We start from the raw sequence: 1,128,082 nt of genomic DNA on the forward strand, positions 1-1,128,082 counted from the left end.
CCTTTCTGACAACTGCCAAGCTGAGGGCTGACCTAGTCGGCTTTCTAACACACCCAAACCAGGCTGTTAGCTTGACCCTGCCACTGGCTTTGTTAATCCTTGTCTTGTAGAGAGATGGCCTGCGTGTAGTAAAAGGAGTCGGGACTTTGCTTGGCTGGTTGGAAGTGTTTTCCATCTGCATAAATTGCCATGGAATACCCAGTTACAGATCTTGCTCTTGCAGCCAGCTGCCCTCTTTTTCTAGTGGCTTCCGTGTGAGCCACCTAGGTGTGTGTGCTGAGTCGCTTCAGTCGTGTCTGACTCTTTGCGATCCTAAGGACTGTACCCCTCCAGGCTCCTCTGGCCATGGGAGTCTTCAGGCAAAAATATTGGAGTGGGTTGCTGTGCCCTCCTTCCCGGGGTCTTCATGACCCAGGGATTGAACCCACATCCCATCTCCCACATTGGCAGGCGGATTCTTTACCACTAGCACCACCTGGGAAGTCCAAGTGAAGTCGTTCAGTCATGTCTGACTCTTTCCAACTCCGTGGACTGTAGCCCATCAGGCTCCTCCATCCATGGGATTTTCCAGGCAAGAGTCCTGGAGTGGGTTGCCATTTCCTTCTCCAGGGGACCTTCCCAACCCAGGGATAGAACTCAGGTCTCCCGCATTGCAGGCAGATGCTTTACCATCTGAGCCCCCAGGGAAGCCCAACTCTGTCACTTGCTTTTGAGAAAGCAGGCCAGCTGTTATTAAGGGTGGCCGCAAACAAGGAGGCAGCCTCGTTTTTTGTGAAAGAGTTATGGTCAAAATTCTATATTTAATTATCATTGAAATAATGAAAACAAACCAGATTGTCAAACGATTATCATTGAGTTAGTGAAAACAAATGAAAGGCTATTTTGATAAGTGTCAAACTTGTTTTGGTCTCGAGAAAGTAGTGACAAGACACTTCATACTTTCCTTTGGTCTTGAGAAGGTAGTGACAAGACATGGAAAGGAAAGAGGAAATCTAACGGATGCATCGCTCTTCATGTTTAAACATGAGATTACACAACTGTGGAAATTTAGTTCTCAGCTTCCCTGCTTAATTTCCACTTCGAAGGTCCATAGGGATAGTTTAGAGATAAAAATCTGGTCCCTGGAATGCTCCCAGCCCTCCCACTTTGCCTGAATAACATCTACCGCCGCTTTCCTTCTCAGTTTGGATGACACTCCTATTGCAAAGTGTTTTCTAACCTCTCAAGACAAACAGAGAAGTCCCCCACTCTGTGCTCAGTACTCAGCACAGTGCACAACCCGTATAGGTCCGCAAGAAATGTTTGCTGAGTGAAGAAATGAACGCTAGAGGATGTAGGCCAAAAATGTGCAAATTTAGAGCTCACGTTCTGTGTCTGCCACTTAGCAAAGAAATGAACTTTTCTGAGAGTTGCATGCTCATTAGTAATATATATATGTGTGTGTGTGTATGTATGACACATACACACACACACACACACATATATATATATAATAGTATCTACCTCCTAGAGCTTTCTGAGAATAAGTAACCTTATGTGGTAAAAGTATTTTGTAAAATAAAATGGCTTATAAAATTTGAAGCTATCACTTCCTTTTTCCTTTTACCTACTTACTTGCTATGAGGGTTCAAACATAATGCAACATTTTGGAATGTGAGCCAAAATTATCTAGGTAGCAGGTTGGAGAGAGCCTGTTGACCGTATTCTTCACCAAGTGCAATTCCACAGTACATTGCATATAATCCATGGCTAATATGTAGAGAATCTCTTTTGGGCAATCCAAGCAATACAGTCCAGGTGTCCCTAGAAATCAGTCATGGAAGAGGAGGCAATGGATACAGGAGATGGTTTCATGCCTCTCACTACCTGTGACTGTCCACAGTGAGGAACTGAGTTTTGAGACCAGAGGTCAGTGAGTAAGCTCTGGAATACTCTTTGATGTCCAGTGGTATAATAGCTTTGCCAAATGATTAAGTTGAATATGAAGCTAAACTTATTATCTTGCTTTCCCAGGGAGCAGTTTATAGCAAAGTCTGGAACATTCGATCAGAAGGGCAAAAGAAATGTATACAGAAACTTTGCTCATAATTCAGTATAGCATCTAGCATAAACTAAGAAAAGGGACTAATTATAAAGGAAAAGGGTAGAAAACATTAGCTAAGCAGGAAAAACTGGATTTGCACATTATACCAAGGTATAGGTATTTTTGATAAGTTGACCATATTTTGATTAACAATATTTATGAAGTAGTACCAAGCTGTAGAACAGAACTTAGTATGAGGATAGCTAAAGAAAGAAAACCAAACCCAGATACAGAATTTAAGTCTTCTGAATTTTCTGAGTGAAACTGACAAGCTGTTTAACCTCTCATGCCCCAGCATCCTTATATAAGAGATAAGTGGTCAACATGACCAAGCTCAGTAGTTTCAACCATTGAATCATTTTTTAAGTCTTTCTTTTTTAAAATTTATTACTTATTTCTGACTGTGCTGGGTCTTCATTGCTACACACAGGCTTTCCCTAGTTGCGGCAAGTGGAGGCTACTCTCTAGTTGCAGTTCAAGGATTCTCTTTGCTGTGGCTTCCCTCGTTGCGGAGCACAGTCTCTAGGTGAATGGGCTCAGTAGCTGTGGCATGTGGGTTTAGTTGTTCTGTGGCATGAGGCATCTTCCCGGACCCAGGGGTCAAATCATGTCCCCTGCACTGGTGGGCAGATTCTTAACCACTAGACCACCAGGGAAGTCCCTGACCATTCAATCTGAAGAATAAGGGACTAAACTCTTCCAAGTGTAGTTGATGTAATTGTCTTTGTGATTATCTGTTACAAGGAATAGACACAAAACTAACTTATATACGGGGGCTTCCCTAGTGGCTCAGAAGGTAAAGTGTCTGCCTGCAATGTAGGAGACCCGGGTTCGATCCCTGGGTCGGGAAGATCCCCTGGAGAAAGAAATGGCAACCTACTCCAGTACTCTTGCCTGGAAAATTTCCATGGACAGAGGAGCCTGGTAGACTACAGTTCATGGGGTGCAGAGTCGGAGATGACTGAGCAACTTCACTTTCTTTTCACTTTTCTTTAACTTATATACAAGCTTATATACAAGAAGTTTTACAGGCAGCTGAGAGATGGGAAAGAAGATTAGGGCTACACAAGTATATCTAGAACTGGGAAGTCCAGGGGTGGGGCAACTCATTTCTCTTAGGCAGCACTGAAATCTGCCTTTTGGCCTCTCTCTGTTTCCTCCCTATCTTGATTGGCCTACCTTGGTTCCATATGGTCCAACATAACATCTTAGGCCATCTGCCATCATTACTTTCTAACATGTAGGAGTGTTGGCTCGGGTGTCTTTCCTTTGATCCAATCAGGTATGGCTATTAAATTCAGGGCTACATGATAAAAGAAGGCAGTAGGTCTCAGTGTAGAGGCTCAGTTTCTAAAAGGGAGATGGAGGCAGAGACGCAAATCATTTAAGTGGCTAAAGAGATCAGTCCTGGGTGTTCATTGGAAGGATTGATGTTGAAGCTGAAACTCCAATACTTTGGCCACCTCATGCGAAGAGTTGACTCATTGGAAAAGATCCTGATGCTGGGAGGGATTGGGGGCAGGAGGAGAAGGGGACGACAGAGGATGAGATGGCTGGTTGGCATCACCGACTTGATGGGCATGAGTTTGAGCAAACTCCGGGAGTTGGTGATGGACAGGGAGGCCTGGTGTGCTGCGATTCATGGGGTCGCAAAGAGTCAGACACGACTAAGCGAATAAACTGAACTGAACTGAACTGAGCTACCCTTCAGGAGCAGTTTGGGGCTTGTGAATGGTGCTAAGGGTGTGGAAGGAGGCATGCAATAACGAGGAATATGTGGGAAATGATTTTCTTTATTTAGGAAGCAGGCCAGTAAAGCCTAAAACCAGGGTAGACCAAAGCGTGATACATCTCCTCCTTTTTGTGTGTGTTTCCCCTCAATAGGAAATAGTGATTTCAGCCTTCTGTGAGTCACAAAAGGAAAGAAAATTCTTCAAGGGGGCCACTAATTGTGGTTTAGGAAAAAAAAAAAAAGCCTTATTTAAAAAAACTGTGCCTAATTTTCCCCTTACCAGCCAGTACACTCAGCATATTAGCATCAGTAACCAAAATAATAGATTCCTAGATTTTAAATGTCTTTCGGCTGTCCTGCTTGCCCCCTGTCAGTTAGACTGTGTGCTTCACAGCAGAAGCACAAATAGGCCCCATACCATGATCCACTCACCTTCTCTTCCACATCTGCCTCCATCTTTCACCAGAAAGAGCCTTAGCCACGTGGAGCGGACTCCCACTTCAATTCATACTTCTCCACAAGAGTGAGTCTTCGGCTACCCTGGGGTCAAGAGGAAAAGAACAACCATGCAATTCACTCTTGGGAGAACAGATTGGGGAAGAGGACTGATCCAGCTCTGAGAAGAACCACCTTCAGCATCTCAGGTTCCCAGAACCTGAAGTGAGGAGAGGTCTAGTGTGGGGATCACACCCTATTGGAGAGGTTGACTATACGGTGTTCAGCCAAGGTCAAAGACCTTGATTGCCGTGGTCCAAGAGCAATGTTGGCTGGCCAAGAATATTAGGAATCACCTAGGCATTCGGAGAAGGCAATGGCACCCCACTCCAGTACTCTTGCCTGGAAAATCCCATGGATGGAGGAGCCTGGTACGCTCAGTCCATTGGTTGCTAAGAGTCGGACACGACTGAACGACTTCATTTCATAGGCATACTTTGACCTTTGTGGAGACTTTGACGTTGAATCTACAATTATGACGCTAAACTTAAGGCAGGGAAGGAAGAAGGCACTTGCATGGGTCATTAGCCATAGCGGGCAGGGGTGTCTGGATTTCTGCTCATATGCTGTCAAAGAAGGGAAGGATCATCCAATAAGGCCATCACAACTTCAAGAGAGTATTTTAGGGGAAGTGCAGCTGTTCGTCCATAAAACCCCAAGGACATGATGTTTCTTGAACACCAGAAATTTAACATATTTGAAATCAAATTCGGTGTCCTTTTTCCTAAATATTTTCCTCTCCCTTCTTCCTGTCCTATTCCTGCTAGCAGCGCCATTGTTCTCCCAATAACTTTGACTCTCTCTCTTTGGTTTCTCTCTATCCTGAGCTCTTTAACATTACATGCTGTCACCAAGTCCCCTTGACCTTCTTCTCTATTAGATCAAATGTCTATTTTCTTTCCTATCCCTGCTGCAGAGATACAGTTCTGGACCTTATTATTTCCTGTCTAGACCATTACAATAAACTCCAGTCAACTTTCCGCTAGAATCCAATCTAAACAATAACAATACTTCTGTCCTAATATTCTTAAAGTACAAATCTGTTCACATCAGTTCTCTTCTTAAAAAGCTTCAATGTCTCTCCACTGGCCAAGAGCTTTTTCAAACCCCTTAACTTACATTCAAGTCCTCCAAACACACCTTGGCTCCAGTTAAGCTCTTGACAGCATTTGTTATTGCTGTCGCTGTTGTTCAGGTAATTACAGAAAATCAACATAAAAAAATATGAAAAATGATATGAATTTGAATCCCAATTTCACCATTTAAATGTATTTTGGTCTGTCTACATATGTCCTTATTTATAATAGTGAAAATATTTTTTCTTTTTCATTTAATAGAATACTGGTAGCATTTTTCTATATTTGAAAATAATTATTAATTTCTAAAATGATATTTGGTGCACTGGCTCAAAAATAGAAATTCTAACTATGTAGTTAATTGGTCTTTATTGTAAAAAGTATGCAAAACATAGATAAGCATTAATAAGTAAACAAGTAAACTTATTCCATACTTCATAGACCTAACAATGGTCGACATTTAATATATATAAGTGTAAGTGTAGTCGCTCAGTCATGTCCGACTCTTTGTGACCCTGTGGACTGTAGCCCACCAGGCTCCTCTATCCATGGGATTCTCCAGGCAAGAACACTGGAGGGGGTTGCCATTTCCACTGCTTATATTATTTAATTACTGTGTCATGACACTTATCTAAGGTTATCTTTTTTGCTACAGTGATTTGGAAGGTTTATATCATGTTTTCTTCCTGGCAATGATGAAAATATTAATTTGTCTTTTAAAAATGTATTATAATCTAGTACTTCCTAGTTATTAGCATCAGGAATGAAAAGAGTCTGTTTTCCTAGTACATAAGACATTTATTTTACTTTATCATTCTTTTATTTCCTCATCAGTTTCACAGGTTTTGCTTCTATAATCTGAATTTTAAGATCAAATTATTATTTCTCTTACCTTTTTATGAATCTTTTATTTTAAAGGCAATTTTAGATATCCAAAATGTTTGTCACCCAAGAAATAAGTATTGATACTCAAAGAGTTTACTTGCTCAAACCCAAATCTTAGTTTTAACTATAATTTTCTTATTCATGAGTTTAGTATTTTAACTGTCAATTGTCTTTCCTAGGATGTATGTTCAAGTAATTTCTCTTTTTGGGGGGGTATAGTGATGACATAATTTCCAAGCCCCTGAAAATCTAAGATATATTACCTTTGGTGACAGTCTTTAAAAATCCAAAACCCTTTTGTTCATTCTTGATTCTTACTATCTTCAATATTTTGGAGAAGATGTATGATGCCAGACCCATGTTAGTTCTTTTTAACCCAAATTGTTTAAAATTACTTCTATGCTTTTAAGTTTATTTTTTTCTCTTTGATTTTTTAAAGTCATCAAAGTATATCTAAATGTTGATATATTTCCATTAAATTTATCTGATAATTGGTGAGTCCTCTCAAAGACTTGGATCTTTCTTCATTTCAGAACAATTTCTTTTGCTTCTTTATGTCATCTTTCTGTTTTTCCATTACTGGTTTGCAATCTACTCTGTGTACAGATTTTCCTGTATCTGTGTCCAATTTTTCTCTTTTTACCCCTCAAGAATTCTAATTTTTATACCATAGATTCTTGGAGATATTTTCAATGTTCCAAAAACATTGTTTTTCAGTTTTCAAAATACTCAATCAACTTTTCATCACCTCCTTGTAATTAAGCATTTTAAAAAAATTCCCATGAAATTTTTTATGACTTTAGAATATATCCTTTCACAGTGACTTGCTCAATTTTCAAAACTGTGACTTCTTGAATCACATGAAGAATGAGAATGCTTCTAAATTTTTCTTTTTCCCTCCCAAGAAAAAGTGGTCTTATCCTTTTTAATTTGTTGTTCTTTAGTTGCTGTCATGTCGACTCTTTGCAACCCTGTGTTTGATGATATTCTGTATTTACATGTCAATGGCCCAGTGGCAGGCTTTAGTTGGTAAAAAAATCTGCCTGAAATGCAGGAGACACAGGAGTGTGGATCCCTGGATGGGCAAATTCCCTGGAGGAGGAAATGGCAACCCACTCCTGTATTCTTGCCTGGGAAATCCCATGGACAGAGGAGCCTGGTTCCTTGGACAGAGAGCTACATTCCAAAGGGTCGCAAAGAGTCATATGTGACTGAACCCAGCACATAGCTCAGCACAGTTGGAGAAAAAAATTCAGCCACACTTGGCCTCTACTAGAACAAGAATAGTCAAAGGTACTTCCCCCATTTCTCTAGGGCAAAAACTTTTGATCTTCCAATGTGTTTCTTATGACTTCTTACCCCAGGCCTGCCGTTCCTCTCAACTAGAGTCCCATCAGTGCAGTCTACCAGAGTTTTCTCTAATCTTTACTTTCCCAGGCAGAGAGCACTTGCCCTCTATAGTAGAAGTTTTAGGTCTCTCTTCTATACTTTATGTAATATACTCTTTTTGAAATTTATTTCTTAACACTTTTAAAAGATGACTCTTACTAATTCTTATTTTCCCATATTTTTCCATTGGTATTTGATGATGGGGGGTGTTGCTTCTGCTAATATAACCATCTTTCCAAAATCTATTTTCATTGTATTTTCCATCAATTCTATGTCCTATGATTTCTGGAAAATATGCTTTTTCTTATGCTGTTTAATTCTCCTGGAGCGGCTTTCCTAGAATCTCTTCTTGATCTAAGTCTTCCTACTGAAATAATCAAGACACAAGGAATTCTCAACAAGGTGTATAAGAAAAGTGTTAACAACAGAGGTATGTGGTCTTACATGCACTCTTGTCCATTTATTAATATACACTAGCATCTACCATGAACGAAAACCATGTATGATTATATCTCATTTCCCCAATTAGAGCGTTCAGTCTTTGAAAGCAGGTACAATGCTTTGTTCGGGTTTGTTTCCTGTAAAAGGCACAAACAGAAACTTTCCCGCAGGAGAGACTCCAAAAAGAACTATGCTAAATTTAGTTTAAGTTTGACTATTATTTATCATACACTCTGTATCAATATATGTGTTAGTTCTATTCCCCATAAGAAGCATCAGAGGTAAGTATTATAATTCTTTTTTACAGAAAAGGTATCTGAGACACAGACATGATTAATAACTTTAAGGTCATGCAGTTGGTGTCTGAAATTAGATTCACACCCAAGTATGACTCCAATGTCCATGTGATATTCTGCCACACCATTCTGATTCAATTAAATTTTAATTAAGTTTAGATGACCTCACCAGCCATAAAACTTGTAGAAGGAGTATAATTGGGTTAGATATGAAATACCATTCCTCCTTCACTGAGTCTACTTTATATTTTCTCTGTTTGATAAAAAATGGGAAATAGACCCCAAGGTTTCTGCTGAATTTCTGACTGTAGTACTTCTGAGGCCCTTTTGTAGACTTCTCTTTCCTTTCCCCAAATAATATGGCAATCCTGTTTGGGACCTATATGAAATAACTAGCCATAACATACCTTGGAAATATGAAGTGAAATTTAACCAAGAATAAAGGCTTCACCTATAGCTCAGACGGTAAAGAATCTGCCTGCAATACAGAAGACTAGGATTCGATCCCTGGGTCAGGAATATCCCCTGGAGAAAGGAATGGCTATTCACTCCAGTATTCTTGCCTGGAGAATCCCATGGACAGAGGAGTCTGGCAGGCTACAGTCCATGGTCACAAAGAGTCAGACATGACTGAGCAGCTTTCACTCACATAGTCTTTTCTTATGTTATAACTATAATGACATCCTAGAATACTAAACCTACACATATTATGATCCTACTAGCCTGGGCTAGATCTATCCTTTGTGGGAGCAGCAGAAAAATAATGTGCACAACTAACCAGAATAGTAGTAGTTGAAAATGGTAAGGGTAGAATAAAAAGTCCTTTAAAGCATAACTGGCAGCCCATAGGCCAAACCCAGCCTGCTGTTGTATTTTGTTTGGATTAAATAATGTTTTCAAACTATTTGACTTTGTGGCCAATATTGAAAACTTTGAAATTTCACATAAAATCCAGATATCTGGGGGTTTTTTTGTTTGTTTGTTTTTAAGAATATGAAGATCTGCTCACTGAAAACTGAAATTTCACATAAAATCCAGATATCTGGGGTTTGTTTGTTTGTTTGTTTTTAAGAATATGAAGATCTGCTCACACCAGAATTATATTCCTGCCTGAAACCTACTCAGATTGAGTAGCAGCAGGCACGGCTTGTGTCTCCAACTGTCGTCCCCTGAGTCTGAAGCACACAACACTGTGGAATGGGTATAAAATATAGAAAGTCAGGGCTGGAAAGGACCTTAACAAAATGAAGCCAGTCTCTTTATTTTAAATAAGGAGAAAGGACCAGGAAGGTGATATCCCCTAGGTCACATAGCTGGTTGGCAACAGAGCTACCACAAACTAGGCTTTCCTCACTTGAGTCATCAGTCTCCTTATTGATGTACTTCATAATGAATAGGACCTCTCCTGAAATTACATTTCTTGATATTTAAAGAATGAGGTGTATTTTTAAAATATCTCTCTGTTACTCCTATCTCCCCTGGACCCCTTCTCTCTTCTCTATTTGTGTTAGCACATTGCCCTACTGCATGACAAGTAAATGCTTTGAGATAGAGATGCCAAAAGATTTGAGAAAGAAAGCTGAGCATCGAAGAATTTACACTTTCAGATGTGGTGCTGGAAAAGACTCAAGAGAGTCCCTTGGACAGCAAGGAGACCAAACCAGTCAATTCTAAAGGAAATCAACCCTGAATATTCATTGGAAGGACTGATGCTAAAGCTCCAATACTTTGGCCACCCAATGCAAAGAGCCGATTCATTGGAAAAGGCCCTGATGCTGGGAAAGACTGAAGGCAGGAAGAGAAGGGGGTAACAGAGGATGATACAGTTGGATGGAATCACCAACTCAAAGGACATGAGTTTGAGCAAATTCTAGGAAATAGTAAGGGACAGGAAAGACTGGCATGCTGCAGTCCGTGGGGTTGCTGAGTCAGACATGACTCAGTGTCTGAACAAAAAAAACCCATAAATATCAACATAGTTCTTTTTTTTTCATTTATTTATATTAGTTGGAGGCTAATTACTTTGCAATATTGTAGTGGTTTTTGCCTTACATTGATATACTATACAAGGTCCAGCTTGTGTAAATAAAAGTCTTAATTCTTTATTAACCTTATTATAAAAATACACCATTTTGCTCATTTATCCAACATATATTTATCAAGCATCTACTATATTTAAGAAACTACATTGAACACTCACTGGAGAGAAAAAGAACAAACAATACAAATGAGATCTCTGTCTTCATAGTCATAAATTAGCAGTACCCATCGGTAACAGAATCTTAAACAGTGAATAATCTAAATATGTGTTTCTCCAGATCAAAAATCAGAATTCTTTATAGTTCATAGAGTACATTTACTATAACATATATAATCTATGATGGGGGTTTGTGTTTTAAACATTATTATTGGTGGCAAATTGAAATCAGAGGCTCAAACAAAGGCAGTAAATTAATGAGTCAAATGTTAAAACAAGATTTTTGGAACTAGATAAAAACATTAGCTTTTAATAATCCACATTTCCAGCCAATAATTTGGTTTTTTATTGAAGCTGAATTTTAAGGAGTGCCTATGATGCAAGAATATTTATATTGGAAGAAAAGTTCCTGACCACCCATCAAGTTACAGAATAATTGTCTTCTAAATATACATGTTGAATCAGAGATTTCGCTGTAGTTGGTGGCAGATGTAGAAGGAACAAATTTTTTATTTTTCTTATTTCTCAGGGAATAATCTTCTTGCCACAAGATTCAGTCCAACAAGCATTACTGAGCACTAATTATGAATCAGGCTTTATGCTTACCACTGGGAGGATAGAAAGATGACTTTAAGATATTTACTATATTACTATATTTCCTATATTAAGTATTGGTTAAAGACAGAGATTAAGGGAGATATGAAATAGTTAATGCTTAGTCGTATGTTGTTTTGTTTAAAAAAAAAAGAAAATGAATGTAATAGGCATCCAAAAATAGCAAGAAATAGCAAGAAAACAATAGAGACTCCAAGGCACATTTCAAGGGACAATGAGTCTTGAGGAGTAGGTAACTCTAGAGGCAAGAAAAAGGGGAAACCTCAGGGCAATGCAAGATTGAAACCTCACTGGAGGTGGATAATTTGGATTCTTGTTATTGTTGGAAATTAAACCCCAACCAAACACCTACAGGGGAAGGCAGGATGACTAAAATAAAATAGTAAATTTGTTTTTAAAGGGGGACAAGAGGATAGCAAAGAGAAGCTAAAGAAATACAAGGGGAAGAAGGAAATTGATGGACTTATATTCAGCTCGGTTTAATTCAGTCACTCAGTTGTGTCCAACTCTTTGCGACCCCATGGACTTCAGCACACCAGGTCTCCCGGTCCATCACCAACTCCTGGAGTTTACTCAAATTCATGTCCATTGAGTCGGTGATGCCATCCAGCCATCTCATCCTGTCGTCTCTCTATTATCATCCTCTGTCATCTCCTTCTCCTCCTGCCTTCAGTCTTTCCCAGCATCAGGGTCTTTTCAAACGAGTCAGTTCTTTTCATCAGAAGGCCAAAGTATTGGCGTTTCAGCTTCAGCATCAGTCCTTCAATATTCAGGACTGATTTTTTTAGGATGGACTGGTTGGATCTCCCTGCAGTCCAAGGGACTCTCAAGAGTCTTCTCCAACACCACAGTTCAAAAGCATCGATTCGTCAGCTTTCAGCTTTCTTTATAGTCCAACTCTCACATCCATACAAGACTGCTGGAAAAACCATAGCTTTGACTAGACAGACCTTTGTGGGCAAAGTAATGTCTCTGCTTTTTAATATGATGTCTAGGTTGGTCATAACTTTTCTTTCAAGAAGCAAGCATCTTTTAATTTCATGGGTGCAGTCACCATCTGCAGTGATTTTGAAACCCCAAAAAATAAAGTCTGTCACTGTTTCTGTTGCTTCCCCATCTATTTGCTATGAAGTGATGGGACCAGATGCCATGATCTTAGTTTTCTGAATGTTGAGCTTTAAGCCAATTTTTTCACTCTCCTCTTTCACTTTCATCAAGAGGCTTTTTAGTTCCTCTTCACTTTCTGCCATAAGGGTGGTGTCATCTGCATATCTGAGGTTATTGATATTTCTCCCAGCAATCTTGATTCCAGCTTGTGCTTCAGCCAGCCCAGTGTTTCTCATGATGTACTCTGCATATAAGTTAAATAAGCAGGGTGACAATATACAGCCTTGACATACTCCTTTCCTGATTTGGAACCAGTCTGTTGTTCCATGTCCAGTCCTAACTGTTGCTTCCTGACCTGCATACAGATTTCTCAGGAGACAGGTCAGGTGGTCTGGTATTCCCATCTCTTTAAGGATTTTCCACAGTTTGTTGTGACCCACACAGTCATAGGCTTTGGCATAGTCAGTAAAGCAGAAATCAATGTTTTTCTGGAACTCTCTTCCTTTTCAACAGAAAATTAGATTAAAGATTTACTGAGCATTGCCCAGCCAATCAGAACAAGACCCACTTTGCCCCTCAGTCAGTCTCTCCCATCAAGAAGCTTCCATAAGCCTCTTATCCTTCTCCATCAGAGGGCAGACAGACTGAAAACCACAATCACAGGAGACTAACCACTCTGATCACATGGACCACAGCCTTGTCTAACTCAATGAAACTATGAGCCATGCTGTGTAGGGCCACCCAAGATGGATGGGTCATAGTGGAGAGTTCTGACAAAATGTGGTCCACTGGAGAAGGGTGGACCACTTCAAGTGGTTCTTGCCTTGAGAACCCCATGAACAGTATGAAAAGGCAAAAAAAAAAAAAAAAAAAAATGGACTTATTTAGCTAGACTCTATTTAAGAATGGTTAGATGTAGGTACTGAAGTGATGTCATCAGTAAACCGTCTCAGCTCTGCTTTCCTTTAATGTCATTTCCTAGCTCCAGCAAGCATTCAGAATCTCTTACTTCCTGTCCCCGCCCATACATGTATTAGCTGATCTTTACATTTAGGCATTTGCCTGTATTGAGCCACTACTTAATTGAATAATAATATATACAACTTTAGTAGATAACTGCCTTTCCTTTAGTCATTTGAAAACAAGAATCTTGAGGAAAGGGCTAAATATCATGTCTTTTGTATTATCTGTAGCAACTTGCATACTACCTTTGACAAAACAGATAATCAATACATACTTGGTACATTAAAATTACATCACATTAATCTTAAATGAGGTGGTTGTATTCTGAGTAGGGATTTAAAATTATAATTTATGATATAGATATTGGATCAAAGAGAGGAGATAGTGTTAGATTGCATAAAGGGCATGAAGGTACAGTAATTCATTTCTAGTATTCTCAAGGTCTACAGGCTAAAAACTAGGAATAATGTTAATGTTAAAATAACAAAGGTACAATGTTTGATGGGAGAAGCAATTTGTCAGAGAAGATAAATTTCACCTCAGTTACCTTGAGTTTTAACAGCTGACAAAATATTCAGGTTGTTACTTCATATTAACAAATGCCTAAGGGAAATAGAAAGCAGATGAGGGTTTAGGTCTGAAGATATAGATTTGGAATTCACATCATTAGAATAGAATTGATGATAATAATAATAATTAGAGTGGATAACATTCCATAAAAATGAATAACATAAAGTTCTGCTTTCAGCAACAGGTTTAGCTACAAATTCCAGGAAAAATTTCTACTATAAGCCCTAAGAAATTCTGGATAAAGTAAAGCAAACAGACTTTAAAATGTAATTGAGCAACAAAAAAGTAAAAGAAGTTCGCAGGTTAAAAAATAAGCCTTAAAGAGACTGAAACTGAGTGCGAGCTAATGTTAAAATCACAAATTGCCACGGGCATCTCTCGACAGCAGAAATTTAGATACTCGGGTTCTAATGGCCAAGACCAGGAAAGGTGAGAAAGACTCTGTCTGGGTCACAGTAATAAGTCAAAGCTGAGTCTCCTGCAGAAAGTTACGTGAAGAGTCCCTCAATAAAAAGCTAAGCCAGAAAAAATTCGTCCACTGGGAAGACAGCAATAGGGAATCAAGCTTTCGTTAGGTTTCAGTACAAAGGGAAAATGAGTCTCCACTGGAAATTCATAATGACAAGCCTGTCCTCACAAGGGCTAGTGACTTGAACCATTACTACCTCTGCATTCTAGTAAACTGCAAGGAAAATTAAGGACTTTTAGGTTATTGTGTTCTAGACAGGAACATAAGTCCTGTCGAGAGAAACAACTGCCTTAACTCAGATTCCTCAGAAACTTCATCAATTAATATCAGCTAAAAAAAAGAACATAAAGTTATCAAAAACACAAGTAAACAATGCACTAATAGCAAGCATCAGAGAAAAACAGCCCAAGGTCTTCAAATGTGGGAATCATCAGACACAAATTATGTTAAAATAAACTTTATAAAAATTTGGCATGGGGTGGTGGGGTTGGGGAAGAAGAATTAAAAATAAGAGTATAGAACATGGTACTTTAAAGAAATAACCAGGAACATTTGAAAAAGAACTCAAAAGAACTTTCACACATTATTAATATAAATTTAGGGTTTCAAAACTCAGTAGATTGGTTAAGCAACAGACTAGACAAAATTAAAGAGAGAATTGGAGAACTCATAAGACATATCTGAAAAGTAAAAAAAATTAAAAATACAGCACCTTTGAAAGTTTAAAATTTATTCTATTCTTGGAAAATAGAATTAGAACATACATACATCTATTTGGAGTTAACAGAGGAAAAAGTAAAGAAATGAAGGATAATTGGTACTCAAAGAATTGATGTCTTTGAATTTTTGGACTCCCTGGAAGAAATGTATCTTCAATTTAGAAAGAATTGCAACATCAATAAGAGTATTTTTATTTTAGTACATGATAGTGAAATTTAAAAATTCTGTTATCAAAGAGAAAATCTAAAATATAGCCAGAAGAAGGGAAAAATGCATACAAATTGGTAACAGACTGTCATCAGATTCTCGACAGCAATATAGGAAATATCAGTAGAATAATATCTCTGAAAGGTTATTTATAATATAATTATATCCCTGCCTAAAGAACAAGAGTGAAAAAGGATTTTTATAAGAAACCCTTTCTTCTTAAAAAGAAGAGAAAGACAAAAAGTCTAGTACAAATGCAACTTCACTAAAAGAAGATCTTAAGAATGAACTTTAGGAGAAAAGAAACTCATTTCGTGAGGCAGACCTGATAGCTGAGAAGAACTGGTAAGCAAATAAATTGGTATATATGCAAGTAAATATAAATGAACATCTGTGTATGAAATGATAGTAATTTGAAAAAACAGAATTAAAATAATTCAAAATGACATTTCAGGATATGAGACCAATATTGAGAAAAGTACAAAACTTCATTGAAAAACAGTAAAGAATACCTAAACAAATGGAAAGATGTATCATGTTCATGTATAAAAAGATGCAATACCACAGAAATGTCAAGTGTCCCACAAAATAATTATAAATGCAACAAAATTTTAATTAAAGTGCTAAGAAATATTTTCTTGGAACTTGGAAAATTGATTCTGCAATTTATACAAAAGAGCAAAATGCCAAAAATAACCACGAAGCTCCTAAGAAAGACAAAGTATGTATGAGACAAGTAGGGGAAGGAATTTGTAATCACAAAGTTTTTATGGAACTGTAGTATTAGATTTGAATCATATGAAACTGATATATTTAAAGGTCAAAAGCTAATATTGATAATTTCTCATAGTTTAGTATAATAACCAAAAGATGTAGAGGACTTCCCTGATGATCTAGCGGTTAAGAATATGCCTTACAATACAAGGGACACAGGCTCAAACCCTGGTTGGGGAACTAAAATCCTACATGCTATGGAGCAACTAAATCCATGCACAATTACTGTGCCTGTGCACAACTAGCGGGTCCATGTGCTGCAATGGAAGAGTCCACGTGATGAAAGGAGATCTCATATGCTGCAACTAAGACGTGACACAGCCAAATAAACAAAAATTTCTTAAGAAAGAAAAGACAATGTCTTTTAAAAAGGATATGGCATAGGATTGGTATGCTGCTGCTAAGTCGCTTCAGTCGTGTCTGACTCTGTGCGACCCCATAGACGGCAGCCCACCAGGCTCTCCCGTCCCTGTGATTCTCCAGGCAAGAACACTGGAGTGGGTTGCCATTTCCTTCTCCAATGCATGAAAGTGAAAAGTGAAAGTAAGATCGCTCAGTGGTGTCCGACTCTTAGCGACCCCCTGGACTGCAGCCTACCAAGCTCCTCTGATCATAGGATTTTCCAGGCAAGAGTACCGGAGTGGGGTGCCATTGCCTGCTCCTAGGATTGGTTTAGAGAATGACAAATAGACAAGGAATATTTGGAACAGAGAACATTGGGACAGACGCAGGCATACACAAAAACTTGTCTGAACTGGCATTATAGACCAGTGGGAGAAAAAAGAATAAAATACTGTAATAATTATCTGTCAGGAAAGTAAGGGCCTCCCAGATGGCACTAGTGGTAAAGAACACACCTGCCGATGCAGGAGACATAAGAGACGTGAGTTCGAACCCTAGGTTGGGAAGATCCCCTGGAGGAGGGCATGACAACCCACTCCAGGATTCTTGCCTGGAGAATCCCATGGACAGAGGAGCTTGGGGGACTACAGTCCATAGGATTACAGAGTCGGATATGATGAAGTGACTTACCACTCAGGCAGGAAAGTCAAATTAGGTTTCTTACCTAATGTGCAGACAAAATTAGCTCCAGATGGATAAAATACATATTCAGGAAAAGCAAATATTAAAACTGCTGGAATAAAATACAGAATGTCTTTACAAATAAGCTTTCTTCATCTTCTATAGTAATAGAATTTTCAAATGGGCACACAGTTGCCTGAAATAAAGACATTTTCTACCTTTCTTTGCAGGCAGGGTCATCTTGTGATGAAAGTTTTGGCCAATGAGATGTAAGTAGAAATGTCCATAAAACAGTTTCTGAGAACTCCCCTTTTTCTCTTCCTTTTTACCTTTCTATCTGGGATATAAGCTCTGTAAAGTATCATGAGGGTGGAGCAGAAAACTAGAAGGAGTCTAGATCTCTCAGGACTTCACGGAACAGAGCTTCTTTACTTACTGCAGATTGCCTACCTCGGCATGCTTACAGGAGAGAGAAAAATAGGATCTGTCTTGTTTAAGTCATTGCTATTTTAGGTCTCTGCTCCTCACAGGCAAACCTAATGCTAACTAGTGCCATCTACGATGACACATCTCTCTTTATTTCAGAAAGTTTACAAGAGAAAAACAGAATACATAGGAATAATACTAAAGGAACATCCACTTTTAATAGAACAAATAGGAAGGGAGAAGAAAAGAAGCTATACATGCGAGAAGGGTCACATGCTATGAAATACAAGTGAGGACTGAAAACAAATTATATCCCCGGACTTGTCTAGATGAGAAGGAGGTCACTGGTGACTTTAGAGGACTGTTTCCAAAGAATTACTAAGAAGTCAGTGAAGCAACACAACACTCAAGGGATTATTGCCACTTGCAGGTTACTTGGAGGCCTTCCAGCTCCACACAAAATCGGCATATAAACATGTTCGGTGTTTCTGGGCTATGGGTGTAACTAGGTTTACCTGAATAGCCCTTACTCTGGGTAATTTCCTGGTCTCTTTTCTGTAATCGTGACACACCCAATAGGAACATGCCTGATCCACTCTATTTGGTCACAATTCAGTTGACAATTCAGTTGGGATCCAACCTCTCTCTCTTCTTCACTAAATGAGGGGATTCCTTTTTTTTTCTTTAATTGTTTGGAAGGTAGCCATTTGATGCCATGGAGTGAACTACATAGATTACAGCCAATATGTATTACAGAAGAGCAAAGAAGTGTCCACCTGTAATAGAAGACGATGAACCTTCTAAAGATGCGATGAAAGGTGGGCCTTATATAACTTACCATCTATATGGAATCCCTGAGCACTAGAAAAAGAGAAGTGGATGCAGGTCAGAACCTAGAACTTAGCAAAATATGAGTAGGCGTTCCTCAGTTATACCCAAGGGTGATGCTTATGTGCACATCCCGAGAACACATCGGCCAAAAGAAATTTTTCCATAAAAATAGTGGTAAAGATTACATTTAGGGGAATTCAGTCACTACAACACATAGCCTATACTTGTACATCCTAAAAGGGTAATAGGGAGTAAGCAGTGGAATTGACCAATAAAAGAAATTACTGTTGTGTTTGATGAAGGAAAGTGCAGCCGTTACAAAAGCAGAGGAAGTTTGTCTCCATAGGGTGATGACTGTTGGATGTGGGGAATTAGATTTCCTTAGTACCATCGGGGGGCGGAAATTCCTAACTTTTCTTTTAGGATTTTCTTCATTGTAAAGAAAGTTATTTATGCCAATATTTACAGTGCATTCCTCCCAGGAGAATTGGTAGAACACCTAAACCCCAAACAATTAAGGTAGCAAGGGTAACCAATAGAGTACAGATAAATAGAAATGCAAAAAGCAATGAAGTCTTGGTGGCTGAGGCAGGAACACCTGATGAATAACCATCCTGCAGTGTTAAGTAGGGATGGCACCTCCTACGGGAGTGACCTACGAGGACACCTAGGTCTGTGGTCTAGGCACATGTTAATAAATTGCCTACATTGCTTCACACATGTTTTCTAAAATATATGAATCAAGACTTTTGCCTGTATTACATGGACTAAGTTAACAATACAATGGACTCCACCCCAACCCATATCCATGCTCATGGCATCCAGGCTAAAGTTCTTATATTTTGGGGAAGAAGAGGAAAAATGAGGGAACAGCAAAGCCAGGAGAGGAAACAAAAGTCAAACTTCATTTTCTGAAGCAGGAGAGGGAATGGGTGGGTTCTGAACTTGCCAGCATTCTCTCAGTCCAGTCTCCCTGGTTTGGGCCGGTTAAAATGGCTAACATTTATCAAGAGGTACTTGGAATCTCTGCCACTACTCTAGAAGACCTAGGCAACTGCAAGACCCAGAATTTCTCCCCCTGTTGTTTAAGCCACGTGGTAAAAGTGTCAGCTTGGGCTTCAAGGGCATCAGGGGTCTAGCCAGCCTTGGCTCCTCAGGTAGACTCATGAATTCCTAAAGTGCAGGCTCAACACAGCACAGCTACCTAATTTCACAGTAACATATGTTGCATTTTCCTGATCAAGTTTTCCGTTTTTCTCTATATGTTGTGAATTTACTCTATACCTCTTACTACAGCACATCTTCCACTTATTGCACAAATCTAGGCGGTTGGCCAAGATGATGAAGTCGCAGCAAACCCTTGTCCATGTGGAATCTGGGAAAGGTTTGTGAATACCTTTGCAAAATGCCCCAATACAACATGTTATTCTACTAAGGAATTTTATTACAAATTTTCCTGGACTATATTTCAGGGTTCAAGGCTGACCAGAAGGCTCCCTTATTTTTAAAATACCCTTTCCTATGTTTTTTCTTGTTTCATCTAGACGTCCTTCTAGATGGGGTTAAATGGCAAAACTTCAAGGTTTTATGGTTCAGTATAATTGAAGATTATATCTGGTACATTAGATATTACAATGTTAAGATTTTTTCATTTACCAGCCAGAGTATAAACACAGTATGGGAAATCATATTTTATACCATTTGTATAGATAATCACTGAAGGTAGGTTTTGGTGTTTTGATGACTAGTGCTTTATTTCTGACAACAGGTGCTCATACATTCATTGGATATTTACTGTTTGTTATTTATTAGTGAAGTTATTCTGCTCACCTAAGAGAGGAAGAAATACAAGACATATCTCCTATCCTCAGTTCTCTCAATTTTTATGAATTGGATTGAATTCTCCCTTCTAAAAGTGATCAACATATTTTAGTGTTTTTTTGTCTTGTTTTTTACTAAATTGTCCTGTTTAGTCAAAACTAATGAACACTCTGTAAATATGCATTGACTTACTAAATGGGAGACATTCATCTTCTTTTTTCTCTAAACCTTGCCTAGGTCAATTCAATTCCTTTTAAACTCCAAAAAGTCCCCTCTGAGAGCTCTATCCTTTCTCTGAATTTGTTTTTAATTATTGTGCATATACAGTCACTTCTTGAGATGCCTCTCATTTTTAGGCAAGTTAAAAATAATAGCCACTGAGTGAATTTCTGATGCCTTTCTGTCTGGAAGAGGAAATGGCACCCCACTCCAGTATTCCTGCCTGGAGAATCCCATGGACAGGAGCCTGTGTGCCTACTGTCCATAGGGTCACAACTTAGCATGCACGCACCTTAGTACATTTCCCAGTACTTCTTGCGGTCCTTCTGGTAACACACCCTACTCCCGTGACCACAGAATAGGCATGTAACACCAGCTGGTCCAGTTCGAGTACTTCCCTCAGGATAGGTTCAAACTCTATCCGAGCCATCTCATAGTTTGGGAGTGAGGAGCCTCCCCAGCCAGGCTACCAAGCATAAGAAGAAGCTGCTCTGAAAGAAAAAGCTAGGACCCCCAAAAAGAGAGGAGACGAAAGACCTAGGTTTCTAAGTCGCTGGATTTCGCTGTCCCTGGAGCAAGTTTCACACCAAGCATGTCCAGGGTTTAGTTATATCAGCCAACATATTCACTTTTTTTTGTAGATTAACATCAGCTTGTCACTTCTAGTTTTGATGAATCTATGACAGATTCCTTGAGGTAGTGACGTCTTTGTATAGTTTTACTGCTTTTTCACATCTCATTGAGCCCAGCACAGGGTACACCTCATGAGGAATAGAAATTCCATCAATAGTTGTCAAAGTAATGGTTGTTTACATTTCCATTCAAATTCTGGAATATAAGATACTACAAATGCTAGTTAAATTACTATGTATAGGGAATGATGAGCAAGAGTCTCAAAAGATACTAAAACTTTGGTTAGGTCACCTGTTTTCAGGAACAAAATGCACACATTTTAAAAGAGTAGTCAAAGTGTTAGTCACTCAGTTGTGTCTGATTCATTGTAACCCCATGGACTATACCCGGCCAGTCTCCTCCATCCGTGGGATTCTCCAGGCAAGAATACTGGAGTGGGTTGCCATTCGCTTCTGTAGGGGGTCTTCCTGACCCAGGGATCAAACCCCCATCTCTTGCATTGCAGGCAGATTCTTTTCTGTTTGAACCACTAGGGAAGCCCATATTTAACCATGTTGCAAATAATATTCCTTGTCATTAATAGGACGCCGCCTTCGTATACCATTTTTATCCTTTATATCATCTCTTAGTGGAAAGTGCTTAATATAAATGTTTTCAGATGTTGGTTTTTTCATCACACACTAGCGAACAATCATGTAAATAATTATACACACATACATACATATCAATATATACATAACCACATATATATGCATATATATACACACACATACATACATACATATGTACTGTGTGTGTTATATGTATTGCTTAAACCAACTTCTTGGAAGGTTTATTTTTTGCACTTAGAAAACCTGGGGTGTAAACATAACAAAGTAACAGTTTGCTCCACAGTCCCTTTAATAGGCCCCTTTCCATGAATTCTGAGTGCAACTTGTTCATGAATATGGAAAGTATCTGAAGATTTTCTTTTAACTTGTCTTGATTTCCTTGAAGACTCTGGCACACAGCATGAGATTAAAATAACCTGGCGTTGCTGGCGATTTTGCCCACAAATACCAAGGAATAAATATTAGAATGATGGATTCTCTTTCCCTTGTCAACCATGAATGTATTCCAGCCAGGGGCAAGGTCTAGAGAGTAAGTTAAAAATAAACAAGTAGAACCAGAGAGTAACTTTATTCTTTTATTCAAAGTTTATTAAAATAAAGAACAAATTTAAAAGCACACATACCACTCAGCACCAATATAATAACACTCTTTCTACTGATAATCTCCAAAGCATTTCTGTTTCTGCAGTTGAGAAGCAGAGATAACACACACACACGTTCTCACCACATTTACCCAGTACTCATAGCATCATGCCCCGAATATTCTCCTTGCCAGGGAGGCGAGGATGGGCAGAGGCAAACGAGTGTGACTACATCCAACCACTAACTGAGTGAAGGACTCTTTCGTTAGCAGTTATCATTTGCACACTAGTAACTTCTGCACATTCTAATCTCCCCGTCCGGGTGCCCGATTATCTGGGCGAGAGATGGAGTCTGGTGACGATGTGATGCAAATTTAAACAAAACTGGCCAACATTCCCTACCCAATATCTTTTAATTGCTTTGGTTATAAAGTACTGGATTCTTATGTCATGACATCTTCTAATCTTCACACCCATAAAAACCGCACCAACCAGTGACACAGACTGGAGAAGCCTTGAGAGGATTTTCTTTCCTTCCCACTCTGTTCTGTGGGCTTCTTTCATTTATGTGTTTACCTATTGGCTTTTTTTTTTTTTTTTTTGGTGGGGGGGATGGGAGTTTTGAGCCAAAATAGTGACTTCATTAACCATCTCCTGGGTCATCAAAGTCTCTGCAGCAAATTAAAAAAAAATAAACTTCATGGAGCTCCAGTGATGCTGTCCAAGATGGTAGAGAGCCCCAACTTGCATGGGCAGTATTGTTCAGAGATCACTACGTATTTGCCATCGACTGGTTGACTCACCTTGGAACAGCGCTGGATCTTAAGTCTGAGACCTTGCTTCTGGAGCTATCCAGAAGGGAAGGCATTAGGAAGTGGCCCTATATTTTGCTAAAGCCACTCTAATGGCACTCATCAGCCCTCCTCCAAAGGTGAGAAGTTTCTTTTCAGGTCTTCCCAGATCAGTAGACTAAGCCCCCAGGGCCTAGTTCTTCCCAGTCTGCAACTTCCTGAATCGCCCAAGTCCTGTCCCTCTTCTTTCATACAGGACACTACCAAGAGAGGGTGGATCACCAAGCAGAGGTTGGTACTTACACCCCATCTGGACTTACATAGGAAGACTGGGCTTAGCTTGTATGTTTAAGGTAAAGGAGGAAGAAGAGAGGAGGTTGAAATCTAACTAAAAATATTTTAGCTCTGATTTTTGGCAATATCATTTTTTTAAAGAAAAACTCCTGTTTTTCTTTAAAAATTATTTTTTTAATTTTAATATTAAATTAAAACCTCACTGAGAAATTAAAAATCTCACTGTTAATCTCCAGTGCTCAGAGAATAGCACTGAGTATGTTCTGAAAAGCTTTAAATGCTGGCAAAGGTTTTATTAATCCTTCAGTGGGACAGAAGTGAGTGTCTATTTTTTCCCCTTTGCAATGGCCATCTGATTGTAATTAAGTTTATCTTCCAACTGTAAGTCAGAAATTAGGTAGAATAAATGTCCATGTTTATCCTCTTATCATCCACAGGATAGGAAGTCTTGCATGTACATCAATGTGTTCTGCTTGCTGGGGACAAAGCCCATAGCGCATGCTGAGGGCAACTGATATCCTATATCCGGCTGGGAATTTCCCCAAAGGCACAGACATTGTCTTTAATCTGCGTCTCTGGTATTTTATGCAGCAAGGCAGCATCCATGTATGATCTCCCCATATTTCATAAGTTTTATTCAAGAGCCCAAAATGTGAAACACACTCAGACAAAATGAAAGAGAGCAAGCCTTTCTGCTCTTCTTGATCACAGAATTGGCATTTCCTGGTTAATGGTAGAAAAGTCAAAGTGTTAGTCACTCAGTTGTGTTCGACTCTCTGCGACCCCAGGGACTGCAGCCCACCAGGCTCCTCTGTCCATGGGATTCTCCAGGCATGAATACTGGAGTGGGTTGCCATTCCCTTCTCCAGGGGATCTTCCTGACCCAGGGATAGAATCCAGGTCTCCTGCTTTGTGGGCAGATTCTTTATCATCTGAGCCACCACTTAACTAAATCAATAGACCATTTCAAAGTTGATATTACCGAAAATTAGGGGTACATTCTACAAACAAGGTGAAGACAGAAGACCAGAGATCAAAAATATGAATATGAAAAGTCATATGAGTTAAATGAGCATAACTTTAGCTACACATAGCAAGTACAGCACTAAGCTGCTTCTAGGGAGGTCAGATACATTTTAATATCTGTATGAAAGTGAAAGTGTCAGTCACTCAGCCGTGGCCGACTCTGTGCAACCCCGTGAACTGAGGCCCACCAGGCTCCTCTGTCCATGGGGTTCTCCAGGCAAGAACACTGGAGTAGGCTGCCATTTCCTTCTCCAGGGGATCTTCCCCACCCAGGGATTGAACCTGGGTCTACCTGCATTGGAGGCAGACCATCTGAGACACCAGGGAAGCCCAAGCTGTATGAAACACTGATCCTATTGTGCAAGCATTTCACTTATGCCCATTCAAGAAAGTCATTATTGATTTCACTATTATTTTCTCTAAGCAATATAATAAAGTAAGTTTTGAATAGTTCCAAGACAGAACTCTTTCAAACAGTAAATGTTTGAGTAAATCCAGATACTATAAATAACACCCCAAATTGCTTGGAAAGTATTTCTATAATAGACAAGCTAATTCAGTTTAAAAGGCTAAACTGATAGCTCCATGTAAACATAGCCTATGGGGTTGGGTGGGAGGAAAATGTTTAGGTTCTAAAAAATGACATCATATATATATATATATAAGTTTATATATGCATATATAAACTTATACCTTATACCATATATATATAAATTTATAAATTTTGCCTTGTGAGAACAGGAACAAATATTCTTCAAAGGAACATACTTTATAAAAGATAAGATAGGTGGGGGTGTTGATTTCAGGATATTGACAATCTAAGAATTTCTCTCAGCATACCAGCTAAACACTGATTCTCCTCTATCTCAAATAATGAGTTCTTATTAAGTTCCTTAAAGATACACCACAGGAAATCACAAAAGTTCATGCTGAGATAAATAAGTTAGATAGTTATAGGCTTCTCCTAACTCTGATAACACCAAGCCATTTTACATATTGTAGGATTCCTGAGCTTTGTCAATTCACTTTCTCCATTGGCCCTCAACAGCCTTTCTTCCGGTAACTCTCCTGTGTTCCACTGAACATGTCTTTGTCCCTGATATTCAGCCTTTACCTTTGTATGTTTACTTCCTACTGCTTCCTGTCTCCACTGGCCTATCCTCAGGGAGAAGAACTGCATGCACACAACCTTCTCTTTCTTTAAAAATGTATCACAGCAGGGTAGTTTTCTCATCCCCCTTCCCCCAGACAACTGGCACTGCCTGCCTTAGCCACGTCTCATCCCCCCACCAGCTTCGCCAACATCCTGTTCCCTTATTGTACGTGTAGAACAAAGGGGAGGTTTAAAGACAACAGCGTGAGTGTGCTGCCACCAACTTTTCTTTTTCTTCCCCAGGACACCACATAAATCTGGATACCATTTTGAAGATAAAAATCAAGGGGCTATACTGATAAGCCTCGAGTTACAGGGTTTAACAACTGAGGACTCAGAAATAATCTCTTCTCAATGTGATTTTCCAGAAATTCATTAATGTCACATTTTCAAAATTTGTTTGTCGGTACATTTTGTAGAATTTAGAACAGTGAGAAGCTTAAATGTTGCAGTTAAAAATAATAAGTTAAAATGGCACTTTAATATCTAGACAATAAACGATGCAGTGATGTGACTATTATGTTGCTCCATTTTTAAAAAAAATGGTTTTTGGTTCTTGCACACTCAGTTCCCATTTTTTTCTGATTTCAGGCAGTTAGTTCAGAAAGATATTTTCAATTTTAGATATCTTTTCTATTAGTTTTATGATTCAATTATTAATGGAATGGCCAAAAGAACCTTTGATTGTACATATAAATATAACCATATACTATGATCTGATAACATCCTCAAATTTACAATAAAAATTTAATATACAAAATTGGTTGATCTTTTTTGGAAGTTAGGATATTAGTTATTACTTATATTACTTATAAGTAAAACTATAATATCTTCATTTTAAACAGAAATATGGTATATATATTAAAATAGCATTATAAAAATGTACTACAGAAGTCTTAGATGACTATACCTCATCTAAGAGGAACAAAGGAAAACCCAAGTCCAAATTAAATATGAATGGGAATTCCACCCTACCACACTCCATGATTCTGAGGATTGCCTTAGAAGCAAAGCCTCCAAAATCGCTGATGGGAACTGTCTCACAGTTTCTCGTCCTCTGTTTGGCTCTCTATTGCTGAGCTCATCATTCAGAAAACACCCAGACCAAGAAGCAGTGGGACCACAGCGCAACTGTAGGGATGGAGAGGGGGACCCCGGCCCCACTGGGCCCCTTGGTGTTACCTTGCATCAGCATCACGAGGTATAATCACCTACTGAACATGTAAGCACCACAAACATGTTTCAAAAAGTAGTACAAATATTAAAATGCGTTTTTTCCCTCTCAACCCCCCTTTCTCTTCAATCCAAGAATATATGACAAATACATTGATTTCATATGTATATTCTCTATGCTATCTTAGTGGAGCTTCTTCTTCTAGCTTTGCATATGTTTCCATGTTTCCGTGACTGACAAATTAGTACCACTCTCTACAATTTCAAGGTGAAGCTCTATGAAGCCTCCTAATCTTTCTGCCTCCTTTTCCTAGCTTGACGATTTGATTTGCTTCTAGCATTTTCTCCATCTGCCTAGAAAGTAACCATCAGATATCAGATGACCATTCTAACACTCCAGTAGGTATCATTCTTGATATCTGCAAATATACCTGTGAGTTCTAGGATATTTAGACTGGCATAGAGCACTACATGGCTAGAAACTAGAAGGTCAGAAACTTCTCTAACATGTTAAACAATAAGGACCTAACCACATGGCCTGGGCTTGAAGACTCATTCTAAGTAAAGATTTGGCAAATATCCAGTTGGGCTTTATCCACGCTGAATAAGGCCCAAGTAGTACCCTTTACATCAACAAGGATGGTGGCTCCCCTAACATAGCAGTCATTCCGGTAAGTCTTTTCTTCAGGTCCCAGGGCAGGCATCAGCTGTATCACTTCTTTTCTCGGGGCAGAAATGAACACATGCTGAAACAAGTTTTCTTCTTTTCCATCTTGGGATCTTTCCATTCAGGGCTTTTCACCAGGAAGAGAAGAGATGGGGCTACTATTTAGCCAAAAGCCATTTAAGTGGTGAAAGTAATGTCGAGATGTTAGAGGTTTATGTTCTTCTGACACGTAAATTCCCGTCTTTCAGTGAGAAAATGGGACTCAGTTGAAATAGTGGATTGAATTCTTAGTTTCCTTGTCTTTACATAAATTAAAAAAAAAAAAAAAAAAAAAAAGCTCTGTTACAATCATACTTTTAACCAGCTAATCTAGCCTTCATCTCTGGCTGAAATTCTTCTCCAGCCAACGCCGGACTTCTTGCAGGTTGTAAAAGAAGGGGCCCTTTCCTCCCAGATAAGCAATTTTCTGTCTCTGAACAATGCACACGCGTTCAAAGGCTACCCCGTAGGCGACGTTGGCATTATTGTCCATGCGGTCAGCCACAACTCGGCACTGGGGCGGCAAGGAGAAGCGCTCCAGGAGCTGCTGGGCTGCTGCGCATCGGTCTTCCTGGTTCCGGTGCTTCTTTATCTCGAAAAACAAAGAAGAATCCCCAGGCACCGCCCAACCATCTGAAGGATGAGCCTCATCAATGTAGACCAACAGGAAGTCAGCCACGGACGAGAACTCTTCCACCAGTTTGCTGAAGGCTGGCAGCTGGTTAGTGAAAGGAGGTCAGGTGGCCGAGCCGAAGTTGACCACCAGTGGGCGCTCAGGGCTGGCGAAGTCCAGAAGGTGGCACTCAGTCCCATCCACTGTTTTCGCCTGGGCACCACTTCCACCGGCGTCACCTCCTTCCGGACTGGAGACACGCACCACGCTGGAATTGGGGGCATCTTCACCCAATTTCACCTGGCGATGGAAAACGAAAGAGAGAGGCAATACCACGTGAAACACGCGCTCACTTCACTCTGTACAGAAACAGTTGGCTCTAATAAAATGAGCTCTTTCCTTCGGAGGATATGGTAAACACATATTGACTTGAGTAAAGACCCATCATGGCAGGTAAGGTGATGAATGGCCCTAAAGAGAATAAAAGTCTTTTTCATTCTATCTCACCACTAAAGGTAATTTTTTCATCACTGAAGGTACTGCAGCTGTCTTCATAATTAAGTTGAGGCTGGTGTTCTTTACTGTCCTTATTCTGTCAGTGCTTAGCTCACAATATATAACAAATGATTAATGGACTTCATTTTAAAAGTGAAAAGTGAATGGTCTGCTTTAAAATAAATGATCAGAGTTGTGGGACATGGCACCTCTTTCTGAATTCCCACTTCTGAATTCTAAAGTACTCAGGAAAGTCCTTTATTGATAGTCTTGCCTAAAAGTCATTTAATCTGAACCAATGGACAAGGATACTGGTGGGCTTATTCTTATCCAGAATGCGAAAACCTGGGGTCTGCCATTTATAAGAGGAGTTACTCCCACTTAATCTCTTAAGTGCCGCAGCTGTCCCATCTGTAAAATGGTCATTTATGATGCCCATCTTCCTCATATGTTTATGGAAAGATGACATAGGGAAAAGAGCTCTGTACACTGTATATCATTGTGGGAGTGTAAGTTGCGATTGTAGATGCCATGCAAACATGTGAAACTGAATACCTTTTTTCTGAGTAATTCTATGTTACAATTATTCTTAGAAGTGATTCGAGCTTTCCTTGGTATGACATCCTTTCCGGAGGTTTCTATGGCTACTGCATACTTTGGGGTTCTTTTGACTAGAACCTCGCCATATCCATTACAGAAACAAATGAATGAAAACATACACTTTTATCTCTTGTAGAATTTGACTTTTAATTTCTCATATTTCATGTGTGTTTTAGTCTGTTTCACTTTTTCATCTCAGAAATCACAAGCCATTTACTTTCCTACCATACATTTTATTAACAAATTCCTCTGAATTATGGAATACTCGGACAGAAGAGGTGTAGAGCAAAATTGTTCTAGGTGCTCCCTTTGTATGTGGTTTAAATCATTGAACACAGACTGAAAGAAAGTTTGCTGGCCTTTGAATCTGTAAATTGATAATAAAAAGCAGACAACATAAAAGAGCCAATTACTTCAGTTTGAATTAACAGAATTGGATCTTCCCCTAGAATGGTTTAATCAAAGCTAATAACATTGGGGACAACTTACAAGAGTATAATTGATATTTATACACTATCCTTAATATTACAAAACACTTCCAACTGGATTCACTTTTCCCCCTCATATAAATACCACTGCATATAACATTGCTGTTAATTGAAGTCACTTACAAGCGAATTGTTAAAAACTCAACAATCTAAACCGATATAAAATAGTCAAGGGGTTTCATGGAGAAGCTTCTACCTGATGTTAATGCATAACTTGTTTTAACTGCAGAAGAAGAAGTCAAGAAATCCTTTATCTCCCTTGTGGAAAATCCTAGCAGGGTAGGTTTAAAACAAGGACTATAAGCTTTCTAAAATAAATCTTAAAATAATAATCTTCTTTCTTAGAAAAGGAAGGTGGTGCTGTGATTGAAATAAATACATTTGCTTTCAGTCACTGTCAAGAAAAAAGTTTTCTTTATATTAATTTTTCTTAATTTGTAAGTGAAACTAGGTGAAGAAACCTAGTAAACCACTTGTAGCTGGACTCTTTTATACGAGCTACATTTCTCTCTTGAGATTTTAAAATGTACTTAAAATGTAAAGATATGCATCCTAAAGGTATTATAAACTTTTTATTTTAATCTATGGGATATTTTTGTACTTCTTTGTAGATTTAGATAAAAGATAGCATCACCTTCTCATTAGATCTTCCCCATTTAAAAAAGCAATAATGATTCTAGGATGGCTGCTTTCAACAATATTGTTGTGCTGTGTTTCTCAACATACTGTGATACAAAGATCTGAACGCATTCAGTCCAGTCTGAATCCACTAGCTATTGTAGCAACTTCTCATTAAGTGAGGAGAAGAATCAGGAGAAGAATCATCTCTGGACTGCAGACTTGTAGCTTCCTGGTAGGTGGAAAACATCCACTTACATTTTGCAGTCATTTCTAAGAACGGAACAATTGTGTTGGCCTTGTGACATGGGCCTCTGATGCACCTGACTCTCACCCAAGCTGCACTGTTGATCCTTGCATTATGCCTGATTCTTCAACTGAGTAATCTAATCTGACCTCAGTCACAGGGACTCTCTTGTTACCTGTAATTAATTTTCTTGGAAAGTTAAATAAAGCACCTTCTACTTCTTTAGTGACAATGTATAGGTCAGCCACATAATTTTTCTCAAAATACAAACATGTTAGTTCAGCTTAGAAAACTTGGAACAAGTACAACACCTCTACTTTAAAATCAAAAGTTAGGATAAGCTACCAGATATATCATGTTCTTTAGTAGGTGTGTTTGGTGGGGGAGGGGGCAGAGGTTGGCATTTTGTTAAACTGGAGAATGATGGATATGTATGCTTGGAATTTTTTGTTGAATAAAGTTTTGAATGAATGGTACGTGTTATCATCTTAGTTAGAGGTCAGTGAAGCATTTTACACTTAATAATAACCCTCACCTACATTGAACATCAGACCTCACTAAGGCAGATGATTTCGAAGGGTGAACCCCCCGGAACCCCACCGTGGAGCACTCTCGCAGGCCACACCCAATGCTGTTGGTCTGTTCTTGGTCATCTCTGCTGGTCATGCATAAAATGACAGTAGCCAGTCCTCTTCATTTTGTAAAGCAGCCACAGGACTTGACTGCAGATTAGAATGTCATAAAAAGAATTATACTTTTGTTCATGAGGGTGATTGGGTAAGAGAAAATGCATAGGTATGCACAATGCTATTACTACAACTAGGAGGGGAAAACACACACCCATGATTTGAAGGGCCAGACATGAGTAGACCAGTAGTCTGCTTTTATAAATGTCATATTCTAATCACAAAATTTGTCTAGTTTTGCTAAAAACTGCTGATATGGGATAATTTAGCAACAATAAAGGAAAAAACTTTTTAAAAAATGGAAGTCTGCTTTAAACTGAAAAAAAAAGTCTTTTAGATGGATAGTATTGTTCATTTCTCACCTTCCTATTTGGTCATCAAGAAAATTAAGTTTGTACTATGACCAACGTTTCAAAGGGTGAATTTCTGAGTTTACTCTGCTTCACACCTTGCTAAGGTGGAATGGGAGAATCACTACTGTCTTCCGTGATGGAAGATTCTTTCCCCAGGAGCAAAACATTCCTTGACAAAAAGCCAAAATGATGAAGAAAATAAAGTTGGTCCATAATAACATTTAGGCTGCAGGAAAGAAGCTCGACAAAAACAAGTTATCCCCTGGTACTCCCAAACTCTGTTTTAATTTCCCACAGTGGCACAGAAAGTCTCCTGGCCACAAGTTACCTATCATCTTAATTTCTCCTTCTTAGAGGGTTTGTGTTTGGTTTTTGTCCTTAATGAGACATATTTGCCAAAGAGGCATTCAAAAGGCATTTTTTACTCTTGCGGAAGAGTAATTAGGTCGGTACCTCTTTCCCTGCCAGCATTAGCCGCTCTAAAGAGAACCCTGCCCAGTATTTAATGCCCAAACACAAGAAGCATCATTTCCACTAATTGGTCTTGAAGTTCCGATGTTCCCAAAGGGTCCCTTTATTTTGCAAGGATCAGAAAGGACATACGTAAAATGTAATATCGTCATCACTGACTTTTATGTCTCTCATCTGCACTATTACATTTGTCCTTTCTTATGTTTTTTTATAATCAACATCAACACAACACCAACAAGGGAGGGAAATAAAGGCTTTGTATTTTTACAGCAGAAGACATCTCTGGGCCAAGCTCAAATGTTGTCATAGCCATATTTATAAATATGAACAAGAGTGTAAATATATGGTGTATATTTGATTCCCTTGATGATCGGATCCCTTTTGCTGACAGTTTTCAGTGCATGAGGACAAGGATAATGCTGCTTTAGCATGTGGACTGTGAAATGCAGGGCAAGGGGAAGAAAAAAGAAAGAACCATTCATCAAGTAGAAGCTGGAAATAGAGCATATACTACTAACCTTGTTTTTCTTCCTTTTCCACAGCCTGAGAAAGGCCTCTGGACAAAATATCACCTAATCTCATGATAGAAAGTAAAGCAAATGATAAAAATGGGGGTAGGTATGTGGCAGGATTCTTTTTACATCTCCTTCTTGCTCTCCAAAGCCCTGGAATGCCTCTATTAACTATCAGGAAATTTCAAACTCTTTTGACATAATGACCAGGCTACGTCAATATCCTTACAAATGTGGCCAAACAATTATTAAGCAGCATTTTAACCATTTATATTCAAATTGGCCAAACGAATCAGTGGATCAGCTACCTACTCTTTCCTCTGAGTTCAAGTCCCTGTTTGGGCATACTCTTTTTGATTTGTAACTTGAAAACATAGCTCAAAGCTCTATCATTTCCCAGTGTTTTATCCAAGTGATGAACAAACTCTGGCGGTAGCCTGCCTTGTGTTCTTTGGGGAATGTCTGGTTCTTAGAAGAGCCGTTTTCCATTATAGAAACGAGTGTCAAAAGGCTGAGGGGAGTAAAGAGGAGGAGGAGAATGTTAAAGAGACCTTCCAAAACCAAAATTATATGTTCAAATGAATATGTTTTCTGTGCCACAGCAGTATTGACCATGTAGGAGCTAAAGTGCGTGTCAGCATCTATACTGTGTGTTTACTTTTACACTTCATTTAGGTAGGAGCCAGCCTCCCAGACAGAGCCGTCTGCTTACTGGTTGTGTTTTTGTGTCTTTGAGCACCAGCACAAGGATGCAGTGTTAGATGCAGTGACACTGACTAGGGAAAGCTTAAATAACAAACATCTATTATGCACCTCAATCTCTCAACAAAACCCATTAGATTTTCTTTTTTCATCAAAATCATGCTTGGGACTCCCTCTAATCAAACCCAACTTATCTTTACAGGCTTCCCTAGAAAGTTCATTTTAAATCCCATGCAACATTTTAAGGAAGAAGGGTTTTCTGTTTTATTTTGTCCCAATTTTTTTTTTTTTCATTTCTTTGTTGCCTCCTGCAGAAGCCAAACACAAGGCTAACATTTTTACCGCACTTTCTCTAAATAGCTTCTCAAGTATCTGCCATTCAACAACCAGGAGAGTTAGAAATGCCCTGCCTCATTGTTTGGTATGTGCACACTCTACATCCCGGAACACTCTGCTTCTGGGGGTGGCAGCCTCAAGTCAGGATTGTGAAACAGGGTGACACCAAACAGAGACTCCCCCAGTGAGTCTCTGGACATGGCTACACCCAATGACAATGGCCCAGATGACAACAGCATTCGGGGAAGTGATTCAACCCGTTTTAGAGATTCTGGGTGACCCTGAAATGCCACCACCGCCCTTGCTACACTTGGAGATGGAAGAAGACCTAAATTGAGTGCAAGCTGTGTTTACCACGTTTCCAGTCATCACACACCCAGTCCAGTCTTATCTCAGGATATATGAGTTCTTGGGTTGCTTCTTCTCATGGCAGCTATTACATAAGTCATGAAAACAAACAGCATTACATCAGTCATGAACTTGGTCACTAGTCAAATCAGTGGACAGAAAGAGTACAGAAGAACACAAACCATGTGCAAAGAAGAAAACAGATCACTCAAGCTTCTCAGTCTCTTAAAGGAGGAACAACAAAATATTGCAACACAATGAAACACTATACGTTGGTGAAAAAACAAATAAGTGATCAAGTTTATTAAAGAGGCATGTGTTTCCTTTCCTCTTATTTCAATAAGCTGCTGGATAGGAGAAACAGCCTCACTTAACATGGGTGGGTGACATTACAACCTCCATATTTTATGTGAGGGTATCTATGGATATAGGTAAAATTCTCCAAAGCAGTGGTTTCTCTTGTATGGCAAAAGTCAATGACTTTCAAAACAGGAAGAGTTTAATAGAGATCTAATAACTGACACTGCCAGGTTATCTCCTAACACCTAGGAAAAACAGATACAAGTGAAAGAACTTCCTAATTCATAATACACCTGACACATTTGTGTAAGCCCCACTCTCCTCTAAATTCTCTACCCACCAAAATGAACATAAACATTCAGTATATACATGTGTGCAAAAGAAGTGATCATCTCAGTAGCTCCTTCCCATATCACCCATTCAGCCCATGTACATAATATAAAATGAGGTTTTGGTGTTAGAACTTTGAGTATCATTTAATATTATTATAAAGAAAATTTCACTTACTAACAAGCGCTCTTAACTATTTTTCTATCTTTAAGACAACAAATACAAACCCTCTGCAGGTTACTACCAATAACAAAGACAAGTGTCAGAGTCAAACTTTCCTAATTCACCATGAATATTTTCTTCTTAAACATTTGTTTAATTTTCAGTGGAAGGATCCTACTCCAGATTCCTTGTTACTAGAAATGACTTCCTTTCCTATGCTGGTGCAGATATTTTTTAATTTTTTTTTAACATTGGAGTATAGTTAATTAACAATGTTTTGCTAGATTCAGGTATCAGCAAAGTGATTCAGTTATACATATAGATATACCTATTATTTTTCCAATTATTCTCCCACTTAGGTTATTACAGAGTATTGAGCAGAGTTCCCTGTTCTATATTATAGGCCTTATTGATTATCTGTTTTATAGACAGCAGTATGTACATGTCAATCCTAAACTCTCAATCTATCTTTCCCCCCAACCATTCCCCCCTGGTTACCATAGGTTCATTCACTAGATTTATTTTTCTAGTGTTTATTTATAGAGGACTCGTTCTCTTCTTCCTCTTATTCTAGTTTTCCAGCTCTGTTTCTGAGGTTCTGCCTGCCTATAATACATCACCTCACTAGTTCCCATCTTCCACTTAAAGCCCCTTCCCCAGCATCTCAGGCAAGGTCCCTCTATACTGTTGGGGAAATCAAGGATGTCTGCTTTGATAGTAGCTTTTATGGGATGAGTCAATTCTCCCTAAGCTCAGGGACCTTCAGGAATCACACAGGTGTAGGCAGAGGGAACAAACTCACAAAGGACCCAGTGCCCTTTCCTCTTTGCCCTTAAGATCTGATCCAAGGATGCTCCACCACCTTGAAGCAGCATTCTTCACTTGGAAACAAACACCTGTCTGGTTTTGAGAGGGCAGCCCCTGGGACATGGCTTCGGCAGGTAAGTGAAGCCACTGCTCTAGGGTTCTAGGCACCAGTTATAACAGCTTTGAGACTGTTGTGAACCTTAGACTTATCTGCTCGGTCTAAAGGCAACCTGCTTAAGTTTTGAGAAACAAAGCAAATGTGGTTTCTCGAACAAAGTCTGGATGGTTGACAGCTTGTTCTCAGATCTTTCCTTTTCAAACAGATACCGAGTTAACTCCAGACTCAGTGCCGGATAACTGCTTCAAAAGGCTGAAATCCAGATCAAGGCAGGAGATGAGGGGCATACAGACTTGCTCCCATTAACTCTTACTTCTACCAGGAATGAAGCTGCAACCAGCTGAATCACACCTGCTCTGTTATTCCCTTAAGTCTTGTCAGCTCTCTGAGAGTTCTGCGTGGTGTTGTCTTTCTTTCTCCCTGCTTTTTAGTGCCCACCCATTGAACAGTCTTTCCTAAAGTCTCACACAGCCTCTCATCAAGCAAAACATCAAGACTGCCAGTTCATGATGAGAGCAGAATAAAGGCAGGGATCTGCCTTCCCTGGACACCTTTCTGACGTTTCCCAACCCTATTCTACAGGCACAAATACCCTCTGCTCCCAAGTCACAGCAAGCCACTCCTGACTCCTTCTGAAGTCACACAGTCACTGGGACTCAGTAATATCTGCCATCCCCAGATTTCAGGTGTGCGATCGTGCGACAGGTGAGGAGAGTAAACACCCAAGCATCACCCTAGGGCCTCCAGAGCGCTCACCCCCCAGCTCCTGCGGGCATCGGGTCCCCTCCAGCATCTCTGCCTCCCGCCCCCGCCGGCCCTGCAGAGGAGCCCCTGGAGCGCTGCTCACCTGTTTGTAGGCGTCGAGGAGGAAGCTTTTCCAGATGCAGCGCATTCCTTCTGAGGTCAGCATGCGCCTCCACTGCCCGCGAGCGGACTTGGAGCGGCTCAGCAGCAGCACCACGTGCTTGAGGAGAATGACCGAGTCATAGAGCGCCAGGAAGAGGCAGTTGGAGAAAAAAACTGGCAGAATCTGCAGTGTGATCAGCAAGTCTACGCTGAGGATGCCCATCTTCTCTGCCTCCCGGGTCAGTTCCCTTGTGCGCTCTGGTTCCCCTTCACCCTCTTATTTAAAAGGGGGGGGGGGTGGTGATGGAGAGGGGTGGGGGGAGGTCGGGGGTGGGGGTGGGGGGTAGGGGGAGAGAAGGAGGAAAACTAAATTAAAAAAGAAGCCCAAGTTGTCTCCTTTTTCAAAGAAGCAGAAATGGCAAGACCAAGTTCCAGTCTCTCCAGCCCAGCAGTTGGAGTGTGCCCATCAATTCATTCAATTCGGAGCTGCTGCTTTTTTTTTTTTTTTCAGGATTTAAGATGTTAAAAAAAAAAAAACAAAAACAAAAACAAAAAAACTGGCGTACCGGTCCCTAATCCAGTTACCCTCTCAGAGTCGGTTAAAGACAGGCAGTTCTACTTTCATTTCTAAGCACCTATGAGACTGTGGCAGAGACTGGAAAATTTTCTGTAGCTTTTCATTGTCTCTGTGTTCAGAAACGTAGCCCGTTTCTTTCTAGAATTGCCAGAGTTTTGAAAATGTGCTTTCAGGGTAGTTTTTTCCCTTCTTTACTCCGTTTACACACACTTTCTGTTCTTCTCCAGCCTGTCTCACTCTCTCCCTTCCCCAGGAGCGTCTGACTCCTCTTTGCCTGACTCCCTCTGGCTCCTTCCTGCTCTGTCTGTGGTGCAAAGTGCCTCTCTCTGCAGCCCAGTGAGTCTCCCTGAAGCCTTTTATACATTCCCTGGCTAATTGCTGCAATAGAGAAATGAAAGCCTAATCTTGGTAAAGATCTTGACGTCATTGAGAAAGAGGGCTTTACTTTGGCCAGGACTGCAGTGAATAGAAAAGCAAAACTCGACAAGTTTTTTTTTTTTTTTTTTTTTTAAGAAGAGGGGGGGTGGCAGAGGGACAGTGGAATTTTGCTTTGTGATTTAAAGAGAGAGGAAAAAATTAATACCTTTGAGGGTTTTCAGGAAATGCTCCCAAACTTTGGGAAAAGTTATTTAATATAGCATGTGGGTTGATGGGGAAACTCTCCTCTGATTATTATTATTGTTCTCATTTATTTATAAGGGGTTTGGGAAAGAAAGGTTCCTGGAAGGCAGGTAGAAAAGAGGAAGAGTGATCATACATGATCTCTGTTCTCTTTCTTGGAAGATGTGAATGCTTACCTTCCACCTTTATGTCTACATCCTACAACTATCTCCCGTCACATTTGTGACCTAGGTTCTTTAAATATTTTTGAGTCATGATCTTATTTAAGAAAATCCAAACTGTGAGGTGGAAAACTTTTAAACTCTTTGAATACCATCACAGCACTTCTTTAAAGCTTCTTGTAGAGAATTAGTGCAAATTTTCTTTTCCGTTTTACTGAAGTTTCCAATGCAAAAAAAGAAAGAAAGAAACAAGAAAATCTTCCACCCATGAAAGTAGCTAGGTGACCAGACTTCCTTCCCATTCCATTTTGCCTAGATGCAGATTAAATAAAACTTTTATCTAATGGCATTAAGATGCCATCAGAGTAAGAAATACATTCTTTCTAAGAGAGCTCTTTAAATTCTGCAATTGCCCTGTTTCTGTTAGCATAACCCCTAAGAGACATAATACTTCGGGGACTCTTCCTTTTTGCTTGAAAAAATTTTAATTGAATTTGTAGGTTGTTAAGAGCGGACTTTGAATTGTCTCGAGTCACACTGACCATGCTCAGTGCTTGCTTTGCCCATCGCCTTCTGAACAGACAGGTACTTAGTCAGACAATGCTTTGGCAGAATGCCATGACCTCCATCTCATTCTAATTTTCTTTCCTCACTCACCTAACAGATCACCTCTAGGAATTATATTTTCTTGGAAAAAGGGGTGGCAAGTATAGACCTTGGGGTGGGGATATAGAATGGTAGTTGAAAATTAATTTTCTGACTTCTCCATGTTCAAGGAGCTCTCCTTACGCATGAGTTAAGCAGTGGGTGCAAATACGTGGTCCATGTCTGTGTTCTGTCCCTGTGAGTAAAATCTGCAAGATCACGGAACTCATTCAAAAGCCTAGGGCTGGGGTCATTATTTAGTGGATCCATGGGCCAAATTCAGCATGCATACACACTTTATCTGGTTGGCATAGTGCTTTCTGGCTTTAAAAAGTAATTGAATGAGAATGCCTCTAGGTTCTGAGAGACCAGAGTTTTCTGTCTGTTTTGTTCATTGCTATCTCCTGGCAGGTAGAACCATGCCTGGCAAACAGTTAAGTTCAAGGAAGGTGTCTTGAATGGACAGATGGGCTGGGCATACATCGCTCCACACTAGGGGGCACTATTCACATACAATATGTTGTGACCCTGACTGGGGTGCTCCAAAATTTTGTACAACCTGGTGGACTTGGGGGTGGTCCTCCCCATTGGGACAACCCTCACCACTCCCTGTTGTCCTAAAAACCTGATTCCTTCATTTTTATCATCACTTTAGCCCATGGCAAGTATTGGATTTGCGTCACATGGACTGAATTTTTAGAGAAGAGGTCAAAGCTTAGAAAAATGAAGAGAAGTCACATAGAAAAATATTTTTCCTATGACGAGCACACAGTGTTAGCAAAGGATATTATTTGTATACATAATATACGTTCACTCCATTCTCTCAGTTTTCTCAACGCACTATGGAAGAAAAGAAGGGACAAGGAAAGGGAAGTGACAACAAGGTATTTTAACTGGTGTAGATGGGAAAACGATGGTGCCCGAAGTGCCAGCGAACAATGACAGAAGAAGCTGTGGACTCAGGAATGGACACTGCCACTCAGTGCCCAAGCCTGAAAATTTCACCCCTTCTCAGACATTCCTTTTGCCCTGTGTGAATTAAACCAGTGCTACTTTAAGGTAGAGATATCTTGGCAGCTACGAACCAGTTCTCCCTCACTTGTCATTTGCTTTCAGTGCGAGTTGTACGTTTGGAAATGGCAAGGCAAGGAAAAGGTTTGGTAGAAAATCAGAAAAAAAATGCCTTCTTTTAAAATGCAAAGCTCAGGGCACGTGCAGACTACAAATGGTGAAAATCTTTTTTTTTTTTCTTTTTTACATTCTTTATTTATGGTCTTTCCTATAAAATCAGAAGTGTTTGAGCGTTTTTTTTTTTTCCTAAAAAAATTAGAAGAACAAATTGGCAGATAGCCAATCTGATCATGACATTTCTCAGATTTCTTCTATCACTTTCTCTAAATGAATGAATATATAAATCACAAAACCAAGCTCTGTTCTTTTTAGACAGTCTGTCTAATTTAGAAATTGTATTTCTCCAAAGCTATTTCTCTTTTTATTATGATGCATTATGGCTTATTCTAATTATTAATATTTAGCACTTTGATCTTCAAGTAATTTTATATCCTTTAAGTGACAAAAACAACCCATAAGGTGCCAGAGGATGATTTGGCCCAACATATAAAAGAGAGAAAGTAGATTGTCAAGGTTGTAGAGCCCGAGCTGGTATTGGGATATTTCCCCCAACTCTAAACCGCAATTATTTTCCTATGTGACTACTTTATTGATCCTGGTCATTACTCTGAAAATGAAAACCCTTGCCCAAAGTGGTTGCACTAGGTAATTTTACCTTCTGAATTACAAAGGATATCTGGGATTCCATATCTGTTTAATATTGCCCAACTCAAGCTCTTGGTTCCATTCGAAAAGCTTGGATGGCTTCTTGATCACATAAGTGTTCTTAGCCTTAGTGGTTCAGTGGTAAAGAATCCACCTGCCAAGTCAGGAGATGTGGGTTTGATCTTGGGTGAAGAAAATCCCCTGGAGAAGGAAATGGCACCCCACTCCAGTATTCTTGCCTGGAAAATTCCATGGACAGAGGAGCCTTGTGGGCTACAGGCCATGGGGTCACAGAGAGCCACACGACTGAATGGCTGAGCATGCAATACAAGCCAATGTGTGGCATGTTGGTTGAATTTCCCCACACAATACTGTACACAGATTTAAATCCTAAATAGAGGTAGCTAGGGAAATGTGATTTAGGCTTTTTAATGAGAACCACTATAAAATTGTTGAATTTTTTTTTTCTCTTTTCATAGCTTAAGAGCATTCATTGCCTCCTTCTGGTTGGAAAAGTAAGCATCCGAGTGATAAGGCTTCCTTTGGTCTACTTTTGACTCTTAAATTGAGATTAAGAGGATGAAGTTGGATAACCTAAAAGCAGACCTGGAGATTTCAAGGATGGAAATTACAAAGAGTTACTACTCTTTGTTATCTGAAGACATCCAAGGGCATTCAAGAAGTCTATGGAATTCATGCTGCAGATTTTCAAGCAGTCTTAGTTTCATAAAATTGTATTCCTTCTAATTCAAGTGATTTGCTAAAATGATTTTAAATGGAGATTAAATTTTACTTTCACAAAAAAAACTTGTCTAATCAATATATGATAAATCCAATAATGTCTGGTCAGGACAGGTTGCACTGATTCTGGTCTGGGAATATGATTGCCATATATACAGACACCTGCCAAGAGTGCATTTCAGAGAAGGAAATCACAAACATTGTCATTATTTAGTTCCTAAGTCATGTATGACTCTTTGAGACTCCATGGATTGCAGCCAGCCAGGCTCCTCTGTCCAGAAGATCTAGATTTCCCAGGCAAGAATACTGGAGTACGGTGCCCTTTCCTCCTCCAGGGGATCTTCCTGACCCAGGGGTCGAACCTGTGTCTCCTGCATTGGCAGGTGGATTTTTTTTTTAACCGCTAAGCCACCAGGGAAGCCCAGCCGCCACAACCTTCCACCCCTGGTGACTCCTGGTTGTGCTGAGAGGGAGTTATAATGAAGGGTTTACACCACAATGACTGAATCACTCAGAATTCCCTGTGGGCCCATCCATTCTACTAACAGTCGTGTTCCCTGCCTTGTGATGAAAGGAGAGGCTCAGTGGATAAAATAGACACCCCCAGAGTCAGTTCTGACACACCTTGAGCCAAGCAACTTCGGGCTGGGGCCAAGAAGGGGCGGACACTGTGGGAGGGATGAGCAGTCTATCCCAGCAGCCCAGCTGTGCTGTAGGCCCCTTGGCAAACTCTGGCAGAGGGCACTGTCTGAGGTGTTAAGACGTTCTCCCCTCAGGAACAGCTGCTGCTCTTTTGTTTTTCTTCCAGGCCACCTACCGGCAAAACCAAGAAAGAAAAGAAAAGGGAAAACACAGGAGGAGGGGAAAGCAGAAATGGAGAAAAGGAAGATGATGCTGGTGGAGAAGAGAAAAAGGAATGTAGAAAGGAGAAGACTCAATGAATTGCCCATGGAGGCTGCCACAGGAGAGCCCATTAATGCCCATTGAGGCGATGCTTTCTGTGAGGACAGCTGTCCAGAGAATGGATGGATGTCAGCGACTCAATTCACAGAGGCCACCGAACAGCTGAGAGGAGACGACGGCTTTCATTGGCTGTTGACCTGGTCTAGACCTAAACTGACGGCCGGTCCCCACCCCAGGGCCTCAGACCTCTTTAGGTGCTCTGAGAATCTTTGAGTGTGAGTTTTGAAACTCGTTTATTAACCTCTGGAGACACCAGGGTTGGATGGAGGGTTAGTGGAATAGATGAGAAGAAGAACACTCTGTGAAGTGACATGCAGCGAATTCCTTCAGGACAAAAAGCCCTCAGAAGGAACAAATTGAACTCATCTCTTTTCCCAAAATTTGATTCAGTGTCTTCAAATCCTTGACCCAATGCAATAGACCAACAGAAACAAAGAAACACAGAATCAGTCATCATTTTTGGAACTTCTCTTCTCCTTTGTTTCATTCTACAGCTCATAGGAAACAACCAGACGATAATTAGGTTTTAAAATAAGTCATTCTCTATAAATGGTTTTACAGTAGATTTTTTTTAATCACTTATACATCACCTCACTCATATGCTGAGTACATGAACACAGAGCTTGGAAAAAATATTAAGACACACGCTGGTTCATGCCGTTCCAGAAGTAATACTGTAGCTTGTTCCCACTGAGAGCAAAGATGCCACACCTCCTCTCTCAAGATTCAGTAGGTACAAATGCACAGAGAAAATAAGATAGATATTCTATTTCAAGCTCAGTGAAAGTGGTGAAGCTAATAGAATTAACTGTAGCATGAAAAATCCATGTTTGATATGGGGATAAAATACCTGCAATGAGATTGATTGTACAATAAGATACATCCCCAAGGGAGGTTATGAAAATATTATCAGTGGACCTCTTCTCAAGGTAGAGAGGGAGGCCAATGAGATAATCTCTCAAAACCCTTTTAAGCCTCTGATGCTATGAAGATAATAGTTAAGAATAAGTTAATATATAACACATACATAAAATAATCCAGCTGGGCTAATGACAATACCATAATCATAAATTATCTCTTTGTCCATTTCAATTCTGAAGACTTAATTTTTGTATGATTAAGTAAATAGTTATGCCTTTCTAAGAGTCAGTAGATGGGACTGAACTAGCATGTCTTCTAAGGAGAAAATACAAGGCATTAAATTCAAATCAATTTTTAAAATTCAGCCTCATTTATTAAATTGACACTGGTATCTTTTATCAAGACACAATCACTTAGGTAAATGATTATTTTAAAATTGTTGGTGTTCAGTCACTAAGCATGTAAGTCACACGTCTAACTCTTTGTGGCCCCACGGACTGCAGCAGGCAGTCTCTCTACTATCTCCCAGAGTTTGCTCAAATTCATGTCTGATTCAGTGATGCTAGCCTAACCATCTCATCCTCTGCTGCCCCCTTCTCCTTTCGCCTTCAATCTTTGCCAGCATGAGGGGCTTTTCAATGAGTTGGCTCTTCACATCAGGTGGCCAAACTATTGGAGTTTCAGCATCAGTCCTTCCGGTGAATATTCAGGGTTGATTTCCTTTAGGATTGACTGGTTTGACCTCTTTGCTGTCCCAGGGATTCTTAAGATTCTTCTCCAGCACCACAGTTCTAAAGCATCAATTCTTTGGTGCTCAACCTTCTTTATGGTCCAACTCTCATATCTGTACGTGACTGCTGGAAAAGCCACAGCTTTGACTAGATGGACCTTTGTCAGCAAACTGATGTCTCTGCTTTTCAATATGCTGTCTATGTTTGTCATAGCTTTACTTCCAAGGAACAAATGGCTTTTAATTTCATGGCTGCAGTCACCATCCAGAGTGATTTTGGAGCCCAGGAAAATAAAATCGGTCACTGTTTCCACTTTTCCCCTATCTATTTGCTATGAATTGATGGGGCCAGATGCCATGATCTTCATTTTTTGAAGGTGAGTTTTAAACCAGCTTTTCACTCTCCTCTTTCACCGTCATCAAGAAACTCTTTAGTTCCTCTCTGCTCTCCACCATTAGAATGGTATTATCTGCATATCTGAGGTTGTTCGTATTTCTCCCAGCAGTCTTGATTCCAGCTAGTAATTCATCTAGTCCAGCATTCTGCGTGATGTACTCTGCATAGAAATTAAATAAGTAGGGTGACAATATACAGTCTTGCCATACTCCTTTCCCAATTTGGAACCAGTCCATTGTTCCATGTCCAGTTCTGATTGTTGCTTACTGACCTGCATACAGGTTTCTCAGGAGACAGGTAAGGTAGTTTAGTATTCCCATCTCTTTAAGAATTTTTCAGTTTGTTGTGATCCACACAGTCAAAGGCTTTGGCATTGTCACTGAGCAGAAGTAGATGTTTTTCTGGAATTCCCTTGCTTTCTTCATGATCCAACAACAACAACTGTTGGCAATTTGATCTCTGATTCCTCTGCCTTTTCTAAACCCAGCTTGTACAAAAAATTTTAAAAAATAGATAGCTACAAATTCTTGAATTGTTTTGTTTTCCCAGGGAAATTTTCTATCATGTTTTAAGGATTCAAAATCTGCCTTTCCAAAATAGAATCAATACTCTTTATGATTTTTTTTGTATCAGTAATGATCTAAATGATACACAAATCTAAGACCTCAAATTCTGCAATGAGAAGTTCGTGTACCGCAACTAGAGAGTAGCCTCCACTCACCGATACTAGGGAAAAGCCCTCGCAGCAATGAAGACTCAGCATAGCCAATAAATAAATAAAAATAAATATCAAGACTTCTAATTCTTCAGAGCAAATATCTCTAGTGCTTCTTGCTAAATGTTAAATAATAACAGCTTACTCAGAAAATTGGCATTCACCTCTTATCAAGAGATATCTTGTTCTAACCAGCACCAGACTCCATCCATTTCTGGGGCCACATAGGCCCATATGACCAAAAGCAAACCTCTGACTTTTGATTTCTCTACCTGTAAAATGGAGCAAAAGCTGTCTTCCCACATTTCTCTCATGTTGGTGGCTAACATATCCATGCTTTTGAAAAGATTTAGTCTTTTTTAAAAAAAATACTCAAAATGAAAAGCAATTTTGGCTGATAAGTTTATTCAGACCTGCTCTAGTCAGTAAGTTCCTTCTAATAAAGACTTCTTTGAAAAAAAAAGAGAAAAAAAAGTTCTTGGCAGGCCAGATCTGATTTTAGTATTAATTACCAACCTGCTCTACCTGACTTTAAGGATACAGTGTGTACTTAGTGGAAAACAGGAAAGATTAGCTGTCACTGGGGATGTTGGAGATGGGAGCAAACTTTGCCTAAAGAATAACAACAATCGACCTGAACCTTTGTGCAGATTCAAAACTGAACTGAATCTGCTTGAGAGACCTCTAGAGAAGTATGAAACTCAACTCTAAATTATTCACCATGACACACTTCTGCATCTTTCATGATTCTAGGGAGAAGACAAAGAAAAACTACCCAAATACTCCTCATCCTAGAAAGCAACTGACCTCCCAAGTTTCCTAGACCACAACCGGGTAGATAAATGTTCAATAACAAAGGAGGAAAACCACTGACATTTTAGTGGATAATATGCTTATCAAACTGAAGCCTTAACAAAATTCAGTGTCTATCAAAATGTGTGGTACTTTGTTTTATTCATGCTACATGAAAACATGTCCCTACTCTGCAGAACTATAATTGCAAAGTGTTAGTTGCTCAGCTGTGTCCAACTCTTTGTGAGCCCATGAACTTTAGCCCACCTGCTCCTTTGTCCATGGAATTCACCAGGCAAGGGTACTGGAGTGGGTAGCCATTCCCTTCTCCAGGGGATCTTCCTGACCCAGGGAATGAAACTGGGTCTCCTGCATTGCAGGAAGACTCTTTACTACCTGAGTCACCAGGGAATCCCAAGAGTCTCCAAAGAGCTAGCAAGGCTATTTGTTTCCTCGTGTGACAGAATGGCTTTTCCAGACAGAATCAGAAGGCTTCGTAGGTTGGGAGGAGTCAAGAGGCAAGGATTTAGAAGAATAAATGAATTGATAATAAATATTGGAGGGGAGAAGGACACAATTGATAACACTCAATTCCTTGATCACAACAGATGCTAAATATTGGGGAAAATAGAGAAATATAAAGAATGCAGATGTTCAAGGAAAGGGTGTGAAATTGGAAGTCAGTGAGCAAAACACTTTGCTTTTCTATATGCAGCTCCCAGTGAAAGGATATGGGAAACGTGAGAAAAGGGATAGGAAAAAACCAAAGACATTTGCTTACATGGTAAAGTTAGCTCAAGTTCACTCAAAGGATTAGCCACGACAAGACATGTATTCAGATAGCCTTCCTCTGACTACAAATGTTTACTGAAACCTACAAAGAGCTCGTCATTGTACTGGCATTGAAAAGGATCCCTTGGGTCTCAATCAAATTCAGAGTCCAACAGGGGGAGACAGACTTGTAAACCAAAGAAGGCAACTCAGCATCCTGGGCGCTGTAACAGAGAACCACAGCGTACAGTATGGCATAAAGGATGAACTGCTGCTGCTGTTCAGTCGCTAATTCCTGTCTGACTTTCGCAACCCCATGGACTGTAGCCCACCAGTCTACCTGAGTCTCCTGCACCGGCAGGCAGATTCTATACTGGTGGCCACCAGGGAAACCCTAAAGGAAGAATTAGTCAGTGCTATGTGGGGTAGGGACATTCCAGGTGTCTCAGTGGTAAAGAATCTGCAGGAGACATGGGTTCAGTACCTGGTTGGGAAGTCCCCTGGAGAAGGAAATGGCTACCCAGTACAGTACTCTTGCCTGGAGAATCCCATGGACAGAGGAGCCTGGCAGACTACAGTCCATGGGGTAACAAAGAGTCAGACAGAACTGAGCAAATGAGCACACATAGACATGTGGGATAAGTCAGGAAAGAGGTAATGAAGAAAATACACAGGCCCCACTAAATATAGTTCTGCAAAACTGAATTTAGAAACACAGTGCTTGTTAATGGAGCAAGCTTTAAACAATGTTTTCATATACATCTGTGTTTATAACATTTTATCATTAACCTCTATTAAAGGAACTCACATAGAATTTTTTTACCCTGGAACATAAGCTATATGCGTGTGTGTATGTGTTAGTCACTCTGTTGGGTCTACCTCTTCGAGACCCCACAGACCATGGCCCACCAGGCTCCTCTGTCCATGGAATTCTCTAGGCAAGAATACTGGAGTGGACTGCCATTCCCTTCTTCAGAGGGTCTTCCTGACCCTGGGATTGAACCAGGGTCTCCTGCATTGTAGCCAGAGTCTGTACCGTCTGAGCCACCAGGGAAAGTTATTTAGAAATAAATAAGCTTCTTCTGATAAACAGTAGAGTTGTTATAGCTACACAAAATGAAGAAGTTTGCCCAAAACTCTTTGGACAGATCCCATCAGTAACAACAAGGAACGAGGACCTGGGTATACACTATCTGTTTTCCAACTGACAGGAAGTTACTATGTACAAGTTCAGCCTTAACACCTTAGTGTTATGACTTTGCCATGGAGGCTGGGAAGCCCTTGGCAGAGCCATTCACATCTAGTTAAAGAATATATCAATGACAGGGATAGCAGAGACAAGATCAATTCCAGTTCTCCATGGCCATTTTACATGATCTCAAGGCAGTCGTCTTATTTTTAGGTTCTCTAGGTACCTCACTGGGTTTCCCAGGTGGCGCTAGTGGTAAAGAGCCTGTCTGCCCACGCAGGAGCCACGGGTTCAATCCCTGTTTCGGCAAGATCCCCTGGAGGAGGGCACCGCAACCCACTCCAGTGTTCTTGCCTGGAGAATCCCAGGCTCCTCTGAGCCTGGTGGGCTACAGTCCATGGGGTCGCAAACATGACTGAAGCCGCTTAACACACACCCAGGTACTACACCAAAGAAGCTGCTAAAGCATATTGAGATTTCAAATTAGTGACTATCAAAACAATATGGGCCTTTAAACTGCTACAGGTGGGAAAAAATGGGTCCAGTAACTCAGAATGACTTTAATCCAAATTTTCATTCCTTCTGTTCTCTTCAGTCTATACCTTAGCATATCCCTCTTGCTTCTTTATTTGTGATTTTTATTACCTTTGACCTCTCATGACAAATCATCCTGACAGTGTAGAAAAAGCAGAGTTAGAAACATTAAAGATGTTTACTTGTTGGGAAAATTTATGAGCTAGTCAAAGAAAAATGCAGAAATCAAGATTTTATGGAAATAGGAAATATTGTGGAATGCAGGGAACTTCCCAGGTGGTGCTAGCGGTAAAGAACCCACCTGCCTATTCAGGACACTTAAGAGATGAAGGTTTGATCCCTAAGTTAGGAAGATCCCCTGGAGGAGGGCATAGCAACCCACTTCAGTATTCTTGCCTAGAGAATCCCATGGACAGAGGAGCCTGGTGGGCTACAGTCCATGGGGTCAAACAGAGTTGGACACGACTGAAGCGATTTAGCATGCATGCACACACATGAAATGCAGAACCTGTTGCATTGGTGCACAATGAACATTCTTACTTCCATATTTAAAATATAAACTCCTGCTGGGTAATAGTTAAATCCTGGGATTTGAAAACACTGTTTATTAAGGGAAAATTCAACCATATGCACAACTCAAGCGATGAGAATAAGGAACCCTCATGTACCCATCTGCCAGTTTCCACAATATGAACTCATGACCAATCTTGTTTCATCTCCACTCACTTTCTGGCTTCTCATTTAATTTTGAAGGAAATCAAAATTTTTGGTTCTCCAAAAACATCTACAATGTTTCTTTGCCTACAGAAAGTATCATATAAATTAGCTAGCTAATTGATTTATTGTTTCATATCTACCTTCTAATCACTCTGACACATCTGTCAAGCCACTAAGAAAGAAATGGAAAATAGACATTCCTTCCCAGTATCTCTGGGCTTGAATCCCATCTTCATCTGAGTATCCTTGTGCTACAGTGATGGCTGTGGTATAAAAAAAGTGTACATAGATAATTAAAGCTATAACATTTTTCATTAATTCTTGAATCACAATTATTTCCTTTTTCCACTCATTGTTTATTGTATGTAGTACACATGCTGACTCAGAGTAAGGTTGCTTTTTAAATTAAGAGGTGGTCTCAAGTTACTCATTTGCATCCACCCCAAAATGCAATGCATTAAAAAGGTATGCCATGAAGTTGCCAACTAGGTCATAAGAATATGGCAATTCTGATAGAACAAAAGCTTATGATAAGAATTCAGGGAGGTGATCAATGGCAAGCTAATATATTTCTTGATGTGAAATTTCTAATGGCGAAGCTACCCTAACAAAAGAAAATCAGAAATTTAATATAAATACAAACATCATACGAACTTTGTGAAATTTAACCTTGTGAAATCCATAGTAATAGATCTGTATGCCTAATTCTACAAAGTCATTCTCCTTCCTCGAGTCACCAAACATTCCCAGAAGATAATAAACTCTCCCACTAGAGATATGGCATCTTCTCAACTACTTACCATTCCAGAACAATCTCCAGCCCCAAAAGTGATGAATGGATATTTTGGAGGGTTTTGTGGAAAATATAATACCTTTCTATTTCATACCATATAATACCATACCACTGATCACTAAGAAGAGGGTGGCGGGGAGAAGGGAGAAGTATTGCATCTATTTGACTCTCTGCATTTTCTCCTACAAGAAGTACAAAATTTAATCTGATGCTGTGCCAGAATAGTGTACTTGCATATGCATGTACATTAAATTTTGTAGGTGTGCTTTGCTATATTGGAAAACATATTCAAATAATAAATCTCAATAAATGAAAATGACTTTCCTTTTCTACAGTACATAAAAATGCCAGGGCAATCTGCTTTCCATGTTCAGACACCAAAGAGCTAAGCATTGAGTGATATCCAACTTGATGAGACACATAAAAATGAAATAAAAATGAGTAAGAAGATAAACATTTAAAGAGATAAAAACTGTCAAACAGAAATGATTACAAAGTTTGTAACAATCTGCATTTTTCATTGTTTTCTATTTACCTAGTTTCTCCACTATGAATTTCTTTTGCTGATTTCCCTGCTTTTAATAATGTATGTTCCCATAATCACTGACACTAAAGTAAAGGATGTGAAAGAAGACTTAGTTTATATTTTTCAGGAGAAATATAAGAAACTTGAAAATGCAAAATTTTCCCTATATACTTGAATGTTTCATCTAGCTACTTTCATTTAATAGCTCTGGAAAATTGAGCTCCTTTTTCACAGGAGTAGTTTACCTTGTACAATATGAAACCACCATATTCAACCTTTTATGACCTGCAAAAACAGCAATTTCATATTGTTTAACCTAATAGTATTTCAGATAGAAAAAGTCTACAGATTACCATGTCTTGAGCTACACATGGTATTCCTTGGTAAAATGCACAGAAAAAAAAAGAAAGTATTATTTCCATTGGTGTACCCTTGTCATTGTTGAAATCTTATTTTTTAAATCATAACATATTAATAGCAAAAATAAATTAATATTATTTTTAGTCTAGTCAATCAATGACTCTGTCACTGGCCTAATGTAGCCCCTGAAAGGAATTAGGTCCTACCAATTAGTGTGTGTAGTAGGCATAGTAGTTTCTTCTTCAAAATCATGACACCTAAAATGTAAGTGAGAACACAGAATGTCACAATTTATAAGACCTAGTAAAACTTTTGACTGGGCTTCCCAGGTGGCTCAGTGGTTAAGAATCTGCCTGCCAATATAGGAGGCATGGGTTTGATCCCTGGGTTGGGAATATCCCCTGAAGTAGGAAATGGCAACTCACTCCAGTATTCTTGCCTGGGAAATCCCATGGGCAGAGAAGCCTGACAGGCTGCAGTCCATGGGGTCACAAAGGAGGTGGACAGGACTTGGTGACTAACCAACAAAACCTTTGACTAGAAAAGGTTTTGTACACAGTATGCTGCTTTCTTATTAACACATTAGTTGTGCTTATTCTATAGTAATGGCGGGGAGGGAGGAAAGGATAGTCTAAAGTTTTTGAAGTACAAAGGCCAACCTGAATGAAGACTGATATTAAACAATTCAAGTTTTGTAAGGATGGTACTCAATTTAGCAGGAAAGGATATGTATTACAACTTAAAAGTTTGAGATTTTACTTACGTTCATAAAAAGTTGGAGAGGTGACTCAAATATTTTTAGAGTATCAGATAATTTCTTCTCTGGTCATATGGTCATCTCTACTACTCCTAAGGCTTTTATTATTAATGGAAACATTTATAAGACTTGATTTCTGAGTTGCTGTCTCAGTTTTGGGGGGTAGCTTAGTCTGTCCTGATTGTAGACAATGTTTGATAAATTCGACAAAGCTGATCAAATATATCCTTTGGATACCAAGTCAAGACTTTACTTCATTAAATGTGTCAAGACAGAACAAAGTAATAGCAAAGAAATGTGGGGGTTTCCCAGGTAACTCAGGGTTAAAGAATATGCCTTCCAATACAGGACACATGAGAGATTCAGGTTCGATCCCTTAGTCAGGAAGATCCCCTGAAGGAAGAAATGGCAACCCTCTCCAGTATCCTTGCCTGGAAAATCCTATGCACAGAGAAGCCTGGTGGGCTACAGTCCACCAAGTCACAAAGAGCTGGACACGACTGAGTGACCAAGCATGCACGTGTAAAGAAACGTGGATTATATAACAGGCCACCAACTAGGTGCCCAATTATCATCTCACTTAATCCTTCTTTTATGATAATATCAACACAGACAGCACCAACAAGTAATGACAGCTGAGACTTATTGAGACTTCTTAGTACTAGTCACTCCTCTAATTGTGGTAAATCATTTAATCTTCAGAACAATCTTATTGGCCTACATACCAGTATTAAGCTCACTTTGTAAGAAAACCAAGGCTGAGAGAGGGGAAAGCAAATTGCCAAAGGCCATACTCTTTGAATTACAAAACCGGAATGCTGAAGTGTTCTTGAAGCTCTCTTGTCAGTTTCTCCCTCCATTTGTGTAGGAGGCTGGAAAAAACAACAAAGCAAAACAACCAAAACCTCACCCCCAAAAATACTAAGTCTAAATCCCAATCCCTAGAATCCATACATGTTACCATATTTGGAAAAAAGGTCTTTGCAGATGTGACTATATTGTGGATTATCCGCGTGGGCTCTAAATGCCATGTCATGCATCTTCATAAAAGGGAAGCAGAGGGAGATTTCACACACACACACACACACACACACACACACGGAAAGGTATGACAAGACAGCAAAATGCAACTTGAAGATGACAGCCTTGAAGACTAGAATGATGTGGTCACAAACCAAGGGATGTCGCCTGGAAGAGAAAATGAAAGGATTCTTCCCTAAAGCCTCAGGAGAAGGCATGACCCTATCCACAGCTTAATTTTGACCCAGTCATTCTGAGTTCAGATTCCTGGCCTCCAGAATGGTAAGGGGAAAATTTCTATTGGCTAAAGCCAACTGATTTGTGATTATCCAATATAGCAGCTATAGGAAACTAATACAGGCTGCAATTAAAATAGCTGAACTGTTGAACGTAAGTTAAATGTTCCTATTTTTAGAAACTCTAGATTTAAAATTTTTTCCTTCAGTAACACACAACATTTGACTATCTCACTCTTGGAAATATTCCCTTCTAATTTATAAATTATCCACTTCTTCTTGCTCTGCCTGCTACAGGAATAGGTGTTAGTTTATTCTTGTCCTTTATGGTAGTCCTCCATACTCATTAAATGACTTCATATCACTTTTAAATTTTATAGAATGAATACTTCTCATTTATTTAGTCTCTTTATTACAGGACCAATTTCTAGTGTTATGATTATCTTTCTAGTTTTCCTCTGAAATCTCACTATAGTTGCAAAACTCAGAAATGGTTCCATATTTGAAATAATCTAGATTTTGTTCAATATCTAAGCAGAATGGAGAGATCTATGGAATGGGTTGAGTGTAGCTGTGTGATTCAAATTTAATAATGAATCTTTATTTTTTAAATAATGTATCTTTAAATTAAAATACTTTTATTAATTTACTCAAAATTTCTGTAACATTAACAGTGATTATATATTCTATAGCCATTTCTATCAATTCCACAAAATTGCTTCTAGTTATCCAAATAGGCTATCAAAAATTGTTAGATAATAGCATCTGTGATTTCTAAACTGAGAAATTTAATCCATCAGGTAGGATAACAAATTGAAACAGCAAATATTTACTTAGTGGTGGTAGACAAGATTGTTGCATAATAGCAATACAGGGGACATAGTGACTTCTAGTCAATTTATGAAAATTATAAAAATTACAGATACACTTATTTGTCCTAAGCTCAGAAAGGTTTTACACCAACCTGACTGATTACTCTGAAACCACAACTAGATTACTCCCTAATAGGATGGCCAACAGAGATGAAGCTATCCACCCACCTACCAGATGCTTGGTTTCACTGTCTCATCTGATCTCCCAGTCAAAAATGTCTCGCATACTGCCAAATGTTCCCTGGGCAACAGAATCAATCCCAGTTGAAAAATACAGATTTAGAACAACCATAAATGATAACTAATATAACCACTTCCTAAAATGGGGTAACTTAAGAAACAGAGTGGGACTGCTGCCTCTTCTACACCCATGTTGCTTTAAAGAAAATCATAATAATTATAAGACAAGCCAAGGACTCCCTTTGACACAAGTGATAGACTTCTTTAAAAGAAAAATGGAGAGTTTATTTTTAACCAGATAATTTTGTGGCTGATCGCTAGCCGCCTCCCCCCCCCCCCCCAAATAGCTTGCTCCTGTGCCATCTCTCATCAGCACTTCTTAGTTTAGTTTTCTGAGAATGAGGATTTTAAAGCCCCTCCTTGACCGATATGGATTACCCTGACATTCAGGGCAGGTGTGAACCCAGAGCAGTTCTATTCATATATGTATCTAGAGCACATGGAGGCAAGGTTCTTGCATTAGATATTAACAGTTTCATTAAGTTAAGTGGCCAACAGGCATATTCTTTTAATGCTCTAGGTGATTTACAAGTGGAGCTAAGGAGAAAAGGATTTAGTAAAAGGCCAGATGAGATGCTCTCTCCCTGTTTCACCCCCAAATGGGAGCTCTGTTCTTTCTACAGCAGAAAAAAACAAAACTAATTGATGTGAGTCAAAAGATGCCCAATAGCAATAAGAGAGCATGATCTTTAGGAGAAATAGAAATTTATGAGGCAGAATTTTCATCCTTTTACTTTCAAAATAATAGAATAAATATGTAAGCCCCAAAAACTTAAATCCTTCAATAACAGATCTTTGTAAATGTTTGTAGAAATGACACCATCTGAGCAGCTAGAACTCAAATAAGCTTCTACTTGCACTGTGATTGCTCTTCAACACATGTAATTAAAAAAATAATAATAATACCAGAAGTTACATGATACTCTCTAGACATCTATCCTATTTGCATTAGGGTCAAAAAAATTCAACTCTGCTTTCAGGACTGAATAATCCTCACAACCCCTAAAGATAGTCCATTGCAACCTTCCTCCTGTTACCAAGTGAGGGCAAAGCTGGAGAGCTGGCTTTCATTTCTAATACCCTCAGCCAGCAATACCTTTCTGCCCATCCTACAAAGATAATGCATGTACAAACAAATACGGGCATGTGGTTATTGTTATTATTTTTAATCAGGCATCACTTGTGAGAGTGTACAGGCAAAGCTGTTGTAACCTTCTTGTTCCCAGCATCACAACCACTCCCTTCAAAGGCAAAGGGTACAAGCCCTGCCCCAACTCTTGTACCAGCAAGTCAAGGGCTTCTGCGGAGGATCTCTTTCACAGTCGTACAGAAATGAGTACAAGGAACTCTGTGGACTGAAAGTAATATGCAGCCAGCTCTTGTTGCCAGAAATATGCAGTCTTGCTCCTCCTTCCAATTAAGCGTTTTGCTCTTTTGATTGAGGGAGTTTCACTGGGTGAAGAAACCTACCCTTGAATTGTCATCTCTTAAGAGGAAGCTGACAGGGCTAATAGTTTGAGCACGGGGTGATTGATGAGACCATCCCAGCCTGAAAGGCTGGCAATCTTTGTCACTGTCAGGATCAGGTAAGCAGTTTCACCTGCCAAAATTTCGGTCTTCCTCCCCATCCTCCTATCCTGCCCCCAAAGAGAAACGAGCGCTACGGTTACTGGAAATAGAAGTCTCATGTGATTTGAGTGATTTGAAGTTTATTGACTTTGCAGATCCAAGGACTTTGGCTCACTAATGGGGACAATTATCTACCAATTTTTCTTAGTCAATAACGTGGCATAAGGGAAAATACAAGTTTTATGAGGTTCAAAGTTTCTGTAATTTGGGAAGGCCCTCTCTAAGGAAAAAAATGCATAGTTACAAATAAAAACTTGCGTACAAATGTTAGGAGCTATTTGGAATGTTGAAAAGACATCAAAACAAATTACAAAAATTTTTAAGAGGCTGAGAAATACCACAAGAATTGGAAAATGCAGTATTCATTAATTAACTACCTGATACATTTCTTACATTTTGTGACTGCATTTTTTTTATCATATCTTCATAATATAACAATACTGTCATACAATTTTCTGTAGAGAATAAATTGTCTTTTCTGTAAATTTGCAAAGAGGAAAAAAATTTCTTACTATTGATCAGATTTTTTTAGCTTTATAAGTCATTAAAGTCATTATAAGTCATTAAAGTAAAAGGAGCGACAAATTTTCTATTATATGAGAGTTGTAAGGCTAGGACTTCCAGTGATGAGTTTAAGATTTATATATTTCTAATCCTATTTTTCCTTTGAAACCACTTCTCCTAGTCCTCTGGTCCTGTACCTTGATGGCATAGCATCAACTGATTGGTCACAGAGGAAAGCATTCCGACGTGCAAGCCCACATCAGATCAGCCAGAAATAATTTAGTAACGCACAAGTGACTGCAAATAATATAAACACATACCATTAAAGGGCTTCCCTGGTGGCCCAGCATTAAAGAATCTGCCTGTTAATGTAGGAGATGCAAGTTTGACCCCTGGGTCAGAAGATCCCCTGGAGAAGGAAATAACAATCCACTCCAGTATTCTTGTCTGGAAAATTCCACGGATCATGGACCGTGGAGTCTGGCAGGCTGCAGTCCATGGGTCTCAAAGAGTTGGACACAACTAAGCAGCCAAACAACACGTTCCATTAAACTGAACTAAATGCATTACTACTAAAAGCATCTGCTACTATCCAAACCACCAAATACAAATAGTATAAAAGAATAAAAGTTGGGATGTACAGAGACAGTTGTTTTAACCAGATGTGGTTAAAATACCTCCCTTGTGTAAATTTTGCAAAACTATACGACTATATAAACACATTGCAAGTAAGGGGCCTGAGGTTTAGCTTCATTAACATACCATAAATCTGCCTTGGGGAGAACTGTAAAGGCATCCTCCACACATTCTCATCTCTATTTTGTTTTTCCCTACATACTTCACAACCACTTATACCACAAAATGACTGGCAAGAAAGTCAGTTATATAGCTTACATCAAGTAAATTTGTAATGTTATAATGACTATATTAATTATAAAAGGAAGACACCAGGAGGATTCAACCACACGTTCATCAAACACACAGGATCTCAAGAACAGGGAAAAGTAGAGATACAGACACAAAGTAGTTGAAGAAATAAGTACACAAAGGCGAGTTTATTCTGCACACATTGATTCAACTGCAGGTCTTACGTCCCTGTCACTCCAAGTACTCTATGTTAAGAGATAAAAATATGATGGCAATTTGGACCTTGCCCTCTGAGGAGTTTTCATCTTAAAGACATGTGCATAATCAAATTCACATGTATGAAAGACATTCCTATTTTAAAATGCATGAAATCATGAAAACAACTATAAGGAAAGATAGGTAAATCTCTCTTTCGGAGGTGAATAATTAAAGCAAATGATGGAAGAATTCACAAAGGAAAATAAATAGATTTAAATATACCTTTGTTTATAAACTACTATGAACCAAATTAAGACAAATAATTGATTGAGAAAAAAGCCCAATAAATTTATTGTAAATAGAGTCTAAATATAACTTCCCTATAAGAGTTATTCAAATTAACTGAGAAGATTTCTATTAATCCAGTAGGAAAACAGGCAAGAGACATGAACAGACAATGTAAGAAAAATGTGACCAAAACAAATGCATAAACATATATTTAAAAGAAATATAAATTAAATCACTTCATGATATTATTTTTCACCTATAAAATTACAAATATTTTTTTAAGACAGAAATTAATCCTGGTGAGGGTATGTTAAGAAAGCAACTCTAACATGTTGCAAAGAAGTTCTCAATTGAATCAAATATTGTGGTCGATTGAATAACAAACCCAAAGATATCTAGGTCAAAAATGAATAATTATTTCTACTTTTAAAAGTATCTTAAGAAAACTCAAAGAAAGACAAATGCCATATGATGTCACCCTTATGTGAAATCTAAAATCTGACCAAACAGACTTATCGAGGAAACAGAAGCAGATGCACGTAGAGAACAGACGTGGTTGCCAAGAGTGGGTGAGGCTGGAGGAGCAATAGATTGAGAGTGTGCACTTAGCAGGTGCAGACCACTATATATATGTACATAATACACACCTTTTCCCTCATCAAGCAGACAGGAGGAGAAGCAGATCATTTTGAAATAATTGGGAACTGAGCTGAGTGAGAGTTGCGTTGCCACTTTAAACAAAGGTGTGAGCTCTTCTGTGTTCCTAATGAACCTCTCCATCTTGCAGAATTTGGCTTCTAAGTATTGAGACACAGGAATAGTGTTTATTGAGTATTTCAGTCCCAGTCTCCCTGCTATATAACCCCAGAGATGGTCCCGTGGAGGAATATGGCAGAGAAAAGACAGTTCTGCATTAAGACTCATCCAAATTCCAAGTATCTATGTCATCCATCTACGGAAAGCTTCTGATTTCTCTTTCCCGCAGCAGGGTCCGCCCGTCTGTATTGAAACCTCAGCCCATGATCAGACGATAAAAGCCACCAGAGAGAAAGGTGCTTGCCAAATTTTCCCATCTAGAAGGTCTCTTCAGTCTCTGGAAACTGATTCCTCTAGAGCCCTACACACAATTATCTGATGGCTTTTATACATAATTGATACATATATAATATATATATATAATTTTAATTTATTCAGGTTTTTCTAGTTGTTGCAGAAGAAGCAATGTTCTGTCACCACCTTATGTATCTCAAAGAAAAGTAGAAATTCTTATAGCTATAAAATATTTTAGTTCATTTAAATCTTTCCATCCAGAATATTCCATATATAGATGATGTTATAAATAAATTATATAAATATTTAAGGAAGAAATAATACCAATCTTGAATAAATTATTCAAGAAAATAATTTAAAAAAACACTTTGCAACTCATTTTTTGAGGTACCATAACCTTGATATCAAATCTTTTAAGAAAAGAAATAATTGTAATTACAACATATATATATATTTATATAAGTTATTTGAAAAAAACACCAAAATAATATATCACAACCAATTGGGTTTATTTCAGCAAAGTGAGGTTTATCATTTCAAAACTTATCAATATAACTTCCTACATTAATTGAAAAAAGAATAAAATCATATGGATACCTCATACATGATAGGAGAAAATAAATGCAGAGAAAATTTTTAATAAAATTCAACAACAATTCATAATAAAAGCTCATTGTAAACAAGGAATAGAAGAAAACTTCTTTAATCTGATAAAAAGTTATTTGAAAAAATTACAACAAATCCCCTATATAATAGTGACATGTTGAAAGCTTTCTGTCTCTTATCAGTAACAAAACAAGGATTCCCACTGTCACCAATTTAATAAAGATATATGAGAACTAGCAAAGGAGAAAACAACTCATAGGACTGTCTACACAAAATATCAAAAAGAGTCTACAGACTGGGTACAAAGTCAATATATAAAAATTAGTGGTATTTTTCTAAACATCAATAAATAGAAAATGAAATTTTAAATGATATCATCTACAACAGCATCCAAATACACTACATTTCTAGGAATCAATCTAAGGAAATATGCAAAGCATTTTCACATAGAAAAAACAGAAAATATTATGGAAAAAAAGTAAGCAGTATCCAAATGAGGAGGCAGCAAATATTTCTGTAAAGGATCCTATAATAAATATCTTAACCTTTACAGGTTAGATAGTCTCTGTCACAGTTTGCCAACTCTGCCCTGTAATGCCAATTTAGAAATAGATAATATATGAATAGGCAGGTGTGGCTGTGCGCCAGTAAAACTTTATTCATAAAAACAGGCAGAGGACTGTATTTAGGCCATGGGGTGTAGTTCATCGCTTCCTGATTTAAATAATCGGAGGAATAAAGTAAGTTAATATATAATGAAGATATAATAAAGATATCTGTTCTCCTTAAATCGATCTTTCCATTTAAATCTCTCCACAGTCAAAATTCAGGAAGTGGGGTTTCGTTGTTGCTGCTGTTGTTATTTTGTTGTAAGTTTTTGCGCAGACATTGGCAAACTAATTCTAAAATAAAGTAGAAATGTAAATGGCGAAAGTTTGTGGAGAAAATCTTGAGGAACAGAATTAAAGTACTTTAACAAATGCCGAGATGTATTCTAAAATCCAGTAATTAAGAGAGCTTCGGAAAAAAAAAAGAGAGAGAGAGAGCTTGGTATTGCCAACAGAGTAGATGCCTAGACTAACAGAACATAAAGACAGTCCATCAACACACGTGCACTTACATAAATATACATAAAGCTTGTTCATGACAAAGGTAGCAATACAAAGCAGTGGAGAAATAATGGTCATTTCCCAATCAATTATTCTGGGTCTAGATATTGTGAAAGGAAATATGCTTCATTTTATATAGAAAAATCAGTAAGTATATTGTAGATCCAAAGGTGAAAGATAAAACAATAAAGCCTCCAGAAGAAACTATGGAAGAAAGTCTTCTATACTTTGAGGTAAGCAAAAATTTCTTAAGTAGAACACATGAGGCACTACTGTGAAAGGGAAAGACATTTGAATTTAGAACTTCTATTTATTAAAGGAGCCTTTAAGAGAGAAAAAGGTAAATAACTGGTTGGGAAAAGATATTTATAGGGACTTGGTACACAAAAGAAGACATCCGAATGAAAAGAAGCTTAACATTCTGACACTTGAGGAAAATGTAAATCCAAACCCCAAGAAGATGTCAACATGTACCAGTTGGAGTGGGGAAAATAAGACCGGGAAAAGTAAGTGTTGATGAGAATGTGAGACACCGAGAATTCCCAGAGACTTCTGGTGGGTTCTAAAAGTTGATTATAAGTATGTCCTATTAACCAATTCCATCTTAAGGCCTTTTTCAAAGAAAATACATGTACACATACACAAAAATGTTCAAAGAAGCCCTATTCATGCTTATCTCATTCTGGAAAGAGTTCAAATGCTGATCAACACTAGAGTGAACAAATAATTGTGGCATATTCATTCAATGAACCACGGCACAATAATGAAAATGAATAAACCAACATCCCACATACAATGTGAATATATCTCACAAATGTAACATGGAACAAAATAACTTGCCAGACACAAAAGACTACATATTTCACTTAAATAAATGTTTAAAAAACATGCAAAACAAACTATATAATACTCTAAGTCAGAATAGAAACGTTTGGAGAGGGGGAAAAGATATTCATAGAGAAAGCATTTGAGGGCCATCTAGTTGTTTGCAATAACCTGCCTCTTAATGTGAGTGACAGTTACACAGATAGTTCCTTCTGTGATTATTCTCCTAGCTATGTACTAAACTTTTACTTGTTCGGGTAAGTGAATAATGTGTTTCTCTAATGCACAGAACAATGACTAGGTGAATAAGCACCAATATAACCATGCTCATTTCTGGATGCTGAAGTGATAGATTATTTAATTTTTATTTGGACCATTGCACTGTTAATTTCCTCTTTTTAAAAATAATGAAATCCTACATTCATCTATGCTAGGGAAAAAATCAACATGATTTTTAAAATTAAAAAGCGATGACTTCAAGTTGATCAGGAATGAACGTCAAAAGGATGTAAAAGCCATGCATCAGTATGGATAATAACCAACAGAAAGGGACAGATTTGTGCATAAAGAAAATCCTGCATATAGCTTTGCTTTGAGGAAGTTGAAGTAGCAAAACAGACAAGTCAATCACAGGTGAAAATTCAATCAAGGCTGAAGGTATAGATTTAGGTCTTATCACCAAAGACATGAGAGTTCACTCTGAGAACGGAAAAATTTAAGGGAAAGTGATAGGGAAATATGGATTGTAAATCTACATGCCAATTTTTATCATACATCAAAAGGTTTTGATCCTGAGTAGACTGACTATTTAGAGAGAAGTCTTTACTTTTGGATATCTCCATTTTAATGTTTTTATTAACTACTGGGGTGTTTCTACATTACCTAGCACATTGCCTAATACATGGTAGCTTTAAATAGTATTTGCTTAATCAAGTGACTGCTTATCAAATCTGATGATACACAACGAGAAAGAAAAGCACATAGATGCCAGGATGAGGACTGAAAAGATCTCAACAAGCTAGAACAAAGTAATCAAGTTCCAGGTTAACAATAGAGGTAACTGTCAAGTCCTAAACATAGTTTGTTGTTGTTGTTGTTGTTTTTAATTAACCTCACAAGTATAGGATGAGAAAATCTTATTGCATATACTTTGTATGAAAAAGACTTACAGGTGTGAAATGATGAGGAGTCCAATTTAAATAAATGAGGTGTACAGGGCTTCAAAAACCTAGGTCAATTTTAGGCTACGTCAATAAATGTTGTGTCCCAAACAAGTTAATAGTCCCATCAGACAGTTCACTGGCCAGAACAAATTGGAATGTTGTACTCAGTTCTGGCTGCATGTCTAGGGGAAGGTAGCCAAAATGGTGATGTGCTGGAAACATGATTTAAGGATGGTTGATTTTTGGACAAGAAGAAACCTAAAGAGAGACAACCGTCTTGGAGTACTTAAAAAGCTGTCATGTATAAGAAGGATTTGATTTTCGATTGAAATTTTATAGATCAAATAAAGAATAAGTGCTGAATACTTCAGCTTCATGTAAAGAAATAGTTTATAAAATAGACATGTCCAAAATTATTTATGAGAACACTCTGTCACTGAAACTTTTATTTTTTTATTATCATGTTGAAACCCTTCATAAAATGGTACATTAAATAAATCTCAAGAATTTAAACAATGATAATATAAAATCTCATGTATTTAGCACTAAAGGGTAAGGGGGAAAAATGACATTAGTTTAAAAGTCCTAGTGGAATAGAAATATCTTGAATTCATAGATATCATATCTTTGTTTTTCTTATGGTTTTATCACTTATGTAGGTTTTTCTTAAATAACATATTTTTAGTATTTAACTTTATAAGAATTAATCATGCTGTGTATGGTACTCTTTTTTTTTTTTTTTTTTTTTTTGCCTTCACATGTTTTTTTTTTCCCTAACATGAAGTTTTGCTGTTTATCCACAATGATGATGATGCTTTTGCATATACACAGGGATGGATCATGTGTTTTCACTACTGAATAGCACTCTGTTTGTATGGATACATTGTTTAGTCGCTAAGTCATGTCCCACTCTTTTGGGACCAGTGGACTGAAGCCCTCCAGGCTCCTCTGTCCATGGAATTTCCCAGGCAAGAATACTGGAGTGGGTTGCCATTTCCTTCTCCAGGGCATCTTCCCGACCCAGGGATTGAACCCACATCTAAGGAATCTCCAGGCAGATTTTTCACCACTGAGCCACCAGGAAAGCCCTCGGGATACATCAGAATGTATTAACCCATTGACGTACATTTTTTTAATGCACAGCCCTACTAATAACATGCTTAACTCATCATGTTCCTCTGTAGGCATCAGAAAGTGCAAGAGAGTTAGTCCTTGCTGAGTCCATCCTTGAACACTGGTAGACAGAAGCATGCGGATAAATGCTTCTCCCTGTCCTACCCTGGGAGGACATTTCTGAGATGGATTTCACAAGCTCCTCGGAACTCTCGTGATCAGATCAGTAACATAGACTTATATCTTGGGCTTTCATTCCTTTCTTAGTTATCCCCACGTGTCACAACTGCCATATAGAATCAGGTTCTCAACTTACCTTGTTGTCCTTGTTCAGTCGTTGAGTCACATCTGTCTCTTTGCCGCCCCATGGACTGCAGCATGCCAGGCTTCCCTTTCTTTCACTGTCTCCCGGAGTTTACCTAACCGCACAAAAACCCTTGTTTTAGGCTCTGATTCTGAAGAAGCCCAGACTAAGACAGTATTTTCAAATTATATTATCTGCTTGTCACTGATGTACAGGGATACAACTTTTAAAATATTAATAGCAATTTTATCATTTGAATTTTAAATGATTAGTGCTATATATACATTATTCATTTTAATTCTCACAGACTATAATATAGTTATTATATCTAACAATAAACTTTAGTATATGGCTTTTATACCCAGCAATGATGCTAAATTCATGTTAACTGTAATAAAATTTATATAGAACCTTCAGAATTTTCTGTGCAAACAATTTTTGACTTTATCTTGATATGAAAGGGAATGCTTTCAAATATTCACAGTTAAAATGATGCTTCCTATAGGATTTTGTAGCTCCTTGCATTAGAATAAGGAAAGTATCTTTTATTGCCAGTTTGTTAAGAGTTCTTATATAAAACGGATATTAAGTTTCACCAAATGCTGTTTTAAACCTATTGAGTGATGTGACATTCGACTTTCTCTACTCTGTTAATGTGATCATTTATTTAACTGATATTAGACTATCATTAAGGTAAATCTATTTTAGTCATGATTATATCTTTTATACATCACTTGATTTCATTTGCTATTATTTTATGCCTGTGTTTAATAGTGAGATTGCCCTAGTACTTTTTAATACTTTTGCCTGGTATTCAGTATCAAGGTAATATTAGTCTCTTTAGATTAGCTGGAGAATTATCTTTTTGTCTTCAAGAGTTTATAAAGTTTAGAATTATCTTTTCATTAAAAATTTAGTGTAACTTATCCATAACATCATCTGATCATGATTTTTCCTTTGTGAGAAAAATTTTAAACGCTAATGAAACTTTTAAAATGATTATATAATTAGTTGTACACTGAATTCCTGGGGTCAGCTTCAGAAGTTGCATTTTTCTATAGTTTATTTACTTCACCTAGGATTTCAAATATTTTGCCATAGGTTATTTATAATAGCTCTTAATTTGCATAACATCTGTCCCTTTTTCATTTCTAATATTATTTGTAATTTCCACCCATTTTTTCTTAATTAATGTTGTCAGAATTTCATCTAATTCATTAGTATTTTTCAAAAAATGAACTTCTGGTTTTGTTGATTTTTACCATCTTTCCTCATTTTCGGGCTTCCCAGGTGGTGCTAATGGTAAAGATCCCACCTGCCAATGCAGAAGACTAAGAAACACGGGATCAATCCCTGGGTCAGGAAAATCCCCTGGAGAAGGGCATGGCAACCCACTCCAGTATTACTTGCCTGGAGAATCTCATGGACAGAGGAACCTGGTGGGCTATGATCCATAGGGTCACAGAGTTGGACACAACATAGAATGTATGTGATCAGATGACATGGCATTTATGCTGTCAATCCTTTGGAATTCATTGTGACTAATTGTATGTTACAGCACAGTTCTCAGATGTTTCACATGTGCTTAAAACGAATACTTTTCATCCAGCTGATGGGTACAGTGCTCCATATAGGTAAATTAGAACAGGCTTTCTGATTTTCCGGTTTAAATTTCCTACACAAGTAGATATAAAAGTATCTGAGTTGACTTGTGCTATCAAAGACTAAAAGAAATATCACCAGCATTGATGGTGTTTTGTAGTATATTTCCTGCAATTTTATTAATCTTTGATTTAAATTTTTGAGGTAATGATGTATATATACAACTTTAAATTGTGAAAGTGAAAGTCGCTCAGTCGTGTCCGACTCTTTGTGACCCCATGGACTATACAGTCAGTGGAATTCTCTAGGCCAAGATACTGGAGTAGGTAGCCTTTCCCTTCTCCAGGGGATATTCCCAACCCAGGGGTTGAACCCAGGCCTCCCACATTGCAGGCAGTTTTTTTACCAGCTGAGCCACAGGCTTGAGAATGTTTTAATTTTTATAAACTTAGCCTTTCATAATTTTCAGTGCTTATCAAAATCACAAGTAATTTTTTTTCCTTTGTCTTTACTTTGCATGTTATTGATACCAATATAGCAACTTGTGGGGGGTTATATTTGACTTGAAATCCAAGGAGGGTGCATGGCAAGCCCAAGTCCACATAGATAATTCACAGAAGTAGAACCAAGACCTATACTTCCTGACTCCCAGTCCAGGACTCTTTCTATGTGTCCTAGTAGAATGACCATGATGTGGTACAAAGTGCAGGAGAAAGTCAAAATGGAATGAATGATATGTGCCACAGAGTAATGGGGAATAACAGGCACAGCTATAAAGGATCACTGGGGGACAAATAAAGTCAGGAACAAAGCTTGAATTTTTTGTAAAGGTTGTCATGACAAAACAGGATTTAAGGAAGCCTATAATTTTAGTGATATACAGGAGACTGAGAGAGAGAAAGAAAGAAATTAAACTGTTTAAGAATAGTCTAAGACTCTTTGAGAGTGCCTTTGTCCTCCACAAATTCCAAATAATGTAGTAAGAACATGAACCAAGATCATGGGAATAAAGAGGAAGTAAAGACAGATTCAAGAGACATTGTATAAAAGAATTAACACACCAAAGTGACTTAATGAATTTTGGAAATAAAAGGAATTGTACGGTCAAAGATGCTACTCATTTATATCTGTAGTGCCCTGACAACTTTATTATTCCTTTGCTTAGAAACCACAGCATTGAGAAACAGTAGTTGCCCTAGAAAAGGAGAGAAAATAATGAGTTTTCTCCCCATGCTGTAAATCTGGTATTTCCATACACAGCTGGAAATATAGGACTTAAAACAGATCCAGATATGAAGACATTTTTTGGTGATGCTGATGATGAAGGGAAATACTTATTAATTCATAGAAATAATAGCTGAATCTTTGGATTAGCTTCTGTGCTTACTCAAGGCTATCTGTTTCTTAAATACCAAGTATCACTTATTGCCAAAATTTTTAAATTAAAAATTGCTGTAATTTATTACTGCCATCTTTTAAAAATTGATATCAAGGATAATGACATCATGAATAAACTTCTGGACAACACAGAAAGCCTTCTTGGACAACTACTGTATTCCAGGTCACTTTTGAACTCAACTGTATTAAAAAGCAAAGTTTACTGCTGCAGACCTTTACAATTTCTTGTAGGCTTCCCCTTAGAAGTATTGACAAAGCTCAAGCCAATTTAATTCACAACCATTAAGATCAAAGCATTCAGTGGTACATCTGCTTGCGTAATTATCAGTAATGCCAGAAAACAGCTTTGTGAATTTGGTCACAGTGAACTCTGAGGGAATAAGCAGCTGGAAAGCCTATGAGAGCTTTGTCCCCAAAGTTAAAAAAAAAAAGAAAAGGAGAAACTGTACTCAATCCAGTGAATTTTTTCAGCGAGTTTGGTTTTGTCTTTTGTTTCTCCAACTGGATATAATAAAAATGTCTGAGATGTTGCCACAAAATATGATCTTCGTGGAGGGGTCAACACTAGTGTTTTAGGCAAGTTTAGGAGGCCTGAGTTCAACTCCGGAAGTGTGCAAGTTCCAAAAGATTCTAACAAACTCACTGGAAAAGCCAGAATTTATCCATAGATTATTTATGTTGAGTTCCTCCACTGGTAGAACAAAGAAGCCCTGAAGGAATCAGGTGGTTGTCTGAGCATCAGCTACAATACTTAGAAGCTCTGAAATCTCAAATTCAAATCCCCATAAGGCCCACTTAGTCTTCATGCTCCAAGGTTGATTCATGGAGTATAATGCTGCCTGCAATAGGAGGCTTTAGCCATAAGACTTTTATATCAATAAAATACACACAGGACAAGGGGGGCAACAGAGGATGAGATGGCTGGATGGCTGGATGACATCACCGAATCAATGGACATGAATTTGAGCAAACTCCAGGAGATGGTGAAGGACAGGAAAGCCGGGTATGCCACAGTCCATGGGGTTGCAAAGAGTTGGACACAACTTAGCAACTGAACAACAACAACACAGAGAACTTTGGTTTTGCAGATCCCATGCTATTTTTTATATCAGGAGAGGTTGGCCTTAGTGTTTGCAGCCAAAATTTCTGGGACTCAGCTGAAATTTTGGAGTCATTGAGAACTTGGCTACAAATATGTAATTTCAGATTAATAATAAAAGACATTTTTAAATATGAAATCTCAAAACATATTATATATCTAGAGTAAATAAAGTGCTCTGAAAAGTGTCACCCTACATTAGAACTAGAAGAGTCTATGTTGGCCAAGTTTTTACCTTCAAACTCCATGTAGTAGAACCATAAAGCAGTTCTAAAAATTTCCAAGTTTCAGTCAATATAAGGTTCTCTAAAGCTTCTTGGAAAAAAAAGATTTTCTTTTGTTCATTTCACCAAGAAACCTGCTACCTGTCTGTCTTAAGGCACAATCTCCTGCCTCTCTCTCCGTGTTTATTCGAGAATAAATGGGGCATGAATGAGACCCACGGAAGGTCTTTAAAGTCAATCGTCTGTCTGTCTGTCTGACTCTCCTTCTCACTCTCTCAGCCTCTGTCTCTGCACTTTCATGTGTAGCTGTTCCTGCTCCTTAGATCAGCCTTTCCCACATTCTCTTTTAGATAAATCCTAAGGATCCTTTAGCCCTCAGTTGAGCTCTGGAAATTCTAATTGTCTTTCTCTCACTCTAATTTCTCCTCTGCTTTGACCAGATTTGAACCTTCTTCATTTTCATAGTAACATTTGCTTCTTTCTATCTTAATACTTATCTATATGCCTCTTCAAATCTAGACTGCATTGATTGTACCTTATTTGTACTCCCAGCACCTAATCTAAGTTTAATAAGTGTTTGTTAATAAGTGCATAATGGAGCTCTGATAAACTAATTTTTCACTCTTTGTCAGAGATAAAAAGCAAATGTACATCTCTTCTTTTGAAGTTGCTAACTAATTACTTTCATTCATGAATCCATTGAAGATATTTATTGTAAAACTTTTATGTCTGGCACTTTAGGCACTGAAGACAGATTGATGAACAAGCCCCAAATTGTTCCACTTCTCTGGAGCTTATATTCTAGTGGGAGAGACATAAAATAAAGCAAACCAAAGCAAAAAAAAACAAAAAAAGTTAATCTACAATACGATGTCAGTTAGTGTCATGTGTTATGAAGAAAAGTCATTCAGAGCCAAGGATAGAAAGTCAACGTGGAAACTTCCCTGGTAGTCCAGTGGCCAAGAGTCCACCCGGCGATGCAGGGAACGCAGGTTACATCCCTGGTCAGGGAACTAAGGTCCCACATGCTGTGGAGCAATGCCACAGCCCCAGTGCTCCAGAGCCCACACCCTACAAATAGAGAGTCCACATGTCCCAACTACTGAGCAGAGAGACTCAGAGAGTGTGTGCACAAGGAAAGATCCCGCATGACAGGATCAAGATCCCCACACTGCAACATGGTGAAAAGACAACCTTCAGAATGGGAGAGAATAACAGCAAAGGAAGCAACTGACAAAGTGCTAATCACCAAAATACACAAGCAGCTCATGAAGCTCAATACCAGAAAAACAAACAACCCCATCAAAAAGTGGACAGAAGACCTAAACAGACATTTCTCCAAAGAAGACATACTGATGGCTATTAATCACATGAAAAGATGCTCAACAGCACTCAGTAATAGAGAAATGCAAATAAAAATTACAATGGGGCCTCACCTCACACCACTCAGAAACAGTTCAGTTCAGTTCAGTCGCTCAGTCGTGTCCGACTCTTTGCCACCCCATGAGCCACAGCACGCCAGGCCTCCCTGTCTATTACCAACTCGCAGAGTTTACTCAAACTCATGTCCATTGAGTTGGTGATGCCATCCAATCACCTCATCCTCTGTCGTCCCCTTCTCCTCCTGCCTCAATCTTTCCCAGCGTCAGGGTCTTTTCAAGTGAGTCAGTTCTTCACATCAGGTGGCCAAAGTATTGGAGTTTCAGCGTTGGTCTTTCCAATGAATATTCAGGACTGATTTCCTTTAGGATGGACTGGTTGGATCTCCTTGCAGTCCAAGGGACTCTCAAGACTCATCTCCAACACCACAGTTCAAAAGCATCAATTCTTCGGCACTCAGCTTTCGTTATAGTCCAACTCTTACATCCATACATGACTACTGGAAACGCCATAGCTTTGACTAGACAGACCTTTGCTGGTAAAGTAATGTCTCTACTTTTTAATATGCTATCTAGGTTGGTCATAACTTCTCTTTCAAGGAGCAAACGTCTTTTACTTTCATGGCTGCAGCCACTATCTGCAGTGATTTTGGAGCCCCAAAAAATAAAGTCTCTCATTGTTTCCATTGTTTCCCCATCTATTTGCCGTGAAGTGATGGTACTGGATGCCATGATCTTAGTTTTCTGAATGATGAGTTTTAAGCCAACTTTTTCACTCTCCTCTTTCACTTTCATCAACTGGTTCTTTAGTTCCTCTTCGCTTTCTGCCATAAGGGTGGTGTCATCTGCATATCTGAGGGTATTGATATTTCTCCCAGAAATCTTGATTCCAGCTTGTACTTCATGCAGCCCAGCATTTCTCATGATGTACTCTGCATATAAGTTAAATAAGCAGGGTGACAATATACAGCCTTGACATACTCCTTTTCCTATTTGGAACCAGTCTGTTGTTCCATGTCCAGTTCTAACTAGGACTTCTTGATCTGCATACAGATTTCTCAGGAGGCAGGTAGCCATCATTAAAAAATCTACAAACAATAAATGCTGGAGAGGGTGTGGAGAAAAGGGAATCTTCTTGCACTGTTGGTGGGAAAGTAAACTGGTACAGCCACTATGGAGAACAGTATGGAGATTCCTTTAAAAACTAGGAATACAACTACCACATGACCCAACAACCCCACTACTGGGCATATACCCTGAGGAAATCGTAATTGAAAAAGGCACATGTACCCCAGTGTTCATTGCAGCACTATTTACAATAGCTAGGACCTGGAAGCAAATGTCCATCAATGGATGAATGGATAAAGATGTGTTCTTTATCCATAACAAAGTAATATTTCATAAACAATGGAACATTGTACAAAGTAATATTGTTTCTAGAATATTACTTAGCCATAAAAGGAACACATTTGAATTAGTTCTAATGAGGTGGATGAACCTAGAACCTATTATACAGAGTAAGTCAGAAAGACAAAAACAAATGTCATATATTAACACATGTATATGAAATCTAGAAAGATGGCAGCAATGAATATCTGTAGGGCTGCAATGGAGATGCAGACATGGAGAACAGACTTGTGGACACAGTAGGGGAAGGAGAGTGAGGTACTGATTAAGAGAGTAACACTGAAACATGTATATTATATAATCAACATAGATAGCCAGTGGGAATTTGCTGCATGATGCAGGGAGCTCAAACCCAGTGTTCTGTGCCAACCTAGAGGTGCGGAATGTGGTGGGAGGTGGGAGGGAGTTTCAAGAGGGAGGGGGACATATGTGTACCTATGGCTGATTCGTGCTGATACATGCAGAAACTAACACAATACTGTAAAGCAATTATTCTCCAATTAAAAATAAACATATTCATTTAAAAAAGACCACAAAACAAAATTTTCTTTTTTTTTTTTTTTTAATAGAAAGTGAATATGTGTGGGCAGCTGGTGGGGAGCAGGAGCAGGGCTTAAGGAAACCTTTTCGGATGTGAGTAAGATGAGTGAGTGAATGAGAGCGCACCTTGAAGGCAGAGCGCTTCAGTTCAGGAAATAGGAAGTGCCAAGATTCTGACATGTAAGCGCGTTTGACATAAGAGGAGAACAGCAAGGAGGCGGTGTGGCTAGGGCAGAGAGAAGGCAGAGTGTAAGAAATGGATCCAAAGATGAGCAGAATTCTGACCATGCAGAGGCTTGTAGGCTCTTAAGGACTTTGCAGGGATGCATATAATACAACTGTGAAGGGGGCCCCCCAAGGGCATTGACAAGAGTTTTAGAGGGAGCACTCTGACTACAACTGGGAGGTAAAAAACAGAATGTAGGAGGACACAGACAACTGTTAGGGAGTTCTTAGAGTGATCTGGCAAAAGATGATGGTGGCTTTAAGCTTAGATGGTAATAGTGGAGGTGGTGGGAAGTAGTCAGATTTCAGATTAGTTTTGAAGGCGGAGCCAATAGGATTTGGTGATTACTATTGAAAATGAAAAAAAGTGAACGTGAAGTCGCTCAGTCATGTCCAACTGTTTGCAACCCCATGGACTGTAGCCTACCAGGCTCCTCCCTCCATGGGATTCTCCAGGCAAGAATACTGGAGTGGGTTGCCATTTCCTTCTCCAGGGGATCTTCCCAACCCAGGTACTGAACCTGGGTCTCCCACATTATAGGCAGACAGTTTACAGTCTGAGCCACCAGGGAAGGTATGTTTTGTGTTTATTACAAAGTAAATAAGGATCAGACTAATCTCATGACTAGTCACAACACTAACAACACACACATATGCCTATGCATAAACATGCGCACACCAAACAGGTAAAGCTAATAACACAAAATATTGGGCAGATCCAAAAGTTTGTAACATGTTGCGGAAAAAAAGCTGAATGAAGTTTTTGGCCAATCCAATACATAAAACCTTTGAAAAAAGCTGAATGAAATTTTTGGTCAATCCAAAACATAAAACCAGTGATTTGGCCTGATCTGAGGCTGCAGATACTGTTTTTACATTCAATGGGTGCTTTATGATTCACCTCACAACTGCTGAATAATTGCTCCAAGTGAGCTTACAATGTGTCAGCATTCACTTCATTGCTCCGCGTTGCTCTGAGTCTGAATGTTAGGGAGCCATGAAGAATTACTTCCACCTGCTCCGTCATCACAAAACTCTGGGTCACTGTCCACCACAGAGGCTGGGCTGCTCCAAACTCCACTTCAGAGGCATGATAAAATGAGGAGAGGGTTGGAGTTTGAATTCTGACTCTACCACTTCATTGGTTGAGTAACTTTTAATTATTTAATCTCTCTGAACCTCAGGTTACTCATTTGCGACATGTAGTCAACCAATTTGAAGAGATGCAATAGAAATTCTTCCTGATCCTGCTTCCTGTGCTTCTGGGACCCCATTCAAAGTCTTATCTGGAAAAGTATGGCCTCGTGGTAAAACCATCAGCAGGGATATCCAAGGCATAGTCAACATCCACAGGCATGTCCGAGGTCAGAATCTGGCTGGCTCCAAAAGCCTTTGTGTGTATGTGTGTGCTCAGCCGCTCATGTCCAGCTCTTTGCAACCACATGGACTGTGGCCCACCAGGCTCCTGTGTCCAAGGAATTATCTAGGCTAGAATACTGCAGTGAGTTACCATTTCCTCCTCCAGGGGATCATGCCAAACTCTCTTGTGCCTCCTGCATTGGCAAGCAGGTTCTTCACCACGGCTCCACCTGGGAAGCCTCCGAAAGACCTTTAGTTCGAAACAATTGCAGTCTAGAGCAGCATCACTAGGACTTCTGGCTGTCCCTGTAACAGCATCCAAAGAGCATCCAGTCTCAAGTTTCCATTAAAATCCTTGGCACTCTTGAGGGTAATAATGCTGTCAGCATAGCAATCCATTAGTCAAGATGATAATCATGCCTCAGAAATGAGGCATCGAGCTGAGATTTTTTTTTTTCAAGATTTGGCAATTCAGTCTTTCTGCTGCCTTTTTGGTCGCTGAAGATCTACGGCCACTCTAGTTTCATTAATTTTAGAGTAATGTTTTAGGATAAAGGCTAAAACTGCTCCAGTGGGAGAGAGGGAAAGAAAGAGCCGACAAGAACTAAGGGTTGAGAGTTGAGCCATGTGTCAATCAATACAAACAATGGAAGTCATCAGCAGACAGGGAGGGCAAATCACTTTCATATATAGAAATTACGCCATGATAAAAGAGACCGATCGACGCTTACACAGCTGTGGTTATTAGGGCAACATAATAGCGTTTGTTCAAAGCAAATAATGGAGAAGCAGCAGGCTCAATATGACAGGCTTTCAGACCTTCCCAATAATGGAGAAGGGACAAGTACCAAATAGGGTTAAAAGCAAAATCACAAAGGAAAAAAGAATATAGATTGAGCCCTGGGTTGATGTGATTTAAAGTGGGAATGATGTGAGGAAGGTCTTAACAAGGCTACTTTCCTGGTATGTGGGATTTATTTTAAATATCTAACAGGTTAACAGATAACTTTCAGACAATTTTGCAATCTGTGTGTGATTAGAGGGGTGTTTACAAAGTTGTCTTCTTTTTAACTGAAGTTTGGAATTTTTACTGTACAATGATTGATGTCAGAAGGGAGCTGGAACATGCAAAGAACTGGCATTTTGTCCTCCAGAATGCAATATCCCACAGAAAAAAAACTTCTATCCCTGTAGTGAGTGAGAATGCGTAGCTTAGATACAATGCATAATTGGAAATGGTGGTAAAGAATGAACTAAAATAAGTGTATATCTCTTCTGTGGTCATCATTTTTTAATACAGTGCTTCAATTAAAACTAGGTTCTCTCTTCTCAAGAAATAACATGTTTTCTTCCCTTTCCTGGAGGAATAGCATTGGGTTTTGATAAATATGCCCTTTGATGTCATAAGATAGATGATCACTACCTTTTTTTACTTCATGTCTCAACCTTAAATGTGGCTCTGGAACACTACTTGTTAAAGGTGCTGAGGAGAGCAACAACCTTACCTACCATATAAAGTTGAATATTATATAGGGATTCTTATTCATGTTACAAATTTATAGCCAAAAGCTGACTCTATAGTTACTGTCAAAAAGTTATCGGCATTATCATCCAACCAACTCGAATTCAAAGGAATATTGTAAATCATTGACCATAATCTCCTGATTATCTCTTCTGCAAACTATATCTCAGGTCCTTTTTTTTTTTCCATTTATTTTTATTAGTTGGAGGCTAATTACTTTACATCATTGCAGTGGTTTTTGTCATACATTGAAATGAATTAGCCATGGATTTACATGTATTCCCCATCCCGGTCCCCCTCTCCCACCTCCCTCTCCACCCGATCCCTCTGGGTCTTCCCAGTGCACCAGGCCCGAGCACTTGTCTCATGCATCCAACCTGGGCTGGTGATCTGTTTCACCCTAGATAATATACATCTCAGGTCCTTAAATTACTTAAAAATTTCTTCTTTCTTCTCAACCTGACAGTCCACTGGTCATAGAGGAGTTAAATGTGAGTTTGTAAAACTTAAAAGCTTCACGGTTTCATTTGTTTCTTTTTGTTCAACAGAAAGAGGCCATGAAAAAGTTTGACTGACATTTACGATAATTACATTTGCAGATTAAAATAATTTAGGGTTTCGAAAGGTTTAAAATTTATACACCATATTGGGCCTCACATGATTATGGCTTCCTTCATATCATTTTAGTCAGTATTGAAATCCAGTTGATGTGAATGTAATAGTCATTTTAATGGATATTGTTAATTCCTTGTTGTCAGCATAATAGATAAAGGGGATTTTAATTAAATTCATTGTGTGAGCACTTATTGGGGGTAAAAAGGTTCACAGAATTATTATTTTATTTTCTGGCATGACATGTAAAGAATACTGTAAAAGGCAGGGTAAATGGCAATATTAGAGTGCGGCTGGCATTAGAAGTCAGGCTAGTTTCTTCTCCTCTGTAGTTGACAGGGCAGGCTTCACATAACACTGAAAAGTGGTGCCTTGAGACCACAGAGTCCATAAAGGACCAGAACAAGGTAACAGCATTGCTTGCTTTCTCCTGCAAACCTGGTGGAACTCTTCCAGGTGAGAACTTGAGTTTCTCCCAAAGCCTCAATAGAGAATCCAATCCTAGGTCCCAGAGCTGCCAGCTAGAAATATGGTAAGAAATGGCAAGAGCTTTCGTCTCCATAGTCCTGTGTCCTCTGACAGCTCAGAAAATTCTAAGAACTCCTTCTCCTTGGGGAGTCTTAGGACACCCCTGGTTATAGTCCCTGGGTGACCATTGGCCTGGTCACAAAGGAACTATGACATCATGGAGGGTAGCAGTCAGGGAATAAAAAGTCCACCAAGAACCACTGAGATGGTGAGTTTATTTTGGAAGAAGAGGAAAGCCTGAATTATTTATTCTGTAGAATTTTTACAATATACTATTGATTGACCGTCTCTCTTTGGGTCACTAAGACTAGAAACTCTGCCCCTTAGCCTGCAACTCACAAAACTTTGTCATAAATTCCTCAGTGTTATTAGACTACACTCAAACAGCGCAAGTGTTAAGTGTAAAAAGGTAGTGGGAGCTTCCACTGGGGGAAAAAAAATAGTTATATGCAGCTCCAATCATTTCCAAACAATGAATAAACCCACCTCACTGCTATCTAATCATTGAAACTTTGAGCCAGGATGCTAAAATTAAGTTAAGGAATAAGTATATTTATACATTCACACACACACATAATATGAATATGTTAATAGTTTTCTCAGGGCAGAGGAATTATGTGTGATTTTCATCTCCTTTCATATGACAATATTACAATGGTAATGAATACGCATTACTTTAAAAATCTGCACAAATGCCTTGAAAAACTGAAAAAATAGATAAGTAACATATAAAAAGGTATTTCTCTTTCTTTCTCCCCAACCAAACCTAGTTCCTCACATGTACAATGTTTATCCTTCCAATCTCTCCAAGATTTAGAAGTAGTTGGTGTAGAGAAAGGAATGTGTAAAATCTAACTACATCACATTTTTAAACTTTCCCAAATCAATTGGAAGGATATTTGTAATATGCATTCTTTGGGGGAAAAGGGGGGCATCTACTTATAATGTGAACTCCTTGATAACATTGTTTGCTGTATGATTAAAATTCTCAAGGGCACTTCTTGCCTCAACCTCCTTGTCACACATCCCTCAGTATTTACCATGTGGCTTCTACCTCCCATGCACTGATTCCTTAAAACTCATCTCCCAAGTCACCAATGATTTCCTAATAGCCCAATTAAAACATCTTTTCTCATTCTTCTGCTTTGACCCTCCTGCTATGTTTGACAGTTTTGACCTGCTCCTTCTTCTTTAGAAATCAAGGCAAGCTGGTTTTATTACTCTTGTCCTTCTCTAATGCCAAGGTCTATTCTTATCTCCTCTAATTTCAATGACTGTTCTTTCTTTATCTTCATCACCCGTTTTCACTCTTATCCTGGCTCTGTTTTTTCCCTCCTACTTGCCACGTGAAAGCCATGTCGTCTGTTTTCATCCTTCAGGACGTTTTGTTTTGGAAAATATTAATTAAAACCTGCTACGTATTTGGCATTGTGCTAGGCACTCGGTCTGGACTGAAAACAGAATGATATACATAGGAAAAAAGAGCAGATTTGCTTGAAGAAGGTTTGTAATAACCTCATCTGGGAAGAGGTACGTCTCATAGGTCAAAATAAAGATGTTAAACTTCTTAGGCTTCATTCCAGGGACAAAGAGAAACAGGAGTTTTAAGCTAGGAAGTAATACATATTTGCATCTTAGAAAAATTGCTTAAAGCAGTGAAAGAAAATACTCAACTAGAGATGAGGAGACTTATTGGGACATGCTTATTGTTGGCCAGATCAGGACTCATCAAGCATGAACTAACGCAGTGTCACTGAGGATGAAGAAGAGTGAAGAAAGTAGAGAACGGTCAAGATTAGAGAGAGAAAATCTACAGGATTTGATGCTGATTCCACACGGGAGGGAAAGAGAGCAAGAAAGAATGGATGGTGATTTGGGTTTCTGAATGGATGATGCTTATGCTATATCTTACAGACAGGAAATATAGGAAAAGGTTTGGGGGGAGACAGTGGATTGGATTTTAGAAACATCAGGATTGACCTATCTTAGGGAAATCCAGGGAGTGTTGGCTAGATGGCATCTGGAGCTAATGCTCTGAACTGAAATACAGATTTAACACTTGTAAGTATGAAAGAGATAGTCCAGTCCTATAACAGGTAAACAGAATGAGACCCTCAGGGAGAAAGAATAGAATAAAGAGGAAATAATACTGTCAGAGTCCAAAAGTATCAGCACTCAAGAGGAAGAAGAAAAAATAGCAAAGAAAGAAGAAATGATAGATAATTCTATACACAAGCCTAACTGGCCTGATATTCTGCATTCCTTCTTGCTACTACTGAAGTATCCCACTAGAATTTTCTTCCCTCCCAATCAAGCTTGCAAATAACACCAAAATCTGTACCCCTGACTCAACATCCCATTCAAACTCCTTAACAAGACTCATCAAATCTGATTCAAATCTATTTTACCCAGACATTTCTACCATAGTTCTCTTACATAGCTCTGAGTTTTAGTCTATCAAGAGAACTTCTTTTCTTCAAACTTGGCATTTGATGTTCTGTCTCTCTGCTTACATTTACACTGCTCCATCTTCCTGGAATTCTCCCATTCCCCAAACCAAGCATCTCCACCAGCCACTGTTCATCATCCTCAGTCATGACTTATGAGAAGCTAAGCAGAACCCAGAGAGGAGTCATGACTATCAAAGGGAAAAGGCAAAAAAAAAGAACTAGTATTTATTTGGGATCTACCAATATGTTAGAACTATACTAGACAGGGAATATGTGAGTGAGTGTGAATAAATATCATTTAATCTTCCCAGAAATCTTAGAAAGCCCCTTTTTGTACATGAAGGCATGGAGGCTCATTCATTACTTAATGAATGTTTATCAAATGGCTATTATTGCCAGGCACTATACTAAATACTAGATAAAAATTAGGGAACCAAACAGAGCTTGTCATAGCTACTACAAAGTGCTAACAAGAGCAGCAGAGACAAATGTTAAAACATAATTACATAAATAAATGTCCAATGGCAAGTTAGAATAAGGATCATAAAGTGAAAGGATGGGAAACTAATTCAGGGAAGGGAGTTTCTTTTCTAAAGCAGGATCATCTAAGCTGAGACCTGGAAGATGAGTAGCCAGGTGAAAGGAGAGAAAATAATGTGTCAAAGGGAAGAGCCTGCTAGAAGTGTAAGGAACTTGTGAAAGGCCAGTGAGGCCAGAGAGATGTGAGTGAACTGGAAAGAAGTGCCCTGTGAGACTGAAAAAGTAGGCAAGAACAAGATTTTACTTGTCCTTGCAGGTCATGTTTAAGAGTTTAGATTTTACTTACCAAGAAATTAGAAGAGATTGAAGGATTTTAAGCAGCAGAGTTATACAAGATCAACATTTAAAACAAATTAGAAAAAGTAAATAAGTGGTAGAGCAAGAAATTAAACTTTGGGTCTGATGCCTACCACTTGCAGAAAGTTTGTGATCTCAGTCTAAGCCTAGTACCATAATCTGAAAGGTATGGTCACCTCTGGCTTGGTTTCAGTGGTTTCAGCTCAGATACTGATACTGATGACTTTTTTGGGGGGGCCATGCGGCATGGCATGCGGAATCCTAGTTCCCTGACCAGGAATCGAACCTGCAACCCCTGTGTTGGAAACAAGGAGTCTTAACCACTAAACCACCAGGGAAGTCCTCTAATGTCTTTTTTTTTTTTTTCTTTAATTCAAAGACTTAGCTGACAATCTCCTGAATAACATAAACTTTCTCTTTGTGATGTGGAACTATAGGGCTGTCTTTCAAGTGATGTGTGCCTTTTATATCAGCTTATAGCAAAGGAAAACTTGTCCGCCAGTATCATCCCCTAGAATGACAATTATGGTTAAACAAGGTGTTTGGGATGGTGCTGTTGCTATTAAAACCAGGCCCATCAATATCAATACTTTCTAGAAAGATATCTAACTAACCCAAGGCAGTATCTGGTGGTAGAACCGGATTGGCTAGGTTCCAAATCTGGCTTCACCATATTAGTTGTATAACCCTGGGCTGGGGACTTTGAGCCTATTTTCTCATCTATAAAATAAGGATGGTGATAATAATAATAACAGCAGTTAACCTATGGAGGTGTGAGGATTAAATGAACTAATATATATAAAGCACTTGCAATAGTACCTAGCACAAAGTACTAGGTAAGTTATGTCTATTATTAATAATTATGAAAGCATTTGCAGTTTAGGGTGTTTTCTAAGAAAAAAAAATGCATATATCCATTTGTAACCATTTTTAAAAAATATATTTATTTATTTGGCTGCATCAAGTCTTAGTTGCAACACACAGGGTCTTTGTTGTGTTATGCGGATCTTTCATTACGTGGACTCTCTAGCTGTGGCATGGATTAGTTGCTCTGTAGCATGTGGGATCTTAGTTCCCCGACCAGGGGTCAAACCATGTCCCCTGCATTGCAAGACAGATTCTTAACCCCTGGACCACCGGGGAGGGCATTTACAATGATTTTTTTATAAATAGACTGACCTTTTAAAATGAAGAATACAAAGGAAAGAGACATGTTGCTTCATATCCCTATTGAAATATGTGAAGTTTGTGCTTGCCGGATGCCTCATGAATACTTCTGTGCCTCTGTCCCTACACATGAAGTAAGAAAGCTCAGACAAGTGGACTCTGTCCCATCTGGAGTCTGGTGGAAAGTATCCCCTCAAAGCACCACCTCTGAAAACACAATGATTGGCAGGATCTAAAATCCATTCAACAACCTTTTAAGACTGTTTCTGGTGCTTATCAAATCAACAGCCATTAATAAGGTACAGAAACAAAGTCTAGGTCAGACTGAATACTTCACTAAGGCGACCACTCCTCAAAATTCTTGACTAGTTTCGAGACAAGTTACCTCAATAATACTACAATTGGCCTCCACACCTGATCCCTGCAGTAGATAATGCTGAGTGGATTGGGGGAGGGCTTCCTTGATCCTATTACTATGTTGAAGAAGCATATGAGTCTAAAATCATTGGTTATTTAAATAGAATGAGTCCGCTGGTTTATCGCTGTCATGTTTTGCCAAATGTTGAGATGTAGCTCGGTGTCCAAACTGACGTCCTGAGGGTAATCCTGATTGGTGGGGAGAGGGGAAGGCAAAGAAGGGCAAAAACATGAAGAGCTAAAGCTCAAACAGAGTTTTCACATGTCATAGTTTAAACTGATTTAAGGAGCATCAATCCCAGTCTTACAGTTCATCCCACTCCCTCTTCCCCTTTTTGGTAGCCATCATTTTGTTCTCTCCATCTGTGACTCTATTTCTGCTTTGCAAACACTCATCTGTACTGTTGTCTAGTTGCCATATATAAGCAATATTGAATGATTTTTTTCCTTCCTGATGAATTGGAAGATTGGGGTTGACATATATACACTACCATGTATAAAACAGATAACTAGTAACAATAGCTAACTATTTAGCACAGTAAACCCCACTCAGTGATCTGCGGTGACCTAAATGGGAAGGAAATCTTAAAAAAGAGTGGATATATGTATACACATACTGCTTCATTTTGTTGTGCAACAGAAACTAATACAACCTGGTAAAGCAACCATACTCCAATAATTAAAAAAAATAAAGAGCATCAAGAAGAAAAGATTCTAGGGAAGAAAGAGGAGGTAATTTCCTTCTCAACCTGACCCCATTGTCTACATGAGGATGAAACTAAAATTGTCTTTGATTCTTCTACCCAGATAATCATCTTTAACCTTTCTGGCAAGTCTGCTTATTATATTCTTCATAGATATATTTATATAAACAAATTAAATTGGAATGTACTTTGCACACTCTTTTGTAAACTAACCTTTCAGTTAATAAATATTTACCTAAATTATTACTCTTCTAAATTATAATGTTTAATGACTGCACAGAATTTCCTCTGATGGCTGAATTCTGAATTATTCAATCGATAATCCATTGTTGGCCATTTCAAATGTTTGAAATTACAGTAATGTTGCAATAATCATCCTTGACATAATCTCAAGACTATATTAATAGATTGTTTCTTTAGACCAAGTACATGGGAGGAGAATTATTAGCTTGAAGGATATAAAAATTTTTAATACACGTATGATAAATATTGCTAACTTATACCCATTAAGGTTATACCAATTTGCCTTTCCACCAGCAGGATACAATAAGTACATGTTAATTTAAAAGCAAAAAATATAAGCCCTTAAGTCAAAGCTACATAACAATTTATACTTCTAGCATGAAAAAGGACTATAAAGTTATACCAGTTAAAGTTATAGCAATAACCTTATAAAGTTATAAAGGAACTATAAAGTTATAACAATTAAAGTTATAGCAATAACCTTATAAAGTTATAAAGGAACTATAAAGCTATAACAATTAAAAGAGGCAAGCATAGCTTTTCCTAAATTAGTGAGTATATAAAATAGATATATTTATCACAAATTCATTCTAGTAGTACTGTTAGTCACTTAGTTGAGTCTGACTCTTTGTGACCCCATGGACTGCAGCCCGCCAGGTTCCTCTGTCCATTGAATTCTCCAGGGAAGAATACTGGAGTGGGCTGCCACTTCCTTCTCCCCAAATTCATTCTAATGCTCTTCTAAACCTGTTTTTTTTTTAAAAACTCTCATCCAACTCTTTAAAAGGTACTTCCCAGGTGGCGCTAATGATAGGGAACCTGTCGATGTAGGAGACCTAAGAGGTGAGGGTTCAATCCCCAGGTTGGAAAGATCGCCTGGAGGAGGGCATGCCAACCCACTCCAGTATTCTTGCCTGGAGAATCCCATGGACTGAAGAGCCTTATGGGCTACGGTTCATAACGTCACAAAGAGTCGGACGTAACTGAGGCAACTTAGCATGCACCTCTTTAAAAACATGATAGAGAATTTCAGACAGGCTTTGGAGTGAGAGAGAGAGCCTCAAGTCCCAGTTCCCCATTTGAAAACCCTAGGTGAACTACTTGAACACTGTGAGGTTAGATTCAGTCATATATAAAATGAACATAAGCACCCCTCTCAGGATTGTTGAAAGACTGCATGAGATGCTGAATGGAAGTTGCCTAGGATCATGCTTGATTATGTCTTTGCTCCTAGAGAGACTTCCATCTACTTTAAGCGTGTTTTCTTCATAGTATTTTTAATATAATGGGAATATGTAAGTTGCTAAAATGAATCTAAAAATTGCTTTTGTTAATTATTTTCAGCAGGAAAAATCAAGAGATAGGCCATAAATCCTGACATAAATATTTAAGGGAAAGCTTTGTTTGTTCAATGTTTTAAAAGTTAAAATTACCAATCAAACTGCGAAAAGCAGGATCTGCTTTTTATATAACAACTGTGTTGACTAAACCCATCTTCCTTCTCCGTGGTTATGAAGTCTTTTTCCTCAAGGGGTCCACCCACTATACAGCCATTTTTAACTTCTTTGTCCTCATTGTTTTCTTATGTTTTCAGATTATTTCTTATTATTAATCTTTCCCATAAACTCCATGCATCCTGATTTCTTCTTTTTTCTCCATTTTGTGATTTAAATTCTATCAGGCAGTAGGGATACGGGGGCCAAAAAGCCTATAATGTAAGACACTGAAGGATAAAGTGGTAGAGACTTCTCTAATACACTAATGAATAGCTAACATAATGGACTCAAACATATGAGCAAAAGAAAGTCATGAGAACTGAAAATATGTGGGCATTGAAAGATGTCATAAACAGGGAGATTAGCCCGATGAGTCACAGAACAATGCTGTCTGAATATTAGAATATGGATTGAGAGGGAAATAGATGAATTCTCACCTTTTGCTTCAGGACCTTAATTTTTTTCATTGTGATTAATTAAGCTTTAACATTTTTTAAATCTTAAGTGTGTGTATATGTTGACTCATGCCATCTTGTCAGCATTTACTGTTCCCTGCAGTTACTCTTGGGAATCAACATCCCATTCAAGAAAGCTCCAAATTGATCAGATGTTTAAATTGGCCTCTGAAATGGCACAAGGATGAGTGAATTTCAAGGGAGTATACTGCTGCATTCTTTGTCCTTGGGCTTTATACAAAATTGTCTTTTTAAAAAAAAAAGAAATTATGATGTATTCCTATGTACTAAATGTTTGTGCCTCCTGTAAACCAATTTGTATGCTGAAGTCTAACCCACAATGTGATGTTTTTGGCACTGGAGACTTTGGGAGATAATTAGGTTTAGATAAGGTGTTGCAGGGGGTACCACAATGGGATTGATGCCCTTATGACTACACGAAGAGCACAGAGCAAGAAGGCAGCCATCTCTGAGCCAGGAAGTAGGCTCTCACCAGACCCGAAATCTATTGGCATCTTAATCTTGGACTTCTCAACCTCTAGAACCATGAAAGTTGTCAGTATTGATGAAGTTTGCCACAATATATCAATAGAGAAAAGGAAAAAAAATAATAGGATAAGGGATCTACCGAATGTGCTTATTAGGAAAAAGGACAGGTATTTCCCCAATGAAGGCTATTACAGTTCGTCATATAAATCAGATCATACATTTGCCAAATTTCTGAAAAGTTTTGAAGGCAAAGGGGGCTGTCACACAAAGCCCTGGACCCTCTACTGTGTCCCATGTTACCAACACATCTTGAATAGAAAACACAAATCTCATATCTGTGCATGAGAGATATCATGGAAGGCCTAAGAGCTGTTACTCTCTTGTTTGCTAAGAGAATCTTGATTTTGTTCTTGTCCAGAAGAAGAAATGTATTTAGAGAACGTAAGAACTTCCTTACACCATTATTGTGCTAAATCAATCATGGTAATTCCATTTCTTTTTGCCACTGATTATGTAGGAGTGGACATCTGAGCTAGTTCTAGCCAATGTAACATAAGAATTCAGCTTTGAAGGGGGCTTCTGAAAAATATTTCAGACCTGATTTTTAAAAAAGAGAGAGGGATGCCAAAAGAGATACTCTCATCCCGCATTTAAATGCTACTGAGTGAGGTTATGACACCTTGGGCTTCAAAAGTTAATGTATGGATAGAGGAGGAAAGCCCTAAGGACAAAAGCCATCACCCTGAGGATAGAAGGGTGGAAAGGTAAAACACCTTAGTGAAAACATGCTTATAACACTGGATGACCCCTGAAATTCACCACTGACTTCTTGTTCAGTGACACACACACGTTTTGCAATTTAAGCTACTTTTAATTAAATATTCTATAACTGGAAGTTATCATAAATGTTGTAACTACTTAGATATAAGACATAACTTCCAGGGAGGCTCATAAACCCCATACCTACCTCGCCTCTAGTCTACTCTTTTTCTGCAGTACTGTATTTTGCCATCTGGAGCTACCTTCCTCTCTTTCTCCCCTGAACTACTGGCCCAATATTTCCTCCTCTGTGATGATGTCCTACAGTCCCCTGCAATAATGAAATTACTGCATTATCTGTGTTTCTTTACCATTTAGCTACTATCATCATTATTGATATTATCATATAATTATAAACATTATATCATGTAATTACAAACATTATACTCTGTGCCAGATGCACTAAATCCCTTATGTTTTACATGTATTACATCCTGCAGTAGATTACATTATTTGTTCCTAAATAATTTGTTTCTTACTTGTGCCATGTTCCTTGAAGGTAGAGTATTTGCTCTTTTGGGGCTTGGACATGTGCCTTGATTTGACCAATGAAATCTGGGTAAACCAGATGTACCTTATGTCTGGGCAGAAGCTTTGTGCACCTGCATACAATCTGATTCTGTATCTTTTATTCTTGTCTTCACCATAGGAACAGGATGTTCAAACGTGAACCTCTTAACATGACTCCCAGAATGAGAAGACATGTGGAACCCAACAGAGACCAACCAAATCCACCAACAGCACAAATAATCTGTGGTGTTCATGTAACAAGAAAAAGAAGCACAAGTTGGTTTTAATCTAAAACCCATAACAGTATTCCTATTTAACAGTAGAAGAAAGCAACTCCAGTCATAAGACTTGATTCTTCCCTCTAATATAAGGCAATGTCTCCTCCATCAGACAACTTTTTAAGGCTAAGTTTATCTTTCTTTCCCCAATACCTAGCATGTTGTCTACTTAATTAATTATACTTTTATAAAAAGGAAGCTATGATTCTAATACATCTATATCTCATGAATCTTACATTTTGCATACTTGATACCAATGGTTTGCTACTCACTATTTATTCCCCATTGTCCTTTTATTTTAAATACAAATGAATCCCTTGCATTTAAAAATTAACTAATCTGTACAGTAGTCCTATATCTTAATTTCATTAGCGCACATGCCATGAAAAAAAGAAATCTCAAAACTTACCTAGAAAAAAACCACTTATTTATAATAAAATATATATTTAGAAAATTGTTAGTCCACTTGTTAAACAGGTTTGTGGGAAGAGATATTGAACAAAGGAAGACACTGTGTGCATTGTTTTAAAAAATTAACAGTAGCTTCAATTCAGTAAAATTTAGTTTGTAAAGATGCCAGACAATTTGGAAGAAGAATTCACAAAACTTAATGTCTAATTGGATATAAGTAGAGAAATAAGAATTAAGGAGATGAACATATACAGGATGTATTAGGGTGCTCCTGAGAAACAGAACCAATAGGATGGGTGGATGGATGGATGGATAGATAGATAGATTAAATTATAAGGAATTACCTCACACAATTATGAAGGCAAGAAGTACCCCATCATGCAGTTGGCAAGCTAGAGACCCAGAAGAGCCAATGTGTGATTCTAGTCTGCATCCAAAGGCCAGAGAGCGCCAATGGTGTAAGTTCCAGTTCAAATGTTGGCAGACTTTGAGACCCCAAAAGAGCTGATGCTTCGGTTTGGAAAAGACCCATTCCAGCTCAAGCAGGCAGTCAGGAGGAGTTTCCTCTTATTCAGCCTTTTTGTTCTATTTAAATCTTCAGTTGGTTGGAGTAGGTTCACCCAATTAGGACAGCAGTCTACTTTACTCAGTCTACTGATTCAAATGTTAATCTTATCCAGATAAAACTTCACAGACACACCAGGTAAGGTTTGGCCAAATTTTTGGACACCTCGTGGCCAAGTCGACACATAAAAGTACCCATCACACAGGATTCCTTCGTTTAACAAATATGTATCCAATGTGTTAAGCATCTGTTCTATGCTTGGAATAAATCTGTCAACATCTGTGTAGTACCTAAAATTTCATCTTTCAACAAAGAAATTTCAATCTTAGAAAGTATACTGTCCAACTGAGTCATTTATACAAGTTAGAGAAATAAGGCCCAAAGATATCATGTGGCTTCCTTAAAGTAACATAAATTTACTGGTAAAGTTAGAGGTAAGACTAGATCCAAGGTCAAAGGTAATTTTTTTTTCATTATGCTGTACAATTCTACTTCTCTTTCTCCGTATTAGATTGTGAATCCCAATCTCAGAAGAAAAAAAAATTAATAGAAACCAACGAAATATGGTAAGGCAATTATCCATCAACTAAAATTAAATAATTTTTTAAATAGATAGAAATACATACACAAGCCTTGCGGGGTATTAATCTTGTTATGGGAGAGCAAACCAGTCAATCCTAAAGGAAATCAACCCTGAATATTCAAGGGAAAGACTGATGCTGAAGCTCCAATACTTTGGCCACCTGATGCTAAAAGCCAACTCATTGGAAAAGACCCTGATGGGAAAGATTGAAGTCAGAGGAGAAGGGGACGACAGAGGATAAGATGGTTGGATGACATCACCGACTCAATAGACATGAGTTTGAGCAAGCTCTGGGAGATGGTGAAGGAGAGGGAAGCCTAGCGTGCTGCAGTTCATGGGGTTGCAAAGACTCAGACAGGACTATGTGACTGAAAAACAGATAGATACATACACACAAGCATTTATGAATACAGAGAGAGATAAAAGCTTTATGATAGCTTCCAAGCAATACTAAAACACATTTTAGATATAAAAAACAAAACTCTCACAGATAAAACTGCATCCTTTCTAGTTTTTCATCCATTAGAGAGAAATATAATAAAATACTCAATTTCTAGTCAAGAATGAAGCATTTAAGAAGTTTAATTTTTCCTGCTAACATCCAAGTAACTCAATGATGTTCATCTAAAAATGAGGGCAAAAGGTATTAAATTCATCAGCATATAAATGACTTTTCTAAAATGTAAAGATGGATCATAGTAAAAGACATCTGTGGTTTCAAATGTTATTACTTTCCAAGGAAAAATAAATACAGTCAGGTTTTTCACACTATCAATTTACAAACTATTTCACCGAACTGCTCTTGATATTATCATTTTCTGTTCTATAATATCCCTGAAAAGAAACTAACCATAAAATAATGTTTATAACTCAATATTCTTCAGAATCTTAACACATTTCTTCTCTCATTGTTTCCCTAAGCAATCCTGTTAGCAAAAAAGTTATTGGTAATTCACCCACACCAACTGAACATGAGTGCCACCAGCTCAGAGTGAATTTCAAAAGGGCTGTCATCCTGTTTCCATCCTACAGGAAACATAATACAATCATGAAGAGAGATTACACAAGAAACAAATGTCACCAAATGCTTACATACTCTAGTTGCTTTAATTTTAGTGACTATATTGTTCTGGACTGTCATTTTATGATCTCTTATGAATTGCTAATGAAAGTATATGACAAATCAAAAATCTCTCATGAATTGACCAAAGTTCAGTTAAGTATTCATTCATGCATTCATTCATGAACTCATCACATATATTAGGTTAACAAGGATTAGATGCTAAGCCTGATACTATTAGGTATTTTGGAAGCCACATTCATAAAACATATTAGAGGACTTCCTATGGTCCAGTGGTTAAGAATCTGCCTGTCAATACCGAGCACATGGGTTCAGTCTCTGGTCTGGGAAGATTCCACATGCTTCAGGGTAACTAAGCCTGTGTCCCAGAACTGCTGAGCCTTCATGCTACAACTACTGTGACCCTAGAGCCTGAACTCTACAACGAGAGAAGCCCATGCGCCACAGCTGGAAAGTAGCCCCCGCCCTCTGCAACTAGAAAAAGGCTCTGTGTGGCAACACTCAACCCAGTCAAAAACAATTAATTAAAATGAAAAATAAAATCAAACTTTTAAAAAGATTACATAAGTGCAGAAATAACAATTATATGAACTAGATATGGCTCTTATTTTTAACGAAGGCACAGTATATGGGAGACTTAACCAAATACTAGAGTCAGAGTAAATTAAGATAATCTATAGAAGTGAGATGAGAGGGCTATCACCTGCCTGACAAAGATTCAAATGTCTACTCAAAAGAGATAATGTCTTTATTCGGCAGTGAAGAGGGATAAGTTTACTGTTGAGACTGTGAAAAGCATTAAAGTGCCTAGAGGTATAAAATTAAAATGTATTGGTTTTTGTTGAACACTGAATACTCATGCTCAAATAGTAGTGTGTGTGTATTAAAGATGGGACTAGTTGGGACTAATCTATATGATGTGTTGATATATTTAAAGCTATTCCTTCACCGGTGGGGTTACACACTATAAATTTTTATACTGCAGTGTGACAAGATCAATAATGCGTTCTTTAAAGCAGTAGAAGGAGGAATTAAAGGGAGACCTGAACCAAATAATAGGTGAGTATTATAACAACTCAAGAAAGAAATGATGAGCATAAGAAGTAAACAATGGAGATGAAAAAGTTCAGAGGTTCAGAGGTACAGTTGATCCTAAGTACCCCTAAGGTCTGCTTTTAAAAATACGCCTATTTACTAAAAATTTTTTGTCACCCCCGCATCAATATTAATGTTCCTTTTGTGGTCATTCATAGACATGCAGAGATGTGAAAATTTGAGCTGCCCAATGTACATATTCTCAATTCAGTGGAATTCAGTTCACTCAATCATGTCTGACTCTTTGTGACCCCATGGACTGCAGCACGCCAGGCCTCCCTGTCCATCACCAACTCCCGGAGCTTGCTCAAACTCATGTCCATTAAATCGGTGATGCCATCCAACCATCTTATCCCCTGTCATCCCTTTCTTTCCTCCTGTCTTAATCTTTCCAAAGCATCAGGGTCTTTTCAAATGAGTCCCAGTTCTTCACATCAGGTAGCCAAAGTACTGGAGCTTCAACTTCAGCATCAATTCTTCAAATGAATATTCAGGACTGATATTCTTTAGGACAGACTGGTTGGATCTCCTTGCAGCCCAAGGGACTCTCAAGAGTCTTCTCCAACACCACAGTTCAAAAGCATCAATTCTTCAGCACTCAGCTTTCTTTATAGTCCAACTCTCACATACATACATGACCACTGGAAAAACCATAGCCTTGACCAGATGGACCTTTGTTGGCAAAGTAATGTCTTTGCTTTTTAATATGCTGTCTAGGTTGGTCATAGCTTTTCTTCCAAGGAGCAAGTGTCTTTTAATTTCATGGCTGTAGTCACCATCTGCAGTGATTTTGGAGCCCAAGAAAATAAAGTCTGTCACTGTTTCCATTATTTCCCCATCTATTTGCCATGAAGTGATTTAACTAGATGTCATGATCATAGTTTTCTGAATGTTGAGTTTTAAGACAACTTTTTCCCTCTCCTCTTTCACTTTAGAAGGCTCTTTAGTTCTTCTTTGCTTTCTGCCATAAGAGTGGTGTCATCTGCATATCTGAGGTTTTTGATATTTCTCCCGGCAATCTTGATTCCAGCTTGTGATTCATCCTGTCCAGCATGTCTCATGATGTACTCTCCATATAAGTTAAATAAGCAGAATGACAATATACAGCCTTGACATACTCCTTTCCCGATTTGGAACCAGTCTGTTGTTCCATGTCCAGTTCTAACTGTTGCTTCCTGACCTGCATACAGATTTCTCAGGAGGCAGGTCAGGTGGTCTGGTATTCCCATCATTTTAAGAATTTTCCAGAGTTTGTTGTGATCCACACAGTCAAAGGCTTTGGCGTAGTCAATAAAGCAGAAATAGATGTTTTTCTGGAACTCTCTTGATTTTTCAGTGATCCAACAGATGTTGGCAATTTGATCTCTGGTTCCTCTGCCTTTTCTAAATCCAGCTTGAACATCTGGAAGTTCACGGTTCACATGCTGGTGAAGCCTGGCTTGGAGAATTTTGAGCATTACTTTGCTAGCGTGTGAGATGAGTGCAATTGTGCGGCAGTTTGAACATTCTTTGGCATTGCTTTCTTTGGGATTGGAATGAAAACTGACCTTTTCCAGTCCTGTGGCCACTGCTGAGTTTTCCAAATTTGCTGACATATTGAGTGCAGCACTTTCACAGCATCATGTTTCAGGATTTGAAATAGCTCAACTGGAATTCCATCACCTCTGCTAGCTTTGTTTGTAGTTATGCTTCCTAAGGCCCACTTGACTTCACATTTCAGGATGTCTGGCTCTAGGTGAGTGATCACACAATCACAATTATCTGGGTCATGATCTTTTTTGGATAGTTCTTCTGTGTATTCTTGCCACCTCTTCATAATCTCTTCTGCTTTTGTTAGATCCATACAATTTCTGTCTTTTGCTGAGCCCATCTTTGCAAGAAATGCTCCCTTGGTATCTCTAATTTTCTTGAAGAGATCTCTAGTCTTTCCCATTCTATTATTTTCCTCTATTTCTTTGCATTGATTGCTGAGGAAGGCTTTTTTATCCCTCCTTACTATTCTTTGGAACTCTGCATTTAAATGAATATATCTTTCCTTTTCTCCTTTGCCTTTAGCTTCTCTTCTTTTCTCAGCTATTTGTAAGGCCTCCTCAGACAACCATTTTGCCTTTTTGCATTTCTTGTTCTTGGGGATGGTCCTGATCACTGCCTCCTGTACAATGTCACAAACCTCTGTCCATAATTCTTCAGGCACTAGTACATATTCCCAGCTGAGGTCAAAAACAGTAATGATCTGCTTTCCTGTTTCAGTTTTGTGTGTGTGTGTGTGTTTTTACTGAAAACAAGTTTTTTTTTTCTTTTATAGTCTATTTATTGCCAAGATTTTCAGATCTTTGTCTTTTGTGTGTGTGTGTGTGTGTGTGTGTGTGTGTGTGATTTCAGTTTAAATGCCCCCCAAGCACAGTGCTATTGTGTTCCTAAGTGCAAGAAAGTTGCGATGTGCCTTATTGAGAAAATATGTATGTTGGATAACTTCAGTCAGGCCTGAATTATAGTGTTATTTGTTGAGTGTTACTTCAATGTCAATGAATCAACATCTTAATTAAGGTGTCTTTAAACAACAATATGTGAAACAAAGTTATGCATTAATCAATTAACAAAAATATTATAACCAGAGAGGCTCACAGATATCTAATCATGTACTTCTCCTATGAGAAAACCATAGGATTTCTGATTTTGATGAATTACCATAGAATTTGATGAATCAGTATTTGTTGATTCATCATCAAAAAGTGACTTTATAGAATTTAACTACCATGAAGAGTGAAAATAAACTTTATTTTAGAATTTATAGGATTCAGTGCCTGGATGGATGTGGGGAAGACAGAAGTCAAGAATAAACCTTACTTTTCTTGCCTGAGTAGTATCTGAGATAGTGTTTCTATCACTTGAAATAGAGAGACCAGAGAGTGTACAAATTTTAAGAATTGGCATTGACCTAAATTTTGAATAGGTTGGACTCAAATAGGTTGAATAGGTTCAACCTAAGGGAAACATAGATTTTAAAAGCTTTTGAGCATAAAGATATGGAACTGGAGAATGAGGTCAGATTTGGTGATATAGAAAGGCAATGGGAAGATAAGTCAAAAAAATAAATGGGATCACAGAAGAAATGATACATACTAAGAAGAGAAGCAGGTATAAAGAAGACCAATTCCCTTGTAAGAGTAAGCAGAAAAAAGTTAGAAAGGGAACCTATAAATAAATAATAATTTGGGAGGAGAGCCAAGAGAAATGGATAAATGGAAGGCATGGAAAGAGTTTCACAAAAAGGAGTATGCTACAAGGATTAACCTTTGAGAAGAGTCAAAGAAACTCAGAAGAGACTACTGTATCTTTGGTAACATTAGTGAGAGGAACTCCAGGAAAATGGTGGGTTGAAGTCAGAAGCCTCTTGATGATAGTGAAGGAGGAGAGTGAAAAAGTTGGCTTAAAGCTCAACATTCAGAAAACTAAGATCATGGCATCTGGTCCCACCACTTCATGGGAAATAGATGGAGAAACAGTGGAAAGTGTCAGACTTTATTATTTTTTTTTTTTTTGCTCCAAAATCACTGCAGATGGTGATTGCAGCCACGAAATTAAAAGATGCTTACTCCTTGGAAGGAAAGTTATGACCAACCTAGACAGCATATTTAAAAGCAGAGACATTACTTTGCCAACAAAGGTCCATCTAGTCAAGGCTATGGTTTTTCCAGTGGTCATGTATGGATGTGAGAGTTAGACTATAAAGAAAGCTGAGTGCTGAAAAATTGATGCTTTTGAACTGTGGTGTTGGAGAAGACTCTTGAGAGTCCCTTGGACTTCAAGGAGATCTAACCAGTCCATCCTAAAGGAGATCAGTCCTGGGTGTTCATTGGAAGGACTGATGAAGCTGAAACTCCAATACTATGGCCACCTCATGTGAAGAGTTGACTCATTGGAAAAGACCCTAATGCTGGGAAGGATTGGGGCCAGGCAGAGAAGGAGATGACAGAGGATGAGATGGCTGAATGGCATCACTGACTCGATGGACATGGGTTTGGGTAGACTCCAGGAGTTGGTGATGGACAGGGAGGCCTGGCGTGCTGTGATTCATGGGGTTGTAAAGAGTCGGACACAACTGAGCAACTGAACTGAAGTCAGACTACAGTGGGAGGAGAAGGCAATAAAGTGGATGGCCCATCAGCAAGGAAGAAGAGACAATTTGTATTTTCAAAGCATTTGGCAGTAAAGGAAATAAAGCCTAGGTAACTTTCTGTAACTAAACAAGAGAATAGTTCCTGAGGTTCGCTGTGGATTATCTGGAAGTTTTATGTAAAATAAATTCCTTTACCAATGATATCTAGAGGACTGTATTTAAGCTACTATTTCAATTCTACTTTTTTTAATTGCTACAATTTACCCAGAGCCAAAACTGCTGTCTATCTTTCATTCATTCCAAGAAAAATTTATGTTTCCAGCATTATCCTAGACCCTTTGGGTGAGCAGTGAACGAAACAGACAAAAGTTTCTGTCACCATGGAGATTGTATTCTAGCACACAGTGTGTGCCAGAAAGAGAAATGACATTATCCAAATCTAATGTAAGCTGAAGGATGATGCACGGAAGTCAGAAATTTAACAGAAAACGAAATACAGAAGAAAAGGTCTCCAAGAATCATGATAGAGATGGGAACGAAGTTTCCCCAAAATCACAATAAACAATGACAGGAAGGATCTTACTATAATAACAAATGAAAATAACAATTGGAGAACACTTCTGACAGTTTTGTGGTGAATGAAATGTCTGGGAACCTTGGAACTCTACTTGCTCATTTGAAAACTATAAAGTATAATTTTTCAACTGGCACACAAGTCTTTTGAAGTAACAACAAAGTATTATATTCCTTTGGCAAAACCTCAATAACCCCAGGATAGAGATGAATCCATCTAACTAAATACCTCAAGGGCATCCTTCTGTGCCCCTCAAGGAGATCTAAATAAGAAGACTCATGATGGTTCCTGTTTCAAAATCAGATAGTGAAAATGTGGAAGGCCGCTTTTTCATATCTACCCTGAGACTGAATTCTGTGAATATGGAAACGTGCCTTCTACCTTTAAACTGCTTGACCCTTGAGTGATAGCTGAGGATTGACACAAGACTGACAGAACTGTTAATGGATTTTGCAACACGATTGTGTATTTAAAATTATATTACAGACAGTATAATGCTGTTTGGCAGTTATAGCAATACATAATGATGGCTAATTGATTTGTAGAACTTATATGTGCTTGTTATCAACCAACACAAATAATTTAATATGCAAGTAATTCTTTTGTTCGGAAGCATGTAATTTTAATCCTAGGAGTCCTCAAAGATCAAGTGCTACAAACACTCTTTACTTACTCTTACAAATTACTCTCTAATTCATAATCTACCCATTTTGAATTTGTTATAGATCAGAGAAAAGCTTAAAAAAAGGAGAAATGGTATATTAACCAAATCTCTAGTACATATGGTACTGCATAGGTTCATGTTTGACTGCTGCTGCTGCTGCTAAGTCACTTCAGTCATGTCCGACTAGAAAATATAAATTTTATTGAGTACCTATTCCCTTCTCCAGAGGAACTTCCCAGCCCAGGGATCGAACTCTGGCCTCCTGCAACACAGCCAGATTCTTGACCATTTGAGCTACAAGGAAATCCTTATTTTTATCAATTCTTAATTTGTTATGCATTCTTCTCATTCATTCACTCTTTAGGAATTTAACAAATTCCTAGATGACCTCTGAAATACTTTAGTTACTTATTCTCTAGTATGTACTTGGAATACTGAAAACTAAATTTTTCATAGATCTCAAACTTAATACTAATATGACTGTCTCTCAATTAATCTGAATTAGTAAGATTTAATGTCATTTCTATTCAGCCACCAGTTAGCAGGACCCAATTTTTCTACATATCCTGGTTATATATCTAGATAAATAATTAACTTTTACTAGTCAATATCAGAAATTTTACCCATTTGAGGTTTCAAAATGTTTTGATTTTCCTTCTCCATAAAAACAGACCATCCAAATTACTTACATCAGTAAAATAGTTGTCAAAATATTTCAAAAGAATTAAGCTAGATTTTTAACTGTTCTCAGACAACTGTTAATTTATTCATACCAGGACACTGGAATCTTGATGCTAATAGTTGTCTTTTGAAGTATTTTCCAGGAAAACAAAAGTGGAACCCAGACCAAAAATCCACTATTTTATTTATGAATACATCATGTGAAATAAGAATTTAGATGTTAGGTAAAAAATAAAGGGACTTTAAAAAAAATCTAAGTATCAATTTAACCAAAAGCAGAGACACCTAGATATTTGTGAGAGAGCCAAGTGAGAAGTTATTTGGAAGATGTTATGAGTTGATACTACTTACACATCTACCAGAATAGCTAAAATGAACAGACAGAAAAATAAAATTGGCAAGACTAGTGATAACGCAGAGCAAACACAACTCATATGCACTACTAGTGGTGTGTAAACTGATACAACAACTTTGAAAAACCGCTTGAGAATATGTATCTAGTTGAATATATGTATACACAATGGCTTAGCAATTCTACTCCAAAGGATGACTCAAATGCATTCATGTTCACCAAAATGCACCATGCACTACAATCATTATAATATTCATAGAAGCATACTTCATAATCACTCTAAATAGGATACTCCTCAAATACCCATCAATAATGGAATGGATGTATAAATTATAGAATATTGACACAATGAAACAGTTTTAGAATGCAGGATGGTTTTAGATGTCAGGGTAGTGGTTGCTTACGGCAAGTGGACAGCATATAAAAAGATAATGGGAGATTTCTGGTATTTCTATTTCTTGACTTGAGTGTTGGTTATAAAAATGAGTTTTGTTTGTGAAAATCCACCAAGCTATATAATCATGATTTGCACACATTTTAAAAAATAGAATATTTTTAGGGCACTCTTCGGTTCATTAAAAAAAATAAGGGGAATGAACGGTGATATTCCACACACTTAATTAATTCCACATGCCTATAGCTTACCCCATTATCAACACCCTCCTTCAGAGTAGTACATTCATTACAATTGATCAACCTATACATCATTTCATCCAAAGTCCTTATTTTACACTAGGGTTTACACTCTATGAATTTTGACTAATGTATAATGTCAAGTATTATGTAATGTACATCACCATTATGATTCTACAAAATACTGCTGCTGCCTTAAAAATTCTCTATCCTCTGCCTATTCATCTCTCCTTCCTCTCAGCTCTTGATAACCAAGATCTTTTTACTGTCTCCATAATTTTGCCTTTTCTAGAATGTCATATAGTTAAAATCATATAGGATGTAGCCTTTTCAGATTGACGTCTTTCATTTAGTAATATGCATTTAAGGTTTCTTCATGTTTTTTCATGGCTTGGTAGCTTATTTCTTTTTACCACTGAGTAACATTTCATTGTCTGGACGTTACACAGTTTCTTTATCCATTCCTACTGAAGAACATCTCAGTTGCTTCTAAATGTTGGCAATTATTAACAAGACTGCTACACATATCTCTGGGTGAATATAGATGGATGGTAGAACCTGGTAGGCTATAGTCCATGGGGTCGCAAAGAGTCAGACACAACTAAGTGATTTCACTTTCACTTTCAGGTTTCAACAGACATTCCCAGTAGCTCAGTGGGTAAAGAATCTGCTTGTGATGCAGGAGACATAGGAGATGCCAGTTCAATTCCTGGGTCGGGAAGATGCCCTAGAGAAGAAAATGGCAACCTGCTCCAGCATTCTTGCCTGGACAATTCCATGGGTGTTAGTCTGGCAGGCTACAGTCCATGGGGTCACAAAGAGTTGGACATGACTGAGCAACTAACGCACCACTATTGCCCAGAAGTAGAATTGGTTGGCTGGTGACAGGGATGATAATAAGGTTTCAATGCCTCTGAGTAAATACTAAGGAGCATGATTACTGGGTCATATGGTAAAAGCATCTTTAGTTTTGTAAGAAACAAACTGTCTTCCAAAGTGACGGCACCATTTCACATACCCACCAGCAATGAATCAGAGCTCCTGTCCAGCTTTTGATGATGTCTGATTTCTATATTTTGTCCATTGACTGTGTGGATCACAACAAACTGTGTAAAATTCTTAAAGAGATGGGAAAACCAGCCCACCTGACCTGAGAAATCTGTATGCAGGTCAAGAAACAACAGTTAGAACTGGACATGGAACAACAAACTGGTTCCAAGTAGGAAAAGGAGTACGTTAAGGCTGTATATTGCCACCCTGCTTATCTAACTTATATGCAGAGTACATCATGAGAAACACTGGACAGGATGAAGCACAAGCTGGAATCAAGATTGCAGGGAGAAATATCAATAAACTCGGATAGGCAGATGACACCACACTTTTGGCAGAAGTCGAAGAAGAACCAAAGAGCCTCTTGATAAAAGTGAAAGAGGAGAGTGAAAAAGTTGGTTTAAAACTCAACATTCAGAAAACTAAGATCATGGCATCCAGTCCCACCACTTCATGGCAAATAGATGAGGAAACAGTGGAAACAGACAAACTTTATTTTTGGACTCCAAAATCACTGCAGATGGTGATTGCAGCCATGAAATTAAAAGATGCTTGCTCCTTGAAAGAAAAGTTATGACCAACTTAGACAGCATGTTAAGAAGCAGAGACTACTTTGCCAACAAAGGTCCATCTAGTCAAAGCTATGGCTTTTCCAGTAGTCATGTATGGATGTGAGAGTTGGACTATAAAGAAAGCTGAGTGCAGAAAAATCGATGCTTTTGAACTGTGGTGTTGGAGAAGACTCTTGAGAGTCCCTTGGACTGCAAGGAGATCCAACCAGTCCATCCTAAAGGAAATCAGTCCTGAATATTCATTGGAAGGACTGATGCTGAAGCTGAAACTCCAATACTTTGGCCGCCTGATGCGAAGAATCGACTCATTTGAAAAGACCCTGATGCTGGGAAACATTGAAGGCAGGAGGTGAAGGGGATGACAGAGGATGAGATGGTTGGATGGTATCACCAACGCAATGGACATGAGTTTGGGTGAACTCTGGGAATTGGTGAGGTACAGGAAGGTCTGGCGTGCTGCAGTCTATGGGGTCACAAAGAGTTAGACACGACTGAGCGACTGAACTGAACTGACTGAATAGGTGTATAGTGATATTTCATTTTTGTTCTAATTTGCACGTCCCTCTTGACATGTGATATGGAGCAGATCTTAAAGGCTATTTGCTATCTGTTTATCTTCTTTAGCAAGATACTTGTTCAGGCACCCATTTTTTTAATCAAGGTGCTCACTTTCTACTGTTGAGTTTTAAAGATTCTTTGTAAATTCTGCCCGACAGTCCTCTATCAGGTATGTCTTTTGCAAAGGTTTTCTCCCAGCCTGTAGCTTGTCTTCACAAGCTCTGCAATCTTTACACTTTCCACTGCTTATATTATATCATTTATTTTGCATTTAACAGTTTGCCCTTGTTATTGTGACATATATACATGATATAAAATATAAGATTTTAACCATTTTTAGGTGTATACTTCAGCTAGCGGCATTAAGTCCATTCACATTATTACGCAACCTTTACCACGATCTATCACTAGAAATTTTTCATCATCACAAACTGAGCCTAGAGTTTAACTAGGCCTATTAAACAATAACTCCTTATTCAATACCCCTTCCTCCAGCCCCTGGTGACCACTATTCTACTCTCTGTCCTATGAATTTGACTGCTTTAGATGTCTTAGATAGGTGAGTCATCCCACATTTTGCCCTTTTGTAGCTGACATTTCACCTAGCACAACATAAGGTTCATCCATGTTGTAGCAAGTGTCAGAACTTCAATCCTTTCTAAGGCTGAATGATATTTCATTATATGTCACCATTTTTAAACGTAACCTAAATGCTCATTAGATCCTTGGCCAGTTAGCTGATAACATGTATAATCACGTGAGCCAAACTGGCCTGAATCAGTACATGATGGGCATGATCACCTTCATAATATTAATTAAGAAAACTTAGAGTGTTCTTTGTCCTTTGTGCTTTCAAGAGAGCTCCCTCTCACACGTCCGATGTTGCTTCAAATTCTACACAGGCTATTTCTAAACTCAAATACTCCTTAACAAGAGTAACTTATTAAGACAAAATCATCTTAAAATTGTTGAAATTCTCTGCTGTATTTGTGACAGGAGAGACTTTGAGAGGAAGGGGGAGGAAACATTTATTTTGCTTCCAGTACATTGTGACACTGTCATTTAATGCTCATTTCTACTCCATGAAGTAGGACTGATAATCTTCCTCTTGAATATAAGGATATAGAGTTCAGCAACTGGGATCCAACGGACAACTTGTATATGGGAAACTGGATTTCATTTTCAGGTCTCAAATGTTTTTACTACACCATGCTGCCTACCAGGAAGAGATGTAATTCATGAAAGAAGAAAGAGACTACCAAAGAACAATGATAGCAACTGTATGATTTTGTCCAAAGCCAGCCTAGGTTGTCCGTTCAACTGATCTATTTCACCAGAAGCTGTTCTTAATCATGAAATGATTGATGTGAAATACATCAACACTAATTTCAATATTTGGTCCATAAATTAACTTTCTCAATAAAAAACTAAAGACTTGCCAGGAAAAATAATTATGCTTAATTGATTCAGTTAAGGACGTCTTTTGCCTTGAACCATTATGTTCACAATGGGCTGTGTAAATTGCTGGATTTTTTTTCCCCTCTGTGAATAGAGAAAGATATGCCCAGCTTAAATTTTGTAAGTCATTTCAGAGTTTGAAATCCTTGTTCTCAGGAATTTCTTCCTGAGACATTAAACAAAATTATTCTTGTTGGTCTTTACACATATTTCTCAGATTTTATGGAGACCAGCTGGCCATTATCCTTCAAACACTAAAAGAGCCTCAGTGAGCTTTCTTTCCCTAGGTAATTTTAGTGTCTTTCATCCTATTTCCTCAAATAATCAGCATTTTTTTAGATGTTAATGAGAAATGTCAAGACTTGAGAAAGCAACAATTCATCTGAGGCTACTTAGGATCAGCTATGATCCATAATTGCCAAGTGCATCTGCTAATATACAGCATAAATAAGAAAGTGGTTTCTTAGCTTAGCGCACATTAAACTGAAATAAAATGAACTGGTTTTTATTAAAACATGGGAAGACAGTGCTGTATTAAAGAGATTTTAAAACATATCTTATTATAGTGCTGTAATTTTACAGATTGAATTAGCTAGAGATACAGCAAAAGACAGGAAGAAGTAGAAGTCAACACAGATACAGAAACAGATGGAGTACATGAAAATGGCTATATTTAGACTATTTTCAGAGAAAATAGGAAGCACAGCTGTTAAAGTTGTTATAAATAACGATCATCAGAAATATTCACATGCCACTTAGTTTATTACATTTTGGAAGCTACTTCAATTTTTAAACAATTTTATTGATATATAATTTGAGGGCTTCCCAGGTGACACAGTGATAAAGAATCCACTGGCCAATGCAGGAAATGTGAGGGTTCAATCCCAAGGTCAGGAAAGATCCCCTGGAGAAGGAAATGGCAACCCACTCCAGCATTCTTGCCTGTGTCTCAAATACTCACCAACTGATAAATGGAAAAACCAAATGTGGTATAGCCAGACAATGAAATATTATTCTATAATAAAAAAATTAATTCCTGCTACATGCTATATCCTACTGCTACATGGTATAATATCAAGGAGCCCCCAAAATAGTATATTGAGTCAAAGAATCAGTCACAAAAGATCACATATGGTATGTTTCTGTTTATATGAAATGTTCAAAATAAGCAGTGTATGATGGAGAGCACATACACACACCCTGACACATAATTTATATACCACAAAACTCATTCATTCTAAGTATACAACTCAATGTATCTTAGTATACTTACAGAGTTGCACAATGATCATCATGTTCTTATTGTTGAACATTTTCATCACACCATAAAGAAAGTTCATGCCTCTTAGTAGTCTCTCCCATCAACCCCATCACCTCTTCCCCATAGAAAAGTAGAAAGTGAAGTCGCTCAGTCATGTCCAACTCTGTGACCCCATGGACAGTAGCCTACCAGGCTCCTCCATCCATGGGATTCTCCAGGCAAGAATACTATAGTGGGTTGCCATTTCCTTCTCCAGGGAATCTTCCCAACCCAGGAATCGAGCCCAGGTCTCCTGCATTGCAGGTAAACACTTTACCCTCTGAGCCACCAAGGAAGCCAATAGGCCACTACTAATCTACTTTCTGTCTCTGTAGATTAGCTTATTCTGAGCATTTCAAATAAACAGAAACATACCCTATGTGATCTTTAGTGACTGATTCTTTCACTTAGCATACTGTTTCTGACATTTATCAATGTTACAGCATGTGGCAGTAGATTATAGCATGTAGCAATAATTAATTCCTCTTTATTATAGAATAATATTCTATTGTATGGTTTTACCATATTTTGTTTATCCATTTACCAATTGGTGGGTATTTGGAATGTTTCCACTTTTTTGGCTACTAATAAATAATGCTGCTATGGACAACTTTATACACATTTCTGTGTGAACATATGTTTTCATTTCTCTTGGGCAGGTATCTAGGAGTGGCATTGCTGAGTCATGTGGTAACTCTATGCTTAACTTTTTGAGAAACTGCTAAATAGTTTTCCACAGTAGTGATAAATTGTATAATCCCACCAGCAATGTACGAGAGTTCAAATTTCTCACAACTTCACTAACAGTTGCTATTTTTTCTCTTTTTCATTATGGCTATTCAGTGAACATAAAGTGGCATCTTACTGTGGTTCTGATTTGCATTTTCCTAAAAACTAATAATTTTGAATATCTTTTCACGTGCGTATTCAACATCCATATAACTTTGGAGCACTGACTATTCAAATCCTTTGTCCATTTTTTAATTGAGCTGCTTGTCTCAAGTTGGAAGCATTCTTTGTATATTCTAGATTTAAGAATCAGTTATATGACTTGCAAATGTTTCTCTCACTCTGCTGGTTGTCTTTTCACTTTCTTCATGGTGTTCTTTGAAACACAGAAGTCTTTAATTGCCATGAAGCACAACTTATTAATCTTCTCTTTTAGTAATTATGCTTTTGATGTAATTTCTAAGAAATCATTGCCTCACCCAAGATCACAGAGAGTTAATACTGCTTACTTCTGAGAACTTTTTAGTTTTAACTTTTATATTAAGTCTATAATCTACCTTGAGTTCACTTTTGTGTATAATATTAGGTAGAAATCTAAATCCATTCTTATGCACATGAATATTTAGTTATCCCAATACCTTTTGTTGAAAAAACTATTCTTTCCTCTATTGAATTGACTTAGCCCTTTAGTCAGAAATCAATTGACCAAAAACCTAGGGTTTATTTCTAAATTCTTAATTCTATCCCATTGATCTACATGTTTATTCTTGAGCCAGAATGACATATTGTCTTCATTGCTAAAGTTTTATAGTAGTTTTATTTAAAATGGGGATGTGTGTCTTTCAACTTTGTTCTTCTTTTTCAAAATTGTTTTGGCTAGTCTGATCCTCTGTCATTTTTCTGTGAATTTTAGGATCAGGTTGTAAATTTCTCCAAAATAACTAGTTGAAATTTTGATAAGAATATACACTGAATCTACAAGAGGTTAACTCTTTAATGCCTGTCATTAGGTACAGACTGTCATGATTCAGTTCAGTTCAGTTCATTTCAGTCACTCAGTTGTGTCCGACTCTTTGCAACCCCATGAACCGCCTTATGCCAGGCCTCCCTGTCCATCACCAACTTCCGGAGTTTACCCAAACCCATGTCCACTGAGTCGGTGATGCCATCCAACCATCTCATCCTCTGTTGTCCCCTTTTCCTCTTGCCCTCAATCTTTCCCAGCATCAGAGTCTTTTCAAATGAGTCAGTTCTTCACATCAGGTGGCCAAAGTATTGGAGATTCAGCTTCAGCATCAGTCCTTCCAATGAACACCCAGGGCTGATCTCCTTTAGGATGGACTGGTTGGATCTCCTTGCAGTCCAAGGGACTCTCAAGAGTCTTCTCCAACAGCACAGTTCAAAAGCAGCAATTCTTCAGCCCTCAGCTTTCTTTATAGTCCAACTCTCACATCCATACATGACTACTGGAAAAACCACAGCTTTGACTAGATGGACCTTTGTTGACAAAGTAATGTCTCTGCTTTTTAATATGCTATCTAGGTTGGTCATAACTTTCCTTCCCAGGAGTAAGCGTCTTTTAATTTCATGGCTGCAATCACCATCTGCAGTGATTTTGGAGCTCCAAAAAATAAAGTCAGCCATTGTTTCCCCATCTATTTCCCATGAAGTGATCGGACCGGATGCCATGATCCTAGTTTTCTGAATGTTGAGCTTCAAGCTCATGATTAATTATGCCAGAAATGGCTACCCAAATATTTCAAAGTTAAAAATATGGTTGCACTTTATAATCAGTTAGTTTTCAGCAATAGCAAACACATGCTAGGTAATAAGCAATCAGTTGTGAAACATAGGAGGAATACAAAGAAATGACCTGGGATTTTTAAAAATGTGTGTATCTTTGGAACCAAGACGCAAAGACTACAAAAATACTAAAGATATAAAAATATCTATTTGCTCCAAAATATGAAAACTAAAAAATTTAAATTCACAGGTGTTCAATTTAATGCCTACAAATGTAATTTTATACATTTGTCATGTAACCAGTCAATTGCAACTTAATTCTTGAAATGGTTATATATCAATATAATAGCATTTAACTTATAAGAATATACAAGTTAATACCTGACAAACCAAAAATCACATAACCAATTTTTAAAATGTTATAATGTAGGTTTCCCTTATTTGATAAAAAAAAAAAAAAGATTGATAGTATTTGCAATAACTCTAACTCTAATACCTCAAAAATTGCTTAAGGTAAGATATGAAAAAATCAGAAAACCTATTGTCATTAAAGATCTTTAAGAAGCCCTGGAATCAACTCTAAAGGAATCACATAAATTCTCAACTCTGCAGAATGAGTCTTTTATGCTTTTCTTTGAAATTTAAACAAATCTTACAGTATCTTTGTTGTGGTCTGTTGCTCTACAATACAGAATTCAAGCAATATTAGATCATACAATAACCTAAGAAAAACCACTTCTCCTTTTGACCTAATTTCCAAAAGCATTTTCCCTAGGCTTTGAAGATGAATAAATTTGCTTGTTAAAGCACTGGATCAGGCCATCCATCCTTAATAATGGATTCTATTAATTATATTAATTTTCATCTGGCCCCTGTTAATTTTTAAATTCTACTTGGAAAAAAAAATACTTTATCATGTGAGCCTTCTAATTTCTCTCTTATTTACTAAATGACTGTATATTGGTTGCTCAGGGGAGCCCTAGTTACACTTAGCCTTTGATCATCCCTTGTAATAGGAACAGAAACTTTAAAGATACTCCCACAGCTAAACATCCCACAGTGTCATGAATCAAGAAACTTGAAAGTAACTTCTCTTGTTAACTCCCTTGTTTATTTCATAAATGTTGAAATACTGGGGTAAACATTTTCTTCAATAAAGACAGTGCTACAAAACAGCCATTATGATCCATTGTATTTCTCAAGTACCACTACATTTGTTATGTAAGCAAGATTTAGAGAAGGTAAAACTTTTGCCCAGCAACAGCGAAAGGAAAAATGTTATTCATAATCTTCAGTTCTATTAAGACAGAAAATATTGGCAAAGAGATTGTGATTGTTTCCTTTTCAAATTGGTTGGCATTGCCTAGTTCCAGATGCACTAGAAATTTGAAGCCACTGGGGAGAATGAGTGATTTCATGTTCTACGTCTAACAAAAGGGTCAGTCATCCTCTCTTTAGTAGTTGAACTACACCTTAAGCTAACGTGCTAACTGAATAATAAAAATCTAAAGATAAGAGCACGTTTGCAAATGGAGCATATTTCTATTGCCATTTTGTGATGCATATGATTGGTTTTAGAATTGTTCAATTTACCAGTATCAGATTGTGCCTAAAGAAACTGGCAAATTGTTTAACCTCTTGGTAGTTGAATAATTATAATTTTTAAAAATTGAGTTCCATACATAAGTAGGCAGTCAATACTATCTACTGCTGTAAATATCTGAATCTTACATAAACTTACTAGATTATTCATAATTATAATGAAAAATGAAACTATCTGAAGATTTTTTGACTATCATGAATAATTTCGTATAATAGAATAAATTAACATTTGTAAAAGTGCATCTTCCTTTTGGTATATAGTATAACTAGCCATGTTCTACAATTAAAATTAAATATTTAGCCAGAGGACTACCACTTCATTAAAATCTAGGGAAAAACTATCATTCGTTTTAATAAACAGTGATGCTTTCTGTTGGATTCTTTCAACCTGTTGCTTTTCCATCACTGTTGCCTTTCTATGTGAGTCTTTTACAACTCTATGAGGAGAGGGTTTATGGATGAGAACACCAAAACTTTGGAGACGTTACATAAGTCGATTGAGGTCACACTGCAAATAATGACAGAACCTTGATCCAACTGAAAAATTACATGGATCTTTTTTCATTATACCATTATTCTATGCATCTCTCTCAGCCAGTAGCAATTATTGCTACTATCATTACCACTCTGATTTCACCTGCTCTTCCCTTGGACTAAATATCTATCTAAGCCCACATATCAAAGTAGTGTGCATATTCTATGGCAAGTTAAGGTAGATTAGGGGGTTCTAGTATTAAGAAATTAACTCTAAGATGATTTCAAATCTGGGTAAAAAAAAGCTATGAATGAGGAAGGCTGTTCTTTACAAAACAAGCCTCTGAGAACAATGGAGTAAAAAGACAGATGGAAAGGCAGAGTGTGACTCAGATGTTCTTAAATGCACCAGTTCTGCACTACCTCACGCTAGCAGTACTAGAGGTATATCTGTGTTTCATAGTTCTTCGAAACAATGCATCTACACCAAATCATTCATGGGTAGTGCAGATATTACTGAAGATTTTGTCGGGAATATGGAGAAAGAGATTTAAATTGCATATTCTTCCAAAATGTCTAAAGGTACCCATTAGAGACTTCTTTTCCAAATCCAGGATTTTTCTTCCTCCTCTTTCACCACACACTGACCAACCTTGTTGACTCTTTTCCTTCTCCAGTTTTCTCAGGATCTTCAAATGCTTTTCCCCTTTAGAATGCTGAAAATTTCAACTCTGCCTCAGAAACTACCCCCAAATTGTACCCCAAACCCCATGACACTCTGAAAAATAAAGATCTAATTTATATCGCCCATTCTCCATAACAGGCAATGAGAAAGTATAGTATTAAAAAAAAAAGTTTGACTGTCCAGATTCACCATCCATGAAAATTATGTGGACTAATGCCATTCCCTATGTACACTATATCTTCCTCCATGTTAATTCTGTATTCTCCTTGGTCTGACTGTCACCCTTATTTACTGCAAATCCTGAACCTGTTTTATGTTGACCAAAAATTGGAATGCACTATGGTTCTGAAGATTTTATCAGCAGCAATCAACATAGCCCCATTTATTTAGCATTTTCTAATCATAAGCATTTCCACCTTTGACAATGTGGTGAGTAATTTACAAATAATTGCATTTAAACCTCTCAACAAGACTATGGAATCAATATTTCTTCTCATATCTACTCCTTACCTTTCCCAGTGTCATGAAATGAGCCTTTCTTCTTGGTGTTCATGTGTTGGTGGGAAAGAGAGAATGTGCTCCCCAAGCAGCCCAGACCAGTTACTGAACAGACCAGTTACTGAACAGCAGAGGGTAGATAGGTAACAGTTGTTCAGTACCGACCTTGATTTCACACCTAAACGATTTAATGAGACAAAGAAAGTATGCCAAATCTAACTCACTGAAGTTATGCAGTGAGTAATAAACTCTCAAAAGCTGTTGTCTGTGTAATCTTCCCTAATCTTCATAGCAACGCTGAGAAGAAAATATTGTTATGACCCAATTTTCACAGACCAGGAAAGGAGACTCAAAGATGTTGAGAAATCTATATGAAAACTTGCTAGCAAATGCCAGATATGACAACTGTTTTTATCTCCTCTCTCCAGATTTTAAGTACTTTGAACAATACTATGAATATATAGTTATACACACACACACACACACACACACACACACACACACACTAGTATGTGTGTGTAAACATCTGTCTTACAAGGAAATGGCAACTGGCTTATAAGGCTGAATTATTTAACATGGAAATTCACAACAGATCACCAGTGGTCCTTCTAAAAAAACTAAAAATTCAAGTTCACTGAATTGATTCAGAAATTTATAAACTTAAAATTTAAAATCTTTAATTTCATCATTTAAAGCTCATACTTTTTTCATCTGTATAGAGCTTCCCAGGTCTCACCAGTGGTAAAGAATCCACCTGCCACTTCAGGAGATGCAAGAGACATGGATTTGATCCCTGGGTTGGAAAGACCCCCTGGAGTAGGAAATAGCACCCCACTCCAGTATCCTTGCCTGGGAAATTCCACGGGCAGAGAAGTCTGGAGGGCTACAGTCCATGGGGTCGCAAAGAGTTGGACATGACTGAGCACACATACACACAACCTAAAGGTAGTCATTATGGAATTTTGCATCGCTTTCAGAAATTGTTTTGAAAAGCAATTTTACTTTGATTTATATATGGGTAGATATTGGGAGCAGGGGTCCCATAGTCTTCAGATTTGAAGACCTCTAAAATTCTAAACTCAAAACTGACAATGTAGAATACACTGTCAAACTATATGATAGCGAAAGGAGAAAAATAGGGCAGTGGCTAGGAGGGAAAAATACAAGGACCATGAATGGGTTGGAAAACGGAAATCAGCACAACACAAGACATTTGTTTCCAAGTGAATACAAACTGCAAAGCACAAATTATGTTTCAAATATGAAAGAACTTCTGAGAAACAAGATGGTGACGATCATAACAATAGCTCAACATTTACTGAACACGTGCAATATGCCAAAACTTCATATGCATCATCTTGCTGGATCCTCACACCAACTCAAAGAGATATTATTATTATCATTTGCATTTGGGAGATAAGAAACTAAGACGGGAGAAGTTATGAAAGAACCCAAAGTCACCCAGCTTGTGAGTGGGTTTAGCCATGGTTTCTAAAGCGTGACCACCATTGGCATTCTCTCAGGCATGAGGGGAAGGGAGAGTGGGTGGACGGATCAAACAAGGAGCTGCCGGTCCATACACACTTACAAAACAGGGAAATTAGGACCATGTCCAACTAAAATGCTGAAAAAATAAGAGCGCTTTACGGCAGCTCATACATTGAAAATGGAGGAAGTTCTGTAGCAATAGAAGGTCCATAAAAAGAACAAAATGGACCCTGCAAAGCAGATTAAACGCATAGTTCAGCAGATCTATTTAAGCTGTGCAGCCGTCATGTGAGGGAGTTGGGAAGAGGGTGGATAGGAGAGGAGGAGATCGGAAGGGAGGAGAGGAAAGGAGAGGATAAATCGTGGCTGAAAAGACACAAAAGACTCATCCTAAGAGGAACACAAGGAACTCTCACTGAGCACTGAAAAGAGAATGAGAATAAGTTTAGACGTCACAAGAATCTAAAGCGTTTGGGTAAGTACTAGGATTAATTGCTTGGAGTAAGGTTTTGACAATGATTCCTTCGCTAATCTTCTCTGAGAAAGAACAAAGAAACATTAAGTAATTTGATCACAATCACAAGAGGGGTTTATATAAACTTTTCCTGTTTTTCAGGGTCTCACCTTAATGCTTGCTATTCATATCACCATTTTTGATGCTGGAGTATTGAAGTCAAGAACTGAGCAATCATGAATAAATAGTAAACATGCTGGGGTGAATTTGTTTTCCCTTACTCAGGGTTTTCTGTGGGATGTATATGGTAGGAGTTCCAGCATACATAGCCAATTGTGTTCATTTCATCAGCTGATTATAGACTTCCTTCCCTGAAATGCTCAACTTTATTTCCCAATTCTGAGGTACAATGAAAGATTCATGAGGACAATGAGAGTACAGAAATGTGAAATGCAAAGTGAAATTGTTTAAATTTGTTGCTCAATCATAATGTGTTTTCTCTAATATCAGTGTGGCAAGCTGCATACATGATCAAAAACATATCTTTGCAAACTGTGGCACCTTATACTTTACTTATCACCTCTGCAGATATGCAGAGTAATACCTCGCCTAGGCAGAATACTGATGAGAAGTAGAAGATAGTTGTATCTCTGAATAGCTAATACACATTCACTTGCAAAGCTAATATCTAAAACTTCAATAATTTATTCAATAAAAAGCTTATTGGACTCTCACTCAGAACCATTTTATTTAATGTGCAGTTCTAAGAAATTTGATATAGCATGTGTGAGTCACTCAGTCATGTCTGACTCTTTGTGACCCCATGGACTGTAGCCCACCAGGCTCCTCTGTCCCTGGGGTTCTCCAGGCAAGAATCCTGGAGTGGGTTGCCATTTCCTTCTCCAGGGGATCGTCCCAACCCAGGGATCAAACCTGGGCCTCCTGCACTGCAGGCCAACTCTTTACCATCTGAGCCACCAGGGAAGCCCATGGATTAATCTAAATCCAAGTCACAGTCTCTCCCATATGTTATCCTCGCGCGTGTGTTCAACTGTGTCCAGCTCTTTGTGACTCTATGCCAGGCTCCTCTGTCCATGGGATTCTCCAGGCAAGAATAACGGATTGGGTTGCTATGATCGCCTCTAAAGGCTCTTCCCGACTCAGGGATCAAACCCACCGCTCTTACATCTCCCTGAATCGGTAGATGGGTTCTTTAGCACTAGCAGTACCTGGAAAGCCTCCCCATATGTTATAACCTATGCATTACTTGGTAAGGAATTTCCTTTCTCAGAGCCTCCATTCCCCACCTGTAAAATGGATATAAAATATTTACATTTCACAGGATATGTCTGAGGATATAATCAGTACATTCTCATAAAGTATAAACACAAAGGAAGTGCCTTAGAGTTTAAATACAGACATTTTTTCATAAGACCTGATACCGCATAGTGAAAAAAATTATCTTATCTGAGGCTCAATCAGAGAAAGAGCAATCCCTTCCAATGCCTAGGAGAAACAGTTCTGGAGTTCCTGAGACTGCACTTTGATCTCCACAGAAGAGATTTCCTAAGGGATTTTCAAGGATGATTTTAATTAATATAAATGTCTTTTGTTGTCAGCCTTAATATCTCCCTCAGAATTAAAAATGCATAGCAACCTGAACCTAACAAGCACCGAGGTAAACAGCCTTTATAACCTCTTTGCACCCCTTTACAGTAGTGTACATGGACATGAATTTGAGCAAACTCTGGGAGACAGTGAAGGACAGAGAAGCCTGGTGTGCTGCAGTCCATGAGACTGCAAAGAGACTAGCCACCAAACAACCACATAATGAAGTACAAACATCAGTGCTCTTAATGACTGACTAAGTCATCAAGAAAGTGTTCAGCGTCTGTTCCCTAACGCTCTGACAAAAAAGGCAGAGAAAACAGATGTTTAAAAAGATCACTGTTATGTATAGATCAGACTTGTGGACTCTGGGAGAAGGCGAGGGTGGGATGTTTCAAGAGAACAGCATTGAAACATGTATATTATCTAGGGTGAAACAGATCACCAGCCCAGGTTGGATGCATGAGACAAGTGCTCGGGCCTGGTGCACTGGGAAGACCCAGAGGGATCGGGTGGAGAGGGAGGTGGAAGGGGGGACCGGGATGGGGAATACATGTAAATCCATGGCTAATTCATTTCAATGTATGACAAAAACTACTGTAATGATGTAAAGTAATTAGCCTCCAACTAATAAAAATAAATGAAAAAAAAAAAAAAGATCACTGTTTTAAAAAACTAGAATTTTCGAACAATATTTTTAGGAAACGTATAGGTACAAAAGGGCTTCCCAGGTTGTGCAGCGGTAAAGAACCTGCCTACCAACGCAGGAAATGCAAGAAAAGTAGGGTCAGTTCCTGGGTTGGGAAGATTCCCTGGAGAAGGAAATGGCAACCCTCTCCAATATTCTTGCTTGGAAAATTTCACAGACAGAGGAGCCTGGCAGGCTACAGTCCATGGAGTTGCAGAGCCAGACTCAACTGAGCATACACACACAGGTTCTAAATACTCAGCCAGGTAAGAAAAGTCATTCCAAAAAAAAAGTCATTCATGCAAAATAAGTCTAATTACAAACACTTCTTCCTATTCAAGTAGAAAGATGGTTTAATACTCATTCTTTAGTACTTGGACTCAATACTACCAACATAAGAATTTTTGAGGAAAATAGTGAGTTAAAAACCTAGACTTTTGCCCTTTCAGGACTTTTGTTTACTGTACTGTTGTTCATCTTTTCTAGTTGATTTGTAGGAGCTCCTTACATATTAAGAAATTAGCCTTGCTTCTGAATTATAAGTAAATTTCACAGTTCACTCTTTATTTTATAGTTTTGTTTTGGTTTTGCTATACAGAGGTCACAAATTTTAGTATAATCAAATGTGACATACTTTTCTTTTATGATCCCTGAATTGCTGTTACATGAAGAAACCCTTTGTTCCTAATCCTAGATAACTAAAATATTCTCCCAAGTTTTCTCCTATCCCTTCTATGGGTTGTAACTCATTAATTCACTTATAGCATGTGTGTGTGCCTTATGCAAGGTAAACAAATTTCCAATCAAACATCTTTTTTGAAAATAAAATTCATAGCCTCTTTATTCATGTAGACAAAAGCATGACTTTTTATACTACGCTGCCTAGGTAAAAATAAATGTTATAGATTTTTCACATGATTCTAATTATCAAACTATTCATATCTGTTACAAGTAAATATTTTGGTGGTGTGATGAGAAGAAAAAGGGAACAAACACTGACAATATTCCTAAACAGTGTCACACACTGTCCTGGGGACATGATATATACCATTCCATTTAATCCTCACAAGGCTGAGACTGAAAGAAGACAATAATTTATCCTGAAAGTCACATAGCTGATAAAGTGGAACAATGATTCAAAACCAGTTTATTCTGACTTCAGAGCACATCATGTATTATTTCTGCACAGAGACTCACAAGTCTCATCTACATCTAAGGGATGCATGTATTTTTTCCCAAATGTGAGGTAGCCTATTTAATGCTTTGCTAACAGTTATTATTGTATATAAATATAGAAGCTGAGGAAAAATGGTAATAAAAGTGGGCCATACCTTGGGTAAAATGAGGGCTAGAAAAATGTGTTATCTTCTTTATCATAATGCTGCTTTTTTAATTTCTTGATTGAAAGTTAGTAAATGGGTAACATCAGTTCAGTTCAGTCTCTCAGTCGGGTCTGTCTCTTTGCAACCCCGTGGACTGCAGCATGCCAGGCCTCCCTGTCCATCACCAACTCCTGGAGTTTACCCAAACACATGTCCATCGAGTTGGTGATGCCATCCAGCCATCTCATCCTCTGCCGTCCCCTTCTCCTCCTGCCTTCAATCTTTCCCAGTATCAGGGTCTTTTCCAATGAGTCAGCGCTTCGCATCAGGTGGCCAAAGTATTGGAGTTTCAGCTTCAACATCAGTCCTTCCAATGAATATTCAGAACTGATTTCCTTTAGGATGGACTGGTTGAATCTCCTTGCAGTTCAAGGGATTTTCAAGAGTTTTCTCCAACACCACAGTTCAAAAGCATCAATTCTTCAGCACTCAGCTTTCTTTAGAGTCCAACTCTCACATCCATACATGACTATAGGAAAAACCATAGCTTTGACTGGATGGATCTTTGTTGGCAAAGTAATGTCTCTGCCTTTTAATATGCTGTCTAGGTTGGTCATAACTTTTCTTTCAAGGGGTAAGCATCTTTTTATTTCATGACTTCAGTCACCATCTGCAGTGATTTTGAAGCCCCAAAAAATAAAGTCTCTCATTGTTTCCCCGTGGATTTGCCATGAAGTGATGGGACCAGATGCCATGATCTTAGTTTTCTGAATGTTGAGCTTCAAGCCAACTTTTTCACTCTCCTCTTTCACTTTCATCAAGAGGCTCTTTAGTTCTTCTTCGCTTTCTACCATAAGGGTGGTGTCATCTGCATATCTGAGGTTATTGATATTTTTCCCAGCAATCTTGATTCTAGCTTGTGCTTCATCCAGCCCATCGTTTCTCATGATGTGCTCTGCATATAAGTTAAATAAGCAGGATGACAATATACAGCCTTGACGTACTCCTTTCCTGATTTGGAAAAAATCTATTGTTTCATGTCCAGTTCTAACTGTTGCTTCCTGATCTGCATACAGATTTCTCAAGAGGCAGATCAGGGGGTCTGGTATTCCCATCTCTTTCAGAATTTCCCACAGTTTGTCTTGATCCACAGAGTCAAAGGCTTTGGCATAGTCAATAAAGCAGAAATAGATGTTTTTCTGGAACTCTCTTGTTTTTTCGATGATCCAACAGATGTTGGCTATTTGATCTCTGATTCCTCTGCCTTTTCTAAATCCAATTTGAACATCTGGAAGTTCACGGTTCACTTACTGTTGAAGGCTGGCTTGGAGGATTTTGAGCATTACTTTACTAGCGTGTGAGATGAGGGCAATTGTGCGGTTGTCTGAGCATTCTTTGGCATTCATGTATAGCCCAATATAAATATTTACATTAATGTTATGCACAAGAGTTTTCCTGTTATTGCTATATCAATACAAAAAGCTTATAGCACTTTATTTCATAGAAAAACATACATTATCACAGGTGAGTTTTGACAGTCACCACTGAAAAGGAAAGCAGGGCATGAATTATTTTCCCTGCATTACAAGATGGCTGAAGTTGCCTATATTGCAAGGGAGACAATGAATGAAATCAATTTTTCCCACCATGCTCTACCAGAAAGAAAAGAAAATAGGGGGGAGAGAGGGAAAGAGAAAGGAGACAATTTAATCTTTAAATGAAATGAAAATCTAATAAAAGAGAATTTTTTTAATGTTTTATTATATTAACATCTACTCTTAGTTCTACCCTGTTATAAAAAGATACATTATCATCTCTGATCCAAGAGTTATTTGAGAAGTTAATAGGAAAAGTATCTGTCCTTAAGGTCTGAAAAAAATAACAGGTGGGCCAGAAATTCTGCTCAATTCCATTCTAAGCCCATAATTAATATTCATAAAGAATTTATGAGTACTTTAATATCTTCTTTGAAAAAGTTCAATTCCTCAGTCATTTAGTCTACTATTCTGAGAGGTTCTAAGAAAATTTAATGATTAATGAGATGTCTATAAGAACCAGTATTTCCTGAGGCTGTCTCTGAGAGTATAGGATTAAGGGACTTCTTTTGGCAGATCTCTATCTCCAAATTATGCAAAATGATGGGCTGGATGAAGCACAAGCTGGAATCAAGGTTTCTGAGAGAAATATCAATAACCTCAGATATGCAGATGACACCACCCTTATGGCAGAAAGTGAAAAGGAACTAAAGAGACTCTTGATGAGGGTGAAAGAGGAGAGTGAATAAGTTGCCTTAAAGCTCAACATTCCCAAAACATCATGGCATCCAGTCCCATCACTTTATGGCAAATACATGGGGAAAAAATGGAAATAGTGAGAGACTTTATTTTGGGGGAGTCCAAAATCACTGCAGGAAGTGACTGCAGCCATGAAATTAGGAGACACTTGCTCCTTGGAAGAAAAGCTATGACCAACCTAGATAGCATATTAAAAAGCAGAGACATTACTTTGCCAACAAAGGTCCATCTAGTCAAAGCTATGGCTTTTCCTGTAGTCATGTATGAATGTGAGAGTTGGACTATAAAGAAAGCTGAGCACCAAAGAATTGATGCTTTTGAACTGTGGTGTTGGAGAAAACTCTTGAGAGTCTTTAGGACTGCAAGGAGATCCAACCAGTCCAACCTAAAGGAAACCAGTTCTGAATATTCATTGGAAGGACTAACGCTGAACCTGAAGCTCCAATACTTTGGCCACATGATTCGAAGAACTGACTCATTGGAAAAGACCCTGATGCTGGGAATGATTGAAGGCAGGAGGAGAAGGGGACAACAGAGGATGAGATGGTTGGATTGCATCACCGACTCAATGGACATGAGTTTGAGCAAGCTCTGGGAGTTGGTGATGGACAGGGAAGCCTGGTGTGCTGCAGTCCATGGGGTTGCAAAGAGTCAGACATGACTGAGTGACTGAACTGAACTGATCTCCAAATTTGTAAGTAATTAGCATGAATTGGTTTTATATAGATAGATAGACCAATAAATAAGTAGAAAGAAATGTATGGGAAAAGATATAGTATGGCCTGATTTTTACTAGAATACTCCTCCCATGTGAAATTCCTTTGGAAATGCCCTGCTGAAAGAGAGAAACTCACAGCGACTGACTGGTTACTATGTTCAACTATTTGCTTAGACAATTATAACCATTAATCTTATTTACATCTTGTTACAATTTTGCAAAGAAAATATTATTATTCTCATTTTACAGATTTACAGACTGATGTTTAGTGAGGTTATATGACTTGCCTTTGGTCACAGAAGGTTGCAGACTCCAAACAGAGTGTTCTTTTTTTTTTTTTTTTTCATTTATTTTTATTAGTTGGAGGCTAACTACTTCACAACATTTCAGTGGGTTTTGTCATACATTGACATGAATCAGCCATGGAATTACATGTATTCCCCACCCCGATTCCCCCTCCCTCTTCACCCGATTCCTCTGGGTCTTCCCAGTGCACCAGGCCCGAGCACTTGTCTCATGCATCCAGCCTGGGCTGGTGATCAAACAGAGTGTTCTTTTCACATCATCACGACATCATTCTTTTAATCCTACAGACAGTAGGTTTGCCCCTTGCTGAGCCTGATTTATGACTAAAAGAGATAATCATGTGACATCCCTAATAGCTCCATATTTCTTTTCATTTGTAGCTCCAAAATACCAAAATGTCAACTCCTACTGAATTATCTCTAGTTCCAATAAACTATTGCACTAAATCCATTATATGCAATCAGTTGGTTTGCTTATTAACCAAATTTCCCCATTGGATAAAATGGAAAAAATGCTAACCACTTGTTTTAAATTGATGTAGTTCAAATAACTGACCTGAGTGTTCCATAATTATTATTGACTACATACCTACGTCTACCCTGAAATTTTAATTTGTACATTTCAGATTAGAATCAAAACTTGGAGTAAACAGAAATGATTCTGTGTGAACCTAGAGAATTTCACTTAATGAAAGACAACTTCTAGAATTATAAATTAGTAAAGGGACAAAGGGGGGGGGTTGTAATTTTAAGCTTACTTATTTTTTAATTGAAGGATAATTGCTTTATTGAATAGTGTAGGTTTCTTAAAGTCAATATTTAGCCAGAAAAAGTTCAGATTGAATTAATATTGATCATCAAGATGTTAAAGATTCCAATATCTGGAGAAAGACTAATGATTAAAAAAGGTAAGTAAATGATTATATCTTTATTAGAAATAAGATAACTTCTAGTCATCAGGAAAATGTTTTTTCTTGGGAAGTGTAAGTGACCAGAATTAGGGACAAGAGCAAATTCGGGGTGTCAATGAGGTTTTGTTTCTTAATCTCAGTACTGTTTACATGATAAAGTTCAGTTTGTGTATTTTCTATTTGTATTTTACAATTCAATAAATGTTTCTAAGAAATGAAGATTATGTCTCTAGGTGAGAATTAAAACATCTTGAATGGTTTTTGAATGATAGTTTTTGTCTCTCTGCACTACAGAGTTAAAAAAAAAAAAGAGTCAAGAAAAGAATTTAGTTATAGAGTATACCTATTCTTTTGCAAAAAAAGAAAACATTTCTTTAAAACATTTCACCAAGGGAAAAATCCAAACGAAAAATTCCTCTTAGTTCTTCTATTCTATATATATTTGACCTGAGACAAGAAGTAATATAAGGTTCTCATCCAAAACAGGCCTCCAATTAACTCCACTTTCTTCTACACACATATGCACACATACACAAACACACAGACTCCAAACCGTGTAAACCGTCCCTAAACATAAGCCTCTGTCCTAATCACTGTTGAGTAGGGCTCACACACTCACACTTCTAAGGTTAATTTTCATTAGTCTCATAGCCAAAACCAAGTTGTAAGGTTAAGCTGATCCATGAAATCCTTACTTTTAAAGTTGACTATTTTAACCTCCAAGTCTATTTAAAGCCTATGAGAAAATAATAAAAAATAGCAAACTTAACTTCAACACAGGCTGGTAGTTCTCAAACACTAGAATACACTCAGATCATGTGGAACCTGTTGAAAACATCAACTTTCAAACTTTATGTCAGAGATGCTGATTCAGTAGATCAGTAGGGGCAGCCCCAGAGATTGATGCATTCCACAAGCATGCCTGGTCATTCTGAAGCAGATAATCAAACACCACACCTTGAGAAACACTGCCATTATCAGAACCACAAATATGAACAAGTCCTAGCCAAACCACATGGAATTCAGAGAGAGATCACAATCCAAGCAGTATGCATGGACCCGAATAACCAGATGGTTTTCATCCTGGAAATCTAACGATAGGTGATTTAATTCCACGTGAGAGTAAAGCAAGGAAAAAAGGCATAACAAGACAGGTGATTGCACCATGTTCTCTTAATGAGTCAATTTTTACAAGATGTACCCTGGCTGAAGTTTTATATACTTGTAAACGTTTTTCCAATACTTTCACAAATCCTTGTCCGATGAGACAGCATGGCTTAAGTGAGGAGAAGGGTACAATTCAGTACACTTTATGACACCCTGACCCATGTTTGGCTAAGACCTAACAACGACTAACCAGCTGGCAAACCCTCCTTTTGGAGACAGGCCCCATCCATGGAAGTCATGATTCAACCTGTCACAATAAGTATACAAGCCTTGTATCTGGACCGTCATGGATGTCAGTCAAAGGGTGGCTTACTAATTTTTCTGAAACTCAAAGTCTCATGATGCCAGAAAAAGCAGCAACCTTGTTTACTCTTTTTCTTAGGCAATCTTTCCCTGTGTTATCATTTTGATCATTAACGTGCCTGGGTTGACAGGAGCCAAAGAAAATTCAAATGCAACCCAGAAACAACAGAAATGTGTCATCCTAGAACAGACATGTGGTCTTGTCCAACCTAGGCACCTGCTTCTCATGATGAGTAATGCCAGATGTTTCAGGGAAAGACACAAGCCTTTATTACACATCTGCCTTATGCAATTGTGCAACACTACATCACAAGGGAGTCTTCTTTTTCTGACCCTGGAGTAGCCGTCAATTACAACCTAATATTTCAAGACATCAGCCCTTGAACTCTTCCCTGTCTCCTTTATTGCATTCTCTTCTAAAAAATAAAAAGAAAGCAGAAAGAATATTTGTTCAATATGTTCAATACCAACTTTAGCCCAAAACAATCATACTTGTTGACAACCTTCTCTGGCTTCCATTAAGGAGATGGCTGGACATTTGGTATAAGAGCAATATGTGTTGATTATAGTAGGTAAATGAGAACTAGTTCATATTTACAAACAGCTTAGAAATGAAAATCACTTTCCTGGTAATGCTACAAATCAGTATTAGGAAAGTCTTCCAGAATATGTATAGTTAACATACATAATTAACATAATTCAGGTAAAACTACAAAAAAAAAAACCCAATAGCAATTGCACTAATTATAAATGCTAACAAACTTTCCTGAATTATATACTCCTGACAAAATTGACCCAGAAACATTCCTTGGGTTGGAAAGATCCCTTGGAGCAGGAAATGGCAACCACTCCAGCATTCTTGCCTGGAAAATTTCATGGAGGAGCCTGGTGAGCTGCAGTCCATGGATAGCAAAGAGTCAGACACAATTGAGCAGGCACACACACATGTATAACCATAGTATGCTTATTCACTTTTTTACAGACATCTAGGGACAGAGGAGCCTGGTGGGCTGCCGTCTATGGGGTCGCACAGAGTCGGACACGACTGAAGCGACTTAGCAGCAGCATAGAGCATCTTCTCTGTGCTAATCACTGTGTTAAATGCTAGGAAAACAGTTACCTTTATATAGTTCTGTAAAATGGACAATTGTTAGGAAAAATAAATAATATGATGAACTGAGATATATGTTCTAAAGGAAAAGAGCATGGTAATAAGATAGAAAAACTGGATGAATCTAAAGTTCTCAGGTGAATTTTCCCTAAGATGTAGCATTTAAACTGAGGCAAAAGAAAGAAAACTAATTATCAATCCAAAAGCAGGAGAGGAGTGTTCTGGGTAGAGGAAATAATGTGAGTAAGTCTTATGGGTAGAAGCTTGGTGTGTTTTAGGAGCTGAAAAGAGGTTAGTATACCTGGGAGTAGATAAGAATTAGATCTTTAGTTACTTTACAGGTTATTGCAAGGAGTTTGGGTTTTGGGAAGACATCAAGGACTTAAAATAAAGAAATGGGTATGAATGTATATCAATTTTTAAAAGTTCAGGGGACTTCCCTGGTGGTCTAGTGGTTAAGACTTTGCCTTCCAATGCAGAGAGGGCAGGTTCAATCCCTCAGGAAGCTAAGATCCTGCAGAACTCATAGCCAAAAAACCAAAACATAAGCAATATTGTAGAAAATTGTACAATATTGTAGAAGCAATATTGTAGCAAATCCTATAAAGACTTTTAAAGTGGTCCACATCAAAAATTAATTTTAAAAAGAAAATGTCAAAAAACTTTTAAAAAAATTAAAATAGAAATTCATATGGTGAAGTCTATAAGAATAATGATTCTCTAACTTGAAACACAAGGATTTGGGAATTTTGCTCAAATGCAGATTCTGATTCTCTAAGGCAAGGCATGAAATTCTGCATTTATAATAAACTCCTGGGTGACAGTCTAATCTGAAAGATGGTGGTCCTCAGACAACACTCTGAAGAGCTGGTATGAGAAAACTTCTGCAGTAGCTCAGACTCTTGCCTCTTGCAAAACGGTGGCTTGAGCTAGGACTGAAGAATTGTTAAAAGAGGAAATTTGACCAATCTGAGAAATATTTGGGTGTTAGAACTAACAGAATCTTTATAGCATGACTCTGAACATTACAGTATAGGGTGTATTAGGAAGACCTCTGAAACCAAAAGTTCTAAAGTTTAAGAGTATCCTGGAGTTCTTCTCTCAACACTGGGTATGGATACAGATAACAGCTGAAGCTAGAAGGCAGAGGTCGAAACGTTCAAATGACTAGGATAGAACTTAGCTTGGGGTGGAAGGGGGTTGAAGGTAGTGTGAGGGACAGAGACATTGCCTGGGGCTCGATTTGCCTGATGGCCAGAGAGCTGTCAGCAGTAAGTCCGTAAGAGCAGACCACAGGCACAGGAAAGGACCTTGAACCACAAAGTCAGAGCTTCAGGTCTTAGTTCTGCACATTTTGTCTGTGTCCCTAGAGTAAAAGTAACAACTTACTAGTCTCCTCTACCTGTTTCTCATCTAATAAAATATGATGTCGTTTCAGTGGTTAAGACTCTTAACTTCCAATGCAGGGGGATGTAGGTTTGACTCCTGGTCGGGGAAGTAAGGTCCCACATGCCGCAGGGTGTGGCCAAAAATTTTAAAATAATCACAAATGAAAGTAAAATGTAATATGATTTAATACGATCGTGCCTATGAAAACTTTTAGTTTTGGGCCTACCGTAAGAAGGTGTGAATAAATAGCAATCCAATTACACTTAAGGCATCTTAACAGGGGACCAATTTTTGTTTCTCTTGAAGCTGTAAAAATCATCTATGTAACTATAAAAGGGAGTGATTTCACATCCTGGAGTGTGTCCCCATCCAACCCATCTTATTTCTGCTTCTGGTAAAGATGCTTCCTCTTTCATTTATTTATGTTTATTTGGAGGATAATTGTTTTACAATATTGGGTTGGTTTCTGCCATATATCAACATGATTCAGCCATATAAAGATGCTTTCTGACAATAAATTTAGAAAGAGTTTTCTTACTTAGAAACAATAGATGAGTATCACCTTCAAATTCAACAATGGTCCATGTAGCAAATGCTATTAATTCAAAGGTAACTTACAATTACATATAATGATAGATTAATACAGAATTTATGGAGCTTATCTAGTCCCTTCCCCACACCTGAGAGAACACGTCAAAGGTGGCAGAGTCCTATCTTATCAAAACTCTTAGAAGAATTGGGCAAAACCTAGGTAGGCTACTTCAAGGTTTCATTAAAATGGCCATCAGGATATTTTTCTTGATGATTTGGTATCAGTCTTCTGCTGTTTGTTACATTACTTGTACTGAGAAAGAACCTTGCTGGCTTTATCTTCCCTGGTTCAGTTTAAAGTCATTCCTCTTTTCTGTTCTCTCAGAGGGAATGGAAACAGATCTCTAATTCTATAACTCAGGTTTGGTGTGAAGTTAGGCTGACTTCTATTAAGCCTCTTTTGTAATTAACAGCAAATATTTGCATACAAACAAAAGTTCCAGAAGCTCCCAAAGCTGTTTGATTCCCAAGTGGGCAAAACACAAGCCCTGTGAACATACTCTGCATCGTTCATTCATAGTGGTTATAGTTTTCCCAGTGATACAAAGTCAAACTCAGCCTTTTAAACTTATAAACTCAAAACAGTGACCTTCTTTATAATCTTAAAAGTTATGGGTTTACAGCTTTCTCAAGATAGGGAAGAAGTTATAGAGCATATTTCCTATAGCCCTGGGAGTTTTGCCTGAACCCTGTACCTGAGATGAACAACCAGGATCTTCTTCCAAAATACACTGCATCTACTAAAGTCAAAGTAATAGATGTAGTCTCTCTGAGTCGGTCTCTCTCCACTCCTTCTCTCTCTCCTACCCAACAAATAATCCTCAAATTCCAAAAGAGGGTTTCTAAAATTTCTCTAAGCAATCCACTCTGATATAAAAGAGGCAATCATTTTGGTCATCGTTATTGTGCACGCTCTCTTGGGCAATATGTAGGACCATGTCCAAAATGTCACCTGTAACCCTAGCCTTTTACGACAACTGCTCACAAAACACTTCTGAGTAAGTCAAGTCCTCAACTCCCAGTGGCTCAGTGGTAAAAAATCCACCAACCAACGCAGGAGATGCAGGTTCGATTCCCTGGGGCAGGAAATGGCAACCCACTCCAGTATTCTTGCCTGAAAAGTCCCATGGACTGTAGCCTACCAGGCTCCTCTGTCCATGGGATCACAAGAGTCAGACACGACTGAGCAACTAAACAAGTCTTCAGCTGCCCAGAATCCCTCAAACTCAGAGGAAACGTGCAGGCACTTTTCACCCCTGCAGAGATGACCACTGTCCTTTTCAGCTCACAGTCAGGCCACACAATCAGGGAACTGAATGTTCCAGCCACACAAATTAGTAGAATCCTACAAAATCGTCCTTTTCTCCACCTGATCTCATGATAAATAATGCCAAGTATTTGGGTTTCAAAGGTGAAAAATCTTTCAAAAGGTGTAAGAGTTAGGCATTTATCTTTCAGCTACACCTCTGCAAAGGGCCTGATTAGACTCCCCCTGCTTCCAATGAAGCCCACTTAAATCCACCCTACACACTGACCCCAGAGAGAGGTGCCTAAGGTGCAAATTTGATCAAAATATTTGGGCAATTGGTGAGCTTGAACTTAACACATCAAACCCATTGGTATTCTTGTCTGACTCCCTCACTCACCTGTAAAACCTTGAAAGCAGGGAACAAATCATCATATTTATCTCATTAATCCTACAAGCTAACACTAGGTATGATGTTTTAATAGACACTCCCTAAATGCTTGCCGGATGAGTAGCCAGTAGTTTTTCAGAATCACAGGTTCCCAAAAATGGAGATCCAGAAAGGAAGTGGAGAAAATATACGAAATGACAAAGAAGCCAGACTACAGACCTTCTGTTCAAATCTTCTTATTCTCCGTCACAGTGAGAGCAATAGCTGAAATAAATACTTGATATCACAAACTCTTGCTGCATCCAGAATTTCTGAGATCACCATCACGCCCCGAGCAACACACAGGAAAATCATATTTCACATCAACGTATTATTAAAGCAAAACTGGGCTCTATGATTTAAGTAGAGGCATGCAATGATGTTTTCTGAACACAGGTTCGCTAAGATAGACGTAAGCGCAGCAATGATATCTCAATACCCAATGATGCCTCCTTTTGCCCACCACCTCCCCCCCACACACAAAGTTTTTAACACTGAACATCTTACTCAGATACAGAGGGTAAGTCTTACTCACCTTTAACTGCTATTCCTTCCCGGCTCCCCCCAACTGTACCATAATCATAGTCATTACTGCCATAATGATAGTAATAATGCTCTGTGCGCCTACAGCACTTCTCAGATGATCTCAAGGCATGACTGCATCACGACTGTAAAAATTAAGAATGTTCTCTTCTTCTGGAGTCAGTGTTTATAACAAGGGCGGGAGCTCACAGACTTACCTGACACCCACAAGTCAAAATTATGAGGAGGAGGCTTGCACAGATTTGTCTCTTTTATTTAGCTAGGAAAGGGTGATTTTCTAACACTGGTCCAGACATGTCTCCAGAGGGACCCATCGAAGAAGAAAGACCTATTTCTTACCCAACGCTCACTGACCCTATGGAACACATTTTATGCTGACAAGGGGGGCGGGAAGATCTTAACACTTCCGTCGTTTAAATCCACAAAGTGTTTTTGAAGTCAGCACAACAAATTGACCCTCTGACCTGTCTAGTCTTCATCTTGTAGCTTCAAGCCACACTTTCTGTACAGCTCAAACTTCTCCTCATCATCTTCACTTCAGGCAATGCTTTCACAGCTCCCCCAGTATTTCCCTGCAAGGACTATACGGCCAGTATTACGATTATGTTCCCATAATTCCAGGGAATCGCTTAGGAGACTCGAGAAAACAGAAGGGACTTGATTCACCCTTCATGGTTGAGGGGAGGCAATACACAGACACATCTGTGAGAAGGGTCCCAAGTCATGAGGCTGAAGTATTTCTGCCCTACTCTAGGTTAGAAATCTCCTTTAGCTGCTCTTCTAGAATATATTCAATACTTACCACAGGCCTGTGAAGCCCCAGAATAGGGCGAAGCCCTAGAAGCAATAATATGTAGAGATGTATTCTCTGACTTTATTTTAATTGGAGGCTAATTACTTTGCACTGTTGTGGTGCTTTTTGCCATACATTGGCATGAATCAGCCATGGGGGTACATGTGTCCCCATCCTGAACCCCCTCCCACCTCCCTCCCCATCCATCTCTCAGGGTCATCCCAGTGCACCGGCCCTGAGTGCCCTGTCTCATGTATGAACCTCGAGTGGCAATCTATTGCACATAGATCTCATTCTCTTTGTAAGCTAGAGATCGTGAGAGGAGATAACTGATCTCCTTGCTTCCAAGTGTGACTGCCCCAAGAAGGTCAGTCTTTGCATGGCAGCAGAAAGATAAATACACTACCATGTGCAAAATAGCTAGCTAATAGGAACCTGCTATATAGTGCAGGGAGCTCAGCTCAGTGCTCTGTGATGACCTAGAGGGCTGGGACGGGATGGGGGTACGAGAGGGGAGTCCATGTGGAAGGGGATATATGTGTATGTATAGCTGACTCATTTTGTCGTACAGCAGAAGCTAACACAACATTGTAAAGCAATTATATTCCAGTAAATAAATGCAAATCAAATCATATTGCCCACTTGCTAAGAATTATTTGCTATCTTCTCACTGCACTTAGAATAGCATCTAAATTCTAACCGTGATCTACATGGGCGTCCCTCATTCTTGCTTCTAGTCTTCTCTCATCCCTATGATCCTTCCACTTAAGGCAAATCACCTTCCTTTCTGTTTCCCTAAGAACCCAGGCTTGATCCTATCTCAAGGCTTCTGTATATGCTGCTCACCTTCTTCCCAGACCCTCCCCCATACCAGCCTCACCTCATTCAGCTCTTTCCTCCCGTGTCAACTCCTTGACCACTTCCTTTAGATTTGATCTTAGCCTAAAGGCCAAGAATTGACCATGTCCTTTAAAATGACCCCCCCTGGAGTTTGGGGGAGAATGGACGCATGTATATGTATAACTGAATCCCTCTGCTATCCATCTGAAGCTACACAACACTGTTCATTGGCTATATAATCCAATATAAAATTAAAAGTCAAAAAAATAAATAAAATGACCTCCTCAATCTGTGCTGGTCCATCTCTCTATTTTTCTTCACCATATTTATCTTTATCTGACATGTGGTTATCTGGTTAATTGATCACTGTTGAGCTTCTCCACCAGAATGTAATCTTCATACAGGCAGAGGTTTTGTCGTACAAGCACCTAGAATAATACTTGGCAAATAGCATCCGGTAAGCAAACATTTGCTAATAGATAAATAAATAGTAAAGAGATTTTCATATCCACACTTCACCTAATAATATCATGAAAAAGTGAAAGCGTGATTCACTCAGCTGTGTCCAGCTCTTTGCAACCCCGTGAACTATAGTCCTCCAGGCTCCTTTGTCCTTGGAATTCTCCAGGCAAGAATACTGCAGTGGTAGCCAGTCCTTTCTCCAGGGGATCTTCCTGATCCAGGGATAATATCATAGGGCAACCTATTTGCTCTCAGTACCCTTTAAGGTTTTGAAGACAGAAAAATGGAGAGGAGTGAGTTTTCACCCTGTTCAGCCTAGACACACTGATGTTGACAACAAGTGGCCCGAGCCATTCTCTCCCACCTAGAACCTTAGGTCTTTCTCTCCTTTGCACATGCGCATTATAATCATTATTTTATGGCTGAAGATTGGCTGTCTAGTCACTAGGAAGCATCCTATCTCCCTGTCATCAGCTTAAACTTGATGAATTCTCATATCCCAAGAAAGTTCCCCCACAGGAGTGATAACAGGAACTGAATTGTTATCACAGAGCCTCATGTCTTTCTTGTTAACCTCCAGGGGCCAAATTTTTGTGTCCTGCTTCCTAACAGGGGATTTCAAGCTATTAAAACAAGTTCATGCAACCAAACAGCTACTTGGTTGAATTCACTGGTAGTTCGGATGATATCTACAAACATACACAATTCTTCTCTGTGCAAGATGTTTATGCGCAAAACATAAGGGTCCCAAAACTCAAGTCGACAGGAATGAACTCACAAACTGTGAGATAGGACAAATCGGTGCTTTCGAAACTCTGATAGGTTCAAATGAATCTTGGCACATAAAGTAAACATCTCATTCATAATTGTCTCTAATTTTGGATGAAGCTGGCTCCCCCAAAGGGTCGCTTCCTTCCTCTGACCCCAGTGCCTAATAAGGATATTGGTTCTCATTACCAGCAGGCACTACTGTGCACATTCTGGCATGTGAGAAGAAGGGTGGCTAGCACAGTCTTTCTACCTCTTTTTCTGTGCTAACAATCATTTAACAGTTGGCTGGGTCTCATCAGTTGACTATAATACTAATTCAGAAAATGTGGTTTCCAATGACACAGAACAAGCCTTGTTCTCTCAGCAGTGTTTCAAGGCATCATCTGTTTTTCTAAAAGCTGAGGTAAAACGCTGCATGTCTCACCAAAACGTTTAGTAAAAGTTGTGATGCTGGTTTTCGTTTGAAACTGTATTGGGCTGAGCTAAAGGGAATATCAAAAACTGCTTTTCTATTTTTAAAACAAAAATGACTACGGAGCTATGTCGCCACACTACCATCTGTTCACCTAGCCATCTGTTCCTCAAATGTGCACTGAAATTCAAGTTCTGTGTTAGAACTGGAACTATAAGTATTAATAAGAGAGGACCCATGCCCTGAATCAATTATCTACCTTAAATCAGAGTTTCTGTCTTAAGAAAGAAATTCTAGGTTCAAACATGCATAGTCTACATAACTTTGCATGCTTGTGTGCTATGTCGCTTCAGTCGTGTCTGACTCTGTTCAACCCTATGGACTGCATCTTGCAGACTCCTCTGTCCAAGGGATTCTCCAAGCAAGAATACTGGAGTGGGCTGCCATGCCCTCCTCCAGGAGATCTTACTGACCCAGGGATTGAACCCACGGCTCTTACATCTAACCTGCGTTGACAGGCAGGTTCTTTACCACTAGTGCCACCTGGGAAACCCCTATATAACTTTACCCCTATTGTGTGCTGTGCTGAGTTACTCACTCATGTCCGACTCTTTGTGACCCCATGGACCATAGCCCGCCTGGCTCCTCTGTCCATAGAGATTCTCCAGGCAAGAATTCTGGAGTGGGTTGCCATGCCCTCCTCCAGGAGATCTCTCCTGCCCAGGGATCAAACCCAGGTCTCGTGCATTTCAGGCAGATTCTTTACCATCTGAGCCACCAGGGAAGCCCCTATTAATTTATCTTTTATAACTCTGTACCAAACATTTAGTTAAATCCACACTATTATATCTGTGATGTCAGAGTTCTCCTGTTTCCTTAATTGATTATTCACAGCCATTAATTTACAAAGTACTATCACATAGAGTATTTTATTTAACCTTCACAGCTACCTAGGAGGTAGCTGTCACACAGCCCTCATTTTGGAGAAGCAGCAGCAGCAGATCCTCTGGAGAAGGAAAGGTCACACATGGTCTTCAGGGCAGAAATGGATGTTTCTGGCTCCACATCATTGCTCTAGGGCTTCCAGCTGTCTAACCTAACATATCCTTCTACTCTTCTTTGGTTGCATACTCAGTTGACAAATATTTAGTGAGCATCAGCTATGTACAATATATCTTGCTAGGCAGGAGTAGTTAATCGTTGCCAACCTGGTCAATTTCTTCAGTTCTGAAAGTGATCAAGAAAAGTTGTTCATCCCTGCACTCCCTGAATCTAGAATTAGTCTCCTCTTCAACTTCTATCCAGATATTAAAAAACACCACAAGGAATCTGACCACTCATGTATATGCCCATCTCAACCCCCACAGTGAAAGTCAAAGCTTTTCCCCGTTACTCATACCAGTTTTTAAATTCTCTCCTTATTTTACATAGTAGTTTTAAGCCACAGCCATTTTCCCCATCGCCCAAACCTAGAGAGGAAAGTGGATTAGAGAAGAAAGGGTTACACAATGATGCATTTCTTTGGTGGGATTTGAGAAGGACCAGTGGATGAGAAGCTAGATGCTCGGGGGCCCATGGCGCATACAGGTGGGAGGCCATGAATAGGAGGCCATCTACACGACTCCACCAAAGACCAGGTTACAGAGTCTTCAATATCCCAGGGGGATAGCTGTGCAATTTCTACCACTTTTTAACCAGAGTTACCTTCATCTCCCATGTTTAGTTTGTTGAGTTACTTTAAACCTAGTTCAGAAAGATGACCTTTAAGATAGAAAATATGCAAAATTAAAAGCAGATGCTTCAAAGTACTGGGGTCAAGTCTGGGTCTGGAAATGGAAACAGGGACAGCAGGTTTTTATATTCTCTTGAGCAAATCCCAGGACATTCTTTAAAATGAAGCAGTCAAAAAATATAAATATTTCCATTAGTCAAAGGATACCAAACCAATGTTTGTCAAATCAAGTGACTATGAGAACTCCTCTAAGTGGAAATATTTATAAGAAGAGTGAGGCAATCACTGTTACCAAGAATTTTTGTCAGCCTCTCACAAAAATTTCTCTCTCGTTTTCAAGACAGATATCTTACGGCATGGAAAGGTAAAGAAAACAAGACAAAAACTAAAGGTAACGGGAGCTGAGAGGAGGGAGGAAAGATGAAAAGAAATGAGGAGAGAAGGGGATGGTATAAAAAACAAATTTTGAAATCACATGGGCATCAGTTTAAATTTTGACTTTTGCCTTGTTGCTGCTATTACTTTGTAGGATAAATGTGAAGATTAAATAAGATATTGAATAAAAAAAGCAGTATGGTGTTGGATAAAGTGGACTCTCAATAAAGAATGATAGTAATTATTACTGGAAAAGACCCTGATGATGGGAAAGATTGACAGCAAAATGAGAAGGGGGCAACAGAGGATGAAATGGTTAGACAGCATCAACTCAATGCACATGAGTTTGAGCAAATTCCTGGAGATAGTGAGGGAAAGAGGGGCCTGGTGTGCCACAGTCGATGGGATCGCAAAGAGTCAGACATGACTTAGCAACTGAACAACAACAACAATGATTATTGTCATTTATTTTAGAGCAAAAGATTGAAGAAAGAAAAGGAGAGATTGTCTCACAATAAAATTCTCAAAACCACTATTTGAAAATATATATACACCTAGATATTTGGAATCTTTCAAAGTGACTACTAACTGGACTACTCTAATAATTCTCTACTGTATGGGAGAAGCAGGGAACTACTCAAAATAAAAACTAAAAGAAAAAATTTAAGTGCAAGAGTAATTCTCAATCCTGGATGTATATAAGAATCACTAATGGAGCTTTAAATCAAATCCCTAGGCCTCGCCTCTAAAGATTTGTTTTCAGTAGGTTTTGGGTAGGGTTCAGACATCTGACTTTTTTTTTTTTAAGTTCAAAAGGTATTCAAATGCCCAGACAAAGTTGAGAATTGCTGCTATAAACACTAAATAAATTTTGGCATTCTGGCACTATAAGGCTCCAGCTCACCACTACCCTAAGTAAACGTAAAACACCAATAGGGAAATGGAAATAAATACACATTCAACATAGCAACTTTCTTTATGAGGTTACAAACTGCAGTTACAAGGTCTTTTATTTTCTGCATCCATTTACTCAAACCTCCTGTGTGTTTGTGCCCTCTGAAAAGCTAAAATGTGCTCTGTAAGAAAGACTATGGAAACACGATAAACCTCGAGAATGTTCTGCGTGTTTTAACCAATCCTTTCTGTGTCTATATGATGGTATTTACGATTTAATGACTTCTACTTCAATTGCGTGGTGAAGCACTCCCCTGAGAATGGGTGGAGACTGTAGGCAGCATATCATGTTCTCGGAAGTCACGGAGCGTAAAATTCATGACGTAGCGCTTTGCGTCAATTTGCTTGGAGACCTCCGCCTGCACAAGCACTGATTGGTTTCTGGGAGATGAATTGCTTCACTTTGGAGTAGGTCCCCGGAAAAGTAAAACAATCAAACAAGAGTTTCTTTTTGAATCAAGGTTAAATGGCTTTATGATCCCAAGTTTCAACAGAAGAAACTTCACTGTTCACCGATGCTTTTGAAGCTCACTTCTCATTGAAGTGTACAAGTTTGATTGTTTAAGACACCATCTCTTCCACCATTGCAAAAGGGAAATAATTTAAAACACAAAATTTTGTTCTTACATCACAGTTAACCATTTTATAAAGCTTTGTCAACAAAACCCAAAGGAGAGTATAGCACATTTGTTTTTAAACACAAAAAAATTGTTCCAAATCAATTTTTACATGAAATGCCAGAAACTTGGGAAAACATACTCAATGGGCCAAGAAAACAAAAAGTGGATGGTGATGAGAGTCTTCCTTCTCTTTCATCGGGTTTCACTTAGCTTAGGTCAGTCAAGCAATTGCAGATAAACAAACAAAGGAACTTACATTAAAACACAGGACATTCCTGACAGAACTTCTCAGCACAGAGGGGGCCTCTCAGCAGCCCCTGCCTCCTGGAGCCACCAGCTGCTCCTCAGCGCTTGGGGAGCAAGCTGTGAAGCACTTATAATTAAAGTGAAGAAATTCCATTCGGATGTAATCATAAAGGGAAATGACAGAGACACAAAAGGGATGAAGAAATTAAATTTTAAAAATTAGGTCCACTAAACCCTTGAAGGCCCTAATTGACCCCAGATTATAAGAAAAACAGATTGGCCTTAAAAAAAAAATACCATTTTGGCAGCAAAGCCACATTAATTGAGATGAATTCTGAGAAATGAAGGCCATGTTGGTAAGAATGAATAGCCATTTTAAGAGCTTACCAATATAGATAAGTTGTTGAAAAAATAAGGGTGACAGCTCATCAATCCCATAATGATTTACCCTCTTACAAACACTGGGGGCTTTTGTAGAGGTTTCCAACATTTTGAGGTACTCTGAACATTTTGTTTCTTTTAAACATTTAGATATGATGGAAGTTTCCATTTGATCATTTCTTTCTGTTCCATGGCTCACCAGCCCACCAGCTTGCTGGAAGGCTTATTCTCTCTGGCTCACTCCGCCCTCACCTTCCCTCTCTCTTCTCTCTCTGTCTCTCCTTTGAATAAAGAAAAATGGTCCGATGTCTTTTTCACTATGTTCTCAAGATATCTAAATAGAATCACGCCTCCTGAAAGAGATTAATCTTTCATTAAAGTAGTCCTTCACAGACTTTTGAACCTGAAAGGAAATTACAGAAACACGCCAGCCCCCATGGGCATTGTGATTCAGGCAAGGGTGCCATCCAAAATATTTTCATGGGCTGTGAGCTGAATTTGAGTTGAATTGCTGCAGTGTGGATATATGGCAAAAGAGTAGCCTGAAGTGGAAAAGGAGAGAAAAAATGATGTACCAATGATTCTTGCACCATTTGCTTGCAGATTTACCAAGGTATTGCCCTACTATAGGCAGCAGACATCAGGAATGCTTCAATCAATTTTTATATTCCCAGACCTACTGCCCCTAAATTAACTTGAATCACTAGGGGGTAACTTTATATCATAAACAGCTAGCTCTATGGTTTTGAATACATAGGACCCTAAGTCAATACAGTTAATGTATATGTTTTCAACAGATTCCATCAACTAAGATTTGTTATATCATGGTTATAAGGCTATTTCAGAACCAACATGAAATAATACAAATCACATGAATTGAAGAGCTTGAGAGACCCCATTTTAGACCTCATTTCACCACAGACCATGTGACTTTGAAAATAACAATAACTAACATCCACTTTTCAAATTCACTCATTTGAAAAGACTCTGATGCTGGGAAAGATTAAAGGTAGGAGGAGAAGGGGATGACAGAGGATGAGATGGCTGGATGGCATCACCGACTCAATGGACATGAGTTTGAGTAAGCTCTGGGAGTTAGTAATGGACAGGGAAGCCTGGCGTGCTGCAAGTCCATGGGGGTCACAAAAAGTCAGACATGACTGAGCAACAGAACTGAACTGAACATTCACTGAGAATTTAGTATTTGCCAGACACTGTTCTAAGCACCTGATATATATTAGATGATACTTTTTACATAATATTGTTGTTTAGTCACTAAGTCATGTCCAACTCTTTGGTGACCTCATAGATTGCAGCCATCCTTGCTCTCCTGTCCATGGGATTTCCCAGGCAAGAATACTAGAGTGGGTTGCCATTTCCTTCTCCAGGGGATATTCCCAACCCAGGGATCAAACCATGTTTCCTGCATTGGTGGGTGGATGTTTTACCACTAAGCTACCAGGGAAGCCCATTCTATATAATACATCCACGAATTAGAAATTATTATTATTAATTTTGAATAGAAATATAGAGTGGTCTAATGGCTTATTAGTGATGAAGTCAGTATTTGAACTCATGGTGTTAGATCTTCAGCCATGCTCTTAACCTCTATAAGGTAACATTCTTCAACAGTAGACAATTTTTCTCTCTGAGTCTCAGTTTTCTAACCTGTGAGAATAAAACACTTGTGATATAAATTAAATAACACATAAAATGGCCTTAACTTTTATTTTTTAACTTTTAAAGAGTGGTATCTTCAGGGGTTTCCCTTATACCTCAGTTGGTAAAGAATTCACTTGCAATGCAGGAGACCCTGGTTAGATCCCTGGGTTGGGAAAATCCCCTGGAGAAGGAAAAGGCTACCCACTCCAGTATTCTGGCCTGGAGAATTCCATGGACTCTATAGTCCATGGGGTTGCAAACAGTCAGACACAACTGAGTGACTCTCACTTCACTTCACCCTTCAGTTCAGTCACTCAATCGTCCAACTCTTTGCAACCCCATGAACCACAGCACGCCAGGTCCCCCTGTCCATCACCAACTCCCAGAGTCCACCCAAACCCATGTCCATCGAGTCAGTGATGCCATCCAACCATCTCATCCTCTGCCGTCCCCTTCTCCTCCTGCCCTCAATCTTTCCCAGCATCAGGGACTTGTCAAATGAGTCAGCTCTTCACATCAGGTGGCCAAAGTATTGGAGTTTCAGCTTCAGCATCAGTCCTTCCAGTGAACACCCAGGAAACTTCTAATTCTAGTCAGGATGCAGCAATATAGACCAGATTTATCTTTCTGCCACAAACAATAAAAAAAATCGTTGAGGGGTGGGGGGAATGTGAAACAGTGACATTCAAACATCTGACAACTGACACCACAGGCCTGAGGTTTCTGAGAGCAATGAAACAAATAAAGTGAGCCCTGTAACTGCCCCCATGTACTTCCCTAAGAGTTTCTAGGCTTTGGAACAACAAAAATTAAAAAAAAAAAAAAAAGGGACCCAAATAGGACCAAAGGTCTTTCTGAATTAAGGAGACAGAGTTTATAATTCAAGGAGGTGAAAGCAGACAGAATTAGTGAGTCAGAGTACAGACAGGGAGTTGCACAGAAAAAGATTTCCAGAGATCTGAAAGAGGAGAGTCCTTCACATTCTGACTGAGTTTGATGGGCATGTACATGAGAGGAAGCTACCCAAAGCCAGGGAAAGGAGATGGGATACACTGTCTAAAACTCATACAGGGCTGACAATAGTTCTAATCCAACCACACTGAGTAGAAAGGCTCCCTAATACATGAGGAATTAGGTGGGGTTCTCAGTATGGCCTTTTCTTAGAAGTGGGGCTAAATTAGTATTAAAGGCTGACTTTGGGCCTGCCCCAGTGAACCTAAAAAGCAAGACTCAAAAGAATTATACTGATTCCAAGTAACTTAACTGCCGCTCAGAAAAAAGTCAAAGACTATTTAAAAGATAAAACAAAACTCAGCCCCCACCCACATAAAACTCACAACGTTAGCAACCTGTAGAAAATTACCAGGCATGCACAAAGAGTAACAAACAAGATAAACCCAAACAGATCCAAACCAAGACATATCATAATTAAAATGACAAAAGTTAAAGAGAGAAATCCAAAGGTAGCAAGAGAAAAATAGTGTCATATGCAATAGAACCCTCACAAGGCTATCAGTTGATTTCTCTGCAGAAACAGTGTAGGCCAGAAAAGAATGTCATGGTATATTTAAAAAGATGAAAGGGAATAACCTACAACCAAGGATACTCTATCCAGCAAGTTTATCATTTAGAATTAAAGGGGAGATAAAGACTTTCTCAGACATACAAAAACTAAAACAGTTCATTAAGACTAAGGCAATCCTAAAAAAGTCAGAGTCTTCTTCAAGTGGAAAATAGAAGGCTAAGAAGTCTCACCCTGCTTATTTAACTTATATGCAGAGTACATCATGAGAAACGCTGGGCTGGAAGAAGCACAAGCTGGAATCAAGATTGCCAGGAGAAATATCAATGAGCTCAGATATGCAGATGACACCACCCTTATGGCAGAAAGTGAATAGGAACTAAAAAACCTCTTGATGAAAGTGAAAGAGGAGAGTGAAAAAGTTGGCTTAAAACTCAACATTCAGAAAACTAAGATCATGGCATCTTGTCCCATCGCTTCATGGGAAATAGATGGGGAAACGGTGGAAACAGTGTCAGACTTTATTTCTGGGGGCTCCAAAATCACTGCAGATTGTGATTGCAGCCATGAAATTAAAAGACGCTTACTCCTTGGAAGGAAAGTTATGACTAACCTAGGTATCATATTAAAAAGCAGAGACATTACTTTGGCAACAAGGGTCCGTCTAGTCAAGGCTATGGTTTTTCCAGTGGTCATGTATGGATGTGAGACTTGGACTGTGAAGACAGCTGAGCGCTAAAGAATTGATGCTTTTGAACTGTGGTGTTGGAGAAGACTCTTGAGAGTCCCTTGGACTGCAAGGAGATCCAACCAGTCCATCCTGAAGGAGATCAGTCCTGCGTGTTCTTTGGAAGGACTGATGGTGAAGCTGAAACTCCAGTATTTTGGCCACCTCAGGCAAAGAGTTGACTCATTGGAAAAGACCCTGATGCTGGGAGGATTGGGCGCAGGAGGAGAAGGGGACGACAGAAGATGAGATGATTGGATGGCATCACTGACTCGATGGACATGAGTTTGAGTAAACTCCGGGAGTTTGTGATGGACAGGGAGGCCTGGCATGCTGCGGTTCATGGGGTCGCAAAGAGTTGGACACGACTGAGCGGCTGAACTGAACTGAACTGAAGAAGTATCTAAAGGAAAGGATAAATGCCACTAGGAAAGGGAAATATACAGTAAAGGCTAAGGACTGAAAAATAACCTAGGACAAAGAATGAAAGATAAGAAACTTGTAAAATGAAGTCTAACTACAATAATCAGTAGGATAAGCAACAGTTAGAACCTGACATGGAGCAATGGACTGGTTCCAAATCGGGAAAGGAGTCCGTCGAGGCTGTATATTGTCACCTGCTTATTTAACTTACATGCAGAGTACATCACGAGAAATGCCGGGCTGGATGAAGCACAAGCCAGAGTCAAAATTGCCAGGAGTAATATCAATAATGTCAGATATGCAGATGACAACAACCTTATGGCAGAAGGTGAAGAGGAACTAAAGAGCATCTTGATGAAGGTGAATGAAGAGACTGAAACAGCTGGTATAAAACTCAACCTTCAAAAAGCTAAGATCATGGCATCTGGTCCCATCACTTCATGGCAAATAGTTGGGGAAACAATGGAAACACTGACAGACTTTATTTCCTTGGATTCCAAAATCACTGCAGATGGTGACTGCAGCCATGAAATTAAAAGACACTTGCTCCTTGGAAGAAAAGCTATGACCAACCTATACAACATATTGAAAAGCAGAGACATAACTTTGTCAACAAACGTCCATCTAGTTAAAGCTATGGTTTCTCCAGTAGTCATGTATGAATGTGAGAACTGGACTATAAAGAAGGCTGAGAACCAAAGAATTGGTGCTTTTGAACTGTGGTGTTGGAGAAGACTCTTGAGCATCCCTTGGACTGCAAGGAGATCAAATCAGTCAGTTCTAAAGGAAATCAATCCTGAATATTCATTGGAGGGACTGATACTGAAGCTGAAGCCCCAATACTTTGGTCACCTGATGTGAAAAGCCGCCTCATTAGAAAAGACCCTGTTGCTGGGAAAGATTGAAGGCAGGAGAAGGGGCCGACAAAGGATGAGATGGTTGGATGGCATCACCAACGTGATGGACATGAGTTTGAGCAAGCTCTGGGAGTTGATGATGGACAGGGAAGCCTGGCGTGCTGCAGTCCATGGGGTCACAAAGAATCAGACATGACCGAGGGACCGAAAAGCAAAACATGAAGATGTAAAATATAATATCAAAAATACAAAGAACGGGGTAATACAATAAAAATGTACCCCTTTTAGAATGTGTTTTAAATTAAATGACTGCCTGTTTAAAACAAATAGATATAGTTTTTAGGTCAACATATATGAACCCTACAGTAAGCACAAGTTGAAAACCTACAATTCACGAGGGAACATAAGCATATCCCTGAAGAAAATCATTCAACCACAGGGGAAGAGGTTAAAAGAAGAGAAGAATAGGAAAGAACTACGAAACAAAGCAAAATTGGGAAAAAAGGCAATAAAATGGCAATAAGTGCATACTTTCAATAATGATTTTAAATTCCAGTAGACTAAATGCCCCAAAAGACATAGGGTTGCTGATTCATAAATAAACACTAACATAGACTAAAAGCAAGGGGTTGGAAAAAGATATTTCATGCAAATGGAAATGACAAGAAAGTGGGGGTAGCAATGCTCATATCATACAAAATTGATTTTAAAATGAAGTCTATAACAAAAGAAAAAGAAGTACATTATATAATGATAAAAGGATAAATATAAGAAGATATTACACTCATTAATATATATGCACCCAATACAGAAACACCTAAATATATAAAGCAAATATTAACAGACATAAAAGAAAAAACTGACAATAATCGGAGGGGATTCTAACACTACATTCTAACACTTGCGTCAATAGACAGATCATCCAGACAGAAAATCAACAAGGCAACAGTCGTACTAAATGACACAGAACATCAGTTGAACTGAATATCTTCAGAAAATTACACCCCAAAATAACATTATTTTCAAGTGCAGATGGAATATTCTCTGGGACAGATCACATACTAGGTCAGAAAACAAACTCAACAAATTTAAGGGGATAGAGAATCAAGCATTTTCTCTCCACCACAACAATATGAAACTACAAATCAATTACAGGAAAAAGTGGTAAAAGAACAAATATATGGAGCCTAAACACCATGCTAGTAAAAAAAACCAGTGGGTCAGGAAGACAAGATGGTGGAGGATTAGGTGGACATGGAGTACATATCTCTCCCTGGATGCATTAAGAATACATCTTCAGATGCAGAAGATCTCACAGAGCACCCACTGAGTACCGGCAGAAGTCCTTGACAACCAGAGAGGAACATATTGCTGCTGTTGTTTTTCAGTCGCTAAGTCATGTCTGACTCATTGCCACCCCACAGACTGTAGCATACCAGGCTCCTCTGCTCTCCACTATCTCCCAGAGTTTGCTCAAATTCATGTTCACTGAGTCAGTGACACTATCCAACCATCTCATCCTCTGTCCTCTCCTTCTCCTTTTGCCTTCAACCTTTCCAAGCATCAGGGTCTTCTCCAATGAATCAGTTATTCACATCAGGTGGCCAAAGTACTGGAGCTTCAGCTTCAGCATCAGTACTTCCAATGGGTATTCAGGGTTGATTTCCTTTAGGATGGACTAGTTTCATCTCGTTCCAAATCAAGGGATTCTTGAGAGTCTTCTCCAACACCACAATTCAAAAGCATCAATTCATTGGCACTCACCCTTCTTTATGGTCCAACTCTCATATGCATACATGACTACTAGAAAATTCATAGTCTTGACTGTACAGATCATTGTCAGCAAAGTGATGTCTCCATTTTTTAATATATTGTCTAGATTTCACATTGCTTTCCTTCCAAGGAGCAAGCATCTTTTAATTTCATGGCTGCAGTCACCATTCTGAGTGACAGTGGAATGCAAGAAAATAAAGTTTGTCACTGTTTCCATTGTTTCCCCTTCTATTTGCCATGAAGTGATGGGACCTGATCTTAGCTTTTTTGAATGTTGAGTTTTAAGTCAGCTTTTTCACTCTTCCCTTTCACTGTCATCAACAAACTCTTTAGTTCCTCTTCCCTTTCTGTCATTGGAGTGCTATTTATCAGTATATCTGAGGCTGTTTATATTTCTCTCAGCAATCTTGATTCCAGCTCGTGATTCATCCAGCCTGGCTTTTCACATGATGTACTCTGCATGGAAGTTAAATAAGCAGGGTGACAATATACAGCCTTGTCATACTCCTTTCCCAATTTGGAACCAGTCAGTTGTTCTATGTCCTGTTCAAAATGTTGCTTCTTAACTCTCATACAGGTTTCTCAGGAGATAGGTAAGGTGTCTGGTATTCCCATCTCTTTAAGAATATCCCACAGTTTGCTATGATCACACAGTCAAAGCCTTTAGCACAGTCAATGAAGCAGAAGTAGATGTTTTTTATGGAATTCCCTTGCTTTATCTATGTTCCAACAAATGATGGCAGTTTGATCTCTGGTTCCTCTTTCTCTTCTAAACCCAGTTTGTACATCTGGAAGTTCTTGGTTCATGTATTGCTGGAGCCTAGCTCGAAGGATTTTGAGCATAATCTTACTAGCATGTAACTGAATACAATTGTATGGTAGGAGTCCTAGTCCAAACTGAAAGGGAGAAAGTAAAACTGTTGCTATTTGCAGATGACATGACACAATATATAGAAAACCCTAAAGTCTTTACAAAAAAAAAAACTATTAGAACTAATAAATAAATTCAGTAAATTTACAGGATATGATCACTATACAGAAATCTGTTGCTTTTCTATATAATGATAATGTACTATCAGAGAGATAAATTAAGGAAACAATCCCATTTATAATCACATAAAAAATACATAGGAATAAGCTTAAGTAATGAGGTAAGATACTTATGCTCTGAAAACCATAAAATACTGATGATAGAAACAGAATATGATACAAAGAAATGAATAGATTTTCTGTGTTCTTGGATTGAAGAATTAATATTTTTAAAATGTCCATATTTCCAAAGGCAATCTACAGATTTAATGCAATCCCTATCAAAATACACACCACATTTTTCACAGAACTAGAACAAATAATTCTAAAACTTGTATGGAACCACAAAAGACTCATAATTGCCAAAGCAATCTTCAGAAAAAGGTACAAAGCTAGAGGTATCACTCTCCCTGACTTCTGACTATAGTACAAAGTTAGAGTAATCAAAACATAATGGTATTGGCACAAAAACAGACACATAGATCAACAAAGCAGAGTAAATCATTCAGAAATAAATCTATGCATTTATGGTCAGTTAACCTCTGACAAAGGAGGAGTGCATGCATGTGTATGCTAAGTCGCTTCAGTTGTGTCTGACTCTTTGCGACCCCGTGGACTGTAACCCACCAGGCTCCCCTGTCCATGGGCTTCTCCAGGCAAGAAGACTGGAGTGGGTTGCCATGCCCTTCTCCAGGGGATCTTCCTGGACCCGGGGACTCAGGGATCGAACCTGTGTCTCCTGTAGCCCCTGCATTGCAGGCAGATTCTTTACCAGTGAGCCACAGGGGAAGCCCAACAAAGAGGCGAGAATACAGAGAGGAGAAAAGTCAGTTTCTTCAATACGTGGTGCTGGAACCAGTGGAGAGCTTCATGTAAAAGAATGAGATAAAAATATTCTCTAACATTACATAAAAAAAATCAAAATGGATTAAAGAACTAAAGGTAAGACCTGAACCCATGAAACAGCAGAACACAGACGAGAAGAGAACACAGGCAGAACACTCCTTGCCATAAACAGTAGCAATGTATTTTTGGATCTGTCTCCTCAGGAAAAGAAATAAAAGCAGAAGTAAACAAATGGTACCTAGCTAAAGTTAAAAACTTTTGAAGAGCAAAGAAAACCATAAATAAAATGAAAAGACAACCTACTCAATAGGAGAAAACATTTCCAAATGATACGACTGATAAGGGATTAAAATCCAATATCAGTCAGTTCAGTCACTCAGTCTTTGTGACCCCATGAACCACAGCACACCAGGCCTCCCCGTCCATCACTAACTCCCAGAGTTTACTCAAACTCATGTCCATTGAGTCGGTGATGCCATCCAACCATCTCATCCTCTGTCATTGCCTTCTCCTCCTGCCTTCAATCTTTACCAGCATCAGGGTCTTTTCTTTTTTTTTTTCCCCATTTATTTTTATTAGTTGGAGACTAATTACTTTACATCATTGCAGTGGTTTTTGTCATACATTGAAATGAATTAGCCATGGATTTACATGTATTCCCCATCCCGGTCCCCCCTCCCACCTCCCTTTCCACCCGATCCCTCTGAGTCTTCCCAGTGCACCAGGCCCGAGCACTTGTCTCATGCACCCAACCTGGGCTGGTGATCTGTTTCACCCTAGATAATATACATGTTTCGATGCTGTTCTCTTGAAACATCCCACCCTCGCCTTCTCCCAGAGTCCACAAGTCTGTTCTATACATCTGAGTCTCTTTTTCTGTTTTGCATATAGGGTTAAATCAGTCAGTTCTTCATATCAAGTGGCCAAAGTTTTGGAGCTTCAGCTTCAGTATCATTCCTTCCAATGAGTATTCAGGACTGATTTCCTTTAAAATGGACTGGTTGGATCTCATTGCAGTCCAAGGGACTCTCAAGAATCTTCTCCAACACCACAGTTCAGAAGCATCAATTCTTCAGCGCTCAGCTTTCTTTATAATCCAACTTTCACATCCATACATGACTACTGGAAAAACCATAACTTTGACTAGACAGACCTTTCTTGGCAAAGTAATGTCTCTGCTTTTTAATATGCTGTCTAGGTTGGTTGTAGCTTTTCTTCCAAGGAGTAAGCGCATCTTTTAATTTTGTGGCTGCAGTCACCATCTGCAATGATTTTGGAGCCTCCCCAAAAATAAAGTCTCTCACTGTTTCCATTGTTTCCCCATGTATTTGCCATGAAGTGATGGGACTGGATGCCATGATCTTAGTTTTCTGAATGTTGAGTTTTACGCCAACTTTTCACTCTCCTCTTTCACTTTTATCAAGAGACTCTTTGTTCTTCTTCACTTTCTACCATAAGGGTGATATCATCTGCATATATGAGGTTATTGGTATTTCTCCCACAATCTTGATTCCAGCTTGTGCTTCATCCAGTTCAGCATTTTGCCTGATGTACTCTGCATATAAGTTAAATAAGCAGGGTGACAATATACAATTTGGATATATATATATATATATATAAATCCAATACATATATATATGAACAACTCATACAACACAATAAACAAAAAACAAAGAACTCATTTAAAAATTGGCAGAAGACCTGAATAGACATCTTTCCAAAGAAATACACAGATAGCTAACAGGCATATGAAAGAATGCTCATCAGACAAGAGGGGGGCAATATGTACTTAATTATGGCTGATTTGCATTGTTGTATAGCAGAAACCAACATAACATTGTAAAGCAATTTTCCTTCAATTAAAAAATAATTTTGAAAGTAATAATAAACTTTATAAAAGAAAAAAATGTTGCTAATCAAAGAAATGCAAATCAAAACCACAAATATCACCTCAGATCTATCAAAATGGGTCTTATCACAAGGTCTACAAATAATAGCTGTTGACAAAGATGTGCAGAAACAGAAACCCTAGTGCAGTTTGGTGTCACTGTAACATGGTGCAGCCACTCTGGAAAACATCACGGAGGTTCCTCAAAAAATAGAAATACCAATCCACTGGGTATGCAGCCAATCCATTGCTGGGTTTATAGCCACAGTAAAGGAAAACAGTAATTTGAAAAGAAACATGCATCCCAATGTTCATAACAGTATTATTTTCAATAGCCAAGATATGGAAGCAACCTAAGTGCCCATAAACATATGAATGGATAAAGATTTGGCATATATGTATATGTATGTATATATGTAAGATGGACTATTACTCAGTCATAAAAAAAGAACTAATTTTTACCATTTGCAACAATGTGGATGGATCTAGAGAGTACTATGCTTACTGAAATGTCAGACAGAAATAGACAAATACTTGTTATCATTTATATGTAGAATCTAAAAAATAAAACCAATGCATATAGCAAAACAGAAACAGACTGATCATAGAGAACTAAATAGCTAGTGGTTACCATGGCAGGAGGGAGGAAAAGGGGAGGGGCAAGATAGAGGTATGAGATGAAGGGACATAAATTTCTATGTATAAGATAAATAGCAACAAGTATACGCTATACAGCTCAGGGATTATAGCCATTATTTGTTCATAACTTTAAATAGAGTGCAATCTGGTAGAAATCTTGAATCACTAATTTGAATCACTAAATTTTACACCTGAAACTAATATAATAATGTAAATTAACTGTAGTTCATTTTAAAAATTGCCAAGCAGGCAAATAAAGGGGAAAATATGACCCCTTTTTTAGGACAAAATTCATCAATAGAGGTACATATAGAAGTGAATTGATGACAAAATTAATAGACAAGGATATCAAGACAGTTACTATAAGGATGCTCAATATGTTCAAGAAGAAAGAAGGGAAAGACATGAGTATGATGAAAATAGAAATGGAATATGCAAAAAAAAAAAAAAATCAAACAATCTCTCTCTCACAGAAAGATGCACTGGATGGGATTAACAGCAGATTGAATGATGGTAGAGAAGAAAAAAAGATTGGTGAACTTGATGATATAGCAATTGAAAAATATCCAAAATAAAACACAGAGAAAAAGGCTAAAATATGAACAAACTTAAATTAGTTGAGACATTATCAAGTGATAAACCATGCAAGAAAGGAAAGGGGAAATATTTGAAAAAATAATGGCAAAGTTTTTCAAATTTACTGTTAATCCACAGATCACTAAAACTCAACACAACCCAAGCAAAATAATCATGAAGAAAATATGTCCAGTTCACATTATATTAACATGACTAGAAACTAATAATAAAGAGAAAAATTTTTTAAAAATTCAGTGAAAAAGACATTACATATAGAAGATTAAAAGTAATAATGACAGTAGATTTCCTTTGAGAAGCCATACTAGAGAAGACAATGAAGTCACGTGTTTAAAGTGTTGAAACAAAACATTTTTAATTAAGAATTCTACACCCAGCAAAAATATGTATCCAAAGGAAGGTTAATTAAAGACTTTTTTAGACAGACAAAATATTTAAGAATTTATCACTAGAATTTCTTCAAGCAGAAAGAAAATGATACCTGATAGAAATTTGAATCTGCACAAAAATATGAAGAGCACCAGAAACAGTACCATGGAAATAAACATAAAAGCTACCTTTTTTTTTTTTTGCATCTCAAGAATATCTTTGAAAGAAAATCTACTGTTCAAAATAAAATTATTACTAACATGTGTGTGTAAAACAAAATCAATGATAAGGGGTGTGTCTATGTGTGGGCTCAGTCGTGCCTGACTCTTTGCAACTCCATAGACTATAGCCCAGCAGGCTCCTCTATCCATGGAATTTTCCAGACAAGAACGCTGGAGTGGGTTGCCATTTCCCCTCCAGGGGATCTTCTCTACCCAGGGGTTGAACTCATGTCTCTGCGTCTCCTGCATTGCAGGTCGATTCCTCACCACTGATGCCACCTGGGAAGCCCCAGTAATAAGGTCCTAGGGTGGCTTTCCTGGTGGCTCAGATGGTGAAGAACCTGCAGGCAAAGCGGGAGACCCAGCTTACATCTCTGGGTCAGGAAGCTTCCCTGAAGAAGGGAAGAGCTACTCACTCCATTATTCTCACCTGAAGAAGTCCATGGACAGAGGAGCCTGGTGAGTTACAAAGGGTGGCAAAGAATCAGACTGAGCAACTAACACGTTCACTTTCATGGGCTTTATAACATGGAGAAGTAAAATGTATGACAATAACATAAAGTATAGGGAGATGGAAGTACACTGGAATAAATTTCTTATATATATAGTTATGTGATATTAGTTGAAAAAAGACTTTGATAAGTTACAGATATGTATTATAAATCCTAGGAAAAACCACTTCTAAAAATTATAGCTAATAAGCCAGTTATGGAAATAAAATGGGATCATAAAACTTAATTAATCCAAAGGAAAGGAGGGGGAAAGGAGCAAAGAATACACAGAGAAGATAGAAACCATTTTCTGTAATTTCCTAGAAAAACAAATAGAAGGATGCTAGATATGCATCCAGTCATATCAATAATTATGTTAATTGTAAGTGATCATAGAGGAAAAGAAGAACATTTAATTTGCCACAAGGGTCCATATAGTCAAAGCCATGGTTTTTCCAGTAGTTATATATGAATGTGAGTTTGACCAAAAAGAAGGCTGAGCATTATAGAACTGATACTTTCAAACTGTGGTGTTGTAGAAGACTCTTGAGAGTCCCTTGGACTGCAAGGAGATCCAACCAGTCCATCCTAAAGGAACTCAATCCTGAATATTCATTGGAAGAACTGATGCTGAAGCTGAAGCTCCAGTATTTTGGCCAGTTGACGGGAAGAGCCAACTTATTGGAAAAGACCCTGATGCTGGGAAAGATTGAAGGCAGTAGGAGAAGGGGGCGACAGAGGATGAAATGGTTGGATGGCATCACCGACTCGATGGACATGAGTCTGAGCAAACTCAGAGAGACACTGAAGGACAGGGAAGATGCATGCTTCAGTCCATGGGGTTGCAAAGATCGGACATGACTGAGCCACTGAACAACAGTCGCTCAGTGTTTTAATAAGAAAGGATACCATAAATGACAGCTGTAAAATAAAAATGCATTGAAGTACGGTGCTAACACTGATTTCTCTAGGAATCAAGTTAACCATGACGCATTGTATTTGTGGACCTTCTCCCCTGATGTAAGAACATACAAATAGTGTTAGGATAGAGATAAAGGTAAAGAGAATATACACTCAACAGTGGTTAAGTCCAGGGAGCAATGTGGGGAAGGTGAAGCAGAGGGAAGGAAATAGGGAGCTTGTAGAATGCAGATTTCCAAGTTTTACCATGAGTGATGCATTTAATAGATCTGGGATTGTGCCTAGACGTCTGCATCTTTAGCAGGCACCTTCGAGTAATTAGATTGTGAGCAATCCCTGAATCACACGTTGATGGACACTGATAGAGGAGTTCAGAGAACGGAACCACAGTGTATACAGTCAGGCCACCTGGTTTGAATCTCAACTCCACCAAGAACTAGCTTGACACAAGTCACTTAATTTTGGTTTAACGGCATGTAAATAGGAGTATTTGAAGAACTAACTTTATTTAAAGCACTCACCATAGTGCCTAGCACAAAGCCACAAAAATGAGTATGGTTTAATGCTAAACAATGTTGTCATATATGAATATTTCTGAATAACTTGGATTTTTACAAGGATGGTATTCATGTAGCACTCAGTTCATGACAAGCCATATTGAAGCTTTAATCAAAATTGAAGACCAGTTACTGTTGATACTGTCTTTAAAATTTTGGTATTGTTTTCATCAGAGATTCTTTCATTAATCTTAATTTTTCTCAAATATTATATTAAAATATTATTTATAGTGGTTTTCTTGTATCTAAATATAGTGTCTAGTCCTTATTCCAGCCCACATAATTCATGTAAAGGAAAGCATTAGGGAAGATGCTTATTCCTAGGATTACATAATCCATTGATCAAATATTGAGGAGATACAGGTATGAGCTGACCCCTTAAAAGAGTGGAAGGTATTAGTATCTTGAAAGTGAGGGTCTTCTTCATTATTCAAGGCATTTCCTGTACTTCTTTCAAATACCCAGCTCTCTTATAAGTACTTCTGGAAAGAATTTAGTTTACCAAAAATTATTTGTACAAGATACTGAATCAGTCAGTATCTTGATCTTGGACTTCTGAGCCTCCAGAACTGTGAGAAATAAACTTCTGTTGTTGAAAAGCCTAAAAAAGAAGGGAAAAGAACAGTAATATGGTACCATTCAGTGTTCAGTTCATGTCAGAGATTGTTCTAAGCACTCCATATATGTCAAATGATTTCATTCTCTCAACAGTCCTAAGAGATGGGCACCTTTTTGTCCCTATTTTTTTTTTACAGATGAACAAAGAGAAGTCCTTAAAGGTTACATGAATTTTCCTAACATCACACAACTGTAAAGTGGCAGGGTCAGGATGTAAAACTAGCCCTTTTATTCTGGGACCTCACTGTTAACCACTATACTACATGTCTTTTCACCACCCTCTCCCAAATGTAGGAAGCAGAGATGCAGAAACTACAGGATGTCAGTTCAGTTCAGTTCACTTACTCAGTCCTGTCCAACTCTTTGCAACCCCATGGACTGATGCACACCGGGCTTCCCTGTCCATCACCAACTACAGGAGCATACTCAAACTCATGTCCATTACATCAGTGATGCCATCCAACCATCTCATCCTCTGTTGGCCCCTTCTCCTCCTGCCTTCAATTTTTCCCATCAGGGTCTTTTCAAATGAGTTGGTTCTTCACATCAGGTGGCCAAAGCATTAGAGCTTCAGCTTTATCATCAGTCCTTCCAATGAATATTCAGGACTGATTTCCTTTAGGATTGACTGATTGGATCTCCTTGTAGTCCAAGAGATTCTCAAGAGTCTTCTCCAAAACCACAGTACAAAAGCATTAATTTTTTGGCTCTCAGCGTTCTTTATAGTCCAACTCTCACATCCATACATGACTACTGGAAAAACCACAGCCTTGACTAGATGGACATTTGTAGGCAAAGTAATGTTTCTTCTGCTTTTTAATATGCTGTCTAGGTTGGTCATAGCTTTTCTTCCAAGTAGCAAGTGTCTTTTAATTTCATGGCTGCAATCACCATCTGCAGTGATTTTGGAGTCCCAAAAAATAAAGTCTGACACTGTTTCCACTGTTTCCCCATCTATTTACCATGAAGTGATGGGACCAGATGCTATGATCTTAGTTTCTGAATGTTGAGTTTTAAGCCACCTTTTTCACTCTCCTCTTTCACTTTCATCAAGAGGCTTTTTAGATCTTCACTTTCTGCCATAAGGGTGGTGTCATCTGCATATCTGAGGTTATTGTTATTTATCCCAGCAATCTTGATTCCAGCCTGTGCTTCCTCCAGCCCAGCATTTCTCATGATGTACTCTGCATATAAGTTAAATAAGCAGGGTGACAATATACAGCCTTGACATACTCCTTTCCCAATTTGGAACCAGTCTGTTGTTCCATGTCCAGTTCTAACTGTTGCCTCCTGACCTGCATACAGATTTCTCAGGAGGCAGATCAGGTGGTCTGGTATTCCCACTTCTTGGAGAATTTTCCAGAGTTTGTTGTGATCCACACAAAGGCTTTGGCATAGTCAAAAAAGCAGAAGTAGGTATTTTTCTGGAACTCTCTTGCTTTTTTGATGTTCCAATGGATGTTGGCAATTTGATCTCTGGTTCCTGTCAGTGGTCAGCAAACACACATGGGACCCTTCAACTCCTGCTTTTTACGTTCCCAGAGTTAAATTGCTGCCTCTATACTAACTAGTATCATTGGCAGGTAACCACATAAACAGCTAGTTCCAGTGCCTAAATATTCAGGAATACAAAAGAACACTTTCAGTGATTTAGAGTTAAATTGGCTGCCCTTTGGCAGAAAGATACTTGCAATACACACACACACACACACACACACACACACACACACACGCCATCCTTGGAGTGCACATGGGAATTCATTCCACTTGTCAAGGGAGATTTGTGTAGAGAGCAAGAACACTTGGATCATGAGAGTGCATGCCCCCCCTTTTCTCATTATGATATCTTTGCCGTCATGAAGGCTTCTGATGGCATGTCAGTTTGGAAAGGGTTGTCTTTGTTGAAAGCTTGATGAGTACATCTTATTTTTAATGCTAACTCATTCCTGCTTGTAGATGATCCTCTTTGAGTGATGTTTACATAAGATACAGAGAAATGACAGGATAAAAATAGTTACTATGAAATTCTCCACAGGCTATAAACAGTTTTAACTTTTGGCAAAAGGACTTTATTATTTACATACTCGGAAAAATATAGGTCACACTCTCCTCAGATTATTAATGTTCCTCTGCAAATAACTGACATGCAGAGTGTGTAAATACACCAACTAAAACCCTTCCTGTGTCTTAATTAAATTCTCACAATCTTGCTCAGAGTCTTGTATATTTGGTTTATCTTAGGATCATCATTAATATATATCAATATTATTGCAGTCAAAGGATCTTTTCTTGCCTTCTTTTTAAAAAACAAATACAGTCAGAAGTTACTTATTTCCAATAATAGATAATGTCCAACTCCAAAATCTTCAGATTTCAATCCCCCACTGTCCAAATGTCCATAAACTTCAAATAACATCAACTAAAGGCCATAACCCTAGTAGAGAGAACGAGGTGGCAGATTCTGTAACTGAAGTAAGAAGCACACTGGTTTACATTAAAACAGTTATTTCTCTGTCAAATCCTCACAGCAAGAACAGAATCTCAGTTCAACGTTTTCAGGCCAAATGAAGCATCATGTTTATAAATAAAGCCTTCAGTCCTTTTCCTCTCTAAGCAGTAAATTCTTTGCAACCCCTGGCATTTGCAGTATGAACATTTGTCTGATTTAGTTGCAGGACAAAGGCACTCTGTTATGGAAAAAGAAGTATTTCTGCACTCACCCATAACCCCAAACATTCCTAAAACCTTGGTGTCCTACGGTGTCTGTGGTGGATGGAATAATGACTCCCAACATATGTCCAGGTCCTCATCTCTGGAACCTGTAAATATGATATCTTATGTGGCAAAAGGGAGTTTTCAGAAGTGACTAAGTTTAAGGATCTTCAGGTGGTGAAACTAACCTAGAGTATCTTTAGGTAGGCTAAATCTGATTACATGGCTATTAAAAATAGGAGAAACTTTCTCAACTGGATTTAGAGTCAGAAAGAGATATGTGAGTAAGGAGGAATGGCCAGAGAGATGCAATATTGCTAACTTTGAAGATGGAAGAAGGGGCCACAGGTCAAGAAACATGGACACTTTCTACAAGCTGGAAAAGCCAAGAAAGATTGTCCCATAGAACCACCAGAAAGGGGCTGTGTGCGCCAACACCTTGATATTAGCCCAGTGACACCTGCGTCACATTTCCAACCCAGAACATAGCACTATGTGTGATATAATATAAGTTCAAGGTAGACTATTGTAGCTAAAGATATATACTTAAACCTTAGAGCAATTTTGGAGAAATTTAAGAAGCATAAGAGGTACTAGATGTGTGTTTTAAGTCACTAAGGTTTTAGTAATTTGTTATAGCAGCAGTAGGAAGCTAACACAAAATATTTTTAACTTAATCGGCAGTTTAATCAACTTCATAAGGAAAATGATTCCACTTTTACAGCAGGTATTTTCAGCATTTATTCCTAGCAAAGGAAATGTGCAATGGTTAACGTTGTGTGTCCAACTGACGAGACACAGGGTGCCCAGATTAAGCAATATTTCTGAGCGTGTCTGTAAACGTGGCTTCAGATGAAATCAACATTTGAACTAGTAGACTCAGTAAAGCGGATCGTCCTCCCAACGTGGGTCAGCATCAGTCAACCCACTGAGGCCTGAACAGAACAAAAGGTGGAGGAAGGAGGAATTTGCCCCTTTTGCTTCCTGCCCACCTGCTTGAGTTGCAACATGTCATTGCTTCTCTGGTCTTCAGACCATGATTTATATCATTAGCTTCCCCAATTCTTAGGGCTTTCAACTCAGAATAAATTGTATATGGGCTTCCCTGTGTCTCCAGCTTACAGACAACACATTGTGAGACTTCCGAGCTTCCATAATCTTGTGAGCCAAGCCAATTGCTCATAATAAATACACATATTATCTGTATACACAGAGAGAGATACATACATATATCTTACTACCTCTGTTTCTCTGGAGAACCCTAGTATATGAACTTTCTTCTCTTTACACAGAAACCATGTGCACTATTAGAACATAAAGAGTTAATTGATCTTCCATTTTCTAAGAAATAAACTAAAAGAATGTTCTTAGGTACTGAAACCAAAATCACTGAACTGCAGACGTCAAATTTCAACGATTTTTCATGTGTCTAAGATGCAAGGTCCCCAGAAATTCCTAAGAGTTAGCAACTTCTGAATTTTCTGAAATCTTGGGCTCACCATCAGGTTATAAGGATGGGAGGTGTGGTAGGAGAGGAGAGATAAGTGGTCCAGGCCTGGCTTCCAGGTGATTTCCTTAGAGCACTGGAGTTTTACACACACACCTAGCAGGTCAGTTTATCATTTGTTCATTCCTTAAACAAATATTTATGGTGCATCTGAATGGTCCACGCTCTGTACTAAGTGCTAGGGGATACAGTGGTGTTTAAATGCTTTAATAATAGTTATCAGCCCAAAATAAAAACCACTGTCTTACAAGATTTATAACATGTAGAAAAAAAATGTATAAAAACTATTTCACAGACTATCAGAGAGGAAATGAAAATATATTTTTTTTAAATTTTATTTATTTATTTTAATTGGAGGCTAATTACTTTACAATATTGTGGTGGTTTTTGCCATACATTGATATGAATCCACCAGGAGTGTACATGTGTCCCCCATCCTGAACCCCCTCCCACCTCCCTCCCCACCCCACCCCCTGGGTTGTCCCAGAGTAGCAGCTTTGAGTGCCCTGCTTCATGCATAGAACTTCCTCTGGTCATCTGTTTCACATACGATAATATACATGTTTCAGTGCTATTCTCTCATATCGTCCCGCCCTCGCCTTCTCCCACAGAGTCCAAAAGTCTGTTCTTTACACCTGTGTCTCTTTTGCTGTCTTGCATGTAGGGTCATCATTACCATCTTTCTAAATTCCATATATATGCCTTAATGTACTGTATCCGTGTTTCTCTTTCTGACTTACTTCACTCTGTACAAGAGGCTCCAGTTTCATCTACCTCATTAGAACTGACTCAAATACATTTTTTATAGCTGAGTAATATTCCATTGTGTATAGGTACCACAGCTTCCTCATGAAAATATATTCTTGAAAGTACCTTACACTATGTATGATATAATGTAAGATAATTTCAATGTAGACTATTATGGTTAAAGATATATACTTAAATTGCCTTAGGGCAATTTTGAAGAAACTAAAGAGTGTAACTAGTAAGCCCACAGTGAAGATAAAGAAGGAAAAAAAGAGGGAAAGGGGAACTAAAAATAGATGAGGCAAGTAGAAGAGAACCACCAATAGTAGATTCAATCCAAGCATAACAGTAATTAAATTAAATACAAATGCCCTAAAGAAAAGGCAATGATTGTTAGGTTGAATTTTTTTAAGGCAAGACATAACTATATTTAATCTATAAAAAACCACTTTACCTATACAAACATAGATAAACAGTAAAAGGTTGAGAAGAGATATGTTATACAGACACTAGTCAAAAGAAATCTAGAGTGTGGCTTTAACATCTGAAAGACTTCAGCACAAAGAACATTCAGACATACGTAGGGACATTTCATACTGAGATAAAAAACATGGGAGCAAAGCTTCAAAATACCTAAAACAAAATTAAGAAAACTAAAAGGAAAAGTCAAATTCACACTTTTTGTTGGATATTTCTGAGCTCTTCTCTCAGTAATTACTAGAACAAGTAAATAAAAATAAGTAAGGATACGGAAGACTTGAATAACACCATCAACCAACTTTATCAAATTGATATTTATAGGATCCTCCATTCAGCAATAAAGAATATAATTTATTATCTGTCATATGGAATATTCACCATGATAGGCTATATAATATAGGCCTTAAAATATATCTCAAGAAATATAAAAGAATTTAAATCATACAAAATACAATTTCATGATGAAATTAGACTATTTCAGTAATAGAAAGATATTCAGAAAGTACCCAAATATTTAGAAATGATATAAAATTTGTTTCTCATAAATCCCTCAAATTTATCCATTGCCTCCACAAACCTAAATCTTTTGAGGAGCTTATACCTCAGAGGATAATATAATTTTCCTATTCTCTAATACATTAAAATTTTCTGCTCTTTACTTTTCTTTTTATAAGCCTCCAACACTGTTTACCAAATACAAACATAAACCATTGTGATTCAATCTCTGAAAAGTTTCCCCCCATTTTAAAATCCACTACATTTCCAGTTCAAGTCCTTCTTACCTCCGCTGTGGCTATTTTATCAGCTTTCCAAACAATTTCTTTTTTCATTCACTCCTTCAATATAGTCTTACAATAAGTAGTATCTTCCTAAAACAGTTTCGAATGAACTGTGCACAATTATCTATTAATCCTTTTAGATATGTTATCAAAAAAAGTATTTCTGTGACCAAAAATATTAGGGAGTCAGCATATTACATCTATCTCTTTACAATATATACTGGCATGTTGAGTTATTTGAATTACTGCATGAAATAGCTACTTAACTTTGCTTAACCTAGCATGCCCCAAATTTGTTTGAAAATTGAATTGTTGGGCTTTTTCATATAATACCTGTCAATACTCTAAGAATAATTGTTTAAAGAATTTTCTTTAGCAAATACTTTCATAAATTGCAATGTGACTTCACTTTTCCCCTCCTTTCAAAATTTGATGGTTCAAAATTGCTTATGAAATGTCACTTAAGCTCCTAGGGCTAGGTGCAGAGGTCTTTCATGCTCAGGCTTACTTTGAATTTTATCTTCTTTATCCTTAGTCCACCAATCCACTCATGATTCAGCTACTCTGGACTAGTGTCTACGAACAAAAACTGCCTTGCACTTTCCCTCTACTTATCTTGCTCTTTCCTCTGTGTTCACCATTTAATTTTGCCTGTCTTTCTATAGCTATCATATATAGCTGAAATGCAGCATTATCTGTAATGAGGTGCTAATTGCTCAGTGCCTCCATCCGACTCTGCGACCCCATGGAATGTAGCCTGCCTGGTTCCTCTATTCATGGAAATTGCCAGGCAGGAATACTGGAATGGATTGCCATTTTCTACTCCAGGGGATCTTCCCAACCCAAATATTGAACCTGCTTCTTTTGGGTCACCTGCGTTGGCGAGTGAATTCTTTACCACTATGTCACATGGGAAGCCATAACTAGCTGAAATACAGCATCATCTGTGATGAGGTACAATTCATTTATTCAGAAAACTTTAATTAAACATCTACCAATTACTCTATGGGCTTCCCAGGTAGTGCTAGAAAAATGGACAGAGGAGCCTGGGGGGCTATGGGCCATAGGGTCGCAAAGAGTCAGACACGACTGAAGCGGCCTAGCAGGCATGCATGCAGCTGCTAGATAGGGGCTTATTGGAAGAAGGCTCCAGTGGTAAATAATCCCTATTTCCATGATAATCTAACAGCAGGTTTTGACTATGTTACATTTTTGCTTGTATTTTGTATGTGTTAAAGCACTTATCAGAAGCTGTAAACTTTAGGTACCCTCCTGCCTAAAGTTTACATTTGATATTCCCTCTCCCAGACCATTCCTCTCCAGGATATTTGTATGAACACTTTATGTCCTTAAGATCTAGACTCACATGACAACTTCTTAATGAGGCCCCTTCTGACCATCCTCTAGAATTATATTGAATAGCTCCCTTCTCCCTTTTTTTTTTAAATCTTATTTCTCTCCATAATATTTAACATATATTATCATGCAAATTTTACATATTTGTGTGTTGCAAACTCCATAATCACAGGACTTTCACCTGTCTCGTTCATTGCTATGGGCTTAGTGCCTGAAACAAGCCCTACCCCTTAGTAGGTGTGATGGCTAATTTCCAGGGCCAAATTAGCTAAGCCATAGTAATCACATATTTGGTCAAACACCAGTCTAAATGCCACTGTGAAGGTATTTTTTAAGATGAGATTAACATTTAATCAATAGACTTTGAGTAAAGCAGATGACCCTCAATGATGTGAGTGGGCTTCATTCAATAAATTGCAGGCCCTAAGAGGAAAAAGCTGAGATCCTCCAAGGAAGAGGGAATTCTGCCTTCAGACTACATTTGAGCTTGAGCATCATCTCTTCTCTGGATTTCCATCTTGCTGGCTTGCCCTGCCAGTTTCAAACTTTCCAGGCCCCAAGTCTCATGAATCAATCATTTAAAATAAAAATCCACCTAGATAGATATTTCTCTATATAGATGGATAAAGATATTTATATCTCTATCTCTATAGCTATATCTATATCTATCACTAGCTAGCTATGTGTAGAGAGAAAGATAGATATACATCCTTCTGTTTTGCCAAACAATGCTGACTAAATACGGTAAATACTTGTTGAATGACTAAATGATTTATTATTAGTTATTTACAGATTCCATTCCCTTACTATAAGTTCCCAGAAGGGGCTATAACTTACTTATCAATTTTTTCAGTGTGTAATACCATTATTCATTCATTTATTGGGCATATATTTGTTGATTCTCTACTTTGTTGGGCCCATGCTGCTTACACGCCTGTACTTCCCTACATCTCTGGCTTTACTTCCCCCTCCCCCAATTAACTTATTTAATTCCACCTATCCTTCAAAATCCAGTTCAAATATAACATCTTCTATGAATAAGAAGCTATTCATCTATTCAGCAAACATGAATTAAACGTCTACTATGTACCGAGTACTGGGTTATGTTTGTTGAACAAACATATGAGCTTCTAAAAAGAAAGAGTCACATAAAGAGAAAGCCAGCATAATTAAAAGAACCATGCTCGTTAAAGTTGAACTTGTTACAGAAGCTATACATTAATAGCATCACAAACACCAAAAAACACATAGATCAATTGACTGGAATGACATTAGTCATCTTTGAAATGCAGTCACCAGCCAGCCAAAGAGCCACAGGTCTAGAGATTTTAGTATAGAAAAGTAGCACATTCACATGAAATCCAAAGGTCAGTAAATGCAGGCAGTGAAAAGTGGACAAGTTCAAATATGAGTCCAGCGGGTTGGGGGTAATAAAGAAGGAAAATGGCGAAGGGTTTTCAAAGGAACATCACTTTCGCACCTCATCCATATTTTCATCATCCATCAAAGGTGATTAGTCCAGGTAAGTGTCAGCGCTACATGCTAAAGCTTTATGTACGAGGTGAAAAGTAGTCTTCCTGGCTCCTTCCCTGCACTGAAATGAGTTATGAGCATAACTGAGATTGACAGATTGAAAAGGTCACTTGTCCAGTCGGCTCCCCACACCTCATCTTGCTTCCATGTCATAATAAGCTTCACTTGCAGACCATCTGAGAGCATATCCTTAAACCTAGGAGGCTCCAGATGCTGAAAGGTCACTTTGGACCTGAGCGACCCTCCGTTTGCTGTGGGTGCTCCTGGCCTCCCCTCACTTGCCTATTTCTGTTCTGAAAGCCACAGGCAGGTAAGTTTCCATCTCTTGTTCAGCCTGTAAGCCTGAGTCTGCATCATAAATTATAGTTTTCCATTTTACAGTCAGAAAAATCTCCTCTTCAATGATAATAAAATCAGTGGACCAGACGCTGCCCTTCGTTACTAATGTACAAATCCTGCTAAAGTCAGCAGAACTTAAGGGCATGCAACTTTGAGCAGAATGTATTCCAACTTTTTCTTTCCTTGCTGGATTTTTATTACCTGACATCTTTCTGATTCCTCTGGATTGCACAATAAGGGAAGGGTGGCCCAGTTTGGGTAAAATAAAAAATGACCCAAACCACTGACCTAAATCCTGCCTTTGAAATTTAAAATTACATTTACTAGGAAGGAAAATAGTTTTTTGAGTGTGGGTGGTTTTCTTTTTCAAAACCCATTTTCAAATGTTGACCTCCTGAATGTTATCATACCAGTTTGGATTGGAAAACAGAAGGGTAGGTAAACACTTTTTTTTTTTTTAAGCTTGGTTTGGGGGAGGTCATCCTTTCTGAATTCATTATCTGAAAAGAAGCAGGAAATACCGAGAACTTTTCTTTTTTCAAAAGATTTCCTGGTCACACTGCCAGATTTGACTTGAAAAGTGAATTGTCCAATTTTGTGAAATATTGAAACTTTTCGTCTTCTTTTCCTTCAGAGATAAACTGAGATGGTGAAGAAACAAAGGTAAGAAAGCTTTGCTTGGGGCAGGGAGTGGGGCATGGAGGTGAGGAAGGTTCACAGTTTGCGCAAATAAATCACAGCGTACGTGGCTATATGGAACGACTCAAGGACCACCCCACTAAAATCTCACAGCTCTCCCTTGTACCTGAGATGCCCACTGAAGTCAGTCTTTTCAGATAAGATGCCACTTCCAAAAGCACTCTGTAAAATTACTTGCGCTGTAGGATTCTAAAACATCATAACCACACATCCACTTATTTATCGGCTCCCTGTCCGAGATTGCAGCCCTGACCAAATGCAACAGGACAGAGGCAAATTTTGATGAAAGAGAAGAAAGATAGATTTGATAATGGAAGAAGGAAAGATTCAGAGGACGCACTCTGTACATTATAAGACTTACCCCACTATGTTGTTGTTCTCGGAACACATAACTCACCCCTGACCTAAATTGCCATCCTTGAAACTGGGATCTTTTCCTAACTTAACTTTTGTTTCATTGGCCCCAGACACAGGACTTGATAACATGGAAGCAGCTTAACATGGTGCTTTGATTTCAGTCTTGCGCTTGCATTCAAATTCTGCCAATTATAAGCTGCATGACTTTGGGTAAGATATTGCACCTCATTGAGCCTAGTCTATAAATTGGGTATAAAAATTCCTTCCTTTAAATATCCTTCTGAGGATTAAGTGAGCTACTTTTCAGTGCTTTTTGTAGTGCTAGGAGCAGAGTTTGCATTTAATAAAACTGTTATTATCCATTCAAAAATTGCTAAATGAATAAACAAAGCAACAAAATAGAATTAACAACGGAGCAGCAGTTTTATACAGTGATACTATCAGTCATATCCAGATACCTAAGTGGGGGCATGACGAGTATGTCAAGAAGACATGAAGCAGTTCGACTCAATCTTTTCTTCTCAGAACATTTTCAAAAACTCGTCACATTTAATGGGACACCTGAATAGAACAAAAGTCTTCATACAACACTAAAGCAGCACTGATTTAGAATAACACTGTTTCACAATGTCAACACCACGCACTGGTTATCCCTCAGCCCCATATAGCTGTTTAAGTAAAATTATCCATGTGCTCTCTGAAATTGATATAAAGCAACATCACCACATCCTCCAGTAATTTCTTTCATGCTGACATGATGCTTTTTGGGCCTCTGACCTCACTCCAGTCATGTTATACCTCACACTACATCATACAGAAGTGGTCATTATTGAGAGCTTTCTATGTACTCAGCCTGTTTCTAAGAACTTGGCACAGCATGTGTTGCCTACATGAAAATTACCATTATCATCTTCATTTTATAGATAAGGAAACCAAAACATATGGAAGCAAATAACAATGGAGTTCACAGAGGTAGCAAAATTGCAGTGGGTGTTTGAACCCAGATGGGTAGACTCTAGAGTTCTTCATCGTTATGTTCTATGCCCCACAGGATACACTAGTTTCACCTGCCTATTACAGGCACCATCATGGCAGTTCTTGTCTATTACTTTGTAGCTAAATGTTTTCACACTGGAGGAGACATAGCCGTATACCTGGGGCGGCCCTGTGCCCACAGTATGAGATCTGTGAGCAGAGGCACAGTGTTCTACGGGCAAATTCTATTTAAGTCACAAATACACCAAGGGCCAACATGCCAAGCTGAGGAAGTGGGATAAAAATCAACCACATTCCCAAACATATAATTCCCAAAGGAAATGTGGTCTGTCACAAGATCTCAGCTATAATCCCATTTATCCTGGCATTGCTGTTGAGGGCTTCTTCAACCCACTTTCCAAATTTTCTGCCAGTGGGACAGACATACAGGTAGCAACTGGACAATTGTGAGGCATGGTCAGAACTCCTTAAATCTTCCTTCCTACCTAAGCCTCTAGCAATTCCTCTCTCATCAAAGGAAATACACAATCTTCTTTTCAGGTTGTGTTCTGGGCCCAGGCCTGTGCACCTGTGTACTAGTAGGTCTTTTCAATGCTGTCATACACGAAGTTGCTGACTTTGGGAATTTTGCTCACACATATTTTTATATTTGTGCATGAGCTGGTTAATCAGCTCCCTGTTTTTATTTGTTGCTCTTGGATCGATTGCATCTAGATGTTAAGATTTAGCAGTAGCATCCATTTTCCATTTTCTGGACAACAGCAGGATTCAGTAACTCCTGTCTCACTGAAATTTTTTAAACCATTGCAATTGTACACTGTATTGCATCCAAATAAAATGTTAGTTCTGTCCTAGAATAGGCAGATTGGATTACATATTTATTAAAATTTGGAAAACAGGCCAAGACCTTTGGGGAACTCAACTTTGTTACTCCTAGGATATTTAGCATTGCAAACTGCCTCTCCTCAGCTGAAACAGTCATGACCAGTAATGGAGAACTGGTAAACCCCTTTGACGGCCTCAGTTGACAAGCTCTTAAACGATCATTAGAATATTTTTCATGTCACATATCATCTTTCATCTCTAGTGCTGCCCCTGCTGATTCATTCATCCTCTCTTTTGTCTCTCAACTCTGAAGAGTCTGTGATCCTTAAAAACGAGAAAGCGCCTCACTTGGCAAATGGAAAAATATGGGCTTCTCATTGGTTCTTCTCAACTCATAAAATCAGTATTCCAGAAAATCACACAGCACAAGTAGGAAGCGTGTCATGTCACGGGTGTCAATTCAAAAATCATCCTCAGCCTCAGATCCCATTGTTATTTAGTCGCTGAGTCCTGTCTGACTTTTTGCAACCCCTTGGACTGTAACTTGCCAGGCTCCTCTCCATGGGATTTCATTAATGTATCTTAATACCTGGGAAAGTATTTCTAGTAAGATAAATACTATAGAACTCTACATCTGTCATTGGGCTTCAGATGTCCTCATACTCACCCAAGGAGTGGTGACTGGTTCTGAGGGATTTCTACAGAGCGCTGCTTCTTTTGCAGCTACATACCCTCAACAGGAGGCAGCTAGATAATTGGCACCAGGAAATAAAGGCAGGAAAAGATAACATTAACCTAAGTTATGCTCATCTCTAAACTAGACCATTGTAATGCTCCTCTCTGCCACCTTTCTTGCCCACTCTGATTCTTTCTCTTCATACAGACCAGGGTTATTTTTACAAATACCATGACAGATCATATTCCTGTCCTACTTAAAACTTATAATGGATCCCCATTATGTGAAAGAGAAAATGAAAATTCTTTAGCATGGCTTACAAGACACTTTAAGCAGACCCTGCCAACCTCTGCAATCTCATCTTCAGGCATTCCTCTTCTTCCTCTCTCACATGTTCCAATAACACAGTCATCCTTCCAGATCCATATCCATCTGCACATTCAACCAACCTCAATGGAAAATACAAGAGTAGTCAAAAAAAAAAAAGGAAAGTTCCAAAAACCAAATTTGAATTTATCCTACACTGGCAACTATTTGCATACCATTTACATTGTAATAGGGACCATGTGTTATGTAGAGATGATCTAAAGAATGCAAGAGGATGTGTGTAGATTACATACAAACACTTGAGCATCCATGGATTTTAGTATTCAAAGAGGGGTTCCTGGAAACGATCCTCCATGGGTACCGAGCCACAACTGTATTCACCACCTTTAACTCCCTGAGCCATGCCAAGGTGCGTGCGTGCTCAGCTGTGTCTGACTGTTTGCCACCCCATGGACTGCAGTCCGCCAGGCTCCTCTGTCCATGGGATTTTCCAGGCAAGAATACTGGAGTGGGTTGCCATTTCCTCCTCCAGGGGATCTCCCCAAACCAGGGGTCAAAGTGCTGGGTCCTGTGTCTCCTGCCTTGCCAGGCAGCTTCTTTACCACTGAGCCACCTGAGAAGCCCATTTCCCAAATCAGATGATAAGCTCTTCCCACTTGCTGGAGCACATTCTTCCCCTTCCTTCCCCGCCTCCCTCTAGACAACTGCCTTCTTTCTGACTCTTCCTATGAATGGTATCTTCTTTTTCAGGTTTGAACTTTAATGTCTCCCATGAACCCAGGTCTTTACTTACTAACCTACACAGATCTCACCCACTTTTCGCTATCACAACACCCTGTTTATCTTTTCACCCATTTAACAAATTTATTTTGGGTACAAGTATGTGCCAAGAAGTCTTCTAAGAGCTGTGGATACAGCAGTGAACCAAACAGACAAAAAAAATGTGTGCCTCCTGAAGCTGTCATCTTAGTCGGAGAAGCAGATCATGTTGTTTTTCTTGTTGCTGGTGTTCAGTCGCTGAGTCATGTCTGACTCTGTGACCCCATGGACTGCAGCACGCCAGGCTTCCCTGTCCTTCATTCTCCCAGAGCTTGCTCAAACCCACATCCATTGAGTTGATGATGCCATCCAGCCATCTCCTTCTTCCCCCTTCTCCTACTGCCCTCAAAATTCATAAAATATCCTCCTGAATTTCAAGATATCTACAGTTTTAAGGGTGCCAGACCAAGATGGACATATTTGCATTGACATAAAGAAGCAAAACAGATAATGTGCTACATAAGAGTGTGTACATCCTCTTTAAAATAAATATTATCATACATAAAACATGTGATCCTAGACTATGAGTTTCTTAAGGGCGGTGTCTAGAAGAACGCCTGAACACAGGTAGAAGTTCAATATAAATTTGTTGAATGACTAAGTATGAATAAATTCAGTTCAGTTCAGCCCCTCAGTTGTGACTGCCTCTTTGTCACCCCATGGACTGTAACACACCCGGCCTCCCTGTCCATCACCAACTCCCAAAGTTTGCTCAAACTCATGTCCATCCAGTCAGTGATGCCATCCATTTCATTTTCTGTCATCCCCTTCTCCTCCTGCCTTCAATCTTTCCCAGAATCAGGATCTTTTCCAGTGAGTCAGTTCTTCACATCAGGTGGCCAATGTATTGGAGCTTCAGCTTCAGCATCAGTCCTTCCAATGAATATTCAGAGTTGATATCCTTTAGGATTGATTGGTTTGATCTCCTTGCAGTTCAAGGGATTCTCAAGAGTCTTCTCCAACACCACAGTTCAAAATCATCATTTCTTTGATGCTCAGCTGTCTTTATGGTACAACTCTCACATCCATACATGACTACTAGAAAATCCATAGTTTTGACTGTATAGATCTTTGCCAGCAAAGTGATGTCTCTATTTCTTAATATGCTGTCTAGGTTTGTCATAGCTTTCCCTCCAAGGAGCAAACATCTTTTAATATCATGGCTGCAGGCACTGTTCCGAGTGATGTTGGAGCCCAAGAAAATAAAACCTGTCACTATTTCCACTTTTTCCCCATTGATGGGATCAGATACCATGATCTTAGTTGTTTTAATGTTGAGTTTTAAACCAATTTTTTCACTCCCCTCTTTCACTCCCAAGAGGTTCTTTAGTTCCTCTTTGCTTTCTTCCATTAGAGTCGTATCATCTGCATATCAGAGGTTGTTGATATTTCTCCCAGTAATCTTGATTCCAGCTTGTGAGTCATCCAGCCCTGCATTTCACATGAGGTACTCTGCATAGAAATTAAATCAGCAGGGTGATAACATACACCTTGATGTGCTCCTTTCCCAATATTGAACAAGTCCATTGTTCCATGTCCAGTTCTAACTGTTTCTTCTTGACCTGCATACAGGTTTCTCAGGACATGGGTAAGGTGTCTTGGTATTCCCATCTCTTTAAGAATCTTCCACAGGCTCTTGAGATCCCCACAGTTAAAAGCTTTCAAGCAGTCAATGAAGCAGAAACAGATGTTTTTCTGGAATTCCTTTGCTTTTTCTATAATGCAACAGATGTTGGTAATTTGATCTCTGTTTCCTCTGCCTTTTCTAAAAATCCAGCTTTAACATCTAGAAGTTCTCAGTTCACATACTGCTAAAGCTAGCCAGAAAGATTTGGGGCATTACCTTGCTAGCATGTGAAATGAATGCAATTGTGCAGCAGTTTGAACAGTCTTTGGCATAGCCCTTCTTTGGGATTGGAATGAAAACTCTCCTTTTCCAGTCCTGTGGCCACTGCTGAGTTTTCCAAATTTGCTGACATATTAAGTGCAGCACTTTAACAGTATCATCTTTTAAGATTTGAAATAGCTCAGCTGGAATTTCATCACCTCCACTAGCTTTGTTAATAATAACGATTCCTAAGGCCCACTTGACTTCACACTCTATGATGTGTGGCTCTAGGTCAGTGACCACACCAACGTGGTTATCTGGGTCATGAAGACCTTTCTCATATAGTTCTGTGTATTCTTGCCACCTCTTCTTAATATCTTCTGCTTCTCTTACATACTTGCCATTTCTGTCCTTTATTGTAACCATCTTTGAATGAAATATCTCTATTTTCATGAAGAGATCTCTAGTCTTTCCCATTTAATTGTTTTCCTCTTTTTTTCTTTTTTTGTATTGTTCTCTTAAGAAGGCTTTCTAATATTTCCTTGCTATTCTCTGGAACTGCATTTAGTTGAGTATATCTTTCCCCTTCTCCTTTGCCTTTCACTTCTCCTCTTTTCCCAGCTATTTTTAAGACCTCCTCAGACAACCACTTTGCCTTCTTTTCATTTGTTTTTCTATGGGATGGTTTTGGTCACCACCTCCTGTACAATGTTTTTTTTTGTTTTTTTGTTTTTTTGTTTTTTTTCCTTTTTTCTTCCATTTATTTTTATTAGTTGGAGGCTAATTACTTTACATCATTACAGTAGTTTTTTGTTATGAACCTCCATCCATAGCTTTTCAGGCACTCTGTCCCCCAGATCATAAGAAAATGAATAGGTAAACATTTAGATACCTAATATTCTTTTCAATAGAAAGACAAGAGAGTTTTACTGAGAAGTGGGCTTCCCAGGTGGCACTGGTGGTAGAGAACACGCATGCCAATGCAGGAGATGCGAGAGACACAGTTTCGATCCCTGGGTTGGGAAGATCCCCAGAAGGAGGACATGGCAACCCACTCCAGTATTCTTGCCTTGAGAATCCCTTGCACAGAGGAGCTTGGTAGGTTACAGTCCATAGGGTGGCAAAGATTCGGACAAGACTGAAGCAACTTGGTAGGCACACACGAGAAAAGATGACCAGGAGCGGACAGGTAAACCTTACAACCCTCCAAGGAAACAGTGTTCCAGGCAGACAGAATCAGGCGCAAGGGCCCTGAGGCAGGACCATGCCTGAGATGTTTGAGGAAGGCAAGGAACTGAGCTGGGGGACACTTTAAGAGGTGAGGCTGGAGAAGTAACCAGGACGTCAGGTAGAATAGAGCCTTGGGCATCACGGTATGTCCTTTGGCTTTTACTTTGAAATGGAAAGACCTTGGAAGCCTTTGAATGGAGCATAAGGATCACTCCAGTTGCTCCTTGGGGGAATAATCTGAAGGAGAGAGTTATGGAACGAATGTTTCTATTCCCCTCTACCATCCCAAATTCATGTATTGAAGTTCTAATCTTCAGTGGGTCCATCCTTGGAGAAAGGGCCTTTGAGAAGGTCATAAAGTTAATGAGGTCATAGGGGTGAGTCCCTAGTCTGATAAGGTTGGTGCCCTTATAAGAAGAGGAACAGACCCCAGAGCTCTTTCTCTTGGCACACAGGCACCAAAGAAATGCCACGTGAGCACACACCAAAGAGGAGGCCAGTACCTGCCCATGCTGGCCCCCTGGTCTCTGACTTCCGGCCTCCAAAACTGTGAGCAAAGAGTTCCTATTGCTTAAGCCACCCAGACTATGGTATTTTATTATTGCAACTGAAGTTGCAATATATCTTTATTATTTATTTTTTATCAAAGATGGGCTGCAAGAATGGAACAGCTTCTGTCCTTCAAAGCTCCTAAGAGAATTTGCAATTTTTAGTATCTGCCAGTATGTGTTTGTTTCAGATCTTTTCCAATCAGTTGTGAGCTTGGGCTCTTTATTTCTCTCCATCATACTCTACTTCCACTTCTTAGAACTGCACCGGGAAGGCTGTAGATTTATAATAAATATTTGCTAAATGAGTAATCTGATGAATTTAGGACTTCCCCTAAGAAGGGTCCATACATTTAAGACATTTGCTTTTCCATTCAAAAGAAATTTCATTTTTGCTTGTTTCTTTAGGGCCTTCTATGAACTGACATTATGACACTTTATATTAATCAACTTTCCCCTTTTGCATTCTTTCATTTCACCACCATTTATTGAGTACTTGTTTTAAACTGGGCACTGTGCCAGGAGTGGGATGGACAGATGAGCCTTCATCATTTACTTCCAGCTGTTAGCAGATTTTTATGTTTGTATTATTTAATATCATAGTGCTTAATGAGAATTAAATATGCAAAAAAAGATCATATTTGTACCAAAGCTGAGTAGCTTTCATTTCTGAAACATTTTATTGGACTACTTAGAGGTCATCTATCAGAACTCAGATGGCACTTAGTCAAAATTCAGTTCAGTCATTCAGTCTTGTCTTGTACACAATAGGCTACAGTTTTAACATTTGCATCACTTTAATAGACTCTTGTATTAATTTCCTAGGTTGCCATAGCAAAGTACCACAAGGTAGGTGGCTTAAATAGCAAAATTTACTGCCCCACAGTTCTGCAGCTAGATGTCTAAGATCAAGGTGTCAGCAAAGTCAGTTCCCTGTGAAGTCTGAGAAAGAGAATCTGTTTTACTCCTCTCCTCTAGCTTCTGTGGTTTGCTGGCAACCTTTGTCTCTCCTTGGCTTGCAAAAGCATCACCCCATTGCTGCCTTCATCTTCATGTGGCATTCTACCTGTGTGTCTGTGTCCTAATTTCCCCTTTTTAAAAGGATACCAGTCCTGTTGGAATAGGGGCCTGTCCTACTTCTGTATGGCCTTGCTTTAACTAATCACATCAACAGCAACAGTATTTCCAGTAAGGTAACATTCTGAGATACTGGAGTATTTAGTTTTTCCAACATGTGAATTTTAGAGGGGACAAAATTCAGCTCACAACAACTCTTAAAAAGGGATAAACCAAAAGCTCTTCTCAAAGACTCCTCCACCTTTCAGCCTTCAGTACTTATTTGTCTTTGATAATGTTGGTGTTAGAAAGTACAATTCTGAACCCCACCACTTTTGTAAGAAAAGCACTATGGTGTAGCCAAGAAAGCATTTTAGCAGGAGTCATAAAGCCCAGTCCTAGTCTCACATAGCTCATAACCTTTGATTCAGTTGACCTTCTTCAGGGTATCAATCAGTTTGCTCAGAAATGAAACACAGAGTTAACTTTCATGATCATTAATGTCTCCAACTGTCCCAAGACTGTTACTATTCTCGGTAGGTAGAATTTTAAAATAACCTCCCAAAACCTGCACCTCCTGCTGTCAGCTCTGTGAGGGTTAACTTGTGTAGCAAAAGGAATTTTGTCCATAAGACTACCTGCAAGTTGACTTTATCATAGGGTGGTTGTGGTTTAGTCGCTAAGTCATGTCTGACTCTTGCGATCCCATGGACAGTAGCCTGTCAGGCTCCTCCAGGCAAAAATACTGGAATGGGTTGCCATTTCCTTCTCCAGGGGATCTTCCCAACCCAGGAATCAAACCCAGGTCTCCTGCATTGCAGGCAGATGATTTACCAACTGAGCTATGAGGGAAGCCCTTATCATAGGGAGCTTATCCCTATGGTGGGCCTAAACAATCACATGAGCCCTCTAAAAGCAGAGTTTTCCCCAACTCGCAGGTGAAGAGAACATCGGAGAAGCTCAGCGTGTGCGGGGGATTCTTGCAAGGGAGTTTCTCCATTGCAAAGCTGGGTGGCCACAGGGGCAAGGACCTGAAAGCAGCCTCTAAGAGCTGAGAGAGGAATCTAGCCAACAACCAGCAAGAGAGCGGGGCCTCCGCCCCACGAGTGCCAGTCTCTGAGTGATTCCAACAACCTGAATACCCTTGGAAGCAGAGTTTTTCTCTAGATAACCCCAACTTTTGAGACCCTAGCAGAGAACCCAACCAAGATACCCACCAGGACCCTGACCTTCAGAACTGTGAGATACACAGGGTGCCATTCTAAGCTACTGAATTTGCAGTCATATGCTGTACTGAAACAGAAAGCTAAGACATTATTACCTCATGGTGAGGAAAGGGATAGAACAAGCAGCAGGCAAAAACTGGGCAGGACAGGATACACTCAGAAGAGGCAAGGGAAAAAGACTGGAGGAGGTAAGGTATATGAAGTTATCCTGAGGTGTTTCTACTTGGTCAGAGCTAAGACATGCTTCTGTCTCTCTGACTGTGCCCATGTTTGCATAGAGTGATGACAATGGGTCTGACTTGAAACATGCAATCCTTTGTTTGGTAAAACTCAAATCACACTCTGTTATCTAGGGAAAGATGTAATAGAAAATATGGACAGACACAGTGTGCTTTTTTACACACATTAGGAAGAGGAGAGGGGGAAAGGGAGATTAAAAGAGAAGGAAAATGCAAGAAAGGGAGAAAAAGGACAGAAGGTGGGAGGGGAAGGAGAGCTAAGAAGGGAAGGAAACTGCAAAGAAAATAGCTTTTTTAGATGAATATAAAATTCTGTACTGAAAATTAGACTAACATGTGTCAGGGACAAGAATGGGGATATCAAACTCCTCTTGAAGTTCTCCAGAAGCAACAGAGAAATTGTCATTTCCATCCTGCTATTTCAAACTTTTTTGAGCTTCACTGGTTCCCTGGCTGCTTAAACAGCCTTCAGTGCCATCAAAGGAAGCAAAAGCTCCACAACCATGACGTTTAAAAAAAAAAAAAAAAGTGTCTTTACCTCATGTAGGTATTTCTGAGTCCAACAATTATGAAAACACAAACTCACATCTGTTTGAAAGAGATGGGTAGGTCAAGAGCAATGTTAGACACTTCCAATAAAATTCAGTCATTGAAAATAAGTTTTATTAGGAAAACATCAGTTCTGGATTTTCCCTCGGCAAGGCAGAGAAATAAGTCTGACATGCTCAAACCCCAACAAGATTTTTTTCCTCTGTCCTTAATGGTTCTGTGGCCCCTTCAGAGTAATGGGGGACATTTTACGCCCCCCTCCCCGTTCAACGCCCAGCAACGCTGACCAACATCAGTGCATTGGAACAAAAACACAAAGACCAACCTGGTATAGAATTTACAGTAAAAAACAGCGAAAGAGCCAAAGTGGGCGGGCAATTAAACAAGCACAAACAGAAATGAGCAAGCCGTACACAGACTTTCATTGCTAAGCTTCATGTAAGAATTCTTTTCTTTTTTATTGAGCTATTAAACATTAAAAAAGGGTTGAGTACACAGGACAAAGTTCAGCTATACAAACTTCCATCCAAACAACAAATAAGAAAAAGGTGAATATTCATCTAGCAGCTTCTGTTCTGCCTGCGAAGGAAATACCAACACTATTTGCTTTGTCAAGGGTTGCCAATATTATTTGCAAAGCATTCTCAACAAGTTGGTTAAATAAGATCTCTTTTCCAGCAAGAGTTGAAAGGGCTCTAATGGAAGTGTGCTTTCAGTAGCTCCTCTGACTGTTCTCAGGAAATTCTGCATGATTATTGCCATTATTTCCTACATAGATGACTATTATATAATTATCTATTCCCTGTCTTGTGGCCTTGGGAAGACTACTGATGTGACGGTTGATGACCAGCCAAACCCCAAGACTGCCAAGTGACCCAAAGAGTTGTTTATGCCAATCTCAGGGAGGAAAAGTACCACATAATTACAAAATAGCATATTTAGACCAGGGGCTAGCAGACTTTTTCTGTAAAGGGCCATAGAGTAAATATTTAAAGATTTCAGGGCCATGTGGTCTTTGTCACAACTACTCAGATGTGATTGTGGTGTAGTCATAGATGATATGTAAATGAAGGGGTAGGGCTACGTTCCAATAAATCCTTGTTTGTGGACAAAAATTTGAATTTCTTAGCTTTCTTGTGTCATAAAATGTTACTCTTATTTAGATCTCTTTCTTAAAAAATGTACAAAATGATTTCCAGCTCACATTCATACCAAAAAACAGGTGGTGGGATGAGATTCAGAAGGGTCATAGTTGTAGTTTTATGTGTTTCCAAAGTATATCACTTGATTATAGACTGAATACATAATAAAAACAATAAAAACGGTTAAAAGTTATATATAATGGCTCCCAGATGCACATTACTGAATTTTGTGAAATAGTAATAGAAATTCACCTTTTCTAATATACTAAAATTCTGTCTAATTGGTGCTTTAGAATGTACAGTCCATAAAGAAAATATACTGCAGAAAGTTTGAAAGTCCCAAGTAATATGACTACCTGTCCATAGCAATTTTTTGACAGAAATGCTATGCAATGTCATAAAACCCTGAGATTTGTTTTCCAGCAGACTGAAATTACCTCAGAATTATTTGGTGTTATTGATTCAGCTGAGAAATTATCTCAAAATTAATGGATGATTTATCTCCTGCAGTGACACAATTACAAATGAGCAGTCGTCAATATCAGCTGAGCTCTTAGTCCTCTGATATCAGGGAGAGAATTAAACGGATAAATCCAAAGAATCATGGTTGACTTCAATTGCACGCCCTGGGGACTGGTGCAGCAGGAGTTGTAACGTAGCTGTTCCCATCATCCACACGGAGTCATTCATAGTTTAAGGTAACACTAGCTATTATTGGTCTGACACTATCTGTGTGTGTGTTAAGTTGTTCAGTATGTGTGATTTCAAATTCTTCATAACAACACAAAATAATGTGGTTGTTAAAAAGCTGTCTAAACTAGTTCAACCCTATCCATTAATTAATCAACAAAAATTTGTCAACTCTCCGACTTACCAAAGCTTCACAAAATTCCATTTGTGCCTGCTGTTCCCTAACACACCAGTGCAAGTTCTCTTTCACTGGTTCAGCGGATCAGGCAATTACTTCTCCCAAATTTTTATTTCTCCCTTACAACACAATTGAATTTAAATTTGGGGGATTTAGCTAGACTCCAGTACCAAGAGAATATGATTCAAGTGTTTAGAATCTTTAAAAGATGATACATTTTCAAGCTCTTTCATTCTCTACAGGAAAATGCATCTTCATCTTGGTTATAAAGGACAAATGCCATCATCTTTTATCTTTATCTCTGATTTATTCTCCTCTTCAATTCTTATTCATTCTCATTCACTGCCTTCCTCTGTCTTTCCTTTCCTTCCTTTATAGTCCCCAACTTTTCTTTTTTCCTTTCATATTTTTCCATCTTTCTTTCTCCCTTCCTACAGACACTGATTAACTATCAGGTCCTATGCTCAGCACCAGAAATACAAAGATGAACAAGTCTCAGATGTATGATATAGATGGTGGCATAGATGTACAAAGAATAAGATGCACTCTGGAGCTTAAAGTCTACTTCTTTCTTGAATCTAGAGAACCACACATCATCAAGAAGCCCATTCTGTATCCCCAGTTTATTTGGAGGCTTAAAATTCTCCCTCTTTGTTAGCATCCTCTAACTTCAAATATAATTATGCCTCCCAGAATGAAAAATATAATTATGCCTTCACATTCATATTTTAATAGACTATTTCAAACATATATAAAAACAAAGAAAAACAAGAAGTCATCCACCACCTTAACAAATGTGGTAGGTATTTCATCTTACTCAACCCAGGTTTTTCAAAAATTTTAAAAGCTAAATAAAACATCCCAGTTTAAAGCTTTCTTTCTGACTCTTCTTGAACCCATCCCTACTTAACATCTTTGCCAACCTTTCCCCCCATCAAGTAACCACCATCCTGAATCCTTCTCATTCAATTTTTTTTAATACTTTTGCTATTTATATATGGGTTTTATTATGCAGTTTTACTACATGTATACATAGTTCTTAAAACAGCATCCTTTTGATCATTTTGCTTTAAAGTACATTATGATATCACAAGGTACCATTCCAAAATTTATTCTTTAAATATATTTTATATATCATATACCTAAGATGTATTCATTCTGATGCATACAGTTTCAATTCATTCATTTTACTTGATGAGTACTATCTACCATATAAATAAGAAAAAAATTATCTTCCCCTTGCTGATGGCCATTTATATTACTTCCAATTGTTCAGTACCAAATCTAATGTCAGAATGGACATTTTAGTTCATATCTCTCTGTGACACGGGAAAAGTTTCTCTAAGGTACTTAAATTAACCAAATGTGAAATATCTGCACCCCAAGCTATGGGGTCACATGCATTTTTATCTTCCTAGATACTGTGGATCGTACCAGTGGCCTCTCCTCAACAGTTGTTTCAGAGTGTTCTTCCACTGTTAACATATAAGGCTTCCTCCACAGCCTTGCAGTAATTGGTACTGTCAGATTTTTATACTTTATACTGTCTAATGGGTTTAAATGTATCTTACCATCACTTCCCAATCTGGTTTTCATCCTCATTTAGCTATAAAACTGTTCGTTCCATGGATATCTAATAACCACAGTGTTGCCAAATCTCAGAGACTTTGCTTGTACTCATCATTCTGTGTGACCTCAATTGTATTTGGCATACCGGTACCCACCCAATCCAAATGTTCTTCCCCCTTTGCTTACAGTTAACAGTACTCTGGGGACGAAGAGGCAGAAAACAAGACGTTCCCCAGAAGTTCAGCTGCAAGCCTGGTAGATACTCAGGGAAGGTACTTTTTAAAGAAATATATTTCATAAGAGGACTTCAACCTTGGGAAATTAAAAATATACAGGTAGCTTTCATAATATGAAATACATAAAATCAAAACAAAGCAAGTACTTATAAGTTTGGGGGGTATGCAAGAAACAGCATCAGAACACATTTATAATAGGAACTACATTTAATGCAACATGATAATCATTTCTTAATTACGTTCAATGTAGCTTATGTGTATGATGCATTTGATAATGGTAAGCTTATCACTTATTAAAAGTAACAAACATTTAAAGTTTTATAATATTTGAATCTACCATAATGTCAAAAAGGGGGTTATGAGTCTCACAAAAGTTCTTTATGATGTGTCTCCCATTTCCTTTCCCATCAGCTATAGTTCATGCTCTATGCAAGTTACAACACAGATTGTAAAATAGGACCATTTATGAAGCTTTAAAATAGGCTACATGCATAGCTATATATGGAAAATTATCTAAAATATAGCTTATTGGAGCTTATGCATATCTGAAGCTGCCAGCCCCACCGTTGACATCACTGAGGACGTTAAACAAATATTCTTAAAAAATTCATTCAAAAGATATTTTCTGAACACTAACTTATTGATTCTTCTAGGTGAGGGGATTGAACAATGAGTAAGTAGCTTTCCTCACACAACTAAGATTCCAGAAACAGTCTCTATGAAAGTTATGCCAGGCTCTAATCAGCATCTCTAGTCTTCAGAAGTTTTCTGGAGGATGAGGAATAAAATGTTTTTGTTTTGGAGAAACCTTAGGGTAGCTGACAATGTTGGAAAAAATAAAATTCTTAACTGTGAAAAGGCTGATATTGCAAAAGCTTACAAACATTGTGAAAAAAAAAATGGCATTCAGATTTCTCAGAAGAGTCTAAGTCTAAAAATACAGAGTAATGAAACCAAATGAATTTCTTGAATGATACTTAAGTAAAAAAATTTCTAAATCATACAAGTCCTAAAAAAAAGACTATTCTCTGCACATACATGAAGTTGGCAGTTACTAAAACCTCTAACCAAGAATCCTCAAAAACTGAATATTTTATGTGAAATAGCCCCTTCAATTGCAAAACGTAAAAACTTTAGTTCTTTGGGGACTCTTATTAAACCTTGTACTGTGAATGCTTTCAAAGTGTTTCTAATAGTGTTTCTTTATGAAAAAAGTAGTGCTCTATACTAAAGAACACTATGGTGTTTCTCTGTGTTAGTCCTGTGATTAATCTTGAAACAGGTAACTCTGCAGAGAATACCACAATTCAAATTTGGCAAAAAAGCAGTCATTCCCTTTTATTTTCTTTGCTTGCCTTGTGATGGTTGATTCTACCAGTGGGAGAGTCTAGTCAACTATTAGTTTATTCTGAATATATAGCTAAATAATCTATGGAATAAAAATGCTTTTTTCCAAGCCTTGGAAACTACCAAAAAGGTGAATTATCTTCATGGTTCTGTCAAAGTTTTCTAAATAAAGAAGCAGAATGAGGGAAGAGGATAATTGTCATGGATGTTTTTACCATTCTAGAAATATTGGGTTGGCAACCTAGATTGCCAGCAAAAATAAATAAATAAAATTGGAGAGAAATAAAAATCATTGGTTTAGTTGCCCTATACCATTTGCCCCCCAAAATAATTATCCAAATGCCACCACGTTATCATAGAGAACTCACCTCCCTTTCAAGATAATTGATTATGGGAATAATAGTATATGGAACACCAGCTTTTTGTCCTTTGCTTTATGAAGATACATATTTGGGTTAAAAGAAAAAATGCTTGTGCTCCATGTTGAGGTTCTTTGATTCTCAAAAGGAAATATTCTTGGCTAAATTTATGAGCTGTAAAACCAAGTCGCCTATTTTTTGGAACACCAAAGAAGAGATCAATTGTGTAAACCTTGAAAAAATTTTAACTGTCAGTGGATGCTGACTGTTTGGCATATATACTTTAAGCATTGCATAGACTAAATCTAAAATTTCAAGAGAAATTTTCCAACCTCATTTCTCATTATAATACATCTTAAATATTTATAGCCAAAACCCAGATATGGATACATCATATTAATGCTCAAAAAATCTAATCACTGTCTCAACTCGATGAAAATTTCAAGAACAATATCTTAAAAGTGACTTTAAGGAGGAAAAACAGTGTCATCTACTCCTGCTGTAAGAAAAATGTGAATGGTATTTTCTTGATGTCATGGCAAAAATCCCTTTTGGAAATTCACAAGAAATTTTTTTGTCAAATTGGACTTTATACAACTAACTCTGAATATTTCAAAAATTACACTTAATTCAATTTCCAAAGTTAATTTTTATATAATCATGAGTGCAGTAAAATATCATCCTAGAGGAAGTAAACAAGCTTTGCTTGTCACTATTCGATGTTCATCAAAATACACATGACACGCATTTTCTTCACTTTTGGCAAGCAAAAAAATGACTGTACAATTGATTTGCTATTTAAGCACACTCTATATCCTTCATTTTTCATATAACCTACAGTAGAAAAGTTTAAAGAAAGCAACCATACTCAATTCTCACATAATCAAAATTTTTAATTACTATTTGTATGATTAAAAGTAGTTTTTTCTTCTAAAACTACCACTGAAATGTTGTTTTAACCTACCATTTTTTAATTGGAGACATTTTATGCATTAAAGTTACTGTCTTTCTGATCGATACCACTTTTGTGGGTCCCTTATCTTATTACACTTCCACACTAGAAGACTTTCCCAAGACTCAGCTCTTGGTCATGATTTCTTTTCCTTCTTTCTTCTTTCCGTCTTCCTTCCCTCTCCCTCTTCTTTTCTCCCTTCTTCCCTCTTCCCTGCCTCCCTTTTTTCCTTTCTTCCTTCATTCCTTTTCTTTCTTTTGTGACACTCCTTTTAAAAACTTACCATTTCTCACATGTTGAACTATCATCTCTATACGAAGGACTTCCAAATCTGTGATCTTAATGTTTAACCAGTTCTCCATGATTACATATTTAGTTATTTTAAATCATTCACCTAATATGTATAGGGCACTTACTGTATACAGGTCTCACCACAAGCCCCAGAAATACAACAGAACATAAGGCAATCAGTGTGAATACCTTCGGAACCAGCTAGTAATGTGTGACCTCCTTAGATGTCTTCTCAACACATTGCATTTGACTTTCATTAGTTATTACGTTGGTGCCAATGTAACTGTGATTTCAGACTGTGAATTTGAAATCGTTATAACTAGGCTCAAACATATCTTTATTAATCACAATAGGAACCATTACAATTAACACATTTTTGCCAATGAGAAATAAGTTTGATTATTCCTGGAGCAAACTAGAGCCCATTATACAGAGCGAAGTAAGCCAGAAAGATAAAGACCATTACAGTATACTAACACATATATATGGACTTTAGAAAGATGGTAACGATAACCCTATATGCAAAACAGAAAAAGAGACTCAGATGTATAGAACAGACTTGTGGACTCTGGGAGAAGGCGAGGGTGGGATGTTTCAAGAGAACAGCATTGAAACATGTATATTATCTAGGGTGAAACAGATAACCAGCCCAGGTTGGGTACATGAGACAAGTGCTCAGGGCTGGTGCACTGGGAAGACCCAGAGGGATCAGGTGGAGAGGGAGATGGGAGGGGGGACCGGGATGGGGAATACATGTAAATACATGGCTAATTCATTTCAATGTATAACAAAAACTACTGTAATGATGTAAAGTAATTAGCCTCCAACTAATAAAAATCAATGGAAAAAAAAATAAAATAAAAAAAATAAATAAAAGCACACAAAAATAGAAGCAAAAAAAAAAAAAAAATCTGTGCTTCAGGAACTGACAAACACTGAGAGAGGATTTTCTGCCTCCTGGTGGTTGCAGAAGCATTTTCCCTGGAAAAAGTTGAGATGCTTGAAGAAGTGGTAGTTGCTTGGTGAGAGGTCAGTGAATATGGTGGGTGAGGCAAAACTTTGTAGCCCAATTCTTTCAACTTTTGAGCATTGGTTGTGCAATGTGCAGTCAGGAGCTGTCCTGGAGAACTGGGCCCTTTCTGTTGACCAGTGCTGGCTGCAGGCAATGCAGTTTTCAGTGCCTCTCATCGGTTTGCTGAGCATACTTCTCAGGTGTAATGGTTTTGATTCAGAAAGCTGTAGTGGATCAGACCCACAGCAGACCACCAAGCAGTGAGCATGACCTTTTTCCGAGGCAAGTTTGACTCTGGGGCGTGCTTTGGAGCTACTACTTGGTCCAACCAACTCAGCTAGTTGTCACCGGTTGTCATATACAACCCACTTTTCCTCACAGGTCACAGGTGATCAAGTAATGATTCATTGTTGCATAGAATAAGAGAAGCCAATACTTCAAAACAATAGGTTTTTTTTTTTTCCAGTCAGTTTAAGGGGCACCCTGTTATTGAACCTTTTCACGTTTCCAGTTTGGTTCAAATGCCAGATAACTGTAAAATGGTTGGCTTTGAGTTCTCTGGCAACTTTTTGTGTAGTTGTAAGAGGATCCGATTTGATGGATGTTCTCAACTGGTCACTGTCAGCTTCCAACAGCCAGCACTGCGCTCCTCAACTTCAAGGCTCTCATCTCCTCTGCAAAACTTCTTGAATCACCATTGCACTGCACGTTCATTAGCAGTTCCTGAGCCAAATGCATTAAAGGGATGTATGACATAACCACTTTTATTTAAGAATATATTCCAGTACCAAATGGCAAATTTCAACAATGCAAAACTGCAGTTAATTTTGCACCAACCTAAATAGAACATCATTTTCTATTCTACCAATGCTCTTTCTTAATTTTTTTTATTAGTACTACAGTCACTGTCTCATTCAGAGGTATAATTGAATATTGGAAGGAAAAACAGAGGCCTTTTTTCAGTTTCCACTTTATAAATATTCATTTTTATTTCATATCTTCTCTTTTCTATCACTTGTTAATTTACCTCCCAGAATTGAGGGTCTTCACCTTTCAATCTATTCTGTAACATGGTTAGTACTTTATTTTTAGAATTTCATCCACATGATGTTACATTCTTGTTCAAAACCATCATTGTTTCTCCACTATCTATGGAATGAAATCTAAACCATTAAAAGCAAACATTCAAGACAATCCGCAAAGTGCAAGATACTTTCCAACTTTATCTCCCATGACTCCCAACATACTTACAGCTATAGCCAGACCACTCTCCTCACTCTTTACAAAACATACTTTAGCATTTTCACCTCCAAATTCAGCACTTGTTGGAGTGCTTCCTCCAATCCTCAATTCTTTTTCTTTAGCTGACCAGGTTTCCCGCAGTTTAAGTTAGACCTGTAGTACCACCTCCTCCTGTTTTTTCTCAACTTTTCCAACCAATATTCATCTCTCCCAAAAAGCATGGACTATTTTATCTTGGCAGTCATAATGTTTTAATGATTTAGTTTTTTTTAAAAAATGAATATATTTTGTCTCTGAAATAAAATTCAATGTCTTTAAATTTGGGGCCTTTATCTTTTTTTTTACTTTTTATTTTACAACTCTTAACATTGTGATTCTACTTGTCTAAAGGTTAGCATTATAGACTGACTTGGCCTTTTGCAGATTTAGATGTACCACAGTCTATTCATATCCTCTTAACACTGTGTACAAATGTCATGTAAGACGTTAGCTTTTTATGAGCAGAGTTGCCTCCCCTTACAGCAGTGTTTTCATGGGATCTCCTACATGCCAGTATTCCTTCTGTTTCTATTAGGTCTCAAATCTAACAATAACTCAGTGCCCCATCCATATCATCCATAATGATCCAATCAGTAGGGCTTTCATGTCAGTTGTAGAGAATTAGACATTATTTCCCATCTTTTACCTGACTACAGAGCACACAGCATGAATTGGATTTTGATTTCATGTTCTCTTTGTGAACTAATGTTAGGCATTTGATTCTATTAGCTGGCAATCCTAAAGGAAATCAGCCCTGAATATTCATTGGAAACACTGATGCTGAAGCTGAAACTCCAATACTTTGGCCACCTGATACGAAGAGCTCGACTCATTGGAAAAGACCCTGATGCTGGGAAAGATTGAGGGCAGGAGGAGAAGGGGACGACAGAGGATGAGATGGTTGGATGGCATCACCGACTCAATGTACATGAGTTTGAACAAACTCTGGGAGAAGGACCGGGAAGCCTGGTGTGCTGCAGCCCATGGAGTTGCAAAGAGTCAGACACAACTTAGTGACTGAATAACAACAACAGCTGGATTTGTATGTGGAAAATCTCATGAAAGATTGACTGTCCAGAAAAGTTTATAAATACCACTTGCTCTCTGCCTAAAGGAACAATGCTGAGAGTCACAGATAGGAGTAACAGGAGCAAATATCAGATGCATTTACTGTGACTAACAGCACCAACACGGCCCCATTCTTGCTCTATGACTGTTGCTTTTCAACAGTGCTCTGTACTTTCTCCAAAGATTCAGCATCTTTGGAGGCAGGGTGTTCCTCAAGCAAGAACACACTGAGTGTGCGGTACATCGATAGCAGAGGGTTGATGGACATTATTCAAGAATTCTGATATGTCAGGAACTGTACCCCTGTGGCTTATAATGGCAATCAAGTGCAGCCATTAGATTGATTTACTGATGATGCCACACTCCTCTTTAGTCTGGCTGACAGTGCCAGAAAACACAGAGGTCTTCACCTAGTACCTGCCAAGTAATATGTTTACAATTCCTATCATTCTGCTAGGCTGCTTGTGCCTGAAAGTCACAGACGATTCTGTGGTCAGAGTAAATCTCTGAAAGAAAATAGGTGTCTTGGCCATTAATGCTTCTGAATGGACTCCAAAGGACTTATGAAAAGATCGTGGTATTAAGATCAGCATGATCTAAGAGAAGAGCAATCTAGGCTGGTCCAGAATGAAAACAATTCCCTAGAATATGGGTTTTCAACAGGTTTACATTAAGGAAGAAATGAAGCTTTATTAGAACTCTGCCTTCTTAATAGCTTTATTGAGGTATAATTTACACAGCATAAGTTTACCCATTGTGAGTGGTTTTTAGAAAATTCAGTGGTTTTTAGAAAATCTAGAATAGCATACCTATCATCATGATAAAGTTTTAGAACATTTAGAACATTTCCATCACCCCTAAAAGTGACCTTGTACCCTCATTTGCAGGTCATCCTTGTTCCCAGCCTTGCCCCCAGCAACCACTTATCTCCATAAATTCATCTCTTCTCAGAGTCTTGTACACATGAAATTATATTTTGCTTAGTCTTATGAATTGAGATTGTCTCACTGAGCAAAATTCTTTAGAGCTTAAATTATGCTGTGATATATACAGTAGTGTACTGCTTTTTGTTTTTGAGGAGTATTCCAATTGTATGTTTTTCATTTACTAACTGATGATCATTTGAATTATTTCCAGTTTTGGTTTATGATGAATAATGCTACTATAACTATTCATATACATGTCTTGTCTTTCTGTGGATATGTTTTCATCAAAAATCACAATAATCTCTCTCCCTTTAAAATTAGTTTTTTCCCCATAATTCTAAACTTTATTGGAATGACCAAAACACACAAAAAATAATACTGGCAAGATTTTAAACACATGAAAAGTCAGACCTGATTCTTTTTACTCTGCTGAATTCTTTACCTGACTCTTCCTCATTCTGTGTCAAGGAAGGTGTACACAGAGAAATGATACAAGGTCAACTCAAAATACTAGAAAAGGTAGCCTTTATCAAGGGTTCTGTACTTTTTTCTGCCAAGTGTACAATAGTCTAAATAACACAGTAAAAACTTCTCTGGCATCAACTCATTCAATGCCATAGACTTCTTGAGGCAAACAGAACAACAAATCTATTAAGGCAAACAGAACAACAAATCTATTAAACTGATTCCCAGTTTAAATAATGTTTACTCTAAGAAGTACTCAGCTATAAACCAGTTATCTCAAAACAAAAATTTCCAACTTATCAGTATGCAGAGCATTTTCCTGGTAGGTAGACTATTTCTCTTACAGATTGAATGCTGTGTTCCTCCAAAATTCATATGCTGAAGTTCTAACTCCCTAATGCGTTTTTATCAGGATATAAAACTTTGGGGAGGTATTTGGGCTTAGATGGGGTCATGGGGGTGGGGTCCTCATAATCAGATTAGTGCCCTTATAAGAAAAGACAGGAGAGATTTCTCTTGTTCTCTCTGCCATATGAAGATATAGAAAGGAAGACGTCATCTGCAAGCTAGGAAGAAGGCCTTCACCAGAACCCTACCTGTTAGCATTCTGATCTCAAACTTACAGCCTCCAGAACCACAGGAAATAAATAATACCATTGCTTAAGCTATCCAGTCTATGATATTTAATTATAATAACCTGTGCTGACTGCCTTTCAGTGGCCTTCACCCAACTCTTAACAGAATTTCTTTTTTCAAAACAAGACAAAATAATATAAGAAAAACTGTAAAAATTAAGATGAATATTATTTTCTCTGTTTCTAGTGTAACTTCTTATCTTAAAATTTTAAGAGGTCAAAGAAGATCCAACAAGGCATTTCACTTTTTTCTGGTAGCTCGTGGGTAATTTTTCAGAGGTCCCTCTTTCATAATAAATATGTTATTACAGGGTCTTCCACATTAAAGAATGATTTTAACTTACCTTAGTGCCCACATTTCTAATGAGGACACACATCCCTGAAATTATAATGCGACTCAGTAGGGAAATGTGACTTTCTTCACAAAGTGTGTACGGAATGATCTTTGAGAAGCATAACCCTTGGTAAATTGACGTGCACCCGAAATGAGCATCGTCCCGCTAGCGTGTGTAGATTTAACTGAGGTCTCTGATAAATGTCCCATGGTTAACTGCCAGAAGATGCATGAGGAAAGAATATGCCATCACCATATGCCTCTTAGGACATTCTGCCTCATAAGCCCAAACTATGCCAAGCATTATCACAGTAGCAACTTTATGTGTGATAAAATAGAGAAGTCAGTCAAAATCTCTATACAGGGGCTGCCTGGTGGCTCAGTGGTGAAGAATCCGCCTGCCAATGCGGGGGACATGGGTCCAACCCCTGATAGGGGAGGAGTCCACGTGCTGTGGACTAACTAAGCCTGTGTACCACAATATTGAATCTGTGCTCCAGAGCCCAGAAGCCACAATTATCAAGCCCATGTGCTGCAGGTAATGAAGCCTATGCAACCTAGAGCCCATGTTTGGCAACAAGAAAAGCCCCTGCAGTAAAAAGCCTGTGCACCACAGCTGGGCTAGCCCACTCTTTTCCAACTAGAGAAAAGCCCGTGCAACAACGAAGACACAGCACAGACAAAACTAAATAAAAAACAAAGTTTAAAAAAACTCCGTACAACCGAAAGAGTACTTAGAATATTATCAGCAGGATATATCTCTAGGAAAACCAATAAACAGCTTGAGGCTGTGGGAATACCTCTTGTAAAGGCATACGACCAGACAGAAAGGATACTGGAAAACTTCAGCCATAACTAGCATGTTTACCTTACACAAACTAATCATTACAATTACAAAATATTACTGTCTGTATCCAGAGAATATTTACTTGAGAAAATAAGAGTTTTAAAAAGAACTCAATCTTGCTTCCTTTGCTATCTTCTTGGATGTCAGAAAAAAAAAATAAATGGCATTCTCTTTAAACTCTGTTGGTATAGGAGCATCAGGGGTTTGGGCTATAATGAATGTGAAGTGGCCATAGGATATCAACTTCAAGGAGCCTGTTGCTGGAAATACCAGAGTGGAGCTCAGAAGGAAACTCTGGCCGATTTGCAATTGTAGTTCATCAACATAATTAATGTCAACTGAAGCCATGGCAATGCATACACCAGTGGAAAGATAATTTTCTGGCTGAGTGGACAGCCAGGAGAAAACCTTCCTAAGTGTTCAGATATTTTAAAAAAACAAACAAACATGCAGAACAAGAGGAGTCTGCAAAGGCTGCTGTCTCAGAAGCCAATGGAAATGCGTATACAGAGGACGTTGATGCGGAGGGGAGCAGCAGCAATGCCGAGTGCTGCAGAAAAGTCGTGGGTGAGACATCCTGCAAAGCATCCATTTGATGTAGCGTGTAAGAGGTTGTTAGTAATCTTAACCAGACCACAGTAGACTGAGAAGTGGAGACAACAAAGAGATACAACCAGTGTGGATTATTCTTTCAAGATATTTGGAAAGAGAGATGTTGGTAGTGGGAGGAAGAGAGGATATGAAGTTTAAGACATCTACTTAGTGATTTATTTAGGTAACTGCATAGACTAAAGGGGTTCCCAGGTGGCTCAGGGGTAAAGAATACATCTGCCAATGCAGGAGACACAAGAAACATGGGCTTGATCTCTGGGTTGGGAAGACCCCCAGGGGAAGGAAATGGCAATCCGCTGTAATATTCTTGCCTGGAAGACCCCACGGGCACAGGAGCCTGGGGGGCTACAGTCCATGGAGTCACAGAGTCTGACATGACTTAGTGACTGAGCACAAGGACTTAGACTAGAAGATATTTGCATACTAGTAAGAAAGAGAGGGAAGGCTGCAAGACACATAAAGGAGAGGCAATCTTATAAATTTTACATACCCAGCCAGTAACAAGTTTAAACATGAGTAATCCAGTTCTTTTGAACTGTGGTGTTGGAGAAGACCCTTGAGAGTCCCTTGGACTGCAAGGAGATCCAACCAGTCCATCCTAAGGAAAATCAGTCCTGGGTGTTCATTGGTAGGACTGATGTTGAAGCTGAAACTCTAATACTTTGGCCACGTGATGCAAAGAGCTGACACATTTGAAAAGACCCTGACGCTGGGAAAGATTGAAGGCAGGAGGAGAAGGGGGCAACAGAAGATGAGATGGCTGGATGGCATCACTGACTCAATAGACTTGAGTTTGGGTAAACTCTGGGAGTTTGTGATGAACAGGGAGGCCTGGCGTGCTGCAGTCCGTGGGGTCGCAAAGAGTTGGACACAACTGAGCGACTGAACTGAACTGAATCCAGTTCAGCACCTCTCCTTTTAGATGCAAGGATCCTAGAGTGCAGAGAGATGAATTTATTTAACTAGTTATGCTACTAATTAGTGGCAGAGACAAGCCTCCATCCCAGGTCTTACCATATCACATTCCAGGGCATTCCCCACTGTACCACTTCATAGCCTGTAAGCCTAAGGATCTGTCATCGTGTGTTGAGATGATGGATTCAGCAATGTCCATAAGATCTGAGGAATACACTTAAGAAAGTCAAAATTCCTGATTCTTGTTACAACCAGGAGATCTAACAGCTTCCCAATAGTAAGACAGGTTTCTCTTCATTTTCAAGATCCTCTTACCCCAAACCTTTGTAATTGTTTCTTCTTGCTCCTCAGTTTTGCCAACGTTAGGCCCATGACTCTACCTTGCCATCCATGTTTGTCATAACTCTAGGTAAAATTACATCATAAGTACAAATTATATCACATAAATTATAACATTGTGTCATACTCAGAGAAAATTTAGGATGCCTCGTTAAACTTGAATTTCCAATGAACAACACATTTTTATTTAGTATAGGAAATATAGTGTTCAATTATTGGAATAATATACAAACAGCTCACACAACTCAACAACAAAAAACCACACAATGTCTTTTTAGAAGACCTGAATATACATTCCTCCAAAGAAGACACACAGATGACCAACCAGCACATAAAGTGGTGCTCAACATTGCTAATTTATTTTATGGCCATCCCCCACAGCATGTAGGATCTTAACTTGTTGACCAGGGATCGAATCCATACCTCCCAGCAGTGGAAGTGCAGAGTCTTAACCACTGGACCACCAGGGAGTTCCCAACATTGCTAATTATTATAGAAATGAAAATCAAAACTACAGTGAGGCATCACCTCAGACCGGTCAGACTGGCCATCATTAAAAAAAAAAAGTCTACAAATAACAAATGCTGGAAGATTGCGGAGAAAAAGGATCCCTTCTGCACAACTGATAGGAATGTAAATTGGTGCAACTACTATGGAAAACAGCATGGAAGTTCCTCAAAAAACTAAAAATAGAGAGCCATATGATTCAGTAATCTCACTCTTAGGCAAATATTCAGACAAAACTCTAATTTGAAAAGATATAAGCACCCCTATGTCCAATACTTTGGCCACCTGATGCAAAGAACTGACTCATTTGAAAGGACCCTGATGCTGGGAAAGATTGAAGGCAGGAAGAGAAGGGGAGGACAGAGGATGAGATGGTTGATGGCATCACTGACTTGATGGACATGAGTTTGAGTATATTCCAGAAGTTGGTGATGGACAGGGAGGCCTGGCATGCTGCAGTCCTTGGAGTCACAAAGAACTGGACGCGACTGAGTGACTGAACTGACTGACTGATGTTCATAGCAGCACTATTTACAATAGCCTATATATATAAATATATATATGACAATACCAAATGATATCACTCATATGTGGAATCTCAAATATGACATGAACATACCTACAGAACAGAAACAGACTCACAGATACAGAGAACAGGTTTGTGGTTGCCAAGGGGGAAGGGGAGAGGGAGAGGGACGGACTAGGAGTCTGGGGTTAGCAGATGCAAACGGTTACCTATGCAATGGGTGAACAAGGTCCTACTGTATAGCACGGGGAACTTCATTCAATATCCTGTGATGAGTCACAATAGGATAGAATAACAAACACACACACACACATGTATAACGGAATCACTTTGCTCTACAGCAAGAATTAACACGTTGTAAATTAGTATGTGTCAGTGAAATTTTAAAATAATAATAATAATTGGGACAAATTCACTTATGCTAAAAAGTTATTCATGTTTACCTGATATTCACGTTTGCACGGGCATCCTGCTTGTGGTTTGCTTTTTGTTATCGCTGCTGTTTTTGCTAAATCTGGCAGTGTATCCAGGCGCCATGTGGCTGGGTGGACTTCCCCCTTCCCGTCTTTGCTACTCTTCACTGTGCAGTAGTTCATAAGGCTGTTCCTCGGTCACAGCGGCCTGAGGCTCAGACTGAGATACTCAGAAGCTCTGCTGGTACGAAAGTGAGCGTGCTAGTTGTTCAGTCGTGTCTGACTCTTTGAGACACCAGGGACTGTAGCCCCCCAGACTGCTCCGTCCATGGAGTTTTCTAGGCAAGAATACTGGAGTGGATTGTCATGCCCTCCTCCAGGAGGATCTTCCGACCCACGGATCGAACCCAGGTCAACAGCATTGTAGGCAGATCCTTTACTGTTTGAGCTACTCAGGTATGGTGGTGGTTTAGTGGCTAAGTCATGGCCGATTCTTGCGACCCCATGGACTGTAGCCCGTCAGGCTCCTCTGTCCATGGGTTTCTCCAGGCAAGAATACTGGAGTGGGTTGCCATTTCCTTCTCCAGGGAATCCTCCCAACCCAGGAATCCAACCCAGGTCTCCTGCATTGTAGGCAGATTCTTTACCGACTTGAGCTATGAGGAAAGTCCACTCAGGTATGCTGCTGAGTCGCTTCAGTCGTTTCCGACTCTGTGCAACCCCATAGACGGCAGCCCACTAGGCTCCACTGTCCCTGGGATTCTCCAGACAAGAACACTGGAGTGGGTTGCCATTTCCTTCTCCAATGCATGAAAGTGAAAAGTGAAAGTGAAGTCGCTCAGTTGTGCCCGCTCATAGCGACCCAATGGACTGCAGCCTACCAGGCTCCTCCGTCCATGGGATTTTCCAGGCAAGAGTACTGGAGTGGGTTGCCATTGCCTTCTCCAATCTGATAAACCCTAAATCACATATTTGTCTTAACAATGCAGTAGAATTTTTTCAGCATTTGCTTCTTATATGTGGTTTCAATAGATATCAACACTTCTTACTGTTCTATGAGCAAACACTAATTAACGGCAGATAAAATCTATAGAAATGGCAGAGAAGAGAGGAAACTGCCTTGTACTTTAATTTCTCCTCAAATAATCTCCACAAAGCAGATAAGGGGAGCTGATCACATTTAATCCCTGCTGATTGGCTGATACACACGGGGCAGTTTAGGCAAAAAAATCTAGGTGGTGTCCTTCTCATCTGGTCTCAGCAGCTCCTGGCATTCACAGTTGCTGACCCAACATGATGGCTTAAATAATAAATACAATGAAATAAGGGCTCAGTTAATTTATACAAGCCTGCCCCGAACTGTTAATCCAAATATATACTAAGTGCAAATGGGAAAGAGTAGGAGATGTGCATGGTGTTTAGCCTTTAAAAAAAAAGAAAAAAAAAGAAAAAAAAGCTCATTTTTGCCCCCAGGCATTTTCCCCTTCATTTAAAAGTTAAATTGTGTATTTCAAAGACAAATCGAAGCCATGTGTCTCACTTCTTTCCTCTAACAGCAAACTGCTATGAAAGAGCTCACTGTCATATCAAGGATTTCCAGAATGTCATTTTTATTCCAAATAAGAAAACTATATTTTTTTCTAAACACATAACAACATCCAGCCTCAAAGGCACATACATATGGTTTTCAACTCACATATCTTGGAAGCAATAATAATCTATTTTCAGCTGATCAATTTATATTCTTTCTGAAGTTACTTGTCATCAGATCAGTGCTGTCAGCAGTTTAACATTTATTAAGAGCTTATTGCATGCCAGGCACGTGCTAGGCTATGTACTTCACAAATATTAGTTCTAACCTCAGTCACCTGGTGGGGACATATTATTAACCTGTTTAATAGATAATGGTATTAAAGTCTCAAGAGGTTATGTAACATGGGAAGCAAATGGGAGGCTAACACAAGGTCTGCCAACACAGAAGCCCATGGTCTTCCCATCTTCCCAGATGGTAGTACATTACCTACTAAGCTAAACCATCCCTATTTTCTATAAGCTGATAGTCTTAACAAAAGACTTAGACAAGAGCATATTAACACAGCACTGACTAACCCATATTTAACTCAGTGGGGAACAATACACTAAGATGACACATTCATGGATTTCAAAAATCAGTCTTTTACAAGAAATTAGACAGTAAAATTCACAAAAACAAAACACCCAGATTTTCTTTGTTAAGATGACATATATAAAATTCATCTCCAGTGCTTCAGCTTATTGGAGGGGTGGTAGTTGTGTATGGATTATATTTTTTGGTATTATGAGGATATACAAAAAAGCCTTATGTTCAAAGTGTATGCATTACAGAGAGCCGATGAGGAGGAGGGAATACAAACACAGGTTCTGGATTCAGACACTGAATCGAGCTCCAAACCAAGTGATGCTACTTACTTGCTGATTGTTCAATGATGAGCCCTTTGCTTACTCAGTACTTCAGTGTCCACATTTACAAAATGGACATAATAATACCTATATTATAGGACTGTTATAAAAATTAAATGGGGTTATATTTAGAAAATAATTGGCCTGGTAACTGGGTCATAATAAGCATCTTATAAATGGTGGTTGTGGTTGTGCTTACATGATCAAGTAGAAAGCTTTGGCAGTCATACTGAAGTCACAGAGGCCAACGAGGTGACATTTTCAAATAATTATAGCCCATGAATAGGAAAAGGAGAAACTAGCTAAGTGCTTGGCAGCAGTGGGAAGAGTCGGGGGAAGAGGTGACTGTCGGATTTGGCAAGTGTAAAGACAAAAAGAGCATGACCACAAATTTGCTACATATAACAAACACATACTACTAATATTTTGACCATAAGTGAACTTCTGTCTGAATGCTTCATACAGAAAAAAAATAGAACATTAAAGAGAAAAATTTTATTGGATTATGAGAAATAAAAAATTAGGAGATCCAGAAAATTCGTATGGCTTAGCCATTAAAATACACACTAGCTCATGTGCTTTTTGCATAGAAGTACTCATTATTACTCATGGGAATCATATATTGGAACTTTACAGAATGGAAAAGATAAGGGCTTGTCTTTATGTTTGTTTAGTAATAATGGAGCCTTCAAGGAAAAAAACCTGAATATATCCAGTTTAAATTACATTTGCATTTTCTTAGAGTAAGAACTAGCAAACTACTGTCCAAATACGGCCCACTGTCTGTTTTTGCAAATAACGCTTTATTGGAACACAGCCTCATTCATATTTTATATACTCCTTATGGCTGCTTTCGTGACACAAGGCCCGAGTTGAGGTGCTGTGTTAATAAAAGACTATATGACTCCTCACAAGTCTTAAAATATTTACTCTATGGCCCTTTATAGCAAAACTAGGCCAACCCCTTTCTTAGAGCTCTGAGGTAAGTATTTGTCTTAGGCAGCTCAGGCTGCCATAGTAAAATACCACAGTCCAGTGGCTTAAACAAAACACATTCATCTTCTCAAGCTCTGGAGGCTGGAAGTGGGGGAGCCAGCACGGTGGGTCTCTCATGTGTCTCCTTGCTAGCTTACAGAAGGCTGCCATCTTGTTGCATGCTCATGTGACTGGTGGGGGTGTGGGTAGGAAGGGAGAGACAGAGCTCTCTGACGACTCTTAACGACACCAACCCCATCCTATCAGGGTTCCACCTTATTACTTTATTGAACTGTAATTCCCTCCCTATAGTCCCTGCCTCCAAATACAGCCACACTGTGGATTACAGCTTCAACACGTGAATTTTGAGAAGACGTGATTCAGTCTAAAGCATATATCAAACCTACAAAATGTGACCGAGTCTAAAATATCCATGGTCTTTCATTCCCCATGTACCTTTCTTGAGGCCTTTCTAAACACATCTGAGAAATAGGTTGAAAACAAAGTCTAGTGCAAACCTTCCCCACTGACTCTGAATAAAGAGACGAGCCAGAAATCTTACCCCAAATATTAACCTTAGCGAAGTACTTGAGCTTGGAGAAAAATAGAGATGAAATGACTTCTAGAGGGCAGAACAAATTCCTCCCATGGGTAACTGAAAGACTCCTAGTAATACGTTCCCCAGATGGCAGTTTCCATCATGCTGATGCCCTTTTATCTTACTGAAGAAAACAGCAGAGAAAGTACTTGAGGATAATCTGTGACCAAGAGGGGTGGAAAGATTGAAACAGGCATTGATGGGTCAAAGTCAAGTTGAGGGCCTCATCATTCTTGCACTATTTGCAAAGAGGATATAACTCTATTTCTCCAATAACCACAGAGTATTTCAAGAGACACTACCTCATTCATCTTCCAAGTGCCCTTTGAAGTAAGTGTCCCATATTTTATTTTTATTTTATAAATGAAAAAAACTAAGGCAGAGAGCATTTCTAGGCCTCTCCCCAGAGTGAATCAATCACTAAAAGAACCACAGATAGAACAATTTTTAAGTCCTTTGTTCTTTATGCAGTCAATCATGAATTAGTGTATTAAGGACTTCTCCAAAAATAGAAAAGTGTCCTGTGCTCATTGGGTAGGTATTTCTCACCCCATGACCATGGTGTGTATTTCCTGCCAGGCTAACATGGTGGATGACTCTCCCAGTCTGGCGCTTTCAAGGATTCCCTTCTCAATTATAAGCAGAGAAACAAGAACAACAATAGGAAAGAAATGTTAAACCAAAACATCAATAGATTGTGGCCAAATCACCAAAAGTAATACTAGATTGAGCTCCTGGCACCATACTGCCTCATAATAGAAATAGATTCTAGCACCATCTAGTGGGAGACAAAAGTAACTCATGGATTATTAAAATGGTTGGTTCTCATCCTGGAGCTTCCCTGATAGCTCTGTTGGTAAAGAATCCACCTGCAATGCAGGACACCCTGGTTCAATTCCTGGGTCGGGAAGATCCATTGGAGAAGGCATAAGCTACCCACTCCAGTATTCTTGGGCTTCCCTCGTGGCTCAACTGGTAAAGAATCCATCTGCAATGCAGGAGACCTGGGTTCGATCCCTGGGTTGAGAAGATCCCCTGGAGAAGGGAAAGACGACCCACTCCAGCATTCTGGCCTGGAGAATCCCATGGACTATACAGTCGGACATGAACATCGACTATATAATCCCATGGACTGTACAGTTGGACATGACCACAGACTATATAATCCCATGGACTGTACAGTCAGACATGACCACGGACTATATAATCCCATGGACTGTACAGTCAGACATGGCCACGGACTATATAATCCCATGGACTGTACAGTCGGACATGGCCACGGACTATATAATCCCATGGACTGTACAGTCGGACATGGCCACAGACTATATAATCCCATGGACTGTACAGTCGGACATGGCCACAGACTATATAATCCCATGGACTGTACAGTCAGACATGACCACGGACTATATAATCCCATAGACTGCACAGTCGGACATGGCCACAGACTATATAATCCCATGGACTGTACAGTCGGACATGGCCACAGACTATATAATCCCATGGACTGTACAGTCGGACATGGCCACGGACTATATAATCCCATGGACTGTACAGTCGGACATGGCCACGGACTATATAATCCCATGGACTGTACAGTCAGACATGACCACGGACTATATAATCCCATAGACTGTACAGTCGGACATGGCCATGGACTATATAATCCCATGGACTGTACAGTCGGACATGGCCATGGACTATATAATCCCATGGACTGTACAGTCAGACGCGGCCACGGACTATATAATCCCATGGACTGTACAGTCAGACATGACCATGGACTATATAATCCCATGAACTGTAGAGTCAAACTCAACTGAGCCACTTTCACTTTGACTTGTCATCCTGAGGCTTTCTTTCATCAAGAGGTTTGTATTATTTCCAGATTAAAGCTTCTTTGGGTTTACGCCCCAAATAAGCAAGTATATCTGTCACTGAAGTCGTTGTAGAAGTACACCATTGTTTGGGTTTAGGCATCAATTATAGTTTCTTTTCTAATGACACAGGGTAAAAAGGGCCAGAGCTTGAAGTAGGAGACGTGAATTTAAATCATTTCCACCACCAACTCTTTGGTTTTACACAGATTACTTAATCTCTTCAAGTGCCTATTTCTTCATCAGTATACTGAAGTTAACGCCCATCTAAAGGGTCGTTGTGATGGATTAAAGGAGGCCTCTAGTTTATTTATATTTCTTTATCCAGTTATTCCACAAATGATGTTTCTCTTTCCCCTAAAAGATTCTCATGATATTCCATATAGCACTATATTAGTTTACATAGCACTATATAGGTTTATATATAACTATAGCAAAAACCACAGACTGGGTTAAAAAGTAGAAATTTATTTTCTTACAGCTCAGGAGGCTGGGAAGTTTGAGATTAAGGTATTCACAAGTTTGCTTTCTTCTGAGATATGAGACAAAGATGTGGTCCAGGCCTATCTTGTTGGCACGGAGACAGCCATCTTCTCCCTGTGTCTTGATATTATCTGTCCGAATCTCCTCTTCTTTTAAGGACACCATTTATATTGGATTAGGGACTACCCCAATGACCTCATTTTACTGGTTACATTCTGAGGCACTAGAGGCTAGCACTTCAACACAAGAATATGTGTGTGTGTGTGTGTGTGTCTTGGGAGGCTAAATACAGAAGGGCCACGATTAAGCCCAAAGCAAGAACAATAAGCAGCCAGCCATACATTAAGTAAGCAGTAGACTCAGGATAAACTGGGCATACAGTTGCAGATTTTATCTTCTTGGGCTGAATCACAGTGGACAGTGACTGCCACTATGAATTTAAAAGACGCTTGCTCATGGAAGAAAAGCTATGACAAACCTAGACAGCATATTCAAAAGCAGAGGCATCATTTTGCCAGCAAAGGTTCATATAGTCAAAGCTATGGTTTTTCCAGTGGTCATGTACGAATGTGCGAGTTGGACCATAAAGAAAGCTGAGCGCTGAAGAATTGATGCTTTTGAACTGTGGTGTTGGAGAAGACTCTTGAAAGTCCCTTGGACAGCAAGGAGATCAAACCAGTTAATCCTAAAGGAAATCAACCCTGAATATTCATTGGAAGGACTGATGCTGAAGCTCCAATACTTTGGCCACCTGATGTGAAGAGCCAACTCATTGGAAAAGACCTTGATGCTGGGAAAGATTGAAGGCGGGAGGAGAAGGGGATGACAGAGGGTGAGATGGTTGGATGGCATCACCAACTCAAGGGACATGAGTTTGAGCAAGCTCTAGAGATAGTGAAGGACAGGGAAGCCTGGTGGGCGGTAGTTCACGGGTTCGCAGAGGCGGACATGACTTAGTGACTGAACATCAGCAGCAGCAGGATAAACCCCAGCCATCAGAAAGTAGGACACAGCCATGCTGCATCCAGGGGGAGGTAAGCAGGAAAATGCAGTTTTACAGATCAAATGAAAGGCCTCTTTCACTTCTATTTCAGGAGAACTGTGAGATGCTTTTCCTCCAAGATCATGGGTTTCTGAGATAAAAAGTACTCTACTAGTAGAACAAAGCTTCGTTAATTACAGCAGTCCCTTCAGATAACCCTGGCAAAAACATAAATAAATAAAAGGTGGAATCAAGACATTGTTTCAAATAAAAAATTTTGTCCCATCCCTTAAATGGATTGAATCAATGATTCCGGAGTTATGATGTTCCCTAGCATAGTAAAATCAACTCTGGGAAACTCCATTTCAGTATTAAGCTGACTCAGGAAGGGCTTTTTGTACTTCCTAGCTAATCTGTAGTAAAATTGAAAATTTTCAGCTGCCTAAAAAACTGCACTCTCCAGTTTTCATTCTAAAAAAAAAATGTGTCTGCCAACATTTTCAAAATGTATTCTGTAAGGTGCACATATGTTAATATAAGTGTATCAAAGATTGTCCACCTCGCTGCTCTCCTATTAAGCAGATTTCCCTTTACAATCTCCCACACAGTCAGCTTCTGCACTTGAGGTTTGGAAAGAACAGAATTGCAATGCTTCCCCTGCCTGCCATACTGACACCGCTCTCTCCTTCCAATCTCTTCACCACAGCTATTCCCATGCTTGGTATCCAGTCTTTCTCTGCTTCGGATATAATATAAAGTCATAATGATAAAACACAAACAGGAACTTCAGAATCCCAAGCAATGGCACTCTCTAGGTATCATTATCATTATTCCCTCCATTTATGTTTTAAGGGACTCTTTGAGCTGACTTCCTAAAAAGGAGAAAACTCAGTGCAAAAAAACAGCAATATCAAGCAGTGCTAGCTTTTGAGCACCCAAATGAAGGCAGGCCTTCCTTTGAAAGATCAGCTATGAATCTTTCTGGTAGAATGGCATATCAAAGTCCATGTCAAAGGTGGCTTGTTATAGATTTACCCCAGGGTCTCATCATCAATTTTAAATGCACTTGCTGAGTGGCCATGCATATCCATATACAGCGTTTCATTATAGGTACTCAGTAGGTACCCTGATTACCTCCAGTTTCAACCTGGCATTCAATCCTCAGCAAGCACCTAACCCATTTCTTTGGTTCTTTTATCCTCTTTATTCCACTTGAAGCTGCCCCTTTCCTTTCCCTGAAGCTGACAGCTTCCCACTATACAAACATTACTGCCTTTACACCCAAACATTACTGCTTTTACACTCAGCACCTAGATCCTGGTTTCTAATACCTTTCACCAATTTCAGAAGCTGGGACACATTCTAGGTCTGAGACAGGGAGTATATAAGATAAGTATATACAGGGACTATATATTTCTGGAGCCTCCTGAAATGCCAGAAAGTAAGGAAATACTCAAAGGAAAAAAACTCTTTTTTATTTTTAAAATGGATGAAGCCTGTCAAGAAACAAAGAAACCAACCTGAAAGATCTCTGGGGATCAAATGTGGGACAGTTTGAGCAACAAAATAAAAACCCTAGGATTGGATTATAAGACAAAGTATAAAATAAATGTGGGGCTTCCATGGTGGTTTAGCGGTAAAGAATCTGCCTGCCAATGCAGAAGATGCAGGTTCTATCCCTGGGTCAGGAAGACCCCTTGGAGTAAGAAAGAGCAATCCCTCCCAATTTCCATGGACAGAGGAGCCTGGCAGGCTCTAATCTATACAGTTGCAAAGAGTCAGACAGAACTTAGTGACTAAACAACAACATGAAATAAACACATATGGGTCTATATTGATATAAATCAATGATTAAATATATATAGGAGAGAGACAAATTTGTCATACAGAAAATAACAAATAATGTATATAGGTACCCACCCCCTTGCTATGGACTAAATATCTGTGTCTCCCCAAAACTCACATGTTGAAATCTTAGCCCCCAAAGTGCTGGTAATAGGACATGGGGCTTTGGAGAGGATTAATTGGAGCCTTCATGAGTGTGATAGTGCCCTTATAAAAGAGATTCCAGGGAGCTCTCCCTTCTCGCTACCATTTGAGGATACAACAGGAAAATAGCTGTATATGAACCAGGAATCAAGCTCTCCCTAGACCCTAATCTGCCAGCACCTTGATCTTGGACTTTCCAGCATCTAGAACCATGAGAAATAAATCCCTGCTGTTTATAAGCCACGCGCCCTATGGTACTCTGTGACAGCAGCCTGAACAGACTAAGACATCCTTCCCAAAAGTAGAGATGAATCTTCCCACAGCCCACTCTGTGGGAATTCCTTCCAAGGAATGAGTATGGAAAGGCAAACTTAGAGTGGAGAAACCCGGCAAAGACTACTTTAAGCAAGTGATCAGGGTCAGTATTCCCGGTGATAAGTCATGTTGATACCAAGTACTCCCTCACATGTGCCATGAGAAAGGTGTATCACCTCTGATATTGTCTCCCAAACACACAATCCCAATCTAATCATAAGAGAAATATCAGACAAACCTAAACTGAAGAACATTTTATAAAATACCTGGACAATTCTCTCCAAAACTGCCAAGGTCACAAAAAACAAGAATGAGACAGTTACAGGGCAGAGAAGACTAAAAGGATGTGACAACTAAATGCAGAGTTGGTATCCTGGATTGGATGCTGGTACAGAGAAAGGACATCAGTAGACAAAATCTGAATAAAGTCTGAAGTTTATTTAAGAGTAAAATTTGTGTTAGTCTCTTAGTTTTGGTTCTTAGTCCAATGGCTGTGTAAAATGCTGACTTTAGGGGAAACGGAGTAAAAGACATACAGGATTTCTCTGTATTATCTCTGCAACTTTTCTATAAATCTAAAATCACTTTAAACTAAAAAAAAAAAATCTTTATAAGTTAAAACACAAAAATAATTTCTGTTTTTCAACATTTTGCTCATTTGTGACTTTAGTTTACCACTACAGAAACTTCCTTTAGGAAAGTGTAGTTTAAGGGAGACAACTTAAGAAAATATCTAAAATGAAGGTAGCAATAATTTTTGGAGACAGAAGCATGCTTGCCTCTGTATACACGCTTGCACCCACACATGCGAAGTAGCTTCAGTTGTGTTGGACTCTTTGTGACCCTACGGACTCTAGACCACCAGATTCCTCTGCCCCTGGGGTTCTCCAGGTCAGATTACTGAAGTGGGTTGCCATGCCCTCCTCCAGGAATCTTCCCAACCCAGGTATTGAACCCACATCTCTCACATCTTCTGCATTGTCAGGAGGGTGTTTTACCACTAGCACTACCCGGGAAGGCCTCACCTCTGTATATTGAGACATAATTTACAAGCTGTAAAACAATAGTTTTAAAGTTCGTTTTTAGCATACTTACAAAGTTGTGCAACTATCACTACCATCCAATTACAGAACATACTTTTAAGGTCACAAAAATTTACACTTGTTTTTTTCTTTCCATGACTTTTGTAATTCAGGCTCTTACATTTAGGTTTTTGATCCATTTCCAGTGCATTTTTGTATATGGCGTGAGGCAGGGGTCCTCTAAAATATGATTTTTCACTTGTTTATGTTGACTAAAAATATAGTTACAACCTGAAAGTAGGGAGTAATTTTATTTGGAGGGAACGTTTAGGACTCCAAGCCCCAGAGACAGCATCTCAGTAGCTCTGAGAAAACTGCTCCAAGGAGGCAGGAAGGGGAGTCAGTCTCTGTATAAGTTTACAACAAAGGGAGCCAGCAGTCTGAACATCGAAGATCAGATATCAAGTTAAGGAAATTAGCATTCTAAGTATGGGAAGATGCAAGCGTCTGGGCTCACTGACTTCATTATTTTCATATGCACCAAGCTATCTGAAGCCAAATCCTATTTCCTTCTTCGCTTTCAGGAGTGGCAGATGGCTGCTTCTTGCAATGCCCCAGCCCCTCAGCAATCACTGTGTGGGGGGTGGGGGGTGGCAGTCTCTGGTGAGTCACAGTTTTGGGGGCCCTCATTCTCATTTGGAGGCCAGAAATCGATGGTGGTTGTGACATTCGTAGCTTATTGACATGGTAGGAGATATTTCACATTTCACGTTTATGTGGCATCAAAAACATTCTTCTTAGAACTAAAATGCCAAGGTTGAAATGTCAGGTCCAGCAGTTACTAGTGTTAAGGTATTTTCCGTTCTTAGGGGTCCCTCTTCTCACCAGCATTGTGAGGGAACTGATGAACTTATTTCAATTTTAATTGGGATTTTATAACCACCAAAATTGCTGTTACTTACAGAGTACGTATGGGTTCATTATGCTACTCTCTGACTTTAATATATTGAAAAAAATTTTAAGGAAGGAAACTGATACTCAGAATTGCCAATATTTCAGGTTACCAAGTAAAAATGTATTTTAAAAAGACTACCATCTCTTACGGACTTCCCTGGTGGCTAAGAGCTAAGAAATCCACCTGCAATGCAGGAGACATGGGAGATGTGAGTTTGATCCTTGGGTCAGGAAGATCCCAGAGAGGAGGGCATGGCAACCCACTCCCATATTCTTGCCTGGAGAATCCCATGGACAAAGGAGCCTGGCAGATAGCAGTCCGGGGGGGTCGCAAAAAGTCAGATACGACTGAAGCGACTCAGCACACACGCATGCAACATCTATTATAATTTCATAAAAGAATGGTTTATACCAGATAGTAACGAAAATACCATCTTTATATAAAGTAAGTTTTTTTTAATTGAGGGAAAAATACCTTCCTAAAAACTCACTGCCCTGTCCTTATATTTTTAACTTGGCCATGGACCAGTACTGATCCCTACCTTTATGTTTGGGAAGCACTGAATCAGATTATACTTCTGTGGAATTAGAACCACATAGGCTCAAGCGTATGATTCAGTTGACTTTTGATAAACACAAAGAACAATAATAAGTGGGAGGAACCAGATGTTCTCAGGTAGAATCCCATTGATGTCAGACTCTCAATAAACCAAAGAGTTTTGACCTGAAGAGCACTAAGCTTCAGCTTTATTCACAATATAGTAAAATTTTCATGAAGCACTCATGACTACAGATTAAATGAAAATAACTGTGAGGTAGGGGAGAGTGAAAATGTAACTGTCATATCCTTTTTTTTCAGTTTTTATTGGTTTTATTGTGGAAATTATGCATAAACTCAGATGCATTGTAGTAAGTTTTAATTCCATATTGTTAATTGAACATTAATAAGAATTCCAGCAATATACCAAAGTAAAATCCAGCAGTAGAGATCATTCATTTGTAAGATTCAATGTGCCAGAACTCCTCATGTTATAGAAACTGCCATAATGTAATAGTGCTGATTTATGAATGTTTTGAGGAAACAGAATTATAGTTTCCAAAACAAAAAATTTAAAAAGAACCTGTATTTTTCTCTTCTTGTCTGTGGCCTCCTAATGATCTCAAGATCAATAATAAGTTACAGTTTCCACTGGCTCAATAAAGTTTAGACTCTTTTTTTTCCAAACAAGATGATGGTAAGTTTCACAAATTCTGCAAAAGTAAAGTTGAACATCAGAGACAGATCACTCGAACTCAAGAATGAAATGGACATTAAATCAGTACAACTTTGAACTCGTCATACCTTTCTTTACCAGCCTGGAGCCTGGTGGGCTGTAGTTCATGGAGTCGCAAAGAGCTGGACACAACCGAGCAACTGAGCACACACATATCTCCTAAATAATTCTCCAGACTTTCACTTTATCCCTTCCATCACATCTTTTTGGATTATCAAGTCTTATAATCTTTAATCAGGAATCCTGAATTTACAAAATACTTATTCATGAATGGTGATTCCTTAGTGTAAGCTTGCAAAATCAGTCAGCTGTGATGCATACATTTTATAGCTGAGAATTCTGAGTTGTTGAAAATTTCAATGAGGTGCTTTCCCCAACTTTCTCTCTTTTCCTATCCCTGTATACCTGTATACCTGTATCCCTGTATACCACTTCCAGCCAGCTCTCTTATACTAGAGCTTAGGTCAGTTTTAATTAATTATTCAAGAAATATTTATTGGGTACCTACCAAGTACTAGGCATTGTTTGTGTTCTTTGGCTTCAGCAGTGAATAACAACAATCAAATACGGGAGAGGCACCCGCACAGATGGAGCTTACAGTCAAGGGACAAAACAGACAATAAACAAAAGAAGAAGATAAATGTACGTACATCCTTGGGCTTCCCAGGCGGCTCAGTGGTAAAGAATTCACCAGGCAGTGCAGGATACATAGGAGACGCAAGTTTGATTCCTGGGTCAGGAAGATGCTCTGGAGGAAGAAATGGAAACCCAGTCCAGTATTCTTGCCTGGGAAATTCCAAGGACAGAGAAGCCTGGCAGGCTGCAGTCCATGGGGTCACAAAGAGTCAGACATGACTGAGCAACTGATCGCGAGGGCTCACAGTGTACATTCTGTGACGTGTGTGAGTCGTGTGATGTGCTATGTGGGGATTAAGAAGAAAGTAGCTGAAAGAGAGGCACACCTCTCAAAGGGGAGGTCAAAGGAGGCCTCTCAAAAAGCATTGAGCCAATAGTTGATTGACTCTTTGGGATCTCATGGACTCTAGCCTACTAGGCTCCTTCGTCCATAGAATTTCCCAGGCAAGAGTACTGGAGTGGGTTGGCATCTCCTTCTCCAGGGGATTTTCCCAACCCAGGGATTGAACCCAGGTCTCCAGGATTGCAGTCAGACACTTCACCCTCAGAGCCACCAGGGAAGCCCTTAATAGTTTATTGTCAAAAAGAGAGCCATTTAAAGATCTGGGGAAGGTGAGGAACCAGTAAGTACAAAGGCCTTGAGGCTGGAAGGAGTTCAGCAAGTTCGAAGAAGAGAGGAAGGCCCACATGTCTGATAAAGTGGAAGAAGCTGAGGTCTGTGGATGCTTAGAGCCAGGTCAGGCAGAACCTCATCCAACACCATAAGTAGTTGGAAATGGGAAGATATGGGAGGGTTTTAAGTTCAGAGAAGAGAATCAATCCACCTTCAGGGGAACACAATCAGTAACTCATATAACTTATCACTAATTTAGCCTTCTGGATAGCCCTACTGTGACCTCATGTTCTATATGTGGTTCATTGGCTTTTCTCTTATAACCTATTACAGGTTCCCATCTTGTACTTTTACAGAAAATTTGTCTCTAATGTAACCTGATCTTCCAAAAAGATGAAGAGGGGATAATTTGAAAGTTCAGAGAATCTTCCAGAAAATATATAATGGACACTAAATGCTATGCTGTAAAGAAATTTAGGATAGGGCCCAAGTTGTACCAGTTTAATGCCCAATCCATTCTTGAATGCAGAATGATATATAGAGCAGAAAATGTTCAACTTTACTTTTAAGGAATTTATGAATCTTACCATCATCTTGCTTGGAAAAAAGATCTAAAATATATTGGGCTAGTACAGACTCTAATTTGCTATTAAAAATTATTAGGAGGCCAAAGAAAAGAAAGATATGGCTCTCAGATACTCCAGGAAATACTTTAAATATGGGATTCCTTCATTAATTTTTCTAGCCCATTGAAAGCTGGAGTCATACTGACTAAATCCCCATCATTCAGCTGGTGCCCTATAACTGTGGCCAAGATCCTACCTTGCTGGACCACTTTGACTCTGATTGGCAACTGAATTGCCAAGTGCTATAAATAGAATGTTCCCTTGCTTGGTTGGATATCTTCTGCATTTGTTTAGAATAACTCTGAAATAGCAATTCCCCACCCACCCACTCATCCCCATGAAAGGTTGGGGCTTCAGATGGTGGTTTAGTTGCTAAGTCGTGTCTGACTCTTGCAACCCCATGGACTGTAGCCTGCCAGGTTCCTCTGTCCATGGGATTTTCCAGGCCAAGAATACTGGAGTGGGTTGCCATTTCCTTCTGCAGGGGATCTTCCTGACCCAGGAATAGAACCCGGGCCTCCTGCATTGTAGGCAGATTCTTTACCGACTAGGGGACTTCATTTTTCTGGTGTCTCATCTTCCTTGTCTGGCTGTCTCTTGAGCTCAAAATGTCCTTTTGAATATAACCCACACCTACAGACACAAGCAGAAACCCAGATGGGATTGCCAATCCAAACTCAAGAATCCCTTAAATAAGGTCAATTACTGACACTTTCCCAAAGCTTATAACATTCTGCCCTAGAAATTTAGCATCATCTAAGTGAATGGTTGGATGGTTATTGTAACTGTCCAGTATTCTGATGCAGAAGTAATGGCAATACTGTAATTATTCCATTTTACTAAATTCCAAAATTTGAACATGCAAAAATAGGATTTTATTCAATATATGTAATATTCAAATAAAAAGTTATTCCTAAATGTTGAGTATCAAGAAAAATATTAAAGCAATAATTCATTAGCAGTGACTTGACTTCCCTAGTGGCTCAGATGGTAAAGCGTCTGCCTACAATGCAGGAGACCCAGGTTCAATCCCTGGGTTGGGAAGATCTCCTGGAGAAGGAAATGGCAACCCACTCCAGTATTCTTACCTGGAAAATCCCATAGACGGAGGAGCCTAGTAGGCTACAGTCCATGGGGTCACAAAGAGTCGGACACGACTGAGCGACTTCACTATCTATCGAAGATGAGGTTTTTGAGGTCAGGGTTGAAGTATTTTGTCCGTAAATAATATGCACATGGGTCCACAGAGCACACCTCCCTGACCATGCCAGAGTCACTCTGGATGGAATATTAAAAGGGTGGGGGAAGGGGGCAGGTATCTAACCAAGGCTCTAGAGTGAGTTAGTCAGCTTCATCTCATCACCATTGTGTCTTTTCAGTAAAAAAGGAACAATTTACTCATCTTCTGAAAGATGATAAGTTGGGAAACTTCTCCAGAATTCAAATTTTTGTTAGAAAATTTGTCCTTCCAGGGCAGGAATGGAGATACAGAAGGAGAGGGTGGAATGAATTGAGAGAGCAGCATTAACATATATAGATGACCTTGCATACAATAGATAGCTAGTGGGAAGTTGCTTTATAACAAAGGGGACCAGCCCAGCACTCTATGATGACCTACAGGGGTGAGAGGAAGACTCAGAGGAAGACTCAAGAGAGTCGGGATATATGTATATTGCTGATTCACAATGTTGTACAGTAGAAACCAACACATAATTGTAAAGCTATTATCCTCCAATTAAAAGTAAAATAAAATTTGTCTTTCAGTTATCCTCCCCAACCACTCTGCCTTCCCCCTTCCGAGTTTTGCCACAGCAACAACAAACAGTGTCAACAAGTGTACACTACCACAGAGAGAACAGTCAGAACTCATCCAGGCAAACTGGATGAGTGTTTGTCAAAGTGTGACCACTTCACAATCAGATTGTGAAATGGTTCCCAAGTGCCATTTGAGACCAACTGAGTCAATCAGAATCCTGAGGATGGGTTCAGGTTGGCTGTATTTTGGGGGAGATGGGCTTCAGGAAGCTAATCTTGCTGACTCTTCTTGTTGTTTGGTCATTTAGTCATGTCCAAATTTTTGCAAGCCCATGAGCTACAGCTCACCAGGTTTCCCTGTCTTTCACCATCTCCCGGAGTTTACTCAAACTCATGTCCATTGAGTCAGTGGTGCTATCCAACCATCTCATCCTCTGTTGCCCCCTTCTCCTTCTGCCCACAATCTTCCCCAGCATCAGGGTCTTTTCCAATGAACTGGCTCTTCATATCAGGTGGCCTAAGTATTGGAGCTTCAGCTTCAGCATCAGTCCTTCCAATGACTATCTGGGGTTAATTTCCTTTAAGATTCACTAGTTGGATCTTGTTGCAGTCCAAAGGGACTCTCAAGAGTCTTCTCCAATGCCAAAGTTCAAAAGCATCATTTCTTCAGCACTCAGCCTTCTTTATGGTCCAACTCTCACATCCATACATGATTCCTGGAAAGACCATGGCTTTGACTATATGGATCTTTGTCGGGAAAATGATGTCTCTGCTTTTGAATACACTGTTCAACTTAGAGCAAGGATCCTTACAGTCAAAGTCGCTTGAGGTGGCGCAGTCTGGCAGAGGCCATTACGGGGTATGAGAAAAGAAGTAAGGGGAAGAGAGATACTCTACTAGAAATAAGATGCGTGGCCTTTACGGCCACAGACTGGATAACCAAGGAGGGGTCGTTAGTGACACCAGCGCAAAAAGCCACACAGAAAGAATTCTTCAAGAAGAGCAGCAAACACAAAAAAGATTCTCTGCTCAGAGTGAGGTAAAAGCCAGGTAGAATGACCTTGAAGAGTAGCCATACTGACTATCACCGAGGATCTCCTCTTTGATTTGAAAGCAGAGAATACAGCAAAGCAGCACGTGCTTCTACAACGATATTACCTATCAGACAAGGTGAGAGTGTATGAGGAATTTAATTCTTCAGTGTGTGTTAATAATTTACCTACTCATTAGGTTTATGAGAGAGGATTAATCCCTAATTGGAGCAGAGCAACTGCAAGGCAAATTATCAAAATAACTGATGGTAATGTCTTTCTTGACTTTAAAAGGTAAAGTTTGGCAGCTCCAGATCCTTACATGTCTAGGATGAGAAAAGAATAGAGAAGTTTTATTCTTGAAGAACTGGAAAGTATCACTGCTTTGAAATATTCAAGGATAGGTTAGATGCTTTGAGTACTGAAGTGGGGTTTAATACAGATGCTGGGAAGAAAGAGTATTTTTAAAATACATATGTTTATCCGGCAGAGGATACTGATAATGAGGGAGACTGTGCCTGTGTGGGGTCAAGGGCATATGAGACATTTCTGCACCTTCCTATCAATTTTGCTATGAACCTGAAACTACTTTGAAAAAAGGAAAATAATTTAGAGAGTAGCACTGACATATATACACTACCATATGAAAAATACAGAGCTAGTGGGAAGCTGCTGTATCACATAGGGAGCTTAGCTCCGTGCTCTGTGACGACCTGGAGGGCTGGGACGTGGGTGATGGGAAGAAGAAAGGCTCAAAAGGGAGGGGATATATATACACATATATATGTGGGGTATATATGTGGGATATATATGGGATATATATATAAATACACATATGTGATATATATAAAAATATATGGGATATATATATACACACTTATAGCTGATTTACATTGCTGTACAGCAGAAACTAATGACAACATTGTAAAGCAATCATCATCCAGTTAAAAAAATAATCATAGGATAAACCATAATGGAAAAATACATCAAGGAGATCCAATCAGTCCATCCTAAAGGAAATCAGTCCTGAGTGTTCATTGGAAGGACTGACGTTGAAGCTGAAATTCCAACACTTTGACCACCTGATGTGAAGAACTGACTCATTTGAAAAGACCCTGATGCTGGGAAAGATTGAAGGCAGGAGGAGAAGGGGATGACAGAGGATGAGATGGTTGGATAGCATCACCAACTTGATGGACATGAGTTTGAGTAAACTCCAGGAGTTGGTGATGGACAGGGAGGCCTGGCGTGCTGCAGTCCATAGGGTTGCAAAGAGTCAGACACGATTGAGCGACTGAACTGATTTGATATTAGGTTATCTGATATTAGGTTATCTGATATTAGGTTATCTGATTTGATATTAGTTGCCCAAAACTTTATGGGCAACTCTGAATGAACTTTTTGGCCAACCCAATAGACATGTTTCTGTGTATTGACAGAACAAGTCCTATACCCAGCATCTGAGACCACCAAATTGCTGGTCACTACTGATGCCACATTTGGTAAGAAGACCACAGTAGTGTATGGGTGTAGCAGAACCTTTCTGTAACTTAACTTTTAAAGACTATATTTGACACAGCTTCAGTCTCTCAAAGTCTTCCAGATTTAATAAATAAATAAAGGTTCCTTTCAAAAACCCACCTTTGAAATTTTAAGCTGGGATACTGGGGAAGAACAAAGTTTGCCAAGTACAAAAATAAATGATAATGAAGACGATTGCATTTAAGATTTTATCTTCCCTTTGCATGCCATCCCAAATAGTACCAAGTACTTTTAAAGCATTCTGAACAATGGCCCAGCCCTTTTTTAGATTCTGGTCTCTCGTTGCTGATTTATGCCCTACCATATTACCGATTAAAAAGAAAAAATCAAAATAACTCTTTGAAAAATGCCTGGCTCCATTGATTTTTGTGGAGAGGCTCTTGCTTGGCTGAATTTAATTTAAATGTAGTCCTTTGTTATTGCTTCAAGAGGACGACAGTCATTTCTAACAAGCACAAATTATTCAGAGCATGACCCTCAATGCGGTATTTCAAATAGCAAAAGAAAACAAGCCATCCTCTCACCCACTTCGCCTTGCAGGAAGAGAAGCTGTGTGAAAGGAACTGCAAAAGGACAACCTGACCCAGAGGGATTCGCCTCACCGGGGCCCTCCTCCCGGCTGTAGTGGGTCTCTGGATGGGCCAGTTGCACAAATACAAGAAGATCAGGCCCGGCATCCTGGAAGGGGAGGGGCTTGGTATCACCCTCCTTGGATTGCTGTTTGCCAAGTTCTAGTTAACCCAGTTACAGTAAAGCCATTGTGGACTCTTTAGTGGAGCAAGCCTCACATCTACATGGCATTCACGATCGTTGATGGCCATGGCCACAGCCAGTAACTGCAATTTAGTGGCTTACACATTATCATGAAAGGGGGCGGGCAAAGGCTCAAGAGCAGTGGGTTTTTACAGCAATAGGAAACAGGACACATTTTGTGCGGCCGCCAACTCCTTTGCATTTCTGAGGATGAAATGCCCCCTAGATCAAAGTGACAAAGTGGTTAGGATATTCACGGGACAGAAGACAAAAGGAGTTCATCCACTGCCAAAAAACAGCCTTCTGTTAAGTGTTTAGAAGTTTAATAACAGTACTTACATGAGAAGCAGAATGCAGGAGGGTAACTTGAAAGTGTGCGGTTTAATAGAAACTGGTTGTTCTTCATGACACAGGCGATCCAGGGGGCTCACCCTCATTCACTCACTCACCTGGCACACGTATACTGAGCATCTGCTATAGCGGGCTGGTGCCAGGTGGTATAGAGGGCATAGACATGCGTATAACCACAGCATCTCCCTTTAAGGAGCTTGCAGACCTATGCAATAATTAAGTAATAATATAATACATATTTATATACATAACACAAGTATGCACAAATCATCAGATACTGTATAGTTATCAGGTCACTTCTACAGTACTTGCAAAAGAAAAGGAACAAAAGCTGAATTTGTAATCTTAGCCCAACCCCCTCCTCAAGAATCGTGGTTAAAGGGGAAAGGAGAGAGAGACAATTGCTTTGAAAGATCTGTTAGTATTTGGAGTATTTTCCCACTCCACATGCCCCCACCTTTCCATTGGAACATGGTACTCCCTCTTTAGTTCAAGTCAAATGAAAACATTTCAAGAGAACCACTTAGACAGCATGGCCTGTATCCCTTTAGAGTTGGGGACATACAGGGTCTGATGCAAGACCTGTACTCATAGAGACCTCTAGGCACAAACTACAGTTGCCTACAGTGTGATCTGAGGTCCATATTGAGTGCAAACTGTGCTTCCACTGATGGCAGAGATAAGGATGCAGACAAGTTTCCCAAGTACTACATACGGTCTGCAGCACGTGGAAAAGAGAAGCTCTAGAGTTGTTTAAAGTCCTTTACAAAAGAGGGCTACATAGCGAGACAATGGGTTTAAAGGAATGCAGGTGGACTCAGGGAGTGGAAAATAAAGATGCCTCCTGTCTGCAACTGATGGAGATCAGCACACTTCATTTAAGGCTTATAGTCCATTAAGGTAGAAAGTCTAAATCGCATTAAGATACTTCAAGATAAAGTTTATGGGGGAAATTTTTCTAAAGCAGCTGTTTTGTTATATCCTACAAACGTGTCACTGAATAAAGGCTGGATCTAAGAAGGTTATATCTGTGACCCGAGTAGTCAAATAAAATGTGAAATTTTAAGTTATAATTCAGATATTTAGCTTCTGAGACTTCAAAGTTTTGGAAACATATAGAGTTTGGGAGAGTATAATTTTTATCAACATGTCAAACTTATGAAGACACGGCATGAATAAAAATACAGATTCAGACTTGATCCGAATGTATTTGGTCCCTGAGCATAAAAATCCCTTAGCGTGATGCCTCTTAAGAATGAATCATCAGACAGAGAAAGACAAATATAATATGACATTGCTTGCGTAGAGAATCTTAAAAAAAAAAAAATGATGCAAATGAATTTGCCTATAAAGCAGAAACAGACTCACAGACTTAGAGAAGGAAACTTTAGTTACCTAGGGGAAGGATGGAAGGGGAGGCAGACTGAGAGTTGGCGGTTGACGCGTGCACACTGCTGTGTGTAAAGTGGATAACCAACAAGGGCCTACCCCATACACAGGGGGCTCTGTTCACTACTCAGCAATAACCTGAATGCGGACAGAATTTGAGAAAGAACAAGGAAGTGTTAGTCTCTCGGTCATGCCCAACTCTTTGCGACCCCCGGCCTGCAGCCCACCAGACTTCTCTGTCCATGAGATTTTCCAAGCAAGGATACTGGAGTGGGTTGCCATTTCCTTCTCCATGAGAAAGAATAGATGCATGCATACGTATAACTGAATCACTTTGCTGTATGCCCGAAACTAACACAATATTGTTTATCAACTAGATTCCAATATAACTTTTTTTTAAAAGAAGGAATCATATAGGGAGTGATAGAAAGCTTGCCTCCTCTTTCCTGAAGGAACTGAGATGAAGCAGAAGTAGGAGAAATAAAGCCAGCTTCGCTAGTCTTAGCCCTACTCCTTAGAATGGGCAAGGTAGGACATTCAGGGCCCAAAGAACAAATCCTGCCTCCTTGCCCCAGCCTCTTTACCCATTTGAAATTCCCTGTCCCCACTGCCTTGGTTCTCAACCCCCTTGACTGCTTAGCCAAACAAGCCACAGCCCTAACAATCCTCTCAAGACTAGGCCACAGTTTGCTACAGTTTATATGCAGCTCAGGAAAAATCCAGAGTTTGTGAGGTCTGTACCTCTCTAGTCTGGGGCCAAGAGAAGTTAAGTGGCCCACACACCACAACATACAGGTTGGAGGCAGCCACAGAAGGAGGATCCTGATCTGCTTCTCTAACAGTGCGCTTTCTACACAACCTTCAGTGGAAGGAGTGTGGGGTCCCGTGTAGGTACAGACATACAAAATGGGCAAACAGTGCCCAACCCCATCCCACAGAGTCATTCCCGGCCACAGCTTTAAGCAATTTTATGTGCAGCAGCCAAAAAAAGTACTTGGGAAACTTCAAAGAAATTTATAGGACCACTTAATATGCTGTGAAATTGGACCATGTGTCATGAATCAAAAAACCGATTAAATAAACTGGGAATGTCATGAAAGTTCCATTAGTGTTCATGTTATCTTTGCCTAGAAAAATCACTAGATTAAGTCAATTCTGAACAAAATGGCTCTAATCTCTAGTCACCTCAATTCTTAGTATATAAACATATAAATCTTATGTGGTTGTTGCCCAACCTTAGACAGATATTTCAGGCAAAGGGCCACAGGGTTGTCTGCAGAGACTGCATCAGACTTAATTTTGTTCTCTGCAAGGTTCCTGTTCCTATGATGGCACATGGTTCCACAATCTCTAGGAACCATTCCTTGATAAGAGTCAAGGTCAACCTCGGCCAAATCCTCACCCTGCAGCGTTCCCACCTCACACCAGTGCGGCTGCCCTTCACGATCCTTGCTCTAAACACAGAAGACTTGAATGGAAAGAACCAACTGCTAAGAGAATTCTTACACTTGGGGATGTATTTTTTTTATTTCATCAAGGAGATAAAAGCAAGTAGCTCAAACACAACACCCTTGTCTCCCCCTGCCAACTCTTCTTTCAATGGCAAAAAGACAATTTCTTCCATAACATGAATAGTAAAAACATAGGTCTTAATGAGATGGATGCAATATTGGAAAAAAAAATTATGAATAGGTAATTACACTTTTAGGAGATTTACAGATTTCAACCAGTTAAGCTGCAGGGTATGATTATCTCATTAGTCCTGTGCACTCAAAGTAAATATAGAATAGGTTGGGTGTGACCAGTGAAAACCATGTTTTGCCAAAAACTTGTAAAGAACAAGCTGTGGCTTCAGAAGGGTATGTACCAAGGGTTACCTAAGTGGATTTCATGCTTATGAAACGCACACAGCACCTGGCAAAACCAGCTCTCCACGTTCAGAGCCATTCAGGTACCTGCCATGTTGCCAGGCTCCCAAACAAACCACATTGTCTCATCCTCATTCCTGCGCCTCCGCATCGCAAAGTACTTCAAGTTCTTTATGTACCAGGATGCAACTCTTGACCTACCACTCCCTCGGGCCTTCTCTGTGGCTTATTCCTTCAGCTGTCCCTAGAAATGGATTTATTCTCAGCCACTCTTATTCCTGGGGGGCCCAGGAGTGGTGTGAGCCTCAGTGGCCCCTAAAAGTTTAAACCTACTATTTTGGCTTCATTTAGATCCTACTCTGAAAGAGGTCTCCCTACCCTGCTGGTGGGAATGTAAATTGGCGCAGCCACTATGGAGGACAGTATGAAGGTTCCTTGAAAAACTAAAGTCAGCATGTGGTCCAGACTCCCACTCCTGAGCACACACTGGGAGAAAATCATGGCCCAAAAGGATACCTGCAGCCCCATGTTCATTGCAGCACTGTTTACAACAGCAGGGACATGGAAGCAACCTAAATGTCCACTGATAGAAGAATGAATAGATAAGACATGATACATATACACAATGGAATATTACTCAGCCATATAAAGGGAAAAAATTGGGTCGCTTGCAGAGACATCGATGGATCTCGAGATTGTCATACTAAGTGAAGTAAGTCAGAGAAGGAGAAATATCATATGACATCCCTTATAGGTGGAATCTAAAAAGAAATGGTACAAATGAACTTATTTACAAAACAGAAATGGACTCACAGACTTAGAGAATGAATTTATGGTTGCCAGTGGGGAAGGATAGGGGGACAGAATAGCCAGCAAGTTTGGAACTGACACATCCACACACCAATATTTAAAATGGACCACCAACAAGGTCCTGCTCTATAGCAGAGAGAACTCTGCTCAATGTTATGTAAAAGCCTGGATGGGAGAGGAATTTGGGGGAGAAGAGAAACATGTAAATGTATGGCTGAGTCCCTCTGCTGTCCACCTGAAACTATCACAACATTATTAATTGAATATATGCCAATATAAAACGTTGAAAGGTAAAACATAAAAACAAAAAAAGTACATAGAAGAGTTCTCAAGAGAGAGAGCTAGAAAAGGCAAAGGAGTGCTATTGGTGGGAAATACTCATGAAGCAAAAAGACTGAAAAAACAAGTCGCAAGAACTCCTTTATCAATAATGACTAACACTGAATAATCCCCACAAGTGCCAGGCACTCTTCTAGGAGCTTTGCCTGTATCAAGTCATCCAATTTTCTCAACAATGTCATGTTAAATGCTTCTAGAATCCTCATTTGCAGAGGAAGCAACACAAATATGGAGTCAATTGTTCGAGATGAGAATGTTGGAGCCAGGCAGCTCTGCTCAATAGTCAAAGTAAAACTGATCCTACACTCAAACGGTTCCCTCAGTGTTGCTTATGCACCAGACACTGCGCTATACGTGTTACACATGTTATCTCATGAGATCCCTACAAGACCCCATGAAGTAGGTGCTATCATGATGCTCATTTATACATTGTCCTTATTTTACATCTGAAGTTTAGAAATGTCAAACAAGGGAGTTAGGATTCAAATTAAGGTTAGAGTGAAGGACGTTTCGGGGGTTTTCCTTCTCACTATTGCCTCTACAAGTTATACCAGCTAGTCCCTAGAGAGGGCTAGAGAAGGGTGCTTCAGGAGACAGAGCACCCTGTTATCAGAGACAGTCAAGCAGAGGCGAAGGATTTACTCAAGAGAGGTGGTCTTTCAAAGTCGTTTCCATCTTTCCACAGCTTAGGGGCTGACGCTTATAATGCATTCCACGTCTTGTCTTCTTTCCTACCAGACTTCTAATGGCTCACCCTGCAGCTGCAGACTGCCTTCTCTTTCTCATTTGTGTTTTCTTACAATATTCGGGTGCCACCTTCAATAATTCTCACTGCTGCTGCAGCAGCTGAGAACCTCAGGATTATGGAAGACCTTGAAAAACAAACCTGAATTGTCTTCTTACAAAACAGACATTTCCTTGCTATGTATTTTGTGCGGAGAGCCAGGATCACGTTGTTCAGACTTGTAATGGACTGGGTGCTCCTAAGACAACAGCGGAACCGCACCCATGCGTTAGCCCGAGGATGTTTGCTTGCTCTTCAGATTTGGATCTCCAGGATGATGTTAGGTCCCTGGATACCTGGAACTTTGTGATCAGTCACAGATTAAAGAAGAAAGTGCTCCACAGCGATAGAAAGTCACTAGGTTCGGAATCCATTATTGTAATAGAGTCAGTTTCCCCAAAAGAAAGGACATCATAACATGCATCATGATAGTCCTTACTTAATATCCATTAAGTACTTCCTGTGTGCCCCTCTACTGGGCACTTTACATTTATCATCTCACTTAATCCTCACATGAAAAAGAAAACTGAAATATGCACTGAGATCCATCACAGGTGGGGGTTCTTTTTTAGACGCTCAGTCGTGTCCGACTCTTTGCAACCCCATGGACTATAGCTTACCAGGCTCCACTGTCCATAGGATTTTCCAGGCCAGAAAACTGGAGTGCATTGCCATTTCCTTAACCAAGGGATCTTCCCCCACCAGGGATCAAACCTGTGTCTCCTGCAATGCAGGCGGATTCTTTACCACTGGGCTACCAGGGTAACCCACCACAGGTTGCAGGTAAGCAGACTGAAACTTTGGAATATTAAATAACTGCCCCATGGCCACACAGCTGTGGGAAATGGAAATAGTATTTTTAAACAACCACTACCCTTGGAGAAGCCTATCCACCATCCAACACGGCTTCCTACCATCCCAATAAAATTAACTCAGCATCATGAAGTTGTACCAACACAAGAGCATTATGGATGCTGCTTACTAGAACTTTTATGAGATCCTTCAGAGTGGGAATTTAGTTCTCACTTGAGCTCAATTCCTGCCATAATGATTGCTAGCCCAAGACGGCCTTGACACAACTAGAAACTTACTGGGTAGGCACTTACTGTACTTTCAAATGCCATCAAATCCATATACTGTGGGTCTAAATCCACAGAATATGGCTTAAATCCCATCTTTCATAGGAGCTTCCTCTCTCCTTATATGCTTATTTATCAATACTTAGGTCTAATCATGGGCTTCGTCTCTCCTTATATGCTTATTTATCAATACTTAGGTCTAATCGTGGGCTTCTTGTAGTAGTCAAGAACTTGCCTGCCAAAGCAGGAGACGTAGAGAGACATGGGTTGATCCCTGGTTTGGGAAGATCCCCTGGAGGAGGGCATGACAACCCACTCTAGTATTCTTGCCTGGAGAGTCCCATGGACAGAGGAGCCTGGCGGGCCACAGTCCACGGGGTCTCAAAGAGCCGGACACGACTGAGCGACTTAGCACGCACGCATGGTTAATCATCCTCAATTATAGTTTAAAGAACTAGAGGCAAGATCTTATTTCTACCACAGGGATCTCATATTAGAAGATACTGATTTTTATTTTTGTTATTGTTTGTGGGGAGAGGGTTCAATTTTGCTTTATGCCATGGAGCCTATCTCTTTAGAGTATTTATCTTCAGCAACATTATAGCAACATAATTTTTCAAATTTTGGCCATTTGCTTTTTACAAAATCGTTTTAGGATATACCTTGTGGCACTGATACCTGAAAACCATGGAAGTAAATTTTTAAATACTATGCACAACAGGACAAGAACCAACTAGATGGGAGTTTTAAACTGAACACATAAAATATGAAGACTATGGAGACAGAGCCAGCCAACTGAAGATACAAGGAATCTAGACCCTAGATTGGCTTAAAATGATGATATTATGGAATTTTTATACTAAAACTTCCTTAGAAATGAGCTATGCCATTACTCCCAGTACCAGGTGAGTAAAAATGAGGCCTACTGTGTTGGGGAAACTGGTTTGGGGATCACATAAGTAGTCAGGGGTGAAAAAAAAAAATCCACCTGCCAATGCAGAAACTTGGGTTCGATTCTTGGAGGAGGAAATGGTAACCCACTCTAGTATTCTTGCCTGGAGAACCCCATGGACAGAGGAGCCTGGCGGGCTACGGTCCATGGGGTCACAAGAGTTGGACATGACCAAGCACAGCCAGACATGGAGGTAGGCAGGACAAGAAGCAGTTAACTTTTGTAACTCTTGCTTGTCACTCACAACCTGCATTTTTTGGTTTCCTCTAAGTTTTATCCCTGCCCTTTTCTCCTGCCTTCACGAAATGATATCTTTCATTAAAGAGCATTCTGGCCCACATTCTCTCTGGCAAGAGACCCCCATTCTAGCTCCAGCCCTGCCACTAACGCACCATGGGGCACACCGTTTGCCCGGCGCTGGCCCCTGGCTGCGGCTGTGCTCAGGCGCCTCTCTCTCTTGTTCATCCCAAAACAAGAGCCATGACCACACCGCTGATGGCCGAACCCTAGAGTACAGGCAGCATCGACGGGGACAACCGCCTTGCTGTGAATTTTACGGTTTGCGAAGCTCTCATCTCCCAGCCAGTTCCTTTTTTAAGCACCTGGAAGCTACCACAAGTGATGTAACATGTTCTCTTGATAAAAAGCCAGAGACAAGACTAAATATTGGTCTTTCTCATGGACATTCAGCCAGAAGTCAAACATTACCTTCCCCCTTTACTATGGTGAAGTAAAATATTTGTGCCTGATGGTTCCAGTGTATTTCATCATCCTAGGTCTGGTTTTTTTTTTTCCCTTGGGCCTAGGAGCTCCTCTGTCAGAACAGATCAATGCTGTCCATCAACTGATGTCCTGGTTCTCAGTAGCCAACCCCCAAGACCACCCCCTAGAAGAGTCTCCTGCCATCCCCACACCTCACATTTTGTCCCCTCAGGACAAAATGGGGGAGCCAAGGAGACTGCTTCACAAGCGACAGTGAGGAAGAGAAGGGTTTTGCACTTTTTGCAGACATCAGAAGTTTTCTCACACTGTCGCAGGCACAGTCCTAACTTCCACTGGAGATGACACAGGGAGGGTGCCAGCTGGCAGCAGACCTGCTGGCTGGCTCTCTGAAACAGGTTCAACTAGTTAAATGGAAGTGCATTGCCAAGCCAAGACTATCCTGACCCTGCATTGGAAAAAGGTCAAAACCCTGCCACTGGAGGGAGGTGGCAGGGAGCATCTGGATGCAAAGAGTCCGATGCATCTTCTGTCCAGTAGCTGTACTTTATCGGACCATGTACATTGTGTCCATGAAAAATTCACACGTTAAAGTGCCAACCTGCAGCATCTCAGAAAGTGATCTTATTCAGAAATAGGGGTGTGACGGACATCACTAGTTCAGATGAGGTCATCCTGGAATAGGGTGGGCTCCTCTCCAATATGACTGGTGTCCTTATCAGAAGATGCAGGTAAACAGGGAGGAGACCATATGAACATGTAGATGGAGATCAGGGTGATGCTTCTACAAGACAAGGAATGCCAAAGATTATCAGGAACCACCAGAAGCTAGGAGAGAGCATAGAAGAGATTTCTCCCTCTTGGCCCTTTGAAGGAATCAACCGTGTGGACACCTTGATCTTGAATTTCTAGACTCCAGATAATAAATTTCTGTTGTTTAGGTCACTCAGTCTGTAGTACTTTGTTATGGTAACCCTAGAAAAACTAGCATAGACCGTATTTCCCAGGTTTTCAGAAACTTAATACATTGCTACAGCAATCTGGACATTCCAGTAATTTCATTGCTGAAATAGAAAGTTTATAGAATTCATCATGATATTAATTGTCCTTATTGATAATTAAACTTATCCTTATTGTGATACATTGTCTATTTCCACCCAACAATACCATTGCTTGAATGTCTCAAAATAAACTAAACCAACAAAGCAAACCACAGGCTTATGACTAAAAACTTAGAACTCTCTGCACAATTCTTTCCAAAGCAGAGTGCCATTTCCAAAGTGTAGTTAAGACCAGCTAAGAACTTCCCATAACTCAACTGGTACACTTCCCATAACTCAACTAGTACACTGTATTCTTTCCTGCCCCACAATAAATGCTGCTGTGTCTGTGTACCAGTCAACATGAAAGGTATTAGAGACACAACCAAGGTCAAAACAGGTGTTCATCGTCTTCCAGTGGCCTGTGTTCAGTGAGGAAGACAGAGATCAAGCAAGCAATTACTCAGACATAGACAACTATGAACTGTGACAAGTGCAGTGAAGACATTTCACCACACTTTGTAGGCAGCTACTTTCCCTAAGAACCAGCGGGCAGGCAGAGAGAGGCAGAGATAGGCATGCCCTGTATTCCATGGGAAACCTATAATACCATCAGTTTTCTCCCATGAAAACAAAACACTGAATATTACATTCCAAGCCACCTGCCAAAAATAATCATCTTAATAAAACAGGGGCCCAAAAAGAAGAAGACAGGAACTGAAAGTGGTAGAGAAGCAAAGCAAGAAATAGGACATGGAGAGAGTTCAATAAATTCGAAACTCGATACTAAATGCTGCCATCGCGTCCCTCGCCCTCCAGGATTTAAGAATGAGAGAGTAAGGATGTATGTCCAGCGCTGTGAGCGTGGCAGCGGTGAGTGGCACATGATCAGGCATGAGATTTTGTGCAGATGAAAGGATCTGCCTCAAAATAAAAGCCTACCTTTGTCTGCAGCACTCTTTCTAAACTGGAACCTCAGTGTTCAGCAGGCTCCTTGCTCTGCGCAGTTGTGAGCCCTTGAACTCGCTGCCAAACGGTGTAGCCGGTCACCAAAAAAAGCTGCCGAACGCTGCTGAAGACAGGGAAGAAAATCCATTGAATTAGTCCTGAACATTGCAAAAGCGGCTGCCTCTCTCAATTACTTTGTCAAGTCCCATTTTAATTGTAGCTCTGATCACATGTAAGCTTTTCCCACGGCGGGGATGGAGCCAGGATCCTCAAAGTGCCAGCATGTCCCCCGCCACCAGGCCGATATGGACAGGTCTGAAGCTGCTGGGTAGCTTGCCTCTGATGGAATTCAACAAAATAAACTGCTTCCTTGGCATTTATGTTACTCTTAGTGTGGATTGCATTTACACCTTTTGCCTCTTGGTGATGACCAACTTGGACGATCTATTTTGAGATCTCCCGAACAATCTAAAGCAGAACTGATCTGAAAATACCTTTAAAACAATAAATCCATCCCTGTATGAAAACATACACACTTCTGTTTTCCAAAATAAGCATCCAGGGATATGTGATAGACAGGGGCTGTGTTAACAAGCAAATAATACCAAAATAATACCAGTGGGGCAAGAACCTCCATCATGAAACAGAAATAAGCTCCTGCACCAGCACCAAATTCCACTGTGACCCTTGATTCAGCCTTATCTGAGTTTGCGTCATTGCAAAGTGTGGTTGTGATAAGTGGAGATGTCGATCCATCCTTAAGTAACTACTGGCATCACTACGCTGCCCAGGTAAATAATGTGAAAGCAAAACTGCTTTGAATTCTATTATATTAGATGGTGGGAAGGCTTAAGTATGTTCAGCACATTTAGTGTCATGTTTGAAAATGAGTGGGGGGAAATGACTGCAAAAGAGAGAAAAGAGAAGAGAAATAGATTGCCTGCAAGCGACAGAATGGAATGTTTTAAGAATGGGAATTGATGGCTGGTCAGAGCAATGGTTCTTGAAATGTGGACCAGGACTAGAAGCATCAGTAACACCTGGGAACTATTTAGAAACACAAACTCACAGAGAGAGTGGGGGGTGGGGGGGGTGGGTGTGGATGTGTGCTTTGGAGGCAGGCAGAGGAAGTGGGCATGTCAACAATCCATAGTCTAATAAGCCAGGGATTCTGACGCATACTCACATTTGAGAACCACTGAGTTAGGGCATGGAGACCAAAGCACATTTAAGAGAAAAACAAGACCGAGCAAACCATCTTCCCCTAAGCAGATGATCGGGGCAGAACTTTAATGCCTCCAGGAAAAGAACTCTAACCCTGGAGCCTGTAAATTATTAGGGAGTCTAACAATCTAAGCCATGGTGATAAAGAGATGAAAAGGTCACTGAAGTAGACAGTTAAACAGTTCTTCAACCGAATGGGTGACAGACCTGATCCCTGTCCTCGTGGCACTTGTAGAATTTCTGCAAGTTCACTACAAACGGTGTTTTCATCCCCAAATTCCCTAGTGACTGAAATCGGCCTTAAGCCCAGGCAGCTGAAGTTTCTGTGGTCTGGCAAGTGTTTGGTATGACTCCCTTCACCTGAATCTGAGCATTTTCTTGCTGAATCGTTCACTGAGTGAGAAGAATTTGAAAAGGAATTAATAAAACACATTCTCTGAGGTTGGAAAAATACAATCTCCTCTGATAGCCATATAGCTAGGCCAGTACAAGCAAATGACATACAGATAAGAAACACAGAAGACTTCTACAATGTGTAGGCTTCCCAATTATTCTAAACACTTGGGGGAATCCCTAGTGGAGGTCACTGGTCAAAATAAAAGTTGAAGGGATTGAAAATCTGGGAAAGAATGAAAATGTTCTAATAAAAGGGTAGCGTTGATATGGTTTGTTGAACCTAAGCTGAATGCTAGTGTGACTTCCCCACCCTCCTCCCCTCCCCCAAACTTACAAGCAACTCTTTGCTCTGGGATATTAATGAGAAAGAATTTTATGTGAATGGAAATTTCTTTTTCTTTCAAACTTCTTCATTTAGCATACACCAAAGACACTTGTGTACTTAGAAGTGACATCCGTTTGCTAGTTCAGTTCCCCCAGGCTAGGAAAGTAAATGGATGGTTTTGGCAAATAGTCTTAACTAGCACTCAAAGTTGAATGCTTGAGAAACAATTTTCTTTATTCAATGTTCCCCTATAATGGAAGGTGGTGTAAGATTAATTTTGAAAAGATTGGAAATATCCTAATGAAATTTCTTTTTCTTTTCCCAGATATTATTGTGAACTTCCCATCTCTACCACAAATAATCATTTCAAAAGATGCTCTAAAATGTTCCCTCAGAGGTGTTAGCTTCAGAGCCATCTAATCCATTTAACTCCAGTTTACAGGAATAATTTCACTGAAAAAAATAGCATTTGCTTAGCTAGTTCCACCTCTTTGAGTCCAGGTCCTGATTTTTCTCCTAAATGTATCTCCTTTTTTCACACAACAAGGCTAGCAGCTTATAGTCACGTCTCTGCCAAAACTTCTGAGAGCACTAGAAAGAAAAGTATAAGAATAGTCATTTAATATTTTCCCCCTGTAGATATAGCGCTTCTTTTGTGCTTACTGGTCTCATCCCAGCAAGATTGATGGGATGGTTTTTCTTCCCCATGGCAACCCACTATTTTTTTAACTGGAATGTAATTGCTTTACAGTGTGGTGTTAGCTTCTGCTGTACAATGACGCGAACCAGCTAAGTGTGTAGGTATATTCCCTGCCTCTTGAGCCTCCCTCTCACGCCCCCACTCCCAGCACGCCCCTCTAGGCACCACAGGGCACTGAGCTGGGCGCCCTGGGCGCTACAGCATCTTCCCATCAGCTGCTTTACACACGGCGGTGTGTTCACATCAACGCTACTCTGCCAACTCGTCCCACCTTCCCCTTGCTCCACTGGGCCACGTGTTTGTTCACCACATCTGTGTTTCTATTCCTGCCCTGCAAATAGGTTCACCTGGACCATTTTTCTAGATTCCATATTTATACACCAATAGACAATATTTGTTTTCCTCTTTCTGAGTTACTTCACTTTGTATGACAGACTCTAGGTCCATTCACATCACTACAAATGACCCAATTTCATTCCTTTTTATAGCTGAGTAGTATTCCATCATACACACACACACACACCACATCTTGTCTGGGCTTCCCAGGTGGCACTAGTGGTAAAGAACTCACCTGCCACTGCAGCAGATATAAGAGATGAGGGTTTGATCCCTGGGTGGGGCAGATCCCATGGAGGAGGGCATGGCAACCCACTCCAGTATCCTTGCCTGGAGAATCCCATGGACGGAGGAGCCTGAGAGACTAGAGCTTATAGGGTCGCAACAAGTCAGACACGAATGAAGCGACTTAGCCCACATGCACGCAATCATCTTTATTCATTCAACTGTTGACGGACGTTTAGGTTGCTTCCATGACTTGGCGATTGTAAATAGTGCTACAATGAACACTGGGGTGCGTGTGTCTTTTTAAATTATGGTTTTCTCTGGGTATATGCCCAGTAGTAGGATTCTGAGGCACCTGAATTTTTAACTTTCCCTACTGTCTTTTATTCACTATCAAGAATATGCTAGGACACCCCAGGTGGCTCAGTGGGTAAAGAATCCACCTACAATACAGGAGACACGGGTTCGATCCCTGGGTCAGGAAGATCCCCTGGAGAAAGGCATGGCGACCCACTCTGGTATTCTTGCCTGGAAAATCCAATGGACAGAGGAGCCTGGTGGGCTCCAGTCCATGGGGGTCTCAAGGAGTCAGACATGGCTGAAGAGACTGAGCGTGCATGTACCCACGCAAGCATACACCAAAAAGCTCATCTCATTTTAAGACAATCCACCTTTAGTCTAGGCTGCTAAACCTACGCTATGGATCATCAACCAAAGTTCTACTTTAGGTTGTTCACCAGTGGTCTTCAAAGCTGGAATGGAAATTAGAGTTTGGATATTAAAGACCTCATGACAGCTACTGACGAGAAGAACTCCTCTAAAATGCATCAGTCCAGACAGTTGCTCATAGGAATTCATGTTTGGTCTGGCTAAATATCCTTTGGAACTTAAAAATCAGACCAGTTATTGAATTCATACATAGCCAGCTTTCCTACGATGTTTATCTTAGACTCCCTGGGCAGGTAGCTTTGCATGAGATTGAAGAAGTCAAAAATCTCAAAGAAAGGAGGACTCAGGTATCCAATGAATCAAGACTATGACTGTCTGACTGTCTGTCTGTCTCTCACTCTCTCTCTCACACACACACACAGCATCTAGGAACTCAAATTCCAATGGTGGGGTCTTTTTCAACCACAGAGACACAGTGCTTTTTTGTTCCCTCTTCCTTTCCACAGTCAACTAAAGGGGTTTGACAGTAATTGAAGCCACATGCATTGTTGTGCTTCAGATTGTGTCAATTCTATAAACTTGCTTTCATTTTTTCACTACCCTCTAAATTTGCATTTTTACCATGCACATGGTATATGTCAAATCTCATTACAATAGAAACCTCTGACAGACGGACATCCCAAAGCTCTCAATTGTGTGTACTATTCTTTTTTTCAGACAATGCACAATGCAACAGTTTCCCTATGACAAAATTATATGGACAGTCATTGGGAATTAGTCTGAAAGAAATTAATAACCAGAAAGAGATAAATAATTTGAGAAGAAGCCAAGTATTGCAATTGACATAGCACTGATTTTCTTAATATTATTCCATGACTCTAAGTACTATTTACTGATTCACTTTGAGATACAACATACGGGAATGCTTTCATGTACACCTCACTTTGTCTTCCATACCATCTCTTGGTTCCATTACTAGTTTATATAAATGATTCTATCTCCCTCATGTAAAATGAGATTGTTGGCCTACGTTGTTACTAAATTCCTATGTCCCCAAATCTCTGATTCTCTTCTGAGAAGCCCATAGAGTCACATTCTTCAGAATATTTCATGAACTTTCCCTACCAGATTCAAACTACTCCATTTAGTTCAGGTGTGACCTAAATCAAATCCTTTATGACTATACAGTGGAAGTGACAAATTAGATTCAGGGATTAGATCTGATAGACAGAGTGCCTGAAGAACTATGGACAGAGGTTCCTGACATTGTACAGGAGGCAGTGATCAAGACCATCCCCAAGAAAAAGAAATGCAAAAAGGCAAAATGGTTGCCTGAGGAGGCCTTACAAAGAGCTGAGAAAAGAAGAGAAGTGAAAGGCAAAGGAGAAAAGGAAAGATATACCATTTGAATGCAGAGTTCTAAAGAATAGAAAGGTGAGATAAGAAAGCCTTCCTCAGTGATCAGTGCAAAGAAATAGAGGAAAACAATAGAATGGGAAAGACTAGCGATCTCTTCAAGAAAATCAGAGATACCAAGGGAAAATTTCTTGCAAAGATGGGCACAATAAAGGACAGAAATGGTATGGACCTAACAAAAGCAGAAGATATTACAAAGAGGTGGCAAGAATACACAGAACTATACAAAAAAGATCTTCATGACCCAGATAACCACAATGGAGTGATCACTCACCTACAGTCAGACTTCCTGGAATGAAAAGTCAAGTGTGCCTTAGGAAGCATCACTATGAACAAAGCTCATGGAGGTGATAGAATTCTAGTTGAGCTATTTCAAATCCAAAAAGATAATGCTGTGAAAGTGCTGCACTCAATATGTCAGCAAATTTGGAAAACTCAGCAGTGGCCACAGGGCTGGAAAAGGTCCTTCCAATCCCCAAGAAAGGCAATGCCAAACAATGCTCAAACAACCACACAATTGCACACATCTCACACACTAGTAAAGTAATGCTCAAAATTCTCCAAGCCAGGCTTCAACACTATGTGAATGCTGAACTTCCAGATGTTCAAGCTGGATTTAGACAAGGCAGAGGAACCAGAGATCAAATTGCCAACATCCACTAGATCATAGGGAAAGCAAAAGAGTTCCAGAAAAACATCTACTTCTGCTTTATTGACTACACCAAAGCCTTTGACTGTGTAGATCACAGCAAACTGTGGAAAATTCTTCAGGAAATGGAAATACCAGACCACCTTACCTGCCTCCCAAAAACTCTATACGCAGGTCAAGAAGCAACAGTTAGAACCAGACATGGAACAACAGACTGGTTCCAAATTGGGAAAGGAGTACATCAAGGCTGTATATTGTCATCCTGCTGATTTAACTTACATGCAGAGTACATCATGAGAGATGCTGGGCTTGATGAAGCATAAGTTGCAATGAAGTTTGCCAGGAGAAATATTAATAAACTTAGGCACACAGACAACACTACCTGCAGAAAGTGAAGAGGAACTGAAGGGCCTCTTGATGAAAGTGGAAGAAGAGAGTGAAAAAGCGGGCTTAAAACCAACATTCAGAAAACTAAGATCATGGCATCCAGTCCCATTACTTCGTGGCAAATAGATGGTGGAACAATGGAAACAGTGACAGACTTTATTTTCTTGGGCTCCAAAATCACTGCAGATGTTGACAAAATTAAAAGACACTTACTCCTTGGAAGGAAAGCTGTGACCAACCTAGACAGCATATTAAAAAGCAGAGACATTACTTTACCAAAAAAGGTTCATCTAGTCAAAGCTATGGTTTTTCCAGTAGTCATGTATGGATGTGAGAGTTGGACCATAAAGAAAGCTGAGTGCCGTAGATTGACGCTTTTGAACTGTGGTGTTGGAGAAGACTCTTGAGAGTCCCTTGGACTGCAAGGAGATCCAAGCAGTCCATCCTAAAGGAAATCAATCTGAATATTCACTGGAAGGACTGAAGCTCAAGCTGAAATTCCAACACTTTGGCCATCTGATGTGAAGAGCCAACTCATTGGAAAAGACCGAGATGCTGGGAAAGATTGAAGGTGGGAGGAGAAGGGGGCGACAGAGGATGAGATGGTTTGATGGCAGCACAGACTTGATGGACATGAGTTTGAACAAACTCCAGGGGTTGGTGCTGTAGAGGGAAGCCTGGTGTGCTGCAGTCTACGGGGTCGCAAAGAGTTGGACACGACTGAGCAACTGAACTGAGCTGAATTTATTCATTTAGTCATTAAATGAATATATATTGAACTTCTACCTGTGTTCAGGCATTCTGCTAGACACTGCCCTTAAGAAACTCATAGTCTAGAATCATATATTTTCCATTTGATGATATTTATTTTTAAAGAGGATGTACACACTCTTATGTAGCACATTATCCATTTTGCTTATGTATGTCAGTGCAAATATGCATATGCCCAACTTGGTCTAGCACCCTTAAAACTATAGACATCTTGAAGTTCAGGAGAATACTTTATGAATTTTGGCCCCACTTAAAGAAGTTAAGATAGAATCTATATATTTAATATAAAAACAAACATTAACAGATAGTTTATTCAAACAAATTAAGGGAATACTATAGTTACTTTTCTTAAAATCTCCAGGTAAGATAGAAATCAATAATTCAAATCCCTGATTGTGAATACAATTGGAATGAAATTCAAATGAGATTTGAGGAATATATTTGCCAACATGTTATTTCTCACGAATTCTTAACCAATTATTACTTATATTTGTGCAGAAATCCAGTACAAGATTAGATCAATTAGGCAAATAGTCAGATTTCAGTCTGATAACATTTTAAATGAGATTCTAATAGGTCTTAAAAGTCCATTAGTAAGCTTTAGAATTCTAATCCAGTGTTGTGAAACCGTATAAGTGAGCTTAGAAGTTAACTCATCAGGATTCCTAAGTATGCCAGAACCATTCTCTCCTTGTTTCTCTCTATCCGTATCATATCTGTATAATTGTATATGACACATTGATTTGTTGGCGCTGTTTAGTTGCTAAGTCTGACTCTTTTGCAACCCATGGACTGTAGCCCACCAGGCCCCTCAGTCCATGAAATTCCCCAGGCAAGAATACTGGAGTAGGTTGCCATTCCCTTCTCTGGGGGGATCTTCGTGACTCAGGGATCAAACCCATGTCTCCTGCACTGGCAGGTGTGTTCTTCACCAGTAAACGGATGCATCATTACGTAACCATGTCCATTCATTGGGTGCCTAGCCCACTGTGACAAGTGTTTCACATATTTAGTCCCCAAAACATCCCTGTAAAGTAAGTATTATCTCCTTTCCCAGATGAGGGGAGTAGTAGAAAAAGATATGCACAAGGCTGCACAATTTGCAGGAAATTAACCTGACAGTGATTATTATAGCTAGCCTTCACTGAGGACTTACGATGCACATTCACTGTTCTGAGAATCACACATACGTTTCTGTTGCTGTAAACTTTTTATTTTGTATTGAGGTATAGCCAACTAGCAATGTGATAGTTTCAGGTGATCAGTGAGGGGACTCAGCCATACATATATATGTGTCCATTCTCCCCCAAACTGCCCCTGCCATCTAGGCTGCTGCATAACATTCAGCAGAGGTGCATTTGCTGAATGGTGTGTCCTTGTTGGTGATCCAGTAAGAATCACACGTATCTTATCTGATTTAAACTCTCAAGATCAGAGAACTGTCTCAAGTTTGGAGAAATCTCAGGGAACCATGGTTGACAGGAAAAATAAGACTTACTGTGCCAACTTGGTCTGCTTCAAGGACATTCCTTTGCACACAGAGCTACCTCTAAAAGCCAGCTCATGATCTGAACACATTCCATTCTTCTAATCTAGGACCTGTGTGCTTAGTCGCTCATCGTTTCTGACTCTTTGCGGCCCTATGGACTGCAGCTCACCAGGCTCCTCTGCCCATGGGGATTCTCCAGGCAAACATAGTGGAGTGGGTTGCCAAACCCTCCTGCAGGGGATCTTCCCAACCCAGGACTGAACCCAGGTCTCCCACATTGCAGGTGGATTCTTTACTGCCATAGCCACCAGGGAAGCCCAATAACACTTTTTAAAACTGCTTTTCATAACCACTCTCATGGATATGAAGTGATATCTCATTGCAGTTCTGATTTGCATTTCCTTAATAATTAATGCTGTTAAACATCTCCCTGTGTGCCTGTTGGCCATCTGTAGGTTGTCTTTGAAAAAATGTCTATTCAGCATCTCTGCTATTTGTTAATTGACTTGTTTTGTTGTTGTTGAATTATATAAGTTCTTTATATACTATTTTAAAGAGTATTACATGAAATAAGTCAAATAAACTAAAACAAAAACTATGATTTTATAAGTGTTTTTAATATGTGAAATATTAAATTAAAAGCAAACAAGCAAACCAAACAAAACCCGAAACAGATAGTGGCTACCAGAAGGGGAGAGAGTAGGGGAAGGCAAAATGGGTAATGGGACCAACAGTATGGTGATGGATGGAAACTAAACTTTTGGTGGTGGTGAGCATGCTAAGGTACATACCGAAATCAAAACAAAATATTTTACAGACAAAACTTACATCAAGTTGTAAACCAATTTAAAAAGTATTTACATAAGGAGCAGGGGCAGATCCAGGTTTGCTAGTCCTAAAGGTTATACAATTTGGGGGTCCTTATTTTGTAAAAGAACACACAAAATTGTTCAGACAAAATTGGTCATGAAAACACACAGTGGTTATAACTAGCTGTTGTTAGATTATCTTAGGTTTTCAAATTTTACAAACACACGTGATCACATTGCAAGAGGTCTTGCCAGAGACTTGGAAGGGGCTGTGTGCGTGTGTGTTGGGGAGGTGGTTAAACTTTGCACTTCATGGCAGAGGCAGAGGATTCACTGCCTCTCACCATGAACAAGTGTGAAGTGAGTACATTCAGCAGCATGTTGAAATAGCAGTCATCAATGAAGTTGCAAGTGGAGGATATCCTTCAAATTAACTCAACTGTTGAACACAAGAAACTTTATAACCTCTGGATCTTGGGAACTGAGATACATGTTGCAACTGATCATTCACCTGGAGACTGGGGCATGAGTACCGAGGTTCAAAAGTGAGGCTAAAGGTACCTGACTGGCAGAGTGACAGAGTGGCGTATTGTTACACTTCTTAAACCCCTTCTGGGAAGCGGCAACCACCTCTCCGCCTGAATGTGTCAAAACACATCAGAGCGTTAGACAAACAGCTCAGACGTTTACCACATTTCCACTCTTGTATGTTAACCCCAGGGATAGGGAGGGGCAGGGCTTGGTGAGGCAGTGAGCATCCTGTTACACATAATCCGCCCATCAGTCCAGAATTCATTTCTTGCATAGCTATCACACCCTGGGCCCTTTTGTGTCTCAACAATAGACACACTCATTTTTCCCTCCACCTTGTAAAATCCACTTTGAAGAAATGTAAGGCAGTCAGTGAGCATTAAAAAAAAAAATTCCTCAGTAGGACCACCCACTAATAATGTTACCCTAGAAGAGATAAAGAAAAATAAAGTTTAGATACAGGAATCAAAGAGATCAGATGAACCAGATGTCAATGGCTTTCATAGAGAATGACCTAATGAAATGCACTGGCATGGTTTTCCTTTCAAAAGCAATCTTGAAATGAAAAGAAAAATATCTTAGGCAGGCTGAAACATACATTTTTAGATGATGGACCCAGACTGACTTCCTTATTTGCACCCTTAGAGTTTTTGGAAGGCCAGAGAGATTGAACTCTTCCCTGCTGTTTGTTTGATTTGGTCTGAGTTGAAGCCAAGAGATGTGGCGATGGGAGTTTTGGAAAAACAATTAAAATGAAATGTATGCGGTGGGTTTTTCTGGGATCCTAATTAACTGGCCCATTTCTAGGTAACATTAGGGAAGTTGTGGGCAGTGATTATTATCTCTTTAAAGTCCTAATTAAAATGTCAAACTGTAAGGTAGAATGTCTTCAAAGCTGCATGTAATTTGATTGTGTTGGCTTATTGGGAAAATGGCCTTGGAAATACAAATAAACCAGCCACTAAAAAGATCCCAGAAGTCCAGGCTTTATTCCAGAAGTATAATCTGTTGAACCAATAGCATTTCATAACTAACCACTCACCAAGTGGTAGACATCCAAATGTCAAAGCCAGTTTCATAACACGGTGACACCTAACAGGCTGCACAGGAATGCCTTGCCATAGCATACTGGGGTTTCAGAAGGGTGTTTGGGGTTCGTTCACCTACAAACGCTTCTCATGTAGCTTGAAATGTTCTCATTTGAAGAATTTCAGAAATGGCTGGCACCCTATCCACTGTTTAATTAGAACTTTGGAGCTGTTAAAGAACCCCTGCATACAATGCAGACTTCTGAGCTTCTCCTGCACTGAGGTCTCAGGCAGATTGGAATCCCTGTCTCACCCATGTATGAGCATTAGGAAAGCTGTCTTTCCCTTAAGAAGGTGAAGCAGTTAAGACCCTTCAGGATGCAAATAACAAAAAGTCCATCAAAAAATGGTTTAATAAAGACTCTGGTTATGTAACAAGTGCAGCAGTTGGTTAACAGAGTGTCTCAACGACATCACCAGTCATCCACTGTCCTTCCGTCCACTTCAGTAGGCCACCTGCTCTCTCACACTTTTCATGAGCTCTGGCACCAGTTCAGTTCAATTCAGTTTCTCAGTCATGTCTGACTCTTTGTGACCCCATGAACCACAGCACGCCAGGCCTCCCTGTCTATCACCAGCTCCCAGAGTTTACCCAAACTCATGTCCGTTGAGTCGGTGATGCCATCCAACCATCTCATTCTCTGTCTTCCCCTTCTCCTGCCTTCAATCTTTCCCAGCATCAGGGTCTTTTCCAATGAGTCAGCTCTTCACATCAGGTGGCCAAAATATTGAAGTTTCAGCTTGAACATCAGTCCTTCCAATGAACATCCAGGACTGATCTCCTTTAGGATGGACTGGTTGGATCTCCGTGCAGGCCAAGGGACTCTCAAGAGTCTTCTCCAACACCACAGTTCAAAAGCATCAATTCTTCAGTGCTCAGCTTTTTATAGTCCAACTCTCATATCCATATATGACTACTGGAAAAACCATAGCCTTGACTAGCAGACCATATACCCACAGCCAAAGAGAGAGATACAGGAATGTGGCCTTTCATGCATATCCTTTTATTTTTTCCTGGACACCCTTCAGCAGACTTGCCATGACATTTCCTTGCCCACAACTGTATCACATGCCCATGCCTAAGCTAAACACTGCCAAAGGGAATTACCATGACTGGATTAGTTTAATCAAGACTCATCTCTTACCCCCACAGCTAAGGGGAGATCCAGTCTCCCTCGATGTACACGTCACACTGAAGTCATACATGTCATACTGAAAAACAACTCACCATTCTCTTTGCAATGAAAAAAAAAAAAAACAGAATCATGTCTTCCTCAGAGGTGGCATGTCTATTGCACCGCTGTCAATAGGGCTGAATACTGAGTTGCTTTTCCAGCAGTGGATAGATTTCCACTGACACATTCACTTCTCTTCTCTTCTTTCTCCATTCACGGCAAAGCTTATGCAAAATACCTAGTCAAGACCTTTGGCCCTGAACAAGAGGAGAACACTGTATTCGCCTTGGAATCCGTCCATTTCATTCACTTGTTGACTCACAAATGTGGTCTGAGCATCCACTCAGTGGTTCCCAACCTCTGGGACCCAATGATGATGGGTCCTGATGATGCCTGACGATGCGGGGTGGAGCTGAGGTAATAACACTAGAAACCAAGTGCACAATAAATATAATGCCCTTGAATCACCCCCAAACCATACCCCTTCCCCCCAGTCCACAGAAAAATTTTCTTCCATAAAACTTGTCCCTGATGCCAAAAACATTGGGGACAGATGTCTCAGGTGATGGGCCCTGTGTTAGATGTGGTCAGATGTGGTCTCTAACATCAGAAACCTTATAGTCAAGTGGGGAGAATATGTAAAGGCAAACAGGCAGAATAGTATCATAATCTCTGATGCGGAAAACACACTAAAGTACTTGAATACGATAGTATCATAGGTGCTTCAATAGCAAAAGTCCTGGGCACTATATAGATGCAGAGAGAAGATTCCCTCAGCCAGTCTCCTAAAGGAAGAGACTTCTAGAATGACAGGAGGATGTGTCATAAGCAGAAAGAGTTAAAAGAAGATTAAATGAACCGTACAGCCTTCATCCTCATCTAATTAATTTTGAATAATTATGTCAAAACTTCTCAAGGATATATATACCACTGATTTCTCAAGGGTACCGAAACCACTAAATCAGGGACTCTTCAGGTACATAAATGAAAATCAGATTAGTAAACTTGAAGAAGAAAAAAAATACATCTTCATTTTCATTAACATCTAACTTAAATTTAATTTTATTCGATAATAAATATGAGCAAAAACAAAAAAAAACCCACAGTAGTATTAATCATTGCTCATGACTTTGGCAACAATAGAAATCATAAATATTTCATATTACTTTATGATGTGATGCAGATATATCAAAAAAGTATTCAAATTGTGGCATTTAAAGACATACTGCTAGACATTATTCTTTAAAACATTTATTTTAAAGAATTACATGGACTTTTCAAAACATTTTGACTACTGTATTTTAATATAATTTGTTTCCATTTTTATTCTATATATTTTAGTTCATGTATCTAAAAGCTATAGTTGGAGAAAGGATTCATAGACTTCACCAGACTAACTGGGGCACATTTCTTCCCTGGTCAGACTCTGTACTTGTACGTGAACGACTCAGCAAAAGCTATGAATTTAATTTTTGTTGTAATTGTACATTCTGCCCAATTAAATTTTGTATTTGATTCTCAGCAATGACAGTCCAGGTTATTAAAAAGATATTTTTTAGGGATATAATAAAGCTCTCCAAGTCTCTGGATTTGTCATTTTCTTTTTGTAAGAACTTCAAAACCATCAGAAAATCTATCCCAGCCAAAGTCCTTATAGTCATCATTACTGTCATAACAGTCAGGTTCTTAGGCATAGGCTGTAGTAGGCATTTCACCACAATCAACACTGGTAATGATTTGATTAAATGAGATTTACTACATGCCATGGGTTACTAGTACCTAATTTCAACATTGTATTCAAGTACAAAAATATGACCAAACCAATCCCCATTTGGAGTGTCCATTTCCCAGGACCATATGTGGAACCAATATTTGTATCAGTCAAGGCCCAAGCATGATCTAAAAACCACACTGATTATATGAACAGAGAGAACTTAATGTAATTATTTTAAAATTTTAGTGCAAACTTTAAAAAGGCAATACTAGAGCACTGTGGCAGAGTTCAGTAAGCTTTCTGCACAAAGGGCCAGGGAATGAACATTTTCAGTCATACAGTCTCCATTGCATTATATTTGACTCTTACAAAGCAGCCATAGACAATACACACATTTGCCTACCACTGCGTTAAGGTATCATCGAAGTATCTGTAAATCAAGTATACTGGAACAAAAAAAATGTTTTTTTAAGTATCATGAAAGTATCAGTTGCAGGAGGCAGCTACACACCTTGACTTAGCAGAACAAATGGAGGAGTTTGGAGTTTTGTAAACCGTTAAGTCTAAAGTTTTGTAAACCCTGGAGGAGATGAAATTCAGACTTCTGAGAAGGTGCTAGCTAGTGCTGATATCTCTGAGATGGTGCCTTAATCCAACTCTGCAAGTGTTGGAAAAACTGCAAAATGAATTCCCAATGAATGAAGGGAAGATAATGCTGAAAAGATGAAGAAGTATGGCACAGTCATAGGAAATAAACAGGAAGCCCATCTAGTGGTCTCTAGTGGTATAGCCTAGCCGGGAGCCAAGTAGCCATGCTGAAATGTGGTTGACAAAATCTCAGCCTAACCATCACAAAGTCGAGTTTAGAAGAGTGGGCTTGCAGCTAAGAAATAATAGCTTGGCATAGAAGGTGGTTTACAAGCTGCACAGATTAGCAAAAGATATTCAGTATACAAAAACTGAAAACAAGGTAAGAATGAACGGGTTCAACTTTTTCATAAACTCTGCTGAATAAGCCCATTACGTAGTCTACACCTGAACTGTTCACTTCAGGAGACATTCGTCTTTACTAAAAGAATATTGAGAAGTATTGTTTCCCTTGTTACCAATTTGAACGAAGAGAAAGAATTGTAACTAATCAGTAAATGCAATGACTACATTCAGGTCACTTTGGAAAAAGAAGGCACCAAAGCTGGGGCTGGTTCTTCCGCTATTATAATTATCACTTCTGGGCATACACAGATGGCACCATAATCTCTTCAAAACCTACTGGGAAATTAAAAAGAATACTAAATTAATTTAGCATTTTTAATAAAATAGTAATGTTTTTTAATGGAATCCTTTGTTGCTATGGGTGGCAGAAATGGACTGGAGACAGAGATGATAATTAGTTAGCTATTTTCTTTATGGAAACTAGTCTCTGGTCAAAAAGACCACACATTCTTTGCCCTTGGATAATATCCACTATTAATAATCATAGGGATTCGGAGGAATAAAAGAAAATAAAGCACACTCCAGGTTGACGTGCCAAGGTTGGAGGATTCATCAAATATTCCAGGGTCCAATTTTCCCAAGGATGTTTGCACCAAACAACACAGCAGACCGTGTAACATTTGGATTTTTTTTTTCTTTTCTCATTTTTTTAAATTTATTTTTTATTGGCATACCATTGCTTTACAATGTTGTGCTCACTTCTGCGGTATAATGAAGTGAACAGCTGTATGCATACATATATCTCCTCCCTCTTGGAGCTCCCTCCCCCCTCACCCTGCACCCATCACGCCCCTCTAGGTCATCACGGAGCATCGAGCTAAGCTTCCTGTGCTATAGAGAAGCTTCCCACTAGCTCTTTTACACACGGCAAAGTATTTACGTCAATTCTAATCTCTCAATTCATCCTTCCTTCCCTTCCACACCTGTGTCCACATGCCCATTCTCTGTCTGCATCTCTGTTCCTGCCTTGGAAATTGGTTCATCTGTACCATTTTTCTAGATTCTACATATGTACGTTAATATATGATTCTGTGTTTCTTTTTCTGACTTACTTCACGCTGTATGACACATGTTAGGTCCATCCACGTCTCTACAAATGACCCTAATTCATTCCTCTTAGTGGCTAAGTAATATTCCATTGTAAATATGCACCACAACTTCTTTATCTATTGATCTGTTGTTAAACATTTAGGTTGCTTCCATGTCCTGACTATTGTGAATGGTGCTTCAGTGAACACTGGAGTACATGTGTCCTTTTGAATTAGGCTTTTCTCAGGGTATTATACCTGGTAGTGGGATTGCTGGGTCATATGGTAGTTCTGTGTAATATTTGGAGGTCTTTCCTATCCCTCCCATTTGGTGTCTTTGAAGAAAGAAGAAACAAAACTCTTGTAAAATTATATTACCTTCTTGAAATTATTTATGACTAGTATCATTCAAGACTTGCTCACTTCCCTATATTTGTACCACTGTGGTATTTTTATTTAACATGTTCTCTTCCTCAGTCACAAGTAGGCGCTGTGCTAACTGCCGGATACCCGGCACTGTCTGAGGTTCTGCAGAATTCTCAGGAGGCTCCCACTGTCAAAATGTTTACTATATGGTTTGGACAGTGGAATGGAAATAAAGGATACTACTGGATTCAACAGAATGTTAAATGAGGTCATTTCTTTCCCAGCATCCTAGTTTAATAGGCTTATATCTTGGCAAAGAGAAAAGAAAATAAACATTCCTGAGCTGAAGTATGTTGCCTAAGGTTTCAAGTTAAAAACATGATTTAGACTGGGCCTTGAAGGATGAGTAGAATCTAAACCAAGCAAAGTGAGGCTGAGCAAATAGTTGAGCAAAAAGAGCACAGACACAGATAATAATTCTGACTTAACTGAGACAAAGGCAAATGATTTGAGAAAGAACTATGGGAAACAAGGTTCCTAACAGTTAATGTAAGCATGTGAAAATGATTCGTTAAACCTGAAACAGAAGCAGAGACTTCAAATATGCAGGACTGAAATGATGGATCATCCATGTAAAGAGCAGTTAATAAGATGGGCAGGACTTGTCAGTGATGTCAAATAGGGGTCTACTGGCACTTCCCTTGTGGTCCAGCAGCTAAGACTGCATGCTCTAAATGCAGGGGGCCCAGGTTCAATCCCTGGCCAGGGAACTAGATCCCATATGCCACAACTACAACCTGGCACAGTCAAATAAATGAATATTTTAAAAATAATAACCTCAGGGTTCTACTGTGGTGGCCCAGGCAGAGGTAGGTAATAATGGTATCAGCCATGCGAATAAAGATGAAGGCTCTTGGAATCCAGGAGTCAAGGTCACAGTGGAAGCTACACACCAACAGTTGGTTACTTTGATGGCATCTTTCTCAGCACCCTGGATCCCCTTCTGGCCCATCAGTCTTACCACGTGGCTTCCCAGACTGATAGGTGGAGTGCTCCAAGATACAAAGACAGCACCACCCCCTGGAGGAGGTGGGTGGACTCTTTTGAGGGTCTTGTTGATGCACAGCTTTGAGCCTTTTTTTTTCATTATGTTCGCTTCACACACAGCATTTATAGCATCCTATCGTCTTCTTAAAATCTTCCTTTCTTTCCCCTAAATTCGGGGAATGCTTATCCTCCCTGCTTTCCGATTTGATGGAAGACAAAGGGGCACTGAAGATCTTAGCTGATCCCTCCACATTTTCTTCTCAAAACCCCATCTTGTCTAAAACATCTGGCTCTTCGCACAATAGAATGCATCTCTGTTTCACCTGACTTTTCTAGACACCAGCCTCCTAGCTCTCCCAAAGCATCTCCACGTATTTTATAGGTTCTCAATGTTTTAGTTTGGTCTTGGTCTTAAGCAGTTTGGTTATATAAGACTGAACTGAACTGAAATGTAAGTAAACACGCTAATCTTTGGCATGTTTACATCTCTTGCTAAAGAGCTGCAGATGCTAATGTCGATGTCTTGATAAGAAACTCTAGAATTTCTAAACTTTAAAAGACATGAATTTTGCTAACAGGTGAGTAAAATTTCAAGAGAGCATCTTTTTCTTTAATATATGCTAAAAGATAAATTGCATGTAGGCACAAACCCTCAGGATTTGAAATGTCACTTTTAAAAAAGACTCCTACAGTAGTCCTTGGAAAATAACTGTAAAATAAAACAGAACCCAATACAAAGACTGTTTCTTTTTTTTTTAAACGTCATTTGTTCTCTAGCACAACAATCCCAAAACAGTAATTTATAATATTATACATTCTAGCAGCATAAAAACTCAGACTATTCACAGTTAATAACCATTAGCTTTTCTTGTTTGATCATCAGCCACAGATTTTCATGAATTTTCTTTCCTATTCTTTCAGATGGCGCCTCCCCTCCTGTTCTTTAAGCCAGCTTGCTCCTCATCATATCCTACTGCTGAAAAATGTCTACAAAACACACCCAATTTCTCAATCTGTGTGCTTCTAGTTGCAAAATTGTATTGTTACCACTTGTGATGATTGTTTAGCCAAGCACAAGATATTCATTCAATCTGGCTATAGACTTACAAGAAACTAAAATTTTTTACCAACTACGTTTGCTTGCCAACCCTGCACTATTTAAATAATATATTCTCAAGAGCCCAGTTCCTGATACCCACCCCTTCTCTGCCTGGATTAGAAAATGAAAAAAAAATATTGCTTGAAATGTCCTTGATAATTAGACAACATGGAAGTAACAAATGTAATGTTGGATAAAGAGAATATACAAAAAATGTTAGTTATTGAAAGGTGTGTGTGTGTAGTATTTCATATAATAAAGACATATAAAAAGAAAACAATCGCAACATCTTAGGTACAGCAGGAAAGTTTAAGAATAAATCATTTGTTGCAAAGAGATATCTAGTCATTTAAATATTTTCCTTAACCACCTTCAGGCAAATGTACCTGTGTAGGTATCCTGGGTAGCCTATGGAGATACTCAGAAGAAAAAGCCAGGCTCTTATCTAAAAGAATCTGACAATTCAGTTAGAGAGAAAACACAAGTAGAATAAATACTAAACTAAATTATAAAAATCTATCACAGGTGCATGCCTTATGACCCAGATATGCTACTCCTCAGATTTTAAGCCCAAAACTATCATGAATATAACCAAATGGATTTATAGGATAATTTTTAGAATTACTCAATATGCCAGCAAATTTGGAAAACTCAGCAGTGGCCACAGGACTGGAAAAGGTCAGTTTTCATTCCAATCCCAAAAAAAGGCAATGCCAAAGAATGCTCAAACTACCACAAAATTGCACTCATCTCACATGCTAGTAAAGTAATGCTCAAAATTCTCCAAGTCAGGCTTCAGCAATACGTGAACCGTGAACTTCCAGATGTTCAAGCTGGTTTTAGAAAAGGCAGAGGAACCAGAGATCAAATTGCCAACATCCGCTGGATCATTGAAAAAGCAAGAGAGTTCCAGAAAAACATCTATTTCTGCTTTATTGACTATGCCAAAGCCTTCGACTGTGTGGATCACAATAAACTGTGGAAAATTCTGAAAGAGATGGGAATACCAGACCATCTGACCTGTCTCTTGAGAAACCTGTATGCAGGTCAGGAAGCAACAGTTAGAACTGGACTTGGAACAACAGAATGGTTCCAAATAGGAAAAGGAGTACGTCAAGGCTGTATATTGTCACCCTGTGTATTTAACTTATATGCAGAGTACATCATGAGAAATGCTGGGCTGGAAGAAGCACAAGCTGGAATCAAGATTGCCAGGAGAAATATCAATAACCTCACATATGCAGATGACACGACCCTTATGGCAGAAAGTGAAGAACTAAAGAGCCTCTTGATGAAAGTGAAAGAGGAGAGTGAAAGAGCTGCCTTAAAACTCAACATTCAGAAAACTAAGATCATGGCATCTGGTCCCATCACTTCATGGCACTGCAGATGGTGACTGCAGCCATGAAATTAAAAGATGCTTACTCCTTGGAAGGAAAGTTATGACCAACCTAGACAGCATATTAAAAGCAGAGACGTTACTTTGCAAACAAAGGTCCGTCTGGTCAAGGCTGTGGTTTTTCCAGTAGTCATGTATGGATGTGAGAGTTGGACTGTGAAGAAAGCTGATCACCAAAGAATTGATGCTTTTGAACTGTGGTGTTGGATAAGACTCTTGAGAGTTCCTTGGACAGCAAGGAGATCCAACCAGTCCATCCTAAAGGAGATCAGTCCTGGGTGTTCATTGGAAGGACTGATGCTAAAGCTGAAACTCCACCTGATTGCAAAGAGTTGACTCATTGGAAAAGACCCTGATGCTGGGAGGGATTGGGGGCAGGAGGAGAAGGGGATGACAGAGGATGAGATGGTTGGATGGCATCACCGACTCGATGGACCTGGGTTTGGGGAGACTCCGGGAGTTGGTGATGGACAGGGAGGCCTGGCGTGCTGAAATTCATGGGGTAGCAAAGAGTCAGACACGACTGAGTGACTGAACTGAACTGAATCTTGGATAAATGGCAAGATAATTCATTTTTAAAAGTGCAATAAAATGGCATGTAGTCATTACAGTGATATACAAAAGACAGATTAATGACAGAACTGTTTGTGGTGTGTTGGGTAGAAAATTAGGCTAAAATTAGCAAACTTGATATGATCCCCCTGGTGTGAAAAACATACAAATAATCATCTACATAAAGCTTACAGTTAATATATTTATAGGAATGCTCAGTCGTATCCAATTCTTTGTGACCCCATGGACTGTAGCAAACTAGGCTCCTCTGTCCATGGGATTCTAGGCAAGAATACTGGAGTGGGTTGCCATTTCCTACTCCAGCAAATCTTCCCAACCGAGGGATTGTGTCTTGTGTCTCCTGCATACCACTTAGCAACTAAACAACAAATGAAAAATATCATTTTAATGGTGTGAATGAAAACTAGAAACTAAACAATGGTGTCTTCTCTTTCCACATGTATGCAACATTGTAGTAATGGAGGTCCTAGACAAGGCAATTAGCCAAGAAAATTAAATAGAAGACTCCAGATTGGAAAGGAAGTAATAAAACTGTTTCTACTTGCCAGTGACATAATCTTGCATATAGAAAATTCTGTAGGAATTCACTAAAAATCTATGAGAGCTAATCAATGAGTTCAGCAAAGTTACAAGATATATACCAGAATATGAAAATTAATTGAATTTCTATACAGTGCAAGTGCGCTAAGTCACTTCAGCCTTGTCCGACTCTATGACCCTCTGGACTGCAGCCCACTAGGCTCCTCTGTCCATGGGATTCTCCAGGCAAGAACACCGGAGTGGATTACCATTTCCTTCCCCAGGGGATCTTCCCAACACAGTAGCAATGATCAAATAAAAAATGAAGTCAAGAAGATAATTCCATTTAAAATAGCATCAAAAAGAATAAAATACTTAGGAATACATTTAACAAAGGAAGGGTAAAACTTACACTCTAAAAGCTATAAAACATCATTGAAAGAAATTTAAGACCCTAATCAACAGGAAAACATTTGTGTTCATGGAAAATATTTATTGCTACAATGGCAATATTCCCCAAATTGATCTACAAATTCAATGCAATACCTATCAACATACCAGCTAACTTTTCTGCAGAAATGGACACGCTGATCCTAAAATTCATATGGAGACGCAAGGCATGCAGAATAGTCAAAACAATCTTGAGAAAGAAAAACAAAATTAGAAGACTCACATTTCCCAATTTGAACACCTTCCATGAACATATAGTAGTCAGGACAATGTGGTACTGTTATAACACAGACAAATAGGCAAAAGGAATAGAATCGAGGATCCTAAAGTAAACCCTTATATTTATGATCAATTATTTTTAATAAGAGTGCCAAGTGTTGGATAGCATACACATATACATCACACCGTACACAAAAATCAGCTCAAAATGGATCAAAGATCTAAATGTAAAAACTTAAACTATAAAACTCTAGAAGAAATAAGTAAATCTTTATGAACTTAAGTTAGGCAATGTTCTCCTAAATATGACATCAAAACCAGAACAAAAATAAATAAACTGGACACAGCCATTTTTTGGTTAGTTTTCTGTTCTGTTTTTTATTTCTGTTTTCTTTTTCCAGTCTTTTTATTGGCTTTCTGTAACAGCTTTCAGAATCCCATTTTAACTTATCTATAGCATCTCTTAGTTTCTTTGTTTAGCATTGCTAGGACTTGCTCTAAATATTGCATTGTATATACATAATGTATTACAGTCTACTTGGTATTGTCATTCTACTAATTTGAATGGTACACAGAAACCACATCTGGCTTTACATTCTTTTACTCTCCTCCACTTATAAATGTGGGGGCTTCCCTGGCGGCTCAGACAGTAAAGAGTCTGCCTGCAGTGTGGGAGACCAGGGTTCGATCCCTGCATTGGGAAGATCCCCTGGAGAAGGAAATGGAACCAACTCCAGTATTCTTGCTTGGAGAATCCCCTGGATGGAGGAGCCTGGTGGGCTACAGTCCATGGTGTCGCAAAGAGTCGGACACAACTGAGCGACTTCACTCACTTCGCTTATAAATGTAATAAATACTTCTACATATGTTCAGAGCCATATCAGACAGTGTTATAATTTTAGATCAATTGTCAAGCAATTTCTGTTTAGAAAACTTCCTTTGGTCATTCATGTAGGGTAGATTTGCTGGCAACAAAATCTCTTAGTTTTCCTTCATTTTAAAATGTCTTTATGTCTCTTTTCTGGAGAAGGAAATGGCAACCCACTCCAGCACTCTTGCCTGGAAAATCCCATGGATGGAGGAGCCTGGTAGGCTACAGTCCACGGGGTCACAAAGAGTCGGACACAACTAAGCGACTTCACTTCACTTCACTTCATGTCTCTTTTCAGCCCAGAAGTATGTTTTGTCTAGGCATGCAATTTGGGGTTGACAATTTCAGACTCCTAAACCCTAAGAAGTGCATGGAATAGAGCAACTGTACCTCTGAACTTTAAGAGCTCATGGACTTTCCAGTGGTAACCAGTGAAGCCCACATCTCTGAAAACTCTAGTTGGCCAAAGATTCCCTGCATAATGCATGTAAATACAGACAGAGTCCCAGTAAGTTTACAGTCTGCGGCACTGAAGCTTACTGTCAGATCTAATTTGGTTTGATTTAAAGGAAATAAATATTATGTCTTGCACACTTAGCTTTGTAAAATACAATATAAATCTCCTACATAGATTTTGCTGCTGCTGTTTAGTCGCTCAGTTGTGTCCGACTCTTTGCCACCCCATGGACTGTAGCCCACCAGCCTCCTCTGCTCATGGGATTCCCCCGGCAAGAATACTGGAGTGGGTTACCATTTCCTTCTTCAGGGGATCTTCCCAACCCAGGCATCGAACACAGGTCTCCTGCATTGCAGGCAGATTCTTTACCACTGAGCCACCAGGGAAGCCTTTTTGCTTTTTCTAATTTGTGTGTTTAATTTCTAGATCACTGTAGCCTTCAGTGATAACAATATGTTCTTGGTTTTAAAAAAAGAAACACCTAAAATAAGTCAGATTTTCTTACAGAGCTAGCATTTCATACTGTAGAACTACCTTAGCATGGGCCCCAGTGTTCAAAGGAAATTTATCAAAGTGAACATGGGTTTCAAGTATGATGTTTCTCTCACCTTGCACTGGAATGTCATCTGTGACTTGAAAGGTAAAAATTCCTCCTTTTGTACTCTTTTCCCTCTGTGGTCCAGGAAATGCAGACTGTGAGTAGACAGTGTGAATCTACATTTGTAGTAGACAGATTGGCTGTTATTGATTTTACCTGAGATTTCTGGTGTACCATGCTCTCCTCCCAAGGCTGCATTCTTTACTGCTTTTTTCTGAGTACTCTTGAGAGTTCCATCCTCCTCTTCTGCTTAAAACCTTTTTAGAGCTACTCTTGGATCCCATTTTTTTCTAATTATTTTCTCAATTATTAATTTTTAAAGGTGTGGGTGTCCCAAAGATGCTAGAGTTGTAAATATACTCTTTACTATGAGATATTTCTCTCAAGGCTCAGCCTTTACCCCAGGTGGCATAGTGGTAAAGAATCTGCCTGCCAATGCAGGAAACGCAAGATAGATTCGATCCCTGGGTCGGGATGATTCCCTAGAATAGCAAACAGCAACCCATTTGAGTGTTCTTGTCTGGGATATCCCACGGACAGAGGAGTCTGGCAGGCCACAGTCCATGGGGTCTCAAAGAGTCAGACGTGAGTGAGCACGCACGCAAGTCTGTCTCTGTCTCCCTAATGTCAGAACTCTCCAGCTACACATGCAAATCTCACTGGGGATATTGCAAACGTATCTCAAACTCATTACTTTCAAAACCAGACTCCAACTTTCCCATTATAGTCAGCACCTCTGCCTGTGATGCTCATCTCAGGAAACATGCACCATTGCTTAGCTAGCCAGTTATCCAAGCTATCTTCGCACCCACTTCTAAGTCAAACTGTTACCAAGAATGAAAACCTAAATATCAGATGAAATTCTTGCGCCACGGCTCCATCTCCTATTGCCACTCCCTTGGCTTAGCGTCCATTCATTTCTCATCTAAACACGCCACCAGCGTTACTGCCACTTCTGCCCCTCCTCCATGTGCCGCCACTGCGGCTACAACTGCTAATAGTAGTGCTAACCAAACAGTAATAAGAGCCAGAATTTACTGAGCACTTTCTATGAGCCAGTGCGTGACATCATTTGATTAATTTAAGGCTCCTCACACAACCTTTAAGAGTAAGTTCCACTTTTATCCCCGTCATAGAGACAGGGAAACTGAGGGCTCTGGGAAGTTAAATATTCTATGCTAAGTGTAATAGCTAGCTAAGAGGAAATTCAGGAATTCAAGCCCAGGAAAGCAGGCTCCAGAGCCAGGAGAGTTAACCACGACCCCATCGTCTCCAGAATCACCTCTCACTCTCCTCCTACCTTTCCTTCAGAACACGGCAACCATGATGACATTAAAATGGATATCTGATCATGCTACTCACCTCCGTAAGATCCCTGGGGCTTGAGGACAGCATCCCATGGCTTCCTGTGTCACTTAAAAACATTCGTCCCCTGCACCATGCAAGTCCGCATCCCACAGGAATCAGGATATTTTGCACAGATTCCTCTAACTTCGCTGCTTCCGCCGTTTTCTTCCCCTGGGTGGAGTCTGTTCTTAATCCAAGAATTAACTCGGTAGGTCGTAACTTCTCAGTAATCTCCAGGGCAGGTGGCTTTCATTCACCCTTTTTTTCCCCAAAAAGGTGGCAGGTGTATTGCATTAGTTTAGCCTTAGCAGCAGCTGAGGAAAGGGTCTACCAGCCAAGGAGTGGATATATGGCAACAATAGCATCTTCCACAACCTCTTTCATGCTTATTGCTCTATATGCAATTCTTTTTCCTGTCTTCACTCCTGCACAAGGAATTTCCTGAGCACAAGGATCAGAGCTTTTTCCCTTTGGATCTTATTTGCAAACAGATTGTCCAGTAAACTGATGAATGAATGGATTAAAGATAATGCAGTGCATTAAGGAAATCCCATCAAAAGTGGAAAGTGGAAGTGTTAGTTGCTCAGTCTTCTCCGACTTTTGCTACCCCATGGACTGTAGTCCACAGATGGAATCTGTCCATGGGATTCTTCAGGTAATACTGGAGTGGATTGCCATTCTCTTCTCCAGGGAATCGTCCCAACCCAGGGACTGAAACCAGGTCTCCTGCTATGCAGGTAGATTCTTTACCATCTAAGCCACCAGGGAAGTTCAGTCATAAATTGAGACATATTTTAAAAATTCTTATAAATTAAAAGTGTTGTAAAAGAAATAGGAAGGAGTGACTCAGTCTTAGGTTCGAGAGCAGCCTCATGAGAGCAGAGTTTCTGATCGGCTTATTCTCCAGTGTATTGCTGGAGACTGATAAGAGTGACTGGCCTTTACCTGGCACTCAATAAATACATGTGATTAAATAAAAGAACTTCTATGAACTAAATTCCTGAAATCCAATTGATTAAAATTAATTTCTACTAACTTGTACACATCACAAGTCAGTGACTTTCAAAACAATTCTCAAAGGGAGGTCCCAGCATAAGCATCACCTGGATAATTGTTATAAATGCAAATTATAGAGTGCCATTCCAGACCTAGCAGAGTAATGCTCAAAATTCTCCTAGCTAGTCTTCAACAGTACATGAACCGAGAACTTCCAGATGTTCAAGCTGGATTTAGAAAAGGCAGAGGAGCCAGAGATCAAATTGCCAACATCTGTTGGATCATACAAAAAACAAGAGAATTCCAGAAAAAAACATCTACTTCTCCTTCATTGACTATGCTAAACCCTTTGACTGTGTGGATCACAAAAAAACTGGAAAATTCTTAAAGAGATGGAAATGATGAGATGGCATAAAGAGATGGCAGACCACCCTATCTGCCTCATACAAAACTGTATGCAGGTCAAGAAGCAACAGTTGCAACCAGACATGGACAAATGGACTGGTTCCAAATTGGGAAAGAAGTATGTCAAGACTGTATATTATCATCCTGCTTATTTAACTTATATGCAGAGAACATCATGTGAAATGCTGGGTTGGATAAAACACAAGCTGGAATCAAGATTACAGAGAGAAATATCAATAACCTCGGATATACAAATGACACCACCCTTATGGCAGAGAGCAAAGAGGAACTAAAGAACCTCTTGATGAAGGTGAAAGAGGAGAGTGAAAAATCTGCCTTAACACTCAACATTCAAAAACTAAGATCATGGCATCCAGTCCCATCACTTCATGGCAAATAGGTGGGGGAACAATGGAAACAGTGACAGACTTTTTTTTTCTTGGGCTCCAAAAAAACTGCAGATGGTGACTTCAGCCATGAAATTAAAAGATGCTCACTCCTTGGAAGAAAAGCTATGACCAATCTAGACAGCGTATTAAAAAGCAGAGACATTACTTCACCAACAAAGTTCTGCCTAGTCAAAGCTATGGTTTTTCCAGAAGTCATGTATGGATGTGAGATTTGGACCATAAAGAAGGCTGAGCACTGAAGAATTGATGCTTTTGAACTGTGGTGTTGGAGAAGACTCTTGAGAGTATCCTGGACAGGAAGGAGATCAAACCAGTCCATCCTAAAGGAAATCAGTCATGAATATTCACTGGAAGGACTGATGCTGAAGCTGAAAATCAAATACTTTGGCCACCTGATGCAAAGAGCCAACTCACTGGAAAAGACCCTGATCCTGGGAAAGATTGAAGGCGGGAGGAGAAGGGGACAACAGAGGACAAGATGGTTGGATAGCTTCAGTGACTCAATGGACATGAGTTTGAGCAAGCTCTGAGAAATGGTGAAATACAGAGAAGCGTGGCATGTTGCAGTCCATGGGTCATGACTGACTGAACAATGATTCCAGACCTAGAGAGTTAGAGACTTTAGGGGTGGTGCCCATATATATATTTATTAGCAAGTTCTTCAGGTGGTTCTGACATATGAGAAAGTTTGAAAGCAATTGTTGTAAAGCAATGATTTTCAAACCTGCCTGCACATTAGAATCACCTGCTGTGTTTGTGTTGTGTCTCTGTGTGTATTATAGACTGAATATTTGTATCCCCCTAAAATTTATTTATATCCTCCTAAATTCCACCCATAGGGTCACAAAGAGTCAGATATGACTGAAGCGACTCAGCATGCATGTATGTGTGTGTGTGTATATATATACATGTATGTATATATGTATGTGTCTGTGCATACATGTACACACCTACCATGTTGGTCTCCTTGACTGCTGTAACAAAAAATACTGGGTGACTTAAACGAGAATTTATTTTTCACTGTTCTGGAGGATGGAAGTCAAAGATAAGGATGCCAGAAAGGGCGGTTGCTAGTGAGGATCCTCCCCTTGGCTTGCTGATAACCTCTGCGGTTTCAGCTGGCAGTGGTGGGTATGGAGAGAGGGAGGTGAAGGGAGCAGGGAGAAAGAGGCGGCAAGGAGGAGAGGGAGGGGGAAAGAGGGCTCCAGTCTTTGTCCCTTCTTATAAGGACACTAACGCCATCATGAGGATGAGCTGCACCCTCACGAATTCAACTTGAAACCAGTTTATCTCCCAAAGACTCCACCTCCAAATATCGCGTTGGAAATTAGGGCTTGAGCATACGAAGATCTTCCCAACTCAGGGGTGGAACCCACATTTCTTGCATTGACAGGAGGATTCTTTACCACAAGTGCCACCTGGGAAGCCCATGCATTTATATCAATCGTTGGTTTATCCTCAAGGAGCTTGTTTTAATTTGCATTTGCAAAAGCACTGGTGTTTCCTGGGACTCCCAATGCTTGGGGCTAAGTCTCAGAAATCCCAGGTTTGTTCTAAGAATCAAGCGTATGTTCTGAAACTCACAGATTTTTATTATTCCCCAGAGCAGGGCATTTTCTTGTTCTTGGCCCCTCACCCTTCACTTCCTTATTCTTGGACACTGTTTGCTGGTAGAAAGAACATGGATTTTGAAGCCAGAAACACAGATCCTGTTTATATCCAGCTCTACCACTTAATGGCTTTGTGAGCCAGAGCAAGTCACTTAGCCTTTCTGATCCTCAGTTTCCCATCCCCACAAAAAGTAGAGGGGGGATAATGGGATAAGACCTACTCTCTGAACAGTGTGAAGATTAAATTAAATTAAGATATCATATATAAAATTCTAATCTAACATTTATAATGCCAGTTATCGTATAAATAGCTGTCTTCTTAAGGATCATATTACAAATTTAAAGGCTTCCTCAAATTTCATAATCATAACAAAAAATAAAAGATGTATTTTTGTCATTTCCAACATGTGTATATTGAAACAATAGAATACAGAGCACTTTTATTTTAGAAAATATGTTTTCTTCAATGAACATTATTATATTTGCATGTTTACTAACAAGTAGTATTCACCTTGACACTCCAATTATTAAAATATCAAGTGATAACAAAGCTTTAAGCAATATTTTTAATAAGAGATTTTAATAAAGAATCTGAGACATGTTCCAACAACCTTCAAGAGAGTCTTTACCATAGTCTTAATCCCTTGGTGAATGAACACAAGAAATTACATTTTACAGTTATCCTCCCCTGAGCCAAGGGAAATTTTCAGTTTCATTTTCCTACACTTATCTTCTTACTTTCTCACCTCAGAGACTGACCAGAGGCATTAGGTGACAACCCTGGAGAAACGGTGAATTACTCTTACTTCCACAAAAAATGGCTTATTTTTCTTTGGCAATTTTCTTTTAATTTAGCTTACTGAAGCATAATTTATATACAATAACATTTACCAGTCTAAATCAGCAATTTGATGAGATTGAATAAATATACCCAGTTGTAGAAATACTACACAATCATGATATAGAATGTTTCCATCACATCAAAAAGTTTTTCCTTTTGAGGTTAATCCTCCCCCACCCCTCAAACTCTAGACTTAAAAACCTAAGGGTTTGCTTTATATCACTGTAGTTTTGACTTCTCTAGAATTTCATATAAATGGAATCACACAGTCTTCTGTATTTGACTTCTTTTACTTTAGCATTATGTTTTTGAAGACATTGGATTTGTTTCCAGTTCTTGGCTATTATGGATGAAGTTTCAATCAATATTCCTATACAATGATTTTGCGGACATGAATGTGTTTTCATTTCCTTGGATCCTTAGAGTGGAATTTCTGGGTCATATGGTGGCTATATCTTTTGGCTCATAAAAATCTACAAAACTGCCAAAGTGGCTATACCATTTATGTGTACATATGCAGTGTGTGAGACTTTTGTTATTTCCACACCTTACCAGTACTTTGTAATTTTTATTTTAGCCATTACATTGTAACTGCAGAGCATCTACTGTGGTTTAATTTTATATTCCTCTGATAACGAGTTTTATGAGAGATTAATTTGATATTAAAGAATACAATTTTAAAATATTTTAATATTAATGATATTAATTTTGTCTATTTTAATTCAATGTCTTAATTTAATAACTCATTTGACATTCATGTTATATTTATTTCAGCAAATATTAATCCTTTTGCAGTCTAAAGTGGGCTTCCACAGTGGCTCAGTGATAAAGAATCCACCTGCTATGCAGGAACTGCAGGAGACTCGGGTTCGATCCCTGAGTCGGGAGGATGGATCCCCTGGAGGAGGGCATGGACAGAGGAGCCTGGTGGGCTAAAGTCCGTAATGTTGCAAAGAGTCAGACATGAAGGAAGTGGCTTAGCATGCATGCGTGCACAGCTTTAAGTACATAGGTCTTACACATATTTTATAAACTCTTTCCTAAGTGTTTTATTGTTATTATAAATGATACTTATTACAAATTATTTTCCAATTTATCATTTCTCATATATAGAAATATAACTGACTTTTGTTCATTGGCCAGGCAGCCTGCAACTCTGCTAAATTTATATCACTCAGTAATTTTGTACAATATTTCTTAAGATTTTCAGCATAAATTTGTGGCCTGAAAATAAAGGCAGCTGCACTTTTTCTTTCCCAAAAGCTCTTAAACCACAAGTGAAGTTTTATCTCATGTAATAACTATATTCATTTAGCCATGCTTCATCATTTTAGCTCCTGAAAAATTACATCGCATTTTGAACATTTTCTTTTCAGAATAATATCTTTTTTCACCCAAAGTCACACTAAATAAATACACAATTAAAGGTGATATTTTGACATTATACCCTGACTTATTTTCTCAGTACCATGGTTTCTAGCCAAGGAATATCCTATGGGAACAAACATAACTTGTGTGCCCATTTGGATGACCCCAAAATATTTTGTTTATATAAATACATGTGCAGATGTACAGATGTTTTGCTTTTACACATGAACACAGAGCAAGCGGGATGAAAAAGTAACATCTACCGCATTTCTGTCTACATTGGATGTGCAATAGTTTCCCTCGTTTTTAAGAATTCAGTCTTTATTTTGTCCTAACAGGGACGTTCTGTGCTATAACTTCAAGGTGTAGTCTGATTGGAAGATAAGATAGAGCCCCAGAGTACTGTAAATTTATTTGCTACAGAATTCCCATCTGCTTCCTTCCTGTTCTTGCGCCTGTAAGCATCTGCTTAATACTTTTTACCTTGGAAGCAGCAGTCGCTTTTTTTTTTTTTTTAATTAGTTGGAGGCTAATTACTTTACAATATTGTAGTGGTTTTTGTCATACATTGACATGAATCAGCCATGGATATACATGTATTCCCCATCCCGATCCCCCCTCCCACCTCCCTCTCCACCCGATCCCTCTGGGTCTTCCCAGTGCACCAGGCCTGAGCACTTGTCTCATGCATCCAACCTGGGCTGGTGATCTGTTTCACCCTAGATAATATGCATGTTTCGATGCTGTTCTCTTGAAACATCCCACCCTCGCCTTCTCCCACAGAGTCCAAAAGTCTGTTCTGTACATCTGTGTCTCTTTTTCTGTTTTGCATATAGGGTTATCGTTACCATCTTTCTAAATTCCATATATATGTGTTAGTATACTGTAATGGTCTTTATCTTTCTGGCTTACTTCACTCTGTATAATGGGCTCCAGTTTCATCCATCTCATTAGAACTGATTCAAATGAATTCTTTTTAATGGCTGAGTAATATTCCATGGTGCATATGTACCACAGCTTCCTTATCCAGTCTTCTGCTGATGGGCATCTAGGTTGCTTCCATGTCCTGGCTATTATAAACAGTGTTGCGATGAACATTGGGGTGCACGTATCTCTTTCAGATCTGGTTTCCTCAGTGTGTATGCCCAGAAGTGGGATTGCTGGGTCATATGGCAGTTCTATTTCCAGTTTTTTAAGGAATCTCCACACTGTTTTCCATAGCAGCTGTACTAGTTTGCATTCCCACCAACAGTGTAAGAGGGTTCCCTTTTCTCCACACCCTCTCCAGCATTTATTGCTTGTAGACTTTTGGATAGCAGCCATCCTGACTGGAGTGTAATGGTACCTCATTGTGGTTTTGATGTGCATTTCTCTGATAATGAGTGATGTTGAGCATCTTTTCATGTGTTTTTTAGCCATCTGTATGTCTTCCTTGGAGAAAGGTCTTTTTAGTTCTTTGGCCCATTTTTTGATTGGGTCATTTATTTTTCTGGAGTTGAGCTGGAGGAGTTGCTTGTATATTTTTGAGATTAATCCTTTGTCTGTTGCTTCGTTTGCTATTATCTTCTCCCAATCGAGGGCTGTCTTTTCACCTTGCTTATAGTTTCCTTTGTTGTGCAAAAGCTTTTAAGTTTCATTAGGGCCCATTTGTTTATTTTTGCTTTTATTTCCAATATTCTGGGAGGTGGGTCATAGAGGATCCTGCTGTGATTTATGTCGGAGAGTGTTTTGCCTATGTTCTCCTCTAGGAGTTTTATAGTTTCTGGTCTTACATTTAGATATTTAATCCATTTTGAGTTTATTTTTTTAAACACAGCAGCTGAATCCAGTTTTCAACTTTTCTAACACCGGTAGAGCCATCCTCATCACCCACCACGCCCCACCACCCACCATCCCAGCCCAACACAAGAAGATATCCGCAACAGCTAAGCAGAGCCTCTTTGTCATTGGAAGTCTGCCTTTCAGCATCACAGGCCTCTCTTCCAGCTTCTAGGACTTAAAATTTCCAACCTCTACCCCTTGCCCCCCAACCCCAGCCCTAAGAGTGGTGGCTGCTTCCTTCAGTAGCTTCCTCTGTGCCACCTTCATGCTCTGTCCCTCTTTCTCTTGCACTTGCTCTTTTCATTTTTCTATATGAAAACTTATATATGAAAAGCCTATATTTTATACATAAAATATAACTTTAAACACAGGGACTAATTCATTAAATGAAATCACTTCATTTCAAAAAGAAAAGGTTGATATGCTTTGTTTTTGAGGAACCCTCAGTGATAAAGATGTTGGCACGAGGCATAGTCCCAGACCATCAAACATAGTCCATTAGAGTTAATTTGGTCATTTTGTAAGCTGCAGTGAGTGTTGAACTGTTTGTTAACGTGGAGTGGATAGTTAGTGATCTGTGATAAGAACTGGCATATGATTAGTCAAGGCATTGCTTGTGATTGATGGTGAAATGCCAGTGGAAGCAGGTCCTTAGAAAACCAAATGGTTACTCACCTTCAGCACTGTGGCAATGAAGGTTTCAAGGACTATGGTGAGGGGCAGATTTTGAGTGCATTGGAGCATTTACAGAGAGAAAATGAAGAATATTGTGAATAGATCCTAAGGGTGTTTGACCAAGAAGGATGGAACAGAATTCCAGAAAGAACCAAGCTTCTTGATATGGATGGGTTTCTGAGTGTTTCTGGATTGAAAATGCTCATTGGAAGTGGTTTTAATAGTTTATTTTGATTGAGTGGCATTTGACTCTTTGATAGCCTGCCTGTGATGAGACTGAGATGCCAGAACATCCCTGGGAAAATGTAAAAAAGCAGGTCCAAAAGGCTGAGTGTGGGCGACAGCACTGTTGGGGAGATTTATCCCCGTTGACCTGCATTTCTACCTCTCCACTGCCTGTAACCCACACCACACTCACTGAGGGGGCTCCGAACTCACTCCATTTACACTGCTGAGGGGAGAACCTGAATCTTGGGAAGACCCTCTGGTCGCTGTCATTTATAGCTACGAAAGTAACAGCTGCTGCCCCTGAGATGCTTTCTCTGACTTTCAATAGGAAACTGCGCTCAAGTGGCTTAACTGACATTTAACCAAGAGTCTGTGCTTAACTGACAAAGACAACATGGATGCATTTACCATAATGAGCAGAAGGAATAAACTGGCAATCAATTTGTTTTGACTTATAAATATATCTGGCAGTGCAAAACTGATTAGAGTGTCTCTAAGGGTAAAAGATAGAGACAGGTTACTAAAATGTTACTTGATCTATAAAATACGAACAATGCAAAGGTCTGATAGAAACTCGGCATAGACTGATAAAATGCAGTGCCAAAACCTCTCACCTAGTTTCTGTACATAAGCCTGGAACCCCTGGATTAAAAAAAGGAGAGCCTGCGTTTGCTTGAAATTAGAGCCTGCTACCCTACCTTACGCATATACCCTAAACCTTCCTTCAAGCCTTTTCCAAAGGAAACTGTAGGCTTCTATGAGTATGATTGTGCTATGGCAAAAAGAAATATCTGGATCTTTCAGGAGCTATGAGGCACTGGCTTTGAACTGGCTCTGGATTCTAGGAATCCTAAATGCCACTTGGTCCACCAGTCATATTGAGAGTTCACAGGGGCCATGCAGCAAATAGAGTCAATGCTGGAGAAACATGCGAGATGGAGATATAATTTTGGATTTATTAGAACACAGATGAATATTTAGAACCACGAAACAGGATGATATCACAGACATTGGTGTGAATAGGGAAATGAAGTCCAAGGATTAACTCATGATCACACTTCAAATTTTAGATATTGATAATATGAGAAGAACTACCACAAAAGATCGAGAGGCAGCAGCCAGAAATAGAGTTAGGGGTAGCAGGTGAGTGTGGTGTGCTGGAAGCCAAGGGGAGAAAAGAGAAGGAGCAAGTGTTAGATGCTGGTAATCAGGCAAATAAGAAAAGGACTGACAAATTGCAACTGGGTTTTAGCAACACTGATAACCTGGAGTAAATGAGATTCAGAATAATAGTTGGTGCAGAAGTCTGACTAGAGTGGGATCAAGAAAAAAAAATTAAGAGGATACACTGGAAACAGCAAGTACAGACAACTTTTTCAAGGAATTGTGCTATAGAGAAAAGGAGAGAAATAGGGCAACATCTGGAAGTAATGAGGTCAGAAGAACACTGATGTTGTTGTTGCAAATTGAAGAAGTAATAGCATATTTTATGTTGATGGAAATGTTCCAATAATAAGGGGGGACTATCATGATTTAGGAAAAGAAATGAGAATTGTCAGACCGGGGTTCTGAGTAGGAGAAAGGAATGAAATTTAGTGCACAAATGACTTCGCTTGAGCACAGAGAGTCTGTCCACAATAATAGGAGAGAAGGTAAAAATTATTACTACAGATTTAGGACATACATAAAATAGAAATAATCTGCAAATTTAAAAGTTGGTTCTTAAGAAATTCTTATAAGTTTATAATCCATTTACATATTTAAAAGTTCTTATAAACTTACAAAATTGACAAAACAATGGCAAGGTTTATCAGGAAAACAGATAATGCTTTCATAGGCAAAACTAGGAATAAAATAGAAGTCATAACTAGAGATGCTAAAGATATTTCAAATATAATAAAAGAATATCACAACCAACTTAATGGCAATGGATATGAAAAAAAATTCTAGGAAAATGTAAGTTAGTAAAATTGACTAAGGAACAGAAAATTGATAGTCCTACAACCAGTCCATCCTAAAGGAAATCAGTCCTGGGTGTTCATTGGAAGGACTGATGTTGAAGCTGAAACTCCAATTATTTGGCCACCTCATGTGAAGAGCTGACTCATTTGAAAAGACCCTGATGCTGGGAAAGATTGAGAGCAGGAGAAGGGGATGACAGAGGATGAGATAGTTGGATGGCATCATCGACTCAGTGGACATGAGTTTGAGTAAACTCTGGGAGTTGGTGATGGACAGGGAGGCCTGGTATGCTGCAGTTCATGGGGTTGCAAAGAGTCAGATCAGACACGACTGAGTGACTGAACTGACTGACTGATAATTGTCTTAAAAACTGAATCAGTGCTATAAAATTGTCCTACAAAATTTTATTTAATGATGAAGTATTGAAATCATTTCCTTTAGGATGAGGGTAAGAAAAACTAATCTATTACCATTTATATTCATGACAGTATTGGAGAACCTATCCAAAGGAGTAAGGCAAGAAAAATAAATAAAAGCTTTGAGGGGGCTTCCCCGGTGTCTAGTGGTTAAGAATCTGCTTGTCAAGGCAAGGGACACAGGTGTGATCCCTGGTCTGGGACGATCCCACATGCAGCAGGGCAACTAAGTCCGTACATCGGCACCACTGAGCCAGCACTTCAGAGACTGTGAGCTGCAACTATGGAGCCCATGTGCCACAACTACCGAAGCCAGGGTGCCCAGGGCCCATGCCCTGAAACGAGAGAAGCTACTACAATGAGAACCCCGTGTACTGCAATGAAGACCTGCCCCTGCTCACCACAACGAAAGAAAGGCCGCATGCAATGACAGAGACCAGTGCAGCCAAAAATAAATAAGAAAATAGGTCTTAAAAATGAAAGCTTTGAGAATCAGAAAGGAAGTAAAAATAATTCCTGATATTTGCAGATGCCATCACTGTCTACATAAAATAACCTAAAAGAATCAATAATATCTAAAAGAATTATTAAAAGGCATCTGGATTAAAACCAGTATTTAAAAATCAATTGCATCTTAATAAGCTGTCAACAGAAAAACTATTTTTGGAAAAACAATATCATTTCAATAGTAAAATAATAAATACTTAGAAATGTACAAGACCTATATAAAGAAAATTCTAAAACTCTTGACATCAAAGAAGAACTACGCAAATGGAGATATACCATACTCTTGGTTCATAATACTCAATATCATAAAAATGTCTTCTGTTCCAAAATTAATGTATAGTGTCAGTGCAGTTTATCAAAATATTAACAGGTTTTTTGGTATGTGTACCTGTGTGTGTCAGGGAGGGGGGTGCAACCATACATGTGTAAGTGAATAAGTTAAACCTGAAAGCTAATTCTAACTTCAATAAAGAAGTTCAAGTTTATAAGAAAACCTAAAATTCTCTTCAAGAATGAGTAAGAATTGACGATAGATTTGAAGGAAAAAATGATAAAATTTATAATTTATAAAAATTTCTAAAGAATCCTGTGAAAGTTTAAAAAGTAGTTTTATTGAGGTATAATTCAAGCACAATAAAGTGCACATGTGATAAGTGTATAGCTGAATAAGCTTTGTCACATACCTGTGACACCATCACCGTCCGAAAGTTCCTGGATCTTCCTTTGTGAAGCTTCCCTCCACATCCCTGCTCCATTTCTAGGCAACCAGTGATCCACTTTGTGTCACTATGGATTGTTCCTTTTTCCTGGAATTTTATATAAATGGAGTCATACAGAATGTCTTATTTGTCCAGCTTTCACTGGGCATAATTATTTTAAGACTTATTCACATGATACCATGAATCAGTAGGTCATTCCTTCTTGCTGCTGAGTGCTATTCCCAAAGTGAAAGTTGCTCAGTCGCATCCGACTCTTTGCGGCCTTGTGGACTATACAGTCCATGGAACTCTCCAGGCCAGAATACTGGAGTGGGCAGCCTTTCCCTTCTCCAGGGGAATCTTCTCAACCCAGGGATCGAACCCAGGTCTCCCACACTGCGGGCGGATTCTTTACCAGCTGAGCCACAAGGGAAGCCCAAGAGCACTGGAGTGGGGAGCCTATCCCTTCTCCAGCAGATCTTCCAGACCCAGGAATCGAACCAGGGCCTCCTGCATTGCAGGCAGATTCTTTACCAACTGAGCTACCGGGGAAGTCCCCAAGTTAGATTTTAAATGGCAGCTTCCTGAAAACAAGGGCAAGTGGAGACCAAGTGGATGACCTCACATTCTAGAAATCCTCATACCAATGGACCTTTACAAATTTTCTTATGTTGGCCCTAATTTGGCTGCTGCACTTTAAGAAGCTGTGGTTTTAAGGAACCATATTCTCAAAAGAGCCTGTTGCTGCACATCATCTTTCCTTTTCGCAGACTTTGTTTAGCTGAATAGAGTTTATTGTTACAAATTTGTCACTAGGAATGTGGTTTCCCTATGGGCCATTTAGGCTTTACTTTATTCTGTTTCTATAAACTGTAGCCCTGTACTACAGTTTATTGTTAGCTGTTGATCCCAAGAAACAGTTTATGGAGAGGTCAGCTGTGTTTGAGCAACTGCAAGAAAAGTAGTTCAAAGAACAAGCTGACTGATTATCAGGAGAGAATGCTGGTACAAGACTTCTAATGGATACATCGTTTATTCTAGTGCAGTCACGCAACCAGCATTTACTTGAGTATGATCTATGTACTTGTATTGTTATCAGAGTTTTACATTGCATTGTCTCCTTTAATCCTTAATTCCCAAAGAGATTGATGCAATTAGCTCTTTTATACAGAAGAAACTGAGGCACACGGACAGTAGGGTCACAGAGAAAACGGCAGAATACAGGGCATAGAGTCCAGAGACAGATATACTCTGCTGTATTCCAGCCCTAATATTTTGGAAGTAACCAGCATCCTTGGTTAAATAGACTCCTGTAAAATAAATACTATAAAATAACAGTACCAGCTTACAAGGGTGTTGTGTGACTTAAACGATGTAATACTTGCAAAATGTTTGGCAGAGTACCTGGCGCCAAGTAATAAATGGTAGCTATAATAATTATTTTATTACCACTATTATTATCATGACTAAGAGTAATACTTTCAACCATTATCACCAGGAGCCAATCACTCGAAAGTAAAATGTTTCCAAACCTCCTAATCAAAAATGAGATTGTGTAACATCCAAATACTGGACATTTAAGAAGCATGGGAGATTAATGTTAATTAAAATACATTATGATCTTCCACAAAAAGTGTTGATTTATACTCTGTCACTAATCATGTTTTCTTACTTGGAGACAACTAATTAAAAAAAACACACACACATCCAGAGAGAAATGCACCTGATATTTTAATCCTATGACAATGGTCTTCACCACATAGGTATTATCTAAAAGTTAGCAGTTTGACTCAACGATCAACAATCTCTGCTTTACTTTGTTCATTTCAGGCAACTCCCATTTCTTTTAAACTTCTCAGCACATAACCTGATTAATGTCCCTGCTGCAATCTGATTCACAGGGGACATGTGAGGCTGCTGAGGCACAGATACAAAGAGTCTCACCAGGAGATGAGGCGGGTAATGTACCAAGGCTGCCATGGCATTCAGGGGTTCTTCGTGGCTGGGGATAACTTGAGGGCTTTCTCTAGAAGACAGGTAACCTTATGGTACTTGGGAGTGTGAGTGTTTTCTTCTCCTATATCTGATCACAGCCAAGCACTCTGGGCTCTTAACTTAGAAAAATAGGAGACCATCAGCTTGTCACTTGCCCTTGCATGCCACATGACAAAATTAGCCTTGCCAGTTACATCTCTCTCTACCCTCATTCCAGCTCAGGATTAGTGCAATGACCTTTTCTAATTGGATGACACAGATTCTTGTCTGGAGGCTTGCTCTGAGTTGTAGCTACCAACCATATGACTGAAATAAAATACTCTGAGCTGTTAGCACCAGGCAGCTGGAGAAGGAAACCAAGGTAGGATTCCCTGTTCTACAAAGCCGGCCTTGGCGCTTCCTTTTTAACAGACCAGAACTGGAAATACTGTCTCGTCTTGTGGGAAAATAAAGACAGGCACTTGACTATTGTCACTCAGAGCCATCAAGTTCTTCTCTAATTTTAGCCTCTGTTGGAAACAAGAAAGTTGGAAGTGACCTTAGCCTAAACCCCCCACCTCCTCAGCTTAGGTCTATCTATTGCCCCAGTCATTTGCTTTCAGGTTCCATCACATCACATGGTTTTGTCTCCCTCAATAAGAGCCCCTCCTGGAACTTCTCTGGTGGTCTAGTGGTTAAGAGTCTGCTTGCCAGTGCAGGGGACATGGGTTTGATTCTTGGTCGGGGAACTAATATCCCACCTGCCACCAAGCAACCAAACACAAGCAATGCAACTACTGAGCCTGTGCTGCAACTATTGAAGCCCAAATGCCGAGAGCCCGTGTCGCACAACAAGAAAAGTCACAGCAGTGAGAAGCTGACGCGCCACAATGAGAGTAGCCCCCACTCGCTGCGACTGGATAAAGTCTGCATGCAGCAACGAAGACCCAGCAAGTCAAAAATAAATAAATATTTTTAAAAATTAGGTCCTCCTGCACATCCAAACATTGAGCCCTCAAAACTGTCTAGCAATACGACAATATCTCTTTCGTTGACACACTCTTCCATTTGTCATAGCCCCACTGCACAATATGCCCAACTCTCATGCATGCATGCGAAGTCACATCAGTTGTGTCCAATCTTTGCAGCCCTATGGTGTGCAGCCCACCAGACTCCTCTGTCCATGGGATTCTCCAGGCAAGAATACTGGAGTGGGGTGCCATGATCTTCCTGAGCCAGGGATTGAACCTGTATCTCTCACATCTCTTATGTCTCCTGCATTGGCAGGCGGGTTCTTTACCACTAGTTCCACCTGGGAAGCCCCATGACCAACTCTCAACTCTCCTTAAATACCCAGCCTCCCCTACTTACCCATTCCTTTCCTGTAAGTGAAAAAGCACAACAGCAAACAGCAAATCTTCACAAACAGCAAACCTAAAAGATACAAGCATCAGTGTATCTTGCATCCTTCCACAATAAAGAATGAATGATCTCTTTATTTAAGAAGATAATCACTCTATGTGTACTATGGATCCTCTAAGAATCTGCCTTTCTAAGAACCTAATCCTATGAATTGGTTGGTTGGTTGGTTGGTTTAGTCATTAAGTTGTGTCTGACTCTTGTGACCCCATGGACTGTAGCCTGCCTGGCTCTTCTGTCCATGGGATTCTCCAGCCAAGAATACTGGAGTGGGCTGCCATTTCCTTCTCCAGGGGATCTTCCCGATCCAGGATTCGAACCCAGGTCTGCTGCACTGCAGGCAGGTCCTTTACCACCTGAGCTATGATGGAAGCATCCTATGGATTGTTCCACCTCATTAATTCATCTTCATTCTTCTTTCTCTGTGATCTCTTTTTATATTTTACTCACCTCAATATATCTAAAATACTATTTCAACATACAATTAACATAATAGATAAGTAATGTTATATTTTATACCAAGTCTTTGAAACCTACTGAATACATTTTTACCATCTTAATTAGTTTTTCCCCTTTTATTTTTATATTTTTATTGAGGTATATTTTACTTACTCTCTGTGGCCTCTTCGACATCAACATTTAAACATTCTTAAGTTTCTGTTCTCTAAAAAGAAAAAAAAATATTTTATTCAACTGTATTCCCCCCACCAGCTATCTCCGTCTACGTTTTGATTCCAATCACTACGTCTATTTTAGCCCCTTTTCTTTGTTATACTAGCTCCTCAGAATCTTGTTTTCTCTCCTACCACAAGTCCCCTGAAACAGTTCTTGCCAAGGTTGCCAAAAACCTTAATGTCATCAAATTTAATTGGTCAAGCTCTGTTTCAGGGCTTCCCAGGGGTCAGTGGTAAAGAATCTGTCTGCCAGTGCGGGAGGCGTAGGCGATGTGGGTTAGATCCTTGGGTTGGGAAGATCCTTTGGAGGAATAAAATGGCAGCCCACTCCAATATCCCAACCCACTCCAATATCCCAACTCACTCCAATATTCCAACCCACTCCAATATCCCAGAGACAAAAGAGCCTGGGGGCTACAGTCCAAGGGGGCCCAACGAGTGGGACATGACTGAGCACTCAGGCCAGCTCATATTTCCTCAGATGTCTCTGTGGCATTTGACACACTCCCTTCCTGCTTGAGACATTCCCTACTCTTGATTTCAGGACACAGCAATCTCTTGTTGCCTCCTATAATTGCTATCTCTACCTTTTCTCAACTTTCCCAGCTCATTCTGCTCTACCCCACCAGTAAATGATGAAATTTCCCAAAACTTGGCTCTAGACTCTCTTCTCGTGTAAAACTATAAATTCTCCCCAGATGATTCCAGCTGCTCTGCACATTTTAATTTATCATTAATATGCTAATTAGGCCAAGTTAACTTTGCTGCTAGCCTTCTATGAAGTCCATTTCTAAACACTTAATTATTAATTCATCCTTGTTCACACATTTCAAAGGCATCTTAAAGGTAACTTGTTCAAACCAATCTCACTGTATTTTCCCAAAAATGGTTCTTCAGAATCTTGCCCCATCTAACAGCAGTATGGTATATTCAATTGCTCTCACAAGAAACTGTGGGATTATTCTTGTTACTTTCTTCTCCTTAACTGTCATATCTAGTCAATCATTAAGTTCTCTACTAGAGAGAATCCCTATTTTCCTCTGGTCATGGCACCTGAAAGGAACTGCTTGGTCCTAGAAAAGAATCATGTTGAATAACACTTCCAGTTCTTGTCCCATCTTTCCTCCCCCAACTTTCATCTTTTCTTGTCAGAGGAGAAGAAATGAACCACCTTATTGGTGAATTTAGGTGTAGAAGCCAGGTCATTCACCATTTCCCTCTTTTGGCTTTTTACACGGCAGTAGTGGCTGCATTTTAAAACATGAAGAAATAAACTTAATCAAAAATGCAAAACTTGTGCACTGTAAACTACAAAACATTGTTGAAAGAAACTAAAGAAAATCCAAATACATAGAAAAACATCCTGCTCACAGATAAGAAGATTTAATTTTATCAAGAATTTTCCCCCAAAATGATCTACAAGTTCCCAGCAAACTATATCAATATCCTGGCTGAGTTATTTGCAGAAATTGACAAGCTGATACTAAAACTTGTATGAAAATGATGAGACAGGACAGTCAAAATCTTCTTGAGAAAGAAAAATAAAGATGGAAGACTCAAGCTTCCCAATTTCAAAACATTAAACATCTACAGTAAGGAGATATATGTATTCTTATGGTTGATTCATGTTATTGTACAGTAAAAACCAACACAAATTTGTAAAGCAATTAGCCTCCGATTTAAAAAGATTTTTAAAAACATCAGTAATCAAGACAAAGCGGTACTGGCACAAAGAAAGACAAATAAATCAATGGAATATATTCATTCTAACTAACAATTAATAAATAAAACTTTACATTTATGGTCATTTGATTTTCAACCAAGATTCCAAAACAATTCTTAGAATAGTCTTTCTGACAAATGGTCCTGGGATGACTGGATATTTGCATACAAAAGAATGAAGTTGAATGCCTACCTCATGTGTGCATGCTAAATTGCTTCAGTAGTGTCTGACTCTGTGTGACCCTATGGACTGTAGCCTGCCAGAGCCCTCTGTCCATGGAATTCTCTGGGCAAGAATACTGGAGTGGGTTGCCATGCCCTCCTTGAATGCCTGCCTCTTATCATGTATAAAAATTAGCTCAAAGAGGAGCGGAGACCTAAATGTAAAAGACAACCTAAAATAAGTTGTAGAAAACTATAAAACTGTTAGAAGAAAACGAAGGAATACATGTCTATGATCTGACTTAGCAAAAATTTACTAGATAACACTTTAAAAGCACAAGCAGCAAAAGAAAAAATAGATAAATTGGACTTCACAATCAAAAACTCTTGCACTTTCAAAGGATACTATCAAGAAAGTAAACCCACAGAATTGGGGGAAGTACCTGTAAGTCATATATATTACAAAGGACTTTCATTTAGAAAATATAAAGATAACCTCTTAGAGCTCAACAATAGAAAGATAAATAACCCAATTTTAAAATATTAGCCCATAGGCTAAGAATCTGAAGAGCTGTCTAAATAAGCAATTCAAATGGCCAATGAGCACATAAAAAGATGCTGAGCATCAAAGTCATGCCAGAAACACAAATCAAAATCATGATGTGACACTATTTCATGTCCACAAGGATGAATAGCATTTTAAAAGCCAGAAAAGTGATGGTGATGGTGAAGATGTGAAAAAATAGAAGCCCTCATATATTGCTGGTGGAAATATAAAACAGTGTAACCACTTCAGAAAACCATCTGGAAGCTCCTAAAATGTTGAACATAGAGTCATCATACGTGGACTTAGTCACTCAGTCGTGTCCAACTCTCTGTGATCCCATGGACTTGTAGCCCACCAGGCTCCTCTGTCCTTGGGATTCTCCAGGCAAGAGTACTGAAGTGGGTTGCCATTCCCTTCTCCAAGGGATCTTCCTGACCCAAGGATCAAACCTGGGTCTCCCACACTGCAAGCAGACACTTTACCTTCTGAGCCACCAGGGAAGCCCATCTGATGGCCAGGAAAGAGTTCATCATATGATCCAAAAGTTCCATTCCTAGTTATATCCAAGGGAAATGGAAACAAGAACTTGTACACAAGAACTTGTACATGAATATTAAGAGCAGTATTCAAAATAACCTAAAAGTAGAAATAACCCAAATGCTCATCAACTGATGAATGCATAAGCAAAATGTGTTACATCCGTACAGTGGAATACTATTCAGCAATAAAAAAGAATGAAGCAATCCCTCTGGGTCTTCCCAGACCCAGAGGGATTGGGTAGAGAGGGAGGTGGGAGGGGGGACTGGGATGGGGAATACACGTAAATCCATGGCTAATTCATTTCAATGTATGACAAAAACTACTGTAATGATGTAAAGTAATTAGCCTCCAACTAATAAAAATAAATGGGAAAAAAAATAAAATAAAAAAATAAATAAAAAAAATAAAAAGAAATTTGACCCCCCCAAAAAAAAGAATGAAGCAGTAATACATACTAAAACATGGATGACCCTCAAAAACATTAGATTGTCATACAAAGTCACATTATAGTCACAAAAGACTGCATATTATATGATTTCATTTATATTAAAGTTTCAGAACAGGCAGATCTATAGGGACACAGTTAAAATCATTGAAATTTTCACTTTGCTTTTTTGTTTGTTTTTGTTGTTTTTGGCCATGCCATGTAGCTTGTGAAACTTAGTTCCCCAACCAGGGGTTGAACCTGGGCCATGGCAGTGAAATTTCCAAGTCCTAACCCCTGGACCTCCAGGGAATCCCCTGAATTCTGCATTCTAAACAACAGATGACTTTTATAGTATGCATATTACTTTCTCACCCATCTATCTCTCTGATCCTTAATACACTGTCAAATCTTTCTAACCCAGCCAGTAACCCAGATTCCTAGTGGGAGTTTTTTCATTTAATAAATGTTAACTCCTTTTTCAGTTGCTTGGGGAAATTTTAGTCAGGATATTTCAGTCTACTTGTCTTTAGAGTAGATTTAAAGGACTTTCTAAAATATAGAATTAAGACCCTAGGTAATGAAACTACAGAGCTACCTACAAAAAGACCAAATGTTAGGAAATTTGAAAAAGACTAGTCAGGGCTATGGCAAAACATAGTTTTACAAACTGCTAGAAAACAAACTGGCAATAACATAACAAAAATCTTAAAATATTTACACCTTCCAACTTGTGTAATAATCCACACAAAGTCATTATGAACAAGGATGTTCATCTTTAATGACTAAAATGTAGAAAAATCCTAACAATCCAAATAAAAGAAAATCAACGTAAGACTCCACATAAACAGTCAAGTGATGTTCTAGAAATGCTAAAATGTTCATAAAGAGTTTTTAGGTACATTATGCCATAGACATTTTCTCATTTATTATGTTCTAGGCCAGGGACCAGCAAGCTATGTTAGCCCATGGGCCAAACATATTCTGCCACCTGTCTATGTATGGCCCATAAGCTAAGAAATAATTTTTACCTTTTCATGATTGAAAAAAATCTAAAGATTTTATTATACAGGAAAAATAGATGAAATTCAAATTTCAGCCCCATTAATAAAGTTTTATTGGGAACACAGCCAAGCTCATATGGTTATGTATTGTTCATGGTTTATTTGACACAAATGTGGAGTTGAGTAGATGTGAAAGAAATTTTGTGGTTCACAGAGCATAAAACATTTATTATGTGGCCCTTTACAATAAAATTTTTGCCAAACACTGGTCTAAGAATCAGTGCTATTTCAGGTTGGTCTGATTCCAGAGCTCCTGCCTCCATCCCATGCTGCCCTGTAATGTGCATATGGGATCAGTATAGTCGTGGGAGAAAATTACCCTTGCAAGAACAGCATCTGGCCCATGATAGACACTCAGTATTTTTTGCATGAATAAATGTGTGTATGGATACTGATGGACACAGAAGGATTCACATGGAATAAGTGTTCTTGAGGAGTCCTATGTCAGTCTGTCTCTTGGCATTATCTTCAGAGAAGTGGACTTCCCTGGTAGCTCAGCCAGTAAAGAATCTGCCTACAATACAGCAGACCTGAGGGTTCCATCCCTAGGTAGGGACGATCCTCTGGAAAAGGAAATGGCAATCCACTCCAGTTATTCTTGCCTGAAGAATCCCATGGACAGGGGAGCCCTGGTGGGCTACAGTCCATGGGGTTGTGAAGGGTCGGACCTGACTGAGCGACTTACACTCACTCACTCAGAGAATTAGCCACTCAGTGAAGAAGCCAACAATTGCTCGAAGGAGTCTTTGGGTTCCTCATGACAGTCAAAGTGTTGGTCGCTCGGTCATGTCCAACTCTTTGTGACCCCGTGGGTTGTAGCCTGCCAAGTTCTTCTTTGCAAGGGATTCTCCAGGCAAGAATACTGGAAAGGGTTGCCATTTCCTTCTCCAGGGGATCTTCCCAACCCAGAGATGGACCTGGGTCTCCTGAATAGAAGGCAGACTCTTTACCATCTGAGCCACGAGGGAAGCCCTACTGTGAGATGATCCCCTTCTTAAGAAGATCTTAAGAGTCATGGAATAATGGGGGGAAATCTTTTCCCACTGAAGTCTGATTTCCAAGAGGGGCCTTCTGACCCTCCTGAGTCCAACAAGCCAGCCTAGCCATTGGAATTAATGCTGCTTAGTCCAGAGGCAATGAAATAGAAACTTCTGGTAAAGTTGTCTCTATACCCAGGCCACGAGCAACATGTGACTCTTGAAATTTGTACACAAAGTAACTAAAATTAAATAAGACTAGTGTTTTAGTTCCTCAGTCACACTAGTCACAGTTCAATTGCTGATTCACAGCTAGTGTCTTTTGATTTGGATGGTTCAGAACAGAACATTCCCATCATCATAGAAAGTTCTACTGAACAGCACTGCTCTCAACAACCGAACTGCTCTTTCATGCAATTGATAGTACTGTGTAGGGTTGAGCATTTTTGCCCTAAGTCATCTGTGTAATTTGTTAAGCTTATGTTCCCAGTATTCTCCATGATGACACATCTCTAAATTTATTAGAAATCATAGGGAGGGGAGATTTGCTTTCCAAAATTCTGTTTTCCAAATATCAAGAATCTCTCTATATCTCTCTTACTTTATGCTTGAGATCCAAAGATTAGACATGGCTCTCCATCTCACATTAGGGAGACAAAGGCAGACTTTGTCCTAATTCTTAATTCTTCTCATGCAATTATGATACAGGAAAGTCTGTGGATACACATTGGCAGTCGCTTCTTTCCTTTCTGTACTTCTCCATGATGTGCTCAAATCCTTGTGGACTATAAATCAAGTAATGTGTTGAATGTGTACTGGCTTGCAACTTTACTTAACACTTTTCTCTAATCCCAAGGCCTTTTATCCAAATTTCTGAGAGTACTTTATATTCTGTACTCACTAGAACATCTCATTCTCCTGGGTAGATGATAGAGATTAAAATCTGCTCACAGATGGAAAGTCAAGGGAAAGAGAACTACATGGTCACTTTATGACACTGACCATTCTAAGAACTGAATCCACTAAACCAACAATAATTGATTCAGTGCTAAAATTGATGACTTGAACTCTAAAGAACATTCCTCATATCAAAAATTTTTTGCAGGTATTTTTAATTTCTGGAACTACTTTCTACATCTGTGGAAAAGGGCAAGTCTTTTTTTCTCTCATTCCTTCTTTTTAGGAATTGCAAAAATAATGAATACCCTTTTTTTTTTTTTAATTTAAGCAAGAATGAAGGAGGAAAAAATCTAAAAATCACTTGCTAATTAATTTACTTCTTCATTCAAGGAAATGAAAGCTTTTATTAAATGCTTATTACATGTCAAACACCTTTTTACTTAGAGACAATTTTCCACTTAACCTGTTTGTGTTTACTCTTCCCTTTGTATACATTTGGGAGATAGCATGATATGGTGGAGACAGAGTGAGCTTCAGCATCAGACCAATGTGTGTGTCTAAATCCTGACTCCAATACAGTGTGAAGTTGGGTAAGTCATTTAAACGCTCTGAGTTCCATTTCCTTACATGTAAAATTAATGTGTTAATAGAGCAATGCAGACTTTCTAAGGATTTGAATAATTTCTGCTCTGTTGGGCAGTTAGCTAGGCTGTGCGGGACACAAACCCATTACCCCACCCAGATCTTTATTCTCCACCAACCTGGAGTGACACAATTAAGCATGATCTTTTTTTTTTTATCATAAAAAGATGGCTGGAGTAGGGAATCAGGGAATATGAGCCACTGGGATAGTGGCCAAGTTTTTCCAAGATTCTGAGAGGGAGGACAGATTTCTTTTTCCCGGGCCAAACTTGCAAATTCCCAAGTGTATCACCAACTACAAAGCACTCCACGTTAACACACCATTCAGGCCGATGAATGTTAGGTTCTCAAGCAAGTTGTAGACTCAACACAGAGGAGGATGTATGCAGGGCAAGTAGGGCTGTGTAATCTTAAATTACAGTGAGTTAAATGGGAGCCTTTGAGAAATGATTAGGTTTATCCATAGTATTTGCAGGTCTCTCTTGCCAGCTCACATACTGCGGCCACAATGAGAATGAAGGAATCATGGAACCTTCCATACAGCCTTGCCAATTCTCTTTTTTAGTAGGAAGCTGATTATTCAGTTTGGAAATTAACCCAGATTCCTTGTTTCTCTTTCTGCCTACTTTCCTCCACTGTTTTCTGATCAGTTGGCTTATTAGAAGCTCTGCCAGAGGGTAGAAAGGAACACGTTCAGGAAGCACTGAGTCAATGTTTCATTGTTTTCTGGTAACACAGATAAAAGTTATTTGGGAGACTATACTCTAGGATTGTCCTTTACTCCTGATTATGCAAATGACAGATCAATCAAAGCCCTGGTAGGATTATCTGGTTTTCTACACGAATACTCCATTCTTTAGAACTGGACATTCAGGAGTTACCATCTCCTTTTCCCCTCATTACCATGGACAAATTAAAATCTGGGTGTACCAAAACTCTCCCAGAGGTTTTATATTTATTTTTAGCTCTACGCATTGATCCAAAACTAGTTTAGGGAAAAAAAAAAAAAAGTGAATTTCATCTTTGAACTGGTAAGAACAATTTACAACATATTGAATAACTTAGAGAGTTTCCAATGTGTAATAAGCCAACAGTTGATATAGTTTAGCTTCCTGCCTTATAACTTGATTTGATGAAAAGTATAGCTGGCTTCTCAGAAAATGTTTAAGGACATTATTTTCTAACCACCTAGCCACCATGCAATATTTATTGTTACTGCAGAGATTTATCTTTCCCCCCTAAGCCTCAGCCTGAGATCATTTTATGCCCTAAAGCACATCACAGTATGCCCTGAAGCATTCCTGGGAATCAGAAGTGAAATTTTAAATCACCTAATTTCACATCCCAGCAGCTATGGTTTGGTCAATATCTGTGCAGAGTAGACACGGAGTCAAAGGTTAAAAACACAAAGACAAAAACCCAAACTGAGTGGAATAAATAACTTGCCTTCAGGTGGAAAGAGTCTGTATTTTTGTCCACTTTGCTTCCATAATACCCATTTCCAAAAAACATTAGCAGAACCACCATCCTGAAGTGTTTTTAGAATAATTAGGCACTGTCGTTATTACATGTGAGTCGTCAGATAGAAAGAGACACAGCTCTGGAGTCTGCTTTAGGTGATCTATCACTTTTGATGTTTACTTGTTCAAATTTGAAGATTATTGCTCTTCATATCGCCTGTGAGCCCTTGGAAGCTAAAAATGATATCCAGCTATCAAGATCTAGGCAAGCTATTGATTCAGAATCCTTTAAAAATGCTCAAATATGCAGATTCAACTACAGCCATACATATAATTTTATTTTATTCTTAAAGTGATAGAATATACATGGACTTTGGAGAATGGCAAAAATTGTTGTGTGACTTTCATCAGTTTAATTAGGCCAAGTTTTTTGTTTTGCATAAAGGATCTAGAAATACTTATTTTGTAAGGTGTTTGTAAAATATAACACAGTTCTTATTGTAAACTTTCCAGAGTATTACCTGTTATATGAGAAACATTCAAATTTTCCCTCTCTTTATAAGCCAACTTGAAAAGTTAGTTGAGTATCTTTTTCTTATGTTATGGGCAGGGCAACACACTTTGGGAAAATAAATTTTCTGGAGTGCTTTCGAAGTGCCCAAAGCAGGAAGATTACTTTGCTTGGTTTCAGTTTATTATTTTTGTGTGAGGACCTGCTATGTACACACAGTAGACTTGTTGTGGCTGTTGTTTGGTTCCTAAGTCATACCCAACTCTTTGCGAGCCCATGGACTGTAGCCCGCCAGTCTCCTTTGTCAATAGGATTTCCCAGGCAAGAATACTGGAGTGGCTTGCCATTTCCTTCTCCAGGGGATCTTCCGGACCCAGGGATCAAACCTGTCTTCTGCATTGCAGGAGGATTTTTTACCACTGAACCACCGGGGAAGCCCACACACAGTAGGCTAGCCATTCAATATTTACTTCTGTCTGGACTAGAGCAATAGGAGCTGACTCCCTATTATCCACTCCACCCCCAAAGTATTTACTCAAGTAAATACTTATAACTCCATAACTTGTGTCAGTGATGGGGTCAGGAGTAACCAATCCTGGTCAAAGAGGTATTGGGGCAGGGACATCCCTAGTGGTCCGGTGGCTAAGACTCCATGCTCCCAACACAGTGGACTCAGGTCCCATCCCTGGTCAGGGAGCTAGACCCCACATGCTGCAACTAAGAGTTTGCATGCCACAACTAAAAATCCTGCAGGCTTACAGCTAAGGCCTGCCGCACCCAAACAAATAAATAAATTTTTAGAAACAGATATGGGGCATATTTAGAAGAGAGGACATTTGTTAAGAGATTGCCAGATGATATAATAACTTCTCTCCTACCTCTGGACTTGGTGATTTGGGGGCATCACCCTCAGATAGCAACAATTTTGTGACTAGTGTGAGAATAACACAAAATCCAGGGGTGGCAGAGAGGTCTCCTTGATGACATCATGGAGTTGCTGAAACAACAAATCCTGGAGTTCACCCTACTACTGGACTTTTTATATATGAAATGAAACACGTCCTTTTGTAAGTCAGTCTGAGTAACTTGGATTTAAGAAATCAAAACATCTTTCTAACTAAAAAGAGTAGCCTCCAACTGATCCCCTTGCTTCCACTGTTTCCCCTCACAGTTTATTCTCAACATACCAGTCAAAGTCATTTCTTAAATGCATATCTTCTCCTTTTCTGGCTTAAAATCACCTGGTGGGCTCCTGTGACCTTTAGAATAAAATTCAAAATCAGTACCAAGGCTTCTGTAAGTCACCTTCTGTAAGTAACTGCACAGGCACTTCCAGTAAGGCAGACACCAGCATCCTGTGTGCCCTGACCCTCGCCCACTTCTCTGCCATCAGCTCCTGTCCACCTTATCCTCTCTAGCTCAGCTACAGCCAAAGTGGCCTTCTCTATATTCCTTAACCAGCTCTTTCTCACCTCAAGGACTTTAGTCTTGCTGTTCCCTCTGCCTGGAATTCTCTTTTCCCAGTTCTTATGTCATTCTTGTCTCAGCTCAAAGTCACCTTCTAGAGAAGCCTTAATCATCCTATTAAGAATGAGAATTGTAAAAGGAAGAGCTTACCTACTCAACTAAACCTAGTTCTCCACCTCATTAGGCTACCTTATTTTCTTCACAGCACATATCATTATTTAAAATCATATTTTTCATTTGATATCCATGCTAAAATGAAAACTCCATAAGGGCAGAGATCCTGCCTGCCATGTTTGCCCTTGTATCCTCAAATCCTTGGTTAGTGTCAAGGATATAGTGTTAGCCGCTCAGTCGTGTCCGACTCTTCATGACCCTATGAACTGGACCTCGCCAGGCTCCTCTGTCCACGGGATTTTTCCAGGCAAGGATATTGGAGTGGGTTGCCATTTCCTTCTTCAGTCGAGGACATAGCAGGTGTTATGCCCGATGTCCGAATCCCCGAGCGGGAAGAGAGAAGGCTTCCAAGACAATGCAACTCGCAAAACAGGGAAGTTTATTGCTGACTCGAGTCAGGGCTCCCGCCGCGCGTCCAACGCAGTAGTGCGGGGTCAGAGAGCGCTGAGCCCAAGCTGTTACCCAATTTATAAGGTGTGCATAAGCAGTTGGTAGCTGGCTTAAGCGGATTGGTTACATGTTTGCAAAGTAATCTTACTGGCCCAAACCTTCGCGGGCTTTTCAGCTTTCCCCTGATAGGTTCCCTTTTTCTTGCTAGGCGCATGTTGATTGGCTGGCTCCAGGTGGCCTGATAATCATGTTACCCTGGAAAACCAGGCCTACTCCTAATCTAGGCTGCCTGTTATGGTGCAGCCTCACAGTAGGCATTCAATAAATATCTGTGGAATAAATAAATGGAAGAACTAGTGTCGGTAGAGGAGCAACTCAGCCTGAGACAAATAGACAATGCAGAGAGAGGAATCAAATGAGACGGAGAAAATACTCAAGAGAAGTCTTCACAGAGTGGTTACAATGTAAGAAGGATAGGCAGAAGCATGCATGACAAAAGAAATAGCTATAAATGTCAATGGCTAAAAGCCTAGCTCTGACAAAAGAAAAATAAATGGATGTTGTTTCAATACAACAACAAATCTTAATATGAAGAGGAAGACATGGTACCCAGATTCCAAGGGGAGGTTCCAAGGGAGGAGTAAGCCCCACCAGCCCAAGAAGTCAAAAGGACCTGAAATCTAAATGGAAAGGCCCACAAGTGTAAATTTAATTGTAACTGATCAAAGACCAAAAAATGGAGTTATATAGTCCTTCTCTTCTTTCTGGGGAAAAAAAATTTTAAAAAGATTGGAAAGATAATGAGCTCTGTCTGTCTCTAGGAAACTGCTGTGAACTTAGAACAGTATGTAAATATGGGGCACACACTATTTAAAAAATACCCTTTTAAATAGTATTAGGATGACATGCTCTTTGAAAGAAACATACCATAAGTTAGGGAATTAGGGAAATGAACACAAAATACAAGGAAAGAGATACGGAGCCCATGAAATATTAAGAGTTATCTTCTCCATTCACACAACAGTATACTCAAAAATCAGTTTCCTAAAGTTTACAAATCAGTTATACAACCAAAAGGAAAAGTGTGAGATATGCCAGGAAGTAGTGAGAACATGCTTGAGAGGAGGATCAAGATGCAAGCACTTTTTAACATATATTAAAAAATGCAACAATAAAGAGTTAAATTCAAAAACTTTAAAACACTGAGCGGTTTCCATCCACATAAATGGCTGGAAAGAAGGACAGAAAAAAAGCAGTTTTCATGGATTCAAGCAGCATAGAAAAATAACAATTGGTTTAAGAAAATGTACAGTGGTCTTTCTGAACGGTTGTCTTCCAACCAGAGCTAAGCCCTTATGATTCTATGGTTACATAAAAGATAACCATTAAGTTAAGGACAGCACTGTGACTATAGATAAACCAAGGGGAAAATATATTAAAAACAGTAGTCTTCAAGATCAAACAAACAAAAACCTTAGAAAAATGATGCTCACCTAGCAGACACAACAAAAGAGGAAAATAATAAAGTCATCTGTCAACTTCCCTGGTATGTCCAGTGGCTTTGACTCTATGCTCCCAATGCAGGAAGCCCAAATTTGATCCCTGCTCAGGAAACTAGATCCTTCTGTTCCTCAGTTGTGTTAGCTTCTAGACTCTCCTCCCAGTAGTCTCTCCCACTGAGACCTATCCATCCTCGTAGCTTCAACTATTAGTTCCAGGCAGACAAAAGTCAATATTATGGATCTTACCTCTCCTCCGGGAGTTGGTGATGGACAGGGAGGCCTGGCATGCTGCATTCCAAGGGGTCACAAAGAGTCCGACATGACTGAGCGACTGAACTGAACTGACCTCTCGGTCGGTAGATAACATTGGTAGCTGAGAGTACTGGTTCTGAGCTGTTGGCCTGAGGGAAACTTTATAGCCACCCTACTACCTCTTAATTATACTACAGACAAGTGAGAAGAGATCTACTCCTAATGACTGGAGGATGCCTATGAACACCTTACCTTTGACAAAGGAGACAAGAATAACAATGTAGAAAAGACAATCTCTTTAACAAGTGGTGCTGGGAAAACTGGTCAACCACCTGTAACAGAATAAAACTAGAACACTTTCTAACACCATACACAAATATAAACTCAAAATGGATTAAAGATCTAAATGTAAGACCAGAAACTATAAAACTCCTAGAGGAAAACACAGGTAAAACACTGTCTGACATAAATCACAGCAGGGTCCTCTATGACTCACCTCCTAGAGTAATGGAAATAAAAGCAAAAATAAACAAATGAGACCTAATTAAACTCAAAAGCTTTTGCACAATGAAGGAAACTATAAGCAAGGTGAAAAGACAGACTTCAGAATGGGAGAAAATAAAAACAAATGAAGTAACTGACAAAAAATTAATCTCAAAAATATACAAGTAGCTCCTGTAGCTCAATACCAGAAAAATAAAAGACCCAGTCAAAAAGTGGGCCAAAGAACTGAACAGACATTTCTTCAGAGAAGACATACAGATGGCTAACAAACACATGAAAAGATGCTCAACATCACTCATTATCAGAGAAATGCAAATCAAAACCACAATGAGGTATCATTTCACACCAGTCAGAATGGCTGCTATCATAAAGTCTACAAGCAATAAATGCTGGGGAGGGTGTGGAGAAAAGGGAACCCTCTTACACTGTCTGTGGGAATGCAAACTAGTACAGCCACTATGGAGAACAGCGTGGAGATTCCTTAAAAAACTGGAAATAGAACTGCCATATGACCCAGCAATCCCACTGCTGGGCATACATACTGAGGAAACCAGATCTGAAAGAGACATGTGCACCCCAATGTTCATCGCAGCACTGTTTATAATAGCCAGGACATGGAAGCAACCTAGATGCCCATCAGCAGATGAATGGATAAGAAAGCTGTGGTACATATACACAATGGAATATTACTCAGCCATTAAAAAGAATGCATTTGAATCAGTTCCAATGAGGTGGATGAAACTGGAACCTATTATACAGAGTGAAGTAAATCAGAAAGAAAAACACCAATACAGTATATTAACACATACACATGGAATTTAGAAAGATGGTAATGATGACCGTATATGTGAGATAGCAAAAGAGACACAGAGATAAAGAACAGACTTTTGGTCTCTTCTTGGGAGAAGGCAAGGGTGGAATGACTTGAAAGAATAGCATTGAAATACGCATATTACCATATGTGAAATAGATGACCAGTCCAAGTTCGCTTTATGAAACAGGGCACTCAAAACCAGGGCACTGGGACAACCCTGAGGGGTGAGATGGGGAGGGAGGGGGGTTCAGGATGGGGGACACATGTACACCCATGACTGATTCATGTGTATGTATGGCAAAAACCACCACAATATTGTAAAGTAATTAGCCTCCCATTAAAATAAATAAATTAAAAAGAAAAATAAAAGAATACTGGAGTGGATTGTCATTTCCTTCTCCAGGGGATCTTCCCAACCCAGGAATCAAACCCAGGTCTCCAGTATATCTCCAAGACCATTTCCAAATAATATATACATGTGACTTCCTAGAGAACCAGTATTTGGACACCTATCGTATACATAGTACAACAGGCCAGTTGTGTTGGCCAGAGAAGCAAAGACAATCTACAGAAGAGAACAACCCAAGCAGTTGGGTCAAGAGACAACGGCCATTCCCCTCCTGTTTTCCCTAACCCTCCCACAACACTAGAGTTCATCCACCTTGAAAGCAAATGAGAGAACCAGATCACGACCCTAATTCCCAACCCCAATATACCCACACACAGTGCCAGGCCAGGAGTGGGCGAGGAGAGAGGAGAAATCACCGCTTTCCCCCTTCAGGTCTCTTGAATCCTAGATGTAGCTGTTGATCCGGGAGGGAAAGACCTTTCTCTAGTAAGCCTGGAGTTGTAAATTGGTTCATCTTTTAACAGCCAAAGTGACCTAAGTTATAATTCTGCTCAAGACGTGGCTAAGGAATTTATAACTAGGAAAGGAAGGGGGCTACAGGATAAGACACTGAGGAAAGTGTTTAAACAAAGATAAGTCCTGTTTCATCTTTAAGCTGACCTAGTTAAAACTGGTCAATAAATTGGATTCTGCTTGCAGTGCAGGAGACCTGGGTTCAATCCGTGTATTGGGAAGATCCCCTGGAGAAGGAAATGGAAAACCACTCCAGTGTTCTTGCCTGGAAAATCCCATGGAGAGAGAGCCTGGAAGGCTACAGTCCATGGGATCGCAAGGATTGGACATAATTTAGCAACTAAACCACCAATAAACTGGAAGTTTCAAATTCTGGACTGTCCACTGGCAGCTGTTGACCTTAGGCAAGTTACCTAACTTACTTTTGCCTTATCTATGAAATGGGAATTCATGAGACAAGACATATAAAGCACTTAGGAAAAGGGCTGTACCCATAATGTGTTCGATTCGCACCAGCTTTCATCATCATTAGAATTCACATTATCTCATATTCACCTTAAAATCAATCTGCCTGGCAATAAGTGGTGATGGGGTTAATAGGGGACATAAACTCAAATGTATTGCAAGGCAGTGGTTTAGTCGCTAAGACGTGTCTGACTCTTGTGATCCCATGGACTGTATCCCTCCAGGCTCCTCTGTCCATATCATTTTCCAGGCAAGAATACTGGAGTGGGTTGCCATTTCCTTCTCCAGGGGATCTTCCTGACCCAGGGATCGAAACTGGGTCTCTTGCACTGCAGGCAGATTCTTTACTGACTGAGCTACTAACAAAGCCCATTCCAAGGTATGGAGTGTCAAAAATAAAAAGTAGGGAAGCTAAGGAGCTAGAGAGTAGATTACCCACCTAATAGATTAAAATTAAAATTTTAAAAAATCTAAAGGGCCAAACAAAACTACTCTACAGATTTATTCCGCCTTGGAGACTGCAGTTTCCAGCATAATTTCAAGATCTCACTCAACTCTAACCTGGACTGACCACCCAGTCAGCTTTGACCCTCTTCTTCCTTTGTACCCTTTCAATTCCCACATCCTATTCCTGCCTCCATTCAATGAATCTTAGCCTTCTCTCCAAAATAAATTCTGAATACTTCCTCTCTTTGCCCACTTCCACACCTGTACTGGTCAGCTACTCCTGCAAACCCAGAGTCTTCAAAGATACATTTTTCTTGTTCACTGCTCTGATGGTCAGCAGAAGCAGATTTGCTTCCATCTAAGTTGGCTCGGCTCCAGGCTTTAGATCAGGAACAAATTTACATCATATATCCCTCATCATTCTTAGACCAGCATTATTTGTGGCATGTACTTCCTGTGGCAAAGGGCAGGAGCACAAGAGCCCATACAGGGGAGCACAATCTCTCCCGTGGTCTCAGCCCCAGAATGGAAACTGTGACTTCTGCCCACATATCATTGGCCAGAGCAGACCACGCGGCCAGTCTCAGCATCACTGAGGATGATAAGTGTTGCAAAATCATATGATGAAGGCTGTAAATATATAATTCTAGCAAAGGGAGGATTCATTTGTGAATTCTAGCAAAGGTAGGGTTCATTGTGCCAATGAATGAATCAATGGGCAAAATTCCATCCTTTGGACACAATTATTCATGTACTTCTCGTGCTCAAATTACATTTAAACCCTGCCCTGATAACACTGCCCAGATGGCACAGTGGTAAAGAATCTGTCTGTCAATACAGGATATGCAAGAGATGTGGGTTTGATTCCTGGATCGGGAAGATCCCCTGGAGAAAGAAATGGCAACCCACTCCAGTATTCTGCCCTGGAAAATCCCATGGACAGAGGAGCCTGGTGGGCTACAGTCCACGGGGCGGCACAGAGTAGGACATGACTGAGCAACTGAGCACGCACGCACACAAATAACACCACATGGATGGAGACATGTGGAGCGGAAGGGCACCCACCACAGTCTAACGTCAACTCCAGTTGACTTAAGTGACCTGCAGCCTTTAACAGAGCTACTTGACTAATCCAGCCTCAATCAGCAGACCTGTAAGTGTGAAAACATGTGCTCGCATTATGTGGCCTTGCTCACTAATATAATGCACTTTCTCATAACTTTTCTATGTCCTTGACATGACTTCAACACTTTCTCAATCTCTTTACAACCTCCCTGTCTCAGATTGACCCAAAGAGTCTCTCAGTTCCTATATCTTCATCTCATCTCCAATAATGTCTACAGAGGCTAAGCTACTTTGTACTTTAAATATAGTCATTCTGTGTATTTTTGAAAATTTTCTATTTGCTCACATTTCAACAGAGATTTTTGAATCCTCACTATATGAACAATGACAAGAGCTGGGAATACAAGGATGATAACAGAATCCAACTGCTTGGACTGTACAGTCTAGCAGAAATAAAACAGTAACAATTAAGAAGGTACATGAAAGCTCTAATTCCAATACATCAGTCTCAGCTGCTTAATTAAATTTTAAGCTAGGGCAAAGAGTTAAAGGTGAGGATTATTTTATTCTTTCCTGATCCCCTTATAGTACTAAGGAACAGAGTTTAGGGTAAGTTTTCAATAAGCCGGTGATTGTTTTGGTATTAAATGACCCCTGTATCCCAGCTGCCTTTGTGCTAGGTCTAGCAGCTGAGTCTTTCATCCACTGTCCCCAGTCAAACATTTGCTGAATGGTTATTATGTGCCAGGCATTGTGCAAGGCCCAGGCGGCCCTGGCTGTCAAGGAGAGCAGAGTCTGGCTGAGGCAGACATGTATACACATAGATATGATGGCACTTAAGACACACAGGAGTACTGGGAAAGCAAAGAAGAGTGACGACGTTCATTTGGGGAACTACTTTCATAATTTCATAATTGGATCTTTGCCATGGAGAACTTTTCAGGCAGAAAAATAAAAACGGGAAAGGCTACTCTAGGTCACAAGAACATCCTGTACAAAAGTACATAGGCATGAAGAAGCAGATGGGTTTAGAGATTAGCAAAGCACTAGGCATGGATAGAGTTTAGGTTAGGTGGGAGCTGAGTGACGAGAGATGAGTCCACAGCTGAGTTGAGAAGAGCTTCGTATGCCGAAGTAATAAACTGAGAAATTATTCTATGGAGATCCAGCCAGAAAGCAACATATTAAGAATGAAAGAATTGTGCTTCTTTTGTTTACTTGAGGCCAACTATCTCATGGCAATGTGGAGAATGGAATAAAGATAACTTGATCATAGAGGGAACAGTTAGGAAACAATCCAGGCCCGAAGTGATAATGGCATCTAGACTGGGGGCTGGACTGGAGAGGGGTTTCTGGAAGAGTCGACAGGACGTATGAGACGGTAGATGGAAATACAGAGAACAGGAGGGAAACGCAGGTCTGCATTATGTCTAAGCTTTAGGGGCGTCAATGACCATACAACAGGAGGAAGGGCAGGTTCTGAGTAGAAAGAGCATTTAGCTGTAAATCCTGACCTACCCATTTCTTTGCAGTTTGGGTGTTTTACTTTTCTGAACTACAGTTGCATCATCTTTAAGTGGAAAATAGCATCTATTTTATGAGATTGTCATGAGGTTAGACAGGGGCAAAAGATAAAAACATTGAGCATACTGCATGGAGAGAAAAGGTCCTTGATAAATATTTGCTGAATGAAGGAAACTGACAGCATTGTAGAAGGAATAATGAGATTAGGGTTTTACTTGAGGCTTCTTGATATGACCTTGAGCACATAACCTAACCTCCCTGACACTCAGTTTCCTCACATGTGAAACAGGGAAAATCTGTCCTACCTCACTGGCTTGTTGGGAAGATTAAATCTGAAATACTATGCAGAGTCTGATGTCATCACTGGCACATAATTGGGGCCAAATAAATGTGCATTGCATGAAGGTATAAATTCATTCAGCTGTTATCTGGTTTAAGGAAGTAGATGGAAAACTACCTCAGTTTGGTAAATATTTACATTCATACTCAGACACATACACAAAAGAGAATCATATGTGCTTTACATTAAATTAAAAATGGTGAGCTTCCATTATTTGGAAAGTTAACTTAGAAAATAATGTTCAAAAAATGTTCAATAAAATGGCACGTTCAAAAAATGTTTAAAAAAATGGCATGCCTTTCTAATATGCTTGTGTTATGTATTAATAAAAACTAGAAACTACCTTCATATCTTCTCACTAGAGACAAAGCCATGTATACAGCTAAATCTTTGTTCAAAAGATAGTGACGAGTAACTTTTACTCCAAAGAAGTCATACTAGTTCAATTCAGTCATTCAGTCGTGTCCACCTCTTTGTGATCCCATGGACTGCAGCACACCAGTCTTCCCTGTCCATCACCAACTCCCAGAGCCTACTCAAACTCATGTCCATCATGTTGGTGATACCATCCAACAATCTCATCCTCTGTTGTCCCCTTCTCCTCCCGCCTTCAATCTTTTCCAGCATCAGGCTCTTTTCTAATGAGTCAGTTCTTTGCATCAGGTGGAGGCAAAGTATTGGAGCTTCAGCTTCAGCATCAGTCCTTCCAATGAACATTCAGACTGATTTCCTTTAGGATGGACTGGTTGGATCTCCTTACAGTCCAAGGGGCTCTCAAGAGTCTTCTCAACACCACAGTTCAAAAGCATGAATACTTCGGCGCTCAGCTTTCTACACAGTCCAACTCTCACATCCATACATGACCACTGGATAAACCATAGCTTTGACTAGATTGACCTTTGTTGGTAAAGTAATGTCTCTGCTTTTTAATATGCTGTCTAGGTTGGTCATAGCTTTTCTTCAAAAGAGTAAGTGTCTTTTAATTTCATGGCTACAGTCACCATCTGCAGTGATTTTGGAGCCCCCCAAAACACAAGCACTACCAGCATTAATTTATTTTTTAATTATTTGAATGCCTTTGATGGCTCCTTGTGGATACTATGCATTTTACTTTGTATATAGTGACTATGATAGACAGTGGTAGATGCTCTCCAGTATCTTTTCTTCTCCACCTTCTTTTAATAGATGAACCCACCCCTCCATCCTTCCTCCTCCACTCTATCTTTTTAAAGAATGGTCTCCCAGTTACAGACTACATTTCCCAGCATCCCTTGAAGCTAAGTAAGTTCATGTGCTAAAGTTCTGGGCAATGAGAGAGTAGAAGGATATCTTTCATTTCTGGATCAGCTCCTTAAAGACACTTGCCCTGGACTTTCTCCTGTTCCCTTCTTCTGTGGGCTGTAGCACAGACGTGGTAGAGACTCATCTTTCGGTAACGCTGATGAGCACGTCAGGGAATGGCAATGCAGCAGAAAGGAAGGAAGAGACTCGTGTCTTTTAATGACCTTCACCACCCGGGCCGGCAGGAATGTAATGTGAGAAATACATTTCTATCTACGTAAGCCACTGCACTGGGTTTTGCTTGTTTTGTAAAAAAATATTTTGGGCGGGGGCGAGTTAGAGCATCTTAACTTCTACCCCAGGGAATGTAGGGTTTTACCTTGTTTTATAAGAAAAAACTGTTTCAAATGTGAAAATTGCCCTTGGGATATTATGGGAGGAACAGATTTTTACATACGATAAGTCTAAAGGGTCAGGCTGACCTTTCTGAATACTTATCATACCAAGGTTACTATAAGGACTTCTTGAATGCTCCTTATGTGGTAAGAGTATTTTGAATTCTAAAGGAGAATATGTGTTTGTCAACTTGGTTGGTTTTGATTATGAGTATGCTGTTTTCGTAATGAAGTAGCAGTTTCCCATTTCTTTGACTAATCCTGCCAGCAAGTGCCAGTTGAATAAACTAAAGACCTGTCTCTATTTGCCTGTCTCTATTAAGCTTAACCATAAATTAAAATGAATGGGTATCTCCAAAGAGACTGTCTAAAAAAATGGTTAATCAAATTTTAACCTTGTAAAAACTGTCAATTTTGTAATACCATAATATCTGATTTCCATTAAAAATTTTTTGTTGACTAAAGGACAGTATTGGAAATAGACTTTTATCATATGATAACAAGGTTCTAGTTTTGTATGCCTTCATTAATAGGGTATCTTGCATCAGTATTATCATTACTAGTGTAATGAATAGCAGCTATGTGATGTTTTGTCAAAAATAAAGTTAATAAAAAGATAGTTAACATGAAAGAATTAGAGCAGCATCGCAGAATATAGACAGAACGCATCGAAGTTATCACACATGGCCCTTTACATAACTCGTTCACACACAAGACTGTCTTAGATCATCTGGCTTTGGAAAATAACGGCGCTGATGATATTCCAGTCACTATCAATAATTCTCAACTTCAGAGAAGTTAAATCAGTTTCTTCCCCTCAGCTTCCCAATAACCAGGGACAACTGTTCCAGTGGAAAGAACTCTTGGCCAGCAATCAGGAAACTTCCTTGCTAGCCCTGGCTGTCCTAGTTACTAAGTGTGAAATTGGGCAGGTCATTTAACCTTTGCGCAGGTTAATTATGGAGTTCAGTAAAAGATCATCTATAAAAAGCCTTTTGCAAAATAAAAATCTTTATACCAACACACAATAGTACATATATATATGTATATATATATATATATATATACACACACATATGTATCCCTGGTGAAGGGAATGGCAACACATTCCAGTACTCTTACCTGGAAAATCTCATGGACAGAGGAGCCCGGTGCGTTACAGTTCATGGGGTGGCAAGGAATCAGATACAACTTAGCAACTGAGCATGTACATATGTATATATATGTATGTGTGTATTGTTTAAGGAAAACATCATTAACAATATAAAGCCACCTATACATGTATTTGTTCATATACATACAAACACATATATACATGTGTGTTTATAAAGATATACACATTAGCTAAATTTAAAATTTTTACTATTTAGGATTTATTTTCTGGCTGCTTCTAAAATGAGCTAAGGCATTTATGGATTAACACAGAATGCAAAAGTGCAATGAGAAGCTTTAAAACAAAACAAAGTCCATGCAGATGACATTTAAGAAGCATTTTTTAGTGGAGTCCTTCTGTTCCTCCTTGATGGCAAAAAACAAATCAGATAAGGGGACTTCTGTAATAAAAATAACAACAGATTACTAATAGTTTATTAAACAGTTATGAACTGTCCCCTACAAATAAAAGTTAGAATCTTAACAATGACCTACATCTAACCACACAGAGTCACCCATATGTCATTCCTCTATTGCAGTCTCCCTGGGTGATAAAGTTAATAAGCCAGATTTGTCAGAGTTTTCTGGAAGTAACAACTGAGAGTGTCAAATTCCCATAGTGGAGTACAAGGCACACATTAGGCTTGCACCCTAAATTCAACAGGACTGTAACATTCCTTGGAACTTTTTTCCTTAGCGATCACCTTGAATCATGAGATTAAGGAATCGTGAGATGATAAGAAAGAGAATGACCAATCTTTCCTTTTCCTAGACCCACGCCACCTGTTAGTATTAAGTGAGCTACATTCCTTTTTATATACAGGTAAATAAATTAGGGATTAAATTCATTGTGAGCTAGAGGGTAATATTGATACAAACAACTTTGATTCATCAGCTCAGGTAATACCATTCTATTTGAAACCATCCAGCAGTTTCCTTCGATCTTTACTTTAAAACAACTAAAAGCAAAGCACTGCATTTTATGGCCTTAGTCCTTAACATGAACAATACATATGTTAGACTTTATTTTTATTGGATAGGCTAGTATTGAGGGTCATCTAACTCAAATTGGAAGTCTCAGAATAAAATCATTAGGTTAACAGTGGGATTAGCAAAGAATGTCACTGGAGATTCTCCCCCATGTGCCTGGCTTTTAAGAAATGACAAAATATAATAAAACAGGTTACAAACCTCCATGCAGACGCCATGGAGAGAATCAAGCAAGAGCAGGTCATTTAGTATCACTTTCATACTTAGTCTTAATGGTATGTTTGGCCTCATCACTTAACCAAAGCATCACTCCAAAAGGGTCTCTGGGCATTAAAAAATGCTCACAACTGGGATACAGGTCTTTCAGAAGTTGGAATTTCTGGGTGAGATGAATTGGGAGATTGGGGTTGGCATATATGTACTACTATGTATAAAATAACTAACGAGAGCCTGCTGCATAGCACAGGGACCTCTACCCAACGCTCCATGGCAACCTAAATGGGAAGGAAATCTGAAAAAGAGGGGATATGTGCATACACATAACTCATTCACTTTACTGTATAGTGGAAACCCACACAACGTTGGAAAGTAACTATCCTCCAGTAAAAATTAACTAAAAAAAAAACAAAAAAACTCCCCTACCCGAGTCTTGTGACTGATGCCTGAAATTTCACATTACAGGCTCCTTTCATCACTTCAGAACATTTGATCATTGTGTAAATAAAAATGCATACTAAAAATATTTCAAGCAATTATAAAAAAAAAGAAGTTGGAATTTCTTCTCCAGACTAATTTCTACTTCCTGGCACTTAAAAGAAAGCAGATCCTGAAGAAGAATTCTGCAGCAATCTATTCAAAGTTTGCCACCCTAGAACCAAACCGTAACATGCCTTTCTTCCAAATGCAGCCTCAGTTAGTATCACAGTGTACCTGCCAAATAGGCCGCAGACCATGCCAGCCCTGTCTGACAAATGGAGGCCTGAGCGTCATCCCAGCCTCTCCCGATGCAGAGAAAATGGGAGGAAGCAGGGACGGCCATGTATTCTACTCATTTCTTAAATGTGCATTTGTGGGCTCATATGTCAACGGCCAACTCCTTTAAGCAGGTTCAGAGTAAACAAGTAGAATACATTGGGAAGGCTAGTCCTTGTGATTCAAATTTAACCGTCTTGCAGAGTAACTGCAGAGGGACAAAATGTATGCAAGTCTAGTTGATCCCAGACTCACCTGACTCCTCTTGTCCTCTTGGAGTTGTAGAAATACCTGCCCAGTGTTGACTAGAACAGAGGCTGGAGCGAGAGAGAGGAGCCCCAAACCCTTAGTCTTTATATACACCCTCTCTTTCGGTTCAAACATCCCCTTCACTCTGATTGGCTTCTGGTTCTCTCACTGCCCCTTGCCTTTGAAGTGTTCTGGACTCAGCAGCACCCAAGGTTCATGTCTCCAACTTGCCCACAGCACCTACGCATGTCCTGGGCATCCACGTGTTATTTCCAGTGACCCAGAGTGACAGTGGGAAGTAGCTTCTTGTAACTCCTTTTTCTGGAGACTTGTCTCTCCCTTGCACTGCTTGTCTTGGCGCTGCTAAAAGGCTAAGGGAGGATATCTATTCTTTTCACCCACAGGTTATAAAACACAACACGGTTCAGTTTTAGAAGGATGATCGGCAGGGCTGTCATATCACTGCCAGGAAGAAGCCTCAGGTTCCAGATTTGAACCCCTTACCTTGTATTCCAAATCAAGCACCTCCAAAGAAATTATGTGCCCATGACTGCCTTTTTCTTTGTCATTCCTCCTCAGATTAACAACATTTTCCTTTCCTAATATGATTTTTTTTTCATTTTTCTTCTTTACAAAGTTTTCTTTATAAAGTTTCTTCACACCTCACTGTAGCATGAACACGTGATTTCCAGAGAACAATGATTGGAATAATTCTGTTTGTCATTCTATCTTCATTTTTTAACTACAGAAATGAATATTCAGGTCAAATTCTTTTGTAATGGGGCAAGAAGTTTGCAAGCTCCTTTCTTAGGATGAAGTTTTATTATACCCTTTATTGAGTGAAAGCAAAAGAGAAGCTTAGGAATGAGCTTCTCAGCTATGAGCTGTCTTTGCTCTTACAATGGTATTTGCTGAAATGGCAAATATCCAATATACCATTGTTGAATTTCATGATGACTGTTTTCCGATAACCAGAATGTGATAGCCTGATCACCTACATGTAATTGACTTTTACAGTTTTGGTCTACACAGTGACTGCAAAAACATTTTTTAAAAAATCATGTTTAATTGAATTTAACTGATTTCTGCCAAATAGATAACTATCAGCTTTCCCTGAAGTCTTTATTCCAGTGAAATTAAATTACTAATGAGATTTAACATTTCCAACAATAAATTTATAACATACTAAATTTAATCTGTTGAAATTCCAAAACAAACTAATGCATCCCTCCTTCCCAATTATTCCAGATGGAGATATACTGGATGTCCTCTCAGAACTCTCAAACGTTGAGTTATTTTTGATTCAGAACATTTCCACTGGTTGCCCTTGAGTAGACATGCCATATTATCACGTTACCTTTGGAATCTCTTTAGACTGTGACTGACATTCTCAGCAAGGCAACTAGATATGAACACCTTCTCTACCAACTATTTTTTTTAAATGACATCTCCCTTGAGGAAATGGTCACTTTGCAAGGTCTCAATGCAGAGTTGAGAACATGTGTTACATATTCCAATGGACAATAGGAATTGTTTTTCTGTTGTTCAACTTAGAAGTAAAGAGAACTTTATTAATATCTCCCTGCATATATGAGTTGTGAAGTTTAAAATATCATCCTAAAGAATTACACTCCTCAATATTTCTTGTACATTCTTTCTTCCATCTTGCATCCCAATTGTACATACACAAGTATCACTCACTTTTGGAAAGTTTGCTTTATGCAACTCTGCTTTTACAAAAGACCTACATTAGTATTTGTTTTTTTTAGCCAGAAGCAACCCAAAAAGGATTTTTGCTTATGCATAAATACACACACACACACACACACACACACACACACACATACACATATATATAGTATGTAACTGTTTCTTTGCTTTATGTCATTTCAACTTATTATGGAATTCTCCAGGCAAGAATATTGGCGTGTAGCCATTCCCTTTTCCAGGGTATCGAACCCAGGTCTCTTGCATTGCAGGCAGATTCTTTACTGTCTGAGGCACCAGGGAAGCCCCAGAGGTGTCACAGGAACACTCTGTTTTAGGGTAATTTGTGTGTGTGTGTATGCATGCAGGTGCTCAAACATATATTCAGTTCAGTTCAGTTCAGTCACTTAGTCATGTCCGAATCTGTGACCCCATTGGCTGCAGCACACCAGGCCTCCCTGTCCATCACCAGCTCCTGGAGCTTATTAAACTCATGTCCATTGAGTCAGTGATGCCATCTAACCATCTCATCCTCTGTCATCCCCTTCTCCTCCTGCCTTCAATCTTTCCCAGCATCAGGGTCTTTTCCAGTGAGTCAGTTCTTCGCATCAGGAGGCCATAAAAATTTAACTTCTACATCAGTCCTATCTATATAACTCATAATTTAGGCTTTGGTAAAACAAATTTTTTTAAGGGGGCAGAAAGGTATAAATTTCCTGTTGTAAACTAAATAAGTTTGTTATAAAACTATAATAAAACTAAACTTGAGTGTAAGACAGGCTAGAAGGAAGCACGGTACAACATGGGGAATAAAGTCAACATTTTGTAATAACTGTAAATGGAATGTAACCTTAAAAACTGTGTAAAAATGCTTTTTTGTGTGTGAAAAAGAAGAGGGATCAGGGAGCTATATACTTAGAATTATTTAGAATAGTGCTAATAAAAATTGCATTAAAAAGTCATAGACATGTCATGTATAGCATGGTGACTATAATTAACAATTCTGCACCACATATTTGAAATTTGCTAAGAAAGATCTTAAAAGTGCTTATCCCAAGGAAAACAATTTGTGTAATTATATATGGGAATACTGGTCATCTCACAAGGTCAGATGGAGACAGATGTGGTCAGAGACAGGTGTGTTGTATACTTGAAATGAATATAATGTTATATGTCACTTATACCACAATAAACAATACAATTTTCTCTAAAAAATGAAAACTTTTATGAAGCTCTTAATGTTGCTCTCTGTGGATACAGATCAGGGTATGCCATCTTTCATAATCATCTTTCTCATATGGTCTATCCAAAAAATATCTGTGAAATCCCTTTCTCCTTGTCTTCATCTCCCCATTCTGGATACCCATACTAGTCTTCAGAAGTATGTTTAGCTAATAAAGATTTCAAAGGATCTGCCTTCTCCCAAGATACCTTCATTTCAATCAAGGATGAATTACTGAATTTCTAAGCAGGTTTCTGGATACCCTTGATGGGGTAAGGGGGACTGGGGTGGAAACATTGTAAGTGCTCTGAAAGGAAGGGACAAAAAAAGAAAAGTGGCAGAATGCATAACCTGTGTGTGATTTTAAGGAACAAATTGTACCAAGTAATAATAGTGTTTTGATACATTAATTCTGATCTTTACCCTTCACAGTGAGCATCATTATTAGCACCATGTTTACAGATAAGGAAGCTGAGGCCCCCAGTTATTATATGATTGGCCCCGGGTCAAGTAGCAGAGAAATGGCGAGCCAGGATTCACATCTAGTCTTTGGGTGGCCATGCACACTCACATGTGCCTGCACCTGCCAGAAGCTTTGGGGAAGGAAGGATGAGAGCTTGGGCTTGTGAGGTGATGCTAGTGGTAAAGAACCCACCTGCCAACGCAGGAGACATGAGACGTGGGTTCGATCCCTGGGTTGGGAAGATACCCTGGAGAAGGAAATGGCAACCCACTCCACTATTCTTGCCTGGAGAATCCCATGGATAGAGGAGCCTGGTGGGCTACAGCCCCTGGGGTTGCAAAGGGTCGGACACGACTGAGCGACTTCACACAGCGCACCACAGGTGAGAGCTCAGGATCGCCAAGTGTCAGGTACAAATGTGGAATTTGTACAGTAAGGGAGACTGGACCAGAAAATATATATGGAGAACTAAAAAATACCCCTCCTGCCATCTTTTTTAAAAGTCAAGGAAATAATAGGAAAAAAATAGAATGAACATGGACTTAGCAGGCACTGGATCAAATTCAGTTACTGCCAGTTATTATACTAGCTCTTACCTTGGGTAAAATTACTTCCTTTTTGGTGCCAAATTCTTTTATACAAAAAAATGAATATAGCAATATCTATTCCATCAGGCTACTGTGAGGATTAAATGAAATGACTTACATGAAAGTCTCAAGATGAGTGCCCCTCTCATTGTAGGATTTCAATAAATAGTCCTTCCTAATCCTTTCATTCGTTGTTATAGTTTATTTAAATAGATGCAAAGGAAGAGGCTTTTAAATCTGTAACAGACTATTCGTATGAGCACAGGACCACAACTGTGCCATCATGCCTAAAAGCACGAATTCTAAATCCTAACTTCTGGCTCAAATCCTGACTCTAATTTTTAAAACTTGTGTAATCTAAGCACACTTGCTCCAGACTCAGTTTCTTTATCTGGAAAATAGAGTTAATAATGGAATTTACCCTGTGAGATTTTAAAAGATTTGGTTTCATTAATGCAAGTGAAGTGCTTATTACAGTGACTAGCAATTAGTAAGTGCTCCATAAACACTATTACTATTAACCAAGCAAATCATAGAGTTAGAACACCAATTCCCCATCAGGGGTGATTTTGTCTCCCCAGAAAATATTTGGTAATGTCTATAGACATTTTTGATTGTTACAACTCATCAGTGAAATGGCATTTAGAGGGTAGAAGGTGGGGATGCTGCTAAACATTTTAATATACACAAGACAACCGCCATGACAAAGAATTACCTAGTATAAAATATCGATAGTGCCAAGGCTGAGGAATACTGAGTTGAGAAAAATCATCCCGACTCAGTAGGGATCCTGAGATATTTTCCTCATGAGGGCACAAATGCTGCTGGAAAACCAAATATCCCTATACCTCATTTAATATACAATGGGCTTCCCCGGTGGCTCAGATGGTAAAGAATCTGCCTGCAGTGCAGGAGACCTGGGTTCAATCCCTGGGTCGGGAAGATCCCCTGGAAGAGGGCATGGCAACCCACTCCAGTGTTCTTGCTTGGAGAATCCCATGGACAGAGGAGCCTGGCAAGCTACCATCCATGGAGTTGCAAACAGTCAGATGCAACTGAGGAACTAACACTTAAGCTAACATTGGAAAAAGTAAAAATAATTATTGATCATATGGGACTATAGTGTCTTAGAGTTATGGTAAAAATGCTCTTTTAAAAGGGTAATATTTCTCTTTAGAATTGCTATTCTAAAATTCACTGAGTAAGAATTTGAGAGTGGCTGAACAAGAATACACAAGGGCTTTAGAGACCACTCCATAAAAATTAACGCTTGCAAATACATCTGGATTCCCTCTGCTGTAGGACTGAGCAAGTGAAAATGGTCTGCCAATAATGGATACAGGTAGGAAAGTGGGCACAAATTTTCATGCTCCTTATTCATATTTTCACCCTCCTCATCCTCACCCAGATACTTTGTGGGTGATGGGATTACTTGGAGAAAGGTACCTGTGAAGGGCTCAAAGCATCTCTTTCTCGCAGTCTTAGTATCTCAGGTGTATTTAGCAGGATCTCCAGCTGAGAGGATTCCTATTGATCCTGTGTGCTTTTGTACCTCTCCTCCAGCTTGAATTAATAAGGGTACATTGGCAACTTGAAGCAGAAACTAATAAGCCCAGGGGATAGGTCTTCCTTACTGAAAAAAAATACAAACTCTCAAGTCTGAGGAGGAAAATAGGGAGCACTCCATGAGGAACACACCCTTAATCCTGAAAGTAGGGAGCACTCCATGAAGAATACACTTTATCCCCGAACCTTGTTATTTAGGACTAATGGTTGGTGCTTAGGGAATTGGAAAGTTAAACGAGTCCCTTTTCCCTTTTTCAGTCATTAGCGGGGAGGTATTGCTCTCACGCAGACCACTGTTCCAGTGAGCACAGAGCACATCAGACGACGATTCCTTCCTCATGCTTCCAGTGAGCTCCACCAGAGAGGCTCCTGTGTGTTCAGGATGAATGCAGTGTTGTCTACCCTATGGCAAGGAAGGACTCTTTGTAATATTCTGATGTTTGGCGGCTGAATAATGGTGCCCAAATGTGTTAGGTCCTAATCCCTGGAACCTGTAAATATTACCTTATTTGGAAAAAGGGTTTTTGTAGACATGATTAAGGATCTTGAGATGGGGAGATTACCCTGGATTATTTAAACGGGCCTTAAATGTAATCATGAGTGTCACTACCTTTTTTCCTGATGTATAGTGATTTACAATATTAGTTTCAGCTGTACAACATAGTGATTCAATATTTTTGTAGGTTATACTCCATTTATAACTATTAAGTAAAAAAGTCTTTATCTCCCTGTGCTGTACAATATAGCCTTGTTGCTTATCTATTTTATCCATAGCAGTTTGTGTCTCTTAAACCCACACCCATCTTCTCCTCCCTTCTTCCCTCTCCCTACTGGTAGCCACTAGTTTGTTCTCTACAACTGTGAATCTGTTTCTATTTTGTTTTATGCCTTCATTTAGTTTTTAGATCCCACTTACAAGAGATAACAGAGTATTTGTCTTTTTCTGATTTATCTAAAGTTAATACTCTCTAGGCCTATCCATGTTGTTGCAAATGGCAGAATTTCATTCTTTTTTATGACTGAATAATATTCCTGTGTGTGTGTGTGTGTGTGTGTGTGTGTGTGAGGTCTTCATCCATTCATCTGTTGGTGTTTACTTAGGCTGCTTTCATTTCTTGACTATTATAAACAATGCTTTTAGGAACACTGAGGTGCACATATCTTTTCAAACTAGTATTTTCATTTTCATAGATGAGTGTTCTTATGAGAGAGGCAGAAAAAAATAGGATATACAGAGAAGAGGAGGTCATATGACTATGAGATAGTGATTAGAGGGATGTGGCCACAAGCCAAGGAATGCTGGCAGCCTCCAGAACTTGGAAGGGTCAAAGAATGGATTCTCCTTAAGAGCCCCTGAAGCAAGTGCAGCCCTTGATTGCTGTCCAGTGAAAATGATTTTGGACTTCTGGCTTCAGGAACTGTGAGAGAATACATTTCTATAGTTTTAAGTCACCAGTTTCTGGTAATTTGTTTCAGCAACAACAGGAAAGTAATACACAGGTCATGATTGTGGATTCTCTTCTCACAGACCTCTGTTGACCTACTGAAGGAAAGAGGAAGAAAAAAAAGTTAAGAAACATGATGCAAGCAAGAGATAAAAGAAAGAGAAGGAAGAGGAGAAGAAAGAAGAATCAGGTAAAAAGTGGAGGAGAAATAACTCACTGAATGGTTTAGGTTATGTGTGAATTGTACTGGGGAGAAGTTCACATGACCCCTAAAATCCACTTCTGTCAATATGGTGGATATTAAGGCTATGTGTAAGCCTGGGTCAGAAGAGGAATTTGTCTTTAAAACTTATGATTCATTCAATAGTTGTAATGTGGCTTACTGAAATTTTTCTCATCAAGATCACCAATGACCTCCTTTTGGTTAAAAAACAGTAACCACTTAGTCATCAAGTTCTTTAACCTGACTTGCCAACTTTCAAGATCCTGCTCATAACCCACTTCCTCTACAAAATCTCCCTTGATTTGTGTTATTTTTCTGTTTTCTGAATTCCTACTACACTCACAGGAAGTAAGTCTGTTATTTCTGCCCCTCTAAAAAGAGGCCAGAAATGCTTACTGCTAAACACCCCACAATGTATAAAACAACCCCCTACAGCAAAGAAGTATTTCTTTACCCTCTTCAACAATCTGCATAGGGCTGGTCTGTAATAGAGTCCCGTGGTGACTGGCTACCCACCATTTTGAGTCCAACAATATAGATGGTCTCACCTCCTTCATTTATATCTATTTATTATATCATACAATGATGATTGATATTAGAATTATGTCCCTGGCATGCTAGATCTAAATCATATAAAATACATTGACAAAATTCATTGTCTTTCTAGTTAAGAAAATCTACTCATACATTTCAGAAAAATTCCCAATTTTAAGAGTTGAGGCCAAAATCATTTATTCATCCTAATTTAACTCCCCAAATGCAATTAGCAGCAATCTCCCAAGTCTCTAATATTCAAAACATGTGAAGATTTACTTTATTACTTGAAGAGTTACAGGTTTGTGCTAAGGCACACCTGAGGGTACCTGCTTTCTGCTATATATTTTCCAATATGCGGCAAGTCTCATATAACATAGACTTATTTTTTAACTGATGTATGTTCCTGGCTTAAAAGCTTCAAAAGGAAAGTCTGCATTTTGGGCCTATTTATACTTTAATATTGATCACTTCCATCCCATGTAACTGAAACCGAAGCTCAGTTCAGCAGACTATCCCACAGTAAGTGATCAGATAATTGCCCACATGAAAACCATTATGCACACACATGGCTAAAGAATTTAGTCAAGGACATACACCTGTTGGCAATCAGTCCTTGTGTTTTCACTTTTTTATTTTTTAAGCATAAAAACACCAAAGGCACATGGTGGCACTCCCCTCACTGAAAAGCAGTGGATATAAACCACATCATACAGGTAAGAATCACAACACAGGCAGGATGGTAATAAATAAAACAAGTGAACAAATTAACATATCTCCAAACAGAAAAAAACAAGTTTTAAAATGTTGTATACCTCAGTGAAGTAGCAGCTGCTCTTATCAAGAACCATATATTCTCTTAGTACAGTATTTTGCAATTTATTGCCTTTTCTCCCTTGGAAAAATTATGTAACAGCTATACTGCTCATATTGACATTTTTTGGCCTTTTATAAGTAACAGCTTTTGAAACCGGATATTCAGATATCCATTAAGTCAGCTACTTGAAAAAAGTTTTCAGTTTTTTTTTTTAATCTCTTTCAGAATGCTCCAAAAGAGTGATTCAGATAACTCAGAAAAGGATTAATTCATTAATGATGAAATTATGAACTTCATAAAATATAAATGTCCTTCCCCACCTAATGTGTTATCTATGATTGTAAAGCATGATGCAGTCACAACATCCACATGTTCAATTCAATTCAGTTCAGTTGCTCAGTCGTGTCTGACTCTTTGTGACCCCATGGACTACAGTACGCCAGGTTTCCCTGTCCATCACCAACTCCTGAAGTTGGCTCAAACTCATGTCCATCGAGTTGGTGATGCCATCCAACCATCTTATCCTCTGTCATCCCCTTCTCCAGCCTTCAATCTTTCCCAGCATCAGGGTCTTTTCTAATGATTCTGTTCTTTGCATCAGGTGGATGCAAAGTACTGGAGCTTCAGCTTCAGCATCAGTTCTTCCAGTGAATGTTCAGGACTGATTTCCTTTAGGATGGACTGGATGGATTTCCTTGCAGTCCAAGGGGCTCTCAAGAGTCTTCTCCAACACCACAGTTCAAAAGCATCCATTCTTCAGTGCTCAGCTTTCTTTATACTCCAACTCTCACAACCATAGCTTTGACTAGATGGACCTTTGTCAGCAAAGCAATGCCTCTGCTTTTTAATACGCTGTCTAGGTTGGTTATAGCTTTTCTTCCAAGGAGTGACTGTCTTTGAATTTCATGGCTACAGTCACCATCTGCAGTGATTTTGGAGCCCAAGAAAAAAACATCTGTCACTGTTTCCACTGTTTCCCCATCTAGTTACCATGAAGTGATGGGACCGGATGCCGTGATCTTAATTTTCTGAATGTTTAGTTTTAAGCCAACTTTTTCACTCTCCTCTTTCACTTTCATCAAGAAGCTCTTTAGTTCCTCTTCACTGCCATCAGGGTGGTGTCATCTGCATATCTGAGGTTATTGATATTTCTCCTGGCAATCTGGATACATGTACCCGATTTCTATTTTGATAACCTTGGTACAGAATGATGATTAGGGTCAAAAGGCCCAGGCACCCTGGAAAGCTTAGAGGGTTTTAAGTAGGGAAAAGGGTCTTCGAGTAGGCGGATATGACCAGGTTCCTTTTTCAACTTGATGACTCCATAGGTTGTAGCTCATTTTCCTATTTGCTTATGATAAAATGCTTGGTCTTCAATTACCAGTTTCTGACACTGAGACTTCTCTGTCATCCTGAGAGAACTCCATCCTGAAAAAGGAAAATTCTTTTCTTCACCCAAGGTCTTTTCCCCTTGTATTAATATCCCATGAGATTATTAGCTCTGGGGGAAAGGCTTTAGTGGCAAAATTCCGTATTTGCTCATGAAATTCACCCCCAGCTGCCACTCACACATTGACAGGGCGTTTAGAAGAGAAGCTCCTCACTCCCTCTACCCTCTGCGTGCTTCCCCTCAGCTTCTTCTGACACTCACACCGGTTTGTTTTGGTTTTTTTCCTACTGAGCCAAAAGTCCCTTCTATTAGCAGAGGCTCTTCTTTAGGCAGAGTATATATATATATATATATATATATACACTTCATGCTTGTTAGGACAGACAAGTATTCAAGTTTACAAAAAGTGCTTGGTACTGGCTAGTCCGTAAGGAAATGGGGTCTGCTCAGTCCTCTAGGCGCTAACCCCGCCTGATGCTCTTTCACTCCTGTGGGCTACAGGAAGGATGTATCAAAACCTAATGCATTATGGAGGCTTAGTGAAATTTAAGCAAGGTCAGTGGAGTTGACAGCTGTTTTGCCTCTTTCTTTTCCTAGAAATGCTGTGTAAGTCTTTCTGAAAAAACAAAACCACCACCACCAACCAAACAACAGCAACAAAACAGAACAAACCCCCCTCCCCAAACTCCTTAGTGCCATTGATTCCTTTGCATTTTAATCATTTTACTTTTGCATTTTAAAATAAAAGTTAATCAAATGGCGGTTTGCAAAGGTGACCGAGTGACAAAGCACATGCACTCAACTGTGGGCTCCATACTCACAAATGCACGGCCTTGGGTATGGTGGTCAACCTCTCTGTACCTCAGTTTCCTCACTTCAGATAGGCTATTGAATGACAATGAGAAATATTTACCTTATAGGGTTGCTGTTAGGAGTAAATGAGTTAAACTATGGAAATTATTTCAGAATAGAGTTGGCACTCAGTAAACATTTGATTAATTAATGCAATTTAACAGAATAAAAATGTTTTAGAATCCAAGTAGTTTCAAGCTTGATTTTTGTACAGTTAGAGTGATCCATTGCTCTTTAGTAAGTGGAGACAAGAATCTGAGCTCATGGGAGATTTTTACGAATGAAGTGGATCAGGCGTTGATGTTAAAGAAAAGTAAGAAACCTTCATGGAGAATGACTGAGTGCCACATTCTGAGCCTGGCATTTTTCAAGTACCATTGCATATAAGTCTCCTAACAGCTCTTTTGAAGTAGACACAATCAATTCCATTATGCAGATGAGATAAAAGGGCTCAGAAATGTTGATTACCTCAAATCACACTTACCCCAGCACCGGTCAGTGGTAGAGGTAGGATTCTAATTCTATACCTTTTTAAAATCAAACATAACATGGAAAGATGAGGAAGGCAGATTGTGCAAGTAAAGTGATTTGTTATGAAAAGGTGATTATTGAATGGATCATTGACAAGGTTTATGATCCAAAGCTTCCCAGGTGGCACAGTGGTAAAGAACCCGCCTGCCATGCAGGAGATGCAGGAGACATGGGTTCAATCCCGGGTCAGGAAGATCTCCTGGAGAATAAAAAGGCAACCCCCTCCAGTATTCTTGCCTGGAGAATCCCATGGACAGAGGAACCTGGGGGGCTACACTCTATGGGTCACATGACTGAACCCAGCAAAGTTACAATAACAATGATCCAAATATGGTTTGATATCTCTTAAAACCAGCTTTGAGGCAGAGATTCACATGATGCACATGATACCTTTAGTCTAGCGAAGAATGTCATTGTACATGTCAATAGCACACTCACAAACCATCAGAGATAGAAAGCAACTGAGAAAACCATTTAGTCCAACCTCCTCCATTAACAGCTAAGAGACAGAAGTGAAATGGCAAGCTGAGCCACATATAGGTGATTAGTGGCTGAAATAGTCAGGATTCCTCTGGCCCCAACACTCCTCCCCTTGGCAGTATGCAGGATAACCACTGGATCACCATGTTTTTAAATCCACCCATTTGGATGCATGCAAATTCTAGTTCATTTTAAATACCCCAGCCCCTTCTTTGGCATTTAAACCTAAAACAAGTATTAGAGTGATTCTTAAAATTCGTTGGGAATATATAATAAATAATAAGAATATTCTCTAGTGAAAATAAAGTTTCTATGATGTAGAACCTTCTTTTTAAAAACTGACTAAAATTCTGGGATTGTTGTATTTTTTCAAACAAGAACAAAAATTAAATATTGTCTGGGTAGAAAAGCCCTTTAAAGGAAAATACTGCTCTTCTTCACATAGACAGGAATTAAAAAGTTCTTTAACTTTTTTGTTCTTATTGTTATATTACATTCATTCAACAAATATTTACTGAACAGCTAAAATAGCAGGAGTCCTGCCTTCCTTGCTTACTTCAGAACACTCATTACAGTGCTAAGCTTTTGGTAGTCATTGATTGATTGGTGGTATCTTCTCCCATGTGCAATATATTAGAAGGCTTCAGGACAAAAGTCACTGAGGTTATGTCAGCTACTATTGATACCCTGAAGGTGAAGGGTATGCAGGTTAAGGATATAGAAGTGAAGGAAGGACACAGATCTTGACTATTCAATGATTGTGTTGTCCTGAACCACGCAGAATAATATGTACTTTCTTAGCTATAATCAGTAATGCAGAGTCCGAAGTTTCATAATTTCTTTCACCGTTCATACATCAAAAGTTTATAATCAGTTGTACTATTTCTTAGCCTGGTAAGCATCAGACTGTGTGACGGTAGCCATGTTGAAAAAAATGGCATTATCTAATTATGTCATAGTACCCAGTTCTATCATAAGGCCAAATCTTGTTCATGCAGGTTGTAAAAGACAGATGAAAAACACATTATCCACTGCTTCAGCAATACTGCATTATTATAAACATAAGGAAGCTAAAAGTGCTAGATCTTGGGCCACTTAAGCTTTTTGACCTAAACTTCAAAGTACGCAAAACCTAACTATGGTAGAAAGGGTTTTGAATAGCTACCAATGTGGAGAGAAAGGAAGTACTAAAGTGAAAGATGAAGAAGAATGGAAGCACACAATTTTCAGTGATTTTTATAGTAGACACTTAGCTGGTCAGTAAATAAATTGTTAACTGACAAGAAACTGGCGTATGAACTAAGTGAGTTTTTCAAGCAAAACATCCTGGAATAAGGGAATGCTAGTAAGCTGAATAGGCAACAAAACCACAATTAGCTACAGATTGGCTGGATATTGACAGGCCTATAAAGCCTAGCAAAGATTTACCTGCCTTGTTGTGTAGAGGGTGAAGCACAAGTTCTGGCAGATGATATTGAAAAGTCAATAATCATGGAGCAATTGATCTTAATTCATCACATGGGTCTCTCCACTTTCCTTCAAGTACCATAGCAAAATTAACTTGGGGTTTAAGGGACCAACGTTACACTCTCAAGGATTTTTGTTCTACATTAGCCATTCAGTGGAAAAGGCTTGGCGTGGCAAACTATGTGCTGATGATAAGAATCTCTAAAAAGATCCACAAATGTGATCACGCATACTCACGCCTCAATTATACACTTACACAAACACAAGAGATGGTGCATGCAATGATAATGTAGATATCAATATTTAATGGTATCCATTATGGGAAATTCAGCAAATTTCACACTCAGTAAGTTAGTCATCAATACTGGTGATGCAGGGGTCTGATTGGTTCAGTTTTCCTACCATCGTGGCTGTGAAGACATAGCTTAAACCCTTAGGAAATTCCAAGGACATTACGATTTGAATTTTCATGAATACACTCTGGCAACTGGTCTGTTAGGTGCTGAATGATTCTTGCAAATCTGGCTATCCAGATCAGTTAATAAACACTGTTTGCTCACTGTAGTAGGGAAAGATGGTTGATGGTGTACATGTGGTTGGTTCAGTTAGCAAATACATTCTGAAGACTGAAAATATGCCCATCCACTGTGCTAGACAAAACATGCTGCCTTTAAAGAGCTTACTGTCTAGTGAAGCATCCTGTAATTTAGAAACACAGTATAATTATATTTAAAGCAAATATACATAATTCACCAATTAAAGATGCTTTCTAGGTACCACTGATTGCATTCAGCAATTTTCTATGTAGTTTTCAAAGATTCTGATTCTCAATACAATATTGAGTGTAAGAGTTAAGATGATGTTTGATCTATTATGATATCAAAACAATAATAAAAACCTTATATTTGGTTCCTACTATCCATATTTTTCTCTATTCTAGACCTTTGGCTCATGATGACAAAATGCACTACAAATATTAAAAAGGTGATGAATTACTTTGATCTGACCTTCCCAACACCTACTTGGATTCCAAATATTAACAAATGTCTCTTCATATAAGTTATGGGTAACTTGGGAATTAGCTCCCAGGATGCTACCAGCAAAAGGTAAGTAATACTGTGGGTAATGGTGTCACTTATGTAAATTGATCAAACATTGCTTTCTACAGATAATAGCCAAGTTACAGACCCCAAAAGAGTTTAACACTTTCTTCTTTCTTCTGTAGATGCCTACTTTGTTCCCAGTTCACTTATAATCACTGTCTGAGATGAGCAATCAACACTAAATACTTAAGGGTAATGAAAATTTAGCCCGAACACCTACTTGCATGAACATTGCATGGGAAAGTTTTCCTTTAGTTTTCCTGCTCTATGGTACCAGTATCTGAGCCCGTATATCCCACTGAGAAATACAAAGAGTCCCAAAGGGCAAAATTAAGGGTAGACAACATCTGACCTCACTCATGGGCGCCAGGATAAGAAATGCATAACACATGGTCACAGCTCAAAAGCAGTGATGTCAAGGTTACTGCAGAAGATGGCAGCTGTTCAGCGGGACATCTGGATCTTGGTGGCTCCAGAACCGATTGTTCTCACATGAGATCTGTCCATGAGAAGTTCAGCCCATCTTCAGTAACAGTTCTTAGAATCTGAACGAAATTTTCATGTAATGCCCAATGAATGATACATTTTCACATGTACAAAATATTCTTGTTTCTGGAAAGTAAACATTGCCCAAAAGCAAAATATTAAAACAAGAAGGATTATTTCAGGTTGTATGGCTATGCCAAACTGATACTTCACCTTTAGTGTTTAAACTCAGAAGAGATCAAGGACAATGGAAGGGGTTTGGCTGTCTTCCCGTATTATTTGATAATATAAATATACACAACTTTGTACTTACCTTTTGAAAGTTCATTTTCCTTCTCTTTTCTGAGAATAATAACCAGCAAAATGTTGATAGGCATGATAGGTTTAGCACGTGCAAGTCTGCTATATCAATTTCAAATGGTACATAACTATTACAATTGTTAGGCAGGAATTAAGAAGTATGAGCACATTTAAATATACATATCCAGCTAATCAAATTTATCAGCACATTAAGTGAAGAAATTATATTTAAATTCTTTAAAATTATAATGTTAAGATTGGTAATATGTACAGAAAACCTTTTTTTGCCAATTAAACAAGACACACTAGATTCACACTAATTAATGAATGATCTGGAAATGTGATAGACAGTTGAATTAATGGAAATAATGCTTTCTTGGATAGAAGGTCACTAGTCCTGAGTAACATATGAACATAACTATGTGTTGGCACAGTCCCTGATCAACAGTGCTAAGATTTTTCCAAAGCGCATAGCAGCAGGTATAATACGATGCATCTGTATATTCAAACGGCTTTTATAAAAAAGATTATCTATATATCTACCTGGTATGAATTTCAAACCTTAAAATAACTGAAGACATTTCAAACACACTTGAGGGGTTATGCTATCTGCAACTTATTTGGTTTTGTTATTTATGCAAGACCTGTACATTTCAGTAATTTTAGTGCTGCAGTTGGCTAGCTGGGGGTGTAAGTTCCTCAACAAAGTATCTAGATAGGTCCTGTCACAGTGTGATTGCTCAAAAAACAAACACTTCCAAAAACCATACTTTCTTTGATGTATGGCATAGTGTAATATTTAATTCAAGTGTTCAGAAACTGAAAGAAGTGCTTGAAAAGCTTTAGTTAAGAGAATTGGAGAATTCTGTATAGATTTTGATTTAGTCCATTTCTAAGCATATACAGGGATGGGGAACCAACCTGATTTGAAACCAGTCAAATGATCAATGATACATAATGGAGGGTAAAAAATGTAAGATAAAAAGCCAAGACAAATTCTATTTAGCCATTAATTATCAGAGGATAAAGAGATGGAGCGATGTAATAAATCTCTCATCTCACTTACAGACAATGAGGAAAAGTTGGATGAGACTTAAACATTCAACAGTCATTAAATCAAAATCTTTCTTAAAGTGACACTGTCAGAGTCTGGAAATGTTACTCTGACACACAGTGGATGACTGTGAGCCACTGGTATAGACAGTAAAAATTGAAATCACATGTAAAATGACAATACAGAACCAATGCCCCAAATCAGATTGCTAAGTTCCTGGGAGGAAACAGGATAAAAATTCAGTCCCAAAGAAGTTCACATCTTTTTTGATAATCAAATATTAGTCTACATTTCACCAGAGAGAAGAGCTCTACCTGTAGGTCCTGATTTAATTAGATGCTCTGATGATGATTCTGAATGGCTGATGAGCTCTTGTTAATAGAAGCTTGCTAGGTGAAGCAAAGGGAGAAGTGACCTCTAATAGTAAATCAAGCACCTTTGGAAGCTGCTTCATCTCCTTAACCTGGGTGACCTGGGCCCAGAGTCATAGTTTGGATACCTGGGAGACTACATATTAGGAACTGGAAAATAATATTTTTGCTTTGTTTTGTTTTGGGATAGAGACTAAAACTCAGAGAAGGCAGTAATCAAGTGAACTTTTAAGTTCATATGACTCCTGAACTTCAGCATTCATCAGAATCACGTAGAAGACTTATTAGAATCTAGACTGCTGGCACTTTCCCCAGTTTCTGAAGCCTTAGGTCTGGAGATGAGAAATTTGTAGTTCTTACAAGCTCCTAGGTGCTTGCTGTTGGTGCCACTTGTTTGGGGACCATACTTTGAAAACCAGTGCTGTAAGGAATACTGAATAAAAAGATATGTATTTTCCTCAGAAAACTATGATTTGTCCTCAGTGGAATCTAATCAGTAGGTTTACACACAGTTAAAATATAAAAAATGAGCAATGACCCACCACTGTTAATTTGGAACAGTCAAACTAACCTCACCAAAGGCTGCTCCAATGGAAAAAGTGGGAAACTCTTTCCACGGTACACACTGGCTTTACTGGCTGTGGTCTTAAGTCAAAGCACAGAATGAACCTTGGCCAGCAGCGTGAGGTCTCTCAAGTTTGCAGCTGTCGGGAGGAGACTGCTCTGCCAGTGACTCTGGGCAGGAAGTTCCTCGTTAGAACTGATGCGTCTATTTTATTCAGCTTGGAGTGAAAATAAATAAATAAAAAGAGGCCAAAGTCTCTAGGCTTCTCCGAACTTCTTTTAACTGCCTGACCTCCCCAAAGCCACCATGTTAGACGTCTTTGCCGCCATGGCTGCTTTACTTCCGGTAACCGAAGGCTTGAGGTTCGGCGTGATGGGAAGTTTTCAAAATGGCCGTCATAAATCACACCTGTGGAATAAATAAGATGAAAATCCCAAATAACAGAAAAACACAGGGCACTCAGACTTGAAAGAAAAAAAAAAAAATCTGCAATAAGGTCACTCTGCATCCTGGTCCACACGGCCAGCGAGCAGTCCGTCAAGAACATTAAGGAACAGTGTCATTTTCATCAGAAATGGGACTTTATGGTGCCCAAGTTCAACAGGACTTCTCACAACGCTGCTTTCCAGGACCCTGCATCAGATAAAGGATGGAGGGCTACCACAGTTTCTTCTTTCAAGTAAACAGTTTAAGATACTGTTGTTGAAGGCGACACAGCTTCCTCTGTGTTCATATCACTTTACAGAACTCCTGCCACTCTTCATTCCCTTATTCAGCTAAGTGCTCAGCAATAATGGACAAACAAAATCTAAACTAGTGTTACCACTACCCCAGGGATAACATTGAGTGAGAGTTATGCAGTGTGATCTGATAATAGCTGGCTTTAGGAGCTGAAAAGGAAAAAAAAATATCTTGTAAGGGGATATATTAAGACATTTAGATTTTAAATCCTAAGTCCAACATGACGCATATTTTGGGAATTGTTCTGTTGGCTTTAAGGTTAAAAAAGGGGGGGGGGGGGAATAGAAATAAGTCCTGATATATGAAATACATATTGTTGTTCAGTTGCTAAGTCGTGTTTGACTCTTTGCAGCCCCGTGGACATGGAGCACGCCAGGCTTCCCTGTCCTTCACTATCTCTTGGAGTTTGCTCAAACTCATGTCCATTGAGTCAATGAAGCCATCCAACCATCTCATCCTCTGTCACCCTCTTCTCTTGCCCTCAATCTTTCCCAGCATCAGGTCTCATCCAATGAGTCAGCTCCTCTCATCCGATGGCCAAACTGCTTTAAAAACAGCTGTGTATCATCACACAGGATGAAGAGAAACACTTGTCTTACCAAGAGAAGTCTTTCACACCTAGTTAACAGACCAGCCAGATCATTTAAAAAAAAACTTGTATTTCATGTGTTAATCTCACAAACTCTTTATGGTGCCATTGTCTTGTATCTTGAAATGCATGCCCAGGCACGTGAGCATGACTCCAGCCTACAAGCTGGCCCAAATCAAGGACACAACCGGCTTCCAAAGATCCTTAGGAAATGACTATGGATCCCAGGGGAAGAAATGAGAGACACTTGGAGGGAAAAAATATTTCCAATTGAAATTATTATGTCAAGAACAAAGAGGGATGCACTATCTTGAAGTACAAGTTTTCACGCTATTGGCCAAGTTGGGGCTTTTAAAAGCCATTTGAACCCTTGGTGGCTTCAAATGATTCAGAAATAAATTGAAACATTTGCAAGGGGAAGAAAAAAGAAAGGAGATTTTAATTTGATGGAAAACATATCATAAAAATAAGATGTGTCCCATTGTCACAGGCAAAGCCCATAAAAATTCACAGGAAATAAAATAGAATATGGGTAATAAAATAAAATCTAACTTTTTTCTCCCTTGGTCCTTAGTCTAGTTCCACTTGCTTATAGCACGCAGAGGCCTCGAATCCAGCCTTTCAGACCAGAGTTTCCAAGACCAAATGGCCATTCTGGATAAAGCTCCGATGGGCTATGTCGAAGGCAACTCACAACACTGATTCAAGATGATGGTAGTGGGCCATGTGCAGAGACACCACACCCAACACTGATCTGGGCTCTCAGCCGCCCAGCTGTGCCCCTCTCACCAGACCTCTGCCCCCTCCCCTCCCTGCTGCTAGGACCCCTATAAAGCAGCCCCACCCATGGCCAGTCCAGGAAACTGTGTCCTTCAGCGCTCATACCACTTCATTCCCTGATCAAAGAATAAAGCTCCTCTTTGCTTCTTGTTCTGTTGGCTTGATCAACTCTGGGCAGGAGGACCCTTGCTGGGGGACCAACTCTGGAGGCTTGGTAACACTTGCAAAAAAAGCAAGGTTTTACAAAAACATGAAGTCAGACTCTAGAGGAGACTGTCCAACTAGTTACAAATGAACATATGCTATTATCCTTCCTGCCCTCAGAATAAGATATTTTCTCTTAAATTATGACATCTGAACTGGTGATGGTTTAATATCCACTAATTCTGTTTAAAAAAATACTGCTTCAAGCCAGTATTCTGATATTTTAAGTCGAGTATACAGATGACACAGAACTCCTATATTTAAGGATAAGTGGTAATTTTTGCTATTTATTTAAATAATGCCAGTCAAAATGCTTTACCAAAGGATGAAAAATGAGAGGCTGTCAACTCATGAGGATCTATGGAGGGATGATAGAAGACAGTCTGGGCATAAATGTCCACCATCTGCCAGTTTGAGGAAAACAGCATTCATTCCAGGGAATGGCAAGTATGCAATCAATGCCGTAGAACTGCAAGTTACTGTTACAATTACAGGTTCTAAATGTATGGCTCTAATTTGGCAATTGCAGCACTTTTTTCATGGCCCCACCTATATGCTCAAAAGCATAAGGTTTTACATTCTGAAAGGTGGTGCGTGCATGCTAAGTCACTTCAGTTGTGTCTTTTTGCAACCTTATGGACTGTAGCCTGCCAGGCTCCACTGTCCATGGAATTCTCCAGGGGATCTTCCCAACCCAGGGCTCGAACCCACTTATCTTATGTCTCCTGCATTGGCAGGCAGGTTCTTTACCACTAGCACCACTGGGAAACCCCTGAAAGGTGGAGGTCATCAGATTATATGTTTGTTGTTTTTACTATCCTCCCGAAAGAGAACTAACATGCTGCTATGTTTAGAAATACCACATATTCCTGCAGAGAGCAAGGCAACAAGTTCAGGCTGACGATTGTCTCATGGCTTTGGACCGTGTCAGAGTTAAGCTGTATTATGGAAGAAAAGATACCAGCCACAGAAGTATTCCTGGGTTTTCAACCAGGAGAGTAGTCAAAGACACGTGACATTCAAATCCTTTTAATTGGCTGGTCCTTAAAGACACGAAGGTGTGACAAACACCAGTCAGCCAGCTCCTTCACTGTAGGCTGCAGAGACGTATCAGACTCCAGGGGTGAATAGTAGAAGCTGACTTGGTAAAACTCCGAGTGGCTTGGTTTGGGTTTGGATTTGGATTGGGACGTGGGCATGGGGAGGACAGAGCCACAGAGGCTGAGATGGGGACAGATGAGGTTAGAACTTGAAGTGGTTCAGCTGGTTTTTACCAGAGCACAGCAGATTCGTTTACTTTGTTACTGATCAAAAGCAAGGGAGACTTCCCTGAAATTTATTTGGGGGCTTAGAATCCAAAGTTCTGCTTCTAGATGTAAGCATTTCTCTTAGCCTTAAATGAGATGTGTTGTGTTTTGAATGGAAATGAAACTAAATGGAATCTTTCATGGTTTGAATTTCTTTCCTCAAATAGGGAATAAGCTGATATGTTTTTACTGCTAAACTTTCAAGAACTTAAAAGTTGAAAGATGTGACTATTTTCAAATCATACTTCAGAGCATGAAATGCCTTTATATACAAACTTTCCCAAACTTACTTTCCAGCTTAAGGTTCATGCTTTAGTTTTGATCCAAGAAAACCAGATGCTTTCGTGAGGACAGCTTCCTCATTTGAAGGCCATGAAAATCACAAATTTTCTGTTTTTTGTTTTAAATTGAGAGAAAACACTGGGACATTTTGTTTGGGGAGGGGTGTAAGAATGTTGAAAAAGGAATAGCTTCCTCAATGATCATTTATATTCTTGGCCTTCACCATATAATGTGTAGTTGGGCTTATAGTACAAATTCTCAGTAAAACAATTTTAGATATTTACCCCTTCCTAAAAAGGGGTTTGCAAAGTAAATACAACACCTAGTTATATGGAAGATTTAAGTCCTACACAAAACAGTTATTTGTTTTTTAATGATAAGATTCGATATAGATTAGGGAACATGTGATAATCACTGTGATTATAAGAATGCTTTACATACCTCTGACCTGAGCCTTATGCATTTGCCACAGTTAAAGGAGGAAAATGAAGAAAAAGAGGCTTAACTGCATTCTTAGCTAAGCAAGGAGGTGCTTTTTATCCACATAACCTTTCAATTCAAATGCCTTATGGGCACGGTTTTGTTCAGCTATAGTAAAAATATGTAATAGTAAATATACCTATTAGTAAAAATATGTAAACTGTAACAAGAAGGAAACTTTGTGATTCTGGTAAGCTGGATGCATAAGATGTTATATAACCAACTGGTTTCCAGCCTTCAAATCAGACATTAGTCAAGGAAATAATAATAACCTTAGCCAATGGGAAAAACATCAAGCCAGATTTCTCCCAGCTGTGCTTCTCCCATCTGCAGCCTTCAGTAACTTCAGTGGAAGTTTAGTGTGTTTAGGGAGAAAGATGGCCAGAAGAATCAAAATTATTAAACCGAAAAGGTCAATCTTCAAATTAAGTCTGGGACCACGATCATCTCCAGAATAAGGTTTATCCTGTCCAATATCCTAGTGCTACAAGCAACATGGCCGACCAGCCTCAGCTCAATGGGGCTGATATCACGTTATCCTGCCAAAGGGGTGAGTAAAGGGAAAACTGTTCTGGCTTTTGAAATGTACAAACCAAACTATTAGTGTTTCCTTAGCATTCCTTTTAAATTTCCAACTCAAGCTTATGGTGACTGCAAGAGATGGGAAAAATCCTCAGAGGAGACAGGTCCTTGGATTTAACTCCACATAAGCAGAGGGCCAAGGTATTTTGACAAAACTGTTGCTCACAAAAAGTTGACTTTGTCTTTGAAGTTCTTGTGTGTTCCATACTTAAAGTCAGACCCTTTCATTCATCCAAGTGTAGTATAGGGACTTCAGTAATATACAATGCTTTAATTTTTTTTTTTCCAGATTAAAAAAAAAAGCCCTTTTATAAGATCCTTTTCTGTTATAAAATCATCACCTAACATGTTTTCAAGGATGTGCCAAGTACATAATCTGAGCTACCTCCACTTTTCAGGCTTAACTGGCCTGATGTAACTTTTTTAATGACCACAGAGTTTTTTAGAAAGCTAATAATCCTTTTTTGTACCCCACAAAAAGCTAATAATGTTTTAGATCAGTTTCTATTAAATAGAACAGACCACATGAAGTTCCTACTAATGCATTCAATGAAAAGTTATCTAACATCTACCTGTAGGACTTAAGCAAAACCTGTTAATTTCTCTCTTGTTTTCTTCCCAGTCATTTAGATCCACATAGATAAAAATGGTATTAGTTAAAACATCAGTGAAAATACTGACATAATTTCTCAATATCCCAGATATTACTAAAGAGTAATAATTCCACTTGCACTGAAACCTCTGGTGCTCGTTAGCACATTAGCAGCTCCAAGTCTCAAGGTTAAGGTTAGACACAACCAAACCAAGCCTGCTTAGTGGTGTCTACTCAGAATTTCTCCAGCCAGCATGAACACATCACTCCTTTCTCATATAACTCCTAATGCCAAATAAAGTTTGGGACATGCGCACCTGTTTTGGGGTCTCTTTTTCCTTCTAACACCGTGATTAGCCTATAGCAACAAGTCAGTAAAAGATTTTGGGAATGAACAAATGATAAAATGCATGGCTGCATTATCAGAGGTTGTATACGTTGTACTGGTAAATTGTGAAATAAAACATCCTGTCTTCTGTAGTAACTGTTGCCTTTGAGTTCATGGAGAATGCCATTTATTCTGCACATTTAAATATGGTAAGTTAGGAAAACACATCTTGAGTAGAACAAGAAACATCTTTATGAAATGTGAGAGATCTAAAAAGCAAGTAGATTTGAACAAACACAAAATGTAATGCACATTATGAAGATACTGCTTTATTGTCCTTGTCTTCATTCAGAATCTTTCCATCATGACCCAGTGGGATTTAGTTCCTGGATGTTTACTTTTATTTAGCATTTAATAAAAATCTTTCTTCACTGGTAAATCCGCATGTAAAGAGAATAGGTTCTTAAAAACACTGATGTTGAGAAAGACTCTTAGATACTCAAAGTGTTCAGACAGATAGTACCAGATTATACTAGAACTCTTGGCAAGTAAATCTCATGGACACAGGAGTTTGGTGCTATGATTCTGGTCAGAGTAAACCAAAGATGGTCCAGGATATGACCAGAGTGATCACAGGGGGATTTTTGGCCACAAAAAGACAAATAAATAAATTATGCTACAAATTCTTTATAACTCTTAACAATTCAGATTTCATTTGTAAATTCTTCATTGTTACAAAAATGGATGATTGGAAATAATTTTAAGATACTGCATGTAGTAACAGACTGCTGAGATGATGGATGTTAACAATCCTGAGCATTTATAAAGTGGACTGTCTAATATTATATATGCATATCTCCATGACATGTTATAACACATGATCATTTATGAGGGAGAAAGCATCAAAATAAAATCACTTGTATACAAATGCTCCCTGAATTCAAAGTGCCAGAAACTTCTGCCTCAAGGAGAACTAATTTTCCTATTTTTCAGCCAGTCATTTTTGAAAGACCTCAATTATAAATCCAAATTTTGGTCAGAAAAATGTGACTGACTACACCTGAAAGTGGAAAATGCAAGGTGAAAAATATTCTTCTTTCTCTGCTGGTGTAAGCTGCCAGTAAGTTAGCCGTATGTCATTCATGAGCTGATATTACTTGGATTGGCTTAACTTTTATCATCCACGAAGACCAATTGCATTGTACTTCAGCCAGTGTCTGGCAATGCTGAAGAGCAGATGCTGCAGACAGGTCTGCTAGATTATCTGGGCCAAACTGTGGCAAGGATACATATACTATTATTTGTAAAACGCTCAGGGAGAGTAACTAATTACATTTTGCTATTTTTGCTTTTGTATTCCTCCTTTCTGGGTTGTGGACTTCTTCCATCCATCAGTAAACTTGGGGCATCTTCCTTGATTGAAGGTGAGTCTGGAGCAACTGTTCTTTGGGTAAAGGCTGGCAAGGTAAGAGAAAAGAGAAAAAGAAACCCGGATGAATATAATCCCTGGCTTGACAAAGCTGTAAGTAATCATTGCATTTGATTACTAGTTTTCTATAAGCTTTACATGGACTACCAAATATTCAATTGAGGAATAAAATAATTTACTATATTAAAAAAACCCCACATATTCATGTCATATGTTTGTTTTGGATTTGAAGAGTGAGGGTAGAAGGCGGGTGTTGATCAGTATACAGTGACATTAAAGCGCACGATTTTAGAAGAAATCTGAAGGGCTTCCTTTTTATAGAAACTTCTGTTTTACACAAAAGCAAACTGAGACTAGATATGGAATCTAGGTTTACTCTTTTTCTACCACCTCTTGCCTCTCTTCTGAGCTCGATGCCTATATCCAGATGTATCGGTCAGTCCTCCCACTTCGTTTCTTCATCTCTGATGCCTGCCTAGCCCTTGCTCTTCTTCATCTTAGAAAATGACATACTCATCCATCCAATTTCTGAAACCTTGGTTCCTTCCTTCCTGTGGCCTGCCTGCTGGACCCGTCCCACTTAAGGGTAAGTTCTGAGGAGTCTGCCTTCCATTTCACCTGAGTCCTTCTGCTTCACACCATCTCTGTTATTAATAGCATCATCCCAGCGCAAGCCACCATTTTCTCTCCTATTTTCATCTTGCCCCATTTTCCACACACCGGAACTGTCTTCCTAAAATGTTCATCAGATTATGTCACTCTGCTGCATTATCCCTTCCCTCCCCACCCGCCATGGCCTCCCCGCGAAATTAGAACAAAATCCAAACATCTGATGGAGGCTGAAAAGACTGCCATGGGACCTCATCTCCTACCATGCTCTCTGCCAATCACTCTCTCCCTCACTCATTCTCCTCCCTCTTTTCCTCCTTCTGGGGTCTTTCCAGTTCTGCCCCTGGATTAGCAAAATGCTTCCCACTCAGTTTTAACTCAGCTGATTCTTCTTGCCATTCAGGTTTCAGCTCAGTTATAACCTCCCATTCACTAACATAAAGTCCTGGTCCAGGTACGTTCTATCATTTCACCTTTAACACATATTAAGTACACTAACTTTTCTTTTTAGAGCAGTATGATCTGAGGTTAAGGAAATGAAAAAAAAAAAGTTCTTTTTTATTAACTTTCATTGATTTGCTTTTCTAAGAATCTCAAGTTAAATTAATATGTAAGATTCACTTTCAACTCCTAAAGTAACCCCATGAAAAACCACAGTCCTTTCTTTCTGGGATTATTTATTTAAATAAACATTATTTACAACAATGCTAGAATTATAGAAAAATTACAATTTGCATTTATGTTTAAAATTGAGTTTATAGATACCAACTCCATGAACATTTCACATTTGAATCTCAAAGAACTCGAGACTTTGAGAAGTTTTCAGTTTGCTTCAGACTTCACTCCAATCCAGTCTGGTCTGGGCCCTGGAAGTGAAAGCCTTGTCCTGAAGTTGTGTCTTTTAGCCTACAAGGAGCTATACATGGAGACCAGTGGTCAGTCACTACTTACAAAAAAGTAAAAAATGACAGTTTCCAAAGCTGGCATTATGAGTCTCCCTTACTAAGCCCCCACTGTCTACAGGATACAGGTAATGGAATCCAAGCCTTCTAAAAGAGTGTCCTGAATCACGGCCATAGCTTCCAGCCAGCCAGGATAAATTTGGTAGTAATCATGGCTTTAAATAATGAATTTCTGTGTTCCTATTTCCAATGGTCATATAAACTTACAATTTATACATTTCTCCCCTTCTTCCTGGCAGGGAAGCATCTACCTTTTCTTGAATTGACCTGAACTACACAAAGCTGACATAAATTACTACTGAAAACAAACTTTCATTAAGGCTGGGTCATTTCAGAGACCACAAATTATGCAGTATTTTCCCATTTCCTTTGTTTTTCCGTGGTCAGTGATTCTGCGCTTTCGGTCACAGTTTTGACGGGGCACTGAAGTCAGCAGGATGAGTGCCTTAGCATCTTCAGCACAGACAAAAGAGCCTCATCCAGGGCAAATCCCAACCCGAATCAGAAGGAGCCTGTTCCGTGGGCTCAGATACCCGTGTCAACCTCAGCACCTCAGTTACCCTCCTTGTCTCCACACAGGTCTCAGCTGCTCTTACCCCCACCCCCCACCCCCAGCTTTCATGCTGCATTCAGAAGTTAACAAGAAAATCCAGCACATGCTAGTCAGACATAAAAGCTGGAGTTTTCTTAGTAGCATTCTATTTTTATAAGATTCCTTTTTAGCCAGAGCGTCCATACATACACATATCAAACAGCACCAAAGGACTACACAGAAAGACTGCGGTCTCTTGCCCCATCCCTCCCAACCCCACATACCTGCTCCCTGGAGTCAACCACAATCAACTCTTTTAGTTTTATTTTCCATATTTACTTCAATTTTTGAAAGAAAAAGAAGCTTATATTGCTATTTTCTGAGTTATCATTTTTAGACATACCCACACCCATCCACTTCCCTTTACCCCACCCTCCCTATATAGTTACGTCTGGACTTCCAGTTATGTCAATAGTGAGTATTTATATTGACTGTAAATGTGGCGTATACAAACCTAATAGGACTACTCTGACAATGTTTCTTTTCATTTTTTTTTCCTGGAGTTATTAATTGACCTGTGTTTTTATTTATTTATCTATTTTTTATTTACTCTTTCTCCATAACCATCCTCAGTTGTTTCTAATAGCTCAATTAGACTTGTCATGTGCCTACTAGTAGTTTTTCTAAGTGCTCAAATGACTCAATAATCTATCCAGTTTTTTAAAAAATTTATTTCCTAAAGCTTTTCCTGGTGGAATCTTGTGCTTCTTCTTTCCCTATGACAGAACTGAAGAATATAAGTGTCTAGATTAAAAACACCCCAGAGCAAATAGGTAGAAGACACATGGGGAGGCATACCATCACAAAACTCATGGAAGTTAAAGAGACAATCCTAAAAGTTGCCGGGCCAGGGGTGCAGGGGGATAGCAATGGTGAAAATGATCATGTCAGAGGAATGGGAGTCAAACGAAAAAGACAGAAGGTTTTTCAATAGCAACACTAGATTTTGGAAGATAATTGTGTGATGACTTCAGAAGGAAAGTCTTTTTTAACCCAGAATTTTATAGCCAGCAAAGTCTCAGTCAGGTGTGAATGGAAGAAACCCATTCTCAGAAATATGAAAATGAAAATATTTACCTCCTTTTCTTGGATGTGCTCCTGCAAAAGAACTGAAACCAGCAGAGGAAGGCCTGGGGTGACCAAAGAAACATGGCCATCCATCCATACAGAAGGAAGGGGAAGAAAAAAATCTCAGGGCGACAGCTGGGCAATAGCCATTTATTGGGTAGGCCGTGTCATCTGCCCACTTCTGGCCTTTGTTCTGTTTTGTTTCTTCTCTCTTTCCAGGACTCTCACTAATCACGGTCTGTCCTTCCTATATTGGTTTTTCTGAATATCTTATCTCTTCTATTGCCCTTTTTTCCTTATCTTCTGCTTTCTTTGAGGTTTCTCAACTTTGTTGTTTTCCACCTTTCTAGTATCATATTTAAAATTTCCGAGATCTCTTAACTCATGCTCCTTTTTTACAGTATCTTGCTTTTTAGTGGCTGCACAATTTCCTCATATCTCTGAGGGCATTAATGATATTTTTAAGGTGTCTTCTGTTCCCTGTATTATCAACTTACTGCAGGCTCCATTTTTCTCCTTGTTGATCTGACAAATCTCCTTTTTAATTTTGTAGTGTCAAGAAAATTTTCAGGACAGGACAATTTCTATAATTAAGCTGAAACTGTCTGTACCACAAAAATGGAGATGTATTCAGGGTGATCATAATTCAATTCCAAAAGCCATCATGAAAAACATACAGAAAATTCAAAGTTCATCAGAAAAGTAAATTAGAATAAATATTATTTCCAGAAATGTTTATTAAATCACCTAAAATGAGTAACAATAGGTACCTAGGATTAAACTTTTTAAAGTATCCTTAAAAACATGGAGGAGGTAGGTTTGGGAGGAAAATCATAAAACTTCTTAAAAAGAAGAATAGAAAAATATATGGTTATGTATAAATAATCAATAAATTAATAAAGAGGTTTACTTTTTAAGCTAAGTTTTTCACTCAGATTGTATAATATAGACTAATAAAGTATTTTCTCATCCAAATAATGTTCTCAATGATATTTTTTTCTTATTCTTACTTAAGTTTCTGTCAGTATATTTATATAGAAGCCTATAGCAGCCTGTGAGTATTACATCTTAGGAAATGACCAATGTTAGTCATGAAATGCTACTGAGTGAAAAGCCAAATACAGGCTCTTTTACCGCCTGCCGTAATATTGAATAAACTTCTAACGATGCGGATGTCTTCCCCTTGATGTCTTCGAGCCACCTTCTTAAGAGGAACCTTTCTAAGGAGCCTCCTGCAAGTTTTAAAGGCAAAGTTAAATACCAGTAGAACAAAGACCTCTGCGCTCATATCCTGGTGCTGTCTATTTCTGAGCTCTTAGATGTCTTAAGGATGGGATACCATGTTGTTTTTTGGTGCTTGGTCTCCACCCTCCTCCTCTTCCATGTTTTCATACATCAAATAGACCTGAGGAAATTTTTCCATTGCTTAATATGAGAAATAAAAATTTTGTATAACTACATATATATCATATTCTGAGGTACCAGAACCAACCTGAGATATGATCCAAATTGAAGGGTGACTGCCAGATTAGAATAGCAGAGGGCTTATGAAAATATATAAAATCACTTGGCAAAATGGTTAGGACAGGAAAGGGAAAATGCTTAGCTGTTGGAATAAAATAATCATGATATAATGGAAGCCAAACCATTTGTCAGAAACTGATAAATATTTATTCAATGAATCCATGAATATAAATCAGAAAAAATGAGAGTTATTTTTTTCTATTTGACCTACTTCTTTGTGGCTAATTTTGATATTTTATTTTATAGAAGCCTAGCTTTTTAAAATGACAGCATTGTCCAACTGAATGTACAAACTCTATATCCATGGAAAACTGAAGAGCTAAATGATCTAAATAAGAATCTGTTAACATTTGAATCCCAAATGACTCGGATAAAAGTGGACTTGAAATAAAAAAATTCATATACTCATTCATCTTACATTAACTGAACATTTACTATGTGCCAAGTTCCATATAGGATGCTGAGGAAACAGTGGTGTATAAACATCACTCCTATCATGGAGTTCACTCTTGGGTGAAGAGAAGAATCAGTAAATAAAATGTCACTTGAATAGCAAATAATTCCATAATTATTCCAATAAAGTTTTCAAAGGAATTTGTAATGCATTGTGAGCACTCATAACAGCAACCATACTTAAAACCATGAGTTCTGAAGGTTTTTTTAAAGACACTGCATCCAAGGTGAAGTATAAGTGGTGGGAGAAGGTATTCTGGGTCAACAGACTCACACTGTGCTGATGTTATAACCTTTTATTAATATTTACAGTGTGTTATTCACAGAATGAAACCTACACAATAATAGTTTTCATATCCTTATTCTTTGTACAAAATTAGATATTTCTGAATAGTTTTTCTACATTTTGAAGACTTGGATTTTATTACAATACAATCTAACTTCCTTACTCACTCATCCACAGTTACTAGCAATCTCCATGCCAAAAAAATTTGGTGATTTGGTGATTCAGTTTTAAGGTTTGTGAGAAGTGTAAAGTCTAAAAGGAAGGGATTCCATATATTTTTAGTAAGTTGGTTAATATTATAAATGTACTTGGGCATTGTTTGTATGATTCATAATGAAAATTTTTTCAAAATTACAACATGAATATTACTATCACGTTCTGGTCTTTCATTTTAATCTTTCCATGAACTGAATTTTCTTAAATCCAATCTAAAAGCTAGTACTGGGCATCATTACTTACAGTTCAAGTGGGAAAATCGTGGACTAGACAGGAAGCGACTGTGATCCTGCCAACAAGATGACTGATCTAACCCATGAGCATGGGAGCTTTCAGCAAAGTTTCTGTCATCCTGAAAAAAGAGAGCATGGGCATTTCAGTTCAAATCATCACAATATGTGAGGCTCAGGATTCACTTAAATGTACTGAAAATAAAACTGAACCTCAAGATACAAGCTATATTATACCATAATGTAATATTATAGTCTACGAAAAGAGAGAGAGAAGGAAATCACCTAAAGCCATAACAGTGTGACAGACTTCTTTCCAGACTTTTTTTCCCTGTGGATAAGATTTGTAAATTTTACTGTAAAACTCTGTGTTCTTCATTTATTTACACTTAATAATATAAATGGGCTTCCTTGGTGACTCAGTGGTAAAGAATCTGCCTGTCAATGCAGGAGACAAGGGTTTGACCCCTGGGTCAGGCAGATCCCCTGGAGGAGGAAATGGCAACCCACTCCGGTATTCTTGCCTGGGAAATCCATGGACAGAGGAGCCTGGTGGGCTACAGTCCATGGGGTCGCACAGAGTCAGACACGACAGCGACTAAACAACAACAGCACTAAGATAAAGTTTTAGAAAATCATTATATTTAGCTTATGTTACTTTTACCTTTAGCTTAGGTTACTCACATGTGGGCTCCCCTGGTGGCTCAGATGGTACAGAATCTGCCTGCAATGCCGGAGCCTTAGGTATGATCCCTGGGTCAGGAAGATCTCCTCAAGAAGGAAATGGCAACCCGCTCCAGTATTCTTGTCTGGAGCATTCCATGGACAGAGGACCATGGCGGGCTACGGGTTCCATGGGTTTGCAAAGAGTTGAATACGACTGAGTGACTAACGCTTTCACTTGTTTTTCCTCCACTCATATACTATCTAGTGAATATACTATGCTTTACTCAGGTATTACTTTTCTGGGCATTTAGGTGGTTTCCAACGTTTTATGAAAAACACTGTGAAAAATATCTTTAAATATATAAACTTTCCCATGTTTAGCAATATTCCTTATGACAAATTCTTGGATGGAAATACTGTGTCAGTAAAAACAATTCAATGATTTTAAATACATTTACCTAGACTGCTTTCCATGATTATAAATATTCTTACTCATTCAACAATATTTAATAAATAAACAAAAATGAATCCTTGTGGATTGTATGAAATTGTCCTTTTCCTCAAATCTTAGCTGAAAAAAGGGAATTATACCTTTGAATAATTTTACTAACTAAATAGGTTAGAAAATAGATGCTTTAATATACCTTTCATTGATATATAGTAAAAATTGCATTTTTCCCTCTTAAATATTTTCTAATTATTTACTACACTTCATTTTTCTTCCTCATACTCATTCATTCATTCAACAGTTACTTATTTGGCACCTACTATGTGCTGGTCAAAGAGCAAATATAAAACATCGATGTAAATGATTCTGAAAGCTTCAGGAAGGCAGAAGAGAAAAACATTAAACAAACTATACAAAACACAATGCAGTTAAAAACTCTGGTAAGAACTATAAGAAGAAGAGTAAATAATAGGAAGAACTACATTTAGATTTGAGGTCCAGAGAAGTTACCTCTGGAGGTGATACTGAAGGCGATACTTGAGTGCTGAGTACGAATCAATGAATCAGCCAGATGAAAACTCATAGGTGGAGGATGGAAAAAGTAGGAGGTGAGGGGTTCCAGCGAGGTGGTGAGAAAGCAGTGTTCTAGACTCATGTGCAGATGCTGAGGTAAGAAAGAGTTCGGTGTGAAGAACTGAGGGAAAGCCCATGGCTAGGGCACTCTGAGCCTGGGGAGTGACTACAGTGAGGTCCTGAGGTGCGATTTGGCTTGCGGATTTTTTTCCTTAGGTACGATCAGAAGGTAATCGACAGTTTTGAGGAGAGGAATGATATGCTTTGATGTGTATTTCTCAAAGGTTATTCTGGCCTCTGTGGAAAACAGGCTGGAGCAGCACAAACACAGAAGTGGGAACAGCAATTCAAAGACAGGAACTGAGGATGACTGTGGGGTCAAGGGAGACGAGGGGATCAAGGTCCTGGAGAAGGGAGACGAAGGGATCAAGAAGGTCCTGGATGAAATGACTGCAGGCAGTCCGTGGGGTTGTGAAGAGTCGGACGTGGCTGAGGCACTGACCTCAACTGAGGTGGCCCAGTTTCCTCAAAGTAGAAAGGCCTCAGGTAGCATGACTATTTGATGAATTAGCTGTTGTTCTCTGCACTAAGTTGGAGAAGGAAATGGCAACCCACTCCAGTATTCTTGCCTGGAGAAGCCCATGGACAGAGGAGCCTGGTGGGCTACAGTCCATGGGGTTGCAAAGAGTTGGACACACAGCTGAAGCGACTTAGCACACACACACACACACACACACACACACAAAGTACCAAGTTTATATTTTATTTCTTTGTCACATTTATATGTATGAAATCCAAAAGAAAGGTTAAAAGACTAAATATGTGCATATATATATGCATGCATGGACTTCCCTGGTGGCTCAGCTGGTAGAGACTCTGCCTGCAGTGCAGGAGACCCCAGTTTGATTCCTGGGTTGGGAAGACCCCTGGAGAAGGGATAGGCTGCCCACCCCAGTATTCTTGGGCTTCCCTGGGGGCTCAGCTGGTAAAGAATCTGCCTGCAATGTGGGAGACCTGGGTTTGATCCCTGGGTTGGGAAGATCCCCTGGAGAAGCTACCTACCCCAGTATTCTGGTCTGGAGAATTCCATGGAGTGTATAGTCCATGGGGTTGCAAAAGAGTCAGACATGATTGAGCAACTTTCACTTCACACATGCATGCATACACACACACACACATTTATAAAAATCCATTTATTCTGAGCGGAAACCATGAGCTTAATCCTAAAATGACTTAAGATCATCAGTCTGCATGTACCAAAAGGGAGTTCAGTTTCATTTAAGATGAAAGCCAGAGGTTTTAAGCAAGTGATAGACAGTTTTCATTAATTATGAGAATTTCATAAGAAACTGGAAGTCACTCATTATAGGTTTGCTGGAAAGGAAAGGCTATACTGTTGACCCTTGAACAATACAGGGGTTAGGGGTGCTGACCCTCTGTTCAGTCAAAAATCCTTATATAACTTGTAGTTGGCACTCTGTATCCATAGTTTGCATCCATGGATTCAATCAACTGCAGATTGTGTAGTACTGCAGTATTTACTATTGACAAAAGATCTGCATATAAGTGGACATACACAGTTCAAACCCAAGTTGTTCAAGGGTCAACTGTATTATACTTCCTTATTTTCTACATATGAAAATAGATATATGAGTTGTTGAATAAGTAAAAAAATTTAAGGAAAAGGGATAACAGCCCTAAATTGTATGTATATATCAACACAGTGTCAAAACATATGAAGCAACACTGGTAGAACTATAAGGAAAAAGTAGGCAAATCTATAATTATACTTATTGGGCTTCCCCTGTGGCTCAGCAGTAAAGAATTGGCTTGCAGTTCAGGAGATGCAAGGGACATGGGTTTGATTCCTGGGCTGGGAAGAACCCTTGGAGAAGGAAATGGTAACCCACTACAGCATTCTTGCCTGGAAAATCCCATGGATGGAGAAGCCTGGGGGGCTACAGTCCATGGGGTCGCTGAGTCAACACGACTGAGTATAAGCACATACATAATTATAGTTGGATATTTCAACATTCCTCTCTCAGTAACTCATTTAACTCAATAACTCTCATAAAACATTTAGATAAAGAATTGAGTTGAACAACATGACTGGCCAACTAGACCTAATTGGTATTTATAGAATACTCTACCCCAAAACAGCTGATTACAAGTATTTTTTCAAGTGCACATCCAACATTCTCCAAAATACACTATATGCTTGGTGGCAAAACAAATCTCAATAAATTTAAGATGACTGAAATTATACAAAGGATGCTGTCTGACCACAGGGAGTGACGGAAGAAATCAACAGATAGATATCTGAAAATTCTCAAATACTTAGAAATTAAAGAACATACTTCTAAGTAACTCATGAGTAGAGATCAAAAGAAAAATCTTTTAAAAAATTTCACTTGTATGAAATAAAAGCACAAATTATCAGAGTGTGTGAGGAAGCATTAAAAGGGTATTTGGAGGAATATGTATAACATTAAAATGTGTATATAACAAAAGAAGCCTCAAATTGATAGTCCAAGTTTCTACTTTAAGAAACTAGAAAATGAACAGCAAATTAAGCTTAAATTAAGTAAAAGGAGGGAAATAATAAAGAGCAAAGGTCAATTCAATAGAAAGCAGAAAAACAGTGAAAAAATTAAACCCATGCTGGGTTGTTGTTTTTTCTTTTTAAAGAGTGATAAAAATCTAAAAATCTCTTCAGGGACTGACTAGGAAAAAAAGAGGGAAGATATAAATTACCAATATGTAGAATGAAAGGAGGATATACTATTATGCCTATAGACATTAAGAAGGTAATTAGGAAATATGAACAACTCTGCCAATAAATTAGACAACTTAGATAAAAATGGATATAAATAAACAGTCTTAAAATGTGTCATCCAGTACTTCTAGGCATCTAGATTAGGTTAATAAATTCAAGATATGGACAAAGATTTTTATACAAAGATATTAATCAATTGATTATAATAGAAAAAAGCTGAAATTAACCTTAAATTTTCAACAACATGAGATTAGGAAATAAACTATGTCATAACCATAATGACAATAATGATGATCATAGAGAAAATTCATATATATATATATATAATGTTAAATGAAAAAAGAGGAAATAAAATTATCAACAAATAATGATTTCAATGTAAAAAGATATTTATAAGTAAGAACTGGGAAACATACACCTTTAAATTAGGTAAAGAGATCTTTAAAAATATTTGCTAGATTATTTTCTTTTCAATTTTTTTCTGCATTTTCCAAATTGTGCCATATTTTTAACTGTCATATGCCAAGAAGCTGGTTGCATCATTAAAAATATAAGAGGTTCTTTTTCTGTAAACAGAAAAGATATAACCTATGCTTTGATGCCAGTTGGTTTCGTTTCAGAAATTTAAAACCCTACCTTGGCAAGAATGAATAGGATTTGACGACCCTTGTAGACTTCCTCCTTCCTCTGGGAGGCACACTCTGAGGCTGTCATTACACCATCTGGTTCATTCAGCAAGATGCCCAGATCTACACCTCCGCTCCTGTCCTTTCTCACTGTCTTTCTCAGTCCAGGCATTAGTGGGCAAATATGAGTGTGTCTGCTTTCCCTTGAGTTTTCCTTTCTCTTATTGGCCCATAATCATCTAAGCATTTTTAGTGGGAAACCTTTTATTATGCTTTTCTTTCACATTTTACATAGAAAGCATGATTGAGTGCAGATTTCCAGTGCTGACTGAAAATATGACTCTCCTTTCTATCTGTGCGTCTTCCAACTCCCCGAGGCCTTTAGAATTTCACATCTGAACATAATAGTCAGATCCATGGTTCTGGCTCGACTTGCCCCATGTCAACTCATTCTAAAGTAGCTGTTGGCATACAGTTGGGACTCAATGAAGAGTTGACCCTTGAACAACACATGTTTGAACTGCGTGTGTCCACTTACACACAGATTTTTTTTTTCCAATAGTATATACTATAGTACAATATGATTTGCTGTTGGTTGAATCTAAGAATGAGGAATAATACCTTGGATGCAGAGGGCTAACTACAATTTACAAATGGATTTTCAAGTGCACTGAGGGTCAGTGCCCTTAACTCCCTAGTTGTCCAAGGGTCAGCTGTATGTCTTTAAGTTTTAACATCTTACAAGTCTTCAAAAGATTGCCAGAATCCCCAGGGTTACCTAGAAATAAATAATGAAATGATCCCTAGAAGAACACCCTAAAAGAAAAATATTTCCCAATCCTTTTGAACAAATCAACATGTCAGAATATGAAAACAATATCTTCAAATTCTCCAATTACATATTGATATTTAATTTGTGGACTTTCTATGCAAGTAAAGTTTACAGGGTCACCATAAGATGGCTATTTCTAATTTGAACCTTTTTTCAATTAAATACTTAAATATTAAAAAGGAAGTATTGCTTAAAAGGGAAGATTCTTTGCAAGCTTTTGCTTTTTGCCAACTCTTACATCCTTAGCACAGGGACCTATTTTTATTACTGTCTTAAGTCTCAACAAGCTATTTAGCCATAATTCCCTGAAAAAATTCCACTGGGTGAAGGAACTTGCAATTTCTAATATTTTCCCTGGGTTTCATCCACTTCTCTTTCATAACACACATTGTAATTGGTTTCTTAAAAGTTGTTCCAACCCGACTAAATCTTTTTGCTAAACTGATCTCTAATGATTAATATTTAATGATGCCCACCAAGTATTTTTCTCATAGAAATATTGTAAGTTCAAAGTTTATAAGACAAATGCTGCATTTAATTTTTTTTTTAAATTTAATTTATACAACTTTTCCCCTAGAGAAAAGGAAGACACATGCGTTTCTGAATCTGTGGCAGAAATGCTTTCCTGAATCTGTCTCTAGCCTAACAATGCACTGTTCCTCTGTTTGCTCCCCACTCTTAATTCCCAACTCTCCATTAGTGCTTGAAAAAGCTTAACCTCTTCCTCAGTAAACTTTACTCCTATCTGAAAGTTCTAACTAGACAGTTTACTTAAAAGTTAGCCTTAAAAGTTAGCCTTCCATAACTCAATCTGCGTGGCTGCCATTATATAGCTTTTAACTTCCATGAGGGTGGGGCTTTGGTCACCTCTTTCTATATGTCCACCTACCCATCCAAATCTTCATAGTTCAGAACGGTGCCATATGCAATATGGAACTCAATAATGATCATATTCTTGAAAGTTTGCTCTCTGGAAGCTGGAAGTACGAGACTGTCACTCTCCCATTCTCAGTTTGTTCATGTAAGAAAATGACAGAGCTGGGCAAGATCATCTCCTAAGACTTCTCAGCACTGACACTTTGAAATTCTAATCTACCCAAGCAGAACCACTGAACAATCAGAACATCTAACTACGCAAACCATCTTTTCCAAAATTATATCATAATACAATAAACATGAAGCCACATTCAGCCACAGAGGAACAGACTCATGAAAAAATACTGTGTTGGATCAGGCCATTTGATAAATTTACCTATATTCAATTGCTATTTTATGGTATAAAAATTTAATATTCTTAGTGACTCACTAAAAAATAAAAAGGATTATACTCAGTTTTTGTTCTGTGTGTGTTTTTGTGTGTGTGTGTTTTGTTAACCCATTTCAGACTTGGCTTTACATGGTTTTAATCCATTTTCAAAAACCAAATATATTCACAGTGGGCAAAAATTTGCCATAAACAAAGATACTCAAAAAAATGTGTCACTGACTTAAGAACAAAGGTAGAGATACAAAGATATTTTATAATGATGGTTCCTAGAATCAATGTTTATTCCCTTAAAGTGACTATTTAAAGGAAACAAGGATTGTTTGGATAAATATGTTATGGTATATTTATTACAAACTAACAAGACAGTTAACTGGCATTATCACTCACCTAGAGCCAGACATCCTGGAACGAGAAGTCAAGTGGGCCTTAGGAAGCATCACTACAAACAAAGCTAGTGGAGGTGATGGAATTCCAGTTGAGCTCTTTCAAATCCTGAAAGATGATGCTGTGAAAGTGCTGCACTCAGTATGCCAGCAAATTTGGAAAACTCAGCAGTGGCCACAGGACTGGAAAAGGTCAGTTTTCATTCCAATCCCAAAGAAAGGCAATGCCAAAGAATGCTCAAACTACCACACAATTGCACTCATCTCACACACTAGTAAATAATGCTCAAGATTCTCCAAGTCAGGCTTCAGCAATACAGGAATCGTGAACTTCCAGATGTTCAAGCTGGTTTTAGAAAAGGCAGAGGAACCAGAGATCAAATTGCCAACATCCACTGGATCATCAAAAAAGCAAGAGAGTTCCAGAAAAATATCTATTTCTGCTTTATTGACAATGCCAAAGCCTTTGACTCTGTGGATCACAATAAACTGGAAAATTCTGAGAGATGGGAATAGCAGACCACCTGACCTGCCTCTTGAGAAACCTATATGCAGGTCAGGAAGCAACAGTTAGAACTGGACATGGACCAACAGACTGGTTCCAAAAAGGAAAAGGAGTATCTCAAGGCTATATATTGTCACCGTGCTTATTTAACTTATATACAGTGTACATCATGAGAAACACTGGGCTGGATGAAGCACAAGCTAGAATCAAGAGTGCCAGGAGAAATATCAATAACCTCAGACATGCAGATGACACCACCCTTATGGCAGAAAGTGAAGAAGAACTAAAGAACTACTTGATGAAAGTGAAAGAGGAGAGTGAAAAAGTTGACCTAAAGCTCAACTTTCAGAAAACTAAGATCATGGCATCCGGTCCCATCATTTCATGGCAAATAGATGGAAAAATAGTGGAAACAGTAGTTGACTTTATTTTGGGGGGCTCCAAAATCACTGCAGACGGTGACTGCAGCCATGAAATTAAAAGACGCTTACTCCTTGGAAGGAAAGTTATGACCAAAGTAGACAGCATATTAAAAAGCAGAGACGTTGCTTTGTCAACAAAGGTCTGTCTAGTCAAGGCTATGGTTTACCCAGTGGTCATGTATGGATGTGAGAGTTGGACTATAAAGAATGCTGAGCACCAAAAAATTGTTGCTTTTGAACTATGATGTTGGAGAAGACTCTTGAGAGTCCCTTGGACTGCAAGGAGATCCAACCAGTCCATCCTAAAGGAGATCAGTCCTGAATATTCATTGGAAGGACTGATGTTGAAGCTGAAACTCCAGTACTTTGGCCACCTCAGGCGAAGAGTTGACTCATTTGAAAAGACCCTGATACTGGAAAATATTGAAGGCAGGAGGAGAAGGGGACGACAGAGGGTCAGATGGTTGGATGGCATCACCAACTCAATGGTCATGAGTTTGGGTAAGCTCCAAGAGTTGGTGATGGACAGGGAGGCCTGGCATGCTGCAGTCAATGGGGTCGCAAAGATTTGGACAAGACTGAGCAACTGAACTGAACTGATGTACCTAATATATTTAGAATTTTGAATTCAATATGATTAACAATGGTATCTTTACAGTTAAATTTCTTCACAATCTTTCCTTTCTTAATGCTCTTATTGAGCAAATCATTGGGAACAGTGAAGAAAGCATGTGGTTTGTCAGGGTGACTGGGTTTGATAAGGTTAAAAAAAATTAAAGACCCTAATGAATGCAGACTTCCAGAGAATAGCAAGGAGAGATAAGAAGTCTTTCTTAACTGAACAACACAAGGAAACAGAGGAAAACAGTACGATGGGAAAGATTAGAGATCTCATCAAGAAATCTGGAGGTATCAAGGGAACATTTCATGAAAGGATGGGCACAATAAAGGACAGAAACAGGAAGGACCTAAGAGAAGCAGAAGAGTTTAAGAAGTGGCAAGAATACATAGAAGAACTATACAAAACAGGTATTAATGAACAGGTTAATGACGATGGCATGGTCCATCATCTAGAGCCAAATAAAAGTGGGCTTAAGAAGCATTACTACAAACAAGGCTACTGCAGGTGATGGAATTCTAGCTGAAGTATTTAAAATCCTAAAATATGATGCTGTTAAAGTACTGCACTCAATATGTCAGCAAATTTGGAAAACTCAGCAGTGAAAAGGTCCAATATTCATTCCAATCCCAAAGAAAGGCAGTGCCAGAGAATGTTCAAATGACTGGATAACTGTGTTCATTTCACATGCCAGCAAGGTCCCACTCATAATACTTCAAGCTAGCCTTCAGCAGTATTGAGCTGAGAAATTCCAGATGCACAAGCTGGGTTTAGAAAAGGTAGGGGAACCAGAGATCGAACTGCCAGCATTCATTGGATCACAGAGAAAGTAAGGGAATTCCAGAAAAACCATCTACTTCTGCTTTGTTGACTATGCTTAAACCTTTGTGTGGACTACAACAAACTATGGAAAATTCTTAGAGATGGGCATACCAGATCACCTTACCTGTATCCTGACCTGTATGTGGGTGAAGAAGCAACAGTTAGAACCGGACATGGAACAATGGACTAGTTTAAAATTCAGTTCAGTCCAGTCGCTGAAGTAGATATTTTTCTGGAACTCTGCTTTCTTGATGATCCAATGGATGTTGGCAATTTGATCTCTTGTTCCTCCCTGCCTTTTCTAAATCCAGCTTGAACATCTGAAAGTTCAGTGTTCACATACTGTTGAAGCCTGGCTTGGAGAATTTTGAGTATTACTTTGCTAACGTATGAGATGAGTGCAATTGTGTGATAGTTTGAGCATTCTTTGGCATTGCCTTTCTTTGGGATTGGAATGAAAACTGACCTTTTCCAGTCCTGTGGCCACTGCTGAGTTTTCCAAATTTGCTGGCATACTGAGTGCAGCACTTTCACAGCATCATCTTTCAGGATTTGAAAGAGCTCAACTGGAATTCCATCACCTCCACTAGCTTTGATTGTAGTGATGCTTCCCCTAAGGCCCACTTGACTTCTCGTTCCAGGATGTCTGGCTCTAGATGAGTGATCACACCATCATGATTATCTGTGTCATGAAGATCTTTTTTGTATAGTTCTTCTGTGTATTCTTGCCACCTCTTCATATCTTCTGCTTCTGTTAGGTCTATAACATTTCTGTACTTTATTGTTCCCATCTTTGCATGAAATGTTCCCTCGGTATCTCTAATTTTCTTGAAGAGATCTCTAGTTTTTCCCATTCTATTGATTTCCTCTATTGCTTTGCATTGATCACTGAGGAAGGCTTTCTTATCTCTCCTTGCTATTCTTTGGAATTCTGCATTCAAATGGGCATATCTTTCCTTTTCTCCTTTGCCTTTTGCTTCTCTTCTTTTCACAGCTATTTGAAAGCCCTCCTCAGACAACCATTTTGCCTTTCTTTTTCTCAGGGATGGTCTTATTCACTGCCTCTTATACAATATAACGGACCTCCATCCATAGTTCTTCAGGCACTCTATCAGATAATCCCTTGAATCTATTTGTCACTTCCAGTGTATAATCCTTAGGGATTTTATTTAAGTCATACCTGAATGGTCTAGTGGTGTTCCCCACTTTCTTCAATTTAAGTCTGAATTTGGTAATAAGGAGTTCATGATCCAAGCCACAGTCACCTCCCGGTCTTGCTTTTGGTGACTGTACGGAGCTTTGCCATCTTTGGCTGCAAAGAATATAATCAATCTGATTTCAGTATTGACCAACTGGTGATGTCCATGTGTAAAGTCTTCTCTTATGTTGGTGGAAGAGGGTGTTTGCTATGACCAGTGTGTTCTCTTGGCAAAACCATATTAGCCTTTGCCCTGCTTCATTCTGTACTCCAAGCCCAAATTTGCTCATTACTCTAGGTATTTAAATTTAGGGAAAATTAGTTTAAAATTAGGAAAGGAGTATGTCAAGGCTGTATATTGTCACCGTGCTTATTTAACTTAAATGCAGAGTAAATCATGCGACATGCCGGGCTGGATGAATTACAAGCTGGAATCAAGATTGCTGGAAGAAATATCAACAACCTCAGATATGCAGATGACACCACCCTTACGGCAGAAAATGAAGAGGAACTAAAGAGCTTTTTGATGAAAGTGAAAGAGGAGAGTGAAAAAACTGGCTTAAAACTCAACATTCAAAAAACTAAGATCATGGCATCTGGTCCCATCAGTTCATGGCAAATAGGAGAAAAAGTGGAAGCAGTGACAGACTTTATTTTTCTGGGCTCCAAAATCACTGTGGATGGTGACTGCAGCCATGAAATTAAAAGATGCCTACTCCTTGGAAGGAAAGCTATGACCAACCTAAACACTGTATTAAAAAGCACAGACATTACTTTGCCAACAAAGGTCCATATAGTCAAAGTTATGGTTTTTCCAATAGCCATGTATGGATGTGAGAGTTGAACCATAAAGAAAGCTGAGCACCTAAGAATTGATGCTTTCAAACTGTGGTGTTGGAGAAGACTTTTGAGAGTCCCCTGGATAGCAAGGAGTTCAAGGCAGTCATCTGAGGAAATCAGTCCTGAATATTCATTGGAAGGACTGATGCTGAAACTCCAATACTTTGGCCACCTGATAGGAAGAACTGACTCATTGGAAAAGACCCTGATGCTGGGAAAAATTGAGGGCAGGAGGAGAAGGGGTGACAGAGGATGAAATGGTTAGATAGCATCACCAGCTCAATGGATGTGAATTTGATCAAACTTTGAGAGATAGTGAAGGACAGGGAATCCTGGTGATGCAGTCCAGTTTGGGGTTGCCAAGTATCAGACATGTCTCAGTGATGGCAAAACAGCAGCAAAAAATATGCTCATACAAGTACCATTTTGACTCCTAAATAATCACTTTTGCTCCTTTGCTATTTTCAGGTTTTATAGCAAAAGAAATCTCAGCTTATTTGACAACCTTTGGTTAAACTTTTAAAATGGCAAGATGCAACTAGTTAAATATTATGGCTGGAAAGTTAGTCTTAATCATTTCAAAAAAACAAAAATTGCTTCAGAGTTCGGCATGATTCAATTGTCTATGAGGTTTCAGATGTGTCATCTAACAATTACTGGAAAAATAACAATGAAATCTGTTAGAATTCCGTAAAAGGCTGAAGTTAGGGGAAAAAAGTTTAATCATCAAATTAGCATGCATTGTGTATTCTGGAGTCAAAGATAAGGCAGACGGTGTCTGCCCTCAAAAGTCATATGATCCATAGAATAGCATTTCCCAAATTTCAGTATTTACCTTTAGCTATATTTACTATTTCTTTTATGGTAACTTAAAGATTAGACTTGCACCTCAAATCATCATTCCCCGCCTCCCCCCTGGCCCCATCCTCGATGGCTCCTGCAGTGTGGGAGACCCGGGTTCAATCCCTGGGTAGGAAGATCCCCTGGAGGAGGGCATGGCAACCCACTCCAGTATTCTTGCCTGGAGAATCCTTTGGATGGAGGAGCCTGGCAGGCTACAGTCCACGGGGTTGCAAACAGTCAGACAAGATTGAGCGACTTCCCTTTCTTTCTTTCCAGGAGAGGTTTAAATGATGGCAAATTGCTTACGGCTGGCAGAAGCATAGAGCTACATTTACAGGGCAGTTTACACACAACTTCTTTAAAAACCATGGAGAGAGGTGGTTATAAGTCAGATAATTGGGGTATTATGAGGGTAAAGCTCCCTCAATTTCCACCGTGATTGCCACTACTATTCCCAAGCAATATCTGTAAAATTACCTAAGTAATACACTGATGATATATTTTAATAGTCATTAAATGAAAATCACCTCCAATTGTGAATTGCACCAGGAATTATATATTGCATGCTTCAGAAGCTAACAATTGTAGACGATTTAAGATATGGACAGAAATAGCTGACCTTAGAGAAAAAGTGCAAACAGTCATTAATTGCTGTGAGCAAAGCATAAACAAACCACAGAGCGATTCAAGCAGAGAGAAACAGCTTCTAGGAGCAGCACACATGTGCTTACACTGAGCAGATATGACAATGGGCTTCGTCAGACTCTTCCTTCATAATCTGTGCTGAAAGCCATCATCATCGCTTCCTTACCCACCTCACTTTATCCTGTAAAACATCTGCTTCTTTAAAGAGAAGTTGCCTACTAGCTCTTCTAGAAATTGAAAATCATGATTTTCTTTTCGGGAGGAGGGAGGATGGGAACAAAACATGCCTTTTGTGATTTCACCGAAAACTCCACTGCTAATTAAATTAAAACCATATATTGAACATGGGTAGAGAGCAAAAAGGGCAGGTAGCAAATGGGAACATCTTGGACAAAACCATGCTCCTCTGTGAATTCCGATTAGCAATGCTATGTTATTGGCTAACTGTTGAACATTCTGTTCTATTTGAAACAGCTGGGACAGCAAAGAAGTTTGTTGTCTTACAGAAACCCAGTTAGGCCTGACGAAAGGAGCTGTGGAATGCTTCTGTTGTGTATACAACATTGTGTCTGATTCAGCACTGAACTGAAGTCTCCCTATATATTTGTAGATCAGGCTCCGTCCAGTTAACTTAGGAAGCTCTGTACAACATTACATTATGCTCTCAGCAATTGTTGACACTGGTCCTGCTGAAAATCTTGATGTGTTTCTAGAAACCTGATCCTTTTGAGCCTGGTGATGGCCATTGGAGTAAACAGCGGGCGATGAGTCTCCTGGATTGAAAGGGAATCCGACTTGCACACTTTCTACTCTACCTCCAATCCCCCACCAGCAGCAGTGCAGTCGTATTGGATGTCTCACTGCCTTCTGACATCAGCGAAAACATGAGCGAAGCCAGCTGCCAACACGGTTCTGCTGTTCCAACAGCTATTTGTCTGTCAACAGTAATACAGTCAGGGTTCTACGACTGTAATGCTAACAGTGATTTTTTTCCAAACAGATGAGGATAAAACACTTCCGTGTACCTTGTCATCATGAGCCTCTTTTCAAAAGACTTTAGAGCATCTTTCTTCTCTGGACTTCCACTGCTGTTTATTGGGATCAACTTAAAGAAAAACTTTTTTGGCTGTGCTGGGCCTGAAGGCAGCCCTCTGGCTTTCTCTAGTTGCGGTGTAGAGTGGAGCCCTGGCTCTAGAGTGCATGGGTTCAGTAGTTGTGGTGTGAGGGCCTATCTCCCTCGTGGCTAGTGGGATCTTAGTTCCCCTACCAGGGATCGAACCTGTATCCCCTGCATTGGAAGGTGGATTCTTAACTACTGGCTCATCAGGGAAGTCCCTTAATGGGGTCATCTTTACAGCATTTATCTCTTTCTCCTTTGTACTACAGTTATCTGAATTCCCAAGGATTGGTAATAATTTTTCTTATTAAAATGCCATCATTCTCTCCACCTTCCAGCACTGCATCTTGTGCACAGTGGAAACTCAGTATATGTTTGCTGGCTGTTGTATTCAGCAACAACAGACTTGAAGATCTTACCTTAAGAACAGAAGCTCTCAAAGGCAGAGATCTTTGTTTTGTTCACTGATGTGATTCCCATGCACCTAGAAAGTTCCTGGCACATAGCTGAAACTCAACAAATATTTGTTGAATGAATGGATAGTATTAGGACTTTACAAAGAGCTTGCACAGTATGTATTTGACTGATAAATGAAGAGAAGAGAACATTCTACATAACATGTAGAGGAAGTAAGCATAGCTTGGTAAAAGTCTCCTTTCTCTAGACCAGGAGTTGGCAAAATTTTCCCAAAGAGGCCCTGATGATAAATATACAAGGCTTTGCAGGCCATACAGCTTCTGGAGCAACCACTCAGCTCTGCCACTGAGCATGAGAGCTACCACAGACAACACATGAATATGTGAACGAGGCGGTTTCCCAAGGAAACTTTACTTGCAAAAGCAGTCAGCAGGCAAGATTTGGCCCATGGCTGGTAGTCTGCAAAACTGTGCTTAAAACAACTGTATAGAAATTATCTGTAAGGATTAAGATGACAAATAGCTATTCTCTTCTTGAAGACCTGCCTTCTGTATGTTCATACGTGCTGCCAACCCCATCTCCAACAGGTAACGCACTGCTTTGGCAATATAGTCTGTACAGAGTTTGAGCAAACTCTGGGAGATAGTGAAGGACAAGGAAGCCTGGCATGCTGCAATCCATGCGGTTGCAAAGAGTTGGACATAACTGAGTGACAACAACAACAAATCAGAGGCAGCTTCTCTGATTATCCAGGAAGCAAAGAAATTAACAATTAAAATCACTGCCCATATGAATATTTCTTTTGAAGTTGCCCCCTTTCATTCTTAATAACTTATTTTTATAAAAAGCATATAAGCAAATGACCATTGGTATCTATGATTCGCAAAAATGTGCTCTCACATTTTTGTCAATAATGACTACAAAAAATGTGATAGTCTCATGAGTTTTGCATTAGATCACTGCATTATTTCAGGCCAGACATCTGCTACACAGGATAATAATCTACATATTCATCACTGAAATGGATCAACATTTAAAAATGTTTAAGTAGTATTAATGTGGAATAATGTTATCATACAATGTGCTTTGTGGCTCTTTCCTGTATTTGTACTGCCTATTTGCAAAATTTTCAAACTTATTTCTCATTTTGATAAGTGTTGGCCTCACAAAACCAGGCTTGATTTCCTCTTCAGCTGCAAATGTAATTTTAAAGAGAACTCCAATGAGATTACTTGCTGAACATGTTAAACATTCATAGCTTTGCCATATGCTGTTATAGAAATTGCACTGATTTATAGCAATTTGGGTGCCACTAGATAGCATTAAATCACCTGATACTGAGTCTAACTGTATTGGGAAACAAAGTCTTAAATGTTTCATCTGCTTTTAGACCTCTATTGAACTAAGAGGCATATATTGTGTTCCTGTACTTTTGGAGAAAACAGACTTTTATTTATTAAAGATATTGTCCTACATTTGGTGACTTCTAAAAAAAATGAAGGGATAGCAGATCCAAATTGACACTATAATAGCCTGGTGGTCAAGGATATAGGTTCTTGTAGCCAGGCAGATTTAGGTTTTAACTACGATTCAACCACTTAATCGCTCTATAACCTGGTTTTCTTCAGTGGTTAAAAAAAAAAAAAAGAGGGTTACTGTGAGGATTAAATGAGATCAGGCACATAAAGCATAAGACACATACAAAAAGAGCAATTTCATGCAGTTTGTTCTAATATGTGCTCTATAATGAGTAGTTATTATTATTAGCTATTGTTGTCTAAGTCTTGTTCTTCTGCTTAAGTCAGTGGCATTCTAAGTGGCGGAGAAATGCTTAAGTATATGAGACCTGATGAGAATATTGGAAGACAATTTAGTGAACTTAAAATTTGCCATATGAGACAACAAGGTCGCTGCTATAGTCAATAATACCAATATAAAGAACAAAGCACAAAGTCACAGGCCACCCTCTTCGCAGTAAGGGCATAAATAACACGACATATTGTGTTAAGTTTCTGTTTGGGATGGGGGAAGTAAGGAGCTCATTTTAGGCATGCCAGGGAGGGCTTATGTAAATGAATACTGTCTTTACATCCACTGAGCATTCTGTCCAACTACATTCAGAGGAGGGAAGAAGCACCTTAAAAATAATTACACTTGGCTGAAGTAAGTGAATATATACAGTGTAATGAATATGCATACATATTGAACTTTGTAAGAATATAAAAGCTGAAACTTCCACTTTATTTTCTAACTTGACTTGGAGGGTACTATAGATGGATCCTCTCTAGCTCAGTTCTCAGTGAGAGGGAGAGGACAGCTCTGCCCTCCAGGGGATGCCTAGCAACATCCAGAGACACTTTTGGATGCCACAATTTGGGATGGGGAATGCGACTGATACCCAGCGAGTAGATTCTTAGGGACGCTGCTTAACATCCTACAATGCCTAGGACAGCCTCTGCAACAAAGAATTACCTGGCATACACATCACTAATGCTGGGGTTAAGAAGTTCAACTCTAGGCTGACAACTGTTAAAGGTCAAATGAGTTTCAAGTCGCCCATAACCCACATGGGTCTTTGACAGCTTCTAGGGAATGGTAGGCTTTTTGTAATTTAAGTCAAATCTTTCTAGTCTCTTATATGGTCCCCCACTAATGAATCACAGACAGAAGTAGTAATATGGAGCTCTTATCCTCATGAAATGACTGGCTATAAACACTGATCCTAGGAAATACTACATGCTATTTCACCTACTGAGAATATTAGCCCAGAGAGAGGAATAGTCAGACTTACACAGTGAGGAGGGTGGCCGTCCACACTAAGCCACTGACCGATCAAGAGGCCAAGGGCTTCCTGGCTCAGGATTTCTTATTGTTGTTTAGTCACTAAATCGTGTCCAACTCTTTGCGACACCATGGATTGTAGCTGACCAGGCTCCTTTACCGGTGGGATTTCCCAGGCAAGAATATTGGAGCAGGCTGTGATTTCCTTCTCCAGAGGATCTTCCCAACCCAGGGATCGAACCCACATGTCCTTCATTAGCAGGCAGATTCTTTTCCCCTGAGCCATCTGGGAAGCCCACCAGGATTTCCTAAGCAGTATCAATTCCCATAGACAAACACCATGTTAAGCAACAATGAAAGTGAGGGTGAAAGAAAGTGAAAGTCACTCAGTCATGTCCTACTCTTTGCGACCCCATGGACTATATAGTCCATGGAATTCTCTAGACCAGAACACTGGAGTGGGTAGCCGTTCCCTTCTCCAGGGGATCTTCCCAATCCAGGGATCGAACCCAGGTCTTCCGCATTGCAGGCAGATTCTTTACCAGCTGAGCCACAACAGCTGGTAAAGATTAGTTCTCAGATAAAAAGTTATATACACGATCCCTGAATTTTTATTTTCTACTTCTACAAAACTGAAGATCTATCTGCTACATCAAGACATTTCTTTCATAAGTACCCTTATGCAAATGCTGCGGGGCCTGCTCAGAAAACTGTGGCCATAACCGTGGGTAACACCTAGAATCTGAAAATGTATATAAAGGACATTACTTTGAAGCTTTGGATTCTGTGCTTGGGGTCATCCCGGCACTGCTGAAGAGACTCTCTGTGAACTCGGTATTTCGAATATCTTTCATCAATTCTGTCGGATAAACTGCGGGAACCCTGCAAAAACACGAAAGGGTCTAAATTGGCAGATGAAAGAGAAATCAGAGCTTGAAATTAAGCTGAGAAAGTTTTGATATCTAGATAATAAATCATTATAGGCATTTAGAGAGATATACAGAGGAATCATAGGTTCCCAAGGATAAGGAAAAAGATGGTCACTTTAGATGCTACCATTAAAAATAAAAATAGAGTCCCACAAAAGTTATTGGCATTTTTTTTCCCACTGGTAGTTCCCATGCCAATCTGAAACGACTGACATCCTTTATGTGAAGGGAAAAATTTAAAGTAAGAGGGTTGTTTGAAGATGGTATTTAATGACACCATGCCACTTTTGGATGGTGTATACTGTCCCTTAGAATTGCACTCAGCAAAAAAAAAAAAAAAAAATTCTCTTTCTTCAACACATTACCTTTTAACTATTATTTCATGTAGATTTTTAAATGTAAGGATAGCTCATCTTGGGACTTCCTTGGTGGTCCAGTGGTTAAGACTTTGCTTTCCAATGCAGGGGGTATGGGTTCGATTCCTGATTGGGGAACTCAGATCCCATATGCTTCAGGGCCAAAAGATCAGCACCGTAAAATGGAAGCAATCTTATAACAAATTCAATAAAGACTTTAAAAATGGTCCACATCAAAAATATCTTATAGGAAAAAAAAAAAAAGGAATAGCTCATCTGCCCTCAAAAGCATGTAAAGATTCTGATAATAAATTAAGACAAAAAATTACCAGGGTCTGCCTACCTTCCTATTTTTCCTTCTTTCTGGGGAGAGAGGATAGAACACAGCAAACAGTCACCGCAGCCTGTTACTTAGACATTTCTCTTTTTTTTTTTTTGGCTGCATTGCAGGGCATATCAGATCTTAGTTCCCCAACCAGGGATCTAAACTGGGCAACTCCTGCATTGGAAACCTGGAGTCTTAACCACTGGACTGCCAGGGAAGTCCCCTATGTAGACCCTTCTAGTATGAATTAGGGAGAAATTAAACAGAATTAGGGCAACTGATTTTCATGTATAAGAAAAATGATCTATGGAATTTAGTTCCCCAAATAATTTTTTGAATGTTCAGACAAGAAGGGGTGTTAGAATTCCAAAGTTATCATTTTTATTTTTTAAAAAAATTTACAGCCTAGGTAAGTTAAGAATGTCCTGTCCAAGGCTAGGCAATTTGTGGCAGAGTGACCTTGGAACCCAAAGCTGTTCCCTCTCCTCCATATCAAATATGTAATATTTAAATGTAGGATTGTGGTGCTGAACCATTCCTTTCTAAAGAAGGATTTAAAAAAAAAATGAAGTGGGGTGGGGAGGAAGGGGCAGAGAGAAAGAGAGAGACAGAGACCATGACACTTAAATAAGAATAAAGTCAAGATCATCTAAGATGATATTTGCATTCACATTTAGTTGTCAGAGACTACAGTATTGTTCAAAAACATGTGAAATGCATTTTCACATATATGCTAGTGATGCCAGTGTGAGCAGGAACAACAGAGATAATACTGTTCAAATCTCTCATCTTATGGATGAGGAAATAAGTTCTAAGATATTAAGTGATTTTGTCTGGGGCAGGAGCATGAACCAGAACTTAGGTCTTTCAACTTGTTAACTGCATACAAAATTTTAGAAAGTTTTAAGGATTTGAAAAATATAATCTACATCTAATAATCTAAAGGCTTTATATATTTTTATTTAAGGCAATGTTTTCATTAATTGATTACATGACCTCTTTTTATCATATAGATGGCTCTAGAGTACATATGGAAGGGGTTTCAGGCTAGAGGTGGTAGGCAAAACAGATGGGCTTTCCTATAAATATGCAGAATTATATCATAGTTTTATATAATCTACACACTCTAAGCTTCAGTCTCCTGAGTAGTAAAATGAGGGAAAATAATGCCAATCTATTATGTGTCTCTGAGGATTTGAAGAAATATAAAATGCTTAGCTTTTGCCTGCTATATATAGTGTGTTAATTCTTGCTATTGAATTTCTTTCCATTTTAAAGGTAGACACTTCCATTTGAATGACTAAAAGTACAATTCTAAATTTTGAAAAACATTCTGTCTCTAAAAATCTCACCACAGAGGCATCTTCCTATGTGAGTGTGCATACACATAAGCTAGATTTGTAGATAATTAATAGCCCATATGATGAAAAACAATTAAGAAATTTGGCAATAGTAGAGAACAATTTTTACATTGTACTTGTGAACATTCTGTTTAATATAGACCACTGAGGAAAAATGAGCTGTTACCGGAGGTTACATTTTACATTTTTATACTGGTAAAGACAGGCATCAGTTTCTCAGGTGACAAATGCCACCTGTTTCTAAAACCTTCTCTCTTGCCTGCCCTTCATTCACTTTGATAAGTTCTATTATCTAAAGAGAAAAAAGTGGAAAGGACATGGGTGTAACATATTGTCTCCTTTCTGCACTGGGTCATATAAGGGTGAACAGAAATAATATCTTCTTGTACATTTTTCATAATTCTTTGATAGGGACTGAGATTTAGACTGCAAATATAAAATCAAATCATGAAAAAGAATTGAAACTTTAATAAAGTATACTAGAAATGCTTGGTTTTATTCTGTACATGATATTCAAGATTTCCATAAGTGTCAGCTCAACCTTAGATCCCACTCAAAAATGTTCAGTTACTGAACTAGCAAAATACACAGTGAAATTTTAAAATAGTGTAGACCTTGAAAGATGAATCGCATTAATATCTTCAAGAAATCAATATGGCATGATCTGCCTTATATTTCTTATTCACTATATTCTCAAATATGTTAGAGATAAGCAGAACCTAAATATAAGCAATCTTTTAAAGCCAATGTGAAATGAACAGGTAAATGTTTTTCAGAAAGAGACTCTCTCACCTTTGTTTGTTCATACAGGGTAAAAAGACCACAGCTCATTAAAACTGTCCACTACACATGCATCCCTAAGGGAACACGTGAGGATGCTGTCTGAGCTGCACCTCGTTTGGCATGACTGGGTGGCAGGGTTATTTGCTTTGCCTCTCTCCTCTATGAGCAACTTAAAAAAAACTGTAGTAGGTAAATCCACATATGTAATTAACTGGCTTCATAACGAAATCCTTTATGGGTAGAGTTCTATCGATAAATAGCATTTGATACAAATATAAAATTCTATGTGGATTTGAACTCATATATTGTCATATAGGGATAACTGTGTACTACTGTATCTCTAAGACAAACAGTACTCTGGAAATTTAATGATTTAATAAAAGAAGATAATTCACAAATGAAAATTGTTCATCAAAAAGTTATATATCACCAATGCACTGTGATATAATTTTAATTCTCATGTTTTTCTAAATTATAATTAAAGCTTTAGGGGGCCAAATGAGCTTCTGGTAATAGGGTAAAAGTCTCTATTTTCCTTTATTGTGCTAATATATAAATTCCACTATTTTCAATCCTGGCTTCACAAATGTCAATAAACTCAGATAAGATTGAGAGCTAAGAGTCTCCAAGCTCTTTGGTTTTTCCTCCCTCCCTACAATTTTCTTTGCACATCAGGAAGATGTCACTTGTTCTCACTCAGATAACAATACTGAAAGGGACAAGCCAACTCTTGCTCACTCGGAAGCCTTTGAAATCTTCTAGCAGGCTCAGCTTCTCAGGCACAGACTCCAGATGGTCCAAAGCCACTCGGGTACTCTAGAAAAGAAGGCAAGCAAACATTATAAAAAATTGATCAATACTCTCAGAATCCAACTACTAAAACTCAGTTGTACCACGGGTATAAGCAGTTCAAGCTGTAGATTGAGAGAGTCAACTGAGAAGAAATAGTTTTTCTAAGATAAATATAAAAGTTTTAAAGGAGTATATGAGATGCATTTGCAAACTGCCTCAGATACAAAGCTCTTCCTAGATAACTGCTTTCAATTGATACACTATGAAACTTTCTATAGAGAATTTAATATTAATTCACAAACCTGCTTCACTGCACATCAGAAGTAAATCACAAGGTAATAATGAGAAACAGATAAATTTGCATTTACTTATCTACAGAGCACATTAGAGATCCTTACATGCTGCCATTGTAAAGAAGAAAAGAGCTCTCAACAACTATTTGAGTTAAAAAGGAAAAGTGCAGTTCTCAAAAGACTTGGAAGAAATATCCGAAATTAAATATTCTGCAACAGGGACAAAAGGTCCTGTTGATTACAAATCAATAACTTCTACAGTCTTTGATTAGCTAGTCCTGATTTATACATACCAATATAAGCACTAAGAGGGAATGACCTGAAACTTATTTCAAAGCCAATATTGAATTAAGAGGTCAAATGTAGAATAACCTTGAGACCAGAGACTGTACCATACACACCTCTGTATTCTAACTCCTGTCACAGGGCAGGCACATAGATAGCTTTTACATTCAAAACCAACTGAAAATATTCAGTGAAATTAAAAGCAAGCCCCACGGCTGCAGCATGGGAAGGAAGGGGCCTGCAAGACCCTGCACACAGATTTCTCACAGAGCTGTTGAGAAGTTAGTGACCACCCGACGTTCTGAGTGTTCCTCCACGTCTCCCACATGAATGGACCTGCACCAGACTGTGAGTGGAGGTGACAAGTGTCCCTTCTGGACCGAGAGAGAGTTGAGTCTGTGTGCTCCCTCTTCCAGCCTAGATCCTGCCACGAGGACCCCGGAGACCACGTGTTCCAGAGGGCAGGACTACAAGCCAGAGAGCCGCTCACTGTATTGGAACGTAATGGGAATGAAAAAGCAACTTGCACAGTGTTAAGCTGTAAGATTTCATGGTTTGTTAGTTACCAATGCATAGCACAGAATTTATTGCAAAAATACCTGAGACTTATATAATCAAACTGTAGGCTAATCAAGTGGTCAGATGGCTTTTTTTTTTTAACTATATTATATGTATATGAGAGCTTTTTTCTCAGGGGGAGTTCATTTCTTTTCGGAACTAGACAGGGTTAGGAACTGGGGTTCTCTTTTACTTCCTCTTCGTGTCCCTGTCTCACACTGATGCTGTTCTCTGCCTTCACTTCTGATTCAGAGTTTCTCCAGAGTATAACCTATGGCTTCCTGCAAGGTGTGTGGAGAGGCACAGATGGAGACAGTTTGGAGGTTCTAACTCTTCCTTGAAGACACTTCCAATGTCCTTATTTCCACTTTTTCCTTCTGCAATAAAAAAGTACCAGCAGCTCAAAAATCTTTCTGAAATTTTACAGGCTGAATAAAATTTGCCTTCCAAAGCTCTCCCCTTGACAGGCATGTTGAGTCATTTTACCCTCTTTATTGTTATGAGTCATTTTGCCCTATCTTCTTTGACTTGGAGTTATAGATGTCTTCTAGTTATCAGTGTGTAAACCACTGTTTCTGTTTCTTCATATTTGCATTTCTCTAATGTGATTTTTGAGAGAAGAGTGGAAACATCCTTACTTCCGCTTTTTTGAAATTGTTAAGTTGTAAATGCTGTTTTGTCACTTTCATAACTTTTCAAGTTCTACTAAAACTTCCTTTCCAAGTTCCACTTAAAGGACTTCAGTATTTTGTTCCTCCCCTTAACTTGTACTATTGTTAGTCTTTTTGCAGCAATGTGCTCAATTTAAACTGCCATGCATTTTAAATGGCTTCATTTAATGTTTTCATGTGTAGGACAGATTCATCAAGCCGATATGTTTCTTCGACTCACAGACAATAGAGAACAGACTCGTGCTTGCCAAGGGAGGGTGTGGGAAGGGATGGACTGTAAGTCTGAAGTTAGTAGATGCAAACTATTACATATAGAATTCATAAACAACAAGGCCCTACTGGACAGCACAGAGAACTCTTCAATATCCTGAGATAAACCATAATAGAAAGAATATAAAAAAGACTATATATATATATTTATAGCTGAGTCACAGTATGTTGGACAGAAATTAACAGCATTGCTAATGAACTATATTTCAATAAAAAAAATGACATATTTCTTAGCATAGTCCCTCATGTGTAGATTTAGGAGAACTAGTAGTTTTAGCCACCACATATGCTACATTCATTTAAATAGTAAAATTATAGCTTTCCTCAAGAATTATATTGGTCCTTGAATAGTAAAATACAAATCAATGCCATGGTGATTTTAAAGCAGAATTTTATGCACTGGATAAACTCTTCTTCATAAACTATAGCTTCAGTACAACTTGTTGCTTAAAAACTTCATTTTCATTTTTTCATCTCATAATTTTTCTCATTTAAAAGTGACCCTCTAAACTTGGGTTAAATATTAATATGTTAAATTCATTGTGATTTTAAAATAAGCAAATAATCTTTTCCCTACTGTAAAACCAGTAGGTTATATAAATATTTTTGCTTAGAATTTTCAATCAACCAAGTGATGTATGAAGAGGCTTTTTTGTTGCATGTTTACATATACTAGTTTATTTTGACTATTTGATTATGTTTGGGGGTACTTATTCAAATGGTGACTTTTTTTGAGTAAACCTTCAATCTTAAAAAAATTGCTTGGCTCCTTCTTACATAATTTTTCTACTTCTCTCCCCAACCTCCTGTGTCTCAGTTAACATCTTCATACTTTCTCTTTTTCAGTTGTGATTATTTTATATTCCATTTATGGGTTGTTTTGCAATATCTCGTTCAATATCAGAAATATTTTCTGGTACACATGTCTTTCTCTCTATCCTTATATTCTAGTCAATCGATTAACGCCAAATGTATTACTAGGTAACAGAAAAATTCCTAAGATGTAGACAGCACACTTTCTGTTCTGCAGGAACTTTTAATTTACTGGAGAGAGAATATGCATATGCAAAAGATGTAAGAATTAAACAAAGAAAAAAGCTAACTGCATTTATTTTAAGGACATTACATGTATAGATGCTGAGATTTTTAAGGCATCTGCAACAATAAGATCTGAAGTAATGAGGATAATGAGACCAGGTCTGCAGACATCTCAGGTCTCATAATTTTATGACTCAGTAGCGTTGGGGGAGTACATTTATTTTTTGTCCTTCTCTCTCTAGGCATGTAAGTGTGCTTAAACCTACCGCTTTCAAATATAGACTTAAGAGTATGCACATTCACGTCCGAACTCTATTTTTTGTTTTGTTTTTTAATGTGAGGTTGGCTGGGATGCTGTGATTAGGGTCTTGTCACATTACATGGCATTTCAAGTTTACTTTCCCCCCAAATCTAACTGTGCTAGAGAGACAAGAAGAGATAGCAGATGGGAAGTCTAAACAGGGTTTGTTGGATTTTAGAGATACCATGAGGACCTATAGCATGCTCGCTCTTAGGGCAAAACACCTCCTGGAGAGTCAGGGAAACTTTTTATCTTTTAAGTTAGTTAATTATTTCTGCCTTACATAGTTGAATGCTTTAAAGGGCACAGATAAGTCTTCTCCGGTAGGATTAAGGAAACAACTTCTCAAGTTTTAATAATGGCACTAGCATTTGCCATTGGTGCTTAACCTGTCTTTAATTTCCTGAAACCAATTTCCCAGAAAAACTAAATCAGACATTCACAGAGGGGTTTAAAGATTTTCTCTTTTGCAAATGTGACAAGATACTAAATTTCATATCAAATTTGAAAAGAAACAGAAATTCACAACTAAGACTCCATTTCGTAAAGATCAATACAACACAAGGAATATAGTATGTGGTTTATCTCAGAGGCTTAAGAAGCTGGACTTCCACTGGCCTAGGAAGCAAATGATCAATTATACCTAATTCTATGACTTAACTATATAAATGTAATTCAATTTTGAATACAATTCTTAATCCTCACACCATTATATAATGTAGATACTAATGTTATCCCCATTTTGCAGGTGAGGCAACCGAGGAGTAAAGTGTAAATAACCCTACAGTCACTCACATGGTGGCAAAATTGGTATGTAAACCCAAGTAGTCTTATTTTCACGGTAAATCACCAATAGAAAAAGAGAGCAACCCGAAGCTGTAACAGTATGTGCTTTATGTAAATTCCTAATCCCTTGCTAGCCATCAACTCATAGCAGCTAGAATTTTGAAGATATGTCCTTGGCAAACTTGAAACCAGGAAGAATTTCATTTTGCCAGTTCTGAAGCGTCTGTGCTTAAGACCATGCATCCAATACATACACACACAGGGGTCAGGACATTCTCTCTGTTGATTAAAGGACATTAGGTATGAGATTGAGTTTTATGATACTAACATTTCCTTTTCTTTTTCGTAACATTTAACACTAGTATAACACACAAGCTGCCCACAAGAGATGTTTTAATAAATGCTGGCCTCCTGAAGACAAAGGCAGAGTTACCATGTTCTAATCAACCTACTGAATCCTGGCCTCTACATTAAAAACCTAGAAGCAAAAGTCTGCTGTTTCATTTATTTTCTCTAGACCAAGGATAAGATCCAGTGGTAGAAACAACAGTGAAATTCAGAAATCTTGTCTGTTAGGTCTTCTGGCTTTTGCACCTATAGGCATGTTTAGATATCTGTTGGAAAGGGCCATGAATCAACTGGCAATTGTACTATTCCAAAACCTTCAACACACACCAAACTGCTATGGAGCTCAACAGTTCATACTGGTGCACAGAATATTTTTCTTTAGGCGTTCCTCTGCTTCAGACTTCAGCGTAATTCAGGATAATACAGTGTGACAACATAAGTAGCAGTTATTAGGAACTAGAAAGGCGCTTCACTGCAATTCTTAAGATTCCTGTCTCCCGCAGACAAAGCTTACAAAACAGATTTAATAGGTATATTTTAGCAAATACACTTTTCTTTGTAAAACTCTATGTGTCTATTTTCTTATTAACATAAAACAACCACCATTTTCTTATAGGGCTATTGAAATCACAATAGGTTTTGAAGTTCAGATGATAAAGATATAGTATCTATATTTTTACTTTAAAACTGTGTGTGCACTTCTGGCACTATACAGATATTAAGTAAAAGAGGTTATGAAGCAGTTTATTGGGGTTCAAAAATGCAACTCAGTTTCATTTGGAAAGAGATCCACTGCAAAACTTTTCTTGACAAATGGCTGAAAGATGGTAAAAGGACCTGAGGAAACAAGTTAGAAGGAGCGGAAGATTGAGATCAGGAAGAGAAAAGACCGTCTGCCTTTTTCACTTGTGGGGACTCAACCCAGCACAGCTGTATCCGCTTCACAGGGTCCTCTTCATCCAAACTGTAGGACAGTTGTTGGAACCAAGTGAAAAAGTAGCAGAAAATAGGCTGGTAAAGTCATTTTGCAGATATACATCGCTCAAAGAGCCCCAATGCTCAAAGTTGTGTGGATTCCTTGGAATATTGGAGGAGTCCTTTATTTCTAGATTGTGTACTTTTGACACCAAGTGGAACCCTGTGGGACTCCTGAAAGTCTCGGAGTCACCCCATTTCTTGATTACAGAAGATAGGCTTTATTCAGCCTCTATGAGGTTTCCCTTATAGCTCGGTCAGTAAAGAATCCATCTGCAATGCAGGGACCTCTTGCGATGCAGGAGACCTGGGTTCAATTCCTGAGTCTGGAAGATCCCCTGGAGAAAGAAATAGCAAACCCACCCTGGTATTTTTGCCTGGAAAATCCCAAGGACAGAGGAGCCTGGCGGGCTACAGTCCATTTGGTCGCAAGAGTTGGACACGACTTAGCGACTTAAACTACCAAACTACTATGACCTTCTCAGAGTCCTAAGGAGCAGGTTCAAACAGCTGCTAATTAGGGGAGGAAGGGGATGTAAGACATGGAAGTTAAAAAAAAAAAAAAGAAAAAAAACAACAGGGCAGCCTTGGGCAAAGTCCAGTTTCCCTCACAAGGGATACGTGACAATGGAGCTACTCTACAGATACTGAACTCCCCACGAGGTAGTCTGCTGCCCAGACCACTGGGAACCAGAAGGTTGATGATGCTGACTCCCACCTTCCTCACCACCAATCAGAAGAATGTCCATGAGCTGACCATGTCCTCTTTGCACCATTACTGTAAAACTTCTCACTATACCTCCAAGTTGGGACACACAGCTTTGAGGGCATTAGCCCGCTGTGACTTTTCTGTGCCGGGCAAAGCAATAAAGCTCTTCTTTTCTACTTCACCCAAAACTGTGTGTCTAAGATTTAATTTGGTGCCTGGGTACAGAGGCCGGATTCGGCTTCACTTTAACAGATATTTCAAAATTAGACACTCATGGGGAACAGTGGTGAGGTGGAAGGGATGCTGAATCAGAAGTCAGTCTACCTTATTTGTGAAGCGGCACAGTTCCAATAGCATTACCTGTATTTTGTGGTCTGGGGAGTATCACTTTCCCCCGCCCTTATTTTTTAGTTGATTTTTTTTTTTTTGCCACGCCGTGCACCTTGGGAATCTTAGTTCCCCACCAGGGATCAAACCCACATCACTGGGGGTTTCACTGAAGCTTGGAGCCCTAACCATCGGACCACCAGAGAACTCCTCCCCTGCCCTTCTAAGCATCAACCTTTTATTTGCATCATACACAATGATGGTCTCTATTATCCCACACTCAGAGGGTAACTGTGATTACTGGGGAAGCGTGCATGTGAAAATGCATTGAAAACTGTCAAGGACTTTCTAAATAGCAAGTATTAAACAAACAAAAAAAAAGTGATTCTGTGAAGAACTGTCAGCTGCAGCATTCTCAAATGGAGAAAAGGAGGTCAGTGACAATCTAATATTACAGCTAATAAAAATCAGTCAACAGAGTACAAAGCAGAAACAAGGCAAATTTAATTAATTAAAACTACATCCAATATTTAGAAAGACATTTACTGTTCTACAGACATCATCCAAAACATAAAAGTAATGGAAGTGTAGTGGCACGTAAGTGACATTTGTACATACTGTGCCCTCGCCAGGGTGGGGGAATGTTCCCTTCGGTCTCCTTATCTGGTTAATAGTTTTCCCCCCAACAATATGAGCATTTTCAAGAATATAGGAACTCTGAAAGAAATTTACAGAGATCACCCAAATACCGATCACCTATTTCTACTATTAATACTTTGTTATATTTGCCTTATCACATATTAATCCATCTAGCCTTCCCAACACCTATCCATTAACCCAATTTATTTTTTGCACACATTATGAAGTAAATTGTGCACATTATTACCCTTTACCCTAAAGCCTTCAGCATGCATAACTGCACTTGAATATATTTAATGTAAAATTTACATTATTTAGTAATGAAGAGTATAAATCTTAAGTGAACAGGTTAACTTGCATTATCTCTCATCCCCTGCTCAGGGAAGGTGCTCTCTGATGCGTCATGAGCCTTTCCTTTGCAGCACGCCTCTGAGTACTAATGTTACACCTGTTCGTGTGGTGACCTAAGCAAGGTTTGTATGGACACTGGGCAGTTAGCATCACAGGTGGAGGATGCCTTGTCACTGTTCCCCACTGTTCCCCCAGTAACTCACCCAGAGTTTCCACAGAAAGGTATTCAGAAGGCATTTGAATCTGAAGGGATTAATGCCTCTTATGCAATGAAGGGAAGGGTTAGATCTATCTATTCCAGCTGCAAGCATTTACTAAAGGCTAGTCTATAGGGGACCCTGTTCTAGAGGTGAACTGAGTGACAGTCTAAAATGAGGCCAGACAAGCCTGTGGCAAGATCTTAGAGTCTACGAGGCCACAGTGAAGTCTTTCCATTTAATCCTGAATGAGACAGAAGGTCTTCTGAGGGTTTTGAGCAGAGGGGTGTGTGGTGTCAGTTACTCAGCCGTGTCTGACTCTTTGCGACCCCGTGGACTGTAGCCCTCCAGGCTCTTCCGTCCATGGGATTCTCCAGGCAAGAATGCTGGAGTGGGGTGCCATTTCTTTCTCCAAGCAGAGGGGGTAACATGCTCCAAACGGAATCTCTGATGCTGTCTGCAGGCTGCGGGCCCTTCGGCCCTGAGCAAGGGAAGAACAGGTGGAGTCTGGGAGCATCGTGAGAAGGGGGTGAGGCACCTCACTCCCCAGGTCAGGGACCTGCTGAGCAGTGGACACTCTCAGACCCCTCAGGGGTGCAGTGTGGGTGGAGCTTCCTGAGAAATTTACTAGGAGAATGTGCTGAATCCCCAGGAGGCCATACCAAAGGCTCTTGATTTACCCCAACCAGTCTTACATCTCAGGAACATGCGCTCTGACCATAAACTTCTGAAGATGTCCTAGGTTCACAAAATGGTTTCTGTTATAATGCTGGGTTATTTAGTTAACTAGAATATTTTGATCTGCAGTAGCCTTCTCCTTGAGGACAGCCAGCACAGTGGAAAAGATCACTGATGAGCAATGAGGAGATACAAAGCTCTATCTTAGGTTTTCCACGATTGGTTGTATGAACCTGGGGAAATCGTTTAACCCGTGGGCCTCAGTTTTCAAGTCAAGAAAATGGGAAAGTGGGACCTAACAATCTCTAAGAACTTTTCTAGCTCTAGATTTAGTCTGCTATTGCTTTCCCTTCTTCCCATTGTAAGTGAGGAGCTTAAACGGTTGGAAAGAGTGTGAAGAATGGTTTTATATAAAGTAAAATAAGGAGAAAACCATATAGGGATTACTGTTTCCCTAGGAATATCTGTGGGGTGGAAAAACCTTCATTCCTCTGTGGCAGAAAGCAAAGGTAATGACTGCATGAGGAAAACAGGAAGAAAGATATCTTTGTGTTCTTATGTTTGCCCCATCAAATTATCATTCCACATATTTGTTATTTTGTATTTTGAGAATAGATACTACCAAAAGCAGGCAAAGAATTTGCTTTTTTTCTTTTTTCATTTTGTAACTGTCCTAACTAAAAAAAAAGAAAAAAAATTAAAACAGAAAAAAGATTTTACAGTTTTTCCCTCATCTCAATCTGCTAGTTAGCTTTGGGTTCTATTACCATAAATGTTATCCTATATTTTTCCATCTGTCAAAGTTTCTGTGTGATCATGACTTTGCACATTGTAGACAAAAAACGTCACCTGCCATACTGGTAAATAACAAGTGCAACCTGCCTTCAGCCACTGCAACCAGCTCTAATGGAGTGCCCTGAGGGGAATTCAGGGTGAAGATAAACAGGATACTGGCCCTAGATAGCTAAGACACATGTCTAAGGAATAACTTCAATGAACCCACACTCATGCCTCTTCCCATATATAGAAAATCACTAAAATAATTAACTTGAGATATCTGGGTGGGTGGGTGGGTGTGTGTGTGGGTGTGTGTGTGTGTGTGAGATTAGTAGCAATCTTTTGATGTTCGACTTACATTTTTTTTTTCAACAAAAACTTCTATATGTCAATATCCTGGCTTCCTCAGAGCTGGGGGGCCTACATTCCAGTTATATAGTCCTCAGTAAGCTCACCAAAGAAAACATAATTCTCAACTTTGGGGTTGTGTGCTCTGTTTTTGCTTTTTCCAGTTGACAAAAGGAAGGCTCAAATCTGTTTGGAATATTCTCTACACACTGCTGAAGTCAGGTCATGGATTCTCCTTCTGCAAGACTTGGCTTGGTCACCTTCTCTAGCATGGCAGTTAAAAACACGGCTCTCGAGCAGTCTGAGTTGAAACCCTGGTTTATTTCTTACTGGTCACAAAGTTCCTGACCCATGTGCACTGGAACCGTTTCTTCATCTATAAACAGGTATAATAAGAACCCTCATAGTGCAGAACTATTTTAAGGGTCAAATATATTAACACATGCAAAGTACTTGGAATGGGGAGAGGTACTAGTGACACCGTGGGTGGGAGGTGTGGGGAGGTGGGGTCCTGGGCAGAGAAGCTCTTTGTCTCCTGCATTTCTTGTCAGCAACACTCCGGCTTCCACGACCTTCCCTGCACACCCTTAATCCTGTCAGCTATTCCACCCCTGAAGTACTGTTATAAAAGTCCTCATCAAATGCTCCCAGGCAGAGACATATAGATTTGGGGGGGAGGGAGGCATGAACCTGCTATGTCCCCTTTTGCCTGGCAAAACAATAAAGCTATCTTTTCCTACTTCACCCGAAACTCCATGTCTGAGATTTGATTTGGCACTGGTGCAGAGAGGCCACGCTTTCAGCATCAATCAGCTCAGTTCAGTTCAGTCGCTCAGTCGTGTCCGACTCTTTGTGACCCCACGGACCGCAGCACGCCAGGCCTCCCTGTCCATCACCAACTCCCGGAGTTTGCTCAAACTCACATCCATTGAGCTGGTGATGCCATCCAACCATCTCATCCTCTGCCATTCCCTTCTCCTCCCACCTTCAATCTTTCCCAGCATCAGGGTCTTTTCAAACAAGTCAGCTCTTCCCATCAGGTGGCTGAAGTATTGGATATCAAGTACGGGCCAAAGTGTCAGCATCAACAGTAAGCACTCAGGGAGCTCTCTGATGACCAGATGGGTGGGACGGGGGTGGATGTGAGAGAGGAAGGTCCAAGAGGGAAGGGCTATATGTACACAGACTGATTCATCTCAGGGGACAGCGGAGACTAATGCAACATTGTGAAGCAATTATATTTCAATTTTTAAAAAAAACACTAGTTATTGTTACAAGGATAATACTAGTTATTATTCTGTGGACATCTCCTCTAACATGTGGGTGAGGTGCTTATCCTCAGCGCTTCCTATGCACACACTTGCCTCCTATCACTTGTCCAATTCTTTCCTGAGTGTTTATTTGTCCTTTTCAGTAGACAGCAAATTTCTTAAAGGCTTATATTCTTCTCTTGAGAGTCCCCTGGACTGCAAGGAGATCAAACCAGTCGATCCTAAAGGAAATCACTGTGAATATTCATTGGAAGCTTCATTGAAGCTGAAGCTCCGATACTTTGGCCACCTGATGCAAAGAACTGACTCATTGGAAAAGACCCTGATGCTGGGAAAGGTTGAAGGCGGGAGGAGAAGGGGATGACAGAGGATGAGATGGTTGGATGGATCACTGACTCAATGGACATGAGTTTGAGTAAACTCCAGGAGATGGTGAGGGACAGGGAGGTCTGGTGTGTTACAGTTCATGGGGTGGGAAAGAGTTGTACATGACTTAGCAACTGCACAACAACAAATATTCTTCCCTATATTTCCAGTGCTGCACATCTGCTATTGCACACAACAAATTTTAGTTTTATGGGGGGGGGGGGGGGGAATCTCAGCACAAAGATCAATACACTCATTCATAACTTATAAATGGAAATATATTTATAGCACACTTTTCTAAAATACAACTTAAAATCTGACTTTGTGAAGGACAGAGACTATTTTTACACACTCAAAATTTTTAAAAGAAGAAGAAGAAGAAAAATGATGGGCATTAAATTTGAGTTAAACAGTCCAGACAGTTAAAGAGAAGAAGATGAGAATAAAATCTTCGGTGGACCTAGTAAGATCTTAATAAGGAAATGTAGGATGTCAACAGCAACCTGTCTCCCCTGGATGAGCTGACAGCAGTTTGTCTCAGGAAGCCATGATGACCCTGAATGCCAGGCAGATTCTGAGAAAAGCTAATCATTTCCCTGACCTGTTACCAAGCCCTCACCCCAAGGCCTCAACACATGCTAAGGCAGGCAATCACATTCACTTCTTCCATATTTAACACAGAGCAGACGGTCCTGATAGGGAACACTGATAAGGGATGATAATTGTTCTAGCTGAGGTAGGGTCCCAGCTAATTTACTTAAAAGCTCCTTAGTGAGGTGAACATAATTAATCTTCTCTGTTCTCAAAGTAAAGGGTTATTTTCTTTCAAAGAGATGTGTCCCCCACTCCCCCAACCCGGTGTTCTAAAAAAGAATGACATAACAAATTAATCATTTTCCATTAGTCCCCACACAGCACTTAGATGTTGAGAAAGCACATGTGAACAGTTAATCCTCCTATATGGATGAGTTTCTGGTGACAGGCAGATCAGATCTAAATAGAAATCAGGCAAAGTATTTTATTTTTATCATTGTGGCTTTGCGACTTAATTCAAAAGTAACTGAGATCAACTCTGCCTATACTTTTAAGTTTGCTTTCATAATTAATCCTTTTCTGAACACTTAGAAATACTCTTTTGGACCTTGTACAAAGCATTTCCCTGGCCAACCGCTGCCAAAGCAGACAGAAGCAGAGACTATCTAGAATATTTTAAAACTATTGAAAATTCAGCAAAACTATCTCTTAAGGAGACCCAACTGCCAGGCCACACTTAAAGTACCAATAATTTGAAGTGATAGCAATACATTTTGGCAGACAGTTCACCTAAACCAGTAATGTTAAAGGTGAATTCTAAGTATGTTTGAGACACTCTGGGAAGGTATGGCCTGAATGGCTGAACAGAAGAAGGGCAAGAGAGGAGAGACAGTATATGTGAACAGAAGTATACATTTTTAAATAAATTCTTCTAGTTTCTGAATTTTCAAACCTGAGCTGACTAAGATGGTCCATGAAAGCCAGGGGGCATAAAACAGCTGATAATATTATTTGATGAGCAAATTTATCTGACATTTGCCACAAACAATTGTTTTCCTGAAACTTCAATTGCTAGAAAGTTTTTTTTTTTCTTTTTTACCAATGAAAGCCATGCATTCATTCAACTGGACAACAATGAAGCTTTGTGGCCTGGTGGTTAGTATGAAAAGGAGTTGGTCCTGCCAAAACAATTTGAAATTTTGAACTTGGGCTCCTTCCCCTCACTTCTTTTTTAACAGACTCAACTAAAATGAATGAGTTCTGCAACCTTTACTAGACACATTAAAAAAACAAGACAAAACAAAACAAAAAAACAGCAAAAAAAAAAAAAAAAAAAAAGCCAGAAAACAAAGTAGGCAAAACCACATGACTTTGGACATTTAAAGTATGTTGTAAAAACTTAGAAAACGTGCAATAATCTGGAAATTAGGCAGGACTTCACAACATGTATTTATACAGAAATTTGAAAGAATATCTGGTCTTCCCTTTATCCAACAGTGTTCATGAAGTATTGAGCTGGCCAAAAAGTTTGTTTGGGTTTTTCCATAAGATGTTATAGAAAACCCCTAATTGATTTTTGGCCAACCCAACTACATACAAATCAAACTGTAATAGACTTCACTACATGGATTTAGTTCAAGAATATTCTTTTTGTTCCTGAATGAAAATAAATGAAAGCAATAGAGAGAAAATACTTATGATTTTTCATTAACTGCCTTTTTCCATTAAATTGGAAAAATTTAAGTATAGGGATTATATCTTATTTACTATTCTTTAAATCTACACAGTAGTTACACAGTAAATATTATTGAATTTGGTGTTGTAATTGCTTCTCAGACATCCAGTAGCTGCATATATGCAATGATACTTTTAAAAGTTGCTAGTGTGAAAGATTAGATTATTTATATTTGATCTGGGGATGATTTCGTATCCTGTCAAGTGTATATGAGTATGTCAGGAGTTCTGAAACACACTCTTCTTACAATTATGAAGTTGTAACAGTAACATCAATTACATGAGATGGAACCCCTGCTTTGGGAGAGAGGAGTCTTAGACAATGGGCCACCAGGGAAGCGCCTGGAGCTCTACTTAAAGATGGAGGGTCTCTCCCTCTTAAACTTACAGGGGTCCACTGCTTTAAAGGAATGTTCTGGAGATGCAAACAAGATGTCTATTGATAGTGAAACTGGGTGTATCAAATTTAAGGTAATATCGCTTGAAGTCAGCTGCAATTTGCACACTGTGGGATCCACAGAAGATTCACTTCTAACCAAAACAAACAAGCAAACAGAAAACAGAGAAACAGGAAGATGGGAATACAGAATGGCAGCTTGTTCCCAGATCCCAGAACACCACCATGTATTTGAGCTTAAACCTTAGCTTATTCTTAGTCATCACCAGTTACAATTCAGACCCCACGGGTAAAGTTTTTTTAAAAAATTAGCTACTTGATAAATAATTTAGAGAACCAAAACGGATAGTAAAAAATGTTAAAATACCCATCTTGTAAATACTGATTACAAATTTCAAATATACTTCTAATGAGTTCTATTTTACCTTTACTTCTGGTTTGTTCTCTTACACTTTGTTCTTCAAAACACAATACTGCTGAAAATATGATAAGTTTCTCATTTTTAGAAAGTTGATAGTGCAGTCTTTACTAGATAACTGTAGATTTTTTTCATTTTTTAGATTTATAAGCATCAGTTAGAATGACCAATCCAACAATGATTTTCATTTCTATATTATCTTTTCCTTCTCATCACATTTTTATACAACCTGCTTTCAGTCTTTGCCCATTTATGAACCACAGGAAGTAAATTATGTTGCACAAACATAACTAAAGATTAGAGTACTGTCACACATTCTTTCAGCAAATGTTCTTGTTACAAAATACTGCATGATGAAGTCCATCATGTTGAAATAAACTGGATTAAGAGTACTCTATTTCCTTTTTGTCCTTAGAAACTACACTGTTCATGCATTGATTCCTGAGTTTGCAAAACAAAATCATATAGGATATTATCATTTGAAGACTCATAATCTGACTTTTGTTTATAGAGTCAATTTCACCATCATCAGGATCTAGAAGGCTGCTGTCTGTCCCTTTATGTTAATCTTCTGATTCATCTAATAGCTGTGAAATGTCTTCCTCTGTCAGTTTCTTCACTTTGCTCTTTTTGGAGGAAAAAAGAAATTCTGAATTCTCTACCTGTACCCAATAAAAGTGATAATAATCATAATGAAAAAGACTATAAAACTTCTTGAAAGATAATACAGTATTTTGATGGAAGGTACTTCTCTATGACATTGCTACAGATCTTATGATGGCTTTTGTCCCAGAATAGCTTTTCAAGAATGTTTGTATAGCAAAGAGACTTGGAAAATAGAGACAGTATCTTCCTCTTAGGCAAAGGATGGGTAGAATTTCTTGTTGTTTAGTTACTAAGTTGTGCCCAACTCTTTGTGACCCCATGGACTGCAGCCTGCCAGACTCGTCTGTCCATGGGAGTCTGTGGGCAAGAATACTGGAGTAGGATGCCACTTCCTTCTCCAAGAATTTATTGGAGCTCCTTTTATAAGATTGGGGTGACATAAGCTCAGGGTTCCCCAGCTATAACACAAATTCACTGCATGAGCAAGCCCACTGGACCCATCTGAGGGACTAGGGAGGCAAAGGGAAGTGATACAAACATGCAGCTCATGGGGCCAGCTGTGCTGTAATTAAGTCCTGAGTCTCGTGTCTACTTTCAGCATCCACGAAAGTGCAGCTGGCTAAGGTAGTAACTGGTGAGAAGAGTAAGATTCTCAGACTCTTCAGTTCTTGATATACTTTTGACAACAAAATAAGAAAACTGAATTGTCATGCAGTAGTGCCAATTTAGGTCACTTATTGCAACATCCTTCTACATGACCCTATTATTCCTCCATCTTCATATGATTTTGGTCTCTTCTAGCAGAGTGGGGAACAACTGACAAGTAACAATAAAATAATTTCTAGGATGATGAGAAAGGAAAATGTTTCAAGAAAATAAGATCATCAAGATTCACTATGTATCTTAGATTCATACGCATGTGTGCTCAGTCATGCAGTCGTGTCTGACTCTGTGACCCCATGGGCTGTAGCCCACCAGGCCCCTCTGTCCATGCAACTTCCTAGGCAAAAATGCTGGAGGGGGTCGCTATGGCTATGCTCTCCTTCAAGGAATCTTCCCGATTCAGGAGTCGAACCCGTGTCTCCTGTGTCTCCTGCATTGTAGGCGGATTTGTTACTGCTGAGCCACTGGCAAAGCCTTCTTAGACTTGTAATAGGTTCCAACAGATCCATATGGTATTTGCAAGAGAGAATGAAGTTTTTCTATTTAAAAATAAGGAAAATTTCTCTTTGTGCTTTGTTAGATATTTTAAAAGAAAAAACTCAGTTCTTACCAAAAGAAATCAATAGACGAAGATTGGATCCAACTGACCCTAAGAGTATCACCAAAGATTAATCTACCCTTGGCAAGTTCCTTGCCTTTTACCATCACCTCTAAGAATCCTCTTCATTCTTTTAGTGCCAAATTTCTCCTTCCTGAGATGGGAGCCTTTGTAAACCGCTTATGTGGAGTCTGATAGTTCATGAAGTACTTGTCCTATGCTGCCTTGTAAGATAAACCATGCTTTATACTCAGTCTACGTGGGTTAGTTGATGGTCATTTATCGAATGGAAAAATGAATGAAAGAAACGAGTGAATGGCCAAATGAGTGTGACATTATAGAGCAGGGACTAACCCAAAGGTAGGAAAGAGGAGAAATAAGAAGAGAGATGAGGGAGGAAGGTAATTTACACATTTTAGTCAATAAGCCAAAAGCAAACGGATTAAATAGACAGTATGCTTAACACTGATTTACAAAACAACATATTTGCTTTCAAACTCTTTATATGGTTTCCAAACATACTGTTTTGCAAATTGGCTGATTTATTAACATTTATTAAAACTAGAGAATTAATCATTTGGTAACCTCATGACTGGGCAAACGTGTCCCTGAACTTAAGCCCAAGAAAGTTATACTTTAGTAAGAAGCTAAAAGTAAGCACCTTATATTCTTGGAAAATTTTTAAAAAGTAATGTTTGAGAAAGAACCTCACAACTATTGTTTTAGTAGATTGGAAATAATATGTGGTAGAAAAAGAAATGGATGAAGCACAAGCTGGAATCAAGATTTCTGTGAGAAATATTAATAACCTCAGATATGCAGATGACACCACCCTAATGGCAGAAAGTCAAGAGAAATTAAAGAGCCTCTTGATGAAGGTGAAAGAGGAGAGTGAAAAATCTGGCTTAAAACTCAACATTCAAAAAATTAAGATCCTGGCATCCAGTCCCATCACTTCATGGCAAATAGAAGGGGAAACAATGGAAACAGTGACAAACTTTATTTTCTTGGGCTCCAGAATCACTGTGGATGGTGACTGCAGCCACGAAATTAAAAGATGCTTGCTCTTTGTAAGAAAAGCTATGACAGACCTAGACAGCGTAGTAAAAAGCAGAGACATTACTTTGCTGACAAAGGTCCGTCTAGTCAAAGCTATGCTTTTTCCAGTAGTCATGTATGGATGTGAGAGCTGGACAATAGAAAAGGCTGACCACCAAAGAACTGATGCTTTCCAACTGTGCTGTTGGAGAAGACTCTTGAGAATCCCTCTAACAGCAAGGAGATCAAACCAGTCAATCTTAAAGGAAATCAACCCTGAATATACATTGAAAGGACTGACGCTGAAGTTCCAGTGTTTTGGACACTTAATGCAAAGAGTCAACTCATTGGTAAAGACCCTGATGCTGGGAAAGATTGAAAGCAGGAAGAGAAGGGACGACAGAGGATGAGATGGTTGGATGGCATTACCAACTCTATGGACATGAGTTTGAGAAAACTCCAGGAAATGGTGAAGGACAGGGAAGCCTGGAGTGCTGCAGCCTGTAGGGCTGTAAAGAGTAAGCAACTGAACAACAACAGAGGCACAGAATACAAGACGGCAGGGTAGAAAAGACATGAAATTAATTCAGTGGAAATTAACAGGACTACATCCAACAGATGTGAAGGCAGAAGAAGACCAAACTTAAGATCACATGGGAGATGGCTCAGGTCAGTAAGGCTCACCCATGACTGCCCACTGGAATCATCCGAGGAACTTTAAAAACTGCTGGGCTCTATCCCAGGTCAGCAGAATCTGGAGGCAGGAATGAGTTGAACTAAAATTATTAAATAAGAACTATAAATCTAAATTTCTCAGATGCTAAACTTGAAATAATTACACTGAATTTTGGGAGTAAAATGTATATAACATACAGTGCCAAGACACATAGCCTATGTGACAAAACTAGGACTAGAATGCAAATGTCCCAATTAATGAGCCAAATATTTCTAGCCTGTATATTGCTCCTGTGACCAGGTAAAGGTCGTGTACACAAAAAGGAGGAATAATTGTTTTAAATTAGACAAGGACTTTCCCATCCTTTACCTCATCTGATCACCTCAGCAAATCTGTGACACAAATAAGGTAAGGATTGGGCCTACTTCATGGATCATAGAAACTGGTATAAGAGGGGTTATGTGAGTTGTCCATGTGAAAGTGCCAGGACTCACAAACAGGTCCTTTAACTCTCAGGGCACCAAATTGTAATCATTCTCTAAGAAATCTGGAGGTCACCTGGCTTTTGCCTTACTCTTTCAGTCAACTCCTTCATGTCTGGGAACAAATACACTCTTCTTTAAGGAAAAACTAGTGTCTAATGTAATAGGGTATTACAAAGCAAAACAAGCTCTGAATTAGAAATGATAGGGAAAGCCAGAAACAATTCAAGTTCTCTAAAAGGATATAAAGGAAGTACTTCATGGAATCCAGGGGTTTTAAGTCAGTGAGTCCATCTTTAATGTGTTTTAAACTATCTGGTTAATGTCTGATGACAATGAAACGAACAAGTCAAGGATGTGTTTTATTGGCCTCTGCTATGGATTTAGGCAGAGAGCGAGGTGCTAGTAGAGAAAAACATTGAAGAAGCTCCAGAAAATCATTGATGGAACACCAACTACGCAAAATAATTAAGAACAGAGCCTAAAGAGAATAATGAGGGAAGGGCTATTTTGATGGTTTGGTCTTTTACTGTTTGATGTTCAAATATAATGCATTTGGGGCAATGAGAGGATAAAATCATTCACTAATGTTAAATAATTAACACAAGACTACTTTGGATATTTATATTAATGGTGCTAATAGTGACAGTTTATACTCTGTCCAGCCTTTCATCTGAGATCAAAGTTTGTTAAAAGCCCTAAACAAACTTTACAAACAGTTGTGTAAGTGGAATTAGAGTATAAAATAAAAACGATGGATGGAGGCATTTAATATCACCGGGCAAGCTCAAGACAGAACTAGTAATGCAACCCAGGGCATGCCGGCTCTCTTCTTCAACATTCACAAGGCAGAAAACTAGATCAAAGCTGGTTTATTAGACAGCACTTACCTTCAGGTTGAGGGCATATTTTGATAATTTTAAATATGGTTCAAGAATGTCAGTGTTGTATTATGACTTTACTTCTTGACACGCTCAAGGTAAATACAGGATCTGGTTGTTAATTCTCTTCCTCTTCACTTTGTATCATTCACTAGATATTTACGTAAAAAGCATTCCTCACTCATGTCATTACTCTCAATAGTCACAAGTGGAGTATATGGAATGGAAAGAACATGGAGCCACTAACCAGGATGCTTGAATTCTACCTAGCCCTAGTTTTGCCACACTTGGCTATTCATAAACTCCTATGGCCTCAGACTTCTTATTTACAGGTTGAGTGGTTTTGATGAAGGTCTCTAAGCATCCTTCCACTTGCAATAATCCCAAAACTATGAGATTCAGGGCAGCAGGGACCTGATCTGCTATATGCCCCAGGACACAACTGAATGGCATGGATTCAACAGGCATCTATAATATACATTTACATGATTTAGTTCAGTTCAGTCGCTAAGTCATGTCCAACTCTTTGCAACCCCATGAACCGCAGCATGCCAGGCCTCCCTGTCCATCACAAACTCCCAGAGTTTATCCAAACTCATGTCCATTGAGTCAGTGATGCCATCCAACCATCTCATCATTTGTCGTCCCCTTCGCCCCCCACCCTCAATCTTTCCCAGCATCAGGGTCTTTTCCAATGAGTCAGCTCTTCACATCAGGTGACCAAAGTATTGGAGTTTCAGCTTCAACATCAGTCCTTCCAATGAGCACCCAGGTCTGATCTCCTTTAGGATGGACTGGTTGGATCTCCTTGCAGTCCAAGGGACTCTCAAGAGTCTTCTCCAACACCATAGTTCAAAAGCATCAATTCTGTTCTCAGCTGTCTTTATAGTCCAACTCTCACATCCATACAGGACCACTGGAAAAACCATAGCCTTGACTAGATGGACCTTTGTTGACAAAGTAATGTCTCTAGTTTTTAATATGCTGTCTAGGTTGGTCATAACTTTCCTTCCAAGGAGGCATCTTCTAATTTCATTGCTGCAATCACCATCTGCAGTGATTTTGGAGCCCAAAAAAATAAAGTCAGCCACCATTTCCACTGTTTCCCCATCTATTTGCCATGAAGTGATGGGACCAGATGCCATGATCTTAGTTTTCTGAATGTTGAGCTTTGAGCCAACTTTTTCACTCTCCTCCTTCACTTTCATCAAAAGGCTCTTTAGTTCCTTTTCACTTTCTGCCATAAGGGTGGTGTCATCTGCATATCTGAGGTTATTGCTATTTCTCCCGGCAATCTTGATTCCAGCTTGTGTTTCATCCAGCCCAGCATTTCTCATGATGTACTCTGCATATAAGTTAAATAAGCAGGGTGACAATGTACTCCTTTTCCTATTTGGAACCAGTCTGTCGTTCCATGTCCAGTTCTAACTGTTGCTTCCTGACCTGCATACAGGTTTCTCAAGAGGCATGAAGTAAACTGTTTGAAAGCAACTTTTCATAGTGTAGAAATTTGTGAAGATTAATTTTTTATTTCCTCCTAGATTAGACTTTCCTTGTAGCTCAGTCGGTAAAGAGCCTGACTGCAATGCAAGAGATCTGGGTTTGATCCCTGGGTCAGGAAGATCCCCTGGAGAAGGAAAGAGCAACCCACTCCAGTATTCTTGCCTGCAGAATCCCATCGACAGAGGAGCTTGGCGGGCTACAGTCTATGGGGTTGCAAGAGTTGGACACAACTGAGAGATTACACACCATAACACAGACTAGACTAGGTAAAAGACTTATAAAAATATCACCTCATCCGATACAACCATTAAAAGAAAGAAAGAAATATAGAGGGGTTAAACAACTTGCCCAGAGTTATGCGCCTGATTATCAGGGAGGAAATGACTAGAAATCACCTTTTTTGACTCTAAATCAGATACTGTTTTACTGTATCCCTTTCTATCATTTTAAACTAGGCATATAACAAGTTTCAGCTGAAACCTGTATGCAATTGGTTAAAATCTGATACACAAAATGAAAAATGTCCAAATCAGCTTTTCATGTACAGGCTGCTTCCTAAATGTATATGACAGACACTACTCCCACCACCTACATATTAAGGGTGTAATACCAATATAGATCTTTAAAAAAATGTAATACACTATTATTCTGAGATTTCACCCAGATATGCTCTCTTAAAGAGAATAAAAGGCATTTCATATATGCATTATGTTTTTCAGAAAGGTAGTTCAGAAAGTGCTTTATAGTATATACTTATACTATCCTCACAATACAAAGTAAGATCTTTCACCCAGAGAATGCACTGTTATTGACAGTGTTTTGAAGAGGACTATAAAACACATTACTAAACAAGCAGTTGGGCATCCTGACTACTTCTCAGTACCAGCTATGAAGCTGTCAGTCTGACCTCTAAACACTGAGCAATTCAATAATCCTAAATTCATCCACTGGTGAAGCTGCATTCATTCTGTAATTTCTCAGTGATACTTTTCCTATGTCACCGCATTTATGAACAGTTTGACAGGGCTATGAGAAACCACTTTTGCAGACTGAAGGAAGTCTTAGACTTTTAAATTGGTCATCACCTTTGCCACAAGGTTTGCAACTCTGTATAAAACAGCCAGCTTCTTTCAGCAGCACTTTCTTCATTTGAACATAAGCACAGTCATGTTTTTGAAATTTAACCCTTTGACGCTGACCCCATTATTGGAAAACATACATATTTTAATACTAATGCAGAATACGGGCTCTGTGTTCGGGGACAAGGTGGTGAAAGGAGAATGTCTAGATTGTTTCAACCAAGATCCCTCATGAGAGATTCATGAGGATATTTCCGTTTGCCCTCGATGCGAATATACAGAAGGTAGACGAACATTAGAGCAGTGGGAAACTTGGCAGAACGGGCTAGGACAGGGTTTGTGCAAAACCTTTTTCCGGTTTCAGTTTGAATGGGTTCCCAGGAAGTGTCAAGTTCGAACAAATCCAAAATTTTACAATGTAGCTCGGCCAAAACTGCTGAGATTCACCTGATTCTGGGTCAAAACCGTACAGAGCACACTGCGTTTTATTTGGGGTAAGGCCAATTTGACTGAACCTTTCAGGCAACTTCAATGACAGGCTTATAGCCTTGGCAAAACCAAAAATGAACCTAGCTTGATCTTTGGTTCTGAAACAGCAAGTTCTGGCTTTATAAAGAGATAAAGGCAAGTCTTACTCAGTTTCAAGATTCTGACAAATACTTAGAAGAGGCACTGCAGATAATTAACCATTATTTGGCCACATTTACATACTCAAGTCAGTTATTTCCTGAGCTAAACCGGGACACTTCAGTCAGTACGTTAACTCTACTGGGTCCATATACTTCTAAGTGCCTGAGAGCTGAATCTGGTGTCCTAACAGAGAATAACGGTTCTTCTTCAGTAACTTATGTGCCTGTAGAGTAGCTTGAAGCACAATTAGTGCTGGACCCATAGTGTGAGGGCTTCCCAGGTGGCGCTAGTGGTAAAGTATCCGCCTGCCAATGCCGGAGACGCAAGAGATGTGGGTTCGATCCCTAGGTTGGGAGATCCCTTGCAATAGGAAATGGCAACACGCTCCAGAATTCTTGCCTACAGTGTATGGGGTCTCAAAAAGTCGGACACGACTGAGTGAGCACACATACACCATAGCGTGAAGGAGAGAAAACTGAAAGTAAATTCCCAACAACAGTAGACAAGTGAAGTCAGAGTACACAGCATCATTTAGTAATTTCCAGAGACATGCTGGCAAAGTCTTGTACTCGTGGCCATCAAGATCTTGAAGATCAACTGGTGTGCATAGCTCAAGTCTGGTATCACTAAAACTGGCTGAATGAATCCTTTGGACATGTGCGTAAGGCTCTAATAGGTTTTTAAAAGTAGAAATCATATTCCTAAGAGATTTCCTGTGTCTTGTCATTTTTCTCCGATTGGCAAATTTGTGTATGTTTTTCTCCGTAGAAGCTACAGCTTAGGATGTATCCTATAAATCATGTTATCTTTGTGTAAGTATATCCTAAAAATATAGGAAACTTAGGTTGTTTTAGGTAACTTTGATTTAAGAAGTTGATTAAACACTGATAATTGCAATTACACAGTTACACATTTGCTCTAAGTCAGTGCTTTCTAACATTTGACGATATCCTCCCTAAATAATTATTTAAACTGTATATACCCCTTATTTGCCCCCCACCTTCCGTACATGCGCTTTTAAGTGGCCAAGATGTTTTTATTATAAGTCTAGGAAGTTGTAAAGGATCAAAATCCTGGAAGGTAGTAAACACTGTCATTTTCAAATAAAACTTTTATATTACTCACATTAACTTGTCCAGTGAACTTTAGTTTTATTAAAAAGCCCACTTATTTATTTATTTGGCTGTGCTGGGTCTCAGATGAGGCATGTGGGACCCAGCTCCCCACCAAGAGGTCAAACCTGGGCCCCTGCACCGGGAGCGCTGAAGAGTCGTAATCACAGGGCCCGCGGGCAGCCCCTCCCGTGAGCTTCAGATTCCATTCCTTTCTTACCGCCACTTATCCATTTACAAAATAACTGAATAGTATCCTCTTTAAAAGACAGACTTTATATGATTTCTTTTCACTTTGATTTCAACTCTGTTTTCCCTCACAGATTTTTATCCTAATATACAACACCTTTATCCTTGCAGGACTTTTGGTTATCCTACACACTTCATCCTTCTCTGTAATAGAAATGCATATATATACAGAGAGAAGAACTGATTTTTTAAAACTCTCTGTGACCAAAATGCTAGAAGTGTTACACATTATTATGGATTCAATTATCATACATTCGGCATTATGTATATTAAAATTTCTTAGAAAAAATTAAATGTGAAATGTTAAAAAACCCTAAGGCTTCCAAATGTGTATCTCTTACTGGGATGGATATAACTCCTCCTTCTCCTGTACTCAATTAGCCTATGTATCTAAGGGTAAATGCTAATTTTTTTTTCAATAAGACAAGGTTTCATTTCTATTTCTGTTTTTTGTTCCTATAGGTTTACTCACAGAGAAATCGTGTTCACATAAAAAAGTACATGAGAATGAAAGCAGTTGTGTTATAACAATGTCACGCAATTTCTTGAAGGCCTTACTAGTTTTATGGCGAAGATTACATAGCAATCTGTCATCAAAAGTTAATTTTAATGATCTACCATCTCGATTAGGTCTTCTTTCAACATTGTTGAAAGCAAAGAATTAGAAACCACTTGACTTGCCAAAGAATATTAATGTAGTTATTAGAGTCATTCGCTTTCTGTTTCTGGAAAGTATATCTAAAAGGCTTTATTTACCAAGACTAGTCAAATGACTACAACTGTTCTTTTTTTACAAAGAGATATTTCATTGAACTTAACATATGCAAAAAATAAAAATCTTGTTAATTTCAATACTGTTCTGTCAGTACAACATTTTAACATATCCATTTTATCTCAGTATTAAATATATTTGCATCCAAACCTTACAACTGAAGACTGGCAAACCCAATTCTCACTGTCAAACCAATCAGCCAAATCAACCTTACTTTCTGGCAGAAAAAAATTTTGACTTCATTTTTCAATTCTACATATTGTGTTAATGTGTCCTTGTGAAAACCATCTCACTTCTCAATCATAATTTTAAGATAGGTAGACAGATAAGGAATGGAGCCAGGCCAGAGTTTGTCACCTGGATAAAATAAGACACTGGCTTTCAACGATTTCTTTTTAACACTTCTTAACTTTGTTTTCTGGAGCTATACATTCTCTGATTATAGCAGGGTGGTGGAACAGGTGAGATCATTAAATAAAACTATCTTTACTCCGCCTCAAGATAAATCAACGATACACGTCAACTTCAGAACAACTCATTCTCAACAGTCTGTATATCTAATACAACTCTTTGTTCTTATCAAAAATATATGCATGACCAAGAAGGACAAGTGGAGAAGGAAATGGCAACCTACTCCAGTACTCTTGCCTGGAAAAACCCATGGACGAAGGAGCCTGGTAGGCTACAGTCCATGGGGTTGCAAAGAGTTGGACACGACTGAGCAACTTCACTTCACTTCAAGAAGGACAAGATGCTTTACTTTAGTGACTTGACTAAAGAAGGACATGTAGGCACCCAAATCATAAATTGTCCCTTTTCTGGCACCCTGAAGTGCCTGGGGCATTTGCCATCAAGGGAGAAGGAAGCCTTTCTTCTGTGCAGTGGGAGAAGGTGGGTTATGAAAGGTAAGAGGGCCTCCTCAAGCAGAGCTATTTTAAGAGTGCAGGTAGAAGCTGAGGATACATCTGATTCTCTTAAACCTTCTCATGTCTGACTACCCCTTCAAAGATCTTTGTGTACACCTGGGAGTGACCTACTAGAAGACCATGCTCTAACTCACCAGCTCTCTTTGAAATTACTGTCAAGGACAGCATTAATCATTTTGCTATAAAAAGAAAAGAAAAAGAAAAGGACTGCTAACATGTTCCTACTCTCTTTGCTTTTTGGTGAAATGTCATAGATACAAATGAGTACACAAAACATATACATAAAGTGAAATGACAATTTTTGTGGCTTTAATTAGTATTTCTTTGATTACGAATGAAGCTGAATATATTCTTACATGATTCTTTTCCAACTGAAATGCTTGCTCATGCCTTTTACCCTTTTTCTTTAAATCTGGGTTGTTTATTCTTTTCTAATTGCTTTGTTGAGCAATAAGATTTGTATGCAAATTGATTCGACATAAACTGCTTGTCAGTTATATCTTCTGCTACAAATAAATTCTAAATGTGGATTGCTTTTAATTCTTTTTATGTTGTCTTTCTGATTTATGGAAGTTGTTAATTTTGATGTGGTCACATCAGTCGTTTCCTTTATCATCTCTATTTTCAGTGCCTCCCTCCTCCTAGATATCCTCCAAAGTCCTAAGATCATGAAGATAGTAAACTATACTGTGTTTTAAAGTTTTACAGTTTCATCAATCACATTTAGGCTTTCAACCACTTTTGTATCTGAGATAGGGGTTCAATTTCATTCACTTTCATATCATCTATTAAAAAGTCCACCCTTATTCCCTGATAGTGATGAGCAGTGTGTCAGACATCAAGCTTCTATGTACAGGATTTGTTTTGGGATTCTCTGTATGATAACATTGACCTATTTATATATTCCTGTGTTAAGACTATACTATCATAAGTTCAGTAGCTTTAATAAGGTTTTATATATATATATATATATATTGCCAGGACTGATGCTGAAGCTGAAACTACAATACTTTGGCCACCTGATGCAAAGAACTGATTCATTTGAAAAGCCCCTGATGCTGGGAAAGATTGAAGGCAGGAGGAGAAGGGGATGACAGAGGATGAGATGGCTGGATGGCATCACCGACTCAATGGACATGAGTTTGAGTAAACTCCGGGAGTTTGTGATGGACAGGGAGGCCTGGTGTGCTGTGGCTCATGGGATCACAAAGAGTCAGACATGACTGAGTGACTGAACTAAACTGATATATATATATATCACTTCCCTTGTGCTCAGTTGGTAAAGAATTCACCTGCAATTCAAGAGACCCTGGTTCGATCCCTGGGTTGGGAGTATCCCCTGGAGAAAGGAAAGGCTACCCACTCCAGTATTCTGGCCTGGAGGATTCCATGAACTGTATAGACCATGGGGTCACAAGGAGTCGGACACGACTGAGCGCCTTTCACTTTCACATGTGTTAGGAAAACAGCCCCACCTTGTTCTTTTTCAGAAGTATCTTGGCTATTTTAGAGTGTCTTCCTATAAAGGACTGAATTTTGGGTTAGATATTTTCCTGCGTATTTTGCATTCTTTGTTATTTTTGTATTGATATATTGCTTTTAATTACCTTTTCTTAGGAATTTTTGCTGGAGTTGGAAGTAAAATGGGCTTTCAAATAGTGGTTTTCTTATCAAACTTGTTAAACTCTATTTCTCATAATTTAACTACAAATTCCTAGAGTTTTTTATACAAACAACACTATTATTTGCAAATAATGATAGTTTTACAGCTCTGGCTAATACCACCAGGACAGTGTGTAATACAAACTGCACAATGGGACCCCTTGCTTACTCCTGGTCTTAAAGAGGAAATTCTAAAATGCATGGACTTTCCTTTTTCACATGGCCTTTACCAGATTAAGGAACCTCCCTTCTATTCTTCTTTGCTAAATGGTTTGTGAAGATGATAATGATGTCAGAGGAACTGCATGCTGAGTCGCTTTAGCGTCTGACTGCAACTCTAAGGACTGGAGCCCACCAGGCTCCTCCGTCCTTGGGATTCTCCAGGCAAGACTGCTGGAGTAGGCTGCCATCTCCTCCTCCCAAGGAGCTTCCTCACCTAGGGATCAAACCTGCATCTCTTATGTCTCTTGTATTGGCAGGTCGGTTCTTTACCACTAGCACCGTCTAGGAAGCCCAATCAAAGGAAAAAATGCTTCTTATTCATCTATTGAAATGACCTTATTAAATTTATTTCCCCTTAATCTGTTTGAATTATACTATTTTTTTAATATTAAACCAATTCAAGTCCTGGAATAAACTCAATTGATAAATTGGTAATTTGTCAGTGTTTATGAATAATTATCCTTTTCATACATTCCAGGATTTATTCTGCCAATATTTTGTGTATAATATTTTTGCATCCATGCTAATGTGTGAACAGTTTCTTAATTTCCATTATTTATACATTCTGTCTGATTTTAACTCAAAGGTTATACCCATTCCTACTAAGTTGAGCATGTTTCTTTTCTACTATAATTTATTTTTTGACCTTTGAGTTGTTTAGAAGTTTACTTTGAAATTTCCAAAAGTCGATGGCTTATTTGGTTCTTCATGAATCTTAAAACTAGTTATAATCATGTCACTAAATTTTGGTGCACAGAAATGATACATGCAAATTCTAGTTTTCACTAAAGGCAAGCTACATACATGCTTTCCCTGTCTTTCTCTTCTCTAGTTACAACACAAATCTAAGGACTGGAGCTGAACCAGGCATCTTAGATCAGGAGGGGAAAGGAATATACTGAAGATGGAAGAGCAAAACAGCAAAAGAAGTCTGAGTTTCTGTCACCCTACCTGCCATGGACACAGTATATTTGGGACTGTTACACAAGAGTGAAACTAATTTATCTTATTTTTGGATTTCTCTTAACTGAGGTCATGATAACTCTAACTAATACAAAAGTATGATAATCTAAATTATCATGGCATTTACGGAAATGAAGACAGATTTGAGGGGTGATATGAAAAACAGACTTTATATATCCAAGCTGCTTCCCCCTTCCCTTTCATTTCCCAAAAGTGAGTCTTCACTGTATTGCCTGTACCTCTTCGCCCTCAACCTCCCGCTTACTAAGTGTGCTAGTTCCTTTCTAGAAATAAGGGTACTCACTTTAGCTCTGCCTTCCTGGCACCACTGTCCCAAATCCTGATTTTCCAAGCACATCCCTGAAGCTCTCTGATCTCCACATACACTTGCCATTTCCCTACTTGCAGCCTCCACCACTGCGCTCCAGCTGTGCTCCCGTGCACACCCATCAGGCCACAATCCCTAATTAAAAATCCTTAATACTTCCTATTGGTTTAATAGCTGTGTTACCAGCTCTCACCTCCAGACCTTGTAATGCCAATGATAGAGAATGAACAGCAGTCACAGTAATTCTTTCCAAAGAGGAGCCCAGAATCCTTCCCAACAGAAAGTTTCAGCAGTCAGTACTATGCTCACCAGTAGGAACTGGCACTCAGGTAGAAACCCGCTTGTATGCCTGATCAGTTCAGTTGCTCAGTCAAATCTGACTCTTTGCGGTCCCATGGACTGCGGCACGCCAGGCTTCTCTGTCCATCACCAGCTCCTGGAGCTTACTCAAACTCATGTCCATCGAGTCGGTGATGCCATCCAACCATCTCATTCTCTGTAGTCCCCTTCTTCTCCCACCCTCAATCTTTCCCAGCATCAGGGTCTTTTCAAATGAGTCAGTTCTTCGCATCAGGTGGCCAAAGTATTGGAGTTTCAGCTTCACTATTAGTCCTTCCAATGAATATTCAGGACTGATGTCCTTTAGGATGGACTGGTTGGATCTCCTTGCTGTCCAAGGGACTCTCAAGAGTCTTTTCCAACACCTTGAACTTCTCCAACTCCTTGAACACAGCTCAAAAGCATCAATTCTTTGGCACTCAGCTTTCTTTATAGTCCAACTCACATCCATACGTGACTACTGGAAAAACCATAGCTTTGATTAGACGGACCTTTGTTGGCAAAGTAATGTCTCTGCTTTCTAATATGCTGTCTAGGTTGGTCATCACTTTTCTTCCTAGGAGCAAGCGTCTTTTAATTTTCATGGCTGCAGTCACCATCTGCAGTGATTTTGGAGACCCCCAAAATAAAGTCTCTCACTGTTTCCATTGTTTCCCCATCTGTTTGCTATGATGGGACCAGATGCTATGGTCTTCATTTATTAAATGTTGAGTTTTAAGCCAGTTTTTTCACTCTTCTCCTTCACTTTCATCAAGAGGCTCTTTAGGTTTTTCACTCTCTGCCATAAGCGTGGTGTCATCTGCATATCTGAGGTTACTGATATTTCTCCCAGCAATCTTGATTCCAGCTTGTGCTTCATTCAGTCTGGCATTTTGCATGATAAACTCTGCATATAAGTTAAATAAGCAGGGTGACACAATATGCAGCCTTGACGTACTCTTTTCCCGACTTGGAACCAGTCTGTTGCTCCATGTCCAGTTCTGTTGCTTCTTGACCTCCATACAGATTTCTCAGGAGGCAGGTCAGGTAGTCTGGTTTTTCCATCTCTTGAAGAATGTTCCACAGTTTGTTGTGATCCACACAAAGGCTTTGGCGTAGTCAATAAAGCAGAAGTAGATGTTTTTCTGAAACTCTCTTCCTTTTTCGATGATACAGTGGATGTTGGCAATTTGATCTCTGGTTCCTCTGGCTTTTCTAAATTCAGCTTGAACATCTGGAAGCTTATGGTTCAGGTACTGTTGAAGCCTAGCTTGGAGAATTTTGAGCGTTACTTTGCTAGTGTGTGAGATGAGTGCAATTGTGCAGTAGTTTGAACATTCTTTGGCACTGCCTTTCTTTGGGACTGGAATGAAAACTGACCTTTTCCAGTCCTGTGGTCACTGCTGAGTTTTCCAAATTTGCTGGCATATTGAGTGCAGCATTTTAACTGCATCATCTTTGAGGATTTGAAATACCCTGTATGCCTGATACCAAATCTAAACTCCTGGGTTTATATTTCAAAACTCCAAAATGTCTATCATTTTCTTAAAGTTTTATAGCTAATGAGTCTATAAGAAAAAAAAAAAAGTGAAAGCCTTTGAAATGGAACAAATACTTACTGGTTATCTTCGATGAGAAACTCGTTTTTGCCTAGCAGATCCTTCTGGGTTTTTGATTCAATGGGATCTCTATATTAGTCATTGTCTTTGATCTATTCATAATTTGCTATGCAAATGATTCTTGTACACAGACATGAAAGAAATTTTATCTGCAGGGGGGTTCAATTGATTTCCTTCCTCCACCATGGAAGAAGCCAATTTTGCCTCTATTTTAAATTCACTGCAGTACTCTAGTGCTCTTTGAATGTTCCTTTACGTGGGTTAACATCTAGCTCATTCTCTCATTTAAGTTAGTGAGTTAAACTCATTTGTCATGAGTTTCATTTTATATTTCTATGAGAGTCATGATTTCATGATTTTGCCTTTAAATTAAAAAAAAAAATCCTTCTAACAAACTCTTGTTTTCATTATTCCCTTTAAACTTTGAATCCATCCCCAACATACAATGTCTTCTCTGGCTTTCTTCCTGACACCACTGATTCTTCCCATGTCAGGGATGAATCTAATCTCTGCCATAACCTCAAAATACAAAAGTATGCTTTTCCATGATGTACCTAGACTGCAACGATGTCAATTTATTTTACAATTATAGTTTCTTTGTAATGCCTTCTACAAAATGCACTGTTTCATTGACATGTTGCAGACACTGCCTATTTATCTTACAGCATTAATTTATATGCAAGTAACTTCTCTCCTTAATTAGAGTGCAAGTTCCTGGAGAGAACTGATCACAACTCATTTTCCTTTTCTACTCTTCACTGTCTATGTAGTATGTAGCGCCCAATAAATACCCACTACCGCATTCCATCCATGGCCCATGAACGGAGGCTCTCAACCACGATTTCTTTCAGGTAGTCACTTAACTTTATTTAGGTAACCAACCTACTATGTTGTGGCAGAAGGTGGTTCCTTCCTAGAAAAACTCACACTAAACTTTAATGAAGATCACTGGAGCTTCGTGAAACACCAAATAAACTGTGGTACTAATCAGAAAGTCTAGAGAAAAAATAATAAATTGATATGCTTCTAGGTACTTTTCCCCCTCAATTATCAGTATTATGTATACTTATATTCTTAAGAACAGTCCATGTGAGGGTTATACACATTCAGTTCAACATTCATTCTCTGATTCTACAAATGTTTATTGATTTTCAACTATATGTTAGAAATTTTTTGCAGGCCTTGACAATGCATTTGTAAATAAAATGTAATTTGTAATCCAAGATGCTTACCTGCTAATGAAGAAAGAAGAGGGAAGGATTAGAAAAGAGGAGGGAAATAGAGACAACTGTGACCTAAGCATATAGATAATTGGTGACAAGCCAAATTAAGTTGCTCTTATTTTGGGGAATTATATATACTGAACCTTTAAAATTAATTTAATATAAGTACAATAATGGAATAATGAAATCTCAAATTTTTCAGATATGCATCACCAGAATACACATTCTACATTCAATGTCTTACATACCCTAATACCAACTAAACCAAATGAGAGACCACCAACATTTTTCTACTGTTTAACTGCTGAGTTGTGAGAGAATAATAAATGGTCTGGAGACTGCTGCCAGCATATTTGATTTTATGAACTATAAAGTATTTTACCAGTTGAATAGTCTACCAAGTATATTAAATCTGCTCCTTATAATCCTATATGAAGTCAAAGGATTTCATAACATTTGAGCATTAACGTTATTATTGAGCATTTTCATTTTTATGGTTTTACTTATGATAATTATTTCAAATTAAAACCATCTTGAGAAAACTGCCACTGTTTAAATAAAAAAAAAAAAAACCTAGTTCATTTAACCAGTTTTATTTTTCTCATGATGACTTTTTATTCTTACCTTTATTCCTGGAGGAACCCTTAGAATAAAGCATTAAAGATTTTATATCATAGTACTCTGTTAGTAAAGAGATTATGGAAATAAAAAAGACCAACAAATACTAAAATACTAATAAATTTTACAGGCTTTATGTTGTATGTCGACATATTGGTATAATTAAAATGATTCAAAAAGAAATAAAAAGCTATCATATAATGATAACCTAACATTTGTTTGGTCCTAAATATTTTCACATATATTTTTCTCTTAATTCTCACAACAATCTGATAAAACAAGTTTAATTATATTCATTTTTACAGATAAAGGAATCAAGAAATAAGTGGTTTACTAAATATGTAAGTGGCATTTTGTATGCTACGCCCAGGTCCTCAAACTTTCTGCTTTTGTTCATACTTTTATAAAGAGAATTTAATTTATAAGCCAAATCCTATTGGCAAGACACTTTCTAAGGGTAAGTAAAATATATGTAGAGGAACACTAGACATTTTATTCACTTACAGTGTCATCATACTAAAACTGAAAAAATCAAGTGTACATTCCAAGTGGCCCAGGTAAAAGTAAGGAATAGATTATTTACTCACTAGGGTCTAGATGCTGTCTATCAAAATCACTTGCTTACATAGGACTAAAATGTGCTCTATTAGCATCTTTCCTTTCCTCATACAATTTAAATATTTTATTTTTTATTAACCTTATTGTTTAAAAGCTTATGGTTTGCCTTCTCATGAAAAACATTAAAAAAACGACTAGTTCCAAGTCATTCAGTATTTTGTGTGTTTTCAAAGTTTTTAACACAAAATATACATTTCCAAGTATTTACATCATATTCTCTATATAGCTTTAAATATCTCCCTCTGTATATATTTATTTTTGAACATACGACACTTTATTGCTGAACAATATTTCATTGTAGATGGTATCATAATTTACAATTCTTTCAATTCGTGTGGCTTTATCATGCAAATGTTTACTTATAAAACCATGTTTTTTTTTTAAAAATTGCAGAATCGAGTGATATCACAGCCCCAATTCTTCTCCAACAAGTCACTATTATGAGATTTGCTTGCTTCTATTCTTTTTTCATACATCATATGTTATCATTAAAGTATATATGTCATTTTATATCTTAAATTTGCTTCCATTTAACATTATATAATAAGCCTTTTCCATAATCATAGTGTCATTTTGGGCAGAATTTCACACTTTATCTAACCATTACTTTATTGATAAACAATAAGTTTTCTCCTCTTTTTTTCTTTTTAAAAATATGTAAATCATTTTCCAATAAATGTTGCAAGCATATAACCTCTACATATGTGCCCTTAAAACAATGATTTCCTAACACCAGATTCCTGCAAGTAAGATTATTAAAAAAAAAAAAAAAAGGCTAAGTAGCTTTCATCATTATTTGAATATGGAAAAAAATATTGATTGTCTACAATGCAAAAGTTCAAAGGATAAAATGGCATCCTAATTTCAGTATCTTATCAAATAGACCTTTTAGTGATTGGGAAATATAGAAACAAATAAACATAATTACATTTAACCTAATTGTGTTTTCCATAAATTAGTATATATTGGCACCATTTGTCTTGAGACAACAGTGACCACTTAGACACATTTTTTTTTCTTAATGCTATTTTCATTTTAAAAGTCTGTATCTAAAAAAAAATAAAAATAAAAATAAAAGTCTGTATCTACATACCTTTTAGGTATAGTTTAGCTTATTGTTCCCTTTGAATCTTAGATGAAGTTTTAGAAATGCTTTCTGGAACTGCTTCCTTTGGGGAATGCTCTGAAATCCACAACAATACCCAGCAGTAATTCTGACAGAAGGAGAAAGAAAATGACCCAACTTACCGTTTCTAAGGCATTTACACGGTCCTGCAAATAAAGCATAATATATAATTATAAAAACAAAGCCATTAAAATATCATTTCAAGTTTAGTTTTTAGATTTTTCCATTTATCTTCTATTAACATTTTTAAAATGTAAAAGATGAAAACTCCTACTCAGGATAATCTCTCTAAGAGAAAAATAGTCACGAAACAATTACTTTTCTCATCTTGACTAGTGTTGGGGCTACCAGGTTTAATTTAACTGTAAACACCATAAATTCAGGCTTGGTTACTGAGTGAAACAGATTTTAAGACTTCTGCATTGGTAAAAGTATGTCTATTTAATAAAACATAGTTATTAGATAGATCTGAACATATGAGCCACAACCAGACAATAGTAGCGATATAAAAAAGGAATTCAGCACATACACTTCCTCTCAGTTAGGTACCCAGCACAGAGTGCGCTCTCACGGGAAGTCAAGTTCAGACATAAGAGTGACATCGCCAACTAAAATGAATAAGTACATGGTTAACTGAAATAAGGCCAGAGAAATGAGAATGACAGGTTACATGCAGGCAGTCCTGAACCCAGGTGGGTCTTCATCACTTACAGTATCTTAGAAGGATTCACAGACATATTGGTTTTTAAAAAGGGTCATTGATAATATTGCTTTAAAAGCTAAATGATTAAGAATTCTCAGTTCAACAGCTGTGTCTTCAACTCTTTCCAAAGCTAAACAGCTATATACAAAAAGTTTTGTTTTGTTTTGTTTTTTTAAAGCTGAATTTGGGAGGAGAGTCTGAAAATTTAAGGAACTGTAAAGCCATGCTTTTTATGAGGATAAAGGCCATTTTTCTGTTGTTTCATTTTAAGCAGTTGAAGAAGATATATAAAATCTGGACCTCTCTCTTGTTTAATTAAATTAATCATTTGTGCTAGAGGGTAAGGAGGGAAAATGATACAGACAGCCACTGAGCTCAGATCTCTGAGACCCTGCAGACACTTACAGGGACCCATGACCCTTAGGAGCATAACCTAGCTGCCCCCCCCGCCCCCACCCTCCAAGATTCTCCCAGCCTCACCTAAGACAGAGGACTTGCTTTTGAGGATTTCTGCAACCCAGTCTCCAACATTCGGACTGGGAAACTAGGTTGGACATTTCTGCCCCTTTAAACATCTGGCTGTGTGCGCACAAGTTAAACCAATATATTAATATTATGCCAAAGCAGCCCAAAGCAGACTGTTTTTAGCAGTATAATCTGTTTAATTGCATTTTGCTGGCATACTTGAGAGAACCTCACCATCGCCCCCATAATTTTCATAAAATAACTGCTATTTTATTGGTGACTTGGGTACTGTCACATTTGAGTAGCTCGTAATGAATGCACATAGTGCCTCTAGGGGGCTTTGATCTGTTGTTACCAGGCATCTTATTCACAGTACATCTGGGACAAAACCATTCAGCAAAGCTTTATCATCCTTTGCAGATTGAACAGAACCTCATTAGACAGTCTTTGGGTAGTGCTGCATTTATATGAACCATCTTGGAAGGCTGAAAATATTTACAGCCACTATTTGGGCCTTCAGTTTTCCCCACACCATGTATTTATGGGGCTCATGTTACTTAGAATTAGCATATTTTTAAAGCACACATACAGCTGGTTTGCAATCAATGATTTCATATGATGCCAAAATGGTACAACTGAATTAAATTCTGTTTTAATTCATAGCTCAGTGTTCGGGAAAGATAAAACTCATATGATTTATGTATTAGTATCTTCATTTTATTTAAATATTTGTTTCAGGATTTTAAAAGGAATGTGTACTGTCATGGACTATGTGTTTGTGTCTTCAAAATTCATGTGCTGAAAACCCCAATCCCTAAAGTGATGGCCTCTGCATATGTGGCCTTTGGGAGGTAATCAGGTCAGGAGGAGACAGACCTCAGGAGATTAGTGCCCTTCTAAGAAGAGACGCAGAATGCGGGCTTCTCTTTCTGCTCTCTGCCACATTAAGGCATAATGAGAACATGGCCGTCTACAAGCCAGGAAGAGGTCCCTCACCAAGGACGGAACCTGCCAGCAGCCCGATCTTGGAACTGCCAGCTTCCGCAACTGTGAGAAACAAATGTTTGCTGCTTAAGACACCCAGGCTACAGTAATTTGGTACAGCAGTCTAAGCTGACATATGCCTAGTCTGTAAGGCTAAAACACAAACGGTGGGGAGAAAAAAAAAAAATCTCAATTTCATTAAAATATAAAGACCAATAAATAATCTATTTCAATGCAATTTAGTTACGTCCGTTTGTCTATAACTTACTCCATTCCAAAATGGTACTGAAATAGCTTTCAATGAAAGAATATATATTGAAAAAAATGAGAAAAATTAGAGAAACAGGAAGTGCAGTTCATTAACCTGAATTTAAATAATTCAATTTGCCAATCAACAACAGCTAATAGGATATCAGTCATTGTTGCCAATCAGTGAGCTTTCTCTAAATTGCAGTTTTTGGCTTTAATTACAGGCTATAAAAATAAGAAACTACTCCTAATCTTTATGAACTTATTAACTTGCTTTTAAAATTTAAGAAATGTATTTTGAAATTTAAATGGCTGAAGTTGACTTCTTTTTTGGCAGCCAAGATCAGTTATAATTCTGCATATAAAAGAATTAGCCTATTGCAAATTCCTGTTCTCAAACAAAATATTTGCATACTTCCTCTCAAGTTCTTATCATTAGAATAGAGGTAATTTAAGCCAGTCTATGAAGAAATACTAGCAGATGTCCTGGAATGAATATGTAATTATACCAAAATTGATTTATATTCTCCCTATCCTCTCTCACTCACTAGAACTGGACCTGTAGTGTTCTATTGTTGCTGTTTAATCTGCAGTTTTCATTTCAACAAATTTTATCTTAAAGCTCAGTCTACAGGTTCAATACTCTGCCCTCTCTCCCATCACACACACTCTCTCAAGCTTAGATCCTAAAAGGAATTGCTTAAGGTACTGAAAGAGGAGTTGGTAGGTGAGACGAGTAGAGAGAGAAGAAAGTCTCCAGAAGTAATAGACACTCTCACTATAATGCAATTTCAGGTGGTTTTAATAAATTAAGTGGTTCTTATTTTCGCAATCATGGACTTTGAGAACTTTCCCCCCAGGAAAATGAACACTATACATGACACACATAATTTTGCATACACTTTTAGGGGAACTGCAGACTCTCAGAACCCACCCATAGGTGTCCAAGTATTTTTACTTAAAGATACTTGAAATAGGATGTAAGAATTAATTTATTACTAATCTCACAATTTGTATGGAAATACAAAAAACCTCAAATAGCCAAAGTAATCCTGAGAAAGAAGAATGGAACTGGAGGAATCAATCTGCCTGACTTCAGACTCTACTACAAAGCCACAGTCATCAAGACAGTATGGTACTGGCACAAAGACAGAAATATAGATCAATGGAACAGAATAGAAAGCCCAGAGATAAATCCACGAACCTATGGTCACCTTATCTTTGACAAAGGAGGCAAGGATATACAATGGAAAAAAGATAACCTCTTTAACAAGTGGTGCTGGGAAAACTGGTCAACCACCTGTAAAAGAACGAAACTAGAACACTTTCTAACACCATACACAAAAATAAACTCAAAATGGATTAAAGATCTAAATGTAAGACCAGAAACTATCAAACTCCTAGAGGAGAACATAGGCAAAACACTCTCTGACATAAATCACAGCAGGATCCTCTATGACCCACATCCCAGAATTTCAGAAATAAAAGCAAAAATAAACAAATGGGACCTAATGAAACTTAAAAGCTTTTGCACAACAAAGGAAACTATAAGCAAGGTGAAAAGACAGCCCTCAGATTGGGAGAAGATAATAGCAAACGAAGCAACAGACAAAGGATTAATCTCAAAAATATACAAGCAACTCCTCCAGCTCAACTCCAGAAAAATAAATGACCCAATCAAAAAATGGGCCAAAGAACTCAACAGACATTTCTCCAAGGAAGACATACAGATGGCTAACAAACACATGAAAAGATGCTCAACATCACTCATTATCAGAGAAATGCAAATCAAAACCACAATGAGGTACCATTATACGCCAGTCAGGATGGCTGCTATCCAAAAGTCTACAAGCAATAAATGCTGGAGAGGGTGTGGAGAAAAGGGAACCCTCTTACACTGTTGGTGGGAATGCAAATTAGTACAGCCACTATGGAAAAGTGTGGAGATTTCTCAAAAAGCTGGAAATAGAACTGCCATATGACCCAGCAATCCCACTTCTGGGCATACACACCAAGGAAACCAGATCTGAAAGAGACACGTGCACCCCAATGTTCATCGCAGCACTGTTTATAATAGCCAGGACATGGAAGCAACCCAGATGCCCATCAGCAGACGAATGGATGAGGAAGCTGTGGTACATATACACCATGGAATATTACTCAGCCATTAAAAAGAATTCATTTGAATCAATTCTAATGAGATGGATGAAACTGGAGCCCATTATACAGAGTGAAGTAAGCCAGAAAGATAAAGACCATTACAGTATACTAACACATGTATATGGACTTTAGAAAGATGGTAATGATAACCCTATATGCAAAACAGAAAAAGAGACTCAGATGTATAGAACAGACTTGTGGACTCTGGGAGAAGGCGAGGGTGGGATGTTTCAAGAGAACAGCATTGAAACATGTATATTATCTAGGGTGAAACAGATCACCAGCCCAGGTTGGGTGCATGAGACAAGTGCTCGGGCCTGGTGCACTGGAAAGACCCAGAGGGATCGGGTGGAGAGGGAGGTGGGAGGGGGGACTGGGATGGGGAATACATGTAAATACATGGCTAATTCATTTCAATGTATAACAAAAACTACTGTAATGATGTAAAGTAATCAGCCTCCAACTAATAAAAAAAAAAAAAGAAAAAAAAAGAATTAATTTATTAGACCAAATAAATTATTGTATTAGAACAAATCTATTTCTCCTGTATGAAGCACTTCTTGACAACAAGTAAAGGAACAATTGGGAATGGAAGGTTAAAAATCAGAGGAGAAATTTCCTTCAAATATTTTGAATGAAAAGTTCTAAGGGGAAAAAGTAGGTTTTATTGCTATCAGGTTTTCTTGTGATTAAAGATTCCCTTTCCCACTATTTTTTAGTGTTATTTTAGAAGGGGAAAGTCTAAGAAAATCACAGTCTTGTCATGGAGAAGGGGCTTGCATAACTCAATGAAGCTATGAGCCATGCCATGCAGGCCACCCAAGATGGATGGGTCACAATGTAAAGTTCTGACAAAACATGGTCCACTGGAGGGGGGAACGGTAAACTACTCCAATATTCCTGCTGCAAGAACCACATGAACGTCAATAGTATGAAAAGGCAAAAAGATATGACACCAGAAGATCAGCCCCCGGTTGAAAGGTGCCAATGTGCTACTGTGGAAGAAAGGAGGGTAATTACTAATAGCTCCAGAAAAAAATGAAGTGGCTGGGCTAAAGCATAAATGACTCTCAGCTGTGGATGTAGTGAAAGTAAAGTGGTAATGAAAGTAAAGTCTGGTGGTGAGTAAAGTCCGACGCTATGAAGAACAATATTGCATAGGAACCTGGAATGTTAGGTTCATGAATCAAGGTAAATTGGAAGTGGTCAAACAAGAGATGGCAAGAGTGAACGTCAACATTTTAGGAATCAGTGAACTAAAACGGACTAAAATTGGTGAATTTAACTCAGATGACCATTATATCTACTATTGTGGGCAAGAATCCCTTAGAAGAAACGGAATAGCCGTAATAGTTAACAAGAGTTCAAAATGCAATGCTCAGGTGCAAGCTCAAAAATGACAGAATGATCTCTGTTCATTTCCAAGGCAAACCATTCAATATCACAGAAATCCAAGTCTATACCTCAACCACAAATGCCAAAGAAGCTGAAGTTGAAGGGTTCTGTGAAGGCCTAAAAGACCTTCTGGAACTAAAACCAACAAAAGATGTCCTTTTCATCAAAGGGGACAGGAATGCAAAAGTAGGAAGTCAAGAGATACCTGGAGTAACAGGCAAGTTTGGCCTTGGAGTACAGAATGAAGCAGGGCAAATGCTAACAAGTTCTGTCAAGAGAACAAGTGTTGGTCATAGCAAACACTCTTCCAACAACACAAGAGAAGAGTCTCTACGTGGACATCACCAGATGTTCACTACCAAAATCATACTGATTATATTCTTTGCAGCTGAAGATGGAAAAACTCTATATCATCAGCAAAAACAAGACTAGGAGCTGACTCTGGTTCAGATCATCAGCTCCTTATTGAAAAATTCAGGCTTAAATTGAACAAAGCAGGGGAAACCACTAGGCCATTCAGGTATGTCCTAAGTCAAATCCCTTATGATTATACCATGAAGGTAAGGAATAGATTCAAAGGATTAGATCTGGTAGACAGAGAGCCTGAAGAACTATGGACAGAGGTTCATGACACTGTACAGGAGACAGTGAAAAAACCATCTCAAAGAAAAAGAAATGCAGGAAGGCAAAGTGGTTGTTTGAGGAAACTTTACAAACAGCTGAGGAAAGAAGGGAAGCAAAAAGTAAGGGAGAAAGGGAAAGATGTACTCAACTGAATGCAGAGTTCCAGAGAATAGCAAGGAGACATAAGAAGGCCTTCTTAAGTGATCAATGCAAAGAAACAGAGGAAAACAACAGAATGGGGAAAACTAGAGCTCTCTTCAAGAAAATTGGAGATATGAAGGGAACATTTCATGCAAGGATGGGCATGATAAAGGGCAGAAACAGTAAGGATCTAACAGAAGCAGAAGAGGTTAAAAGAGGCAGCAAGAATACACAGCAAAACTGTACAAAAAAGCCCTAATGACCAGGATAACCACAATGGTATCACTCACCTTAAGCCCGACTTCCTGGAGTGTGAAGTCAAGTGGGCCTCCAGAAGCATTACTACAAACACAGCTAGTGGAGGTGATGGAATTCCAGTTAAGCTACTTCAAATCCAAAACGATGATGATGTTGTTAAAGTGCTGCACTCAATATGCCAGCAAATGTGGAAAACTCAGCAGTGGCCACAGGACGGGAAAAGGTCAGTTTTCATTCCAATCCCTAAGAAGGGCAGTGCCAAAGGATGCTCCAACTACCGCACAGTTGTGCTCATTTCCCATGCTAGTATTGTTTGGCTCAGTATCTGTCAAGCTAGGCTTCAGCAGTATGTGAACTGAGAACTTCTAGATGGACACTGGGTTTAGAAAAGGCAGAGGACCCAGAGATCACACTGCCAGTATTCTTTGGATCATAGAGAAAGCAAGGGAATTAAAGAAAAACATCTACTCCTGCTTCATTGACTATACAAAAGCCTTTGAGTGTATGGGTCACAACAAACTGTAAAAAAATTCTTAAAGAAATGAGAATACCAGACCACATTACCTATCTCCTGAGAAACCTGCAAGCAAGATGCAACAATTAGAACCTTACATGGAACAAGTGACTGGTTCAAAACTGGGAAAGGAATATGACAAAGCTGTATTTGTTACTCTATTTATCTTATGTGCAGAGTACATCAGGCAAAATGCCAGGCTAGATGAAGCACAAGCTGGAATCGAGATTTCCAGGATAAACTTCATTAACCTCAGATATGCAGACGGTACCACTCCAATGACAGAAGGGCAGAGGAATGTTGGGTTTTAAATCAGCTTTTTCACTCTCATCCTCAAGAGTCTGGTCACTTCATGGCAAACAGATGGAGGCAGTGACAATTTTTACACTCTTGGGCTCCAAAATTACTGCAGATGGTGACTCTAGCCAAGAAATTAAAACGCTTGCTCCTTGGAAGGAAAGCTATGACCTAGACTTGGAAAGCTAAGACCTAGAAAGCTTGGAAGTCTAGCTATGACCTAGACTGCATATTAAAAAGCAAAGACACCACTTTGATGACAAAGGTCCATATAGTCAAAGCTATGTTTCTCCAGTAGTCATGTATGGATGTGATAGTTGGACCATATTTAAGGCTGAGCACTGAAGTTTGATGTTGTCAAATTGTGGTGCTAGAGAAGACTGTTGAGAGTCCCTTGAACTGCAAGGAGATCAAATTCGTCAACCCTAAAGGAAATCAACACTGGATATCATTAGAAGGACTGATGCTAAGGCTGAAGGTCCAGTACTTTGGCCACCTGGTGGGAAGAGTCAACTCATTGGATAAGACCCTGATGCTGGGAAAGACAGAAGGCAAAATGAGAAGAGGGCAACAGAGGATGAGATTGTTAGATAGCACCACTGAGTCAATGGCATGAATTTGAGCAAACTCCGGGAGACAGTAAGAGACAAAGTAACCTGGCATGCTGCAGTCCATGGGGTTACAAAGAGTCAGACACGACTCGGCCACTGAACAACAACAAGAATGAGGGAAACGTCTTGATAGCTGACGGTCAATGATGTCGGATTCGTGGTCTCCGAAGAAGATTTAGCTTTGGGACCAGGGACCAGGCTTGATCACTCAAAAGCTTTTGCGTAGCAGTTTTATTAAAGTGAAAAAGGGGCAGGGAAAGCTTCTGACATAGACATCAGGAGGAGGACAGATCGTGCCCCTCACGCTAGTCTTAGCAAAGGAGCTATATACTTTTTAAATTAGTTATTACAATAAATCAAAGCAATGTCTCAAGGTTGTAAAGATCTTACTAGACCCACTCCCATAATTTACACTTTAAGATAACAGGATCAGCCACAAGGCTTTCAGGAGGAGAAACTCTCCTCAAGGAGGATACATTGCTGTCACATGATCCTTCTTGCAGAGTTTAAACTGAGCTGTTAGTTGTGTGATCATCAGTTCTGGGCTTAAAGGAAAAAAAACGTTTTATGTGACTAAGACAGAGGAATGTAGAGGAAAAAAAAAAGATGCTCGTCCTTCTCCCCTCCTTTAGAATTCCAGACCCCAATCTCCGCTTCAAGAGACTCAGACCCCTTTCTCCTCCTCGGGGACCCCATACTTATCAACCTGCCTAGGAATTGACTCTCTTAGTCTAAGGAAAACCTAAAAGAGCAGCAATTATTTTAATATTTACTTTTAAGGATTATACATACAGTCACTGCATAGTCCTTGAGTTACAATGAAGCATCCTGTTATTATCCTCTAGTGTTAATATTGCATACCATTTCTAACTGAAAACAATAATGCTAGAAATCACCTTTTAATTTACTTTGGGCTTGACAGATCAAGCAAGTAAGGTGAGTTGTATTTTTGGGAGGCCAATAGCACATGTGCTATAAAAAAAGATTTATTTAACTTTTTATCCTGAGGCTATCAACCTGTCTTGAACTGTACATATTCCTTTGCTACTTGGTCACAATGGGGTGTACATCAGAATTTATGAATAAGCCAAACAAATTCATTAGCATCACTGGAGATGGGAACATATGTGTGAGCTAAGTTAGGACATGAGTGATAAATGGATAGTTGGTATCTGCATCCCTGATCATTAACAGCCTATTTGACTCAGCTGAGCCAGTCAATGAACCACACTGGCTCATCCATTCCACCTAAGAAATGAAATAGAGGTTCTTAGGTCTAAATACTCAAGAGTTCTTCTGCTTCTGGTAAGCGTAGTTGTACAGATCTACTGACTTTTTCATGGGAAATAGATGGGGAAACAGTGGAAACAGTGTCAGACTTTATTTTGGGGGGCTCCAAAATCACTGCAGATGGTGACTGCAGCCATGAAATTAAAAAACGCTTACTCCTTGGAAGGAAAGATATGACCAACCTAGATAGCATATTAGAAAGCAGAGACATTACTTTGCCAACAGAGGTTCATCTAGTCAAGGCTATGGTTTTTCCAGTGGTCATGTATAGATGTGAGAGTTGGACTGTGAAGAAAGCTGAGTGCCAAAAATGATGCTTTTGAACTGTGGTGTTGGAGAAGACTCTTGAGAGTCCCTTGTACTACAGGGAGATCCAACCAGTCCATCCTAAAGGAGATCAGTCCTGGGTGTTCATTGGAAGGACTGATGCTGAAGCTGAAAATCCAATACTTTGGCCACCTCAGGCGAAGAGTTGACTCATTGGAAAAGACCCTGATGCTGGGAGGGATTGGGGGCAGGAGGAGAAGGGGACGACAGAGGAGGAGATGGCTGGATGGCATCACTGACTCGATGGACATGAATTTGAGTAACCTTCGGGAGCTGGTGATGGACAGGGAGGCCTGGTGTGCTGCGATTCATGGGGTCGCAGAGTCGGACACGACCGAGCCACTGAACTGAACTGAACTTTTTCATGATAACACAGTATTTTTCAAGCATGTTTGAAATATATTTGTTATCAAATTAAAAATGCACAGAAATGGCATAAAAATATAACAGGAGTCTCTACTTTTTCCAACTCTAAGAAACAGTACAAGTATAGACTAATTCTGGAAACTTCTCTGGGACTGAAGGGCCATGATGTACATATAACTTTCAAAAAAGAAAATCTACAATGAGGACTTCCTCTCATTACTGTTCTAAAAGCACAACGCTTGTCTTCTGGAAGAAAAGTCCACTCAGCTTCTTCACCCAGAGAGAAAACTGCAGGGCTTTTTCCTGTCAATGTTAACTCAGTGTAAAGAACACCCACACCTTACCTGCTGCTTCCTATATGAAAGATAGCAAATGAAAGGCAAATGTGTCCCATTTTTCCTTTATGCATTTCCACATGACAATTCATTACATTCAACAAACTGTCAATCAATTTTTGGTAATTAAAAGAGAAATAATTTCAAATGTATTCTTCTCCATGTGTCAAGATTTTAGAATGAAAGAAAAGGCTTTTATTAATCACCACCAAAGGTCACTGTTTCTTGCATTATTCTAAAAAATTAAAATAGGTAAAAATTGTAAACAATCACAATGTTGCAACACTAAAATAAAAACAACTTTAAGATGTAGCATACCTTGGCTTTGAGTATACATGAGTCAATGATCCATACATAAAACTGCATGTTGTCTAAAGTCAGACGAAGTTACTCTGTATGTTAAAAGAACTTCAGAATGAATGACATTAGAGCAATTTGCAGTGGTTTCCCATTATCTAGGGTTCAATTTCAGTTCAGTTCTAATCATACAGTCAATCTTTGTTAACTCATTTCACCAGTTGCTTAGGTGTCTTTTCAAATAATCTACTTCAGGGTTCAAAATAGCATAACAGAAAGGCAGCAAAGAAAACCAGAGAAAGGCATCAGGATTTTATCTAAAACATTGTCAGTAAGAAAAGCCAACATTTGATTTATCAAGAAAAACCAGTTTAAAGGGATGTATCATTTTCTAGCCTAGTAATGATCCTTGCTATCCTTGTGGACTAGAGAATCAGAAACAGGAACTATCACAAAATTTAAGAATGGAGTCAGAGTGTGTGCTCCACATTTCTGATCGGTTCTGCCATCCACTATCATTGCCAAATAGAGAGCCAAGGCAGCCAGCTATGCTTCTGGAGCTTTCTTCTGCTGTATTCTCAGGCTGGTGATTCGGTTTGTGAGACTGTTTGTTACAAGGTCACTACTGACTACTGCACTTCCATTCAACACTATTTAGGAAAAGTTGAGGTTGCACTTCCATTGACGTGGGATGTGTATGTGGGTTTGTGGGGGCGGAGAAGAAAGATGAAGAGAAAGATATGGACATGGGGCTCTGTTGGTCGGTTTCAACCGATTTACCACAGGAAAATGCAGCCAGAAAGGCTAGAGACAGGCTTTGCTTAAGGTTCCTGTAAACATTTCCATTCAACAGTACAAAACTAATACCAAGAAAATCTCAGATTGACCCTTTATGTTTCAGATCACAAAGCAATGCATGAGATTTCTCCCCCCCAAACCCTCCCCTTTAAAATGAAGAACCACTGTTAAGTTTCTTCATTAATGCACAATGTAACATGCTGCATGGCTGTGCACCTACAGGATAAGACTACATCCCAGACGAAGAGCAAAAGACAGAATTCTCTTTCTGCTGGTACTGCTCAGTTCCACAGGGAAACTTCCAGTAACATGCAACAAGAGTTCAGTGAATGACATCTAAGACTGGAGCACAACTAAAAGTTGTTTGCGGATAATATAAAGGCCATGATTGTGGTTGGGGTAATGCAAATGACAACCAACATAATTCCAAAGATTGACTGTCCCCAAAAAGCGATGCAGGAATAGGAGTTGAGTACTAGGGGGAAAAGCTAACAACCCAGAAACCAACATATCATGTTTTGTTTTTTTTTTTCAAGGATTTACATTTTGAGAAATAAAGTACATGTCTCCAGTTGTGAGGCTAGTCATATATCAGCTGAATATGCTCTGAACTCTTATGCAAATCATAGTGCAGTGGTGATTATGGGAAATTTATGAGTAGGTTTTTGTTATGCATAACTTGTGAAAAACAATAGAATATGCTTTTTTTTTCCAGGGTGTGTATCTGACTGCCACCAGACATAGCTGATCTAATGAGACTCCCTGAAGTTAGCATCTCTTGGGTTTCTGAGTGAAGAATTCTCACAAGGACACCCACAGAAGCACAGAACCCTTTGTCCCAAGCTGCCTCCTCTCGAGTATTTCACTTTCAGCACTTTACTGTCGACTGCCACACATGTCACATGGCTAAGTCATGAAGTAACACAGAGCTAACAGTCCACCTTGGGAATTAAATTGCTCACCTGTGAGCAACTCCAACCATCCACATCCTAATTTACATGTAGAGTCATTTACTCAATTCTTTCCAGGAATTAAAATATAAGGAACATGGTATTAGAGACTCTCTCATCCTCACACCCACATTCCTTCTGTGGGCTACTGTGTACAGATCTCTCTCAGCATTCTATACAAAGAGAGGACTGCTGTTCAGAATTAACATTAAGATATAAAACAGTTGTTCTATTTATAAAATAATATATTTGGCTGACAAAACTCAGGCTTTTCTTGCTTCTAATTCAGCTTGACTAAGCTTAGAACAATTACTGATCTCCATTTTTTTTAATATACAAGTACAGGTAGGAAGAGAAAGATGAGTAAAGGATTTAAAACAAGCCTTAGACTATCTGTATTCTGATAGTCAACAGTGCACTATTCTTAGCATCTACGAAAACTGGTGGAAAAAGCCCAACAACTTAGTTTTCAGTTGAATTTCTGAGAAGCATACCTGAAGGCTAACTTACCCTGTATGTCCTGAAATAAAGTAGATGTATTTTGACAATTCAGTTCCAAGTATCCTAAATAGTCTACCTATGAAATACTTAACTGCTTTTTCTTCAAATTGAGCTTCTTTCTGATTTTCCATTGCAGTCTGACTAGCATCTTCCAAAGGTGGCATTTTAAATAGTAGCTTTGGCTGTTTAAGAGAGAATGTAAGTAAAGAAAAAAGTGTTGGCAAGCTCTATTATCTTAAAATAACTTAAAGCACTATAAATAGTAATAGCTATAAAAATAACACTAAGAGGATCATAATAATTTCTAATGATTTTTGAAGTTTCTGCATTTAGATAAAATGACCTCACATAGGATTTTAAAATGCTCTCTGAAATAACTGGTTACCCAAATGAAAGTCACAAATTTTAGGGAAAACATTATTTGAATTTTAAAATATTTTACTCTCCAGGATTATAAATAAAAGAGTAGTGATTAATTTCAAAATATCCCCAGTTGTTTTGCTTTCAAAAATCATCCCTGGAAGAAACTGATCCCAGATTCCAAAGTCTATGGAATGAGAGAGGAAATAAGATGTGAGTTGTTAGCAGATGTACCTGGGCAGTTTTAGCTAGTAATGAAAGCTATTTAACACTAATAACCTTACCTGTGGATAACAGACCACTAATACAGTGTGATTCTACAGTTCAGGAAGGTCTGACTGAATACCCCAAATTTTACTTTCCTTCAATTTGCAAAATTATTTAAAATTCTACCAACAGAAATTTATTCTTTGAGGAAGAATTCAAACATTAATTCCCCTCAGCAGTTCATCTTTCAAAAGGCAGACATTCTTGTGACTGAAAACCATAAAGTATAGTTTACTCCAAGGCAGGGGTCAGCAAGGTAGGACAGTAGGTCACTCCAACCTGCCGCCTGTCTTTATCAGTCCACCAGCTAAGAATGGTTTTCACATTTTTACTTGGTTGGAAAAAAAATCAATACTTCACAACATGTCAACATTATAAGAAATTTAAATTTCACTTTCCATAAATAAAGTATTGTTAGAACATAGCCCACTCATTTCTTTCCGTACTTTATATGGCTGTTTTCATTCTATGATGTCAGAGTTGAGTTGTTGTATGAGAGCGTATGGCCTGTGAAAGTATGAAAATATTTAGAACCTGGTCCTTTACAGGAAGTTTGGCCACCTTCCTTTCCAAGGTATTGGTGTCCTATGAGAATTACTCCCAGTCTCACAGAGGTCACCCTGGAGCAAACCTTGTAAGGTTCTGGAAGGAGAAGATAAGGTGAGACATACTGACCAGGGATAAGAAAATAAAATAAGAACCAGAAAATTTTTATTTGACTTTTAAACCATTCCTCAGGCCATATAAGTTTCTTCCTTTTGTCCTTTATCTCTTTTATCCGCCCTTTGTTCTTTCCTTCTGGTGTCTTTCCCCACTTCATTGCTTCCTTTCTTGTTACCTCCTTCCCTTCCACTCATTTATTCATTTAATTAATTCACCCATTCATCCATGTTTATTGACAGACACACTGTGATAGACACTGAGTATACAGTTATCAACAACAAAGGTAAGGTCTCTCTGCTTTCACAGGGCCTGCGTATCAAAGAAGACGACAGGGACACGAATGCAGCAGATACCCAGGAACTGTCATGGGGGGTAAGGGCGGAGGTTTGCTTTAGACAGGTTAATTAGGTTTAGTTCCTGAGAAGAGGTGATATTTGAGCAGAGACTCTAAAGGATGAAAAGGAGCTATCACTGAAAGAGTGAAGGGAAAAGCATTATGTACAGTAGCAAAGGCACAGGTCCTGTCATAGGAAAGAATTTCATTAATTTAATGAATAAAAATACACTGGAATGTGCATCGTGGTTGCTAAGGAAAACACTCCTTTAAATTGCCAGTATCATAAGAATCAACACTATTTATTAAAAGCTTATTATTTTCAAAAACTGTATTGGGTGTTTCTCATGTATGTTCTCATTTAATGCTCACAAAAACCCTCAGTAGGTGAAAATTATTAATTTCATTCATTTAAATCAGAGAAACAGACTTCAAACATATATGTAAAATACATATTTTACATTGTAATTAAATGTTGACACTTAGACTGTAATCCGGGTCCACATGAGTCAAAGTAGTCTATACTAACTCTGAGAGACAAGTTGAAGTATCTGTATGTATATATGGGTATGGATGTATATGTGTGTATACATAGCTATATTTGTTTATTTAACAGATCTACAGAATGGAGTAGTGGAAATACCACTTGCTGACAGTGCAGATTTATGAGCAAATAGTCAATAAATGGCAGTGTTACCATCAGGGATATTTTTGTACACATTTTACATCCCAGTAGGATATCCTGGAAAACTGTTCTAGAGTCTTTTCTCAAAATTACACAGGCCAGAAGAGCATTCTAAAAACCTCATTTTTGACAGATGTCATGTGACAGTATTAAAAAACACTATATCACAATAAAATATAATGTCCAAATAAAAACCATTAACTGTATACATTGTAATATTTATTTCACTGTGTAATAAAAAGGATTATATTTTTGCCATGACTTTCTCAAGTAGGTTGCAACTCTTTCTGACTTCTGGGTCTGATATTAGGCCACCTGAAAGCACACACGTCAATACCATGAGGGAAAGAGCAGAAGGAAAGGTATAGGAAAGCAAAGCTCTACACTTAATTAGCACTGATGTTGTGCAGTTAAATGGCATCTCTATAGTGCTGATCTCTCAGTTCTTTAAGGTCTGAGCTACAGGAGATTAGATTCATCACTGAGCCCATAAATGGTCTTTTTCCTCCAACCTGATTCCATTTGTGACAAGTTTATTAGTTCTCTGTAACAATGAAATGAGAACCAGTGGTTTCAAGTAAACAGAATGTAGTAGAGACATGGAATCCCTTGTAGATAGTATGTTTTTATTTCATTTTATGGGCAAATACAGAAATATTACTAATAGATATCAAATGTTATTTATTAGCATGTTAATAAGGCTTTACACTTCTAAAAGTAAACACCGAACTTCTAACAAATTCAACTTAGAATAGTAAGTGTAAGGCAGATACTCTGGCAAAGGAATGCACTTCAGAATTAATTTTTTAAAACCAAAATAATCACCAATCAGGATAAAAAGACAAAGATCTAAAAGGAGAAGCTTATTAGTTATTCTTTCAGCTCAGTTTAGTTCTATGGCATTTTGCACAACTTAAAATTTATGCAAACGTTTTCAGTGTTGCCTTTAATTTTTGCCAGAATATTTTGAACCTGGTTTAAAACTGAAATTGAAGACGCCTAAGGAGGGCTTTAATAACAACTTTCTTCAGTCTGTTTGTTTAAAATGTGATGAATAAGCAAAAAGAAAAGGTGCAGAATTGAAAAAGAAAAATGATTCCTTCTCCTTCCTAGAAGTGTTTGAGATTACTGGATTACTCGTAATCTTGCACCAGGAATTGAAATCTTCCTCACGTACCCATAGCCAGATATACAGCAACACTGTTAAGTCACTCTACACATGTAAGCTGAGGGTCTAGGGGTTTATAAGTAGATTTAAAGTTACAGAAAGGCAGGAAGAAGTTTCACTAATAATACCCCAGCATTGCCCGACTTATTTAATGCACTCTCTCAAATGTGTTTTACTACTTATAGTCTTTTTCTCTTGAGGGGGTTAGTTAGTATTTTACCACAGTTCAGTCCAGTCGCTCAGTCATGTCCGACTCTTTGCGACCCCATGGACTGCAGCATGCCAGGCCTCCCTGTCCATCACCAACTCCTGGAGCCCGTTCAACCGTGTGTCCATTGAGTCGGTGACTTTACCGCAATAAATGCTTTATTTGTTTGACAATAAATCTAACAGAAAAAAATGGAAGATGTTTAAAGGCAGAAATGCCAGGAACCCAAACAAAAAGTGAAGAAATTCTGACCTCCATAAGGTCATGAGACACGTAAGTACAGTAGCACAGAAGATGACGAACGAATTCTAACACAAGTCCTAGCCCTGCCGCTTACTGGCTGAACAAGCTATGCACGTTTGCCTTTTTATCTATAAATGAGAACAAAATTATCTTACAGATTGTGGCAAGGAGCAAATGACATACATGCAGAAGTTTTAGCAGTTTTAGCACAGTGTATGACACAAAAAAATTGCTTAGTAGCTATTAACATTATGTGTTAACAAGACAGAGGGTGATTTTTTTTTTCTCTTCTCCTTAACGTACAGATCATCACCCTCTGGGATTGATTTAGCACAATCTTGATAGGAATTAACAAATGCTAAATAAGTATTTGCTAATAGACTGAACCATAACATGAGTGAGTTACAAAGATCCCAGACTAGGGAAATGCTCTGTTTGTTTACATTCTGGAAAATCAGCCAGGCATGGGAATGGGAGATAGCCCTTGATGTGAGAACTATACTTTCTTTCAGCAATATCCAATTGATATTTAGAACCTTAGAGATTTGTTTTATGAGTCGGTAGAAATCGCTTCACCCAGAGATGTGTCACTGCTGAGCAACTGTTTCCAAATGTGCTGTACATCACCATCATTAGAGTACTGCTTTTCACAACTGCCAGTGTTATCAGGAGATAAAATAGATAAACATAGAGAAAACAATTTGTTCTTGCTGTTCAGTCAATCAGTTGTGTCTGACTCGTTGCAACCCCATAGGCTGTAGCATGCCAAGCTTCTCTGTCCTTCACCATCTCCCAGAACTTGCTCAAACTCATGTCCATTGAGTCAATGACGCCATCCAGCCATCTCATCCTCTGTGGTCCCCTTCTCCTCCTGCCTTCAATCTTTCTCAACATCAGGGTCTTTTGCAATGAGTCAGTTCTTCACATCAGGTTGGCCAAAGTACTGCTGTTTCAGCTTCAGCTTCAGCATCAGTCCTTCCAGTTAATATTCAGGACTGATTTCCTTTAGGATGGACTGGTTGGATCTCCGTGCAGTCCAAGGGACTCTCAAGAGTCTTCTCCAACACCACAGTTCAAAAGCATCAATTCTTCGGCGCTCAGCTTTCTTTATCATCCAACTCTCACATCCATACATGACTACTGGAAAAACCATAGCTTTGACTAGACAGACCTTTGTCAGCAAAGTAATGTCTCTGCTTTTTAATATGCTATCTAGGTTGGTCATAACTTTTCTTCCAAGGAGCAAGTGTCTTTGAATTTCATGGCTGCAGTCACCATCTGCAGTGATTTTGGAGCCCACAAAAATAAAGTCTGTCACTGTTTCCATTGTTTCCCCATCTATTTGCCATGAAGTGATGGGACCGGATGCCATGATCTTAGTTTTCTGAATGTTGAGTTTTAAGCCAACTTTTTCACTCTCCTCTTTCACTTTCATCAAGAGAACACAATGTTATGACCTAAATGTTTGTGTTCCCACAAAATCCACAGGTTGAAATCCCAGTTCCTGTGATGACATTAGAAGCTGTGGTCATTGGGAAGTGGTTAGGTCAGAGGTGGAGACCTCATCAATGGATTCCAGCTTGCTCTCCGTCTGCTATGAACCAGGAAGAAGGTTGGATACTGAATTTAAATCTGCCAACATAAATACTGAATACAGATAGTGAATCTGCCTTGATCTTAGATTTCCTGACCTTCAGAACTGTTTCCAGTTTAAACCACTCAGTCCATGGTATTTTTGTTATAGCAACCAGAATGGACTAAAACAGCCTAATGGTAGGCTGTCCAAAGTCTGAGGCTGATCTTGGGATGTGACCTGAGAAGAACAAGCAGATATACATTGTGGAGTGGGTCTTGAACTGATCACTTACACTGCAACCCAAATGAAGCTATCCCAAGTTACCGTAAGGTGATAGCTGACTCTGGAAAAGTGGACAAAACTCCCAGCCAAACCCAGCACAGGGAAACATCATAACAGGCTTGATGGTTTTCATTTTTCACAAGAACACTTAAGATGCTCTCTGAGCTTAGACTGTGATGAAGGGACAGGGGATGTATTCTGAAGTATTGCTTTTTATGATGTCAACTGCAAAGGGGAGAGAGACATATAAAATAAATCCCCCCCTTGTGGCAGCAATTTATAAAAGCTGTAACACATATTTAGTTTCCACTACAGAAGTTTTTAGCAAACTTTCTGTACAGGGTAATATTTGGGCTTTAGAGTTCAAAGACTACATTTTGTCTTTGCATTTAAAAAATATTTCCAAATAGCATTGGTTTTTTAGAAACTTTTTTAAAAGTCTGATTCAAGGAGACTGCTGAATCTTGAGGACTTATACTTTGCATTTCTTTGGATAAACAGAAACAGCCATGGTTTTACACTTTTTTATTCTAAAAAGAAACAATCCAGTCAATCAACTCCCATACACTCAGATACAAGAATAATTCACTCTCAAGGTATTCTATTTTCCACTTTTATTCTGTCATAAATTTGGAATTAAAATTAAGTTGCAAATTTCAGGTAAAATAGGATGATAAAATTTAATGATGACTAAAATTCCAAGTGGAATCTATTTAACTAGGCTTGGTTCTCTGCTGTCCTGAGGCCTCCTGATGTAGTACATTGAAGTCTGCAAATCTAATTGGCTGAGACCCTGCCTGACCCTAATACAGATTGCTAGCATTTTATCTCTGCTGAGAACTCATACCAAATTTAAGGCTTGTTAAGTCTTTACACCTTTTGAGAAAACAGAGATTTTAATGAACCATTAAGTCATCTAGCCCTGAAAGGGGCAAAGTGTTGCCAATGGTCCACCCCCCATGATAATCCAGGTGTTGTTTTAAGTCATTGTTAGGCCCATTATTCTTTAATCATACATCAGGAAAAAAAAAAAAAAACATATACACAAAGAGATCTGCCTACATTTTGAAGAATGCATCTTGGGAAGAATAAGTTCATATGCATTACATTTTTGTTTCTGGAAATTGTAGAAGCTCCATTGTAACTTTCATGAGTCATCTGAAGGATAAGGAAGATACTGAACTTACCTTCCAGTTGAATAAAGCCTTAAATAGTCCACCCCAATTTATCAATTTATTCAAATTGGGACTTCTAAAAATGTACTTTAGTACCTCCTAAGCAATTTGGAATTCCTGGCAAAATTTGAATTTCTTTTACCAAACCCTCAACTCTTCTGGAGACCCAGTGGTAGAATGGAGCCCCCCAAATCACCCTCCTCACCCCTTCAGAAGGAGTGTAGGGACTCTTAGCTATCCCGAGCCCCCTTTCTACGCAAATCACTAAAATCCCCAAACCACTACGCAGTCTGAAAATCCAGGTCAGGCTTTCTACAGTCAGGCAGGATGATTGACAGCAAAACCACAGCAATTACCCAGTTGGTCTGACACTGCTGCTGCTGCTAAGTCGCTTCAGTCGTGTCCAACTCTGTGCGACCCCATAGACGGCAGCCCACCAGGCTCCTCTGTCCCTGGGATTCTCCAGGCAAGAGCACTGGAGTGGGTTGCCACTGCCTTCTAGCCCAGTTTATAACATGGCTGCTCACTAGGGGAAGACCAGCCACCTACTGGGACTACTGGGCTAACACCCTATACTGTCAGCCTTTGTCAGGGCAATTAATTTGCCTGGCTCAGTTTTCTGTCTTTGGTGGTTTTTCTTGCCCAGTTTATCTCCAATGAAGTGACTGCTAGCTCTACACTGGAATTCTTTTCCATATTATAATATACTCATTAATATTTATTAGACTTGTTCCAAAAGAACCGAGAAATTTAATTTTTTTTTCTTCAAAACAGCACACTGCCATAGGCTACCCTATAAGCAGTTGAAATGAAGTAATGACTGAGAAAAAGATTATCTTCTCTTTCTGGCTCATTTCAAATGCTTTCGCCTAAGCACTATTAAAATAACAAAACCAAAATTGCACACCTGCCCCTTCACTCTCAAAACATTTCTAAAAAAATTAATCAAACCCTCCAAATGGAAGAACCCAGGCTATTTTTAAAAGTTATCTAGGATAGAAATTAAATATAATTATGGGTCATTTGAAAAACAAGTCAATAATGCCACTTAATATCCTTCAAGGCCATTGCTTCTGAAATGTCTAAAAAATAGTACTGTTTCAAAAAACATAAATCCAATTTTTAAAACTTAAATGAAGGATTCATCTCATTTTAAATGAAAGTACTGATACTGAAGAAAGTATCCAGAAATACTTGTGACATTTATAGATCCTACTATTAATACGTTCCCTTTTTCTGAAAATAATGAGACTGCTATTCATATGTAGCCCATATACTCAGTTTCATCACAGCCACATGCAACTGTTTTCCTTTTATCATTATACTTAGTAGCTATCCAAAGGCATAACACATCCTTTAGCAAAATCGTAACTGCCCAGTGGAAGACAGGAGAAGGGAAGGAGACAGTGAGGGAAGGGGCCCATGAGTGCAGGTCTTAGGAGGGCAACGATGTTTCTTGCTTCAATGTCCAACGTGCAGTGCATAGCTGGTGCATAGCAGGTGCAAATAAATAGTCCACATACGGAATTGGTATTTTGGAGGACCTGCCAGATACCAAGGTTTATACATTTCTAATCATAGTTAATCCCCTCAACGGGCTTCTGATGTCAGCAATATTACTATCCCTAATTTATAGACATGAATACTGCCTAAATGACCGAAGGATGGCATAGTAAAAGATGAAGATGAATAAAGAAAAATCATCATAATCTATTTTTATCTCATTTAAAATAAAACCAAAAGAATCAGATGATGGTAAGTTAGCATAAGAGGAGGGGCATAATCGTATTTCAGATACTCTGTTAAGTGACTGTCATAGGTAGCAATTTGAAGCTTTTCATAACTAAGCATGATATTGTTCTGGTGCGCTCTGCATTTTGGGGTTCACAAAGCAACAAGGGGGAAAGCAAGAAATTGATGAGGGGTGAACCAGGTAGGCTGGAGATTTAAAAACTAAAAACAAATAACAGCAACACCACCTACCACTAGCCTCCCTCACAAGCAAGGTGTCACTCACTGAATACTTTTCAATTAAATCAAAGAAAAATGTATTACCTTTTGTGTATATTTTAAATGTTTCAGCTGATTTGCAGCGGATTAAGGAAGGGATTTGCTTATTTCAATGTACCTCAAACTCATATGCAAATAGGACTGTGATATAGAGCCACACATTTATAGTCAAAGACAATACTTCCTTTTTAAGAAGAGCAGCACACAATGTAACTGCAAATGAATGTCACAAAAAAAGAAAGAAAGAACCAGACAGTGCTAAATGCCAGTGAAGAATTTTGGTAATTGTCAGGTGCATTGTAAAAATCACTGTCAAATATGTTTGTCTCCATTGTTTGTGATTCCTCTAAAGACTGAAAAAAAAATCCTCTCTGCTGCCCGCCCCCCCATCATTTGATCCTTTTCTATTCCCAAAGATTCCTACCACTCACGACAAATAACTCACTTATCGACATTTTGTTCCAGTTCTACTTTCAAAGTGGGAGAAGACAGCAGGACAGAGGGAAAGAGGGGGAGTGAAAGTAAATGTGTGTGTGTGTGCATGTATGTGTGTGTCCAAGAATGACAAAACTTGGAAGTCGACTACAAATTTTTAAAAAAAAAATGAATTCTAGGACAGGGATGGTTGCTGCTTTGTTAATGGGTAGACCTCACAGAGAACCAGGATTTCAGTTCAATTCACCCGCTCAGGTGTGTCCGACTCTTTGTAACCCCATGGACTGCAGTACGCCAGGCTTCTCGGTCCATCACCAACTCCCAGAGCTTACTCAAATTCATGTCCATTGAGTCGGTGACGCCATCCAACCATCTCATCCTCTGTCGTCCCCTTCTCCTCCTGCCTACAATATTTCCCAGCATCAGCGTCTTTTCCAAGGAGCCAGTTCTTCGCATCAGATGGCCAAATATTGGGAGTTTTAGCTTTAGCATCAGTCCTTCTAATGGATATGCAGGACTAATATCCTTTAGGATGGACTGGGATCTCCCTGTAGTACAAGGGACTCTCAAGAGTCTTCTCCAACACCACAGTTCAAAAGCATCAGTACTTCGGTGCTCAGCTTTCTTTATAGTCCAACTCTCACATTCATACATGACTACAGGAAAATTTATAGCTTTGACGAGATGGACCATTGTTGGCAAAGTAATGTCTCTACTTCTTAATATGCTTTCTAGGTTGGTCATAACTTTCCCTCCAAGGAGCAAGGGTCTTTTAATTTTCTGGCTGCAGTCACCATCTGCAGTGATTTTGGAGCCCAAGAAAATAAAGTCTCACACCGTTTCCATTTTTCTTCCATCTATTTGCCATCAAGTGATGGGACCATATGCCAAGATCTTAGTTTTCTGAATGCTGAGCTTTAAGTCAACTTTTTCACTCTCCTCTTTCACTTTCATCAAGCGGCTCTTTAGTTCTTCATTTTCTGCCATAAGGGTGGTGTCATCTGCCTATCTGAGGTTATTGATACTTCTCCCAGCAATCTTGATTCCACTATGTGCTTCATCCAGCCCAGCATTTCGCATGATGTATTCTGCATATAAGTTAAACAAGCAGGGTGAACATACACAGCCATGATGTACTCCTTCCCTGATTTGGAATCAGTCTGTTGTTCCATGTCCAGTTCTAACTGTTGCTTCTTGACCTACATACAGATTTCTCAGGAGGCAGGTCCAGTGGTCTGGTATTTGGGAATTCTCTTGAAGAATTTTCCACAGTTTGTTGTGATCCACACAGTCAAAGGCTTTGGCATAGTCAATAAAGCAGAAGTAGATGTTTTTCTGGTATTCTCTTGCTTTTTCGATGATCCAACGGATGTTGGCAATTTGATCTCTGGTTCCTCTGCCTTTTCTAAATCCAGCCTGAACATCTGGAAGTTCACAGTTCATGTACTGTTGAAGCCTGGCTTGGAGAATTTTGAGCATTACTTTGCTAGCAAGTGAGATGAGTGTAATTGTATGGTAGTTTGAGCATTCTTTAGCATTGCCTTTTTATGGGATTGGAAAGAAAACGGACCTTTTCCAGTCCTGTGGCCACTGCAGAGTGTTCCAAATTTGCTGGCACATTGAGTACAGCACTTTCACAGCATCATCTTTTAGGATTTGAAAGAGCTCAACTGGAATTGCATCACCTGCACTAGCTTTGTTAATAGTGATACTTCCTAAGGCCCACTTGGCTTCACATTCCAGGATGTCTGGCTCTAGGTGAATGATCACACCATCGTGATTATCTGGGTCATGAAGATTTTTTTGTATAGTTCTTCTGTGTATTCTTGCCACCTCTTCTTAATATCTTCTGTTAGGTTGAACCATTTCTGTCCTTTATTGTGCCCATCTTCGCATGAAATGTTCCCTTGGTATCTCTAATTTTCTTGAAGAGATCTTTAGTCTTTTCCATTCTATTGTCTTCCTCTAATTCTTTGCACTGATCACTGAGGAAGGCTTTCTTATCTCTCCCTGCTATTCTTTGGAACTCTGCGTTCAAATGGGTATATCTTTCCTTTTCTCCTTTGCTTTTTGCTTCTCATCTCTTCTCAACTATTTGTAAGGCCTCCTCAGACAACCATTTTGCCTTTTTGCATTTCTTTTTCTCGGGGATGGTCTTGATCTCTGCCTTTTGTACAATGTCATGAACCTCTGTCCATAGTTCTTCAGGCACTCTATCAGATCTAATCCTTTGAATCTATTTCTCACATCCACTGTATAATCATAAAGGGTTTGATTTAGGTCATACCTGAATGGTCTAGTGGCTTTCTCTAGTTTCTTCAATTTAAGTCTGAACATGTGCCTATAAATAAGAAACAAGTAGGGTGGTATTCAGGCTTCCCTGATGACATGGGTTCGATCCCTGGGTCAGGAAGATCCCCTGGAGAAGGGAATGGCAATCCACTCCAGTATTATTGCCTGGAGAATTCCATGGACAGAGGAGCCTAGAGGGCTACAGTCAGACACAACTGAGCAATTAACACATATACACACAAAGTGGTATTCATTTGTTATTTAGTCAATTTTAATAGAGCCATGAAATGATGCTTTTGAACTGTGGTTTTGGAGAACAAGCTTAAGAGTCCCTTGAACTGCAAGGAGATCTAACCAGTCCATCCTAAAGGAAATCAGTCCTGAATATTCATTGGAAGGACTGATGTTGAAGCTGAAACTCCAATACTTTGGCCACCTATGTGAAGAACTGACTCATTTGAAAAGACCCTAATGCTGGGAAAGATTGAAGGTGGAAGAACAGGACGACAGAGGGTGAGATGGCTGGATGGCATCACTGACTCAATGCACGAGTCTGAGTAAACTCTGGGAATCTGTGATGGACAGGGAGGCCTGGCGTGCTGCAGTCCATTGGGTTGCAAAGAGTCGGACACGACTGAGTGACTAAACTGAACTGAATGAGTAGTTACTATGGTGAGACATTAAGCTACCCAGGTGATTTTTTGCAAAAGTGAATGACTTATTTCATAAATGACACAAAATTACAGTTTTTATTTTAAAATATTAGTTAAATGGATTCAAGGACTGAACAATTTTTTACTCAGGTAATATATTTGTTAGGCTTCCTGACATTATACTCTCTAGAATTTATTTTCTTTAGATCTTAGACTCCTTTGCAGGATTTTCATCCTTAGCCTGTATTTAATTCTTGGTGCTCCACAGGGTTAAGTTTTAATTTTTTTTATCTGACATACTTCCCTGAGAGTTCTCATGGCTCCTACGCATCATCTATAAAATATGGAGACCAGAATTGATGACATCAAATTCCACACATACAGTTCAACATAGGAACCCCTCTCTTACCATCATTCCCTGGATGTTTTAAGGCACCCAAACCCAAACACCATGAAAGTGAACTAATCAACTCCCCGCTTATCTCACATTCATCCATGAAGTTGCCCAATCAAGAAACCTAAATGTCATTCTTAATTCTTTCCTTTAAACTTCCTAACAACCTAAAACTACTGCCCTGGTGACTCAGCTGATAAAGAATCTGCTTGCAATGCTGGACACTCCCACACTGGAAAGTTCAATCCCCAGGTTGGAAAGATCCCCTAGAGAAGGGAATGGCAACCCACTCCAGTATTCTTGCCTAGAGAAGTCCATGGACAGAGGAGCCTTATCCTCACCCATCAGAGCACAGACAAAATGAATACCACAGTCACAGAAAACTAGCCAAGCTGATCACATGGATCACAACCTTGTCTAACTCAGTGAAACTATGAGCCATGCTGGGCAGGGTCACCCAAGACGGACGGGTCATGGTGGAGAGTTCTGACAAAACGTGGTCCACTGGAGAAGGGAATGGCAAGCCACTTTGCCTTGAGAACCCATGAACAGTACAAAAAGGCAAAAAGATAGGACTCCCCAAGTCAGTAGGTACCAAGTATGCTAATGGAGATCAGTGGAGAAATAAATGCAGAAGGAATGAAGAGACAAAGCAAAAACAGCACCCAGCTGTGGATGTGACTGGTGATGGAAGTAAAGTCTGATGCTGTAAAGAACAATATTGCATAGGAACCTGGAATGTTAAGTTCATGAATCAAGGTAAATTGGAAGTGGTCAAACAGGAGATGGCAAGAGTGAACATAGACATTTTAGGAATCAGCAAATTAAAATGGACTGGAATGGGTGAATTTAACTGAGATGACCATCATATCTACTACTGTGGGCAAGAATCCCTTAGAAGAAATGGAGTAGCCCTCACAGTCAACAAAAGAGTCCAAAATGCAGTACTTGGGTGCAATCTCAAAAATGACAGAATGATCTCTGTTCATTTCCAAGGCAAACCATTCAACATCTCAGTAAGCCAAGTCTATGCCCCAACCACTAATGCTGAGGAAGCTGAAGTTGAACATTCTATGAAGACCTACGGGGACCTTCTAGAACTAACATCCAAAAAAGATGTCCATTTCATCATAGGGGACTGGAATGTAAAAGTAGGAAGTCAAGAAACACCTGGAGTAACAGGGAAATTTGGCCTTGGGGTACAAAATGAAGCAGGGCAAAGGCTAACAGAGTTTTGCCAAGAGAATGCACTGGTCATAGCAAACGCCCTCTTCCAACAACACAAGAGATGACTCTACACATGGACATCACCAGATGATCAATACTGAAATCAGATTGATTATATTCTTTGCAGCCAAAGATGGAGAAGATCCATACAGTCAGCAAAAACAAAAGTGGGAGCTGACTGTGGATCACAGCATGAACTCCTTATACAAAATTCAGATTTATTTTGAAAAAAGTAGGGAAAACCACCAGAGCATTCAGGTGTGACCTTAATTAAATCCCTTATGATTATACAGTGGAAGTAACAAATAGATTCAAGGAATTCAACCTGATAGAGTGCCTGAAGAACTATGGACAGAGGTTTGTGATATTGTACAGGACGCAATGATCAAGACTATTTCCAAGGAAAAGAAATGAAAAATGCAAAATGGTTGTTTGCAGAGGCCTTAAAAACAGCTGAAAAAAAGAAAAGTTAAAAGCAAAGGAGAAAATGAAAGATATACCCATCTGAATACAGAGTTCCAAGAATAGCAAGGAGAGATAAGAAAGCCTTCCTCAGTGATCAGTGCAAAGAAATTGAGGAAAACAACAGAATGGGAAAGACTAGAGATCTCTTCAATAAAATAAGAGATACCAAGGGAACATTTCATGCAAAGATGGGCTCAATAAAGGACAAAAATGGTATGGACCTAACAGAAGCAGAAGGTATTAAGAAGAGGTGGCAAGAATATACAGAAGAACTATATAAAAAAGATTTTCATGACACAGATAATCATTATGGTGTGATCTCTCACCTAGAGCCAGACATCCTGGAATGTGAAGTCAAGTGGGCCTTAGGAAGCATCACCATGAACAAAACTAGTGAATGTGATGTAATTGCAGTTGAGCTATTTCAAATCCTGAAAGATGATGCTGTGCACTCAATTTGAGTGCTGCACTCAATATGCCAGCAAAAAACTCAGCAGTGGCCACAGGACTGGAAAAGGTCAGTTTTCATTCCAATCCCAAAGAAAGTCAATCCCAAAGAATGCTCAAACTACCGCACAATTGCAGTCATCTCACACGCCAGTAAAGTAATGCTCAAAATTATCCAAGTCAGGCTTCAGCAATACGTGAACCATGAACTTTCAGATGTTCAAGCTGGTTTTAGAAAAGGCAGAGGAACCAGAGATCAAATTGCCAACATCCGCTGGATCACTGAAAAAGCAAGAAATTTCCAGAAAAACACTTACTTCTGTTTCAGTGACAATACCAAAGCCTTTGACTGTGTGGATCACAACAAACCATGGAAAATTCTTTGAAATATGGGAATACCAGTCCACCTGACCTGCCTCTTGAGAATTCTGTAGGTAGGTTAGGAAGCAACAGTTAGAACTGGACATGGAACAACAGACTGGTTCCAAGTAGGAAAAGAAGTACATCAAGGCTGTGTATTGTCACCCTACTTATTTAACTTTTTGCAGAGTACATCATGAGAAATGCTGGGCTGGAGGAAGCACAAGCTGGAATCAAGATTGCCAGGAGAAATATCAATAACCTCATACACCATCCTAATGGCAGAATATGAAGAAGAACTACAGAGCCTCTTGATGAAAGTGAAAGAGGAGAGTGAAAAAGTTTGCTTAAAGCTCAGCATTCAGAGAACTAAGATCATGGCATCCGGTCCCATTACTTCATGGCAGATAGACGGGGAAACAGTGGAAACAGTGGCTGACTCTATTTTTCTGGGCTCCAAAATCACTGCAGATGGTGACTGCAGCCAGAAAATTAAAAGACCCTTGCTCCTTGGAAGGAAAGTTATGACCAACCTAGACAGCATATTAAAAAGCAGAGACATTACCTTGCCAACAAAGGTACGTCTAGTCAGAGCTATGGTTTTTCTAGTGGTCATGTATGGATGTGAGAATTGGATGATAAAGAAAGCTGAGCAATGAAGAATTGATGCTTTTGAACTGTGGTATTGGAGAAGACTCTTGAAAGCCCCTTGGACTGCAAGGAGATCCAACCAGTGCATCCTAAAGGAAATCAGTCCTGAATATTCATTGGAAGGACTGATGCTGAGGCTGAAACTCCAATACTTTGGCCACCTGATGTGAAGAGCTTGCTTATCTGAAAAGACCCTGATGCTGGGAAAGTATGAAGGCAGAAGGAGAAGGGGATGGCAGAGGATGAGATGGTTGGATGGCATCACTGACTCAACGGACATGAGTTTGAGTGGACTCCGCGAGTTGGTGATGGACAGGGAGGCCTGGCTTGTTGCAGTCCATGGGGTCACAAAGAGTTGGACATGATTGAGCAACCGAACCGAACCGAACTGAAGGGAACATTTCATGCAAAGATGGGAAGAATAAAAGACAGAAATGGTATTGATGTAACAGAAGCAGAAGATATTAAGAAAAGGTGTCAAGAACACATAAAAGAACTAGACAAAAAAGGTCTTCATGACCCAGATAACCCCTATGGTGTATCACTAACTTACAGCCAGACATTCTGGATAGAGAAGTCAAGTGGACCTTAGGAAGCATCACTATGAACAAAGCTAGTGGAGGTGATAGAATTCAAGTTGAGCTCTTTCAAATCCTAAAAGATAGTGCTATAAAAGTGTTGCATTCAATAAGCCAGCAAATTTGGTAAACTCATCAGTGGCCACAGGACTGGAAAAGGTCAGTTTTCCCTCCAATCCCAAAGAAAGGTGATGCCAAAGAATGCTCAAACTACTGCACAATTGCACTATCTCACATGCTAGCAAAGTAATGCTCAAAATTCTCCAAGCCAGGCTTCAACAGTACATGAACCGAGAACTTCCAGATGTTCAAGCTGGATTTAGAAAAGGCAGAGGAGCCAGAGATCAAATTGCCAATATTCACTGGATCATCAAAAAAGCAAAAGAGTTCCAGAAAAACATCTGCTTCAGTGACAACGCCAAAGCCTTTGACTGTGTGGATCACAAGAAAATACAGAAAATTCTTCAAGAGATGGGAATACCAGACCACCTGACCTGCCTCCTGAGAAATCTGTATGGAGGTCAAGAAGCAACAGTTAGAACCAAACATGGAGCAATGGACTGGTTCCAAATTGTGAAAGGAGATCGTCATGGCTGCATATTATCGCCCTGCTGATTTAAATCATATGCAGAGTACACCATGAGAAATGCCAGGCTGGATGAGGCACAAGCTGGAATTAAGTTTGCCAGGAGAAATTCCAACCACCTCAGATTTGTAGATGACACCACCTTTATGGCAGAAAGCTAAGAGGAACTAAAGAGCCTCTTGATGAAAGTGAAAGAACAGAAAGAAAAAGCTGGCTTAAAACTGAAAAGTCAAAAAACTAAAATCATGGCAGCTGGTCCCATCACTTCATGACAATTAGATGGGATACAATGGAAACAGTGACAGACTTTATTTTTTGGGCTCCAAAATCACTGCAGATGGTGAATGCAGCCATGAAATTAAAAGACGCTTGCTCCTTGGAAGAAAAGCTATCACAGACCTTGAAAGTGTATTAAAAAGCAGAGACATTACCTGGCTGACAAAGGCTGGTCTGTATAGCCAAAGGTATGGTTTTTCTGGTAGTCATGTATGAGTGTGAGAGTCGCACCATAAAGAAGGCTAGCACTTAAGAAGTAATGGTTTCAAACTGTGGTGCTGGAGAAGACTCTAGAGTCCCTTGCACAGTAGGGAAATCAAACCAGCTATTCCTAAAGGAAATCAATCCTGAATATTCATTAGAAGGACTAATATTGAAGCTGAAGCTCCAATACTTTGGCCACCTGATGCAAAGAGCAGACTCACTGGAAAAGACCCTGATGCTGGGAAAGACTGAAGGCAGGAGGAGAAGGGGGTGACAGAGGACGAGATGGTTGGATGGCATCACCGACTCAATGGACACGAATTTGAGCAAGCTCTGGGAGATGGTGTAGGACAGGGAAGCTTGACGTGCTGCAGTCCATAGGGTAGCAAAGAGTTGGACATGGCTGAGTGTCTGAGCAACAGCAACAGTCTAATGGTGCCCTAAATTTTTACACCCTAAAATATATTAAGAAACCACCCATTCTCCTCACTCTCTCTGCTACCAGCCAGTTCAAGTCAGCATCATCTCTCCCAATATTCTCACAAACACCTGCCTAGTCAGTCTCTCTGGTTCAATCTTGCCCGCCCCCAGTGATTTCAGACTCCACAGCCAGTTACTCTGTAAAAATGCAAATTTGGTCATGCTGCTGTCCTGTTTGAAACTCTTTCCTAAAGGGTTTCTCATACACTAAAGATAGAATTCCAAATCCTTTATGAGATCTTTTAGACCTCTAATTTATCTTACAAATTCTTGTCTTGCCTCTCCTCTTTCAGATGCTACATTCCACCATATTGCTAGTCTCTCAGGTCCTTAAAAATGAACTTGATTCCTTAGGTCCTCCCATATCCTTCCTACTGCCTAGAACTTATTTTTACTCTACAACTACCAGCGCTCACTCTTGGTTATCATTTAAACACTGGCTTCCTTTGAGAAGCCTATCTGGATTCCATTCCAACCCTGCTCTTCCTACCCACGTTCAACCCTCTGTACTTGCACCCAACATACCCTTATCTCCAACAAAGATGGGGGTTGTTATATGTTCCCACAATGATATAAACATTCTAACATAATTTTTAATATTTTATTATAAATACCTACTTAATATTTTTTCATTAATTTTGGTATAAAAGGGCAACAAACTACCCAGTATAAGCAGCTTGTCCAGTACAGTGCCTTGCACAGAACTGCTGCGCAAGGAATATTTCTTCAATGAGAAAATGGAGCACCTTTGACTTTTAGAAACTGGGAAGTGTTTAGAGATAAATAAACACCCCTTACCTTTAAGGAGGATAATGTTAAATGCAGAATGGTTGTTATATATAATTATATGATGATAATGAGTAAATAAAATTGACTTCAATTTGGATACATGGGGATTTGCTAATGTGGTAAATTGGAATTAAATATTTAGCTCTCCCTTTTGGGATAATCTAATCCACACTAAACACTTTTGGAAGACAGTTTTATGATTTTATTTTACAGATGAGAAAATAGGCACAGCAAAGTTAATTGAGTAACTCACGGTTACCCAGTGAATCAGAAGCAGAGCCAAGTTGTCAATATCTAGTACTTTGTGCTATCATTTTTAAAAACCATTTTGTCTTTTTCTGTGATTGTCAGACTTCAATCTGTATACTTTAACAGACTTCTCAAAAATATCTCTTGTACTATTTATATTTGCATATGGAAATTCACGAATGGAGGTATTTTGCGATAGATTTTCTTCTAGTCTTTAAAGTGCACGGCTTCCTGGGATGTGTCTCTGCACTCCCGTGCACTCTGAGGTACTCCCGTCTTTGCTCTTAATAGAGTGTTCATGTGAGGCACTAACTGCCACCACAAAGCGCCAGCGTTGAACTCTTCTGACTGGCCCTCACACTGCATACTCTACATCTTTAAGTGCCCATAGTGAGTTGGCTGGTGCATTCCATTGCACTCAGCGGACATTCTGGTGGAACATGCTGCCGGTACTTAATAAATATTTGAGAAGCAACACAGGCTATTAAATTTAAGAGGATTTCTAGTTCCAACATTCATATTGTGAGAGAAATAAACTCAAAAAGGTTTATGATGCCATTTCAAAAGGCCAGATATGTACTAAGTACTCAATAAATATGCTTATATGTGGTATTCTGGGGCTAAAGGCAAACATAGGGCATAATCAAAAGGCATCAGAAAGCCTTTATCACCTTTTCACTATATACAATTAGTGTATAAACTTTCACTCTTTATAACAACAAGTATTGCTGATATTAATTTCTCAGAGACAGGGCAAGTATACACTTGAGATTTTTTCCCCTAGCCCCAGACTGGACCAACCAGGGCTCTTTCTTTTTAAACCTGAATATAGCACAAGGTGTTAAAAGAATTTAAGCTGTATAAATTGTGGCTAACACATGCAACTTTTATTAGGTATGCAGTAATAAAATTAGGTATTTTATTAGGTATACTACACTCCTCTGAATCATTTTTCAGATCAGTTATACAATTTTCTCTCACCAGATACATTATCAAATAAAAGAATCCCCAATAAGAGAATATTTCCCTTGCTCTGTGAGCTTTGCTTAACCTGTCCTTTGTTCACCAGAAGCAAACATCTCTACCCCTAAAGCACTCAAGCTAGCTCATTATATCAGTCTCTAGCCCCGCCTTGCGGCTCCAGGCTCAGGAAGAACTCTAAATGTCCAAAGTATTTACTGTTCTTAATCCCCAGTGTGATGTTAAATGAATTGGTTCTGTCATGTGAATATAACTGATTATGTTTCCCCTAATCAAGATAGACACTCAACTTACCCATTTGTAAGTCAGCCTATGTAAAAGGAAGAGAGAACTTCTGTCAGATACTAAGTTAACATCAATTGCTCATACCATGGAAATGTCAATTAAAATTTGAACGCAATCTTTCAAACACAATTTTCCAGTCCAAGAAATGTGCCTACATCCATAGTGAATTGAGAGGCATACAAGGTAAAGTATTAAGCTCAACAGATGTGTTAATATTCTTGGTTGGTCACTGGTAATAATATCATGATATTCGTAGAGTCAGAATACTTTTGATTTCACTTGAAAATGCAGATTCCAAGAATTCATTCTCATTCATTAGCTCTGTTTGAGGGGAAAGGACTTTACAGAGATGTTGTTTCATTTCTGAATGCTGCAGTTCCTACTAAGCTCTACCAAGAAAAAATGGTTCCATTCAAGAGTACATAGAGATGGAGTTGACTTCCTGCTTTCAGAGATTATGAATGCTCTCAAACACTTCCAAAGCAAAGTAAATTCCAAGCTGGGTTCTAAAGATTATTTTTTAAACTCCATTTGCCATAGTGGTCTGAATGTGACTATGATAAAGGCTAACAGAGTGAAAACAAATGTTTAAACCAAAGGTGCCTGCCCACTGGAGAATTTACCTGCAGAGATTCCATTTCTTCATCTTTTCTATGAGTCTCCTCCAGCAGATCTAAAATAAGAAAGCAAAATACCGGTTAAAATATAATGTAAAAATGCATTGCCTCTTAGTATCAAAAGTTTATTCAGTCAATAGCTTGCATAAACTATTGCATAAGAAAGACGTTGCATAATATTGCATACTTTGACGTTGAAGTATGAGAAACAATAAGAAAGGAATGCCCTCCAATCCCAGCTGATGATGGGCCCTGCCATGCCTAAACTAGCTGAGAAGCCCTGGGCGATCTGCGGTCTGGTGGAGATACCAAAAAAGGAGACCAACTCAAGTACAAGTCCAACATCAAACCAACGCTTTGGAAATTTGGTCTAATGATTATGTAACTCAAAAACAATACAAAATTTTCTTTAAAAAAAAAAACTTTTTTCTTTTGAAAGAAAAAAATAGAGACAAACCATTTGCTCTTAGAATAAGCTCCCAAGCCAAGTTCCACCTCCAGAGTCAATTTTTACAACCAAATTAAAACACCCCGGAATAATGGGTGTTATTAGTGGAAAGAGAACACCCCCTTAACTGTAAAGTCATATTAATTATCATTTCACACTGAGAGGGTGGGAAGCGCTGAAGCCACATCTGATCAACCGTCTGGCACCATCTCAGAGAAGTCAGGGGCTGGAAGGGGAGTCAGTCAACTCAAGAGAGTTCTGTCTAAATGCATGTGTACAGGCATGGCGTCTCAGTGTCCTGCATTAACTTATGAACTTGCTATAAAGGAAAATGCATTTGGCAAGCAGAATTTTCTGCCCGCAGCCATACCACCCTGTGCTATGATCTTATTAGACCTCGCAAACCTAAAGAGGGCTGGGCTGACTTGGAACTTGGATGAAAACTGGTAAAAAATACCTACAGCAGAGCACATTATGATTAGTGTCTGCCTCACTCTATGATGTATATAGCTTACCAAGAGGCTGTGCTGCATAAAAGGAAAATACAACACACAGAAATTCAAGGTATATCCCAGAAAAGCAAATGTTTTTAGCAAATGCTACTAGATGGAGCAGGAAACAGTAGTATAGTGGGTAAGAAGTTACACTGGTCTGTGTCATAACAGGGAGGGCAATATCCTGAAACTTAAGGAGACCTGGTAGATGATATAATTGATGGTGATGACTTTTTGAGACTGCACAGTGAAGAGAAATACAGAGGAATGTCAGGCAGTCCCCTTAAGACACTATGTAGTGGGATTAGTGATAAAAGTCAGGTTATGCTTTGTACCTGTAGATGATGATGTTGGCTCCCAAAGCACCCAAAATCAGAGTTACATCAAGAAAGTTATGGGAGAATATCAATGTATTAAGGTTTTATATTTAAAGGTTTTTTGTTGGCACATCAGAATTTTTAGCTATATGTACAGAAACCAACTGGCCGCGTGGTGAGTTAAGTGTCCTCAATGATTCCGCTTCCTTTATCCTTACTTATCCACATTGTGACATTGCAGCTACTTTCATTAAGAGGTCACATGTATCCTGCATCTAAGCTTGCCACCTGACTTGATATGATAAATAGAAAACAGCAGAAGCAAGCGTGTGCCGATCCACACTGAGTTCAAAAGGCCTTATGAATTTTCACTTTTCCACGTGGTATTCTGTCACTACCATTTGAATAAGCCCAGGCCAGCCTGCTAGGTGACAAGAGACACATGGTCCAGAATTCTTTCCACTCCTGAAACTCTGCAAGTTGCCCCAACTGGTAGCCAGCAAATGCCCAGAAGCCAGATGACTCACTGTTAGTCATCTGGCTTCATAAAAGGAAAATACAACATACAATAATTCAATGTATATCCCAGAAGAGCAAATGCAAATGTTTTTAGCAAACGCTACTAGATGCAGCAGGAAACAGTAGTATAGTGGGTAACAAGTCACACTGGTCTGTGTCGTAATTGGGAAGGCAATATCCTGAAACTTCAGGAGACCTGGTAGATGATATATAATTGATGGTGATGGGAGCCAACTAAGACCAGACAAACTGCCCAGCTAAGCCCGATACCAATTTCAACTCACAGAATCATGACTTATGGAATAAATGTAATTGGGGGTTGTTTTGGTACAAAGCACTTGCTCACTGATAAAAATCAGCTAACTGAACATGTAAACTAAAGAGCAAGCATTTAGAATGTATTAGAAGGCTATAAGATTAATTAACCAATATATCCAATAACAATAGATAATAGAAAAAACGATCCAGATTCTGGAGAGAAAAACAACTGATCTGGGTGGGTAGGAATGTAGGTAGCATGAGCTAATGGGCATCAGACTGGTAACACTAATCTTCATGTTACTCCACTCAAAATGGAATTTCATACAGAGAAGAAAGAGCTAATGAGACTAGCTTAGATCTCTTGCTTACTGCTTGGCCAAGGGAAAGTATGAAACACTTTCACTGATAATCCCAGAAGAATTGGATGAAGACCAGAAAGGACTGTTTCCAAACATCAGGGTACTATTAACAAGAGGAGGAGGTATGGATATCAAACAGGCCAAAATAACAGATGGCTTTAGGAACTGTATCTTCAGCACAACTCTCTTCAATATTTGTGAGACATAAATTACTTCAGTATCTTGGCTATCATAAATAATGCATCAATAAACATGGGGGTGAATATATCTTTTTGGATTTAGTGTTTTCATTTTCTTCAGATAAATACCCAGAGGGGAACTGTAGGATCATATGGCTGTTGTAGTTTTAATTTTTTGAGAAGCTTTCAAACTATCACCCACAATGGTTGCACCACCTTACATTCCAACAGTGCACAAGGGTTCCCTTTACTTCATATCCTTGCCAACATTTGTTTCTGTTGTCTTCTTGATACTAACCATGCTAACAGGTGTGAGGTGATATCTCATCATGGTTTTGATTTGCATGTCCCTGACGATTAGTGATGTTAAGCATCTTTTTAAGTGTATACTGGCCATCTGTATATCTCCCTTGGAAAAATGTCTATTCAGCTCCTATGCCCATTTTTTAAATCAGATTTTTTTTTTGTAGTTGAGCTGTCTGAGTTCTTTATATTGATATAATTTAGATATTAACTCCTTATCAGATATATCATTTTCAAATATCTTCTCCCCCTCAGTGGGTTGCTTGTTTGTTGATGATTCCCTTTGCTTTGCAAAAGCTTTTCAGTTTGATATAGTCCCTTTTTTTTTATCATTGCCCTTGCCTGAGGAGACACATCCAAAAAATACTGCTAAGATATCCCTGTTTTCTTCTAGGAGTCTTATGGCTTCAGATCTTATCAAGTCTTTAACTCATTTTTAGTTTATTTTTGTATATTGTGTAAGAAAGTATCTGTGAATCAATAAAGATGTGATACATATATATGATGAAACACTAGCCATAAAAAAAGGAATGAAATCTTGCCATTTGTAACAACACAGATTGTCCTAGAGGGTATTAAGCTAAGTGAAATAAGTCAGAGAAAGAAAGACAAATACCATATTATCTCACTTACATGTGGAATCTAAAAACTAATCCATAACACCAAACAAACAAAACAAAACAGACAAACTCATGGATACAGGGAACAAACTGGTAGTCTAGGGGTGAGTGGGAAGGTTGGATGAAATAAGTGAAAGGGATTAAGAGGTACAGACTTCCAGTTATAAATAAGTCATTGTGATGGAATGTATGGTATAGGGAATATTGTCAATAAAACAGCAACAGCTTTGCATGATGACAGATGTTTACTAAACATATCATGGTGATCAATCTGTATTGTATATAAATGTCAAATTACTATGTTGTATTGTTCTTGTTCAGTCGCTAAATTGTGTCTGACTCTTTGTGACCCCATGAACTGCAGTACACCAGGCTTCCCTGTCTACCAATTCCCAGAGTTTGCTCAAACTCACGTCCATTGAGTTGGTGATGCCATCCAACCATCTCATTCTCTGTCGCCCTCTTCTCCTTCTGCCCTCAATCTGAAACTAATACAATATTGTATGTCAACTAAACATCAATTAAAATGTTTTTAAATAAAAAAGTATTTGTGAGATATAAAATCACTACTGTGTCACTGTGTGGCCATGGCCATTTTGCTCCACTACTTACTGATATAGGAGGTCCTCAGAGCTGAACCCCTTGTGATGAATGACATGACAATGAAACAGTGGAGCTGCAACAGTGGATAGTGGGGTATAACCATTAAAGAAAACTGATTTTGTTCTTCCAGGGTCAACTTGGTATGGAAAACACCAATCTTCTTAGCTGAAACTTAACTGGATAAGTATGGGTTTTGAATCTCATATACCCAAGCTCAACTCACACATCTGATAAAATATATATGTAAAGGAGTTCAGTCTATCCTTAGAACTTCATAGAACTATCACAATTTAAAAATTATGTCCTTGGTTTTCTTCAAATATATAAAGGTGACACTGCTCTTCCAAAAAGCCGATACCAATGGCAATGCTAGATTTTGAATGACTTTACAAAACTACCATGGAATTGCTATAACTGACTTAAAATATAGAACACCCCTTGTGTTCACCCCCACTGACTTTCATCCCAGCTTCTATCAAGAGCATAAGTGGACAACTGTTCTTTTTCTGTCTCTATGTCAAATCCCTACCTTTTGAGAACTTCATGTTCTTCTCCATGTGGTTCCTGTAAAACTTTCAGTCAAAAGGCCTATCTCTCTGGCCACAAAATTAGGTCATGACCCAGACTGGCCTGACAGGGCACTTTACCTCCCCAAGCATATAAGCTAAGCAAAAGTCAGCGGGAATCCTTTTTTTTAGGGAAGAATATGGATTCCAAGAGAGAACACTCCTTCTGAAGCTGCAAGCTTAGATAAGCCTGGTGCTTCCAAGGTGCTATTTTCTCCTATGTCAAAGGAATGTGTACAAACAATGAAGCTGGCAGGGAAGAAAACGGAGTCAAGAAACAGAATTGGCTGAGGACAAGATCTGCCCTTATCTGAAGGCCACATAACTACTTCTAATGTTTTTCTTTTTTTTTCAGTAGTAACTACATTGCTGTCATTGCTAAAAGTCTCTGGGGATGTGGTTATGCTGAAACTTCTTATCTCTGTGCAGAAACTTGGAGAACTTGGGGTTAGCAAGAACTTTGTATTTCACGGTGAAACATTTCATTCTGTAATAAATAGATGAAGACATGAAGCTCCAAGAAGGCAAACTGCTTGCCTGCAATTACCTAGTGCTACAGCCACAACGAGAGCTCTGCTCTCGCATCTTCCTAGCTCATCTCTTCAGTACCACTCAGTACTGAACTACATGCTTCTTCATATGGTTATTTTTTTTAATTTTTAAAAAACTAATTTTAAAATGTATTCATTTATGGCTGCCCATGGGTTTCCTCGAGTTGCAGTGAGCAGGGGCTACTCTCCAGTTGTGGTGAGAGGGCTTCCCACTGTGATGGCGTCTCTCGTGGAGCATGGGCTCCAGGGCGCTCTGGCTTCAGCTGCTGCAAGGCGGGTGGGACCTTCCCAGATTGAACCCATGTTCCCTGCATTGGCAAATGGATTCTTAACCACTGGATGACCAGGGAAGTTCCATATGGTTTCTTATGTGCACACATTTGTATTCATCTCACTTATCTTAGGAGGCCACTGATGTCAACAACAAGGGCTTTGATGTCTTTATATCCACAGCTTCCCTAACCACCGCTTACCCACCTTTGCTACTTAACTCAGGTCCCCAAAATACCCTTCTCTGCCTATATCATTTCTTTATTCACTCGCTCACTTGCTAGGTGCATTGTTCAACTATATGCATTTGGAAGGATAAACAGGGCTGTGGCTACTAGGCCTCGCTGAGAAGCGACTGCTCTATTGCAGACAGACATGAGAGGGGAGAACACAGGTGAGACTCCCGAACAGTTGATGTCACACAATGCTGTGACAATCGAGTGTGCTGTGACACCTAGCTCTAATGAGCAAACTTGCTGTTTGTTCTTCCCGGCTTCAGAACAAATGACCAGCATGGAAAAAGCTGAAGGGCTGCTCTGCTCCCTTGCTCACCACTGGCATGTTCCTGTTTTGCTTTATTATTCTCTGGTTTGCTGTTCAACACAAACAGCGATTCAACTGCCATGCAAATTGCTGTGGCTAAATGTGCTTCCATCAACATTAGTAAGTGAGAGGTTTCTCTCTCTTTTTTTTTTTTTGGTGAAAAGGGCAGCCATCCTGTGTATTTTTTTTGGACTGGCTTGAGCCAGTTTAAATGAGCTGATACTAACTCACTATGACATATGGTTATTAGAGGCGGGAACAAGTCCCACTTAAAAAAGCAGGACATTATGGATGAGAAGCGGAGAATCCTGTTGTTCTGTTCTGTTTTCGTCCACGTTTCAGTTCTCTGGCACACACAGGGTAATATATCATGATCATGTTTCTGGCTGAGACTGTCTTCCGCCACTTCCTTTGCAGCTAGTGGTCTGGCTATTTAAGGAGGTTTGACACTTTCTAAATGTTGATTCTGGTTCCTAGTAGCCAAGGAAACAGATACGTTGGTTGTTTAATTGCTTTTAAAAGGAGAATCCTGTTCAGGTGTGCATAAGTCATTTAGCAGCAGTCATTTCACAGAAAGGTTGGAGATCAAGCTTAGAAAGAAGTAGGTTTTTATTTTTGTTTTTTTCCCCCAAATTTCACTAAGAATATCTCATCCATATTATAACTCAGCCTAGTTGGTAATGGAGAGAAAGTTCTAGAAACAAGGGTTTCAGACTCAGCAGCATTTATAACAACAGCATTGAACACGTAGCAGTGGCAGAAGAATATGGTGAAATAGTGACTGCAGTTTAGGGAAAAGCATTTAGTTTCTGGCTCCTTATCCCATTAGTAATTTAGTGCTCCTTTTCAATGTTACTCTACATATCCTAACATTTGTGGAAAACAACATGATGCGAAAGTAGCTCAGATGTGTCCAACTCTTTGGGACCCCATGGACCATACAGTCCATTTGAATTCTCCAGGCCATAATACTGGAGTGAGTAGCTGTTCCCTTCTCCAGGGGATCTTCCCAACTCAGGGATTGAACCCATGTCTCCCACATTGCAGGCAGATTATTTACCAGGTGAGCCACCAGGGAAGCCCCAGAATACTGGAGTGGGTAGCCTATCCCTTCTCCAGTGGACCTTCCCAACCCAGGAATTGAACCGGGGTCTCCTGTATTGCAGGCAGTCTTTACCTTCTGAGCTACAGGGAAGCCTGTGGAAAACAATAGATAATGTAAAATAAGAGATAATGTAATTCCTGTGGAAAACCCATGGAAAACAATAGATAATGTAAATTCTCAAAAGAATAATTTGTAAAAAGTAAATCTGTGCCGTTTCTCTTTGTGGGTGGTAGTTGTGGTACAATGGAATTAATCAAATTAAAGAACACATCACAACCCTTAAGAGGTCACAAACGATGGACCTAGCCTCCTGCTGTTATATACTAGATGCTCCAGATACTATCTACATGCTGAAGACACGGTCAATTTCTCTTTTCTTTTCCTGGCTCCCTAGTTATTCAGGACTGCTGATACTTTAGGGATCACTGAACTAACATAATGCCAAAGTTTTTTATTTTGTTTTTAAAAAAGAAGTTGAATTCTTATGAATGAAGTCACACACACTTTCAAGTGTATAGCATAAACAAACAATTTAAAAAGCTAAAAGAAAGCATCTTTGGTGGAAGCAGAAGTGAAGGGCTTGGAGGCCCGACCACTGGACTTGCCTCTCATCCTGGCATCAACCTCTGTGGGACTGTGATACGGCTATAAAGCTCCACACTGTGCTAGCTGAGAATCACTGCTCACTGCTCTAACCTACTTCCCACATCTTAGAGATGAGGCCTGAGTTCCGAGAGATTAAAAGCCTTTGTCAACATCACATAACTAGTGAATAGAAGTGTGTGAACCTGAACCTAGGGTTTCTGAACTGGACCAGGGTACAATATTTTATTTCTCAAAACAGTGACTATCTTCCTTTGCCTTTTGAGATTTCTACTGACATGACATAGTATTTTAAGCTCTGCCATAAATGCCTATACATTTTCCAATGTCTCCCCAAGCTAAAAGGAAACTTTGCTAAAGCACTTGAGTAACATCAGCCATCTATGAGAATAGCTACAGTTAACGACGGAGAAGGCAATGGCACCCCACCCCAGTACTCTTGCCTGGAAAATCCCATGGACCTGGTAGGCTGCCGTCCATGGGGTCGCGAAGAGTCGGACACCACTGAGCGACTTCACTTTCACTTTTCACTTTCATGCACTGGAGAGGGAAATGGCAACCCACTCCAGTGTTCTTGCCTGGAGAATCCCAGGGACGGGGGAGCCTGGTGGGCTGCCGAGTATGGGGTCAAAGAGAGTCGGACACGACTGAAGCGACTTAGCAGCAGCAGCAGCAACAACAACAGTCCACAATAAAATGCCTCAACTCTGGGAGTGACATCAAAAGATGTGACTGTGATGGAAAGCAAACACCTAAACACTTGAGAAAGTAGTTGTTTTTGGCAAAATGTGTTCAACATACAACATATATAGTATCTCACAACATGAAAGCAGAAAAAAACTTGTTTAAAGGAATAGGTGATAGTTGAATAGTTCCTCAGCTTAATATAACATTTGCCAGCGAATGTTTCGCCTATTTTTTTTTTACACCAGTAAAGGTAAATAAGATAAATGAATAACATTATGATTATACATTAGACAAAAAAACCTCAAAAAAAAAAATAAAATGTATTGCTTTAAAATTAACATAAATAAAACACTTAATATAGTGTGAAAGTGTATAAATTAACATTAGTAAAACACTTAATACAGTCTGGTACATAGTAAGAGTTTATATATATATATGTGTACACATATATAGTAATAATTACCTTTAGTATACCTGCCAAAATTAGAAAAATATGTGGAAAAATAATCACCTGCATTTTGAAACAAATAAGGCAGACAAGCCCTCAAGCACTCTGCGTTTGGATTCCATCCATAACTGGTAGCTACATTATTTAGAACTCAGCCATATCTACCGCCACCCACTGGTACATATCTGGATATACCACAGCAAGTTAAGAGTTTTCTCATCAGGCCTGACCACAGAAAACACACAGGTTAAAATGAAGAACAACATTCAAAAAGTATGTCTATCCTCTGTGGTTTGTCTCAGACGCTGAAACAACATGCTGGTCTACAGATGGAGCCCAAATGGTCCAATAAATGAAAGGTTTATAATCCACTGTCTGTCTTAGGCATGTGGTAAAACATCCAAATACAGGTACTCATGTTTTATTTGATGTCAGTTCATTTCTGGTGAAACTTTCCATCTTGACAACTTTAGAGATTTAAAACAGCTTCTCCACAAAAAACTGCGACACTATGGAAAACAACAGAATAATCTGCCCCATTCTGCCTCACTCTTGGCTCTGGTGTAAAGAAACGCCACGATACAGAATGGAGGTTTCAACTGAGTCAGCTATTAAGATTTTTAATATTTCGTCTAGCAACAAGAGCAGAAAAAGTAAGAATATCTTAAGAAACAAGTTATCTGGCTTAAATCAGTTTAAGGGCTATTTTGGTTAAAAGGACTACATGTGACAATTAGCATAATGAGCAAGAGACAGTTATGATCTGTTCTAAACACCACTTCAAGAATAAATTTCATGTGCTCAAATTCAGGCATAAAATCATGTTCCTCCCTAAAAACAGTATCTCCAAATTAAATTCACCTAGTGGAAAGTTTGGCTTTTACTTAAATTCCTGTATCTTGGACTTTGTTTAGGTTCTAGACTTATAAGGTACATGTACTTTGGGGCCTATAGTAATTCTGGCTGATTGATGTGTTCTTTGATCATCTTCAATTTATAGAAATCACAAGTCTTTGTGCTTGTTTCTTTATGCACCTACTAATAAACCAGATCTAGGCTTCCTAGGCCTTTCAAACCCTGGGTCTACTCTAAATATATTCTAAATAGAGATGAAGTTCTGAAAACCAAACATAAAGAACAAATCTTAAAAGCAATGAGAGAGAAACGATACCATAGTTATAGGAGGAAAACAGAATCCTAGCAAATTTCTCTTTAGAATCAATTGACATGATAACATTTTTTAAATGCTGAAAGAAGGAGAAATGACAACTCAAGAGTCCTGTATGCAATGAAAATCTCCTTCAAGACTAAAGGTGAATTCAAGGCATTTTCAGGAAGAAAAATTAAGATAATTAGTTGTCAACAGCTGTTATTGTTGGGGCTGACACTTAAAAAACAACTGAAGGAAAGTCCCTAAAAGGAGATGAAAAAAGAATCTTAAAAGATCAAGAAGAAAAAAAGAACACAGTAATCAAATATATGAATAAATCCAATAGATTTGCCTTCTCCTATTGAGTTTTTAAAATTATATTTGATAGTTGACATAATAAATTTAATATATGATGTTATTCTAAATGAATATAGAAGAATATGTAAGACAATTAAATTACAAATAGGAAGGACAAAGAACAAGAAGGAAGAACATTTTCTACACTTCAAACTGGTAAAATGACAGCACTAGTAGACTTTGACAGCTATGTATATGTAGTGTAATGTTTACAGCAACCACTAAAATGCTACATAAAGAGATCCATTAGAAAAAATAATTGGAAAAAAAAAAAGAATTGATAAACCACGATGGAATTCTGAAAAAAAAATGGAATTCTAAAAAATGCTCAAATAACCCACAGGAAGACAGAAAAAAGGCAGAGAAATAGAAAAAAAAGAAAACAACAAGAAAAAAAAAGGCAGACATAGTGCTAACATCAGTAGCCACATTACATAAAGGTGGTCTGTGGGACTTCCCTGGGAGAGCAGTGGTTAGGAGTCCACCGCCAGTGCAAGGGACATAGGTTCAATCCCTGGTCCGGGAACTAACATCTCACAGGCCGCAAGGCACAGGGCACCACATTACTGAACCCAGCATGCTCTAGAGCTGCCACAGTTACTGGGCGAGTGCGCCAGCACTGCTGAAGCCCACGCGTCCTGAAGCCTGCAACCGAAGAAGCCACCGCACTGAAAAGCCTGCTCACCGCAGCTAGAGAAAGCCTGTGTGCAGAAACAGAGAGCCTGTGCGCCACACGGAAGACCCAGTGTGGCAAAAAAAAAAAGGTCTAAATACACCAGTTAAAAGATAGAAATGGGCAGACTGGATTAACGACCACTCTGCTATTTATCCATGACATTACCTATGGCCCTAACTATATGCTGTCTATCAGGCAGTCACTTCAAATATAATGATCCAGGCAGAATGAAAATAAAAAATGGAAAAAACATACACCATGTAAATATCAATGAAAAGAAAAAGCAGGGATTATTATATTAATATAAAGTAGATTCCAGAGCAAAGAAAATGACCAGAAACAGAAAAGTACATTTTATAATGGTAAAAAGGGTTAATCTAGCAAGTGATATAATGGAAAGGAACAACAGAAAAACTCAAATCTCAAATCGGAAATTTGAACATCCCTCCCTCAACAATCAGTATTACAGCTAGACAAAAAATCATCAAGGGTATATATAAGCGTAACTATAATAAAGAAACCTCTAAACACATTGAAACTAAACACTTTCAAATAATACGTGGGTCAAAGAGGATATCTCAAGGGAGATAAAAATATTATAAACTGAATAAAATGAAAACACAACATATCAAAGATTGCAGGACACAGCCAAAGGAGTGAAGAGAAGGAAATGTATAGAAATAAAGCATATTTAGAGAAGAGGAAATATCTTGAATAAATACACTATGCTCCCACATCAAAAACCTAAAAAAAGAAGAAAATAAATCCCAAGCACCAAAAGGAAAAAAAAAAAAAGATAACAACAGAAATCAATGAAATTGAGAACAGGAAAACAATAGAGAAAAATCAGTGAATCAAAGAGGTGCTCCTTATATAATCCAACAACACTAGCAAATCTTTAGCAAGGTGAATGAGAGAGACAAAGAATATGTGTGACATCAGGAATTAAACAGGGGCTCTCAATACAGATTAGCAGATAGCAAAGGCATATTAAGAGAAAACTATGAGCAACTTTTCATGTGTAAATCTGACAGTTCAGATGAAATGAACCACTTCTTTAAAACATGTAAAGTATCATAATTTACCAACAAAAAATAAATACTTTGAATACTCATGTAACTATTAAGGAAATTACATTTGTAATATTAAAATTCCCAGAAATCTCCAGACCAGAAAGTTTCACTGGTGAAGTCTACCAAATGTTTAAAAAAGAATTAGCATCAATTTTACACAACTTCTCCCAGAAAACAGAAAAAAAGGGATACTTCCCAATTCATTTTATCAAGTTAGTATCAGCCTGCCACGAAAAATATACAATTAAAAAAAGAGAAAGAAAGGAAACTGCAGCTCCCTCTTAAATACAGATGCAAATATTCTTAACAAAATATTAGAAAATAAAATTTAACAGTATATAAAAATTATATATCATGACCAAGTTGAGTTTATTCTAGGGATGCAAGCTTGGTTCAATATTCAAAAATCAATCTATGTAATCCTTCATTTTAACAGATTAAAGAAAAAAATCAGATAATCATGATCAGTTGATACATAAAATTATTTTACAAAATTCATCATACATTCATGATTTTTTACAAAATCAGAAAAAAGAAACAGAACTTCCTCAACTTGATAAGAGCATCTATAAAAAACCTAACACCTAACATCATACTTAATGATACAAGATGAAATGTTTTCCCCTTAAGATTAGAAATAAGGTAAGAATGCTCTCTCTCTCTCACAATTCTTATTCATCATGATATTGTATTATCTCTTCAATGCAATAAAGCAAGAAAAGAGAATGAAACATATACAGATTGGAAACAAAGATATAAATAAAAGTGTCCCTATTTGAAGACAACATGATTGTCTTTAGGGAAAACCCCAAAGACTCTAACACAAAAACCTAAATAGACTAGCTCCTGAAATCATTAAGTGAACACAGCAAAGTACAGTATACAAGACAGATAAACAAAAAGAGATGATGTTTCAAAATACTTGGAATGAACATGCAGAAACCAAAATTAAAAATTAAAACATCAATTTAAAGGACCCCCTCCCAAATGAAACACTTAAGTGTAAATTTAACAAAACATGTGAAGGACTTGTATGCAAATACTGGTGAGAAATACCAAGTTCATGTGCTGGAAGATTCACATTATAAAGATATCATTTCTTTCCAGATTGATAGAAAAGTTCAAGAGAATTTCCATGAAAATTCCTGTTTTTTTTTTTAATCTAAAGACAAGATTATTCTAAAATCTGTAGGGAAAGGTAAAGGAACTAGAGTAGCTGAAACAATTGAGTAAACTGGTTGAAATCAGTGTATCCTACTTCTAGACTTGTTACAGAGCAACAGTGATCAAGACTCTATAGTCTTGGTGGAGGTATATACACACAGACCAATGGAACAGGTAGAAAACTCGATTATAGAAACAGAGAACAGATTAATGGTAGCCAGAAGTTACGAAGTTAAGTGGGAGTAGAAGAAAAGTGAGTGTAGCTGGCTCTAAAAGGCAACATGAAAGATCTTGGTATTGATGGAAATGTTCTGTATATTGGCTGTATTGATGCCAATAACTTGGTTGTGTAAGATATTTTTCTATTGAACGAATAATGAAATGTAGACATCTAGTATTTCCCATGTTGAGACAGATAAAAGATATGTCTACAAATTTACTCCCAAGACCATTATCTTGTCTCAGCACTGCAATACCTTCTTGTATGATCTATAATGTCCTTCCTAGACTTCCCTACCTAGAAAATATCTAATCCATTCATCAGATCCCAGCTAAAGCAAACGTCCTCTGTTGCCTTTCGCCAACTACCCATACCCAAACACCACTCATATTCCTGGAGCTAATGCTATAGTTTCTGTGTCCCCCAAATACTTTGTTTTTTCTATTATAGTAATTGTAAAATATAATTATTCTGAAGTTATAACTACAATTTATTTCATTACATTTTATGTTATTCATATATAATTTATCTCTTCTAATCTTCCTGAAAATGGGATCTCTTGGTATTACTTCTCACAATTCCACATGAATAGATCAACCATAAGATAAAAACTAAAACATTCTGAAGTGCTTTAGAAAAACTGACAGAAAATGGATATCAGAAGTTATTTAATTATGTTGAGATTAATACCTCAAAATATCCTTTACCATCTATCCATCCTTACTACACTGCCCTAGTCCAGACAACCATCTTCTCTTTCCTAGACAAGGAAAATTACCCATATTTCTAGAGCAAAGTATACGGTTTAATACTCTACTATTATCAAAAGAAAAAAAGGAAAAAAATGGACATGCTAAGGAATATAGGTTATAAGCTTTGGTGTCATAGTCACTTGGATATATAATCTTATCCATCTACTTATACTTTGGCAAAAGTCAATAGAATCTAGTCAGACTTGAAATCAGGATAACTTGAAAATTAGGACAACCAGTGACTATACAGGCCAAATCAGTAATCTGAGGTTCAGGACTAAGTTTCAACCAAGCTCACCCTAAGAAGGTACGGTTTACTCTGTATGATGGAAAAATAACAGAATGAGAGTCAGGAGACCTGGATTCTAGCTCTTTTCTTCTCCTTGTTAGCTAACTAGATGGTCACGAATAATGGTCACAAATAATAATTTGTAAGAATGGTCAAGAATAATTTTTCTTGGCCATGGTGATCACATCAATAAAATAATTGGAGTGGACTAGATTGTTATAAAAATCTTTCCAGCACTGAAATGTTAAGCAATATATTTTAGTAGATTGCTGTAAGATCTCTAAATGTGAGTTGTTGTCCCTTAGTTGAGTGCCTCAGTGGGAGAATAACAATTACTCAGAATTAATATGGATGACAATCATCCCCTCAAAGTTTTTTAGCGACCCCAATAGATTCTTCACTTAGTTTAAGTAATTATCCTTATTGTTAGGACTGATAATAAGAACATGCGACAAATTCACTCTCATTCACCTATAATATCTATTTGTTTTCTTTTACACTCAGGGTAAACACACTTTTAGATAATTACAAATCTTCCCTTTTTGTTCCTCAAATGCTCACAATTACTATAATTCTTTTCTATCTTCTTATTCAGAGTTTTTTTTAAAATTCTAATAAATCAACCACTTATCTGGTACTAGAAAATTTTCACAAAATGGATTTTTAAAAAAATGAACTATCTAACACAGATATTTTCATTTGTCACATCTGTTGCTTTTCTTGTCAGTGTCATGGCAAAAAAAAAAAAAAAAAAAAAGGCCATGAATGTCCTCAAAGGACAGCTTTCTCCTGAACCAAGCCTCATGCAGACCTTCTAAAGGGCAGTCAAGAATACCAAACAATTAGCCTCCAACTAATAAAAATAAATGGAAAAAAAAAGAATACCAAACCTAGTACATGGATAAGGAGAATTAGGATTTTAGGGGTTAGTCCCTTCCCATTTATAAGAATTAAAAATGTGTGTCCCATTTAAACAAATGGATTCAACAAATACCCAACCAACCAGCAATAGAAAAATAAAAGTAAACCAAAACAGTCACTAAAGTAAGGTTACAGCATGAAAAGAAAAATTTTAAATGAGTATTTTCTTAGGTGTTATATTCACAAGGAAATGGTTTTCATGGATAATCTCACAGGTCATTGCTTCCTTTAATTAGTAACTTTTGCCAAACATAAAAAAGCCTCAAGTAATTTTTAATACTGATTACAACTGTCTAGCCCATTAACAAATTGTCATATTAACACCAGCCATACTACTGCATATCTTTAAAGGTTACTCATTTCATTTTCATAGATTTTAATTAGCTTTTCCTTTCCCACTAGGGTTGATCATGAATGGTAATAGAAACATTTTGCCTTTTTTGCTTTCAGATCTGCAGCATCTTGACTGAATAAGAAGTCCATAAAATGCAAAAAGCGTGGATCAGAAATTAGATGGTAGTGGTGACTTATAGTGGAGAAGGAAAGGGTGACTTATAGATATATTAAAAAAGCCAGGCTCTGTGAATTTCACAGGTATCCTGATTGAATCAATTTCACGTTGCCACAATACTTCTGGAAGTCTCTTTAAAATTCCTCTTTCCATCAGCAGCTTCCCTTATTTGCATTAGCTGGGAACAGTACATATAATCATAACTGACAGACTGGAGGGAGTTTAGGTTTATAAAGCAGGGAACGGAAAGGAAAATATTCATTGTTTAGAGTTCCCAAAGTATAAACTGTTATCTCTGTTTGGGAAACAGAATGTACTGTATTTGTAGTCTAATGCCGAGGGGTTAGCCAGGTCTAGAAGTTTGTAATGAACCTCAAGGGATCCACTCTCAAACAATGGCCTCTTTCCCCCAGCACTTTCATATATAAATATATGTAGAGCACAGGAGTCTCTGGCTTTTGAACACCGTGTCATTACACATGTAAGACCTCTGTTCAAATGTCACTTTATCAGAGAGGATTTCCCTGGTCTAAGAAGATCTAAAACAGTACTCTCTACAGTTCTTCCTTGATCTGATTTTGATATATATACTATATAAAATACATACATGATTTATATATACAACATTTATGAACATCAAAGGCTATGTATCTTAAGACAAACATGCAGCTCACTCTCAAAATAAATATATACCTTAAAGAAGATAAGTGTTTACTAAGAAAAGGTTGAAGCTGCAGAAGAAGCATGACCAAGGAAACCAGAAAAACATAAAATTAGAGGAGGAGGAGGGAGACAGAGTGAGAAAGAAAAGTAAAAGACACATGGGAAGGACTACCATTTCAATAGTTTTTCCACGTTTCCTAAAGTAGATTTCATTTTGAAATTCTATCTTCATCTGTTCAACCATCCTGTCACCACCTCCATCAGTTCTCTGTTCTTTGCAATCTCATCTCTAGTCCTTTGCATCCCTGCTCTTTGGGGATATGTCATTATCACTGCCACAGGGTCTTTGATAAGACTGAGTCTTCTGCTTAGAACAAACTTCCCATTCATTCCTTCACTTCCTTTAAGTCTGCTCAAATATCACCAAATCAGAGAGGACTTCCCTGAACTAAAAAGATCTAAAATAATACACACCTTAGTTCTATCTTAACGTACCCTGCTTTTATTTTCTTCTAGGTCCTTTTTGACATCATTTCATTATTTTATTAAATAATGAAACATTATTTGTATATTTGATTGTTGTCTTTTTCTCCCCAGGAGGTCAGTCACTCAGTCATGTCCAACTCTTTGCGACCCCGTGGACTGCAGCACGCCAGGCTTCCCTGTCTGTCGCCAACTCAAGGAAGCTGCTCAAACTCATGTCCATCGAGTCGGTCATGCCATCCAACCATCTCATCCTCTGTTGTCACCTTCAACCTTTCCCAGGATCAGGATCTTTTCAGATGAGTCGGTTCTTCACATCAGGTGGCCAAAGTATTGGAGTTTCAGCTTCAGCAACTTCTTCCAGTGAATATGCAGGACTGATTTCCTTTAGGATGGACTGGTTGGATCTCCTTGCAGTCCAAGGGACTCTGAAGAGTCTTCTCCGACACCACAGTTCAAAAGCATCAATTCTCTGGTGCTCAGCTTTCTTTATGGTTCAACTCTCACATCCATACATGACTATTGGAAAATCTATAGCTTTTACTAGACTGATCTTTGTTGGCAAAGTAATGTCTCTGGTTTTTTAATATGCTGTCTAGATTGGTCTTAGCTTTTCTTCCAAGAAGCAAGTGTCTTTTAATTTCATGGCTTTAGTCACCATCCACAGTGATTTTGTAGATCAAAATATAAAGTCTGTCACTGTTTCCATTGTTTCCCCATCTATTTGCCATGAAATGATGGGACCGGATGCCGTGATCTTAGTTTTTTGAATGCTGAGTTTTAAACCAGATTTCTTATTCTCCTCTTTCATTTTCATCAAGAGGTTCTTCAGTTTCTCTTTGATTTCTGCCATAACGGTGGTGCCATCTGAATATCTGAGGTTCTGAGGTTACTGACATTTTTTCCAGCAATCTTGATTCCAGCTTGTGCTTCATCCAAACCAGCATTTCACACAATGTACACTGCATAGAATAAATAAATAAGCAGGGTGACAATATACAGCTTTGACATACTCCTTTCCCGATTCTGAACCAGTTCATTTTTCCATGTCTGGTTCTAACTGTTGCTCCTTGACCTGCATACAGATTTCTCAAGAGGCAGGTCATTAAAAAAAAAAAAAAAGAGGCAGGTCATGTAGTCTGGTATTTCCATCTCTTTAAGAATTTTCCACAGTTTGTGGTGATCCACACAGTCAAAGGTTTTAGAGTAATCAATGAAGCAGAAGTAAATGCTTTTCTGGAATTCTCTTGCTTTTCTCAGTGATCTAGTGGATGTTGGCTATTTGATCTTTGGTTCCTCTGTCTTTCCTAAAACCAGCTTGAATATCTGGAAGTTCATGGTTCATGTACTATTGAAGTCTGGCTTGGAGAATTTTGAGCATTACTTTACTAATGTGTGAGATGCGTGCAACTGTGCAGTAGTTTGAGTATTCTTTGGCATTGCCTTTCTTTGGGATTGGGATGAAAACTGACATTTTTCAGTCCTGTGGCCACTGCTGAGTTTTCAAAATTTGCTGGCATATTGAGTGCAGTGCTTTCACAGCACCATCTTTTAGGATTTGAAATAGCTCAGCTGGAATTCCATCACCTCCACTAGCTTTGTTCATAGTGATGCTTCCTAAGTAAGGCCCACTTGCCTTTGGACTCCAGGATGTCTGGCTCTAGGTGAGAGATCACACCTAGAGTTATCTGTTCATTGAGATCTTTTTTGTATAGCTCTTCTATATATTCTTGCCACCTCTTCTTAACATTCTGCTTCTGTTAGGTTCATACCATTTCTGTCATTGATTGTGCCCATCTTTGCATGAAATGTTCCCTTCGTGTCTCTAACGTTCTTGAAGAAATCTCTAGTCTTTCCCATTCTATTGTTTTCCTCTATTTCTTTGTACTGATCACTTAGGAAGTCTTTCTTATCTTTCCTTGCTATCTTTGGGAACTCTGCATTCAGATGGATATATCTTTCCTTTTCTCCTTTGCCTTTTGCTTCTCTCCTTTCCCAACCATTTGGAAAGCCTCCTCATACAACAATTTTGCTGTTTTACATTTCTTGTTCTTGGGGATGGTTTTGATTCATGAGAAGGTATGCACTGTGAAAGCAGTGATTTTGATTATTCAGATCACTTAAGTATCTCAAGCACCTAAAGCACAGTCAGGCACATAGTAGGTACTCAGTAATTAGCTTTAATGTGTGTGTATCTGTGTGTGTGTGTTAGTTGCTCAATCAAGTCTGATTCTTTGGGACCCCATGGAATGTAGTCTGACAGGCTCCTCTGTCCATGGAGTTTTCCCAGCACCAATACTGGAGTGGATAGCCATTCCCTTCTCCAGGGGATTTTCCTGACCCAGGAATTGAACCCAAGTCTCCTTCATTGCAGGCAGATTCTTTACTATCTGAGCCAATAAGTGAATCTAATTCTAGATTTCCTACTAACACAAAATTGAATGTTATTTAATATCATACAGCACAAATTATACCTCATTTCACATCTTTATTTTCCTCTAATACCAACCTAATGTTGCTTAAAATAACCTTAATCACTTCCCAGTGGTTTCAGAATATAACCCACTTTTCCTTTATGGATTGGAATTTGTTTAATTTTCCAGTCTTTTCTTTTACTGTCCATTTTCATATTCTAAATTTGAATCATACTAAAATATTTGCAATCCTACATTGCAGGATTTTCTCTTCAACCTCTAAATCCTACTCTATTTCTCTGCCTGGAGTACATTATCTACCCCATTTACCCTGACTAACTCCTACTTGTCCTTCAGGATCCAGCAGAGCTTTCCATTTGGGTTAGATACCCTCAGTAATAGCTCTTACAATAGGTGCCCTGTGATTTGCTTTAACAAAACATTTTCATACTATTTTTTTAAAATAATAACGATCTCTGTATTTTTCTGTTCCTTCTCTCCTTAGGTGAAGATTCTTCAGGGACTGTAAAGGGTCTCTTTGTACTTATTCAATACAAAACCTGGAACCTGGTAAACATGTAATGAATATTGACTGAGTCAATGTATATTATAAATTTATATTCAAAACAAAATTATTCCGGGTTTTGAGATTTGAGAGATTTCTGAATCATGACTTGAGAGTACTAGAGACATATTATAATACTGCAAAGGCTATATAAGATCAGAAATTTCTACATTAGAGCCTTCATTTTTAAAAAAACTACATAATGAAATATATGTTATATGTAATTTCAAACATAAGGCTGAGATATTTTAAACCTGGTAAAGTTTTTGAATAAGTAAATATTCTGTAATTGGAAAGGGCTAAGCATGACTTTCTTTTTTTTTCAAAAGGTTTCCTTGGTTAGTATTTCTGGACTTGCCTGTAAACAGAAATTCCTTCCCTACAACTTACTTGGAACCTTTTAAAACCAAAACACTAAATCATATATCTTGGACAGCATAAATAACATGAGTTTTGTTTAAGATGTCAATTTAGAGATTCCATTATGACAGTGCCTTCCACCATCTACTGGGTCAGTTTCTGGGTGTCCATTTCCCCACATGGTAATAGATTTGCACTTTGCTCCATCAGGTCTTCCTTGGGCCAAAAACACATTTGAGATGTAATTATGGGAGCAGTCTGTGGCAGTGGAAAACCAAAGTTAACTGAACCACATGGAAATAAAACCCATGTCATTGGTGTCATTACCAGTATACTCAAACCAACAGAGTTAACCTCAATGTAAACAGCATGCAGAAAATAGCACAACACTCCATCTTTTGGAGAAATCAGTCCCTTTGGAAAGAATGCAATAAGAAGGAAACACCTGAACTCATATTTTTTTGGAGCAAAAGGGGACAAAGTTATTGATTTTTTAAGATTACATATGTAAGTGGGTGAAAACATTTCACAGAGTTAAAACAAGTTTATAATAAAAAGAAAACATCAACTGACATAAAGAGAAGAAGAGCACTGATGAAGGAATGAGGTAAAATAAAAATGTTCATTTTTCTTATTCTCAAATATTCTAATAAGTAACAGTTTATTTAAAATAATAACAACAATGCATTGGATTATGCATGGCTTATGCATATGTCTTATATATGTATAAATAAATATATATGCTTATAGATGTTCAAAGTAGGAGAAATGAATGACAGTAATGATATACAATACAGTAGGGAGAAATTAAAATTATTGTTATTATAATGTACTCACACTGCCCATGAAGTGGTACAGTGTTATTTAAAAGTAGACTTGTATTAGTTGTGAATGTATACTGCAAACACTAGGGCAACCACTGAGAAAAGTAAGAACAATAAAAAGTAAAACATATACGAAGAAAGAGAGAAGATGGCATATAAAATCCTCAATTAAAACCACAAAAGGTGTGAAAATAGTGGAACGGAAAACAGAAACAAAGACTAATAAATGGAAAACAGTTATATATACAGTTGATACTAACCCAACAATATAAATGTATATCTCTTTGAATGTCAATGTTCTAAATAAATGTAGAAATTATCAGAGTGAATTAAAAACACAATGACCCAAATATATGTTGTCAACAGGAAATCCACTTTAAGCATAAAGACATGAATGGATTTAAAGTAATGGCATGGAGGGAAAATAAACCACGCTAATACAAATCAACCCCTTCATGGATCACAACCTTGTTCTGGTGAACGGGCTTGCATAACTCAATGAAGCTATGAGCCATGACATGCAATGCCACCCAAGACAGACGGGTCATAGAGAAGAGGTCTGACAAAATGTGGTCCAGTGGAGGAGGGAATGACAAACCTCTCCAGTATTCTTGCTTTGTGAACCCCATGAATGTTACAAAAAAGCAAAAATATATAACACCGAAAGATGAGTCCCCCAGGCTGGAAGGTGTCCAACATGCTACTCGGGAAAAGCGGAAGGCAGTTACTAATAGCTGCAAAAAGAATGAAGCTGCTGGGTCAAAGTGGAAACAACACTCAGTTGTGGATGTGCACTAAAGCTGAAGCTTCAATACTTTGGCCATTTGATGCGAAGAGCCAACTCATTGGAAAAGACCTTCATGCTGGGAAAGACTGAAGGCAAAAGGAGAAGGTGGTGGCAGAGGATGAGATGGTTAAGATAGCATCATTGACTCAATGGACATGAATGTGAGCAAACTCCAGGAGATGGTAGAAGACAAGGAATCCTGGCATGCTACAGTCCATGGGGTTGCAAAGAGTCAGACACAACTTAGTGACTGAACAACACAAATCAAAAGAAAGCTATATTAATTTCAGACAGGTCAGTCTTCAGAGGAAAGAAAGTTACTAGGGATAAAGAAGGGCATGACATGATAAAGAAGGGGTCACTTCTCCTGGAAGACATAACAACTCTTAATGTGTAAGAACCTAACAACAGAGCGTCAAACTTGTCAGACAAAAACTGGTAAAACCACAGGAGAAATAGATGTATGCAATATCACAATAGGATACTTCAACAATTTTTATCAAAAATGAACACAATCAGCAGGCAGAAACCAGTAAGGATGCAGCTGAACTCAAAAACACCATCAATCAACTGAATATAATCAACACGTACAGACTACTTTATCAACAGCAGAATATCTACTCTTCTCAAGATCATATGGAACATTCATCAAGACAGATCACATTCTGAGCCATAAAACACACTGACAAATTTAAAAGAATAGGACATACAGTATCTGTTCTCAGACCACAGTGGAATTAAATTAGAAACCAAAATTGGAAAGCATTTGAATAATGATCTTTCCCAGTAAGATCAGGTACAAGGCAAGGATGTATCCTCTTACCATTCCTTTTGCATACCCTACTAGACACTCCTGCTAATGAAATAAGGCAAGAAAGTGAAAATAAAAGGTATATATATTGGAAAGGAAGAAATACAACTGCCTTTTCTCACAGAATAGTTATCTATGTAAAAAATCTGAAACAATTGACCAAAAAAATCCTGCAACTAATGAGAAACAACAGTAAGGTTGTAGGATATGAGGTTAATACACAGAAATAATTTTCTAGATACCAGCAAACAACAAGTAGTATTTGAAATAAAAAACACAATCCTATTACATTAGCACCACCAAAATGAAATCCTTAAGTACAAATCCAACAAAACATTTACAGGGTTCTAATTGAGGAAAACTACAAAACTCTGATAAAATCAAAGGACTAAATAAATGGAGATATATACCATGTCTATGGATATAGAGACTCAATATTGTCAAGCTATCAGTTCTTCCCGATTGGACCTACTGATTCAACGTAATCCCAATCAAAATCTCAGAAAGTTATTTTGTGGATATTGATACACTTACCCAAAAGTGTACATGAAGAGGCAAAAGGCCCACAATAGTCTATACAATATTGAAGGGAAAGAATAAAGTTGGAAGACTGATACTACTGACAGCTTATGGTGAATGATGTTGGATTTGTGGTCTCTGAAGAAGAAGATTTAGTTTCGGGACCAGGGACCAGGCTTGATCACTCAAGAGCTTTTGTGTAGCAGAGTTTTATTAAAGTGAAAAAGGGACAGAGAAAGCTTCTGACACAGACATCAGAAGGGGGACGTGCCCTCACCCACTAGTACTATCAAGGCCTTATATACTTTTACCAGACTCACTCCATCAACATACATCTTAAATTAACAAGATTAGAACTAACAATAGAAAGGTCTTACCAGACCCACTCAAGATTAGTTCTTGTTGAGGAGCAACATACATTATTATAATGAATAAGACAAAGACATGTAGAAAGAAAATGTTTGTCCTTTTCTCCTTGAGAGTTCCAGACCCTATTCTCCTTCCCAAGGGCTCCTGACTCCTTTCTCCTCTTCAGAGATCCTGGACTTCTTATCAACCTACATAGGAAAGAACTCTCTCTCTCTCTCTAACTTCAAGATTTACTGTAAAGCTACAATAATAAAAACAGTGTGGCACTGGTGCAAGAATAGACCCATTGAACAGAATGGAGACTGCAGAAACAGACCCACATAAACGTAGTAAACTGATTTTCCACAATGGAGCAAAGGCAATACAATGGAGCAAAGGTAGTCTTTCAATAAGTGGTGCTGGAACAACTGGACACCCATATGCCAAAAGATGAATCTAGACCCAGACCTTACACTCTTCACAAATATTAACTCAAAATGGGTCAGGGACCCAAATGTAAAATGCAAAACTATGAAACTCCTAGAAAATAACATAGGAGAAAACCAAGATGACTTTGGGTATGATGATTAAAAAAAACAAAAAACAAAAAACCACCACCAAAGGCAACATAAGAAAGAAAAAAATGATAAGCTGGACTTAATTACAATTAAAATTTTCTCGATGACAGACAATACCGGGAGAATTAAAAGCCAAAGACTGGGAGAGAATGATTGCAAAAGATGTATCTGACAAAGGACAGTTACCCAAAATATACAAAGAACACTTAAAACTCAGCAATAAGAAAACAAACAGTGGGAATGTAAAATAGGCCAAAGACCTTAACAGACACCTCACCAAAGAAGATACACTGATGGCAAATAAGGATATGAACAGACATTCCATATAACAGGTCATCCACTTAGTTGTGCCCAATTCTTTGTGACCCTATGGACTATAGCCTGCCAGGCTCCCCTGTCCATGGGATTTTCCAGGCAACAATACTGGAGTGGGTTGTCATTTCCTTCTCCAATAACAGGTCATCAAGAAAATATAAATTATAACAACAACAATATACCAATACAGGTGCTTCCCTGGTGAGTCAAAAGGTAAAGAATCTGCCCGTAATGTGGCAGACATGGGTTTGATCCCTGGGTCGGGAAGATCCCCTGGAGAAGGGAATGGCTACACACTACAGTATCCTTGCCTGGAGAATTCCATGGACAGAAGAGCCTGGTGGGGTACAGTCCATGGGGTCACACAGAGTTGGACACAACAGGGCAGCTAACACTAACACTATACCAGTATATACATATTGAAGTAAATTCGCTCAGTCGTGTCCGACTCTCTGCAGCCCATGGACTGTAGCCTACCAGGCTCCTCCATCCATGGAATTTTCCAGGCAAGAGCACTGGAGTGGGTTGCCACTTCCTTCTCCTTGGAAAGCCTAAATCTGGAACACTGAAAGCAGCACATGCTAGCAAGGATGTGGAACAAAAGGAATGTTCATACATTGCTGTTAAGAATGCAAAAATGGTCCAGCTCCTCTGGACGCCAGTCTGGTGATCTCTGACAAAATAAACATATTATTACTATAAGATCCAGGGATTACAGTCCTCCATATGTACCTGTAAGAGTACATAAGACCTACAAAAGCATTTTTACAGCATGTTTATTCATTACCGTCCAAACCTGGAAGCAATAACAATGGCTTTTAGTGGGAGAATGGATAAACAAACTATGAGACGTGGTGACAATGGGGTATTATTCAGCATTAAAAGAAATGAGCAATGAGGCCATTAGAAGACACTGAGGAATCTTAATTGTCTATACCTCCAGTACAAAATGGTTTTGGTGTTAAAGAATAAATGAATAAAATAAAATTTAAAAAGAGAAAAAGAACTAAAAGAAAAAAATTTTTAAGAAGCTAAAATGAAAAGACTGAATACTGTATGCTTCCACCTATATGAGATTCTGGAAAGGCAAAACTATGGAGACAGTAAAAAGATCAATAGTGCCAGGAGGCTGGGGATGGGGAGATATGAAAAGGCAGAGCACAGAGGATTTTTAGAGCAGTGAAATCGTGGCCATGATATTATAATGAAGGCTACATGTTGTTATACATTTGTCTAAATTCATAGAATGTACAAAATCAAGAGTGAACCCTAGTGTAAACTACAGATTTTGGATGATAATGATTCGTCAGTGTAGCTCACCAAACACAGCAAATGTACCACCGTGGTAGGGGACATCAGTAACAGAGCAGGCTGTTCACGTGTGGGGGTGTGGGGTATATGGGAAATCTCTGTGCCTTCGTGTCAGATTTGCAGAGAACTTAAAACTGCTCTAAAATATGCTCACGCAGAACAATTTTTTGTCAAAGTAAACTGCATTCCTCAGTATTCAAATACTGACTCCCCATCCTTTTGGTGCCTTCAAGAGTGAAGATCTATTAGTACTTTCTAAATTTTATTTCTTGCTCAGTGTATCGGTATATATATGCGTGATGTGTGTATGCATGTGCACAATCCTCTTTCCTTTAACAAATGGCAGCAAGTCATGTATTAGTTGTTTGTGCAGTGTGTGAACCTCTGACCCCTCTGGAATTGATTTTGCTAAAAGGAATATGGGTCACAATTGATCATTTTCACCCAAGATGAACATCTAGTTGGCTTAAAACCACTTATAGAATTACCAATCTTTTCCCCATGTATTTGAAATGAAACCTTTTTGGGAACTACCTCCTGCACGTACTCGAACAAATCTCTGGAAATACTACCACTCTTATAATCTGTCTCCATAGCTATTTGCTGCTGCTGCTGCTAAGCGTATCAGTCGTGTCCAACTCTGTGTGACCCCACAGACGGCAGCCCACCAGGCTCCTCTGTCCCTGGGATTCTCCAGGCAAGAACACTGGAGTGGGTTGCCATTTCCTTCCCCAGTGCATGAAAGTGAAAAGTGAAGTCTCTCAGTCATGTCTGACTCTTCCCCACCCCATAGACTGTAGCCTGCCAGGCTCCTCCGTCCATGGGATTTCCCAGGCAAGAGTACTGGAGTGGGTTGCCATTGCCTTCTCCGAGTTATTTGCTAATACCACCTATTTAACATGGCTTTATGGTTTTGTTAGCTCAGAAGAGGTAAGAATCTAACAATGTTATCATAAAGTTGCGACATAGGTTGCTAAATGTGGTATTATGGTTTGAATATTAGAAACTATAATTCATGGGGTACTCTCATCAATTCTGAATCCTTAGTGTTTTTACATAAATTAGGGGTAAAACCTTTAGCTTAACACTCAGGTAAAAAGTATGGGCATAATATTGGTGTGCATATGGGAAAGTTTCATTCTTTCCTAGTAGGACTATAAACAGATACAACCTCATGGAAGAAGATTATGCAAAATTTAGCAAAATGATCAACCCATGTACCTTTTCCTTTATCAGCTCTACTTCTGGGAATTTATTCCACAGCAATACTTTTACTTGAGCGTATGACAAACATATGTTGTTATTCACTGCAGTGTTATAGCAAAAGCTGAGAATATCTTAAATTCATATCAGTAGGAAAACTTGTTGAATAAATTACAGTATTTTCACAGTTGAATTTCTACAGAGTTGCTAAAAAATACAAAAAGATCTCCAAAAATACGAAGTAAAAAGCATAATGTTGAACAGTGTGTAGTATGCCACCATCTGGGGAAAAAAATCAATAGAAAAAGAACACATATTTTTATCTGCTAGTATCTACATAGGTTATTCCTGGCAGGACACATAAGAAAATAGGACTGAGCAAATGTGTGGGAAAGAAATAGCACTGGGAGTAAGACTTTTCATTTTCAATAAATCCTTTACTGTATCATTTTAGTTTTAAACCTTGGAGCCAATGGTAAACATATTTATTGAGAACCTGTAGTGTCTCATGAACTATATGATATGGGGTTTTCACTTTTGTTATTAAATTATTCAATCCACCTTCGTTAAACATTAAAAGACTGAAGAGAAAATATTAAGAACCCTCACATTGCCATGAATTATTGAGAGGGGGAAAAATGAACTGAATACCAGCATCAAGTAACCAAAACACATGATTAATTTTTATCTAAAGTAAATTTTAGTTTGGAGTGAGAAAGCTTATATGATACAAATTATGCCCAAGTAAATCAGCAGAGAATTCCAGTGAAAAGCACTCAAAGAGAGATACAGATAATTCAGTTTAACACAAATGCCACAGCATCTTATTTATAGTTCTTTTAAAGTAATATCTTGATAAAATCACAGCTTAATTTCAAGTATTCCATAAAGTTAATAATAAAAAGTATTGAATATTTTAAATATAAGTGAAGTCAGTAAATATTGTCCTTAATAACTTAGTTATAAAAGTACCTATTAGCATAATAATGACGATGATCTTGCTGTTTTATGTTGTACAAGTCACGAAAGTGTAGTCTGCCTTTTAATATTCTGAAACAATGGTAAGTATGTTTGTCCAGTACTCTTTTAGTAAGATTCCAGAGGTCTTTTGTCTCTGATAAAATTGTGTTAAAATTGTCTCAGAAATCTCAAAAGAAGTGAAAGGGTACAAGAAAATACAGAGTGATGTATACATACATAATAAAAGAATGAAAAGGAAGAATTTTAAATTCTAAGATTAGGGATAGTATGAATAAATGGAATGATTACAGTAATTTGATATCAGTACTTCTCTTGTTATGTATAGCACCCTTAGTAACTAACTGGGGCTTCCCGGGTGGGGAAGAGGTAAAGAATCTGCCTGTCAATGCAGAAGACCTAAGAGATGTAGGTTCTATCTCTGGGTCGGGAAGATCCCCTGGAGTAGGAAATGGCAACCTGCTCCAGTACTCTTGTCTAGAAGATTACATGGACAGAAAAGTCTGGTGGGCTACAGCCCAAGGGGTCATAAAGAGTTGGACATGAATGAGCATGCACACACACATGCTTGGTGACAAATTACCACATTACCTCTCCCTAGGCCAGATTCTGATTCTTATTTACTTAAAAAAGTGCCATAGCATCCATTTGAAAATTAATCAGGGTTTCAATTTTCAAAATATCAAAGGACACGATAAGAATAAGGATGCCAAAGACCATCCTCCATGGGGTTCTACCTGCACCCAGGGGCTTCACTGCTTTCCCTGATCCTTTAACCAACTCCCACCAGATCAGCACAGGGGCCTGGGGGCCCTTCTTGTCTTCCTTCTGTTCCCCTAGTGTTTCCCCTTCAAATCCTGCCAAGGACCTTGGTGCTCTTCTCACACATGAGACCACTGAGCCTCATGTCCGACTTCTCACTTACAAAGTCAAGATATGGAAGCAACATAAGCATCCATCAACAGGCAAGCAGAAAAAGGAGGTGTATATACGTGTTATATATGGACACACACACACATATGCACTCACAATGGAACATTAGTCATAAAGAAATGAAACTGTTATTTTTCTGCATCGTGGATGGACCTAAAGAATGTCCAGCTCAGTTCAGTTCTGTCGCTATTGTCCTGGCTGAGCCCCAGCCCAGCCCTCAGTGTACAGGAGGCTCTTCACGGAAGCCCCCCGGCCCTCAGACTGGGCTCCTTTGATGCTCTCTTGGCTCATCTGGTGCTCGCTGCTCTGCAATAGCACAGCTGTGCTGGGCTCTTTGTGACCCCGTGGACTGCAGCAAGCTAGGCCTCCCTGTCCTTCACTATGCCTCTGAGTTTGCTCAGACTCACATTCATTGAGTCAATGGTGCCATAATTACTATATGCAATAAATAGAGAAGATTATACTTAGTGAAATGAACCAGGGAAAGACATACTGAATGATATCACTTATAAGTAAATTCAAAGAATAAAACTAACAAATGTATACAGCAAAACAGAAAGAGACTCACAGATATAGAAAACAAACTAATGGTAACTAATAGGTAGGGGGGAGGGGTAAGATAAGGGTATGGAATTAAGAGACAATGATATTAGTGAAAATTAAAATAACAGTACATCCAGATAACAATATTGAATTCAACTGAATCCGAGAAAGCTCCAATTACATCTTGAGAATGATTTCTAAAATCCTCAAAGATCAGAGAAACCAGAAACATTGTTTTCAAAAGCTTAAAAATATAAGTACCTGCTAGATAATGAAGACTGTGATATCAGTTATAGGTAACACCAACTATATACAGTAACTGCCGTCTGCCTCAAAATTATTCTGAAGTAACAATGCATTTTTTAAAAGTATTTTCCAAAATCATTATCTAAACAACCCTGTACTGGAAATGGTTCGTGTTTCTCTCTCCATCTCTCTCCTACCCCTACATCTCCCTCTCTATATATATATCTAAATATAAATTTTAACTAGATTCAATATATTTTGATGAAAAGTCATTTTGAATTAATATAGCAAGCTGCCCAGGAAGAGCACTAGAGAGGAATACTGGGCGGAAAACGGTAGAAAAAGGTCTTTCAGGAAACAGCCTATTTACAACCAGAACATTGAGATACATACAAATCCAAACACACCTCTTTACCATCATACTAAGGAAAGTACAGAGGGAACCATTTAACTGTTTACATAAAAAAGCTAATCTCATTTAATGAAGAAAAGGTGATTGTTCAGTTGCACAGTGCTGTCTGACTTTTTTGAGACCCCGAGGACTGTGGCCCACCAGGCTCTTCTCTTTGTGGGATTTCCCAGGCAAGAATACAGGAGTGCAGTGCCATTTGCTAACTCCAGTAGATCTTCCTGAACCAGGGATAGAACCCATGTCTCTTGTGTCTTCTACATTAGCAGATGGGTTCTTTACCACTAGTACCAAGTGGGAAGCCCAAAAAGGTGATCACAGAAAACATTTTCTATATAATTTTCTATAATAAAATCATCTTTCACATTTGACAGGTGACAAGGAGACAAGGTTTTTAACTAATATGTGGAGGAACAGTCATGGAAAAGGGAATGATTGATAAAAGGATTAATGAGCAAGATACATAAAAAATTAATAAAATGGGAAGGAAAAAACTAAAGTGGTTAAAAAAAACATGAAAAAGAGGGCAATCATTTCCAACTGACAAAACTGTACTCAGGGATAAGATGGTTTCTTTTCTTTACGGAATTATATTATCATTACATAACCTCCATACTGCTGAAGCCAGGGGACATTTTTCTATCCCTAGCTTACTTGGGATCTTTGCAGCATCTGACACCATTGTATTGTTGCTCAGTCGCTTAGTCATGTCTGACTCTTTGCGACCCCATGACTGCAGCATATCAGACTTCTCGGTCCTTCACCATCTCCTCGAGCTTGCTCAAACTCACGTCCATTGAGTTGGTGATGCCATTCAACCATCTTGACACCACTGACCACTTTCCTATAGTAAAGAGTCACCCTTCCCGTGGCTCACATGGCAATGCTCTCCAGAGGTCTCTCCCATCCTTTTGTCACTCATTCTCTTAGGTATCTTTTGAGCATTTACTTTCCCATGGCTAAACTTTAAATATCACTACTTAAGGAGCTCTGCCCTTAAACTCTACAGATGAACATCCAGTCTTTGCAGATCTGCTTCCAGAAAATATCCACCTAACGTCAGATCCCATTCAATTCAGTTCAGTTCAGTTGCTCAGTCGTGTCTGACTCTTTGAACTCCCGTGAACTGCAGCGCGCCAGGCTTCACTGTCCTTCACCAACTCCAGGAGCTCACTGAAACTCACATTCATAGAGTCGATGATGCCATCCAACCAGCTCATCCTCTGCCATCCCCTTGTCCTCCTGCCTTCAATCTTTCCCAACATCACGGTTGTTTCCAATGAGTCAGTTCTTCACATCATGTTACCAAAGTATTGGAGTTTCAGCTTCAGCATCAGTCCTTCCAATGAATATTCAGGACTGATTTCCTTTAGGATGGACTGGTTGGATCTCCTTGCAGCCCAAGGGATTCTCAAGACTCTTCTCTAACACCACAGTTCAAAAGCACTGATTCTTCAGTGCTCAGCTTTCTTTATAGTTCAACTCTCACACCCATACATGACAACCGAAAAAATGGGCCAAAGAACTAAACAGACATTTCTCCAAGGAAGACATACAGATGGCTAAAAAACACAGGAAAAGATGCTCAACATCACTCATTATCAGAGAAATGCAAATCAAAACCACAATGAGGTACCATTATACGCCAGTCAGGATGGCTGTTATCCAAAAGTCTACAAGCAATAAATGCTGGAGAGGGTGTGGAGAAAAGGGAACCTTACACTGTTGGTGGGAATGCAAACTAGTACAGCCGCTATGGAGAACAGTGTGGAGATTTCTTAAAAAACTGGAAATAGAACTGCCATATGACACAGCAATCCCACTTCTGGGCATACACACCAAGGAAACCAGATCTGAAAGAGACACGTGCACCCCAATGTTCATCGCAGCACTGTTTATAATAGCCAGGACATGGAAGCAACCTAGATGCCCATCAGCAGACGAATGGATAAGGAAGCTGTGGTACATATACACCATGGAATATTACTCAGCCATTAAAAAGAATGCATTTGAATCAGTTCTAATGAGATGGATAAAACTGGAGCCCATTATACAGAGTGAAGTAAGCCAGAAAGATAAAGACCCTTACAGTATACTAACACATATATATGGAATTTAGAAAGATGGTAACGATAACCCTATATGCAAAACAGAAAAAGAGACACAGATGTATAGAACAGACTTTTGGACTCTGTGGGAGAAGGCGAGGGTGGGATGTTTCAAGAGAACAGCATCGAAACATGTATATTATCTAGGGTGAAACAGATCACCAGCCCAGGATGGATGCATGAGACAAGTGCTCGGACCCGGTGCACTGGGAAGACCCAGAGGGATCGGGTGGAGAGGGAGGTGGGAGGGGGGATTGGGATGGGGAATACATGTATATCCATGGCTGATTCATGTCAATGTATGACAAAAACCACTACAATATTGTGAAATAATTAGCCTCCAACTAATAAAAAAAAAATAAATTAAAAAAAAAAGCAAAACCATAGCTTTGACTGGATGGAACTTTATTGGCAAAGTAATGTCTCTGCTTTTTACTATGCTGTCTAGGTTAGTCATAGCTTTTCTTCCAAGAAGCAAGCTCTTTTAATTTCATGGCTGCAGTCACCATCTGCAGTGATTTTGGAGCCTTGCAAAATAAAGTCTGTCACTGTTTCCATTGTTTACCCATCTATTTGCCATGAAGTGATGGGACCAGATGCCATGATCTTAGTTTTTTTGAATGTTGAGCTTTAAGCCAACTTTTTGCACTCTCCTCTTTCACTTTCATCAAACTGTTCTTTAGTTCCTCTTCACTTTCTGCCACAAGGGTGGTGTCATTTGCATATGTGAGGTTGTTGATATTTCTCCCTGAAATCTTGATTCCAGCTTGTGCTTCATCCAGCCAGGTATTTCTCATGATGTACTTGGCCTATAAGCAAAATAAGCAGGGTGACTATAGACAGCCTTGATGTACTCCTTTTCTTATTTGGAACCAGTCTGTTGTTCCAATGTCCAGTTCTAACTGTTGCTTTGTGACCTGCATACAGACTTCTCAAGAGGCAGGTCAGGAGGTCCGGTATTCCCATTGCTTGAAGAATTTTCCACAGTTTGTTGTGATCCATACAGTCAAAGGCTTTGCCATAGTCAATAAAGCAGAAGTAGATGTTTTTCTGGAACTCTCTTGCTTTTTCGATGATCGAATGGATGTTGGCAATTTGATCTCTCATTCCTCTGCCTTTTCTAAATCCAACTTGGACACCTGGAAGTTCATGGTTCGTGTATTATTGAAGCCTGGCTTGAAGAATTTTGAGCATTACTTCGCTAGCACGTGAGATGAGTGCAACTGTGCAATAGTTTGAACATTCTTTGGCATTGCCTTTCTTTGGGATTGGGATCAAAATTGACCTTTTCCAGTCCTGTGGCCACTGCTGAGTTTTCCATATTTGCTGGCATATTAAGTGCAGCACTTTCACAGCCTCATCTTTCAGGATTTGAAATAGCTCAACTGGGATTCCATCACCTACAGCAGCTTTGTTCGTAGTGATGCTTCTGAAGGCCCACTTGACATGGCATTCCAGGATGTCTGGCTCTAGGTGAGTGATCACACCATCATGATTATATGGGTCATGAAGATCTTTTTTGTATAGCTCTTCTGTGTATTCCTGCCACCTCTACTTAATATCTTCTGCTTCTGTTAGGTCCATACCATTTCTGTCCTTCATTGTGCCCATCTTTGCGTGAAATGTTCCCTTGGTATCTCTAATTTTCTTGAAGAGGTCTCTAGTCTATCCCATTCTATTGTTTTCCTCTATTTCTTTGCACCGATCACTGAGGAAGGCTTTCTTATCTCTCCCTGCTATTCTTTGGAACTCTGCATTCAGATGGCTATATCTTTCCTTTTCTCCTTTGCCTTTTGCTTCTCTTCTTTTCATAGCTCTTTGTAAGGCCTCCTCAGACAGCCATTTTCCTTTTTTGCATTTCTTTATTGGGAATGGTCTTGATCCCTGTCTCCTGTACAATGTCATGAACCTCCTTCCATAGTTCTTCAGGAACTCTATCAGATCTAATCCCTTGAATCTATTTGTCACCTCCACTGTATAAATGTCCGGGATTTGATTAGGTCATACCTGAGTCAGGTCATACCTGGGCCACATCCCATGACCCACCACAGAACTCTGTCCCATCCAGGTTGTTGTGTTCATAACACTCTCCTTTCTTCTAAATGTCTTTCTTGCTTGGATAACTTCTACTTAATCTTTAAAAACTCAGGTAGAATGTCATCTCCTCTAACAATTTTCTCAAAAGCCCAAGAGTAGGATAACTTTTATTTGTCCAAAGAAATCTTCTCATGTAATAACAGCATTCATCACTGCTTAAAAATCGCTAATTCACACATCTGCTTTGCTACTGGGCTATAAATTCCTTGAGGTTGTATCTTTTTTTTTAAACTGTTTTACTAAGAAGTATAAAATGTACATAGTAAAGGTTATCAAATGTTCAGTTTAATTAATTATCACCAGCTGTATAACTACCCTCAGAAAGATCAAATTAAAATATGATCTTTCAATTTGCATAGTCAGTGACTGGTATATAATAAACAGTACATATATATGTATGGATGTGAGAGTTGGACGGTGGAGAAAGCTGAGCGCCAAAGAATTGATGCTTTTGAACTGTGGTGTTGGAGAAGACTCTTGAGAGTCCCTTGGACTGCAAAGAGATCCAACCAGTCCATCCTAAAGGAGATCAGTCCTGGGTGTTCATTGGAAGGACTGATGTTGAAGCTGAAACTCCAATACTTCGGCCACCTGATGCGAAGAGTTGACTCATTTGAAAAGACCCTGATACTGGGAGGGATTGGGGGCAGGAGGAGAAGGGAACGACAGAGGATGAGATGGCAGGATGGCATCACCAACTCGATGGACATGGGTTTGGGTGGACTCTGGTAGTTGGTGGTGGACAGGGAGGCCTGGCATGCTCCGATTCATGGGGGTCACAAAGAGTTGGACATGACTGAGTGACTGGACTGAACTGAACTGATACAATAAATAGTAACAGATGACATTAGTCAGGCTTGGAGTATATTAATCATTGTAAGAAATCATTCCACTGCTATGATCCAAAATTTAGATTTTTAGATACAAAGATCACATATCATTGACAATGGGGAAACACTATAGTCATGTAAACTGGGAACAGTTTAGAACTGGAGTTCATAATTCAGCAAATACGATGTTAAGTAACAACTCTGCTGTGAAACCCAAACTACAGAAAGCTTGGCCTCAAAACCCAGGGGGAGAGATCAGGGTCCATCAGATATCACTTTTGTCAGCACATGATTTGAGCTAGCCAGTTCGAGGAGGGAATAGCTACATGAGATCTCTAAAGAGTAAAAACCGAAGACGGGCATTTTACCAGCACCTAAGCAACTTAGATTCTTAACACTGGGCTCGTCAACAGGACTGATGAAATGGAACGGCCATTCATCTGCCTCATAAGGCGCAGCCGAGGGAGACTAAGCAAGGCAGGCAGGAGATATGTTGCAGGAATGTGGGGAGCACAACTCCAAGAGTCAAATGCTTGGAAGTGTCAGCCTCAGACAGGCCCACACTGGCTCACAGGACTGAGAGATAGATCGTCTCTGTTTATGGAACAATAGCTTGTAACCTGGGAGGCTGAACAGCAGCTTACATACAGAAAACCTATGTAAGCAATAGCAAGAGGTTTCTAACCAATGTAACTAACTACAGATGTACTTCACCTAGAAAGGGCTAAAGGTTTCCTGTGACCTGTTCAGTTATACTCTTACTGATGTGAACAGTGTGCCTGACAGACTCAAATAATTATTTAGCAAAACATAAAGATTTACGTTCAATTCCAACTTTGCACTTTTACTTCCCTGATAGTTCATTCAATGAGAACTTCAACACAAAGCAAAGATGTTTACAGGGATCATCACAGTGACAACAGTAACAGCTAGGATTTATGAATGCTTACAGGGCTCTAGACACTGTGCTAAAGCTGCTCATGCATTTCCCTGTTAAATTCTCACCCAATCATGTAGAGATTATTACTTTGCCCATATAACAGATAAGGAAATCGGTTGAGAGAGAAACAAACCTTCACAACTAGGAATCAGCAAAACTGGACATCTAATTCAGGATGGACTTATAACCTGCGCTTTTCTCAGTTATGTTAAATTACTCAAATTCAAATGTTTTTTATCAAATGTGATAAAAGTATTTCAAAGATCAAGTGTTTGCATTTCTAATCATGATGATGGATAATAACAAGGATCTTAAGAAGCAAGGGGCAGATGAGTTCACATAAGACATCCAAACTTACAAAATGCACATGACTATGGATCACAAAGTACAATACGGAGTCTCATTCAGGAAGGAGGGGCAAAATTGGATTGCATCATTAGACCTAACCATCTGCAGTTTTTAAAACCTAAATTATTATAACTACCGCTGTTGAATTAGAATGTCAGAGCCACAAGGACATTTATAGATAATAAAGTTCAAAAACAAAAAAAAAGAGAAATCTGAAACCTAGGGGGCATAGGTGACACAAGCAATGGTGCCCATTGTACAGTCTACACACAACAAAGGTTACAGACTTCCCAGAACACTGTCCAAAGATTCCTTGCCACAGGGCCCCAGCAGAAACTAGTCCCCTAAACTAAAAAAATTTCAGTAGCTGGGCTGGCAATTTTGCAATCAATAACCACAGAGGAACAGATTTTGAACTAATGCAGTCAGCCTCGTTACCTTTTGGGCAGCAAAAGGATCTGGGTTCAAATTCAACTGATTCTGAGGCAAAATATTTAACCTATGTGAAAATTACCTCTTGAAAAACATAAAAGGATGGGGTGACTAGTAATAACTACTCACAGGAGTATTATAAGCATTAAACAGGAAATAGGAGAAAGCACGTTACATGACACACAGAGTATGTTTTTCCAAATGCTGTTTTCCTTTTCTAAAATGAAGTGTGGTGTGCTGCTTAAAGCATCTGCTGTGGAGTTGGGCTGTACGGGTTCAAATCTCACTTCGTGTAACAGCCTTGTGATCTGGGAGGGTAATTACCCTCTGTGTGTTTTAGTTTTTTAATACATAAATGAGAATGGACTGTTTCTGAGGATTTAATTAGGTACATGGTAAAGCATTTAGTTCATACCCTAAAAACATAATAGGTGTTCTTGAGAGGAATTATCTTGATTCCAATCTGTAATATGCAAGAAATATAAGTTCAATACACCCATTTATTTTTTATTCTCTAAAAGACACTACATGAAAACCTTTGCTTCACTTTTTATCCCCATATAATTCAGGGGGTAAAATTTAAAGAACCTGAAATCATTAGGCAATTACAGTAGATGTTACAAAGCATCTACTATATAATACAGAGAAGACTGGAGGCCAAATATCCAACCTCAATTTCCAAATTTAAAACAAACCACAGTGTCTATGGACTTCCCCAGTGGCACGGCAGTAAACAATCCACCTGCAATGCAGGAGACACAGGTTCAATCCCTGGGTCGGAAAGATCCCCTGTAGAAGGAAATGGTAACTCACTCCAGTATTCTTGCCTGGGAAATCCCATGAACAGAGAAGCCTGTTCTACAGTCCAGGGGGCCACAGAGTCAGCCATGACTTATCGAATAAAGACCACCACCACAGTGTATATTCACCATTCAAGATAATATCAGTATCAGTTCAGTTCAGCTCAGTCATTCAGTCGTGTCCAACTCTTTGCAACCCATGGACTGCAGCATGCCAGGCCTCCCTGTCCATCACCAACTCCTAGAGTTTACCCAAACTCATGTCAATTGAGTCGGTGATGCAATCCAGCCGTCTCATCCTCTGTCATCCCCTTCTCTTCCTGCCTTCAATTTTTCCAGTGTACAACATGAACAATTTACCTAAGGCCTTTTGGCAACAAGATTGCTTTAGCTAAGCTTGAAGTCTTCTTACTGACACATCTTGAAATTCTGAGTAAAACAAATACACAAGGGGAAAAAAAGGAAGTCCCCAGAAGCACAGAGTTCAGTGAAACCCTGAGTGGTACAAGCAAGTTGTTGCTGTAGCAGACCCTGAGGTGGGGACTGGATTTCATGCTGATGCTTCTAGTCAACAGAACACATTTTGAACAGCAATGCTCTAAGAGTTTAATCACTAATGAAAAGGACCCTAAAAAACAACGTTTCCTGATTCAGGAAAAGAGATAAAAAAGCTTATGTCTGACCAGGGCTCCTACACTGTATACTGCTTTGGAATGAAAATGCACATTGCCTACAAAGGTATATGAGTGATACACTTAAGAAATTAAATTAAAAAACTGATCCTGGCTTAAGGATTCTTTTGAATCATATGAAAGAAGTAAACTGTTTTACTTCTAAATAAAACTGTTCTGTAGAGAAATTTTCACATGCCAGATATTGAAAATGTCCATTTAAAAAACTTTGTTGTTGCTGTTCGTCAAAAATTAAAAAAAAAAAAAAAATAGGAAGATGGAAGGCCCAAAATCTTAAGAAAATAGAACAACTGAAAAGCCTATAAGTTTTCAGTTATTTAAAGACACACAGGAAGGGATATTCAACTGATGGAATAAATAAATAAAGTAATTTATGAGAAAGAAAAATACTTGAAGAAAAAAAAAAACATAAAGAGCAACTTTTAGAAATGAAAAATAACAGCCACTGCAATTAAAACTTCAACAGATACATTTTAGACACTGGTGGAAAAAAGAATTGGTAAATTGTAAGAACTAAAGAAATTACACAGACTACAGCACAGGCGATGAAAAGATACTAAACAGCAGTAAAAGCATACTAAGAGTAGGATGAGAAATTCCAACATGTGGCTAATGGGAGTTTTATTAGTTGGCCAAAAGTAGAAAAGAGAAGTAATTCTAGAATAGTTAAGAATCTTCTCTAGCTGGAATTATACGATTAAATAATCAGAGAGAATCAAGCAAAATAAATAAAAATAAGCCTATACTAAATACATAAAATGGCAACACTGCAGAATACACCGGCAAAAATTTGTTAGAGGGATGAAAAAGATAAGAAAACTTATTTGTAAAGAAATTACAATTTGGCTGACAGAAGATACATAGCAGCAGGAAAACAGAAACTGGAAAACAGTAAGATATCTCTCAAGTATTGAGATAATGTAACTGTTAGCCTAGAATTCTTTACTCAGATACAATCATTTAATAATTCAGGCAAAATAAAAGACATTTCCAAGACAAATAATTTACCACTCATTGAAAGAGCTACTAAATGATGCTTTTCAGTAAGAAGGACTCTTCGCGTAGAAGAAAAGACCAGGGTCATATGGTCAGCGATGAACAATGAAAATGATAAATATATGGGTAAATCTAAATGAGCACCATGATTAACAATAATAACTAATTTAAGTAGGTTTAAAAACAATAACCGTATGCAGGTCAGGAAGCAACAGTTAGAACTGGACATGGAACAACAGACAGGTTTCAAATAGGGAAAGGAGTACGTCAAGGCTGCATATTGTCACCCTGCTTATTTAACTTACATGCACCCTGCTTACTTAACTTTTAACTTATATTTAACTTAAATGCATGAGAAACGGGCTGGCTGAAGCACAAGCTGGAATCAAGATTGCAGGGAGAAATATCAATAACCTCAGATATGCAGATGACACCACCCATATGGCAGAGAGTGAAGAACTAAAGAGCCTCTTGATGAAAGTGAAAGAGGAGAGTAAAAAAGTTGGCTTAAAGCTCAACATTCAGAAAACTAAGATCATGGCATTTGGTCCCATCACTTCATGGCAAATAAGACTGGGAAATAGTGGGAACAGTGACAGACTTCATTTGGGTGGCTCCGAAACCACTGCAGATGGTGACTGCAGCCATGAAATTAAAAGACGTTTGTTCCTAAGAAGAAAAGCTATGACCAACCTAGACCGCACATTAAAAGCAAAGACATTACTTTGCCAACAAAGGTCCTTCTAGTCAAAGCTATGATTTTTTGCAGTAGTCATGTATGGATGTGAGAGTTGGACTATAAAGAAAGCTGAGCACTGAAGAATTGATGCTTTTGTCTGTGGTGTTGGAGAAGACTCTTGAGAGTCCCTTGGACTGCAAGGATATCCAACCAGTCCAGCCTAAAGGAAATCAGTCCTGAATATTCATTGGAAGGACTGATGCTGAAATTGAAACTCTAATACTTTGGCCACCTGATGCAAAGAACTGATTCATTCGAAAAGACCCTGATGCTGGTAAAATGTTTAAGGTATATTCTCTTTCCTCTTGAATTTCTGTTTGGTTTGTCTAAGAGTTTCTGATTTAAGAAGAGCTTATAATGAAAATATATATATATCAAAAAACTGTGTTGTTTTTTGTAAACATTTTGTTCTTATTCTAATGATGGTTTCATCAGTGATCAGAACTACAGATGAAAGAATCAGAGATGTTACTTAGAGATGCTATTTAAAGCAAATTCTACAGATCAAGCAAAATCTTGTAAACCTGTTTGAAAGACGACAGTCCTACACTAACCAGCTGAAAACACACTTAAGAAAAATCACAAAGACTAAAACAAGTTAAATTCTAGATTAGTCCTTGAAATGTATTAGTTTTCTCATTTCTCGAATGTCAAGCTACCATCTGATGGCATATACTTTTTTGCTTTGGCTTCAAAGGATCTCCATCCTCAGCATTTTTCACTGATAACTCAATCCCTCTGTTATTTGTAAGGGTGTTTTTCTTTTTCCACTCAACACTGCATAAACTCACATTCCTTTTTTCTTTAATGACTCATATGTTACAGTGTGTTGTTTATTAATTCCAAAACAATTCCTGTTAGTGACTGTGACTATATCCCCAGGAGAATGAAGGGTAAAATTAGACCTTTTGACTTCCACTTCTTTCGTGGGCAGGTATGTTCATGCTTGACCTTTACCCTCCCCAGCTGCTCATTTCTTTTGAGGCCGCAGCAGAAGGGCAGAAGTCAGAAAAATGGAATTTCCCTGCCTAGCTTTCAAAATTAAAGCTGACAGGTACAATGGGGTAAAGGAAAAACCTGTGCACACAGATGTGGTGATAGACTCTAGGGAGCTGTTTACAGTATTATTTATGCAGCTAAAAATAGGTATCTGTACTGGAGTGCTCTTTGGCTTTGTCTTGTATTTCTTGTTTTTGTCTTTTGCCTTTAGACTAAGATGGCATCTTTTAAACACTTTTTCATTGAAATGAACCTCCACGCTGTCCTATCCCTTGCCAATCTCATGTATTAATGTTTGAAACATTGTCTGTCTCAGGTTTCATCAGCTCTGGTCAGAAATATAAACTATCATAACTTACACTCATATTTTATATAACAAAATAAATTTGCCAACAGCAAATATATGGCTGTTGGCTCTTAGTACACAGGAAAGTGAAAGAGAGTGAGTGAAAGTCGCTCAGTCGTGTCCAACTCTCTGCAACGCCATGGACTACACAGTCCACGGAACTCTCCAGGTCCAAATACTGGAGTGGGTAGCCTTTCCCTTCTCCAGGGGATCTTCCCGACCCAGGCGGAGTCCCTTCTCCCAAGGGATCTTCCCGATCCCAGCTGAGCCACAAGGGAAGACTTAGTACACAGGAGGGACTCAGTAAACATTTGGTGAATTCAACGCTGGACTAGAGCAGAGGTCAAGAAGCTTTTTCTATAAACGATCGGATAAGAGCCATTTTAATTTGCTGGTCGTATGGCCTCTTGTTCATTTATGGTCTCTTTTCTTCTAACTCAGAGACTGTAGTGGGAAAGCAGCCTTAGACAGCACATACACAAACGAGCATGGCTGTGTCACCATAAAAATTTCATACAAGAACACTGAAATGTGAATTTTATGTGCCACAAAATACTTCTCTACTTTTGAGTTTTTGTGTTTTGTTTTGTTTTTTTCCTGGCCATACTGCATGGCTTGCAGGATCTTAGTTCCCAGGCCAGGGATAGAACTTGGCCCCTCCTTAGGTGGAAGCAAGGGAGTCCTAACACTGGACTGCCAGAGAATTCCCTTCTTTTGATCTTTTTTTGACCTTTAAAAATGTAACAATTATTCTTACTCATGCCTGGCAAAAACAGACTGAGAGCCTGAATTGGCCTGTGGATCCTGGTTTACTGATCCTAGAGACAGAGTTTAGTGACTTCATAAACCATTTGACTTCATTCTTCAAAATTACAGGAGGAATATGAGATTAAATCGTAGAGCATAATAAATGTGTACAACAATTGAAAGCATGAGCAAACTAGTTAAAACCATTAGCCACTTAAAGTGTATAGACAATAACATATGTATTTATCTTTTCGAGTAGCTTCACAACAGACTAGTAACCTTTGATTTGCACACTTGTGAGTTGAAAGCAACACATATCTTGAAAATATAGATATGTTGATTTGAACTGAGAAACAAGAGAAACCCAACTCTATATGTGATGCAGGAATTCTGAATCTGGGATCTATATATCTATATCTGGAATCAAAGGCTCGTTTTTAGGGGTTCCCCGAATTCTTGATTTTTGAAGTTGTAAATATTGGTTTTCTGCGTGTATTTTTCTGTGGACTCAGTGGAACTTTTATCGGATTTTCAAGAGATCAGTGGGTCCAAAAACCAGTTATCTGAAAGACTTGAACTGATTATCTAATAAGTTCAATTACTATTCCTTTCAATCTTCAATATCCCAAAGCAATACCATTTTTTAAGAAAAGAAAATAGCTAAAAGCTTGATATTCTATTCAGTATTAAAAAAACACATATAAAAAATAATTTCTTTCTAGAAGTGATTTTTAAGGTATCAGATTAGTTCTCTTATTCATATCAAAGTCTAAGTGCTACCTGTATTATTCCTAAAAGTCACAAAATACTAAATAGGAACTGTGGTAGGCTGACTAATGGCCCCTAAAGATATCTAGGTCCCATTTTCTAGAACCTGTGAATATATTACTTTACATGGTAAAAAGGACTTTGTAGATTATAAGGATCTTGAGATGAAGGCCCTAAATATAATCACAAGTGTCCTTGTTAAGAAGGAGGCAGACAGAGATTTGTCTGCAGAAGAGGAAAAGCCAGTGTGATAAAGGAAGCAGAGACTAGAGTAATGTGCTCTGAGGATGGTGGAACGGATAACAAGAAAGGGAATACAGACAATCATTAGAAGCTGAAAAAGGCAAGAAAATGACTTCTCCTCTCAGACCTTCCAGAAAGAACCAGCACTGTGGACACCTTAACTTTAGCCAAATGAAACCGACTTCAGACTTCTAGAACTGTAAGAGAATAAAGTTGGGTTGTTTTAAGCAACCAACTTTCTGGATGTTTGTCACAGCAGTTAAGAAACTAATACAGGAACTATTGATATTTATTCCTACTTTCACCAGTAGGTACTAACCAGTCCTGCACCTTTTCACCTTGATTTTTATTGAGTTCAATATCTGGCTTCTGAGAAATCGAGATATGAACAATTTGATTCTGCATTTTATGTTCATGTGTAACATAATTAGAGAAATAAGCCAATAAAAATGACAAGAAGTCAGGGTCTAAATCTAGGCAACTTTTCTCTTCCTAAAGCAAATCCTATGAATGCATTTGTTGAGTAACAATTGAGAACTTTCTTGTAAGTTATATCTCTAATTTTTATACTGAAAATACTCTTCTGAGATAGTAAATAATTTTAGAAATTATCAGAATACATTGTCTCCTCTACCTAATGGTCTCAACATTTTGAGCCTAGTCATGAAACGAAAGCAATATCATCTCTCCAAAGACATCGCATTTGACCTTTCCTCCAACACACATCCATGTGTGTACACATGCATGTACATACATACGTGTGTACACATGCATGTACATACATACAACAACACACATAAGATTGAGGGGTGGGAAGAACAAAGTAAGGAGTCGAAACAGCTGCCCTAAAATCTGTGCATCCAGAAAATCATACATTTTATTCACAGGTAAAATCCTCCAGGCTTTTCTCAGAGTGTAATGGCTTTTACGGGCTTCCCACGTGGCACTAGTGGTAAAGAACCTGCCTGCCAATACAGGAGACTAGGGACGTGAGCTCAGTCCCTGGGTCAGGAAGATCCCCTGGAGAAGGAACTGGCAACCCACCCTAGCACTCTTACGTGGAGAATATTGTAGACAGAGGAGGCTGGCGGGCTACAGTCCATGGGGTCACAAAGAGTCAGCCACAACTGAAGAGACTTGGCATGCACGATGGCTTTTATGTTCCATAAAATCCCATCCAAGTAGTTTTTTAGGTCAAAGTATATTTAAAGAAATCAACCACAATTGGACATGTGGAAAGTCTGGAGAACTCAGAATAGAACACACTGGGATCACTGGATGAAACACATTTCAGAATTAGAAAGAAAAGAGACAAAGGAAATGTTGGTGCAGGGTACAGAGTAAGTGATAAATAGTCTCAGTTAACGCTGAGGACAATAACTATGTTAGAATACAATCATTGAGGTTGGTAAAAACTGACCCAAGTCGTTAAATATATGTTCAACATGCTCTGCTTAAGAATGTAATGGCAAAACAAGAAACTGTAAGGATTTTATCAAAAGACTTCAAGATGCAATAAAATATTCAAGCTTAAGCTTGAAGTAAGCATCAAGTACTGAAATATTTATCTGTGTACAGCAACTCATTAGCAGCACTGCTGCAGGACACAGTAGATGTTCAACTAACATTTGATGGGTAAATCTGTGAATCAAGAGCGCACTAAATGAATATCATTTGTTGCAGATCTGCTGGTACAAGTGCAATAAATCATATATATATATATACACAAATATATATATATTTCAATTTCATTTAATAGAAATATTGAGAAATTATCTCATTCAAGAGCAGCTTTGGAAAAATAAAATTAGAGAAATGAAAACAAAAATAATCTGAAGTCCATCTCGAAAAAGCTTTTTTAATAAAGTAAAAAATAGTGTCTGCCCACTCAGATTTTTTTGGTGTTAGATAGACGTAATAGAACTAGAGCAATAACCCTACTCAGCTATAAAATGAAAGTCTCATATCAGAGATTGCGTTCAGTTTCCCTTAAGAGTTTTTCAAGTAACCTAACACATTTACCTTGCTCAGGCTGTGTGTGTGTTTAAACCATGTTCAAAATCTCAGCACAGCTCTACTGAAGGCAGTTTAGTTCCCAGGAGTAAACACACTTGTGAAAAAGCTTAGATTGCAAGGGCGGAAAGTTTAGATAACTTTACACTACTAGAGGCCCATATGGTGGTTTGACAGATCAAACTAACCTCCAAAGAGAACTTTCCATTTGAATAGTAAGTAGATGGATATGGACACATGCTTGAGGCTTTATTTAGAAACATAGATTAATGCATCTGTTATCCTAAATAGTGAATGTTGGCAATAAAGACTTTCCTTTCCCTCATCTGGGCATATTACAGATATGTTTATTGGTACTGTCTTCTGTTTTTGAAATAATGTACACTTTCTTTAGTTTGGTCGCATGACTTTAGACACAGCATCAAACACCAAATTAGGAGGAGCATTCTGCAAAAAAGGCTACACGTAATAAAGCTGAAGAGAATTTCTTTCAGTATGTCTCAACCAGTTTCAAACTATGACAAGGCTTTAATTAATAGGCTTGATTTCCAACATAAAATACAGCTACAAAGGACATGTATTCTTTGTGCCTATCCAGCACCCATCTTCTCTTTTTCCCTAAAGACGGTGCCCAGATTTTGCTGTGGTGACGACCCCTCCCCACACTCACCCTATAAAGCTCTAGTGGGGTGAACCCCACTGTCTGTCTTAGCTCTGGACAAGTGACTGAAACCTGGTCAACAAGAGTACCATAACCGGAAATAGTTTAAGGGTAGCATGTGAAGCAACGTCAAGGAACGTCAGTCCCGGGCCTTTTCCGGGAGCTCCTGAGAAGTAAGGCTTTCTCTGCTAAGCTGCTAAGGCAGCTACTGCCGCCATGCTGCCTCTGCTCAGACAAAGCCAGGCTGGGGATGAAGTTAGCACAAAGCGAAATTTTAAAATGCTGGAATAAGATTTTTGGATGACACAAGTGAACTTTTTTTGTGCTAGAGATGGAAACTAAAGATACAAATGTAGCCTGTCAATAAGTAATCCCAACTCTTCCTTTTTCTTTTTTGCTTAACTCTAATTTTTTTTTTTTTATAACCAGGCTTAGTGTCACTTCAACCAAGATCCCTGAGGAAAACAAAAGCTCCTACAATTCCATACTTATTCTCCAAATAACTTGGAGATTTTATTATTTTGCAACGATTGGGAGAACTGGGCTTTGCTTCTCAGGGAGGTCTGAGTTTTAATCCTGAATTTAGCAATGCAAGTTGTGTGGTCTTTGACAAGCTATGCCCTCTGAGGCTAGTTTCTTTGTCTATAAAATACACAGTAGAATATGGATCTTGCAGGGATGTGGTGAAAGTTAAATGCACAGTGTGTCCAGCACAGCAGAAAATTGATAAATTGCATTTCCTTTCCGTTTTTGGAGAAATAGAAGGACTTTTACATATTTATCTATTTTTTACATTTCATAAATAGAATGTCATAAAAGGTTCCTCAAACTCAAAAGACAAAAGTAATTCATCTTTAATACACCAATAAGAAGCTTTTTAGAATCAACTATATTTCAATAAAAATTTTTAAAATAAATTAATTAAAAAATCAGGACAATAATTTGAATCAAGTTTGTGGAGGTAGGGACATTAGAGACAGAAATCAACAATAATTCTGCTATTTATGAAGCTTAATAAGAGGCATGTATGTTAAAAAAAGAAAAAACTTTTTTAGAGGTAAGAACACCTTGTCTTAGGGATCTAAGAAACAATATTCTAGAAATAGGTCATTAATAAAAGATCTAGTAAAACTGTTTCACACAAGCAAAAGCTTTAATAATGTACATCAACATGAGGTAGAGTCTAGGCAGGCCTAGGGTTTGTGCAGAAGTTTTTCTAGGTGACTTTTATTTGTTGATTTTTTAATTGGCTTGAGGCTTTTGGACTTTGTTTTTCTTTTCTCTTCCATCAGTGACTTACTCAATCTGAGTGTCTGGAACTTTGAGTCACACATTCCTGAGAGACTATAGTTCTAAGAACAACATGAGAATTAGGTACCCTGGTAACAAAACATTTTGAGTTGGTTTAGCTAGACATATCTCTTTATAAGTGAATTTAACATGTTTTAATCATGTAGTTTGCTATTCATTGACCCAATGAAGAAACTCCATAATGAATTCAAGAAACTTACAAATTTCTGAAGACATGTCAGCCAGCATAAAAATTTAGATTATTTTAATTTTTCTTTTACCTTTGAAACCCAGTCTAGATATTTCCATATCATTATTAAGTGCCCTGCAAAGAAAAAAAAGACCTGTACTATTAATTACAGAAGCATCCCTTCTGCTTTTTCAATGTTTCTTTAGCAGTGGTCAGTATAGACATACTCCAGTTTCATTGGTGGTTTAAAAACTAATAAAATAATCAATTATAATCAATTATTACTCTTAAATAGTCACATACTTCTATAACAATGTTGGATAATCCTCTTACATGAGATTAGATTATAAATGAACATTATATTCTGTAAGCTCAAAGCAAATTATTATCAATTGCCTAACCTGCTACTTTACAGAAATCATAAAATTCTATAAACAATTAAATACTTGTTATTGAAATAAAGTAATATGGCAATATGACATAATATTTAATATTAAATTTTTGTACGCTTTAGAGTTTACACTCAGATGTGAAATGAATTCATTAGGATAGTACTTTCTGAGTAGGCAATTTAAGGTTTAACATTATGAAAGATTCCTTAGTATATGAAAAAGAAATTCTTAAGAAACACCCCCCAAATCTTCCTTTGTAAGAAAGTGAGTCATACGGCAAAAACCATTAGTTACCACAGAAGTTGACTTGCTACAATATACGCATGCCTTCTGAATTGTATGCACAAAACACATACACACAAAAAAACTCCAGCTTTCCAAGCCAATAAACAAATATTTTATTAAACTTTCATTATTTGCTCTCATAGCAGAATCTAAGCAGGTTTTCATTGTGTAAAGACAAAGATAATGAAAATAAGTTAATGAATCTAGATGAAAAAAGATAAATAACCCTGCAATAATCTAGAATCACAAAAGTTAAGAGTTAGGGCACAAACTATTATGTAAACAGAAGGTAACATTAAGATTACACAACACATAATTTATAATGTCAGTTTTCCGTAACATATCTTAATTGAGCTTTAATTTTTTACTTATGGACCAAAGCAAAAGAAAATCTGCAATGCTATCTTTCTGAAGAATAATTTTTACCTTAATGCCAAGAGACAAAAACATTCATACTTTTTTTATCCACTTAATTTCACTTAAAAGAATAATCAGAAAGGTTCAGAATTAATTAAGTACAAAGATTATCATTGTCATATTATAGTAACCACATTTTCTAAAGGACCTACTGTCTGGCAATAGATTAGATATCACCTCCTTTAAGAAGCTGATGAACCCTAAGGAAGAAATATACAGGTGATTCCTTAAGAATTTGCTATATACACAAAAGGTTAATTTGTGTATAATTTAGAGTCAATTCTCCACATCCTTGGTTCCTCCACATCCAAGGACTCAACCAAGCACACAGAACTGCAGTATCTACTACTGAAAATAATCCAGGCATGAGTTCAAACCCACACAGTTCAAACCTCTGCTGTTTAAGGTCAGCTGTACACATCTGCTTTGCCTCCACAGCACACACGCGTGTACAGGCACACATATACACTCACACTCCACACGATATAAAAGCTGCATTGTCGTATGACTTTACAGGAGTCAATAGAAATTTCATAACGTATTGGAATAAAACTTCTAGGATGGGGGAGAAAGAAAATGCAAAGTTTTTAGAGAGGTGGAAGAAAGCAGTACACTTACTACTGAAATTAAATCCAATTAAAAAATTGGTCTGAAAAATTGAGAGAAAAAATAAAATTCAAAAATTGAAGGCTATAAAAACGCTTAAATAGTATTAACAGTGTTTACTCATCTCAATTATTCAGTTATTCAAAGATCACACTACGATTCAGTTTCTACATGTGGTTCAGGAGCTGCTAAGATCAATTAGTGAGGCTCTAGGAAGGATGCTCTTTGATATGAGGTTATAACTGTGATTGAGAAAAGCTGAAGCAATTTGTATTTCTTTTGTTCCAGAGAAGTACAAAGAACAATGTTCATTTACTAGGCAATTAAATTCCATAAACATACTTACTGTGTGTCAGATTTAGATGCCAGATATGCAAAGATGAATAAAATACAGAGCCTATATTCCAGGGAGCTCACCATTTTAATGAAAATTCATAACAATTTATTTCTAACAGCTAGAATGTAAACTGCAAAAGGACAGGAATTTTTGTCTATTTTGCTCAGTATCTTAACCACCTAGAACAATTTCATGATTACTAAAAGGTAAAATTTGAACCAAGTTTTGTCTGACTCCAGAATTTATATTCTTAGTGAACATGTTATTCAGCTCACCAGTATAAAAACTGGCTTCTTGTAAGATGTATAAGCTACATGTCTGACACAACAGCATGAACACTACATAACCATTACACAGGAAAGTCAGAAAAATAGCAAGAACAGATACAATGACCACGATTATTCATGATTATTCTTTATAGTTTTCTTTATATATGTACATATCTCTAAATAACATATTGTTTCCTTTCTTTTAAAATTTTATTAATACAAATTATACTGAATGTGTTGTCTGTGACTTGCTATTTTCACTTTATATTTCTAAGACTACTAGGCTGATGAGTTAATTACATAATACATTCATTTAAACTTCTTTAGCATCCTGCTGTATGAATATTCCAGCTTTTAAATTCTATGGGTGGGCATGTCAGCTGTTTCCTTAGTGAACATTTTAAATCTGTTTTGCCATTACAAATGGTGAATATTTACATGTGTAATCTCCTGGTTTGGGTGTTTAAGAAAGGAAGAAAATGGTTTCCTTTATGACTTTCCAGAGGGAAAATAATACTGACACGAGAGGTCTAGTGTATTAATAGTAATACTTTCCATTGAGAAAGTTTCTTTTTTTTTTTTTTTTTTTTAATTTATTTATTTTTTTTTATTTGTTGGAGGCTAATTATTTACAACATTGCAGTGGTTTTTGTCATACATTGAAATGAATTAGCCATGGATTTACATGTATTCCCCATCCCGGTCCCCCCTCCCATCTCCCTCTCCACCCCATCCCTCTGGGTCTTCCCAGTGCACCAGGCCTGAGCACTTGTCCCATGCATCCAACCTGGGCTGGTGATCTGTTTCACCCTAGATATACATGTTTTGATGCTGTTCTCTTGAAACATCCCGCCCTCGCCTTCTCCCACAGAGTCCACAAGTCTGTTCTATACATCTGAGTCTCTTTTTTCTTTTTTTTGCATATAAGGTTATCATTACCATCTTTCTAGATTCCATATATATGTGTTAGTATACTGTAATGGTCTTTATCTTTCTGGCTTACTTCGCTCTGTATAATGGGTTCCAGTTTCACCCATCTCATTAGAACTGATTCAAATGAATTCTTTTTGATGGCTGAGTAATATTCCATGGTGTATATGTACCACAGCTTCCTCATCCATTCGTCTGCTGATGGGCATCTAGGTTGCTTCCATGACCTGGCTATTATAAACAGTGCTGCGATGAACATTGGGGTGCACGTGTCTCTTTCAGATCTGGTTTCCTCAGTGTGTATGCCTAGAAGTGGTATTGCTGGGTCATATGGCAGATCTATTTCCAGCTTTTTAAGGAATCTCCACACTGTTTTCCATAGTGGCTGTACTAATTTGCATTCCCACCAACAGTGTAAGAGGGTTCCCTTTTCTCCACACCCTCTCCAGCATTTATTGCTTGTAGACTTTTGGATAGCAGCCATCCTGACTGGTGTATAATGGTACCTCATTGTGGTTTTGATTTGCATTTCTCTGATAATGAGTGATGTTGAGCATCTTTTCATGTGTTTTTTTGCCATCCGTATGTCTTCCTTGGAGAAATGTCTGTTTAGTTCTTTGGCCCATTTTTTGATTGGGTCATTTATTTTTCTGGAGTTGAGCTGGAGGAGTTGCTTGTATATATTTGAGATTAATCCTTTGTCTGGAGAAAGTTTCATGGTAAAGCCTCATATCAGTATTAAGATACAAATGTATACGCATCCCTCTCCTCCTTAAAGCATAAAGCATAACAGACACCACAGGGGATCTGTGCCCAAGCCAATACTCCTTACATGGTTCAGTTCTCCTGGCTCTGTTGCTAGGTTCTGCCTGTTTCTCGATGTCTTCTGTCACCACTTTCTCTCTCCCCCTTTCCTGATTGCTGGTACCAAACTTAACCTCTTCCAGTTCCTCCAGTGAAACTTCCAAGCTTAAAGACCAATAAGCCCCTGCCCCTCTCAGCCTTGCTCCCACACCCAGAACAAGCAGAACATCCCCCTATGTACTCCCACTGACCAGCCAGACTGTAGGTTTTAGAAGTTGGGTATCACATTTACCTTATTCACCACTGTATCTCTGTTATCAAGCTCACTGTCTGGTTCAAGTTGTCCTCAATAAATATTTAAATGGATGATTATATGTCCCTAGTTCAAATGAATCTGCTCATTATGAGAAGTATCCATCCTTGGTGTGAAAAAAATCTGAATCCATAAGTCTATGTATCAGACTCTAGACCATGATGAATTTATAAAGGTCAAGGGCTACCTACAGAGAGAGCCCCCTTGGGTCAAGGAGTCATCCCTGTGTATTTATCTTCAAAACAGGAAGTGTCTGTACCACCAAGTCCTCTTTAATATTTGAAATATAATGACTTCCCTTGGTGGGGAGACTTGAATATGGAGGAGGCAGGAGATGGGGGTAGAAATGTCATGCTCTGTGACAACCTAGGAAGGTGGGATGGGGTGGGAGGTGGGAGGGAGGTCAGAGAGGGAGGGGATATATGTATATCTATGGCTGATTCATGCTGATGTATGACAGAAACCAACACAATATTGCAAAGCAATCATCCTTCGATTTAAAAAAAAAAGAAATGTGGGTTACGAAGGGTCCAGCAAGCTGCACTGCCAAGTTCATATTTTGTCCTAGAGGAAATGGCAACCAGTGCAAGATTTAAAATTAGACAATTATTTAGTGCTTCAGATAAACTTCTCAGAGCGCCTGACAGAGAAAAAAAGTGTTGAGAAACAAGGCTTCTTGCTGGAAACTCATGATTCTAACTTCTACTTTACACTGACTACATTATTTTAAATGAGATGATCCATCCTTCATGTTTTCCTTCTGGAAACACTTCTTGGATTTTGAAGCAGAGACTTCAGAAGGGCATTTCTGGGTAGGAAACTTTAAAGCAATAAAAATACCCAGTTTCAATTCCTGGGCAGGGAATTAAAATCTCACTTCAAGTCACTGCTCACTGCTGTCTCCTCTAGATCCAGACCTGATCATCCATCCAACAATACCCCTCCCATACCTTTCTACTTTCTTACCCTACTTCATTTTTCTCTGTACACTTTTCATACCGCCTGATATAATTTTTGTTTATGGTGTCTCACTGTCTTACATCATAAGACAGTGAACCTCAAAAAAGGTACAGACAGTGACTAGCACATAGTAGGAACTTAGTAAATATTTACTAAATGAGTGACTGCATGAAAGGAAATGCCTAATATTAATATTTTATTAGATTTATGAGGCTAAGCAGTCTGAACACAGGTGACTGAAATGGTAGCTCCTAATATTTGAAAAACTATCTCTGAATTCAACCAAGGCCCACAATTTCAACTCCAGGAGACCCTTTATTCAATTCTCTCTAAAGTTAATAAGCATTGCAAAACTACCTAGAGATTTAAAAAAAAAAAAGTCTTTTTCTTCTTTTCATCTCATTATAGGAAGCTCTGAAAGGTGAGATGAGATGAGTAGGAAAAAAGTACGGAATGCAGGCCCCAGCTCTATAATGCCCAGATTGTTGGTTATAATCTATGTACAATGTCTAGAAATGACAAATTGACTATTTATCAATGAGTTGTTGTTGTTCAGTCGTTAAGTTGTGTCTGACTCTGCAAACCAATGGAATACAGCACACCAGGCTTCCCTGTCCTTCACCATCTCCCAGAGTTTGCTCAAACTCATGTGCATTGAGTCAGTGATGCCATCCAACCATCTCATTCTCTGTCATCCCCTTCTCCTGCTGCCTTCAATCTTTCCCAGCATCGGGGTCTTTTTCAATGAAATCGGCTCTTCGCATCAGGTGGCCACAGGGTTGGAGCTTCAGCTTTAGCATCGATCCTTCCAATGAATATGCAAGGTTGATTTTCTTTAGGATTGACTGGTTTGATTTCCTTGCAGTCAAAGGGACTCTAAGAGTCTTCTCCAACAACACAGTTCAAAAGCATTACATTTTCGGGACTCAGCCTTCTTTATGGTTCAACTCACACCTGTACATGATGATGGGAAAAACCATGCGTTGACTATACAGACCTTTGTTGGCAAAGTGATATCTCTGCTTTGCAATATGCAGTCTAGGTTTGTCATAGCTTTTCTTCCAGGGAGCAAGTGTCTTTCAATTTCATGGCTGCAGTTACCATCTACAGTGATTTGGAGCCCAAGAAAATAAAATCTGTCACTGTTTCCACTTTTTCCCAATCTATTTGCCATGAAGTGATATGAATGGATGCCATGATCTTAGTTTTTTGAATGTTGAGTTTTAAGCCAGTTTTTTTTTTCACTCTCTTCTTTCACCTTCATCTAGAGGCTTTTTAGTTTTTCTTTGCTTTCCGCTATTAGAGTGGTATCATATGCATATCTGAAGTTGTTGGTATTTCTCCCAGCAATCTTTTGATTCCAGCTTGTTATTAATCCAGTCTGGCATTTTGCATGATGTACCTTACAAATAAGTTAAATAAGCAGGCTGACAATACACAGTCTTGACATACTCCTTTCCCTATTTGGAACCAGTCTGTTGTTTCAAGGCAAGTTTTAACTGTTGCTTCTTGACCTGCATACAGGTTTCTTAGGAGGCAGGTTAGGTGGTCTGGTATTCCCATCTCTTGAAGAATTTTTCACAATTTGTTGTCATCCATACAGTCAAAGAATTTAGTATAGTCAATGAAGCAGATGTACATATGGTAGTTCTTGATTCACATCCTGAAGACTATCTTGAAGGATTTTGAGCATTGTTTGTTAGCAGGTGAAATGAGTGCAATTGTGTGGTAGTTTGAACATTCTTTGGCACTGCCTTTCTTTGGGATTGGAATAAAAATTGACCTTTTCCAGTCCTGTGGCCACAGCTGAGTTTTCCAAATATGCTGACATATTGAGTGCAGCACTTTAACAGCATCATCTTTTAGGATCTGAAAAAGCTCAACTGGAATTCCATCACCTCCACTAGCTTTGTCCACAGTAATGCGTTCTAAGGCCCATTTGACTTCACACTTAAGGATGTCTGGCTCTAGGTGAGTGATCACACCATCATGGTTATCCAGGTCATTAAGACCTTTGTATATAGTTCTATGTATTCTTGCCCCCTCTTCTCAATCTCTTCTACTTCTTTAGGTCATTACCATTTCTGTCCTTTAGTGTGTCCATCTGTGCATGGTATGTTCCCTTGGTATCTCCAATTTTCCTGAAGAGATATCTTTTCTTTCCCATTTTATTGCTTTCCTCTATTTCCTTGCATTGTTCACTTAAGTGGACAGCCTACTTATCTCTCACTTGTCTCAAGAATTCTGCATTCAGTTGGGTATATCTTTTCCTTTTTCCTTTGCCTTTCACTTTTCTTCTTTGTTCAGCTATTTGTAAGGCCTCCTCAGACAACCATTTTGCATTTCTTCTTCTTTGGGATAGTTTTGCTCATCACGTCCTAAACAATGTTACGAACTTCCATCCATAGTTCTTCAGGCACTTTTTCTACCAGAGATCAAATTCCTTGAATCTGTCTGTCATCTCCAGTGTATAATCATAAGGGATTTGATTGAGGTCATACCTGAATGCTCTAGTGGCTTTCCCTCCTTTCTTCAATTCAGTCTGAATTTTGGTGTTATTTCTGGAAGGTGTTGTAGGCATTCACAGAACTGGTGAACTTCGGCTTCTCCTACATCAGTGGTTGGGGCATAACTTGGATTATTATGATGTTGAATGGTTCTGCCTTGGAAATGGACCAAGATCAATTTGTTGTATGTGAGACTGCACCCAAGTACTGAATTTTAGACTCTTATAGACTATGAGGGCTACTTTGTTACTTCTAAGAAATTCTTATACCCAGTAGTAGATATGATAGTCATCTAAATTAAGTTTGCCCATTGCCGTCCATTTTAGTTCATCGATTTCTAAAATGTTGATGTTCACTCTTGTCATCTCCTGCTTGACTATGTCCAATTTACTTTGATTCATGGACCTAACATTCCAGGTTCCTATGTGTTAATGGAATGTACTATGTTAAAAGACGGTACCGAACCAAAGAATGAATGCATATTAAAATCACATTCATTTACATACTTATGCAAATGAGACTTAAATTCATTTTACCGTCAAATAATGAAAAAGTTTCTGATTGTGATGTTCTAAGGACAAAAACAAGTCAAATAGCATCCTTCTGGCAGATACATACAAGATGTGGTTCAGAAGCTGAGTTCACACAAAACAATGTTATGCAAAGGCTACCAAACATATGGGATGAGTTACCAAGGGAGAACTGCTGAAGCAAAAAACACCAACGTGCCTCACTGAGAGCAAGAAGAAAGAGTACTTGCGTATGATTCAAATGAAGAATGTGGAGAAGAGTAAAATACACGGTCAGGGGAACTGGGACTCTACCCAGCAAATGCGAGCCTGAGGTAAACTCATTGTCTCTGTGAAAACCGAAAGACAATAACATATTCTGTGCTCTTCTTAAATATGATTAAGGTTGACATTTGTCAGATTGCTTACAATGGAAATCTGCGGACCACCCAAATCTTTTTATTCTAATACAATTGGCCTAAAATTAACATATTACTGGAAATAATATTTATTTTATATCTTAGAAACAGCTGATGACCATCTTTCCATAATAACTGGTCTCTACCTTGTGGGCTAAATCGAGAAGTTGAGAAGATAATGCTCACTTTCCTGCTCCTTTAAGTAGAATCTTAATCTAACATGAATCTGTGTTTTTTTGATGGAGAGTTTTGTTCTTAGACTGAAATCGATAAGAAAAGCTGACAGTAATTTTCACGTGGCCAGAACCAAGGAATAAACAAAGTTTAACTCAATCTCTCTGACTCCAAAGGCAAATCACACGTAATCAAATCTTTCTTATAGAAAGTGACTTTTCCATGGACTAAGACCGACAGAAGTACCCACTGCATGGAATTTATAAAAACCTCAAAAACAAAGCATTGTTTCTAACCACTGTCCTTTGGAATATGGAAACATCTTTGCTGTTTTACTTTGAAAGGGCATTTACAGGAACACATTTTCATTTCAAAATTTATAGGTCTGGGATTAGTCAATTCACTTGGTAACATCACAGTGCAAATAAGTCTAATTCAGGTGTATAGGAGGTACCCTCATCTTTATTTTGTAGATTACGAAGTATGTCATTCCTGATAGGTGGAATCAAACTAGAGATGGAGAATAAACTTCTTTTTTAATCTACCATGGCTACTGCTAAAAAAAAAAAAAAATCATGACCTATTAATTAAGGGTAAGGACTACTACACTGACATATGGAATGACAATGTATTAAATATTTTTTACTATCTCATCTATTAATTCTTCAAGTTACTATAATGGGACTCTCACCTCTTTTTAAAGCCACTACTAATTCCCTGCCAATGCTGAATTCAACAGACATTTTAGATGACTTACCTAACTTGACTTATATGTTGTACTGAACACAAAGGATAATTTCCTCAAGATATTCTATTTTTTTCCAGAACATTCTCTCCTTTTATCTCCTGAATCCTCACTTCCCTGTATGCTCTCCTGGTTCTGCATCTCTCTTTTTTTTTTTAAACCATTACTTTAAATGCAGATGATCCCCAGGGTTCTGTCTAGAGCCTTCTGCTTTTCTCACTCTTGATTTGGCCTCAGGACAAACACAGTATGAAATGTGGGTTTGACAAGTCCCCATATGTAAACAGGGTTTCCCTCATATGTAGACCGTCGCATCAGAGGTAAAGAATCCACCTGCCAATGTAAGAGACATAAGAGACGAGGGTTCAATCCCTGGGTGGGGAAGAGTCCCTGGAGGAGGGCATGGCAACCCATTCCAGTATTCTAGACTGGAGAATCCCATGGACAGAGGAGCCTGGCGGGCAACAGTCCATGGGGTAGCAAAGAGCCAGACGAGATGGAGCAACTGAACACATATGTAAACAATTCCCAAAGAGGCCCTCTAAATTTCAAATTCTAATATGCAGTCTATTAGCAGACTTGATCCTTTAAGGGGGTCCCAAACACAGCATCTAAGTCTGAATTTGTTATCCCCCACTGTCCTTCTGAATATATGAGGATGAGTGAAATTCCAGGAGAAAACATCAAGTTCTGTCACTGCCTAGTTAAACTTACTTAAATTAACTTATTTACATTCTTTGAGAATGGATTCCTAGCTACTGTGAAGGGCTGTTATTATGAGAATTAAATTATGTTACTTGATGGCTCTCCATAAACACAAGTTTCTAAGTTTCATTCTATTTCCCTGGAGCTTCTATCTCAGTCGAAGGTAACTTGCCCATCTAGACAACAAGGCAGAAGCCTGAGACTCATTCTGGAGGCCTTTCCCTCTCCCGGCAGCCATAACCATTAGTAACAGACTCTGACCAGTCTACCATCTGTGCATCTCCAGCATTTGCCCCTTTTCTATAGTTACACTCATTTGAGGTTAAATCCCCATCATTCTCTATTGCAACTGCACACTCACATCCACATTTCTAACTCATCTTTATACTACTGGCTGAAACAAAAAAATGCCACTACTCCTAGTTTTATAAAAGCTAGTGTTTTAAATTCTTAGCACGGGGTCTGACTTTTTTGCAACCCCATGGACTGTGGCCCAACAGGTTCTCTGTCCGTGGGATTTCCCAGGCAAGAATACTGGAGTAGCTTGCCATTTCCTTCTCCAGGGGATCTTCCTGGCCCAGGGATCGAACCCAGGTCTCCTGCATTGCAGGCAGATTCTTTACCACTTAGCCACCTGGGAAGCCCCCTTCACAGTATCATCAAGTGTCAACTTTCTCAACACTTCAGTCACAAGCTATCGATGTTTGTCACTGCTTCACCATCTTTCTAGTTTTGAGTTGTGAGTCTGTTCTTTCACATTTTCCCCAGACTCTGATATACTACCTGGTATAAAGTGTGCCCAGAATAAATAACTGTTGAATTAAAACAGATTAAAATCAAATTGTAAAATATTTATGGCTGCTGAAAAGTGCTTTCTGGGTCTAAAGTGAATGATTGTTAAAAGGTTTAAAAAGGATATTTGTTCTTTACTCAACAGTATTTATCTCAACAGTGAAAGAAAGTGATCTTGTAAATAATTAAAATAGCCATATCAGAACAGCATAGCAATACAATTCAATTCAATTTAGTACTATATGTGTGAGATGGGGCAGATTCAAAGAAATAGGGAGCTGGCCCTACTTTGAACTTAAGCTGCAAATTGCTGGGACTCACATCAGCCCAGAGATGTCTGAGCAGTAAGCAGAGAAGGGCTTACTTGCCAGGAGCTGGTTCACTTGAAAGATGGAAGAGGCTCCTGGAAGGTCCTCATCCTAAAAAAGCAGGGAGTCAAATTCTGTCCAGTAGTAAAACTTTAACATTAATGAGAACTGTAATTCTTAATACAACATGGGCTGGATAGTTGGGATTGATTGCTTTCAAACCTACTTTAACTGTAGAGACTCAAAAGAAGACTGGCTGGTTCCACAAGTCTCCCATGCATCAGCGGCAGTGCCACTGGGATGTACAAGGCAGTCACGCCCATCAGTAACAGATCGGCAGGCACCATGGCCGTCAGCAGATAGCTGAGAGGCCTCACCAGAGTGGTACACACCCGAGCTTAGGCAATGAGGCTTACCAAAGATGGTGATTTGTGAAAGGCACCGCAGCATGCAGCTGAAGGGGCGCTGGTATCCAGCAAAGACAGCAAAGCCTGGTAGGTAGATGCAGAAATAGACACCATCCCAGCAAAGGAGTGGACTGCTCGGCCCACACCAGGGATAGTGAGTTAAACAGTGACATGCCCAAACGCATGTCTGCTTGGAACCTCAGAATGACACCTTACTTGGAAATAAAGTTAATTAAGGATATTAAGATGAAAGATTCATATAGTCAAAGCTATGGTTTTCCAGTACAGATGTGGGAGTTGGACTATACAGAAGGCTGAGTGCTAAAGAATTGATGCTAATGAACTGTGGTGTTGGAAAAGACTCTTGAGAGTCCCTTGGACAGCAAGGAGATCAAACTAGTCAATCTTAAAGAAAATCAACTGTCAATATTCATTGGAAGGACTGATGCTGAAGTTCAAATATGACCACCTGAGGAGGAGAGCTGACTCACTGGAAAAGACACTGATGCTGGGAAAGATTGAGGGCCGGAGGAGAAGGGGACGACAGAGGATGAGATGGTTGGATAGCATCATCTACTCAATAGACACGAGTTTGAGCAAACTCCAGGAGATAGTGAAGGACAGAGAAGGCTGGCATGCTGCAGTCCATGGGGTTGCAAAGATTTGGACATGACTTGGTGACTGAACAAGAAGAAGAAATGGTCCTGGATTCAGAGTGGATCCTAAACTCAATGACTGATGTCTTCATAAGAGAAATGTGAAGGGAATTTGGATGCAGACACACAGGGAAAAAGGTCACTAGATGACACAGGTAGAAGTTGATGAGTGCTGTAGCTGTATGCCAAGTGGTGCTAAAGATTTCCAGTCACCACCAGAAGCTGGAAGAAGCAAAGAAGGATTAGTCCCCAGAGCCTTCAGAGGGAGCATAGCCCAGGCAATACTTTGATTTCTGACTTCTAGCCTCCAGAACTATGAGAGAATAGATGTCTGTCATGTTAAGCTCCCCAGTTTGTGGTGTTTTTTTATGGTAGCTCTGGGGTATCAAGAGAGTATGTGTTACCTATTGCTGTTGTTGTTTAGTCCCTAAATCATGTCCAACTCTTTAAGACCCCACGGGCTGTAGCCTGCCACGTTCCTCTATCCCTGGGATTTCCTAGGCAAGAATACAGGAGATGGTTGCCATTTGCTTCTCCAGGGGATCTTCCCAGTATAGGTTTTGAACCTAACCTCCTGCATTGGCAGGCGGATTCTTCACCACTGGGCCACCAGGGAAGCCTCATGTTACCAAGTAGACAAGGGTATATGCACATCAGACACAGGCATATAGACTTCTCAAAATACTTGCAGCAGTAGGGGAAAGACTTTATGGGGAGGCCGACAAAAGCAAGTAAGGACAAGAGAGAGTAAAACAGGGCTGCTGCACTGTCAAGAGAAATACAGTCCACTTGTTTTGTCTGCATTATTCTCGTTTCATATAAAAGATACAGAAGATACTGTCCTCAGAAATCTCACCGATACAAAATCATGAGAAATCAAATCTCAAATATCAAAAGAGCATTCAGTAACGACTATTACTACTATTAGTCTCTTTTGTTAATATTCAATTCAATGAAAACAACACAAAATAGAATTCATATATTATAAAACCTTTCTTTTAAGGTAACACTTTAACCACTCTGTATTTCTATAAAATTAAATTCACTGGAAAATGAAAGGATGTGAGTCATGACAACTGGACTGTAGTTGATGTCTCATGTGAATTAATAAATTAGATGATAAAGATACAAAAAGAAGCACAGTAACGTATATAGTTCATACTGTTATTCTAATGAAATAGAACATTTTCAAAAATATATTCTTAAATTACCAATTTTTGCATTTTCTAGAAAAATAATCTATTTTCATGGAACAAAATTTATCCTATCTCAGATTCAGTTAAAATGAGAGAGCAATAGCAGTTCTGAGGAAAGATAAGAAAGGGTGATAAATGAGACATATTATAATTCTACCTATGTGGTGTGGACTGTATTATGAAAACACTCTGCATCTCAGATTCCTCACAGGTAATTTAAAAAGCTAACAAGGTTACTTTTAACTCTAACAAGCATTCACTCCATGAACTGTATATGAACATAACACTTATTTTACCCACTTCACAATAAAAATAAAGCAGCTGAGATATACTATGGGTACATTTCTAAATAGTTTTCTTTTTTAAAATGATGGACATATATGGAAATATAACCCTCATACTTTTTTTCAACATTGATCTAAATTTTATAGAAATGCGTTAAAGTATGGTACCTTGCATAAAAATTGCTGCTGTCAAAGAGTTAATATTCAAATAGGAAAAATGAGACAAGAAATCAACAGCATACAGTAAGTCTAAGTGGTAAAATGAAGATAATAAGTATAGTATGGCATGCGGAGGTATTATTAACAGGTCGATTAAGGGAATATTATAGAGAATGTCACATTTGAATTGGGCATTTAAGATGGAAAGCAATTAAAATAAGCAAAGAACACTGACAACACCAGATGCTGGCAAGGATGTGTGGCAAGAGGAACTCTCATTTACTGCTGAAGGGAAGGCAAAATTCTACAGACACTTTGAAGACAGTCTGGCAGTTTCTTATAAAACTAAACATACTCTTACCATATAATTCAGCAATTGTGCTCCTTAGTATTAACCCAAATCAATTGCACTTTGTCCATACATATCTGAATGAAAACTACACTCGAGAAAGATTGTATGGAATACTTAAGAATGCGTACATCTCTATCTCTTACTAACACTATCATCAGCTTAAAACAAAATCTGCCAAAATTTCCATGCAATTTACCCATCACCTTCTATCTTCTCGCTCCTTTTTACTGTTCTGTCTTCGCCGAATGACTTACTCCCTTTTCCAACCCCCTTCATCACATTCTATTGACTACCTCAAATAGTCTAAGAATTACTTTTTTCCTGGAAGTTGAAGCACATCATTTTCAAAGTTGTATTTTCCCTCTGTGTCTTTGGGTGATATTTTCTTTCCCTTGAGCTATAATATTTTTAAGACAGACTCCATACTGATTGCTTCTCCTTCAGCCATCCTTAAATAAGGCAATAGCTATCAAGATTCAATCATGCCCCCGTGAGACCTACTGATGTAGTGGTCCTCAACTGGGGGCAATTTTTCCCCCAAGGGACATCTGGCAATGTCTGAAAACACTTCTTTTGATTGCTGAGACATGGAAGAGTGCGTGTGCTACTAGCATCTGCTGAGTAAAGATCAAGAATGTGGCTAAACAGCCTGTAAAGCACAGCACAGGTTACCGTCCAAAGTATCTATGGTACTGAGGTTGAGCAGCCTTGTGTTAAAAAAAAAAAAACAATTGATATTCACTGTTTTGGATCTAATTCACAATATTTTGCAGGCATTCATTAATGCAGTTTTGCTGAGGTGGATATTGCTTGGTTCTCAGACCTCTAAACTTGTAGGGTATACGGAAAATTATATTTCCCTATTTGCCTAATTTAATTAACTTCAGTATTTTTCTAGGCTTTAGTCAACAGAATATCGGTCAAAATATGCATATACCAGTCCACCCCTTATTAATTTCTGGAAGTTATGGGGTTTTTAAAAATTGCTTCTTAATGGACACAGAAATAAGGTTACCTCATCAGTGAGAGTTAGCTAGTTCCGGTTACTGGCAAAATCTGGGCCCCTGAGTCATGAGAAAAGATGGGGGATAAGCCAAAGCATTGCCCCACCTCTTTTCAAAGAGTCTTTAATTAAAGAAGTAAAGCCTAATTCAATTTTCCTCAATTCAACTTTACTTGCCTTATGTTCATGAAGTTTAATTCTAGATATCAGTATTAGGTTATCTCTCAGTCTTGGTTTTTAGCATTACTGTTTTTTTGTGTGTGTGTGGTAAATAGCTTGATAGATATTTTGGTTGGGTGTTGGACTAGTCTTCAATAGAGGCTGCAGCTAATACGCAATTATGAGTTGAAACCTAACCTAGGATTTTCAGTTATCAATAATAATATATGCACAAAACTACACTAACATTAATAATCTTTCCTTGTCATTCTTTATTTACTCTATTAAACTAACATCTCTTGGGCTCGGATCTAGGTTGGGTTAACATGGCGAAACGCACCAAGAAGGTCGGAATTGTGGGCAAATACGGGACCCGTTATGGTGCCTCCCTCAGGAAAATGGTGAAGAAAATTGAAATCAGCCAGCACGTCAAGTATACCTGCTCCTTCTGTGGCAAAACCAAAATGAAGAGAAGAGCTGTGGGCATTTGGCACTGTGGTTCCTGCATGAAAACAGTAGCTGGTGGTGCCTGGACCTACAACACCACTTCTGCTGTCACAGTCAAGTCTGCCATCAGAAGACTGAAGGAATTGAAGGACCAGGAGAAGCACCACCATTTGATAATGTTGCTAGCCTATAATAAATGGGTTAATTTATGTCACAAAAAATAAAAAAATAAAAATAAATAAATAAATAAACTAACATCTATTTCAATATTTTCCTAAGAGATCAAGAGTATATAAAAATAAAAGTATACTAAGCATGCTAAAATATCAATTAATAAAAGACATCTATAAAGCAGTATCTACATATTTGTAAACTTAAAAAAAGAAATCAGAGCTGTAGATCTTCATCTATTTACTCCTTCTTTCATTTACCTATTAAATATCAGTTTAAATATGAACTTGTATTAAATACTAATGAATCAAAGGAAAATGAACAACACACTACTTGCCTCCGGGACCTTAAGATTTTTTTTCAAGGAGAAAGGTAAGATCTGATTTCAGCAAATAGGAAGCAATGACAGAGTAAAATATAAGCTGATTCACAGTCAAGTACAAATGGTATCAGGCAGGTTTCCAACGTGGGTAAGAATTTCTCTGAAAGGGTTTGAAAGGAGTATCTACTTCTTTTGGATTAGATCAATGTCTGGACCAATGGAGCCCAGACAAATTTAGATGATTTCAGAACGTGTAAAATACTGACACGAAGCACATTAGCAGCAGCAAATAAGTAGGAGTACTTAACGTTAAGGTCAGTATGAACTTGTGAAAGAGGAGGCACTGCAAGCGGGAAGATCCTGCAGTTGTTTCCTGAAAACGTACAGAGGCAGGGAGACAGAAATGGGTTATGTGGGTGAGACGGGTGGGCTCCGAACGCATATATGAAGGACTGTAATTCAAACTGCACTCCTCCAGTTTCCCTTCCTCCCCACCCCTGCCCTGAAACTCACAGGCAGTTCACAAAGACATGGCAGGTACTACATTTGTTTTCTGAGGTCACCCATAATCTTACTTGTCCTACTGGACACTAGTATGTCTGGTGGAGGTAAAAAGAAAGGAAATAAAGCCTGCAGAGTATGCCTCTCATTTCTGGTTAATGACAAAGGATGTGCTATCTAGAGAGCATAAGAGAATTAAAGACCTTAAAAAAACACTCAGAAGAAATAAAGATGCTATTTCACTGGAGAAAAAGTGAGCCTGGTGAAAACCAGACAGTAGATGAAGGAAACAAAAAGATAAAGGAGAAGAAGCAAGACCTCTGAGCCCCTCCATCCTCAGAAAGCAAGAGGCAAAGCTTCCCAAGCCCTGGTCTCAAGGCCAGTTGGATGGGGTCTACCGGGGGTATACTGTTAAACAGCTGATTCGAGGGTCCCATTTTGCAATTACAAAATCTGAAGCTTTGGGGGACGGAACTCAAAAATGTGCATTTTTTAAAAGTTCCCCCAATATTTATGCATATTAACTTTTGGGAACCACTGAAATGGAGGGAAAATCTAGTCCTTTCGAATTAAACGCAATATTCCCCAAATCTCATCTGACGTTGTTCAAATCAGGAGATGTTACCCATAAAGTAGCTCCTTATATCAATTTACTGTGTTTGGTAAGTTTCTTCGCTTCGTAATGACACAGAATTCACAAAACAGTATTTTAAAAATTGTATCCTAGCCCAAGGAGAGTTCTGGTTCACAAAACTTTTCTTTCAGGTAAAAACACATGTGCAAAGCATTGTGTGTGTGTCCACACATGTACCAGATGCTGCTGCTGCTGCTAAGTCGCTTCAGTTGTGTCCAACTCTGTGCGACCCCACAGACGGCAGCCCACCAGGCTCCGCCATCCCTGGGATTTTCCAGGCAAGAACACTGGAGTGGGTTGCCACTTCCTTCTGCAACGCATGAAAGTGAAAAGTGAAAGTGAAGTTGCTCAGTTGTGTCCGACTTTTTGCAACCCCATGGACCATATAGTTCATGGAATTCTCCAGGTCAGAATACTGGAGTGTGTAGCCTTTCCCTTCTCCAGGGAAAAGAGATCTTCCCGACCCAGGGCTCAAACCCAGGTTTCCCTCATTGCAGGCAAATTCTTTACCAGCTGAGCCACAAGGGAAGCCCCTCTTATAGAAGGTCATGGTCAAAAAAATTGGGAAAGACATTGCCTTCCAGAGCAATAAGGAACATTCATAGGCAACAGCAGGTTTGAGGAATTCAGTTTTTAACCTCAGGAAGAAGAGTTAGCTATTTGTGATTGGCAATTTTCTTCTATATAGGTCTGACATGACAAATTAGAAAGTGTATTTTCTAGAAAGTCTACTTCACCTATAGCAAATAATCAGATATGTGACCTGACAAGGCTTATTAAATCCACTGGCTGATATGTATTATTTCTGATTCACTTGGCCATGAATAATATAGTCAAGAAGAAAATGGAATATATGTATAGTGACTTTGAAGCCCAAGATAGGAAACTGAAGGGCTTGGCAGGTAGAGTTTTCATTTCTTCTTTTAGTTGAAGGTCAGGACATTTAAATAGAAAGGGAGATATGGGAAGTGAAAAACTAGCTACATAGATGATATGAACAAAGCGAACATGAAGGACATGAAGTCAAAATGGGCTCCCGGCAGGGAAAGAAATTTACTTCATCATTAGTTGGAAGAAAAATTTGGTGGGATTTTCATCAGAATGTCAGACGAGATTTCCACCTGAAATGTGGATAAGTGGGAAAATGTTTCAAATCAGATCCTATGTGAATCACTGTTCAGGGTGAGCTAAATATTTTATAGGAGAAAGTAACCCATGGAAAGGTACAGGACTACACAAACAGCCAAGGGCATCTATGTATCATTATGGAGAATATGGGTGACTGTCATTGTGAACTTTAGAGGTGAAGAGATGGAGATAAAAATAATGTCATCAGTTTTAACAATGAGGCTCAGTTATTTCACAGATACTCAGTCTCTTCTATAATTTAGAGAAGAAAGAAGAAATGGCTTTACCCCCAACAAAATTTTACTTTAGGAAAAGAGGTACCAAATACAAAAAATTATATTAACAAAAAGTTTTTGCTATCCAAAATGATGTAGATAAATTGCAGTGGGAGGAAGAAGAGAAGACTTGGGAAGAAAATCAGGGAAAGCTTTCTGCAAGATGTAGCTTGTTTTGAAATAAGTCATAAGAGAAGTTAAATTCAAAAGCACATCTGGAGTGGGATAATGGAGAAGTAAGAAGTGTTTCAGAAACCCAATCCAATGAAGTGGTCAGGGAGCAGCAGTATGTTCCATTATACTCATCTACTTATTTATTATATACATGTATCCTGTCCTAAATATGAGTACAAATACACGAACAAAAATAAAGAAGTAGAGTGAACAACTGTTTTGCAAATAAAGGAAGGATAGATAAATTCATATTTCTGGAGAGGATACTCTATCCTACCTTGTTAAACAGAAAACAGGGAAGATGCCATATCAAAACTTATTGTAAAGCCAGACCACAGAGCAGGTAAATGAAGAACAAAAATATTAATCCAGTGTCCCACCTTGTCAGCAAGTGTGTCTCACTTATCTTTCAGTAAGCTTTGAAAGAATGGAAAAATAAATGGATGAAAGTTTCTAATAAGAGCGCACAGGATATATCCTTGACTAGCTGGGAGGGAGAGCACAGACACGATCGGGAGACAGCATGGACTTTAAACTGGTTGGAATGCTGGAGCACGGAGAAGAACATAATGCTCACCCAGGGGACTGGTGAGAAATTAACATTTGCAAGTTAGCTTGTCTCTGGTTGGATGACTTGAATCCAGACTTTACCACTTAGGCTTTGTACATTTATCAATGGGAAGCCAATGAGGATTTCTGAGAGAAAAGCAATATGATCCAAAGAACTCAAAGAAAATTAATTTGGTGATAGGTAACAAACAGGTTGGATAGAGACACTCTGGGCTAGAGTGAAGGATGTGAAAACCGTCATGGTTGAAATCATGGAAATAGATAAGTTCCCTTGAAAGAAGTCTAATAACAGAGCTTTAGAGTTTTTCTCATTAAAAAAAAAAAAAAAACCCAAAAGAAGAGACAGTACTTGACATTTCCACTTTCTTAACAGCTATTTAATTCTTCTACTTTGGCTTTAAATGGTCTCTTAAATATCAATAGTGACCTAATTGCTAAATGTAATTTCCTTTCCTTTTCCTCAATCTTCATCTTTAACATTCGTGAAGTATTTTATACAGTTACTCTTTCTTTCTTAACACACTTTCTTTGGATTTTTCACTAGAGGCTCACCTATCTCTCAAATCAATATTTTCATATCTTTTCTGTCTGTTCTTCCTACTTCTCCCCACCGTTATATGTTGGTGTTTTTCAAGGTCTTACTCCTGACCCTTTTCTTTTCTCATTGTAAGTCATTTTATTTATTTCATCCATTGTGGGTGAACTTAATCTCTATATGCATGATCTAAATCATCCTCTATAAGCTGTAACTGTTCTTCTTAACCACAGTTTCCTCATCTCAGCTTATATTCCAATTCTCTTGAGGAAGCAATTTGTATAAGTAATCACCTAACTGACACCAAATTACATTTTTCTCTAAACGCTACAATTTCATAATCACAGTCTAAATAATTGTCCCCTTCCTCTTTCCCCCTCTTAAATGAGTTAGAATTCTTGTTGATTCTTTGTTCACATACATTCATGCCATCCTTTAACCTGTTTGTATTGTTTCTACCTCTGTTTATACCCTTATTATATTATACTTCACAACTGGACCCAATTGTCAAACCATGTAGGGTATTTGGAGGTACACAAGATTATATTTTGGAATTGAGGGATGAAATATAATAACTCCCACATCACTATCCTTATGTTTATATACCTATCTTCATCTACCCACCTACCCTCTTCATAGTGTCAGAGTGATCTTACTAAAATATAAATCTAGTGATGTCATATCCATGTACATCCTTCAAAATGCTTAATTAACATGAAAGACTGGCCACCTAATTCATTTATAGTTTATTAACTGATCACATGCTGTTCACTATAAGCATACATGTCCTTCAAAATTCCACTCTCTCCCTCCCTGCTCCTCTTCGTCTGCCTGGCGTCTTGTTAAGGGACTCTGGGGTAAGTACATGACCCAGATCTGACCATTCATAAAACAACTTCCACTTGGCCACAGTGACTGGCTCCCAGAATGACAGCTGACTGAGTTAAGGCAGTCTCCAGGGAACTTTTGCTATGACTTTTAGGAAAGCGGCACCTTACCACTGGCATTGTATGGCTTGTAGAGAAAGACCAGTGGGGGCAGGGATGGTTATCACTGCTACCACTTGGGAGAAATCTGCCTGAGAAACAGAAGAAAATGGAAAAGGGGTGAAGCAGATTGCTGACAACAGACCTACACTGGCCTTTCAGGTTACATGAGTCCATGGAAATCCTTTCTGTTCTGTTTAAACCAGTCTGGGTCTATCTTCCTTTTGCTGCAACTGAAAGCATCCTACTGATAAGACCTACTCTAACAAGTCTCTTGACCTTTTAACCTGTTTTATTCCTCTTTCTTCTGTGTTTCACACTGCTGCTTCTCCTCTTCAAGTAGCATATATTTAGTCATAGAGGCAGATGAAAACTGGAGCCTTTCAAAAACCAAAGGAGAAATTTTGTATCTTTGGCAAAATCCAAAGTTGATTTGCTATAAAGCTCTCCATTGAGATATAACAAGTAAGGAAGTGGTTCAGTTCTGTTCAGTCGCTCAGTCGTGTCCACCTCTCTGCGACCCCATGGACTGCAGCACACTAGTCCTCCCTGTCCATCACCAACTCCCAGAGCTTGCTCAAAATCATGTCCATCGAGTCAGTGATGCCATCCAACCATCTCATCCTCTGTCGTCCCCTTCTCCTCCTGCCTTCAATCCCTCCCAGCATCAGGGTCTTTTCCAATGAGTCAGTTCTTCGCATCAGGGGGCCAAGTAATGGAGTTTCAGCTTCAGCATCAGTCCTTCCAATGAATATTCAGGACTGATTTCCTTTAGGATGGACTGGTTGGAGTCGAGGTGGGGTGAAATCAATATAAATGTGACTGATTCTCAAGTATTTCTTGAGAAATTCAAGCTTATAAGAGAAAACACAGGACAGTGCCTCCTCCACTTTCAGCAGCCTTCTGCCTACAGTTTGAGCTGCAGATTGTACTATTCAATCCTGCAGAAAGCAAGGGCATGCCTCCAGAAGCAGAATACTAGAGCACCACATGAAAGCTAGCAGGATGGAAAAACTGGGCTTCTTTTTCTTTTTTCCAGCTAGAAAGTTCTACCCTTCTTAACCATGGTTACTAGTCAGACGCTAAATGTGACCAGTCCTTGGATGCCTCTGGAGAAGACTAAATTTCGCTTCATTCTACCTAAATCCATTGAGAAATTTGCGAACAAGCATACTTGAAAAGAAAACAAATCCAGATTTAACTTTTGGTCACAAAGAGACCAGAATTAATATTTACAGCGTGTTACTAAATTCCCCTCTTCTGGTCATCCCCTAATACCCATGTTTCTATTTCTTTTTACGGGCCCTGAATCCACCTAAGCTCACTCATACAGACCTTTCCTGTTTCCAGCTGTCCTGGCCTAACCCTAATGTGATGTAAATAGCATTAAACCACCTAGCCATGTTTGAGTAGTTGGAAGTCCATTCATTTTTTAAAGAATAAATGGAAATTCTTTTTTTTAAATGGTGGCATCTCACTTTTCTCAAAAGGCAGAAATCTATCTTGGCCTTATATTTGGTGGCCATTTTGCATGGAGATTAATATTCTTTCAGGGAAATGACACAAAGAAGTAGCTACACTCAATGCATGATTTATACACGTAATTCCAATTAATACTAGAGAGAAAGAAGTGAAAAGTGAAAATGTTAGTCACTCAGTCATGCCTGACTCTTTGCAACCCGAAGGACTGTAGCCCACCAGGCTCCTCTGTCCATGGAATTCTCCAGGCAAGAATACTGGAGTGCATAGCCATTCCCTTCTCCAGGGGATCTTCATGACCCGGGGATTGAACCCAGGCCTCCTGCATTACAGGAAAATCCTTTATCATCTGAGCTACCAGGGAAGTCCAATGCTAGAGAACAAACATGTAAAAACCTTTATGATGGAAGGGAAGGGGAAAGGGAAGATTGAAACTCTTTGAAGTAAGGCAGCCAGTGGTCAACTGGCTTTTTGAGCAATAAGTAAAGAGTCGGACATGACTGAGCTACTGAACTGAACTGGATCTTTTGTAACCAAAAGAAAAAGAGAGAAAAAACTAACATGTTTAGTTTAGGTGACATGTATTGATGTTTAGCCAGACTATAAAATGTTCCTTTAAAAATCCTTTTCGAAGACAAGGACTCGAGTAAATCAAGTTTAAGCTGAAAGTCACACTGAATATCCATTCTGTCTCCTGTTACTGTGTATACTTTAAATTTTCAAAAGCTATCACCAAAACAGAGTACTTTAGATTGATAATTTAGATCTTCTAGGAACATGGAGAAAAAAATTAAAAGTTAATTGGTTTTTAATTCACCTAGTACAAGCCTGAAAAAGGTAATTTGTCATTTTTGATCTGACATTGCTTATGGGCATGGCAACTATAGAAGAATTATGGTAAGGGATATAGAAATGATAGAGAAGAGGAAATTGGTTTTGAGTATTCTTAGGTTTTGCATCAACATTCTTTTGTTGTTGCTGTTTGAAAGCTTTATTGCCCTATTCATATTTATGCTTGTCAGCAAATTTCCTTTGGCTACATTCAAAGGCAGCTGTTCATCCACAGTCCCTGATGAATCAAGAATTTCTCAAAGCCAATTCTTGGACCAGTGACATGATCTGCTTGCTAGAAGAGTTGCCAGCTTCCGCCTTTGCAGAGATTCACAATGTGTCAATTGGATGCAGGCAGGTTGTATATTTATTTTTAAATGATCTATTACTATATCCCAATGACAACACTTTATTTTTTTTTCCATTTATTTTTATGACAACACTTTAAAGTGGGATAATCATGTTCAGATTTGAAGGTTCACAGCAATTAATAATGCAATTTTTTAAAAGATCTCCATAGATATACAACGCCTGAGTGATAAGCGTATGCTTGCTCAGTTGAGTCCGACTCTTCATGACCCCATGGACTGTAGCCAGCCAGCCACTCTGTCCATAGAATTCTCCAGGCAAGAACAGTGGAGTGGGTTACCGTTTCCTACTCCAGGAGGTCTTCCAGACCCAGGGACTGAATTAACATCTCCTGTGTCTCCTGCGTTGGTGGGCAGATTCTTTACCACCGTGCGACCTGGGCAGCCTATAGAATGTTTATAACATTTTAAATTCAGAATGATGCAGATTTTTCCCTAAAAGATGACAATAGGTATAATACACATGGTACCTGTGTGAGTAGAATAGGTATAGTTGATCAAGCAACTGACAAAGCTTGGCTCGCCGAGTTGTTGTGATATGGGAATATGATCGATGAAATCATATTAGCTATAAAGATTTTCTACCACCCTTGATGAGGATTCAGTTTCCAAACTAATGCTTGAAGCTACAGAGTGAGATTACTGAAACAGGTCAGGAGGCAGCTAGACTGTACAAAACTTTCTATGTTTCCATGTCAACTGAGCAACATGAACATAAAGTGTAAACATGGCATGTGACTACCTGAGGAAATGAATTTAGAGAGGCAGTGGACACAATATTGTGACAAGTCTTAAAATGATTTCAGTTCAGTTCAGTTCAGTTGCTCAGCTGTGTCCAACTCTTTGCAACTCCATGGACTGCAGCACACCAGACCTCCCTGTCCATCACCAACTCCCGGAGTTTACTCAAACTTGTATCCATTGAGTCAGTGATACTATCCAACTATCTCATCCTCTGTCGTTCTCTTCTTCTCCCGCCTTCAATCCTTCCCAGCATCAGGGTCTTTTCAAATGAGTCAGTTCTTCGCATCAGGGGGCCAAAGTATTGGAGTTTCAGCTTCAACATCAGTACTTCCAATGAATATTCAGGACTGATTTCTTTTAGGATGGAATGATTGGATCTCCTCGCAGTCCAAGGGACTCTCAAGAGCCTTCTCAAACACCACAGTTCAAAAGCATCAATTCTTCGGCGCTCAGCTTTCTTTATAGTCCAACTCTCTCATCCATACATGACTATTGGAAAAACTATAGTCTTGACTAGACAGAGCTTTGTTGGCAAAGTGATGTCTCTGCTTTTTAATATGCTGTCTAGATTGGTCATAACTTTTCTTCCAAGGAATAAGCATCTTTTAATTTCACGGCTGCAGTCACCATCTGCAGTGATTCTGGAGCCACCCAAAATAAAGTCTGTCATTGTTTCCATTGTTTCCCCATCTATTTCCCATGAAGTGATGGGACTGGATGCCATGATCTGAGTTTTCTGAATGTTGAGCTTTAAACCAACTTTTTCACTCTCCTCTTTCACTTTCATCAAGAGGCTCTTTAGTTCTTCACTTTCTGCCATAAGGGTGGTGTCATCTGCATATCTGAGGTTATTGATGTTTCCCCCGGCAATCTCCATTCCAGTTTGTGTTTCATCCAGCCCAGCATTTCTCATGATGTACTCTGCATATAAGTTAAATAAACAGGGTGACAATATACAGCCTTGACGTACTCCTTTCCCTATTAGGAACCAGTCTGTTGTTCCATGTTCAGTTCTAACTGTTGCTTCCTGGCCTGCATAGAGATTTCTCAAGAGGCAGGTCAGGTGGTCTGGTATTCCCATCTCTTTCAGAATTTCCCACAGTTTGTTGTGATCCACACAGTCAAAGGATTTGGCATAGTCAATAAAGCAGAAATAGATGTTTTTCTGGAACTCTCTTGCTTTTTCAATGATTCAGCGGATGTTGCCAATTTGATCTCTGGTTCCTCTACCTTTTCTAAATCCAGCTTGAACATCTTGAAGTTCATGGTTCACATACTGTTGAAGCCTGACTTGGACAATTTTGAGTATTACTTTGGTATCATGTGAGATGAGTGCAATTGTGTGGTAGTTTGAGCACTCTTTAGCCTTGCCTTTCTTTGGGATTGGAATGAAAACTGACCTTTTCCAGTCTGTGGCCACTGCTGAGTTTTCCAAATTTACTGGCATATGGAGTGCAGCACTTTCACAGCATCATCCTTTAGGATTTGAAATAGCTTAACTGGAATTTCATCATCTCCACTAGCTTTGTTTGTAGTAATGCTTCCTAAGGCCCACTTGACTTCAGACTCCAGGATGTCTGGCTCTAGGTGAGTGATCATTCCATCCTGACTATCTGGGTCATGAAGATCTTTTTGTACAGTTCTTCTGTGTATTCTTGCCACCCCTTCTTAATGTCTTCTGCTTCTGTTAGGTCCCTACCATTTCTGTCCTTTATTGTGCCCATCTTTGCATGAAATGTTCCCTTGGTATCTCTTATTTTCTTGAAGAGATCTCTAGTCTTTCCTGTTCTCTAGTTTTCATCTCTTTGCATTGATGGCTGAGGAAGGCTTTCTTATCTCTCCTTGCTATTCTTTGGAACTCTGCATTCAAATGGGTATAATCTTTCCTTTTCTCCTTTGCTTTTGGCTTCTCTTCTTTTCATAGCTATTTGGAAGGCCTCCTCAGACAGTCATTTTGCTTTTTTGCATTTCTTTTTCTTTGGGATGGTCTTGATCCCTGTCTCCTGTACAATGACACCAACCTCCGCAGTTTATCAGGCACTCTATCAGATTTAATCCCTTGAATCTATTTCTCACTTCCACTGTATAATTTCAGAGAACAAAGCTATTGAAGACTTTCATTCTCTTCAAGGAAATGGCAGCTGTTTTAAATGAAAATAAACCTTGCTAATTAAGACTGAAGTCATAAAGTACAAATAGGCCACAGTTTTTTGTAAAAGATGTTCTAGAGAGAAGAGGTGCAAGATGTTGGTAATAATTTTGCCCCACAACAGGAAAGGAGCCAAGAAAAAAGTAGGGATTCCAAAATGCCCTGTTCTGCATCAAAATAATTTATCTTAACATTATAATTAATTATATTACCTACTTAAGGGTTTGTCTTCTCCACTACATTGGATGCTTCCTGAGGGCCTGGGGCTTGACACACAGCAAGTGCACCAGAAACATTTGCTAAATGAAGGATATGCATGCACTGGTACACAAGTAGAAAACCCTAGCGACACTGCCATCATTTCAGGCTTTCCTTCATGTAACAAGCCTGAGAGATGTCTATTAATTCCCCAGTTTACTCAACTCAGAGCTCTTCCACTTTAAAAATTTGAAATTGTTCTAAATGTATGAAAAGCATTTGGTGATCTGAATAATTATGGTACTACCACTGAAACATGATGATGAAATTTATATTTTCACTAGTAGAACAGGACACTAGTCTGTTAAAATGGAAACTACTGAATCAGGTATGTATTTCACTAGCAATATCTGCTTTTTAAAAATTCATGTAAAACTACTCTAAATAATGATGACACTCACTTTCCAAGTCAGATGGGCAATTACATCACAAATCAGCAGTATTTATGATTTCTTAATTATGATGATGGATTCTCATGAGCCATGTCCCTTATCAGGTGGTTTGAGAGGTCTTTTACTGAAACGCAACCCAAAACTTTCCTGGAACCGAAACCCTTTTGGGTGCAATGTTTCCAGAGCCAGACAGTGTATGCTGTGTTATCAGAGATCACAGATTTGAGGTATATGACAAATACTTATAAATGGATGGGGAGGTGTTTTATGCACACTAAAGATACCATGAATTATCAAAACTGTAACATCTTCAATCTCTTAGTACTTTATTTTCCTCTCTTCTTTGCCAGTATACTCTAAATTCCTCAAAGATAGAACAGGATTTGGCTTCGAGATATGAACAAAGAGGTTTAAATAAGAAGATGGGGCTCATAGCACTTCAAATACTTTGCCTATATTCTGTCAGTGTAAAATTTAAAATCTTCAGTGTGTACAAACCACCTGAATTAACATTAACTTAACATATGTTAAAATATTATTTGCTTATTGTATCATATCAATTAGTTCAGAGATACAAACACAAGTAACTGACACCCATATAACAACTCTCAGTCTTGAATGAGTTACGTGCCATTTCTACATTAGACACACTTGACCAATTATAGAGAACATGAAATTAGTTCTTCTATCAGATTTTGTGATTGCAGAGATAAAGCCAGAGAGTCCATCACAAACATAAATTTAGCCAACATCAGACTTAGGTATAGACATGTGCTAAATAACAATTTAAAAGCATTAACAGATCACTGTCATGTTGACTAGAAGGCTGTCTTAACAACTGCTAAATGTTTGTTATTTTTAGGTATGATGGGAAATACAGTTAAACTTAACAGTCTTAGGCAGTATATGGCATTATTTTTATCCAGGAGAGGAAACCAAGGTTCAGGAATGCTATATAACATTGCCAAAACCACATAAAAAATGGTAAAGCAGAGCCTGATTTTTTAGTCATTTGGCTATCTTGTGTCCCTAGCACATTTTCCTTAAACATATACCCTGAGATATTTAAAAATGTTTCATCTAAATTCACCATTTTACCTGAAAAAAGTTTGACCCCAAATCTTTAGTTATTTCTTTGATTGGAAAAAATAAAATCCATTTGCTTATCCACTGATAGGATTCCTCTTGTCTTTCTATAGAAAGCATATGCACCAAGACCTGTGTAACCACCAGCCCTTCCCACAACCCTATATTGACTTTTCTAAGCCACTTGGTTTTCCACTGGTTTCTGGAATTCCTTTGTGCTGGACTCTTAACTTGAGAGAAGTCATCCTTTGCACAGCCCAGGAGGAAATGTGAATGCAGGGGTGTTTCTCAGTATAGTATCATACTGCCAAGTGGCACCTGGCTGACACAGCATGGTTGTTATCGTCACTGGTCATTCATTACCTTGCTGTGACATGTCTAATAAAACTCCTGGATCCTTCTTTTAAAAAAAAAAAAAACTGTTTTAAAGCGCTGTTGAACATGGAGCAGAAGAGGAAAGACTGATGTTATTGCTTTGTCTGGCAGGGGAGCACTTTTCACTTAATCCACTCTTTATAATACTTCCTGGCTCCATTTTGGGACTATGGAAAAATCAGTGCCATCATTATTCGGTTTCCTCAGAAACTAAAGGAAAAAAATGGACTCAGGTAAAATGAATTACCTGGGGTCAAGCTCACAACAAATTCAGTATTAGATAGTGGAGAAACTGTGTGCCAAGTTATTAATTTTGCACAATAGCCCTTGGAATGATGGTATTCAGTTACAATATGAAGTTATAGAGGAAGATTCACATCAAAACATTTTGATGTGAAAATGGCTTGGATAAAATCATTATAAAAACCAGGATAGTGCTAAACACCAAGCAAGGTTCAATGGACGCTTAACTGCTGAATGAAAGTTCATTTGCACAAACTCAGACTTGGTCACCCAAGGAAACAGAAACATGGGGTTAAGAAATAGAACTAGCTAGTATTGCAAAGCAGGTTTCCCAGGCGGTGCGGTGGTAAAGAATCGGCCTACCAATGCAGGAGACCTAGGTTCAGTCCCTGGGTTTGGAAGATCCCCTGGAGTAGGAAATGACAACCCACTGCAGTATGCTTGCCTGGAAAATTCCATGGAGAGAGGAGCCTGACGGCTACAGTCCATGGGGTCACGAAGAGTTGGACATGACTGAGCACAGAACACAGCACAAGTATTATAAAAGTAGCATTAAAGGAAAAGTGCTTCCCCACCTGACAAGGGACAGCATCAGTCTTTCTTCCTCTTCTGCTCCACGGTCAACGGTGCTACGGCTTTATTTCCCTCTGTTTAAAACTAGAGTGTACTGGTTTGTTATGCTAACATTTGCCATTGCTAGGATCAACCCCAGTTCTTAAAGCCAGCCTCAATATACTTCAAAGACACAAGAGACCTTGGACAACCAGAGAGGAAGTCAGAAATGTTTCTGCCTAATGGTCCAAGGTCATGAATCTATTTTAATAGGAGATATGTTTTTGCTTATGATAGGGGCTAAATTGAAGTCTCTGAAGAATAACAACAAAAATAGTGCAACTTGTTTTCAAGGGGAATATTTATACAATTGAAAGACCACATTGTTTGCAAGAACTTCAGACGTACTTGTTACCTAGATACATATAAATAAACTGTAAATACAGGCCAACATTGTCCCTTGAAAAGGTTCTGTGAAATTCTAATTCTTCTTTTCATTAAAGAAGGCTTTTGCTGGGCAGTTTGACTTCAAATAACTATATGTATTAAGCGATACAAGTACATTTTTCCAGAATGCTTTATGCTTTATAATTCAAATTTTTTACTAATATTGCCTCTCAACTCCAACTAATGAGATTTAAGAAGTGATCAGAATAACCAACAAAACATGAATTCAAAGTGTTGGGAAGGGTGGATGAAATTGCTTAATGAACTAAAGAACATCAATTGCTTAATTATACAGAGTACATTGGGCTGAAACAATATCACTCAGTTTCTATTAAATCTTCCATCAGCAGAGATAGAAGCTTTCCGGCCGCTTAGACAAATGCTTTTTCCGGATTTGGTACTACTACAAGATTTTTAGATACGATTAACTTGATCTGAGCTGAATACATGAGAAATAGCAGTGACAACATTTCAAACAACCCCAGCTTCAGAAGATAACATTTGTTGAACATTCAATAATTTAACTAACTAATTAACGGAAATAGTCATCATTTGTGCACACTAAAATAGTTAGGAAAGTTGGTCTAAATAGTTTATGTCATGGAAGGTAGCTGACTTCTGTGTTTTATGGTAGTGACTATATTTCTGTTTGGAATACAAAATATTAAGCATATTTTCAAACAGTAAATTTTTAGAGTCTAAAATTAAACTTATACCTAAAATATAAGCAGTGTCTATAGAGATGGTTATTTTACTATCTTTTGTAATTAATGACTATTTATAATTTTTAAAAAAATTATTCTCTTTAACAAATTATTATTCACTGTTACCTTAGTCATTGTAAGAATCAAGATGGATTATGAAAGTCATTCTCTACCATGCCCACTCAACAATACAAAGCCTTTAACATGACAGCACACAATTAAATGGATTAAATGGAGGCTTTGCAATATAACAAAGCAAAATGGAAGAAAAAAGGGTAACACATAATTATATACTGTAACTTAGAATGTCCATATTATTTTACAATGTATAATAATTAGATTAAAGCTAATAGGATAACTTTTTAAAAAAACACTGAAAAAGGAAAAATAAAACATCAGACATGTCCCTTGAGCTAACCTTAGCTAGGTCTCAGGGACCACACTGATATATATATACAACTATTGTCCAACTGAACTTTCTGTGATAATAGAAATGTTCTAGAGCCAGTCGATGTGAAAGCCACTAGTCAGTGGACAGATTAACTCTATACTTGACTTCTCTCTGTAACAACATTGACAATGACATTGTTGAGTGAAATACAAAACATGAGAATTCCGTCACCATATTAGGCTTTGTTGGATCAATCAACAATGCTAATATCACAAGTGACTAAGGATTACTTTTTATCATGCTCTGTGCTGTCTTCATTTATATGCTCCAGATTGAGGGGGCAGTCTCCCTCTAGTCTGCCAGCCTTATAACAGAACGGAAGAAAAGAGAAACTGCCTGTGACCTGGGCTTTTATTTATTTATTTATTTATTGTAACCTGGGCTTTTAAAGTTTCTATTTAAAAGTAATTCATGTCACTTTCATGCACGTGTTACCGACCAAAACCAACACCGCCTCTCTTGATTTTCAACAACATGTAACATGGTCAATCTGATGTCAATAGGCCCAAGCAACATAATCCTCCTCCAAGGAGGAGCAGCAAAAATGTTTAACAATGTTGCAGTCTACCACAAGATTAAAATTCTGAATCGGTCATGGAACAATATGTAAGTCATAGGACATCTTGCTTTTTTTTACGAGGCCCACCAATCAGTATATAAAATGCCTTGATAACAGCTCTTTCCCAGCTACCTCCCAACAACAGCAACAACAAATCACCATAAAAAGCAGCAGCAACAGAAATAAGAAGAGCAGCAATGACCCCAGTGCTTCCTAAGTCCCTCCTGCACACCAGGTATTGTTGCGGGTACTTGATGGATACAATTTTACTGAATTTTCTTACCACCTCCTGGAGGCTGGTGTCATTTACCTTCTTCTTAAGAGAGAAGCTGAGGCTCAGGACCAAAGCACGAGTTTCAGGCAACCGCTGTGCTCAAAAGTTTCATCACAGATGTCTCAGACAGATTGACCTCAAACCTCACTCCTGTTCCACATTTCAGCACTGTGGCCATACGCCTGGCACTGACGTTGCTCTTCAGCAATTGTAACATCAGTATTGAGAGGCCACTCCAGGACAGACTTTACCTGGTAACCCCCACCCTACAATCCTTATCCCCCACCCCTCTACACTCCCTTCCTCAGCTGCCCTCAATGTAACCTATCTAGCCCCAGCAGGAAGACAATCTTCTCATGACCTTTCTTGGAAACTCTGCACTTCGGGGGCCTATCTACCACTTTCCATTAGCTGTTCAACCTGGAATGTGGGCTGACTTCACTTGTGGATGTATGAACAGAGACCTAGGAAGCAGCAAACAACTGGAAACTGGAGATGCTCTCCAGTGTAAACGTTCTGGAAAGACGGTGAAGGGATGGCTCTAAAGCCTCCTGCCAAAAGGAGTCAGAAGGAATGAACAAGAGTGCAGGTCAAAATCGATCCATGGCAGCATCTGCCAATAACTGACTGATTCTAAAGGAACAGTGGTATCAGAGATTCAAGTTAGGCAATTAAATGATGAGCAGAATGAGAAAGAGCTCTGAGAAGGAAAGTTTAAAATCAGAATCATGTATTCACCTTTCCAGAATCAGTTCTGGTAACTGAGAAGTGAAATGTGCCACAGGATAGTTTTTTAGCACCAAATCAGCTGACAAACTGAATGGTTCTGATTTTAGGCATGACCTTACGACAGAGGATGAGATGGTTGGATGGCATCACTGACTCGATGGACATGAGTTTGAGCAAGCTCCGGGAGTTAGTGATGGACAGGGAGGCCTGGCGTGCTGCAGTCCATGGGATCACAAAGAGTTGGACACGGCTAAGCGAATGAACTGAACTTACCTAAACTCACAGTTCTTTTTCTTTTTTCTTTTTAAAAATTATACTAACATTAGAAGTTAAGAACTTGTCCCCACAGTCAGACAAACATTGGCTAGAATCCATCACTTCCAATTTAACAAGGACAATGAATTCATACTCTGATGGCATCAGTTTCTGTAAAGCTTCCGTACACCTATCCACAATTTTATTAGAGATTCTAATGTACTCTATCATAAATGGATAGATTGAGAAAGAAAAGAATAGAAAAGATTTTAACAATAAAACTAATAAGCTAAATCATGAGATATATAGAAAATTCTTACACTACAAATGGAAATGATACATACATACATATTTAAAATAAACATAAAATACTTTGGAAAGTATGACAGGCATTAGGATATAAAGGAAGTTTCAATACATTAAAGGGACAAATATTAAAAAGACAAGTTATCTAATAATATTGCAATTAAATTTAAAACTGGCATTGGAATAGTAGTGAAACAAAAACAAAAATTTGAGAGACTGAAAGAAATCAACTTGTTTATTTAAAGTAAGTTGAAACAACTTAGCACACATGTACAGTAACTGGTTATAGAAAGGCATCGGCTAACTCTGAAAAATTACAGTAAAGCAGGTCAGTATTAACACAAAGCTGCTTTTGTGTTTTTTTTTTAAAGGCTAACAAAAGGAAAACTTCTTTGTCAAATCCGATTAAGAAAATAATGAAGACAGATTTAACAAGACTGAAAGACAGGAGACCTAAATACTTAGGTAAGTCCCATAGTTTCAGGTATGAGGTGAATTTGTTCCTTCACAAATTCAGATGATGAAATTAAGCCCCAGTACCTCAGCCTTTTTCAGTGAACAATGCAAAGAAACAGAGGAAAACAATAGAATGGGAAAGACTACTGATGTCTTCAAGAAAATCAGAGATACCAAGGGAACATTTCAAGCAAAGATGGGCACAGTAAAGGACAGAAAATGGTACGCACCTAACAGAAGCAGAAGATATTAAGAATAGGTGGTTAGGAACACAAGAAAGAATTGTACAAAAAAGATTTTAATGACCTGGATAACCATGATTGTGTGATCATTTATCTAGAGCCAGACATCCTGGACTGCAAAGTCAAATGGACCTTAGGAAGCATCACTAGGAACAAAACTAGTGGAAGTGATAGAATTCTAGCTGAGCTATTTCAAATCCTCAAAGATGATGCTGTGAAAGTACTGCACTCAAAATACCAGCAAATTTGGAAAAACTCAGCAGTGGCCATAGGACTGGAAAAGGTCAGTTTTCATTCCAATCCCACAGAAGGGCAATGCCAAAGAATGCTCAAACTACCCCACAATTGCACTCATTTCACACGTTAGCAAAGTAACGCTAAAATCCATCAAGCTAGGCTTCAGCATTATGTGAATCAAAAACATCCAGATGTACAAGCTGGATTTAGAAAAGGCAGTGGAACCAAAGATAGTTGCCAACATTTGTTGGCTCATAGAAAAAGCTAGAGAATTTCAGAAAAACATCTAGTTCTGCTTCATTGACTACACTAAACCCTTGGACTGTGTAAATCACAACAAATGGGAAAATTCTTAAATAGATGGAATACCAGGCCACCTTACCTGCCTCCTGACAAACCAGTAAGCAGGTCAAAAGCAACAATTAGAACTGGACATGGAACAACGTACTAGTTCCAAATTGGGAAAGGAGTATGTCAAGGCTGTACATTGTCACCCTGCTTATTTAACTGATATGCAGACTACATCATGTGAAATGCCAGACTGGATGAAGCACAGGCTGGAATCAAGGTTGCTGGGAGAAATATCAATAACCTCAGGTATGCAGATGACACCACCCTTATGGCAGAAAGCAAAGAGTAAGAATTAAGGAGCCTTTTGATGAAAGTGAAAGAGGAGAGTGAAAGCTGGCTTAAAACTCAACAGTAGGGGTAGGATGGGGATGAGATGGGAGGGAGGTTCTAAAGGGAGGGGATATGTGTATACCTATGGCTGATTCATGGTGAGGTTTGAGAAAAAACCACAAAAATCTGTAAAGCAATTATCCTTCAATAAAAAAATAAATTAAAAAAATGAAGATCATGGCATCTGGTCCCATCACTTCATGGCAAACAGATGGGGAAACAATGGAAACAGTGACAGACTTTATTTTCTTGTGCTCCAAAATCACTGTGGATGGTGACTGTAGCCATGAAATAAAAGACGTTTGCTCCTTGGAATAAAAGCAGTGACAAACTTAGTGTATTAAATGGCAGAGACATTATTTTGCCTATAAAGGTCCGTATAGTCAAAGCTTTGGTTTTTCCAACAGTCATGTACGGATGTGAGAGTTTGGCAATAAAAAAGGCTGAGTACCAAAGAACTGATGGCTTCAAACTGTAGTGTTGGAGTCCCTTGGACAGCAAGGAGATCAAACCAGCCAATTCTAAAGGAAGTCAACCCTGAAAGTTCATTGGAAGGACTGATACTGAAGCTGAAGCTCCAAAACTTTGGCCACCTGATGTGAAGAACTGACTCACTGGAAAAGACCCTGATGCTGGGAAAGATTGAAGGTGGGAGGAGAAGGGGACAACAGAGGAAGAGAGGGTTACATGGCATCACCAACTCAACGGACATGAGTCTGAGCAAACTCAATCCAGCAGATGGCGAAGGACAGGGAAGGCTGGTGTGCTGCAGTTCACGGGGTCACAAAGAGTCAGACACAACTGAGCAACTAAACAGCCACCACCACAGAATATAACTGAATTTAGAGATAGGCCCTATAAAAAGGTTAAGGCAAAAAGAGGTCCCTAGGGTGAGTCCTAATCCAGTAGGAGTGTCATTCCTGAAAGGGAAATACACACAGAGAGGGAAAGACATGGAGGCAAAGCGATAACATGGCCTCCACAAGTCAGGGCGAAATGTCTCGGAATGTACCCAGCCAACCCTGTAGGCACCTAATCTTGGACTTCTTGCCTCCCGAACTGTGATTAAATAAATTTCTGTTATTTAAGCAACCCAGTCTGTGGTAGTTTGTTATGGTAGCCCCTGCAAACTAACACACCTCAGCAAAAGTAATCCCCATATTAATTGAGACAGTGTATGTTCACTTTTCCATCACACAACACTTGTGAGTTCTCTAATACATTGTCATTTTATTTTGACAGACCTTTAAAAAAAATGTCTTAAAAGGGCAAGACATTTGATTTACTGCAAACATGTTTTAAATTATTTGCAAAATTTATAGAACTTGAGTAAAGCATGAGGAAAACATTCTGAAATGTTCAAGTATTATTTATATAGGAAGAAAATTCAGAAAACTTGTATAACTTTATTTTAAACCTCTCATTCCCTAAAGAATTGCAACTCTGGCTTGATCAACTTCTTTGGTGGAATAACATTTACTGATTATGTAAAGGCTTGTGCTTATTTAGGATTTATTTTTTAAAGACTGTGATGATGAGTTCAATTCAATTAGTGATTTTGTTCCAACTTTATTATAATACAAATCTAAAAATTAAAAGCTTTACTAGCTCCAACATACAAAAAAATCCAAAACCAGAAAAAAAAAATCTGGCTGCTCATTGTATACTATATATAATAAAATGAAATCATCACAACAAATTATGAATACTTCTAAGTACTCTGAGTGGCAAACAGGGCTTCCCTGGTGGCTCAGAAGGTAAAGAATCTGCTACATTGTAGGAGACTTGGATTCGATCCTGGATTCTGTCAGGAAGATCTCCTGGAGAAGGGAATGGCTATCCACTTTAGTAATCTTGCCTGGAGAATCTCACAGACAGAGGAGCCCCAACAGAACTGAGCAACTAACACTTTCACTTTCACTTTTTAAAAGGAAAATAATATTATCTTCAAAACAGCAATTGGGAACATACACATTCTAGGTACATGTTAGAAGTCTGAGGAATTAGGAAACTTTTAAAGGCAAGAATTTGGAAATAATCAACTGAAAATTAATTTGGCCAATGCTATTATATTTATATGTCTCAGTTGGAAACTATATTGTGCTATTCTGTGCTAAGCATTTACCATATTGCATTGTTGCAGGGTTAGTTTTTTGAGGAAATAGAAATATTCTTGATGCTGTTTTTAAATATAAGAACATGACTCTGCTCTACTTTCTTTCCCAAGGTTCTTCCTGCATTGACTGCTTCCTGGTACTTGGATTTCTACTATTAAAAAGTATGTTTAAAAAGACTTAGAAAATCTGGAAGAACCTGGCTAAAGCAGCATGATCTTCCAATCACTGACAGGTTAATAACAGGGCATAGGACTAAACGCTTCAGTGCGTCTAACCTATACATATGAGACGGAACTAAAAATCCCAGATATTCAGTGGTATTATAATGGATCAATTTTTTTTTTAAACCTAAATCTGTCCCTGGCAGCTTCCCCAGTGGCTCAGTGGTAAAGAATCCTCCTGCAATGCAGCAGTGCAGGTTTGATCCCTGGGTTGGGAAGATCCCCTGGAGGAGGGCAAGGCAACCACAGCAGTATTCTTGCCTGGAGAATCCCATGGAGAGAGGAGCCTGGTGGGCTACAATCCATAGTGTCGCAAAGTCGGACATGACTGAAGCGACTTAGCACACACAAACCAAGTTGTCACACATCACTTATCAGTCACTAGTACTTAACTCATGTCCAATTCAGTTCATTTTTTATAAAGATCTATCACCATTTAAAATATATAAATCTTAAATTATTTACAAAGATTTTTATCAGTGATAAAGATTCTATACTTGCCTTTTTATATAAATTTGTTTCAATGACAGTTATCTCGAGCCATACCTCATCTTGAGCCATATCATATTCAGTTGCTTTTTACTTCCTTACTTTTAACTTCTACTATTTTAAAGAATCCTCACTTAAACCAAGAGACCATCAGAGGAATGACTGCAAGCATTTGGCAGCTCCTGAGGATGTTGCAGATAATTAGATCAGAGATCCAAAAGGATTAAGAGGCATTTGTCTTAGGTAACGATATCCAGCATTTTATTAGATGGTTAAGTTATTAACTATAACATACTGAAAAAGTAGAATGCTAAATACTTCCACTAGAGAGAGATAGGCAAACAGATTTATAAAAGGTAGCCTACTAAACAGATTAAGTATTTTTGAGTTAAAATAAGGAATGAGAACTACAAACCACTACTCTGTACTTAAAACAGGCTTGGATTACAGGTAAAGCACTGGTTGGGTCAGTCACAAACCCCAAACGCTTTGATAGACTTCTCTGTCAGTTACATAGGGTTCACCATTAATGAAAAAAAAATATCATAAGGCAGAATTCTGGAGAAAAGTATCCCAGCTAAACCTAAGATTAATTCAGTCATTCTCAAATCTTGTGCCATGCTAAACTACAACACAACACAATCACTGCTTCTACAGTGAAAACAGGAAGCACAGTCCTTTTCTAGAGCTTATAAGTAAGTAAAAATAAAACTCCTATCTGTACCAAAGACAAGTTATGGGGAGTAAAGAGAACTAAACAGGCAACTCAACAATAACAAGTCAAACAGAGTTTGGACACGTGAATAGTGAGAACTGAAATACACCACTCTTCTTGCAAGCTAGGCAAACTGGATGCTTTACTTTAATGAACCATGGAGAAGGACTGATTGATTATAGGGGATGTTGCCTTATGGTTTACTGTTCACAAATCACTGATCTCCTTATTGTACTGTCTATATATAGTAATCAGCTTTCTCCCTCTTGCTTTTTGGGGAAAGAGTTGAAAGGACAGGTTGGAGAGAATTTTACATCTTCAAAATTATCCTCACATATCAAAACTGACAGGCTCTTAAAGTTTAAAAGCACCTTCACAATTCCAATTTCATAGAAGCAAAAACAGAGATTTACACCAAAGAGATGACATAAATTGACCTTAAAGCCCAGTGGCCTGCCAATTATAAATTACAGATTTCCAGGCCTATTTTTCTATCAACAGGATATATAAGCTAGTTATTGGCTGTAAAATTAACAGGATATATAAGCTTGCTATTGGCTATAAAATTAACAAGTCTATGCAAATTATTATAAAAAAGGAAATCACACTCGGAAAGCTACTGTTTAAAATAATCCTCACAAGAAGCATAGTAGTCATCTCTTGTTCTTCTCTGAAATTAACTTGACATTATTATTAAACAAATTTTGAGATACTTATTAAGCAACAAAAGTAGTGTGCTAAAAATGAACAGAAAAATCTTCTTAAAACAAATCATGTCATAAAATTTCTAACACTGTAGTCAGTATATTAAAAAATACTTGTTGAAATTAGCTTCTATAAAAAGGAACTTCAAAGATGACCAACGAACAAATAAACAAATCCAATATAGCTAAGATTTTTAAGGAAATGTATTCAGCTACAAAGTGGAGGGGGTTGGGGATGTGGGGAGCCATAATGATTTTTACCAACTTCCATGTTTTTAACACTTTCCTTGGCCTCTTGTTTTTCACTGCCAATTATAGATGTATATTTGTGCTCATAAAGGCCCATCTGTAGTATGGTTTATTTTTCCATTTTTTTCTAAAATTTCTTTGACCTTGAAATCAATTAGTTTCACTTCACAAGAAGAATCTATGCTAATTCAATAATGTTATTTTCTAATTCAGAAATACTATAGCATTAGGAAGAATATATTATATCACATGAAAACTAAGCAAACTTAAAAGATAACACTTTTCTTCACAATCAATCTACTGAAGTTTGTAAAAGTAAGTGAATTAAGTAAAAGCAATCACTGGCAATTACATTCCTACCTGTCTTTATCCTCTCAAAATAATTTGTCCTCAAGCTTAAAGTTCTAAATTTTTGTCTCTAAGATATTCAAGGTTTAAAAAAACTGTGAAGGTTAGAAATCTTAGAAAAGAGAGGCAAACATTTACATACAGTATGATCTATACAATAGTACTTCTCACATTTAGGGTATTTTTTTTCCCTGAAATCTATTTTAGTACCATAATTAACAATAAAAAGGAAATTTATAGCCTTAGCAATATTTTAAAATTACCATTTTAGTAGAAGATTAACAGAATTATAAACCACTTTAAAACAGCTCCATTCTGAAATGATGAAGGAACCGTTTTTGGTGGTTACTTGTACAAAGAAAGTCAGAATATTTGTTAAAGGAAAATATTGTCATTTCCTGCCTCACTAAAACTATTGCTTCATTAATGAACTGATAAGCATTTTTAAAAAGGATTAAAGCAAAGAAACATCACACTCAGAAATGTAAATTTGCTTACAACCTATAATCCTGGCCGATCTTTGATTTTCCTAAAGAAGACATGAATGCCTTTTTTTTCTTTTTTTTCTTTAAGCATCAGAACTCTAGAAAAGTTTCCATAAACTCCTCAAAATTAATTAATAAATTCAAAGAAATACTATCTTCACAGCAAAAATGATAAAGGATTTTGTATCACTTGTCCTTTATAGGAAATAGTGTTTCTGATTGGCAAATCTGGAAGCAATTCAGCAAAGAAAATAAAACAGGTAATTATATGAACAGGATTATGGAAAATCCTACCTTTCTTTACCTAGATAAAAGTTTTTTTTTAGAAAGTTTCTTGAATTTTCATTTTATTTTTTATTCCACTTTAAAAAATGTATGCGTTTTCGGTGCAGAAGATGGATAAAGAGCTAAAAGGTTTCAATCAGAAAACTTGGATTCCAGCCCTAGCTTTGACCCATATCAGTTGTGATATCTGAACCTAAAAATATAATAATATCAAAATCAGAGGACATTTAAAAGGATTACTAAAAGCAATTAATACTATGTGATGCTTAGTGCATAGCCAACAGCTATGAATAATGTTATTATGGTAGTAATTATTCACCATCATCATCCTTATTATAGAGAATTTAGAATATCACATCTTTATAAATATTTTCTACTTCTGCTCACCAACAAGTTATCCTATAGCACTCAAAGTCTGTGACATATCCCATTACTTTTATAAAATGGATTGGGAGCTTCTGAAAATAGTCAGTCAAATGAAAAATATATTTTTGAACAACTAAAAGAAAATGTTTAAGAGGTTAATTTTAAGAAAATTTTTTTATTGAGTCTTAGAAAATGCTACAGTTTCAAATGAAGAAAAAGGTCTCAAAATGTATGTGTGATACATTTATATATGTATGTATGAAATAGAATAAAGAGGGGTACAGTTCATACTAACTTACTTTATTTCAACCACATATACTGTCACTGAGCTTCCTTTATTACAGAGAAGACAGTAAGGTAAATGACAGTGGCCTCATATTTGAGAACTTTGGGAGCCAAACTGGAAGAGCACTACATCTAAGATAAGGCTTTTATATATGAAGTAGTTTTATCATTAAATTACTTATACAGAGTATACTTACACATTTCCTAAACTGGAAGCATGTGTGCATTCATGAATATTTTTCTGCATTTTGTCTGTTCATAATCTGTTCCTTATCTATAGCCATAGCCATATTAAAGCTCTTTAAAAGAGCTAGAAAGCATTTTTTCCACCTAGATTGTTTTAATCCAAAGAAGGTAAATTTAACCAAAATATACAACAGTGTTAAAGAAAGTAATGTTATTTAGGTAAAAATAAAATAACAATTTAAGGAATTTGCTTCAATTACAAAAGAAACAGAACCCTTTGTATATTTAAAGGAAAAAGAATTTTTCCTCAAGAAACAAACTAGACCACAGGAAATTCAGAATTGTTTTAAGTGTGGAAAGTGAAAGTGTTAGTTGCTCAGTCTTTCTGACTCTTTGTGACCCGTTGGACTGCAGGCCACCAGGTTCCACTATTCATGGAATTCTCCAGGCAAGAATATTAGAGTGGATTGGCCATTCCCTTCTCCAGGGGATCTTCCCAACCCAGGGGTTGAACCTGGGTCTCCTGCATTGCAGGCAGATTCTTTACCATCTGAGACACCAGGAAAGCCCTGTCTAAATGTGGTGGAGCCTAATGAAAAAATAAAATGAAAGATATAGATGCATTTTAAAAAAAACAGAACAGTATTACTTATCTCACAATATATTAAACCACAAAGCCTCCATTGTAATTGGGGTATTAGACTGGCATTAATACAACAAACAATTCAGGAGCTTTAGCAAGAAAAATGCTTGGTTGCTCAAAAATATGTTTTTAAAAAACATCTTTCCATATGTTGTAGAATTATAGAGTCTATAATACAGTAAACTAGGATGAACTAATCTATATTTTTTAGATTTTCTTGGCTTAAGGAAAGGCTATTTATCAACTACTGTCCACCCTCTATTTTCATCATGGACAGTTACTCTGTAAGAGATATATAAGCTCAAGGGGAAATTACACAGCGGCTGTAGTCATGAAGAACTGCCCATCAGTTAGCACGGATTCCCACAGGTGACCTGAGAGCCCCATTTCAATTAAAACGAAATTGAACAGCATGTATACAGCAGATTCAAACGCTCTATCACTTTTTCTTGGATACAATCATTGGGGATAATATGTAATCCTGCTGTGAAAGGAAATAACTCAAATGCTACGTTCATGTAAAAGATCATCTATCAAAAATATCAAAAGCACGTTTACAATGCTTAACCCAAAATGTTCTAACTACAGCACACAGACAAAAAAAATAGGCTACTCTAAATGAGTACGAGACTAACTAGTTAGAAGCTAAAAAGATAAGAGTGAACGCCCCCCAAAAAGGAGATTACTTATGCTTGAAAATGAACATCTGATCACTGAATGTCTGCTATTAATCTGATGATATACCATATTTAAAAAAAAAACAAAAACTAAATACATACCCAGGTGACATATATAGTATGTATAGCCTAGGAATTAAGATTTTTAAAAATCCCTGTGTGAAAAGCTTTAAACCAATTATTTACCTCCATTCTCTCTAATAGTTACTTTACCTTATTCTGGCTTAACTTTTAACAGATTACGTCTCTGATTATATGTCTAGTTCTCTGTCAGAGCTTTTATAAAATACAGACTTGCCAGGGTTTCGATTTAACCTCTTCCTTAAATATATACCCTCTACCAAAATGGACACTTCTCCAAACTCTCTATTAATTAGAACAAATATTAAATATGTTAACTTTATTTGAAACAACAAAAAATATTTCTAGATGATCAACAACTCCTTGAGTTCTCTAATTTTTTCCACTCCTTATGCTTACTGATTTTACTCGGTCTGCTCCAGAATCCACAGTGACCTTCATTCTCTGCTCTCTGCTACTTTGTTCTCTTTGTAAAAATAGCCTTGCCAACAGAATGAGAATGCATAAATTCAGTTATTCACTAGCCTATTTTATACTCATTAATAAAAATAAATGAAATCAACACTCTCTACTAGGACTTAATAAACAGCATCAACTTTTGCAAGAATCTTTGCAAGTTTCCAAACCCAGGTGAACTGATGTTTCTGTACCAAACAAATTTTCGTATTTGTTTTACTTTGTTTCCCTGATTGTTATCATATTAAGGCATCACACAGGTAGCTCACAGGAACCCAATTCCCCGTTCACCTTCCTATTAGTTGATGACAGCAAATAGAATGGTAATAAAATGCTGGAAATATTCCCTAATGGTGGTTTAAAAACAATAACAGAATTATCATTCTATCTCTATATCTGTAGGAAAACAAGTGAAAATAGTTCTTGCTTCATAAAGCTTTGCAATGGCTAAATCAGACAACTTCAGTATAGTTTAGTACAATTACCTTACTAGAATATAGTCTATATAGTTTCTTACCACCAGATCTGAGTTATAGCAAATCCTTTTATGGGGAGACTTTAGATGAAGGCAAGAAAAAAGACCAGGAGTTAAAGATCAAGGGGGTCATAAGGTAGAAATTTTCCCAGGAAACATAATTATCAAAAAACATCCATCAAGAAACTGTTAGGGTACCTCACAATATACAAAGCACCAGAAGAAAAAAGAAGATATGAAACACTTCTGATCCTAAAGTGTCTCACAATCTAACCAGAAAGAGATCAAGCTACATCAACCTCCAATCTGGAGGCATCACTGAAATGAAAGGAGCAAATGAATTTAGAGGGCCGATCAGTAGAAAAGGTTCTTGGGGTCAAAGAGGCAAGAACAGCGGCAAGAATCCTATGCTACTCAAACTGCTACAGATTTAAGTACTATTCCCAATTCCATCAACTATACAGGCGATATAAGTGTATTTAAATTATGCAAAATTATGTTGAATATAGGATAAGACTCAGAATACAAAGCATTAGGCTTTGAGCAGTTTAGACATTTATCCATATATATACACATATATAATTTGTACATAATATAACAAGCTTATTATATTAGAGGTCAAAGAAGTTATCTAAAATAGTATTTTAAAGCAAAAACATTCTTAACTTATGCATTCATGAATTAATTTATATATTAAAATATTTAGAGTTAAATTATAGTGATCCCCTGAATTATAAAACTTAAAAAAAAATCATATAGCAACTTGGAAAAAGTTCAAGAGTGGCAAATATACTAAAGTAAGAGAGGAGGCTATGATATTGAATACCAGACATGGCAATCTTGAAAATATCAACCACTGGTCCTGTTCTAGCCCCTTTAACTTGCGTTAGTAAAGTGGTCATTTTAGTAAGTTGTTCCATGTTTTGAAGTACAGAGCTTAATGCTTATATCAGATTCATTGTTTCATACTGCTTTATGTTTATGACTGACAGAAAACACAGTTTGGCAGATACATCCTCGTTATGTTAGTAAGGAAGAGTTTGATGATAAGTAGCTCCAGTCTTTCAGTCTTCTGGAAATTAAATTTCACACATTGGTTGGAGCAGGTGTAGATAAAATCATTGCAAACACACTGCCCAAGATATTGTAAGACAAGTGTAAGGAAAAAAAAAAAACCTACATCATGACACATACCTACGTGACAAGAAAATATATTTCTTTCCATCTGTGTGCAACTTCAAATCAGTGTATAAGGACTCACTTTAACATAACAATTTATTAACAACAAATTCAACTATCAATATTCAATTTAATAGCTTACTTAAATAACTACTAGTGTATGGCTTTCCCACATCTTTTTACTGAACTGATGTCTCTTAATAATAAATCTACTTTGGAACTCAAAATGATTTCATTATATAGAATCCTGAAATACTAATTATTAAATGAAAGATGGTAAATAAGATGAATTCACAGATCAGAAAGTTTTTCTTGCATTTTTCCATTCATTAAAAATAAGTAACCAATGTTAGAAATATAACTTTAAGGATTTGCCACAGAATTTTAAAACACAAACATACTCTTAGTAACATCTGTTAAAAAAAGGATAATACTGTAATGTTTTTCCTATGCTCCATCATAGCACAAATGTACTCTAACAGTAGGCTATTAAGTAAATCTACAAACTTGTTCATTCAATTAAAACATGGATTGTGACCTGTAAGAACATGTAGTATCATCTCGTTTAAAAATATTAAGACAGAAATTCTGTATTAGAATCTATATACCCATAAGTATAGATACAAACTCTTCTTAGACTCTTGGTCTTCCCAATAGGTACATTAAGAATGTCTTTAGTTTTCTTCTTTAAATGGGGTGAAATTTACTTTAAAACTTACTATAAGCTGAAAAAGACAAATGATAGTAATCACAGGAGTCAATTGTCTGTTTAGTAAGAAATAATACTGATCAAGCAGATATAGAGAAGGCAGAGAAGCCAGAAATCAAATTGGATCTCTGATAAGCAGGTCCAATGATCCAAGCTGGATCACTGAAAAGCAAGAGTTCCAGAAAAACATCTACTTCTGCTTTGTTAACTATGCCAAAGAATTTGACTATGTGGATCACAATAAACTGTGGAAAATTCTTCAAGAGATGGGAATACCAGACCACCTGACCTGCCTCCTGAGAAATCTGTATGCAGGTCAAGAAGCAACAGTCAGAAGTGGACATGTCACAACAGACTGGTTCCATACTGGGAAAGGAGTGCGTCAAGGCTGTGTATGGTCACCCTGCTTATTTAACTTAATATGCAGAGAACATCATGAGAAACGCTGGGCTGGACAAAGCACAAGCTAGAATTAAGATTTCCAGGAGAAAGATAAACACCCTCAGATATGCAGATGACAACACCCTTATGGCAGAAAGTGAAGAGGAACTAAAGAGCCTCTTGATGAAAGTGAAAGAGGAGAGTGAAAAAGCTGGCTTAAAACTCAACATTCAGAAAACTAAGATCATGACATCCGGTCTCATCACTTCATGGCAAATAGATGGGGAAGCAATGGAAACAGTGACAGACTTTATTTTTTTAGGGCTCCAAAACCACTGCAGATGGTGACTGCAGCCATGAAATTAAAAGATGCTTACTCCTTGGAAGAAAAGTTATGACCAACCTAGACAGCATATTAAAAAGCAAAGACATTACTTTACCAACAAAGGTCCAAAGCTATGATTTTCTCAGTAGTCATGCACGGATGTGAGACTTGGACTCTAAAGAAAGTTGAGTGCCAAAGAATAGATGCTTTTGAATTGTGATGTTGGAGAAGACTCTTGAGAGCCAGTTGGACTGCAAGGAGATCAAACCTGTCAATCCTAAAGGAAATCAATCCTGAATATTCATCGGAAGGAGTGATGCTGAAGCTGAAACTCCAGTACTTTGGCCACCTGATGCAAAGAACTGACTCATTGGAAAAGACCCTGATGCTGGGGAAGATTGAAGGCAGGAGGAGAAGGGGACTGACTGAGGATGAGATGGTTGGATGGCATCACTGACTCGATGGACATGAGTTTGAGCAAGCTCTGGAAGTTGGTGATGGACAGGGAAGCCTGGTATGCTGCAGTCCGTGGGGTTGCAAAGAGTCCACAACTGAGCAAATGAACTGAATTGAACCGTCCACCTAGAAAAGATTTGAACAGAAAGTGAAAATTGGATTTGGGGACTTGACAGTTTGTTCAAACAGAGAATTTGTGGCCAGCTATCAGGAAACACCAGGACATAAGATCCAGCCACAAGGCGGTATCAGCATGTTATGAGATGGAAAGGAATAACACAATTCCTATAAGAGTTGGTGAAGTGAGCTAAGTGGCAGATGAAGAAATTTGCTGTCTAAGAAATTTTGAAAGAGTAAAACTTCATGATTCTGAATCACATCCAGAAACTGACATCCATTAGTCATCTGTAAACTGGCAAATCTGAGATAACCTCATGTTCAGTTGCTACGTCATATCCAACTCTTTCAAATCCCATAAACTGCAGCAAACTCTGCCAAAAAGTAAAATCAACCTATTGAATTCAATTAGTCATGTGGTTATCATGGGTATCATACATACCAAAGAAAGGTTAGGTACTCTGAATGTTAAAAGTATAAACAGGGCAATTCACATGAAAGCTGGCTATCATAACAGCCATAGAAGAATGTCTGCATGGCCTGATGTCACCGGACTCTGGAGACGGGTGAAAACTGCCCAGGTGGAAATAAAAAGCAGAAGCATGGAATGCTGTTCTCTACATCCAGTTCACCAGAATAATAATGGTGCAAATTACTCTAGACTATGGTAGGCAGACTAGGATCTCAGGCAACAACAAACTTTATTCCATAAATATTTTATTTGGGAGGACTTAGATTTCTAGTTATCAAAAAAGGATAGCTGAACCAGATCATCTTTGAGAATCCTTCCAGATTTAAAACAACATGATTCTGAGTGATTCACCCAATCCTCCACACATCAGCTTACCTCCAGAGTTTGCTAAGGTGCTCTGGAATTGCCCTGAACAGTTTGCACAAGAAGCCTTCCTATCTTTCTCTAAACTGACAGCATAAATATCCCACTAGTCTATGGCACTGTTTCTCATACTTTAATGTGCATTTGAATCACTTAGAGATCTTGTCAAAATGCAGAGTATAATTCAGAAAGGCTATGGCAATCCACTCAAGTATTCTTGTCTGAAGAATCCCATGGACAGAAGAGCTTGGTGGGCTACAGTCCACAGGGTCACAAAGAGTCAGACACAATTGAAGTGATGGGCTTCAAAGGTTCTTTAACTAGGTTCTTTAACTAGAATGGGCTTCAAAGGTTCAAAGGCCACTGCAGGAGAAGTAAGAGATGTGAGTTCGATCCTTGAGTCAGGAAAGATCCCCTGGAGGAGGGCATGGCGACTCACTCCAGTATTCTTGCCTGGAGAATCCCACGGACAGAGGAGCCTGGCAGGTTACACAGTTCATGGGGTCACAAAGAGTCGGATACGACTGAAGTGACTTAGCATACACCACACACAGGCTTAAGCATGCAATGCTATACTTCAAACTTCATAGACCAAACTTTCAATAACAAATGTCTGAGATACTCAGGAGGTCTCAACAGCTTCAAAAAAAAAAGCAGCACTACATTTCCTAAAATCTGGAGAACAACAGTTCAATGAAATATTCATATTTTAGATGAAATCTAAGGCCTATTTACTAGTTCAATTTGTTTTCAAGTCCCCTGTAACAAAGACACAAATTTCCACTCCACTATTAATATTTCACTTTAGGACCACAATTTAATCATGTCAGTTGGAAAGAAAACCACACCTACATGTCATTTATGCAGTTGTCCTCAGAAAATACAGGTTGTAAATAGTTTTGCTCTATTTCAGAAGCAACAGTACTGACATTTGGAGTTTATTCTCCAAAAACTGACTTTATCCTTTAATGAGATATAAAAGTACTGTTCCAAGGCTCCAACTGAAATCCAATTTTTTTTTCCTGTATGGAATTTATTTTTGATCATTAAAAATAAATGATTACATTATTTCTGTTGGGGAAAATAAAAAAAAAAAGTCATCAAATATTTTAAAGATGCTCTACAAAACAAAAATGAGAGAGAAAAGAAATTTTATTTATTTAAATAAAAGGCCCAGAGGGAACAAGAAAGTGTCCAATATTAAGTTACAAAATCTAAAATTAAAAAAATATTACAAAAGGGCAGCTCCACACTTACTAATATGTTTAACTCTACCTTTAACTCAGTGATTTGAAACTTAGACCAGAATTTCCCACTTAAAATTTTTGTTGTACCTAGGATAGATCATAATGCATACTCAACTACTAATTTGGTTGAAATATTGCTGTTTGCATTGCCAAAAAACAATAATTTTTAAGAAAAATACTGCAATTAAATAAATTATTCTCAACTTACATTAGATTCTAATGAGCTTCCCTTGTGGCTCAGTTGGTAAAGAATCTGCCTGCAATGTGGGAGACCTGGGTTCAATCCCTGGGTTTGGAAGATCCCCTGAAGAAAGGAAGGGCTACCCACTCCAGTATTCTGGCCTGGAGAAATCGATGGTCTGCACAGTCCAAATCTATTGACTGTGTGGATCACAACAAACTGTGGAAAACTCTTAAAGAGTAGGAATAACAGACCACCTTGACCTTGCCTCCTGAGAAATCTGTATGCAGGTCAGGAAACAACAGTTAGAACTGGACATAGAACAAGGGACTGGTTCCAAATAGGAAAAGGAGTACGTCAAGGCTGTATATTGTCACCCTGCTTATTTAACTTATATGTAGAGTACATAAGAAACACTGGGCTGGATGAAGCACAAGCTAGAATCTAAATTGCCAGGAGAAATATCAATACCCTCAGAAATGCAGATGACACCACCCTTATGGCAGAAAGTGAAGAAGAGCTAAAGAGCCTCTTGATGAAAGTGAAAGATGAGAGTGAAAAAGTTGGGTTAAAATTCAACATTCAGAAAACTAAGAGCATGGCATTTGGTCCCATCACTTCATTGCAAATAAATGGGAAAGTAATGGAAAGAGTGACAGACTTTTTTGAGGGGCTCCAAAATCACTGCAGTTGGTGACTGCAGCCATGAAATTAAAACATGCTTACTCCTTGGAAGAAAAGTTATGATCAACCTAGACAGCATATTAAAAAGCAGAGATGTTACATTGCCAACAAAGGTCAAAGCTATGTCAAAGCTATGGTTGTTCCAGCAGTCACGTATGGATATGAGAGTTGGACCATAAAGAAAGCTGAGCACCAAAGAATGGATGCTTTTGAACTGTGGTGTTGGAGAAGACTCTTGAGAGTCCCTTGGATCCAACCAGTCCATGCTAAAGGAAATCAGTCCTGAATATTCATTGGAAGGACTGATGTTGAAGCTTAAACTCCAATACTTTGGCCATCTGATGTGAAGAAGTGACTCATTTGAAAAGACCCTGATGCTTGGAAAAACTGAAGGCGGGAAGAGAAGGGGACGACAGAGGATGAGATGGCTGGATGGCATCACCGACTCAATGGACATGAGTTTGAGTAAACTCCGGGAGCTGGTGATGGACAGGGAGGCCTGGCGTGCTACAGTCCATGGGGTCACAAAGAGTCAGACACAACTGACCAACCCTCACTAATGTTTCAGAAGGGACATCTGAGGATGAAGAGGAATGAAGTGGGATGTCTGTGTTTTCTTCCACAAGTGTTTTAGGTCTTCAGTTTAAAATTCTATTTTTTTCCTACATGGCTGGAGTTTTCACTTGCATAATTTAGGTATATTAACCATAACGAAGTTTTGCTTATTGCTTAAACTATCAAGGTAATCCTTTTATTAACAGTTTATGAATGGGAAAGTATAAAGAACAAAGGAAAAGGAGTAGAGACGTTGCTGAGAGCAAAACTTGTAACAGAGAGAAACTGGTTGCAGGGGCTGCATTTGGGCCCATGAGAAAGAGGTTGCCTACTGTGGAAAACGTGAAAAGACAGAAGAATTGGAAAGTATAAAAATACACTAACTCTTAACGGAGAAGACAAGGTTTAGGGAACACTGAGTCAGAAATTTCTTCACTGGGCCAGAGGCTGGGCAAAGGCTAGGCAATGTTGCAGAGAGTTGGAAACACATGTTGAGCTTTGAAAAATTCACCAATAGGTGAAAATGGAATCTGAAACAGAAAAAAGCATTTCCAAAGGTTCATGCTATGAAACTGCAGGATGGGTTCAACTAAAGTTGGTGTTGCTGGAGGGTAAGGTGTCTGAAACAGCAACAGTATTAAGAGACTTTGATGTAACAAAATTATCCTTCAATTAAAAAATTTTTAAAAGGAGACTTTGAGGTAGTTAGAACTGGGGATGCCTGGGTCGCAGGGACCCAGCTCTGGGGGAGCACACAACACTAAGCCAGGAAGGAAAAGACCACCCCTGGTGTCATGTCAGGTTACAGATGCCGCGCCAGCTCTCTGCTGTGACCACCACTGGGGAGTGGTTGACTGTCTGCCATTCACCATGACAACATCTCCCCAAACATAGACTTTCAAAGGGGCTACATAATGTGTCCCTTATACAACAGAATACGATGGTTTTAAAGTAGCAGTAAACATCTTCAGGATTCTTTGTGAATCAAACAGACTGGTATCACAGACCACATGGTGGAGAGACTTAGACAGGGAATGTGCCACACGTGGTATGTGGAAAATTTGAACAGTTCGGCAATAACTGGGGTGGGGTGGGAGAAAGAAGCATGGTGGGGGAGGTAAGGAGCATGAATTTTCAAGATATGAAAAAGGCACCTGAGGACCACTTAGTGATAACTTGGCTACTGGGATGGGGCTAGGGCATGGGGCAGAGAGTGGAGGGGATAGATTAAGAGGAAAACTGGGAAGATCTGGAGGTTTCTACATTGACTGAGTGAGCAAATAAGGAATAAAGTGGTATGTGAAGAATATAGCAAGCTAATACTCAGACACAACGCATTTGAGATATGTGCAAGATATTCAAGTAGATATATATTTGAAAGACAGTAGGAGATTCAAATCTGATATATTTAAGGGACAGTAAGAGACCCAAATCTGAGTCCTGTGGGAGAGGTTGTGGCTAGAGGTCATGAGCATTTAGATATATAAACCAGGCGAGTGGATTCAATCTCCAAAGCAGCACATGAGGTATGAAAATGTAAGAGGATCTAGAATCAATATTTAGGAAACAGCGTAAGTTAAAGGATGGATAGAGCAAAAGGAGCTGATAGAGGAGCTTGGGAAAAGTTTAGGAATGCACTTAGTAAGCAGAGAAAAGTGGTGTCAAGAGAGTCTGCTGAGAAGAGAACAGCTCTCAATGTCAAGGGCTAGAGAGAGATGAAATAACAGCGCACATAAACGTGCGCTGAGGAATTTACAATTAGGAAACCACTACTGATCTTAAAGACAGTGGTTTCACAAAAGAAGTAAGATGAGAAGTCAAAAAGTCAAATTTCAGTAGGCAGAAGAAAAAAGGGAGGAGTTTAAAAAAAACAATGAGCAAGATGGCTCTGCAGAGGTCTTTGAATAGGAATAAAATAGAGCAGTACTTGCAGAGGTATGAGATTCAGAGGGTTGTTTGAACAGGACAGACTTGAGCACATCAATACAAATAGGAAAGGAAGCAGGAAAGGACATGAGTATAAAGATACAGAAGACACCGAGGATAACTGAGGCAGGGGATCAAGACTTGGGGCAAAGAGAAAAGGTGGTTTTCAAACTGGACCCCATCAGCAGACTGTGTACATTATCTGGATTAAACCTAAGACATGACTGTTTGATATCAGCAGTTTCTTTGACTCTGGGTCACAGCAAATTACCAAAGGCCATCAACTGAAATTTAAGAAATAGAAAAGCTTTCTAAACATTGAAAGTAAGAACTCTGGAAATCAATGGGATCTTTCAGAGGTACAAGGTTTCCCTCTCTTATTTCAGCTTTACTATAAAACATATCTTATGGATGAACTAGGAATATAATGCTGTTCTTCTTACACAATAAAAAGAATTTAGAGGTACTGGGAGTAGTTAATGGATTTTCTATTTTCATGGCAGAATTATATCTCCCAAAATGTATCTAAGTCATTCATCTAAATATTTTCAAACCTATCTTGAAATATGAGAGATCAGGGATTTCTAATGATATATTATCATATTATATATTTTTCCCTCTCCAAACTTATTACTATTAAAATCAAATTCAAAAACCTTATTTAATAGATTTTGTACTTAAAATAAGAAGGCACAGCCATTGTCTTTTTTGTCTGCACTTGCATTTTGTTTTTAATAATGCAGACTCATTTGGAAAATGCTGAATAGAAAACAGACTAACATTTAAAAATAGAAATACAGAAGAACACTGGAACATCTGCTCTACTTGCGTACCTCAAAATGTGAAGATATGTTAAAGCAGACTTTGTGCTTTATCTTCTTAAACAAGAGTTTAGGGAGGATTACAAGAAGATTCACTGAACAAAGAGTTGTTAAGGCAAAAGTTGGAAACCAGATACACTTCAGCATTTGGTGTTGAAACCATTCAGACAAATGGTTATGCCATCAAACATGACCAAAGAAAGCTATTCACAGGACTGTGTACCTATGTTTATTTTAAAAATAAAAGATACTTCAGAAATCATATATATAATAGCTACAGATTTTTCAAATTATTAGTTTTTTCCTATTTGTATTTCTGAAAATGTAGGCTTTTCAGAAATAGATGCTCATTCCAAACAATCTGTGTGAGTAGAGTTTACAAGCAGTAACTCAGAATTTCATCCTGAATTAGTATTTTAGGACTTTGTGACCTAAGGAATCCCGAGAAAAATAACACTCTAATATTCAGCTTCTCTCATAGAAAATAGGATTTATGGAGTCAGATAGGCTTGTTAGTTTGAATATCAGCTTGAGAGAAAATACACGTGTCTCCCATTTTAGCAAACCAAGGGATAACTTTGTCTTGCTGACCATACAGTTTTAATGTAAAGGATAGCCAGACAGGAATAGAATATGATATATGAGACAGACTGTCCCTTTCTTGTCTTAAAGGGCAGCAGGGAAGAGAGAGGACGCCAAACGCGACACTGTCTCATCCATGCCCGATGCCCCTTCTCCTGCTCCTTCTAGGGCGGCGGCGGCTCATCCGATCCGCAAGGGCACCACAGGGCGGGGCCCCAGCCCCAGGTCCCTGTTAAGGACGCTGAGAAGTGACTGCCCCAGACGGGAAAGCCGCCACCTTGGAGGGGGGGTATCTGCAGTGAGGAGGACCCGAGGTTTACTCACTGATTGGCCTCTGGTTCCGGGCAGTCTCAGCGGGAAGCAGAAGTCGCTGAGAGCGGGCCAGGGTACCGACCTCAGGGAGGCTGCCCAGCAGCCGGCTCTGCGGAATCAAACAGGACACACGTCCAGGCCTGAGAGGAACGGACGGCGGCAGCGGAGGCGAAATCAACTTGGCTGGCGCTGCAGGCAGCACCGCCGGAGATGAAACGTGGCAGACGACGAGCTGCTCCACCAGCAACTGACTCCAGCCTTGAAATGAGCACCCGCGGGAAAGCGACAACCAAAGGGATGAGGGGCTTCCCTCCGCGACAGCGGAGGCAGGGGCGCCATTCTGCCTCAGAGGTGCATAAGGGGACTTCTGCTGGGATGCACACGAGGTTACCTGAGAGACTATGGTCCAGACTTGGTCCCGGGACCAAGGCAGACTAATAAGGACTTTTAAATTTTAAACAGATCTGACATTCAGTTCACTCTTTCCCATTAAGTTTCTGTGCTGCTTCACCACCAGCCTTCCCATGTCAGACAAGGAGGGTTTGCTTTTTCAGCTAAAGGCTGTCATCATTTGGACTCCTCTGGATTTCTCAAATTCCACAACCATGGTCCCCTTCGCTCACTCAGGTCCAGCCACAGCGGCTTCTCTGACATTCCTAACACACGCAGGGCACACAGCTGCCTTAGGGCCGCTGCACTAGCACTTCTCTCCACCTGGGATACGCACACAATTTTTACATGTAAGTTTTTGCCTTGCATCCTTGTTTCAATGGCACTGTCTCAATGAAGCCAACTCTGATGACTTTATTTAAAATTACACTTTGTCTTTACTGGCATTTCTCTTGCCTTCTTTGCTTTTTTTCCCCCATGGCAATTATTATCTTCTAAAATACTCTATAATTGACTTGCTTTTGTTTATTGTCTGTCTCCTGCCAATAGAAGATAACCAACACAGCTGCAGGACTTTCTGTGTATTTTATTCACTGCTGTATCTCTGCCTTCAAGAAAAGAGCCCGGCATTATAGTAAGCACTTGACAACTATTTGTTAAGTGGATGATTAACCAAAGGTTCAAGATTCAAGAGGAAAATCAGATTAGTTAAATACTGAATTAAGGAAAACACATTTCCCTGTGCATCTATTTGTCCTTGACATTACAAGTGCTCAAAGATGATTTACTGATTCCTTGGGTATGTACTCCTGATGATATTCTTATGATTACTCTTGCCCATTCCCTTAGTGCAGCCGTCTCATGACAGTAAAACCAAAACAAGTCATATGTAAAAATAGCAGTTCACATTTACTGAACACTCTCTAGCTACTGTTTCAATCAATTTGCCTCTATTAGTGCATTTGATACAACAACCCTTCCAGGTAAACAAAATTATTTACTCTACTTAAAAATAGGCAGCTAAGGGATAGTGAGGTTGGAAGTGTCTCAGGGTCACAATGTAGTAGAATCAGGAGTCAAACCTAAGCAGTGGGAGTTCAGAGCCCATGACTTTCCAAAGGCCAATTGGATAACCTGTGGCAACTACCTGCTTATTTTGTGACCTATAATAAGAGCTATTTCTTCAAAATCAAGCAAAAATTGTTTTTCTGAGAGGTAAAGCAACACAAATACATATAGCAAAACACAAGCCAAAAGATCCATACACAGCATGTTTTGTTAACCATATAAACTATGATTTATACAATGATACCACCCAGAAATGTACACTATAAAAAATTGTTTGTTTTACTATTCTTATGATTAATGGCAGAGAGAATAGAACCAAAGGAAAAGTTCTTAAAACAGAAAGTAAAAATACACAGATTGACAGATGGAGCATGGAAAAAGAAGGCTAGAGACAAAAGGTAGGTAAAAATCAATCACTGCTTCATTAAAATAGTAAAACCTTGGAAAAAGCACTTAACCTTTCTGGGTCCATTCCTTCATTTGTAGTAGAGACAGTTATAAATACATAAGGGGCTCTTCCAGTTCTCAGATCTATGGTTATCTATTTAAAGATTCTTATGCTGAACAGTATCAGCTTTCTTTAAAAAAAAAAAAAAAGTATTAAAAGTATGGAAACTGCATTCCTTTTTTAAAAAAATGCTTATGTGCTGAGTCTTAGTTGTGGCATACGGTATCTTTAGTTGTGGCATGCAAACTCTAGTTGTGGCTTGTGAACTCTTAGTTGAGGCATGTGAAATTTAGTTCCTGGACTAGGGATCAAACCGGGGCCCACTGCTTTGAGAGCGTGGAGTCTTCGTCACTGGGCCACCAGGGAAGTCCTCGATGTCAAATTTTTAAGAACTTACTCAGGTCCGATTCTAATTTAAACTTTTAAAAATTCAAAAGCTAAAAAAATATAAGAAATTAGAACACATGTGTTCACTATTTTAACTAGGTTTGATATTTTATTGTCTTACATCAATAAATTATCATTCAAAATATTAAAACCAATATAATCTACTTTCAGATTTTGTGAGATTATAAAATTCACATGCAGCTGTATAAAATAATAGAGAGAGAAGGCTTATATCCTTTGCCCACCTTCCTCCAATGATACCAGTCTGCATAAAAGTTATTTAATACCATAACCAGAAGATTGACATGGATACAATCCACAGACATGATCCAGATTTCATCAGTTTGTACCTGCACCTGTGTGTGTGTGTTTAATTCTACACAACTCTATCGTCTCATTACATGTGCAGATTCATGTGAGCACCAACACAGTCACGATACAGAAAGTTCCTGCACAAAGATCCCTTAATCCTACCTTTTTATAGCCACAGAAAACACCCTCCTTCCCTATTTTCTTTCACAATAAAAGAAAACCAAAGAAAATTGTCAGGGCAATAACATCTTAATTTAGATTCAACCCACAAAATGATTATTAATAAAACTTTAAACTACCAGAATTAAGAAACTCTTTAGATTAGTAAGACAGATGCTTATGTAATGGGGAAAACACACTAAAAATAATACCTTTATTTGTTCCTTACCACATAATTAAATATAGAAAGACAGGATCTCTGAGAAATAATTTCAATATGTAGCTGTAAACCATTAGAGATTTTACTAAGTATAAATAGCAATTTAAGAAGCTGATACTCATTTGGAGAATGAAGAAGACCATCAAGCAAACATTTCAGCCAATAAATTAACATTTGAGCTGAAAGTTCAGACTAAACTTTCTAAGAGGAAAAAAAAGAAGCATCATATACTAAATAAAATTTAGGATTTGGTTACTTGAAAATATTTATGGATGTCAAACAGCTGAGAAGTCACAAAGACTTGTATCTGCTCATATTTTATATACAGAGACAGTACAATACACGTGAAAGAGTGAAAATGAAGTCGTTCAGTAGTGTCCAACTCTTTGCGACTCCATGGACTGTAGCCTACCAGGCTCCTCCATCCATGGGCTGTTCCAGGCAAGAAAACTGGAGTGGGTTGCCATTTCCTTCTCCAGGAGATCTTCCTGACCCAGGGATTGAACCAGGGTCTCCTGCATTGTAGGCAGACGCTTTACCATCTGAGCCACCAGGGAATTCTCACAATGTATGTAGATATACATATATTTCCAATCACATGTGTACTGAACAAATGCAAACAATTTATTTTATTATGGAGATTTTTAGGACTATTGCTCATAAGCCTAAATATTACAGATTTATCTTAGGCTCATTTTTTATGTTTTGAAAATGGAAAGGTATATTGAATGTAATTTTCTATAAAGCTGAGACAGCAACAATATTGAATTATGCCAAAATTTCACCTAGATCAATTCCATCTTTCCTTTTCTCAATCCTTGCATCCCTTCCCTTATTTTCTTCCTTGTCTCATTTCTACCTTTTTTCAAACCTTTTTATTATGCAAAATTTCAAACCTATTCAAAAGCAAAGAGCTAGATCAGTGTGATGAGCTGATATACACATTACCCAATTACAATTATCTATACCTGAACAATCTTTTTCATTTGTGATACAGTATTTAAAAATTGCTATTCTTTTAGGCATGACCAAAGTGTTGTAGTTATGTTTAAAAGATAAGAATCATTTTATTTTAGCCAAAAGGATGTCAAAAAAATAAACATTTACCAATGACCTGATATTGACCAGTATTTGCTGGTGAGTAGCTTGTTATCAACAGAGTGCAGGGCAGTGATGCTGTGTGATTTCCACAAAGAGATCAGAAGAAGCAATGTAACTTCTTCACTATCCCCAGGACACACGAGCCCTGAGGTGCCACGCTCTGAGGAAAAGGAGCAGGGGAGATTTTCTGGTAGGCAGCCCTGTCTCTGAATCCTCCCAACCAAGACACCAGACACTGAAGAGGAATTTCTCTCCATTGTTGCAGATTACTACACATTCTGGATGTTCGATTCTTTTTTTTCAACCAGCCCCCTAATGATGGACATTGGGTTATTTCCTCTTTTGCTATTAAAAAGTGCTGCAAAAAAACCAGCATTATGCAGTGGGCTCTTGTATGGTTGTCCACTGTATCTGTATCTTTAACATAGATTCCTAGAAGTAGGATCCAGGAATCGAAAGTAAGTGCTCATAGAAACTAACTAGATTCAAAGGCACCTTCAAAAGGGGACCATCTTGCATTGCCACAAGCAATGTATAAAAAAGCCTGTTTCCTCACAGTTCCCAGCCTCAGTATTTAGGGATATAACCACCTCTTGTCTATGATAAGACTGGCAAATATTTTTCCCAATTGATAACTTGTCTTTTTATTTTGCTTATGGTGTAGGGTTTTCAGTCATTAAAAAAAAATTCTATGTAATCAAATATATCAATTCTATATCTTGATTGTATCTGGATTTTAGCTAGTAAAGGTCACTTTTGCCTACTACCAGACTATAGAGGTACTGCCCATGCTTTTCCTAGTATTTGTGTAATTTTACTTTTAACACTGAAGTCTCTGATCCATTTAAAATACATTCAGTGGATGGCCTCAGGAATGAATCTAATGTAATCTTTTTCCATATAGATATCCAGCTATCCCAGTATACTTACTAAAAAGTTTATATATCTGCACTGACTTAAAATTCCAAACTACTGTAGACTAAATTTCTTTAAGCATTTGGGTCTATTTCTGGATTTTCTATTTGGTTCCATTGGTCTGTCTAGTAAATATATTTTTCTTTTTAAGACAGATTTAGAACTACCCTTTCCCTTGCTTGTCTTTCTCTGGATTTTGCTGGATATTCATACTTTTTCATTCTTCCAAATGAATTTTATAATTGGCTTTCCAAGCTCGAGTTTAAAAAAAGAAAAACAAAAAAGGAGATTATATGTGTATGAGTTTGCATTACAGTCATTGATTTGGGAATAAATGATATCATTATGATATGTGAGTTCTCCTAGCCAAGAAAATGGCAACCCACTCCAGTACTCTTGCCTGGAAAATCCCATGGATGGAGGAGCCTGGTAGGCTGCAGTCCATGGGGTCGCTAAGAGTCGAACAGGACTGAGCGCATTCCCTTTCACTTTTCACTTTCATGTATTAGAGAAGGAAATGGCAACCCACTCCAGCGTTCTTGCCTGGAGAATCCCAGGGACGGGGGAGCCTGGTGGGCTGCCGTCTACGGGGTCGCACAGAGTCGGACACGACTGAAGTGACTTAGCAGCAGCAGCAGCAGCAGCCAAGAAAATCATATGCCTCTCATATCTTCCAGTATACATCTGTCTCTTTCAGGTGTGTTTTACAGTTTTACTCATATGGGTTTTGGTGTGTCTTGTTAAGGTTAGTTAGAGCTGCATATTTTATTTTCTTTTTCGATAAATGAATAGGGTTTTCACTTCCATTCTATCAACTGGATTTTTTTTTTTCCATGAATGGCTCAGTTTCTTATTACCAACAATTTTGATGGTTTGCAAGTAGAATACCAAATGAAACATCTGCCTTGCCTAAGAATAATATCTGGTCAATATGGGATCCTCTATCTCATTTTATACACAGGACATTAAGAAGTAACCATAATGTGGAGCTGCGAGAAAGCTACAATGGGGATCAACATGTATTTCACGTTTGTGTCTATAATCAACCACAAATACCACAATTAGACTGTCTTCTATTTCAGACTGCAGAGCAATGTAGCAAATCTAAAAACCAGGAGAGTAACTGAGACTAAAGAGAATGCCTAAGATAAGAATTCTCTTGTAAAACAAATAGCCAGCACAACAATTAATTCCGGACTAATAATTATTTTTGAAACTTGACCCTTGGGGGAGGGGACATAAACAGATAATCTATACCTATAGCTATTTGCAAAACACAGCTATTTATTAAGGATAGGTAGGAACAATCTCAGAAGGATGAAATCATGTCATAAATTGGTGCAAACATAATCTCCATTACCAAACAATTTTAAACACAGACTGAAACAGTTTTAGTGTTCTTCTCATCTGCTTTCCTTGATAATTTGTTACTAGGCAACAGATCTTATTGACTTTGTTTTCTCACGGGAGGCACCACAATTATAGTATGAAATCAGTACTGAGTTTAGAATAAAAGTTAAGAAATTCTGATTAAACAATAACAAACAAGATGTACCTATTTTCATCTATTTCAGAGTTGACTGGATCCATATATATATATATATAAATAGATATATACGAATATACATACACATAGTCTGTACCACCTACTGAAATAATAATCATGTAAAATATATTGCTGTATAAAACAATAACTTGTCCATATCATAAAACTACTCTCCCAGACTTTTTCCTCAAGTTATCTTAGGATTATAAATATTAAAGAAATAGATATTTCTATTGAAATACTGTCATTAAGGAGTATACAACTGAATATAAAATAAAGCAAGTCACTAATAATTTAAAAATTCTCTTTAAAATATAATCATCTAATAAACCCCTTGTTATTTGATCCACACATCAATCTGCTCAAAGGCCCCATAACTAGCTAGGTATTTTACACATGCATATTCCATTGACTTTAACTGGATATTTTCTTGAGCAAAATTTTAAAAATCAAAACTGATTTAGAATAACTAGAACTGACAATGTGCAAACTCCATCTAAACATTTACACAGAACAACTTCAAGACCACAATATGACTGTGAATTAAACCATCTGACATTCAAATTGTCCAACAGTTTTCTTTAAAGTCATAAAACATTACAAGCTAAAATCATTAACTTGCATGCTCCAGAGCATTAAAGTAAATCTTGATAATTCACCAAATATACACATTCACTCCCTTCAAAAAAACAAATGTAGCACCTACAAACAAGAGAGCTCTTTTGCCTTACAGGAAAAGGAAATCTAAGTTTGTTGTTTTTCTGATCTCCAAAAATTATTTCCATCATTTATACAGATTGGGGTAAATGTTGAACTGAGGTAATGCAAATCCACTTAGGATACCTTCCATGTAACTACTCTGAATCAGTCTTTGTTTTTTTTCCTTTGTAATGAAGAAAGAAATCTAAAGGAAAAAACATACACCCCTTTAAAGTGTGCTCGGAGAATTAACATATGAGAATATATAAGTGTGTGTGTGTGTGTATGTATATATATATATATATATATATATATATATATATATATATATATATAAAATATCCATAAAGGACAGAAATGGTATGGACCTAACAGAAGCAGAAGATATTAAGAAGAGGTGGCAAGAATACACAGAAGAACTGTACAAAAAAGATCTTCACGACCCAGATAATCACGATGGTATGATTACTCACCTAGAGCCAGACATCCTGGAAGGTGAAGTCAAGTGGGCCTTAGAAAGCATCACTATGAACAAAGCTAGTGGATGTGATGCAATTCCAGTTGAGCTATTTCAAATCCTGAAAGATGATGCTGTGAAAGTGCTGCACTCAATATGCCAGCAAATTTGGAAAACCCAGCAGTGGCCACAGGACTGGAAAAGGTCAATTTTCATTCCAATCCCAAAGAAAGGCAAGGCTAAAGAACACTCAAACTACCACACAATTGCAGTCATCTCACACGCTAGAAAAGTAATGCTCAAAATTCTCCAAGCAAAGCTTCAGCAATACGTGAACCGTGAACTTCCAGATGTTCAAGCTGGTTTTAGAAAAGGCAGAGGAACCAGAGATCAAATAGCCAACATCCGTTGGATCATCGAAAAAGCAAGAGAGTTCCAGAAAAACATCTATTTCTGCTTTATTGACTATGCCAAAGCCCTCAACTGTGTGGATAACAATAAACTGTGGAAAATTCTGAAAGAGATGGGAATACCAGACCACCTGGCCTGCCTCTTGAGAAATATATATGCAGGTCAGGAAGCAACAGTTAGAAGTGGACATGGAACAACAGACTGGTTCCAAATAGGAAAAGGAGTACATCAAGGCTGTATACTGTCACCCTGCTTATTTAACTTATATGCAGAGTACATCATGAGAAACACTGGGCTAGAAGAAGCACAAGCTGGAATCAAGATTGCCAGGAGAAATATCAATACCCTCAGATATGCAAATGACACCACCCTTATGGCAGAAAGTGAAGAGGAACTAAAGAGCCTCTTGATGAAAGTGAAAGAGGAGAGTGAAAAAGTTGGCTTAAAGCTCAACATTCAGAAAACTAAGATCATGGCATCTGGTCCCATCACTTCATGGGAAATAGATGGGGAGACAGTGGAAACAGTGTCAGACTTAAACTTTTTGGGCTCCAAAATCACTGCAGATGGTGACTGCAGCCATGAAATTGAAAGATGCTTACTCCTTGGAAGGAAAGTTATGACCAACCTAGATAGCATATTAAAAAGCAGAGACATTACTTTACCAAAAAAGGTCCGTCTGGTCAAGGCTATGGTTTTTCTAGTGGTCATGTATGGATGTGAGAGTTGGACTGTGAAGAAAGCTGAGCATCAAAAAATTGATGCTTTTGTACTATGGTGTTGGAGAAGACTCTTGAGAGTCTGTTGGACTGCAAGGAGATCCAACCAGTCCATCCTGAAGGCGATAAGTCCTGGGTGTTCATTGGAAGGACTGATGCTGAAGCTGAAACTCCAATACTTTGGCCACCTCGTGCGAAGAGCTGACTCATTGGAAAAGACCCTGATGCTGGGAGGGATTGGGGGCAGGAGGAGAAGGGGACGACAGAGGATGAGATGGCTGGATGGCATCACCAACTCGGTGGACATGGGTTTCCAGTAAACTCCGGGAGTTGGTGATGGACAGGGAGGCCTGGCGTGCTGCGATTCATGGGGTCACAAAGAGTCAGACACGACTGAGCGACTGAATTGAACTGACTGAAAATATCTATGTGTTCACATATTTTTCCACACAATATTATACTAATGAAGCATCAAATAACACATTAAACAATTACTTTCTTTTCAATCATAAGATGCTACAGCATAAAATATATTGGAAATTGTAAGTAGTAGTGTATTTGTTTTTTAAAATGGAGTGAAAATAATTCTACAGGTCTAATGTTATTGATTTAACTTGTTGCATGCCAATTCATCTTTTATTATCTTGTTCTACCATAAACACAAGTACATGAAATCAATTTGTTCCTTCCAATCTAATTCCAATGACTACACATTGGGCATCTTAAGAGAATTAGTGCCTAATAGTATAATTCAATAAACCCTTTTAGAAGGACACTTCTTAATTTTGAAACTTTTGGGGGGAGATCGAATATAAGAGGGCAGAAAAGTCTGCAAATACAAACACTAGACATAATCTGCCTCCAACACAATAGGGGGTTTGAGATAAATAACTCCATGGAAAAGCAGTGCACACATTCTCTAAAGAGCTCGAATTGACATGTCTCAAATACTATACTGGAGCCTCTTGATCCTTATAACTTCTGTAATTCCAGCTGACCCTACCAGGTCCAGGCAGGCTGCTCTGCACATTTTCAGGGAAGTGAAAGGAAGCCTTCCCAACCGACCCAGACTCCATCCAGCACCATGAGGGGCCTTGGGCACACGAATGTGGAAACTGCAGCAGACATGTGAGTCCTGCTGCCCCACAGACAGCTACTCCTCAGCCACCTCATGAACCCAGAGGAGTCCACACTGTCTTTGGGAAGACAAGACCGAAGGAGCAGGCCTCAACTTTTCCTCTGAGCGGGCTTTTCACGGTTTGATCAAAGAATTCTGACTATAGCCAGAGTATGGTCCAGAAAAGAGATTTACTGGGTTTATGAGTGGGCAGCCATGTATCCATGGCCCAGTATACTCCTCATCCCAGAGAATGTACTCTGAAGTAGAAAACCCAAGGCAAGCACTCAGATATATCCTCAAAAGGCAGCCTGAGATCGCAAGGGCGACCATCAGGACTCTGTAACTGTTCCACTGAAGCCATCTTAACGTTCTACCAATCCAGCTGTCTCGGTCAGAAACACTTCCCTTTCTCCATCATGAACATCCTGAAATGACAAATAACCGAGTCAGTAGCAAGGGTTCACTTTCCTTGAGCCTTGTATTTTTCCATTAGATCTAGTTCAGGCTGGACAAACAGTCCACTTCCAAATGTCATACAGCTTACAAACTAAAGTATAAATGCAAGGTTATACTAGCCCCATCTTTCACCAGATAATGCCCTATCTCTAAAGAATACAAAAGTTAAATTTAATCATATCACAGGACAAGCAAAGAAGACATAGGTAGACTAAAACTGAACAACACTGTAGCTTCTTATCACTACTAGTAACAGAACAGCTATCAAGAAAAGCATGTTTTATACAGAAGACACAACAGAGGAAGAGCATTTTCCCCATTGCTAGTAGCATCATTCTACAAATAAGAGGAGTCATCACACTCATTCACAGGAAGTATAAGGTAGTTAATAAAAAACACTCTTAATCTGATATCAAACCACATTTCCAAGTTCATCTTGTTTTCTTCTTCCTCTCCCACTTCTCATCTGCAGAAATTTACTCCTGCTCCTCATTTAAGGAAACCATTTTCTATTCTTGCCGTCCTAAATTTCTTCCTATTTCCTAGACCTGCATGGCCTCTTTTAAATCCTATGACTCTTGTAGAGTTTCAATTGCCTGCTTCTCCAGCCGGAACACTCTTATTGAACCTTCAGAGTCCAGCTGAAATAGCTCTCTGTCCTTCAGCTCATCCAGGAAGAGCTAGTGTCTTCATTATGCGTGTACATGGCACCTAATTAACATCTACAGCAATGCATCCAAAGGTGGGCTGAAGGGAGCACCTAGACTATAGGCTATAACCTCCTCAAAGGGAGGGACAGGGTCTTACTATTCTTTGAATCTGCCCAGCCTTGCACATAGTAGGTTTATTTTTATATATGTATTTAAAGCATAAAAAGTTTTTAAATAACTTCTATTTAGCATCACTTACAAGTACTGGATAACAGAGAAGCTTGCAAGTAATGACCATGATTCTGTCTCTAATTTCATATAGATTGTATTCAACATCCTACAACCAGCCTATTTGTACAAAGAATCAAGAGTCAGCTGCATGGAAAATCTTGGTTATTAGAAACTATGTAAAAGCAACTGGAGCCTGGCCATTCAATGCTGCAGTTTCCTATTTTATTTTTTAGCATCTAGTGTTTATCTCTCTCGCTCTGCTGAGTAGTGAAAAGAGAATTGAATTCTATGAATATTATTTATGCACATGGGATCCAATTTTAATATTCTGAAAAAAGAAAACTACTAGTAAGAATATACTGAATATTATATTCTTTTTCAATGTATTAGAGGCCAGCAAAATATCAAAATGTAAATCCCAGACATCTAGTTGTACAATATATTTCTTCCCGAGAAGTCCGAGTTTTCTTTAGGATGTGTGTACACAACTGGAATCTTTAAATTTCCACATGAGTGTACATGGTTGCATCATTCATTCAAGGAGTAATAAATGCGCATGCACACACACACGGCTATTTCTCTCATTAGAAATGTAAACACCACCACTCAAAGATGAGAAGAACAACAGCAAAGTAACACAAGGGAGGCTGCTGATGAAAGGCCATTCTGGAAATGGAACATTTAGGTGTGGTTCTGTGCATATGTATTGATATTGTCACTCTTGAGCACATAAGTGTGTGTGGGCCCAACTAACAAGAAGGCATGGAACAGCAAGGTTTCTCAATGAGAATTTAGAATCAATGAACATCAGACAAGAACAGATCTAGAAAATTATCCTAGCTCTCTCATGGTTTCTCCAAGCTGACTGTGGTTATATCACTTCAAAGCCCTCCATAAAACCAACAGCCAAGAACTGTTTCCCCCAGCCCTTCACATATTTATACTCCCACATGAAAAAAAATATCCTAGAAGTAGAACAGTAATACCTTAAAAAATATGGAACATGTTAATAATAGCAATATTGTCTAATCATTCAATTATCACATAATCAAATGGTCGACTCCCATCTTAAAATAAGTGAAGGCCAAAATGACACTTGGAAAGGTATCAATTATATAAGAGTATTTTATTTTTAAAAGTAATTATAATAACATGTGAAAAATATTCTTACAATGAGTCACTAGAGCATAAAAATAGTCTTCCCACATGCACTTTGAAAATCTGTCTCAGCCATAAATTGAAAAACAAATAAAATCCTAACCTCCCACAAGTCAGAAAGTCAGAACTCTTACTATTTGTCAGGCATGATTCTACAAGGCAGAGGCAAAGCTTATATGATTAAACATTTAAAATAAGATAATTTCAAGCACTGATAGAGGCAATAAAGAAAATATTCAAAAATGCAAGAGCAAGTTGGCATTAATGAAGATAGCTTTTCTGTGAAGGTGACATTGAAGTTAAGAATGATAGGAAGAAATAAAAGTCTAGAGTGTCACAAGTGCTCGCGCCTGGTGCACTGGGAAAACCCAGAGGAATCCGGTGGAGAGGGAGGTGGGAGGAGGGATTGGGATGGGGAATACATGTAAATCCATGGCTGATTCATGTCAATGTATTGACAAAAACCACTACAATATTGTAAAGTAATTAGCCTCCAACTAATAAAAATAAATGGGAAAAAAAAAAGTCTAGAGTGAGAGCTTTAAGAAGGAGAAACAGAAAAGTACAAATGGCCCAAGGCAAGAATGAGATTGGTAGGCTAGAAATGAGTAAAATAAAGAGGGGCATGCGCTGAGTGAATGTTAAGCCAAGGAATGCCTTGACCCACTTTATGTAACAGCCATTTACTTGCTGTACGGCTTTAAGCAAATTGCTTAACCTCTCTGAACCGGAGTTTGTTCATCAGTAAAATGGGGATTAGTAACAGCACCTGCATCATAGAGCTGTGGTGAGGATTAAATGAGTAAACAGTCACGTACCTGTAATATTGCATGGCACAGCAACTGGGGAGTGACTTCACTACAATTTTATTAGCATTAATAGGAAATAATATTACCTATTTCATCATCAATTTAAAAATATTCACTCTGCCTGCTAGATGAAACAAATAATTGCATGAATACAAGAGTGGTGGCAGGTATAAGCCAGATAGGAGGTCACTGCAGTGATGTCTAGGCAAAACTTGACTTTGAACCAAGATTATAGAATGAGACAGATTTGGAATATAGTTTATAGGTAGAGCTGATAATATCATTTAAAGAATTATTTATGCAGATGAAGGGGAGATTAGAAACTAAATAACACTCCTAATTTTAATAGCTAGAGATATAATTCATACAGCATATGAATCACCCATTTGAAATGTACAACTAGATGACCAAAATACAACCATCACAATTCTAGATTGTTTTCATTACCCCAAAAAGAAACCCTGTACCCCTTGGCTGACATACCCCAATTCACCCATTTCCCCTACTACTCTGGCCTTAGGCAACCACTAATCTATTTTCTGTTTCTTATTTTCCTGTAAGGGACATTTGACATAAATGAGATCATACAGCATGTAGCTTTTTTCACTGACTCTTTTCACTTAACTTAGTGTTTGTAAGGTTCATCCATGTAGTAAAATTTATTAGTAATGCATTTCTTCTTATTGCTAAATAATATTCCACTGTGTAGCTGTACCACGTTTTACTTATCCAATCACCAGTTGATAGACATTCGGGATGCTTCTACTTTTGGGCTATCATAAACATTTGGCTGCTATCAGTATTAATGTACAAGTTTTAACATGGATATGTGTGTTCATTTCTCTTCGGTATATACCTTGGAATAAAAAAGCGGAGTATTATGATAATTCTATATTTAACTTTTCAGAAAACTGCCAGATTTTTCCAAAGCGGCCGCACTTTTTCACATTCTCACCAGCAGTGTATGAGGCTTCCAATATCTCCACATCCTCTCCAACAGTCACTATCGGTCTTTTTGATAACAGCTATCCAGAGGGGTGTGAGACACAGCATCATGCTGTGGTTTGGATTTGCATTTCCCTGATGGTTAGTGATACTGAACATCTTTTCATGTGCTCATTAGCCATTTTATATAACGTTTGGAGAACTGCCTATTTTAGACCTTTGCCCAATTTTTAATTGAGCTATTTGTCATTTCATCATTGAGTTGAGGGAGCAAAGTGAAATATCCTAAGCAAAGCAAAGGTTAATTGAAAAAGAAATAATAGCCAAAGCCAGCATGTCCATGAGAGTTCACAGAACTTATAACCTCTTAAGGGTAAGAACTCTGCCATCAGCCACTTTGAATGATAATTGTCCCTTTCTGAGTGACTAGCAGAATTGAAAGTGAAATATTTTAAAAAAGCAAATGAAAATCCTGAAAACCAGAATGCCTAAAGTAGGAAGAAAGTACTATCATTTTCAGTGTAGACAGAACACTATAGTATTTAGAACTTATTTCCTACACATACTAACAACTAAATTTCACTACATGAGTCAGTTAAATAAGTTGGCAATGGCCATCTAGAACAGTGTTTTAGGAGGAATACTGAAGCTGCAGCTGACCCAGAGAAAGCTAACTTTTGTAATGTCTGCCATGAGCGTCAGAAGATGAGAGTAGTGACAGGTATGGTAGGTAGGGCACCATTCCTAAGATGGTTTATGTCTCTTGAAAATATAAAAGCAATTCGAAAGCTTTTTAAACCAAGCAGGTTACTTTAAAAAGAAATGAGAGATACTTAGAGTACTCTTGTGGGCTTCCCTGGTGGCTCAGCTAGTAAAGAATCTGCCTGCCAATGCAGGAGGTGTGGGTTCAAGCCCTGGGTTGGGAAGATCCCCTGGAGAAAGGAATGGCAATCCACTCCAGTATTCTTACCTGGAGAATCCCATGAACAGAGGAGCCTGGTGGGCTACAGTCCATGGGGTCACAAAGAGGCGGACATGACTGAGTGACTAAGCACACATACACAGAATATACTCTTAACATTTCAAAATGACTGAATGAAACATAAGGATTCAACATGGGGCCATTGTCAGAATACTGAATCAAATGGATCACTAATCTAACTTAGTATGCATTTCACTTGCATCTTCACAGAGCTTCCATCCCCAATCCTTGTTTTCATGTAACATAACAAAGCCAAAATGGTGTTTTTTACCTTGCTATGTAATCAAACATGTGAATTAAACTAGAATGACATGATCAAGTCAGACAATTCAACAGCAATGACTTGAAAGATACAAATAAATGTACAAATTATCAATGTCAACTCATTAATTCTAGCATGGGGACAACTTCACATTAGTAGATATTTGTATCACTTTCATCTTCTCAACAAAAAATTCATAGTATTTATTCTAAATTTTAGTAAAAATAATGCAACTCAAAAAAATTAAACAGTGTTTCAATGGACCCCAAATTTATATGGCACAAAAATAACAATAATTTTACTGATAAAATGACATGTCTACAAGTAATCATTTTGTATTTTATATATATGTACATATCACAAACAGATATTCTACCTTTCTAGGTTTTCAGAAATTGAAGGAATACTAGAAGAAATCCTGAACAGAGAATATATAGCTGTAGACAAAGTGGAACCACCATTTCCAAATTAAATAAAATTAGCTTAAGGTGATCTTATAGTGATGCTGAGAAATATTTTTTAATTTAACACAGGAAAACAATGAATTCTAGTAATCCCTTGCTGTGTGCATTCTGGGACACAGCTGGGAGCGCTGGTTTGTCGAAACTCTGCCTGTAAAGGGGGGAGAGCCAAGGTTCACTAGTAACCAACAGGAAAGGGATGAAACACAGCATCTCAACAAGACAGTCACAGGCTCAAATGAGGTTAAGTGAGTACAAGGGCTTGACACCAGCAAGCCCATCACTTAACCCACATCTTTAGTTTTCTCGGAGTGTTGACTTATTTCTCTGCTATCACAGTTTTCTCCTCTTGCCACAGAATATGAACTCTGAAAGAGGTCTGTAACCTTTTAATACCATGTCCAAAGCATAAAAACAGGTCCTCCTATTTTGAGTTTGAGATTTTCAATCACAGAAGGACTCAGAAGGGACTAGAATAGATCTCCTGAAACGAGCCCTGTGGTGAGGGAAAGCAAGCCACCAGCCCAGCTCAGGTCTAGCTACCGAACTGTCCACATGAGTCAGGAAACTGGATCCTTTAGAACAAAGAAAGGGATGTGGACCTGGAAAGTCAATGCAATTAGCATCCATGACCGCTGGACAACATTAGCAGATGAAAGAGAGAAGGAACAAAATGAAGGTGGGAAAAACAGTTTTAAGATGCAATCCAAGTACCAAAAGGCAAAAAAAATACAATAAAGTCAGTATAAAATGTGTCTAGAACTTAATGCTCATGTTGAGAGGGAAAATGGATGAAACTGGGGAGTAGGCAGAAGCCAAACTAGGAGGGAGATTGCAAATCATGGTAAAGAACTCTGGATTTTTTCCTCTAAGTACATGAGTCATTGACGGGTTGAGGTAGGTAATAAGATGGTATAACATAAGCTACAGAACAATTTCTCCAGGCTGTTCAGTGGTGAATGACAGGTCTAGGTCACAGCTGAAAGTGACAGAATACACAGAGTGATTTCCTGCACCACCAGTCAGGCCACATTTTACAAAGGAACCTCCTTCACATCATCCACAGATCCAAAGGCTTGTCACTTAACCTCCACGAGTTTCAGTTTCCTTCCTAAAAAATTAGGAAGACAAATACCTATCTCAAAGGAAAGATTATCTGAGAAATTATGTAACACTTCAAAAAGAAATGTGGTGTGTGGTAGATACTCAGAAAGCATCAAGGGGCTTTTCATTTACTTCCTGTGCAGCTATAAAAACTCTTCCAAATTCATTAGAAGGTGCTAACTTTTGAAAAATAAAAAGGTGGAAACAAACAACTTCGTCTAGGCAGTCAAAACACAGCCTAAGCAATTTAGACTCTGTAGGCTGAATGGAAAATAACCTTGCCCTGAGCAAAATATTTACTAAGCTCTACACTCTAAACCAAAAACAATATGACTTGTGTACTCCAAAGAATGAACTCTCTAGTTAATAACTACCCAAATTCTTGACTGCAATCTATACAACACGGAGAAAGTTCTAGGAGGAAGGCAAATAAACCACCGTGAAATGTCCTTCCTTCTGATTTGCTAAAGCTATCTTTGTCTACTGCCCAGCTACATAAATGATTGTACTATTCTCTACCATCTGTTTTTTGAACAGATGTACAGAAAATTGGAAAACTCAGTGAAGGTAACCTATGTAAATTATATCTATACATCTTTAATTTTCCTTCATATATTTTGGTATTTTGGTATAGTCTTACTATAGGACACCTTACACCATTTCTTAAATATGAAATTTTTTCATAAATAGAATTAATATAAGAGCATATGAGCTTCCACTTACACTCTTCATCTTGGACTTCCTAAAAAGTTCTCAACAATCCAAGGAATCTTACTACAGACAAATCTTTCATCAAAGAAATGATGAGATGAGACAGTGGCCAACAGAGAAGGTCTTTTAAGGCTGTGTTACAGAAGGCTTGATGAGGTGCTTTTAGAGCTTTAGTGAACACTCATCCAAAGGGGAAAAATGGCCAAATGTTAAACATTGAGTTGAAGCCAAATATTGCTATTATAGATACCCTTCAGGATACAATCAGAAATATAAGACTTTAAGTATGGTATTTGTGCTACACTTTTCTGAGTAAAATGTTTAATGTTCAGATTTCTAGTTTGACCATATAGAGGAGGGACAGCAATGTCTTAGCACTGTCCACTGTGGAATAGCTCCAGCCACCTCACCGTCACTCACGTGGACAGTAAGCACTGACTGGTCACACATTCTTCTGCCAGTACAAGCTGCTCATAAGGGTGATGTCGCCGAGCTATCTTAAACTATAACTGACTACAGACAACTCCTCTTGGACTCCTGGCTGTAAGAAGTCTCAACCAGGACTTCTTGAAAGACTCATGTCATGTGTTAAATAACTAAAAATTAAATGTAGCTCATATGGTTAAAAAAAAAAAAAAAAGGCTGTGTTATCACATACACTGCCATGAACCACACAATGTTACTGAGCATCTGAAATGTGGCTGGCGGGGGCTGAGTTGTGCTGTATGGGCAAAATACAAGCTAGGTTTAGAAAGCTCCATATGAAAAAGGAATGGAAAATAACTTGATAATTTTTATACTGATTATACATTAAAATTGAATATATTTAGGATATAATGGGCTATATAAAATATATCATTAAAATTAACTTCACATTTTCTTTTTACCTTTCTTACTGTGACTTTTAAATAACATGTGTAGCTCATATTTGTGCCCCATTTCTTTGGGGCAGCACTACTCTGTGAGGTTGCACATTTTCAATGAAATCCACTGTGTGTAATTTATAAGTCCAGATATAAACACATGGCTAGATGAATAAGTAAGTGGATAATTAGATATGTTTATGGTATCTCTGGATAAATTATTTCACAATATTGCTTAATACTGTGTTTGGGGAAAATGCTATTCAAATAATTAGGCAAAGGTTAAAGTTAGTATTACATTTCATCTGATGAATAAACATGGCTTAAATGCTTATGGGTCACAAATGTGATGTCATGGAAAATTGATACATTTAAGACAAGGTCTGTGCTCTTGTGTGATTCATGGTTTCCAGAACAGAAGCAAATAAGAAAACAAGTAAGCACAAAAAAATTTCTGGTGCTGTGAGAAAGGCATCTAGTTTTCTAAAGGTTATGGGTAGAGGCATTTTTATTTCAGAATATAGACAGTACTGCTGGTATTCAGTATTTGGAGGCCAAGATAACCAAATGTCCTTCAGCTAGTGGGAGCACCCTGTACCACAAAGAATTTTCCAGGTCAAAAGACTCATAGTGCCCTGATCTATGCTGGTTCCTAGACACTGGGGTGATTTCAGAGCCAAATGCTCAGAGACTCCATTCTAAGAGTGCAGTCAACATAAGATTACACAAAAGCATCTCTGTTTGGTGTACAAATATATATACATGCAAATATATCACATACATTTTTACATGTAGTGTGCCCAAAGCAACAGAGTCTGTCATTCTCAGCCTAAGAAAAATAAATAAGTTACTTGAAGCATTTAATGCATACACAGAATTTCCATATCTAAGCAAATAACGTCTTAAAAATTTTTTTTTCCCACTTACAAATACTTCCATTACTGAGCAGGAATATCAATCTTGCCATTCCTATCTGCTGCCCCGTTGACAATCTAAGCGGGAAGGACGGGGGCAAGGGGTGGTGGAGAGCCCTTTCCGTCATTTGCCAGAGAAGTCACTCTTTATTCCTTTTAACCCTTAGAAAGAACATTGCTAATCTAGTATGGGAAGCAAAAGACAGGTACTGCTTATTGCCTCAGAAGCAAAAGGTAGGTACAGCTCACCACAAAATGTCAGAGTCATTAAAAGAGAAACAAGTCAACCTACCATAAATCAAGGCATTCATTATTTGATAACAATAACTTTTAAGTATGTATGAAATTCATAAAAATGTCATACCTTCATGTCAAACCTGCTCATCTCTCCCACCCAAATCAAGAAAGATCCTTTGAAGAGCTGACATTCTAGAATCTTATTCAGGCTTAAGGAAATAGGAATATTTTAATCCATGCTTACATCTACGGATAGCTAAGCTATTTGCCTCAAAACTAAGGGTGCAGTACCCTTTTCAAAATGTCTTACTATATAACTTAATTATCTCTATAAGAAGTGAAAAACTCTATAAATTATGGAGGGAAATCGAGCATAATGGTGGAATAGTGTCCAAAAACTGATACCCTTTCTGCATTAAAATATTCAGGGCTAATTGTGATTTTAGCACTTGTTTTTACCCTTGCTTTGTTCATTGGCCAAACTTAAACACTTCTCATCTCCTTCAATGAAAAGTGGCGCTATTATGTTCCTGGAAGCATGAGCAGGGTTCCTCAAAGCCTAATTTTAAGGTCTTAATTGGCTGAGGCGATGGGAGACCATACAAAGCCCACTTCACAGAGAAGGGCAAGATTGCCAGGTCACTGGAGAATAGATGAAGAGCTAACTGGAAGCTATTGCTGAAATCTTAGTGTTCTGGGAAGTTTTACCAAATAGTAACTTAGCGAGAACGGAACACAATCATCCATCATAACACAGGACCCAGAGGTGCTGAAGTCAGCTTGTAGAAACAAAACAATTAAAACAGAAACAGTTACTGTCACTTAATAGTTGAATATCATAACAAGCCAAGCAAGCTTTATGGAAACTGGATACTTGATTGGTTCTGTGGTATGTTGTTGATATCTAATCTCTGACAATAGCTTCTCATAAACTCTAAGTCCCAGGAAACAGGGGGTTGTTACTAACACTTTTGTTCATTTGGAACTGCTGGACCTGTAGTCTACTTTTCACCTTTGCAAAGTTGAATAATCATCTTTCATCCAGCCATCCATTTACCCATCCAACATCTGTTGTGTGTTATGTGATAAAAGGCACTTAAGACACTGAATAAAATTATCTTGGCCTTCAAGCAGTCCATTATTACTTAACTAATAATAATTAATAATTCATCAACATACACCCACTATAAAAACATCCATTTTGGAATAATTTGAAGTAAATTAATACTCCCACCATCAATTCTAACCAACAGTGACAAGTTCCCAAAACAAACCAACAAAACCAAAAAAGACAAATTTATATTCATGAAATTCAAGACTATGGAAGAAGAAAAGTTAAAGGTTCAGAATTCAAAAAAAATTTTAAACAATCTTATGCTCACAAAAAATAATAAAGATACATAATTTAAAAAATCATATTTTATGTTTTGCGGGCTAAGAACAGTGAGGACATACTACTGATATCCATATGCCATCAGACAATAAAATGCTCATAAGCTCATTTTACTTGCTATTACAAAAACTATAATAAGAGGCTTATTTTTTTCAGGATGGCTCCCCACGCAGTGAACACTCTGATTATTTACTCTGGACCACTACCCTACTGGTTTGCTCCTTTCTCCATTCACTCATTTCTTTCGGCAACGATGTATTGCGCACCTATTATGTGTTGCTGTAAAGAACAAGAAAAACCAAGGTGCCTCTTGTTGTTAAGTTCTGCCCCCATCTGCCCCTAATAAACAACTAAGGGGTTTTGTTTGTTTGCTTCTTGCTTTCTTCTCTATCAACCATTAGAATTCAATTCCTAAGTTCAGGTACATTCTACCTCATTCTTACCAGAGCCTTTCATCATAGAAAATTTACTTCTTTATTTCTGTTCTCTATTCTAGAAACACAAGTTCCCTCTTTTTTGAGCAAACTACTGAACAATTAATCTGATACTGGACTATCAGTCCTATGTGGATTGACCTGAAATAGATGAAAATTGAATATACAAGCAGAAAAGGCTCTATAATTCCAAGAATTATAATATGCAAGAGTTTGGTATAAGAGAAAGTTCTTAATGATCAGAGGATACTGTAATTCACAATCAAAATTAAAGTCTAAAAGAAAAACTTTGAAGAAATATGCAGCATTAAAAAAAAACCTGGAAATCCTAAATGATATAAATTCCAATTAATTAACATATATGGAACAATCAGATATGGTATTTTTCAAATCTTTAGAAACTATAAAAGAGGCAACTGAGATATAAAAAGAAAAAGAACATCGCCCCCCCAATCAACAACTCTTCCTCAATAAACACTCTAACCATGCATATATTCTGCTCTGTCACCTAGAGTAAGAGGAGTAGTATAAGGTGCTACACAAAAAATAAATAAACCCCCCATAAGATCTTTTTGTAGGTAATCAGCACGTCTCACCTTTTCTTTCCCAGTCTCCAAATACCCCAAAGCATGGACATTCCTTCATTTCCTTGTATCTTAGAAATCAACAGTCATTTCCAATCTCCTGTTACCATGACAGCCAGGATGTGTTTGAGTTAGCCAAAGCAACAGGTGCTAATATCACACTAACAGGAAACTTCCTAATAGCAAAATGACAAAGAAAAACTTCTCTTTATGAGTTTTACCATTATCTACAATGCATATTCCTTGAGGGTAATTTATAGCAACTCACAGTTAGAGAAGACAAAAGAAACAATTCCCTCTGTTGTTGCTTCCTCTGAAGCATGAAACCTATGTGAAAAAAAGAATTCTAGAACCAACCAGAGCCACTCCATCAAGAACTCTTCCCTTTTGTGAAGCATACACCCAAATCTACATAATACTTTTCATAGCCTTATATGTAAATTCTTCTGTAAATCCTTATTTGAACTAGAATTTTATTTTACTTTATCTTATATTTTTGGCCATGACATGCAATATGGGGGGATCTTAGTTCCCCAACCAGGGATAGAACCCGCAGCTCCTGCAGTGGAAGCTCAGAGTCCTAACCAATGGACTGCCAGGGAAGCAGTCCTGAATTAGAATTTTACATTTAAAAGACTATGTCTCTTTTACATATGGAACCCAGTGAAACAACACACACTATTAAGACACCAATAGGTAGTTACTGAAGATAAGGCAGCTTTGGCTCTCCTACGGCTTCCTGAGCAAGGCAAGTACTTTCATCAGCATAAATTGAACTGGAGGAAATACAAAGTAAACTATACAGCCAAATATGTATTATAAGCCATGAATATCACTTATTTCTGTCCAGGTAGTAATAAAAATAAATGGATATTTCTTCAAAAATGTTTTTTAACAAAAAGGTATATGTTAGAAAGAATAGATATTTCAAAGAGAATGGGGTAACAGTGAGCATAGTTAATACTACATACCAATTTCTTACAAAATGGACTTTAGGACTAAGATGCAGAAAGGTGAGTAAAATATTTGAGAACTAAACCTATAAAAGGAGGGAGGCGTTTCGAAGTGCTCATGGAGAAATACTGAACTAAAGAAAGAATGCAAAAAATTGCAGATGAAAAATAAACTAGAGATTTAAATGGAGCTAGAGTTATGGAAAAGTAATAAGATGCTTAGTCACCTGGACATGGTAATGGAGACATGGAAACTGAAAGACAAAACAAAATATTTTTTTAAAAAATTCAGATTGGTTTAAATGGAGACACCTGAGGGCAAACACTGATGTCTTATCGAACACCAGTCTTACACCAAGACTTACACACAAAAAAGGCTACAATTGGACCCGGGGACAGGAGATTATAAAGAAGTTAAATAGAAAGGTACATTAGTCTAACATGGAATGAAGATCAATTTACAGTGAAGTTTAAAAAATAATCAATGAAAAAGGTTTGCATGCAGAAGCCTCAGGCGGAAGTACAGATATTCATCACAGCTCAATAAATGTCAGAGAAAACAAATTCTAAAACAACTGTCAGAAAGTATATTTTAAAGATTTGCCCCACACATTTCAAGAGGAAGAGAAAAAGAGGTATGGGTAACACATTTCTATGTGAACTATGCAGAAAGCATTAGTACTGAATCAAATCCAAAGGACAGAAGATATTTCAAATTCTTACTTTTTTTCCCTAGCATAGTTAAATAAAAGCTTTTTTATTCGCTTAATAACTTATAGATTGCTTCTCTGCCTGAGATAAGAACAAAACTAGTGAAAATTTTCAGATTTAACCAGATAATTAGTACAAACGTATGCAGATATCAATATTGCAGAACAGGATGAATACAGAAGGCCAGAGTTTCTACACTGATTTCCAACTGGAAAGTAACCACATATTAATCAGCAATATTCTTCCTCTTTGGACAGTTTATTTCTTGAGAACAACTTTCACCTGGAGAATGTTTGCTTGAAAACAGGGTATTTCCTTGAAATTGCATCTGCCTTTCCTCTCGCCCATTTTGATAAGCATATTTATGAAATGTTATGAGAATTTGTGTTTCGAGAGTATCTCCAAGATGTACTACATGCAACAGCTATCTTCTCCTCCACACACTGCTCTAGAAAACACTTTAACTTCACCATGGATAAAGATATGAATATTAAAGTGACTCAATCAGAGGCCTCACTGATAGGGAAAAACAAGAAATCATGTTACCTAGAAAGATACCTCTGAGAAGTGTTCATATTAAATAGCCATAGACACAAAGTGCCTGGAAAGAAACGTTAGCTCCTTGATTAAATGAGAGCTCACAATTTCAGTTAAATAAAGAATAAGAAAACTAACTCCTCTATAAGTTCATAATCATTAGCATTACATTAACACTAAATCATACTACACAGATGTCTCTCTTTCATTGAAGGAGAAACTCCTCCCAAAAGGCAAGGACATTTTAATTTCTAATAACCTCAGAGTTCCAAAATATCCTTACATCTTAGCTATATCCTTCCAGCTACAGTTATTTCATCTCTCCTCAAGATGAAAGTCTTCTGTGTTAAGGTGTGTTGAGTCATTACAGCCAGAACAGAAGAAGGGAGAGAGATGTTAACATGAGGGCAACTGTTAATAACAGTGCCCTCAGCAAAGGTTTCAAGGGGCACTATGACCCTGTTTAAGGGGGGAAAGAAGGAGGAAATGTGACTCATAAATTGGATATACACCTGTCCTGATCCCAGTGAGCTTAGGAAGTTTTGAAGAGAGTCAAAATTCTCACCACTGTAAAACTATATATTAGTCAGTAATACCACACTGCTGTTGCTATACAGTCACTAAGTCGTGTCTGACTGTTTGCAACACGATGGACTACAGCGTACCAGGCCGCCCTGCCCTTCACTATCTCCAGAGACTTGCCCAAACTCAAGTCCATTGAGGCAGTGATGCTATCCAACCATCTCTTCCTCTGTGGCCTCCTTCTCTTCCTGCCCTCAATCTTTCCCACCATCAGGGTTTTCCCCAAAGAATTAGCTCTTCGCATCAGGTGGCCAAAGTACTGGAGCTTTAGCTTCTACACCTTCCAATGAATATTCAGAGATACTACACATAGAAAACACTAAAGATCCTACCAGAAAATTACTAGAGCTAATCAGTGAATTTCATGGGGTTCTGAAGGCAAGAATGCTGAAGTGGTTGCCATTCCCTTCTCCAGTGGACCACCTTTTGTCAGAACACTCCACCATGACCTGTCTCTCTTGGGTGGCCCTACACAGCATGGCTCATAGTTTCCCTGAGTTAGACAAGGCTGTGTTCCATGGGATCAGTTTGGTTAGTTTTCTGTGATTGTGGTTTTCATTCTGTCTGCCCTCTGATGGATGAGGAGAAGAGGCTTGTGAAAGCTTCCTGATGGGAGGGACTGACTGTGGGGAAATTGGGTCTTGCTCTGGTGGGTGGAGATTAGACTAGTGATCCCTTCAAGAAAATTTAGAGAAACCAAGGGAACATTTCATGCAAAGATGGGCACAATAAAGGACAGAAGTGGTATGGACCTAACAGAAGCAGAAGATATTAAGAAGAGGTGGCAAGAATACACAGAAGAACTATACAAAAAAGATCTTCAGGACCCAGATAATCACGATGGTGTGATCACTCACCTAGAGCCAGACATCCTGGAATGTGAAGTCAAGTGGGCCTTAGGAAGTTATCACTACGAGCAAAACTAGGGGAGGTGATGCAATTCCAGTTGAGCTCTTTCAAATCCTAAAAGATAATGGTGTGAAAGTGCTGCACTCAATATGCCAGCAAATTTTGAAAACTCAGCAGTGGTCACAGGACTGGAAAAGGTTAGTTTTCATTCCAATCCCAAAGAAAGGCAAGGCTAATGAACACTCAAACTACCGCACAATTGCACTCATCTCACACACTAGCAAAGTAATGCTCAAAATTCTCCAAGCCACACTTCAACAGTACATGAACCAAGAACTTCCAGATGTTCAATTTGGATTTAGAAAAGGCAGAGGAACCAGAGATGAAATTGCCAACATCCGTTGAATCATCAAAAAAGCAAGAGAATTCCAGAAAGACATCTACTTCTGCTTTATTGACTATGCCAAAGCCTTTGACTGTGTGGAATACAGACCACCTGTCTGGGAATACCAGACCACCTGACCTGCCTCCTGAGAAATCTGTATGCAGGTCAAGGAGCAATAGTTAGGAGCAGGTCAAGGAGTAATAGTTAGAACCAGACATGGAACAACAGACTGGTTCCAACTCAGGAAACGAGTACGTCATGGCTGTATATGTTCACCCTGCTTGTTTAACTTATATGCAGAGTACATCCTGAGAACTGCTGGGCTGGAGGAAGCACAAGCTGGAATCAAGGTTGCCAGGAGAAATATCAATAACCTCAGATATGCAGATGACACCACCATTATGGCAGAAAGTAAAGAAGAAATAAATAGCCTCTTGATGAAAGTGAAAGAGGAGAGTGGAAAATTTGGGTTAAAGCTCAACATTCAGAAAACTAAGATCATAGCATCTGGTCCCATCACTTCATGGCAAACATGGGAAAACAATGCAAATGGTGACAGACTTCATTTTTTCTGGGCTCCAAAATCACTGAAGATGGTGACTGCAGCCATGAAATTATAAGACACTTACTCCTTGGAAGAAAAGTTATGACCAACCTAGACAGCATATTAAAAAGCAGAGACATTACTTTGCCAACAAAGGTCCATCTAGTCAAAGCTATGGTTTTTCCAATAGTCATGTATGGATGTGAGAGCTGGACTATAAAGAAAGCTGAGCACCAAAGAATTGAAACTCTTGAACTGTGGTGTTGGAAAAGACTCTTCAGAGTCCCTTGGACAGCAAGGAGATCCAACCAGTCCATCCTAAAGGAAATCAGTCTTGAATATTCATTGGAAGGACTGATGCTGAAGCTGAAACTCCAATACTTTGGCCACCTGATGCAAAGAACTGACTCACTGGAAAAGACCCTGATTCTGGGAAAGACTGAAGGCAGGAGGAGGAGATGACAGAGGATGAGATGGTTAGATGGCATCACTGACTCAATGGACATGAGTTTGAGTAAGCTTGAGGAGCTGGTGATCGACAGGGAGGCCTGGCATGCTGCAGTCCATGGGGCCGCAGAGTTGGACATGACTGAGTGACTGAAGTGAACTGAACTGGTGTGCAGGGCCATACTCAGTAAATCTTTAATCCAATTTTCTCCTTCTGGGTGGGGCTGTGGTTCCTCCTTCAGGCCAAACTACGGCAGGGTAATGGCAGTAATGGCATCTCCTTCAAAAGGATTTATATCAGCACACCGCAGCTCCCAGGACTGTTGTATTTGGTGCCCCTAACTGTTGACCCACACCTCCATCAAAAACTCCTAGACACTCACAGGCAAGTCTGGCTCAGTCTCTTGTGGGGTCACTGCTCCTTTTCCTGTGTCCTGGTGTGCACAAGGTTTTGTTTGTGCCTTCCAAGAGTCTGTTTCCCCAATCCTGTGGAAGTTCTGTAATCAAATACCACTGGCCTCCAAAGTCAACTTCCCTGAGGGTTCTCAGTTCCTTTGCTGGATTCCAAGGTTGGGAAATCTGTGGGCCCCAGAACTTTTGCAACAGTGCAAGCACTTCTTTGGTATAATTGTTGTCCAGTTTGTGGAAAGTCTGCATGGTAGCTCCCGGGTGGGGCTAATGGCGACCTCCTCCAAGAGGACGTATACCACATGCCGCACCTCGCAGGTCTGCTGCAGCCCAAGTCCAGTCCCTGGGGCAGGGCACTGCTGATCCGTACCGCCACAGGAGACACTCAAACACTCAAAGGCAGGTCTGGCTCAGTCTCTTACAGAGGGCACTGCTCCTTTTCACAAGGAAATCAATCCTGAATATCCATTGAAAGGACTGATGCTGAAGCTGAAGCTCCAATACTTTGGCCAACTGATGTGAAGAGCCAACTCATTGGAAAAGACTCTGACGATGGAAAAAACTGAAGGCAGGAGAAGAAGGGGATGACAAAGGATGAAATGGTTGGATGGCACACCAACTCAATGGACATGAGTTTGAGCAAGATCCAGAAGTTTGTGAAGGACAGGTAAGCCTGGCATTCTGCAGTCCATGGGGTCAAAAAGAGTCAGACACAACTGAGCAACTGAACAACAACAAACAAGAGAATTTAGTTAAGTCACAGGGTACAAAATCCATACACAGAAAGTCCCTGCATCTCTATATACCAGCAACAACAAAAAAAAGAAATAGAAACTAAAGAATCAATCTCACTTACCATTGCAACAAAAAGAATAAAATACTTAGGAATAAACCTACCCAACGAGACAAAAGAGCTATATACAGAAAACTGGAAGACATTGATAAAAAGAAATCAAAGATGACACAAACAAATGGTGAGTTAGTCCATGTTATTGGATTGGAAGAATCAACATTGTGAAAAATGACTATACTACCCCAAGCAATCTACAGATTCAATACAATTCCTACTAAATTAGCAATGGCATTTTTCACAGAACTAAAACAAACAATTTCACAATACATATGAAAACACAAGACTCCAAGTAAGCAAAGCAGTCTTGAGAAAGAAGAATACAGATGGAGGAATCAACCTTCCTGACTTCAGACAATACTACAAAGATACAGTCATCAAGACAGTATGGAACTGGCACAAAAACAGAAACACAGACCAATGGAACAAGATAGAAAGTTCAGAGATAAACCCACACACCTATGGGCACCTTATCTTTGACAAAAAGAATATACAATGGGGAAAAGATACTTTCTTCAATATGTGGTACTGAGAGAACTGGACAGTTATGTGTAAAAGAATGAAATTAGAACACTTCCTAACAACATACATAAAGATAAGCTCAAAATAGATTAAAGACCTAAATGTAGGACCAGGAACTATAAAACTCTTAGAGGAAAACATAAGCAGAACACTCTATGATATAAATCACAGCAAGATCTTCTATGACCCATCTCCCAGAGTAATGCAAATAAAAACAAAAATAAACAAGTGGGATTTAATTAAACTTAAAATATTTTGCATAACAAAGGAAACTATAAGCAAGGTAAAAAGACAACCCCCAGAATGGGAGAAAATAATAGCAAATGAAACAACTGACAAAGGATTAATTTCCAAAATATACAAGCAGCTCATACAACTCAATACCAGAAAAACAAACAGCACAATAAAAATGTGGGCAAAAGACCTAAACAGACATTTCTCCAAAGCAGACAGACAGATGGCTAACAAACACACGAAAAGATGCTCAACATCGCTCAGTATTGTTGTTGTTTAGTTGCCAAGTTTTGCCTAACTCTTCAAGACCCCATGGACTCCAGCACTTCAGGCTTCCCTGTCTCTCACCATCTCCTGGAGTTTGCCCAAGTTCATGTCCATTACATCAATGATGCCACCTAACCATTATTAGTTTTTGAGAGTCATTCATTATTAGAGAAATGCAAATCAAAACTACAATGAGATATCACCTCACACCAGTCAGAATGGCCATCATCAAAAAATCTACAAATAATAAATGCTGAAGAGGCTGTGGAAAAAAAGGAACCCTCTTGCACTGTTGGTGGGAATGAAAACTGATACAGCCACTATGGAAGAGAGTATGGAGACTCCCCAAAAAACTAGCAATAAGAGTACCTATGACCCATCAATCCCACTACTAGGCATATACCCTGAGGAAAACAAATGTGAAAAAGACACATGTCCCCAGTGTTCACTGCAGACTATGTATAATAGCTAGGGCAATGAAGCAATCTAGATGTCCATCAACAGATGAATGGATAAAGAAACAGTGGTACATATGTACAATAGAATATTACTCAGCCAAAAAATGAAATGTATTTGAGTCAGTTCTAATGAGGTAGATGAACCTAGAGCCTATTATACAGAGTGAAGTAAGTCAGAAAGAGAAAAACAAGTAGTGTATATAAACGCATATATATACAGAATCTAGAAAGAAGGTACTAGTGAACCTACTTGCAGAGCAGCAATGGAAACACAAAAATAGAGAACAGACACATGGACACGCAGAGGGGAGGGAGGAGAGTGTGAGACACATGGGGACGGTAACATGGAACCACATGTAACAATAAATAACCAATGGGAATTTGTTGTATGACTCAGGGGATTCACACTGGGTCTCTTAACAACCTAGCGGGGTGGGGAGGGGTGGGAGGGAGGTTCAACAGGGAGAGGACGTATGTATACCTATGGCTGCTGACTCATGCTGATGTATCGCAGCAGCCAATACAATATTGTAAAGTAATTATCCTTCAATTAAAAATAAATTCATTTTTTTAAAAAATGGGTAGAAGACCAAAATAGACATTTCTCCAAAGAAGACACACAGATGGCTAATAAATACATGAAAAAATGCTCAACATCACTTATGATTATAGAAATGCAAATCAAAACTACAAATAGGTATCACCTCACACTGGTCAGAACGGCCATCATATGATTTGTCAAGTCAGATTTCAGGTTACCTATAAAAATATTCTAAGAAGATAGCATACCCATATGTACAAATGTGTGTGATAATTTATTATGTAAGGGGTATTATGAAAATGAGATCTTTTTGGTTTGATCTGTTTTTCTCAAGTAAGACATAACTAGTAACATTTTCCATCAAGTTTATAAAATCTGGATTTTCACAGTATGAACGCAACTAACTTTTATAAGTAAATACTGGGTTCTACGAGCTTCTCCACTGGCTCAGTGGTAAAGAATCCACCTGCAGTGCAGCAGATTTGGGGACCGGTGTTTGATCCCTGCGTCGGGAAAATCCACTGGATAGGAAATGGCAACCCACTCCAGTAATCTTGCCTGGAAAATTCCCTGGACAGAGGAGCCTGGTGGGTTACAGACTATGGTGTCACAAAGAGTCAGACACGACTGACTGAATAACTAAATAACAAAAATCAAAACTACAATGAGGTATCACCTCCCACTGGTCAGAATGGCCATCATCACAAACAAAAATGCTAGAGAGGCTGTGGAGAAAAGGGAACCCTCTCACACTGCTGGTACACGATACTGTTGGTACATGAATGCAAATTGATACAACCACTATGGAGAACAGTATGGGATAAAAAATACAAAATCATACTTTGAAAGCGATTTCCTCTTTTGTAGTAAACTAAGCATGTTCAAGGCTATTCCTAAAAGATGTCACCCTTATCAAAAGCTTTATTAGATTGCAGAAAAGTGGATGGAAGACAACTGGGGCCCAAGGAATGAACACATCCACAGGAGTGTGACTGCTTGGGAAAGTCATCCATTTTGGGGGGGCTCTGGAAGGCTCAGAGGTGAAGAGCAGTCAAGTAGAAGGCAGCAACTAGAGGTTAAGAAGATCTTGCAAATACAAAGCTTCTAAAGAACTAAATAAGACAGCATAGTCTAAATGCAGAAGGAGCAGCAGATACATGAGAAACCACCAAGGAAAACGGTAAAGTCACCAGTTGCAGGGGATAAGGAATAGGAGAAAGCAATCTTCCTTTCGAATCGTAAGTGTAAATGTGAGTTTTAAATGCTCTCAGGAAAGCTTGAAAGTTAATAAATTGAGAAAATTTTCTTTGGAGTTTCAAAGTAAAATTTCATAGCTATAAGGCCATAGAAGATTTCTATACAGTATATTGCCATCCGCTATTTTAAAATAGTTCCATTTTAAATTTCATGGTATGCGTATTTATTCTCAGCAACCACATCTGGTATCTAAAGCACTCTGTATCCCAAGTTAACAAAAGAGAATAATCAAACTTCAAATACTTAGACAAGAATGCAACTATAAATTGAAGTTTAATATCTACCAAAGGGATACGAGTCATGTGAAAACTGAGTTCACTGGAGGGACAGAAATAATTTTTTTTTTAAATCTAGTAGGTGTATAACTTTAGGTCAACCACAACCTTTGTGTGTGCATTTCAGTTTCCTTATCTCATTATGTAGTAGCAAAGCTCTTTCCCACTTCAGCCCCCGAAAAACACAGTTCTCTCTGCTGGGACAACTCCACCACCATCTCTTGCCTGGGTCATACCTACTCAGACTTAGGTTCACCACATGGAAGACTTTCTACGGAAACCCCATCATCCAATCTCCGTCAGCACCTTCTGCACACAGAGCCCCCACAGGACCTCAGAGCACGGCCTCTCCTCCATCCCAGCCCAGTTTCTCTACTAAACACAGGAGGCAGTGTCTACAGCCAGTGAAAATGTTTTTACCTGAGATGATTATAGAGTCAGCAGAAGAAAGAATATAGCCATGAATATATGATAATAAATCTAGCCTGGATTACATTTATCTTCACACCAGTGTAGTCAAAACATTTCATTTTCTGTGGAGGAAGGCATCCATGAAGGCAAAGTGCCTAAGGGACCATAAAAGTTCATGATGCGTACCTAGTTACCATGTACTATTTCTATTAAGAAAAAATGATTGTTTTTGTTGTTTTGAAAGCTGGATGATGGCACCTGTTTGGGGATAACTTAAAAAATAAATTGCTTGAAACATTTAAACAGTATCCAGCACACAGCAATAAATGTTAGCTCTTATTACCATATGAACAGTAACTGGAGACACTATTTGTTATATCACTTACAGAAAGGTCAATACAATACATTCTTCCTGACTTCAGTTTCCAGATTGCTTATTTCTCACTAGAAGTTCCCATGTCCCCTTTAGTTAACTAAGATGATAAGAACCATGTGACCAACATGTATACCTCTCTGATGTTAGAAAACCCAGAGCTGCCTTAAATGATAAAGCACAATAACTCCTTCCAAGTGCCAAGGACACTATTCCTCTGTTCTCTGATTTTTTTCTGCAATTTTATTTTTAAATTTCTTTCTATGTGCATTTTAGTATTATGCTATAACTCAAAGGGGAAAAAAATAAAATTTAACAGTAGGACTAAAAATGAATAAAGGCCTTACTACAGTCTAAAACGATAAAGACTGCCTCCATTTCAGGTTCATTCATGACCTATGTAATTTCACTGAACTTAATTTCTATATTTAAATGAAGCACACCAAATGTATGTATGTATGTGTATGAGAGTAAAGAAATCACATTCATTTTGAAAATACCACATTTCATTCACTTTGAGAACTGCCTTGGGGCATTCATTTCCAAGTTAATTTTAGTAGACTTTGAGTAACAAACTATACTTAACTTTCTGACAAATGTCCAAAGATGGGCACAGTACCCAAAGAGGTTCAAGCAGGCTGCAGGATTACTTGATCTGAACAGAACTGAGAACCAAGATGCAAAAAAACTATTACAAATGCCTAATTTCATGATCTTACTGGTTATTAGTTTGCTATGTATGCTGTAGCAAATTACCACAAATGCAGTGCCTTAGAACAATGCAAATTTATGACGTTACAATTCTTCATGTAAGAAGGCCTGCATGGGAACCTGGGCTGTGATAATCACTGCAGCAAGGGCTGCATTCCTCTCTAGAGGGTCCAGGAAGAACTCATCTCCTTACTTTCATCCAGCTTCTTAGAGACCACCCACATTCTCTGGCTTTGACTCTTCTCCTTCTTCAAAAGTAAAAGCACAAAGTGAAGTTGCTCAGTCGTGTCTGACTCTTTGTGATCCCATGGACTGTAGCCTACCAGGCTCCTCCGTCCATGGAATTTTCCAGGCAAGAGTACTGGAGTGGGTTGCCATTTCCTTCTCCAGAAGATCTTCCCAACCCAGGGATCGAACCCAGGTCTCCCACATTGCAGGCAGATGCTTTATGGTCTGAGCCACCAGAAGAATTTCTTCTTCAAGGCCATGAACAAATGATACATTGAGTCTTTCTCCGACTTCCTTTTCTGCTTTCTCTTTCACTTTAAGAATACTTATGATTACTAGTGTGCCTATATAAATAATCCAGTATAACTTCCTCTTTTCTAAACCCTTATTTGAACATAGCTACAAAATCTCTTTTGGCATATAACATAACATATTAAAAGGTTCTGGGAGTTAGGATGTAGACATCATTGAGGGTAGTGAGCTGGCATTATTCTGCCTACCACAATTGATAACTAACATATAAACAACAAAACAGAAAGAAGTGCTAGTTTAAAATAACTGAAACACAGCAAAGATAAGTTTTGAATTTAATAAAAGCTATTTACTAACCTAAAACCCACATCAAATCTTTTTTAGCACATGCAACTTTAGCTTACTTTCCTCCCTGAATATCACTGATTCAAATTCAAGCAGACCAGCTTTGCTGTCCTATGAAACAGTAGAAAATAATATAGATAATCTATAAAAAGGTCAAAAAAGAAAATCTAAAATTCATTTGTAGAGTATACTTAACATTTATGGATTTTCTAGAATACATTCCAGAATATAAAAATACATCCAATAATTTAGGAGAGGAAAAATGTAACTTTAAATATCTGAACTCTACATTCAATGCTTCACTGTTGCTAAGTGACTATGTAACTGAAAGTATTGAAAATGTTTGTCTTCCAAATTAGTCAATAGAAGTAGTACAAGAATCAGGCCCATTACACAGATAGGCAGGTGGGTGGGGATATTTATAACTAAAGAATAATTAGCCATAACTTTCTATTGTCAATTTACTTAGTAACAATATGAATGTTGCTATAGAGTCAGTCAAAGTTCGTTATCGGGAGCTCCAGGCATATCATTAATTTACTCAATTCTGGTCTTAGGCACATTTAATCAATGAAGTTTAATTTCAATCCCAGTTCACCTGTTGGCCTGGCTGGATTTTAAATAACACTAAACACATGAGAAATAAAATTATTATAATGAAACATATATAAGCAAAAACAAGAACTAAAATTAAAACAAACTTCTGATTTTACTCAAGTAGTGGATATAAGTTTTTAAAAACCCACTGTTTCTCAATTGGTTTTTGAAAATAATTATGAAGAAAATCTGAAAATACATGCAGGAATATATGACTTCACATTAAACAACATAATAGTTTAGTGAGTTTAAATAATTTCTTCAATCAATTAAAATTCTTTCATTATCTCTAATGATCAAGATCACTGAACTTCTGAACAAACTGGTGAAATGTAAGATAAAGTGCTAAAAAGATTCTTTTAAATTAACCAGAATCCAAGTAAATTACATTACACTTAGAGATTATCCCTTAAATTCATTTAGAATGCTTAATTATACTCCAACATGCAATAGAAAAAATTGGTTTTCCTAGCTCTTAGACTAGATAATGACTAACATTTGTATAAGTTGCATGACTGCCAAATATTCTTTCAATGAGACAAATTTAAAAAAAAAAACTGCTTGCAACAATGTGGGAAATAAAATATGAATCACAAGTAAGAGAAAAACTTAAATCAATAAATACACAATGCACACACAACATAAATGACACAACCCCCTGTTTCCCAGGACCAGGAAAGAGTCCTGGAGTGGAAGTACTCGTTTTCACTCCAGGAAAGATGCCTTCGGTTCACAAGTCCCGCCCTTGTTTCTGTCCCAAAAATGAACTCTAAGAAATTGTTCTTTATTCTGCCATCAACATGGAAATGGTACAAAAATTCAGAAAAAGGACAAAGGAAAACAGAGAAAACAGTTGAAAGGAGTTATTCAGAACACTGGGAAATCAGAGGAAAATCCTTAAAAAACTGGTAGAAGTGAATCACGTAGATGAGAACCTGTGGAAGTGTCTTCAATAGAAAAAAAGTTCTAGAAAACTGAAAAATACTAAATCATATCTCTATCATATAGTAAGAATACTCATCCTCAGAGCCATATACAGGAATATACAGTGTACCAGTTTCATCACTAAGCTGACTCTATTCCTTGAATGACAACTGTTATTACCCTTTGGATATTTTACAAAACAAGCAAGTAAACAAACAAAAAAAACTATGAGAAATGTTTTGGCTTAAAATTCATAAGGCTTCTACTAAAACACATTTTCCAAAGTCTAACACAGCAAATCCAGTAGCTTTGGCTCATTCCTTGCATCCTCTTCTCCAAACAGGCATTGAACATATACAAAGCAAAGAGTAATTATATCCAACCACAAATGTTGAGGAGCTAACAGTCAAAATAAGGGAACCATTACAAAACTTACTGTGATAAATTAAACTACCCAAAACAGCAATGTATTCAAAGTGCTAAAACGGTAATGGAAGAAAAAATGTCTTAACTCTTGTCCTTGTTCTTTCTAAGATTCACTTCTCTACCTTTACTTTTGACCCCATTCACTCTCGTATCTTCTGGGTTCCTGCACCAATTAACCTTTCTTTCACCTATTCAGCTCCTCCCATTCCTGGATCCTTTTCCCACCGCCCACTTCTTGGCCCACTTCACTGCTATTCCAAAAACGGGTGCTCATCAGAAATCATCACACAACCTGAGCGACAGTCCTCCCCTGCAAAAGTGTGCCTTCTGAAGTAGCCGAAGGACTATCCCCTTCTTCCACGTCCCATTAGTACCTTTCCCTTTACTCAGAAAAGGTAGCTCCCTAAGAAAGAGGCCATTCACAATGGTCTATTTCATTATTACACGCACTACAGTCCCAATAAGTGATACATGACAGGAAAGGACAGATCCGAGAGCCTGGATTCACAGTGCAGGCTACCAAGAACATCGGCTTTCTAGGCACTGCAGGTATCAGAGTGGAGGGAATGGATGAAGATCCCAGAGAGGCCAACAAAGCCAAACAAGCATGTGACCTACCCAAGAGAGAAACTGGGTAATAAGACAAAATTTCACCTTTAAGGGAAAGGAATTTAAGAGGCCATGTGAATTTCTAAGTACTTCAGAAAGAAAAATGATGTACATGAAATAGTCACAGTCATAATCATAAAGTGCCTGGAAAGCAAAGATGAGTTCTTCATTTAATTAAGAGTTCACAATTTGAGTTTAAGAAAAAAATGTGTTAATAAAGTTGTCTGCTATATTTGTTCATAATAATTAGCATTTCATAAGCAAGAATGGAGCTAAATCATACCATACAGATATCTCTCCTTCTAAAGGTCCCTGATGGGTTCCCTAATAGCTCAGTTGGTAAAGAATCCACCTGCAAAGCAGGAGACCCTGGTTCAATTCCTGGGTTGGGAAAATCTGCTGGAGAAGGGATAAGCTACCCACTCGAGTATTCTTGGGCTTCGCTTGTGGCTCAGCTGGTAAAGAACCCGCCTGTAATGCAGGAGACCTGGGTTCAATCCCTGGGTTGGGAAAATCCCCTGGAGAAAGGAAAGGCTACCTACTCGAGTATTCTGGCCTGGAGAATTCCATGGACTGTAAAGTCCATGGGGTCGCAAAGAGACTTTCACTTTCAAAGGTCTCTGACAAAAGAAATCCCTCTAACATGCCTATAAATTTTAACTTTTAGTAGACCTCATAGTTTCAAAGCATGTATTCTTATTCAAAGCATGTATTCTTCATGCCAGAAAAACTGGCACACACAGGAGCAGTGACCTATCAGAATATTAAGAAGGTAGGTAGTGGATGGTTTACTAAGAAATTACTAAAAATAACTACTTACACAAGTTAAAATATCATACCTAAATCTTCTCTGCTGCAGTTTATATCTCTCTACTCTTTTCTTTGTTGCCATTCATAACAATGAAGAATTCCTAAGTCAACAACTACTAAACTTCTAAGAGGTCCATGACAATAACTTCTCAGTAGATTTCGTCTCCTTTTGGAACATCCCAGCTCCAACCTACAGCCCTGAAATAGCCCCTAAAACAGAAGAAAACTCGTATCTTCCTAATAATACATGTGTACATATGCAACTATAACAGGCTTGGCTTGTTCTTCATTATCCATATTAAGTCCTCATTATTTCTGAATCACAGATAGCACTCATACATCTTGTACCCGAAAGTCAAGAAATTACCATATCATCCCTCTATCACAAGTTTGGGTCTTCCCGAGACTTTTACTTTTTATAGTTTTTAAAGAATAGACAAAAACATGATCTTTTTTGGTCTCCCAATAAATCAGCCCCTCTTTCCCAACTTTGCTATTTCTCCCAAAGGCAAAAGCACGAAGACCTTGAGTATCCTGTGAGCCTTCTCTCATTCACCCACATTGTTCAATCTTGCACTAATTCCTCAACAGTATCTTGCATGTTGCCACTACTAATGTCCTCTATCAGTTCCTCTTTTGCTTTTATTGAGACTGTTACGACAGGCTCCTAATTAGATTCATGGGACCTTAAGAGCGGGACACGACTTTGCGACTCACTAGATGCATTTCCACAATCAATATCAAGATGGAATCTAACAAAAGAGTTTCAAAATATTTGGAGGGAAAAAAAAAAATCACACCTTCAAAATAGCTGGATATCTCTATCAGTTATTGATAGAAAAAAAATCCTCTATCAGTTATTGATAGAAATAATATCAGTAGGGATATAGAAACCACCAGAAATGCAGAACAATGTGAAACAATTTAGCATAAATGACTTTTATAGACCATTTCACAATAAATGCAGAACATAACTTATTTTCAAGTGCACCTGGAAAATTTACTAACAGAGACCACATTTGGGCTAATAATACAAATCTCAGAAAAAGCATTGAATCATGGAGTATGTTTTACAACTGCAAGGGTACTAAGTTTAGAAACTGATAATATCTGTAAAATTCTATATAATTGGAAACTAAGTAGTCTACTTCTTAAAAAAAAAAATCCACATGTCAGAGAAGAAATCACAAGGGAAATATCTTCTAAATGAAACTAAGTAATAATAAAAGGAAAATATACCAGAATTTAGTAATTTGAAGCATTACTAAGATGAAAATTTACAATTTTAAATGACTATATTAAGAAACAGAAAGATTAAAATAAAGTGTCCAACTTATGAATCCAGGAGAAAAACAAATGATGTACAAAGGAAGTAAAAGAAAGGAAATAAGAATGACACTAGAGATCAATTAAAAACTAAAATGACAAATAATAGAAAAAATTAAAAATCAAAGGCTGTTTCTTTGAAAATAGCAATAAAATTAATAAACCCCCCAGCAAGACTTATAAAAACAAAAGAATGAAAACAAATTACCAATACCAGGAATATAATAAGAGACATCAGCACAGATCTTATAGAAACTAAAAGAATTAAAAAGGGGCTATTACAAAAAACTTTAAGTCAATAAATTTGACAACTTCAATAATTTGGGAAAACAGATACAAAGTAAATGTTTATTGAATGAATGCATATTTTACTGATTTTAGCACTTTACTAGGGAAGAACAAACATGACTTACCTAATTAGCATTTGCAAATGGCCAAAAGACAGAAATGTACACAGTGGGGATACAGGAGCTAAAGGAGAAATTCTCAAGGAGAAACAGTCCTCTCTCCAGACCCAGAAATGAAGATAAGCAAACAAGAGACAAGGAGAGGAGAAGCATTTGGAAATTCTGTCGTTCAAAACTAAATGCAAGAGAAACCGAGTTTTTTTCCCCCAACCCTAAGATTTCATGAACATAAACAAAGAAAAATAAAAGAGAAAGAGCAATCAACACACCTCTCTTCTCTCGGTGTATTTCTTCCAGAAGTTGCTCCTGTCTTTCTATCTGTTCAAAAAGACACTGAAGCTCAGCTTCCTTGTTTTCCGTCATATTCTTGAGTTGTTGTCTGCACAACATCAGCTGGTGCCGTAGACTTTTCTCTCTGTTTTCTCTCTCTTTCAGTTCCTCACAGAGCCACTGAAGTTTAGTCTAAAAATATGACATTTATTCTAATTTTTAAAAATCTAGAAAACAGTGGCATTCCAAAACATGAAGTCATGATAATCTAAATTTAAACAATAACTAATGATTTAAGCAAAATTTTAAAATACCCATAATGTTTTAATTTGCATAATGGTTTATATCAGTTAAAAGCTCATGCAGAAAATTATTTTCTTGGATATTTATAAAATACTTGGTATGCTCTATCATCTTTCAAAAGGCAATACCACAGAAAGTTTAGCCTATTAAACTTCATGTTGTAATACAATTAATCCCCTAATTAGCTTAGTACAAATATTTGAAAATCCAAAGCACTCCATAATAGACCTAGAAAAACTTGTTATAAAACAGAATGTTATTTCAGAGATTAAAAAATAAGAGAAAACTCCTAAATTTGTTTCTAAAAATATATATCCCCAAGGGTCTTGCTAATCAGGTAGAGAGAGAGATTTTATACAGCATGAGTCAGATAAAGTCAGCATTTTTCCATATTTAAAACTAGGAAATTTAATTGAAACAACTCTCTTTTCCAAAGACTCTAACTTCACCAACGCTAACATCTAAATATTTAAAGCAGGGATGAGAAAAGAACTTTCACATTCAGTAGAACAAAATTTCAGTTGGGTCTTAGGACCTTGCCAAGTGAGAGAGTACCATCCAGCTGCTACTGCTACTGCTAAGTCACTTCAGTCGTGTCCAACTATGTGTGACCCCATAGACGGCAGCCCACCAGGCTCCTCCATCCATGGGATTTTCCAGGCAAGAGTACTGGAGTGGGGTGCCATTGCCTTCTTTGATCCAGCTGCTAGTTGACTTTAAATCATCTAAACAGTCTCCACCTCAATAAGATGCAAAATAGTGGAAGCTGTGAACTAGAAGGGAAAATGCGATTAAGCTAACGGACAATCTCCCTGAATAGTTCATATCATAAGCAAGAATACGCTAAGTCTCCAGAAGTCTAAAAGGCTGTTTGGACATGCCCCAGTTTCTTAAAAGTAGCTGTGATAGAATCATTTTGCAGGTTCAATCCCTGGGTTGGGAAGATCCCCTGGAGAAGGAAATGGCAACCCACTCCAGTAATCTTGCCTGGAAAATCCCATGGACAGAGGAGCCTGGCAGGCTACAGTCCATGGGGTCATAAGAGTTAGACACAACTCAGTAACTGAACCACCACATGATGAAGCAGAACTGGGATACGGCCCTTAGAGTAGGACTCCCCACATACATCAGCTTTCAAATATCCCCAGAAATGAAAAAGAGGCACAATTCCTTTGGACAAAAGATCGAACAGGTGGTGACATAAAAAAAAAAATCATCATAAGTCAAATTATAAAAAATTATACAGTAATATCATAAGGTAACCAGTATGTTGGGTGAAGAAAAAATCATGCATAAAGTTATGGTCTATTAATAACAAAGCACTTTTGATGAGACCAGAGTTTATGTTAATGAGCTAGTTTAGGGTGGAGCCCCTAGATAGCCTCAGGATGGGGCTGGGGATTAGCAAGCTGAAATTTACCTTTATACTCATCAACTTAGAAGAAGGGGGATGGGGTACAGGCCAGGGAGGACTGGAGATTAAGTTCTGTAAAGACCTGAACAGCGAGACATAATGAGCTTCCAGGCTGGTGAACTCACTTCCACGCCAAGAGGGTAATGCACCCAAAATTCCACAGAGACAGAAGTTCCTGTACTCAGAATATTTTGGGGCCATGCCCTATATATCCCTTCATCTGGTTGTTCAATTGTATCCTTTATAAAGAAGTACTAATAGTAAGTCAAATATTTCCCTGAAATCTGTGAGCCATTATAACAAATTAATGAACTATGGGAATCCCAATTTGAAGCCAGATCAGATAGAAGTGTAGGAAACCCAGGCACTCAATACTTGTGACTGGCATCTGAAAAGTGGGGAGAGGTAGGAAAAGTCTAGTGGCACTGAGCCCTTAACCTGTGAGATCTGGAATAACTCTGGACAGTCAGTGTCAGAGATGAATTAAGTTATAGGGCACCCAGTTGATGAAAGAAAAAAACTGAAAGACTACTTGATGCGGAAAACTCAAACATCTACAGTCAAAAGTGTTGTGAGTAGACACAGGCCATAATAGCAGGTATTATATTTCACGGAAAGGGCAGGCCACTAGGATTTTTCATCTTCAGAGCTCTGATTTATACAAGCTAAGGGTAACTGCAACAGAAATATTGGGAACGCCCTCTTCCACCAACTCCTCATGGATAGGGTGGTCAATCTACTCCAAACAAAGCAGGCTAAGAACACTGAGATCCCAACTGTCATCTTCCCAGGTTATTAAGGTGCAATTTTTTAAATATTCAATAAAATACTAACAACCAGAATCCAGAAACATATAAAAGGGTTCTGACAGCATAATCAACTGGGATTTATCCCATGAATGCAAGGTTTCACTAATATTTGAAAATTAATTAATATAATATGCCATATTAGTAAGCATTAGAGACATAAGCCACATGATAATATTAAAACGTGAAGAGAAATTACATGATGAAATTCAATACCCATTCACAATGAAGACACTCAACAAGCTAGGAATAGAAGGGAATTTTCACAACCTGATAATAGACATCTATTTTAAAAAACCACAATTATTATCATACCTAATGGTAAAAGACAATGCTTTCTCCCTAAAATCAGAAACAAGAATGTCTGCTCTCACCACTTTTATATAACACTGTATCAGGAGGTCATGGCCTGGCAATTTTGCAAGAAAATTTAATAAATTATATCCACACTGAAAAAAAAGAAGTAAACCTATTTAGATTTATTTGCCGATAACATGCCCCTGTATAAAAAAATCCTAATGATTTCATTAAAAACATATTAGAACTAATAAAATAGTTTAGGAATATTGTAATATATAAGATCAATACACATAAATCAATTGTAGTTCTATATGCTTGAATGATCAGTAAAAAAAATCAAGTTAAAAGTCAGCTATATGTACAGTAGCATCAAATGAATAAAATACTTAATAATACACCTTTCAAAAAAACTGAAAAAAATACTCTGAAAAGATAATAAAGAAAAAAACTAAACAAAATACAGTTGAAAAAAAAATTTTTAATACCTAAATAAATGGGACAATATCCTATGTACAAAATATCAGAAGACAATACAGTTCAGACAAAAATACTCCTCAAAAAGACCTATATATTCAATGCAATCTCAATCAATATCCCAACTGGCTTTTCGGAAAATTGACAAGTTCATTCTAAATAGCATATGTACAATCAGGGGGCTCAGAGTAGCCAAAAAAAAAAAGTGTTGGAAAATAAGACCAAATTTGGAAGACTCAAAGTTACCCATTTCAAAGCTTATTACAAAGACACAGTAATCAAAACAGTGTAATACTGGCATAGGATAAACAATAGATCAATGAAATAGAATTAAGAGTCCAGAAAAAATCTATGCATATATGGTCAACTGACTTTCAACGAGGGTGTCAAAACAATTTGATGACGAAAGAAGAGTCTTTCAACCAGTGGTAGTGGGACTACGAATAGTGACACGTACAAGAACAGACTTGGACCTATACCTCATATTGTGGTATTAAAAAATTAACTCAAAATGGATCATAGATCTAAATGTAAGAACTAAAAATATAAGACTCCTAGAAGAAAATAGGCAGAAGTCTTCATGATCTTGATTTGACAATCATTTCTTAGATATTACACCAAAAGCACAACCAACCAAAGAAAAAAGTTGATAAATTTGATTTAATCAAAATTTAAAATATTATGCTTCAGTGGTCACAGTCAACAAAGTGAAAACACAACCCACTAAACAGGAAAGAATATTTATAGATCATATGTCTGAAAAAGGGCTTATAGCTAGGATACATGAAGAACTCAAATAATAAATTAAAAGATAAAATCAGCAAAAGATCAAAACAGACATTTCTCCAAAGAAGATATATGAATGGCCAATAACCACATGAAAAGATTCTCAACAACTAGCCATCAGGGAAATGCAAATCAAAACCACACTAAAGTTCCATTTTACATCCAGCAGGATAGCTATGATCAAAAAAAATAAAAAACACACAGATGATAACAAATGTTCACGTGTATATGGAGAAATTAAAATGCTCATATACTGACAAGAGCAACGCACAATGGTGCAGTTACCTTGAAAAACAATCTGGACTTTCTTCAAAAGTTTAAACATATTTACTGTGTAACTTAGCAAGTTTCTCCTAGGTATACACTTATAAGGAATAAAAACATATGTTCATGCAAAAAACCATGTTACTCAAAATGTTCATAGAAGCACTATTCATGATAGCCAAGAAATCAAAATAATCCAAATGAACATCAACTGGTAAATGAATGTCGTATATCCATACAATGGACAGTTACTTAATAAGAAGTAGTAAAGTACTGATACATACTACAACACAGATGAACCTTGATAACATTCTGCTAAATGAAAGAAATCAGTCATAAAGGATTGCTTATTATATGATTCCACTGATAGTAAATGTCCAGAACAGACAAATCTATAGAGATAAAAGCAGATTACTTGCTGACTAGTGCTACCAGGAGGGTGGGATGGGCAGATATGTTAAGAACCTGATGGCTAATGGTCCAGATTGTCTTTTGGGGGGTAATGAAAATGTTCCAAAATTCATGTAGTGATGGCTGCACCTCTCTGTGAATATACTAAAAACTACTAAATGGTAACTCTAAATAGGTCAGTTGTATGGTACATGAATTATATCTCAATGTAGCTATTACTTAACAAAAAATAAAAGGAGGGAGGAGACAGATCAACAAAAGCTTAAAGTTAAATCACCCTGCAGAGATGAGACCTGGCTTTAGTACTTGCTATATAATTTGTAGGCCTTTGCCTTGTCTGTATGTCACTAAATAAATACAGGAAACAGTGTATTTAATAAATACAGTGGAAACAGTGAAGACTTTATTTTGGGGGGGCTCCAAAATCACTGCAGATGGTGACTGCAGCCATGAAATTATGACGCTTGCTCCTTGGAAGAAAAGTAATGACCAACTTAGACAGCATGTTAAAAACAGAGACATTACTTTGCCAACAAAGGTCCATCTAGCCAGGGCTATGGTTTTTCCAGTAGCCATGTATGGATGTGAGAGTTCGGCTGTAAAGAAAGCTGAATGTCAAAGAATTGATGCTTTTGAACTGCAGTGTTGAAGAAGACTCTTGAGAATCACTTGGACTGCAAGGAGATCCAACCAGTCCATCCTAAAGGAAATCAGTCCTGAATACTTGTTAGAAGGACTGATGTTGAAGCTGAAACTCCAATACCTTGCCCACCTGATGCAAAGAACTGACTCACTGGAAAAGACTGATGCTGGGAAAGACTGACAGCGGGAGAAGGGGACGACAGAGGATGAGATGGTTGGATGGCATCACTGACTCAATGGACATGAGTTTGAGTAAACTCTGGGAGTTGGTGATGGACAGGGAGGCCTGGCGTGCTGCAGTCCCTGGAGTCGCAGTGTGAGACACGACTGGGTTGAACTGAAATACAGGAAGTCCTCAACTTACACGAGGATGTGAACTTCCAATTATGACTGTAGAAATTTAAGTCTGCTTCATTCCCCAATATTCACTTTGAAATACTATTGCAAATAGAAAAAGAAAAAGATAAAATTCCATAGCACAGAAAGCCAGAAAAGATAATCAATTCTGCCAGATTAAAGGATCACTTTCTACTAACGCATTTAGGAAGAAAACAGAGTCAGCATGAGGATGAGAGATATACCATCATCCCCATCTAACCACAAATATGAGACAAGGAAGTGAACTGACTGATCTTTAGAAAGCATACTCTCTAGATAGAGTGGAGAACATATCAGAGGCTAGAAGCCAAGAGGCTTTTATAGTATTCCATACAAGTGAAAAATGGTAACAAGGACTGGACCAAACCATATGTATTTGAGACTTAAATGTAAGGAGGGTAAGGAAGAAGGAGGAATCGGCATTGACGGCCAATTTTTAGCTTAATAAACTAAAACAGGAAACCTAGAAAAAGCAAAGATTTAGGGGTTAAGAAGTTAAATTAGGCTGAAATAGACTGAGGTTAGGATCAAAACACACAGAAGTATAGATGATAATTGGATATATAGATCTAAAGCTCAAGAGATATGGTCAAGAGACACAAACTAAATCAATAGTGTAAAGGAAGTTAAAGGCAATAGGAACAAATAAATGGCCCCTAAAGAATATCTACAGAGAGAAGAGAAGAGGGTTTAGAAGAGGTAAGCACAAGTGAAATTCCAAAGTAAAACTGAGATATAAATGGAAATTTAGGAGGAAAATATGAGTCTGGGGCAACTGAATCCCAAAGAAAAAAAATATTATAAGGTGGATATCCTCAATGTCAAAAATTCAAAAGGAAGGGACAGGCATATTAAGTAATTTAAAAAATATACATTTGTCAAAAATGATCGCAGCTCAGCCCATCAAACCAAAATAGGACTAAAAACATGAACATCAAATTGTTTGTGGTGATTATGCTTTTATACCTACCAAAGACAAGTGTAAAGTATATAGAAAATATGTCCTCTTATTTTTTTGAAAAGTTCCATTCAGGTTACTATGTTACAAAAAACAAGGGCAAGAAGGACACTACTTCTGATGTGGTGTCATATCCATGGTTCTTCTTAATTCTGTTTTCTACCACAAGAGAATGAAATCCTAGCATTATTAGATCTTCTTATGCCTCAGAAGGAAAACAAATTCCATGTGGTAATATTGCACTTATTTGATTTCTTAAAAAATATTCACTACCAATTCAATTTTTGAACACTCAAATGGTCCAAACAAAATCGATCACTAGCTTCCATCATCTAGTTTAATCTGTTCTTTCTCAATGATTTAATGGCAGATTTTAAAAATACCTTCAATTTCCTTTTTCTCAATGGTTTCCTACCTATTCCTTATTCCATTCCAATCTTTGGCCTGTTGTTAAGAGAGAATAACGACAACAAAAAAATTCTGTTTTATCATAACAACACTCCTACTGGTTCTGATAAAAACAGAATAACAAAAAGTTATCTGAAACAAAGCAATAATCAGGTTTGATCTGTGTTATGGACTGAATTATACCCCCCTCAAAATCATGTTAAACCCTAACCAAAGACACAGGGAGTTTAGGGAAGTAATTAGGGTTAAATGAGGTCTTAAGGGTAGTGTCCTTTGAAGAAGAAGAGACACACTCTGACTCCTAACCTTCAGCTCTTCCAGCCATGGCACCAGCCCCAACATGAAAGATGACTGTCTATGAGGCAAGAAGTCTCACCAGAAACCAGTTCTAGCACTGAGTGACCTTAGAATTCTAGGCCACAGAACTGTGAGAAAATAAATATCTGTTGTTTAACTCACCCAGTTTTCTTATGGCAGCCCTAGCCAACAAGTACATTAAGACCTACGGCTTCAGTTAATTCCTGTTGAGTATTTATTCCATTATCATACAAAATTAAAAACAGGTCATAGTTAGATGCTTGTTATGAGTTGAGTAAGTATGCACAATATATTATTAATCCTAGAAAACAAATTGATTTATGGAAATTTAACCAACCAATAATCAATTAAGAGAATCAGAGTTTGTTAGAGAAACACCTATTATCTTTCATTAAGTATCTTGGAGAAACAGCTTGAAACACAGTATAGGAATAACTTCACCAATTTCAAACAATAATTAGATGACAAGGCTATATAAATCACAGTGCAAACACCATTCTATTAACCACTCACAAGAGTATCTTACAGAGTACATAATAGGCTCATTTATTTAACTACACCAACAAATATTGCTAAGTAAACAAAAATAGGGCAAATAATTTTAAATCAGTTTTTTTTTAACCTTCTTAGTTGATAGCTTGCAAGTAGATGGAAATATTTTTAAGTATCCAGTAAAACAATCACAGTGATATTTTAAATCTGTATGAATCCTCTAGTGAGATTTAGTGGAATAATATACCAGAAGTCAGTAAGGATAGTTATATCAGGAACCATAACTTTGCTGCTTTTCACTACCATGCTTCCTTCATTAAAATTCTAAAAACAACTTTGAGAGAAAATGTTTATACAAGAACCAGAGATAAAAAGGATAGCAATTTTTTAGAATGTGCTAGGCTACCAAAATAAGAATTAACCCAGAACTGCAAAATTCAAATTGAAATCAACCTCAAAATATAATTCTTTCACTAAAACTTACCACTTTTTTATTTGGTTTGAATAGCATCTAGAAGAAATATACCCATATTCATAGTACATTTTAGAAAATAAAAATTATTCCACCAATTAAACTGAGTGAGTTCCCTGTGTACGACCTAAGGATATTTCCACTACAAGAAGATACCTGAGTATCTGTATCACATTTTGCTGTCGCCACTGGAAGGATAAAATACTAGATGATCATTTGCAACCTTCAATAAGAATTAAATGCAATGAGCCCAATGACAAACCTAGACAAAACATTAAAAAGCAGACATCACTTAAGGTCCATCTAGTCAAAGCTATGGTTTTTCCAGTAGTCATGTATGGATGTGACAGTTGGACTATAAAGAAAGCTGAGTGCCAGAGAATTGATGCTTTTGAACTGTGGCATTGGAGAAGACTCTTTAGAGTCCCTTGGACTGCAAGGAGATCTAACCAGTCCATCCTAAAGGACATCAGTCCTGAATATTCACTGGAAGGACTGAAGCTGAAGCTTCAATACTTTGGCCATCTGATGTTAAAAACCGACTCACTGGAAAAGACCCCGATGCTAGGAAAGAGTTAAGGCAAGAGAAGGGGGAGACAGAGGATAAGATGACTGGATAGCATTCACTGACTCAATGAGCATGAATTGGATCAAACTCCAGGAGATAGTGAAGGACAAGGGAGCCTAGTGTGCTGCAGTCCATGGGGTTGCAAAGAGTTGGACATGACTTAGTGACTGAAGAAAAACAACAGTACTTCTCACAAAATAAGTTTTTTTTTTTAATCCACATCACTAAAAAGGCAATATTCATAATATAAAGTTTATACTCAAGTGTAAGTCACATAATCAGAATAAAAAAACAGTGGCCCAGAGTTCAGAGCTACAGGTTCCCAAACCCTTCTCAGAAACTAGTTTTATATCCTTAGGTAAAATTCAAAACTCCCAGGATCTCTTTCTCACCTACAAAATAAAAAGTCAAACTTCACGATCTCTAAAACTGCTTCAGTTACAATATTTCTAAAGCAGTAGGGAAAAACAAATACCTGTCACTGTACAGAACATCAGTTCAGTCACTCAGTCGTGTCCGACTCTTTGTGGCCCCATGGACTGCAGCACACCAGGCTTCCCTGTCCATCACCAGCTCCTGGAGGTTGTTATACTACAGAAAGTATGGCTTTGGGATGACGTGCATGTGTGCTCAGTCATATCTGACTCTTTGCAACCCCATCGACTGTAGCGCACCAGGCTCCTCCGTCCAGGGAATTCTCCAGGCAAGAATTCTAGAGTGGGTCACCATTTCCTCCTCTAGGGGGTCTGACGCAGGGATAGAATACGCATCTCCTGCGTTGGCAGGCAGATTCTTTACCACTGAGCCAACTGGGAAGCCCCTTTGGGATGATACCAAACAGGAAAATCCCTAAATAACTTGGAAACATATTTTTTTATATATTGATATATAATCTTAATCTGGAGAAGGAAATGGCAACCCACTCCAGCATTCTTGCCCGGAAAATCCCATGGACTGAGGATCCTGGTAGGCTACAGTCCGTGGGGTCGCAAAGAGTCGGACACAACTGAGTGACTTCACTCACTTCACTATATAATCCTAAAATTTAAATACTATTGACCAAATAATACCAGTTTGAGATCTGATATATTTCTGAAACCTAACCTGCTTGTTACTTATTCATTGGTGATAGTTAACCTGAGGAAGTAAACGGAGTAGGAAAATGCAGCAGGTCTAAATACTTCCTTAAAAAAAAAAAAAAGATACTTATTGAGCATTTAGCCAAGCCCTTTCTCTGCATCCAGGAATATTTCATCAACCCCAAAGGAAAGATCTCTGGGGTGCATATTCGCTACATTAACATCCCTGAATGGCTCGCAATGAAACAATCTGGCAGTCAGAAGTGCTTTACCAAGGAAAGGAGCACTCTTGATAATGAACATGCCCAAGGGGCTCCCATGTACTTGAGGCATGCAATTCTAATTTTCCCTTCAGGAGCCCCACAAGGAAATGGCAACCCACTCCAGTATTCTTGCCTGGAGAATTTCATGGACAGAGGAGCATGGAGGATGTGAGTCCATGGGATCACTCAGATTCGGACATGACTAAGTTACTTATTTATGGTAAATACTAAAGATGCAACAAGGAATGGGAATGACACAGGTGTTCCCACAGAAAGCTTACAGATTAGAGAAAGAAGAGAAGAGTAAATGGGAATTTCAACACAGTGGGATAAATGCCAAGAAGGAAAAGCTCTCCATAGGCAAAGAAGCGTATCAATTCACTTTGTGCATCTTCAGAGAATAATTAACACCAGTCTCCCAGAATTAAATGTGCTCTGTAAACAAGAGTACCAGGGCTCTTGTGATGAGGAGCAGCTGACACCAGCTTTTTTATTTACTACCATAAACTGATAACTTAAGATCTGAGATCAAGTGATGCCTGCAAGTAGTGTGGTTCCATTCTGAAAGTGAGTGCCTGCTGGCTCTACAGCTGATGACCTGTCCGTATTTTCTCACTGAAAGTCTTTGCTACTTCTCGTTTCGCTCCATGATTTGAACCTAAACTCTGATTTATGCCTTTGTCCCTGCTTCTCTTTAGGCCTTCCTGTCCAGGTGAAATTTTCTGGATATTAATCCCTATAGTGGAAACTCTTCCAATGCTTCTGCTAGCTTGCTACCTAGGACTGTGCATGCCTGTCTATTCCAATACAAACCATTGACTGGGGTCTTCTAGTTTGAATGGAAATCCCTAGACATCTCCTTCTCCATCAGCCTCTTACATAACATTAAATATTACTTGCATATTGTCATCAAAATATTTCTTGAGTCTGTCCCTTCCAATGAATTGCTACAACTTCCTAAATTAGAAGTTTCACCCTACCTAAACCAGAGACCTGGGTCTCACCGAAGACCTCTTAACTTCTTGCATTTGGTCTTCCCACTTGTAATCCACCTTTCACATCACTATCAGAGTGATGCTTCTAAAATATGAACATATGCTCTCCTGTTCAAAACTCCTTCGTGGCCCCCCACTAAATGCAGAGCGACCCAAGCTTTTAAAATGGCATACGATGCTCTTCTTGATGGATCTAAATACTGCCTCCTTCTAGAGCCTCGTCCTTGACATCCTCTGTCTCACGTTTTCACAGTGTTATGTAGTACTGCCAGATCACTTGGTGTTTCTTTGGTATTTATCATGCTGTTTCTCTTCCAGGCCATTCCTACAATTGTGTACTCAATATGCATATTCTTTCCTGTTTACCTGGCTGGCTGCAAGATCTATCCGTAGCATCTGCCTCCAAGGCAGCTTGTGCTCACCAGTTACAGCTCTTACATCTAATATTGAAACCATCTACAGAAGTGTCAGTTTTTCTAGAGACAACGTGTTCCTTAAGAGGAAAGATAATTTTTTTTTTTAACATTTATTTATTTGGCTGCACTGGGTCTTAGTTGCGATATGTGGGATCTAGGCCCCTGACAAGGGATGGAACCCAGACCCCCTGCATTGAGAGGGTGAAGTCTTGGACCAACTGGAACAACAGGGAAGTACAGGGATCATTTCCTAATTCATTCTTATCTTCACAGCATGTAATGGGAGTACTGAGGCATAGTAGCTACTTAGTAAATTCTCAGTTAAGCTGATTAAAATGTAGCCTCTAAATGCTTTGTCAGGGTTTTTTGACAAAAACAAATCCCTTGTCTATGGGAATGCCCTGCTTTACTTAACAACCATCTCAACCCTCTTCCTCTCTGTCACGCATTATTCTTAGATTTATTTTATCTATGAGCCAGGTCCAAATCTTAGTTGGGTTTCATGTTTATGTTATGTTACCACTGCCAACAAAGCAACAGGAACACAATTTCCACCCAGTCTTAATTCTTCTAAAATTAACACTAAAAGAAGAAATTCATTTGGCAGATTTATGAAAACAATTACAAAATGCCATCAGAGGTCCTTCTAATACTGCAAGACGTCAACATCGACTAGCTGAATAGCAATTCTACTTTCCATATAGCTTTTGTCCTTTGACTTCAGATATTATCTTCAATACTTATAGAGCTGTCCAGTCATGGTTCATGGGAATTACAGTACTGTAGCCCATCAATAACCTGGGCCATCTTTCTAGTAAATAGATTCAATTCCTCCGTAGTCAGTCGGTCAGGGTAGTACTGCTTATCACGGCCTTTTTACACTGTGGAGCTACAGTTGCCTCATGCAGCGTTAAAACTCGTCTGATCGGAAGTTCAACCCCATTAAATGATAAGGGAAAACAGCTCACTCGCTCCCAAATTAAAGAGCTATGATTAAGAGTCATCTCTGGCTCTCATAATTTAACTGAACAACAACAGTGAAAACTTTCTGTTCAGAAATGATAAAGATTTTAACTTGAAAGGAAATTCCAAGTACATTGCTCTTGTTGTCAGAATTGTGGAGTTGGGAAAAGAAAAAAAAAGAGAGAGAGAGAAATGCTTTATTAATGCACAGAAAACTTCTAGCTAAAAAATTCTGAGACAGCAAAACATGTATATTCTAAAATTTCTATGCCAGCAGCATAAATACAAGTCAGGATTGGCTTCTATAAAAATGGTGAGGTACACACAGGATCACAGTATTGAAAGTATGAGAGAAAATTTTATAAGGTCAAGTAAATTTCAATGTTCAATCATAATACTGTTAATTTCTTATGAAGAATTTTTTTTAAAAAGAAGCTTCTCTAATGACTATCTGGTTTTCTAAAGTAAACTCTGTCTTGTACCACCTCCCACCTGTACCTTACTCATGAATCTCAGGGCCTTATTCCTATTGACTCAAATATTCATCTTCTTGCCACTGTTATACTTACTTAGCCAACTGGAGAACTTCTACATAAGTTTTTTATGACTGAGTTTAAACATATTTTTGCAGAAGCCTTCTCTGACATGCTGGCAGCATCACACCCTTCCATCCTCCCAACACAAACACTGTAGTTCTTCCTTCTTCTGTATTCTCAGGTCAATGTTTACCTATCTCTATAACAATATAACTCACATTAAGGATTTCAAGGATATCTAAAATTTGTTTATAATTCCATTTTCCCTATTAACTTCCATGGCTTTCTAACACATATCCCCAATGTCTATACACAAAAAAATACATGATCAATAAATCTTGGCTAAATGAAAAAGACTGGCTATATTTAAATGTTAATATACATAATCGTGGGCTTCCCCTGTGGATGGTAAGGAATCTTCCTGCAATGCAGGAGACCTGGGTTTGATCCCTGGGTTGGGAAGATTCCCTGGAGAAGGAAACAGCAACCTACTCCAGTATTCTTGCCTAGAGGGTTCCATGGACAGAGAAGCCTGGTGGGCCACAATCTATAGGGTCACAAAGAGTTGGACTTGACTGAGCGACTAACTGATACTGATACACATAATGGTAAGAACATTCATTGTGAATCTGACATGGCATGTAATCCATTCTCCCCTTCTTTATATCAAAAAAGAAGTAAAAGTGTCAGTCGCTCAGTCATGTTTGACCCTTTGAAACCCCACAGACTGTAGCCCGCCAGGCTCTTAGGTCCATGGAATTCTCCAGGGAGAATACTGGAATGGGTTGCCATTTCCTCCTCTAGGGATCTTCCCGACCCAGGAATGGAACCCACACCTCCCACATTGCAGGAAGATTCTTTACCATCTGCCATCAGGGAAGCTAAGAAAGTCACTTATCTTAATGAAAACCTCTTTGCTCATATTTTTAAATAAGGATATTATAAAAACTTAAAGGTTCTGTCATGCAATAAAATCCTAAGTTAGAACACAGTTGGTAAGGTTTATAGTACAGTTGGTTTTCTTATAGAATTTAAATGGGATGGAAGATTTTAGTAACTTAAAGCAGAAAAAAACTACTCTAAAAAAGAACGCAAGTGCTTAAGCATTGATAATTTCATAAACCAATATCTACATCTTATATGATCACAATGTTCTATATATTTAATGAATTTCCAAGTTAATCTGATATATAAAGACAGCTGAAAACTATCACACAGTGTAGGAGAATCTTTTTGCTAAAATTAACAAATTGTTCAACATTATTTTTTGTTACCTTCCATTACATTTAAATCATGATGTCAAAGAATCATGAAACAATCAAGTTATCTTCAGAACACACAGCTTACCCTTCCCATTTTGTAAATGAGAAAACATACCCAGAGAGGTGAAGGATTTGCTCGAGGCACAGAGATATTTGGCAGCTTTGAGCTAACACTCCAGAACCAGAATGTAAGTATATATACACGAAAATGAGGACTGGTTACAGCTTCCCTGACTTTTGTGCACCTCAGCTTTCTCTCCCAAGAAAAAGGTAGAGGAATTTGTCTGACAATCAAATTTCAATATTTCAACAGTTTTACTTTCTCATTTATTCTCTCATTCCATGCCTGTATATTTAAGCTAATTTTTAAATATTAAACTAAAAGAACATGGAGGTTTCTTGAATGCATTACAATGGTATCTTTCCCAGTAATGAAGTATTAAGGCTTTCAAATGTTCAGTTAATGTCAAAATACACGACTAGGCCAAATAGGATGCCTTGAAGGTCATAAACATGATGAAAGCTTTAGGATTCCAAGATTAATTACCTTGCTCTCTGCTAACCAGCGATGTGGGTCATAATTAATATCAGGACTAGATGAAAAAACCTACAAAGAAAGAGGAAGTCATCAATTAGAAGTAGGTACCTCCCTGAAATGAATTTACATAAATGAAGACTGTACACCATTATATCCAAAAGTTCAGTCTCTAAACCTAAGGGTTTAAAAAGAAAGTTCACATCAAGTATAAAACCAGTTCCAAACCATTATTTATTTAACGCCTATTTATTTAAGCATGTATATATGTATCAATATATGTATACATCAGTATGAAAACATGTATGAATGTATGTATTGACACTAAATATTTAGCTCATGTATACACATATGACTCAACTCTCAAGTGCTACTACTTGAGAATCTCAAGGCTCTTGAGAAGCTCGAATCTCTGAGGCTGATCCATGGAGTTCTGCATGGCAAGCAGCCTCACTTACACCAGTTTACTTCATTTTTGTGTCTTTTCCTCAGTCTTGTTTCAGATAATGTATTTCACAGTGAGTCAGATGTAATTACATAAAACAATTCTTTGTCTCATTTTTCCTTCTTCAATTTTATACTATGAGAGCTATTTTGTCTCATTAATGGTTGTGTAGAACTGACAGAACCTAATCAATATAACTTCACACCTACATTGCTTTGTAATTCATGATGGTAACAAAATTCTACAATAAACAGGTTGTCTACACTAGATGTCCTGAGCTCCTTCATACCAACTCATTTATAAAATTACTGTCAGCTGGTTCTGCCTTATTACTGATAAAAGTGTACTCAAAGTTTGTCAGTCACTTCATAATTGTAAACACAAAAGATTTTTCCAATTTTTCCCTTTGAACTTTGTGCTATCCATGAAATTTTTGCATCGGTTTTTCCTAGAAATTTTCTGCTTAAAAGTACCTTATCCCTCTGCATGCAATGTCTGTTTCTATCTTCAAATACTTCTATACTTCTTGATGTGAGTGCTCATGACTGCCCTAAGGAATAGCATTAGGTAATTCATTTAGATATATGATTAATGCACAACAAGCGCTGACCACATGCCACGTACAAGAGTGCTGTAGTCTCATATAACCTTTCTATCATCCATTTTTCTCATTATCTAGATCTCACTCAATTCTCAGGCCTTTCTGGCTTTTTCAGTGAGATTTTTCTTAATCTCTAGTTCACAGTGCTTTCTTCGTTTTCTACCTCTCTACTGTGTTGAATATTTGTAACCATCCATTTATCATTGATTATATTGTTCTTTATTACTCTTTTTCATTGACCTATGTCATCATCTCAAGTCTTCAGACCTAAGATACAGTACTCAAGATTAAAGACCAAAATAATCTGAAATAAAACAATGTTTATATTTTGCAACATGCTTTATACATTTATATATAGTTTAGTGTTTAAGAAAATAGTCACTTAATCACTTATAAATGGTGTGACTTAATTGTTCTCTAAGCTGCAGGTTATCATCTATAAAGTGAGTAAACTACCTCATGAGGCCAGGGTATAAATTAAATAAAATGGGTGTTATCACAATATCAGACATACAGAACACCATTATCACTTCACTACTAACTGCATATCAAGATGTAATTATCAATAAATACACTTCAAAGTCTATTATGACAAGAGCACAAAGTCTATTAAGACAACAATTATTTGTCATAAAAAGATTAAAGAAATAGAAGCCATATACTTGGTAATATGAGTACATTACAAAAAACTCTCTGCATAATAATGAGAAAAATCAGTTGATCCTGCTATCTTGCACTACTAAGTGCAAGATATGATACACTTGTACATCACATTATGATGTACACCTTCTATATCTTTTTTATTTTATCTTCATAATAACCCAACTTATAAATAGGACATGAATTCTTAGAGCGAATAAAGATTACATAACTCATACAAGGTCATACATTAGCAATTTGGAGAGTTGCAATTTGAATCTCCATCTGTCTTGATCCAAAGCCTATTCTCTGCATGCTCTACAAAGAAATGAATACTCTGACCAAGTGTTAGGGGAAAATCTCTAGAATTACCAAAGATTGGTCTGTGAAAATATTGTATCTTTAATTCAGACACTTTTCTAATTGTTCCATAAGCGTCTAACAACAGATTTTCAAACACTGCATGCACTTACTAATGTGGAATAAGTAATAAATATGGTGGCTGAAAAAAGAAACTATAATTAGAAATAATGCCAACATTCCCAAAAACTTTTCACAGACTCTTTTGTTGCATATCTCTTATTTGGTCCATTCCATAATAGTCAATTTCTACATAAAATGGCTGAAAATTTCATCAGCAATATTTCAATAATCAACAAATGACCAGGAATGATTGGAATTACTTCATTTCTGAAAATATTTTACAAAGACCACCAATCTCACCTACATTTCTGAACTACAAAACAAAAAATCAATTTTAATAAACACTTTGGTGGTTTCTGTGAAAGGAGGACAAATGTTATGTTCTTGAGTATTCCTTTGTTTTTCAATTTTATAGAAATGAAACAACAAAAATTATTAATGGAAAAAGATCCACAATTAAAAAAAAATGCATTCTTAAAAATAATCTAATGGAATTTCCATTCTCATAGAATAACTTTCCACCCATCACTTAGACTTGAATTAGTCTTTCTCCAGGTAAAGAGGTATAAAGACCCATTACCACCACATTCTTGAAAGCCTATTAAAGAATAGGGTACTTTTCATAATAGTATGTTAGAAGGATAATTTGAATCATATAAAGAAATAAAATATTTAAGCAATGTACTACATACACACTATGCTTTAGCTTGTAATTGACCCGTTTTAGTCTGTAAATAACAAGATTTATATATAACGCAATCCAAATGTTCCTATTTTTATATCTCTACTTGGCTGAAAACAAGCCATTCTGACATAAATTCTTAAACACAGAATAAATATTCGATAGTAAATCTGTGCATCTTCTAGATAAAATTATGATTTCAAGGGTTTAAATATATGTCAAGTTCTAAATAAAAATAAAGCAGTATTAGATAAGGAACAGAACAAACGAACGTTATAACAGAACAGAAAGAGTTAGTTTTCCCCTAAAGCTAATTACTTCTTGTATTTGGCTCACAGTCCTCTCAAATTGACATCTGAACTTTAAAAAAAAAAAGTGTACAAAAACATATATTGTAGAAATTCCGTCAACTTCGCCAAATTCTGCCAGTTGAAATATTTCCTTTAAAGCTGAATCCTAAAGCGCAAGTGGAGAATATCATTTTATGTTCTTGAAAACATTATTTAAGAAAAACAAAAAAGATGGGTAGAAAAAAACAGGAAAAAAGAGGGGAAAGTAGTTCAGGGAAGAATATTTTATATGAGAAAAAAAGATGAATGACAAAATATTTGAAAAGATTAAAAAAAAACTTAATGCATAATATGATAATTTGAATGCTATTATATCATCAAATGAAATAACTACAGGAGGAAATGATGGGCTAAACTATAATGTACTGTGGTCATACCACACCAAAGCACTGCAATGCTCTTTATATATAACTTAGCAGTACTAGGACCTAGAGTGTAAGGAGGTACTTACTTCAAGGAGTTAAGAACATCCATGATTACTTCTGTTTTTATTTATTATTTCACTAGGGCTACAAATTTAGTGGCAATAATCCATTTTAAAGACAGGAAAACTAAATAATAAAATGCAATTTGTTTAAACAGGGAAGCAAATAGCATGGTAGATACTTCTTTAAGCTCCAGAGTTAAACACCCAATATTTGAAGTCTTAATTCTAGCTTTAGACTAGATACATGGCCAGGGGCAAGTTACTTATCCCCTTCAAGTTCTGCTTTCTCTTGCCTAAAATGGATTTAATGTGAGTGTCTAAAGGACAGGGTGGTTTCAGAATGGAGAGAGAATGTATATACTGTAATTAAAACAGTATGTGAAATATAGCTAGCACTCAATAGGTGTGAGCCAGTAATATACTAACAACAATAAAAATGGCCTATGATAATAAAAAATTCAAAATCCAGGCTTCTTGACTTGAAAGATTTCTCTAGTAGGACATTTTCTTTTACAGAGTGAGATACGAGCAATTCAGTGTAGTACCAGCATGAAGCAACTTTCTTTCGCCAGGACTGTGCAGTAGATAAAATAGCTCATTCTAAAAAGTGTAAGATGTTATTTTGTTCCATAAAATTCTCTGGAATAAAAATGTGATGACCAGGTAACTATGCATTAAATCGTGTAATTATATATTAGGAAACTAACTGAAAGGCACATAGCAACTCGTAATTACTTTCAATTTGTCCATTGAGTCCCTAGAGAACGTTTTACAAGCTGCATCAATTTCCTTTCCTATCACCCCAAGGATGGATTCCTGTTCTGTCTCCAGACAAAGAAGTTGATCCTTGAGCTGCAATCTGGCCTCTTCCATCCTCCTACGGTGTTCTTCTTCGTTGGTTATATGTTTTTCCTAGAGGCGTTGGTCAGAAATAAAATCAGAGGTTAATTATTAAGTGAAGACAAGAAACACATGTCATATCTGTACAACAAACCCAAAGAAGCACATTAAAAAATAGATCTGACTTTGCCCCTTGACGTTACCAAAATAACTTATTATTCTTTCTCATTAACTGATGTCAAGTAACAGAGAATTCAGAAGTACAATAATGAGTGAAATAGTGAGCAGATAGGTGATAAAAAAATACTACAGTAATTCTGCTACCAAAAGAAAAAAAAAGTTTTTAAAAATCCTTCACTGATTTAATAACACAGTGCCATTAATGGATCAGAGTAAAAGCCAATGTCACAAACCAATTTTGAGTTTGCAATAAATATTAGTAAAACACTCGAAAAGGCAAAATGTCAAGTAAGTAGGTTTCTTCATTTCAGGAAAAAAAAAAAGTGTCACTACTACCTTTATCTCATCAAAACACCATTTCAAAAGGTCTAAGTTTCCAAACTCAGTAATACTACATAAGGGCTTTGAGTCATGAAAATTTGATAGAGGTAAGAAAGACCTACTTATCAAGTAAGTAAATATACTTCATGAAAAGGAGATTCTCAAGAACCCTGTAAGAGATAGGATCCTACAAGGCTTGGGGATGCTCCCTAGTCAAAACAACTCCATCACTCAGTTCAGTTCAGTTGCTCAGTGGTGTCCAACTCTTTGCGACCCCATGAATCGCAGCACACCAGGCCTCCCTGTCCATCACCAACTCCTGGAGTCTACTCAAACTCATGTCCATCGAGACAGTGATGCCATCCAGCCATCTCATCCTCTGTCGTCCCCTTCTCCACCTGCCTCCAATCCCTCCCAGCATCAGGGTCTTTTCCAATGAGTCAACTCTTCGCATGAGGTGGCCAAAGTATTGGAGTTTCAGCTTCATGCTAGTCTCCGTCATTAGGGTTGCACAATTTCATAAGAAATTCATTAGAGACATTCAAGTGGTATTGCACAAGGCTTAGAGGAAAAGAACAGAATTACTACAATTGTAAGGATAAACAGAAGACCAAAAAGTCACAATGTCTGGCTAGCTTTGCCTTCAGTCATCACACAGTAGCCTAATGATCTTCACCTACCCTAGTAAACACAACATAAGCAGGAAGATTATATGGTCAACCAATCAACTTGAAAGGCTTTTTCAATGAAAATTCATCATGAAAGACAGAATGGTATTTGAGCAGAATAATCACACATGAATTTCCTAGCAGTTCAATTTACTTAAAAAAAAAAAAATTTACTTAAAAAAAAAATGAATGAAATACCCTCCCTACAAAAGAACAGTCATTTCACAGCCTGACTTCTGCTCTTCTCTCCCACCTCATCTCCCTCCTTTCCACTCTCTCATACTTGCAGCTTCTCAAGAACACCTACATGTGTCTTCTCTAGCCACACCTCATCTGAACAACTCACTCTGAAATTGTGTTATTTCAAAATGGAGCTAGCAGTCCTGAGAAGACGTTTACCTTCATGAGTACGTCTTCCTGGCCAGGAGCTCAACTGTGTAGACTTAGGAGCTGGAGCATCACTGCTTTCTGGGGCTCTGATGCAAGTCGTCTCTCAGCAGTCGAGCACACTAAGCTCATAGGAGGCTTGCGGACAGACTAGAACACCACTCAGCTCACTATGTTAGTTTACAATGAGAGCCGTGACTGCATACAGGTCAGAGTGCTCATGTCAGTGCAGACCAGCATGCTCTCTCCCTGTAGACCAATCTAGCTGGGAAGGCAAATTATAATCAGAATGTTGCTTAATGAACTGGAAATCTGACCAGAGGAGTCTGTTTCATGAAACAACATTTAAATGGCATCACACTAATGGCAGCCTGGCATGTCCAACTACATGTCAGGGCTTTCAAACCACAGTAACAAGCGTGTCCCATTCTCTTGGGTAGAGTCTGGATGGAGATTGTTCCAGTACATCTCCCTTTCTCCTTTGTCCACACTCAGTTTCTGCTCAGACTCTCCCCCCTGATGGATATGGTATCTTTTCAGATGATACTCTGCTAAGTCTAACTTCATCGAGAAACCTTTCACAAAAATTAACATCGTGGCCTGGCTCTGACAGTAAGGGATGATCTCATAGTTTTTTACTAGAAAGAAACCTTACTGCCAAGTCCTTAGTTGAGGATACTTGCCTCTGTATTGTTATACACCTACCCACCTATGCTTCTTATCTTTCAAACTTTCTCCTTCAAACCCCAGTCTCCTTTCATTTGTATCTCCCAATGCAGAAGGTTCCCACAGTACATTATGTATACCACAGTTTTTTTAAATGCAGTAAACTATAATAAAATTATTTGGTCATGCACCTGATTCCCTTAGTAAACTGATAATTTCAGGAGACCACAAAACATATTTACAGTCATCTTTAAACTCCTCCACTTTACTAAATAAGTGATTTAAACATTTTTGAAGACAAATTCAACACTGTAAAGGCCATTTCATCAATTACCATGCAGATCTATATACTCAAAGGCCACTGAGGTGTGCTAGGCTTCCTCTATACAAAGAGTCCTCCAATCAAACAGGCTGCAGTGTTCTCGTTGCAGGCCTGTGGTGCGATGTTAATAAAGAAAATACTCTATCAAGGGTGGCTGACATACTTAGGGAACAACCGTTCATACTTTAAATCCACATGATTCACAATAGTGTTCTAACTGATTTTTCTTTTCTCTTTTCCCTCATAGACATCTTTCTTTTTTCCCTTGTCACTTTTCTATATTCTCTGATACTTGACTCATTTAAAAGAAAACAAAATTATTTCCAGATTTTTATAGTCTTAAGAAACGCTGATCCTGTCAAAAAGAATCTACAAGTTCAATCACTTTAGCAAAGGCTGGAAATTTCATTACCCACTTCACTATCCCCTGCGAGACAGCATGCCATGTCCAGTCTCCCTTTGAAGTAGAACTCACAGAACTACAAACTCACATGAACCTTAGTAATAAGTGGGTTCAACTACCTGCTCTTTCAGGATCCCCTTCTGTGACATTTATGACAGATGGTCATGCAACCCCTACCTACATGACTAACTCGGGTTTCAAGGAAGAGTACTTGACAAAAATGCAAAAATCTTTCCATGAGTCTAAGCGCTATCCTCAAAAATTAAAGCAAATAAGTGAATCCTCCACCCCTACTAAATCTTCTACTGTTCCAGGTAAAGGTCTGTGTTTCTTTTATTTAATTAGCTTTCAGATGCTGCACCATACTGGTTCTCTATCCTTTCTGCATGTCCTCCAAGACCCTAAATTTAAGAGTTATAATAAATAAGCTCTTCCATTCTGTACATAAGCAACTGTAATTTAATTTTTTCACTGGCTCTATAAATCTTTATGGAATGCCTACTATGGCAATACACTCTTCTGAATGCCAGGGATAGAGCAAATGAGATAGATAAGCCACCTGTTCTCACAGAGCCAACAAATTTCAACACTTCTGTTTTATCCCAGTTCTTCTGCCTTGAGAATATCAATTTGAACACTAACTGTGGCACCCAAAGAATTAGCTGTTTTTCCCTGTTTCATGTTTCAGAAATAACTCTACCAATGCAGTGTGTGTGTGTGCTAAGTCGTGTCCGATTCTGTGTGACCTTATGGAATGTAGCCTCCCGGCTCCTGTCCGTGTGATTCTCCAGGTAAGAATACTAGAGTGGGTTGCCATGCCATCCTCCAGGGGATCTTTCTGACCCAGGAATCAAACCCCATGTCTCTTATGTCTCCTGCATCAGCAGGTGGATTCTTTACCACTAGTGCCAGCTCAAGAAGCCCACCAATTGGGCAAGTACAGCTAATTCTTTGGGAAGAAGTTAAAACTGGTTGACATTAACTCAATCAACCATCTCACTGGGGCCACATAGGTTAATAAAGGCAAATGGCAATATTTAGGCACTATGATGGCTATTCTGTGGCCTTCTAGTGAAATTAGAGGAAGAAGTAATTCTACAACAACATGAACCAAAAGCTACCATATTTCTAGAGAACCAGAAATAAAAGAAGGTATTTCAGAGACTATTTAAAGATATGGAAGACATAGATAGTCCAAGTTCAATGTTTCAATGTGAAAGGACACAAATGCTTGGTTCTTAGGACTATAAGGAGATTCTTCACAGGGGGTAGGGGAGCGGGGCTAGATGAAGCTGACTATAACAGTCTATATGATCCAAGACGAGGGATATCAAAAGACCAGGACTGAATCTGAGAAAGAACCACCTTAGAAAATAAAAGTGAAAGTGAAAGTCGTGTCCAACTCTTTGCAACCCCATGGACTAGAGAGTCCATGGAATTCTCTAGGCCAAAATACTGGAGTGGGTATTCTTCTCCAGGGGATCTTCCCAACCCAGGGATTGAACCCAGGTCTCCGGCATTGCAGATGGATTCTTTATCAGCTGAGCCACAAGTGAAATAAACCCACCTTTAGTTTTATGCATAAGGAAAGCAAAGTTCAGACAAAGAAACCTGACGAAAGTCAAAGAGCCAATAACCCATAAACTAAGTCCCCTGACTTCCTTACTAGTGCTCTCTATTCAAATACTATAAAGGTTGAGTTCTTAAAACTGGAGTTTAGAAATCCATGTGAAAATCTCAAAAAAGTTATCAGGAGGTTATATGGGGACTAATGTAGTCATAAAGTAGAAGGAATAACTCAAAAACATTTTTGAATGAGCCTTATCACTACAAATGAAAACATATGAAACAATGGCACAAGAAAAGGGAGGTAAACCACAACAAGAGGGAAAACCACCAAGCAGGTACAATACCCTAAATTTTTATGGGCTATCACTCTCCTCTATGCTGGAAATATACCTTGTATACACATAATCTCCTCTAGATTTTAGTTAAAAAGTATAACTAATACCACACTAAAGGTATAGTTCTATGGTCAAGACAGCAGAAGTTTCCTGATGCTTCCACTTAAAGACAGGAAAGGCTTACATTGTTGACATTTGCCTCGACAGGAAACAAAAATCATGATACTCACAATGTCATCATACACATACACACACACACACACCCCACACAGACACATTGTTGACTGGCTTAATCATTGAACCTATAATTCAAAGGACAAGAAATGCTCCTCTAATTAGAACATTCACATTCCCAAAGGCTATAAAGATTACAAAGAGACATGATCTTAATGAAAATAGAATGACTTCAATAAAAACCAGAGCATATCCAAAATGTTATCTCCTTGGTAAAAGCATATGAGATTCCTTCAATGTCTTAACTGTTCCAGAAAAGTCACTGTATTTCCAATATCGTTATTACATAAAATGAAAACAGTTCTTCATACACTTTAAAAGACACATTATAGCAAATAAAACACAGGCACACCACTGAATAAATCATTAGTTTACAAAGCTAATGTTTTTCCTTTACTGAAAAGTAATCTGAATAAGCATACAATGCTTCAGCCCCAGGGCCATCTATAATACAAGACTGGGGTGGGGGGCAGAGGCGTGGAGAGGGTAAGTGGTAGAATTTAGAAATCAAAGTTTAAGGCCAAAATTAAAACTAATGAAATGTAATTAAAGATTACTAGAAGCATGGCTTGTTGAAACTATAGACCTGCATCCATTACCTAAAAAAGTTTTGAGAAAGAGTTATTTCTACAACTCAAGATAACTATTATGCCTACGGTTTAAATCCAGGACACTAGCATTACAAGGCAAATTATGAAACTATCCTGAACAAAAACTGGATCTGTCTGGAAGCCATTTATCTGACTCTCTAAAGAAGGCTCCCATTACTTCTGCCAACAGCATTGACTCAGCTGCAAGTAAGCTAGGATACAGTATGAAATGCCAATCAGGGCAGAAACTGCAAGTGACTAAAAGAAAGGATCTACTATGGATTCTATAGGAAATTTGCAAAGAGTTTAATCTGGAAAATTACTAACCTGCAGTTCAAGCTGTCTTGAAAAGCAGCCAACAAATAAATAACACATTGATTACGATCACATGTAACTACTTTTTTCAAACATTTGTTAGAAGATCTTACGTGAGGGTGGATTTCTTAAATTATGGCTATATATTAAACACCCGGATAGGTATCACAAAAATAAAAACAGAATAAAGCAACAATAGTTCAGATCAGTTTGAAAACGTCCACAAACTCAACCTATGTGAGCCCAATAATACTCAGTGACAGGGGATGAGGGAAAGTCATAAACTAAGTTTTTTACTTGCTATTAAAGTCCAATAACATGCATCTACTTCATCACCCACATGAATATTAGGAAGACAAAAGGTGACCCAAGTTCTTAGGAATACTAAGTGCTCTGTCTACATGTTCCTCTGGTACTTTATATAAGCTTCTGCCATAGCACCTACTAACTCTGTGTGTCGTCTATGTCTGTCTCCTCATCAAACTGTGAGTTCCTCTAGGGCAAAGATCTGATTCCTCTTCATTTCAGTATCCCAGCATCACTCATATGCTGACGATGGAAATGTAAATGGGTATAACCACTATGGAAAACAGTATGAAAAAAAATAAGAATAGAACTACCATATGATCCAGCTACTCCACTTCTGGGCATTTATCCCAAGAAAGCAAAAACACTAATCAGAAAAAATATATGTTCCCCTAAAGTTGCCCGTAGCATTATTTACAACAGGCATGACATAGAAACAACTTACATGCCCATACGGCTTCCCAGGTGGCACTAAGTGGGAAAGAACCCACCTGCCAATGCAGGAGACGCAGAGATGCAGGTTTGATCCCTGGGTTGGGACAACCCCCTGGAGAAGGGAACAGCAACCCACTCCAGGATTCTTGCCTGGAGAATCCCCTGGACAGAAGGGCCTGGTGGGCTACAGTCCATGGGGCCACAAACAGTGAGATGCAACTGAGCAACTAACACTTTTCACTTTCATGCTGCAATGTATACAGAAGTAGAATGTTGTACACATGAAATTTATATATGTTATAAACCAATGTTACCTCAATGAAAAGTAAAGTTTTTTTAAAAAGAAAAGAATGTATTACATAGCAGTCAATCGAAAAATATTTCTGAAACATAAATATCCTTTTATGTTCCAGTCATTCCACTAATGTTTCTTTTTTTTTTAGTGCATTTTCTATATGCCAAGCATAGCAGTTCCCAACTATACAATGAAAAAAAGAATTAAGAAAAAACTAGAATCTCTAAACTTAAATAACTTCTTGTGTTTCAGTAAGCTTGTTTTTGGAATACATTAACTAGTAAATCACTGATGGCAAGCACCTTAACACTAGCAGGTTATTACAACGATCAAGGGAAGCTGAAGTCACAAAAGTAAAGGGCCCGTCAGTGGTAAGAAGTGATTAAGAATAAATCTTGAGGATAGACCCAGTAAGATCTTCTGATGAGTTAAGTACTCATCAGTACATTAAGTATGAGGTCTATCTGTGAGAGAGTAAGATAGTTCTTTGTATGAATTTAGAAAGCAAAGGAACATTTTAATTCCTTCTAGAAGATTAAAATCAAAATGGTACCATTTTTTTAGTTAGATAGACACTTCCTTCCTCTCTGTAAGAAGATGCTCTACAATCTTTCTTTCAAAGGAGGGAAGAAATTATGACTAATAGTATGCAAGAGTAAGAGCTATAGTACTCTCCAACTCTTTGTGACCTCATAGACGGTAGCCCGCCAAACTCCTCTGTCTATGACATTCTCCAGGCAAGAATACTGGAGTGGGCTGCCATGCCCTCCTCCAGGGGATCTTCCTAACCCAGGGATCGAACCCATGTCTTTTAAGTCTCCTGAATTGGCAAGCAGGTTCTTTACCACTAGCACCACCTGGGATAACTGAAAAAAGTAATGGCATAATTAGAATATCTGATAGACAATTTGATGCATGTTAAAACTTGAGTGTGAAAGACTTTTCAGTCTATAACCTGGTCTTAGGCAGGCTTGGGAAAGTTATCCATAAAACAGAAGTCAAAAAAATGGACAATTAAACTTAAACTTCTAACCCCATTGAAGGAAATTATTCTTGCCTCAGGGTTTTTAGTAATTTTTTTCTAGGAGAATACAGAACAATACAAAAGGCATTGGTAGCACAATCAAAAAGATGTTAGGATACATTCCTAGAAATTAATATTCACAGTTTAAAATGCCTCTAAAGGGTATTTTACACATTCATTAAGTTTTAGGACCATTTTGTAATTATGACATATTTCTCTTAAGTCAATGGCTGAAAACACAAGTAACATTAGTTATTTAAAATCAGCCATTTTTGACGCATTTCTATTTCCGAAACAAAACATGGACAGGAAACAAACAACTAGAGTTTTAAATTATGCATCTGGAAGGAACACTGCTTAATTTTCAAAAGAAAAAAATGCACCATTCATCTCCAGAAAAATGTTTATGAACTTACAGTGTCTTTAGAAAACCAACAGATTTGTTTCTCTCCTCTTTTTCTCTTCCTTACAGGACGCTAAAGTATACATTTATTCCTATGAAAGGCTATGGGGAAAAAAAGTGGAAAAACAAATCTCCAAATAATATAACTCATGTATACAATAAGCACCTTCTACATATTGGCTTATCATAAATTTAAAAAATATTGCTTGTTCAACATTACATGAAAAAAATGGACTGAGTCAACAAGCGCTTTCAATGGTGATAAAAGAAAGTCCATGTAAACAAACCTGGGTGTTCACCGTATGTATCTTTTAGGGTCTACAAGGCAAGCTAGGCCTGCTCAGCATCTGGCAGAGCGCTGACTCATAGGCAGTAGAAATCTTCAGGTGGTCTACTCTGGCTAATTTACACACCCCAAGCAACTACATACCATCATTCAGCCTAACTCCTACACTCTTGGATATCACTCACAGTTTCACAAGGAAATGAAATCAAACTAGTTATACAGGATTTTAGAGGAAAGTGCTCCAAAGACTTCTTTCTTCTCAAGCTCCTGTAGTTATCAACCACTCAGCAAGTTAAAGATCCATATAGTCAGAGCTATGGCTTTTCCAGTAGTCATGTATGGATGTGAGAGTTGGACTATAAAGAAAGTTGAGCGCTGAAGAATTGATGCCTTTGAACTGTGGTATTGGAGAAGACTCTTGAGAATCCCTTGGACTGCAAGGAGATCCAGTCAGTTCATCCTAAAAGAAATCAGTTCTGAATATTCACTGAAAGGACTGATGCGGAAGTTGAAACTCCAATGTTTTGGCCATTTGATGCAAAGAACTGACTCATTTGAAAAGACCCTGATGCTGAGAAAGATAGAAGGCGGGAGGAGAAGAGGATAACAGAGGATGAGATGGTTGGATGGCATCACCGACTCAATGGACATGAGTTTGAGTAATCTCCAGGAGCTGGTGATGGACAGGGAAGCCTGGTATGCTGCAGTCCATGGGGTCACAAAGAGTCAGATGCAACTGAGCGACTGAACTGACAACAAGTTAAAGATTAAATGCTTCGAAAAGTCAAAGTGAAAGTGTTAGTCGCTCAGTCGTGTCCGACTCTGTGTCAAAATGGACTGTAGCCCCCCAGGCTCCTCTGTCTAGGAAATTTTCCAGGCAAGAATACTGTAGTGGGTTGCTATTTCCTTTTGCAGGGGATCGTCCAGACCCAGGGATAGAACCCACGTCTCATACCTACTGCATTGGCAGGCAGGTTCTTCACATTTAGCCACCAGGGAAGCCCTTCAACATGACTCAAAATGCCTTAAATTCAAATCCAAATCAGAGGTCATAAAGACACAAACTTGGATCTCACTCTTTAAATTCACTTAAAACCAACCGGTTAGATTGTAAGTGGTTGGCAGTGAGTTCACTGCCAACGGGGAAGCGGTTGGAAGTGGCTTCTTCTCCACACCTTCGTTTCAGTCTGGGGAAGGGCGGAAGTGTGAGTCGCTCAGTCGTGTGCGACCCTGTGACCCTACGGGCTGTAGCCCGCCAGGCTGCTTGGTCCTTGGAATTCTCCAGGCTAGAACACTGGAGTGGGCTGCCATGCCCTTCACCAAGGGGTGAGGGTCTCCCACACTGCAGGCAGATTCTTCACCATCTGAGCCACCAGGGAAGCCGCTTCAGTCTGGGAGGCAGAGACCAAACGTCCTTTCATACACCTCTGTGTCACGGCCTCCCTCTACCGCAGCCGGACGAGGTCACACCACCGACGCATTCGGAACGCGTTTCCTAACATCTGGCTGAGTGATTCTCCCTCTACCGCAGCCGGACGAGGTCACTCCACCGACGCATTCGGAACGCGTTTCCTAACATCTGGCTGAGTGATTCTCCCTCTACCGCAGCCGGACGAGGTCACTCCACCGATACATTAGGAACGCGTTTCCTAACATCTGGCTGAGTGATTCTCCCTCTACCGCAGCTGGACGAGGTCACTCCACTGACGCATTCGGAACGCGTTTCCTAACATCTGGCTGAGTGATCCTCCCTCTACCGCAGCCGGACGAGGTCACTCCACCGACGCATTCGGAACGCGTTTCCTAACTTCTGGCTGAGTGATTCTCCCTCTACCGCAGCTGGACAAGGTCACTCCACTGACGCATTCGGAACGCGTTTCCTAACATCTGGCTGAGTGATCCTCCCTCTACCGCAGCTGGACGAGGTCACTCCACTGACGCATTCGGAACGCGTTTCCTAACATCTGGCTGAGTGATTCTCCCTCTACCGCAGCTGGACGAGGTCACTCCACTGACGCATTCGGAACGCGTTTCCTAACATCTGGCTGAGTGATTCTCCCTCTACCGCAGTTGGACGAGGTCACTCCACCGACGCATTTGGAACGCGTTTCCTAACATCTGGCTGAGTGATCCTCCCTCTACCGCAGCCGGACGAGGTCACTCCACCGACGCATTCGGAACGCGTTTCCTAACTTCTGGCTGAGTGATTCTCCCTCTACCGCAGCTGGACGAGGTCACTCCACCGACGCATTCGGAAAGTGTTTCCTAACATCTGGCTGAGTGATTCTCCCTCTACCACAGCCGGACGAGGTCACTCCACCGATGCATTCGGAACGCGTTTCCTAACATCTGGCTGAGTGATTCTCCCTCTACCGCAGCCGGACGAGGTCACTCCACCCATGCATTCGGAACGCGTTTCCTAACATCTGGTTGAGTGATTCTCCCTCTACCGCAGCCGGACGAGGTCACTCCACTGACGCATTCGGAACGCGTTTCCTAACATCTGGCTGAGTGATCCTCCCTCTACCGCAGCTGGACGAGGTCACTCCACCGACGCATTCGGAACGCGTTTCCTAACATCTGGCTGAGTGATTCTCCCTCTACCGCAGCTGGACGAGGTCACTCCACCGACGCATTCGGAACGTGTTTCCTAACATCTGGCTGAGTGATTCTCCCTCTACCGCAGCTGGACGAGGTCACTCCACTGACGCATTCGGAACGCGTTTCCTAACATCTGGCTGAGTGATCCTCCCTCTACCGCAGCTGGACGAGGTCACTCCACTGACGCATTCGGAACGCGTTTCCTAACATCTGGCTGAGTGATTCTCCCTCTACCGCAGCTGGACGAGGTCACTCCACTGACGCATTCGGAACGCGTTTCCTAACATCTGGCTGAGTGATCCTCCCTCTACCGCAGCCGGACGAGGTCACTCCACCGACGCATTCGGAACGCGTTTCCTAACTTCTGGCTGAGTGATTCTCCCTCTACCGCAGCTGGACGAGGTCACTCCACTGACGCATTCGGAACGCGTTTCCTAACATCTGGCTGAGTGATCCTCCCTCTACCGCAGCTGGACGAGGTCACTCCACTGACGCATTCGGAACGCGTTTCCTAACATCTGGCTGAGTGATTCTCCCTCTACCGCAGCTGGACGAGGTCACTCCACTGACGCATTCGGAACGCGTTTCCTAACATCTGGCTGAGTGATTCTCCCTCTACCGCAGTTGGACGAGGTCACTCCACCGACGCATTTGGAACGCGTTTCCTAACATCTGGCTGAGTGATCCTCCCTCTACCGCAGCCGGACGAGGTCACTCCACCGACGCATTCGGAACGCGTTTCCTAACTTCTGGCTGAGTGATTCTCCCTCTACCGCAGCTGGACGAGGTCACTCCACCGACGCATTCGGAAAGTGTTTCCTAACATCTGGCTGAGTGATTCTCCCTCTACCGCAGCCGGACGAGGTCACTCCACCGATGCATTCGGAACGCGTTTCCTAACATCTGGCTGAGTGATTCTCCCTCTACCGCAGCCGGACGAGGTCACTCCACCCATGCATTCGGAACGCGTTTCCTAACATCTGGTTGAGTGATTCTCCCTCTACCGCAGCCGGACGAGGTCACTCCACTGACGCATTCGGAACGCGTTTCCTAACATCTGGCTGAGTGATCCTCCCTCTACCGCAGCTGGACGAGGTCACTCCACCGACGCATTCGGAACGCGTTTCCTAACATCTGGCTGAGTGATTCTCCCTCTACCGCAGCTGGACGAGGTCACTCCACCGACGCATTCGGAACGTGTTTCCTAACATCTGGCTGAGTGATTCTCCCTCTACCGCAGCCGGACGAGGTCACTCCACCGACGCATTCGGAACGCGTTTCCTAACTTCTGGCTGAGTGATTCTCCCTCTACCGCAGCCGGACGAGGTCACTCCACCGACGCATTCGGAACGCGTTTCCTAACATCTGGCTGAGTGATTCTCCCTCTACCGCAGCCAGACGAGGTCACTCCACCGACGCATTCGGAACGTGTTTCCTAACATCTGGCTGAGTGATTCTCCCTCTACCGCGGCTGGACGAGGTCACTCCACCGACGCATTCGGAACGCGTTTCCTAACATCTGGCTGAGTGATTCTCCCGCTACCGCAGCTGGACGAGGTCACTCCACCCATGCATTCGGAACGCGTTTCCTAACATCTAGCTGAGTGATTCTCCCTCTACCGCAGCTAGACGAGGTCACTCCACCGATGCATTCGGAACGCGTTTCCTAAGATCTGGCTGAGTGATCCTCCCTCTACCGCAGCTGGACGAGGTCACTCCATCCATGCATTCGGAACGCGTTTCCTAACATCTGGCTGAGTGATCCTCCCTCTACCGCAGCTGGACGAGGTCACTCCACCGATGCATTCAGAACGCGTTTCCTAACATCTGGCTGAGTGATTCTCCCTCTACCGCAGCTGGATGAGGTCACTCCACCGACGCATTAGGAACACGTTTCCTAACATCTGGCTGAGTGATTCTCCCTCTACCGCAGCTGGACGAGGTCACTCCACCGACGCATTCGGAACGCGTTTCCTAACATCTGGCTGAGTGATTCTCCCTCTACAGCAGCTGGACGAGGTCACTCCACGGATGCATTCGGAACGCGTTTCCTAACATCTGGCTGAGTGATTTATACACGGTAACACTCTGGTGTTTCTGTCAGTTCTCTGAAAAAGTAAGGACTAGTCTGGGCTTAACGACTATCAGGGATTCAGTTAAAAGCACTTTACAAATAACAAATGATAAATTTACAATTCTGCCTTCAATTTGACCACTTTATTATTATTTTCCTTATTTGTTTTTAATTGGGAGGAACCTGACAGGATCCTAGTTAGTGTTTATTTAAAGTGTCTGGTTTAAAGCTTTCCACCAAATTAATATGTAGAAGTTACAGCTTTATTCTATTCACACAATGTAAAAAACATGAAGCACCAAAGAGCACAGTTTGCCTAAAAATGGTCTAAAGTGTAACCATCAAAATCAGTGCTACAAGTTAACAGCTCACTAACTTCCTTCTCCTACTTGTGGGGGAGGGGGACAAACAAACAAACAAAAAACAGAGAATTCTGCTTGCTACTGTCAAAGAGTTCTTGGTAAAAAAATGTAAAACTGTGATTTTAGCAGAGTGAATATCTTATAGAACAGATATCTGACAATCATACATTTTTTCATCTCATGAAAAAGGACAATCCTAAACAGATGGTCAAGTTAGAAACAAAACAAACTTAAACAATGCTGATTTATTTTTTCCAGTCACAGATATCTTTTATGTGGAAATATCAGGTTTTAATTAGACTTTTCTAAAAAAATTTATGACTTCTAATCCAAAATTTATGCAGACTAAAAACAAATAAGAAAGGATACAGTAATCTTTGTTGACTATAATAACAACAAATTTAAATTCGACACTAAAGAAATCAATGAAAAGACAGAAACGTGAGTCATTTTACTGGCAGTAAATAAAGGGGAAAATAAAAGAAATCTGTGCTCATATCCTGTTTCCAACACAAGCTGTGCAATGTTGGGCGAGTCACAATACTATGTTCTCAACCTCAGTTTCCAGTTTATGTAAAAATGGCATCATCATTACACTTGCAATTCTGAATTATAATGATTTTTTTAAAGACCCACATTTTATATAAGAAAATTATTTCTTAAGTGTTTTTAGCCAACACAGCCATAGCTTTAAATATGTTGCTACATGTCACTTCACAAACAATTTAAATAACAGATTTCATGAGAAGGAACAAAAACACATTTCTGCAAACCCTAATCTATTCAATGTTTACGTTCCTGTGAACTCCACTGCCTTAGATTGTCTCACAATTTGTCTCCTAATTGTTTCACTGTAGCCACTCACATCTCCCAAAGAACTAACAGAAAACGAAGATAAAGTGTAACAATGAAGAAAAGCAAGTATTATATGAGTTAGCTAAGCACCCCAGATAGCCTACATAATCTATGAGCTGATCAGAAATGGTTCTAGAGAGACCCTTTCAATTGGAAATCCCTTCACTAGGATTAGAAGTCCTTCAGTTGGGCCCTATTTATCAAGTTCACTGCACTGCCTGGATAGCAGGAATCTCTGGGATATAAGTCATGGGCTTTTTTCCACTGCAGACATATTTTTGTACTGTTTTCTTGTTTTTATTTCCCCCAGACTGGCCAACACATAGACACACATTGAAGGAAACGGAAAGGAAGAGTGGAGAAGAGAGGCGGGGGAGGAGGGAGAGAGAGGAGAAGAGAATGAACAAACATCTGTAGCCATAGGTTCCCATATTTTTTATCTACACATAAACACAGAAGCAGGGCTTCCCAGGTGGTGCCAGTGGTAAAGAACCTGTCTACCAATGCAGGAGCTGCAGGAGACACAGGTTCAATTTCTGGGTCGGGAAGATCCCCTGGAGGAGGAAATGGCAACCCACTCTAGTGTTCTTGTCTGGGAAATCCAAGAAATCCAAGCAAGGACAGAGGAGCCTGGCAGGCTACAGTTCATCAGGTTGAAAAGAGCAGGACATGACTGAGCAACTGAGCACACACGCAAACATATGAGCATGTATGTATACACAGTCATGTCTCTTCATCCATAATTTACTTACAAATTACCTACCATATGAAAAGCTCTCTACCTGATCTTGGGGATAGAAAAACAACCATGATTGGGTTCCTCTCTTCAAATAGCAAACATAATTACCAACCCAGCCTCCTGTTTGTTCGACAAGATAGAAATGCTAGCTCTTCTCAAGTTAGCACCTCCTTTGTAGACAGACATCTCAAGTGATTCAACACAGTTCTGGCTCAAAACGTCCAATCAACATAGTGCAGTAAGTCTTATTCACAGTTCCCTGGCCCTTAATCCTTAACATATCATTAGGTAGTTAATCAATGCTTGCTGACTGGTTTATTACTTGGCAAAACCATTAACTGGCATCCACTTGGTAACATAACAATAATAAAATAATGGCAGCTGCTAATTGATAGCTGATCAGGTATCAGACACTCTGCCAAGCACTTTAAATACATTTTCACATTTAACTCCATTAGAATTTGTTATTATACCAGTTTTAAGGATGATATAACTGAGACTTTGAGTTTTAAGCAACTTGCCTAATGCCGCACGGCTACAAAATGATTTAAACTGAAAGTTCTGTCCGTAGCCGTGAACACCTCACTACCTCTGAAAGAGAAAGGCCTTATCTGGATATAACTTGAGCCAATGAAATTTTGATTCACAGCTAATTATACTAAAAAAATTAGATGAATAGAAACAGCTAAGTCAATCAAAAGGATAAACAATCAGGTAAACAAAATATATTTAAAAAAAGCAAGCCCATAAGCTATGTGTGTATGTGTCTATGTATTCTTAAGAGTATTTACCATTTTAGACTTTAGATATCTTGTCTGTCCGCACCCATTACCAGGACTTGACTATATGTTCAGTAGTTTTAACAACTGAAAAGGATATTGCTTTGAACGATGTCTCTGCTTTGTCAGCAGAGTGATGGTGCTCTACACACACATATCTATAATAAAGTTTAACTTATAGACCAGCACAGTAAGAGAGTACCAATAATAACCAATAATGAAATAGGACAACTGTAATAATACACTGTAATAAAGTTATATGAAGGTGGTCTCTTTCTATCAAAATATCTTACTGTACCATATTCAGCACTCTTCCTGTGAAGATATGAGACATTGAAATGCCTACATGATAAGATAGCGTTAAGCTACTACCGACCTGCTGATAACACCTCAGAAGGAGGATCTCACCAGCTGTGGGTGATTCTGGGCCATCAAGCCATGATGATGTGGCTGGTTGGATGTTAGCAGCAGATTGAGATAAGTGGGCATCCCAGGTGGAAGAAAGTGGAACAGAGGAAGATTTCACCATGTTACTCAGAACAATGTGCAACTTAAAACTTATGAATTATTTCTAGAATTTTCCAATTAATCTTTCTGCACCACAATTGGTCCAAAATTGGTAATTTCAGTAATCCACTGTGGCAGGTAACTGAAATTGTGGACAGGGAAACCACTAAGGGAGGCTGGTCTACTGTACAACCACTAATTCCAGAAACTGTCAGCTGAAAAAAATGTACAACATAAGAGTTGAGCTTCATCTGGGGCAAAATGAGGGCTGCAGCCTGGGAGACAGCACCTCAGAGAGCTCTGGGCAACTGCTGCAAAGAGATGGGGGCAAAGTCAATATACATGTGATTCTGGTGGTGAATACGGAGTTCGTGCAAACATTTATCTTCGCAAAGGCTTTCTGCGAGTCACAAGGAGCGGATGTCAAGATCAAAGGATTTAGGGCTTTTCTAGATATGAGCAGGTGCAAGGATTGGGTTCATAAAATCAGCTACTGAAAATATCTAACTCTCTGGAGACCCGTTCTGCCAGTCTTCCCAGAGCACAGAGTGCCTCATCCCTGATCTCTACCTTGAAGTCCCTTTAGGAGGTGCTGAAGGTCTGCGGCCAGAGCAGCACATGATTTAATCCTTACAGAGGAAGATGGCAAGGGCTCACAACAGGTGACAATTCGTAGTTGACAAAAACTCTGTTCTAAGGTAAACGTTCTATGTATTTACTTATTTATTTAATTTTGGCTGTGCCACAGGGCATAGTTCTTCAACCAGGGATCAAACGCAAGCCCCTTGCAGGGGAAGAACAAAGTCTTAACCACTGGACCACCAGGGAAGTCTCGAATGTTCCATTTATATGAATACACGATAATGCATATATACCTGAAACATCACAAATATAATAGTGAAGAAACATTTATTCTAAGCAGAATAAGGTAAACTTTACACTTTCAATGTATCAAAAATTTCTCCACTATTTCCTAAATGCAAATAACTAAATATATAACATGTTAATATAACTTTTTGGCTAAATTTTAATTATGAAAAACTTGGAAAATTAAGCCTTATCTCCTAAGCAACTACACCCTGAAAACAGATACATTAAATATTTGTGAACATTAGACATAATGAAAACAAAGTATGACATAAGAGCTAAATTACAACTGTCAAGATTGTAGGCCTAAATTTAGCAACTTACTGTGTGGATCACAATAAACTGTGGAAAATTCTGAAAGAGATGGGAATACCAGAACACCTGACCTGCCTCTTGAGAAACCTGTATGCAGGTCAGGAAGCAACAGTTAGAAGTGGACATGGAACAACACACTGGTTCCAAATAGGAAAAGGAGTGCATCAAGGCTGTATATTGTCACCCTGCTTATTTAACTTATATGCATAGTACATCATGAGAAACGCTGGGCTGGATGAAGCACAAGCTGGGTGTTCACTGGAAGGACTGATGTTGCAGCTGAAACTCCAATACTTTGGCCACCTGATGCCAAGAGCTGACTCATTTGAAAAGACCCTGATGCTTGAAAAGATTGAGGGCAGAAGGAGAAGAGGAAGACAGAGGATAAGATGGTTGGATGGCATCACTGACTCAATGGACATGAATTTGAGTAAACTCCGGGAGTTGTGATGGACAGGGAGGCCTGGCATGCTGCAGTTCATGGGGTCACAAAGAGTTGGACATGACTGAGCGACTGAACTGAACTGAAGCACATTTAATCATAAACACCAAGTTTACTTAAATTTTATTTTCTTACTTTTAACAATTACTAGAAAGGTAAAAATACATATACAGAAATGACAGAAGAAAAGAAGAGCAAAGCATGAAAGTTTCTTCTAGAGGTTTATGCAGAATTTTATGACACCCTACCCCCTTGATAGTTCCTTTATCACAGATGTTAGTTAGTAACACTTATGAAGAATAGGATTCATCTGGCCCAGTCTATCCTGCCCTATCCTATTATCCAAATACTAAGAGTCTTTTCTCTATTTGACTTCTATCACACCGGCAGGCAAATCCTTTTAAGAAGTTGGTAAAGACACAGAGATGGTTGGATGGCATCACTGACTCAATGGGCATGAGTTTGAGTAAACTCTGGGAGTTGGTGAAGGACAGGGAGGCCTGGCATGCTGCAGTCCACGGGGTCACAAAGAGTCGGACATGATTGAGTGACTGAACTGAACTGAAAGACACAGAACACAAATTTAAATATTCTATCTTCTATTCTTAGTTGATGCTTTGCCACAAGAGTAGTGACTTGCTGAAAGTCCCTAGTATTCTCCCCAATGACTGATATATAGCGTGCATGCGTGTTAAGTTGCTTCAGTTGTGTCTGACTCTGCAACCCTACATGAGGAGAAGGTGGTGACAGAGGATGAAGGGGTTGGATGGCATCACCAACTCAATGGACATGAATTTGAGCAACTCCAGGAGTTGGTGATGGGCAGGGAAGCCTGGCCTGCTGCAGTCCATGGGTCACAAACAGTCGGATACAACTGAGTGACTGAACAACAGCAACATGGACTGTAGCCCGCCAGACTCCTCTGTCCATGGGGTTCTCCAGGCAAGAACACTGGAGGCGGTTGCCATGCCCTCCTCCAGGGGATCTTCCCGACCCAGCGATAGAACCTGAGTCTCTTACGTTTCCTGCATTGCCAGGTGTGTTCTTTACCACTAGCGCCACTTGGGAAGCCCCAATATACAGCAGATACATCCCAAATTTTACAGAGCTACTGATACGAAAGCAGTGAGTCTGCTGGTAACATTCCAAGGTTACCAACCTTCTTAAGCTTCAGTCTCTGTAACTTAAAAAATGAGCCTAATAGTATCAATTTCATAAAATGTCTATGAACATGAAGAGTGCCTAGTGCACAGTGACCACTTAACTATTACATGTTTTATTTTGAACCATGGTTTCCTCATGTGTTAAAGGGATCAATAAAATCTAACTCAAAGAGTTGTGTGAATTAAATGAGCACACATAAATCAATCTGTTGGCATAAATGCTTGCTATAGAGTAGGTCTTCAATAAACCATAACTCCTTTCTTTGCTACCTTGCCTGTAAATACCTATTTTAAGATCCATTAGAAATTTAAAATAAAAAGTATTAGAAGGTTACTGGTTGTTGAAAAGAATAAAAATCACAGCATTCTAATAAATTTCTATGACTATCTGGCACCGACACAACTTTTCTATGAAAGCTGAAAATTAGCATTTATTAATACATAAACTATGTTCTAGAAGAAATGCAAATAAGCCTTTTCAATTAGAATCCATCCACATTTTTACCTTTTCTTCTAGTTCATCCTTCAAACACTGGTATTTTAGCTTCAGTTTTTTGTTCTCATTTTCATTCTGGGTTAATTCCTCTGTCAGTCTGTCATACTGTGATTTCAGCTTCTCCAGCTGACAACGGTGGACTTTAGCCATATTCTTATCTTCTAAGCTTTCTGCCTGAGGAACAAAAAAGGAGAAAAGAGAAAGTCCACTGGCCACAGCCAAACTGTACACAAGACAAATTCCACATTATATCAGGGGGCAAATACTTGGAGATTTTGCTACTTCTAAGCATTCCCACACAGACAGACATGCAAAGGAAACATTCTTTCCATGTGTTCAAACTCTGCTTAGCACTAACTGAGCAACCAAGTAAGTGCAAGGTACTGTACTGGGCGCTGAAGATAACAGGCATGAACCATAAAAGACGCAGATGCAACAGTCAAGTTTGACAACGATGAATAAGAAGCTCTTAATAAAGGTGTAAGCAGGGATCTGTGCAACCCAAAGGGCCACCACCTGCAGAGAGATGTCCCCACAAGGACACTGTGGGATGTCACTGCCTGATCAGTGTCCTTTTCCACAAGAGGAGCTTCACAATATTCCCTTTCAAGTTACCTCCTCTTTTTTTGTGAAAGAATTGTGTACTTTTTTGTGCAATGTAATTATGAATACCACTCCTGTGGGGTTAAAAAGATTATGAATTGCAGCAGCAAGAAAACTATAAACAGCTAAGTATGTAAAAGGGGTTTACCAGGGATTATTTCGGCACCAATAATGCAATAATGTGCCTGGTTTTTGTTTATTATTTGAAATATAACCAGAATCAGCTTTAAAAAAAAAATTAGGAATAATGTGCAGAGGGGATTCAATAAAGATTTGCCAGGTATGTGAACTTAAATATCTTTAAAAGGACAGTGTAAACACTGACTATATGTCAGGCACGGCAAAGAGCACAGGTATAGACAGTCTTGCCCAAAGGCCAGTGGTGAGCTGAGACAGCTCACAGAGACTCTCAGGGAGCCGCTGTTGTTCATCTCCCAACTGTGTCTGCAGTGATGCTGTTTGATAGCTTGAAACCAGTCAAATGGAGGCTCTTAAATCACTGAACTTGGCAAATTCTACAGATCAGGGTTCCCCTCTGCCCCCGGAGAACTTGTTTTAGAACACTAATGCCTAGGCTTGACGAAGAACTTACTTCTTTTGGTGGTCTCATTATTATGTTTACATTTCATTTTAGGGTTTACACAGTGATGTCACTCACAAAAACCCTGTGAGAGAGAAAGACGTGACTGTTCCCATTCTACTGATGAAGTACAAAGAGGTTAAGTAACCTGACAAAGATCATATGGCCAGCAAATGGCAAAAATACACAACTCTACTCTTGGTCTTCTGATCCCAGTAAGGCTCTACAAAATCATCTTTGTTGAAATCATCATGAGGTGATAATAGCCTTCAAATAACCTTCAAACAGCCTTCAAATATTAATAGCAGCAAGAGTGTTTCATTAAAATATTTTACATTTAAATTCAAAAAATAGGCATGAGAAGGGTAGGTCTTGATGGGAAAAAAGTATATAATTTGTGCAGAGAAAAAAAATATGGGTAATGTATCAGCACTTACTAGACTCAGAAAAAGTGATAAATTAAGGTGAAACCAAAAGACAAATACAACATTTACAGAGCTACTTATCTATAGCCCTCTAGTACGTAACTCGATATATTAAATCTTTGATGATGGCCACTACTATAAACTACTTTTAATTAATACAAATGAGTCAAAAGTACAGGATTATATTAATAAAACAGCATGAGGTGGGGTTGGCCCTCATGGGTGATTTCGGTTTAAGAGAACAGTACTGAGCTCTCACAATCCCTGGTCTCCTTTTAAGCACATATGCTGCTGCTTTTGTACCACATTAAAGAGTGACTACAAAATCCCTCATCTCAGTCTTCCAAATTAAAAACAAACTAAAAAAGAAAAAAAAAAAAAATGTAAGCAGCTAATACCTGCTGCCTGTCCCTCTGGAGAGGTATGAATATACCCGAAACACACCAAAATATAAGGCAACCTAAACATGCAGTACTAGTGGTACCCACAGACAGCTACGGAAACAGAGGAGCAAGAGATTTATCTCAACCTCAGTTGAGACACAGCCATCTTCAGTAAATCTGTGACTTCACTTTCACTTTTCAGTGAATCTGTAAGAGACGTAAAAAATTAACTGGGCCTTGAAAGGTTAGGCAGCCCTTTTCCTCGGGCAGACTGGGGGAAAAGACAATCCGAATGAAGAGCAGGCAATGAGAAGTTGGAGCAGGAAATGGTTTTCCCTTTGTGTGAGGCCCGCTGGGGAACAGAAAAAGGCTCCAAGTGTGAACAGCTCAGGTGGGACCACATCAGGGAGGACTAGACTAGATCTGAGACTTTGTTCCAGAGATAGTAATGGGTTTTGAAGGTTTCTGAGCAGAAAGTGATATACTCGGATCAGCGATCTAAAGAGGCAACACAGGTGGTATCTGAAGGCTGAAAGGGAGGAGTTGGGGGTAGAAAGAGAGACTGAGGGGGAAGTAGGGAGGCTCCTCAGAGCTGTGTCTCATGCCTCCACAGTCCAAACAGCAGCTTGAAATCCATTTGCTACTATGACGCATGCTATACTGTTCATGTGCCAAGGCGTCCAGGGGCAAATGCAGTTTCTGTCAAGCAGGCTGTACCTCCTGACTTCACCTCCCTCTCAAGAAACCATATTATCAATACAACGTGAGAATGATGTTTTTACACAGCTGATCTTGAATCTGCAAGAACTGATTAAATTATTACCAGCTCCTACTGGAATGCACGTTTATCACACAACTATATAGTGATGATAAGAATATAAAATACGTCAGTCATAGCAAGAAGAAAAAGAGGGTGCAGTTTCAACATTCCCAGGAAAACTGAAAGTTCCTTGAAAGAACCATTTCTCAATTCATGACATAACAAATCATGATATATGCATCCTCGGGAAAAACGCCACCTTCCTTTGAGATTCACACTATTTCAACTCTGCCTTCCTTGTTAGCAGTAGCCAACCAACCAGTCATCCTCTTCACTGATGTTTTTGGCATATGACCCATTAACACCTTCGCAACAGCATCATAAACATGGAAATATCTACCCAACAAACTAACATCAAAGTTATTTGATCTGTTCTCTTCCAACCACTTTCACCCATATTCCACAATGGCAACCCACTGCATTACCACTCGCCTGGACCTCAACTCTGAAAATCGAAGCTCCAGTCGAGGAACTCCTACCAAACAAGCAGCCTGCAGTCATCGATTCCTTTCCCTCCACTCTCTCCCTCCTTTGTCCCTGACACTTCAGTGGTAGCCACGTGGCAGCACATCACCTGCTCCCAGACTGGCCTCGTGCGGTTGGTACCAGCCTTCACCACCACGAACAACTCACTGCACAGCTGCTCTACGCGAGATTCACATCACCAATCCAAGTCCATCCCTATCGACCTTCCCAAGCTTACTGAGCTCTTTCAGAACCTTCAGAGGAAGATATGCCCTGTCTCCTGCTGAAATCTATCCACTCTGTTATTGGTCCAGCCCCTCACATCTAACCACAGGCCTTCTCCCCCCATCTGTGACAAATGAAACGAACACATTATTTAGTTCATCTTTTAGCCTGTCTGCCACACTGACACTCACGGCTATACTCTTCTAAAATGTCCTGCTTAGGTTTACAAGATACCGTTCTATTCTGGTTCTCCTCTGGTTCTCCTCCTGTGTCACACGTGCTTCTTTGTTCTGTATTCCCTAGGAACTCTTTCACAGTTTACTCGACTCTTCCCTTAAACAGCGGTGTTCTAGAATTCCATCCTCTTCTTTTTCCTTGCATAATGTCATCCAAACCCTGTGATTTCAACTACCAACAATGGATTACTGACTCCCAAATATTTAACTTGAATCTCAAGTTACTCCTCAACTTCTAACCCATTACATACTAAACTGTTCCACCTAGACTTTCATGATTGGGTTTAAGGTCTCTTCCCCCTAACTCAACATGTTAAGAAGCTGGATTTGACATTACCACTCTCTCCAAATATGCTGCTCTGTCTATATTATCCATCTTGACAAACAGCTTCATTATCTATCTAGTCACCCAAAACCAAACCCAGCCAGTCTAGAGTCTAAACCTTTTCCAGTACAGCAAAGTAGTTAAGAACTCAAGTATCTGACTACCTTAGTTCAAGCCCTATCTCTATTACTCTCCACTGTAAGACCTTGGAAAAGTTACTTCTCACATCTGAATTTCTTCATTGGAGAGGAATTAATATCACACAATCTACAGAGATAATGTATGAATTGACTAACACACATAAGGTTCTTACAGTAATAAAACCAGCACAACCTAAGTGCTGAAAAAATGTCTGCTAGTATTATTATTGTCACAACCAACCAATCAATATATGATGATATGTATTTTATTTTTTATATATGTATTCATATATATATATGTGTGTATTCTCTTCTCTATATCTCTGATTCTACTTTTGCTTATGGACTCACCAACACTGAAAGATTATTATGCCATACTTCACCAAAATCAAAAGATACACTTTTTTCACATTTTACCTTCTCTGTCTTGGGATGTTATCTTACAATTGATAGCATGTCATGTTTTCAGAGGCATAATTTTTTTTCCTAAGCATAGAGCAATGATCCACCTTACAAATGATAGTGTCTTAGGTTACATGAAATAGAATGCAAGCCTCTTATCTATTTCTTCCAGCTTCCATTCTGCTCTGCCCACCCCAACTTAAATAACCCCAAATTCACTACTGCCAGTAGACTAAATAGGACCAAAGAAGAATTAATAAATTAGCTGAAAACATTCTACAAGTACAGCTTAATTATAGTTAATAATTTCATCTTTATCATAAGCATTTTTATGATAGTTGCATTTCAAGGAGTTTTGAGAAAAAATATAATTAATCTGTACAGATTTATGCATGTATTCACCTATTCAACAGATATTTTTAATGTTCCAGGAACTGGGCACTAGGGATATAGTTATAAACAAGAGTCAAATCCCAATCCTCATGGAGTTTTCATACTAATAAAAGGAGATTAAAAAATAAATAGTATGAAATCTATATCATATGATGATGCATGCTCTAGAGAAAAACTAAAGCAGGAAGGGGGGATAGATTTATCACACTCCTGACAATCATGTTATGAGATGATTCCCCTGCATGTGATAAATGCTAGTATAATGATATATACATCTTAGACATACTTCCTCAAATCCAAGATCTCAATTATGCATGTACCCAGGTAATTCTGACTTGGAAAAGAAGGGGTAAATCTCAAAAAGCCTTGGGTTTACAAAACTCATAGGCCAATCCTCTTTAGTTACCATACTAATAGGGGCCATGGTTATAACTTCTATGGCCTTGACAAGTCTTTGCCTTTTATATTTTAGAAGATCATAAATGTTGAATGAGGGCACGTTTCAGGTCCATGACTTACTGCCACCTCTGTCTGCCTCTCCTGAACTCCCCGAATAGCTAAATGTTCTTTTTAAAGGGTTTCAGTCCTCTGCAATAGGTGCTCCCAGGTGGCCGCTATAACTCATTCCAACCTGGCTGAACAGGCACGAATACGCCTCTTTATTGTTAGTTTTATCTCCCCTTCAGTGCTTGGGAATACAGAACAATCTCTAAAAGTTTACGCTTTATTAACTTCATGAGCCACCAGAAAATTTCCTCCAGTATCATCAGGATAACTCAGCGCAGGTACCTTCAGGGTCTTAATATGATTCTCAGCCTCACTCTTTTCCTTCTTGAAGTGCTTCATCAGCTCCTGGATATTTTGTTCGTGTTTGGTTTTCACACTCTGCAAAGATGATGTGAGATCTTCCAGCTCCCTCTGGTGAATGTTTCTTTCGAGCTTTAACTGAGTAATGATTGTAGCTGTTTCCTCATCTTTAGATTCTGCTTGTGTCCTGAGGTCAGAAAGGTTCTTGAGGGCCTCTTTCCTGGCTCTTTGTTCCTCCGCCAATTTATTTGCGAGGTCTGCCCGGATGGCACTCAAGTCCTTGATGGCCTCTTGCATCTCAAGAAGTTGAGCTTTGTCCTTGGCCTGGCTCTCCTTCAGCTCTGCAATCTGTTCCTCCAGGTGAGCTTTCTCAGCTTTCAACTGGCTTTGAATCTTATTCTGCTTTTTCAATTCACTTTCTAGCCTATGGATGGTATCCAGGGAATCCTTGACTTCCAGTTCAAGATCAGCTTGATGAGACGTAACGTCACTTAGCTTCTGCTCCTTACAATGAAGCTCCTCCTCTTGAAGGGCACGCTTGGTCAGCACATCGTTTAATTCCTTTCGAAGACTCTCTATTTGTTGCAGTGCTGCATAAAGCTGGCCTTTCAGTTCATCCTTTTCTTTTAAAATCTATCAGATTAGAAACAGAAAGCAAAAATTACTGTAAAATTCACCATATACACTGCCAGAAAACAAAATAAAATTTAAGCCACAAGGAGAAGAAAATTTCATAAAAAAAAATACTTTGTATTTTTCCTGGTTTTAAATAAAAAATACTTTTTTAGGCTAGAAAAATACAGTTGCTCTTAAGTAGTACCACATTGAGATATATGTTTCAGGTTTTCATCACCAAAATGCATCCATCCATGATCATAAATAATTACTTAGAGCTAAGATAAAATTGAGCAGAACGGGAGAAAAAGACTCCAGTTATTATTTACCAGAGGTTAAAATAATACAATGTTACTTAAAATAACAATGATTTGCATTTCAATGGCACACATTTTAAAAGGAGAAACCTCAAAACAGATAGGGAAGATAACGTGAAGAAGAACGTAGATATAGAAAGGTTTTGGTTCGATCAGTCACCGTTAATCAAATAATGTGATTTGATTAGTGCCAAGAAACACACAGTGACAAGAAACACGCCAGTATGTAACGCAGAGATCTTTAAGTTCAATAAAGGTAGAAATAAGGTTAATTTAAGAGTTGGAAAGGTTGGGAAGGGACTCATGAGAAAAGTCAAAGGACCAAAAGGCCACCACCCTCTGCCAGCCTCTTTGGGGGTTAGGGCTATTGCTCAGGGACAAAGGCCAAGAACTAACCCTTTAATCCTCACCGTCCATCAGTGCAAACGAAAAAGCCAACAGCTAAGGAAGCTGAAACTGTCTCCTCTCCCCCAACACTGACACCAATACCATCTCTGTACCTGTTTGCTGATGCCTACCATAGTTTGAACCCAGGGTGGGCGGGGGGGGATTAAGATTCTCATTTTAGAATTAGAAATGAGTTAAAATGCAAATACTTTAAGACATTTTTATACTTTATATTTTGCACCTCAATGTGAAACAATTCATGATAAAATGAGTCCATCACTTCAAAAAAAATGGTCTCCTCAAATTTCTAACAGGGAGAAACAGCATGAAGCTAACATGAGAAATAATAAAAGGGAGTGATTAAGCAGCTGAGCTCTGACCAGGAGAACTGGATTCTCAGCCCAGGCATAAGTAGTTCTATGGCCTTAAAGAAATGCTTATCTTTATAAAGATAATAAAAGCTACATCATAGGGTTGTGATAAAGACAACTGGGAAGGAGGAAGTAAAGAGAGGGGGTGGGATTTAAGTTTAAGGAGAAACCAGGAGTCTCGGGGTGGGGGGGGGGGGTACTTATGCAAGATAGTGATCAAAACTGTGAAGAGAGGGGTTCACTGATAAAGTACTGTTCCGGATTGAAAAGTCTCTAGAACACAGAGGAAAGAGTTCACTTCAGAGAGAATTTAAGGCAGGAAAAATGGCTAGAAATAATCATAAGCCTAAGGGCGGATGTTGGAGAAGGAAATGGCAACCCACTCCAGTATTCTTGCCTGAGAAATCCCACGGACAGAGGAGCCTGGTAGGCTATAGTCCATGGGGTCGAAAAAGAGTTGGACATGACTGAGTGACTAAACAAGGGCAAATGTATTCCTTTTCTATTGCAGTGTAGCAAATTCCAACAAATTTCGTGGCTTAAAACAACACCACCCATCTATTATCTCACTGTTTCCATAGGTTGTCAATCCTGGCAAGCAATTCTGCCTTCCATCTCCTGATGCTAAAATCAAGATGTCAGCTAACCTGGGCTCTTATCTGGAGGCTCTGAGGGAGAATCTACTTCCAAGCTCATTCATGGTGCTGGCAAAATTTAGTTCTGTGCACCTAGGACATGGATCCCTGTTAACTTTGCTAGCTTTAGGCCAGATGTTTTTCTGAGCTTCTAAAAGCTATCACAGCATTGTTTATAATAGCCAGGACATGGAAGCAACCTAGATGCCCATCAGCAGACGAATGGATAAGGAAGCTGTGGTACATATACACTGTGGAATATTACTCAGCCATTAAAAAGAATTCATTTGAATCATTTCTAATAAGATGGATGAAACTGGAGCCCATTATACAGAGTGAAGTAAGCCAGAAAGATAAAGACCAATACAGTATACTAATGCATATATATGGAATTTAGAAAGATGGTAATGATAACCCTATATGCAATACAGAAAAAGAGACACAGATGTACAGAACAGACTTTTGGACTCTGTGGGAGAAGGCAAGGGTGGGATGTTTAGAGAGAACAGCATCGAAACATGTATATTATCAAGTGTGAAACAGATCACCAGCCCAGGTTGGATGCATGAGACAAGTGATCGGGGCTGGTGCACTGGGAAGACCCAGAGGGATCGGGTGGAGAGGGAGGTGGGAGGGGGGATCGGGATGGGGAATACATGTATATCCATGGCTGATTCATGTCAATGTATGGCAAAAACCACTACAATACTATAAAGTAATTAGCCTCCAACTAATAAAAATAAATGGAAAAAAAAATAAAATTAAAGCCACTCGCACTCCTTGGATTATGGACTCCTCTGTCTCCGCAGCCAGTAACATTCCACACCGAATCCTTCTCAAGTTTTGAATCCCTCTGACTTCCCCTTCTCCCAACAATCAGAAAGATTTATCTGCTTTTAAGGGCTCCTGTGATTAGACTAGGCCCTTTCAGATAATCTCCTCATCTTAAAATCAACATTGTGCCATATAACATCATCATGGCATTGAAATTTCACCCATATTCTCAGCTTCTGGAATCTAGGCTGAGGTATCTTTGGGAGGTCACTCTATGTACCACATTAAAGAAGACAAAACTGACAGAATCCAGTCTTGGCTGTAAGGATAACATAAGGAGGGACCCGAGAATAAGGGAGGGTGGCTTAAACATAGTGATTAACCTTTGGAACAGATAACATAGGCCCCTGGCCTTGAGTTAAGAGACTTCCATGAAGCCCTGAAGATATCAGTAAAAATCATGTATTCAAGATGAAGTTGTAGCAGATAAAATGTCTATGATTGCAAAATACCATATTTATTTTTGTCACACGATGGGAAGAGCAGGATGGGGTGTTTCAAGAAGAGTCCTTCAAAACTCAGATCCTGCCAAGCTACAACTCTCCGGGTTTTGCCCTCACCTTCAGTGTTCCAAGTGTTACATCAATTCAGGACAGCAATGACAGCCTTAGAGCAGACAGTCCCAGACTATGTTGGTCAAGTTTGGAGTTTCTTTGGCAATATACGTACTAAAAGCTAAGTAACTTCTATTTTCTTTTGGTTAATGCTTGGCTAGTAGCTATAGCCCAAGATGTGTCTAGACATTGACTCCGAGTCTGAAAATGTCAGTGTCTTAACCACCACCTCAGTATCTGGGAGATTCCTGGGGGCCCTCAGTTGAATAACCTTTATCTTGAGGGAATTCAAAACAATGGACTTGGGTCTCCTTTGGCCAGAAATGCTTGAGTAGATGTGCCTGGGCCTGAGAAATCAGGCTTGTTTTTTTTACCTCATTTAAATTTCTGCTAAATGTCCTACCTCCCTCTCTTACTTGGACTAACTTTAGCATGGATAGACAATTTGGCTTTTCCAACTCTGAAAGACTCCAAATTATCAGACTCAGTAAATATGGGCTAAAGATGGCGATTTTCAGTCTCCCAATGCCCCAAGATCTTTCTCTCTGCTTTCAGACAGGCCAGTTTCAACCTGTGGTTATCGTTCTCTTCTGAGAGTTTTCTAATGGCTCCAATAACCACACAACAGACTCCAACATCTAAAGTTTTCCTGAAGTGAAGTGAAAGCTCCTCAGTCATATCTGACTCTTTGCAACCCCATGGACTATGCAGTCCAAGGAATTCTCCAGGCCAGAATACTGGAGTGGGTAGTCTTTACCTTCTCCAGGGGATCTTCCCAACCCAAGGATCGAACCTAGGTCCCCCACATTGCAGGCAGATTCTTTATCAGCTGAGCGACAAGGGAAGCCCAAAGTCACTTACCTACTGGTCATGTAATACCATCCCCTGAAGCACATCATCAAGACCCAAAGGCATGACTTCTAACGGCTCAGTTACTACGGCCAATAGCATGGTGCGGTTTTCCAGCCTTCCCTTGAGAAAAGTCTGATAATCCCAGTTCTCATCCTACTTCTCCACTTAAGTCAATCATTTTAGGTTTGTTGACTTACAGCTCCTTACTCCTAGTATTGATGTTTCATATTAGCTTGAATGTTTTTCTGCTGCAAGTAAGAGAAAACTCCAATTCAAGCGAGCTTAAACTACAAGGTGATTTACCATCATTCCAAGCAGAACTGCTCCAGACACAGCAGGTCAGAGCTCTAGGTCCACTGCTCTGAATCACGTTCAGCAATACCTTCCCTCCTAATGAGGTTTCATTCTCAGGATCATCGCCTAATCTCAGCCCCAGCCATTTCTGGCATCACAGTCAAACACAATAATGTTCAGAGAAGGAAGACAACTCCCTCCTAGTGTATCTTTTTTAGGAATGAGTAAAATTTATCAGAAGCTCCCCAACAGCCTTCATAGTTCATCCTTCAGATGAAGAATAGTTCTTGATCAGAAGAGGGCTAGATGCCTAGCAATTGGTCTACATTAATTTTTGTAATGCGATGGAATGAATTGGGCTGGGATCGGGGAGGAAACCAAGACCACTACAGGAGCCAATATACATGATATTCTATGTAAGTTTTGCTGGCACCACTCAAGAGCAGCAACAGAATAGGTAGAGAGTTAGGTAGATCCCAGATTGAAGACCAACAAAATGTGTGGGGTGGAAGTTAAGAAACTGAAGATGCCAGTGGACATGTCACCAGATTAGCTTTTCGTGAAGTCCACTCTGAGAGGGAAAAAAACTGATTCCAAGAAACAGCTGGTCAACCAATGAAACGTGGGAAGATGAAAATCTGATGGTAATACTTAAAAGAGGAAAAAGGAATAAAAGTAATGTGGATAATCAGAGACTGAAATTTTAGAACTATAAGATCTGAACACAAATTATAGATGATGACAAAGTTTAGCCATAGAAATTAGCTGCAGTGATTGGAAGGTCACTATACAACAGGAAGCTAGTGAAATATAAAAACACAGAGTCCAATGGGCTGCTGACTTAAACTTGGAGATCACCAAAGATAATAGCAAAATCATATGTAATGAAACAGGTCGAAGGGAAGCCAGGTGTGAAAATTCTTGAGAAAAGTGGAGGCTTAATGGAGACATAAGTAGCAGTCAGGAGAAATGGGAAGGGAATGTTCTAACCGAGCACTGTTTCCATTGAAGAAGAGCTATAGCGGGAGATAATGAAAGAAGGATTGAAAATGTCTGGTGTGACCCCAAAGGAATGACACTGCTTAAAACCATGGTGATTTATTGGAACATTAATCAACTCCTCAAAGGCCTGACTATCAAGTATGTACAGTTTTTTTCTTTTTTTTAGGGAACCAAAAGGTAGACAAGAAAAATTTTTAAAGAAAACAAAAGTTAATTTTCTGCACAGAAGGAAACATGCAGAGACTGCTGGGTTATACTAACATATCAGTACTCTAGCCTTTCTTAAATTGCTTATGACAGGACTGCATAAACATTTTAAAAGTGTGCACTTTAGCACTGATCCTCCTTACTTTTCAACCATTAAGAAATTCACATTTGAAAAGATAGATATATTACATACAGTTCTTTTATTTCCCTCAGCATGAAAGCAATACACAGAAGGAAAAGATGGCAATTTAAGATTCTCGAAGTCAAATATTATCAAGGAAAAAGCTCAATACATGGGCAAGTCAATTATCCTGCCAATTCAATAAGAGAAAACAAGACAAAACAAAACCTAAGAATCATTCCCATTATCCGTGTTAAGAAGAAAAAAAAAAAAAACATGAATTTGGAAACATTGAGAAAAGCATACATGATGATCAAAACCCAAACTGAAGTATTTTTTCTTATTATTTTTAAAGCACATATAAAAAACCAATGACTTCAAAAGCACTTTAAAAGAAAAAAAGGCAAAAATATCACAATTCTTGATGATTATTTATATCAGTAGAATGCTGGGTCTTCAATTGAATGTTATATATATCGATAGAATGTTAGGCCATCTATATATCTCTGAAGAATATCATGATTCCCTGATGTAAACATTCATGTCAGTGTCTTTTAAGGAATGTATACATACTGGCCCATCTGGATTTTTTCTGCAATGATATGCTATTTGTTTGCTGTGTCATATTCTTCAATAATGAAGCCGTTTTGTAATATGATATACATCTGACATCTTACCAAGATTCCACAATGCAATGTAAAAAGCAGGGGGAAAAAATAAGAGCAACAGTTATGAGAATAAAAGCTTTGGGCTTTCTAATGAATTTTTAAGTGGCACATCTTAAAGCAGAAAATAAGTGAACCTGGAAAAAGATAGATGGAAGGAGGCAAGGAACTATTTTGAAAGTGCAAAGACTGCATCTGTTGAGCATATGAAAGGGCTCAATAAAGTTACTTATTAAACAATTAATTCATTCTCTAAACTATAACATACTGTATTTGTAAACCAGTATCATTTTTACTTTAACATACACTTCCAAATATATCCTGGAGTCACTTTTGGAAAGCAATTAGTCCTAAAAAAACAACAAAAAATGAGTAGACTGTCTTACTACTGCCCTAAGGTGGTTTTCTGTTTTATTCAAAATTAAATATTCTTCAGAGGCATTATTCAGGAAGGTATTAAAGATATACTTTTTCCAAAGTTATTTACAATGTATTTCCGTATCACAGACTTACTGGACACTTGAATTTGCAGTAAAATATCTGTTACCCTTCTTTGATTAACCATTGCTCTAACTGTGACATGCTGCATTAATTTTTAAGGCTTTTAAAGTGGAAATTACAATGCCTGCTGTGATAATTGTAATACTACCCTAACTGTGGCAATCACTTTAAAACTACTTCTCTGCTTATCATTAGCAATGCTAAGTGATAAAAATAACTTTAGCAGGAGTATTCTGGGAAGTGATTGTTTAATAATTTTTAATATTCTAAAAAGCTCAATTGAAAAAACTCTCCTGGATTAGGATACTGTCTGATGACATGGACCCTTCTAAATTTCCTCTCATTAAGCAAAATCCCCAGATGGCTCTCAATCAATCAATTTCCCCAACCCCTCTTTTCTCTCATTGAACCAATTGCCAAACCAGGCTGACAACAGAATAATCAAAGTAGACCAATTTCCTGGGATCAAATCAATTCACATTCAAGTCTGAAAGCTTCAGAAGGGCTTTACCTTGGGGCAATGAGTCACCTATTAAGTGTCAGGTGGGTTAAAGTGAAAAGCATTCCACAGTCAGTGCAAAGTGATCACTTCCTCCATCTTTTATATGTCTAAGAAATTCGTATGTAAAAATGAAAGCATCGTGTCCATGACAGCTCATCTGTCATGAAATAAGCATCTATCATTCTTAAGTGCTGACAATTGATTTTATAGGTGTAATTGCCCTACATTTTGCTTTCTTTTGAAAGAAAGTCAACTTATCCAAATGATTCTTCTTCTGAAACAATCAGAGTTCTTGACAAGTGACAAATGACAATGCAGAAGTGATAAACCAAGACTAAACATGGATAAAAATCAATCATGACTTTCCTGCTTATTATCTTATAAACATCTGGGTTTAATTCAATGCAAAGATACAGTTGAGAATCAACACAGGAGCATAAAATCCATTTAAAATAACTGATTATAGAAGAGAAAAGATGACGTTAAATGCATACACAGATCAATGAAATGCTTTCTGTTGCTATCAAAGGAGCACAAAAGTCTTCAAGAGGCTTGAGATCTGACAATACTGCTCAGTGAGATTATCAATGTTACTCACTTAACTAAAATTACAGCTGCTGCCAGAAAATGGTCCAGTAGTAATGACTGCATCTTAAATGCTGCTTTCCAACCAATACTGAAGTTGAGATATACAAATAAATGAGATTTTAAAATACATTCACTGGAGGAAAAGACATGTGATATTAAGGAAGATTTCATGATTTTCTTCCATTTGGATATTAAAGAATAATTTCAAATTAGGGCATAGCAATCCACTCCCATGGACAGAGGAGCCTGGCAGGCTAGAGTCCATGGGTTCACAAAGAATCAGACATGACTGAGCAACTTAGCATGGGGAGTACTAGGAAACTAAAAGCTAAAATAGAGGAGAAGAGTGGATCTGTTTTAAGAATTAACTCTGCAAAGACACAGAATGTTAAACTACTACAAAGGCTGTACAAAGATTTTATCTGTGTACCTTGAGACAGTCAAGACATAGAGACTCTTCTGTCAAGAAGCTCTTGATAGATTACACACACAGCACAGAAACTCAAGAGTTTGTTCAAAGGACAAATGAGTGAATGGTTGGTCACAGCAGAAATCATTCCTCAGGAATGTGGCTTTTGTACCTGATTATTCTTGTCTGACAGTTGATGGAGACTTTCAGATTGCTTCTCCAGCGCACGTTCTATCTTCTTATGCTTAAGCTTCCACTGCCTAATGGACTCCTGGGCTTTCAGCTTCAGCTCCTCTCTCCTCTTCTCTGCCTCCTGTCTCAGGCCCTCAGACTGCTGGAGCTCCAGAAGGTACTGCTCAGCCTGCTTGGTGGCCTCCTCGGCGTGCTGAGTCAGCTTCGTGATCTGCAGGTCAGCTCGCTTGTGTTTGGCGTCACACGTCTCAAAGTGCTTCTGGATCTCCTTCAGTTCATCCAACATCTCCAACTGCTGTTTTTCCCTGTTCTCCAATTCATGGGTTAAATTCTAGGAATAAAGCATGTGAAGGATCAGGAACATGTTCTTGTTAACATTGGATGTGTAATATATCATCAAACAGGAATCACTAATGTCATCAAATTAGCAATCCAACTAGAAAATATGATCCTTTTCCATGTATCTCATGATCATATTAATTGAGAATAATTTCAATTATAAAAAATATTTTCATTTTTAGACTACTTCATTATTAAGAAGGGAAAATATGTTTTTTTTCCCAATTGACTGTCACTAAAACGGAAAGCCTTGTTGATGAGAAAAACATGCATTACTTTTGTAAGAATCTAGTGTCTTGTATAATGAAAGAAATGTCAATGCTTTAGAATTTGTCAGATTGTCAGAGCAATTATATGCCATCATACATAATGCTTCACTTTCTGACAGCAAATAAAATTTTGTGAAAATAAAATAAAAATCTGTAACAAAAAAAAAAGAACATTGATGACAGAAGCACCAGTATAGACAATACTGTAATGTGAAAGTCCGTTTAAATGTGATAAATTACTTATAGACAGGTTATTTGACTGGAAATACATAATGCTATAAGTTGATAAACTATGTCAAGCTTATACAAATCAATGAAGGACAGATTTTCAATTTATAAACTTAAATTTACGTGGAATACTTACCTATTCAAGAAAAGAACTCAAACTCTTAAAATCTACTTTCTCTAAACCAGCAGTAAGCAGTGGTTTAGTCACTAAATCAGGTCCAACTCTTGCGACCCTACGGACTCTAGCCCGCCAGGCTCCTCAGTCCATGAGATTTCCCCGGCAAGAACACTGGAGCGGAGTGCCATTTCCTTCTCCAGGGGATCTTCCTGACCCAGGAGGGAACCAGTTTCTCCGGCCCTGGCAGACAGATTCTTCACCAATTGAGCCACCAGGGATGCCCCCTTCCCAAACCAGAGTTGGTCAATAACACACTTGGAACTTACGCTAAATCATAATTCAAATATATTTTTAATTTGAGAAGAGTGAGCAAATACTGATTTTTAACTTCAAAAATCAGAGTACATTATATAACATTTTATACACTTAAAAGAATGTTATCATTGTTGACAGTTAAGCCACTCTTGTAAAGCTCTGGAAGTCAGTGAGAAATTCAGAAACAAGTGCCTACAATGTAAGCTGCTCCTTCTGAGCCTTTAGTTTCAAATACTTGTGGTTATAAAAGTAACACGAAAAGGTCTTATGTTCAAGTAAGATTGGGTTCAGGAAGCTAAAATGACTGTGAGCTGCACAAACAATAAAATATACATTGTACTGAAGCACCTATAAACAGACTAGAAACATTTGAAAACCTCCTCTAACAGCAGATTATCAGTTCCAGATTCAGCATCCCTCAACTGTGGCTCAAATCAAGTTAAATATAATTTCTCTCATGATTAAAGTCATGATTTAACATTATGGCAGCAACATATAAATAATGCCTCTAAAACAAGAGGTTTGCATTTGCTCAGTTTGCTAAATCCAACGCAGCTTGGAAGAGATGAGTCACTCCTTTATCCACCCAAACAAAACAGTAAATTGAGAACTGTGCACTTGTTTGTGCAGAAAATTCTAAAATGAGACCAGAAAACCCTAGTGATGGTGGTTTACCCTTTTGCCCTTATCTAAAAGTTTTACCACTAGGCCAGAAATCAACTTTATTAAACGAGCAGTATTCAAGTGGTTTCTACATCAACAGAGAGATCCCATTTTTCCTCCCACAACAAAAACTTGGGAGAGTGGTTATGCTTCTGATGTGTTAGGCACATAGTTTATAAAAAGGTTAATAAGATCTGGCTTCAACACCAAAGAAGATGATAATCTAACTGGGGAGATATTCACACCAAAACTAAATTACAACAGTGGATAGTACAAGGTGCTAAAATATGACAGACAGTTATTTGAACCAGTCTATATTTTACAGTGCGGCTGGGGAGAGTCTCTCTTAGGCGGTGACATAAAAGTTGAGATCTATACCAGTCCAAGTTCAATGCATGAAACAGGGCACTCAAAGTCAGAGCACTGGGACGACCCTGAGGGAGGGGATGGGGAGGGAGGGAGGGGGAGATTCAGGATGGGGGACACATGTACATCCATGGCTGATTCATGTCAATGTATGGCAAAAACCACCACAATACCGTACAGTTATTAGCCTCCAATTAAAATAAATTAATTTTTAAAAAAGAGTTGTGATCTAAATGAGACAGAGCCAGCAATAATGATAACAACAACAACTACAACTAAGGTTTATTGAGCAGTTAAGTTGTACAAGGCATAGTACAAATGCTTTATATGAGTTACTTCACTCAATCCCACCACAAAACTAAAGGCACTCATTATCTTTATTTGAGTGACAGTCAACCACCACTTGGAACTTGCCCAAGATCACATACCTAACAAGTGAGGGCACAGCATTCAGACTCAGACAGTCTGAGTTCAGAGCCCATGTTTTCAACTCTTTACTAAGCTTTCAGACTTCCAGATGGATCCTAACTCCATGTGTCTACAGTCACTCACTCCTATAGACCTATCCTAGTGTTGTTGTTGTTTTTAGAACCGTCACCTTTGAAGTAAGAGTATACCCAACCCCCTTTCCCCCCATTATCTCCTCCTCTGGCTTTGTCTATCCATCTGCCCAGCTCCCTTTTCTCCTAATACATCTGCTCTTCATTGCCAAGAGGAGATGATATTCCTTTTACTGACTTGAGATCCAGGCTCTTTAACCTAAATAAGTAATATTTCACTTTAGCCACTCTCCTGCTTACATCTCAAACTCCTCTTAGACCTATTCAACTACTGAACTTGAATAGTAAAACATCTCTGTAGGACCTAAAAAAATCTCCTATTTCCCATATCAGGTTACCGAGTCCTCCAAGGAAAATCACAAATGAATGTCAGGGGATGTGAAGAGACGCTGAAAGCCACCCTCAGTGCCCAGAGATTCTTCAGCATGCCCCTACCTGGTCCGGTGTGCGCTCTCTGAACCCACCAGCTTTTTCACTCACTGTAGCATACATAATAATCTAGCTCTCCCCCTGAAAAATAACACTGAGGCTATTAGTCAAGACACCCCCCAGATTTCCTACATGTACCATCCTGAATCTTCCCAGCAGTTAAGGGAAAGGGACCTCTCTTCTTTAGACAAATCAGCCTACCTTGGTTCCTTCCTTCCACATCCATCAAGGACTTTACTACACTTGTCAGGCCTTCTCTTTTCTTACTATATCATTTTACTCTACTATTCTCATCTTTAAAAAAAAAAAAAAACTAATTTTTTAAGTGAAACAAACAAAAAACCTTTATCAATCTGACATGATCTTCTCATTAGCATCATGTCCTCTTCCTGTTAAAATATCCTGCAAAGAGCAGTCCACACTTGATGCCCCACAGTTTCATTTCCAATCCACTTCTCAGTTCACTGGCTCTGGTTTCCAGCCTGACCACCCAATTAAAATAACTCTCATCAAGATCCCCAAAGATAACCTAAAGCCACATACAGTGGGCTCTATAAATCCTTCCCACCATCCTTGCTGCATGTGACACTGACAATCACTTCTTAATCCTACCTCTCTTCCTCCTTTATTTTCATAATACACTCCTCACTAGTTCTCCTTTTTCCTTCATAATCTCCTTTCCTGGGCCTCTTCAACTATCTGGCCTTTAAATAGAGATAACTGTACAGGTTTCTAGTATTAAGCATCATTCCATCTATAAAATGTCTTTGGTGGTAAATAAGTATGTAGGTAAACAGAGATCTAAGTGATTCCTAATTCAGAACCAGACTGATCTTAACTCCAAATTTTTCAATATCTACTTGTATAATGAGTCTCTACACTTGATAATCCTACAGGCATCTTAATTTTGGCACATCAAAAAAGTAAATTCACTGGATGCCCAACTCCTAACAAAAAGACAGTCCTATTAAAATAACAGTAAACCTCCACTGAGGGAGGGTAAAAATGGAGCTGGACTTGTGTATTTAAGCACAGAGAGTCAGAAATAGCTGCTGTAGGAAAAGAGAAAATGAACAAGAGACAAATGCTTAAAAACTGACAAACAGAAGTAAGGTTACAATTAGATTGTCTCAAATTTGCAAAGGACCCAAGAGTAGATGGAATTCTTCAGATTTCTCCAGAAACTCTTTTGAATCCAAAATTAAAATAAATCCAGCATTATTTATCCTCTGTTAATTACAGAGCAACAAGAATAGGCACAGGATTAATAAATGCAAGCCCAGAGTTTAACAAAATAAATTCCTTTTGTTCTCACATTTTAAAACTGCAGACTTTCATATTAACAGATAACAGACAATAATTCACTTTGAAGAATATGTGAAAACATCGTGGCGCTGACTGGACATGTGAGTGAAAGTGAACAGAAAAGGGGTGGTTCTTAGTATAAATAAGGTGTCCCCACTCTTGATGGGAAGGTAGGTTTCAGTGTGAGCAGGACACAGCCTCCAAATGCCCTGAGCCTGGAAACTGTTGCGACTGCTTTGCTCCTGTCAATCTGACTGCATCATGCTTCAGGTAAAACTTACCAGAGAACTCCTTCCTACGTGCTTTCCTCACTCCTTGGTGGAATCTACTCAGCCACTTTTTTGACATTCTCTTTAATCCATCTTCCTCAGAAAACCAATCAGAATCATCTAATTATAATAAACATTTCTCCCTCAGCAATCAAAAGATTATTCTATAGAACCCTCAAAACAATTCCTCCAATAAACACCCACACACAGAGCACACATGAAGCGTGCACATCATCAATGCAGGATAAATGCTATCAAGGCAGGCACGGATGGCAGACATTAGCACCCTCCTATGTACCACGTGAAACATTAAATGGAAAGCAATTTTATTATGCATTCCATTATGATGATTTTCAATTCCAACAATACCATCATACATTCCTGGACGCATCTTCTATGCTGAATAACTTTTTTATATTTAAACTGTGTAAAATTATCTCAGCTACTAAACCAGGTGGTTAAATTTTATATCACTTAATTAACCCATTATTTATTTCCTACTATATAAGTACCATCAAAGATAGGAACAAACCAAAGTAACAGAAACATACTTTTTATCAAGAATTCCTTCTAGCCGGACGGGAGAGAAAAACTTGAGCATCCTACAGGGAACCTTTCAGAGTCTGTGGTTGGACTTGAGAACTAAATTAACATAAGATAGATTAACAGGAGAAAAGAATATGAATTTTATTTAATACTTTTATGTATACATAGTAGCCATCACAGAAAAAAGAAGACCCAAAGAAGTGGTTAGGACTGAGATCTCATATACTTGAATAAAGAATTCATGGAATGAGAAAACAGAAAGAGAAATTAAGGAAACAATACCATTCACCATTGCAACAAAAAGAATAAAATACTTAGGAGTATATCTACCTAAAGAAACAAAAGACCTATACATAGAAAACTATAAAACACTGATGAAAGAAGTCAAAGAGGACACAAACAGATGGAGAAATATACTGTGTTCATGGATTGGAAGAATCAATATTGTCAAAATGGCTATACTACACAAAGCAATCTATAGGTTCAATGCAATCCCTATCAAACTACCAACGGTATTTTTCACAGAACTAGAACAAATAATTTCACAATTTGTATGGAAATACAAAAAACCTCGAATAGCCAAAGTAACCTTGAGAAAGAAGAATGGAACTGGAGGAATCAACCTGCCTGACTTCAGACTATACTACAAAGCCACAGTCATCAAGACAGTATGGTACTGGCACAAAGACAGAAATATAGATCAATGGAACAGAATAGAAAGCCCAGAGATAAATCCACTAACCTATGGTCACCTTATCTTCGACAAAGGAGGCAAGGATATACAATGGAAAGATGACAACCTCTTTAACAAGTGGTGCTGGGAAAACTGGTCAACCACTTGTAAAAGAATGAAACTAGAACACTTTCTAACACCATACACAAAAATAAACTCAAAATGGATGAAAGATCTAAATGTAAGACCAGAAACTATAAAACTCCTAGAGGAGAACATAGGCAAAACACTCTCCGACATAAATCACAGCAGGATCCTCTATGACCCACATCACAGAATTTTAGAAACAAAAGCAAAAATAAACAAATGGGACCTAATGAAACTTAAAAGCTTTTGCACAACAAAGGAAACTATAAGCAAGGTGAAAAGACAACCTTCAGAATGGGGGAAAATAATAGCAAATGAAGCAACAGACAAAGGATTAATCTCAAAAATATACAAGCAACTCCTGCAGCTCAATTCCAGAAAAATAAATGACCCAATCAAAAAATGGGCCAAAGAACTAAACAGATATTTCTCCAAGAAGACATACAGATGGCTAATAAACACATGAAAAGATGCTCAACATCACTCATTATCAGAGAAATGCAAATCAAAACCACAATGAGGTACCATTACACGCCAGTCAGGATGGCTGCTATCCAAAAGTCTACTAGCAATAAATGCTGGAGAGGGTGTGGAGAAAAGGGAACCCTCTTACACTGTTGGTGGGAATGCAAATTAGTACAGCCACTATGGAAAACAGTGTGGAGATTCCTTAAAAAGCTGGAAATAGATCTGCCATATGACCCAGCAATACCACTTCTAGGCATACACACTGAGGAAACCAGATCTGAAAGAGACACGTGCACCCCAATGTTCATCGCAGCACTGTTTATAATAGCCAGGACATGGAAGCAACCTAGATGCCCATCAGCAGACGAATGGATAAGGAAGCTGTGGTACATATACACCACGGAATATTACTCAGCCATTAAAAAGAATTCATTTGAATCAGTTCTAATGAGATGGGTGAAACTGGAGCCCATTATACAGAGCGAAGTAAGCCAGAAAGATAAAGACCATTACAGTATACTAACACATATATATGGAATTTAGAAAGATGGTAACGATAACCCTACATGCAAAAAAAGAAAAAGAGACTCAGATGTATAAAACAGACTTTTGGACTCTGTGGGAGAAGGCAAGGGTGGGATGTTTCAAGAGAACAGCATCGAAACATGTATATCTATGGTGAAACAGATCACCAGCCCAGGTTGGATGCATGAGACAAGTGCTCAGGCCTGGTGCACTAGGAAGACCCAGAGGGATGGGGTGGAGAGGGAGGTGAGAGGGGGGACCAGGATGGGGAATACATGTAAATCCATGGCTAATTCATTTCAATGTATGACAATAACCACTGCAATGTTGTAAAGTAATTAGCCTCCAAAAAATAAAAAAAAAAAAGACTTTAAAATGAAAAAAAAAAAAAGAATTCATGGAGAGATGACAAGATAAAAGAAAAGGGATTTAATAATGGAAAAGTGATTAGGAAATCTAAGGGGAAAATGAATGGAAGATAAAAGGACTGATGCTGAAGCTCCAATACTTTGGCCACCTGGGGGGCAGAGCCAACTCACTGGAAAAGACCCTGATGCTGAGAAAGACTGAAGGCAGGAGGAGAAGGGGACGACAGAGGATGAGATGACTGGATGTCATCACCAACTCAATGGACATGAGTGTGAGCAAACTCCAGGAAATACAGGACAGGGAAGCCTGGCATGCTGCATGCAGTCCATTGAATTGCAAGGAGTTGGAGATGAATGAGCCACTGAACAACAAGGGTGATTTTAGGTTTGTTTGTGCAGATCCATTTTGGCATCACTCCCAGTTTTCCTTGATGAGAATGCAATTCTCTTCCTGGTACAGGGAGGGCACCTTCCTCATGGGAAATACTGACTTGCTTTTACGTACAACGAGGAGGTCACAGACACCTTTCTGCATCTACTGGTTCTCAAGCGCCCTCAGCTGATAAAATCAATACACCAACATGGCATAATCTGGGATAGCATGCTCTGATTTCCTTCAGGTTACATTACCAAAAAATTTACAAATGCTCTAATTTACTTAAACTTTATACATTTGAATGGATTTTTCTCTTGCCTTCTTCAGATGGGAAAATATATTAATGATCAGCTGTGTTAAGGGTCTCAGGTTTGGTGATAGCTAGGATGCACAGAACTGGAAGCCTACAGGTGCCCTTACTAAGATTTATCAGGATGAGAAGACAGAAGGCCAACCGGCAAAGGGAAGAGGGCATGCGGGGCAGACCAGCGGAAACCAGGCACGAGTCTCCAAGAGCCTCCTTCCCGGGGGTCACACTAGACGTGCTCAGTTCTTCCAGCCATGAGCTCTGACACTTGTGAAGCACTGTCTACCAGGGAAGCTCATCAGAGACTCAGTGCTCAAAGTTTAATTAGGGGCTGGTCACTTAGGTACTATCTGCCTCGTGTGTATGCTCAGTCGCTTCAGTCACGTCCGACTCTGCAACCCCATGGACTGTAGCCCACCAGGCTCCTCTGTCCATGGGGATTCTCCAGGCAAGAATACTGGAGAGGGTTGCCATGCCCTCCTCCAGGGGATCTTTCCAACCCAGGGATGGAACCGATGTCTCTTATGTCTCCTGCATTTGCAGGTGGGTTCTAATGCCTAGTATTGTATACCCAAATCTCAGACTCCTAGGACGAAAGCAGGTGTTCAGTAGAGACCACATTTTGTTTGTACAAAACATCCAGGCACAGTGAGCTACCCTTATTACTTAGGGAAGATCTCATGTCAGTGTAGAGAAATGATTATCACTCCAGTTCCTGGATGCCAGACAAATACCTACCTTGCAAGCAGACCCTCCTGAGGAAAGCTGCCTCTGGTCTACTAACTTAACTCCTCTCTTCCCAGTAGTAAAATGGCCAAAGGACAGAAAGGAAAAAATAGGCCCTAAATAAGTTCTTCATTAAAAAACAATTAACTATAAATAATACCTGTAAAATAATGCATATAGAAGACAGTAGAAAAGAACACTCTCCCTTTAAAATTGATCGGCTTTGGCTGCCACTGGCTCCCTTTTTAACAGCTGCAGTGGTTGTATTCAAATTCTAAGAAAACTAGACAGCTCATTCATATGAATAAAGCATTAAAACACAAATTAGACCAAAAAAAAGAGAGATTCTATTAAAAATATAACATGGATAGGACCCACCATAAACTCTAGCTTTAACCAGTCACATATCTAAGATCATAATTTTACATATTTTGATTACAAAAGGATATTTATTGCTTGAAATTACAAAAGTGGAAAAACTGGATATGGTAGGAGAGTAATGGAGCAAATTTACAGAATTAAGAAATCAGCTCTGTCTGGCAAAAAAAATCTTTCCACCCACCTTCTTCCTATTTCTCATATTCATGAAGAATTGTTAAGCCTACATTTAAAACATTTTCCATGAGGGATTAGGGACAAAAAGTCCTACACCTATGGTGTAGGTGGTAACAATGATCACTTGTTCACTGATGTAACTAAAATACAATTAAATACAATTTCTCATCTATTCTTAATTGACAATCAACACACAGAAAAGACTGGGCACCTTAGTGAACATTTAAAAATGAAAACCTGGCCCCAAATAAACCAGGGTACAGTAAATGGATGTTCCGTTGCTTCAGTCATGTCCAACTCTTTGTGACCTTATGGACCATAGCCCACCAGGCTCCTCTGTCCATGGGATTCTCCAGGCAAGAACACTAGAGTGGGTTACAGTGAATGGTATAAATTTAAAATAAACATTTCCACATATAGTATTATGTACTTCATGTGGAAACTTGTAACAGTAATGAAAAAACAGGTAGACTTAAAAGCCTCAGAATTAATATCTACAGGGAGAGAGCAGCATACAATGGAAAGCACATGGCTAATAGTGAGTGAGTAACAGTTGCTCAGTCATGTCTGACTTTTTGCAACCCCATGAACTGTAACCTGCCAGGCTCCTCTGTTCATGGAATTCTCCAGTCAAGATTACTGGAATGGGTTGCCATTTCCTTCTCCAGGGGATCTGCGAAATCCAGGGATCCTGCATTGCAGGAGAGTCTTGACCATCTGAGCCACCAGGGAAGCCTACTATTAAGAGACATTTCTAAGTATAAAGACAGGTCAACTTAAAAAGTATCAGCAGATACATGCTTGACTTTATGTTGTAATCTATAAACAATACATTAGAATATATAATGAATCCATATACCTTTTCCAAAGGAATACCCAAGACGGAAGTAGCAATAAAGTTATAAATGACAGTCATCAATCCGATGAAATAATTTAGATAAAGCTAACAGGCTTGAGTTCAAATCCTAGCTCTGCCAGTCCATGACCTTAGAAGAATTGCTTACTGTCTGTGAACCAAAGTAACAAATAAATTTATAAAATGGACTCAATAACATCTACAATACAGAAGAATGATGACCTACAGGAGATCACTTAGATAAAGCATGTGGAAGAATCACTGGCACTTTTCAGGAAATCTTTTTATTACTATCTAGAAACAATGTTAGATTTAGAGAGGCAATCCAACACCTACCTTTTAGAGAGAAAGAAACTGAAGGCAGTGGAAGATAAAGTGATCAATCCAAGATAAGGAGGCAAGTTTTCAGCTGAGAAAGGACTAGCCATAGGGTCCCTACTATTCAAATTGATATAGATTCCACTTCACCATATTACTGGATACCAACCAACCAACCTTTTTTAATAATTAAATAAATTGCCATTTTCCTTCCTGAGACAGAAGGAAATCCTGAACAGGAATTATACAATCCCTGATGCATAGATGTCTCTAGAAGTTTTTTTGAAAGAGAGAGAATAACCGCAGGACAAGGTGGGTTAAAACAGAACCAGAAAAAGTACTGAATGAGAAATACTGACTGGGGCAAACATGAGAGCTGGTGGGAAGCACCATGGCAGCTACAGAAACAGGAGTTAAGTCACTAAATTTAAGAGAACCTATTCTGATCAGCAAGACCTTATAAAGAAGGAGATATAAAACAAGGACACAATAGGCAAACTAAAGTGTGAAGAAAAAAAAAGATTCGGTAACTGGTGGAAAGGAAATAAGCACTCATGACCAACTACAGCACGGGCAAGAGCCACAGAATGAGCGAGCCAGCACAGGCTGCTCCCAAAGAGCAACAGCTCAACTTTTCACCTGCCCACTTGTAAGTAACAGTAACAGCTCAACTTTTCACCTGCCCACTTGTAAGTAACAGTAACAGCTCAACTTTTCACCTGCCCACTTGTAACAGTAACAGCTCAACTTTTCACCTGCCCACTTGTAAGTAACAGTAACAGCTCAACTTTTCACCTGCCCACTTGTAAGTAACAGTAACAGCTCAACTTTTCACCTGCCCACTTGTTTCTCTCACAAGCATACTATCACTAACAAACTCACTCTTTGCCTGTATCCCCCAAAGCAGTAGTGCTTAAGAGGGCTAAAAAAGATTGGAAAGTAAATTGAGAAATCAGGTTTGGGGGGATGTTAGAATTCAGTTTGAGCTCTCCATAGTTTTTGAGCAAGGGAGTAACATGATCAGATATGTGCTTGAGAAAGAATAATCACCAAAGGACATTATCCTCACATTAGGATATTAAAATATTATAGCAACATTAAAAATAATTGAAGATCATCCTTTTCAAGCAGGAATGGACTTTGAGAACCAATCCTTCTCTCATCTGAATTCAGTTTTAGCAATAAATTTGATGGAGCTGGTTTAAAATAGATAAGAACCAACTGTGGCATTTAAGAGACTAGAAAAGGAAAAGAAAAAAAAAAAAACTACTTGTCAGACTTTCTAAAGAAAATACAGATATGTTTCCATTCAATCCAATAAACACTTACTGCATTCAGCAAGAACCAAGCTGCCAAGACACAAAAATGAATCAGCAGCATAGTTCTATGTTTTACTACTCCAGATATCCATACAACCAAGTTGAGGAAACAGACATGTAACCATTACTGTGAATAAATGTGATATATGCAAGCAATTGTTTCTTCTCTATTTCAAATTCTGCCTCTCTTCCCTATTTGTGCTACTTAGGTTTCACTTTTCAGTGTCTTTAATTATGTGATGGTTTCTAACAATAATTATATGTCCAAAGGAAAGACCCCTGAACTAACAACATTAAGGAGTGACAAAGGGAACAAAAAGAAGGTGATTGAATGGCTGCTACTGAATGTACTAGACAGAGAAAGTGAGGGCAGGATGGGGAAGAGAGAGAAACAGAGAAAGAGAAAACGAATGCTCAGGACTGCCAATCCCAAACTGAAACAATGACCACCACCACCAAGGCAAGAGCGTGCCCAGCACTCCTGTACTGTCCGCCTTTGACGCCTTCCATCAAGAAAGACATGTCCTCAACACTGGTGTTGGCAGAGGAAGCAGGCTTGAAAGGAGTATGAGTGACAGTCACTCAGTCGTGTCCAAATCTTTTGCAACCCCATGGACTATACAGTCCAAGGAACTCTCCAGGCCAGAATACTGGAGCGGTAGCCGTTTCCTTACTCCAGGGGATCTTCCCAGCCCAGAGGTTGAACCCAGGCCTCCCACACTGGAGGCGGATTCTTTACCAGCTGAGCCACCACGGAAGCCCAAGAATATTGGAGCGGGTAGCCTATCCCTTCTCCAGCGGATCTTCCCGACCCAGGAACTGAACTGGGGTCTTCCACATTGCAGCCAGATCCTTTACCAGCTGAGCCACCAGAGAATCCAGAAACAAGTACGGAGAAGAGGAAAAAGATTAATAAGAGAATCTGATCAACAAGACGCCTCTGACAAATATGCACAAATAAAGTCTTTCATAAGAACTCAAAATAATTTGTTCCTATAATTTTTGAAAAAAATTAGGGGCAAGCCAAATAGAAATATAATCAACTGTGAGGCTTATGTTCACTAATAAAAAATACAATAGTTTTACATATACATACAAACCTTTTAATATACTAGAGCAAACACACATGCCATAAAATTACATGGTGTTTCTATTATAATCATTTTACCAAACATAAAGAATATTTAAAATTTTTAATTAATATATAGATTAAGAGCTTTTACATTTTGGCACTGATGACAATTTCATTTTAAGCATAAAATATTTTGGTTTAAAAATGCTTGGTTAGAAACACACTGCTTAATTATAGTATTTATCATTTAAAAACATGTAAACCACAATAGAATAATCTGTTTTATAATACAGCTTCTAGAAACCCAATAGAATAAAAGTAGGAAATGTCTAAATAGATTAAATTGATACACTGAGGCAAAAATTATCTTTAAGGCATAAAGCTCAATTCATTACAAGGACAAAAACAGTGACATTAAAGCTAATAAACAGCAAGTAATTCACAAGTAGAAAATCATTTTGAAATAGAATTCAATTAGTCATCTTTAATATGATGTGAACAAAGCATCTGTTCACTAATTCTAGTCTAAAATATGACTTCCTTAAAGCAAGAACAAGATGAAAACACTGATTGAAGAAAATAATAACATAATACCCAAAAGGACTGCAAACAGCCCAATGAGGAAGATGATAAGCCCAAGTACAGAAAACATAAAATAAAACTTTATATTTTATGTTTTACTGAAAGGAAACTCTATTCCAGCATGTTGGAACATTTTCACTTCCATGTGACCAGTTAATTGCATTTATAAATGATTTAACTTCTTCTTGGGCTCCAAAAATCACTGTGGATGGTGACAGCCATGAAATTAAAAGACATTTGTGCCTTTGAACAAAAGCTATTCTAAAACTATGCATCATATTAAAAAGCAGAGACATTACTTTGCCAACAAAGGTCCTTATAGTCAAAGCTATGGTTTTTCCAGTAGTCATGTATGGGTGTGAGAGTTGGACCATAAAGAAGCCTAAGCACTAAAGAACTGAAGCTTTCGAACTGTAGTGTTGGAGAAGACTCTTCAGAGTCCCATGGACTGCAAGGAGATCCAACCAGTCAATCCTAAAGAAAATCAGTCCTGAATATTCATAGGAAGGATTGATGCTGAAGCTACAATACTTTGGCCACCTGGCGTGAAGAGCCAACTCACTGGGAAAGACACTGATGCTGGGAAAGATTGAAGGCAGGAGGAAAAGAGGATGACAGAGGACAAGATTGTTGGATGGCATCACCAACTCAATGGACCTGAGTTTGAACAAACTCCGAGAGATAGTGAAGGTCAGTGAAGCCTAGCGTGCTTCAATCCATGGGGTCACAAAGAGTCAGCCACAACTGAGGGATTGAACAACAAAACTAAACTAAAACGGACAGGAAGCTAAAAAAAAAAAAACAAGCCCTGCAAAGAAATTACAGATTGAATATAACATTACATATTTGTAAATGTGTTATTAGGTCTAACAAGAACTCAACCAGCATTCACTGAGTCACACAAGGCTAGGCTCAAAGGCTATACAAGAAGAGAAGTGAAAGTCATGTTTCTCAACTAAAAGAAAAACCTGATTACTGCATTATTGGGTATGACCCAACAGCAGACAGCCCCTAGCACTGCTTCCTAATATACTCCCCTAATTCCACGGAGGTTACAAAACCAAATGCTCAGTACTCCCTTGTGCTCGGTTCCGGGGCAAATTAGATGAATGCAGAGAGACTTAGAATGTGGAAGAGAGGCAGGGACCAAATACTTGCTAATATGGGTTTTTGCTACTGGCCAGCAAGGTTATATGCTATGTGTGCTCAGAGGCTCAGGAGTGGTCAACTCTTTGCAATCACATGGACTGTAGCCCAACAGGCTCTTCTGTCCAAGGGATTCTCCATGCAAGAATACTTGAGTGGGGTGCCATTTCCTCCTCCAGGGGATCTTCCCAATCCAGGGATTGAACCCATGTCTCGTACGTATCCTGCAGTGGCAGGTGGATTCTTTACCACTAGTGCCACCTGGGCAAGGTCATAAAAGATTTTAAATGTATTCCGTTCTGCAATGAATCACCCACTTTGTGCTATCCATCCTTTCCCGGAAGCAGAGGCAGCCCACGCTGCCAATAGCATAGACAACTATTGTATAAAATACCTAAAGCAGTTCTATTTCCCACACTAAACTCTAACTGATATTATAAAATTTTGCCTATACTGAGTAAACAAAAGAATAGATTTAATAGGATTTCACCTGAATTTCTCAGACTCTCAATTAAGCCATGCCCCACTTACCTCTATTGGGAAATTAGCTTGACATATTCTTGCATGTCTTGATGAACTCACTCATTTCAGGATAATTTAGGTGTTTTATGAACTGATACTGAGAGGACAAGTAATCAATTTTCCACAGTTAGAAGACATAAGGCAAGTCTCTTGGAATAAAAGAACTCAAATCAATCAGAACAAGTGTGGTAGCACCAAAACACACTTACATGCAGCTAAATTAGGCCATAACTCACTGGGATCACACAATTTAAAACTTTTTTTTAAAACCATGATAGGTTGAAAGTAGAATGTACTGAGTCATTTTTTTTTTTAATTCAAGCAAAACACATATGAATATTCTTTAAAAACTGATTTGAATTCTCAATGAGGGATCAGCGACAAAAAACATCAGGGGCCATTGTCATAACCATGTCACAAATAATCATCCTTTAAAAATACAACCTTCTGTCTTTTCTATCATACTAATTTTGGCCACATATACTATTATCAGATTCTTTTCATCCAATGAAGCAGAGACACACAAAGGACATTAATTCCAAATAATAGGTTCCTCAGTCTTTCTCAGTGTTTAAAAATAATTATTTCTCCACAAACCCTATGAGAACATATCTGCTTCATACAACTACAGTTTCCTTGTACTTTTTAATGAAACATGATACTAAGCTTAAGCAAAGTACTGAAAATAATGTTCAATTAATTAAACACATTCATCTCTTTGTGAAGAAATAAAATATTAACTTCTGTTTCATTAGCTGTGATGTTCACTACATGGAACATTTTAAATATACATTTCTTCAATGTTTAAAATACAAGGGGGCATATAATTAACATCTAGGCCCCAGAAACACACACTAGAGGAATTCAGACCCTGGAACACACATCTCAAAGTACAGTTGTATTTTCTTAATTTTTTTCATACTCTATTGGACTGATAATTTTAACTCTGCAATTCTGGTGTTTAACTAAAGTATGCAGTTTGGGAAAAGAAGATTTGAATACAGATAGGATAAAACCATTCAGCTTTAAGCAGATTGGTATTTGGGACAACTCTTATTGGAGGTGGAGCAGCCTGTGATTATACACCTGCTATGAAATACAACAGGCCAAAGTGGGTATCAGAGAAAGACATTCACCTGTGACTTACCAATACTGATGTGGCAGCTGAGAGGATAAAGATAAAGTACATATTTCAGCTAAAGAAATATTATTCCCAACATTAAATGACATACAGTGAAGAGGAGAACCTAAATATAACATAACACTTAATTTTATTGCTCTACATCATTATACAGCATTCCAGTTTATTTGAAACAGATCAGATGCATTATCTTATACAAAACAATGACCTTGTGCAATTGGGAGAAATCAATTCTATTTTAGACAAGAGAAGAAAGGAGAAGCTAAGGAAAGCTAAACAAGATAAAAGAGGCCTAATTTCTTTAAATAAAGTAAACATTGTTTTGAAATAACGATCCCTTGGGATACCACCTCACACCCATTCAGATGCCTACTATTTAAAACAAAAAACAGAAAACAAACGTCAGAGAAATTGGAAGACTGTGTACTGTTTGTGTGAATATAAAATGGCATGGTTGCCGTGGTGAACAGGAGAGTGGTTCCTCAAAAATTAAACACAGAATTAACATATGATCCAGCAATTTCTCTCCTGTGTATGTACCCCAAACTGGAACCAGGTTTTGAAGAGATGCTTGGGCACCCGTGGACATTATTTATAACCCAAATGTCAAAGCAACCCAATTACTCAACTGATGTGTGGATAAGCAATATATAAACACAAAATGAATATTATTCAACCTTAAAAAGGGAGGACATTCTTCAATATGCTGCAACATGGAAGAAACTTGAAGACATGACGTTATGTGAAACAGTCACAAAAAAACAAATGCCATGTGACTACACTCACATGAGGTACATAATCCTAGAAAGTATAATGGTCATTATCAGAGTTGGGGGGGGAGGGGAAAATGGGGAGTAACTGGTTAAATGGGTGTAGAGTTTCAGTGGGGATGGGGATTGAGTTGGTTGCACAACCTGAAAGTATTTAGTGCCACTGAACTGTACACTGAAAAATGGGTAAGTTGCAAAGTTTTCTGTTATGTGCATTTTATCACAAAAAAGGAAAAATAATAATAATCTCCTTTTGAACTACAGGAGACAGAGAGAGGAATGGCTCTGAGGGATGTTTCTATTATCAGCCCCTCAGTAAAGTCCCAAGCCACAATCTTTCCCTCATACAGCCAGACCATATTCAGGCAATCAAAGTAAAATCAGTGTGGTTACTGTATCAATGAGAATTCAAGATAGGACTCTGAACCCAATTCACACCATCTAGTGAAAGTGAAAGTGAAAGTCACTCAGTTGTGTCCAACTCTTTGTGACCCCATGGACTATACAGTCTGTGGAATTCTCTAGGCCAGAATACTGGAGTGGGTAGCCATTCCCTTCTCCAGGGGATGGTCCCAACCCAGGGATTGAACCCAGGTCTCCCTCATTGCAGGTGGATTCTTTACCAGCTGAGCCACAAGGGAAGCCCAAGAATACTGGAGTGGGTAGCCTATCCCTTCTCCACGGGGATCTTCCTGACCCAGGAATTGAACCGGGTGGGGTCTCCTGCATTCCAGGCAGATTCTTTACCAACTGAGTTATCAGGGAAGCCCCCACACCATCTAATCACACCTTAAATCACATTGGATCATAGAGAAAACAAGGGAATTTCAGAAAAACATCTACTTATGCTTCACTGACTACTCAAAAGCCTTTGACTGTATGGATCACAACAAATGGTGGGAAATTCTTAAAAGAGATGGACTACCAGACCACCTTACCTGTCTTCTGAGAAAACTGTATGTGAGTCAAGAAACAATAATTAGAACCTTACAAGGAGTAACTGAATGGTTCAAAATTGGAAAAGGAGTACAACAAGGCTGTATATTGTCACCCTGTTTATTCAACTCCTATGAAGAGTACATCATTTGAAATTCTGGGCTAGATGAATCACAAGCTGGAATCAAGATTCCTGGTAAAAATACAAACAACCTCAGATATGCAGATGATACCACTCTAAGGGCAGAAAGTGAAGAGGAACTAAAGAGCCTCTGGATGAATGTGAAAAAAGAGAGTGAAAAAGTTGGCTTAAAACTAAACATTCAAAAATGAAGGTCATGGCATCTAGTCCTATCACTCCATGGTAACCAGAAGGGGAAAAAGTAGAAACAGTGACAGATTTTATTTTCTTGGGCTCCAAAATCACTGTAGATGGGGCCTGGAGTCATGAAATTAAAAGATACTTGCTCCTTGGAAGGAAAGCTATAAAAAACTTAGTGCGAGTGTGCTAAATCACTTCAGTCGTGTCCAACTCTTTGCAACCCCATGGACTGTAGCCCACCAGGCCCCACTGTCCATGGGATTCTCCAGACAAGAATACTGGAGTGGGCTGCCATGTCCTTCTCCAATTAAAAACTTAGACAACATATTAAAAAGCAAAGCCATCACTTTGCTGACAAAGGTCCGTATACTCAAGGCTATGGCTTTTCCAGGAGTCATGTACAGATGTGAGAGCTGAACCATAAAGAAGGCTGAGCACTGAAGAACTGATGTTTTTGAATTATGTACTGAAGAAGCCTCTTGAGAGTCCCTTGGACTGCAAGATCAAACTAGTCAATCTTAAAAGAAACCAACCCTGAATATTCATTGGAAGGACTGATGCTGAAGCTCCAATACTTTGGCCACCTGATTCAAAAAGGTGACTCATTGGAAAAGACACTGGTGCAGGGAAAGACTGAAGGCAAAAGGAGAAGGGGGTGACAGAGGATGAGATGGTTACATCACAGATTCAGTGCACATGAATTTGAGCAAATTCTCAGAGATTCTGAAGGACATGAAAGCCTGGTATCCTGCAGTCCATGGGGTCGCAAATAATCAGACATGACTTGGCCACTGAACAACAACAAAAAAATTACATTGCCACATGCTAAATCCCACCAATAGTTAAACTAGAATTCAGTACAATTAAAAATGAAAATGAAAAATTTAGCCACATTAACCACATTTCATGTGCCCAACAGGTACATACAACTAACCTGTGCTGGAAAACGCAAACATAAAACATCTCTATCACTATAAAAGGGCTAATCTAGAGCAACCACTTGGTATTCTTTCTAATTTTCCTTCTCTTTTAATCTATAGGCATAGGACTTTTCTTGTTTCTAATGTTGGTTATGCATATTTTCTTTTCTAATTTTAAAAATAAGCTGCATAAATTTTACCAAGAGTGCAAAAAATATTTTTTGAGCTCAATAAAAATAAATACTTAGGACAGTATGTTTTGTGGGAGCAATGTGACTGAAAACGATTCATTGGATTTCTTTGTTTGTTTTTGGTTCAACTTTAAAGGTTTGCTCACAGTTCATTTTCTTTTGACATGTGACTTTTTGTCTTAATTGAAATAACATCACTTGTTAATGTTAGTCATTTATCTACAATATGCTGGATATATGTCCTGTAAATACTTCCTTTCAGTGTGACTTGCTTCTTTCATTTTCCTAATGTTACCAAGCGTGAAGCAGAAATTTTGAACTGTCAAAATCAAATTTATATGTTTTTGTCATTTATGATTTATGCTTTTGATGTCCTCATAAGAAATCTTTGTTTATCCAGTGTTGTGCTTATGTTTTCTTTTAAAAGTAATTAATTTTTTAAAATTGTTTTTACTTTCCCTGTATACACATATACATTACTCATCTTTTAGTGGTTATCCTAGAGCTTACTATATGTATCCTTCACTTCTTAATATATAAAGTAGATTAGTAATTTTACAACTTCCTTCATCTTAGAATCAAGAAATTTAAAAACACTTCAACTTAATATATAATTCCCAAATAAAGCAGTATTATTCATGTTATTTTAATTTTCCAAATCACTTAAAAAAGATATTACCATGACTGGCTATTAGCCAATATTCATTTAGACTCTTCCCAGAATTTTATGCCATTTACTGCCATTTATGCCATTTATTGCCATTTATGGTCTTCATTCCTTGCTGCATTTTTTGTTCTTTCTCCTTCAAAAAATTACCTTTACCATATTGGGTCTGCTAAAATTGAATTCATCAGTTCTTGTTTTCAAGAAATATCTTTACTTCACCTTCACTTTTGAAGAATATTTTCATTGGGTATGGATCTAGACTGGCAATTATTTTATTTCAGTACTTTGAGGATATCTTTCTATTCTTCTGGTTTCCATTTTGATCATTTATGGTAATATGTCTTCTTTCCCCTCTAGCTGCATTTGAGGCTTTCTCTTTTACTTTGGTTTTACTAATTTTACTATGACATGTCTAGTTGTGATCGTCATTGGATTTACCCTGCTTGGAATTCTTAGCACTTCTTAATTATATGAAATGATGTCTTTTCAAATATTGCTGCTGTCCCTGTTCTGCTTTTAAGACTCCAATTACATCTATATTAGAACTTCACTATATCCCATGTATCTTTCATAAGCATTTCCTTATTTTCCATCATTTTGCCTCTCTGTGACTTAGAGTGGGTATTTTTTTCCTAATTGGGACACAATTTCTATCGAGGAGCAAGACTTTCCAAATTGCAATGCAATGAGGTTAGCAGACCCTATTCTCAACAAAACCATCAGTTAACTGGTAAAAATTATTTTAAAAAATAAGAAACATTTAAAGCATCTGGAAATTGTCCTAAGGGCACAGACCAAATGGAAAAACACTTAATTAGAAAATCAATTAAATCTTGGTAAGAATAATTAGAGGCCGTGGCATCTAAGCCACAATCTATTTAATATTAATGGTATTGAATATACCATTTCCCAGCTCAGTGTGAATGAAGCAACACTCCAGGCAAAGATAGCTAAGAAGATAGAACTTCCCCCATGGCCAGCTCCCAGTCTAAGGCTACAGATTCACCCACAGAGGGGCAGGAACCTAGATCAGAAGTGCTAACCCAAGAAGATATGGCCAAATGAAAAGTCTCCTTTCACCCAACCAGCTCCCACTTGTAGGGCAAAAGGTAGGTCTATTACTGACCCTGTCCAAGTTCACACAATATAGTAAAGGGCCCATAACCAAAGGGGCAAATTTAGATCAGAGACTACCATCCCAACCCAACACCATACTTGAAGAGCTGGAGCATCGCTCCAAAGGGAAGCAAATTATAGTCCCTGAATTCAGCTCCAGTGCGGTGATGCAGAGGTTCTGCTGAGGAGAAAGGTCATATGACCAGAGAGCTCAACAGTTCTGTTCTGTTGTTTGAAACAGAGGATAAGAAAATCCATTTCTAAAGATGATGTCAAAAACAATGGCCATCTTGGGGGTGAGCATGTAAGAGGCTAGTACTTTCCATAATACTAGTAGGAACAAGACAACAGATCATATAGAAGTTTAACAGACAGATTCAGGTAATAAGATAGCTAAGGAGAGCCCTGTTGGGATCAGAGAATACCCCAAAGACTGGTTGGTATCCACACCCTACCCTGCAAAGAGCCCCAACTGAATCAGATTGCAGAGCAATTTTTACCAAGGACCCTGTCCAAAAAAAAAACCTGCTAGCAATTAGCAGAGAGGCTAAAATCTAAGAGAGATAACAAAGCCAGCCTAGCCAGAGTTTAATGGGAGGAGCAGGGAATCAGACAATTAAAGACTACCAGCGAAAACAATAATCATCCTTGGTGGTCATGGACACTGTGCACATATCCGAGGCGGCACCCTCTGACAAATGAATCATTGGCTTCACACTGTAGCGAAAATAGGTTTCACTAAACTATTCCAGCCATTTCACTAAACTAATAAAAAATCAAAAAGCAACAACAAATGCAAGAAAGTGGCAAATGAACTATTACCCAGAATTAACACAATATATTTTCTTAAAGGTCCTATTTCAATAAGTTATAAGGTTCAAAAACAATAGAAAGGTGCAGCCTACATAAAGGAAAACTGTAGACAATAAAAAATGTCTTTCAAGGGGTCCAGATGTTGAACTTAATCAACAAAGATTTAAAGTCAACTATTAGCAATGTGTTCCAAGAACTAAACGAGATAATGAAGAAAAAAAAAAAGTATATGAAGAAAATATCTCATTAAATAGAGAAAATCACTAAAAAAGATAGAAATTATTTTACCAATAGAAATTCTAGAACTGTAAAGTACAATAAGTAAAATGAAAAATTCACTTGAAAGGCTCAAGAGTAGATTTGAGTTGGCAGAAGAAAGGATCTAAGAACTTAAGATAAATCAATAGAATATGAAATGTGAGGGGGATAAAAAGAATAAAAATGGATAAAACCTGAGAGAAATGCGGGATACCAAAATATATATATAACAAAAATACCAAAAGGAAAAAGGAGGGAAAGAAAGGAAAGGAAAAGTATAAGAAATAATGGCTGAAAGCTTGAAATCTAAAGAAAAGCATTGATCTGTATTTCCAAAAGCATGACGAAGCCCAAACAGAATAAAAACACACAGATCCATACCTAAATATACAGTCAAATGCTGAAAGACAAAGAAAATGAGAAAATCTTAAAAGCAATAAGAGAAACATTACTCATCATGTATGAGGGAATGCCAAAAGCTTAACAGCTGACTTCTCAAGACAAACAATGCAAAACAGCAATGAATGAGATGACATATTCAAAGTGCTGCAAGATAGTCAGGGAATTTCCTGACGGCCCAATGCTTGGAACTTGCCAGTTTCACTGCCAGGGCCCAGGTTTGAACTCTGGTTGGGGAACTAAGATCCCCATGCTGCACGGTGCAGCCAAAAAAAAAAGTCAACTGAAACCCTACATCCAGCAAAATTCTCTTTAAAATGAAGTTAAAGACATTCTCAAGACAAACAAAAACTGAGAGAATTTGTTGCTAGTAGGCCAGTCTTACAAGAAACACTAAAGGAAGGCTTTCATTCTTTGATGATTAATAACAATTGATATTTAATACTGATGTTTAATAGCATCAATAAAATTGATGATTATCAAATAAAATTTAATAAAATTGATGCTTAATATAAATTCTAATACACATACATGCAAAACAGTACAAATAGAACCCTGTGACTCCACCACCACAGTCATAGATGACTGGACTAAGAAATTAATACTAAACTCAAGACAGCCATCTAGAGTTGACTCAAGTTTTTCAGTTTTGGAATAAAGAATCTCAATAATGACAGTGTAGTTACATATATGAAATTTGTTTTCTGCATTAAGTCCAGCAGGGCAATTATCAAAATAACTTCTTGCCTCCCTTACATTAAACCCCTTCTTGAGTGTATCTCAGTTTCTTGTAACCTAGAAGGGATAAACAAGTATAAATGAAGAATGTGACAAAAGAATGAAAACACTAAACCTGTAAAACTATGAAACCATTGCTTCAGATTTTTGATCACCAAATACCAATTTCTATTTGAAGCTATTTCTGCTGCTTTGTCTTTCCATGATCATTTGCATTTACACATATTGTTCTGTCCCTGGAGAGCAGGAGCCATCCTGGTGCAGTAGGGATGGAGAAGCTCAGGACCACTTCCAAAGGTTCAAAGCCCCAAGCCCACACCTTCCCCATGGTAATCCTCACAGTGAATCTGCCCATCCATGCTGAACAGGCCTGGTTCTTCTAGCGATCTGACATCTCAGTACAAAATGTGAGTTCAATGATTGTGCCTTTACTGAGGGCAATGTTGATTTCCTTTGTGGACACCAGATCCTAGCACCAAACCCAATACCTAACAGGCCCTTAATCAAAATTTACTGAATGAAAGATTGCATAAGTTGTTTTTCTCCTTGCCAATTAGAAAATAAATTTAAAAAAAAAACAAAAACAGAACAAAAAACCAAAAACCAAACCACATACCATTAATACATATCCTAAGCATACATATGGATGAAGGTCTCATAAAATTCTTTAGAGTAATAAGGAAAAAGTGTGCATAATCTTCTGTTAAACTCTACCTAACCATCCAGCTCTTAATTTAGTTATATTTCAATTCTCAGATTTCCAGTGATTCTTTTCATCATGTCCTATTCTCTCCTAAAATTAAATATCATAAAATCTAATTTCTTAACATATTAATTACCATTGATTAAAGCTGGCTTCTAACACCTATAACATCTGAATAATCTATATGCCTGTTTCTATTTTTTTCTCTTATTAAATAGTATGATTTTGTTTCCTGATTTGCCTGCTAAGTTTTGATCAAAGGCTACATATTGTATGACAAATTATTGAAATAATATGTGGGCTCTAGATGATCATACATTCTTCCCCAAAAGATTTACAGTTGACCCTTGAACACCACCGGGGCTTAATTCAAGTATAACTTATAGCTGGCCCTCCATATCCATAGTTCCTCACCATGGATTCAACCAGCTACAGAGCATGCAGTACCGAAATATTTAATACTGAAAAATATCCATATATAAGTGGACCCATGCAATTCAAACTTATGTTATTCAAGAGTCAACTGTACTTTTGTGTAAATGGGCAGTTAGGACAGGGACAGATAAAACCAAAGCGGATTCAAAGTTATGTTACAGTTTTTGTGACTGTTGGTGTATTTTCAGTTCACCCAGAGCCCTGGCCTTTAGCCTTTTGGGTATCCCAATCGAAAGTGCAAGATGTTTACCAGGCTGTTCCTCTTCAGTGGGCCTAAGCTGCTATGTCTAAAGAAAGCTCTGCTCAATTTGTGATTCAGAAGATGTCAGGCCCATTACTCTGCATTCCACTCCTTAAGAGAATACTTGCTCCTTCTTGTCCTTGTGCCCAAATAACTTTCTGTCACTTCAAACAAATTTTTAAAATATGTGTCATCCCCAGCTTTTACAGTTTTTCTCAAAAGAATATTTTCTGCAAAAAGTTAATACCATTAACAAAAGCAGAACTGTTTTTCAATCAGAATTGCCAAAAGTTTGCCTAATTTATAATCCTCTTTAAGGAAGAGCAAATAGTCTAACATTTTATCATTATGGGTTCCCCCAAAATATAAAAACTCCATAATATAAACACATATTTCACCCAAGTGAAATACAAGAAACTAGATACATTAATACATCTGAAAAAACTTGTAAACACTAACCTTTATGTTAGCCATGTATAAATATTAAAAACTAAAAGCAAGTTTCCTTGGTACATATGAATAATTTAGTTTAACTTTCTTACAAAGATAATTTACACTATTTGAACATTTCCAAGAGTATAATGAATTTGTTAACTTTTCATGGTTTGAGGCTCAGTACAATTTCATTTCCATTTGTAGAAATTTGCCTGAAAACAAGCATCTAAAACATAATTTAATTTTCCACTTAAAATGATACGCTATCAAATTAAAATCACTCTAATGATAAGGTAACTATAAAGACTACAGGAATAATGCATATTTTAAATTTGTTTATTATAAAGTCTACTATCCCCCCTTTTAGTGGCATCTGTGGTAGTCAGGAAATAAAGAATCATCAATTACTGAGATGTAAAGATATTACCTCATTTGTCTCATATCACCCATTTTTCTAAAGCAAGTACTTCAATAATTATTCAATAATTATTCCCAATAATTTATAATTCCTTTAAGTATTAAATCTATATTAAGCTAACATAAGTGTTCAGTACAGCCTTATTTTGTGAAGAATGTAAGTTTCTTTCTCTCTCACTGCCACCCGGTGCATACATGCACAGACACACAGGTGCACACACACATGCATACAAAGAATCACAAAGCCTACATATTCAATTTATATGTAAAACATGATGCAGAAGATCATGATTTCAGAAAACTAAGAACTTGAAAATGGACATTTTCATTTCTAAATTTTTTCTTTATTTACCACATTCAAATGATGTGTGTGTCTGTGAGTGAGTGAGTGTGCCTACATGCGAGCGCTCAGCCTCTTCAGTCGTGTCCAACTCTTTGCAATCGTATGGACTGTAGCCCACCAGGCTCCTCTGTCAAGGAATGCTCCTGGCAAGAATACTGGAGCGGGTTGCCATGTACTCCTCCAGGGAATCTTCCCAACCCAGGGATGGAACCCATGTCTCCTGCATTGCAAGCAGATTGGTTATCCACTGAGCCACCTGGAAAGCCCATTCAAATGATAATTATAATAAATATTAATGATAGTTTAAAAAAATTAAAATATTCAGTTCACTTTTACTTTCTGGCTTTGTGGAAATACTTGTTGCAATTCAAGAGTTACAGAAAACAGAAAAATTGTCTTTCTTCAAGCTCCTAAAATCCCTATATTTTCACACAGATGAAACCTCAGACTTAAGCTAAATCTTGCAGGAACTGTAAAGGTTTATTTAGCCTTAGAGTTTTTACTTGTAACACATCTGGGTCAATAATCATCTTTTTAAGAACTTGGGATATGGTGCATCTATGGTCATAACAACTGTCCTAACACGAGAATTGTCTGATTAATAATACAGGCAGACTTCATCTATACCAGATTCCATGATTTTAGCCTCTCATCTATAAGTTTTGCTGCCAATATTTTTCTTTAAAATCTAACTTGGATATTAAAAAGTATTTACTGCTCAGATAATACCTTATTTTACAATAGGCACTTGGATAAGGAAGAAATTATTAACATTAAAAAAAAAGAAGTATAATAGTAAATTGCAGACAGGGGTATTAAGATATCTAAGACCATAGGTCTCTAAAAAGAATTTAAAAGTAGTATTGAAGTGGGCATTACTGCATAGCAAGCGGCCGGCTTAATATAAAAAATGCAAGGATCAAAAGAGTTTACTCAAAAGCATGCACAAAAGGAACAATCTTCCTTGTTTCTACTGTACTAATCACAAAAAAGTTGTTATTGATTATCATTTATTTTCCAATACCTTCTCTCTTTTTAAAAGCAAATACTGGCATTATAGTCTCAAATTTCTGCTAATGAATAATCATGTCAGTTGTCACTCAATTATCACTTTCAAAACTTAATCTAAATTATGTACAGCACCTTGTTTTTTTTTTTCTTTGAAGTTCTTCCTTGAATTTAAAAGTCAAATTTTTTTTTCAAGAGAGTAAGTTGATGGAAGATGGAGGCTGAGATTAAATCAGGAGGAATCATTGATCAAGGATGCTTGGAATTTCTATGAATACAAATAGCCTATCAAGGTTAATGAGTTCAACTCAAGTTTAAAGAAGAAGAGAAATATCCCACTTAGTATTTTCTATCCATGCAAAGATTTAAGGTCTTAGGTGGAATTTGAAAGGTAAATTATGCAAACTCAAATGTAGCTTTCATTTGGGTTTTCCATAAGCTATTCTCAGTTGTCTTTCCCCAGTGTAGGGGAAAGATAAAACTGCTTAAAATATATATTCTGGACCAACAAAAACTAATGCAATTAGTGAGAAAGAGCAAAGGTTCCCTTGAATACTGACAACTCTTTTGAAATGAATGTGGTTTTAAGGAATGACTAGACAACAAATGCCAGCTCTGAAAAAAACCATAAAAATTTTCTACAATATATTTTATCAGTCAACAAATACTGAGTGCCTAAATGTGAAGTAAAGTAAGCCTTAGGAAGCATCACTACGAACAAAGCTAGTAGAGGTGATGGAATTCCAGTTGAGCTATTTCAAATCCTAAAAGATGATGCTGTGAAAGTGCTACGCTCAATATGCCAGCAAGTTTGGAAAACTCAGCAGTGGCCACAGGACTGGAAAAGGTCAGTTTTCATTCCAATCCCAAAGAAAGTCACTGCCAAAAAATGTTCAAAGTACCACACAATTGCACTCATCTTATTCAACCTGGATTTAGAAAAGGCAGAGGAATCAGAGATCAACTTGCCAACATCTGTTGTATCATTGAAAAAGCAAGAAAGTTCCAGAAAAAACATCTACGTCCACTTTATTGACTGTGTCAAAGCCTTGACTGTGTGGATCACAACAAACTATGGAAGATTCTTAAAGAGATGGGAATACGAGACCACCTGACCTTCCTCCTGAGAAATCTGTATACACGTCAAGAAGCAACAGTTAGAATTGGACATGAAACAACAGACTGGTTCCAAATCAGGAAAGGAGTACGTCAAGGTTGTATATTTTCATCCTCCTTATTTAATTTATATGCAGAGTACATCATGAGAAACGCTGGGCTGGATGAAGCACAAGCTGGAATCAAGACTGCCAGGAGAAATATCAATAACCTCAGATATGCAGATGACACCACTCTTATGGCAGAAAGCGAAGAAGAACTAAAGAGCCTCTTGATGAAAGTGAAAGAGGAGAGTGAAAAAGTTGGCTTAAAACTCAGCATTCAGAAAACTAAGATCATGGTATCTGGTCCCATCACTTCATGGCAAATAGATGGGGAAACAAAGGAAAAAGTGAGAGATTTTATTTTGGGGGCTCCAAAATCACCACAGATGGTGACTTCAGCCATGAAATTAAAAGATGTTTGCTCCTTGGAAGAAAAGTTATGACCAACCTAGACAGCATATTAAAAAGCAGAGACATTACTTTGCCAACAAATGTCCGTCTAGTCAAAGCCATGGTTTTTCCAGCACTCTTTTTATGAATGTGAGAGTTGGACTCTAAAGAAAGCTGAGCACCAGAGAATACATTCTTTTGAACTGTGGTGTTGGAGAAGACTCTTGAGAGTCCCTTGGACAGCAAGGAGATCCAACCAGTCCAACCTAAAGGAAATCAGTCCTGAATATTCATTGGAAGGACTGATGCTGAAACTGAAACTCCAATACTTTGGACACCTGATGTGAAGAATTGACTCATTGGAAAAGACCCTGACGCTAGGAAAGATTGAAAGCGGGAGGAGAAGGGGACCACAAATCATGAGGTGATTGGATGGCATCACTGACTCAATGGACATGAGTTTGAGTAAACTCTAGGAGTTGGTGTTGGACAGGGAGGCCTGGTGTGCTGCCGTCCATGGTGTTGCAAAGTCGGATACAAGTATGATTGAACTGAACTAAACTAAAATTTGTGAGACGCTGTTGGAAAGGGGACATAAAAGGATATTGAGGTAAGATCTGATTCTTACCCCATACTCGTTTATGATTTGAAAAGGGATCTAAGTCTTTAATTCATAAGTGGCTCCCAGAAAGAAACAGTCTGAATTATAACATCAATGCATACTGGTAAATGACCCAGAGCAAAATCTGTACACAGCAGTATATCAAAACAAAGTATAAACAGGAGGATAAGCATCAGAGTGGAAGCAGAGGACAAGACTGTTAGAAAGACAAAAGAATCAGTTGAACACACTTCAGGAATAAAGACAGAATCTGCCAGAGTAAACAGGATCTCTTGAGTACAAGAATGCTGTTAAAGAGAGGTGAAGGATTGGAGAGCCTTACCAACAGCCATGAACAAATAGTCTTTCTTTAGACATCATCACTCTCTCATTCCTGTCCACCAAGCAACTTTTTGGTTACTAATTCAGCTTTCTAAAATCTAGGTACAGAAAATTGGGAGACTGGTGTCCCACACAGGAGAACAGAGTATAAATATCCATGTAGGACTCCCACAGATATGTCAATGAACTAGCTCTCTTTCATATACTGTTCTCTTGCAAGCTTCATTATTAATATGAATCAGCTGCCTGGGTCACATTAATTCTAGGACACAGAAAATGCAAATTTCCAGATGTGACAAGATGTTGAAAAATGGTAGGGACACCAAGGTCAGATTTGTCTTGGTGACAGGACTGCTTTCTTCTACAACATCATTTCACCTTTATTTCAACCTGTTTTGAAATTTTAAAGAAACATACCCAGATTACTTTAATAAGACATGGTGAAAAACATGCTGTAAAGTCCTTAATAATGGAGGCAAGAGGATGGTTCAGAAGGAAGGATTATCACTTGCAATGGATATAATACAAGAAAGTTCCAGGGAGGAAAAACTTCAAAATTTCCATGAAAAGAGGATGTTATAGAAACAGCAAACAACTGGAATAAAGACAAAAGATGAAAGGAGAGAACATAAAGGAAACATGAGATGACAAGACGAGCTTCTGTAGGAGAGGCATTATGTCAAGGCTAAAGAGAAAAACATTAATGAGCAAACAAACCAAAAGAAACGCTACAAAACAAATGCTCTGCGTCTGATCAGTAATCTTGTTTCATGCATCTTTTCTTACTTATATTTGATCTCTAAAAAGTAACTAAAGGAGACTAATTTCAATTTTATATAGAATATACATAAGGTAATATCCCATACCACCAAAAGTAAAGCAGAGGCTAAATGATTTGTGATTAAATTTCAATAAAATTTACAACTTAGAGATTAAATTTAGCAATCCATGATGTATATATGTCTCTCACAAAGTCCACACAGGATGTCACTCTGAGAACAGCTTGGGGATAAAGATATTCAAAGGACCTCCACAAGGTAAAAAATAACCAAGCCATAAACAGAAGTGCCATTAAATCTGAAACAACTGAGGCAAATTTAATTATTTTACTGTTAAAAATGAGAAGAACCAGGGGAAATAATAACTGGCTAATGGTAATTTCTTCCAGGATGAATGATGTCTTTTTGTGATATCTTCTTCAATGAAAATCACAAAAATCTTCCATATTCCAAAAGGAATTTGAACTACACTTGCAACAAACTCAAAGAACCCTCTATGCCGATTTTAGGAAATCATCTTCATAGAAATACAGAAATACGAGGGATTTTTGTTCATTGCTATGTCATCAGTAACTAGAATAGTGCCTGGCATGTAATAGATGGCCACTAACTATTTCATATGTGAATAAATATTCAACCTTTCTTTCCAACTGAATCTTATATCCAAATCTACACAACCAATCCAAGCTAACCAAAGAGAACTCCAACTCTTTCCCTAAAACATGTGAAAATGTAAAAGAACTATCAATTTAGGACAAAGGAAAAGGAAATATAATTTTTAAATTATAAGTAATTTTTTAATGTCTATATACTTGAGGTTTTTTCAGTTTTTCCACAAATGACAAATAAAAAGAAACAGTGAGAAGGATGGGAGGAGAGGAAAAAGCGAGAGGACAGACCAACATATGGTTTTAAACAACTCAGCAAAGGGATCTTTCTAACTTTGGCATCAGTAGCATAGTTTTTTTTTTAATACTTAATCTTGACAAAATAATCATATTTTACCACTTATGAGAGCAGAATAAAGAGCTAGATAATTCCCATAAAAAATTTAAATGTCCTACAATTATAGTTGCCCTGAGAATATTTCCAACAAGAATTTATTAAACATGTAGAGGGGAAGTTGAGATCAAGATGACAGAGTGGGAAGACAGTGAGTTCACCTCTTCCCAAGGACACATAGAAACTACAACTACTTACAGAACAACTACCTGTGAGAATGACCTGCAGTGAGAAATGAAAATTTGCATACCAGAACAGCTCTTCTGCAATGAAGGGTATAAAGAAGAAGAAAAAAAAAAAAACCAAGATGAGTATAAGGGAAAGAGAAGTAATTGAATCAGGACCTAGACTCCCAGCAGGTGGCCCAAAAGGAGGAAGAGATATCACAAATTCAGAGGTCCTGAAGAGGAGCAAGGGGTTCAGTCCCAACTTCAAGCACCCCAACCCTGGACACTGGCACCTGGTTCTGAAAACCAGCGGGGATTATAGTCAGGAGAGCCAGAGGGCTATAGAAAACTGAGACACTGCATTTACAGACTATGCACACAAACTCACTCACTCCCAGGCCCAGCAAGGGAGCAGCAGAATGACAGGGGCCTGACACCCCCGCTCTCCTGGCAAAGGACCCCTCATCACACACCTCAGCCCACACCTGGCTCCCACTCCAGTCCCTCCTCCAAGGCAGCAAGCCCTGGCACACCCTAGGAGAAGTCTTGCTTCATGCTGGGCTACAACACTTAACTCCTCTGGCTCCCACCCCCGTGCCAAAGTGGTAGCCCTCCACACATCCTAGGAGAGGCCTGAACCCCACACCAGGTTCCAACTTCAGTGGAGAACAATCCCCAGTACACACCAGAAGAATTCCATGGTCACTTCAGCTTCAGGCCTTCCATCAAAGCCAAGGGACACACAGAGTCTATCTAAAGATGCAAGGACACACCCTCAAGACACAGAGAAGTAACTGTTTCTCCTAATGCATGGAGACAAACACAGAAAGTCAAGCAAAATAAGACAGGGGAGTGTGCTTCAAACAAAAGAACAAAATGAAACTCCAGGAAAAACAAAAATCTAATAAAATGACAGTAAGTAATTTACCTGGTACAGAGTTTAAAGCAATGATCATAAAAATGCTCAGTGAACTTAGGAGAATAAGGGAAGAAAACAGAACTTCAAAAAAGTATTAGAAAATATAAAAAAAGAAGGCATCAGAGGTGAAGAATATTGTGTGTGTGTTAATTCCTCAGTCATGTCTGCCTCTTTGCAATCCCATGGACTATGGCTCATCAGGCTCCCCTGTTGATGGCTTTCTCCAGGCAAGAATACTGGAGTGGGTTGCCATTCCCTTTTCCAGGGGATCTTCCCAACCCAGGGATAGAACCGGGGTCTCCCACAGTGCAGACAGATTCTTTACCATCAGAGCCACCAGGGGAGCCCGATTAATATAATAATTGAAATGAAATACATATTGTAGGGAATCAACTGCAGATTAGGTGACACAAAAAAATACATAAGCAATTTAGAAGACAGAATGGTTGAAATCACTCAATCAGAACAGCAAGAAGAAAAACAATTTTTAAATGAGGCTTAAGTTTAAGAGGCCTCTAAGATAACATCAAGCATAATAAAATTCAAATTTTAGAGGTTCCAGAAGGAGAGGAGAAAGAAAGAGGCAAAAATGAATTTGGTGAAACAATGGTTGAAAATTTAAACTGTGGTAAGAAACACATATCCAGATCCAGAAACAAAGAAAATCCCAAACAAAATGAAAGAGATCTACTTCAAGACCTAGCATAATTAAAACAGCAAAGTCATCCTAGTGCACCAGCCCTGAGCACTTGTCTCCTGCATCAAACCTGGATTGGCGATCTGTTTCACAATTAATAATATACATATTTTAATGCTATTCTCTCAGGTCATCCCACCCTTGCCTTCATATCAATGTATGGCAAAAACCGATACAATATTGTAAAGTAATTAGCCTCCAACTAATATAAATAAAAAAAATAATAAATATAAGCTGAATAGAAAAAAAATAAACTACTGCTTCAAGACGTGTAAAAAAAAAAAATAGCAAAAGTTAAAGAGAGAATTTTAAAGGTAGTCAAAAAGAAAAAGGAAAAACTGAAGTCACATCCCAGGGAAGCCCCACAGGCTATCACCTATTTCTCAGCAGAAACTGCAGGTCTAAAGGGAACAGCATAGGATACTTTATTTAAAGTGATGAAAGGAAAAAATATCTACAACCAATGATACTCACATGGAAAAGTTATTCTTTTTTTTTTTCCATTTATTTTTATTAGTTGGAGGCTAATTACTTTACAATATTGTAGTGGTTTTTGCCATACATTGACATGAATCAGCCATGGATTTACATGTGTTCCCCATCCTGAACCCCCCTTCCACCTCCCTCCCCATCCCATCCCTCTGGGTCATCCTAGTGCCCAGCCCTGAGCACTGGTCTCATGCATCCAACCTGGACTGGCGATCTCTTTCACACTTGATAATATACATGTTTCAATGCTGTTCTCTCAGATCATCCCACCCTCGCCTTCTCCCATAAAGTCCAAAAGTCTCTTCTATACATCTGTGTCTCTGTTTCTGTCTTGCATATAGGGTTACATTACCATCTTTCTAAATTCCATATATATGCGTTAGTATACTGTATTGGTGTTTATCTTTCTGGCTTACTTCAGTCTGTATAATGGGCTCCAGTTTCATCCATCTCATTAGAACTGATTCAAATGAATTCTTTTTAATGGCTGAATAATATTCCATAGTGTATATGTACCACAGCTTCCTTATCCATTCGTCTGCTGATGGGCATCTAGGTTGCTTCCATGTCCTGGCTATTATAAACAGTGCTGTGATGAACATTGGGGTACACCTGTGTCTTTCAGATCTGATTTCCTCGGTGTGTATGCCCAAGAGTGGGATTGCTGGGTCATATGGCAGTTCTATTTCCAGCTTTTTAAGGAATCTCCACACTGTTCTCCATAGTGGCTGTACTAGATCGCATTCCCACCAACAGTGTAAGAGGGTTCCCTTTTCTCCACACCCTCTCCAGCATTTATTGCTTGTAGACTTTTAGATAGCAGCCATTCTGACTGGCGTGTAATGGTACTTCACTGAGGTTTTGATTTGCATTTCTCTGATAATGAGTGATGTTGAGCATCTTTTCATGTGTTTGTTAGCCATCTGTATTTCTTCTTTGGAAAAATGTCTGCTTAGTTATTTGGCCCATTTTTTGATTGGGTCATTTATTTTTCTGGAATTGAGCTGCAGGAGTTGCTTGTATATTTTTGGGATTAATCCTTTGTCTGTTTCTTCATTTGCTATTATTTTCCCCCATTCTGAAGGTTGTCTTTTCACCTTGCTTATAGTTTCCTTTGTTGTGCAAAAGCTTTTAAGTTTATTAGGTCCCATTTGTTTATTTTTGCTTTTATTTCCAATATTATGGGAGGTGGGTCATAGAGGATCTTGCTGTGATTTATGTCAGAGAGTGTTTTGCCTATGTTCTCCTCTAGGAGTTTTATAGTTTCTGGTCTTACATTTAGATCTTTAATCCATTTTGAGTTTATAAAATCCTTAACAAAATTCTAGCAAACAGAATCAAACAACATATTAAAAAGATCATACATCATGACCAAGTGGGCTTTATCCCAGGGATGCAAGGATTCTTTAATATCTGCAAATCAATCAATGCAATACACCACATTAACAAATTGAAAGATAAAAACCATATGATTATCTCGATAGATGCAGAAAAAGCCTTTGACAAAATTCAACATCCATTTATGATAAAAACTCTCCACAAAGCAGGAATAGAAGGAACATACCTCAACATAATAAAAGCTATATATGACAAACCCACAGCAAACATTATCTTCAATGGTGAAAAATTGAAAACATTTCCTCTAAAATCAAGAATAAGACAAGGGTGCCCACTTTCACCACTACTATTCAACATAGTTTTGGAAGTGTTGGCCACAGCAATCAGAGCAGAAAAAGAAATAAAAGGAATCCAGATAGGAAAAGAAGAAGTGAAACTCTTGCTGTTTGCAGATGACATGATCCTCTACATAGAAAACCCTAAAGACTCTACCAGAAAATTACTAGAGCTAACCAACGAATATAGTAAAGTTGCAGGATATAAAATTAACACACAGAAATCCCTTGCATTCCTATACACTAACAATGAGAAAACAGAAAGAGAAATTAAGGAAACAATACCATTCACCATTGAAACAAAAAGAATAAAATACTTAGGAGTATATCTACCTAAAGAAACAAAAGACCTATACATAGAAAACTATAAAACACTGATGAAAGAGATCAAAGAGGACACAAATAGATGGAGAAATATACCGTGCTCATGGGTTGGAAGAATCAATATTGTGAAAATGAGTATACTACCCAAAGCAATCTATAGATTTAATGCAATCCCTATCAAGCTACCAACGGTATTCTTCAAAGAACTAGAACAAATAATTTCTCAATTTGTATGGAAATACAAAAAACCTCGAATAGCCAAAGCATCTTGAGAAAGAAGAATGGAACTGGAGGAATCAACCTGCCTGACTTCAGGCTCTACTACAAAGCCACAGTCATCAAGACAGTATGGTACTGGCACAAAGACAGAAATATAGATCAATGGAACAGAATAGAAAGCCCAGAGATAAATCCACGCACCTATAGACAACTTATCTTCAACAAAGGAGGCAAGAATATACAATGGAAAAAAGACAACCTCTTTAACAAGTGGTGCTGGGAAAACTGGTCAACCACTTATAAAAGAATGAAACTAGAACACTTTCTAACACCATAGGCAAAGTTATTCAGAACTGAAGGAGAGAAAGTTTCCCAGACAAGCAAAAACTAAAAAGAGTTTAACAACAGTAAACCAGCCTTCCAAGAAATGTTAAAGGAACTTCTTTTAGTGGAAAAGGAAAGGCCCTATAAAGATAGGAGAAATGAATGAAAGGAAAAATGTACTTTACTAGGAAAGTAAAAATTTACTTTCCTAGGAAAGGAAAATATATAGTAAAGGCAATGAATGAACCACTTATAAAGCAAGTGAAATGTTAAAAGACAAGTCATAAAAACAAATCCATAGATACAGAGAACAGACTAATGGTTATCACAAGGGAAGGGACAGAGTCGGGGTTGGAGGCAAAAATGGGTAAAGGGAATCAAATGTATGCTGACAGAAGGAAACTAAATTTTTGGTGGTGAACACAATGTAGTGGATAGGAGTAGAAATATAATGTTGTACACATGAAACTTATACAGTATTATGAACCAGTGTTATCTCAATAAAATATAAAATTTTAAGCCAAAAAAATTAAGTTGAATTAAAAACTCATAGAGATATAATACACAGCACAGAGAAAATAGTCAATAATACTATAATTAACATGGCATGGTACATCATATATAAAAACATAAAGACCACTATGCTGTACAGCTGAAACTAATACAGTATTCTAAGTCAACTCTATCCCCATTAAAAAATTAATAAAGAAGTAAACATGCAGAGGCTTTGTAAAGAAAATGCCACTGTTTCATTATCTTTAAACATGAACCTGAAACAAATCTAAAATATATTTTGTACCAATGCACCGACAAGATGAAAGAGAAATTTAAGACTGCAGTAACATTAAATATTTCCTTTGCATTTTATAAAGTTAGATACTTTTCACACCAATTTTTTACCTTTCGTTATAACTTAGGAGATTCTTCAAATGTGACTACTTACTACAATTAGAACACAACTTCACTAACAACAACAGATACAGAGAAAGACTGATACATATCTAGTTTCAAATGTGTCCTCCATGTTTGCACGGATCTAATTTACATAATTAAATGGGAATTAAGCCATTTTCTTTTATCAAGTTCTTTGCTTTGATTTTTTAATAGTTTTTTATAATTACTTTTATCTAGCACCATCTGTGCTAAATAAAAGGCAAGTAAGAACGGTAGCTGCCTACTTACACTTCACTCATCGTTCATGACTACACACAACTCTAAATTGACGGAGGCATCGCACCTCTATCTCATGTAAAACAGCTAGAGATTTGAAAACTTTTCTATTTCCAAAGAAAAAATATCAGTAATACCTTATCGCTATGCCTTTTGCCAGTTTCACCCCGGCCCACCCTCCCCTACACCCACCACAAATAACTGTGGTTCCTTCAGAGAAGAAAGATCCCTTCTGCCTGAGGGAAGGGCTCAACTGCTAGTGGAAGAATATTTTCAGGTTTCATAGGTATCCTGGCTTTGTGGTCCAAATGAAGAGAAATGAATCCATAGAAATTTCTCTATGTAATTAAAAACATCTAGATAACTTGACATTATCTACACCCAACCTCAAGTTTGTAAAACATCACAATCTTCATATTAAGATTTCACTAAGCAATGCTATGAAATGAAACTAAAGTCCTTTGAACATGGCTTAAACAAAGCAAAGTCACCTCTACTTGGGCTGCCAAATGCACTTTTTCCTTGTCTTTTCGCTCCAAGCACCGCTTCACTTCCTCTAACTCAGAAGCCATTGCACTGAAGTTCAGCTGCACTCTCAAATCTGACATCTGCTTCTCCAGATCCTCTCGCTCAACCCCTTAAAAGAGAAAATGTAAAGCGTGATGGTTGTTCGTTATTCACAGGATAATGTACTCTCAAATGGTAGGCTTATTAATATTAACTCTACTCCATACAATCCACTTATCAAATGTCACTGTAACCAACTCGCCATTCTATTATTTCAAGTCTTACACAATTTTCTAAAATACATAGCTATGTCATCCAGTGTTATCCCATTTTGATACTGTACTTGGACTGCTATCTGATTTCCAGTATAATTTATTTCAGGAAAATTCAATGCATTTTTCTTTAATTTGCCTTATCTCCCTATATTACCCCAAAACTCTAAAACAAAAGTACTGAAAGAATTTTCAACTAAGCTTCTACAGCTTACTGAAGTTACTGAAGTTCACACAACAAAATGCTTTTCTTGTAACATAAGCAAAGGAGGCTGCTAAACCTTGATTGTGTTCTGCCTTTAACTTACTAGTTCTAGAGACAACTACCCACAACTGATCAATATAAACTGACATAGTATGTACTTTTAGTTCAATATGAAATATTTGGTATATGATGAAAAGGGCACTGTAACAACATCTTTTTCAAAAATAAATAACACAAAAACCCTTTTCTCAATGAGCTTGCATTCTAAGAATACGAAAAAGATATAAATGAAGTACTTCTATGAAGTTAAGATGTCAAAAACTGGAACATATATTATCAGTTTAAAACTACTCTTTTCTAGTACTTTCACTTACAGAAAAGGAAGGAAGGAAGGAAACACTAGCAAATACAATTTACAGATCATTCATAAGACACATCACAACTTCAGAAATATTAAACTGTCAAAATTGTACAGTGTGGATAAAAGATGCATAGGTATTTTAACAGTAATAAGAGGACCTTCAGATACTATTCAGATATTTCCCTGTATCTGTATAATTTCTGTATAGTAAATGGTTATCATACAAAATCAGTCCAAAGGACAGAATGATTAACTCTATCTTAAAAAGAAACTGAGGTTGTAAGAATTGGTTTAAAAGTTAGTTCTGAAAAATAGATAAAAAATTTCACCAAGCAAAGCAGATGAAGTTGGGTTGATATTTCAGGGAAAGGAAACAGCATAGAGCACCTAGGAACAATATTGGATTTCATATTCAGGTAACTGCACACATCACGTTCTACATAGCTAATACTTGTGAGGAAGGTGAGCCAGCAGAGTCAGCAGTCATGCACTGCCAGGGAGCTTGGAAATCAGCCTACAGACTAAGAGTTAGCAAACATTTTCTATAAAAGGTCAGACAGTAAATACTGCAGCTATATGGTCTCTGTCACAACTACTCATCTTTGATATTATATTACAAAAGTGACCTGGACAATGCATAAATGAATGGGAGTAGCTGTATTCCAATAAAGTTTCTTTTTCAAAAACAGGAAGCAGTCTGGATTTGGCTCATGTGCCATCCTTTGCCCACTCCTGCTAGATCATCGACCTGAAAATATGCATATTTTATGTATAAATGTATTTATTCATTTGAAAAATATATATATCCATTCATCTTAAAAATAACTTTTATAAATTTATTAATATACACTGTGCGCCAAGTCACTTTAGTCATGTCCGACTCTTTGTGAACTCATGGACTATCACCTGCCAGGCTCCTCTGTCCATGGGATTTTCCAGGCAAGAGTAATGGAGTGGGTTGCCATGCCCTCCTCCTGGGAATCTCCAACCAGTGATGGAACCCACATCTTTTACGTCTCCTGCATTGGCAGGCAGGTTCTTTACCATTAAGCCACCTGGAAGGCCCATATAGATATGTACGTGTGTGCACCTCTCTCTCTGTAGTACCTACCTACCTATATATAGACCTACTCATGTTTCATGACATATATGAGTGTATACACACATATATGCAAATTAATGTTAGTACAAATATATATTATACAACTTATGAAGAGTATATGGACATGTATATAAACACATACACATATATGCATTCTATAAAACACATCTATGTATTTGATGTGGAGACATGATATTTTGATATGTTTTACACATCAAATAGCAGTAGTAGTGCAGTGTTAGTTGCTCAGTTGTATCTGACTCTTTGTGACCCCATGGATTGTATCCCACCAGGCTCCTCTGTCTATGGGACTCTCCAGGCAAGAATACTGGAGTGGGTTGCCATTCCCTTCTCCATAGGAACTTCCAAACCCAGGGATCGAACCTGGATCTCCTGTATAGAAGAAAGATTCTTTACCATCTGAGTTACAGGGAAGTCCCTACATAAAGTATTAAAGTATAGATATATAAATATTAAGGTATAACACATATATGCATATTTAATGAAAAATTTATAAAAATTGAAATACTTAAAACATAAAGTATACAACACAAATAGGGTTAGAGACACTCTCCTCCCAGAGGATTATCTCATATGCTCCATTTTGAAGAATTCTTGTTACAAACGTTGATGTGTCAGTAGACGATAGTAGTTAAAGAGTTCAAGCCTGGATAGAAAAAAGATTTGGTTTGCTACTTCCCACAAATGTGACTTTAAGCAAGGAATTCAAGGAACATTAGAGTAGGTTGCCATTTCCTTCTGGCATGCAAATATGTTAGGACAGGTATGTCAAAATCTGCCATTTTCTGGTAGATGCAGAAGATTTTCTGGTAATGTGGGAATTCTAACTTAGGCAACATATTGAGTTAAGTGTAGGGAATCTGGGGAATTTATAACATCAAACGCTTATAACAGTTTCTATGGTAATTTAGGCATTTGAGTAAAATGCCTTAATATTTAAATGATTTAGAGCAGAACAATCTTTAGTAATCTGTTAGAAAACATAAAATTTCAGTATCACCATTTCTGTTAAACACAAAACTTTCAAAAAGAAATGCATCCAGAGTAATTAAATTCTACAACCAAAATCAACACCTCCACTGAAAAAACATTCTAAAGATTTTCAAACACAATACCTTTCTAATCAACATTAAAAAAGCCAATCATATGGTTCATGACCACTTTTACAATCTGATTAATTTTTTTCCCCAATCTCCAGGTAACAAAACAAAGATAGGATATTAATTTATATTGAAAATCAGATTAAGAAACAGTGAAAAGCATAGGGATTTCACACACACACATAAATACACTCGTGCATGTGTGTGATGCGCACGTGTAGCACACATGTGTGTGCATGGATTAAAAAAAATCCACAGCTGGCTTGTTGGCTCTTTCTAAAAGGAAGACTCATGAGATGAGCAGGTCTGACAACTGAAATGGGTTTAAAAATCAAGCAGAGAAGACATTAAAACTGGATGCTAATATTAACAAGCAAGTGAAATTTGAAATTAAACACATAATGCTATTTACATTAACATCCCCAAAAATTAAATGCATGCATGCCAGTCACTCAATGAGGTCCACCTCTTTGCTACCTCATGAACTGCAGCCCTCCAGGTTCCTCTGTCCATGGAATTTTCCAGGTAAGAATACTGTACTGGGTTGCCATTTCCTACTCCAGGGCATCTACCCAAGCCAGGAATCAAACCCATGTCTCCAGAGTCTCCTGCATGAGCAGGCAGATTCTTTACCATTGAGCCTGAGAAGCCCAAAAATCAAATACTTAAGTATAAATCTAACAAAATCTATATGATGAAAACTACCAAATTCTGATGAAAAAAATCAAGGATGAACAAAATAAATGGAGAAATAATCCATGTTCATGGACAGGAAGACTCAATATTGTCAAAATGTCAGTAGTTCTCAACTCCAGCAATAGATTCAATGCAAGCTAATCAAAATCCCAGCAAGTTATTTTGTGTATATTGACAACCTGATACTAAAGTTACAAAGGGTGGCAAAGAATCCCAAATAGCAACAGCAATTACTGAAAAAGAAGGAAACAGTTGGAGGATTGACACTATCCAATAAAACAGTGTCGTGCTGGCCAAAAAAAAAAAAGACAGGTAGACACCTGGGACAGAACAGAGAGCCCAGAAGTAGACCCACATAAAAATAGTCTACTGATCTTCGACAAAGAACAAGAGCAATACAATGGGGAAAAGATAGTCTTTTTAAACAAAAGACACTAGAACTGAAGATTCACATGCAAAAAAAAAAAAAAAATGAATCTAGACACAGAACTTATATCTTCCACAAAAATTAATTCAAAATGGATCACAGATTTAAATGTAAAATGCAAAATTATAAAACTCTTAGAAGGTAAGAGAATGATTTGCAGGTTGACAATGACTTTTAGATATTACACCAAACTTACAATCCATGAAAGAAAGAATGAATAGGCTGGACTTCATTAAAATTAAAAGTTTCAGCTCTGTGAGAGATAATCTTAAGAGAATGAAAAGCCAAGCCTTAAACTGTGAGATATTATTTGCAAAGACATTCAGATAAAAGGACTGCTAGCCAAAATATACAAATGACTCTTAACAGTAACAGGAAAACAAACTAAGAAATGGGCCAAAGACTTTAATGAATATATCAGCAGAAAAGATATACATATATGTGTGTGTGTGTGTGTGTATATATATATATATATATTAAATAAGTATATGAATAAATGCTCTATACCATGTTATCAGGAAAATGCAAATTAAAACAAGATGCCACTACAAACCTATCTGGATGGCTAAAATACAGAATGCTAACAATTCTAAGTGTTGAGAAGGAGGCAGAACAACAGGAAATCTCATCACTGCTGGTAGAAGGCAAAATGATATAGCTAGTTTGGAAGAGTTTGAAGATTCTTACAAACCTAACCACTCTTGTCATATGACTGAGCAATCACACTCTCTGATATTTATCCAAAAGAGATGAAATCTTAAGTCTACACAAAAATCTGCACACAGATGTTTAGTTTACAGCAGTTTTATTCATGATGGCCAAAACGTGGAAGAAACCAAGACAGGCTTCTGTACATGAATGAATAAATAAACTGTGGTACATCCAAACAATGAAATATTATGCAGTGCTTTAAAAAAAAAAAAAGTTTGATTTTTTTCTTCTGAAGAACTTCCAAGCCATGAAAAGACATGGAGGAACCTGAAAGAGATATTACTAAGTAAAGAAGCCAATCGTAAAAGGCTACATACTGTATGATTCCAACTATTGATATATTAGATTCTAGAAAAGGCAAAACTAAGGAAACGATAAAAAGATTAGTGTTTGTCAGAGGTTAGGGGGAGACAGGGATGGAGAGTGAAACACAGAGAACTTTAAGGGCAATGAAACTACACTATGATATTACAATGATGGATACATGTGATTACATGCTTATCTAATCCTACGGAACACACAATACCAAAAGTGGACCCTAAGGTAAACTATGGACTTTTCACAACAATGATGTGTCAATATCTGATTCATTAGTTATAACAAATGCACCACTGGGGTGAGGGATGTTGACAGCTGGGAAAGCTGTGATATGAAAGAGCAGGCATATATGGGAAATCTGTGTTCCAACTGCTCAATACTGCTATAAAATTAAGTCTGTTTTTAAAAATTGCATGCTAAACTAGGATTAATTTGGAAAACCTTGTAATAGATCAAGAAATAGGGTGAAAAGAACATAAGAAAAGCAATTCTGAAAATGAAAATTATTTAAGAAAGATCAAAAAAGCAGAAATTAACACAGTATTGTAAAGCAACTATACTCCAATAAAAGTTTTTTTAAAAGGCCCCAATCATTTACAAATCAGAATTATACCTCTTCTAAACCTCCAGTCATCTCCCTGTTCATCCTGAAGGCTTGACTGTTGCCTGGAAATCTGAGATACTTGATGATGTAAACTCTTTGGATCGCCTTCTGCTTTCATAAGCTGTGTACGGAGTTCTTCTACCTACATACATATAATCAAAGATGAAACTTAACATTAGTTTTAAAAGCAGGAAAACAATAATTGAACTTATAAATTATTACAAATTATTTCCCTAGGGGGAAAAAATCACTTCCAGCAGATTATTGTAAGCACAAGTTGAAACCAAGTTAATCTCATGACAAGCACAGTGGAATAGTCTCTTGCTTCACTTCTTTATTCCTATTCCTTTCACAATGAAGGTATTTTCCCCTTCTTTGTGTCTATGACAAATAATTTGACCACATTTTACAAAGTCCCTATTTTCACCTCAATCCATTCTACTACTATTACCCAAATCACCTCCTGTTAAGTACTGTATGTTTTTACATTTTTTACTTATTTTCTTTCATGTGAATGTAGTCTATTGGTCAGTAAAGTCAAGTGAAATGATCACAATTTAAAACATTTTGATATCAAAGTACTGCTCAAAATAAATAAGTACTAAAGGCTGTTGAAAAAAGTATAAACTCCCTGAGGTCAGGTACCCTCTTATTCATCTTCATGTATCTGAAGTCTAGCAGGCAAGTCCCCAACAACCATTAAACAAGTTAGCAGTGGCAGAACATCTCAGCTAAACTCACAATGGCAACCTAAACACAGAAATCTCTTATTTCAAAAGATTAAAAGTTATAAGGCAGAGTTCCAAAACCAAAAGAATCAGAAGGAATTGAATATAGATATAACCTTCCAAAAAAGAAAGTCTAAACTCTGCCAACATTAATTCCATCATACCACTGGCTGTAGAACAAAACCATTACATGTTTTTAAGGATTTTGTAAAATAGGTGCTATGTTGCATTTTCAGGATTAATCATCAAATAAAGTACTCCTGAACACCTATAATGTCTGACATCTTTGCCTACCTAGCATATTATGTACTGAGTTATGTAACCCATACCTCAAAAGAGAGGCAAGTACAACTGCAATTTACATTAAACACAAGCAGAAAGACAGTTAGAAATCCAATGCCCTTTCCCAGTGTATGTAAGATGGCTATTGCAACCTACTGAACTTTAAATATCAGAGGCACCAAACACATATTACGGGTTAACCGGCTACAAAATGTTATGCTTTAAAATTAAGCCTTATCTCTGGTTAAAAGGAATCAGAGAGCATCTTGAAAAATGAGAAAATAAGACAATGATACATTCAAGGGAACTTGAACATGCAAAGGTCTGTTTTATGTGTTTTACTTCCTCCTTCACTCTCCAATGCCTTCTCGAATAAAATTAAGTTCCTGGGAAAATTGTATCTTTCCCATCCAGTCTCACTTTTACACTGGTTATGCTAAGAGAGATAATTTCTAAATTGGAGCAGCAATCAGCAAGATACACTGTCACAGGAGGAACTTGGGCTGGTGCTTTGTGCTGGCTTTCTCTGAATCTTCCTGAAAGGATTTCATCTTTTGCTTATGTGTGCTAATATACATTTGTTAGGAATAAAATTTCCTAAACCTGAATTTTTTTGCCCTTTTACAGACATCTAATAGGGAAAGAGACTCAATCCTGATTTAATTTAAAAGCAGATTATCATAGCTTGCATACTTACCTGATGCAAAAGTGTTTCTCTGCTGCCTTCTGACTGATTCAGTAACCTTCGAGATAGCTCCAATTCCTGTTGAAGCTAGAGTTTCATCAAAGGATAAGGAAAAATGTCCAATGGGGCAGAAGATAACTAAACTATTACAGGCACAGTTTAAGAGGAGAAAAGTGAAAAGGTTTTCAGACTTTTACAGCTAATATAAAAAGATAAACATCTTGTGATAAACACATATCAATGCTCCCATTAAAATAATGCTAATTAAATAACAAAAACTGAACCAGACCAGACTACAGGAGGTCTGTGCTCTAGTTAGTTTCATCTCAATTATGACCCTGTTTAAAGCCTCCTTTCTGTTATCTCTAAAATAAGGGTTTTATATAAGACAATCTCTGAGCTCCCTTCAGTTTTAAATCATTTTAATGCAAAATTCTAAAGCAATTTTTCTTTAAATTAGCTACATGCAGTATCATATGAACTAAATTAGAATAAAAATTTCAGGGACGTAATGACTCAAGGTGTATTTCATCTAGTTGGTGACTACTTTATATTCTTAATAGTCTTATAATCCTAATATTTCCAATATTCATAACATTCTGAAAATTTTGAAGTATCTCAGTTTGGAATAAGACATTTTAAATTTCCCTAATAATACTGCCATTAGATAATACCCACAGAAAATGTACCAGTTAGGTGACTAAATATGCTACAAAGTCACTGTGCCTAGCTTATTTCAAGTTGAAAAATATAACAGGATGTGAAGGGGAGAAAAATATGCCACCCTGAAGTACACCTCTTTGGCTCAAGTATTATTGTGAGCTGATGGTAAGCAAAGCCCAGCAGACACAGGAATGGCTTTTCACCTTCCCCTTAATTGCATAAAAAAATTTAGAAAGTGGGTCTGTATCAGGAAGAGAGCTATTACTAAAGATACCCTCTATATCTGAAAGACTTACCTGTGTGGCAGGGCAAACATCTGTTAATGATAACCCCCTCTCCTCACTTCTTGTGAACTGCCTTCCTTCCCTCTGATGTCCCAGGCCCCTATTCCTTTCCTTAGCTCAGGATGGAAGATAAGCTTCAATTGCCTGGCTGCCTTTGTATCTCATATGTTTGTGGGGCTCCCATACATACAACATTAAATGTTTTTTCTCCTATTAATCTGCTTGATATCAATTTAATTATTAGACCAGCCAAAGAACCTAAAAGGTTTGTAAAGGAAAAATCATTTTCCCTCCCCTTTCAGATGGAAAAAGTGTTTGCTAAAAATCCAAAGCTTACATATGCCGGACATGCTTGCAATTTGTAAAGGTAAGGTCATTTTGTGAAATAAAAAGTTTGTATTAAGATGTTATTAAGTGCTTCGATTTTAATAGCTACCCTAAAGTATCACTTCATTTGAACAAACTACTGTCTACACACGAGTCCTTCAGAAATCGCCCATAGGGCCAGTGCGGCTACTAAGGAGAAGCGTGGGTGCGCTGTGGTGACAGAAGACTTCTGTGCTTCGACTGTGGTGGCAGTAAGAATGAGATTCATGAGATAAAACTGCATGGAAGGACGCACACACACAGACTCACTCAATACACAATACAACTGGTCAAATCTGCATAAGCTCGATGCACTGCAAGTGTCAATTCACTGGTTTTGATACTGGACCACAACTAAACAAAATGTTACCACTGAGAATAACTGGGTAAAGGGCACAGGGCACATTTTATTTTGCAACCTCTATGGACCTATTATTACTTCAAAACAATTTTCTAATCCAATTATATAAGCTTTTTAAATACCATACATGCAGCTCAGAAAATAAACATCACATATTTTTTAAAGTAGAGCTGGCCCTTGAAAACATAGGTTTGAACTGCAGAAGTCCATTTACACATAGATTTTTTTTTTTTTAATTGTAAACACCACAGTATTACAGGATCCCTAGTGGGTTGAATTCACAGGTGTGGAAGTGTAGCTAGAGAGTAACTGCAAATACAGAGGGCCAACTACATGTTATACTCGGATTTTAGGCTGCACAGAGGGTCAGGGTTCCTAAGCCCAAACTGGTCGAAGGTCAAATCTAAGCCAGGTAAAGTACCTGCGGAGGCAAAGAATCCACACAAAATATTACCTGACCAGTTCTGTTGTTTCTGTGGCTAAATAAAAAGGGAAGAAATCACCCTGAAGTCAAAGTAGTTTGAAAATCTACCAGGGCCTACCCTGGTCATGATTCCTAGGTAATGTCAGCAGTCTCAGCTCCCAAAGCGCAAGCGTGATGGCCCGATACATCTTGCTTACCACCAAGAAGGCAGCAAAGGCACATCATGCAACTGTACGGAATTTGGTGAAATAACGGAGCCAAGGGCAGACAGAAAAGACAATGCGGGATAAAGAACATTACAGCGGGGGCAAATTTTCACTTTATCATTTATTACTCTAGGCTCAGCCTGAAACCTACTCATTTGCAAACTGAAGAGAGATGTTTGGCCTCTGGATCACCTTCCAGTTCTAAAGGGCTAGGCTCTGTAAGTTCACAGACGTGAATATATAGCAAAGGTTCTTAATATTTAATAAGAACAGAGGATTTTTCAGAACCAGGCTGTTTTATTTTTATCTTCTGTAGTGAAAATGAACAGATGCAAAATACTCAGCCTTTAAACAACCCTGCAGCAAAGTCCAGCTCTTTAAATGTTCTCCAACAAGGAATGGTCAAGTTTAATCCCCTTCTGAGAAAGCAAAGTGGCCAGAAGACAAGCTAGCAAACGACCTGTGCAAATTTCCAAGAGCAAGTAGCAGAGAGTGGCAGAGCCCTGAAGCCAAGCAATTTCACATCAAAACATAAAGGCCTCACTGGACTAATGAGCAAATGACTTCAGGACACTTTTCAAGGCATTTAATGAATGTCAGTGGCCCCAAACATTAGTACTCTTTGAAAGATAATTTTCAGAATCTTACTTTACTCTTCTCACTTTCCGTTTGTCTTAGCTTATTTTTCATTTCTCCTTCATTCTCCTCTGCTTTAGCTTCTTGTTTCTTCAGTGCCTAGAAAGACAGAATGGGAAAATAAACACTATTAATATTCCAAAAGGATTTATTAAGAAGAAGCTGAGGCAGATGATTATGAATTGCCCAAAACATACATATGAATTACAACCTGCTCATTCACTCAAGTTCTAAGATCACTTTGCTGGGGATCAAATATAAACAACTTTCCAATCTACCTAATCAAGTTCCACTTAATTTCATTTTTTCCCATCTTTGGGAATTTTACAACACATTCAGAGAACTTAGCTAACAGTTTTCTTGGAAACAAATTTTACAGCCTGAAGAAATAATAGTATTTACAAGTTATATTATCTGTTCAACTATTCTGATATGATACCAAAAACCAGTTGACTACCTTTTCAAATTCTTAAAAAAAATAATTATCAAGGTAGAAAGATGCTGGTTGCATCATTATTACATATATGACACTTTATCACAACATATAATTGGCTCTTCAAACCATACTTCACATACAGCAAAAAAAGTATTCTTTTTTTCGTTCTCTCAATAAATATTGTTTTCCTTTTGATGTATACATTTTTCTCTCTTTAATGAAATGAAGAAAAGGAACTTTACGAAAAATACAAACTTCAAAACTTAACCACAAAAGCGTTTGCTTTGGTTTGTATCTATGTTAAAACAAAATTAAACTTGAGAAAAAAAGTTTATACTAAGAGCAATCTTTCATCTAAAAGACAATCCATTTGTTTAAAAATTTTTTTGATACTTTGAGCATTTAAATTTAAAAAGGTACATGTGTGGAGACCATCAAGATTGAGAAAAGCCAAATTTCCAGATCTCTCTTCCAACAAGTTCTATGATGCTCAAAAGAAAACTTATTTTTAGGCAAACAGCAAAACATGTTAAAACTGTTGTTTTGACACAAATATAATCAATCACATTTCAATTTCATTTCTCACATATCCAACAAATATCCCCAAAGCACATATACATGAGTATACAAAATAACAATGGACCCCTATCCATGAGATTACTGCTCCCTCTGCACAGCACCTACTCTCACTAATAAAAACCATTAAGGAAAAAGGCAGAGTTGTTTAGTTGCTAAGTTATGTCTGACTCTTTTGCAACCCCATGGACTGTAGCCTGCCAGGCTCCTCTGTCCATGAGATTTTCTAAGCAAGAATACTGGAGTGGGTTGCCATTTCGTTCTCCAGGGGATCTTCCCGACCCAGGGATCGAACCTGGGTCTCCTGCACTGGCAGATGGAATTTTTACCACTGAGCCACCAGTGAAGCCCAAAAAGGCAGAGTAATTTTGGTTTGAGTATAAATAATACAATAACACTTTTAGAGTGCTGTGTCCAGGCATTCTTCTTCTTCTTACATAAATATTAATATATTCTATACACTAAAAATTTTCATTTAATTTTTATGAAAATTCCATGAGTTATCATTAAGGCCATTTTATTAAGAGGGAAGCTGGAGTTACAAAGGATTAAATACTTTGCTCAAGGTCATTCATCTAGTCCATGACAGAGACAGGAAGTAGACTCGGGCTATCTGCCTCTTAACCCTGAATGGTATTGCCTCTCCATGTTGGACTAACAGTATTAAGCACAGAGTGAATATGAAGACTAAATAATTTGACACTTGTAAAGCATTAAAAGGGGACTTCCCAGGTGGCTCAGAGGTAGAGAATCCACCTGCCAATGCAGCAGATGCAGGAGACATGGGTTTGATCCTTGGGTCAGGAAGATTCCCCTGGAGAAGGAAGTAGCAACCCACTCCAGTTGTTCTTGCCTGGGAAATCCTATGGACAGAGGAGCCTGGTGGGCTGCAGTCCATGGGGTCACAAAAGAGTAGGACGTGACATAGTGACTGAACATCAACAATCATGATTACAAGACTGCTAACAATTGATAAAGTATTACAAACCATAACATTTTTCAGGAAGCTACCAAGTGATTTTGATGTTTGATATTCTTCATTGTAAGGTAAGTAAAATTTGTAATAATACTTACTTATGTACATATAACCTATTCGTTTTTAGCTGGTGGAATGTGTTCAGAAATTTTTCCTCAAAAAAATTATCCTAGAAATTTGAGAATTACTGCATCTCTATTCTTTCCTTACTTCCTCAGTCTAACTCCACCTAACATGTGTGTGCATATGTGAGAGAGAGAAAGAGGGCAAGGGAAGGAGGGAGAAATATGAAGAAAAAAAGATATAAATTATTGCTATATTTTTCATGAATTCATTTAATAATATTTGAACTATCTTATTCCCCAAAATCATCATTCCAACGTAGCCACCCCTCACCTTTTTTTTCTTTAATGAGTTAAACTTAGTTGGTTATCTTTTCAATATTTATTCATTGAACTAAAAGCCAGCCTGGGCGTTTCCACAGGCAGGAGACTATGAGGAAGACTTCCTCAGACAGTTGATACGTTTGATCAAATTATAAGCAGTCAGGCTCCCCAGCCTCCCCTTCTGGATTCAAACTCCTAAGTAGAAGCCATTTCAAATGGGTATGCATGGAAGGTCCACCCAAGCCAGGTGGCATCACTTAAGACCATAAAAAACTTCCAGAAAGATGAGCTTGTCCCAAAAAAAGAGTCATTCACTTCCAAAGCCGAATTCAAAATCCACCTTGGAAGACTCTGCAACCTTCAGCCAGTAGCTGCTAAGGTCCTTCCAATAAGCTTTTGTACATCTTCATGTTTCAAATTGTTTCCACCTCTGCTTACTGAAAACAGAAGGAGGCACCTTTAAAACCTGGCTTAACTTCATGCTGCCACTCTAAGGAATTTAACTTACTTAAGAACTCAAACTCCAAAAATTCTCCAGGGAAATTTTTCCATTTTACTAACTGGAATTAATCCATTTCTGTCCTTGGCTCATGCAAAACTTACAATTTAAAAATCCTATCACATTTTACATCAGAAGCAAACAAACAAACAAGACATATTCACATTTTCCAAGTGTTTACATAACTTAATTTTTTAAAAAAGCTTAATTCATATATACGCTCATTTTAACTTACATAGATAGGCATTCATATATTCCTTGTCTAGAAGCTTACATTTCCAAAGAGAACTGAAAAAGGTTTGTTGTCACTATGCTATAAGCTTTAGAAGACCAGGGACCCTAACTGTCACAATCACATTTCAACTCTCACACAATTCTTGGCACATTTTAGGTGGTAAACACATGTTATTTAATGGATGAATAAACATCTCACATCTCTTTATAATTCCTGAATAACAACTGCAGTTTATAATTGGCCAACTCTGCTCATCACCTACGTGAAAGTTTCCCAGATTTCTCCCATCTTTCTTAACCACCACATTTTCTCAAACACCAAGCAGTCTTTCTCTCTGAAAAAAACAGTATTATTATGACATAGTGATACTGGAAAATAAATATTTATTTGGGGGTTTATGTCAAGGAGTTAATAACCCTTTCCTAATTTCCCAAGACATCATTCTAGACTTTTCCTTAGGGAAAAAATCCTCTGAAAGGTTTTATTTTTGATAATTCAGATTTATCAGATAATTCAGATTTCACAATTTTAAAGACAGCTTAGAATTCCCATATATCTTTCACCTAGCTTTCCCTAAAATTAACATCTTACATAATGGTGGTAGGTTTATCAAAACAAAAATGTCAACACTGTTAAAAAACCATTAAACCACAGGCATTATTCAACTTATCATATGATCTTTATCCAAGACACTTCAGAGCATCTTATCTCTTTAGTCTCCTCTGATCTGGGGAAGTTTTTCAATCTTTTCTTGCTTTTACGATTTCAGTATTTTCGAAGAGAAAACACTTCAGGTATCTTCAAGACAGATACTTCATAGGACATCCTTCAATATGGGTTTTTCTGATGTCTTCTCATAATTAGACAGAGCTCACAAATATTGGAACAGAATATCCAAGAGGTAAGTGCCCTTCTCACAAATATGGGAACAGAATATCCAAGAGGTAAGTGCCCTTCTCAGAGCATGACGCTGTAGGGGACATGATAACATGACTCAGCACTAGCGAGGTTAAGCTTGATCACTTAAGGCAGGGTGGTGGCTGCCAAATCTCCCCACCATAAAGTTAGTATTCTTACCTTTCCAGACTCTGTTAGAAGCAAGTCATTAAGTCCAGCCCACAATCAAAGGGAGAAGAGTTAAGCTCCACTTCCCAGCAGGAGAATATCAAAGAATATGTGGAAATACGTTAAAATCACTAAAGTAATATTCTGGTAGACAATTTGAGGCTATGCAAGTAAGCGTAAATTTCACCCACCAATTTAAGCTTAAAATCAGACCTAATGTAACATTACCAGTATGTTTTTGGCCTATAAAATGCAACCCAGGTTCCTGGTATTTTAACTCACAGGCCAGTGCTCAATGCTAAGTAGAAAGCTGAACCCCTTTGCACTCTCCTCCAGATAACCTACCTGCACCAAAAACATTAATGGGTAATGTAGAATTTATGTAAGACCATATCGGTGGATGGAGTACACTCATCAAGTCTCCATCTAATCCTAATTCTCCTATTTTACTCACCAGGAACTCTCTTTCTCCCCATTTCCCCTCCATCTCTCTTCAGCTTCATTGTCTGGTTTCTTTTCAGCTTCTAGATATTCCCAAATGGCTTCTAAATATCCCTCCCAAAGTTATACAGAGCAACGTGCTCTATTACAGTTCTCAACTTTGAACACTTATACTAGTTACCATGTCCAACATCCCCACTTTCCTCACTCCATAAAGAAAAGTTACCAGGATCCAGGATCCCCTTACAGGGCAGCTGGCAAATAATTACTTTTTATTCTCATCAGATGAGTTCAGTCACTCAGTCGATTCCAACTCTTTACGACCCCATAGACTGCAGCACACCAGGCCTCCCTGTCCATCACCAACTCCCGGAGCTTGCTCAAACTCATGTCCATTGAGTCGGTGATGCCATCCAACCATCTCATCCTCTGTCATCCCCTTCTCCTCCTGCCTTCAATCTTTCCCAGCATCAGGATCTTTTCCAATGAGTCAGCTCTTCGCATAAGGTGGCAAAAGTATAGGAGCTTCAGCATCAGTCCTTCCAGTGAATATTCAGGACTGATTTCCTTTAGAATTATGCCCTAGAAAAACATAATTCTTCTGAAAGTCAACTATTTTGTTTTCAAATTTGAATTTCCATATATGAGCTGGTTGAATAAAAGAATCTCTAATTCTCTTCAATGTCTAAGAATCTGCAATAATACTTCCTTTCCTCCTCACTTTCCAGTTAATTATAATATCACCTTTCCAAAATAACATACGTTTCTACTGTAGCTCTACTTGGTGTCTAAAACATCATCTAATGCCCCTCTTTTTTATTTCTCCTTTTATTCTAAGGCAGGGATCCCCAAACTCCAAGGTCTAATGGTTGATGAACCGAGGCGGAACTGATGTAATAGTAATAGAAATAAAATGCACAATAAATATAATTGTTTGAATCATCATGAAACCATCCCCACTCCAACCCCAGTATGTGGAAAAATTGTCTTCCAAGAAATCGGTCCCTGGTACCAAAAGGTTGGGGACTGATGCTTTAAGGACATGTAAGTCTCAGAAAACAGAGGCAATGAGAACTTAAACTTTATTGTTTTCATTGGAGGAGCAAAAGTGAGGTATCAAGAAGTAGCCCAAAGCAAATTACTCTATTTCAACCATATTATTTAGAAATCTCATTAAATTAAAAGATTATTTCTGCTACCTATACAACATAAGCCAGTAAACGAGTAACACACAAGCAATATTCTAGCCCAAAACACAACCTATTTTCTACATTTTCTACATTAGTTTAAAATGAAAGACCAAAAGAGGTCTAACTCTTAACACCGAGTAGATAGATACATTAATGCACTTTAAATTTTGGAAACACAGGTAACAGTCAATGAGAAATAGTTTAACAGTAACTAAATCAAAATTACAAGTCATTTCTTTAAATCTTAGTAACAAACTTTAATTCATTTACTACCTCTTTTAAGAATGTAAGGCCGCACTGGATTTCTTTTCCATTTGACTTAGATCAAGCAACTTAGAATTATATTGAAAACTGACCCAGTAAAAGTAGTTATGAAGAGGAAAAAAATTCGCATGCCAATGAATTTCTATTGCTGTGTTATTTTGCCCTTTAAAACTTGTTTTTTTCTTAAAAGCAGTTCAGCTATAAAGCTATCATGTGTCCTGCTTCTGGATTCAGATTGTCTTTTACATATTTAAGATCACAGCAACAACAGTGGGCTTTAATAGACGGTCCCTAGAGAACATTTAAACCTTTAATGACAACTTTTCTTCTTTTCCTTAAAGTGTGCCTATTTCCATTAAAAAGACTAACATATTGAGTATTGTACTAAAGTTCTTTAGAGGCTGATGCTTCTGAATTCTCACAGTTAAATATAGTCCAAAAAAAAAAAGAGGAGCCTTTCCTTTAAAAGAGTAAGGAAAGGAGAAAAAGAAAATGTTTGTAGACATTTCATCTGACCATAAAAACTCCCACAACTTTGACAATAGACATGTTTATCAAGAGGTTCTAAAAAATAACACACTCAAAAACATAGAACAAATAAGGAATTAAAGGCCTTTTGTCTACTTTAAATGGACCAGCAAAGCCTGGGTAAGAATGATGGAGCTGGAATGAAATAAAGGTCACATGTTAATTACCCACGCAGGCCACTGAAATTTTAAAAAAAAAAATTATGAGCATAAGCTATCCTGCCTGTCTCACCCTAGTCACTCAGCAGTGCTACAATTGCATGCCATTGGTTACAAGAGCAAGAATATACAGATGATAAACCAACAGTTTTCACTGGTAAACCAACAGGACTATAGAAAAAGAAGTCTGTGCTCACACTGAACAACAGGGCTGTAATATTATATTAAAGGTATAAACTTTTAAGTCAGTTTTTTTTCCCCAGTAAAAATAAAAAATGAAAAAGTCATATTACTGAAAATTATAACAGTTGCTCTTAATATATATATGTGTGTATATTTATATATGTATGTACATTTGTGTTTATACATATATTTTTAAAACCCTTATTTTTTAGAGTTGTTTTAAGTTCACAGTAAAATTAAGAGGAAGGTACAGACAGTTCCCATATATACTTAGTCCACATACAGGCATAACCTCCCCAATTAACGACATCCTCCAACAAAGTGGTACATTTGTTACAAGTAATGAACCTAAATTGATGCATCATAGTAACCCAAAGTCCATGGGTTACATAAGGTTCACTTGCTGTCATACATTTTATGGGTTTGGACAAATGTATAATGACAAGTATGCATCATTATAGTATTGTAAAGAGAAATTTCACTATCCTAAAAAAATCCCCTGTGATCCACCTATTCATCTCTCCCCCCTCTACCCCAACTTGATGCTGTTTACTATCTCCATATTTTCTCCCCCCAGAAAGTCATTTAGTTGAAATCATACAGTCTGTGATCTTTACAAACTAGCTTATTTCACTTAGTAATATGCCTTTAAGGTTCTTCTATATCGTTTCACGACATTATAAGTCATTTACTTTTCATAATTGTTCATGTAAGTACAAAATAAAAATCTGCAAATATTTTAAACTTCATAATATAGTCACTGTGGTTGTTGTTTAGCCACTAAGTCGTGCCCTACTCTTTTGCAACCCCATGGACTGTAGCCCGTCAAGCTCCTTTGTTCATGGGATTTCCCAGGCAAGAGAAGGTTTCCATTTCCTTCTCCAGGGGATCTTCCTGACCCAGTGATTGAACTCACGTTCCCTGCACTGGCAGGCAGATTATTTACCACTGAACCACCATATTTTGATGCCAATGAGACCACATAAGCTATAAATTGAAGTTGTAAATTGTTTATATTTATGTATTTTAAAAAATCAAAAGCTTTTGGGACATGTCATATTTCAAATCAAAGAAAAACATTATTAAGTACTCAGTATGTATAAAACACTATAATTGGAACCTGACTTGACTGGAATTTTTTAGAAGACAAAAATCTTCTATTTCCAAAATTCTCTCCTGTAAAACTAAATCATAGCTCCAAAACTATCAAACATCAATAGAAAAATACATATTTTGAAAAGGAACATATATGAATAATATAGCAGGATATTATTGCTCATAACTAGTACTACTCATTTAAATTAACATAGATTTTATTTCTATCAAGTTCTATGAATTTCTAAATTTTGTTTTTTCCTAAATCAAGACAGAGATTCCTCCCACATGAAAACTAGCTAAAGTCATGGAAAATTTTAGCCTTTAAGTTCATCCAGTTGGGGATTATGTGGGCCAACAAAAACCAAAACAAAAAAAAAAAAAAAGTAAGCTTCTTTTCAAGGCAGAAAACAATACATTCATATTCTAAATCCCTGAGCCAATATCTAACTCAAAGACAGCTAAGTGAATATTACTTAAATTGTTCAAACAAATTTATTTTCAGCCGTAACCAAGGAACAAAAATTCTATACCAATATCTAGGATTTTAAAACACTTAAGTGAAAGTAGAACTGTGTGAGAGAAGTCCAGGGGAATCTGATACTGACCATTACCACTGTGACACCATATAGATTTGGGGGATATCAAAGGGGAAGATTCTAAAACCTTGCTGCCAGCTGAACTATGTGTATTTTCCACACTGAAGCAGTAAGTACATAGTGAGGAGTCACAAGTTGCAGTCATTCCTGTCTTTCAAAGAGTAGAGTAATATCAAGTGGCTGAGTAAGATTTATCAGTAGTTAAGCACACTGCTATAACTTCTGATGGTTTAAATAATGTTCTTTAAAGATATCTGAGGTTTTGAAAGCATAAAACTCAAAGCTTCTGTTTGAGAATGACCTAAATGTCTTTTTCTTTTTTCTTCTTCTCATCATATGCTGATTATGATTTCAGGAATCCAAAGAGCTTTTACAGGAATTACTGTGGTAGGACAGATGGGTACATATTATGGACCTATTTTCCCTGATGAATAAACAAACTCATTGCTTCCACTACGTTCATATTTATGGAGTCTGTGACTGGTTAGGACACCCTACGCCAAAGGAGCCAACTGAGGTCATGGGTTCAATCACCATGAGAGCCAATTCCCTTTGCTCTCTTGCATGGCCAGTGTCTTTATCCTAAAGTTTAGCCCAAGGCTACATGGATGACTAAGTAGGCCAGAGACCATGGATGAATCAGTGAAAATCAACTACCATGACTATAAAAATAACTCAAAAGTAAAACCCCTATTGACTAGTGTCAGGACTTCATTCTTCAGACGTTATTAAATTTGCCAATCTGCAAAACAAAACCTTAATCATTGCCTACAAAGTTGGTATACTGAAAAGACATACAAGTCTTTTGACTTCTTTAATTCAAAAGCAACAACAGTAATGAGTATTTCCCTCCTAAATGCCATTGCTTTTACTGGAATGGATTTTATTTTTATGCAACCTTTTACTTAATAAAAATCTTGCAAGTAAAGTTAAATGTGAGCCCAACAAGTGTACTTTCCAGGATTTCCTTCAAATTCAAAAAGCAACCGCTCTTAGTGGAGGGTCTGTTTTTATCTGAGTAGTTCCCTCTCAAAAGAGACGCACAGTTTTATTAGAAATCCCAGAGCAATATGATACTTTGTTTGACTTTCTAAAAGCAGGACCATGGAGTTATAATTGTTGACAAACAGAAGATCATAGATAATTATGGAAATTTAATTTGAAATTTCTCAAGTTTTAGGTGTATTTGAGCAGAATGCTCTGTAAATATACAACATTCTACACTGTTCAGAGTTGGAAGATATTATTTTACGCCTTTGGATTGCCGGCGGGGTGGGAGGGGTAGGGTTGTTTTGTTTTGTTTTTTACTTTTTCTAATCAAAATAAAATGGTACCAAGCCTATGAATAAGCCTATCTGTAGCAAAGTCATCTTTGTTTGCACAATATTACTATGCACTCAGTAGTTGCCCAATAAATATTAATTGATAACGATGGAAAAGGGCTTTATAAACAGATGGTCTAGTATAAATTTGCTGGAAATGTGAATAAAAACATTCCACTCTTCAAGAAAAGCATAAAGTAGAAATTAAACAAGTCCTGCACTCAGAAAACCTTAGTCTATTGTCAGACAGCTGTTCAGTCAACAAGAGCACAAACATTTTTCATCATCATCATAGCATTAATAGCATTAAATGTCTATTTGCATGTGGTCCCTACACAGACTTAAGTTAGCCTTATTTGTCATAATTTGCAGAGATAATATTGATGAGAAAAAATAAGCACACATAAAAAAATAAATGTGATTAAACATTACTCTGAGATCTAGTCATATGTACTATGAACATAAACTATGTGTCAGACTTAAATGCAATTCACAGAAGCAATATGGGTAGTTATTTCTAAATAAATAAGAGACTATGAGATGCTTTACAAGCAGAAGCATGTGTGTAAAGAACAGGGGAAGCAAAGAATGAGTCAGAGGCCAGAGGGGCCCTACTAGAATCAGTGACTCTTCAGTAACCTAGAGAGCAAACAGCTGGGAAAGAAAACACAAAGAGTGTATGAGGACTGACTTCAACAACGGTACAACCAAGGAAATTATAAGCACAGTGAACAACCCAGAAGAACATCCCGAAAAACACACATTATTAAAAAACTCTTGAATAAGAAGAAGATGTAAGTTAGTATGTATGGGAGAATTTTGGAGAAAAGTAGTTGAAACAGGAAGTGAAAGAGGATAGAAAATATAGTACATGTATGTAATAAATAATAGCCTTAGGTATTATTTTTTAATAAAGTGAAAACCCTAACAAGACATAAGCATTAATTACCTATAATTGAGACTGTAAGAAATTTAAGACAACTTACACCTACACATCATCTCACAGAACTGCCCCCTTCAAAAGAACCCAAAGGCCTTAACCAGCACACTAACAGTTGACATATTACCTATTCTCTGATGTGGAACACATTTCTAAATGTTCAACTTTCATCTTATCAATGTTAAATAGTATATTAAATAAAAGGTCCTGAAAAATAGTACCAAAAGGAAACTATCTTTAATTTAGTTAGCTACTAATCTCAGTATTTCCCAATACAAAAAATATAACATGGCTGGTAGAGACTGGTCTCTGATATCTACAACTCATGCAGGAAATTTGCTCTGTGAATGGAAACTCAAGTACTGAGTAAATATAAGGTTGAAAGAAATAATATCTAAGATCTCTTTCAACTTCTGCAAGAAGTTTAGAGGGGAAAAAACATTTTCCACAGACAGAATATTTAAAGTGTTTTGGTGTCATCTGAAAGGATCAAAACCTAATAAAATAGACCTTAGGTTAAATAAGAGAGTGGCTGGACGTGGGAGAAAAGGAGAGAAATCAAGAGAAAGACTGAAGAAGACTAAGGAACGCTGTAAGTCTGGGACCTGCATGTTTCCAGCTTTGCCAAACAGCATTCAACCAACTCTGAAAGACAAACCCCATAATAACTAATCATCCTTTTCCATCTATTTCCTTTCTTTCAGCATATTGACATTAATGGATTTTTCACATCCTTACAGAAAAAAAGTGTTTAATCTTGCAAAAAAAAAAAAAAAGTAATCCACAGGTAATGAACATGAAAGAGAGAAGAAAATAATTAGCATGACGTAAAATGATAAGACAAAGAGCAATGTTGTGAATCAACAGTATGGTGGGTCTGAATTTAAATAAGTATTTCAGCCACAGATTCTTACACAGCAATAAGCAATAGAGTAGAACCATATTCAAAAAAGATCTGCCTAAAATGATTTGAAAATGCACAATTTCAGTAAAAATGCCATCTCTTTCACTCAAATTTTCCCGAAGGGCAGAGAAAGGGCAACTATTTCCCCTACGGGCTACTCTGGAGTCTTGGCAAAGCTGAAATAACACACAAATTACACTCATTGTTAACATTTCTACTTTCCCAACTGAACTGGGAGCCCAAAAGTGCAATACATCATTTTAAGAGCCTTAAATCCCTAGTCCCCAGCACGGCACCTGGCACGTGGTGGGTCCATGAGGGTACTGGCCAAATGAATATTTCATAATGAATAGCTTATAACATTCATTCATTCATTCAAGAGACATTTACTTGGCCTATGGCAGGCACTGTTATAGGCACTGGAGATAGAGCAATGAGTACGAGAGACCACGTGCCAGCCTTCTGCCCAGAGGGAGAGACGACAGACAGATGGCAAACAAGGAAAAGTATTATAAAGAAAAGAATACAGCCAGATAAGCTCAGGAGTGAAAAGGGGGATATATAATGTAGGCTAATTAATAAGGCTTTTCTGAAATAGAGCTGTGAATGACAAGACGGTGTATGCAATGCAACTGCTTAGCAAGTTGAAAATCCCTGGCTCTGGAAATGGAAAGCACAAATGTCCAGAAGCAGAAGGGTGCCTGGTCCATAAAAAAATATCCTTGGAAAAGTAAGGCCAGGGTAACTGCCCGAGATTAATTAGGCAAAGTAGAAAAATGATAGAAAACCAGGGTAAGATGGCAGGCAGGGACCACATCAGAGGGTCCTTGTAAGCTGAAGATTTTGGACTTCATCCTGAACAAGATAAGGAAAGAGCACTGAAGGGTTTTGAAGAAAGAAGTAACATTACCTGATTCTATGGGGAAAAAGACTGCAAGGAGGTTAAGAATGGAAGCAAGGAGGTTACTCCTCTACCTCAAGCAGGAAACAATAGTCCCCACAAGATCAAGATAATAAGTCAGGGTAGAAGTGAGAGACGGTGAGTTGTTACCAATTAAGACAATATTTTCAAGACAGAGTTGACAACATTTAATAATGAACTGGATATGAAGAATGGAAGGAATGGAGAAGGCAAGGCCATAAAAGATACATACAGAAAAGTTCTAAAATAAAATTAAAATTATTTTACTATCAAGATCAATAGCCATATTTTTCAGAAGAAATAAATCATATGAGCTACTCTTAGGATGAGCCACACAAAAAGGTAAGGTTCAGCACCTTCTCTACAAGTTCACGAGTCAGAAGGGGAAGGATCAGGAAATGGGGCTCCAGAGACCAAGTCTGCCCAGGCTTTCTGGTTCTGAATTACAGCATCACCCCAACTTGATCCCTAACCAAGACAGATACAGGAGAGCAAGGCTTCACATTCTCAACCTCAGATAATAAACATGAAATGGCGTAGCTTTTTCTCACTGCCATATGAAGCCCATCAAAGAACTACATAAGGTAATAGCTGCAAATACTATTCTAACATGACCATAATATGGACAAGGATATGTTAGAAAAACCTAAGCAGTTTCACATTTCTTGGGCAATAAATAAAACTACAGATGTAGTATTAAAAAAGAAAGAAAAAAAGAAAAAGGATTCAGGGTACTGAATAGAAATGTTAAGTTCACTAGAAATGCAATGAGTCATGATGGAGCTATAAAAAAATGCTTTACTACTAACAAGTAAAGAAAAACAAACAAGATTAACCAAATGAAAAACAAACATTAGAATATCAGTGCAAAATGAATATAACTGGGGTGAGAAGACAACAGGGTGCAAAGGCAGTTTTTACTAAGAAGAAGAAAATAATCATTAGGAAAAAGCGTTTTAGAGAATGTATCTTTGGGATACTTCTGTATAGCTCAGAAATATGAAACATGGAAAATGGCACAAGACTATATGATCTCAGTGAAATAAATTCTCATGTCAAATTGTAGTCTCTAATTGTTTTACTACGCGTAAAAAGATTTTTCCTTAGTGGGAGGGAAAGAGAGAGGAAGAAAGAAATTATAACTCCGAATAGAAAGTATGAAACTAACAAAAAGGCATAGAAATTACAGTGTTAAATATAACAGATGTCTTAATATGTAACACCCCATATGTCATATTTTATTTTTCAATAGCAGAAAGCAACACTGTTTCAAATTTAGGTTTCAAATAGCAGTAGTTAAATAATTAGATTTTTTTCCAGTTGCAATATTTGTGCCAAGTGCACTTTTAGGGAGCCCTAAGAGATGAGGTATGTGTATATACTGTAATCATTTTTCAGCAAAGTTCAGCCACTTTAATAAATGATGCCTGCTGTGCCACAATTGATGGTTCAATACTGACGACTAGTGGTCACAAACATGCAGTGATGCCATTATTGAGAACCCTATGATCTTTATCATCTAAACTTGAAGCTTACGTGAGAAACCTTAAAAGAACTTCCCTTAAAAACTTCTTGACAATTACATAAGAAAAAATTGTATCTGAAAAGTCTCTTAAAAACCCTTTTCTGTCCATTATTTGCAATATCCACAAACCCAAGCCAATAAGCACCTGCTATTGACCCCCTAATGGGAACAACTTGGTAAAGTGTCAGTTTATCCACATCCACACAGCTGAATTAACGTGGTTTCAAAAACCCATAATTATTTCAACAGGTCCTACTTTTATATTTCATGAATCTGTGTTGGTCTAACTATTATCTACCTTTGTTAGACACAAAGACAGAAGAAATCCAACTATTCTAAATTTTCAACATATTAATACTCTGAAAAGCAGTAACCTACTATATCAAAATGGCCATTTTCAAAAGTTGAAATATTTAAAACTTAATCGTGATTGTTTGAATTCTTGAAGAATGTTTATGGGATTTGGGTTAAATCATTTAAACGGTTACGTATTATACTTCAAAAAAGTTAAAACTTGTAAGACAAGAGTGCATAATGACTTTATAGAAATACAGACCATTAACACAAATGGACCATATCACTAGTGATTTAATGCCATTATTTTATTATGTTATGTTTTTACTTTTAGGTTACATTTTCAGGAGTCATTAAGTCAAAAAAACAATATGGAATTTCTAAAAGATGAAAATCACTCGAAAAGTAAAGGACTGTTTTTAAAAGATACCATAAATGCCTGGTTTTATTACAGTTTACAAGACACTGCTTATCTATTAATATACCCTGACAATTAAAGTGTGTTTTTTTTTCCTGATCAAGAAAAAAAAGGTTAAAATTTGCAGATGTCTACTTTCTTCCTTGCAAGAATAAGAGCCACAGAATAATACAAAAATGTATATAGACCTTGGAAAGAAACTTTCTATCAAGAATGTTATATGCAGCTAAATGGTTCTTTACATTTGAAAGCAGTCTTCATTTTTCAACAACTATTCACAGAATGTCTGTTGTGTGATAAACACTGTACTATGTGCCCCAGAAATGATGGGCAAAAGGGCATGATGGGCAAAGTTCCTACCAATGGAGGAAGAACTAAAATCACATAAGTAATTATGCTATATTGAGGAGAAGACATACAATAACACAGGTAAACAAATCACAACTATAGGTGACATGTAATAATATCAAAAGGGCTGCCCAGGTGACGCTATTGGTAAAGAGCCCGCCTGTCAATGCAGGAAACTTAAGAGATGCAGATTCAGTCCCTGGGTTGGGAATATCCCCTGGAGAAGGAAATAGCAACCCACTCCGGTATCCTTGCCTAGAGAATCCCACGGATACAGGAGCCTTGTGGGCTGCGGTCCATATGGTCTCAAAGAATCAGACACGACCAAAGTGACTTCACAAGTTAATATTAAAAAATAAAAGTCATATGACATAATAAGGAACAATGGGGCAGAAAAGGGCTATTTTAGAAAAGGGGGCAGGAAAGTTCTCTCTGAAGAGGCGGTAATTAAACCTGAAGGATGAAAAAGAGTAAGTTAGGCTGAGAATCAGAAGAAAAACATTCCAATAAGACAACGAGAAGAAATCACTATGGCTGGAATATATATTCCTTATAAAATTTGTAGGGTCACCCATGTACATTTAAACACAAACACAAATAGAAAAATAAATTTTTTTAACGGAAAATGTTTAATTTTTTTACTTATAAAATACCAAAAAAACAACAATGGTACTAGGCTAAATGGGAAGTTTCAACAAATGTCAAAGAAATTAAAAATAAATACTAAAACGTGTTAAAAAAAAAAAAGCATACATATATACTTCAAAATTCCAAAAGCCACTCCTAAGTCTTGAATTATTGAAGAAATAATAGTAGAAATTATAAAATTTAGAAGGAAACTATCATAAAATAATAGTATCTCAAAACATAGGGTAATTTGTTCATAAATTTATAGCATTAATTTTTAAAAACAGAGAAGTCAATGACTTAACTTGCAAGTCTGAGTAAAGAACATCAATCCTAAAAATGAAAAATCAGAAAACAAAAGTTAAAAGCAGAGGTGGGTGAATTAATAAACAAAGCTAATCAAAATGAAAACTAATAATTATATCTAGTAAGATTAATAAAGAAAAAGAGAACAAAAACTAAATAATATTAAAAGGATATAGCTTCAGAACAATCTTGAAAAAAAAATACAGCAAGGCTATGATTGCTTCTTAAAATTAATACCAAAACATAACAAAATGGATAAATTACACAATCAGGAATAATCACCAAACTGAATTTAAAAAATTAAAAGTTTATATAAACCAAAAAACACAGAAGCTGAAAACCTCAGCCACCAAAAAGATAGCAGATATCAGTGCGTATGTGAGTGAATTTTAACAAACATTCAAAAAATAGACAATCCTCTTAGACAGACAGAGCCAGGGGATAGAAAAAGAAGGAACCTACCTACCTTGCTTTCAAAACCAAAAAGAGTACTGCAAAGAGAATTATCAGTTATCTCAATCATAAATATAAATATAAACATACTAAAGAAAAGACTAGGAAATTAACTCAGCAATGTATAAAAAAATAATATATTATGGCCAAACGAAGTTCTCAGGAATGCAGAGAGAGCTCAGCATCAATTGATAAAAGTCAAGGCCATTTAAATAAAAGAAAGGGCTTTCCAGGGGACAGAGTGGATAGGAATCTGCCTGACAATGCAGGGGACATGGGTTGCACCCCTGATCCAGGAAGATCTCGCAAGCCTCAGCGACTGAGCCTGCGCACCACACTACTGAGCCCACTGCTACTGACTCCTAGTGCGCTGCGACTACTGAAGCCCACGTGCCTAGGGCCTGCGCCCTGCAACCAGAGAGACCACGGCAGTAAGAAGCCCACGCACTGCAATCAGAAAGTAGCTGCACAGCCACAAAGACAGAGTGCAACCAAAAACAAAAGATTTTATAGGTTCCACAATCCTCATTCATGGTCTTTTAAAAAATCAACCTCTCTTGGCAACCTACAAATAGAAGGCAATGTTCTTTATCTGATAAAGGACAGCACTCAAAACCAAGCACAAATACCTTCCATAAGGTTGACACTCTAGAAGCATTTCTATAAATACTGGAAAAACACAAGGATTCTTACTATCTTTGCTTATATTCAACACTGCGTTTGAGTTTCTAGTCAATTCAAAAATATCACAAGAAAAGAAATATAAGGAAAAATTAAATTGCCTTTAACTTCAAATGATACGATTGACTACCAGACCACCCTACCTGTCTCCTGAGAAACCTGTATGCAAGACAAGAAGCAACAGTTAGAACCAGACATGGAACAATGGACTGGTTCAAAATTGGGAAAGGAGTACGTCAAGGCTGTATATTGTCACTCTGCCTTAACTTGTGTGCACACTACATCATGCGAAATGCTGAACTGGATCACTCACAAGCTGGAATCAAGGCTGCCAGTAGAAATGTCAACAACCTCAAATATGCAATAATACAATTCTAATGGCAGAAAGCAAAGAGGAACTAAAGAGCTTCTTGATGAGGGTGAAAGAGAAGACTGAAAGAGCTGGCTTGAAACTCAACATCCAGAAAACTAAGATCATGGAATAGGGTCCCATTACTTCATGCAAATAGATGGGGGAAAAGTGGAAACTGTGACAGATTTTATTTTCTTGGGCTCCAAAATCACTGCTGATGGTGACAGCAGCCATGAAATTAAGACGTTTGCTCCTTGGAAGGAAAGCTATGACAAACCTAGATGGCAGAGACATCACTTTGCCAACCAGTGTCGAATAGTCAAAACTATGGTTTTTCCAGTAGTCATTTATGGATGTGAGAGTTGGACCATAAAGAAGGTTGAAAGCTGAATAATTAATGCTTTTGAATTGTGGTGCTAGAGAAGATTCTTGAGAGTCCCATAGATAGCAAGTAGATCAAACCAGTCAAACCTAAAGGAAATCAATCCTTAAATGTTCACTGGAAGGGCTGATACTGAAGCTAAAGCTCCAATACTTTGGCCACCTGATGCAGAGTCGACTCATTGGAAAAGACCCTGATATCAGTGATAGCAGATATCAGTGATGGGTGGGATGGGAAAGATGATGCTGGGAAAGACTGAGGGCAGGAGAAGAGGGCGACAGAGAATAAGATGGTTGGATGGCATCACTAACTCAATGCACATAAATTTGAGTAAACTCTGGGAGATAGTGAGGGACAGGAAAGCCTGGCGTGCTACAGTTCATGGGGTCACAAAGAGTTGGACATGACTCAGTGACTGAACAGCAACATGATTAGCTATACAACAGACAGGATGTCATTAAAACTATTAACAAAGTACAGGAATAAATAAGATCATTTAACAAAATTATTGGATAACAGAGCCATATATAAATCAACTGCATTCCTATATGCTACAAAATATCAGCTAGAGATACAATGAAAGAAAATATTACAATAGAAAGAAAAACCATAAGGTACTAAGAAGTCTAAGATGTACATGATCATTATAGAGGCAATTATAAATATTACTAAAGAACATTAGAAAATACCTTTTCAAACTAATCTACAATTTAGTACAATTAAATCAAAATACCAGCAAGATTATTCACAGAACTTGACAAGAGATTTTCATTATCATCCAATGAAATATAATGAAAGCTCTAAAAAATGGAGACAACACATTATCAGGGATAGACAACACATTCAGGGATAGACAAACAGAACAAACCATAGAGAACTCAGACAGATACCATGGGACACTATATAGCAGAAGTGGCGTTTAAACCAGAAGGAATAGAAGAAATTATTCAAAAAGGATGCTGAGGCAACTCATTAGTCATATAAGAAATAACTTAAGATTCCTTCCTTCTGCCATTAAAAAAGTGAAATTCCTGATAGAAAATGCAAGTAATTTGGAATTGACATGTATACATGATATTTAAAATGGAGTGCACTCAGCTATTTTGCTGATAAAAAAGTGAAGACTTAGAATCATTTGGAAAAATAATCTGGTAATCTCTATTATAACAAAAGATCTGTCAATGGCAATAAAAGATTAAGTTGGAACCACATCAGCTATTTGGAGGAACTTCCAGATGTGAGAAAAACACGAAGGTGAAGAAATGTAGATATATGTAATCCTAGTTTACATATATAAAAACTTACATATATAGTTTATATATATAAAAACATATATAAAAAATCCTAATATAAAAACATACCAAAAAAAAAAACATACCCCAAAAAACCCCCAAAACCTCTGTATATGCAAATGTATATATATTTTATAAATATATATATATCTATCCAGCATAATTAACAGCACAAAAAGAAAAAAAAGAATATATCCCAGGCTGTTTACACTATTCTTTTTATTTTAGTGAGTAGGGGTAGTAATTGATACTGAAAAACACAGGGAAAGAAATAGGAAAAAAATGACCTGAGCAATAAAGCTGCATAAAATAAAAAGATCATGTAAGAGTTTATGATATGAAGTTATGCACTTATTTAAATTAAATATAAAAATACTTTTTATACTAAATACAAAGTTTAAAAACAAAGAACCATATGAGAAATAAAACCTGTTAAACAATGTATCAAAATAATACATTAGTATGGTCACTACTTAATGCAGTCAACAAGTATTTATTAACAGCATACTATGTTAAATGCTAGAAATAAAAAATTTTCAAAACAAGTACAATTAAGAGAGACACTACATCAAGAAACGGTAATTAGCAGGACTAATCTGAGACTGAAAACTTTACCTCATATAATATATATTACTGGAAACTGAACAGAGAGAGAAAAGCAGCCATCACTGCAGAAGGAGGAGAAAAAGTGTCAATGGCATTAGGAATAATGAATATAAAATACATATATAAATATAAAACATAATGAATATAAAAATATAAAAGAAAAACTCGTGGCTCAAAGTAAGGCCTAAGTTTCTCCTACACAGAGCTTCGCCCCCTGAAGCACGAACTCCAGAGTGTGAGTTTTCAAATGTTGCCTCGCCCCACGCGTTCTCCTGCAGAGCAGTACATGTGTGGCTGTGCGGGGTGAAACTCTGGGTTCCAGCCCTTGTCAGTCTGGGGCCCTGGGTGGTGCCCCCTACCTGGGCCAATCTCTGTCTGTTAAACTCCACCTCATCACCTAGGTCTGACAAAGGACTGCATTCTAGAGCTCATACCCCAAGGATTGCAAAAACTAGGTGCGTTCTCTGAGCTTTTCTTGTGCTAGAACCTGTCTTTTATTTTTGAACTCTCATTTACTTATAATTTCCACTGGTCTTTCTTAACACCCAGAGAGGCTACTGGAATGGTCAACATGAGGGTGATTTAATGGGCATTTATATAGAAGGGATCTAATAATATCAGGGGGAATCAGCTTGTACTATGAAAAAATGTGAAAATGTAGGGGATACCTACAAAAAAAGAGTACTGGTTATGGAAACAAGAGGGTAAAGCAAATGGCAAAGCAAAAGTTTTGAAATTCAGCCTGGAAAGGTAAGTGAAGAGAGTCCAAAATTTAGCAGCCTCAGAAAGGCTTCCACATCTCCAAATCAAACAGCACAGTCTCTAAAGGAAGAGCAGAAGAAAGGCTTAACGAGGCCACGTTAGAACATTTGCTGGACTAGGATCTCCTCTGAACTGGCTCAGAAGTCTCAAGGGAGATGGTAAAGCTATTAAGAGGACATTAGGAAAACATTCTTGGCTTCAGTGGAAGCTTCTCCTTTAATGAGTCCAAACTAAATACATTAATAAACAGTACCCAAGGCTTTTCTTAGTTGAAGTAACCATATTACTCAGCATCTCTGGAGCCACAATGACATTTCTGGGAAGGAATGAATAGCTACTTCTTCATTAGGTTTTTCACAATTGATACAGATGCTAAAAGATGAAGGAAAATACTGGGGGGGAAAGCTTCAATTCATTTTTCTGTATATGCTCTCATTTTACTGAAGAGACTCACAAAATCTGGTTTTCTGTCAGAGCACAGACTGAAAACCACTGAGCCGAGCTCCCACGTGAATTCCTCACTTAGTCTTCACTATCTTCTACTAAGATTCCATGCCCTGCCTGCTCCATGGGTTTCTCCTTGAAACATTTTTAAATCGTAAGGAACTTGGTTCACTTTAGGTTATATGCAAGTATGGAATACTCCTGGTGGGGGCAGATCAGGGAACTAGCATTTTAATATGCTACAAAATGCTCTGAAAAAACATATACACATATCTATCTCATATTTTTCATTTTATGTAATTCAACTGAAGATGAACAAGTAATATTCAATTTATAAAAAACAGCTAGTCAAAAAAAAGCAAGTCAGGAAATCCCAAGATACCCAGAGTCAAGAGTTAAAAATGTTATGTAAGATTTTATGCAAATTTTGTACCTGCAAAAGAGTTCTGATTTGGGCTTACAGTCTAAATACTTCTTGATGTTCCTAGCACCACCATTCTTACCTCATGCCACTAAACTTAACTAATCAAAGTTACCTTATTATCAAGTGTCTGCTCAAAAGGAGTCTGTAATATGACAAATGTACTATAATGTTAAACAAACACTTTTTGTTTGCACAATGGTTCAACAAGGAAAGGCTGATGGTTACAAGCTTAACAATATTTGAATTCTGTTAGTAAAAGTTCAGACAACAACCATTCAAAATTTGAAAGAGCTATATGAATAGTCTGGGGAAATTAGAGAGCTACTTGCAAAAAAAAAAAATGAAATGAAAACCTTCTCAACACCATATAAAAAAATAAGCTCAAAATGGATTAAAGATCTAAACCTAGGAACGGATACTTTAAAACTCCTAGGAGGAAGCACAGGCGGTACACTCTTTGACACAAAAAAGCAGCAATATCTTTTTGGATCTGACTCCTACAGTAATGGAAATAAAAACAAAAATGAACAAATGAGAGCTAATTAAACTTAAAATCTTTTGCACAACAAAAAAAAAAAAAACATAAATTAAATGAAAAGACAACCTATGGAATGGGAGAAAATATTTGCAAATGATGCAACCAACAAGGGTTCAATTTCTAAAATATACAAACTGCTCACACTGCTTAAAAAAAAAAAAAAAAAACTTATCAAAAAATGGGCAGAAGATCTAAATAGACATTTCTCCAAAGAAGACATGCAGATGACTACAGACACATGAAATGATGCTCAACATGACTACTTATCAGAGAAATGCAAATCAACGAGGTATCACTTCTTACCTGTCAGAATGACCATCATCAGAAAGTCTAAGAATAATAAAGGCTGGAGAGAGTATAGAAAAAAGGGAACCCTCCCACACTGTTAACCAGAATATAAAGCCACCATGGAGAATAGTATGGAGGTTCCTTAAAAAACCAGAAGTAGAGTTACCATACGGTCTGTCAATGCCACTCTTGGGCATATATCTGGAAAAAAAAAAACCTTTTAATTTGAACAGATACATGCACCTCAATGTTTAGAGTAGCACTATTTATAGCAGCCAACACATGGAAGCAACCTAGATGTCCATCAATAAAGAAATGGATAAAGAAGATGTGGTACATATATACACAATGGAATATTACTCAACCATTAAAAAGAACAAAGTAATGCCATTTACAGCAACATGGACGGAACTGGAGAAGCAAGTCAAAGACAAATATCATATGATATCACTTACATGTGGAATCTAAAAAAACAATTACAAATGAACTTACTTATAAAACAGAAACAGACTCAGAAACATGGTTACCAAACGGAAAAGGTGGTGGGGAGGCATAAACTAGGAGTTTGGGATGAACGGATACATACTACTATAAACAAAAGGATGAACAATAAGATCCTACTGTACAGCACAGGGAACTATTTTCAATATCTTAAAAAGAATCTGAAAAAAAACTATATATATATATAACATTCACTTTGCTGTACACCAGAAACTAACAAAGCAGTGTAAATAAACTACACTTTAATTTAAAATATATAAATATTTTTTAAAGCAATATGAAAATAAAATTATTGCACAACTAATGAAACATTCACCTCTCTAGAGAGACAGCGACTGAGCTACGAGAACAGTGTTGTCTGAAATGTGGCATGTGAGGTACGAAGACCACGGAAGGTCCTTGTCAAGTTAAGAAAATCTGACATTCACGTGCAGTAGCACATGAGCAGCTAAGCCTCACCAAAGGAAGTGAATTCCAGAGTGTGAGCATATCCCTATTGCTTAGACCAGGAGAAATGGGAAGAAAAAAAGAACAGTAAACAATTTTTAAAAACTCTAAATAAGAAAAGGAGAGTGGCTTTCCCTCAATCAGTTTCCAATGACTAATTCTGTGATTTTCATTAGATGGGAATAGATAAAGCTCTGAGGACCTAAGAACTTCATTAGATCACTAAATCGAAGCAGATTTTAGCCAAAACCAGATTGCCTCCCTATAACATTATATTAATACCCAGAAATCTCTGACATTCTGGAATTTTTGATGATGCCTCCCAATCTCTTCACAACTTTTGACTGTCATAATTTGAACTAACATTGAATCACACATTTTAGGAAGGCAGAAGAATATAGTGGCTGAAAGTCCAGGCATACTTACCCACCTAGAGATTCAATTTTCACCACAGCCACAAACAAAATTCATAAATTATTACTGCCATACAGTACAGGTATATCCATAAGTATTAACACCATACAGAAAGCAAAGTGTTTTCTCTCCTTAAACATGATCTTTCCAGAACACTCTAAGCCACTTAACTTGGGAGTAGGAAAACGCATCAGGCTAAATTAATCCTTTCCAGTTTCCACTGCACTGTTTAATCCAAAATCACCTATTAAAAGCACATAGGTTACCACATATATTAAAGTGACAAAGTATGAAATTAAACATTTCTTATCAATAGTGATCCTCTATTGTACTGTCAGAGATGGAATTCCAAAGGACTGTTCAAGCTTTTAGTCAAAATGACAATTACAATGCAAATACTCAGGCTCTGGTTTCTCAAGAATAGGGGTGGGAAGCAATCTTTCTCTCCCTCTTTCTTTGTAATTTTCTGCATTCTGTAAAGAGAGTAGAAAATAAGCATGGAAAATTTCTCTAATCTTCTCTCACAAAAAAGAACAATTGTCTCTTCAGTGCTGTTCTTACGCTCACCAGATGCAATTTGCTTTGAGAACAAACGTATAAAAATCAAGGTTTTTTTTTTAAAAAAAAAAGTCTACCCACATCTGTATCTAATTATTCAACAAAGTATCCTCTTCAAAGTAATTACCAACTAACAAGGGTATGTGTCCTTTTGTGAAATGGAGGAAAAATGGAATTTTAGAAAACAAAAGCAGATTTTTCTATCAGCTTACATTATAATTTCAGGTTTGCAATTTTCATTGCTAATTTTCAATGGGCACATTTCCTAAAACTTAAAAAATTTAATCTGTCAATCTAAAAGGGTTAATGATCTTTAAGAACACACAAGTACATCTAAAGAACATCACTTTTAAAGAAAAACATTTTGTAAAAGAAAAAAATAAAGCATTCCTTTTGTTTTTAAATCTTTTGGTTTCCTTGTTTCTAATTTTTTATGCTTTATATATCTTAGAAACATTTAAAGGTAATCTCATAAGTTTCCTATAATGACAATTATAAAACATAACCAAGATGATAAAATGATAATTCATAAATCTACACTAATGTTAACGAATGACTGAATGAGTGGAGAAAACAACAAAGCACTTCTGACAGTAGGATTCCATCTGATTAAGAGATATGACAGAATATTTTTTAAATCACTGTTTAGTATCACTTACAGCAGTAACTGTTTCATGAAAGAACCAATAGATGCTAAAATTTGCAGGTGAAAATATGATGAAATATAGGCTATTTTCAAGTTTCAAAGAGCTTCCCCATAACACAAATAATTAAAAAGCATAATATAGTAACTTTACAGTAGAGAAACCTGGCAAGCAACACCTTAATCAATGTTTAGTTTTCATCAGTGATGGAACAAATCAACATTACATGCCTCCTGATCTGATAATCTAGGAAAAACAAAACAACAGTTCTCTGGGTGTCCTGACAGAAGTCTAAGACCTGAATCTAGTGATGAGGAAAAAAAAAAAAATCAACAAACCGAAAACAAAAGACATTCTACAAACTGACTGACTAGAAAAAAAAAAAAAAAGACTGAAAAACTATTCCAGATTAAAGGAAACTAAAGAGACATGATGGTCAAATGCTTTATGTAATCCTGTATTGTACCCTGGACCAGAAAAGGACTTTAAATGGCAAAATTTTAATAAAACCTATAGGTTCATAGTATTGATCCAATGTTAATCTTCTGTGATAACAGAAGAGAATGTACACACCCTATTATTTAGATTTAAAAGCATCTACATTATGTCAGCAACTAGCCTCAATAAAAACTTTTAAATATACATACACATGGAGATACATATATAAAATAATAAAGAAAGTCTGGCAAATATGAATATTAGGGGAATCGAGGTAAAGGATATCCATTATTCCTTTGTTCTACTTACTCAACTTCCTCATAAGTCTGCAATTTCAAAACAAAAATATTACCTTGGGCTTCCCTGGTGGCTCAGTGGTAAAGAATCGACCAGCCAGAACAGGAGACCCCTGGGTCGGGAAGATCCCACGTGCCATGGAGCAACCTAGCCCATGCATCACAGCTAGTGAGCCGGTCCTCCAGAGCCCAAGAACTGCAACTGTGGGGCCCGTGCACCCCGAGCGGGTGCTCCCCAGCAAGAGAAGCCGCCTCAAGGAGAAGCCTGCGCACTGCAACCAAGAGTCGCCCCCGCTCGCCGCACCTAGAGAAAGCCCGCGTGCAGAAATGAAGGGCCAGCACAGCCATAAATACATAAAATCATTAAAAAAAAAAAATGTTACCTAAAGGGTAACAGTTTGAATCTGACAACAGTCTAGTCCAGGGAACTGCAAACTTCTATAAAGAGCCAGTCAGTCAATACTCATTTTAAGTTTTGTGAGCCATACAGTCTTTTTCACAACATCTCAACTCTACTGTTGTGTCACAAAAGTACTGAAAATGAATGGGAGTGGCTATGTTTCAATAAAATTTTATTTACAAAAATTGGCAGTGGGCCAGATCCAGTCCATCGGCCAGTGTGCTGATCCCTGATCTAGTTCACACCAAAGAAAATTAATCTGAATAATTATACCTTCAGTTTCACATGTACTGAGCACAAGTTAGACACTAGGTTAACTGTTTTATCCACATCAACTTATTTACTCCTGCACCAATGTGATTAAGTAAATGCTATGATTATTTCTATTTTCTACAGAGGAAATGATGTGAAGACTTGACTCATTAGAAAAGACCCTGTTGCTGGGAAAGATTGAGGCAGGAGGAGAAGGGAACGACAGAGGATGAGATGGTTGGATGGCATCACTGACTTGAAGGACATGAGTTTGAACAAGCTTCCACAGTTGGTGATGGACAGGGAGCCCTGGCATGCTGCAGTCCATGGGGTCACAAAGAGTCGGACACTGAACTGTAGAACAAGAGCAACTGAACAACAACAGCAAAGGAAATGAGTCTAGAGAAGTTAAGGAACTTGCCCACGGTCATACATCCAGTAAAGAGTAGGCTCTGGGTTTGAACCAGGAAGGGTCATCTACATACAATGAACTGTAAGCAATATGCTGCACTTCTCACATGGACTGAATTGTCACATGCAACACCCAGGAACTAAAACCATTTTAACAATAGCTAAACAACCACCTAACCTCAGGATTTACATTACGAAAAGCCACTTTTCACAAACCTCCTGGAGCTGCTGAGAAATAAGTCCCAGTTGATCCTGCCGTCTTTCCACCAGCTCTCTTTCTGTTCGCATCTCTTTCTCTATTTCCTGAAGCCGCCGCTCCACTCGATCTGAAACCTTAACATAAACAAAGAAACAAGTGACATTATAGAGCTGCTAGGCAAAAAAAGAGACTAAACTGAAGAGATATTTTATGCCAGATACACTACTGCCTAAAGCATTTAAGACTATGGCTTATTTGTAGAACTGTTTTTAATGACATTTATAAAGCAGGTCACAAAAATACTCACTAAAAGTTGCAAGAGAAAACAATCATCAGTCTCCAATTAATCCAAACCTAGACCCCAGAAAAAGACTGAAATGTTTCAAAGTATAACCTGTGTCTAAAGATCAGAGTGAAAGGTAATAAACTAGAAAAGAGTGCCCTCTGGTGAGTTATAAGACAACTACCAATTTTGCCTACAACTGTATTTATTACTTTATGAATGAGAAATTGTTCTATCTATTTAGTTCTTTTTCATTTTAATTACTAAAACCATGACCTGACTTGGAAGGTTTTGATGTTTATATGCAGCAAATAATTGAAAGGGCTTGTCAACCTTTGCTACTATGATGTGCTAAAAATAAACCAGCAGTAAAAGATCAAAAAATCAAGTCACATGGAAAAATGTTTAATTGGGACTCTCTAAAATAAACATGAAAGAATTTATTCTCTGATGTAAGATTTTTCCTTGCTAAAAGTTATGCACATTCAAACACACTTCATGAGTATTATGATACAGTCCCCTAAATAAAATATACACTACTTGAGTACATGCATATGTTTGGTATAGGAGGATACGATAAAAGATATTTGTATTCATTTAAGAGAAGCAATATATACAGCCCTGTTACAAAAAATCTTTTGCCACAAATTCTATAGAGTCAATAAAGGTCTTGGTCACAAGGGATCTTACTGGGACAACAGAAATATTTCAAACTAGATTATTAAAACAAGACCTGGTGCTGACTGTGGCTCAGAACGTGAGCTCCTTATTGCAAATGCAGGCTTAAACAGAAGAAATCAGGGAAAACCATTAGGTCATTCAGGTATGACCTAAATCAAATCCCTTATGATTATAGACAGTGGAGGAAATGAATAGATTCAAGGGATTAGATCTGGTAGACAGAGCATCTGAAGAACTATGGATGGAGGTTCATAGTATTGTAAAGGAAGGAAGCAGTGACCAAAATCATCCCAAAGAGAAAGAAATGCAAGAAGGCAAAGGGGTTGTCTGAGGAGGCTTTACAAATACCTGAGAAAAGAAGTGAAAGGCAAGGGAGAAAGAGAAAGATATAACCAACTGAATGAAGAGTTCCAGAGAATAGAAAGGAAAGATAAGAAGTCCTTCTTCAATGAACAATGCCAAGAAGTAGAGGAAAACAACAGAATGGGAAAGAGTAGAAACCTCTTGAAGAAAACTGGAGATATCAAGTGAACATTTCATGCAAGGATGGACATGACAAAGGACAGAAACAGTAAAGACCTAAAAAAAGCAGACGAGATTAAGAGGTGGCAAATACACAGAGAAGAACTATACAAAGAAGGTCTTAATGATCTGAATAACCACAAGAGCAAACTTGGAAAACTCCGCAGTGGCCACAGGACTGGAAAAGGTCAGTTTTCATTCCAACCCCAAAGAAAGACAATGCCAGAGAATGTTCAAACTATCTCACAATTGCACTCATCTCACACACTAGCAAAGTAATGCTCAAAATTCTCCAAGCTAGGCTTCAACAGTATGTAAACCAAGAACTTCCAGATGTTCAAGCTGGATTTAGAAAAGGCAGAGGAACCAGAGAACAAACTGCCAACAACCATTGGCTCATTGATAAAGCAAGACAATTGGAACAAAACATCTACTTCTGCTTCATTGACTACTCAAATGCCTTTGACTGTGTGGATCACAACAAACTATGAAAAATTCTTCAAGAGATGGGAATCCCAGACCATTTTACCTGCCTCCTGAGAAACCTGTATGCTGGTTAAGGAGCAACAGTTAGAACCAGACAAGGAACAACAGACTGGTTAAAAATTGGGAATAGAGAAAGTCAAGGCTGTATACTGTCACCCTGATTATTAAATTTATATACAGAGTACACCATGCAAAATGCTGGGTTGGATAAATCACAAGCTGGAGTTAAGACTGCCAGGAGAAATATCAACAACCTCAGATATGCAGATGATACCATTCTAATGGCAAAAAGCAAAAAGGAACTAAACAGCCTCTTGATAAAGTTAGAAGAAGAGAGTGAAAAAGCTGGTTTAAAATTCTGCATTCAAAAAACTAAGATCGTGGCATCTGGTCCCATCACTTTATGGCAAATAGATGGGGAAAATGTGGAAACAGTGGCAGATTTTAATTTCTTAGGCTCCAAAATCACTGTGGATGTTGACTGAAGCCATGAAATTAAAAGACGCTTACTCTTTGAAAGAAAAGCTATGACGAACCTGAACAGTGCATTAAAAAACAGAACCATCACTTTGCTGACAAAGGTCTGTACAGTCAAAGCTATGGCTTTTCCAGTAGTCATTTACGGATGGGAGAGTTGGACCATAAAGAAGGCTGACCACCAAAAATTTAATGCTTTTTAATCGCGGTGCTGGGAAACACTCTTGAGAGTCCCTTGGACTGCAAGGAGATCAAACCAGTCAATCCTAAAGGAAATCAACCCTCAAAAGTTGCTAAAATGACTGATGATGAAGCTGAAGCTCCAATACTTTGGCCACCTGATTCAAAGAGCTGACTCATTGGGAAAGACCCTGATGCTGGGGAAGATTGAAGGCAAAGGGAGCGGCAGGGGATAGGATGGTTAGAGAGCATCAAGGACTCAATGGACATGAGTTTGTGCAAACTCTGCTGCTGCTGCTGCTGCTAAATCGCTTCAGCCGTGTCCGACTCTGTGCGACCCCCTAGACGGCAGCCCACCAGGCTCCCCCGTCCCTGGGATTCTCCAGGCAAGAACACCAGAGTGGGTTGCCACTGCCTTCTCCAATGCATAACAGTGAAAAGTGAAAGTGAAGATGCTCAGTCGTCTCCAACTCTTAGCGACCCCATGGACTGCAGCCCACCAGGCTCCTCCATCCATGGGATTCTCCAGGCAAGAGTACTGGAGTGGGTTGCTATTGCTTTCTCTGTGTGCAAACTCTAGGAGGCAGTGAAAGACAGGGAAACCTGACATGCTACAATCTACAGGGTCACAAAGAGTTGGACACAACTTAGCAACTGAACAGACTCAAAACTAGATTATGGTGATAGATGCATAACTGAGTACATTTACTGAAAATTATTGAATTGCACACTTAAATCAGATTAATTTTATGGTAAACTATAATGAAGCAACTTAGCAGCAGCAGCAGCATACCTCAAATCAGGTTTTTTTTTGAAAAGACATTGGTAAACATAAGTTCAATTAGTCAATAAAGGTTAAGCAAGAATATTCTATCAAAAATTAGTAGTTAACATTTACTAAGACTGGTAAGTCCTGGGTTTCCAACTTTGAGTGCTCAAGAGCAATTAAGATATTTACTATGATATTCAAAGTACTTTACTAAAACCTCAAAACACCCTTTAGCATCAAGCTTCTAATTTATTCTAGCAATCAACCCTAATATCCCGACAATTTACTACTGCATCTGAAATAAAGGCAGTACTTGCTGTTACAGAAACAATATTAAAAATAAAAAAATAAAGCTAATTCATCCTATTTTTATAAAGCGGTAATACCGTCATTGTTCACTCAGTATGAAAATAGCAACACTTATTAAAAATAAATGATAGGAATGATCTCAAACATATTAATGTCGCTATTATCAACAAAAACCAGAAAACAATGCTGGGGAGGCTGCAGGGAAACTGAAACCCTGCTGCATTGCTGGTGGGATGTACAAGTGTGCGGTCACTATGGAAAACAGTCCAGTGGTTCCTTAAAAAAGTGATTAACCACATGATTCAGCAATTGCATTTCTAGGTATACACCTAAAAGAACCAAAATCCAGGTCTCAAAGTAATTATTTGTATACCCAAGTTTGTAGCAGCACTACCCACAACAGCCAAACGGAAGAAGCAACTCAAGTGTCCACGTGCAATGGTGGCTGCAGGACCGGGAAGGAAGACTAAGTAGCTGCTGTCTGATGGGTGCAGTTCCCGTTTGCTAAGATGAAGAGACTTCTGTATTTGGTTGGACAACAATGCGAAGGTACATAACACTACCTAACTGAACACTTAAAAATGGATAAGACTGTACATTTTATGTTCTTTATATTTCACAATTAAAAATAAACAAATAATATAGAATGATAAAATTTCTCTAATCTGTTAATATCATATATCAGAAGAAAATAACATTAAGTATTTTGTTGTATACTTGATTCTTCAAGAGATGGGAATACCAGACCACCTGACCTGCCTCTTGAGAAACCTGTATGCAGGTCAGGAAGCAACAGTTAGAACTGGACATGGAACAACAGACTGGTTCCAAATAGGAAAAGGAGTATGTCAAGGCTGTATATTATCACCCTGCTTACTTAACTTATATGCAGAGTATATCATGAGAAACACTGGGCTGGAGGAAGCACAAGCTGGAATTAAGACTGCTGGGAGAAATATCAATAACCTCAGATATGCAGATGACACCAACCTTATGGCAGAAAGTGAAGAGGAACTAAAGGGCCTCTTGACAAAAGTGAAAGAGGAGAGTGAAAAAGTCGGGTTAACACTCAACATTCAGAAAACTAAGATCATGGCATCCAGTCCCATCACTTCATGACAGATAGACAGGGAAACAGGGGCTGACTTTATTTTTTTTAGGCTCCAAAATCACTGCAGATGGTGATTGCAGCCATGAAATTAAAAGACATATATACATATTTTTTTCTTTCTGTTCACATATCATGGACAAATTCCCATGACAACAAATCTACATCCTGATTTTTAGCAAAGGTATAGTTTTCTGTAACTGATTAAAATAATTCCCTATTGATAATGGGACAACTGTAATTTATTTTTACTGGCATAGGTTGTGACAGATACTCCTGTACAAGATTATTTTTGTAAACTCAAAATACAATCCTTAAGTAGAATTATTAAGGCAAAAGGTATGAATCAAAAAATTTTTTAAAAATATGGACTTGACAGAATTTTGAACTTTTATCCAAATCTTTAATTCTAAAAAGACTGAGGATATGAAGCAAGGTATTAACCATGAATCACAAAACAAACTAATGAGAAAACTGATCCCAATACAAGTCTCCTTTTTCAGCAGCATTTGTAATTCTCAGCTCTGTTTTCAAACACTCATTCATTCAGTAAGAATACACAGACACTAATTTGTTCCAGCTTAATGCTAGGCAGAGGTTAGAGATATAGCAATACATGGATATATCCACAGACTCTGCCTTTCAATAACTTTTATCCATTGAAGACTGACAATGAATGAGTAATTAGAAATTTTCTAATTAAATTCAATGAGTTGAGCAACTGATGTACTTCAGGAAAGCAGGCTGTCCCTATTATTAGCATCCTATCAAAATGTAAGCAATTCAAGTAACTAAATATCGAAATCAAAACCCAACATTGTTTAGCAATTATCTACCTTACCACTATAACTGGTACATGTAATGAGACTGAGCTACCATATTTGAAGGACTCTGTTTTGAAATAATGGTTGTGTTAGGCAGTTTCTGACAGGGTTTCAACAATCTCTGCTTCCTGGTGTTCATACACTGGTAATAATTTCTTCCCTTTGAGTGTGGGCTGGCCCTAGTACTTCCTTCTAGTGAACAGAATATGACAAAAGTGATGATGTGTCATTTCTATGATTAGGGAACAAAAACTCTTTCATCTTAATAGCATGTTTTCTCTTCTTGCTTGCTTGCTCTAAAGAGGCAAGCTGCCATGTTCTGAAATGCTTTGTATAGAGACCACATGTCAAAGAAACAAAAGAGGCCTCTGACCAACAGGTCATGATGCCTGATGCTTCAATCCAATAACCTAAAAGGAGCCAAATGAGCAAGGAAGATCATCCATTCTAGTGAAGCCTTGAGATCACCGTGGCCTGTGAAAGACCCAGAGCCACACCTGAATTCCTAATCCATATTAACTGTGAAATAATAAACGTTTACAGCCACTAAGTTTGGGGAGATTTGTTATGCAGCCATAGATAGTTAACTAATGTAACTTTTTAATTGGTTTTCAAATAAGTCCTTACCCAAGAAATAAACTAGAGAGTCTGATGAAGAAAAAAATATACATGATTTTTCCACTTCATCCAGAAAATTTCTATCCACTTCACATAATTTTGTTATCCATTTCTAACTATTAAGACCCCCATTTCATCCACAGTAGAGGGATTTTTTAAACCGACAGGTAGGTGGTCAGTATTGAGAAATAGCTAAACAGTACTGAGGAAAAAATAAAACATATACACAAACCAGCATGACTGAAAATGAATAAACACACAAACTATTTTATGAATTTCATTGACTGTGTGGATCACACCAAACTGTGGAAAATTCTTCAAGAGATTGGAATACCAGATTACCTTACCTGCTTCCTATGAAACCTGCATGCAGGTCAAGAAGCAACAGTTAGAACTGGACATGGAACAACAGACTGGTTCCAAATTGGGAAAGGAGTACATCAAGTCTGTATATTGTCACCCTGCTTATTTAACTAATATGCAGAGTACATCATGCAAAATGCCCTGCTGGATGAAACACAAGCTGGAATCAAGACTGCCGGGAGAAATATCAACAACCACAGAAATGCAGATGACACCACCCTAATGGCAGAAAGTGAAGTGGAACTAAATGCTTCTTGATGAAAGTGAAAGAAGAGAGTAAAAAAGCTGACTTAAAACTAAGCATTCAAAAACCTAAAATCATGACATCTGGTCTATCACTTCATGGCAAATAAATGGGAAACAATGGAAACAGTGACAGACTTTATTTTCTTGGGCTCCAAAATCACTGCAGATGGTGACTGCAGCCATGAAATTAAAACACGCTTGCTCCTTGGAAGAAAGCTATGACAAACTTAGCACATTAAAAAGCAGAGACATTACTTTGCCAACAAAATCTGTATAGTCAAAGCTATGGTTTTTCCTGTGGTCATGTACAGATATGAGAGCTGGACCATAAAGAAGGCTGAGTGCCAAAGAATTGATGCTTTTGAACTGTGGTGTTGAAGAAGACTCTTGAGAGCCCTTTGGACTGCAAGAAGATCAAACCAGTCAATCCTAAAGGAAATTAGTCCTGAACATTCATTGGAAGGACTGATGCTGAAGCTGAAACTCCAATACTTTAGCCACCTGATGGAATGAGCAGAGTCATTAGAAAAGACCCTGATGCTGGGAAAGATTGAAGGCAAGAGGGGAAGGGGATGATAGAGGACAAGATGGTTAGATGACATCACCGACTCAATGAATATGAATTTGAGCAGGCTCTAGGAGATGGTGAAGGAAGGGAAGCCTGTATAGGGTACAGTCTAGGCACTTCCAAAAGGATCAAATACACATCAGCTCAAATAAGATAAGGGTGTCTTTCTCTCTCATCTTACTGCCCAGAAGAAAGTAAGATAAACTGGCAGGCCACTGTCTTCCCTAAGGTCATTCAGAGATCCAGGTTCCTTCCATCTGTTGCTCCATCACCCCCAGACTGTTATCCTCATCTGCATGGCTTAAGCTGGGTCCGTGCTACAACCCCATTTCAACCCACATAGAGAGAGAGGAAGTCTCAGTCAAGCGGCTTTGTTTTCAAGGAGACAACCCAAAAGGTGCATGTACCACTTCTACTCACACCTAGTCAGTCACGTGGTCACAACTTAGACAGGTAGGAAATTTAAGATATGGTCAACTCTACCTGAGTCATCACGGGCCTAGATAAAACTGCCGGGTTGGGGGACAGGCTCATAAGAGGAGGAAGATGGGGATCTGATGCTGAAGGAAAGAAGGAACTCATTACAATGGACCAATTAGAGAAATATAACTTCATGCATATTGCAGCTTTAAGGTAAGCCACATTTCATCCTTTTTCAAAAACAGTAAGATAAATGTTAATTCTCAGATAGAAGTATTAGAAGAGGACATTTAAAATACTAATTATAAAGTTGAGCAATGTGCAACAAATTACAAATGCACATAAACTTTAATCTTATAAATCCACTCTTAGAAATTTATTCTACCAATTTACTTTCCCATGTGAAAAATGGTGCATGTTCAAGATCAATAACTGCAGTGCTGTGGATAAAAGCAAAAGATTTAAACCACCTAAATGTCCATCAATATAAGACTGGTTAAATAAATTATGGGACAGTCAATGGAATGCTTTAAATATTAAAACAAAGGAATTAGGAAACTCATGAAATACTAATATGGAACAATATCAAAAATAATATTAAGTGTAAAAGGCAATATACAGAAGCGTTTTTACTATGCTAATTGCTAACAATAACAACAAAGGGAGAGTAACAGTGGCCACTCTAGAGGTGGTGACTATCAACAGAAGACTTGAGTGACAAAAGGGAGCCAGCCATGCAAAAAAATGGGAAAAGAGAAGCCAATGCAAAGACCAAAATGTAGGAATGAGTTTGGCAAAACCAAGGAATCTAGAGAAAGCCAGATAATGTAGGCAGTATAGCCTACGGTAAATAATTTGAAACAGAAAAATCTCAGGGAGAGTTTTAAAAAGCATTAGAGAAATTCAGTGTGATGACTACTTTTAAAAAATCACCTGGGAGAATTCCCGGGCAGTCCAGCGGTCTGGATATTGTGCTCTCACTACTGCGGGCCCAGGTTCAATCTCTGGTTGGGAACTAAAATCTCACAAGCTAAAAAATTAATTAATTTAAAAAATAAAATCTCACAAGCTTCTTGGCATGGCCAAAAAATAAAATAAAAATCACTTGGGAACTGTCAGCACATATATGGACAATTGTAAGAGGCTAGAGACCAAGTTCAATGCATTCCACTGCAGTAAACTCAATAAAAGTGATTGAACAGAAGTATTAGATGATATAGATGGAATTGAGCAAGACTGCAAGAAATAAAAAGGACAAAATTTGATAATGGATTGGAAATGTAGTATGAAAAATAAGATCTGGAGTGAATCCTAAGTGACTGCTGGGTAGACTGCTATACACTTTCCTGAGACAGAGAAGACCAAAGGAAGAGCAAATATAAACAGTTCTAAACAGAATGGCACAGGCTTTGTACCTAATGACACGGCATATAACTTTTGAAAGATAAGATAATTTCCAATAATAAGATTATAAGGACTGAATACATTATTGCCACCCCACATTTATTTTCTATTTCTGAGACCTAAAGGAAAAGCCTAATACTGAAGAATTCTTTTTTACCAGAGTCCATATTAGTCAGATTCACTGCCAAGATATCAAAATGTCCTGAATCTCTAAATTTAGTTGTAAAAAAAGCAGAATAACAATGAAAATTAGGACAGCTTTTAAAGTTACCTTTTTAATGAAGAGAGATGAAACAAAAGCAAAAGCATTCTGTTCATAATATTATATTCTGGAGTTTCAATATGTTGATTCCTCATATCTTTAATAATATCTGCTGGCTTAAAATCTACTTCAGTAAGTATTAGTTATAAATCCTGCCATTGTAATCTCTGCAATAACTATTTTATTCTAAATGCAGTATTGGGGGAATTCTTAGAGTTCGATTAATAGTCAACTCATAAGCTGCTGGATCCATGTTTACATTTTGAATTTAGTGACCTTCCTACAGAAATAAAAATAAAAATGTTTTTAAATAATCAAACTTAATATGCACTCCTAACACACTCAACCAGATAAAGCCCAGATAACTAATGGACTAAAATTTTTCCTATGGTATGATGCACACAAAATATTATTTATTATCATGATTAAGTGTTGACAGAAAATGTTTCCCATAACATCATGCTGAAATAATATTCCCCTTCCAATGGGCAGTTTGAAAACAAACAAACAAAAATTTATGACACCCAAAGGATTAACAAATTAGATCTTGGCATGTGCAATAGGAACTAATACTTTCTGTCTCTCAAAGAAAAATGTGTTCTATAAACTTTCAAGATATATTTCAGTTACTGAGAAAAATGCATGATAAACAATTGGAGCTTCAGAATAATGCCCAATAAATGTGATTAAAAGCAGTTACCAAAAGAAATTCAAATTGGTAGATGACAGGAGCAGTCAGTCATTTTTCTTTATGTATTTGTACAATATTCAAAAGGTTTCCACAGTGAATGTGCATCACTTTGGTAATCTTATTTTTAAAACTAAATCTGGAGGTGGGGACCCAGTTGCAGCCTCTGAGAAGTTTAATGCTCAGACAACAAAACTGCATCTTCCCTGATGACAGGCTATCATGAATTCACAAATACAACACACTGTGTCAGGCTGTTATAAAATATAAACGCTGACTTCAATTGGAATGAGTCACAAAATCTATGCTAAGCCTTGCACAAACTGAAAGTAAATATCATGTGCCTTCAGAAGACCTAAAATTCAACAATACTATTTTTTAAGCTTTGCATTAGACAACTGTTTCTCAATCAGAACTACATACAACCACATGAAGTTTGAGAGGATCTCTGCACAGTTATGAGATAAATCTACTTTGAAAGCAAATTACAGAAAACACAAAACAAGCTGTAACATCACAACGTGATGCAAGGAAATGGCAGATGAACAATTCAACCCAGTGCACAATGAGGTATGTACAATTTTCTAGGTTTTGACAACATAAAAGGATGTGTCCTGATGAGGTGGGCCCAGTAGGTAGCTCAGTAAACAGTCAAGTTGTATAAACCACTCACACCAATAAGCTAAGCACTAGTGAGGTATGACATCTAGCTGCCCAGTCATAGCTTTTATCTAACATGGAGTAATTCCTGATACATGGTAATGATGAGAGAACTCAGACATTCTTTGAATTCAGCTATTAACTTCAAACTCAGTGGTTATAGTTTAGATCCACATTAACATTCTACACTACATAGATAATACTTGCTAATTTTATTTGCTATATGAAAGAAATATAAATAAAGTAACTTGGTTCGTTATGGTTTCTTTTATAAAATGGCAAAAGGTGAAACTTAGCAAATGTAATGTGCATTGTGCAAATTAGTATCTCAAACTCCAAACTATCCCACCTGTCTAACAATGTCAGAAAACAGCATGACAACTGGGTATGTACATGGCTTACTAGATCTACAAGAACCTCAGAACAATAAAAATATTTGAGTTTGGATCAAAATCCTTGTAAAAAGCATGCTCAAATTATACACCTATGTAGCAAGTAAAGGAAGACTCAGCTGAAAAACTTGGTAAAATCATGTACAATAAAAATAGCAAACACAGTAATGGAACTTGAGAGAAATAAAAAGATTCGGGGAGTTTCACTTCTAAAAATGACAGACTAGATGTATGTGTTAGTTGTTCAGTAATGTCCAACTCTTTGCAACCCCATGGACTGTAGCCCGCCAGACTCCTCTTCCACGGGATTTCCCAGGCAAAAACACTGGAGTGGGTTGCCCTCCCCTCCTCCAGGGAATGTTCCCGACTCAGGGATTGAACCTGCGTGTCCCACACTGAAGGCAGTTTCTTTACCATCTGAGCCACAAGGGCAGCCTGACAGACTAATTCAGACCGACCTGCCCCCTGAAAATAACTTAAGTAGCAAAAAATAATACTTTAGTATCTGTTTTAAGGCATCAGAAAGCTTAAAATATAAAGTCAGATGAGACCGAGATGCAAGATAAAAAAGAAATCCAAAGAGGTCAATCTTCTGTCTCTTAAAGACCAGCCCATTTCTGAGCAGGCAGCAGAGACACCGAGAAGCTGAAGCCTTTAACAGATGTGTAGGGTTAAATGAAGAAAAACGAGTTGATGGTCCTTTCAAGGAAGGGTAAACTCCCCCATCCCCACACCCCAGAACTTTGGACTGGAATCCTGAAGCACTACATACCAGTAGTAAAGACGGATCAAAACTAGTTGGAACCTGGTGCTGAAGTGTGACACTGAAATATCTTAATGAAAAATGATAAGGTAATTCATGATTGCTATGACTCTAGTCTAACCTACAACAAAAAGGAAACATGTCCTTTCATACATAATAATTATCAAACTATCCGTGCAAGATTTCTTTGAAGAGATGAATATTTCTGTCATCACAAATAACCAATCAAAAACAAAAAGGCAAAAACAACGTGATCAAAATCCAAGAAAAATAAGAGATAATAGAAACAGACCTATAAAAGGTCCAGATAAGGGAGTTATGAGACAAAAGTACATAGTTTGAGGATTTTGGCAAAAAATTACAAAGTAAAAAGAAAAGAAATAAAAATTCTAGAAATGAAATATGTAATGACTAAAAATAAAAATCAGTGGTTGAGTCTGACAGATTTGATTTAGCCAAAGTAAGGAACTAACTGAAAGATAGAAGAAAACATACAAAATAAAGAATGGAGAAACAAATTTCTAAAATTATAAAAAATGAACCTAAGAGACAAAAAGGATAGACTGAAAAAGTCTAATATTACATGAAGTCTGAGGTCTAAAAAGAAGAGACAGAGAGTAAGGCAAAAATAACTTTTAAAAAGATAGCACAACTATAAACATCAAACAACAAATCAAAAGAACTAGTAAAATTGTAGAAAACCAAAAACAGGAAAAATTCAAAAGCAATTAAAGAAAAAATATGTATCATCCTTCAATAAAGCATCACTAAGACAAATGGCTGACTTCTCAACAGAAACAACAGAACCCAGAAAATGATAAAATGTTATCTGCAAAGTACAGAACGGAGAAACAACAGCCTATCTACAATTCTATATCCAGTGAAAATCTCTTTCCACAAAGAAAGTGAACTAAAGACATTTTCAGACAAATATAGACAGGATCTGTCACCAAAAGACCCACTCTAAATAAAATTCTAAATGGAATTCTATTTGGTATATGCAGATTCACTCCAAAGGAAATTTTAAAGTGTGTTCCTAAGGCACATGTAGAAACTCAGATGCAGAAAGGAATAAAGAACATGAAAGAAATGTAAATCAAAGAAGAATAAATATAAGAGTAAATCTAAAAGAACAATTACTATATAAAATAATAATTAAAAGATGCTTACTCCTTGAAAGAAAAGTTATGACCAACCTAGACAGCATGTTAAAAAGCACAGACATCACTTTGTCAACAAAGGTCTGTCTAGTCAAGGCTATGGTTTTTCCAGTGGTCATGTATGGATGTGAGAGTTGGACTATAAAGAAAGCTGAGTGCCAAAGAATTGATGCTTTTGCACTGTGGTGTTGGAGAAGACTCTCGAAGAGTCCCTTGGACTGCAACGATATCCAACCAGTCCATCCTAAAGGAGATTAGTCCTGGGTGTTCATTGAAAGGACTGATGTTACAGCTGAAACTCCCAATACTTTGGCCACCTGATGTGAAGAGTTGACTCATTTGAAAAGACCTTGATGCTGGGAAAGATTGACGCCAGGAGGAGAAGAGGATGACAGAGGATGAAATGGCTGGATGGCATCACTGACTCAATGGACATGGGTTTGGGTGGACTCCAGGAGTTGGTGATGGACAGGGAGGCCTGGCGTGCGGCGGTTCATTGGGTTACAAAGAGTCGGACATGACTGAGCAACTGAACTGAACTGACTGATGTAGCTCAGTTAAATACAGAATTAAAATACACGATAGTAACAGAAAAGTGGAGAGTGAGATTAATGGGGTTACAATTTCCTAGGTCCTGCATTTGCTGGGAAGACCTTAAAGTGCTAATTTATACTAGATTTGATAAATTTAGGATGCATGTTTTAATCCTTTCATTAACTATAAAAAGAGTAACAAAACAAGGTACAATTAGCAAGATAATATGGAAAATGAAAACTAATGAATCCAAAGGACAGAAAAAAGTTTAGAAAACATCAGAAGTGGAACCAATAGAAAGCAAATAGTAAGATGGTAGATTTATATAAACTAAATTAATATTTACATTAAATACAATAGGGAAAATTCTCCTAATGAAAAACAAAGACTGTTACATTTTTTTAAACATTAAATGACACACTATAAAATAGCATAAAGATATCAAATCAAAGCATAAATCTTATAAACAGTGTATTAGCTTAACTAATACAGTATTCTCTCCAAGCAGACTTATAGAAACAATATAATACAATCAAGAACCCGGCAAGTTTTTAAACAATTTCACACTGATTCTAAAATAAATGCAAAGAGTAAAAAATACCAGACAAGCTTGAAGAGCAAAGTAAAAGGACTTACTCTATCGTATCACAACTTTTCAGAAAGGAATATCAAGACAATGTAATGTTAAGCACTATAACTCAGACATAAAGATGACATAAAGCCATGTCCAGCCACAGGGAAGTAAGTATTAGGTTGGTGCAAAATTAACTGTGGTTTTTGACCATGAATATTAAATCATTATAACTAGGCTCAAACACATCTTTATTAATCATGATAGGAACCATTACAATCAATACATTTTTGCCAACGAGAAATGAATTTCTTTATTCCTATAGCATAAAAAATCTGTGCATCAGGATTTGATGAACCCTTGGAAAGTATTTTCTGCCTCCTGCTGGTTGTGGAAGCATCTTCCCTGCAAAAAGTTGTTGAGATGCTTGAAGAAGTGGTAGTAGGTTGGTGAGAAGTCAGGTGAAGATGACAGATGAGGCAAAACTTTGTGTCCAATTTGTTCAACTTCTGAACTGTTGGCTGTCTGCTGTGTAGTCAGGCATCGTCTTGAAGAAGAACTGGGCCCTTTCTGTTGACCAGTGCAGCTGCAGGCATTGCACTTTTCAGTGGATGTCATCGATTTGCTGAGCATACTTCTCAGATGTAGTGGTTTTGCTGGAATTCAGAAAGCTATAGTGGATCAGACAGCAGCAGACCACCAAACAGTGACCATGATCTTTTTTTGGTGCAAGTTTGACTTTCAGAAATGCTTTGGAGCTTCTTCTCAGTTCAACCACTGAGCTGGTCATTGCTGGTTGTTGTATAAAATCCACTTTTCATCCCATGTCACAACCTAATGGAGAAATGGTCCATTGTTGTTGCATTCAGTTCAGTTGCTCAGTCATGTCCAACTCTTTGTGACCCCGTGGACTGTAGCACACCAGGCCTCCCTGTCGATCACCAACTCCCAGGGCTTCTTAAACTAATGCCCATTCAATTGATGATGCCATCCAACAATCTCATCCTCTGTCATCCCCTTCTCCTCCTACTTGCAATCTTTCCCAGCTTCAGGGTCTTTTCCAATGAGTCAGTTCTTCACATCAGGTGGCCAAAGTATTGGAGTTTCAGCTTCAGCATCAGTCCTTCCAATGAATATTCAGGATTGATCTCCTTTAGGATTGACTGGGATTTCCTTGCAATCCAACGGACTCTCAAGAATTTTCTCCAACACCACAGTTCAAAAGCATCAATTCTTTGGCTCTCAGTTTTCTTTACAGTCCAACTCTCACATCCATACACTGGAAAAACCATAGTTTTGACTAGATGTACCGTGGCAAAGTAATGTCTCTGCTTTTTAATATGCTGTCTAGGTTGGTCATAGCTTTTCTTTCAAGGAGCAAAATGTTGGTGCATGGAATAAGAAAAGACAACACTTCAAAATGATGATTTTTTTTATTTTTCATCAGCTCATGAAGCACCCACTTATCAAGCTTTTTCACCTTTCCAATTTGCTTCAAATGTCAAACAACCACAGAATAGTCTACACTGAGTTCTTTGGCAGCTTCTCATGTAGTTGAAAGGGATCAACTTCAATGATTGCTCTCAATTGGTCATTGTCAACTTCTCATGAAGTTGCTCCTCATCTTCAAGGCTCTCATCTCCTTGAACGAGAGTGGTTTAAAACTTCTCGAACCACCAATGTGCCATATGCTCATTAGCAGTTCCTGGACCAAATGCCTTGTTGATGTTGCAAGTTGTCTCCACTGCTTTATTATCACTTTGAACTCAAATAATAAAATTGCTCAAACTTGCTTTTTGTCTAACATCATTTTCATAGTCTAAAATACATATAAAATAAATAGCAAGAAGTCATTAGCACAGAAACATAAAGCAAGAAATGTGCATTAAAATGATATATAACATAACCACATTTATTTAAGAATGTATTCCAATATCAAAGGGAAAATTTCAAAAATGCAAAAAGCACAATTATTATACATCTGCACCAACCTAATAGAAATAATCATATAATATTAACTGATGTAGGGATACAGGGGAAGACAAGCATCATATGACAAGTATCATATCACTTCTAGGTGGAATCCAATGAACTTTTTTCCAAAGAGAAACAGTTTCAAAGATTTAGAATTAAAATTTATGGTTACCAAAATTTAAAAAATGAGTTGGGCAGGGAGGAATCAGCTGGTTCATATAAACTTATATGCACTACTATTTTATAAAACAATTCACAAGGACCCACTGTATAGCACAAGGAACTCTATTCAAAAAGAAAGACCGTGTGATATGAGCACTGGGATAGACAAATTAACCAGATGATTGGACAAAGAGTCAGTAACAGATGACTGCACATATGAACATTTTATTTATGATCAAGACAGGACTGTAAAGTAGTCGAGAAAGGTAGTCCTTTCAGTAAATGAGACTGAATCAACTGGATATCCATACAAAATGTATGACCTCTGCTTCACACCAGAAACAAATATCAATTTCAAATACATAATAGATTTTAATGTGAAAAGTAAAACACTATGCTCCCGAATGATTATATAAGGGATATTTTCATGATTTTAAAATAAGGACCAATTCCTTAAATAGGTCAAAAAAGCAGTAACCAAAAAAAGATGGAAAATGAACTAAATTAAATTTTAACAGAAGACTCAAATTAAGAGAGTTTAAAAACAAACAAACCAAGAAAAAAAGAAAAGAAAAGAAACAGCTGTGTAATGGGAGACAATAGTCACAAAACAGATAACTGACAAAGTGCTCATGTACAAAATTATTAAAACCTCCCACAAATCAGTAACAAAAAGACAATCAATCCAATAAAAACAGTGGTCAAAAGAAGAAATGGCATCTCAAGAAAGAAAATAGCCAGTAGCCAAACATGAAAAGATGCTGATCACCATTAATCATGAAAATGCCAATTAGAACCATGATGAGATACTGTAAGCACCTAACACAATGGCTACTACTAAAAGACTAATAATATCAAGTCTTTGAAAAGCAACAGTTTCCATACACCACTACTGGGAGTGTAAATTAGGGAAGCCACTCTGGACACCTGTCTCTCAGTATCTACTAAATTGGAAGGCACCTAGCAATTGCACTCCTTGTTACATACCAACAGAAATATATGCACATGTGTGCTACAATAGATTGGTAACAGTAAATTATTTGTAATGGCCCAAAATTTGAGATAACTCAAATATCTATCACAAAACGTTAAAATAACTGCAGTATATCCATACAATTAATACTAAGGACCACTAAAAATGAACAAACTATAAGTTCATGATATATCACCCAGAGATATCATAATCGTGATCAACAAAAGAAGACACACACACAAAATATATGCCTACATGGTTCCATTCACATAAATAGCTAAAATAGGCAAAACTAATCTATGGGTTCAAGAGTCAAAATCATGGTCATAAAAGGAGAAATTAGTGATTGGGAGGGGCGCATAAAGAGGCTTATTGTGCACTGGCAATGTTCTGTTTCTAGATCTGGGTTGTGGTTTCATGAGTGTGCTTACCTTGTAATGATTCACCAAGCTATACACTAATACATGCACTTTTCTGTTAGTACATTATATTTCCAAACTTTTTAAACTAAAAATAAGAGAAATTAAGTTCATCTCTTTGAAAACAGAGCATATCCATCTCTTAGCATATGTGGCAATAAATTCAAACTCCAAAATAAGTTCAGCATATTATATAAGAACCTGTATACATAGTAACATCTGGAGAAAAATTACAACTGCAGAAAAATTATCTGCTTTTATTAGGAACCTCTTAATTTTAATAAAACAAGAAAAGAAAATTTTGCCACTACTCTCAATTGAATTATGTACATTTTCTCAAATAGCTGACTTAAATTTTTTGTTGTGTTATTTGTTTGTTTGCCTAGGTCGGATTGCTTTGTGGTAAATGAATGAATGAATACACAGTGCTCCTGAAATGGATAAGTTTGCAACTGGACAGTTTTGTGACCACTTCAACTGATAACTTTTTCTCCGGAAAAAAAAAAAAACAACTTGATGATGCAAAGAAATGGACACCACATATACTTTATTTTTAATCTTAATTCCAGCAAGAATAGTGATTTCACAAAAAGAAATCACTGAATAAAGAGTGTCAACAATCTGAGTTTGAGATAAAACTCAAGAATTAGGGCTTTTGTTTTTTCAGTCAGCACCATGTCAAACAAAAAACAGAGCAAGGAGGCCTTTGCAGTAGTGGTGATCACATGCTTATGAGACGACTTTCAAATACTTAACAGAGTGCTACAGAATCACTACCAAAAAATTCTGTATTTCTCAAATATCATTTAATAAAAGCACAACATCACTGAGTCAATAAAATTTAAAGTATCTTTAAAATATTCTTAACAAAACCTCTAAAAATTAATTCTATCTCTAGCATAATACCACTATAAATATTTCAAGCCTAAATACTTAAAATTCATGAATATCTTAGACAAAATGGTATATACTACACAAGTAGTTAAAATCTACTACACTGTAGATTGTGATTATGACCAGCTCAATTACCCTAACACCTGGGTATAAAATAAAACTTTCTATGAACAAGGAGATCTCACCACATCTTGTTTCTGGGCTTCATTAAGTTTTTCAGTCAGTTCTTCCAAAGCCCTTCTTGTTGCAGCATCCGACCTAGGCAAACAAACAAACAACAACAAAAAAAATTTAAGTCAGCTATTTGAGAAAATGTACATAATTCATGAAACTTACAACATCACAATATGATATTACATAATACTCTGCGGCAGTGGGTCTCAGAGGCTAGCAAACATATGAATCACCTGGAGGACGTGTTACACAGTATCTATCAGTAGGTCTGCACTGGAGCCCAAGAAGGCATTCCTACAGATTCCTAGGTGATGCTGATACTGCCCATCTGGGGACTACATTTTGAGAAATAATGCTATACTACATCACCACCTTCACTAAAAAAAAAAAAAAAAAAAGGCTATAATTCTCAATTTAAATAAAGAAGAATGAAAGAGGTAAGGAGGACAAAACTCTTGATCTCACATCCTCTCCAGCAATTCATCATCAAATTACATTTGAGATTACTGTACAAACTCTGCCCTCACTGATTTATCTCCCATTACCTCTTTCCCATCAAATTAATAACACACATGACAAATAATCAATCGTACAGGAAACTTACAAAGAAAAGCAGAGCCCTTTCTCTCTCACATTTATCTGGCTCCAATCCCCACTGGCAACCATGCTCGCCTAACACATTCTTAATTCTTTCGCTGATTACCGGCAACATTTTCAACTCTAGATATTTTCAACTCTGTTTTGAAATATTTAACTCACTAACACTGCTCTCTGTTTTCAGATAAATTTATTACTATTTTCAGTGCTTTTATTAGTCACCTGTATAACCTACTTAATATATTTATATCCATTATGAACTACTTCACTATAGAGAATTAATACTTTTCTCCTTACATTCTATCATGCTCATATTTTAGTCAGCTTCCTACCTGGATCACTAATTCCCCTGTGCTTTTGTTTTTTTCTACTTTCCCATTATCTTTTGACCTTATTAATACATCATTGATATCTTTCTCCCACTTATTATTGAATCATCTTTTAAGAATCTATGCCATTCTCCCTGACTACATTCGTCTCAAAGGCTACTTACTTCCTGCTCTAATTCAGTGATTAATTCCTGGACCTGCTATATGGCTATCACAGTGGGAATTACTTTCACTGAAGTGCTTGGTAAGTTTTACTATTTCTTATAACCTATATCTTCCTTTCTCTTAGCTGTCAGTTTATTTCACTTGTATGCCCTTAGTAATTTCCTCAGAAAGAAGCTATCTTAAGTGATAGACTTTTTTAATTGCACCTCTTTCTGGGCTTTTGTGGTTCCATGTGCTGCTGGATTTCCCATCCCTGACTAGCTCTTGCCCTCAGGCGAGCTCTTCTTTTTACATGGCCTTTAAATACCGGAGCTCCCAGAACTCCCTGTCCTCAATGCCCTCCCTACAGGTTCCCTTGGATAGCACCCATTATCACAGTTCCAAACACCACTTCTCTATGCTGACCACTCATAAATTTCTCTAATCGAGACTTTTCCCTTGAGTTCCAGAGTAAATGTCTGGCTGCATTTCTTAAGTTTCCACTTGGATGTCTCACAGGTATCTGAAACCTAAGGTATCCAAGGCCAAACTCTCAGTTTTAAGCCTCACCTACCCCTGACCTTCCCTGGGGGCTCAGACAGTAAAGAGTCTGCCTGCAATGCAGGAGACCAGGTTCAATCCCTGGGTGGGGAAGATCCCCTGGAGGAGGAAATGGCAACCCACTCCAGTATCCTTGCCTGGAGAATCCCAGGGACAGAGGAGCCCGGTGGGCTACAGTCCATGGGGTCGCAAAATAGTCGGACATGACTGAGCAGCTAACACTTTCACCTACCCACCAATCTTCCATATTTCAAACTGGGGAAAACAATAATTACTGCTTCATTAAAATTGTTTTAAGAAATAAACCTAAATCTACCTGACATGAAATAAGTGTGCAATAGCATTTACTGGTGGTAGTAGTAAGCATAACAGTAAGGTCTTTAATTCTTATTACTAAATTTCCTGCCTTCCTTATAGAGAGGAAGAAAAGTTATGCAGACTACAGTTGATATGCAGAGATTTAACATTTATAGCTTTCACTCTTTTTGCTATAGCAACATAAAACTGGCATGCTGAATGATTTCATTAGCTAGAATAGGAGTTAGCAAGTGAATTTGGTAAATGAATTTCAATTAACCTTTTTCTCCCTAATCATTGCTCTATACAGATTGTGACTTTTGCAATGGGATAAAATGTTGCTTGAAAATTATGGCCTCTAGACAGCCAGTGGGAATTTACTATATTACTCAAATCCAGTGCTCTGTGATAACCAAGAGGGGTGGGATGGGGTGGAATGTGGGAAGGAGGTTCATAAAGGGGATATATGTATACTTATGGCTGATTCATGTTAATATATGGCAGAAATCAATATAATATTGTAAAGCAATTATCCTCCAATTAAAAATAAATCTAAAAAGAGCAAGAAAATATGGCTTCTAAATGAAAGCCAACTGTTACTACTTATGATGAAAATAAAGACAGAGAAGAAATCTTAAATAAAGTGATACTTCTTGGGACAAACCAGAAGTAACAAAATTGTAAAAACTGGGCAGATGTAAACAACTGGCCTTTGAGGACTTCATCTGAAAGCTAAGAGGTCTGACTCTACAAGGCCTCGTGCCCATGGATGAGTGCTGCATCACGTTTGCACCAGTGCCAGTCAGGCGGTCCCGGGCGCTCTCGCCAATGCACTGGCTTAGCCGAAAAGTTCATTCGTGTTCTTCCATAAGATGCCACAGAAAAACCCAAATGAACATTTTAGCCAACCCCATGTTGGCATATTTAACTCTTGACTAATATCTAACAACATCTCTCCACAATGCCAGCATTCCATTGTAATAAAATAAAATGTTTTTAAAAGTATGAAATTAATTTGTCTAACACTGTCATGATATATTGCAAATTCAAAGAGTTTTGAACTGTTCTACTTATACACTTTAAAATACAAGTATAAAAACACAGTACTTCTTTTGTAAACTCATGTAAACATGTCAACTACAGAACCTGTTTTATTCTCCTGACAATTAATTCCTCAACAAAAATCATTTTCGGCTTTTACCGGCTTCTTCTGGCAAGTTCCCGGTTGAAATCATCTCCAAGGCGAACTTGTTCACTGCTGAGGTCTCGGAGGGACTGATGAAAAGCATGAAACTAAAAAAAGCAAAACAAAGTTATCCATTTAGGATTCTGTTGAATTCTTCCATGAAGATTCATTGACAGTAAGACAGGAGAACTTGTCCTTTGCAACAATACACAAATTTTTATAATGTTATCAAGACACAATAAAACTGTCTATTCTAAAAGATACAAAATATTCTTTCCCAAAGAAAGGTTTTTAAAACTATATGTAACATTAACCATTACATGCTCTATAATGCAATATTTCACTCTTGACAGACACTCTGGAAAAGTGGTTCAGAAACTTTTTCTGTAAACAGTACAGCAGCAATTATTTCAGGCTCTCGGGCTATATGGCGTCTGTCACGATTACTCAGCTCTGCCATTATAGCACAAAAGTAGCCATCAAACAAATGAGTGTGACTGTGCTACAGTCAAGTTTTATTCAACTAGACCATGTGCCTCAGTGTGCCAACCCATGTTGCCAAGAAAACCTTGCCCACATGCACCAGGAACCATGAACAAGAATGTGTGGAGCAGCACTGTTGATGAAAACACTGAAAACAAAAGTCCATTAAGAATGGAATGGAGACAAACTGCAATATAGTCTTCCAGTGGAGTATCACACAGCACTGAAAATGACATGATCAAACCTATCTAACACTTCAAAAACAAAACATCAAATGAAAAAGGCAAGTTAGAAAATACATACTGCATTATTCCACCTATATAAAGGTTAACGCAGGCAATACTAAATAAGATACAAGTAGTAAAAATGGTATTTTTAAAAATCAAGAGAATGATTAATACAGAAAGCAAAATAGTTGATAGCCCTTGGGGAAGGGAGGAGTGTGTAATAAGTTTCGGGTGTATTATAATCCTCTATTTCTTGGTCTGGGTGGTGGTTACATGGATTTTTCACATTAATGTACGTTTAATGGTAAATAGGTATGCTATACACATATGTGTAGGCTATACTTTATAACAAAAAAGTAAGCTATGCAGACTTGCAGAAATACCAAATTGATTTTTTCAACAAATGCACACTGAGCATATAATGAGTGCCAGCAACTGTGCTGGGGGGAAAATGGCTCAGAATTTAACCTAAGAGACAGATATGTAAACAGAAGCACAAACACTGCACTGGGGCACTAGAAAAGTGCACAGCCACATGGAGCTACAGGTCACCTAAGACATGGACTGAAACAAGGAATAGCTAGTGAAAGGGGCAGAGCTAACACAGCTGATGAGCAGCAGACCATTCACTTAGGCTTTACCATCAGGATTTTCCAGTTTTGCAAAGCAGAATCCCAGGACCATCTTTGACCCCTCCTTTACACTCATTCGCACCCTTCCCAAATGGTCATCTGATCTTCAAGATCTTTCATCTTATCCACCAAATAATTTTTAAATCTACCGCCCTCTTTCCAACTCCATCTACCTTCATCCAAGTGACCATCAGCTCACACCCAGAACACAGCAGCATCCTTCATATTGGTTGGTCCACACTGACTTCATTTTCTACACTGGAGCCAGGGCGATTTTTTTTCAAAATTATTGTCACCCTCTTACATGGCTGTGCACAGTGTCAGTCTCGTGCTTCTTTAGCCACGTGGCCTTCTGTAAATTGCATACAGCTGCTCTCTTCCCTCCTGCCAAGCTAATTGTTGTCCCTCAAATGACTCTTAATCAACTTACGGATCTCAGCTTAGTCAGCCTTTCTTTGAGAAGCCTTTCCCGACTGGAGTAGGTTCCTCTACAGAATACTCCCACAGCCCTAGGCTTTTTTCTGTTACAGCATGCATCTCAGATTGCAATTTTGGGTGTATTTACATACTTTTTGATTAGCACCTAGCTCCCCCTCTAAATTGTAAGCTCCATGAAAGGCAAGGTTTTTGCTCATCACTGTTTCCAAGTACAAGCACTGTCCCAGGACAGAAGCACTGAATAAATAAAATGAAAGAGTGAGCAATGTTAGGATGTTGTTCTCTGCTCTAGGTTTAATCACATAACCAACACTACTAGTCAGTTGCAACTACCAAAAAATAATAGTCAAGGAAAAGTTTCTACAAGGTGTCTTCTAACGGACTTAGTCCTTTTATCTTTTTATCTTATGCTATAAGAAGCACAAAATACAAAGGAGTATCCTAAAAAACTGTGAGCTCTCAATCTTAAAACTACCAAAACAAAGATGTCAAAGTCAGCAATATCTCCTAGCCATTATTAATTTAGCAACCCAAAGCAACAACAAAAAAAACTTTCAGATCTTGCAGAGACGTTTAAAGCAAAAAAAGTATATCCACAGAACTAATACTTTCAAAATATTTCATGACTACATAGAAAAAGTTTAGAATTTCTATTTCATAGAAAATGGCTCCATCAATGATTCAACAATAAGAAAAAATTATGGAAAAATCAATAGGTTAACCACAAAAAGACTAATTTGCTCATAGAAAGTAGCTGACATAGCAGAGCTTCCAGAACAGTGAGCCACCTGAGCAAGAGAACAAAACAAAATATAATCTTCCATAACAAGTTCAAAATAAATGTGCGACGGCAACCAACAGACTGAAAATAAAACAGCTTACTCCGTTAAAAAATCGGTACGAAGTTAGTGATGATCAAACAGTTAAAACACAGTCACAAAATTCAAGTGTTAGTCATTTAAACAGAAATGGGAAGAATACAGACTACAGAATGGGAACAAAGTACCTGGCCCACGTCATCAGTGTCCGGAACAAATCGGACACCAGGTCTGGACTTATTTCGTTTAATACCCTGTTGATCCCCATAGTCCTTGAGAGGCGAGGTAGGTTGAAAGCGGTAGCTCTCTTTAGAGAAGAAAGAAAAGAGAAAGGATTAAAAAAACTATATAAGAACAATCTAAACTTTCACTCAGGAAATACATAATAGACATGGACATACACATGTGCACTTAACCCACACTATTTCCCATAGATAATCACAAACAAATCTTGCTGTGGCCATAAAATTCCACAAAATTGGCATTTATCTTGCTCTTAAAGCAGATAAAATGAACAACTGAAGTGACCTGAAAATAGAACACTTCAAAAATTCTAATTGGCTGTAATTTTCAAGGAAGCAACAGAATATTTTCTCTTACATAAAAATAGTAAGTTGCTATAAAAATAACTTCTATGATTCCCCAAAATAATATTAATAAAACAAATTTTCAAACAACAAATTATCTAAAATCTGAATGGTGTTTACAAATCAGTATAAATGAACTAAACTACATAAAGAAAAATAGCCGACTGTGATTTTTGGTCATTATCATGACCAATAGCAATATGAACAGTGCAGGCTTCTAAAGTTCACTCTAATTGCCTCTCTTCACTGCAAACATTTACAAGTTTTCGCTATTCAAACGTGAACCTCAGTGCTGTAGGAAAGGATGTGTATGCTCAGTCGCTCAGCTATCTCTGACACATTGAGACCCCATGGACTGTAACCCACCAGGCTCCTCTGTCCATGGGGCTTTCCAGGCAAGAATACCAGAGTGGGTTGCCACTTATAGCAAAGTACAGGTAAGGTTAATTATAGGCAAACTAAGCACTATCACCTTTTGTGCAGCCACTGAAATATAGCTGCACAGAAAGGATAAAACTCCCCTGTTCTTGACTTTTAGACTCTGTGGGAAAAGGCGAGGGTGGGATGATCTGAGAGAATAGCATTGAAACATGTATATTATCAAGTGTGAAACAGATCACCGGTCCAGGTTGGATGCATGAGACAAGTGCTCAGGGCTGGTGCACTGGGAAGACCCAGAGGGATGGGATGGGGAGGGAGGTGGGAGGGGGGATCCGGAGGGGAACACAGGTAAATCCATGGCTGATTCATGTCAATGTATGGCAAAAACCACTACAATATTGTAAAGTAATTAGCCTCCAACTAATAAAATGAAAAAAAAAAAAAAAAACCCACAAAATAGCACCCACAAAAAAAAAACTCCCCTGTTCTTAACAATGGTCACAGGCTATTTCATGAGACATTTCAAGAACTATGACACTAAGACTTATAATCCAGAAAGTACACCACAGAGCAAATCCTATTTGTGTTTGTTTTGACTAGAGGCAGACAATTCAATCAAAGTTCTGTCAGGTAAAGCTTTACATGGTCTACAGAGCCTGAGAAGAACCAAAGTTAACAGAATATCAAAGTCCCATTGAACATGTGTCAAAATATTCACTGTAAAACTGTATCTTCTAGAAAAAAAAACTTGGTATCTTCTAGCACCTTATTTGTAGGATTTTAAGTATGGGTTACATTTGTCTAAATACTACATGTCCTCAATATGTACTTCAGGAATATTTCTTAGACAAAGAAAAGAAAGAAAAGGTTTTCAGAACATCTGAAAAATTTACCTGTCACAGTGCCACCATCGAGGTCACTTGTACTCAGACTTGTAACAGAAATACTTCTCCCTCCTAAGTTTCTCGACAAGCGTTGACTCCGCAATTGGCCTATCGATTGTTCCAAGCTTTCTTTTAACTAAATTAAAGAATAGAATGAAGGGAGATTTATTCTTCTTAAACAACTTATAAATACCCTACAGATTTGTAAAGCTATTTCTGAACTATTGGTGTTCCTAAAGAGAATTTATATCACACAAAATTCTGAACTAAGTTATGTCAATAGAAATATAAAAACAGTAAACATAAATATTTTAAGAACCAACTCTAATATGGATTTAAATACCATGTGTCCCCACCTATTCCATCTTTGTATTACCAGAATGCAAAAGACATGTCTACTATCCAAGGGTTTACAAAATCAGATGGATATTCCACCCATGCCTAGAAACATAAAAAGGCCAACACATCTGAAAAAGAAAGAAAAAGTTTTCCTCTGTTCTAAACATTCCCTCAGAAGCCCCAGATCCGTAACAAACAGGAAAATGAACAGATGTCAGAGTGACTGTTATGAAAAAAATGTGCACTGCCCAACCCTGCATCAGAACATCTCTTTCACACATTCAAAGATTTCAAATCCCAGAAAACCATGTGGTCAGATGTTAGACTATTAGTACAAACAATGAACTAGGATCACAGTTGTCCAAATGTTCTCTTCAGACCAGCAGAGAGTTAGCCAGCAGGGGATATCAGATGGCATCTTTTTAGACCCAAAGAGCTATGACAAATAAAAACACACTTAATACTGAGAATAACAGAGCTGTACAGAGCTATCGACCTGAAAAGAGGATTCAGCTAAAATCTGACGGAAAAAGAGTAAACCTAAGGAAGATCCACATCCCATGAATTGCTGAGAAACTTCTGGTCTAGGCACTTTAGCCAAGGATGAATAAAAAAGTAATATTAATAAAAATAATGCATGGATCCAGAAAACAAGTCATCTATAACTCTTTAAAGAGAATGTCAAAATAAAGCAAGTGATGGAAAAGAGAGGGCTTCCTAAATCCAGCCAAAATTAAAGGTAGAACATCACTTATGGAAGGATAAGTTGGTTTCCTTGAGAAACTGTGCAGAAAGAAAGCAGCTTCAGCTGAAGGAAGAGCACAGCTGAAAGAGAATATGAGTCACAAATGAGCAAATCCTTTTCCATTTTGGTTGTTCAGATTTAGCCCTTCTGGAGAATCAAGGTTAAAATAGCCTGGATTAAAAGGAACAGTGTTAGAATTATAAGAATGTATTTGTATTGCCACTCTCATTTCTGGAAAAAAAAAGATAAAGCTAGTATTTCCATACCCTCTGTTCCCTGCTTCTCTACATTGGGGTGTGTACAATACTATCTTGCCTGAGCATTCACCAGGTGAAGGGCCCAGACTATCAATCCAAGGAAAAATACTGATGAAGCCTGGGAGAACTAAGGTCTACCTGGAGAGTAATTAACACACAAGTAAAATAAAACTAAGATTAACACATAGGTAAACGAGAGGTCTTACATAGAGAACTTAGAATAGCATATCAGTAATCCATGACAAGAATAAAATTGTACAATGTTAAAATTAAAAACTTCACATCCAAATTATAACATGAAAAAAAGCAACTAAAATGGTAAAATGTCTTTAGATAACACAAATTAATGACAGAACCAGTTCTACCAACATTTCCTGTGTTTATGGTTTGCACCTTTTCAAGCTAAGCCTGATGTCAGTATCCTCTTTTTTCATAGCTTATTTTTTTTAATTGAAGTAAAGTTGATTATATTTTTGGAAGCAAAGTCAGCTGACATTTCTAATTACTGCATCTTTTGGAAGGCAACTTGCCCTTTATAGCTCTGGCTATCTTTAAGATTTTCTCTTTGACTTTGAGTGTCAATCAATGGTTTTACAATGATATGACTATACGTAGTCTTATTTGTAGTTATTCCGTTTCTGACTCACAGAGATAATGGAATATGTAACCTGATCTCTTTCATGTGCTGTAACTCTTCAGCCACGTCTCCTCATTCCTTCTTCCCTCTTCCCTTCTCCTCTCCCTCTCCAACCAGCTACATTCAGGTGATACTGTTTTACCAAATCCCATGTGTCATCCATGCTCTCCTCTCCTCCTTTCATTCCCCCATTTTTCTTTTTGAATATATTTTGCTGGTCTATCTCTCCATTTATTAATTCTCTCTTCAAATATATACAAGCTGCTACTTAATCCATCTGTTGATGTCTTCTTTTTCCTAATTTGTTTTTTTTGCTTGTTTTAGTTATATTTTTGCAGTTTCCCTTAATTTTTTTCTGGTTATAAGAAGCTTTAGTTGGGTACACAGGATCTCTGATCTTCTTGCAGCATTCAGGATCTCCAGTAGAGGCATGAGGGACCTTTAGTTGCAGCCCATGGGATCTAGTCCTCTGACCAGGGATTGAACCCAGGCCCTCTGCATCGGGAACAGGAAGTCTTAGCCACTGGACTACCAGGGAAGTCCTTGGGATTTTCATTTGATTTTTTATCTTTTAGAGTTTTCAATTCTATGTCAACATTCTCAATCTTACTTCCTTGAACAGGTTAATCATAGTTATTTTATAGCTCATTACGGGTTCTTCTTTCCCCTTGGTTTTCAGTCATTCTCTCATGCCCCTTGCACTTTCTTACGGCTGAGTATTTTTTAATCATGTGGCAGACCTAAGAAAAACTGCAGAGTTAATTTAAAGCTCTGCAATGACATCTTCTGTCAGAAGGGATTTGGTTCTGCTTCTACCAGTCAGCCAGCCTAGGTCACTAGGAAACCCAAAGCGCCTTAATTTGTTAGAACTGAGATGGTTTGAAGCTGGGCTTTTGTCCCCATCAGCACTGTAAATTATTTTCAATTTATCACTGCTCTTATTTTCAGTTCACCATTTTCCTAGGTTATCGCCCTTTGGGGTCTCAGTCAAAAGCTGGAGGATTCCTGAACTCCAATTCTGGTCCCTCCAGCCTCTTTAGGTCTACTGACAGCTCTAATCCTGTCCACTTCTAAGCCACCTCCTTTCAGATCAGCTACTGCCTTGACAGAAGAGGAGTCCCAAATGCAGGACTCTTCCTTCCAAATGTGAATTTTTGCCAGATCTTGACTATTATATTCCCCACTATGTTGGTAGTTCTCTAATAGTTTAGTAAAATTTTTTACATTTTTTTCACCTATTCCATTGTTCTGCATGGGAGAGTTGAGCTAAAGTAATCTCATCAAATATGCCAGAAGCAGAATTTGCCAGCATTCTTTTTACGCTCTACTGTGCTCAGTCCCTTCAGTCGTGTCCAACTCTTTGCAACCCTATGGATCACAGACCACCAGGCTCCTCTGACCACGAGATTCTCCAGGCAAGAATACTGGAGTGGGCTGCCACGCCATTCTCCAGGGAATCTTCCTGACCCAGGAATCCAATCTGTGTCTCTTGTGTCTACTGCATCACAGGCATATTCTTTATCCACTGAGCCACCTGGGAAACCCATTATGTGGGTTTATTTGCTAACAAATCCTGAGCTGTAACTAAAAGCTGATTAAGAAGATGAATTAACACACACACACAAACACACACACACAATCCCTGCTAACAACAAAAACTCACCATGGAACATATGGGAAAATATGCAGAACAAGAGAAATGATACATTACTCCCAAAATCTAGGAGGAATAACAGATGTTATAAAGTTGTTCATTTCAGAAATAAGATAAAAAGTTAAGACAAACTATTTGGCAACCTCATTTTAAAACTCTCAAAAGATATGCCATATGCCATATGCCATTGAACAGATGAACTAGCTAATATATAAAGATCAAAAAATGAACTGTAAAAGGTAAAGAGGTTAAAGATTTATTTTAATCATTCCTGCAAACATCACAGCAAAAACAAGTCCACCACCTAAGACACAAACTAAATGTAATAAAATTAAAAACTACACTTAAAGTAGCAATAAAACAATAGACACCACACGAAATCTAGTCATGATGGTACCAAACCAACTGGCTAATTCCTAAAATAAAAAAGTAAAAAGATAAAAAGATATGGATGGAGGTTCGTGACACTATACAGGAATCAGTGATCAAGACCATCCCCAAGAAAAAGAAATGCAAAAAGGCAAAATGGGTTGTCTGAGGAGGCCTTACAAATAGCTGAGAAAAGAAGCTAAAGGCAAAGGAAAAAAGGAAAGATATACCCATTTGAATGCAGAGTTCCAAAGAATAGCAAGGAGAGATAAGCAAGTCTTCCTCAGTGATCAATGCAAAGAAATAGAGGAAAACAATAGAGTGAGAAAGATTAGCGATCTCTTCAAGAAAATTAGATACCAAGGGAACATTTCATACAAAGAGACAGAAACAGTATGGACCTAACAGAAGCAGGAGACATTAAGAAGAGGCAGCAAGAATACACAGAAGAACTATACAAAAAAGATCTTCATAACCCACATAACCATGATGGTGTGATCACTCACCTAGAGCTGGACATCCTGAAATGCAAAGTCAAGTGGGCCTTAGGAGGCATCACTACAAACAAAACTCGTAGAGGTGATGGAATTCCAGTTGAGCTATTTCAAATCCTAAAAGATGATGCTGTGAAAGTGCTGCACTCAATATGCCAGCAAATTTGGAAAACTCAGCAGTGGCCACAGGACTGGAAGAGGTCAGTTTTAATTCTAATCCCAAGGAACAGCAATGCCAAAGAATGTTCAAACTGCCACACAACTGCACTCATCTCACATGCTAGCAAAGTAATGCTCAAAATCCTCCAAGCTTCAACAGTACATGAACCATGAACTTCCAAATGATCAAGCTGGATTTAAAAAAGGCAAAGGAACCAGAGATCAAATTGCCAACATCCTCTGGATCATAGAAAAAGCAAGAGAGTTCCAGAAAAACATCTATTTCTGCTTTATTGACTATGCCAAAGCCTTTGACTGTGTGGATGACAACAAACTGGAAAATTCTGAAAGAATACCAGACCACCTGACCTGCCTCCTGAGAAATATGTATGTGGGTCAAGAAGCAACAGTTAGAACTGGAAGTGGAACAGACTGGTTCCAAATAGGAAAAGGAGTATGTCAAGGCTGTATATTGTCACCCTGCTTATTTAACTTATATGCAGAGAACATCATAAGAAATGCTGAGCTGGATGAAGCACAAACTGGAATCAAGATTGCAGGGAGAAATATCAATAACCTCAGACACGCAGATGACACCACCCTCATGGCAGAAAGCGAAGAAGAACTAAAGAGCCTCTTGATGAAAGTGAAAGAAGAGAGTAAAAAAGTTGGCTTAAAACTCAACACTCAGAAAACTAAGATCATGGCATCCGGTCCCATCATTTCATGGCAAATAGATGGGGAAACAATGGAATTGTTTATTTTTGGGGGGCTGCAAAATCACTGCAGATGGTGACTACAGTCATGAAATTAAAAGACACTTGCTTCTTGAAAGAAAAGCTATGACCAACCTAGACAACACATCAAAGGTCTGTCTAGTCAAAGCTATGGTTTTTCCAACAGTCAGGTATAGATGTGAGAGTTGGACTGTAAAGAAAGATGATCACTGAAGAATTAATGCTTTTGATCTGTGATGTTGAAGAAGACTCTTGAGAGTCCCTTGGACTGCAAGGATATCGACTGCAAGGATATCCAACCAGTCCATCCTAAAGGACATCAGTCCAAAATATTCATTGGAAGGACTGATGCTGAAGCTGAAATGGCAATACTTTGGCCACCTGATGTGAAGAACTGACTCACTGGAAAAGACCCTGATGCTGGGAAAGATTGAAGGCAAGAGGAGAAGGGGATGACAGAGGATGAGATGGTTGGATGGCATCACCGACTCTATGGACACGAGTCTGAGTAAGCTCTGGGAGTTGTTGATGGACAGGGAAGCCTGGCATGCTGCAGTCCATGGGGTCGGAAAGAGTCAGACACAACTGAGTGACTGAACTGAACTGACCCAGTAGAAATAAAACTCAGCCACTGAAATTGAATGGCAATACTTGTTTACAAGGTAGTTCATTCAGATTGTTAGGACATGCTTTTAAACAAAGGATTCAAATTGAAAAATCTCTCTCTAGTGATAGATGAAATAATTTGGGCATCAATAAAAATATTAACTACAACGGAATAAAGCTGTTCCAATATGCCTAAATTCGTAAGTTAGTGATATTCAAAAAGAAAAAAAAAAAACATCATTGGTCACCAGTAGAGAATGTTAGCAGAGAAGGCAATGGCACCCCACTCCAGTGTTCTTGGCTGGAGAATCCCAGGGACGGGAGACCCTGGTGGGCTGCCATCTATGGGGTTGCACAGAGTTGGACACGACTGAAGTGACTTAGCAGCAGTAGCAGAAAATGCTAGGGAAATAACTCATCATTTTGGAAAGGAGTAAATAAATTATAAGCTTTCAGATTAACAATAAAAGAGCAAATTTTAAAAACTCTCATCAAGATCTCTGAAAGACCTCTGATGTCTCTATTTGAAGGTCTAATTTGAGACAAAATATAAGTCAAGTTCAATGAATTGAAATATATATATATTGCATATATATATGTATATATATATATATAAAACTGAGAAAGACTGAGTATACTGCAAATCAAATATATGAAGAGAAATCACTGAGGCAGCAGTCAGCACTCCATATAAGGGGTGTGATCATTAAAAACATCATGATTCAGAAGAACCAGAAGAAAGCCCGTACTTGCCTCAATTATACTACTTCTGCATCTGCTCCTGTTGACCTATTTCACAGACTAACATTTTATTTTGAGGACGAAATAAGATAATGTATGTAGAATAATTAGAGCAATGCCTAGGGAAGACTGGTCTGTCCAGTAAATGGCAGTTTTCATTGTGATGATTACAGATGCTGAACATAAGAGCAAACATGAGTGAAGAAATGGGATGTCTTAGTCTGGAGAAACTCTTCAGAAAAATATCATTCCCTAAAGATGACTCACTGAGTTCCTCCAGTTGTACATCTACAGACTGTTAAACAGCAAAGCTGTCACTCTTCTCACTCTCGGCTATTTCTTTCTAACTTTTTATTTTCTGTTGGAACAGTTGATTAACAATGTTGTGCCAGTTTCAGGTGTATAGTGAAGAGATTCGGTTATACACATACATGTATCCATTGTTTTTCAAATTCTTTTCCCACTTAGGTTGTTAATATCATTGAGCAGAATTTCCTGTGCTATACAGTAGGTCCTTGTTGGTTAACTATTTTAAATATATTAATAGCAGTGTGTATATGTCAATCCCAAACTCCCTAACTATTTCTCCCCACCATCCTTCCTATATCTTTATAACCCCACGTGTAACTCCTCCATAATATAATTCAAATTTCATTTCAGCATTATCAATTTTCATTTCTTAGCAACACTTTCACCTTTTTGATCAATTCCTTTATTATTATTATTCTTATAAATAGCAAGGTTTGTCACTGGAATAGAAAGGAAGTATCACAATTATACTTTTCATTGTCTGAAACCAATCAGCAACAGACTTCAAAAGCAGCGATTTGTTATTTACACGGTAATGTGTGGCCTGAACAGCTAGCAGCAAAGTTTCTCCTTTTTTGCAGTTACTCATCATTAATACAATGTTGTGTTAATTGAAATTTGAATTGTGTTGTTTAAGGATGGGTGTTATTTTGATCACAAAGGGGTAATGAAATTCATGCACATCAAAACCATGCCAACAACGACTGTCTTTACTTTTCAGAGTCCTCAAAAAGCTACTCCATGCATTCAGTAAAGGTGTTACAGCTATATTCAGGGGAAGGGTTACCCTAAACTTCACCTTACCTGGGACTGGGACTCTGGTCTTTTTCTTTCAGTGAAAAAAATACATATATATACTGACTTTCCAAAATTCATTAACAGCAAACCTCTTGACCAGTCTTTGGGAAGGTAAGGTTTCCAAGCAACAGTAAACAGCTAAGAAACTAGATGCCAACTCCACACACAGTATCAAAAATGCCTACGAAATAAATCATATTAAGTAAAATTTGCCCTCAGTAAGACAAGATGAGAAAACGCAAAGAACCACATGGATAAACTTCCTTGGTCAATTTATAGTTATTGATACTAATAAGCAGTGTATCTCAGATACTCACATTCTCAACAAAAATAAGCTCATTGAACAAGAGGGGGAAAAAAGTTATCTACCATTACTTTCACAAAGAGGAATTTCCATTATAAAGTAGGAATAAAATAAAAATTAAATAGGAACAGTGATTACTCACACATAAACACAATAGGTAACAAATATTCAAATAATTAGCTTACATACAAATGAAAAACATTAGTTAAAAAAAAAAAGTCAACAATGACCTTGATAAAAATTCTAAATGTTGCAATTCAAGTGAAGTGAAAGTTGCTCAGTCATGTCTGACTCTTTGCGACCCCATGGACTATAAGGTCCATGGAATTCTCCAGGCCAGAATACTGGAGTGGGTAGCCTTTCCCTTCTCCAGGGGATCTTCCCAAGCCAGGGATTGAACCCAGGTCTCCCGCACTGCAGGCGGATTCTTTGCCAGCTGAGCCACAAGGGAAGCCCGTTGCAATTCAAAGTAGGCTTAAATTCTGGAAACCATTAAAGATCCTATTTAGTTTCTTCAAATGCTGTCTTGCTCCAAATTATCCTTTATTTTCATACTAGGAAAACACACATCCCCTAACACAGATTATACAGAAATGCATGCAAATCTGGTCATGTACAGGTAACTGCATCCAGTTGGCTGCATGGTTGAGTAGAAACTGGAAACATGTGAATATTTCATCTAACCATTTACCCTAGTTTCACCTAACAGTAAAGTCAGTACTTAGCAAACATTCACAATGAATACAGCACTGGTAACCACAGAGGCAGCTCATGCTGCGTATCTATAATGCTGACATTAAAAAAAAGAAAAAAAAAATTGAAGTACTTGATTTACAAGTGTAAGGCCAACTTGGCAAAATCCAGGGCAGAAGTAGACGCAGAGAGGAGGTGATGTCAAAAAATTTTGGCCAACATAATACTGCCAGCCGTGGGCACAGCTATTAAGTGCTTTCTACTTGACTTTCCCTCACCACCTGTTTCTCCACAGAATGTCAAGGTTGATCTGGCAATAGACTGCAAAATAGATTGGTTGTAGAGTTCATTTTATCAGCTCTTTGATCCCTTACAGCCTATTTATCTTCTACCATTAACACTAGAACAAAGAGAAGGAGGAGGACAGAAAGAAAAGGTGGAGGAGGTGGGGCATTTTATAAAATTAGAGTGCAAATTTATGGATTCCGTTATTTTTCTAGTCCTACCATCTGTTGCTGAAATGTATTTTTTAAATGGTTGCTGCTATCTCTCTCATTTACCAAAAAGATCATTATCTCTGACTGCTATCCCTAACCTCTCTGCGTACGCATATACTTTTGAAATTTAGAAATTCCCTTTATTTATGTAACTATTTTATTTTTAAATGAAATCTCATATATTCAAAGCCCATACAGCACATATATTCTAACCACAGTTTTTACTTTTTTAAAAATACTTCCATAAACATTTCTAATGTTATTAAATAAGCATGCATGAAAAACGGAATGTACTTTTAATAGCACCTTATTGTATTTTGGGTGGACAGGCAATATAATCATGAGGGCAAAAGCAATATTACGTATGCTGCCTATTTAGCATATACTTTGAAGTCAAAATAATCAGGTACAGTTATCACTGTGAATGTTATAACACATTATGTTGTTTATAGTCACAATAATATACAAAAGAAACTTAAGTCAGACCCAATGAGTTCAAGGAAAGCACAGCACCAGTACTGAGTGCCTACAATGTGCTGTGGTGATTGAGTCCCCCAGTCGTGTCAGACTCTTGCGACCCCATGGGCTGCAACCCACCAGGCTCCCCTGTCCACGGGACTTCACAGGCAAGGATGCTCGAGAGCGTTGCCATTTCCTGCTCCACAGGATCTTCCCGACCCAGGGATCGAACTCACATCTCCTGCCTTGGCAGGCTGGTTCTTTACCACTGAGCCACCAGGGAAGCCCTGCCTAATATACCAAGTACTATGTTAAGAACATAGGCAGCACTTGAAGATAGGGATTACTTGATGAATTAAAGAAGCAACAAGAACATAAAGGATTAACAAGAGTCTAAAACAGCATGACTACTTCAATAAATGCTACTTCTATAAGGCATATATAATTATGTTCATTTTTCAGATGATTAAAGTCAAGTTCAGAAAGGTTTAATAACTTGCCCAAAATCACTGAAATGGTTTCTAGTGGAACAAGTTCAGGATTCAATAATAAGTCTCCAAAGTCTAGTTTTCCACTAGTTTCAAAGCAAAATTTTGCAGAAAAAATTCTGTCTAGTGGGAAAATTGGCAATAAAATTTTAAATATAAGGGTCTAAGAAGCTAACTCCTAAGATCTGAAATATATTTACAAAAAGAGGGTTCTAACAGAATTCATCTGTTCCATTACAATGTTTTATCCAGAGACTCTTACTACTTAACACTAACATTGTTAAAAGTTGGGAAAGTTCTTCTCACCTTTAGGGCAATTACCAGAACTCAGCCAGAGAGAAAGGTATGAGTACTTTCAGCTCTGGAATATTAGAGGTGGCTCGTGCCTGGCTCCAAAAATCTAACATTATCCTTCTGGGCTGTCACTATGTATATCTGACAACTGAAACCCATTAAAAAGAAGAAAAACCTGGACTTTGTTATGTAACATTTAAATTTTTCCAAAGTCCATATGCCAGATGGTAACAGTCTATGATTCCCAAAGGGAAATTTAAGTCAGAGTACTTAATTTGAAGAAAAATGACCTATTAATACATGTCTCTAAGGTCTAATTTGATGTTACTATATTTTAACCAATCTTTACCTTAAAAATGTACTTAGTGAATCTAATGATTTGAATTAAGAGAACTGTATCTTTCCTTTATATGGAGTATTAACTACTTCAGCCTCATCAGCTACAGTTTAAATTTCTACTGCAGAATGTATTAACTTTCTATGTTGAACATTCCTTAAGGGCATTCCATTTCTATAACATTAACATAAAAAACAGAACCGTTCTCTCATAAATAGTAACATACAGTCCTAGAAATATCCTAAACACTAGGCAATTCAATTGCACTATTTAACACAGGAGTACAATATATTCCAAATCTTCCCAGTAAACCTGCAAATAAAACTCTGCCGTAAGTCTTCTAGGGCTTCCCTGGTGGCTCAGATGGTAAAGAATCTGTCTGCTATGCAGGAGACCCGCATTTGATCCCTGGGTTGGGAAGATCCCCTGGAGGAGGGCATGGCAACCCACTCCAGTATTTTTACCCAGAGAATTCCATGGACAGAGGAGCCTAGCAGGCTACAATCCATGGGGTTGTAAAGAGTCAGACATGACTGAGAAACTAACACTTTCACAACATAGGTTCTTTTTGGACCAAATGTTCTCAGACTTCCCAAAAAATTTATAGCATGAGAAATAACACAGGATGACACCTCCTTAAGATCATAAAGTTCACTGAGCCCAAAGATCCTAAATCATATTATCCAACTTAATATGGCTTGTTGGGTGCAATGGCAACAAGAAAGGCTAGTTAGAGAAAAAAAAAAAATCAACAGTTATCACTTAGGAAGAAGGGGGAAGGAAACTTGCAGAATCCACCACATTGCCTTAAGTGGCAGCCAGAACTGCCAGCTTTGACAAGCCTTCAATGCCAATCCAAGCTCAGCACCGGACCCCCTCCCGTTCTGTTTCCACATTTGTTCCATCTAACTCTCATTCTGGACACTGTACCAGATGTAACCTTAATGACTTGTGTGATGATGGGCTTTGGATCTTTAGTTAAGATAACCTCCAAAATCTAGTTTATCAATGTAAATTATATAACCCTTCAAACTTTGAATCCAAAATTCCAATTTTCAGAAAAAAAAAAAAAAATCACAGCATCATGAAAATGTAGGTAACCACACATGAATGACAGGGAACAAACCCTGGTGCTGGATTTGGTAATAATATCCTATCCTTGGCTCTGTCACTGACTTACTGTGAGACTGTGGGCAAGTTAGTGACCATTCCATGCCCCAACAGCATCTAGAGGACTACTAAAACAATTAAATAAGTTTCTACCAAAAAAAAAAAGAAAGAGCCTGTAAACTAAACTTATGCAGAAATTCCCAAAGAGGCAGGTGCTGTTTTCCTACGAAACACGACACATCCATTGCTGATCCTCTAACACTGCTCAACTCTTCATAGAGCAAGACCTTCACATATAATAAGCAAAGAATTACACTTAGCATTGGAATAAAAATTCAAGAAAACAATAGCAAAATCATGTACATTTCAAGAAAAAGTAGTCCAGAAATTGACTCAACACTACTCTTGACCCTTAGAAAACCAACAGAAATCATTCCCACAATTCTCTTGTTTGAAGAGATCATCTCAGGAGGAAAGCATTGCACTGAATATTTATATTGTCCCTCACTCATTGACAAATTATGTTCACAAAACTAAATCTAAATAAAATAAATATATAAGTTCATATACAGTTGACCTTTGAACAACACAGGTGTGAACTACAGTCGTCTACTTATATGCAGATTTTTTTCAATAGTAAATAGCACAGCATCGCACGATCCAAGGTTGGCTGAATCCATGAACACAGAACTGTAAATATGGAGAACTTCATATAGGGAGCAAACTCAGACACCAAGGGCCAATATTACAAGTTATACACAAACTTTCAACTGCATGGAAGGTTAGAGTTCCAACCTCCGTGTTGTTCGAAGGTAAACTATATATCACTTATATCCATTTCCTGAGATTTAGCATTAGTATCATTTATAAATCTAAGTTAATAATAAAAGTTCTTATCTTACCTAGAGCAAAACAGCTCATCTCATTTCCTAGGATATCTCTTACACTTTAAAAGAGAAACGCTAATTTTAATCAGACAAAGGATATTTAACATGGAGAAGATTCTTTTAACAGTTGAACACTGGTGAAAATGGATTACCCAAAATTCAACATCCATTCATGATAAAAACTCCATGCACCCTAAAGCCAATGCTCTGCAACAAAAGAAACCACCACAATGAAAAGCCCACGCTGTGTAACTAGAGAGTAGCCCTCACTACCCCCATCCAGAGAAATCCCACACAGCAATGAAGACCACAGCCAAAAATAAACACAATTTTAAAAAATAAAATCACATCCAAAACAAAGAAATACTTAGGAATAAACCTGAACAAGGAGGTGAAAGATTTATATGCTGAGAACTATGAAACATTGATAAAAGAACTGAAGATGACAAAGAAACGGAAAGATATCCCATGCTCTTGGACTGAAATAATTAATATTGTTAAAATGGCCATACAACTGAAAGCAATCTACAGGTTTAATACAAATCCCATCAAATTACCCATGACATTATTCACACAACTAGGACAAATAATCCTAAAATTTATATGGAACCCTAAAAAATCCAGAATTGCCAAAGTGATCCTGAGGAAAAAGAACAAAGCTGGGAAGTATACCCCTCCCAGACTTCAGACAATACTACAAAAAGCTACAGTAATCAAGCAGCATGGTATTGGTTAAAAAAGAAAAAGAAAAAAAGACACATGAATCAATGGAACAGAGCAGAGAGTCCAGAAATAAACCCCCATACCCAGAGTCATACCCAGCCTCCTTTGACACAATAGCAAACAGTGTTGGGAAAGCTGGAAAGTTGCATGTAAATCAATCAAGTCAGAACACTCCTCACACCATACACAAAATAAACTCAATGGCTTAAAGATTTAAATATAAGACACAACACCACAAAACTCCCAGAACAGAACACATGTAAAATCTGTTCCAACATAAAGCACAGCAATGTTTTCTTAGGTCAGTCTACCAAGGCAATAGAAATAAAAGCAAAAATAAACAAATGAGACTAATCAAATTTATAAGCTTTTGCACAGCAAAGGAAACCGTAAGTAGAACAAAAGGACAACCTACAAAATGGGAGAAAGTATTTCCAAACAACGAGACCAACAAAGGATTTCCAAAATAAACAGCTCAGGACAGTTCAGTCCAGTCGCTGTCATGTCCAGCTCTTTGCAACCCCATGGACTGCAGCATGCCAGGATTCCCTGTCCATCACCAACTCCCGGAGCTTGCACAAACTCACGTCCATCAACTCGGTGATACCATCCAACCATCTCATCCTCTGTCGTCCCCTTCTCCTCCCACCTTTAATCCTTCCCAGCATCAGGGTCTTTTCAAATGAGTCAGCTCTTCGCATCAGGTGGCCAGAGTATTGGAGTTTCAGCTTCAGCATCAGTCCTTCCAATGAACACCCAGGACTGATCTCCCTTAGGATGGACTGGTTGGATCTCCTTGCAGTCCAAGGGACTCTCAAGAGTCTTCTTCAACACCACAGGTCGAAAGTATCAATGTTTCCGCACTCAGTCTTCTTTATGGTCTAACTCGCACATCCATACATGACTACTGGAAAAACCACTGCTTTGACTAGTTGGACCTTTGTTGGCAAGGTAATGTCTCTACATTTTAATATGCTGTCTAGGTTGGTCAAAGCTTTTCTTTCAAGGGGCAAGCATCTTTTAATTTCATGACTGCAGTCACCATCTGTAGCGATTTGGGAGCCCAAGAAAATAGTCTCTCAATCTTTCCATTGTTTCCCCATCTATTTGCCAAGAAGTGATGGGATCGAATGCCATGATCTTAGTTTTTTGAATGCTGAGTTTTAAGCCAGTTTTTTTCACTCTCCTCTTTCACTTTCATCAAGAGGCTCTTTAGTTCCTGTTCACTTTCTGCAATAAGGGTGGTGTCATCTGCATATCTGAGGTTATTGATGTTTCTCCCAGAAATTTGATTCCATCTTGTGCTTCATCCAGCCCAGCATTTCACATGATGTACTCTGAATATAAGTTAAATAAGCACAGTGACAATATACAGCCTTGACGTACTCTTTCCCAATTTGGAACCAGTCCATTGTTCCATGTCTGGTTCCAACTGTTGCTTCGTAACCTGCATACAGATTTCTCAGGAGGTAGGTAAGGTGGTCTAGTATTCCCATCTCTTTAAGAACTTTCCACAGTTTGTTGTGATCCACAGTCAAAGACTTTGGCACAGTCAATAAAGCAGAAGTAGATAAACAGCTGATACAACTCAATAACAGCGACAACAACAAACATCCTATCAAAAAAAGGGGCAAAACACCTAAATCGACATTTCTCCAAAGACATACAGATGGTCAATAGGCACATGAAAAGATACTCAACATCACTAATTACTAGAGAAATGCAAAAAAATTACAATGAGGTATCACCTCAGACTAGTTAGAATGGCCATCATCAAAAGCCTACAAATAATTCACGTCATTGAGGGTGTGGAAAAAAAGGAGCCCTCCTACACTATTGGTGGGAATGTAAATCGGTGCAGCACCATGGAAAAGGATATGGATGTTCCTTGAAAAACTAAAAAGTGCCATAAGATCCAGCAATCCACCCCTGGGCATATATCTGGAAAAAATACTAATTCAAAAAAATGCATACATCCCAATGTTCATAGCTGCACTATTTTCAATCAACAAGACATGGAAGTAACCTAAATGTCAACAGATGAATGGATAAAAATGTGGTATATACATATATACAATGGAATACTACTCAGCCATTAAAAATGAAGTAATGCCATTTGCAGCAATATGGATGGGTATAGAGATTATCATACTAAGTAGCCAGAAAGGGGAAGACAAGTATGATATCACTTATATGTGTAAAATAAAATATGACAGAAGTGAATTTATTTACAAAACAGAAACAGACTCATAGATATAGAAAAGAAACTATGGTTACCAAAGGAGAAAGGGGGTAGGTGGAGGATAAATCAGGCATTTGAGATTAGTAGACACAAGTTATTATATATAAAATAGATAAGCAGGGTCCTAATGTTTAGCACAGGGAATTATATTCGATATCCTATATCCTATAATAAACAATAATGGAAAAGAATATTAATAAATATATGTGTATAACTGAGTACTTTGCTGTATACCAGAAACTAATACAATATTATAAATTGACTATACCTCAATAAAATAATAATTTCAAAATGAATTAATCTGCTACACAATGTGGGAAAAAAAACTAGGCTCCACAGCAAAAGAACTTGCATGAGCTGGAGCACAGGCTCAAAAAGAAACAAAAAACAAAAATCAACTTCCAGAGTCCCTTCCTAAACAGAACATACAATGATTAAAATGTTAAAAATACAGGACAACACTATCATGTACTTATAAGACTTAAAGAAGACAAATAGAAAGATTCAGATAAATTACTTGCTAGTGAGCATGTTACAAACACTCATTTTCAGGTTATGCTCATTTTAACTGGTATATTTCATAACAGTAAATATTTTAATGCTAAGAAAGCAATTTATACTGAGAAGCCCATCAGACTGACTTGTGAGAAACACTCTGAGTTGCACATCTTCCCATAGATTAAGGCAGGTGTGCCCCCAGGTAACTTACAGGTGGTAGAGTGGAAATCATTGTTCCATCAAGGGAGTGTAACATAAAGCAATGAGAGACATCCCCCTCTGGTATGCTGAGGGTGACTGGATAATCACTGAGAACCAACTACTTTAACAGAACAAGAATTTGGAGAAACTAAGGAGGAGACTCTAGACCAGACAAAGAAAGGCCTAAAATAAAAGGAGGGCTTCCTAGGTAGTGCTAGTGGTAAAGAACCTGCCTGCCAATACAGAAGACATGAGAGATATGGGTTCGATCCCTAAGTCTGGAAGATCTACTAGAGGAGGAAATGGCAACCCACTCCAGTTTTCTAGCCTGGAGAATCCCATGGACAGAGGAGCCTGGCGGGCTACAGTCCATAGGGTTGCAGAGTCGGACATAACCAAAGCAACCTGGCACATGTGCAAGGTGAAAGAATCTTGTTCTCCTATGTCCTATTTTAAATATGAGTGGCTCTACATTTTATGTATGGGTAATTCAGATGGAAGTGAAATACCTATTGAGTTTACTTCTCATGTATAAAACCATTCCCCCAGAACTCAGCATTATTCAATTCTAGGCCTCCCAATTCTAGTAGAATCCATTCTGTGTTTTAAAAGCTTACCCATACAGAAGTTTTTCTAATACATAGATTTATTTCCCAATAACTCAATCCAAGGGAAATTCATCTATTCTCCCTTTCAAAGTAGGTTAGTTCTCTGCCACTAGTTAATGTTTTTAATTTTTTACTAATAATTTATGGAGCAAAAAATTAACTACCATTATTAATAAGGTAATTAAATCAAAAACATTTCATGAGCTACTCAAATATATAAAGCCTATGGCTCCATCTGCAGATACATCATAAATTGTAAAGATCTGGTAGATGCAAAAAAGTCCAAGTTTATTTTCTAAATGAAAGTAGTAAAAAAAACCTTATGAGAGAAAATATGTTCCCTGCACTCAAGCAATTAGCCTCCAATTACAAGCAAATGAGATGACTACATTTCTGCTTTGTAAAAAGAAAATAATCAATTAAGCTTGAGACTTAAGTGAAAACTCAGTACAGCACAGATATATATAAAATAATCAATTTTTTTTTACTTTTTTTTTTATTTATTTATTTTTTCCATTTATTTTTATTAGTTGGAGGCTAATTACTTTACATCATTGCAGTGGTTTTTGTCATACATTAAAATGAATTAGCCATGGATTTACATGTGTTCCCCATCCCGGTCCCCCCTCCCACCTCACTCTCCACCCGATCCCTCTGGGTCTTCCCAGTGCACCAGGCCCGAGCACTTGTCTCATGCACCCAACCTGGGCTGGTGATCTGTTTCACCCTAGATAATATACATGTTTCGATGCTGTTCTCTTGAAACATCCCACCCTCGCCTTCTCCCAGAGTCCACAAGTCTGTTCTATACATCTGAGTCTCTTTTTCTGTTTTGCATATAGGGTTATCGTTACCATCTTTCTAAAGTCCATATATATGTGTTAGTATACTGTAATGGTCTTTATCTTTCTGTATATCTTTATCACTCTGTATAATGGGCTCCAGTTTCATCCATCTATTTAGAACTGATTCAAATGAATTCTTTTTAATGGCTGAGTAATATTCCATGGTGTATATGTACCACAGCTTCCTCATCCATTCGTCTGCTGATGGGCATCTAGGTTGCTTCCATGTCCTGGCTATTATAAACAGTGCTGCGATGAACATTGGGGTGCACGTGTCTCTTTCAGATCTGGTTTCCTCAGTGTGTATGCCCAGAAGTGGGATTGCTGGGTCATATGGCAGTTCTATTTCCAGCTTTTTAAGGAATTTCCACACTGTTTTCCATAGTGGCTGTACTAATTTGCATTCCCACCAGCAGTGTAAGAGGGTTCCCTTTTCTCCACACCCTCTCCAGCATTTATTGCTTGTAGACTTTTGGATAGCAGCCATCCTGACTGGCGTGTAATGGTACCTCATTGTGGTTTTGATGTGCATTTCTCTGATAATGAGTGATGTTGAGCATCTTTTCATGTGTTTGTTAGCCATCTGTATGTCTTCCTTGGAGAAATGTCTGTTTAGTTCTTTGGCCCATTTTTTGATTGGGTCATTTATTTTTCTGGAGTTGAGATGGAGGAGTTTCTTGTATATTTTTGAGATTAATCCTTTGTCTGTTGCTTCATTTGCTATTATTTTCTCCCAATCTGAGGGCTGTCTTTTCACCTTGCTTATAGTTTCCTTTGTTGTGCAAAAGCTTTTAAGTTTCATTAGGTCCCATTTGCTTATTTTTGCTTTTGTTTCTAAAATTCTGGGATGTGGGTCATAGAGGATCCTGCTGTGATTTATGTCGGAGAGTGTTTTGCCTATGTTCTCCTCTAAGAGTTTTATAGTTTCTGGTCTTACATTTAGATCTTTAATCCATTTTCAGTTTATTTTTGTGTATGGTGTTAGAAAGTGTTCTAGTTTCATTCTTTTACAGGTGGTTGACCAGTTTTCCCAGCACCACTAAAATAATCAATTTTACAGCACATATGTAATACCTGTCGTCTTAGATACTCATAATTAGAAACATGAAGGAATAAATTTAATTGGTTTCCCAAGAGTTTACAGAAGATGAGTTAGCGAATTTCAAAAGAAGGAAATAAGAGATGGAATTAGCAAATTATTAATAGAAAATATTCATTTTAGGGAATTCTCTGGTGGCCCAGTGTTTAAGACTTCACACTTTCACTTGTCTAGAGACCAGGTTCAGTTTCTTGTCTGGGAATTAAAATCCCACAAACCACATGGCATGGCCAAAATCAAACAAACAAATAAGAATTTTCATTTTATCCCAGAATTCTGTGGTATCTTTCCGGCTTCCATCACCATGTGAATTATATTAAATCCCCATGTGTATAAATTGGCATGTACTTGAAAGGGCATTTTGAAATGTCTGGAGAATTTTTAATTGCACATGTCCTTTAACCCAGGAACTCTATACTTCCAAGAATCATAAATGATTATACACAACAAATGTGTACAGTAACGGTCACAGCTGCACTGTTTATAATGAACAATAACCTAAATACATCTATACTATGGAATATTATAACTGTTCAAAAGAATGAGGAAGAGCTACTGTGTCATATGAAAAATTATATACATTAAATGAATTAAAGTTACATAACACTTGTTATACAAAAGATAAATAACATTTTTTACAGGGTGCCAGTTTTCAAAGCAATTACAAGTATGCTTATGCATGCATAGAAAATGTTTGGAAAGATATACAAGAAGCTGTCACAATAGTTACCTCTTTGGAGTAGCACTAAAAGGGGCTATGGAGTTTTAGTATTTATTTAATAATGAGCATGTCTTACTAAATTAAACCATCCTTAAAATTCTTAATTCCCCATGAGGAATATTCATGGTCCAAATTTAGTAAGTTTCAGTTTAATTCCTAACCTGAATTCTTCCCCCTCTGATTTAAAGCTTTCAAATTCCCTGGCAGTCCAGTGGTTAAGGCTCCATGCTTCCACTGCAGTGGTTTGATCCTCGTCAGGGAACAAATCCTACATGTCAAGTGGCACAGCCAAAAAAAATTAATAAATAAAGCTTTCAAATTCAATAGAATCTAATCTATATACACTAGTTGGCAAACCACCTGACAAGCTAACCTAAATTTAAACTACAAAATAATAAACCACTCAAAAAGCTAAAGCTATTCATGACGGTCATCTCCTTTATCTCATATCCATATTCAACAACTAAACTTCCAAAAAGGTGGGTTAGAGAAAATGCAAACATTTGTACACATTCTTACATGTTCTATAGCCCCCGCCTGTCCATTACTATATTCTCGATAATGTCCAAGCATCTGGTCGACTTGTCGCAGGTTCCGACTGGTGTCCTAAAAAAAAGTGGGCTTTATTAATTGCTCCAAATGATGTTTCCCCCAATCTTAGCAGTATATCAAAGAACTAGGCCAACTGTTTGCAAAAGGTACAACTTATACAGTAATTAAGTTGGACATCAATATACTTCATAAATACGAAATATGAAGTATAGTAACACTGATCTTATTAACACTGATAAAGTGTTAATTTATCTTATTAACACTGATAAAGAAATTCAAGCCCATCTGCAATTTACTCATGTGAAATCTGAAACAAATGATTTCAGTCCTTATCCAAGGCTCCATAACAAGCTGGAAACAAAACCATAAATTGGATAAGAATCCTCACCATCAATTTGTGCACCTCAACAATTTGTATACTTCACCCCCTCTTTATAGAAGAGAAATCCTGAGAAAAATGTAGTAGATTGTGTTCAAGACAAGCAAATCACTAGGATCAATGTTATTTCAATTACTTACCTTAGAACTCGATTAAGAGAAAACAAAGTAGCCTTTAACTTTTATCTATAAACAAATTTGTTTCTAATTACAATAAAAATGGTTTCCACGAAATTTGCTAGGTTTCACCTGAAAGGTGAATGAAGGCATTTTTCAAAAATATATACTTAGTAATATGTTTCATTAGTGGAAAAGTACAAGAATCTGCACTGCAAAAACCCAGTATTATGTTAATTTAAATAAGTTTCAAAAGAAATAGGTTTCTGAGTTTTAAAGCATATTATGGTTTCTCCACCAGAAATTAGCCTATTTTTATCTAAGCATAATAACTCAAACCAATTGAAAGCCAAAATCCATGGTTACTCAGGCAAAACAGAAGTAACAGATTAAAGGATAGGAAAAAAATAATTCTATTGGAGTTTTCTTTTTCCCCAACATGATACCCTTCCCCCACTTCATTATCAAAACCCTTTCTATGGAGGGCATATAAAATGTGCACTCTAATTTCCAAACACTGTCAAAAACTAGCCTCTAAATAAAAATGGCATCTCATTATCATTCATCCATGAATAATTTACCGACCCAAAATAGGAACAACTTCTCTAAAGACATATGTCCACAAGAAGCTAAACTATGGTAATTCCTACTGGCTTCAATCCCACAGTATTTTAAGTATTTGGAAATACTACTTTATCCCAAGACATTTCCACAACCTATCAGATATTTCAAGTATCTTTACTGACTGCGTTAGGCAGAATAATGGTCCCAAAAATGTCTAGGTCCTAATCTCTCAAACCTGTACATATGTTCCCTTATATGGCAACAGGGATTTTGCAGATATAACTAAATTAAGGACCTTGAGACAGGAAGATTATCCTGGATTATGGGGTGGACCCAAGGTACTCACAAGGAGCCTTAGAGGGAAGCATAGTAACATGATGTAAGAAGGGTCCAACCCACCCTTATGGCTTTGAAGAGTAAGGGAGGGGCTATAGGACCAGGAATTTCGGCAGCCTCTAGAAAAGGCTGGAAAAGGAACAGATATTTCCCTAGGGCCTCCAGAAAGGAATGCAGACCTCCTGATATCTTGCTTTTAGCCCAGTTGAGACCACTGTCAGATTTTGACCTTCAGAACTATAAGAAAATAAATTTCTGGGTTTTTTAGACAATAGTTTTATGGTAATTTGTTACTGTGGCATAAAAAACTAATACACTGACTTGAGCCATTTCTTCACTTACCCTAATTAAAACCTACCACATGCTGCCACCGCTAAACTGACCTGTAAAGTACTGGTGATCGTGTTGACCTTCTCCGTGACACCCACAGCAGGACGATGTCGAACTTCCCTGTGTACTGAACTGGCAGCCCATCGACTCAATCGGTCACGAGAGCAGAAGTGGTCTGAATCGCTGAAGGATTCTGCCATTGATGTACAAAAATCCTTAAAAATAAATCCAGGTCAAGGTCAATCAAATGGTAAAGAGCAGAGAAATAGGAGATTATTTTAACGTTTATTTGCTTTTTGATCTTAAGTATTTATTACCTTAGTCTTTCGCCATATCATAATTTCTAACACAGCTTGAAAACACAAGTCATTTCCACATGCAACTCTCTCCCCTTTGTCTTTTCTGCTTTATGAGCAATTCCTCAGATATTTACAACTCCAAATAATAATAATCACTTAGTTTTGTGCAAAGCTCCTAAATTTTCCAAAAATACAGTATCTCATATAACCCTACCAACAACACTGTATATAAGGCATGTGAGACATACAGAATAGTATCTCTACAATGAAAGAAGAAAAAAAAAACACAGATAGTCTCTAAAGTAGGACCAGCAGGTCTCAATATCCATCTGACTTCCATTCTGCTAAGCTATGAGGACATGGGTATCTTTAAATAAAAATACAACACACACAGAATAAACTAAAATAAGAGAATTCCATTTATTGTATAGAAAACACTCTCACACCACTTAATTTATAGTCAAATTAAATACCATCACAGAAGTACAAATTCCATGATAACAAATATGTGAAATGGCATCTTCAACATCTCCACCAAAACAGAAGGCCAAGCAGCCCGAATATAATCTAAGTAGAAACATCTCTAAATATGCTTTCTTCCCATCCTTACCTCAATTTTCAATCTAATGCAAAAGAAAAGTATTTCATGCAAGACAATCTCAAAATTTCAGAAAATTTTTATAGAAATTGAAGAAATGAAATATATTTGTAACAAATATCAGAGAAAATTCAATTATCAAAAGTGACAGTTTGAGTATTCCAATAATTTCATTTTCTGCTTAATAGAGAGTTAATGACCTTTATTTTAACATTAATTGGTACAATCCTCCTAAAATCTATATGGCCAGTTTTCTTGCATTTTAAAAACAGTATGAGGAAACCTCTCTTTAATAATCTAGAATATTCTGAAATTTTTGGATCTTGTGAATCTGGAAAGTACATGCCCATACATTTAAAGCCAAAGGGACAGAGGGAATTTGCTAAATATGTATAGATTGTAGCACATTTAATGAAAGCATTCATGTTTTTAAATAAATAAATAAGCAAGGAAGCTTGCTGTGAGTTCAGGCTTTTCATAGTGAAATACAGTCTGACTTTGTAGCATCAGAAAAAAGAAATCAACAGAACATCCAACTTTTTCGAACCATCTGAGACAGTGCTAGAGAACAGCTGTCAGACCCCAGCCTCTCCTCTGACCAGGCCTCTCAACTTCCCTCCTCACCTCTTTCCACAGTTCTCGCCCCCCTTCTCCTGTCTACAAGTATAAAGGCACAGGGCCGACAATGTAGCTCCCTCCAAAGTCAGGAAACATGAACAAGAAACAAAGGCTGATGCAACTGTATAGCAATACTTTTGCAGGATCACACTTGTTTCAAGTCCAAAAGAATAAACTTAAGAAGAAATCTTAAACAGAACTTCACCTTTAAACTTAGGAAATCACTTGTGTGTCTCTGCACACCCATGCACACATGTGAGCACACCCATAAATCTATGCCACTGGACCTAAAATCATTTACTGTTAGAGGACCAACACTCTCCTTTGGTGAAAACAGGGGAAAAAAAAAAAATCAACATTTTCTGAGAGCCTGCTACAATGCCAGGTACTCTATAAATGCTCACAGAGACAATCCAATTTAATTCCCATAATAACTTACTAAAATGGGCAGTTCGCCTAGAAAGGATGCTGAAGGGGGAGATGCTAAGTAACAACTCAAACTCCAGACAGTGATCACAAGTAACAGACCCAGGAAGCGGACCGAGGGTTCGGCCAGGCTCCTTCCCCTTCAGTGTTCTCTCCATTCCGCTCTGCTCTGCTGTCTCCTAGACACTACTTGTGAACAGTCTTAACAGTTATGAAAAAGCATTAAAGGTAGCATCAGGCCATGGTTCACATGTGTCTGCAGCCTCCTCAATGCCGTGTCATTTCATTTAAGCACAAAAATTCCAAAGGGAGGGAGAATGGGAAGCAAGTAGCAATATGAAATCTCTGTTAGTCACTTAAGAAAGAAAAAAAACAGTGACATATCTATGCTGCATATAATAAAACAAATCAAACCTGCAGCCTCAGAGTAAAAAGGCTTTTATGTCCTTTTTCCTTCTCTTATATGATGGAAAATAATAATTATGCCTGGATCTGTAAGAATTCTGTATCTGAAAGAATAAGTTTCATTTTAACCAGTCATAATTCTGGAAACTAAACTGGAATTAAGATATTACCAGGCAGAATAAAAAGGTAGCACTGAAAAACCAGATGTTAACCACATTGGCTGTTGGTGAGAGCAAGAAACAAGACAGCCATCTTTGAAACAACCTGATTTTTTTTTAATATCAAAATTGTAATAATAATCAGTTATCTATACATAATGTCAATGAAGGGAGAAGGAGTTTCCCAGATGATGCTAGTGGTAAAGAAGCCGCCTGTAAATGCAGGGAGACATAAGAGATGTGGGCTCAATTCCTGGGTTGGGAAGATCCGCTGGAGGTGGGCACAGCAACCTACTCTAGTGTTCTTGCCTGGGAAATCCCAGGGACAGAAGAGCCTGGTGGGCTACAGTCCATGGGGTGGCATAGAGTCAGACACAAATGTAGCAACTTAGCATGCACACAATGTCAATGAATATAAATGGCATATCAGAGTCATCTAATCAGCTATTTGAGTATCAACTTGACTACAAAGAGTGAAAACTGAAAATTTTGTTTTTTTAAATAATTTGGGGAAAATGTGTAAAATATAAAATAGTACAGAGACTAAGATAGTAAGCAAGCATGTATCAACTACCAGAATATTATTATTATCATTTTCTATTTCTATTTTCTATTATGCTTCTTCCACTTCTATCATCTATTTCCCTATTATTTTTAAGAATATATTCTTATTATTATTTCCCATTCTGACACATGTGCTTCTAATATTTTGAATAAAATATTAGATTGGCCAAAAAATGTATTCGGGTTTTTCCATTAGCTGGTACAGAAAAATCTGAACAAACTTTCTGACCAATATTTAGAACACTATAAATAAAGTCCTAGTATTGGCACAGCGATAAAGAACCCTCCTGGCAGTGTGGGAGACATGGTTTCAATCCCTGGGTTGGGAAGATCCACTAGAGAAGGAAATGGCAACCTGCTCCAGTATTCTTGAAAAATCCCATGAACAGAGGAGCCTGGCAGTGAAGCCTGTCCATGGGGCTGCAGAATCGGATGCAGTCAAGCTTGCATGCACGCGACCTCCCACCCTATCCTCAACTCCCACTGCTCCACCACCCCCGATCCCTGGGTTAACTACTGGATGATTTTGTGTTCAACTCTCCACACCACACTCTTATACTTTTACCATAGGTACATGGGTGGGTGTTCATTGGAAGGACTGATGCTGCAGCTGAAACTCCAATATTTTGGCCACCTCATGCAAAGAGCTGACTCATTGGAAAAGACCCTGATGCTGAGAGGGATTGGGGGCAGGAGGAGAAGGGGGCGACAGAGGATGAGATGGCTGGATGGCATCACCGACTCGATGGTCATGAGTCTGACCATCTCTGGGAGTTGGTGATGGACAGGGAGGCCTGGCATGCTGCGATTCACGGGGTGGCAAAGGGTCGGGCACAACTGAGCGACTGAACTGAACTGAACCACAGGTACATATGTACCTCGCAGTCTTTCTTAATGGAACACAACTGTAATTAGTTGAAAAAATATTAATGAGTAAAGATATGGCGTATCTGAATCTAAAACAGAAAATCATAGCTGCCTTAGCTGCTCATACATATAGCATTGTTGTCAAAATCATACAAACAGCATTAGCTTAACTATGTGTAACTGTCACATACACACACACACACACACACACACACACAAAGACCTCTCACTTACCCCTATTAAGGACTACATACTTTTAATAAGATAAAATCACACTTTTCAGCATGAATTTCACTAGTTCACAAAGTCCTCAGTTGAGCAATAAAAGATGTACAAACTCCTGCATCTGATGGAACTCCTGTAGAAATATCAAGATTCAAAGTGAGATATAGGTGAAGATTTTTATATCATTTTACAGCATATGAAACATTTGCTTTTATAGCATATGAAAGAATTTTAGTTACATAAATGTCATAAGTGTTGATTTTAAAACATTAAAGACATTAAAGAATCTGATTATAATAAAAAAAAATAGAAATTCAACTAGCATTTCACTGTTGATAAAAAAAAAAAAACTTAGCACTGTCTACACCTACTACCAACAATTCAAAAGGTCGAACACACCTCTCATAGCTAACAGAGCACCTGAACCTAAGTGTCAAAACGCAGAAGGCAGGTACAGTGGCAGAGTTCCAACCTTGCCAAAAGATGATGTCAGTCTACTAACAGTCAACACTCCCACTCCCCAGACGTGGAGCTGATGGAGGAAGGGAGAGAAAAATGAGAAAGGAGTGGCCTTGAGAGTCGCCAGAAGACTGCTGCCCCACTATCAGAAAAAAGTGTCAGTCACTCAGCCGGGTCCAGCTCTTTGTGACCCCATGGACAATCTTCTCCAGGAGACTGTCCCAGCCAGGCTCCTCTGTCCACAGGACTCTCCAGGCAAGCATACTGGAGTGGATTGCCATTTCCTTTTCCAGGGGATCTTCCCCACCCAGAGACTGAACCAACATATAAAAGGCCATGAAGATAGTTCCAAGAGCGCTTTAAGATAACTGAGGGAGAAGCACAAAACAGTAAGTGCCAATGCTACACTCTTCAAGGACCATTACTATTTTATACAATTAAACAGTTTTCAAAAAGTATTGTTTATCCTAGTATCACTGGCATTAATGAAAATAAGATTTTTTAGGACTCTGGAAATCTCCCCAGTGAGTTCATACCCAAAGCGTTAGACTCAGTCCAGGTTGATAAAAGCATACTGAAAGCAGTCACATTAAAAATATATATATGTATGTATATTCATGGTCATGCAAAACTGTTCTAATAACCTAAGAAATATAAATTATCAGTGAGATGCTTTTATAGGCCATTGCTTTCCTTTAAATGATTAAGTCTATGTTAGCCAGGTTGTAGCCAAAGGAACATTCCTATGTAGTACTAACAGATATGTGTAAGTTGATACAAATTGTCTGGATGGTCAGCAGGCAATATGTATCAAAAACAGTTTGTACCTCTGACCTACCAACAACTTCCAAAGTGTCTCCTAACAGAATCATTGGAATACATACAGAAATTTATATATAAAAATATCTGCTGAGAACAAATATCACAACCATCTAACAGGGAAAATAAAAAGCACTTAAATTTCAAATCATAAGAGAAAAGTTAAAATACAGTACATCCATGTAATGGAATAGTACACAGACATTAAAACCCAGTTTCTGGAGATATTTAATGGCAACACAAGGGATAAAAGCATGAACCCCAATTTGGTAATAAACATTACATGATGTCTGTATCTGAGCATAAACTGCCAGTATACACATCCAGGAGCTTCCCAGGTGGCGCCAGTGGTAAAGACTGCCTGCCAATGTAGGGCACATACGAGAGGTAGGGTCAATCCCTGGGTTGGAGAGATCCCTTTGAGGAGGGCATGGCAACCCACTCCATATCCTGGCCTGGAGAATCCCTTGGACAGAGGAGCCTGGCAGGCTATGGTCCACAGGGTCGGAAAGAGACACGACTGAAGCTACTTCACACACACGCACGCATACACATTTAGAGGAACAGGAAAGGATGATGACAAAGAAAGAAGAAAATAAAAGTATATTTACCATGTTAAGTTTATAGTCGATTTCTATTCTTTAAACATTCCTATACTTCCTGAATTTTCTACAATGATTGAACAATCAGAAAGAAAAAGAAAATACAATGCTTAAAAGAAAAAAAATAAATAAAAAGATTCCCTTCAGAGATAGCAGATTAAGAACAGACTGATAACCTGGAAAATGTGTTTAAATAAAACAAATTTAAAGCGGTTCATGAATAATAATCACTACTGCAATTTGAATTCCAAAGAAGAATTTAAACACCTAGCATGCTCAAGAAAAAAAAAAAAATCTTCATTATTTTTAAAGAATTAAAAGAAAAAAGTTCAGGTGGATTAGAAATTCATTCTCATTAGCATGAGAAATCTCAGCATGATGTTTGTAGACAAAAGAAGAAAGAATTGCTAAATTTGAAGAATGATTAAGGAACAATTTAAAGGAGCTGAATCACCTAAATCCTGATTAAATGTGTGACAGGCATCTCCTTTAACTGGAGAAAGAAAATGAAGGCATGTCCAACTCTTTGTGACTCCATGGACTGTAGCCTGCCAGGCTCCTCTGTCCACGGGATTTTCCAGGCAAGAGTACTGGAGTGGGTTGCCATCTCCTCCTCCAGGGGATCTTCCTGACCCAGGGATGGAGCCCAGGTCTCCTGCATCGCAGGCAGACTCTTTGCCATCTGAGCCACCAAAGAGCAGTAAATACTCTCTGCAGCTTACTACCTCTGGGTAAAATTTATCACTGTGAGAAAGCAGGACTACTCATGCTGTCTGCTTTTCAGATCCTAAGCTTCTCCCAAGACTCTAGAGAGATCTAAGATGGGTGACCTTGGGTGAAAATCTCCAGAGTCAGAGAAAGCTCTGGGTCTGAAAACAGATGGTACCATTCTTGGAATAGTTTATTTCGCTGTTCCCAACACATCAGTATTTAAAGGCATAAATATTGTTGCTTCTGCCTTAATGAACCTTATAAAGAAGACATACGGCCACCAGAGCAAGTAATGAACCCCTCATCAATTCGCTCCCACTGAGGATCTATCCATCAAAAACAAATGCCCATATGCAAACCTGAATATTGTGAGAGAATAAAAACTGCATTCAGCCCTGTAATTTCAACCCTGCAATAAGAGGACTGGCAATGAGTCTACAAACTCAAGTCCACCTCTTTTGTTATTTGACCTAAAGAGCCATCAGACTGTCTTCATTATAATGATGCACATTTGTATGTATGAGAGCTGTAATTTATTGATTCTCAAGTCTCTTTTCCTCAGAGCCAGTTTAAAACAATTAGGATTTGCAAGCTGTTCCATAAAAGATAAGCACCCAGCATCAGGGGTGATATTTCACAAAGGCTGACTGGTGAATGTTAAGTAGGTTGATTGCTTCTGTGGCCTCCAAGAGCCTCAGCCGTCCCTGTCCAAGGCAGCTGTCCTCAAGGTAATGACGTTGATATTTAAAGGGGGTTGGGGAAGCTGGGGAATTCATTTTAAGCTGAGCCACAAACCAAGTTCAAAAATTTTAATGTATTTCTCACTGCTTCAATAGCGACTGCCTCATCCTTCAAGAGAAAAAGTTAACACACCAGCAGAGGCTACCATGCACAAATAATTATCACCTGCATGGGTCTTCTTTACATCAGTCCTCCTTTGTAACATCATCTCCTCAAACCCTTTTAGCAAATTCATATAAGATCAAAGCTGGATCGGAAGAATCAATAGTCAAAATGACTATACTACCCAAGGCATTCTACAGATTCAATGCAGTTCAGTTCAGTCACTCAGTCATGTCCGACTCTGCAACCCCATGGACTGCAGGATTCCAGGCCTCCCTGTCCACCACCAACTCCCACAGTTTACTCAAACTCATGTCCATTGAGTCGGTAATGCCATCAAACTATCCAACCATCTCATCCTCTGTTGTCCCCTTCTCCTCCCGCCTTCAATCTTTCCCAGCATCAGTGTCTTTTCAAATGAGTCAGTTCTTCGCATCAGGTGGTCAAAGTACTGGAGTTTCAGCTTCAGCATCAGTCCTTCTAATGAATATTCAGGACTGATTTCCTTTAGGATGGACTGCTTGGATCTCCTTGCTGTCCAAGGGACTCCCAAGAGTCTTCTCCAACACCACAGTTCAAAAGCATCCATTCTTCAGTGCTCAGGTTTCTTTATAGTCCAACTCTCACATCCATACATGACTACTGGCAAAACATATAGCTTTGACAGATTCAATGCAATCCCTTTCAAATTTCCAATGACATTTCTCACAGAACTAGAACAAAAAAAATTTTTTTTAATTTATATGGAGACACAAAAGACTCCAAATAGCCAAAACATACTGAGAAAGAAAAATGAAGTGAAGAAATCAGACTCGCTGATTTCAGACTATACTACAAGCTACAGTCATCAAGACTAGGTAGTATGGGTACAAAGACAGAAATGTAGATCAATGAACAGGACAGAAAGCCCAGAGGTAAACTCATACACCCAGGGCCAACTAATCTACGACAAGGGAGGCAAGAATATACAATGGAGAAAAGACAGTCTCTTCAATAAGTGCTGGGAACACTGGACAGCTATGTGTAAAAGAATGAAATTAGAACATTCTCTAACACCTTACACAAAAATAAGCTCAAAATGGATCAAAGACCTAAATGTATGGCCAGACACTATAAAACTCATACCGGAAAGCAGAACACTCTTTGACATTAATTTCAGCATTACCTTTTGGGATCTACCTTCTAGAGTAATGAAAATAAAACAAAAATAAAAAAATGGGACATAATCAAACTTAAGGGCTTCTGCACCGTAAAGGTAACCATAAACAAAATGAAAAGACAACCCACAGAATGGGAGATAATATTTGAAAATGAAGGGAGCAATAAGGGATTGATCTCCAAAATATACAAGTAGTTCATGTAGCTGTACATCAGAAAAACAAACAACTCAATCAAACGGGCAAAAGATCTAAATATATATTTTTCCAAAGAAAACAAACAGATGGCTATTTATTAGAGAAATGCAAATCAAAAATATCATGAGGTTACCAATCCATACCAGCCAGAATGGCCGTCACCAACAAGCCTACAGACAATAAATACTGGAGAAAAGGCAACCCTCCTGCAGTGCTGGCAGAAATTAAACTGGTACAACCACTGTGGAGAACAGCACGGAGATTCCTTAAGAACTGAAAACAGAGCTACCATATGGTCCAACAATCCTACTCATGGGCACACATCTAGAGAAAACCATAATCCAAAAGGGAACATTCACCCCAGGCTTCATTGCAGCACTCTTTACAATAGCCAAGACATGGAAGCAGCCTAAATGTCCACTGTCAAGAGGAATGGATAAAGATGTTGTGCGTATACACAATGAAATATTACTCAGCCATTTTAAAAAAAAAATGAAATAGTGCCATTTGCAGCAATGTGGAGGGACCTAGAAATCATCATACTGATTAAGTCAGAGAAAGACAAATATCATATGGTATCATTCACATGTGGAATCTCATTTTTTTTTAAGATACAAATGAACAGAACAGAAACAGACTTACAGATATCAAAAACAAACTTATGGTTGGTTACCAACAGGTAAATGTGTTGGGGAGGGATAAGTCTGGAGTTTTGGGTGAACACACACACACTCACCATAACCTATGGTTAGTTCACCATATGTTATTCACCATAACATATAAGACAGACAACCAGCTTCTCCTTCGGGCTCAGCCCATCCTCACACCTTAGCAGGGGGTATACTATCCTCCGTTTACCAAATGAAACTCTGAGCTGCAACCAAAAAAAAAAAAAAAAAAAAAAAAATGGATAACCAACGAAGACCTAACCTACTGGACAGCACAGAGAACTCAATATTCTATGATAACCCACATGAGAAAAGAATCTAAAAAAGAATGAATATATGTATAACTGAATCACTTTGTTGTACACCTGCAATTACCCACAACACTGTAAGCCAATAAAATTACAATTAAAAAATTTAAAAGTAAGAATAACTGGGTTTGGGAGAGTTTTTTAAAGAAAAGTGGTCGGGACAGGGCTCTTTCAATCAGAGAGCTTAATGATTAGAAGGAACTTCACAAAGACACGAGGAGGGAACCAAATTCTAGACAGGTGGAGGAACAGAGGCATAGCACATGAAGTAGGAAGGAGTTAGCTGTGTTCAAGAAACAGCAAAAAGGAGCAGCAGTGACCAAGGAGGAGGGTGTCACAGGACGAACTCTGAGAAGCAGGCTGGGGACAGCTCACGGAGAGGTTCAGGCTAAAAGAAGCGTGGATTTTATGCCACCCCTCACAGAAGTTTCATGAGGGGAGACACTTATCTACTTGTTCAATGTTGGCACCCCAAGGCCCAGAACTCTATTAACAACATAGCTGGCACTCAGCAGAGATCCAACGGACTGAGAATGAATCAAGAATTGTTGTCCAGTGTCTAAGTCATGCCCGACTCTTTGCAATCGCACGGTCTGCAGGACGCCAGGCTTCCCTGTCCTTCACTGTCTCCCAGAGTTTGCTCAAATTCATGTCCATTGAGTCACCTCATACCAAACCTCAAGTCCTCACCTGCCCACTACCCAAGGCAAGCTCCCTGTGGTGGGGACCTGTTCCCAGGTGACAGGGGGGTTGAGATCTCACATCAGATCTTTAGCTTAAGAATGCCCAGGCTACAATAGCATCTCTTACCACCTAAATGAAGACACGTAAGAGGCAGCTAATTCCAGTGCATCTTGAACTGCTCCTGAATAATTAAATATTTTATTGTGATGTTACTACTTAAATTTATTATCCTTTGCTGGGGAACAAAATTAAACATAATAAGGGCTGTTAGTCTTCTCACAAAAAGAAAAAAAAAGAGAGAGAGAGAGATCCAAGTCAACTGTCCAGTAGTCAGTTCTCAGTTAAGTCAGGAAATAATGTAACAGGAACAGAATCGAAGAGATACAATAGATTCATGCACTCACCATCCACTGAATTGTCACTACATTAGAAATGAAAGAGGAAGGTGATTAAGTCACAGTCCTCAGTGGGAGAGAAAGATCTGTAAGAAGTCTACATACAGTGAGCTAGGTGCTATGACAATATGCCAGGGGAATCAGGTCAGGATCTTTCCACCCATCTAGAAGGATGAGAAGAAGCTTGACAGATGGATGAGACAAAGAAGCGAGATTCCATCATTTCAGAGGAACTGCAGAAGAGACAAATATTCAGGGCTCTCCAATCCTTCAACCAGAGCATAGATTTAAAACTGTCTCCAGATATTCCTAAACATCCCCTCAGGCAGAGATGAGGTGCATGGTTAAAATCACTCTCAGTTGAGAACTTCTGACCTACAGAATTAACAGTAAATATATATATTCATATGTATGGGCTTCCTAGGGGGCTCAGCAGTAAAGAAACCACCTGCCGATCAAGGCAGAAGACTCAGGTTCAATCCCTGGGTCGGGAAGATCCCCTGAAGAAGAAAATGGCAACCCGCTCCAGTATTCTTGCCTAAAAGCCCCATGAACAGAGGAGCCTGGTGGGCTACAGGCCATGGGGTCACAAAGAGTGGGAAATGACCAAGCCTGAACACAAGCATACACATATACATAAGTATATTGCAAATATACTAGATATCTCTTTTTTTTGTATGTTCCACTTATTCCTGTTGCTACCATCCATTTCCTTCCTTCCTCTCTCTGTCTTCCCCCTCCTTCCTCCTCCTCCCTTCCTCTCTCTCTCACACACTTGCACACACCCACTCCTCTATTCCATGGATGACACCAGACTCAGTCCCCAGGTTCCATTTTGCTCCCCTTGCAGGAGTAAGAGGGCAGAATCACGTGGATCAGCACCCATCAAGCAGGTGGCAGGGGCATTTCTGAAAAAGCCTGCATGGCATACAAAATTACTGTTTCCTCAGACATGGAGATAAGACTAATAGCTGCTTAATTATGTGTAAGCCAGTTGTTAAAAATTAGCACGGCTTTAAAAGAAAATAAAGCTACTTAATAACTCTTTCCCTGTCTCACCAGCAGAATGACAGAGATATTTTAGACTCATACACCTACACACACTTCTAAAATAAATGAGGCAGTTTACAAAATTAAAAGTAAAACATGTCAAGATAAAAAAACAATCAACAAAAACCCAAAGGGGGAAAAGAAAGATAACAGACTGAAATGGATGCTAACAAACAGAAGATGGATTTCTTACTTGGAGTTAAGCCCTAGAATGGCATTCTATTTTCTAACAGATAAAAAGAATAAACACAAACTACACTATTCCCAAAGTAGACAATAATGAAGCCCTCTGGGTGTGGAGACAACCCCTAATAATGGCCCAAACTGTCAGAAAATGGGCATGAGATGAACCTGGAAAAAGATAGAGCTAGAATCCCTGAGTTCCTAACACCATTCTGTTTAAATCAGGGGATGAAAAGTAGAGAACTACAGACCAAATCCAGCCAAGCAATACATATTTTAACAGAGTCCTCATTGTGTTATCTTAAAACCTTAATTTGAAAACAGAGACTTCACCAAAAAAATCTAATTCCCGGTTTCTCTTGAAAACTCCAAAGATCTGGCAACACTGGGGAAGACTGTTCCCATGGCAACATGGCTGTAAACAGTGGCTGCCCTGTGTTGGTCATGCACCTTCCTGCTTGCCCTTGCAATCCCCACCAGGCCTGCTTCGTAGGACCAGATTAGCAGCTGACTTTGCAATCCTACTTTGGATAAAGAACCAAGACAAAGGAAGTTTACTGGCCTCATTCCCCAGTTAAAAGTGAACAATTCTAGAAAGAATCAATCAAGGTTAAATGCTCACAATGCTCCCCTCTATAGACCAGAAGGGCAATCGGGTGACACAGCTTCCATATTAGCCTATAGACTAGAAAACCAGAACAAGATGTAAGCCTTGAGCAGGAGGACTTGATTTTCAGCAGACCACTCAGGATGTTTTCCCACTCTGGTATACAGAAGAAATTAAATGCAGAACAAAGTGCTGCTCGCATAATCTGGCTCCATGAACTCTTCACCTCCCCAAGACCTAAGTCTTCCCACTATGGGTGGAATCACCCTCCCTGCCTCTGGGCTCAGCTATTTGACCTACGTTGGCCAACAGGATTTCAGCTGACAGGGCACAAACAGATACCTGAAATGGGACTACACCCTGGAACCTGCTCCCCTCATCTCTCCCGTCACCGTCAGGACGTGCAGACAATCCCACTGGAAGGTGTGGCATACATGGCTGCCCCAGCGACTTCCAGCTTAGATCAGTGGACCAGTCAGCTGAGCACAGAAAAAAAGTGTCCAGCCAAGATAGGCAGACAATAAAAAGCACATTGTTGCACGCCTGCCAGGATTTGTTTATTATACAAAGGCTAATATATATAGATAGATAGATATAGATATATACACACATAGTTTACTAATAAGTCATTTGATTTGGTTCAGAAGATGGTTACTTTCCTGAGGCTTCCTCTCAAGCCTGCTCTCCTTGAGAAAACAAACTGGTTTCAGACTGTCATCTAACGGTAGAAGCAAAAAAGGATAGATTCGTATTAGGGTGCACAAAATAAGTATTGACAATTGATATAACAAGGGACAGGCTACCAGTTTTTGAGAGAGTAATCATAAACATCATTTATGGGGCTATTTATTTGTTCATGTAACATTAAGTTTTTCATAATAAACATGCTATTTCTAAAGTGTATTATAAAGCTTGTTTGTTTTCTTCCTCCTAGTTTTTAAAGCAGAAACAGAAACTCCTCTTGACTTTCCTAGTGAACAAAACAACACTACAAATTTTTAGAAAAGGAAATATTTCTTATTCCTATTTATACCTTAAATTTGCATACTGCTTTATAGCTTACAAAGAATTCCCACCAGCATTTTCTCTTTATTTAGTTTTTCATTTATTTTTATTAGTTGGAGGCTAATTACAATATGGTAGTGGTTTTTGCCATTTTCTCTTTTGATCTCTATTTGAACCCTATAAAGCTGGTGTAATTACAACCCTTTACTTTTGTTCCTAAAGGCACAAAAAGTTTGAGTAAAATACTTATCTACAATTGCTTTCATAAAAAGCTACACTAAGAGATCTAGAACCTACATCTAGTGTGTCTCTTAGCCACTGCCTCTTCCACTACATTCTTAGATGTGAAAGCAGCATTTAAATTCCAAACACACCAAAATGTTTGGAGCTGTGTGTGTGTGTGTGTGTGTGTGTGTGTGTGTTTCCTTACCATATTTCTTATGATACAAGTGTATTCCAAGCATACCCACTTATTCAGAACTAAAGGTTTATATAAACAATATAGCATAAGAAAGTAAAGAATTAATTATGTTCTGCTATACAGCTCTTCTAAGACGACTTTTAAATAATCCTATCTCTTACTAGGAATCTTTACAACCTCTTTCAGGCATTCTTTTTTTTCCCAGAAACCATATCCTAAGGACTTAAACTTTGAGAAAAAAGAGTATTTTCTTGTCCTCCACTCTTCCTCAATTCCCATATTTCTTTCTTCCCCCATCCTACTTTTACTTTATATCTTTAGATCTTCCTTTAACTCTTCTATAATAATTAACTAAAACACACTTTCATTGTACTTATAAATATGCTTATTCAAGAGTTTATTTTTTAATCTTATTTTTTAAAGGGGGTAACAAAAATAATTTGTATATTCTTTCCAAGATACTATTAAAAAAACAAAAAACCTCTAAAATTTTTTAAAAGGTGATTGTAATTAACTGTGTATCATAAACTTTTTCTTGTAATGTTTTTATATGCATACATAAAATTTTTTAAAGATATAGGATTAGAAAGGAATCCAACTACAATGAAAAACAGCTCAATATCATATAAAACCAATTACGCTTAAACAGTAAACTACCACAAATGTATGGATGTAAATGCCAGTTAAGAATCTCAATTTCAAAAACCTTCAAAAAACAAAAGTTGAAATAATAATGCCGACTAGCTAATGCTTTAATATCACCAATTGTTGTATGACAATAACCCTACAAGGTAAGTACTGCTGTCATCATGACTGATACCTGAGAGGCTTAAAGAAGCTAAGTGAAGTACCCAAGGTGACACAGCTTCCAATAGCAGAGCCAAGTCACAGGCCTTTCTTCAAGGCCCAAATTCCTAACCATGTATCCCTTCTCATTACCACAGGCACCATCCCAAATTCAGGTCTTCTCTTCTCGCATTACTAGCCACTATAATGGTTTCTCCAACTCTTGGGTCTTTTTCCATACATTTCAACCTGCACAGACACTCCACTGCCCACATGACTGAGCCCAGGTTCTTAATCAGAAATTCAAGACCCTCATCAAGACACCCTTCTCTTAACAAATGAACCACAGAAACAGAAGGCCTACATTTAGCTACTATGTACACCACATTCTCCTACCACTTCCATCCCTCACTGGAGTCATTAGTTCTGACTCAAATGCCATCTGCTGTCGACCACTGCCACCTGTTCAAATTCCACTCAAATTTCCAAGTATAGGTCAAACACAATCTCAGAGAAGCCTTCCATCTCCAGCCAGAAATAATCTTTTCACCCTCTGCATTATTATAACTCTATATTTATAGCAATACAATTATTAAATATGTCCATGAAATGTAATTATTCATGCCACAGAAAGCTTTTTTTCTCCAATTTCTCAAGTATGTTATGCTCATCTCACCATCAAACCTATGCCGTATTCACCACCTGAAACATTCTTCTCACTCCATTTTCTTTGGCTAACTCTTACTTGTCCTTCAAGTCTCAGTTCAGAGGAGACTTTCTCTGGAGAACCTTGCTTCACTGCCTCCACCTTAGACACCACCTCCTCATAGCCCAGAGGAGTTAACTGGCTGTTTACCTGTCTGTCTCCCCACTAGACTAAATCTCATCACAGACTCCATTAACTTTGCTCACAGATGTATTTCAGCATCTAACATAGTGCCTGGCATGTGGCTGGAACAATTTTAATGAATTTACAGTTAAACTTCCCTTATTACACTGATTAATCCAGAGACAAACTTCAAAGTGTAGGACTGTGCAATTGGTGTTTCTAATTAAATAACTTTTGGATGAAATAATTCTTGTGGTATACGGGCTATATTAACTGAGTTCTCAAACAATATGGACTGAACTGCAAAACAGTATAAATGTGAAAACTTGACAATGTCTCATAAACAAGGATAATCATTTCAAATTCATTTGAATGGTTAAAACTTATAACTGATTCAAACCTACAAGGTTTGCTTGAATTATTACAAATCATTTTCTCATTGAAAGTTGCAGCTACCTACATTCCTCAATTATTATTCATCTGCACTATAAAGCTCTACACACTCCAAGTTACCTGGACTCTTCGCTATCCATGCCCATTCTCAGCACTGTTCTAATGCGTCAGTTGCTGCTCACGAGCCGACCCATTTCTGACACTTTAAATCCTTCACTCTCCCACGATAAAGCTTTTCTCTTCCTCCTACAATCCATAAAATTACCTTATGTTTTTAAAATAATAATTATAGTCCACTTCTTCCACAAGTCTCTCTTCACTGAAAGCCTAATTCAGGTTTAGCTTTAATTCATACATCTATGAGTTCATTCATTCATGAGCACCTGTCTCATGGCAAACACTACGCATGGTTCAGCTGGTAAAGAATCTGCCTGCAATGCAGGAGACCTGGGTTCAATCCCTGGGTTGGGAAGATCCCCTAGAGAAGGGAAAGGCTACCCACTCCTGTATTCTGGCGTAGAGAATTCCATGGACTATAGAGTCCATGGGGTCACAAAGAGTCAGACATAACTGAGCAACTTTCACTTTCACATAAGAGTTATATAAATTTCAGGGAGGTGTTAATATCTGATAAAGGCCTGATAAGATGCAGGATCATTAATAATTATTAATAAGACACAAGAACAAGATTAGAACATAAAAGCTGAAACTTAGTAAAATATTTACATTATATGGAAACCAAAGAATTTATCATATTTCAAAAAAAAAAAGAAGAAAAGAACATTCCAGCAGTAAAAGGTACAAAAGATAAAGAGACAATTCAAAGAACACAAAGGGCCCTAAAAAAAATGTAAGATACTGTATTTTACTAATTAAAAAACAGCTAGTTAAAATAATGATATTCCTTTATATCTGTTCTGTAGAACAAAAGCTCTCACCACCAGCATTCAAAAGGACATATCTTGCTATAAGATATTAACTAAGACAGTTTTTCTAGAGAACAATCTGGCAAGTAAAAATAATATGCACTTTTTGATCCAGAGATTCTACTTCTATGACTATTATCCCAGGAAAACAAAAGATGCATTACAAAATGTATGTATACATCTTATGTGTTGTTGTTAAGTCACTAAGTCATGTCCGACTCTTCGCAACCCCATGGACTGTAGCCCAACAGGCTCCTCTGTCGACAGGATTTCCCAGGCAAGAATACTGGAGTGGCATTATCAGAGAAATGCAAATCAAAACCACAATAAGGTACCATTACACACCAGTCAGAATGGCTGCTATCCAAAAGTCTACAAGCAATAAATGCTGGAGAGGGTGTGGAGAAAAGGGAACCCTCTTACACTGTTGGTGGGAATGCAAACTAGTACAGCCACTATGGAGAACAGTGTGGAGATTCCTTAAAAAACTGGAAATAGAACTGCCATATGACCCAGCAATCCCACTCATGGGCATACACACCGAGGAAATCAGATCTGAAAGAGACACGTGCACCCCAATGTTCATCACAGCACTATTTATAATACCCAGGACATGGAAGTAACCTAGATGCCCATCAGCAGACGAATGGATAAGGAAGCTGTGGTACATATACACTATGGACTATTACTCAGCCATTAAAAAGAATTCATTTGAATCAGTTCTAATGAGATGGATGAAACTGGAGTCCATTAAACGGAGTGAAGTAAGCCAGAAAGATAAACACCAATGCTGTATACTAACGCATATATATGAAATTTAAAAAGATGGTAATGATAACCCTATATGCAAAACAGAAAAAGAGACACAAATGTACAGAACAGACTTTTGGACTCTGTGAGAGAAGGGGAGGGTGGGATGTTCTGAGAGAATAGCATTGAAACAAGTATACTATCAAGGGTGAAATAGATCACCAGTCCAGGTTGGATGCATGAGACAAGTGCTCAGGGCTGGTGCACTGGGAAGACCCAGAGGGATGGGGTGGGGAGGGAGGCGGGAGGGGGGATCGGGAAGGGTAGAACATGTAAATCCATGGCTGATTCATGTCAATGTATGGCAAAAACCACTATAATACTGTAAAGTAATTAGCCTCCAACTAATAAAAATAAATGGGGGAAAAAAAGAATACTGGAGTGGTATGCCATTTTCTTCTGCAGGGGATCGTTCTGACCCAAGGATTGAACCCATGTCTCCTTTATTAGAAAGCAGATTCTATACCACTGAGCTATCAGGTAAAAGAGCTTCATTGCAGAATTATTTATAATAATAAAAAAAAACCCCACAAGTCCACTGATTACGGATACAATAAATGTATCTAGCCATTTGGGAAACTATGTAGCAGTTAAAAGAGACAAGGAAAAACTTGTGCTAACATAATGATACATTATTACAAGAAAGAAAAACACTATTAGAATAGTATGAACATATTGAAACATTTCATACTAGAATCAACCCTGTGACATTATTACATGGTTAACAGTGAATCCACTCTGTTATTTTTATATTATTTCCAAACTTGTCAAGACTGTGGCCGAAAACTTGGGGACTAAATTATCCTACCAGGCCACTCCAGCTCTAATATTCTTTAATTCTAAGAACCTTTCACACATAGAGCTTAAACAAGGTGTTCTTACAAGGCCCCAGTGGGTCTTCCCTACATGTTTAAGTGCCCTCTATCAAAATGCAACATGCAAATGCTAAAGTGTCCAAAATCCTAAATCCATGATGCAAAGCCTGAGTTAACACTATCCTCCTGACTATCATGACAATTCATGTTGCATACATACATTTATATTCAATAGAAATCATAGATACAATTATCTCTTACCTCAATAATACCATAAAGACCATTAAATCTTGGGGATAAAAAAAGTAAGAAAGATACTACAACCCCTTGAACATTTAAAGAGATGAACAACAACAAATTTTGCTTATATGATACGCAATCTAAAAATACTAACTATAAATCAAACTATTGGAGACAATCAGAGACCACCATGTGGCCTCGTGTAGTGGACACACCTGGGATGTGGAGTCAGAGGACCTGGGGATAAAGACCATTTTTCTTGGCTCCAGAATCCAAGCAAATCTAATAGCCTATCTCATTTATAAAATGAACAGGGGTATAATAGATGTACTATATACATATATGTATGTGTGTGTGTGTGTGTGTGTGTGTGTATACACACACACATGTGCATGCATGCTCAGTTGTGTCTGACTCTTTGCTACCTCATGGACTGTAGCCCACAGGCTCCTCTGTCCATGGAATTCTCCAGGCGAGAATAATGGATTGGGTTGCCATTCCCTTCTCCAGGGGATCTTCCCAACCCAGGGATCAAACCTAGATCTCCTGTATTATAGGCGGATTCTTTACTGTCTAAACCATAGGGGAAATAAACCTATAAAACATGTAAAATGTGCCTAATATAGTGCCTGAGACAAAAAAAGGTTCTCAAATACTTGTCTAGTGGAAAAGGTGCATCACTATCACTTTGATTGAGGTATCCCGTCTGTTCCCCTCAATTTTTGTAATACTGCATGTATAACCATCCTATTTAATCTTGATACTGCAATGTTAGAAAGGGGTTTCCGGCCCCTTAAAGGTCTACTTGTTGACATATTCCTTTCCACTATAAATATACAAAAGTGTGTCATCTCAAAAACTCAAAGAGGGAGGAAGCATACTTACAAAGCATACCCCCCAAACTCCGGGCTGCTGTCCTCTGAGCTCAGAGCTCTTCTTAGGCACGTATGTCTGCCTCTTATCATTTCTTCATGAGGTTCAGGGCAAGAGGCCTAGTCAAGTGGAGGATCTTTGGCTGCCCCTACACTTTCCCCAAACCACCTACAGATAAATGAAACAAGGAGTAAAACACACCTACAACCTTAAAAATTTTTAAGCAGTTATTGATAAAGTAAGCTCACCCTATGGACAGTTTGTGCTCATGGCAGAGAATAAATCACATCAGAGAACAGAGAAATTGCTTCTTGGATCATGCAAACGCTCCACTGAAGTCACAGGAATTCTTCACATCCAAGTGCCCAGCCAGCATACTCCTCGCTGGGGACTTCCGCCCATCCCTGGTCAACCCTTAGTCTGGCTAGATCATGCTGCAGTGTGAACTGTAGCCCAAGTCTAACCAGAAGTACTATCCCTAAGTCTATTAGTGGGTAAATTAATTAAGGCAGGTAATGAATTTAACATATTATTTCTGAATTTAATGGCCCTAATGTATTCTAAGCCAGTAAATGAACTACACACTAGCACTCCTAAAGGAAATACTTTATAAACTGCCCAGCTCTTCCAACACTTAGTACAGCAATTAAATAAGTAAAAATAAAATGCCCTTGGTTGTAAGATCTGTGGATAGAAATATTCTCAATTCTTTGTGACTCCTTTCAAAGCAGCCTGTAAGAATCCACAGAAAATTATCCATAAAATTGTTAACTGTCCACATAAAAAGCAGATCACAATACATCTATAAATCACTCCAAGAGGAAAAAAAATAAAAAAGGTATTCTCTTAGTCAAAATAAACAGTCAAGAGAGTCCAAAGTGACCCAGAGATCCTGCAGTAGCAGACAGGACGTAGGCATGATGCATAGCCAACTCTTTCAACAAAACAGCAACCTTCATTCTATGAGTCATGGACACACACAAATTTCTGTGCCAACATGAAACTACCAAAATGTTAAGTTTCAAGCCATGCTGTCAACTACAGCAGTCACTAGCCGAAAGTGGCTAAAGTGCTATAAACATAAAATACACAGAACATTTAGTCCATTTTTTTTGTTATTTTAGGATGTGAAATATCTCCAGTTTCGTTCTGACTTCATGTTGAGAGATGAAAACATTTTGGATACATCGTGTCAAAAAAATGACTTAAAGTAATTTCACCAGCTCCTTTTTACTTTAGTGTGGGTACTAAAAAAATTTAAACTTGCATGTGTGGCTTACACTGTGTGTCTATGGGCACAGCTCTGTATAAAGAAAAAAGTAACAAACACTGAGCCCTCCCTGGGGGCTAGGCCCTGGGTTAGATACTTGACATGATACTTGGCTGCAAAGCGGTTTTATAGAATGTCCGCAGAAGCGACTGAGCTCCATCAAGCCTCTGAGGGAGCGGCTGGAATTCAAGGTCAGGTGTTCACAGGAAATAAACTCCTGGAAGGGACTATTAACAGCTGACGCTGAGGCAACTTCCATGTTGGCAAAGGAAGACAAGGCACTGGTATAGACAGCGCTCCCGCGGGTAGCAAGTTTTTGTGACTCCAAAACCGGTACGAAGCGTCCAATTACCTCCCAGGCCAGGCAACGCACAAGCCAGGAGGCCGCCCCCCTGGACAGCTCAATCTTCACAGCTGTTAGCCACAGCACGCGCTGTGCTCTCGAAAAGAAGACAACCAAGTTCGAACTCCCCGTATAATTTGACCAGGACCTGACTTGTGGACACGCATGCCGAGGGAAGGGGGGCGTGGGGATGCCGGGCACGCCGTCTCCCCAGCTTCGCCACAGACCCGACCCGCCCCCGGCCCCAGCCCAGGGCTTCCGCGCAGCTCCGGCGTCCCGACCCCCGGGACCAGGGCAAGCGGGACCCAAAACGTCAAGACACGACAGGGAATTGGTAAGGGAAGGGCGAGGGGCGGCTGAGGGAAGCTACCTGAACTAGAAGAGGACCCCAGGTCCTTAACGCCGGGTCATTGCCGAGGCCCCACCCGGCTCCCGCGGCCACCGGCGACCCAAGAAGGTGTAACTGACCAGACGCAGCGACACAACCGACTCCGCTCTCCCCAGACTCGCAGCTATGGCAACTTGAACTAGCCGCCCAGCCGCGGCGAAGGTACAGGGCCCCGCTGCTCCCGCTTGGCCCTCTGGGAGTTGTAGTCCACCTCCTCCTCAAGAGCAAGGAGTTACTAGGAGAGAGAGACTCAAGGAGAAACTGCATTTCCCATGATGCCTTATGACTGGTCTTGCGGTTGACTTTCCCGGAAGAGGCCGGATTAGCGGGCACCTGAGTCCTTTGGCGGCGCCCTCTTGCTCTGTTCTTTTTGTTAAAGTGCCAGTAGCCGCTGTAAGAGACAACCCCCAGAGAAAGAATTAAGAGAGCTGCTTTTGCCCTCACTGTAGCATCATCAGAACAGTCTAAATTATTCATTTAATATAACAACAAAAAAAATCTAAGTAGTTGTAATACACAAACTATGTTTCTTTCACTCTGTGGGGAACAGGGAAGTGTAATTTCCAACAGTGAGATGGGAAAATCCGCTCTATACCAGGACCCAACACCCGTTTCTGAAGGCTCACAAATTCTCAGAACTGAAAGGGAACAGTGAAGATTAACTAATCAAATCCTTTGGCCTGGAAAGAGTAAATGGCGCGACTGAAGCCGCACGGTTCACGAATGGCAAACCCCAAGTGTATGCGGCTGTCACGTCATGGCTGCTGCTACCTTCGGCGCAGGCTGTCATTTCTTCAGTCGTTCTAGAACGTGAGAGAGATATATTCCACTACAGATGTCGGTTTCAGTAATAAAAAGGTGAAAAAACCTTCAACAAATAATTGAACTCTGGAAATGCTATTGCTGCTGTTGCTGTCGCTGCAGTCGTGTCCGACTCTGTGCGACCCCATAGACGGCAGCCCACCGGGCTCCCCCGTCCCTGGGATTCTCCAGGCAAGAACACTGGAGTGGGTTGCCATTTCCTTCTCCAATGCATGAAAGTGAAGTCTCTCATTCGTGTCCGACTCTTCGCGACCCCATGGACTGCAGCCCACCAGGCTCCTCCATCCATGGGATTTTCCAGGCAAGAGTACTAGAGTGGGTTGCCATTTCCTGCTCCAGGAAATGCTATTGAAGAAGACCATTAATTCTTCCCTCCTCAAAGCTAAAATCAAATCTTATTTTATCTGTGAAATTTTTCCTGGCTACCTCCAGTAAAGCTAAATCACATTTCTAAACTACACTGTTTCCTTATTCTAATAATTCTGTACTTTAATCCCATCCCAGTTGATCTCCTCCACTAGACTCTAGGGCTTTCCCGGTGGCTCAGCTGGTAAAGAATCTGCCTGCAATGTGAGAGACCTGGATTTGATCCGGGGTTGGGAAGATCCCCTGGAGAAGGGAAAAGCTACCCACTCCAGTATTCTGGCCTAGAGAATTTCATGGACTGTATAGTCTTGGAGTTGCAAAGAGTTGGACACCACTGAGCGACTCTCACTAGATTCTAAGCCTTTCAAACACAGAGTCCTAATCTTTTTAAATTTTTATCTCTCTTCTCCGCCTTTCCTCACTGAACATTCTCCCTTTGTCTCTTTCTCTCCCCCACCCCCACCTCATGCTTGTGTGCGTACACACAAGCACACAAAATAATACTATGTCACAATTATTCAAATATTTTCTCTGGCCCACACTGAGAGGTAAAGTTTATTTTATATTCAGTTTGGATATAAAATAATTCTTCTAAAGATCTACCTATGTATTTGCATATATCTTCAAGCTGTTTGCTGAAAGTTGTATTCAAGAATGTGCTCCACCTGATACTGAAACTAAGGTAATTCACAACAGCCTTAAGCTTTCCCCAAATGCACGTGGGAGCATAATAATAACTCCATTGATTTGCTAACATTTTAATTTTTCAACACAAATGCATTCATCTAACTCAGCAAATATATGTTGAATCTTTCTATGAACCAGATATTTTACTAGGCCCTGAAGATTCAGTAAAAAAAAAAAGAGAGAGGATAAACTACATCATCTCTGCCCACATGTTGCTCAGAGTGAAGTGAGGGAAATAGATTATGAAACAAATTATTACAAACCCAGATGAGACTAATGCATAGGCTTCTATCAGTTCAGTTCAGTCACTCAGTCATGTCTGACTCTTTGCAACCCATGGACTGCAGCACGCCAGGCCTCCCTGTCCATAACCAACTCCCAGAATTTACTGAAACTCATGTCCATTGAGTTGGTGATGCCTTCCAACCATCTCATCCACTGTCGTCCCCTTCCCTTCCCACCTTCAATCTTTCCCTGCATCAGGGTCTTTTCAAATGAGTCAGTTCTTCACATCAGGTGGCCAAAATATTGGAGTGTCAGCTTCAGCATCAGTCCTTCCAATGAATATTCAGGACTGATTTCCTTTAAGATGGACTGGTTTGATCTCCTAGCAGTCCAAGGGACTCTCAAAAGTCTCCTCCAACATCACAATTCAAAAGCATCAATTCTTCAACACTCAACTTTCTTTACAGTCCAACTCTCACATCCATACACAACTACTGGAAGAACCATAGCTTTGACTAGGTGGACCTTTGTTAGCGAAGCAATGTCTCTGCTTTTTAACATGCTGTCTAGATTCGTCATAACTTTTCTTCCAAGGAGCAAGCGTGTTTTAATTTCATGTTTGCAGTCACCATCTGCAGTGATTTTGGAGCCCCCCAAAATAAACTCAGCCACTGTTGTCACTGTTTCCCCATCTATTTGCCATGAAGTGATAGGACAAGATGACATGATCTTAGTTTTCTGAATATTCAGTTTTAAGCGAACTTTTTCACTCTCCTCTTTCACTTTCATCAAGAGGCTCTTTAGTTCTTCTTCACTTTCTGCCATAAGGGTGGTGTCATCTGCATATCTGAGGTTATTGATATTTCTCCCGGCAATCTTGATTCCAGTTTGTGCTTCATCCAGTCCAGCATTTCTCATGATGTACTCTGCATATAAGTTACATAAGCAGGGTGACAATATACATCCTTGATGTATTCCTTTCCCAATTTGGAACCAATCTGCAGTTCCATGTCTAGTTCTAGCTGTTGTTTCTTGACCTGCATACGGATTTCTCAGGAGGCAGATCAGGTGGTCTCATATTCCCGTCTCTTGAAGAACTTTCCACAGTTTGTTGTGATCCACAAAGTCAAAGGCATAGTCAATAAAGCAGAAGTAGATATTTTTCTGGAACTCTCTCATTTTTTCGGTGATCCAACAGATGTTAGCATAGACATAAAAGAGACACTTCCTAATGAACTGATGTCTGATCAACTGCAGGAAGACTGACTACCAAAAAAGCTAATGAAATCTTGAGGTGCATTAATAAAAACTTATTTTTCCAAACTTTTCTTCACTGGTTCAATCATATTTAGAAAATGGGATAAAATTCTGGGGACCCCATTTTTAAAGTGATATTAACAAAATAACACAAATTCAGAGGATACAATTTGGACTTACGGATAAAGAATCAGCACTGAGTTCATTATAACAAAGAAATTTTAAAATACATTATTAAATTTATAGCAGCTTTCTATCATATAGTGTGCTCTCAATGCACCAGTATGCTACATGCCATCCAGAAAAAATAGTGAAGTCAGATCATAGACTCTTTCTCGTTCTCAGCAAAAGACATGAAATAAAATAAAGCCAATAAATAAATGCGATTTTACACAAAATGTGCCTTGTAACTCCCAACTGACCTTTAATGCTTTTAATTGATATGACAGGCACACATTATCCAACCCCAAAACCACAGGTAAACTGAACCATCTGAATTCAGGATTGGAAAAACCCACAAGAATTATCACCTGCAGTACGTAGTTTTTTTCACAATGTTAATAGAGGCACAGAGAGGTTACCTGATGTATTGGGTTTGCTAGGACTGCCATAATAAAACACCACAGAATGAGTGGCTGCGACAGCAGAAATTGATTTCTCACAGCTCCAAGTCCAAATCGAGGCAGCAGCAGGTTCAGATCCTCCTGAAGCCTCTTTCTTTGGCCTGCAGCTATCGCCTTCTCTGTGTGTCCTCACGTGCCTTTTCACTGTGCAGGCAGTTAGTTACCTGGAGCCTTTCTTCTTAGAAAGACACTAGTCACATTGGACTAGGGCCCCACCCTTATAACCTCATTAAACCATCCCCAGGTGGTTTAATGAGCAACTAACACACACAAACCTTAATTACCTCCTCAAAGGCTCTGTCTTCAAAGATCATAACACTGAAGGCTCAGTTCAGTTCAGTTGCTCAGTTGTGTCCGACTCTTTCCAGCCCCACAGAATGCAGCATGCCAGGCCTCCCTGTCCATCACAAACTCCCGAAGTTTACTCAAACTCATGTCCATCGAGTCAGTGATGCAATTCAATCTCATCCTCTGTCATCCCCTTCTCCTCCTGCCTTCAGTCTTTCCCAGCATCAGGGTTTTTTCCAATGAGTCAGTTTTTCACATCAGATCGCCAAAGTATTGAGTTTCAGCTTCACCATCAGTCCTTCCAATGAATATTCAGAACTGATTTCCTTTAAGATTGACTGGTTGGTTACCACTTCAATATATGGCACAAGGGAAGGAAGAAAGCACAATTCAATGCATAACACATTTCTCTAAAACTGTACCTCTGAAAGATTACTGGCATCAGTGACCCTCCCACCACCCAATATTTTGATAAAATTAGATGTGGTGGATATTTTTAAGAGGGTAACAGGAAGGCCAGAGGTCTGCAAGCAGCAGAAGGAAATAAACTGTAGGTGGAAGACTATTTTTTTCCTTCTCTACACTAAATTAAAAGAGGCTTCTTTTAATTCTGTGTTAACGACACCTGGTTCTGCCTCAAGCTAACCAATGTGTTTTTCTTACAGAGATATTTTTCTTAAGCTATGTTAATGAAACTATGTATTTGCTTTGGAATCTGCTTTTATTCAAAACAGTTCAAAAAGAAAAAAGACTAACTTTTTTCTTTTCTCAAACTGTGAGCTTCCAGATATTCAAGTTTTAGAAAAGGCAGAGAAACCAGAGATCAAATTGCCAACATCCGCTGGATCATCGAAAAAGCAAGAGAGTCCCAGAAAAATATCTATTTATGCTTTATTGACTATGCCAAACCCTTTGACAAAACAAACTCTGGAAAATTCTTAAAGAGATGGGAATAGCAGACCACCTGACCTGCCTCTTGAGAAATCTATATGCAGATCAGGAAGCAACAGTTAGAACTGGACATGGAACAACAGACTGTTCCAAATAGGGAAAGGAGTACATCAAGGCTGTTTATTGTCACCCTGCTTATTGAACTTGTATGCAGAGTACATCATGAGAAACGCTGGGCTGGATGAAGCACAAACTGGAATAAATATCAATAACCTCAGATATGCAGATGACACCACCCTTATGGCAGAAAGTGAAGAAGAACTAAAGAACCTCTTGATGAAAGTGAAAGAGGAGAGTGAAAAAGTTGGCTTAAAACTCAACATTCAGAAAACTTAAGATCATGGCATCTGGTCCCATCACTTCATGGCAAATAGATGGGGAAACAGTGACAACAGTGGCTAAGTTTATTTTGGGGGGCTCCAAAATCACTGCAGATGGTGACTGCAGACATAAAATTAAAACACACTTGCTCCTCGGAAGAAAAGCTATGACCAACCTAGACACCGTATTAAAAGCAGAGACATTGCTTCACCAACAAAGGTCCGTCTAGTCAAGGCTATGGTTTCTCCAATAGTCATGTATGGATGTAAGAGCTGGACTATAAAGAAAGTCGAGCAACAAAGAATTGATATTTTGAACTATGGTGTGGGAGGAGACTTTTGAGAGTCCCTTGGACTGCAAGGAGACCCAACCAGTCCATCCTAAAGAAGATCAGTCCTGAATATTCATTGGAAGGACTGATGCTGAAGCTGAAACTCCAATATTTTGGCCACCTGATGTGAAGAACTGACTCATTTGAAAAGACCCCAATGCTGGGAAAGATTGAGGGCAGGAGGAGAAGGGGACAACAGAGGGTGAGATGGTTGGATGGCATCACCGACTCAATGGACATGAGTTTGAGTAAGCTCCAGGAGTTGGTGATGGACAGGGAAGCCTGGCGTGCTGTAGTCCATGGGTCGCAGAGTCAGATTTGATGGAGCGACTGAACTAAACTGAAGTGAACTGGGCTGATAATGACTCAACAAACCAGTATTCATGTCAATTGTTTCATGGCCAGGGGATGACACACCTCTAGAGCCATCCTATCTCAACAATGCATATTATGGGAGCAGGACCTGGTGAAACTCCCTCAGCCTTCACAGGGGTCTCTCTTATCTGACTAACAGTTTCCTAAGAGACATGGAACAGCTCGCTAAAAACTAGCAAGGAGGCACTTTTCTGTCCCCTTCTGATGTCTATGTCAGAAGCTTTCCCTATCTCTAGTATACTCTGAAAAAACTTCGCTACACAAAAAGCTCCAAGTACTCAAGCCTCTTCTCTCACCCTGGATCAAACTCCCCTCCTCTGGAGGTCAAAATCCCAGCATAACGCATGCTTGCATCAGCAACCTTGCATTGTTTACATACCTCACCCACGTGCAATACTAAGTCACTTCACTCCTGTCTGATTCTCTGCGACCCTGTGAACTGTTACCCACCAGGCTCCTCTGTCCATGGAATTCCCCAGGCAAGAATCCTGGAGTGAATTGCCATTCCCTCCTCCAGGGATCTTTCTGACTCGGGAATTGAACCCAAGTCTCTTATGTCTCCTGCATTGGCAGACAGACTCTTTAGCCCTAGCGCCACCTGGGAAGGCCTTACTTCACCCACATTGCGCCCTTACTGGGAATGATCCTACCCACAGCACTGGGACCCTGAAGACCTTGTTTATATTATATGAAGTCCCTACCTCTCTGACTATAGATGGCTGAACAAGGGGCAGATGCCTGAAATAATTGGGGCCAATTTATTCTCCTTATCCTTTAAAGCTAGGACACAAGAATTTCACTCATTGCCTGAATAGTCTTGATGTACAGGTACAAGCTGAGGTTGTCATAGTGAGGTGACCATCTTCAACAATGTTCAAGGAGAGATTGAAAACATCTGATGTGCAGAGAAAGAAACATATGAATAAAGCAGGAATAAACTGTGCAGTCCCAGAGGAAACACGCCTAAGAAAAGACAGCCTTGCTTCCTGACAACTAAGTTCCTGGTTCCAATCCCACTTGTACTGTTATGTGTTATCCCCGCTTGTATATCCTATATTTCTGATTCAGGATATACTAGAGGCAGTTAAAGGTGGTTAAATGCACAGATTCTAGAGCCAGCCCACTCAAGTTCGAATCTTAGCCATAATACCTATCTACAGTTTGACCTTGATGCTAAGAATAGTACCTAATGTGTAGGGTTGTTGTGAGGATAAAAGTCAATTAATGTGTGCAAAGGATTTAGCCCAGTGCCTAGCCCATAGTAAGCAGTCAATACAGGTTAGGTGATAGATAGTAAGATATCCTAAAATGTCAGTTCCATGAACATCGGGACAGTGTTTATTGCTTTGTCTAGGGCTTCCCTGGTAGCTCAGATGGTAAAGAGTCTGCCTGCAATGTGGGAGACCTGGGTTCAATCCCTGGGTCTGGAAGATCCCCTGGAGAAGGAAATGGCAACCTACTCCAGTATTCTTGCCTGGAAAGTCCCATGGAAGGAGGAGCCTGGCAGGCTACAGTCCATGGGGTCACAAAGAACAGGACATGACTGAAGGACTAACTAGTGCTTTGAATAAAGAATAGGTATTGCTGCCTTGTGATGACTTCCCTTTTGAAGCTTAAGATAAGTTCTACTGATTGAAATTCAAAGAACCTTGATAAAGATTACACTGGTGAAGCCTGTCCAGCTTGTGAGATCTGAGGTATTAACTCACATCGAGTTTTTTTAACAATTTCATCAAAAACACTTTGGAACCACGCCAAACACTAAACATCAAGATGGGATAATCAATAAAGAGGTCTCTGGGATGATGTTAGATCTGAAAGCATTGGTAGGATCCTCATAGCCTAGCTCACCTGGAATGGATAAGCCTACAGAAAGGAATACAGCTATTCTATAAGCTGCTGTGTGGCAGACACGGGTAGTGCTATTTCAAGTAGAAGGCACAGAAGTTGCATGCCACCCATACCTTGCCAATTCACACTACTGTGGAACAACAGCAGAAAACATTTCTATGTGACAAGAAAATATATTGGAAATACTAACCAATTTTCCCCACGTATTTTCTTGTCCATTTGGCTCCCTCACTCACATAGCCAGCTAAGCAGTGCTGTGTTCATGGCTCAGAGAAGGCATGTGACCACAGGAAGCAGAAAGGGAGAGCAAATGAAAGAAAAAGAAGAAGGGGGAAAAAAAGAATAGTCTCTTCTTGACTTTTGAGACTTCAGCCTAGAGATTCTCAGATAAGACTGGCTGATAACTTGTGGGGCCCAGTGCAAAATGACAGTATGGGGTCCTTTCAGAACAGAATCAGTCAGTTCAGTTCAGTCGCTCAGTCATGTCCGACTCTTTGCAACCCCATGAATCGTAGCACGCCAGGCCTCCCTGTCCATCACCAACTCCCGGAGTTTACTCAGACTCATGCCAGTCGAGTCGGTGATGCCATCCAGCCATCTCATCCTCTGTCATTCCCCTCTCCTCCTGCCTCTAATCCCTCCCAGCATCAGGGTCTTTTCCAATGAGTCAACTCTTCGCCTGAGGTGGCCAAAGTATTGGAGTTTCAGCTTCAGCATCAGTCCTTCCAATGAACAGCCAGGACTGATTCCCTTTAGGATGAGCTGGTTGGATCTCCTTGTTGTCCAAGGGACTCTCAGGAATCTTCTCCAACACCACAGGTCGAAAGTATCAATGTTTCGGTGCTCAGCTTTCTTCACAGTCCAACTGTCACATCCATACATGACCACTGGAAAAACCATAGCCTTGACCAGATGGACCTTTGCTGGCAAAGTAATGTCTCTGCTTTTTAATATGCTATCTAGGTTGGTCATAACTTTCCTTCCAAGGAGTGTCTTTTAATTTCATAGCTGAAGTCACCATCTGCAGTGATTTTGGAGCCCAAAAAAATGAAGTCTGACACTGTTTCCACTGTCAGATGAACTAAAAAGCCTCTTGATGAAAGTGAAAGAGGAGAGTGAAAAAGTTGGTTTAAAGCTCAACATTCAGAAAACTAAGATCATGGCATCTGGTCCCATCACTTCATGGGAAATAGATGGGGAGACAGTGGAAACAGTGTCAGAACTGAACAAGGATTTCTAAATGGCAATAGCAGAGGATTAAACTAAGACCGAGGTCTTTCTGAGTACAGGACCCTGTGCAGTTACACAAATTACAAACCCATGAAGCTACTAGCCCTGCTTTCAGAAAGGAGTTGTGCTATCAGCAAAAAATCTGGAAGCAAATATCATGAACAAGAGCAATGCCCTTCAGAAAAAAGTGATTCCTAACTGGAAATGTTATAAAAAAACAGAAGAAAGCCCTAGAATGGGAGACTGGAGGTGGACTGACCTGATGGTGTTGGAAGAAAGCTCACGTCCACAGAGCACTCACTCTGCACTCGAGCAAGTGCAGTTCACAGCCTGAAACTAGCTGTCCTGCCCATTGACATTAGGGAGGATGTCCCTTCAAAAGCAGCTTGCATCTTGCCTAATGATTTTCCAGCCCAAGTAATGACCATCTTGACCACTATACTTCACTTGGTTCTGTCCAGCCACCACAGATGGTCAAGTTCCATCATAATGTGCTTAGTCTCTCAGTTGTGTCTGATTCGTTGTGACCGCGTGGACTATATATAGTCAGCCACCCTCTCCCAACAACACAGGAGAAGAGTCTGCACATGGACATCACCAGATGGCCAACAGGGAAATCAGATTGATTATATTCTTTGCAGCCAAAGATGGAGAAGCTCTATACAGTCAGAAAAAAAAACAAGACTGGGAGCTGACTGTGGCTCAGATCATGAACTCCTTACTGAAAAATTCAGATTAAATTGAAGAAAGTAGGGAAAACCATTAGATCATTCAGGTATGACCTAAATCAAATCCCTTATGATTATACAATGGAAGTGAGAAATACATTTAAGGGACTAGATCTGATAGAGTGCCTGATGAATTATGGATGGAGGTTCATGACACTGTACAGGAGACAGGAAGCAAGACCATCCCCAAGAAAAAGAAATGCAAAAAAGCAAAATGGCTGTCTAAGGAGGTCTTACAAATAGCTGTGAAAACAAGAGAAGCAAAAAGCAAAGGAGAAAAGGAAAGATATTCCCATTTGAATGCAGAGTTCCAAAGAATAGCCAGGAGAGATAAGAAAGCCTTCCTCAGTGATCAGTGCAAAGAAATAGAGGAAAACAGTAGAATGGGAAAGACTAGAGATCTCTTCAAGAAAATTAGAGATACCAAGAGAACACTTCATGCAAAGATGGGCACAATAAAGGACAGAAATGGTAGGGACCTAACATAAGCAGAAGATATTAAGAAGAGGTAGCAAGAATACACAGAAAAACTATACCTAAAAAAGATCTTCACGACCTAGATAATCAGATGGTGTGATCACTCACCTAGAGCCAGACATCCTGGAACGAGAAGTCAAGTGGGCCTTAGGAAGCATCACCACAAACAAAGCTAGTGGAGGTGATGGAATTCCAGTTGAGCTCTTTCAAATCCTGAAAGATGATGCTGTGAAAGTGCTGCATTCAATATGCCAGCAAATTCAGAAAACTCAGCAGTAGCCACGGGACTGGAAAAGGTCCGTTTTCATTCCAATCCCAAAGAAAGGCAATGCCAAAGAATGCTCAAACTACCACACAATTGCAGTCATCTCACACGCTAGCAAAGTAATGCTCAAAATTCTCCAAGCCAGGCTTCAGCAATACGTGAACCGTGAACTTCCAGATATTCAAGCTGGATTCAGAAAAGGCAGAGATCAAATTGCCAACATCTGCTGGATCATTGACAAAGCAAGAGAGTACCAGAAAAACATCTATTTCTGCTTTATTGACTATGCCAAAGCCTTTAACAGGGTGGATCACAATAAACTGTGGAAAATTCTGGAAGAGATGGGAATAGCAGACCACCTGGCCTGCCTCTTGAGAAACCTATATACAGGTCAGGAAGCAACAGTTAGAACTGGATATGGAACAACAGACTGGTTCCAAATAGGAAAAGGAGTACATCAAGGCTGTATATTGTCACCCTGCTTATTTAACTTATATGTAGAGTACATCATGAGAAATGCTGGGCTGGAAGAAGCACAAGCTGGAATCAAGACTGCCGGGAGAAATATCAATAACCTCAGATATGCAGATGATACCACCCTTATAGCAGAAGGTGAAGAACTAAAGAGCCTCTTGATGAAAGTGAAAGAGAAGAGGAGAGTGAAAAAGTTGGCTTATAGCTCAACATTCAGAAAACTAAGATCATGGCATCTGGTCCCATTACTTCATGGCAAATAGATGGGGAAACAGTGGAAACAGTGGCTGACTTTATTTTCTTGGGCTCCAAAATCACTGCAGATGGTGACTGCAGACATGAAATTAAAAGATGCTTACTCCTTGGAAGGAAAGTTATGACCAGCCTAGACGGCATATTAAAAAGCAGACACATTACTTTGCCAACAAAATTCCATCTATTCAAGGCTATGGTTTTTCCAGTAGTCATATATGGATATGAGAGTTGGACTGTAAAGAAAGCTAAGTGCCGAAGAATTGATGCTTTTGAACTGTGATGCTGATGAGAGTCCCTTGGACTGCAAGGAGATCCAACCAGTCCATCCTAAAGGAGATAGGTCCTGGGTGTTGATTGGAAGGACTGATGCTGAAGCCGAAACTCCAGTATTTTGGCCACCTGATGCAAAGAGCTGACTCATTTGAAAAGACCCTGACACTGGGGAAGATTGAGGACAGGAGGAGAAGGGGATGACAGAGGATGAGATGGTTAGATGGCATCACCAACTCAATGGACATGAGTTTGAGTAAACTCCGGGAGTTGGTGATGGACAGGGAGTCCTGGCATGCTGCAGTCCATGGGGTCGCAAAGAGTTGGACACAACTGAGCAACTGAACTGAACTGAGTCTCCTCTGTCCATGCGGATTCTCCAGGCAACAATACTGGAATAGGTTGCCATTTCCTCCACCAAGGGATATTCCCGACCCAGGGATCGAATCCAGGTCTCCTGCATTGCAGGTGGATTCTTTACCTTCTGAGCCACCAGTGAAGCCCAGAGGACATCATAATGCCAGAGGACAGTTATAATTCATAAGAAGGAAGACAGAGCCCCAAGGTGAAATGCTATGCATAAGGTAAAAAAGAAATCCCCAACATCCTGATTTGTTAGGACTGAAGAGAACTACTCCAAACTCTCTCTGTACCAACACAGTGATGAAAGCCACTCCCTTTATGGCAGCATGAGATGGCCATAAATGGTTGTTGACTCTATATGCATCAAGTATTCAAGATAACTGAAAGTCTAATAAGAATTGAAATAACGTATAAGATGTTGCAATAGTGGTATTGCCCACTATTCAAAGAATCATTTTCAGCCATTCATTGTGTAGATGCCCCATTGATCCCATAATAGTCTTTCTAGTCACATACTACTAATTATAGGTATTTGTCAAGAAAATCACAAATACAAAACAGCAATATTTATGCATTTCTATCAAAATGAACAACTATTAATACACAAAACCAAAATTCTAAGACTTTTTTGGGTGCTGCATAATATAGCCTGTGTTCCACTTTGATAGGCATCTTTTGAAAAAAGACAACACACACAGAGGAACTAACTCATTGCTAAATACCACTTTCTGATATTTGGATCATGCTAATGGTTTTCCTACAAAAAGAAAAACACAATGTTCCATAGCCATTTTCACTTATCTGTTATATTTTAAAGAATTTTTTGTGTGTTTAATCAATGTGAGTATAAACACTCCCCTTTATTTAAACTGATTCATCATATCATCCTATGTGTTTATTTGCCCCAGTTTAAAAGCTATGCTAAGGAATGAAAATTGCTTTATTGATTGTCATAGCAATTTGTCAAGCAAGCTATTAGAATATTGAAATGAAGTGAAGTGGCTCAGTCATGTCTGACTCTTTGCGACCCCATGGACTGTAGCCTACCAGGCTTCTCCGTCCATGGGATTCTCCAGGCAAGAATACTGGAGTGGGTTACCATTTCCTTCTCCAGGGGATCTTCCCGACCCAGGGATCGAACCTGGGTCTCCCGCATTGGAGGCAGACACTTTAACCTCTGAGCCACCAGGGAAGCCCTAGCCATTCATTGAAGGCTTGTTCTAGTTTAGTAAATTGAAACCAGTTGACATACAAAATTTTACCTACATTATAATCACCACTAAGCCAATTTTACCCTAACTGTTCATCAAAATGTTACAGATTTCAGCAAACCATTTCTGTTCCCAACAAAGGAGTAGCAGAGACCAGATTTACACCTGAATCAAACAAAAACACAGGCAAAAATATATGCAGCAATGTTTTTCAAGACAGTAGACATCAGACAAAGAAGGACAGAGGAACAGGAAGCAAAGCAATCTTTTCAATTGCCCCAACTCACTGCCTTGGGAGCATTTCCAGGCCATAGTACAAGGGGAAGGAACTCAGGAATAAGCCAGTGGATGCTCTGAAGTGAGGAAACCAGGGCCGAGGGTCAGAGAGAATCAATGTAGCTGGAGTTTGCAAAACAAATCAGAGTGGAGAGAGCTGCATACAGGGCAAACTCCAAAGAATCCTACGGAGTGTTCAGCAGAGTATGAATCATCCCATTTATGTGAAGAAACTGAGGCTGGAGAAAGAAGTACCTTACCAGTCTCGAGGAAAATGTTCTTGTCACTCACAGGACCAGGAAGAGTGACTATTCCCACCTGTCAGGTTGAAACACCACATAGTTCATGGAGCATTAGGTAGATAATACTCTGAAGTGTCTTGTCTCAGGGCTGGGGAATTATTAGCACCAGATTAAATGCTACTCTGGTCCCACCTAACAAACTTTGAAAGCAAGATCCAAAAATACCAAAGTTTTCAAATAATTCAATCATGTGTGTGTATGCTAAGTCACTTCAATTGTGTCTGACTCTTTTAGACCCTATGGATTAAAGCGCTCCAGGCTCCTCTGTCCATGAGGATTCTCCAGGCAAGAATACTGGAGTGGATTGCCATTTCCTTCTCCAGAGGATCTTCCTGACCCAGGGATCAAACCTGTGTCTCTTATGTTTCATGTAATGGCAGGCAGGGTCTTTATCACTAGCACCACCTGGAAATAATATCTGATGACAAATCTCAAGTTTATGTGAAATCAAATAATTCAGCACCGTTAGTGTTAAAATTTACACTAGCCATCCAAATAAAGTCATCAGGCATATAAAAAAATGAAAGTGCAACCCATAAAATTAAACTGATTCAGAACTGACAAACATGTTAGAATTGTCCAACACTGCTGTAGGTTGAATTCCATACCTTGAAATTCAAACACCTCGTACCTGTGAATGTGACTTCATGTGGAAATAGAATCTTTGCAGTTAAATTGAAGTTAGAGTGGATTAGGGTAGACCATAATCTAATGACTGGTGTCCTCACAGGAAAAGAGAAATTTGGACACAGAAACACACAGGACATCTTGTGATGACAGAGGGAAATTGGAGTGATGAAAGTCAAGAGATACCAAGGATTATTGGCAACCATCACGAGCTGAAAGAGGCAATGAAGGATCCTGCCCTAGAGCCTTCAAAGAGGGAATACCCCTGCCAACACCTTGACTTTAGACTTCAAGCCTCCAGAACTGGAAGTGAATTAATTTTTGTTGTTTTAAGCCTCCAAGTTCATAGTGCTTTTGTTTCAGCAGCCCCAGGAAACTAATTCAGACATCAAAGCAGTTACTGGGTTTCAGATGTTCAGAAAGTTACACAGACACAGGGGAAAAAAAAAAACAAAAACATTAAATCCCAAACTGAACTTCTAGATATGAAAACTTTACTGATATGAAAAATACACTGGCAAGATTAGTGGCAGATTAACTCTTTCAGAAAAAGAGAAAAAGAATAACAATTTGAGAAGTCCCTGGTGGTCCAGTGGCTAAGACACCACACTCCCAAAGCAGAGGGCCCAGGTTCAGTTCCTGGTCAGGGAACTAGGCCCCATATGACACAACTAAGAGCTCTCATGCCGTAACTAAGACCCTGTATAGACAAATACAGAAATAAAAATAAATATTTTTAAAAGAATACTGAGTTTGAAAACATAGCAAAAGAAACTGTCTAAATAAAAACAATAGAAAAAGTTTTGATTTGAAAAGCATTAATGAGCTCTTTGTGGCACTTCAGCTTAATATAAGTGCAATAATTGGAATCTCCAAAAAAATATAGAGAGATAAGGGGATAGAGAAAGTATATGAAGAAATAATGCCTGAAATTTTTTCAGATTAAAAAATATATATAAAATGCACAAATCCAAGACTTGAAAAACACTGCAAAGAAATATGAAGAAAAATGCATCAAGAAACATGATAATCAAATGACTCTCAACCAGTGATAACAAAAGTCTTAAAGGCATCTTAATGGAAAAAAAAATATGTTGCAAAAGAAGAAAATTATGACAGAAGATTTTCCCTTGGAAATATTGCAAGCAAGAAGACAATGAAGCAATATTTCTTAAGTACTGAGATGAAAAAATACTGTCATTCTATAATCCTATACCAAGAAATGATATCCTTTAAAAATGAAAGCAATATTAGCACTTCTCAGACACTCAAAAGCTGGAATAATTTATAACCAGCAGATCTGCACTGCAATAAATGTTAAAGTCTTTCTAGCAAAAGCAAAGTGACATCAGTGGAAAATATGGGTCTATATACACTTAGGGATGAAGAAGACCAGAAAGGATAACTAAATGAGTCTTTTCCCATGACTTAAATTTCTTTGAAAGATAATTGGTTATGTTAACAAAGATAATAACAATGTACTGTAGAGTTTACAGCTTATGCATAGGTAAAATCTATGGCAACAGAAGCATAAAGGCCAGGAAAGGAGAATACTGGAGTGAGTGTTGTTGTTCAGTCATTCTTTTGTGTGTGCAGTGCTATCCAATCATCTCATTCTTTGTCGTCCCCTGCTCCACCTGCCTTCAATCTTTCCCAGCTTCAGGGGCTTTTCTAATGGGTCAGCTCTTAGCATCCAGCAGCCAAAGTATTGGAGCTTCAGCATCAGTCCTTCCAATGAATATTCAGGACTGATTTCCTTCGTGTTGACTGGTTTGATCTCTTTGCAGTCCAAGGGACTCTCAAGAATCTTCTCCAGCACTACAGTTTGAAAGCATCAATGTGGCACTCAGCCTTCTTTATGGTCCAATTCTCACATCCATACATGACTACTGAAAAACCATAGCTTTGACTATACGGACCTTCGTCGGCAAAGTAATGTCTCTGCTTTTAAATATGCTGTCTAGTTTATCACAGCATTTCTTCCAAGGAGCAAGTATCTTTTAATTTCATGGCTGCAGTCACCATCTGCAGTGATTTTGGAGCCCAAGAAAATAAAATCTGTCACTGTTTCCATTGTTTCCCCATCTATTTGCCATGAAGTGATGGGACCAGATGCCATAATCCATGGACTGTCCACCAGGCTCCTCTGTCCATGGAATTCTCTTGACGAGAATACTGGAGTGGGTAGCCATTCTCTTCTCCTGGGTATGGGTATCTTCCTGACCCAGGAATCAAACCTGGGTCTCCCGCATTGCAGGCTGATTCTTTGCCATCTGAGCCACCAGGGAAGCCCTAATACTATTGTAGGGTTTTTAAACCCTATTTAAAGTAGCATAATATCAATTACAGGTAGACTCTGATAACTTAAAGAGGTACACTCTAAGCCCTAAAGCAACTATAATAATCAAGCAAAGAGTTATAGCTAAAAGTCAACAAAGAAGATAAAATGGAATAATAAAAACTCCTGAATTACACAGTGAGGGAAGAGGAGGGTGGGACAAATAGAGTAACTTTGACACATGTACATTACCATATGTAAAATAGGTCGGCAGTGGAAATTTGCTCTGTGAAGCAGGCTTTCCCCGTGGATCAGCTGGTAAAAAATTTGCCTGCAATGCAGGAGACCATGGTTCAATTCCTGGGTGGGAAGATCCCCTGGAGAAGGGACAGGCTACCCACTCCAGAATTCTTGGCCTCCCCTGGTGGCTCAGATGGTAAAGAATCTGTCTGCAATGTGGGAGACCTGGGTTCAATCCCTGGGTTGGGAAGATCCCCTGGAAGAGGGCACAGCAACCCACTCCAGTATTCTGTCCTGGAGAATTCCATGGAAAGAGGAGCCTAGTGGGCTACAGTCCATAGGGTCACAGAGTCGGACTTGAATGAGCAACTCAGCACAGCACCACAGCAGGGAGCTCAAAGCCAGAGCTCTGTGACTACCTAGAGGGCTGGGAAGGGGTGGGAGGTGGGAAAGAGGCTCAAGAGAGAAGGCACATACGTATGCCTATGGCTGATTCATGTTGATGGAACAGAAACCAACACAGTATTGTAAAGTCATTATCCTCCAATTAAAAATAAATCAAATTTAAAAAAATACTGAATTAATCCAAAGAGGTAAAAGAAAAGGAAAAAGGGATCAAAGAACAGATGGGGAAAATAGAAAGCAAGAAACAAGGTTACAGACTTAAACCTAATATCAATAATGATATGAAAGGTACATAATCTGTGGGATGGGAAGTGGATCATTGGCTTCCCCAGGGTTCCATCCCTGGGTTGGGAAGATCCCCTGAAGAAGGGAATGCTACCCACTCCAGTATTCTGGCCTGGAGAATCCCATGGAAATGTAAATGACCTCCAATGACCCACTTCTCACCGCACCCCACCCCTCTAGGTAGTCAGAGCCTGGTCTGAGCTCCCTGCAGTGTTGTGCTGAGTCACTCAGTGGGACCCTGGATTCCAGCCTGTCAGTCTCCTTCATTCATGGGGTTCTGCAGGCAAGAACACTGGAGTGGGTTGCCATTTCCTCCTCCAGGGAAATGATCTATACCATCCAAATAAAAGGCAAAGATTGAAAGCAAAACCCAACTCTGCTCTTTATAAGAAATGTGCTTTATATATAAGGATGCAAAGAGGTTGAAGTAAAAGTATAGAAAAAGAATAACATGGTAACACTAAACAAAAGAAAGTTAGATCAGCTCTATCAGTAACAAGAAAGAAAGAGAAAAAGCTATCACAAGGGATTAAAAAGTGCATTTAATAATGATAAAGGCATCAATTCACCTAGAAAATAAAAGAGTTCTAAACATTTATATATTTAATAATAGGAATTCAAAATATATTAATCAAATATGAACAGAAATACAACAGAAAAAAAGACAAATCCCTAATTGCAGTTAAAAAAATTTTACTACCCATGTCTCAATAATTTTCTTTTGTTTTTTTTTTTTTCATTTATTTTTATTAGTTGGAGGCTAATTACTTCACAACATTGCAGTGGGTTTTGTCATACACTGACATGAATCAGCCATGGAGTTACATGTATTCCCCATCCTGATCCCCCCTCCCACCTCCCTCTCCACCCGATTCCTCTGGGTCTTCCCAGTGCACCAGGCCCGAGCACTTGTCTCATGCATCCCACCTGGGCTGGTGATCTGTTTCACTATAGATAATATACATGCTGTTCTCTCAGAATATCCCACCCTCACCTTCTCCCACAGAGTCCAAAATTCTGTTCTGTACATCTGTGTCTCTTTTTCTGTTTTGCATATAGGGTTATCATTACCATCTTTCTAAATTCTGTATATATGTGTTAGTATGCTGTAATGATCTTTATCTTTCTGGCTTACTTCACTCTGTATAATGGGCTCCAGTTTCATCCATCTCATTAGAATTGATTCAAATGAATTCTTTTTAACAGCTGAGTAATATTCCATGGTGTATATGTACCACAGCTTCCTTATCCATTCGTCTGCTGATGGGCATCTAGGTTGCTTCCATGTCCTGGCTATTATAAACAGTGCTGCAATGAACACTGGGGTGCATGTGTCTCTTTCAGATCTGCTTTCCTCAGTGTGTATGCCCAGAAGTGGGATTGCTGGGTCATATGGCAGTTCTATTTCCAGCTTTTTAAGGAATCTCCACACTGTTCTCCATAGTGGCTGTACTAGTTTGCATTCCCACCAACAGTGTAAGAGGGTTCCCTTTTCTCCACACACTCTCCAGCAGTTATTGCTTGTAGACTTTTGGATAGCAGCCATCCTGTCTGGCGTGTAATGGTACCTCATTGTGGTTTTGATTTGCATTTCTCTGATAATGAGTGATGTTGAGCATCTTTTCATGTGTTTGTTAGCCATCTGTATGTCTTCTTTGGAGAAATGTCTGTTTAGATCTTTGGCCCATTTTTTGATTGGGTCATTTATTTTTCTGGAGTTGAGCTGGAGGAGTTGCTTGTATAGTTTTGAGATTAATCCTTTGTCTGTTGCTTCGTTTGCTATTATTTTCTCCCAATCTGAGGGCTGTCTTTTCACCTTGCTTATAGTTTCCTTTGTTGTGCAAAAGCTTTTAAGTTTCATTAGGTCCCATTTGTTTATTTTTGCTTTTATTTCCAACATTCTGGGAGGTGGGTCATACAGGATCCTGCTGTGATTCATGTCGGAGAGTGTTTTGCCTATGTTCTCCTCTAGGAGTTTTATAGTTTCTGGTCTTACATTTAGATCTTTATTCCATTTTGAGTTTATTTTTGTGTATGGTGTTAGAAAGTGTTCTAGTTTCATTCTTTTACAAGTGGTTGACCAGTTTTCCCAGCACCACTTGTTAAAGAGGTTGTCTTTTTTCCATTGTATATTTTTGCCTCCTTTGTCAAAGATAAGGTGTCCATAGGTTCGTGGATTTATCTCTGGGCTTTCTATTCTGTTCCATTGATCTATATTTCTGTCTTTGTGCCAGTACCATACTGTCTTGATGACTGTGGCTTTGTAGTATAGTCTTAAGTCAGGCAGGTTGATTCCTCCGGTTCCATTCTTCTTCCTCAAGATTACTTTGGCTATTCGAGGTTTTTTTGTATTTCCATACAAATTGTGAAATTATTTTTTCTAGTTCTGTGAAAAATACCGTTGGTAGCTTGATAGGGATTGCATTCAATCTATAGATTGCTTTGGGTAGTATAGCCATTTTGACAATATTGATTCTTCCAATCCATGAACACAGTATGTTTCTCCATCTGTTTGTGTCCTCTTTGATTTCTTTCATCAGTGTTTTATAGTTTTCTATGTATAGGTCTTTTGCTTCTTTAGGTAGATGTACTCCTAAGTATTTTATTCTTTTTGTTGCAATGGTGAATGGTATTGTTTCCTTAATTTCTCTTTCTGTTTACTCATTGTTAGTGTATAGGAATGCAAGGGATTTCTGTGTGTTAATTTTATATCCTGCAACTTTACTATATTCATTGATTAGCTCTAGTAATTTTCTGGTAGAGTCTTTAGGGTTTTCTATGTAGAGGATCATGTCATCTGCAAACAGAGAGAGTTTCACTTCTTCTTTTCCTATCTGGATTCCTTTTATTTCTTTTTCTGCTCTGATTGCTGTGGCCAACACTTTCAAAACTATGTTGAATAGTAGTGGTGAGAGTGGGCACCCTTGTCTTGTTCCTGATTTTAGGGGAAATGCTTTCAGTTTTTCACCATTGAGGGTAATGCTTGCTGTGGGTTTGTCATATATAGCTTTTATTATGTTGAGGTATGTTCCTTCTATTCCTGCTTTCTGGAGAGTTTTAATAATAAATGGATGTTGAATTTTGTCAAAGGCTTTTTCTGCATCTATTGAGATAATCATATGGTTTTTATCTTTCAATTTGTTAATGTGGTGTATTACATTGATTGATTTGCAGATATTAAAGAATCCTTGCATTCCTGGGATAAAGCCCACTTGGTCATGCTGTATGATTTTTCTAATATGTTGTTGGATTCTGTTTGCTAGAATTTTGTTAAGGAATTTTGCATCTATGTTCATCAGTGATATTGGCCTGTAGTTTTCTTTTTTTGTGGCATCTTTGTCTGGTTTTGGAATTAGGGTGATGGTGGCCTCATAGAATGAGTTTGGAAGTTTACCTTCTTCTGCAATTTTCTGGAAGAGTTTGAGTAAGATAGGTGTTAGCTCTTCTCTAAATTTTTGGTAGAATTCCGCTGTGAAGCCATCAGGTCCTGGGCTTTTGTTTGCTGGAAGATTTCTGATTACAGTTTCAATTTCCTTGCTTGTGATGGCTCTGTTAAGATCTTCTATTTCTTCCTGGTTCAGTTTTGGAAAGTTATACTTTTCTAAGAATTTGTCCATTTCATCCAAGTTGTCCATTTTATTGGCATAGAGCTGCTGGTAGTAGTCTCTTATGATCCTTTGTATTTCAGTGTTGTCTGTTGTGATCTCTCCATTTTCATTTCTAATTTTGTTAATTTGGTTCTTCTCCCTTTGTTTCTTAATGAGTCTTGCTAATGGTTTGTCAATTTTGTTTATTTTTTCAAAAAACCGGCTTCTAGCTTTGTTGATTTTTGCTATGGTCTCTTTAGTTTCTTTTGCATTTATTTCTGCCCTAATTTTTAAGATTTCTTTCCTTCCACTAACCCTGGGGTTCTTCATTTCTTCCTTCTATAGTTGCTTTAGGTGTAGAGTTAGGTTATTTATTTGGCTTTTTTCTTTTTTCTTGATGTAAGCCTGTAATGCTATGAACCTTCCCCTTAGCACTGCTTTTACAGTGTCCCACAGGTTTTGGGTAATTGTGTTTTCATTTTCTTTCATTTCTATGTATATTTTGATTTCTTTTTTGATTTCTTCTATGATTTGTTGATTATTCAGAAGCGTGTTATTTAGCCTCCATACGTTTGAATTTTTAACAATTTTTTTCCTGTAATTGAGATCTAGTCTTACTGCACTGTGGTCAGAAAAGATGACTGGAATGATTTCAATTTTTTTGAATTTACCAAGACCAGATTTATGGCCCAGGATGTGATCTATTCTGGAGAAGGTTCCGTGTGCACTTGAGAAAAAGGTGAAGTTGATTGTTTTGGGGTGAAATGTCCTATAGATATCAATTAGGTCTAGGTGGTCCATTGTGTCATTTAAGGTTTGTGTTTCCTTGTTAATTTTCTGTTTAGTTGATCTATCCATAGTTGTGAGCGGGGTATTAAAGTTTCCCACTATTATTGTGTTACAATTAATTCCCTCTTTCATACTTGTTAGCATTTGCCGTACATATCGCGGTGCTCCTATGTTGGGTGCATATATATTTATAATTGTTATATCCTCTTCTTGGATTGATCCTTTGATCATTATGTAGTGTCCATCTTTGTCTCTTTTCACAGCCTTTATTTGAAAGTCTATTTTATCTGATATGACTACTGCGACTCCTGCTTTCTTTTGGTCTCCGTTTGCGTGGAATATCTTTTTCCAGCCCTTCACTTTTAGTCTGTATATGTCTCTTGTTTTGAGGTGGGTCTCTTGTAGACAGCATATATAGGGGTCTTGTTTTTGTATCCATTCAGCCAGTCTTTGTCTTATGGTTGGGGCATTCAACCCATTTACATTTAAGGTAATTATTGATAGGTGTGGCCCTGTTGCCATTTACTTTGTTGTTTTGGGTTCACGTTTATACAACCTTTCTGCATTTCCTGTCTAGAGAAGATCCTTTAGCATTTTTGGAGAGCTGGTTTGGTGGTGCTGAATTCTCTCAGCTTTTGCTTGTCTGTAAAGCTTTTGAATTCTCCTTCATATCTGAATGAGATCCTTGCTGGGTACAGTAATCTAGGTTGTAGGTTATTCTCTTTCATTACCTTAAGTATGTCCTGCCATTCCCTTCTGGCCTGGAGGGTTTCTATTGATAGATCAGCTGTTATCCTTATGGGAATCCCTTTGTGTGTTATTTGTTGTTTCTCCCTTGCTGCTTTTAATATTTGTTCTTTGTGTTTGATCTTTGTTAATTTGATTAATATGTGTCTTGGGGTGTTTCGCCTTGGGTTTATCCTGTTTGGGACTCTCTGGGTTTCTTGGACTTGGGTGGCTATTTCCTTCCCCATTTTAGGGAAGTTTTCAGCTATTATCTCCTCGAGTATTTTCTCATGGCCTTTCTTTTTGTCTTCTTCTTCTGGGACTCCTATGATTTGAATGTTGGGGCGTTTCACATTGTCCCAGAGGTCCCTGAGGTTGTCCTCATTTCTTTTGATTCTTTTTTCTTTTTTCCTCTCTGCTTCATTTATTTCCACCATTTTATCTTCTACCTCACTTATCCTATCTTCTGTCTCTGATATTCTGCTCATTGTTCCCTCCAGAGTGTTTTTGATCTCATTTATTGCATTATTCATTTTTAATTGACTCTTTTTTATTTCTTCTAGGTCCTTGTTAAACATTTCTTGCATCTTCTCAATCTTTGTCTCCAGGCTATTTATCTGTAACTCCATTTTGTTTTCAAGATTTTGGATCATTTTTATTATCATTATTCTAAATTCTTTTTCAGGTAGATTCCATATTTCCTCCTCTTTTGTTTGACTTAGTGGGCATTTTTCATGTTCCTTTACCTGTTGGGTATTTTTCTGCCTTTTCATCTTGTTTAGATTGCTGTGTCTGGAGTGGGCTTTCTGTATTCTGGAGGTCTGTGGTTCCTTTTTATTGTGTAGGTTTTACCCAGTGGGTGGGGTTGGACGATTGGCTTGTCAAGGTTTCCTGGTTAGGGAAGCTTGTGTCAGTGTTCTGGTGTGTGGAACTTGATTTCTTCTCTCTGGAGTGCAATGGAATGCCCAGTAATGAGTTTTGAGATGTGTCTATGTGTCAGGTGTGACCTTGGGCAGCCTGTATGTTGATGTTCAGGGCTATGTTCCTGCGTTGCTGGAGAATTTGCGTGGTATGTCTTGCTCAAAAACTTATTGGCTCTTGGGTGGTGGTTGGTTTCAGTGTAGGTATGGAGGCTTTTGGACGGTCTCTTATCACTTAAAGTTCCATGTAGTCAGGAGTTTTCTGGTGTTCCCAGGTTTTGGGCTTAAGTCTCCTGCCTCTGGATTTCAGTTTTATTCTTCCAGTAGTCTCAAGACTTCTCCAACTATACAGCACTGATAATAAAACTTCTAGGTTAATGGCGAAAAATTCTCCCCTGTGAGGGACACCCAGAGAGGTTCACAGAGTTACATGAAGAAGAGGAGAGGGAGGAGGGAGATAGAGGTGAGCAGGAGGAGAAAAAGGGGGACTCAAGAGGAGAGAGACAGATCTACACAGTTGTCTGTTCCCAGAGTGTTCTCCGTAGCCCAGACACCCACAGGGATTCACAGAATTGGATTGGGAAGAGAAGGGGAAAGGAGGAAATAGAGGTGTTCTGAGGTAGAAAATGGAGAGTCAAGATTGGGAGAGAGTAATCAATGCACTCCTGAATAAAAATGGGAACTGAATATTGGATTCTTAAATGTCCACAATTTATATCATATACTGAAAAACAAAGATTAAAAATCTAGAGTAGAGGTTAGACTCTTAAAAATACTATATTAAAAACAAAAACCAAAACACACCAAAAAATTTTATAAATATATATGAAGTTCAGTTTAAAAATAGGGCTTCTCTTTTTTTTTTTTTTGGTAAGGTTATAGTGTAATGAAAATGAAAATTAAGGAGTAGTAGAGGAGTAATAGAGGACTTTAAAAGGAAATAAGAGAAAAAGAAAAATAGAAAATAGAAGAGAAAAAGGGAAAAAAAGAAGAAAAAACACAAGAAAAATTTTTTTTCCTAATTAAAAAAATCGTAAAAATCTATGAAAATGAAAGTTAAGGAGTAATGGGGGAGTAATAGGGAATTTTAAAAGAAAATAAAAGAGAAAAAATTAAAAAGAAAAAAAATTTTTTTAACTTAAAAAAAAAAAGTAAAAATATATCTAGGAATTTCTCTGGAGCTGTTGCAGTCAGTGTGGGTTCGGTTCAGTTTCAGATAGCTCCTCGTTCCAGCTTACACTTCTCAATATCTACAGGCCCCTTCCGGTGTAGTCGGTGTTACCTTCAGGGATTTTAATCTGTTGCACTGGTCCCTTCTGAAGCGGTTCCCTTTGTTTACTTGGCTATGTTTGCCAGTCTCTTCAGTGCCTGACTCTTATTCAGGTTGCTGGTTCCATCGCGCTGCGGGGAGGGGCTGGCGCTGCTTTCCCCTCTACGCTGCTCAGGCTCCCGGCTGTTCTATATGGAGCGTGCCCTGCGCTGCGTGCGGTTCCAGCCCTCGGGTGTTCCACAAAAGCGCGGAACAAAAAGCTGCACCTGCTTTTTGTGCCTTCCCCGTCAGAGCGGCTCAGGCAGCCAGGAGCTTGCCAGGTGCACTCTCCCCAGGTGCGGCCCACCTTCTCCCCTCCGCGGTCCCAGCCTCAGTTTCCGCCCGCGCCAGTCGGGTGCAGGTGCGTGCACCTTCTCCCCTCCGCTTCCCCAGCCCCAGTCCCCGCCCACACCCTGTGTCTTGCCCTCCCGGCGGATGTCAACCATCCAGAATCTCAGGAGGTCTTTGATTAGAAACTGGAGGCCTGTTTGCAGTGCGGTAGGGGCTGCGGTCCTTGGAGCCGCGCCTGCCCCTTTCCCCTCCCCCCTGCCTCCAGTCTCTGGCGGGGCTGGGCCCGGCAGCCTGTGAGCTCTTCTCCGGACTTGCTCGGTCCCTTTGTTCTGCGAACGGCCGGCAGTGTGTTCGGGCCGGGTTAATTTTCTCTCTCTCTTTTGCAGTCCCACAGTTTAAGTTGGTAACTCACAAAAGCTCCCTCCGATTGTCCTCAGGGCACTCAGGCCCAGTCCTTACCCTGAGCAATGCCGCCCGCCCCTCTCCGTTCCGCCCCCACTTGCTGGTGGCGGATGCGGGCATCTGGGGTACTTTTCTGCTGGGAGTTGCTTTTAGGCATGTAATCTGTGTCAGGTTGCCCTCCAAGATTCAAAAACATCCCCCAGACCCGCCCGTGAGAGGGTTTCCTGGTATTTGGAAACTTCCTCTATTAAGACTCCCTTCCCGGGACGGGTCTCCATCCGTAGCTCTTTTGTCTCTCTTTTTATCTTTTATATTTTGTCCTACCTCCTTTCGAAGACAATGGGTTGCTTTTCTGGGCGCCTGATGACCTCAGCTAGTGATCAGAAGTTGTTTTGTGAAGTTTGCTCTGCGTTCAGTTATTCTTTTGATGAATTTGTAGGACAGAAAGTGGCCTCCCCATCCTATTCCTCCACCGTCTTGGCTCCTCCTCCCATGTCTCAATAATTGACATAACAAGTAAACAGGAAAATCACCAAAACCAATGCTGTCAACAACTTGACGTACTGACATTTGTAAAACTCATTCAGAATATATGTTTTCTTCAAATGCACACTGAACATTTATCAAAATATACCTTACTCTGAGTCTCACTAAATTTAAAAGCTTTCAAGTCATATAACCTATGTTCTCTCTCTACAATGGAATAAATTTAGAAACAGAACAATATGTGGAAAATACCTAAATATTTGGAAACTAAATAACACCTTTCTAAATGACTCAGAAATCAAAGAAGAAACAAACAAAAAATTAGGAAGTATTGGGTCAGGAAGATCCCCTGAAGAAGGAAATGACAACCCACTCCAGTATTCTTGCCTGGGAAATCCCACGGAGAGGGGCCTGGTGGGCTACAATCCATGGGGTCACAAAGACTCAGACACGACTGAGCACAATGACAACAAAGAAAGTATTTTAAGCTGAATGAAAATAAAATTACAAGAGATCAAGACTTATGAGATGTCTCTAAAGCAGTACTTACAGAGAAAATCTACAGAACGGTAAACATGATTTTTTTTAAGATCTCAAATCAGTGACCCCAGCCTTCATCTTAAGAAACTAAGAAGAGCAAATTAAACCCAAAAGATGCAAAAGAAAAGAGTTAATAAAGATCTGAGCGTATATCAAAGAATAGAATATAGTGAAAAAATAGAGAACCTATGAAACAAAAATTTGCTTCTTTGAGAATATTTATAAAATTGATAAACCTCTAGACGTAATTGTCAAGAAAGAGAAAAGACACTGGATATCAGTATCTGGTATGAGAGTGCTGATATTAGACCTGATTATACAAATATGTAGAGGATAACAGAATATTATGAACACATTTATGACAATAAATTCAAAAATTTAGATAAAATGGACAAGTCCATCGTAAGACATAAACTGCTAAAGCTACTGCAGGAAGAATTAAATAATCTGAATAGCCCTACATCTAGTTTTAGAAATTTAATTTGTGGTTAAAAAGCTTCCAACAGGTGAATCTCAATCTCCAGATAGCTTCACTGGTGAATTCTACCACATAATTAAGAAAGAAGTAATATTGATTCTACACAAACTCATGCAAATTTGAAGAGGAGGGAATATTTTCAAACTCATCCCATCATGGCAAAATTATCCTTATACCAAAACTAAACAAAAACATTATAAAGAAAGAAAATAACAGACTATTATCACTGGTTAACATCTATGCAAAACTCATAACCAAATTTTAGAAAATTTAATCAGAATATAAGTAAACTTGATACCTCAAGATAAGTGGGGTTCTTCCCTGGAATGCAAGGTGAGTTTAACATTCAAAAATCAATCTCTATGATTCACCATATTAACAAACTAAAAAAAGAAAAATGTGACTCATCTAAACAGATGCAGAAAAAGCATTTGGTAAAATCTAATATCAATTCTTGATTTTAAAAAAACTCTTCCAAGAAAAGGAGAAATAGAAGGACACTTTCTCAACTTGATAAAAAGCATCTACAGAAACCACATAGATGACATCATATTTCATGATGAAAGAATGATCTCTCCCACATGATTAGGAACAAGATGATATCTGCCCTTATTCTTTCCACTAAAAATTGTACTGGAGTTTTTAGCCTGTGCAGTCAGATAAGAAAAAGAAATAAGAAGAATCCAGCTTTGAAAAAAGTAGACCGTCTATTTGCAGACCACACAATTCATCTATGTAGATAATTGGATGGAATCTATGAAACAGTTTCTAGAACTAATAAATGAATTTAGCAATATTGCAGCCAAGCTACCAAGTTACCAGATAACTGCAGCCCTTGCTGTTATTTTGTTTGCAACCTCACAGGAGACCTTAAACCAGAGCATCCAGTTAGGCCACTCCCAAATTGCCCCACAGAAACTCTGAGACAGTAAATGTTGTTATAAGCCAATACATTTTAGGGCTATTGATTATGCTGCAACAGATTACTAATATAGGCATTGCTTGTGATGGTCAAGCGGGATTTAGTAAAGGCAGAGGAACCAGAGATCAAATTGGCAACATCTATTGGATCACTGAAAAAGCAAGAGAGTTCCAGAAAAATATCTACTTCCGTTTCATTGACTATGATAAAGCCTTTGACTGTGTGGATCACAAAAACTGTGGAAAATTCTTCAAGAGATGGGACTACCAGACTACCTGACCTGCCTCCTGAGAAATCTGTATGTAGGTCAAGAAACAACAGTTAGAACTGGACATGGAACTGGTTCCAAACTGGGAAAGGAGTAGGTCAAGGCTGTATACTGTCACCTTGCTTCTTCAACTTATATGCAGAGGGTGTGTGTATGTGTGTGTGTGTGTGTGTGTGTGTGTGTGTGTGTGTAAGTCACTCAGTCCAACTCTTTGTGTCTGACTCTTTGCGACCCCACAGACTGTAGCCCACCAGGCTTCTCTGTCAACAGAATTCTCCAGGCAAGAATACTGGAGTGGACTGCCATTCCCTTCTCCAGAGAAACTTCCAAACCCAGAGATCAAACCCTGGTCTCCTGCATCACAGGCAGATTCTTTACCACTTGAGCTATAGGGAAGTCTTACATACAGAGTACATCATGCAAAATGCTGGGCTAGATGAAGCACAAGCTGGAATCAAGATTGCCAGAAGAAATATCATTAACCTCAGATATGCAGATGACACCACCCTTATGGCAGAAAGCAAAGAAGAACTAAAGAGCCTCTTGATGAAAGTGAAAGAGGAGAGGGAAAATTTGGCTTAAAGCTCAACATTCAGAAAACTAAGATCATGGCATCCCATCCCATCATTTCATGGCAAATAGATGGGGAAACAATGGAAACAGTGAGAAATTAGTTTTTTGGCTCCAAAATCACTGCAGATGGTGACTGAAGCCATGAAATTAAAAGATGCTTGCTCCATGGAAGAAAAGTTATGACCAACCTAGACACCATATTGAAAAGCAGAAACATTACTTTGCCAAAAAGGTCCATCTAGTCAAAGCTATGATTTTTCCAGTAGTCATGTTTGGATGTGAGAGCTGGACTATAAAGAAAGCTGAGTGCTGAAAAATTGATGCTTTTGAACTGTGGTGTTGGAGAAGACACTTGAGAGTCCCTTGGACTGCAAGGAGATCCAACCAGTACATCCTAAAGGAAATCAACACTGAATATTCAAAGGAAGGACTGATGCTGAAGCTGAAACTCCAATACTTTGGCCACCTGATACAAAGAACTGACTCACTGGAAAAGACCCTGATGCTGGGAAAGATTTAAGGCAGGAGGAGAAGGTGATGACAGAGGATGAGATGGGTGGATCACATCACTGACTCGATGGACATGACTCTGAGTAAGCTCCGGGAGCTGGTGATGGACAGGGAGGCTTGATGTGCTGCAGTTCATGGGGTCTCAAAGAGTCAGACAGGCCTGAGCAACTGAACTGACTCTTCATTCATTTAGTATTATTATTTCCTAACTCTGTGCTAGGCATTGTTCCTGATGTTAAGGATACAGTGGCCTAAAAAAAAAAAATCAGCAAAGTTCCTGCTTTCACGGAGCTTGCGTTTGGATGATGATGGGAGAGCAGCAAAAGACAGGAATGAATGAGTAAACTAGTCAGTAACAGTAGCCAGAGATAAGTGCTTTGGTAGATAATATGATGGGAGGATCATTACTTGAGACAGGACTTTCAGGGGAAAGGAGGTGATATTTAAACCAAGACAGAAGATCTGAGGACAGATTGCTCCAGGCATAGAGTTCAACAATAACAAAGGACTAGAGGTGATAAAAGGCTTGTCTCATTCCAGGTCCAGCAAAGTGATAAAAGGGCCAGCTCTTGAAAAACAGGGAAAACAAAGACCAGCAAACTTGGCTTCGAGGTCAAACCCTGCCCAAGGCCCGTTGCCATATAGCCTACAAGCTAGGAAAGACTCTCACCTTTTTAGAGGGTTCTATAAAAAGGAAGAAGGAGGAGAAGACGTGGCAAAGATCCAACGTGGCTCACAAAGTCTAAAACATCTACTAGATGGTTCTTTACAGTATGAAAAGGCAAAAAGATAGGACACGGAAAGATAAACTCCCCAGGTCAGTAGGTGCCCAGCATGCTACTGGAGATCAGTGGAGAAATAACTCCAGAAAGAATGAAGGGATGGAGCCAAAGCAAAAACAACACCCAGTTGTGGATGGGACTGGTAATGGTAGTAAAGTCCAATGCTGCAAAGAACAATACTACATAGGAACCTTGAATGTTAGGTCCATAAATCAAGGCAAATTGGAAGTGGTCAAACAAGTGATCACAAGAGTGAACATTGACATTTTAGGAATCAGTGAACTAAAATGGACTGGAATGGGTGAATTTAACTTAGATGACCATTATATCTACTACTGTGGGCAAGAATCCCTTAGAAGAAGTGGAGTAGCCATCACAGTCAACAAAAGAGTCCGAAATGCAGTACTTGGATGCAATCTCAAAAATGACAGAATGATCTCTGTTCATTTCCAAGGCAAACCATTCAATATCACTGTAATCCAAGTCTGTGCCCTGACCAGTAATGCTGAAGAAGCTGAAGTTAAACGGTTCTCTGAAGACCTACAAGACCTTCTAGAACTAACACCCCAAAAAGATGTCCTTTTCATTATAGGGGACTGGAATGCAAAAGTAGGAAGTCAAGAGATACCTGCACGAACAGGCAAATTTGGCCTTGGAGTACAGAATGAAGCAGGGCAAAGGCTATTAGAGTTTTGCCAAGGGAACGCACTGGTCTTAGTAAACACCCTCTTCCAACAACACAAGAGAAGACTCTACATGTGGACATCACCAGATGGTCAACACTGAAATCAGACTGATTATATTCTTTGAAGCCAAAGATGGAGAAGCTCTATACAGTCAGCAAAAACAAGACCGGGAGCTGACTGTGGCTCAGATCGTGAACTCCTTACTGCAAAACTCAGACTTAAATTGAGGAAAGTAGGGAAAACCACTAGATCATTCAGGTATGACCTAATCAAATCCCTTACAATATACAGTGGAGATGACAAATAGATTCAAGGGATTATATCTGATAGACAGAGTGCCTGAAGAACTATGGATAGAGATTCATGTCATTGTACAGAAGGCAGTGATCAAGATATTCCCCAAGAAAAAACAGTGCACAAAGGCAAAATGGTGGTCTGAGGAAGCCTTACAACTAGCTGAGAAAGAAGAGAAGCAAAAGGCAAAAGAGAGAAAGATAGACCCATCTGAATGCGTTCCTAAGAATAGCAAATAGAGATAAGAAAGCCTTCCTCAGTGATCAATACAAGGAAATAGAGGAAAACACTAGACTGGGAAACACTAGAGATCTCGTCAAGAAAATTAGAAATACCAAGGGAACATTTCATGCAAAGATGGGCACAATAAAGGACAGAAATGGTATGGACCTAACAGAAGCAGAAGTTATTAAGAAGAGGTGCCAAGAATACACAGAAGAACTATATAGAAAAGATCTTCATGACCTAGATAATCACGATGGTGTGAACACTTACCTAGAGCCAGACATCCTGGAATGTGAAGTCAAGTGGGCCTTAGGAAGCATCACTACGAACAAAGCTAGTGGAGGTGATGGAATTCCAGGTGAGCCATTTCAAATCCTAAAAGGTGATGCTGTGAAAGTGCTGCACTCAGTATGCCAGCAAATTTGGACAATGCAGCAGTGGCCAGAGGACTAGAAAAGGTCAGCTTTCATGCCATTCCCAAGAAAGGCAATGCCAAAGAATGTTCAAACTATTGCACAATTTCACTCATCTCACACACTTCAAAGTAATGCTTAAAATCCTTCAAGCCAGGCTTCAATAGTACGTGGACCAAGAACTTTCAGATGTTCAAACTGGATTTAGAAAAAGCAGAGGAACCAGAGATCAAATTGCCAACATCCATTGGATCATTGAAAAAGCAAGAGAATTCCAGAAAAATATCTACTTCTGCTTTATAGATGATGCTAAAGCCTTTGACTGTGTGGATCACAACAAACTATGGAAAATTCTTCAAGAGATGGGAATACCAGACCACCTGACCTGCCTCCTGAGAAATCTTTATGCAGGTTACAAAGCAATAGTTAGAACCAGATGTGCAACAATGGACTGGTTCCAAATTGGGAAAGGAGTACATCAAAGCTATAATATTGTCACCCTGCTTATTTAACTGACAGCAGATTACATCATGCAAAATGCTGGGCTGGATGAAGCGCAAGCTGGAATCAAGAGAAATATCATTAACCTCAGATATGCAGATGACACCACCTTTATGACAGAAAGAGAAGAAGAACTAAAGAGCCTCTTGATGAAAGTGAAAGAGGAGGCTTAAAACTCAACATTCAGAAAACTAAGATCATGGCATCCAGTCCTATCTTTTCATGGCAAATAGATGGGGAAACAATGGAAACAGTGAGAGACTAGTTTTTTGGCTCCAAAATTACTGCAGATGGTGACTGCAGCCATGAAATTAAAAGATGCTTTCTCCTTGGAAGAAAAGCTATGACCAACCTAAACAGCATATTAAAAAGCAGAGACATTACTGTGACAAAAAGGTCCATCTAGTCAAAGCTATGATTTTTCCAGTAGTCATTTATGGATGTGAGAGGTGGACTATAAAGAAAGAATTTAAACTCAAAGATTTAGAATTTAAATCTAATTTTCTTAAAAATTTTTAAATTTCTTCTTTTGATTGTGGAATAATATTTCATCATACGGAAGTATTAATATCACTTATTGTTTATACATTACCTAGTGGAAGGACATTTGGTTGGTTTCCAGTTTGGGCGGAATATGAATAAAATCATTACAAAAGTTAAAATGCATATATTCAAACTGAACAGTTTGGTGAATTTTAGAAAATGTATGCATCCACCTATGTCCAGTCAAGATATAGAAAATTTCTATAACCCCCGTAAGTTCTCTCCTGTCTTTTCCTAATCTCCCCTAACCCTAGTTCTGATTTCCTTCACAATAGCGTCTCCTCAACCCCAGAAGTTCACATAAGTGGAAGCATGTAGTACCTAAGATGATATTCCTTTTACCTCAAGAAGAATTAGTAAGCAACAGAAAAGCTTTTAAGAGAGAAACAGGCACAATCCGATTTCTATTTTGAATTATCTTGCTGGTTACTGCGTGAAGAAAGATAAATAGACAACAGTGTGCCCACTGAGTCTTCTTTCTCTTCCCGTCTTCTGGGGGGATCCATGGGGTCGATAATGTTCCTGGGCAGATCGCAATTTATCAGGTGGGACTCAACTCCATCATCACAGCACTGGATTCCGATTTCTGTTTAAGCCACCGGCACTGATGCTGAAGCAGAAACTCCAATACTCTGGCCACCTGATGCGAAGTACTGACTCACTGGAAAAGACCCTCATGCTGGGAAAGATTGAAGGCGGGAGGAAAAGGGGACGACAAAGGATGAGACACTTCCTCCTTGGAAGAAAAATTATGATCAAGCTAGATAGCATATTAAAAAGCAGAGACATTACTTTGCCAACAAAGGTCCGTCTAGTCAAAGCTATGGTTTTTCCAGTAGTCATGTTTGGATGTGAGAGCTGGACTATAAAGAAAGATGAGTGCCAAAGAATTGATGCTTTTGACCTGTGATGCTGGAGAAGACTCTTGAGAGTCCCTTGGACTGCAAGGAGATCCGTCCAGTCCATCCTAAAGGAGATCAGTCCTGAATATTCATTGGACGGACTGATCCTGAAGCCAAAACTGCAATACTTTGGACACCTGATGTGAAGGATTAATTTACTGGAGAAGACCCTGATGCTGGGAAAGATTGAAGGCGGGAGGAGAAGTGGACGACAGAGGATGAGATGGTTGGATGGCATAACCAACTCGATGGACATGAGTTTGAGCAAGCTCTGGGAGATGGTGATGGACAGGGAGGCCTGGTGTGATGCAATCCACGGGGTCGCAGAGTGGGACACGACTGAGCGACTGAACTGAACTGGTTTCCGCCGTCCCCTAGTCTGCCCACCAGGTGGCGCCAGAGTCCAGCGCCTGCCCGGCCGAGCGCCACGCTGAGAGCCGGGGCCGCCAGGCCAGCCCGCGCGGCGATCTGCGCGCGTCTCGCCGCGCGCCCCGCGGGACCCGCGAGGATCCTGCGCGAGAGGTGCGCCCCGGCCGCATCGTGGGCTGGCCGGCCACGCGTGCCCGCCTCGGACCCTCTGGCAGAGGCGCCCTGGGCCAGGGAGAGCTGAAGTTCTGTGGGACCCGGTCCTCCCCGGGAGGACAGTCCGTTCCCCCGGAACTTTGTCCGGATAAAGAGGGTGCGTGCGCGTGGATCCCGAGAGGCAGTTCCCTGGGGACCGAGCCCCGCACGGGAAAATGGGGTGGCCCGTTGGGTTTCGAGACCAGCAAAGGAGGGCCAGTCCAAACCAGGGTTTTTGGAGGAAAGCGAGGCGAGGAGCGCGTGGGGGCAGGTTGGAGGGCAGAGGGAGCAGGGAACAGACGAGGCTGGGGGCGCGGGGAGCGAAGCCCGGGAGCTGGTTTGAGCGCAAGGTTGCCAGGGCGACGGAGCCCTTAAGAGCCTCTTCGGTGCCCTCTCCAGCCTCCGGCTTGGCGCTGAAGTCACAGCCCCATCGAGCCCTCCTCCCTCCCGCCCCGCGCCGTCTCTCCCGGCCCGAGGAGCCCGAGGCGCAGAGGGATGAGAGGGAGGCGATCGCGGAGCACGCAGAGGTAGCCTGGAGCCCCAAGGACGATGCGGCCGACGCCCCTCCTGCCTCTGGCGCTGCTTCTGGTCCTGCCCAGCAGCCTCGGGGGGCAGAGGTGTCCGTCTCCGCCCTGCGAATGCCGCCAGGAGGACGACTTCAGAGTCACCTGCAAGGAGATTCAGCGCATCCCTAGCTTACCCCCCAGCACGCAGACCCTGTGAGTACCTGGGAGGAGAGGGGGGACCCAGGGTCCCAGGCAGCAGGGGAAGAAGGCTGGAAGTGCATAAAAAGAGCTTGAGAACAGGCCAGAGGGCGTGTGTGTGTGTGTGTGTGTGTGTGTGTGTGTGTGTGTAGTGGGTAAACACTCCATCTGCCAAACGGGATTGGGGATACCCCAGTTAATCGCAACGCAGAAAAAGTTAACAAAACTTTAGTACAAGATGAAAAGTGACAGCTGTCCTTTCTAAGAGAGTTGCTTTTCTGCACTTTGCCTGAACCAGAACCTCAATTTTACTTAAAATGTAAACGAAATTGATGACAACTCAAGAATTGATCTTTTTTATCTTATTTTGTGTGATGAAAAATTGCACAAAAAAAAGTGTTTCAATTTTTATAGTTTTTCTAGATGAGAAGTTACCTTGGTAGCTTTCTTGATTCATCAAATAGTTGACAGAATTTGATCAGGGCTCTTTTTAAACTACAGTCGTCCTTCGGCATCCATGACCATTGGCTCCAGGATCCCTGTGTATACTAAAATCCAAGGATATTCACACATCCTCCTGTATGCTTTAGAACACCTCTAGATTTCTTGTAAAACCGATTACAGTCTAAATGCTATGTAAATAATGTTAAATACAATGTAAATGCTGTGTCAATAGTTGCCAGTGTGGGGAATATTCAAGTTATGCTTTTTGGAACTTTCTGGAATGCCCTCTACCCCACCGTTGAGTACATTCAATCCAGGGTTAGTTGAATCTACAGATGTAACACCTGCCCAAATGGAATACCCTTTATCCTTTGTATGAAGTGTATGCGTTACTTGCTCAATCATTAACTACCTGCTTCTTCTTGTTGCTATTTCGTCACTAAGTTGTGTCCAGCTCTTTTGCAACCTCATGGACTATAGCCCGCCAGGCTCCTCTGTCCATGGAATTTTCCAGGCAGGAATAGTGAAGTGGGTTACCATTTCCTTCTCCAGGGGATCTTCTCAACCCAGGGATCAAACCCCGGTGTCCTGCATTGGCAGGCAGATTCTTGACCACTGAGCCACCTGGGAAGCCACACCCACTTATGCAGCACATCCAAAAACCTCCTTTTGGATAAGCATGGTAGAGATATAAAGAGATGAAATTTCAAATAATATACTTTTATCTGCATGTTAAATGTTACCAAATTAGAAGCTTAACGTTAAATAAGCTTTGTGTGTAAAAGTGTTAGTCGCTCAGTCATGTCCAACTCTTTGGGACCCCATGGACTATAGCTCTTCAGGCTCCTCTGACCATGGAATTCTTCAGGCAAGAATACTGGAGTGGGTTGCCATGCCCTTCTCCAGGGGATCTTCCCGACCCAGGAATCGAAACCAGTTCTCCTACATTGCAGGCAGATTCTTTACTGTCTCAACCACCTGGGAAGCCCATTGTTCCTTAAGACACATTGAAATCAATGATGATTGAGAAGATGATTGTAATCAAGGGAAAAAGATTTTTTTGGGTGATCAGAAACAGAATGGTAAGAAAGAATAGTAAAAACAATCTTGTTTTCCTATTTACTTAACTGGTTAAACCCAGTTAAGGTCAGTAAGCACAGGTAGATAAATGGAAAGCAATGGTGAAACTGTGTTTAAAATTCCCTCCGGCAGTTAGCGGTAGGTTATGAACATTTCAGCACCAGTATATACTTCTGTGCAGCCTCCAAGTATTGCTTCATTGCTCATGCTGCCACCCCAGAAGAAAAGCTGTTCTTAGCATCTTGATGTTTTGATGGAACCCTTGCCTTGACTCCTTGCGGCTCCCATGATAAAGTTCTTTTGTAGGGCCTACAAGATCCTTTGAGACCTAGTCCAGTCCTTCAAACCTCATGGCTCATAGTCTGTCACACATCAGGGGTGGAGAGTTTCTGCTACTGAGCAGGATTTCTGGAACTTTCCCTCAAGTTCTTTGCTCCCACAGGCTGTTTTTGCCTTTCCTTTCACATTCTAGTCCCTCTGCCTATAGCGACTTTTCCCTTTTCCTCATCTGGCTGATTCCTACTCCAAGGTCCAGACTGGGGGTGAACTCCCTTTGGGAAGCCTCTCCTGGCCCACGAGTCCAGGCTCACTGAGCTCTGTCCCCACGAGAGCATCCCCCCGTGCGTGAACTCCGGCCTCGCCCCAACACACAGGTTTTCTGTAACTCATTATCTCTTTGAGTGCCTGTCTTAGCAGAACATGAACTTGTCTAACCCAGGGACCCTGCCTCTCAGCCCTTGTTGTTTAGTTGCTAAGTCACATCTGAGTCTTTTGTGACCCCACAGACTATAGCTCACCCAGGCTCCTCCACGCATGGGATTCTGCAGGCAAGAATACTGGAGTGGGTTGCCATTTCCTTTGCCAGGGGATCTTCCCGACCCAGGGATCCGACCCCCATCTCCTGCTTGGCAAGCGGATTCTTGACCACTAAGACACCAGGGAAGCCCCATTCAACGTAGAGCTACTTTAATGCTGAAAAGACTAAAGCTTGTTAGGTGAATGAATGAACAAACATACGCTGGTCTCAGATTGTCCGCTGTGTGTGGGGGGAATGGAGACCAGAGGCATGACGTCTTCAGAAGTTTCTTTCAAGGGAGCAGAGTTTCAAGAGCCACTGAGGAACAGCGTGGCTCTGGCCACGGAAGGAAAGTGGGAGTCATTCTGTTCTCTTTCCTCCAAACGATGAGGAGAAAGGTAATGTCGGAGAAGGAGCAACGGAATTGGAGTCGGAAGACACGTCTCTTCCTCCTTCTGTGGCTAACGGTATAATCAAGTGAGATAATTTACGTGGGAGGACGCACATTTCCTTCAGGTCAGAAGAGAGGGTTCTGTCAGGTTCTTTCTGATGCCTGTGTTGCGATAAGAATAGTCTGCGATGAGACCCATCCATCTGAATCCACTGACTCACTGATAAAGACAGTGGTGGGGAGAGTCTGACCTTCAAAATGATGGGAAGATGGCAGGAAGCAGGGCAGGAGGGGAGCCCTTCTGAAGATTGACGTTATCATGAGATGGAGAAGAGAAAATGGGTGAAAAGTATGGGGTAAATGGTTTGCTCATGTACACAGTGACTGCAACCCTGGGCAAAAGCAGCAGAATGATTTTTAAATCTTTGGGGGGCAGTAGAACTCTTTTGTGAAAGGCAAGCTTATCAGAGAAGTCAAATACACAAAACTTAACACTGACAGTAGGATGCTCTATGGGCAGCTCCCAGCCCGGTCCTTTACGCCACCTCGTCCGCCGAATCCTCACAAAGTGCAGCCGGGCAGGTGGCTTTGTTCCTCTCGTTGTATAGATGAGAAATCCGAGGCACAAGAGCGATGGAGCGGTTGGGCGGTGTCACACAGCTGGGAAGCGGTGGTGCCGGGGTGTGGGCCACCACGGAGCTGCGCCCCGGCGCCCCCGTCGGCGGTGGAAAGCGGGTCTCACCCCGCCAGCTCTTTCTGCTCAGTGTGGGCGTGAGGCTTTGGAGAAAGAAGTCTGAAAGTTTGAGATGTCCAGCAAACCACACATAACCTCGGGGGCTGGTGGCCTGAGAAGTATGCAGTCACTCAGAAAATGGGAAGTTAGGAAGGAAAGAAAGCAAGGAAGAAAGGAGGAAGAAAGGAAGGGACAGGAGACGGGAGGGAGGGCGGAAAAGAAAGACCACGTCCAAGTTTTGTCGTAGAAGGCTTTCCCGGGTGGAACAGACCAGATCCTTGTCATTAAAAACCCAATCTGGTGGTAACCCATTTTTCAAACATAGATGCTGTTTAACCACTGCTTAGCCATGTTGCAAATTACCCTGGTGCCAAGAGCAGTTTTTCCTGAAGCTGTCTTCTAGCCACTTAGCATGGTGCTGAAAGGTAAGACATGGCCTCTTTGCTCACCATCCACACACCTGCCGGGTGGTCTGGGCGGGAGTTATACCATCTGTGTTGTCACCGAAGCAATGGTTCTAAATCGTTTCCTCCACTTCACCCCGGCCCCAGTGGGCACGATACCCTCCCTTTATAGCAGTGGCTCTCACTAGGTGGCTAGTGAAGGACAGCTGACATGCTTACTCCCCTGGTGGAACATTCTAGAACCTTTGATGTACAGGTGGTTTGAAAAAACTTACTCCTCCCAATTGACTGAAGGAACTTAAATGAAGCAAGCAGCATAAAATTCAGGATTTAAATGTTGATGTATAATTGTAGTTCTTATTACCTTAATGCCAAGGAGAGCGAGGTTGACCCACCACTTTCATTCAGAGAGCTGCCATCTGCTACTCCTACGTGTCACAGACAGTCCCTTCTCTGGATGAGGAGGTGGATGGGGTTGGAGGTTGGTTCTGGGTTTGTGTGGATTTTTCCTCAGGAAAATGCTGCTTTGCCTTGCCTTGTCCTGTTGACCCACCTGCTTTTCGTTTTGTCATGGGGACAGTCACTGCGTCCACCCGCTCTATCTTTTGCCTTCCAGAGTCCAGCGCGTCAGTGGCATAATGGTTTGTCCGTGTCATGTACTTGTCGGCCTTCAGTCAGGTTTCTGGAGGAGCTGTTGTGGCCTGTTGTTTCTGAATTCTGCTTCAGTTTTTAGTCATCTGCATTCTGGGTCTGTGGCTCTAATGAGTGCCCTATCTCGGCATTTTCTAAAGAGAAGACAGTAACTCATCATCTTCAGCTGGGTGGCCTTGTCTGTGCTCTGCCTGTGATGTTATTTACTCAATATTTTTAGGCTGACTCACCTCTTTAACTGAAAGAAATCTGTTTAGAAGGCTTATGTTGTGACTATCACTGGAAATTAGCATGACTTGCTCTAAACAGTAGGTAACCAGAAAACTGAATACCGCGAAAACAAAATGTAATTCTATCCTAGCTCAGTACTATTGTCTGTGAGTGGGGTGAGCCTCGGGCGGCTTTCTCTTTGTTATAAAGGAACAGTAATAAGTGTTCAAGAAATAACAAGGAGATACCAATCCTCCATGGTGTCCTTCTTGATATCAGGAGGACTGAAAGACAATGGAAAAGGGAATCACTTTCTCCTTGTGTGATTCACTATCATTTAATGCTGTGTGGACACTCCACCCAAAAGAATCTCAAATATCTTCAAGTCACACCTGTTCTACACTCAGGGACATGTGCATTAAGTCTACATTGTACAATTATTTTAGTCCCATTAGTGGTCATAACTGAATAACATTTGGTTCCCAATCTAAAGCGAAGCCCTCTGCTTCATCACCCGCACAAGGACCAATACTTTGTGTCTTATAAAGGCAGCATCACCCCACGCCTCCAGGCTCCACGATTTATTCTGTTATTCTCTGTGTGTGGGTACAGTCGAGGTTTTCATTGGTAAGTAATAGAAAACCCACTCTGTCTAGCTTAGGGAGAACAGAAATATTTTGAAAGAATTACCTATAATTTACAGAATCATTGTAGAATCAGGCTTTGAAAATAGGTGAAGGCCCATGGTGGGCAGGAAGTTGGAGCCACCGCCAACCATCTGGTGGGAACCACTCCACGAACAAGACCACAGTCAAAGCTACAGGGCGTCTGTAGCGCTGGCCCCCGGTTGTAAACCCACGACACTCTCCATGTGCCCCCATCAGTCATTTCCCGGTTGTCCCTGCCTCTTTGAATCGCCAGCCAGAGAGTGATCTCTGGTATGAGAGCTTCTGATTGTCTGGCAGAGGCTACCTGCTAATGTCCTAGCTGCTGGGGGTGAGAAGAGGGAGGAGGGTCCCCTCTCCCACTTTTGGTGGCAAAACTAACTTCCTTTGTGGAGTCAAATAAAGCTCTAACAGACAGAATTTGTGTGTCTACAGACAAAATTATTTTGCACTGTTGTCAGTTATCTACAACCTACAGAGTTGTAAAATAGCTCTTGTTGAATCACACTCAGAATCTTAGAAGAATGTGCTCTGAATCAATGCATAATTTTCCACTGAAGCACACTGTTCCCCCACTCTGTACATATGTGTATAAAATGCTGAGAACAGTTACTGGCTCATAGGAGGCACTGACAAGTAAACTCAGTACAAAAAATAATTTTCTTTTCAACTTAAATCACAGATGGAAATAAATTACTCAATAAAACATTTTATATTGGAATTGCAAGGGCAATCTCTTATGTGTTCCAACAGGCTGAGTTCAAATAAGACAAATAGCCAAATTACCATAGAAATTCTGTTTGGGCATAATTTGGGATTTTTATGTGACCCTAAGTATACATTTGGTGTTAACTATAACTCTTTTTGTTATAAATATTTTACTACAAAGAATGCTGCAATATATATATATTTTAAAACTTACTGACATTTGGAGGTGATTTATTTCTCCAGAGTACGTTATTATGGTTACTTTCTTATGCCTCACATTTAGCCTGTCCTTTGAATAGGCTAGAAGTTCACTGAATGTGGTTATTCTTCAATAGTTTAAAACCAGATTTTATAAGAGTCTAGGCCTCATATCTGACATTAAATCCTCCACACTGACCCTGTTTCCATTTTCACTGAAGCTGGTCAGTGTGTTTCTTTCATCTGTGGCCTTTCTTTACTGCAATTAAAAAAATCCTTGAAGAGAATTTCAAGTATGAGCAAAGTGGTACCATTTGTTCAAAGCTACACATTGGACTTTAAAAGATTCTATTTAGATGTCAGACACTGCTTACTTTGCTTCATTTTTGAATGAATCTTTAAGGACATTTAGGGTGTTCCAGAAATGTTCAAAACAATTCTCTTCTTAAAATTACAAGCAGGCATTTGTGATTTTTCAAGCATCTTATAAATGTTACTGTCTTACATATATGACATAAAAATATGCCCTAGATTTTTTACCATCAGAATAGTCCAGAAATTCAAATACTTCATCGTCATCTTAACTAAACTCCCCACACCCATTTTGCACCTGGGAAGAGCTCACTGTGTCCCAATTTTTTCTTTCAAAAACACAATCCCTGTATTTATATGATACACGAAGCTCTTGGCTTACATTTTGCAAGCATTAGCTTAATTTTACCCACACCCGAGTGTTATCATGATTACTCAACTCCAGTTAGGGGATTGAAATTGCCTCTTCTTATTGCCAGGTGCTACTTATATTTTGTTATTTCAGTCTTTTTGTGAGCTGAGAAGCTAGAAGGCTAACTCTGGGGAAAGGAGGTGGACATGTGAATAAACAGACTTTAAAGGGAGAGGGTAACTGGGAGGCTTTCCCGTAGCAAAGTCCTCAGTGGGCTGGGTGACCGCTCGGTTTCCCTCTCAGCATCCTATTCAGTTATTTCTGGCTTAATGGCCACGCTCCAGAGATTTGAGATAGCCAGAAATCTTACTTCGGGATAAATGGCGTTTCATTCTAGTTAGTTATTCTTCCTTCTTTTCTTTTTCCACCGATCACTTTTTATATGCAAGCACCATTCTAGGCATTGGAGATATATAATAAATGACCCCCTTGATCTTATATTCTAGCAGGAAAAGTAGTCATCAAAAACAAGTTAATAAATAAAAAAGGAAAACACATAGAATGTCAGGTGGTGATAGTGTAATGAAGAAAAATTAAGGAAGAGGGAGAAGGAATGCTGCAAGTTACATTTTAAATGGTCAGAGAAGGCCCCATTGAGAAGATGACATTTAGATAAAGACCAGAGGCTTTAAAAAAAAAAAAAAACTTAAGCCAGGCTGATATCTAGGGGTGGAAAGATTCTGAATACATGCAGGGACCCAGAGTCAGGGGGGACGTGAGAAGAACATGCATAGGATGTTTAAGAAGTAGCAAGGAGAAAAATGGGGCTGAAGGAGAGTGGGTTGTAGAAGAGATCAGAGCAATTATAGAGGAGCAGATCATTGTTGTACTTGTATATATTATATGTCATTAATATATATATAGACACATTTTGTTGTTGTTTAGTTGCTAAGCTGTGTCTGACTCTTTTGTGACCCCATGGACTGCAGCCAGGCTCCTCTGTCCATGGGATTCTCTGGGCAAGAACACTGGGGTGGGTTGTTGTGCCCCCCTCCAGGGGATCTTCCCGACCCAGGGACCAAACCCGTGTCTCTTACGTCTCCTGTATTAGCAGGTGGGTCCTTTACCACTGGTGCCCCCTGGAAAGCCTATATTATTTGCTTAAGATTTTTCAAAAGAAGCAGATTGCTTGAATTTGAGAGTCAGATTGTAAAAAGAGAGAAAAAAAGATTTTTAAAAGCTATCCTTTCCTTTATCCATTGCCCTTTCCAGGGGATCTTCCCAACCCAGGGATCTAGCCTGTGTTTCCTGCATTGGCAGGTGGATTCTTTACTGCTGAGCCACCAGAGAAGCCTGTACACACAAATATATATATATATATATATATATATATATATATATATATATAATATTTATTTGTTTGGTTTTCTGAATGATAGGAAGCTAGTAAGGCTTTTCAAACCCCTTCCAAATTACAAGGGAAAAAAAAAATCCCCTGTAGATCAGGGTGTTTAACTCACCAAGCTTCTGGGTTTCTTGTGCATGGATGATAAAAGGGTTTCCAGATATTATATTAACAGAAAAGCCCCGGGGTGGAAGGAGAGAGGAGTGTGATACAGAGCTGAGATGCGTTGCTGTCACGGTGCACCTGGGGGAAGCTAGTTGACTTCTGCATGAACTCTTGGCTGCAGCATCGCTAGAAAAGGAGGCTGAGAGGATCGCAAGTGATGTATAAGAGGTCTCCAGTGTAGTTCACTCTGTACCACTCAGAGTTTTCCATCATATCCTGCTCCCAGACTGAAATATATGATCTTCAGTTTTGTTTAAATAAGATACTTCTTTCCTGAGAGAGAGGGAGATACAAGTCCAGTCAGTCACTGAGCAACCTTCAAGATAGAGTCTTTACAAAAACAATGCCAGAGGGTTTCTGTCACGAGTGGAGGTCTCCTCTGTTACAGCTGATCCCAAGTTTATAATTGATCGTTGTCATCTCTCTGCAACTCCAATTCTAGATTTCTCTCACCCTTAGAGAGAAAGGGCGAGACTGGCTGGGGTGAAGGGCTGGTGGAAAGACCCAGACTTGCACCTCCAAGGGTTCTAAACCCTTAGTTGCCTTGCCCTTATCAACTATAGTCACTGCCTTTTCTCATTCACAATTATCATTGGCCACAGAAGAACCAAGCTATGCCCCAGTGAAATTCCTGGGTTCTAGACCTACTCCTTGCAGCTACTAATGTAGTGTGTAGCAGCCACCTAGCTTCTCACAGTTCTATTATCCCCATCAGTAGAGAAAATCCTTTATTTTCTTATTTATCCACTGGGGTGAGGAGCCCAAATGACCAGATGATTATTATAGCATGAGGATCACTGTATTTTACTTGATGGAAGTAATCTGTCCATCCAGGAACTAGGACCTCTAATCTGGCAAAATTGAGAAGTTCCAATTCCAGAAGTAGGTCACTATGGTGATGGCGAGAAGGGTCAATCCTAGCAACAGCCCTAGCTCTTCAGACCCAGGTATTCTAGCTTTAAAGAACACGATAGCATACAGCAGCTGCTGGTTCAGTGTGTGCGTGTACTTCACTAGGTCAGGTCCTCAACCATGCAGGACTCAGCCTCCGAGTTGCGACCTTGTTGTTCAGTTGCTCTGTCGTGTCTGACTCTTTGCGACCCCATGGCCTGCAGCACGCCAGGCCTCCCTGTCCCTCCCCTAGCTGAGCCCGTAGTGGGTCAGCCCCTCATTTTATAAGGCAGTCCGCTTCTGCCCGATGAGTTACGGTAGAATTAGTGGGTGGCGGTCATGTTCTCTTTGTTGTGCCTTCTCAGCCATGAAATGTGTCTCTTGGTTGAATGTTGTGATGCAGTGTTGTACCAGTTGCTTGTTCAGTATTGTGCAGGGTTTCATAGTGGTAGATCAAGAATTTTATAAGCCCTTGAATAGTGGCCCTGGTGGAGGCATTGAGATCAGGGGAGGAAAACCCAAACCCAACGTAAAGATTCTTTTTTAAATGAATCACTACTTTCTATAACAGGGAAAGGGTGCAATGTAACCAAACTGCCAGCAAGTGGCTGGCTGTTTTCTGAGCAAATTTGCCGTATTAATGGTCCAGCATGAGGCTCTGCTGTCCGCAGGTCAGGCATTGACAGAAGCGGTATCTTGACTCACTTTGATGAGAAGTAGCCCTTCTTCGACTTTAATCCCTATCACCATGGATGTTTCATTCATGTCCATTGTATTGGCACTGGTTGGCATCCATAGAAGGAGGCATTTTGTCCTCTGGGTTTGAGAATCACCTCTAGGGTGGCACTGTAGAAAGTTCCTTAGGGTGAACCAGCCTCTCTTTTGATCAGTGGACTCCTGGTTTCACAGATATTAAAGTTTTCTTTTTAATGTGCATCTTAAATTGATGAGAGAGAGTAACTCAATATAATTCAAACCCAGCCATAGCGTTAAGAATTGGCCATAACAGTCATTTTTAGGGTTAAATTAATGCCTCGGTGCCAGAAAACTTAAGTTTCAAAATCATCTAGTCCTTCAGAGAAGATTTCTGAAAATATTCAATATTTTTATCTACTATGGTTTATTAATCCAAGTTATGTGTTGTAACAGTTTGAGCTATAGTATGAATTCAGTGGGTTTCCTGTCCTGCCTTAAAAAGCCCATCACTGTTACATTGTTTTCTTGTGTTACGTGATGTTCTGTGTGTCAGCTCCGTGTCCAGCCCAAGACTATGTGTTTTCACATACTGTATCTCGTTTAGGACTCACGGTAGCCGTGTGAGGTAATTGTTTGACTCCACTTTAGATGAGGAATCGGAGACTTAAGAAATGTCACCTCTCTTATCTTTTATGTCACAACACGTATAAGTGAAAAAGAGTATTCAAATGCAGGTCTCCTAACTCTAAATCCAAGGCTCTCTCTACTGTCTTGTGGTTAATGTCCTTAATCTGGTCCTTTTCTGTCCCCTCTCCTCCCCCCCACCTGCCTTCATTGATGTGAAATTCATACAGTGCACCATTTAGTGGTATTTAGTGCATTCATAATGTTTACAGCCATGATCTCTAGTTCCAAACTCTCATCATCTCTCAAGGCAATCTGTACTGATCAACCCCTATTCCTGCCCTGTCCATAGCCTCTGCCAACCATTAATTTGCTGTCTCTGGGAATGGATTTATCTTTTCCAACCATATTATGCAAATGGAATCATACATGTGACCTCTGTGTCTGGCTTCTTTTACTGAATATAATGTTTGCATGTTCCATCAGCGTTGCTGGGACAGAAAGAACGTGGGTGATCAGACCAGTGGCCCGGGGTGGGGTTGGGGATGCAGGTGTAGAAGGCCACACTTTGTTTCCTTTCAGAGTTTTTCGGGCACGTTCATTTCTGACCCACCGGTATAAAGGGCTCCCCCACTCCTTGTCCAAATGCCTTGCACCTTAGATATAATGACCCGAGCACCATAATCATACACAAACTAATTCTCAGAGGCTTAGAGCTTCAGAACTACTTTCCCATGTCAAAAGGTCTTAAGAATACCCGTCCCGCGAGTGAGACTATTTCTAGCCAGTTGGGCGAGGAACACCGTGTTCTTGTCCCTCTGGATCTCGTGGTGATCTCCGTCCACACTTGTACAAAGAGGTGACTTAATAGCAATGCATGAGCCATTATCCAAAACTCTCACTCTTTTAAGAGCCAGGATTTATGCTAAGGACTTTTCTTTGTTATAGGGAAACTGCAGAACTCAAACAATACCCCATTTGTAATGGTGTTTCTTATAATCATATTCTCTACCTCCATTAAACATTTAACTGATACACCAAGAAAGAAAACTTGATGAGAATAAAAAAGGTTATATGAGAGAAGCAAATTATTCTTCCTCTTATGTTTACCAGACTTTACTTCTCAGCTGTTTCTTCCCAACCCACTCTGGACTTGGAGGCAGAAGGTATGTGGTCAAATCCTCACTCTCCAGGGATTTCCCTGGTGTTCCAGCAGTTAGAAGTCCGCCTGCCGGTGTGGGGGACATGGGTTCAATCCCTGGTCTGGGAACTAAGATCCCACATGCCCCTGGGCAGCTAAGCCTGCGCACCACGACTGCTGAGCCACATGCCTAGATCCTGTGCTCTGCAACAGGAGAAGCCTCCGCAGTTCAAAGCCTGTGCACCGCAACTAGAGAAGAGCTCCCGCCTGCCGCAACTAGAGAAAGCATACAGGCAGTGACGAAGACCCAGCACAGGCATAAATGCATCAATGATCCTAGCTCTCCACCCACTCACTGGGAGGGAGACTATTTGCTCAACTCATTCAATGCACAAGCTAGCAAAGCGTGCTAGCCCCACACACATCATGGAATGGCTGTGAGGATCGCGTGAGGTCATGCCGGTGGCATGCGTGTGCAGTACCTGGTAAACCAGAGTAAAGCCTGGATCACACGTTATCTTTTTTCACCACAGCAGTAGTGGGTCTGAGAGGCTGTGAGATCCGGCCTGATTTAACCCTCAATGTGGGCATGACAGTGACTTGGGAAGGGCAAGCTTCCATGCAGGGACCATCCACCAGCTGTTCAGCTTGAGGGCTGTGCAGCTTTATTAAGAAGAGCAAAAACATGTGTGTGCTGTGCAAAAGGGGCATTCTCCAGATTTACAAGATTTCTTATCTTCTTCCAGAGCTATTCATCCCCTAGGAGTTACTGTGAGGAACGTAAAGTGACCACGATTCTAGCTGGGAGGGTCTCTGTCCCAATACGGCTTGTAAATCTTTAACAAAGGTTTATCTGTTCTGTGTCAGAGTTTGGCTAAAAAGAACTGTTAGTATTTCCAGACTCTCCAGATGCCCCTATTTAATGCTTGGCTGGCCTTCTTATGTAGCATAACCAAGTTGCCATTTCAAAACCATCCTCAATCCCTGGAATCTAAAACAACAAAGCCAGAAGTTCTGAAATGCGCTCTACGAAGCATGGAAGAATCCATTAAGGTGTTGGTCTGACTCGGTTCTGTGTGACAGTCAACGTTCTGGTTCATTTCACCCATTTGTTGTTGTTGTATTTGTATATATTTGGCTGCCTCAGGTCCTAGCTGCAGCATGTGGGGTCTTAGCTCCTCAATCAGGGATCGAACCTGCACCCCTGCTGTGCAAGGTGGATTCTTAACCCCTGGACCACCAGGGACGTCCCCCTTTTGCTCTTTAGAAACAGCAATTTATACAAAGTGTGTATCTCATGACCAAAAATAAGTAAATACATACATACATAAATAAAAGGACCTGGAGGGGCTATGCTTTCTTTGTATACTGTATCCAATATCTTCAATGTCAATAGCAAAGTGGGGAGGAGAAAATATCGTGGTTAAAGCTGTGTCAGCTAAAAGCCATCGTGAAGAGGAGAGGATGGAGGTGTCCATGCAGTAAGGAAATGCTTGTAAGACTATGTGACAAGACTATAGACAGCATGGTCAACAGAAATGGAGATCAGAAGTCAGGAGACCTTCAGTGAGTCGTGAACATTTCAGCAAGGCACTTAACCTTTCTGTGTCTCACTGTGAAATGGAAGCCAAGGAATGGCTCTGTCCTACCTTGAAGAACTGGTGGGAAGACCAGGGAAGTAACTGTTCAGGTGTACAGGGGGCTCTTCATTTCTCAAGAACGCTCTTTCTTCAGCGGAGTAAGAATACAGGGGGGTTATGCTTATCAAATGGAAGGGCAACCCATCCAGTATTCTTGCCTGGAGAATCCCACGGACAGAGGAGCCTGGTGGGCTACAGTCCACGGGGTCGCGAGAGTCGGACACGACTGAGCGACTAAACTACCACCACCACCACCACACTTATCAAATATTCAGGAACACAGATGGACCATACAGGGATGTTGGGGGAATTTGGCTACAAAAACAAAGCAACAGCAAGTCCTTAATTTGAAAGCATCCACGTCCATCCTTACCTCCTCCACTCACACAGCAAAGGAAGAGGAATCTCTCCTCCTGTTTCCTTTGCCTGCTGGTCTCTTCATCCTAGACTTTTCCCCGCTCTCTTGCTTTCCCAGATTCTTTCCACTGTTACCTAAACACACTTGAGTCTCTGTCTTCTAAAAAACACTCCTTTATAGTTCTCACATCTTAGTCCATCTACCACTCTTGCTTCCTGGTCTTCTTCCCTTCACAGCAGAGCAGTCGTGGTTTTCTCAAGCCTCTCTCTTGATAGTTTTACTTCCCATTCACTCTTTAGCTTAGTGCAATCTGGCTTCTGTCCCCATTACTCAACTGAAAAATTTCTTTGCCAAAGACACCAACAGCCTTGGTTGTGAAATTCAGTGGACATTTTTAGAGCCTTCCCTGGACTGAACGTTTGGTAGCATTTGTCAGTGATGACATCGCCCTTGGATTCCCCCACTTCACACTCTGCTTGCCTGGTGCCTCAGAGTGGCTCTCTGATCATCCCTGAAGGTCGGGCTGCCGTTGCGCAGTGAGGGCAGATACTAAGATGTTGAACCAGTTGGGGGACACAGTATCCTAATGGACATGATATCCTAATATGCAACCTGCATAATGGTACTCCATCATGGCAGAGGACACTTCAGTTGTGCCTTTGGAAAGCTATTCCATTGTTCTGTAAAATCAGTTATTTCTAGATGATATGATGCTTGATATGGCCAGTGGATCCCGTGACATGGGTTCACCACCACCCCTGCCCCCCATCTCCTCTCTGAAGCAGGTCTCGTGGTCAGATGCTCTGTTATATGAGATTCTATGCCTGTGGATCAGACCCTTTGAAATCTCTCAGATAGTGGTGAGGCTCTCGAGGCAGGAAAGATGAATAGTGACCAATAATGTCCACTCTTATAACAATAAACCACTGGTCCTTCTAGGAAGAAAGGGCTCAGTGTGATTAACTTGTCACCGAGTGGGCATGTGGTGCTATAAAGTAATAATGCCACATTGATTTCTTTTAATAACCAATTGAACTTCCACTGTTTGTAGTAGCCAGATCAGCCTTGATAAGTGGGTGGTGAGGGGGGTCTATGGTATTGGGATGGAGTCTCTGTTAATGTTGCATTTATGCTAGTTCTGGGGTGGCCAGTGACAAAGACGGGCTCCTGGCAATTGATGAGATGATTTTATTCCCACGAGGAGCTCTTGAGTGAACATTGCTGGTTGGAGGAGTCCCACGTTTTGTGGAAAGCTTAGGTTCTAGTGCCGCTGCTGCGTGCAGTCTCTGGCTCTGGGCTTCCCAGGGAAAGCACAGCAGTATTGGTTCAACCCCTGTGACAAATCCCGCACATGCTGTAGTTGGAGGCTGGCAGTTAATTGCCTCTTGACAACTAAAGCAAAAGCTGTTTCTTCCAGGGTGATTGGAGTGGTCTGTCTCCATGACTGCCACATTCATTTTCCTCTTTCATCTTTTCTGTTTGTATATCCTTGGCTTTCTTTACAAGCCTCTCTTTTTCTACTCATCACTCAAACTGCTGTCATTTATTAAGTTCTCTTCTCAGACCTCACTTCCCCTATCTGGTCCACTCCAATTCGCATATCGAATGAGATGCTTGTTCAGTCGCTAACTTGTGTCTGACTCTTTGCGACCTCATAAACTGCAGCACGCCAGGCTTTCCTGTCCTTTACTATCTCCTGGAGAGTGCTCAAATTCATGTCATTGAGTCAGGGATGCCATCCAACCATCTCATCCTCTGTCGTCCCCTTCTCCTCCCGCCTTCAATCTTTTCCAGCATCAGGGTCTTCTCAAATGAGTCAGTTCTTCACATCAGGTGGCCGAAGTATTGGAGCTTCAGCTTCAGTACCTGTCCTTCCAATGAATATTTAGGACCGATCTCCTTTAGGATTGACTGGTTGGATCTCCTTGCAGTCCAAGGGACTCTCAAGAGTCTTCTCCAACACCACAGTTCAAAAGCATCAGTTCTTCAGCTCTCAGCTTTCTTTATGGTCCAGCTCTCACATCCTTACGTGACTACTGGAAAAACCATAGCTTTGACCATACTTTGTTGGCAAAGTGATTTCTCTGTATTTTGATATGCTACCTAGGTTTGTCATAGCTTTTCTTCCAAGGAGCAAGCTAATGAATTGCAATTTCAGATCTTTGGGCTGGGTCTATTTCCTGAGCATTAGATCTGTATCATCTAAATACCTGTTAGATATCCTACTGAGTCCTAAAATTTAGTATTTCCAAAAGTGACCTCATTATCTTCTTAGCCAAAACACTCTGTCTGCTTATTTCAGTGAGTGGATCACCATTTACCCAGATGCTCAAAATGATCTCCATATAATAGTATCTTTGATACCGTCTTTTCACACATCCCTACTGTCAAATCCATATTCATTACCAATGTAAATATCTCTTGGATCTGTCTCCATTTCATTTGTGTTATTGCCATGCAAATTCACACTACCACTGTTGTTTTCCACCTGAACATTATAAATGGAGATTCTTTTGTCTTTATTAAACACAGCAGTCAGAGTGATAAATCTAAAATGTACTAGGGTAGGGTCTCCATTCCCTGTTTAAAATACATTATTGCCTTCCAGTGCTCTCAGGGGAAATTCCAGACTCTTTTACATGGTTTGTGAAACCTGTGCGATCTGGCCCTCTTCTCTTTTCAGGCAGATCTCTTAAGAGTTTCCCTCCATTTCAGTCACTTCTGTTATTTCAACCACTTTTCATTACTTTTATATTCTAGAATGTGTATGCACTCTGCTGCTCCTGAGCATTTTTTGCATAGGCTATTTCTTTTTACTGGAACACTCTTTATCTCCACTCCTGTTTTTTTTTCTGATTAACTCTTACTCATCCTTTACTTTTTAAAATTATAATTTGTATATACAAAAGGACAAAATTTAGCAATGCAGATAGCCATGTATTATTATCAAGATTAACCAGAAATTAACACTTGACCTTATTTGCTTCAGCTCTGTCCTTTATATTTTATACTTTAAATAAATAAAATGTAATAGAAACAGTGAAAGCCCTACCCTTAGCCTATCTTTTCCTTCCTTCCCAACTATAGGTCAAGATATAATTCTATTGTCTTCTGCCTTCTATTGTTGGTATTAGAAATCTGCCCACAGTCTATTGTCGTTCTTTTCACAATTTTTTTTTTAATCTGTGACTTCTGTTTGCTTTTAAGGTCTCGTTGTCTCTCATTGTCTTTGATGGTCAACAGTTTTACTAGAATGTGTGTAGCTATTTTTTATTTATTTGTTTTGAACTCATCCTATTTTAAATGAGAGTCATCAGTCATTGTCTCTTTAATATTGTCTCTCCTCATTTTCTCCATTTTTTTCTTCTGTAAGCCCTCTTAGATGTATGTTGGATCATCCATCTTCCATTCTTCTGTCTTAGCTTCTGTTTAATGTTTCCCAATGTGATATGTTTGCGCTATGTCTTGTCTATTTTTCATAGCTTTGTCTTCCATTTCACTGTTCTTTTGCTGACTACTTTCCTGTTTAATCCATTCAGTATTATTACATATATTTTTCACGTCTGTTATATTACAGTCATCTGTTCTTTTTTAATGTTGCTCTTTTCGTGGTTTGGGTTACATCCTTTATGTTTTGAGTTATTTTAAACAAACTTATTTTATTGCCACTATGAAATTGCTCCATTTGCTGAAATTATTGGGGTCTCAATTTGTTAAGTGTATGGTGTCCTAGCTCTTTCATGGTGAACTGTAACCTTATTTTTAAATTTTGGATTGTAAGCGGACCTTCAGCAGAGCTGTCCTGAGAGTCTTGTGCAGTGTGGGCTGTGAGCTGGACACAGTTTATCAGGAGTTCTGCACTGGTTTGTCTGAGCAGTGGCAGGGATTTCATCACTCAGGTCCACACTTTGTGTCACTATCACTGCTTGGGTGATGCCTCAGCCAGGCAGCTGTTTGAATGCTAACTCAAACACCGACATCTGTGGGTAGGTGCATTCCAGCCTCTCAAGAGCATTTTTAATATAGAATGTGTACAGGAGATATACAAACTCTGGCCAATGCACTGATCTTTTCTGACTCACATTTTTTACTAAGTGTATAGCCATCTTATGTTGCCAATATTAATATTAGAGCAGCATCTTAATTCTAACTGTGCCCTTCACTTGTGCCAAGATCTGTTCTTAGGACAGTGTCAGCATTAAAAGTCAAGCTCCCAGGTTAATGAGTCTGGCCATTCTTTCCCCATTATCACTTTCCTGTTTCTAGAGCACACATGAGGCTTCCCATTCTGTTTGTCATTCTCTCTTGATACCAGGGGAGTTTATCTATTCACTGAAAGAATTGTTATGTATTACCCCAAATTTATAGGTGGTTATAGTGGGAAGGCTTTTTGGATTATATAGATTTCCAGGCAGTCTCAATCTTTCAGTTTCTAGATTATTCATTCTACAGACATTTTGTTATCTCAGGGGCTGTGTAGGGTGATGGAGACAGTGTCTTAAGGAAAACAGATATAGATCTTATGCTATCAACTTTATGATATAAATTAGGTATTAGTTTCTAGACTTTTCTCAAGTCTAGATTACATAGACCTAATTCAGCACTGTATGTTTCCTCATTCTGTCACTCCATTTTACTTGTATATTGTCTTGTCTGTGTCTTCTAGACTGGACTGTATAATCTCAGAGATGGTGGAGGATGTCCTCTTGATTAATGATGCCAGATCACCTTGCACAAAAGCCAGCATATAATAGGAACTAGAATGTAATTGTCAAACAATTATTTCCAAAGATACTTGAAAATATTTAGTGTCTTTCTGAAAATTCCATTATCAGCCTTTTATTTCCCCCATCAATTGCTTCTTGGCCTTTTGACTAAGATCAAATGTATTTGTCCCATCATTCTGACACTGCAGACCTTTCTTTTTTTTACTCAAGTTTTTTTTCTCTGCATATAAATTTGCTCAGGCCTCCTCTATATTGGTACTTGGTACCCTCTGAAGATAGCATTCCATCTGTTCTTCTGCCAAGTACTACTCCCTTCCCATTCCTGCATCTGTGAGTTCTCTTAAAAGCCAAATTTTAGACTCTGTGGGAAAAGGCGAGAGTGGGATGATTTGAGGCAATAGCATTGAAACGTGTATATTACCATATGTGAAACAGATCGCCAGTCCAGGTTCGATGCATGAGACAGGGCGCTCAGGGCTGGTGCACTGGGACGACCCTGAGGGATGGGATGGGGAGGGAGGTGGGAGGGGGATTCAGGATGGGGACACATGTACACCCATGGCTGATTCATGTCAATGTATGGCAGAAACCACCACAATATTGTAAAGTAATTAGCCTCCAATTAAAATAAATTAATTAATTATTTTTTTAAAAAAGCCAGGCAATGCATTTGCAGCAACATGGATATACCTAGAGGTTATCATACTAAGTAAAATAAGTCATAGAGAAAAGGACAAATATCATATGATATCACTCTGTGTGGAATCTAAAAAATCATACAAATGAACTTATTTACAAAACAGAAATTGATTCACAAACTTAGAAAATAAACTTATGGTTCCCAGAGGGGAAAGGGGAGGGAGAGATAAAGTGGGATTTGAGGACCAACAGATGCATACTACTATATATAAAATAGACAAACAACAAGGACCTACCGTAAGCACAGGGAACTATATTCAGTACCTTGTGTATCTATAATAGAGAAGAACCTGAAAAAGAATATATGTATATGTGTGTTACTGAGTCACTTAACTGCATACCTGAAACTAACACAACATTGTAAATCAACTATATTCCAGTTTAATTTAAAAAAAGCCAGGCAAAGCAGTCTTGGTGCTTCCCTTATGTCATTTCCAAAGCAATGCTGTTCCCCGCCCAAGGGACAGCTTTCTGTTCACTCGGACACCAGATGCCAGCATTTGTGACTTCTGGCCAATTCTCCTACCTCCTGTTGTCCCCGTGACACCTCTTCTTTATCATTTCTATCTGAGTACTTCAATTCCAGTTCAATCCTCTTTTATTAATTGTGTTTTAATTCTACTTCAAATCTTTGGCCACCTGATGGAAAGAGCTGACTCATTTGAAAAACCCTGGTGCTGGGAAAGATTGAAGGCAGGAGGAGAAGGGGACGACAGAGGATGAGATGGTTGGATGGTATCACTGAGTTGATGGACATGAGTTTGAGTAAACTCCAGGAGTTGGTGATGGATAGGGAGGCCTGGCGTGCTGCAATTCATGGGGTCGCAAAGAGTCGGACACGACTGAGCGACTGAACTGAACTGAACTGAGTTCTACTTCAAGTCTTAGGCTGCATCCCACACTTTCAAATTAAATTAAAAACATAAAGGCTTGCATCCCACAGTTTCTCACTGACAGCAGGGCTCACCCTGAGCTGCGGTTTCTCCATCAGGTGCTCAGCTCCGGGAGCCCACTCTTGTCTTCCAGTAACCGACAAGGCAGTACCTTGATTAGGCTAAATTTCTAATGCTAACCTTTTCGCTGGGTGTAGTTACCCCTCAGTTCAGTTCAGTTCAGTCGCTCAGTCGTGTCCGACTCTGCGACCCCATGAATCGCAGCATGCCAGGCCTCCCTGTCCATCACCAACTCCCATATTCTACTCAAACTCATGCCCATCGAGTCAGTGATGCCATCCAGCCATCTCATCCTCTGTCGTTCCCTTCTCCTCCTGCCCCCAATCCCTCCCAGCATCAGGGTCTTTTCCAATGAGTCAACTCTTCGCATCAGGTGGCCAAAGTATTGGAGTTTCAGATTCAGCATCAGTCCTTCCAATGAACAGCCAGGACTGATCTCCTTTAGGATGGACTGGTTGGATCTCCTTGCAGTCCAAGGGACTCTCAAGAGTGTTCTCCAACACCACAGTTCAAAAGCATCTAATTTTTGGCCCTCAGCTTTCTTCAAAGTCCAACTCTCACAGCCATACATGACCACTGGAAAAACCATAACTTTGACTAGATGGACCTTTGTTGGCAAAGTAATGTCTTTGCTTTTTAATATACTATCTAGGTTGGTCATAACTTTCCTTCCAAGGAGTAAGCGTCTTTTAATTTCATGGATGTAATCAGGTTCTAGTATCTTCCCTTCACTCCCATGTTCCTCATTGCCACTGTCTGTTCATTTTTGTTTATTCCTCACCCCCTTTCTAGCTTACTTCTGCCCCGTTCTTCTACCAAAACTTGCTATCCTGTGGATATCAGGGCTTCTTTTCAGCCTTTATCTTCTGGATGATTTCTGGTCCTTGAATTTATTGCCCTTCCCTTTCCTTTTTACCCATAATACATTTATTCTAAGAACTGGAAGCTCTGTTACAAGCTGTCTCCTTTGCGTGCTAAGTCACTTCAGTCATGTCTGACTCTTTGTGACCCTATGGAATACTGGGGTGAGTTGCCATCCCTCCTCCAGGGGATCTTCCTGACCCAGGGACTGAACCTGCGTCTCTTACATCTTCTGCATTGGCAGGCGGGTTCTTTACCAGCAGTGCCACCTGGGAAGCTCCTTTAGGGTTTCCAAATTTGACTATGATTAAAATTGCCAGGAGAGCTTATTAAAAATTTTGGTTCCTGGGCCCCATTCCTGAAGATTCTTTCCTAGTAAGTCTGAGATAGAAGTTGGAAATGTGCATTTCAATATATTTGTTCAGTTGGGTAAAATATGCCTGTGGTAAAAATTTAAATAATACTAATGGGTAAATTGCTCCAACCAGTCCATCCTAAAGGAGATCAGTCCTGGGTGTTCACTGGAAGGACTGATGCTGAATCTGAAACTCCAATACTTTGGCCACCTCATGCGAAGAGCTGACTCATTGGAAAAGACCCTGATGCTGGGGGGGATTGGGGGCAGGAGGAGAAGGGGACGACAGAGGATGAGATGGTTGGCTCGCATCACCGACCCGATGGACATGAGTTTGAGTAAACTCCGGGAGTTAGTGATGGACAGGAAGGCCTGGTGTGCTGCGATTCATGGGGTCTCAAAGAGTCGGACACGATTGAGCGACTGAACTGAACTGAACTGAATGGGTAAATGCTAACTTGTAAATTATTCGCCAACCTCCGTCTTAAGTTCCATAAGGCAAACACTTAACAGTTTCTTGAAGATCCATCCATACACAAAAGTCCAAATTTTAATACATGTTTCAAATGACTTTGATGTAGGTGGTCACCAGTCTTGGGGAATCTTTTACATTCATTCTTCCCTTGACATCCTTTATGCTGGTTGTCCAGTGTCTCTAATAGGCTGACTCTTGTCTTGTTTTTTATTGATTTATTCTATTTATTATCTGTTTGGCTGCACTAGGTCTTAACTGGCATGTGAAGTCTTAGTTTCAGTATGTGGGATTTAGCTGCCCCACCAGGAATTGAACCCAGTCCCCCTGCATTGAGAGCACAGGTTCTTAGCCACTGGACCACCATGGAAGTCCCAACTCTGTCTTCCAGACTCATGCCTCTTACTTCTTCAGACACCCAAGCATGGGCTTTCCTTAAGGTCTCCTTGATCTTTTCTATATTCTCCCTTGACAATCCCTCCCGGAGCCATGAGTTATTCAGAGAACACACTCATACTTCAGTCTCTTGCTCCAACATTTTAACCTCATCACAGGACCAAAACTTTTTCTACTTTTTAGACATCTCTGCCTGGTTGTCTGGAAGGACCTTAAACTGAACATCCAAAGCAAATGCCTTTTCCGATCAACAGAGCTAGTCACCCTTCACTCTTTCCCGCTGTCTTCTGTCTCCCATCATCAGTCACTCTTCTGCCTCTTCAATGTGCCTATACTTCTGACACGTTTCACGCTTTCATTCTCTGCAGTCCAGATTTATGTTACAGAATTTTACACACTGCTTTCACTAGTGCTCCCCATTCTCCTGCCCACTGATCATCACCCTCTTAAGGCCAGGAACTCTGTCTTATTTCTGTGTTCTCAGCACCTTGCTCTCTGTCACATGGCAAGTGTTCTATAGATACATTGAATCAATGAATACATGATAGTATATGTGCTGCTGAAGCAAGCACTAATCAATGAATATATGATAAAGCCCAAACTCAACTTGACTGTTGAGATCGTCCATTATCTGCTTCACCACTGTCTTTGACTTAGGTAGTCATTTACCCCTGAATTCAGCCCAAATCAAGTAGCCACACTCTCCTGCATGCACGTTATACTTTTCCTTTTGTGTTCCTTCATGTTTGATTCTCCTCCTTCCTGAAACGTTCATTTGCCCTGTAAGTGCCTATCAAAACCCTAACAAATCCTGCAAGCTCAAATGCCTCATTCTTCACAAATGTTTCCCAAATCTCTAAAGCCCTCGGTTCCCACAGCATTTGGATTCAGAAAGTGCACCTGTCAAATTTATAAAGTCACAGGATTTTAGATGTGGAGAAAGACTTTGGAGGTTACCTAAGGCAACCCTGTATTTTACAGCTGAGACAACCAAGGCCCAGAAAGAATAAATGTTGTTCTTGAACCAGCGACCCATAGAGCCAGATTTAGAAGGCAACTCTTGCGAATTCCTCTTCAGAGGAGCTATGGTGCCCACGCAATTATTTTATCTTCTCTTCTAGACTATTAGCGCCTAAGGCAGCGATTGGATTTTATTCAGCTCTGCTTCCCCTGTAATATCTAATCTAGTGCCTTGCAGTTTCACAGAATTATCCTGAATTGAAATGAACTTTAGCGTGCTAGTTAATTGATATTTTTAACTAATAGCCATCTCGTCCTGGATTCCCTGGAAAATATCATTGATATTTTAAACTAATAGCCATCTTGTCCTTTATCATCTCTGAGGCAGGGGTTACTTGCTGATGTGAGAGTGTGGAGTCGGAGAAGGAAGGCAGGGACGGCTGGGAAGCAAGCTACTGCCGGGATGTTCTGTACGGCTTCCTCCGCAATGAGGCAGGAAGAAGCTTGCAGGTCACATGGCCGGTGCATCTGCAGAGCCATGTAGGGAATCTGGGGACAGGCCCTGCAGGAAACCCAGGCTCTAGGGCAGCATGTGAGAAGGCCCTTACCTACTCCCCCCACCGCTTGGTTCCCACTGATCCAAGTCACTCCCCTGCAGTTACAGGGGCAGCGTCTGGCTTCTTTGATGGCTCCTTAGAAAGCCAGCTTCCATGTCCAATTAGAAGGCTTCTCATTTGAGTCCAAAGTAGAAGAGGATGCACCTAAGAGGCATCCAATAAAATATCCCCGACCTGAGCCTGTTATGATCGTTACTGCATTAGCTTCCATATTGATGCCAGAAAGACAAGACTGGTGGCAGTTTTAAGACACAGGCCTGAAACAGGAAAACTTTTAAAAGTTCTTATACAATAGTGACATTCACGAATAAGAAGGTTAAAACACAGATTGAACAAGTCCTAATTTTTCTCTCAATCAAGAGAGAGAGAAAATCAAGTCAATCATTTGCGAATTCATACATGGCTTTTAAAAATCAGTATTTTCTCTTCCAAAGTCATTATGCTACATTAAAAGATCTATAAACTCCTCTTTCCATTACATTGCTCAGTCGAGTACAAAAGAGTCCACCCTTTTAACCTGTCCCTTTCTGTCCTCATATGTTAACACACATCTTGCTCGCCAGTGCCCAGGACATAAAAACACTCGAGCAGGGAAAAGAACTCTTTTTTCAGACAAGTGGTTTTACCTACTTACAAAAATGACTTGAGAACTTGGACACACTTCAAGAGCCTCTGAATATTTTTCTTCAGCAGAAATTCCAGCCCAGACGTTCAATAACCCAGGTTTGTTTTCAAAGGGGAAATAAAGAAACAAATTTCGTAAGGCCAGGCCAAAATTTGAAAGCAATTAATGATGACAGGTCCAAGGATTTTGCTTCATTTTTATTATTAACCCTATCACCCTTTCCAGATTTTAATGTCGGATACTGGAGATGAGGAGGGAGAAAAGTCTGGGAATTGAAAATAAAACTCAACACAATGGAGACATTTACAAACCATGTTTATAGTAAAGGAAGAGTAATTAGAGGATGAGCAAGTGGTCAGAGGAGACTACAACAACCGATGACAAACAGGAGCTGGAGGGAGGCTCACAGACTTCCAAGTTTGAAAGGAGCTTTGCAGACCAAGTTCAACTGACATATGGGTGGAGAAGTTGCTTTAAATTAATTCACATTGACATGTTCAGAGGCTGATGAAGAGATGCAGTCATCAGTCTCTGAGGGTTCTGTGTGGACTATGGGGGACCTTGGAAAATAAGTATTCAACAGAACAATGGGACCATTTCGTCCTGCTTTTCTAAATAAAGGGAAAAGATACTTCTTATTTGCTGGGCCATTTAATTGCTCTGAGCCTCTGGTTCTTCTGTAAATTGAGGATTATTTACTAATCCTATTATCCATCAGAATTGATTTGAGAATTAAATAAGATATGTAAGCCAATCATAAATCAATATTAAAATGTTAGCAAGTGTTTAAATCTCTTCTTTCTTTGCATGTTCATTGTACTTTACATGCATTTCTGTTATCTATTGTTTAGTCACTAAATCATGTCCAACTCTTTTGCAACTCCATGTACAGTAGCACGCTAGGCTCCTCTGTCCATGGGATTTCCCAGGCAAGAATCCTGGAGTGGGTTGCCATTTCCTACTCCAGGGGACCTTCCCAACCCGGGGATTGATCCGTGTCTCCTACATTGCAGATGGATTCTTTACCACTGAGCCACCAGAGAAGCCATGTTAATACCTAAACTTCTGTTATAGGTCCTAACATGTTGCCTGATGAAAGAGCTTTTGTGCTGTTTCCTGACTGGAACATGAAATACTCAAGAAGGGAGACTGTGACTTAATTCTTCTTTTGACCCCACAACCCCAAACAGGGACTAGCACTTAATGGGCACTTAATCAATATCTGCTGAATGAGGAGATTAAAAAATAATCCTAGTAGGCTATGCCATAAATCAAAATGTGCTGGATGAAATAATCGAGATAAATATAAACCCTATAATCAGCTCTAAATAATAAATTATACACTTACAGGATGGTCTTAGTACCAGCCCAGATTTCATGGTAAAAACCTCTTGGAGCTTTAGTTAACTATAAAAAGAGCCAAGAGGCAGATGAAATTTCTAAAAATATTAGTATTAATTATATGAATAGTATAGGGCATTCAAATAAAGAGAAATGATAGCCTCCCTGCATTTAGCACAAGAAGATAACAGCTGTCCAGCAATGGAATGGGCTCCTCGAGAAGACAGAGAGGCAAGTGTTAAGGCCCAGGCTGAATCCCTGAGGCTTAGACCTTCTGCTGATAGAAGGCCCTTCTGTGCCTAGCGGAGTACTGAGCACATAATCCATACTTCTGAAACACTTTTCTCAGGCTGATGCCAAGGGCAGTGATCACAGTTACACTGAGTGCATGCTGCTCTGCCCATTAAAGTTGAGAACTGGGCAAATTATCCAGACATAATCTCTAGCTGCAAGTTATCATGCACTCTTATGACTAAGTTTTGGAATGTATCCTCCTAATATACACATTTACTTGTAAATTCCATGCTAAAGTACTGAATTAATCATTGCACATTATACATGTTTATAAAACACAACTGATGCCAAGGCATGTGTGTGAGAAAGAGAAGAAGAAAGCGCGTGTGTTACCTTTCTGCACATTGGTGGCTCAGCACGACCCCCACTTGCAGAGAACCAGTGGACCCACCGAGGAGCTTACTCTGCTTCTGTCTCCAATACCTGGATGTATGGGATGCTTCTTGGGCTGAATTACCTACTTATCAATCTTAAACTTTTCATTTTCCCTTTTCTCATGTAGATGAAACTAGTTCTGGTTTTTCTGAAGAAGGATAGATGATTTTCTGGAGTTTCTGTGTATTTTCGTAAGTCAGAAAAGTTCTTTTCTGTTGAACTTGCATGATTTTGATCCGGTTTTCCTATCTCGTGTCTCAAAACCAGCTGCAGTCACTTATAAATAAAATAAATTTTGCAAAATTGCAACCCTGTGGTGTTCTGTTGAGATAGAAATTCAAATAAATGCATCAGCAGGAACTAAATCAAGAGTTCTTGCTCTTTTCTAGCAAACTTTCAATTAAATCCCTAAGTGCCAACATAACCCCCCCAGTCTTGTTTGGATACTTAGATGTTCTTTGCTTCTCCAGTACGTTCTCTCTTTCCTGGGAGACTTGAACTGCTTTTGAATACATTATGATGCAATACAACACTGCATAGTCCCATGATTGTTCTTTATTTTGGGAAACAGTGTCCTTTGGCCTAGGAGGTGACTACAGCGTGTTTATTGCAACATTTTCTGAATCATATTGCTCTGTCGCAGTAAACTTTCAGCCAACCAACAGAAGGAGCACTAAGAGACAAGCAGGTTTCATCTCAGAAATTTCCTTCCAGCAACGGAAGGGGCCAGAAATCTCCCACAAATTCAGGTCTGCTCCTCAGGGAGAAGAAGTATCCTTCTAGGAATCGAGAAGACCTGGGGTTTAAACAGTGGCACCTCTAGGAATCCTGTCTCTTGCCTAAGTTTTCTTGGGGTTCCCAGAGCAATTGAGGAGGGGAAGTCTCATGCCACTTCCTCCTTGGGTCCCCAGTGGCTCCTGTTTTCTCAGATCCCAGTGACGTAGACCCTGTGAACTGAGGAGGGTGGAGGTGGTGGGATCGAGAGAGAAAGAAGAAAATTTCCTCTCCTCCAGTGTCCGCTCACCAATTCCGTCTCTCCCAGAGCAAACACAGGCCTGAACCCTGGCTTCGCAAGTCTCGTACTGGTCTGTTCTGTGGGTACTCTGAGCCGAAACCAGTGAGCTACTGAATCTCGGTTTCTTCCGCTGTGAAGCAGGCATTATCATCATCATCGTCACTGTCATCATTATTATTATACTAGTACCATTCTGCCTCCTTCTGTCTCCTGCGCTTAATGTCATTTACCCCTGACTCGCAAGGCCGTTGGGTTTTCCCAGTGACTCAGCAGTAAAGAATCTGCCTGCCAGTGCAGGAGCCGCAGCAAATTCAAGCTCGATCCTTAGGTCAGGAAGATCCCCTCGAGGAGGGCATGGCAATCCACCCCAGTCTTCGTGCCTGGAGAATCCCATGGACAGAGGAGCCCGGCGGGCTAGTCTGCAGAGTCACAAAGAGTCAGGTATGACTAAAGTGACTTAGCACACACATGCATAGGACTGCCACGAGGGTGAAGAGTCAGGTTTTATTGTTCCCATTTTACAGATGAGAAAACTGAGGTTTACTGAGGTTCAAGAACTCAGGCAAGGTCATACAGTTAGAAGGAGTCACCCTGGGACTTAGAGTGAAGCCCCTTGCTCTGTACTTCCTTTGGGAATAAGAGTAATACCATCTCACAGGGATACCTTACAGAGCATTTAGCCCTTTGTTCCTCCCTATTCCTCTATACCTTTTTAGCTTATATTTTAAAAATATTTAAGCAAAGCTTCAAAAATGCCAAGGATTTTTCTGAGGTCATATAGATAATAAATGGGGTTGAGATAAAGCAGGCTTTAGTCCTGTGATTGCTCCAGCACACTGCTTTGTCACCCAGAGACAGACAGACCTAGCTTTGCCTATAACTAGCACCTTAACTCTAAAATGGTCATTTAAGCCCTGTGGTTTTTGTTTATGAAAAATAGATGGTAATAACAATAACAATAATGAATACCTATGTTAACTATCTAACAGTGTTATTACAAAGTTCAAATGAAATAATAGATGTCAGTGTTTAGAGAACAAGTGGACAATATACAAACCCAGATAATGTTATCATTAGGACTGTCATGGTTAAACTATTGTCTGCTTGTTGTAAGACAGGGAAGGCTAGTGGTTAACAGTGCCCATCTCCCTGCCTCTCAATCCCATGTAGTACATACAATCCAGGTAGTACATAGAATCACGATTGCCAGGAGAAATATCAATAACCTCAGATATGCAGATGACACCACCCTCATGGCAGAAAGTGAAGAACTAAAGAGCCTCCTGATGAAAGTGAAAGAGGAGAGTGAAAAAGTTGGCTTAAAACTCAACATTCAGAAAACTAAGATCATGGCATTTGGTCCCATCTCTTCATGGTAAATAGATCAGGAAACAATGGAAACAGTGAGAGACTTTATTTTGGGGGGCTCTAAAATCACTGCAGATGGTGATTGCAGCCATGAAATTAAAAGACACTTGCTCCTTGGGAGAAAAGCTATGACCAACCTAGACAGCATATTAAAAAGCAGACATTACTTTGCCAACAAAGGTCCATCTAGTCAGGCTATGGTTTTTCCAGTGGTCATGTATGGCTGTGAGAGTTGGACTATAAAGAAACCTGAGCACTGAAGAATTGATGCTTTTGAACTGTGGTGTTGGAGAAGACTCTTGAGAGTCCCTTGGACTGCAAGGAGATCCAACCAGTCCATCCTAAAGGAGATCAGTCCTGGGTGTTTATTGGAGGGACTGATGTTGAAGCTGAAACTCCAATACTTTGGCCATGTGATGCGAAGAGCTGACTCATTGGAAAAGACCCTGATGCTGGGAAAGATTGAGGGCAGGAGGAGAAGAGGACGACAGAGGATGAGATGGTTGGATGGTGTCACCGACTCAATGGACATGAGTTTGAGTAGAATATGGGAGTTGGTGATGGACAGGGAGGCCTGGTGTGCTGCAGTCCATGGGGTCACAAAGAGTCAGACACGACTGAGCGACTGAACTGAACTGACGTACAATCCTGCTGCCTTCATTCTGCCTCTCCGAAAGCAACGTTGCCAGAAAAGCCATTTGAAGGTATTTCAGAAGCAGGATATCTTTCATATTTACTTACATTTTTCTTGTGAGGCTGCCTGTCTCGACTGTCCCATGAAGTAGTGTTACCTACTTGGGAAGCCGTTCACTCTCCTCTGGATGGGACTTGGAAACAGTTTTGTTGTGCTTTAGAGGGGAACCTTGAAAGCCAGGTGATTTGTGCTTATACCACTGTGAACTGTCCCATTTAATACAGATGGTCACAGAGATTAATAAGTAGTTTAAAAAGAGGATATAGAATCTTTGCTCCGACCTGGGATGAGGGGACAAGAAGGTACTGCTTTCTCTCTGCAATTTATGAAACAAATAGGGAGGCTATTTTTATTTTTTTAAGAAACTTTTCCAAAAAAGTAAGCTGTGTGTGTCTGTGTATGTGCATGTTGTGATGTAAAGTGAAAGATAATGAGGAGCATTGGAAGGATCAGATGATCATTTCCTTGCTAGATTTATTCATCAATATTTTTGAGTGCTAACCCTATGCGAGGCACTGGAAATGGGATACTGAACATGACAGATAAGTTGTGCATACTCCCATGGAATTTGCATTCCAGACAGGTGGCTGACACTGATCAAATAATTACAAGGTTGACAGGTTTATAATGGAAAAAAAAGGAGACTTCCACTACAACGTTGTGAGCATACTACAACACCTTGAATTATTACTTATAAAAATTAAGAAGCTAGTATGGCATTCTAAAGAACTCAAATTGATGTCCAACAATGAAAAACTTGCATTTCTTAAATTGTAACTATTCTAAAAAGAAGCTGGAATGGCTAATCTTGGCACTCAGTCTCTCTAAAGCCAGTATAATGGAAATGAGATCTATACAACATTATCTTGACCTCGATGACCACGAGATAGCCCAAGAAACAGTGCATGCAGTATGGTGGAAAGAAGGATCAAAGAATGTATTTTATAAGGATAATGAGTTCTGCTGACTTTCCCCCTTCTGGGCTATAATAATTTTGGCTTCTTTTGTAATCATACCCTATTGGAAAGCCACATGGCTTGGACTGATTTTTGCCCACTGCAGATTTTGGTTTCCAAAAGTACATCTCCATGACTAAGGAAATGGGCAGTCCCAGGTTGGCTGGCTCCATCAAGAACACTTAAAACTTGATTGCACAATTGTATGACCAGCTAGGGTCTTAGCATCAACTTGAATTTTCTCATTGGCATCCAATTTTAAGGATATCATGTTGCTTGGGGAAAAAATGAGTAGTTAGTTATTATGATTTTCATGGACTTATAGAGTTTTAATATTGGAAAGAGGAACTAGAAGATCATCCACTTTAATCTTCTGCCAAATGTAAGACTCTTCTGTGCTTGATTCATGATATTCACCCTTTGAATACATGTGGTAAAGGGAATTTACAACCTTGTTTTTGAAGAATTCTGTTACACTTTCCTACACTGGAGAAAATCGTGCGCCATTGGTCTTAGGTGTGTCTACTTGGGTCTCACAGATCAAATCAGAAATAATCTCTCTTATGTTTAATGACTTTCCTCCTCCTACCTACTAAATCTTTTTTAGGCTATACATTTTTTTTCTCTCAATTTTCTACACAACATGATCCTCCAAACTGCTACCATTTTGGATAATACACTGAGAAGATGGAAGAGGAGCAAAGTATTCGTGTCTCTTTCATGCATGTGTTCTAAGTCGTGTCAGTCACGTCCAACTGTTTGCAATCCCAGGCTCCTCTGTCCATGGGATGCTCCAGGCAAGAATACTGGAGTGGGTTGCCAGGCCCTCCTCCAGGAGATCTTCCTGACCCAGGGATCGAACCCAAGTCTTACATCTCCTGCATTGGCAGGCAGGTTTTTTTACCACTAGCATCACCTGGGAAGCCCTTGTGACTCTAACCTAACATATTTGCTATTTCTCTCCCTTTTGCAGCATCAACAGATTCAATCAACATACCACCTGTGCCCCCATTCACATTGATAATTAAACTGCACAGAGCTACTTCAGTTATAAAGATAAAAGCAGAATTTCTCCATTAATATTGCCAGATGGGATGGTTTGCCAACTCATCCTCTGTGGTTCTAGAAAATGCCCAATAAAATAATACTGACTCTAAAATTAAGCTTTGGGTTTGAAGATGTTGCCATGCTGTTGAGTCACAAGAATATATTATTTTTAATTTCTGTTCTGCTACTAATTTTAGTAACCTTGGCAAAGGGAGTTTAAAAACGGTCAGTCCTCAATGTATAGGAGTGTGTTCCAGATGTCTGTTGTTTGGAATGTATCTCACACATGTATTAAATTTTCTGGCCAGCTTACTGAAGGTTTTTTAACCATTAAGATGCCAGACATTGTAATACCATATACCAGAAATCAGCTGTAAACCGGAATGCAGTCTCAGAGTTTTTTGCTTCATATCTACCTCAAGCACCACCAGAAATATCCCGGCTTCCAACACAGTGCTCACTGATGTTCATATGGATTAAAATGTCAAATGTCCAGGGAATCACCTGGATCACTAAGAACTTTTTCAGGCTTTCCTTTTCATTTCCAGTTGAGTTGCCTCCGCCCCGGTCAGCTGAACAAAGAAACCTAAGGCTCCTTGGACCCGAGCCTGGTGGTGGCTTGGGAGGTGACAGATGCTAAAGACCTTCCGGAAAAAAGAGCATACTGTTCAGGTTAACTTTTCAGCCTTCACTGGTTCTACTCAGATTCCCATGCTTTTCTTCCCTGTCAGCCTGATTTATGTGTATGTGTGTGTGTGTGTGTGTGTGTATACCCAGTTTTACCCAACTCTTTGCAGTCCCATGCACTGTAGCCCACCAGGCTCCTCTGACTGTGAAATTTTCCAGGTAAGAATACTGGAGTGCACTGCCATTTCCTGCTCCAGTGTATCTTCCCAATCCAGGGATCAAACCCACCTCTCTTTCATCTCCTGCACTGGCAGCTGGGTTCTTTCCCACTAGCGCCAACTTGGAAGCCCTGATTCACAGTCTCTTCATGATTCATCCTCAGTCTCTCTTTCTCTCTCTGTTGTCCTGGGGGCAGCGGTCACAGTGAAGCCTTTCAGCTTTGCTTCTCTTGTCCCTTAAGCGTTCTCCCAAGTTTTTAACAGTTTTCTTTAAAGCGTCTCCCCACGCTGCCCAGTGCATAACAAAAGAATGAATGAATGAATGAATATTGCCAGGGAAATTGGAAATGGAAAGAATCTCTCTAGTAGCATCCTCTGCCCTTCAATGTCTTTCTTCATTTTCTTAGTAACACCTGGAAGGGAGAGGCAAAATCACGTGCAGATCACCTTGACCCTCCGGTGGGTTAAGTAAAATACAGGAAAAGCAAGGACAGGCCATAGTAGACCTTAGAGGGCAGAATGGATCCTGTGTGGCGTCTGTCCGAACTTGGATAAGGAAATAGCACAGAGCTGCTGGTGGGAGCTGGGAGTGAAGAGCCGGGACCTAGCTTTGTTGGTCTCCCTTTCCCCCTCTCTCTCGTCACAAAGGAATGGGTATTCTCAGCCCTTTCCAAGGCCGTACCCCACCCCACACACACTCACTTCTCCCCATCCTTTCCTGACACGCTCAGCTATTGTGGGAGCACAGTTCTTATCCACGAGTCCAAAATTCAAGCACTCTGGACAGGGACAATTTTTTGGTAACTCATAGAAGCAGAACTGAGTTGGACACGACTGAAGCGCCTTAGCATGCATGCATGCATTGGAGAAGGAAATAGCAACCCACTCCAGTGTTCTTGCCTGGAGAATCCCAGGGATGGAGGAGCCTGGTGGGCTGCCGTCTATGGGGTCGCACAGAGTCAGACACGACTGAAGTGACTTAGCCGCAGCAGCAGCAGCAGCAGAACTTGGCCCAAACTGAAGTGAGTTATTTGTAATCTTAATTCAAGCACATATTTGCGTACGGCATATTCATAAGGGCTCCATTTCCCTATACCTTCCCCTTTCTAGCAAAGTGTAGAAGTTAGGAACACAGACTGTAGTGTCACTGGCTGGATTTAAATCCTATTGCTGATACCAGTTGTGTGGGACCTGGCTGAATGAATCTACCTGACTTCCCTGTGCCTCAGTTTCCTGGGTTATAGAATGGAGATAATAGTAGTGCCTACCTGAGTGTTGTGGAAAATAGAATGAATTAATCTGTGTAAATTGTTAGAATAATCCCTGGCAAATGGTAAACATTTTACATTTACTATTACTTTCATGCTCTGTCCTTCACCACACAAATATTATCTAATTTCCCCATTGTAACAACCCATTCTCTGTCTTAAAGAGAAGACTATACATTTGCAAGTCCGGCTTAGGTGCAATCTGCTAAAATCCTGTCCGCCCTCCCTCGACTCAACTCTGTGATTACTGCTGTCCTAAAGCTCTCTTCTCACTCTTAACACTGCCACTTTGAAATATCGCAGTTTAATTTTTATTCTAATTGACATTTCCATAGATTATTATATTTCTGTAATGAATAGATCCTCCTCTCGTCTCCTGAGTCTTGTTCATGAAAGGTTGACCTTCACCAAGATACTGACCTTTGTTCTTTTTGCACATAACCCAGGCTCCTTAGAAAATCTTATCCAGTGTTTACTTGTCTTTCTGTGACTTTCTTATGTCACTTAGCTTAATGTTTTCAAGGTTCTGCATGACTCCACTTATTCAGGGCATTTTAAGTAGTCAAATTCACAGAATCAAAGAGTGGAGTGGTGATTGCCAGGGCTAGAGGGAGTCGGAAATGAGCAGTTATTAATCAAGGGGCATAAACTTTCAATTAATCAAGATGAATAAGCTCTAGAAATCTGCACAACATTGCAAATACAGTCAACAATAATGTGTTGCACACTTAATGTATTATATACTTAGAAATCTAAGAGGATAGGTCAGTAGTGTTCTTACTAAAATAAAACAAAAATTTTTTAAATGAATATAATATAGCCCCTAATACTTAAATCAGAAAAAGCTGGCAGCTGTGCAATAAACAACTAGCATATTTTTCTTTAATTTTTCGGCAAGGAAATGCAGTTCATATAGTAGTAGCATATTATGATTATATGAAAGATATTTTCTTTTGAACAGTATTAAAGCAAACAAATTATTATGGAGTTCAGTAACATAATGAGCACACAATAGAGTTAACCAAAAGTTGCTTTGGTAAAATCACAGTAAGGTAACAGAAAATTAGTTACTTCTCACGACCTTGTAAAATTACCTGCTCATTTTACATTGTTCTTTTAATGTTCTTCGGTGAATTACTGCATTTATAAAAATTTCAAAGTCTCATCATAAGATGTACCTCTATTGATTGGTTTATTTTAGTTCCATTTACTTTCACTGTATCACCAATGAACCACAGTTAAAAGACATGTTAAAATGTTATCTTTTATTCATGGGCCAAATGATTCATTCTTTTACAGAGTCATAAGAAAGTGATTTAAGTACCCTTCTAAAGGAATATAATTGGAATAAACCAAAAAGGAAAAAAGAAAGTCTCACCAAATTTAACATGTTGGCTATCATCTGGATGATAATAACTGCTCGGCTTTATCGTTAACCCTGACCTCTTCCTGGTACTTTACACTTTTCTGTTGTCTCCCAGACATCCCCACCTGGATGACCTGCAATTAACCTCAAGTTCAGTTCATCTTGGCCAAAACTCATCCTCTTCTTACCAACCTCCTGACCATCATCCCTACTCCCCACCCCAGAAGAATTGCACAACATTTGTATTTCTTCATTCTTCATCTCAGTTTCAACCACATTGTACTGCACCTACTAGCTTTAGCCAGAAATTCCAAATCACCACTTTTCTTTACTTTCTACATTCAGTTAGTCACTAAATCCCACCAATTCATTTTCAGCATCATCACCAGAATCTACATACTACTTTAGTCAGAACTTCTGTCAACAATCATGTAGACCAGTGACTTCACAATTTTAACCATGACCTATGGTAAAAAAAAAAAAAAAAAAAAAAAAGTTTTACATTATGCCCGAGATACAGACATATTTATGGATTTGTGTTTTATTTTGTTACATTTCCCTAAATTGATGGTCATGATCGAAATTGATTTCACAATCTACCCATGGGTTACAGCCTGCAGTCTGGAAGAACACTGATCTAGAATAGTGGCACTTTTCTGCCCCCTCTCTCTTCCATATCTGCAACGGGTTTAATACATAACATGAGGGCATGTGTTTCAGAACCTCCAATGGTGGATGTTGCAATTTGAAAAAGAAAATGCACCCGCTGCCTCCCCACAGGTGATTCTGATATTTCCTATATGTCTATTCAGTTATTGGAATGATAGTAAATAATTTATTAAGCATCTGTTTATTAAGCTGTGTGCAGAAAGCATGGGCCTCCGAGGTGGCTCAGTGCTAACTGAATCCACCTGCAATGCAGGAGATGCAGGTTCGCTCCCTGCGGCGGGAAGATCCCCTGGAGAAGGAAATGGCCATCCGCTCCAGTGTTCTTGCCTGGAGAATTCCACGGACAGAGGAGCCTGGTGGGTTACAGTCCATGCAGTTGCAGAAGAACCAGACACAACTTAGTAACTACACAACAGCATACATAAAGCTCGAGGCAGGAGTCAAAAGAAGCATGATTGACTTATTTGGCTTTTACGCTGACCTGGACTCAGAGTCTTCACAGGTCCTTCAACACTGGAAGCATTTCACACCTCACACCTTTGTCCATGTCTGTATCATTCTCCTGGCTTGGAATGCCTTCTACATCCCCTTTCATCAGGTGCGTGCCTACCTTTAGCAATGTGCTATATACAAATCCACTTCTTGGGGAAGACTTCACCTTCTGGTGCTGGGAGTCAGATTCAATCCCTGGTCAGAGAGATAAGATCCCACATGCCTCTCGGCCAAAAACCCATAAAACATAAAACAGAAGCAATACTGTAACAAATTCAATAAAGACTTTAAAAATAACTCCCCCCCCACACACACACTATATATATATCTTTACAAAAGACAACTCCATACTAGGGTTACTGAGCTGACCGTATGTGCCTCTTCAGTTACTCCGTTTCCTGGTGAGCATGGTCCCAGCAAAAGCTCACGCAGTTCCTACCAGCTCACTCCATAGCACTCTGGTGCAGTGGCCTGCACCTCATTTTTTCTGATGTGTTCTGTCTCAGAGATTCTGAAAGTCGGGTTCAAGTTTACTGAAGAACAAGGAGAAGGCTGAACCTGACAGTGTGGTATGCAGGCTTTGCAATGCCTTGCTTTTAGATTAAGCACGCTGCCATCCTGATTGAAACCAGGGTTTTCTCCTCATCCCTCCCCTATCTGGAGATATTTCATTGCCCAAAAAGTTCATTCGGGTTTTTCCTGTAACAGCGTATGGAAAAACCTGAATGAACATTTTGGCCAACCCAATGCAACATGAGGTTGCACTGTTGTGAAATCAAAGTCCCTCAGTCGTGTCCAACTCTGTGCAACTCCAAGGACTATAGCCCGCCAGGCTCCTCTGTCCATGGAATTCTCCTGGCAAGAATACTGGAGTGGGTAGCTATTCCCTTCTCCAAAGGATCTTCCTGACCCAGGGATGGAACCTGGGTCTCCTGCATTACAGGGGGAGATTCTTTACCATCTGAATATTGTGACCCTCATTTACAGGATGAGGGAGCCAGGGCCAGAGAGAGAGATTAAATAATTTGTGCAAGGCACATACTCGGTAAGAGGCAAAGCCTATAGTTTGAAAACATCTTTAAAGATGAAAATGTATTACTTGTCTCTGCTATTGTATTAAGAGGGAAAAAATTCCTAAGAATCTAGTTTATATTCGCTTACCCACTGGTTCAATTTTTCCTGCCTACTAATGATATGGTCTCCAAACTTTTTTTGTGAACATGGTCTCAATCAGCACTTTAAAATATATGTATTTGTGTGCATGTTTCATAGACACATACTACTATATCAACACACCATGTAAATTATAAGACAAACACACAAAAAACAAAAATCCAAAAGTTTTTCGATTATAAGTAAAGGTTCTAATTTTTTTTCTGTACCCCAGAATATTGTCTTGGACACTGCACTTTGGAAAGCAGCTATAAAGTATTATTATTGCTGTTCAGTTTCTAAGTAATGTCCAACTCTTTGCAACTCCATGGAGTGTAACCGACCAGGCACCTCTGTCCATGGATTTCTCAGGCTAGCATACTGGAGTGGGTTGCCATTTCCTTCTCCAGGGGGTATTCCCAACCCAGGGATTGAACCTGCATCTCCTGCATTGGCAGGCAGATTCTTTACCACCAAGCCACCAGGGAAGCCCACAAAGTATTATGCTTAATAGAACAACATGCTTTCCTCCATATATAAAAATACTGACTTACAATCACTATTTATTCACAGAACTGCTTTTCAAGGTGTGTTGGTCTTCATGCCACATCCCGCAGGGCAACATTAAAGAGAAGGATTGGCAGTTTTGAGATGGCAACCCTAATTAGGAAAATAAATTATAACTGCCACAGATTATAATCTGACTAATGTGCCCTGGAAACTGCTGGGCTACAGAAGTTTTCGAATATGGGATCAGCTAGGAGTGATGGGAAAGAGGCTGGATGATTAACAGCAGATAAGAGTTCTAAATAATTCGACCTACATCTACCTATAATAGCTGTGGGACTTGGGCAAAAGATTTAATAAATGTCCTTTGATTAAATTGCTTTTGCATGTATTAATTCAACTGATGTCATAATAACACTGGGAAATAAGTAGGGCAGATACTACCACCTTCATTTTACAAATGAGCAAAGGCTTAAAGAGGGAAAATAACCTGCCCACACAATATGAGGTATAACCAGGCTTCACCGCAGCATTTTTTTTAACTTAGGTACTGCCTTGCTTAGCCTCTTTGGAGTTCACTTTTTTAAAGATCTTTTTTTTATGGACCATTTTTAAAGCCTTTATTGAATTTGTTATAATATTGCTTCTGTTTTACTTTTGGCTTCCTGGCCAGGTGGCTTGCAGGATCTTAACTCCTTGACCAGGGATGAAACCCATACTCCCTGCTTTGGAAGGTGAAGTCCCAACCACTGGACTGCCAGGGAAGTCCCCCGAGGTTCACTTTTTAAAAACAAAATGTCCATTTGTGGAGCAGTTTTAGATTTAACAGGAAAATTGTGAAGCCAATACAGGTAGTTGCTATTTACCTGGCACCCAGTTTCCTCTATGTCTTGGTTTGGCAGTAACTGAAGACCACAGACTGGATGGTTTCAACAACAGAAATTCACTTCCCCACAGCCCTGGAGCCTAGAAGCCCACGGTCCAAGTGCAGGCAGCCCTGGTTCCTCTGTGGCTCCCCTCCTTCTCTCTGAGCCCCCCCCTGGTGGTCCCTGGATTTGTGAGCTGTCTGTGTCCTAATCGCCTCTTCCTTTAAGGAGTCAGTGGATTGGGTTAGAGCCCACCCCAGTGACCTCATTGTAACTGAAGTACCGCCTTCAAGACCCTAGCCCCCAAAACGGTCGCCTTCTGAGGCACTGGGGGTGAAGACTTCAGAGTATAAATCTTGGGGAGATACAACTCAGTCCACAACACCATTTTATTAATACCTGATATTGATCAATAAATACTGATAAAGTAATATTAACTGAAGTCCATACTTTAGTCATATTTCCCTAAGTTTTACCTAATGACTTTTTCCTGTTCCAGGATGCCATTCGAGATACCACATTAGGGACTTCCCTGGTGGTCTGGTGGTTAAGACTTAGCCTTCCAATGCAGGGAGCATAGGTTCAATCTCTGGTCAGGGAGCTGACATCCCCAGTGTCTATAGCCCAAAAAACCAAAATGTAAAACAGAAGCAATATTGTAACAAATTCAATAAAGACTTTTAAAATGGCTCACATTAAAAGAACTTAAAAAAAAAAAAGGCACCACATGATGTTTCGTCATTATTATGGACTGCATTTTGTCTCCCCTCCCCCCATCCAAATTCTTATATTGAAGCCTTAACTCCCAATGTGATAATGTTTGGAGGTGTGGTCTTTGCAAGGTAACTAGGTTTAATTGTGGACACTAAGGTGGGGCCCCATGATGGAATTAGTGGCCTTGTAGTAAGCGGGAGAGAGAGACCAGAGTGCCCTCACTCTGGATAAAGCAAGAAAGCTGCCTTTTGCAGGCCGGGAACTGAATCTTCAGTATCGTGATCTTGTGCTTGCCAGTCTCCAAAACTGTGAGAAATATTCTGTTTAAGCCCACATGGCAGACAAGCAGACAAAAACAGTCATCGTGTCTCCCTAGGCTCCGCTTGAGTCTAACATTCTCCGTTTGCTTGTTTTTGATGACCCTGACAGTTTTGAAGAGTAGCAGTCAGGTACTTTGAAGAATTTTCCTCAATTGAAATTTGACATTTTTCTTACAATTAGACAGGAATTACAGGTGTTTGGAAGGAAGGCCCCAGAGGGAAAATGCTATTCTTCTCTTATCGTATCAGTCTGATCTATCATTATTGGTATTAACCTTTTTCAGGTTTTTCCAGGTTTCTGCACTGCAAAGTTCCCTTTTTCTCCCCTTCAATGCTGTGCCCTTTGAGGGGAAATCACTATGTGCGGCCTGCACTTCAGGAATGAGGAACGATGGATTTTCACATTTTTTATCTGTAACCCAGCAGTGCTGGATTATTTGATTTCTAAATCACCTGTAGTTTTTTTCCCCTCATAATGAATGAGAAGTGTTCTGATTTAAAAAGAAGTCTGTATACACAGAACAGGGTAGAAATATAGGATCACTTAGGTTCAAACCTATGACTTTCACTTACTTAGCCCTCACTGCAAACTGTGTGACTACAAAGAAAAAAAAAATCGTTGCAAATGTAAGATGATGTAATAGTTTACATCCTTGGAGATTGGCCCTAGCAATGTTGATCAGACTTGGGCAGGTCACTTAACTCCTGTGTTCAGACTCAATTCTGAAAGCTTGTGGGGGTCTCTTCTTCTTGCCTATGACAGAGATTTGGATGCAATGCACTGTCTTCAGTAATCAGTGCTCAGTAATTATGTTGATTGCTGATTAGTTGAATTTGACAAGCAAGAAACTCAGTACCATTTTCTATAACTAAAGCATAAAATTTTGTAGAAATTTTACCTTGAATACAAACTTTATGTAGTTTACACTTTTCATCCTAGTATAGAATGCATGCATTGAAATTGAACCAACATGAATATATAAAATAAAGCAAATAACTAAGTGTTAAATGAAAATTGTCTTTAATTTTTATGAGATGGATTATTCTTAAAATATGAAGAATTGCTAATTTTTCATATCAATTTTCTATTTCCTGAATCAGTTTAAAAGTATTCACTTTAATAGATTCTTGAAAGCTCCAATTATTCTAGGAATAATAGGCATTTTTTCTCTTTAAATATTAGAACACTATTTAGTTGATCTTTAAGATTTCCTTTTTTAATGATTATAGAAGCACATCTTTTCCAGATAGCAAGAGCATTGTACCCAAGTGACATGGAATTGTATTTTACTCATAAACAGTCCTCAGATTTCAAATAACTTTTTTTTTATGACTAATTAAAATCAAGTTTAAGCCTCATTATATATGATTGCATGGGCAAAATATCCACATTTTTAAAGGCGAACTCTATAATGTTAGTTTAGAGGAGTGATTGTAATTAATAGCTTCCATATTTTCAGATTTTTTTTAAACAATGTTGGTGTAACCATACTTCTATCTCTTTATAAGAGGAAGCAAATGATCTTGTTTCAAATATAGGAAAAAATTTTAAATGAAATTTTTGGAGTTATCAAGTTGGCAAAATGTTTTTCAGTGGCATCATTTGTTGAATAGGCCACTGTTGTTCATATACATACTGGCTACACTCTGCATATTAACTATAGGTTATTTATTATGGAACATTTAAAATGCATAAACATACACAGTGTAGTGTAACAAATACCCTTCCTCAAGAAAATTATTAACAATTGTAATTTTATCACATGTGCTATATCCATAAATACCATAGGATTGTGTTTTGTATTTTAGCATTTTATTTAATGGTACCATATTCTGAGTGTCATTCTATAGTTTACCTTCTTGACTCCATATATATGTTCAAGAGAAACTACTATTGATATATGCAGTCTAGTTTATTTTAATGGCTATATAGTATTTTATCATGTAACTTAATCAAAGCTTATTTATCCATTTTCTTATTGAAGACTTGTTTCCAAAAGTTGACTCTTGTGAAAAATATTGAAGTGAACACCCTTGGATTGTTGCCTTGTGACAGTTTCTCTGGGGTATGTACCTAGGAAAGGGGATTTTTTTAGTTGTAAGATGTAATAAACTTCAGCATTATCAGATATTGTCAAATTTCTTTTTATAATGATTGTAGCAAAATTCACTTCTAAGAGTAATACATGAAAATTCTTATTTCCAATATCCTCACTATATCCTCAGGCGTTAAATATTTCCCAATCTGATGAATATTCTTGTTCTCATTTCCCTGATGACTACTGAGGTAGAGCATTTTTTATACTTCCTCAACTTTTTCTTCTTTAGATTTTTCATTGCCTTGTCTTTTTATTGCCTCAGGGACTCCTTTATATATCTTGGGTATTAATGCTTTGGTATACAGTTAGTATATCAAAGGCGCAGTCCATGAGGCCACAAAGAGTGGAACACAACTGAGCAACTAAGACTTTCACTTTCATACAGTTAGTAAATATCTTTTCCCAGTCCATCACTTGCCTTTTGATTTAATTCTTAAAATTTGTATTCACTAGGAAGTAATAGTCTAGTCATTTAATTTTATTTTTGCAATCCTTTATTATAGAGGTAACTTTAAATTTTGATGTACTCAAATATATCTCTAATTTGCTTTCAATCAAATCTAGTGATGTTCTCCACTGAGGTCTTGCGCATCTTCCATTTTTTAACTATCTTGTAGTTTTCTTTTTATTTTTCTGTGAGATCTTTTAGTTATATTTTATACATGAGTTTTTTCTGGTGTTTAAGAATACTATTGATGATTGTATGTTAATCTTATTTGCACCAACTTTGCTGAACTCTTGATTTTCCTTACAGAAGAATATATAAATATGATCAATTTGTTTCTTCCATCTTATTATTAATTCCTAATTTTTCCTAGTCTTAATACATTGATTAGGAACTCTGTTACAACACTGAACACTAGCATTCTATCTTCTTGACTTTAAAGAGGGTGCTTCTAAAGTTTCACCATTACATATGATATTTGCTATATTTTTTAGTAGATGCCCATTGTAAGGTATTTCAGTCAAGATATAGGATTAGAGGTAATGGGAACTTACTCTGATTAATTTAAGCTGAAATCAGACAAATCCATTGCCAAGAACACGATTACAGGCATTGCTGACTCATGGAACTAAGTACTGGTTCCACCGTGCCCTCACTGTCACGTATATATGCATGCTAAGTCACTTCAGTTGTGTCTGACTCTGCGACCCTCTAGTCTGTAGCCCACCAGACTCCTCTGTCCATGGGATGCTCCAGGCAAGAATACTGGAGTGGGTTGCATTTCCTCCTCCAGGGGATCTTCCAGACCCAGGAATTGAACTCAGGTCTCCTGCATTGCGGGCAGATTCTTTACTGACTGAGCCCCCAGGGAAGCCCTCGCTGCCACAGCTACTAGAAAACTTAGCAACTCCCTTATCCCTTGCTGTCGTTCTCACAGGATTCAAAGGCCCAGATGTAAGCAGCCAATTCGCTAAAGACGGGGAATAAGCATGACTGGCACAGGCTTTTCCCTTCTTGTACTGTCGAGATTATATGAACTTCATGACCTGGTACACCCTCCCGCCTCCTCCCTTCCTCTCTTCCATTTTCTTCTCTTTTCCTCCCTTGCTCCCTTCCTTCTTTTTTTCTGGAATGATTTGTACAAGAAAGAGAGTATCAGTTTCTTGAAGGTTTGGTAAATCCATTCAGGCTGGTACCTTTGTGGGGATAGAGAGAAATAGATGGAATTTAATCATTGTTCGTTTATGTTTTCCTATTTATGTTTTTGATCATTCATTTGTTTTGGAGACTTATCAGTTTCATTTAAAAAATTTATGAGGATAAAGCTATTCATAGTATTCATTTTTATAAACCTGTACAGTATTTGTAGTTGTAGCCTCTTTCTCATTCCTAATACAGTTATGTATTGTGCTGTCTCCCTTCTTTTTCCTGATTAATTTTGTCAGATAATTGTCTATTTTATTTTCTCAGGGAACCAGCATTTATGTTAGTTTATCTAATTTTTATAATTATGATATAGTATTTATGGCCTAAATGAAATGATAATTAGAACTTTTAGCCATATGTAGTAATTTCTAAGGAAAAGTTTGTTTCAATGGCTCTGAAAAATCCCCTGGAAAATATGATTTTCTTCTATGTTGTTCTTGCGAGGAGGATCATAACAGATGTACATGAGCATAAAGACATTTATATGGATTTTTTGATGAACATATGTTTATATAGGATTTGTTAGATAAGTGCCATTGTGATACATGAACATACATGGCCTGTCCTCCAGAACTTTTGAAGCTAATGAAAATTTAGGCCACTCTTTATAGCCCACTATACTGTTATGAATCAAGGGCTTTATTAATCAGTTCTCGTTGACCCTGGGCACCGACTTCCTGGGAGATTAGCTGGCCTGGATTTCACAGCGAGTGAGCTTGTATTCCATCCTGCAAAGCTCTCTCTTCATACCAGACCACACATATGGCCCAAGGAGGGCTATTTACTCTGTCCTTTTAGAGTCCGAGAAATCACTGTTTAGTGGTCTGGCATTATCTATATTTACTTGTCTTGATTTGGGATAGAGCATAATCCTAGGTCTTGATGAAAGGATTTTCATGTGTTAACCTTTTGGGTCATGATATTTGTGGGATTTTCCCCACTCAAAAAGTGATTTGTGGAAAAAATGTGTACTGATCTTTAGCTTAGGGTTAAAACAGATATACCCAGGAGAGATGGGTCTACACATTCATCTTCACTTGAGAAACACAGTAAATAAACACTTCTAAAATATCCTGTTGGTTCAGTTATTTCAGTCCAAAAGCCAATTGGAGATCTGTTCTATGTCAAGGTTCCCCAGCCCTCTTGTGAAAAGGGGCTGTTTTTCATGGCCTTGCAGGCTTGAAGAGGAGTGGGAACAGTGTCAGGGGTGGTTCTCCTCGGAGCCCTCCAGGTATGCCCATACAGGAGTGTTTGTATCCCCAGGAGGAAACTGGATGATGTGAGCTTAAGGATAAGACCAGAGACAATGGTCAGGTTTACTATGAGCCAGTCCATGATTTTAGAGGTATCCTGGCTGATCCACATGATGCCAGATAACAACAATCTTCCTGTTGGATGTCAGGGTCCAGAATGGCGGGGAGTTGTATGTAGGGGATATTGATGTTGTTGTTTAATTGCTAAGTCGTGTCTGACACTTCGTGACCCCATGGACTGAAGCCTGCCTGGCTGCTCCGTCTATGGGATTTCCCAGACAAGAATACTGGAGTGGGTTGTCATTTTCTTCTCCAGGGGGTCTTCCCGACCCAGGGATTGAATCCACACCTCCTGCATTGCAGACAGATTGTTTACCACTGAGCCAGCCCGGGGAAGCCCCATCCAAGGGACATAAAGGGTGGTAAATGATCCTACATACGAAAAACCAGCCAGAGTGCCACTTGCTCCTTCTCCTCTTCAGCTTATGCTGAGCACCCTCTTGGACTTGTTTGTGTAAGCCCCAAAGCTTTGATTGGACTTTGGCACCAAACCGCTAATGCTACTAGATGCTAACATGCTCTGATTGCTACAGTTGCATCAACTAGGATCTGGGTTGGCAGCCAAACTGAGCTAATGGACTGTGTCGTCGTAGAATTCCCACACCAAGTAGAAGGCACAAGATGACTGGGAGACCTGGTCCTAGTTCCTGCAGCTATTAGTCATGGTGTGTTAGTGGAATGCAATCTCAAAAAACTATTTCCTAAGTGCTTTCCAAGGACCTGGTTCCTCACACAGATAGTTCTGGCCAACTGAAATGACAGAGAGAAACTAGAGTGTCAGGGAGAACAGAATTTATGCTTTAAGTTTAATTTCATTTTGGATCAGATGTTCCTTAAAAATAAATCTTCACCTGATCCTAATTTTTATTTCAGTTCCATAGACTGGTGATCTGTGTTGAGGGCAGAGATCTTAGAATCTGTTTATATGGTTTAAATACAGAAAGGACTGGTTCTGAGTCAAAGGATCAGAGCAAGGTTTGAATATAAACTTAAAACCTCTCTAAGTCACATGTTATCTTTTGAAGCATTGAAATTGGTCTTTGTAAACGCCCTAAATCCCTTTGTTTGAGAAACTTTAAATAAGCATTGACTTTTCTTGCCATGAAGTTCTGCAGTTCATCTAGAATGCCTCTTTTAGAGAAATAGCTTGGAAAACCTGGAGCTGGCAAAGAAGTTGGATAAGTTCAAAGGGAAATGATAGAAAATTCTGGTTTGCGGTAAAGGGGAACAAAGGATGGGGGAGAAGTAATTACTGTCAGTTTAAAACTTTGTATTAAATTTCTGCTGTGCCGTGTTCAAGACTGCGGACATTTCCATTTGTTTTACCCAGACAGTTACAGTGTTGGAGCTGAAGCTCCAATACTTGGGCCACCTGATGAAAAGAGCCAACTCATTGGAAAAGACCCTGATGCTGGGAAAGATTGAAGGCAAAAGAAGAGGGTGGCAGAGGATGAGATGGTTAGATACTATCACTGGCTCGGTGGACACAGACTTGAGCAAACTTCAGGAGATGGTGGAGGACAGGGAAGCCTGGCGTGCTGCGATCCACGGGGTCGCAGAGAGTCGGACATGATTTAGCGACTGAACAACAACAGATGCAGTGTTATATGTGTTAGAAATCCAGCATGTGAATGCCACTCTTTAAATTTTAATGGCACAAGAGATGGGAACATCAAGGGATGAAGGGAAAAAAAAAAACAGCACAGAGGCTTTCACAGTCCATGGAATGCCAAATGCTCTTGGGGTTTCAGAGGTAAACTCGGGAAGGAATTGAATTTGGGCAGTGCCTCACTTTTATCCCTATTACAAGTTTCCACCAGCTCCAATGTTCTGCTAACATTTGGTGATTTTATAGATGGTAAGTTTGGATGGTGGAGGAAAGGGGCTGGCATAGGGTAATGACCCAAGGGACCCTGGAGTAAACCGGGGGCAGCTTGCGGGTCCCAGGAAGGTGTAAGGAGGCAAGGAGCACACAGACAGAAACTTGCCCCCTTTATAACCGAGGTCAGCCATGCCTGACACTCCAGAGTGGTATTTCTCCAAGTGTGGCCCCCAGGACAGCTTGCATCCAGATTACCTGTGAGCCTGTTAAAAATCCAAGTTCCCAACACTCCACATCAGTGAAACCAGAAGAGTGGGAATGGGGCCTGAGACCATGCACCTCAAACAAATATCTTCGGTAATTTCAAGGCATGCAAACTCCTTTGTGCCAAAGAATAAGTCAAAAGTAAGTAAGAAAGTTCAAGTCAGAAAGGAACCTACAAATAGCATATATAAAAATGACCTCTGCTTAGGCTTCCATAACCCTTAGGTCAGGATCTCCTCTTTAATTGCCTTCAGAGTCACTGGGAAATTTTCAAATTTTCTTGTATTTCTGGAGGAACTCTAGCATAAGAATGGAAAGAGTTGCAAAATGAAAAATAAGTAGTTAACACTGGGACAGACTGGCCAGGACCAGTTTCATATCCATCCTTTCTCCATCTTGAAATGTAGAGTCCAGCCATAGTGAGCTGGTTGCCTTTCCTCAGATGGACTATGCTTTCCCTTCACTCCATGCCTTTGTACTTGGCTGTTCCCTCTGTCTAGGATGTCTTTATCTTGAGGGCAGATTTCTATTTGTTTTTAATGTCTTAGTTCAAGTGTCACTTCCTCTGGGGAACCTATCTCAGATTCCATATTGCACAATGCTCTGTAGTTCAATCACTCAAACATGTCTGACTCTCTGCAACCCCGTGGACCATAGCCCACTAGGCTCGTCTGTCTATGGAATTCTCCAGGTGAGAATACTGGAGTGGGCAGCCATTCCCTTCACCGGAGATATTCTTGACTCAGGGATTGAACCTGGGTCTCCCATACTGCAGGCAGATCCTTTACTCTCTCAGCCACTGGGGAGGCCCAGCAATGCTCTATAATAGCGCTTAATACCCTCTACTGATTACTGACTTGTCTTTGCCATTCGCCCATGTATTTTTCAGGGTCATTTACTTGTCTCCTCTATTTAGTACAGAGGTCAGTACCTGAAAGCTGCCTAGCAAATGTTCTTTAATAAATGATTTAATGTCAGTTCAGTTCAGTTGCTCCAACTCTTTGTGACCCCATGGACTGCAGCACACCAGGCTTCCCTGTCCATCACCAACTCCCACAGCTTGTTCAAACTCATGTCCATCGAGTCGGTGATGCCATCCAACCATCTCATCCTCTGTCACCCCCTTCTCCTGCCTTCCATCTTTCCCAGCATCAGGGTTTTTTCCAATGAGTCAGTTCTTCACATCAGGTGGCCATGGAGTTTTGGCTTTAGCATCAGTCCTTCCAATGAATATTTAAGACTGATTTCCTTTAGGACAGACTGGCTGGATCTCTTTGCTGTCCAAGAGACTCTCAAGAGTCTTCTCCAACACCACAGTTCAAAAGCATCAATGTCTTAATGACTTAACGTCATGATGTCCCAAAGCATACTGCCTAACCTGTGTATTCCAGTAATGAGAATATTTTCACTTCACTTTGTATAAGATTCCATTTGGAGTAACTGAGAATTTTAGTTGAATAAATGAAACAGTCATCCAATAGCATGAATTAATTCAACCTTTGGTTTTCCAAGGGTGGGAGAGAAACTAACACAGAATGAGGAGGAATAATTTTGTCACAAATTTTAGGTTAAACTGGTTCTCAGTGCAGCAATGCAACGAATGGGTGAGGTTTATATGTGGGCACTGAGCAGGAATTAGTTGACAGGCTGGCCACAGACAGGTGGGAAAGTGTGGGGTGGAGCGGGGGATAGAGGGAGGAGGGTGCAAACTGTTTATTTCACATCTTACCTAGCGATGACCCTGCACGCCGAGGAGAGGGATAAACCTCTTTTTTTCTGTGATGGCCATAGCCTCCTCATGGCTCCTAAACACAAAGCTCAACTGGGTCCCAGTTCCACCACCTGAGCAAATGAAACAGGCTTTGGGGACCTGGCCTGAGAAGTTGACCACCCCGAGGAAAAAATGCATTCAAAAATCCCATAAGACAGACTTTCAAACAAACTTTTGGAATCTAACCAACTCAGAAACTGAACAAGGCCTAGATTAGCTTTCTCTTAGAAAGCAACTTAGTAGTGAAAGCAGATTTTATTTGTGCAAAGATCAGGACTTAGGGGCTTCCAGATGGCTCAAGGGTAAAGAATCCACCTGCCAAAGCAGGAGATGTGGGTTCAGTCCCTGGGTTGGGAAGATCCCCTGGAGAAGGCAATGGCAGCCCACTCCAGTATCCTTGCTGGGAAATCCCATGGACAGAGGAGCCTGGTGGGCTGCAGTTCCTGGGGTCACAGAGGCAGACACGGCTGAAGCCACTGAACACTGCACTCACAGGACTCTAGAGACACAACAAGGTATTTCCTGAGAAGGAAACTAGTTGCAGTTTGAGGGTTGAGATATTAGAAGAAAAAAAGCATGTTCCTTAAACAAAGAGTAACACAATGACCAAACTTTCTGAACTCAAAAGCAGACATGATCCTCTAAGTCATATAACATAGGAGTTGTCCCACTCTAAAGAATTTGTGGTGTGATCAGTCAGTATATAAAAAAGAGGACTCACTATGCTAAAAGACAAACAAGGAAATCTGAGGAGTTTAGTGCGGGTCAGTCTCCATTTCTAAAACACATTTGTTGTTGCTGTTGTTCAGTCACGAAGTCATATCCAACTCTTTCCTACCCCATGGACTGCAGCATGCCAGGCTCCTCTGTCCTCCACTATCTCCCGGAGTTTGCTCAAATTCATGTCCATTGGTGAGGCCATCCAACCATCTCATCCTCTGCTGGGCCTTCTCCTTCTGCATTCAGTCTTTCCCAGCATCAGGGCCCTTTCAAATGAGTTGACTCTGCATCAGACAGCCAAAATATTAGTGCTTCAGCAAACTCATTAATGAATATTTATTAAGCCCAAGCATGTGTGTGTGTGTGTGTGTGTGTGTGTGTGTGTGATACTTAGGCACATAAGAAGTGTTTAATAAATATTATTGAACAAATGAATGAATGAGTGAGTGAACATCTGCTGTGTGTCAGGTACAGTCCTGGAGCTGGGGTGTGGTCCTAAGACACAAATGGTATTTGTTCTCGTGGGCCTTATAGTCTAGTGGGATAAGGAACAAAAGTACTATGTTTAGAAAAGAAAGTATCAGTTTCTGTTGGGGCAACATGTAGCAATGAACTTGAGCCAGAGGGTCAGATAAAAATATCTCCATGGGAGGTATAAAATAAATAAGATACAAAGATGTGCCATACAACACAAGGAATATAGCCAGTATTTTATAATAACTGTATATGGAATATAATCTGTAGAAATATTGAATCACTGTATCACCTGAGATGCTGAAGTCAGCTATGCTTCAATAGTACATACACAGACACATGGATGTGTAGGTATCTCTGCGGAGGACTGCAAGCGGAGAAGGAACAGGGCTACAGTGAGGATGAACAGGTAGTGCCCTGCGCCAGCCCTAGGGGACGCCGTCCACACGAGCGCTGGTACGGAGGGAGGCCAGGGACAGGATGGTACATGCAATGGCCTGAAGGCAGGAGTGCCGCAAATGCAGTCGAGAAACTGTGGTCTAGAGAGGCAAGGGGAAAAGTCAAGGAGGATGAGGCCGAGAGAAGTAGACAGGCCTGTCCAGAGGAGGTTAAGGATTTGGAACTTTATTCTAAGGGAGAGGGAAGCCATTTTCCGTTTTGAGATTGGTGTTTTGGAAAGAAAATCCAACACTCCTGGTTGCAGGGTGGAGAAACGTTTTGCAGGTGGCAAGAGTGAATGCTGGGCCGAGAAATACAGGAGCCTGAGCCTCAGCGATGGGAGAGATAGTCCAACTCAGAGTCAACGAGATGGGCTGGTTGATTGGGGATTAAGAAAAGGAAAAGAGTCAAATGTGTATAGTGGGAGTGATGTGTGTGTATAAAACCTAGATGTGCAAAAGTTCTTTATCTTTAAAATAAAGTGAACTCAGATCCTTTTTCCTGCTCTTCTGTGGTTCTCGCTCCATAGCTTTATAACCTGACAATGTACAATGTGAAGGGGTCCAATACCTACCCACAGAAGACACTCTGGGAGAGTCTTCAAATCTGCAGTCCATACCCCTAAAATACCTGTTGTCCAAGGCATGGTTAATGGACTGCAAAGGTCCTTTACTGAAGCCGGGAGCCCCGTTGCTTAGGACAGAAGCTCCTAAGCTGTGCCCAGCAGTGGTTTCTTCCTGGCCCCTACCCAAGGTAGTAACAGATGATGAGGTGATGTTTCTACTCTCAGGACCAAAACCTCGCACTTTCTCTTGCATGAGGAATTCCTCTTCTCCCTTCCTGTACTGGAAGGTACTTGCTCTGTGTTTTTCCCCTTTGGGACACCAGATCTCCTCAAGTATTTTTTTTAGGTTTCATTACTGGGATCCATGAACTTGGATAGGAAAAAAATCACATTTTAATTTTCACAGGTATCTAACTGTAGTTCATCATGTCCTTCAATTATGAATATAGGCGCAAGCCACAGTTGTGTCAGGAGTGTTTGCAGCATTGTCATCAATAGGAATCACAGAGGTTTTCATATTCTGTTGTTGTAGATATCTGGAAACATAGTTTATCACATCACTTCTTAGATATTGTATTTGACATGTTAATAAACCTACATGCTAAAAATCATAAATCTGTTTTAATATTTTGGTAATTGTATTTCAGTATATTTGATTTCCTTTAGAATACTATGCATTTTATTTTAGACATTCAAAAGCATTGTCAGTCTGCCAGAGGCGTCTTCCAAGCTTTTGGCTTAAACATCTGGGGATATTTATTGAGATGAGAAGAAATGGAGAAAAGCCACGTTTGAGGTTGGAATGGGTGGACAGAGATTATATTAGGAGTTAGATCATAATGAGGTATAGTTAAGCTCAGTTAGCCTGTGAACTCAGTATGTTACAGTGAAACACAGAAAACTTACCTGTAATTCAAAAATCGAACCGAAACCTTTAAACCAAAGCTAAAGTTCTGCTTAAAACATGAAGCACTAGCAGGGAAAATCTTAATATTCAGGCGATGTTTATTCTAAAAGCCTCTTATGCAGTAAATCTATTCTTTGAAATGGAATTGATTGCCCAGAAGAGCTGCTTTTCTTCCTGTCAACTTTATGCTAACTAAAAGAACACGAAAGCATATATATTACTTACAAGTAGTCATTATATTTCAGAGAAAGCCTGCATAACAACTCAACTGAGTACCCTTAACTAATAATCATAACTATGTAAATCTTGTAAAAATACACTTAAGGTCAAAACAACTTGATATATTCTATAGATGAACACACACATACACAGCTTTTCAATCTTTTTATTAGGCTGAAATATAAGAAATTGCTGGCTTTGGGTGAAAAATAATTGTTGAAATGTAAGTTGTTTTGTGTGGGTTTCATATGGTATGACCAAAAGTTCTGGACCAGTACCTTGGGATCTCTGATGAATTAAAAGGAAATCTCTGATATTCATGTCAAAACAACTCAAGATCAATTCAGACTAGATAGACAGATGGATAAATAGATGCTTTCTTTGTATTTTACTGAAAGATAAATGTTGAATCAGAGGGCAGTATATATGCATTTCTACCTTTAATCATTTCAAATTTCTTGGAAACATAGCCTGTTAAACCTGGTAACAACCCTAGATAACTACTCAGGGAATTGAGGTAGTTAATCAAGTATATGAGTGTTTCAATTTATTCATTTTTGTTTATACAAATCAAGATTTTATTAAGCCGTCCACATTTTAGTCTTGGGAGCACCATGGTTGACTTTTTCTATTTTTTTTAAGTTGAAGTGTAATTGACTTAAAATACTATACTAAGCTCAGGTGCACAACATAATGATTTGATATTTTTATACATTACAAAATGATCCCCATGATAAGCCCAGTTGCCGTCTATCACCATACAAAGATTACAGTATTATTGACCATATTCCTCAGGCTGTGTATTACATCCTGTGACTCATTTGTTCCTGCAAGTTTCTACATCTTAATCTCCCTCGCTTATTTCACTCATCCCCCACCCCTACCTCCCTTCCCTCTGGTGACCACTAGACTGTTCTCTGCATCTATGTGTCTGTTTCCTGTTGTGCTACATTTGTTGGTTTATTTTTTAGGTGAAATCATACAGTATTTGTCTTTCTCTGTCTGACTTATTTCACTTAGCTAATACCCTCTTAGTCCATTCGTGTTGTCACAGATGCCAAGATTTCATTCTATAATAAATGTTTCAATTTATTTCCACTAGTTACAGGGCAGTCTTGTCAGAGAGATCTTGTTTTATCTATTTGACAAACCGCTTTTGCTATCTCCTCATTAAGCCAGATACTGATAGAAGCAAACTTCAAATGATGAAAAAAATTCATCCTAACTACCCCACAGAGGATTGGTTTTGTGGGACTCAGTTTTCTCTGTTATTGGGGTCAGATAAGGATAAAAGCATATGCCTCAAAGAGTTGTTATGAATATTAAATGAAATTCACACATGGGAAGTGTTTAGCAACGTGTCTAGCATATGGTACAGTTTCAGTGTACCTAGCTATGGACATTACTGTGGACCAAGCCCTCATTTTAAAGCTAACAAACAACTGTATCCCCCAAACTTTCTCATTCTGCTCACACCACCAACTTCTCTTACCTCTGCGCAGGTTTTACTCTCAGACAGTCTTGTAGTATGGTGGCAAAAATGGATGCTGGGAGCTCTAGACTTACACTGTTGTTATGCTAATGATTCCAATATGAAGACTGTGCCCAGAGATTGGTGGGTGGTGAGCAGAGTGAGGGATTAGCCCCACTTGGACCACATAGAAAGCATTTATGAGCAAGTATTTCCAGGACTAGAAACCAAGGATCAAGGAAAGGCGGGCTAGACAGATGAGAGCTGTAGCTACAACAGTTCACTGTAGTGAAACAAATTGGAAAAAATGAGGTGGTAGTGGTGGGGGGCGTATCTGCATGCACGCACGTGTATTTGTGTACTGTGACTGTGACTTAGATGAAGTCTAGAGCAATGGACTAGAAACCACAAAACTGATCAGTTCCTAAAGACATAGAAGGCAGAATGTACACTCAGCAAAGGTCACGTTTCATATTTGCATTCAAATTCTTTCATTTTACACTCTTTTGCACAATTTCTTATTATTTAGTATGATAAGGTCCACTATAGCACTATGGATTAGAGCCACTGATTTAGGACTCCTGTGATTGCAATGATTCAGAAACCCATCTCAAATCTCTATTCCATGACGATAAAGATAAGAGTTGAAGGTGGGCATAGACCTCCCTAGAGATGACAAAGCCAAACCAGATTTCGGTACCAGGTAGATGCAAGCAATGTATTTGCAAAGCAGCTTGTATTTGCAAAGATGGAGTCAGACAGGTACACCCATGAGATTAGATCCTGTAGAATGGAAGAACAGGAAAGGCAGAACTCCCTGAAGAAGATTCCATAAGAATCTTAAGCTTCAAAATATGTGGGCAACAACCAGCACTTTCTAAATGAGCTATGAGTAAAGACGTTTTCTAGATAACAATATCTGTGAGTATTTGGCTGTACTTTCACTTATGACCTACTTTGACTCTTTTCGAACTAGACAACCTCAGTTCTCAATGACTGATGCTACTCAAAAGCTGATATGTCATTCACCGATCTAAATGTGGGCTTTAAAATTGCAGTTATTAGTATGGATAGGATGGTTCAATTCATGTGTTAGCTTGACTGAGCCATGAGGTGCCCAGGTATTCGGTCAAACATTATTCTAGGTGTTTTTAGATGACACTAACATTTGTCTAGGCCAAATGAGTAAAGGAGATTGACCTCTCGAATGTGGGTGCTTTCAACTGAAGGTGAAGGCCTAAATAGAACAAAAAACTGACCTTCTTGCGGTTAGAGGAAACGCCTCCTGCCAGACTGCAGAGCTGGGTTACTGGTCTTTTCCAGTCTCTAGACTTAACTGAAATATGGCTCTTCTTGGATCTCGAGCTAATGGCTTTTGGACTGGAAATTGTAGCATCGCCTTTCTTGGTTCTCAGGCCTTCAGATTCGTGTTGGAACTGCACCATCAGCTCTCCTGTGTCTCCAGCTTGCCAACTGCAAATCTTGGGACTTTCAGTTCCACAATCACATGAAAGCCAATTCCTTATAATAAGTCTCTGTTGGGTCTGTTTCTCTGGAGAACTCTGACTAATACAATAGCTAAATCAGTAGAAATATGTACTTGTTTTTTAATGTGAGAAGAGGTGGAAAGTTAGGTTTGGACAAGTCTGAAGCTGTTTTTATGAATAAATCCCTAATGTTGATTTTTTTAACTTAATACTTATCTTTCATATAAAACAAATTACAATGGGAAGGACATTGAACTGTGAGTTCAGATACCTGAGTTCTGGATTGGATTCTTTATTATAAACTATATGGGAAACCTTGGCCAAATTACCAAGTCTTTCTAGGCTCAGGTTCCCTCACTTTAAAAGTTTAAAGCTGAAATATTTTGTTTCAGAATAGTAAAGACATCTAGATCCTCTACCAGTCTCTGGAAACCAGCTAGAACCAATAAGGAAAACTAGCAACAGACACACCCATTGTGATTATTAGATTCCCAGGTAGTACAGTGGCTAAGAATCCACCTGCCAATGCAGGAGTCGTTGCAGGTTTGATCCTTGGGTTGGGAAGATCCCCTGGTAGGAAATGGCAATCCACTCCAATATTCTTGCCCGGAAAATTTCCATGGACAGAGGGGCCTGGCGGGCTACAGTCCATGGAGTTACAAAGAGTCAGATACTACTGAGAACAGATGCAACAACAAAATTCACTTGAACCATAATGTACGTGAGGAACAGCTGGTCAAGGGCAGTAAAATTGGACCAAAAGGAGGGGATGAACTGAAGGAAGAGGGCTCCCAAGGATCTTAGCCTGACAGGTTAGAGTTCTCCTAAGTAGGAGAACTGCTATCATTGCCGAAGAGCAGGACATGCATCAAACAAGATGGGTGGGCTCAAGGAGTTCTGGAAGCTGCACAGACACCCTGCAGCAGCTGGGGTGTTATGATTAATGGAGGCATTTGCAGGCAAGCTGACTCTTCAAGAAGTTTTTCTGTTTGGCAGGTCAGGTGAGAAGCTGAATCATAAGCACTGTAGGTGCTCAATCTTCATCCTCCACAGAACGTAAACTCCATGGAGGCAGGATTTTGTTCTGTTTTACTGCTATATTCCCCAAATCTGGCACTGTACCTGACACAGGGAAAGTGCAAAACAAATATTTGCAGGCTGGTTGGATGGATGGGTGAAGAGAGGATATGGTTAAATCAGCCCATTAACATACTTATTTGTGATACACACACACACAAACACACCTTTTTGTGTTATTCGGGACCTTAAAGGTGGGAAACCTTGGGGCTTCCCTGGTAGCTCAGATGGTAAAGAATCCGCCTGCAGTGCAGGAGACCCCAGTTTGATTCCTGGGTTGGGAAAATCCCCTGGAGAAGGGAATGACTACCCACTCCAGTATTCTGGCCTGGAGAATTCCATGGACAGAGGAGCCTGGCAGACTACAGTCCGTGGGATTGCAAAGAGTCGGACATAACTGTGCAATTTTCATTGTCACTTTCATTTTGATGTAAATTGCAAAATCTTCCTGCTACGCCAGAGCACCTCTCTGTTCCTTCACATGTTCTCATAAATTATTCTGCCACATGCAGAGAAAAATCCTTCATTATCAAGAAAGAATTTGATAGGATTTATCCAAAAGCATAAGATTTATGCAGAAAACAAAAACCTATTCAAGTGACAAAGAAAAAGAACAGAACAAATAAAAATCATAAAAAGAGCATCCATCGAGATATTTTTATTGCCATAGAGCAAAACAGAACATGTAACTAAAGAGTTATCTGTGAGCTCATACTACTTAATGGGATACAGAGTCTCAAGGATAAAAGAATAAGACAACATAAAATGTTTAAAAAAATTAATTGGCAGATCTTGGGACAGAAGTGAAAAAGAAAAATAAAGTGTTCATAAGTACAAAAGCCTTAATGGGAACTGCAATGCTGCCAATGTTAAAAATGCATTCAAGACATCTTGAGAAAACTAAGCAAAATGAACTGGAAAAGAAAAATGACTACAGTAGATGGGGAAAATGTAGCTAAAGAATACAGAAGGAAATTCAACAGGTGCAACACATGTTTCAAAAAAACAAGAACAGATCAAAGGGAGCACAAAAATATTCCAATATGTGTCAGAGAGAAAAAAAAAAAAAACTTCAGAAATAAAAGAAGACCTGAATCTATAGAATTAAAGGACACAGTATCCCAGCAGAGGACAAATATTTACAAATAGCCCTGGAAAATCTAGTAAAGTTAATGGATTTCAAAGGGAAAAAACAACGACAACAACACAAGAATATCCAGAGAGAGGGAACATAAAGATCTCATCTTAAAAGCAAAAGAATCGGGCTTCCCTGCTAGCTCAGAGGTAAAAAATCACCCACCAATGCACGATACACAGGTTAGATCCCTGAAATAAACAAAATTATTGTTTTTCTAAAAAGTGAAAGAACTAAAGTGGCTTCAGACTTTCCATATCATATCCATATCCTAAAACATATCAGTGTTTTAGGAAGAACAAAGTCATGTCTTAAAAGTTCTCAGGGAAATAAAGTGTGAATGCCCAAATTATATACTGAGACGCACAAAGTACTTTATCTCACTGTTGATATATGCAGTAACTTTTTCAAGTCTATTAAGAACTGAGGAAGATACATACTACATGAGCTTTTAAAAAATGATTATCAAACTTAAGTCAGTCAAGATGTGAATGTAATTACATATAATAAGAGAACCAGCTGTGAGCACAGAGTCACTTTATATGTAGAACTCAGGTTAAAATAACTTGGAGGAATTATATGATTATAGAACAGACTGTAAATGTAATATAGTATTATTTTGTAGAAATAATTAATGAAAACCAGGATCTAGAGAGAAAAGAGGATGGAGATAGAGTAAGGGTACTGATTTCCTGGTCTTCAAAGTAGGTGTTTATGGCTGATCTAAGATCAAGCATGTAACTAAACAAAATAAGTGTAGCAGAAAAGAAGAGCAAGAAGGTGAAAGAAATAAAATATGCTGCAAACAGAATCATTCAGAGTAGGGCATTAATAGATACTGGTTAAAGAAAGAGAGACTTATTATATTATATATCATATATATTATATGAAGTTATATGTTAGAAAGTGACAAAAATTACTAGCACTAAGATTGGACCATAAATCTTGTACGTTATGAAAAAGATATACACACTGGCAAAATGAACTAAGAAATCACAAACCAATGGTAAAATATTAGAAACAAATCATAAAAGGCTTCTGTTTTTTTCTGAATGTTCCAGGAATATTCACAACAACATGCACATAATATAAATCACTCCTGCTGAGAAATATTCAGAAAACACGACAAAAAATTCTTTTAAATCTCACAGCCACCAAGGTAATAAAGAATTGAAACAAAGAAAAGGAAAAGGAAAAGGAAACCTAGAGAGGTGAATCCCAGGAGTGGGTGATGATTCTGGAAGAGCTGATAAGGAAGAAGGTGAGCACAGATTTTTGGCAGCCCCATAGGGGTAGATGGTTTAAAAAAAAACAAAAAACTCTAATCAAGTTTTGTCAAGTAAGGATCTCTAACAAAGCTCCACATGTGGAGCTGGGATTCCCAAGGGCTTCCTCTTAATGTGAAGAGTAGCTGGAAGAACTTGGGACTAAAGTGCAGTTCAAAGGAGCTCAGTCTCTGTAATTGGATGAAGGTGAGCCAGGATTGCCTGTGCCCCAACCTCCTGCCAAAGGCAGATGTTAATCCTCCCCGGAGGAAGATAATCCTACTTCAGTTACTTCAACATTATTTTCATATAAAATATCTTGCACACAATTAAAAGTAACTGGCCAAATAAAAAGGAAAGACGACTTACATAAAAATCAAGAGAAATAACAGCAATGGAAATGGATGCACAGGAGATTCAGATACTGAACTATCAGACAATAAGTTTAAAACTTTTAATAGAAGAGATTTTTTAAAAACCCAAAGTTGATTATTTTAAAAGGTGGAAAACATTGATAAATCCTGGGTGAAGCTTATTAAGAACAAAGAATCAGAAATGAAAAGGGATACATCACTACAAAGCTTACAGATATTTTTATCTTTTTTACAGATTTTTTAAAATTATCATATCACTCAAAGATATTATTAACTTTATATTCCTAAGTATTAGAATTTAGATAAAATTGACAAGTTTCTAGAAAAAAATACAACTTATCAAAACTGACACCAGAAGAAATAGAAAGTCTGAATTATTCAATAAGCTTAAAGAAATTAAAAACCATAACAGAGGCACACAGTAATTTCTCCAGACTTAACCCACTCACTTTTTCTCCTTAAAACTTTATTTCCATATTTTTGAGAAAGGACTCATTTTTCCATAGGAATGTTTGGGGAATTTTTTAGTTCCTGTTTCCTCTTCACCTTATTTTACTCAACTTTCTCAAACTTTTAAGGATTATATGTTATACTACATAGTTCTCAATTATATTTCAAACCATAGGAGGACAGACCAGATGGCAGAAAGAAGAAAAGGAGGGAGATATGGAAGAAGGAAGAAAACAAAGAGCTGTTCTGATTTGAAACCACACCCTTTGCTGTCTATTTATAGCCTCCTGACATGTAATAGTCATGAACAGTCATAGATGATATTAAATATGAAATATATTCAGAGAAGCAATATGGAAAGTGGTTAAGGGGTGTGTGTGTGAGTGTTGTGAGTGTGTAGTCTTTTGTCCTTCATCAAGGTCCTTGGACATATTATTTAATCCCTCTAATTTTCAATTTCCTAATCTATGAGATAATATCACCATGGTACACCTACCATATCATTATAAAAATTAAACAAGAAAATACATGTCACTATATTAGTACAGAACCTAGGACATAGAAGAACTCTATGAATAGTAGCTATTGTTTACAATTATGATGGAGAGAAAATAAATAAAAATATATGTGATTTGATTTTAAAATGCATTAATGAGGAAACATCCAAACTCTCTTTATGTTTCTTTAGTGGAAATACAAACTTTCTATACTAAGTGGGAGAAATGAGTATGACCATTCCTGGAAGCTGTTCTAAGTTAGCCTACCTGATCTGATGGCTTATGAGTTGATCAAAACATTTGACATTTTTCTAAAGAAAAGAAAGTGAAATAATAACTTGGCCTTTCTTTAAAAAAATATATGCCAGGGACTCTATCCTTTCCGGTTATCTGTAACACAGTCTGTTGAGACTGCCCAGCGTTGTCTGAAATTTCCAAGTGCCAGCACTATAAAAATAATTCACTAAAACCATCCTCCAAATAATTTTATGTTATGTACTTACCTAACACTGCACTTTGGACTACAGTATGGGATAGATATGCTGGGAATTATGTTGGGTTCAGCGAGAGTTAGTCATGTCCAGCTCTTTGCAACCCCATGGTTGAGAGTCCGTATAAAGCCTGTTTTGCCACAAAGAGCAGCCCCTGATGTTTGAGGAATGGTGTTTATTGGTTCTAGAAACTTATTACCTATAATTACTGGAGCATATTGATCACAGCAAAGAGGGCAGTTAAGAATGGCTGATGCAAATTCTGCAAAACAAGTTTACTGACATTCTTGTTTAAACCCTCAAGAGCCCTTGAAGGACAAAAAAGTTACTTTCACAGGGAACTTTCAATTGCCTGCTCTCTGATGTCTAAACATAATAGGCTAAGTTCATTTTTTTCGCTTGTCTGTCAGCTAAAAGACCACAGAAAACTGATCCTTCACTTAAATTAAGAAAAAAAATTACAAATTACGTTGCTTTTGGTTAAGTTCATTTTTCACCTCAAGGATTGAGCTCCAGGTCATCACATCAAAGTTTATTTTTTAAAAAAAAATCTGAAATTCTTTCTCTGAATTTTATTGAAAGTCAATTCTGCTTTAATTATCATATAGGATGAATATTTTGGTATTAATCTTTTTCTCTTCCAATGAATTAAAACACATAGAAGCACTATTTAAAAATCATGCCAGGAGATAGTAAATGTTGAATCCTTTTCTCCAGTATCTTTTGTTTTGTGAAACCAGCTTTTCCATATCTGAAGGTATCACTCAAAAAAGGACTTTACTGAAGTGTTTTTAATCATTCTGAATGCAGCCATCTGAATATGAGCTCCCAGATACCAGTGCACTTGGACTTCCCATCCAGTTAGACTATTTGATTCATAATAGAAAATCATGTGGTTTCATTTTTATTGTTGTCTCAATTGAGAAGATTGTCAGGAGGCAATCTTTATCATCTTTTTTGTTTTAATCAAGAGAATTGTCCATAAGAGATGATTTCTGTGTAAAATATACATGGAGCAAATATGACCTCTTGGTCATGACATTTTTCCATTATCACACTGGAGATTTTTTCAGGGGTACACATTATGTTCTGCTGCCCTTTTTGTATCATGTTATAGCATCATTAAACTTTAGACCTGTCTGTAAAAGCTGAAGTGTATCTGGGAACCAGGAGACTCTGACTCATTAGCTGTGATGAGTAAAGCCACCAGGAAATCCCTAGATTTTTCTTCCATAGATTTGAGTATTCAGGTTTGCCTTGCATAAGGCCTCAGTTTTAGAAAATCTGTCCACACTTTTCTAACTCAGGAGAGGGGAGACGGAAAAGTGGCCTCCTGATGACACGTGCAGCGTTTTACTTGGAAGAGCGTGGGCTGCCTCCTCCCTGCCCCTCTGCTATTGGCCTCAGGTCACCAGTGTAGGTCTCTACGGTCACGCCTCCGGAGGAATTACAACCACAGGAAGCAAAGTGGGCATGGCTGTATCTACACTGATATTTTGATGAATCGTATTTACCGAAACCACTTATTTTTAATTGAGCAATAATTTGAGTTATGGTAAAAATCAGTATATGTTTAAGAAAAACATTAAGCTTCAATTTGAAGAAATAGATAAATTTTAAGGGCAATCCTGTCTACATTTGTTTCTTATTTATTTATATCTTGCTACTATAGAACACCAATATGGTATCTTGTTTCAGATTTTAGAAGTTATTTTTTAAATCTGCATTTGTTTTATTCTCTTTCAATTATGTTTTAGTATCTTATATATTTAAATCAATTCCCCAAAAGTCCTTTACGGTTCAGAAAGAAACATAGAATGTTAAGGCTGAGCTTACTCCAAGAGAAATATCATGCAAACCGCATACATAATTTAAAATTTTCTAGTTGTCACATTAAACTAAGTAAAGAGAAATAGGTGAAATTAATGTCAGTCATGTGTGCATGCATGTTCAGTCATGTCTGACTCTTTGTGACCCCATGGACTATGCCCCATCAGTCTCCTCTGTCCATGGAATTCTCCAGGCAAGAATATTGGAATGGGTTGCTATTTCCTTCTCCAGGAGATCTTCCCAACCCAGGGATCGAATCCGAGTCTCTTGAGTCTCCTGCATTGTCAGGTGGATTCTTAACCACCACACCACCTAGGAAGCCTATGTTTGATTACGTTAATATATCCAAAATGTGTAATTTTAACAGTAACCAAAATAAGTTTTGTAAATATTTTATTCTTATTAAGTCTTCAAAATCCAGCGTGCATTTTACACCTACAGCAATGAACATCTCAGTTCATACTAGCTGTGTTTCAAGGGCTTAGGAGCCACACTTTACTATGACTGTTGTGTTGGTCATTGCAGCTCCATTCTACGAAGGGAACTTACAGGTATCGTACTGGATTGAAAGAACCGCACCCCTCAACCGTGATGCCTTTGACCTTTTAATGAAAACATGACTCTTCTAGGCCTACAGAGCATGCTCATAGTTATCAGTAACAACAATCCAACCCTGCTCCACCTAACTTACACTTTTTAAAAAACAGTTTATAACTTTTCTTTCATTACAAGTGAAACACATGTTTTCTGCAGAAAAATTAGAAAGTGCAGATTACAAAAAGAAAAATTTAAATATTTCTAATCCCACTCCTTGAGAACTTCTAACATTTTGTTGTATATCTATTTAGAAGTTTTTTTGTGTGATTTTTATAAAACAGTTTCATAATGCATGTACTCCTTTGTAACTGCTATTTTTGACCTAGTATTACATTTTAAACACCTTCCCATATTCTTTTATGTAGTGTTTAGATAAATTTTAATGGAAAAATAGTATTTCATTTAGTGCATGTACCATAATTTATTTAACCAATCCTTTGTCTTTGGACATTGCAACTATTTACCTATCAAAAAGTTTGCTGTCACAAATGACTCTATTCTTTAGGTTTGTATTTTGCTCATGTTTGAAGTGAGGGAGCAGGGAACAATTTTATAGGTAATTCAAAGAATAGGAAGATAGTTGAAAATTGCAGCCATTTATATAATGGTTTTTTAAAATTTTTTCTGAATAGTTTGAAATATTCAGTTTAGCATTCATAAAGGATCCTCATGTAATTTACAGAAAAACCAGACACATGTCTAAAGACTGAATGCATTTTAAATGCTTTTAAGGCTAATGAAAGGAGGAATGACAATTACAGTCTCTTCCTTTTCTCCAAGTAGATATTCTCAAAGAAAACAGCTAAACACTATCTCTTTTATGTTATAGTTTGTTTTTTGAGTCATCATCACTGTTTCAATGAAAACATAAATCCAAACTCATTTCATTTTCTGAATAGTCGGGGAAGCTAAAGATCTAAAGGTAATTTCCTGAATGTAAAATATCTACTTCAAGTGTCTCATTTTCAGGGTGTGGGGAAAAGCAAAGAAGAAATATTATTCTCCATACATGAAAAAAACCTGAGGCTCAGAGAGTTTATAATTTATCTAAAGTCACAGAGATCACTATTAACAGAGTTGGGACTGATCAGCCCAGTTAAAAGGCAGCTAAAATCTCTCACTTATTGTACTGATGGAACACAGGTGGTAAAATAAACCATAGTAATGCTGTATGGAGAAGAATCATTTCTAGATTGCCTTTTTATAGGTTATTAAACTCTGTTATTACCCAAGTTTTCAAATAATTTTGCAACCAGGACAGAAATAATAAAGGGAAAGAGAACTGTGGACATGAAACTTAACTTCTGTCATTTTGCAGGTGCTTCTAAAGTCAGTGCTGTTACATTTATCTTAGCTTGTTGAGGTTTATGATAAAATGTGGCTACTATTAGCAATATATGATATGCATAAAGTTCATAGTCCAATATATAACTGGGTATTTTGATTAGCTATTATTGCATTAAAATGTAGAGGTTCAAAACAGCCATTGTAGGAACTTCCTTGGTGGTCTGGTGGTTAAAAGTCCACGCTTCCAATGTAGGCGGGCACAGATTCTATCTCTGGTCAGGAAACTAGGAGCCCACATGCCATAAGGCATGGCCAAAAATAGCAAGTAATCATTACAGGATATCTAAATTACATCAGAAATTGGGATAAGATGTAACTGAGGCATTCTCATGGCGTGTCAGAGTTTATTTAATGGTATTCAGGTGACAAATGGGTGTGGTTGGAGAGTCCAAGGTGCCTTCCTTCACATGTCTGCTCCTTCATGAGGATGGCTGAATGCTGGTCTTGGGTGGGGCTGGGACTGGAGCGCCTACACTGTGACCATTTCGGGGTAGTCAGATTTCTTTCATGACAAGTCATGAAATATCCTTCTAGGGGAATATTCAAAGACAACCAGGCAGAAGCTGCAAGACTTCTAATCCAATCTCAGGCCCCAGGAACACCACTTCTCCCACATTCTTTGGTCAAGCAATCAAGGCCGCCCCAAATTAAAAGGGAGGAAAATGTGTGGCCATTTTTTACTATCACAGTGGACATCAATAAATCTTTTTTCCCTTCAGGGACAGGAAACATCATCCATAGCAAAGAGAAAAATCAGTTGATACCAACAGAGATGATGAAATTAACCGGCAGTCAGTTATAAGTCTTCTAAACAACCTCAAGAGGAGAAAATAAAACATGACCATAATGAGGAGAAAAAGGAAGATACAGGGAAGACCCAAAGCGAATTCTATGGTTAAAAATATAGACAATGAAAAACCAAAAGGATGGACTTTTTATTTATTTATTTATTTTTCCATTTATTTTTATTAGTTGGAGGCTAATTACTTTACATCATTACAGTAGTTTTTGTTATACATTGAAATGAATTAGCCATGGATTTACATGTATTCCCCATCCCAGTCCCCCCTCCCACTTCCCTCTCCACCCGATCCCTCTGGGTCTTCCCAGTGCACCAGCCCCTAGCACTTGTCTCATGTACCCAACTTGGGCTGGTTATCTGTTTCACCCTAGATAATATACATGTTTCAATGCTGTTCTCTTGAAACATCCCACCCTCGCCTTCTCCCAGAGAAGGATGGACTTTTTAATAGCATTAAAGACTACACAATGAAAAATGTTAAGACCTTGAAGACTTAGCAATAGGAAATATCCAAAATCAAGTACGGAGTGGGGGAAACATATATATTTTTAAAAAAGTGTACATCAATGACCTGTGTGACAAAATCAATTTATTGAACAGACATGTAATTGGAGTTCCAAAAGAAGATGAGAGAAAAAGGGAACAGAAAAAATATATATTTGAAGCAATAATGACCCAAAGTTTTCCAAATTTGATAAGAATTCTATACCTACAAGTCCAAGGATATCTAATGAAGCAACAGGAGAATTAACATAAAGAAAGCTACACTGGAGCACGTCATAACTGAATTACTGAAAACCAAGGATAAAGAGAGTCGCTTAAAAATAGCCAGGGGAAAAAATTAATACACAGACTTCCTGTCAGAAATTACACAGGTTGGAGTGCAACAGAATGAATCTTTAAGTACTGAAAGAAAGAAAAAGCTGTTAACCTATCATTTTATGCCCAGTGAAAATATCTTTCTGTATTGAAGTCAGAGTAAAGACGTTTTCTGATAAAAGGTGAGCAAAATCATTGCTAGCAGACCTGTACTAACAACAACAAAAGCAACACATTAAAGGAAATTTTTTAGGCAGGAAAAAAATACATGTCAAAATGGAAATTTGGATCTACATAAATGAAGAGCAGCTGAAGTGGTGTGGAGAAAGAACGCAGTTTGAAATCCATGTATAACAGTTAAGATGCAAGCAGCACAGAAAGGAGAACTAACTCATTCCTATGCACTAACAATGAGAAAACAGAAAGAGAAATTAAGGAAACAATACCATTCACCATTGCAACAAAAAGAATAAAATACTTAGGAGTATATCTACCTAAAGAAACAAAAGACTTATACATAGAAAACTATAAAACACTGATGAAAGTAATCAAAGAGGACACAAACAGATGGAGAAATATACCGTGTTCATGGATTGGAAGAATCAATATTGTCAAAATGGCTATACTACCCAAAGCAATCTATAGATTCAATGCAATCCCTATCAAGCTACCAATGGTATTTTTCACAGAACTAGAACAAATAATTTCACAATTTGTATGGAAATACAAAAAACCTCAAATAACCAAAGTAATCTTGAGAAAGAAGAATGGAACTGGAAGAATTAACCTGCCTGACTTCAGACTATACTACAAAGCCACAGTCATCAAGACAGTATGGTACTGGCACAAAGACAGAAATATAGATCAATGGAACAGAATATAAAGCCCAGAGATAAATCCATGAACCTATGGTTACCTTATCTTTGACAAAGGAGGCAAGGATATACAATGGAAAAAAGACAATCTCTTTAACAAGTGGTGCTGGGAAAACTGGTCAACCACCTGTAAAAGAATGAAACTAGAACACTTTCTAACACCATACACAAAAATAAACTCAAAATGGATTAAAGATCTAAATGTAAGACCAGAAACTATAAAACTCCTAGAGGAGAACATAGGCAAAACACTCTCCAACATAAATCACAGCAGGATCCTCTATGACCCACATCCCAGAATATTAGAAACAAAAGCAAAAATAAACAAATGGGACCTAATGAAACTTAAAACTTTTGCACAACAAAGGAAACTATAAGCAAGGTGAAAAGACAGCCCTCAGATTGGGAGAAAATAATAGCAAACGAAGCAACAGACAAAGGATTAATCTCAAAAATATACAAGCAACTCCTCCAGCTCAACTCCAGAAAAATAAATGACCCAATCAAAAAATGGGCCAAAGAACTCAACAGACATTTCTCCAAGGAAGACATACAGATGGCTAACAAACACATGAATAGATGCTCAACATCACTCATTATCAGAGAAATGCAAATCAAAACCACAATGAGGTACCATTACACGCCAGTCAGGATGGCTGCTATCCAAAAGTCTACAAGCAATAAATGCTGGAGAGGGTGTGGAGAAAAGGGAACCCTCTTACACTGTTGGTGGGAATGCAAACTAGTACAGCCTCTATGGAAAACAGTGTGGAGATTTCTTAAAAAGCTGGAAATAGAACTGCCATATGACCCAGCAATCCCACTTCTGGGCATACACACCGAGGAAACCAGATCTGAAAGAGACACGTGCACCCAAATGTTCATCGCAGCACTGTTTATAATAGCCAGGACATGGAAGCAACCTAGATGCCCATCAGCAGACGAATGGATAAGGAAGCTGTGGTACATATACACCATGGAATATTACTCAGCCATTAAAAATAATTCATTTGAATCAGTTCTAATGAGATAGATGAAACTGGAGCCCATTATACAGAGTGAAGTAAGCCAGAAAGATAAAGATCATTACAGTATACTAACACATATATATGGAATTTAGAAAGATGGTAACGATAACCCTATATGCAAAACAGAAAAAGAGACACACATGTATAGAACAGAATTTTGGACTCTGTGGGAGAAGGCAAGGGTGGGATGTTTCAAGAGAACAGCATCGAAACATGTATATTATCTAGGGTGAAACAGATCACTAGCCCAGTTTGGATGCATGAGACAAGTGCTCAGACCTGGTGTACTGGGAAGACCCAGAGAGATCGGGCGGAGAGGGAGGTGGGAGGGGGGATCAGGATGGGGAATACATGTAAAACCATGGCTGATTCTTGTCAATGTATCACAAGAGCCACTACAGTATTGTGGGGTGATTAGCCTCCAACTAATAAAAAAATAAATAAATAAATAAATATAAGAACTGAAAACACACACAAAAAATAAAAATAAAAGCAGAAAATAAGCTAAACATAAAAAAAAAAAATCATAACACCTGAAATGTAAAAAAGGAATGGGAAGAACTTATTTTTTTATCATTTTTCAAATAAAATTATTTCTTTTCTCCTTAACAACAGGAACATAACACATACACATGCATACACATACACACATCTCTTTAAAAAATTTGACCCTTGCTTTTAACATTTCTGAATAGAATATACAGTTGATAAATATATGCATAATATCTCTTTGATGCCTCACTCATTGTTCTGACTGGTTTAGAAATTTCTTAAACCAATAGTCTTTTCTCCCTGGATAAAATTGGCTGATGCTACTTTGAAATTTATTGAAAGATGGTGAACTTAATGAACTGCCAGTTTGCATGTGGCTATCAGAAAAAAAAAATGTTAACGTTACCCCGTGCTAATGCCTGCAATGGCATTTTTAAGGAAAGCTACTTTTGAACACTGGACAGATGACAGGTATTCACCAAGCTGCTTTTGTCTGGAGTACAAACTGAAGGCCAGCTATGTTTATGGGCATCACTGTATAGAAGACCTAATACATTATAATTCCTGACATTCACTCAATATTGTACAATATATAATTCACTTTTCATTTCTCCTCATAATAACTCAGTGAGAAAAGTGGATATTATCACCCTTCTTTGGCTAAGATTCAGAACTCCCTGACTCCCAGTCCATCACCCTGCTTCCTTCACTTAGTCTTTTAATCCTTCAGATTCTGCTACAAATTATAGCCTTCAGGTTTCAGTTTGAATCAGCTCCTCAGAGAGGACTTCTTACATAACTTGCAGAGATCTGGGCTCTTCCTTCATCATACTAACAGTGATAATAAAACAGTAACTTAACTTTATGATTAATAGACAGATTTTTTCATGTCTAGGTCCCTCACTGGTCTTAGCTTCAAGAAGGCAGGACCTCCATCTGAGTTGCTTATCACTGCATTCCCTGCACCATGCATGGTGCCTGGAACATGGTAAGCACTCAACATCTGTATGACACTACTTCACAACAAACAAAAGAGTCTATGGTTACGTAGTTTCAGGACACCGCAGAGTGAAGGATAGGGGAGCCTGGTGTGCTGCAATCCATGGGGTCATAAAGAGTTGGACATAGCTTAGCAACTGAACCACAACAAGTGTGTGTACTTTGTAATGGAAGGCTTGCAGGAAACTGGACTGCTATTCCTTTATTTTATGAACTTAAGTCACTCGATCTTTCTTCGGATTATTCATCCACAAAGTAACAAGGTTTAGACAAATACATAGGTTTTAAGCAGTGCTCCTCAAAGCCTTAAGTGTGCCCTGAGGATTGAGGAAGAGCGTTAAGGGAATCATTATGTTTTTTTTTTTTCTTTTATTTGCATACCAAAGTAAACAGCAATCCAAGGATCTATGATAAAATATTCCCAGTGATATTGAGGTTGCCCTGTAATGCTCCCTGGTGAATTAGGAACAAAAGGGAGTAAAATTTTAAAGTAACACATAGTGGATCATAACAGAGATATATAAAATCTCTTAAAGGAAATAGAATGACTGCCTGCAATCTGGCTGAAGAAAATATCCATCAGGCAGAGAATTGGTCAGCCACAAACAAAGAGAAGAGTGGACTCACACATGAGACTCGTGGACATCTAGTCAGACAAATGAAACTGAAGCCAGTGAATGCCAAGCGCTGTGATCCCACAGAGAAGGCCCTCCCTTGGAAGAAGTGGTGATGTTAGGCTGTCTTACCCTGAGAGCATTAAGAAAATGATTTCAACTCCTTGTTTTGATTGATTTCATGTCTTCTTAAAAAAATCTTCTGAATCTGTCCTGGTTCCCTTCAGTAGTCTGCTCACATGAAAAAAATGGGCTTTGGCATCATGAGTATTCCAGTCCATGTGACAATTGTATTCCTCATCATCGATTAATAAATTGGCAAATAGATGTGTATGTTTTCATATCTTTTAAAAGACAAGTCTAGTGTTCACTATGTGTCAAATGTTGTTCTAATGTTTCTAATAATTTAGTAAATCTTCATGGCAACCCTATGAGGTGGTATTAATCATCCACATTTCATACTTTGCAGAACAGCAGTAGAGTATACAAAGAATCTGACACCTTTTGCCTGTGATTAAAACCACTCCTACGGAACAGCTGTGTGGCTTTTATCAAGCGACTTGCTTTTCTTGTATCTCAGAGTATCATATATAAAATGGGGATAATAATACTACCTAACTCACAGAGCTGTTACAGTGATGTTAATAAATATAATGCACTTTCATAGTGCCTGGCACAGTTCGAGCTATGTAGTACTGTGCTCAGTCGTCCAGTTATGTCTGACTCTTTGCAACCCCATGGACTGTAGCCCACCAGGCTCCTCTGTCCATGGGATTCTCCAGGCAAGAACACTGGAGTGGGTTGCCATGCCCTCCTCCAAGGGATCTTCCCAACCCAGGGATCGAACCCAGGTGTCCCGCATTGCAGGTGGATTCTCTACCATCTGAGCCACCAGTGAAGCCTAAGAATACTGAAGTGGGTAGCTTGGATCTTCTTCAGGGGAACCTCCCTACCCAGGAATTAAACTGGGGTCTCCTGCATTGCAGGCGGATTCTTTACCAGCTGAGCTACCAGGGAAGTGCAAAGCTATGTAGACATGTATCATTTTCAGTTTAGATCCTTGTATGAGTCTGGATCCTTCAGAGAAATAGAATACAGACACAGAGAGAGACAGAGAAAGAGCGAGGAGGGTTTTTTACAATAAGCGCAAATGATGATGGAGGCTGAGAAGTCTAAGCCCTGAAACCGGCAGGCTGGACACACGGCGGAGCTGATGGTACATTACCAGTCTGAGTGCAAAGACCCGAGAGTCAGGAGTGCCTCCGTGTAAGTTCCAGCTGTGTTTGAATCCGAAGGCAGGGGAAGACCAAGTCCCTGCTGCTGGAGATAGACAAACTGAGAGAGACTTTTCTCTTACACGGTCTTTTTTTTCTACTCACGCCTTCAGTGAATTAGATGAGGTCCATCCACACTGTAGAGGGAAACCAACTTTACTCAACCTACTCATTCAAATGTTTACCTCATCCAGAAATATGCTCAGACGCACTCAGAATAATGTTTAACCAAATATCTAGGCACTCTATGGCCCTGTCAAGTTGACAGATAAAGTTAAACTTCATCCTCGGGTTTACAAATGTATGTTTTTTTATGACCTTGCATTTCTCCAAATCTATTAGCAACTAAAATTACCAGTCAAGATTGCTACATACACATCTACCAGCCTGGCTAAAATTTAAAAGATGGGTAATACCAGGTGTTGGTGAGGATGTGGAGTTAACTCCCATCCGTCACTGGTAAAAGGGAACATGGTACAGTCACTTTCAAAACCAGTGGTGTTCGTTATAATTAAGTATACATTTGCTTATGATTCACAAATCCTATTCCTATGTATTCAGCTAAGAGCAGTGATTGTATACGCTCATAAAAAGTTGCACATGGATGTTCATAGAAGCTTTAACCATAAAAGCCCCAAATTGGAAAAATATCAATCAGAGAATGAACAAAAAATTGTGCATATTCATAATTAGCCATAAAAAAGAATAATATGTGCAACAACATGGATGAATCTCAAAAACATTATGTTGAACAAAAGAAGTCAGACAGAAAAAAAAGATGGCTAATGTATGATTACATTTATGTGAAGTTAACAAAGAGAGCAAATTTTTTTTAACTTTTTATTTCATTGTGGAGTATAGGCAATTAACAATGCTGTGATAGTTTCAGGAGGCTAGCAAAGGGATTAGCCATATATACAACATGTATCCCTTCTCCCCCAAACTCCTCTCCCATCCAGGCCGCCACATAACATCGAGCAGAGTTCCATGTGCTATACAGTAGGTCCTTGGTTATCCATTTTAAATAACATATTGATCCCAGCTCCCTATGTCATTCCCCTGTTCTTCCACCCTGGCAACCATAATTTTGTTCTCTAAGTCTGTGAGTCTGGTTCTGTTTTATAAATAAGTTTATTTGTATCATCTCAACAAAGAGAGCAATTCTGTGGTTATCTTCTGAGAGGGGTGGGTTACTGATTGGAAGGGGGCACAAGAGAACTTTCTCGGATGATAATAGAGGTAGTCTATGTTTTGACCCAGGTTCTGGTCACATGGGTATATATGTACATATATGTATAGTATAAGTATACTGGCCTATACTTACAGTTTAATATTTTAAGACAAGGCAAAAAAACTTTAACATTAAATTTTTCTCTGCCCTTTGGTCTTTTCCCCCTCTCCTGTGCATTGTGTTTCTGTATTATACGATAACCAGACCTCCCAGTGGCAGAAATAACTGCTCAACCGTAAAATAAATTTTCTCCTTCTGGCCCCAGTCATGGAACTCCTTAGAAGATAACATTCCTTTCGTAGTCCTAGAAGGAATTGCAGTGACTCACTACTTGCCCACGTGTGCAGGTGTGAAAGAAAAATTTAAAACAACTCCATTTTAGATAGCATTACAATTCTGAGAACCCCTCCCGAGAAGAAGAGAAAAAAACTTCGTCAAACCAACCAATCAGAAGGAGACGAGTGACCCTCCACCCCTAGGCAATCTAGAAGGGCGGGAGAAGTCCCTCACCCCACCCCCACCCCACCAAGACTTCCCGGCTTCCCCGGCTGCACAGTATGAACTAGCCGATCCCCCTAAGTTTTCCTTCCCGCGCACCCTATGAATTAGCCAATCCCCCTAAGCTTCCCTTCCCGCCGTCCCTGCTAGACAGTATAAAAAAGACTCGCCGCTTTCACTCGGGGCTCCTTCGCCATTGTGTGAAGACAGTCCCTGCTGGAGCTTGTAATAAAGTTCCTCGCTGCTTTTGCATCGACCCGCGGCTCCTGTCATGTTTGGGGGAATTCCGCAATCCGGGTACAACGCAGGCATCTCTGGTGAACTTTATGTACGGTGCCAACGGATCATTTCCCTCAAAGATAGTGATGATATAAAACAGACTAGTCGTATGACACGGGGCGATACTGAGTCACACCTAAGGAAAGTTCTTAGCTTAAATACTTAACTGATGACCTGTCAAAGTTACTAGTCATATTATTTGTATTTTGCCTAATTTTATAATTTTCTTACATTACCAAATGCGTGACTGAGATTCAGATAAAGTTAATGATGATTAGATCACTTGAAACCTGAGTGATCAAATATATAATACTATAAGATCAATTGCTGTAAGAATATAACTCTAAATATGGGAAGAAGGAACCAGAGGGAACAATTTCCTGGACTCTTCAGACCAATAAGTTGGGCTTACCTGGTGGCTCAGACAGTAAAGAGTCTGCCTACAATATGAGAGACCCAGGTTCAATCCCTGGGTTTCCTTTTCCCTGGAGAAGCAAATGGCAACCCCCTCGAGTATTCTTGCCTGGAAAATCCCATGGACGGGAGGAGATACAGGTTCAATCACTGGGTATTATTTTCCCTGGAAAAGGAAATGGCAACCCACTCCAGTATTCTTGCCTGGAAAATCCCATGGATGGAGGAGCCTGATAGGCTACAGTCCATGGGGTCGCAGAGTCGGACACGACTGAGTGACTGACACTTTCTTTCGCTTTTTAGATCAGTAAGATATCTAGGTAGTCCAGAGACTACAGTTAACAGGGCCTAATCCAGTAACAGTACACTGATTAAATCTTCACCTGACCTGGGGATGAGCATTCCTAGCACATGGGACAAATTGGTCATGAAATGCCTCCCAAACCTTGGTTTGAAATTAAGACCAAAAGGGAAGGAATTGTAAAATAAAGAATGTTGTCCACTATCCACATCTACAAGAATCAAGTCATTAGCAGCCGCTGACCTGCAGTACACTTTGAAAGGATTTCACAGTGAAGATCAGGATGAGGCACTCTGTGCTTTGGGAAAACCAGCAGAACAGACCTTCAGATAGCTAGGTATTATGGGAGAAATTCTTTATGAACCTGGATTCTTGCATCTTCCCATACTTAGAAAAGCACTAAGCTATTAACTAAGATTTCCCTTCCTTCTGACTAACAGCAACTTTCTACTGAGATGTGTGTTTGATTGCATGTAACTCTTCACCAAAACCATATGTATACTGGCCTCCCCCTTCAACTCTGCAGAGCAGTTGGCAAAGCTCTCTGAGAGACTGTCTCCTGGGTTATAATCCCCATACTGGCTCGAATACAATCTTCCATTTCATTCTTAGACACTGATTAATTTTTTTCATTGACAAGCTAGTATACCTTAAGTATCTAAGTAGACATTTAAGATTTATGCGTCTTATTAAAGATAAATTATACTTCTGAAAAATTTTCAGTACAAAAGTATCCCAAGTAATGAAATAAAACCAAATTAAATATGTATTTTTAAATCTGGAAAACAAGCATTATGAATAGAAAACTCTCTCCCAGATGATGTAAGCTGAATAATTTCCATAAGCCAGATCTGTCAGGCCATTGTTTGGGTTCTAAGTCTCAGATCACAAAAATTAAAGCCCCAATGGAAACTATCACAAAATGATGGCTCACAAGTGCCTTTGGACTCTGGGTGTTGGAGTTTCACACCTTGTGTTGTAGGCATCCCCTGGTATTTTTATACTATTTGTAAATAATGCAGCACCAACGCTGATTAAAATCCCAACCTACCACCACAAACAGAAGACACAACACGGTACAGATTAAAGTTTTCATACTTAAAAGTACAGTCTGTATATAAGGAATCTCAACTGCACAATCCTTCTGGGTCTGCATCCTTGATTTTGATCCCTGTGTTTGCTGCACTCTCTCACAACTCATCACAAAGTAAAAAAACAAAAACAAAAAGCTTTTCATAGTAGTAAAACACATTCACCAATGACAATTTCTTCTCAGCAAAGTAAAAAACAATGGGCAAATGATAAATGTCATATCTGATGTTGTCCAGTTTATAGCCTAAAAGTTCACAATATGTAAGTATTTGGATTATTTGCACCAATTCTTCTTTTTGCACTTTCCAGTACCTTTTATGGTCACACTTGGCACACCTCAAAAAATTATCAGTTGATTGAAAACAGATATTTTATACATTTGTTTCTGTATTTGGCTGCATCATGTCTTCACAGCTACATCAGTTGTGGTGCGCCAGCTCTAGTGCGTGTAGGCTCAGTACTTCTGGCGTGTGGGCTTAGTCGCCCCACAGCTAAGGGGCACTTGTGGAATCTTAATTCCCTGATCAGGGATCGAACGCTCATCTCCTGCATTGGAAAGCGGATTCTTAACCACTGGACCACCAGGGAAGTCCAGATATTTTATAAAAATGAGTTTTCAGAGGATCTGCTATACAATATAGTGCCTGGGTTAACAATAATGTATTGCTAACTAAAGGTTTGCTTAGCAGGTTGATCACATGTTAAGTGTTCTTAGCATAAACACAAACATGTAACAAAGAAAAAACAATCATAAAAGGGGGACACAGGAAAGCTTTCAAAGGTGACAGATCTATTACCTTTATTGTTGTGGTTCCATGGGTGCATGAAATCCACATGGGTGCACATGTCTAAACTCACCAAACTACATACCTAAACTGCATATAGTTTTGTTGTATGTCAGTTGTGCGTGCGTGCATGCTAAGTTGCTACAGTCATGTCTGACTCTGTGACCCCATGGACTGTAGCCCGCCAGGCTCCTCTGTCCATGGGATTCTCCAGGCAAGAACACTGGAGTGGGTTGCCAGGCCCTCCTCCAGGGGGTCTTCTCAACCCAGGGATGGAACCCACCTCTCCTATGTCTCCTGCATTGGAATAAATGTTCTTTACCATTAGCACCACCTGGGAAGCCCTATATGTCAATTACATCTCCACAAAGCTGTTAAAAACAGAATTAATATAATTCTGAATAAAAGATACTTTCTCCTAAAAATTTTTTAATTAAAAAAATAAAAAAGAGCCCTTGAAATGCAGGTGACAAAGGAGTTCCCTGGCAGTCCAGTGGTTAGGACTCTGACTTCCACTGCCAGTGTGGGAGAACTAAGATCCCACAGCCACATGGTATAGCCCCCCAAAAAAGGAAAAAAAGAAAGAAATGCAGATGATGATATTAAACAAACAAGCTCCTGGTGCAGAGTCACAAAATATTCTCAGCCTGACTGCCAAGAGACCACAAACGTGACACCCAAGTGGGAAGTTTGGTGTTTGTGGACCACACAAGCTCAGCCATGGCAAAGATCAGCAGGGATTCTCAACTCAGAAGACTCAGTCTGGCTCATCTACTCACACTTCACATTCTTTATCAAGTAAGAGGTGTAGTGGGAAACGTGAAGCATTTATTAAAAACCCACACCCACATGTACACATCTACACACAAACTCTTATGTATGAGTCCAGAAACGTAAAACACAAGGTGCTGGAATGTTAACAGAGTTTATATGTTGATAACATTTCAGTGAAATGAGCCTACTATCGCATAAGATTACTGTGAAAAATCTAGTTGTACAAACTGTTCTTGTAGGAACATAGAGAACTATCCGCTCTCTTTAGTAGCATTAACCAGATTTCCCTCCTCCATTGCCCACTACTGCAAGAGTACTTAAAACTGAATCCTATTCAGAAAAAAAAATCTGCAAATCAATCAGTGGCATTTCACATGCATTTTTATTTCTGCATTACAGCTTCCTAATGCAGATATTTGAGAAATACAAATCTTGTAAAGCACAAAGGAAATATTTGGCCAAGTCGCATTCTCACTGATCATTCTTGGTTAAATAAGTCTTAGAAAAATAAATTATATCATCAGCTTAAATATTTATTCTCTCTTGTAATTTCCATATGCTAAAGCCAACCTGTTTAACTATTAAATGTACATACTCCCTTTAAGGTACAAAACTATAGCTGTAAACTTTTTTCCCCCAAAGAGTTATTATATGTGATACCTTAGTCATTAATAGTAAATATGGATACTATTTGTACAAAGTAAGCTTTCTGAGTTTTTTTCATTTTAGAGAGAATAATCATTGTCTTCTTATTTTGAACCATCAAAAGAAAAGAAAAAAGAAAAGAAAAGCAGAGTCTCTTCAGTATCTGGTGTGTTTTCTTGCAAAATAAATGCTATTTTGATGCTGATCCTTTGGACAATAGTGTAAAACCTTGAAGCTTTTCTAATGTTTTTGTCTAAAGAATATATTCTTAGATATGTATTTTTCTCTCCAAAAATATTTTAAATGTATTCTGAAAGTAAATATTTTGGCCAAATACAATCATTTGCTTTTTTCCTCTCCCATCTGCTTTTAAAGGGGTCATATCACAGTGTCACAAGAGTCTTTGAATCAAGCTCTGCTTTTGAATATACAGACAATGGGAAGAACACCCAGCTGTATGTCCTTAGGGGAAGGGACAAAAAAGAGAAAGAAGTTGGTGATAAACACATATCAGTCAGCTCTAGTTTCAAAATCACTCCCTAATAAAACCACCACCAAACCTCCTTAAGGGTTGAAGTTCACACATCTGGGGTGAGCATCCACATATTATCAATACAATAACTTATTCTCCAGGAGGTTCACAGTAAAACTGTTGGGGAAAATGGACCAAAGGCTCTGTGAATAAATATGATGTCTTCAGTATTTAATTAGCTAGATGTTCTGTCCTAGCCAGTAATTTTTGCTCTTTATTAGAAGAGAAATAGATGCTTTGAGAGAAAATTTTTTCTATATGATTTTGTGCAAATCAGGCTAATAACATTTTAAAAGCTGGGGAAGAAAAAGGAGACGTGTGGTGAATTTTAGAGTGGAGACCTAGACAATTTATACCAAAAGGAAATATATATATATATGTGTGTGTGTGTGTGTGTGTGTGTGTGTGTATTTTAACTCATTAATGAGTTTATTTTTCCAGATTATGTACACACTATTATGAATATATCCGGGTAAAATGTACAATCTACAAATTGAATTCAGCAATTTATACGATTAGCTACCATTCTGCTAATTCATTTAACATTATTGAAATCAGTCTTCTGCATTATAATCATCATTGAAATCAGTCTTCTGCATTATAATCATCATGTTATTAACTAAGTTCATTCAATAAATAGATAATTCATTTTCATCTTAGGTGAAGACTTATTGCTTAGGACTTGTGGCTCAGCAGGTTAAGAATCTGCCTGCAATGCGGGAGACCTGGGTTCAATCCCTGGGTTGGGAAGATCCCCTGGAGAAGGGAAAGGCTACCCATTCCAATACTCTGGCCTAGAAAATTCCATGGATTCTATAGTCCGTGGGTCTCAAAGAGTCGGACATGACTGAGCTACTTTCACTTTCACCATGCTTATTGTATCATTAGTAAGACAGTTGCACTGAGACACATAATTCTTATAATTGTATTCACATGAGTGGCTTTCTTTGGTGAGAAATTTGGCCAAGAAGAATATCTTGTTTTGTGAGCATTTCAAAAATGTTGTCTTTTAAAGCACATTCTACCCTTTAGGTGAAGAAAAAAAATTATTTTCCTTCTGGGTTCTCAGCTAGAGAGAAACAAGAGAAGAGCATCGAGGCGCGTTTAACATGGGTTTCACACATGGGGGCTTCATGAAGAAACGGGGGCTTGAAGAAGTGATTAAACCTGAGTGATCACAGGCTAGCGTTCCCCTCTTTGATGAAGAGTGCTGCGAAAATGTGATAGGATGGAGGGGCATGAGCTGAGACTAGCAAACTAAGGCAATCCTGCCAGGTCTGTTCATTCAAATCCCCCAGCATCCCCCTGTCTTCCCGGTAAGACTGTGCTTATCTCTGGGCATTGGGAAGGCACCTCTCACAGGAGGGTCTTATGACTTGCTTCAGAGGGTGAAACAATAGAGGGGATTACAAAATCCTTCCTACACCCTGCTTCTCACATTCCCCCAGCTTAAAATATTCAATATGCCAACACAATGTGTTTTGGGATAGTATATTCCGAACTCCATCAACTGCAATGAACTCAGTAGTTGTGGCTTAAAGTGTGTGTTTACATGTGTGAAAGAGAAAGAGAGAATCCCAGAAACATGTATTACAGATTTCAGAAATTCATATATCAGGAAAGAACATAAACATTATTTGAATCTTTAAGCCAAAGGCTTTTAAACTGCATCTAAATACTACTTCTGTTCCAAGTTAAACTTAGAAACCATTGTTACTCTAATTTTCTTTTTCAATATTTATTTATTTGCCTGTGCAGAGTCTTAGCTGTGGCACATAGGAGATCTTCAATCTTTGCTGCAACATGTGGATTCTTTAGTTACAGCGTGTGAGCTCTTAATTGCCACGTGTGGGATCTAGTTCGCTGACAAGGAATTGAACCCAGGTCCCCTGCATTGGGAGCATGGACTGTTAATTACAGGACCACCAGCAAAGTCCATCTGGTGGGCTTTTAAATTAAATTTTAAAAATTAAATATAGGTTCTTTACTTTTGGAGACAGAATATTTGCCAATGAAAGTTACAAATTAGGTCATATGACCTACAAGCAGAATGTGCAATCTTAGATAAGCTTGCCCTCAAGATCCATAGGACATGCTCTATAAGTAAGACCGTCTTTGAGCTCAAGAAACTGGGTCTCTTCAGGTGATACCCAACAGGTATGTATCTTATGTTTTTTATTTCCATAGGCGTGGCCCAATTTGACTGGGGGATTTTAATCACAATGACTTGTTATTTTCATTTCTTTTTAACTTTAGAATCTTGGATCTGGACCAGCAGGCTTTTATTTATTTATTCATTTATTCATTTATTTTTATTAGTTGGAGACTAATTACTTAACAATATTGTAGTGGGTTTTTTTTTCATGTATTTTTATTAGTTGGAGGCTAATTACTTTACAATATTGTAGTGGTTTTTGTCATACATTGACATGAATCAGCCATGGATTTACATGTGTTCCCCATCCCGATCCCCCCTCCTGCCCCCCTCCCCATCCCATCCCTCTGGGTCTTCCCAGTGCACCAGCCCTGAGCACTTGTCTCATGCATCCAACCTGGGCTGGTGATCTGTTTCACCCTTGATAGTATACTTGTTACAATGCTGTTCTCTCTGTACATCCCACCCTCGCCTTCTCCCACAGAGTCCAAAAGTCTGTTCTGTACATCTGTGTCTCTTTTTCCGCTTTGCATATAGGGTTATCGTTACCATCTTTTTAAATTCCATATATACGCGTTAGTATACTGTATTGGTGTTTATCTTTCTGGCTTACTTAACTCTGACCAACAGGCTTTTAATCAATCCAGTTAAGAGAGTGTAATTAGAAGAGCTGTGAGTAGGTGCAGGTAATTTATGGGCCCTGAATTTCTGGACTCATATGAAGACACATTGCACTTGATGCTCAATCACCAACGTTGCAAAAGGCTGACATTCTACTGTTGTTATTCACATCACCTCTCTCTGCCCCCAAGTTAATAAGTCCTTTTAGAAATTAATTTGGCCTTACTGAGGATTTGATTAGGCAAGTTACAGATTTACTTCTTGATAGACAGATAGAACATACTGGATAAAAAGAATGGCTATCCCACAGTCATCAAGACAGTATGGTACTGGCACAAAGACAGAAATATAGATCAATGGAACAGAATAGAAAGCCCAGAGATAAGTCCACGAACCTATGGTCACCTTATCTTCGACAAAGGAGGCAAGGATATACAATGGAAAAAAGATAACCTCTTTAACAAGTGGTGCTGGGAAAACTGGTCAACCACCTGTAAAAGAATGAAACTAGAACACTTTCTAACACCATACACAAAAATAAACTCAAAATGGATTAAAGATCTAAATGTAAGACCAGAAACTATCAAACTCCTAGAGGAGAACATAGGCAAAACACTCTCCGACATAAATCACAGCAGGATCCTCTATGACCCACATCCCAGAATTTCAGAAATAAAAGCAAAAATAAACAAATGGGACCTAATGAAACTTAAAAGCTTTTGCACAACAAAGGACACTATAAGCAAGGTGAAAAGACAGCCCTCAGATTGGGAGAAAATAATAGCAAACGAAGCAACAGACAAAGGATTAATCTCAAAAATATACAAGCAACTCCTCCAGCTCAACTCCAGAAAAATAAATTACCCAATCAAAAAATGGGCCAAAGAACTCAACAGACATTTCTCCAAGGAAGACATACAGATGGCTAACAAACACATGAAAAGATGCTCAACATCACTCATTATCAGAGAAATGCAAATCAAAACCACAATGAGGTACCATTATACGCCAGTCAGGATGGCTGCTATCCAAAAGTCTACAAGCAATAAATGCTGGAGAGGGTGTGCAGAAAAGGGAACCCTCTTACACTGTTGGTGGGAATGCAAATTAGTACAGCCACTATGGAAAACAGTGTGGAGATTTCTTAAAAAGCTGGAAATAGAACTGCCGTATGACCCAGCAATCCCACTTCTGGGCATACACACCAAGGAAACCAGATCTGAAAGAGACACATGCACCCCAATGTTCATCGCAGCACTGTTTATAATAGCCAGGACATGGAAGCAACCCAGATGCCCATCAGCAGACGAATGGATGAGGAAGCTGTGGTACATATACACCATGGAATATTACTCAGCCATTAAAAAGAATTCATTTGAATCAGTTCTAATGAGATGGATGAAACTGGAGCCCATTATACAGAGCGAAGTAAGCCAGAAAGATAAAGACCATTACAGTATACTAACACATATATATGGACTTTAGAAAGATGGTAACGATAACCCTATATGCAAAACAGAAAAAGAGACTCAGATGTATGGAACAGACTTGTGGACTCTGGGAGAAGGTGAGGGTGGGATGTTTCAGGAGAACAGCATTGAAACATGTATATAATCTAGGGTGAAACAGATCACCAGCCCAGGTTGGGTGCATGAGACAAGTGCTCGGGCCTGGTGCACTGGGAAGACCCAGAGGGATCGGGTGGAGAGGGAGGTGGGAGGGGGGACTGGGATGGGGAGTACATGTAAATCCATGGCTAATTCATATCAATGTATAACAAAAACTACTGTAATGATGTAAAGTAATTAGCCTCCAACTAATAAAAAATTAAAAAAAAAAAAAAAAAGAATGGCTATAAATAGATCAGTAAGGTGGTGGTGAGATGTCAGGGGATTGAACGTGTTCTGTAGCCCTATGATTAGGTCTTTTGCTAAGCCTGTGCCTCTGGACCATGAATTTCCCATTTCTCAGTATTTTCTCTCCCCCTCAGCAGGGCAGAATAAGCCAGAGTGAGCTCGAGTTGGGTATTTCCCTTCTACAGGCTGTAGATAACTAGCTTCCCCTGAGGGCAGGCTTTGTTAACAGCAGAGTGCCCTGATATACAGTTGACTCTTGAACAGCATGGCTTTGAACTGCCTGGGTCCACTCATTCGTCGGTTTTCTTCTGTAATAAATACAACAGTGCTACATGATCCAGCCACGGCTGGTTGAATCCGCGGGTGCAGAACCACACATACTGAAGGCCAGCGATTAAGTTATATGTGGCTGTTTTAAAGTGTAACGGTTGATGCCCCTAACCATCCCCTTTAGTGTTCAAGGGTCAACTGTATTTCTAAGTGCTTCCTTTTCCCCTTCCTCTGACAGAAGCACAAAGGGGTTTTTTCCTTAATATTTGGTGGAACTCCTGGAGGCAAATCTCACAAAACAGTGGAGGTCTACCTATAACTAGGTTGTCCTGGAGTTTTCAGCTTTCAGAGTTTCACTGCGCGCTGGCAATTTGTCAGTCACAGATCGGGTTTTCCTGAATCTGTACCCTGGGGCTGGTCCCCCCAACCCCCTTTAGTTTTTGCTCATGAGTCTCTGCTCTGAGAAGTGGGGACTCCTGTCTGTCTCTCCTGTCCTGAGGACTGTGGTTTGTCCTATCTTCCCCTCCCCCACAGATCTAAGAAGAGATCGATTTTTCTGTCTAGCTTTTTATTTATTGTTAGGAGGGAGGTAGGGGACTTCCAGGCTCCAGTCAGACAGAACCAGACACCAGAATTTCTAAACACATTTTAATCACTGCAAAAATTAATGTTCAAAGAGTACAGAGATAAAAGAAATCAAGGATTGAGAAATCATCCTGCAGCCTAGGAGGAAAAATACACAATTTCAGTCTAATAGCTTTTAAAAAGCTAGTTAATGGACAATATATAATTACCGACATGTAAATGGCAAAAAGAAACCCATGAAGAAAATGATAGGCATGGTGAGGCATTGGCATTTTGGAAAGTGATTTAGGACAGTAGGAACATCTTTTTCCACACAGAATTCTATCCAAGTGGTTGCTATAACAAAGAAAAAGTGAAGTGAAAGTCATTCAGTCGTGTCCGACTCTTTGTGACCCCATGGACTGCCCTATACAGTCCATGGAATTCTCCAGGCCAGAAGACTGGAGTGGGTAGCCTTTCCCTTCTCCAGGGGATCTTCCCAACCCAGGGATCGAACCCAGGTCTCCCGCATTGCAGGCAGATTCTTTACCAGCTGAGCTACCAGGGAAGCCCCACAATGAAGAAAGGGAGTAAACAGTGGAGGATCCACGTGGAGAGACATACTAGAACGCATCGAGATGTCTCACTGCATAAGAAAAACAGTCTCAATCTTCTGAAAAGTATCAAAAATTAAACAGGAAGAAAAGCCACAACCAGTAGTTTGCATATGCAACTAAGATGCCATGATCCTGTGAAGTATTAGCTCCTTGTTAGTTACTTATTTCCAAATCGCAGCAAGTTCATGATAAGATCAAGGTAATGATTGAATAAACCTTCGGTTGGGCAAAAAGATTATAATCATACGACTATTTTAAATCCTCTTAGTACAATCTTAATAATGCTCTGGTGGCATTTCAAGATATTTTTATTGACAAAGAATTCAGTAGTCCTAATAAACTTATGAATATATTATGTTGCCCTTCTGTTAACAGGTTGAATATGATGTTATACAAGGCATACCAGTTTACTGCAAATTTGAAGGCAATGTTTGAAGATTTGTTTTCTGCATTTGAATATCACTCTTAATTCTTGTTGGGGGGAAAATTCTTTGCTTTTCATTAAGTATTATTTTTATTGATGATGTATGATAAAATATATATTGTAATGACTGTCATGCTTCTAATAACGTGTTCTGTATAATTAGGGTGGGTTACTAGAAAAAACTAATGATTTGAACTCTGTGTGACTTTTTTTATAGGAAGTTTATAGAGACTCATCTGAAAACCATTCCCAGTCGTGCGTTTTCAAATCTGCCCAATATCTCCAGGATGTAAGTCACATTTTTCTAATATAAAAAGATGTTTGCAATTGTGACATGTAGTTTTCTAACAGGGTTCTATCAAGAAACATACCTGTTAAATATTGCACTTACATAAGGCAATGATGTCTACATTTTCAGTATACATGAAGTTTATGTACGAGGTGCTTATTTGATTTTGCTGCATCTCCACCCCCTAATCCCTAAAAGATTTTTTTAAACCTAAAGTAAATTTAAGTACCTTCAGTCTTAAGAATTTACTAATTCTTAGTGTATATCAATATATTTTGATACATGGCAAAACCTTAGCCAGAAATCTTTCCTATAAACAAATATATATATATATGCACATACCTATAATCTATCTATCCTTGTTACCAATTCTTGATTCTCTTTTCACCACTAGTACAAATGTTAACATTTTCTCATAAATGTAGTCAATGATTTCAGACATCTCACTTAAAAAAAAAAAAACTAAAAATAATTCTTAATCAAAGAAAACCAAACTGCTGTACACTCAAGAGTGAGGAGAAAGAGTTTCCATGTTGCATTGACGAGTGTATCTGTGTATGAAATGAGCCAGGTTTTTATTTTAATTCATTGATTCTGACGAGCAGCACAGATAATCCAGGCAGACTAACAACAATGCCACCAGGAGCAGCCCGTGTGGTCTCTGGCTAAAATTAGTCAGTTCGTGACCACTTACTGTCTTGTGAGTCATTTCAGGGGCAGTTGAGGTTTTTAATTGTCACAGCTGGAGAGATGGGTGCTACCAGTATGTAAGGGCTGAGTTGAAGGATCTGCTCAACATCCTGTAAGGTGTAGGATACACCTCACACAACCAAGCATGATCTAGACCAAAACCTCAGTAGTGCTGACACTGAGAAACCATCCCAGCGGAGCATCTCTGCAGTTTTGTTTTGTTTTGTTTTGTTTTCCTACCAGCCCTTCCTTTCTTTCAAATTCTTGTCTTTGGTTTCCAGCTGTTGTTCCCTCCCTCTTTTTAACATCTTACCCTGACTACTCCCCCTGTCTCCTTTCCTGGCTTCCTATTTCATTCAGATCCTTACACACCAGTTCTTTGTTTATTTTGTCCTAATTCCTCTGTGACCTCTGCCCCTTGAATGAACACTCTCTTGCCTTAGGCCTCACTGTTACCTAACACACCTAATTCTTAAAGGACTGTCTCTAGCTCTGACTTGTTCCTACAGTTCAGGGCTATACTAGAGATTTCTTTCTTTCTTTGTTTAAATACACTTTAGAGCAGTTTTAAGTTCACACCAAAACTGAGGGGAAGGTAGGAAAGTTGCCGTATTCTCTCTGCCCCCTGCCGTGCACTCTCCCACAGTATCAGCCTCCCCCACCAGGCTGGTACAGTTGTTAAAACTGGTGAGTCTACATTGACACATGGATTTTTTTACCATCTGAGCCACAAGGGAAGCCCAAGAATATTAAGTGGGTAGACTATCCCTTCTCCTGCAGATCTTCCCAACCCAGCAATTGAACCAGGGTCTCCTGCATTGCAGGCAGATTCTTTACCAGCTGAGCTACCAGGGAAGCCCTTGGTGTCTCTACTTGGCTATATTCATTCATTCATTCATTCAATGAATAATTAGAGCCCTACTTTGTGCCTGGCACTTTGCTAGATGTGTCACATACAGTAGTCGACGATACTCGTGGAACCTCCAGTTTCCTGCCTAAGAGAGTGATAAGTGCCATGATGGAGTCAGTTCTAGGGTGACCTAGGAACTCATGTGAGAAGTCTGTTACCTGGATAGGGGGTGTGGTCAGGGTAGGCTTCCTGGAGGAAATGGTGCCTAATTTGCCATCTATATTGTCTGGGAAAGAAACAAAAACAGATGAGGGAAAGATAAGTCGAAGCAGAAGAAAAAATGGCTGTCAATGAAATGAAAAATAAGTTTGTGGAAGCTGGAGCTTAGTCTCAACGTGGGGACAGTAGAGAAGAATAAAACTGGGAGGTAAGTGAGGACAGGGCTTTGTCAATCTTTTGAAGGAGTTTGAAATCTCCCCTAAGGACTAGGCCACAGGATGACTATATGCAGGGAAGTGACAGATGAGAGGCTTTAGAAACATGCCCTGTCTGTGCTGTGGAAAATGGGTGGAAGTGGAGGAAACTGGAGGCAGGAAGCTAGTGAGGAGGCTGACTCAGTGCCCAGGGAGGGGGTGGCAAATGGAATAGGGATGACAGGCTGAACGGCGGTGGTTTGAGCGGTAATCAAAAAAAAAGTGGCCAGGTTTGAAAAATAAGGGAGAAGAGAACAAAAGTTGGTTGACTTGCAGGTGGAGGGAGATGGAGAATTTCATTGCTGTTTCTGACTAGGACCTCTGTGTGGTTGACAAGCACATGTGCCAAGGCAGAGACGTTTTCTGTGCATCTGCAATGGAGGGGCAGGGGATAAGTTAGGAATTCAATTTGGGGCACAGGGCATTGGAGGTGCCTTGGAGGCAGCAAGCAGCTATATCTAGTAGGCATCAGGATGTCAGTTTTCATCAGTTCATTCAAGAAATATTTATTCATTCCCTGGTATTTATCAATTGCCGGTCTAAGTGACTGGTATGCCTCAGGGAACAAATGGACAATCAACCGTGTACCTGTGGAGTTTACATTCAAATGAAAAGAAATAGACAAGGAAGCAAAAAAGCATAATAAATAAATATATTAATTCAGGAAGCAAAAACATAATGAATGAATATACTAATTCAGGAATCAAAAACATAATAAATAAATATATTAATTCAGGAGGGGATTTGGGTATCAAGGTAGACTAAGGAGATATGGAAATCCCAGCTATGTCGAGGCATTGGAGAGAGATTTGGGTAGAGATTGAAACTTGAGAGTTGTAAACAGGTAGATGTAACATGGACCAGGGAAAGGCATCAGAGAGAAGGAGAGGCTAAAAAAACTGAAGAAAGAATAGTCTCTCAGGAGGCAGGAGGGAATAGCATCCAAATAGAGGGGCTGACCTGAAGGAAGATGGGCCTCTTTGGTACTGTAACAAGAAAGTAGTAGTATGAGGTGGGACAGAGGCAGGTAAATTAATAGGCTTCTTGGAGGGGAATTCTGGAAATTCTCATCTCAAGGTTTCAATCTTTTCTACAAATTATTAAAAAAGATTATCTACTAATACTGAGGGTAGAATGGGCAGGGTTAGAAATTCGAGAAGGTTTAAAATAAAATGATGGACAATAAAAGAAGGAAGGTTAACTGAGATGTTCAGGATGTCCAGGCAGATGTGAGGAAGATTCTTCCAGGGAGTCTGTGCTGAGATTCTCTAGTCCAGATTCCCATCAGAGAATTTATCGCATCAGAGAATTTATCATTCCACATGTTAATCCCTTTTACCAGTCTGTATCTCTCACTACTGTGAGTTCCTGGAAGCTCAGGAGCAGGTCTGATTGGTCAATGCCCATTTACTAACGTATAAAGTAAATGTTCAATATATATTTGTTGAATGAAAGCATACACACATACATAAAAAATCCCATGAACAGAGGAGCCTGGCAGACTACGGTCTATGGGATTGCAAGAGCCAGACATGACTGAGCAACTAAGCATAGAGCACAAAACAGGAAGCTGTCGCATCTCGGGAGAGGAGAGAGTCAGCAGGGAGTTTGTCTGGGACAGCACACTTTCCCACCTATTACTCTGACATAATTATTAATAGTACCCTGTTTTAACTCACAAAAATACCCTGTTTTGGATGATAGATGATATGGTTACCCTAGTGATTATATACAACTTACATGATAAGAAGAGATTTGAGGAAGAAGTGGAATCTGATTTTTCCTGATTATAAAAATAGGATAAGCAATAGGGAATCATTGCTTTTATCCCACTGAATAAATGGTTCTTATGTGTTGTCTTTGCAACGAAGCTATGACAGCCCTCTACGGAGGTATCATTCAGTTGGAGAAATTGGAACTTCATTTATTATGACACATGCTGAATGACTAAAACCTTAAGAAAGCTTTGCCCCTGCTAAACTAAGAAATTCAGGAGAAATACTGGAGCAATGGATAGGATGCAAAGTGAGGAAAACAAGCTTGCCACCTTCATAACTAACCTTGTCCCTCAGACTGCACAGCTTCACCCACCGTAAATCCCCATAATGTCTACACAATAAATTCTTTTCGACATCCTCAATGGTTTCCTCTCTGTTAGAGATGTGATATTTGGATCAAAATAATTTATGTAACATTATCCACAAGTGGCAATGGCTTGAGAGACGCAACAAATCAAAGGATTACTGGTTAGAGAGTAGATAATTCGAAACAGAAAGCACAGGACCCTCAGAATACTCACAACACCAGTGATAGAAACGCAGGTGGAGCAGTCAGCACTCCTCTTAGAAGCATTGCATTAATGAAAACATTTTACTGGCAGATTCAACTCAAACTATACGCCAGGGGGTTTTAACCTTTCCTTGCACCTTAGAGGCGCTTCCCAGGCGGCACAGTGGTAAAGAAACCGCCGGCCAATGCAGGAGATGCAGGAGACATGGGTTCGATCCCTAGGTTGGAAAGATCTCCTGGAAGAGGGCATGGCACCCCACCCCAGTGTTCTTGCCTGGAGAATCCCATGGACAGAGGAGCCTGTTGGGCTACAGTCCATAGTGTCGTAGAGATTCATACATGACTGAGCACACAAACACACACCTTAAGTCATCTGGGAAGCTTTTTAAGAATAAAGTGTTTGACCATCCCTTATAACTCTGAATTAATTATTCTGGACTGAGTCTTAAGACATGTTTCAAAAGCCTCCCAGATAGTTCAGTTGTGTGACCAAGGTTGAGAAACTTGGCTCCACATACAGGTGGACACCATCTATTAATCATTAATTTCCCCAGATGTCATAGAAATGCCTCTCAGGAACATGCAGTCCTTGAATTTGGCTACATTAGTCATTCTTATTACAGAATGGAATTTAAGGAGACTATTTGAAACATCATCCCTTCTGTATTCTTCATGAGTTGTATTTATGTTTCTTTTTTTTTAAGTACTTAGAACTTTATTTGTGTTGCCTTTCATTTACAAAGTTCAAAACAAACCTTGAGTTTTCAGCCTCATAAAAATGAAAAAGCAAAGTCTTGAGAGACTATACAGCCCCCACTGCATGGAACGCTCCAATAGAGAATGGTGGCTTTCTCTTCATCTTTGAAACTACATCTCTACTCTCATGCATTAGGTACTCCATTAAAGATGTTTCTTATTCATTTGTGTATTCTATTCTGCCATCTTTCACTTTCTGCTATTTTGAGTAACTCGCCTATTCATTCATTTACTCATTCATTCACTTAATTACATATTTGTTGGAAGTCTACTACAAGACAAGCAATATGAAAGGTACTCAACATTCAGTGTCCATCAGAAAGAGACTCAGTTCTCCATTTCCGAGAACTGGCTGTCTAATGAGACAACATAAATCAAATATCATCCAAGGCCTTGCAAAGTTTCACTGTGATAATTAGTGGAAGTAGAAGTCCATGGTGCCATGAGGCTATCCTATGAGAAATTTGACCTAATCAGGAAATTTAGGGTAAGCTTCTAAAGGAAGTATCGGTTCAATGAAACCTGAAAAATGAGTAAGACCAATGAACTGGGAAACTTTCAGATAAAACAGGATCTTTTAACATAATTAGGGTGAAATCATGAGAGTTGTACATGTTTCATGACCTGGGATGCCCCTGACAAAGTAGTTACATCAGAATTAATGGTATGTTTACAGTTCACGACCTTACTTACTAACTTTCTATTTTGTCTTTTATTTTTGTCACGTTCAGCTACTTGTCAATAGATGCAACTCTGCAGCAACTGGAATCACATTCCTTCTACAATTTAAGTAAAGTGACTCACATGTAAGTACGATGGAAAGTGCAGCATAAATCCAGGCTGCAGCCCCTTTTTTTTTTTTTGGTTGTCTTATTTTTTTAGTTAGGAACTTTGTATTTCTACATATCAGGCATTTGTCTCTGAAAATCCAAATTGTTGTTGTTGTTTAGTCACTAAGTCATGTCCAACTCTTTGCAACCCCATGGACTGCAGCATGCCAGGCTTCCCTGTCCTTTACCATCTCCCGCAGTTTGTTCAAACTCATGTCCATTGAGTCAGTGATGACATCTAACCATCTTATCCTTTGTCACCCCCTTCTCTTCCTGCCTTCAATCTTTCCCAGTAGCAGGATCTTTTCCAAGGAGGCAGTTCTTTGCATCAGGTGTTAAGTAAAACCTCTAAAGATTTCACTACCAATTCTCAAGTGTTTCTCTCCATAGAGGTCTTTGCTAAAACACAAAAGATTTCATTAAACTGAGGACCTACATCCATCCACAGCCCTTTTTTGATTGATAATTTTGGGGATCCAGATTATAAGAGCTGGTTTCTAGAACATAAGAGCTGGTTTCTAGAACATGGATCAGAATTTCTGTTAATGATTAAATTCTTAACTTGTTTTCACTCTCAGTTTATGTTAATTCATCCTAATTTTCATTTCCATGGCAGAAGTCCTCTTCTTGAATTGTCATTTCTATCACTGCTGTGTTGTAGACTCAGGTTGGATCCCTGGCTCAGGAAGATCCCCTGGAGGAGGAAATGACAGCCCACTCTGGTATTCTTGCCTGGAAAACTCCATGGACGAAGACCCTGGCAGGCTACAGTCCATGGGGTCACAAAAGAGTCGGACAGGACTGAGCGACTCAGCATGCACACACACACTACCACACAACATCAAGCAATACACTTCACATGCTGTTTTTATTTCTGTGGCACCTATTATATTCTTTTAAGCAGCCCTGTATTATGAAATATTTACTCTTTTCTTGATAAAGAACAAAAATACTTAACATCTGTAAATAATGTTCTAGACATTATGCTGAACATTTATGGATTTTTTAACCTTCAAAAACCCTGTGAAGTAGAGGTTATCATTTGTATCATTTACTTAAGAAAAACATAAATGTAGAGAAGCTAAACACGTTATCCTAGGTCACACAGTTACTAAGGAAGAGGGCCAGAATCTTTACATCATAAGTATCTGCCTCAAATATTCTTCCCCTGCACACGACAGTCTGCTTCCTTCGAGAACTCTAAGGCTCAGCTTCGTTCCTTCGTGTGGCTGCGTAACATGGCTAGTGGGAAGCTTCCCAGGGAGCTCAGCTGGTGCTCTGTGTTGACCTAAAGGGGTGGGATGGGAGGGTGGGAAGGCGTCCAAGAGGGAGGGGATGTATGTATGCACAGAGCTGATCCACTGTTTTCTGTAGCAGAAACTAACACGACATTGCAAAGCAGCTATATCCCAATAAATATAAATAAACATGCATGCAATCTGGGAGAAGAAAAGAATATTGAGGCCCAGAAAGTTTTCTCCAGCTATGCTAGGCTAGCATACATTATCAGATCAACAATCAGTCTGAAAACAACTAGAGGAACTAGAAAAAAAAAATCTGTTTAAAGGGATTTGAATGTTATAAAGGGAGCAAGAACTTAAGGGGAAGAGAAGGAGATGCCCAACATAGCACTCGATAGTTTTCCTCTTGAAGCACTTTCTGAATTGTAAACAACAGCTGTGGGGTTGGGAAAGTGACCAGAGGTTTAGGTAGTATCTTAGGGCTAGGGAAATATTAATAAACGCTTATCACAAAATGTTACTTTGAAATTAATTTACCTAATTCTTAGTCCCCATTTTTGCATCAGTAGAGTACAGTGTTTAAAGTATTTAATAAAATTCTGGCTTTGCCAATATATTCACATCTTGTTTTTAAAGTAATTAATTACTTACTACTTCCTAATACCTCTCAAAGCACACAGTAAAGTTGCCCTGATAATGTCCAGTAATTATTTAATTTTAATGAATCTTTCCACACTCTACTAACTAGAGAGAGCAAATTTAGTCAGAGAGGCTTGCCTTCAATTTTTTCCAAACCCACTGCCACTTAAAAGCCGACTACAGAAACAAACAAACAAAAAACCCTGAATATCAAATTTAAGTAAAAGTTGATAAGGATCTGGGACTGGCTAAGAACTAGGTTTTTGGCCAACATTCTCATTCAGTCTCTTGTTTTAAACAACACAATCTTACATACTGTTCAGTCACTAAGTCAAGCCCTACTCTTTGTGACCCCATGGACTGCAGCACGCCAGGCCTCCCTGTCCTTCACCATCTCATGAGCTTACTTAAACTCATGTCCATTGAGTCAGTGATGCCATCCAACCATCTCATCCTCTGTCGTCCCCTTCTCCTCCCGCCTCAATCTTTCCCAGCATCAAGGTTTCTTCCAATGAGTCAGCTCTTCACATCAGGTGGACAAAGTATTGGAGCTTCAGCTTCAGCATCTGTCCTTCCAATGAATATTCAGGGTTGATTTCCTTTAGGATGGACTGGTTGGATCTCCTTGCTGTTCAAGGGACTCTCACTGTATTTAAATTTCTTTCAAGTCCAGCCCTGCTGACTGGAGCAGCTTCTCCTAAGTTTCTTTAGCTCAGTCTCCATGCTGAGTGAGAGTCTGAAGCTTTCCTATTACCCTTGTCCCCATCTAACTTTGCAAGTGAAATGCCAACTCGACTTTATTGTTGCCCTCAATTCTTTCCCAGCTTGGCTTGCTTTTCATTCATGGACTGGATTATGTTTAGGGTGCGGGTAAATATCTCTAAGGCTGAGGATCACAGTCAAATGCTGGTAACTAATGCCTAGTGAATATCAAGGTGGGGAGCAGCGATAGGACAATGGAAGAATATCAGTAGGTGGAAAAAGTTCCTTCATAGGAGGGGTTAAGCCTTCCTTTCCCCATCTTTGGCTGCTCCCTCCCCCAAGCTGAGAACTCCCTTCTCTCACCTTGCAGATTTCCCTTGTTCTTTGGGTTTGGACTGTGTACTAAGCACCTGCCATAATGCCAACTTCTCTGTTTTGACTCTTAGTGAGAATTAACAAATATTTCTCAGAAGAAGAAAATAAAAACCCAGAATCTAGACCTACGATTGGTGGTAGTTTCCAACTCTTGCCACCCCACGCAACCAGGCGCCTCTGTCCGGGGGATTTCCCAGGCAAGAATACTGGAGTGGGTTGCCATTTCCTTCTCCAGGGGATCTTCCTGACCCAGGAATCAAACCCACATCTTCTGCACTGACAGGCACATTCTTTACCGCTGAGCCACCAGGGAAGCCCTAGATATATGGTTAAATGAACCCAGCCTCATGCTAGATTATTAATCTGCTATCCTGTGAAAACACTGCACACTGAGCATAACATTAGCCTTTTCATCTAAATGTCCATTTTACTAGAAATCCAATGAAAGAAAATTAATCTGTAATGAGCATTTATATTTCTTTTAAGGTCTGGTTGATGATTTCTTATAAACATCATTAAAAAAAAAAAAGGAAAAAGAAAGAGCTGTATTTGGAGTTAGAATTCCTATTTTAAGGCCCAGAATTGCCTCTAACTGTGTGACAGGAGATCAGTCATTTAATCTTTCTACGCGTCTCCATCGTTTTTGTCTACAAAATAAGGATGATGTTACCTGCTTCACTTAAGTCAGTTCCTCTATTCCCTCACTGGTAGAAACTTTCTGAGTAATAAGCATACCTAATGTCTTTTTGCCTTTTAATCTTCCAACACTAGGTTTTTCTTTTCTTTTTTTTTTTAACTTTTTATTTTGTATAGGAGTATAGCCGATTAACAAACAATGTTGTGATAGTTTCAGATGAAAAGCAAAGGGACTCAGCCACACATATACATGTATCCATTCTCCTCCAAAGGCCCCTCCCTTCCAGGCTGCCAGGTAACATTGAACAGACTTCCCTGCTCTACAGTAGGCCCTGGTTCTAATCAATAAGCTTCAAGATCCTCAAACATTTCCCTGACGCAGCTAAATTACCCCTTTTTGTAAAAGAGTATACTTGGAGATTTAAGCAGACTATTTGGCACTGCATATTAAAATTTTTTATATGGAATATATATTGCTTTTTTTTGCTCTTTTAAAATTTGGGGTGGTTTGTTTTTCTTTTTTGCATGCCTTTTATTATATTTTTTCTTCAATTGAACAAGATAAAATAAAAAGTGAAAGTCACAAAGTCCTAGCCTAACACCTCCCAGAGATGACCACGACTAACTGTGTGCTCTGTATTTTAACAATTTTATGCATGCTTATTGTATGAGTTTGGGTAGGCTAATTACTGTAGGAAATAGACAAAATTAAACTGTGTAAACCCCTGCGGTAACTGAGGGGTATTTCTTGCTCTCGGACAGTACTGGATGGGGAGCAGGCGGCAGGGCGGCCCTCCTCCCTGCAGTGACGCAGGGATCCAGGCTGTTGGTCCAGAGGCACTGACATCTTCAGTCGTTCACACTCAGGCTGCAGGGCTGTTGTATCCCACTGCGCTGCAGTTACATGTAGACTGCCTTCCTCTTGGTTCCCCAGCTTCCTGGAGGCATAGCTAGCCTCCTGCATGCTTGGGCCACAATTGCAGATTCATATTCACCCTCACAGGCCTTCTTGGAACTCACGCAGATTTGTACTCCTCTTCACCCTCCTTCTCTTATCACACGCTTCTGGTACTTAGCTCTACACTTCCCTTATTATTTTTTTTTGGGGGGAAGGTTATACCAGCTGTATTCCCTTCTGACATCTGTCTTCATTTAGCTTAACTACTGGCAGTCCACACCCCACACCCCTTCCTTGCTTTAGCTGAGGTTTTATTTTTTTCTAGCTTTATTGAGGTATAATTGATGTATAACATTGTGGAAGTTTAAGGTATACAATGTGTTGATTTGATATACTCACATATTGCAAAATGATTCCCACCACAGCATGAATGAACACCTCCGCCCCAACACATAATGACCATTTCTTTTTGAGAACATTTAAGATCTCTAGTACCAACTTTCAATGATATAACACAGTATTGTTAGCTATAATCATCCTGCTGCACATTGGATTCTCAGAATTTGCCAGTATTATAGCTGGAAGCTTGTACACTTTAGCCAGTATCTCCCCGGCCCCCTGCCCACAGCCCCATTGCAGCCCCTCTCTGAGTTTGGCATCTTCAGATTTCACATGTAAATGATTTCATACAATGTCTATCTTTCCCTCAGCAGAAATTTTTAAAAAGTCATTTGTGAGGAAGTGTTAACTTACCTCAGAAAGCGGCTTCTTTTGCCCGGTGTTTGCTTTTGATATCTCTTGTCCACCTTTCCTTTCCTTTTCTCACTCTCACTGAAAAGCCCATCTCCTCTTTTGAGTCTCCCCCTCCTGTAGCCTCTCCCACCTCTTTCGTCTCTTGCAGCCGCCATGTTGGTTGCCAGCCTCGTTTAATCAGCTGCAGCCAACAGTGGTGTTTATTTTCCCTTAATTCTCTCTGCTTCTAAAGTGGATTCAGCTGGGCCACACTCTTTCATTGTGACATTCTCTCGGGATACTCACTCAAGTTTGCTTGTTCAACAATAGTCACTCATGGAGCTGTTTTCCAGACTGCAAACCACACTCCCACACTCGGAGAGTTTTCAAACTCTTCTAACTAGTTTGCCTTTGACTGACAGCAGTTCAACCCCTCCCGTCAAATGGAAAGCTCTGGCAAGGAGTTTATTGCTCCCCATCAGAGCACCTTGACTCAGCAGAGTCTGATGGTCTTAGAGGGGCCCAGCGGGGGATGGCTAGGAGACTGTGCAAAGGGGGAGCCCGCAGTCCCAGTTTACCCAGCACAGAGGGAGTATCGGGGATACAGGACGTTTAGTTTCAAGTCAGAACAAAATTTAAACAGTCTGGTTTAAAGTGGGTCTTTCTCTGCACGGTCTTGGTTGAATGAAGATCATGACATGATAATTAGGATTAGTGGGCACAATGGGAAGATGAGGTGAGGGTGTCTAACTGTTGAAGTGTGGATGGGTCTTTCAAGAAGTTCCCACAATGAGCAATAGTTATTTTCCTGGACAAAATGATGCTAATGAAGAAAAGAGACCAGTAAGGTCACACTGATAGTAAACCGAGCTGGGAGATGGTTTCTGTTCTCAGAGTTAATGCCACTCTCTCTTTCCCAAGACTCTGTTTCATGGTTGCTGTACTTCATCAAATATCAAACCTTGTGGGGTTTTTTCTTGTTTGTTTAATTTTTGCAAACATTGCAGTACCTCCAACCCGAGGTCTCCAGCGTCTGCTCCAGCTTTCATTCTGCTCAGGTGAAAAACAGCAATAAAACTAACACCTATAGAGCCTTTACTGTACACACACGAAACCTCATATAAACATTATTTAATCCTCACAAGAGTCACTAATATGGTCCCTGTTTTACAAATGAGGAAATTATGGCTCAGAGAGGTCAAGGAACCTGCCCAAGGTCACACAGCTAGAAGTGGCAGGGCCAAGATTTGACCTTAGGTCCATCCAATTATTCAGTAGCAAAATAAAAAGGTAATAAAAAGGTGCAAATTACTGATATACGCTACAACACGGATGCGCCTCATAGATACTGTGCTAAATGAAAGAAACCAAACATAGAAGGCTATGTATTTATGATTCCATTTATATGAAATGTCCAGATAAGGCAACTTTAGAAGTAGAGAGGAGATCAGTGGTTTCTAGGCAGAGGGCAGGGAGTGGGAATGGACTGCAAGTGTGCATATGATTACTTTTATCATTGATAGAAACATTCTAAAACTGGATTGTGATGATGAATGCACAATTCTACAAGTTTACTAAAAATCATCTAATTGTATCAAATTGCAATGCATAAAATTATGGAAATTTTCTTTCAACAAAACTATTTTTTAAAAATCCCAGAGGTCAGATTCTAGGTCTTCTAGTTGTTACCAGCAACCATTAGATGCAAGTTCCTTTAGGAATCAAGACTAAGGTGCCATTCAGAAGGGGTCAGACTATAGGCCTTACTAAGTTTTCTTACCTTCTTCATGTAAACCTTGGGAGGGCCTTAAAATCTTAACCAGTTTACACATGTTTAATACATTTACTTCTATTAATACCAATGAGAACCTATTTCTAACAGGCACTGATTTTACTGATACTAGCTGTGCATTTTGATAGCATAATATATAAAACCAAGTAGATAAGTTATAGACCTATATGATATTGTCACATGTGCTGAAGCATTTTAAAAAACTGTGTAGGAAAATAGCTCCCCCGATGGCTCAGTGGGTAAAGAATCTACCTGCAATGCAGGAGACACAGGAGACTCAGGTTTGATCCCAGGATTGTGGAGATCCCCTGGAGAAGGAAACAGTAGCCCACTCCAGTGTTCTTGCCTGAATAATCCCATGGACAGAGGAGCCTGGCGGGCTACAGTCCACAGGATCACAGAAGCATCAGGCACCCCTGCGCGACTAAGAACTCCCAGGAAGATGAGGGCCTGCCTGGTGGCTCAGTGGTAAAGAATTCGGCTGCCAATGTCGGAGATGCGGGTTCGATCCCGCAGTCAGGAAGATCTCCTAAAGAAGGAAGCAGCAACCCACTCCAGTATTCTTGCCTGGAAAATCCCATGGACGGAGGAGCCTGGCATGCCATAACCCATGGGGTTGCAAAGAATTGGACACAACTTATCTATTAAACAACAGTAGGAAGATAAACCCAAGTGAACCATGAATACTCGTTACCTCTACTGCCTCTGAAATAGTAATGGACAGAGGAACCTCACCGACCTTATTCCTGTGCTGTTATCCATTAAATAGTCCACGCAATCCCCCGGTGCCCATGGCCAGGTTACTTGTTATTATCAGTAGTAAAGATACCTGCCCTCAACAGACCACTGGAGAGAGTTATAAACCTAAAAGGAAAAAAAGTCTCTGAGGCTATGGATAAGAGAAAGGTCACCCCCAAACTGAGATGGATCGAAGCTAAGTTGGTGATGGAAGAAGGCTGAACAGCCATTGTGTCCCTGACAAAAGCAAAAAGTAGCTCTTTCTTGGTGGGACTGGTTCCTGGCAGAAAAAGTCCCCGGGCACCAAGGAAATATGTATTCTTCTCATGAACCTTTGTTAAACCTGATTAGGACTGTGTCATCTTTCCTAAGGACAGAAATGACTATGTTTCTTGTGACTTTTACAGAGAGATTCGGAACACCAGAAGTTTAACTTACATAGACCCTGGCGCCCTAAAAGAGCTCCCCCTTCTAAAGTTCCTGTAAGTATTAACTCCTATCCCATCCTGCCCTTTTTTAAAAAAAGAGAATTATAGTATCCCCGGGATAATGTGGAATTGGGTCATTTTAGCGGTGAATGGTTGGGTGGCCTGGGACACATCACGTCCTGTGACTTACTCCCCACCTTTTCCCTTCAGGCAAGGTGCCAGGTGAAGTGAGTCACATTTTTAAAAACCTATTCAAGGGACTTTCCTGGTGGTCCAGTGGTTAAGAATCCACCCGCCAATGCAGGGGACATGGGTTCAATCCCTGGCCCGGGAAGATTCCACCTGTGGCAGGACAACTAAGCCTGTGGTCCACAACAAGAGAAGCCCCCAGAATGAGAAGCCTGCACACCACAGCTCAAAGGAAGCCCACACACAGCGACCAAGACCCAGTGCAGCCACATAAAAGAAAACCTGTTCAAAAGTCAGCACACACGGCTGGGACCAGAGTCCCGCCCCAGGAGACAGGAGAGAGAACACGCCATCATGTACACACGGTCTCTAAACAAACATACCGTCTGAGAGCCCACCAGTCAATTTTGTCAGGAAACGGGTATCGCAGTATTAGAGTGGCTGTTGAACCAAAAAAGGCGACACTTAATCTTGATGTTGGGAGGGGCCCTCAACAGAGAGAGACAGCACCGTCTGCCTTGGGTGACACCTTGTGAGCCAACTGCAGTCTCGGTGAGAGCAGGGACCACACATATCCGTCCTCTGTTGTGCTTCACTGCCTAGCGCCTACTGCCTGTCCACTCAGCAAAGCGTGTTCAGTGGGCATGTGTGCACACGCTCAGGTCCTCCGGGCACCCTCCTTTCTTGCTCACATGTGCTGTAAAAGATTAGAAATGCGAAAACATTACGAAGAAAAAAAAGTTAACCTTCATCCCAATACCCAGAAATAATCATTATTCACATATTAGTTCATTGCCACCTAGGGACTTTAAATAAAAGTATATATCCAGATATATTTCATGAAGTAAGTCTTCAAGGATGAGTAGAGGTTATCCAGGAGAAAGAGGGGGAGGGGGAGAAGAGAAATACAGGTGGGTGGAATAGCACGATAAAGACACAAAAGTGTGGAACCATGCGGCTTATTTGGGGAGCGGAAAATAGTTCAGTGTTGAAGAGGTAGGGGTGGGCGATCCCAGGGGGACAGAAGAGGACATGGTTGGGATATGTGGCTGACGGGGTATCTGGGAAGTAGTAAAAACTTGCTGAGCCACAAGGAAAGCCCAATAAAAACTTACAGCACAAGGCAATTGCTCCTGTGTGGGCTCTGAGCTTCAGTCCTTTAGTAACTCTTTGATTAGTAGACATCAGGTTCCCTAGTCTGTGCAAGGTTTGGTGGGGAACATGTTGGATAATAAAACGTTGTCCTTGCCTTCCAAGAAGCTGACCATTTTTTAAAGGAAGATTTATATATGGATTTGAAAAGTTCCTCCCCTAGAAGAATAGTGGGAAGTGACAAATGAGAGGTACATACCTTTATCTGGGGGTAATTAGAGGAGACATCAAAAAGAAGATGGACTCATTTGGAGTTTTGGAGAATAAAGAGATCTTGGCCCAAGTTCCTAAGATGGCATTTCCAGCCCTTTCCAATACTGTCCCCACTTAACTCTCAGACTTTACCCCCCTGATCTTCCAGATATACCTTATGGAATGTTACTTCTCTCCTTGGTTATTTGGAGCTTCCCATTTGCTTTTTTGAGACCTCAGGCTCCTGCTTCCTCTTCAAATCATGTGCCTTCCTCTCTAGGAATCAGGTCAGAATTTGCCTTAGAAGGGGCACCAGGGGGACTAAAGTTTTCCCTGCTGGAAGACTTTCTATAAAGGTTTACTGGCAGTGGCGAGTTCTTAGCATGGCATGCCAAGGCTCTCAAAGTGTAACTCCACCACCTGTGTTCTAGTAGCTACAACAACGTTAGACCAACTACGTCTGGGAGGCATCTGAAGCCTGAGCTTTTATATTCATGCTGTTTTATGCACATTTTTATCTTGACATTTTGCCCTGATGACACAAGCTTGGGAGAGTGAGGACATTGCCTTTGACTGATTTCCTTCTTTGTCTAAACATATTTTTATGGTAGTGCTGCCGTGGCATTCTCAAGAGGCTGCCATGGGAGTATCATCCTTGGTAAAATAACCAACACAATATAATGTAGAGTTTGCAAAAGGGAGCCTGGCTTGGAGTCAGTAATTAGACTGTCTTCCTGTTGCATCCTTCCCTTATTCCACCCTATCTTCCCCCGACACATGAATCATATCCTCCAACTAAAACAAGGTAATCACACACACACACACACACACACACACACAACACAACTCAAAAAGAAACCTGAATTCCTATTTCTAGGAATCCTACGTGGCTCAAACAATCTCCAGATTTTCCTAAACAGAAGAGATGAATTGACACTGGTGGACTGGGTAGATTCTTATACTTTGAGGAGCATCGTCCCATCCAAGGCCTGGGACTTGCCATGGTCTCTCACATAATTGACAAAGGAGTTAGGATTTGATCCTAGTCTGGCGTCAGAACACATACTTTCAGCTGTTACATTATTCTACTCCCTATGTGTTGATTTTCTTACCTTATATCTATTCTTTTCTTCTTCTTTTTCATGTACTGTAGTGGCATTTTCAACACTGGACTTAGAGTATTCCCCGACCTGACCAAAATCTATTCCACTGATGTATTCTTCATACTGTAAGTGTGCACACAGACAATATTTGGCAGTATTTTACTTGTCGCTAACAAGAATTAGGGTGCAGCCATAGATGTTAGTTGGAACCAAGTGAAACAGTTGTTTCAAGGAGGAGGCAGTGATTAGTTGTGACAAATGCCCTGATGAATGAAGTCAGACAAGGACTGAGAAATGCCCGTTGGGTTTAGTAATGTGGGGCACTGTGATTCTGAAAAGTGGGACTCTGTGGGGGGAGAAGTCTCTTTGGAGCGAGCTCAAGAGAGATTCAGAAGGGGGAATTAGAGACGGTGAACTCTTTCGGGAAGTTTTACTATTAAAAAGAAGCAGAAAAATGCCTCAGTAGTTGGAGTACATGGAACAAGGAGAAAAGGGTCTTTTCTTTTTTTTTTTTTTTAATGGGAGAAACTATGGCATGTGTGTTTGCTGATGGGAGTGATTGAATAGAATGAAATTTGATGATATTGAGGACTCTTTATTTTTCACAAAGCTTTTCAGTTTCCCATATGCTATCATGTTTGCTCCCCTTAACCACCTTACAAGGCATAAAAGGAAGTTACAGTTGTTACCCTATGCAAGTGAGGAAGCTGGGGAGTAGAAAACCTAAGGGATTTGGTCTGAGGGGGATCCCGGGAGCAGTCATGAGTGGCCTCCAATCACTTCCTGGGACTTCTCATTGGGGACAAGTGCTCTTTTCCAAAACTCGTGACATAGTCAAGTGTCTTACTAGTTGTCCAGGCATGAAAGGACATATGCAGAGAGAGTTACAGGTTGAGTTTGTACTGTGGAGTCAGCAAAATGTATCAGTAAAGTGATAGGATCCAAACTCTTGGGGTTTTGCTAGGGGGAAAAAAAATGCCCATCCTCCTTTGCTACAGAAGAGCTCTGTTCAAAATATAAACCATCTTCCAGCAACTAGAACATAGAAATGTTCTCCAGGAGCATCTGCCTGGCAGTGTTTCAAGTGAAGGACACTTTAATAATAATCATGAAACCCAGCGATCCCATCCTACCGACCCTCTTTGGGGGCTCCACACCCTGAGGAAACGAGTTGCTCTGGGGAAAGTATTTGTCACGTGAGTCCTCCCCTTGCACATGAGGACTTTCAGGACCCTCAGCCCACACGCGAAGCTCACTAGCTCCCTGCCCAGGTGGGGCTCTGAGTGCCCGTCCACCGAGGTCAGCTCTCACCGCCTCACCGGACCTCTGAGCCACCAGCAGCTAAGAAAAGTCAACAACACCTAAAAAGAAATAGGATAAAACGGAGTAGTGTCAGGTTATATATTTAGGTGCATATTATACAGCAGGAACCCAGCTCCAGAGGTGCTTTTTTCCACCAAGTGTTTTTGTTCCTCTCTTGCAGTGAAATTACAGACAACCCTTACGTGACTTCCGTCCCTGCGAACGCTTTTCAGGGCCTGTGCAACGAAACCTTGACACTGTGAGTACGGCCAGTTCCACTCCTGCCAACTCTGGAATTTTGATCTGGGTCACTGTGGTATTTCCCCAGGCCCTCCAGGAACCACACTACCGTACGGCATGTTGCTGTTGGTCTGCCAAGGCTTACACACAGTTAAATGAGAGCGGCACCTTATGCAGCGGCGCTCTGCAGCTGACAGAGTGGTTTAGGCAGCAAGACCAAGAGGAGTCTCTTACAGAAGTGGTCCGCACTCTCTATCTCTGAATGGCCACGCAGGTTTTCTAGACCACATGGCCTTGCTCACCTCTGCCAGTGTAGGGCAAAAGCAGCCGTCCACAATACACAGACTAATGAGCAGAGCAGTCATGTTCCAACAATATTTTATTGACAAGAGCAGGCAGTGGGCCGGATTTGGCCTGCAGGCTGGCCTTATAATACAATATTCTGTATACAGTATCTCCATTGAACAGAGGAAGAATCTGGGGTTAAAGCAAATTTAAGTGATTCTCCCAAGGTCCCTGAGCTAGAAAACGGTGCTCCTAATAAGGGCTTTTCATGCTTTGCACTCATAATTCAGCTGTGTCGTCACTATTACTAAGCTCCTATGATGGGATATTGAATAAAAAACATAGTCCTCTATATCATTTTTCCAGAGTTTGAATGGGTTCTGCTCTTGAGTTGTTCAAAACGAAATGCTTTATTGGGGAAATCTGCAAAATGTTCTCAGGAAGGAGATCTAACAGAGGTATAAAAGATAAGTTAATTTCCCAGGTCATAAAGAATTCCCCTCTTTGGTCAAATTAACCACAAAGTAAAGTTGGGGCCTCATCAAATGATCCGCAGCTGACTGGTCTCAGTACCACTGTTCACGCAGGCCCTGGGGGGGTGTTTGGCAAGGATTGTTATCCAGCTTCCTTTCTTGGGTCACACTGCATCTTCTTCATCAATGGATACAAACCTGATCCAATTATCCTCCAGCAAAATTGATCCAAGGCTCCACACAACTCTGAAGGGCTATTCCGAAGCAGCTTGGGCCAGCAGTCTTGACCCAGAGAAGCTATCTCAACCTCTGGAATCGGACCCAGAGTGGATCATTTCAGCTCCTCCTTCTCCAAATGGGGGGAGGGCTTTCTTAGAGAAACAAGAGGCTCCTTAGCCATCATTTCATTTGACCACACAGCAAAGACTGGGGTTTAGCCTGCTTGGTCCCAAACCTCAAGGCCATTTGCATCTCCTGTAAAGGCTTCCCCTGTGTCATAGGCCACGCATCAGTTTCTTTACCGGACGTTGCCTCCAGCTTTCGGCTTTTTTCTCTAAGGATTCTTATCACAAGCAGCCCTCTCCATCGGAGGCTGGCCTTCGTCTCACACCCAGTGTGGGGCCCGATAGGCATTTGATAAACCTCTGAATGAGGGAACCTCAACTTTCCTGAAATCTAGAAGCGGGGATGGCGCGGCTGGTCCACTAGCTTTTCAGATGATTATTTCTACATTCCTGCAAAAGTCCTTGCTTCTTTCAAGCTCATGCTCAAAAACCTGTAAACACGAAAGGGTATGTGTCCAACAGCAAAATTTGCACCCATCTTCCTGGTAGGACAGAGTTTCAGTGAAAATTTGCCCCTTTGGTTCTTTCTTTACTATGTTTTTCTTCCTTCACTAATCTCCCTTTTTGAGACCCACGTGTCCAGTAAGATTGTTATTTAATCTTCTGAAATGTAACTCCAACAAAGAACATTTTTATTGTCTAGGTCTCTCAACCAATTCTGGAGAAACAGAAATGCCAAAATTAGGAGCTCTCACATCTTCATTCAAGATCTCTAGTTCAGAAAAAAGTAACTTACCGATAAAAACGACTTAGCTTTCCCACCTCGGTGCTGAGCATCCCTGTGCATTGCAGCCCTTACCCAGGACACCTTCGTAGCTGGAATTAAACTCACCGTGTAACTGTTTCAAACAAAACAGACCAACAAACAGGATAACCTCTCAGTCCTCCACAACTCCCTAAGGTAAATCCAAGTTCTCAGGTCTCGGAAGACCTTTAAACACCGTCTTCTCGTGAGCGCCCACACCTCACTGTGTTAAATGTCTAGCGACCCTGTGCTCCCAGCAACCTTTTGATGAGCTATCAATTGATCAGACTTTGACAGACAAGGAAATCTGAGGATAATTGAGGTTGAGAGGTTCTCAGGATCACCTACTGTGAAGTGACAGACCCAGGTCTCATTCCAAACGTGCAGTCTCCTGTCTGCTTCTTGCTGTGTTTCCAGAGTTCACAGGAGGCAGACCACAGTCGTTTCCAGACTCCCCTAAATCGCCACCAGCTGTGCCTGACTGTGGTCCTGGCAGGCTTCTCTCATCTCCAGCCGATAGCTCCCAGGAAGCCCCCGCTGCAGCCCTGTTGTAGACCAGACCTCCCAAGGCTTTGTGCCCCCTTTGGTGGGTGGGGAGAACTGCTTTTGAATTCACAAAACCTGATTCTGGACAGCTGTGCATCAGCGCGGCTTTGGTAGATCACCTCCACCTCTCAATAACCTGACCAGGAAATATAGACAACGCTTTAGTCCAGCCCTCGGAATCCCTGTATAAATTGATTAATCGCAACAACATAGCAGCAAGTTAAAAACATTACAATTTCCCCAAAGCCCAAGGTCTATCTACTTTCTTAGATTTGTTTTTAAAGTTCACTTTAATTCAGCTCTCAACCATTTAATTAAGCATTTAATCTGTGGTAAGCCCTGAGGATTAAAAACGCGAATACAAATGTGAAATAACATTTTAAAATAGAAAACCTATGCATTCAGATGAATGATGTCTTTTAAAGTGCTCTTCATAAAAAACTGCACTTATTTCTCCATTTTTGACATTGGGTTAACTCCTGAAACTCTGTTTTTTGAGTATATGTAAAATGTTTCTTAAAAAATCTTCAATGATTGCCAAGTGTTTGTTCATCAAAGTGAATCTGCTTCTGAGAAACAGGAGCCAAGTCTGGAGAATGAGGGCTCAAACTGGGAAATATTATTCCATGTCCCAAAAAAGATATATGGTAAAGTTTTCTCGTAGGGCTCGTAGATGGGATCTGAGAACCTTCACGCACATTTCTGGCAGTGAAAAAAATGAAGCCCGACCCAAGGGCCAGCACTACCTCTCATGGGTCACTGATTTCTTCTCTCTGTTGATTATAGGAAACTGTATAACAATGGCTTTACTTCAATCCAAGGACATGCTTTTAATGGGACAAAGCTGGATGCTGTGTAAGTCAAGGGTTGCCATGAAAACCACTATCTCTCCCCTACACCGCCAGAAGTCCCCAAAAGAACCATTCAGTGGGTCAGAATTCTGCTAGAGATGGGTTCCCCCAGAGCATTCCTCAACCCCAGGGTTAGTTAGAGCAAGACTTGGGGATGATGTTAAGAAACTCTGCAAGAGCAGGCTTTAGTGGACACTTAACATTGACTCCAGTTCTAAACCCCAAAGCTTTATCTTTAATAAAATGGAGAACTATAGTGTCACCTTCAATTACCTACTAGGAGTGTGTGTGTGTGTGTGTGTGTGTAAATATTCATCTACTAGGTGTTGAGGCAGTCCTAGCACAGGTTGGAGAAGAATTTTCAGACAGAGCATTTCAGAAGGGAGTGAGTTTATTAAGAAGAGCAGAGATAAAGCGGGCACTGCGAGCCAACCTCTGACAGACCAGGGAAAGCTGACAGTTTTCATGGGTTAGCAGCCAGCTTGCCTGGAGAATCCCAGGGACGGGGGAGCCTGGTGGGCTGCCGTCTATGGGGTTGCACAGAGTTGGACACGACTGAAGTGACTTAGCAGTAGCAGCAGCAGCCAGTTTTTATAGCCTCAAGACAAAGAAAATTCCTTCTGGAAGGTTGGTGTTAGGTGATTGGTTGGGGCGCTATAGGGTGCCTGCTGGGGTGGGCATCTTTGCTTAATTGGGAGTCAGGGAGCTTGTTCGTGATGATCAGGGGGCTTTGGGCAAGGTTACAAAGGGGCTCAGTCAGCTTGAGAGGTGTCCTTGGTTCTGGGCTCCGCTTCCTTGGTGCAAAGCTCGGCACCTGTGGCCCTGAGGGCAGGACTCCACACTAGGTCCATGAAGTAAATGAGGGTCTTAATTAAGTCCAAAGCTATTCAGACCAAGAGGGTTTTCATTTAGTTTCTTTCTGACATGTTTTCAGGAAAGGTGTCAGTTTATATTTGATTCATTCAGAAAGAGCTGAAAAGCCATATCCTGATTTTGCTTTCGCTGCAAATGAATTATGCCTAGGATAGGACGCAAGCAAAAAAGATAGTCATTGACACGGGTTTCTGTCTTTGTTGTGCTTTTCTATCAGGTCTTTGTGGTCACAGCATCTGTGCCAGGGCATGCTTCGTGTCTAAGAGCTGGTAGACTGGTTCAGCCATCCGGCGTGTGATTTAACCCGAGCTAGTAAATGACAATTAGCTTTTGTAGAGTCTGCTTTCTACAGTATGGTGGGCCAAGTAATTTGTAGGGCCCTGCTACTATGAAACAACTAGATCACACATTTAAAAGTTTTATATTTTATGCCATAGCTCCAAAGAGAGGGAAATGACATAAAGTAATGAACCAATAACTAAAACCAAAGTGGTGGGTAGATAGAGAGGGTGCAGTTCCCTTGGACAGCTGCCAGCATCCATGGTGCCAGGAGACGAGACTTTAGTCAGTGAGAAGGCAGAGAAGTGAGGCAAACCCTATTCCTGGGTTAATTCAGGGAACCTGGATAAGGGCTGGAGTGGGACCACGCTAGCAGAACCTTTGGACTCCTGGCAGAAACACATGCAAACCTCTGCAGAGCAGAGAACCCCAAAGCAGGCTCCCAGGTGTTCATGTTTGATTTGTTTTATAACAGTTTATTGAGTATTTTTAAACAGTTGTATTTTTTTCAACTTCAGATGTTCTGTTTGCTTTCTAAAATATTTGCCAGTTCATTTCTGTAATTCCATCTTTTTTTCCCCCCTTTAAACATTTCATTCATAGTTGTTTTATGTTCTGGAAAATGATCATTGCAAAATCTGAAGACCTATGTTTCTAGATCTGTTGTGCTGTATGATGCTTCTGAAACTTTACTGAGCATATAGAGCATTGGGGTGGGAGGGTCTTGTTAAAATGCAGGATCTGATTTATGTAGATCTGGGGTGAGCTCCAGGATTCTGCATTTCTAACAAGCTTCCAGTTGATATGATGTTGCTGGTCCATTGACCGAACATCAACAGGTGGCAAAAATAACCTGTACAATATATACTAATAAGTTCAACATCATTATACCTTGGTGTTACTCCCTGAGTTCTCGCTCTTTATCAGGTTTTTGGATTTCTTAGTAGTTTTTATCAAGTGAAGATCCGAGCACCTTTCTCTAGACTGTCTAGTTGTGGGCTCATTCAGGTTGATGTTAGTCATTGTTTAAATATATAATTACAGGGACTTCCTGTGGTTAAGACTTCCAGTGGTTAAGACTCCATCCTTCCACTGCAGGCAGAGAGGGTTCAATCCCTGGTTGGGGAACTAAAATCCCACATGCTCTGTGGTATGGCCAAAAAAAAAACCCCAAAACATAATTACAGGGTAAGTCTGAAAAGACTCAAAGGAGTAACGTGAATACTTATACATCAAACTTATTTATAGTATAGGAGAGACCCTACTTCTGTCTTAACTATGTATACATCTCACACAATCCTTCATTTATTTTTCAACACATTTACTGAACACCTTTTACAACCCTGTGTGCGTGTTAAGTTGCTTCAGTCGTGTCTGGCTCTTTGCGACTCTATGGACTGTAGCCTGCCAGGCTGCTCTGCCCTTGGGATTCTCCAGGCAAGAATACTGGGGTGGGTTGCCATGTCCTCCTCCAAGGCATCTTCCCGACCCGGGGATCAAACCCACATATCCTGTGGCCCCTGCATTGCAGGCAGATTCTTTACCTCTGAGCCACTGGGGAAAGCCCTCAACGATCCTGGAACTGTGCAATACCAAGATGAACAAGACCAATGTACTCCCTGTCCACACCAAACACACAGGCCAGGGGCCTCAACTTGAGGGAAGAATACCAAGGGTCAGCGTATACTGGGGAGAAATGTACCCAATCCAAAATACACGTTTCAGATAGAAAGTAACGCTAACAATCCTTGCTTGAAGACCTAAGCATGATTTTCCATAGTTACCACATTAAAAAATTATTAGCATGCAATTTTAATATTGCATGAGTTTAGCCAAATATTTTTCCTCTTTATACCTAGAAAGCCATGACCCTTAGGGCAGTAATCTTCCCAATTCAAATTTTCTATGAATGAAGTGGGGAATTGGGACTTCTCAAAATAATTAAGTCAGCTTGTAGATACTTAGGGTGTAGAGATTTCAGAAGACAGTCACACTGTTAGGGACATCAGGGTCATCACAATGTTAGCATTAAGGCAACAGAGAACCACATTAGCAAACGCTCTATAGGGACAGTGAAAAACCTTTCAGTCAGGGAGATGAGAGCTAGTCACATGGCTCTGAATTATCCAGCATGTCCAGCTGAACCCGAATTTGCCTGAATCCAAATTACTTTTCCGGAATTCTGGATAAGAAGAAGGACAAGAAACCAACCTTGAATATACAGTAATTCATTTCTAAAACTTTTGTTTTTCCATCGCAAACGATCGTAATGCCCAAAATGAGGATCCGTAGACTGCCCTGGTGGTTCAGACGGTAGAGCGTCTGTCTACAATTCGGGAGACCGGGTTCGATCCCTGGGTCGGGAAGATCCCCTGGAGAAGGAACTAGCAACCCACTCCGGTATTATTGCCTGGAAAATTCCATGGACGGAGGAGCCTGGTAGGCTACACTCCATGGGTCGCAAAGAGTCGGACACGGCTGAGCGACTTCACTGTCTATGAGGATCTGTGCTCTCAGTTATTTGCCTCCTTATCTTGCCATGTTTGTCATTGGGCGATATCACCCTCAATCACTCTCAGGTATCTGACAAGAGATTTGAGTATAAAATTCAGACTTTTAAGTTCTGCAGAGCAAGGGTCTCTGTACTGGCTACCAGTTTGAATCACCTGAAGAGACTTGGGAGCCCTAGATTTTAGCCCCAGATATTCTGGTTTAGTTGGTCTGAGGGTAGCCAGAGCATGGGAATTTTTTAGAAGTCTCCTCAGGTGAGTCCAACCTTTGCTTTACGCAAAGGTCAAGAACCATAGCTGGACTTCTCTGGTGGTTCAGTGGTTACGAATCTGCCTGCCAGTACAGGGAACTCAGGCTCAATCCCAGGTCCAGGAAGAGCCTAAATGCTGCCACGGAGCAACTAAGCCCTATGCCATGACTACTGAGCCCCCAGCACCCGAGAGCCCGTGCTCCACAACAAGAGAGGCCACCACAACGAGAGGCCCAAACACCGCAGCTCGAGAGTAGACCCCACTTGCTGCAACTAGAGAAAGCCCACACACAGCAACGCAGACCCGGTGCAGCCAAAAATATAAACAAACACCTGGCTTTTTTTTTTTTAATGTGGCTTTTTACATTTGATAGAGCTGTCTAGTGTCCAGGCCAAAACCAGGACCCAGAACCCCTAGTTCAAGACTCCTTCCCCTGTGCCCTGCTGGGATTCACTGTTGCTGACTTACCAGCCACCTCTGGGCTTGGATGCCCAACTCCTCTAGCTGCTGCTACTTGCTTCATAGCCCAGGATAATGTGTATCCTTCTTAGTCTGTTAAAGACGTGAAACACAGAAACTGAAAGAACTTGCAGGTCTGTAGATCTCGCAGAGGAGTGGACTCATGCTGGAGAAAGGAGGTCACTCAAGACTTAAGATACAACCAGAGGAAGCTTCACAGAACAGTTACACCAAGCACCAGTCGTCTGTCGGTGAGAGTCTGACTTTACCAACACGGCAAGGTCACCCGCTCAGCCAACTTCCAGACGAGGTTTGAGTGAGGGGCACCTTGATGAAGAGGCGGGCATAATCGCAAGTTATTAAATTCAAAGAACTGGGACTAAAATCAGTCCATGTACCTTCACCATTTTGTTCCAAAACACCTCATGCCTGCTCATAACTGGCCTCTTGGTCATGTTTAGAGAACTCCAGAGACACTTCAGGAGGTTTCCAGAGTGAATCTTCCTTAATCAGCAGACTACTGTGCTAAGAGGATCTGGGTGTAATCCGGTAGCCTGTTATTTCACAGTTTGGACATAAAGTCAGGTGCAGAATATCAAGAAAGTATAGATACATTTTGTTGAGGAAAAAAAAAAAAAAAAAGGAAAAACTAACAATGGAACAATAATTTCTATCCCAATTTCTTCCCAGCTTTTGTGGTAAGAGAATAAATTGGGTTGGGGTAAAGGAATGCATTTCCCAAACTATGTTCTTTGAACTCTCTTTCCATGATAAATTAATGAGGCTTACTTCTTAAAAGCTGTTCGTGACCTTATAAAGTTAAACAAAGTGTACAGCTGGACTTCTTAGGTCTTTTGATAGAAGAATCTGAATTACTAGTATCCAGTAGGAGGATCTGGAGTAGGAAATGGCAACCAGCTCCAATATTCTTGCCTGGAAAAATTCCATGAACAGAGGAGCCCGGCAGGCCCATGGGGTTGCAGAGTTGGACACAACTGAACACACACACGCACACGCACACACACGCACACAACAGGAGGATACAGTATGCACACACACACACAGGCACACACATGGACACAACAGGAGGATACAGTATGCAGAGCTTCTTAGGGAGGTCTTGGTTCCAGGAGCCTCTCTCTCGACTGGTATGCCACAGAATACTTTTTGGGGGAAGCTACTTAAGTCAGAGAATGAGACGTTTGGATGGTATCAGTGAACATGAGTTTGAGCAAACTCTGGGAGATAATGAAGGACAGGGAAGCCTGTCCACGGGGTCACAGAGAGTCGGACAGGACTGAGAGACCGAACAACAAAAACACTCAAGAAAAATCTGATAGACTGCTGTGTTGGGAGGCAGGTAAATTTAACAAGGTTTATTCAAGAGGCAGGCTATGGAGGATATAAGAGCCAGTAAAGTTTCAGATCATTCTGGGGTCTTCTGAAGTTAAATCTATGAAGAGGTTATGAAGGGAGACTGTTTCTACCTTCCTACCAGCCTTCTTCTCAGACCATATCGTGGGCTCTGTGAGAGCCTTGGCTGACGGGAGAGGGTTTTTCTGTTGAAGACAGTGGATTTTAATTCACTGATTCCCTGAATTACAGTCTGTTCTAGTCACTGCTATCTCTTGAAACATAGGCAAGAATCAATACATCATTTTCACATACTTTCTTGACATTTTTATGTAAAATCTGGAAGGGTTTCACAAATGTGGGAAATATTTCTTAACTGAAAATCATTTTTGCCTTGATTTTTAGAAGTCTAGAGCTGAGATCAGCAAACTTTCTCTGGCAAGGGCCAGATAAAAAATAGGTCGGTCCTTGTGGGCCATAAGATCTCAATCATAGTTATTCAACTCTGCCTCTGTAGTGTGAAAGCAGCCACAGGCAATTCATAAACCAATGAGTATGGCCACGTGTCAATAAAACTTTATTTATAAAAACTGGTGGCAAGTAGAATGTGACCACATAGTCATAGTTTGTGAACATCTGATCTAGATGCGGCCATGAAATTAAAAGATGTTTACTCCTTGGAAGGAAAGTTATGACCAACCTAGACAGCATATTAAAAAGCAGAGACATTTCTTTGCCAACAAAGGTCCATCTAGTCAAGGTTATGGTTTTTATAGCAGTCATGTATGGATGTGAGAGTTGGACTATAAAGAAAGCTGAGCACTGAAGAATTGATGCTTTGAACTGTGGTGTTGGAGAAGACTCTTGAGAGTCCCTTGGACTGCAAGGAGGTCCAACCAGACCATTGTAAAGGAGAGCAGTCCTGAATATTCATTGGAAGAACTGATGTTGAAGCTGAAACTCCAATACTTTGGCCACCTGATGCAAAGAACTGACTCATTGGAAAAGACCCTGATGCTGGGAAAGATTGATGATAGGAAGAGAAGGGGACGACAGAGGATGAGATGGTTGGATGGCATCACTGACTCAATGGACATGAGTTTGGGTAAACTCCAGGAGCTGGTGATGGACAGGGAGGCCTGGTGTGCTGCAGTCCATGGGGTCACAAAGAGTCAGACATGACTGAGCGACTGAACTAAACTGAACTGATCTAGATGTAGATATTCAGTGAGGATGACCATTGTGTCACAAAATATGGAGTCTGTTTCTCCCAACTCTTTGTAAAGATTAAATGGCTAGCGTGGGATAAAGATAAGAAGTATCTGGATAAACATATTCTAGGGTTTGAAAGTTCATATTCAATGATAAAATAAAACAAAGATTTTTTTTTCCAATCAGTATTTGAAATCTAAACTTAATCTCTGTTCCTGTTATAAAAATAAATGTTCCATCTATTCATTCTATCCTAAGTTCTTGATTCCTGGTTGACAGAAACTAAATTTTTCTTAGCTTTATTCTCTTCAGTAAAAGGTATCCTAATAATGCAAGGTAAAAATCAAAATAGTAATCATGATAAAGAGGCCTGGAACTGGAAGAAGATAAATAAGGGCTGAGCTGCAGATGGAGAAAACAGAGGTCAGGTTTCCATAGTAATAACAAAATAATACTGACTTTGTGATTTTAACATGGAGCTGACACCAGCCTCAATGCGAATTGTGCTTTAAAAGTAATGTAAACACATCAGTATTCTGTAATTACCCTACTAGAGTTCTAAGATTTTATTGATGTAAAATATTTTAACTTCTAATTTAAACAACTGCTCATCCAAAACAGTGATTATTCCCCATTATCTGCCTCATGTCAGTGTGCTGAAATTAGCAGATTTGACCTTCCCGAGACCTATTTTTTAGTGTAACTGAAGAACATGATTGCAGCCAAGTTGGACAAGTCCCACATTGAGAACAAGCACTGATGCCTCAGCAGCAGTTGGGTAATTAGTTAAAAGTTCATGAAAATGATGGCTGGTGCGCGAGCCTGTGATTTCACATGGAGCCCTGCACACTGTCATCACTCAGATGTGAAATTAATAATAACACCAGCATCCCTTGCTCAACAGGAGTTGAACTGCTCTCAGTCGCGAGTTAAGTCACACATCCATTCTTTGGAACCTCTTTTCCACCCCTCCACACCATCAGGCACGAGGATATGTTGCTTATCTCAGAACATTTCCTTCTCTGTAGAGTACTTTCTATAGTCAAATTCCAGCAACAAGCTACTAACTAACCGTAAACATTCGGGCAGGAAAAAATAGCATTTTGACGGGCTAAGCGGGCACTGCACCACCAATCCTTATGCACAGAGAAGTCAACACAATCCATGCACTAATTAGCATCACACATTATCACAAGCAAAGCCCCACACCTTGGAGCCCTGGGAAAAGATGATCAGAGCAAAGATTACAGGATCAGGCAGGCTATTATTTCTCATGCAGTAAGTATTTGAACAGCTTGCAGGATATGCTCCAAGGCTGGCTCTTACCTCTGCCTGTGGAAACCTTGAGCATTTTCTCACCTGTTACTGTTTACAGACAGGTGTTAGTGAGCATCACTGACTCAACGGACATGAATTTGAGTCAATTCCGGGAGATAGTGGAAGACAGAGGAGCCTGGCATGCTGCAGCCCATGGGGTCTCCAAGAGTCAGACACAACTTAGCGAATGAACAACAGTCCTGATTTCTGCTACCAAAAAGATTTTTATGGAGCACTGAGAGCTGGACAGTTATTTTCCAAGTAACTGATGCTATGAGAGGGAAACACGGTTCCCTACAGAAGTATTCCCATGAGAGTCTCACAACATAAACAGGTACCCTACAGGGATTATGGAAATGCAGGCTGAAATTCTATCTTGGAGCCGTGATGTATCCTAAAACACCCTAGAGAACAAAGCTTAGCAGCACCCACAGCTTGCCTTGCTGCAATGTCATACTTCTCCCTCTGACATGTCCTCACCTAAACATAATGTAGAGGGTGCCTCCAACTAGGAGGTACCCAGCACCTGGACTTCCATGTATTTACTCAGCTTGTTTTTACTGAATGGCTGCTATGTGCCAAGTGTGAGTCCAGTGGGGATTAATGTGAGCCATGTCTTCAGTACTGAGTTCATCAATTGGATAGTCTTTCGCACCTCACTCCTGACCATCGTCATTTTTCTGACCACGCTATTCTTCCGTACCTGTGAGATACACAGCACTTAAATCAGAGCAGGGCTTAACTCCCCTCCCCTTACCTGCACCCCCCCCGACCCCGACCCCCGTGTGAAAAAATCTGATATATCTTTTCTACGAGGAACTTAATTTCTTCCAAGAAGTTCTCAAAGAGGCATACATGCTCCAAAGAGTGAAAAAGCATGGAATACACATATGGAGCAGTATCTATCTTATTTCTGAAAAAGATACCAGTCCTTTTCAAATAAGCCCTTCCCAGTATTTCGAAATCCTTTCAAGAAGTCTTTCTTTTCACCGCAGACTCCAAGACATTCTACTCTTTTTAGTCTTTTACATTCACCTTGTCTGTGGAAGAGAGGGTTTAGATGATCACACAAATATGCCCTCCATATGAAATAATCATCGTCTAGAGTAGGTTACCCATGCAGCCCTACCAAGATTTGTGATTGATTTACCCAAGCTGGCTTACAGACTGTGGATTCTAGAGGAATCAGGATAAGTCAGGGTCAAAGACTCAATTTAAACTTGACGTTCCCCGTGAACATTATATGATACATGGGCTGATGGAAGTCCACTCTTCCTGAATATTAAGGCTTCTGCAAATGTATTCTCTCACCCCATCCACTTTGCTTCAGAAGGAAGGTAGAATCAGCAATCTGAACTCAAGGTTAACACTTCATGGCATTATCATCATCTGTGATAAGAAGATAGCCTCCAAACTGCCAATGGCAGAGGGGGGGTTTCATTTTTAAGCACCTCGTTATTTCTAAGGGATGAAGTGTACAAACAATCCTTGGTTTTAGAGAAGGCGGCCTCCCCCCAAGACTCAGTTCATCTCTGTTCAAGTTGGCTGCACCCTCTCTTCATCCTGCTGCTCCCCTCCTGGACTCTGGCTGGCTTTCCCAGTTTAAAATCTTCTGCAGCATTTCTGGTAAACTGTAGCACTTATCAACCAGCCTCCTGATCCTCGGGGGCGTATTGAATATCCGATGAAAACACTGCAGAATTGGACAAGCAATTATTTAGTTTTACAATAATTTCTACTGATTAGAGCAAGCCGATTTTCACTTGTGGCAGTCAGAGATGAGGAGGAAAAACTGAGATGAACTCACCAATCCTTACTTGATTTTCAGCAGTCTGGGAACAGAATGTGATCTGCAGGTTGTGTGGTCCAAAGAGTACAAAAGGGGACGCCAGTCAGCGTGGCACTTGTGCTGAGTTTGTTGTCTTTTTACAAAATCATGCTGTTCAAGATCTTCTCTGCAGTTCTTGTTTCTCCAAGGTGGCTTTTGTCTGCTCTAGCTATCACTGACCATGAACTCTGTAGACACGTTGAGTTGAAGGAGAGTCAAACAGTGTTCAAATGAAGTCTTTGAGTGAGACTTACATGACAGCCATTCATCCGGAAGGCACAGACTGGCTGCTGTAACCTCTTACTTGGGTCTTTGTACATATATGAGGTTAATTGACCCCCTCCCTGCATTTTTAGACTTAACGGTACCCTGGAAGCCTGCTATCCAGCCATCGCCTGAAGAGGCCACATCTGGACCATACTCTGTGGCATTTGTAAACAAGCTGCTTGTCACTGCCATCTGAGGAGTCAGTGGTTGCCAACACACCATATGATGCTTGATTCTCTGTTACTTTTTCCTTACAGTGAAAGTTTAGCATGGCCCACCTCACTATTTTGAAGGAACAGTGCATTGCTTTTTTGATTCAATCCTTTACACCTTCATTCAGGAGATAGTTACAGAGGCACTGAACTGGGCATTGGTGATATAGCAGTGAGTAAGACAGAAAGCTTACATTCTGACTGGGGAGACAAACAATGAAACAGTAAACAAAGAAGCAACATAAGCACAGGCTGTGGTAATGCCGTGAAGGAAATAAAGGGTACAATGAGGAAAGCAGGTGGTGGCTACTTTAGATCAACTTTATTCTGAACCTCGATTTGAATAAATGTGTTAAAGATCACAAAGCGTATTAAAAAGCAGAGACATCACTAGTCCGTCTAGTCAAAGCTGCGGTTTTTCCAGTAGTCATGTATGGATGTGAGAGTTGGACCATAAAGAAGGCTGAGCACCGAAGAATTGATGCTTTTGAACTGTGGTGTTGGAGAAGACTCTTGAGAGTCTTTTGGACTACAAGGAGATCCAACCAGTCCATCCTAAAGGAAATCAGTCCTGAATGTTCATTGGAAGGACTGATGCTGAAGCTGAAACTCCAATACTTTGGCCACCTCATGCAAAGAGCTGACTCATTGGAAAAGACCCTGATGCTGGGAAAGATCGAAGGTGGGAGGAGAAGGGCACGGCAGAGGATGAGATGGTTGGATGGCATCACCTACTCAGTGGACACGAGTTTGAGCAACTCTGGGAGATGGTGAAGGACAGGGAAGCCTGTTGTGCTGCAGTCCACGGGGTTGCAAAGAGTTGGACATGACTGATTGAACACCGACAGCACTGTATGGAGTCGCAGTATTTGTCATTTGGTTAACCCCTCATCCCCCATACAGGAGAGGGAGCCTTTGTTGGCGGTTGGTAAAACTCTTCGTCCAGCTGCCCCAGTGGAGACCCTTCTGTGGCTCTGAGGCGGCCCCCTCTTTTTCCAGGTTCCATCCTGGACAAAAGACTGGAGGAGCAGACGGTGGGCCAGGAGGGGCCAGGGGCCCGAAGCTCATGGAAGCACTGCTCCTGCTCTGCCTTCTGACCAGCGACAGAGGCTGCCTCCCCCAGCTCAGCCACAAACACAGCCACCCTCCCTGTCCTCAGTCTCCCTCCGAGATTCAGAGAAAGGGAGGAACAGCCGGTTAACCGAGGGCGAGTTCCTCTGCGCGGGCTCTGGAGAAAGCATCCTTCTGACTCACAGTGTTCATGGCATACTGTTCCTTTTTTAAAAATTGAAGTACGGTTGATTTGTAATGTTGGGTAGGTTTCAGGTCTACAGCACTGTGATTCGGTCAGAGGTATATATACATAGAGTTTCTCGGATTCTTTTCCATGATAGGTTATTCCAAGATAACTGTACCAAGTACAGTTCCCTGTATTACACAGTAGGTCTCTGTAGTTTACCTAGTTATCACACTGTCCTTTTTTATTAAACTGTTTATGTTGGAGTATAGTCGATTAACAATGTTGTGATAGGCTCAGGTGGACAGCAAAGGGACTCAGCCATATATATACATGGATCCATTCTCCCCCAAACTCCTTCTCATCCAGGCTTCCAAGTAACATTGAGCAGAGTTCCCTGTGCTATAGAGTAGGTCCTTGCTGGTTATCCTTTTACATGTAAATACCAGTGTCATGCTATTCTTTTTAACCATCATCCTCAAGAATTTTGCATCATGAAGAGCAAGCACCATAAGCAGAAAAATGGAAGCATTATCTATATCTAAACAGATCTCCAAAGAGTCTCCACTATATTCACACTGCACCAGCAGGTGACTACTCACTGACTCTAAACTGACTTGTCTATATGGTAAATTATTCTAAACATGTGTAAATTGAGATCATTTATAATAAGGAGATTATATATATATATACACACACACACACATATATATATAATCTAAAAGGAAATAAAGATATAGCAGATACATATATCTATAAAGATATATTTATCTAAAAAGAAATAAAAAATATATATTTATATATATAATACTTGGTTTCTTTTTAGATAACTTTGTTTTCTAAAACAGCTAGGAGAAAAAAGCCAGTTTCAAAATACTTGAAAGCTTTTATCCATTTAGAGGTAATTTTGTTTTTCAGAATCCCTTTATGACTTAAATTGCTTCAAAAATATTTTCCCCTCAAATGCCAACGTGTTTTCAAAATGGAAAGATCAAAGCGTCCATCAAACCACTTCCATGGAAGCTATATTCTATAATCTTATCAGTATAACCTTCCCCTGCTCAGAATTGCCAGAGAAAATGCAGACCAGCCAATTAAATGTGAATTTCACATGAACAACAAATAAATTTTCAGTATAAGAATGTTTCAAAAATTACGTGGGGACTATTTATACAACTGACACACACACATACACACAATTTATACTAAGACATTATCCAGTGTTTATCTTAGTATCCTGAATTATTACTTGCAAAGTCTAGCAGCCTTTCCCCAAATAAAAGATCTGAATCTGCCAGTCCCTATCACCACTCACCATCTTCACCACCTTCACTGAATACCTGATATAAGCCCAGGCATCAAAAGTAAATGGAAATATTGATCAGTATTGAGGAACAAAAATTAATTTGGTTGGTATTGAAGAGGATTAAAAAACACAGTCACCATTGGCCAGGTAAATAGCGAATTGGGCAACTTATATAAAATCTTTAAAATATGTAAACTAGATCATAAGCAAGTTCACTTTCAAAGACTTCAGCCATAATGAATGCATCTAAACCTTGCGCCGTTGAAACCTAGAATATTTTGAGTGCTTAAGACAGAAGGTAAGATGTTTTCTAAATCCATGTGTGTGTGTGTGTGTGTGTGTGTGTGTGTGTGTGTGTCGCTCTTTGTGACCCCCATGGTCTAAATTCCTAAAAAACAGTTAGTAGCTAAGGAGACCACACTCACATTTTATTTTGGTGTTTATATTAATTTGCTTAACCTCGCCTAATCCATTCTCTGCGTGTGTCTCTCTTCCAGTTACCTGAACAAGAATAAATACCTGACAGTTATTGACCAAGATGCATTTGCAGGAGTTTACAGTGGACCAGCCTTGCTGTGAGTGAGACAAATGGGAGAACATTTGCCTTTTGGTGCAGGGGAGGGAGGGGCCAGTAAGACGATCAGCTGATGATGTTTATGGGGAGAGAATGTTGTTGTCTTGGATAAAGGTTTCTGCTAGTGCTTTTCTGCCCAGCTGTACAGGCTACTGTTCAGAAGAAAGGCCTTGTCCTTTGAGACTCAGAGGGTCCCACACTCCACTGATACCACCTTGGTGTGGACATTCATGAAGGCCCTCTTGTGGAAAAAAAGACATTTTTGAGCAGCTGATGCTTGCAGGCATGAGGTCTACAAACAGGCAGAGGGCACTTAGTCTTTGCCGAGAAATGACTGTGCATTGCACAGTGCACGGCGGTAAGAAGGAAGAATATAAATAGCTTGATTCATATCTGGGAAAACTTACAATCACTAGAAAAGAAGAGATGTGAACATTTTTGTAAAGCAGCATGGAAAAAATTGTGTGTGTGCAGTTGCCCTGACTTATACTGATACCTCCATATCTAATCATGATCAAGTCCTGCTGATTCTGTCTCCCGCAAGCCTCTTTATCAGGACCACCTTCTTCATCCTCTTGGTTTTGCCTTAGTTTAGAATTTCATTCTTGAGCACTCGTTCCATCCTTCCCAAAGTGGAACACAGCCACTCAGGAGAAGCACAAGACAATCCACCAGAGGCAAGAAGTTTCCATCTATAAACAAGAGGTTCCATCAAGTAGGGGATGGTGCAGCCCATGGCAACAGTGGGTGGTCCACAGGTTTGAAGACTTACACCCTCACTCTTTCACTTTTAATGATTTCACCTTAAGATTGAATGCACCCCAGTTGAAAGGGTTTATGACCTTACTTTCTTAACACACAGCCTCCATATAACAGGGCAGAGTGACCCTGAAAATCTCTTGTACCATACTGGGGTTCACTGATAACTCATGGCAAAGTACTTAAAAGTATTATGCATTTTTCTTCTTACAAAAAGACAAGTGAAAATAATTGTATTGACCTTTTCCATGAATTTTTTTTAACCTGGAAGATATTTTTTAAAGATATCTTTAACTGCTCCTTTGAGATAAAAGGTGATATTTCACCAATGAATGAGGAAACTTGTTGCTTTTCTAAAGAAATGTGTGCTTTGGAAAGAGCCTTTAGAAACAGGTATTTGGAAACATTTACATGTTATGTAATTTTCCTGATGAAAATAGTGAATATCACTTATAAAAACATTTTTAAAAATAAGAAATCAAATACTAACATGTTTTAAAACCTTTTGAATTGAGTTGCAATGGGTAAAACACACATGTATAATATATGAAAATGAAACATCTTTAGATTTAGTTTGCAGAAACTACTTTCTGACATCTGAGAATATGGATTTCAATAAAAACATATTTGATTACTAAATAGGATTGAGAGATGAGAATCTTAATTTAGTAAGTACAGCCAAGCCTGCCTTATTCCATTTGGAACCATCTGTCTTTGTGAGGTACCTTTTTCAACTGACAGCGATATAAACCAAAACCAAAATAAACTGACCCAGAAGCAGACCCTGAAGAGCTGAATGAGAAAGGGTTAAACAACAATTTTCAAAATCAGTAAAATATATTTAATGACATTTTTGGTGAAATATTTTTCAAAAGTATTACTTGTCTTTATCCTATCCTTCTAAATGTATGGTTGGGCTTCACTGGTGGCTCAGATGCTAAAAAATCTGCCTGCACTATGAGAGACCAGGGTTTGATCCCTGGGTCGGGAAGATCCCCTGAAGAAGGAAATGGCAACCCACTCCAGTATTCCTGTCTGGAAAATCCCATGGACTGTAGGCCTGGTGGACCTATGGGGTTGCAAGAGTCAGACATGACTTAGCGACTATACCACCACAATAAATATTTGAATCATGCTTCCATAAATGCTTCAGCATTTAAATAGCAGTCACACTTTAAAGATAATTTAGTATGTTGCCGGTATGGGAGAGTGTCTATTTCTGCTTCTTTGCAAGTGGTAAATTGTCGTTGTTGTTGCTCAGTTGCTAAGTCAAGTCCAACTCTTTATGACTCCATGGACTGTAGCATACCAGGCTCCCCTGTTCTTTACTATCTCTGGGAGTCTGCGCAGATTCATGCTGTCTAATCATCTCATCCTCTGCCACCCCTCTTCTTCTCCTGCCTTCAGTATTTCCCAGCATCACAGTCTTTTCCAATGAGTCAGCTCTTCGCATCAGGTAGCCAAAGTATCGGAGTTTCAGTTTCAGCATCAGCCTTCCAATGAATACTCAGGATTGATTTCCTTTAGGATTGATTGGTTTGATCTCCTTGCAGTCCAAAGGACTCTCAAGAGTCATTTCCAACAACACAGTTCAAAAGCATCAATTCCTCAGCGCTCAGCTTTCCTTATGGTCCAGCTCTCACATCCATACATGACTACTGGAAAAACCGTAGCACTGACTAGACAGACCTTTGTTGGCAATGTAATGTCTCTGCTTTTTAATATGCTGTCTAGGTTGGTCATAACTTTCCTTCCAAGGAGCAAGCGTCTTTTAATTTCATGGCTGCAGTCACCATCTGCAGTGATTTTGGAGCCCAAGAAAATAAAGTCAGTCACTGTTTCCACTGTTTCCCCATCTATTTGCCATGAAGTGATGGGACCGGATGCCATGATATTTGTTTTTTCAATGTTGAGTTTTAAGCCAACTTTTTCACTCTCCTCTTTCACTTTCATCAAGAGGCTTTTAAGTTCTTCTTTGCTTTCTGCCATAATGGTTGTGTCATCTGCATATCTGGGGTTATTGATATTTCTCCTGGCAATCTTGATTCCAGCTGTTGCTTCATCCAGCCCGTCATTTCACACAATGTACTCTGCATATAAGTTACATAAGCATGCTGGGTTGTAAAACATAACTAGACTAGGAGCCAGATCTGGAGTTGATTCCTGGTTCCATCACTAATGGTGAAATCCAAGTCTCAATTTTTTATATGTCAAAACAGGGTAGCTAACACTAGTGAAACTTAGGTAAGAAAATAAATCTAGATCACTTCATATATTTACCCCCACTTCTTCCTTACTCTTGACAACATCACTATTCTTCCCTTTCCTGACCTCTCTGATAACTGCCTCCTAATTTCTCTCACTAGAGCCCACTGCCCCAGCACTTCAATGAGGGTTAGCCCTGGATATTTCTCCTTCATATTTTCTCCTTTTTAAAATCATCTGCTCTCAAATGTTATAAGAATATGAATAATTTCTAAATTTCAGGTTTCAGGCTGTAACTCATTTAGCCGGCTCACCTGCCTGGAATTTCCCCTCTTCTCCCTCTCATTCCTACCTATTCCAATCAGTTGGATGAAACTTTTTCTAACCAACCTCTGAAAATGTACAGTAAACATTTACTGAGCACTTTCTGAGCCTAGGAATGCTTCATTACCAACTTTCAACCCAGGAGGTCACCACTTTGAAGTAATGTCAGGAAAAAACTCTTCAAGAAAGTGACAATTGGCAGAAAGAGAAAAACAAATATCATATGCTAACACATATATATGGCATCTAGAAAGGTGGTACTGATGAACCTATTTGCCGAGCAGCAATGGAGACAGAGGCACTGAGAACAGACTTATGGACATGGCTGGTAGGGGGAGGAAGAGGAGAGTGGGACGTATGGAGGGAGTAGCATGGAAACATACATGACCATATGTAAAATAGATAGCCAGTGGGAATTTGGCTGCATGAGTCAGGGAACTTGAACCGGGGCTCGGTAACAACCTAGAGGGATGGGATGGGCAGGGAGGTGGGAGAGATGTTCAAGAGGGAGGGGACATGGGTGAACCTATGCCTGATTCATGTTGATGTTTGTTAGAAATCAACATAATACTGTAAAGCAATTATCCTTCAATTAAAAATTAATTAATTTTTTAAAAAGTGACAACTGGGAAAAGATCAGAAGGTCATAATGGAGTGAGTCATGTGACTATATGAGGGAAAATCATTCTAGACAAGTGCAAAGACCCCCAGGTGAAAACATACCTGGCTTGTTTGAAGAGAAGCAAGAAGGCTGTTATAGCTTAAGCAGAGTGAACTAATAGGCATATACCTTTCATCCCAACACAGCGGAACACACATTCTTTTCAAATGTACATGGAATGTTCTCCAGAATAGATCACAGCCTAAGCCAAAAAAGAAGTCTCAATACATTTAAGATTGAAATCATATCAAGCATCTTTTCCATCCACAATGGTTTGAAACTAGAAATCAACTACGAGAAAAAACTGGAAAAAACACAAACACATGGATGCTAAACAATATGCTATTAATTAAGCAATGGACCATTGAAGAAATCAAAAGAGGAAATCAAAAGATACCTTGAGACAAATGAAAACGGAAACACAGTGTTCCAAAATCTATGGGACCCATCAAAAGCATTTTTTAAGAGGGAAGTTTATAGTGATATAGGCCTACCTTAGGAAATAAGAAAAATCTCAAACAATCTAACCTGATACCTAAAAGAACTAGAAAAAAAGGAGTAAACAAAACCCAAAATTAGTAGAAGGAAGGAAATCATAAAGATCAGAGCGGAAATAAATGAAATAGAGACTTAAAAAATAGAAAAGATGAACAAAACTAAGAGCTGGTTCTTGAAAAGATAAACAAAATTGATAGACTTTTAGCCAGGCTTACCAAAAAAAATAAAAATAAAAATGCTGTGATAAAGAGAATATACTAGAAGCTTATAGAGAGAAAAATCCTGTTACCTCTGAAGGCTGAAGAATTGGAATGCCATCCAGTCTTAGCAATAACATTGAAAGTTATAAAACTACAGAGGATAGCCTTCAAATTTTAAGAAAAAGTAGTAATTTCCAAACTATGGTGAAGGTAAAATAAAGACATTTTCAGATGTGTAAAGTCTCAACAACTTGATTTCCCAATCCCCTTTTCTGGGAGTACAGACCAATAGAGAGAAAAATGAGGGATTTAGTGGTCCACACAGGGAAGAGGCAAATGGAATTTCAGGATGACCAAAAGGGAAGTCCTAGGAATTTTGAGACCAGGTTGTCTACATCAACAGTGAAGTTGGGCTCCAAGAGAAAGGCTTACAAATAAAAAGGGACTAATAGATTATCTGACAGGGTTGATTTCATGAAAAACTGGGCTGAGATATTTTAAAAAACTTCAGAGCATGTGACAAGACTCAGCAAGAGGTCCTTCAAACCAAGACATGCAAAATTTTCAAAAAGGAGGAACAGATGTCTTGTGAAGAAACAAAAAAAGTTACACAAGAAATAAAATGAAATCACAGTGTGCAGACGTGTAATAGCCATAATACTAAAATATAGACGTGTAATGGCCAGCCACAACCAAATATGTCCTAAAAGTATTTCAGGAGAGTAGAGGAAAGGGTCAGGAGGGTGTATGTGTGGGTGAAGGGAGAGAGCTAAAGGGAGTCAGTGGGTGAATCAAAACCCAATAAATCAAGAAATATTTTCAATTATGGAAAGAATACTGAAAATTGAAAGTGGTTGCTTCTGGGACATCAGAAAGCAGAAAGCAGAAGGCAGGCAAGAGCTGCCCAAAGGTCTGCTGTGTGTGGTAAGTTTCCAATGTAATTTGCTTTAGGAAAACAGGTCCATGCATTATTTTAATGCATATTTAGGTTAAATTTTAGAAGAATGCAACAAAAGCATAGGAAGAGAGGACGATGGAGACTATAGCATTTGACAGGCCCACAGGGGGAGCATAAGAAAGGAATGAGAGTCCAGCCTCATTCCTCAAATTCCAAGCATCTGTCTTAAAAAGCATCTCTTAACTAACCATGCGTGGTGCTGTAACATATTCTAACTCGTTTTAAATTTTTTTCAAAATCTTCATTACTTTGTTTCCCCCGTAACTTTCTGCCATAACTAGACTTGAAGATCCTAGAGGAAATTGACTGTGTCTTATACCTTCTGTAATCCCCCTACTTCAAAAAAGACAGCAAATACTCAATAAGCATTTGATAAATTATAACTGAATATCAAATAGCCATGTTTTGGCTGTGATTTGGTATAAAAGCCCAAGTTGAAAATCTTAAACTCTATCTAAAGAGAAAAGAATTAGAATATGTGTATATCTCATAAATGTATTGTGAATGAATACAATCATCTCTGTTGACAAAAATGATCAAATTTGCCCATTTAGTTTACCATTTTCAAGGTCATTGCTTTAAAAAGAATCTAACTTAAAACAGGTGCAGCATCTAAAATGAGATCTTAAAAAAAAAAAATACAGTGAGATCTTATCTCCAATCTTCACTAATTTTTAAAAAGCCTTTTAAATTTAGTTTCATAACATTTTTTACTCATTGATTTTTTAATCGATATATGATCTCATTTTCCATTTTTATACGTTAAGAGAAGCTCTTGGTGTTTAAAGTCTCAAAGGAAAGAATACACTGAAATGTAATGCCTTCCATAATAAATAACCAGAGTCCTGCAAGGTCTAAATTATGTAACTCACTCTAATAAGCATTTAACTTACTGTTGATAACGACCGTATTGTAATTGTCCCACTTACTATTATAAGTAACTCCTAAGAAGACAGAATCTCTGCGATCATATCCTTGAGCTTGCATTACGGGTATCAACAAAAACAAACTTTAAAAATAAACTATTGTTGCTATTAGCTGATCAGATTAATCATTTGAAAATCTAAGAGTCATGGCAGTGCCATCTGGGTTCAGAGAAAAATAAGCCTTTCATGTATTTCTTTTGACTTGTAATGCTCTTCACAAGGTCATAGTATTAGATGGCTGAAAAATTGTGGCGGGGTTCTTTCCAGCATGCCTGAAGTCCACAGGCAGGTAGAATACATGATTTTTTAGGTTGATCCTGGGCAAAATTATTTTTTTATTGAGGTATAATTCACATACAACATAATATGCACATTTTCAAAGTGTACAGTTTGATGAGTCTTGGCAAAACTATATTACCCTATCTCAGTCAAGACTTGGAACATTTGCATCTCCCAGGAAGTTCTCTCTTGCTCCATCTTCCATAGACAATCACACATTTTTTATTTTTCTGGTGTAAAAAACTAGGAGTCAAATTGTCAGGTCACAGGATAGGTGTATATTTAACTTTTGCAGGAAACACTGTCAAACTGATTTCCAAATGATTGTCTCACTTTCTAGTCCCACCAGTGAAGTGTGAGCTTCCTCCTTGCCAGTGTGCAGTATTATCAACCTTTTCTATTCTAGCCATGCTCGTGGGCGTAAAGTAATATCTCATGGTGGTTTTATTTTGTGTTTCCCTGATGATGTTGAGCATCTTTTTTGTGTACTTGTTAGCCATTTGTTTATTTTCTTTTGTTAAAGGCCTGTTCAAATATTTTTTAAAAATGAGTGGTTTGACATTCAATTTATTATTGAGTTGTGGTCCTGGAGAAGAGTTTTGACCAGAATGAAATTAGTTTTAGTCCAAACTACCAGTCCTCTGTCATTCCTAGTTTAGTCTCTCTTTCTGTTTCTCTTTTCAAGGAGAGATAGCTAATCTAAAACAAGGTATTCATTTACTCACTTATTCTGCAGGCATTTTAATGAGCACCTATTGAACTCTGGAAATTATAAGATTAAGACACAGTCTCTGCCCTGAATGAGGTTACAATCAAATTCAGGGGAAATGTGAATAACTGTGAGTTTAATGTAAAAAGGGTCATAAGAAGTATTTGGAGAATCAAGACCCCATTTCTGGTTAGGATGACTAGCAAAGGCCTTTTCAAAGGAGGTGGTGTTACAGATGGGCTTCAGATGAGAGCTAAAATGGCAACAGACAGAGACAGAAATGATAAGATGAAGAACAAAGGTAAGCCTAAGGAAAACACAGGATATATTCTAAGAGTGATGACAACCAAATAACATAATTTGGGCCAAAGGACAGTGTCTGAAAAGTGTGCTGTGTTGAAATCATGTTGTGGGAATGTGACCTCACTCAGCAGGTAAGGCTGACCCATGGAAGGATTACCATGGAAACATCAGTCATCGTTTTCACAATCCAGAACAGTTCTGTGGTCCTCTTCAACTCACTCCGTGCCTTGTTTCCTTGGCCCCAACTATGGAAGCCCTGGGGAGCTGGGTCCCAGCAACACGGGGACCTCTCCTCCCTACCTCCTGGCTTTTTGGCAGGCACTTGCCCCCTTAGGGAGGGAAATCACGCCCACCTAATCGGCCTCGCGCTCCTTGTCTTCCTTTCTGTGCCTGCCAGCGTAGCTCTGGAGCAGCCCTCTCAGAGAGGAAGGGAACCTCCCAGGCATGGAAGACCAGAGGTCTGTCTGCTAGGCTGCTCTGCTCTGCGCTGGGATATGAGTTGCAAAGACAAACAGACTTCTTGCCATGCCTGGCTTGGGCACCCAGCCAGACTCATGGCAAGGGAACTGGGTTGTTGGGGAAGCAATGGAAGCCATCCTAAGTCTCCAGGGGCCCAGCAAAGGAGGGGGCCTGCAGCCATTCTGTGCAGTCTATGAGAGCTGTGGGGAAGGTCACAGGAGAATCTGAAGAGAAAGAGTAGACAATTACCTTTCTAGAATTGTGTGCATGCTGGCTTCTTGCTAAAAACAAAAGGATGGTCTGCTTCAGCCCTAGGAATCTTTGAGCCAAAGGAGTTATGTCGGCAACTCAGGATACTTTGTTGTTTGTTGGTCCTTTAATGGACCGGAACCTGGTGGTCCGGAGTCGACGATAAGAAAGAGAAAGAGGCTGGTAGCGCTTGTTGGTCCTTTAATGGACCGGAACCTGGTGGTTCCGAGAGTAAGAGAGAGAAAGAGGCTGATACCCCCTGGTTCACTCGGAAAGCCGACAGAGCCCTGTTCTCAGGGCTCGCGCGGCTGCCCGTGGGCACCAGGCGCCCTCTGTGTGGGTGAAGGCGCAGTGCGCCTTCTGAGAGAGGCTTAGAAGCCCGGGCAAGAAAGTGAGCTCAGCGGGCATCCGCGCTCCAAGGAATTAGCGAGAAATAGAGAGAGAGAGACAGAGAGAGAGGGGGAGAGAGAGAAGAAAGAAAGAAAGACACGGGGACCAAAGCTCTGATGGAGCAAAGGTGTTTTAATCAACTTGGCGTGGGCGTATACACTGTAGTAATTCTCAGCAAAGATAAAGATTAAAATTCCAGACTTACAAAACACAAGATGATCCCTATCAAAGAGAGAGAGTTGCAAACAATCATCTTTTACCATTTGGCTCATAAAAAGGAAGAGGGTACTTATCACTGTAATGAGAAATGCCTGGATTCCTCAACCCCGGGAAAGGCGTGCCTCTCAATTCCTGAATATTCAGGAATCAATTAGGGCCAGAGGGTTCCTGACAGATCCAAAACAGCACACAGGAAGCCTTCTGTTAAATGCTTCCTGACAGTTGTTATTGTTCAGTTGCTAAGTCATGTCCAATTCTTTGTGACCCAATGGGCTGAAGCATGCCAGGCTCCTCCATCTCCTGGAATTTACTCAAACTCATGTCCATTAAGTCAGTGATGCCATCCAACCATCCCATCCACTGTCATCCCCTTCTCCTCCTGCCTTCAATCTTTCCCAGCATCAGGGTGTCAGCTCTTCACATCAGCTGGCCAATGTACTGGAGCTTCAGCATTAGTCCAGAATATTCATTAGTCCAGAGCTTCAGCTTTAGTCCAGAATATTCATTAGTCCAGAATATTCATTGGAATGAATATTCAGGATTGATTTTCTTCAGGGTTGATTTCCTTTAGGATTAAGTCCCCTTCATGGATCACATCCTCATCATAGTGAAGGGGCTTGCATAACTCAATGAAGCTATGAGCCATGCTGTACTGGACCACCCAAGATGGACCAGTCATGGTGGAGGGGCCTGACAAAATGTGGTTCACTGCAGGAGGCAACCCACTCTAGGATTCTTGCCTTGAGAACCCCACTGAACAGGATCTTTGATTCCCTTCAAATCTATATTTAGTGATTAGTAGAATCTCTTACCATCATAGCCATTGATATGAGAAGAGGGGATTAAGACTTTAGTCACAGAAATCATTAATGATAAGGTTACTTTTCACAACTATTGAGAAATTTTCAGAGCGCTTCCCTACTAGGGAGATGACTCAGGTAGAAGGATGATGGAATTATTGCAAAGATCCTCAAAGTGGTACAAATCTTTGAGTTTCTTCAATTGACTAAAAACCCAGCTACTATAATCCTCAAAAGATGTTCACTTTATCAAGTTGAGGTCTGACAGAACACAACAAAATTCTATAAGGCAATTCAGTTCAGTTCAGTCGCTCAGTCGTGTCTGACTCTTTGTGACCCCATGAAGCACAGCATGCCAGGCCTCCCTGTCCATCACCAACTCCTCGAGTCCACCTAAACCCATGGCCATCGAGTCGGTGATGCCATCCAACCATCTCATCCTCTGTCATCCCCTTCTCCTCCTTGCCCCAATCCCTCCCAGCATCAGGGTCTTTTCAAATGAGTCAGCTCTCCGCATCAGGTGGCCAAAGTATTGGAGTTTCAGCTTCAGCATCAGTCCTTCCAGTGAACACCCAGGACTGATCTCCTTTGGGATGGACTGGTTGGATCTTCTTGCATTCCAAGGGACTCTCAAGAATCTTCTCCAACACCACAGTTCAAAAGCATCAATTCTTCAGTGCTCAGCTTTCTTTACAGTTCAACTCTCACATCCGTACATGACCACTGGAAAAACCATAACCTTGACTAGATGGACCTTTGTTGACAAAGTAATGTCTCTGTTTTTCAATATGCTGTCTAGGTTGGTCATAACTTTCCTTCCAAGGAGTAAGCGTCTTTTAATTTCAAGGCTGCAATCACCATCTGCAGTGATTTTGGAGCCCCCCAAAATAAAGACAACCACTGTTTCCATTGTTTCCTCATCTATTTGCCATGAAGTGATGGGACCGGATGCCATGATCTTAGTTTTCTGAATGTTGAGCTTTATGCCAATTTTTTCACTCTCCTCTTTCACTTGCATCAAGAGGCTTTTTAATTCTTCACTTTCTGCCATAAGGGTGGTGTCATCTGCATATCTGAGGTTATTGATATTTCTCCTGGCAATCTTGATTCCAGCTTGTGCTTCCTCTAGCCCAGCGTTTTTCATGATGTACTCTGCATATAAGTTAAATAAGCAGGGTGACTAAATACAGCCTTGACATGCTCCTTTTCCTATTTGGAACCAGTCTGTTGTTCCATGTCCAGTTCTAACTGTTGCTTCCTGAACTGCATACAGGTTTCTCAAGAGGCAGGTCAGGTGGTCTGGTATTCCCATCTCCTTCAGAGTTTTCCACAGTTAATTGTGATCCACATAGTCGAAGGCTTTGGCGTAGTCACAAAGCAGAAATAGATGTTTTGCTGGAACTCTCTTGCTTTTTCAAGCAATTACCCTTCAATAAAAAAATATTAATTAAAAAAAAAGATATTTATTTTAAATAAAGTTCTTCAAAGCAATGGAAGCCATAGTTGAGTGCAGTGTCCTCAAATGATCATTCATTTTACATTAGGGGATTCAGTCTTCTATCTGTGCCAAGCCAAAAAGTTAACTAGGAGGACTACATCACTAAAAAATAATAATTCACAAATCCATTAACTGTTTCTTGTAACTCAGTTTTGCTTAATTGTTAAGGGCTTTTCACTTTGGTCAAAACTGGTAGATTATAAAAGAATTTTTGCTGAGTCTGAATTCTAGGCAAATAACACCTGAAGTTATAGGGGAAAAAATGAGGAAAATATTTCTAAACCATATAAATTCTGAAGAGTTTTATTACCTAATCAGTGCTCTTTAGCTAAGAGCCTTCAACAGTGATGAATCTTCAGAATGAAAAGCAAGTAGAACATTTTTTTGCAACTTTACATTTAAATAAATCTACTTTTTAGTGAGTGCCTACTAGTCTCAGTGCTAAATATCTTAAATTATTTTCTTTTATATTAGCAGTCCCAAAGGATTCTGGCCTCTCCAAACTACTCTTTTCATAATTTCTGGTGATTTTACTCATATCAAGTCTTAACTGTATGATGAAAGAACAGAAATGAGATTGCATAGGGCCACACAGATGGAGTAAAAATGATGTGTAGTCTGTTTTGTAGCAAGTTTTACTCATGATGTTATAATTAACTAAAAAATGCTGACAACAGGTCAACTGATAGGAGGGGTGAATCAACCTGGGATTATTATATAATCATTATTATGATATAATTATTATATATTATATAATCAACCTGGGTTATTTATTTATTTATTTATTTATTTTTTTAATTTATTTTTTTGGGGGGTTATTTATTTTTAAATAAATAGCCAACAAATATAAATAAAGAAGCAGTTTACGGTGTATACAATGAGGCACTCGATTCTTCCCAAGTAGACAGGAATGAGTACTAAAACCAGTGGCAACCCACCCCAGTATTCTTGCCTGGGAAATCCCACGGTCAGAGGAGCCGGGCGGGCCACAGTCCACGGGCTCACGAAGGGCTGGACGACTGAGCGACTGAGCTCACAGCACACAGACTACATCTTTGACTCGTCTGGAGGTTTTTACTCTTGGAAAACAGGTGGAAGGAAATAAGGTAGCTAAGGGTTTTCATTCTGACACACTCTCTGCCAAGTCTCTGAAATCCATTTTGTTAATTATGTTCTGCTTCTGAGTCTAAAAGAAATACACACTCTGACTAAAGAAATACACACTCTGAAAGAAAGGGGACTTTTCGTTTCTCCCAGGCAGTGTGGAGGCTGAGGTGATGCTCATTTTATACGTGTGTTGGGGGTGATGGAGTACGGGGGACGGGACTGTGCTGGGGAGGGCACGTTTGCGCCTCAGCATTTGCCTACCGGAAGTTGTTCCCATCATGCCCTTGTTTCTGCGTGGAGGAGCTCCAACCTCACTGAACTACAACGTGCCGGCTGCTGTTGCTCAGTTGCGCATGTCTGACTCTGCGACCCCATGGACGGCAGCACGCCAGGCGTCCCTGTCCCTCACGACCTCCCGGAGCCTGCTCAAACTCATGTCCATAGAGTCGGTGATGCCATCCAGCCATCTCACCCTCTGTCGGCCCCTTCTCTTCTGGCCCTTAATCTTCCCCAGCATCAGGGTCTTTTCAAATGAGTCAGCTCTTTGCATCAGGTGGGCAAAAGTATTACAATATGGAGGTAGTTTATTCATTGCAGGATCTATAATGCTGAGACAATTAACTCCACGAGATTTCCTAGGTCATGGAAGCCAGGGGCTTAAATGAAGTGCAATTATGCAACCTCAAGAGGGAGAAGAAGATAACAGTGATATCTGAGTTCCAAAGCAATTTTGTTTGTATGCAGACTTTAAGAAAAGACTGGTCATTTATGATCATCTAAATCTTTAGACAAATATTTTCTTAATAATAGGGGCCAATTTTGAGCTTCAGCTGTGTTCTAGGTTCTTTACAGACAGCCTTGAGTCTTTTTAACTATTCAGTAGTAGATGTTGTTATCCTTCTTTAACAACTAGGTGCATAGATATCAGGTGAGTCCCCAAGGTCACCTGGCCATAAGTGGTGACGTTAGGATGCAAACCCAGCCCTAACGGAGAAACATCATCAAGTCCTAGAACATCAGGTCAACCCTTTTCACATAAGATTATTCTTGCACCTTCTGTGATTTCCGAACTTCACTTCATTCTTTTCTTAAATTTCTACTCAAAACCCTCCAATTCTTGAATATCTGACTTCAGAAAAAAAAAAAAAAAGTCCTCACGAGGGCCTCAAAGACCTATTGCCGTTTGCCCCCTACCTACGATCCATTATCTGTGACCCCATCTCCTGTGTCTTCCCTCACACTCCACTCCAGCCACACTGAATCGGTGCCCCCAGGTGTGTTCTCACCTTGGGGGTTATGCACTTGCTGTTTTCTCTACGCAGGAGGCTCCTTCCCTGGAGATCCGTGGGGCTTGTTCCTCCAGCTCCTTCAAGTTTTTCCTTAAACATAAGCTTCTCACTGAGGTCTTCCCTGAATTATCTATTTAAATTTGAAGCTGCCCATCACCCTTCATCCTAGTTCCTTGCTTTCTTTTTCTCCATGATACTTAGCACCACCCAAACTTCTAGACATTTTAGATGTTTGCTGACTTGCTTACTCTTTCTCCCTCCATTAGTATATAAATGCAATGGGAGGAGGGATTTTTGTCTGTCTTTCCCCATGGAAAGACACATAGCAGAAAATTCTTAAATATCTGACAGATAATAATTTCGAACCAAAGCAATAGATGGGGAAAGAATCGTACCTTTCTGTTCCTGGGTTATTTGTCTTGGCATTAAAATTCCAATAAGAATGCTTCTTTTCTTTTTCTGAATTGAAAATGAGAAAATCTTCATTTTCTGAAAATGAGCAAGGACAGCAGAGAAGTAGTTCATGTGAACAACTTGCAAATTCTTGTTGCAAGTCAATCCACACTTGAAAAAATGAAAGGCATTTACTTGTGGGCAATGGCAGCTTGGCAGGATCTTAGAGTAGAATACCTAATTTAAAAATGCTAATTATTGGGACATCCCTGACAGTCCAGTGGTTAAGACTTTGCTCCCCAGTGTAGGGGGCGCAGGTTCGTTCCCTGGTCGGGGAGCTAAGAACCCACATGCCTGGCGGCCAAAAACCAAAACATGAAACGGAAACAGTATTGTAACAAATTCAATAAAGTGGACAAAAAAAAAAAAAAATTAAAAATGCTAATTATTGACTCATGTTATAGAAACATAAACAGTCTACATAAAATGAAGTTGGGACTTCCCTAGCTGTCCAGTGGTTAAGAATCTGCCTTCCAATGCAAGGGACACAGGTTTGATCCCTGGTCAGGGAACTAAGATTCCCACGTGCCACAGGGCAACCAAGCCCGTGCACCACCGCTAGAGATAAGCCTGCATGAAGGCCACACACTGGTTGGGAAAGACCCCGCATGATGCAACGAAGATCCCACGTGCCTCACCTAAGATCCAATGCAGCCAAAAATACACACATATATATTTTTTATGAAGTTAAACAGATGCCCTCCTTCATCAATGTGCTTTTGGACCATTATTTCTCCTCCTCCTTAAAAATCTACCCTCAACCTTGATTCTTTTTTTTTCTTAAGGTTTTTAAGATAACATTTATCTCTTAACAGTTAACATGTACATAATAGGAAACCAATAAACACAAGAAGCAAAAAGCAAAGTCATTCATAATCACAAGCAGTTTACCATTTGACATGGCCTTCTAGGTCTCATTTGTGTATTTTCACAACTGAGCATCCATTTCTATGTAATTAAGATCACACAGTTACGTATCATGCTGTTTCACACATCATGAATATTTACCATTTCAAAGTCCCAAAGCTGTGAGTGTTCTGATAACCAAGAATACACTACACTGACTCAATCTGGAAGGAAAAAATGTAATCTTGCCTTTCTTGGCAACAAAAATTTCGAAGACAAAAAATGGCAACAGGCCTCTAGATAAACATCTTGGTGTAACTATGATTAAAATACTATATTCCCTTAATGTTCAATTAAAAATGAGACATAAAGCAACAGAGTACACAAAGTATAATGCTTCTGAGAGGATGCATTATCCAGTCTAAACTATAAAGTATTAGGAAGGAGGTATGTTTCTGCTGAATTAATTATCTAACTATGCATTCCTGTGGTACAGCCAGGAGATGCACATACATCAATGGTTATCATCAGAATATAAATATCAACACATCCACATACAGCCCTCCCTCTGTACTTTCTTCTGCCCCTCAGCTGCCAACCTAAATGAACAAGTGCTGACATACATTTCTCAGAGACAATTTAATAATTCCAGGTCCAAGGTGCTGCCTTTTTTAAAAAAATCAATTATAAAAAAGATATTTACAGATTGGTTAATTCACTACTTCTACTTTTTATCATACATTGTTACCTCAGGACATCTAAAAACCCTAGATGTTGCAAAATAATGAACCCTGTCCACAATAAATGTAAGTGCTTCACAAAAACGCACATACAGGCCTATGGTTATAATCTAAAAGTGTCTTCCAGATAATGGAGATATTAGCCAACGATATTACCCAAAGCCTGTCCCCTCACTCTTCCTTCACTCCACCTCCAGAATTTCAGTGACTAAGTACCAGACTACATCGAGCTCCAACCCAACCTTGATTCTTATGCCCTCAGTCCTTACCACCCAGATATATTTTCTGTTGTTATTGGTGAACTTCAGACTCATCCTATCTCTTCATTGCTTGAGGGCCTCAACTCCTGATGCACCGATCCCTCTATCCGACTTCTCTTGTAACTGTTGATGTAGATCAAGTGTCTATGCAGGTCTTCTTTCCTATGCCTTGAGTCACTTGGTCACTCCAGTAAATGTGTTTACCACTCTGCCTCTCGACTTCCTTTCTGTGGCCATAGGCCTGTCATTAGCAAAGATTCCAAACCCTTCGTAGTCTCAGTCTCAAACATCCTGCTGTCTTTCCATGTGTTTCCTTCTCATATGTCATTCCTTCAACTCTTTGGTCTTATTAGGAGCAACAGTCTGTTGAAAAAAGTTTTTTTCACCATGAGAGTTTCAAGTGAAGTTTTATTTGGGGCAAAATGAGGACTGCAACCCGGGAGACAGCGTCCCAGACAGTTATGAGAAACTGCTCCGAGGAGGTGAGGGAAGGAACTAGGGTATATGGAGGTTTTGCAACAAAGGGTAGGTAGTCAGGAACACCAACTTTGGGAACACCAAAGATTATTGTTAGTTGAAATCAGATATGTCAAGTTAAGGAATTTAGTGCTTTTCTATGTATGGAAAGATGCAAGCCCGAGCTCACTGAAATCACTCCTCTGACATGCACCTCAGCTCTCTGGGGCCAGTGCCCCATGTTTTCACATTCTGGGTCTGCTCGGGGCTCGCTGTGGGGAGTGGCTGCAGTCTGACGGCCGCTCGGCGACAGGTGCCCTTCCTTCCTGTGCTCCCTCGGTTCACCCGCTCACTGTGCATGGCGGCTGCGACTGCTGATGACTGTGACATCCTTGGGCTTCCCAGACGGCGCTAGTGGTGAAGAACCCAACTGCCAGTGCAGAGATGTAAGAGATGTAGGCTTGATCCCTGGGTCAGGAAGAGCCCCTGGAGGAGGGCATAAAACCCACTCCAGTATTCTTGCCTGGAGAATCTCCTGGACAGAGGAGCCTGGTGGGCTACAGTCCATGGGGTCACAAAGAGTAGGACACAACTGAAGCAGGCTTAGCAGGTAAGCATGTGACATCCTTTGTTTACTGATATGGCAGGAATACTCTATTTCTCAAGTCCATTGTTAATATCTCACTGTCTTTCACCTCTCTCATGTCTTCTTTCTTCCATATGAAGATGAACTTTCATCATCTATCATTACAAGCACTGACTTGTATTCACAGCCAACCACCTTGACCCTCTATCATCCTTGCCTAGAAAAACTCTACTTTGGTTAAATCCAATTACCCATCTACTGTGGGCTACACTTCTGCAGGTGAGCTTGGCAAGTGGTTCCACTTTAAATCACTGACCCCAGTTCAATTCAGTTCAGTCACTCTGTCATGTCCGACTCTGTGACGACCCCATGGACTGCAGCACGCCAGGCCTGCCTGTCCATCACCAACTCCTGGAGCTTACTCAAACTCATGTCCATCGCATCAGTGATGTCATCCAACCATCTCATCCTCTGTCGTCCCCTTCTCCTCCTGCCTTCAATGTTTCCCAGCATCAGGATCTTTTCACAATGAGTAGGCTCTTTGCATCTGATGACCAAAGTATTGGAGTTTCAGCTTCAGCATCAGTCCTTCCAATGAATATTCAGGACTGACTTCCTTTAGGATGGACTGGTTGGATCTCCTTGCAGCCCAAGGGACTCTCAGAGTCATTCACCCCAAGTGGACCCTAAGTGCTTTATAGCAATAACAAATATCCCATTTCCCAGATAATCATGCCCAGCCTCCTCCCCTCGCCTCCATTCTCTAGTCCTTCTCTTTCATTCTCATGCCCACGTGATCACCTTGACTTCCATTTCATCTAGAATAAAATCAACCAGAAGAGAATTCCTCACGGTCCCACAGCTACCCATCTTCCTGGATCTAGGGCCACATCCTCTGTCTCCTCTCCTGAATTTTAAGTCACCTTTTTAATCTTGGGCCCCATGCCCTCTCAGCAATCTAAGGGCATTGCTTCAGCAATCCTTGCCTTCTGTCCAATAGCATCTATATTTTCCTCTTTACTGGATTATCTCCCATCAACATTTAAACATGCTATTGTTTCTCCCATCATAAAACAATATTTCTTGAGCCTATGGATTAAAGGATACCTGAGTGACATATCAGTCAGCTGCAATACTTAAATCAATATGGATCCTGACTCCAGAGAGACAACTGCCTTGCCTCTTTTGGAACACTGATTATTTGGTGACTTTAAAGAGTTATTATTATATTTAGGGTTTTATTTTTAATTTTTAAAAGATACTTTATCTTTCAGGGTTATATATTGAAACACTTATAATTTAAAAATGTCCTTCAAATTTATGTCTAATTCTGTGTCCTTTTGTAGCAAGATGTGGCAAAAGAGTTGGCTAGAATTCTAAATCCTCTCCCCAATCCCTGTTAAGCTCACTCCAGGTAGGTTTTCACCATGTCACCAAAACCGCTCTTTTCAAGATCACCGGTGACTTCCACAGTTGCTAAATGCAATGGCCAATTCTTAGTTCATGTCTCAGAAGCATTTGACTTGGTTGATGACTTGATCTTCCTTACAATAGTTTGTTCTTTTGGCTTCCAAGACACCACCCTCTCTTGGTTTCTCTACACCCCTCTGATTGCTCCTCCCAGTTTCCTTTTCTAGTCCTTCCTCTTCTTCCTGATCTCCTGTTGTCAGAGTGCCCCAAGGCTCCACCTTTGGCCTTCTTTCCATCTCTTTATCCACATCCTTGTTGATCTCATCTACTAATATGTCTTTGAGGACTTACTGCCTGTGATACCTAAATAGAAATCACCAATCCAAACAGCTCCACCAAATTCCAGACTTATAACACACCGCCTACTTGACATGCCACCTGGATGTCTAACAGGCATCTCAAACGTGACCTGTGAAAACAAGATGCCCATCATTCCTCCAAACCTGCCTCACCTGCAGCTTCCCTCATCTCAGATGACAATTCCATTCTTCTAGCTGCAGAGCATCGTGATTATCTGGGTTGTGAAGATCTTTTTTGTACAGTTCTTCTGTGTATTCTTGCCACCTCTTCTTAATATCTTCTGCTTCTGTTAGGTCCATACCATTTCTGTCCTTTATGGAAACCCTCTTTGGATGAAAATGTTCCCTTGGTATCTAATTTTCTTGAAGAGACCTGTAGTCTTTCCCATTCTGTTGTTTTCCTCTATTTCTTTGCATTGATCACTGAGGAAGGCCTTCTTATCTCTCCTTGCTATTCTTTGGAACTCTGCATTCAGATGGGACTATCTTTCCTTTTCTCTTCTGCTTTTCACTTCTCTTCTTTTCACAGCTATTTGTAAGGCCTCCTCAGACAGGCATTTTGCTTTTTTGCATTTCTTTTCCATGGGGATGGTCTTGATCCCTGTCTCCTATACAATGTCATGAACCTCCATCCATAGTTCATCAGGCACTCTGTTTATCAGATCTAATCCCTTAAATCTGTTTCTCACTTCCACTGTATAATCATAAGGGATTTGATTTAGGGCATACCTGAATGGTCTAGTGGTTTTTCCTCCTTTCTTCAGTTTAAGCCTGAATTTGGCAATAAGGAGTTCATGATCTGAGCCACAGTCAGCTCCCGGTCTTGTTTTTGCTGACTGTATAGAGCTTCTCCATCTTTGGCTGCAAAGAATATAATCAATCTGATTTCAGTGTTGACCATCTGGTGACGTCCATGTGTAGAGTCTTCTCTTGTGTTGTTGGAAGAGGGTGTTTGCTATGACCAGTGCGTTCTCTTGGCAAAACTCTAATAGCCTTTGCCCTGCTTCATTCTGTACTCCAAGGCCAAATTTGCCTGTTACTCCAGGTGTTTCTTGGCTTCCTACTTTTGCATTCCAGTCCCCTATAATGAAAAGGACATCTTTTTTGGGTGTTAGTTCTAAAAGGTCTTGTAGGTCTTCATAGAACTGTTCAACTTCAGCTTCTTCAGCATTACCGTTGGGGCATAGGCTTGGACTACTGTGATACTGAATGGTTTTCCTTGGAAATGAACAGAGATCATTCTGTCATTTTTGAGATTGCATCCAAGTACTAGATTTTGGACTCTTTTGTTGACCATGATGGCTACTCCATTTCTTCTAAGGGATTCCTGCCCACAGTAGTAGATATAATGGTCATCTGAGTTACATTCACCCATTCCAGCTCATTTTAGTTCGCTGATTCCTAGAATGTCGACATTCACTCTTGCCATCTCCTGTTTGACCACTTCCAATTTGCCTTGATTCATGGACCTAACATTCCACGTTCCTATGCAATATTGCTCTTTACAGCATCGGACCTTGCTTCTCTCACCAGTCACATCCACAACTGGGTATTGTTTTTGCTTTGGCTCCATCCCTTCTTTCTTCCTGGAGTTATATCGCCACTGATTTCCAGTAGCATATTGGGGACCTACTGACCCGGGGAGTTCCTCTTTCAGTATCCTATCATTTTGCCTTTTCCTACTGTTCATGGGGTTCTCAAGGCAAGAATACTGAAGTGGTTTGCCATTCCCTTCTCCAGTGGACCACATTCTGTCATACCTCTCACCATGACCCGTCCATCTTGGGTGGCCCCACAGGGCATGGCTTAGTTTCACTGAGTCCTAGAATGTGAAGTCAAGTGGGTGTTAGAAAGCATCACTATGAACAAAGCTAGTGGACATGATGCAATTCCAGTTGAGCTATTTCAAATCCTGAAAGATGATGCTATGAAAGTGCTCCACTCAATATGCCAGCAAGTTTGGAAAACTCAGGAGTGGTCACAGGACTGTAAAAGGTCAGTTTTCATTCCAATACCAAAACAAGGCAATGCCAAAGAATGCTCAAACTACCGCACAATCGTACTCATCTCACACGCTAGTAAAGTAATGCTCAAAATTCTCCAAGCCAGGCTTCAGCAATATGTGAACTGTGAATTTCCAGATGTTCAAGCTGGTTTTAGAAAAGGCAGAGGAACCAGAGATCAAATTGCCAACATCTGCTGGATCATCGAAAAAGCAAGAGAGTTCCAGAAAAACATCTATTTCTGCTTTATTGACTATGCCAAAGCCTTTGACTGTGTGAGGGAGACGGGAATACCAGATCACCTGACCTGCCTCTTGAGAAACCTATATGCAAGTCAGGAAGCAACAGTTAGGACATGGAACAACAGACTGGTTCTGAATAGGAAAAGGAGTACGTCAAAGCTGTATATTGTCACCCTGCTTATTTAACTTATGTGCAGAGAACATCATGAGAAACACTGGGCTAGAGGAAGCACAAGCTGGAATCAAGATTGCTGGGTGAAATATCAATAACCTCAGATATGCAGATGACACTACCCTTATGGCAGAAAGTGAAGAAGAACTAAAAAGCCTCTTAATGCAAGTGAAAGAGGAGAGTGAAAAAGTTGGCTTAACACTCAACATTCACAAATCTAAGATCATGGCATCTGGTCCCATCACTTCATGGGAAATAGATGGGAAAACAGTGAAAACAGTGTCAGACTTTGTTTTTGGGCTCCAAAATCACTGCAGATGGTGATTGCAGCCTTGAAATTAAAAGACGCTAACTCCTTGGAAGGAAAGTTATGACCAACCTAGATAGCATATTAAAAACCAGAGACATTACTTTGCCAACAATGGTTTGCCTAATCAAGGCTATGGTTTTTCCAGTGGTTGTGTATGGATGTGAGAGTTGGACGGTGAAGAAAGCTAAGCGCCAAAGAATTGATGCTTTTGAACCATGGTGTTGGAGAAACTCTTGAGAGTTCCTTGGACTGCAAGGAGATCCAACAAGTCCATCCTAAAGGAGATCAGTCCTGGGTGTTCATTGGAAGGACTGATGCTGAAACTGAAACTCCAATACTTTGGCCACCTCATGCGAAGAGTTGACTCACTGGAAAAGACCCTGATGCTGGGAGGGATTGGGGGCAGGAGGAGAGGGGGACAACAGAGGATGAGATGTCTGGATGGCATCACCAACTCGATGGACTTGAGTTTGGGTAAACTCCGGGAATTGGTGATGGACAGGGAGGCCTGGTGTGCTGCGATTCATGGGGTTGCAAAGAGTTGGACATGACTGAGTGACTGAACTGAACTGAGCTGTAGACCATTAGTCACAGAATCATTCTTGACCTTCTTCTCATACCCCATATCCAAATCCATCAGAAAATCCCACTGGTTCACCTTTTAAAACTATACAGGCTCCAACCACTCTCAGCATCTCCATGGCTACCACTCTGGTCCAAGAACCATCCTGTTTCTTGTTGGCCTGCTTGTTTTCACCCTTTGCTCCCTTTGATTTACTTTCAGAGCAGTAGTCAGTTTGATCCTTTTAAGGTTAAGTCAGACTATGCCATTCCTCTGAAGGCTTTTGATCTCACTCTGATGAGAAGACAAGAGTCCCTTGGATGGTCTACAAGGCACATATGACCTGCTCCCCGTAACGTCTCTGACATCTTCTCCCAGAGAAGATGCTCTGCTCTCACATCCCACTGTCTAGCTCCAGCCACACTGGCCTCTCTGCTTGTTTAAACAAACCAGGTACATGCTCACCACAGGGCCTTTGCACTGACTGGTCTCTCTTCCTGGAATACTCTTTCCCAGATATAAGTGTGGCTTTCTCCCTCAGCTCCTTCAGACCTCTGCTCAACCAGCTCCTCAGTGAGGCCTTCCCTGACACCCTCCCCCATCTCTAACTGTGATCCAACCTCTGGGCTCTTCCCTTCCCCTACTCTATATTGCTTTTCCCCATGGTATTGACCACCATCAGCTAACATATTGTGTGTTTTACTTTTATTTTTAAAAAATTGTTCTTCTCGCCCAACTAGAATGTAAGCACGTGAAGTACAGCAATGTCTGCATGCTTAGTTTACTGCTATGCCTGAGACATAGAGAACAATCAATCAATACTTATTAAATAAATGCATATCCTATTTTAAAATTCTTTCAAACAAATAATGACAGGCTAACTGTCTTGAACTTAAAGCCTCTAAGCCCTTGTTATCAATCGATTAATTAAACTCCTTTTTAAACAGTCAATTAACCTTCTTTCTGCTCTTAGATGCATTTCCATCTACCAATTTACAGATGTGACTACACATTCATAATGAATCAGTGTCTACATGTTGACCTCTAGAGAAGCCATGTTCATTGCAAGCAGACATAAAAGAGACTTGTAATTGCTGCTGAAACACTGGCGAGCCGATTAGTGCTTATTTAAGTTGCAATTGAATTCATCAAAGGTTAACTGTGTATTTGATCATGATGATAAAACATCTCACCAAAAAAAAATGGACATTGTTTCAATGTTTGGCAAAGATAGAGCAGATAATTGCTAATGAGAAGCAATTTGTTCTTGCTGTGACGTCAAATGTCAGTTGGCTTTTTTTTTTTTTCCCCTGGCATCATTAAAATTTGGTGATATTCTTGCCCGGGACATAACCCTGCAGGATTCATTCTGTCCAAACTCAGGCCCTGTTACTTTCATTAGACACTTAACTTGAGAAGGTTCCCATGACCTAGGCAATTAGACTTCGAACTGTCTGCCAGGCTTGGCTCAGCTGCATGCTGTTTGTGAGTAAATACTGGCTAGAGGCAAATTCTCTTGAAGCTCAGTGTCCCTCACTTGATGAGCTCTTTGTGGAAAGTGCCAGAGTCAGACAGGGGAAAGCAAGGCCCTCCAGCTTGTAGACTTCACTCTGCATGGCTGCATTTACAAAGGAATTCAGGTCCCTTGCTGGCTGATAGCTACCCTCCATATCCTTCTCACTCCAGTACCAACACTTACAAATTTTAACTGTACCCTGAAGGGTTTATTTGAGAAAAGGTACACCACTAGGAAATTCTGGGTTCAAAGTGGTCAAATAAAAATGTAGGCAAATGGGAAGAGATACAGCTTCAAATAAAATGATCCCTGCCTTGGTAAGTTAGAGGATTTCTGCAGACTAAGGCTCTTTCCCCATCAACTCCAGATTTGGAGGTTGTCCAGTGTGGCTCAGCACTCAACACGTGCTGATTCTTACCTCCTGCTCATTTCTACATGTGAAATGGAAGAGTGATTAAAAGTCAGAGATGATGCATTGAACTGAAGCTTTTATTTTTTCTCCCTCCTGAGATCCCCTTAAGAAATGTGGGAAAGAAAATTTTAATATACAGAAATCCACAAGGACAGATGACAGATGAGGACAGATGGGTGGTCTAGAGAGCTACAGAATTCTGGGGTTGGGCGGGGGGAGGCAGAGGAGGAGGGCAAAGCTTAAAGTGCCCACAGGAAGCTACATTCAGAGGCAACTGTCTCACCCTGCATCACCTCTGAAGGGTGTGTTGGGGGGTATTTAGAGGTGATAGACGTAGCAAGAGTGACATATAGGGCTAAAACCAAAAGGGCTAACTGAACGTCTCTGTCTGGAAATGAGGGTTTCTCAGGTGGCTCAGTGGTAAAGAATTCGCCTGCCAGTGCAGGAGACACTGGTTTGATCCTAGGGTGGGGAAGCAACCCACTGCCAACCCTGGAGTGGGAAATAGCAACCCACTCCAGTATTCTTGCCTGGGAAATCCCATGGACAGATTTACCTGGTGGGCTACAGTCCACGGGGTCACAAAGAGTCGGACACGACTGAACGACTGAACAACATCTGGAAATGGTAACCCTCTACCCTATTTATGCAAAATGTCAGCTGCCAAGTACCTCCTCTCTAAGCTGGAGATTTGAAGTACCTTTTCTGAAGAAGTTGAAAAACTCTAAAATAAAAAAGACCTCCATGTTGGCATTTTAGGGCTCAACAGCAGAATGGCCAGCTCCCTACAAAATTGCCCTAAAGCAAAGTCTACTGGTAGACAAGCTCCTGAGATCAGCTTTTCAGTGCCTCAGTCTTAAAGCGTGAATGTGACAACAAGGAACACCCATGAAAGAATGCTACTAACGTCAAAGATGAAAACCAAGATAAACAAATATATGTGCAGGAGCGGGTCAAGGGCAGGGATGAGCCTGGAGCAACAAAAGGCATGCAGAGGACAGAAAAGAACATTTTACAAAGCAACAACTAGTGACCTGAGGTTAACCTGAGAAGATGTTTTATCCCTATAATGACAATGATAATAATGGTTAATATTTATTGACAGCACACTGTGAGCCCCTGCTCAAGAAGACAAGGAATCTGAGGGACAAAAAAATTAAGTGGCTGATAGTTAAGTGTAGTCAGTGGGGAAAGGAAAACGCAAATCCAGACAGTCTGAATTTAAAACCCCTGCAACTGACTGATGCATGTGCTTCCTCAAACATGCCATAAAAAAGGAAGATAAGACAAGAAAGCACTTTAAAAACGTATTAGACAAATATGTATTCAGAGCCTTCTGTCTTCTGAGCACCAGTCTGGGTGCAAAAACTATGACAGTAAACAGAACCGGCAGAGTCCCAGCTCTTGTCAAGCTAAAATTAAAATCTTCAAAGCCAGGCACAGAAAGACCAATACCACATGATCTGTCTTACCTGTGGAATCTAAAAAAGTTGAATTGATAGTAACAGAGTAAAACGGTGGTGGTCGCCAGGGGCTGGGGGATAAGGAAAACAAGAAAATGTTGGTCAAAAGGTACAAAGTTTCAGTTACATAGCCTAAGTTCTGACAGTCTAAGGTACAGCCTTGTTGTTGTTCACGCCCTAAATTCTGTCTGACTCTTTTTGACTCAATGGACTGTAACATGCAAGGATCCTCTGCCCTCCACTGTCCCCTGTAGTTTGCTCAAACTCATGTCCATTGAGTCGAGATGCCATCCAACCATCTCATCCTCTGCCACTCCCTCTTCCTTCTGCCTTCAATCTTTCCCAGCATCAGGGTCTTTTCTAATGAGTCGGCTCTTCACATCAGGTGGCCAAAGTATTGGAGCTTCTGCTTTAGCAACAGTCCTTCCAAAGAATATTCAGGGTTGACCTTTTTTAGGATTGACTGGTTTGACCTCCTTGCAGTCCAAGGGACTCTCAAGAGTCTTGTCCAGCAGCACAATTTGAAAGCATTAATTCTTTGGTGCTCAGCCTTCTTTATGGTCCAACTCTCACATCACTACATGACTGCTGGAAAAACCATAGCTTTGACTATATGGACCTTTGTTGGCAAAGTGATGTCTCTGTTTTTTAATGTACTGTCTAGGTTTATCAATAGCTTTCCTTTCAAGGAGCAAGCATCTTTTAATTTCATGGCTGCAGTCACTGTCCACAGTGATGTTAAAGCCCAAGAAAAAAAAAATCTTTCATTGTTTCCACTTTTCCCCCTTCTATTTGCCATGAAGTGATGGGACCAGATGCCATGATCTTAGTTTTTTGAATGTTGAGTTTCAAGCCAGCTTTTTCAGTCTTTTCCTTGACTCTCATCAAGAGGCTCTTTAGTTTCTCTTCATTTTCTGCCATCAGAGTGGTATTATCTGCATATCTGAGATTGTTGGCATTTCTCCTGCAGTCTTGATTCTATCTTGTGATTCATCCGACCTACTTTTCACATGATGTACTCTGCATGGTGACTATAGCTAATAATACTATATTGTATATTTGATATTTGCTCAGAGAGTAGACATAAAGTGTTCTCACCACACACAAAAAATCACATCTATGTGAGGTGATGGATATGTTAATTAGCTCGATTGTGGTAATCATTTCACAATGTATACATATATAAAAACATCACTTTGTATACCATAAATATATATTATTTTTGTCAATTATTACCTCAATAAAGCTGTAAACTTTAGAAATTAATTAATTTTAAAAATTCTTAAAATTCTTCAAGCCAGGCTTCAGCAATACGTGAACCGTGAACTTCCAGATGTTTAAGCTGGTTTTAGAAAAGGCAGAGGAACCAGAGATCAAATTGCCAACATCTGCTGGATCATCGAAAAAGAGAGTTCCAGAAAAACATCTATTTCTGCTTTATTGACTATGCTAAAGACTTCGACTGTGTGGATCACAATAAACTGTGGAAAATTCTGAAAGAGATGGGAATACCAGACCACCTGACCTGCCTCTTAAGAAACCTGTATGCAGGTCAGGAAGCAACAGTTAGAACTGGACATGGAACAACAGACTGGTTCCAAATAGGAAAAGAAGTATGCCAAGGCTGTTTTGTCACCTGCTTATTTAACTTATATGTAGAGGATGTCATGAGAAACGCTGGGCTGGAGGAAGCACAAGCTGGAATCAAGATTGCCAGGAAAAATATCAATAACCTCAGACATGCAGATGACACCACCCTTGTGGCAGAAAGTGAAGAAGAACTACAGAGCCTCTTGATGAAAGTGAAAGAGGAGAGTGAAAAAGTTGGCTTAAAGCTCAACATTCAGAAAACTAAGATCATGGCATCCGGTCCCATCACTTCATGGCAAATAGATGGGGAAACAGTGACAACAGTGGCTGAATTTATTTTTCTAGGCTCTAAAATCACTGCAGATGGTGATTGCAGCCTTGAAATTAAAAGACGCTTACTCCTTGGAAGGAAAGTTATGACCAACCTAGATAGCATATTAAAAAGCAGACACATTACTTTGCCAACAAAGGTCCATCTGGTCAAGGCTATGGCTTTTCCAGTGGTCATGTATGGATGTGTGAGTTGGACTATAAAGAAAGCTGAGCGCAGAAGAATTGATGTTTTTGACCTGTGGTGTTGAAGGAAACTCTTGAGAGTCCCTTGGACTGCAAGGAGATCCAACCAGTCCATCCTAAAGGAGCTCAGTCCTGGGTGTTCATTGGAAGGACTGATTTTGAAGCTGAAACTCCAATACTTTGGCCACCTGATGCAGAGAGCTGACTCATGTGAAAAGACCCTGATGCTGGGAAAGATTGTGGGCAGGAGGAGAAGGGGACAACAGAGGATGAGATGGTTGGATGGCATCACTGACTCAATGGACATGGGTGTGGGTGGACTCTGGGAATTGGTGATGGACAGGGAGGCCTGGCATGCTGCGGTTCATGGGATCACAAAGAGGTGGACACAACTGAGCGACTGAACTGAACTGAAAGTATCAACTGAATTTTAAAAGAGTGCGGGGAAAAAGTCATTTTTTAGTCATACAGGATCCAGAAAATATCTTACATATATCACTTTTCTAAGAAATTACTTGAAAATATACTCCAGGGAACTATCTGGCTATCCAGTGATCAGGATTCTGCATGTTCACTTCCAAGGGTGCGGGTTCAATCCCTAGTCAGGGAACTAAGATCCCCAAGCCATGTGGATTCAGGAAGAGACTCCCATTGGAGAGAGAGCAGAGACAGAGAAGGCTGAACTTCAATCTGTAGGCCATGGGTTTCAAGCTGGAAAGCAACAAGATGAGGTTTAAGTTTTAGAAAGAACATCCTCTCCTACGTCTAAAGGCAGAGTCAGTAGACACTTTCTGGGAGATCACTCAGCAGGTTTTTGCAAAACTCAGTTGAAATGTAATTCAAACCTAAACTAAGGTGGTAGTGATAAGAACCACGACTCTGCAGACATATAAACTGCTGACCTGAGATCTTATTTGGGGTCTAGCTCAATTGCATTTTACTGTAAATATTCATGGCATGAATATTTCTTTTCCATTGATGTTCCTTTTTAAATTATTTGATGCTATACTGTGCAGTATTTTGTGGAACATAGTGTATAACTTTACATAGCCACATCTTTCACTATTTCTATCGTAATTTGTAAATTGGATATAATGCCTAAAAAGACTTTCATGTGTATATATATAATCTCCTTCCTCCTGGACTCCCTCCCACCCTCTTCAGTTCAGTTCAGTTCAGTCGTTCAGTCGTGCCCAACTCTTTGCAACCCCATGGACTGCAGCACGCCAGGCCTCCCTGTCCATCACCAACTCCCGGAGCTTACTCAAACTCATGTCCATTGAGTTGGTGATGCCATCTAACCATCTCATCCTCTGTCATCCCCTTCTTCTCCTGCCCTCAATCTCTCCCAGTCCTCCAGGTCATTTCAGAGCACCAAGCTGAGCTCCCTATGCTTTATAATAGGTCCCCAGTAGTTATCTTTTTCACAGGCGTGTATATACGTGGTAGCATACGTACATGGCATGAATATTGAGCAAGGACAAGAAAGAATCCACAAGGACGCAAGCCCTGGAAGATGGTAGTTGGTAGGCAGGAAATAAAGAAATGCCAGTAGGCTTAAAGGGAAGAATCATTTCATCATCTTGAGAGGAGAGGTGATGCTGCGTCCACTGGGACGTGTAAGGAGCTCCTCCCTTCCTTCCTGCAGATCTCTAGATCTCTGCAGGGGAGCTGAAACTGATTCTCAAAGGGTGAGGGGCGGCATCTGTTCCCCTTGCTTGACTCGAAGGGCTTAAGGAGCAGGCATGGAGTGGCTTGCGTCAGGAGAGCGCAGCATCTCGGGGCACTCTCGGAGCAGCGGGCTTAATGGATGCTTACAGAGGCATCAAGTGGCTCCTGCCCGTGGGGCGGGAGATGGCTCCAGGTCAATCCTAGTATTAAGTGGATCTAGATTGGGCTGCAAATGGCTCTGGCCCCTGAGATGAGGTTGGAGAGGAGGGAAAGGCCGCGGATCTTCAGGGCGCTGGCAAACACGGGAGGAAGGGCAGATGTGATTCACGGTACGTTAGGAAATCACTGCAAGGTTTTGAGCAGTGCTCAAAACCTTTTGACCTTGCTTCACTCATGTGTGACGACTACCCTAGCTGCTGTGTGGAGAGTGGATTGGAGGCAAGTAACTGGCAAGACCACTACAGGAACAAGAGATGTTATTAGCTCGAACCAGAGAGCTCCCACGAGACATGCAGATACATGGATTCCAGCTCTTTTGGAGTTCAGCTCCCTGGTTTCTGCTAGCTTAAATGGAGGAGGAGCAGGTTGGCATGCAGATGGGGTATTAGAAGCTAAGTTCAGGATGGATCTGTTCAGTTGGAGATGCCTGTGAAAAACCCAAGTGGAAATGTCCAATGAGCAGTTGAATATATAAGTCAAGATCTGGGCTGGAACTGTATTTGCTAGGTCCCTTGCTTCTGACTTGAGCTTAAATAAACTCCAGATTGTGGCAAAGAGGGCGTTAACATCGAACACCTACGATATGCCAAGTACTAATTATGTTACAGATGTTTTGTCACAAAGTTTATACACATTTTCCAAAAACACCCTCCCAATTCAGCCCCATCGGGACCTAACTCTAGACTACCTGGGATACACTCACTGCAGACACTCAGACAAATCAGGGAATACATTCCTCACTCCCAGATGCCTAATGAGGTCCTGGAGGGGTCACTGCACCTGGATCTAAGTTCAAAGACTACAGAGACCTGAACATAAGAGGTAGAGAAAAGCTCCCAGGAGACTGAATCTGAGAACTCTAGACCCACATCCTGGCTCCACCGTCAGTCAGCTGGATCTCTGGACACAAAGGATGTCTCGTCTCTTTGTCTGCTGCCTGGCCCACAGACTGCTTTGCAGAGTGGTGAGCTGTCTCTTTTCAGCAAATACCTGCCCTACTGATATCCTCACCGCCGAATCAACTAAGTGAAAGTGTTAATCGCTCAGTTGTGTCCAACTCTTTGCGACTCCATGGACTGTAGCTGGCCAGGCCCCTCTGTCCACAGGATTTCCCAGGCAAGAATACTGGGGTGGGTACCATTTCCTCCTCCAGGGGATCTTCTGACTCAGGGATGGAACTCAGGTCTCTCACATAGCAGGCAGATTCTTTACCCTCTGAGCCACCAGGGAAGCCCACAGCGAGACAGCTATGGCAGTTTTAAAATAAGGCACCAAATTCCTGGACGCTCTTCCCACTGAGAAGGAGTGAGATATGGAGGAGGATGCCTCCCCTGGGTTGGTATCTCATGAGGTTCAGTATCTCCTGCCCTTGAATCTACTGGTTCTCCTAGAATGCCCTCTCTTCAGTTGATTCCTCTCATAAGTAAGCCACCATTTTGTGAGAAGCTCAAATCACTGGGAGAAGGCACATCCACAATCTCAGCTGAATGCAGGGTTGAGCCGTCTCAGCCCTGACACCAGAACAAGGAAGTGAAGCAGCCTGATTAAACCCCCAGCCCCCAGCCATTGAGCCACCCTAACCACCGAGTCAGCCCAGCTGAGCCCCAGACAGCGTGGAACAGACACAAACCGCCCCCTCCACGCCCTGTTCGAAATCCTGGCCCATAAAGCTATGCTTATAATACAAAATGGTTTGATACCACTTAGTTTGGGGGTATTTTGTCATGCAGTAACTGGAATGGTTATTAAAGGGGTTTCTCAAGAACTATCTTTTAAAATGCAAACACATTACTTGGAAGGATAAACACCTTCAGATGAACACACACAATCAGTGTATGCAACAGACAGCAAAGCAGAGAAGGAGAGCCAAGAGATGCTCTCCTGTTTCACTGACAGAATAGACACACAGAAGTGCCTTCCAGAAAAACCAGAGGCAGAAAGGTGGCCGCACCGTGAAGGCTTAAAAGAGAAAGATATGCATCAAAAGCACAGGCAGGAGGGCAAAGTCCAACCACATTTTCCTCAAAGTTGTGCTTCATTCTGCAACTCTCTCACTAGCTACGAAGTCATTCATATATGCCAGTTTTCCAAATGTACTTGCTTAATGTTAAAAATCACCTGGAGATCATAAAGTAATGCACAAAGAGCAATTATTACCCGCCTCCCCCCAGGGAAGTTTGGGGTTCTCAAGGCAAGAATACTAGAGTGGTTTGCCATTCCCTCCTCAAGGAGGGACCATGTTTTGTCAGAACTCTCCACCATGACATGTCTGTCTTGGGTGACCCTGCACGGCATGCCTCGAGAACCCCATGAACAGTATGAAAAGGCAAAAAAGATATGACACCAGATCCCCAGGTTGGAAGATGTCCAATATGCTACTGGGGAAGAGAAGAGAAATAGCACCATAAAGAAGGCTGAGCGCCGAAGAATTTATGCTTTCCAACTGTGGTGCTGCAGAAGACTCTTGAGAGTACCTTGGACTGCAAGGAGGTCAAACCAATCATTCCTGAAGGAAATCAACCCTGAATATTTACTGGAAGGACTGTTGCTGAAGCGGAAGTGCCAATACTTTGGCCACCTGATGCGAAGAGCCAACTCATCGGAAAAGGCCCTGATGTTGGGAAAGATTGAAGGCAGGAGGAGAAGGGGATGACAGAGGATAAGATGGTTGAATAGCACCACCATTTCAATGGACATGAGTTTGAGCAAACTCCTAGAGATACATAGGACAAGGAAGCCTGGCGTGCTACAGTCCATGGGGTTGCAAAGAGTCAGATACAACTTAGCAACTGAACAACAGCAAGTTCTAGGAAACCTGAACCTTGAGAATGTAAATCCCAGCAAAGTTCAGTTACAATGATGTGGAGGAAGAAGTTGTAAACATTGCAATTCATTTGCTAATCAGTTTAATATTACATGCTAATTATATGAGATATTAAAAATGAGTATAAAAATAAAGAATATTTAATGAACATTGATAAAATATAAAATAAGAGAGGTGTCAGGTTAAATATTTGTGGTTTATTCAAGCCATTATTCAATGCAAGTAAAAATGATGGGGCAAGATACACGGGTAGACTCTAGAACAGAGAAAAGAGCAAAAAATGTCTAAAAGCCATGAATTAATGTCACCTAAGGGCTGCCGTCTATGGGGTCACACAGAGTTGGACATGACTGAAGTGACTTGGCAGCAGCGGCAGCAGCAGCAGGTAACCAATGCTCATGTCTCCCAACCTCACCACCTCCCCATTGTTTTTGGAAGTACCTTGAATCTCATTTGTTTGTTAATATAAACCCTAGAGTTTTTTTTTTTCCAGGAATACATTGAGAACTTTGTAAAGAATGGTGAGATTGTTCTGTCATGAATTCACCACGTAACTGGTTATGACTCCTAAGTTCTGTATCATTAGACGATTTTCTTGATACTGGTATTGATCTGGATCAATGAGAAATTTATCAGTCCCCAAACCCTAGTCCCCACAGAGACTGGGAGCAACTTAGGCCCTTTGAACCTGTTCAGATTTATTCTCTTGCCTTGAGACCCCTTAGTAATTATATGGTGTAGTTTTCCAGAGTAAAATTGACATCCATCTCTGATTCCAAGAGTTTGTATGTACTGCAATGGGTAAAACAAAATGTCTGATGAACTATTTATTATTTGTATTGATACTGGAGTTCTAAGCAATAAAAATGAGAATCCCAGGAATAGAGACAAGATGTAGAGAACAAACTTGTGGACACAGGGGGGTAGGAGAGACTGGAATGAAATCAGGAGTAGCACAGACATACATGTACACATATACACATATATACATTACTTTGCCAACAAAGGTCCGGCTAGTCAAAGCTACGGTTTTTCCAGTAGCCTTGTATGGATGTGAGAGTTGGACTATAAAGAAAGCTGAGTGCCGAAGAACTGATGCTTTCGAACTGTGGTGTTGGAGGACTCTTGAGAGTCCCTTGGGCTGCAAGGAAATCCAACCACTCCATCCTAAAGGAGATCAGTCCTGAATATTCATTGGAAGGGCTGATGCTGAAGCTGAAACTCCAATACTTTGGCCACCTGATGCGAAGAGCTGACTCATTTGAAAAGACCCTGATGCAGGGAAAGATTGAAGGCAGGAAGAGAAGGCAACGACAGTGGATGAGATGATTGGATGGCATCACCAACTCAGTGGACATGAGTTTGAGTAAACTCTGGGACTTGGTTATAGACAGGGAGTCCCAGTGTGCTGCAGTCCATGAGTCACAGAGTCAGACATGACTGAGCAACTGAACTAACTGAACTGATATACACTACCGTGTGTAAAATAGATAGCTAGTGGGGAGTTGCTGCATAGTACAGGGAGCTCAGCTCGGTGCTCTGTGATGACCTAGAGGGGTGGGGGTGGGGAGGGTGGGAGGAAAGCTAAAGGAGGGGATATATGTTTATGTATACATATAGTTGATTCACCTTGTTGTAAAGCAGAAACTAATACAGCACTGTAAAGCACTTATACTCCAATCTGAAAGTTATCTTAAAAAGGGAGTCCCTTGCAGTGTATCAACTTAGAAGCATATTATTCCTCCTTAGACCAGTGGCTGTGTGTAATATCTCAGGGGGCATGTTCAGTAGAAGAAGGCATCATGTCATCTCCCCATGAATCTCAGGCCTGTCTGGATTCTAAAAGGTCCTGGCTGCTCACCCTCTGATCACTGTTGTTTCCCTCTCAGGGACATCTCTTATACCAGTGTCACTGCCCTGCCATCCAAAGGCCTGGAACACCTGAAGGAACTGATAGCAAGAAACACTTGGACTCTAAAGAAACTTCCTCTTTCCTTGAGCTTCCTTCACCTCACACGGGCTGACCTTTCTTATCCGAGCCACTGCTGTGCTTTCAAGAATCAGAAGAAAATCAGAGGGTAAGTGGCAGTGTCTGGATTAAGTGACAAAAGGTTTTGGTGGAAGTTGAATTAATTTCTGGGTTTGAGGAAGAAGTTCTGTTGTTTGCAAAAACAGGTGGAGAATTTGGAAGCGTCTGTAAGAAACATGAAGCCCATGGGACACAGTGACTCTGCAGACCAAAAGTGTTTGTAGATCAGAAATAAGGCTTGTATCTCTGCATCAAAGCAGAGGAGGGGAGGATTTTAGGCAGTGATGCAGGAGAGACAGGAATGATTTCTCATGAACCTCCAAACATTAGGTAGAATAGGCAGTCCGCTGCAGATTTTAAACATCACTCCATAGATGAATCTGCTCAGCAGCTAAGGCCATCTAAGAAATCTCTTTGGGCTCTATCTGGTGGGCTAGTGAAACCCTAAAGCTTACTTCCGTAAGCATGCCTGCACAATAGTGTCCCTTTATTCATCTGTTCAGTAAACATTTACTGAGCACCTGTTACGTGCCCGGCACTGTCCTATTCCCAGCAATGAATAGGACAGACCAGAGCCTTCTTGCATTTTGTTTACATTCTAGTATGGAAGTCAGAAAAGAAACCGGCAAACAACTAAGAAGATCTCAGTGCTATGAGGGAAATGAACACAAGGGTCAGACAGTTTATTAAAAAAGAGGAAGAAAGGCTGTTCTGAGGAAAGACAATTTGAGTTTAAAACTGAATACTCAGTAGAGGCAGCCAGGAGTTTTTCAGGCAAAGGGAATGTGGAATTCTGAAGCTCGGAGTAGGAATAATAATAATACTAACAGCAACCAGCAGAGACACAACTGAGCTCACACACCCTCACACGCACACCTACCTGGCACTGACAACATTCCAGGTGCTGTCGTAAGAACTTAAAAATGATACACTCATGTATTCCTATAACAACCCAAAATAAAATACTCTCACTCTCCCGTTCTATGCATAAATAAACCAGTACTCATAGACCTTCCCAAGGTGAAATAACCAGGAAATAGTAGAATCGGGTCCTAACCTAGGCAGACTGGCTCTCGTATCCATGATTTTTTTTTTAATCACTGCTGTTCTTGAACTAGTTGCAGAAGAGCAATAAGGACAGCATGTCAGTGGATCATACTTGGGTAGGGAAGGTAGTAGGAAATGATGCAGGAGAGACAGGCCTGACCACATCACGTAGAACCCGGTGTATCATACGACTTAGTTTGCACATTCTGCTAAGTGTGGTGGGGACCATTAGTGGGTTTTCAACAAGTGGTAACTTTCTGTCCACTGCCTTGCAGAATCCTTCAGTCTTTAATGTGTAACGAGAGCAGTATCCGGGGCCTGCGTCAGAGAAAATCCGCGAGTGCTTTGAGTGGTCCCTTCTACCAGGAATATGAGGAGGATCTGGGTGATGGCAGTGCCAGGTACAAGGAGAACTCCAAGTTCCAAGATACCCACAGCAACTCTCATTACTACGTCTTCTTTGAGGAGCAAGAAGATGAGATCATTGGTTTTGGCCAAGAGCTCAAAAACCCCCAGGAGGAGACCCTGCAGGCCTTTGACAGCCATTACGACTATACCGTGTGTGGCGGGAGTGAGGACATGGTGTGTACCCCCAAGTCAGATGAGTTCAACCCCTGTGAGGACATCATGGGCTACAAGTCCCTGAGAATTGTGGTGTGGTTTGTGAGTCTGCTGGCTCTCCTGGGCAACATCTTCGTCCTGGTCATCCTCCTCACGAGCCACTACAAGCTGACCGTGCCACGCTTCCTCATGTGCAACCTGGCCTTTGCAGACTTCTGCATGGGGTTGTACCTGCTCCTCATCGCCTCCGTAGACCTCTACACTCAGTCCGAGTACTACAACCATGCCATCGACTGGCAGACGGGCCCTGGCTGCAACACGGCTGGCTTCTTCACCGTCTTTGCCAGCGAGTTGTCTGTGTACACCCTGACGGTCATCACCTTGGAGCGCTGGTACGCCATCACCTTCGCAATGCACCTGGACCGCAAGATCCGCCTCTGGCACGCCTACGTCATCATGCTGGGGGGCTGGGTTTGCTGCTTCCTGCTCGCCCTGCTCCCTTTGGTGGGAATAAGCAGCTATGCCAAGGTCAGCATCTGCCTGCCCATGGACACTGAGACCCCTCTTGCCCTGGCATACATTATCCTTGTTCTGTTGCTCAACATTGTTGCTTTTATCATCGTCTGCGCCTGTTACGTGAAGATCTACATCACAGTCCGAAAGCCCCACTACAACCCGGGGGACAAAGACACCAGAATTGCCAAAAGGATGGCTGTGTTGATCTTCACTGATTTCATGTGCATGGCCCCAATCTCTTTCTATGCTCTGTCGGCCCTTATGAACAAGCCTCTCATCACCGTTACCAATTCCAAAATCCTGCTGGTCCTCTTCTACCCACTTAACTCCTGTGCCAATCCGTTCCTCTATGCCATTTTCACCAAAGCCTTCCAGAGGGATGTGTTTATCCTGCTCAGCAAGTTTGGCATCTGTAAACGCCAGGCTCAGGCATACCGGGGTCAGAGAGTTTCTCCAAAGAACAGCACCAGTATTCGGGTCCAAAAGGTTCCCCCAGATGTGAGGCAGAGTCTCCCCAACGTGCAGGATGGCTATGAACTGCTTGAAAACTCTCATCTAACCCCAAAGCAGCAGGACCAAACCTCAAAAGAGTATAAGCAAACAGTTTTGTAAGTGGTACAAGGATTTAGGCTGGTTTTTTGAGCATCATTCCAACCATTGACACAACACACGGCTGATCTAATCTGTAGGTAATGTTCATGTCTGGAGAAGGACTAGCAGTAACCTAATCATTGCCTCCAAGAAGGAAGAGAGGCAACTGGCGTGTCTGAATTCCAGGTGATATCAGAGTAATCTATACTTCCTGGAAGAGTCACTGGATGTCAAGTGCAGCGATGACACTGTAAAATGTTTCATATATATCAACTGAGCCGTGTTGACATTGCGCTTACTTTTATATAGCATTTCATACTAAAGATTTAGCAAATGGCAATCATTATTAACTTGGTTGGTGACCACAAGATAAAACTGACTCTGTGTTGGTTCAGTTCAATTTCACGCTCACTGATACAACCCACGAGAGTTTGATTTCCACAAAACTGAAACATCCGAGAGGACATCATACAAGGAACAGCTGTTTTGACACATGAAGGGGAGGAGAAGGCTTTGAGTTGTTTTTTTTTCTGACTCTGAACAATCATCTCTTCACAAGAATCTGCCTGAGTGGGAACCAACTGTTGCCTGGGAAAACTGGCAAGATTTCAGCCGTTGTGGCTGAGCAGACTAAGAAGAGCTCTTCTTGGCCAGTCTCCTGGCATTAAAAGCATGCACTCGAGAAAGTCCTTCTAAATGGCAAGTGGGAATTATGAGCTAGGCATTCTAGATCACCCGCTTACTAACCAAGCAGGCTGGGCATCCGTTTATTGTTGGACCTTGGCCAAGTTCCTGGGCTTCTGCAGTCTGCAGAAATGAAGGAGCTTGATGGCCTCTTCCAGTTTTAAAACTCCATGGATAACCCTCCCCCTCAAAACATAGGTTGCCATGAGGAAGAGAAAGAAAAACAATAAGGAAGCAGAACCTCTGTTTTTCTCATCTTTCAGCACTGCCATCTCCCCTTTGGAGCCTAGATATGTGACCCAGGAAATGTTTTCTCTTTCATTTTTTGGTTATGATCTGAACCAGAAATTCTAGTGAGTGACCAACATATCAAGCTGGCTCTGAATCACTCATCTAATTCCTAGACCTACACAGCTATCATTATCAGGCCAAAAGCAGACGGATACACACAGTATAATAAATAAAAGGTTGGTTTTTGCAAATGTTGGTTAGTTACTATTTCACTATGAAAACTCATTTGAAACATTTAATTTGTCTTTGGGGATTGGCTAAGTAAAGAAATACCATACAACACTAAAATAATCAAGAGAGGTTTCTTCTCTCTGAAACCGTCAGCTTTTTCCAACCTTGTTGACCACTGGACATAAAATCTGTATTCCCCAACAGTGCTCCCTTACTTAATATGGTCAGGATTTTTATCATAGATGTATTCTCCAGGTTATTTGTCAAAACAGCCCCTTAATTTCATCCTAAGCAGAGGCAGCATTTGCTTCTCAGTGCTCATGAACTACACTGTGGATTAAAACCACAGCGTGAATTAAAATCTCTTGTTAAGTCTGTGGAGCTGGGCTGGTGGGCCCACTGGGTCCCCAGAGATGGTGACCCTGACTCACCTGGAATCTCTCAATAGCCATATTCATTCATGATTATCATTGAGATGTGGATTGGATGTTTCAGTAGAAATGTTATACACACCTAAAGTCATGACTTATCCACAAGTTCACTTGTAACTAATGAAATTAAACAAATGTGTTACCTTTGACATGTGTTTTTCATCTGTGACATTTTGAAGCATCACATTCTGATAAATAATGTTTTACCTTGAGTAGTTGAAATAATGCTTTGATAACAGTCCTAGAAAAGTAACTTCTACAGATTTGTTGCTAAAGTTTGCATTTGTGACATGAAGTAAATTTTCTTCCTATGAAATGACTGTGCTGAGTTCTAAAGTATTGCTTTTTATAATTTGTGAGCTAAAACTAAAGGCAGGAAAAAATTGGCTAATAAATCCATATCAATAAATTATTGACTACGAATAACTTAAGTATAACATTGTATCTTGGTTGTAAATGGTCTTTATGTGAACAAATTTACTCATGGTAAAATGAACTATGATTCATTGACAGGCAATGATATCTAAGAGAAAAAAATTATTGGTATTTACACTAGGAATTTATATAGTGCTCTGTGGCCCAGATGGTAAAGAATCTGCTTGTAATGTGGGAGACCTGGGTTCGATTCCTGGGTTGGGAAGATCCCCTGAAGAGGGGAACCGCTACCCACTCCAGTATTCTGGTCTGGAGAATCCCATGGACAGAGGAGCCTGGCAGACTACAATCCATGAGGTTGCAAAGAGTCAGCCACAACTGAGCGACTTTCAGTTAGTAATGAAGATAGTAATGAAGATAGTGTCTGACTCTTGGTGGATGACTTAGGGTGCAGAAGGTCCCAGCCTAGAACTCATTCACAGGATAAGGTGGGAGCTGTGGGAGAATGGTCTTCCCTGCAGAGCAGAGTCCCAAGAGACCCCAGAGTCTGGAAGTCACAGGATTAAGAGGCAAATTATGAAAATAAAAATCATTTCAAATAATAGCACTCAAACAGCATGTACATTTGTGATGAAGTGTAACAATCAACTTTAAGCCTCAGATTTTCCAGGTTTTAGCTGAAATAAGCCTTATTAGCATCTTAGATTTTTATCAGTCTTGTTTGGGGGCTTATTAGACCTTATTTTGCCTTATTAGACCTATACAGAGTACAATATTAAAATATGTTAATGGTCTATACTGAGAATGTGGCATAATAGATGGGTTTATAACGCCTTAGGGACAGCAGCTGACCCACAACACATCCTGCAAACATTAATTGCAAGTCCATCTCACCTGGCCCCTCCCATCGCCTCTCATTCCATTTAGTTAGAATAACTGACACATTCAGGGTTCTTCCCAGGTTGAAATCAAGAAACTGACTGGAAAGAAAGTGAATGTTCAGTGTACATAGGGCTAAGTTTCTGGTCTAGGGCAGGGGGCAGGAAGCAGAGACCTGAACTCACTTGCCCACCTCCTCCCTCACACTGTTAAGTGAAGCCTGGTCATTGATGCAAAGGCATCAATATCAGTGCCCAGCCAGCGAAAGGGGGAGGGAGATCTACATCATTTGCTGACACGAACCATCCTCATTCTTTAAGCAAAAATAAAAAATGAACCATAATAATTACCAGACTTTTGAGAAAAATGAAGTGCATATCAATAGCATGAAAAAAGAGAGCAAATTGAACAAACAGAACATTACTCCAGAAAAGTCTGTTCAGAAACACAGTATTATTTTTAAATTTCTAATTAATAATATCAGATAAATTTAATAATCAAAAGCAAGAAGGAGTTTTGGCAAATTTAAAATGGGACTGCCAAAGCAAGAGATTTAACAGAAGGACCAGGAGCTAAAGTAGAAGAACTCTAGAATGTTGAACAAATAAATAAAGATATGAAGTATCTGACAAAAGTTGAAAGATACAGAAGATCAACCTCAAAGTCCAACATAAGTATAACAGTTTTAGAGAAAATATAGAAAACGTAATAATAACCAGAGCCACAGAAGAAGAAAACTTCTTGAGCAGATTGACAGTGTCTCCTAAGTACTATGGGGATGGATGAAAAAGACTCACATGTAGAACAGTCCATATACAGTATCAGAACACCAAAAGTAAAGGAGAGCTGTAAAATGTTCGAGAGTGAATGAAGAGAGAGAAAGAGAAAAAAAATGTCAGTTATTATAAACAACTAACAAGTAGCTGCTGCTGCTGCTAAGTCACTTCAGTTGTGTCCGACCCTGTGAGACCCCATAGACGGCAGCCCACCAGGCTCCTCTGTCCCAGGGATTCTCCAGGCAAGAATACTGGAGTGGGTTACCATTTCCTTCTCCAATCAGGGTGACCTTTAATTCAAGTTAACAACATTGTATACTAGAGGACATGATGCAATGTTTTCAATGCCTTGGGAAAAAGTATTTTAAACTCCAGAAAAATAAATGACCCAATCAAAAAATGGGCCAAAGATGTAAACAGACATTTCTCCAAAGAAGACATGCAGATGTCTAACAAACACATGAAAAGATGCTCAATATCACTCATTATCAGAGAAATGCAAATCAAAACCACAATGAGGTACCATTTCACGCCAGTCAGAATGGCTGCTATTCATTGCTATTGTCTATAAGCAATAAATGAGAGGGTGTGGAGAAAAGGGAACCCTCTTATACTGTTGGTGGGAATGCAAACTAGTACAGCCACTATGGAGAACAGTATGGAGATTCCTTAAAAAACTGGAAAGAGAACTGCCATATGACCCAGCAATCCTACTCCTGGGCATACACACCTAGGAAACCAGAATTGAAAGAGACACATGTACCCCAATGTTCATCGCAGCACTGTTTATAATAGCCAGGAAATGGAAGCAACCTAGATGCCCATCAGCAGATGAATGGGTAAGAAAGCTGTGGTACATATACACAATGGAATATTACTCAGCCATTAAAAAGAATACATTTGAATCTGTTCTAATGAGGTGGATGAAACTGGAGCCAATTATACACAGTGAAGTAAGCCAGAAAGAAAAACACCAATACAGTATACTAACGCATATATATGGAATTTAGAAAGATGGTAATGATAACCCTATATGTGAGACAGCAAAAGAGACAGAGATGTATAGAACAGTCTTTTGGACTCTGTGGGAGAGGGTGAGGGTGGGATGACCTGGGAGAATGGCATTGAAACATGTATATTATGTGAAACAAAAATAAATAAATTAATAAATCCAGGATCCTATACCCAGTTGAATTTTCATCCAAGTGTAAGGGCAAAATAATGACACGATTTATATTGCAAGTACTTGGAAGGTTACTTATGTCAGATAAATTATCCAAAAGTTGGAATTAAGCCAAAAGATAACTTTTTTTGGGTGTGTTTTCAGTGCAGTGCTGGGCTTGACTTCCTATTGTCAAGGCAATCTGCCACTTGATAAGGACAGAGGTTAACTTGTCTAGATGATCTTGATCTGATAGAGATTCAACCAACTTCTGCATGATTTGTGGACCCACTGGATGTTGACCAGCTTTGTATCTAACCCAGCAGTTTTATCATAACACTTAAAATTGCTTTTAGGTGAAAGTGAAAGAGAAAATATTAATTGCTCAGTCATGCCTGACTCTGTGTGACCCCATAGACTGTAGCCCACCAGGCTCATCCGCCCATGGGATTTTCCAGGCAAGAATATTGGAGTGGGTTGCCATATAGGTACTTAACTTCTTAAGTGCATATTTGGACCAATTTTAACAATTTGCTGATATTGTCATCAAATTTTAAGTTGAATAAAATCTTTGGAAAATGTTTACATTTGCAGAAGAGTCATTTTCTAACACTACCCATATCTCCCATATGAAAAATTACTTGAAGTAGTACTACAGATATGATGTAATTTCCTTTTCAATGGCTCTTGACACACTCTTGGTTTTACAGTTGATAAGATTTGTGTGCTATAATTTTATAAATATTTTAAAATCAAATTATATGACTCATATTTCCCAATAGAATATAAATATTACAAACCTTGACAAGTCAAAGTAATGGTATTGCTGACAAAAGTCAGGAGAGGGAGGAGAACAGTAAAGGAGAAGGACATGATAAAGGAGTTAATTCCCTATGTTACACAATGCGGAGGGATGAGAGACTGCCCACAGTTAACAGAATAAGAAATAGAAGTTTGTTATAAAATCAAACAATTAAAGAGCCTAAAATTAACACCAGCCTCCAAATTTTAAGGGTGGAAGCTAGGAGAGATTATGTTAAAACAACTAATTTCCTCACCTCCCTTATGTGCAGACAAAAGATATATTGTCTAAATATCTGTAGTTCAAATATCAGGTACCTAAGTGTAACAAAAATACAATAATAACCTGCAGCAGAATTAAAATCAGAAAATGACTAAAAGTAGTTTTCTTTAGGGGTTGGGACTAGGAATTGAGTACTGTTACAGGAGTTGAACTGAGTCCCCCCAAATTCAGGCTGAAGCCCTAACCCTCAACATGAGTGTATTTGGAATAGGGCCTTCATGGACGTAACTGGTGTTAAATGCGGTCAAAAGGGTAAGGCCCTAATCCCATGGGACGGGCATCCTTATGAGAAGACGACACACCACAACTCCCATTCTCACATTCGCACAGAGGAAATGCTCTGTGATGATACAGCGAGTGGGTGGCCATTTGCAAGCCGGGAAGAGAGCCCACACCAGAAACAGTCTGCTAACACTTCAGTCTTGGATTTCTAGCCCCTAGAATTGTGAGAAAATAAGTTTCTGTTGTTTAAGCCACCCAATGTGTGGTATTTTGTTATGGCAGCTCATGCTAACACACTGTAGATGAAAACTTTTCAACTGGTATTCCTCTGTACTGCTAATTCTTTTTTATCATATGCTTACTTTTTAAAAACATCAGAATGGAAATTATTATACTAATATTATGCTTTAAAATAATTAACAATTAAAATGTGGCATTTAAAGAAAGGTACAAAATGGCCAAGTTTATCAGGTAGTTGAGTTATTGTCTGTAGAGTTGTTAAGGGTGGGAGGCAGATATCACATTGAAGGTCACTTGAACAAAAACCTAACCACTATGAAATCTAGCTTTTTAGGATTTGACAAAACAAAACAATGAGTTTTAAAGTGCTTACTTTGCAGCAATACCTGATAAGCTAAACACTAAGAAAGTAAAAGCCCTTTAGAATTTATTCTACTGGACAACCTATTCACATTAAATCAGAATTTTCATTTCCCTTAAAATGCACTGCTGTAAAAGTGGCATAAGGAAAATTAAACAACAAATTGTTATCTGTATTATGAATTATAAGTAAAAAGTAAAACTTTGAATAAAGTAAGGAAACCAAGATTGTGTGAACCACTTCAATTTCATCACCCATTCAGTATAATTTTGTAATCTGTTTTGGGAATTTGAGAATATTGGGGAATATTCTATTTCATTTACTGAAGTATTTTATATGGAGAGGGAGTAGGAGGTGATGGACATTTGTTCTTGGACAGCATGCAATGAAAAGTTTAACTGTGTCTCATCCCTGTACCATCCAGTCTTAAAAAAAAATAACAGTTCCTTATGTTTAAGAGTTTATTTATGTTTATTGTTTAAGAGTCACAATGAACTATAGAAATAGTTCAGGCATTTGGAAATCATGCAATGAGGTATTAATAATTCACTGTAATGTGATATAAATAAAGGATTTTAGTCATTGAGAAATTTACAATCAAAACAGCAATATAGATATGCCCACTACATGGGAAGTACTTTAACAAAAGACTATTTATAATTTATTCCTGTGACTCAGGTTTTTTTCACCACAGGCCCTGCCATGTGAGGACTGACCCCAAAGAGAGTCGCAAAAAAGTCTGAGAAACTGAGAAAGCCTCAGTTCTCTCGGAGGCTTTTCAAGTATCTCAGCAAGGACCATATTAAACAGATGAGGCAAAAGCTGAGAAAAACAAGACTAGTTTCATCCCTACCTTTTTTTTTTTTAAAGTAAATCCCAGGTTTAAATTTTACTACATTCCACATCAGTTTCCCAGACACCACATGGAAAAGACTTCTGGAATGATAGTGGACAAAGATATTGTCAAACAAAATATTGGCAGGTGATTTGTGTATCTGTGGGAATATGGGACTCCTAGGATTTTTTTCATTAATAACAAATTAGAACCATTTTGCTCAATTTACTCTCAGGTATTTCTCTAACTTCTCTAAGCGTTTGTTAAGCACTCTGACAGCAGAGGAACCCAGGGAAGTATTAATAGCTTCAGCAAATGCTGGAGAAATGAGATACCCCACCAGTTGATGCCACGGTCCAGATGAAAGAGGAGATGCCTGACATCATACCTGTTTTCACCATCTGTGGGCCGACTCTGGAGAAAAGGAAAAAGTGAGCACACACCTCTGGCACTCATGTCTTCCCAGACATCCAAGTTGCTACTTATTTCATTTTAATTAGTGCACTTGAGCCAATGGTGGGAGCAACAGTTGGAGGAAATGAAAGCATTTCCTTCTGCTTCTTCATCCAGCCTAAATGCTGCCTGTGGTATCCACTCACCCTGCAGCCATACTGTGTCTTCCATCTGGAAGACCCTCAACCTACACCAATCCTTCCACCCTATCCTAGTCTTAATACCCTCTTTCCAACCCGTTCATTCTTCCTGTCCCTCTCCAGGTCATACAAATATCATTGCTATGTCCCTCATTCCACCATCAAAAAAGTGGAAAGGGGTCTGGATGCTGCATCCAGGATATATTCAGAAACTTTTCAAGAATCATCACCGTAGGCTGATGATGGAGACAATGAGAAGGTGCAGAATATAGTAGTAGCAGGGGTTCAGTGGTTCAGGAATGAGGTGGTGATTATACATAATGAGAAAGAAATATGTAGCTGGTGCTTTTTATCATCTCCTCAGCTGAAAAGGAAATGCAGGGGCTAATAATTTCATATGATGGCCTCTTAAAGCAATTACTTAGTACTGTCCACCATTTCTGCAGAAGGATTCTTTAACTTTTTAAGTCAATAACAACCACAACAAAATCAATGGTTGGAAGAAGTGTCCAGAAGTATCTAATCCTTTTGGAAAGACATGAGCTCTTAAACCCTAAACCTTAAAGCACTTTCTCTGTTAATAGCTAACACACACATGTATGTGTAGATGTGTGCAGTAACTCTGTCATGGCTCCTACTAGGTCCCACGTGCTGCTTTAAGCTTGTTCTATCAAAAGTCATTCATTTAGGATAAAGAAGATGCGGTACATATATACAGTGGAATATTACTCAGCCATATAAATGAGGAAATAATGCCATTTTCAGCCATATAGATGGACCTAGAGATTGTCAGACTGAGTGAAGTAAGTCAGACGGAAAGACAAATATCATATGATATTACTGATAAGTGCAATCTGAAAAAGGTCTATAAATGAACTTAACTACCAAACAGAAGTAGAGTTACACGTATAGAAAATAAACTTGTGGTTACCAGGGGGGAAGAGGTGGAGGGATAAATTGGAAGGTTGGGATTGATATACATGGTACAAAATATAAAGTAGACAACTAATAAGGGCCTACTGCATAGCAGAAGGAACTCTCCTCAATATTCTGTAATGGCCTATATGGGAAAAGAATCTAATAAACAGTGGATATATGTATATGCATAACTGATTCACTTTGCTGTACATCTGAAATACAACACTGTATAGTTGATTAACTATACCTCAATATTTTTTTTAAAAAACTAAAAAAGGAAAAAAAAACCCTCAGTCAACAAAAGTGTCCCAAATTGCAGCACTTGGGTGCAATCTCAAAAATAACAGAATGGTCTCTGATCGTTTCTAAGGCAAACCATTCAATACCACAGTAATCTACATCTATGCCCCAACCACTAATGCCAAAGAAGCTGAAGATGAATGATTGAAAGGTTCAATGAAGTTGAATGGTTGAACGATTCTATGAAGACTTATAAGAACTTCTAGAACTAACAGCAAAAAGATGTCCTTGTCATCACAGGGAACTGGAATGCAAAAGTAAGAAGTCAAGAGATATCTGGAGTAACAGGCAAATTTGGCCTTGGAGTACAGAATGAAGCAGGGCAAAGGCTAACAGAGTTGTGCCAAGAGAACGCACTGGTCATAGCAAACACCCTCTTCCAACAACACGAGATGACTCTACACATGGACGTAACCAGATATTATCAACAGATTTCAGTCAATAGCAAAATCAGGTTGATTGTATTCTTTGCAGCCAAAGATGTAGAAGCTCTACACAGTCAGCAAAAACAAGACCAGGAGCTGACTGCGGCTCAGATCATGAACTCCTTATTGCCAAATTCAGACTTAAACTGAAGAAAGTAGGGAAAATCACTAGACCATTCAAGTATGACGTAAACCAAATCCCTTATGGTTATACAGTGGAAATGACAAACAGATTCAAGGGATTAGATCTGATAGAGAGTGACTGAAGAACTATGGACAGAGGTTTATAACACTGTACAGGAGGCAGTGATCAAAACCATCCTCAAGGAAAAAAAATGCAAAAAGGCAAAATGGTTGTCTGAGGAGGCCTTACAAAGAGCAGAGATAAGAGAAGCGAAAAGCAAAGGAGAAAAGGAAAGATATATACAACTGAATTCAGAATTCTAAAGAATAGCAACGAGAGATAAGAAAGCCTTTCTCAGTGATCAATGCAAAGAGGAAAACAATAGAATGGGAAAGACTAGAGATCTCTTCAAGAAAATTCAAGATACAAGGGAACATTTCATGCAAAGATGGGCACAATAAAGGACAGAAAAGGCATGGACCTAACAGAAGCAGAAGATATTAAGAAGAGGTGGTAGGAATACACAGAAGAACCATACAAAAAAAGATCTTTATGACCCAGATAACCACAATGGTGTGATTACTCACCTAGAGCCAGATATGCTGGAATGTGAAGTCAAGTGGGCCTTAGAAAGCATCACTACGAACAAAGCTAGTGGACGTGATGCAATTCCAGTTGAGCTATTTCAAATCCTAAAAGATGATGCTGTGGAAGTGCTGCACTCAATATGCCAGCAAATTTGGAAAACTCAGGAGTGGCCACAGGACTGGAAAAGGTCAGTTTCCATTCCAATCCCAAAGAAAGTTCAAACTACCACACAACTGCATTCAGCTCACATGCTAGTAAAGTAATGCTCAAAATTCTCCAAGCCAGGCTTCAGCAGTACATGAACCATGAACTTCCAGATGTTCAAGCTGGTTTTAGAAAAGGCAGGGGAACCAGAGATCAAATTGCCAACATCCGCTGAATCATACAAAAAGCTAGAGAATTCCAGAAAAAAATCTACTTCTGCTTCAATAGTGATATTAAAGCCTTGGACTGTGTGGATCACAACAAACTATGGAAAATTCTGAAAGAGATGGGAATACCAGACCAGCTTACCTGCCTCCTGAGAAATCTTCGTGCAGGTCAAGAAGCAACAGTTAGAACCAGACATGGAACAACGGGTTGGTTCCAAATTGGGAAAGAAGTACGTCAAGGCTGTATATTGTCACTCTGCTTATTTAACTTCTACGCAGAGTACATCATGTGAAATGTCAGGCTGGATGAAGCACAAGCTGGAATCAAGATTTCAGGGAAAAATATCAATAACTTCATATATTCAGATGACACCACTCTTATGGCAGAAAGCAAAGAGGAAAAAAGAGCCTCTTGATGAAAGTGAAAGAGGAGAGTGAAAAAGCTGGCTTAAAACTCAACATCAAAAAAGTAAGATCATGATATCTGGTCCCATCAGTTCATGGCAAATAGATGGAGGAAACAATGGAAACAGTGACAGACTTTATTTTCTTGGGCTCCAAAATCACTGCAGATGCTGACTGCAGCCTTGAAATTAAAAGACACTTGCTCCTTGGAAGAAAAGTTATGACCAACCTAGACAGCATATTAAAAAGCAGAGATTTTACTTTGCCAACAAAGGTCCATCTAGTCAAAGCTATGGTTTTTCCAATAGTCATGTATGGATGTGAGAGCTGGACCTTAAAGAAAGCTGAGAGCCGAAGAATTGATGCTTTTGAACTGTGGTGTTAGAGAAGACTCTTGAGAGTCCCTTGGACTTTAAGGAGATCCAACCAGTCCATCCTAAAGGAAATTAATCTCGAATATTCATTGGAAGGACTGACGCTAAAGCTGAAACTCCAGTACTTTGGTCATGGGATGCAAAGTGCTTACTCATTAGAAAAGACCCTGATGCTGGGTAAGATTTAAAGCAGGAGGAGAAGAAGATGACAGAGGATGACGTGGTTGGATGGCATCACTGACTCAATGCACATGAGTTTGAGCAAGCTCCGGGAGTTGGTGATGGACAGGGAAGCCTGGTGTGCTGCAGCCCATGGCATCAGAAAGAGTCGGATACAACTAAGCAAGTGAACTAACAGACTGAAAAAAGAAAAAAGTGAAAGAAGAAAAAAAATTAATTCATTTAAATATCACAAGAGATCCATGAGGTTGATAATACTATCAAATACTAAATACTTAATAAACGCTAAACGAGTACTATCAATGGTTTAGATAGAAGAAAACTGGAAATGGAAATGTTTCCTACACCTAGTAAGAATGAAACTGAAATTCTAACCACAGCAATGTGTCTCCTGATATGTCTTCCTAATCACTGTACAAAGTTGTCACACAATGGCAAAGATTCACTGTAGCTATAACTAATAAACGGGCTTCCCTGGTAGCTCAGTGGTAAAGAATCTGCCTCCCAATGCAGTAGATGCAGCTTTGAACCCTGGGTTGGGAAGACTCCCTGGAGAAGGAAACGGAAACCCACTCCAGTATTCTTGCCTGAGAAATCCCATGGACAGAGGAGCCTGGTGGGCTCCATGGCGGGTCCATGGGGTCACAAAGAGTCAGACATGACTTAGTGACTAAACAACAACAAACAACATAATAAATAAAGTGACTTCAAAATTTTGTTTTAAAAAGAAGCATCTAATCCATCTGTTTGCTTTATGGTTCTGTCGAATCAATCTCAAACATGCCTGAGGCAATCCTCAGCTTTGTCTTACACAAAGTACTCTTATGTACTGAGATGGCCTAATTTAAGCAATAATTAATTGAAATACAAAAACTCAATCTATTCACTTGTTCAAAGTCTGAGCTATACACTCCAGCAGACTGGAAAATCAATAGATTATCTAACGTTTTAATTCCACAGAAATAGATGGAAATTGTTTTCGAATAATCTCTTCAAAGAACCTGATAATTGTCTCCATGACTTTGGCTATCCAGTTACAAAGTCCTCTGACAGCTGTCAGCCGAGTGTTAAATGGGAACTGAGAAGCTGACAATCCCTGATTTGTTTCCTTAACTTATGTTTTCTCTGATTGTGCATGCTTTGAATTAACTAAGAGTTCATCCTTTTCAGGATAGGACAAAGTGGAGAAATTTGTATTAGCCTTAACATATGGATATATTATTAAAAGGAAGTATCATCATTGACTTTGGATAATAAATTTACAGGTAAATAAGGTTAATGATGATAGCTCTAAGGTCAATGGAATGATATCAAATGCCTCTGTTACAGAGAAATTTAATGGAGGAAAATTAAGGCATCAACTCAGTTTCTTTAATATAAGTGAGTCATAAAATTTATCACAAAAGAAACGTCTTCCTGAATTCTAAAGTTGCAAATAAAATTGTCAATCAAACATCAAAAACTTTTTACAGGTAGTTATTCTAACTAAATTAGAGTACTTCATGTTGTCTCTGCATATTATACACCTTGTATAATTACTATAGACAAGAATGCCCACTTTCTAGTAAATGGAGTACAGACTTTCCTCTTTTGGCTATTGTTTGTAAAATAATAAAGTTACTTCGGATTCTTCCCATTTACCAACACCCCCATCAGAATGCAAACACGCCATTGTTTGTCCCATGTTTTAAAAATCTATTCTTAACTCTGCTTCTCTCTCATTATTTCGTTTGCTTCTTTGTCACAAAAGAGTTGATTTTGCTCACTGTTGCAAACTGCTTCCCTCTTATTCTGTTAAATCGATTTTAAGTAGGTTTTCAGTCCCATAGCTCCATGGAAACTGATCACACTAAGGTCCTTCATGAATCCGGGATACTAAACCCAGTGGCCTGTTTTCAGTCTCCATGTCACTGACCAGTAACACGCAGTACTTGATACCACTGCTCCCCTTCCTCCCCACTGATGCCGTCTCTCCCCTTTGCTTTTAGGACCCCGTATTATCCTAGTTTTCCACTTACCTCACAAAGAGCTCTTTCTCAAAGGCCTTTGCTGCTCTCTCTTTTTGCATCAACATCATGATGTCATGATAACCTGGAATTCAGTCCTAGGTTCTTTTGCCTTTTCTAGCAACATTTGTTCCCTAAGTGATCTCATAAGGTCACAAGATTTCGAATGCTAACTATATACAAAGATACCCAAAAGTACATCGCTAGACCAGACCTTTCTCCAAACTTGTATGTGTATATCCATCTGCCTCCTTACCAACTCTACTTGATATCTAACAGCCATCTCAAAGTCAATGTGTCCAAAACTAAACAACTCATTTTCTATCACAAAAGCCATGTCACCTACAGCCTTCCCCATCTCAGTTGACTGCAAATCCTTCAAGGCGCTCAGACCAAAATCTTAAAGTTGTTCTTGATTCTTCTCTTTCTTCCCCCCACCCCTACCCCGCCCCACATCCAAATCATCAAGTCTTTTTGGCTTAACATACAGAATATAGTTAGAATATGAGCTCTTCCTACTCGTTCACTGCTATCATCTGGACCATTATCATCTCTCTTCCTTCAATTATTCAATTGTCTCTATTGTACCTCTCTGGTCCCCCTACGGACTACTGGTTTTAAAAAAACATTTTTTTTAAGAGTACTTTGAGACATAAAAAGTATATGAAATCCAGGAACTCTTGCTGAAAATGTAAACTGGTACATCTACTATGGAAAACAGTATGGGAGAAATTCCTTAATAGGTTACTTAAAAATGTGAAAATAGAGCTACCATATGATCCAGTCATCCCACTCCTGGGCATGTATTCAGAAAAGACTAAAACTCTAATTCTAAAAGATAATGCACTCCAGTGTTCACAGCAGCACTATTTGTAACAGCCAAGACAAGGAATCAGCCCATATGCCTACCAGCAGATGACTGGTTTAAGAAGGTGTGGAATATACATACATAGAATATTATTAATTAGCAAGTACTCAGTCATGTCCAACTCTTTGTGACCCCACAGACTACAGCCCTTCAGACTCCTCTGTCCATGGGATTTTCCTAGCAAGAACACTGGAGTTGACATTTTTATTACTCAGCCATAAAAAAAAAAATGAAATAACAGCATTTACAGCAACACGAATGGACTTAGAGATGATCACACTAAGTGAAGACAGTCAGAAAGAAATATCACATGATATCACTTAAAATGCTTGCTTTCTGCTCCTTTAGAGAACAATCTGCCAACCTCTGGTATATTCTCAACAGAACAGAGCTGTCGTTTTAAAACTTAAGCTAGACCTGGGCATTCCTCTGCACAAAGTAAGGCGCTCTCCAGTTCTCTCAGAGCAGCAATGCTACAGCAGCCCTGAGGCCCTCTGATCTGGCCCCGACCGTCCCACTGCTCTCATTTCCGACAGCTCTCCTCACTGTTAACTGTATTCCAGCTGCTCTGCCTTCCTGCTATTGCTTGATCACACCAGAGCTCCTTGACCAGGCTCCTGGCCCTGACCCATCACCGTCTGGAATGCTTGCCCCCCAGATGTGAGCATGCTCAGTCATGTCTGACTCTTCGAGACCCCCGCCAGGCTTCTCTGCCCGTGGGATTTTCCAGGCAAAAACACTGGAGTGGGTTGCCATTTCCTTCTCCGGGGGAGCTTCCCAACCCAGGGATGGAGCCTGTGTCTCCTGAGTCTCATGCATTGGCAGGCAGATTCTGTACCACTAGCACCGCTTCTGGAGCTACTCCAGATAGCTCCACGGATAAATCCCTCACATTCATCCAGCCTTTGCCCAAATGGCACCTATTCAGAGTCCTGTCCTGACCACCCCACTTAAAACTATAACTTGTTCCATGCTGCAACTGTAGTCTCCCTTATTTTTTTTTTCTATCGCACCCATCACCTCCTAACAAACTGCTGGATTTATTTATTTATCATGTTATAATAAACATAATGTAACATAAATTCCAAAAGAATAGACATTCTGTTGATTTCTATTTGCTGGTAATGTCCCAGGAGCCTAGAACAATCCCTAACAAATTGTAGATGCTCAGTAAATATATGTTAGATTTTAACTGAATTATTGTTAATGTCTATGAAATATTTAAATGATGCTGAGTTCTTAAAATGCATACTCCAATTATAACAGTACATCTCTGATATAGCATAACTATTTAGCAATTTTCTGCTTTATGATACAGTTAGGCATCTGCTGTGGTTAAAAAATTCGAGATGGCCTTATATAAATTCTTCTTAGTGAGTATGAGAAAAAAAGATTACACTATATACCTTTTCCTCTGCAAGAAGTCATTTGTTGAGGCATAAATCTTATAGTAACGAAGCACTTGGGATTACAAACCTGAAACTCCTGAAGATCACTGAAATTCAGTCTAAATTTCCCTTTCAAAAACCCAGAGAATTGGCCACAACTTCCAAGAAGTGTTTGAATGGCTCAATTCATTGTGCATTTATTGAATACTTACTACATGCAACATGTGTAAATCAGAGATTTTTTAAAACTATGTCTCAGTCTTTAAGATATTTACAATGAGAGAGGAAGAGAGATATATTCACTGTAATAAAAACATTTACAAAGAGTTTCTGGATGTTAGTATTTAAAAAAATGCTGTCAAGTAGAAATACAATGCAAACCACTATGTAACTATAAATTTTCCAGTAATCACACTTTAAAAAGATAAAGAGATAAAATTAAATTTAATAAATACACTTTAACCCCATATAGATGAACTATTTTCATTTTGACATGTCAAAATAATATTAAGACATTTTATGTTCTTTTTTCTTTTCTCACTGTCTTCAAAAGTCACTGTGGACTTACAGCACACGGCAACTTGCAACTAAATTTTCTTCAGAAATACTTGATCCATATTCAACGTTCATCAAACTTACAGGTTAAAAATAAACAGATTTTTGTACCCAAAGTGTTTAAACACTTAAAAGTCGCCCATAACTGAATGACATGTTGGTTTTATAACTTAAAACTGAGTTAATTAGAGCTTTTCCAGTGGCTCAGTGGTAAAGAGTCCATCTGTCAAGGCAGGAGACACAGGTTTGACCCCTGGTCCGGGAAGATCCACATGCCATGGGGCAACTAAGCCCATGTGCCCTAGAGCCTGTGCTCAGCAACCAGAAAAGCCACCACAATGAGAAGCCCGCACTCCGCCAACGAGAGTAGCCCCCACTGTCTACAACTAGAGAAAAGCCCACACAGCACCAAAAACTCAGCCCAGACAAAAATGAAATACATAAATAAATAATAAATAGAATTTTTTACATTAAGTAAAATCTAAAATTCCATTCTCCGTTGCAGCAGCCGCATGCAGCTACTGGCTACTATGGTGGATAGCAGCAGATTGACAGCAAGCATGGTCAAACTTCTTTCTGCACAGGGCCAGAGAGTAAATATTTTAGGCTTTGCAAGCCACTCATATCCCTGGCCTAGACGATCCTGCCAGAGCAATCAGACAAGTCTTTAAGAAGACTTCAAGAAGGTCACTTGTAAGCTGGGATTTAAAGGATGAGTCTTATTTCAAAGGTATAAATACAGGAGGGGGATGAGGAGAGGATTCCAGACTGAGGCTTAAACATGAGCTGTCACAGGGATGTGAATCACCACAGTACCATTGAGAAAAGGAACCCGGACGCCTAACGCTTAGGCCTAGAGGACTGGCGGAGGGGAGGAATGTGCAGGTTATTTTCCCAGAGGCGTTCTCCAACCTTTTCTGCCCTGCAGAGGCTGACCCTAGGGACAGCATCACCCACACCCTACTGCCCTCTGGATTCCAGTTGGTTTAGCAGTGAGGGTAGGGTGGGCATCGGCTTCAGACCAGAATGCAGCTTTCCAGCGCCCTGTCTCCTGACTGTTCTGGGGGTGGTAGGTAAATGATTTCAGCTTCCGACTTCTCCATCTCTCTTCTTTGGTTCCAAGTTCTCTCCAGGGTCTAGTATCACCCATCCCTGCTTTCCCTGTCCATTCAGCCCAGCCCAGGGGTAGCAACAGCTTTGCTGTGGCTAACTCCTGGGTTAGAGTTTCATCATCCCTGTTGCGTTCCCTCAGCCTCACCCATCACTCTGTAAATAGTGTGATTGTTAAATTCTCTTCAGTTAAACTCTTCTAGTGGGCCATCTGTTTCCCACCAGCATCGTCACTGATTCAAGCAGACTGAAGCCAGACCATGGAAAGGCCTTGCATGTCAGACTGTAAAATTTAACATCTAGTAGACAGTGGAGAATATCAAGGCTCTTAGCACTGCACAAACAAATGTGGAGGGCTTGCCTCTTAAGAAAGGGGGTGACATGGTTAAGGAGAACACAGAGGAGGAGGTTGGTCTGGGAGATATTTCAAGGAGAGAGTCAACTTGATAATGCCATCAGTAGCTCAGATTATCATGGGCAACTTGTGATACTAGCATGGGCAAGAGCGGTTGTCAGTTTTAAACAGAAGTTGTCACAGCTATGTAAGTCTGACCTAAATAGCTCATATTCTCCCCAGTATTCCAGAGCTCATCCTTTGCATCAACCTGTGCCCATTCTGTATGATCCTCCTCCATTTCTGGCTTAGAAACCAGTTGTAGCAGAAGGGTCTTTAGAAGACATTTCCCCACTTCATTATTTTCTGATGTCAGTCTGTGGTGGTTCTGGGAACCAGATAACCAATTATGAGGAAGATTATACATTTCCTTCAACATGTGAAACCAGGTCCTCTGACAAGTGAGACCTTGTAGCTGCTGCTGCTGCTGCTAAGTCGCTTCAGTCGTGTCAAACTCTGTGCGACCCCATAGATGGCAGTCCACCAGGCACCCCCATCCCTGGGATTCTCCAGGCAAGAGCACTGGAGTGGGTTGCCATTTCCTTCTCCGACCTTGTAGCAGCACTCCCCAAACTTGCCCTCATCATGGCATACTGAGAATATCATCATATTGCAAGGACACCACCTGAATGGATGAGGCTGCTCTTGGCCAGAGGTGACAAAGATAGAGGCTCTGGCTACCCCTGCCTCAGCCAGCTTCCCGAAGGATTAAGCATTCAACCATGAGGCATATGTGCAACACACTCAAGACACATTAGTTGTGAAATTCTGCTTTAGAGCTCCAACTCCATTTGCACAAGTTTTTTCCCTCTTGTAGATCTCTCAGAAAGCATCACTGACCTCAGACAAAATTTGGTCCACTTGAACATTGGCTCTAGTCACAGACAAATGACCTCTCCCTTGCTTCTCGGAAGCACAGTCAAGGCCATTGCTAGCCCATGTTGAACTTTTATACAAATTAGAAGACGGCCCCCTCGCTCTGGATGGAAAATGTGTGGGCCTAAAACTTGGTTCTTCTGCCTTTTTTTCCTTGGTCGGCAATACAGGCCACAAGTAAGGCACATCCATGTTAACATGGCCCCAAAAGTATTGGAAAATATCAAATTAAGGGGCTTTACTGCATTCTATAAGAGCATCTTTTCGTTTTAGTTAAAACTCTCTCGGACTGTTTGTCACATCTGATAACGACGGTTGAACTGGGGAATGGGGGATTGTAGTTCCTTCACCTCACCTCCCCACCACAGGTGGTTTAAAGACAAGCTTCCTTTCTCAAACTAGGTGAGACACTGGAATCCAGTCAATCTGAGGCCAAGTTACCTTGTGACCAGTCAAGAGGCAGGAATTGTTTTAAGGAGAACATCACACAAGATAAGAATGCTTCTTGAAGCCTAATAATTTTCACTTGGCATAATGAACTCTAGACTTTCAAAGGACAGTTTCTCTCTAAACTTCCCATAAGAATTAGACTGTCTTCCTCAGGTGGAACCAAACCCAGGGATGTAGGTCCCTTTGACACACCCCTCTTTTCTTCTTTCTGTATGCTGAACTCCTCTGTCCAACTGTTGTCAAATCCAAAGCAACACTATTCCAGCAAGTGTGATCACCATCTATGAGGGTAGGGGGACTCTAGGAGTTGTTGCTATAGGTAAGTTAAATTTATGAGACAAAATATTGACAGACTTCACCAATGAAATTAATGCAACATTTATCCTCAAATAATCACATAAAATAGGAAGCAAGCTGCGTATTTAAAAAGTAATGAGTTGTTCAAACACATAAATGAGATCACCTTTAGGCATTAGGGTTCATCCTGATGGCTATCAGAAACAGTAGAATGTAATTAACTTGGAAACACTGTCAATGATGAGTGATTTCTCTCCTGGCTGGGAAAACCTCCTTGGGGACCCCTCTCCCTGTGGTGCAGGACCAGCCTTCTTCACCTCTTCTTTCTTCCCCAACCAGCCCCCAAGTTTCCACCACCTCTTGGCATTTTTCACACACAGCCGTTCTTCTCTGCACTCCTTACCTCAAACCTTCTGAGGCCTACATTTTAAGGTCACAGTTTATTGTGATCACAGTGGATCACAGTTTATTGTGATCCACACAGTCGAAGGCTTTGGCGTAGTCAATAAAGCAGAAATAGATGTTTTTCTGGAACTCTCTTGCTTTTTCGATGATCCAGCCGATGTTGGCAATTTGATCTCTGGTTCCTCTGTCTTTTCTAAAACTAGCTTGAACATCTCCAGTTCTCCAGATGTATTGCTGAAGCCTGGCTTGGAGAATTTTGAGCATTACCTTACTAGCGTGTGAGATGAGTGCAATTGTGCACTAGTTTGAGCATTCTTTGGGATTGCCTTTCTTAGGGATTGGAGTGAAAACTGACCTTTTCCAGTCCTGTGGCCACTGCTGAGTTTTCCAAATTTGCTGGCATATTGAGTGCAGCACTTTCACAGCATCATCTTTTAGGATTTGAAATAGCTCAACTGAAATTGCATCACGTCCACTAGCTTTGTTCGTAGTGATGCTTTCTAAGGCCCACTTGACTTCACATTCCAGGATGTTTGGCTCTAGGTTAGTGATCACACCATTGTGATTATCTGGGTCGTGAAGATCTTTTTTGTACAGTTCTTCTGTGTATTCTTGCCACCTCTTTTTAATATCTTCTGCTTCTGTTAGGTCCATACCATTTCTGTTCTTTATTGAGCCCATTTCTGCATGAAATGTTCCCTTGTATCTCTAATTTTCTTGAAGAGATCTCTAGTCCTTCCCATTCTGTTGTTTTCCTCTATTTCTTTGCACTGATCGCTGAGGAAGGCTTTCTTATCTCTCCTGGCTGTTCTTTGGAACTCTGCATTCAAATGGGACTATCTTTCCTTTTCTCCTTTGCTTTTCACTTCTCTTCATTTCACAGCTATTTGTAAGGCCTCCTCAGACAGCCATTTTGCCTTTCTGTATTTCTTTTCCATGGGGATGGTCTTGATCCCTGTCTCCTGTACAATGTCACGAACCTCCGTTCATAGTTCATCAGGCTCTGTCTATCAGATCTAGTCCCTTAAATCTATTTCTCACTTCCACTGTATAGTCATAAGGGATTTGATTTAGGTCATACCTGAATGGTCTAGTTGGTTTTCCCAATCAACTATACCTCAATACAAAATAAAAAGTTTAAAAAAAATTATTAAAAACTTAGAAAAAAATTTCCAAATGAATGTAATGTCAAAAAAAAAGAAAGGGTCATCTATTTCCTCTTTCCTAGCTCCAATCCAAACACAGCAGAAGCTGACATCTGTCTTTATGGGATCACATTCCCGGAAGTGGCTGCCTTGATCTTCAAACTCTTTACAGAGAAGGAGCCAGTATAAAGACTCCTCCTTCCCATTGTATGAATTGAGCCACCTCCCGCTGTTACCTCCCTTAAAGAATTAAAGACAGTCCATTTCTTATCTGAAATAGTAACGTTTCCTTCCCACTACTGGGAGCAACACTTGTTCTCCACTGGAAAGGCGGATGACTCATGGATAAGCCTATGCAAATGGCAGGCGTGTATTCAGGATGGAGGCATTGTGGCTGCTCTGATTTTGACAGGTACTGTTCCCTTTCTCTGAGAAGGAAATGGCAACCTACTCCGGTGTGCTTGCCTGGAGAATCCTGTGGACAGAGGAGCCTGGGGGGCTGCCGTCTATGGGGCTGCACAGACATGACTGAAACGACTTAGCAGCAGCAGCACTCCCTCTCTACTTTGGGAATACTGATCTTTCAAAATAAGTCAATCATGTTATCCTCTGCTTTAAACTCTCCAATAGACTCTCTTTGCACTCAGAATATAATCCAGGGCCTACAGACCCTACTTTCTAGCCCTTTTGTACTTTCTCCAACCTGATCAACCATCAATCCCCTTCTTGTTTACACTTGTTACACTTGTTCACTGCTCTCATTCAAAACATAGAGCATCTATTATGTGCCAGGTAACGTTTAAGACACGTGAACAAAACAGAGAACACTTTCTCACCCAAAGGACACTACAGTTGTTAATATTACTGATAGTTCTTCTTCCTAGAACACATTTACCCCAAAGTTTAGCAAGGTTCACTCCCTTTTCATCCTTTAAGTCTCAGCTCAAATGTTGTTGTTGTTCAGTCACTCAGTTGTGTTTGATTCTTTGCAACCCCATGGACTGCAGCACACCAGGCCTCCCTGTCCTTCACCATCTCCTGGAGATTACTCAAACTCATGTCTATCAAGTCAGTAATACCATCCAACCATCTCATCCTCTGTTGTCCCCTTCTCTCCCGCCTTCAATCTTTCCCAGCCTCAGGATCTTTTCCAATGAGGCAGCTCTTCGCATCAGCTAGCCAAACTATTGGAGTTTCAGCTTCAACATCAGTCCTTCCAGTGAACATTCAGGACTGATATCCTTTAGGATGGACTGGTTTGATCTCCTTGCAGTCCAAGGGACTCTCAAGAGTCTTCTCCAGCACCACAGTTTGAAGGCATCAATTCTTTGGCACTCAGGTTTTTCTATTGTCCAGCTCTCACATCCATACATGACTTCTGGAAAAGCCATAGCTTTGACTATACAGACTTTTGTAGCCTAAGTAATGCCTCTTCTTTTTAATACACTGTCTAGGTTTGTCATTGCTTTTTTAAAGAGCAAGCATTTTTAAATTTCATGGCTGCAGTCACTGTCTACAGTGATTCTGAAGCCCAAGAGAATAAAGTCTCTCACTGCTTCCATTGTTTCTCCATCTGTTTGCCATGAAGTGATGGGACCAGATGCCATGATCTTCATTTTTCGAGTGTTGAGTTTGAAGCCAGCTTTTTCACTCTCCTCTTTGAGGCTCTTTAGTTCCTCTTCGCTTTCTGCCATAAGGGTGGAGTCATCTGCACGTCTGAGGGTACTGATATTTCTCCCGGCAGTCTTGATTCCAGCTTGTGCTTTGTCCAGCCCCGAGTTTCTCATGACGTCCTCTGCATGTGCTGTGCTATGCTTAGTCCCTCAGTCACATCCGACTCTTTGTGACCCCATGGACTGTAGCCCACCAGGCTCCTCTGTCCATGGGATTCTCCAGGCAAGAATACTGAAGTGGGTTGCCATGCTTTCCTCCAGGGAATCTTGCCAACCCAGGAATCGAACCCAGATCTCCTGCATTGCAGGTGGATTCTTTACCATCTGATCCACCTGCATAAAGTTACATAAAACAGGGTGACAATACACAACCTTGACATACTCCTTTCCCAACTCTGAACCAGTCCATTGTTCCATGTCCGGTTCTAACTGTTGTTTCTTGACCTGCATATAGGCTTCACAGGAGGCAGATAAGGTAGTCTGGTATTCCTATCTCTTGAGGAATTTTCCACAGGTAAGCTCCAACATTACCTCCTCCAAGAAGACTTCCCCAACCACATTTTCTGGAGTAGTTCCCATTCTGCTGGCCACTCTACTTTATCATCTTTCTTTGATCTCAATTGGACTTACTATTTTCCAATATTATCTTGTCCATTCATTCATTAATTTAACTTTTAAAGTTTTCTTATTAATCATGTTTTTCCCAATTAGGATGTAAGCTCCCAAAAGGCAAGGACTTGGTCTGTTGTGTTCCTTGTTAAATCCTTAGCACTTAACAGTGCCTGTAATGTTGTACACACTCAATAAACTGGATACACTGAGTGAGTGAAAAAAACGAATAAATGACAGAAATTACATCTATTTTTGCTTGAAGTCATTTTCCTTGTTCCGTGTGGTCTTTATTCAATAATGGTGCATCCTCTACCACTCCTGAGTAGAAGTGGACATGTGACCAACTTGGGTTAATTATGGACCTGCATTCTTTCAAATACAGTGATTAGTCCAAGGATTGGGTATACGGTCCAAGCCAGGCCAATTGGTACAGTTCTCTAAATTTTAAAAAATATGAAGTTAAGAGATGTATCCCTTTCTTAGCTCACAAGCTTTAAGAATTTATATACGGGGCAACTGGTGGCCACCATCTTCCTTTGACATAGTCTGTCAAGGGTAGATCAAAATGAGATTAAAATTTAAGGTTAAATTGGACCACGAGATGAAGCTAGAGAGAATGTCTTTATAATATTAGTTAAGCTTCTACTTCCAGTCTTGCTTCAAAAGCCTGGTATCCCAATTCCGCGAGTCACTACATTTCTCTTTTTGCCTAAGCCAGGTTTTCGTACCATGTGATTCTGAAAGAGTCCCGACAATGAGTTGGTGCTTACACGCTAACTTCTAAGGCCTCCATTCCTCTTTTACAAATGAAACAATAAAGCACCAGCATGCGACAGTCATGGCACTTGGCCCCATCGTCCTGGAGTGCTGTTTAAAATCTGAGCTCAAGAGATGGCCACCACAAGTCTATGCCCCCGCTTCAGAGAAACGGCATGCTAAGTGAAAGGTCACACAGTTTTCCCTCCCTCTCACCGCTCAGGAAGCAACAGAGCAAGGCTTACTTGTGGTCAGAGGAGGGTGACTTTCCCTCCCACCCCATACCTGCCCTGAGGGCATCCTTTGCCTCAGGTCTGGCCATTGATAGCAGTGGGAATGGCGGTGACCCTCTCTCCGTTTTCTCCACACCCCTTTCCTACTGGCCAAAGCCCAGATGAGAGGCAAACCAAGATCCTATGCCTAAAGTAGTAGCTGGATTATCCATTCTACTCCTCTATAAGGGGACAAAAGCAGTGACATCAATGGGTTGGTTGTGCCTGGGTGGTTACGAAACAGTACCTTTCCTGCCAAGGTCAGAGCCTGAGCCATTCACACTGGCTTTAAAACTCATCAAAAAACTCTAGGCAAAAGGCAGCAAACAGCAGACAACAGAGGCAAAACCCTCATCTCACTATGCTCAGTGCCTGACCGGGCCACTTGACTTTTCAATCTAATTCTCCTCATTCTTACACATATTTATAACCTGGCAGGGATCCGTTCCTTTTTCTGAAGACTTCCAGCATGAAAACAGCATTTCCCTCCACACAGCTCTCACCCCTCCCTGTTAGTCCCCTTAAGTGGGGTGCTAGTCATCAGAGATGTTTATCAGTTTTCACAAATCAATAGCCAGACACAAAATAAAAGATAATTCTGTTGTGATTATGTAACTATTACTCACTTAATACTGTTGTATCATGATTGGTCAACAAAAAAACAACAAAATTCTATATCACCCAAACTACCATTTAATTGAAAAAAAACCTGTAATCACTTTTTAAAATCCAGATGCATATCAGAATTATCTTAGAGTTTTTGAAAAATACACAGGCCCAGGTATTGCTTTTTTTTTCCTTCAGAGATCCAGGTATGTTTCTAACGAGCAGCCATGTTTGAAAACAACTGGACTATATGATGATCTTTTACTTTTATCTAGTTTGTTTCACTTTTTCTATTTCATATTCAGCACTCCCATTTCATTTAGTTTATGTTTTCCAGTTTCTCCATCTCTCTTTTATTTGATGGTCTTTCTCAAGCCTTTATCAAGTGTAGTAGAAAAGCTTTTGTATACATATGTAAAAATATGTATAACATATATTTTAGAAAATTTATGAATTTTGGCCTAACCAAAAAATGTATGACACTTTGATGCCACTTGTCTTAGTATGAACAGAATGCTAGATTTCTAATTAAAAAAAAAATAGATATGCAACAAGAAAAAAAGTTTTACTGTATAGCACAGGGAACTAGAGTCAATATTTGTAATAACCAATAATGGATTTTTTCTTTTTTTGTACAGTTCTTCTGTGTATTCTTGCCACCTCTTCCTAATATCTTCTGCTTCTCTTAGGTCCATACCATTTCTGTCCTTTATCAAACCCATCTTTGCCTGAAATGTTCCCTTGATATCTCTAATTTTCTTTTTTTTTTTTTTTTCCACTGATCGTCAGGAAGAATCAGATAGTCTAATTTTCTTGAGGAGATCTCTAGTCCTTCCCATTCTGTTGTTTTCCTCTATTTCTTTGCATTGATCACTGAGGAAGGCTTTCTTATCTCTCCTGGCTGTTCTTTGGAACTCTGCATTCAAATAGGACTATCTTTCCTTTTCTCCTTTGCTTTTTGCTTCTCTTCTTTTCACAGCTATTTGTAAGGCCTCCTCAGAAAGCCATTTTGCGTTTTTGCATTTCTTTTCCATGGGGATGGTCTTGATCCCTGTCTCCTGTACAATGTCATGAACCTCTGTCCATAGTTCATCAGGCTCTCTGTCTATCAGATCTAGTCCCTTAAATCTATTTCTCACTTTCACTGTATAGTCATAAGGGATTTGATTTAGGTCATACCTGAATGGTCTAGTGGTATTCGATACTTTCTTCAGTTTGGCAATAAGAGTTCATGATCTGAGCCACAGTCAGCTCCTGGTCTTGTTTTTGCTGACTGTATAGAGCGTCTCCAACTTTGGCTGCAAAGAATATAATCAATCTGATTTCAGTGTCAACCATCTGGTGATGCCCATGTGTAGAGTCTTCTCTTGTGTTGTTGGAAGAGGGTGTTTGCTATGACCAGTGCATTCTCTTGGCAAAACTCTAATAGCCTTTGCCCTGCTTCATTCTGTACTCCAAGGCCAAATTTGCCTGTTACTCCAGGTGTTTCTTGGCTTCCTACTTTTGCATTCCAGTCCCCTACAATGAGAATGACCTTTTTTCGGTGTTAGTTCTAAAAGGTCTTGTAGGTCTTCATAGAACTGTTCAACTTCAGCTTCTTAAGCATTACTGGTTGGAGCATAGGCTTGGATTACCGTGATATTGAATGGTTTGCCTTGGAAACGAACAGAGATCATTCTGTTGTTTTTGAGATTGCATCCAAGTACTGCATTTCAGACTCTTTTGTTAACCATGATGGCTACTCCATTTCTTCTAAGGGATTCCTGCCCACAGTAGTAGATATAATGGTCATCTGAGTTACATTCACCCATTCCAGTCCATTTTAGTTCGCTGATTCCTAGAATGTCAACATTCACTCTTGCCATCTCCTGTTTGACCACTTCCAATTTGCCTTGATTCATGGACCTAACATTCCACGTTCCTATGCAATATTGCTCTTTACAGCATCGGACCTTGCTTCTATCACCAGTCACATCCACAACTGGGTATTGTTTTTGCTTTGGCTCCATCCCTTCATTCTTTCTGGAGTTATATCTCCACTGATTTCCAGTAGCATATTGGGCACCTACTGACCCGGGGAGTTCCTCTTTCAGTATCCTAACAATTTGCCTTTTCCTACTGTTCATGGGGTTCTCAAGGCAAGAATACTGAAGTGGTTTGCCATTCCCTTCTCCAGTGGACCACATTCTGTCAGACCTCTCCACCATGACCCGGCTGTCTTGGGTGGCCCCACACAGCATTGCTTAGTTTCACTGAGTTAGATCACACAATGGTGTGATCACTCACCTAGCGCCAGACATCCTGGAATGTGAAGTCAGGTGGGACTTAGAAAACATCACTATGAACAAAGCTAGTGGACATGATGCAATTCCAGTTGAGCTATTTCAAATTCTGAAAGATGATGCTGTGAAAGTGCTGCACTCAACATGCCAGCAAATTTGGAAAACTCAGCAGTGGCCACAGGACTGGAAAAGGTCAGTTTTCATTCCAATCCCTAAGAAAGGCAATCCCAAAGAATGCTCAAACTAGCGCACAATTGCACTCATCTCACACGCTAGTAAGGTAATGCTCAAAATTCTCCAAGCCAGGCTTCAGCAATATGTGAACCATGAACTTCCAGATGTTCAAGCTAGTTTTAGAAAAGACAGAGGAACCAGAGATCAAATTGCCAACATCGGCTGGATCATCGAAAAAGCAAGAGAGTTCCAGAAAAATATCTATTTCTAATTTATTGACTATGCCAAAGTCTTCGACTGTGTGGATCACAATAAACTGTGGAAAATTCTGAAAGAGATGGGCATAGCAGACCACCTAACCTGCCTCTTGAGAAACCTGTATGCAGGTCAGGAAGCAACAGTTAGAACTGGACATGGAACAACAGACTGGTTCCAGATAGGAAAAGGAGTACGTCAAGGCTGTATACTGTCACCCTGCTTATTTAACTTATATGCAGAGTACATCATGAGAAACACTGGGCTGGAAGAAGCACAAGCTGGAATCAAGACTGCCGGGAGAAATATTAATAACCTCAGATATGCAGATGACACCACCCTTATGGCAGAAAGTGAAGATGAACTAAAAAGCCTCTTGATGCAAGTGAAAGAGGAGAGTGAAAAAGTTGGCTTAAAGCTCAACATTCAGAAAACTAAGAACATGGCATCCGGTCCCATCACTTCATGGGAAATAGATGGGGAGACAGTGGAAACAGTGTCAGACTTTATTTTTGGGGGCTCCAAAATCACTGCAGATGGTGATTGCAGCCATGAAATTAAAAGACGCTTACTCCTTGGAAGGAAAGTTATGACCAACCTAGAGAGCGTATTAAAAAGCAGAGACGTTACTTTGCCAACAAAGGTCCATCTGGTCAAAGCTATGGTTTTTCCAGTCGTCATGTATGGATGTGAGAGTTGGACTGTGAAGAAAGCTGAGAGCTGAAAAATTGATGCTTTTGAACTATGGTGTTGGAGAAGACTCTTGAGAGCTCCTTGGACTGCAAGGAGATCCAATCAGTCCATCCTAAAGGAGATCAGTCCTGGGTGTTCATTGGAAGGACTGATGCTGAGGCTGAAACTCCAATACTTTGGCCACCTCATGCGAAGAGTTGACTCATTGGAAAAGACCCTGATGCTGGGGGGGATTGGGGGCAGGAGGAGAAGGGGACGACAGAGGATGAGATGGCTGGATGGCATCACCGACTTGATGGGCATGAGTTTGAGTAAACTCTGGGAGTTGGTGATGGACAGGGAGGCCTGGCGTGCTGCGATTCATGGGGTCGCAAAGAGTTGGACACGACTGAGCGACTGAACTGATAATGGAAAATAAAAATAATATATGTGTATATGTGTAACTGAATCACCTTCCTATGCACCTGAAACATGGTAAGTCAACTATACTTCAATAAAATATATTAAGAAAAAAAAAAGAGTTCATCAGAAAGAGGCCTGCTCACATTCCTACTCATGAACTTTCTTTCAGCTGCCAAGACCGAGAGGCAAGAAAACACTGTAATGAAGGAGTTCCCAAAGTCTGCTACCTTATCTGGACCACACAGTGAAACGGGAAGACACAGAACCAAATCTGCCCTGGCACACGACTGGGGAGAAGAGGGCTGTTTCCCGGATATGGCCTGTATAGAGCTCGATATTTGTTCAGTGTTTTATCTACTTTTACTGGAGTGGAGCTGCGTTACAACATGTTGGCTTCTGCTCTACAGCGAAGTGAATCAGCTCTATGCATATACACACCGAAGTGAAAGGCACTCAGTTGTGTCCGACTCTCTGCGACCCCATGGACTGTAGAGTCCGTGGAAGTCTCCAGGCTGGAAGACTAGAGTGGGCAGCCTTCCCCTTCTCCAGGGGATCTTCCCAACCCAGGGATGGAACCCAGGTCTCCTGCAGTGCAGGCGGATTCTTTACCAGCTGAGCCCCCAGGGAAGCCCCTTTATACACGTATCTCCTCTTTTTTGGACTTCCTTCCCATTGAGGTCAGCACAGAGCACTGGGTAGGGCAATAGTATGAATATATGCCAATCCCAATTTTCCAATTCCTCCCCCCCAACTTTCCGCACCTTGGTATTCTTACCTTTGTTCTCTACATATGTGTTTCTATTTCTGTTTTGCAAATAAGATCATCTATACCATTTTTATAGATGCCACCTATATGCATTAATATACAGTATTTTTGTTTTTCTGACTTACTTTGTATGACAGTCTCTAGGTTCATTCACACCTCTGTGCATCTGTGTGTGCTCAGTTGTGTCTGACTCTTTGTGACCCCATATACTGTAGTCCACCAGGCTCCTCTGTCCTTGGAATTCTCCAGGCAAGTATACTTATGAGTTGCCATTTCCTTCTTCAGGAGATCTTTCCAACTCAGGGATCAAACCCCCATCTCCTGAATCTCCTACATTGATAAGCAGATTTTTCACCAACTGTGCCCCTGGGAAGCCCCCATGTCTCTACAGATGACCCAATTTTGCTCCTTTTTATGGCTAAGTAATATTCCACTATATATATATATATATATATATATATATATATATATATATGTACATCTTTATTCATTCCTCTGCTGATGGATATTTAGGTTGCTTCCATGCCCCGGCTATTATAAACAGTGCTGTAATGAACACTGAGGTGTTTATAGCATTTAATATTAATACCACTACTATCTAACTGTAGTAGGTGGAATGGTGGCCCCCAAAAGATAAATGGTGGCTCCCTAAATGTGACTGTATTTGGAAAAAGCATCTTTACAGATACAATTAAGTTAGGGACCTTCAGATAAGATTATCCTGCATTGCCTAAGTGGGCCCTAAAGACAAGCGTCTTCCCAAGAGTGAGGCAGGGAGATGAGACACACAGAGGAAATGGCCACGTGAAAACATGGCAGAAATAGGAGTGACACAGCTATCTATGGAGAAAAACCTGGGCCACCGGGAGCTGACGAAGCAAGGACGGATTCTCCCCTTAGAGCCTTCAGAGGGAACATGCCCCTGATGATACGAGACTGCGAGCCTCTGATTTCCAGGTCAGAGAGTGAACGGTTATTCTGAGCCGCCCAGTCGGTGCTGGGTTGTTACGGCAGCCCTAGAATGGAACGCATGGCCCTCATGGTGCTTGCCCTGTGCCGGCGCCTGTGCTAAGTGCTTTGTCCTCAGTTCCTCCTCTATTCATGGCAAACCCTCCTTCCATGGGAGGTACTGCTCTTCCCCCTGAACACACTAAAGATTTAAATGCCTCACCCAAACTCCCCGGAGGAAAGGTAGAGACTAAATTCAAATTCCAATCCACCTAACTCGGAGGCGCATGCTCCTTCCACCATGCCTCTATTTCTCTATTTAATAAACTGTTTCTGAATCATTGAAGAATAGGGTCTCATCCTGATGCCCAGTGTCTAGAATATCTGACACCCCGAGCGCTTCATTTTTTAACTCCTCCTCCTCTTGTAGATGACACAATTATTTTCAGTAACGGTCATGATATGAAATGAGTGTATTCCATTTACAGACTAAAATTTGCATTAACCAAACAAAATGGTTGCACTCCAGAGTTTGTACTGTTTCATTGTTTGATACGTACATATGTGTGTGCTTAGTCGAGTCTGATTCTTTGTGGCCCCATGGACTGTAGCCCATCAGGCTCCTCTGTCCATGGGATTCTCCAGGCAAGAAAAGTGAAGTGGGTTGCCATTTCCTTTTCCAGGGGATCTTGCCAACCCGGGGATTGAACTCCCGTCTCCTGAGTCCCCTGCAATGTCAGGTGGATTCTTTACCACTGAGTCACCTGGGAAGCCCCACTGTTTGATACTTAAGCATAAATAAAAATTTCCAACGGTCACATCAAAGGACATAATTAAAAACCTAAATTTTGTTTCTCTGCTGACAATTATTGTGTTCCAACTGTTTATTTCTAATCTACTATTTAGACACAGAAATAAATATATACTACCACAAGAGTTTGGTTCACGAGCTCAGCCTTCAGTGAGTGTGAAGGTCCTGGATACAGGGGAGTTTATTCTTGAAACAAACAAGTACGACTGTGCCCCAAGCGTCCGGGTTGGACGGTGTTAAGTGGAAGTTTTCCAAATTAACTTCCACGCTGCTTACAATGTTCATTAAAAGCTATCTATACTTTTAAAAATTGTGGTTAAAAACATATAAAATTTATCACCTTAATTTTAAGCATATAGTTCATTGGTTAAGTATATTCATCTTTTTGTGCAAATAATTTCCAGAACTTTTTCATCTTGCAAAAATGAAACGCTCTATCCATGAAACAACTCCTCACTTCCCCTCCCCCAGCTTCTGGGACCCACCATTCTACTTTGTTACTATGAATCAGACCACTTTAGACACCTTCTATCAGTGGAAGCATACAGTATTTGTATTTTTGTAACTTGTCTTCTTTCATTCACCTGAAATGAAGAAAAATGGCTTTTAAAAAGATGTGTGTAATGTAAATGAAGAAAACACATATATTATTAAAACACTAGGTTGTTTTAATATAGTAAACCTATATTTAATATAGGTTCATTTTTTTAACAACTATATTTAATATAGGTTTTTTAACCTATATTTTAACAAAATATTTAATATATTAAACCTATATTTAAAAATAATGTAATTTAAAAATAATGCTATATTTAGGTCAATTAGAACTCACACTAAAAAATTATTTTTTGCAAGAAGCTGTTTTATTATCTACATTGCTTAGGGTTGCCGATACACAGTAATAATAAAAACATACTGAATTTACAGTGCTATTGTCATATCTAAATTCTCTGCAGTTTGCCACCATCTTGCTTGCTCCCGGAACAGACTGCTCCCTGCCTTGAGGATGTCATTGCTGCAAAATGTGTCTGGGAAGGCCACATGCGACAGCTTTATCTACAGGCAAGTAGAGCCACCTATGCTCAGGTACTTCTGTTAAAGACTGAAAGTAGGGATTTTTGATGACCGCAGGGCATCAGCCTTTGGGTTTCCAACTGCTATGAGCCCTGCAATGAAATACTCAAAAGGCTGCAGGAATGCTCTGACTGCATTAGGGAGCTTACTTGGGAGTAAACTTCCAAAAGAGAAGCGATGTGAGCTGTATAGACAACCCTCCCTTCCAGTAAACAAACAACAACAAAAAATTCTTTTTGAATCCATACTATTTTCCTTTAACTCATTTGATCTGATCCTATTAATAGAGAGGAAAAGCCACAACTAACCACTTCCTCAAGTGAGCACAGAACCACTCTGCAGACTGGCTTTGCCATTGTGGCCCCAGATAGTACATTCATTTCTCTCCCTATCTCTTTAGTGTCTTTTTAGAGTGACGAATGCAAACAGTAGTGATTCGGAGTGTCCCAGAGTGTTACCTCTTAACAAAAACAGGTGACCAGGCTAACTGGAAGGCCACAGCCTCTTCTCAACGAGTTTAGCTAAGGTGAAAACCATTTTTTCCTGCAAACTGAGCAGACAGAGAGACTTTAACTCATCCTAGCTACCATTTTGACCTAAGTTTAACTATTACCATTTCACTATGTAATCTTAGGCAAGTTATTTGACTTCCATAAAAATAACCATCCTTGGGGCTATTATGAGAATTAAAAGAGCAGGAAACGTTTCTGTGCTCAGTTGCTCAGTCATTTCCGACTCTTTGTGACCCCCAGGGACAGTAGCCCACCAGGTTCCTCTGTCCATAGCATTTCCCAGGCAAGAAGACTGGAGTGGGTTGCCATTTCCTTCTCCATCGGCTCTTCCTGACCCAGGGACTGAACCTGCATCTTCTATGTCTCCTGCATTGCCATGCTAATTCTTAACCACTGAGCCATCTGGGAAGCCCTGTTAAACAATAAATAACATTAATAATAATATAAATACATTGCTGTCTTATGTATCTATTGAGGGCTTCCCTTGTGGCTTAGCTGGTAAAGAATCCGCATGCAATGCAAGAGACCTAGGTTGGATCCCGGAGTTGGGAAGAGCCCCTGGAGAAAGGAAAGGCTACCCACTCCAGTATTCTGCCCTGGAGAAGTTATGGGATACTGAATGCCTAATGGGAGGAACGGGTTAATATGAAGTTGGATGACTAAGCATAAGAAGATGATTAAGACATGCCTCTGTTTCCATGGTTTTGCTGAATCAAACCTTGTTTACCCCAGCTTCCTAAGGGATAAATGTGCAAGTGTCTGAATACTGCATAGGTGTATAACTGAGTGTGAACCTTGCTGCTGAACCACGCAAAGGACACTGCTTGGCACGATTAACAAAGTTTTTCCTGCTAACTCATTGTGGCTCATTCCCAGATGAAATGAGCTACACCATCACGGTTCTTGGTTATGAACAATAAAAACAGGTTCTGAGTAACTTAAGCAGAAGAATCGATTGGAAGAATAGTTTGCTGAATCAGTGCAAAGCCTGAAAAACCAGGCTCTGAGTAATCAAGCCAAGGAGGCAAAGCCATAGCCCTGTCCCAGCAACAGTGTACCCAGGCAGCTACTACAGGCCCCCTTGTCCCAGATAGCCACTGTCACACCACTGAACCTAAACACATAAAGGACCTCAGCCTGCCCCTGAAATTGTTTCAAACTCTCAAGATTCAAAGCTCTCTGATTTTAAAACTTACCTCAAAGCTATAATTAAAACAATGTGGCACTAATATAGATCAAATAAATAGACTACATATGTCTGTCTAATATGAGTCTGAATTATTTGACTATTATGAGAATCCAGAAATAAACCCTCACAAATATAGTCAAACTACTTTGCCTAGGGTGCCAAGATCATTCATGGGGAATGGACAATGGGGAAAGGACAGTCTTTTCAACAAATGGTGCTGAGGAAACTTTATGTCCACATGCAAAAAAAATGAAATTGGACTCAACACCAAATGTAAAATTTAACTCAAAATGAGTTAAATGTCTAGATCTAAGGCCCAAAATTATAAAATTCTTAAAAGAAGAAAAAAAGGGGGAAATCTTCACAAGACTGGATTCGGCAATTATTTCTTGGATATGGCACCAAAAGCATAGGCAACAGAATTTTTAAAAACAGATAAATTGTATTCAAAAAAGAATTTCAACAGTAAAAAAAAAAAAAAATCAATGCAGAGAGAGAAAATACTTACAAATCATATGAGATTAACATCTAGAATATACAGAGAACTCCTAACACGACAACAGAAAACACAAATCACCCATCTCAGAAATGGGCAAAGGACTTGAACAGACATTTCTCCAAAGAAGATATACAAATGGCTGATAAGCACATAAAGCTCAACATCACTAATCACTGGAGAAATGAAAATCAAAACGAGGAGATAGCACTTCACACCCATTAGGATAACTACTGTAAATTTTTTTAAAGAAAAACTAGTGTTAGTAAGAATGTGGAGAAATTAGAACTCTGTGCATTGTTGGTAAGAAAATGGAAAAGCAGTGTGGAAAACAGTGTGGCAGTTCCTCAAAAAATTAAATACAGAATTATCATATGATGCAACAGTTCCACTTCTGGAAATGTAATCAAAAGAATTCAAAGCAGGATCTCAAAGAGATGTTTGTACACTCATATTCAGAGAAGCATCATTGACAATAACTAAAACGTGGAAGCAAGGCCAGTGTCCATTAACTACTATATGTGTCAACTTAAAAAACAGTCACAACCTATAAGTTGAGAGGTATGTTTTATTTGGTGGGTATTTTTAGGACATCAAGGCCTGAAGACAGCATCTCAAGTGACCCTGAAGGAACTGTTACGAGGAGGTGAGGAGGAAGAGTCAGGTTACATAGAAGATTGCAACAAGTGGAAGGTAGTCTGAACATCAAAAGATTATTCTTAATTAAGGGAAACCAGATTCAAGGGATTAGATCTGATAGAGTGCCTGAAGAACTATGGACAGAGGTTCCTGACATTGTAGAGGAGGCAGTGATCAAAACCACCCTCAAGGAAAAGAAATGCAAAAAGGCAAAATGCTTGTCTTGAGGAGGCCTTAAGAGCTGAGATAAGAAGAGCAGTGAAAGGCAAAGGAGAAAAGGACAGATATCCCCATCTGAAAGCAGAGTTCCAAAGAATAGCAAGGAGAGACAAGAAAGCCTTCCTCAGAGATCAATGCAAAGAAACAGAGAAAACAATAAAATGGGAAAGACTAGAGATCTCTTCAAGAAAATTAGATACCTAGGGAACATTTCATGCAGAGATGGGCTCAATAATGGACAGAAATGGTATGAACCTAATAGAAGCAGAAGAGATTAAGAGATGGCAAGAATACACAGAAGAACTATACAAAAAAAGTTCTTAATGACCTATATAACCAGGATGGTGTGATCACTCACCTTGAGCCAGATATCCTGGAATGAGAACTCAAGTGGGCCTTAGGAAGCATTACTATGAACAAAGCTAGTGGAGTTGTGGAATTCCAGCTGAGCTATTTCAAATCCTAAAAGATGATGCTGTGAAAGTGCTGCACTCAATATGCCAACAAATTTGTAAAGCTTAGCACTGATTACAGGACTGGAAAAGGTCAGTTTTCATTCCAATTCCAAAGGGCAATGCCAAAGAATGCTCAAACTGCCACACAATTGTGTCCATTTCATATGCTAGCAATGTAATGCTCAAAATCCTTCAAGATAGGCTTTAGCAGTCCATGAACTGAGAACTCCCAGATGTACAAGTTGGATTTAGAAAAGGCAGAGGAACCAGAGATCAAATTACCAACAGCCACTGGATCATAGAAAAAGCAAGGGAATTCCAGAAAAACATCTACTTCTGCTTCACTGATGACACTAAAGCCTTTGACTGTGTGGATCACAACAAACTGTGGAAAATTCTTCAAGAAACAGGAAAACCAGACCAGCTTACCTGCCTGAGAAACCTGTATGCAGGTCAAGAAACAACAGTTAGAACCGGACATGAACAACAAAATGATTCAAAAGTGGGAAAGGAGTACGTCAAGGCTGCATGGTATCATCTCACTTATTTAGCTTGTGTGTAGAGTACATCGTATGAAATGCTGGGCTGGATGAAGCACAAACTGGAATCAAGATTTCCAGGAGAAATATCAATAACCTCAGATATGCAGATGATATCACCCTTTTAGCAGAAACTGAAGAGGAACTAAACAGTCTCTTGATGAAAGTGAAAGAGGAGAATGAAAAAGCTGACTTAAAGCTCAACATTCAAAAAACGAAGATAATGGCATCTGGTCCCATCACTGAATGGCAAACAGGTGGGGAAAAAAATGGAAACAGTGTCAGACTTTATTTTGGGGAGCTCCAAAATCACTGCATTTGGTGACTGCAGCCATGAAATTAAAAGACGCTTGCTCCTTGGAAGAAACCTAGACAGCATGTTAAAAAGCAGAGACATTACTTTGCCAACAAAGATCCATCTAGTCAAAGCTGTGTTTTTTTCCAGTGGTCATGTGTGGCTGTGAGATGGACCATAAAGAAGGCTGAGCACCGAAGAATTGATTTTTTTGAACTGTGGTGTTGGAGAAGATTCTTGAGAGTTCCTTGGACAGCAAGAAGATCAAACAAGTCAATCTTAAAGGAAATCAACCCTGAATATTCATTGGAAGGACTGATGCTGAAGCTGAAAGTCCAATACTTTGGTCACCTGATGAGAACTGACTCATTAGAAAAGATCCCGATGCTGGGAAAAATTGAAGGTAGGAGAAGGGGATGACAAAGGATGAGATGGTTGGACAGCATCACTGACTCATTGGACATGAGTGTGAGTAAGCTCTGGGAGCTGGTGATGGACAGCGAAGCCTGGTGTGCTACCTTCCATTGGGTCACAAAGAGTCGGACACGACTGAGCAAGTGAACAACCCCAATGGAATGTATAGTCCAGTGTCCATCTTCAGCTCCTAAGGAACTGCATAGAATATTCTTGAGGCTTTTAATAAATGCCCACATTCTGGTCAATATGATGGCTGAGAAATGGAGTATTTCCTGCCATATCAGTAGTATGGATGTCACAGACATCAGTGATTCCAACCCTCCAGAGGAAATTTCTGAGTCTGGAGGGCACAATCCCAGAAAGGAGACAATATGTCCCATCTGGCAGCCATAAAGTGACTGCCACTCCCTATGGTGAGCACTGAGGAACTCAGGACATGAATCAAAGCAGGACACTGGCCCCAGGTAGCTGATATGCATGTGAAAGGAATGGTTTCAGTGAGGGCAGACTCTCGCATCTTCCCATAGAGAAGCACTACATTCCTTGAGATAAAGCTGATTTTCTTTAATTAACAATGATCTTTTGATGTTTAGACTACCTGCCCTTTGTAGTAAGATTTCTATAGCACCTGACTCCTCCCCTCACCTCCTTGGAGCAGTTATCTCAGGGTCACTAGAGATGTTGTCCCCAGTCTTGAAGACCTAAAAATTCCCATGGAGAAAAATATAACTCTCAACTTTTAGATTGTGACTAGTTTATGAGTCGACATGGCCTCCAAAGTCTACGCCTAAGAAAACAAAAATGACCCAGATAACCCCTCAAGTTTCCCTTATCCTACGGGAAACTTGGAATGTGTGAAATTTTCAGATTTTGAATTTTTTTTCATATTTTAGATCCCTCATAAAGGAATGAGTATCGAGAAATGGAAATTATGCCTTTAAATCAAGCTCGACAACAAAACAGCCAGCTCTACTCTGTTTCTCTAATTACACTCAGGAGAATTTCACACACAAAGGTACAAGATTAAGCCCACAGAGATACTCTGGTGGTCTCCAGGTATCCCGTTCCCACCCCAGTCTGCCTTGTTGCAGAATACAATTGACTTTTATTTTAAAAGGCAACAAGGCTTTCAGCACCTTCTCACTGATAAACCCTGGAGAAAATACAGTGGGCTAGAAGGGTAACTGCTTGACTCCAAATTGAATGGTGTATTTTCACAAATCACTTTGAACCTGTTCTTAAAACCAACAGGACACGGGATCAGAGATGTATTGCCAAAAAAAAAAAAAAAAACACAGTACAAATATATAAAGTAGATCAGATGCAAGAAGAGAATTGCTATTCTTCTGCTGCAACTGTGCATTAAAAAACATCACTGCATACTGTTTAAGTTCAAGGAAACTTTGCTACGGACCATCACCGCCTGCCTCAAGGATTCCACCTAAGCATCAGGAGGCTTTCTGGCTATACCTTATATTAGTTGCACAATGTTGTTTAGTTTGCATTACATTTTTTGGTTTTTAAGGCCTCAACTGTACAGTATTAAGATCAAACCAAAAGAAATTTAAGGCCCTTTTGCTAATATAATGAATTATTTTTCAGGGAACTCCCTAGCAGTCCAGTGATTATTAGGACTCGGTGATTTCACTTCCAGGGCCTGGGTTTGATCTCTGGTCAAAGAACTAAGATTCTGCAAGCTACAGTACATGGCCAAAAAGAAAAAAATTTAGACCAAAATGTACTTTACACTTTACAATACATCTTACAAAAAGGGTGCAAGGTAACCATTATAATAATGGTTTTACTGTAGATTTTATAGATGAGGGATCTGAGTCTCAGAGACAGTGGTACAACTGGCACCCACCCCCAGGTCTGGTTCCAAAGTCAGAGCTGTCTCACCCTCGAGTACCGTCCACTCTCTGGGAGCTACACTTATAGTCTCCTCTGTCTGCAGGGAAATTGTCTCACAAGTCAAAGTGTTAGTCGCTCCGTCATGTCCGACTCTGTGACCCCATGGACTGTAGCCCTCCACGCTCCTCTGTCCATGGGATTCCCCGGGTAACAATACTGGAGTGAGTTGCCATTTCCTTCTCCAGGAGATTTTCCCAACCCAGGGATCGAACCCGGGTCTCCCGCACTGCAGATGGTTTCCTTACCACCTGAGCCACCAAGAAGCCCAAGTCTCAGCCTGACAACCTAGGCCTAAAGCAAGCCAACAAATCAGCAAGGTAAAATGCAGAAAACTGTATACAGCTAAAAGGCAGAGAGGTGAGGAGGATTAAAGGAAGAGAATGTGAACAGAAAATATAAAATCAGTATTTATGGTTGGTGTAAACAGAATAAATTATCAACTAAAAAGCTTAGTTATAAGGTCGTGAAAAAGACATTGTTTCTTCTGTCTTTTGCTCTGCCTCCCCATATCATCTTTACCTTAAGCTTAGTTCTTCTCAAGGTCACAGGATGGCTGTTGGACTAATGCCTCCTCATTCAACTCTGGAGGAAGAGTCTGAGCATTTCAAGCAAGAATTCTGAACCCTGGAATCAATGAACTGACTCATTGCAAAAGACCCTGATGCTGGGAAAGATTGAAGGTAAAAGAAGAGGGCAGCAGAGGATGAGGTGGTGATTGGGAAAACAGTAGTCACTAATTCACATTGTGTATCTGGGAGTGGGGAAACAGAAATTGGAATGAGTTCTGTTTCTGTCACGTTGTGTTTGAGAAAGTAGGCTATTTCAAGAAGTACTCAGGAGGTAACTTGTATCGTATCAACACAACCATCTTCAGAAAGCTGAAGTTCAAAGCTAAGATCCAGGCCGTTCTTGGTTCAAGAACACAAAATTCATTTCCAATGTGAGTAACACAACTACAAGTTTCTAGAACTATTTCCATGGGCAAGTTCAATGCTCTCAATAATTGCTAATACTAAGTTCTCAGATCTCTCCCTTTAATCTGCTGAAGTCTCATCAGAGATGGTAAACCTCTTTCTATTAAACAGGAAAATAAGGAGAACTCACATAAGTAACCCCGCCAGTTTAAAATCTTTTCTGTGACCATTATGCCTTACAAAGACATATGGGTACATACACATGTGTCAAGGACTAATAAATGCAACGGATGTATCCTGTCATCTGTCATTACCATGTCACAACAAACCTATGAGGTAGTCTAGTTTGGTAATATGCCCAAACTCACTGCTGTCAATCCAACCCACATTAGGATTAGAACCCAGACAATCCAACTTCACTGCTTTTAAAGACAACAACTACCTTATTCATCTGTGGCTTATCCAATAACACTGATCACAATTCCATGCCTATGGAAGATCACTGAGTTGAATGAGTATGTTAATACATGCTCTGTGCTTGATTCCCTTTCAGCCTCAGAAAATTTACATTTCAGACAGAAACAGAAGTAACCAGTTACTTACATTGCATCTTCCTCTTTGGCTAGGAAGTAGGAGCAAGGACACAAAGGCTATTTGCCTCCATAAACAGGATTGCCAACAAACACTGGGAGAGAGGTTCATGTCAGAGTGATGTAATCATACTTTCAATGTGTTTCATTAACAGTGTTTCATTATTTTCTCCATAAATGAAATGAGCAGAACCCACTGCTATTTAGGAAAATTACATAATTTTTTAAATGTTATAACATTACTACAGTTTTAGCTTTGGGAAAATCCAATCTATTTTAGACATATAACTCACGAAGGGAAAGAAAAGCTTACAGACTTCCTGGTGTGTTTCATTATTCTTCTCCATACCCATTGTTCACCTTTCTCCTCTCAGGCCCTTTCTGCTACAGACAGATGCACGGCTCCATTAACTCAAACCTTAATTTGTTTTGCTGTATCCAAATCTTTTACTGCTTCTCAATTCAGACCATATTCTCTTTTGCTATTCTTGACCATTTAAAAATATTTTTCAGCTCCACAGATATTATGAAGTTAATAACTGGGATATCTGAGTGCTTACTATGGTACAAAATGCACCACTTTAGGATCTTTACGTATATTATCTCACTTAATTCTCAAAACCATACTGCTATCATTTTATATATGGGGAAACTGAGGCCAAAAAGGTTACGGTCATCAATGTAGGAGCCTGAATTAAACTGCAAAAATACAAGATTTGCTGCAACAAATAAAGTATCTTTATTATGATTGTTTTAATGGTTAAAATTTGCAAGTTTCCTAGATAAAGTAGTAACAGGATAAAAAAAATTACAAAAAAGCAAGCTTCTTCTTAATGATTCATTTGAAATAACTATAAATAAAAATACTTGCTAATTATTTAATACTTTCTAAAATAACAAAATATATTCAATATGTAGTACAGGCCTTAATGATCTGATTCTCCTTTTATGCAACTATTTACAAACTCTGAACTAAAAGAAAAATACATAGCTAAACAGTGAAATTAAAAAACAATATGTTCTCAAATAATTTTATCTTAAGTAATCTATTCTTTGGAGTAGAACTACTCACTTAATACAATATGTTACTTACTATCAATTTTTAGCTACACTTTGTTGGTGTGACTTTAGCCCAATTTAAATTCCTGTGTTCCTAGAAATTACAACTATTCTTTTTAAAAGGTACTAAGAATTTATAACACAGCTTAATATTCAAACTGACATCCCACCCCAATTAAAGGTATAGACTTTAACGATACCTCTTTTTGATAATGGAACTTATTAACAATGTAAAGCATTTTCCTTTCTCAACTGTATAGTTTTATTCAGTTATCTATATAACAATTTTATAAACTAGTAAGCAAAGCAAGCAGCATTACTTTTTTTAAATAACATCTTTAATTAAAGTTTTTGCAAAGGTAAAATATTAAACTTAAAATAGGTCTTAGTACATCAAAATACTAAGTTCTCTAATTGTATTCCAAGATGGTCTTTAAAACATAATATCCCGTATATCACAGAAGAGCAACCTTGATCTGCAATTGTACAGAATGAATTTTACAAACATAATAAATATATTTACGCCCTTACACATAACAGTATGTACAACAGCAGTTGACAATAGTAGCTCAGAACAGCAAAAAGAATTAGCCCCTCCCCCCAAATTGTAGCCCTGAAGCATACCGGATGATTTAAGGAAACTTGAAATAGTAGTTAATAACTCAGTGTAGTTCTTCTCTTAAAAGAAAAAACAATTTTTCTTGTTCCTCAAAATAAAAATATCAAGTTCTGTGTGTTCTTCCTTAAACCATAAAAAATGACCAAAAAATAGACTAAGGCAGGCTTAAAAAGGGAATACAAACTTCAGAATAATTTCCATAGCATAATAGATTAAAATGCAAAACTATTTAACATAAACCCATGAAGAAATATATAAAGCAACTATTTTTTAACCAATGAATTAAAAACCTGAAACAGCTGATTCAGACAGATATGTGGGAGATAGACGTATGAAATAAAATGAAAATGTAGAAAGATGGATCAATAAAATATTACATTGCACAAAAGCTCAAAAAAGTTCAAGATGAAATAATCTGAAAATATAGGAATTTTCTTAAGAGGAAGAAAAAGCTAAGATATAAAGGGAGCTCCCAAGAAAATTATGTCTGATTTCCTATACAAGGTGTATTTATTTCTGAAAAGAATGGTGACATTATTGCTATAAGATAATCAAAAATTACTCTTAGAAGGAGATAAGTTTTTATTCCTTCATAAAAGCCAGAAAAAAAGCAAACCAAATCCTTGATTTTCATATAGCAAAAGAAAATCTTTATACAAAAGCTATTATACTTTTATGTTCTTGCAGTCTAAACCAGAGTCTATTAGACTATGCTCTTCAAGAACACATTTTAATCACTATACACACTGCTCAAATCTTGATGCATGCCAAGAAGAACATCATCAAGGTGGCTTTGATTTTAAGAGAGGCAATATAAATGTGGTGCTATGATGGCATTTAATTAATAGAAAGAAAGGTGAACATTTAAAAAAATATAAAAGCCCAATATAAAGATCCCCCTCATATAACAGACATTTTAGTCTAGAAACTAATTGCACATTAGAGTTGTTTCAGCCAAATGTGGCGCTCCACAGAATTTAAATGTGCTCTCAGCCATTCAAATGGTCTGATTATCCAAATGACCACCAAAATAAAAGAGTACATACACTGAAAGGCACACATTTCCACACTTAAACCTAGTACTTTTGTGTAAATTTTCCTTACCACTGTTGATTGTTTTTTAATACAAGGTGCCATCATCATCTGTGCAAATCTAAACAAATCCTTTTCTGAAACTTTCACTTATTTCACAATACCAAGTCTGAACTATTTTCCTTCTTTGAATAAATGTTATCTTTACTTCAAAATTTTGAAAGTGGGAATCCTTGCATTTTCAAAGGAATGACATTTTTAATGGAACCTAATGAAATGATGTTAAATAAAATGTTAAAAGCATGATTAAGAATTCAAGTACAATAAAAGATAAGCAAGTGGCATTCTTACAGCAAGCCACTATAATAAAACTAAAACATGCTATTTGACTAAAAAGGAACACAATGCAGTGTTATATATAAGAGCACAATTTGGTATGCAGTGTTGTTTGGACCAGTTTTCAGAATTTTCACAGGTAAAAGAAAAGCGCTTGCCAAGTATGTCATAATTGATATGCAATATACACAGGTGCAAATATAAATGGTTATTTCCTGCTTCAAAACAACCCTACTAAGTCACACTGAAAGCAGTGGTTGTTGATGTTTCAATGTTATAAAAACAGGCTAGTGTACAATTCTATAATGAATGCAATGTTTTTGTCTACATAGAGAGTCCAAAATATAAGCTGAGTATCATATAGTAATCCAAGGTTCAGTAGCATAAGAACTACTAGATAGCCAAAGGGTTTCAATCAACACTGCAGCAATGCTAAACTTTTATAGGTAGTTCAGGTCATTGACTTCTTCACTAGGTAAATATAAACCTACTAGCAACTATACTGAAGGACAAATGAACAGGACTTCTGTGATTTTACTCCCTTCCCCTCTCCTCCCAGGCTCAACAAAAACAAAGCAAAACAAAAAACCTGCGTGTGCTTTGAGCATACTGGGGTAAACAAATAAACCTCAAAAAAACTAAATTAATATAGTAAAAATTAAAACCGTATCACCAGATATGGCATCGAAATAAATCTAACTACCAGCATGCTAGAAACCACCATTTATATCAAAGTTCAGAACATAAGTTAAAGGGACCAAGGTGGTATTTCGGGTGGGAAGTAGGCAAAAGAAAATTAAAAAAAAAAAAAAAATAGCCTTTTAAAGAAGTTTAAAGATTTGTGCTAAAAAAAAGAAAATATAAAACAGCTCACAGTTTTTTTCTGCAATGTACTTTAAAGTGTTTCTCTGTTAGTTCTGGAAACACAAAGGCAAATAAAAGGAAGACAAAAGTGGAAGACTTAAAAAAATCAATATACAAGTTAAACACGTGAATTTTGTCAAAATAAACCATGAAAAGAATTAGGTGTTAAGAACAAAGGTGAGGACACACGTTCCTGCAGTTCTCCCAAGCAACTCGTTCACACTGAACATACAGCACTGCCACATTGTTCTTTAGAGCCCCTTACAGAAAACAGAGCTATGCATTCTTCATATACATATTACATTTCTACTGTTTTTAATATACAAGTCAAATTTCTATGCTGTCTTCCCGATGTGCAAACTGGAGCCCACTGCATCATCAGTGGCCTGGGAGGGCCACCGCACGAAAGAGAGGTAAGTATGTACTGAGTGGCCCACCCTCCTCTAACCCCAAAATTTCTCCCTCAAACTACAAAGTTGCGTTTTAAAAAATGTGTTCAATTAGAGTAAGAGTTTTAAAATTCTTTACTAGTAAACACAAGAAACTTTTAAAATTACTAAATTGTTTGATAAAAATCCAGGTCCTCACCACCTGCCCAATGCATCAATCAATGCACAGAATGTTATCTAAATGTTTGTTTAGCTTAAAGACTAAACACATACATAAGCATACACTTCAGCCCAACAGGAAAATAATCTATCTATTCGTATGTGTATAATTCCAGCTAGATGGTACCTTTGTGCAACAAAACTGCATTCCTGAGGAGCCACTTGGGGTTTCTTTTTAAGGTGTGGGACTAAAAGAAACAAATACAATTCTGTTAGGAAACTGAAGTTGTCATTTTAATTCTGCTCAACTCAGACAAGACCCAAGTCTTTATATTTATAATGAGTCTGAAAATCTAACTAAAATAAACATCCACTCCTAGGTAAATTTTGTCTCCAAACTGTAATTACTGATTATACACTTCCTTTAACTTGTAAATAGATGTTTCATCAAGCAGGGAAGGAAGAGGTATATATTACTGAGGGAGAATAGCAAGTAAAAATATTTAAGACCTATAAGAGTTCTAAACTGTTTCCTTATACAAGTGAATTAAAATTCAACACCATAATTCTTACCCTTTTGTAAAAAGCTCAACACGCAATTTTTACCAAATATAACCACGTACAATAAGCAGTTTCAGTTCAATCTATCAAAAGGGAAGTTTCTTCAGTTCATTCCAACAAGTATCTTCTGGCTGAACTCAAGTTGGAGGAAGGAATATAAACAAAGCTTTACATGCTAATTACCAGTGGCAGGTACCTGTATTTAAAATCGACAATTCTGGTTTTCTTACACAAATCCCCACCCTCCCCACCCCAACAACCCCAGGTGCTACAGTTCCATGGCTTGCCAGTTAGAAGTAGTGTCTGTTGTCAAGGTCTCTTTGTTCCAGTAGCTCTGCTTCTACTGCACTTTTCTGACATGCAGAAGTTAGGTTTTGGTTGGTATATGTCCCAAGTTTCAAACTGTCCACTTTAAATTTTTTTTTTTAAGTTTCTTTTGTTTTATTTATAAAAGAAAAAGAACCAACTTTTTTCACCATTCTGCATCTCCAATGGCTTTGGAAAATATATAATCTCTTCCATTAAGATTCATAATGCCATCCTTGAGATGAAATTTCCATTTGTTTTTACTTCTGTGTATCTAAATAAATAAGTAAAAAATGCATAAGATAAAATAAAAAGAGGAAACAAACAACAAGAAAACCCATTCACACACCAAACATGTATATTACTGCAACTACAAACTGTTTTCTTTTTGAGATATAATTGACAAGTAACAGAGTTTCAGATGTACAAAGTAATGACTGGATCTCTGTGTATACTACAAAATGATCTCCACAGTAAGCCTGCTAACATCCATCACCATGCATAGTTACAATTTTTTTCCTGTGATTAGAACATTTAAGCTCTTTGTTAACTTTCAAATACACAGTGTCATCAATGCTGTACATTATATCCACAAATACTTATAACTTGAAGTTTGTGTCTTTGACCACCTTCGCCCATTGTACCTAACCTCGAAATCCTGTCTCTGGCAATCTGTTCTCTGTATCTATAAATTCAGGGTTTTTTGTTTAGCTTTTATTTCTGCTGCAGTTGTTAATGGGATTGTTTTCTTATTTTCTCTTTCTGATCGTTCATTATTAGTGCACAGAAACCCAACAGATTTCTGTATCCTGCAATTGTACTGAATTCATTTATAGCTCTGACAGTTCGTTGGTGGAGTATTTAGCGTTTTCTTTGTAATACAAAATTACCTGCAAATAGTGAATTTTACTCCTTCCTTTCTTCATTTGTTTGTGTTTTATTTCCTTTTCTTGCCTAACAGCTCTGACTAGGACTTTCCATACCACGCTGAATAAAAATGTTAAGAGTGAACATGCCTGTCTCATTTCTAATCTTAAAAGCTCTGAGCTTTTCAGAGTATGTTACCTATGGGTTTGTCATATATGACCTTTACTAAGTTGAGGTACATTACCTCCACAACAATTTTGTTGAGATTTTTTTATGTTACATTTTGTCAAATGCTTTTTCCGCATCTACTGAGACCATCCCATGGTTTCTGTCCTTCAGGTCGTCAACATGGTATATCACACTGATTTGCAGATGGTGAGCCCTCCTTGCATCCCTGAAATAAATCCCAGTTGATCATGGTATATGATCTTTTTAAATAATTGCTGAATTCAGTTTGCTAATACTTTGTTGAGCACTTCAGCATCTATGTTCATCAGGATGATACCAGCCTATAGTTTTCTTTTCTTGTGGCACCCCAGTCTGGTTTTGGTATCAAGGTAACACTGGTCTTGTAAAATGAGTTTTAAAATGTTTCATGCTCTTCTATTTTTTTCAAAGCGTTTGAAAAGGATTGGTATTAATTCTTCTTAAATGTTTGGTAGAATGTACCAGTGAAACCATCTGGTCGTAGACTTTTGTTTATTGGGAAGTTTTTGATTATTGACTCAATCTTCTTACTAGTAATCAGTATGTTCAGTTTTTTTATTTCTTCATGATTCAGTCTTGGAAGGTTTTATGTTTCTAGGAATTTATCCACTTCTTCTATATGGTCCAATTTGTTAAAGTATAATTGTTCACAGTGGTCTCATATGATCCTTTGTATTTCTATTATCAGTTGTTAACATCTCTTTCATTTGATTTTATTTGAATCCTCTTTTCTCTTTTTGAGTCTCACTAAAGGGTTGTCAAATTTGTTTCCCTCTTCAAATAATCAGCTGTTAGTTTCATTGATCTTTATTTCTATTATCTTTTTAGTCTCTTATTTATTCCCTCTCTGATCTTTGTTATTTCCTGCTTTCCATTAACTTTAGGCTTCTTCCTGTTCCTTTAGGTGTAAAATTAAGATTGTTTATTTGAGATTTTCCCTTATTTCTTGATGTAGGCATTTCTATATACTTCCTTCCTAGAACTGCTTTTGCTGCATTCTACATGTTTAGTATGGTGTATTTTCATTTTCATTTGTCTCAAGGTATTTTCAAGGTCAGTAGCATATTTAATCTCCATCTGATTTCTATTTTTATACAACTGTGTGTGTGTGTGTGGTCAAATTGTATTTTAATAGTTTGACACAATCTCTGTATCTCTCAAAAAAAAATCAATTAACTAGGTGAATTTTTCAAAAATCTGTAATTAATAGTATTTATTTTATAGCTCTTAGTATTTGGGTTCATTAGTCAATAATGTTTCTCTGCAAATTATTTTAATCTCTACCAGGTCTGCATATACGTGTCATTTCCTATACAATTTTTTACAGGAAAATATTTAAAACTACCCTTTGTTCTCCCTGATGCTTCTAGAACACTTTTTATTTTTTGCCTTTTCTCTGTAACTCCTTTTATGTCTATACAATTTAATTAACCATAGGCTTTTCTTCATTCTCCCTATCTACTGACCACCAGGACATTTTTTCTCATTATTGGTATCATGTTTACAACTACTCTCTTGTTCCTCACATACACTAACAACTTACATATTGCTGACTTTTTAAATACTGTGCCCCCCCCCAGTATTAGAATTCATACTAATATTATTATTTCTCTAATTATTATTTTATCTCTAATTCTACTTTACTTGTCTTCAGGACACCTGGCAACTGTTTTCTAAAAGGCCACTAATAATCTTCTAGTTACTACATCAATAGCCTCTTGTCATATGACTTATTAAAATACTTTTTAACTGATTTCCAGGTCTTCACTCTCTCCCTTCCCTTCAATTGTAAGCATCACTCCCATTTCAGGCTTTCATTTTCAAAGGAGAAAATTACAGCCTGGAGAAGTTCAATGAGATGATCAATGACGTATTATAATTAAGTGACAAAGATGATTCTTTTGCTCCAGTCCAAGATGCTTTCTATTTATCAATAATGATGCAGAAATTCTCACTATGTACAGGCATCTTCTTATCCCACTGCTAAAACTCCATGGTCTAACATCCCCATGCAGTCTCCATGCATATTCTTAGCATATCACTGTTTAGTGTCTGCTTGACTGTGGTTAAAAGTGGAAGGTGAAGAATTGCAAATTGAGTTATCCCTTCCTGGGACAGCCCCCTTGCAAGTCTTTCATGCTTTACCCCTTACTAAAATCTGCTTACCCCAAACATCTACTTATTGATCCCAGTTCTGCCTTTTGGAAGTTAATCTAAAAAACAATGAATACTTCATATATTTGAAAACCACTCTCATGCCCTTCCTTAAGACCACTAAAACTTAAGCTATATATAAATTTACCATATATCAATCTTTTCTCATTTATTAAAGCAAAATAAGAGTACAATAAAGTGAAACAGAATTCAGAACAGAGCCTCTTACATTAAGTGGTCTGATTTTGTTGTTGCTTAGTCACTAAGTCGTGGCTGACTCTTTTGTGACTTCCTCTAGACTGTAGCCTGTCAGGTTCCTTTGTCCGTGGGATTCTCCAGGCAAGAGTGCTGGAGGGGGCTGCCATTTCCTGCTCCAGGGGACCTTCCTGGCCCAGGGGCCACACCCATTTCTCTTGTGTCTCCTGCACTGGCAGGTGGGTTCTCTACCACTGGACTGACAAAAGAAGCCCAAGTGGTTTTACAGCTCTGGTCTAATTACACTACTTACATTATTACACTTAACACCTTAGGATGGATGATTTTAACATGTAACAGATACAAAACTAATGTCCCAAACCAGCCACTCTCCTCTCCTAAATTTGCTCCATCTGCAGCTTTTCCCATCTCAGTTGATGGCATCTTCATTCTTCTGACTAGTTCCTCATCAAAAAAAAACAAAAAAAAATCCTGGAGTCATTCTTGTTTCTCTTTTTTATTTTCTACCACATACACAACAGTCAGGAAACCCTGTTGACTCCTCCTTTGAAACATCCAAGATCCAGCTGCTTCTCATCACTTTCAATGCTATCATCCTAGCCTTAATCACCATTTTCACTCATGTGGGTTACTATGATGTCCCTCTATTAATCTCATTTCAACCTTTGTTTCTTCTATACCCTGTTCTCAACAAAGCAATTTTTTTAAAGATTAAAATGTAAGTGATACCACTTTTGTATATTTGAAACCTTCCAGGAGCTTCTCAGTTCACTCAGAGAGCGAGCCCATGTCCTCACAAAGTCCTACACCACACCGCCTGGCCCCTCTTACCTGATTTACTGCTACACTGCTCCCCCAAGCTAGCCAGCTACACTGGCCTCCTTGCTGCTTCTCACACAAAGTAGACAGGTTATGCCACCAAATAATGACAAGGATAACTTTCATCAAAGACTTTGATCCTGTTTCCTTTCCCACTCTATAATTACCCATACTAATTATCAACTTCTAAAATAGCATATTACAGTTGAACCTTTAACAGTATGGGTTTGGAAATGCACAGATCAACTTATACACAGGTATTTTTCAATAGTAAATACTACAGAATTAAATGGACTGTGGTTGGATGACTATACATATATAGACAAACCACAGATACAGAGCACTCCCTCTAAGTTACATGCAATTAGCCCCAGTGTTGTACTGAGTTAACTGTAATTTGTTTTATCATTTTGTTATGTTTCAGCCGTTGCCTCCCTCAACTCAAGTAAGCTTCCAAATGGCAGGGACTGTTTTGTTTTTTCACTGGCTTATCTCAAGCTCCTAGAACAGTGAGTGCCCTGGAACATCACAGACACTATTAAGTATTTTTTGAATAAAAAGATCTCTGTCTCCTTTTCTCTTTGACTTCCTATAGAGAAAATATTAATTATCCTAAAAATGGATAGATACATTTATTTCTAGTACGAAACAAGTAACGATAAGCTGAAAGATGTGGAATTAAATAAATAAGCAAGCAGTGAGCAGCCACGAAAAAAGAATTCCACAGACAAGTAAAGAAACTGCAGTTTTTACAACTTGCAGAAAGCAAATGTATAAAGTATCATATGCATCAAGTAATATTCCATACACTAAGTACTGAAGGCATATTGAGTAGTAAGCAGTAAATATTTTTACTTGAATAAAATCACAAAATATAACTTGAAAAACAATTCATTTACTGGCCTTATATTAAGTCCTGCATAAAGGAGTATCCTGAGTGCAAGGAAAAAGGCCTCTGAACTTTCCTCATGACAAAAATATTAAGTAACACTATCTACAAACAAGGCTGATGCCTCAACACCTGATGCCATCAGTCCTTACCTATCCATACTATGTGAGAACTCTGCCTCATTATTAGATTTAAAGCTCTCATCTGACTGGCAACACAATCAATTCTTTGTATGACCGCTGCTAAAACTGACTCACTGTTGAAATTTAGGCTTCAAAAATAAACTCCTAAAGTTCAAGTTGCCTCAAACTACACCCAAGCCCATTTTAGAACACCACCATTCTTTCACTGTTGGCTAAAACATCAAGAATCAACCCTCCAATTTCCAAAACTCATTTGATTATAAAAATTAGATCTCTGTAAACTTTAAAACTGTTTACCATACAACATACTACTTATTTTTAAATTTCTTACTTTAAAACATTAAAATACTGTCTCCATGAGCAAAACACACCAATTTTAACATTAAAAATATTAAGTGTACAAAGGAGAATACTAGTCTCTTATAATATGAAAATACTTAGAAGCATATTCCTCAGTCGAGCTGAAGTAAAGGTCCTTTCTTATGTATCTGACATCCTGCTATCCATATTGCATTCTGGATAATTTGCTTGTCAACAGGTTCCCTTGAGTCTTCCTGACAATAAAGATTTACTGGTATCTCCTGTTGTTTCAATTTCAATACTCTTCCTCCATATGCATGTAACAAGCAATTACTTGTATTATCATGTGCTTGGTATAGGGTATTATGAGTGCTTAACTTAGTAGTCATAAGGTACAAAAGTGGATGCCCCGATACTCTGAATCAATGACCTCACTAACCTAATTCTCTATAATTTCACCGGTATTTAACTGGCTTAATTTTACCTTTACATTAGGAAATGATAAGAATCATTTTTTTAAACAATTTTCCTACAGATTTGTTTGCAATAAACATGGCTATTTATAATATTCATTTCTATAAAAGCAATGCAAATTTAAGACTTTCATCATTTGTAAAAAAGGGCATAAAGAGCACAAATTTTGCATCATATGAATAAAGATCAATCCCTGGATTGGGAAGATCCCCTGGAGAAAGGAAAGGCTACCCCCTCCAGTATTTTGGCCTGGAGAATTCCATGGACAGTCCATGGGGTCGCAAAGAGTCAGACACGACTGAGCGACTTTCACTTCCAGTACTTGACAAAATAAGGCACTTAATAAATACATGTTTAGTGAATGAGAAGTGCTTATAAATAAAACCCAACTATGTCTGTCATAGTTTTCAACACTTGGTAAAGATATCTGCTGAAATTAAATTATAAAAATGAAATAAAATTTGTGGATTTATTATAAATTTAATGGCTATAGCCAGAAAACAAATTTTATTCTGAATTAAATGTTTCAATAAACAAAAAAATCTCAACAATGCCAAAACTATAACAAAAATACTTGAGAAGTAACATCCCTTTTAAGAATTAAGAAATCAAGGAGTCAATAGTTAATTTTTATAGAACCTAGTTTAAAATATTTTTATTGCTACCTAAATTTTGTTGTTGTTCAGTCCCCACATTGTGTATGACTCTGTGACCCCATGGACTACACACAGCAAAGTTAAATAATTTAAAATAATTTTCAGTAAAAACTTATCTTTTGTTAGTTACCAGTCTTGTTTATTAACCTCGTTCAAAAAGTTATAAAAGGTTCAATTAAAGCCTTTTAAGTTTTGAGATAGTTGAGGTCAGAGGGAAAACAGGGTTATCCCACTGAGTTAATATTCATGTTAAAAGACAACCATAAAGTGGCTTTACTTTGTTAACAAGTTGGGAGATATAGTCTAAATTGAAAACAACATATTTTTTGTGATTTCATTCATAACTTATTTTTCAACTATAAAGCTATACAAATTAATTTCTCACTCCATTAAAATAACCTACTAAAGTATAACACTGCTTTCATTCACACAGTTTATACTAAAATTTCTAAGAGGCACCAATCAGCTAACCAAACGCTTGAACACGGCAGACAGGATGGTTTAAGGAAGAAACTACAACAGCAGAAACGTTAGTAACTGATGACGGGCTTCCCTGGGGGCTCAGACAGTAAAGAACTGATTAAATTCTTACCTTATCATACTGGCACACAACAACATTTTCTGTATCAAAGAGTTCCTGTCCTTCCTCATCACTCACATCATCTTCACTATTGAGGGGTTCCTAAAAATGAAAAAGGAGAATTCATTTATTTATATTTCATGTATTACTAAAAAAAGGTCCTTCTAATATTCACTGAAAAGAAACACAGTGACCTTGAAGTTCTTTGAGAACCAAGGGCCAGACAGATCCACATATACCATGAACATATTGTTAATGGGCTGTGTTAAGATTCTGCCAGTATCACTGAAATTCCAGCAAGAAATTAAATATAGTAATTACAATAGTTAAGCTATATAATTTATATGACTGAAAAGATGTTTTACTTTACTTCCTTTACTCTTTCAGAATAGCACAAGAAGATAACTCTTTCCAGTAACTATTTGTTTAGAAATGGATCTAGGAAAATATGAAGATTTAATAAGATAATGGTATTGTGTACCACCAGAAGCAGCTGCGTAAAAAAGAACACACCGGTGAAGCTGGAAGAGGAAAACAAGGATATGAGAAAAGTTGGCAGCCTAGCCAGTCTTTAAAGACTAGGACTATGAATACAAATTAGTACGTCTACTGGTGGAGGCTTAAAGCATAACTAAGGCAACCACATTTTAAAAGAAGGGGGGGATCTTGATCCCAATAACAAAGAGAATTAAAATGCCAAGATCTAGCTAGAGCATAAAACGACCAATCAAGTTAACCTCAACCTCAGTTGTGACAGAAAATAAAACATACAACTCTAATTTCTAATTAATGAAGAAGAGAAGCTAGGGCAAAATAAAAATAGAAAGAAAAATAATCAAAACAAATACTGTATATGAACTATGAAATCTAGAAGAATGGTATAGATGAACTTACTTGCAAAGCAGAAACAGAGACACAGACAAAGAGAACAAGCATATGTATCCAAAGGGGAAAGCAAGGGCAGGACAGATTGGGATTTGCATATATACACTATTATGTATAATACAGATAACTAATGACAACCTACTATATAGCACAAAACTCAATGATCTGTAGTAACCTAAATGGGAAGGAAATCCAAAAAAAGAGGTGATATGTGTATATACATAGCTGATTCATTTTGTTGTATAGGAGAAACACAACATTGTAAAGCAACTATACGCCAATTTAAGAAAAAAAGAAAGACTTTAAGTCTCTAGGCCTGTACCTACTCACACACATGTATATGTATATATATTCTGTAATTCAAAATAGTTATCACTAATGTAAATGTAAAAAGAAAATTTACTGAGGTAAATTTCACCATTTTTAACCATTCTAAAGTGTACAATTTGCACTTAGTATGTGCAATTATCACCACTGTCACCATTTCTAACCAATATTATAGAACTTAGCCAACTAGGCAAGAAAAACTGCAATTTTTTCACATTTGACTTGATGACTGCTTACAAAGAAAACATGAGAGAGTCAAGAGGCTACCCAGTAAATAAAGATGAGCATGGCCGCTGGCACCCCCACCTGAAAATCCTGTTTCTTTTGATCATCCCGCTGTGTACAGGGAAGGAGTGGGTAGGTATTAAGTACACTCGGGAAATCAAGAACTATGATATGTTTCTCTTTTCAAAGAGCTTTTTAAAATTTGCTATGGTGTTTATAACAAAAAAGAAAATTGAAAAAAAAAAAAAGTGGTGTAGCAGAAGCCTTTTGCTGCTCATCATTAATCAAGGAAAAATCAAAACGAAAGTTTCTGCCTACCAAACTGGCAAAAAAATTAAGCCTGACAACATCAAGTACTGGTGAAGACATACACAGACCCATGCACCATTATATACTGAATGCCAGAAGTGTAATTAGTACAACATTGTGGCATTTTATTGTAACCTGAAGATATGCATGCCTTATGACTCAGCAATTCAATCTTTAGGTATAGCACTTGAATGTGTCCCTAGAAGACTTATTCCAGAATATTTCATAATTGTAACAGTTAACAAGTGGAAACAACCCTAATGCCCAATGTATCACAAAAATGGATAAATGTTTAACATTTAACAGTGAAAATAATTATACATATATGCAACAACTTAGATGAACCTCAAGAATACCACCTTGGAAAAAAAATAAACTTGCAGAAGAATACACAATTATTCCACTTCTAAAAAGGCATGAAAAACTAAACAATAAGCTCCTTAGGAATATAAATACTTATGGTAAGATATAAAGGCAAGGTAGTGATGAACACACAATTCGTGAGCAAGGATACTCTGATGGTAAAAGGAAGAAGATAGAGATTAGGGAGGGGCCCTCAGAGAACTTTATGTTAGGTAAGGGGATTTTTTTAACTAGATGCAGACATTGGGTTGTTTACACCATAAAATACTTTTTGTTTCATCTGTTCAGTATTTAATAAAATAGTATTCTTTAAAAAACATTACTTAGATAATTTAAAAGAAGAAAGAAGATAAACCGGAAGATTACATCTTAGGTTGTTGCAGGAGGCAGTAACAGTGAAAACTGTGGTTAAGACAAACACCATCTTGACTATAAGTACCTAAGCTGGAGCACTGAGGAAAACAAAGATATATTTATATACTTCTAGAAATACACAACAAAAGATGAGTAAGAAAGAACGGTGTGTTAAACTGCAGATAGTCAATAAGGGCAGTGAGGTTATCTAAGGAAATGGTATGGAATATGGAACATTTTAACTCTGAAGTGTCTTCTCTTCCCAAATGCTGTTTTAAATTACTGAAGGAAAAGATGAACCACATCTACCTGGTTCTACCAATGTCTTACCTTTAAGCTACATCGTGATGAATGTATTAAGTCAAAGAATTAGAATTATTTGCACTGTCATCACATTTATAAGTAAAACCTAATTTGGTATACATTTGCTTTTTGTTACCAGCTACAGAAATACTTTATAAATACATCCAGAACAATCTAAAAATCTTATTAATAATTTAACTATTTAAAATCTTACATTGTATAGTACCCTAACAGCCTCTAAAAACATAGAATTCATCAGTTTGGCACCAAGTGAAAGAAGAAACAGCTGAGCAGGCCCTCATTGCATGTCTTCACTAAAAACTGACCTCTTCCACTTGCCCATCTTCAGCTCCATCTTTCTCTTTGTCCTCCTCCTCATCGTCATCATAGTCTTCTTCTTCATCTTCATCTTCTTCAGATGACGTATCCCCAGTTCCATCAACTTGCAACACCAACGGAGCTTGCTGTTGAGCAGGCTGGGCCTGTGGCTGCTGCTGGCCAGTGGCAGTTATCTGTGCTTGTGCTGGTGTAGGTGCTGCCACTGTTGTAGGTATAACTTGAGTCTTATTTCCTGTAAATAAGATTTGCTGGGGCTGGATGATGACACCTGTTTGTGGTGAAATCCCTCCAGGAAGAGGGGCCAAGACCTAAGACAAAAGAAAAACTACATATTAGGAATAGTTGGAGGATCAAATTGCTCAGATTCATCATTTGATACACAGAAAACAGGCCCCAATGGGAAAGAATCACCCTCAAATAGCCATATCTCATATACAGGTAAAAACCACCAAAGGATTAGAGGAATGTTTAGTGAGTCTACGGATCCACTAAATTTTCATTTTACCATTCAAATTTCTAAAGAAAAACAGTTTTTTTAAATTAAAATTGCTGTATTTAACAAGTACTTGCTATTATGTATATTTCAGATTCCAGGTCAAGAGTTACACGTTATTAGTTTATTTGCTTGAGGTATGGAGGTTTAATAACTTGCAAAGCTTGCAATCAAGTCACTAGAAGACAAAACATGAACCTAGGCTTTCTGGTTCTGCTGTTAGTATTATGCTACACTTTCACCCTATGAAGAACACTGACCTGGAAACTGAAGCCTTGGGTTCCAGTTCTAAGATCACAGATAAAAATGCAGCAGAGGCAAGTCATTTAACCTCGCTTCACTGTTTACAGCAATGGTTCTCAACCCTGCTACAAATTCTAACAACCTGTAGACTTAAAAATATTGATACCTAGGTCTCTACTCCTAATATTCTGATTTAACTGATATGAGATGACATCTATTCATTTTATTTAAAGTTTCCCAGATAATTCTAATCATATAACCAAAGTTGTGAACCACCAGGTCAGATGATTTCTAAAGTTCCTTCCAGCTTCTGCATTCTAGGGTTCTGAAGTAAATCACAGCTCAAAAAGAACATATTAATAAACATTAATTATATCTGTTATAATGGGCATATTTATAATTATAGTTACTAAGTAAAAAGCAGAGCATACCCAGTTATAAATTAAAAGTACTAAGTGGCAACTCCTTGTCACTAGGTCCAAGGAAAGCAAAAATAACAAGACAGTATTTCTCTTCAGAAGTTTACAGATTAATAGTGCAATAGACAAAGCAATAACAACTCAAAAAGACAGAAGATGTAAGAGACATATGATATAGCATATGAGATGACAGGCAAGAGTATTAAACTCAGCTATGGGGGACAAGACCTGGTCAAGGAAGTTTCTCTAGTAGGTAATACTAGAGTTTCTATTTGTGTTTTGGGAGATTAGGCAGGCCTTCTCTGTTTGCCCAGGTTGGGGCGGGGTGGGGGGAGAACTGCTAGAAGGAAGGCCAAAGGTGGCATTCTAAACAGACTGGCATCAAGGGAAAACCCAGAAGGACTAGCAGAGCAAAACTGCGAAAGCTGTGAACAGGTTGGATTAATGCAACTCCTCTGACCTGACCTCCCTCATCATACTATCATATTAACAGCATCTGTTTTTGTGTCTGCCTCTTTTTCACAGTACACAAGATCCTCAAGAAAATAACTGTTTCTCTTTCACCTTTGTCCTCACACAAGTGTTTTAACACTTGGTACACAAGCAGATGCAATTATCTGTCAACACTGATATAAACAGCAGCTGAAGCAGGAAACGATTGGAAGCATGGCAAAAAATAAACATGGAAAGATTAAAAAAAAAATCAAGATCACAAAAAAAATCTTATAACCCATGCTGAGAAATTTACACGTTTTCCAATAAGCAATGGGAAATCATTAGAACATTTAAAGATTTTTAGAACAATGACTATAAATAGAGTGGCAGTCAACTTAAGAGGGCATAAGACTGGAGGCAGGGAAATCAAGAGGATAACATAGTATTTTAAGTGAGAAATGATGAGAACATGAACTAAGAAAATGACAAGGGAGTATGGGAAAACAAAACTAGCTTCAAACATATTCAAGGATTGAAAACATGTTTAAACTGAAGTCTGAAAAAAAGAACTATTAAGAATTGATAGAACTTCATGGCACCTTAGACACTAGAGGTAAAGCAAAAGGGAGTACCATGTACCCCCTCCCAGACAAAACATAAGTGCCATGAAACTAGACGAGTTCCTGCTTTGTTCACTCCTAAGCTCCTAAGTCTTTAGTCTCTTGTAAAGACCCTGATAAATAGCCACCCAGTAAATGTGTGTTGAATGAATGCTGAGTAACTAGCTTAGGAGGCTGGATGGAGAGTGGTGCCACATATAAAAACGAAGGTGGGGGTGGGGGGAGAGGAGAAAGCATTAGTAGCGATAACAATTTAGTCAAACATACTGAACCTAAGTTAAGCTGTGAGGTGTACAGGAGAAATTCAGAATGACAGATTGTGTAGTACTAGAGAAGAGCCTAAGAATATGTACAGATAAAGCTGTGGAAAACGGAATGGGAAGCACCCAGAAGACAGAAGAACCCCATGGTGGTCAGAACTTAGAAGATTTTTACCTGCTGTATCACAGGCGCTTGTACTCCCCCAGGCTGCATCTGCGGTATGACCTGCTGCTGCAGAACCACTGACTGCTGAGGCTGAAAGATATACTGGGCACCATTGGCTGCTCGGACCACTTGTAGAAGCTGGCCTAAAGCAAGAAGTATGCATTCCAAGTTACCACTTCAGCAGTGACCACCTCAAAATAAACAAATTCATAGTGAATGGCAGCCCATAGTGAATGTCAGAAATTACTGAGTAAGAAGATTAACAATTTTATTAAGGGCTGTCATCTATACACAGTAAACTATAATCCTCACCTTCTCTGACTTCCAGATATGCTGAAATACACTGCTTAAAATACTTTATTTTCCTGATAAAGCTGTTTTCCAACAAAGTTTTAACAACAGAATATGAAATGATTAAAAGCATAAATTATCTTTGCTAATAAGTCATGAAAGAACAAGTAAGACCAAACATTTCAGGGGCTGTTCATTTTTACAGCTTTAAAGAAACAAAAGTATAATAAAGCACTAACATCTTGAACCAAAGCACTGCATTAACTTAGCTTCAACATGAAAAAAAGCAAGAGTTTGCTGAACCAATTATCAATGCCATATAACACTATGATTGGTTTATGCAAAATCCCTCTAAAATATTGTTTTAGATAACTCAGAATCTTGAATTAAGTAGCAAGCAATTATATTTCATTAAAATATGCAGCAAAATAAGCTCCTAAGTCTGTTCTTCAAAAATTAAGAAATTAACAAAATAACAAGAAATTGTGTAATTAAGATTACAAAGAAAATACTTAAAATCCAGATAAATAAATTCTTCAAACATTACCAGAAGTAAATTTTGCCAGCCTATAGAGAGATACTATATAAAATAGGATGCAATAAATTTTGCTATTTTATAGTAAGGTACTATAGGATTTAGTTTAATGACACAAAATTAGTTCAAATGAATTAAGCTTAATTTGGCAGGTTTTAAATTAAATTTAGAGTAAAACTTTAATTATTTGGCAAGTTAAATGCATTTAGAAAAAAGACCAAGTGAAATAAGCATTCTAGATAATCATACTCTATTCAAGAAATAGGGTTTCATTAATGGATCAAAAGTTCAAGTGCAATTCTCATCTTCTCTACTGCATTCTCAGCAGTGACCATGGTTTAATAAGCTATAGTCCTCAAATCATCGTATTTTAATAATGTAAGCCAAATGATAAAAGAAGTATTGCAATTTTCTGTCTTTCAGTGAAGACAAAACTAAGGCTAGATGGTACCACATTCTGCGTTACGTAAGTGACAGTTGTCTCTATATACCTGAATTTGTTAGTATCTGTTGAACAGGAGTCACACCAGCAGGGAGTGCCAAGGTTGCAGCTGTAGCAGCAGCACTCTGAAAAGAACACAGTCAAAATATGGATGTGCATAACAGCACCTCGGTTTACCTCTGGCATATATTAATCGTATTTGAAGTTTCATTTAGAACATACTAAAATGAAAAGACTGCAAGGAGATCCAACCAGTCCATCCTAAAGGAGATCAGTCCTGGGTGTTCACTGGGAGGACTGATGCTGAAGCTCCAATATTTTGGCCAGCTCATGTGAAGAGTTGACTCATTGCAAAAGACCCTGATGCTGGGAGGGATTGGGGGCAGGAGGAGAAGGGGACGACAGAGGATGAGATGGCTGGATGGCATCACCCGCTCGATGGACATGAGTTTGGGTAAACTCCAGGAGTTGGTGATGGAGAGGGAGGCCTGGCATGCTTCGATTCATGGGGTTGCAAAGAGTTGGACACGACTGAGCAACTGAACCGAACTGAACTGAAAATGAAAAGTTCTGGCAATAAGACTACCTCCCAATTAATAAAATGGTACAATAAAGACCAATAAGCCTAAATATCTTACCTAATTATTTCAAGCAATTATGCAGAATAATATAATTAGGAGGTTCTCTGCTCCTGGAGAATGTACGCTAAGGAACTCTAACCCACACTAGCAATGCTGTACAATAAATAAAATATCCATTCCATTATTTCTTTCTTATTCTATTTCCTTACCCCCAATTCCTTATTGTCAATTAATATACTAGTGGCAAAAGTATATCTTCATTTCAGAAATCCTAATATTCTTAATTTATACCATAATTAACAAGTCTCTAAAGAAAATCTTTTATCAGAAGATTGCAATTCTTATCTGGCATCTCTAAGATTTGCAATCTTCGGATAAAAGATTTTCTTAATAGAGAGTTGTTAACTATGGTATAAATTAAGAACACTAAGATTTCTGAAATGAAGATATACTTATGGCATAAGGTGACAACACTGGCATTATCAAGGTGAAACATGTATTACTAACAGTTTTAGTAATATAAAAAAATAACTTAAAAATCTTGAGTCACAAAAATTAATGTCTGCATTTTAAAATGGAGTTACTTTCTGACTTTAAGTTATAAAAATATACATGGAATTACATACTCTGAATGTTTTTAAATCCTGGATAAATTCTTGATTTACTGCTTCAAGAGATTTCTCCCCTTCCCCCCAAAAGAATTATACATTTTTACTGTTTTTCCTTTTTGTAAAAAAAAAAAAGAAAGAAAGAAAAATCCTGAGCTCTAAGTATTTCCATGTAAACGCAGACATGCTGTCACTACAGTCATGTCCAACTCTTTGCAACTCTATAGGCTGTAACCCGCCAGGCTCCTCTGTCCATGGGGATTCTCCAGGCAAGAATATTGAGAGGGGTTGCCATGCCCTCTTCCAGGGGACCTTCCAGACCCAAAGATCAAACCCTCGTCTCTTAATTCTCCTGCACTAGCAGGCAGGTTCTTTACCACTAGTGAAACCTGGGAAGCCCATTTCCATGTATCTCACTATACTATAACTATAAAACTATACAACAGTAGCTTCCCTCCCCTCCCCTTCAACCTTTTCTGGGGCTTCTGGTGGCTCAGGGGTAAAGAATCTGCCTGCAATGCACGAGCTGCAGGAGACAGGGGTTCGATCCCTGAGTTGGGGAGATCCCCTGGTGGTGGGCATGGAAATCCACCCCAGTATTCTTGCCTGGAGAATCCCACGGATAAAGGAGCCTGGTGGGCTACATACAGTCCATGAGGTCACAAAGAGTTGGACATGACCAAAGTGACTTAGCATGCAGCACGCTTCAACCTTCTTTAAGGTACCAAGCTCATATATGCAATCTAACGAATAGATTGTTATAAACACTTTTATGTGAGTACCCACCTCCCTCCACTCCCTCTGGGGGCCAGGGCAAGGACAACACAGGTTAGTGAATCAAGGGAGAATTCCTTTAAAATTTGCACAGCCCACCAATCTGCCTGCATTGTAGGAGACTAGGGTTCAGGAAGATCCCCTGGGTAAAGGGATTCACCACCCACTCTAGTACTCTTGCCTGGAGAATCCCATGGACAGAGAAGCCTGGTGGGCTACAGTCCACGGGGTTGCAAAGAGTCAGACAGGACTGAATGACCAACACTTTTATTTGAACACACTTCAAGAAATAAACATGTTCTTTGGAGATGCTAATCTTCGAGAAGCCAACAAATCTTGGAAAATTATACTGAAGTAGGTTAATCATACAACTATCTAGTTAGGCTCTAGGAACAGCCTTCCAAGAAAATATGCTTGCTGCCATTTGACAGCCCTAAATATATTTCAAGCCTGAAATTCCCATTATATCCTCCAAATTCAGCTACAGCTTGCCAGGTTCTCTTTATAAAATGCAGCTTCTGCATTTCATTTTATTAAATAAATGAAAGATTTAAATAAACCTTGTCTATATAAGCAAATGAAAGGTAATCTAAATTTAAGTAATATACTAAAAACTACTCAGTATTGAGAAATATTACTTAGGAATGTTAAGTGCCTATAATTCACAATTTATAAGATTAATACATTTCACTTTACTAGCAAACTGACCTACCATTTTCCTTATAGCATACATGACACAATAACCACCTGCATACCTCCGCACATTCAAGTTGCTATAGATATCTGTTGTGATATATCATACACATGGGCTTCCCAGGTGGCGCAGTGCTAAAGAATCTGCCTGCCAGTGCAGGAGACACAAGAGATGTGGGTTCAATTTCTGGGTTGAAAAGATCCCCAGGAATAGGAAATGGCAACACACTCCAGTATTTTTATGCCTGGAGAATTCATTCCATGGACAAAGGAGCCTGGTAGGCTATAGCCCATAGGGTCACAAAGAGTCATGACTGAGCAACTGAGTAAGTATACACACATACATCATACACAAACCATCTTTTTTATGCCTGCTGAAAGTTCGTTCCTGTATCTTGTGAAAAGGCCCTAACATGAATAATGCATTTGAGCAATAATTTCATAAAGAGAACCTGCAAACTAGTTTGATATAAGGTCCTGTTTTGTAAGTTCCCTGAAACAGCCTTCTACCATACACATTATCAGTATTTCATATCTTAACTCTTCACTATGTTCATTTCCAAAGCACAAAGAGCTATTAAAATTTTTTTTTAAAAAATCAAACTTCTTAATGGATATCTTTGAATCAGGAATAGTAATGCAAACATAAAAAAATCCAAAAAACTTTTTTTTGTAAGAGCCTATACTGATTACATTTTAGAACATGAGAAACACACGGAAAGGAAAAGGAAAGTGAAGTCAATCATGTCCGACTCTTTGCAACTCCATGGACCGTAACCTACCAAGCTTCTCTGTCCATGGGATTTTCCAGGCAAGAGTACTGGAGTGGGTTGCCATTTCCTTCTCCAGGGGATCTTCCCGACCCAGCGATCGAACTCGGGTCTCCCACATTGCAGGCAGACGTTTTACCGTCTGAGCCACCAGGGAAGCTGAGAAACACATGGAGCAAACACTAACTGAAAACAAGTAAAATACTGAAATATATATAAATGCTAACACATTTTATTGATTGAAGTCTGACCTATGATCTGTCTAAATACATATGCTCTTTAGAATCAAGGAGACACAACTAGTCAGAGATGGGCCATTAATTTTGCCAGCCCTTTTAAAGACAATTTTAATTCAAAATTCTTTCCCACAATACTAAAAATTCTTCAAAATTAGATGGGCCTACTACAAGTGAATCTGCCAAACTTTCTGTTTTACAGTTATACAAGTTATTCCCTAGGAAACAGCTTCAATAGTACCAACTATAATATGGATCCTACAGTAAGACTTTTTTGTTTAGAAACTTTTTTAAATTTTATTTTTGGCTGTACTGGCTCTTCATCGCTGCACACAGGCTGTCTCTAGTTGCTGAGTGGGGGCTCTTCTCTAGGTGCAGTGCGCAGGCTTCTCCCTGCAGTGGCTTCTCCCGCTGCAGAGCTCAGACTCTAGGCTGTGTGGGTTTCAGCAGCTGTGGCTCGCGGGCTCTAGAGCACAAGGCGAACCGCCCCGAGGCATGAGGAAATCCTGGACTCGGGATCAAACCCGTGTGCCCTGGACTGGCAGGCAAATTCCCAACCACTGGACCACCAGGAAAATCTGAGATTTCTTTTTAAGGGTGGAAGTTAAAAAGAAATTTTGGTGCCTGAAACTTGAAAGGAAATTTTTTTTTAAAATAACAAAACTATGTGTTAGAATCAACAGCTGTGGACTTTTGTGATTTTTACCCAAAATAACTGACTCTGGCAACCTGAACTAGAAGTACAAATAGAGATTCTTGATTTTTTGTGAATTAAAAATTCCAATTCCTATCATAATTGGAAAATTCTGTAAAGTTATATATGTGTTAAGGCTAGTATGTATCAGTAGATAGAAGTCATTTGTCTGGCATGTAAGTGCTGCTTCCTGTATGTCTTATAAAACACAAATGAGTTTTTCAGGTTCACTGCTCACCATTCAGAAAATACAGAAACTGATTTTTTTTAATTGCTTCTTCATTTAAAAAAAACTTGGATCAGAAAAAAAAATCTCATAGATAGCACTAAACTAAGAAATCCTATTTAAAATAATGATTCTTACCTAATAAAAAGATTTGGTTGAATTTAAGAATGGAGTGCCAAAGCTGAGATACCACTAACAGTCTGTGTATTTTAAACAAAAGAAAAGCCATCTACAAGAAAATGCTGGAACAACTGTGGTAATTCAACTTTATTTTAGTGTTTCTTTCAGTTTTACAGTTATATCTGATGGGATACAATGTATGTGCTAAGTGAAATGTGAAAATTTGAGGACTTATGAAGTTCAGTGGCTATCCCTTAGAAATATCAAGTCTATGTATAATAAACTCAATAGGCTAAAATGTATTTTAAAATAGCAATTTATATACTGTAATAAAACTTATTAGGCAATGCTATCGTTAAATCAGAGCAGAATTTGTAAATGTCTGATCTTAACGATACTAGGTATCTTTATTCAAACAGTTTATTTTCATTTAATAAAATTTCTAATTCTTAACATTCCTAATCTCTTTCAGTTAATAGATCTTCTGAAACATAACTATACTTGGCATAATGTTTGGTAGGTCCCCTAAACCTATTTTCAAAAATAGCTCCCACAAAGCATCATCCTTTTGGTATCTTCAACAGAAAGTTACGTAATTTTATGAATTTTAATTGTCTAAGTATCAAGTTAAACTTTAGATTTGTTGTTAAATCTAATACTTAGGAAACCCAGCAAAACGGGTATTTTGCTCAAGTCTTGAACAAAACTTCAAGATGTTAATACAGAACATACTCAAGCATAATCACAACTTGGATTAGAATAAATAGAGCCAAGCAAAGAACTGTGTTCTGAGTCTTACCATGTTTGATGCATTCATATGTTGTATCAGCTTAGAATCAGGAACAATAACTTGTGGTGCTGCAGCTATAAAAAACATAAGCACACAGAGAGACAATGGACAATGAGGCTATTTCATAAGAAGGTTATACCATACTGAAATTCTTTTTCATGCTGTCCAAACGTCTGACATCTTAGAATGTTACAAACTTCTATGGTAAATAACAGCCGTAGTATACCCTCCTACTGTAAACCACAATTTAAAAGATTTGAGTTAACAAATACCTAAGGATACAAGTGACCCTAGAAACATAAAGCAATGAGATACCTAACACCTAAACATAAAATTTTTAAAAAGAATGCATAGAAATATACATGTATTTATTTCTGGCTATGCTGGGTCTTTGTTGCTACGCGGACTTTTCTCCAGCTGTGGTGAGCAGAGGTTGCTCTCCGGGTACCCAGGCTCTCACCATGGCAGCTTTTCCTGTTGGGGAGCATGGCTCTAGGGGCGCGGGCCTCGGGAGCTGCAGCTCCCAGGCTCTAGATAAGGATTCAACAGTCGTGGCGCACGGGCTTCAGTGCTCGGCCACATCATCTTCCCAGATCAGGGACCGAACCCGAGGCTCCTGCACTGGCAGGCAGATTTTTTACCACTGAGCCACCAGGGAAGCCTTCTGTACATTCTTAAACTAGAAAATTTAATACTGTCTTGCCAACTCAGCATTAACCATATTATTAATATATTACTGCTGTGTTATTAATTCATTCAGAGTGAACTCAGAAAGTTATAATTTAGCTTTTAAATATCTTTTTTCTCCCAATCTGAAAGTTTCCAGAATCTTATTTTCTTCAGCTTAAGAAAAAAAACACAACCCATAAATAATGGCAATAATACTTATGGTGATATAAAAGGAACTAGGTGTTTGATTCCGCAAATTTCAGAGAATAAACAGATAATTCCATTATCCTAATATTCTCTGAGTGAAGAAAATCAAATTTTAATTTATGATGACCTAAAGTCCTAGTGCCAGACCTGAAGGCAACAGGAGGAACGGCCATCAAAAAAAAATTAAAAGGACAATGTTACTTAGTATAAGGTACAGAATAAAATCAAATATTAAGTCTTATTTGATACAAACAGTAAAATAAACAAACATTTCTAATATGCATCAATATCAGTTTCCAGTCTCATATAAACTCTCAGGTGAGGCAAGTGAGCAAAACAGTTACCTTAAAATGAAGTTTTCATTTTACCTTCACTTTCCTCTCTGATTTACATAACTTGAATGCCCAGAAAGTTTTACAGCTGAACTGTTTTGTCATGACAGAAAATACTCCATGTAGAGGATAAAGTTTCTAAGACTTTTCAGAGCTGAGGTTTTCCTCACTTGTGATTTTTAAGAGCTATTTCACAAAGCCTTTAAGAGGCTTCAATGAAACAAAATCTTTAAAATGACTTGCACAGTACAAAAACACTTCGGACACAGTCTATAAATATTTGTTTTTTCTCATCTGTAAACCATGCAAAATCATACAAGATGTCATATATCCGCTCTTTAAAGGAAATCTAATCTAGTAAATTCTCATAAATGGGAATTTGAATTTCAGACTGCCGAAGTGTATTAACAAAAATCCTCCAGTGTTTATTAATAAAAACTAAAGTGAAATATCTTTGAGGGAACAATCAGTTTCATAAAGATAATGATTCTACTATATAAAATAATGAAACTCTTAATAAACTTATAGATTTTTTAGGAAATTCACGATTGTGTAGCCCTCTCAAAGTATTAATATACTTAATCTAAATATCATTTTAGGCTTCTGTTAGTGAATTACTCTTCATTATTACACAAATAGGACCCACATCATATACATAGACACACACTGATACAACCCCTCAGCCAACAGAAAGGAGACATGCGGAGTATTTCTCTTCTCTGGAAATGACAGCTTTCACTTCCAAGCTGTAGTAGGGTTACCCAGTCTCACCTTGCTGGGATGCAGGAATAAGGACCTGCTGGGCCTGCGCTTGCTGAGGTACTGTCTGCTGAGGCTGAGCTTGCTGATGGTGGTGATGGTGATGATGCTGCTGCTGCTGGGGCTGATGTTGCTGTTGAACTTGCAATAAAAGCTGCTGCTCTTCTGAATGAAATCCATCTACAGCCCTAGACTGCATTAGTTTATTCTCCCATAACTGAGGCAAAGAACATTAAATATTTCTAAGTAAGAGGGAAGATCTGGACGTGTGGATAAAACATACTTTATTAGTCTGTTTATAAAATTCTTCCATTTTCAAAACTGATAAAACCACAAACCCTGCAAATCTCTAATTCTGACCCAAGTGTATACAACTATGAAAACAAATTTTTAAAGCATCAAACCTAATTTTTGCTTTTTGCTACTCATTTTGCTATGAAGAATTTTTTTTCGTTCTTTCTGTATCTTCAACAAACTTTGAATAGTAATTCTATATTTAGCAGTTCCATATAAGCAATTTTTCAGCAATAAAAAATCCTTTTTAATATCAAATCATTATCTATTTTATGGAAACCTTTCTTTCCTAACTTTTAAATAACATGTAAAACACAAATCCATCTTTCCTTGAACTATGAGAAACATTACAAAGGCAGTTCTCAAGTTAGAAAAATCTACTTTTCTATCTGTCCAATCCTACACAAGGGGAAAGAATTCTTAATGCACTTTCAAAGGTATTCTCAACCCTCCACATTTCTTGAAATTCCCTTCCCTCTTTCATTATGACAAGGGTTGACAATCCTTTTTTGCTTAACCACTTCTATTTTCTCATCTAACCCTAGGACAGTTTCTGTGATGAAGGAGAAAAAAAAAAGTGGGCAAAAAAAGTAAGAAAATATTTACAAGTATTTCATCCTTCTCTCAAATACATTTCCTCTCTACAAGGTTCAATGTTCAATCTATAGACCACTTTTAAAAAATTGTGCAAGAAAGTTGCAAACCATTCCTTAAACATACACATCAAATTTAATCCCATCATTTTGTACACAAGACTCTATGGATGCTTTGTTTTCTCCCCTGAGATCTGCTCTTTGGATATTGTCTAACTCATGTGAGGCTTCAAAATACAATAGGCTTAGACATTGAATAAAATATACTATACAGTGTAAGATACACTCTAAATGTATTATGCAGTAAGGCTACATAGTAAGCCTCCCAAACAAGTCTATCCCCCAAACTGTCCACACTTCTTTTCTCTACTCTAACACAAAACCTTACTTCTTGTAGGCCAAACTCAGGTTGGAAAAAAGTACTATTAATTAAATTTTTAAGATACAAGTCTTTACCATAATTTTCTAAATTTAAAGCTTCAGTTTCAGCACCTCCAACTGGTCTCCCCACTGTAATCCTGACCCCTCACTTCAATGAAGTTTCCATGACAAAGGCAAATATTAATGAACACACATTATGTGCTAAGCGCTGTTTACCACTTCTCATCTAGCCTCCCAATTCAATGATCTGTGAGTCAGAGTCTATCCTGACACCCTATTATCACTGTTGATTTCCCGTCCAAAGCATTATTCCAATCTATCCCTACTATTATGATCCCAGTTCAAGTCCTTTCCTCCCATCAGTATTACTGCAAACTGTTAATGATAAGACAACTGAGCTCCCTGCTTCAAATCATACATTCTACACATAATTATTGGGTATCTTTCATATGCTACACTGTTAGTGGCATTGAGAACAGAGTGAACAAATATGACAAAAATCCTTGCCTTAGAGACTCAACATTTTAGTGCAAACTTGTCCTTCCAATCTATCCTCTATAAGTGGTCCTAGACCAACACAGTATCACCTGAGAACTTGTTCAGTTCAGCCACTCAGTCCTGTTTGACTCTTTGAGACCCTATGAATCACAGCACACCAGGCCTCCCTGTCCATCATCAACTCCTGGAGTTTACTCAAACTCACGTCCATAGAGTCAGTGTGGCCATCCAGCCATCTCATCCTCTGTCATCCCCTTCTCCTCCTGCCCCCAATCCCTCCCAGCATCAGGGTCTTTTCCAATGAGGCAACTCTTTGCATGAAGTGGCCAAAGTATTGGAGTTTCAGCTTCAGTCCTTCCAATGAACACCCAGGGCTGATCTCCTTTAGGATGGACTGATTGGATCTCCTTGCAGTCCAAGGGACTCTCAAGAGTCTTCTCCAACACCACAGTTCAAAAGCATCAATTCTTCAGCGCTCAGCTTTCTTCACAGTCCAACTCTCACATCCATACATGACCACTGGAAAAATCATAGCCTTGACTAGACGGACCTTTGTTGGCAAAGTAATGTCTCTGTTTTTTAATATGCTGTCTAGGTTGGTCATAACTTTTCCTTCCAAGCAGTAAGTGTCTTTTAATTTCATGGCTGCAACCACCATCTGCAGCGATTTTGGAGCCCAAAAAGTAGCCTGACACTGTTTCCACAGTTTCCCCATCTATTTCCCATGAAATGACAGGACCAGATGCCATGATCTTAGTTTTCTGAATGCTGAACTTTAAGCCAACCTTTTCACTCTCCTCTTTCACCTTCATCAAGAGGCTTTTTTAGTTCCTCTTCACTTTCTGCCATAAGGGTGGTGTCATCTGTATATCTGAGGTCATTGACATTTCTCCCAGCAATCTTGATTCCAGCTTGTGCAACTTGTTAAGACATACCAATTTTAAGCGCCCCCTTCCGCCCCCCCATCAAATCAGCAACTGTGAAGGTAGAGCCAGGAATCTGTTCAAATAACCTGTCCAGGTTATTATGTACACTAAATGAAGAGCTGCTGCTTTAAAGTATAAACCAATACTTTAAAAACTGCAAACTACACCCCATTAATGCATTTTTGTTGATTTAGTGTGGGGTGTTTTTTTTTGGTAAATGCAAATTTTTCTTTTTAAATGTTAGACTGTACCACTATCAAGTGAGATTCTCTGAAGCAAAGTCCAAAACTCTGTCTTTTAACTAGCACCCCAGAAAATCCTTCTCATTCCAGCTCCTTCAAGCAGTTATGTTAACTTCTCCATCTACTATAACTTGTACTCTATTTTTCAAACTACCTGCAGTTCCCCGAATACAGCATACATATCTCATGTTTAGACCTTTGTAAACTACTGCTTTATGACTGGCACACAATTCACTGAAGAATGCAAAGGCAAAGTCATAGTTGGGAAAAAAAAGCACTACTTCTACACCTTAGAGATATCTCTATTGATACACTCTTTGCACTAAATCTTCCTTCTCTATTATACTATGAACTCCCTCAAGGCAAAGACTATGTCTTATTCAGGACCTAACAAAATGACTTAAGAACTAAACAGAAATTTAATATTAATTTCAAAGAAGATAATGGAAAATAAGTATTGTTTTTTAAGACAGTTTCTCGATAAAGATGTGACTGACATTTTAGGCAGAATATAACTGTTTACAGGAAGTGTACAGGAAGTATACAGGAAATATAACGTTCCTCTAGCTTACTACATGCCAAAGATGCCCACTAGTCATGACAAGCAAACACGGAAGCATGCACTTCCAGCTGCTGTTGGGGGGAGCAAAGGAAGAGGATGTTGGAGTAGCAGGTCACTGAGAATACATATTTACTAAGTATCAGATACTCTTCTAGGTACTGTGAAAAACAATACCATACAAATATTTAGCATTAAGCTTACAAAATCACAAAAATCAAATCAGTTGAATATTTTCTGCTTCTCTCCAATTTCATTTTTAAATAATTTTATCTATCAAAATATTTTATAAATAATGTAATACTCTTTTGGCAACAATAGCCATATTAATACTCCTGAAGACTACCAAGAATACTGAATTGTTTGCTAATTATTCAGCTAGCTTAGAAAATATAAATAACTCTCTTCTCCTCTTTTTCATAGTACTTTTTTCCCCCAACAACACAGCTATTATTTCTGGCAGTCCTCCTTCAGCAATCTTCACCAGGTCTCTGAAATCAGACATGGAGAAAATTCATTTTCTGTTCCCAAAATGATTTGGATATGCATTTGAGGATCACGTTTACTAGACTAATACTGAACTTAATGTGCACCTGTTAAGTACTTTATGTGTACCAACTCATTTTTCACAAAAATTCTTTAAAATAGACATCATCATCTCCTTTTCACAGAGAAAGAACCCGAGGAACAGGAAGTTAGTATCTTTTCCAAGATCACCAGCTAACAGTAAGCAAAACCACAGTACAATCCAGGCAATCTGAACTCCAGTGTTACCAGACATGGAGTCAGAACAGTGGACCCTGACAGTAAATGTCCTTTAAATATAAAGTTTAAGTTTTGGACTCTAGGATCTCACTTGCTTCACCCTAGTCCAGCTCTGGTCCAAATTTCTAATCTTTAAACTGTGCTGCTGCTATCAGAGCAGGTCTAGTCACATCTTTGGTGCCTTCCTTATCTGGACACAAAAGCTTAGGTTCAAGTCTTACCACTAGTTGAACAATCGGCTATTTATTCCGAGTCTTATTTTTTGATCTATAAAATGTGATCAGAGCTACTGCTTCCTGGCAGTATGCTAGGCTAGAAACTCTGAGGGATTCTCCTACTCTCACAAAAACATCTCGCTTCTGGACAAAATATAAAACAAATGTATTTTAGGGCTCTGCAGAAATGACGTTGGGGAATAGAGAGAAAGACAGAATGATAGATCACAGATATGCAGCTAGAGAACATTTAGAGCAGTGGTCCTCAGTCGGGGCATCTGGCAGTGTCTGGAAATACCATGCGCCGTTAGAGCTAAGGGGTGCTGCTGGCCCCTAGTGGGCAGAGACCAGTTTTGCCGCCAGTATCCAACAATGAATGGCCTTCTACAGCACTAATTAACAGGCCCAAAATGTCAGCAGTGTCAAGGATGAGAAGACAGATGCAGGGGAAGATTAACTACTTCAGATTTGTTTCCAATTGAGGAATTCTTCTCACTTTGTTAAGAGGGTCCATGTTTTCTCTCTCCCACAGTAATTGGACAGGGGTGGGTCCAAGTTTAGTGGGTTCATGACAAGTTTAGAAATCAGGATAATTTTTTAACTTTCTTTGAAAATGATTTCTAGACTGTCATTCCCATCTGTAGTCATTCACCAATCTAAAACACAATTTACATTCAAATATAGATTCAATGAAAATCAAGTGGTGGTCATTTTGAAATGTATAGAAATCCTGAGTCACTATGTTGTAGACCTAGAATTAATAGTGTTGTAGGTCAACTCCACTTCAACCACAAAAGAAAAAAAAAAATCAACACTACATTTTATGTGTCTTTTCTATCTCCTATAATTTATACATTAAAGGAGACCCATACTGTTAATAACCTCAAGAATCAGGTTGAATTTTTTAACACAGGAGGTCCCTTCCTGTATTATCTAGCTAAACTTCAAATTACAGGCACTGTCATTACTCATCTTAATTCACAATCTAATACACCACTGTATCCTTCACAGCTGCATGGAAGTTTTTGATATAAGTTTGTCAAATACCATAAATGGGTGAGAAACAGGACAGAGCTAATGACAAAGTTCTTTATAAACCACAGAATATGAAACATTGTTAGTTTTCATTAGCAAGACTATTTAAACCCACAAGGTCCAATACAGTAGCCATATGTGATGATTTAAAGTGAAATTAATTGTAATTAAATAAACTTCAGTTCTTCAGTTCCACTAACCATATTTCAAGTGCTTTAATAGCCACATGTGGCCAGTGATTACTATACTGGAGAGCAAAGATTATAGAACATTTTCATCATCACAGAAAGTTCTACTGGATAATGCTGGCTGTCAAAACTGTTAAAACTAGGGCACATTCTGTAAACTCTAATGAGATCCTGAAGAAATTTAGTGCAGAGAATGAAAACAATGCAAACTCATTTCAGTCTAACAGTTTTATATCTAAGTTCAGCCACAACCCAGAATAGAAGAGTATGCCCCATTTAAAAAGCAACAAAAACAGTAAAATACTTTTTTCAGTTAGATTCTGGAGCAACATTTGTTATTAAGTTGTGTAATTAAGTATTTACTGAATGCCAATCACATACAACAAGCACTGTGGCAGAGGCTGGGGATTCAAAATTAAATAAGGCAATTTTTGTCCTATAAAGGTAAGCATTAAACAAAAAATCAGTGCATAACCTATAAAGCATACATATATATTACTTTTATAATATACATACATATATCTGCAAGTATGTGTGCATATATACATAAAATCTTATGTACTAAAAAAGGAGGTGGAACTATTTGGTCTCAAAGACAGTTCAATCTGTTTGAAGAAAACACCTAGATTCTAACTGGGATCAGTAGCAAAATATCAATCTCAGACTGTGAAAAGCTAGAGCAGATAACAACTTGGATTGACCACTAGTTTGTCCAAGGGTAAATTAAAGCCTTTGGGACTAATTTTCTACACCTAAAAATGCTCTACCTTCTACATAAGGTCACAGAACTATGACAATCATCATAAGGGTTATAACATAATTTGTAAAATATTCATTCCAAAAAACACTAAGGAATCAAAATAAGTTTATACTCTTCTTATTCATATTCCTGAGATACTTTTATGTGTTTGAACAATTTCCGTTGCTATTCTTCCAACTCCTATCTCAGAGCTGGCATTCCTTCACTTATATTTTTAGATACCTACTCTTCACTTGAGGTAACCATCACATTTCTCCTAAGGCAAATAACTGTTTCCTCGTCTCATTCAAACCTGTATTTTCCCTTCTTCACATGGGCTGACTCTTAATGAAAACCCTACAGAAGCTGCCTATAGATGCTGCAATATTCTAAGATATATTTCATCACCACAATACAAGTGAGATTTGCTTTATTTAATAAGTTGCTAAATTGCAACCTCCACACCTCTGATGAATGGATAAATAAGACCACAACAAGTGCTACACAGCATTCACTGTGATTTCTTATTTATAATAGCTCTAAAGGATCTCAATTTCCAGCCTCTAAGCCAGCAGTTTTAAAACTTTTTGGTCTCAGGCTCCTTTATCATTTTCACAAATTAATGAGGACCTCAACGAGCTTGGGGGGAAAAAATTATTTATTTATTTACTCGGCTGCACTGGGTCTCAGTTGCTGCACACGAGACATTTCATCCTTGTTGCGGAATACGCACTCTTCAGTTGCTGCACACCAACACTTAGCTGCTGCATGTGGGACCTAATTCCCTGACCAGGGATCAAACCTCAGCCGCCTGCATTGAAACCATGGAGTCTTAGCCACTGGACCACCAAGCAAGTGCTTCAATGAGCTTTTACAAAATTTTAAATAAGATTTTAAAAAAACTTTTACTTATTTAAAAGTAACATGTATCCATTATATGTTAACATAAATACTTTCAATGAAAATAATCATGTCTTTCAAATACAATTTAGTGAGAAATGGCTTAAAGGAAAATAGCTGGATTCTCTCATCTGCTTCTGCATTCACTTTGTTTTCATTGACGTATATGAAGAAAATCTGTCTTCCCACAGCTGAGTAGCTGGGAAAGGAAGAAGTATTTTAAGTAATGGTTTCTTAAAGGTTAGCTGCAATGTACTACGTGAGACCACATACTAATTAACTTTTCATATTCTTAGATTAAAATCCATTCGTTTATCTTTAACTTTGAAGGGATTTTGCAACATCATGCATTGGTTATTTGGAAAATGCAATTTCAGTGTAGTATGCAGATGTGCTGATGTCAACACATCTCACTACAGAATATCAAACAATATCTTAATATCAACAATAATCTTATTTCAACCTTAAAAGTAAGCATATTTTTAACAGTGCATCAAAATAGGCAGCATGCACAATGCACTTCTGCTGCATATGGAGCAGTTATCTCAAGGAATAGCACTTGTTCATTTGAGTTTCAAGTTTAACTGGTCACTTTTTTCATGTAATACAACTTTTACTGGAAATGTGAGAGACATACTATGATTATTCAGACTTGGGCATTGCTCCACCTCATTGACCCCTTGGAAGAGACTGTGGGAAAGTCCATGGACCATATTTTGATAACCATGGTTCTGAGCAGTAACGTAAAAATACTCCTTGATTTCACAAGTTATTACAGCACTAAGAAAACAAAAACATAAAATAAAAATATCTATTTTTCTGCTTAAATCCACATAAATCCAAGAGACAGAAAAGGAGCTCCCAAACTAGGATATATGATAAACCAAATACTTGGCCCACACAGAAAATCTGACTCCAGAATGCAAAATTTATCAAGCATTTGCTCAATCTCTACAACATACACATTTTAGAATATCCATACAATGAGACAACAAAAAAAGGAGGAAAAAAAAAACACCTTACAGGAATGTAAATATGAAGTTATCAGACCATAAATGAAACTGCCCACTAATAATAGCTAATACTATTGCCAGGCACTGTGCTAAACACTTCAGATAGTTATTACATTTAATCCTCAAAACAAACCTAAAGGGTAAGTACTACGAACTCCCATCTGACATATATGGAAACTGAAATATAAGTAGTTTGCCTAAGGTCAGAGGAAAAATGTATGGTAGAACTGGAATTCAAAATAAGCACCCTTCACATAGCTACACCGCCTCCTGCAACAAAGTCAAGTGGTCATCATATGAAAAAATCATGGGAGTATAGTTTCTGAATGAAGAGTGTTAGGAAAAAAAAAAAAGGCAAACTCACAGTTTTTAGTTCCATCAGAACTTGTTCATCAACTCCATCATCCAAAAAGATGTCTCTCACATCATTAATAACATCTTCGATCACAGATCTGTATAATTTAGGCTTTAAAGGGAAAATAAAAACTTAAGACTACTGAAAAAGACTTTTTCACGTATTAAAATAGGTAACATGTTTTCACAAATTCAAAATAAATTAACACAACAGTCATTTTTCTAACTCTCTAAAACTTATTTTAGAAGATGTAACTTTAAAGGAATGGCCATCATAAAAAGATCATTTGCCTTAGTTAAAATGAATGACTTGATGACTGTGTATTTTAACAAAAAGTTTTATGACTATTTAATACAATTCATATTTAATACAGAAAATCATTACACATAGAAGGCCCATACAAGTTTCAGTTATAATTTCTATGTTGTTGTAGTCAAAACAGTCAATGGGACCCAACAATATAGTATTATGGATTGCTATGTCTGGTTCTTATTATTCCTTACTTAGTTTAACCGGTTATATCTCCTAACCTCATCTCTCTCTTAAGACTTCAGAGAGTCTTATGTCCTGTGATCATCTGCCTGGCAGTAATTTGCAAGTTAATGAGTATTCAAATTTAAAATCACCTGATTTTGGCTTTTGTTACCCAGTCTTTACCTTTAAATTATACCATAAAGCTTTTCCTATAGCCACAATAACAGGTCTCAGTCTCAGAGGAACAAGGCACAATGATCTCTTTTCCAGGATTTCTCTCCTACTACTGCCCAGAGAAGGAAATGGCAACCCACTCCAGTATTCTTGTCTGGGAAATCCCATGGACAGAGGAACCTGGTGGGTTCATGGGTTCACAAAGTCAGACATGACTGAGAGACTAAAACAAAACAGCTGCCCAGATGCTGCCATGGAACAGAATACTGAGCAGCCTTGATACTTATTTTTCAACCTATTATTATTATAACTATTATTGTTGGCATTACTTGGGGGGGGGGGGGGGGTGCTTTTAGAAAGTTGCCAAAAAATAAAATGAGAATAGATGTGAAAGCACTTCAAAAGTATATAAAGTATTTTTAAAAAACCAAAAATTAAGAGAACAATTTGCCCAACCTGTATCGTATTTTTAAACATGCTGGACAAAAGGAAGTTTGCTATCAGAGTGTAAAACCAGAACTACCTTGTTATAAATTCTATCCATTATCACACAGAGCTATTAACAGCCTTTTTCTTTTAATGCTTTGTCATTATTTGCACTTTATATCTTGCTTAAGGTAAAAGTTACTGCTACCCAATAAAACCAAGGGTTTGCTCTTATAAGCAAACCTCAAATAGAAAAGTTTTATTAGCATCTCCATCAGCAATACTGTTATCACAGGGGAAACCTCTTAATGTGTCCTTGTCCAGCCAAAAATACAAGTATGTTCCTCTATATAATGTACCTCAACCATTAAAATCTATTTGTTCCCTTTCAATGTAACAGAAAAACAATGTATTTGAGTTCTCACCTTTGCTATTCCACTTACTCACTTTCTTTTTATTTTGCCATATCTGCCTCTGTGAACTAAAATTATTCAAGTCATTTCTGCCATCTCTACAGTATCTCCTTAAAATGTCTCTCTGATTCTCTAAACAAGGAAAGTCTGACTATGGATATTACTTTATCTATAAAGATTCAACTACTGAATTACAAAAATACATTTATAAAGTTTTTTTAACCAATGATTCAAGGCATTATAAAGATGCAGTGTAATTTTAAATTGGTAATGTAAATCTCATATTGATGATATAAATTAATTTTTCAGCAAAATAATTGTTTTAATGTTTCTGAAGTTACTCATCCCTAAAAATATTCTGCTTGGATATCTGCACATTTATTGGTACAGTGTGCTTTCTTCTGGCACTCCCTAGTTAATGAAACAATCCTACTTTAAGATTTTGTTTTTCTGCTTTAATTAACCCACAACCTGACCACTTAATGGATTCGTATGCACTATAGTTAAAGGGAAATGTGTATTCATCATTAAGTACACATAGAATTTTAAATTGTTCAAGAGTTAAAAAGCACCCAAATTACTGTTGTCTTTCAGAGTATGCGAGTACGTAGGCAATATTTGAAAAAAGCCATTTCCAAATTATTTAAAATGCTAAACTTTACTTGAACCAGTTTTTGCCTTTTAATTGAGGTTTGTCCTGGTTTCCAAACACCAGATATTCCAAACTCGTAAATTAGTGTCATTAAGTAACAAAGAATTTCTTTCAAAAGTGTTAGTTCCTAGTACAATACTGGAAAATAAATTGGATTAATTTCTACACTGCATACCATATGAACATCCAAAGCAGCAAAAACAGTCTCCTTAGAACTTTAATTTTTTAATACCCAGTTTGCACTAAGCCTCTTCACATTACTCACAATTCCCCTAACAATAATGTACTGTAGACGTAAGATCCTACCGTCGAAGGTTTAGGCACTTTCTCTATTTCTTTGAAAAGCTGTGTGTCTCAAACATTTATTATATGAAAACATGACGAAATACTGAAGCTGTGTTTCTAACATGTCCTGAATGCTCGATGAACAAAATACTACCAAAATCAAACTCTCTACAGCTAGCAGTTAATAAAGCTTTTTAAAAAAATAACTGACAATAATGCATGTACCTTCTTATATACAGAAGCGATTAGACATCTGAGCTTAAAATTGTTTTTACAAATAAAAATAAAAGACGGCACGTCTATTTCCCCCTAACAATGCCAGGCAACCCCCAGCTGCTACGTCCAAACAAAAACTTGCGGCTGCGAAGGCAACCCCGACTGGGCACGAAATTACAGTAGACAGAAAAGGACCTAGAAATAAAAGTGAGCTCTGCACGCGCCTGCCTCTCGCCTCGGGAGCACGCACCTCCCAGCCCCGCTCTCAGCCGCTCTCACTATTTAAAGCCGGATCTGGTGTTTAAATGGAGAGGCGGTGACGTAGGCCTGAAAAGCACCTTCCCATCCTGGCAGAGTCTATATTAGAGAGCGGCAATGGCTCTATATAAACAGGGCAGCCAAAGGGAGGAGGACCACAAGGCTCAGGGACTGAAAAGCAGGGTAAGCGGCCGCAGCCATGATGGATCGACCCGAGTCGTCAACGGTACGGGGCCGGGCTGCCGCGGGGCTGGTCTGCGTTTGGGACCGGGCAGAAACGTGTTTTATTGTCAAAATAAAAATAAAAGAGAGAGTGGGGGTGGCCTCGTGATCACACTGCGTTGGTGACTGACAGACAAGGTTATTTATGTGACTGCTTTTTGCAAACCTACGTGATCGCAAGTAAGGGAAAAAAAAAAAAGAAAAAGGGACCAACGGTGGCAAGTAGGCAGATTTCAAGGCGAAAGCGGGGCACTTTGGACCACTGGAGGCTTTGTTTGTTTTGGTGCTTTTGCTAGTCGGAGGTATATACGACCGGGGTGGGGGGGTGGTTTGCTTCCCCTTCGCCATTTTACCGATTCGGAAGGAACCGAGATTAAGTGCTTTTCAACCTTCGTCCTTTTTTTTTTTTTAATAATACATAAAATGGCCCCAGTGAAGGCTCCCTAAGCACAACCGCCAGAACACCTCAGAGTAACCCCTAGAGTAGCCATTCGCCTTCCACCGCGTTAACAGTGGATGGCGGTGGGTCTTGAGGGGGGACTCGCCCGGCTCCCCCAGACGCCGGTTTTTTGAGGCGGCTCGCGGGGAGCCCCTTCTCCTGCCGGTTCGGGGGCAGGCGGGCGGGATGGGGGGGTTGGAAGCGGCGGCTCCCCGCCTGCCCTCCCCTTCTGGCGGCCGGGGGGGGTGTCCCGGGCCGGGACCGCGCGCTCGCCCCGGCCCAACCGCCCCGCGGCGGCCCCAGGCCCGGCCGGTGCCCCCGCCCTCCCCGCCGCCGGCGCCCCCGCCGCGAGCCTCGGCGCCCGCCCACCACCACCCCCCCGCGCCCCGCCGCCCCGGCCCGCGCCGCCCGAGGCGGGAAGCGGCGGCCGCGCGCGGGCGGCTGAGGAGAGTCGAGGCCGGGGAGTCGCCGCCGTCCCCGCCCCCGCCCGGTCCGGCCGTTGCTCGCCGCCTGAACGAAGCCCCCGCCGGCCACCGAACCACGTCCTTACCACGGTGTTTGTATTTGCCGAGTTCGCCATTTCCACACACAACACAAACAAGAGTGGGGGGGGGCCACCCCGAGGAAACAAGATGAAAACAAAACGAAAAAGAGAGGAAAAAAAAAAAAGAACACTCGAGGGTGACCCAAGCCACCGCAAAACTGAGGGGAAAATGTTTCAAACAAAATCGGATCCTGACGGAGGAGAGGGGAGCGGCGAGAGGAGGAAGAGGAGGACGGAGGGAGGGGGAGTCCTCCCGGAGCTAAAAAAACTCGAGAATCGCCCTTTTTAAAAAAAAAAAAAAGGCCACGACCCTTCAGGGGTCCCGGGGGGCGTTGCCCGGTCCCCACCCCCGCGCCAAGGAGGGAAACCACCACCGGTCGCCGCTCCCCGCGCCGCCGCCGCCACCGGCTGCAGCTCCAGCCGTCCGGTCCGCCCGCTTCTCCCCTTTATATAGTGAGCCAACGAGCTGCGCGAGCCGCCGCCGCCACCGCCGCCGCCGAGAGACAGGGCGGAGGGGGGGAAGGAGGGGCGGAAAGGGCGGGGGCAGCGGTGGGCGGGGCCGAGCGCGAGAACACCGCGAGAGCCGCGTGCGCAGGCGCGTCGGGGCGGAGGCCGCCGCAAGCCGCGTCGTCGAACCCTGTGGAGGGCGTTGTGAGGGGCGGGGCCGACTTAAAGTTGTGAAGTCGGCCCGCCGCCTCGCCAAGTCTCGCGTGATCACGTGGTCGGCACCTAGGCGGAAGTCTCGGGCAGCTGCTTCGAAATAGTGATGTGAAGTGAGGTCGTTCAGTCATGTCCGCCTTATTGCGACCCGGTGAAGTCTAAGCCCACCAGGCGCCTCAGTCCGTGGGGTTTTCCTGGCAAGAATACTGGAATGGGTTGCCATTTCCTTCCCCGGCTTATAGGGGCTCTCTGTTGCCGGAGGAAAGGCATGAGTGCTGGTAACCCTGGCGTCCATAGCTAGCTGGGGGACCGCCTCCTGAGGGGTGTCTACACGCTGTCTGGCGCTGGAGGGGCTCGAAGATGTGGAAGGGGTAGTGGCGGTCGCCCCGCTAGGCACGGCCGAGGAGGAGAGCCGGTCACGTGCCCCACCCCGCCGCCCGCGCGCGCTCGGATCGTGGGCAGAGGTTCAAATGCGGAGTCATCTCTGAAGAGGAGCTCAGCTCAGATACCACGTTCGGAGGCGTGGGCACCTGCCGCCTGGGCTGGGTCTTTAGCTTGCAGAATGGTACCGAGTTCCTAAAAGGGATGAAAGCTGATTTGCCGCCCCCCACCCCCCACCTTAACACATTACAGAATCAGTGACACCTGAAGCCAGATGGGTTGTCCCCGCCAGTACATCCGCGAAGTCTCTGGGTTTCAAGTTTCCCAAAGGTCCGGGCTCTACAACCCCACATACTTGAAATGACTTCTCAAGGCAGTGGAAAAAGCCACCCCCTCCCTCCCCAACCCGAAACGGATCACCGGGATTATGACTGCATAAGTCTCCCCAGTTTATAAAAACGTTGCCCCAATTCACTGACCACGTGACCAGGGCATATTAACATCTGAAATATTGGACGTCTGACCCCCCACTAACTGATACAGCCTGTTGCTGCTAAGAGCAGAAAATGTTCTTGTCTTGTGGTGCAGCTCAATAGACATTTGACCTACTCTGCGGAAGCTAATCACCCGCCTTTATAGCAGCATTTCACACAACATAGAATGTTCTATGTTTTAAAAGGTGGAACTTAACAGTACCTTTTTTTTTTTTTTTTTTTTGTCCATAGGGAATTTCCAGAGACAGGGAATGTAGGCTGGACAGATGAGGGAGTTTATCCTCAAAAGGCGAAGCCGAACAAAATGTCAAAGTTATATAGTCTCTAAGGCCATATTGGAGGAACATTACTTGCTTCTCAGTTCCCTGCAGAGTTGCTTGTTTGGGAGCATCAAAAGGAAAAAAATAAATCACAGAAAATGATAGTGTTCTTTATGTTGTTCAGCCGCTCAGTTGTGTCTGACTCTTTGCAACCCCATGGATTGCGGCACATCTTTCATCTCCCGGAGCTTGCTCAAACTCATGTTCATTGAGTCGGTGATGTCGTCGTCTTCTACTGGCATCCATCTTTCCCAGCATCAGGGTCTTTTGCAGTGAATTGGCTTTTCGCATCAGGTGGCCAAAGCGTTGGAGCTTCAGCTACAGTGTCAATCCTTCCAATGAATATTCAGGGTTGATTTCCTTTAGTGTTCTTTATACGTTATATAAAATTATGATTCTGTCAACATTTGTAGTTCATTTAAATGTCAGGTGACCTTTAGCCGGAAAAGTTAAACCAATACTTTTCATTTCTATTTTAAGACTTGCTGGTGCCTTATATAATACTGCTGTTTGCCTGTGGAATCCCTCACTTTTCACCTCATTTTCTTTATCGCTTCATGTTCTTGAATGATAAGTGTTCTGCAGTTAAAATTAAGATCATTGCAGACAGGGCATGGGGAAGAATTTATGAGATTTATTTGCCACAGAATTATTCCTTAAAGGAGTTGATGATAGTTCTCTGGATCTGACCTGTAAGATAATAGAATACAGTGACTGGGTTAAAAAGGCGGAAAACTGAGTTCAGGCCTCCATTTAAGACCTTCAGACTCCCTGGAGGCTCCGCATCAACCTCCTTTTACATACTGTACATTACAATAATACCGTGATTCATATTTACCCACGTGTCTCAGTAGTAAAGAATCCGCCTGCCAATGCAGGAGATGCCGGTTTGGTCTCTAGGTTGGAAAGATCCCTTGGAGAAGGGTATGGCAACCCACTCCAGCATTCTTGCCTGTAAAGTTCCACAGACAGAGGAGCCTGGCGGGCTATAGTCCATGACTTTGCGCAGAGTGGAAGGCAGCTGAGCACGGCACACTCATCTTCACCACTGCTCCGCTTCCATGACTAGCATCTAAGAAACCATCACGGATTCCATTCCAATTAATTGTTTTCCAATATTCATTTAGCTATAGTATGCCTTCAGTCACAATATGTATATGTCAGCTAGTTTAATTCTGAAAAAGATGTTTTCTGATCTTTCACCAAAATGGTAGTCTGAGTAATTTGGAGGTCACAGCTGTCGACTTCACAAAACTGAAAATTTGTGAACAGAAAACCTCCCATGTAAGACTGGAGTTACCATCATATTTCAGTTGTTTTAATCTAAACTTTTTCTTTATACATGAAAGCTTAAATAACTTTTTAAATTTTATCATCTCCTTATACTATATATGAAACATTTATACTGGATTTTCAGTTTGTGAATACATACTTTATAGCAGTCATATACTTAGATAGTAACCTAGTAGTGCTCTCTTGCCTCTAAATGAATCTTTTTTAACTTCAAAATATTTTATGTTAGAGAATAAAAAGTTATTTATTTTTATATTAATATCTAACACTGAGTGTCAAAGAAAGAAAAGGAAAAAAAAACTCAATACCTAAATTTTAATATACCATGATCAGAGTGACACCAAACTTTAGTGTGTCCAAGCATTTAAATGTTTTACTGTCCAAATGACTATTAAGCAACAATACCAAGGAAAAAGAAAATCTAAAAAGACTACTCATTGGCTTAAAGTAAAATATCATTTTATAATTTCCCTTTAGCCTCTATCTTCTTAAATAATGACAAATGAATAAATAAAGCAAATGATGTAGTGTATATAGGCATCATGCAGCTAATATATGTTCAATAGTGTTGGTTTCTTTTGTGGGATACAGAAGTTGAGAGGAAACATATCTCAAACTTGCTAATCCTAATGAAAGTCTTATTATAAAGTATACTGCATAGTTACAGCATTCATTCAAGGTATGAAAAGCACTGATATATTTCAGTCCTACCAAATATAAGTATATTCTGGTTTCACCTAATTTTTATTTGTGGTATAGTTGATTTATGATATTGTTTCAGGTATATATCAAAGTAATTCTGTTATATATATATGTATTTTTTACAGCTTTTTTCTATTATAGCTTAAGATATTGAGTATAGTTCCTTGTGCTATACAGTAAATCCTTGTTGCTTATGTATAGTAGTTTGTATCTGTTAATTCCATACTGTTAATTTATCCCTCCACCCTCCCTTTCCCGCTTGGTAGCCCTAGTTAGATTTCTATGTTTGTGAATCTACTTTTGTTTTGTTAGGTTTATTTGGATTTTTTTTTTGAGATCCCACATGTAAGTGATATCATATAATACTTCCTTTTCTTTGTCTCACTTACTTTACTAAGTATAATATTCTCTAAATCCATCTATGTTGCTGCAAATGGTGATATTTCATTCTTTTTTATGACTGAGTAATATTCAGTGATATATATATACACACACATGAACACACACACACAAATATATACCACCTCTTCTTAAGGCAGTCATTGGTTGGTGGGCTCGTGGGTGGTTTCCATGTCTTGGCTTTGTAAATAGTGCTGCCATGAACATTAGGGTGCATGTATCTTTTCAAGTTAGAGTTTTCATCTCTTCTAGGTATATACCAGGAGTTGGATTGCTGGGTCATATGGTAGCTTATTTTTAGTTTTGTCAGGATCCTCCATACTGTTTTTGATAGTCACTGCACCAATTTACATTCTTACCAACAGTATAAGAGGGTTCCCTTTCTCTACACCCTCTCCAGCATTTATTATTTGTAGACTTTTTGATGATAGACATTTTGACCTGTGTGAGATGATACTTCACAGTGGTTTTGGTTTGCATTTCTCTAATAATTTCATATTTTCTTTGGCCGCCTGATGCAAAGAACTAACTCACTGGAAAAGACCCTGATGCTGGGAAAGATTGAAGGCAAGAGGGAAAGGGGATGACAGAGGATGAGGTGGTTGGAAGGGAAGCCTGGCACGCATGGGGTAGAAAAGAGTCGGACATGACTGAGTGACTGAACTGACTGTCTAATAATTAGCAATGTTGAACATCTTTTCATGTGCCTGTTGGCCATCTGTGTGTCTTTTGACAAATGTCTAGGACTTCTGCCCATTTTTGACTGGATTTTTTCAATATTGGGTTATATGAGCTGTTTGTATATTTTGAATGTTAGCTCCTTGTTGAGTGTGTTGTTTGCAAATATTTTCTCCCATTCTGTAGGTTGTCTTTTCATTTTGTCTCTGGTTTCCATTGCTGTGTAAAAGCTTTTCAGTTTCATTAGGTCTTATTTGTTTATTTTAGCTGTTACTTGTTTTGCCTTGAGAGACTGATCTAAGAAGATATTGTTACTATTTATGTTTGAGAATGTTTTGCTTGTGTTCTCTTCTATGAGTTTTATGGTGGCATGTCTTATATTTAGGTCTTTAAGCCATTTTGGGCTTATTTTTGTATATGGTGTAAGGGAGTGTTACAGTTTCATTGATTTATATATCACTGTTCTGCTTGCCCAGCACTACTTGTTAAAGAGATTATCTTTTCTCCATGTTATGTTCTTTTATATTCTTTTTTAGTAGATTAATTGACTGTAGTTGTGTGGGTTTATTTCTGGGCTGTCTATTCTGTTCCACTGTCTGTTTTTTGTACAAGTACCATACTGCTTTGATACTCTAGCTTTGTAGTATTGTCAGGATTGTTTTGGCAGTTCTTGGTCTTTTGTCATTCCATATAAATTTTAGGATTATTTGTTCTAGTTCTGTGAAAAATATCTTGGGTATTTTGACAGTGATTGCATTAAATCTGTAGATTGCTTTGGGCAGTATGGTCATTTTAACAGTGTTAATTCTTTCAATGTAATAACATGGGATAGCTTTTCATCTTTCTGAATCATCTTAAGTTTCTTTTATCAGTGTCTTATAGTTTTTACACATAGCCACCTCCTTGGTTAAGTGTATTCCTAAATATTTTTTGATGTAATTTTTAACAGGATTGTTTTCTTACTTTCTTTTTCTGATATTTTATTGTTAAAGAAACACAAATGCTTTCTGTTTATTAATTTTGTATTCTGATACCTTGTTGAATTCACTTATTCTAATAGTTTTTGTGTGGAGGTTTTAGGATTCTTTATATAGAGTATCTTGTCTTCTGCAAATAGTGACAGTTTTATTTCTTCCCGTCTAATTTGGATGCCTTTATTTCTTTTTCTTGTCCGATTTCTGTGGCTAGGACTTCAATATTATGTTGAATAGAAGTAATGAGAGTGGGCATCCTTGTCTTTTTCCTGAATTTAGTAGGAAAGCTTCCAGGTTTTCATCATTAAATATTCTGTTGGCTGTGGATTTGTCATAAATAACTTTTATTATGTTGATATATGTTACCTGTCTACCCACTTTGGTGACTTTTTATCATTAGTGAATGCTGAATTTTGTCAGATGCTTTCTCTGTGTTTATTGATATAATCATGTGGTTTTTGTCTTTCCTTTTGTTAATGTGAAGTATCACATTGATTGAACTGCACATGTTGAATCATCCTGGTAACTATGGAATGAATCCAACTTGTTCATGCTCTATGACCCTTTTTATATATTGTTGCATTTTAGATTTGCTAATATTTGGTTGAGGAATATTGCATCAATATTGCATCAAAGATGTATAATTTTCTGTTTTTGTAATGTCTTTGTCTAGTTTTGGTATTAGGGTGATAATGGCTTCCTAGAGTAAATTTAAAGGGTGTTGTTCCCTCTTTCTCAGTTTTTTGAAATAGTTTGAGAATGATAAGTATAAGTTCTTCTCTGTTTGGTAAAATATGCCATTGGAGCTGTCTGATCCTGGGTTTTTGTTTGTAGGGAGTTTTGTTGTTTGTTTTTTCACACATTCTATTTCACTCATAGTGATCATTCTGTTCAATTATGTTTCCTCTTGACTCTGTTTTGGCAAGCTGTATGTTTCTAGAAACTTGTTCATTTCTTTAGGTCCACTTCTAGAAATTTTTCCATTCATTTTGTCCAACTTGTTGGCATAAACTGCATATAGTAATTCTTTTAAAAAATTCTGTGGTACCAGTTGTTATTTTTCCTTTATTTCTTAGTTTATTTGGGTCCCCTCTCTTTTCTTCTTGGTGATCCTGGCTAGAGGTTTGTTGATGTTTTTTTATCTTTAAAAAAAATGGTTTTATTGACCTTTACTATCTTCCAACAGTTTTATTGATCTATCTCTATTTTATTTATTTTCTCTCTGATCTTTGTTATTTCCTTCCTTCTGCTGACTTTAAGGTTTCTTTGTTCTTTTTCTAATTCTTTTAGGTGGTAGATTTCTTTATTTGAGATTTTTATTTGTTTCTTGGGGAAGGCCTGTATTGCTATGAACTCCCCTCTTAGTACTGCTTTTGTTGAGTACCATAGCTTTTGTAAGCTTGTGGTTTTATTCTTGTTTGTCTTGAGGTATTTTATGAAGTCTTATTTGGTCCCATCATTGACTCATTTGTTTTTTAGTAGCATGCTGTTTAATCTCCATGTGTTTGTTCTTTCCCTGTTTTTCCTTATGTGGTTGATTTCTAGTGTTATAACACTGTAGTCAGAAAAGATGCCTGAAATAATGTCTAACCTCTTGAATTTGTTGAAGCTTGTTTTGTGACCTAGTATGTGGTCTGTCCATGTGTGCTTGAAAAGAATGTGTATTCTGGGTTTTGGAGGAATAGTGTTCTATAGATATCAATGAAGTCCACCTGGTGTGTTATGTCATTTAGGAATGCTGTTGCCTTATTGATTTTCTGTCAGGATGATTTGTCCGTTGATGTATGTCAGTGGCATAGTAAAGTCTCCTACTATTATTGTATTCCTATCAATTTCTCCCTTTAGGTCTGTTAGTATTTGTTTTATATATTTAAGTGCTGCTATATTGGGTGTGTATATGTTAACAAGTATAATATCCTCTTCTTGTATAGATCTCCCTTTATCATTATATGTCATTATATAATATCCGTTAAAACTCAGCATTTAGGAAACTATGATCATGGCATCTGGTCCCATCACTTAATGGCAAATAGATGGGGCAACAATGGAAACAATGACAGACTTTATCTTTTTGGGCTCCAAAATCACTGCAGATGGTGGCTGCAGCCATAAAATTAAAAGACACTTGCTCCTTAGAAGAAAAGTTATGATCAACCTAGGAAGCATATTAAAAAGTAGCGACATTACTTTGCCAACAGAGGTCCGTCTAGTCAAGGCTATGGTTTTTCCAGTGGTCATGTACGGATGTGAGAGTTGGACTATAAAGAAAGCTGAGAACCAAATAATTGATGCTTTTGAACTGTGATGTTGGAGAAGACTCTTGAGAGTCCCTTGGACTAAAAGGAGATCCAACCAGTCCATCCTAAAGGAAATCAGTCCTGAATATTCATTGGAAGGACTGATGCTGAAGCTGAAACTCCAGTACTCTGGCCGCCTGATGCAAAGAACAGACTCATTGGAAAAGACCTTGATGCTGGGAAAGATCGAAGATAGGAGGAGGAGGGGACGAATGAGGATGAGATGGTTGGATGGCATCACCGACTCAATAGACATGAGTTTGAGCAAGCGCTGGGAGTTGATGATGGACATGGAAGCCTGGCGTGCTGCAGTCCATGGGGTCACAAAGAGCTGGACACGATTGAGTGACTGAACTGAACTGAACTGATTATGCCATCCCAATCATTCTTGAGAAGCTGGAGTCTCAACATAGAAGAGATTAAGATTTAAGATAGAAGAGACTGAGTGAAAATTCTATAGTCCTGGATTTGAAATAGAGGTATCATGAGGTAATTTGTATTAAATTTTTCTCCCTGGCTCTGAAAAAGCCTAGAAACAATAACCAAGCTAGTAGCAATGAGTACACCTAGTACCTAGATTATGATACTTCAAGACAAGTTTTCCTTGGAGAAATATCTTACTCTGATTCTAGGTCAAGAGCAGGAAATGTCTTTTTTTTTTTTTTAAGCAATTAAACCCAAATTCAGTATATTTTAACTTATATACATAGTTCTGAAAAAGCCTAGACACTTCACCGGTGATTAGCACAGTGTACGTGAGAACTTCTAGCTCCAGATTATAATCTTGCAGTACCATTTTCCACTAAAAGGAATCGGAACTGTCTGAAAACAGTTCTGATTCCAGGACTGGGGCGAGAAAAATACTAATTTTAACCAAATGAAATTGCCTTATTGCCATGTGTGTGTGTGGTTACTCAGTTTTGTTGGACTCTGCAACCCCATGGAACTGTAGCCCGCCAGGCTCCTTTGTCCATGGGATTGTCCAGGCAAGAATACTGGAGTGGGTTGCCATTTCCTCCCCTAGGGGATCTTCCTGACCCAGGGATCAAGCCTATGTCTCTTGTGTCTCCTGCACTGGCAGGCAGATTCTTTACCGCTGAGCCACCTGGGAAGTCATTTTAGTATGGCCCTACCTAATACAGAATGAATCTGGAATATCTTTTCATACAGCTAGCACTGAAATATATTAGTTTTCTAGATCTGTTATAACAAAATAGCTGTTGTAACAAAACTGAGTGACTTAAAGCAACCGAAATGTATTGCCTCATAGTTCTGGAAGCTTTAAGTCTAAAATCAGGGCCATGCCCTGTTTGATACTGTGGTTAGAATCTTTCCTTGCCTCCTCCCAGCTTCTGGTGTGGCTGGCAACCCCTGGAATTATTTGTATCAATAAGATAGTTCTTGCAGCAAGTTGAACTCCACTGAATATTTATATTCATTAATTTATACTGCTGCTAAAAAAAAATGAAAATTCTGATTGGTCACCATTGGAGAATGATAAGGAAACAATTCATCATCTTGAAGATTGGTAAATAAAAATAGTCAAGCATTTCCAGCCTTTCCTATGAATTGTACACCAAGTATCAAATAGCAGATGTCCTGGTTTGACTGGTAGCCTCCCAAAAGATATGTCCATGTTCTAATCCTTATTTATGTTACCTTATTTGGAAAAAGGGTCTTTGCAGGTATAAGTAAATGAAGGATTTTGTGATGAGATCATTACCATGGTAGACCCTAAATTCACTGGCGAGTGTCTTTATAAGGGACAGAGAAATGAACAAACAGGAGATGAAGAGGAAACGTAACCACAGTGGAAGAAAGTGGAGCAGCAGAGCAACCAGGAATGCCAGCCGCTAACGGAAGTTGGAAGAGACAGAACAGATTTCTCCCTGAGAGCCTCTGGGGGACGTATGTCCCTGCCAACGTTTTTGTTTTGGACTTCTGGCCTCCAGAACTATGAGAATAAATTTCTGTTGTTTTTAAGCCACCACGTTTGTGGTTATTACAAAAGCCTCAGGAAACCAGTACAGTAATAAGAGGATGTTTCTCTTTAAAGAAGTAGCTAATAAGCGAATAAAGAATCATAGAATATCATCGTTTCCCAACCTCTAATGAATTAAGAGATAGAGATGTTAAGCACTGGCATCTGCCAGAACCATAAAAAGAGAAACACCCTGACTTTGTGTCCTTCTTTTTTTAAAAAAAATTAAGTATTTATTTATCTGATGGCTCTGGCTCTTAACTGTGGCATGTGGGATCTAGTTCCCTGACCAGGGATCAAACCCAGGCCTCTGCACTGGGAGTGCAGAGACTCAGCCAGTGGGCCACCAGGGAGATCCCTGTCCTTCTTTTTAAAAGTTTTTAAAAGCTTTTTATCCCAGATATTATGTGCTTCTTGAAGAAGATACTACCACCTGTAAAGTAGTCTTACTCACACTCCTACCACCCCAAAATAAAAACCCCGAATGTGATCAAGCTTCTATATCCAATGAAAATTCACAGAAAATACAGAGGATGCAGGGACATTTTAAACTATTTGTGTCAAAAATGCAGTCATTAAAATCCAGACCCTGAGAAGGTATGGGATAAATGATGTCTTTTCTTCAACAAACAATTTCAGAAAGATAGTGGAACTTAAGGCTTAAGACATTTAAGAGACTTAACAGTCAATCATATACACAGAACTACAAACTATAAAAGATGACAATTTGTGAGACAACTGGCAATTTGAACACTTACTGGATATTTGATGAAATTAAAGGAATTATTAAATGAAATTTTCCACTAAAGAATTTAAGCCCAGTGAATCATTTATAATCAAATGGTTCTTTATCCATACAGCAAGGTCTGGTATTGTAAATAATATTATACATTTTGTTTAATTACACAGGTTTCCTGTTTCTCTGATTCTTGGATCTCAGCTGCAAGTTGAGCAGCTGTGATTTGGGACAGTTAGAAATGGTGAAAAGTAAAGTACTTGCCCATCCTAATGGCCAGGTTTTCTTTGATTTACCTATGAACTTCATTGTTCCTATATCTTCAGCTTGATAGAGGTTTCTGATATGAAAGATAACTACACAATTTTCTAATAAAATACATCATAGCAGGTAAATTAAATCTTAATCTACAAACTATATCTTGGAGAATTATTACTGAAACTAGATGGGCCAATTTCAGTTCTTCTGCAAAACCTACTTTCCTCTGATAGTAAAGGTAGGACAGATTATAAAAAGGGAGGTGGCAGAAAGATTATTGTAGATTTCAGACCATAATGGAAGCAAGGAATTTGTAAATACTGAAGGCTGGTATTTGATTTAACAAGGGTTTCTTGGAGGAAATCAAGAGGTATAGTTCTAATACCTTCTTGAGAACAAGGGTCTACATTAAAGTAGGATGGTTCTTCAAAGTAAGGAGATAGCCAGTAGGCACAAACAAAGAATGTTTAAACTGGAAAAAAACAGAGGTTTTAAAAAGATGAGGAATTTGACATTTTGTTTTCCCTGCCAAGCTGAGAAGCAATAGTGAATTTAGTTTAAAAGATGCAATCACATGCTACCTCCTTTAAAACTTATAATAGTCCAATGAGACGAATAATATTATTCCTTTGTTATGGATAGGAAACACTCTGGTTAAGGAGTGTCTTGCTGACATATTGCTGTTTTCTTATGAAGTATTAGAGGTCCAGGTTCAAAGCTCTTTCCACCTGTCTTAGAAATAACAAGTTATCAATCAAGGAATATGTGAAGGTTTTGAATCAAATTATGTTGGTCCTTGTTGTTGTTGTTCTTGTTTAGCTGTGTCTGATTCTTTTGCAACTCCATGGACTATATAGCCCACCAGGCTCCTCTGTCCATAGGATTTCCCAGCAAGAATCCTGGAGTGGGTTGTAATTTCCCTGTCCAGGGGCTCTTCCAGACCCAGGAATCTAACCAGTGTCTCCTGTATTGGCAGCAGATTTGTTACTGCTGGGCCACCATGGAAGCCCCTGTATTGGTCCTTAAGCTTGTCAGATATATGTTAATTATATAATGTGTTAAACTTCATTTGGGAGAAGAAACTCTGTAACATATTCAAAATTGGAGACTTTGTCCCAATTAAATGTAACTGCCTCTGTAAAAAGCATTATCAAAAGCATTTATTAAATCATTTAAATAACTGATTTCTCTGTTTCTACATTATTTGAAAATCATCCATTTCCCATTCAAAATAACATTTACTCAGTTACTGAATTTGACAAGAATGGTCATTTTCTAGCAAGTGTTTCTAATCAAAACATTTGTCTTAACGTTACAATTGTATTTTAACTGCTTTCATAAAACAAGACAATGGAGGGTGACTTTTTAGTGGTAGAACATTGGGAAGGAGAGACCTATTATATTTTACCTGATGAACCAATAGTATAGCTCCCATTGTGTAGACAGAAAAATATAATTAAATTGGGCCTGTGCCAATGTCATTGCACAATAAATTAGAAGAGGCCATGTATATTGACAGGGATAATGGAATAGCAGTACTCAAGAGCATGAACTTTGTAATTACATAGACTAAGGTGCTTGTCCTTGTTCCAGTCATAGACAAGTTACCTCATCTGTAAAATGGCAGTTAGTGAAATTAATAAGTCTCTGCTTTAGAGAATTGTGGGAGGACTAAGATAGTACATGTCAAGCCCTTTAGCTCAGTGATTGGCACAGAGTAGGTCCTCCATAATGATTAGAGATGATAATATTGATACTACTGAAAATTAAATGGGTTCTATTTTGTCTTTGTCTAGATCATGTTACAGAGAAGGCAATGGCACCCCACTCCAGTACTCTTGCCTGGAAAATCCCATGGATGGAGGAGCCTGGTAGGCTGCAGTCCATGGGGTCACGAAGAGTCAGACACGACTGAGCGACTTCCCTTTCACTTTTCACTTTCATGCATTGGAGAAGGAAATGGCAACCCACTCCAGTGTTCTTGCCTGGAGAATCCCAGGGACGGGGGAGCCTGGTGGGCTGCCGTCTATAGGGTCACACAGAGTCAGACACGACTGAAGCGACTTAGCAGCAGCAGCAGCAGATCATGTTAAGCAGTGGAGTGGAACAAAAATTAGGAATCAGAGCACACTTCTGAACTGAGTTCACCAATCCATACCTATCTTTTGAACATGTGAGTTTTCTCCATCTGTAAAATCAGAATCAAAGCAAGTAATTCCAGGTTTGAGATAAGACACATACTACACTCTAGATACCTACCAGTTCTTGAGGATAGATCATTTGAATAATGTATTTCTCTGTTTTTACTTCAGTTGAAAATCATCACTTTCCTAAAATGACTCAGATTGTTTAAAACTGAGAATTTATATAAATCTCTAGTCAAGAGTTATAATTGCTCATTTGTGAAGTGTAGAATCCATTATCATTCCTCAGTAAATCTCAAATGATAAGTTTTCAGGCTTCAGATATATTGTAGTATGTGATAAAAAAAAAATCAATACTGTTATTTGGCCACAGGATGGCAAAATACACCTGAGCCTGGATAGAATACAAGACTAGGAAACCACAGTCCCTAGAGTGGTGTTTCATTTCCTTTGCATGTATTTTGTTGCCAGCTTAGTGACATTTATCACTAACTGTGGTTTTATTTTCAAAAGATAGAAATCATCACATATTTCCTTCTTCAGTTCAGTTCAGTCTCTCAGTCATCTTCGACTCCGCAACCCCATGAACCGCAGCCCGCCAGGCCTCCCTGTCCATCACCAGCTCCTGGAGTTCACCCAAACTCATGTCCATTGAGTTGGTGATGCCAGCCAACCATCTCATCCTCTGTCGTCCCCTTCTCCTCCTGCCCTCAATCCCTCCCAGCATCAGGGTCTTTTCAAATGAGTCAGCTCTTTGCATCAGGTGGCCAAAGTATTGGAGTTTCAGCTTCAAAATCAGTCCTTCCAATGAACACCCAGGAATGATCTCCTTTAGAATGGACTGGTTGGATCTCCTGGCAGTCCAAGGGACTCTCAAGAGTCTTCTCCAACACCACAGTTCAAAAGAATCAGTTCTTCGGTGCTCAGCTTTCTTTATAGTCCAACTCTCTCATCCATACGTGACCACTGGGAAAACCATAGTCTTGACTAGACAGACCTTTGTTGACAAAGTAATGTCTCTGCTTTTTGATATGCTGTCTAGGTTGGTCATAACTTTCCTTCCAAAGAGTAAGTGTCTTTTAATTTCCTTCTTAATTCTTGCTAATTTTAGCAAATGACAACACAGTCAAGTCCAAATTCCTTCTTTCTCTCTGCCCTTTTCCCTTAACTTCTGTTAACATGTTATACTTTTCTTTCTCCCTCCCTTTTCTTCTCATAGTCTCCCTTTCTTTCCTTGCTTTTATTTTTCCTTTTTAATGCAATAGTTACAGAATGGTAAACATAGCTCTTGTTCAGTGACCTTGATGTAGTTTCATCCTCCCAATAATGGCTTCAAAAAATCAAATCATCTCCAAAGAAGACATACAGATGGCTAACAAACACATGAAAAGATGCTCAACATCACTCATTATCACAGAAATGCAAATCAAAACCACAATGAGGTACCATTACACGCCAGTCAGGATGGCTGCTATCCAAAAGTCTACAAGCAATAAATGCTGGAGAGGGTGTGGAGAAAAGGGAACCCTCTTACACTGTTGGTGGGAATGCAAACTAGTACAGCCGCTATGGAAAACAGTGTGGAGATTCCTTAAAAAAATGGAAATAGAACTGCCATATGACCCACCAATCCCACTCCTGGGCATACACACCGCGGAAACCAGATCTGAAAGAGACACATGCACCCCAATGTTCATCGCAGCACTGTTTATCATAGCCAGGACATGGAAGCAACCTAGATGCCCATCAGCAGACGAATGGATAAGGAAGCTGTGGTACATATACACCATGGAATACTACTCAGCCATTAAAAAGAATTCATTTGAATCAGTTCTAATGAGATGGATGAAACTGGAGCCCATTATACAGAGTGAAGTAAGCCAGAAAAATAAACACCAATACAGTATACTAATGCATATATATGGAATTTAGAAAGATGGTAATGATAACCCAATATGCAAAACAGAAAAAGAGACACAGATGTACAGAACAGACTTTTGGACTCTGTGGGAGAAGGGGAGGGTGGGATGTTGAGAGAATAGCATTGAAACAAGTATATTATCTAGGGTGAAACAGATCACCAGCCCAGGTTGGATGCATAAGACAAGTGCTCAGGGCTGGTGCACTGGGAAGACCCAGAGGGATGGGATGGGGAGGGAGGTAGGACTGGGGATAGGGATGGGGAACACATGTAAATCCATGGCTGATTCATGTCAATGTATGGCAAAAACCACTACAATATTGTAAAGTAATTAGCTTCCAACTAATAAAAATAAATGAAAAAAATCAAATCAGAGTTCCTGTCTTTTAAAAAAGGTGATTGGATGATTATCAAATACAGACCATTTTGAAAGTCTCAATTTGTTCTTAGTCTCTATTTAGCCCTCTTAATTTTAACCTAACCGTAACATTTAAAGAATATTTTTCTGACAGTGGGAGGGCAGCAAAATGAGGAAGGTTAAATTATTAAAACCATCAAATAAAAATTATAGAAAATAAAAACAGAATTCCTGTGTTCCTGTCTCTGCTCAGACCTCTCAGTCACACCTGTGTCTTCCCTGCACGTATCTCTAGATAGGTAAGTATAATAACAGAACCATGCTTTAAATTTTATAGGCAACTTGCTTTTTTTCATAGATCCAGTCTATCACAGATTTCTTTCTAGGCTAGTAAATTTCAAGCTGACTCAGGTGTTTTTAGTGGCTGCATGGAATTTCATAGTATGAATATGCAGTACTTTAATTGTTCTCTTGAAAAGTACAGTTAGACTCTTCCCCCCCCCCCCCCATTTTAAACACTGCTGCAACAATATCCTTGTGCATTCCCCTGTATATACTTCTGTTACTATCTTTGTAGGGTGAATTCTTAGAAATGGAGTTTATGAGTCTTAGGATTTCCACCTGTTAAGTATTCATCAGTAGTCACAAGTTAAGCCAGTCCACAGGTTGTCCCTGCTGCCTCTTTGACTTTGTAAAATCCCACAAAGCTGTCCTATAAAATTGGGACCAACTTCTGTTTTCTTTCCTCTAGAAAAAAGTTCTTTACCTTTTTCTGTACCTTTCTTCATACCACACACTTAAATATATCTCCACAGATCTTTATCCTTTCTTCCTTCCTGGAGAAATCAGCTCTTGAATCCTTTAATTCCTTCCATCATTTTCCCTATCATTATTTCTCTATTTAAAAATCATTAGAAAAGTAATAATATTTGATATAGTTACTTGTGTATTTTGTTTCAGCATACATTTTAAACGGAAAATTAAGACAAACATTTCCCCAGTGTTCTTTATTCTGGTACTTATTTTTCTTTCATACAAAGAGAAAGATTAAGCTGTACCTAATTCTAAGGTCTGGAAATAATATCTTTTCTAAATTGTGTACATATTCTCCTTTTTAAGAAAGCTTTATAATTACATTTTTTACTCCCACTAGACTTTTCTTCCATTCATTCAACAAATATTTATGGTGTGTCAAGTCCTGTTCTAGGCCAGGAGGGTACACACAGAGCAAAACAGACCAAATTCCCTTCACTCATGAAGCACATAAGGCTGGTGAGAAACATAACAGATGAGATACATAAATAAAATGTTATGAAACATGTTTGGTAATTGTAGAAACTCAGGTAAGAAGAGTGGAGATATATTCATCATGTGTTTTGAAAAGAGACACAACTAGGCTTGCTTTGGGTAGAATGTGAAGCTTAGAAAAATGAACAATCAAAAATACCGCCTAGGTTTCTGTTAAGTAAATGAGAGAAGATTGGTGCCCTGTTATACTAAGGTTGGGGAAAACTGAAGGAAAGACATGTTTGGATGAGAAAAGTTATGCTTTGATTAGGTTTAGATGTCTGTTGAACATTCAGATGGAGACAGTAATAAGCCTGAATATGAGTTTAGAGCTCAATAAACTGACCTGGAGATAAAGATTTGTGAATCATTTAGCATATATAGTTATTTATAGCCATGGAATGTATGAGATCATAGGAGGAGTGTAAAGGGAGCAAGTGGAAGCATGCTGATATTTAGAGAATAGACCTAGGAGAAACAGCCAAAAAAACATGACTGGGAAGGAGCAGGAAATGATGTAGCATATAAACCAGGAGAGTGAGATGAAGAATGAAGGGTGGATATAGGCACCAAGGGAAGAGAATGTTTCAAAGAGAGTGCTTATTGCTGTCCAGTGGGGCTAAGAAGCTAGTAAGATGATGATAGAAAAAACTCTTGGACTTATCAAGTTGAAAGGCTTTGGGAAAAAGCCATTATGGTGTAATGATGGAGATGGAAAATAAATTGGAATGAATTGAGAAGATAATAAGTGAAAAAATGATGGGAACAAATATAGACAACTTTTTGAGAAGCTTCGTTGTTAGAACACAGAAATAGGATTGTATTTGGTGGGAGTAATGATATTGATTTTTTTTAGTGGCTTTTTAGTGTAATATGCATGACACAGTTTATCATCTTAACCATTTTTAAGTGCACTGGTCAGTGGTATTAAATACATTCACATTGTTGTGCTTCTGTCACCAGACATCCATCTCCAGAATGCTTCATCTTGCGGAAGTGAAACTCTGGGTGCAGTAAACAGCAGTTCCCCATCCCCCTTTAACCCCAGCTCCTGGCAACAGTCTGCTTTGTGTCTCTAATCTGGACTACAATAAGTACCTCATATAAGTGCGATCTGTATATATTTGTTGTTTTTTTAAACTGAATTATAGCTGATGTATAATATTATGTAAGTTAAGGTGTACCGTATAGTGATTCACAATTTTTAAAGGTTACATTCCCTTTATAGTTATTATAAAATATTGGCTATATTCTGTGTTGTACAGTATATCCTTATAGCTTATTTTATCTACAATAGTTTGTATCTCATAATCTCCTACCCTTATGTTGCCCCTCCATAGCCACTGTTAGTTCTGTGTATCTGTGAGTCTTTTTTTGGTTATATTTTGTTATGGTTTTATATTTTAGATTACACACATAAGTGATATCATACAGTATTTGTCTTTTTCTGACTTAATTTCACTTTGCAAAATTACCCTCCAAGTCCATTTGTGATTGCAAATGGCAAAATTTCCTTCATTTCTATGACTGAGTAGTATTCCATTATATCTCACACCTTATTTTCTTCACCTGTCTGTTTATGGACACTTAGTTTGCCTCAGTATCTTGACAATTTTAAGTAATACTGATAACAGATCACCAGCCCAGGTTGGATGCATGAGACAAGTGCTCGGGCCTGGTGCACTGGGAAGACCCAGAGGGATCGGGTGGAGAGGGAGGTGGGAGGGGGGACCGGGATGGGGAATACATGTAAATCCATGGCTAATTCATTTCAATGTATGACAAAAACCACTGCAATGTTGCAAAGTAATTAGCCTCCAACTAATAAAAATAAATGGAAAAAAAAAAAAGAAGACTGTTCACACACACACACACACAAAATTAAGTAATACTGATATGAACATTGGGGTGCATGTATCTTTTCAAATTAGTGACTTCATTTTTTTTCAAATATATGCTCAGGGCTGGTGCACTGGGAAGATCCAGAGGGATGGGATGGAGAGGGAGGCAGGAGGGGGTATTGGGAGGGGGAACACATGTAAATCCATGGCTGATTCATGTCAATGTATGGCAAAAACCACTACAATATTGTAAAGTAATTAGCCTCCAACTAATAAAAAAATAAATGGAAAAAAAATGTCTATAAATGGAATTGGTGGCCATGTGGTGCTTCTATTTTTAGTTTTTAAATAAACCTGTTTTCCACAGTGGCTATAGAAATTAACATTTCCAACAATGGTGTTCAAAAGTTCCCTTTTCTCTACATTCTTGCCAACATTTGTTACTTGTAGTCTATTTGATGATAACTATTCTGGCAGGTCTGAGGTGACATCTCACTGTGATTTTGATTTTCATTTCCCTGATGATTAGCAATGTTGAGCATTGTTCTCTGTGCCTGTTGGCCACATGCACGTCATTTTGGGAAAATGTCTGTTCATTTCTTCTGCAGATTTCTTAATTGGGTGGTTTGGGTTTGGGGAGGTGGTTGTTTGTTGATGCTGAGTTGTATGAGCTGGATAAACTGTATATATATTTGGGATATTAACCACTTACAAATCATACCATTTGCCAAGTTTTTCTGCCATTCAATAGGTTGTCTTTTCATTGGATCAATGGTTTCCTTTCCTGTGCAAAAGCTTTAAAGTTTTATTAGGTCCCATTTGTTTATTTTTGCTTATAATTCCTTTGCTTTAGAAATCAGAGCCAAAAAAATACTGCTGTGATGTATGTCAAACAGTGTTCTGCCCTGTTTTCCCCTAAGAGTTTTATATTATCCAGTCTTGCTGGGACGGATTGGGGGCAGGAGGAGAAGGGGAGGACAGAGGATGAGATGGTTGGATGGCATCACCGACTCAGTGGACATGGGTTTGAGTAAACTCCGGGAGTTGGTGATGGACAGGAAGGCCTGGCGTGCTGCGACTCATGGGGTCGCAAAGAGTTGGACACGACTGAGCGACTGAACTGAACTGAACTGGTACTAAGGTCTTTAATCTATTTTGAGTTTATTTTTGTGTGCAGTGTTAGAAAATAGTCTAGTTTCATTCTTTTACATGCAGCTGTCCAGTTTTCCCAGTACCACTTATTGCAGAGACTATCTCTTCTCCTTTGTATAGTCTTGCCTTCTTTGTCATAGATTAATTGACCCTAAGTGCATGGGTTCTTTTTCTAGGCTATCTATTCTGTCCCATAGGTCTATGGGTCTGTTTTTGTGCCAGGACCATATTTTTTTGGTTACTATAGCTTTGTAGTATAGTGTGAAGTCAGGGAGCCTGATTCTGCCAGCTCTGTTTTTTCTCAGGATTGTTCTGGCTCTCCAAGGTCTTCTGTGTTTCTATACTCATTTTTGAGTTATTTGTTCTAGTTCTGTGAAAAATGCAGTTGGTATTTGGATAGGGATTGCGTTGAATCTGTAGATTGTGTTGAATCTGTAGATTGTGTTCAGTAGTATGGTCATTTTAACAATATTAATTCTTCTAGTCCAAGAACATGGCATATCTTTCCATCTGTGTGTGTCTTCTTCAGTTCTTTCATCAGTGTCTTATGGTTTTCTGATTACAAGTCTTTTACTTCCCTAAGTAGATTTATTCCTGGGCATTCAGTTGTTTTTAGTGCAGTGATACATGGGATTGTTCCCTTCATTTCTCTTTCTGGTAGTTCACTGCTAGTGTATAGACATGCAACAGATTCCTATATATTAATTTTCAGAAATTTTACCAAATTCATTGATGAGCTCTAGTAGTTTTCTGATGGCATCTTCAGGATTTTCTGTGTATAGTAGTCATGTCATCTGCAAAACAGTGTTAGTTTTGATTCTTCCTCTCCAATTTGGATTCTTTTTCTTTTTCTTGTCTGATTGCTGTGGCTACGACTTCCAATACTAAGTTGAATAAAAGTGGCAAGAGTGGGCATCCTTGTCTTGTTCCTGGTCTTAGAGGAAACACTTTCAGCTTTTCACCACTGAGCATGATGTTAATGATGGATTTGTCATATGGCCTTTACTATGTTGAGGTATGTTCCCTCTGTGCCCACTTTCTGGAGAGTTTTTATCATAAATAGATGTTAAATTTTGTCAAGACCTTTATTTTTACCTGTTATGCTGATTATATGGTTTATATTCTTCAATTTCTTAATGTAGTATATCACATGAATTGATTTATGGATATTGAAAAATCCTACATTCCTGGAATAAATCCAACTTGATCTTAATATATTATCCTTTTAATGTATTGTTGGATTTGATTTGCTAATATTTTGTTGAGGATTTTTGCATCTATGTTCATCAAAGATTTTGGCCTGTAAATTTTATATTTGTGATATCTTGGTCCATTTCAGTATCAGGGTGATGATGGCCTCATAGGATGAGTTTGGAAGTTTTCCTCCCTCTGCAGTTATTTTGAAATAGTTTCAGAAGGATAGATATTAACTCTTTTCTAAATATTTGATAGAATTCACCCGTGAAGCCAGCTAGTCCTCAACTTTTGTTTGTTGGGAGTTTTTAAATTACTGATTCAGTTGCATTACTCATAATTGGTCTGTTTATATTTTCTCTTTCTTCCTGTTTAAGTCTTGGGAGAGTGCACATTTCTCAGAATGTTTCCATTTATTCTAGGTTGTCCATATTATTTTCATATGTTTGCTCCTAGTGGTCTTTTATGGTCCTTTGCACTTCTGTGGTGAGGAGCTTCCCTGGTAGTTCAGATAGTAAAGAATCCACCTGCAATGCAGGAGACCTGGGTTTGATCCCTGGGTCAGGAAAATGCCCTGGAGAAGAGAATGGTAACCCACTACAGTGTTGCCTGGAGAATTCCATGGACAGAGGAGTCTGGCTGACTACAGTCCATGGAGTAGCAAAGAGTCAGACACAACTGAGAGACTTTCATTTTCACTTTTACTTCTGTGGTGTCAGTTGTAACTTCTTTTTGATTTCTGATTTTGTTGATTTGGGCCCATTCCCTTTTTTTGTTGATGAGTCTGCTAAGGGGCTTCCTTGGTGGTTCAGTCAGTGAAGAATCCACCTGCAATGCAGGAGACTTGGGTTTGTGCCGGGGTCCAGCCCCAGCAGGATCCAGGGGAACCCTCAGGATGAAGGGCGTCGGTGAGAGAGAGACACGTAGGACCGGCCTTGATGGGGCCAAGTCTGCGAGGGAGAGAGAGAGGAAGAGAGAGACCAGACCAGAATATGCAGCAGATTCTGACAGTTGCTTTATTTTTCACCGTAGCCTTTATACCCTAAGTTGGTACACTTCTAAGGGGCAGATAAGCACACAGACTTAGTTTAACATTCCATCAGCTTGTTCTTCACGAAACCAGGTGTGCTCTGTATATTTTTTGCTTATGAGAGTCTTTTCCCATAGATTTTTTGTACATTATCTTCTGGCCTTGAGGTTAGCAGAAAACAGAAAATTGGCAGTTTCATGGTATAGCAAGTCGCAACATACAATCCTGTTAACATAAAAGTCAGTCTTTTTGCAGAAGTTCTCAGCTAAATTTATCTAAAAAGTTTAGCACACAAAGACTCTGCGGCTCTGGTGAGGCAGCCCCTGTTTAGCACTCCTGGTTAAAATTAACAATTATCTTATTGTTTTTACACTAGGGCTAAACTCTTATTTTTCTAGATCTCCAACTATATTAACAATAGTTTCCACTGCACAACCTCAGCACATTAACATCAATCAAAAGTTGATCCAATAGCCACTTTTAAAGCAATATTTTTTGTATTTTCTAATAGGGCTTCCTCACCCCCCAAAGGGCTCTGTGTCTATTAGGGCCTTTTTAATGGTTAATCTCTATGTATAATATCTTTTGGCTTTCAGGCCTGTTGACAATTTATGGCTTGCACCTGGTGCAACTTTAAGCAACTTCAGTAGCCGACACTGTCTTTTTGTGGTTAATCTATTTTCTTTCTATTAGGTGTCATCTCCATGGGAACTAGATAGGATTACTTTTACAGAACAGAAATGCAGAGGATTGCAAAAACAGCAGATATGGCACAAAACAGGCTCTTAGTCCAAAAGTTAATTACCTGCAAGAAGTCACCAGCTAATCTCTATCTAAACTACTTTTTATTAGGCACATTTGTGGCTATAATATTTGTGGAGCTTTTCTCACCCCGTGAAGGGGCCTATGCTTAATAGTTTCTTTTGTTAGCGTACTGTGCTTAGGATGTTTAGAACAATCATGAGCATTTTGTGCAATGAGAGCACACATTTATCAAACAAGCCAGAATACCAGCAAAAGGGTTTGAATTGAAGCATTTCCTTCATCTCTGGCCTCTTCATAGGGTACCAGCGTCCAGGAGATTTATTAATTAGCTTTTAAGTTGGCCCTCATTCAGTGAAAGAGGAGCAGGAGAGCTCTCGGCAGGCAATACAAGAATCCACAGCAGGGCAAATAAGACCAACAGCAGCAGAAAAGAGGGGAGGATACAGGGTGGGGTAGAGGCCGAGGCCAACCTTGAGGGTCCCTTATCCTAGACGGCCTTGCCTGTCAGGTTTTTTCCTCATGACCTAGTCATGGATGGGGTCCTGGATGGCCTTGCATGTCCAGTATTTTCTTCATGACCTCGTCATGGGCGGGATCTCCCATAATGGCTCCCAGCAGGTTTGATCCTTGGGTTGGGAAGATCCCCTGGAGAAGGGAATGGCTACCCACTTCAGTATTCATGCCTGGGATATTCCATGGACAGAGGAGCCTGGCGGGCTGTAGTTCATGGGGTCACAAGAGTTGGACATGACTTAGCAACTAAACCATCACCACCACCACTGGCTAAAGATTTGTCAACTTTATCTTTTCAAAGAACCAGCCTTTAACTTCATTGATATTTTCTGGTTTTGTTTGTTTGTTTGTTTTTAAGTATTTATTTGCCTGTGCCAGGTTTTAGTTGCAGCACATGCTATCTTTAGTTTTGGCATGTGGGATCTATTTCCCTGACCAGGGATTGAATTTGGACCCCCTTCATTGGGAGCATAGAGAGTTAGCCACTGGATCACCAGGGAAGTCCTGACCATTGTTTTTTTTTAGTAGCATGTTATTTAGTCTCCATGTAATCATTTTTGTCTTGTTTCTTTTTCTGTGATTTCTAGTTTCATGCCATTGTGGTCAGAAAAGATGCTTGAAATAATTTTTGTATCCTAAAATTTGTTGAGGCTCATTTTGTGTCCTAGTATGTGGTCAGTTCCAGACATTGTTCCATGTGCACTTGAAATGGATGTGTTTTCTGGGATTTTTGGATGTAATGCCTTGAAAATATTATCTAACTGTGCTATGGTACCATTTAGGATCTCTGTTGCCTTATTGATTTTCTGTTCAGAAGATCTGTCCATTGATGTAAGTCTGAAAAATGTCTTCCTATTATTGTATTCTCATCATTTCTCCCTTTATATATGTTAATTTTTATGTATTTGGGTGTTTCTATATTGGGTGCATGTTTGTTGACAAGTATAATTTCCTCTTATTGATCCTTTTATCATTATATAGTGTCCTTATTTATCTTTCTTTATGGCCTTTGTTTTAAAGTCTGTTTTGTCTGATATGAATATTATGACCCCTGCTTTCTTGTAATTTCCATTTGCATGAAATATATTTTTCCATTCCATCACTTTTAATAGGTGTGTGTCCTTTGTCCTAAGTGAGTCTCTTGTAGGCAGCATATTGTAGGATCTTGTTTTTTTAATCCAATCAGCCACTCTTTTGATTGGAGCCTTTAATTCATTGGCACAGAAGGTAATTATGAGAGATATGTATTTACTGTCATTTTAGACCTTACTTTCCAGTCGATTTCGTATTTCTTCCTTGTTTCTTTTTCTTTTTCCTTCTGTGATTTGATGATTTTCTTTTGCATTATGCTTATAATCTCTTATTTTGGCTTTTCTGACTGTGTTGTATGTTTTTGATTTGTGGTTACCCTGTTTTTAAGTATGTTAACCCTTTCCTATATATACTTTCTTTAGACTTAGTAAAATAGGCTAACACACCTTCTAAAAAAGAATTGCATTTTCTTCCTCTCTTCCCCCACAGTTTATGATTTTCATGTCCTCTTTTATATCTTCGTGTTTATCCTTTTGCCATTCACTGTGGTTATCACTTTCACAAAGATTTTTTGTTTTTTTTAATCTGAAGACTGGTATATTTAAGTAATTTACGTTTTGATTGTAATTTTCTTCTTTCCAATAGATTACTGCTTTTCTTGTATTTATAAAAGATCTTTCAATATTTCTTTTAGGAAAGGTTTAGTATTGCTGTGTTCTTTTAGTTTTTGCAGATCTGAAAAATTCTTTATCACTTCTCTTCTAACTGATAGCCTTGCTGGATAGAATATTTTGATGATAATATGTCTTGGTGTAGGTCTCTCTGGATTCATCTTTTTTGGGACTTTCTGTGCTTCCTGTACCCGAGTGCCTCTTTCCTTCTTTAGGTTTGGGAAGTTTTCAGCCACAGTTTTTTCAGTTTGTTTTTGACTCCTTTTTCTCTTTCTTCTCCTACTGCAGTCCCCAATATGCATAGACTGGCAAGCTTTGTATTATTCTATAGGTCTTTTATATTGCTTTTTAAAAAAATTTGGTTTTCTGTCTGCTGTTCTGAATGGGTGATTTCCATTATTCTATCTTCCACTCAGATATCCCATAGGCACTGAGTTTCCAAAGCCAACAGTGAAGGCATAAATCTGCACACCTCAGGTTTCAGCCCTGCTGCCGCATGTGGGCAGCCTGCTGATGCTCTCCCCAAACTTGCAGAGGTGGCGCCAAGTCTTCCGAGAGTGTGCGGGAAAAGAGGCTTTTAAGGAGACCTCCATCCCTTCCTTCCATGCTTATTAACAAAGGCACTTCACTTCTGTGGTGGGCCTATCTCCACTTCATTTCTATTTTTTCTCTGGGCTTTTATCTTGTCCCTTCATCTGGGATATAACTTTCTGCTTTTTCATGATGATTAATTTTCTGTAATATGGTTTTTGTTTTAGCTGCTATGAGTCTGTGCCTTTTCTGGCTTCTTCTGTCTGCCCTCTGATGGGTGAGGCTAAGAGGCTTGTGTAAGCTTTTTTTAATTATTTATTTTTTAACTGAAGGATCATTGCTTTACAGAATTTTGTTGTTTCCTGCCAAATATCAACATGAATCTGCCATAGGTATACATATGTCCCCTCCTGAACCTTCCTCCTATCTCCTTCCCCATCCCACCCCTCTAGGTTGTTAACAGAGCCCCCGTTTGGGTTCCCTGAGCCATACAGCAAATTCCCAATGGGTATCTATTTTACATGTGGTGATGCAAGTTTCCATCTGTCTCTCTCCATACATTTCACCCTCTCCTTCCTCCCCACCACTTGGTAACTCTGTTCTCTATGTCTGTTTTCCCATTGCTTCCCTGTAAATAAATTCATCAGTGCCATCTTTCTAGATTCCATATATATATATGCTAGTATATGATATTTTTCTCTTTCTGACTTACTTCATTCTGTGTAATAGGCTCTAGGTTCATCCACATCATTAAAACAGACTCAAATGCATTCCTTTTTAAGACTGAGTAATATTCCATTGTGTATATGTACCCCAGCTTCTTTATCCATTCATCTGTCGATGAACATCTAGGTTGCCTCCATGTTCTAGCTTATTGTAAATAGTATTTCAATGAACACTGAGGCACATGTGTCTTTTTCAATTTTGGTTTCCTCAGGTTACATGCCTAATAGTGGGGTTGCTGGGTCATTGGTGGCTTTATTGCTAGTTTTTAAAGGCATCTCCATACTGATATGTCTTCCTTAGTGGCTGTATCAGTTTACATTCCCACCAACAGTGCAAGAGCGTTCCCTTTTCTTCACACCCTCTCCAGCATTTATTGTTTGTAGACTCTTTGATGATGGCCACTCTGACCAGTGTGAGGTGATGTCTCGTTGTAGTTTTGATTTGCATTTCTCTAATAATGAGCGATGTTGAGCATCTTTTCATGTGTTCATTAGCCATCTGTCTGTCTTCTTTGGAGAAATGTCTGTTTAGGTCTTTTCCCCACATTTTAATTGGGTTATTTTTCTGGTATTAACTTGTATGAGCTGTTTGTATATTTTTTAAATTAATCCTTTGTCAGTTTTTCCATTTGCTATTATTTTCTCCCATTCTGAGGGTTGTCTTTTCACCTCATATAAATGAGGAAACTATAAAGTTTCCTTTGCTGTGCAAAAGACTTAAGTTTAATGAGGTCCCACTTGTTTACTTTTGTTTTTATTTCCATTACTCTAGGAGGTGGGTTATAGAGGATCTTGCTGTGATTTATGTCATCGAGTGTTCTGCCTGTATTTTCCTCTAAGAGTTTTATAGTTTCTGGTCTTATATTTAGGTCTTTAATCCATTTTTGAGTTTATCTTTGTGTATGGTGTTTGGAAGTGTTATAATTTCATTCTTTTACATGCAACTGTCCAGTTTTCCCAGCAGCACTTAATGCAGAGGCTCTCTTTGCCCCATTGTATATTCTTGTCTCCTTTGTTGATAATAAGGTGGGTTTATTTCTGGGCTCTCTATCTTGTTCCCTTGATCCATATTTCTGTTTTGGTGTCAGTTCCGTACTGTCTTGATGACTGTAGCTTTGTAGGATAGTCTGAAGTCAGGAAGGTGGATTCCTCCAGCTCCAGTCTTCTTTATCAAGACTGCTTTCACTATTCAGAGTCTTTTGTGTTTCCATATGAATTGTGAAATTTTTCATTCTAGTTCTGTGAAAAATGCCATTGGTGATTTGACAGGGATCACACTGACTGTAGATTGCAAGCTTCTTGATGGGAGGGATTGGCCATGGGAAAAACTGGGTCTTGCTCTGGTGGGCAGGGCCTTGCTCAGTAAAGCTTTAATCCAATTACCTGCTGACAATGGGGTTGCACTCCCTCCCTGGTAGTTGCTTGGCCTGAGGTGACCCATCCCTGAGGTCTTTGGGCTCTTGTTGTTCAGTCACTCAGTTGTGTCTGACTCTCTGTGACCCTATGGACTGCAGCACACCAGGCTTCCATGTCCATCACCATTTCCCGGAGCTTACTTAAACCCATGTCCATTGAGTCAGTGATGCCGTCCAACCATCTCGTTCTCTGTCGTCCCCTTCTCCTCCCGCTTTTAATCTTTCCCAGCATCAGGGTCTTTTCTAATGGGTCAGCTCTTTATATCAGGTGGCCAAAGTATTGGACTTTCAGCTTCAGCATCAATCCTTCCAATGAACACCCAACACTGATCTCCTTTAGGATGGACTGGTTGGATCTCCTTGCAGTCCAAGGGACTCTCAAGAGTCTTCTCCAACACCACAGTTCAAAAGCATCAATTCTTCAGCCCTCAGCCTTCTTTACAGTCCAACTCTCACATCCATACATGACTACTGGAAAAACAATAGCTCTCACTAGACGGACCTTTGTCAGCAAAGTAATGTCTCTGCTTTTTAACATGCTATCTAGGTTGGTCATAGCTTTTCTTCCAAGGAGCAAACATCTTTTAATTTCATGGCAGTGATTTTGGAGCCCAAGAAAATAAAGTCTGTCACTACAGGCTCTATGGTAGGGTTAATGGCGAACTCCAAGAGGGTTTACACTAAGGGGGCCTTCCAATGCCTCTGTCCCTGTGGTGAGCCCCTGCCGACCCACACCTCCACAGGAGTCCCTCCAACACTAGCTGGTAGTTTTGATTCAGTCTCCTTGGGGTCACTGCTCCTCTCTTGGTGCACACAAAATTTCGTTTGTGCCCCCTATGACTGGAGTCTCTGTTTCCCCCAGTCCTCTGGAAGACCTATAATCAAATCCCACTGACCCTCAAGGCCAGATTCCCTGGGAATTTCCAGTCTCTTTGTTGGATCCCCAGGCTGAGAATCCTGACATGGGGTTCAGAACCTTCACAACAGTGTGAGAACTTCTTTGGGTATTACTGTCCTCCAGTCTATGGGTCACCCACCCAGTAGGTATGGGATTTGATTTTATCAAATTGCATAGTAATTGTATCCCTACTACCATCTTGCTGCATTTTCTTTGTTGTCTCTGGACGTGGGGTATCTTTTTTTTTGGTGGGTTCCATTGGCCTCCTGTCCATGGCTGTTCAACAGCTAGTTGCAATTTTGGGGCTCTCGCAGGAGGAGATGAGCACACATCCTTCCACTCCCCCTTCCTGAACCGGATGTCTGTGGTGGGCCTAGACTTTCACATACACCCCTGGTTGTGGCCTATACCACGCTCCAGTCGCTGCAGGCTGTTTCCATTCTGCCAAGCCAAGTCCTCGCCCCAGGTGTGGCCTCTGAAGTCTGAGTTTCAGCACTCAGCCCCCACCTGCACCAGTGGACACAAGCCTGAGGCTGAGCACACGGCGATGGCCCAGACCATCTGGGCAGGTCTCTGTTTTGCTTGCTGCAAACCAACAACTGCACTCTCCTCCAAACCTTTGCAGCATCCTATCTGTCTTGGGTACTTTTTCTTGGGTACTCTTTAAGTTCATCATTTTAAGTCGCAGGAGAGAATATATTAAGATATACTTGTTAGTTTGGTAGCAAAAGAAACAGCAAGTTTTTTGGTTTTTTTTTTTTTTTAATATTAGGTTTCTGATAGGCTACTGGCAAGGCTTGCAGGATAAACATACCCAGGTTCAGTAGGTCTAAAGTGTTGATTCTCCTTTGCCCCAACATTGTCTGGTCACCAAATATTTATATCCTTTGCACCGAGCATTTCTTTTTTCATTGCAGTTGTCATCCCCTTATTAGATGTATATTATTTTTTTTAGATGTATATTATTAAGAGAGTGAAATTGAGGGATATGTTTTGTACTGCCTAGCAAATTGGAAGAATTCAGCATTCTTGCAGCATTTCTAACAGCAGTAAACTTCTGAGGTGCATAGAGAGAGAAAAGTAGCAGTAGATTTCCCAGACTGCAGAGGATCAGAAATGGAAAGGAGTTGACTTCAAGAAAGTCTCAACTAAAATACAGAATGAATTTTAGTCATATTCAGTTGCATGTTGATTATGCTTGCTGACTCATTTTGATTTGGTGCACTTTGGCCATATACTGAGAAAGCAATAATAGCTGCTGCTTTTTAATGAGGAGGATAAAGCCAATAAATATAAAATGTTAAAAGGCAGCACATAAGCACTAAAGGCAGTAGAAGAGATGTACAATAGGGGCTTGTTCAAAAAGAGTTCAGTGTGGGAAGAAATAATTGGAGACTGTCCCAGTTTCTGAATTATATATATCCTTTTCTCTGCTACTGTCAGCAGATTAGTCTAGGCTTCTGGGACTTTATGCCTGTTGCTGAAAAGAAGAGAGGGGAGGACAGCAGAGGGAGCTAAGAGAGAAGTCTTGACCCCTGGGTCTGCTCTTGATAGGTTGAGAATAGATTTTATCCCATTCTTTTCTGTTGAGACCTAGACTGTGTTTGGGAGGAAAGTACCTGTATTTTGGATTTAACTCCTACTGAAAAATATTATCTGTAATTTTGAGACCTCTAAGTAAAAATCATGAATACGTTCTTTTTTTAGAGATCTAACACATAATTCTCTTTGGTATGGAAAGATACTTCAGCATCTTTTCTTGGGTCCATAATAGGATGTGACAGAGTGGAAATAAAAATTGCTTTGCCTAATAAAGTGAAGTTTAATGGATATACGTCTGTTCAAGTTATTTGGTCTGCCATTCCATTCAGTGGATCTGTGAGGCCAATAAAAGATGCTGTTAAGCCTGAAGCAGTCAATTCACATTGCCAAACTCAGGGGATAACTGTGGGACTCATTTTAATGATTTCTCTCCACACTGACCATGAACTGGAAGGCACTGTGCAGGTGACTGGGATTTTGGGTGGTGATGATTCTAGTGGCATCCTCTCATTAAAGAAGGCTGACACCCTAGTCTATTCTGTAGACAATTTAAGTGATTTTCAAGAGTGAGTTTTCAGTTTTCCGTTGGCAGTGAAACAGTAAGTCTGGGGACTTGAGGGATTGGCACCTTTACTCAAGCTAGAGCTAAGTGAGAAAGAGCTTTAATAAGAATTCCCTCTGTGGGGTATTGGCAATGAACTTTAGACACAGGGATACCTGATACTTCATTTTAGGTTCTTTCCCCGTGTCCTGCTGTAAATACTCACCATTGGTTTTAAACTAAAGTCAGCATCGGTTGTAACCCCCAGCCTTGAATGATTAGCACCTTGCCGAATGGAGAGGGGGCTGCCTTCATTAAATAAGATCTAAACTATGTCTGTGCCTCTAAAATACTTGGTCCAGGTGGTGTCACCAGAGTATAAGCACTACCTAAGTGTTAGGTCATATTATTATGTCTAGGGAGACAGAAAGAGCCCAGCCTGGAGGAATACAGAGCACATAGTGGGAAGTGATAAAAGAGGGGCTGAGAGGAGTTTTAAGAGCTGACAGGTGACACGGAAGACATTTAAATCCTCATCTTCACTTCCTCTCATTCCCAGCCCTTCCTCCCCCAAGTCCTAAGGAATCCCAGGAAGCATACTTGCCTCCAAAGAGTTACTTGAGTAGTTGCTCCACTTGGGTATTAAAAGAAAGGGGGACTTTAGAAGGCTAAAACCTTGTGACAACATGGGAACTAGACAATTAGGTCTCAAAATTTGTTCAAGAGGACTCTGGGCAGATAGCAAGGGAAGAATGGGGGAAGGAGTAGAATATCCACAATCTAAGAAAACCTTATGCTCTTATTTGGCTTTTCATCCTATTGTATACCTGAGAAGTTACTAATATAAATTAATTTTGCACCGCCTAGGCTATGAAATTCTGTGTGTTCTATTCAGGATAGCGTTCCCACAATGGTAGGAACCACTGAACTGACCTGAGTTCTCCCCTTGTGGATAACTGTATTTTGCAATAAGATGCCTATGGTTTGTTCTGAACTAACCAAAACACAAAGCTCTGTCTCTTTCTTGTTTACACCAAAAAAAACAAAAACAAAAAACCCCACCCTTTATTTTCCTTGCCTTCAATCTTTCCTCTAGACCAAAACAACCTGCACGTTGCAGGCAGATTAGTCATTCCAGAATAAAGCTTTCTTGGCAAGATTCTCAAGTGGCTCCAAGGTATTTACGAGACTGAGTCCAGCCTCAAGCTGGAGGCCAGCTCTCCCACAGCTCGGCCCCCCTGTCGCTCTTACCTCTTGGTGTGCAGAAACCCCTGATGCAGGTGAGGCTTATCTCTTAATCCAACTGCGTCTGCCTTTGCGTCTTCCCAACTCTAAACTCCCGTGCTCTCGCCACTGAATTCAATTTTATCCCCACCTCCAGGCCTCACTGAAAAGCCATCTTTCTTATGAAAACCTCCCAAGTATTTTAGTCCATAATGATTTTTTTCCCCTGCATTTATGTTGACATTAGTCATTTGGATTCATCAGTGAATTAAAGTTATTTGTAGAGTGCTAACGATATGCCAGAAACATAATACAAATAAGTGTGTTATTTGATTATGTCCTCTTTTATATTTCTCACTTATTTATATACATATTTTCTTACTGCAAAAAAAATCCCTGTAAGAACTGTTTGTTTTCTTACAGGGTTAGGCACAAAGTAGGAATGCAGAATATATATCTTGAATTCACTAAAGTATATTCATGATAAACTTAACCTAGGATACAAATCACTTGGTAACTTGTCAACTTATGATCACTCACTGTATTAACTGGGTGATGAGTCTTCTTAATAATAAACATTTTTTTAATGCTTGATCGAATTAAATCTTGCATAGTGACAGATTTTGTTTAAAAGTTTTTATTAATAGGTCTTTTTCATAGCTCAAAAAGGGGGTTACAGATGATAATCAGCGGAACAACTGAAAACAAAACCTCACCTCTATAGAATTAGCCAGTGTGTAGACTTTATTACATAGGCACATATTTTTTTAAGTAAACTTTTTACATAAAATAAATCACAACACTGAATGAGGATGGATGATGAAGAAAGGAAAACCCAAGCCTTGGACCAGCTGAATCATTCACTGGGATCCTGGGTCCCTCCATCCTGACATATTGAAATTCACGATGAGCATCACAAATGGAGCGTGAGGAGGGGGCGCTCTTTTATCACTTCCAGGCTTAAAACACTGGTTGTTTCATTTCCTGAATATGGTAAACTTTCTCTAGGTTCTGTTGGCAGGCTGACACAAAGATTAAACGAATGCTGACTCAGAGTGAGAGCTGTTCAAATTCTTCCCTCTGCTACCCCAGTACTTCAAAACCCTTAGACGCTGTGGCCCAGCTGGTTGCTGTCAGGATCTGAGTGGATATCTGCTTCTCCAGAACTGCTCCCCTTGGAAACCACATGGGGGGCACTGATCCTGAAGCACACGGAGGCAAGACCACGGTGCTTAAGGCTTCAGTCACAGTGTGGCTAGAGGGAGTCCACAGCCAGCGCTGAGGGCTTGATCTGAGGCAGAAGATGGGACCGGAAGAGGAGGCTGGAATTTCTTCCTCTGGCTGGCGGGAATCAAGCCATTACATTTGACCAATTCTTAGTACTAGAAACAAAATCATACTAACACATACCACAAAGGAGATGCTACTCTGTAGCTTGTGTGTGTTTTTTAAAAAATTAATAGTTATATTTTCCTGTTACTAAAAGATCGGATAGGGAGGACCTGCCTTTTCTCTAGTCTGGTTTTGCCATAAATATGTGACAGATATTCCCAGAATCTTTCCTGTTTTTTCTTCCTTTGATTTCCGCAGTCTTTTATATAAAAGGACATATTTATAAACTGTTGGTCAGCCACGGCCCTTCCGTATCATGGAGGGTGAGACCTACTTCTGTTTCGGGTAGCACCCAAATCCCATGAAGTCCTTTTCACCCTCACACCGCTGCTGTGCTGGACGATGCTAGGGGAACTCGCAGCGCAGGGCGCCAATGAGATCACGACCCACCATGTGTCTCTGTGCTTTGAAGGCAGCTACGAAATAGAGGGTCGCAGGGTCTTTGGGGCAGATGGTAAACGAGAGAGACATAAAAAGGGGAAAGATGGGCCAGCTGCTTTTCCCAGTATTCAAATCTTAAACTTCTTGCTTCCCAAGACTGGATGAAGAGTCCTACTGACATGGAGCATGACTAAGCAGAGCATGGCTTATGCAGGTGGAGCTGGAAGGCCCTGAGGGACAACTAGTGCAGCGTCCTCCTTTTTTAGCTGAGGTTTCTGAAACCCAATTGGAGAAATAGCCAGTGACTTACCATGATGATTGTCTCTATGACTGTGTCCTTTAAAGATTCCTAGAAACCCCGGTTCGCTTTGCATCAGCAGTCCATAGTGTCCTTGCGTTTCCTCAGCTCCCGTTAGGGAACTGGCGGCTGGGACAGCACCTTGACCAAATACTTGTTGAACTCAATTAACTCTATTGTTTATCCCTGCCAGGCAAACTTAGTATTCCTGGAGCTCCTGACACTTAAGGGATGACCTCTCGTTCACGTATTTTGAGGTTCGGTGGCCAGTGCCCTATTTGTCATTTCTCTATAATTTATATTTTTTGATTCTGTTCTTTTATAACTTTTCATTAAATGCAATTATTATTTGCCTCTCTCCAGGCACTACCAAACACATTACTATGGATATTTTCTGCCTTTACAAGTATTACAAATTCAGAGATACTTTTTTTTTTCCAGTTGTTTAAAGAACTGGACTCTTAACCAGACTTGCTAAGGCACAGTAGTAATGTAAAAATTCCATTTTCCTGGTTTAGTGAATACATGGGAGAATACTACTGATACACACATTTATTTTCTACATTGTTGACTGCCTTACACATCTCTTTCACTTTTAATTCCTTAAATACATAAATATGAGTCACAATATCGAAAGCAAGTTTCATTTACAAAGAACATGATTAAGAAATGAAGAAATGGTGACTTGTAGGGAATTGGCACTTAAAGATTGGTAATGTTTAGAAAACATGTTTAGAAGTTGGTGAGAATGCTATGACTAATTTCATAAGAGCTGTCACGGTTCAGATGACACCTGTTAGTGAAATGTTAAGAGATAATTCCTTTATTGGATGATATTTTTTGTGGATTTAGTTTTTCGGCCAGTTTTGTTTGAAGTTCCTGTTGCATTTTTAACATGACCTAAACTCTAGATATGTCAGAATTAACTTACAATCATCATTCATAGAAGAGTTAAAGTTACCACTGCCAGCTGAGAAAATTTTAAAAAGTAGGCTAGATGGCAGCACTTCCTATTCACATCAACTTAATATGTTCAAGAGTTGGAGGAAAAATTTCAGATCATTCTGTTTTCCCACCACCACACCACTTCGGAGATTTAAAGCAGTTCTGAAATCCTGATGTTACTTCAAAAGTTTCAGCTTACTATCTCAGGCCTCCTTACTATGATACAAAATAAATACACAGTGACACTGGTGAGTGGTTACTGTTAGGGAAAACAAAAAGACCTAGCACACCAAGACTGCCCATGATTCTAGTAAATGCTTCCTTCTCCCACTGACCATTCGCATAGACAAGGCTCAGGCTCACAGAGCTCTCTGACTTGCAAGAACAAAACTGAATCAGTAATCCAGACTGTTGACAGCATCTATGCTGCTGTTATCTTGGGGCATAAAAATGTTTTTCAACATGAATAAGGTTCACTGTAGTTTAAATTCAGCTGCACATTAAGTGCTTAAGTGCTGACAGTTATTAGTTGACAGTGGGGGCAAGAAAAAAAATGACTTAAGTGCTCCAGGAAATGAAAGCATGCTTGTACGCTTTAAGGTTAAGTGTCTGATGATAAGGAAGGGTTAGGTAGTCTTGGAATCTCAGGGTCAGTATTCATTCAGCTAACATTTACTGAATACCTAATAATTTTTCTTTATTACATGAATATGTTTGTCTTGTCAGCATGGATTTAAGGTAGTTGAAATTTATTACATTCCAAGTTTGGTGCTAGATAGTAGAAAGAAAGAAAAAGATACATTTCTTGCCTCCATGAGTCACATTTCTTGGGAATGTGAATTTCTAGGGACCCACTCCAGTATATTCTTGCCTGGAGAATCCCATGGACAGAGGAGTATGGTGGTCCAGGGGTTGCAAAGAGTCAGACACGAATGAGCGGCTAACACTTTGAAGCTCCTGCCCTCATCTGTAAGATCTGAAAAGAAATTACTCTCATTTCAAATAAGAAATATTTTACATTAAACAATGTTCTCAGGAATTCCCTGGCAGTCCAGTGGTTATAACTCAGAGCTTTCAACGTGATGACCCAGGTTTAACCCCTGGTCAGGGAACTAAGATTCTGCAAGCCATGCAGTGCCACCCCAAAATAATGTTCTCAGGGGTTATGAACTCTGACAATAATGCAGGACGGTCAGGGCAGGTGGGGGGCAGAGGACAAAATAGAAAAAAAAAAAAAAAAAAAAAACCTGTCCAGATTATATTTAAGTGAAATACAAAATTTTGAGAAGACGTAACTAGTTCTATGTTCCCAAGAGTAAGAGTGGCAAAGGGGGTTTAAAGGTCTCCCCCTGAAGTACCTCAGATTCTCTTGTCTGACGTATCATAATGAGAGCATTTCTTATCTTCCTTTACTATGACATCATAAAGCAAGTCCCCAGCCTCAAAAAAAAGCATAGCTCTTGATATCAAGGGACATCTAATTTATGTTCTAATAGCAACAGACTGTGTACTGGTAAAATGAATTCACTTCTAGTATTTTCACATTATTGACAACATAGAAAAGAAATATCTGTGTGTCTATAGACACACAGAATAGAAGTCCAGGGTGGCAAACTTAGAATCTGCATATCAAAAAGGTATTTGTCCAACTGTGTTTTCTATGTAGGTCATTAACAAGACTACATAGAAACTACATCTAAAAATAAGTAGTCTTATATTTTTCAATTCCCTAAATGCTACCCATAAACAGTTTCTAAAAAACAGCAGAGTGAAAACAAATCTGATGAAATCAAAGTGTTAAGTTTTTTAAAATGAATGATAATTTGATTGCTGAATGTAGATAGCGTGGAAGGAAGTTTTCCAACCCTTGGTCTAAAAAAAAATATTTATATCCAGGTAAAGCACAAAGGCAATGAGAATTAACCAATAGGAAAAAAGGGCCCAACCACCAATACATATGTGATGCTAGCAGGTAAAGCAGAGCTCTGGAGAGGGTACACGGGCTCTAACCTTGGCTAAAGAAGGTGCTGGAACATGCTTGACCTCGGCAACTCTTCCACCCATCTCAGCGCGTCTATGAGGAATCCTCATGAGCTTTTAGCACAACAAGGGAAGGACTATGCCTTGGAGTCCCCCCACTTGACAAAGACCTCTAGAGGAACCCACCATATTTCAAAGAGCATGAAAAGCCACTTACAAACTAAAACCAACTAGAGTTAGAGTCCCATTACTATTGAAACTAAACGTCTGTGTAGAAGGTATCTTGGTAAGAATCTTGCCTACATCCAATCTTAGAGTCCCTTTCATGGCATTTAGGAGAGATGGGATATTTTAGCTTTTGTTTGGGTGTCTATAGCAACTGGAAATTCTACTACTTGAGTCCATTCCTCTTTAGAATAACTCTTATTGCAAAGTTCTTTCTTGTATTGAAGCAAACATCTGTCATCCATAAAGCTCCTCTTTTTGCCCTTTGAAGCAACACAGGAAAAGTCCAGTTCCTCTCCACTTTTATAGTTCAATGGAGATTTCAAGGCAGCTATTATATCATCCCCTCTTTTTCCATTTGCAGCTATACCTTCTGTTCTTCAGGGGAACTATTGCCCGATTCCACGTATAATCAGACTCTTCACGATCCTGGCCACCTGACCCTGGACGCAATAATTTATTAATGTCTCTCTTAAAATGTGGTTTCCAGAACTGAACCCAGTCCTCCACCAGGTGTGGCCTGAGCTGTGCCGCGTGCAGGGCTCCTTAGATTTCTGTCACCACAGGCCAAATGTGTTAGTTTAGCCGTGATATACCCCTGACTCAAAACTGAACTCCTATTTCCCTAAGAAAACATTTCTACAAAAACTGCTGTGAAACCAGGACTTTCTGACATCTTTCCCATTAACACACACATCCGTACACACAGAGGCGCCCTCGTCTATACTCAGGAGGTTGCATTTAAGAAACTCAGAGTATGGGAGTCTCTTGGTAATGCCTGTTCAATTTTATCCTTTTAGTTTCAGTCTTATGTTCACATATTTCAAAAATTATAATGATTTCTGTATCCTAATGTCAGTACATAGTTAGAATTCAGTGAATATTCATGGGATGAATTAATCCTGAATCTACTAGCCAACAGACTAGATATACATGTCTACTTCTGGGTCATCTATAAATCTGATAGGCGTACCTTCTGCCCCCCTTACTCTCTTATTCATCAGAGAACTAAGAAGGCAAATAAAAGCTGCCTTTAAATTGTTGATCCTAGTATTCCCTCTGGGATGTGGAGGTACAGAACGTGAGCAGGAACAGATGAAGAGAAAGAATATTGAGTGTCCTAGATTCTTGGAATCAGGATTTAAGGTTCCCAACATTAGAAAAATATGGCTTTCCCCTATCTCTACTCTAGAGTTTTCTGCCTTTCAGATCTATTAGAATACTGTGATTATCAAACTGTGAATTTTTAGGAAAAGCTCATACAAGCTTAATTTTGAAACAACTTTTAAAATGATCTTTTCAACTTACATTTCCTATAAAGTTTGAGTTAGAGACACAAAGGTGTCTACTGGCTATGAGGTATAAAATGGAGTTCCCAAAATGCCCTTGACAAATGCCTGAGATATATGCATCCATTTATTTCAGGAGTCAGAAATGGCATATATTTTTCAGTGTGAATTTAGAAAATCACTGAGATTGAAGCTGTCTCCTGAAATGAATATTATCTCAAAATGAATATTCCTTTTCCCCAGAACGAAGAAAAATAGCTCAATTTTGCTTTCCGTTCAACAGCCACTCTGCAGAATACAGGGCTAATTACAGAATTTAAAAGCATCCTATTGTGCCTTTTTCCCCATTGTCTATTGTGACTCAGGATGGTGAACCCTGGGACTGACACTTTAGAAAGATGGAAAAAGTGTTTCAATTTCGAACCTGGAAGAAAACCTTTCAGAAACTTCCTTCTTGCATAGTGCTAACATTTGAAGCGTGGAGACACCTAAGAAAGGTCTAGCAGACCCAGAGAAGAAATCGGTTTTGTACCTTTTGTCATTCTTTCTTTAGAGGGAGTGATGGAGGTGGAGTCTTGGCTAATTAACTTCTCAAGAAATTGTTTTCCAGAAATTGATTGACAGATGAACATCAGGAAGAAATCACACCAACACTGATGGGGGGGTGGATTTCTTTTCCTGACTATTATCAGTCATGACAAGCCATACCCAAGAGCCTTGAGATAAGCAAGAGTGGAGGGAGGCTTAATTATACCGTAAGCTCCACAGGCCAGGTGACCCGTGTGCTTCCAGCATAGTCAGAGCCTCTCCCAGGCAGCCACCTTAGGGTTCCCTGTTAGAATACAGGTCACTACAAAACAGGAGGATCCATACACTGTTCTCCACAGGGAGGAGCCGTGCTAGGTACTGACTTGAATTTCAGCTATTCAGGAAGACATCCTATGGTGCCGCTGGGGTCAGGAACCCCCTGCAAGACGGCCTCATCACTGGACCCCACACTCCTGGGGATTTTCCAAGTCGTCTCCTTCCAAGTCCAGCTTCAAACTCTTTTTCTGCTCAATTTCCACCTGTCAAGAAATAGACGTCAGAGAGAAATAATCAGAAAGAAATATCAGGAAAACATCCCAACAAATAACCAAAAGAGAAAAACCTCACCAGGTTCTTTGAGAGTCCTTACAGTTTGGTTAACAGTCTGGGGTTTAGCCACACCAAGCTACTGGCCCTGTGCAGATCATGGCTCTGAATGTGCACATGCCCTTGGCTTGGTCTGGAATTCCTCTCCCTCGGTCCACCCGAGAAATCCTTCTTCTCTGCCTTGCACAGTTGCTTAAAGATCACCTCTCCTGTAAAGCTGTTCTTGACTCCCCAGGTAGAATCAGGTGCCCCGCTGTGTATATTTCCCCTACACCCTATACACTCGCCCAGCCCCACTACAGCACAGGCCCTGTAAGACAGGGCAGGCCCTTTTAACTATTAAACCCCAATAATATAGGCAAACACAAAGGTTTATCAAATGAATGGATTTCTTTGCAGTTGGCTGTGTACACTCTCTCTGACTTTGTCCCTTTAAACAGTCTGCGGAGAATCCCCTGGCAGTCCAAAGGTCAGGACTCCGCCCTTCCACTGCAAGGGGCACAGGTTCGATCCCTGGTCAGTGAATTAAGATCTTACATGCCGTGTGGCAGAGCCAAAAAATATATATATATATATCCAGTAGTATTTACAGTTCTGCCTGTATCTTTTGCAGAATCAGTTCAGTTCAGTTGCTCAGTCATGTCCAACTCTTTGCGACCCCACGGACTGCAGCACGCTAGGCCTCCCTGTCCATCACCACCTGGAGCTTACTCAAACTCCTGTCCATTGAGTTGGTGATGCCATCCAACCATCTCATCCTCTGTCGTCCCCTTCTCCTCCTGCCTTCAACCCTTCCCAGCATCAGGGTCTTTTCAAATCAGTCCGTTCTTCGCATCAGGTGGCCAAAGTATTGGAGTTTCAGTTTCAACATCAGTCCTTCCAATGAATATTTAGGACTGAATTCCTGTAGGAATACTACAGCTTTTGCAGAATACTATAGCTGTTAATTATAAAGAGATTAATCAATTAATCTTGTCTTGAGAGTGACACACCTCATCTGAAGCCTTTTGATAAGTCAGGCAGGGAATCTTTTGAGTTTGGGAGCTTCATAATGAAAGCTGCTTCTCTCAATACTGATATTTATAATAATGAGGGAAAGAATTCAAGACAAAACAGTTGACTAGGATCATATTTGAAGAAAGTGCTGGAAAAAAAAAGTGCTGAGTTGTTTTTTTTTTCTGGCCACAAGGTGGAGTATTTGTTCTTTTCAGTAGTTGAATGTTTTGGAACGTACAACTAAGGAAACATTTAAAGAACAGTTAAATAATGGTATAAATCTACGGGTGTTATTATGAATAGAAAATCATTAAATCGCTCTGCCAAATCCTTCTTCAGTATGCCCGCTCCGGCCCCCTGCCCGTTTTCCATCTTTGGCATTTAATCTCCTCCTGTGCGTGTGTGCTCAGCTGCTTCAGTCACGTCCGACTCTTTGCAACTTTATGGACCGTACCCCTCTAGCTCCACTGTCCATGGGATTCTCCAGGCAAGAATACTGGAGTGGGTTGCCATGCCCTCCTCCAGGGGATCTTCCCGACCCAGGGATGGAACCCGCATCTCGACGTCTCTTGCATTGGTTCTTTACCACTAGCATCTCTTCCTACTGAATCTCTTAACTCCCCAAGATATAATCACTCTTTATGTCAGAACTCTCCAGCTTCACACCCCGCTTTGCAGCCCTGATCCTACTACTGCTATAAAGTTTGCCTGGCTTTTGAGATTGCTCTGTTACAGTCCAGTGACCAGGTCAGATGTGTCTTAACATCACTCAGATCCACTTTATCAACATCTGCAGTTGAAATATATGCTTAAGAGTTAACATTTTCCTGAGCCTGCCTGCACTTTCAAACCCACTCCCCTGCACATAAATTATATGATAAAAAATTAATAGTAATCCCCTAACCCCATGGCTCTTTTGTCATTCATGGCAACTGAGACATTATATCCTCCTCTTTCATTAGCCTCTCTTTCCAGCCTTTCTGTTGCCCACGAGCGGGTTTATTCACTTAACTCAGAGCAGCTTCAACCACAGCTATGCACGCTGGGCCACCGCCATGGTGACCAGAGCGCCTGTCTGCACCCTGGGCGGGCACTGCTAAAAGGAATGGGAGCAGGGAGCGTCTGGGCGTAAACAGACAGACTTGGAAGCATTAGCCAGATGCCCCCTGAGGCTACCTTGTAGCTGTAGTGTGCGGAATAATTGACCCACTTCCTGACATCCGTCTTGTCTTCCACCGAGATGGATCTCACAGCAGCTTTGGAGGCAGACGTTGTAGGCATGCTGAACTCGACATTCACATGATTGGCAAATCTGGAAGGCACTTCCCGGTCTGAGCCAAGTTCAAGGTGGCAGAAGAAACAGTGTGGGTGACCAGAAGCTATAAAAGAAAAACAAAGAATCTAGGGTTTGGGTTCTCTGGCGAAGAAGTGGAAGGAGAGTCTCAGTAACAAAGCAGGTCTGGCAGCCTTTCAGAGGGTCCAACGCTGAGCAGAGGACTGGCCTCGGTGGAAATCACACTGCATGTATGTGCCTCAGACTGCTGAACGTAACACCATCTCATTACGGTAGCCTGGTATCCTAGCAATAAAACCCATGACCTGGGAAGTGAGGCTCACTCTGCCTGCTCAGGTCAGAGCGCGACGTGAACACAGCACAAATACCAGGAAACAAAGATTGTAGATTGGCAGAAAGGAATGAAAGAGATCAGCACGTTAGCACCTAATAAAACATCAAAGGCAGACACCTGGAGCAAAATCATCAATTTCTATTGAAAGCTGAATTGAATTTTCTTCACAGCAGTTCATGTTTTTTTAAATGCTCTTGGCATGTTTTTCAGGTGAATGAAATATGTAAATAACAAAGCCGTTAGAAACTGCACACAGGCATTAGGGAAGCATGGTTTCCAAGATATCTTCCTAGGGCGACATCTGGGAAAGAATCTGCCATGTAGGAGACCCGGGTTCCATCCCTGGGCCAGGAAGGTCTCCTGGAGAAGGACATGGCAACCCGCTCTAGCAGTCTGGCCTGGGAAACCCCGTGGACAGAGGAGCCCAGCGGGCTACAGTCCACAGGGTCGCAATGAATCAGACACAAGTGAGCACATGGTCAGGCGCATGGAACGCCGGAGAGAACACAAGACTAAGGGCCGGGACCTGTCAGTCCTGGGTTTGACCTGCGACTCTGCTGAGTGCGAGGGCCCCACACCCAAACCCTTGTTCTCTTCATGCTTCTTCCTCAAGGATGAAGTGCGGAGTTGGGGGTTGGTAGGAAAGGGAGAGCTGAACAAGGCCAGGCATTGGCCCTTACTGCTATTTAACGCTATAAATCTGTGGCTGGTCCTGCAGTATCTGGAAGGCAAACTTATGGTCTGATTTTCATCTGAAGATTGTTACCAGATTGTTTGAGGCAGAAGAGCCAGAACTGAGCTCCCTGACTCACCACGGACGTGTCACTGCCGCCGCTGGTCGGATGTAGCAGGAGATGTTTCCTGAGGACCCTGAACCAGGTCGTGTGCAAAGTGCTCCCTGCAGATTTCTCACTGCATCTTCATAACCGTCCCCTGAGGCTGTGATTTTGTTACATTTGTACAGATGAGGAACTAAGGCTTCGGGAGGTGAGGTCGACCGCCCAGGGTCACAGCTAGCAAGTGGCAGAGCCAAGAAAACTGGACCCAGCCGTCCGCCTTCCAGACGCTCTTAACTGATTTGTCTGTGTGACAACCTCAGAGTCCTTAAACCTCGGTACCAGGGTTTGCAGGGTGACAGGGGTGGAGAAAAAGCCTAAGGACCCAGACTCACTCTGGATAAACAGTGTGCCTCTGACTCCATGATGTAACTGAAACAGCCCGGAGTTATCTGAGTTTCCCCAAATAAACAATTCCAATTTCCTCTATTGGTCTGGGCAGGACTTTTTAATCTCAGAGAGTGAGGACATACACACCCGCTCTCCAAGGAAAACATTAGAGCGTGAAGTATTTGTTTTGCTCTGTTTCACAAATGTGACATATTTCAGTGGTTCTTTCTAAAACGTAATACTTAAGAAAAAGATTGCAGTTTTTTAGGAAAGGAATTTAAGATACATGTAGTAGTAAAAATTACATTATTTGAAAATCAATTAATTCAGCTTTTTTTTAACTGTGTAACCACAGATGTCATTATATGGTCATCCCTTACTGAACGTTTATTACAGGCCAGAGACTGTGCTAAACACTGAAAAGCATTATCTAATTTCATTCTTAATGAGCTGGGTATTAATAATGCTGTTTTATAAAAGAGGAAACTGAGATTTCTCTGAAAGGTTTAAGTAAATTGCCAAAGGGAACAGTCATTAATTGTAGTACTAGGAATAAAATTCATATCTAAGTGACTCCAAATTATGTCCTAGACTCCTCTCAATATACTGCTATTATATCATTACAAAGTAGATAGAGAAGTTTCTTAATTCAATAGCAACCTCAATGACAGTTTTCTCTCATTACCCTTATTTACATATTGGTGGAACACTGAAAACCATAACTTTCCACAAAACTGACCCTCCTCTTCTCACCCCAACCAAAGAGTATTCACCACAAATTCTATGAAAACAACAATCTTTCTTGAGTTATGGCATCAACCAATGGACGCTGGGGCTTGTGGACAGATGTGCTGTGTGCTCAACTGTGTCTGACTCTGACCAGCAGACTCCTCTGTCTGTAGCCCACCAGGCTCCTCTGTCCAGGCCATTTTTTAGGCAAAAATACTGGAGCGGGTGGGTTTCTCTGGTGGCTCAGCCAGGAAAGAATCTTTTGCCTGCAATGCAGGAGACCTGGGTTCGAACCCTGCATCTGGAAGATCCCCGGAGAAGAGAATGGCAACCCACTCCAGTATCCTTGCCTGGAGAATCACATGGACAGAGGAGCCTGGCGAGCTATAGTCCATGGGGTCTCAAAGAATCGGACACGACTGAGTTACTCACACTTTCACTTTCTCTGGAGTAGGTTGCCATTTCTTAACTCCAGGGGATCTTCCCGACCCAGGGATTGAACCTGCATCTCTTGCATCTCCTGCATTGGCAGGTGGATTCTTTACCACTGATCCACCTGGGAAGCCCAACAGATAGGGAAGTGCAATTTTGAAAGCTAGTATGGTTTCACAGCAATGAACTAATTAGCTTACACATTGTGTCATCTTAATGATGTTGAGAAAATTTAACATTAAAATTCAGACTGCTATTTCTCATGGAAGGGGAACCCTACTGGAATTGTTTCCTCTTTACCTGATATAACAAGAACTGGAATTCCAGCAAAGAAAGCTACCTGTGCAAGATAGAATGTTTTGTTCCCAGGCAGTCAGCCTGGGAAAGCACAGAACTTGTTCTGGTACCTTCTAGGAATCAGGAACGCCCTGGAGATTAGGATGAGAGGGAGAACATGGATGGGCCCTGCTGGCGGGAGCCATGTAGGAATCCAATGGGGGGGGCTTGTTAGCCTTTTGCGGGCTTGTTGGGGTGGCCCTTCTGTGACTGCAGGCTTGGGGTGCTGGTAAGGCCTGGGATGCCAGCCTGGCCATTGCTGCCTCTTGGTCTGACCATCCCGCCTCCGGGAGCTAGGGTTGCAGGGCCAACAGAAGTGGGATACACGGGCAGAGGTTCAGTCCTCTTCCACTGCAGAGACGTGAGGATTCTGACAGCCTAATAGAGACACCTTCCCAAAGCTATCCCTAGACTGAGACAGAAGAGCTCAGGAAGGCGATAGTTACTAATAGATAATCCATCACCAGCTCTCTGGGTTCATGGATAGAGCGAGCCCTGGATGGGGAAGGCAAGGGGCTCAGAACACAGAATACCAACAACGGTAAGACCCTGAAGTCTGCCAGGAATTTAGATCCTGTACCTGTCCAGTTGCCAGAAATGGGTGCTATCAATGTCCTGAACCGATACAGAAATATACCATTGGCCAGAAGCAGAATAAGAAGTTCTCTGGGTTGGGGGTGGGATTTCACTTCTAAAAACACACAACCATGACAGCAAATCAGTAATTGAGGAGGGGGTGGTGGTCGGTTTAAGTGAGAAACATCCCCAGATATTCTTGCGGTGTCCTGTATTTTAACAATTATTCACAAGAAAGGTTCCACTAAACCTGGAAATAACCTATGTGATATATAGGCTGCACTTTCCTGGCCTTGAGCCTGCTGAATACTTCCCGCCTGGGAAGCATTAATAGTTGCTGTTGCTGAGGACTATTTATTCCCTATCCTGTATCTTCTCCCTTTCTAATCTGGTAACCATCTTTTTTTTTCTTTTCTCTCTGAGAAATAACTCTTCCCTAGCACTGCATCTTGGGAGAAGGAAATGGCAACCCAACCCCAGTATTCTCGTCTAGAATGCTAGAATTCTCGCTTAGAATTCCGTGGACAGAGGAGCCTGGTGGGCTGCCGTCCACAGGGTCGCCCAGAGTCGGACACGACTGAAGTGACTTCAGCTGCGGCGGCAGCAGCCCACGGCGTGTCATCCTGGTGGTCATGTCCGTCACGCCCTTCGAGCCTTGGGAAGTGGCAAGAACGGCTCGCGGGGGTTCATCCGAACGCTGCAGCCTGAGGATTCCTCCCACAGCTCCTGCCATCCAGGATCATCCTTCCGGAAGCCTGCTTGTTCCTCTAGTTCTCCGAGACCACCTGCATCTTCCCCACAGTGTCTCTCTTTTTGCTGAAAGAAGCCAGTCAGTCTCTGCGGCTTATAAGGCCCCTCACGTGGTACCTTTCCATATTTGAGAGAAGGAACTTTGAAGCAAAGCAGGTATGTGAGGAAACTGCAAATCTCTGTGCTCATAATGGAAGTTACTTCAAGTCTGAGTCTGTTTTGTATGACGAACCGAGAGGCAGCGGTGCTATTGAGAATGAAAAAAGACCCTGGATGTGATGGGTCATGTCACTCCTGGTCCTTCATTTTCTCGTCTGTGGAAGGAAGAGGTTTGCCTAAAGTCATCCCACAGGTCCCTCCCAGCTTGAAAATCCAGTTATTCCATAAGGAAGTGGTCTGAATCCATGCTTAGTAAATTGCAGAGCTGAAAATCCCAGTAAACACAAATCGGAGGCCCTGTTTTTTCTGATGTCATGCCTCCAGCAGGCTAAACAGCGATTTTCCCCCTGTGACCTTGGTTCTGTTCTCAGGGGGCATCAGTGCCACAGGAGAGGCAAGGGCCTCTTCTCTCTGCCATCAATTCAGATGGGCCAAGACAAAAATCCTGGTGCCATCAGCCAGGTGAAAGCGTGCTGGCCTCGGAGAAGTGAATAAGCAGGTACTGAGAGCAAGGCCTTAAAAATCGTGTCCACTGAGAAACAGGGTGGCCAGCCCAGCCTCAAACACAGAAGCCCAATTGTCTCCAGTCTGCGCCGCTACACCCAGCGTCGGACACAGAAAGCCCTGGTGTGTGTCCACTGCCTGGCCCGCCAGGGGAGCTGACCAGATCGCATTGCCTCTTGGCTTCATGTCATATTGCATCTAGGGTGAAACACAGCCACTCCGCACTCCGAACAGGATATGAAGACTCTAATTATGTTGTTAGGATTTAACAGGGAAAACGGAATAAAGAGTATCTGCAGAAGGGAAAGTTCAACCAACAGTTTTTCCAAACATTTTTTGTTGTTGTTGTTGTTGTTGGCCAAAATACCCACTTTTGTTTATTACAAACGAGAAGTGGTTTAAAGGACCATGGGCTTATTTGCCTGCCATTGGGATCGCCCAGACTTACTCTAAGAAATAAAACTATTAGAGCTGGTTTGATCACTCCCCAGTTTTGTCATTCCACCAAATCTCACCAGACCCAAGAGGAAAGCTGTTGCCTTCGGGTCCACTCGAGCAGACAAGCACCCCATTCACTGCGCACAGGCCAGCAAGGGCTGGTAAGCTGTCTCTTTTGAGCAAACACTCCTTCCCTTACTTTCTGCCAGGGAACATTCCAGTCCTTCTGGACCTTCATGTTCTGGCTGTCTGCGGTCTGATCAGAGGCCCCTTCTCTCTCTCTCTCAGAGTCGCTCAGTCGTGGACCCTTCTTTGCGACACCATGGACTGTCTGCTAGGCTTCTCTGTCCGTGGAACTCCCAGGCAAGAATCCTAGAATGGGTTGCCATTCCCCTCTCCAGGGGATCTTCCCCACCCAGGGATTGAACCCGGGTCTCCTGCATTGCAGGCGGACTTCTTTACCATCTGAGCCACCAGGAAGCCCTGGGAAGCCCCGTCCCCGTGCCCAAATCCCAGTGCTAAGCTTAGGACGTTATGATTGACAGGCTTTGCACAGGATTACAGGAATCATCAATCCAACTCCCGTCTACACTGTACACGATGGGCCTTCACCCGGCCCTTTTCCCTGCACTCGGGCAGGGAGACCTGGCGTGCAGCAGCCCAAGGGATGGCAAAGAGCTGGACATGACTCAGCTGCTGAGAAAAATAATGCATCATTTCACGAAAGAAGTGTGAAGAAGGTAGGAGAGTAAAAAGATGGAGGGACCTGGGTCATGCAGATTTGTAACTTAACCTCGCTCAAGTCACTTGTGCTTTCTGGCCGTCCATTCCCCCGTCCCTCCCCATCACCGTTCCCCTCACATAGCACAAAACCAGCACTTCGCAGGGGAAGAGAAAGCAGCACTTGGACCCCAGCTCTTTCGCCCCCCCGGTGCGGCGGCTCTCACAGAAGACGGAGCTCTGCCTACCTGAGTTTTTGTCGGGCAGTCGGTTTATCCTCCACACGATGGCATTGAAGGCATGCTCGTATTTGGCAGTCCCCAGGGTGACTCTCATGACCGGCTCAGAGCCGGAGATGCTGGCTGAGCCAAAACTTGCCCCCCGGTTCACTTTGGCTTTCAGAGACTTCTCCCCCAGGACGCTTTCCCTGCGGAAGTTTTTCACCCACTCGCTGGGCACGGGGTAGCGGACCATCACATTCTCGCAGGGGACCTGGGTGAGGGGGTCCCAGTTGGAGGAGAAGCCCGCCGACATCCTCAGCCAGCTCTGCACCTCCACCTCCGCCCCGTGGATGCTCGCCGCCGTCCTGAGCGTGAAGGGCAGGGTCTTCTCGGCGAACACTGTCCGGAACCGCATGAGCTCAAAGCGGCAGGCATCCAGAGGGTTGAAGAGGATGACGCGCGAGCTGCGGAACACGTCCTCATCCACACAGCCGTGAAAGCGGCACTCGTGGAGCCGGATCCACTTGGTGGTGGTGGTGGGCACGATGTCCTGGCGGGACACCACCTCGTTCCCTTTGACCAGGACGTCGTTGAGACCCAGCCGGCACTCGGCCAGGCCGGAGAGGAAGCTCAGCACATGGATCCGTGTCAGGACACGGTGCTGGAGGATCTGGTTGTCCCCCTTGCTCACGAGGCCAGAGAACTCATCCTGGACGTCCACCGTCATCTCCTCTTCCAGGTAGTTCAGGCCGACCGTGCTCAGCTCCATGGACAACACGGGCAGCTCCATGAGGCGGTCCTGAACTGCCCGGATGAAGCTCAGGAAGTCCTCATAGTTGGTGGTGCCCAGCTTGATGACTTGCTCCCTCTCGGCCGAGTGGGCCACGGCGGGTTTAGGCTGGTACTTCTTCTTCTCCTTGTAGGTGACGCGGTCTATCCGCAAGCTGTGGATCCTCCCGTTCTCGTCGTAGTTTTGGAGCCGGGGTTCGGAAATCTCATGGCACATCTCCAGCTTGAACTCACGGAATGGTCTCTCCAGGCCCTGCTCATAAAACAGCTGCAGGTAACCACCGGCCGTCAGTTTGACGTAGATGGGTCCCCAGTGCCTGGAGGACATGATGTTCTTCTTCTCGGGGATCCTAAGCATCATGGGCCACCCGTCTCTGGGCGGGGACTGCTCGGAGCCGGCTGGGTCCTCATCCAGTTCAGTCCAGGCAGTCGGGTCATCATCAGGGAGCGTGGCACCCCCCACGTGGTCGGAATCCTCGATTTGGAGCCGCTTGAGTTTTTCCACAGCATCCGAGCGTGACTGGTTTCGGCTTGAGTCATCAAAACTGATGGCGTCCCGGTAGACGACAACGAGGGAATCCCTCTGGCTCTTGCCTGGGGTACCGGACACAGAACTGTTCTGGGCTCGCCTCTCCTGCTCCTCAAAGAAAGCCCGGAAAGGGTTGATGGGGGACGGCTGTACATCCTGTAGCGTCTCATTCAGAAAAGGATTGGTGGCCCTCCAAGGCGGAGCCTCGGGCACGGCAGGCGGACGGCTTACGGAGGACACGTCTAGCTTCTGAACTTTGGAGAAGTTCATCAAAGTGCTCTTGGGCCGCTCCCGCTTCTTAAATGACCCTGTTGAGTTGTAAGGTCCATCTGGGGTCACGGAGGCAAGAGGCGGTGTTTCTGGCTTCAGAGGAGACGTGATGGGGGACAAAGGGCTGCTGACTTCATTGTCATCAAAAGTGACCCAGCTGGGGAAACGCGCAGAGGTCACTGGTGTGGCGGGGTGTCCGTTCACGGCTGGGCTGCCAGCCTGCCAGCTGATAGCCTCCATCTCTACCTCTTCATCCTCCTGCAGAGAGGAGGAATTGTCTGAAAGGAAAAGGAGAACACGTGAGGGACTGCTGCTCAGGGCCTCTAGGAATACGGGGATGAGGGAGTTTTGCTAGAATTTCATCTGGAATCCAGTAAATTCCAAAGCAGTTCATTACCTGTCGCAAGTGTTTAGTCTGGCACAGCTCTTACAGTTTTGTAGTAAGCACACCAGAGAAGGCAGAAGTCGCTCAGTCGTGTCTGACTCTCTGCGACGCCGTGGACTATAGAGTCCGTGGGATTCTCCAGGCTAGAATACTGGAGTGGGTAGCCTTTCCCTGCTCCAGGGGGTCTTCCCAACCCAGGGATCGAACCCAGGTCTCCCGCAGTGCAGGCGGATTCTTTATCGTCTGAGCCACCACGGAAGCCCCCTAGAGGGCCGCATGTTAAAGCAGTAAGAATGCAAACGGCAATACAGAAGCACTGGTAGAACCCAGGTCCATCACAGTTTAACTCTTACACACTCTACTTTATTTTATAGAAGTTTCTGGAATAGGTTTCTTTTCTTTTTGACTCTAATGTATGTATTCTTAATTGTTAAACATCAAAACCACCTTTTACATAAAACGATATAAAGCTGATCACATTGAACAAAACAAGCCATATGCTCTAAGTGATGATATGACTGTGAATAATGTAACTGGAGGGATTTTTACCCAAATGTGATCAATAAATACTAAAGACAAAATCCTAACATCCTTAATATGAAATAAGTTTCATATGCAAGTGAATAAGAAAACTATAAAAACGTGACATATAGGCAGAGGACAGATAGACAACCCAGGAAAGAAAAAGCAAAAATGTCTAATAACTAGGTGGGAAATGTTCAGTTTCACTAGTAATAAGAAAAATGAAAATTAAATCCCCCGAAAGGAAGTGAAGATTTTCCAAGTTTTAGTATTTGATGAGGGTAAGGGTGCTATAATATTAACAGTAAATAGATCCTCAGTGGGACTATAAGTTGCTATAAATTCTCTGAAAATGGTTTGGCAGTTTGTATTAAGGGTCTTACAATGACTTAGTAATCTTACCCTAAGTAAACGAACCCAAATTGTGAACCAAGTTTGGGGTGAATGTTAGGAAACTGAGGCACACAGTGGAATAACATGCAGCCGTTAAAATGTTTACAAGTCGGTAGAAATATAAGAAAATGCTCCTGATATTAATCTCTTCTTTTTTCTCTAAAATATTTTTCCATCTTGGGGTTTATTTGATAAAGAAAAAACAAAGATTATTATAAATAAAACTCCACTCTTGCAGGGCCTGCAAGGAAGCTGCAAAGTTGAGTTTCAAGGCAGGAAAATCCCAGACCTTTTCAGTAAAGACCCGGTGCATCTGCTGTGGCTGTGGGAAGGGCGGGGGGCGGGGGGCCTTTACAAAGCCAGGAGTGGATTCTGACGAAGGAATGTCCCAGAGAACAAATCGGTGTCTGGCACAGAGCCAATATTCAGTAAAGGGTTGTTAACTGAATGAGTTGAGAAAAGAAACTCTGCTTTGGAGCAGTTGTGTTCTCACTGTCTCTGTAGAAATGTGTATCGGGATCTCCATTCCATCCATTGTTTCCACCTCCAAACATTTGGACACAAAGAGAAATGAATATTCAAATGGTTGAGTTTTCTTACCATCCTGTTAAATCTTCATGAATATCATACCCAGCCACACCAAATCAGCAATGTGACACGTTATTAAACACATAATTACACGTGGATGGGAGGGCTACCTGTCATCCATCTTTCAAAGTATATTTATTCAAACAAATAGTGATTACCTCTACTGAAAGCATCAGTTTGAAAATGTAAGCTGAATACATGCACACACACACATACATACCCACACTCACCCCAGAAATAAAATGAGCAGAAAGTATTTTCTACATGTACAACATCACAAAAGAATTTCAAAGCGTTTTAAAATTAAAGAGGAGACTCTCCTTCAAATGAACCATTAATCTACTTTTGTAGATGTAGAAGTGATTTATTTTCTGGAAAATGAAGGGAAAGGAACCAGAAAACAATCGAGGTTTGTAGGGCATATTTTACTACCGCTACTACTGTTTGATAACATTATTTGACAACATTATTATTCCTGTTGTGGTGGCTGTAATGAAGGCTAAAGGGAACAACGTAGCCCTAAGTAAAATATAATCACTGCCTTGAAACAGTAACTGAACCGCCCTAGGGAAGGGGATGTATCACAAAATGTATCACTTTCTAATGAAGCAGCTCTATGGAGCTTTTGTGGACAGTATTTCCACTCACAGTCTGGTGCTGACTCACCCCTTGTACTAGGGACATCCTTTCTGCCTTGGAGCTCAGGACTACTCCCAAGCTTCACATGTACCCTAAGTCCTTTTTGCTTGGAGGGTGGATTCTGCCAAAGCTGTTTATTCTTGCTGCCAAAGGATTTTCTTCTGTTGGGAATTTTGTCCCCAAAATAGCACTTTCCATCCTCTCCCAAACTTAAAATAAAAGGCGGGGGGGGGGGGGGGGGGGGGGCCTTTGTCTCCACTGAAGATAATTTAATTTTCTTACAGTAAGTCTTAGAATTTTAAGCCAAGTTACTTGAAATCACACCAAGTCCTAGATAGTTTTGAAGCATTAGACTCATAATACAATTTAAATTAAGTTATTTTTAAATTGGGGGCTTCTCTGGTGGCTCAGATGGTAAAGAATTTGCCGACAATGAGGGAGACCCAGGTTTGATCCCTGAGTTGGGAAGATCCCCTGGAGAAGGAAATGGCAATCACTCCAGTATTCTTGCCTGGAGAATTTCATGGACAGAGGAGACACAGTCCACGGGGTCGCAGAGAGTCAGACACAACTGAGCAGCTAACACACACACACACACGTCTCCAAATTTGGAGGCAAATTTTTTTAATGAGATCAATTTCTAGAGATTCTATATTCATTAAATAGTATCAAAAGATTGTTACAAAGCTACCTCTTCTTTGGCATCTTCATCTTCCATGATTGCAAACTGTTTTAAAAATCCATCTTTGGGGATGGTAGTAATGTAATAGATCAAATTTCTGAAAATGAGAATTTGGTTTTCTACAAAAACATTTATAAGGAAAAAAATAATAAAAGCACTTTTCTGGATGAAAAACAAAATTGGTTCATAGTTCACAGAGGGTCACGGCGGTTCATATTTTCATCTGAAAATAAAGCATTTCTTGAGGCGAACCTACAGTTCAGTACAGTTCAGTTCAGTCGCTCAGTCATGTCTGACTCTTTGCAACCTCATGAATCACAGCATGCCAGGCCTCCCTGTCCATCACCAACTCCCAGAGTTTACTCAAACTCATGCCCATCGAGTCGGTGATGCCATCCAACCATCTCATCCTCTGTCGTCCCCTTCTCCTCCTGCCCCAAATCCTTCCCAGCATCAGGGTCTTTTCTAATGAGTCAACTCTTCGCATGAGGTGGCCAAAGTATTGGAGTTTCAGCTTCAGCATCCATCCTTCCAATGAACACCCAGGACTGATCTCCTTTAGGATGGAATGGTTAGATCTCCTTGCAGTACAAGGGACTCTAAAGAGTCTTCTCCAACACCACAGTTCAAAAGCATCAATTCTTCGGCGCTCAGCTTTCTTCACAGTCCAACTCTCACATCCATACATGACCACTGGAAAAACCATAGCCTTGACCAGATGGACCTTTGTTGGCAAAGTAATGTCCCTGCTTTTTAATATGCTATCTAGGTTGGTCATAACTTTCCTTCCAAGGAGTAAGCGTCTTTTAATTTCATGGCTGCAATCACCATCTGCAGTGATTTTGGAGCCCCCCAAAATAAAGTTTGACACTGTTTCCACTGTCTCCCCATCTATTTCCCATGAGGCGAACCTAAAGACTGCCAAATCCTGCTTTAAAACTTCTCCCCTATTAACACCAAGTTCTATCCCTGGGTCAGGAAGATCTCCTGGAGAAGGGAATGGCTACCTACTCTAGTATTCTTGCCTGGAGAATCCCGTGGACAGAGAAGCCTGGCAGTTTACAGTCCATGGGGTCACAAAGAGTTGGACATGAATAAGTAACTAACACTCTCTCACTTTCTAAATACCCACTAATAGGAGACTGTTTATATCAATTGTTATATCCTCAAACTGGAACCCCATGCATCAGTCATGATGATGCTGTTGATGATGTTAGTGCACATGGAAGCTGATCATGATATCTATATTATTGAGTAAATAACAAGAGCCCACAATGTGGAGTCAGACTGCCTGGGTTTCAATTCCATATCTTATGGAATGAAGTCATTATTAGCTGTATGACTTTGGGCAAGTTGTTTTAACTTCAGTGTCTTAGCTTTCCCATTAATGAAACTAGGAAAATATTAAATCCTCCCTAACAGGGTTGCTCGGAAAAATTAATCCAGATGTTAGAATTGTGTTTGGCAAACATTAAATGTTCATTAGATGTTGGCGGCTATACCTACTGTTGTTGCTGCTGCTAGAATGATATATACTCATGATATAAAGTGTATAAACATATTAAAAAGCTTTTTGATGTGAAAACAAATATGTGGGGTAAGAGGTGATTTTTGAAATTCTAACTCTGTAGTCTTTCCGTCCTTCAAAAATGCTGTGTTGCTTACAAAATAAAGAAATACTAAAAGGTCAAAATGTATCTTTATGCCTCCCACTAACTAACCTTAGAGAAAGAAAACTAAGAGCTTTGCTGTAGTCTGTGTTGATAAAGCAGCAGTTAGATCTCTCCTAAGACACCTGTGACTGGTGTGGCTGGTTTAGGAACAATAAGGGGAGGGGAAAGTCTGGCAAATTTCTCCACTAAGAAACCAGCAAAATGAATTATTTTCAGAACAACTTTATCATCCACAATTCTGTTTTACTGACATTAAAATATAATCAAAAATCCAACTTCACTTTACTTACTCTCTCTTCCACTCACTACCTCCAAATTGCTTTTAGTATTATGAGTTGGTGGTGGTGGTTTAGTCACCAAGTCATGTCCGACTCTTGCAACCCCATGGACTGTAACTTGCCAGGCTCCTCTGTCCATGGGGATTTTCCATGCAAGAATACTGGAGTGGGTTACCATTGCCTTTTCCAGGGGTGTTATGAGTTGGGCTGCTGCTAAATAAAAACCACGGATGAGGGTTAGGTTTTCATTCTACACTACAGGCAGAATTTCCAGTACCTTTCCAGTAGTCATGTATGGATGTGAGAGTTGGACTATAAAGAAAGCTGAGTGCCGAAGAATTGATGCTTTTGAACTGTGGTGTTACAGAAAACTCTTGAGGGTCCCTTGGACTGCAAGGAGATCCAACCAGTCCATCCTAAAGGAGATCAGTCCTGAATATTCATTGGAAGGACTGATGCTGAAGCTGAAACTCCAATACACTGGCCACCTGATGTGAAGAACTGACTTATTAGAAGAGATCCTGATGCTGGGAAAAACTGAAGGCAGGAGGAGAAGGGGACGACAGAGGATGAGATGGTTGGATGGCATCACCAACTCAACGGACATGAGTTTGAGTAAACTCCAGGAGTTGGTGATGGACAGGGAGGGCTGGTGTGCTGCAGTCCATGGGGTCACAAAGAGTTGGACACGACTGAGCGACTGAACTGAAGTGAACTGAAGAGCTTCCTTAGTGCCTTGACTGATGTAAACTAAAAAGAAATTGTGGGCCCTTTTGATGTTAGACCACAATGGATTTTAAGTTCCTCGAAGATTAAATTAATTGATTACAATGCCAATCAAAACCACCAAACTGCAGAAAAAGTAAGCTCTGTGGGGGAGAAAATGTAAGATTCTATGATATTTTTGAAAAGAGCAGATGAGATTTGCCATCTTCCTCCTCCATTTGTTAACCTAGTTTATTAAATGCAATGACAAGTGCAAAACACTTACTGAGAGCTGTTCCTTGGAATTTATGAGCAGTGGCAAAAACAGGTAGATTACTGCAGTAACAGTTCCTGTTGCACAAGAGCAGACACTGCATGACTAGCCTCGGATGAACCCTGGGCACCTAAATATCTGTGTGTGTGTTCAGTCACCAAGCCACGTCTGACTCTTTGCAACACCACGGACTGTGGCATGCCAGGCCTCACTGTCCCTCACCATCTCCCAGAGTTTGCCCAAGTTCATGTCCATTAAATTGGTAATGACATCCAACCATCTCATCCTCTGTCACCCTCTTCTCCTTCTGTCTTCAATAGTTCCCAGGATCAGAGTCTTTTCCAATGAGTCAGCTGTTTGTATCAGGTGCCCAAAGTATTGGAGCTTCAGCATCAGTCCTTCCAATAGTATTCGGGGTTGATTTCCTTTAGGATTGACTAGTTTTATTTCCCTCTTGTCCAAGGGACTCTCAAGAGTCTTCTCCAGAACCAGAGTTCAAAAGCATCAATTCTAGCGAGAAGAGAACACAGAATTTTCTGACTTGAAGGGATTTTAGAAATAAGAAAACCTGACTCCTTCATTTTGCTGAGAAGGCTGACACTCAGTGAGTTTAAGTCAACTGCCTAAAATGAAACTGAAAGCCAAGTCCTAATTTTAATATTCATCAACTCTGGTGTTGTCTTAACACTTGCTCATTAAGTTAAAATCTGGTTAATTTACCTTTGAGACTGGCAAGAGTTATCTTGACACATAACTTTTTAGGAGCACTGTTCAGTGGGACAAAAGAAGTTCAACAATGACTGACATTTACGGAGGGAAGCCTTTCGGCATGAAGTCATCCCCTGATGTGTGGTGTATGGGTGACAGAAAGGAGTTATTCATTTAAACCTTATCAGGGGAGCTTCTTAACTGGGATAAAATAAGCTGAGACCTGCTTAATCATCACAATACACTGATAAAAGGGGAGTCAGAGGGTCTGAGTCTGTTTATCTGTCCTTAGCATTTATTGTCCTGGGGAGGGGATATTTGGATGCTGGTCAGAGACATCTCAAGGTGAAGAAGTGAGCTCGTCAAACTACCACTTAGCACCACTTGACACAGTCTCTATCATTTCACACCAGGTTCTGGTTTTTATTCAGTATTTGCTAAGAGGGGTAAGAAGCAGTACTGAGCACCTTCCGATGACTGGTCCAGGTCACTGTGCCAATTCCTGCCTGCTTATCAAGATGGGCTAACATATTTCATCACTTATTTTCCCTTGTAAAAGCAAGCATCAGCCTTTAAGTTTGATGAACGGCCCAGGAACATCCCCAGTATTTTGGGTGTGCCTACCTAATCTGTTCTAAATTTTTTAAATCTGGTTCTAAACATTTGGGCTTCCCAGGTGACTCAGAGCTAAAGAACCTGCCTGCCAATGAAGGAGCCGCAGGAGATGAGGGTTCAGTCCCTGGGACGAGAAGATCCCCGGAGGAGGCAAGGGCAGCCCCCTCCAGTATTCTTGCTGGGATAATCCCATAGACATAGGAGCCTGCAGCGCTAAAGTTCACAGGATGGCGAAGCGTTGGACATGACTGACCACACACACATGCGTGTCTAAATATTTCCTGGTTTTACCACTACCCATTTCCCCATGCCTTCTTCAACACTCAGCACTTGGGATCCCTGCTTTTGGCTTCTTCCTCTGACAACTAAACTTCCAACTCAACTGGCTCACTGGTTCTCTGACTTAATGTGCCTTTCTGATACCGGCTTCTCATGTTGTCTGAGATGAAGGCTCTATTCTTCAACGCCCACCTGGGCAGAGATCCCACTGTAACACCTTGCTGTTGTCTGAAGGGGCCAACTTCAGTTTCTCAGCAGAGGTCACACACAGGGGAGCAGGACTAGATTCCACCATCTACGGTAAACTGAAAAACTGGCAATCCATTTTATAAGTTAGTCTCTTCAGGTCAGTTCAGCTGCTCAGTTGAGTCCAACTCTTTGCGATCTTATGGACTGCAGCACGCCAGGCCTCCCCGTCCATCACCAACTCCCGGAGTTTACTCAAACTCATGTCCATTGAGTCGGTGATGCCATCCAACCATCTCATCCCCTGTTGTACCCTTCCCTGCCTGCAATCCTTCCCAGCATCAGGGTCTTTTCAAATGAGTCTGTTGTTCGCATCAGGTGGCCAAAGTATTGGAGTTTCAGCTTCAGCATCAGTCCTTCCAATGAATATTCAGGACTGACTTCCTTTAGGACGGAATTAGTCTCTTAACATTTTATATATCAGGGCATCTCAGAGACTTAACTAGTGATGCTACCTGATGACCTAAACTAATCTGTGTTTTACTTATTTTTCTCATTGCCATAGCAAAAAAAGCCTCTTGCATTTCCCTCCCACCCTAAACTGTTTTCAGAGCCCACCAAAGAGGAATGAACCAAGAGGAGTTGCCAGGGTCTGAGCCCTTTTGGACAGTCTGTGAAGCTCTCTGCTTACTGACCCATCACACTCTTCTATGATGTGACAAGATAGTGGAAAGGGCTCTTTTGGTTCAGGAGCTAAAAAGAAAAGGAGCAACATCCAGGTATTACTGTCAAGGAGAACATATCAGAGGGGCAAAGGAAAAAAAAGGTGTCCATCCTGACTCTGATTTGAGCACAGTTCTTCTGACCTGCAAGTGCCAGGGCTGGGGACCCGGGAAAGAACTGCCTAGAGGGGCACCAGGCAAGTTCCCAGAAACAGGGACAAGTGCCCACGCCCTTAGTGTGGTCAGGACGGGTCGCTCATCAGGACTGCCTGCCCCACTGCCACCGTGGGAGTCTCACCTGTGTGTGCCCCCACGTCCTCACTCACTATTCACCTGGTCACCACGTGAGGACACACCCCAGCCATGACCCAGGATGTTCATAAGCTCCAAGGACCCAATGAACCCACAAGGGGGCAACAGTGCAGTCAAGATCCTGGACTTTAGTAAAAAACCAGGGTGGATCCACACATCCTTCACTAGTGTTAAAGGGACTGAACCCTGCTGTTACATTTGGTCAGAGATCTCAGTGTCTAAGAGCCTCATCCCTCTTAGATAAACAGGTAAAAATCAGGTTTCAGGTTTTGTAGGTTGCTCCCAAACCCTGGAACTTCTTCTGATGAAGAAGTTCCACATGCCTCTCCACCTTTAGCATGTGTTACTGCAACAGTGAGAAACACGAAAGGACCAGATTTGTGAAGGGTTAGGGAGCACCCAAAGAAGGCTGAGTGCTTTTGAACTGTGGTTTTGGAGAAGACTCTTGAGAGTCCCTTGGACTGCAAGGAGATCCAACCAGACCATCCTAAGGGAGATCAGTCATGAGCGTTCATTGGAAGGACTGATGTTGAAGCTGAAACTCCAATACTTTGGCGACCTGATGCGAAAAGCTGACACATTTGAAAAGACCCTGATGCTGGGAAAGACTGAAGGCAGGAGAAGAAGGGGATGACAGAGGATGAGGTGGTCAGGTAGTATTACCAACTCAATGGATATGAATTTGAGCCAACTCCGGGAGACAGTGGAGGACAGAGGAGCCTGGCGTGCTGCAGTCCACGGGGTCACAAAGAGTTGGACACGACTGAGTGACTAAACAGCAACAATAAATGTCCTGCCATTCAGTCTGCACCCCTACAGAGCTGGAACTCATCGTCTTCTTTACATGTGATACTTGTAACTCTGATTTCCACAGTCTGGGACATGGAGCCTACTTATTCCGGGGGTGGAGCACGGGAGTGTCATCTGCTTGTCAGTGTCCAACCGTGATGAGTTTATCCAGTGTGAGTACACACAGTCATGCCCTCTTTCCCTTCCCAGGGAAATGCCCTGAAACAGTTCCACAGCAGAACCATTCTACTGCAGAACAGGTTCAACGTCTGATCACTCTGAACCTCAGGGATGGGAAGTGCTACTTCTCCGCAGGTGACACTGTACATTTGGTCGGGGGTAAAGAAACAGAGCTGGGGTCTCCTAAGCATGATTCTATACACTTGTGCTCACTGTATTTATTGGGAATGAGAAGAGTGGGCATCCTGACTGAGTCTGTATCCAGCCTATCTTCCATTATAACATTGCCAGGCTATAATGTGGCTTCTGGAAGGAATTCAAGAGGTCTACTGGGGATAAGGGGTATAAATCAGCTGGGCTAAGGTCACTCATGGCAAGGTGAGGGGCAGCTCCTGCTGGAAGGATCTGTACAAACGATCCCCTTGCTCATTACCCAAAGCTCATTGCTCTCGATGTAAATTTTCCAGCAATGGCAACAACAGAAAGATAACCAAACAGCTCCTGTATGCAGTAAGTCACTTCTTTTCAACTGAATTTGGAGTAGTTTGATTTCATTTCACTACTTGTCCAGCTCCCATTTAGTTACCAAGATCAAAGGAGACAGTCTTACAGACTGGTGGTAGGTGTGATTTAGAAACTGTAAACATAAGTTAAAATGGTGGTTTAGCCACTAAGTCGTGTCCGACTGGTATGACCCCATGAACTGTACCCTGCCAGGCTCCTCTATCCATGGGGTTCTCCAGGCAAGAATACTGGAGTGGGTTGCCATTTCCTTCTCCAGGACATCTTCCTGACCCAGGGATTGAACCTGGGTCTCCTGCATTGCAGGCAGTTTCTTTACTGAGCTACCAGGGAAGCTCCTAAGTTAAAATAATCTGTTAGAAAAACAGCAAACAACTCATTTCTACCACGCCAATAGATTTATTCTAGCAGGTAGAGATCTATTTGTACTCTTGGACCTGTCAAATTTTTCGGAAGACCTCAAAGGCAAATGGAGTGTAAAGTTCCTTCCAGGTGATTCATACCACACTCAGTGCTGGTCCTGGCTGGCCCCAGCACCCTCTTCATCCAGCATATGAACAGTAGGGGTCTCCTGGGTGGACACAAGGTCTATAGTAGAAAACATAGCTTCAGGGTGGTTTATGCTAATGCTGGCTTGAGATCCTGGCCCCATGCTCATCCTCACCACTTAATTTGTGACCCTGCAGAGAAGGTAAAGGACTTTGGTATCTGACTGACATGGCCTTGCTTTGGAAAACTGCGATCTTGGGCACATTACTGAACCTTTTCTAAGCCTCATGTTTATCAACTCTTCAGGGGAACTAATAGGACCCACTTTGTAGTGTTGTGAGGGTAAATGAGATCAATTAAGGACAGTGAATTTAACTGGTCCACAGCACAATAGATGTTAGCAATCATGATGAAAATATGTAAATATTATCATTATTTCAGAGTTCTTAAAGAAGCAAAAAAAGGGGCGGGGGAGAAGCAGGGAGAAACAAATGCCTTGGAAGTTTTATCATTATCAAAGGAAAGGGGGGTGGAGAAAGAAAGAAGAATGCTTGTCTCGGGCTGCGATTCCATGAATCCAAATCTTTCCACAATTATTGCAAAGGCTTAGGAATTATAAGAGATGTGAGAGTCTGCATTCACAAAGCCACCTTGATTATCACAAAACAGCTCTAGAATCAGCTACATAAGGGAAGTGCTAAGTCATGAGTACACTTTGGTCAAGACAGGACATAAAACTTCCTATTAACCCTCTGGTACTAAGAACTGTCTTTGTAATTGCAGGCTGAGTCTAAGACGTTGTAGTGTTCCAGAGCAGCAGGCCCCACAGAGGAGTGCACCCAAGTATGTATACAGAATGAACCCCTTGGGCATGAGAAGAAAAATACCAGAACTGCTGTTTTTGTTGACTCTGTAATCCATCCTTTAAACATTTCTATTTTTTTTTTGTTTATGTTAGAAAACATATACTAAAATAGCTACTATGTTTGTAATTTAGAAATACATTTATAATATAGTATATTTATAAAAATACAAATATTAGAGGTTCATGATCAAGCCTTTGGAGAGACATGACCAAACATTTAAAGAAGACTGGATCAGTGCACTAGGCATATTTTAAATATTTAGCATGGGTACACACACACACACACACACACACACACACACACACAGATATCACCTCTTCCCTGTCTCTGTCAGAGTGGGCTACTGTAACCAGAAATATGGTCTTGGTTGTCACTCAAGCGGGAAAGGTACTTTGGCAAATAAGAAGGATGTATTACTCTCTGAAGCTATCCTTTTGTTTGGGCAATAATTGATGCTCCAGCTCTATGGTGGCCATGCTAACAACCTGTATCTTAGCCTTTTAATGTTGCATAGAACCTAGTTAAGCTTGACTTGACCATCACCCACCTCGCTCTCTAGGAAGTTTTAAAACCAGTCTTCCAACTCTGCAAAAATTATAAAACTCGTCTAAAAAATAACTGTTGGGAGTTCCACCAGGGCCAAAGATTATTTAACCTCACTATCACAATACTGGTCTTTTGATGTCTCTTTCTTGGCTATACTCTTGGTGCCCAGTAAACATATAGCAATGCTAGAAAGAGGGGCTGTCTCAAAAGACCCTGAATAGCCGAAGCAATCTTGAGAAAGAAGAATGCAGCTGGAGGAATCAATCCTCCAGACTTAAGACTGTACTGCAAAGCCACCACCATCAAGACAGTACAGAACTGGAACAAAAACAGAAATAAAATGTAGGGTAAGGGAGTTAGAGAAGGTGAGGTTCAGAAAAAGAACGAGACCGGCACTTTACAGGAACAGGTCACATTTAATGAGGCGGGAAGGGGCAGCAGTCAGATTAGTGAGCTGCTGCACTAACCCAAGAAAACAGTAAGTATATACAGGCATGTATGTGGAAAGCTAGTGTCTTAAGGGGGCCTGTTCTTCTCCAAGGTTGCTCAGAGTAGCTATCTCTTAAATGGCCAGGGCAAGGAATTTTGGAGATCGGCCAGAGGCTGGACCGGCTGGGAGCTGGGCATAATCAGCCTTAATGTCCATTTTTTTCTTCCGGTGAGAGAGTTCTTTGTTTCACATAGAATGGTGGGGAGGACCTGGAGGGGAGTTTTAACTCCAGGCTATTTTGAGCCGTGTAACTTTCCTTCTTACAAACCAATGGAACAAGATAGAAAGCCCAGAGATAAACCCGCGCACCGATGCATACTTTATTTTTGACAAAGAAGGCAAGAATACCCAATGGGGTAAAGATAGCCTCTTCAATAAGCGCTGCTAGGAAAACTGAACAGCTATGTATAAAAGAATGAAATTAGAACACTTCCAAACACCATACACAAAGATAAACTCAAAATGGATTAAAGACCTAAATGTAAGACCAGAAGCTACAAAACTCTTGTGGGAAAACACAGGCAGAACACACTACGACATAAATCACGGCAAGATCCTCTATGACCCACCTCATAGAGTAACGGAAATAAAAACAAACAAGTGGGACCTGATTAAACTTAAAAGCTTTTGTACAGCAAAGAAAACTATAAACAAGGTGAAAAGAAAACACTCAGAATGAGAGAAAATAATAGCAAATGAAACAACTGAAAATGATTAATTTTTAAAATATACAAGCAGCTCATACAAGTCAATACCAGAAAAATAAACAACTCAATCAAAAAGTGGGAAAAAGACCTAAACACACATTTCTCCAAAGAAGACATACAGATGGCCAATAAACACATGAAAAGATGCTCAACATCACTCATTATTAGAGAAATGCAAATCAAAACTACAATGAGATATCACCTCACACCGGTCAGAGTGGCCATCATCAAAAAGTCTACAAACAATAAATGCTGGAGAGGGTGTGGACAAAAGGAACCCTCTTGCACTGTTGGTGGGAATGTAAATTGATACAGCCACTATGGAAGATGCTATAGAGAGTCCTTAAAAAACTAGGAATAAAACCACCAATGACCCAGCAATCGCACTACTAGGCATGTACTCTGAGGAAACCAAAATTGAAAAAGACATATGTACCCCAGTGTTCATTGCAGCACTATTGACAATAGCTAGAACACGAAGGCAACCTAGATGTCCATCAACAGATGAATGCATAAGGAAGCTGTGGTATGAATATACAATGCAATATTACTCAGCCATAAAAAGGAATGCATTTGAGTCAGTTCTAATGAGGTGGATGAACCTAGAGCCTATTATACTGAGTGAAGTAAATCAAAAAGAGAAAAACAAATATTGTATTCAGTTCAGTCGCTCAGTCATGTCTGACTCTTTGCGACCCCATGGACTACAGCATGCCAGGCCTCCCTGTCCATCACCAACTCCTGGAACTTGCTCAAACTCATGTCCATTGAGTCAGTGATGCCATCCAACCATCTCATCCTCTGTCGCCCTCTTCTCCTTCCACCTTCAATCTTGACCAGCATAAGGGTCTTTTCCAATAGTTGGCTCTTCACATCCGGTGGCCAAAGTATTGGAGCTTCAGCATCAGTCTTTCCAACGAGTATTTGGGATTGATTTCCTTTAGGATTGAGTGGTGTGATCTCCTTGCAGTCCAAGGACTAACCTGACCATCTGTGGGAGACAGCAAGAATGGCCACACAATCTTTTCTCTGACCATGCGCTCAGGCAGCCCCCGCCCACTGACTCTGAGACAGAGTACAGGACTTGCTTTAGTCTAGAGCAAATACACCGCTGGCAGAAAGCTGGAAAGTGCTGGTGAGCTACGACTTGCCCTCTTCTGCTCTACTTGGAACCCAGAGCTCCTCGTTCGAATGAGGCTGCAGGGGGATGAGTGACCAGCTGCAGTAAGTTACCCAAGTCAACCAGGCCACTGACTACAGACGCATGCGTGACCCTCTAAGGAGATAAGTCAGCTCTGCTTAGACAGGGAACTGCTCAAGCTCGCCCAGATTGCCAAGTTGCAGAATCTTGAGCTAATCTTGATCAAATGGTCATTTTGCGGGGAGGCACTAATTTCCAGGGTGCTTTGTAACACAGTAAAAGCTAACACAGCAAGCTTGAGTTTTTAGCTTTTCTTCTGATTCTGTAAACAACTATATCCTTAAAATAAATTCCTTTCCTTTAAAGGTAGTCAAGTAGACCGCTGCTGCTTGCAGTCCAAGCTCCTTAGCTGCCAGGAGGAAGAAAGGTGGAAAGATTTTTGTTGGAAACATGGGCAGATGTAAATTCCTAGAACCTTCTAAATGTGTCTGGCTATTGAGCCAAAGTGTTTCCGTTTTATTGCTCCTCTCTATTCTCCTTACTCTTTCTGCAAGGAAGTAGGACAGTACTCTTCTTGTTTAAATAATACAAGACATATATCTTCAAACTGCAAATTTGGAGGGAAGGAGTTTCAAGGCTCTTAGCCCTAGAATTGTCATCTTTGGCCCTGGTCACCCTGGGCACACACAGGTGGGAAGTGGATCCTGACTGCCCTGTTCAGTGGTGAAGAGTACGCACTCTGGCTCTAGGCAAGCTCCTGTCCTAGCTCTGTGACCTTGGACAAGAGCACTCACTACTACTTAGTGCAGTGTGACAAATGCACAAAGCCCCAGATCCCGCAACTGAAAACGGAGGTCCTAACGGTACTGACCACTTAAACTGCGGTGAGGACTGAGTTAATGTATCTAAAGCTTACACAGCAGATATAAGTATTAGGAGGATCATTATCACAGTATGCCTTAGGGTCCCAATACCCTTGGGAAAGATTTTGAAAAGAGACACTTGGCACTGCGGGAGCTTTGATAAAGCCCCAGCACAGACGGTTTTTCTTCGAGTCCTGGCTCTGCCACAAACCCCTGGTGGTCTCAGGCAAGTCTCCGTGCCATTTCCTCCTTTAACATGGGATGAATACAATCCCTCTTCAGGTTTGGAAGCAAGCATGAAATAACACATGGGAACATGCATCTACACATCCAAAAGTGCTCGACCCCTGTTTGGGAAGGCCTGTGATTCCTTTTCAGATAGTGAGGTGGTTTGAGGTTCCAAGCAAGTCCTAGAGTTCCTCAGGCTGTGTGAGTGGATCCGAGGTGGGCAGTTATTGCATTTTTTAGAAATAGAAGACCGTGGACATGCAGAAAACAGCCTTGGACTAGAGACTTATTTACAGGACTCCCCTGGGGGTCCAGGGGTTAAGAATCCACCTGCCAGTGCAGGCTGCAGGGACTTGATCCCCGGTCCGGGAAGATCCCACATGCCGCGGGGCAGCTGAAGCCACGGGCCACAACGACTGAAGCCTGAGGGCCCGGAGCCCATGCTCGGCAACGAGAGGAGGCACCGCAAGGAGACGCCCACACACCACAGCCGGAGAGTGACCCCGGCTCGCCACAGCTCGGGGAAGCCCACGCCCAGCAGCACAAACCCAGCCACATAAACACATCTACAAGAGTAAAGTTTTACAGACTTATTTACAGAGACATTAAACTCAAACTTGTGTATTGAGACGCTCAGTTGCACATCAGGTCAAAGAGGTCCTGGGCTTTTCAAAAGTCTCCCAGAGACCAGAGTAAGTGTTTCTGAGCAAGGACAGGAAATGAAATAAGCAGAGAAGAGGGGAAAGTAGATGAGCAATCACACTTTCACACCTTTATACCCCCTGAACTGACAGATGCCCCTTAAGTGACTTGCTCCCCAACTGTGCCTGGGACCAGGGTTGAGTGTTCTTTACCACCACTGGGGGCAACGCAAGATTTAAGGCCCACAGAATTTAATGTACTCACATGTGAGTTCATTTTATTATTATTTAAATGTCTCAGTTCAATTCAGTTCAGTCACTCAGTCGTGTCCAACTCTTTGTGACCCCATGGACTATACACAGTCCATGGAATTCTCTAGGCCAGAATACTGGAGTGGGTTGCTATTTCCTTCTCCAGAGGATCTTCCCAACCCAGGGATCGAACCCAGGTCTCCCGCATTGCAGGAGGATCCTTTACCAGCTGAGCCACCAGGAAGCCCTTATTTGCCTGTGCTGGGTCTTACTGTCGGCATACAGGATCTTTAGCTGCAGCATGCGGGATCCGGTTCCCTGACCAGGGATCGAACCTGGGCCCCCTGCATTGGGAGCACAGTCTCAGCCACTGGACTGCCAAGGAAGTTCCGTGATTTCAATTTAAAGCACGCCAGTTTTATAAATGTTCAAGTCACCAAATCCTAAAGCAAATAAAAGTTTGCTTCTATAATACAAACGAGGCAAAATTTTTGATAATTCTAAGGGAGAAGTCATATTTTAGAAAATTTGGATGGTGCAGAAACACAGACAGTTAAAAGCACCCAAATCTTGCAGCCACTTGAGATGATTGATGTCACCATCACAGTGTGTTTCCTCCAAGCTGCTTCACTCTGCTCTGACACGTTCATGCACACACACCTCTCTACAAAGCAGGGATCATTCCACACATGCAGTTTTAGGGCCTAGGTGTTTTGGCTTAATGTTCTCTGATGAGACTTTTCATGGGACAACATTCATAACAAGTACGTGCCAGTAGTTGTTGGCAGGATCTGACTGAGCCATTAGCATGAGCGTTCTGTTTGCTACAAAGGTTTGGAATGCAGAGCATGCAAGTATAGTTATTCCAGTCCCTAAATGCAGTATCTTGCTGCCTCTGTAGGGAGGGGCAGGACATGTGAAAAGTAATAAGAAAGTACGACACCGCATGAAAGGTGATCAATGCTGATGATTTGTTTCAGGAAGTAAATGTGCCTCCTGTTGATAGTGAGGGGCTGCAGAGATGAGGCAATGGGATCAGGACTGTTTCCAAGCCTGAAGCTTCCAGCCTGGCTGTGACGCACAGAAATGTTGACAAACATCTGCGTCTCACTCTGTAAAAACAGGAACTTTTCTGTCCTCACCGGGGGCCTTTCCTGGGGGTCATAATGAATCTCTGCAGCTGGACGCATAGCCAGCCAACCAATACATGCGGCTGGGACTTCCTTGGAGATTCAGTGGTTAAGACTGAGTCGCTTCCACTGCAGGGGACACCGGTTCAATCTCTGGTCGGAGAAAGAAGATCCCACATGCCTCGTAGCACAGCCAGAAGAATGAAAATCAAGCAAACAAACAAAAAAATACACGTGGAAACTTGTTACAGTGTTGTGGAATCCAGAGTCACAAAACAGACCTCGGAGGACACTTAAGACAGTGGAATACAGTTTATTACACCAGCAAGTCCAAGGGGAATCAGTTCCGAACAAGGACCCTGATGTTTCTGAGATGCCCAGTTTTATACCCCCCATTACATGACTGGTTACAGTAGCAACCTCTTCGTTGTATGTGACTGGGTTTTACAACAAGTAGGTGCTAGGAGAACAAACAATTAAGGTTAAAGAGGGGGGACAATGATTATATATCAAGGGGGGTGTCTCCAAGGCTAATCTGACAGCGGCAGCCTGACCTCCACTACGATCTCTGTTTGTTATCTACAGGGAGGGAAGTCTCCAGGAGACCTGGTTTTCACTAGCGACGGTTTCCTCACTCCTGGGCAGGGTTCAGGCCCAGTTCACATCCTGTCTTTAAGACAGATGACAGGCTTTAAGACGGAGTCTCTCCTGCTTTCCTTATACTGGCCCCAACAATAGCTCCTTCTTTGCATATATGAGAGAAGTTAAGCAAAGGACCTAAATCCAGAAGCATGTTGCAGGGATCACAGTTCCCCCACCAGGGATTGAACCCATATCCTAGGCAAAGAAAGTACAGAGTCCTAACCATTGCATTGCTAGGGATTTGCCACTATACAATCTATTTTCATTATTACTAATAAAAGGGAAAAGAGGGCACTAATTTCTCCATTTTGAGATTTTCTTTCTTTTTGCTTAGTATAAAAGTTTTAATTTTAACAATCAACATAAAGCAATGAAAATAACTGATATTCACTAGTAGGTGAATAAGGAAGGGACCCACATAGGGGAAGGCAGGTACATTAAGTATTGATTAAAAATCAGAAACACTTCCTGTATTAGGAAACTGTGATTAAGAAAGAAAAGAAAAGAGTGATTATTTTGACAGGACAGTGACTTACAATGACTCCGTGGGGGGCTTGGCAGCTCTGGTGATAAAACAACTATTCTGGCAGGCAGGTGACCCTCCCCTTTCTGGAAAGAGATGAACTCTCAAGGGTTTGTGACTCTCCAGATAATGGCTTCTTGCTCCACAAAAAACAAAGCCCAGCCTCTGGAAGTAACAGCCTGTCTCTGGTCCCTGTTCTCTATCCTAGAGCTGCCAATCTCGGTCTGCTCTGAGGGAGGCTTCTCAAGCTCCAAGCCTCTAAAGCTTCCCTGTTTCAGAGACACACACAGATGCCAGGATTCAAAGCCAAGGTCAGAAAGAGTCACCTCTGGGTGAAGTCACCCTGGACTCAGACTCTGTCTGCTGGAAGTCATTAAACACCCAAGCAGGCCTGGAGTTCCTGGTCTACACTTCTGTTCCAACACCCACAGGCGGGACCTTTGTGTTTATTTTCCAAATATGGCCAGTAAGTTCCTGTAGAAGAGAGGCTACATAAAAGCCTTTTGGCAGGAGGAACTTCCCGAGTGGTCCAGTGGCTAAGACTCTGAGCTCCCAACACAGGGCACCTGGGTTCAATCCCTGGTCAGGGAATTAGATCCCACATGCCACAACTAAAGATCTTATATGCTGCAACTAAGACCCAGGGCAGCCAAATGAATAAAAATAAGCTGTGTGGTGTTTTTTTTTTTTAATAAAGTTTTTTTGAACTGAATTGCACTGGGGAGTTCATCGAGGAACCCAACGTTGGGACAGAAGGAAAAATGAGCATCTCCTGTAATTACGTGATTTAAAAAAAGACCAACAAAGAAGGGTTTAGTCATCCATTACTAATGGTTTGTGAATGTGCTGCTCTCGGAGATTTAGGAAACACCCAATACTAATCGAAGGCGACTTGGATATAATTTCAAAAAGATTTGATAGGAATGGGTCTAAAGCTTACTATCCATAATCTAACTACATAGAAGTTTAAAAAACCTTTTTTTTTTGAACACAAGTAATTCATGTCCACTGAAGAAAATTTACAAAATACAGAAAAGTGAAATAATGAAAAGCATCCAAAGTCCCACCTTTAGCACCAAAATATAAGACATCTGTGCTGTCATGAAGGCTGATGAAGGAGAAACTAAAAATTCCAGCCAGAAGTGTTCAAAAGTTAACTGTCATGTGACGCCAAACCTGGATGGGACCAGGGTCTGGTGGTCGTTTTAATACACGTGCCTGGACTTCTGTCCTGTTAGGCAAGTCCTCTTCACCTGGCAGGGATGTTGTGAAAGTTATCCATATGTGCACAGAACAGCGCTGTGCAAGAATATACTGTGACATCATCTCAGTAAATCAAGAAAAAAGTACCTAGTAAAATGTAAGGCCCATTAGTGATAAAAACTTTCAGCATGCTAGGAATGGAAGAGAACTCCTCCATCTGATAAAGGGCATGTGTCATAAAAAGACCAGCTAACTTCACATTGGTGGAATACTGAATGCTTTCTTCCAAAACTCATCACTTTATTCAATATTGTATCAGAGCTCTTCGGCATTGCAACAACGTAACGAAAGGGAATCAAAGAAGCTATACAAATGGCCATATAACACATAAAAATGTGCTCAACATCATTAGACACCAGGGAAGTATCTTATGATGAAGCTACAATGAACAACAACAACAATGAGATGAAGCAACAATTAGATACAACACATCCACTAGAAAGGCTTAGAAAATGTAAGAACACTTCTACAGCAATAAACATAAATGAACTATTTAGACATACAGAAACATAATGAATCATTAAACCACTATCTGAATCTCAAAAGTCACTATCACACCATTGCTCACCTTGGTTTCATTCATTCATTCAACCTCATACCAACCCTATAAAGGAGATACTATTATCCCTATTTTAATAATGAAAAAGATTCACAGATGAAAAGCAATCTCCAAGATTATGTTAATTCATTCAATATTTATTGAGCATATAATTTGTGCAAACAGGCAGTGTCGCATGTGCTGAGTGTGTAATGTTAGCAAAACTGAACCCAGTTCTTTCTCTACACAAAACTGCTAGGTAATGTAATGGGCCTGTCTTGAAAAAAATAAGACACTATCACTACCTTTAAGGAGTTCAGAGTCTAGCCGTACACTAGAATCTACCACAATATTGTAAATCAACTATTTGGAGTTGTTCAGTCTCTAAGTCATGTCTGACTCTTGGCAACCCCATGGGCCACAGCACGCCTGGCTTCCCTGTTCTTCACCATCTCCTGGAGTTTGCTCAAATTCACGTCCACTGACTCACTGATGCTGCTACCTAACCTTCTCATCCGCTGCCGACCCCTTCTTTTGCCTTCACTCCTTCCCAGCATCAGGCTCTATACTCCAATTTTAGAATCTAGCAGAAAAAACAGGCAGATAAATAACCAATTGCAATGCAGTGAAAGAACGTGAAAGTCATTCAGTCGTGTCCGACTCTTTACAACCCCAAGGACTATACAGTCCTCGGAATTCTCCAGGCCAGAATACTGGAGTGGGTAGCCTTTCCCTTCTCCAGGGGATCTTCCCAAACCAGGAATCGAACCCAGATCTCCCACACTGCAGGCAGATTCTTTACCAGCTGAGCCTCAAGGGAAGCCCAATAAGGAAGCCCAATAATGCAGTGAAAGCAATTACAAATCAACACAAAGTACTCTTACAGGTACATGCAAAGTGCTATGTGAAACCAGAACAGAAATGACTGGTAATTCTGTGGAATCCACTGAAGCCAAACTGGCAAACAAATATTTGAGTTGATAATGTAAGACAGACAGAATGCCTTCAGGCCCTGAGGAAGAGCTCAAGATTTGTAACTGAATACACCTGTCTAAGATGCCAGCTCAGGATTCCCATGTGTGAAATGTGACTTTCCAACAACCGGAAAGGTTGTGGGAGAACCAAAAATAATACCTGGAAAGATCAAAGTACATACATAAGGAACTCAATTCATAGTATTAATGGCTTTTAGTTTTTGAACAAATCACTAGTGACAGTCATCTTGCTAACAGACATCTCCTATTGTAAATGTATGTCATTCCCAGAAAGTCTCAGCTCTCGATACAAGAATGATTCACTTTCTGAAGCTGAAAAGCTTAAGTTGCTGGTGTTCAGTCGCCGAGTCATGTCCGACTCTCTGTGACCCCATGGACTGCAGCACGCCAGGCCTCCCTGCCCTTCACCATCTCCCAGAGCTTGCTCAGATTCATGTCCACTGAGTCAGTGATGCCATCCAACCATGTAGCCCTCTGTCGAGTGCCACTGAATACCGAGGTATGTACAGAAAAGAACTCAGAAACTGTGTGCAAGGCTGACTGGCTCTTTATTGCCATTTCCAGTCAAGTAGAATGGTGACAGCGAGAGCTGACCTCGGTGCCCACCTCTATCCTAACTACACGGGTTTACATGTGCACAGTTGACTAACAAACTGATGGAGAAGGGTGGCTGCGTGATTTAATCCCTCGCGCAAACCCTGAACAGCTCTACCAGGAGCCCAGCACCCAGAGACAGCTGGCTCGCACTGCGCCACAAATGGGCTGTGGGTGATGCTGGGAAAATTATGGAAGCTATCCAAGCCTCAGGTTCCTCACCTATAATGTGGAATAACGATGCTTGGAGGATGTTGTGAGCATTCAATGATGTAGACAAGAGCCTGGCATAGTCCTTTGGGTGTAATGGACACCTAGTAAATGGCTATTTCTGTTACCGTAACTAACAGAACACATGGTCATCCACAGTGTCGGGGAGCCAAGGAAAAAATACATTGGGTTGGCCAAAAAGTTCATTTGGGTCTTCCTGTAAGATGTTATGGAAAAACCTGAACAAATGTTTTTGGCCAATTCAATACTATGCTGCCTTGATTGTTTTGTTAGATAGAGGCCACGTAAATAGCTTTTAGCCTGTGTACATGGAGTTGAGTGAAGGCTGCGTGTGTGTGTGTGTGTGTGAGTGTGAGTGAAAGAGATAAATGATGATGAGAATGAAAATACTAGAATATGTACTAGGTGAGCAGAGGATACCAGAGGAGAAGGGAGAAAAAGCTTTCAGGAGAAACACGTATATCTTGTTACTAGACTATAAGCTATTTGAAGGCAAGGCCTCTGCTTTATTTTATTGCACTTTTAGCCCTGCTTTTAGTCACTACTGCATGCTCCATCGGAGTCTGCCACAACGCCTGGTACCCAGCAAGCACTCAGGAGACAGTTCCTGGGCTGGGTGCTACCCTCCCAGTTGCAGGTGTGGCTGTGACTAAACACAGGAAACGGAAACCACGGGGCGGGGGGCGGGGGCAGGGGTGGGATGGGCACCTGTCAAGCAGTGGCTCTGATAAGCAGAAGTGCCCTTTGTCCCGGAGTTGAGTCACTGCACCAGCACTCTGGCGCACTCTGACAGGTTCCACTCACGCCAACAATGACATGAGGTCATTCTCCCAACAAAACAATAAATCCCAGGTGGAGGCCCCAAATCTGAATGCAGGAAATGTCAGCCTCTGCCCTAGGGAACCGATCAGGGGCATGAAATATTTTGCCATTCCACCCTGGAGCAGGCATCGCACATAACCTGCTCCCAAATCCTCATGACAACCCTTTGGGGGTTCACAGTCCTAGCTTACAGGTGAAGATCCCCTGGAGGAGGGCACGGCAACCCACTCCAGTGTTCTTGCCTGGAGACTCCCAGGGACAGAGGAGCCTGGCGGGCTGCAGTCCATGGGGTCACAGAGTCGGACACGACTGAGGCGCCTTAGCACCCATAGGTGAAGAAAATGAAATTCACAGAGGTTAAGCAACTTGCTTGAGGTCAGATATCCACCAGGTTTCAAAACCAATGCCCTCTGCATACACTTGCAGGAGAATACACGTACAGAAAGGTGCACACACATGTGCAGCTCCATACGTTTTCACAAACCGAGCTCATCCGTGTAACCAACACTCAGTAAACAAGTCGCCTGCACTCCTTTCTCTTCACTCCCCTCCAACGGTAGCCCCTACTCTCAGCTCTCTGTGAGTTTCACCCAGAAAACTCTACGACGATCTCTTCTTCCAGTGAATCCTTAGACTTTTCTTATGTGTATCTCTCATCTGGAATTTCCCAATACTCTCTTGTAGTGTCAACTATTTATTCTTTTACACACTTTTTCTTTTTTAATTACTACTATAAACTCCTTGAGGCCAGCATTTTTATGCTTCTTGACATTCCCCCTAACACATTTGAGAGTGAAAGTGAAAGTCACTCAAGTCGTGTCTGACCCTTTGCAACCCTGTGAACGATACAGTCCATAGAATTCTCCAGGCCAGAATACTGGAGTCGGTAGCTGTTCCCTCCTCCAGGGGATCTTCCCAACCCAGGGATCGAGCCCAGGTCTCCCTCTTTGCAGGCGGATTCTTTACCAGCTGAGCCACAAGGGAAGTCCTTTTTGGTATGGAGCAATTACTCCCCAATCTATGTACCTAACGGTTATTGTCTGTACATCTGACACTGTTCCCAGCACTTTATCTGATCTCACTTAATCCTCCCAACAACCCAATAAAGTAGGTATTGCAATTATCTCCCTTTGACGCATGACAAAACTGAGGTACAAAGAAGTGACCGGCCCAAGGTCATGCAGGCAGGGGGGGATGGAGTAAGGTTCAAACCCAGGCATCGTTACTCCAGGGCACACAAGGACTGGAGGCCTTGCATTACCCTGGTTCCCTTTTTATAAACTGTTTACTAAACAATTGAGAAAGAATATGGCAAAAATCACACATTTCAAAGTTCCGCAAGTTTTCACAAAGTGAAGGCACTTGGGTAATTGACACCCAGATCAACAGACAAGATGGCCAGAAGCCCAGAAGACCCCTACGTGACCCCCTCAGTCACCCCCAGGTTACCTGCTGTCCTGACTAGTACATTAGGAGTGCATCTGTTTTTAATTTTAATTCTAAAAAACGCATTAGTTTACCTGTAACTATATAATTGAATTACACAGTACACCTCTTTATCATCATGAGATTTGTTCATTTTGCTGCAGGTGGTTTTATACAAACACTAATTTGCATTTCTGTGATGTAGTTAATTGTGTGAATGTGACATAATTTACCCATTCTGGTGTTAATGGACAGTTAATAGATTCTAGATTTGAGTAACTATAGCTAGTGTTTTTATGAACATTCTTATACATGACTTTTGGTACATATATGCCTTTTGAGCGTACATATCCAACAATGGAATTCTTCTTCTGCCGTGAGGTATGCAAGGTGACCATACCAATTTACATTCTTATTCAGTGTTTGAGAGTTCTGGGAGCTCTACACCTTTGCCACTGATACTATTATTTTCAGTTTAGCTATGCTGGTGGGTGTGTCATGATGTCACATTGTGGCTTTAGCTGGCCTTTCACTGATGACTAATGAGGTGATACAACTTCTCATGTGTTCATTGGTCATCTGGATATCCTGTTTTGTGAAATAGCTTTTCAAGGCTTTTGTCCACTGAGTGATCTGCAGCTCTGTAGAAGGTGATTTGTAGAAGTTCTTTATATATTCTAGATATGAGTTCTTTGTCAGATATATCTATTATAAATAACCTCTTTCATTCTGTGGCTTATCTTTATCTCTCTTACCAGTGTCTATTGACTGACAATCTTTATATTAATGTAGTCTAATTTATCAGGCTTTTTTCCCTTTATAGTTAGTACATTTGGATTTTGTTTAAGATGCTTTTTTTTTTTTGGCCATGCCACATGGCATGCAGGATCTTAGTTGCCCAACCAGGGATAGAAGCCATGCCCTCTGCATTGGAAGCACAGAGTCTTAACTACTGGATCACCAGGGAAGTCTCTAAGATGCATTTTTTAGGGACTGTCTCATTAGATTCAATGGTAGGACTGTCAGTAAAGGTCCCTTGCCTTCCTATAGCCATGCAAGTTAAGCTAAGCTACTGTAAAATTCTTTCACTGAAATTTAACTCTTTTTTGAAAATAAAATTGCAAATGGTTATCTTTCATTCATCGTGATGATAGCATTGGAAGAAACATCTGCAAATCCTTTCCAGAAACCCACTGTTCCAGCTGCTGCCCTTTTTGTGTCTGGCTTTTCAGCTTGACTTCTCAATCTTCCTTTCAATTCTGTGAGCACACTTTCTTCCCCCATATCTTTTCAACAAACTCTTTTTTATTTCTAAGTAGCCAGAATCTACTTCTGTTGCTTGCAACCAAAAAACCCTATTGATTCCTTCTTTTACTTTCTCTATATTGACACTTTTTCTCTATTTTTATACATGGCACTAAGCCCCAAAGCATAACTCGACCACTCACACACACTTTCATGATTTCAGTATAGCTTTTCACAGCTTTTTGAAAATATTTATCTATTTGGCTGCACCAGGTCTCAGCTGCAGCATGTGGGATCTAGTTCCTCCACCAGGGGTCAAACTTGGGTCCCCTGCATCTCCCCTCCGGCAGAGTCTTAGCCACTAGACCACCAGAGAAATCCCAGTTTCAGTATAATTTTTGAAGACTATGAGCTTCCTGACATCCTAGAACTGGCTCTGCCTCGACACTCACCATGACAGGAAAAACAATGGCATTTTCAACACATTGGCTCTTAAGGGAATGAAGAAGGGGAAATCTAGCTATACCTGGATGTTCTCCAATAAAGCTGACAATAAAAAGGTACAATAGGGCATGAACCCCTTAAATTATCGAGCAAAGGCTGCTCTGCAGCTGTGTCTAAGCATGATAATTGCTATCTTTTCTACTGGTAGCTATAATAACAAGCACTGATCATTTAAATGGAAGAGCAAACAATACTTTGTGTGGAATATTGTTTAAATAAGAAGCACTTCTAAAAATCAAATTTATCCTGTAAAGCCAATCTACAGGAACACTGTTATTACTGGAAGGGTGTCTGGGGAATCGTCTCAAAGATTGCTCTCTTAGACCCTTCATGTTTCACAAAATATGAACACAGGCCAACACTAACAAGAGAGATTAATAAAAAAAAAAAGAAACAGAAGTTACAACTCCAAATAAATCTAAGATGGTACAGGCATCCTGCATGCTAAGTCACTTCAGCCGTGTCTGACTCTTTGTGACCCTATGGACCGCAGTCTGTTAGGCTTCTCTGTCCACGGGATTCTCCAGACAAGAGTACTGGAGTGGGTTGGCATGTTCTTCTCCAGCAGATCTGCCCAACCCAGGAATCGAACCCACGTCTCTTCCGTCTCCTCCACTGGCAGGCAGGTTCTTTACCACTAGTGCAACCTGGGAAGCCCCAAAGACGGTGAGCCATACATGTGTTGCACTGATGCAATTATAATACTAGGTGTTGCAGGCTGCATTTTCCAGAAGTGTTTTCAGAAGCTGTGGTATTGTCTTCAGCATGACACAAGAGCTGGCAAACCTTTATTACTCAAGGTCAACTGGGTTTGATTTTGCAAGACAATCAAAACTTACTTGGAGTGAAAGCTGGTAAGTTTCTATAAATCTCTTAAAAGAAGAGAGAGATAATACAATATAGTAGTTAAGAGTACTGACTTTTAGAGAAATCTGGATTCTAACTGATGCTTGCTGGTACGATCTTGAACACAAAACAGCCTATTTGAGCCTCAGTGCCCTAAGGTTAAGAAGGGACTAACATGGATTTACATGTATTCCCCATCCCAGTCCCCCCTCCCACCTCCCTCTCCACCCTGATCCCTCTGGGTCTTCCCAGTGCACCAGGCCCAAGCACTTGATGATGTAAAGTAATTAGCCTCCAACTAATAAAAATAAATGGAAAAAAAAAAAAAAGAAGGGACTAACATGGAACAAGGATATACTCTACAGCATAGGGATATGTAGCCACTATTTTTTAGTAACTTTAAATGGAGTATAAACTATAAAAATATTGAATCCCTATGTTGTACACCTGAAAATAATAAAATGTTGTAGATCAATGATATGTCAATTTTTTTAAAAAAAAGAAGGGACTAACAGTCTATCTGATTGATGGGTGTGACTGGTAAATGAGATCATGCCACTGAAGCTATTACAGCTTTAGCTTTTATTATTACAACTAAGGAAGAAGAATGACTTTTGCCTGTGGAATGTAAATTGATTCTGGAAGAACTTGCCAAACAGAAGTGTATGAGTTTTATGCATTAGCATAGTCATTTGTGAGTGTCAAGACTTAAACTGTCTCTGGATTTATGGAACGGAGCTCAGACTCACAAATGACTTTTAAAAGAACTCTGAGCTTACAGAACACAATCACAGAGCCCATAGACTACCACAGCTGGGGTATTTATTCACAGGTGTGCTTCCTGGTGTTGCACAAGGCCTACCACTCACGCTCCGAGTTCATCGTTAACAACCCATGGGAGGTGAAGGGGGTCATGCAGACAGGGTGACTTCGGGGCAGCGAAAAATGAAAGAATTGATGGAGGAAACAGACATTCTCAAGGGACAATCAGATTTACCTAGAGACATGTTTTCCCCGTAGACAAATACTCTGAGCGATTCTGGGAGGATTCAGGACAAGAAATCCTTCCTGGACAGGCAAAAATCAGAATTTCAAAATTCAGAAGGGCTGGTCTCTAGAGTAGTGCTTGCCAGGTAGAACAGGCCGATCTTCTAAAAGGAAAGCTTCATTTGATTCAGCAACGGGCTGAGCGACCTTTCCTTATGTTTGCCCAAAACTTTTACTCTGCCTACCTTCGACAGGAATAGAAATCAGTCATCAAAACAGCCACAAAATTGTTACCTTACCCCTGAGCCTCAGTGTCCTTATCCATAAAATGAGACAACTCATACCTACCTCACAGTCCTGTGAAATTAAATGAGAGGTCGTGAAAAGCATTCATTGTAGTGTCTGGCACATAGCAGTTGCTTAATAAGTAACAGTTATTACTATTATTGGTTTTAAACAAACAAAAAAAGAGATGCTAAATATTTGGATTCTGAACTATTAGGAAGATAATAATCTGTATGTTCAGGGAAAAATTAGGTCTAGTCTGGATAATCCTAGAACTTGCTGAATCTTGGTTTGAGCTATCACAGCCTGAATGTATATTTTCTCAAAATACATTCTCTATACCTTTTGGTTTATTTACATATATCACACAATTTTACTTAGGAGAATTTTTTTAAAAATCACTCAATCATTTATAAAACTATTCATACATTTCTGGGTCTCATGCTCTGCAGATCTAAGCCTTTCCTGGAACGGCATTCCACTGTGAAGTGTGCTTTCCGTCAACCCTCTGGACCGGGGATGGAGCTCAGGGATCCAGATCTTCTCAGATCATGGCTGCGCCTGTGGGCACTGAGCCTGTGGAGGAGATACTCTTCAGAGGGAAAAACAGGAACTGTTCACGTTGTTGTCCCTGCCACTGTCACATAACAGACAATGTGCATTTCCTACGGAGAGTCAGGGATACTGTGCCAAGGACAGGAGGAGACTGGGTCACAGGTGTTGTTTTGTTTGCGAATCCCCCACACTGATGACCACGTGCACATTTCAAAATGATGACTCAAATGTCCATGGTCACTCTGGAAGAGCAATAAATCAAGAGGCCCCATATTCAGGGCCTGAATTGGGGTGGAAGACCTGTCCTTTGGCCACTCAGAGAATTTACCTAGCACCCATGGGCCTCAATCTCCACACCTGTGAGTGAAGGAGCTGTGTGAGATGATCCAGAATTTGTTTTGTCTTTAAAACCCTATAATTCATCTCCATTCTTCTACCTTTTTATTGTGAAAGAAAACAGGGTAAGCCATCTCACTTCCACTAGAATGAAGGATATGACATTGCTCTGATGAGACCGCAAATAAAAGACATGATAAACTGTGAATTCGTGTTAAAGACAGAAATATACACAGTGCCATCCTACAGTCGATAAGAGAGAGCTGTCTGCTTACCATATCACGTGCCTGCTTGTCACACGCTTTTTCTCTCTCATCTATGGCAACGATCGAAAAATAGTTATGAACTCTCAAAATGGGTCATTTAATTTCAATTTAAGAACTGTCAAGACTAACCAGAGCTGCAGACAGTGCACCTCCATGGTCATCTGGTGAGTAATGGCAGCTCAGGGCAGGTGGTGAGGTCCAAGTTATACAGGGCTGAGAAATCCAGTTACTTACTTAGTGTTACTCGCTCAGTTGTGTCTGACTCTTTGCGACTCCATGGACTGCAGCCACCAGGCTCACCTGTCCATGGAATTCTCCAGCCAAGAATACCGCAGTGGGGTGCCCTGCCCTTCTCCAGGGGATCTTCCCGACCCAGGAATTGAACCTGGATCTTGCCTTGCAGGCAGATTCTTTACTGTCTGAGCCACCAGAAGTCTAATTGGCCTCTAAATAGCTTAAGTATCCAGGTGTTGTTCGTGAGCTAATTGTGGCTAACATTTACTGAGTACTTATTAATACCTGGCCTTAAATCCATGAGCTAAATAAATGTACATATAAGTGTATGTGTGTGTATATATACACATACATACATACATACATACATATATATAAAGTCTCTTTATATGTTTGATTATCAGCCCTATTTTGGGGGCCAGGAAACTGGGGCTATGAAGGCTCAGGTTCCTGGCCAGGCTAATGCTACTCAACCCAGTTGTGTTGACAGCTCTTTCACAGTGGAGATGCACAGGACATCTCCTGTTTCCTTCCTTCTGTGCCTTTTTTCCTGGTCCAGTTATTCATATCCTTTTCTCTCAAGTCCTGAGAGACTGGATGGCTCAGGAAGGTTGATACCTGATCTACGTTTAAACTTTTTAAAAGTGCCTCTGAACATGAGATGGTTAAATGGCTAGATCCGTCACCCATGATCATGTTCATGTCATGTTCATCCATGACCATGTCAACCGGTGCCACTGATACTCCTACAGGGCCTGTTACGTGTTGGGCGTGAGTCCGTGTGTTTGGGCTGAACAGCGAGTGCGCGTAAAGCAATGGTCAATGGTCTCTGCCCTCTTCTCCTCCCACCACCCTCCACAAAACTGGAATACTCAGGAGCACCAAATGTCAAGGGCTGTTTCTAATTCTGGAGGGGCAAAGGAGAAAAGGCTGAAATATTTCTTACTGGAATTAAAAAAATGATAATTTTTAAATTTCTACCATGTGCCAGGCACTGTGAAAAAGCTTTTTCAGGTTGGTCTTTGCTTCTCACACGAATCCTATGAAGGTGATGCTATTACTAATACCACATAAAGAGGAAGAAAAAGCAGCACAGAAAAGCTGGATAACACGCCCATGCATCTAGTCAGGAGGTGGCAGAGCTGAGATTTAAGGGAAGCTGAAAACATTTGTAAAGAATTTTGTCAGGACTTCCCTGGAGGTCCAGGGGCTAAGCATCTGCTTTCTAACATGGGGGAAGTGGGTACAGTCCCTGGTTGGGGAAATAAAACCCCACGCGCTGAGGAGCAACCAAGCTCGTGCACACAGCGGCAGCTGAGCCGGCAAACCTCAGCCAGAGGGCCTGCAGGCCGCAAGGGAGAGCCGGGGCTACAGGAAGACCCGGGCCGCCAAACAAATAAAGACATTTTTTTTTTTTTTAGAAAATTTTGTTAAAGTGGTATTTGTTCCTGACAACTCTTAAAAAAAACAAACAAACAAAAAAGCAACTCCCCAGGAAACCCAAGAGATTGCTTCTAGCTGATCTTCTCTGAAACAAACTGGCCAGGAGACATCAGATAGGAAAATACCCTATCCCCATAGATCATCTCTGCTGTGTCTAGTCTTGTAAATAAAGGAGTGGGCAATTTATAGTACCCAGGGAGACATAAGAGCCTTATGGCTTGGCTGCGTTCTACCCCAACACAGCTACTCCCTGTTTTTTTGCCAGCATAGCTAGCATACCATACAGTCTCTGCTTATGCATGTGAATACGCAAAGTGGACGGGTGTGTGTGTGTGTGTGTGTGTGTGTGCGGTGTGCTGTGTGTGTGCTATGTGAGTGTGTAGTGTGTGTGTGCATGTGGGGTGTGTGGGGTGTGTGTGTCTGTGCCTGTGGGGTGTGTGTGTGGGGTGGGATTTGTGTGTGTGTGGTATCTGTGTGTGTGTGTCTGTGTGTGTGTGTGTGGTGTGTGTGTGTGTGTGTGTGTGTGTGGTGTGTATGTATGCATGTGGGGTGTGTGGGATGTGTGCGTGTGGGGTGTGTGTGTATAGTATGTGTGTGTGTGTGTGGGTGTGGGATTTGTGTGTGTGTCTGGTGTGGGTGTGTGGGTGTGTGGTATCTGTGTGTGTCTGTGTGGTGTGTGTGTGGTGTGGGATTTGTGTGTGTGTGTGTGTGTGTGTGTGGTGTCTGTGGTATCTGTGTCTGTGTGTCTGTGTGTGGGATTTGTGTGTGTGTCTGGTGTGGGTGTGTAGGTGTGTGGTATCTGTGTGTGTCTGTGTGCTGTGTGTGTGGTGTGCGGAGTGTGTGTGGTGTGTGTATGTGTGCGTGGGGGGTGTGTGTGTATAGTATGTGTGTGTGTGGGTGTGGGATTTGTGTGTGTGTCTGGTGTGGGGGGGGTTGTGTGGTGTGTGTGGTGTCTGTGGGGTGTGTGTGTGGTGTGTGTATGTGTGCTGTGTGGGGTGTGTGGGATGTGTGTGTGTGGGGTGTGGGATTTGTGTGTGTGTCTGGTGTGGGGGGGTTGTGTGGTGTGTGGGGTGTGTGTGTGGTATCTGTGTGTGTGTGTGTGCGGTGTGTGTGTGTGTGACTCAGCCAGTGCACGCACAAAGCCCACAGGCACACCTCGCACCCGTGGCTGCCGCTCCTTCCTCCCCGCGGAGAAGAGAGGCTCGGTGAGGGTTAGTCCTTCCCTTTGCGGGGAACACAGTCTGGTGGGGTCCACGCTCCCAACCTGGCCGAGCGCAGCGCCTGCGTCCGGGCACTGGGGAGAGAGGCAGGCGGGTGCAGCCGCGCTGGGGAGGGCTCTCCTCTGCCAGTGAAGGGGTCTCTAGGCGCAGAGCCGGGAGAGGAACTTTACCGGCCTTCACCTGCCCGTATTCTCTCTCGCTATACCTCTTCTCAAAAGAAACTGAAGCTGCTTTGGCTCTTCAAAGCTACTAATTTCATGCTTTCTACTGAAATTTAATGAGCAACCCCCCCTAAGCCCCTAACCCTGCACACTGCAAGTTCAGAGACCAAAAGGAGCGGCACCTTCTAATTCAGTCTCTTCCGCTCGCCTCCTGCACCTGGCTGATGGAGCAACATCCATCACACCCCCAACCCAAGGAATCTTGCTCGTCCCCCTCCTGGCGTCATCCAGACCTGGCTTGCTGTTTAAAGGCAGACTGCTCCTGACTGTTTTATCGTGTACTGGCTTGCTCTGTTTCACAACGCAGAGGCGTTGTGATCATAACTGTATGGGTTTACAGGAACCCACCAGTCCTTCTGAAAATTAGTATATCTTTCTGGTGTTTACAGCAAAGAGATTTCTGGAGCCGAGTCAACTTTTTGTGTAGTCGTAACCACCTTTTGTCGCCAACTCTCCACACCATGACTCAACACTTTGGGTAAGAATTCTATTGAAGAAACATGTCTTTGCTTGCAAAGCCTGGCAGTCAAAAAAGCAGGACACTTACCAGCAAATTAATTAAAGAGACACAGCTCAGGTCCTCACTGCCCTTCTGGTCTCTGCCTCCTCTGCCTCTTCATCTCTTTCTCCCTCCCTCTCTTTCTTTCCTTCTTTTTCTTTTTTTTGTCCACCACTTCCATTCTATACTGTTGTTGTTGTTTAGTAACTAAGTCGTATCCAGCTCTTTGCAACCCCATGGACTGTAGCCTTCTAGGCTCCTCTGTCCATGAAATTTTCCAGACAAGAATACTGGGGTGGATTGGCATTTCCTTCTCCAGGCGATCTTCCTGATCCAGGGATCAAGCTTGTGTCTCCTGCAATCAATGGCAGATTCTTGACCGCTGAGACACCAGGAAAGCCCTCCATTCTATATACTATCTTCTAAAGTCTCCTTTCAGAGTCTTGGTTCATTTCATGGATTCTGACACAAGAGACTAATTGGTCCAATTGAGGAAAGATAGTCTAGTGAAGGAATACACAGACCAGTGACAAGAACCCAGGGGTTTTTGTTTTTGTTTTCATTTCTTGCAGCATATTTTGGGTGTAGACTGGGATGATGCTAGAGAAGAGAAAAACCGAGAGCAAATCTGAAGACCCTTGAGGGCAGAGGCTGTGATACAATCCCTTCTCACCCTCCATGGAACCTAAGTCAGCCACACAACAGTATTTACTGAGCAGCTTCCACGGGCAGAACCAGCGCTGAACAAAACGCACTGGGTACACGCCTCAGAGAGCCCTCAGGCTCATATCAAGAAAGAAAATTAAATGAGAAAAATAAATAAATAGGTAATTACAAACCACGGTAAGTATGATGAAAGAAAAGAACAGACCATCAGGGAACGTGTGCCCGGGTCCTGATCTAGTCTGGGGGTCAGGGACACTGAAACAGAAGCCTGAAGTCTGAGCAGGAGTTAACAGCGTTGCAAGTTATAAGACAGTCAACAAAGCAAAGGGCTTTCCCACTTCTAAAATGACTGCAGTACCACTTCGTGTGTGGGAGAGACATGAAAGAAATCTTAGGAATGTCATCCAAATCTTTTACTTTACATGTAACAGAGTTAAAATCCCTGTATGAGCTGCCCAAGGCCCCTCCAGCTAGGAGGAGAGCCCAGGCTCCTGGTTCCCAGTCCGGAGCTCTATAGCGACAAGAAGAGCAGTTTCAGCGGCCACAAAGGACGTAAAGGCTACTGGAGGGGGAAGCCTTTCCCTTCTCCAGGGGATCTTCCCAACCCAGAGATCGAACCCAGGTCTCCCGCATTGCAGGCGGATTCTTTACCAGCTGAGCCCCCAGGACAGCCCAAGAATACTGGAGTGGGGAGCCTATTCCTTCTCCAGGGATCTTCCCAACCCAGGGATGGAACCCAGGTCTCCCGCATTGCAGGCGGATTCTTTACCAGCTGAGCCACAAGGGAAGCCCAAGAATACTGAAGTCGGTAGGTAGCCTAGTCCCTTCTCCAGCGGATCTTCCTGACCCAGGAATTGAACCGGGGTCTCCTGCATTGCAGGCAGGTTCTTTACTAACTGAGCTACGAGGGAAGCTAAATGCAGTGATGGCCAGGACTCTGAGATGTAAAGATCAAGGGCTTATCCCATATTCAAATGGTATGTAGTAGGTTCCCCGGGAGAAGGAAATGGCAACCCACTGCAGTATTCTTGCCTGGAGGATCCCATGGACAGAGGAGCCTGGCAGGTTACAGTCCATGGGGTCGCAAGAGTCAGACACGACTTAGCAACTAAGGAGAGATGTAGGGGGTTGGGGGTTAAAGGTTTTTAAGCTTTTAATTAAAAAAGGACTCAGTGCTGCTTCTAAAGAATGACTTGATATGGTGCTGGGCTTTTTTGTTTTTGTTTTGACCAAAAGGTATTTGCAAATCAGGAACAAAGAGTAAGCCAGGCAGATGGCCCCATCTGCAAGCAAAGTGCAAACAAGGGCAGGAGTGGTGACAGCGGTAACAGCAGTGTGGCGATGTGGCAAGTCAATCTGCAGTGACGGTTAAGGTCTAGAGACTCATCTATCAGCCCAGCGAGAAATGCAATTAGCCCGAAACTCGGATCCCCCCACCCCCACCCCCAGATGACAAGCATCATCCCCGAGTGACACGCGGGGCATCTTTCAGGGGCCTGGAAGCCTCCTCGGACGCCAACAGCACCTAAGCACCTTTCTCAGCAGATTCCCTGTTTCCTTTCCTCTCCGTGACACCAGGGGAGAACGAACACCACCACTTATCTTTCCTGATTGGCTTCAGGATAGCTCTCAGAACAGAGGTCTCATTAAAAAGGGGGAAAAAAAAGATCCTACTGACGAGAGATTAAACCTCAATTCTTCCCCCTGCCTCACACCTCTTCAAGGGACAAGAGATTGGAACGGTCACTCCAATCAAAACAAAATCTCTCTCTGCCTTTCCGTGATTCTTAGCCCCTGCTTCACATTGGCCTCTTTGTCTCTGCCAAAAGGCTGCTTCACTGAAACACCGCAGAGAAAAAAAGACAAAACCGTTGTCCCCCCCACCAGACAATGAAGTCGCCGGCACTCAGCCATCTCCAATGTAGGCAGAAGACAATGCCCTGCAGAATTCTCAACCTGTTGCTATAGTAGCAGAAAGAATGTGATTCCAGCAGCTCTGCAGAGATTCATATCCAAATCCCACCTGCTCCCAAAAAGCACATTAACACTTTGCTGTCCTTTTCCAGGAGCAGAAACACCTGGAACGAATCCTAAAGTTTTCTAGGAGCTGGATGTTACAGTCCTAACATTCACTCACCCGTTCATTTATCAAACAGCCATTTGTTTTGATTCCGTTAGGCTGGTTCCTAGGTTTTCACTGGGAAACCATACAGACATAGCCCTTGGTGTTAAGCATGATGGGGAACAGGATATTAAATCACTGCTCAAAGAAGAATATACTCTGCGGCATCAGGGTTACAAGGGAGACACCCCTTTTCCACAAAGTCATCACCAGAATGGAAACAACCTACCCAAGAAACTAGCCGGAACATTAGTTGTAGCAGACCCTATATGTTGGAGACGACTGCAATTCTTTGATAGTTTATGTGTGTTACTTTGACAAAAATACCACTAGCAAGGCACATTTCAGTCACATCAGGCCTCCTAAAGAGCATTAGTTTAAATGAGCTATTTACTCAAATCAGTTGTCCAGACAGAATAGAAACTATTTGTCAGAGAACACTGCACGCAGTTGCTGAGCCGTCACCAGGGAACAGAAACAGCAGGTGAGGGCTCGGAAAATACACAAAAGAAAACACCGTCCTAAGGACCCTGGGAGCGTCCCGTAAACAGCCCTCATCCCGACTTATTTCTGGGGTCAAGAGAGTCACAAAGAAACCTCAGGAAATACAGCTTAGAAATGACCTCTGATCCAGCTTACTTTCTCTAACCTTGCGGTGTGGAATCTCATGTCACTGAATACCTTCCTACTAGACTTCCTGGTTTCCCACGGACCATAAATACCAGAAGGGCAGGGTTTCTTAGGAGGATAAACTCTGTAGGTAACGATATCCTCATATGTACTCTTGTGAAACGAGGCAGCATCGAAAAACCAAGCAAAAGCTGAAAAACCAAGAAGATGGGTTACTAATCTTGGCTGGCTAGTAAGGCATGGTCTCAGGGAAGTTACATAAACCTTTGTACCTCAGTTTCCTCAGAGGTATTTTTGACACACCACATAGATCCAAAGACACATGGATCAGCAGCAGTGCTAGAAATAATGTACTCCGTTATTATGCTTAATACACTGTAAAACGGACTCCCCAAGTGGCTCAGCGGTAAAGAACCTACCTGCTAATAGAGGGGAGAGATGTGAGTTTGATTCCTGGGTTGGGAAGATCCTCCAGAGAAGGAAATGGCAACCCACTCCAGTATTCTTGCCTGATAAATCCAATGGAGAGAGGAGTCTGGTGAGCTACAGTCCATGGGGTCGCAGAGAGTCAGACACGACCGAGCGACTAAACAACCACGACCCCGTAAAACAGGGTCTCTGTCCTGAGACCCTCAAGCATCTTTTAGAACACTGGCTTCTGAGCTCAACCAGAGGTACACGTACAAGTCTTTCACAGAACACATCAGGGAAAACGGACCATCCAGGAAGGGTCCTCACCCAAGTCTCATTTAACCACTGCATTGCTAAGAGAAGGGTTTAGGGACAGAAAGAAAGGAATGTTACCCACCATTCCAGTTTTATAAGGATCAAGTAACTGGCCACCACCCTCACCCACCAACAGTGTGCCCTGAGGGGAATTCAGGGTGGAGTAAGACAGGAAGCATTCTGGGCTTTGGATATACCAGCCCCTAGATCTGTACAGAAGTAAAAAATTCAATGACTTCTGGATTTCTGCATCTTGCCATACATAGAAAAGCACTAAAATCATTAAGTTAAAACCATTAACTTGAGATGTCTGTTCTGTGTGATTAGCAGTCATCATTGGATGTTTGACTAAACAGTTTTTTTTTTCCCCCAGCAAAAAAAAAAGAAAAAGATTCATGTATATTCTGGCTCCTTCCTGACCTCTTCAGAGCAGCTCCTTAGAGATATCTGAGAGGCTGTCTCCCAAGCTAAGGTAAGGTCCCCAAATAAAACTGGACTCACAACTTTTACAGGGTGCATTTTCACTTCAGTCAAAAAGAAAGAGGTCCCAAGTGTTCAGACTACATGGAAACCAGTCTTTTTGCCTAAGAAAAAAAGTGATGATAGCAAAGGGATGTGTGTGTGTAAAGTTATGACTGCATTCAAACAATGCCCGTTCCGGAAATCCATGGCCAAGGACCACTCCCCCACCCCATACCCTTTGCATTTTGGACTACAGAGCAAGAATGGAAATGGGAGCATTTTGTTGGAATTCCAGTGTCATGTCTGTATCTGCCAAGTTTGAAGTTCCTGCAGGAATTCCTTCCCTTTAAAATTCCATAGGCTAGATCATAGTAGCAGAGAGTCTGATGCTTACTTCCACATTACAAGGAACTGGCTGGCTCCAGAAGACGGACACTTTCTGCCTCCTGTTACCCTGAGAACCCGCCATGATTCCACCAGCTTTTCAAAGCAGGAAAAAGAACACAACCCCCACCCCCACCCACACACACACCACTCCTCCACTAAGGAAGCTTAACTGTAATAGTCCTGATTCGTCAACCCTCGCAGTATCCCTGCCCTTTGTCCCATGACTTTACGCTTTCTCCCTGCCAACATACTTTTCCCCACCCTTTGACGATGGACTTGGCCATCTGACTTGCATTGCTCTCCAGGAGGTAAACATTAATGACATAACCAGAAGACTGAAATGAGTTTGCTCGCTGTGGTTTGTGCTCTTGTATCTCTGCCATCGCCCTGAGAAGAGCGTGCCCAAGCTAACAGCTGGTTCCAGGGAGGAGGAGGAGGCACACGCAGAATAAAGCCATGCCGAAGCCCAGACAAGATCAAGATGGTTCTCCTCACCCCAGCCTACAGTCATGGGGTTAAAGCATACTGCTGTATGCCACTGGGATTTTGTGGTTGCTTGTACACAGCATTAATACATCAATAACTAACTGATATATCCACCTTAGCAAAAATTAACCTGCAGTTTATGAATTAAGTTTGCTTTTTATTTTTTGCCTTGTTTCCTTAATACATAACAAGTCATGGATCTCTGATTGCTCCCATTACACTACAAGGTCCTCAAAGCAGGGTCCCATTACATCCCCAACACCCAAGACTTATATGCATGAAGTCCACACCACATTCCAAATCCCAGGGGATACAAGGATAAACAACATGCAATTACAGCCATCATCAGCCTGCACCTGTGAACTTTTTCCCATGTAGGATCAGGTCAATGTTCTTTTGCTCAAAGATGAATATGTTTACTTACGCAGCTGGAAGTATACCAAGTCAGCGGTGAACTCTGAACCACTTGAGTGGTCTATGCTTAAGCACAGGTGAGCTGGAATCATAAGAGCTTTCAGTAATGGAAGGAATTGACAAGACCATTGGATGAGTGGCTTTCGATTTTACCCAATCACCAGAGCTTCTAAATTACAGATTCCTAGTTCTGATCTGTAGATATTCAGTTGACTACTGTGGTACAAGGCCCAGGTAGCTGTGTTGTCTAGAAGGTCTCAAAGTAATGCTGACAAAGATAAGAATTGGGACCCCCCACCCCCGCTCCCACACCTCATAAAACCCCTCCATCCAATGACTGAATCTCTTAGGCTGAGTCTCACTAAGCATCTGTGATGACAATAACAGACCCAAAAGTGGACACTTGAGGGGCTATTTCCAGAGGACCATGCATATCCATCAGTTAGTGTTAGCATAATAAACCATCCCACAACTCAGTAGCACAAAATAATAAGCATGAGCTGCTGCTCATGAGACTATGAACCTGGATCAGTTGGTCTGATCTCTGCTGGACCCGCTCATGGGTCTAAGGTCAGCTGGCTGGTCTAGGATTGCTTCATCCACATGTCTGGTACAAGATCACTATCGGCTGGGGTGACAAGGGTCTTAGGGCCACAGCAAGTGAGTCTAGGAGAGTCCCTATGGTGACTGGGCTGGATTCCAGGGAGCAAGCAGAAGGTTGAGTAAGCTCCGCGAGTTGGTGATGGACAGGGAGGCCTGGCGTGCTGCAGTCCATGGGGTCACAAGGAGTCAGACCTGACTGAGCAACTGAACTGAACTGAAGCAGAAGTATGTGAGGCCTCTTCAGACCTAGGCTGGGGACCAGTAACGAGCACACCTTTCCTTCTGCAGATGTCATGGCCAAGGTCACTTGGGAAGCCAGGCACAGACTCAAGGGCTGGGGAAACCGACTCGACGGCTTGATAAGGGAAGCTTCAAAGTCACATCACAGGGACTGGATCCAAAGAGGGAAGTAACTGGGGCCATTATCTGCAGTCACTCTACTACACAACCTAATGAGAAAAAAGAAAGGGCTCCAGCCAAATGGGATTTCTAAGTGCGGGCTGAAGTTGAAGTTCCTTCTGACATTCCTCATTTCTAGCCCTGCCTGCGGGTGCGCGCACACACGCACACACACACACACACACCTTAATCCTCAAGATCTTGGTCTCAAACGAAAGCAAAAGAAATCTATTTACTCTCAGCACATTTTATTTTATCCTTTGAGGCTTTTAAAGACGAGGCTGGGTCGCATGCCACCCTCGTGAGGATTTGCTCAGGGCAAGTCTTTCTGTGATGAGTCTTCCTCGTTCAGGCCGCGCCTACAGATGAAAGGTGACTGAATGATCACCAGGGTTACAGCCTCCAAAGGACCCCGGCAACATTAACACCAGGAGCAGCAAATGCACAAGAAGTATTGCAGGAAAAAAGGGAACACCTAAGAGCAGCAGATGGCCTTGAGGAGCAGGAAACTGGAGCTCCCTGAAGATTACAGGCTGAGGCTAATTATATTTCAATCACCAGCTGCCAGAGAAGCCCTCTTCATTCCCACTTCCCCCTTGGTTACCCTTCCCTCTTCCCGTTTAAGAAACGCACTAAACTACAGTGGCTAAGCGACGGTTTTTCCAGTGGTCATGGATGGATGTGAAAGTCGGACTATAAAGAAAGCTGAGCACCAAAGAATTGATGCTTTGAACTGTGGTGTTGGAGAAGACTCTTGAGAGTCCCTTGGACAGCAAGGAGATCCAACCAGTACATCCTAAAGGATATCAGTCCTAGGTGTTCATTGGAAGGACTGATGCTGATGCTGAAGCTCCAATACTTCGGCCACCTGATGCGAAGAGCTGACTCATTAGAAAAGATCCTGATGCTGGGAAAGATTGAGGGCAGGAGGAGAAGGGGACGACAGAGGATGAGATGGTTGGATGGCATCACCTGACTCAATGGACATGACTCTGGGTAAACTCCGGGAGTTGGTGATGGACAGGGAGGCCTGGCGTGCTGCGGTTCACGGGGTCGCAGAGAGTCGGACACGACTGAGTGGCTGAACAACACTGGCTGAATCCCCAACTGTCTTCCCTGACCCCGCCCCTCAGACATGTGCAGCAGCTATCAGAGCATCCCTACCATTAAGGTGCTGCTTTCTGTGTTTTAGAAAAATCGGCACGACCTTTCGGGGCACTCCACTCAAGTTCTCTCCACACCTGCTTGTGAGGTCTGGGGCAGCGGGAGGTGCCAGAGAAAAGAACGGCAGACACCAGAGAACACAGACTGCTGGGCTCAGGCAGTGCCTGAAGGCTCTCTGGAGAACCTGGGAGAAAGCAGACACCGCTCCAGTGCAAGGCTGTCTCAAGGGCATGGTTTGGTTCCCGTTTAACAAAGTCAGTTTTCATGCTGCTTGGTCGGAGCGCTGCTTCAAAGACTAAGAAACAGGAGTGGATGAAAAACACAATGAAATAAGAAGTGAGAAATTCATCATAAAGATGCCTCAGAAAAGCCAAATTCAAGAAGATGCCGCACTCGATCTATGACGAAATTCTAGTAAGTTCTGAAAATGTTTAGAACAGGCCCTCTATAAGAAGAAATGTTGTCCACACTCTTCAGATCTGTATTCTATTCCCGAGCACTGAATCTGGGAGAGGAGGAGGTTTGGTAAGAATGGTGACATTTTTATACCGTAACACTTAGCATCCAATGCACAAATGCCTATGAGAGTCAGAATGGCTATCGGTTCTGTTAAGTCCACAGGTGGCCTGGAGGAGCATCTGTTTTTTTAATCACAACTGTAAAGAGTCACAAACTGAACCTTGTGTCACCAGGTAAAATCACCATAAAGGTACCTACCCAGTCCCATCTCCTGTTCCCTTGGCCACAGCGTAAGTGGCATTCTTGGATGCCTTCTAACAGGCTGGCTGATTGGACTTCAGTCAATCTGTGTGTTTGATTAATTGGCCAAGGGGAATCCGGAACTGCACAAAAGCAATCTACTGGTATTATCACCACAGGAACACTGATAATGACAACGATGACAAACTGCTGATGTCTGTTCAACAAAAGCCATCCTGTACTTTTCTGAAACACAGAAGAAGGGTACGCTCTCTAAGGAGGAGATACTCATGCTGCCTGTACCCCTCCCTACTTCAGCGCGCACACACACACAGAGCAACTTCACCCCCTTCTGGGCACAGCACTTTTCAGGACTATCATTTCACTACTGCTCTAAACGCCTAGACATGCTGAGTACAGGGTGCTCCTTATAGAGACCCCTTCAGTTGCTTGCAGAGCAGGGCCAACAAAGAGCCTGGGCTGCATTTGCAGACACCTGGATACCAGTCAAAATCTCACATGTGTCTTGGAAGTGCTTCCGGTTTGGGCAATTTCTACTGCAGTTTTCCTTGCCATCCTCCTACAAAATCACTTAGCTCAGCATCTCCACACTCTAATTTAATCACGGGGAACTCCTCATGGCTATTAAAAACGCAGCGTCTCAAATATACTGGTGAAGTATCAGAGCTTCCCAGGTGGCTCAGTGGTAAAGAATCCCACTGCCAATGTGGGAGATGCAGGAGATGTGGGTTTGATCCCTGGGTTGGGAAGATCCCTTCGAGGAGGAAATGGCAACCCACTCCAGTATTCTTGTCTGGAGAAGTCCATGGACAGAGGAGCCTGGCGGGCTACAGTCCACAGGGTCGCCAAAGAGGTGGACACAACTGAGCATGAAGCACGCCCGGTGTAGTATCAAAGTCACATCACACATAAATGTTGTCTTTCCTACATTTTTCTTGAAATCTCCTTAGGCATTAAAGTTCAGGCAAGGCAGGGACCCAGAGGCAGCCACTTCATTCCTTCGCATGCCAGTGCAGTCCACGGCTTGTGTTTAGAATAAATATTTGGAACTCAGAAGCCTGAGAACAATGCAGCGCTTGATTGCTCTGAATTACTCTCTCACCCTCAGCAATCGAGGGAGAAGTCCTTGGCTCCAGCTCCACGCCAAAAACCTGCTTCCCAACCTCCTCCATTTGCCTCGCAACTCTCCCCTCACAGAATTCTCCTCACACCACACAAAGGTCTCAGCTTTCTCCCCGAAATACCACATGAATCCCACATTGAACATGTGACTTCTCTCTTCCCAGAGCACCGCAGACTTAATCCAACATGTCCACATTCAGATATCCCTAACAAGACCGACCTATCTTCTAACCCTTTGACTCAAACCTTTCTGCTGGCATCTTTCATTCAATACTGAAAATAGGGTTTTCCATTTACCAGGTTTGAGAGGAAATGTCATCTGAGTCTATTTTAAAGCTATGCTAACGATTCAGCTACATTTCAATGAGTCAGGGGTGCCCACGGATTAAAATGCCTACAATTCTTACCCGCCTTTCCTTTTCCCAAAACCTATTTTGTAAGCAATGCTGTTTTCTTTCCTACAGGGGCCAAAAGGTAAACTCGACTAACCAGAAGTAATAAGAAGGTGAAATGTTGCTCAAGGCCTGGCTATCAGATTACAAATTCTGACCAACCCTGCTGGGAGAAGACTTGCCTTTGTCTTGGGACCACTGAGAACAAGCCAATCAACCAAACCAAACAGCTTCGATTCTATCCGAAACTCTCCCATCTTAAACATGATGGAAAAGGAAAGCCAACACCAAAAGCAAATACGATGAATGAAGTGGTCCCACTGCTGGCAGCCCTTACCATGGGGGGCAGAGGCCCCCTGCGGACCCTTGCTGGGGCTCAGGCTCCTCGTGGGGTGCTGGAGGGTGGCGAGGGGTCCAGACGTGGGAGCGGGTAGAGGTATGCTGCATGCATGCTGGAACAGGACTCCCTGCCGCCTGCCTGCTGCCTGTCTGCCACTCCGTCCTCCCGTCTGGGTGGGAAGGGCCAAGATGAAAAAAAACCCTGCAGGTTACTCACTGGCCTTCCCAGGCGGGGCGGGCGCACCCAGGCAGAGGGAGAGGCCAGGCACAGACAGGGAGAGTCTTTGGAGATCTTGCTTCTGATTTCCTTTGTGAATACTTCCGGAACTTTAAACTCTATCTGCACAAGCCTGGGTACTCGGGGAGGCAGATAACACTTGGGAAGTTAGATTCCAAGAGCTCAGTGCAAAGCTTACTTTGAAAAGGCCAGGCTTTCGTGCACATACTTTCACATGGAACCCTGCAGTTTGTTTCTCCTCTGTCTGAGCAACAATCCTAGCAGAGAAAATAAGAGGAAGGGGGCAACCTCGGTGCAGGGGCCTGGAAAGGCCGTGACTGGGCAAGCCTGGATGCAATTTAGAGAATGAATTTCTCTTTTAGGCTCTCAGTTTCAGAGAGCGAAGATTCCTTGCCTTGTAGAAGAGGCACATTCTTGAAACAGGTATCAGAAAATCAAGATTTAAGGAATGGAGGCATGTGGAAAATGCACGAACTTGTTACCTGAGAGCTTGGATGTTGATCAGTCCTGAAATGAAGTCTTTCATAAATGGAGGGGTCCTGCAGTTGACCAAAGGTTTAATTTTTTTATATACCATTTCCCAAACTGATGTGCCACGAAATGTACTTCTGCAAGATACTAATACGTATAATAAAAAAAAGAAAAATGTGCTGTACAGGTTTCTTTACTATTGTTGTTTAGTTGCTAAGCTGTGTCTGACGCTTGTGATCCCACAGACTGAAGCCCGCCAGGCTCCTCTGTCCATGGAATGTCCCAGGCAAGAATACTGGAGTGGGTTGCCACTTTCTTCTCCAGGGGATCTTCCCAACCCAAGTATCAAACCAGGGTCTCCTGCGTTGTAGGCGGATTCTTTACCACTGAGCCATCTGAGAAGCCGGCAGCTCCTCACAACCTTTAACATGCAACTATTGTGGATCTCCAAGATCAGGACTTAAAGTGTCACGTGTCATTTTTCAGATGTTTTCTACTCGGGACGAGGAGATCTTTGAGGTTCGGGAAATACAGAGATGGATTACTGGCATACTTTTCTACCGCTCTGCTACAGTCTGAATGTTTAAGTCCTCCCAAAATTCGCATGCTGGAATCCGACGCCCAAGTGGTGGTGTTAGGAGGCGGGGCTTTGGGAGGTGCTTAGGTCATGAGGGTGGAGCCTCATGAATGGCACTGGCGGTCTCTTATAAAGGAGCCCTTCCTCCACGTGATGATACAGCAAGAAGTCTGAGACTCCAAAGAGGACCCTGACCTGGCTCAGACTTCCAGCCTTCAGAACTATAAGAAATAAATTTCTGATCCTTATAAGTCACTCAGTCTGTAGTATTTTGTTATAGCAGCCTGATTAGACTAACACACCTTCCTTTTTCTTTTTTTAATTTTTTAAGCGTAGAGAAAAATTCATGACAAAACATTTCAAGCAATATGTAAGGATATAAAATAAAAAGTAAATATCTGCCTATTCTAACAACCAGCCCCATTCCCCAGAGAGTAGGAATTTCTTATGTATCTGCTTCAGAAATATTTATGCATGTAAAGCACATATGAATAGCCTTTTACAAATAACACAACCAGAAAAATAACACAACCGGAATTAAAGTATACAGTATATCTAATTTAATACTAAAGTATACTAAAGTGCTATGGTGTACGGCAGTCCGTGCGGTCCAAAGAGTCGGACAGGACTGAGCGACTGAACTGAACCGAAGATGTATTCTTACATATTCAGGATTTTCCATAACAGCATACAGAATGGCTACTAGCTATGATATGGAATTCCTGCTTTACTAACCTGCTTTACTAAAGGATCCCTGATGTGGGTCACAGGACGTTTTGTGTGTGACTCGATGGCAGAATGCCCACTTCCTTTCCCAGCTCCATCTAAACCCCACACTTGACACCTGCGTACAGGATGGGAGGACCCGAAGACTGAAACCCGTCACCACCAGTCACTGTGAGGATCAGTAACGATGACAACGATACCTCAGCAGCCACTCTGCACACTCTTTAATGCTTTGCACTTGTTAATTTCATGAAGCCTTACTCTCAACAATCCTATGAAGCGGTGCTAATACTAGCCCCATTTTCAGATTGAGACAGCCATCTCAGAGCACACACCCAGCACACAAGTGCACAATAAGTGCTGGTCCTGTGTGTTCCCAGTGGACTTCAAGGTTCTTTCTCCATCGCAGGAGAATTCCGGGATGAAGCTAGGAGGCTAAGAAAGTAAAGCGAGAGTTGACTTAAGCGAGAACAGACCCCGAGAGGGAGAGCAGGCAGAACCGAAGAGGAGCTGCCGCCCTGACTTTCTTCGACAAGCCGGTTATGTCGTTCAGCCGCTCAGCGGTGTCTGACTCTGCGACTCCGTGGATCACAGCACGCCAGGCCTCCCTGTCCATCACCGACGCCCGGAGCTTGCTCAAACTCATGTCCATTGGGTCGGTGATGCCATCCAGCCATCTCAGCTGTCATAGTCAGCATCAGCTGGTGATGCAAAGGAGGGGGCGGAACAGTCACTGGGGGAGGAGGAGTTTGGGGGCCGTAGCCCCTGATTTTCATCCCAGCTCCATCTTCCCGAGGGGAGGAGGGGTTTTGTCCTCACTCAGGTCAGAAGAGTCACCGCTCCCGTGCATGATGAGTGTCTCTTATCTGTAAGGCTAATTTTATTGTAATGAGAGCATCACGAACAACAGGTTACATTCGGACGCGAGAGATTCCTGACTTTTCCCGCCTTTCTCTGTCCGCTTCCAAGATACTTATCACTCAAAAAATGCGCAGCTTCCTGTCAGTCTGGAGGTTCCTGTTTTTCTTTATCTGCCCAAGGACCCCGCTGTTTACAAGACACTGTGATCGCCCGCCACCTGGCCCCTGGCCCCATTTCTCTGCTCGTACCTAGCTACCTGCTGGAAGGCCTGAAGTTCTATCCAGGAAGTAAACATGATGCTGGCAGCCCTGATCTTTGCCACAGTGCATTCCTCATGGTGGTACTAGAAAGTGAAGCCCATGTTCCCTCAGAAATAATGGAACTGGGAGTTCCGTTCCAAAACCTGCCTCTGGCTTCCTATACATGCGAGATATAATAAGATCTCGTAAAATAAGAGATACAACAAATCTCATTGAAATAGCAGAATGATGTTCCGTGAGCTCAGAGACTTGGAGAGATTAGCCCCAACGATCCTTCCTTTTTACTGATCAGTGAATGAAATAACATTCGGAAAATGTGTAGGTCACCTGTGGGCATGTACCTTGTTACACTGTCTCAGTCATAAAACAACACTTAATGTGCACAGGGACACCAAGATATTCTATAAGTATTGCACACACAGAATATACAGTATCACAAATCTGACACAATGTTAGTACACAAGTTAGAACAAGCATCAAATATTTACTTAGAAATAATTCGTTTCACCTCCTTAGACTTTAAAGGTCACTTGAGAAGTGATTTGACTGATTCGCTTCTCTTAGAAAAACTGTCTAGGGATATGGGGAATCAAATCTCCTTAACTCTCTAAATCTATTTTCCTATAAAAGCCAGAGACCTTCAGCATCAGTCCACTGGGTTCTTTCCCCTTAACACAGCTGCAGAAGCATCTCTATGGTTTGGGACATCACTCTGGGCCTTAGCTGGATTCCAGGTGCTTGGATAATATTCTCCTGCCAACCTCTCTCTGTCCCCCATCCTCCCTTCCCAGCAAGGAAAGCCTAAAGGTGAGCTAAGTCTCAGAGAGGCCAGCAGAAAGAAGGAAGGAAGGGGAGAGACACAACTGGCTGCATGCTATGCATTTTACTCTAAGGGTTTAAAGGAAAAAATGGACAAAGACCCTAGCTTCTCCCCTCCTCTCCTCTGACTCAGACCCAATGCCAGATGGTCGCTTTCAGCAGAGTACCGAGAAGATGGTGGAGCTTATGCACTGGGGGACATTTTTGTCCCCTACCCTGCCCTACAATTTAGCATCATTTTCATGCCCAATGCATTGTTTCTTATCCTTAATTATATTCAGCAAAGACGGTCCATCCAGAAAGAAGTCCACACCAGACGAGGCAGCACAGCCCTCCTCTGACAGCGGCACTCATTTAAAAGACAGACATGTTTGCTTTGGCTGGTGCGGGGTCAGGAGGGCTGCGGGGAAGGAACCTGCTTGACGGCGCCAGAGAGAGGGCATGGGCCCCAGCTCGGCTACGTAAACTCTGGTCCCGTCCCAGGCGGGGACTCAGCTTCTTGGTCTCTTGGGTAAGGATAATAATATCTCCTTCACGAGGCCGTGACTGAAGATTAACCCAAGGAGCACATAAAACATTCTTTAATCGGCAGAGTCCCAGGGAACAGCATGAACACTGGGAAGTGAGCATCGATGCTCTAAAGGTGGAGCATGACAACCGCTTTAACAGAGGAATGATACGGTTTCCGTGGTTCGTGACCCCTCAGCCCGGGGTCTACTCAGCTGTTGCCCCCAGGTCCATCAGAGTAACTAGTAAATGAACACAACTCCAGTAGGAAATGGACCAGCTTATTTCCATGTGGACACTGATTTTTTTTTTTTCTTCATTCCTTTCGATTTTATCAGCTCTCCTGAACTACTTCCTTTTGGCAGAACTGTTTTAAAATCTTTTGTTATGGAAAATTTCAAACATATATAAAAGTGAAGAGAAATGTGTAACAAACCACCACGTGGGTATCACCAGCTTCAATAATTATCAAAGCATTCAAATGTCGTTGGACCCATACCCCTACCTGAATGGAATAAGCAAATTAAAGTATCATATCATTTTATTCAAAAATATTTCTGCATGTATATCCAAAAGCTAAGAAATCGGTTTGCAAGCATACCCAAAAATGTTACATCAGAAAACTATAATTACTTAATATTATCCAATATCTAATCAGTATGAACATTTCTCCAAATATCAAAGATTTTTTGGCTCCTTATTCAAATCAATCCTGTGATTAGTTGACAAATGTTGCCTTTTTAAATGTAAAGTTCTTTTTTTATCTTTCCATTTTTATTTTCTTCCTGGCAATTCATTAAAGAACTTGGTCCTTTTGTCATATAGATTGTCCCACAATTAACACTTTGATGATACTGTGATTTAACAAGTTCCTCCAACTCCTGCATTTCCTGTGAATTTATAGTTAGATCTAGGGGTTTGCAAATAATCAGATTTAATTTCTGGATAGGATAGTAAATTCATAGGTGGTCTTGTGTCCTTCCATCGGGAGGCAATTCATATCGACTACCCCTGGTTTTGTGAGCTTAACAACCTTTGATAATCAGGGCCTAGTTATAACTGCATAGAGATTGGAAAATGGTGATTTTTTTCCCCATCACTTCACCCATTACTAATTCTTATTAACTGGGTGCTATTATTATTAAAGGTTTACATTTGCCTGAAAGTATATATTCCCCACTTCTGCTTTTGGCCATGAGGTGTTATGTTAGACAATATATCAGTTCCTTTCTATCTATATATTTTATTAAAATCTATTATACTGAAAAGATAACCTAGTTTAAAAAATACTCTGCTAGATTTCTGAGGAAAACAACTGGGAAGCACTATTCAGAAACCTTCACTCCAAAGGGGAGAGAAAACACAAGTCCACAGTACATCATTCAGATTCAAACTTGATTCTTGTGAGCACATTTTAGTCAAAGTTTAACAGTTTTACACCCAGTTTTTTCATCTATAAAATAGGGATATAATACCAACTTTGTGGGTTTTGTGAGGATCCATGATAAAGTATGCAAAGAGCCTGTTCCAGTGTCCAAAAAAAAAAAAAGTAGATGCTCCATAAAATGCAGTTACTACTGGTTTCAGTGCTGTCTCCCCCAGACCCAGCAAGATTCTGGCCAACAGGAATCATGCAATACATGCTGGATGAATAAATAAAGGACTGCTGGGCTTACCTTGCCCCACATTGATGATGGCTTGAAGATGCTGAGAATATAGAAATGAATGAAACAAAGTCTCTGCTCATTAATTTACATTTAGTTGTGTGAAGAAATGGAGATGGGCATTATTTGTTTCAGGATAATTATCCTGGTTGGCTACTTAGAAAATAAGTACTGTTGGTAACTCACAGGGTGGGACAAGACAGAGGAACAGGATCAACTCAACTCTCACCCAGACACATGAGAAGACATCAATTTTCTCCATGAGAATGATAAACCAGTACTATTATTACCCTTGACTTGGCCTGAAATGCACTAAACACTTATCTAGTACACTGGGCTCAACTGTAACTTCCCAAAAGACAGGCTGATGTCCTAACCCTGAGAACCTGTGAATGTGAGCATATTTGAAAATATAGTCTTTGCAAATGCAGTCTATTTAAGATGAGACTTCCTTAATGGCTCAGACGGTAAAGAATCTGCCTGCAATGCAGGACACATGGGTTCCACCCCTGGGTCAGGAAGATCCCCTGGAGAAGGGAATGGCTACCCACTCCAGTATTCTTACCTAGAGAAGTTCATGGACAGAGGAGCCTGGTGAACTACAGTCCAAAGGGTCACAAAGAGTTGGACACGACTGAGCAAATAACGCTTTCACTTTTCACTTTCACACTGGACTAGAGTGGGTTTTTAATCCAACCACTGTGTCCTCACAAGGGAGAGGGAGACTTAGATACACAGGGAAAACCATGGAAAGATGGATTCAGAGACTGGAGTTATGCTGCCATAAAACAAGAAATGCCAAGAACTGCCTGTAACTATCAGAGGCTCGAAGAGGCAGGAAAGGACCCTTCCTTGCAGTCTTTTGAGAGAGCACGTCTCTCCTGACACCCTGACCCCAGGTTTCTAGCCTCCAGAACGAGGAGGGAATGAATTTCTCTTGTTTTAGGCCACCCAGTTTGTGGTAACTTTTTTGGGCAGCTCAAGCAAGCTAACACACCCAGAAACCCAGACCAAAGATCTGGACCAATCAGCCTACTTGTAGCCCCAACTGCTTAGTGGGATCAAGAGAGGAGAGGAAGAGGGAGGGGGTCCTAGACAGGAGAACCTGAACCAGTTTTAGCCTCATCAGCGGGGCCCAGGACTGACTCATCGGAGCTATGCAAGTATCAACAGGTAAGCCTGCTTGACCTGAAAAGCAGGGAGATGGAAGCCACAGAACCCGCTGACATGGATACCCTGGGAATGAGACGGCTCTTTGTGAAGCTTGGCAAGGGAGATACCGACAGCCTCTTCCACAGGATAAGGGGGGAAACACGAACACCTTCAGGCACAGCGGGAGAAGCCCTGTATCCTAGGTACCCACCTCTCTACCCTTACTGCATCTCGGGAAGGCTCGATGGCCTACCACAGATGCTGCCAAGCACTCCCCAGTCACCCAGCCTCTCCACCTGAGCCCTGAGCGCCATGCTGAGCCTCTGCCACACACCCCTGACACTCAGCGCAGTGAAGAGCTCAGCCTGGGAGAGGTGCTGCTCTGGGGCTCTTTATAAAGTCCTTGTCTGGATACTGGGCTTACCCGGTGGCTCAGCTGGTAAAGAATCCACCTGCAATGCGGGAGACCTGGGTTCAATTCCTGGGTAGGGAAGATCCCCTGGAGAAGGGCTAGGCTACCTACTCCAATATTCCTGGGCTTCCCTTTTGGCTCAGATGGTGAAGAATCCACCTGCAATGCGGGAGACCTGGGTTTGATCCCTGGGTTGGGAAGATCCCCTGGAGAAGGGAATGGCTACCTACTCCAGCATTCTGACCTGGAGAATTCCATGGACTGTATGGTCCATGGGGTTGCCAAGAGTCAGACACGACTGAGCGACTTTCACTTTGGCTCGTCTGGATACTGGGGTAGGAACTAGTGGCCTGGCCATTCACAAATGCCCATACAGCCCCCTTTCTGTGCCAGCTGCTGGGCTCGAGGCTGGAGTCTAAGACTGAGCTACCACTTTTGATAAATTCATTATCTTAAGGATGAGGGATTCTCAGTGGGTCAAGAATCCACCTCCAGTGCAGGAGACACAGGAAAACACGGGTTGGATCCCTGGGGCAGGAAGATTCTCTGAAGGAGGAAAATGGCAACCCACTCCAGTATTCTTGCCTGAAAAATCCCATGGACAGACAAGCCTGATGGGCTACAGTCCTTGGGGTTGCAAAGAGTCGGACACAACTAAAGTGTATGGGATTAGGTATGGTGCATTTTCTTCCTCTTACAATCTCTTTTAATTTTATAATAATGTTTTATAATGAAATACTTAAAACGCTGATCTAAGTTTAAAGAGAGATATGGGAAAAGCTACCACATGTATGTGTATATATGAATGTAGTTTATATATCATACATACATATCCCCCCCAAACACACACACACACACACACACACACACACACACACACACACACACACTACTCAATCTTCCCACACAGCTCAGCGCTAGGAACCTAGGAAGACAGTGCCTGCCCTGCAGTCTGCCCTCCCCCACATTGCACTGCCTACCGCTGGGTCAGCAGCACATGATTCAGTCCTTAATTGGTGGCTAATTATCTCAAGTGTGCCAGTCTCATTTCCCCAGATGAGCTCCCCGAGGGCAGGAATCACCTCCTTTCAGCCCATCTGTTAGGATCTGCTCAAAAGCCCACCAGGCCCCAGGATTAGCAGGCCCTACAGACTGGACGATGCAATAGACATTTCTCCCTGGAAAACAAGGCAGGACGAGCTGCCTCGGGATTATATTTGGGCAAGGAAGGAAGCAGAAGAGAGTGGGACTGAGAGCTCTGCTCACATTCAGGGCCTGCTTATTCATGACCTATCGGTTCACCCTGAAATGGCAACACCATGACCACAGCGCAAAACACGCAAACAGATTAAGAGAGCCACCTGTGAGGCACCAGCCTCTGGGAAACAGGTGTGTGCGTGCACGCATGCACCTATGTGCACATGTGTATGTGTATGCACGCACACGGACATGTGTGCATCAACACGCATGCATGCCCCCTGGCATGCATATAACACTGGAAGGCTACAGCAAATAAAAGCCTCTGTGGTGGCTTCTGGAATTTTATCGCTCCTTCATGATTGCCATGGACGCTTCAGAGGCTTGCTGGAAGCAACCAGAATAATTTAGCTCCAAACACCTTTGGAAATGTGGAGTACTATGTGCCAGCCCTGGTGGCTCAGCGGAAAAGAATCTGAAAGAACCCAGGAGACACATGTTCGATCCCTGGGTCGAGAAGATCCCCTGAAGAAGGGAATGGCTACCTGCTGCAGTGTTCTTGCCTGGAGAATCCCATGGACAGAGGAGCCCGGCGGGCTCCAGTCCATTGGATCGCAGAGTCGGACACGACTGAGCGGTTATCACAACCACCGCCATGTGCCAGACTCTGAGCTAAGTCCTTTATGTCTGCTCCTCGATGCATCCCATTCAGAGGCTCTGCCTTCGGGTAGTACCATCCCTGTGTCAGTGGCTGGGAAACTGGCGTGAAAGCGCAGATCTCCTGTTCTGGTGACGCCTGCACAGATTTTCTACATGACCGCAGTTCAACACTACTGGAGGGAGGGGAGAGGAAAGGACTAAGGAAAGTTGTGAGTCCCAAGCCCTTCTTCTCCTCCACTTGCATCCATCAGGCAGCAGTATGAGCGAGGAGCTTTGACCAGAGACCCTGGAAAGATTCCACAAAGCCGCCTCCGTGCATCTCTCTGTCCTTGGGCAGAAGGGGAAAGAGAACCTCCCTGAAGCTGCTGAAGGAGGGTTAAAAGCTGATGACCCTACATGCAAGACAGCAAAAGAGACACAGATGTAAAGAACAGACTCTTGGACTCTGTGGGAGAAGGTAAGGGTAGGATGATCTGAGAGAATAGCATTGAAACATGTATATTACCATATGTGAAATAGATCGCCAGTCCAGGTTCATGCATGAGACAGGGTGCTCAGGGCTGGTGCACTGGAATGATACTGAGGGATGGGATGGGGAGGGAGGTGAGAGGGGGGTTCAGGATGGGGAACACATGTACACCCATGGATGATTCATGTCAATGTATGGCAAAAACCACTACGATATTGTAAAGTCATTAGCCCCCAATTAAAATAAATAAATTAATAACAAAAAAAAGCTGCATCCTCCTTCCTCTCCATACAGAGCAGCTAATGGAGGTGAGGGCCACAGAAACCAAACAAAAGGCTCCCGGGAGCCCACACAGCCTCCCCTACTGCTGCCAGCCGCCATGGGAAGGGGGCGCCCCGCCTTCCTCGACTCCTCAACAGCTTAATGCATATCCGGGGTGGGGGGAGGGCTGTCATCGTCCTGGGAACAGACTCCACGGCTGGCTGAGAGCGAGCATTAGCAGATAGATTCTCTTTTGAATCCAAAAGTCAGCGACAGAATGGATCACAAACATGTGGATGGGGTTCTAACCCCCCACCTAATCTAAGGCGGCTGGGCTTCTCCCAGAACCGCCCCCCTCCACCCACCCACCCCCACCCCCCACCCCCAGCCTTTCAAAACAGAACTCCTAGGAAGTTATCCCATGTCACAGCAGGGAGGGGCGAGGTTGGGGCGGCAAGCGGCTCCCGCCACACACAGCACTCTCAGGCCACGTCCCCTAGGGTCTCATGGTAATGGGTGGGTCTGTCTGACAGCATCTGTTAGCAAATGAGAATATCCAGCTTGCTGTGCAGATTTAAGAAGATCGTGAAAAAAATCACGATCACACCGTAAAATGTCCAAGATGCTAAGCATATCAATGACCCAAAAAAGGCAAGTGCTTTGCATACATCATAAGCAAGCACTGCTTTTTAACCCAGCAAAGAAAACACGAGCCATTTCCTTGTTAGGCTTATTTTATTTATACCCTTTAAAATCGCTCTTCTGGGGATATAAATTCCAGGAAAGAAGTCATCATTTTTTTTGGACATTAAACATATTTTACTGTTGAGGTCTCCAAATGGGCTTGAGTGTATTAAACCTACCTCAGTGCCTGGGACTTCTTTTGTCATCTTTGTAAGAACTAAGCTGAACGGTAAGCTGTTCAAGTAAACAGCTTACCAGTCAACGGTTTCTGGGACTGAGGCTGTCTGGCTCTTCTCAAATAGGGAATAAACTGTCATACAGAAAACAGATGATCTATCCTTTATCAATCCAAGGCCTGGTGATAATAACTATAATAATAATAATTATTATAGTATCAAGCAGTTTTCTAAAAGCATTAAACACATTTTTCAGCCTTCTCATCAAACCTATGAAGTTATTAATACTACTGTGATTGTTCTGTGGTTTCCCTGGTGACTCAGCAATAAAGAATCTGCCTGCAATGCAGGAGATCCAGTTCGATCCCTGGATTGGGAAGATCCCTGGAGGAGGGCACAGTGACCCACTCCAGTATTCTTACCTTGAGAATTCCATGGACAGAGGAGCCTGGCGGGCTACAGTCCACGGGGTCAGACACACACAGAACTGGACATGACTGAAGCGCCTTAGCATGCACATGATTGTTCTGATTTCGTAGACAAAAGAAACCGAAGCTCAGGAAAGCTAAGTGTCTTGTACAAGGTCAAACTGCTCATAAGTACGGAAGCCTGTGTTCAACCCAAGCAGCTGGTTGCCAAAGGACCAGTGGGCAGATAGCAAACGTGGCTTGAACACGGAACAGGCTGCCTCTCTAGGGAGAGCATCCTTCAACGTGAGGTGTTCAGGCAGTGACCGCTGTACCAACGACCCACATACACACTCCTCAATATAAAATGGAGAGCCAATAGAGACCTACTGTATGGCATAGGGGACTCTACTCAGTAATGTAATGACTTACGTGGGAAAAGAATCTAGGGAAGAGTGGATACATGAACATGCAAAACCGATCCACTTTGCTGTTCATCCAAGACTAATACAACATTGTAAACCAACTCAACTCCAATCAAATTTATTTTCAAAAGCTTCACTTAGCACATGGTAACTAACTACCTGCTCTGGTCCCCGGTGATACTCACTTCTTCACATTCCATTGCTCTGAGCTGCGAAGTAGTTACATTGAGTAGGTGTCACTACGGCCAAGCTTCAGATGAAGAAACAGAGGCGGGGAGGCACGACATGATGTCTCAAAGCTTGATCACTGCTAAGTGGGAGAGCGAAGCCTCCAAACGAGCTCTTCTGACTTCCAGTCCAGGGCTCAGTCCAGCACCCCAGGGCTCCACATCACTGGAGGTAACGTGAAGGGGAGGACGGGCTTGGAGAAAAACCTAGTCAAGGGCCACCATCAGCAGTGCACACGCACGACCCCGGCAGAGGGAGCTGGAAGTGCACCCAGGAAATGTGAGGAAAATGTGGGATGGTGGCAGCTCCACAGAGGCATGAAAGTGACCCAGGGGAAAGGAGATGACACCCATCCTTCCAAGGGTGAGGAACTTAGGATCACAGTGGAGGAAGGGAAGCCAGACAGCTTCAGGACAAGAAAGTCTAAGGAGCAGGTCTTCCCCAGAGGCTAAAGTATCTGCCTGCAATACAGGTTTGAGCCCTGGGTCAGGAAGATCCCCTGGAGGAGGGGATGTCCACTCCAGGATTCTTCCTGGGAAATCCCATGGACAGAGGAGCCTGGAGGGCTGCAGTTCACGGGGTCACAGACAGTCAGACATGACCGAAGTGACTTCACACGTATACAAGTTTAAGGAGCACAAAGACGGGCAGAGCAGGTGAACTGTTTTCTCAGCATCAACAGGAGTTTGAAAGATACAGGTGACTGAGGACGCGGTGTGTGCTCAGTCCCTCGGTCATGTCTGACTCAGGCTCCCCTGTCCGCAGAAATTTCCAGGCAAGACTACTGGAGCAGGTTGCCATTTCCTACCCCAGGGGATCATCCTGACCCAGGGGTCCAACCCCCATCTCTTGCGTCTGCTGTGCTGGCAGGCGGATTCCGACTGCTGTGCCACCTGAGAAGCCCAGGATGGAGTCAGTGAATGAGGAAAAGGTGCAGGAGCGGGGCAGAGGGGCTCCGGCCTCCGACGGTGATGAGCGACAGTGGGGATGGGGAAGACCGGGGATCGTGAGGGGTGGGGCTCTACCAGGAAAGGCGTAGCTGCTGCAGAAGCTGGGGCACCTTCCCAGGGTTCCATGTCCCCGTCCCAAAGCTCTCACCGGAATATCAGTATGAGGATGGGAGCAGCACTGTGTGCTTCAGATGAGACGGCGTGTATAAAAGGAGCTGATGGTGCCTGGCAAAGAGCAGGAACCTGAGAACTTTTTGCTGAAATTAAAGTTGAGTCCTGTAGACGTTCCCTGGTGGCTCAGGCGGTAAAAGCGTCCCCCTACAATGTGGGAGACCCCACTTCGATCCCTGGGTCAGGAAGATCCCCTGGAGAAGGAAATGTCAACCCACTCTGGTACTCTCGCCTAGAAAATCCCATGGATGGAGAAGCCTGGTGGGCTACAGTCCATGGGGTCGCAAAGAGTTGGGAGACGACTGAGCGACTTCACTTTCACTTTCCTGTAGATTTTGGGAAACCTTCTCCTCTCTGTTGGCTTCTGTCTTTCAGCCAAATGCTGACCGTGTATACTGTTACGGGCGCTGTGTTTGAGGTGTTGTAAGAATGAATCAGATACTGACACGGCTCTCAGTCTCAAGGCACGCTGACAGACTATACTGCGAGCTGATGGTCAACATTCACCTGTTCAGCAAATCATCACTGAGCATCTATTCTGCGCCAGGCACTTGGTGATGTACCAGTGACGACAGAGAGTCCGTTTGAACAAGGAGCTCGTATGCGGCTAACAGACGATCAGAGGCAGACAAATGTCACCAAGTGAGGATAAGGGCAAAGGAAAAATACAAAACAGGGTAGGGAGACAGAGTGAGACAAGAGTACAGGAGGCCTGTGTCCGTGGGGTGATCTGGGGAGGCCTCCCTGGGGGGCGGCTGAGCAGAAACGCGAATGCAGTGAGGGCGGGAGGTGTGTGACCCTCCTGAAGCATGGTTTTCCCAGATAGAGGGACGAGCGAGAGAAAGAGCCCTGAGGCAGAGAACGTGAGCCAGTTCTGTAGGAACACGACAAGGCAGGCAGGAGTGACGGTGCAGTGGAGCTGCTGCGGTAGAGAAGTTACTCTGCTGGGGGAGTGTCAGTGTATTTCGGGAAAGCACGATGAGGAATCAGGGCGGGCTTCCTGGAGGTGCTGACGTCTGAGATGGACCTTGATGGAAGGACCGTGTGGACCCATGGCAAAAAACACTGTCAGCCAAACCCCAAAGAGGAAAACAGAGGGTGTGCCTGGGGAACAAAGAAGCATTTGGTTTAGATGGATGGTGCAACTGATAGAAGGCGCTGGTTGACAATCAGGCAGGAAAGGTAAGACCAAAATAGGCAGGGAGGCAGAAAGGGAGAAAGTACATCATACTTTATATGATTTCACTTAGTTATATTTCAGTAAATAATCATTTTTTCCATTAGATGAAATAAATATGTCTCTTAGTAAATAGCTTCCAACACACCCTGCTAAGCTCATTTAAAGATGATGAACTGTGGGACTTCCCTGGCGGTCCAGTGGTTAAGACTCCTCGCTCCCAAGGCAACAGACAAAGGTTCAATCCCTGATCAGGGAACTAAGATCTGAGTTCCTTACGGCTCACAGCTCGGCCCAAAAAGAAAAAACGAACTGAAGTCAGGTTAAACTTGAGAATGAGCCGTGGATGACAGAGTAAAAGAGGTCAGAGTTTACGCAGTGAAGTCCTAGAAGGCTTGTGAACACAGTGTGGACTGAGGTTGCAGGGTCAGGGACAAGCAAATGATGACACAGATCTCAGACTATCGACTTCTGGGATTGTCGTTTTTCTTTTGAAGAGTTGGCCCCTCCGCATCCCAGGATGAGAAACAGATATGGCGCTCGGACTATACTCATTATATTACATCATTTTACACATGGTATTTGAGCATCCTCAGATTTCTGCATCCACAGGGGTTCCTGCAGTCCCTGCAGAGATTAGGTATGCAAGCATGTATGCTTGGTTGTTGTCTGACTCTTTGCGACCCCATGGACTGTAGCCCACCAGGCTCCTCTGTTCATGGGATTCTCCAGGCAAGAATACTGGAGTGGGTTGCCATTTTCTACTCCAGGGGATCTTCCCAACCCAGGGATCGAACCAGTGTCTCTTGCAACTCCTGCATTGGCAGGTGGATTCTTCACCAACTGCTGCCCTTCTGGGGAAGCTCACAGAGACGGGGGGATGACTATATTCCCAAGGTCACAGGGCACGGTGATTGGCCTATATTAAGATGCTAGTACTTGATTAATAGCCCACCCAATATGAAGTTCAGAAACAAGAAAAGCACAGATCTGCGCAATCAGTCCTCTTTTTCTTGTGACTCATGTTCTGGATGACAGACTCAGGGCTGTTCTTCTGGACCTGCCCAAAGAAGGCTGGGCATTCTGAACTTTTTCTAACTGTCAAAAGGCAAAGTATCAAGAAGGTCCTCAAACTTTGAAAAGTTGGATTTGGCGTTTTAAAATTAAACAAAATAATACAAATTGTGGTATAACAATATAATAAAGCACTACTCAGAAATAGAAAGGAATGAACTATCGATACATGTAACATGGATGAACCCCCAAATAATAATGTGTGAAAGAAGCCAAATTACAGAAACTTCAGTAAAATTCCATTTAGACAAGATTCTTAAAAATGCAAGCATGTCTGTGTAGGCAGAGTAGGGGGTGCCTAGGGCAGGACTTGGGGGTGGGGACTATTAAGGAGAAAAGGAGGATTACAAATGGACACCAGGAACTTTCGAGGGTGGTGGATGCATTCATTATCTTGATTATGGTGATGGCTTCACCGATGCAGACATGTGTCAAAGCTCATCACACTGTACCCTTTTAATGTGTTTTGTTTATTGTGTGTCTATTATACCTCAATAGAGCTGGAGGAAAAACAGAATGGTCTGTCTGCGGATCTTAGACAGAGCCCCTATAATCAGGGGAGAACTACACATTTCCACGAACTTCGTGGCACAGATCTCGTGTATTAATGAACAGCTGTGTTCTCTGCTTTCTGGGCATGAAGCGAGACCATGTTTTCCAGCCTCTTTGGCAGGAAGGCACGGCCAGGCCTTGAGTTCTGGCCGGCAGATTGCACACCCACCTACCACCCACCACCTGAATGGAGGAGACTGAGTGCAAGTGGGTCCCCAAACAGGAGCACAGCACCCTGTCACCGGTACCCACGGCGGTGAGAATGAGAAATAAACGTGAACTCTGCTGAGCCACTGAAATCTTGGCGATACTACAGCAGATAGCCTCCTCGCCAAGGCATCATATAAATTACTTAAATATCACTAATACATCTCAATACATGACATAAAGTATATAAAACACATATGACACATAAGACAAAGTATGTCATTAACACATGTACTATACACGCATGCGTGCTCAGTCACATCTGACTCCTGGAGAACCCACAGACTTTAGCCCGCTAGGTTCCTCTGACCGTGGGATTATTCTGGCAAGAATACTGGAGTGGGTTGCCACTTCCTACTCCAGGAATATTCCTAATACCAATACTAGTATTGGTAGCCAAAGAGAGAGCAGATCATTGGAACTTAATAAGCCTTGGTTTCGTCCTCTATGAAAAGGCAGGACATTTTTCTTCTTATCTCATGGACTATAATAAAGAGTGAATAAATTTATGTATGTATTTGAAAGCTTTTGAAAACAAGTATGTTTTTCACCTACAATACAATTACCTTAACTGCCATTACAAATGTCCGTATTTGATATCCTTAGGCCAAGCTCATGGTATTACTCCCATCCAAGTGACTTTTCTCTGTTCCAAATCAGAAACAGTCTCAGCTCCAGCAAGTCCCTCATATTTGATATAATCTGAGCGGCCAGAGGATGAGACTGTTGGATGGCATCACCGACTCGATGGACATGAGTTTGAGCAAGCTCCAAGAGTTGGTGATGGACAGGGAGGCCTGGCGTGCTGCAGTCCATGGGGTTGCAAAGAGTCAGACACGACTGACTGACTGACTGAACTGAAATGAACTGAACTGAGCAGCCACGACCTGAAAACCATTCACTGGGATAATTCTTAGCAATAATAATAATGCTAAGCAATAATGTTAGCAATTCAGGAACAGCAATGAGAGCAACTGGGTGCCTATGGGGCCCAGACGTGCCCAGTCACAGAACTCAACTCCCAAGATTTCTTCCAGGCTCTTCTGGGTGGCACTAGGGCTGCCATGTGAAAGTGAAAGTGTTAGTCACTCAGTTGTGTCCAACTTTTCGTGACCCCACGGACTGTGGCTTGCCAGGTTCCTCTGTCCATGGAATTCTCCAGGCAAGAATACCGAGTGGGTTGCCTTTCCCTTCTCCAGGGCATCTTCCCAACCCAGTAATCGAATCCGGGTCTCCCACGTGGCAGGCAGATTCTGTACTGTCTGAGCTGCCAGGGCAGCACTATCATACGTTCAATAACAAAGAGTTCTGCCTATAAAACTACATTTCAAGCGGTGACATCAGACATCTTCATCAAATGTCACCTCTTCATTTTGGAATTAGTGACCTCAATCTAAGCTACGCCAGAGTAAGAAGACAACTCCAAAATCCTGGGGACTTAACAGTTATAAAGATTTATTTTTCCCCTAACATCCATCAAGAATTAGCTAAGCTCAGTCCACATTCTTCTCAGGCTCAGGCGGAAATGCAGCCCCGTCTCATCTGAGCATTCGTGGGAACTGCCCGAGCAGTTCTGATGCAGGCCCATGTAACATGTCCAAGTATCTCAAAGCAAGGACCAAGCTAAAACTGTATGTCTCATCCTCCATGACCAATACACGTTCATACCAATCCAGAAGGCCAAGATGGAATTGTGACTTCCTGGCCTCCTCGGAGCTTGACACAGAAACCTCTCTGAGCAGCCAGAAGAGATCCCTGGCCGGAGGGTGGCTCCCTTCTCTCTCCCCTGCCCCAGCCCCCTGCCTCCCACACGGTCCTGGCTCCAGGCTTTATCTCCAGCCCCTGCAGGCCTAGGGCCGCCCACCATGCGGGCTGCATCCGGGATCCAGGCACACAGATCTGGGGAGGGATCAGAGAGCAGGCCCATGGCTATCTAGGCAAAGGACTCTAGAGTCCTGGGTATGTGGACTGTGGTCTAGAAGCTGGAGTGTGGGGACACCTGAAGCCAGAGAAAGCACCAAGACCAGGTCTAACCCAGGGGCTGGGGGCACCCTCTGAAGCAGAGCGGGTGACCGTGACAAAGGGAAAAGCACATGGAAATTTATGCGGGAAATGTGACTTCACCTGCACTGCACTGGCCAAGAAGCAGGTCCCGGGGTCAAGCCTGACATCACTGCGGCAATCCTGTTGCAAAGGGGCCTCTGTCATGGGGAGGGATCAGGAATGTTTTGACCAGTGATACAGGGCTACTTTGTTTGGATTGCATTTTGCTTTACTGCACAGTGCAGAGGTTTTTGTTTTTTTGTTTTTTTTTTTTTTAACAGACTGAAGTCTTGTGGTGACCCTGCATCTAGCAAGTCAATGTTCCAACAGTATTTATTTGCTTACTTTGTGTCTCTGTGTCCTGTTTTGGCAAGTCTCATAATATCTCAAAGTTTTTCATTATTTCATGGTTATGGTGGTCTGTGGTCAGTGATATCTGACATTACTATTGTAATTGCAGATGTGGTGGAAATGGCAAGAAAACTAGAAATGGAGCCTAAAGACGTGACTGAATGGCTGTCATCTCATAATAATACCTTAACAGATGAGCACTTGCTTCTTATGAAGAGTAAAGAAAGTGGCTTCTTGAGATGGACACTCCTCAGATGGACACTCCTCATGGTGAAGGTGCTATGAAGACTGTTATGGCAACAAAGGATTCCGATATTAGGTAAACTTAGTTGATGAAGCAGTGGCAGGGTTTGAGAGGACTGACTCCCACTTGGAAAGAAGTGTTACTGTGGGTAGAATGCTATCAAGACTGCTACAGAGAAATTATTTGTGAAGGGAAGAGTCAATCAATGTGGTAAACGCCATCGCTGTCTTATTTTAAGAAGTTGCTGGAGCCACCCTGACCTCCAATCAACATCGAGGCAAGACCCGCCACCAGCAAAAAGATGACAACTTGTGAAGGCTCGGGTGTTGATTAGCACTTTTTAGCAATAAAGTATTTTTGAAATTTTTATTTATCTTTTATTAATTTGGCTGCACCAGGTCTTAGCTGTGGCATGCGGGATCTTCAGTCTTCCTTGAAGCATGCAGAGTCTTTAGTTGTAACATGTGGCATCTAGTTCCCTGACCAGGGATTGAAGCCAGGCCTCCTGCATTGGGAGTATTAGCCACTGGACAACCAGGGAAGTTCCCAAAAAGTATTTTTTTAATTAAGGTATCCATCTTGCTTTTTAGACATAATGCTATTGCACACAAAATAGACTCTAGTATAGTGTGACTATAACTTTTACAATATACTAGGAAACCAAAAAATTTGCATAACCCACTTTATTGCAATATTCACTTTACTGTGGTGGTTTGGAAAGGAACCTGAAATATAAACAGGGTCTGCCTGTATGATCGTCTTTCTTTAGACACCAGTTGTTGTTATTGTTGCTGTTGTTTAGTCGCTAAGTCATGCCTGACTCTTTGTGACCCCATGGATTGCAGCATGCTAGACTTCTCTGTCCTCCACTATCTCTCAGATTTCCCTCAAATTCAGGCCCATTGGGTCGGTGATGCTATCTAACCATCTCATCCTCCTCCGCCCCCTTCTCCTTTTGCTTTCAATCTTCCCCAGGATCAGGGTCTCCTCCAATGACACCAGACACCAGTACTGAGGGTTCAAAGAAGGCGAGCAAAACCCAAGAGTTGAAAACAAGGATTAACAGCTTACAACTGGTTGCTTTCTCAATGCCTAATGCCTTGCCAGAAGCAGACACTCAGTGTGAGGGAGGTGGGGTGGGGGGACCTGAAATATGCCAAAGTGGAAAATGCCCCCACAATCCCAGCATCCTCTTTGGGAAAAGGACAATTACTTGGCAAAAGGAAAGCAGCAAGTCTCCCGGGATACATTCTGGCTCAAACTAATAATGTGTTGCTTGAGGCAACCAATTTGTACAAACAAACCAACCCTGAAGAGGAGGAGGGGGAGGCCCCTCATGAAAGTAACCCTGGCACTGGCTCCCTGCCCCATCCAGCCCTCTCTCTCACCCCACCTTCCCTCCCACCTCTTTTCAGGAAAGCTTTTTCTTCCTGATTCTAATTCTGCAGGAAAATGCCATAGACACAAGTGGTTTCCCCAAGCATGCTGATGAGCCCACTCTTCAGTCAGTAAGAACAGAACAGATAAAAGAAACTGCCTTTCTCTAAAGGCAGTTTACAAAAATTAGCCAGGGACATAAAGTGGGACCCCATTTAGCCATTTTTCCAAAACATGAAAGAATTTTCCTTCCATAGACTAAGTCCTAGATGTAAAACAAGAGGGATTCTGAGAACCACTTGATATCGCTACCATCATAATAACTATTCCTTATTTTATTCCAGAAACTTTCTGTTCCAGATCTCATGAAAGCTTCAGAATAAACCTGCAAGCTCAGAGTTATCATTATTATTCCCATTCTACAGTTGAGGAAACTAAAGGTCACTGAGGTTAAAGAATCTGCCAGATGTCACAGAACAGAGAAGCAGCAGAACTGATGTTCGGTCTGTCAAACTCAGAAGATTATGGCTTTCCATTACACTATATTTACTTCCTGAAAGAATAAGCAACAAGCATCATGCTAGTGAGAAATGAAACACAAGTG

At 39.4% G+C, this 1,128,082-nt stretch overlaps 6 protein-coding genes, 3 long non-coding RNA genes and 2 other non-coding genes across 26 annotated transcripts in view; 5 read left to right on the forward strand and 6 right to left on the reverse strand.

Moving 5' to 3' along the window:
• Positions 1 to 22,144: 22,144 nt before the first annotated feature.
• Positions 22,145 to 36,562, reverse strand: DIO2 (iodothyronine deiodinase 2). 2 transcript variants are annotated; one of them, XM_070469719.1, is made up of 2 exons: positions 36,341 to 36,562; positions 22,145 to 28,220 (listed from the first exon to the last, which is right to left on the reverse strand). In XM_070469719.1, the coding sequence occupies exons 1-2, from the start codon at positions 36,560 to 36,562 to the stop codon at positions 27,633 to 27,635; spliced, it is 810 nt and encodes a 269-aa protein (XP_070325820.1). In that variant the 3' UTR covers positions 22,145 to 27,632. The 2 variants fall into 2 exon arrangements, with proteins under 2 accessions (XP_070325820.1, XP_020771982.2); XM_020916323.2 differs by having other exon boundaries at positions 27,645 to 28,220.
• LOC110152530 (uncharacterized) lies at positions 36,488 to 40,926 on the forward strand. The gene is made up of 2 exons (XR_002318417.2): positions 36,488 to 36,578; positions 40,599 to 40,926. It is a non-coding gene; the product is annotated as an uncharacterized lncRNA (long non-coding RNA).
• Positions 40,927 to 198,698: 157,772 nt separating this feature from the next.
• On the forward strand, positions 198,699 to 198,770 carry TRNAC-ACA (transfer RNA cysteine (anticodon ACA)). Its single transcript has one exon. It is a non-coding gene; the product is annotated as a tRNA-Cys (tRNA).
• A 75,282-nt stretch (positions 198,771 to 274,052) lies between these two features.
• LOC110152531 (uncharacterized) lies at positions 274,053 to 292,519 on the forward strand. The gene is made up of 3 exons (XR_011488405.1): positions 274,053 to 274,251; positions 284,829 to 284,935; positions 291,980 to 292,519. It is a non-coding gene; the product is annotated as an uncharacterized lncRNA (long non-coding RNA).
• LOC139035696 (uncharacterized) lies at positions 286,119 to 292,001 on the reverse strand. Its single transcript, XR_011488406.1, has 2 exons — positions 288,531 to 292,001; positions 286,119 to 287,747 (listed from the first exon to the last, which is right to left on the reverse strand). It is a non-coding gene; the product is annotated as an uncharacterized lncRNA (long non-coding RNA).
• An 8,597-nt stretch (positions 292,520 to 301,116) lies between the features above and the next one.
• CEP128 (centrosomal protein 128) lies at positions 301,117 to 785,178 on the reverse strand. Of its 9 annotated transcripts, none has more exons than XM_070469721.1 (27): positions 740,595 to 740,838; positions 738,624 to 738,779; positions 722,859 to 722,962; positions 718,723 to 718,884; positions 716,912 to 716,998; positions 696,551 to 696,677; positions 694,878 to 694,996; positions 692,107 to 692,198; positions 688,989 to 689,061; positions 670,111 to 670,227; positions 643,087 to 643,173; positions 640,147 to 640,221; positions 638,449 to 638,581; positions 632,607 to 632,752; positions 594,620 to 594,970; positions 585,576 to 586,226; positions 579,799 to 579,963; positions 559,746 to 559,922; positions 555,456 to 555,515; positions 540,400 to 540,592; positions 398,893 to 398,942; positions 378,039 to 378,128; positions 364,804 to 364,827; positions 330,445 to 330,522; positions 326,721 to 326,834; positions 308,186 to 308,294; positions 301,117 to 302,260 (listed from the first exon to the last, which is right to left on the reverse strand). In XM_070469721.1, exons 4-27 carry the CDS (start codon positions 718,867 to 718,869, stop codon positions 302,133 to 302,135), a joined length of 3,393 nt encoding a protein of 1,130 aa, XP_070325822.1. In that variant the 5' UTR covers positions 718,870 to 718,884; positions 722,859 to 722,962; positions 738,624 to 738,779; positions 740,595 to 740,838; the 3' UTR covers positions 301,117 to 302,132. The 9 variants fall into 9 exon arrangements, with proteins under 9 accessions (XP_070325822.1, XP_070325823.1, XP_070325825.1 ...); XM_070469722.1 differs by having other exon boundaries at positions 722,839 to 722,962; XM_070469724.1 differs by lacking the exon at positions 738,624 to 738,779.
• LOC110143167 (large ribosomal subunit protein eL43-like) lies at positions 462,396 to 462,771 on the forward strand. The gene has a single exon (XM_020902732.2). It carries the CDS (start codon positions 462,419 to 462,421, stop codon positions 462,761 to 462,763), a length of 345 nt encoding a protein of 114 aa, XP_020758391.2. The 5' UTR covers positions 462,396 to 462,418; the 3' UTR covers positions 462,764 to 462,771.
• Positions 775,132 to 937,850, forward strand: TSHR (thyroid stimulating hormone receptor). The gene is made up of 11 exons (XM_070469729.1): positions 775,132 to 775,221; positions 775,503 to 775,822; positions 860,068 to 860,139; positions 865,929 to 866,003; positions 874,188 to 874,262; positions 876,895 to 876,969; positions 878,328 to 878,405; positions 881,566 to 881,634; positions 895,233 to 895,310; positions 929,642 to 929,830; positions 931,104 to 937,850. Exons 2-11 carry the CDS (start codon positions 775,653 to 775,655, stop codon positions 932,515 to 932,517), a joined length of 2,295 nt encoding a protein of 764 aa, XP_070325830.1. The 5' UTR covers positions 775,132 to 775,221; positions 775,503 to 775,652; the 3' UTR covers positions 932,518 to 937,850.
• A 36,726-nt stretch (positions 937,851 to 974,576) lies between these two features.
• GTF2A1 (general transcription factor IIA subunit 1) lies at positions 974,577 to 1,014,588 on the reverse strand. Of its 3 annotated transcripts, none has more exons than XM_020885106.2 (9): positions 1,014,489 to 1,014,588; positions 1,009,090 to 1,009,191; positions 1,000,390 to 1,000,594; positions 998,420 to 998,484; positions 992,968 to 993,043; positions 991,660 to 991,793; positions 989,002 to 989,322; positions 985,922 to 986,011; positions 974,577 to 978,878 (listed from the first exon to the last, which is right to left on the reverse strand). In XM_020885106.2, exons 1-9 carry the CDS (start codon positions 1,014,519 to 1,014,521, stop codon positions 978,771 to 978,773), a joined length of 1,134 nt encoding a protein of 377 aa, XP_020740765.1. In that variant the 5' UTR covers positions 1,014,522 to 1,014,588; the 3' UTR covers positions 974,577 to 978,770. The 3 variants fall into 3 exon arrangements, with proteins under 3 accessions (XP_020740765.1, XP_020740766.1, XP_020740768.1); XM_020885107.2 differs by lacking the exon at positions 1,014,489 to 1,014,588 and adding an exon at positions 1,013,190 to 1,013,678; XM_020885109.2 differs by lacking the exon at positions 1,014,489 to 1,014,588 and adding an exon at positions 1,011,730 to 1,011,935.
• On the reverse strand, positions 999,318 to 999,461 carry LOC139035798 (small nucleolar RNA SNORA79). The gene has a single exon (XR_011488509.1). It is a non-coding gene; the product is annotated as a small nucleolar RNA SNORA79 (small nucleolar RNA).
• A 31,173-nt stretch (positions 1,014,589 to 1,045,761) lies between the features above and the next one.
• The window catches only part of STON2 (stonin 2), a 159,409-nt gene continuing 77,088 nt past the window's right edge, over positions 1,045,762 to 1,128,082 (reverse strand). For 4 of the 5 annotated variants that reach the window (XM_070469734.1, XM_070469730.1, XM_070469731.1 and 1 more), the window contains exons 5-7: positions 1,061,467 to 1,063,305; positions 1,054,957 to 1,055,159; positions 1,045,762 to 1,052,717 (exon numbers count right to left, since the gene is read on the reverse strand). In XM_070469734.1, coding sequence (XP_070325835.1) covers positions 1,052,634 to 1,052,717; positions 1,054,957 to 1,055,159; positions 1,061,467 to 1,063,305 — 2,126 coding nt within the window. In that variant the 3' untranslated portion in view covers positions 1,045,762 to 1,052,633. The remainder of the gene's footprint in view (positions 1,052,718 to 1,054,956; positions 1,055,160 to 1,061,466; positions 1,063,306 to 1,128,082) is intronic. The other variant, XM_070469735.1, reaches the window with a different exon arrangement.

The sequence above is a fragment of the Odocoileus virginianus genome, chromosome 6 (genome assembly GCF_023699985.2).
Source record: "Odocoileus virginianus isolate 20LAN1187 ecotype Illinois chromosome 6, Ovbor_1.2, whole genome shotgun sequence".
Lineage (NCBI taxonomy): Eukaryota > Metazoa > Chordata > Mammalia > Artiodactyla > Cervidae > Odocoileus > Odocoileus virginianus.

What these genes read in the sequence shown, in the direction of transcription:
- LOC110143167 (XM_020902732.2), top strand. Translation starts at nt 462,419, where the DNA reads ATGGCGAAACGCACCAAGAAGGTCGGAATTGTGGGCAAATACGGGACC.
- TSHR (XM_070469729.1), top strand. Translation starts at nt 775,653, where the DNA reads ATGCGGCCGACGCCCCTCCTGCCTCTGGCGCTGCTTCTGGTCCTGCCC. An exon ending in CCCCCCAGCACGCAGACCCT is followed by an intron (nt 775,823 to 860,067) that starts GTGAGTACCTGG and finishes CTTTTTTTATAG; the next exon opens with GAAGTTTATAGAGACTCATC. An exon ending in TGCAACGAAACCTTGACACT is followed by an intron (nt 878,406 to 881,565) that starts GTGAGTACGGCC and finishes TGTTGATTATAG; the next exon opens with GAAACTGTATAACAATGGCT.
- CEP128 (XM_070469720.1), bottom strand. Translation starts at nt 784,295, where the DNA reads ATGCACAAGAAACCCAGAAGCTTG. An exon ending in CGATGGTGGCACTGTGACAG is followed by an intron (nt 694,997 to 696,550) that starts GTAAATTTTTCA and finishes TCTTCTCTAAAG; the next exon opens with AGAGCTACCGCTTTCAACCT. An exon ending in CGGAAAGTGAGAAGAGTAAA is followed by an intron (nt 640,222 to 643,086) that starts GTAAGATTCTGA and finishes ATGAAACTCTAG; the next exon opens with CTTCAACAGGAATTGGAGCT.
- GTF2A1 (XM_020885106.2), bottom strand. Translation starts at nt 1,014,521, where the DNA reads ATGTACTGGCGGGGACAACCCATCTGGCTTCAG. An exon ending in GACAACCCATCTGGCTTCAG is followed by an intron (nt 1,009,192 to 1,014,488) that starts GTGTCACTGATT and finishes TTCCCTTTAAAG; the next exon opens with CCTAAATTATACAGATCTGT. An exon ending in ATATGAATGCATCAAACATG is followed by an intron (nt 993,044 to 998,419) that starts GTAAGACTCAGA and finishes TGTTCTTTTCAG; the next exon opens with AGTGCTGCTGCTACAGCTGC.